Source organism: Chrysemys picta, chromosome 2 (genome assembly GCF_011386835.1).
Source record: "Chrysemys picta bellii isolate R12L10 chromosome 2, ASM1138683v2, whole genome shotgun sequence".
NCBI lineage: Eukaryota > Metazoa > Chordata > Testudines > Emydidae > Chrysemys > Chrysemys picta.
In genome coordinates, this window is record NC_088792.1 from 170815633 (window position 1) to 171969065 (window position 1153433).

The window sequence follows — 1153433 nt, forward strand, 5'->3', positions numbered from 1 at the left end:
ATCCTCTGACATCTTCTGTAGCTGTGTTGGCTTCCAAATGTCTCGGCCTCCAAGCTTTTGGGCTCAGTCAGTACCACCAAGAGGGGCTTTGGTCCCAAGACAAGCTTCTGCCTCCTTATTTATTTCTGCCGAGGCATACAAACAGCAGGTTCAGGTACAATGGTCACCCTCTTCAACCTTGCTTGTTGGAATGTGAGGACAATGTACACTGGTACGTCAAATGATCTAGAGGAGGTCAATGATCCGAGGAAGTCCACCATCACAGACTGAGAGCTGGAGAAGCCTGACATTGATGTAGCCCCTCTATCTGAAACCAGACTAGCTGACAGGTTCTCTACATGAGATGCAGTACATTTTTGGGGGGCATGGAAAAAGCAAGACAAGACTGCTGTGAGCACAGTATAGGTTTTGCAGTCAAAAATTCATTAGCACCCTGGGCCTAACATCTTGTTACAACATCAAAATGTATCATAGCATTAAGACTATCTACCACAGGTGGCTTTGCCAACATCAGGATATATGCCCCAATACTTTCTTTCATCTCTGAACAGAAGGACTTGCTCTATCAGCAACTTGAGAGCATTATCAAAAAGCTACCACTGGGAGATTGCAACACTAGAGTCGGCTCAGCTCATGAGATGTGGCCACTATGCACTGGCCACCATAGAGGGGGAAAAAATGAACCACAATGGGCAAAGACTGCAGAGCTCCACTAGTCACTGGGGGCTGTTCATTACCAACTGTAAGGAACTTATGCAGCCTGTCCAACACTTGTAATTGAATGAATTTGTCTTACCCCTGTTACTCATCATCCACAAAAAAGCCACCCCACAGGCTATATAAGAACTCAATGAGTGCCAGTCTGTGTCTGCCCAACCCAACAGCTGCCTGGCTCCGTACTCGCTCGGTGCTGGGTTGTGCTTTTTAGAATAATCTGATTCTGCTTCAGTTGAAGCAGAGTCTGTTGTGAGTGTTACCTTGTTCCATGACATCAACACCTACTTCCAAGATGGTCGTTGCCAGTGCTGGTCATGGAGACACCCCAGATTTGAACACTGGCACCAACTGGATTTAACTGTCACCTGTAGAAAATATCTACAGGATGTTATCCATACTTGCAGTTTTCACAGTGAAGATTGGACTGTGCTGCAAATTAAGGCTTTTACTAGGAAAAATCCATTGTATCAATTAACACTGCCACCTATGCATTATCAGCTCAAAAGAACAAGCAAGGTGTCTTCAATTCATTGCAGATCTCAGGGAAGCTATGTCATTGATTGCATCATCCCTGAATGCTGATGCAGCATGGAACACAGTCAGAATGAATATCCATATAGCTGCAACTTTGACTTAAAAAGACTGTAGAAGATAAAGACTGGTTTGCAGCATACTCTGAAGAAATACTTCCAGTTATTGAAACAAAGGCACAGCATATCTTTACCACAAAATGAACCCCGCTCCTAAGATACATGATAACCGCAGGCTGGCCAAGAGCGCATTGCAATGAACAACAAGGCAATGTGTGCAATGACACTGGCTCAAACTATGTGAGAAGGTAAAAATGTCCTTTGAGAATGGAGAGTTAAGAGGTATGTATGATGGATTCAACCAAGCAGTATGTCCTTCAGCCAAGAAGGCTGTCCTGCTCAAATCTCTTAATGGAGACATATCATTGACAGAAGCAAACAGATGCTATGCTGGATGGAACACTATCACAAACTCTATTCACGTGAAATCACTGTTTCGGAAGAAGCACTAAATGTGACCCCCAGACTCCAGATTATCCAAGAGCTAGATATAGAATCATCTATAAATGAGCTTGAAAAGGCTATCGCTTCCCAGGAAAGGTGACAGGAAAAGATGGAATTCCAGCTGACATAGTGAAACAAGGAGGACAGATTTTCGCTTAAACATCTTCCAATGTCCTGTTTGCCTGTTGGAGGGAAGGTGTAGTACCACAAGACATGAAGAATGCCACCATCACAACATTGTACAAAAAACAAGAGAGATCAAAGTGATTGCAACAGCTACAGAGAAATCTCTGTCCTGAGAGTTGCTGGCAAGACATTAGCACAGGTCACTCAAAAGACTGCAAATTCTTTTGCATCTATGCCGATAGATCAATTATCTGTATATATCGAGAGTCAGTGCAGTTTCCATGCCGGTAGATCAATTATCCATCAGTGTTGCACTAAGGCAACTGCCAGAAACATTGACACCACCAGCTGGGAAGATGCAGCTAGCAACAGACCATATTGAAGGGTTGTGCCAGGAAGTCAGAGAGACCAAATAGAGTGGAAGTGAAGAGAGCAAAGAGGAAAGCGCAACAGGCCTCAAACACTAGTCATGCTCCAGCTTCATTTTCTGGCATGCATTATCTGTGGCAAGGACTGTTGCTCAACAATTGGGACTTTTTAGCCACTCACAATGCTACAGGAGTGCACTCAGAAACTGAACTGCTTTGATAGCTAAACCATTGTCTTTCAAGACAAACAGTTGCCATTCCATTCCTAGCATGAGACAAGTCAAATCTGTGCCTCCCAACTGTCTTGACTCCAGGCTAATGACAGGTTTCAGAGTAGCAGCCGTGTTAGTCTGTATCCGCAAAAAGAATAGGAGTACTTGTGGCACCTTAGAGACTAACAAATTTATTAGAGCATAAGCTTTCGTGGACTACAGCCCACTTCTTCGGATGCATCCGAAGAAGTGGGCTGTAGTCCACGAAAGCTTATGCTCTAATAAATTTGTTAGTCTCTAAGGTGCCACAAGTACTCCTGTTCTTTTTCCAGGCTAATGGAAACTCTTGAGCAAGACTGGAAGTATTTAGCAGATAATTTAGTATTATAGGGTCTTGCTTCTCAAAAAAGCTATATTTAAAGAAAGCATCACATTATTAAAAACAAAATAAAGAGAGCTACACTTAAAATGTTATTTTTCAACATGATGTGGTCATGCTACTTTCAACCTGAATTAGTCTACCAGCAAATGATTTGAATTTGCTATGGAAGCTGGTTATTAGAAATAAAATCACCACAATAATGTTAAGAACCCCATCACTACCATAAAAAGGTTTAACACACATACACATAAATAACTTACAATAATTTTGGAACAGTTTTATTGATTTATGACATCTTGTCATATCAAAAACAGTTTAAAACACAATATGAGTATTATATTGTAATTCCATTTTGTTTTACCATAGGATTTTATATTTTATTCTGTGCAATTTCAGTTTTTTTTTTAAATAGCATCCTCAAAATATGAAGTAAATTAAGGTGGCTTTTAAAATATATAATATTCCTTCACTGTGTTGTTCTGACAGTTGTAGTCTGTTCTCCTCAGCAATACATTTGTTTTCCATAAAGGGCAAAAATCATGTTGCTTCAACCACAAAGTGTTATTAAGTTAATAAAAGCCACCTTTGGTTTCCTAATTTCTGCAACTGTAGATTGTTTTTAAAACATCCTCCAAAATGTTTACAAAACAGGACAACAGTGTCATCATGGGTCCAATAGTTTCATCATGTCAGCCCAGCAGGCATATGTCTGAATTGAGAAGAGATTTTCAACCCAACTGCAAAAAAATACCCCCTTTTTTTTTTTAAAATAAAGTCACAGTAAGACTATTATATTTTTTGTCCCTTAAAAAAGTCCACTCCTTTCAGTTCTTCAGGCAGATAGTCTTGCTCTACAGGTTCCTTGTACATGGGGTTATATTTATAATCTTTACCATAGCCCAAGTCCTTCATTAGCCTGGTTGGGGCATTTCTCAAGTGCAGTGGAACAGGTGGAAGTGGCCCCTGGTGGTTTCTCAAACATGCTTTGACATTGCTGTATGCACTGTACACCTCAATAGACTTGGGTGCTCTAGCAAAGTAGACTACACATTGGGCTAGTATGACCTGCAAAACAGAGAGAGAACAATATTACATGACTTTTAGATTGTAAACTCTTTGGAACAAGGACCATCATTTAGTTTGTTGTTTGTACAGCATGTAGCACAAGGGGCCATGTCCTTGTCTAGCTTGTAGCTGCTACTGCACTATGAATGTTTAATAATACCACCACCAGCACCACCACCTCCTCTTGCTTTTGGCTAATTAAGAAGCAAAAGAATAGTTAACTTAGAATACAAAGTTGTAAATATTATACAAAGAAACCAAGAGTGACAAGACAAAATAAAACTTGTTAAAAATATGTGTATGCTCGTACAAACAAGTTTGTGACAACTTTACCTCACATTCTGGCATTCCAATAAAATGACAGCCTTGGTATGCAGCAACTGCTTGTGTTAATGCCAAAGGATCTGCCAGTCCTACAACAAAAAGGATCATATGTAAGTAAATTAAAACCAGCAAAGTAGAGCAAGTACTGTCTTTCTTCATCTATGCTACAAAGTCATACCTCTGCTACTGAAGTAAAGGTACGCAGGTATATTGGAGGTGGCTTTTTCAGATAACAGGTCATTTTAGATAATATATGTAGATGGTTTCCCCAAGACTACAACCATCACATCTTCATTAAGGTATTACAAGGGAAGTTTTGGTGAATCAGTCAGCCGTGGATAAGCCAGCAAGGTGTTAACAACTGGGAAAACAGTTAGCAGGCTTTGAAGTCAGGGTGATTTAGAGAGTTAGTTTCCCCAATTACCAGAAAATATGGGTGTCCCTAACACCCTCTGGATAATTTAAGTACAAATGAAAATACATTTTTAGTTAAATAAAATAAACTGTTTTGATTATCTACTGACACCTAAATTCAGGGATCTGTGTTTTTCCTGTAACAGGTTTCAGAGTAGCAGCCGTGTTAGTCTGTATCCGCAAAAAGAACAGGAGTACTTGTGGCACCTTAGAGACTAACAAATTTATTAGAGCATAAGCTTTCGTGGACTACAGCCCACTTCTTCGGATGCATATAGAATGGAACATATATGAATATGAATATGAATATATATGTTCCATTCTATATGCATCCGAAGAAGTGGGCTGTAGTCCACGAAAGCTTATGCTCTAATAAATTTGTTAGTCTCTAAGGTGCCACAAGTACTCCTGTTTTTTTTCCTGTAACAGTTGATCAAATCATTAACACCCAAAGTGGAATTCTGAATGCAGTCATCCACTTAATCTGAGGTGTCAATGATATCATCAGTTGTTGCAAAATAAAAAGTTTAGTCCTGAATTCTAGTTATGGCAACGGACTTTGATTTGTTGTTTTTTTAAACAAACAGATTTTTCTAAAAGTAATTGATGCAAATGGAAGAACTTTTAGATATTATTTTTTAAAATGTTCCAGTACTATTATTGTGATGCCCACCTATATCTTCGCTTGCAAATCTCACCAGCCTTCTTGCCACATACAGTGGATTCTCACCACCTTCAAGCATTCGGGCAAGCCAGTAAAGGGAAGCATTTTCATCTGAGCCTCGCATAGATTTATGAAGTGCAGAAATACAGTTGTAATGCTCTTCACCTATTTAGAGAGGGGAAAAAATGGCGAGAAATGTTATGTACAGAAATTTAACTGAACGAACCCACAGAACATCTATTTTTTTATTACTTGTGCTTTCAATAGTAAATACATTTTAAGGGAATTTTTTTTAACCGGGTAATAACTAGATATGGGCCAAAACTTCAGATCCAATACCCTAAATCTGTGTGTGTAAGTTGTGTCTGATATGCAGCAGGCTTATTCAACTTTTTTCAAGTTTTTACCTTTTCTTTATACACTGAAAAACAAAATAAAATTGTTTTTGTAGTTCTCCTTTAAAATCTGTCTTCAACAAGAAAAAATTATTTAATTTTAGGGCAATTAGGAATCAGGAAAGCCATATAGAATAGCTATTGATGAGGAACAAGAAAGGGAAAAATATATTCCAGTTGATTGGTGAGTATTACTGGGTAAGGAATTCATCAACAAGCTTACTGTGCCACCACTTTTGAATATTCATGGAAAATTGGGGAGGTGACAGAAGACTGAACAAAAAACAAACTGTACTACTGATCTAACAAAGAGAAAAGGAGCCTAGCAATTATATTCTCATAAATTGAACAATATCTGACGACATACAGCAAAAATTAAGGAAAAGTATTTCACTCCTATGCCAATTTTTTCCCATTCAGATAGGGAGAAACCTGGAAAGATGCAATACTGAAAGAGATCTACAGATGACAGAAGACAGTAATCAGATGTGAATTTGCAATGTTAGATTCCAACAAGGAAACCAATGCAATTTTATGATGAATACATAGAGATGTCATATCACAAAGTCTGGAGGAAATAGTTTTTCTCTATAGTGCTGATGCAACTGCATCCTGGATTCAGTTACAGGCACTTTCTTTACCAGACAGACACTGACAAATGGATGGGAGCTCAGGAGGGAAAAAGCAATTACATATGGGGCTAGAAGGACTGAAATGCCAAGTAAGTGTAATATATAGAGATTGGCTAACTAACTCCTCCAGGGAGACAACTGAGGAAAAGGAGCAAAGCAAAGCAAAGCAAAAGTGGATATAACTAAAAATAAAAGGGGGAAATTAAGAAAGGTAAACACAGACAGCTTATGTGTACTTGATTAGCAAGTTTTTAAAAAAAAATATGTATGTTTTTCAACTTTCCTTATCATCTGCATTTTTTTTTTTTTGGCTAAGTGTCTGGTGTGCTTTGGTTCACAGATACCAAAAATATAAAATTATTAAACAACTGACTGCACATAAAAGCAACTGTTACATTTCTCTTTCTCCTCTACCCCACAAAATTTACACCCACGGGGCCTTATCCTTAGCATTCTTAGGTGTTGTGTAACAGAAGCTGTGCATGTTAGTTTGAGTATGGAGGCCCCAAACCTTCTGCCATTGAACTGAAAAGGAAAACACTTGCAGACTTTCATGGGAGCAAGACCTGGGCCCAAGTCCCATATGGTTATTGTAAATATCATATTGTTATTCTATCCAGATTTTAGGCTCACAAGTGTGGGCTTCTGGAACATACAAGCCTGCAGACAGCTATTTTTAACAGTATTCCACACAGAGTCCACTGGTATGCAGTCATTATCATGCCAACATACGCAGCATATCTGTGCTCCATCATAGCACTCAAGCTTTCAACTTCAGCTGGTAGCAATAAACCCAAGCAGCTGAACTCGCATCATGCTCTCAGAAAAGGCGTCTCTTGGTCTTTTAAAAGTAAAGACGACACACTTGCCCATCTCTTTCTAATGAAAGTGCTTTCATGTGCTGTTTAGGCTGCTAGACGGGAGTTGACTTTGTAATACAACACCAGATGGGGAGAACCCACACATGTATATAAGCCCTGAAACACAACAAGGTATGTATTTCACAGCAGATGACTAAGTCCTGTTGGTAACAGGCATGGAAAAGGCCATATTACTATTCTACATTTACATTACAGTCACAGCTAGAGACCTCAACCAGGTCAGCCTCTCATTGTGCTAGGCATTGTACAGATAAAACAAGCAATAGTCCCTGTCGCACCCATATTCTGCCCTTTTCAGCCAGAGAAGAATGTAGCCAGCCTGTGGATAAGGGACAGCAAGTACACAGTAAAAGGGAGACCACAACAATCAAACTGATAAGAAGAGGTCTTCTGCCTGGGACTTATGAGAAAGAAAGCATGAACAGCCAGTACATAACCCTCAGCCTGCACATAACTAATGGATGGGTTTTTTGCTACTTCATAAAGAAGGAAGATTTTATTTATTTATTTTTAAATAATTTGAAGGGGTTTCCAGATAAGATATTCCCAGTAGCTGGGCTAAACAAACTCAGAGGCCAAAGACTGAATAAATCCAAACAATGATTACTATATAAATAACTAGAAACATCACAGTGATTATTTATCACTGTTTTCAATTAAATCAACACTAATACAATCAGAAATATGAAAATAAAATGTAAAAATGATGGGGGAATATACAAACTTGTAACTGAAACGCAGTGTTGTATCAATTCATCCATTAACATAAATATCAATATTGTGTCACTGTTTTCTTGTGCTTCCCCATCTGTTTGTCTCTTGTCTCATACTTAGATTGTAAGCTCTTAGTGACAGGGATCTCCTTTTTGACGTGGGTTTGTACAATGCCAAGCACAATAGGGTCCTGCTCCATGATTGAAGCTCCTAGGCACTATGGTAATACAAATAATCAATAATACAATATGGACACTGTTCAAGAGTGAGTGCTGTATCAACCATTATATACCCTTAAATTATACTGAAAAAAATCAAGATAAAAACTACAAGGTGTCCAGAATCACTTGTTTCCCTCAGATCTACTGTACATTGCAAATGCTGCAGCATTCAACTGGTGGCTGAGTTTGACAAGAACACCTCCTTTATCTGGATGCTACACTATACAACTCAATCTTCGCTGGTGTGCACACACAGAGAGCAGCATCCCTATGAGGGGAAGGATTTATACAGTTTGGGTTGAGAGTGGCTCGCTCCCTAGGCTTCTGGTTAGTGCTTGGTGGAAGTATGTAGGAAAATACACCTCAATATTTATTTGGCCACACTTGCATAAGATGACAAGAACTCTCAATTTCATATTTACTTAACATCTGATTAAATGCCACTTAACCACTTGGATTAGCTAAATGCACAGTTATTACATAGAGTTTATGCTATTACTATCATGATTAAGCAACAATAATTACCATTCACTATTGTTAGGCTAAATACATTTCTTGGAACATATTCTACTAGAAGGGCAATCTTGATTCAGCATGTCTTAGTTATAAAATTTCTTACAATATGCTCTATGTATACAGCTCCTGCTGTCTAGAAGCACTTTACACATTATATGCCTAAAGCATCACTGAACTGCAGTGACCTCTAGCATAGAGGGCAATGGTCAAGCAGCATACATGAGGCTTCACAGAGTAGGGAGAAGGGAAATATTGTAGGAGGATACAGGAAGGCAAACCTCAATTCTTACAGAATGCATCATGGGCTCTTAAAAATTGTTTGCTGTGTGTTAAGCTTTCAAAGACAATATCTGATGAACTCAAACAGGTAAACTGCATGGAACCCAGTGTATTTACCTCAAGGATAAGCGGCTGACCTAATATGCTTATATTTGAACTAGTGGCTTCAGAGAGACACAGAGTATGGCACCCAGATACATTCTAAGTAGACAGACAGAGCAGTGGAAGCTGAGGGCACTCAACACCTCACAAGATGGGTTGAGCATTTCAAAGGACTGGGAAATAAAGAGACAGCAAATTGATAAAGGGTGGGGAAAGGTATATAACACACTCGTGAATCCCAGGACGTGAAATTTGGCATGTCTCTCCTTACTGCCACAATATCCTCTTCTTTCTATCTCTATCCACTGCCTTTTTTCTTTTTTTTTTTGCTGTCTACCACTGATCTTTTGTCTCCTTTCTCCCCTCCCCAATCAAATCAGTTGCTGGCTGGGTGTCTTTACCCAAAGATTATTTTCTTAGACAACAGTTTCTCTTTGTAACAGAAAACTTAAAAGCACCATACAAAGTTAAAATAAAAAAAACAAACCAACTCTCTCATTACAAATTTTGGGCAAGTGTAATTACAGATAATCCATCACATTTGATCTACTGGAAAATTAAGTCAATCCATTTTCCAAACTTTTCTTGGCATATTTTTTAGAAGCTAATATGCAGTGTCATTCACATATTTCCAAAACACTAGCATATAAATTGTTAAGTATAAGGAAACTCATCTAATCCTTAATACTCAATCTCTAATTCCCACATCTACGGCATAAAAAGGTACAAATAGCCAACATTTGAGACACATAATGTTGCCAAGTCACGAATTTAGTAAGAGCTGGTATCAAATTAGGAATCCTTACACGCAGTTATACGTACATGGCCTGACATTAGCGAACTACAAAATTCATTACCTTATAAAGCAACTCCAAAAATAAAGTTAACCATTCAGATTTTCAAACTGCATTTTGTTGCGAATATGAGCACTGAAAGACTTTTCAGACCTAATAAAAATGCCACTGTAGCATTCCATCTCCCCCACAAAATAAACATTTAATTTGAAAAATCCTTCTATCTCAAACACCCACCAACCAAATATATAACAGAAACAACATAACCATTTTAGAGTTTTTAAATCACCTTTAGGCAGGCCAATGTCAACTAATGTTGCCTAAAAAAATGACAACGTACATCACTACAGTGACAAATTTATTTCTGGATTCCATGTAAGATATTTGTTATATCTTTCATAAACATTTAATTTTCCATCCTTCAGAATAATTATCTTACTCTGAAATAAATATGATGAATATTGACTGGCTTATAGTGCGAAAGAGGTACTATACTGCTCTAAAGCCTATTTCTCAACCTGAAGAACACAACCATCCTGCCCTTCCTATAATAATAAATGGAAGAGGGATCCCAGCAGAGGGGAGGGAAGTTCCAGGAGATCCTGATATAAAAAAGGTAGAGAACCACTGCTCTAAAGATTTAGACATTTAGCAGTCCTGTAAAAGAAAGATAACTAGGTTATGTTAAGGACAATATTTCAACACAGTTACTACTGCATCCGAGTGAATATTTAACTGTTCTATTAAAAAGACTACATATAAAATTATTAAAAAGTATCAGGTCTTAAGGTTGAAGTGTACTAGCCAAAGCAACATATTCGGGCAACACATACAATATCAGGAAATATTTTTAGCTAACAGCAAATCAATTATATTTAACAATCCCCAGAGACATCTGGAATTTATTTTATTGTCCCCTTAACTTTGTTCCTTGCTGACTGCTCGTGTGCACATACTAAGCTCTCTGCTGTTCCACTCCCATTGTCTCCCATCCTCTCGTCAGCCACCCTCCACCCATACTTCCACAGAGATTCTTTAGGTAAAGATAGCAGGGTCCTTCTGCCCCAGACAAACAGTCCAGGTGAGAGGCAGGCCTGGCTTCTTCTTTACGAAAAGGTGTGCAAGTAGAAGCACTGACAGCCCTGGGGTGGTGCCCTGCGCTGTACTACAAGCACCCTCTGCTCTGCCGTTCCAGCTATTCCATTCCAGGCCTTACACATCACCATGATGCAATGCTTCTCCAGGGCTCAGATGAGACCTAGAATTAGCGAAAGGAAAGTCTCTCTCACTGGCACTGGAAAGACTCCTAACTCTTGCTGGTCTCCAGAAACCAGTACTCTGGGATTAGGCTGGGACTCAGAGCACTGGTGTTTCACAGCTGGCAGCCTCTGCCAGATCGACAGTCTGCAGGCACCCACATCAGACATAAGCAGTGGACTATTTCCCTGAAACCATATGCCGCGATAGGTGCTGGAACTAGGAGTGCTGGCTTGAAGTGGTTTCCATTATATACAGGGTTTACAGTTTGGTTTAAAGGCTCTCCACAAACCCACTATACAAATTGTTACAGTGCCCCTGTGTGGCGCTCTCTTCTGTGAGACCAGCACACTACTTTATGTCATGTGATTTGAGTTCAATCAACCAAATTGCATTAAAAAAAATTGAGGTTAATAAATGTTAGGCTAAGTCTTAAAAAATTATTTGAAATGGGATGTGTGCTTTGTGACAAAGATGTGCAAACTGCTCCCTCAATTTTCCAGCACCATTTTAACTACTCACATGATTTTGTTTATTTGAAACAGCATTTTTGGATGCCTACCAGAAAAACCCATGCATCCCCTGTCAACCATGACCAAACTGCTATTACCACTTTGCACCAAAATACATAATGGGCTTCAATTGCTTCCTCTAGGCTCCAGCTGGAGGAGAGATTTTAGTCACTTGGCTTTCACCCTCTCTGGCAAATTTTCCACATCATGGGGCCTAAGTTTATGCCAACATAAGTCTAGGTGAACCTCATCTGAATTTGGCCCACACCTGAAATGGAAAGAGCCCAGCTTGACTCTCAGTTCTCAGGACAAGTTTGTAGGGCTGGCAGTTAGACTAAAGTTGTAAACTGAGCACATTTGATCTAGACATTAAGAGAAATAAGAAACCCCACAATATCTTGGGGGGGGGGGAGCGCAAAGATATCAGACCTTTTTCAGAGTAGAACCACAATTCAAGACTAGTTTGTAAATCAGTGACAGCTTGGAAAAATAAATAATTCATAAGCTATAATTTTATATCATCATTCCTTGCTAAATAGCACTACCTTCAGGGTAACTGCTCACCTGCTCGGTCATACAGGATATGGGATCGCTGTAGTCCTTCCTTCACATGGTCTTCTGTTATAAAAACTCCACCCACAGAGCAACCTTGTGTGTTAGCCTGATGAGAGGTTTTCCCTGCAGTTAATCTGGCCTGAACAGCCAATTGGAGTCCATTCAGTCCAGTTCTTGCATCACCATCACAAAGGTAAGCTAGAGTGCTTACAGCTTTTTCCTCTATGTACACAGGGGACCTGCAATGGAATTAGCCCACGTTATTTTCATATTACATTCTTTTCATTACAAATTACTCAAAATGTTACTTTTTTTTTTTTTTTTAAACAGCATTCACTGAGAAGTATCTGGGTTTAAAGGGCTGTCCTTTAATTCATGCCATTGTGCTGAAGTATTGCAGGGGCTCTGAGAACAGTATGTGACCTATGTGCCATGTGTGTTATAATGCTTAAGCACAATGGCATGTGTAAAAGCTGGAATGGAAGATTTCAACCATATCTGAACTTCCTTGTTTTTGCAAGATCAGATTGGACAGGGAAGTTTATTTAATGGTAGATTAGGTGATTTTAAAGCTCATCCTGTCTGTCCTGGGAGTGTTGTGGACTTCACTCAATCAATATTTAATAAAACACTGACATCCTTGGATGGAAGGCACTTCAGAACTATTCTTATGCACAAAAATATGGTACTTTTAGCATGAAATTATCCAACTGCACATTATAGACTAATGAGGCATTATGCAATCAATATGACCTTTGAAACTACTGTAAACAAGAGAATTGACACCAGATCATTTTTTTAAAGTTAAAAAGTGGTATTTAAAGTTCACTTGAAATGTAAAAAAGTCTTAGACCATAGAAAATAGATAACAGGCAATTTGTCTTGGAGCCAAATCTTCATGAGTGTGCACATAAATCTAAAGAATAAAAAAGTCATTATTATGACCATAATTTGTATTATAGTAATTGTACTAACACTGTACAAACACACAGAAAGAGACATTAAAGAACACACAATATAAACAGAAAGACAGACCGAGGGTTGGAGGAAAAAGAGAAGCATAATGTAAAGTGACTTGCCCCAGGTCACACAGCAGATCAATGGCAAACTGGAAACAAGAGCCCAGTTCTGCTCCTGACTTTCAATCAAGTGTCCTATCGAATACATAGCAGAAGGTACTGTAGTGAAAAGTACACCATGAACAATGACTAACTGCCATTTCCAGTACTCAACTGAAAAAAAAAAATCAATAGATTCATCAACTGGGGATTAATGCACAGAGACAGGAGAGAGCGGTGATTCCACACTGAGTGTCCTGACACGCCAAATAATTTAGGATTCACCCACAGCTCTGCACTTCATTCACTGAAAGATTTACTACTATTATCAGAAATGATGCATGACGAGGCCAGCTACCAATGCCAGTGTTTCCAGACACACTGATCTGCTAATCTTTATTATTTGACCTAGGTCTTTATAGGGTTATGATAAATATCTTAGCCGAGCGGGCAACAGCTGCAAGGGCTCTGAAATTACAGGTACAAGGGCAGCAGTAACTCCCTCTCATTTTAGCCTAGTCAGAAGCAGACCTGAATGTCAACACCAGATATATATATCAAGTTTTTATTCCTCTCAAACTAAATGCTTGCTGCACACTCCCAAACCAGAGGGCCATTTTTGCTAAGAAAAAGATAACATAACATGCACGCCCTCAGCTGTCACTCCCCTCCGCTCCGTAGTACTTTTATCTGAGGGACTCAAATACAGAACATTAAACAGGTGTTGCTAATGCCTCAGTGGTGTAGTCTGTAGCTTACGTGCCCCATCTCCTTTATGTGGTGGATTTGAGGGATTGGGAATGGCCTATGGATCTGCATATTCTTGTGTCCACACCATCCCCACAGTCTCTCCTCCAACCGTGCACAAGGAGCCCCAGAGAGCCATGCTCCATAGTGTGCAGGGAATGCACATCCGCTGCCACATTGAGATAACTACTTTTTCCAATAACATTTCGGGGGGGGGGTGGAGGGAGCTGTGGAATGAAGGAAGCACTGTACAGTACATCTCATTGTAATAATACCTTGATATTTAAAGAGACTGTGATGATGTATCAGGATTCATCCTTCAGAGCTAAAGTTGGCCACTGGGTTTTGTTACGTTTTGAAACAAACCAATAGGTGCTAATCAGTTGTAGCTGAATAAAAGGTTATTTTTAAAGCACAGCAGGCAGCAAAAGCACTTATACTACAAGTGCCTACGTCAACAGAGAGCAAGAGCAAACAACATGCTGTATGTTTAAAAAACAAAATACTTTGGATTTCCCAGGGGAAGATTAGAGAGGAGGATTCATAGAATAGTTCCGACAGAGACCAGGCATTTGCCTGATTAAAAAAAGGCATGAGGCATTTCAGGCTTCTTGCTTTCAGAATATAGGCCGAAACTGAACCCACATCCAGTGGCTAGGGCATCAGACTGGGAGTCAAGAGAGCTCTTAGGGGCAGGGATTATCACTTGCTATGTTTGGATAGGCCCCAACCTACCAGCCCTATTGCAATTTAATTGTTAAATAATAATACATTTGAGTTCTATTCTTGGCTCTGCTATTGACTCATTGTATGACCTCAGCCTCTCAGTGCCTCAGTTGTACTGATAAGGTGTTTATATATCCCACTCTATTGTAATGACAGGAACAATAATCCTTACCCATCTTGGTAAAGTGCTTTGAGATCTATGGATGACGTAGAAGTATTAGTCTCATTTCCATGAAAGCAACATTATACCAAACGTGACCCAATATAGCTATTTTAAATAAAAAGTTTCAGTACTGCATTGTAGAAAATTTAGACTGTATTATATAACAAATTCTTATCAGCTCCATTATTGTTTATTAAAAGTCAATAATATGTAACATGATCGAGACAGCAGGCTCTCTCCCCGAAAGCTTACTATTTATTATGCTAAAATCCACCACGGGAATAGGGAGAGCACCTTGATTAAGGCCAGAGGTATCACAATGACATTGCTCTCTTCGTTTTCAGGTGACGATATTTTAGGCAGGCAATAATAGGACTCCACAATAGGGCATTGAGAGCACAGATGAGGATGTAAATAAAAAAAAAAATCTGCTTAAAAGGGAGACAAGGTAAAAGACTGAAAAATATATTTCACTAGGCACGTTTTAAAAAAAGTATTGCATATTGAACGCGAGATTAAAATAAAAATAAGTGGAGAAACTGTCATGCATGAAACAGTCATGCTTACAATACAGTGCAGTCAGTGGTTTTAAATAAGGTTGGGGTTCTTCCCCATCCCCCCAAAATATTTCAGTAGAAGAGAATACCCCTTCATCAGAGGAAACTGATACTTACACTAATTCATTCAAATACTGCATTTCTTCCCTTAAGAATTACTATTTCAGTACAAATTGTAGCTGTGATCCAGAGACTCCAGATTAACAGTGAGTTTGCTAATTTTGCTTTAGTAGGCAAGATCCTGATTACAAAGTAATGTTTAATTATGTCAATACTTTGGTTTCCAAAACCAAACTATTTCACCTTTTTTACCCTGGCCTGCCATCCCATGCTCAGAAGCTCAAATCCATTCTCTGTGTTTTTACAGACTTGCCCCTTACTCTACATGCCTTAACAATTTAAAGTCAGGAATACTACTCTGACCTTGCAACAGATTCATGCTCATCTTACAAATGGACTGTCTAGTACTTAACAGGGAACATACTAGATGCCAAGTCTTGATGTTTGTACCTTGTAACTAGCGATACTTGGAGACAAAAATATAAACAAACAAACAGGGGCACCCCAGGAACTATCACTTACTGACAACAAAATGCTATACCAGGGGTAGGCAACCTATGGCACGTGTGCTGAAGGCGGCACGCGAGCTGATTTTCAGTGGCACTCACACTGCCCGGGTCCCTAGCCACCGGTCCGGGGGGTGGGGGGGAAGGGGGATCTGCATTTTAATTAAATTTTAAATGAAGCTTCTTAAACATTTTAAAAACCTTGTTTACTTTACGTACAACAATAGTTTAGTTATACATTATAGACTTATAGAAAGAGACCTTCTAAAAACGTTAAAATGTGTTACTGGCACACGAAACCTTAAATTAGAATGAATAAATGAAGACTCAGAACACCGCTTCCGAAAGGTTGCCGACCCCTGTGCTATACTAACTAAGTTGAAGGAAAACCACAACTAGATAGTTTTTCCAAGAGTAAATATCTCACTAGCTTGTCTCCACTATGGAATCCATCTGAATCCCAGCATGAACTATCCTAAAAAACTGTCATCAGGCCAAATTCTGAGGTGATTTGCAAGATGCTATTAATGAGTGCAAGGGAGTCAAAGTGAGTGTAACCTACTTGTGGAAGGGCTGGAAATACAACGAACAGCAGGGTGCAATATAAAGTAGCCCCTCATTTCTTTAATATACCCATAAACATTACAGTCCCACAGCAAGTTACACTAGTGTAGACTCCCTTCTCAATAGAGCCATATAACATCAATTTTGAAGCACAATTTTCAAAGAAATAAATTAGTTCTTCATAAAAATAATAATACAAATAACTGATGATAAAATACATAGCTTAAACCACCTTAAAAGATCACTTCTGAATTTGGCTCTTCATCTCGGCTCCAATGTCTGCAGGAAAGTTAGAGAGAATATGCGATAAAAAAGGGAACAACTTTCTAAAAGGCTTGAGACCAAAAAGGAGATTTTAATCAAGAGGATTAAGATAAAACAAGTAAGTGGAACAATATTTCATTAATTATAATGCACTAATTACTAGACTGAATAGCATGGCATCTAGTGGTTGCTAGTGCAGGGGACTAGAAATATGGACTCCTATATTTTGCTTGACTTGGACACTACCTTGCTATGTGACCTTTCTATGTGTATTTATACACGTTTATCTAAACAGACAAAGTTGGGAGGATTAAAAAAAATTAATATTTGTAAAGTGATTTGATTTCCTGACATTAATGTTACATTGTATAAGTGCAATGTATCACTGTATGTAGAACAAGGCAGGAATGAATACATTTTAGTGTCACATTGTATATTAGTAAGACCCCCAACAAATGAAAGTGTTGGTAGCCTCTCTTTACATTTCAGAAACATCTAATCTTTGGTATGGACTTTTTTCCCCCCTTACTTCTCCTCCTCACATTTTTGTCTCTCTCTTCCTGGCTCAGGTTTACAGTGGCTGAGATAATGGTGCAAACTTACAAGAATGCTTTACCTAGAGTAGTTTCTTTACGCACAGAATTAGGACCATAGAATTTGCAACATTTTTCATTTTAGTATCTATGTTCACAGCTGGCATAAGCAGGGGCAACTTGGCTACAGTGAATCTGGCCCAAGTGTAAAACACAGACATTATGCTGCAGAACTTTAATAACTAAATTCAAAGGTTGTTAAAATAACATTAGGAATCTAACTTAATAATTGACAAAAATAAGGAAATAAAAATTAGGCGGACAATCCACTTAGTTGTAGTTACAGAAGGGGTCCCTAAAATGCCAGGTGTTACACACTATGGCCAAGGTTTCAAACTTGGGTGCCCGTAATCAGGCCTCTGAATCCATATTTAGGCACCCACATGTAAGAGGGTTCATTTTGATAGGTCCTCAGTACTCCGATGACTACAGAAGTTGATCTGTAGCTGCTTTGCATATTTGAAAATCATTTTACATATACGAGTCTGAACATGAATTTAGTAGAATAACTTCATGCACCCAAGTTTGAAAACTGTGGGCCATATGTGCCCACTACACATAAAAGAGTGACTTCCAGACAGAATCATCCTGAACACTGAAATCTTTCGCTTATGCTTTTTTATGACTAATCCCCAGCTTTGTGCTTTAAACTAGAGTTGTCCCATCACCAACCTCCTTTGCCACCAAATACAACATACTGTATCTTTGCGTGCATATGCTCATAATCAAAACGGGGGGTAACAATATAGATCAGTTGGTAGAACTCTTACCTCTGGGCCAGAAGAACAAGTTCTACACTAGGACCCGGGCTCCTACCCAATACTAAATATTCTATCCAATGCTAGCAGGAGAATGAAAAGATGTTCCTAAGCTTTAATTACCACCCTTATCTATATTACAACAATTTTATTTCTCAAGGGTCATTTATGGCCCAAAGTGGATTTTAAAAATTGTATTAAATAGATACAGGGAGGGAGGGATAACTCAGTGGTTTGAGCATTGGCCTGCTAAACCCAGGGTTGTGAGTTCAATCCTTGAGGGGGCCACTTAGGGATCTGGGGCAAAATCAGTACTTGGTCCTGCTAGTGAAGGCAGGGGGCTGGACTCGATGACCTTTCAAGGTCCCTTCCAGTTGTAGGAGATGGGATATCTCCATTAATTTAATTTAATTTAATTTAGATACAGTTTTGTGGTGGTGGAATTTGGAGGGAACGTTACTGGGACATCCTTCAAGGAGCTTCAGAGGGCACTTCCATTGCCGCAGCAGGAGGCAGCCGATCTCCTGAAGACAGAGGACCTTCAGCTAGAGCAGTGGTTCTCAACCAGGGGTCCAGGACCTCCTGGGGTGCTGCAGACAGGTTTCAGGGGGTCCGCCAAGCATGGCTAGTGTTAGACTTGCTAAGGCTCAGGGCAGAAAGCCAAAACCCTGCTGCGCAGGACTGCAACCAGGGGCCCCGAGTCCCACCACCTGGGTTGAAGCCGAAGCCTGAGCAACTTAGCTTTGTGGTCTCCCCTGTGGTATGGGGTACTGGGCAATTGCCCTGCTTGCTACCCCTTAACGCCGACCCTGGCTTTTATATGCAGAAAAACAGTTGTGGCACAGCTGAGCCATGGAGTTTTGATAGCATGTTGGGAGGGGGCTCTGGAAGAAAAAGGTTGAGAACCCCTTAGCTAAAGGGCAAGAGGAAGTCCAGCATATGCTGTTACGCATTCATGTCGCACTCCCCACCAGTACTCGCCCAAGCCGGGGAAGCTAATGATCAAATTCGGTGGACCAAATTTGGTGATGAATCCTGGTCACGTGCCACCTGAGACACACTGCGTAGACACTAAGATGACGACCCTTTAATTTATACATCTTTTGCACACCCTAACTAGTCCGTCAAATCACTGAACAGGGGGCATGTTCCACTTTGGGAAATTCTGCCTTAATCTATATATCCCCTTCATCCCTCAGTTTCAGGGAAAACTTCATTTTATATGAAAAGAAACCACCACAGAAAACTTTTTAGGCCTTGGGACTGCATCCAAACCTGTGTGCTTATCTCCCAATTCAGCACGATGAACTATCAGCTAGCTGCATCTACTGCTAGATGTATTTTGGGGTGATGGGATTGATGATGGAGAAGAATGGCAAGCAGGGATGAGATGAAAGTGGCTAGGGTGGGGGGGGAAGAGGGAACATGCAGTGAGAAGAGAATTAGAAAGACAGCATAAAAGACAAACCAAAGGTAAGAGACAAGATGTATATATAAGAGGATATTTTTTGACCAATAAGAGCACCATTTGTCAGACAGACAAGCAGGAAGTGCCAGTAAAGAACTAAAGAAAAGAAATCTTTATAATTGGAGTTCTAGTCTTACTTTTAAAAAGCTGGGCCTCCATTTTTGTCACTGGTTGGGGACACTGTCCCTCATGAACAAATTCCTGAAACTATGCTAGACAGACTTCTTTTGACTCTTTGTGCTGCTTAATTCATCCAGAGCTAGTGGAAGGTTACAGATATGGAGTCAAATGAAACCTAAACCCTCACCAAATGCAACTGAAACTATGCCTTGTACTTTAATCCCATATACAAAGGAAAGCCTCCAAAACCCAGTCAGGGTGTAGTCGCAAACACAGCTGTGCTGTTACATTAAAGTTGACATGCAGCCCTCCCTCCTCCAAGCTACAATTCACATCCCTGTGTAATATATAAAAGCAACAAACGGGTAAACAATGTCAGGAATGGTGCCCTAAATAATGTAACAGAATTCCCTCATTCATTGCACTAAACTGTACAATATAGGAATTCACATTGTTCATGTAATACAACAGGACAAAATACATTCTCAGGGGCTATATCTTTCTCATTTTCTATATGTACAGGGATATTCCTGCACTATTACTTATTTCCTGTGAACACACTAAGTTCTTAATTATAAACACAGTTAAGCACTAGTATGGAAACAAATGAAACAACAACAAACATGAAATTTAAACAGAGCTATGCACTATTTTGAATTCATTAGTTGCCCATTTTAAAATGACGACTGCAAATAATTTCCAGTGTGGGGAAGAGGGAGCAAAATAGAGAATTTATTTTCCAAGAAAACATTACACTCCTCTCTACCCTTTTCACCCTCAAGCTCACTCAGAAATACTTGTCATCCCCATTGTAACCTCAGAAAAAATTGTGATTTTAGTTTCTCAGGTACGATACCAAACTTTTAGCATGGCTTTAATTTAATGCGATTGATTTGGACAATTAGAGGAAGGAAACAGGAACTATTTTTTAATATTTTATTCACTTCACACAGTGAAGAGATAAAGTCATGTGTGGCATATAGCAACTTCATTTGCTGTATAGGTTCACAAAGGTTCCCTCTCCAACTCGTTCGAACAAGTTATGCAAAATACAGCAGCTTTTTGGCTGGTGGGCTCAAAATAAGTAACATGTAATGCCCTATCTACCACCTCACAGTAATATGATGCTTTTACAACCAACAACAAAAAGTACTGCATGAGGGTATGACAGGACCCAGTTACAGGCTTCCAAAGCAAACCCTCAGCTGCAGAACAGATTTACATATCCTGTGGGTGAGTCAGAGGCGACAAATCCAAGTATAAAACTCTGTACTAATTCAGACAGTAGGATTTTTTATTTTGGATCCAACGGTAGCTAATGCTCTGTATTCTTTTTCCTCCGCTAGCATCCAGCATATGTTGCTACTTTCTTTTCTTTACTATTAGGAGTGGTTAAGATTTCCTTTCCCACCCCCAGCTCTCTCTGGCAGCCTGTCAATAGATTCCTCGGGTCGTGTGTGTTAACACATGGCAGTTCGTAAAGTACTTACTCAGAGCTCTTGCTGTCGCTGCCATTCGCAGAACTAGTGTGTTGCTCATCTTGGCCTAAAACCCGGATCCCCAAGGACGTGATAGCCCTCATCAGAATCATTTCCATCGCCTCAACAGAGAGCTTCTCGAGAACAATAACTCGACATCGACTCAGAAGAGCAGAATTGACCTGGAAGGAAGGGTTTTCGGTGGTTGCCCCGATCAGTGTCACAGTCCCACACTCAACGTGAGGAAGGAAAGTGTCCTGAACATGGGAGGGAAACAGAAAAAATTGATCTTAATCAACGACAACCTGAACCATCCCAAGTGAGTAGTTATTAGGCATTTTAAAGTACATTTTTCATGGCTTGCTATTCTCCTGGCTTCCAGCTGATATGCCTTACGAGCTCACTGACAAGGGAGCTCATCAGCCAGTTGCCTAAATGAATTCATTCCATTCACACAGTACATGATGGTTAGTTCATCTTAATAACCTGTCCTTTCTCCAAGAATGAACTGAGATACTAAAAAGAACAGCGTTAGGAAAATTCAAGTCATTACCGTTTAGTACTTTGATTCTGTTTTATTGTTAGGCAGACAGCAGATATGATGAAAAGCTGCCCTTATGGAAAAGTCTTATAGAATTTAGCAGCCAACCAGGATACTTCCTATAGTTTTTTTTTAACCAAGCTTTAGAATTTTATGGCAGGGATAATAATTCCCTATTAAATTCTATAGAATAGGTAAAAAAAACTACAGAAAAAAATTTACTAGAAACAGTTAACCTATCAGTTTTAAGAATGATTTCTATATAGCCATATTCCATTTCTGTCAAACCCAATTTTTGTAGAACTTTTTCCTAAGGGCATCTGAAGTTTTGAAGCTGGGCTATTAAAGTTTTAAAGAATATGAATAAAGGCAATGATGCTCAAGAAGGAAAAATTAATATTGGCTGTGGTGAGGTACTATTCATAAATACATTTCATGTCTCGGTTCACTTTATTTTCTCAATAGAGAAGAGAGGGTATATACAAACAAGGAATGTCTGCAGGATTCCTAGTGACGTGCTTTTAATTAAAAACTGAATGTAATGTTACCACTGAAATGAAGGCTCTTCTTAATAGGCAAATACATAGAAGAAGAGAAGTTGTAATACAGCTATAAAGAAGTAAAATTTCAGGCAAAAAAAAAAGTCAGATGTGACAATGCATGTAAAACTTCTACAAAAGCTGATTTGGTTTTGAATTGAAGTTCTTGAAAGGCACACAATACACAATTGAGACTCTTAAATTAGAAACCTAATTTAAGTTTTAACTTCTACACTAAAGTTTCTGAATATATCAAGCAGTGACTTAAAATATAAAGGTAGAAAAAACATTTATTGTTCAGCACCAAGGTACATACATTTTAAGCAAGTAATATGTTGACAGAAACTTTGTTCCTGACATAAAGGTGGAGCAGTACCTGCTGAGATTTATTGAAACGATGAATCTCATCAATAAAGAGGATGGTCTTCCTCTTGAGGAGTCTTTTTTCATTCTCTGCTTGCTTGATAACATCTCGGACATCATTTGTCTTGGCACTTGTTGCTGATAAAGTCACAAATCTTGTACCATTCTTCTTGCTGTTGCTGGCTATAATATGTGCTAGGGTAGTCTGAAACAGAGGAAAGAACTAGCTTTTTGAAATCATTTTGGACATAGGAAGTATTTGCCTAAAGGAAAGAAGCCAAGAATAGAGCAGCATGTTAACCTAGGGAGAGTATTGACACCCAAGAGAACAGGAAGTTCATGTTGTTCTAGCATAGGGAAGATGTGAAACCATTCTGCTAGAGATGCCAGCCAGCTCCCATCCTCCATTTTCCAGAGTTGCATGTTAAGTATCTACTTGGTATCAATATAGAAAGGGCCAGTGCCCTAATTTAGCATAGCTTTTGTGACAGCTGTTTTTTTCGCCCACTGAAGAAAAAGGAACCCCCTTCCTCCAAATGTGCTGTTGCTACAGAGGACAGGAGATATGCTGCTCTTCATTGGGGGATACTGCTATAAGTTACCATACAGCACAACAGCTGAGGATACTGAGATGCTTACAAAAAGCTACATGAAATTAGACAGCATCTGAGTATTTTTAAAAATCAAATCACAGCATTTGCTGTTCTCATTGCAAGGAAAATGAAACAATAAATGAATAAATATTCAGGAAAAAGTAGTTCTCCATATAGCCTCAGCATTTTAATAAAGAGAAGTTATAATCATACTAAAAAAACCCTGACTCTTTACAATCTAAATAGGATATTTCCTAGGCAACCAAACCTGGCCTGAATAAACACAATGCAATTACTACCTGCCAAACAAACTTTTAACTTGTTTTAAAGGATGGTTTTCTTGTTTTCCTCTCCTTGACCCTCTCTATACCAACCACTCCTTCATAGCTGTATTTATTTATAGGGATTTAAATTGCGTTCATTTTAGTATGGGAACAGCCTGCAATGCTACTTTATAGTCTGCAGTGTTGTTGCAGCCGTGTTGGTCCCAGGACACGAGATAGACAAGGTGGGTGCAGTAATATCTTTTATTGGACCAACTTCAGGACCTGAAGAAAAGCTCTGTGAAGCTCAAAACCTTGTCTCTTTCACCAACAGAAGTTGGTCCAATAAAAGGTATTACGTCACCCACCTTGTCTTTTTAATTCTACTTTATAGGCAGACACACTAAACTGAATGTGCACATTTCAGATTTTTTTTTTTCCAGAACCACCTTAGCTTCCTAAGTAAAGGCAGGTATATTGGTGTGTCCCAAGCTGAGCAGGCAGCTCTGTGTTCTGGAACACTGCAACAAAAAGCTGAGAGTTTTTTTCCCTGAGCTGCCTCCTCCTTAACTAATGATGCAGGGGACAAGTGCCAGCAAGCCAAAGATTGTCTTGAAGATATATTCCAAGGATCAAAATTAGTTCAGCAGATGCACTGAATCTGATCCTCTTGCAGGGAAAGATGTGGAAACAGAGTCATTTACTAGTCTAAGAGCGACCCATGGCGCCAGCAGGAACCTGTTTGCGGTTCCTTCAGTAACAGCACTCTTCCTTTAAATGTCTCCTCTCCTGGCCCCCAACGTGGCTCTAAGTCTGACTGTCCCCAAGTAGGAGAGGAGTGACTAAAGGGGAGAATACATCCCTATTGGCGCAATAAGGTATCTCCTGCTTGTTCTAGTCATTGTGTGCTGATGGAAGGTGCCTTCCCCATTTTCTTTAGATGAGGTTTGGTTTCAGTGTGACTGATGTTCTGAAACCAATCCAGAGTCATCTCACATGCAGAGTCCACACATCTCCCCTTCAACCCCATTGAGCTATTCGCTAGAGGAGGAGGAAGATGAGGGGAGAAGTATTAATTTCGCTGTTGAGTGCTCTAGAAGACTATGCTGGAACACTGTAAACTGCCTGTCCTGCTCTGCTCAGGAGAGCACCACCAAAGCGGCCCCTCAGATCTGCCTTCAGTCAGGAAGCAAAGACATCTAAACAAAAAAAAAAAAAAGAGAGAGACACACATTATCGCCTTATAAATTAAGTTGCCAAAGTAAAACCAAAGTTGGTGTGTCCCTACAAAGTGGGATGATAGATTCAGAAACTGTGGCAGGAGACTATGCCCACACTTTAAAATACTGGGTGCACTGACTCATTGGCTCACCCAGTCTAAAGGCTGAAAACAAAAACTCATCTCCCATTTTCTTTGAAAGCAGCAGAAGAAATGGATGACTTGACCAACTGGCTGTTCACTTTCCTGAATTCGTCCTTTAGCTCCACTCAGCGAGGTATTCCCCACAATGAATTTAGGCAGCGATTCCACATGTTAATTGGACCACTCACACACTTAAGATTGACATATGCTTAAGTACCTTGCTAAATCAAGGCCTTGCAGAAGAATGCAGGAGAAGCCAATTTTCATTTCTACCTTCTACAATTGTCAGTCAATGCATCCAGGATTCATAAATGCAGGTCAGATCTGCCACTTGTTTGCAAGGGAGGGACATAAATACAACTTAAAAAAAAAACATTCATTTTTGGTTTTAAAAAAGTTTGCAATTACTGTATTTTCCTGTGAAGCAAATTTGAGCTAGGGTCCTTGAACATGCTACTTTTAAAATAAAACAACCTCCTCCCCTGCTAGGCTCCTCTCCCCCAGATATATAAATATTTGTGGATGTTCTGAAAAATTATTTAGATAAAGAAAAACATTTTGGGGGAATAAACTTGAGGGTAACATTAGAGTCACAGATTTCAACTGAGAACTTAGTAACAGTTTTCAAGCTGATGAATCTTCCCACAAAAGGTAAGAGGTCCTGCCATTAGGCTAGGGTAAACTGCATTTCAAAATTAATGCTGAAAGCAGTCATCATATTCTTGGCCTCTCCTTATTATTCTGTGCCATCAGTCCTTTAGAATTAAACTGCCTATTACATAGGTGTGGAATGTTTCCTTATTTATATGGAGATATACCTATCTCATAGAACTGGAAGGGACCCTGAAAGGTCATTGAGTCCAACCCCCTATCTTCACTAACAGGACCAAGTACTGATTTTGCCCCAGATCCCTAAGTGGCCCCCTCAAAGACTGAACTCACAACCCTGGGTTTAGCAGGCCAATGCTCAAACCACTAAGCTATCCCTCCCCCATTTCCCCAGCAGTTTCCTCTGAGTTCCCTTCTTTTTCATTTATGCATTTTGCTATAATGCTTGTAGCCAGAGCTAACAGCATACTATACAATTTTTGTAGTGTATCAAGCTACAATGAAGCCAAAAAATATATACTCTAGTGGAGACATAATAGGAGCCCAAAGTACAACTACTCCCAAGAATGTAGTTGCTTACACAGACAAGCTCGAGGAAATGTGCCAACTACTATGGTGTTTTCCAACAAATTTAGTTATAGTGTATTCTGGGGATGAAATGAAATCTGAATACTACTAAGATCCACTATGGTATAAGGAGAAAAAAGCACCAGATATTGTATGGACATCTGAAATGAAATTAAGTTCCTAAATTTTTACAACATAAGCAGGCTATATTGTCAGTGTTACACTGAAGCTTGTTTTTTAGATGAATTAAAAGTATTTCCCATCAGAACACAACACAATAAATTGGAGGAGACATTTAAGCAAGGTAATAGTCTGTTTCCTCATACTGGCACAATATACAAGTACTTCTTGTTTAGTCTTCTTTGCTAATAGCCAATATGAGCATTGCTCCCACACCTATTTAATTCAATGGCATTTACTTAAGTGAGAACAGGATTGGTCCCATAGTTTGAAGTCTACAACTTTAGCACCAATGCGAAGCAAGGGGCAGGACTGGGAGCAACTGCTATTATAGAGCGAGACAGCCAGCTGGGATGGCTGGAAAGGAACTAAATGTGCTCATTTCACAGCCTTGCTACAGATACCTACCCTGTCAACAGCCCCGGGACACCAGCCAGGAGAGCAGTTCCCTGGGATGGGTTTACAAAACCTGTGATCTGCCCCAGCCCCACTAGGAGTGTGAGCAGATATATTACTGAACTAGTCTTGTGGCACCCCATTCTGCCTGGGAGACAGAAGGTCAAATCAGCTTCAGACTAAAGGAAGCTGGCAGGGTAGCAGATGAGCATGGCTCAACTGTGGCAATGGCTGTGGAGATTGTAAAAATTTAAAAATTGATAATACTTAGCTATGGGAAGATTCTAATATGCTTACTCATCTTGGGTGACTCCAAAAATAGCCTGCTATAGACTACTTGAGGAGTAAGGTATTGATCACCGTAAACAACAGTGTCAGAATCTGGCTGGTAGCACCTACAGAACCCAATTCAGATCAGGTGTAAACAGGCACAAGGCGATTGAATTATACTTCCTGAAAGCAGAGCTGTGCCTGCTTACACTAGGACTGAATTTGTCCCTTTATCTTCAAACTGCTTTACAAATACAATGGGTCGATTCTGATCTCACTTTCACCAGTATCACTCCATTGACCTCAATGAAGTTACTCCTAATGAGAGCTGGGTAAAATTTTTTGTCCTAATTTTTTTTTGGCCAAAAAAACCCCCACAACAACAACAAAAACAAAACAACAAATCATCATATTGGGGATACCAAAACATTCTATGAATTTATGTTTTCACCAAATTGTTTGTGTCCAGCTCCTGCCCCCGTGCCCCCCAAAAATGTTATGAAAAAGTGGAAACATTTTCTTTAACATTTTGATTTTTTGTTTCCATATGACTTTTTGTTTCAATGTTTCCTTCCATTTTATTTAAAAAATTAAAAAATGTACAAATTGCTCAAAATCTAAATGACATTTAGTTTTGGATTGACCACAACATTTCATTCAACCCCAAATGCAATGTTTTCCAACGTCTCAATTATCCAAAATGTTTGGGTTTGGACTGACCTTAAATGATTTTTTCCCCCCTCGAATTGCCAACAAACCAAAAAATCCCTTATTTGCACAACTCTACTCCTGATTTACACCAGTGCAAGATCAGAATCAAGCCCATTATGTTTGGAGATTGGTTCTTAATGACAGCAGAGATAATCACTTTTCCTTATCTGTTTTTAATTTTAAACTCTGCGCTGTTGTAGAAGCCATCTTGATTCTTAGTTAAGATCTGAACTAAATCTCACTGAAGTCAATGGAAAGCCTTTCATTGACTTCAATAGGCTTTAGCTTAGGCCCCAAAGGATTAGGAGGGGACATATAAAATGTAACCAAATATTCAAATAGTTCAGATGATGCCTCAATTGCTAATTAGAAGGGGGGGGAGGGGAATCAGTTACAGCACATTTTACACCCAAGAGACCAGAATCCCAATCTGCAAATATTTTGTGCCTTCTCATGATGAAGTTTTGAATAAAGCAAATACAAGGGATTGGTTAAAAACGGATAAAAATAAACCCAATGAAATGTAAAACAAATTACAAGGACAGCTTGCTATGTTTTGGTGTTAAACATTACCTACATTAATGTAGCATAGGATTGCACACACAAACCCAAGCAACAGTGGCTAAATGCTCTCTGCCCTAAATTTTCTAGGCAACAGTGTCCCAGATAACCTATGGCGGGGGGGAAATGTTGGTAACTGGCTAACGGCAAGCTTAAAAAAAAAAAAGGAAGGTTATCACATTGAAATACAAAATTGTTCAGGATTTTGCAGACTCAAAACTTATTTGTAACAGCAAAGTTATTCTCTGCTTGAGCTACTGGTGTGGACGTCCCTTTGCTGTCTCTTTACTAAAATTGGGTGTCCCATGGCAGATAAGCAAAAATCTAAATCCCCACATTAAAGTATCATAAATCACAGCACAGCTTACTCAAATTGCAAACTTGGATTTAAGCAGCTGGGCCATTATAGACATTCATAAGAGGTTTTTTTTGTTTTTGTTTTTTTAATTTGAACAGTCAGGGTCCACTGGTAGATAACAATGGCATTTCTTTGAAAGGTTCTATTTACATGCTCTGTCTGCTCATTTTTTTATGAGCAAGGTTATTGAAATGTATAAAAGAACCTAAGTTACTAGCACACTTGTGGGTAAAATATAAATAATACATAATAAAATAAAATAAGATGGGTTAGCAAGAGAGTCAGTATCTTTTTGGTTCATAAAAGAATAGAGCAGAGGGACAACGCTGCAAACATATCCATGACCTTAACAAACCCAACTGTGCAAGCAGGCTTTTAAAAACTATACCCCTTTTGGAAATAATGACAAACCTTTCAGTAGCAGGGAAACTTAAAAAAACAATCCAATCTGAAGGTACATTAATTTGGTCCCATCGATTTTGACCACACCCCCTCCAACATACAAATTCAGTCAGGGCTGAATTCAACATAATTTGTCTAGTCTCTCTAGCGCACACACACATACACACACACACCTCTCTCTCTACCATTGTCAGCAACAGATCCCCTTGAACTGGGACCAAACGTAGATGGGATAAAAACAATTTCAGCAATGTTACAGAAAGTTTGAGACTTGAGAGTGGGTGGATATTAACTGTGTCTCTGGGTACTCTCTTTTTCTTGTTCTTGTTTTTGAAGATAAGAAAAATAATGGAATAAGACTCTTTATGGAGTGTTTCTCATACACCTTAACTGTATATATGCTCATATTATTCAACTTCAGTTGAATGACATGATTGGGGTTCATGTGTATTTTAATATTGTTATTTAGCTGGTTGGTAGGACTGAAAAGACTTACTTTTCTTAGCAAGAAGGATATTGAGGCTTTTCTATGAATAGGAGATGGTACAGCCCATTCTGAAGTTTACAATTTATGGTAAGCATTCTTGATATTGCTAGTTTTGGTTTTAAGGGGGTAATGTAAGACTGCTACCCTATTTCAAAGGACTGAAAAAACAACGATGGGGCTTATTCAGGAAAATTCTTAACTGATACTTTTAAGACAATTAAGGGGCCTACAGAAATGTTGCAACTCCAGCTACGTGAGTAATGTAGCTGACGTACCTTAGGTCAGGGTCTACACTGCGGGGGGTCGACGGGAGAAAATCTCCCATTGACTTACCTTACTCTTCTCGTTGGGGTTAGAGTACAGGGGTCGACTGGAGAGCGATCTGCAGTCGATTTGGCAGGTCTTTACGAGACCCGCTAAATTGACCGCCGGTGGATCGATCTCAGAGCGTCGATCCCGGCTGTAGTGTAGACCTGGGTAGAAGTTAATAGGTCTAAAGGAGTCTAACTTACACCACCTTATGTATCACTTCTGAATTTAGCCTAAGGTATCTGATGCTATTCCTATTTCAACACATAAACACTTGAGACTATTTCTCTGGCATCTAGGGCTTAGAATCAAGATTTGATACACTTGAAGCTAAATTACATATGGTGTCTCTTAACATTTCTCCATTGAAAAACCTGGCTAAGACGGTAGAGCAAAGTCTTAAGGAAACACAAGTAAGTCTGTACTGGAGACAAGACCAAAGGACAAAAAAAAGCAAGTGTTCTTCTAAAAAAATGGGAAATACAAGATTATCTGGTTATTTGCTGCAAAACATAGTTTTTGATTTCTATTGCTTAGGTTACAAATAAATATTTTAAGATGAGCAGTCTTTTTTTCCCTCCCCTCAAGATGTTTTAAGGTCTTTTAAGCTTTGATAAGATTTTGATGATGTGCCAAATGATTTTACCTTTATCTGCTATACTGTCTCAGTAAACTGATATTGATTTATTAATTTAAATTATTTTTAAAAGCTAGAAAATAAATGTTTAATCCTAGAGAGGTGCTTATTGGTAGATACAGACATTGAACAACAGAAAGCTTTCACTCTCTGCCCAGTCACTGTGTGGTATGAGCAATCATCTTTCTCTCTAAGGTCTTTTTGATTTTGAATGCTGACTGAGGTTCTCCCTTCCCTTCTCTGAAGAGGTTTTTCCCCATCAGACTAATTTCTTAGAGTACTGTATCCACTCACAGTAAGATCCCCCATTATTTCTTTAGTCTAAGTTCTTATTTGATATACTTAGGTCTATCAAAGACAAAAAGCCAAGGAAGATGACAGACGGCAATGTAGTCCTGTTTCTCATCATTAGAGTCATCTTGGTTTAGCAGTGTGGACCACTTGAAGTTTACAGACCAGGAATTTCAGGAAGAACATTTAAAAAAAAAAAAAAAAAAGAAAAGAAACTTCCAGCAGTTTAAATGAGAAGTGATTGAGGCACATTTTAAGATTTTAGTAGAGGAGGGATCAAGATAAAGCTGAATTCTACCAATATTCTGGAAGTGGTGATAGGCAGACATGAGCACAAAGGAAAAGGGATAACTTGAGGGTAATGGGGCTTTGTGTCAGCACAGAAAAATGTTGCAGGACTGCAGACATATATTCATGTTTACAATTCAGGTAGCTTTCTGAAATTAATCAGTCAGTGAATAAAAAGGATGGAAGAAGTGTGGAAGCAGGAAGAAAGAGAGAGAACAGTGACACCAGAAAAAGCTGAAAGTTAACTAACTTAGAAATACATATTTACTTATAAACAGAGAAGGGCTTGAACAAAATCAAAAGAAAACAATCCTGCCCCCCCCCAAAAAAACCCTCTCCCCTCAAGATTCATACAGTGCATTTCAGATCCTATCTCTAATAGAAACTTCATTATTATTCACACAATAAGTACATTTATAAGATGCAAATTTTAATAAGGCACAATTTTTTAACCATAGGAGTAACTAACCATAGGAACAATTTACCAAAGGTCACGGTGGATTCTCCATAACTGCCATTTTTTTAAATCAAAATTGGATTTTTTTCTAAAAGATATGCTCTAGGAATTATTTTGGGGGAAGTTTTATGGCCTCTGTTATACAGGAGGTCAGATTTAATGATCACAGTGGTCTCTTCTAGACTTGGAATCTATGAATTAGAAGCAAATAATTGATCTATTAGCAGACTTTTTGAGGTGAGGGAATATATTGTTGGTTATTATTGGTTGAGCATTGGCAGCATACAGCTCAGCACCTTACAAAAGCTAAACAAAGCCAACTTCTACCAGGACCAGAAACAGAGACACTGTTAGGTGTCCTGCTTATTACCACCAGTAGTTCCAGGGAAGGCCATGTAATTACCCTGGTAAGCACTGTCCCATGGCACCATAGACACCAACCTCCCCCTTTGCCCCTGCCCCCACTCCACTCCTTCCATGAGGCCCCACCCTGCCCCATTCCAACCCCTCCCCCAAAGTCCCCGCCCCAACTCCACCCCCTTCCTGCCAATATTCCAACTCCTTCCCCAAATTCCCTGCCTCCTCCCCTGAGCGTGCCATGTTCTTGCTCCTCCCAGAGCATGCTAATGCTGCCAAACAGCTGTTTGGCGGCAGCCAGGTGGGAAACGCTGGGAGGCAGGCGGAGGAGCAGGGACACGGTGTGCTCACAGGGGAGGAGGAGGTGGGGCAGGAGGTGAGGGGAGCTTGGCTGCCGGTGGGTGCAGAGCAGCCACTAATTTTTCCTGGTGGTTGCTCCAGCCCTGGAGCACCCACCACCAGGGCCAGCTCTGGCTTTTTTGCCACCCCAGGCAAAAAAGCCTCCCGCCGCCCGCCCCCCACCCCCAGCATGGCAGGGGAGGGCGCCGAGCCCGGCCGCGGGCCCGCTCTCCCCAACCAGCCGGAGCGCTGGGGGGAGGGCGGCGAGTCTGCCGCAGCTCTGCTGGCGGCCGGAGCCCCGGGGGGAGGGCGGAGAGCCCGGCCAGGGCTCCGCGCTCCCCGGCGGGCAGAGCGCCGGGGGGGAGGGCGGCGAGCCCAGTCGCGGCCCCGCTTTCCCCAGCGGCCAGAGCCGGAGCGCCGCGCTGCCCCCCTCCTGGTGCCGCCCCAAGCACAAGCTTGGTGGGCTGGTGCCTGGAGCCGGCCCTGCCCACCACAGAGTCAGTGCCTATGCATGGTACTGAAGGCAGCACTGAGCCCTAAGGAAATGCATAGAACAATTAGAATACCTGGAGGCGCTGGACTGCAAGGAACTGTCACTCGTGCAGTTGCAGCCCTGTCCATCCCAGCATATTAGAGGGACAAGGTGGGGGTGACCATATCTTTTATTAGACCAACTTCTGTGGTGAGGACCAGGGCCGCCCAGAGGATTCAGGGGGCCTGGGGTCTTCAGCAGCGGGGGGCCCCCGCTGCCGAATTGCCACCGAAGACCCAGCGCTTTGGCAGCGGGTCCCGGGGCGGAAGGACCCCCCGCAGCAAAAGACCCGGAGCGGAAGAAGCTTCGGGGGCCTGGGCCCCACGAGAGGTTTCCGGGGCCCCTGGAGCAAGTGAAGGACCCCGCTCCAGGGGCCCTAAAAAACTCTCGTGGGGGCCCCTGCAAATTACCCCACTTGCCCCTCCCTTCTGGATGGCCCTGGTGGGGACAGAGACAAGTTTTGGAGCCATAGAGACCTGAAGAAGAGCTCTGTGTGGCTCAAAAGCTTCTCTCTCTCTCACAACAGAAGTTGGTCCAATAAAACATATTACCTCCCGCACTTTGCCTACCTAGTGCAGTATTCATTTAACCAGGTGAGCAAAGAAATTCAGAGCAGGAAAAGAGGATGGGAGGGAAGCTGCGTTTGGGTAAAACTGTCCCCCCGGCCTTCATTGTTGGCCGGGATTTGTGAGGCCCGGTTCAGTGTGCTGGTGCCCCGGTGGAAGACGGGCTGACCACTGGGGAGGAGGTTGTGCGGCCTAGTGACATTCGGGCAGGGGCTCCCTTGGGCCGCTCAAGCAGCCCCGGCGCCACTCACCTTGCCACAGCCAGGGGGCCCCCAGAGAACGAGCGAGGGGATTTCGTGGGCCTCCAGCAGGGACCGCAGCAGGGTCTGTTCTCCCAGCACCTGATCCTGCCCCACGTAGTCCCCCAAGGTGCCCGGCCGCAGCTTATCGGCCAGGGGCTTCCCCTCCAGCTTCTGGGCCACGGTCTCCCCGCTCAGGGCAGCAGCGTGGCTCCCGGGGCTGGCAGCCGGCCCTGCCCCTCGCTCCTGGCCTCGGGCTGCAGCAGCAGCAGGAGCTCCCCTGTGAGCCCCCGCGGCCCCGCCCGGAGTTCCCGGGGTGGCTGCAGCCGCCCGGCCCTTGTGGAACAGGGGGAACACGGGGGCGGCGAGGCCGCTCCCGTCCTCCGGCTCCTCCTCCTCGCTGCTCTCCCCCGGGGGCCCGCAGAGGCGCATTTTCTTGCTGGAGGGCTGCGGGCTCCGCTCCGGCTCGCCGCCCCTCCCCGCGTCCTGCAAGCACCCGTCCAGATGCGAGTTGATGTGCGCGGCGGGCAGCTCCCACAGGCACACGGGGCAGCGCACCAGCGGCGCGTCCTGCTGCACCCCGGCCCCCTCCATGCCCCTGGGCTCTCCGCTCGGGCCGGAGCAACAGCTACTGCAGCCGTCTCCCCCGGCCCCACCCACAGGCGGCCTCTCTTGCTAGAAGCTGGTAAATGCTCCCCCCTCGCTCAAAGTTGCAGGCAGATTCCTTCCTCCACCCCCAGCCGCTGCCCCGCACGCGGGAAACGAAAGTGACCAGCCCGTGTCCTCCTCCTGTAGGTTGCCGCAGCGTGTAGACCTTCGGGAGGTGTAGTCCTGCGGCTGTGCGGGGGGAGGTGTGTTAGCTTCGCTTATTTCCTGCTCTAAAGGAGACACAGAAAGTTGTAACTAACATTCTCCTCTCTCCCCGATTTATTTAGACCTACTCCCTAGCAAATTTATTGCACGGAGGGCCTCGTCTCTGCAGGGATGCGGTAACAATTTGTATAGTGGGGATTGGGGGTGCTGAGAGCCATTGAACCAAACTGTAAGCCCTATATATAATGGAAACCACTTCAAGCCAGGGAGGTGGGGCAGCACCCCTAGTTCCAGCACCTATGGCTTTCTCTGTGTCCTTTCACATATTTGCTGGTGAAAGAGATTGGTTTTCTAGCTGCATAGAGCTCTTAGTCTTCTTCAGGGCTGGGCCATGGGTCAGAGGTGTCCCTGGTACAACACACGTGGCTTCCCCCAAGGGAATATGGCCCAGAGTTTTATAACAAGGATGGGGTTTTTTGCTGGGTCTTAAGAATTGTTGGGTTGCATCTGAAAATCCATATTATTTGAATGTATTCAAACATATTTTTATTCCAGATTATTTTATGTGGGGTTGCTTCTGGTGCCCGTCCCTAATGCTACTCAGTAGTATTTTGAAAAATTAGTAAGCAGAATCCTTAAAAAATTCTTTTGTTCCTTTTTTTAAAGAGCTCAGTCTTTTAAACTGTCACATATTGAAATATTTCTAGTAATAATTTGTCTCAGATTTAGGCCCTGATCTGTACAAGTGCACATGCTTAACTTTGCACATGCAAGCCGTCTCACTTTTTTTTAATCTCCACTCTTTCCTTTCTTTCATTATGCTATGCACTTCTGAGCAATAACCATTGTTACCACTAATACCTGTACCAATAAAACTCACTATCATACCTCAGCTTCAAACAGTGAAAAATCATGAACTTTATTAAACATCCCTGAGATGTATAATATCAACATTGAAATTCACCAAAAGTTTGAGTTCCAGCTGCACACTTCAGACATTTTAAAAATGAATCCTGACTCCTGCAGGCAAATCTTGAAGTGTAACTTCATAGAGTTTCTCTGATTTCACACTCGTGTAAGTGAAATCAGAATTGGGCCCTGTGTGTTTGCTTTTTTTTAGATTCACAGGCCATTTATCAAATTACCTGGACGTTTGTTTTTCCCCCCAAGAAGAGTCAGAAATGTTGTTAGTTTTTTAAAAAAGTCTTCCCATTATCCTACATTGTACAAAACATAGCATAGGTTTAACTAGATAGGAAAGTATAATAACTAGTACAGTTAGCATTGTAGTCCATCACCTAAAGTTGACCTAATGGAAAATCTTTCCAGGTTATATTGTTTTTTCCTCCTATTATAGATTTAGTTTTAATTATTCATTATTATATAACTGTTCCTATCTTGTAAATTTCCAGGTCAGTCTAATGTTAAAGATGTACTGTGCTGGGGTACTGAAATGTAAACAAGTCTGGCTACTATGTAATAGTATCTGTCTTCTGACTTCAATCTTGCAAGTGTCTGGCAAAATACTAGTATGTAGAAAAGGTAACAGATGAAGTTTTGTTTTGAACTCCTGATGAAGGCTTATAGATTATTATTAATACAGTGCCCAAAAGTTTGGAAGGCACATTACAGAATATGGAGTAAAGCAAGTCCTAGTTTAAGAGCTTACAATCTAAAGAAACAGACTGAGAAAGAAAAAGCGTATACATTTTCTTAGCAGTGCCTCTATATTATATTCCTGTCCAGCTCTAAACTACCTTATTTCACTTGGGTTATGGATATGTTGCTATTATGCAAATGATAGAGATAACATTATACACCTCTACCCCCGATATAACGCTGTCCTTGGGAACCAAAAAATCTTACTGCGTTATAGGTGAAACCGCGTTATATCGAACGTGCTTTGATCCACCGGAGCGCGCAGCACCGCCCCCCTGGAGCGCTGCTTTACCGCGTTATATCCGAATTCGTGTTATATCGGGTCGCATTATATTGGGGTAGAGGTGTACATGCCCCTCTCCCACATAATCATGTGAGCATCTGTGGCTCTGTGCAGTTGAAAATATCTGTGGCCTTTAGGCCTTTGTATGCCCAAGAAGACAGCAAATGTTAGCTCTGAGGTAAACGATCCTGGCCAAAGAGGAATGCTGGCCTACTGAAGAAGACTGAAAGGAAAAGCCCCTCAGGAATGAGTTGGAGAGCCATGCTCCACAACACTTAGGTCCATCTTCTCCCTTCTCACCAACACAGCCCAGCCCACAGAGTTACAAGGTAGATTTAGGGCATATTAATCCTGTTTCTGTGGTAACAGATGGCTCTAGGCCCAGTCTCACAGGTTTCTGCTTCGTCAGATTACCAAAAAGTGCTGGGGGTGCTTTGCTATCTATTTATCAGTGTTGTAGGGGTGGTCACTCACTGCTGTTGAATTCCATAATTGTTTGAACCCTGGAAGCCTTCCCTTGTTTGCCATGTTGTTTTAGGAAAGTGTTAAGATAATAATGGAGAGGAGTGAAGTAACATGTGGGCAGTGGGCCCCCCTCTTCTTAACTTTCCTTGCTACCTGCCTCTCTGTACCAGGAAAGATAGTGGAGCAAATTAAGCTATCAATTTGAAAACATCTAGAAGATAATGAGGCGATGAATAACAGTCCTGATAGCTTTCTTTGACAGGATAACAAGCCTTGTGAATGGGGGAAGCAGTATATTTTTAAGAGCAGGTTAGACAAATACCTGTCAGGAATAGTCTAGATAATACTTAGTCCTGCCATGCGTGCAGGGGACTGGAGTAGATGACCTCTCAAGGTCCCTTCCAGTCCTATGATTCTAAAACACAGCCATGAGCCAGGAGGATCACAGCATCTTTAGGCTTGTCACCCCTTTAACATTTTCCCCAGCTGATTGAACATCAGTCATCTAGGGAAAAATGTGCCCTTTTCATTAGGACATGTCACTCTCATGAGACATATTGCCACATTTGGTGATCATGAGCTGGGGAAGGATGTGGTCTTTAAGTGATTACAGAGAGCCTACATAGGCTTTCTATTGCCATTGGGGTACTTCTCTCTCACAGTAGGAAGCACTCTTTGCAGCTGTGTAGTCCAAAAGCATTTCAGAGTGTCTGAGTAATGGGAACTATGGGATTATTTTTACCTGGATTACAGCCTGTCGTTTGTCTAACAGCTTTTAAATATTTTTCTTCACACACTTGCTTAAAGAGATCTTCAAAATATTTTGTGGGTTAAATTCAGTTCTGGAATATACCAGCTGAAGTAGCTAATGATAGAATATCAGGGTTGGAAGGGACCTCAGAGGTCATCTAGTCCAACCTCCTGCTCAAAGCAGGACCAATTCCCCACTAAATCATCCCAGCCAGGGCTTTGTCAAATTCCCCCTCATTCTTCTCTTCTGCAGACTAAATAATCCCAGTTCCCTCAGCCTCGCCTCATAAGTCATGTGCTCCAGCCTCCTAATAATTTTTGTTGCCCTCCGCTGGACTCTTTCCAGTTTTTTCACATCCTTCTTGTAGTATGGGGCCCAAAACTGGACCCAGTACTCTAGATGAAGCCTCACCAATGCCGAATAGAGGGGAATGATCACGTCCCTCAATCTGCTGGCAATGCTGCTACTTATACAGCCCAAAATGCCATTAGCCTTCTTGGCAACAAGGGCACACTGTTGACTCATATCCAGCTTCTCGTCCACTGTAACCTCTAGGTCCTTTTCTGCAGAACTGCTGCCTAGCCACTCAGTCCCTAGTCTGTAGTAGTGCATGGGATTCTTCCGTCCTAAGTGCAGGACTCTGCACTTCCCCTTGTTGAACCTCATGAGATTTCTTTTGGCCCAAATCCTCTAATTTGTCTAGGTCCCTCTGTATCCTGTCCCTACCCTCCAGCATATCTACCACTCCTCCCAGTTTAGTGTCATCTGCAAACTTGCTGAGGGTGCAATCCACGCCATCCTCCAGATCATTAATGAAGATATTGAACAAAACCAGCCCCAGGACTGAACCTTGGGGCACTCCGCTTGATACCAGCTGCCAACTAGACATGGAGCCATTGACCACTACCCGTTGAGCCCGATGATCTAGCCAGCTTTCTATCCACCTTATAGTCCATTCATCCAACCCATACTTCTTTAAGTTGCTGGCAAGAATACTGTGGGAGACCGTATCAAAAGCTTTGCTAAAGTCAAGGAATAACGCATCCACTGCTTTCCCTCATCCACAGAGCCAGTTATCTCATCATAAAAGTAGATTAGTCAGGCATGACTTGCCCTTGGTGAATCCATGCTGACTGTTCCTGATCACTTTCCTCTCCTCAAAGTGCTTCAAAATTGATTCCTTGAGGACCTGCTCCATGATTTTTCCAGGGACTGAGGTGAGGCTGACTGGCCTGTAGTTCCCCAGATCCTCCTCCTTTCCTTTTTTAAAGATGGTCACTACATTAGCCTTTTTGCAGTCATTCGGGACCTCCCCTGATTGCCATGAGTTTTCAAAGATAATGGCCAATGGCTCTGCAATCACATCCACCAACTCCTTTAGCACCCTCGGATGCAGTGCATCTGGCCCCATGGACTTGTGCTTGTCCAGCTTTTCTAAATAGTTCTGAACCACTTCTTTCTCCACAGAGGGCTGGTCACCTCCTCCCTATTCTGTGCTGCCCAGTGCAGTAGTCTGGGAGCTGACCTTCTTTGTGAAGACAGAGGAAAAAAAGCATTGAGTACGTTAGCTTTTTCCACTTTCCCTGTCACTAGTTTGCCTCCCACATTCAGTAAGGGGCCCACACTTTCCTTGACTTTCTTCTTGTTGCTAACATACCTGAGCAATATTTTTATACTCCTCCCTGGTCATTTGTCCAAGCTTCCACTTCTTGTAAGCTTTTTTGTGTTTAAGATCAGCAAGGATTTCACTGTTAAGCCAAGCTGGTCACCTGCCATATTTACTATTCTTTCTACACATCGGGATGGTTTGTTCCTGCAACCTCAATAAGGATTCTTTAAAATACAGCCAGCTCTCCTTTCCCCCTCATGTTATTCTCCCAGGGGATCCTGCCCATCAGTTCCCTGAGGGAGTCAAAGTCTGCTTTTCTGAAGTCCAGGCTCCGTATTCTGCTGCTCTCCTTCCTTTCTTGTGTCGGGATCCTGAACTCGACCATCTCATGGTCACTGCCTCCCAGGTTTCCATCCACTTTTGCTTCCCCTACTAATTCTTCCCTGTTTGTTGAGCAGCAGATCAAGAAGAGCTCTGCCCCTGGTTGGTTTCTCCAGCACTTGCACCAGGAAATTGTCCCCTACACTTTCCAAAAATTTCCTGGATTGTCTGTGCACTGCTGTATTGCTCTCCCAGCAGATATCGGGGTGATTGAAGTCCCCCATGAGAACCAGGGCCTGTGATCTAGTAACTTCTGTTAGTTGCCTGAAGAAAGCCTTGTCAACCTCATCCCCCTGGTCTGGTGGTCTATAGGAGACTCCCACCACGACATCACTCTCGTTGCTCTCACTTCTAAACTTAATCCAGAGACTCTCAGGTTTTTCTGCAGTTTCATACCGGAGCTCTGAGCAGTCATACTGCTCTCTTACATACAATGCAACTCCCCCACCTTTTCTGCCCTGCCTGTCCTTCCCGAACAGTTTATATCTATCCATGACAGTACTACAGTCATGTGAGTTATCCCACCAAGTCTCTGTTATTCCAATCACATAATAATTCCTTGACTGTGCCAGGACTTCCAGTTCTCCCTGTTTGTTTCTCAGGCTTCTTGCATTTGTGTATAGGCACTTAAGATAACTCGCTGATCGTCCTGCTTTCTCAGTATGAGCAGGAGTCCTCCTCTCTTGCGCTCTCCTGCTCATGCTTCCTCCTGGTATCCCACTTACCTCAGGGCTTTGGTCTCCTTTCCCCGGTGAACCTAGTTTAAAAACCTCCTCACTAGGTTAGCCAGCCTGTTTGCGAAGATGCTCTTCCCTCTCTTCGTTAGGTGGAGGCCCTCTCTGCCTAGCAATTCTTCTTCTTGGAACACCATCCCATGGTCAAAGAATCCAAAGCCTTCTCTCTGACAACACCTGCGTAGGCATTCATTGACTTCCACGATTCAACGGTCTCTACCTGGGCCTTTTCCTTCCACAGGGAGGGTGGATGAGAACACCACTTGTGCCTCAAATGCCTTTATCCTTCTTCCCAGAGCCACGTAGTCTGCAGTGATCCGCTCAAGGTCATTCTTGGCAATATCATTGGTGCCCATGTGGAGAAGCAGGAAGGGATAGTGATCCGAGGGCTTGATGAGTCTCGGCAATCTCTCCAACACATTGTGAATCCTAGCTCCTGGCAAGCAGTACACTTCTCGGTTTTCCCAGTTGGGACAGCAGATAGATGACTCAGTCCTTCTTAGGAGGGAGTCCCCGACCATCACCACCTGCCTCCTTCTCTTGGGAGTGGTGGTCGTGGGGAACCCCCATCCCTAGGACAGTGCATCTCATGCCTTCCAATCGGTGGAGTCTCCTCCTGCTCCCTTCCCTCAGATGTATCATCTAGTCCACTCTCCGCATTAGTATCTGTGGAGAGAACATGAAAATGGTTGCTCACCTATATCTGCATTGCTGGTACATGGATGCTCCTCTTTCTTCTTCTGGAGGTCACATGCTGCCAATTTTCTTCACCGTCCTTCTGTCCCTACTGCGCAGCCTGCTCTGATTCTTCAGAATGTTGTGCCCATAGAAGCATATCCTGACATCTGTCTAGGAAATCTTCATTTTCTCTTATGCAACGCAGAGTTGATACTTGTTTCTCCAGACCTTGAACCTTCTCTTCCAATATGGAGACCAGCTTGCACTTTGTACAGACAAAGTCGCTTCTGTCCTGTGGAAGAAAGACAAACATGGCACATCCTGTTCAGGTCACAACAGCTGATCGCTCACCATCCATATTACCTTCCTTCTAAGAGCTTCCTCAGCTGTTGCAGTAACAACTCAGAGAAGCCTGCAAGATGAAAGCCTCAGTGAGCTCTCCCCAGGTGAACTCCCAGTCAAAATCCCTCTGTTTGCCTCTCTGCTGGTTCGCAACTGGCTGCCTTTTTATAACAATCAGGCCCACTCAAGGCTCACCTGGAACAAAGCACTCCCAATTCACACTTTTCAAACAATCAAGCACACAGACAAACTGTCCCCGCAACAGACACTCAGATACTCACCAACACAGCCCCCCAATGCAGCACTTAATGTACCTCCTCTACAGGGCCATCCTTACCCATATGCAAAGTACGCAGCTGCCTAGGGCACCAGGAAACTTGAGGCACCAAATTTCCTGGTGCCCTGCGCAGCTGCGTACTGCTCCAGCCCCTGCTCTGGCTCTTCCCCATGGCCCCCACCTCTGCTTCGCCCCAGTCCTGCCTCTTCCCGCCCCAGCCACGCCTCCACTCCACCCCTTCACCAAAGCCCTCACCCCTTCCCCGCCCCAGCCCTGCCTCTTCCCGCCCCTACTCCACCCCAGCCCCGCCCTCACTCCCCTGAGAGGTGCAGAGACCCAACCCCAGCCATGCCACTGGTGAGTGCTGGGGGGTGGTTCCCTCCTGCCCCCCAAGCCAGCCCCCCACACCCCCGCAGAGGCCTGGGGCCCCCCCCACACCCCACAGGGGGGCTGTGTAGGGCCCCAGAATAGCTAGGGATGGCCCTGCTCCTCTCGGACAGATCCCAGTCAAACTCCCTCTGTTAGCCTCGCCACTGTTTGCAGAGGAAAAAGGCTCCAAGAATCGCTTTCCTGCAGTGGGGGGTCACAACACAGCAACAAGGCACTGTTCCAGGAATGGGTGGGGCAAGGTCAACTGGAAGATATGCTGACCTAACACAGCCTAGTTTAAATGCTGACAAATAATTTTTCTATTTAAAGGGAAAGTGCCCAGATGAAAATCACATATTTAATTACTTACGTAATCCTATATTATACAAAATTATTTATCTATGTTACTAATAACAGTGAAAGAATAATTAAATTCTAATTTACTTTGTATAATTTATGGTGTTTGTCCAGGTTGAGCAAAATGCAAGCAATAAACAATGCAACTGGATTGGTCTGTTTCAGCTTTCCTGTGCTCATGAGCTAGCACAATGCTGTTGTATTTGGATTTACATCACTACTAGACAAGGCTTACAAAAATAATTCAAACATTTTATTCACTTTAGATTTTAGGTCTAAAATAAATTGAAAGTCCCTTTCCTTTACTACTGAAATGTTAGATTCCATTGCTCCCCATCAAAATCTGTAGTACTGCGAGACATTTTTTCAATGTGTGAGTGCAACACATTTTTATACAGATGTGAAAATGGAATTTAGAGCTTGTCTACACAGGGAAGTTGACCAGCATAGCTCCCTGTGTGGATATTATTCTAGAATAAAAGTCACTTTATTCCAGAAAAATTAGTGCGCTTTGGAATAGCTATTGCAGAATAGCTTAATCTGCAATAGCTATTCTAGTCAATTTCCCTGTGAAATCAAGCCTTTAGGTTCCTAAGTCACTAAAAAACTAGTAATGATATCTAAGGCCTGGGCTACACTGTGGGGAGGGGGTTGTTTTGAATTAAGATACGCAACTTCAGCTATGCTATTTGCGTAGCTGAAGTCGAAGTATCTTAGTTCGATTTACCTGGCCGTCCTCACGGCGGCGAGTCGACCGCCGCGGCTCCCCTGTCGAATCCACTTACTCCTCTTGGCGAGGTGGAATAAGGGCATCGATTCGGGGATTGATTTATTGCGTCTAGATGAGACGTGATAAATCAATCCCTGATACATCGAACACTACCCGCCAATCTGGCGGGTAGTATAGACGTATCCTAAGACAGGCAAAGGTTACTAATGTCAGCAATATGTTTCTTTTTTGAGCCTAGCTAGTTATAGCTACAAAAAAATACCCCCACAGATTTTAAGAGGAAAAAAGTATAACATTTGTATTGCACATTTGACTTGTTTCTAAACTAAAAATGCAAGAGTCATGTTAATGTTTCATTTGTTTCTCCTCATTACAGACAAGAAAAGGAAGATGTCAAACATCGTGAGTATTCACTGATTTATGAAACCAAGCTGGAGAGAGATCAAGATGGTAACCTTATTGGGTACGACACAAAGCTATTTAAGATTAACAGGATGGAAGAAATCAATACACAGTACAGCAGTACCAAACTAGGCAAAGTGGCTTTTTTTCAGTGTTTGGAAAAGGTGGAGAGGGTGAGAAGCTTTTGGGAAGAAAGAATCAGTGAACCAGAGCCTGGCACAGAAGATAAAGAGGTAACCAACTACAGAGATATTACACTCCCTCCTCTGCTTCCCACATATGTATAGCTTAGTACAGTGAAATTTCACTTGCCATGCTATTTTTCATATTTTCCATTAAAATATAATGCAGTTACTGTAGTTTTGAGAGATTTTTGAACTTGGGTGCCTAAAGTTTAGGCAATTAAATCTGTATTTAGGCACATTGCCTGATTTTCAGAAGACTCATGGAAGTTGTGAGAATTCAGCACCTCTGAAAAAGCAGGCTGCTTATTTAAATGTGGATTTAGTTTAGCAGATTCCCAAGTTAGAAAATTCTGGAATAATTTTTTGAAAAATATGTACATCTTTCCATGCCACTTAGTTAAAGCTCAACAATAGGTGGTGATCCTGCATGATTGAAGTTGGTGGGAGCTTATTGACTTCCACAGGAGCAGAAGCAGGCCCACAGCGTACAGGTTTTGTGTAGAAAGATGGTTCCATGTTCAGCTAAATTCTCCTTTCAGGTTGTTTGAAAGAATAAAATATTTCCTGACATCATTAAATTGTACTAAGGAGAAAAGCCAGAGAAGCTACTGACTCCACTGACCTGTGACTATTCAGACAATAGTTAGGGAGCAGTACTTAGAACCAGTGCAGTGAGAAATTATTTGTTTACACACCAGTTTGTGAAATATTACATACATTTTAGTTTTTAATGTGTGAGAGTAGAGTTCAGGGAAATGTAATATTCAGATATTCAAAGGCTATAGGCATTTGTTTAATTTTAAAGTTATTCTGAGATATTTTGCTTCTATATTCAAACACCAAGAAATTTAGTTTTTTAATTATTTTAATCATTATTTTCATCATGATATATTTGGGGGAAATAATTATTTTATTATTAAATGTGCTGCTACTGTTGTTAGTCATTTTTAAAAAGAAAATAATATATGTATTACAAAAAAACCCTATCATATGTGTAAAATGCATTTCCAGTCAATTTCAAGGTAAAATCAAGACTCTTCTGACACATTTCTGGATCTCTACATAGGATTCAAACGTTATAGTAAAACAGCATTGTCAAAGCTACTAGTCCCCATGACTAAAAGGCTATTTTCTGGGTGGTGGGTTGTTGTTTTTTTGTTTAGTTTTCGTGTGAGGGCGGAGGGGAATCTACTAACTCCCCAAAATGAGGGTTGTGTCAGTATTAAAGTCACAATTATTGGGCTGGAGTCAGGGCCGGCTTTAGGCCGATTCCCCGGAATCGGGCCCCGCGCCTAAGAGGGCCCTGCGCCTTAGGCACCTTTTTAATTTTTTACTCACCCAGCAGCGGTCCGGGTCTTCGGTGGCACTTCCGCGGCGGGGGTCCTTCAGTGCCGCGGAAGACCTGGAGCAAGTAAAGGACCCCCCGCCGCCGAAGTGCTGCCGAAGACCCGGACTGCCGTCGGGTATTCGAATCGGACCCTGCAGTTCCTAAAGCTGGCCCTGGCTGGAGTGCGGAAGCAGAAACCAGTATTGTTGACATGCACCCCATCCTGTCCATTCTTTCTGCCTGTTGCAACATTCTTATGTGCAGGGATTTGGAATGAAGAGATTTCCTGTTGTTCTGAAGATTCTCATTCATTTCAATCCACAGCCATGTAACAAAAATATAGCAGGCAGGAACAGGAGGGCAGGATGAACTGATTGCCAGTACTACAGTCTAGCATCCTCAGTTTATTGCAAGCAGGTTGTCCATTCTAAATTGGCATTTTAAGTTTGTTGCTGGTAATATATATATATATTTTACAAATTGCCCAGGCAATACAAGTAAAATATTGCTCAAGGGTAAAACTATTTGCCAAGATTGTTACAATAACTTGGAACTAAAGAACTTGCTTTAATTAACTGGGTGGCCACTGTCATTGCTAAGCACTCTTTCCTTCCTAGTGGCCTGTGAGTGTGAGTGTCAAAAAAGGAATCAAAACCAAATCTTCTCCTTAGCAATACAGAGCCCTAGAGCAGGAGTAGGCAACCTATGGCACGCGTGCCGAAGGCAGCACGCAAGCTGATTTTCAGTGGCACTCACACTGCTCGGTCCTGGCCACCGGTCTGGGGGGCTCTGCATTTTAATTTAATTTTAAATGAAGCTTCTTAAACATTTTAAAAACCTTATTTACTTTACATACAACAATAGTTTAGTTATATATTATAGACTTATAGAAAGAGACCTTCTAAAAATGTTAATATTACTGGCACGCGAAACCTTAAATTAGAGTGAATAAATGAAGACTCGGCACACCACTTCTGAAAGGTTGCCGATCCCTGCCCTAGAGTTTCTGTGCCTTCCTGCATATAGCAGGTAGTAGTCTGGGTGATTGCAAGCTTGTTTCCCATTTCTTGGGCGGGGGTTGAGGGGAAACCTCCATTAATCATTGATTCCAACTTCATCACCTTTGATATGTTTCAAGAGTTAATGCTTTGTTAGAAGTGTTGTTGGAACCTGTGCAAAAAACTTTTGAGGCTCATAGGAAGAGGTGTGACTGACTGCAGGCCTCCAGGAGGAAAAGGAGTAAGTGCAGAAGCAAGGTTGTGTCGTCCTACTCTAGCCCAATAGTCTAGTCAAAAGAACAATCTCGCTCAAGCTAAAAGGTAGTATAATTCAGTTCTAATGACATTCTACCATCTTTCTTGAGCCAAGAATTCCAAATACATAAGCTTGAATTATGTTTTTCCTAATACTGGTCCCAAATTAACTCACATAAAAGTCGTTGGCACAACACCCAGATCCTAGTTCAGCACAGCACATAGGCATGTGGTTAAATTTAATGCCTAAAAGTTTCGCTGAACTGATTGGGCCTAAGCCAGGGTGTAGGTATAGGAAAAAAAAAAAGTGAGCCCTGTATATAAAAGCCTTTAGCTTTATCCCCTAGCCTGTTGAACACGAACATAGTTTTATTATATTATACAATGAGAGGAGGAAGGAATAATTTCCCCTGCAGGAATGGGTGGGTGTGCGGGGAAAAGCGAGGAGTGGGAGTGTAGACTTAATTTCAGTGAGTGGGATCTCACTCAGGTTGGATTCAATGGCAAATCTCCTATTCATTTCAGTGGGAGCAATGCCAAGCCCAGAAAATATATCAGTGAGGTTATGGGGGGAAATGTACGATATTCAGAATATTTATAAAAGATGTGTTCACTTGAAAGGTAAATGTTATCAGAGGCTAATTGGACAGAATTAAAGAAGAAAATACACTCTCTCCTCTCCCCCCCTCCCACCCCGAAATAGCTGTCTTTCTAGAGATGTTACTTTTCTAAAATAAACAAACAGGAGGAGCTTATCTTATTTTCAATATTACTTATATCTTATAAAAACCAAAAGCCTAATCTGAAGACAAACACCCAAGGAACCATTAGAACAATGGAAAACAAATCACTGTGCTGCAAGTTCAGTTATGTGTAATAAATAACTCAAAGAAAATGACTGGGAGAGAGCTGTGGAGGATGGCACTCTTCTTCAGATCCTGGGAGAGATGAAAAGTTACTAACTGAATACAAAAAGGGTTGTTATGGCAAATTAGATTTTCTTTCTCTGTTCTTTGAATATATTTTTGTTCCCTCTGATCCAGTGTTCAGAACAGGCCCTTCCTATTATTTTTGCAACTATATGGGTTTAAATTAAAGAACATCGAGCTACCAAAGAAGAAAAGACCGAAAGCATGAGAGTTAACCAGAAGAAAAAAAGGATAGTTTTGTGATCAGTGTTTTATATGCAGAATGTTCTATTGCCCTCCATTTCTATCTATGGCTCAAATTCTGCCCTTGGATGCGTGCACAGTAGCTCCCATTGACTTCAGTTAAAGCTGCGCAACTGCAGTCAGGCAGAATTTGGCCCTCCAAACTATTTCTATATCTGAAGACCAGCTATAGCCTGGCAATTATTTATGCCACCAGAGTTCAAGAATTTTGGAGTTAACTGATAGCCTGATTACTTTAGTCAATCACAGTCAAGTTCAAACCTGCCTGATTAACTTGTTTGACTTCAGACTGCTCCAATTACAAGATGACATCCTGGCCCATTGAATTTCACCCTCAGTCTCTGCCCCTGGCCCTCAGCTCGTAAAGAAGTGTGGTTTGACGGCAAATGGAGCTGAAATCCACATGTTTAAATTGGCTGCAGAGATTCAAAATGAGGGGAACCAAGCATAAAAACAGTGCACACTGTTTTAAATTATATGGGATTATTTTCTTTAGTTGTAAACATGTTCTTTAATCTCATTTCCATGATTCTGGTGCAAGTAATTTATTCATGATTTATTTAATTTTATTGATTTTTGCAATGCCCACTGCGCTAGCTGCTAGGCACTTGTTTACAGAATTCATAAAACAATAAAACTATCCATGATGGGTGGTATTAAAAGACCATTTCTTTGGGACTACAAAACAAGACAAACAGCTAAACTCAATCTTAAACTCAAACTCTCTACTCAGACTACCCAGGGGAATAAATTTTAAAGGCAGGGCCCCTCAACTTTAAGAGAGTGATGTAATTCACCCCCAGAGCCTGAAAGTAGGTTTCAATGCAGCAGCTCTCTAGCTTCTTATGGTCTGGATTGGTAGCCACTACTAGTCCAGGCTTCAATGCAGGGTTTCTGGGTTGTATGATCTTGGCCCTGGCCAACCACCTAATTTCCTTTTCCTACCAGTTTATTTAGGGTCAGTGCAGAGTTCATCTTTGCAGTACATTGACGGTGCAGAGACCCCTCTATGCAGCCACTCTGTCAGCAGTTCCCCACAGTCTCATTGTGGCGTATCAGTGATGTGGAAGGCCTTCGGGTAGTCCTCCATCCCATGAGTCATGTTCATCCAGCTTGACTAATGCAGTCATGGGTCCTAGCATTTGATAAACAATGCAACTATGTCATTTACAACTGATTACTACATAAGAAATACCATAACTCATAACACCACTACCCTGGCCTTTTTTCCTGCAAAAACAGTTACGACAGGACCATGGTTGTTGTATTCTGATTGTTATAACTCAGTGCCTCTTAGCATTGCATTGGTAAAGGGACTAGGAAATAAAGGTCACGAGATCTTTCTGATGGCATTTAGTGGACGGGGGCAACAGTTTCATGATAAACTCATTTTTATTCTTGAAAGATGATGTCAGAGTCCCCCTCTAAATGCCAAAGCCGCAGGCATATTTTTATAGTCGTGCAACATCCATCAACAAGGTTTGTTTGAATAGACAGTTGCCAGGGCAGTCCATCATGGAGTTAGTTGGAAAACATATTTTTTCCCCCCTGACAAGCAATCAAAATAAGTTTTCATTGATATTTTTTTGTAGAGGATTTTGACTTTTCCATCAGAAAACTGAACTTTGTAAAGTTGGGTTTTTTTGGGGGGAGGGGGGAGGTTGATCTGTTTTCCAACAAAAAAAATCAACACTCTTTCACAGAAAGCCGACAGGTTTTGTGGAAAAATGTGTTTAATCAAAACCCAATTTTCTGTAGAAAATTTTCCTTGAAACTGTTTTTCAACCAGCCCTAGTTCCAATATTTAGATATAGGTCCTAATTGTAACTGGTGTACCAACTAGGTATTTGGCATTCAAACTAGCTGCTCCATTGGTACAGGGGGTGGGGGCTGCTCATCATTCTCTCTACTTACTCCCTGTATGGGAAAGAAGGCCAGTGGATGCTCAGTGTGGGTCCTTCTCTTTTAAGTCATGTCACTGATGATTGTAGGAATGGTGGAAGCAAAGAATCTCTTTCCAGAGCTTTGTCTGTTGGGGAGAACAAATGCCTTGGGCCAGCGACTCCTCTGCAAACTCCTACACCAATAGCAGCCATGTAACAGTGTTGCCATGATGAGTCCAACATTATTGTTTGTTTTACTTAATTGCTGCAGCTCCAGTTCCTGGAGTCATTCCAATAGAATCTCAGCTTTCATTTCTGTGTGTGTGTGTGTATGTGTATCTCTCATGGTTTGCGGAGAAAAGTCTGAAATGTGACCTGAGTGCACCCTAAAGGCTCAGAAGCTAGATGGCAAATAAAAAGAATGCAACATTTTTTTAAAATCTCATAATTTTGGGGGACCATATTCATGATTTTTGAGTGTTTGGGGTTGGCAATACTCTAATTGTTGTCCTATAGAATCATAGAGGTGTAGCACTGGAAGGGACCTCAAGAGGTCATCTAGTCCAGTCCCCTGCACTCAAGGCAGGAATAAGTATTAACTAGACCATCCCTGACAGGTGTTTGTCTAACCTGTTCTTAAAAACCTCCAATGATGGAGATTCCACAACCTCCCTAGGCAATTTGTTGCAGTGCTTAACTACCCTAACAGTTAGGATGTTTTCCTAATGTCTACCCTAAGCCTCCCTTGCTGCAGTTTAAGCCCATTGAACCTATCCTCAGAGGTTAACAAGAACAATTTTTCATCTTCCTCTTGTATGTATCTTTTATGTACTTGAAAACTGTAGGTAGATAATTAAGCCCTTTGCCTGCCAACCTCCGGAGAAGTGTATATACCTAAGCACAGGGAGAATTACAGTATTTCACATTCACACTGCTCCACCCTGCCCAATTAATCCTCTTTCATATTCTTTGTCCATCTCATTTATATTCACATGCTATGCAGTTAAGGCTTTAGCTCCAGCCAACTGCACTGCAACTATTATCTAACTCTACATGACATCCTTTGTCCTCCAATTTTGGCTTCCCATCCCTGGAATCCAAACAGTTTCTGTGCTTTAATTAGAGGTAGATCTGGTAGCACCATCTGTTGTGAAGGTTGCCTAACACTTCCCTTTATAAGGTCCTGTTTTTGGTTGCTTATAACTTTGCCAAACTTCAACTGCTCAGGCCAAAAAATTTTCATCCCAGGTGTCTATCTCAAACTGATTTTTTTGTTCTTGAAAATTTCAGCTACAATAGTCTAGCTGTTTCTGAGAATGATATTACAAAATATGTTGTTTTGCTCATGTTAAAAAGAAAAATGTACTACTGCTTTGCTGAGAAGCTCCAGCACCTCTGTGCTTTGGAGAAAGGGACTTTAAACTGATCAGGACGGTGGATATTGGATAGGGGGAGAGAGCCAGGAGTCAGTGTGGGGAAGTGAATAGAAGGAAAGTAGGGACACATTGGGAGTACAGTATCAGAGGGGTAGCCATGTTAGTCTGGATCTGTAAAAAGCAACAGAGAGTCCTGTGGCACCTTTAAGACTAACAGATGTATTGGAGCATAAGCTTTCGTGGGTGAATGCCCACTTCGTCAGATGCATTGGGAGTACCTGGGCAGAAGGGTCTATAACCACAAGAGAATACTCCTCTATGTAGCCTGGATTGGAACCCAGGAATCATTGTTATCTCTAGTCCTCTTCTGTCAGCAAATAGTGGTGGAAATCACAGGCAAAATATGTGTCTCCTCCCCCCCCCCCCAGTGGCTAGTCCACGTAGAAGATGATAGCTTACTATTGATACCAATAGCTCAAGTGGTAGAGATCTGTGCTGTGGCTCGAAAGATCTGAACCCTGCTGCTGGGGACTGGTATAGTGCAACAAGATATAATTTCTGTTTTTTCAGTTTTTTGAGGGCGGTTGTTGGTTTGGTTTTTAATAGTAAATTACATCGAAAAAGTTATATTAGAAGAATGTCGAGTTTGCAAAGTCAAGCACTCAAAAGTGAGGAAATATCAGAAATAAGGTGGCCATATAGCCTTAATTAAGGGTCCTTCTACGTATGCATTACCATAGTCTTTAATTACGTGACACATACTATTTTTTCCCACAGTTTTACCATCCAAATGTTGCTCTTTGTGTATATTTTGTATCCCTTGCAAATTAAAAGGCAAAAGGGACTAGCAGATGACTGACACTATAAACTGTTAACTGTTATGGTTGGTGCTAATAGTTTTGGCTCATTTGAGAAGTGCTGGGATGTCAGAGTAAATTACCTTGCAAGCAATCTTGTCTGTAGGCCCCTCACACCTGTTTCTCTCTTGTCAGTAGGCTGTCACTCTTTTTTCCCTTATAGGTCCAGGGAATGTGTTGAATTGTGTGACAGGATCCAACCTACCCAGCAGCATGCCCATCTCTTCCCCAGCTAGGTAGTGCTTACCGAGTTGGGGAGGACATTTGATTGTCCAGCAAATTACTTCTAGTAAACCAAGAGACCAAAGTAAATCAGCTTAAAAAAATGGATCTACCCTTGAAGGGAAAAGATGTCTGGATTGCAGGTAGTTTCTGCGTCTTAGCTTCATTCCTCGGGCACATATTATGGGCTGTGCTAACCCGTGGAAGAAACAGAGAGACCTCTGCAACTGAAGATACACAGGTATTAGAAATACTTTTGAATTAGGTGGATTCATTTAATATATTAGCCTTGATAGTTTTAACCAGGCAAATGCTGCTTGTAAGGAGAGTTAGAATGTATATTCTTTTAATCTCCTTAATGTATGTTCCTTAAGGGAAAAAGACAAAGAGAAATATAAGAGCATCATTCCCTTGCACCACATTCATTTCTTTCATAATCTGCAGTAAATCCTAGTAATATTGCTGTAATTTTTAAAAAAGCTACATCTCCCCTTTCATGCTATTTGTTAGTTCCTGTTAAAACATTGTTCTAATGACCTCTGCTGGGTGAGACAAATAGGACCTCTTGTCTTCTTTGGCCACTGCCTGAATAAGCATGTCAGGCCCTCTACTAGCTGCAGTATTATTGTCACATGACCAAAGCAGGACCCCACACAAGATCCCGAAAGAGGCTTGTGAGAGTTTCAACCTTTTGGGTTGACATCTATTATTTTCCCACTATTAGTAGGTGAAGATATTATCATCTTCCTAAAGATCCAGGAGCTGATTGATTGATTGTAGAGGATTATAATTATATTATTGGGGTTGTTGCAACCTAACCACTAAGTTAAACATGTGATTTCACAATGAGGAAATGAGTACAGCGCGTACCAGCTGGGGTTTAGCTTGAGAATTTTTAAAAAGAACTTGCAATAAAAAATGTGGCTTAAATAAAAACAGATGAATTTAGGTTTAAAAAAGCAAATATAAGGGCTCTTCTCAAGTAGCTTCTATCATCCAGATTGTCAGGATGATTAGACTTAATTACACCACTACAAATTGCTGAATTCTATTCATGAATGCATCTGTGCAGTCTCAGAATTAGTTTCCTGTTTATAGTCTCTGAATTCTGAAATATCTGAAATAGTTTCCTGTTGTTATGAGCTGCAAGAGGCAATTATCTCATGCGTAATACCACAGAGTTTTACATTTTGGGCAAGAAAGTCAGAGGACAGGGATAAATAAAGGATAAGCTAAATTGTGTATCATCACATCTCTTTATGTTGTATTTTTAATTTAAAAAACAGTACAACAATTTGTTATAAACAGAAAGTAAAGCCAAAAAATCAACTGAAATTGTTCCTAAAAGCCTTTCAATTCTTTTGGTATTTCTATAATTATATAATTTCTGTGATGAGCTGAAATGACAACTCTGAGTTAGTGTCTTATTCCTCCCACTTTCATAATATTCTATTAGTGACTCTCAGTGAATTTCATTAAAAAGAGAAAAGTAGTTCTTATGCTATGAAAGTTTTTGATATAATACATTAAAATAAGTTAAATAAGCATGATGCTTCCATTTACGCTACTTCTGCTTCAAAGACAATTATGAGGAGAAAAATGAATAAAGTTATACTTTCAGGGTAAAATATATTTAAAAATACTTCTTTATGCAGTAATTAATAGATATGATTAAATACTATTTGAATAATATATACTGTTTTTAATCAACTACCTTGTTTTATTATTTTGTGTGTGTGTATTATTTGACCAGCTTAATAACTGATTGAAAAATAGCCTTTGAAGGACATATGAGGCAAATAAGATATTATTCATCGCATATACCATCAGTTAATCCAGTGTTTGATTAGTTTTAATTACTACATAAAATGTATTTACTTTTCAAGTTGTATTCTGTTTCTCTCGTATTCAGTTTACGCAATGAAAACAGATGATTTCACTTTGTTTATAGTTACAATTCTAAACAGTTTGATTTTGCATTTCTCATGCACTAGCAGTTTTTGAATGAAAATGCTGCAGGAATATGTTAGAATCAAGGAAACATTTCAATTGCTTATAGGTTTTATAAAATCATCTTTTTCCAAAATTGAAATTTTGGAAGAAATTTGATTTGATAATGTCTCTTTAAAACCATATTATTGGGATGTTCTTTACCTATAATTTTAAAACATTTTTTATATTGTGCTGTAGCATTTTCATCTATCTACGTTTACATTATATAGACTTACTTGGTGTAAAGATAAAACTGGAAATCTTTGTCCTGGAAATTTCAGAACAGTATGAAGAAATGTAAACTTTTTGGGGGCTTTGAATTTATGTACTTGCGCAAATTTGGCACATATTGAGCAACAAGTGACTGATGAACTTTGTATTGTGCATTCTATCAGTGTTGGGTATCATATCTGCAAATTATATGTGATACAATAACCACATTTGCTCACATACAGCTATTTTGAGAGCTGTGAGTTAAGATTTCTAGCCCACACATTGGAGGACATGCAGAAACCTTCTGAGAACTTCTGCTTGTTTTCAAATAAGACTGCCTCAGTGAGACTTCTGTGTTTCTGCTTTCTGTCATATTTTCAATGGTCCTGCTCTGCTCTTTGTCTCTTTTCCACATGTATTCACTGTCCACCCACATGTCAAACTTTTGATCATCTCAAAACCTGGCTTCTGCAGGATCAGTGTCAAAAATAAATAAATAATCATGCCTGTGGGCATGATATACTCATGTCACTTCTGAGCGACACTTTAGAGAGAGTTGAATTTGGAGGAAGGTCCAATTCTTTCCTCAAATACATGCGTATAACTCCCATTGAAGTCAATGAGAATAGTACAAATGTATCTAAGGGCAGAATTAGGCCTTGGGTATATATAGAGAGAGAAGCCAAGAAACAACAGGGTTGTTTTATTGTGCTTGTCTGTGACTTTCATGCTTTTATTTGTTCACTGACTTTGGTTTAGTTTTCTTCGGACACGCAAGACCTTTCCTCTCAGTTGGCATTTACCTCCAGTTTACTGCTCCACTGTTATCAATGCTGGCCTGTCAATGACAGCACTTGAGTACAGCTCTTAGCGCTTATTGTGTTGCAAAGGAAATGAACCAGAAATGGAAGATTTAAGACTTTGTAGTACTACGGTTTGGCATCTCTAAACGTGAGCTGGAGAAAAACCAAAAATGTATTAGGTTTTAAGATAGCCTGCTTTGTCCTTTAGTGTATATGGAAGTATATACACAATGGCAAGTGGGCTGAAAGGAGTTTTCCGTTACATTGCAATTCAGCAAAGCTCCCACAAAAAGTGCTGTTAGCTGGATCCTGTGAGAGACAGCTGTCTGTCAAGACATCCCCTTGTGGCACAGTGTGGCCCTACAGATGCACTGCTCTCTACTCCACCTACCTGGATTTTTGTAAAAAAAATCACTCCCAGGCCAAACTATGTTAAACTGAGATTCCCCGTGGGAGGTGGGGGTCTCATTTGTTATGTCATTTACAGTATATCAATAAGTCTGTAGCCCCTTAAGTCCAGCCCTTGTTCCCCCTGGATTCAGTGTTCCCATCGCTTTCCGTCAGGGCTTGTGTGCTACTTTGGGTTGGTCCCATCTGAGAGCCAGGAGTCACACAGCTCTCCTTCTGGGACCTGTGTATGATGGTTCCTACACACTTCCCCTACTTAGGTCAGGAGTCTCACAGCCCTCCTCTTGGGGCCTGTGTTAGTAACTCAGGCCAGCTGCAGCCCTGGCTCAGCTTCTCTGAGTTGGTCCCTTTTAATTCTGCCTTTTCTCCCTAGGCAGGCCTCTTCCAAGCTAGCTGCTCATACTCACTCCTTCTTTGGCTCTCTAGAGCAGTGGTTCTCAAACTAGGGCTGCTGCTTGTTCAGGGAAAGCCCCTGGCGGGCCGGGCCAGTTTGTTTACCTGCCACATCCGCAGGTTTGGCCGATAGCGGCTCCCACTGGCCACGGTTTGCCGCTCCAGGCCAATGGGGGCTGCAGGCTGAGGGACGTACTGGCTGCCCTTCCTGCAGCCCCCATTGGCCTGGAGTGGTGAACCGCGGCCAGTGGGAGCCGTGATCGGCCACACCTGCGGACGTGGCAGGTAAACCGGTCCGGCCTGCCAGGGGTTTTCCCTGAACAAGCGGCGGCCCTAGTTTGAGAACCACTGCTCTAGAGGCTTCTTTTTATCACTAGGCCTGGGGCTGATTTAGCCACATGACCTACTTGTCATGTGGCAATGATAATTTCCCCCACCTGGGGAGAAGCACAGATGGGCTGGACCTATAGCCTCAGTGGATAAATACTTAAAGAGCCACTGGGCTAGAGACAGAGTAACAGAATGATTCTAACACCTGGTGGTCAGGACACCACCTGGGCAATCTATTGTGTAGTCCTCCTGCTTGAATGACTATTAATTATTTATATACAGTGTAGCAGCTTCAGCAGGAGACATTGAGAGCGCCCTGTCCACCCTCCAACCCTCCACATCAGACTATCTCCTAGCTCAGTGGCTAGAGCACTCTCTGAGAGGTGTGGGAGATTCCTATTCAAATCATTCCTTTTTCCTCAGGCAAAGGGGGAATTGAACCCAGGTCTCCTGTATCCTGGGCGAGTGCTCTAACCACTGGATTAAAAGCTATAAGGTGGCCACCTCCTCCTCTGGCCTAATTTTTGAATGGGGTCTTATGCCATAGGCGTGCTCAGAGCACACCAGTGGGATCAGGCCCCACGGAAGATAGGCAGGTGAACACCTATCTTCCTCCGGTTCTTGGATTGCACTGGCGCTTAGGTGGGAGACAGGCATCTGGATACCTAGAGTGAGGCAGTAATCCGCATGCTCTGAGACAGAAACTTAGGCATCTAGGGAACTTTAGGTCCCGAGCGAGCTGAGGCATCAAAGGATTACGCAAGAAGGGATTTTGTGGGTCACAGTGGAGCCTAAATCTGGGATGTAGCTGCCTATGTCTGGGGTTTAGGTGCCTAAGTACCTTTGTGAACCTGGGCCCCTGTGACAGATTGTATATTTTGCTGGAGATTTCGTGGAACTTGTAGCCAGGAGATGTTGTGAAGGCCAAAACTGTAACAGGGTTTTAAAATGAACTAGATGTGTTCATGGAGGATAGGTCCATCAATGGCTATTAGCCAAGATGGTCGAGGAGGCAGCCCTATGCTCTGGGTGTCCTAGCCTCTGATTATCACAGTGGATGACAGGGGTGGATCACTTGATGGTTACCTGTTCTGTTCATTCCCTCCTGACATTGGCCACTGTCAGAAGACAGGATATTGGGACAGGTGGATGATTGATCTGACCCAGTATGGTCGTTCTTATGATACTTGGTTGGACTGCAGTAATTTTTACTGAACTTTACTAGGTTTCTGCAAATAGATAGGTTATTGAACTATTTGTTGACTGTATTGCACATAGTGAAAATTAATCACAGTACCATTGCTCAAACTACCGTGTGTCACGTGCTTTGAATCTCACCCTTACCTAAAAGTTTACCTTTTATAGTCCAAAAATCCTATTTCAAGTGCAAAGCACATCTAGAAATGCCTCATAACAATCCAAGTTACACTTAAAAAGTGTGTCTATACTCTCAACATGAGTGGGGGTGGGATGTAAACAGCTCTGAATGGTTTGCTTTACTTTTCTGTGCTCTGTAGAAAAATTTGCTATAGCCTTCTGAATGGGGGCTTGGCACAGCAATATCCTTTACTCATTATGGTCTTCCCCAAAGCAGCATCAAACCAAGGAGCAACAAGAGAGCAAGTTAGACCTGTGCAAAGTAACTTTCAGTTATCTCTTTTCTTGTTTGCACATGGAACCACAGTAGATCTCGGTACCAGTGTCAGATCATTCTCTTTGGGAGGACTCAGATTACCAGTGCAGCGGACCAGTGACATGTAATATTTCATTCATTTGTGACGTGGGTGTAATACTGACCTTGTGGTGACCATGCAACCTACTGGTACTTGTGTGGATTGGTATGTATGCTTTGTGATGTGCAGCTAATTCACAACCGGCACTGTGTTCATGAACGATTTCTCTTTGAATGGTTCAGATGTATGTTGTGGATATGACTCCTCCATTCATTTTACCATATAGATGATTTTTGTAACTGAATACAACCATGCACTGCATTTCCAATCCCATGTTCCTCAATGAGAGCACCTTTCCTGAGATGACAGGCACACACAGACTTGATATTGCATGTGCAGCACTGTTTGACATGATACAAAGCAGTGTAACATTGACTTTGAAGACATTATATTCCTTTCATTGGCTTTGAATTTGCCTATCTGTTCAGTGGGTATAGTTACTGGTGTAATGAAGAGGCTTTATTATTTATTGTTATTTGTATTACTGCAGTGTCTAGAGGCCCCAACTGAAATTGTGCTAGGCACTGTACCAACTCATATTAGGAGTCAAACCCTGCTCCCAAGGACTTATAATATTAATAGACAAGTTAGAAAGTGGAAGGGGAAACAGACACACAGATGGGTGAAGTGATTTCCCCAAGGTCATATAGCAGGTCAGCGGCAGAGACATATATACAATGAAATTGAGGTTGTTGACTCCCTGTCCAATGTCTTGTCCCCTGGACTATAATTAGGCCTGGGGAGGGACAGTTATGTGTTATCAGAATTCTCAGCCTATCAGGTCTAAGCTTTTATCCAAGCCATTTTATAAATGTAAATGTATTTTGTGCAGGTCCTTCACATCAATTGTGCTAGATTATGTTGCATTTTCTTGGTTAGTGATATCAGATACAGCAAAAAGTGGAGAAAAAATATAGCTTCACAGATGCTTACCAACTTGATAGATCAAGAATGTATGAATGTTGATATGAATGTAAAGAAAGGTGAAATGCAGTGTGTCATCCTTAGATGTATAGCCTAATGAAGATTCTCCCCCTCCCCCCCATAAACTGTCAACGGTGTCCTGTTGCGGTTATCTCACCAGCCAAACTGTAATATATACTGGGAGATATATGCAGACTGCCAACTATGACCTTTCTTTCTGGCATCCATTATAGCTGCGTGATGTCTAACCAAACACGTTTAATGATGGCCATGGTGCAGTAAAAATTACATTCTAATGCTGAGTGAATGGTCAAGGATTCTGACCAAGGGCTTTTCACATTGGAGAGGTCACATTCTAGTCACATGAGACAGGGGATGAATCTTCCTCTTGGGTGATGAACAACATAAGAAGCTGATTCTCATTTTCCCCTTAAATAGTCAGTCCACTATAGTTCTCTGTTTTCTCCTACAGTTGCTTAAATTCCAGCTTCCCCACTAGATCTCTCTTTTTTCAGTGCTTAATTTGTAATGAAAGAGGTGTCAGGGCTCAAGCAATTTTTTTTACTTTCATAACTGACAGGGCAAGCCCAGAGGTGCGGGGGCTATGAACTGCCAAGCCCAAAGGTGCGGGGGCTCAGGCCTGCAAAAATTAAGCACTGTCTCTTTCACCCTCCAGTGGGTCAAATTGTGGTTTCAGATACTCATGCATGGTTCCCAGCTGACTTGAGTGAGAATTGCCCATATGTATATAAAGGATGAGTTTTCTTCTTCATATGTATGGAAGGATCAGGGTCTCTGCTTCTCCAGAACAGATGGCGGAATATTGTGGGTAAGTCTCTGGCCATAGTGTGATCCTCGGTGGGAGTGTAGAAAATGGAAGTGGATAATTAAGCAATAAACCCTTCCTCTTTAAGGGCAAGTCTACATTACAGTGCTACATTGGTGCAGCTGTGCCACTGTAGCGCGTCTGGTGAAGACGCACTATGCCAACGAGAGAGTGCTCTTCCGTCAGCATAATTACTCCACCTCTTATGCCGACGTAGCGCCGGTGTGGACAGCATGAAACTTGTGTCGCTCGTGGGAGTGTGCAGGCTTTTTCACATCCCTGAGCGATGTAAGTTAGATGGACTTAAGCGATAGTGTAGACCTGCCCTATGTAATCCTTTCCATCCTAGATATTCCCCATTAGCACAGTGTGAATACCACAGATACTTAAAATACTTAGTATTTCTCTAGCTCATCTTTAATCCAATGGGAAGCATGGACATGTCTGATGCAGTGACATGTTAATATAACTCAAACTTTTAACTATTTTGTATTATTGGAGTTTACAAATGAAACCATTGGTATGGGGGACATGAATATGGAGTTGCATAGGACAATGTTGTTCATGGTAGAGAAAGGACAGGACTAGATTGTAATTTGCATAAAGGGATTCTTTACTGAAACTTTAAAACACAGAGCAAACCCAGTATTTCTCCCTAGCACTTTAGCTCCCCAGCTAACTAACCACAGCCCATGTTGCCTAATGTCACCATACAAGGCCTCCCTACATCCAGGCCAGAACTAAGCAGTCATTGAAAGGGCATGTGGACAGATTTAATTTAATCTGTCACCCCCATCTAATTATGAGCATATGTATTTTAGCTCGTATATTAAATACTGGCTGGAGTTGAGGATTATAGAAGAAAACTATGGCCTATTAGCTTAATTAATGGCAGGGAGACCATAGAAGATACAGGCTGGTTTTCTATTGGCTTGTGATGGCGTTACAGCCCCTAATACCCTCAATACTCCTAATACCCTTTTAGGGGGAATGCAAACCTAAAGATATTTTGGTTTTGCCAAACCAAACTCTTCTCTTACCTGCCAAAATCTATGTGAGGCCCATGCTTGATATGTCTGAGCCTGGAGAAATTCGCTAAAACACATCCAGATCTTGTCTATTCTAGGTGCGCCATAAGGTCTCTCTGCTCTTTTACACATTCTATATTCCTTCCAACAGTAGGTTCAGGTATTAACATAAGCTTATTTCGATTTCCAGACATGCAGAGACTTACTGTATGGGTGGTGTAGCATGTTTCTTTGTGTATCTGAAGTGATCTGGAAAGTGCAAACATGAAATTAATGGGTCCCACTGATCAATCAAGGATGGCCCCCTATTTCATCTCATATCTTGAAGGCAGTATCCTTGTATCTATTACAGAGCAGGATCTTTCTCCCATTCTGGACATCTTAGCACTGCGTCGTGAAAACTCATGCTCTGATGTACACCAGTTACTTTTTTGTAATTTTAAAAGTAATTTCTCTCATTTTAAAATGGGGGAAACATGCATGAAACCAATAGTTCACTGCAGAAGCTTGGATTTATCCAAATACTCTCATTGACCAAGTGGTTGCCTTCATTGTCATGCTTCACAGCATGTTTGAGAGGAGATGTGAGGATAATTAGTGTATAATCATCTATCTTGTCATCTTTTATTGGTTAACTACAGCATACACACAGTACTATCTCCCTATAAGTATAGTGATAATATACACACATTATATGATTTGTACATTAAAAACAAATCTGTACCATGAAGATGTCATAAATGCAAATCTGTCTTCAGAAGGTTTTAACTGGTCATCTAGAGCTTGATTCTCATTTACAGTAAGGCCTCTTTACAGTGTTTAAAGGCTCTTCCAGGGCCTTTCGTGTGAATGAGACTCAGGTACAAGTCTGGTGGGTGGGAAAATCTCAAGGTAGAAAACTGAATTGGCTGCAGTGACATAAAACTTTTTATCCTGAAACTGAGTTGGATCCGTTTCCCCTCATATTACTGATTCCCCTCCCATCGTTAGTGAGAGGCTATTTCTTTTTCTGGCCCAGAAGGCAGTCTTCTTCAGAAACCCCGATAGTCAATTCATAAATGGGAAACAATAAACAGCACTACAGTTAACTCTCTTTCCTTGAAGAACTGCAGCATGTTTGCTGCTCTTTGTCTATCCTTAGTGCAGCTGCATGAGACTTGACCTTATCCAAGGCAGAACACATCCCAAGTTCACTTCCAGACTTAGCCATCTCTCTGCGCAGAGAGATGGCTAATTCACATACTGTCACTTATTAAAGGATATAGTAGTTTAAATTTGTCTGAAGCTTGGAATTCACAGCCTTAGATTACAAGTCAAAATGCATTTATTTGGTGAACTTCTTACCCAAGTCCCTAGTGGAATATCTGCTTCACAAAAACAGTTTGGTTCAAATGGCAGACTCTTCTTGAGGCCACAACTGGAATAGTATGAGGAAGCTTGTATGGTGCCTCCCTCACTGTGATGCTGGCAGATCAGGTGCCAGCTCATGCCAAAGCCCCTAAGCCTCACTGAACACTGACAAATGCGTAGCTGTAAACCAGTCTGGCTCACCCATGTGTTAGTATTGTTAAAATAGGTATTGAAGAGATGAGAATGTGTTTCTACTCATTAAATGCTGGTCAGTGGGAGCCACAATCGGCCGAACCTGCGGACGCAGCAGGTAAACAAACCGGCCCGGCCTGCCAGGATGCTTACCCTGGCGAGCCAGGTGCCAAAGGTTGCCAATCCCTGTGTTAGCCCTAAAGGACATATAGAGCTTCCATATTACAGCATCTCTATTACCCTTTCAGAACATAAGACTGTAACTCGTTTGTGTATGTATGGTTACCTGCTTTAACCTTGTAAATAACTCTTATTTCTTTTCTTAGTTAATAAATCTTTAGTTATTTTAGTATAGGATTGACCACAAGTGTTGTCTTTGGTGAGCTCTAAGGTGCAGTTGATCTGGGATAAGCGACTGGTCCTTTGGGACTGAGAGTAACCTGAATATTGTTGTGATTGTTGTTGTCAGGGACCATATTTCACAAAAACAAGCTTGCCTGGGTGGTAAGATAGACTGGAGTAGCTAAGGAGATTGTCTGTGACTCTATGTTAAGACTGTTATAATGCTTGAGGAGTTCACACCTGTTACTCGGTTGGTGAAATCTAAGTATCAAACTCACAACCAGTTTGGGGTTTGTGCCCTGCTTCTTCACAGTCTGCCCTGAGGTTGGTACTCACGCTCCCAAGCCCACTCTAGACAGCTTGACACTCACCTTCATGAATTGTAATTTCACACAAGTTAAAATAATAAATTCATTGAGTTTGCTTCAAGAAAATGAATGAACTTCTAAAGATGGGCTAAATTAATCCCTGGTGAAACCTCGCTAATTTGTGTGTAAGTATTCCTGTTCCTTTTACCCTCAGATTTAATAGCTCAGATTCTTCTGCAGCACAGAAGGTGCAGTCCAGGAGGAGAAAAACCGAGGATGGCTTTATACTCCCCCTATTTTGGGCCAGTACAGCCCCTGGAATAGGAGAGTAGCCTTAAGGGCCTTACCAAGCTGCCCGTGGGCTGCTCTGCAGCTCAGAATTGCTGGAATGCAGAGCACTCCAGCCACTTCCCTTCTAATTCCTGAAAGAATCCCTCCCACCTTTTGGCACAACCTTATCCCAGAGGCTGTGGAGAAGTGGGGTGGGAAGCAGCATAAGGCCATGTACACCCGTACTCTGCTCCCCTTGCACTGTGGGGTCACTCTGCTCACTTTATGCTTGTGCAGTGCCATAAAAGGGCTGTAGCATGGGCTGGAATATGGCTGAATGTGGGTTTTTTTACAATTGAAATAATCTCAGAGAGAAGCACAAGAAAGTGGAGATAAACTATGTATTTATAACTTCAATAGTGCTAAGGCTGTAGGAAAGTTGTAATTCAGGCCTTTCCAAATGTCTTTGTCAATCAAAAAACAAAACAAAAACCAACCAGTAAATCAGTTATCTTGGGTAGCTCCAAGATTGGCATCAGTCCCTGCTATGGGTTATCAACTTTTCTGCTGAAAAGATATGATGATGTATGAGTTTCCTAATTAGTCCCCTTAGACCTGGATTCTCATTTAGTATCACTTGATACTTTTATTACTTTTTTATCACTATGCAAGTTTGATTCTTATATAGTTACAGTCACATGCCCCTGAAATAGACCTGACTGCAGAATCTGTGGAAAAACAAGATCTCACACATAATTGGCAAATACTAGTTAATAACATAAAGGCTTTTATGTAACATGAGTCAGAGGATACAGTTGCAGATGAAAGAAACAGGTGTGATGTGTGAAACCTTTCATTGCAAAGGGGACACGCCGTGGTGAGATAGACTGAAGCCAGGAGCGGCCCTAGACTAGCTGCCAGCAACTGGCGCCCTAGGCAAACCATCCAATCGGTGCCCCCAAACCCCAAGGGAAGATCTAGGCTGACGTTTTTGGTAAACTGGGAAACATTTTTCCCCTTTTTTCCTTTTAATGTATTTTAAGCATTTTTTTTTTAAACAGAGGCTTAATTGTTCGGTTTGTCCGTCCATCCATCTGTCCAACCAATGTTTCTGAGATCAGATAAAATAGAGACACGAAATTTTCAGAATAGATTTGTACACGTCAGTTAGATGATATTTCAGTCCGATTTCAAATAAAAATGCATTAAAATGTTAATTATAATTTTTATTATTACAAATCCAAAATCATCCATTACGCTATCCTGCTTTAACTGCCATTACCACCACATCCAATATAAAAAGAAATAAGAAAACTCTTCAATGAACTTGAACCTGTATTTACAAAACACTCTGAATAAAAAACGCTCTGTGCTCTTAAAACATGACTTTTCTTGCTTTAAGTTTTGAAAACTCGGTCACTAGTTCTTTTAGATCCAGTTTTCCAGCTATTTCATGCTCTGTTGACATTGTGGCAAGCCAACAAGTCTCTCTTGCACCATTGTTGAACGCAGATATGTTTTTATCAATTTTAACTTTGAGAAGCTTCGTTCCCAACTAGCTATGGAAACTAGCAAAGTTAAAGAATGTGTAGAGCTATAAAAATGTTTGGAAAACTGTCTGAGTTTATTTTCACAAACAAACTTCAGGAGTGGAATGTTTCTTAAGTCGCCTTGAAAAAGCGTGAAGCTCACTACACAAATCTGTAGCATCAATGTCTTTTGAATTTTCATGAGTCAATGCCAACTCCAGTTTTATACAAAATTCTCTTATCTGTTTTGATGTTTTCTTTTGCAAGCTGTGGCTATCATATAGAAAGCCAAATACTGACTCTAGCTGCTGCATCTGTTGAAATCTTTCGTCAACCAAGAGAATAGCAGTATCCAGGACTGCGAAGTAGAAATTCACTTTGAACCTTTGTTTTGGGTTCTGAATGGATGTGTCTCATCCTTCATACGAAAACTGCTGTCTCTTTTGCCGAATGCAAACTGTCTCTGGTTCAAATTCTTTCGGAAAGTCTATTACTTCAGCAAGCTCGAGAGACTCTACCAGTGTTCTTTTTGAACCCTTCATCACTTCTGAATTCCTCCAGAATATTTTTAGTTTGCTGCAGTTTTTGAGTAGCAGAATATAGGTTCAAGTTCTTTTCCTAAAGCTGCTTACTAGTGAGGTTAATCTCAAAGAGGATATTATACCACAAAATGAGTGAAGTCACAAATTTGAACTTGGAAAGGCCATTTGCAAGAGCTTCTGTATCTGAATATGCCGTATTGCCAGATGATCCAGTAAAGGTAGTATCATCAGAAATTTCAGTTAGGGCATCATAAATGTTTCCAAGTTCATTGCGAAGAAGCTTCAAAGCATCAATGCGACTCTCCTATCTTGTTTGACTAAGTGGTTTCACAGTTAGAGAATTCACGTGGCGAGTCAGAATCTCCCAATGGCATGTTGAGTTTGAGACAAACACATAAAAATATGGCACCAGGTCAAAGAAACTGCTTCCCTCTAAACAGCATCTAGCAGCATCATTGACAACCAATTTCAGAGAATGTGCACTGCAAGGAACGAAAAAGGCCCTAGCATTGATTTCCATCATTCTCCTTTGCACACCATTGTCTTTACCCTTCATATTACTCTCATTATCATAGCCTTGGCCACGTAAGTTTTCAACAGATACTGACATTTTCAAGCTCTTGTAGAATAGTTTCAGTCATAAATGCTCCAGTCGTCTCCTTCATGAAACCCAAAAAATGTTCCTTTATGAGCACTTCAACATTATCTTCATCTGCAGACTTTTCCATATCCTCAAAACGAATGTTCGTCGTCATTTGTTTAACATGACTCAATAATACTGGTGTACAATCCAGTATTATTGAAAAGTATTTTGCAGAATGGGCAGCTTCTACAATTTTCTTTTTAATGGCATTTGCTAGGATTTGAATCAGTTCATTCTGCATATTTTTTCCTAAGTAATGAACCTGTGTTTCATGATCAGTTATTTTACGTGATCCTTCATGACTGGATCAAACAAAGCTGGGTATTCAACAAATTTTAAAAAGTTTCCATTATCTGGAGTGTATAATTTTTCATTTCTACCACAGTTGCAGAATTCTAAATTTTGCCCACTGAGAACTCTCACTAAAGCAATCAAATGCTCTAATATTTGTGGCCAATATTCTTGTTTTTCCTTGATCACAGGTAAATTTTCTTCATCAATAGTTTTTCCTTTTTTCAATCGTAATTCAAGTTCTTTCCAATTTTGAAAACATTCCAAATGTTCTGTACTTCTTTCATGTGAAGAGAGAATTGAAGATATGTTTTTCCAGTCCTTCGAACCATTTTCAGTAAGTGATGTACCAATTGCTTGATTTCTAAACAACTTGCAGCAAAAGCAAAACACAGAGTCCTTCAACACTGAATATTGTAACCAGTTTCAATTAATTTCTTCTCCATTAACGAGTTTCCTCTTGTAATGCTGAGCTGCCTTCATCTAGAAGTAAGTTTCCATCATCTTGAGATTCCAAATTGCTTTTTTGTGGATGTGAGCTACCCTCATCTCGAAGTAATATACCTTCATCTTGATGTTCCAAACTGCTTCCATGCGGATGTGAGCTAACCTCCTCTCCAAGTAAAATTCCTTCATCTGGATGCTATGAACTGCTTCCATCTTTATTTGGATTAAAGAGAAGATATTTCAGGAAGGATCCCTGCTGTTTTGCTTGGTCCTTTTCCTTCTCAGTCTTTCGTTTATGATACTCAGCTCCTGAGGGGTTTCTTTTTCCTCTTTCTGCCATGGGGCATTTGAATACTGTTATGTACTGTGCTCCTGACTGCAAGCATTATAGCGTTAGGCTGACACGCCACATGGTTGGCGATTTAAACCACATTGCAGCCATCCCAACACGTCTTTTCACTGCTTAAAGGTTCAATGATTAGTAACATACACTCACTTACCTATTAAAACAGTTAGTTACAGTGTTTTCATGGAAACAAAATGACCTTTTTCGACATTATAACCCAACACCGGTTGTTTGGAAAGTAAACCCCTTCCTCACGGTTAACTGCTTGGAGTGTGACGTCATCACTTTCGTAGTCTATTAAGCGTTAACGCTGTTACTTTTCTTTTATGGACCTTATTTATTACATATGAACCAGTTATAACAAAGAAAAGTTCATAATTATACAGCCCGATAATAACGCTAAGGTTTGATAATGCTTAAAGATACTTACATTTTGGATTTATAATGCTGAAAGACGTTATACTTTATTCTTTGGCACCAAGAAACACAATTTTCCACAGTATTCGCTCGATTCTTAACCATCTATCTGCAATGTATCAACTGTATCAACTCGCGATATCTCCGCTGTACATGAATTTCTGGCCATGCGACCTTGATGTATATTCGAGTTAGGTGTCACTAGCATTGCAGCTCTTGCCGCTGGTGGATGTGTTTCATTGTGGCTGAGTTATTGCTTATCGAAGTTGTGGAGTGAGTCATCTTAACCCTATGTCGCAAACTGAAAAAAATGTTTGCTAAAATATTATTTATTTTTGTAGTAAATAAAAGATTTGACATATTAATAAATTCTCAGAAATGTAGAGAAATGAATTATAATTCATATTCCCTCCATACATGCACAGGAATTGAAATAATGACACCTTTGTTATTTTATTTGTATTTTTTTCAACTTTTTCTTTTTTTTTTTCATTTAATTTTTTTTTTAATTTGATTTTTTCCTTGAATTTGGCGCCCCATTTAACTTGGCACCCTAGCGACCGCCTAATTCGCCTATATGGATGGGCCACTCCTGGCTGAAGCCCAGTGAAAAGATTCTTCATGAGGCAGATAGGGTACTGGACTAGGAGTCAGGAGGCCTGGGTTCTAGTCTTTGTTCTGCCACTGACCTACTGTGTGACCTTGGGCAGATCTCTGTGCCTCTGTTTCCTCTCTCTTGTTTATTTAGATTGTAAGCTTATTTGTGCAGGGACTCTCTCTTACTGTGTGCATGTACAGTGCCTAGCACAATGGAGCCATGGTCTTGGCTGAGGCCTCAAGGTTAATCTATAATCAAAATATTAAATAAAAAAATCATTTGGAAGCATTTGATTTAGCAAATCAGACATGAGGTTACAACTAGACGTCTTTTTATTGTGTGGGGTTAGTGGGAAATGACATTCCATTAACTCTTCTACTCACCCCGACTTTAAAGGGCTTGTGTTGCATCAATGATCTATCCAGTCAAGAATGTTTGGCTGTAACTCCCTCTGAAGCCCAGCATTGTTGCTTTAGACAGATGATGCAGCCAGAGTGATTTAAGGTAATCTCTCCCTTCATGAGCATGCCACCTACTAGCCTCTGGTGTCTCAGGAAGCTTGGGAGGAATTCATACAAAGTTAAAATGTGAAATCAGAGATAAATAAAGCATCAGAGAAATATGTTGATACAAATGTTATCCTAAACTCTAAAATACTCGAGGAAAGATATGCTGAGTTAATGTGAATATATAATTAGCTTGGCAGAATTCAATTTTTTTCTTTTTTTTTTTACAATTTTGATGGATCATATCAGTTTATTTTTAAGCAATTTTTAAATGTTCATCCATTTAAATTTTCACAGTTGCAGGGAAATTATGGGGGTGATGTGAGACAATAGGTATGGGTGAGACAGGCTCGCCTACAGGAATTCTGGGTCCCAGGGCAGAGCAGTCAATGAGTCCCCTAGAAAGGGATGGCTGAGGTTTACAATGCTACTTTTTATCCTATTGATAACAGATTAGAACCCCCTATACGTAATTCATGGTGTTCCTTGTTGTAGTTCACTTTTTTTCCAGTTACAGCACCAGTATTAAACAAATTGTGAGCCTAAATATAAGATGTAGAACTTGTTACTTTGAATTATATATTTAAATTAAATAAATACATTATGGAATGAAATTGGAAAGAGTCCAGCGGAGGGCAACAAAAATGATTAGGGGCTGAGATACATGACTTATGGGCAGAGGCTGAGGGGACTATTCTTAGTTAGTCTGCAGAAGAGAAGAGTGAGGGGGGATTTGATAGCAGCCTTAAACTACCTGAGGGGGAGGGGGTTCTAAAGAGGATGGAGCTCGGCTGTTCTCAGTGGTGACAAATGACAGAACAAGAAGCAGTGGTCTCAAGTTGCAGTGGTGGTTGTCTAAGTTGGATATTAGGAAAAACTATTTCACTAGGAGAGTGGTGAAGCACTGGAATGGGTTACTTAGGGAGGTGGTGGAATCTCCATTCCTAGAGGTTTTTAAAGCCTGTCTTGACAAAGCCCTGGCTGGGATGATTTAGTTGGGGTTGGTCCTGCTTTGAACAGGGGGTTGGACTAGATGACCTCCTGAGGTCTTTTCCAACCCTAATCTTCTATGATTCTATGAAATTTAATAATATATAAAACATCTAAAGAAGCACAAAGTAAGAAAACACCTAAAGTATCAAGTAGGCTAATTACACATGAATCACGATTAGGTGTTTAATCTAAAGACAAGGAAAAAACTGATATACAAGATGTAACTAAATATGAACAGCAAAGTTAAAATATACAAGAATAAAACAAGTATTTTAAAAGATTTAAAAAAAAAACATAACATCTGAATGTGCAAGGGGTCCTAAAATGCAACTCTTTTGGATTTTTTTGCAGCAAAATCATCGATTATATCTTCAAAGTTCAATGACCTGACAAGATCTTGCTCAATAGCAAGAAGAGTAGGACCATTAAGTCTTTCTTGTCCGATTGTTGATATTTGTACACTTTTTATTGGTTTCATTTTGCTAAAAGAACTTTTGGCTTCAGAAACAGTGACAAGTATGGTGCAGAATATCCGCAGAGCTACGGTGACATTAGGAAAAAGACATTCCAACTTAAGCTCATGAATTTTATTTAACAGCTCTAATGGTTTGGGAGGTGCGCTTCCAAAGTTTGCCTTATAAATTGCATTCATGTGTTTCACCTCATCAATGATGTCCGTGGATACATCATTGTCATATTGCAAAAAGCAGAACACGAGTTTTCAATTTGATTATCAATGAATTCCAAATACACCTCTACCTCAATATAGTGCTGTCTTCGGGAGCCAAAAAATCTTACTGCGTTATAGGTGAAACCGCGTTATATCGAACTTGCTTTGATCCACCGGAGCGCGCAGCCCTGTCCCCCCTGCCCCGGAGCACTGCTTTACCACATTATATCCGAATTCGTGTTATATCAGGTCGCGTTATATCGGGGTAGAGGTGTATAACGACAGAATGCTGAAATAATTATCGTCTCTGGCCTTGACAAATCGCTGTGTCAACCCCTGATTACACAGACAAGTTCGTAAAAACATTCACTTTGAAAACTCTCTCTTTACGCGCTTCTCACAGTTGGACTTCTGGTGTTTCTACTTGAAACAGCTTTCTCTTTTTTGTGAGTTTCTCAGGGATTTTAGTTTCAGTGGGCAGGTCTGTTTACATGGCTTCGGCTGCATGCTTAGCTTCTGATAGAAGATTTTTTCGCTTACCACATTACTCTTTAAGCTCCTCAGTCAAGTTGTCAATGTTTTGTACTTCCACATCAAGAGTTGCCTTTCTTGATTGAAGAACCTTATTGTGTTCATCTATGGCAACCGATAGTTTGAGCCATATTGTTGTCATCAAAGTACATTTAAATGACTATATGTAGCATTGAATTCCCTTTAGCTCTCTTTTACACTCAGAAGGCAGATTTAGTTCCTCGCACTCGATAAGTGCATGTTTTATTAGTGGCAAACATTTTGCAATTGATTTAACACTTTCCATGCGAGCTGACCATCTAGTCTGAGACAGATTAGGCAATGAACATCCAATCTTTGTTTGCAATATCTCCCACCGATTAGGTCTGTGAGCAAAAAAATTGTAGATTTTTTTTTGTATGATCCCCAAAAATGTGATTACATCATCACAGCACTCCACTGCATTTAAGCCACACAAATTTAAGCTATTAGCTTCACAATTAGAAAATTTGGCGAGAGGATTAATTTAAGTAATAATGGCGTGAGCACCATTATATTTGCCAGCCATATTCAAACCATTGTCATACTCCTGACCCCTGCAGTCTTGCAATGGGATATTGTGTTTTTCCAGTACAGTTATAATGAGGTTAGCAATATCTTGTCCAGTTTTTTTGTTGCAGTCAACAAACTCCAGAAATCGTTCTTTGATAGCAAAACCTGTCTTGTTGTATAAAACTTATTTTAAGATGATTGTAGTTTGCTCTGTGTGAGAAGGATCTGGGGTAGCATCAACAAGCACAGAAAAATGTTGAGATTGTCGTCTTTCCGATAATATTACTTGAACTTCTTTTGCGCTACATGCCTGGATAAACTCATTCTGACTGTCTGCAGAAAGACAATGAGCTTGATGTCATTCTCCATTGTCTTGAGATGGCCTCACTTTACTTACATAATCCTGAAGAACTGGATCGTATTTGGCAAGCAATTCAACAATTCCAAGAATTCCATTACTGTTATGGCAGTCTCCAGTTGTGTTTGAAGTTCCCCTGAAAGCAAGTCCTCTCTCACCCAGGAACAAAGTAATGGGCAGAATTTGATTAAGCAAATCCCTCCAGTACTTCGCTTTAACTTCTATTTTTTTGTCTAGCTGTGAATTTATATCAGTTCCTTGGGCAAGTCTTCTCTCTATATCTCGCCATTTCAGATAACATTGCTTGTGATGATCACTGACTTCATGAGCAGGCAATTTATCATACAATTTGCACCATGACAGTTCCTTTTCCCACCCATTGTCACTTGCCAAAACCGATTTGCAAGAAACGGTATCTGAACTGAATAATCTACAAGGGAAACAAAAGAGCGATTCTGCACTTTCACTCCACACAAGTCAATCCCTGTCAGAAACCTCTCTGGGTTTTTTGGGTTTTTTTTTTTGCTTGATTTTAATATAGAATTCGGAAACTTTCTTTTTCTGTCACTGGGAAATGTGTTTGGATGCCTAGGTGGCCCTTTTCAAACAACACTTTTGATCAGAGTTGCAGATAGTGCACTATTTGATAACAGTCCAATATCAAATCCAGATCTTTCATTCTCTTGGAATGCAATATTACTTTCAGCAGTGCTTGTTTTTTCAGTCTCATTTGTATCGAGTCTTTCCTCCCATGCAAGAACACTGGTTTGGACTGTTTTTGTACTTATCACACATTTTAACAGAATCATCACAGGCTTGCTCTGAACTACTAGGCCCACTACTAGCTGTAGTGACTAGCCATTCTGCCTGATCTTCTTTAGACTACCCTTCCTACCTTTTTCAAGTTGGGCTTCTTTTTCTTGTTTTTCTCTCCGTTTCTGAGCTCTGGACTAATGTTTGTACTCCATAATGATACTCTGCCAGACTGCCAGTCACGCCAGCAGGGTGCAGCAGTGCTCTGGGAAACTATTGCTGTCCAAATGGGCTATTTTTAACCAACAGTTTAGGGTTTTTTTTAGCAGTTGCGACGTGAATTGTGCTCTTCTGGGCTTGGGCTATTTTGCTGACCCTCACTCCAAAATATATTGTCTGCCTGAGAAGTGCTGCACTTCCACCTTTCACCCACCAGAGGGCGCTGTGGCTTAGCACCAAATACAGCAGATGTGTGTGGTGGACATGTGCACAGCAGGGGGTAGGTCATTGGGGTGAGGGGCCACTGCTGCTGTACATCGTGCAGGGCGGGCTGGAGCCAGGTCCCACGCTGCTGCTGGCCTGGCGTAGCGTCACCACATGGGCGCGGAGCTGGACCATGTGCCTTCGCCACCACTGGTACCACCCCGTGCGTCTAGGAGCCCTGTGGCCCGGGCAATTTAAAATGGCCCAGGGCTCCTGCTGCTACCCTTTTAAATCACCTGGGCCCTGGGCAATTACCCCCTTTCCCCCCCCCCGCCCCTCGTTGGTGGGCCTGGGGTTAGACAATAATTGTTTCATGATGGTACACACTGAGATTCAAAAATAAATTCAAAAATTTATAACTGTTAAAACACAAGTTGTCAACATAACATTTCATAATATGCCAAATAAATACAGTAGAACCTCAGAGTTTATGCTCAAATACATTTGTTAGTCTCTAAGGAGCCACAAGTACTCCTGTTCTTTTTTCTGAACAAAACATTATGGCTGTTCTTTCAAAAATTTGCAACAGAACATTGACTTAATACAGCTTTGAAATTGCAGAAGAAAAATGCCGCTTTTTCTTTATTTTATTTTTTTCGTAGTTTGTTTAATGCCATACTGTACTGTATTTGCTTTTTTTGGGTGTCTCTGCTGCTGCCTGATTGCATACTTCCAGTTCCAAATAAGGTGTGTGGTTGACTGGTCAGTTCCTAACTGGTGTTCATAACTCTGAGGTTCTACTGTATTCTTAAATCAAACTAATAAGTTCTCAAGCAGCAATTTCCCTATTTTTTCTGTAAATTTTGATTTTCGATGGAAGTGTCTTTTTCCATCAGTTTGTGTGTGTATGGTGAAATCAATATTTACAGACATTTACATCTTAAAAATCTAATTCAGTGGTTCTCAAACTAGAGGTCCAGGGCCCCCTGGGGAGCTGCAAGCAGCTTTCAGGGGGTCCGCCAAGCATTGCTAACATTAGACTCGCTGAGGCCCAGGGCAGAAAACTGAATCCCTACGCCATGGATCTTAAGCCCGGTGCCCTGAGCCCCACCATCTGGAGCCGAAGCCAAAGCCTGAGCAATGTAGCTTTGCGGGAGCCCCTGTGGTATGGGGTCCCAGGCAGTTGCCCTGCTTGCTACTCTACTTGCACTACATTGATGACATCTTCATCATCTGGACCCATGGAAAAGAAGCCCTTGAGGAATTCCACCATGATTTCAACAATTTCCATCCCACCATCAACCTCAGCCTGGACCAGTCTGCACAAGAGGTCCACTTCCTGGACACTACAGTGCTAATAAGCAATGGTCACATAAACACCACCCTATACTGGAAACCTACTGACCGCTATACTTATGCCTCCAGCTTTCATCCAGACCACACCACATGATCCATTGTCTACAGCCAAGCTCTAAGATACAACCGCATTTGCTCCAACCCCTCAGACAGAGACAAACACCTACAAGATCTCTATCAAGAGTTCTTACAGCTACAATACCCACCTGGTGAAGTGAAGAAACAGATTGACAGAGCCAGAAGAGTACCCAGAAGTCATCTACTACAGGACAGGCCCAACAAAGAAAGTAACAGAACTCCACTAGCCATCACCTTCAGCCCCCAATTAAAACCTCCAGCACATCATCAAGGATCTACAACCTATCCTGAAGGACAATCCCTCACTCTCACAGATCTTGGGAGACAGGCCAGTCCTCGCTTACAAACAGCCCCCCAACCTGAAGCAAATACTCACCAGCAACTACACACCACACAACAAAAACACTAACCCAGGAACCTATCCTTGCAACAAAGCCCGTTGCCAACTCTGTCCACATATCTATTCAGGGGACACCATCATAGGACCTAATCACATAAGCTACACTGTCAGAGGCTCGTTCACCTGCACAGCTACCAATGTGATATATGCCATCATGTGCCAGCAATGCCCCTCTGCCATGTACATTGGCCAAACCGGACAGTCTCTACGCAAAAGAATAAATGGACACAAATCAAATGTCAAGAATTATAACATTAAAAAACCAGTCGGAGAACACTTCAACCTCCCTGCAGGGCCAGCTCTGGCTTTTTTGCTGCCCCAAGCAAAAAACACCCGGCCAGCCAGAGCAGCAAAGGGGGGGGAGAGGGGAGGAGGAAAACAAACCTGCCCCCAGCCGGAGCGGCGAACGGGGGGGTGGGGAAGAGAACAAACCGGCTGGCCAGAGCAGCAAAAGGTGTGGGGGACGACAAACGGGCCGGCTGGAGCAAAGGGGGAGAGAGGGGCGGGAAACAAACCTGCCCCCGGCCGGGGAGGGGTGGGGGAGAGAGAACAAACTGGCTGGCCGGGGAGTGGGAGGGGAGAGAGAACAAACCGGCTGGCCGGAGCAGCAAAGGGCGGGAGAACAAACTGGCTGGCCTGCCAGAGCGGCAAAGGGCTTCCTTATGTGGGGCGCTTGCCACGCGGCCCCTCCCGCTGCGCCGCCTGCTGGGAGGGCTCCGCGCCGATCCGGTCGGCAGGCAGGGAAGGACGCGGGCTGCCCTGCCAGGCTTGATTCAGGGCGCTCCCCTCCTCCGCCCCCTACAGGGCGGCGGGAGCAGCAAACCAAAAAGAAAAAACCTGCAGGGGCGGCCAAAGCGGTGAAGTGCAAAAAAAAAAAAAAAAAAATTAGACGGAATGCCGCCCTTTGGAATCTGCCACCCCAAGCACGAGCTTGCTTGGCTGGTGCCTGGAGCCGGCCCTGCCTCCCTGGTCACTCGATTAAAGACCTCAAAGTTGCAATGCTCCAACAAAAAAACTTCAAAAACAGACTCCAACTAGAAACTGCAGAATTGGAATTAATTTGCAAACTGGACACCATTAAATTAGGCTTGAATAAAGACTGGGAGTGGATGGGTGATTACACAAAGTAAAACCTATTTCCCCATGCTAATTTCCCCCCCTACTGTTACTCACACCTTCTTGACAACTGTTGGAAATGGGCCATCCTGATTATCACTACAAAAGTTTTTTTTTCTCCTGCTGATAATAGCCCACCTTAACTGATTACTCTTGTTATAGTTAGTTAGATATATATATATATATCTTCCTACTGTATTTTCCACTGCATGCATCCGATGAAGTGGGTTTTAGCCCACGAAAGCTTATGCTCAAATAAATGTGTTAGTCTCTAAGGTGCCACAAGTACTCCTGTTCTTTTTGCTGATACAGTAACAGAGATACTGACACCTGCACTTACAATGGGATCAGCAAAATTCTTAAGTTTACTTGTGCGGCTCTGACTGCGGATTGAGTATAGTTTGGAGCTTGTTTGCCTCACTGGAGAATGGGGTGGCACTGTCTAGACCAGGGGTCAGCAACCTTTCAGAAGTGGTGTGCCAAGTCTTCATTTATTCACTCTAATTTAAGGTTTTGCGTGCCAGTAATACATTTTAACGTTTTTAGAAGGCCTCTTTCTATAAGTCTATAATATATAACTAAACTATTGTTATATGTAAAGTAAATAAAGTTTTTAAAATGTTTAAGAAGCTTCATTTAAAATTAAATTAAAATGCAGAGCCCCCCGGACCGGTGGCCAGGACCTGGTCAGTGTGAGTGCCACTGAAAATCAGCTTGTGTGCCGCCTTTGGCACGTGTGCCATAGGTTGCCTACCCCTGGTCTAGAGAAATGCAGACGACATCTGCAGTGGAGATGTTTGGGAAACACTGGGCCAGTTCCTCAGCTAGTGTAAATCTGCAGTTTTGACTCCAGTAGAGATATGCCAATTTACACCAGATCTGATCCATTATGTTAGATGCAGCAGATTATTAAGGAATAGGTATTATGATGCATTGTTTCCTGCAAAGAGGAATTTCAGGGAAAAAATGCACTTTTCAGTTGAAGCTATGAATTCTCTGATGTTAACATCTGTCCTGAAAATTACAGAGCAGTCTTGATTTCAGCTTTTCCTTCTGCTCTGCACATCTGCAAGGCTCATATAATAAGCGAACAGAGAGCTGTTGGAAATCTAAAAGCTGTTTCTCTATTTCTCAGAATTTATAATCATTGATGTACATAGCAGTACATGTATTTTGCTATCTAATATAGTAGTATGAAAGTGGGTTAAAAGGCTGCCTCCCAAAAATGATTGCTGATGTAGTAAAAAGGAAAGGAAATCGCGCATATTGTATCACACAGGATTTAGAACTTGAAGTTTATGGGGTTTCATGGATTCTTTGGGAGCTGTTCTTAAACATCTACAAAGAATCCTCTAATTCTACTGCATTCCGTTTTAGAAAAGGTGGGAATCTTATGGGAAATCAAGGAAAACCTCTTCTCAGTTACGTGTCCATCACTGCTAACTAGCTGGTAGTTAGATACTTTTCTGGTAGGCCTGTTATACATACAATAGGTATATAGGCAAATACAAAATCATGGTTAACTTTTGCGCCACATATATACAGCCACCTGTTTACAGTAACCTGCCAGTTGCTTTGCTTAGAATGAGTTGGATCCAGTGAAGATCCATCTCCTTAGCTATGGGAATTTGAAAGATGACTGCAATAAGTAGTACTTCAGGTCCATTTTGTCCCTAGTTGTAGGCTTTTGGCTTTTATTGCACATCTGATTTCCATATTACTGAGGAACAGCTAAGGAATAACCAAAGTTTACAGTGACCTCCAGTGGTGAAAAACTTCTTTGGAAAAATGATGCAAGTAATATCACAGTAATATCTGAAAGCAGGGAGCTGAGGGCTTGACATGGACACAAGTTTCATTCTCAGAAAGCAGTTTATATTCAGAGTTAATTTTTTTCTTCAGTATTTTGGGTTCTTTTAAATCTTGGATTTTCCTTCTTTTTCTCCCCTTCCCCTGCCGGCATCCTTTGGATCCTCTGTGCATACATTCCAAATAGTGACAGCAATTTTCCTGCAGCACATACTTACCATTTGCTGATTGTGTTGTGCTGGGTTAAGGGTGCGGGATCATTTTTTAAAAATGTCTGTTTCCCTCCTACATCTTTCCTCTCCACCTACATTTCGTTTCTTTGTACTATTTTCATTTTTTATATTCTTTTACTCTCCTCTAATCCTCTGTCCTTACCGCTTCCTTCAGCTCCTTCCACTTTTCTGGACCTTCATTCAAGGTATTCCCTATGTTTGAAAATGTCTCCCACTTTTTATCCACTGAGGACCTTCTCCTCTCTTCTTAAAGCTGGCCTGTAGTTCCCTCTACTCTCTTCTTTTCTATATTTCCTGTATTAAGACCTGCTCCTTCAAAGTCTTATTCATCTAAGTAATCCGTACCCACATGAGCATTCTCACTGCATTCATGAGTACATCTGAAGGATTTGGGCAATAAAATATAAGCTTCTTTGGGCAGAGATTTTTATATGGTCTGTAATGTGGCATGTACATTTATAGCACTTCATAAATGTTTATTAATAAGTATCTTGTTTATGCCATCTCTAACTTCTGTGGATAGGTAGCAACTAACCTGATTATTGTCAAAATAACTCTAGTGTTTACTTGACCCTCATTGGCTTCATTGTCCCTTCCCAATGCAAAGCTATCTGCAATCAGTCATTAAAACAAAATGAAGCTGAACTATACAAAAAGCTGTGTACTTTATTTGGAGCTCTTGATCTTTTATACTCTGGTTTCTAGAAGGATTTTATTCCAGACGGAGTGTTGCATGGCTATATGATACAGGAATGGTTTGCCTTTCCCACATGATTTTCATTCTCTAACACTGCATGAACTAAATAAGTATGCATGTGTAGGATCTAAAATCATCAGACTTCAGCCAGCTGTCCTGAATATAAAACTGTGACTGCATAACACAGAAGGTTTATTGGTTCTCTGTAGCAAATATACTAATACAGCAGACTCTCTTCTCGTTATGAAATGAAGGCAGAGGAGCAAACAGCACAGAAACAATGAATTAGAGTTAGAATTTGTAGAAGAGGAGCTGCTGCTGAGTTTCTAAGTTGAATTTTGCTGATTGTTATGGATTATAATTCTTGTGGAACCAAAAAGATGTTTTCATTGAGATCTGATTGGATGTGTTATTGTGCCTGAAACTGAAGTGGATTGAGTTCTGCAAGAAAAATAAATAACTAAATAAAACATCACAGCAGTCCCTGTCTGAAAGATGGATTAATAGTTTAAACATCAACCTTGAAATACCTGGACTCCTTGAAACAGAGGGTTCAAATCCTGGCAGAGATGACTCAGGCTACATCTTGCAAGATAGATACATTCAATACTGTGCATTTTATTGTGTGAGTCTTTATAAACCAATATCCTGACTGCTTTATGTGGTATTAAAGATGCCATGTTTCAGAGTAGCAGCCATGTTAGTTTGTATCCGCAAAAAGAACAGGAGTACTTGTGGCACCTTAGAGACTAACACATTTATTTGAGCATAAGCTTTCGTGGGCTACAGCCCACTTCATCAGATGCATAGTATGGAACATATAGTAAGGAGATATATATAAACATGTGTATAGATATATGCTTATGCTCAAATAAATGTGTTAGTCTCTAAGGTGCCACAAGTACTCCTGTTCTTTTTAAAGATGCCATGGTCCTCTTTGTAAAAGTAGGGGGTTAGCAGTTTTCTTGACCAAACTTTCACTTCCCTCACTTTTGACTTCAGTGGAATTTTTATTCTTGTGAGTGAGGGTTGAAAGATCAAACTCCAAATGATATGAAGCTTTCAGTGTCAGATACGCATCTTATACCTGCTTAGTTTCCCAATAGCTTATCTTAAGGTTGCTCCTAGAAAACAGTAGAGTCTCTTGGAGGTTAAGGACATATTTTTAGTGTCCAATTAAATATATCTAAGAATAATTTGTTCTTTCAAATTTCAAGACAGACAAAAAGCAGGCTGTGTACTGGAGCCAGGATGATAAGCTGGTAATAGACCTAGCTTTGGTCGCTTCTGAAATGACAAACATGTGCTGCTCTCCCTGTAAGGTTTACACCGGTAATCTTTGTGTAGTGTAACACAGACATCAGGTTTCATACCCATGTAAGAGATAATGGACCTCTGAATTGACGCGGACAGTGTCAGGGTATCATGGAAATTTAGAAGTCTATAGTTGTCAGCAGAGCAGCAGGTGCTGATATAATGAAGGTTCAAACCGGCGACGTGACATGTAGTGGTGTCATGCCCATGTCTGGCTCCTCTGCTATGGCTCATAAGTCTCTTTACAAATACACCAATTGGAAAATGGCAGTATCTGCAGGAAATGATGCCAGTTCCTGCGTTAGGCAGATTTGTAAACATGACGTACGGTGGCATGACTGTCAACTATAACAACTTCACGTGGCGCCTATTGTTTCATGTCCTTATATGGCTTAAGGCATGCTCTTCCATCTGTGCTAATAATAGATGGGATTTATAGACGGCCTATAGATGCCACCCTAAATACCAAGCACTATCAAAATGTGTCATAGCCTCCCAACAGAAGTCTGGATGCACTTTTCATGAATGTAATGGGCTCTCACATCCATCCTGTACAATCCTTCACAAAAGGCTTCCACAAGACTGTATTGTGGCTTATAAGCCTCAGGCACTGATAGAGGGCATTGAGGATGGACTGTTCCTGAGGCATGTACAGTGGGCCTGATTCTGACATCACTTACACTGTCCTAAATCTGGGTAATTCTATTGAAGTTGATGGGGTTAATTCAAATGTAAATGTGATTTGAATGAGAGCCTGTGACTTTAGGAGCACTAGAGAACAAATACAGTACTAGTCAGTGTTAGACTTGTTAGTGGGTGCTTTCCCCTGAGCCAGCCCAGCTAGGGTTCTCTCCAAGTCCTCCTTGGAGTTTCTAAAGCCGTTGGTGGCATTACACTCTCCTGGTCCTTGCTCTTAAAGAGAAAGGACTGGACCATGTCCGGTCCTGGCACAAGTGTACAATGGAGGATGACTCCTTGTTCCCTTTCCTTCCTCCTGCTCATTCATTCAGGCTTTAGCACAATTTAACCTAGAAAATCATTAACAGAAAGAAACACAGTATTCTATGGCTGCAGATCCCCTTACAGCCTAAGGCAGCCTCTGATCTGATCGAGACTATTGATGGCTCACCCCTATCCTCAGGACCCGTAACTCAAAAGACAGTCCCTGTGGAAGTCTTTGTCCAGGAGCACAGGGAAGTATTGCAATTTGGGATGATACACTCTCTGCACTTTCTGCTGATCCTTGGGATCTCTTGGCTGGCCCTCCATGATCCCCTCATCTACTGGCGAAGACAGGAAATTAGCTTCCCTTCAGAAGTTTGCCATTGACACTGCTGGGGACAAGGTGACATTGATTCAGACTCCAACCCAAGAAAATCTCAGGTAAGGGTACACTCTCAAAGCTCATGGCAGAACCCCTCCCACCCCATAAATATCAAGAGTTCACTGATGTGTTTGAAAAGAAAATTGCAGATATCCTCCGCCACACACCGAGCCTATGATTGCCCAATACATTTGCAACCAGGAGCACAGTTTCCATTTGGGCAAATCTATGGTATTTCAGAGCCTGGATTGGCAGCATTACAAGAATATCTCCAAGAAAATCTAACTAAAGACTTCATTTGTGAATCAGCATAATCAGCTGGAGGACCAGTTCTCTTGGTTATGAAGAAAGATGGCAGCTTCCGGCTCTGTGTCGATTATTGAGCTTCAAATCAAATCACAATCAGGAATTGATAGTCTCAGCCTCTGATTCCTGACATGTTGGATCATGTAGGGACTGCCCGAATATTTACAAAGCTAGACCTTTGCGGGGGGGTTACAATCTTGTGCATATTAGAACTAGTGATGAATAGAAAATCACATTTAGGATCTGTTATGGCCTCTTTGAGTATTCAGTACAGTAATGCCTTTTAGTCTAATGAATGCCCCAGCCACTGTCCAACATTTCCTCAATGGTGTGTTACAGAATATATTGGACCAATATGTTGTAGTCTATCTTGATGATATACTTGTTTTTTCCAACAACCCAGAGTAGCACACTTTCCACATCAGGACAGTCCTAGAGAGACTATGGCAACATTGCCTTTAGTCAAAATTAGAAAAATGTGTCTTTGATCAAACCACGATAGGGTTCCTGGGTTTTATCCTGTCTTCTGAAGTAATTAAGATGGATTCACACAAGTTATTCGCAATTGGGCTGCCCCCCAAAATGTCCATGACCTGTAATGCTTCTTAGGCCTTTTCAACTTTCATCATCTGTTTATCCTGAACTTCTCAAAGCAGATTACACCTCTCACAACCCTACTCAGAAAGAATATTCAGTTCCATTGGTGACCTAAGGGCCAAACCACTTTTGAACAGTTAAAGTTAACCTTTACCACTGCTCCTATATTGGCTCATCTGGACATCATACAGGCTTTTGTCCTAGAAGCAGATGCCTCCAGTTAGAGCAGTACTCTCGCAAAGACATGGAACTGAACAGATTTTACATCCCTGTGCCTGTTTCTCCCTGCCGAGCAGAAGCATGAAATCCTGGAGAAAGAACTTCTATCCATCAAAACAACCTTCAAGGAATGGCATCATTACTATGAGGGAGACCAGCATCTACTCCAGCTTTTTACTGACCATAAAAATTTAGAGAACCTGTGTAAGGCTAGAGCACTGAATCAGCAACAGCTTCAGTAGACCTTGTTCTTTTTGCAGTTCAACTTTGTTATTTTTTACTATCCTGGAATTAGAAATGGCAAAGTCAATGCCTTAGCCCAGAAGACAGACTATTATACCAATCAAAAGGGTCTGAGCCAGTAACCATCTCATATAGTTAAACCCCATAATTTCCTGAATGCTGCTGTCTGACAGAATTCATTTTCTTTAATCCATTCTTCTTCAGGAATACTTTCCAGTGAGTTAGCTGCAATAAACAAAGAGACACATGACACTCAGGAGGTAATCACATTTGTGAAGGGCTGTATCTATGTTCTCCTTGGTCCCCCATGAACTATGCCATGATTTCCGGCTAGTGGGACATCTGGGGTGCTTCAAAACCCAGTGTTTGGTATCCCATTTTTTTCTACAGCACAGTTGCTTGTTATTTCTTGTAATGTGTGTGTTTGGGCCAAGACATCACACAGTACACCCTTCAGCCTCCTTTAACCCCTGGAAATCCCACTTAGACTTGGGCAACTATCACATTTGATTTTATTGTAGAACTGACAGAGTCCAATGGGTTTACAACAATCCTGACAGTTATAAACCACTTTCTGAAAACGGCCCATTTTATTCCCTGTGCCCACCTACCTACACCTGAAGAAGTACCCCAGTTATGGATAACACATGTTGTCCTTCTCCAGGGTCTCCCAAATCACATTATCTCTGATCATGGCCTGCAGTTCATCTCCTGTTTCTGGCAGGATGCACTGTGAATTCTGGGGGTCATCACACACCTCTCCTCTGCATACCATTCTCAGACCAGCAGCCCAACGGAGAGAATAAACCACATCTTGGCTCATCTATGCTGCTACACCAGCTACCATCAGGATGATTGGTCCTCATTATTACCCTATGCAGAATTCGCATACTACAGTGTCGGTCATGCTTCCACATGTCGAAGCCCTTTCTATGCAAAATATGGTTCCACCCACAGTTCCACTCAGTGCACTTCACCCACAGTTCCACTGCAGCCTCTTCCACCCAGCAGCATTGAATTGAGTTCAACAAATTCAAAAAGACTTGAGAGAGATGGAGGAGCCACCTTGAAAAAAGCAAAACTGGATTATAAAAGACATGCAGACCAACATCGTCAACCAGGTCCCCCTTGTTCAGTGGATGATAAGGTGTAGTTCTCAGCAGAACATCATCATATAGATAGACCTTCCTGCTACCTGGATCACCAGTTCCTGGGTCCCTATCAAATCAGATGACAGATCATCCTGGTCACATTTGAGCTCCACCTCGCTCAATCCCTCAGGATCCAGTCTGGGTTCCACATTTCCTTGCTAAAACCGTACACAGAAAATCCTTGCCTTCATCTGGATCAACTACTGCCTCTGATGCATGTGCAAGGTCATGAGGAGTATGTTGTCCATGAGATCCTAGATTCCAAGATTAAGTAGGGCAAACCTAATCAACTGTGAAGGGTGTGGCCAAGAGGCGCGTACTTGGGAACTGTCAGAAAACGTTCACGCCCCTGCTGTACTCAAGGCATTCCACTAAAACCACCCTTACAAACCAGGTCCAGCACTGCCCCGAGAACACCACTCAGGGAAGTGTGCTATCATGATGCCTCAGGATTGAGCCTGGGTCTGCAGCATTCTCAGTCGACAGTCGTCTCCCTGCTCCCATCCAGTAGCTCACTACTAAACACATGAGTAGGAGAGACCATGAAACCTGAAGTTGCATTACGGAAGGCTTCCCTGGGCCTGATTGAAGGAAGCACCATGATCTCTTATAGCTCAGAGATTCCTATTTAAAGCCAAAGAGAGGCACTGAAACTTGCCCATACAAGTGGGCTGTACCTGCTGCTTCATTGGACCCTTCCTTCTTGCCTGGATCCTGGTTCCTGCCTTCCTGATTCCTGGTTCCTACCTTGTTCCTGATCCTTGCCCCTGGACTCCAGCTCTGGCTTGGACCCTTGGCTTGACTCCCAACTCCGACTCCTTCTCTAATCAGTAGACCAGCCACCTGTGTCTTGTCCGTGACATTCTATTTCAATGAATTGACATTTTCCAATGGAAAAATGTTACGCTAGTAATTTTTTTTTACCAGTTCTAGAAACAACCTTTTGTAATCCTGATGTCATGTCATGTGAGTGAAGCCGGATGTAAAGCCCAGTCTCTTGCCATCACTCAGATGCATCACGCCTTTATTACATGGTTTCAGAAGAAAATCAAATTTTAGATAAAAATGCAGCAGCTGAAGCCCCAGAGTGTGAAATCTTCCATGCTGCTAACCTGGCAGGCCCAGAGGCACTGAATATCTCCAGACATTCCAATGGGAGCATAAGGAAGACTGCAAGCTGTTAAAGAAAGACTTTCAAGAGTACAGATATTCATACGAGAGTGGTATTTAGAAAAGGCACATTTTCTTTATAAGAAATGAGCAGCCTCATGAGACCATTGAACATTGTTACACTGACTTCCATATTAACGCTAAATCATCTATATTAAAGCTAATAATTAACAGACTAATCAGAACAGAAATTATGTGTTATAGCTGATGACCATTTCAAAGCAAGAGTATTGTGCGAAATGGACTTGACTTTGCAAAATAGTGGATTCTCGCAGGCAAGTGAAATGAAAATGAAAGATGTAACATTAGTTACAAGATTCATTTGATAGGGTAAAGCCTTTAATTACTCTGACTCCTTTCATGTGGCTGCTCCTTAGAATAACAGCCAATCTCTTACTAACCTGTCATACTCTTATACAAAGTCTATTTCAACATGATTGCTGCTAGCAGCATTTCCCTGTCCTGCATCAATGGGATTTTTTTTTAAACGTGATAACAGAAATTGTGCCAAATACTATCCTTACCCCCATCCCTCAACAAATCTGTAGTATCACTGATTCAAGACTTAGAACCAAAATTAGTCTTGTTAAACCAGCCAGTATAGAAGAGCTAAATGGAGTTACAAAGTCCTGGCTCTCCCCCAAGATTTATACTAGAGCCTGGTTTCAAAACCTACTAGCCTGGAAATGTGTTTTGGTATATAGTCCATATAGAGAAACAATTTTGGGAAGATTAGGACAAATCTTAACACCAAAGTAAGTGATTTCCTGCATAATTGAAATGGAAAGTGCTGAAACTGAGAAGGATTAAGTCTTGTGGATACATCCATTGCTTGCCATTTATTTCAGTTAATGTGAAAACCAAAGATCTCTCCAAAAATGTCAACTACACTCAATAATGATGGAATCGATGGTGATGGATTCTTCAATAGTACGACAATGTCATAAGCATATAAACTGATTTTTGTATTCTTCCCTGTTTATTGTCACATCCCAATGCTTGAGAGCTTGTGTATGTGCATTGCCAGTGATTCAAGAGACAAATTAAAAAGAAGGGGTGACAGGGGATAGATACCCCTGTCATGTCTTTCTAGTTGAAATGCAGGAGAAAAAATATCCATTTGTTAATACTGAAGCAAGGGGACAGTTGCATGATACATTGATCCAATTCAGGAATATTGGTCCAAATCCAATTTTTTTTTTTTTAGGATAGTCATCAAGGGCATTCAACCCTATCAAAGGTCTTCTCTGCATCTAGATATAAGGCTGTGGAGGGAATATCTGACTTCTGAGGTTGCTGGATCAAGTGAGAGATTTATCTTCTGTTATCAGAAACCAATCCATCCTTTCATGAAACCAAACTGATCTGCATTCATAATTGATGGGATGATGCTGTTCAGTTGTGTTGCTAAAATTTTTGCAATCTGTATTCAATAGAGATATGAGGCAGAAGTTGCCACAGTTGTGGCCATCTTTGTTTTTCTTTAATATTAAAGTAATTAAAGCAGTTGTCATGTCACAAGACACAGTTCCTTTTTGGAATGTTTCAGTGAAGATCCTTAAAAGAATAGAAGATAACTGATTACAAACTATTTTGTAGACATCTACTGGAAAGCTATCCATCCCAGGTGCTTTTCTGCAATTCTTATTTATTATAATGGGCTCGATGTCTTGTGCTGAGAAATTGTTGTCCATGAATAACACTTGTTCTGGAGTTAGGCTATTGAAAGGTAGGACTTCAATAAAATTTGTTAAGGTCATATTGGTTGTCTGATTTATATAAAGCTGGATAGAATTGCTTAAATTGATTACTTATATCTGTTGATTCAAGGATACCACTCCCATCTTCTTGTAAGGAAGAAATATGATTGCTGGCTAATTCCATCTTAAGCATTCTGGCGAGTAGTTTACCTGCTTTATATCCCCATTTATAATATCTTTATTTGACCCAGTTGAGTGTAAATTAGATTTGGCTGGTTAAGCATATTTGGAGTTGATTAGAGAATGTAGGAAGTTTTCATCATTTGGGTCAGTCTTGTGTGTTCTCTCCAAATCATCTGTTTCCTTAGCCAGAGAGTTAAGTAACTTGTCTTTCTCTCTTCTTTTGGGGGGCACACTTTATGTATTCATCCCTTACAGTAGCTTTAAGGGTTTCCCAAAAGATGGTATATTTTTTTCTCGTATGAAGTTAGAGATGACTGAATCAAATGTGCAACAAAGTTTTGCATCTTTTGTAGCAGAGTGTTCAGCATCCACCTATATATTAAAACAGATTTGCAATGAAATACCCACACTCTTAAGAAAAAATCTAAAATTTGCATCTACATGAGGCATACTGCAATATATTAAGATTATTACAGCATCCAATTTTACTAATTCTCCTGTCATACCATCATGGGATAACCCATTCCTCAGGCTCAAGGCCAACTCCACGCTTAAGACAATTTGGATAGAAAAAAGGATTAACAAAATTTAAAGAGATAATACAAAATGATAGACTGGCCTCCTTCAATTACATGTGTAACGAATACCAGCTACCGCCATCTCACAATTCCTTCTTTCAGTGACTACGCTCAAGGCTTTGTGCTTGGATGGGGGACAGCTGGTCTGTGTCAACTCTCTCTCCTCTAGAATAACACTTTAAGAAACGTAGAAACAAAAGTCACTATGTAGGAATTATTAATAGGGGCTTAATGCTTTGCAGTATCCTCTCAAACTCCGTCTCAAAGAAAAATGGGAGAAAAGAACTTAACCGTACTGTCACAACAGAAGCCTGGGACGGTATCTGGCTTCATGGGAAAGATACTTCAAGTTCTTTATTCTTGCAGTTATTTCAGAACAAGACGTTAAACAGGTACTACTGGACTCCAGAGCATTTGTTTAAGGCTAGATTGGCAACACACTGAGTGTTGGAGAGGCAAACAGCCACATGCCAACCTTTCCCACATCCTCTGTACCTGTCAAAAATGCATATGTTCTGGAACACGACATTCAGTGCTCTCTCCAAAACTATAATGTCACTATTTTCCCTTCTCTAAACTTGTGTATTTTAGGGGTGCTGGAATTACCAGTTAACATTAAGAAATGGATTGCAGTAACTATTCAAGTGGCCAAAAGAGATATTTCTGAGAAAATGGAAATCTGCAATTCCTCCCTCATACGCAGACTGACTGATTGAGCTCTCTGCTACTGCATTAATAGAAAAAATGACTCAGAGAAACGTGGAAAAAATAGGAGGATGTCTGGTCACACAATAAAACCTTTGCAATTTAGTATATGTTAGTCCCCATTACTCATAGACTATGTGCTCACTTATTAAAGTGACTGACTGACTGACTAAATAAATAAATAAATAAACAATGCCTTATATTACCTTTACAGATTCAGTCCTCCCGCCCAGGTTTTGCAAATAATGACCGCTGAACTTTATTCTTTATATGCTCTTTCCACTTTGTGGAATATATATTATGTAATTATGTAAAATGCATAAATATATGTATTTATATAGGGTTAGTTGAAGTCTTCAATTAAAAACCCTGTGTAGCAGAGACTATAGTAGGGGTCTGAACACATGACTTCTATAATCCTTTTAGATACGGACACAAAATATTTTACAAACATAATGACTGATTCTCTTCCTGCTTACACCAGTTTTACACCCATGTAACTCCGCTCATTGTGGATAGTTCTGTGAAAAGAACCACTCAATGTGCAGCAGCAGTTTAAAAAAGCTAATAATGTCAGGAACCATGAGGAAAGTGATAGAATATAAAACAGAAAATATCATATGCCACTATATAAATCCATAATACACCCACACCTTGAATACTGTGTGCAGTTCTGGTTGCCCCATCCCAAAAAAGATATATTAGAATTGGAAAAGGCACAGAGAAGGGCAACAAGAATGATTAGAGGTACGGAACAGCCTCATACAAAGAGATATTAAAAAGACTGAGATTGTTCAACTTAGCAAAGAGACGACTAAGGGGTGGGGATATGAGTTCTATAAAATCATGAATGGTGTGGAGAAAGTGAATAGGGAAGAGTTATTTACCCATTCACATAACATAAAGACTTGGGGGTCACCTGTTGAAATTTAATAGGCAGCAGATTTAAAACAAACATAAGGAAGTACTTTACACAGCACACAGTTAACCTGTGAAACTCATTGCCATGGGATAGTGGAAAGGCCAAAAAAGAGAACCAGACAGTAGTGTCAGTGGGGCCTATCTCTCTGCTTCTTTTTCTCCCAAACAAGGACTTGTATCTGTGAACCCAAAGAGCTGTTACATTTTGTAAAGTGAAAAGACGTTATGAATCTTTCTCCAGAAGGGACTGTTATGGTCATCTGTTCTGACCTTCTTTATTACACAGGCTATAGAATTTCACCCAGTAATTCCTGCACCGAGTCCAACAACTTGTGGTCGAATTAGACCAAGTAATATTATTTTAGTTCTACAAATAGAAAAAGAGAGCAGATGGGGATAGGTCAGGGAAGGGAGAAGAGGGCCTCTGAGGTAAGACGAGAGTCTGTTTCATAACAAGATGTTGCTCTTCTCATGTTTCCCAATCTCAAGAGTAGAGTCACTGGACACTCAGGCATTTAAAATTGGTCTTTCATTAACATCTATACAACAAACATTTAAAGCAACTTTAAGTTTACTCTTTTTGCTTCCTAAAAAAAATTAATAATTAACACTGAGAAACTTAAGGAAATGCAAAGAATCTGGATCCTGCAGTGATGTTACCCAGCCTACCCTGCACATTCAGAGTCTCTTTTAGTCCTGCTGTTTTTGAAATTGAAGCTTCATATTTTTGGGAGGGGGTTAGGTGTATACTACAAAAGAAACAGAATGTTCAGTTTTGTCAGATGTACAATGCTGCAGTAGCCTTAATCTTTTCTATTTCTTGTCTTAACTGTGCAAATATATGGATAGATTGTGGCTAGCCTTGTGCTGACGTACAGGGAGGGAGCAGGTGCAAGAAACCTACATGGGCTAGTCATAATCACAGTCTTTACACTTCCCAAGTCAGAGGATTGATTGGTGCAGGTGCCAGTAGCAGCACCAGTCCCCTTAGATGGGGCAAGGAGGAAAGGGGAGATGAGAGGATGAGGCCATAGCCCCAGATCCCTTCTGACTGGCCACAGGAGAGTGTGGGGCAGACCTCAGGCACACAAACTTCCCCCTTTCCAAGGGTGTGACGGGTGCCATTCTGCTTAACATCATGCAGCACTGCTGAATGTGTTATGCCAGAGGTATTAATGTATGCATTTGGATTCTGATCCAATGAACATAAGAACATACTATTTTTTTCCACAGTCTCTCATCAGTGCACAAGATGGCTGATGAATGAGACAGAGTCATGAAATTAATGAAACTGTTGATTGTAGGACTCTTGTTTCCTCTATTGCCGAAGCTGGCAGATGCGTAGTGCGTGAGGTAGAGGCTTGCAGGAACAGAAAGAATGGTCTTGTAATTAAGGAATGTAATTGGAAATTGGGAGAGATGGTTCTCCTCCTGCTCAGCAACAGACTTCCTATATGATGCTAGGCAAATCAATTGGGCCAACATGTCCAGAAGTGTCCACTAATGCTGTGTTCTTTATTTGCTGCATGTGTTTCAAGTTGGTCAGCTAGTTGTTGAGACACCCAGACTTAGAGGACACTCTTGAAAATTTCAGCCTTAATCTCTGTGCCTCAGTTCCCTATCAATAATAACATTTCCCTGCTCACAAAAATACTACAGTGAATACAATAACTCCCATGGGAGTTAGGCCCATAGGCACTTTAGATATTTATCTGCATTTTAAGTGTCCAAATACCTTTACAAAGCTGCTCCTAAATGACATAGGATCCTAAATTTCATTGACTAGTCCCTTTTGAAAATGGGACTGTGACAGACCCAGACCAGTGGGGTAAAGGAATCTGGTAGAGGGCAAATATACTGGTCACTGGATGAGTAGTTTTCTGTTCCCTGAGTGACCAGAGCAGGGGCTGCACTAGAGTAATCAGGAACCTGCTAGAACCAGTTAAGGCAGGCAGGCTAATTAGGACACGTGGAGCCAATTAAGAAGAAGCTGCTAGAACCAATTAAGGCAGGCTAATCAGGGCACCTGGGTTTTAAAAAGGAGCTCACTTCAGTTTGTGGTGTGAGTGTGAGGAGCTGGGAGCAAGAGGCGCAAGGAGCTGAGAGTGAGAGGGTGTGCTGCTGGAGGACTGAGGAGCACAAGCATTATCAGACACCAGGAGGAAGGTCCTGTGGTGAGAATAAGGAAGGTGTTTGGAGGAGGCCATGGGGAAGTAGACCAGGGAGTTGTAGCTGTCATGCACACAGGCTGTTACAGGAAGCACTATAGATAGCTGCAGTCCACAGGGCCCTGGGCTGGAACCCGGAGTAGAGGACGAGCCCGGGTTCCCCCCAAACTTCCCAATTGACCTGGACCGTGGGTTCTTCCAGAGGGGAAGGTCTCTGGGCTGTTCCCCAACCCACATGGTGAATCTCTGAGACAAGAAAATCCGCCAAAAGCGCAGGACCCACCAAGATAGAGGAGGAACTTTGTCACACTGGCATCAGGAGTGGGATCTTGGGGTGCACAGCGCGGCGGAAGAAGGAGGGTGATTTAAAAAACAAAAAACAGACAAAACAAAAAACAAACAAAAAAAAGGGAGAGGGTTTATTTTTTTCACCACAATGGATGACGTAGTGCGGGCACTGATACAAGCTATGGCGGCCCAACAGGAGGCAGTGCGGCTGCAGCAAGAGACTAATTGCCTGCTGATGGACCAAGCTGCTCAAGACCGAGCTATGTTGCGGGAACTGGTAAATCAGGTAAAGTCCTTTACAGAGGTGAATTGCAGCCATGATGGGACGTGGCTCATACTGGCCAGCCATTGGCTGTAGAAAATGACACGGGAGGATGATGTAGAGGCATACCTTCTGGCCTTTGAGAGGACAGCCCTACGGGAGGCCTGGCCTCGAGATCAGTGGTCTGGCATCCTTGCCCCATTCCTGTGTGGGGAGGCCCAGAAGGCCTACCATGATCTGCCTGAAGAGGCTGCGGCAGACTACCCCCAGCTGAAAGCAGAGATCCTGGCCAGATCTGGGGTAACGACAGCAGTGTGGGCCCAGCAGTATCACGGTTGGAGGTACCAGGAAGACACAACCCCGCGGTCCCAATTGTATGACCTCATCCATCTCACACGAAAGTGGTTGCAAACAGAGTCCCGGAGTCCGGAAGAGATACTAGCGGTTCTGGTCATCGACCGATACATGAGGGGACTACCACCAGACCTTCGTGCCTGGGTAAGCCAGAAGGAACCCTCCACCTATGACGAGGTTGTCGCCCTGGTAGAGAGGCGAAGGACAGCGAGGGAGCTGACCCGACCAGTTAAGGAAGAGTCACCCCGGGTTAAACTAGCAGCACCAAGCCCTAAAGTTCGGGTGACTGGGCCACCAGGAGGGCCCAGGTGGAAAAAGAGAGAGGCTGAAGGCCCATCAGAGGCCACAAAGAGTCGGAGCACTAAGGGAGAAGAGGATCGTGATGTTAGACTGCCCAAACCAAGAGACTGGGGAAAGCCTAGGGCTCCATACAGATGTTATGCCTGCGGGGAGTGGGGACACATAGCTGCACAGTGTCCCAATGCTGAGGAGCCTATGCAGTGTAACCTGGGGAACTGGGCAGATCCATGCTCTCTAATCCACCTTGTGGGGGTCTCACTAACCCCACATATGTATACCAGACCAGTGAAACTAAATGGGGTAGGGACCACGGCACTGGTTGATTTGGGGAGTGCTATCACGCTTATCTCAGGGAAGCTCATGAAGCGTAGTCAGCCGCTGCAGGCTAAACGTACGGGGATAACATGTGTCCATGGGACAGTTAGTTACTACCCCACCATCCCAGTAAAAATCGAGATCCAAGGGACCACTACTGAGGTAGCAGCAGGTGTAGTCCCTAAACTCCCATACCTGGTGCTCATAGGGATGGACTTCCCAGGGTTTGGAAACTTACTCCCAGTAGGAGGATTGGAGAAAGATGGGGACCCTAAAATTGGTGAGGCATTCACAGCAGACTGTCAACCTCCAATCTTCTCTGAAATATCCCCAGATTTGTTCTCCACTCCCAGACAGGGTAGAAAGACAAAAAGGGAAAGAAGGGCAGCTAAGGCCTTGGGAACCCAAATACTGACCCAAAGCCAGAGGGTCGTTCTTGTAGGTAGGCGGACCCGCGCAGCTGAAAAGGAGGCCACGCAAGAGGGAGAAGCACCTGAGTCTGACCCCCACCCGAATGCTTCTGAACCAGTAGAGGCAACAGAGACTGGATCCCTAGATCTTGGGCAGATTAGCCCCGGGAGAGGAAATTTTGGACAGGACCAGGCAGAAGACCCAAGGTATGACAACATTAGGAAGGAGGTGACTGAAATAGATGGGGTCCCCGTGGAAGGGAAAACCCAGGGACCAGGACCCTATTTCATAATGCTCATAGTCATCTTTTTGGGGGGCATTTGTGGGTAGAGAAGACCCTGGCACGAGTCCTATGACGGTTCTTCTGGCCCGGAGTACATGAAGAAGTGCGGAGGTACTGTGCCTCCTGCCCGGAATGTCAGCTGCACAGTCCCCGGCCCCACTAGAGGGCATCTTTAGTACCCCTTCCCATCATAGAGGTCCCCTTAGAGCGAATAGCCATGGACCTAGTGGGACCCCTGGAGAAGACGGCTCGGGGCCACCAATATATACTTGTTGTTTTGGACTATGCTACTCGCTACCCAGAAGCCAGCCCCCTGCGGAACACGACCTCTAAAACTATAGCCAAAGAGCCGGTGAGGATCTTTGCCCGAATGGGGCTACCGAAGGAGATATTAACCGACCAAGGAACCCCATTTATATCGAAGCTAATGAAGGACCTCTGTACGCTGCTCCATATACATACCCTGAGAACTTTGGTCTACCATCCGCAGACTGATGGGTTGGTAGAAAGGTTTAACCGAATCCTCAAGGCTATGATAAGGAAGGTGGTAAGTCGGGACGGGAAGGATTGGGACACCCTACTACCCTACCTTATATTCGCTATCCGGGAGGTACCTCAGGCCTCAACTGGGTTTTCCCCCTTCAAGTTATTATACGGGCATCACCCCCCGTGGCATACTAGATATCACCAAAGAGATCTGGGAAGAGGAACCCAATGAGGGGAGAAATACAATAGAGCATGTAATGCAGATGCGAGACCAGATAGCCCAGGGTACCCCTATTGTACGGGAACATTTGGAGAAGGCACAGGAGGCCCAGCGAACCCATTACAATCGCCAGGCAAAAGTGCGACAGTTCCAACCAGGGGATCGAGTTATGGTGTTGGTACCCATGGCAGAAAGCAAGCTTCTGGCCCAATGGCAGGGGCCCTGTGAAGTGGTTGAACCCATGGGGGAAGTAACCTACAAGGTGCGGCAGCCAGGACGCAGAAAACAAGAACAGATTTATCACGTTAACCTTCTGAAACCCTGACATGCACAAGAGGCATGCACAACGGTCCCAAAAGACCTAACCCGAGAAAACAAGCCTACCAAACAGGTGAGAGTGTCTCCTGATTTAACACCAGACCAGAAGAATGAGGTGTCTGAGATGATCTTCTGGAACCAAGATGTGTTCTCGACAAAACCGGGTCGAACAACCGAGACATATCACCACATTGTCATGAACCCTGGGGCCAGAGTAACAATGAGGCCCTATCGGGTGCCAGCGGCAAAAAGGGAGGAAATAAAAGCAGAAGTTAAAAACAAATGCTGGAGTTGGGGATCATCGAAGAATCCCACAGTCAGAGGTGCAGCCCAATTGTGCTGATGCCCAAACCTGATGGCACCACAAGATTTTGCAACGACTTCCGGCAACTAAACGAAGTATTCCAGTTCGACGCGTACCCCATACCTCGCATAGATGAGCTAGTGGACCGTCTGGGTAATGCCCGATACTTGACTACCCTACACTTGACAAAGGGGTACTGGCAGATTCTCCTTGCAGAAGATGCAAAGGAAAAGACTGCATTCTCTACACCAGAGGGTCTTTTTCAATACACTGTCCTCCCTTTTGGACTACATGGGGCCCCAGCTACCTTCCAGCGCCTCATGGACAAGCTATTACGCCCGCATAACAGTTATGCTGCTGCCTACTTGGACGATGTGGTCATTCATACCCCAGACTGGGAAACTCACCTGGAGAAGGTGGAGGCAGTCCTCGATACCTTCAGGCGAGCTGGCCTTACAGCAAACCCTGCCAAGTGCGCTGTAGGATTTACAGAGGCCAAATATCTTGGCTACATTGTGGGAAAAGGTCTGGTAAAACCCCAAGTGAACAAGTTAGAGGCCATCCAAAATTGGCCCCGACCAAGTTGCAAGAAACAAGTCTGGGCTTTCCTAGGTGTGGTGGGATATTACCGACGATTTATCCCCCACTTTGCCACAAGGGCAAGCCCCCTGACAGACCTAGTGAAAGCCCGTGGACCTGATCTGGTGAGATGGTCTGACGCAGCAGAGGAAGCATTCACAGACCTACAGACTGCCCTCTGCAGTAACCCCATACTGATAGCCCCTGATTTCACCAAGGAGTTTATCCTGCAGATGGATGCATCGGAAGTAGAGTTGGGGGCCGTTCTATCACAGATGGTCGGGGAGGAGGAACACCCAATTCTATACCTCAGTCGGAAACTCCTTCCAAGGGAACAAAAATATGCAGTGGTGGAGAGAGAATGTCTCGCTGTAAAATGGGCCATGGAAACATTGCGCTACTACCTGCTCGGGCGCAGATTTTTCTTCGTGACCGACCATGCCCCTCTTCAATGGATGCAGCGGAACAAGGAGAAGAACACAAGGGTGACCAGATGGTTCTTATCCCTCCAACCTTTCCAGTTCCATGTGCAATACAGAGCAGGGAGCCGTCATGGCAATGCCGATGGCTTGTCACGTGTGCACTGTCTGGCGTCCCAAGCTGCCCAACCCCTTGGCGTTGAGCAGGGGGGAGGGATATGTGACAGACCCAGACCAGTGGGGTACAGGAGTCTGGTAGAGGGCAAATATACTGGTCACTGGATGAGTAGTTTTCTGTTCCCTGAGTGACCAGAGCAGGGGCTGCACTAGAGTAATCAGGAACCTGCTAGAACCAGTTCAGGCAGGCAGGCTAATTAGGGCACCTGGAGCCAATTAAGAAGAAGCTGCTAGAATCAATTAAGGCAGGCTAATCAGGGCACCTGGGTTTTAAAAAGGAGCTCACTTCAGTTTGTGGTGTGAGTGTGAGGAGCTGGGAGCAAGAGGCGCAAGGAGCTGAGAGTGAGAGGGTGTGCTGCTGGAGGACTGAGGAGCACAAGCATTATCAGACACCAGGAGGAAGGTCCTGTGGTGAGAATAAGGAAGGTGTTGGGAGGAGGCCATGGGGAAGTAGCCCAGGGAGTTGTAGCTGTCATGCAGCTGTTACAGTAGGCACTATAGACAGTTGCTGTCCACAGGGCCCTGGGCTGGAACCCGGAGTAGAGGGCGGGCCCGGGTTCCCCCCAAACCTCCCAATTGACCTGGACCGTGGGTTCTTCCAGAGGGGAAGGTCTCTGGGCTGTTCCCCAACCCAAATGGTGAATCTCTGAGGCAAGAAAATCCGCCAATAAGTGCAGGACCCACCAAGATAGAGGAGGAACTTTGTCACAGGACTTAGACATTTAAGTCACTTTTGAAAACTTTATCCTATATCATAATTCAGATGCACTAGAGAGCAGAATTAAGCAATTTTTAATCTGAATTTTGCTTACTTGAATACTTGGCTTTGCAAACTTAACATTCTTTTCACATAGATTTTTGGTATGGAATACAAAATAAAGCACCTTTTTCAGAGCATCTCAATCCGGTTTACAAAGATGGGCAAGCATTCTTACTCCCCACTTTTTTTACATAAATCAGGAAATGGAGGCAGAGCCAGTTTAAGTAACTTGCCATGGTCACCCATGTAGTCAGTGGCAGAGGTAGGGTAGCACCTGCATCTCCTGAATGCCAGTGCCTGCTTTAAACACGAGACCACACTCTCTTCCTAATAGACTTGGCCTATTTGCCAGAGCATGTGGCTTTGGTATTATATTATATTATATTATATTATATTATATTATATTATATTATATTATATTATATTATATATTCATTTGGTCCTATTGTATGTGCCATTTTGAAATTCTATGGAAGAATCATGACCTCACATTATCTGAAAGAGAAAATGAAGTAGGCTCTTCCTTAGTTCCATGGGATCAATAGCTGTTGGGTATAGGCAGTAATGTGGGACTAACAGGTAGTACTGTTTATAAGCAGTACCGTGGGATGGATAGGCAGTGCTCCTATGTAGGCAGTAGCATATCTCTAATAAGACAGTTCCTCTTATTAAATATTTCCACAATTAAAAAAGGGGGGAAGGAGAAAATATGCAGATTTCCTCACTGCAACATGAAGGAATAAGCAAGCTCTGTTTTCCTTTTGCTTTGGATGAGTTGGATTCATTTAGCTAGGTGTACTTTGTTTGTTTGAGCCACAAATGTATCCAGGCTTATATTTCTATGAATTCTTTAAAAAGTAACTTCCAGCTGGGACAAACTTTCAGTTTCAGCTTGGCCAAAGGAAGGACCCTTTTTGCTGCTGCAAAAGGCTGCGTAGGTTACATCTTGGTATGTTTATGCACATCCCGTATAATAATGTATCAGAGAAACAATACCTCTGTTCTTGGGACTGTAATGAAGCGTTGTGGCCTCCAGGTCAGTGAGCTCACTCTATTCTCACATGCACCTCTGCCAGCAGCTGCCTCAGAGCACTATTAGGAAGTGGAACCACAACCCATTTTGCCCTTGACTGGGTGCCTACATTGCTGCTTCACTCCTAACTCACCATTCCTTCAGTTTAGATAGTGTTCAAGTTCATTAGTCTGCACAGCAAATTTCAGTTATCTTAAAGAAATGCAAAAGACAGGACACAATAAAGAGTAAATAAAAAATACAAATAATTGGAAATAAATACATCTATTTGAACATGACTAAAAGCTCTGCTGGAGGAGGGGGTCCAAGGCCTGCATTACAAATTACAGCAGATATTACCTACTGTATGGCACAGTTACATCTCTCCAGAAGGCTATTTCCTAATGCTTTCTGATTCTGCCAGTGAAGGTTTTCATCATACTTCAGGGAAGGCCTATGTGGTGTCCCAGGTTTTTCTTCCATATTAACCAGGAGCCACCACTCATATGCTCCTATTTCTTTTTATGTACATATGACCATTGCCATAGCTCAGTAATCGATTGTGCAGTGACATCGTTGTTCTTGAGTAAAAATAATACTAATATAGTTAATTTCTTCCTGTTACTCTCCTAACTTCATTAAGTTAAATTTCATATATACTGGTGCCCTCTCATACAAGTTTATCTTAACTGCTCTTCCAGTTGCAATGAATATCGATGTGTGCTTTAATAAAAAGGGTTTATAGTGACTAGGTTTGACCTAAATAGGAAGTCATAGGTGCTTCATTTGAAAACTTCTTATCTGGTTGATTGCCCTAAACACCATCTTGAGAAATTGTTTCAATACTATGCAAATAGTAAAAGCTGCCTTCTTTCCATGCAGAACACAAATATAGAAATTAAATGATAAATGACACACAAAAAGCTACATAAAAAAATGAACGTTGCAAAGTCAAGCTCTCAAAAGTTAGGAAATGCCAAAATGAAGGTTGCCTGTGGCAGAATTAAAATTGTCTGTGCAAACTGAATACACCTGTTTATGCTTAGGAATTATGATACAGTCTTTAATTTCATGATCACATACTATTTTGCCACAGGATTCTGCCTCATTCGGTGCGCAGGATTGGTGGTGCCCCCTGAATGAGCAGGTATTAAATATATTGTTTACTTCCTCACTATTCACTGTGTGGCCCAATGCCTTGTTTACTGTACAGCACTCAAACCAATTCTTCAACCCTCTGCATTCTAGGCAGGCTGCTTCCTCCTTTTCTTCCAGGCTGTCCAGGCACCATAAGAGAGAGCGCAGAAGAAAAATAGTCTTTTGCTCTTAGTTTTTGTTCCTGGTGGCACAGCAGTCCCTGGCAGTTGGAAGGAGCAAATTATGGGGAAAGTCCTGCCCAGCCCCTGTTGTCCTGGGATGGAACATTCTCTGTGCAAATGGAATATTCAGAGAATGTAGTTGCCAAACTCTAACAAGTGTACTGAGCACATGAAAACAGATTTTCAGAGGCTCATAAATTGCCCAAACTTAGGTGATTTTTCTTATGGAAATTGCATAATGGTGACCCTGCCCCCCTTGCCAAATTTTAAGAAGTTCTTGCTCCAAACCACGGAGATGCTAGAGCATCTCAATGAAATCATGGTACGAATTTTTTTAACAATGTATTTTTATCCAGGCTTTTTATCAGAAATGGTGGAGGCTTTTTAGCTGAAACTTCAATCAGAGGCAGATAGCCAGTATGGGGACTTTCAGCCTGAACATTTAAAGTTCTGGTAAAGAGGGTCACTATCTAAGATTTATACAGCAAGTACAATTCATATGGGACAGACTGGGCACTGTTTTGCAGGCACAAAATTGAATCTGTGGGATTTTCTGACTGAAAAATCTTGCTGCTTTATGGATCTGAACCAGGAGAATAGGTATTCTACTATTAATTAAAATAAGGTGTACAGAATGTGGATGGTTATATTTTTTCTTTCCATGCCTGAAAAAAATGCTGCCATTGTAGTAAATAAGACCTGGGCACTCAGCACCAATGAAAATCAGATCATTTTTATTTAGGAGTCTAAATATGAATTGAGTTGCCTAACTTGACGCACCCAAGTTTGAACATTGTGGCCTAAGGTCTTTTAAAGGAAACGATGAAATTGCTACTCTGACACTTGATTTAGCTTGGTGAGAAATCAGGCTTACACTATACTTTACTCTAGGATGTGAGGAACAGAGTCCATTATTAGTTCCAAAGTACAAATTATTTGGTGAGAATAATCATGATATCATTTGGGAATGATGAATGTGTGACTATTTGGACACCAGTCCCTACTAGAGTACTTGAAGTTGAAAGTAATGTTGAAAGTTATTAGAAAGGTAGATTCCTCAAGATTTGCTATTGAGCCTTGCATTTCATGTGTAACCTAGCAATCTCAGTAATTTAAGCATTGAGCACCTGTTCCTCAAACTGATTGTTATAAATAATTAGGCAGGCATAATGATTGTTAACAGGTGGGATTTTCAGAAACAACTTGTTCTCCTTAATCAGTTAGGCGCTTTTGAACATCTCACCGAACGTTTTTTGCTGTAACTCTTTTAACTAATGACTGCCAATTTCTTCCCTGTCTCTTCCCTGATTCCTCATTTCCTTGACATTTAGGCCACCCAGAATGAAACAGCAGGGGTGGTTCTACTAGGAATCTAATTTACTAACTCAAAGGTGACCTAAGGAGTACTACCCACTTTCAATTGCATGGAGTAGCAACAGAACATTTTCCTCCCTTATGGAAGCCTCAGGTGAATTTAAGAATTAGAGTATCTTTCAAAGTTCTGGAACATAGCACGTCTCCTCCTAGACCTCACAAGTTAGCTCAGAGTCTCCATTAGGAATTCAAGAGATGCCCCTAGTTTTGGTTATTCTAAAGGAGGCTGTTGACATTGATAATTTCCCAAGTGTCTTTGAAGTGAGGTTCTTTGGTGTAGATAACATTTGCAGTCTTGTGGCCTGCCATCTTTAGCTATCATTTAGTTGGACCATGCAGTGGTTAAAGTAGATAAAAACAGGAGATGGTGGTTATGATGCATCTCAAAGTTGTTAAGTAGCATCATCTTGTGTTGATGGGATGCACCATGCAAAAGATAATAGGGGACCAAAGGAGAAATTTATCTGAATGGAATTTCTGACCCCAAACACCAAGCTCATAGCCAGCCAAGTAAGAATATATATGTGCATCTGTTGTGCATAGAGTTGAAGAGGAGGGTTTCTGGTGACCCCTTACCTCACTCCCATAAATGCCATCATTTGGAATTGACCAGAACCAAGGGAACACATTGAAATATTTAATGCAATTTCCTGCATTTGGGGACATTTTTATATAGCTCACACCCCTCCTCCTCCGGCTCAGTAAATCTACTCCTCCAGAGGCAAGTTATGTTTTATTAAAATAACAACTATAAATCAACCAAAAGCTTGTCTCTCCCCAGACTTGAAGAAGAGCTCTGTGTGGCTCGAAAGCATGTCTTTCTCACCAACAGAAGTTGGTCCAATAAAAGATATTACTTCACCCACTTTGTCTCTCTAATATCCTGGGGCTGACATAGCTACCACTACATTGCATACAAATATACACCAAAGTCACCAAAATAAGGCTACCCTTCTCCTATCTCTAAAAATAATGGACTCCTCTTCATCCACCACCTACACAATCGTGTTCTCTGACATCTGTATTAAATATGAATGTGCCATTTATTGCAGTACTTTGGCACTAGACTTTCTACACAAAGAAGTGGTGAGTTATGGCAGTTAGGGCTTGCCTACACATAGTTTTTGCACTGATTTAACTAAATTGGTAGAAAAACTGATTTGCTCAAGTTGGCGCAACCCCCTACTATGGCTGCACTCATAATGGTATAAAGGTATTTGTATTGGTATAGGTTCTTTCAGTAAATTAACAATCCCTCAGTGCAGTTGCAGGATTAATGCATTCCCACTTTTGGTCCAACACACAAATTTTTAAATGCAGGTATATCACTACAGTGCAGTTGGGGGCAATTCATCTCTTAAAAATATGTTATGAATACATAGGCAAAACATATTTTTCTCACTGTGGAGAACTATTTTAATTAACACCTGATAATTGCTTTTTTTTAACTTCACCCTGCTTCCATATTTCCATAACCATGAGTTTTGCAACAAGCAGAGAAGGTTCTACCCAAAATGAAAAGAAGTAATACAGAGTTTACTAGAAGAGCACTAGTCCCCTCTAGTTGCATGGCATTGTATTGCCACACAGATACCTCTGCTAGTCTAGGTATTCTATGTCTATAGTATTTTCACAGTTATAGAAGATACTGGAGGAATTCTCAGTGAATGCAAAATTAACTGTTTGTTTTATAAAGCCATCTGGACACAGATTGATAGCCTGAAACAGATTGAGGTTCTGCCTAGCTCTGTATCTCCCTCACTTGTTAAGACTGCCTGTGGTGTAAAAGGTCATCACACAGTGTCCATAAATTCTGGCCCGGGCTGCACAGTTAGGGACTGTAGAGTGGAATCATTTTGAAAATGAATGAAAAACTCAGTGTTGATATTCATCAATATGTTTCTGTTGGAAGAGCTGTTTGTGTTACTTTGTAAAAGTGCTACATCCCAAAAGACTAAGTGGCAGTTTTGGAACTCTTCTCCACAGCTGTTTTAAAGAAATGTTCATCGGTACAGTTTCCCTTCCCACTGAAATCACATTCACTGTGTTTTTAGGGTGTTCGGAGGGAGTGAATGGAGTTATTTACATCCCATTTTCCATATAACCACTTCTGATGACAGTCCCTTTTAAGTTTTTCAGGCTATCCATCCTGTATTAACTTTTCTTACCAAAAAAAAAGGCCTTTCGTGGTTTATAAATTTTTAATACAGGATGCTAACTGCCAGAAAAGTTTTGGAAGGCAACCAAAGATTTTAACCAGTCTCCCTAGCAGATGAAATGAGGTACAACACTGGTGCACCTGGAGACAGTGCCGCTTTCATTCCTCCATTTCAGAAGTATGACACCTCTGGCTTCAGCTTCAGAAAGTCAGGAATTTTCCTTTAAACTGGCTTCCTGGAAATAGAGTTCTGCGCTATTAATGGGTAATTTATCACACTATAGTCCTCAGCCTTGAGAAAATCTTTATTTTTTTTAAATGGGTGAAAAAACAAGGACTACTAAGCAGAGGTAAGAATCTTCAGATGGGGTCTGACATCTTGGGCGGCTGGGGACATCGTTAGCGGAGGCTAACCAGCAATAAAGAAGTCACCGACTTTGACATTTATGCTTTAGTATCAGACATCAGATTATTTCTGTGCATAATACTGCTGATTAGGGCTTGATGTTACAATCCTTACTCAATCTTCGCAGCATTTCCTCACACAAAGAGTTCCATTTACTGCAGTGTAGTCGCCTAGTGTGAGTGAATTCTACTTGAACTAAGTAAATATTACTTGGTGTGACTGCAGTGAAACTCACCTGAGTAAATGCTACTCAGTATGAGTTAGGTTTGTAGGATCAGGCCATACAGGATTACATTCTTAGGACATTTTCTTAGTCAGTGTCTTCCATTATAGTCTTCTGGGAGCCAAGCATTTTCCAGAGTGCTCATTATGGTACTCATTATGGCAAGCATCCTTTTGTAAAAAATTATATTTTAAAAGCCTTTGCAGGGTCTCAGAAGCTACTTTATAACAAATGCAGCCTTAAAGGAAGGACCTCTGCGCGTCTTATAATGATGTGTCTTTGTATTTGCCTGTTCAAGGTAATTTGAGTTAATAAAGACACACAAGTTTGGAGAGGTTTCAAGGTAGCAGCCGTGTTAGTCTGTATCCGCAAAAAGAACAGGAGTACTTGTGGCACCTTAGAGACTAACAAATTTATTAGAGCATAAGCTTTCGTGGACTACAGCCCACTTCTTCGGATGCAAGTTTGGAGAGACCGAGCCAGTTGCGTTGAGAAAGGTTACCAGACACTATTTCTTATTTATTGAGGCTGTATGACATGTAGGGACTTTTCAATAAAAAAAAAAAACCTCCTCCTATCATTAGGTGGTTTCTAAAGATTCATCAGAGCACTCTGTTGATGATCACCTTTTAGTTTGTTTCAGGTACTTACTGTTGTGATTTATCACTAGGGGCATCTATAGGATACCTTGTTGCCAGAGAGATTATGGAAAGGGAGGTCAGAATTCATAATTAACAGGTAATAAAGAAGTTGTATGCAGAGAGCCCTATGGGGCTATAAATTCCCTAGTCATACCTCATGAAGCTCAGTGCCAAAATTTTCTTGCTATATGCTCCTAACTCGTGTGAAGCAGTTTCCTTTTCTAACCCTAAGTGGAGTTCCAGATGAGTTTTTTGGGTGGATCCCATGGGATCCATAAACATAAGTCACTTATGACACAGTATGTCACTTACTTTTAGGCATATGATTATTTCAACCCCTTACACTGAGATACTCTATATAACTATTGGTCTTTGAAATGAGTTGATGTGGATAAACGCCTTGCTCCATGTTGATCTGTTTTTGTTGTTGTTTGATTTGGGGGTGGGGGAGGGGTGAGAGCATTGCTGAAATCTGTGAACTTTCAGTAAACAGCATGACTTTCTGAATCTGCTTCATAGCTTTCACGCTTTCTTTCTAGTCTTTCAGTTTCTGTAAGTTTTATTGTTCAGGGAGCCATTGCCATATATTAGAGCAGGAGCAGACATGCTTTAACCAAATCTATCTTTATGACACTACTGTATATAGTAGTCTCTCAGCTCCTGCTCCAGAATATACACATTTATATTTTTGGATAGTAGATCTCTTGTGTCTAAAAGCTTGAATGCATTTCTCATTTGAGACCCTAGAGTTCTCTATAACAAATTCAGTAAAGCATATGAGTGGCTTTTTCAGTGGTGTCTTTCTTTTGCATGAGGATAAAAGAAAACAGTTTTCTTTGTAAGTTACCTATAAAAGCTGTGACTGAGGAAAAAATGCCAGGGACATAAATTATACAAGTTACACAGATAAGGCTTTTAATATTATAGATGTTAATATAATTTCTCAGCAAACAACAACAACCCCCCTCCAAAACCTGCAAAATGTACAGTACTTTCTCTATTAGAAGATGATAAAGGTAAAAAAAAAGACTACCTACTTCTATAAGGCTTTCTAATTATAATATTTTTTATTATTTATATAAGTTATTTATATAGCCTGGTGAATTTGTACAGTCCTTTATAAAGGTAGGTTAAGATATGTTCCCTATCCTGAATAGTTTGTAACTGAGGCTTCACAAAATGGACAAACACAAGCCAAGACACAGGGTAAGAACTGGAGGGAAAGAGGTAGTAGGGATTGCTGAAATAATTGGATTTTAAAGAGAGAAGAGGAATACTCTTCCAGGTATATAGGGCAGCATGATAAAAGGCACAGAACTGACACTGGGACAATGAGACTAAAAGAGCAGTAAGATGAAAGGTTTGGGAAGAGTAAGGGGAAGTCAGCAGAAACTGAGAATAGAGCTGTATATGAGGGCAGGATTATGAAGCGCGTAGTATGAATCCTTAAAAATATAAATCACATTTTCATTTTTGTCATTAAAAATGAATATTTGGAAAATTTGGAATATTTGGAAAATCTGCTCTAGCAAATAGTAATATACATATGTGCATATGTATCTAAATACACACTGTATGTACTACAACCAATCAAAGCTATTATATGTGTTATACTAGTTCAGAAACTTTAGCTGCTGTGCAGTGTCTTTTTGCTCCTTAAAAGCTGCATATTTTCCACTGGGGTTCTCCCTAATAATCTTGATAGTAACTGTGAACTCTAAACCTGATCTCCTGCTATTGAAGTCATTTGGAAGTAGGATCAGGCCCTATCTACCTACAGTGTGAGTTTCACAAAATAATGCCTATCTACACCAGTGAGGTTTTCTGCTCCTACTTTTTTCTGAGGTGTGGAAGGTGGAGGTCACAGTGGCTGGTAAGCCAAAGCTACTTGCACTTGTATTATTTTTCTTAATATACACCCCTCCAAAACTGATCCATGTCAGAACTTAGGAACAGAAATGTCAGAAGGATTTGTGTTGCTTGCACAGATGACTAAGCAATGACTGGAATGTGTGGTGTCCACCATACGCGTGCTGCAAACTCATGAGTGGCAGATGTTGGTGTTTTGTTTGGGGAGGGTGGGAAAAATAAATCCTCTTTAAAAAAAAAGAAAGAAAAGGAAAGAGAACAGTAAGCTATTGTGCTGGATATGGAAACTTTGGAGAAACATTGTGTAAAACAATTTGGTATTGATGACAAGGCATTTTGTTCTATATATGATAAAATATAGAGACACCAGTCTTTCATGAATTATAGCATAACCCAACTCTGGCTTGCAGCCAGAGAAAACTGGAATCAGACTCTACTACTCAAACATTTCCTCTTGAGCTCTTGTTTATGATGTTTGGTGCCAGCAGCCATACATTTTTGTGCTGCTCTGTCTAGGCTTGTAATGAATAGGAAATATGAAATAACTAAACTGAAAGGATGTGGAGAGGGGGGAAAGAAGGAGGGGAACCCCCTTTGGAATAGTTCCTTCAGAAGAAAATAAGATAATGCCAGGAAGTTGGCATCTCAGTAGCACCACCAAGGGATTGCTAGGCAATCACTGAAGATGTAGTGAATGGCTTATTAAGAAGAAACTGTTCTCTAGCTTTCTACTTGCTGATAGATCTTCACACTAGAAATACAAAGAGCAAATATTTTCCCATTTTACTGACTGGTAACTCTTGTAGATTCTCAGGATATCAGTATTTTTCTAACTACTTTGAGCCTGATCAAAATCCTATTGAACTCAATAAAAAAGTCTCCCATTGTGTTCAACTGGCTTTGGATCAGACCCCATCAGAGTTGGGATGGAGCATCTCTGAACCTGAGATTGAATGTTTAGAAGCAGATGGATACATCGATAACCAGACCTGCTGTGGCATATTGAATCATGTGGACTAATTTTTCCAAAATAATAGCCACAAAATTTCTATAGAAATGAACTGAGAATGTAACTTTGACAGGAGTTTGTGTGAGTTCAAGGGCGTGAACAAAATCATAACTCTAGCTTTCTAACCAGAAAATTACAAGTACTTTTGTACTGTAAAAAAAAGGAGGAGGGGAAAACCCCTCTCCACTCCCAACTCCATATGAGTTTTTTATATTTCTTCCAAAATTTGTATGTCACTTTTCTACTCACCTGCAAAATTATATATGCAACTTTAAAGCCAGTTTTGACCCCTTTGTAAAAGGTCCTTTGTGTCAGTGCAGAAACAAAGATGGGAGGAAATGCAGGGGTATCTTGGAGGTAAACTTCTAATACATAAAAGTCCTTGGAAAGAATGCAGCATCAGTAGAACACCAAATATAGATAAGAAATAAAAATCTTTTTAGAGGACTATTAAATATTGTGAATTTTCACAGTTAATTAACACTAAGTTATTTAGCATAGGTGTTTCTGTTATTCTGTGGAAAATCTCCCAATGTTCACTAGCCTTCAGGCCAACACTGTCACTTGTGTGGTGTGGTGGCAGAGTGTTAATATTCTGAGCTATAATATAAAACATATGGGAAATGGTGGCTTGCTCAAAACCTGCAGAAGGGTTTCTCTTTACATGATGTTCATATGGGTGAGTTTCTTTGTTTCAACATCCATAGAACACAACCACTGCCAAAGTTGAAACAGTTAATCTCTTATAGGCTGGTTAGAAACTTATCTACTGAGCAAATGTATATGCTTTTTTCACTAGAGTACAGTATCACCTAGAGCTGATGAAAAGATGGCAAAAAGATTTGGTTTTGCCATTTTTTCCCCATCAAATGCAACATTTTATTGAAAATGTTTATTGAAATTTCACAGTGCAGAAAATTTAAACATGTCATATCATTAAACCCCAGTTTATGAAATCGGAGAAAAAAGGTGATCATGAGTCAAATTTTGCTCTTTACTTGCAGTCTGGAAGACAACAGTTATTGGGGTTTTGGATGAAAACAGGTGTAAATAAGAGTAAAAAATTTGTCTCTTTCTTTAAAGCTAGTTTTTTTTACCAATATTTAATGGGAAGGAGAAATCAAAAAAGCAGCAATGCTGAAAGAGACTTAGGACTGATGGCGCAATGTGTTAGGGTAGCAACAGAGGCCTGGTCTACACTACGGGGTTAGGTCTAATTTACGGGGTTAGGTCGATTTAAAAAAGATCACTGCAATTTTGGGCTGCATCTATTGGTGCATTACTTCTCAGGACAGGGAGACCCCTCTCTATATGGCTCTGGAACATTGCATTCAGTTCTGAGCATCTCATTACCAGAAGGATATTGACAAATGGTTGCAGGTTAGGTAAGAGTGACCAAAATACCGGAGGTTGGCGATGTGTTGATTGTAAGGATTGGTTTATGAGAACGGAATGAAGGAATTAAATGTGCATTGAATGGCTAAGCAAGACTCAGGTTGCAGGGTGAAACAGCCTACAAATACTGAAGGATGTAAACACCCAGGATGGAAATTCATTATATATCGTAATAAAGTGAGGCATAGCTAGGAGTAATAGGATTAAATTAAGAAAGAGCTTTGAGAGCTGCTGATGAAAAGTGCTATATAAGAGCTAGGTATTATTATTATTCTATTAATAGAGTGCATTGATGGGAAAACCTTTCTAATTTTTGGTGATAGAATTACAATAATAATCCATATAATAGTGCTATGAAGGAAAATAGTGTCCCTGCCCCCAGGAGCTTAAAATTTATATAAGTTCATCATATAGGCTTATTAGTGTGTTTGTGCGGCTAAACTTTTAAACATACATACTAAGCTGATTTTATTACAGTACTCAGTAAATGACTGTTTTGATGTATTTCTCATGACATTTCCCTGGGTAAATATTATGAGAGATTTAAATGTTTAGTACGTGTGGCTTAGTGTATAGGTTAGACTTTAGAATTACTATCAGTGTAGCTGACCCCTCTTTTTATCATTTCCCTGCTCCCGCAAAAGAACATCCATTTTATAGAAGAACCTCATGACTGACATGCTTTGACTGAGACGTCCACCACAGCCGTCCTGGCTGGATGGGTGATGACATATAATGAACCATTGGTCTTTTGTGTGTAGAAGGAAAAAGCTCCAAAGTTAAAATTGTGAACCTCTGCACAGACATTTCAGCTGTGATGAATGGCTCTGCAAATTTGGCCATTTTGCAGATGGTGCAAACACCTCTGCTGGAATTTTGTAACTAACAGGGGCTTCTGCAGATGTGTAACTGTCAAGAGAATTTAGTTTATGTTTCTAGCAGAGATGAATGGAAGAACACTAGGGGCCTTAAACATAACTGTTCTTTACTGGAATCTCCATGATGCTCTTTGTTTCAGCATTCTTTTTAGTGATGCCTGGTGTATTATTCTTTCCATGAAATAGGGATCCCTAAGCTCTCTGTTTCCATTCACTTGCCTGCTTTTAAATCATTGCATCTTTTAAATCAATGCAGAGGAGGTACTGTTAACCATAACATATGATTGCAATCTCTCAATAATATCTGCTGTGTAAAGAGGAGATCTTAATCCAAGTTTCAGGGTCATGCCTGGGCTCACTTCAGGTTTCAGTCAGGGTGACAAGCTGCTGTCATGAGGGGGTTAATATACCTTGGAACCTTTCTTAAAAACCTATGATAACCTGAAAGCAAGTAAAAGCTCCTGAATCACTTTTCAGTGCATTATCAACACTAAAGGTACATTAATTCTTAAATGACTAAAATAGGTTTCAGTGGAAAGCTTTTAAAAATCCATTTGTGAGTGGTTATGAGAGAGAGCTCAGACAATTAAAAATGGAAAGTATTTTAAACACTACAGGCAGAAAACAAAGTAAGTTTAAAATACTTAGCACTTTATATGTATAAAACCCTCTGCGCATGCTAACTATTCCTCATCATCCCCATTTAACATATGTGGAAACTGAGGCAGGGAAAGGAAATGATTTACCCACATCACAAAATAAGGCTTAGATCTTGCAAGTTGATCGATGTGGACAGACCCCTTGCTGCCTCCAAAGTCCCTCTGACTTCACATTAGTAGTGTAGCTAAACTGGGAGTGGAACCCCAACCCTGGGTTAATTCCTCTAGCCAATATGCATCGCTGAACAGGGATTAGAACCTGGGGATTTCAGACTCCCAGTCATGTGATTCTTCCTCTACACCCCACACTGACTTTATGAAAAGTGAAAGCCCTCAGGAAAAGATTTGTGATAGTAGGGTTACCATACGTCTGGATTTTCCCGGACATGTCCGGCTTTTTGGGACTCAAATCCCCGTCCGGGAGGAAATCCCAAAAAGCCGGACATGTCCAGGAAAATAGGGAGGGAGGGACCGGCGGTGCTCGGCCGGGGGCCAGAGCCGCTGGGGCCGGCGGTGTGGGGCTGGAGCCGGCAGTGCAGGGCCGGAGCCGGCAGTGCGGGGCCGGGCCGGGCCCGGCGGTGCTCGGCCGGGGGCGGCGGTGCGCTCAGCCGGGGGCTGGGGCCGGAGCTGCCGGGCCCGGAGCCGGCGGTGCGGGGCCCGGGGCCAGTGGTGTTCGGCCTGGGGCTGGCTGTGTTCGGCCGGGGGCCGGGCTGGAGCCGGCCAGGGGTGCTGTGCCGGGGCCAGGCCGGGGGTGCTCGGCCGGGGGCGGCGGTGCGCTCGGCCGGGGGCCGGGGCTGGAGCCGGCGGTGCAGGGCCCGGGGCCGGCGGTGTTCGGCCAGGGGTTGGGCTGAGGCCGGCGGTGCGGAGCCGGGGGCTGGGGTGCTCAGCCGGGGGCCGGGCTGGGGCCGGCCAGGGGTGCTGGGCCGGGGCCAAGCCGGGCGGTGCTCGGCTGGGGGCTGGGCCGGGGCCGGCGGTGCTTGGGGCTGGGGTCGGGGGCCGGCGGTGCGGAGACGCCGGGTCCAGAGCCGCACCTCCTCGCGCCCCCCCGCCCCAGCTTGCCTGCTGCTTCAGGCTTCCCACGAATCAAATGTTCGCGGGAAGCAGGGGAGGGGGAGGGGCAGGGGGCGAAGCGTCCAGGGGAGGGGGCGGAGTTGGGGTGGGGCAGGGGGTGGGGAAGGGGCGGGGCCCGTGGAGTGTCCTCTTTTTGGACACTTAAAATATGGTAACCCTAGTGATAGTAATATAATGACTGGTTTTAAGGGAGCCATTTACAGGTAGGCAATAAAAAGAATGGAACTAGCAATCATTGCTAGTGAACATCATTTTCTGAATTTTGTAGTCAGATCATTGTAAATGATAAGAGGCTTCATTGATGTTAAATTTAACTATGTTGGATAACACACAGTCTTAAACTAAAGCTCTGGTTATGGGGAAAAAGACTCTTTAAACTTTGGATTGCCTGTGTCTGATTGGGGTTGTGGTGATTGCCCAGTTTAAAGAAAAAGGCTGTGGCTTTCTATAATGTCTGCATACCAGTGTCTCTCTCACTTTCTCTTGTGTATTATTTGTATATCACATCTCTCTCTCTTGCTGTTTAATGCCGCCTTTGATAAGAGGTTTCTCAAGCAACTGCAGGTTTGAATCTGAAAAATTTACATTCAGCTATAAAAATTTCAAGAGCCCAAAGTTAGATTCCCCTTAAAGGCCCCTATTCTCTTCAGAACAGAGATCACATGGCATACTAGATGCACGTTTCTGACAAGCAGTAACACTACTGCTAAACTGCCTTTACCCATAGTGGCTTCTCAGATATCTTGTAGCCTTTACACTGTCAAATTCCATTTAAGTGCAAATAGTTCTATCCCTCCTCCCCACAGGTTTACGTCACTGAGCAGAGTGCATTTAGGTTGCTCAGCAAATGTCTGTCTCTATATCCATTTCACTTTAAAACAAGTTAAAAAAATGAACAGGAGTGTTTTCCTTTCTAAGTAATTCAGCTGTCTCATTACTTTGTGATAGTCAAATATATTTGGATGTTTTTCAAATAGCTTGAGCCTGATTTGCCAAACCCGGGTTTTGTGTCTGAGAAGACTGGATGTGGAGCTTTCTGAGCAGATATTGGCCTTAAATAGCTGACCATCAGAGTATTTTCTTCCCCTAACTAAACCAGCATAATGACCACCTCCAGTAGGACGAATTCTGCTACATCCAGGGTAAACTCCTTGGTCAAAATATTTGATCCCAGTGCTTTACAAAGCCAGGGGCTTGATAATGAAGTGGAAACCACCCAAATTCCTCTTGCTGCAAGCAAACATGTCAGCTCCTCTGAAAGTTTTAACACGTTGGATGTGAAGTTTGCCTCCCTTGGTCAGAAAATAGATAAGTTGTTGACTGTGCAGGACAATGTCCTTCAGACGCTAAACAGTGTTTCCCAGGAAATGTGTTGCATTGAAAAAGACATTGAGATGTTAAAGGCAAAAGCAGCTGAACCTGGACCCACCACAGAAACAAGTGAAAAGCTAAATAACTCTGAAATGAAGGGGCTGTGCATAGAAATGACCAATACCCTTTCTGACATGAACAAGAGTGCAGAGCAGCAAGCTAAAAGATTAGATGGAATGGAACAAATAGTGCTGGGGTTACAGGAGCTTATAGGGTTTGTGGCTGAGAAGTTTAAAACTTGTAAAATCACGGATTTAATTCTCAAAAACAAAGCTCCTCCTAAGCTTGTCAAGGTTGGCAGTTACTTCAAGAAATATAAGGTTGGAAACAATTCCAGAATGAAGACTTTCTCAGACAAAAGGGATACGGGCACGTCCAGCAACAGAAACGAAAAGGTGAGACCAGGTTTGCTTTTCATTTTGCTGAGGACCATTAAATTGTATGGTTGTATTTTGCTTTGCGCTCAGTATTTTAATTTATTTAACCTTAACACAACCAAACCAGTATGCTTTAATACTGAACTGTATTAGACCAAACTGAGCAACTTTTAATGAAAATGAGTCAGAAAATCTAGGTGATGGTAACTGCGGTCATTTTCTGTAATGCTCTATTTACAGCAGGGGTTCTCAAACTGGGGGTCAGGACCGAGGTTATTACACGGGGGGGGGGGAGGGCACGAACTGTCAGCCTCCACCCTAAACCCCACTTTGCATCCTGCATTTATAATGGTGTTAAATATATTAAAAAGTGTTTTTAATTTATAAGGGGGGGTCGCACTCAGAGGTTTGCTATGTGAAAGGGGTCACCCGTACAATAGTTTGAAAACTACTGATTTACAGTTGCCTTGTGTTAGAAAACATAGTTAGGGGCCCAATTCTGTTCCCATTGAAGTCAATACAAACTTGATATTGACTTCAATGGGAGCAGGATCTGGCCAGGGATTTTGCTATGATATTCTCTGGGTTTATAAGTGTTTGGGAAAAGCAGTTCAGTGAAGATCTTATGTGGCCTGATTCAAAGCTCATTGAAGTTGATGGAAAAACTCTCACTTGCTTCAGTGGGCTTGGGATAAGTCCCACACAAGTCACTTAATTACATGTATTTTGGTGCAGTACTTATACGCTCCTGCTGACTTCCAGGGGAGTTTTACCTGAGTAAGGATTCCAGGTCTTGGCCCTAAGAAGGTTAGGTTCACTGTAAATGGAACTTTAGTTTATATAAAATCCCCTGAAATAAAACTTTTTACTCCTCTTCACTGGAAATGGTTTTGCTAGGTTTTCCATGAGCCTGATGTAAAGCCCATTGGAATCTATGAAACAACTTCCATTAACAATAATGGGCCTTGGATCACTCCTGTAAGCTTGTTTCATTGGGCTTAGATCGGGTAACATTGATATTCGCCTCTTAAGTTTAGATGATTTATAAAATTGTTTTGACAAGTTATTTTCAATATTAACTACAATACAATGAATTAAAAGGGGTGTTCCTAAATCCTTTGCCACTTTATTTTTCATTTTGTTTAAAGATGTAAACTTTTTAGGGTTTCAGACATTAGACGACCCATTCTTCAATATCACAAGCTTTTTAGCAAAGGAAAAAAAATGTGTGAAGTTATTAACAGGAAATGGTGCTACTTGTATTGAGAAGTACCCCATATTACTTCAGAATGTCCCCTGAGTGGCTAACCAGATGCCTGGCTATCTTTAAACAGCTCTACTTCCTGGTTAAATAAGTAGTGCTGGAACCAACGTATGTAACTTAGTAGAGGCTAATGGAGTCTGAATGGCAACAGAGGAACAGCTCATAAAGCTCTTTCTTCCAGTCAATTCGTCCAATTCTCCCCGGTGTCATTGTGCAAACTTGTTTTCAGAGAACATCCATAACTGGATGGAAAAACTACTGCTGTATAAAATAATAAAACGACAAATGATATTTTTACAGGCAGGATCTTTTTGACAGTCAGATTGGACTGACCTCATTAAATAAAGAAATTCTAATAAACAAAAAAGGCTTTCACCTTGGTACTGTCACCTTCATTAATGAGATGTACGCTGGTTGGGTGGTAAAAATGTTACATATTTATAGTATCCAAGTTTTATTTTTAACTTTTTTTTAATGTGTAAAACACCATGATACAAAGCTAGACACATGGGGCCTGATTGTCCTCATACTAGTGTAAACCAAGAGTAAAACTGCATAGATGCCAGTGGAATTACACACTTGTGTAACATTGTTGTAAGTAAGAACAGAATCAGTTCCATGATGCTAATGAAGTATGGTAAGACCCCTAGGGCCTGGTCAGAATCAGGGCCCCATGGTGCCAAATGCTGTAGAAATATAGAGTAAGAGAAAGGATGAGAGAGTAGTGGCCTTTATTGATGAATTCATGGAGGCATGCCAGGCATAAGGGAGAACCTGGAAGACGACCCAGAGATGGGTGTGAGAGAAGATGACAAATGGGCAAGTGAGACTGGCATCCTTGGCAGATTGAGTGAAATGAGACGTAAAGACACAAAGAGAGGAGGGAGGACACGTAGAGAGAGGAAGAGTTGCTAAAGGCCTTGAAGGGGTGGAAAAGAAGCTTGAACTGGATGCAATAAGATGGGGGAGCCAGTAAAGGGATCCAGTGAGCAGAGTGATGTGGTCAGAGTGAGGACTAGGAAGATGAGCCAACAGCCAGGGTTTCAGTGGAGTGGATGGGGCACGGAGTGTGTTAGGGACAACAGAAAGGAGAAGGTTATGAGGGCCTGAATAAGAGCATTAGCTGTGTGGAGAGAGAGAGAGAGAGAGAGAGAGAGAAAGCTTGGTCTCGTAAAATGTTTTGGGGGAGGAGTGGAGGTATTTGGACATTGTCTGGATGTGTGGGGCAAGAGAGAGAGAGGATAACCTCCCCGGCTAGAGGCCTGAGGAACAGGGTGGATGCGCAAGAAGCTTGGAAGGAAAGATAAGAGTTCTGTTTTGGCCATACTAAGTTGATGTTGCTGGTGAGATACTCAGAAGATGTCACAAGGACAGGCTGAAATTTGGAAATAAGTGGATGGATATTTTAGGAACATTGAAAATTCCCAATAAACTAAGTTCTGAAGCCTTTACTCAGACTTTTGTCACTCTCCCTCAGGCAGAGAACTCTGTTTTGCTTGCCCCACCATAACCAGAGGAAGGAGAGTTGGGGGAGGCAGAGGGGCAAGACCACCCCACCATCACTATTTCACTTCCAAGTATTTAGGAGAAGCCCCTGCTTGGAAGAGATTCTACTCCTGTTCCAACAAAGCGCTCAATGAGCGTCATCCCCAACTCTCAGCTGCACTGTTTACCCAATATCAGTCAGCAGCACTCCCCCTTGCCAGAAAGAGAAGGAGCAAAAAGTCAAATAACTCTGTCCCATCAGGCTCTCCCTGTTCACCAAGCACCACCTCCTTCCCTCGCTCCCACACTTAGTCTTCAGACTGACTCACTGACATTAATTGGCATCAATAGGGGTTTGTCTAGAATAAGGACTGAGTAAGCACTTCTGGATTTGCCCTGATGATATTACATTTAATATCTTGTTTGTTTTTATATATATATATATATTGGCTTGTTGTTACCTTATTCTGTGTGTGTGCATGATTGATTATAAAAGGATCATCATGTGAAATTATCAAACAACCCAGTGAACAATAGTGGAACTTAATACACACATATTCATCCCAGACTTTTAATTTAGCTCTCTGCTACGTATAGTGGGACTTAGTAAAAGATCCTTCACCTGGGTTTATGCATCTCTTTTGCTGAGCCTATTGCTTTAGGGCTGCCAATTATTGATTTGGGGGGCAAATAGAATCTCCTCTTCCCTAGGGAGGACAACAGTGTGTTTGCTGCAGAATGTATGCGCAAGTTAGGTCTTAAAATGTTCTTGCAAAAACAAAGAGAAAATTTTCCAAAAAAGAGGGGTGGTGGGATGGGGGATTAAATAACTCCTAACCCTCACACATGCCCACTGTTATGCCTTATAAAGATATCTGTGGAATAGCAGCAGAAATATTATATGCATTCCAAGTGAAATTCAGCCCTTGGCAGAGGGCTTGTGTACTGTAGAGACCCTGCAGTTTCCTCTAAATGAAGGACGTGTCAGAGCAGCCAGGTGAGTGGCAGTGATGAGGTGTCTCTTTAGCCTGGTCTTCATCAGCTCTGAATAGTCCAGATTAGGCAGGCTGCACTGGGAATTGGACCAAGAAAGGCAAATCTTACATGAACCAACAGGCCAGAAGCCACTCATTCTCAACAGGCTGAACATTGTTTTACTAGGGCGATATATCACTTTTTCATGGTCCTCAGACCTTTTTCCTCTTCCAAAATGGCTGCTAAATTTACCACCATGAACCGGAATAAACATTTACAAACCCCTAGGAGCCCAAACCACACTGGGGGCTGCAGTGACATCCAAGTATTGAGACAACCAGGTTCATTTTGAATCCAGACCTTTATAAACTTCTACGTGTGTGAGCCCAGTCTGATAGATGAAAGCAGAGAACCCACTGCAAAGTGAACTGGGCAGGGAACCCAAGGTTCTAGTTACCATGAATTTGTTAGGAAACATATTGGCTTGTGAAAAAATGAACGTAGTGGTGAAATGCATTAATGGCTTGATAGTGGGGCTGCTGAGCTGTGCCACTGTGTTTGTCAATAGGGATAAGGCTGAAGCATATAAGAGGAGAAATAAGTCAGCAGAACTCAGACATAATTAGATACATATTGTAGGACTATTTCTAGTCTAGGTCTATAGTTTTAAATGAAATGGAAAGGGAAAGAATTTGGATGCTGCACTGATGGGGGCCATGTAGGAACCTAGAGAAACAGATAGATAGAGTGATAAAAATTATAGGAGAAAAATAATGAGCAAAGAAGTATCACCAATGCTATGGGTTATGCTTTATTTTTCACAACATATCTAGATAAAAACACTTCTCTTGTCATTCATCATTTAATTTAAGTCATGCCCTGACTGGCTGAAATTACTTGTAGGAAAAATAGATATATATCTCTACTCTTTGAGCAGAGGGGAAGAATTATCTTGAACAGAACAAATGACTGTCTCGAAGATCCTTGGACAGGAAAATAGACAACTTAGTTATAGACACAAGCAAGTTATTCCTTTGCATGGAAGCAGACTAGGGGAATGAAAACTCCATAAGGGGAACTTCTTGGAGTTTCCTCAAAACTCTTCCTTCAGGGTTGGAGACGACCCCTTTTTTCTACCACAAAAGTAAGAGGATCCGGGCCACAAGCTTCAGATCTGGCTGTGTCTCCACACCAGCTTCAAGGCCCCCGGTGACATTGCTTGACTCCATGTCCTGAGGCCATCCTCAGAATCCCCCCTTAAAGTCTTCTCAGCATAGAAAATGGCTCTGTGGGAAATTTAATACAGACCCAGGCTGTATTAATTTTTCTGCTGAATCTCTGCAGGTTGGTAGGAGGACAATGTGTGGCTCCTAGCAGTTTCTCCATGCAACACACTGAGAATGAGTAAGCTGGTCTTAAATGTGAGAAGAGATAGATCATGAGCTCATTTCCCTAGGTGATGCATTGCTATGCAATAATTTACAGCACATTAAGAAAATGGACACCATTTTGGGGGTCCATTATGACTCTTCCTCAAGCCTAGAATGACCTTCTGAGATGAGAGGCAGCTGGGAACGGGTGATGAAAGGAGACAGGTTATGTCAGAAGAGTGGGCAGATGGAAAAGAGAGGGCTCCTGGAAGTGAGGAGATAGGGGCAGGATGGACTTGGGCTAGGCAAGAGTCCTGATCTGCTCCCCCTCGCAGGTGTGGGAAATCCTCCTTTAGCAGGCCACCAGCTTTTAGAAATTAACCAATTCTCAGGTGACAGCCCACCTGGAAGTGAGCTAGTTCTGTATGTGTAATGTATAATACATTTGAATGTTTCATTCAATATTTCCGTCTTTCTTTGTATTGTCAATGCAATTTCAGTTAATTGCTGGGTCTCTACCATGCTGGCTTTCAATGACGAGAGTAGTTTCTTTGAGTTAAATTAATTTGGTGTCATTCTGGCACCATCCTTCGTCCTGCACAAACACACTACTGATGAGGAGCAAAGACTGGCTGTGCAGCAGCCCAGGTGGACCCTGGGGCCATTCCAAGCACATTCCATTCAGCGTTCTGTTGCCCCCATGGTGAGGTGCTGCAGGAAACAGTGTGTCTACATAGGGAAAATAAAGAATCCCTTTATCCCAGATCTTTAAAACGAAACAAACAAACAAAAAACCCTTTGCTTATAAAATAAAGTGTGTTATTAGGAAGCCAGCCTGTGTGTGGAAATCCAGTTAAAAGGGAATCATCAAAGATGTAGGGGATGGTTTTGAAGTCTGTAACCATTTGGAAAAGTCCCTACAGTAAGCTTTCTCCAAAAACAGCCCATGAAGAAGTCTGGACGTACCTGCCATGCATGACAATGCATGCTTGACTCAGATGAATCAGTAAAGCTGAGAAATGTCTTCTAACATGGCCAGCTGCTTAATTGCTCTTGTAGCAAAAGATTGCCTGAAGTGGTCTGACAGATGAAACTCAATGTTACTTATACTACAGTAAGAAAATGGCCACTATTGCTTGGCCTTCAAGATGGATCTCTTCTCCTCCATCCTCTCCAACATAAGCTGTGACAAAGTTGCAGTCCACAGGGGAAAATAAGCCCTTTTGTAGAGAATTCTGGAGTACTGTACAGAGCAAATTCTTCATGATGTGATTTAGGTGCACATGCAGTTGGTGGGCCTGTGAAAATAGTGATATACCAAGGTGTTTGTAATAAAGGTCTGACATGCAGAAATGATGGTCATAGATTGATTTTATTTCCTAGTCCCAGTCACCTGACGTAGGCGAGGGTTACACATGGTTAATACTCTGGTCATAGCAAAGATCAGTATCCACTGATTCCAGTGGCTGCTGTTTCTGTACTATTGCATGTACTCCAGAGCCATTGGAAGTATGTTCATCAACTACTTTTAAAATCCACCTACAGATGACTGCTCTCTGAAATGATAGTGACTAGTGTTCATGGTGAATATAAAAATGTTTAAAAGCAGTTCATCATCATCATTATTATTATTACTACAAACAGTTGTGTTGTGCTTCTTTTAATATATCAGAGTGCATGTTACAGACTACAGACTCAGATTGTTAGCCTGGATGCCTACATGGAATAAGAGGGCATAAAGAACCCCCTTACTACCATATGTAGGCTACTCACTTTGCTAGAGATCCTCCCTCGCAGAGGAGGGAAGGGAAGGGAGAAGAGCAGTTGCCATTGGATCGCTCCTCCCTCTCCCATACAGGTGGATGGGAAGTGGGCAGGCAGGAGCAGGAAGTGGACAGAGCCGTGGCTTCACTCATCACCCAATATAGCTGAGCCTGTGCATTGGCAGAGGTAAGCTGTGGAAGAAAAAGGCTGGTTCAGCTTTTTTCCAGCAAAGGGGAAGTCATGACTGAACTGTGACTCTCAACCCCACCCCTGGAGCAGTGTAGCTATCCACTGCCCTTTATGAGAGCTGTCTTGCAAAGTGCCAGTTCCACCCTGCATGTTTCTAAATTAGATTTTCACAGTAAAATAGTCTTTACATACAGTATTTTAGATCCAACTGTTAGTTTTGCATGTTGAAAAATTTACTAAGAGTCCGTATTTTCCTTTAGGCTGTCTTTGATCCCCCATCCTGATTGCTACCCTCTTTCTTGAGTTATTGGGGCTATATTTAGGCATGATTCCAGCTGTGGTTTTACTGTGACCGTATTAGAAGTGCACTGCATTGCTGAACTAATATCTTTAATAACAAGTGAGGAGCATCATTTTAGTCTTGAGGGACTGCGATATATTGGTTTACTCATATATATTTGATGTTTCTGTCCTCTTGATTTTTTGTTCTTTAAGTTTGAGTACAGTGAAGTGCATTCAAAGATTTCCTGGTATGTGATGGGTGGCTTGATGCAAATTTCCTTGCAGCAATATCTGCCTAGTAAATTCTGTTTGTTATTGCCAAGTTATTTCAGGGCTGTTGGCCACATATGCATTCTCATGTATATCCAGTAAGGAATCATACTTTACATTCTTTGATGTGACTGAATAGATGTTCTGACTTGAAATTAGCATATACAGAATAATTATTTATTTTAGAGTGCTCTCAGGACTATAAAGAACGTGGAAGACAGAAGATTTCCGCATCTAGGTGCTTACAGCCTCTGTAGACAAGCAATAAATAATTATTCAGTTACACTGAGTGCTATCAGAAATGGAAGCAGAGTCACCATATGACAGTGGGTGTGTTTTGTTTCATGTATATAATAAGTATCAGAATTTCATTCACTGGTCATTTAACACTGCCTGTCTTTGCAGACAAAAAGTGCTTTGAGGAGGGAAATGGAAGTGGAGAGAGTGGATTTCAGCTGTTCCAGGATAGGTAGAGAGTTATGGAGTCAAATACTTTCTCAGGAAAAGAAGGCATCACATATGTTCTGATTCCAAAAGTTAGTATATTGAAGATTCAGTCACATACAACAAGTTGTTACATATAGAATTATGTACATGTAGAGAGCCTACATACCGGTGCTTATGTAGCAAAATCCATGACATAACACTGGGTGATAAAGACTTGCTCAAGTACTCAATGTCATCACGTAGATCAAGTAACTCAATCATGTCTATTCATGGATAATGTTCAGCTCTTACATAAAAGCTGGATATCTAATCCTAATAAATCTATGTGAACTATCTTGGACATCCCTAATACAGACACTAATGACGTCTATCCGTTACTGTTATTAGGAAGTATCCCCAACAGTTGGAGATGGGACACTAGATGGGTAGAATTCTGAGTCACTACAGAGAATTCTTTCCAAGGTGTCTGGCTGAGGTGTCTGGCTGGTGGGTCTTGCCCGCATACTCAAGGTCTAACTGATGGCCATATTTGGGGTTGAGAAGGAATTTTTCCCCTGATCAGATTAGCAGAGACCCTGGGGGTTTCTCCTTCCTCTGCAGCATGGGACATGGGTCGCTTGCTGCTCAGGCAGTACCCGGGGCCAGCCACACCAGCTGTTGCTCAGGTGGTCCCCAGCTAAGTTCCCTGTAAGCCGTGGAGCAGCCTATTTAGTGCCACGCAGGTGCTCAGGGAACCCGCCCGGCCGGGACCTGACATGACAGGGGGGGAGGCGCCCACCCCGGCCCCAACTCAGCCCCAGCTCAGGCCTGCCACTGCTGGGACACCACTCCCCTGGCCCCAACTCAGCCCCAGGAGGAGTCCTCTCTCCCTGCTGTAGCCCCAGGGCAGCCTGCATCCCAAATCCCACATCCCCGGCCCCTCTCCAGAGCCCGTACCCAGCCAGAGCCCTCACCCCTTCCCCCTCCCACAGCTCTGAGCCCCTATCCCCAGAGCCCGCACCCCAGCCAGAGCCGTCGCACCCCTGCACCCCAACCCACTGCCCCAGCTCTGAGCCCCCTCCCACATTCTGAACCCCTCGGCCCCATCACTTCCATATTGTTGCACATAACAAAATTCATTCCGCATTCTGGCCCTGGAACTGCCTGAGGAGCAGCTGGTGCGGCTGACCCTGGGGACCAACGGAGCAGCAGTCCCTGTAGCGGTCCCCGGGCGGCCGGAGCAGCTGCTGCTCGGCGGCCCCCCCGGCAGCTGGTGCTGCTGGCCCTGCCCCCCCAGACCCCCTTCCCCGCAGCAGCAGCCCCTCAGCTCCCCTCCAGCAACGGCTCCCCAAGATTTAGTCAGGGGTGTTTATAATATAAGTCATGGACAGGTCTCGGCCATGAATTTTTGTTTATTGCCTATGACCTGTCCATGACTTTCACTAAAAATACCTGTGACTAAATTGTAGCCTGAGTAATGGGCCTACTACAGAAGTGAGTGGGTGAGGTTCTGTGGCCTGCAATATGCAAGAGGTCAGACTGGATGATCATGATCATCCCTTCTGACCTCAAAGTCTATAGGCCTATGAGTCAATGAATAGAATATGTACTTTTGCATATGCAAATTTCTTTATACTGCAACCTGTTGAATGGGAGCGAACTGAAGCAATGAAATAGTACCTTTTGGCATCAGAAGAAATGTGATGGAGTCACAAAGGAGATCTAACTAAAACCTTAGGGCTGCTTCATGAAGCCATTCATTATAAGGTTCCTGCAGTGGGAAGAAAATCAAAGGGTTTTATTAGGTGAATAAAAAAAGTTGAAAGTTAGATAGAAAAACATTCCAAAGTTAGCCCTGGTGCAGTATAAAGAAAGAATTTAAGTACAGCACAGCTCATTAAAAAGGAGTCAGATGTTCATAAAAAGTATTACATTAATTTCTGACTGAATTTGAAATTGCTTTAAAATACATTATATTTATATCTTTTATGATTGCTTAACGTCTAATTACTACGATTTTTTTCATCGCGTAGTTTCTAATGCGACTCTGAATAGTTTCTGAAAATAGTCTTAGGCATCATTCCATACCGTAGGTTTATAAAGAGTCTTTATTCTGCTACCATGTTATTCTGCTGCTGGTGCCATCACCTCTGCTCTTACTCTGTCTGTGTTACATGGAGTCTGAACATGGTGGATGTTGGAAGCACAAGTTTATGCCTGGAAAATGTTTTGGGTTTTTTTTTTTGACTGCATAACCCCAGCTTGGGTTCGTGCACACACCTTTTTGCTTGTGCGTATTTTTAGGCACACAAAATATAACCTTTAATATTTCCCTTCGGGGCAATTCTGGATGACGAATGAAAACAGCATTGGAAGCTTTGGCCTCCTGTGGAGGAGGGGGGGGGGAAACAGGTGATGCTGTAAACCTCATTGTGCATATGAAATTCTTTTTTTTTAAATTGTGTATATAATTTCCATGACAGTCTGAGACGCTTTAGACTGTAGAAACCCAAGACTAAAAAAATTGTTTCCTATAATTTTAGAAATTGTGAGAGAAGAAATCACCCAAATGAAAGGCTAAAACCTCCCTGTAAGGCTTTGGATTAAAGGGATCCCTAGAAGCACTCGTAACAGCTCTGGAAGCAGTATCTCATGGGGGCAAATAGAATCCGTAGGTATCCATAGTACAGTAGCAATTACATTTTGGGTATTGCAGAGGAATGAGTTGTGCCTTTAGGGTGACATTTTCAAAAGAGTCTAACCGAGTTAGATGGTCAGATCCTATTGCAATTCAAAGAGAATTGGTCGGCTAATTTCCTCTCCTAAGAAAATCCCAGTGTTAAGGCATTGCTCTGCCTTCGGGTGCAGAGGAGTCATACTCCCAATAGGAACTTGTGCCGCAGAAAAGTGCAGAGCCTCCTGCAGATCCCACAGAATACAGCCACTAGTCCTAGGGCTGCCAACTTCATAATATTTAAAAACTGAGCACACCTGTTGGAGTCTCCCCTGCCCTGCCTCTTACCCCTGAGGCCCCACCCCTACCTCTTTCCCCAAGGCCCTGCCCTGCCCCTTGCCCCTGAGGCCCTGCCCCCCATTTGCTCCTCTTTCTCCTTCCCTCTGTCACTCACTACTTTTCACCTCTCCCCCCATTGCCTGCAGAGCCAGGATTGGGAGCTGCAGCCGCCTGATGCGGGTAGGAGCTTAGATTCATAGATTCTAGGACTGGAAGGGACCTCGAGAGGTCATCAAGTCAAGTCCCCTGCCCTCATGGGAGGACCAAATACTGTCTAGAGTAGACCATCCCTGATAGACATTTATCTAACCTACTCTTAAATATCTCCAGAGATGGAGATTCCACAACCTCCCTAGGCAACTTATTCCAGTGTTTAACCACCCTGACAGTTAGGAACTTTTTCCTAATGTCCAACTAGACCTCCCTTGCTGCAGTTTAAGCCCATTGCTTCTTATTCTATCCTGAGAGGCTAAGGTGAACAAGTTTTCTCCCTCCTCCTTATGACACCTTTTTAGATACCTGAAAACTGCTATCATGTCCCCTCTCAGTCTTCTTTTTTCCAAACTAAACAAACCCAATTCTTTCAGCCTTCCTTCATAGGTCATGTTCTCAAGATCTTAAATCGACATTCTTGTTACTCTTCTCTGGACCCTCCCCAATTTCTCCACAACTTTCTTGAAATGTGGTGCCCAGAACTGGACACAATACTCCAGTTGAGGCCTAACTAGCGCAGAGTAGAGCAGAAGAATGACTTCTCGTGTCTTGCTCACAACACACCTGTTAATGCATCCCAGAATCATGTTTGCTTTTTTGCAACAGCATCACACTGTTGACTCATATTTAGCTTGTGGTCCACTATAACCCCTAGATCCCTTTCTGCCTTCCTAGACAGTCTCTTCCCATTCTGCCCATTCTGTATGTGTGCAACTGATTGTTCCTTCCTAAGTGGAGCACTTTGCATTTGTCTTTGTTAAACTTCATCCTGTTTACCTCAGACCAATTTGTTCAGATCATTTTGAATGATGACCCTATCCTCCAAAGCAGTTGCAGTCCCTCCCAGTTTGGTATCATCTGCAAACTTAATAAGTGTACTTTCTATGCCAATATCTAAGTCGTTGATGAAGATACTGAACAGAGCCGGTCCCAAAACAGATCCCTGCGGAACCCCACTTGTTATACATTTCCAGCAGGATTGGGAACCATTAATAACTACTCTCTGAGTACAGTTATCCAGCCAGTTTTGCACCCACCTTATAGTAGCCCCATTGTATTTGCCTAGTTTATTGATAAAAATATCATGCGAGACCGTATCAAATGCCTTACTAAAGTCTAGGTATACCACATCCACCGCTTCTCCCTTATCCACAAGACTCGTTATCCTATCAAAGAAAGCTATCAGATTAGTTTGACATGATTTGTTCTTTACAAATCCATGCTGGCTATTCCCTATCACCTTACCACCTTCCAAGTGTTTGCAGATGATTTCCTTAATTACTTGCTCCATTATCTTCCCTGTCACAGAAATTAAACTAACTGGTCTGTAGTTTCCTGGGTTGTTTTTATTTCCCTTTTTATAGATGGGCACTATATTTGCCCTTTTCCAGTCTTCTGGAATCTCTCCTGTCTCCTATGATTTTCCAAAGATAATAGCTAGAGGCTCAGATACCTCCTCTATTAGCTCCTTGAGTATTCTAGGATGCATTTCATCGGGCCCGGGTGACTTGCAGGCATCTAACTTTTCTAAGTGATTTTTAACTTGTTCTTTTTTTATTTTATCTTCTAAACCTACCCGCTTCCCATTAGCATTCACTATGTTAAGCATTCCTTCAGACTTCTCTGTGAAGACCGAAACAAAGAAGTCATCTCTGCCATTTCCAAGTTTCCTGTTACTGTTTCTCCCTCTTCACTGAGCAGTGGGCCTACCCTGTCCTTGGTCTTCCTCTTGCTTCTAATGTATTGATAAAAAGTCTTCTTGTTTCCCTTTATTCCTGTAGCTAGTTTGAGCTGGCCCTGGCTGAGTAGGGGCTGGCACAGGTGATGACTTGGCGCCTCCCTGTCTCCCTCGGTTGCAGTAACCGGACTTTGGGTGTCCAGTCAGTAGATCTGACCAGACACTGTCAGGTCCCCTTTTCAACCAGACTTTCCAGTCAAAAACTGGTCCACCCTTTTTGAAGGACACTCCGTCTACTCCCCCTGGTCCCAGCCAGCTCTACAGGAGCCAGGCACAATCTGGCCCTTTGAGAAAAAGCGATGACTGAAAGTTCATATTTTTACCCCTAAGCTAAGATTTGACAAGTCAAACAAGAGGCACAATTTATCTGTAATGGCAAAAACCTCAAGTGTACATCTTAAGTTCCCGTATATACTATGGGTACTCTCTGTCATACTTCCAGTCTTGGCATTAACTGTACTTCATCCTAGTGGCCTTACCATGTGCCACTTATTGGTCATAAACAACCGATACTTACCGAGTCTGAAGGATGCAAGTAAATGCTTCAACCCATTTCATTTTGTACCAGCTGGATTAGTTTTTTCACTTAAATAAGCATGAGCGCCTCAACCCCTGCTAAACTATAGGCATTCAAAAACTATGTTTGAATAAATACTGTAGTGATTTATGGAGCTGTCAAGCAGTTGCAGATACTCGGCATCATCCACATTTCTACCAGGCAGATTTTCAAAAGCTGCCGTCCATTTTTCACACCTGCAGACTGCAAAAATATTTAGTGAGAAAGCACTGTATACCTGCAATTATTTTTGGATGCAGAAATGAAATTTGGCTCCATGTATAAAAAGTCCTTGGAGTCCACTTGCATGGTTATTTGCTCAGCTGACTATATTTGATTATAGTCAGTGTCCTCATCAACATTGCCAGGAGGGCATACTTACAGGAACCAGAGTGCATTAGTAATTGCATTAACTTCTTAGTCTAAGGTCACTGCAGAGCAGAAAACCAAAGCAAGCAATGACCCATTCTTTATGATCAGTTCAGAATTTAGATTCATGGAACATTCTTAGATTTAGGTTCATTGAGCATCTTAACTGACAAGGCTCCAGCTTGTTTTTTGAGGGGAGTTATGTGCTCATATTTAAGCCCTCTTCATGTTATAGCTTGAATCCTGCTAGGAACAACTGTATTCAAAACAGTTGTCAGTCACAATTCTTACAGCACAGATTCCTTGTCTGTTATGGATAGGAATTTTTTGTAATAGCCAGGCTAGCTGTAGATGCAAACTGCGTATCTCACCATTTCCAACTCCTTTCATACGATTTCTTTTTTTTTTTTTTTAATTTCTCTTTGTTTCCTGTCGAGTTCAGTATGCTTTGGATACAGTAGCTTTAGAGAGTACATGTAGTTTTCATTTGGTTCCTGTTATCTGTATAGTTCTATTTAGTACTGTATATTAAAAAAAATCCTTTAAAGAAGTTACCAGGGAGTGTATATAGTTCTGGCATCAAGTCGTGCTCATTTTATTCCCATGAGTAAACAGTAGGATTACTTGCATGAATAAAGCAAGCAAGTTTAGGTGCCTGGTCCAGTATACTCAGCAGAAATAGGTATCAAGCAATTTTAGTGGGTGATTCAAAGAGAGAGACAGAGACAGATTCTTCCCTAATCTGGAAGAAATTCTTCTGAAAGTTACTTGGAAGTATCTAATTGTTTACACCCTTTTGGACCCATTTCTATTATTAACAATATATATGTTTCATTTTTACTATGAAGAGGTTAGGAGGGAGCTAGAGGAAAATGGAATATTGATGAATCATTTATGTCACTTATTGTGATGTTACCATTTTACTAGTACATTACGAATATTTAAAGAAAAAGACAATGAACAAATTCCATAGATATATTATTACATAGCTATAAATGTAACAATAATACTTCCGTTTTATGGGAAGTCTGTTCAGTACAAAAGTCCTCTAGATGTCAGTATAACATTGTAGAATATAGACATAGTGTAGGCTACAAAGCTAAGATTATGGTTTTATATCCTTTGATTCCTGGTAACTGTTTTATCAGCTTGCAATAAATTATTAAAAATGCTGTTACCAGATGTTGTATGCAGTGTAGTTATAGCCATGTTAGTCTGAGGATACTAGCGAGACAAGGTGGGTGTGGTAATATATTTTATTGGACCAACTTCTGTTGGTGAAAGAAACAAGCTTTCGAGCCACACAGAGCTCTTCTTCGGGTCTGCTGAAGAAGACCTGAAGAAGAGCTCTGTGTGGCTTGGAAGCTTGTCTCTCTCATCTACAGAAGTTACCAGATGTTGTTTAACAGCACAAATCTATTTAAAATCTATCAGTAAGGCTATTACTGAATATTTTACCAGCACAATAAATATTAACTTTGTTTTAGACTAACCAACCTAATTTTTAAAAGCTGGTAAGTTATTTTTCTTGTGGATTATTTGTCAGCTCATGAGGCTTGATTCTGATTTTTTCTATGCTAGTTTTACATTAGTGTAACTCCATTGATTTCAACCCAGGGAGTTACTCCTGATTTACATTGGTACAAACAGAATCAGGTCGATGGCACCTAAAACTGAATACTTCATGCATACTGTCAATAACACTTAAAGATGGATTTTGAATCAATTTGTGCAAAATGTTTGGTTTTGTTCAAAAGAAAGAATGCAGTTTTGCAAATAACAGTGCAATGTGAATGCTGTGCACAGGGACTAATGTATTGCTTGCATTCCTACAGGCCATCAGGGATCAGAAAGAAAAGGAGAAGTCATGTTTAAGTGCGAAGGGAACAAAGTTTATAAAAAAGAAGAAACCACCCGATTCCACAGGTTAGAGCTTTCACTCTGCATGGTGTCTCAGGGCCCAGTTTTGGAACCCTTCCTTACTCATATGAGTAGTCTGGCTGAAATAATTGGGGCTAATCTTGTGAACAAGTAAGTAAGAGTAACATGAGTAAGGGTTGCCCAATCATCACCTAGACATTGAAGGGTCATTTACTCTATTACGTCAGTGCATTATGTGTTGCCTTGCCTTTGTACATGGTCATAAACTTTCCAAGAAGGTGCTTTTGCTTGAATATTTTATTAAACTAGACTTAGTTCACCATGAGTTTAAATAAGAAAAATATTTGAAAGGGCTACATCTGAAGGGCAAGAATCTGTAGATGCTTTATATAATGGGTTTTTTAAAAAAATTATACTTTGCTTGAAAGCTCATGACCATTACTATTGCTTAGAAAACATTTCCATTGACCTTGGAAAGTGGAGGAGAAAAGCAGGTGCCTACTCAGTAAGTAATAGAAATCATGGTAATTACATAAGTCCTTAGTTAATATGCTTGGTATTGTCTGATTGTTTCCAGAGGGAGCCAACCAAGAAAACCAGTCCTGCACTCACAAAGAAACGGTCCATATGCTCAATAAGGAAAATACTGAAAAGGCAAGTGCTTTTTTGGTTCAAAGAAGTTCTCCCAAATCTCAAGGGCCAAAGAACAAGGGAGAGGATTTAGCTTTGAAAAGTCAGAAGGAACACACAAAGAGCTATGTTCAAACATCCTTTAGTACAAGAAAGAGCCAAGGAGCAGAGGTTGCTGTTGATGACATTAACCAAAGGATAACAGGGCAAGATGAAGAGAAGGAAAGTGAATCCCTGGAAGGTGTGAAGAGGGCTGGTGGACAGCAAGTGCCTGAAGAAGAAAGGCAAGAGGAGGAAGTAGAAGAGGATGATGCTGGTCACTGTGAAGAAGAGGAGGAAGAATCAGCAACTGCATCCCAAAATGAACATGAGGCAGAGGATGATGATGGTCCAGCAGAAAGCCAGGGACAAGATGCACGGCTTCAAAGGTAAGATTTAAAACCCAAAGCGTACATTAGCCTATTCTTAAAGACCCATATTCCAGAAAGCCATTTATTTCAAGCATTAAATCAAGTAAGTATATTAGGAATATTTATTTCAGAGCTATGTCATAAATCCAGCCCAATATCCAAACGAAAGTGGGTTTAACAGACTGGCTCTGTCTCCAGATTGACAACCTGCCACACATGACAAAACCAGTACGGTCTTACGTGTTTGCCATTTGCTCAGAAAGAAGGTCTGGAACAAAGAAAGGGCAGCTGGATAGTCAACAGTTCTTCATCTCTAAGAAGCATCCTCCCCTTCTGTCATGTTTATGTTCCACACCATGTAACTTGTGACCAAAGTAAGGTTAGAATAGAGAGTGTACTAGTTTGGAATTGCACTGCAATATCTAATAATACAAGTGGTAACATAAAACTGTGACACTTGCCCAGGGAACTAAATTGTTAAGCTTGTTTACTCTGATTCTTCTGTGCTGCATTATTTATAGACCTTCAAAGATAAGTGGTTCAAGCTCTCAAGGATCTTTATAAACAAAGAGAGTTCTCCCACTACTTTGAAGATGTGGTTGACAGTCAAATATGAAATCAGCAGAATTCAGGCTGTTGTTTCAGAAATAGGAAATTTGCTGCTGTCAGGTTTATTTTATTCTAGAAAAGGAAGCTTACCCTAGTTAGTTACCATTATTACTTTACACAATAAAGCAAAAATAAATAAATGTTATTTAAAGGCAGCCTGTCCCTGGAATTTCTCACCTTTAGTTCTGCGTTCATTCTGCTTTAAGTTTATACCAATGTAATGCAATGCTTTGTCTTGCAGGTGTAAAGGCAGTGAGAAAGGCACAGGAAGCAAACCATCAGGGACGTTCTCCCAGAACCCTGAGCAGACCTGCCAGCTTGAGCATAGAGGCAGCAGTAAGCGTCGAGTGAATGATGAAGGTCTAATCAAAGCTGACAACAAAAAGAGCAGGGTAGACGCAGAGAGTGCTGGTGACAAATGTAAACGTAAAGAGGCCATTAAACCAAATACTCCACAAGACAAACCAAAGGCAGCTGATTCCACTGGTACAGAGAGTGATAATCAAGCAGAGGCATCTATAGAAGATTTGGTGACTGTAATTGGTAGGAAATAGCTTTTGCTTAAAAAAAAAAAGGCATATGTATCGTAACTATGAGCAAAACCATTTGTTCATACGGGCCAGAGCCCTAGTTGATGCAAATCAGTGTCACTCCATTTACTTCAGTAGAGTTATGTTAAATTTTTTATCAGCTGAGGATCTGATCTGACCTTTGTTTTTAGAATATTCTGTTCTGAGAGTTGGAAAGTATAAAGTATCTTGGGAAAATCTGGCTGAAAGCAGTTGATACCACAGGTCAGACTAGAGGCTCGCACTGGTCCTTTCAGGCCTTAACACTTAGGAAGTTAACATTTTTTAGCCCAGAAATGGTAATTTTTTGTGAGTCTTTCAGTCTCTCTTGGAAACCTGTTTTCTTGTGTTGTTATAATTTATACACTGGAAGTTTGCAGCTCTTCAGGGTCAAATCCTTGCTCAAGAGGAAGAGAACTTCTTTGCATGTTATAGGCCTCAGTAACATGCAAAGGCCCCTGTTTAAAGTCTGCAATTCAACCCCTGCAGAATCCAAAGTAGGTGGCAAAATTCCAGGAGCCCTGGCTTTCTGCAATGCCTTGACCGTGAACTAACTCACTGGCCATGTAAGTTATTAACACATTAAAAAAATCTGGGTACGCAGCTGGTGTCCTGGAAAAATGGACATGCCCTGTGAATAAGGACAATCCAGTCTTACATTAATGACCAGAGGATTCCTGCCAACTATATGCTGTCATGGGATTTCTTTTTTATCATTTTCACTGAAGTAATGAATGGTTTTAAAATTGCTCAAAAAGTTCCACATGCAGCATTCCAAACCAAAGAGATCATATAGAAACATCACCATTCTAGCCCTTCTTTCCCTTGGTAGAAATGTTTGTCACCTTGGTCAGCCAAAGGTCATTCCGAGGAATATAAATCAACAGACAAACAATGTGGGCATAAAACAAAAAACTTATCACCCCACAAAAATCTAAACACAAATTTAGGGTTAAGGGCTTGTCTACAATAGGGATTTTTGCATCAGTCAGGCTGCATGGTGCAGTGGATAGAGCACTAGAGTGCAACTCAGGTGACCTGGGTTTATGACCTACAGCAAGTGATTTCATCTTTGTGCCTCTCTTTCGCCTTTCAGCCTTCTGTCTGCCGTCTCTGTTTAGACTGTAAGCTCTTCAGGGCAGGAACTTATAATGTGTATGTACAGTGCCTACCACTGTACTGTTGGTACCTCTATATGCCACAGGGTAGCTTTGCATCTACGTAGCTTATGCCAGTGCAAACTCCCTAATGTAGATAAGCCCTAAACCTGGTCTTTAAGAACAATAGCCATGCAAAGGACAATGAAAAGCTGTACCGTTGAAGTGATAGAGGCTAGAGGCATTCTGCATTGGGTATGGCGGAGGCAGACAAATCGCCTAGGTAGGGCTAGAAGAGAGCACACAGAACAATGGCTCTTATTACCCCTTTAAAAAGTTGCAGCAGGTACTCCCATGTTGGTAACCTCTAGGCACTAGTAAGTGTGTGAGAGAAAACATGGTGACGCCCCCAATCTACTTGTTCATGCCCCATTGTGGGTATGAAGTAATGCTGGACAGCTATGTGCCCTCACCTGACTTGTGCGTCCAGTGTGCTGACACATGAATTTCTTGGTGCCTCCTGGATGGGGAGTGTCTTCAGTGGGGTGGCACAAATATAGTTGGTGCAGAATTTGGCAGTACGTTAGCAGAATGAATGATGTCTCACTAAAGAGGAAATTCTCCTAGGCAGGAACAGGTGTAGGACAGAGGCCACAAAGGCCACAGAACCACTGTAGGAACATGTGGACTGCATGTCTCCACAGTGGCCTTTTCAGCAGGCTCGTAAAATAATGCCTTTGGGGTAGAACGCAAGGACAGCCACTGGGTCCAATTCTACGAGGTTCCACTGGCCAAAACCTAGGTAACTGCAGTCTCACTGATGGAATACTCTGTGCCATAGTGGTAAGGGTGGCCTCATTTTCTTCTTGTTCCTTGGATAACTTCCTTACAAACATCACATTTACTCAGGCTATGCTCAGGGAATAAGATTTGTCCCTAAGTCCTAAAGAGACGCCCCCATGAGTAAAACTTGCCACCTGGTCATTAAATCTGTAGATCATTTTATTTATTAGGAAACAGGGTTTAATGTAAATAATAAATGGTGCATGTTGGTACTAACATGCCAGCTCTCTGTTTTGTCTTTTGTAGGTGATGGTCCTGCTCCTCCAGCACCGTTTGATCACCGGATTGTCTCAGCAAAAAAGGCAGTGGTCAACAGTTATTATGAAGTCAACCGGAACGAAGTTCTGGGAGGGTAAGTGGAGCTAACACTGTCAACACAAAAATGAGTTTTCCTGAGCCACTGGGAAAATACAGCAACTAGCCTTGTAATGGAGGTTATGTTACAGTTGAATGGAAGCAGCATGCCTTGCTAAAGCCTAGCTCACAAAAGTGCTGTCTAATTGTAAATTGGAGATGGACTAAAATCAGCAGGCTGCTATTTTTGTGGGTTTTTGCGAAGGTCTTGGTGGCATCATGCTTCGGTTTATATTTGGTATGTAAACAATTTCCTGAGGCTGCAGCGTCAGTGCCAGATGGGAATTCTAGTGCATTCCAACACAGAGTTTTCTCCCAGGCATTCCCAGGCAGGCCACCACTTGCAAGAACACTGTAGAAGACCACAATACCAGGGGCTGGGAACCTCTGTGACAGTTCAGGTAGGGCTCTTGAGCCCTCTCCCTCCTTGTTTGTAAGAAGCTTTAAAAATTACCGTTATTTCCTTTAGTCCCAGAACTACAAGACCCAAGCCTCATTCCATTTTTCTTGGAAGAAGGTGGCAGGGAGGCAGGGAAGGGACACAGTTGTGAAATTTTGCAAAATATTTTGGTTTTATGACATTTTGTGGAAACAAAATTATAGCTGTGATAGTGCCCAAATGACAGCTTAGTAGGCTCCATAGTCTGGACTGCTGTTTTGTAGTTACACTGAAAAAATGCTATTTTTTGTGTCCGACAGCAGTGGTTCAGATCACTGCAGCCTACCATAATGACTATTCACCATATTCTTTTAGAAAAGCAGGTGCTGAACTTGAACAGTAGTTTATTCTGCCCATCTAAGTTGCCTCCCAGTAAGAGGAAGGATTTGAAGATGATGTAACAGGAGCATGTTTCACATTTTGTTAAGAGAATTTTCAAAAGGAAAAAAACTAAGAATGTATTAAACTGATTGGTTATAGTGTAGTTAGGGCAAGATTGTGACCCTTTTACTTACACCACAAATTGTCCCATTGGCTTCATTGGGGGTACTCATGTGACTAAGCGGGTCATAAACTGGCTTTCATTAATCAGTGAATATTAGTGAATCAAATAATGGATAGAGTAATAGCGATCAAAACTGAGTGTGATTTTGATGTACCTAAATGTATGGTAATAGGTGTTATTTGTGGGACAGAATAGCATTCCAAAGACTCAAATGTTGCATGATATGTACATCAGGATTTGCCAATGCTGGACGGAGAATAATCTCAAGTGTCTAAAATCCAGACTCCATGCTGGATTCCTTTCTCGTTGTTAACACCATATGGTGAGGGGGTTTTTCTTTTCCCCTTAGAGGGCGATTTGGTCAGGTGCACAAATGTGAAGAAAAAGCAACAGGTCTCAAGTTAGCAGCAAAAATTATAAAAGCCAGAGGTGCTAAAGAAAAGGTAAGCATAGGCTGCATGGCCCCCATGCCATCAATACCACATGACCAGTCGGGTAATAGCTGGTTTGTAGATTCTTTTCCCTTCCCCTTCAGGACTGCAACCAGCTCATCAACCTCCTTTCAGTTTTTTCATCTTTTTATTTTTTATTTTTCACTTTTCCAACTTTTTCTCACGTCTTTTCATTTCTTCCCTTTTTTCTCCTTTGTTAATTTTCTTTACATTTTCTTAGGGAAAATGTTTGTCAACTTTTGACTTTGCATGTGTTCTCTGGCGTGCACTGCACACTCTGCCGCAATTAATTGCTTTCATCTTGTTGGACTTGGTAGCAAGGATGTTCTGGGCTTCAGTCACCAATGCATAAGAGTGGAGTGGGATTTGTCTGGCCGTTCTGCAAACCTCAGGGCACTTCCCCCACTTTCATTTAATGAGGAAAATCAAGCAGGCATTATTGTGTGGCAGCTGTGTCATTACTAGTGCCTGCCTTTCTCCATTTTCCTCATCAGTCCGACCTCGCTGCCACCAAGGCCAAGAGCTCTCTCTCCTCACTGCTTCTCAATGTCACATCACCATATATGGCCTGTGCTAAACAGGAGGTCATACCAAATGATCTAATGGTCCCTTCTGACCTTAAACATGTATGAATATTCCTGTCGCCACAACAGCCATCAAAGAAGAATGCTAGGGTTGGTGGGCAGAGGTGAGCATGTGGGAATGATGTATTTGCCCATGTCCCCAATTCATTAGGTGTCTGCTATAAAAGCCTCAAGTATAATATTCATTATTCGTTTCACAGGAAGAAGTAAAGAATGAAATCAATGTCATGAACCAGTTGAACCACACAAACCTTATCCAGCTGTATGATGCCTTTGAATCCAAAAATGACATTGTTCTGGTCATGGAATAGTATGTATATCTCTCTCCTTCCCTTTTTTGCTCTTCCTTCTTTTCCTGAGGTTGCTGCATTCCATGTCCATTTCTCCTGAAACTAGTGGTGGAGCTTCTCAGGGGTGAAAAAAGCATATGAAAAAGTTTGAGTCACAGATAGTGTGACCAGATGTCCCGATTTTATAGGGACAGTCCCGATTTTTGGGTCTTTTTCTTATATAGGCTCCTATTACCCCCCACCCTCACCCCCTTTCCTGATTTTTCACATTTGCTGTCTGGTCACCCTAGTCACAGGAAACCATATTGAAAGAAAGAGTTTTCCTGAGTCATTCATAAACCTTGTTCAACACTGTCATGATGATTTAAGGCACCGTACTCGTTACACCATCACTCAAACGCCACAGAGAGAGAGCTTTAGATGAGAGAGCCACAGGATGTAGTTCTCTGTAATTTCCATTAGGTGGTATTGTCTGTCATCCATGAAAACGGGCCTGGTAAATTTCCATTTATGTGAGGGGAATGCACAGCCTTACCAGAGGACAAGAAATACATGCTGACTCTATGCCACTGAGGATTACCCTTACATTGAGCTGATCCTCCTGGGGCTGGTTAAATTATCTTGAGGGCCAGATTACATTGGTAGTGAAGCACAAAACAGCTGCACAGCACTGTAGAATCAGGTAGAGGTTGTCTAGACTCTAGAGGAAGCCAAAACTGGTGTATCATGCACATGGAGGGGGGTGGTAAAAGGTGCAAGTTCTATTGGCTTGGACTCTTCTGAACTTTCTTAGACTTAGGGCTTGTCTACACTACAGACATAGGCAGCTCATGCACCCCCCCCCCATTCAGGGAGGATAGCCCCCTGCCCTGCCTTTTCTGCTCAAGGCCCCACTCTGCTCCGCCCCTTCTGACCCCCTCCCAACCCCCCGCTCATGCTGGCTGACCTACCGGTGCAGCCCTGAATCCCGGCCAGCGCCTGGAGCATCCCTGAACCCCGGCTGGCCTGCCGGTTCCCAGAGCAGTCTGGAGGCCTCCGGGACTGGAGCTGCAGTAGGGAACATTAGCGGAGGTTTGGGGAGGCTTAGCTTCCCCTGGCCTCCATTACCCGCCACCCATGACTACACAGCCTTTACTGGTATAGCTATGCCAGCAGAGCCCTCTTGTCCAGACACAGCATAAACTGGCAAAAAGACTTTTCCTATCTGCATAGCTACACCAGCTCCCACAACAACAGTATCTAGGCTGACAATACTGCATACTGGGGGATTTGCTGATGTCAGCTGGGGGTGGGGAGAGGTTGATTTTTTTTCACACTGCTAACCATCATATATATGGCGGCAAAACGTTGTAGTGTACACTAAGCCTTTGATTTGCTTCTGAATTTGGCTTGCATACTTCAGAAATGGCAAAAGCTATAATTCTGCAAAAAAAATATAGTGTTAAACTGAGGGTGTTCTAGAATTCTGGAAGAAATTTTAAAAATCTCCATTGTGATTTGAGATGGGCTCACACTGGAATCTTGAATCTCAAATCCATCGAAGTCTGGGGTGTTTTGGATCTAGATCCAGGAGCCTGATTCTCAACTGCATTGCCTCAGCTTTATGCTGATATGACTTTGCTGATTTCACTGGCACAAAAACCATGTTAACACAGCAGAGAATTGAGCTCAGGTCCAAACTTTTAGATGTGGATTCATCTCAGATAGTTGGATCCAAGCTGGTAGACTGGTCCAGGCACCCTCAAACATGGGGACGTTCAAGTTGGGATGGATCTGAACCAGTTTGTAGGAGCCAACCCCGCTGGGAACTGTAGGGAAATTCAGATCAGCATACAAACTTCATATTTTGGGTCCATCTCTCTGTGCTCAGCTGTGAAAGCGTCTCAGGAAAATGTTATTTTGGACCAGTCTCCAGTATATCTTCTGCATTAATTTCAAGGCATGACTTTGAACTCAGTGACTATTCTACCATTTTTCTCTCTGCAGTGTGGATGGAGGAGAATTATTTGACCGAATTATTGATGATAACTACAGTTTGACAGAGATGGATACCATCTTGTTCACAAAACAGATCTGTCAAGGGATTCAATACATGCATCAGATGTACATTCTTCATTTAGACCTGAAGGTACAGAACAAGAGGCATGCTTTATGCAATAGCAACTTGGCCTCTACCATAGAAATTAATTTCCCTAAGCAAAGGCACCTAAGGTTCTGTAGATTCCCATGGTATATCACGATCTCTGTTAAATCAGTGTAAATTTACTTTAACCACATTGACTTCCATTAAATCACTCTGGATTTTTACCTCTGTAAATGAGATCAGAATCTTGAGAAGATCTCATCAAGCCCCGTGGTTTGAGCTTTCTGAGGATGATTTTCCAGCAAGTCAGCTATTGACTACAATATATTGCACTTCTGTGTCATCTTTCATCCATACATCTCAAGGCACCATGCAACCATTCATTCATTCAACCTGATAGTGTCTCTGTGACAAAGGTAAACGTGATTATCCCCATTTTACCAGTGAGGAAAATGAAACACAAAGGGACTAAGTGGCTTGCCCAAAGTCATAAGATATGTCAGAGGCAATGAAAACCCAGTGTCCTATTCTAATATCTAGACTGCACTGCCACTCATGAGCATGAACAGCATCAAGGTTAGTGACAATTTTTTTTTAAATATGAGGTAAAAATTAAATGAAATTAAAAGCATTGGTGGAATATTGCCTTTGACCAATTTAAAACAAGCTCTACTAGTGTGTGTATTTAAAAAAAAAAAAGCAGATGCTGCAAATTTTGGTCTAGCAGTATATATGCAGAGACCAGTGAATTTTTAATGGGTTAATTGGCAAGTACAAAACATCAGTATTTGTATAGGTGTGCCTAGTGAGGACACACATTTGCAGCAGATCTTTATCCCTCTCCATGGCCAAGTTTTTTGCTGAATAATAAACTTGTCAGTTATCTCTGTTGAGAGCAGGAATAAGAGAGAGATGCTTAAATGCCCTTAGTTTTATGACTAGCTATAAAACTTCCTAATGATCTGCCAGGTTTACAACAAAGGAGAAGGAAACAACATGTTTGGAAGTTTGTTTTTCTTGGTTTGTAATTTGCTTAAATAACTGGAAATTAATATACTGTATTTTCAATGTTTTTAAAGCACAATATTGCATATTTGGATCTCTCAGACACTCATGTAAGTCAGTTGCAATTCCAGAGCAAGTCCCTTTTTCTTTGTAAATATTCATAGCCTGGAAACCTATAATCAAGAAATCTGCTCTCTTAATTGAGATTAATTTCTTGGAGTTGGCACAGTTTTGGTGTGAACTCAAAATGCAGAAAAGGAGGCATGCTTACATCCAGGGAGTTCTCAACAGAAACTCTTCCAGGCACATAATGACCATCAATGGTGATTCTGTCCAGTTCTCCTTGCTCATAGATTACTTTGTGATATGAAGGTGTTAAAATGGAAGAATTAATGAGACTCATCAGGGCCAGTGTCTGGGACACAGAAATTCCATTATGAGAAATACGTTTAAAAAAATCTGAAATGCAAAGTGAATTAGTAATGTTGAAAATGGATAACTAATGTTTTAAGTGTTTAGGACTGTTTTATTTCAAAGAGGACACCATCAGCAACAAGACCAGGGTAGCTATAAAACTGCTGGCAGTGAACATAAGACTGCATTGTAGACATTTGTACTTCAAAGACAATGGGCCAGATTCTGCTCTCATTTCATCTGGTATAAATCTGGAGTAATTCCGTTGATGCTAATGGATTTATGCCAGTAAAACAGAGAGCAGAATCTGGCCCTATGAAAATCCAGAAGGATTTTAACCTATGAATCCCACCTCTAAATATCTGAGAAGAGTGATTTGATTAGTATAATGTATCATCAGGCAATTGCTGCCAGAACAGCAGTGAACTCAGAAATCTGGGGCACAAAGATAAACTTCAAAGCACCGCAAAATCATTTTTAAAATGTTCTGATGTCAGCTCATTAAGGGCTGTAAAATCACAACGCCAACATCCTGAAGCCTGTTTGGAAGCTCCTTCCCCCTCCCACTAATGAGTCCTTTCTCTGAACTGCTGCATTATATCAAACTGAGATGCCATGGAGAAGAAAAAGCAGTACTGGCACAGAGTCCAAAACCTCAAATGCCACATGATTGCAGGAGGAAATACCCACAAAGTGAAACCTGCCCAAAGATTAAAGCAATGAGATGCTTATTTTATGCTTTGCAGTGTTTTTAGTTTTGATTCTACTACAATTCACTACAAGTCCAGTTTCTTTGTTATTTCTCTTAAAAGTGTGTTTTCTCTTTCCTCCTGGCAGCCCGAGAATATCCTGTGTGTGAATCGAGCTGCTTATCAAATAAAAATTATTGATTTTGGATTGGCAAGAAGGTATGTACGTGTAATCATGCTAATCATAACACATGAATTAGGAAACAATCTCAAAAGTGCTATGCCTTTGGAAGGATGAAGCTGATGCATAATAGCTTCCTACCACCTTTGGAACAAGTTTAAGGTGGCTCTTTTAGGCTTGGTCTACACTACCCCCCTAATTCGAACTAAGGTACGCAACTTCAGCTACGTGAATAACGTAGCTGAAGTCGAAGTACCTTAGTTCGAACTTACCTTGGTCCACACTCGGCAGGCAGGCTCCCCCGTCGACTCCGCGGTACTCCTCTCGCCGAGCTGGAGTACCGCAGTCGACGGCGAGCACTTCCGGGTTCGACTTATCGCGTCCAGACTAGATGCGATAAGTCGAACCCAGAAGTTCGATTGCCAGCCGCCGAACTAGCGGGTAAGTGTAGCCAAGGCCTTAGTGAGGAGCATCCTTAAATTAAAGAATGGATAGCAGTAAGGTTTATTCACACAAGAATGTAGGGTAAAAAATGTTAGTTTAAAACCTATTTTCAGCTGGTATATCTAAAGAGGGTTGGCCATAATAGACCAGACCAATGGTCCATCTTGTCCAGTGTACTGTCTTCAAAGTTGTCTCCAGTACAGGCTGGGGGGGAGGGATAGCTCAGTGGTTTGAGCATTGGCCTGCTAAACCCAGGGTTGTGAGTTCAATCCTTGAGGGGGCCACTTAAGGATCTGGGGCAAAATCGGTACTTGGTCCTGCTAGTGAAGGCAGGGGGCTGGACTTTCAAGGTCTCTTCCAGCTCTATGAGATAGGTATATCTCCATTTAAAAAAAAAAAAAAAAAAGTTGCTTCAAAGAAAGGTGCAAGAAACCTGCAGTACACAATTATGGAATAATTGGACTGAAGTCCTTATACTAAGACTAGATGTCTTTCTAAGAGACATGCTCAAGCTCTAGACAAGCTCATCCTCACCATGGGCTTGATGCTGGAATTACTGGTAGAAATTCTCTGGCTTGTCATGTGCAGAAGATCACATTATATTATCATACTGGCCCTTATGTCTAGATCTACATTAGATACCTCTGGTGGTGTATGTAATGTAGGTGTAACTATACACCTCAGTAAAAAGCGCACAGTGTCCACACTGCGGTGTGTAGCTACATGTGTCAGTGAAAGGCTCTCACAAAGGAGAGGAACTGGTGAAAGGCTTCAGCAGCTCCCCGCTGCTGGAGCCATGCACTGCAGTGAGGAAAGGCTCTGGCAGGGGCTTTCCTGCAGCAGGGGAAGGCTCCAGCAGTAGGACATTACCCTGCCAAAAAATAGGAGGGAGACAGGGAGGCACGACTTGGCATGTCTGTACTCTACTCGCCTAACCCAGTCCTCTCTAGCTACACTGCTGTTTTTATCTGCGTTAGCTGTGAAGTATGAAGATTTATCTCGCTTACAAAAACTTATTTTCATCCTTACTGTTGTACCTCTGATTGTTCTTGTTTTCCATATAAAAACTCCGGTCCTTTTCTGAATCCTACAACATTCTAAGCATCAATGTTAGAAGTTGTATTAGACGTGAAATGGGTATTGACTGTCCCTGTTTCCGTCATCCAGATATAAACCCAGAGAAAAACTTAAAGTGAACTTTGGCACTCCGGAATTCCTTGCTCCTGAAGTTGTGAACTATGACTTTGTCTCCTTTCCCACGGACATGTGGAGTGTAGGAGTCATTGCCTACATGCTGTAAGTAGGACTTGGATCTGTACTGTGCACACTGAAATTTATATTGACTTTCTGAAGCTTGCTATTAAACTGGAATATTGACAAAAGCTGTATCTGCTGCAAATTCATTTGCCCTTCTGAAGTCTTTATTCAGGGAAAATTCCTGTTGATTTCAATTCTCTCCTGTCACATTGCACATCCTAAGTGAATATTTTTTACTCATTCTGTGCATGCACTTTCCATTGACATCAGTAGGAATTCCGCATGCTAAATAAGTGCAGAATATGCATAGGGATCCACAGTTTAGAGACGAGAACTGCTGTGCAGATCATAGAGTAACATTTTGCCCTTCAAACGTGCATGATAATTTTTACTTGTTTTATTCAACCCCAACAAAGTTATAACAAGTTAAGGCCTAATCCTGCGAAGTGTTGAGTGCCCTACATTTTCATTGACTTCTGAGTGAGCTCAGCACTCAGTAACTCTCAAGACCAGGTCTTAATGGACAACAACTTGCTGCGAGGGGTTAGGAGCACAACCATGAACAATGAAACAATTCCAGAAAGAATATGACAAATCAAGAGTAGGAAGGAGGAACCACAGAAGAATTAACATAAGTAGATACTGGTAGTGAAGATGTCGGTTATGCTATAGTGATAGTTAAGCACTGGAAAAGGTTAGACAAAGAGATTATGGAATCCCCATCATTGGTGGTTTTTAAGAACAGGTTACACAAACATCTGTTAAGGCTGGTCTTGGTTTACTTAATCCCACCACAGTGTGTGTGTGTGGGGGGGGGGGAGGATGGACTAAATTACCTCTTGAGCTCCCTTCCAACCATATATTACTATGATTCTGTGTTTTTCATATGCTATATAATATTCTTTAGGCTCAGTGGATTGTCTCCTTTTCTGGGTGACGATGACAATGAGACTCTCAACAATATCCTGGCTTGTAGCTGGGATTTCGAAAATGAGGAATTTCAAGATGTTTCTGAAGAAGCCAAAGACTTCCTCTCAAAGCTTCTAATCAAGGAAAAAAGGTATTCAGATTCCCACCATTCCATACCTTTGAAATGTACATTTGGTGTCATCACATTACAGAACACCAAAAATGCTCTGTCACTTGTACTGCTACACTTGATGATTACAGTAGCCATTGTGTTTTTGTTATGCCTATGTAGAATATTGTTAAATTCCACACAGTGTCCTGAGATTACATGAATGCATTTTCACAGGAGTTAACACTTTAACATTAGCTAGGGCATAACTGTTGAATCCTAAGATCCCGTATGTATCACTTACTAGTGTTCTGTTTTCCCTTTAGCTGGAGAATGAGTGCAACTTCAGCCTTAAAACATCCTTGGTTATCAGACCATAAACTCCATTGCGGACTACACAAGCAGGTCTCCAAGTTTAAATATTCTTGTTCTTTGCAGATCTGCCAGTGCTTTTTTGTTCTTGTTACCTCAATATTTGTTCTGAGATTCTCTTCTTCTGTACTTGAGTCTGTCTTGCTGCTGAATTATGTGTCATTGTGATATGTATACATTTGTTTGCTTTTGTTTATTTTTTAAGGCTGGCATGTTTCTCTGTGTGTTCCCTGGCTCTTGCATGTCTGTGTGAAGAAGTAATCATGATGTTGGTTATTGTACATTGTTGAATGGATCGATTTGTTAGCAAAATAACAGACAGTTTACAACAAAGCATTAAACATTGGATGTGCAAAGTTTGCAAACTTTCTTTCAGTTTCCAAACAAAGATGGGCAGGTGTGGCTTTTAAAATCCCTTCTGGTTCGCTTGAGGTCCTGCTTGAAATCTTTTAAAAAATCAATCCCGCCCGTTCCCTCCTGACACCTTCCCGCCTCCTAACAGAACCTGGAATTCCTGCCAGGACACATCATTTACCTTAAACAGCCTTCTGGGGACCATCATACCCTCTCCAACTTCAGTGTGTTTGGGGCTGGCCAGCTCAGTGCTAATCTCAATAGGAGCATCCCTTATTTTGCTCTAAACATTCCATTTGGCTGAAACAGGGTCATGTGATTTAAAGTAGTTTTTGATTATTACTCACTTAACTAGTCAGTAGGTTTTGGAGGTGAAAAGCTGTTGACTGTCTCATCACTGGGTGAGGCTGAGCCATGTGGTTTCATAACCCAAGTGCGTGCCTGGGGCGGCAAGCCGCAGGGGGTGCCCTGCCGGTCCCTGCAAGGGCGGCAGTCAGGCTGCCTTCGGCGGCTTGCCTGCAGGAGGTCCGCCAGTCCCGCGGATTCGGCGGCAATTTGGCGGTGGGTACGCCAAAGCCGCGGGACCGGCGGACCTCCTGCAGGCATGCCACCGAAGGCAGCCTGCCTGCCGTGCTTGGGGTGGCAAAAAAGTTACAGCCGCTCCTACCCAAAACAGAAAAGCCTCAGAAGAGGATACCTGAGGCTGCCATACATTTAGGATTCAAAAGTTTGAGCCTTTAAAATGGATTCCTACATTTATGCAGCAGTTGGAGCACAATACATCTTTGTTCTGCTTTTCTTTAGGCTTGTTATCTGTATGTAAGCAACAAAAGTCATTAAAAGGGCGAAGAAAACAAAGCGGAAAAATGAAAGTAAATGTAATGTACTGAGTCTAGCGAATAGGTGTCAGTGGTGCCTTCTATTGAACAGAATCAGACCTGTTCAAAATCAGAACTGTCATTAGTAGGTCAGGGTCTCTTCCTTGAGCTCAACTGGTAGAGCCCTGTGCTCTTAAAGCAGGAGGATCTGAGTTCTTTTCCTGCCGCTGAAGTTTCCATTGTGACAACTAGAGCTGGTCAGAAAAAGGAAGAAATTCACAAACATTTTCTTTGTCATTTTTTCATTCGCATGGACATTTTCTGAGCTGCTCTAGAGACAAGTGTGCAGTCTCAGGGGTTCATGAGCTTTTTTCCAATACTTAGAAATATCCACAGATGCACTGGGAGGTGCCAAACACATTCTGATGGAAAACAAAATTTTAAAGTAAATACGAAGGGATAGAGGGAGAGTCAAAATTAAGAACGTTACACTTTTAGGTACACTTCTAGAGGGACATCAGGGTCAGTCGTGCCCCTATTGATATGGCTGCAGTGAAGCCATGGATATGGGGAGGAGGCTGTCATAGTGTAGAGCTGCATGAAACCTGGACCTCTTTATGAATGGCTGGATCCTATTGCCCCTTCTATGTTGGGGAAACCCCTTTCCTCAGTGGAGAACTTCATAGAGATTTCCTCCACTCTGACCTCTCTCCTATAGTTTCTCTGTGCATACTCATACTTGTTTAAAAAGTAGCTGTATTAAATAGATAGGTGTTGCAGTGTTTTGCTATTATATTCAGCACAGGTAAGAAGTGATGGAGCTCAACTAACTCTTCCAATAATGTCTCCTTTTTTCTAGAGGAAGGCTAAGTGCCACTTAGAGTCTCAAGCACCCATGGCTCAATGACCTTTCCAAGAAAGCTGCCAAATGGAAGGTTTGTCTCAAGTCCCTTGTTTCTCTTCAGAAATAAATGGTCCAACATCTATGGAAGATATCAGTGGAATACCAGAAACAGCCACAGTTAATATTGCTGGAAGATTTACTCACCAGCACCATCTGCACAAGTGTTCGACAAGCAGCGTGTCACCAAAGCACCAAAACTATAGGCTTGCTCCATTGATTATGACCATTGCAACAGTGTGAAAGGGAGGAACAGTGAGAAAAAAAATCATAGTTTATATATGAAACTGCACATACAGCAAATTCAGTGAGTGAAATCCTGGCTCCCTTGAAGTCAATGGTAAAACTCCCATTGACTGTCCTAGAGCCAGGTTTTCACCCAGTGAATGTTCGGTGCTGGAAGCTTTTGGTTTCTTATATCATGGTTGTAAGTCTGGTTTAAAAAGGGATAGAAATATGCTTGTATAGTAATTTCTTAACAAAAGGCTATGGGCCATCTCCTCAGCTGGTGTAATCGGTGTAGCGCCATTGACTTCCATAGGACCAAGCTGATTTACTTGAGCTGAGGATCCAGCCTTAAATGAAGTTGTCCTGTGCTGTTGAGGAATCTGTATCAAACAACGCAGTTGAGACAAGACATTTCTGTCTCTTTCCTTTTTCCTGGATCACTGTCTTTGCACTTCCATTGACAAACACTTCATTACTGGTTCTTAGACTGGCGAGGTTAAGGGGGCCAGGGCGACACAAGTCTGCTCTAATTTTCTGTCTCTGGTCTTTGGCTGAAGCATATTCACTCAGCCACTTCGAAATTTACTCAACCACTTTCTCAAATTGCAGAACACCTCCCTCCCCCCGCATACACCACTGCACCAATTCCCACAGCATCTCTTATGAACTACCACAGGACTGGTGCTTCCTTTGAAGCACTGTGGGAACCAGTGCAAATGATTTGGGGACATATCTGAGGATGACTGGTTGTGGGTCATGGTACGAAGAAAGCTGATAAGCCATGCATCATAATAACCACTTCCTTTTAGCATTTCACCATGAATAATGACTGAGATACCAAAATAAAAATGGTACCACTTTTCATTCTGTGCGCTAATTGTTAAGGTTATTACCATCCGTTAAGAGACAGTCTGTAATTGATGTTTGCTTTTGTTTCCAATGTGTTTTGTAAAAAAAAAAAAAGATCGCTGTTCAGAGGGGCTGAAAAAATCTTAGTCTATTATGATTCACTGTCACTTGCTTTTGATATCTCCTTTCCTGAGCTGCCAAAGCCACATGGTTTCTTAGTATGCTAAGGCAGTCACACCAAATATTGGGGAGGGACACGTTGGACCCTCTTTGTACTGATCCTCACGTCACGGGAGCAATGCCAATTTACATCAGCTGAGGTTCTGTCCCATCTGGGCAACAGCCACACATTGAAAAATATTTTTATTTTTTATTACAAGAAAGCAATTATCTGTCTGAAGAAAAAATCAAGTTTGAGATAACCTTGATTATTGATGGCCAGTCCAGTGAAAAAGAAAAGAAAATGTTCAAATACACTTTTTAAAGCTTCGTAAATAGTAGCTAACTTATAGTCTATTTTACAGGGGGAGATAGTTTAAAAAAATGAGTTTTCAATTTACTCCAGAAGTGGACTCAGTCATTACTGTGTTTTGTTTTTAGAACACAACCATTGGGGTTGCCTCATTTAATCCATGATAATATATTCATGTGACAATTGATTTAAACATGGTGTGGTAAATGTCTGATGTGATTGTACAAGCAAATGGAGATAATCACATACTCCCATCCCATCTGACAGTAGTGACAAAATGACAGCATTGTTGCATTTCATGAGAGACCTCCTGAATTTTTTTCATTAAACAAAGAGACCTAGTACTTTTTATGTTGTAAATAGCATTAAATGATCTTTCACAATCTGAGATGCGGGGGGGAGAGGGACTCTTTGTAAGCAGTCAGATTCTGCATTGCTTTCTCTCACACACACAAAGAAACCACCCTGTGATTTTCCTAGGGAATTGAACCAAATAATTATATTAAAAGTATATTGCTGAATTAACTAGATTCTTGGTTTGTTTATTTGCAGAAAAGCTGCTGTGTTGTTACTGCTGGTAAGAGATTTGGAGATATCAGCAGTTCTGGTGCTTTGACCTTGTGATGACTTGAGGCTTTTACTAAGTGGACCAACACCACTTTAGCTGCAGGAAAAGTCCCAGCATTACTGAGCTACTTTTTCTTGCTTCAGCTTTCAAAAGAGGAAAACAACTCCAGTTCACAGAAAGGTGTCTCTGCCAGAACACCATGTCATTTGTGTCTGAGATTGCTATGCTAGTTTGAGTTCAGAATATTATCTGTCTTGTCTTTGTTTTCTTGATTTAGCTAGTGAGAGATCTTTGGGGTTTAAATAGCATTGGCTCTTTCTCATCTCAGCCCAGCAAGCAGACGATCTCTGCATTACAACGGTAATTGGAGTTCTATTTGAGATTGAAACCTCAAATTGCTTTTAAAAAACAGCTGGCTGCACATTTAAAACTGATTATTCTCTGACAGTGGAGCCAACAAGGACTAACCCCACTAAAGTTAAAGAAGCTACACCAGTGTATTAACATTCTCATAGACAAGCTCTCAGTGTACGTAGGATGCCTTTAGACTAGAATATGCTGCATACAGGACTGCCTTTGGTGTTTCCTAGCATATCACATTGGTACTGTTTTAAATTCAGTTGGGTTAATAACATACAAGAGGATATTTTGTTATTAGGACACCCAGATTCTCATCTCTAGTGTAAATGCAGAATTAAGCCCTGACTTGAGTAGAGAACAACTTCAAATCAGTTACTTTGGATTTATGCCAATAAATGGCTAACTCCATTGACAACAATGGAATTACACTGATGCAAAACTAGTTTGTGAGAGGAGAATCGACCCCCTAATCCTCACAACCCAGAGTGTCCTGTTTGCTTCTAGGAAATGGCTTATTTAAAAGCTCTCAAAAAAAATCAAAATATTTTCTATTGCTTCTCCGGATTCCAAGCTGTTTTGATACATGGCTAGAAGAGGGGACTGGGAGTCAGGCTACCTGTACTCTATTCCCAACACTGTGTGACCATGGCTAGTCACCTAAACAGCCTGACGCTCAGTTGTCCCATCTGTAAAATGGAGATAATGACTTATTTTTGCATAGTGCTGTTTGTATTAAAGACTAGATAAATCCAAAGTATCATTATTATTTTACTTTACTACGCTGACATATTGTTGTGGCTTTGGATTTTTTTTTTTTTTTGACTAATCAGTTTCTAATTAAGCAACATGTCAACACAGCCCAGTATATTTTTCTTGAAATAATGGCATGGCATGTCTTGTTACAAGGCAGAAGGGGAAAGGCCAACTCAATTTAACATTAGAATGGCAATAATTCCCACATAATGACTGTCATATCTTTGCCCTTATGAAGTGATGTTTGTATATAAAATTTCAAGGAAAGAGCCAGATGAATACATTTATTGGACAGCATGCATGTGACATCCTTGACAGCCAATTACAGAAATCCAATTTTGTCCAGAGTTCAAAAGGTGTTTTAGATAGATAGATAGATATACACACACACATCTATCTATCTATCTATCTATCTATCTATAGGCTCTTAATGAAAGCTAGTGTGCTGTACTGCATGTTGCAAATACTTGCATATGTATAGCAACATTACTACCACAGTACAATAAAGGAAGAACCAAGAAAGCACTGCCCCATTTTGACTTCTCCTACCTCCTGTTTAAAATCTTAGGGCCAAATCTTTAGGCCCAATTAAAGGATTAGAAAGCATACCTTATACTTACAGTGATAGTGTCTAGACCTCAATCTGGTTAGCCTTAAAAGAAGGTTAGTGGGTCACTTGATTACAGTCTGTAAGTATCTATATAGGGAACAAATATTTAACAATGGGCTCTTCAGACTGGCAGAGAAAGGTATAACACAACCCAGTGGCTGGAAGTTGAAGCTAGACAGATTCAGATGGGAAATAAGGCATAATTTTTTAACAATGAGAGAAATTAACCATTGGAACAATTTCCCAAGGGACATGTAATCCATCGCTGACCATTTTTAAATCACAATTGGATGCTTTTCTAAATGATCTACTCTAGGAATTATTTTGGAGCTATTCTGTGGTCTATGCTATATAGGAGGTCAGACTAGATGATCAGAACGGCTCCTTCTGGACTTGGAATCTGTAAATCAATCATCATACCTAGTCCTAACTCAAATAAACTCCCACTGGCATCAATGGGAGTTTGTCTGTGAAAGTAATGAATAAAATCTAAGCAAGGGAAATCAGGATTTGACCTGTCAGCTGCTTATTATCAATCACTGTTGTCCTTTGTCTGTGTGAAATAAGTGTGAAAGCTACTAGAACACCTTTTGATAAAGCTAGAATTCATATGATGTGTTGCTGTTCTGACTACACGCAAGATCCTCGATACTGCTCGCTGTTTGTATGATAAACAACTCAGTGATCAGACTAAAAGCAGCAGGCTAAAACTGGAATGATGAAATTTCACTTACACAGTTCAGGGCCAGTATTTTGTTGTTTTTTCCTTAGTGGTTTTTATGTAACTTGCATGTAATTTTGAATCTTGATAATTATACTAAAATAACTGTGTGACTATAGTCTTACAACCACTACCTGCTTTAATAGGAAATTCAGCTGATGGCATTTGGTGTTTCTGGGAAATAAAGAAGATGCATACACTTCAGTAATAATTAAGAGCTAGATAGTTCCTTAAAGAAATAGACCTGTATTAGCAGGGTGTAGAGGGATTGCACTTAGTCGGAGTCAGCCACGATTCTTCCAGTGATGATAGGGGACTGTGGTCTCTGCTACGCTCTTTTACAGGGAACAGAGTTCACTACCACTACCTCCTCTTTTGGGCACGCACACAAACACACATGAAAGCTGTGGGACCCCAACATTCTCCACCCTCTTTGGGAGACTAGTACCACTGTCAACATCAGTCTGAAACATTTTTGGAGCTCCATGGTTGGCTTGGCTCTAAACCAGGGGTTCTTAAACTTCAGTGCACCGCATCCCTGTTCTGACAACAAAATTATTACATGATCCTGAGTGGGGGGAGAAGGGACCGGAGCCCAAGCCCCACTGTCCTGGGTGGGGGGAGAGCAGGTGGAGCCCAAAGATCCCAGCCCTGGGTCCCAGCCAGTCTGATGCTGGCCCTGGCGACCCCATTAAAATGGAGTCCCAACCCACAGTTTGAGAACTGCTGCTCTAAACCATTTAAGGGTGCAAGGTAGGGGAGAGGAGCACTTTTTGTTCTCTCCTTCATTTGTGCACGTGCGCAGGGCCAGATCCAGCATGGCCCCTAATATTGTAAATATACTCCAGGGACTTGACTTTCACTCAGATGCTAAAATACAAGGTAAAGGCCAGATTCTAAAGTCTTGGCTACGCTAGCGTTTATTTTTAAATTTCCTACTGTAGCACTGTCAGCAGTGCACCTCCCTCAGTTGTGGCAGTGGTGGAAGCTGTGATGTAGTCAGGCTGTTAACATCTGATGGGGTTTTAACCAAAGATCATCTAGATCTGCTATCAGTGCAAATAGATTACATGTATTTTATCTCACCTGCTGTTGATTTTACATTAGTACTCCTATTGCTGATGAAGCTGCACCAGCAACGGAACACCAACACGAAATATGAAGGAAAATGGTAGTGTAGCCTAAATCACTGATCTGCTATTATGTTCATGTGTGCAAATGGAGTAATGGATTTATTTATTTATACTTAGTGTATCTTGCAATGAGCACCATATATTGCAGATTAGGATCCAACCCAAAGCACGATTGCAGATTCACCTTCAAAGACCATAACTTCCATGGCTGCCCAGAGGATTCAGGGGGTCTGGGGCAAAGCAATTTCGGAGGCCCCTTCCATATACAAAAGTTGCAATACTATAGAATGCTATATTCTCGTGGGGGCCCCTATGGGGCCAGGGGCCTGGGGCAAATTGCCCCACTTGCCCGTGGTCCCCCCCCCCCCCGGGTGGCCCTGATAACTTCTACTGTCATGAATTCAACAAGAAATTCAAGAGATCAAGTTATCCTTTATTCATAAAACTGTTAGGGGCCACTCTTCAGACAAATTAGGACACATTTGCCCTGCCCCTCGTTGTTTATAGTCTCATTTGCACACACCAGTTTGTATTGATTTAATTATCAGCCCATAGTTATTGAACAAAAATGTATTTTGTAACAGCTGTGTTTTTTGCAGACTATTAAATTTACATCAACAAAGTTATGTAGAGCTGTGGGGGGGACACAAACAGCTGTATTTTTTAAAAAAAAACCTACTCTCAGGGTATGTCTACTCTACCCGCCGGATTAGCGGACAGCGATCAATCCAGCAGGGGTCGATTTATCGCGTCTAGTCTAGACGCGACTAGACGCGATAAATTGACCCCTGAGCGCTCTCCCGTTGACTCCTGTACTCCACTGCCACGAGAGGCGCAGGCAGAGTCAACGGGGGAACAGCAGCAGTCGACTCACCACAGTGAAGACACCATGGTGAGTAGATCTAAGTACGTCGACTTCAGCTACGTTATTCACGTAGCTGAAGTTGCATAACTTAGATCAATCCCACCCCGCCCCCCCCCCCCCCACTGTAGACCAGGCCTCAGATGTGAGTATTTAGCTCCCTTTAACGTCATGTGTGTGCAGCTAAAGGTACAATTTGGTCCTCAAAATCACAAGCATGGTATAGTGTGGGGAAAATAACAGCACTGTTGTCAATGTTGTAACATTGATAAAATAGATTTTATTTCTGCAGCTGAATATGAGGCAATGAGGAAAAATGCCCCCTGTACATAGCTTTCACTATGCTTAACAACAAATGGCTTAAATAACTATTAATAATCATTAGTGCTAATAAAAGTGCGTCTTATAAAATGTTGTTAGAGATATTCAGTTGTTTTCTGGCTGTTGAAATTTTAGTAAAATAATACTGACACAACTTCTTTAATAGAGTTTTCGAAAGGACAATTCTGTCTCATTGCACTTTGAACAGCATGCCGTCTTGTTTTCTTTTTAATTCTGGTTTGTTGGTTTCTTTACTACATAATAAGTATCAGCTATTGATTGCTATATTAAATTATTCTTTTATTTAACACATAATTTTTGATTTTATACTAGCTTCAGGAAATGGATTTTAAATAACTATATGAGTGAGTGAGTGTCTGTGTGTTTGCTTATTGATGTTTCTGTTGTATATTGCTTTTTGAGATTTCATTTGGAAACTGAATTCCTGTCATTAAGAACAAATTTGGGTGCAAAAGGCACTTTACTAGCTGGGGTTATTACATTCAGCTGTATATTCACAGATGGGCAGAGATGGCTGTAGCTACTGCAGTTGTAACCAGGGAACAGAGTGGAGTAGAAGCAATGGTATGAAGGAAAAAGGTGTCAAGATGCAGTATCCAGTTATGTATGCTCCCATGATTGTCCCAAAACAGCAACACCTTTTCTAGGTGAATAAATTTAAGGGCCAGATTATGGGAACTGCATTGATTTAAATCATCTGAGGATCTGGCCTTAAACTTGATTGTAGAGAGGAAAACAACATCCATTTGTGCATGTAGACAACTCTAGAAATAATATTACATAGTAATTACTATGAGGTGCTAATCAGTGGAAAGTCAATGGGAATTGAGGGCACTCAGTGGCTCTTAAGAGTATCTGAAAGGATTGGGACAATATGGTTCTTTACATGTTCAAGTACTGTATGACAAATGTTCTCTAGTTAAGCCAGTGCCAATATGAGTTAGAAATTATTATTTCCATTTTACAGATTAGGCAGATAAATAAAGTGACTTGCCCAAGGTGGAAGGCAACTAGTGGCAGAGTTGGGATTAGAACTAAATGCATCCTGGTTATCAACCCCAGACTCAGTTCTTTTAGGCAAGATACTGGTAGCTTCTCAACTTGTTACACATGGTGAATACCATGGAAGTTATGAGTGAGGAAAATCTATATTGATTCATGAGTTTTAGTAAAAAAAAAGAAAAGAAAAAGACGGAACATAAAATTATATTTAAAATGAACCTGTGGCCATTTGTTTACCACAGCATTTTAACAGTGCTCGGTGACCATGTGATAATCTGCATATTGCAAACAGAAGGTGAAGTTTTTTATTAAACTTAGCATTTTTCAGATGTTTTTTTGGTAGCAGCTTCTGTATGTTACTGAGCTAAGACTCTGAGTTAAATTCTGCTTTCGGTTGGACCCATACAATAATATCAATGCAGTTTCACGGATCTAAATGAGATCAGTATTTGGTCCACCTTTTATAACACTACCAGTATAGAAGCAATCTCTGAAATAGTAAAACCAGTTGCTGCCAGGATTGAGTACTGGTTTAATGGTCAGAAAAAAAGAAGCTTTATAGTTTAATATTGCAGAAAACTCATTTAAATGATTAACTAGAACATGTATTTTTGCAGTAGTTAAGCCAGTAAGAGAACAGGCTAGAAACTCTCTCTTTTGTTTGCAGCTCTTGTTGCTTGCACCCACGGGTGAAAGTAACTTAAGGGACTTACCAATACGCAGGGCTGGGGTCCTGAGCAAGGGCCGGGGGGCACTCAGATGGAAGGGGCGGGGCCTCAGATGGAAGCTGCAGGGCCTTTAAATCCCTGGGCCCTTTAAATCGCCGCCACTACCCCAGGGCTCTGGCAGTGGTGGCCCTGGTGGTGATTTAAAGGGCCAGGGGCTCCAGCCGCTGCCAGGAGCCCAGGGCCCTTTTAAATTGCCGGCCTGGGGAAGCTGCCCCCTGCCGGTACAGTTGGCTGTATACCAGCTCTTGCCAGTATTCTGTACCGGACTGTACTGGCTTACTTTCACCTCTGCTTGCATCACAAATTAATGATGGTCTTCCTCAGCAAAATGATGCATGCAACCACCCACCCCCAATCACTTTTCAATTGCTAGTGATCTGATAACATTATGGGGTGATGTAAATGCTTCTCACACTGTGAGCTTGCACTCCAAGATAGTGAGCAAAATGAGTGCAGTTTTCCTTTAACATCAAAAGCCATAGCAGTGATACACTCACACGAATGTTCCAAACTCTGTTAAAAACTATTCATCCTTGCTTCCCCCTGAAAGGGTGCTGCATCTTTACACATCATCATCAATATATAACTGTGATTATGTCTAGTGTAAATGAGACTTGCGTTGCATGAATCCATTTAGCAACGTTAGACTGTCAATATCGCCTTCCATGAAGGCGTATAGTTCAACAACTAACTACCTATTTAAAATACTAGATGGAAACTGCATCAAGGTATCTCTTTGTAAATATGTTGTTTTAGCGACGTTGTTAAAGTCACTAAACTCCCGCGTGATCACACTTAGATGCAGTAGCGCACATGTTTGTGTCCCATAAAGCAATGTTTTCTTAAACCTTGACAGTGGGTGTAATAGAGCTAGGACTAGGAGATGTGTGGATGCTTATGTAACACAATTTTATTTTTGGAATATGGTTTTGTAGATTAGCACTTGTATCTGGGGGATGCGTTCCCTTGTGAACAATATATACAACAATGTACACAAATTATACATTTTAGAATAAATACTGATTTTGTTTACTCTGACATTCTTTGGTTGGCTGTATTTAATTTAATGTGTCTGTTCATTTTTGAGCATCAGAAAAAAAAGGTGCTCTTTTTCATATGCAAGCTACAAACTAAATAAAGAGTAACCTGCAGCTGAGGCAAGCTTAGCTAACTGCCTAAACAAACGATCAATTTTTGGCTTTTCTGATAATCTCGGCTCCCTCAGCAAGTACAGCTGGGGCTTAATTTAAAGTTTATTCATTGGGTCTCAGAGCTGGTTTCCGCTGATGGGGGAGGGGAATCCCTTTATTGTTTAAATACTCTAGTTACTTGAGCTGAACTAATAACTGATTTTTTCGGTTCAGTGGCTGAACCAAAACATCTAGGGGAAAAATTGTTTCATTTCACAAACCGCACCTGATTTTTTTGTTTTTTCTCACCAAAATAAAAATCCTAAAAAAATTCTCAGCACTTTTTAAAAACAGTTAATGAAGCTAGAGTCACCAGGCACTATGGCAGTAGAGTTTGGAAGTTGGAGGCAGTGTGGAGGTGAAATCTTCCAACTCAGGATCAAGGTGCAGGATACATGGGCTGGAATAGCAGCTACTGCCCCTCTGCATCAGTTATACAGGCTGCTGAAACCACCATTCAGATCAACAAAGCTACCCTGATATACACAAGTATGGATCTGGCCGAAGTGGCTTGTTGAACTCCACAGAGAAAGTCACCAGGAGAACTTGAAGCAGAAGTCTGGAGACCTTTCTCCAAGTTCCATGAATAATCGCCAGATGCATGCCCTCCCACATAGGCTTTTAAAGCATAGGAAACAAGTATTTATTCCTCCACCATGAAAATTACTACTAGACTATTCTGCGGTAATGGTCCCAAACACAAGTGATTATAATGACGCAAGAGCATTTTGGGATATTAGAGTCTAAACCCTGATTATGCACTGTAACAAATGAATGTGGTGGATCTGTGCATCCATGTGGAGTCTCACTGAAGTCAATAGGACCCTGCATAGGTGTAGGTGTCCATGCTAGTGTACGTTTAGGGTCTTATATTTTTGCTATTTTTTACATAAAGACTGTTGCTATGTCTCAGCTTTGGGTGCCTTCAACTTGCCGCAATGGGTTTCTTTTGGAAATATTAGTACCTCTGCACTGCCTAGGTAGTGATGATGGTTGACAAGGAAAATATTTTCTGTAAGAGCATAAGAACGGCCAAACTGGGTCAGACCAAAGGTCCATCTAGCCTAGTATCCTGTCGTCAGACAATGCCAGGCGAACAGAACAAGTAATCATCAAGTGATCCATCATTCCCAGCTTCTGGTAAACAGAGGTTAGGGACACTATCCTGTCTAACTGTAGTATTCAGTCAGCAGGCCCTTCACATACTCACGAGGGGTGTGTGTGTGTGTGTATGTATATATATATACATACACACACACACACACATGCCTCTGGCAAAAATAAAATACACGTATAAAATAACAGCTCCCTGCATGTGTCTGCAAAGCAAACATACATTTTTAAAATGTGTTCACTTAGATGCATGTGATTAAAAATATGTTGATTGGGGAGGGGAGAGTTCAACAGGGGACATTAATAATTCTTCATTAATTGATTTGATAGCCAAACCTTTCTTCTCCCCAATTATTTCAAAGAACCTGTTCACATTAAATTTCTGTTGAAATTTTTTAATGCTACTTCAATATTACCCAGAACTTCGAAACACACTGGGCTTCTCTTTATTTTTAATTATTTTCAAATTAATTATTTTCTGAATCCTTTCAACCTGTCCATTTGTTCAATAAAAGAGAATTTTAATTTTTAAAGGCCTCCCAAAACTTCCAGAGACTGCTTTAAGGGCTGCTTTTAATGAAAGGCTTTGGAAGGGGACTAGAGATTTCCACAGTCCTCTTTAGCCAAAATAAGAAAAAGAAATCACTTCATCAGCTGTGACTCACTCCCATCTCCTACGTACAACAGGTATTAACTTGGGAGCTAAGCCATCTTGTTCTTGGACTGCAGAACAGAACTGTATACAGAAACTATGAGCCAGTCCATGTTAGGTGCTGAGCACCCTTAATTCTATTGATTTCATTGAGAGTTAAGTGTGCTCATCACCTGGCAGGATTGGGGCACAAAGGGCTCTATCCTTGCACCATTTAAGGGTCTAATACAAAACTCAGTGAAGGACTTCAATGGGCTTTGGTCAGGCCCTAAGTCAATTAAAGTTTTGGCACTGACTTCAGTGAGTGCAGTAGGTAGTCCAAAGTGATAGAATTATAAAATAAGGAGGGTTTATTCAATGGCTCACCATTTTTAGGTGTTATTGTTACATCTAGATACTTCTTTCTTAGCACAGCTTTTGTTGTACCAAATTGACAATGTTACTACATGTGGCAATGCTGGAATGGGGGGAAGGAAAGCTTCAGAGTTGTATATGTTTGTAACCTTAACAAAGTGGGTATTAACCCATGAAAGCTCCAATACATCTGTTAGTCTATAAGGTGCCACAGGACCCTTTGAAGCATATTTTGTTATTCCTTAAAGCATTGTAGCCTGTTGCATAAGGAAATAAAAATGAGAGACTAATAACACTAGGACGTGGCAGGTAAGGTATAGATAGACATTATGCAGCTCTTCCCCAACCAGGGCCGGCTCTGGCTTTTTTGCCGCCCCAGGCAAAAAAGCCTCCCCCCGCGCCCCCCCCCCCCGTGGGGAGCGCGGCAGGGGAGGGCGCCGAGCCCGGCCACGGCTCCGCTCTCCCCGGCCGGCCGGAGTGCCACGGGGAGGGCGGCAAGCCCGGCCAGGGCCCCGCTCTCCCCGACCGGCCGGAGCGCTGGGAGGAGGGCAGCGAGGCTGGCCGGGGGCCTGCTCTCCCCGGCTGGCCGGAGCACCGGGAGGAGGGCGGCGAGCCCGGCCGCGGCTCCGCTCTCCCTGGTCGGCCGGAGTGCCGGAGGAGGGCGGTGAGCCCGCTGCGGCTCCGCTCTCCCCAGCGGCTGGAGCGCCGCGGGGAGGGCAGCGAGCCCAGTTGCGGCCCCGCTCTCGGGCCGGAGCACCGCCGGGCACCCCAACAGCCCCAGTATGTTAAAAAAAAAATAATGGCCCTGAGCGCTGCCCCCCTCCAGGTGCCCCCCCAAGCACATGCTTGGTAGGCTGGTGCCTGGAGCCGGCCCTGTCCCCAACCAATGCTTCTATGCACCTCCATTATCCCACTACTGCCATATTGTCATTTATACACAACACACACACACACACACACACACACAGACAGAGCTTGCTAGTACACTTATATGGGATTTGCGGCCTTTGATATCTAGTAGATGAAGCAAAATACCTGTAATAAGAAATCAACAAACTAATTCACTACCTTTGATAGATCAAAGAAGAAACTGGATGCAGAATATCTGGAAGGTTATAGAGTAATTGCATCCACCCCTGCCTGCAAAGAGACAATGCCACAATTTACCATGCACTGCCATAAATGTAGGGGCTTTGACCTAATTAGATGTCATGCCTGACAACTGAAGACAGGTGATGGTGAAATCTTCAGGGTGTTCTTCCTCCTTTACAGACAAAGTTTTAACACTTTCACAGAGGAATGATACGAAGATTCTTCTATGTGAGACAGAGAAAATTGCTTGAAAACGAATCACCCCCATTTTAATGACATTCCAGTTGTTTGGCTAAGGGATAGAAGATGAGGCATAGGATGAGGAAAGTTCTCAACCCAGACAAAGCTACATCTGTTTTATATGGTATCTCTGTGTTACACTGTGCAAAATGTTACCTACCAAAGCATTATGTCAGCAGTTTCTCTGGTTACTTTGTAACCAGTTTGATTGTTCTTCTATCTAGCTCACTTCATGGGTTGCATCTCAAAACCACCAGACTGCTGAAAGGAGCTTATTTAACTGGCACCAAAATTTTGCTGGGTTTTTATTTTTGTTATATTTCAGCCTGTGAGACCTTAGAAAAACTGATGTGAGAAGCAGTTTAGAACCGCTCAGCCACTTCACTCTTATACCAGATTTGAGGGCCTAAAAGAAACATTTCTGTGGCAGGGGGTATTTTTTTGTATGGCTGGTGTCTAGGAGTTTAGGAGCTTGGAATGTTAGAAAAAGTCCCAGGGGAGATGGGTTAGCAGACAGAGTGCAGGTGAGAGATCAAAGGTGCCTGATAAATGTCACTTGTCACATGAAGCTGCAGTTTATCCCATGGATAGCACTACCACATACAAATGCACCAGAGATAGTTTCAGGTGGTCTTCAGTACATTTATGTACTCCCTTCATTGTCTCTCTGAAACTTTACAAAGTGTTTTCATTATTTGTGTGTGTTGTTTTCCCACTGCAAGCATGTTCATCTGCACAGTTCTTAGTTTTCCCATACTTGCTGTCATCCAAGTAGCTTATGAGATCACTACATAATATGAGAAAGAGACAGGTAGGGAATAGTACATATAAAACATGGCTTTTTCAGTCACTTTTTAAAGGTCCATATTATTCCAACACCAAAATGTTCCTTTGCAGATCATTCTAAAAACCACATTAACTCTCTCCTCCTTTTACCACACCCTCTGCTCTCACCCAGTACTTCAGATAGTACCCTGTTCTCACCAGCTTAGACTTCATTGCAAGCAAGGGATGGATTTCCTAAACCATTAAAGAGACAGGAACAGAACTGGTTTATCCATTTTATCCCATTTTAATGGTGTAGGGGCCAAAGCAGGCAACCCCTTTTGAGCTATCTCATCAGCTGTCAACTATTAACTTCTCTCAGATGTTCATTAAACATTATTGCCATTCAGCAGGTAGGGATAAAACACCTTCCTTGAGAGTACAAGCAGGCATGTTAGCACCATTACTGTTTCAAGGCTGCAGATGGACAAGCTACCAAATATATTTGCAACAAGCTATATTGCTTTGCTGAAGACAGAATAACTACCCACCTGGACAATGTTTCACAACTAAAAGTATCTAAGTGAATTCATCTCTATCAAGCATGCAAACATAACTGTATTTTGTACTGTTTAACCATTCCCTCTTTCTCCAGCTTTTGACATAAATTATGTCCTTTTATGGTTTGTTCCCTTGACTAACCCTGCTTGCCACAACTCCTGCACAAATGGGTGGATATCATAGAATATCAGGGTTGGAAGGGACCTCAGGAGGTCATCTAGTCCAACCCCCTGCTCAAAGCAGGACCAATCCCCAACTAAATCATCCCAGCCAGGGCTTTGTCAAGCCTGACCTTAAAAACCTCTAAGGAAGGAGATTCCACCACCTCCCGAGGTAACCCATTCCAGTGCTTTACCCCCCTCCTAGTGAAAAAGTTTTTCCTAATATCCAACCTAAACTTCCCCCACTGCAACTTGAGACCATTACTCCTTGTTCTGTCATCTGCTACCACTGAAAACAGTCTAGATCCATCCTCTTTGGAACCCCCTTTCAGGTAGTTGAAGGCTGCTATCAAATCCCCCCTCATTCTTCTCTTCTGAAGACTAAACAATTCCAGTTCCCTCAGCCGCTCCTCATAAGTCATGTGCTCCAGTCCCCTAATCATTTTTGTTGCCCTCCGCTGGACTCTTTCCAATTTTTCCACATCCTTCTTGTAGTGTGGGGCCAAAAACTGGACACAGTACTCCAGATGAGGCCTCACCAATGTCAAATAGAGGGGAATGATCACATCCTTCATTCTGCTGTCAATGCTCCTATTTATACAGCCCAAAATGCCATTAGCCTTCTTGGCAACAAGGACACACTGTTGACTCATATCCAGCTTCTCGTCCACTGTAACCCCTAGGTCCTTTTCTGCAGAACTGCTGCCTAGCCATTCTCTCCCTAGTCTGTAGCAGTGCTAGTCTGATATCACTTGAGCCTTGTGTATTTATTATTTAAAAGTTTCAAAAGACTAAATAAACAAGAAGCTCATGACTGTCCGGAGCACATAACCCTCATCTGTTTACAAAGATTGCTCTTCCATTGATCTCTATTGTTTACCCCTCTTGTCATTGACTGTGACAGAAAACTTCATAGGTCACATTATTTCCCTGTAGTGAGGCAGACAGACCTCCCTCCTCCGGGGGGAGTGAGGGAGTGTTACATGCCCTGCCCCCCTCGCCGTAAGGACAGGGTTGTGGCCGGCAGTATAAAAGACCAGACCTGCAGCCCATTCAGGGGGAAGCCTGCAGAGGGGAAGGATGTCCTGCTGGTTCTGGAGCAGCATGGAGCGGATCCTCTGCCTGGCTTGGCCCATGCTGCAGAGGACAACTGGCCTGGAGTGCCCGCCACCACTTACCTGGAGGAGCTGGACGATGACTGGACATCAGAGGTACCCACCCCAGGGGAGGCAGGAAGTGGCCCAGGGGCAGCCGCCGTAGGGCTGGCTGCAAAGCCCAGAGCCCCAGCATCGGCATGTTGCGGCTGGATCCCTGCTGACCCCGAGGCAGCTGATTCTGCCCCTGCTGGGGCCCTGGGCTGGGATACGGTGGAGTAGGGAGGGCCCGCATCCTCCTTCCCCCTGGGTGGCTGACCCTCGTTCCTCTGCAAGGGGCTCTCACTCTGAAGAGGAGCGGCCCCAGCCTACCTTTGAGACTGTAGTGTTTGCTGGCTGCCTGAGCCCTGCCCAGGCTATACGCAGCCCCTTAAGACTGTTGTTTGCTGGCTGCCTGAACCCTGCAAGCCCAGGTCCCAGCCTACCATTGAGACTGTATTGTTTGCTGGCTGTCTGAGCCCTGCCCAGGCTATACGCAGCCCCTTAAGACTATTGTTTGCCGGCTGCCTGAGCCCAGGCAAGCCCAAGCCCCAGTTAAACTGAGATGAGCTTGGAGGCGGGCTACTGCCAGCCCTTCAGGGACCTCCCTCCTCTGGGGCGAGTGAGGGAGTGTTACATTCCATTACCTATCTTAGTTACAATTTAAGTAACACTAGCCAAAATTGCCAGTGAGATTCTTTCTTCTTACTATCCTTAGTATGGACCTCTTCATGGCATGTCTATAATTTCTTATACGCAAAGGTAAGTTATGTGAATTTCCATAGTTACACAGTATATCAATGGCAGAGTTGGGACTACAACCCAAGAATCCTGTTCTATTTACTAGATACAGTATTAGTGATATAAAAGTGTATCAGAGCCATTTACACTTCCTGGAAGCCTACAGTACTATCAATATAAAGTAATTATAATACTTGCATTATGGGATATCTTTAAGGTACAAAAATCACTAATAGAACAAGTTTTCTTCCTCTTTACTGAATACAGCTTTCAGCTGAGGGCATTTTAAAAAGCCAGATAGCATAGTTAGGTCAAACTAGATGATCACAATAGTCTCATCTGGCCTTGGAATCTATGAATAGTTCATTCCTATCAACACTTCACTTCCTGCAGCTGTGAAGGGATGTACAGTTTATGTATTTCTAGGATAGATCGCCTTTCATCATGGTGCAAGGCGGACCATACAATATCCTTTCGCTCTTTGCCCTTTCATGCTGGGAATTAATCAGTCTCCCACCAGTGTACAGTTTTGATTCAGGAGACCACTTAACTTCATTCTATGCAGGATGGCACTTAAGCTGATGCTTCACTTTCAGAAGAGGCTTAAATCCCATTGAAGTAAATGGGATTTTAAACGTGTTTAAGTAGCATCCTGAATATGTATGCTTTCCTGGACCCACAGTAGGAGTAATTCTGTTGAAGTCAATGAAATTACACTGTTGTAAAACTGGTACGAGAGGATTCAGGCCCTATTATTTATATCTCGAGATTAGTGATGCAGATTGAGTTAATCATTTGACTCCTTCACAAGACTTTCTCTCCAGTTGGGAGGTGGAAGGGAGTGCAATGATAAAGAGAGAGAGTCTTAGCTTTGCTGTTAAATGACAGACTCCTACATTTTATTAAGCAGAGACTAGGTGTTGAAGCAGACTGTTGTATTTTCTTGCACAGGGCTACAATGGTCACTAGAGGGCAGTGTTGTTTTCTCATTTAATGGAATGTTCACTTCAATTTGTTTATCAAGTAACTGGAACGTCAGATTCTTTGCAGAATTATCGTAAGTATTTATTTGTATTTCTGTTTGCGCAGATTTGGGAAAAGGAGAATAATGGAGGTTCTATGCTCAAGCTACACACACTGTCTCAGGCTCTACCGGTAAGCCCGTAATAGCTGGATGTTACAATTAGTGATTTGGTTATAGATTCATAAAGTATGAAGCCAGAAGGGACCACTTCGGTCATGTAGTCTAACCTCTGTATAACACAGGGCATAGTCCTTACCTGAATTAATTCCTGTTTCAATTAGAGCATGTTTTTGGTATTTTTTCCTACCTCGCCCCTCCCCACAAAAGTCTTCATTTCTAAAAAATTGCCATAATTGAATAATCCATCATACCCCTCAGAAATTTGTTCTAATGGTGAATTACCCTCATTTTAAAAAATTTTCACCTTATTTCTAGTCTGAATTTCTCTAGTTTCAACTTCCAGCCATTGGAAGTTGTTATACCTTTCTCTGTTAGATTGAAAATCCCCCTATTATCAAATTTCTGTTTCCCCAAGTGTATACTTATAGACCGTGATCAAGTCTTCTTTTAAACTAAAGGAACTGAGGTCCTTTAGCCTTTCACTATGACATGTTTCACAATCCCTTTATCATTCTTCTGGCTCTTCTCTGAACCCTCTCCAATTTGATTTAGGAACACCAGAACTGAACACATTATTCCAGCAGTGATCACATCAGTGCCAAGTGCAGAGACAATATAACCTCTGAACTCCTGTGCAAGGTTCCTCTAATTATGCATCCAAGGATCCCAGTAGCCCTTTTGACCACAGCATCATACTGGGAATTCATGGTCACCTGATGATCCCATGTCTTTTTCAGAGTCATTTCTTCCCAGGGTAATCTCCTCCATCCTGTATGTATGGCCTGCATTCTGTAACATTCCATTAACGATGGTGGAATTGAAATTAGACTCCAGAATTAATCACATTGAAGTGAGGGCCCAGTTCACACTTATGAATTATTGTTTTAATAAGACTCACTGAAGACAGTGATGCATTAGGCCAGCCAGAAGGTTCTAATCCAGCCATCAAGGGCTAGAAATGTATGTTTTTCAATCAAAGCTTAAATGCTGGAGGAACTGATAAGGCCAGCAGAGAACTGTTGGTTTGGAAATGCAGTGGCCCAATCTGATATCTGAAAACCAAGAAGAATTCTGTATGCAGTTCAAGAGGAGGAAAACATAAACAGCTAGCGTGTGGGCAAAACAGGCAGTAACCCTGTCTTATAAAACTGTCATGAAACTGCCTTTACTATAAAGATGGTGACAATGACAAAAACCCCTAATAATACTCGATTTTCCCGTGAAACACATAACTTCCCTTACGTTAGTGGAATGAATTAAAATGAGAATGAAGAACTGAGAAAAATTAATCTGTCACTCCTACTTGTATTACAATGGTTGCCTAAAGGCTCCAAGCAAAACTGGAGTCCCATTGTGCTAGGCACTGTGCAAACACACATTAAAAGACAGTCCCTTCCCTGAAGAGCTTACTATGTAAACAGAAGAGAGAGAGAAGGGAAATAGTGGTGTGGAGTGAAAGTCATACAGTAGGTCAGTGGCAAAGCTGGGACTAAAACCCAAATCTATTGACTCCTAGTCAATTGTCCTAGCCACTAGACCCCACTGCCTACCCAATGGTGGCACTCTAGTATTGCATAGATCAGAGGACGTGTCGAACATTTAAAAAAATTAATTGATGAGAACATGAATATGAGAACAACTCCCTCATGAATGTAGTCAAGCAACAACAAATTTCTGGGATGACTGACCGGAGGATAAAACTGTCATCAGCAAAAATTACAGAAGGACATAGTAAAAGCAAAGCAAGTAACACAAAGGTTGTAATTAAAGAGTCATTGGAGCAGGGGGACTGGGCCCTAGGTGTCCTACCTCAGTGCCCTAACCACCAGGCTATAGAGTCAATCTTACTCTTCTTCTTTGTCCCAGTGGCTCTTTAATTATACCAAATTAAACAGCTTCAACAGGATAGATTGGAAGACCCCACCCCCTATCGGAATATCTCATATCTCAGTTGTTTTAGTGCTCTTGGGAGATCTTCAAAACCATTCTTCCCTGTCAGCCAGAGGGAGGAATTGAACCTGGGCCTCAGATATCCCTCTTACCTCTGGGATAAAAGGTATAAAGTGGACACCAAACACACTCCCATTTTGTGTAAAGTGAGGTGGCCACCTAACTTATTTTCAGTCTATAGTAACTTTTTTGGGAGGGGTTCACTTAAGCAGAGACAATAAGGAATGGAATGAAATAGGAAACAAAGAAGATAGATGTTATTAATTTGTTAAGTACTAACACTGTGCTTGGTGCTGTACAGAACACGCAGTATTGCCGTTCCTAAGCAGGCCCTCAAATGCTGAGTGGGTTAAAAATCATGACATGTTTAAAATAATAATAAATATTGGATTCCTTTTCTTTGCCTTCTGGTTTCTGCTGCACTTGCTTTTCTCTGTAACCATAAGGGCTGGAAACTTGCTCTTTGTTCTGAATAAATGCCAAGTGTCTCATGCAAGCTCCTGATTCCTGCTTCTGGGGATTTAAGAGAAACCCCAAACATCACAAGACTTGCAACTAAATGATGACAAGTGGCAACACTGCAAATACAAAAGCAATCTGTGCCCCCCAAGAACAAAGGTCCAAACGTCATACTCAGACCAATTCTGATTCCTGCTCTCTTTTCAAGAGTGCCAGGGAGAGCTTTCTTGGCATATACCATATCCTGGTTAGTCAGAAAAACCCATGCTCAGATGCCTGAGTCTGCAGAAAGTGAGGTTTGGGGCAAATAGCAAAGTGTTAGCTGGGAAAAATGGATATTATGGGATGAAAAATCATAGGGGTAAACATAGGAGAGAGGTTGAAATGGTTTCATTTCTTATTGGAAGTAATAGACAAAAGGGAAGCAGTTGTGGGCTATACACTGGAAAGCATTTGCCACTGAAAGATATTAATGATCCGACAGTGGATTACAAATCCACAAGGGAAATTAGAACTGAAAATGGAAACGACAGAAAGCTAGTCCAGGGGATTTGTGTCAGGTTAAGTTGTCGACATTTAGAGATGGATGGACACCGTGGCTCAAGTTAGGAGGAATAAAAACGCAACAAAGAAAAATGAAAAGCGATATGGTACAACAGTGCAGTGACTCCCACTGTACAGGAGTTACGATTGTGTCAGTATTTCTATTGTAACCCCTATTTTTATTGTTATGCAACTTGGCCTTCAATATGCACCAGGATGTGGTGGGGCCGATTGTTTTGTTTTACAAGCTTTCAGAGAATGTTTTCAGCAATTTTGAAGTTATCAGAAGACAACTATTGTGATTTACATGACTTGATTTTTACTGAGATGAACCTGGCCCTAAAAGGCAGTACTGTCTGAAGGTGGCTCAAGGCTTTTCTAAAATGAGTTGGTGGTTGGGCAAGTTAAGCAGTGGAGTAAGGAGGGGGTCATGCTGTAAAACTTAGGGGGGGTGGGTTTAGAGCACCAACTCTGTATCAGATTGATCTGTTTTGATCCTGCCTCCGCTTCCCATCAGGGATGTATTATGAGATATAACTGGTGGAAAAGAGCACCTATTTTTGTCCATCCTTAAGCACAAGAAAACCAAATAGGCATGTTCCACGCGAACTCTGTAACTCACAGACTGGTTCTCTCTCTATTACATTTTAAAAAAAAATTAAAAACCCCACATCTTCTTATCAATATGCCTTCTTATTCTGTCTTCTAGCCATATTTGCTTATTTTACAGGCCAAAACAAGTTAGCTGCTAGCAATGCAGAGCCAATACTGCCCTTAACTTCTGACAATAAATTGGGCAAGTAAAAAGGCCACTAATTTTAGGATCTTCAGTTTTGGAATGCTCAGTATGTGACAACTAAATGAGGACCCAAAAGCTGAGGCATTCGGAATTTGGAGCCAAATCCTTGCTCCTACTGAATCAGTGGAAGATTTTTCCATTAATTTCAATAGAAATATGTGAATTTTTGGATGCTCAATAATAATCATCCAAAAATTCACGTTTATCCAGATTTATCCAAACAGATTTGGAAATTGGTCCAGAAACTCATGAGAACGAGATTTCTTGTGAGTTCTTCAGCATTTTTTATTTCAGCTGTATGGGAAGCACAGATCCACTAGGACTGTCTTTTTGTCTGTTTCAGTATTTCTTCCAGTTCTGAAAGCAATATATGCTGAAGTGTATGAAAAAGGCTTAAAAGAAATGTACCAAACAAATATAGCATACGTCAGGAGTAATCAAGTCATTACAAGCTAAAGGCTGTTTGATATTGTACAATATAAGTGGAGGGTTTGTATCATTTTCTCACAGGCAGGTGTCTACATTACTAGAACTAACTTTATATATAGCACTACAGGCGGTCTCAGCAGCGACAGCCATGGATGGAATGGGAATGAATGGCAAATGAATTCCCTCTAGTACAAGTTGGGGTAATGTGTGGCAGGCTGTCTTGTTGCTGTGTCTCAATATGCCACCTTTCATGGGCCAAAAAAGTCACTTAAAAAAATAAGCTACCAGAGAGGATAATTTGAGTTCACTTACCTCCATCCTCCCAGTCAGCTGATCACAGTTAGCCTGACAGTCTGTGAGAGAATGAGATGGGAACCAGAGAACTGAGTGGGTGAAGAATAATTGGACAGAGCCTTAAAAATACATTTAGAGTAAGAGATCCAAATGCAGATGACCTACCCAGGAAAGAAGAGGGATAGAAGTTCACAAGGCAGGCTGTCAGCCCCACTTGCAGTGTGATGAGTAGTTACTCAGCCATGTAGTTAATGGACTGCCTGATGTGAGTAGCTATTTCCCAGTGTGAGTGAGGGCTTCACAGTCAAGTACTGCACTAAGTAATGCTTAGTAATGCTCTTTCAAGAAAGAGAACCCAAACCAACCAACAACCCACACTGAAATGATTCAAGCACATCTAAACTCTTTTGCAGAATATTTGGAACCTATTTTCAGCAAAAATTGCAAAGGTTTCACAAAACTCAGCTTTGTCTAGACTCTTCCATCCTCAGTGCAGGGAAACAGGGCAAATGGCTGGGGTGTGATATAGCTGCTTTTTTTGTTTTTGTTTGGATTTCAGGAAATGAACAAGATAAGCTGTGAATGGCCCTTTCCTGCTCTTGCCTTTATATTTTTTAATTAGTCCCAATAAGAAATGCTTGGAAAAAGAAAAATCCAGCTGATTCTGTCCAAAAAACAAATCCCAAAATCTGAAAATGGGAGATGGCACCAAAGCAAACCTCAGAATCCAAGCACCTGGAATGTATGGTAAATCTGAAGCAAGATCTGAATTTTGCAGAAAGGGCCTATCTTTTTTTTTTTTTCTTTTCTATTCCATTCTAGTTAGAGGGTTAGGGTCAACACAAATATTAAGTATCTGATGGAATTAGAATATTAGTAGAACAAATCAAGCACTAATTATTATAATTAGGATAGGAAAAAGACCTAAAAGATCATTGCATTCATCCCTCTGCAAGTGTACACCAGTCTGAAACATCAGAACATAGGAACTTTAGACTACATCAGATCAACCATCCCCCTTGTCTCTGAGGCCAGCACAAACTGCATCCAAGGAAGGTGCAAGAAACACCAGGCTGGACAATTATGAAATAATGTGCCCCTGGGGGAATCTTCCTTCCAAAGTGCTGTCAGCTAATTGGTTTATGGCCTGAAACATGGTGTCTTATTCCCCTTATAAAGGTAATTGTGGGTGTTCTCTTTATCCACATCAATATCTGATCCTAATATACAAAATGGCTTGAAGGTTCATAATTTCAAGTGCTGATTTTTTAGCATCCAAATAATGATGTTAGTGTCATATTAAGATGCCTATATCCAAAAATTGGTCTCTAAGTTTCCTCTGTATTGTCACATTTTACAGTGGCTTGTTCAGATGGAGGAGAGAGGAAAAACAGGTTTCTGGACAACGTGCATATTCTACCTTTTCTCCCTCTCCTCCTCCCTCCAGCTTCCTGGACCCTGCACCAAAAATAAATATTTGCTAGTACTGCTCTGCAGGAAGCAATAGTTTCAATCCTTGATAAGACAAATCTCTGGGCACCTGTATGTGATTGCATGTTGGAAGCTGGGGAGATAAATTCTGACCCTCTACTGGAACAAGCTGGCCTTTCTCTCCTCTTGTTTGCTTGTATGAGCTGAACTAATTTCACAGTTGAAATCTACACCACCTAAAAATTTCCTAGAATTTTTTTTAAAAGGAGCTTTCAGTACTAACCTCATCAGAAGTGTTGGGTGTGTGAGGGTCAATTTGGTGTGACAGTGATACATTCATAGGGAGAAGTTGCCACTTCACTAGACATGTGGGGGACCATACTTACTGGGAAAACATAAAATATTATGGAATGTAAAGGATTTATATATGAAATAGCCTTTGAAAGGCTACAAAGCAGACAGAAGAGCAGTTTATAAATCAGTGATGACAAAAGAGGCAGTGTATAACATAAAACCTATAATGAAGAGCCATTGTTCTAAAGCAGTGTTATTGTTTCCTCTATAATATAATAAAAGCACTTCCCTTTCTATGGTCTGTAACAGCTGGGTTTGGGCTGGAGCCCAGGCTCTGGGACCCCATGAGGGGCGAGGGTGCCAGAGCCCAGCTCCAGTCTGAGCCTGAACGTTTGCACCACAATTTAGTAGCCCTGTAGCCTGAGCCCAAGTGTGAGCCTGAGTCAGCTGACACAAGTCATCTGCGGGTGTTTTATTGCCCCTTGATTCTATCCCCAGCTCTCTCCCTAGCTCACTTTATCTCTCCAGGCACCTCTGTGCCTGAGTTTCTCTATCTGTAAAATGGAAATAATCTATTTCACAGGGATGTTGTGAGGTTTAATTGATGTTTTTAAAGTGTTCAGAGATCTTCAGATGAGAGGAACTGTTAAGTAAATAGTATCAGTATCCCATTAGTACCAGTTAATGTCAACTGTGGTGTATGTGTGTGTGTGTGATGTTGTCACCTATCCACTAGAACGTGAATTGAGATCACCAATACATTCACATAGGACTATGGAATAGTCGTCAGATTATAAAATATTTCATTACTACTCTCTACCAGTCTGGCCCATTGCCAAATTAGTGACTTAGTGTCAAAAGGTTGCATAGCCTGCGATCAATTCCTCCCTCCATGTGTTTTAAATGGAAATAATTTTCTTTCGCCATTCATTTTGTTACTATTTTTCCTATTGTCTTCTCACTGTTTTCGTTTCAGTCATTTATTTGTCTTTCTAATGAGAGGAGAGGATGAGCTATTACAAGGGGTCCTCAAGCAATCTAGGTTTTAGGATATCTTTGACAAAACAGTGATTTGTTGTTTTATTGGTATTGTGGTAACTCCTAGGAGCCCCAATCATAGACCAGGATGTCACTGTGACAGGCGATGTACAAATCCAGAACAAAGAAGATGGTCCCTGTAGCAAAGCGCTTACAAGCGAAGGGTCAAATGAAGGCAATGCCAGTCCAGTTATTCACCCAGATGCACATTTTTGTCTATTTTGTCCTGCTTAATCATTGATAGTACATTTAGGCCAAATTTTCTTAAGCTCGGAGCCCAGAGTTGACATTAATGATAACTGTGAGCATTCAGCACCTCTGAAAAGCAGGCTTATTATAGATTTAGGTGCCCAACTTTCGGTACATAGGCTCAAAGAATTTGGCTATGGTATCCATTGCACAGTGTCTTGTACCTGTTCCTACATGCCTAGAGTGACTACTTCATGCATATCTAAAGTATTGTTGATAACAGAATGCTTTTCAATTTGTGGAAGGCATTTAGACAGAAAACCTCCATCCATCACCCCATATTCCACTACTTATGAATATAATACTTCAATGCATGGAGAGGGGATATCAGCAATGTACTGTGTGTGAATCCAAAGGTTGAGTTCCTTGACAGATTAAACAGCTTTTGTCTATGACAATTGATTATATTTCTGCTGCATGAAGGGTGCACAATGATGTTAATAGCTGGGAAAGAACACTGCATGAGAAAGTCCCTTCCCAGACTCACTTCCTCAGGATGTCGTTTGGATTTAGAAATGTCTGCGGGCTGTAAAGCATCCACCCACGTTACTAACTCCAATCTTTCTTGGTTGCTCAAGTTCCCTTAGGACCAACCTACCATTTTTTTTAATTTTTTTTTTAAGTTTGCCCTTTGGATCAGCAATGCCCTCTGGAAGAACCCTTTGTTTTGCTGGCAGCAGTCAGCACACACATGCTGTTCAGAGCTGCAGAATCAGCAGAACAAGGAGCATTGCTCTTTAATGGCAGCTGCGGTTGTCTAATCTTAAAATGCCTCTCAGTATAATGACAATCAGCGGCTCTACCTCCCTCTTCCTCCTGCAGAAAGCTTGCCCAGTCCTGGCACTACACAAGCGCTCATTTTACCGATCTGTCAGATGAGATATCAGTAAGAGTTTCTTCATCCTCTGTAATTTCCGGAGGGACAATACTTCACCTAGCTCTGTAACAAAAAGTTTATCCTAGGGAAAGAAAAAAAGTATAAAATGTATTAATGGAATAGAACAAATCCTATTTCTACATCACAGAGGAGTTTAGAGGGAAGCCCATAACCTAGGGCCTGAGTCACTGCTGCTCTGAGATCTAAGACAGTCCTACCAATCACCATGGTGTAAATAGCCAAAGAGAATGCTGTGTTTTCTGGCTGACGCTCTACTGGAAATGTGTCGCTTGATGGGACGGAGTAACAATAAGAGCACGATTTTGAGCATTTTGGCAGTGCATTTCTACTGTGAAAAGTGACTCTAAGCATATGTCTGCACTGAACTGGAGGTGTGATTGAAGGACAGGTTGGCATACCTGCAGGCTCTGGCTTTTTTGCCTCCCCAAGCAAAAAAAAAAAAAAAATCAGGGCGGCCAGAACGGCAAAGCAGGAAAAAATAAATATCTGCAGCGCGACCGGAGCGGCAAAGCAGGAAAAAAAAAAACCTGTGGGGCGGCCGGAGCCAGGGTGCAGGGGGACTCCCTGTGCTGCAGATGCGCCCTGGCTAGCGGGGGGGAGGAGGAGGGAATGGGGGGAGAGAGAGAAGGGGGGCGGTCAGGGCTTCAGTGAGATGCTCACCACGTGGCCCCGACCACCACACCGCCTGCCGGGAGGGCTTCGCACCACTCCGGTCGGCGGGGAGGGAAGGACGCGGGCTGCCCTGCTGGGCTTGCTACAGACCTGGCACCAGCTGGAGCAGACGGAGCACGCAGCCCGCTCCCAGCAGGGCACTCCCCACCTCCATGCCGCCGCCCCCTACAGGGCATCCGGATCAGCTAACAAAACAAAACAAAACAAAACAAAAAAAAGCGGCCGTGCCGCCCTAGGATTGGGCAGAATGCTGCCCCGTAGAATCTGCCGCCCCAAGCATGAGCTTGCTCGGCTGGTGCCTGGAGCCGGCCCTGCATACCTGAGTTTGTTTGGTTTTTGGCGAAATTGCAGCGAAGACATGGTGGCGTCGGCTTCAGCAGAGGCTGTGAAAGCACGCCAGGGACCCCGGCTATGTACTCAGGTTGCTAGTCCATGCTGAAGCCCCCACCACTGTGTCTTCACTTCTATTTTCAGCCATGCTAGCTAGATTAAAGCTAACAGCTACACCAGTCCACGTTGCAATCACAGTGTAGACATACCAATTAAATGGCTTTGTGGGATTCCATGTCAATTGTGTCTCTGTTAAACACTATCAAATCTGCTCCATTTACGATTCGCAGGATGTTTTGTTCTAACTTCCAGCTTTAGGCACTCAACCCAGGAGCTGAAAATCAGCTTCCCCCTACCCCCACTTTGTGAATCATTGCGAGTAATAAAGGTTCTGCAGGCCAAATTCTATGCTCAGTTCCACATGCTTTAACACTGGTGAAGACAACGGGGGATACATGGGTGTAACTGAGGGCACAATTTGGCCCTGCTGTTGGAATTTTGTTAGCAATTCTGTTGATGGTGTTGACCCAGAATAGAATCCAGCTCATTCTTTCAGGGCTGTGTTGTCTTTGCAGTGCTAACAGGAGTTAAAAAGTAGTAACAGCTTTTTTTTTTTTTTTTTTTTTGGTCTCTCTCTAATGTAATGTGCCCATTTTACTCTGTGTCAAAGTAGAATCACACTTTAAACCAAGTTAGAAAAAGACCATTACTATCCCTACAGAGTCTAACTTGACAGGAAATCAGCGGAACTGCCCTGGCAATACTAAGAAGTGGGATGATATTTTGTACATGATGCACACCAGCATTCACCTTAAGAATCACAGCAAAGGGCTGTTGGCCTCTTTTGCCCTTTTTCTTCCTTTCAAACAGGTCAGTTTTCACCATTATCCACTGGCCAGCTATCCTCCCATTCTAAACTTACCGCCTTTATAGAAAGCAACTAGACCTTCACTTTCCAAGGTACTTGGGTCAGGTGCTTTATAACCAAAAAACAGGATTGATTGTTCCTTTAAGAATCAGGTGTGGGTGTGTGTGTCTGTGCGCGCACGCGTGTGTGTGTGAAGGGTTGGGGGAAAGCTCCTTCCTAGAGCTCTCTGGGAGGAAGTGTGCATCCCAAACTCCAGCTACCTGTGGGGAGCATGCCCATACTGCACCCCTTAAAAGGGTGGAGTGTATGCTACCCTCTGTGACTGGCAGCTTCTTCTTGTCCATATGGAGGCTAGGAGGAGGATATAACCATGCCTCCTTTCAGCTCTGCCCCCATAAGAGGGCTAGGTTCCTTGTGCTTTGCCCTTCTTCTCGTGCACCTGTGACGAGGTAATAACATCTGGAGAAAATTTCCTAGTAGATAAAACTATTTCTTGCTACTAAAGGATCAAATCCAGAAGCTGTTCTTCAGTGTGTGCCCAATCCTTGGTCATTGAGGTCAGCCTCTGGAGCTGTGCTCCAATGGGACATGGGGAAAAGTCAATCCCTTTGAAGTTTGCCTAGCAGGGACTGAATAATGGCTGAGTAAAAACTGAGGTCCTGACTTTCCTCTCATTTATAATCTGTAACTACATTGAAGTCAGCGAAGCTACTAGGATGGAATGAAGAGGTGCATTAGGCCCTGAGTGAGATGATCAGACTATGGCCCCCAAAGGATCATTAGCCTAGGGGCGCCATAAACCCCTCCTGTATGTGTAAAGATACCATATGGAGTGAATGCGCAGAATGGCTTGTTAGGAGCAGTATTTGTGGTGAAAAGATGAGTGCTTGGCTTGCAGTTTTGAGAAATCCACACTTTTTTGCCTTTTCCCCCCATTGGGATGCAGCTGTCATTCTGCATTAAGCCGTGAAATGATGTGCTATTTTAAAAAATTACCCTAAAATTTAAATTCTAGGGAGATGGAAATCCATCCTCCAGCCACCTTCAGAAATGAAAAGTGACATGGCCCCTACCACAGTCCTTTCAGTACTGAGATGTCTCATGACGCACATACTGCACCGTGGGGAAACCTCCATTTGCAGGGAGACAAAAATATTTAAGGAATTTACACGCATACACACAGGCAGAAAGACAAAAATCAAAATAATCCTCAGGACTGGCCGCAAGGCTTCAGGTGTTCTTGCCACACCTTTCAGCTGGATGACTCTATAACTGTATTTTTGCCAGGCTCTCATACTAGTCAACAGTATGTTTGGGGCTAAATCGTAGCTACATGGGTGGCAATACAGGAGGGGCAAGTGAAGGATCCTCCCTGCCCCCTCCACACACACCCTGCTGGGCTTATGTACCAGGGGATGTGCTACCTTGAGTTCCTGGTAGTCAAGAACCAGGGAAGCCTAATGGTGACTGGGGCACCAGACTCAAAAGAAGAGGACATGGGTAGGAGAGATGAAATGGGGCATAGCTCGGCCCTTCCTCTGCACTGTACAGCAGAACTGGGGTGCCTTAGGGTGCACTACACCCTCCATGCCTTGCTGCCCAAGCATACCCAGAGGCATTGGGCCTACCTCACGCATCATCCCTGTCAGGGCTGATGCCAATGTGCAGCCTCCATTCCCCACATCTCATCAGCCCCCATGCTGGTACTGGCTGAAAACCAAAATTTTTCTCTCAGGATTCCTTCAGAAATGAAACCTTTGGAGAAGTTAACTCCATCCCTGCTGCGAGAGCCGTGGCATTTGGCATTTCAATGGGGATCTATGTCAGTTATGTGATGCAGCACAGTGTGAATCTTTCCCAGCACTTTACCTGGCAGGTTATACATCAGGGCAGCAGTGGATTCGTTCGCTCTTCTGCTATATTAACAGATGTGCATAGTGAGTCAGACTGAATGAAGAGAGAGGAAACAGAGATTCCTTGTGCTTCTGGACTTTTGTGCAGCACTTGGCTAGGATTGCATTAAGGTGCTATAGGCCCCAACTTTCCAAGTCATGACTATGCAGAATATGAGCTTTCGTTTAAAAATGTTGAGCCATGATAATGGTGATGAAAACACTGAAAATGGGGCTCAGCTTGTACCCAATGCAATAATGTCTGTTTGAGTTTGCAGAGAGCCTGAAACAGTAACTCTGAGTGGTGTGACTGTACCATTCATCTTAGCAGTGTGTTAACCCCAAAGCCTGCTGCACTGGGGAGACCCAATGGCATTATCGCAGCAGTAGGCTCTATGTTGTGGTCTGAGGAGAAAAGTGCAATGGGACAAACCCATTTACTTAACCAAGCAGATACACCCTGAGTCCTGGTTAAGTATGAGAGATGGGTCCCTGTTGCCACTGGTGCCTCTCTGATAGGGGAGAGGAGACCCCTAGTTGCTGCTCTTGCTACTCCCAAGGGGAAGGAGGCTCTCTGTCATTTCTTGGGAGAGGACACCTTATGCCACTGCCCCTGCCTTCATGGAAGGGGAAAGAGCTGCCCTGCCTACATCACTCCAAATGAGGGGTGGGGCTGCAGGGAGCCACATATCACAGTATCCTAGGCCTCTGAATTGCCTTACTTTGGCCCTGACTCCAGTAAAAGTCATTATATAAAAATGATAGATGACTATCTAATGTGTCGATGAGATGGTGAGTGCATGAGAGTACGTGGCAGGGAACAGCTTTAAGACTTGAAGGGATGTTTTTCCACTGAGCTGGAGAAAAGGAGCCTCCCATTGCCGGAGGCCTGTCAGGAACAAAACCTAAGTACTGAGTGTGTTGCTTTCCAGGGGAGTTTGGGGACTGCGCTGCATCGTCTGTTTTGTGTCTGACAGGCTGTGGTGCAAGTGAGGAGCTGAAAAGGAATATTTATTTAACATCTACTGGTTTGCGAATCTCCGAAGAACAGGGTTAACATGCGAAAAACAGCAGAGTCGAATCGATGAGTCGTATGATAATGCTGCCACCATCACTGTGGCGTGGTGACTTTCAGAGCCACAGCAGTGATTCAAGCAAAGTTATAAATGGAGCTTTGCCATTACTGTCTATAGAGGACTGAACTGGATGGGGACAACCTAACTGTACCAAGTATGGAAATGTTATTCTTTCTGAGTCAAATCCTGAGAGCCTTTGTCAGCTTTTATTTAGAGTTGGATTGGGACTCAGTCTCTGCGAGGCTAATCATGTGAGTAACGGCTCAGGAGATACCATTATCACCATGGTGGTTTTCCCAGGGTGAGGCTCATCCATTGCACTCCGGGTGTGCTGACCCCTGCGATTTCCCTCAACTGCAGGAAACTCGACTGCATAATTTGTGGTAGTGGGGGACTGTGTTCGCGCTTTCCCCTGGGGGGAAAAATATGAGCGTAAGGGTTACAAAAAGTAGCCCTTAGTGTTTACCCAGTTCTTATTACAGTAAGTTCCCATTGAAATCAATGGAAGGCTGTGCCTAAGTAAGGATTGAATAAGGACTGAGTAAACACTGAGTAAATTCCTCAGCCTTTTGGGGCCTTTTTCTTCTTTACACTAAGGTCCTCTCACAGTTTGATGGTATTGTAACAGAGCTTTAAAGTGGAACTAAATGAAAGTTACATCCACCTTATGTGTAAAGGAGTCTTCGTGTAAATAAGAATCAGGCCCTTTGTGTTTTCCACAGATGTACTTAGTTTACCTGGAGTTAAGGGTGGGAAAAATCTATCACTTTCTTCAGGAAAAATTTCCTCCAGAGAACATTGCAGCTTTCTCAAAAAACCTCACAGATGTTTGTTAGCCTGGAAATTAAAAAGTAAAACAGAGAGAAAAATGAAGCACTGAAATGTGTAGAAAGCCAAGTTAGACAAAGATGCCATATAGGGCTACAATGACATACATTTTTTATGTTTGAAAATCTGTGGTGGTGCGAATGGAGACAAACATTGCTCAGTCAGCCAGGCATCAGAATGTTTTTATTTAGACGTTGGAGGGGCCGAAGGGAGGGGAACAGAGTGTGGGTGTAGAGACAGAAATTGGGCTGAGCTGCCAAGTCCTCAACCTCACTGTTACCAGGGGACAGGATTAGCAACTGGCAAAGTCTCTGACATTAGCTCACCCATCTCTCCTCCTGCTAGTCTCACAACCCAGCTCTTACACTAGCTCCTAAAGCAGATGTCACAGGGTCCAGCCTGTGAGAAAGCAGCCACCTGCCCAAGGGAGTAGCAGACAGTGGCTGTGGCCTCTTCTGCCAACCATCATGACATGAGTGTGCATGTACACATGACAAAAGGGTAAGTAGAGGAGACGAGCCACTAGTGAGGAGGGAGGAGGCAGAGCATATGGGTTGGGGGGGTGGGGTGAGGAAAGGAACAAATCCACCATCAGGGATTTAGGAGTGGATAGAGTAAGGGCCAAGATGATACATCAGAGACTAGGATGCGTAAAGGAACAGTGACATGGATTCGAAATTATATTTTGGGTGGTAGAAAAAAGGGTAAATTGTGTGGGTGGGATTCTACGTTGAGCTTGTGCTTGGGGGGGAGGGGCCAGCCTACCCAGCCACTGTGCCTGGAACTGCCTTATCTTGCATTTTTTGTAATGCAGAACACCAACATCTTTTGTGTCTCTTGCAGCATTTTATACATATTTTTAACAACTCTTTCCCACTCAGGATTTAGGCTGACAGACCATTTTAAATGGCTTCTCTTGATGATAATCTATTAGTTGGAGTAATGGCTTCATATGCAAAATAGGCACTTCTCTTGTTCAAATCCCTTCTCAGGAGTCATTTGTGCTGTGAAACCTATAAGAAATTAGCCAGCAAATAATTAAATAGGAGGACTGTTAAGGATAGTTTATGCAACCTCCCCCACCATCAAGCTGTGGGACTACCTATGTATGTGCCAACAACACTCTGGCACATACATAGGTCTGTTGCATTGTAGGTTGCATTCCCTTTCCACACCTCTCATCCATTTTGGTCTTTACTGTAAGCTTTTGGGGGCTTGGACTGTGTCATATTTTACCTGGAAAGCACCTACCACTTAGTGTGTGGGAGCACCCACAAAGGAATAACACTAATAGCAACAATACTGGGCCTCTCAGTTACTGCAGTGTGGCTCCATTCAAGTGATGGTGGTGACATCCATGTCACTGAGAGGAGATTTATCCTGTGATACCTAAGGAAGGAAAACATCTACAGTAGAAAAATGGTAGCAGTTTCAATGGACAAGTTAAACAAGATGCAGCTAGTACGAATTTGGTTCTCTTCTCCAAAATCTGAGCTCCTATGGGTTTATGAACCTTGAAGGGTAGGAAGGAAAATGGCCCACACTTGTATCTTATTTGATTTGACCATTTAAAGACTTTTCTAACCGGAAATGGACGCTGGCTGTGCCCTGTCAAGAGACCCGTCACATGGCTGTAGAGTTTTGCTAATACCACTAATAGTTCTAGTACCATGCACTACCTCAGTGGGACTCACTACTTGCTTAGGAATATTTCTGTCCACAATACACAGGTTAACTTGTATGCGGTAAGGTGAGAAAGAGTGAGAGACTATATCCAATATTGAATCAAATTGTCCAACATTTCTAAAGGCAAATGCCATAAAGGGCTCATGGAACTGGCCAAAAAAAGATGACAAAAGGCGATAGTAGATATTTATTTTTCCATATATATATATTAAATTGACACATGGTTATTCCTACTGATTATTAGCCTCAAACTTGAGCAAAATGATTCCAGTTGGAAATTTCAGATTCTGTTACCCTTGCTTGAACAGAATAGTACCTTACCTTACTCTGCAAAATAATCCAACTGATTTCAGTGGGACTATTCATGAAATAAAGTACACCACCATAGGGTGGCAGAATCTGGTCTTAAATGGTTGTATTTATGGGAAATCGCTTCAAACAGATCAAATTGTGAATTCGGCTAAATTAATCCCTGGTAGAAATTGGTGCCCACTATGCCCACTTCAGTGGAATTGTACCTACTTTAGCCAAATTCTCTCTATAGCGTGTCTATTTTCTATGAATATGGAAATTCCATAAACATTGCTAGAATTCTTCATTTAAATATTCAAAAATATATACAGAACAATTACGAAATTGGGTTAATAATTACCATTTAGGCTTAACTACTTGTAGCACTTTTGAAGCAGAAAAGTCTGAAAGTGCTTGAAGAGTGCGTGTGTGTAAAATGTTACACATACATACCCACCAAAATGTAGCCATCTCTCTTGCTCTGCAAAGCAATATTAAACAATGATTTGGGTAGGAAACGAAGAAGAAAGCTATCCAAATGCAGTGTATTTATTAAAATTGAAAACTCAAAAGTATCTTGGAGTGGTGTCTCTTTGATAGAGCTGGTAGAATGTCTCTCATCCTTTCATTTTCATACCCAAAATTGTGAATCTAATTGTGAGATGCCCATTGATGTTAATGGGAGTCACATGGCTGTGGTGCTTTGAAAATGTGCTCTATAATTTGCTGAGTGCGCCTATCGTCCTCCTTAGCCTACTATAGACGGGATGTGGAGGAGATGACCAAATAGAAGTTATGAAAAATGAATCTATTTTGTCATATCAGGTCTACATCACCTGCTTTATCTTCCCTGCAGGGATTATAAGACCCCTAAGAAGATTATGTGTCATTACAGCTGGTTTCTCCCTCATGCCCTCTTTCCCCTCAGGGAAGCAGTTGTGAAGTTAAAATTTAGAAAGTGGTTCTAAAAAATGTGTGGTTTTATCCTAACCGTAAAATATCTCAAATCATTGGGATTAGCCCTTTTCTCCTTTCCTGTGTGCCTTCAATTAGCTGCATAAAAGCAAACCCATGGCTTTAAAACCAAAAATAGCTGGAGCGAAGTGACGCAGATTTCACCCGAGATGAAAGACTGGATTCCAGAAGCCTAATTAAAAGCAACTGAGAAACCAGTATTTGATACAGAGTTTACTCACCTGAAAAAATAAACCAAGAACTGTAGCGAGGCTTTAGTGCAGCGTTGTGGGAAAGAGGCTGGAGGGTTTCACGCAGGTCACAGGAAGGCCCAGCTCTGCTAGAACACAAAATCTTTCTGTTTCTTCATGCTCAGAGTCAGGGGGAGGTCAGCCAGTGAGGTGAGGCCACCACCATTCCAAGCACTATTTCACACTATATTCAGTAAAAAGATAACAGAATCTACCGTAGTGGTAACCCCCTTTTTATTTTCCTTTTCATTTCTCTCTCACCACAAGACAGGTTACCCGATTAGTTACACTGAAGATGAATGTTATGGTTTCAGATCACAGAGCCTGCTTTATTCTTCTTCATACCTCCCATTCTCCATTTCTCTACCTCTCCTTCCCCCCACCCTGCATGGAAATCTCCTACGGAGTTTAACAGAGAATGGAAACCTTTCTATGGGTTTTCTGTATCCTCTTATAGAATTGAGTTAATAGAAAATTATATCCCTGCCATAGGAGTCTATTTAAACATACCCCTCATTTTTAAAAAAACCATAGAATGGATCTCATGCTCTATTACATTCTACTGGGTTTTAGATACATTTATGTAGAACTTCCCATATTTCTATAGAACTCTGTTGGTTTCATCCCAGTCAGATTTAAATTCTACTGGCCTTTCCATCAGACCCTACTCCCTTAAATCACATACATTCAGAATTAGAGCTGAGTGAATACTATAAAGCATTTTCTTTAAATGTTCACTCTTTTTTTCAAATGAATTTTCTTCAGCCATGTTCGTAGTCTGTGGAGTTTCATACAACTATGATTTTCTGGCACAAATATTTGCAAAAAGAGAATTTCAAGGATACATATGCAAGTACAGTATTTACCAAAAAATAAGTTTTAAATGCATTCTCCTTGTTTGTACGCTGACACAATCAGGGAACAATATCTGTATGCATGGCTTATCTGACCAATTATAGCTAACAATGCAACCTGCATAACAGATATGAAATACTCACAGAGAACAGTTCATGATCAGTATACATAGAATTAAAAATATTTTCAAAAAAATTCATAGTATACTTTCAAACAAATAATACATCAGAACAAACTACACCTCTACCCCGATATAACGCTGTCCTCAGGAGCCAAAAAATCCATATTCAGTCAGCAGAAAATAAGGTTAAATTCATCAGATAACTTACTGCAAATTATTCACTCAGTTCTATTTACAATAGAGGTTGGTTCAACAACAAAAGTTACCCAGGCTTCTTTGTACAAGGATAAGTTGACACCAGGTTGGGGTATTCGAGCTAAATCTCAGTCAAGAGGAGGAAGCAAGGAAACCTTTTCTTTCAATTTTCACGTGAATCTCTTTCCATGACTTTCAGGCCAGTCACAGATGCATTGTATCAAAACCCATGAATTACTTGATGAAAACAGATAAATTGCTTGTATGTAATACATAGAATTAAGTCTCATTTCAAATAAATTCAGATTCAATCTAAATTTAGCAATTTCACATTCAGAAAAGTATCCACAAATTCAAAAATGTTTTTCAATCATCAAGTTATAGAACTGGCATGAGTGTGTTTATTAAAGATTTAATGCCAAATTCCTCTCAAATTTTCACCACTTCAGTTCTTGCTGAAATCAATAGGGACCTCATCCTGCAAACATTTATGCATGGGTTGAACTTCATGCACTTAATTTGATTCAGTCTCACATGTATAAAGTTACAGAAACATGCAAGTGTTCACAGGATAAAGGTGTAGAATAGCAACAGGTGTAACTGGGTGTAGAATTTGAATTTGGTTTTGGTTTAGATTTTGAATTCGGCATGATGATAGTTGAATCAGAGGCAAAATGAAAACACTTAAAATTTTATCTGAAATGAAATTTCCTTTGCTCACCCCTCGAAATAGCAGTTGGATATGTGTTCATATTTGTTAATACATTTCGTTGGGGTTGGGAGATAGGTAGAAATGTGGAAGGCTCATTCTTCCTGTGGTGCACATATGTATGCAGTTTGGGATACTGGAAGTTGGCAAGAAACTCCATTTAAATGTGGTAGCGTTCACAAAGATCAGTCAGAATACTTGTGCCATACATGATACAGGCCTGATCCAAACCCACTGAAGTTAATGGAAAGAATTCAGGGGGGCTGTGGCTGCTTAAGCCCTTATAACAGGGTTTGCTAATCTGTTCAAACGGGATGTCATATTAAATGCTGAGATTTCTTATATAGCTGGGTGAAAAATACAAATTTGTATTGTTGCAAAGATAGATTGAATAACTTTGACGAGCACTGATATAAAGAGGACAAGAGGAAACAGGAAATTGTACAATAGGCACCAACTATATTGTTCCCTGTTAACAGTTGAGACATCTTATAAATTAAAAATTCCTTATTGGAATCCTACTATAGATATTCATGTCTTCTGTGGGCATAGGTCTGATATATGACTGTAGTGTATATTCTGCTGGCACTGTGACTACAAAGTATATGAGAAACAGGAAATCTTAAAAAAAAACCCCAAAAACTAAACACTAGTTAGGTTCAGGCAAGAAATTGCAGAAAAAAAACAAGAACTCAGCAATAATAGTCATAATCAAACATTTGACCGAGAAGCTAAAAGAAACAAGTAATTAATTCACACTGAAGAAAACATAGGCATATGGAAGCAAAGCTTAACAAAAAAAATTGCTATATTTTGCAAGTTTGTATGAGGAATGCTTTCTCTTAGAAATCATTAGAGTAACATATTCCATTTCCTAAAGTTAGCTGAAGTCTGAAACTTTATCCTAAAAGCTGTTTACTTATGTTCAGGCACACGGAATTCTCAAGGACAAACCTTCCAACTTCTTTTAAAAACATTTAAAAAGTGTTTCAGAGGCCCTCCTACACCTTTAAGTCATCTGGTACAGATCCCATCACATTCAAGTGCTAGACCTATTAGGGCAAAAATCTTCCCTGATGTTATTCCGAAGAATTAAATCAGGGGTGAATTTGACCTATTATCTTTAAATAGTAACATGCAACAAGAAGCAAGCTCAAGCTAGAACTATGAAATCTGAAGTCCAGCACACAGTACTAGCCTTTCAAATCTGAAATTTTTACTTGTATGTTTATGGCAATTGATTTGAGACGTACAGCCCAGAAATACTTTACAGCCACAGTTCAATAGGATCAATAATATTGTCAAACCGAATTATAAAAGAACCTCATGCAGATTTTCTGGAGAGAATTATTTTTGCTCTCAGCCAAAAATCAAAACCAAAACATTTGATCTAACCATTGAAATGTTTCACTGTGAATTAACCAGCTTCTCAAAAAACATATTCTAGAAAATAATAGTAGTATCAGTTAATACCAGTGGCAAAATAAAGTTTGTGTTAAAGTAAAATAAATAAATGGATTGTGTTTATTAAGAAAAGAGTTTTTTCTCTTTAGTAAGATTTAAAAACTTGTCTCATTATCAAGTTAGAGAACAGACTGTTTAGCTATTGCTATGTTGTACTGTTCATCTGTGTGTGAGGTAGATATGAGGGGCTGTATGTGGAAGGGGGGCTGTGTGGAAAGGGGGCTTGCATGGCTGCAGGTGATGGGAAGATAGCAACAACGGGAGACACTTTATTCTAGAATAAATTGATTTTAGGGAAACAGAATTACCAACATTGTGCAGAAAGACAGATAAAAAGATTATCATCAGTCTTTGTATTTTAAAAAATATGCATTAGGATTGCTGGGCTTGTGAGTTATCCAAACTACAGTACAACATGTAGAAACTTTTAGACTTGTCTGATAAACTGTTCTGTTACAGCTAAATTATAACTTTTAAACCCAACCTATATTTTTTAAATAAATAACCCATTTTGGCCTTTCTAGCTCTCTCAATAATAACAGAATAATTTAATTTACTTATATTTTAACTCACATTCTATTTTTTTAAATGCAACGTTCATTCTGGAAAAGATTCATAGGCACCAGAAAGCCTGACCATACATTTATAAAGGAGCACAGTCATGTGCCTATGTAGTGCTATTGTATGTTTTGGAAAATAAAAATTAACACAGGCACAAAGGGCCCTACTCAGCATTCCTTATTTCCTAGGCGGACAGAGCTCTAATTGACTTCAACAAGGCTTGGTCTACACTACCCCCCCTAATTCGAACTAAGGTACGCAACTTCAGCTACGTGAATAACGTAGCTGAAGTTCGAAGTACCTTATTTCGAATTAGTTCAAACTTACCTTGGTCCACACTCGGCAGGCAGGCTCCCCCGTCGACTCCGCGGTACTCCTCTCGGCGAGCTGGAGTACCGCAGTCGACGGCGAGCACTTCCGGGTTCGACTTATCGCGTCCAGACTAGACGCGATAAGTCGAACCCAGAAGTTCGATTTCCAGCCGTCGAACTTGCCGGTAAGTGTAGCCAAGGCCCAAGAGTCAGTGGTGAGCTTGGCTTATTCAAAGAGAGAGTAAGGAGGTCTGAATAGGATGCAGAAAAAGAAGCTTTGTATATTACACCTCTACCTCGATATAATGCTGTCCTCGGGAGCCAAAAAAATCTTACTGCATTATAGGTGAAACCGCCTTATATTGAACTTGCTTTGATCCACCGGAGTGCGCAGCCCCCACCCCCCCGGAGCACTGCTTTACCACGTTATATCTGAATTCATGTTATATCGGGTCGCGTTATGTTGGGGTCGAGGTGTATAATCACCAGATCATACCCAGTCCTGTGCAGAGGTTGGGGCGAGATTGCTTTGCTACTCCTATGGCAAATGCAGGGGGCTTGGCCCTCCAGGCCTGTGACTGTGGCTCCTGTGGATTTCCAGCACTCAGGAAATGACTTTTAGAAGTGTTGAGCACCCACAACCCCACTCACCTCTGCACCTCTGAAAATAAACCGTACAAGACCTGGTCCAAAGTTCATTGAGGACCAACGGAAAGGCTCCCATTCACTTCAGTGGACTTTGGATCAGGCTCATGTCGGGCATATCTACATAAAAACACCTGCAGCAGTGAGTCTCAGGGCCCAGGTCTACAGCTGGGCTTGCGGGGTTCTCAGTACAGGACTAAAAATAGCCCTGTAGATGTTCCTACTTGGGCTCTGAAACCCAGGAAGGGGGATAGGGTTTATATTTTGCAGTGGAGGGGTAGGGATTTTGTGAGGAGGGCCAATATCCCACCCAGCTCATGGGGCCCCCATATTTCCTCCTTAATCAGCCCTGCTCCCCTCATCAGCCATTGTCCTGAACCTCTCTTGGGAGCAGGGAAGCTAATCATACTGAAAGGGGGAAAAGCATAAGTTAAAGTTGACTCTGTCAATATTACCTTAGGCTGCATCTACACAGCTCAGGTAAACACACTGGTGCTAGTTGTAATGTAGCTGGCTCACTAAAGATAGCAGTGAGGATGCTAGGATGCACTCTTCCACATGGGTTGCACAAGCCTGTTTGCTCTCCCTGGGTGCATCCTTGCTTGTGCAGCTGGTGCTGAAGCCGTGTGGCACAGGTATGTCAATGTGAGCTGCAAATCACCCTCTGTGTCTCTCACCCCACGTCTGTTCAATGTAGCTCCTCTCCAGCAGTGGAATTGGAGGGGAACATGGAGGGCTTTATTATTAAAACTGCTAAAAGACTTCCTTACATTATTGCTTCTTCCCTGTTAGGCCAGGGATAATGAGACTGGGAAAGCTGCCTTTAGACTGCACATTGGGGTCTCAGGATTAATCAGGGATTTTCTCTAGCCTACTCCTAATATTGTCACGCCAGGGCAGCTCAGACACATTTGAGAGGTGTAGCTATACTCATTCTGCCCCTTCATCCCAGCAGAGGCCAGACTTTGTGGCCTGTGAATCCCATAGCCATGCCGCTGTTGCTCATACAAACTTTAATTTTGGGATCTTAAAATTGTCAAGGCTAATATCAGTATTAAAGGAAAAGTAAATCTCTAGCCCTTTTACCAGAGAGATGGCCTTGAACATGTAAATGTGGGGTGGAAAGTTTGTTGTGGTGATTTTTGCTGAAAATCAAGGGTTATTCACAGCTCGCCTACAGTTGCCCAGGGCTTGGCCTTAGGAGCAGTGAAACCCACAGCAGCGGGTCCCTAAGCCAATTTGAGATTGGGGGTTGCTACTCAGGCTTCTGCCAATGGATTGCTGCAGGCTCCCTCTTGACCAATGCCTGAAATTGAATCAGCTCTCTGTTGAGCAGCTGCTGTGGCCAGCATCCATAAGGAAGGGTCTGCTCAATCGTGTGAGAGGCTAGTGTACTGAACATCAGACTGAAAACAAGGAACTCCTGCACTCTAGTCCTAGTCTGACTCTAATTCTCTCCGAGGCTTTGGTCAAGTCACTTATCCATCCTACCTTGGTTTCCCTATTTGTTTTATTCTTTTTCCATCTGGCAAACATTCCTTTTCCCCCACCCTTTGTTTGTAAAATTGATCTGGCTTTTCTTTTTCTATTTTTAAATCTACTTCCTTGTTTGTTTCCTTCCTGCAGCATAAAATGTCAAAGGTCAGCACAGGTCTGGTGGAATGGCATTTATTAGTTTACTCATATTCCCTCTTCTAGCTATGAAACTGCAGCAAGCCTGCTGTTTTTGCATCGTTTTTGCCTGTGGCTCTAGAGCACTGAACAATTGGCTGTCTTTTTACTTTCAGTGGGCCTCAAACACAATTTCTGTCTTTCAGTACTACTAATTTGGGGGTGGAAGAGGAATTTTAGATTGGAATAATTGAATGACAGCGGCAAAAAGTGAAATAATTACTTTTAAAATCATAACCAAGAATCAACAAACTGTACCATAATCTGTGTGTGTGTGTGTGTGTGTGTGTGTGTGTGCGCGAGAGAGAGAGAGAGAGATCCCGACATTCCTATAGCCACAAGATACAACCAATACCATACATGCCTACAGCAACAAGCAACTTTTACTTTTTATTCACAGACAAGATCTTTGGGAAATGTAAGTCACTTAACTTTCAGTGTAATGGTAAAAGTTATTTACCCACTTGCAATGGACATTATAAAATGAGTGTATGTGTGAGAGCGTTTTGTTAAATCTTTGTGTTCCCCAGTTAGGAAACTCTTTCTGTTCTTGCACTGAGGAAATTGGTCTGTAGGGAATAAAAGGCATCTCTTTCAAACTATGCAAAATCTAGTGCACACTGCAAGGAAGAGCAGTTCTTCCAAAAACCACTTCATACATTCCCATTGCTGTCTGCTGGAATGACTACAGCATATGCCAATTGGCAACTATTAACATGCATTTTTGATTCAGTCAGGAGTGAAACAAAGAAAACATTTTTGTAAAGCTGTTTAAAAATTATATGCAAGGGAAACAATTTTAAAAAATGTGCAGCCATTTTCTTGATGGTGCAGAAATGTCACATCCAATTCAAATGGGCCAATTTTCTCCAACTAGATTTATGTAGCAAGAGCTGCCAGTCAGGCAGAAAGCTAAATAGCAAAGTGTTTCATTTTAATATAACTTTAATTTAATAATCATGCCAAAAATATCCAGACAGGTTTATAAAGCACAAGTTATACTATTCCACTTTCTCTTCCAGTCCCCAGTAGATAAGTACGTTCTTGTACACCACTTTAAACAAGCTGATAACTAGGTATCGGGTTGGATCTGGTTTGGATTTAAAGTCTTCCAGACTTCATTAGGATTCAACTTTTCAACCGTAACCCCTTGTACATCACCCCTCTGTGCACAGTTATGCTCTCTTGTCACAAATTTTATATTTAATTAATGTATGTATTTAAACAAATCTGCCCCACAGCACTGTTTTGGGTGCAGCTTGGTTTCTTCTGGGTTTTTGTAAAACTTCACTGCTATTTCACTGCATATTGCATTATGGAATATTGGCTTCTCCAAAAAGCAAAAGCACGTTGCCGTCATACAGAGGATCAGAAAACATTTTCATTTTCAGCATGGATCAATGGAGAGGAGAGGTATCAACCCTGGAACTCTGATTGCTATAGTCTGTGCACGGCGGGCCCCGATCCCGCCAGCACTTAAAGCATGTGCTTAACTTTACCTATTGAAGTCCAATGGGACTGTTCACTGGATTAAAGTTCAGCATGTATTTATGTGCATTGTGGGATCAGTGGCTAAGTATGCCTCAGGTTACATCCCAGGGAAAGGAAGAGCCTGTATCACTGGATTTTCTCATTCTTTGATTCTTTCACTCAATCTTACTACAGCAATATGCATTTTCAAAAGATTCGCTGTTTCCTCTCGCTTTATAAGGTATTTTATAACATGGAGCAAAGCACTGGTACAGATGAGTACAACACAACATGTTTTCCAAAAGTCACTTGATAGCCACTAGTCCAGTGGTTCAACCAGGGGTACGCATACCCTTGGGGTATGCAGAGGTCTTCCAGGGGGTACATCAACTCCTCTAGACATTTGCCTCGTTTTACAACAGGCTACATAAAAAGCACTAGCGAAGGCAGTACAAACTAACATTTCATATAGACAACGACTTGTTTATACAGCTCTATGTACTATACACTGAAATGTAAGTACAATATTTATATTCCAATTGATTTATTTTATAATTATATGGTAAAAATCAGAAAGGAAGCAATTTTTTAGTAATAGTGTGCTGTGACACGTTTGTATTTTTATGTCTGATTTTGTAAGCAAGTAGTTTTTAAGTGAGGTGAAACTTGGGGGTACGCAAGACAAATCAGACTCCTGAAAGGGGGACGGTAGTCTGGAAAGATTGAGAACCACTGCACTAGTCAGTTATGGCCTCACAAAGCTTCAATTTACAGGTCTGTGCAGTCCCTGACTGCCCAGCAGTGAGAGAGGAAGGTCAGAAGAGTCTTCAACCTGGTGGGCTGATCCAACCTGGCTAATAACTACTTTTCAGGGCCTTCAGCGGATACTGATGATAGGCCAAGACAGTCTAGAAGGTAGCGCTGAATTCAGTCTGTGTATGACAATTTTGAATGCTTTATTAAGTAGCAGTATTTTCTTCTGGCAAAAATTAGGAGTAGATGAAGCTCCAGGGCTTTGTCACTTTTTTGGCCTTATCGAGACAGGAATTTTTTTCCGATTATAAACTGAGATAAGAAATTAAACTCCTATCGTTATCCCGCATTACCCTCTATGTGAATAATCTTCTTCTGATATGTCTCTGGGGAAGGGGGTTAAACTAAACCAAAAAAGTCACTCTCATACCCAAATAAGAATCTCCATATGAGGAGTCCTATAGTCTGTGATATGCAAGAGATCAGAGTAGATGGTCCCAATGATCCCTTGAAGCCTTAAAATCTATTAATCTATATTGGTTTAATTGTGTAGTGTAGACAAGGCCATTGTTTGAATAGGCATGTAAATGTCTGGATGTTCCTTCAGAGTGTCTCTGAAATATCCAAATGTCTTGGGTATGTGAAGAAAAGCTTTCTCACTAGTAATCCCATGTGACTCAAAGCAGGCCTCAAGGAAAACTTTGTGTGTGGTGCTTATGCTTATAGCCCCAGAGACAGCCTGGAAGCTGAAAGTGAAGAGATGGACAGAAAGGAATCGTTATTTATTTATTTTTAGGTCAATCATACACTTTCAAGCCACAAAGAAGGCTGGGTTCAAGTTTGGGGTGAAGGTTCAAGGACTAATTCTTATTTTAATCAACCCAATTTACCCATCCCTTGAGCATATTCCATGTTGAGAGTTTCTCCTGATGCAAGTCCACCTTGAAGTGAAAGGCTGGCTTTGTGGTCAAAACATACATGTGGGGTCAGGACACCTGGGCTCTATTCCAACTTGGGCAAGAGACTTTTTATGTTACTCTAGTCAAATCACTTAACCTCTCAAATGGGAATAATTAACTCACAGAAGTCTAACTTGTGAGTCTTAATTTATTGCTGTCTAAAGCACTTTGAGATCGGGGAGGAGGGGGGGTGTAAAGTACTGTGAACAGTATATGGATATTTTTTGTGTGGTCCCACCTATAGACAGAGAAAAACAGCTCCTGTTAGGCCTGATCCACAGCTCATTAACTTAATGGAGAGACTCCCATTGACTTTAATGGGATTTGAATCAGGCCCATCATGCATAGATAGACTTGTAAAGAAGAGAAGAGCCAGAACAATTTAGCATACAGAAAAAGTAAGCTGTTCTTCTGACTTTCGACCTTCTCTTTCCCTTCTGGTGTCTTCAGATGGTTGACCTTGCAATGGAATTTTTCCTGTGGAGATATTTTCATTTGAAGTTGTTTTTTATCATTTGGAAATATTAAATTACCCTTTTACCCCTTAGCTACAGAGACAGAGTTAGGATGAATAAAAAAAAGACAGATTTCATGTTCAGGATATGAATTTCCAGCATTTTGCCCCTAGGTACTTTGTTCCTGAAATACACTAGTGTTTTCTGAAATTTGCATTTCACCTCTATATGTGGCACAGGTCCCTAGTCAAGAAAGCACTTAAGCATTTGCTTAACATTAAAGATACATTTAAAACATAGAAACAAGTAAAACACAAGTCAATTTATGGAAAAATAATCCATTAACATTAAAGCTAGGCACATACCTAAGTGCTTTCCTGAATAGGGATGATTTCCAGAATCAGGGCCATACATATGATTTAATATTATATCGTACTACCTGTATGGATCTTGTTGTAGTTTATTTGACCGATAATAAAAAATACCTTTGCCCCACTCTGATCTTCTTTCCTGTTGTCTGCCATTTTCAGCTCCTTTCTGTGGTTTGAAAAGTAGATACTTGTTGTTTATTTATTAATTTTTATTTAGTTTGGTAAACCTTACATTAGATTAGTAATTATTAATTAGAATTTCAGATAATTATCCTTTGAAATGACAAATGATAGGAGTCAAATAATACCAGATTCTGTACAGAACAAAAAAAGCTGGGTTAAGAGACAAACATCTCTAATTATCTTTTTACAATTACAAGACTTTATCAATCACCAGGTATTTTGTTTGATTCATTCACTTTTTGAAATGTTTTTCTTTTAAAGCTTTTACAAACTTGCTGCTTCTGTAGGTTTTCTGTGGCTATGACCCCTTACGGCCAATTCCAATTTTTTAATCTGATTTTTTTCTTGATACCTTGAATGTTTTGATTATATTCTTAGACTGTGGCTGGGCTAAACATATTTGTGGGAAAGAAAGCTAAGGCAGAGGTATTAAGAAAATTATTCAGCACAGGAAGATATGTTACTGAAGAAGTAAAGATTTTATTATGGCAGTGGTTCCCAAACTTTAACAGCCCGCAAACCCCTTTCACTAATTTGTGAAATCTTGTGAACCCCCTCCTAAAAATGAATATTTCCAGGGATTTAAGTTTAAATTTTCTCAGTGTGATGGATGCGCTTGCTTTGCTCTGCATAGCTCTTGGAAGTCCGGAACCACTGCTGGCTCCCCCGCTGATGGGGGCGGGGCTCGGGCTGCCAGCCCCAACTGCCCAGCCCCACTCTTCCTGGGGCTTGGGCTGTCTGCCCTGCAACTGGGTCCCACCTGCTGCCTCCAATGCCCAGGGTCCTCTGGCCGCCATTAGTGAATTTTTTCTGGTGAACCCCCTGTAATGTTCCTCGAACCCCACTTTAGGAACCACTGTATGGGGAACCTTTAAAATGGGTTCTGATTTTTAGTATTAAGCAGAGACAATAGAAAGAACTTAGCATTAAAGTAATAATATCTAGCTTTTATACACCACTTTACAAAGGAGAGGTAAGTATCATTATCCCCATTTTACATATGGGAAAACTGAGGCAGAGATAGGTGACATAACTTGCCAAAGGTCACCCAGTAGACCAATGAATGAACTGGAAATAGAATTTAGGTCTCCTGAGACCTATTCTACTGAGCTCTATTATCTACTAGTCGACACTGCCTCCCTATTTTGTTTTCTTTGAATTTTGTGTGTGTGTTTGTGTGAATGTTAGTGCTTTTGAGAAGCACCCCTGACAGCAATGCTGAAGCTGTATCTTTAGCTGCAGATCAGGTACAGAAGCAGGTACACACCCTTTTCTGCCAATGTGCCTATTGCCCAATATACTGTACAGGGTGAGAGGGTAGTTTAGTTTCCATGGCTTATTCTTTCCTTGTCCCCTCAGCAAAGAGTGCTGAGAAGTGTGGGGATTAGTGTGATATACTTGTAGCTGTTGTGTTGTAAACTCCTGCCACTGGGAGCTTCACTGTGACCTCCACCCTAATTGACATAAATTTACTGATTGCTATTCAAATGGTAACTTTTTGTCTCTATTAACCTTGGCTGTATTTGAGACAATGACCTACAGGGAGAAGTCTCTAAATCTCTTGAGCAATCCCTTATTCCATCCATTTTGTAAAGATCATCTGGAAAAAAGAAAACAGAAAAAAAAAGACACAGCAGCAATGTTGAGAGTAATTTTATGGTGAACTTGTGGTGAGCTGCTTGTCTCCTTGATGTACTGCTCTTGAAACCACTTTGTGAACTTTGTAGCCCTTCCTGTCATTTTGCTAAGGGGAAATGTTATGTGCGGGGCAGAGGGCAGACCCAATACAAAGCCACAGCTGGATTGGCTGAGAAAGGCCAGCAGGGGGCAGCATCCCCATGGTAGAAATTAAATAGATTTTGTTTTTCAGCTCTTGCTATTCTTTCCTACAAGGCACAGGCTAGAGCTGGAACCAGGAGGATGCAAGAGTGCACCTGTAAAGTGAGCACAGAGGGTCAAAACTGGCAAAGGCCGAGAAGGAACATCATGAATTCAGGATTTGAGAAGGCAGCAGTACAGGTTTGGTAATCAGGTTGGGCATGAGTGCTCAGGAGGACAACAGCAGAAATCTGTGATAGGAGCAGCTACCTGATCAGATTTCTGCAACCCAATCATGAAGGGTGTGATTCTGACACCTTTACTCATGGTGAGCAGAGCCTTATTCCACATGAGCTGCCCTCACTGAGTATTCCGCACATTCATGTGGCTTTGGTCTGTATTTCAGAGAGGGAGACTCGTTGTCCCTGCTAATTAAGCTTCTAAATTAAAATGGGGGGGGGGGGAATTCACACCCTTTGTAGTGCTCTGGGTTCGATCTGTCTGGCTGCAGATGCATGACAACAGTCTTGATGAGGTAAATGAATGCACAGTTAACTTCCATTTTTGTTCGTTTTTGAATGAACGGTACATCCAGCAGAAATTAACAAAACTCCGTCTGAAAGCCCTTATTCTACGATTCTAAATGAACAGGGTCAGCAGCCCTGTCAATGGCACTGGAATAGTCAAAATATTAGTCTCCATACATGCCAAAAAATTTAAACAAGACATCTTGCAATATTACATTTCCCTAGTTGAGGATTTCCCCAGTGTGAGAGACTCCCCAGAAGACATAAAGCTGGCACAGCCAGTACTGTATACCGTCTTCCCTGTAGCTCCTGGTGGAGGAGGCATGTTATGGGCATGGAGAAGGCCTGGTCAGAGTAGATACTCTAAAGTAGTAAAGTGGCCTAGAATCAGGAACCTGCAACTGGCTCTTTTGTGTGTTCCCCTGGGTGCAGCTGCAAAGGTTGAGATCAGTTGGGATATTCATGGAACAGTCCTTAGATTTAAACAGGGTAGGACATGTTCAGTGGAGAATCCTGGATGGTGGAATTCATTTCTCCTCTTGGTTCAACCAAGGACACATTGGTTGTCTCCCCAGACATACTCGCAGCCTCTCTGTTCATACAAAGCTCAGTCATGCATTTAGGCACTGGCCCACACTGTGTGGGGCACAGAGCCGTACACCCTGTAGGAATTCAGGAGGAACTTACCAGGACAGGGAACGTGCCTTCATTTGCGGTTGTATAGCACTTAGCAAAATGTGGGCAATAATAATAATAGTAATCTTGCTAAAGAGGAACAGAATCCCCCCTCAGAACTCTGGTACCCTGGTGGAGTGTGCTCACTATACACTTCTTTAGAGATGCACCTACCTCCAAAAAGCAAAGGAATTGCATTTGTTTAGCTGCTGCCCAGGGGCAGGATGGCCACTTGTGCCTTCCTCTCTGTGTGTACCAGCCAGCAAAGCACCCAGACTCAATCTATTCCTTATGCTTTTGGTGGGAGAGTGAATTAAGTAGAGAAAATTAGTTCAGCTGATCCATTTTTTTTTTCAAATTTTAAAATTTAATCAGAAATATTTCAAATTTTGAAAAAAAAATCTAGGGGAAATATCAGTGAAAATTTCCCAAAATTTCCCTTTGTTTTTCCAATCAACTATACAACTGCTTCAAATTTTTCAAACTTTTCAAACTTTCGAATTCTGAAAAGAAGGCAGGGGAATTCAAAGAATTTTTCAAGAAAAGATTTTCCCCTTTATTTTTTCAACCAGTTCTAGGTTAGAGACTGCTTTTAATGTAATTTTTAAAGTATTATATTAATTTGGATGATTATTCTGCTCTATGTGTTAATTTTTGTATTGTATGTGCACCGAGACTAGAGTATAGTAATTGGCACAAAATATACATCAAATACAGTTAATCCATTAATTTAATACATTGATTTAGCTACTTGCAATGGGAAGCATAAGCCAAGCCACTGCAAGTAGAAATACAAAATAAACCAACATAAAAAGAAACAAAAAAGAAAGAAAAAAAACAACCAAATGCTAAATCAAATTAAAATATCTTGCATTCCACCCTGAAAGTTGCCAAACCTGAGAGTAAATAAATGATAAAAAATGTACTATATGATTATTTTTCTATGCTGCCTTCTGTCTGAAAGAATCCAAAAGCACTTTACAGGCTTCATATGCACAGAAATCTCCACTGAAATTGCTGGCATTTTATGGGAAATAAAAAGTATGGCCAGAATGAAGTTGATTAGAAATGTTGCCAAACTTCATTTGGTGTCAGAAGCCTGTTAAATCCTTCCTCTTCTAAGCTTCAGCCCAAGCTAGATTTACATATAAGTTGCAAAGGAAAACAGTTGTACGCAGGTGACAATATCTTACAACAGGAAATAGCATCTGAAATTGTTTATAACAATGTCATATTTCAGAATTTATGGTATCTAAAGAGTTAACCACCGAAGCCCCAATCCTACAAATGGATCCCCACAGGAAGAATCTTGTGCCTAAACCAACCTCTGCTGAAATCAACGGAGCTTGGTGTGGGCAGATCCATGTGCAAATCTGATTGCAGGATGAGGACCCCAGTCTCTATAACCCAGTTATGGCTATGATGAGAGATGAGGGCATTTTTATTATTGGTGTACACAGATCTAGAAATGATGGCATGCCCTTGCACAACAAAATCCCCCACTTCCCCTGCTCTTTTCACCTTAAACAGTATCTCACATTGTCCTTTCCTAAACTGCCTTATGGATACCAACACATCTCACTCACACCCATAGCGTCCCCTTGCCTGCCTACGATGCCCAGGAATAAGGGAGCTTAGAACCGGCAGCCCCTCTGTAACTAATTTACAGGGGCACAGGAAGATATGCGACAGGCGGGGTCGATAAGAGTTCACCCCTCGTTTACATCAGAACACATGCAGAGAAATATCTGATTGCACTAATAGCTTTTATTACTTTTAACATGTACTCACTTAGCCAAACAGGTGAAAGTGATTTGTGCCAGGTTTTTACGAGCCCAAGGGCCAAGCGAGCAAAACGGGTTTTGTGTGACAGGGCCTGGCTTCTCCTGGTTCTCATCCCAGTTTGAAATTTGTGAGAAAATTCAATTTGAGCAAAGCACCCTTTTCAACTCTGAGACAAGCTCGCGGCCACCTGAATCAAAACCAGATGTACTTATCAGGCCTAAAGATAACAAATAGCGGCTTGAGATCCTGTCAGCAGAGGACCACCAGAGCAAGGGCTACAAAACTCGCTTGGCTCATGAAATTCTAGCATGATGCATATTAATGCTCACCAGATCTGGAGTCAGGCCTCTTCTATTTTTTTCTTTAATAAATTCTTCAGAACATCACTGCATTGTAAACTAGTTATTTGAGACTGTTTAAGTAAAACCAAAAGCCCCCACACATCCCGCTAATTCCCCCCACCTCCCTGATCCCACTTTCCCCAGGCTTACAAAGGCAGGTCTTTTAAAGTATGCCCATAGCAGGAGATGGTTTGTTTTGGCAAGAGAGCAGGTGCCTTCCCAAGTTCTGAGATCTGGCGTGTCAGCAATGACCCGAGGCCTTGGGTGGCCGGCTTCACGCTTACACTTCCCTGTGTCAGCTGATATACCTACCACCCACACTCTGAAAGATTCCAGCAAATTCAGAAACTCTTAAAAAAGGGAGCTGACCTTTCTCTCTTTCCTCCTCCCTTTCTCACCAGCCCTTTTCCTCCTGTCCCTTTGGAACAGCCAGGGCATATTATGAATTTCAGGCTTTACTTCTTATAAACAACAAGGTAGGGGATCATTTGAAAACTGGGGCCGTGTAACATTAGCTTCTTTCAGATGACTACAATATGACCATATAAACAAATGATGCCTTAAATCTCTAAAATATTCTTCTCTGCCCTTGTCTAAAGAGAAAAAAAAAGATGGGGGGGAGGAGGTTTATTTAGTTATTTTTCAGGCTAATTTTATTTGGTGCCCCCAAACGGAGGGTGTCCATTTCAACACTATCATCGGCTATTCTCCCATTACCTTTTAATCATTCTCTTCTTTTTGCATCAGCCAAACAAAAGCATTAGGCTAGTGGTGTCTAATAAAATTCAAATGTAATCTCTATCCAAAAAAACCCTTAAAAATCTACTCAGAGCTTTTGTTTTTCAAAACTGTTATGAACACAGCACACCCAGCAAATTGCCCAGTTTCTACACTCTTTTTATTTCATCTTTGATTAAAAAAGAAGAAGAAAGAGCCCATACTGAAGTCTCATAGGGCACAAGTGATGCTGTGTTAGAGTGGGAAATCCAGTATCTTTCATGTGGCCCAGTTCTGATTTGAGATCCATTTGGTCTGATTCTCAGCTAAGGTCCCTGTAGGCCGCTCTGGCAGCATAAAAGAGCTTGAAAGGGAGTGGAAATGGCCTTCCTGCACATGGGGCCTCCCTGGTGAGCACAGAGTTAGTGTAAAGGCTCTATACTGGCTCTCTACCAGCCATTGGTACATGGGGCATGTTGGGGCAGAGTGGGGTGTGTCTGAAGTGCACCGCATTACAGAAATTCTGTGCTTCCCAAGGCCCAACAGGAATCATGGGAAATAGAGTGAGAGTTACAGTGGCCCTGAAGCTGCTCTGACTTACGCTGGGATCCAAACAGGGCCCTGGAAACACCCAAGCAAAGGAAGGGATTAACTGAGAAGCACGTTATTTCAACTGCTAATTAGGAATAGCTAATTCAAGCAGTTGATAGTACCAATCATTGCACTAGAAATATAAAATGTCATTTGATAAGGTTACATAATTATCACTCCTGGCATTTGTGATGCTGAATTGGAATTAACACATTTTCATTTAGTTTCATAACCCCATTTTCTCATCATTTTATATAGACAAAATAAGTCCCCTGACAATAAATCCCAAGAAACGATAAACGTGTTCCTCACATTTCACCACTAATGATGGCCTCTGGCAGTCTTTAGATAGTGCAGGCCAGATTCTGCTCTCAGTTACTATGCCAACCTCTCACAGTCCATATGGTTGTAGGGGTACAACTGAAAGCAGATTATGGCCCAGTCGGCTTTGCTATAAATGCCTTGGGCAGTGGGTCTCTAGGAGAAACACATAAATACGCCAGTCTGTCAAGAAAGGTTGCTATATGCCTGTGTAAGGGAAATTAAGCAAGCAGTATGAGACTGGTGTGATTCAGCAATTTCTTTAACCAGCTACTTGGCTTCCAACTTGATACTATTGCTGTGGTTACTGGAGACAAGGAGTGTAGTTCCCATGATTAGAATGATGGTAAATAAGCCACTTCCTCTTCTAAGCTCTAGTCAACATTTTTCTTTTGCCTTCCTAAGCAGTTGCGGAGGGAATTTGTCCCCTCTGAAGGCGAGAAGAGTTAAATGAACAAAATGTAGGAATTCCACATCCCCTTAACCCATGCTACAGAAAGTCATCGCACTGATGGTAATTTTCTAGCTACACTTGGAATCATACCCAGCCTCTGCTTTCTCCCGCCCATCCCTTGCAGTAATGGATGTCACATTCTTCAAACTGTCTCTTCTGAGGAGAGGATGCTGTAAATTGGTCACTGGGCCAGCTGTCATGTGGAAATTTATTTTGTGCTTACATTTCCTTTGTCAATTTCTTTTCCACTAGATTGATTCTTCATGTAGGAATATGCTCAGATTAATGGGTCCCACCTCTATGTTTTGCTATAGATTAGAGATGGGTCTGAAACCAAAACCGCATATCCAACTACCCCCACTTTGCAAGTCATTGTTCAAAATCTGTGATGTGATTAGTCATGTATATTACGTGGGCTGCGTCTGTTTCCTGATTGGATGAGTATAACTCTTAGAAAGAGGCTGCTGCAGAGGAAAGATGGGCCAGTGGCTATGGTGCTAACCTGGGAAATGTTGTTTCAACTCTGTGTTCAATCACAGACTTCCTATGTGATCTTAGACAAGCCACTTAGTCTCTCTGTCCCAGGCCCATAAAGGAACTTAGGTCCCAGAGTTAGATATAAGGGCAATTCATAAAACCCTACTTGGCTACTGCTCAAATTTTCACTGTAGAAGTCTCCTGGGCATCTATCTTCCTGACTCTAGGCATGCCCACTGTGGCCTCCCCCTAGGCATCCAGACACTTCTCTCATACCTAGGTTCCAGGGTGAGTAAAGCATTCCCCACCCATCTCACTTGCTGGGCCCAATCTGGTAGGCGGGCTGACCATGCCTACCACAGCAAGCCCCATTCAGAATCTGGCAGTAGGATCAGGTGGTGGTTCTGCCCTTATGACTTTTTGACCCAGTGGTTAGAGCACTCATCCAGGATGTGGGAGACCCAGGTTCAATTCTCCCCTCTGCCTGACATGGAGAAAGGTAGGACACCCCTATTCAAATCCTTTCAGGAGAGTTTTTTAGCCACTTAGCTATTGGATATTCTGATGTGGGGCTCATTCAGTCTCTCATGTTGAAGCTATCTCACCAGGTATAAATAATTAAATAGTCATTGGAGCAGTGGGACTGGGCCCTTGGTCTTCCATGTGTTACAGAGTTATTCTACTCGCTCTGGCCAGCCCACTGACTCTTTACTTATTTATACACAGTTGAAGAGCTTTAACATGAGACCCCTACATCAGACGATACCATTGCTCAGTGGTTAGAGCACTCTCCTGTTCAAATTCTCCCCCACCCCCCCAGCTGAAGGGAGAATTGAATCTATATCGCCCACAACTCAGGTATGTGCTCTAACCACTGGGCTACAAGGGAAGCACTGCCCCAGCTCCTCCTAAAATACCTCAGCCACCTGACTCCTTAAGAGGGTTCCTGGCTGTGGATCACAAGCAAAAATAGGTGCCCACCTGCAGCCCAGACATAGGTGCCTATTGCTGTGAGAGGGGTGGGACTTAGGACATACTCCCCCCAGCAGCTCCCATTGGCCAGGTTAGGCATCTCCCCACCTAGCATACTGGTTTTTGTGGATTGCATTCTTAGGTCCCTAGCTCTTCCCATTCATTGTATCTAGAATCTAAGCACCCTACTCAGGTTTTGTGGATCCCAGTGTTTTTCTAGGTGCCTAAAAATGAGGTGTTGCAGCACCTAAGGCCTGGTCTACACTAGGCGTTTATGTCGAAGTTAGCGCCGTTAAATCGAATTAACCCTGCACCCGTCCACACTGCGATGCTATTTAGTTCGACATAGAGGTCTCTTTAATTCGACTTCTGTACTCCTCCCCGACGAGGGGAGTAGCGCTAAATTCGACATGGCCATGTCGAATTAGGCTAGGTGTGGATGGAAATCGACGCCAATAGCTCCGGGAGCTATCCCACAGTGCACCACTCTGTTGACGCTCTGGACAGCAGTGCGAGCTCGGATGCTCTGACCAGCCACACAGGAAAAGCCCCGGGAAAATTTGAATTTGAATTCCTTTTCCTGTCTGGCCAGTTTGAATCTCATTTCCTGTCTGGACATCGTGGCGAGCACAGCAGCACTGGCAACGATGCAGAGCTCTCCAGCAGTGATGGCCGTGCAGTCTGGGAATAGAAAGAGAGCCCCAGCATGGACTGATCGTGAAGTCTTGGATCTCATCGCTGTGTGGGGCGATGAGTCCGTGCTTTCCGAGCTGCGATCCAAAAGAAGGAATGCAAAGATCTACGAGAAGATCTCTAAAGACATGGCAGAGAGAGGATACAGCCGGGATGCAACGCAGTGCCGCGTGAAAATCAAGGAGCTGAGACAAGGCTACCAGAAGACCAAAGAGGCAAACGGACGCTCCGGATCCCATCCCCAGACATCCCGTTTCTACGAGGCACTGCATTCCATCCTCGGTGCTGCCGCCACCACTACCCCACCAGTGACCGTGGACTCTGAGGATGGGATACTGTCCACGGCCGGTTCCTCGGACATGTTAGGGGACGGGGAAGATGAGGAAGGAGATGAGGAGGGCGAGGCAGTCGGCAGCTCTCACAACGCTGATTTCCCCGACAGCCAGGATCTCTTCATCACCCTTACAGAGATCCCCTACGAAGCGTCCCCAGCCGTTACCCCGGACACAGAATCTGGTGAAGGATCAGCCAGTAAGTGTTGTAAACATCTAAACATTTATTTTTAACAAAACAGGAATATTAACAATTAAAAGAATGGGTTGTTCATGATTAGTGTGCCCTAGGCGCTTAACGGTTTAGTAATGGGCAGTGCAAGTTTTGAAAAGAAATCTAGCAATGTCCGGTTTTCAGTGATTGTCCTGCACAAGCCGCTCTACTGTTTATTCCCTGCTACTGCAGCTACAGTAAAATGCGGTCTATGTGTCCGGGGATAGAGCAGTAATCCTCCTGGGACATCTCGATGAAGCTCTCCTGGAGGTAACTTGAAAGCCGTTGCATGAGGTTCTTGGGGAGAGCGGCCTTATTGGGTCCTCCGAAGTACGACACGTTGCCGCGCCACGAGATTATCAAGTACTCGGGGATCATTGCTCTGCACAGCAGGGCGGCATACGGCCCTGGTCTTTGGAGGCTTTCCCGGAGCATTCTCTCTTTGTCGCTCTCGGAGATCCTCATCAGGGTGATGTCGGCCATGGTGACCTGCTTTTAATTAGGTAGGGGAATGTTAGTGTTGGGACTGCTTTCCCGTTCCTTTACAGAACTGTAACCGCTGGTTTGCAGCCACGCGGTGGAGGCGGGAGAGGGGCAGCCGAAAGGGATCGTTCCCGGGGACAGCCGCGAGGGGGTGGGACAGGGGCAGAGTTCCCGCTTGCCGGATTGCTGGCAGCAGGGACTGACATTGATTTAAATGTGAAATGAGGCCAGTGGTAATATAAAAGTTTTAAACTGCCACAAGTGTACGGCTTACCATGTCTGCCTGCAACAGAAATTCCGTTGTGCTGCCTCGCTTCTCAAATGTGCTGTTCAAGACCCCAGGCACTGAATGCGAAGGCCGAGAATTCGACCTTGTGCTGAGTGCGCATGTGAAAGGTGCTGTGCATGGTCTTGTTCACAGAGAAAGACTATGTTCTTTGTTCACAACTACATTTATCTTTCTGAGGAATTCACTCCCTTTTTCCCATTTCCACAGCCCCGTCTGCGACTGTCTCACAACCTAGCCTGGAATCACACTCCCAGAGGCTAGCGCGGATTAGGCGTAGGAAGAAGAGGACACGGGAGGACATGTTCTCTGAGCTTATGGCCTCTTCCCAAGCCCAGGCAGCACAGCAGACCCAGTGGCGGGAGAACTTGACCCGAATGCACCAAGCCAACATGGATCGGGAGGAGAGGTGGCGGCAGGAAGACCAGCAGGCGACTCAAACGCTGCTTGGACTACTGAGGGAGCAAACGGACACGCTCCGGCGCCTTGTGGATGTTCTGCAGGAACGGAGGCAGGAGGACAGAGCCCCGCTGCAGTCCATCTCTAACCGCCCTCCCCCGCCACCAAGTCCCATACCCACCTCACCCAAAGTGCAAAGAAGGAGAGGCGGCAGAGTCCCTGCTAAGTCTCACTCCACCCCTGCAGAGAGCTCTAGTAGCAGAAGGCTCTCATTTCCCAAAATTTGAAAAGTTCTTTCCTTCCCGCCTGACACAAGCCCCCGTCCAAGTTTCACCTCCCAATGCCATGTGTAGTTGATAATAAAAAATTCGTTTCTGTTAACTACTGTTTCAATCATGTTCTTTTGGAGGAGGAGGGGAAAGGGGGTTGGTAATTGGACAGGACAGTCTCCTTTGGCAGGGTACATAGTCGCGGGCAGGCACAGCAGCAGGGCACATACACAGTGCAGTGATGCAGTGACTAGTTGCCCCGGTTAGTCTGGGAGGTTGTTTTGATGTAATGTTGGGGGGGGGGTGGGTTGCTCTGTGACTTTGTGGCGGGGGAGGGCAGTTACAGATCTTAAGCGCCGGTCCTTAGGCAGGATGACAGAGCCACACAGCATGGGATCTGTAACCGTCCTCCCCCTGCCACAAAGTCAAATAGACCCCCCATACACACAGTCCCGATCAGGAGGGTTGACAGGCTCCGTTGAAACAAGCATCCCACCGCAGCGGAGCCTGTCAATCCTTGAGTTTAGAAGCTGCATTCGCGTCACAACACTACACCCGCCCCGCACCACAGTCTGCGTCCCAGTTTTAAAAAATTCCCGCGAAAACAGTATTAAAGAAAACGGTGTGCTTTAACAAAGTAGAACTATTTTTATTTCGACACGTGTGTTGGAGGGGGGGTGAAGGGGGTATGTAACTGGATAGGATAGTCAACATTAACTGGGTAAAGAAACGGGGGCAGGTTTAGCTTCTCAGTACACAAACTATAAAGTCACAGGTTACCCTGCTCACTCAGGAACTTTGCTTTCAAAGCCTCCCGGATGCACAGCGCTTCCCGCTGGTCTCTTCTAATCGCCCGGCTGTCTGGCTGTGAGTAATCACCAGCCAGGCTATTTTCCTCAACCTCCCACCCCGCCATAAAGGTCTCCCCCTTGCTCTCACAGAGATTGTGGAGCACACAGCAAGCTGCTATAACAATGGGGATATTGGTTTCGCTGAGATCACAGCGAGTCAGTAAGCTTCTCCATCTCCCCTTGAGACGGCCAAAAGCACACTCCACCACCATTCTGCACTTGCTCAGCCGGTAGTTGAAGAGTTCTTTTTCAGTGTCCAGGGCGCCAGTATAGGGCTTCATGAGCCAGGGCATTAGCGGGTAGGCTGGGTCCCCGAGGATGACTATAGGCATCTCCACATCCCCAACAGTTATTTTGTGGTCCGGGAAGTAAATACCTTGTTGCAGCCGTCTAAACAGACCAGAGTTCCTGAAAACACGAGCGTCATGAACCTTGCCCGGCCATCCCACGTAGATGTTGGTAAAACGTCCCCTGTGGTCCACCAGTGCTTGCAGCACCATGGAAAAGTAGCCCTTTCGGTTAATGTACTGGGTGGCCTGGTGGTCCGGTGCCAGGATAGGGATGTGAGTTCCATCTATGGCCCCACCGCAGTTTGGGAATCCCATCGCTGCGAAGCCATCTATGATCGCCTCCACGTTTCCCAGGGTCACTACCTTTGGCAGCAGTACATCAACGATTGCCTTGGCTACTTGCATCACAACAACCCCCACGGTAGATTTGCCCACCCCAAACTGGTTCGCGACTGACCGGTAGCTGTCTGGCGTTGCAAGCTTCCAGAGGGCTATGGCCACTCGCTTCTGTACACTCAGTGCAGCTCGCAACCGGGTGTCACTGCGCTTCAGGGCAGGGGACAGCAACTCACAAAGTTCCAGGAAAGTTCCCTTCCGCATGCGAAAGTTTCGCAGCCACTGGGATTCATCCCAGACCTGCAGCACTATGCGGTCCCACCACTCAGTGCTTGTTTCCCGTGCCCAGAATCGCCGTTCCACGGCATCAACATGACCCATTGCCACTGTGATGTCCTCGGCGCTGGGTCGCCTGCTTTCTGACAGGTCTGTGCTACTCTCAGACTTCAGGACATCACCGCGGTGCCGTAGCCTCCTCGCCTGACTTTTCTGCATCTGCCTCAGGGAAACCTTTATGATAAGCTGCGAGACGTTGAGAGCGGCCACAACTGCAGCGATGGTCGCAGCGGGCTCCATGCTCGGAGTACAGTGGCGTCCGCGCTGTCAATGACTGGAAAAGCGCGCGAACTGTTTTCCCGCCGGCGCTTTCAGGGAGGGAGGGCGGGAGTGATGGACGGATGACGACAGTTTCCCAAAAGCACCCTCGACTCATTTTGTTACCCAGAAGGCATTGCCGGCTACACCCAGAATTCCAATGGGCAGAGGGGACTGCGGGAACTGTGGGATAGCTGACCACAGTGCACCGCTTCGAATGTCGACGCTATCACCGTTAGTGTGGACGCACAAAGTCGAATTACTGTCCTTAGTGTGGACACACACGTTCGACTTTGCAATATCGATTACAAAAATTCGATGCAAGTAAAATCGAACTACTCTCGTAGTGTAGACAAGGCCTTAGTCCCTTTGTGGATGCAGGCCTCTATATGTCTTCGCTGCAATTAAACACCTGCGGCTGGCTTGTGCCAGCTGGCTTGGGCTAAGGGGCTATTTAATTGCAGAGGAGATATTTGGGCTATGGCTGCAGCCTCAGCTCTGGGACCCTTCCACCTCGCAGGGTCCTAGAGCCCAGGCTTCAGCTCAAGCCCAAATATCTACCCCACAATTGTATAGCCCTGTGAGCCCGAGTCAGCTGACACAGGCCAGCCGTGGGTGTCTAATTGCAGTGTAGACATTGTGATGGGATTCCTGGGGTACACCCTAGAACTGTGGGACCGCTGTGCCCCCTGCACTCTCTGCAGCCTGGGCTGTCTCTCACAATGCCTTGCTAGTGACAAGCAGTAAACCTTTCCAGGTGCTGTGATCGCTCAGCACAACCGCATGTGGAGCCCCACACCCAGCTATATTGCATGAATGCTCCCAGATCCACTCATGAATCACACAAAGAAAGGCACCAGCCAAATCCCCCACAGCTCCCAGCACTATACCTCAGGAATATACCATCTGCACTGCTCAAGACGAGTAGTACAAATTTATTAATTGGTTTGCCACTCCGTCAATGGAAAGTGGATATACATCAACCTTTGCAAAACCTGAGCAGATTTGCCCCACACTTCATACCAACTCACTGGTAAAGATAAACAGTTAAACAAATTTATTGACTACAAAAGATAGATTTTAAGTGATATTAAATGATACGCAAAAAGTCAGAGTCAGTTACCAAAAGAAATAAAATATAAGCGCACAGTCTAAATTCTCAACCCTATTAGACTGGGCAACATCTAGATTAAGCAGTTTTTCTTACCCCACTGGATATTGAAGTCCATAGTAAACAGATTTTACCCTTGAAATCTGGGCCAGTCCCCTCAGTTGGCATCTTCAGAGTGTCCTTATTGCTTGCAGCGTAGGTGGGTAAAGGAGAAAGGCCAAGGATGTGACGACTGTGTCTGTTTTATACCCTCAGTCCCATGTGCTTGGAGAGCACAAGTCCAGGCATGTCTGGGGGCATTGCTGTGGCTCCAGGCAAGGTTGAGCAATTCCCCTGGTGTGGCCTCATGCAGGTGAGTCATTGGCTTGTAGCTCCCTTGCTGGACAATGGTTGTTGATAAGTTGTTTGAAACCCCTGCTGTTGCCTCTGGGGAACTAGTATCTCGCTGATTCCCCAACTTACAGCATGTTTTAGTGACCATCATCCAACACAATTCTCATAACTTCATATGCATTAATGATATACATAGATATAGAAATGACTTTCAGCAGATCATAACCTTTCCCATGATACCTTACAAGGCATGAGTTATATGTAAGATCACAGTTACATAGTATGTCACAGCTATAGCCTGCGTCTCAGTTCCCCATCTGTAAAATGGGGATAATAAAATTTCCCTACCTCACAGGGGTGTTGTGGAAAGTACATTTCATTAGGAAGAGCATTTTTTTTATTAAAGATTGTGAGGCTGTGATGCCACAGTAATGGCAGTCATTTAAATACCTTAGATCAGTGTTTCCCAAAGTGTGATACACATACCCCTGGTGGTACGTGAAAGGATTTCAAAGGGTACGTGGCCCGTTCACCCAGGCCAGTAGTGGGCTGAGCCGGGCTGGCGGCCAGGACCCCAGACCTGTGGCGGGCTGAGCGGCTCAGCCCGCTGCCGGTCTGGGGTTCTGTCCACCAGCTCCTGCCAGCCGGGATCCCGGCCACTAGCCCTGCTCAACCTGCTGCCGCCCAGGGGTCACATTCACCCAGGCCAGCAGCGGTCTGAGCTATGCTGGTGTCCGGGACCCCGGGTGGCAAGGGGCCAGCAGCGGGCTGAGCGGGGCCGGTGGCCAGGACCCCAGACCCGCAGCAGGCTGAGCGGCTCAGCCCGCTGCTGGCCCGGGGTTCCGTCTGCTGACTCCTGCCAGCCAGGGTCCCGGCAGCCAGTCCCGCTCAGCCCGCTGCTGGCCGGGGATCCCGTTCACCTAGGCTGGCAACAGGCTAAGCCAGGCTGGAGTCCGGGACCCCAGCTGGCAGCAGTGTGCCAGTAAAAATCGACTGATGTGCCAATGCAAACCACGCGTGTAGCGTTACTGCGGCTCAGGCAATACACGTGCCTTTGTGGCATGCACAGAAGTCATACTGATGGATAAAAGATAAAAGTGAATAACTACTCCTGGCAAAAGGAACAGAGGGTCCTGTGGCACCTTTGAGACTAACAGAAGTACTGGGAGCATAAGCTTTCGTGGGTAAGAACCTCACTTCTTCAGATGCAAGAAGTGCATCTGAAGAAGTGAGGTTCTTACCCACGAAAGCTTATGCTCCCAGTACTTCTGTTAGTCTCAAAGGTGCCACAGGACCCTCTGTTGCTTTTTACAGATTCAGACTAACACGGCTACCCCTCTGATACTCCTGGCAAGTACATACTTGGTGTGTATTAATATACAAAATTTCTCTCTCTTTTTGTTAAACCCATTTACAATGGATTGCTGGCTAAAAACGGGAAGTTTGAAATGTACAAAAGAAAATTATGAAGGAAATACAAATCTTAGTGATAATTATGCTGAAAAATGCAGTGATATGGCTACATCAGACAATTGTGACGACAAAATTAGTGAACCATGTGAACCATCTGTAAGTTTATTGAACGTATCAGCTGCAAAGAAAATGAAAAAAACCCGTAAATATTTTGGAGAATATCTTAAACTGGGATTTTTGTGGACTGGCGATGAAGTAGAGCCTGTTCCATTATGTGTGATTTGTTACGAGACTCTCACAAATGAAAGTATGAAACCATCCAACCTAAAATGCCATTTCGATAGCAAACAAAGAATATGAGGGAAAAACCTGTAGAATTCTTCTAAAATAGGCACAAAGTTCTCCAAAAGTCCCAGAAAACAATTCATAATGTGATGGGAGATGAAAATATGAAAGCTTTGGAAGCTTCATATAGTGTGACATACTTAATTGCAAATTCCAGAGGTGCTGAAGTGATTGGCGAGACATTAGTAAAACCTGCAGCCAAAGTAATGGTGCAAGCGATGATTAGAGACAAGGCTAGCAAAGCTATAGATTGTGTTCCTCTCTCAAATAACACTGTTCAATCACAGATATGGCCGAAAATGTAAAGCAGCAATTATTGTCAAGAGTACAAAGGAGTCGCTACTACGCACTGCAAGCAGATGAATCCACTGATGTTGTGAATTTAGCTAATCTTTTGTTGTTTGTCAGATACGAGCTGAATAATGAAGTCCATAATGATATTTTGTTCTGCCAATCTATGCCAACACATACAACTGGAGAAGCTATTTTTAAAGTTATTGATGACTTTATCAAAAACAGTGACTTGGATTGGAGTCGTTGTGTTGGTATAAGCACGGATGGCGCCAGAGCCATGATTGGTTCGAAGAAAGGAGTTGTTGCACGTATTCAAGCTGTTGCACCAGAAGCAAAATCAACTCATTGTTGCATTCGCAGGGAAGCACTCGCCACCCAGAACGTGCAAGCAGATCTAAAGCAAGTACTGGATGAAGCTGTGAAAATAATCAATTTTGTGAAAGGCCGCCCTCTGAACGCCTGGCTGTTTTCTCAGCTTTGTGATGAGATGGGCAGTGATTACACACAACTTCTATTTCACACTGAAGTGCATTGGCTTTCGCGTGGAAAAGTTCTGAGTCGCCTGTTTGAGCTGCGAGAAGAACTGCAAGTTTTTTTAGATGAAACCTTTAACCTGAGAGACCATATACACGACTGGAAATTGCTATGCAAGCTAGCATATCTTGCAGATATCTTTGCTCATTTAAACAACCTCAATCTATCCTTGCAAGGGAAACTCATATCCATACTCCATGTTCAAGACAAAGTGAGCGCCATGGTCGCAAAATTGAAACTGTGGCATAAACGTCTTAGTCGTCGTGAACTGGATTCCTTTCCATCTCTTCATACTTAGTAATAAACTCGACTAATGAACTTGATAGTGATGTGTTGCAAACCATGAAGCAGCATTTGGAAAGCTTGCAGAAAGATCTTTGTAAGTATTTCCCTGAACCGGATGGCACCTTTGAATGGATAAGGAACCCTTTTATCATCAATGTTCAAACATTGCCAAATAACCTCTCTGCTTCAGAAGAACAGCTCTTGGAGCTGGCTTCAGATAGCTTCCTGAAAACAAAATTTGAGCAAAATACACTGACGTCATTTTGGTTGGGGGTTAGCTCTGAATATCCAGCTCTATTGGACAAAACTGTCAAGTATCTTATGCCTTTTCCCACCTCGTATTTGTGCGAGATCGGATTCTCTGCACTTGTTGGCATCAAAACAAAAAACCAAAATCATCGTATTGACATGGAGCCCCATCTTCATCTTAAGATCACAAACATTGAGCTTGATATCCCCTAGATATCTGGTCAAAAGCAGTTCCATCCCTCGCACTGAATAGTTTGGTTTGTACTGAAAATTTTTCAATACCGAAATAGTAAGTATTAAAACTAGTGCTTTCTTCACTAACCTAACCAAACCAGCATATTTTAATTTCAGAATGATACGAATTCACTATATATATATATATATATACACATACACACACATACACAGTTCTACCAGACTGTTGATTCGCTTCTATTATTTTAATTATTTCATTTCTATATGTAACTATAATTTCTATTAAAAGTTTTGTTTCAACTGTATGTAATATAATTTTGGATTTATTTCTAATAAACATTTAATCCAGAATGAAACAAATTAGGAGTGTGTTATAAAAATGTGGCTACCACACTCCCCCCACAAAATTATCTTCATTGGAGAAGGGGTACGCCGGTAAGACAAATGTCTCAAAAGGGGTACGTAAATGTTGTAAGTTTGGGAAACACTGCCTTAGATAGATAGCGTGAATGACAATATAAAGTTCGTTTTTGTAATGAAATTCATACAAAGCACTATGAAATTCTTTAAATTGGACATGAGTGGCACACAAGGCCTTGTGTAAGAATGTTTGCGACGTAAAGTGTTTGTCATATTTTTTAATTTCACACTGATTTTTGTGGAATTCTGCAGACTTTAGCTTTCAAATGTAGTGACAGGGTGCTGATAAAATTATTCATCCCCTTATAGGGGGTTCAACTCTGCAAAGCAACTAAAAATGCATCTTGTGTGTAGAAGAACAGGATTCACCCCATGGCGCCTCCTGCTGGTCGTCCAGGGAATTAGCTCTTCTAGCCGTTAGAGTGCCCTCTGCAGGCCAGTGATCCACTGCTGTTTGGCCTCCGTGTCCCTCCCGGACCTGGTACCCTGTTGTCTTGGGTGCTGCCCCCTGGCAGTAACCCCTCACAGCTCTGGGTCTCCCCCTCCCAAGGGAACCCCCACCCACTATCCCCACTTCACTTCAGTGTTAGGCTACTGCCCAGTCTCTATCTAGCCCCCGTTCACTGGGGCAGACTGCAGTGTAAGCCACTCATCACAGGCAAAGGGGTTTGGACCTGCTGCCTCTGCCTACCCATAGGCTGCCTCCTGCAACATCTCCACTGTGCTCATTTTAAAAGTGAAGGGTTTTTTTCTAACAACCAGCTCTGTATACTCAGCCTGTGATTAGAAAGTCTGTACGGGTTCTTTTCTTGTTGTACATTGTCCCATGTAATAAAAATTTTTGCAGGCCCAAATAGCCCCATAGCCTTCAAATTATGCCTTCAGTGACACCTGTGCACTGATTGTGTTGGCTTGGTTTGCACAGGTGCAATTGACTGGAATTTAGTAAACAACTCTGCTAACGATGCACAGGAAGGAATATAATCCCTCTCTTTCACTATGTTGGCTTCTACAAGGTTAAAAGGAGGGAAAAAAGGGGACAAAACTACTTTGTCCCTAAGGCCAGGAGATGGGAGTCTGAATACACACTTGGAGCAGATGTGTTCAGAAATAAGGTACCCTTTTTTATATATATTCTTTGGAGTTAACCTGCACTTTAAGATCTGCCAGTTTACTGCTCACTATAGCTGCTGAAATCAGTTTCTTCTACTCTTGCTGAAATGGCTTCTCTGTTATCATTGAGCATTAACTGATGTATAATCTTTCAGAAGTTTCATTAGCAGTAAGTAAGATAAAGTTATAACTGCTTAGATCACCATGAGATTTATGGCAACGCTATGTGGGAACAATAGGTTTTTAAAGCCTGTAGTTTCTACTAGAGGAAGAAAGACCTGATACAAAGTTCATTGAAGCCAATTGAAATATTCCCACAGACTTTAAAGGGCTTTAGAATAGGTTCTAGAAGAATTAGGGAGGATTATGGAGATCATATGTGTCCAGTTGGTTGAATAAAGATTAAACTTCGGCATTATTCTGACTGGGAGAGAAGTAGACTTGCATCTTGAGCCTGACATTTTCCCCAAAGGTGGCGGACTGGGCATTCAAGTAACACATCTCAGCCTGCCAGCACAGTAACTTTATTTAAAACACTTTAAGTATCATTAAAATAAACATAAAATGAGAACTTTTCCATTTTTTAAAATTGTAATAACTAATGTGGCTCTCCTCTGTATGTCCCCTGAAGAATAAGATTGTCATTTTCTATGAACTTTTTCCAGTCTTTTTAGGCATCAGAATTAGTTGATTGCAACTCCTATTTATATGAGCAATTTATATTTTTTCCCTGATGTGACATTTGATATATTTTGCTTGGTGATAACAGTGTAGAAATTAGAGGTGTGGTGGGAACTTCAAACTCTCCACAATTTTCTGGCCTTCTGCTCTTTTTCCAACAAGATCTGGTCTAAAGAATTTAACAGAAAATTGTTTTGGTGGGGGGTGGGGACTAAAGGCCAGATTGAGCAGTACAATCCAGCTGCTTTGTGCTGTCACCCAGTGCAAAAAAACTGGATGGTGTTGATTATTATGGCCCTTTGTACCTTACTAACTGATGCCATCTATAAAGTTATCCTATAATAATAATATAATTAATAACAAGTATATTCTGCAACATAATCTTAGTGTGTGTTGTAACAGTTTGCTCATTTGTTCAAATCACAGGGCTGACTCCTGAAGTCCTCCCTCAGTTTTCTCTGACAAGACCCCATTGAAGTTGGTGGAAATTTTGTCCTAGGTCATGTTCTCTGTGGGTAAAACTTGCTGGAAGGAGCCCGTGGGAGGAACACGCCATTAGATTTCCCCCACAGTGTTTCCTCAGGGAGGAGCAGAGTTTCTACCTCAAAAAAGGAGAGAAAGCAATGGGTCTGCCCATCAAACCCTGAGAATCTCCTGAGTCCTGTCAATGGCCAAGGCCATCTGCATGTGGCTCTTCTGTACTCCCTGACAAATCTTCTGCCAGGGCTTTCTTAGCCAATAACTGCTACTGAAGGGGAGGGGGCAAGAGGCATTGAAGAGGTGACTTAGCCTCCGGTTTATGGAACGTATAATGGAAAGGAATGTTAGAATTGTTAGTATGGCGGCAAATTTTATAAAGAGTTAATGGTTATGGGGAAAACTATACCTGTATTGGGGCAGAGGTTTTCAAACTGTGGGGTGTGCCCCTCTAGGGGGGCATGGAAGAATGTTCGGGGGGTGGAGGGTAAGCAATGCCAGGCAGCTCGTGCCAGCCCCACATGGCAGGGTCCGGGCCAGCTCCCCCCTGGAGGGGTGGGGAGGGAGTGCCATCTCTGCCCCCCGACTCACCTCAGTGGGCTACCCAGCCTGTGGGTCAGTGTCCATATCTGCTGCAGCTGCACCAATTTCTACTCCAGCAGCCTCCATTCCCAGCACTGGCTCTGCCCCCAAAGAGGTCGTAAGCACCTTCCCCCACTCTGAAAACCCCATGGGGGAGGGGCAGGTATTGGCCCTGCCCTAGTGCTGCAGCCTGGTAGAAGCAGCCCACTGCTGAGGAAGCCTTGGCTGTGCCACTGGTAAGTATCTGTGTATTTGAAACTTACAGGTGCAGGTAATTTCATTAAAGTCATGGTAAGGTCTCTGTTAGACTTATGAGTAGGCTATCAAGCATACTTTTGCATGTGTCTATTTTTGTCTTGGTTGGGGGTGGGGTGCAATCAGAAAGTTTAAAAAACACTGTATTAGGGTGAGCACCAGTGTTGCTTATTAATCCAGGTCCGGGCAGGGGTGTGCATTTGAAACAATAGGTTTTTTGCCTCGATTGTTCTTTAGAGGTAGCTATAGCTTTGCCTCTGAAGTGAAAAAATTGCTTGGGCTCAGAACGCAGCTAATCGCAAGGAAAACATGAAGATGATGTCGTCCTTAAAGAAATCTTTCCCACAAGTCCAAGTGTAGTGGGGTGGACATCTGCTCCTGCCCTGAGGGGTTGGGAAAGCCCTGCAGAGGGCTGGGGCTGTTGCAGGGAGAAGCAGCTACTGAGCTGATAGGGGGAAGTAGCTGCAGCTGGGCCACACCCTAATCACAGCCCAGATGGCGTGTATAAAGAGGCTGGGAGCCAGGAGCCCAACAGTCTCTCTCTGCCTTCAAAGAGAGAAGGGCCTGGCTGCAGGGAGCTAGACACAGAGTACCTGGGTGGAGCAGGACTGGGGAAAGGCTGAGGAGCTCCAGCCTGGAAAGCCCCAGGCTGCGGCCTAGGAGAAGACTAAGGGGTACTGGGGGTTGCAGAGGGCAGCCCAGGGCTAGGCCAAGGCAGCAGGTCCAAACCCAACCTTGCCAATTTTGAGTGACCTATACTGCAGTCTGCCCCAGAGAGTGGGGGCTAGTTGGTGACTGGCAGTGGCCTTATCCTGAGGCGAGGTGGGGCTAGTGGGTAGAGGTTCCCCTGGGAGGGGAGAACCAGCGTGTGTGGGTATTGCCAAGGGGCAGCACCCAGAGCAAGGGGCACTGGGGTCCTGGGAGGAACACGGGGGCCAGCGCAGAGGACAAGGCAGATCACTGGCCTGCAGAGGGCACTCCAGAGGCTGGTGAGCTAATTCCCTGGACGACCAGCAGGAGGCGCTGCAGGGGTGAGTCCGGATCCTCTACAGCAAGAAATGCAAAGAGGAGGAATTAAGGTGACAGTCACTTACATAAGTTGTGGGAAGAAATGAGTGAAATAATAAGCAGCCCAAATTCATTAACCATTAGAAAAACCAGACATACTAATTCCTAATTTCAGCTTTACATTACCTTTCATTGTAGTGGGACAGTAAAATCCTGGGCTGTGACACTGTGATTGGTTGACCTGGCAATATGCCCAGAGAAATACCACGGAGCCAAATTCTACGTTCTGATCTATAAGTTGCAAAAAAGGGGGAGTTTGATAATGAATGCCACTCTCATCCCGTAAGATCTTGTTCCTTGTCTGACTCAGGACTGAGGCCTGGTCTACACTATGAGTTTAGGTCGACTTTAGCAGTGTTAAATGGAATTAAGCCTGGACACGTTCACACGACGAAGCCCTTTCTTTTGACTTAAAGGGCCCTTTAAACTGGTTTCTTTACTCCACCTCCAACGAGGGGATTAGCAATAAAATTGGCCTTAGCAGGTCGGAATTGAGGTAGTGTGGACGGAATTTGACGTTATTGGCCTCCGGGAGCTATCCCACAGTACTTCATTGTGACCGCTCTGGCCAGCACTCTCAACTCATATGCACTGACCAGGTAGACAGGAAAAGCCCCGCAAACGTTTGAATTTCATTTCCTGTTTGCCCAGCGTGGAGAGCACGGGTGACCACGCAGAGCTCATCAGCACAGGTAACCATGATGGAGTCCCAGGATCACAAAAGAGCTCCATCATGGACCGAATGGGAGGTACGGGATCTGCTCACCATATGGGGAGATGAATACGTGCTAGCTGAACTCCGTAGCAGTAAATGAAATGGCAAAATATTAGAAAAGGTTTCCAAGTCCATGAAGGACAGAGGCCATAACAGGGATGCACAGCAGTGCCACGTGAAAATTAAGGAGCTAAGGCAAGCCTACCACAAAGCCAGAGAGGCAAACGGAAGGTCCGGAGCAGAGCCGCAAACCTGCCACTTATACGCGGAGCTGCATGCCATGCTAGGGGGTGCAGCCACCACTACCCCAACTGTGTGCTATGACTCCGTCACTGGAGAAACACACAGGGAAGCGGGTTTGGGGTACGAGGAAGATGAGGATAATGTAGATAGATCACAGCTGCAAGGAAGCAGAGAAACCGGTTTCCCCAACAGCCAGAATATGTTAATCACCCTGGACCTGGAGCCAGTAACCCCCGAACTCACCCAAGGTGTGCTCCCAGACCCTGAGGGCACACAAGGGACCTCTGGTGAGTGTACCTTTGTAAATATTACACATGGTTTAAAAGCAAGCGTGTTTAATGATTAATTTGCCCTGGCAATCACGGCCAGTACAGCTACTGGAAAAATCTGTTAACGTGTATGGGGATGGAGCGGAAATTCTCCAGGGACATCTCCAGAAAGCTCTCCTTCATGTACTCCCAAAGCCTTTGCAAAAGGTTTCTGGGGAGGGCTGCCTTATCCCGTCCACCATGGTAGGACACTTTACCACACCAGGCCAGTAGCACGTAGTCTGGAATCATTGCATAACAAAGCATGGCCGCGTATGGTCCCAGTGTTTGCTGGCATGCAGACAACATCCATTCCTTATTGCTCTTTGTTATCCTCAGGAGAGTGATATCATTCACGGTCACCTGGTTGAAATGGGGTGATTTTATTAAGGGGACATTCAGAGGTGCCCCTTCCTGCTCTGCTGAACAGAAATGTTCCCCGCTGTCAGCCACACGATGGGGGGGGGGGGGAGGGGTGAAGTGATCATCCCCGATAATTGGGTGTGGGGGGGAGGGGGGTTAGTTGGGTTTGTGCTGCATGTTAACCCGGAAATCGCAGCCCCTCCTTTTACATTGCAAACCCATTTTAAATGGCCAACCCAATGGGTGCTTGGTATGGGAAATGAGGGCGCTACTGTTTGAAACCATTCCCACATGTTAAGAAGGTTTAAAAAAGCCAAAAGACTGTGGCTTACCATGGCTGCCTGCAAGCCGAAATCTGTTGCCTGGCAGTGCGTGGGTGATCTCTCACACCAAACCGGCAGGCCCTCAATATAAGAGGAAAAATGCGACCTTGTAACGAAAGCACATGTGCTGTGTAATGTGAACAGCAAAATTTAACGTGGAAGAGTGTACCCATTGTTCTCTAAAATGTGTCCTTTTTTAACCACCTCTCCCTTCTCCTCCACCAGCTGTAAATGTTTCTCCTTCACAGAGGCTAGTGAAGATTAGAAGGAGAAAATGGCGGACTCGGGATGACATGTTCACGGAGCTCCAGATGTCCTCCCACGCTGAAAGAGCACAGCAGAATGCGTGGAGGCAGTCAATGTCAGACTACAGAAAAGCACAGTATGAACGAGAGGAGAGGTGGCGGGCTGAATCGCGGGATGAACAGAGCAAGTGGCGGGCTGAAGAGGATAGGTGGCATCAGCTTGCAGACAGAAGGCAGGAGTCAATGCTCCGGCTGCTGGAGCATCAAACTGATATGCTCCAGCATATGCTTGAGCTGCAGGAAAGGCAGCAGGAGCAGAGACCGCCGCTACAGCCCCTGTGTAACCAACAGCCCTCCTCCCCAAGTTCCATAGCTTCCTCACCCAGACGCCCAAGAACACGGGTGGGGGGGCCTCCGGCCACCCAGTCACTCCACCCCAGATGATTGCCCGAGCATCAGAAGGCTGGCCTTCAATAAGAGTTAAAGTTTTAAACTGCAGTGTGTCCTTTTCCTTCCCTCCTCCCCCACCCATCCCGGGCTACCTTGGCAATTATCCCCCCTAGTTGTGTGATGAATTAATAAAGAATGCATGAATGTGAAGTAACAATGACTTTATTGCCTCTGCAAGTAGTGCTCAAAGGGGGAGGGGAGGGTGGGGTGGTTGGTTTACGGGGAAGTAGAGTGAACCAGGTGGGGGGGGTGGGGCGGAGGGTTCATCAAGGAGAAACAAACAGAAGTTTCACACAGTAGCCTGGCCAGTCACAAAACTAGTTTTGAAAGCTTCTCTGATGCGCACCGCGCCCTGCTGTGCTCTTCTAACCGCCCTGGTGTCTGGCTGCGCGTAATCAGCGGCCAGGCGATGTGCCTCAACCTCCCACCCCGCCATAAATGTCTCCCCCTTACTCTCACAGATATTGTGGAGCGCACAGCAAGCAGCAATAACAATGGGGATATTCTTTTCGCTGAAGTCTGAGCGAGTCAGTAAGCTGCGCCAGCGCGCTTTTAAACGTCCAAATGCACATTCCACCACCATTCGGCACTTGCTCAGCCTATAGTTGAACAGGTCCTGACTACTGTCCAGGCTGCCTGTGTACGGCTTCATGAGCCATGGCATTAAGGGGTAGGCTGGGTCCCCAAGGATAACTATAGGCATTTCAACATCCCCAACGGTTATTTTCTGGTCCGGGAAGAAAGTCCCTTCCTCCAGCTTTTGAAACAGACCATAGAATATCAGAGTTGGAAGGGACCTCAAGAGGTCATCTAGTCCAACCCCCTGCTCAAAGCAGGACCAATTCCCAGCTAAATCATCCCAGCCAGGGCTTTGTCAAGCCGGGCCTTAAAAACCTCCAAGGAAGGAGACTCCACCACCTCCCTAGGTAACGCATTCCAGTGTTTCACCACCCTCCTAGTGAAATAGTTTTTCCTGATATCCAACCTGGACCTCCCCCACCGCAACTTGAGACCATTGCTCCTTGTTCTGTCATCTGCCACCACTGAGAACAGCCGAGCTCCATCCTCTTTGGAACCCCCCTTCAGGTAGTTGAAGGCTGCTATCAAATCCCCCCTCATTCTTCTCTTCTGGAGACTAAACAATCCCAGTTCTCTCAGCCTCTCCTCATAAGTCATGTGCTCCAGACCCCTAATCATTTTTGTTGCCCTCCGCTGGACTCTTTCCAATTTTTCCACATCCTTCTTGTAGTGTGGGGCCCAAAACTGGACACAGTATTCCAGATGAGGCCTCACCAATGTCAAATAAAGGGGAACGATCACATTCCTCGATCTGCTGGCAATGCCCCTACTTATACAGCCCAAAATGCCGTTAGCCTTCTTGGCAACAAGAGCACACTGTTGACTCATATCCAGCTTCTCGTCCACTGTGACCCCTAGGTCCTTTTCAGCAGAACTGCTACCAGAGTGCCTGAAGACGCGAGCATCATGTACCTTTCCCGGCCATCCCATGTTGATGTTGGTGAAACGTCCTTTGTGATCCACCAGGACTTGCAGCCGCATTGAAAAGTACCCCTTGTGGTTTATGTACTCGGTGGCTTGGTGCTCCGGTGCCAAGATAGGGATATGGGTTCCGTCTTTCACCCCCCCCCCCCCGAGTTTGGGAATCCCATTGCAGCAAAGCCATCCACTATGGCCTGCATGTTTCCCAGAGTCACTACCCTTGATATCACCAGGTCTTTGATTGCCCTGGCAACTTGGATCACAGCAGCCCCCACAGTAGATTTGCCCACTCCAAATTGATTCCCGACTGACCGGTAGCTGTCTGGCGTTGCAAGCTTCCACAGGACTATCGCCACTCGCTTCTCAACTGTGAGGGCTGCTCTCATCCTGGTATTCTGGCGCTTCAGGGCAGGGGAAAGCCAGTCACAAAGTTCCATGAAAGTGCTCTTACACATGCGAAAGTTTCGCAGCCACTGGGAATCGTCCCATACCTGCAGCACGATGCGGTCCCACCAGTCTGTGCTTGTTTCCCGGGCCCAGAATCGGCGTTCCACGGCATGAACCTGCCCCAGTAACACCATGATTTGCACATTGCTGAGGCCTGTGCCTTGTGAGAGGTCTATGTCCATGTCAATTTCCTCATCACTCTCATCGCCGCGCTGCAATCGCCTCCTCGGCTGGTCCTGGTTTTGCTTTGGCATGTCCTGGCTCTGCATATACTCCTGGACAATGCGCGTGGTGTTCATAGTGCTCATAATTGCCACGGTGATCTGAGCGGGCTCCATGATCCCAGTGCTATGGCGTCTGGTCTGAAAAAAGGCGTGAAACTAGTATCTGATAGACGGAGGGAGGGAGGGGCGAGTGACGACATGGCGTACAGGTACAGGGAATTAAACTCAACAAAGGTGGTTGTGCATCAGGGAGAAACACAAACAACTGTCACACAGAATGCCCCCCCCCAAAGATTGAACTCAAAACCCTGGGTTTAGCAGGCCGTTGATTTCACAGAGGGACGCGGAAGCAAATGAATACAGAACAAATCTATTTTTTACATCTTAAGCTGGCAGATGACGGTGCAGCATGACTGATAGCCCTCGGCATCTTCTGGGTGCTTGGCAGAAAATAGCATACTACGACTGATAGCCATCATCGTCAAGTCTGCCCAGGTGCCCATGATTGACAGCCACTGCAGTACAACGAAGACGTATACCAGTCGTAATATACCATCTTCTACCAAAAGGTAAGGGGCTGCTGCTGTGTGCAATGCAGCCCCACGTCTACCAGCCCCACGTCTACCAGCCCCACGTCTGCCAGCACCCAGATCGCCGATGAAGGCTACCAGTCATACTGCACCGTCTACTGCCAAAAGGCAATTAGCTGCTGCTGTGTAGCAATGCAGTACCACGTCTGCCGGCACCCAGAGGACATATGGTGACGGTGAGCTGAGCTGAGCGGGCTCCATGCTTGGCGTGGTATGTTGTCTGCACAGGTAACCCAGGTAAAAAGGCGCGAATCGATTGTCTGCCGTTGCTCTGAGGGAGGGGGAGGTGCCTGACGACATGTACCCAGAACCCCCCGTGACACTGTTTTGCATCATTCAGGCATTGGGATCTCAACCCAGAATTCCAATGGGCGGCGGGAACTGTGGGATAGCTACCCACAGTGCAATGCTCCGGAAGTCGACGCTAGCCTCGGTACTGTGGATGCGGTCCGCCGACTTAATGCACTTAGAGCATTTTATGTGGGGGGACACACAATCGGCTGTATACAACCGATTTCTATAAAACCGGCTTCTATAAATTCGACTTAATTTCGTAGTGTAGACATACCCTGAATAATATTGATATGGAAAGTTCTGATGGGCCTGCTCTTCCAAATAAGAGCTGGATGGCCAAACAAGCAACTGTTCATTCTAAGAATATAAGGCGGTGACACAAAGACAAATGGCCTGATGAAGGAGCCCTGAGACAGATTGTTGAATTACCTAATAGTGAATAAATAGAAGTAGAGGTCATCAGCATCCCAGCTTTTACTAAATTTAGGATGACTGGCCAAGGACAGGAAAATAGCTTTCAAGAAAATATAGAATACTGGCCAAGAGGTTAGGAGATGGGGCGGGGGGGAGGGAGGGGAAATCAGCATCATCAAGAGATCTTACATTTTACAGTATAAGATTTAAGATCGATTTGTTACCTTCCTGATTTGCAACACAATAATCAAACATAATCTTTATATATGCTACTTTAGGGATTTAAGAGATTGGACAAAATAGTTTTTGAAAACTCAAATAAGATCCATTCACGTGTGCATATACTCTGAGACAATCAGGTGAGATAAAATAAAGAAAATCTGGTATAATTTGGGTAAACCAATCTATTACTAACTGCTAGAGAAAGTAATTGAGATGCTGGGAGATTCATAATGCTTCCCTTAGAACTATAGGAATATCCTTGATCAAAGTGAAGACAAACAGAGATTAACAATACTGTTGGTCTGTACCAACCACCTCTCCAGCCCATCAAACACCCCAAAGAATGTTTTTTGGGAGATGTGGAGAACTCAGAACAGATCCAAATTTTGTAGTTTGCTGCATTTTTCTTTCCTTTGAACTGAATCAAAAAGTCAGATTTGAACACCTTCAAATTTAGGGGGTTCAAAATCTATATCTGAATTTTGCTGATCAGGACCATCATTAATCATCACCATGTTGGCTAAACAGAGATGAGTCAAAAACCAAGAAACTTTGAGACCCAAAAAGAATAAGTTTAAAAAAAAATCTCCATATTGAGAATAAATAACACCAAAGCCTCCCTCAGCTGTGAACTTTTTGCATCTTCTCATTTCTCTCTTAACAAGGAAATAATATAATTAAAAGGCAGGATAGTGCTGTAATCTGTGTTTCTCTAGATCCAGAAATAGGGGAAACTTTTTACAAACTGTGGTCATTGTCCTGTGCTGAGAAAAACCATGCAGGTAGACTCCTGAACCTGCACAGTTGCCTGCACAAAACCAAGGCCTATGATTATTTTCAAATGGATAGAAGAAGAGAAAATGGAAAGAGTAAAGGCTTTCTGGTCACGATATGGCATTGGCATTCTTAACTTTAGCAGTGGGTGATATGTGCACCCGTGCAAAGAGTGGGGGGAGGAAGGGAGTGCTGGAAAATAGTAGGCGGGAAGAGAAATCAAATTAAAGAACAGCATAAAAAAGAAACTGAGAATTAAACTGCCAATCAAATTTAAGTTGCATTTAGCCACTAGTTTATTGCTGAAATATTAAACTGCAATTTAAATAGCAACATACATATATTCCACAGTCTGCTTTTCACCAAACTGCCCTATTTAAAAAAAAAAAAAAAAAAAAACATAAAGTGAGACAGTGGTGACTATGATTACTGCAAAAATAAATTATAATGGGCTAAAAAATTACATTGGATTCTGAATGCTGTAAAATTTATAGTAACTCTGCGGTTTCAATTCCAGTAATTAATTCTTATTATACTACAGAATAACTATTCTTTGTTCAGAGACTGAAAGCAGAAATTAAAAAATATGGCTTGTATATATAAAAATGTTTTACATCTAATAAGGGCATATTATGCCATGAAACCGTTTAATCCAAAAAATTCAACTAAGTCCTTATTTCAGAGTATAATATGAGGCACGATGAAGCAAGCAAGGTGCCCATATGTTGCACCAAAAGAAATAAAATACAGTCCCTTTGTTTCAAACATGTTGCTAACCACTTTCCAGTCTGTATCATTAGAATAATCACAGGCCCTTACATTTGCCAGCTAAATCAAATACACTGTGTAAATTTTGTGAGCACATCAGACCCATGAGCACCTGCATTGTTCAGAGCTCCAGTATGAAACTGGAGAAAAGTGTTGAGAGTTTTTGGATTAAGTCTAGAGGCGACAGCAACAAGGGTGATGTCGTGGTGGGAATCTGCTATAGACCACCAGACCAGGAGGATGAGGTAGATGAGGCTTTCTTCAGACAACTAACAGAAATTTCCAGATCACAGGCCCTGGTTCTCATGGGGGACTTCAATCACCCTGACATCTGCTGGGAGCGCAATACAGCAGTGAACACAAATCCAGGAAGTTTTTGGAGAATGTTGGGGACAACTTCTTGGTGCAAGTGCTGGAGGAACCAACTAGGGGCTGTGCTCCTCTTGACCTGCTGCTCACAAACAGGGAAGAATTAGTAGGGAAAGTAGAAGTAGGTGGCAACCTGGGCAACGGTGATCATGAGATGGTCGAGTTCTAAAGGAACAAAGGAGAGAGGCAGAATACAGACCCTGGACTTCAGAAAAGCAGATGTTGACTCCCTCAGGGAAGTGATGGGCAGGATCCCCTGGGAGGCTAATATGAGGAGGAAAGGAGTCCAGGAGAACTGGCTGTATTTTAAAAAAACCTTAACAAACCATCCCGACATGTAGAAAGAATAGCAAACATGGCAGGGGACCAGCTAGGCTTAACAGAGAAATCTTCAGTGAGCTTAAACACAAAAAGGAAGCTTACAAGAAGTGGAAACTTGGACAGATGACTAGGCAGGAGTGTAAAAATATTGCTCGAGCATGCTGGGGTGTAATCATGAAGGCCAAAGCACAATTGGAGTTGCAGCTAGCAAGGGATGTGAAGGGTAATAAGAAGGGTTTCTACAGGTATGTTAGCAACAAGAAGGTGGTCAAGGAAAGTGTGGGACCCTTACTGAATTGGGGAGGCAACCTAGTGACAGATGATGTGGAAAAAGCTGAAGTACTCAATGCGTGTTTTGCCTCGGTCTTCTCAGACAAAGCCCTGGCTGGAATGATTTTGTTTGGGTTGGTCCTGCTTTGAGGAGGGGGTTGGACTAGATGACCTCCTGATGTCTCTTCCAACTCTAATCTTCTATGATTTATTTCTGAGAACTCTCTATTGCAACATATTCATTTGACTCACCTTACATTGCAATAATAATATACCATCCAGTCCAAGCTTCTGCACCTAGGTTGTGCTCCATTGCACTTCCTCACGTGAGTAGTCCCATTGACTTGAATGTGACTTTGATGTTCAAGTGGATCCTTATTTCAAGTGGTTGCCATGCCATCTGTGCTCAAATACTATGGTGATAGGCAACCCTATATTCATCTAGGTAGAACCTTACAGAAACTGACTTGGCTATAATTATCTCCATGATTCTGTGACTTTTAAATTTGGATTAGTGTACAGGGTACAAAGTGAGACCACTTGGAAACTGAAGTTAGCACAGAATGTGGCTGAGCGCTTCCTAAGGAGTACACCATACTAGGAGCCTGTTACACCTGTGTTCTGTGCTCTTCATTGACTGCCAGTGGTTTCTGGGTGGAGTTCAGATGGTTGGCAACCTAGTTATCTGAAAAATTACTTCTAGCGTCTGGCAACACTGCTGCAATTGAGAGCAGCAGAAGACTTTAGCTCAGTGGCTCTCAAACTAGTGTACTGGTGACCCCCTTTCACATAGCAAGCCTCTGAGCATGACCCCCCTTATAAATTAAAAACACTTGTTTATATATTTAACACCATTATAAATGCTGGAGGCAAAGCGGGGTCCTGACCCCCCGTTTGAGAACCCCTGCTTTAGCTGGAGCTCCCAGGTTTTCTACAGGTTCTGAAATAATGTTTCTTAATTGACTATTGTCAAGTTCCAAAAAATTACCAGTGAAAGTATGGAGGCTTCAGATTTCTCTGTTTCCTCTGTCTATGATCTACTTGGAGAAGGGATGAATATATACTTTGACATAAAGTATTTACCCTTGTATGTCTGTCTTTGTCTTTGATCTTTTCAGGTAATAGCTATTCGTTTCTTTTCTGCTAACTTGGATATGTCATAGATGGGTTGTAATCGGAGAAATCTTGCCAAATATAGCAATGTTTATAATAGGATACTGATTTTTTTCAAGCTTTTTAGCATGCTTGTCTCTTTCACACCAGCTTTAAGCCCCTATCTTCATTTAGTTACTCCTGGTCTACACTACGGGTTTAGGTCGACTTTAGCAGCGTTAAATCGAATTAAGCCTGGACACGTCCACACGACAAAGCCCTTTCTTTTGACTTAAAGGGTCCTTTAAACCGGTTTCTTTACACCACCTCCGATGAGGGGATTAGCGATAAAACCGGCCTTTGCGGGTCGGAATTGGGGTAGTGTGGACGGAATTCGACGTTATTGGCCTCCGGGAGCTATCCCACAGTGCTTCATTGTGACCACTCTGGACAGCGCTCTCAACTCAGATGCACTGACCAGGTAGACAGGAAAAGACCCGCAAACGTTTGAATTTCATTTCCTGTTTGCTCAGCGTGGAGAGCACAGGTGACCACGCAGAGCTCATCAGCACAGGTAACCGTGATGGAGTCCCAGGATCGCAAAAGAGCTCCAGCATGGACCGAACGGGAGGTACAGGATCTGCTCGCCATATGGGGAGATGAATCAGTGCTAGCTGAACTCCGTAGCAGTAAAAGAAATGGCAAAGTATTAGAAAAGGTCTCCAAGGCCATGAAGGACCGAGGCCATAACAGGGACACACAGCAGTGCCGCGTGAAAATTAAGGAGCTACGGCAAGCCTACCACAAAGCCAGAGAAGCAAACGGAAGGTCCGGGGCAGAGCCGCAAACTTGCCGCTTCTACGTGGAGCTGCATGCCATTCTAGGGGGTGCAGCCACCACTACCCCAACCGTGTGCTATGACTCCGTCAATGGACAAACACACAGGGATGACGGTTCGGGGAACGAGGAAGATGAGGATGGAGGTACTGTAGGTAGCTCACAGCAACAAGAAAGCGGAGAAACCGGTTTCCCCAACAGCCAGGATATGTTTGTGACCCTGGACCTGGAACCAGTAACCCCCAAACTCACCCAAGACCCTCAGGGCACACAGGAGACCTCTGGTAAATATTTGTAAACATTACACATGGTTTAAAAGCAAGCGTGTTTAATGCTTAATTTTCTCTCGCAATTGTGGCCAGTACATCTACTGGAAAAGTCTGTTAACGTATATGGGGATGGAGCGGAAATCCTCCAGGGACATCTCCAGAAAGCTCTCCTTCATGTACTCCAGGCCAGTAGCACGTAGTCTGGAATCATTGCATAACAAAGCATGGCAGCGTATGGTCCCGGTGTTTGCTGGCATGCAGACAATATCCATTCCTTATTGCTCTTTGTTATCCTCAGGAGAGTGATATCATTCACGGTCACCTGGTTGAAATGGGGTGATTTTATTAAGGGGACATTCAGAGGCACCCGTTCCTGCTCTTCTGAACAGAAATGTTCCCCGCTGTTAATCACGCGGTGGGGGGAGGGGTGAAGTGATCATCCCAGAGAATCGTGTGTGTGTGGGGGGGGGGGTGGTTTACTTGGGTTTGTGCCGCATGTTAACCGGGAAACCGCAGCCCCTCCTTTTACATTGAAAACCCATTTTAAATGGACAACCCAATTCATCCTTGATATGGGAAATGCGCTGCTGTTTGAAACCTTTCCCGCATGTTAAGAAGGTTAAAAAAGCCAAAACACTGTGGCCTACCATGGCTGCCTGCAAGCCGAAATATGCGACCTTGTAATGAAAGAGTGTACCCATTGTTCTCTAAAATGTGTCTTTTTTAACCACCTCTCCCTTCTCCTCCACCAGCTGCAAATGTTTCTCCTTCGCAGAGGCTAGTGAACATTAGAAAGAGAAACCGGAGGACGCGGGACGATATGTTCACGGAGCTGCAGATGTCCTCCCACGCTGATAGAGCACAGCAGAATGCGTGGAGGCAGTCAATGTCGGACATGAGAAAAGCACAATATGAACGAGAGGAGAGGTGGCGGGCTGAATGGCGGGATGAAAAGAGCAAGTGGCGGGCTGAAGACGATAGGTGGCGTCAGCTTGCAGACAGACGGCAAGAGTCAATGCTCCGTCTGCTGGAGCATCAAACTGATATGCTCGAGCGTATGGTTGAGCTGCAGGAAAGGCAGCAGGAGCAGAGACCGCCGCTACAGCCCCTGTTTAACCAACAGCCCTCCTCCCCAAGTTCCATAGCCTCCTCACCCAGACGCCCAAGAACACGGTGGGGGGGCCTCCGTCCACCCAGTCACTCCACCCCAGATGATCGCCCAAGCATCAGAAGGCTGGCCTTCAATAAGACTTAAAGTTTTAAAATGCAGTGTGTCCTTTTCCATCCCTCCTCCCCCACCCATCCCAGGCTACCTTGGCAATTATCCCCCTACTTCTGTGAGGAACTAATAAAGAATGCATGAATGTGAAAAAACAATGACTTTATTGCCTCTGCAAGCGGTGCTTGAATTGGGGAGGGGAGGGTGGAGTGGGGTGGTTGGTTTACAGGGAAGTAGAGTGAACCGGGTCGGGGGGGGGGGTTTGGAGGGTTCATCAAGGAGAAACAAACAGAAGTTTCACACAGTAGCCTGGCCAGTCACAAAACTTGTTTTCAAAGCTTCTCTGATGCGCACTGCGCCCTGCTGTGCTCCTCTAACCGCCCTGGTGTCTGGCTGCGCGTAATCAGTGGCCAGGCGAGTTGCCTCAACCTCCCACCCCGCCATAAAGGTCTCCCCCTTACTCTCACAGATATTGTGGAGCGCACAGCAAGCAGCAATAACAATGGGGATATTCTTTTCGCTGAAGTCTGAGCAAGTCAGTAAGCTGCGCCAGCGCGCTTTTAAATGTCCAAATGCACATTCCACCACCATTCGGCACTTGCTCAGCCTGTAGTTGAACAGGTCCTGACTCCTGTCCAGGCTGCCTGTGTACGGCTTCATGAGCCATGGCATTAAGGGGTAGGCTGGGTCCCCAAGGATCACGATAGGCATTTCAACATCCCCAACGGTTACTTTCTGGTCCGGGAAGAAAGTCCCTTCCTCCAGCTTTCGAAACAGACCAGAGTTCCTGAAGACGCGAGCATCATGTACCTTTCCCGGCCATCCCATGTTGATGTTGGTGAAACGTCCCTTGTGGTCCACCAGGGCTTGCAGCAGCATTGAAAAGTACCCCTTGCGGTTTACGTAGTCGGTGGCTTGGTGCTCCGGTGACAAGATAGGGATATGGGTTCCATCTATGGCCCCGCCACAGTTTGGGAATCCCATTTCAGCAAAACCATCCACTATTGACTGCACGTTGCCCAGAGTCACTACCCTTGATATCACCAGGTCTTTCATTGCCCTGGCAACTTGGATCACAGCAGCCCCCACCGTAGATTTGCCCACTCCAAATTGATTCCCGACTGACCGGTAGCTGTCTGGCATTGCAAGCTTCCACAGGGCTATCGCCACTCGCTTCTCAACTGTGAGGGCTGCTCTCATCTTGGTATCCTGGCGTTTCAGGGCAGGGGAAAGCAAGTCACAAAGTTCCATGAAAGTGGCCTTACGCATGCAAAAGTTTCGCAGCCACTGGGAATCGTCCCATACCTGCAGCACGATGCGGTCCCACCAGTCTGTGCTTGTTTCCCGGGCCCAGAATCGGCGTTCCACGCCATGAACCTGCCCCAGTGACACCATGATTTCCACATTGCTGGGGCCTGTGCCTTGTGAGAGGTCTATGTCCATGTCAATTTCCTCATCACTCTCTTCGCCGCGCTGCAATCGCCTCCTCGGCTGGTCCGGGTTTCGCCTTGGCATGTCCTAGCTCTGCATATACTCCAGGACAATGCGCGTGGTGTTCATAGTGCTCATAATTGCCGCGGTGATCTGAGCGGGCTCCATGATCCCAGTGCTAGCTATGGCGCCTGGTCAGAAAAAAGGCGCGAAACTAGTATCTGATGGACCAGGAGAAGGAGGGAGGGCGGGAGGGAGGGAGGGCCGAGTGACGACATGGCGTACAGGTACAGGAACAGGGAATTAAAATCAAGAAAGGTGGCTGTGCATCAGGGAGAAACACAAACAACTGTCACACAGAATGGTCCCCCCAAAGATTAAACTGAAAATCCTGGGCTTAGCAGGCCATTGATTTCACGGAGGAAGGGGAAGCAAATGAATACAGAACAAATCTATTTTTTACATCTTAAGCTGGCAGCCGACGGTGCAGCATGAGTGATAGCCTCTGCAGTATGATGACGAAGGTTACCAATCGTAATATACCATCGTCTACCAAAAGGCAAGGGGCTGCTGCTGTGTAGCAATGCAGCCCCACGTCTGCCAGCCCCACGTCCGCCAGCACCCAGATCACCCTCGGCCTCTTCTGGGTGCTTAGCAGACAACACTGGGCAATTGGCAGAAAATACTATACTACGACTGGTAGCCATCATCATCGAGACAGTAGCGTGTCTGCCCAGGTGCCCATGATTGACAGCCACTGCAGTACGACGACGACGGATACCAGTCATAATATACCATCTCCTACCAAAGGGCAAGGGGCTGGTGCAATGCAGCCATACGGCTGCCAGCCCCACGGCTATTACTCATGCTATACCGTCTACCGCCAAAAGGCAGTTAGCAGCTGCTGCTGTGTAGCAATGCAGTCCCACGTCTGCCGGCACCCAGAGGACATATGGTGACGGTGAGCTCAGCTGAGCTGAGCGGGCTCCATGCTTGCCGTGGTATGTTGTCTGCACAGGTAACCCAGGTAAAAAGGCGCGAATCTATTGTCTGCCGTTACTGTGACGGGGGGGAGGGGCCTGACGACATGTACCCAGAACCTCCCGCGACACTGTTTTGCATCATCCGGGCATTGGGATCTCAACCCAGAATTCAAAAAAAAGGCGCGAAAGTAGTATCTGACGGACTAGGGGAAGGAGGGAGGGCGGGCCGAGTGACGACATGGCGTACAGTTACAGGGAATTAAAATCAAGAACGGTGGCTGTGCATCAGGGAGAAACACAAACAACTGTCACACAGAATGGTCCCCCCAAAGATTAAACTGAAAAGCCTGGGTTTAGCAGGCCGTTGATTTGACGGAGGGAGGGGGAAGCAAATGAATACAGAGCAAATCTATTTTTTACATCTTAAGACGACGGTGCAGCGTGACTGATAGCCCTCGGCATCTTTCTGGGTGCTTGGCAGCAAATACTGGGTGCTTGGCAGTTAGTGTATTACGATGGCCTTCAGGCCTATTGCACAATCTGCTGCTCAGGGAAGACTCTGCTAATGTGCGATGACCCAACTTGTAATAGGACGGTTACCAGTCGTAATACACCATCTACTGCCAAAAGGCAAGGGGCTGGTGCAATACAGCCCCACGGCTGCCAGCACCCAGATCGCCGATGAAGGCTACCAGTCTACTGCACCGTCTACCGCCAAAAGGCAGTTAGCAGCTGCTGCTGTGTAGCAATGCAGTCCCACGTCTGCCGGCACCCAGAGGACATATGGTGACGGTGAGCTGAGCGGGCTCCATGCTTGCCGTGGTATGTTGTCTGCACAGGTAACCCAGGTAAAAAGGCGCGAATCTATTGTCTGCCGTTGCTGTGACGGGGGGGGAGGGGCCTGACGACATGTACCCAGAACCTCCCGCGACACTGTTTTGCATCATCCGGGCATTGGGATCTCAACCCAGAATTCCAAGGGGCGGCAGAGACTGCGGGAACTGTGGGATAGCTGTGGGATAGCTACCCATAGTGCAATGCTCCGGAAGTCGACGCTAGCCTCGTACTGTGGACGCGGTCCGCCGACTAGAGCACTTAGAGCATTTTATGTGGGGACACACACAATCGGCTGTATACAACCGATTTCTATAAAACCGGCTTCTATAAATTCGAACTAATTTCGTAGTGTAGACATGAGTGATATTGCTATCAGTGAGCTCGTTCTAGCTTTTATGTGGCCTTAGGCAATTCTCTTGGGGACAGATTTTCAAAGGTACCACTAATTTTGGTGCCTCCATTTTTTAATGTCCATTTTGAGACACCTACAGCTTCTTTCTCCATGACTTTGCACTTTGTGCGGTCACCTCCACTTGAACAAAATGAACGGGAATAGAGTGTAAAATGCTATCAATCAGACTTCTCCATTCCTAGGCACGGCAGCATTCTACAGCTGCTTTGCACAAATGTAAAATGAGTGCATAAGAAACAAGGTGCCAGGGCTCTGATTTTCAGAAATATCCAGTGTTCAGAACTCCTGTTGATGTCAATGGGTGTAGAATCGGACCCTAAATGAGAAACCAATTCATGTTGAGATGTTCAGAACAGCCCTTTGAAAATCGCAGTCTTAAAGTCTCCATAAGAGACAATGCAGTGCGATTCCTGTAACATTCTCCCTCCAGAACTAACAACTCTCCACAGTTCCTTATATGCACTGCCCACACAGGCAGAATCCCGCCTACATTTTAAAGGTGCAGAAAATAGAATCACAACTGTGGTGTATTGAGGATTGTGTTGGAATTGCAAGCTATCACTTTAAGAACGTATTTATACAGTGTGGCAATGCGCATTAGAAGGGAATGATTTCTAAAGCGCACCAACATGTTGTGCACTAACTGGCATACGTCAACCCTGCTGGCACAAACTAAAAGTTCCCTGATATGCTTTAACGTAGCGCACAACACTATGTTAATGCAAACTTGGGAACTTTTAGTTCACGCCAGCAGGGTCTACCCAGGTTAGGTGGTTTGCATTAGAAATCACATCCCTTTAGTGTGCATTGTTGCCCTGTGTAGACAAGCCCAAAGTGTGTGGATGGGGCAGGGGGGGTTACTGGTCCTGCTTGTGGGCTAGGGGGCTGTACAAAGACGAATGTGATCACAAGCAGTCAGCAAATAACCATCCTAGAGTAGGGTGGGGTGAGCTGTCTCTCTGTTTTTGAGAACAGCTTGCTTTGTGTGTCTGTTTTTGGGATCTCTTGTCTTATCATTCTGAAGTCTAAGAAATAAAGTTGTGTATGTTGTAACCTTCCAGCAAGAGTATTAAAGATGAAATTAACTCTTAAGTGTTACATATAACAAGTTGATATCATAGGTGAGTATTGCAGTTAATCTTGTATGCCACTCCCAGACCGGCACTGTTATCTATATCCTTTGTAAGTGTATTTGAAAACACAGTGGCCTTGACTCTGAGTCTCACTACAGCACCTTTGTGCCACTTTGGCATTGTAAAGGGGCCCTAAAATGACTATAGCTGTAAAGTGATTTGCAGTACAAAGTGGCGTTGATGTAAATGAGAATCACACCCATCATGTCTTATAATGGCATGAATTCACATGCACCCATTTTGCATTAATTTTCTTTTATTAACGATTCCATTATCAGAGAAGACAGCAAAACATATGTTAATATAGTACCATATTTTTCAGTATTCTGCAGCCTGACATTTCCCATACAATCAAGAAATGCCAGAGTGTGAAGTGGTGGGTATTTGATATCAAAATCAATGTCCTATTAAAAATTTGCCAGGGATCAACTGCACTTAGATTCCACAACATTTTTGTCCCATTATACACTGTTGTTCAGACAGCCAATCTGGGTGTTTCTAATCTTGCTGTCACTAGTGATTGGGCTTCAGTCTGGCAGCTTTTTGGCTGGAAACTCAAAACTTCTGACAATCTCCATAAAGACAAGAATTTGGCCAAGAAACTCTCTTGGCAATTAAAACACTTTATTCTGCAGTTGCCATCAGGGACCTTCTTGGGCTGACCTACTTCAATTTTCTGTCTGATTTTTGTAGCATTCGGAGTACAAATTCCAATTATTCCAATTAAAGCCTCTTAAATAGTGAAATGAACTCTGGGTCAGAGCCCCAGCTGGGGTAAATTGTCATAGCTCAATGGACACTGGGAGAGGATCTGCCTCTCTGGGTCAAGCTTCTATTCTGAGAGAAATAAAATATTCAAAGGGGGATTTCTCCTCATTTTAACTACTACTGAGGGCATCTGTGTTGTCACCAACTTAGATAGTAAGGTCTTTTGGGTAGGGAGAGTGTGTGTGTGTGTGTACAGCACCTAACACAATGGGATCCTGGCTTATTACCGGGGCTCTGAAGTGCTACCATAATACAACTAATTAATGTGAAATGTAGAGCAGTCTCCATTCTTCCTGTTCCATGAAAATTCCTCTTGGCCAATACTTAGCATGGTGGCTGGGACAGCAGAGAATGTTCTGAAACCTTGTTCACGTGTATTTGTTCTGTAGAAAATGTTGGACTCCCCTCTTGCACTAATGATAAAAGTACTAGGTAATAGAATCAATCGTACTTTCAGACATGATTTAAGTTCTGCCATCTGAAAGTGAGGACTTACTTTATTTTCATTCATCCAGAGAGGGTGCATTATAATGCCATACAGAATAACTGAGAGGCAATTTGGAATGACAGCTACAAATTCGCTTAGGAGGTCAGGTGATTTATGATGTCAGAAGAACCCAAGATATAATTATAGATTTCTTCAAAATTCTCCAATTTTTTTATTTCACTTCATGACATATGAATTTCACTATAAACACAAATCTACAAGAACTGCCAAAGACCCAGACATCTGAAGTTTAAAAAAGAAAAAAAACACTTTGTTTAATAAAATGATCTGTGTAAAGATTAATGTTCTTGTTCGGTATTTAGTATTGTGCCTTAAAATGGGAATGAAACCATGAGGCATCATTTGAAATAAGATAGGGCAAAAGCTGCAATGCAAGCAAACTATCTGTATCTTTTTGCAACATTCTGCTTTGAACCTTCATCCAGCAAAACTTTCTTACTGAAAAATAATTACAAATACATTCCAGCAAATCCCATAGCTACAGCACACAAGGGAGGCTGCTTTATGGTGGAAGCACCCTCTTGTCAAAAGGGTGTGCTCTATATTAGGGCCTAAAGGCTTGAATCTCTTTTCAGTGGTAGCAGTACTGGGAGAGTTCTTAAAGTGAAGATGTGCCATAAAGATAGTACCACAGCAAATGCATCAAAATATTTGGGGTGCACCCGTCTGCCCTCAAGGTGGGGTTCGTCTGTGGGGCAGATTGCCTAAGATCAGCGTTTAGACAGGAAACCCCATACAATTTTCTTTCTTGGTAGCAGGGAAGTGGGAGCCATCTGTTCTCCTGGACCTGTTGTGATCCCAGGGATCTATGTATGGGAAGCGGATGGGCCAGTAGTGGAATCAGATGACGCTAATCGTCCTCCACCAACCATTTAGGGAATTTAAAAAGTTAAGCATTCTCCATGTTATGTAACCGGCTCTAGAAATCTTCTGGAGTTTTGCCTGAGCGCACACTGTAGGCTCAGACAAATAGTGAATGAGACTTTGGGCCTGATTCTTCACTGTCCTCTATGTGGTTTTGTCATTTACCCCTGTGCAAAGAGAGTGCATCTTGGGTGTAAAATGTTACCAAATCTGAATCAAGAGCCTAAGGTTCAAGCCACAAGACTCAGCACGCTTTCAGGTAAACATACTTACAGTTTTTGTGGTCATATTTAAATAGATAGATGTAATTACTGAAGTAAATACAGCTATTTGTGGTTGTGTATGTGTGGAGATGTATGCAGACCTACATCGGTATGAATTCCAGATAAGTGCAGTCTTATATATCTAGAGCCCCACACTTTTTGGTACATTTTTTACTAGTAAATTTAAAATGTCCTGTACATGCGCAACATCTGACTTTTTTTTGTAAATTTAATTTTCAAATGTTTGTAACTTTAATTTTCAAACCCTTTTCCTTTCAAATGCCAGAGCATTGTCAGGACTGAAAGTTAAGGGTCATTCTCTAAGACCCCAGTTCAGCAAAGCACTTACACAGGTGCTTGACTTTAAGCAACTTGCATTGATTTCAATTGAACTACAGCTTGTGCTTCAGTGCCTTTCTGAATAACAGTCTAAGTGCCTGGCAAGTTGGAAGTTTTAGAACTAGACTCACTTGGAATGGAAAGCTAAAAATAAAAATGTCATGATCAGATAATTCATAAATGGCCAAATGGAGTTCTATTAAACCATCTCCCAAAACTTCCCTTTGTGTTTCAAAACTAAGTAAAAGAAACTTCAACACAAAGATTAAAGTATTAGAATTGTCCCAAGCTCACAGTTGCTTGCTCAATTGTAACTTATCACTAGCACAACATATTGTTCTTGGGTTCTATTTTAAATCACCTGAGTTGTCACTGGCAAGAAGAAAAGATGCTATCAACACAGCATCACTGGCAGAAGCATTCTGCAGGGCATAACTATCCCTTGCTTCCATTCTCTTTCCTTCTCTGCTAGGATCTATTCCATTTGCTAAAAGCATTCTTTTTAGAGAATGCAAAGCTAGACATTGCCATTAGTGGCAATGCTCCCTCACTCTACATGCTCACTAGAATACTTAGAACACCTTTTGTTCGACTGTACTAACATTGCTTAGTAGGGGCCCTAGTAGATGAAATGGCTATCTTCAGAAGAGCGGTGGTATTTACTTTGGAGTGCATGTACTGTCTCAGAAAGTGATAAACACTTTCAGTTCTCTTTAAAGACTTCTTAGGTAATTTGGCAATGATCATAACTTTGAAAAATTATTTTTTTATTTTTAATTTCATTAGGTAAACCATGGATGAAAAGAATGCTGACATAATCTCGTAGTCCCCTGGGATATATTAATCAGCATGATGGGAGGGAAGGAGCATGGGAGCCACTGTATCATTTGGGTTATATATGCTAAGAGGAATCCATGGTAAAACAAAAAACTGTCATGCATAGGCAACTGTATAGGCAGTGTGTGTGGGGTTTGGTTTTTTTTTTGGAAACGGTTCATCAGTGTTTCCTGCTTTTGGATCAAAACACAATCCTGCCCCTATTCTAGTCAATGGGAATCTTGCCATTGATTTCAGAGGGACTAAGATTTCAACCCATGCCAAATTCTGTTCTCAATTTAAACCCCATTGGAATCAAATGTGAGTATAACTGAAAACAGAACTTGACCACTCAGATTCGTGGCCTGTGTTTAAAGGATGGGAATCACTGTTATCAGAAAAAAGAACAGGAGTACTTGTGGCATCTTAGAGACTAATAAATTTGAGCATAAGCTTTCGTGGGCTAAAGCCCACTTCATCAGATGCATCGAATGGAACATATAGTAAGAAGATAGATATACACACACATACAGAGAACATGAAAAAGTGGAAGTTGCCATACCAACTCTAAGAGACTAATTAATTAAGATGACTATTATCAGCAGGAGGGGAAAAAAACTTTTGTAGTGATAAGCAAGATGGCCCATTTCAGACAGTTGACAAGAAGGTGTGAGGATACTTAACATGCGGAAATAGATTCAATTTGTGTAATGACCCAGCCACTCCCAGTCTCTAGTCAAGCCCAAGTTAATGATATCTAGTTTGCAAATTAATTCCAGTTCAGCAGTTTCTCGTTGGAGTCTGTTTTTGAAGCTTTTCTGTTGTAAAATTGCCACCTTTAAAGTTCACTGCAGGGTAATATTGTCTAAATATTTAGAGGCATAGGGTAAAATCCTGGCCCCATTGAAGTCAATGGCAACATTCACATTGACTTCAATGGGTTCAGGATTTCACCCATAGAGCATATTGACTTTCATCTACATGTGACTCCCATAGATTCAGTGAAAGTTATATGCACAGATGCAGAGAAGTATGTGATCCTTCTATCTTAGCATACTAAAACACAGTATGCAATAAAACTGTGGGAACAGGGTGCTTCCATTAATGCCAAAGAATAGCAAGAGAATTTTCTTGTGACCTAAGAGACTATGGCCTCAGATTCTCAGCTGGTGTAAATTGCTGATGCATAGAGTTCCACTGATTTATACTATCTGAAGATATGAGGCCAAATTCCTTTAACAGAGATCTCTGTTCACCATGCTTGCCACAGGGCTGGTTAAGTATCTACCAAAGAGATGCTACTTTAAAGAATGCTGTCCACAGCTGTCTTTCACAAATGCCCCTTTTACATCTACAAAGAATGCCCACTATATTCCTTTACCATTTCTAGATCTCTGAAGATGTCTCACATGCAGGATTTCTGTAAGTTAGGGCTTGAGGGCAGTGCTGGAAGTAGTATTGGAAGAATTGTTTCTATATACATATAAGGAACCGGTCCAGAAAAGTGTGGCTTACATTAAAATAAGTAATAAATGCTTTAAATTTAGTGGTAAAAGACGTACTGTCTGAGGTGCTTTGGAGGTTGTACTTCATTTAGACTTCTCCTGAGTCTGTTTAAACTTATTTGCTGCTCCAAAATCCTTTGAAACTATTACCTTATATTAAATGTAAAGCCAATAAATTCTTTCCTAATGACGGAATCATTCAAAATAGATAGTTTGAAAGACTTATAGCTAGCCTTACACCAGGAATATTTTCTAGTGAAACTAGACCTGAGCAATACCTTCCTTAAGTGTACCTTTCAATCACCATAACTAGAGTTGTCTTAGAGCCCAATGGGAGAGAAAATTACACAGGAGAAAGGTAATGGTTTTCTTCTCTCCCACTGCCCAGGAATATTTATAATATCCTCAAGCTGAGTGTCTTGCCTTTGAATAGAAGAGGTTTAAGACCAGACTTTCTTGAAAACAGCAAACAGCGTTCAAACAGTTGTTTGCGTTCTGAGGGGTTGTTCCATCCAACAATATTTTATTTGCTAATCACAAAAGCTGGTATGAAAGGGTTTTATTTGTGCAAATATTTGGGGAATGGCTATGGGTCTCGTGAATATCTGTATTCACATACAGACAGTGTTAGTGTGCAAAGAAGAATATTTAGTCTTCATTATTTGCTATCTGTTCATTGTTTTTCATTATTCTCCTGTTTAAAAATGTTCAGTCATCCATCAGGGAAGAGAAACAATATCATCTGACCCAAGTGACAAATCACACATCACGAACAGTGAATAGTAAATAATCAAAATAATCCCTTTGTGACCAACCCAGAGGGCAGAAAATTGTTGGTTCAAACTGTTTGGTGGATACCTACCAATGAGAAATGTATTTGCAAAAAATCAGGATTGTTTCATTCATCTAATAATTTGTATTTGCAATGAATAATTCAGACAAACCTGTTTGACTGTCCCTTTACAGATGGGGAAACTAAAGGAACTAAAGTACAGAGAAGTTAAATGACTTGCCCAAGGTCATATAATTAGTCAATGGCAGAGTCTCAGAGTAAAGTTTGGGTCAACTGAATGAACTCTAATGCCTTATCTTCCACATGAGAAGTTTTTAACATGGGGCCATGAACAGGTATCAGGGCATTGTGTAGCCCTTCCTATGTTGTTCATTAGAGGGGGATGATAACTAGATAGGAAGGGATCCAGGGATAGTCCTGGCATGGAAAAGGACTCATGGTATGGAAAAATTGAAAACCACTGCTCTCTATCATATTGCCCCTCTCAACAATAGAGCAAATGCTACAGTAATGAACAGCCTTGGAGCCCTCAAACAAAACTGGTAAATTAAACCCAACTGTGGGCAAGACTCTCTGTGCACACCAACTGAAACTCCATTGAAATTAATGGAGCTGTGTTGATATACACCAACTAAGGATCTGCCCCTTCATTTTGTATTTGGGAATATCCACTCCAAATGCACACTCCTCTCCCTCTTGCATGAGACAAAGCCCTGAAAGGGTTACTTGGTTGGCCATCCAAGATTTTGTCAAATGTCTCTAGTGATGGAGGTTGTTGGAGTTACTTCATTTGCATAAAAAGAAATATAAAGTTGTCCAGAAGCCAAATAAAATATACTTTGGCTAACAAAAGCACCTTGAACATAAATGCCATAATAGTTCAAAGTTTATTAGTGTACATTTACTGAGCAGGGTTTGGCACTCAGATTTGTTTTCCATTGGCATTAGGAGAGTTAAAGAAAGTAGCTGCCAGACACAATTTTAACAAACCTGAATATAATCAGAATGTTTAGCAAATAATCGCTATATCTGGGCAGATTGTTCTCTAACACTCAGCAGCTTCAGATGCTGGCATGGAAGGAGATATGAGAACAAACATATGGAAGGGAAGACTAGGGACACAATTTTATGCATTATAAAGCTCAGGTGCCAATTTCCAGGCTCTGCGAGGCGGGTGAACCTTTTAAGCTGTGAAAAGCATGACATTGTGCCTCATGTTGGGTTTTATATGACACCTTTTAATATTCAAAGCATCCCAAAGTGCTTCAAGATACAGAATGAGTTACAAGTAATGCAGTAACTATATGGGCAAATGCTGCAGGCATCATGCACTCAGCCAGATCTCTCACATAACCTCAGACATGCAAAGGTATTTTTACTGAAAGAGGGAATTCTGGCCAGGACATTGAGATTAGTATTGTATACCGTTTTCAGAAATTGCAATACAATCTTTGACTTCTGCTTGAACAGCCACTAGAGATGAGGGGAAAGATGCTTGTTCTGTCTCACCCAACAAATATCTAAATGTAGAATCATATAAGCCAAAATTTTCAAACTTGGTACATCTCAATCTATAATTAGGTACCTTAATAAGAGGCCTGATTGCCATAGATGCTGAGCATCCAAAACTCCCACTTACGTACATGCAGGTGCTCAGCCCCAAGGAATATCAGGCTTCTTATCGAAGTGCCGAACTATTGATATAGACTCCTAACTTTGGGCATGTAACAAGGTTGTAGACTGGGTATAGTCCAATCTCTAAGTGTGACTGCTATTTATGGGGCAAATCCTAGGTCCTTTCTAAGTGGCATGGAAACCCTTTCGGAGGCCAGCTTCAGGCTGGCTCGTTTGATCCTGAGGTTGGCTGATTTAAGTATGGAGGTAGGCACACTCTTGCTTTGATGCCTAATCTCCTGTCTAGACCCACATAGTTTTGTTTTGGTTCTTTTTATTATGGGAAGAAGGGACAGGGAGATCTTGTAGATCAAATTTCCACTCCTCTGATGGACCATCTATAGATCCTGGTCGTCTTCTAGGCCCAAGAACAGCTGTCAGATTACTCTAGCCCTGGAACAGCCATAACCTCTGAAAATGACATGTAGGCAGAAAATTGGAATCTAGAGCAACGTGTCCTGTGCTGGAAGTAACCCAACAAAATACACCTTTTAGTAGAAAGTGGGAGGTCGTGCGTGTGCAGAAAGGGGAAGGCTCTTTGACCAACCTCTTCCCCCTGCAAATGGCTTCAGACCTGCCATTCCAGACTATGGTCATGCTTTTTCTACTTTAAGCTTCCCCTGTATCAGCCAGAGTGAATACCGTGCACCCCAGCCAAGGTGTAGTTTTGGCCGGGATTACTTGATGCAATCCACAACAGAAGATAGCTCTGTCTGTGTCTAGGAGGGGGGAGTGGGTGATCCTGGAAGCTTTATGCGGCGCTTACTGTCCATGTGTGTGAGAGGATGCTCTGGATGCATTGGCCTGGGCACAGGCTAGCCACAGTACAGAGTCTCATAGGACAGTACAGCTCTGAGTGGGCTCAGAACAGTGGGTACTACAGGGGCAGGATTTGACCCTATGTTATCAAACTCTTCACTTTCAAATCATCTTGAACTCTGAAGCAGTTCAAAGGTTTGTTTTCTTTTCATTATTTATTTTGCTATAAACTGCATAACCTGATGGGATGACTTGGCAGTAAAGCCTGACAGTCACAGTCAACAAGGTCTTTCCTTTAAGAACTAGCATTTATAACGAGAAACTGAAGCAAAAGGGACTAAACCTAAAACTACCTATTTTGGGCCCTGATTCTCCACTACTTCTGAGCTGCTCTTGAATGTAGTTTCAGCTCCCTGATCCTTGTCTACCTGGCCCTCATTGAAGTTAGAGCAGTAGGAGAATCGTTCTAACTTCTACCACTGTCACCAACTCATTTTCAGTGCTAAAGCCAGCATAGCTTCATGTGTAATGGAACTCTGCTCCACTGTGCCTCCTCTCTCCCCTGGAATGCCCATTCCTCCCCCTCACATGAGCTCGGGACATCTGTCATAGGTGCAAAGCAAACATGATGGACCAAAGAATCAAGCCCTTGAAGTTCAATATGGTCTTATGACTCTGGGCATAAAACCTTGCCTTCCCAAAGACACATTGCCTGTTTGTCTCCACATAACCACTGTATAGTATCTTGTGAGGACCTCTACAGGGGGGAAAACAGAAAAGCTGGAGTTACCCCTTTTTACCACTGCAACCTATTAGTCATTCGATCAGCACTGTTATTTTTCCCAAGGAATTTGTTTTTTCTGTCAGAAGAGAACAGACAGCCGTGCATGCTTCTCTCTGCAAAAGTTAGATAGATCACCCTGATTAAGTAGTGTTGTTTCTCTTGCTCATAATAATGAATCATTCTGTTCTTTCTCTCCCACCATGCCTTCTATCCACTGCATTTGAATGATGGAACAATTTTAATTGGTGCATTTCTGCTATATCTCATGACGAGAATTCCCAAAGCTCCAGCACTTAAACAACGGGAGTCAAGAAAGATGAGTTCTGTCTTCTGTATCATTGGTTTAAATGTATAGCATATTGGTTCTCTTTGCTTGGTTTCATGCTTTGGTAATCTTACACAATGATACTTGATAGCGTCTGTTTAAGAGTTTACAATTGCACTAGGTTCTTTACTTACTTTCTTATGGGTTACGCAAAAGGCAGTGTTTTAAAGAATGCTAAGTGTGCGCATGTGTGTGACAAACCAACAAAAGCTAGATTCCAAGTTAAAATGACAGTCCATCATGCTGTCAAATGAGTTAAGTTGCATGAATTAGTGGAAAAGGATTTCTCTCACAGGCTTTCCATATTCTTGTGGTTCACTTTATTAGTTCTTACAAGATCATTTTTTGTCTCCCTCTCTGTGAACTTAGGATCCAACTTGCGAAGAAATATCACTAGTTAGACCCAAGTATAGTTAAGCAGACTGCATGCAAGCTTTTCCCAGTCAGCCCTGACCATCCATCCCTGATTCACATCATCCTTTGCTGTTCCAGTCTTGGGCCTCTGCTAAACAGATTGCAATATTTTTATAATGAAGGGCCAATGCTCATTAGCCACCAGATTCAGAGGCCACCATCTCATTTATAGGTCTAGAGAAATAGCCAAACCTCTTATTATCCTAGTCAAATTATGTACTGGGCTTGAAATAACTTGTCTATTCTGCCAAAAAAAAAAAAAAAAAAACACCCACAGCAGCAAGTCTCAGAGCCCAGGTCAATTTACTCAGGTTTGTGCTACAGCACTAAAAATAATAGTGTAGGTGTTCTCACTTGGACTCAGATTCTGAGCCCCTCCCCCTCAGTAGGTTCCAAAGCACCCTCCAGCCCGAGTGGGGAATGTCTACATGGCTATCTTGAGCCCGGTAGGATGAGCCCCACAAGCCTGAATCTGTTGACTCGGGCTCTGAGACTCACTGCTGTGGGTGTTTTTTTTTTTTTTTTTTTTGCAATGCACATATACCCATAGTGATCACTAGTAAGACAATCACAAGCAGAAAAGTATGCCAGTGTCAAGCACTGGTTTTGCGTGTCATAGTAATTTAATTTATTGGCTCAGTGGGGTCAGAATTGCTCTAATTCTCTTCCCAACACAGACAATTATGAGAGGGAGGATGGTCTGTTGGTTAAGGACTTGAACAGAGATTCTGGAGATAATGGGTTCTGTTTCCGACTCTGCCAGATACTTCCAGTGTGGCTTTCAACAAGTCACTAATCCTTCTGTGCCTGAAGTCACAGTCAGTAAAATGGAGCTAATATGGCTTGCTGACCTCCACAGGAGATTTGTGAGAGTTAATTAATTAATTAAGGCATTCAGAGAGCATGGAAATGAACAGAATAGAAAACCTTTAAATAAACAATAAATTTAATCTTCGGCGAGCCCTATCTGCTAGATTTATCTAACAATGGAGAGACCACATCTTCCCACTGAAGTCAAGGGGATTTTTACCATTCAGTTAAATAGAAATAGGCCCTGGGCTCCTACTGCAAATTGTCAGTATGGTTAACCCAAGCTTATGCTCATTACTTCCTGATAGAACACATTGCTGGTGGCACAACAGATGTACAAGTGGGGAAGAAATATAGCCTCCCACACAGTCATTCCTCGTATTGTGAACCATTTGAAAAGCTTTTCCATAAGATGGGACAGCAGAACAGAGGGGGCTAGAGTTTCTTCAGATCCAGCCAATGTCTCCTCACTCCCCCCTCCACCAACACACATGGTTGACTGAATGCCTGTTATCTTCATTGAGATCCTAGACTTCCAAGATGATCCCAGAGACTGGTTAAAGCTGCCTGAGTCTCCTCTGGAGATCAGAGAGGAGATGGGCTTTTTAGTCTTTTCACACAGCGTGGTGCCATCAGCCGGGTCTTCCTGCTGGCGACGGCATGATAGATGGTGACGCGTCTCATGTTTGCAGCAAAGACTGCCTTGACCTGCGTCTGTCCAACTAGCAAAATAGAAGAAGCTGCCAAGAAAAACAGTCCGAGGTATGAAAGTTAACAGTTAGTAATAACTGCGGTGTGAAACATTCCCATGAAGTCCAGACATCAAGGATGGTGCTTGGAATAGCTTGAATGTCGTGCATTCTTTTCCAGTGAAAACAGGGTAGTACAACAGCAGTGTGGGAGACAGCAGCCGAGGAGGAATACATGAGCCCTGGAGAACAGGCCATCAATTTTCTTTCTGTGGCTGGCTGAGGGGAAACTGGAATGTATATTACAGTGACTTCTGACGCCAGCCGCTGTTATGCACTCGGCACTTGAAGCTCAAAATAAGTTATCCTAAAAAAATTTTTTTTTAAAAATCCCAACTATTAATAGACCTGTATAAAAAGGTCCTTTGTAGTTTTTAATCATCTTCATCTGTGATGGGGAAACCAACCATAAAACATCAGCATGACTATTACATGGGTCACTGAAATGGGTTTATATTAGCTAATATGCTGAAATAGTAGATTAGGGAGAAGACAGTTTATAGCCTTTAGTTCATTTGTTGACATGAAGAATCAGGAGAAGATTTGTTTTATGCTTGATACACCACTGAACAAATAGCCAGGGAGTAATGATTAAGAACTGGGTAGCAACTGGTTTGAGATAATAAGTTGATTGGATATTAGAACATTCTGTGGGTGCTGTTCCTCATGGAAGTGAGGCGCTAATGGGAACTCGGAGGATAGCATATCAGATCAGACAAGTCCATCTATAATGCTATACCCAGCCTCTGGAAGTGGACAATTACCTGACTTCATGGGAGGACAAAATACAGATTAAAAAAAAATACCATGCCAGTTGTGCAGCCCTGTATACAAGAGGGAAAGACACTTTTCTGAGACCCACAGGAGACTAGCTTGCTTCTTGAGGAATGAGGTTTTACCACATCTATCATCATCTCAGCATGCATACTGGTATTCCAAATGGTCATAAAAGTGGCTAGTACTTTCCTAAATGCAGCCATTATATTTCATAGGATGACTTACTGTGCCACTGAATTGCATATGTTGTCTATTCATCATGATCCCAGACTCAGTGCTGGCCTGCTGCTCCTGTCCCAATGTCTCTCCCTGAGCAATCAGGGGCTTTATGGCCCTGGGAGAGGAAGCTTATCCAAAGCTTTTTGAACACTTAAGTTAATTATTTCTGCCAGGTCTCCTTAACCCAATGTTTAATTACCAATTTGTGAGAGTCTAGCCTGTTAAGGAAACCCCAGTGATTTGACGTTGTAAAGATATTCTTGTCATACTGCACTTTCAGTAAATGCTGTCAATGATGATAACTTCACTCAACTTCTCTGGAACCAAATCAAAGCTCACAGGACAGACTGAAATTCTCCCTTCATAGTGAGCTAGGCTATGTCACTTACAATCTGGCCCACGTTGGAATGGTGCAGAGAGAGTGAGCACATGTACTGTCCCTTCGGATGATACAGCCGATTCACCATGTCTTTGAGACAGGAGTTATGTACTACATTTTTGAACATGCCTTTTAACAATGAAAGCCAACCTGGTTGCATTCTCTAAGTGCTACTGCAATATACGTGTTCAACGACAATAATCACAATAAATGCTACAGAATTAGCCTTTAATAGAGGGCATTGAGACTTTTCTAATTCTTGTAGAACATCCTGATGTGTCTTAATATTCTGTATTTATTGTGGCAGGTTGTTTTAGCTGCATTGTTTTTTCTTGTGAAATGCCTGGAATACTGCTGCAGAAACACCACCTGCAATGGGGTTTACTGATCCAGTTCAGAGGTTGGCAGGGAAGGAGTTAATACAATCCTTCCAGCTAGAGTCAGCGGTCCTGAAAATGGGGATTTGCCCAAGTTTGAGACAGCTGTGGGGAATTGCTTTCCACCAGCATACTATAAAAGGGACGTGCTGTGGAGAACTGAAGACTGAGTTGGGCAGTAAATCAGGGAAGAAGGGTGTCTCTAGGGAAATGAAATGAGTGGTGATGAGAAGCAAGCCATGGGGCAATTATGTTACTGTTCATATCTTAGCTAAATTTTTAAGTGTTGATGCAGCTGTTTTGATGGAAGAATGCTTGTTTCTGTCGACATAGCTACTGTCCTTGGGGAAGTGGTGTTCCTACAGCAATGGAGAAACCCCTTCCATGAGTGTAGACTTTATCTGCACTATGGGGTTATGCCAACCTCACTATGTTGACATAGGTATGTTGGTATAGTCTCAGGCTTTTTCTACACTGCACTTTTGTCGGTAAAACTTTTGCCATTCAGGGATGATGTGGAAAAAAAACATACACGCACCCCGAATGACAAAAGTTTTACTGACAAAAAGCGCCAGTGTGGACAGCGCTTTGTAGGCAGGAGAGCTCTCCTGCCGACAAAGCTACTACCTCTCTTTGGGGGTGGATTTATTTTGTCAACGGGAGAGCTCTCTCCTGCCGACACAGTGGCTACACTGCGCACCTTTTAGCGGCACAGCTGTGTTGCTAAAAGGTGTGCAGTGTAGACATAGCCTCTGTAATGTAAACATGCAACAGGGGTTGCCGGAGAACATTTGTTTTTGACCATTAGAGGCATGCCTTTCTTTACTCTTGGGTTTTACAATAAAACACACATAAAGGTGTTTAAACTCCACCTATCTGGGCAGGATCCTTTTCTGGTCCAGCCAGCCTGTCTCAGCATCATTAAGAAATAAAATGCAGTGTTGTTAGAATAGTGTCTAAAGTGTGGAGGTTGGATCTAAAATTGAATCCCAAACTTTTTCACAACTGGGAGTTGGTAGGATATGGGGTCCTGGTCCATTATAAAAGAAGTTTTAGAAAAGCTTGAGCTATGACGTTCAAACTAGGATCCAAACTTCTCCAAAGTTGGTGTGGGAGGTGGGTTCAGAATTAATGTTCCTGGAGTTATTTGAAAAAAAAACCCATCCCTAAACACATGAAAGTCAAATTGTTTGTAGAACCTTTGCCTCTAGTCCACCCTGTGCTAGTTCCCAAACATCCTTTCATGTATGCCTCTGAGACATTATATTTACCTCTTCTTCTAAATTTCCCATATGAGCCTCATACTTCACTATACCATCCAATGCCACATACTAATGAACCATCCATCCATTACGTAAGATTCATCTGCACAGTCAGATCTGAAACTCCAGTTTGACCTAAGCAAGTATTGACTGCATTCACAAGGCATCAAAAATGGCATATTCCTAAAGATTTTTTGCCAGGGGACAAATCATACCAGCTGTTGTTTTGGCAATAAAGACCCAGGAAAGGAGAGAGTATATAATGGCCCATATTAAAAAAAAAAGTCTCTATTTCACATATCAGAAATCGCACCAGAAAATGATCAATTTGGGAGAAGTAGTCTTAATGATCTTCAGACTTAATTCTCTATTCTCGCTGTTGTCTAATACAACATGTATATCAGTGATCTGAGAACACAAAGAAAACCTGGAATGTTACAGCATGTACCTTGCTGTCATCATTAAATATAGACAAAAAGCTCCAGGCTGACGTCCTGGGCACTTTTCTGCACTTGAATTTGTTGCAGGCCATCACTCTGTGAATCATGTCATGTGCTTCTTAAGCATTATGGAATCTGTGTGTACAGACTCTCCAAGCTTGGTGGTCTCTTTGCATGTATCGTAAACAGTTTTTTGTTGTTGGTTTTTTTTGACAATGTTGAGTGGCTTAGAAAATCGGTAGGCCAATATGATACCAAATGAAAATGAAGTGAGAGAGAAAATTCCCTATTTACAAAAGCGATTGTTCTTGGTGAAGAAACAGGTTTTGGTTGAAGAAAGAGAGAACTACCCAATAGAACTTTACCTTTCTTTGCTTCTGTTCATGTTGGCAGTAGAATCTCTGTCCAAAAAGAACTTACCCTACCACCTTGAAAGAATAATACTACTTGAGAAGTTAGCATTGTAGGTGGATGTAGGTGGAGGATGGTAGCATGGTAGGTGGTCTTTTCTTTCGGTTTCTAGGAGGTCAATACCACTTTTAATTGTATTAATTAAAGTCTTTGGTTAATTCTCAGCATTTAGCATTACTTTTAACAAACCAGAAGCAATGGTAATCCCAGGGCATTGGTGAAGCTCACACATGCCTGATGACTCTCCATTCAAATTGGTCAGTCTCTTAATCCCTTCCTGTCTGAGCAAACATTTTCAATGCAATGTACTTGTCCTAATCACTAAAATATTGGCTTAAATGGTTTCCCCTTCCAGTCCCTTTTCTAGTAGGATCATTCTAATTAAAATGATTATTTTAACTCACAGCCTGTATTAGAGCTGTTACTTTTAGTTCTGCATTAAGAATTAGTATGATCTGTTCTTTTTTTATGTAGAAAGGAGAAAAGTCATGTGTAATCCTTGAAGTGCTACAGAGTCTAGGAAGGTTGCTGCTCATTCTCAAGCTTTAAATCTATAATAGAGTCTATATGTCAGCTGAAATTTTTGAGGCGGCAGGGGGGAGAGATAAATGCAGTCTGATAAACTTTGTATATCTGCATATTGAAAAGAGAATGGCTTTCCATGGGGCAAAGAATTTCCCTTTATGATCGGTATATTTCATGGAAACATAAGTTAAATTCTCTGTATGATGTGGTGGTCCAGGCCTGAAAATTAAGTGTGATGTCCTGGCTCCACTGAAATCAATGGCAAAACTCTCACTGACTTCAGTGGGGCAAGATTTCACCCCATATTTGGAAGTGGAAGGGAAACAATGACGATATCCCTGTGCACTCAGTCCAAGAGTACATCAACCTCCTAGCCAGACGATCCCAACTCAACATTCCAAGACTGGAAAATGAGAGACTAGAAACTGATGACATTGGAAAGTGGGTAAGCAGAGCTAAACTATAAATTTAAACTCAAAAGCCAGATAAAAGGGTAAATATAACATCTGATTCAAACAGTGTAGGTAATGCATGTACCACATGGACCCACTGCAGACAGAAATGGAACTGAGCTGCAATATTTGAATATGAGTTAGGCCCAAATTAAAACCCAGTCTCTAGTTACAAACTAGTACAACACCACACACACACACATTACAAATGTGCACAGCACAAGAGCAAGTGGAAAAGGGGATTGTGAGAGGGATGTTAGGTTCACAGATGTTTTTCTCAAGGTATACTGGTGCATTTGTTTTATAGTTGGGTTGTTTTACTAGCTGCTTTGTATTTATCCAGGTAAGCATCTGTGCCTAAGAGCCTATGAAAAAGAGAAAGAGAACAAAGTTCTGTAAGGTACATTCTTACAATGGGTAAGCATTGTAGTAGGTATATAAGTGGAGTAAGAACCTGTCTGGGTGTTAGATGGATCTCTCATCCTCCGAATCAATGTTCCCTTTTTTATTGAGGAGCCCCAGGGTTGGAGGTACTTCAAGTTTTCTTAACTAGTTCTACTTCTTTGGTTCTTCTCCCCCACCAATTCCCCTCTAGGGTTAGACAGCAGTACAAATATTACATGCTATGCGCTTTGCCTTATGACCCACTCTGTGGAGACATTTGTGATCGAGTCAAAGTTGCTGAATAGGAAATTTTTCTTAAGTCTATAGTGCTGGAGTATGCTAAGTCTGAGTCCCCATAGTTCATGCCAGCTAACAGGTCTCTTCTGATAGAAAGGCAGACTGAAGAAAGCCATTCTTTTTTAAGAAAAAGAGCCAGTACCTGATATGGTGGGAAGTCACACAAATGAAAACACCTCCACCCCTTATTCCTCCCTGTTATTTAGCTGGGTTCTCACAATCTCAACAGTAGAGCATGTGCCTCTGCAGGAACTATGTTTGGGGCTTTTATTAGTCTACTACTGTTGGCCTTTCAAATCAGCGGTGTTCTATTATCTTTAATAGACAAGGAATTGTTAAGTGTGTGTTTCCCTGGAAAAGATCACTTGGAAATAAATGTGATTTCTCACAACTATTTATTAATGCAGGTTTTCACTGTCCAAAGGCTACTATCCACCTCACTTTATAACAGAGGAGGAACCCCATGTTCATCGTTCCCTCTCTATCTTAAAAAGATCTTGGACATTTTGTAGCGTGTTGCCAAGACACTATCTTTATATTGGAATCTTTTGCTTGAAAGTAATACTAATGAAAATGAAGGAATCTGCACTGGCTGAAGCCAGACAGCATCAGCAAGGACTGTGCCAGCCTCCCACACACAACTCTGCTAATGCAACTCAGTCCTGACCTGCAACAACCCTGTTATTCCAGCTCTGAGACTCTCCTAAGCACTAACTTCCAAATATGCCAAACTGTGTGGTAATTTTTTGTGATGCAGACAGATTCCCACTAGGGAGTAGGTCTAGACCACCCCTCTCATTTTTCCTCTTGACCAAAGCCAGGATTTGAACTCAGGTCTCCAGAGGTGAAAAATCTCTGCCAAGACTTTGACTATCATAATATGTGTACTGCACCACATTGCAGACTGTAGGCACTAGAAATGGGTTCAGATAAAATAAAAATCAACAAGAACCTTAACTCATAAATTGACTCGAATCCAAACTGAAACTCTTTTGAGGTTCAGAAAAGTCTGTTTGACTTTTGTTTCATTTTCTTGTGCCTCTCCACTGCCTAGTTCCATGAAGGGTCAGAGGTAGCGGTACCAACATGCCATGAGAGCAACTATTCTTTTTACTTCCGAATATTGATTTATAAGGCAGTATAAAAAGAGCCTATCCCAGGCTCGAGGTGCCTTTTAACACTTTTTTAAAAACACAAATCATGTCATCTGATAAGACTGGCAAAATCTTCCTATGTTTCTCACCTAATTGGTGTCAGAAATCTTGCCTGAAAGCCTACTCTGACTTGATGTAGAGCCTGGTTTCTGGATCAAAAAGAGCTGGATCATTCAAATAAGCTTTGGCTCGGTATTCTAGCCTTTTAATGTTTATCCAACACTGAAGTAATGAATTTTTGAGGTTCATCACTTGTAACTGCAACACTTTATTGCTTTCCTTAATGTGTTGTATGCATTTTATAGATGTTGTTGTTTTTTGTTTTGTCATAAGTTATTTATGTCTAGTTGACATTGTCAGAAGAAAGCATCAGTTCTGTGTCTGTACAGCACCCGGAACAGTAGGGTCCTAGTCCATGACTCCGGCTCATAGGCACTATTGCAATACAAATAACACATCTGATCACAGAAGTTGATGTTATGCTATTGTACATAAGCTGAAATATCAATATAGCATCACCGCCTTCCCATTCTCGAATGCTTTCCTGCAAACTGAGTGTGAGTGCTCTAAACAAAATGTCTGTAAAAGCCACAAAAAAGAAAAGAACATAACTCGGATAAGCAAGAGCCAATGATCAAATAGAACTAATTTGTATGCATAATATTTAGTAGTTACACAGTCGGTTTCAATTTGAAGGATATCTCGCAGACCTCACTACTACTTACCATTGAGACTAACTTTTGTTTTTAATTATTGAACCTTAAGAATCCTTGCTGTAATTTGAGGTTAGCGTTTAACTCTTGAGAAGGGGGGGGAGAAATAAGCACAGCTTATAAATCCTTCTCTATTCTAGCACATCCAACAATAGCCTCTTGGGGTCCAGTCTACCAGCAATTAACTCTAATTTTTTCTGCTTCTTAAAAAAAAAAAAAAAAAAAAAGCTAAGCCTACGGCAAATATGGCACTGGGCAACTATGGAGTAAATGGAAACTACTTGGCATGGAGCCTTAACTAAATCAAGTGTATATGCAAAACGTATTAAAATCTAATGGGCAGTGAGTGAAAAAATGCATCTCTGTATAGCAGAACTTCTGCTTTAGATGTCAATATATTTGATACAGCTCAGTGGCGGGGGGAGGTATCCAGAATTTTTTGTCAATTTATTTTCTAACTTGACTCTTCCTTATATAGCTGTATTTTATTTATTACTATTACTATTATTATTATTTGGAAGGCTGAGGGCCAATTTTATCAGTTTATAATTCTAACAAGTGGGGCTCCTCATTTTCTTCTGAGATTTCACATATCCAGCTAACATTCATGGCAGCTGTGGTCTCCTGTTTAAGGTTCTCTCCAGTGGAATCAGCTGTCTTCATTTGTACTGAAACTAAGAGACACCCATAGTTTGCAAAAGAGTTTCCAAACTGCTGAGTAGACTGTACCTGGATCTATCATGGTTTCTCTGCTTCTGTGATTCCATTATGTCACCATGATTTTATTGTTTACAAAGCAGAAGAAAAAGTCACTATGTCTGTTCTTTGAGGCCCTCCAGTCATTCACAGTGTCTGGTTATACCTGTAACAATAAAAATACAATACCCACGTTAGGGGCTTGCTCAGGAAACTTTCTATTGATTGACATTGAGAATCTCCGCAATTATTGTCCTGTCCCTTATCTCTCTCTTCCCTTATGTCCTACAAGCAAAGGGAAAGACTTTTGAGCAGGTGGAAATGAAGCAGCTTTGGCGATATCTAGAGTCTTTAGATGCTCTTAACTGTTAAGTCTGTATGTGGTATGGAGACCACATTGGTCCTGTTAGTCCAATGATCTCCTCCTGACTATGGATGAAAATCAAGTATCCGGTGATTCTTTTACTACTCTGTACCCCTCTGAGAAAATATATTCATTTTTTCCTTTTTAATGACTGTTTATAGGTATAGAAACTTGAAACTTCAGTATCAGTAGATATATTTTGGCTAAATTTATCTCAGGATTGCTTTCTACCTGTCTGATTGCAAACACCACAGTAAGTCTCTCTTGTTAAAATTCACTACCACAGGATCGAGTTTCTGTATGCCAGGCACTAGTCACCCCTTTGGTAATGTCCTAAATACCTTGATTGTGAAACATTACCCTCTTTGGAGCTCTGGAAGGAAGGATGGGATTTGCAGAAGAGTCTAGGGGATTTTAAAAGAACAAACCAAAACCAAGTGCTATCAGAAATATCAGTCATTAGATTTTTATTTTTCCTACCTGAAATGAGGAGCCTAATCTATTCTCTTTTTGGTCTGGTTTTAAACATGAGCCTGGCTAGTCTTGTCCCTTAAATTAAAGAGTCTTAACCACCCAGAAAGAAGAACAGGAGTACTTGTGGCACCTTAGAGACTAACAAATTTATTAGAGCATAAGCTTTCGTGGACTACAGCCCACTTCTTTGGATGCATAACCACCCAGAGGTATTCATAGGCAGTGTTATAGCTACTTCTGCTTCTGGCTGGTTGGTACAAATAAGTGGTGATATTTGTAGTCAGACAGGGTAAAGAGATGGCTTTTTGTATCCTAGCTGAAGGATCATATCCCTTTCATGGAGATGATCCATTTACCGAGGAGACTCGTTTACACAAAGCTCATCACAACATTTTCCTGTCTGAACTCCATGCCTGAAGTGATGCGCCTATCCACTAGGCACAGTGTTGAGAATACCAGGCAATTTAGGGGAGCCATGGAGGACACTTTGCTCAAAATACATGTGGGAGACTAGAACTCCCTGTAAGGGGAAGACATACATCCCTCTCCAGTGTGCATATGGAAGCAAGAACTCAAGCAGGGGACATGAGGGGCTGATTGATACCTATGGCGTACATGGACATCCCCAGACAAAAGGAAAACCGAGCCCGTATGACCATAATTTTAAGAATATGCCTTATTCAATGGAAGCTCAGTAAGTCATACTGCTCTGTGGGTGAATATGTTATCTGATCGGATGGATGCAAACCACACAGGTCACTTGCTCTTCCTGCCCTTTGGGTTTTCAATTCTTTATGGTTATTTTGAAGTGATCCATAAATGTTTGTCTTTTTCCTGGGGGGGAGGGGAGGGGAGGGAATGGGGGTGTCTTTAAGCAAGGTTGTTTTGTTTTAAGTGTGAAACTTTCTCATTCCTATATTGCCTATCTCTGGCATCTCTGCATCAACAGCTGTGGGCAGGCAGGGCTAGTTTTACAACATGCAAAAGTGGAACATTAGTTGCCAAAGTGAGGACCAGAAAGGCAAACAGTGGATTTCCCTCACCTCTCATTTTTGCCCCAGAGGGAGATCTGATCTAGCTGTAGGTTTCCTTTTCTGGAGAGGAAGATTGGGCTAGCCCAGGTCTTGTTCAGTCAGCTATGGACCACAGGATCTCCAATAGTCTGGCCCCCAGGTGATCATTTGTGCTTTCTTCTCTGTGTAAATGGATTAAAAGTGACCTAATTTTAGCTGCTATTAAGAGACAGATCATTTAGGCTTTTCTCTGACACAGACTTTAAAAATGGGCTAAAATAGATAAACAACATTTACATTCTCTTGGAAATATCAAAAGCCGGTGAGGAAAAAGCCCTGTCTGCATTGAATTGTTGTTTTGTTTTTCTTCTTGGTGAGTGGTAATTGGACCCCCCAGCTTTGCTAGTGCAAAAGAAAAACTAGGACTTCCTCAAGATTTGTGTCTGTGCATATGCATCTAGGCAGTTCAGAGGAAGAACCCCAGCTCTTTCTCAGGACAGGTGCATAGGAATATTGTTTCCAGGCTGTTGCCTGTAATTTTTTTTATTAATTATTATTATTATTATTATTATTTTTGCACTGGTCATATTTGCAGTCTCTCCAACTGGGACTCAATATCCAATGGTGAGGAGGGAGTCCTTCTTTGAAGAATTGACATCAGATGTGGGGAACTTCCCACTCTCTGGCCCAGGGCAGCAAACACCAACTTAATCTGACAGGACCCCAGGATCATTAATTGGAAACTGGTAAAACTAGAACATCTGGACACCTTATCAGAGGCTTATCAAGATTACTGGTATGATCCATACAAAGCTTTAATGGAAATCAGCTGTCAACTAAGTGAAGTAATTTAGAGCAAGATTATTTTTATCACTACAATATGATACAAGCTTTGTTTTGAGATACCGTTGTATCTGAACAGTTTCATAACCAACATTATGCTCTATGTTAAAGATCCTAAATCAAAAAGAATCTGAGCCAAGATCATAAGGTGGGTGAAATTCTAAAACAGTAGTGCAGTTTCCCTCACCTATACAAGTTCTGAATTTGGCCTTCTGACTGTTAGTCCCGCTTCTTTTTCCTTATGTTAAAATGTGCTCCATTTTAGTGCCAATTTTAAGACCATTTTGAAGCTGCTTCCCACCTCGTCACACAGCCAGCCAATACATATTTTAGCAGTCCACCAGGGAGAAAAGTTAGCAGGAGAAGCGGAAAGAACTGGCGTAAACATGTGGAGCCAATTCTTCAGGGGGTGTAAATCCGTATAGCACGGCTAGTTTCACCAGTTCTCATCAGCTGAGCCTCTGGCCTGTGGAATTAACATATCTTTTTTAAGCAAATGAAGGTGGCCCATTATATTTGGAGATGCAGACTTAATTGTGCATTCAAGCATCATTGGATTCTAGGGGTTGTAGGTGCTTATTCACTATGGCAGTTTTCGTCTAGGCTCATGCTTGGATTAGAGCAGTGTTTCTCAATGACTGGTCTGTGGCCCAGTACCAGTGCCTGAGATGTCCCTGGCACAGTTTAGGAAGTCAGTAGATGGGTCCCTGGTATCAAAGAGCTTGAGAAATACTAGATTAGAGCACATGTCCTAGGCTAGCGCCTGAGGGTCTTGCAGTCATAGGATGAGATCAGAATATTATCCTTCATTTTAAAGAAAATGATATTTCCAGCTTTCATGGATGCAAAGATGTAGGAAAACATGAGCTAAGTACACCTATGTGACCCTAGTCTGCATACAGCCTGAAACTACAACTCCAGGACATATGAGTTGTCCCTTTATGTTAGTTCTGGAACCTGCTGGCAAGACCATGGCGTGGCAGCAGAAATTACAGTATGGGGACGGGGCTATGGGGCCCCATGTGGGACATGGATTGCCTTGCTTTGTCCTTGCTGGGCCTCCATTTTGATTAAGCCACAAATATCCACACAAAACAAACTAGATTATTCCAGAGATACAGGGCAAATTCTTTCTTTTATATGCACATTAATTTGCAAGATGATATCATGAACTTTCATGGACATTACATATGTACATCTGAGAGCAAAAATGAGCCCTTAGCTTATAAAATGTTAGTGTTACTTTGTTATGGGATGAATCCAGTATTGTCCCTGGGGGCTAATTTTACTTTTCTTAGATTACATTTTTCCCCCAAGTGAACGTATGGAACATAGCAGTAAGTTTTGTTGTTTCCAAGAAACCTATTCAAATTAGGATTTATTGCAGTTCCGTTGTGGGTGGGAGGTAAAACAAAAAAAGGACCCAAGTCATTTACTGTGACAGTATTGCTAATCTTTCTATGGGCACAAGAGAGGCTTGACAACATTTCTCCCTTTTGGAAAGATAGGAATCATCATTCTACTTTAGAAATGCAGCATTCCAGACAAACCCTTGGGGTTTTTAGTGCTCAGAATGTTCTGTTTTGGCAGCTCACCTCTTCCAAGAATTGTAATCCGTATAGAATCGGTGTTTTAAAATGGGGACATAGGGAGGGAGGCATTGGGAACATTTTGAGGGGAGGATGGCTAGCTTCCAGACAATCACATGGTTTTTTTTCATATTGCCAATGTACTTTATGTTGGTACTTTGTGTTAAATTTTCCATACACAGAAAACACCATATGCTTCCACTCTGAATCATCTCTATTTCATATTAAAACATTAATAGAATAAAAGAGAGAATAAATGTACGGTCTCTATGAAACAGCACACATTATATTGTGGGCCTGATGGTCAGTTATGCTATAAGGCCCTCTTATGCCTTCTTTGGCAGTGTAAAGAGGCCTTGGTATGTCTACACTGCAGCTGGGAGCAAGTCGCCCCGCCTGGGCAGACTGACTCATGCTAGCAGAGCTCAAGTTAGTGCTCTTAAAATAGCAATGTGGCTATTCCAGCTCAGGCTCTGAAGCCCAGGAGTTAAATGTCTTGAGAGCCTGAACTCCAGCCTGAGCCAGGATGTCTACAGCGCTATTTTCAGTGTGCCAGTTTGAGCCCCACTAGCATGGGTGGCTCTGTGTATGGCGGCTGGGAGACTCACTCCCAAATGCATTACAGACATAGATAAAGTGGGTGGAATATGAGAGTACCCCCTGTGTACAGGGTTCCCTGGTTGGTATAGTGCTGCCAGAGGAGCTCCACTCTAGCTCTCAGCCCCCAGAGTAGGATCATGTTGTGGGGGCATGCCAGAGTGTACGGAACTGGCAATTCTCTGCTTCCTGGAGCCGAAAGAGGCCACAGGAAACAAGTGTACATTAGAGCAGCACTGAAGCAGAATGAAGGTCCTGGCTGCCTCAGAATACCAGGAGTACCTAGATGGTTCAATTCCCCTTCTCTCCTGCCCCAAGCAGACTGAAAATCAGGCTCGGTCTGTATTTCCTCAGAAGCAAGCTGTATCTGAACCCCAGGTGGCAACTGCTTCTGCAGTGGGAAGAGGGACTTCTCTCCACTTAAAGATGCAGTGCACAGAAAACAAGTCATAAAGGAGAGAAGCTATATAAACAACATTTTGTGGCTGTTCACTTTTATTGCTTAAACAAAATTTACAAAGTACTACAAATAAACAGGGCACACTAATATTTCCCCACTCATCCCTTGGTCCCTAGTACAATTTTAGAATGGGTCACAATCCAAATTCAAAACAGACAATATCAAAGGAGGCCTAAAATGTGATGTGTCCCATGACCCATCTGGAAACTTTTACTTTTTGGAATGCATCCTTTTTGCTTTATTCCAAACTGGTCATTTGCTGCTGCAAAATGATATTTGAAAATGAACATGTGTGACTTTTGGTGAGTTTTTATTCAACAAACGTGGGCTATAACAGGATAAAAATGTGGCTTGTTTAACAGTATAATGCAGGGCCTTGTGATTCATCAAAAGTCTGCGCCTCATAATTACCATATTGTTACATTCTGTTAGTTGATATTCCATAGCTACTTTACTGAATTAATGCTGTGACCAGATTACAGTTGAATGCTCACATTGGGTGAATTTTCTCCTTGAATTTGAAGAGCTCTCTAATATAATAAGGTGACTAATGTCACCTAAATTGACACAACACTGGGCACCAGCTGTAATGTTCAATAAAATTGGACTCTCTGGGGGGAAATAGGTTTTGCTGTCCCTGTGGTTTCTTGGTTCTTGTGATTGAATATAATATTTTGCACTTAGGATGTTCAGTAGGGTTTATTCTAGCAAGAAAAACGTCGGCCCCAGCAATCGTAATCAGGACTCTCAGTGTTTAAATTTTGTTTGCTGCTGTGTTTTTACTACAAAATCCGTTAATCTAACACATGGTAAATGCTGATTTCAAAGCTCATACCCTCTGTCTACGTTAGAACTCAGCTTCAGCTACCATGACATTCTTTAACTGAATTTCAGTTTCTGTATTAAAGGGGTCAACTTGGTAGGAAGCACAAGGTCCTGGAATACTAGATTACTGACCCCTCTAAACTGCTTCTTCCACAGCATTGATATTTATCGAAGTGCCTATCTAACCATTTCACATATGGGCTTGGGAATCAGGATTAGGGAATACAAGCAAATAAAAACACTAATAAATGTTAAAAAAGAGTGCTGATGATGCTGATTAAGAGCAGCCATGGACTGGTTCTGATTGTGAGCCAGCGAAAATTACCCTTGAGATGACCCAGGCAAGTCCCTCTCCCCACGCGGTTGAGCGCTTCAGCGGAGACTAGAGATGACTGTGAGAGACGTGCACTTTCTGTTGACTCTTGGGAGTTGTCAGGTAACTTCAGAAAACCCAGAAGCGCACAGATTTCCTGAGAGCTGGTGAAGGAAGGGACTCCGAGTGCAAGTTTTCATGATCAGGAGAGAGATGTTACAGGAGTGTTATATGTCTGTGTATATGTAAATAGCTAAGATGCTAGCAAATGGTGCGCAGGAATATGCAGCATAGTTCTTGGATTCTCTAGGGCCAATAAAACATGTTGTTGCGTATTGCAAATGGTTCCCTGGCAGCTCTTAATACCTTCTGGGCTTTTTTTGCAGGTGAAGCAGCTCCTTCCTACCTCTATACTTTTTTTCACAATTTTTGTTTCTCTTACTTTTACCTGCCTTTTACTTAGCAATTCCTGGTTCTACCTTAACTTTCTTCCACTCGTATCTAAAACTGGTATAACTACTGTATTTCTGAAGGTAGCATTCTGATCCACCTCACTGCTTTGGAAGTACCTTAGGAGTGCCAAGGCCTGACAAGCGGTCTGAAAGAAGGCTCCTCTAACGTCACAGTGCACCTTATCATGGGGGGGGGGGTGGTATTGGTTTGTGCAGTTGTTGCTAAGCTTTGAATTGGGCACAAATTGAGAAGACTTTCCATTTAAAACGTATCGCATACGTCTTATTGTAGCACACAGTCCCCAATGCTGGGATTAGTATTATGATCAACTGATGTATTAATGCCTTCTTTTTAGCAAGCTAATATATGTTGCTTTGGTTTTATTCTGTTTAGGCCAATATATTGTGAACTCAGTGGAGACTTCTTGCATTTCCCTTCTCTCGTTTCGTTGGCTTTCATCCCAGACTTCAACTGGGTTATCAAATAGAGGAAGTGATGGTGGCCGCATATTATGTCTCCAATTTATCTATCAATTTAGGCACTTATGGCATCACCATAATATACAAGTGCCAGATACAATCTATGTATTCTGCTTCATGGTTTTTTAACCACTCAAGATGGTTTGGTTCTGACATGGATTTTGTACCTTCAAAATGTGCCTCATGGCTAGATCATCCTCCCACTCTGTCTAGTTGTTGCTGATCCCATTGAAAGCTCCCAAGTATGGCCAGAAGCAGCTGAGTCAAGAATCCCAGTTTGAACATTGAGATTTGTTCAGAAGAAGACCCATAAAATGATGTACAATAAGGGACTTGTTGGGAGTAGAAAGCTGTGCCAAAATTAGGAGACCAGATAAGGAACCATGCTGACTATAGTGCATACTAATAGTAGGGTAATCAAATGTCTTAACTGTAATATCTCTTGTTGCCTGCACTAGCTGAATGACCCCATCAGTTTCCTCAAATAAGCCTGCAATATACGGTACACAGTAGACAGCATTACATTATTCACAGTTTGGGCCTGATTTGCACCACTGCCAGGGCCGCCAAGAGCGGGTTCGGGCCCTGATGAAAACATTTTTTCGGGTCCCCCAGCAAGGGCGGACCGGCTAAACAGAGCCAACGAGAGTGGGGGAATCTGGGGAAGCCAGGCCCGGAACTTTTTTGGGCCCCCCAGCAAGGGGCGGACCGGCTAAACAGACAAGAGGGGGGGAAGCCGGGCCCCAGGCCCTCTTCTGGACCGCCGGGCCCCAGTAATTTGTACCGGCTTTCTCCCCCATCCCCCCGTCAGTCCTGACCACTGCTTATGAGCATCTGTGTCTGAGCTAAACTGCTCAAAGCGCTGGGGGGTGGAGGGTGGGGGGAAGAGCTTCAGGACTAACTATGCATCAAAGATCTTGTTTCTTCCCAGAACTCCCTGAATGCAGAGGGAATATACCCAATGCTACACCCCTTTGGAAGGTGCACCATATGCTTTTTGACCATGGTCCCATCCTCCTCCTGTTGGCCCTCTCATGGATTGAGCATCAATACGGGAGTGGTTCCTGCTGGAGTTTCCCATAGGAAGCTCAATTTTCCTGCTCTGGGCACCCTTTTTATACTGTGATTCTGTCTATACCTACATTCTTCACATGTATATGAAAGTGTCAATCCTCTCTTTCTTATTGGTCTGTGTCCCGTAGAGACACAAGGGACCCCGAATTCTATAGGCTGTGTAGGTTCCCATTAACATACCAGCTTTATCTTGCGATTAAGGTGCATGTTGGAGACAGTATTTGTTGTTACAGCATTTATAATCTAAATTGAATCTTCCCAGCTATACTTTCACAATATTACCAGTTGGTACCTCTTTTCCCATAACCCCTCTTTCGGGTTATTTCTCGGTCACTGACTTACGCCATCATTTCTTGTCTCCCAGGCCTAAAATAGCTAAGCTAAAGTCTTGCAGGCCTCAGCTCACAGTTTCTTGCATTTCAGCTCTTCTCATTTATATCTACTACATAGTTCCTCTAAATACTGATCAATCTTATACTTTTATACACATTACCTCTGATTAACATATAATGAATATAACATATAATGAAAACCTATTGATTAATCATAACATCACATAATCAATGGATACTAAACTAAAATAATTGGCTACACAGGAGATAGGAACAGTCATGTATAACATTCTATCACTCAGATCTGAAAGGGGCTGCAATTCCCAAATATATATATTCCTGTCGCAACAAACAAGTCCAGCTACTGTTAAGACCTCTGAGATGCATACAGTCTGAGAAAGTGCATATGATTTTTATTTTCTTGGCTCTTTCAGAAGCTATTCAGATAGCAGTTTGGGGGGAAATCTTAATCATAAAGAGTTTTACATTCTTTGGAATGACATCATCATAAAACACACACAGTAGACTAATTACAATTTCATCTTGAATTATACTCCAAGTCAGCTGAAACTTATGCCATTATCATTATTTTTCAAATGGCCACATTCCAATCTCTCACTTATGTTCATCTATATTAATGCATTTTCTTCAAACAGCTGGGTAATCTGTTATAATTAGTATGATCTCCGGTGGCTGGACTTCGTCATCCTATTGGAAGAAATTATCAAAGCAAATGTCTTTTCCCTTTAATGGACAGTGGAGGGTGCTGTTGCATTTGATGTTTACAAAAAACAGGCATCCTTCTGAGCTAATACACTTCTGTTCTCTCCACACATCTCATAAATTGTGAGCACCCAGATTGCAGCTATGGAAATAATGATCAGATCAAGATGCTCCGTCTTTAAATCAGCTAGTTGTAAGACTGGGTGAGTCAATGATACGTTGATGTGAATGTCTGGATTGCGGGGGGAGCAGGGGAATTGATTTTTAACTCCTGCCCTAAAATTTGTCAATATACTGGGCGTTTACTACTTTCACAGAATATGGTCTGTCATGTAGGGTGCTGAGCATCTCCTTCGAGGTGCTTAGCAGATGAGTTAAGGACTCGTGTTCATGTACCACAGGCCCAATTTTCAAACTACAAGTTTGTAACACAGTTAGGCTTGACTGACTTCATTTTTTTAAAATAATGTTGATAGGAAAAAATGGTTAAAAATAAATCAACATTATCTATCTTTAAATTTTCACAGGTGTGTGAAATTATGGGTGGCTCAAACCATGGGGGATGGTATCAGGTTATAATTATTTAATGACCGTAGATGTTGAGATTCAAAATGTTAAAGCTTTATAACCTTTAAAGCACAAATTGCCAACATCACATGTTAAAATACATAGAGTAAATACCCTTAAATTCTCTAATACATTCTCAAGCAGCATGTCTTACTTTGCCTATCTGTAAATTTTGGTGGTTATCACTGGAACTATTTTTCACATGTTTGTATGTGCTTGGTGAAATCAAAGTTTATTGACATTTACTGATAAAATCTAATCCTTCCAAGCAAACCGTAATCTATATGAATATGAAATATATCCGATAGTAAATTGATTTAAAAACTTTTATTAAAGCTAATGTCTAAAATCAAGTTTACACAAGTTAACAAGGAAGATACTGTACATCTGGGGTCAGGCTTGAGTTATGAGAGATTACAAGTATCAGTTACAAGGTTCACAAGATACATACATAGTACCATAGGCATGGACTTCCCCTCTGCCTGGTAGGTGCTCAACCCCCTCCCTCTCACCTCTGGCCCTGCCCCTGCCCCACCCTCACCACCCCCCCATTCCAGCCCTTCCCCCAAAGCCCTGCCCCATTCCACCCTTTTCCCCCCAAGTCCCTGCCCCGCCTCTTCTCCACTTCCTCCCCTGAGCATGCTGCGTCTCCACTCCTCCTCCTCCCTCCCAGAAAGTCCTAAGCGCTGCCAATAAGCTGTTAGGCGGCGGGCGGGAAGCGCTGGGAGGGAGGAGGAGAAGCGGGGATGCGGCGCACTTTGGTGGGGTGGAGAAGGAAGCGGGGGGGGGGAGGAGCTTGGCTGCCAGTGGGTGCAGCATACCCACTATTTATATTCCCTGTGGGTGCTCCAGCCCCGGAGCACCCATGGAGTCGGCACCTATGCATAGTGCATAACCAACATAGACCCAGATTGGGGTGCGGAAGTTTTTAAAGCATCAGTGAATAAGTGAACTTGGGTATGACACCCATATACTACACTTGACCCTAGCCAAAAGGCCAAGATTTAAAGGAATACATACCTAATACTCTGTATGATGAGATTATGCACATTTCTAAAAAGTAAGCAGTGGAATATAGCTAACAAAACAACTTTACTTGAAGCCTCTTTGGAGCTGTAGTGCAACTAGCCTGAATAATGGCAGTGATTTTTTGTCCTTCTGTAGTGCCTTTCATTCAAGGATCTCATGTAAAAAGGTTAATTCAGTTTCACAGCTAGAGGTGTAGGAGTATTACTCAGCTGTTTCACAGATGAAGAAATTGAAGAGCAAAGAGGTTAAAAGATTTTCCCATGATCACACAGTGAGACAGTGGCTGAGCAAGGAATAAAACTCAGAACTTAACTTTTCCAAAAGGGAAGAACGGAGGCAAAGCTATGGTCCCACTCCTTCCTCACATATCCTCCAGAGCTGGATAGCCAAGGAGGGGTGTTTCTGCATCCTGCAGTGACGTCAGAGCCCAGGAGCTGTGGGAGACAAAGCCGCTTGGGTGTGCCAGCCCCTATCTCTCCCTTAATGGCACAACCTGGCCCTTAACATTGCTTTAAAGGTGCAAAGCACTGTATTATCAATGTTGGGTATTGGTGTCAGATGTAGTTTTCATTCCCCAGCCTCTAAATGAGCATATTTAGTGTTTGAGAAAGCAACAAAATACATTTCTATCACTGCTCAACAAAGAAAAAAGTTCTCCCCAAAAAGCAAATCTTCTAATGTGGTATTTTTTTCAGGCAGTCCTGAATGAACTGAGAACTTGAACAGTCTTTTTTTTTTTAAAGCTTGTCCCTTCCTTTAATGCCCATGACCTGAATTTAGTGGATGAATCACAGATCAGATATGAGAACACCTGTGGATCAGCAAGGCAGTTTTATAAACAAAGTTCCTCAGGTCTAGTTTGCTGAGCACTAATTCTGCTTATGGGAAATGTTCCTACCTGTCCTGTACTCAGTTTAATTTCATTTACTCATAAACAGTCTCCTTTACTAATTCTAGTTAAATCTGTCTATAGATTATAAACATAGGTATATTCATTACTGACAGACGTACATATACTTTATCTTAGAAGTTTGTTTTTCCTTCTCCACCCCTGCTACAGTGTCACTGTATTAGGCCTCTGGTTTTCATTATGCAAAAAGTAAAAAAAATGGACCATTGTAAATCTCTCTTCCCTTCTTTACTTCCTGTTCTGTAGCCAGTCTTCCATTCCTTGCCTAACAGCGTCAACTACCACAGTGCACTATTCCTGGGGCTTTGGGGAATAAGAGGTGAGAACAGAGGAGTGGGGGGAAAAGAGGTTTGCTTGCCCAAGGCTTGTTAACTTGAGCACACGCTCTTTCTCAAATTTGTTTTCTCAGCTGGTGGCACAGTGCATTGCCCCAGCACCACCATCCAGCAGAGAACAGCTTCATACAAGATCTGAAGGTAGATGTTAAAGAAGTGGTTGGGGCAGGAGGGGAGGGGAGTTTAATAACCGCCTAAAGCCTGAAACTCTGTTTTCTTAGTATATTGAAATATGAACTGTGTAAACACTCTGCATTCCACCTGCTCAAGCATCTGCCAAAGAGCTCACAAACGTTCTTTGCTCTTTTTACATCCTCCCAGTTTGCTAGCCCCTCTGCTGGCCTCCTACACCAACCTGCTGTCCCTGTCCCCCGTCCAACCTCCACAAACAAACACACACTTTCCACTGGAAATACACTTTTCCCAGATCTCTGTACACCTGCAGTTGTGTACTTTCTGAATCTCCTCTTTCCTAAACTGTGGGCTTTTTGTGTTGGAAAACTGTTGTGTTGGTCTGTGTTATTACACATATTAATGAGGTAACTATCACCGTAGCATCTGGGCACCTATCATACAACTTAGAACAAGAGAATACTTAACTTTTCCCAAAGGAGGAAGTATAAACTTTGCACCCCCATGCTCTACAGCTTGCCACGTCTCTCGAGGGAATTTCCATCTGAGAGGCAAACTATCAAGGGGCTTTACACTCCTACACTTAGTAAAAAGTCTGAACAAAAGTGCATTTTTCCTCATGCAAATTCTAAAGCTGTGGCCCACCACTTGGAATGCCCTGCCACTAACATCCATGAGAGGGGAATTGATGGCTGTAGTGTACCTGTTGTTTGATATGATACCCGCATTCTCTGGGAGGAGAGGTGACTCTAGATGATAGATAATTAGTTAATTAATCTCCATGAATGTTCTTCCAGCACTTAGAACATTTTAAATGTTACAAAGTAGTTGATCATTAAGAACTTTGCAGAGTAAATTAATGGTAGCTTAGGTACAAGTGATCATGACTTGATCAGATGAATAATGTGCAAGCAGAATAAAGTCCATACCAGTAATATATATACTTAGTGCTTTAATAGGACCAATTCCACAAAGCTGAAGACAATTATTAGTCATATCAGTTGGGAGGAATAATTTAGTCAGAAAAATGTGAATGATAATTAAGAATAATTTAAGAACACCTTACTAGACACCCCAAAAAGCCACAACTGAGGAAGAGGGCCATACTGGTTAAAAACTGACTTGTTTTAGAGGGTAAGCTGTAAAAAATTATAATATATATAAAACAAATGGAAGAAAGGGGAAGTTGATAGTAATGAATATAAATCACAAGGTAGGAATTGTAGAAAATTAATAAGGGAAGCAAAGGGACACAAGGAGAAATCTATAGCCAGCAGAGTTAAGGACAATATGGAGGAGTTTTTAAGTACATTACGAACAAAAAAGAATCCAAAGATATTGATCCATTATAGATGGAAATGGTAGAACTAACAATAATAATGCAGAAAAGACTGATGTGTTCAATAAATGTTCTGTATTTGAGGGGAAAACAAATGATATAGTCTCATATGGTGATAACCAATGTTCCCTCTAATTTTTCCCATGCATGTGCGGAATGAATTTTATGTGCACCAATATGGATGTGGTGTGTCACACATCACCTCCATATTGGTGCACATAACAATTATGTGGCGGGGGTGGGGCTGAGGGGTTCAGCATGTGGGAGGGGCTTGCAGGACCATCAGTTCTAACTTTCAATAAATCCTGGAGCTCCGTGGAAGTTCCAGAAGATTGAAAGAAAGCTAATGTGCCAATATTTGAAAAGGGTAAATGAAATGACCTGACTGCCTGACATTGATCCTAAGAGAGATTATAGAGGGGCTGATACACGACTAAATTAATAAAGAATTAAAGGAGTGTAATATAATTAATGCAAATCAAATGAGTTTATGGAAAATAGATTCTGTCAAACTAACTTGATATCTTTTTTTTGCTGAGACCACAAGTCTGGTTGATAAAGGTAATAGAATTAACATAATATACTTAGACTTGGTACCCAATGATATTTTGATTTAAAAAAGTAGAATGATACAAAATTAATATGGCGTGCATTATATGGATTAAAAGATGGCTGTCTGATGGGTCTCAAAATGTAACTGTAAAGGGAGCATTATCATTGAATGGGTGGTGTTTCCAGTGGGGTCCCACAGGCATTGGTTCTTGGCCCTATGCTATTTAACTTTTTTTTATCAGTGACCTGGAAGAAAACATAAAATCATCACTGATAAAGTTTGCAAATGACACAAAGTGGGGTAAATGGAGTGGTAAATAATGAAGAGTACAGTTACTGACTCAGTGATATGGATTGCTGGTAAAGCAGGTGCAGGTAAACACTTATGTATTTTTAATTTAGGCAAATGTATACATCTAGGAACAAAAAATATAGGCCATACTTACCGGATGGAGGACTATATATCCTGGGAAGCAGTGACTCTGAAAAAGATTTGGGGATTGAGGTGGATAGTCAGCTGAATGTGAGCTCCTAGGGTGCCTCTGTGGTCAAAAGAGCTAATGAGATCCTGGAATGCATAAACAGAAGAATCTTGAGTGGGAGTAGAGAGGTTATTTAACACTGGTGTGACTGCTGCTGTGTCCATTTCGGGTGCCCACACTTTAAGAAGGATATTGATAAATTGGAGAGGGTCCAGAGAAGAGCCAGGAGAATGATTAAAGGATTAGAAAACATGCTTTATAGTGATTGACTCAAGGAGCTCAATCTATTTAGCTTAAAAAAGGTTAAGAGGTGACTTGATTAGTCTTTAAGCTGATACAGGGAACAAATATTTAATATATCTCTGCTCTTCTATCTAGCAGAGAAAGCCAACGAACTAGAGTGATTAGGGCTGGTTTATCCTAGGGTATATAATGATTACCGCTAATGTCATGCAGGTGGGTGGGCCTCAGGGTGGAAATTTTGTGATCTCTTTTCTGCTTGGCAGGTCAAAGCAGGACATCACTGTCCTAAAATTAGGTGGTGTGGGCTAGTCAGGTCACCACAGCCATTTCACTCAAGAGATGTGCTTTATTCAGCTGAGATCCACTGAGTTTACACTGCCTCCCCCAGAAATTAATTCTCTCACAATGAAGCACTGGCTGCAAAGTGCAATCCTTGCACTAGCAGGGGTGACTCAAGCCCTTCATGTGTATACACGCTGAAATCTCCCAAGATGACTAGTCTTGGCCACTCCCAAACCAGGCCCCATAGAAGCTCCATTAAGATTTCTGTGGAGCTGCAGGGAGGCCTGTACATCAGTAAGACTCCCACCATAATTTTTGTTTTATTGTGATAGCAGCAGGAGTGCTATGCAGACCCTTTCCAGAATAGATTATTTAAATAATTAGTCACAAGTTCCTGTCCTTGAAATAAGGGGGGTGGGGAGGAATTAAAAATGAGTAAAATTATGTCAACAGTGGTTGTGGGCAGGGATAGGCAATTTTTCACTAACTGTCCTGAAGAAAGTTTCCAGAAATACTCCATATAATTTTAATGGACAATTCCTAGTTGTCGCTATAGCAAGGATCCACAGTGTATTACTACTAGAACATAAAAGTGGTGCCAGGGACAACTTGATGGCAGAGTGGCAGTGCTTCGAAGTGTACAGGTGCTGCCATGCAGAAGACCCAAAGTTAGGGTAACCCTCCCAGGTTCCCAGTTCCCAACAGCTGGTGGTAGAGACTCATCATTTCCTGGGAGAGGAAGGATGCTCCAGTGGTTAGAGTGCCAGCCTAGGATTTGGGAGACTTTGGTTCAATTTCTTCCTTTCCTGTAGACTTCCCGTGTGACTATTCACACGTCACTTAGTTTATCTCTGCCTCCATTTCCCCATCTGTAAAATAGGGATAATAGCACTTCTCAATCTCATAAAGGTGTTGTGAAGATAAATACATTAAAGATTGTGAGGCACTACCTTACCACTCCTACCATTTCAAAATAAACATCTTAGTACAAGCTCATGTGGCATCTTGGTGTAGAATCTCTGCACTTGCATTGAATCTAGGGTTACCAGAGTAACTCGTGTTCTAGAAGTCTGCTGCTGCAGGCAAGTTACCATTTTGGTGGGAAGAGTTGATGCAATATATTTCTCACTCACTCACACACACACACACACACACACACACACACACACACACACACAGAGCGTACTGTCTCAAAGCCATTCCATTTGTTCTTTCACATTTTGTTGCTTTTTCCTTACTCTAAAAGTAATTCAGGCTGAAAGTATGATTGTTCTATGTGGGTAGAAACACATGACAGTTTTCATTATAAAACAATAACATTTGTTTCTACATCTGTGCCTCAAACTTCCATTGAAAGCCTTTAGCCCCTCTTGCAATTTGTTTCTGTACATCCACCTGACACACGGATCATGCAAAATATTTGAGTTTCTTTTCAAATCCTGACTTTTAAAACAACCCTTTCCCCCGTCTCACAGCAGAGTGATCCATAGAGCAGTACTAACAACAGAGGGGAAGAAGAGAAAATCACCTGCCCTACCCTTTCAGACAGAAGTAGGGATGTCTAGCTAGAGCAAATAGTCTGATGGAAGGAGGACAGGTTTAAAAAAATCATGGATAAAATGACCCCCTAAAATAAGGATGAAGTGGTGGGTGTAACCCACACACAGACACCAGAGGCATTTGACATCAGAAAACAGGGAAAAAAATGCCTGATTAAACTCATGTGATTATGAGATGATTTATAATGCCTTAAGGAGGTTATTTGTTCTTGGAAGGTGTCTTAATCAATTTTTTGTTCCGTGCTACAGTCGTCAGAATTCATCTCAATGAAGAATAAAAACTTGAACAGAACATAAAACAGACACTGCACTAACTATATTATATCTCCCAGATGATTTTTGGAAAATGTGGACTGGTGGGAGCAAATTGTGCAGATATGTGTGTGTTTGTGTGCGCGCATTCCATGAAAGGAGGCAGGGTCACTAAACTGGAACATCTAGTATGCTTTTGAAAGTATTGTATTTCACCAGAAGGAGCCAGAAATAAGAGATCATTTGTTAACATTGTTAATCCATTAAATATACATTGGGCAACTGAAGTATTTGAAACTCCCTGCAATCTCTCTTATACCGAGGAAACAATGTTCCACTGAGTTTAGGTGTGGTGTGTTCTAAAACCACATAAAACTTTCAGCAGCTTTGTATAAAGCTGATTTTTATTTTAGGTAACAACTCATATTGAATCATTTGGGGAAAGAAAGCCCCCTACCAGAAATACACTAGTAGTAAATTGTCTGGAATTTCAAATGATCCGTGGATATTTTTATCATATTATCCTGGTATTTATGGGGGTTTATGTGGGGTTTTTTCCCTCCACAATTGTAATTTGTCATTCCATGTTCAGTCTTTCTAACTGATATGAGTCATTCTTGCTTTTTCTTATAAATTGGATATAGTTAGAAAGGCATTTTGAATGGCTGACATAAACAATTTCACCTTGTATATTTTACGGACACTACTTCCACACAGATTTGAGCAAGTTAGTTGCTGCATTCCTCCTCATTTTAATAAATTAATGAGCACATACAAAACAGCATGTGAAAAAATCCTCCTGTTTTTAATTATATTAATCTTTGATGTTAATTGAAAACAAGAACTTTATGGTCCTGTTGAATCTTACTAGCAAAAGTATACTGTGATGAACCTTTTAATCTAAGGTATTGCTGGGTCCCTGATATAGCTCTGAAATTAATGAAGTCTTCACAATGGTCTTGACCTTTGAAGAGGAAATTGCATTTTAAGGAAACTAGCTTTTTTTTTTTCCTTTTCAATTTTAAAAGGTGGTATTATTACAGTATTTTGTCTTCCTTTTTCCTGTATGCATAAAGGTGGCAAGTTGACACTGATTTTAGTGCTTTTATATCAGAGGTGATATGTTAGTGCATAAAATATAAGGTAGACACGTTAATAACTAAAGAGAAATATCCTGAAAAGCCAAAAACTAGCAATATGAGCTAATAGCAAGCATGTCTCCTACAGTACATTCTCCCTTCTAAGCAAATGTTGCCAGAGGGATAATAGCATTGCATGGCCAACGTTTTCAATCTTGATTGCCTAAAGTTAAGTTTCTAAATCTATATTTAGACACTTAAATTAGTGGTCAGATGATTAGAGGACTGATAACTTCCATTGAAGACAATAGGAGCTGTAGGTACTCCGCACCTTTCAAAATCAGGCAACTTATTTAAGTTCTTAGCTTTAGGCACCTGTGTTTGAATATTTGGCCGTATCCTTTCTGCCTCAATTTCTACATCTGAGAAATGTGGATATTAATAGCTATCCACCCCTCTGGGGTGTTGTGTGGATGAGATAGTGGACTCTGTTAACCTCTGCTGGAATAGGGGCCTGCACATTGCAGCCTCCTACCCCAGTGGAGAATTTGCCTTTAAGGACAGCAGGCATTATTTATATCCCTGAGCTCTCCCAGAGGTTCAGTCGGAGGGAGGTAGCCTTAACCTGTGGGGTTGCCCAAGGGATGCATTGAATGCCCTAGTCAGCGCTGTTCACTTTTAGGCCTGTCATGGTTGGCTTCATTTGGCATTAAGAGTGCCCTCTAACAACCCTGACTAGTATATAAAGGCAGTCAGCAGCGAACCAGCTGAGCGGCAAACAGCAGAGGCTAACAGAGGGAGTTTGCCTGGGATCTGTCCCAGAGGAGGTACGCTAAGTGCTGCATTAGGGGGACTGTATTGGTGAGTGTCTGTTGCTGGGACAGTTTGTCAGTTTGACCGTGTGCTTGATTGCTTGCTTGTTTGTTTGAAAAGTGTGAATTGGGAGTGCTTTGTTCCAGGTGGGCCTTGAGTGGGCCTGACTGGTATATAAGGGCAGTCAGCAGCGAACCAGCTGAGCGGCGAACAGCAGAGGCTAACAGAGGGAGTTTACATGGGGAGAGCTCACTGAGGCTTTCATCTGCGGGTTTCTCTGAGTAGTTACTGCAACAGCTGAGGAAGCTCTTAAGAGGAAGGTGATATGGAAGGTGAGCGATCAGCTGTTGTAACCTGCACAGGTTGTGCCATGTTTGTCTTTCTTCCACAGGACAGAAGCGACTTTGTCTGTACAAAGTGCAAGCTGGTCTCCATATTGGAAGAGAAGGTTCGAGGTCTGGAGAAACAAGTATCGACTCTGCGTTGCATAAGGGAAAATTAAGATTTCCTTGTCAGACGTCAGGAGATGCTTCTACGGCCACAATGTTCTGAAGATTCAGAGCAGGCACAGAAGGATGGTGAAGAAGTTTGGCAGCATGTGACCTCCAGAAGGAGAAAGAGGAGCATCCATGTACCAGCAATGGAGATACAGGTGAGCAATAGTTTCCATGTTCTCTCTACAGGTACTAATGCGGAGAGTGGACTAGATGACACATCTGAGGGAAGGGAGCAGAAGGAAACTCCACTGATTGGAAGGCAAAAGATGCACTGTCCTAGGGATGAGGGTTCCACAACCACCACTCCCAAGAGGAGGAGGAGGGTGGTGGTGGTCGGGGACTCCCTCCTCAGGGGGACTGAGTCATCTATCTGCCGCCCTGACTGGGAAAACCGAGAGGTCTGCTGCTTGCCAGGAGCTAGGATACACGATGTGACAGAGAGACTGCCGAGACTCATCAAGCCCTCGGATCACTATCCCTTCCTGCTTCTCCACGTGGGCACCAATGATACTGCCAAGAATGACCTTGTGTGGATCACTGCAGACTACGTGGCTCTGGGAAGAAGGATAAAGGAGTTCAAGGCGCAAGTGGTGTTCTTGTCCATCCTCCCTGTGCAAGGAAAAGGCCTGGGTAGAGACTGTCGAATCGTGGAAGTCAACGAATGGCTATGCAGGTGGTGTCGGAGAGAAGGCTTTGGATTCTTCGACCGTGGGATGGTGCTCCAAGGAGGAGGAGTGCTAGGCAGAGACTGGCTCCACCTAACGAAGAGAGGGAACAGCATCTTCGCAAGCAGGCTGGCTAACCTAGTGAAGAGGGCTTTAAACTAGGTTCACCAGGGGAAGGAGACCAAAGCCCTGAGGTAAGTGGGGAAATGGGATCCTGGGAGGAAGTATGAGCAGGAGAGCGTAAGAGGAGAGGACTCCTGTCTCATACTGAGAAAGAGGGACGATTGATGAGTTATCTTAAGTGCCTATACACAAATGCAAGAAGCCTGGGAAACAAGCAGAAAAAGGTGGGGGAGTTGCGTTGTATGTAAGAGAGCAGTATGACTGCTCAGAGCTACGGTATGAAACTGCAGAAAAACCTGAGAGTCTCTGGATAAAGTTGAGAAGTGTGAGCAACAAGGGTGATGTTGTGGTCGGAGTCTGCTATAGACCACCAGACCAGGGGGATGTGGTGGACAAGGCTTTCTTCCGGCAACTAATAGAAGTTGCTAGATCGCAGGCCCTGGTTCTCATGGGAGACTTTAATCACCCTGATATCTGCTGGGAGAGCAATACAGTGGTGCACAGACAATCCAGGAAGTTTTTGGAAAGTGTAGGGGACAATTTCCTGGTGCAAGTGCTGTAGGAACCAACTAGGGACAGAGCTTTTCTTGACCTGCTGCTCACAAATAGGGAAGAATTAGTAGGGGAAGCAAAAGTGGATGGGAACCTGGGAGGCAGTGACCATGAGATGGTCGAGTTCAGGATCCTGACACAAGAAAGAAAGGAGAGCAGCAGAATACGGACCCTGGACTTCAGAAAAGCAGACTTCGATTCCCTCAGGGAACAGATGGGCAGAATCCCCTGGGAGAATAACATGAAGGGTAAAGGGGTCCAGGAGACCTGGCTGTATTTTAAAAAATCCTTATTGCGGTTGCAGGAACAAACCATCCCGATGTGTAGAAAGAATAGTAAATATGGCAGGCGATCAGCTTGGCTTAACAGTGAAATCCTTGCTGACCGTAAACGCAAAAAAGAAGCTTACAAGAAGTGGAAGATTGGACAAATGACCAGGGACGAGTATAAAAATATTGCTCAGGCATGCAAGAGTGAAATCAGGAAGGCCAAATCGCACTTGGAGTTGCAGCTAGCAAGAGAAGTTAAGAGTAACAAGAAGGGTTTCTTCAGGTATGTTAGCAACAAGAAGAAAGTCAAGGAAAGTGTGGGCCCCTTACTGAATGAGGGAGGCAACCTAGTGACAGAGGATGTGGAAAAAGCTAACATACTCAATGCTTTTTTTGCCTCTGTCTTCACAAATAAGGTCAGCTCCCAGACTGCTGGGCTGGACAGCACAGTATGGGGAGGAGGTGACCAGCCCTCCGTGGAGAAAGAAGTGGTTTGGGACTATTTAGAAAAACTGGATGAGCACAAATCCATGGGGCCGGATGCGCTGCATCCGAGGGTGCTAAAGGAGTTGGCGGATGTGATTGCAGAGCCATTGGCCATCATCTTTGAAAACTCATTGCGATCGGGGGAGGTCCCGGATGACTGGAAAAAGGTTAATGTAGTGCCCATCTTTAAAAAAGGGAAGAAGGAGGATCCGGGGAACTACAGGCCAGTCAGCCTCACCTCAGTCCCTGGAAAAATCATGGAGCAGGTCCTCAGGGAATCAATTATGAAACACTTAGAGGAAAGGAAAGTGATCAGGAACAGTCAGCATGGATTCACCAAGGGGAAGTTGTGCCTGACTAACCTAATTGCCTTCTATGATGAGATAACTGGCTCTGTGGATGAGGGGAAAGCAGTGGATGTGTTATTCCTTGACTTTAGCAAAGCTTTTGATACGGTCTCCCACACTATTCTTGCTGCCAAGTTAAAGAAGTATGGGCTGGATGAATGGACTGTAAGGTGGATAGAAAGCTGGCTAGATCGTCGGGCTCAACGGGTAGTGATCAATGGCTCCATGTCTAGTTGGCAGCTGGTTTCAAGCGGAGTGCCCCAAGGGTCGGTCCTGGGGCCAGTTTTGTTTAATATCTTTATTAATGATCTGGAGGATGGTGTGGACTGCACTCTCAGCAGAGTTTGCAGATGACACTAAACTGGGAGGCGTGGTAGATACACTGGAGGGTAGGGATCAGATACAGAGGGACCTAGACAAATTAGAGGATTGGGCCAAAAAATACCTGATGAGGTTCAACAAGGACAAGTGCAGAGTCCTGCACTTAGGACGGAAGAATCTTATGCACTGCTACAGACTAGGGACTGAATGGCTAGGTAGCAGTTCTGCAGAAAAGGACTAGGGGTCACAGTGGATGAGAAGCTGGATATGAGTCAACAGTGTGCTCTTGTTGCCAAGAAGGCTAACGGCATTTTGGGCTGTATAAGTAGGGGCATTGCCAGCAGATCGAGGAACGTGATCGTTCCCCTTTATTCAACATTGGTGAGGCCTCATCTGGAGTACTGTGTCCAGTTTTGGGCCCCACACTACAAGAAGGATGTGGAAAAATTGGAAAGAGTCCAGCGGAGGGCAACAAAAATGATTAGGGTCTGGAGCACATGACTTATGAGGAGAGGCTGAGGGAACTGGCATTGTTTAGTCTGCAGAAGAGAAGAATGAGGGGGGATTTGATAACTGCTTTCAACTACCTGAAGGGGGGTTCCAAAGAGGATGGAGCTCGGCTGGTCTCAGTGGTGGCAGATGACAGAACAAGGAGCAATGGTCTCAAGTTGCAGTGGGGGAGGTCTAGGTTAGGAAACACTATTTCACTAGGAGGGTGGTGAAGCACTGGAATGCGTTACCTAGCGAGGTGGTGGAATCTCCTTCCTTGGAGGTTTAGCCCTGGCTGGGATGATATAATTGGAAATTGGTCCTGCTTTGAGCCGTGGGCTGGACTAGATGACCTCCTGAGGTCCCTTCCAACCCTGATATTCTATGATTCTAACTCAGAGTACATCAGCAGAAAATGATTCATCTCCAATGTGTACCAAGTGTTTGGAGTGTGAAAAGTGAGAAATGATGTGTGTGGTTTAAAATGATTTTTAATACCCCTTTGCCTCCTTGGTGCTGTCCTCCTCAAGGGAGAAAAGAGCTCATGAGTCAGACCCCAAAAGATCATGCGATGGGTCCAAAAAGGAGACTTATAAAACAAAAATTATATTTTGAGCTGTCTTTTGATTTTTGAAATCTCCCTCTCCACTCCCAGTACGTGTGAGGCAATCAGTGTTGCCCGCTCTCCCAAATGTTTTGGGTAAAGTGATTTTTGGCTCCCATGGCAGGAGCTCACTCCTACATTTGCCTGCCTCTTGCACCAAAATTTATTTTGCATCCCAGTCCTCACATCAGTTCAGCATCACCTCTGCTCCTCCTGGGGCTCTTCACTCTCACTTTCCTAGGCCTGGGAGCAGGGGCAGAAGTGGGGTCCTTCTCCCCCTGATAGAAGGAGGGGAGAAGCAGCTCCAGGGTCTCTTCACCGCCCCCCCCCTCCCGCCCCAGGTTGGGTGCTGCAGGAAGCGTAGCAGGGAGGGGCAGAGGTGCTGTCCCATCTCCATTGCTCACAGGGGGAGGGAGCAAAACCATCCTGGGCTCTTTCTGCTCCCTACTCCCGACCTGTGAGAAGGGAAGGGAGGGGAAGCAGAGGAGAGAGCTCTTCCCACAGCAGCTTTGACTGGCTGCTCTTCCCCAGCAGGCAGGCAAGTGTGGCAGTGTGCCAGTCAGAGGACATTCCTCCCCACCTCACCCTCAGGATAGGGTTTAAATTCACTGAAGCTCTGGAGCTTCTTGTATCACCGTGAGTCTGACACCAGCCAACCGCCCCATCCCCCCCCCGTCATCACTTGTGGAAAAAATTATGAGAGTTGGCAATACTGCCTTCCATCTGTGAAACGTGGGCCACAGTCCTTCATTGAAATCAGCTACAGAGGACCGCTGCACCTGCCCAGAATCCAGTGCAAATCAACACAGATTAGCAGCTCCCGTTGCAGGACGGGGCACTGTGCCTCTGGTGCCATGTATTTAGAGTGTTGATGAGAAATGTACCCACCTTTGCATGTAGGAAAAAGGCTGCCTGACTTATGAGATATTACTTAGGCCTTGTGAGGCAGCACTTATGACTGGTGATATGTCTCACAGAATAAGAACTCATTTTGAAGCCAAGAGCAGATTCTGTGGGAGGGTTTTGGAGAGAACATAATTCTGTCTGTTTTAAAACATCAATAAAAGCAACTGAATAAGCTGGTAGATAAGAATTTGAGGAAAGGATGAAAAGGATGAAAAAGAAAAGAATACAGCCACAAAAACAAAAAAGAAACCCACAACAATGAGTCTCAGAGTGCAGGCCAACTGACTTGGGCTTGCACTATGGGGTAAAAAATAACTGTTGACATTCCCATTTGGGCTGGAGCCCGGGCTCTGAGATCCTCCACCCTGACTGGGCTTCGGAGCCCAGGCTTCAATCCAAATGGGAATGTCTACACTGCTGTGTTTAACCCTGTAGTGCAAGCCCAAGTCAGTTGAGCTGGGCTGTGAGATTCGCTGCTGCTATGGTGTTCTGTTTTTTTGCAATGTATATAAACTCAAAGAAAGGATGGGCCTTCGCCTCTGTGTCTGCCCTGAAGTGAATTAACTAATCTTTTTCACTACGAACGTTTGACACATTTTAAGTATTGTTGTAATCTCGTAACGGATTAACAGCTACTCAATGTTGCTCATTGCAAGTATCATTGTAGTAGGATACTTCCTTAGCATCAGTCTTCAGAATGTAAGCTGCAAGTCCTAGTCAAAGAAAAAAAGACAACTTCAGAAACCAAAATAAACTAGATTTGATTCTGATTTCTAAATTGTGTTTTAGTAAAATAAGTGAATTAGATATGTAAGCAGAGTCAGGATGAGCTCTACCCTGACATCTGGTGGTGAATTATGGCGAGTGTGTAAAAGAACTCCAGGGGCTGATCTTGTTTGCATAGGCACACCCACCCGCCTGGCATGAAACAACAGCAACTGAAAGTGGTTACTTTGGCTGGTGTGGGATCCCCAGTTTCTCTGTTATTTGGGCAGGAAGAATAAAGTTTTGTTACTCTGATTCTGTGAATCAAGGCCAGTGGAACTGTTGTATGACAGAAGGACTGAGTGAGTCCTTCACCATTACCTAAGTAGCACTTGCTTGACAAGGGGCATGGGTTACAAAACCCAGTGAATTGAAAGAGGATGGGGACAGGTATTTGTATCTGATGGTATGGGCCTCTCTGAGGGTGTGAAACACCAATTGTACTATCTTCTCTCTCCACTGTTGAATGTCAGAGTTAACTTTGATTCCATTAGGAGTCTAGTTACAGACTGCTGAGCTGAATTCACTTTGGGCTAATAGTGTACCAGCACTGGGGCTCCCCTACTCTGAGCTGAAATCATTAAGAGCTGAAATCACAAAAGAGTTAAAGTTATGAAGTGCTGTGTTAACTAGGGGGAGCCTGAAGCTATATTGCTAAGCAGCTGGTGGAGCAATTTGTGGGGATGACTGGAGGAGCGGGGACAGTTGGAGCGGCGCAAGGAACGGCGAGTGGAGCTGTTTGCGGGGATGGCTGGAGCGGCTCACAGGTCGGTGAGCGGAGCAGCTTGTAGAGCGGAGCGGTTCGTGGGATGGCAGGAAGTGGACTGACTTGCGGTGAAGGCTGCGACGGAACCCCACGGAGAGCTGGCCGGCCTTGGATCACGTAAGGTGCCCCTTAACACCCTGTGTGCCCCCTTTTACTCTGGGGCTGCACTGACCAGGGACAGAGACTTTGGGGGTTGTTGGACTTTTGGGACTTTGGGTGGTTGCTGGACCCAAGAGACTTTGGGGGTGTTGGACTTTGGGGACTCTGGGTGATTTTTGGGTTGCTGGATTCAAGAACCAAAGGGAAAGGACACAGCCCAATTTGCTGGGGTGAGTTTTTTGCTCATGGTTTGTGTTATGAATCCTGTTTGTGGTGTTTTTCCAATTTAATGCTGATGTCGTTTACCTCATGTTATTAAACATTTTCTGCTACACTCAGACTTCATGCTTGCGAGAGAGGAATTATTGCCTCTTAGAGGCACCCAGGGGATGGTATGTAATTGTCCCAGGTCAGTGGGTGGGGGCTCGAGCCGATTTTGCATTGCGTTATTGAAACGGAACCCCTAGATACAGAACCCGGCCCTTGTTGCTGCCAACTTAGATGGGCAGAAGGGTTACAGATATAATAAGTGTATTATTCCTTTGCCTATTAAACAGAATGACTTCTATTGTTTAACTTCTCAACTGTATGAAAATCGCCTCTAGATCTGAATCAAAATCTGATTACAGAAAAACGGATAGTTCAGTGGTTTGAGCATTGGCCTGCTAAACTCAGGGTTGTGAGTTCAATCCTTGAGGGGGCCACTTAGGGATCTGGGGCAAAATCAGTACTTGGTCTTGCTAGTGAAGGCAGGGGGCTGGACTTGATGACCTTTCAGGGTCCCTTCCAGTTCTATGAGATAGGTATATCTCCATATATTAATTAATTAAGAGAGGAGCATGCTACCAGCTAAGATAAGAAATTTGTTTTTCATTGCAAAATAGTTTTGCCTTCAGGATAAAAGAAAGCACTTAAACACACATTTATCTTGAATTCAATGGGACTTAAGCACATGCTTAAAATTAAGCAAGCATTTAGGTGCTTTCCTGAATCAGGGCTTATATGAATCAGTGTTACTGAATGAGCAGGAGAGAGCTAGGCCTACAAGAGCATTATTTTTAACTATTAGCAGTGAATGTTCTGTGGGGACCTTGTGCACAGGTGCCCACAATTATTGGTTAGAGTCAAGATCTTGGGGGAGAGGAGGAAGAGGGGAATACGAAAGCAACAGCATTTGAAATGTGATCTCGGCTATATTGCCTTTTTGTGTGTAGAAACAAAGTGTTGTCTGGCATTTTTATGTACAAAGCCATGTACAGCACATTAAAATATTATTTTAAAGGTTGTATACAAATTAACAATTTTAAAGTTCCAGCTTAGCAGTTATTCTTATTAGGTGACTGGACAATCTATCATCATAATAAAAAAGGGTTTTTTTATGCTAACACACTTCTGAGTATTCAACCAAAATGGAGAAAGATGGGGGGAAACACATAATATATCTCAGAAGCAGTAATGTCCTGTTATTGTTAAAAACTGCTGGGACCTCATTAGTGACTATGAAAACATCATCTGTGAGTACTGTGAGGCAATAAATCTGTAGTGTCCAAGGAAGAGAGAGAGGGGGTGGGGGAATAGAGCAAGATCAATGTTTGTACTTGCCATTTTTCTTACCCAGCTGTGAGTTAGTAATTTCCATATCGGCTTGCCAAACAGCTTCCAGAAACTATTACTGATTAAGTGAATTCAATAGTCTGCTAATGAACGATAAGATAATGGGGCTGTGTTCAAGAATGCAGGAAACAAATAGTTATTTACATGGAGGACTGCCCTTTTCCATTTTTTTTAATTTATTTTTTTTTACATTTTCTAGGCCAGACTCTCAGCTGCTGTAAATCAGTGTCGCTCCAGTGATGCTCACAGAGCTCTGCTGATTTCATCAGCTGATGCTCTGTCCCAAACATTTCAAAACTGCTACCATATGAATGTATCTATACTTATTTCTGGAGTATGTATTCCACAGGCATTAGATGAACTTTTTCTGTAGCTTTAGATGAAACAGTGCTTTTCTGAACAAAAAAAAAAAAATTTAAAACAGTAATTGGGATGAAAGAAAGGTAGATCATTTCTTTAAAAATATTCAAAAAGCTCCATAAATTTATGTAGTACTTTACAAGACTTAGTCTAAGACCTTTGAATAGTTTTTATCACACACCCATTTACTGTCATTACATTATTTATATTTTATAGTCCTTTTTTATCCGATAGGTATATGGGACTACTGCAGCCATGGTGCAAGCAGGCATAAATCCATCAGTGGCAGAAAGAATGCCCTATGCCAGGGGTCGGCAACCTTTCAGAAGTGATGTGCCGAGTCTTCATTTATTCACTCTAATTTAAGGTTTCGCGTGCCAGTAATACATTGTAATGTTTGTAGAAGGTCTCTTTCTATAAGTTTATAATATATAACTAAACTATTGTTCTTTGTGAAGTAAATAAGGTTTTCAAAATGTTTAAGAAGCTTCATTTAAAATTAAATTAAAATGCAGAGCCCCCCGGACCGGTGGCCAGGACCCAGGCAGTGTGAGTGCCACTGAGAATCCGCTCGCGTGCTGCCTTCGGCACCCGTGCCATAGGTTGCCTACCCCTGCCCTGTGCTATGGCTGGATTTGACTCTGGATATGCACCTGCCATTATAATGTGGACCATTCTTGGGTGGAAAATCAGTTGTCAGTAACTCTATTTTGAGCAGGGGACGCAAAGAATAATTAAGCCAAAGAATTTAGGTAGAAAGAGTGCATAGTAATTACTTAAGATGGCTACCCACTCAACCACTTGTGAGAAGTGCCATGGAGCCTGTAATGACCACAAGTGGAAAGCAGACTGAACAAGTGGGGACAATTTGCTGATGTGAAAATTATAGATTGGCTTTACATGTAACACCAGGTTTTTTTTTTTTTCTTCACTAACACATCCATTTGCTCTAGGCCCTTTCCCTCCTTTTGGCATTGTGGCACCTTTGTGGCTGAGTGAGGCTACTGGCTTTGTGTTTATTTGCACTATCTACTCTACACCATAGAAAACAGTAGCTCTTCACTGAAATCTGTGTCACTTTTCAAGTGGTGCAGACAGTGCGCAGTTGTCCCAAGGACTGTAAAAGAAAAATGCACATTTCTTCCTAAAGACATAAAGAACCTCATACCTCACGAAGAGTGCAGCTGCAGAAGCATCAGGATCACAGTAGGAGCATGCTCCTTTACAACACAGCTGCGGCTCATGCAGATCTCAGTATGCATCTTGACAACTCATACCTACATGGACTTCAGGGAAATTAGTACCTAGTTCTTAGCACCTTTCATCAGTAGCTCTCAAAGCTGTGGTACAGAGAGGCGAAGTGACTCACCCAAGGTCACACAGCAGGCTAGTGGCACTGCCAGGAATAGAATGTAGGTCTCCTGAGTCCCAGTCCTGTGCTCTAGCCATTAGGCCACACTGCTTTGCTCAGAAAGAAAGAAGTGAATTGGGAATGATTCACCTCCAAGGATATTAGTTGGCCTCTATATGATAAAATAACCTCACAGATTCACTGTACGGATTCAGTCAGATAGTCACTAAACATGCTCACAGTCCCTATGCACAGTATTAAAATTAAGGCTATACATTTTATTTACACTTTTGATATTTGCTTTTGTAAATTTCTGCTTAAGTGGAACATCCCAATGTTGTCAGACTCTTCAGTATGAAGTAACATGGGAACCAATGGCTGCCAAACACTCATACTAGCCTCACACTCTGAGGTGTGTGTCACTGGGAAATGTGTTGCCACAGGTTAAAAAAATAATCAAAGGATGGCTTGTGATTAAGCACAAATTATCTTTCTCCTGTTAAATTAGACACACTAAAGACATGGACATTTAAAAAAAAAGTCCTGTGTTTAATGTGGCTAAGGTCACATTACTCATTAATAAGGAAAACTTAGGCCTTACTATCAGTTACAACAATCTCAGACACCAGAAATATCTATCCAAGTCTTATCATAACCCATAATTTGTCCAACCTGAACTCCTTGAACATACTGATCTTACTTATTACATTCATATACAAAAGCATTTCTAGAGTCGGTGGCTCTGACCTCTCAACCCCGTACCAGGTAGGGTTGCAACACCTCATGTAACCTGCAGGAATATGTCCACCTAGAGTTGGCAACCCTCCCTGATACTGAATCTCATAACTCATCAAATCCTGTTTTACGAGACTTTGAAATTGTGTCTAATGGTCAGCTAGGAATGCTGAACCTGATTAAACATCTTCAGTCTGATCACAAACTCTGCTCTCAATTCCATTGGGGGTAATTCCATTGTCTTCAAAGAGTTATTCTGGATTTAAACGATTTTACTGAGATCAGAATCTAGTCCCACGTGAGAACAGCAAAAATTCAGGTCCTACAGTAGACCCTTATTTTAGGAGGTGCTGAGCACTTCAATTCTAAATGAAATCAATGAAAGTTGGGGGGTGCTCAGCACCTTGCAATTTAGGGCCTCAAATTGGGTACCTAAAGCCAAAGGCACCCAAAAGAATGGATGTTTGAAAATGTTGATCTAGCTTTCTTTTTTCTTTGGGAAGTCCCAGCTCCTGTTCCACTTGCACCACTTCAGACAAGAACACCTTTAATGTATTGTTTCTCTCTTCCTCGCCCAGTGGCTGTAATCCAAAACCTGTTAATCCCCTGCTGAAAGAGCAGAGAGGATAGCCTTCTTCAGAAGCTAGTAGCAGTTCTGGTTCATAATGCAGGCAGAGCCGACAACAGCAAAAATGAAATCTGACCATATCCAATCAAAGGTCATCTCCAGCTGTATATCCCATTAGTCAGGAGGCAAAGATGGTCAATTATGATTTACAGTAATCTGAAATAAAGCTCTGGTGCTTGCCTTGGAAGGGATGCCAAGTTTAGTAATGGATGTAACAGAATTACATGCTAACTCGGTCTATATTTGTTTCATAAATGCAAAAAAGCCAACAGGAAAGCAATGAGCCCCCGATGAGCTGTACCTTTCAGAAGAAAAATGACATTTTGTTGGACAGGGCCCTTGTTCTTTTCTCTATTAACTGAGATCACACAGTTTGACATTCATTCCCAAGGGTCGGTAGCATCTTCCTTCTACTGGATTGTGTGTGCGCCCACACATACAACCACAAATGGCCTATTAACCTATATAGTGTATACATAAAGGAGTGATTAACAAGCAGATATAACAGTTACCAGTCTGGACAAAAGGCTGGAGCAGTGGGACAATTGTACACATGAGCAATCTTACTGCTTTACAGGAATGAGGAGTATTCATGCCAAAAACTCCTGCTCTCTGCATCATATATTTTATTAGACAGAGGAAAATTAGGTGCATGCCTTTTTGAAACCAGTGACATAAAACACCTTGCTTTTTTTCACTCTGTCCAGAAGTCTAAAGTAGCCTGTTAGCTTTTAACATCAGATCAAAACAAGTATATTAAAGTGGTGTTTTGATAGAGATGTCAGTCCATCTGATAAATAGCAAGAAGAGAAACAATTGGAGGAAAAATAGTAATATATGCCATATTTCCACAGTATGCATTTGATTAGCACAGCTCTAGTATGGCTTTAACTATATCACTGGACTGTCTAGTATTTGTGTTTTCTGAGGTGGGGACAGGAATGGTTTTATGTTTACGTGCTGTTTTGGCTTTTTTTTTAAATCTAGTATCTTAAATAACAGTCCATCAAATGTGGCAAGAAAAATAAATTACTGTTTATGACCGTGTGATACTGTGATTACTTACTGTCTGGGTATATGCCGTATGCCAAAAGATTAACCACTGTGACTGGCTAAGAAGGTCAATACTGAAGCTGAGATTTGCAAAGCCACTTAATAAATTAATGGGAATTGGGCATTCATATTTCTCAGGGTATGTCTACACTACGAAATTAGTTCGAATTTATAGAAGCCGGTTTTATAGAAATTGGTTGTATACAGCCGATTGTGTGTGTCCCCACATAAAATGCTCTAAGTGCTCTAGTCGGCGGACCGCGTCCACAGTACCGAGGCTAGCGTCGACTTCCGGAGCATTGCACTATGGGTAGCTATCCCACAGCTATCCCACAGTTCCCGCAGTCTCCGCCGCCCATTGGAATTCTGGGTTGAGATCCCAATGCCCGGATGATGCAAAACAGTGTCGCGGGAGGTTCTGGGTACATGTCGTCAGGCCCCTCCTCCTCCGTCACAGCAACGGCAGACAATAGATTCGCGCCTTTTTACCTGGGTTACCTGTGCAGACAACATACCACGGCAAGCATGGAGCCCTCTCAGCTCAGCTGAGCTCACTGTCACCATATGTCCTCTGGGTGCTGGCAGACGTGGGACTGCATTGCTACACAGCAGCAGCTGCTAACTGCCTTTTGGCGGTAGACGGTGTAGCATGACTAATAGCCGTGGGGCTGGCAGCCGTAGGGCTGCATTGCACCAGCCCCTTGCCCTTTGGTAGAAGATGGTATATTACGACTGGTAACCGTCGTCATCGTACTGCAGTGGCTGTCAATCATGGGCACCTGGGCAGACATGCTACTGTCTCGATGATGATGGCTATCAGTCGTAGTATACTATTTTCTGCCAATTGCCCAGTATTGTCTGCTAAGCACCCAGAAGAGGCCGAGGGCGATCTGGATGCTGGCAGACGTGGGGCTGTATTGCTACACAGCAGCAGCCCCTTGCCTTTTGGTAGAAGACTGGTATCCATCGTCATCGTACTGCAGAGCAGGGACGGCTTTAGCAAGAGCGGGGCCCGATTCCTGGGGGCGGGGCTTGCTGCAAGCCCCGCCCCCAGGAATTGAGCCACGCCGCGCCGCGGGGGGGGACGGGGGGGAGAGACCCGAGCCGCGCCGCGGGGGGGGACGGGGGGGGAGAGACCCGAGCCGCGCCGCGGGGGGGACGGGAGGGGGAGAGAGACCCGCACCGCGGGAGGGGGGGGAGCCGCGCCGCGGGACGGGGGAGAGACCCAAGCCGCGTCGCGCCGCGGGGGGGGGGGAACGCGCCACGGGGACCAGGCCGGGCCAGAGCCGCTGGGGCCTGCGGGAACGGGCCGCGCCTCCCCGGAGCCCTTCTCGCGCCCCCACCACCCCAGCTTACCTTGTGCTGCTGGGCCGCCCCTGCTTCTTTTCAGACTTCCCACGAATCTCTGATTCGCGGGAAGCAGGGGAGGGGGCGGGGCGTTCAGGAGAGGGGAGGAGGGGCCGGGGAAGTGAGCTGGGGGCGGGGTGGACAGCTGCAGCGCGGGGCCCCCTTGGCGCGGGGCCCAATTCAGCCGAATCGGCTGAATCGGCCTAAAGCTGGCCCTGCTGCAGAGGCTATCAGTCATGCTGCACCGTCGGCTGCCAGCTTAAGATGTAAAAAATAGATCTGTTCTGTATTCATTTGCTTCCCCTCCCTCCATGAAATCAACGGCCTGCTAAACCCAGGGTTTTCAGTTTAATCTTTGGGGGGACCATTCTGTGTGACAGTTGTTTGTGTTTCTCCCTGATGCACAGCCACCTTTCTTGATTTTAATTCCCTGTACCTGTACGCCATGTCGTCACTCGGCCCTCCCCTCCCTCCCGCCCTCCCTCCTTCTCCTGGTCCGTCAGATATTAGTTTCGCGCCTTTTTTCAGACCAGGCGCCATAGCTAGCACTGGGATCATGGAGCCCGCTCAGATCACCGCGGCAATTATGAGCACTATGAACACCACGCGCATTGTCCTGGAGTATATGCAGAGCCAGGACATGCCAAGGCGAAACCCGGACCAGCCGAGGAGGCGATTGCAGCACGGCGAAGAGAGTGATGAGGAAATTGACATGGACATAGACCTCTCACAAGGCACAGGCCCCAGCAATGTGGAAATCATGGTGTCACTGGGGCAGGTTCATGGCGTGGAACGCCGATTCTGGGCCCGGGAAACAAGCACAGACTGGTGGGACCGCATCGTGCTGCAGGTGTGGGACGATTCCCAGTGGCTGCGAAACTTTCGCATGCGTAAGGGCACTTTCATGGAACTTTGTGACTTGCTTTCCCCTGCCCTGAAACGCCAGAATACCAAGATGAGAGCAGCCCTCACAGTTGAGAAGCGAGTGGCGATAGCCCTGTGGAAGCTTGCAACGCCAGACAGCTACCGGTCAGTCTGGAATCAATTTGGAGTGGGCAAATCTACGGTGGGGGCTGCTGTGATCCGAGTTGCCAGGGCAATGAAAGACCTGGTGATATCAAGGGTAGTGACTCTGGGCAACGTGCAGGCAATAGTGGATGGTTTTGCTGAAATGGGATTCCCAAACTGTGGTGGGGTGATAGACGGAACCCATATCCCTATCTTGGCACCGGAGCACCAAGCCACCGAGTACATAAACCGCAAGGGGTACTTTTCAATGCTGCTGCAAGCCCTGGTGGATCACAAGGGACGTTTCACCAACATCAAGGTGGGATGGCTGGGAAAGGTACATGATGCTCGCGTCTTCAGGCACTCTGGTCTGTTTCGAAAGCTGGAGGAAGGGACTTTCTTCCCGGACCAGAAAGTAACCGTTGGGGATGTTGAAATGCCTAACGTGATCCTTGGGGACCCAGCCTACCCCTTAATGCCATGGCTCATGAAGCCGTACACAGGCAGCCTGGACAGTAGTCAGGACCTGTTCAACTATAGGCTGAGTAAGTGCCGAATGGTGGTGGAATGTGCATTTGGACGTTTAAAAGCGCGCTAGTGCAGCTTACTGACTCGCTCAGACCTCAGCGAAAAGAATATCCCCATTGTTATTGCTGCTTGCTGTGTGCTCCACAATATCTGTGAGAGTAAGGGGGAGACCTTTATGGCGGGGTGGGAGGTTGAGGCAACTCGCCTGGCCGCTGATTACGCGCAGCCAGACACCAGGGCGGTTAGAGGAGCACAGCAGGGCGCGGTGCGCATCAGAGAAGCTTTGAAAACGAGTTTTGTGACTGGCCAGGCTACTGTGTGAAACTTCTGTTTGTTTCTCCTTGATGAACCCTCCAACCCCCCCCGCGACCCGGTTCACTCTACTTCCCTGTAAACCAACCACCCCACCCTCCCCTCCCCACTTCGAGCACCGCTTGCAGAGGCAATAAAGTCATTGTTTTTTCACGTTCATGCATTCTTTATTAATTCCTCACACAAGTAGGGAGATAATTGCCAAGGTAGCCTGGGATGGGTGGGGGAGGAGGGATGGAAAAGGACACACTGCATTTTAAAACTTTAACTCTTATTGAAGGCCAGCCTTCTGATGCTTGGGCGATCATCTGGGGTGGAGTGACTGGGTGGCCGGAGGCCCCCCCACCGTGTTCTTGGGCGTCTGGGTGAGGAGGCTATGGAACTTGGGGAGGAGGGCTGTTGGTTAAACAGGGGCTGTAGCGGCGGTCTCTGCTCCTGCTGCCTTTCCTGTAGCTCAACCATACGCTGGAGCATATCAGTTTGATGCTCCAGCAGACGGAGCATTGACTCTTGCCGTCTGTCTGCAAGCTGACGCCACCTATCATCTTCAGCCCGCCACTTGCTCTTTTCATCCCGCCATTCAGCCTGCCACCTCTCCTCTCGTTCATATTGTGCTTTTCTCATGTCCGACATTGACTGCCTCCACGCATTCTGCTGTGCTCTATCAGCGTAGGAGGACATCTGGAGCTCCGTGAACATATCGTCCCGCGTCCTCCGTTTTCTCTTTCTAATGTTCACTAGCCTCTGCGAAGGAGAAACATTTGCAGCTGGTGGAGGAGAAGGGAGAGGTGGTTAAAAAAGACACATTTTAGAGAACAATGGGTACACTCTTTCGTTACAAGGTCGCATTTTTCCTCTGCCTGCCGGTTTGGTATGAGAGATCACTCACGCAGTGCCAGGCAACATATTTCGGCTTGCAGGCAGCCATGGTAAGCCACAGTCTTTTGGCTTTTTTAACCTTCCTAACATGCGGGAATGGTTTCAAACAGCAGCGCATTTCCCATATCAAGGATGAATTGGGTTGGCCATTTAAAATGGGTTTTCAATGTAAAAGGAGGGGCTGCGGTTTCCGGGTTAACATGCAGCACAAACCCAAGTAAACCACCCACCCACACACACATCCGATTCTCTGGGATGATCACTTCACCCCTCCCCCCCACGGCGTGGTTAACAGCGGGGAACATTTCTGTTCAGAAGAGCAGGAACGGGCACCTCTGAATGTCCCCTTAATAAAATCACCCCATTTCAACCAGGTGACCATGAATGATATCACTCTCCTGAAGATAACAAAGAGAGATAAGGAATGGATGTTGTCTGCATGCCAGCAAACACCGGGACCATACGCTGCCATGCTTTGTTATGCAATGATTCCAGACTACGTGCTACTGGCCTGGCGTGGTAAAGTGTCCTACCATGGCGGACGGGATAAGGCAGCCCTCCCCAGAAACCTTTTGCAAAGGCTTTGGGAGTACATGAAGGAGAGCTTTCTGGAGATGTCCCTGGAGATTTCCGCTCCATCCCCATACACGTTAACAGACTTTTCCAGTAGCTGTACTGGCCGCGATTACCAGGGCAAATTAATCATTAATCATTAAACACACTTGCTTTTAAACCATGTGTAATATTTACAAAGGTACACTCACCAGAGGTCCCCTGTGTGCCCTCAGGGTCTTGGGTGAGTTCGGGGGTTACTGGTTCCAGGTCCAGGGTGACAAACATATCCTGGCTGTTGGGGAAACCGGTTTCTCCGCTTCCTTGCTGCTGTGAGCTACCTACAGTACCTCCATCCTCATCTTCCTCGTTCCCCGAACCCTCTTCCCTGTGTATTTCTCCATTGACGGAGTCATAGCACACGGTTGGGGTAGTGGTGGCTGCACCCCCTAGAATGGCTCCTAGAAGCGGCAAGTTTGCGGCTCTGCCCCGGACCTTCCATTTGCTTCTCTGGCTTTGTGGTAGGCTTGCCGTAGCTCCTTAATTTTCACGCGGCACTGCTGTGTGTCCCTGTTATGGCCCCAGTCCTTCATGGCCTTGGAGACCTTTTCTAATACTTTGCCATTTCTTTTACTGCTACAGAGTTCAGCTAGCACTGATTCATCTTCCCATATGGCGAGCAGATCCCGTACCTCCCGTTCGGTCCATGATGGAGCTCTTTTGCGATCCTGGGACTCCATCACGGTTACCTGTGCTGATGAGCTCTGCGTGGTTACCTGTGCTCTCCATGCTGGGCAAACAGGAAATGAAATTCAAATGTTCGCGGGTCTTTTCCTGTCTACCTGGTCTGTGCATCTGAGTTGAGAGTGCTGTCCAGAGCGGTCACAATGAAGCACTGTGGGATAGCTCCCGGAGGCCAATAACGTCAAATTCCGTCCACACTACCGCAATTCCGACCCGCAAAGGCCGATTTTATCGCTAATCCCCTCGTCGAAGGTGGTGTAAAGAAACCGGTTTAAAGGGCCCTTTAAGTCGAAAGAAAGGGCTTCGTCGTGTGAACGTGTCCAGGCTTAATTCGATTCAACGCTGCTAAAGTCGACCTAAACCCGTAGTGTAGACCAGGTCTTAGACAGTTTGGAAAATCTCAGCATACATGTTTATTATCCCCCAGATTAACCACTACATGCTAGCAGGCACAACTATTAACAGACCTTTATTCTCATTCCTCCATGCTAAATTAGATCACCAGACTGAAACTTACTAACTTTTTTTTTTCTTAATTTCTTTTCTGTACAGCCATATATTTCCAGCCTTAACATTTTCCTGCTACTCTATTGGTTTAGTCTACTCCTTGTTCAGAGAAGATGACTAACCCAAAGGCTAGTGTTCACATCTTCTAGCTGTGAATTGCCATTTCAGCTAATTCATTCATTCAAGAATTAAGTAATTAATAGAAACGCTCATCTCGATTTCAGAGGAAATTAATCTACAATGATGAAAAGTTTCCCGAAATCTGTATAAAAAACCATCTGACTGGAGCTGGAAAATCAGCCCAAACATGAAAGCTATTAATTGAACCCTTATGCCAGTTAGTAACTCTCTGTCAATTAAAGTTATTGAAGCAAATGAACACTCAGCAACTGCCAGAGGTTTTAGTCCAGCTCCTTGGTCATGTGCGAGTGCTGATAAATTACCAGACCCATGACTCTGCCATTTTGGCCTCTGATTCGATTACTTTAAAATGTTCCTGGCAGGTCAGTTGTTGTTGTTTTAGGCTGTTGACAATATCAGTAATATGTGCCTGATTGTGATTTCACACCTGTGCAAATCAAGAGTAGTAGTGTAGGTAAGTTTAGAATCATGCCTGCTCTCATTAGTGGCAGCCCAAAATTCTACTGCTTATCAAAACAAGGGTGGCATGGATGACATCAAAAGCTGTCCGCGTTCCCAGGCATACTCACCCTAGGAACAAAAGAGATGCCCCATAAGGACTATGTAATCTTTAGGTGAACTTTTCCAATATTGCACAATATCTCATGAAAGAACAGGTTAGACGTAAGCCATTACTTCTATAGGATGGAAACAATACTTCATGGGCCCAGTCATTTGAATTGGCATTAGTATCACATTTGTATTTTGGGTTATAGATATGTATCTATGTCTGTATTACAAAACTTGTGCTATGCTTCTGGGTGACGCCCCTGGACAGCTTGGGCATCAGCTCGGCCTAGCCTGCTTGATGGCCCATTAAGGACCATCAGTTATACAACTGACCCATTGAGAGAAGTCAGAGGATACACTTTATGACTCAGCAATGCATGCAAGGGCATGCCTATGGACAGAAAAGGCTTTCAAGCCATGTTCTGGGCAGTTTGTGTCTGAAACAAAGGAAGCACAAGACTGTAAAAGGCAGCTGCATCTTCTCCATTTTGTCTTCAATCCTGCTTCTTACCTCTGGAGGAACTTTGCTACAAACTGACATAGGTGCCAACTTTTCCCGGCGCCGGTGGGTGCTCAACTCTTCCCCCCCGGCCCGGGCCAGACTAACCCCTGCCCCGCCCCCATTCCAACCCCTTCCCCAAATACTGGCCCCGGCCCCGCCTCTTCCCTAAGCACGCTGCATTCCCGCTCCTCCTCCCCCCTTCCAGTGCTTGCAGTGCGAAACAGCTGTTTTGTAACGGCAAGTGCTGGGAGCAAGGGGGAGAAGCAGAACACCCACCAATTTTTCCCTGTGGGTGCTCCAGCCCGGAAGCACCCACAGAGTCGGCGCCTATGCAAACTGAAGTTCTGAACAAAGGACTGAATGACCCATCCAAGCTGTGGATGTATTCCAGAGGGACTTTCAAGCCAGCAAACTCACCAATACTGCTAGGAACCTGATATATGGACTTTGAAGTCTTTGTATGTATCTGACTGCTTTGCCATTTAACATCTGTCTTCTTGTTCTTTCTTTTTTCTTTCTAATAAACCTTTAGTTTTAGACACGAAAGGATTGGCTGGTAGCGTGGAATTTTGGGTAAGATCCAAATCTATACAGACCTGGTCATATGGCCAGGAACAGCGCCAGGGTTTTTGCCGCCCTAGGCGGCAGCGTTCCTCCTCTGAGCATTCGGCGGCGGGGGTTCTTCTGCTCCGTGTCTTCGGGGCACTTCGGCGGCAGGTCCCGGAGCGAGTGAAGGACCCGCCGCTGAATTTCCGCCGGAGACCTGGAGCAGAAGGACCCCCTGCCGCTGAATTTCCGCCGAGGATGGCAAAATGCCGCCCCCCAAATCCTGCCGCCCTAGGCGACCGCCTAGGGTCGCCTAGTGGAAGCGCCGGCCCTGCATGTGGCTGACCCTTTGGGGTCAGAAGAACATTTTGTATATGTGAGCAGAGTTTAAAATAACTTCTCACTGTACTGGACCTAGGTGCTGATTGGGAACCAGAGATTGGAATGCAATAAAGGGGGTTGTGTGGTTTTTCTTGTTATTTGTTTGTTTGTTTGCTTCTTGATAACTAGTGTGGGGGATCAGAAGCACAGTTTGTGACTGGTTGGGAGGTTTAACTTCAGTGTTACCCACCAGTCTTGGCAGTATCTGCTCTCCCTTTGTAGCCTGCCCTGACCTTGGCATTACGAGTAAGGGCTGCACTGGGCACCCCAGGTCACAACTAATATTACTTTAAAATGTACTCCCCTGGAATTATATGAGGATTCCATGTTGCAGGTACTTGGAGCGTAACTGCAAGTAGTCAGTGTTTATTGATGACTAAGGCCCCATGCTGCAAGCTGCTCTATGCAGGCAAACCCCTAAACCTTCAATGAATCCTAATTAAGTAAATGGCGCCAGATGGACACGGGGTCTGCCCACACAGAATTGTTTGCAGGATTGGGGATCCAGTTTCCACAAGCTTTTAATTCCATTTGTGTTTTTGTTTCAGGGCCCAAGTGGGAATGTCCACATGGTTATTTTTAGTGACATATCATGAGCCTGAGTCTGTAGACCTGGGTTCTGAGACTCACTGACACAGGCTCTGAGGCTCTGTTTGCAAGGTAGGTGGTACCCTGTGGGGCAAGACAGGAAAGGGATATCCCATTCCAAACATGGCACAGGGGAGGGGGAATCACTCAACAAAATGAAAATCACATAAATCCATTATTAGGGGAAAATGTTATAGTATGTAAATGACACTTTTTTTTTTTGCTTCAGTAATTTTTAGGCATTATTATAATTTCATCATAATTAAATAGCATAATTATACTACATCCATCAGCTTCAAAACATATTTCAAGACAAATGTTTTTATTTTAGTTTCATTATATAAACAGAAATAAAAAAATCTTAAAAATGGAGGATAATGTGAAAGGGAAATATCGGATAATGAGACTCAGAGATGAGCTCTTCTTTCCTCTATCCTGGTTTTAGAAAACAGAGAGCGACTGAAAGAGAGAGAGAACTGGTCAGAGCACAACAAATATGTGTAACACTTCACCTTCCAGTTACATTTTATTCTATATGCAGGAACTAATATAGCTAGAGCAGAACTCAAAGCTCAGTCACTTCTCTCCATTATTGGTCCCAAAGTCTCTTCATTTTGAAAGGATTATTCACATTGAAGTTTGGAATGTTAAGCAGCACTACTAGCACCAGGCAGATACTGCAAATAATCTTCATGAACATCCATACAAATAAAAACCAGGCATTTGATGTAATGATCAACGTTGACCCCCTTTTTACTTGCCTTTCACAAACAGTTGTGGGATATATGTTTTTCAGAAGAAACTTAGCAGAAAGAGTGTCTCTCCAATATCTATGTGAATATGTATTTACAGGAATAGACACACCAGAGGTGTTCATCTGCACATCTTGCAAAATCTGTATAAATTTAGGAGTAGAGCTGCGCAGTTTTCATCCAAAACTTTTTTCAGCCAAAAAAATGCATTTTTGGCAGCAAAGAAATTTGCAAATTTGCGTCAGTTTTATCAAATTGTTCGTGTCCCCTCCCCACCTCCAAAAATTCTAAATGTTTTTTTTACGTTTTTTTATTTTTTTTTAGTTCATTTTGTTCTGAAATTTCCTTTAATTTTGTTTTTAAAAATTCAAAATCATTGAATACTCAGCATAGAAATTAAATATTTTGTTTTGAGTCAAATGAAATGTTCTGTTCCACTCAAAATTAAAGTGTTAACTTTCTGATTCTCCCAAAACTTGTTTTTGGTGTGACCCAAAGCAATTTTTTATTAGTATTATCTTTGGAATTAGCACTGTACTGCAAAATCTGTTATTCACACAGCTTTCTGTAGGAGTCAGTCAATCAATGGGGACAGAAATAATACCATGTGACTTAGGTAGCCAATCACACAATACAAATAGCAATCAGTGCTTTGTAATTCATGAATAATTTGGTAGCAATAAGGCTGAAATAAATGGCTTATATAAATATGTCAAATAATTTCTAACAACAAACAAATGTTGAGTGAATGTTGTACATAATAAAATAGGGTAATGAGAAAAGCAGTAAATGTAAGTAAGGTGTAAATTAGATAGTGTGCACTGAATGGGACCGAAATCCACTCACTGAACAGATAGGATACCAACAAGTTAATGCTGAAAGTACCATGTGCAGATTTCCTCTTCTGTTCTAATATGTTGTTGCAAATAAATATTTCACACCTGTCTCGTTACCTTAATACTATCCAGACAGAACATTGCAGAAGGCAGGGATCCTGCATGAGTAATAGTATATGGTCACATAATTAAACACTGCAATTTAGGCCCCAATCCAGCAAGGCTGGGATTTTCAAAGGGAGTTACAAGAGTTAGGTGCTCAATTTCCATTGTTTTTTGTATGAGATTTAGGAACCTAGCTCCCTTCGGCCCCTTTGAAAATCCCACCCAAAGCATTTAAGCACGTTTAAATTTAAGCACGTGTGTGGTTCCACTGAAGTCAATAGAACTTCTTGCATGCTTAAAATGAAGCACATGCTTAAGTGCATTGCTGGATTGGGACTTCTGGAGGTGTATGTGTGGCTACATTAATAAATAGATAATTTCAAGGTGTTTTTTAAAGCATCTGTCCATTGCTTTAGGCAACTTTCCAAGCTCTACTGTGTTTATCCACCATAATAATGATCCCACCTGTGACCAACCTCTAGCTCTCAACCTATCCCAAATGCTTGAGGAAAATGATGTGCTTTGCAGAGTTCCTGGACACTAGTCTGCCAGAGCTTGGGTGTGTTAAAACAAGGTGAGAGTGAAAGTGCCCAACCAGCAGGCCCATCCTCTTTTAAACCAGGGGACTGCATGCTCAGGTATCAATGCTAATCGCAGCAGTAGCACACAGAGAGAGACTGTATTTAAGGTAAACAGAGTGAAAGAGGGTAGATGAGGTAATATCTTTTATTGGAACAACTTTTGCTGATGAAAGGTACAAGCTTTCAAGCTACACAGAGCTCTTCGGGTCTGGAGAAGGAAATCAGTGTGTCTCTTATCCTGGGACCAACACAGCTACAACACTGCAAATGATAGAGAGACCGTCTAAGATAAACAGGTGCCAAACCATTTAGGGCTGCTTAAATAAACTCTATCTTATCTCTTATCTCTCAGAATTATATACTGGTGTCCATCCTCCTAGTATCAGTGTCCTCAATGTGAAATCGATAGCAATAGTGAAATCCCTAGTGGACTTCCTGGAGTCTCTGACTCTGCTCCCTTTTCACTACTCTGCTTGGGGTAGTGGCTTGGTTAATATTTTAGACTTTTATTATTATTTTCCCTTTTTTTCTTTTTGGTTGGTAGGTGTTTCTTGGGTAGAAGGAGGGGTGTCCGTATTGGGAGTGTCATTCTTATTGTGGAAAGACCACTAACACTGCAAACCCCACCTTAAGGCTAATGGGCAGCCAGTGCAGGTGAGAGAGCACTTGCATAATGTGCTGTCTGTGTGAAGCACCACTTAAGGAGGCAGGCAGCTGTGTTCTAGTTTCAGCTTCCAAACAGTTACAGGGTGTTGTCTGCATGATAGTGGTGTTACTCCTTTTGACCCAAGCAGTTAGTCAAATTCTTTTGTGAGTTGTTCCAGTAAGGAGGAGAAATTGTTGACAGAGGCAGGTATTTTTATGCAGTTTTTATTTATTTAACATTATACATCAAGTCCAGTTTCCCAGAACACAGTAGGAATCTAGCAATAGGAATCAATTCCTCTGCTCACAGTTCTAAGCCTACCTTGCCAGCAATGCTCTGTGCCAAAAATCTTTCTCTTAGGACCACATTACCAGCACGTCTGTTACTGTCTGCTTGGCTTTCTGGCTTCTTCTACCTCTTTCCTGCTACTCTCTCTCACATACAGTCCCTGCCCACATAGTTTGAATTCCTGATCAGACTCATATATCCCTGTTTTGGGTGGTGACATGCTTAACTCTCTCTTACAGTTATCTTAAAATTATGAAGGGTGATAGTTAAACCTGTAAACGGTTTAGTCTTGAGGTGACAAAAACGTGGATAAGTTTAGCAAGGTCAAGACAAAAAAAAAGTTGCAGTGTTTATAATTACCTGTAATTAAATTAAAAATTACTTTTGAATCAAAGATTAACCAAAATACTTAGGAAAACGTAGGTCTCTTTCTACAAACACAGAGGATTATCTGAGCACTTACTAGTCAAGTCTGAGATTTTGTTACCCACTGCTGACCAGTTCAGTTCAATGTATTGCTGTCCTTTCTCACTCCAGGGGGAAAAAAATTCCGTGATCTAAAGAGAATTCCTGGTCCTACTCCAGTTCCTAGTGCACAATTGCCACATCACAAAAATCATATCACTATCCTAAAGGCTGTGTTTATCATTATTACAAATGTCAGTGACTTTGCACTCTTGTTGGCAATCTCCCTGGGAAGGCTAAGGACTAAGAATGGAGACAGAACTAACTTATCTATCTAGTTACTTATGTGATCCTCCTCACCACAGTATCCAAGGTATCCACAGTATCTCATCTATAGGTTGGGTCCCTTCAGGGTAGGGTTTAGGCACACTGATAGGAGAGAATGACATTGTCCATACTCTCCAGCGGGTCAGTGGAGAGGGGACTTTATTCTCCAAGGCTATCAATCTAGCAGCTCGGAAGAGCAGTAAATTCTTTTCACTCTCACACTCACAAATATGGCTCTGCCAAAAGAATCTGTAAAGTGGATATATAAACTGATCACCCCAACTCTTTTTACTTTTAATCTCCTTTCCAAGGCTATTGCTAGTGAGCATTACCATGAACCCATCAGAATATTTTAAATAATAAGCTCTGTCTTGAAAAGCTGAATTTAAAATAAGGGGAGTAAAAAGTATCTTCAAACCAGATGCCACAACTGCTCACAAGGCAGCCTATAATTCAAACCTGGATATCCTCAGGCATGCTATGCATACATCTGTATTTTAGGATAATGGTCCCACAATAAAAATACTGTGCGTGGTTTTGCCTGAAGCTCCTGTACCATTTATACACAACACATGAGGGTTCTGTCACTTGTAAGTAGGGGTCAGGAACCTGCTTGGGTGGAGGAGGCAGAGCCAGTGCTTCCCTGAAATCCTTCCTTGTGCCAGGAAATGTCACCACACCCACAGCTTCTAGATTTGAGCCAAGGTGTTCCAGGGGCACAGTCTGTCACACAAGGCATGCCTGTGGAAAATAGTTTTATAAAGTATATCCCGTTTCTTTCATCTTTCATTCCTTATTGGTGAAAAAAAAATCAAGGTAGTTCGTTATGAGGGGAAAAATAGAGTTTTTGTTCAGTATCCAAAACTGAAAGAGCCAAAAGCAAACTTTTGATTTTTCACATATTGCAGACTGGTCAAGGCAGGGTTTATTTCCACTGGGTTAACAGGCGGATAATTAAAATTTGACTCTATTGGCATAAATCATTCCTCTTGATGGAGTGACATGAGAGAGAAAGATAGAGAGAAAAAATAGGCAGAGGCTTCCAGTTCAAGTATTACCTGCAAAAATATTCAACCACTGGTTGTTTCTGGTACATACTTTAATTTGTGTTTGATTAAGTAATCACCCCCACCATACTTGCTTATAAACTCTGGTATTTTGTAATTAGAAATTAAATCTCTTTGAGCCTACCAGTGTACTGTAGAATAACTAATCACATTTTATTACCTCACTTCAAGTATAATTGTATCTCCGGCCAAAAAATCAGGTTCAGAAAAATGAAGACTTTATTTTAAAAGAATTAAAATGAAAACATTGTAGGATTGTTCTGGTTTGCGATCATGTCACTGATTATTGTACTGGGGATGAAGATCCAAGCTAGCTGTTCCTTTTCAATAAGCAATCCTATCATCTGTCTCATATCAGCTTCCCCGGAAAGTGTCCAGATTCATTTGATTTTACAGTCTATACATCCTGTAAAGATCTTGAATATCTTCTTGTTTGCCTCAGATGTATTTTGAAACTGTAAGTTCAATGGCTTTCTCATTCTCGTTTTCAGTGGAGGCTGGAGACATCTGAGAAGTCAGTATGCATAACTGATACACGCAGGTACCCTTGGAGATAATATGCAGCAGTGGGTAAAAAAAAATCTTAGTATATGACTGACTACAAATGGACCAGAAAATCTATGTGTTGCAGACAGAAGCCACAATTATTTTATTAATCAAATGCAGGCGCGGGCACATATGCAAAATGGAGCTGGGATTAGAACTCCTGTCCTTGAGCACTAAAACACACAAGACTTCCTTTAATTCAATGATAAAAATCCAGGTAGTCATTAATAGTAGAAGCAGATCTCTTATCCTTTGTGTCCTAGCCATAGAGGTAGGGTTACCACCTTTGAAATGCAAAAAAAAACAGCAACTCTCTGTCCCCCCCCAACAAGGCAAACTTGCTGCAACCTTACCCAACCCCCAACACGAGACAACTCCACAACACCCTCTCTCCCCGCTCCGCTTAACAGCTACTTATAGTATTTAGAGAGATGTAGTCTGTTTCGTTTAGCCAGCTGTCATTAAATGTGCAGCTTCTGACACAAGCTTTTTTCCCCCAGGGATAGTAGGATCACTTGCACCATCGCCCATATTTTCCATTATTTAATACACCTTGCACGTCTCCTTACTCTCACATGACTCAAACCCTCTCTCGCACAAACGTGGCACACTTGCATGTTGATGGGCAGACAGCTGCTGTATTTTCAACAGTTTTGATCTGTTATCGCTTTAACTACGGAAGTGGGAACGCTGCTTCTGCATCTTTAGCTGGACACAGAAACTTTTAACATTAGATATCTCAGTGTATTGTGATGATAATAATGCAAATCTTTCGACCCATGTAAAAAAAAACAAAATGACGGATTATTTTTCTGGCAACTAGCAAATCCATAAAAAACCCTGGCCAGGCTGGTCAAATACTGGCCAGGTGGTAACCATACATAGCGGGCGACATCACTGAATCTCTCATACATACAAAGTTAGTAAACTGGATACTTCCCCTATTAGACAAGGCTCAGGTGGCACATCATAACTTCACAGGTTTAGATGCCATCAGTAAAGAATCTATGGACTGAAAACTATGTTCTATAGACTGTGGATCTGTGGTCATCAACACTAGATTTGAACTCCTCTGAATATTTCACAGAAAGATACACAAGGAGCTGAGACTAGAAGCCTGGTGAACTTCAGAAGCTCAGGATTAGCTTTGTCTAACCTGGTGGGGAGGGAAGTATGTATTTAGGGTGAGGTCTTCATTGCTGCTCTGGCCCCTTTATGCTGAGCAAAAGGGATGGAGTGGCGTAAAGAGGGCTATAAAAGTCCTGGTTCCGGCTAGGAGAAAATTCCCCTGGTGTAGGCACTGTGGAAGACAATTGTAAAAGCCCCCTGGGCATGCAGCAGGAGATGGATGGGAAGAGGCAATGCTGTGCCCCTTGGGTTGGGGAGGATGCTGTTACTTAGGCCCCCATGGCTCTCCAAGTTACACCAGGAACTGCTTCAGTCCGTGAATCTGGCAGGTGTAAATCCCTCCCTCCTGAACTTCATGTTCTTTGCTGTGCCTCTTAGAGTAAGATTCTGTCCTATACCTCTTAGTGCACTAGTTTCCCATTTATTGGTAAATGATGTTGTTCTCTAGTGGCTATCCCACAGAGAGGATATGAGATCCAACAATTGCAAGAGGTCTCCTTTAGTTCAAGTGGCAGAAGTCTGGTTTTGGAGCTGATAAGCTCAGAAGAGTTCCATTTCACATTTGTGTCTGTAAACTTTGTAATTTCATGTCTGCTGTTTTGCAGTACATTGATTCATTACAGTTTCTCATGCTTGGCTTCAGACTTTGGATTGCTGCACATAAATAGTTGCTTCTAATTGTTTTAATTTTGAGAGTTATACACATACAGCTGTTTTTAACTATGATGGAGACAAACATAGTATGAATTATTGTCTAGTAGCCTGACCTATGCAACATACCAAGCAGCTCTACTGACTTTGATTGGATGTTAGTTAGCATTATGCAGGATAAAGTCATCGCAGATTTGATTCCAGGCTGTATGGCAGCCTTGCTTGGAAAGCCATCTAAATTTTATATGTACCTCAGTTTTCCTTTGTAAAATGGGGGCATAAATGAGATATTTTGAGGACATATTAACTCATGTTTTTAAAACACTTCAAGATCCCTAGATGATAGGTGCTATAAAAGTGCCAAGGGTCATTATTTATTTTATATTGATGATATTTCTGTATTTTATTCTCAATTCTGGTTGGTTGAAACAACATCTTGTAACTAACTTGGGTTGTTGGTCTTTTTTTTTTTTTTTTTTTTTTTTTTGTTCTTTTGGCTGGAAAATCACTCTAATGTATTTAAAAGAAAAAAAGCTGGCAATATACCCAGAATTCATATATTCTTACCACTATTCTCACAAAATATATATAAGAATAATAAGATAAATAGTTTTAAACAGCTGGAAATTGTTGTCCTTTGGAAAGAGAAAACCTTAATCGTGAAATAATTCCCAAAGCTGGATATTATCATTTTAAGTAATACATCTGTCCCTTGGGCAATATATACTAGTATTGAATTATACCGTTATTATTGAATAACTGCAGTTATATCAGTTGTTTACAGCAATACTATCAATTGTCAAACATCTACAGAGTCTGATCTGAAACCCATTGAAATCAATAGGAACATATTCATTGACTTCAGTGGGCATTGAATCAGGCTCAAGAAATCTACAATTTAACATCTACAATAGGCAGGACACTGAATGTTGTGTTATATAATGGAGGGCAATAGCTTTAAACAACTGTTCTGAAAGCATTTTCCAGTCATTGCTTGACAATAACTATCACCATTTCTTCATTAGGCTTTTTGCGTGAGTGAATAAAAGTGCTGGGGACATGTTACATTGCCAGCATATTGTCAACAGAAGGATCATGTGGCTTTATTTTAGTTAGTATTAAAATTAGTGGGTGAGGTAATGTTTATGTCCTTGGTTGGAAGACACAGTCCACTTCACATGTCATGTGAAGTAACTAATTTGACACTCTTGGTCTCTTGAATGATCAATAGTTTTTTTAAACTAATAATTGGCAACCAGTTGACTGGGGAAAACCCATAAAGAAGCCTTATGACAGGATAACTCAGACAGCATAGTACGTTTAGGGCCACACTTTCAAAGGAGCTCAGCTCTTATTCAGGCACCTAAATAAGCGATCAGATTTTCAAAAAGCATTCAGCAGAGTGGGTACTGAGCTCATTTGAAAATCTAGCCACAAGTGGCCCAATGAGTGCTGCAGGGGGCTGAAATTTTTTGAAAATCTGGCACCTATTCTGGATACTAAGCACTTGAAAAAACCAGGCCATGAGCTCTTTTTAAAACGTGGCTCTCCTTGCCCCTGATTCTGCCAAATCCTAAGTGAGGACTATGAAGTGCTGAGCACATCAGCTCCCACTGAATCTAATGGGAGTCACTCAGCACTTCACAGAAGCTGGGGCCCTGAGAGTTAAAACGAAACTGAAAAATGCTGGCTTTGAAACACTGGATTAAATTCTCCTCTGAGTTGCACCTGTTCAACCCCATTGACTCTACTGGTGTCCCTGAGAGCAAAACTTGACCTACTTAAACTTGTTCCACATTTTGGGCTAAATCCTTGCAACAGTTCTACAGGGTGGATCTCATCTCAGTGGCAGAAATGAAGGCTTATTTTGGCAGCAGTGCAAAAGGAGTGGATGTTTCCATACTTCAAATAATGTTTTGCATCAGCTGCATACTACGTCCCCATTGGGGCAAACTGATCTCCAAAAGGGCAGTGTTTTGGCCATTAAAAGGGTGTATCTAGCCAAATCACCCCTACAGTACTTTAGATTCTATTGTCCTAACACTGGCTGAAATTAAAGCCATATGAGATGCAAAAGTTACTCCACCCCTTAGGTGGAAAAATTATCCTCAACATCCTCTTGAACTCTGGAGCCACTAGGGAGAGGAATGGACATACAGTTTGTGCTGTGTATCCCCCCAGCTTTGCCAGTGTAAAGTTCTGAATGAAAACATTTGTGTTCCAGCTCACAGCGTGGAGTTAGGACAATCCCATATCAAGTAAAAATTGTTTGGCAGTTATCACTTTGCTCCCACATTTCATGAAACGTGAAGGGAATTCATGCTTTCTTTGCCCAGGTCAGCACTCTGAAATCAAAAGATTAGAGATGCTTCTTGTCAGGAATAGACTCAAAACCATAGATAAATAATATATGGGATGACCAGGTTTCTTTTCACTGCTTTTGAATACCCTATGGGAACACATCATGCAAGAAACTGTTCGCCCACAACGTGAGAAGGTCATCAGCCCTTTGTGATCTGTTGGCGTTATGACAATTAAATGACAGACGTATCAGACAACTACTTTCTTACTGCTGAGTGCCACTATCTGCCAGATCAGAATCGTCTTACCACAGCCAGAAAGTAGGTGCGTGATATGCAAGTAATTTTGCTGAACGTATGCAAAGTGCTCAAGAATTATACAGATTCTGTTGCCTTTCTTGATTTTGAAACCAACTACTTCACCCAAATCCTTAGCCAAAGTAGTTGGCTTGGGCTGTGAGTGCCATGGCAGGTGGATACTGCAACAGGGAATCTTGCCTCCAGGCTATGGCGTTGCTGTGGTAGTGGCTATGGCCCTAAATCACAATTCAACCAAGTCCTTAAGCACATGATTAACTTTAAACATGTACTTAAGTCCATCCCTGTTCAGCAAAGCACTTAAGCATATGCTGAAGCATGAGTGTGTGAGCTAGTCCCATTGAAATTAATGGGATTTAGGCATGTGGTTACAGTTAAGCATGTGCTTAAGTGCTTTGTGAATTGGGACCCTAATGTGTCCTCTCCACAGAGGGTAGGTGGATGGGAAGCTTCAAGTAGCAACATGTCATTAAAGAGTGAGATTTTATTGTCATGTTACAATGCAATGCTGTCTTACCTTCTGCTTTAAAAAGGCTATGTCATTGCAGCCCCGTAATGTAGCTCCTGGACATCACAGCTGTAAAAGTCATTTTTGCACATTGTAGGTGCTACTAAAAACTGGACGTTTCTTATGTATGTGGTATAGTATACTGGACTATCTGCATTGTTTTCTGTACAGAGTGGATAGACTATGCAAATTTCCCAGTAAGAGTAAAAAGGGGAAGACTTTCTAAAGTACAAATGGCAGTTACGTGCCAAATTCCCATGGGGCTTTAGAAAATCTCCTGCAGCAGCACAGGAGGCTGGAAACGGGCGTTTGAGTGGAGGTCTGTTGGAGGAGAAGGGAGGGGGCAAGCCACTGTTCCTAGGGACAGTGCATAAGTTCTTGAGTGTTTCCTTGCTTGCTGGGTATGATGTTTGGTGGCTTTTTTAGTTGGCAGGGCTGGTTGGAGGCAGTATGCTATAAGAGAAGCAGAGCCTCACAGCAGAACCCTGATTAGGGATGGGCTTCCCCAATTAGGGGGCCTATAAAGGCAGCCAAGCAGCCAGCCAGTGGCACAGGAGCCAGCAAACAGAGCTGGAAATGGGGGAGTCTGAGTGGAAGCTTGTGGAAGGGATAGGTATGGTGTTCTGGTTTTGGGGTGTGGGTGTGTTCTCATTTTTTCTCCTTAACAGGAGTTTAGGTGGAAAGGCTATGACAGCTACAGAGATAGCCGTGGAGGTGACCCAAGAATGAAGATGACCAGCTGCGGAAGCTCTGGCTTGTGTGTTATCCTGGAGCAGGTATTGGAAAAGTGCTTCATTTGTATGAAGTGCTGCCTGTTAAAGCTGATGAAAGAGAAGATTGGAGGCTTGGAGATGCGGGTAGAAACTATGGTTGAGTTTTGAAGGGGATTCGAGCAGATGATGGAGGGAAGGTTGGAAGAGACTGACGGGAAAACTCAAGGCTCACAGATGCAAGCTATACTGGAGAACTGTAAGGGTAGACGGCTGGATGAGGAAAGTGGCCAGTGGAATCATGTGACTAGGAGAACCAGGCAGAGGAAAAGACTGGCTAATGAAGGAGAAACAGAGCTCAGGAACAGGTTTGCTGAGTTGGAAAATGAAGAAGGGGCACAGCAGGCAGTAACAGAAGGTGGGAGTGCAAGAAAGAAGCGGAGAGCGCGAAGGTAAAACAAAATTATGATGACCAACAGGTGGCTTAGGAACTAGAACTACTGGCACAGGAAGTGAAACCAGATATCATAGGGATAACAAACATGGTGGATTAGTAGTCATGACTGGAGTACAAGTATTGAAGGGTATGTGCTGTTCAGAAAAGACAGAAAAGAGGTAAAGGTGGTGGGAGTAACATTGTATATTAATGATGAGGTACACTGTAAAGAAATTAGAAGTGATAAGATAGAGTCTGTTTGGGTGAAAATAACCTTGGGGAAGAAAGATAGAGGTCCCACTGGGACAGTGTTTGGGGTCTGCTACAGAACCCCAAGATCTGATTTGGATATGGATAGAGACCTCTCTAATGTTTTAAATTAAATAAATACTGCTCGGAATTGTGTGATTATGGAAGACTTTTTAATTTACCAGATACAGATCAGAGAGCAAATGCTACTAATGATAGGGCCCAGATATTTCTGGGATTTGATAGCTGACAGATTTCTTCACTAAATAGTCATCAAACCAAGAAGAGGTGATGCCATTTTAGATTTAGTATTGATAAGTAGCGAGTACTTCATAGAAGAACTGGTTGTAGAGGACAGCCTTGGTTTGAGTGATCACGAGCTAATTCAGTTTAAAGTAAATGGAAGGATAAACAAAAATCGATCTGCAACTAGGGTCCTTGATTTCAAAAGGGTTAACTTTAAAAAATTAAGGAAATTAGTTAGGGAAGTGGACAGGACTGAAGAACTCAAGGATCTGAATGTGGAAGTGGTTTGGAATTACTTTCAGTCAAAGTTGCAGAAGCTATCTGAAGCCTGCATCCCAAGCAAGGGGGAAAAAATCATAGAGAAAGGTTGCAGACCAAACTACATGAGAAAGCATCTCAGGCAGGCTTTGAAGAGAGAGTAGAAAACCTACAAGGAATGGAAGATGGGATGGATCAGCAAGGAAAGGTACGTCTTCGAGATCAGAAGGTGTAGGGATAAAGTGAGAACTGCCAAAAGCCAAGTAGCATTGGACCTTCAAAAGGAAATTAAAACCAAAAGAAAAAGGTACTGTAGCCCTATAAATGAAAAGAAAACAAGGAAAGAAGAAGTGGTATCACTAAGCACTAGGATGAGGTGGATATTGAAGATAATCTATGAATGACCCAACATCTAAACAAATGTTGTGCCTCAGTTTTTAATAAGGGTAATGAGGATTTTAGGAGTAACAGCAGGCTGGCTAATGGAAATCAGGATATAGAAGTAGACATCCAATGTGGAAATCAAACTCAACTTAATTGGACCAAATTGGGCAGCCTGGATAATCTCCATCCAAGAATATTAAAGGAACTGGCATATAAAATTGCAAGCCCAATAACAAAGATTTGTAATGAATCTGTAAACTCGGGAGTCATAATCTGACTGGAGAATTGCTAATACAGTACCTATTTTTAAGAAAGGGAGGAAAAAAGTGATCTGGGAAACTACAGGCCTGTTAGTTTGACCTCAATTGTATGCAAGGTCTGGGACATATTTTGAAAGAAAAAGTAGTTAAGGCTATAGAGGTCAATGGTAATTGGGATAAAATACAACATGGTTTTACAGAAGGTAAACTTCTTTGAGAAATCTGACAAAAAAAATTCTCTAGATCTAATCTACCTGGATTTCAATAAGGCATTTGATACTGTTCCACATGGGAAATTATTAGTTAAATTGGAGAGGATGGGGATTAATATGAAAATTAAAAGTTGGATAAGAAACTAATTAAATGGGAGACTATAATGGGTCATACTGAAAGGTGTACTGTCAGGCTGGAGGGAGGTTACTAGTGGAGTTCCTCAAGGATCGATCTTGGGACTGATCTTATTTAACACTTTCATCCATGACCTTGGCACAAACTGAGAGTGTGCTAATAAAATTTGTGGATGACACAAAGTTGGGAGGTATTGCCAATACAGAGGAGGACCAGAATATCATACAAGAAGATTTAGAGGACCTTGAAAACTGGAGTAATAGAAATGGGATGAAATTTAATAGTGCAAAGTGCTAAGTCATGCATTTAGGAACGAACAATGATAATTTTTGCTAAAAGCTGGGGACATATCAGTTGGAAGCGACAGAGAAGGAGAAAAACCTGGATGTATGGTTGATTACGGGATGACTATGAACCACCAATGTGAAGCATCCGTGAAAAAGGCTAATGCAATGCTAGGATGCAACAGGCAAGGTATTTCTATTAGATATAGTGAAGTGTTCTGGCCATTATACAAGGCACTAGTGAGACCTCATCTGGAATAGTGTGTGCAATTGTGGTCTCCCCTGTTTAAGAAAAATGAATTCAAACTGGAACCGGTGCAGAGAAGGGCTAGTAGAATGATCCAAGGAATGGAAAACCTACCTTATGAGAGGAGACTCAAGGAGCTTGGTTTGTTTAGCCCTAACCAAAAGGCGGCTGAGGGGAGATATGATTGCTCTCTCTAAATACATCAAAGGGATAAATACCAGGGAGGGAGAGGAGTTATTTAAATTAAGCACCAGTGCTGACACAAGAATAAATGGATATAAACTGGCCATCAACAAGTTTAGGCTTGAAATTAGGCAAAGGTTTCTAACCATCAGAGGAGTGAAGTTCTGGTCTTCCAAGGGGAGGAGTGAGGTCAAAAAAATTAACTGGTTTCAAGACTGAGCTTGATAAGTTTACGGAGGGGGTGTTATGATGAGATTGTCTACAATGGCATGTGGTCCATCTGCAACTGCTAGTAGCAAATATCCCACACGGCCAGAGATGGGACACTAGATGAGGGAGGGCTCTGAGTTACTACAGAGGATTCTTTCCCAGGTGTCTGGCTAGTAGGTCTTGCCAACATGCTCAGGGTTCAACTTGTTGCCATATTTGGGGTCAGGAAGAAATTTTCCCTCAAGTCAGATTTGTCAGAAACCCTGGGGGGGTTTTTGCCTTCCTCTGCAGCATGGGGCATGTGTCACTTGCTGGTTTGAACTCGAGTAAATGGGGATTCTCTGTAACTTGAAGTCTTTCAATCATGATTTGAGACTTCAATAACTCAGCCACAGGTTATGGGCCTATTAGAGGAGGGAGTGGGTAAGATTCTGTGGCTTGCAATGTAGAGGAGGTCAGACTGGATGATCATGATGATCCCATCTGGCCTTAAAGTTTATGAGTCTATAAATACTGCAGTATTGTAAATGTCCATTTTTAAATAAATAAATAAATGTAGATATACCTATCTCATAGAACTGGAAGGGACCCCAAAAGGTCATAGAGTCCAGCCCCGGCCTTCACTAGCAGGACCAAGTACTGATTTTGCCCCAGATCCCTAAGTGGCCCCCTCAAGGATTAAACTCATAGTCTTGGGTTTAGCAGGCCAATGCTCAAACCACTGAGCTATCCCACTTTTTAAAAGAGCACATTCTATAGCCTTTCAGATAAGAGAATGATTTGGATAACTGAGGATGATCTTTATAAAATACACTGGATGTGATGGAATATTATACAGTTTCATTGTCATAAGTCTGGAATGTCCAAATTTCTCCTAATTTAGTGACTCATGCTAGCCTTCCCAAACAAGTGATGGATAATGAAAGGAAATGATTTACAGAAAATGTACTATTTAGCCACTGGTACTCATCTTAAGCTAGATTTAGGCACATCCACCCCACCCCAAGGGAAATGCTGAATCAGTTCTCTGGAACATGCACACTACTATACCCATTTAAGGGGTGCAGCATACATCCTCCTGAGAAGCGAGACAGCTCAGAAGAGCAGTGGGCATGGCAGGGAGGCAAAAATAAAGAATTGCAAGGTAATGAAGTTCATGTACCAGGTTGCACCTGGAGGAAGAGCCAGGCTTAAATGAGGATGAAGCCCATCTTGGGAGGGACCAGGAGAGGACTATAAAACAGGAAGTTGAGAGCAAAAGGGGGATGCAAGGAGAGAGTCTGCTGTCACTTTATGGTACTACAGAGAGGAGCAACAGGAGGGTCAAGCAGAAGGTCCAGGGAGGAGAGTTGGCCCTGGGATCCTCTCCTACGTGGAGAAGGGTGGCAGAAAGCCAGAGGAGAGGCTAAGCAACCACAGGGAGTAGAGCTGACTGCAGTGGCAAATGTGGTGTGGTGGCATGTGGGTGGAGAAGGGGACAAAAGTGACAGAAAGCCCTGAGAAGAGGACTCCCACAGTTGGTGCCGAAGACCTGATACAAGGTCTTAGACTTTGTTTTGTTGGCCTTTCTGTTACCTCAGAATGGGTGGACTTAGCGACCTGGCCAGAGGACTGAGTCACAGGAAGAGGCAGATCTTTGGAGGACTAGAGCAGCTCTCCATATGGGGTGTCAGATGGGGAGAGAACCACTATGCCATGTCTCACTGTGAGGAGGTGCTTCAGCGTTGAGACCACCACTTTACACATAAAAATGTAAGGCTCAAGAGGTCATCCAGTACCTCTCCCTTCCCCTATGCTGAAGTATGACCAAGTATCCCTGGCAGCTATTTGTCTCACCTATTCTTAAAATCGTCTAGTGATGGGAATTTCACTGGCTCTCTCAATAACCTGTTCTGGTGTTTAACTGTCCTTACAGTTAGAAAGTTTTTCCTAATATCTAACCTACATCTCCTGTGCTACAAATTAAGCCAATTTAGTTTTTCTCCTAGCCTCTACAGACATAAAGAACAATGGATCACCATCCTCTTTATAGTAACCTTTTAGATATATGAAAACTGTTATGTTCCCCCTGGAAGGCAGCTAACAGGAGAGTTTTGGAGGGTGTAGCTATGGTCTCTATGCTTGCAGGTAGTGGGATTTGGAGAATGATGTGTTTGACCCATATGTGGGTTGTTTGACTGTTTGTTAGTTCTTTGTGCATAGGCAGTGTGGCTGGGCTGTGTCCCCCTGAGTAAGCAGCTGAGACAGGTCTGTTTGTAGGTGTCTTGGTAAGGGCCACAAGGCTCTACTTCCTGGAGCTTTGATCAGCCCTGCTGTTTGAAGTCTATGAATAATTAATCATTCCCTGGTGGTGAGAGGTGATGCTGAGCTGAGCTAAGCAGGGAAACCTGGTATAAAAAGTCACGTGGTAGGCAAAAACTAGAGAACCATGAACAGAGGCAGAGAAGAGTTTGGAGAGGGTGTGTGAATGTTATTGCTGATTGTTGTAGCAGCTGCTGCTGCTGCATGGCTAGTTGCTGTTGGCTCTGTCAGCCATTTCAGCAGCCTGTCCAAATCCATCTTTTTTAGACAGTCCATGGGAATAAATGATTCCTTCTCCCCTGCACCTCACCCCAGTTCCCTTTATGTCAGGGGTGATCTAATGCCTGTGTTCTCCACCATCTGTCACAGTTCTCAGACTGCTGATGGATGCCTTCTACTGGACAAGCACTGAAAAATCCTTAGGGTGCCCCCATCTGCCTAAGTAGGAGTCCCTCTGACACACATTGTGATCGGCAGTCTTTGGATTGATGGGGATGGGGCCCTGCAACTGCTGGGAAATTCCTCTTTTTAAGCCCTTATTCCACTCTTAACATGATTCACAGCACAGGGTAGGGCCAGCTTTGCCCACAGCAGTTCTTTAACTCCTTCATCACCCATCACAGTCCTGTATTATACACCCCATCATAGTCCTGTATTGTATAGGAGGTCAGATTAGATAATCACAATGGACCATTCTGGCCTTGGAATATATGAATCTCTATCTTCTCATCTCTAGACTAAACATGCCCAGTTCTTTTAACATTTCCTCACAGGTCATGTTGTCTAAACATCCTATCATTTTTGCTGCTCTCCTCAGGATTCTCTGCAATCTATGCATATCTTAGTGTCGTCCTCAAAACTGGACACAGTACTCCAGCTGAAGCCTCATCATTGCTGTGCAGAGCAGAACAGTTCCCTCTTGTGTCTTTCTTATGACTCTCCTATTAATACATCCCATAATGACACTTGGCTTTTCTGCCACAACATCATATTGTTGACTCATATTTAATTTGTGATCCACTATAACCTCCCAGATCCTTTTCTGCAGTAGTGCTGCCTAGCCAGTTATTTCCTATTTTGTATTTGTGCATTTGATTTTTCCTTCCCAAGTATAGTACTTTGCACTTGTCTTTATTGAATTTCATGTTCTTGATTTCAGACCCATCCTCTAATTTATCAAAAGTCCTTCTGAATTCTAATCCTGTCCTCCAAAGTGTTTGCAAGCCCTTCTACCTTAGTGTTATCCACATATTTTATAGATGTAGTCTCTAGTCCAGCATCCAAACTGTTAATGAAAATATTGAATAATATTGGACCCAAGACAGACCCCGGGGACCCCACTCGATATGTCCTCCCAGTCTGACAGCGAACCATTGATAACTACTCTTTGAGTATTATTTTTCAAACAGTTGTGCACCTACCTTATAGTAATTTCCTCTATGCCTCTCTCTGCTCTGCGCCACCTTTGAGATCTCATGCAGCTATGGGGAAGTAATTAAGATGCAACCCATATACTCTTGTGCACAGAAACTGCAGATCTCTCCAGCCTTAACATGGCCTGCGTATGATGTTGTCTCCTTATTGCTTTCCCCGACTGTGTATTGGAACAAGGGCCTGATGAATTCGAGCCCTGCATCACAATGAACAAAAGAAAGTAAAACATTTTACTTCAGACCATTTCTACTTAAAACACTCCGATTTTGGCATAAATGTTGTTATGTTCCAAACATTCTGAACGATGGTCTTATACTAATTCTTTCCGAATAAAACAATTTCTTTCCATTGCCCTAGTGTGGTTTAAACCTACAAGCAATGATTTATGCAGCTATATTTCTGAATTACATCTTTTCTGATGAAAATGTCATCTCATTTACTTCTGAGGGTCAGTGTAAGCTAGTGTTAAGGACAGGAGACAGCGTTTGGCTACACACGGCGTCCTTGGATAACTCTATCATAGGTATTTTTAAAGAGAGGCTCTATTGTGAAGAGTGAGTTCACTTTCGTACTCAGCAACCTGCTCCCCACGTGTATCGAGGGGCTGCCCTGCATAGCTAACACAGTTGAGAGTGAGCTGGATTCTATTACTTCCACTGTATCATCAACAGAATGGTTTACTAAGTTGCACACCTGTGTCTGGGTCAGTGAGGCTTGCTTAATTACATTTACTAGCGCACTTTCAGATTCTTGCATTAAGATGCCATTTATGTGCAATATGTAATTATAATACTATTTTATTTATTTGTATTGTGCTAGTACCAAAGAGTCCCAGTCATGGGCCCCACTGTGCTAGACAATGTACAAACACAGTACAAAAAGTTGATCTAAATATATTTTTACCATCTACATTTGCAATCTAAATAAATATATTGGGCCTAGTGTAAAGGAAATTAAATGGACTTACTTTGATGTACACCACCTGAGGATCTGGTCCATTAGTTATTAATGGAAGTTCTGGAACCAGTTACCATTATTTTATTGTTCTTGTACCTAAAATGCTTATGAGATATTTTTCTTATCTGTACAGATCTGACCTTACATACTTCTAATGGCCCCTGTTACCAAAGTATCTTTGCACCTCACATTCAGTACAACACCCCTAGGAGGCACAGACTGTGCTGTGTTCCCCATTTTATAGATAGGGAACTGATGCACAGTGACCAGCCCAAGGTCACACAGGTTGTCTTCGGGGGAGCAGGGAATTGAAGCCAGGTCTCCTGGGCTCTATGCTAGCACCCTGGCCACTGGCTCATCCTTCCTCTCCAGAGGAAATGCTTTCGAACAGTCTATTTATTTCTATTTTACAATGCTGCATGGCAGCGCTTTCTTAAGGTATATGTATTAAAGTATTTTTTAAGTTAAAATTGAGTGTTGAAGATAAAACATATGCTACTCAACCACTACGAGTTACTTAACCAGCTACAAAACTTTGCAAGCCCAATTATTTTCTTTGTCAGAGAATCTGCAGTTTGGTTTCCAAAGGATGAGAGTTGGCAGAGATCCTCTGAGTTCAGCAAATAGTTTGATCTTCGAGTTTAAAATTAATTACTACAGATTCAGTTCTCTATCTGTCCCTCACCCAAATGATTGCTTAGTTATGACTGACATCTTAATATAAGCCAATCATTTTACTGCTTCTTTAATTGTGGGTGTTGGGGATAGCTAAACCAGTTCACAGGGGAGTTGGGGAGGGAGAGGGGAAGAGAATCAGAACCAGCCACATCTGTGGCCTAGCCTACATATTGAACTTGATCTCTTTTTTTTAGGCTCCCGCCTACCCATCACTCTAGTAACACTGCCACTGTTTTCCAGTTTCTAAGCTGCTATAGTAGTATAACAGTTTACCTGCTAGAACAGGGGTGGGCAAACTTTTTGGCTTGAGTGTCGCATCGGGTTTTGTAAATTGTATGGAGGGCCAGTTAGGGGAGGGGGTCGTGGCCCAGCCCCCACCTCCTATCTGCCCCCGCCCGGGACTCCTGCCCCATCCAACCCCCCCTGTTCTCTGATGGCCCCCCTGGAATCCCTGCCCCATCCACACACTCCCACTCCCTGTCCCCTGACCGCCCCTGGACTCCGCCACCCCATCCAACTCCTCCTCTCATTCTTGACGGCTCCTCCAGGACTCCTACCCCATCCAACCACCCCTTCTCCCTGGCCTTTGCCCACCCCTGGAATCCCTGCCCGCCCCCGGAAGGCCTACCTGCCCCCTGCCGCCCCATCCAACCTCCCCTCCTTCCTGACTGCCCCCCCGGAACCCCTGCCCCCATTCAACCCCCTGTTCCCCCCTGAACGCTCCTGCCCTCTATCCAAACCCCCCCCCCCGCTCCGTGCCCCCTTACTGCGCTGCCTGGAGCACTGGTGGCTGGCGGCGCTACAGCCGCGCTGCCCGGCTGGAGCCAGGCCACGCTGCTGCTGCTGCCACCACCACACAGCACAGAGCACCAGGTCAGGCCAGGCTCTGCAGCTGCGCTGCCCCAGGAGCTCACAGCCCCGCCGCCCAGAGCATTGCGTCGGTGGTGGGGCGAGCGGAGGCTGCGGGGGAGGGGGAAACAGCAGGGGAGGGGCTGGGGATGAGCCTCCCAGGCCAGGAGCTTGGGGGCCGGGCAGGACGATCCCACGAGCCGGATGTGGCCCACGGGCCATAGTTTGCCCACCTCTGTGCTCGAAGGTGAAACTGCTTATTTTTTCCAAGCCATTTTATGACAAGATTCATAGAATATTAGAAGTGAGTATTCTCTTTCTGCAAAAGAAGGGGGGAAAACATTCACAAGGATCACCACTGTTAAAATGATCAGTGATCATTTATATCAGGCTTCAATACTCTTTTTACTAGTTTTATACCTCTGTGCATGATAGCATAATAATGATGCATGCATCTAGATTTAAATCCTATTGCATTTGTCTAAAAAAATTTCAGTCAGACTAATGGACTTTAACAATGGTATAGTGTTATGTGTCAAGAAATAGAAGAAAAAACTTTAAGAGCTAGACAGGGATTGCAAACTTTCAACTGACACCTTGTTCTCATTATACTGTATTTGTGCAATATATGATAGGAGACAGCATTCTGGCATTGGGAAATTGCAGGAGGAAAAGAGAGAATTCATACTACAAAATAAATACTTGTAGGAGCTGATTTTCCAACTCTCCTTTTAACATAATGCAGATTTTATGTGTTCTGCTCCCTATAGCCCATACAGCGAATAACGACATCAGAGTATCGTTATCAGTTGTAAATAACTGAGAGGCACATCCAAGTATTGAATGAAGCACATGCAAAATATTCAGACCTTGAACCATTCTGAGATTATCAAATGAGACAAGTACTAGACCACATCCTCAATTTAATTTTTGTTCATGCTGTGGATCTGTATTCTGCTTCTTGTAACGGACTGACAGATCTGTTTTCATCTGCATGGGGTTTGGCGAGCCTTGAGACACAGCAGTGAAAGCCATGTACTCAACCTCTTCTCTATCCTTGGTGAACTTTTTTGGCAGGAACCTTCTTCCAATAGAACTTAGGGTCCAATGACAGGAAGTGTTTTAGTTAATCTATAGAGAGAAATACTGGACTAAATCCTTAGTTGTGCCAAGTCTACACCTGGTGCAACTAGGAGAGTGGGGCAGGGACACCACCCTTCTGCTCCCACAATAGCAGGCTGGCCAACCCAGGAGTTACTAGCAGCATTAAAGCCCCAGGACTTGGAGCAGCCTCAAGTGCTACTCTAAACTACCCCAACTGCAGCCAGATGCTGCCCCAATCAAAGATCTGTCAGACTGCTGGGAACTCCACCCTCTACATGCTCCTGCCTGAGTATGCCTCCTCCTCAGAATTCTCCAAGCCAAAAATGTCCCTTCAGATAGTGGTGAGGATGGACAGCAAAACTAGCTTTGCCCACTCTGCTCAAACTGTGGATTCCCTGGATTGGGAGAATCCTCAGTTGCACCTTTAGGGCAACCAGAGGAAAGGGCAGGGAGCCCAGTGGGAATAGACTCCCACTGCAGATTTCACCTCCAGATTTGAATCGTGAATATCTCAGTGCTTGGGGGTGGGGGGCGTTGGACTGGCATTTGGGTTCAGCTCATTATCAGGATGCTGTAAAATCCATTTTCAGAATGAGATCTGGATTTGGATTGCAAACACCACCTCCGTTTGGAGAGTGGACAACTCTCCCCCTGCGGACTCTGATTATCCCCCACTGAGGTCAGTGGAAATTATCTGGATCCTGCAGAGAGGATCAGTGGCACAGAGATATGGTTCAAGCCCCTCTTTCTCAAATTAAGACTAACTAAGAATGTTACTGAGTCTACAACATTAATTGGGAGGGAGGGGGAGAGAAGGAATCTGCCCTCTCAGATTATTCATGTATATTCCCCAAAACATCTATTTTGATGACACCTCCCCGCCTCCACAGAGAGAGAAATAACCCTTTCTTGGCTAATAAAATAGTCCTTTCAGATATTTCCATTGTTCGCCAATTTATATTTGCATTGTTTTGCTGCAGCACATAATTGCATAGTTGTGTGAATACCTATTGTTGGTTTCTTTTGTCAGTGCCCTCTTGTGAAAGTTGCTGAGTTATTCGTCTCTGACGTTTAGTTGGTAAGATATTGTGAATAAACAAACATACAAATGGACAGTCCTGTAGTTACTTGCTTCCAAGTTTACTATTTTAACTTTTTTAATGACTTCTTAACTGTTATATGGGTGGGTGGACAGATGTTTGCAATTATGTCCATATATGTGGTCCACAGGTATGCCAGAGCTGAGGAATTTGCCTTTTTCTTAAATATTTTCAAGTAACCAGTTGCCACGTTGCTCCATGCAGCCAAACCACACAAATGGAAACATACTAAAAGAGATGGGTAAAGTGAAATACTTCTTTAAAAACAGAAAAATGACTCATGCTCATAAAATATAATTACTGTAGTAATTCTTTAAATATACTGACCAGTGATGGGAAGGAAAATCTCAATTGACTATTCATTAGAGTGATTTTTTTCCCCTCTGTCCATAATTGCTGTGGCCTACAAACAAGCAAGGATTGGAAGGAAAGACTGAAAGGACCTACCCAACTCTGACTGACAAGAATACTTCCTGTAACTGTGTGCTAAAAATATTCCAACATCACCCAGTCCACAAGTCTGCAGTCATCTGTGAAGATTGGATAGCCTTGGGTTTTCTTTTATTTTTTTTTTCTGTCTTCCGAAACCAAATCCATTCTAATAACTTGTGATGTTTAATACTGAAGTCAGGTGACACCTATAAAACAAACATTTTATGAAAGAAGGAAAGAGAAATTTCCAAATTTGAAAAATATCCACCAGGTATACACTGGTGTCATAATGACATAGCTTCTGTTTTTCTGGCATCTCAGAAGGCCATGCAATTTTTTCCTCCCAGCATCTTGCAATGGGAGATATTTCCATGAACCACTGTTTCTGTGGAAAACAATCCTGAGAGGACATGGGACCATACAACTAGACACTTTAATGTAGTTCTGTTGTTTCACCCAATTAATGCAACTTTCAGACACACACCCACTCTCTGGGCATGATTCCTCATTGCACTTGTACCTTGTCTCGTTGTGTATTACTTGAGTGCAAAGTGAGTGGGGAAAAGTGACCGATCAGAATGGGTAACATTACACACTCACTCTGCACTGGTGTAAAAGTGAACTAAAGTACATATAGGGATTCAGAAATTTTCATGTAATCTTTGCTCTGTGTGGGTAGGTGGAGGATATATGTCTACACTGCACACCACTGGTATAAGCATGTCGGGTGTGCATAGCTACATGCCTCTGAAAATCTGGCTGCTTCCACACTGTAGCATGTAGCTACACACAACAGTGAAAGGCTCCGGCAGGGAAGAAAGGCTCCAGTGGCACAGAGTAGCTGGAGCCTTTCCCCACTGCAGGGAAAGATTCAGCCAGTGAGGAAAGGCTCCAGCAGTGAGGAGCAGCTGGAACCTTTCCCTGTTGTCTTCCCCATTGCCAGAGCTTTTCTCTGCTGACAGAGCCTTTCCCTGTAGCAGGGAAATGCTAAAACAGCAGGGAGGCAGCAAGTTATTATGCTGCTAAAAATAGCAGCATTGATGGGGGAGGCACTGCTTGGGCATGTAGACAGCTCTATAGAGTATATAACCTAAGGTTCTGGCATGTTTACTCACCTAAGCAGTGCCTCATCATCTACTCTGCTCTTCATACCCGTGCTAGGTGGGCAGGCAGTGTATGTACTCGATATGCTCCTGCAGGGAGAGTGCAGTGTTAACCTTACTCTACACACAGGGTATGGCTTTCACAAAAGCACAGCACCCAGGAGATCACATTCTGCCCCAGAGGGTTGTGTGCATGTATATGGTTGTGCTGGAGAAAGAGACAGACAGAGTGGGAGGGTGTCTTCTATTTCTTGTTATGAGAAGTTGTATTTTTAGAGCATTGTCCCTTTATTAAATAGCTCAGCAACCAAAAGGGAACTTGACCGTCTCTGGATGAAATGTCTCCTTTTTTACTTTTCAAAATACCTGGGAACAGGGTGGGTAGGAAAAGTATGTTCTTCCCATTCCGTCACACAATATAAAGAATTTTGTATGAAGGTAAGACAACTGAGAAAATATTAGTGATTGATGGTCACAGAAGAGACAGACCAGAGCTTTGTTTTTTGGTTCTCTCTGCCAGACCTACTGAAGGCCAAAAAGAGAATGATAGCCCAGATGGCTCAGTCTGGAGGTTCACTGGAGGTGCACAACTAGTTGAAGCAGGAGCCAGTGATATTTCCGCCCCACCCAGGGGCGGCTCCAGCTTTTTTGCTGCCCCAAGCGGCGAAAAAAAAAAGAGAAAAAAGAAAAACCCCATTGAGCTGGTGCCGAAGTGCTGCCGAAGACTGAAGCGGAGCTGCCAAAGAGGAAGGACCCGCCGCTGAATTGCCACCACAGACCTGGATGTGCTGCCCCAATAACAGACGGAGTGCCGCCCCTTTTTATTGGCTGCTCCAGGCACCTGCTTCCTTCGCTGGTGCCTGGAGCCGGCCCTGGCACCCCCCATACCTGATCTTCTTTATACGTGTTCTAATGCTCAGAGCTGAGAGGAATTTCTCTAGTGGAACTGGATTTACACTCAACTCCCATTCTCCAGTCTAGCTGTCAGTTTTTGGGTAGGAGCTTTGTAATTTTTTGTTATAAACGGTGTCATTCTTATCAGCTCAAGTGAGTTCTTTCAGATGGCTCTGAACAGGGATCTGGGGCTTGGCCCTACACCACTGCAGTCAATAAACATTTTTCACATTGACTTCCATGGCAAGAGAATCAAGTCCATTCTGAGCAAGTAAATGTCACATTTTGGCTTTTTTTTTTAAATATGAATTTTCTTTATGTTAATGGGTACAGAGGCTTATTTTTTACTCCCTTAGTAGAACGCCTATCTCTACATAAATATGAAAAGGATCCTAAAGAAGAACACTGATAATCTCAAGGCTTACAGAATTTACCTGAAGAAATTAAAGTAGTAACCCCCGTAGTCCATTGGGGGGAGTGGCTTCTCCTCCTCCAAGTTTGTGGGTGGCCAGTCTGCCCCACTACCCCTCCGGGGGACAGTGGGGAATCAGTGGGGTGACGGGAGACATGGGTTCAGGGCCAAACAACAAACACAGTTACGGAACCCCAGCCGCTGGTCAGGGCGGGGCAGCAAAGAGTCTCACACTCAGGCCTGTACTCAGGCGTGGCAGCAAACCGTCAGTTAGCCCAGTACCTTCATCAGGGCAGGGCAGTAGAGAGTCTAAGGGCTCAGGCCTGCGCCCAGGCTGAGGGTATGTCTACACTACAAGATTAATCCGAATTTACAGAATTCGAATTTTGGAAACAGATTGTATAAAGTCGAATGTATGCGGCCACACTAAGCACATTAATTCGGTGGTGTGCGTCCATGTACCGGGGCTAGCATTGATTTCCGGAGCGTTGCACTGTGGGTAGTTATCCCATAGCTATCCCATAGTTCCCGCAGTCTCCCCCACCCATTGGAATTCTGGGTAGAGATCCCAGTGCCTGATGGGGCAAAAAACATTGTTGCAGGTGGTTCTGGGTACATCCTCCCCCCTCCCTCCATGAATGCAACGGCAGACAACCATTTCGTGCCATTTTTCCTGGGTGAACACTGCAGATTCCATACCACAACAAGCATGGAGCCCACTCAGCTCAAGAAAGCAGTCATGAACATTGTAAACACCTCACGCATTCTCGTGCAGTTTATGCTGAACAAGGACCAGAAAAACGAGGCAAGGAGGAGGCGGCGACGGCAGCACAGCGACAAGAGTGATGAGGACATGGACATGGACACAGAATTCTCTCAAACCGCGGGCCCCGGTGCTTTGGAGATCATGTTGTTAATGGGGCAGGTTCTATCCATGGAATGCCGATTCTGTGCCCGGGAAACAAGCACAGACTGGTGGGACCGCATAGTGTTGCAGGTTTCGGACGATTCCCAGTGGCTGCGAAACTTTCGCATGCATAAGGGCACTTTCATGGAACTTTGTGACTTGCTGTCTCCTGCCCTGAAGCACCAGAATACCAAGATGAGAGCAGCCCTCACAGTTGAGAAGCAAGTGGCGATAGCCCTGTGGAAGCTTGCAACGCCAGACAGCTACCGGTCAGTCGGGAATCAATTTGGAGTGGGCAAATCTACTGTGGGGGCTGCTGTGATGCAAGTAGCCAAAGCAATCACTGAGCTGCTGCTACAAAAGGTAGTGCCTCTGGGAAATGTGCAGGTCATAGTGGATGGCTTTGCTGCAATGGGATTCCCTAACTGTGGAGGGGCGATAGATGGAACCCATATCCCTATCTTGGCACTGGAGCACCAGGGTACCCAGTACATAATCCGCAAAGGGTATTTTTCAATGGTGCTGCAAGCACTTGTGGATCACAAGGGACGTTTCACCAACATCAATGTGGGCTGGCCAGGAAGGGTTCATGATGCTCGCGTCTTCAGGAAGGGTTCATGATGCTCGCATCTTCAGGAACACTTCTCTGTTTAAATGGCTACAGCAAGGGACTTACTTCCCGGACCAGAAAATAACCATTGGGGATGTTGAAATGCCAATAGTTATCCTTGGGGACCCAGCCTACCCCTTAATGCCATGGCTCATGAAGCCATACACAGGCAGCCTGGACAGGAGCTGTTCAACTACAGGCTGAGCAAGTGCAGAATGGTGGTACAATGTGCATTTGGACGTTTAAAAGGTCGCTGGTGATCGTTACTGACTCGGTCAGACCTCAGCCAAACCAATATCCCCATTGTTTTGCTGCTTGCTGTGTGCTACACAATCTCTGTGAAAGTAAGGGGGAGACCTTTTTGGCGGGGTGGGAGGCTGACGCAAATCGCCTGGCTGCTGATTACGCGCAGCCAGACACCAGGGCGATTAGAAGAGCACACCAGGAAGCACTGCGCATCAGAGAAGCTTTGAAAACCAGTTTCATGACTGGCTAGGCTACAGTGTGAAATTTCTGTTTGTTTCTCCTTGATGAAACAAACACAGTTACGGAGCCCCCTTTATTGACTCATTCTCTGTAAGGAACCCACCCTCCCCCTTTGATTGCAGCTTGCTTTCAAAGGAAATAAAGTCACTGTTGTTTAAAAATCATGTATTCTTTATTAATTGATTACAAAAAGAGGGAGAGAATTGTGAAGGTAGCCTGGGTGGGGTTTGGGAGGAGGATCGGAAGGAAGGAAAAGGCCACTAAAAAAAGGTTAAAATAATGACAGCCCTTTGCTTGGGCTGTCCACTGGGGTGGAATGGGAGGGTGCACGGAGCCCTCCCCCCCGCCCCCCCCCCCCCCCGCGTTCTTACACGTCTGGGTGAGGAGGCTATGGAACATGGTGAGGGTGGTTATACAGGGGCTGCAGCGGCAGTCTGTGATCCTGCTGCCATTCCTGAAGCTCCACCAGACGCCGGAAGACGTCTGTTTGCTCACGCAGCAGACCCAGCGTTGCATCCTGCCTCCTATGATCTTCCTGCTGCCACCTCTCATCTCGAGCGTCTCTCCTCTCCTCACGTTGGTCCCTCCTGTCCTCACATTGGTCCCTCCTGTCCTCACGTTCACTGGCATCTTTTCTATATTTTGAAACCGTGTCCTTTCACTCATTCAGATGAGCTCTTTCACTGCGGGTGGATTCCATGATTTCAGCGAACATCTCGTCTCGCGTCCTCTTTTTCCAATGCCTTATCTGAGATAGCCTTCGGGACGGAGGAGGGAGGCTTGAAAAATTTGCAGCTGCTGGAGGGAGGGAAAAAAGAAGAGAATTTTTTAAAAAGATACATTTTACAGAACAATGCTTATACTCTTTCATGGTGTACAACACTATTCACATTACATAGCACATGTGATTTCTGTGCAAGGTCGCATTTTGCCTCTTAATATTGAGTGCCTGTGGCTTTGCTGCTAGAGATCACAGACGCAGGTCCGGGCAACAGAATTCGGCTTGCATGCAGCCATGGTAAGCCATTGTCTTTCGGCTTCTGCACCCTCCTTTCCCACATACCAAGCAAAGCCCGTTGAGTGCTGCGGTTTTCCTGTTAACCTTCAGCAGCAGAAAACAAACTACCCCCCCCCCCATCCAATTCTCTGGATGATCGCTTTATCCCTCCCCCCACCGCGTGGCTGGTATCAGGGAAGATCCCTGCAGGAACCAAATTAACGCCCCCCCCCCCGCCATGAATTCTCTGGGATGATCGCTTTACCCCTCCCCACACCGCATGGCTGGTATCAGGGAAGATCCCTGCTAGCCAAACGCGAAAAGCTCTGGGCCAATTCCTGCCCCCGCGCTTGGCTAACTGCAGGGAAGGATTTCTTTTCAGCCACAGACAAACAGCCCAGTAGGAACGGCCACCTCTGTCCCCTTAATTAAATTCCCATATTTCAACCAGGTTACCATGAGCGATATCACTCTCCTGAGGATTACACAGCGAGATAAAGAACGGATGTTGCTTGAATGCCAGTAAACACAGGGACCAAAGCTGCCAGGCTTTGTCATGCAATGATACCAGATTACTTGCTACTAGCATGGCGTGGTCAAGTGTCCTACCATGGAGGACGGAATAAGGCTGCACTGCCCAGAAACATTGTGGCAGGCTTTTGGAGTACCTCCAGGAGAGCTTCATGGAGATGTCCCTGGAGGATTTCTGCTCCATCCCCAGATACGTTAACAGACTTTTCCAGTAGCTGTACTGGCCACGAATGCATCCCAAGTCCTCAGGGCAAAGTAATCATTAAAAAATGCTTGCTTTTAAAACAAGTTTTATATTTTAAAAGGTAAACTCACCTGAGGTCCCTTCCATGGGGTCATGGTCTTGGATACTGGCTTGGGAGGGTACTTCAGTCAGGCTGAGAAAAAGATCCTGGCTGTTGGGGAGAACGGAGTGCTGTGTGCTCTCCGCAAACTCGTCGTCCTCCTCCTCCTCCTCCTCCTCTTCCCCATCCTCAGAATCCTCAGGTGTGGCTGATGAGATTACCGTGCTTCCCCCCCCCCTCCCCGAATTGCATGCAGCTCAGCGTAGAAGCAGCATGTCTGCGGCTCTGACCCGGAGCGACCGTTTGCCTCCTTTGTTTTCTGATAGGCTTGTCTGAGCTCCTTGACTTTCACGTGCCACTGCTCTGAGTCCCTATTGTGGCCTCTCTCCATCATGTCCTTGGAGATTTTTTCAAAAGTTTTGGCATTTCTTCTTTTCGAACGAAGTTCTGCTAACACTGAATCCTCTCCCCATATAGCGATCAGATCCAGTACCTCCCGTACGGCCCATGCTGGCTCTTTTTCGATTATCGGCCTGCATGGTTACCTGTGCTGATGAGCTCTCTGTGGTCATCTGTGCTCTCCTGTGCTGGGCAAACAGGAAATGAAATTCAAATGTTCGCGGGGCTTTTCCTGTCTACCTGGCCAGTGCATCCGAGTTCAGATTGCTGTCCAGAGCGGTCACAATGGTGCACTGTGGGATAGCTCCCGGAGGCCAATACCATCGAATTGTGGCCACACTAACCCTAATTTGAAATGGCAATATTGATTTTGGCGCTACTCCGCTCATCGGGGAGGAGTACAGAAATCGATTTTAAGAGCCCTTTATTTCGAAAGAAATGGCTTCGTTGTGTGGACGGGTACAGGGTTAATTCGATTTAACGATGCTAAATTCGAATTAAACTCATAGTGTAGACCAGGCCTGAGCAGCAAACAGCCAGTTAGCCTAGCCTCTGGTTCAGAGCGGGGTGGTAAACAGTCACTCAGCTCCAACCTGCACTCAGGTGGGGCTGCACGCAGTTAATGAGCCCAGGCCATGGTTCAGAGTGGGGCGGGGAACAAAGTCACTCAATCTGGGCCTGCAACCAAAGTCAGTTAACTTGGGCTTTCCTTCAGCTAGCCTGAGTGATGGGGGGGACTGCCACCCACCGCTTGGGTGTCAGGGGGGACGCAGGCCCTCCCACTCCACTACATCCTGGGCCAGGGCCCTTAGGGTGTCGGAGGGGTCTGCCACCACATTAGCGGGGATCCAAGCCGCAATACGTTGACTCACCCTCTGCCAGCGTTGCAGCCAGACAGGGATCTACTATCCCTGGGTCACTTCCACATTCCCCCTTCCAGGGTACCTGCTGGTCCAGTGAGGTAAGGTGATCGGCAGGGGCCTCAGTTGCCAGCAGAAACTCTGCCGGGGTTGGGGCCGCTGGCGGTCCAGGCCAGTCGTCAGTCTCCTGCGGGGTTGGGTCGTTCAAGGGTCCGGGTGGTCCGGGCCAGTCGTCTGCATCCCCCAGGTCAGATCTGTCCAGGGGGTCCGGGCCAGTCGTCTGCACTCTGCGGGCCTGCTGCCTTGTCCCAGCACCAGAGCTCAGGGGATGCATCTGTCCCCTCCAGTGGCTGGGCCCCAACAGAGCTTCCATGTCCCGCCTTCATACTTCTGGCCCCGCCCCTTGGCTTCTGGGGCAGAGCTAGGGGAAGGGATCCGCTCACGATGGGGTGGAGCCACCCTCTCCCTCTGTGTCTGGGGAGGGCCAGTCCACCTCACTACACCCATATACGCTGTAGATATATATGGTTTAAAGTGACTAGTGCGTTTGGGTCCCCACCTTGATACACCTAAATGAGTATTTAGGATTTTCAAAGCATGGGTTTTCTAAAAACCAAGCCCCTTTAGGGGGTCAGGTTTGACACTCAGTCACTACTTACTTTTGAACATTTAAACCAAATATGTTTTAAATAGAAACAAACTCACAGAATGAAATAGTCTTAAAGAAAAAGTTGTAGGAGAACTTTTGGAAGCAAACTGTAATAATTAATGGATTCATATCATTACATGATGCAGTCAAAAGATGAATGCATGTGGTGGTATAATAACATAGATTGAATAAATGCCGCTTACTTTGATTTAGACTTCAGGAAAATCCAAACTCTTCTTTGGAATATGCCAGAATTCAAAGAAACCATATATGGTGCGAAAAGGGCTTGAGAGAAATGAAACAATAATAAAGTGATAAACAGCACACCCATACTATTATATGATAATAAAGTGATTTGACACTGTGTGCAGATGGAGTTGACATTTTGTGGCCAAAAGGAACAACTATGTTCCACCTTATCTGGCACCTTGTTTGTTTGTTTGTTTGTTTGACAGTGTAGCTGTGTGGGAAGTTCCCTTCAGTTCCAACTTTTTAACCAAAGTAACTTTAATAAATAGAGCAGAACTGGGTAAACACCATAATCCTTCAAAATTGCCTGGAGACATGAGCATCAAGGTCCTCCCCTAAGTTTTGTTGCAGAAACTTTGTTGAGTATATTGCCTGAGTATTTATAAAGTTACAAGTATCAGGGGGTAGCCGTGTTAGTCTGTATCTACAAAAACAACAAGGAGTCTGGTGGCACCTTAAAGACTAACAGATTTATTTGGGCATAAGCTTTCGTGAGTAAAAACCTCACTTCTTCGGATGCATCCGAAGAAGTGAGGTTTTTACTCACGAAAGCTTATGCCCAAATAAATCTGTTAGTCTTTAAGGTGCCACCAGACTCCTTGTTGTTTTTATAAAGTTACAGACACTCCATTGCCCTGCTCACAGGAACAGAAAGTTCTCAGCAGTTTTGTGCCATGCAGAGTTCTATCCCCTGGCCCCACCTGCCGCCCAAGCGCGCCTCCCCTGGAGCATCCCTGCCTAGGCAGCGGGCAGCTGCCTGCCTCTCTGTGCTGCGCTCCCTTGCCGGCCGTTGCTGCCGCCAGCTATAAAAGGGAGCAGCGCCAGCAGCAGGCTGAGGCGGTGGCACAGCCGCCGCCTGTGGAAGGAGGAGGGGAGGAGGCGCACACCTGATGGCAGCCCTTACACCCACCACAGGGGAGGCGAGGGGGCTTCCTGGACCTGAGAGGGGCCCAACCCCTAGGAGCACGTGCAGTGATGGTGCCGGGTGAGTGTGCTGCTGGGGAGAAGTGTGTGGGGGGGGTCCTCTCCCCCGGAGCTCGCTGCTGCCTGCGGGGAAAGGACTGGGGGGACTGTGGAGTCCTCCTTTAGGGCCCCAGCCCTGGGGCAGCCTGCCTACACCCCAAACTCCTCATCCCCAGCCCCACCCCACCCCAGAGCCCACACCCCCAGCCAGCGCCCTCACCCCCCCGCACCTCAATCCTCTGCCCCAGCTCTGAGCCCCCTCCTGCACCATGAACTGCTCATCCCCGGCCCTACCCCACAGCCCTCACCCCCATACCCCAACCCTCTGCCCTAGCCCTGAGCCCCACCCACATCCCAAACCCCTCATCCCCAGCCCCAGCCAGAGCCCTCATTCCCCCCCACACCCCAACCCTCTGCTCCAGCCCTGAGCCCCCTCCCACACTCCCAACCCCTCACCCCCTCCCCATTAATTTTGTTATTTGCACCAACATGGAGGTGATTTGTTACACGTCACCTCCACACTGGTGCACATAATAAGATTTATTCCGCACATGAGTGGGAAAAATTAGAGGGAACACTGCTGTATACTGTACGAGTGTCTGAGGGGAAAAAACATGCAACTTAAATTCGGCGGTCAGTTTGGGGTATGATCGTGTTTAGCACAATACTTGATTATTTTATACTATTTAAAGTATATAATTGGTTGAAGAACATCACAAAAGAAGGAGCTACATTTTATTTTAATTTTAGAAAGTATTTGCTTTTGAGGGTTATTGATCCAGGAGTGCTTGGTTGTTTCTGTATTCAAAAGAGTATTAATAAAGTTGATATTCTTAGTTAAATAATTTTTTCTTACAATAGCGATATTGTACAATATAGGGAAACTGTTAAATGCCTACTCTTTCCAGTCCATTTTTATATTATTTTAAAAAATATATATCAGCTTACAAGGCAGGTGTGGGGGGGCAGCACTTGGACTTGTTCAGGGCACCACCAAAAATTATACAAACCTGCCGCCCCTGTTTCACCTATGCACTATGCCAGTAGGTAAGAGATCCTGATTCAAGTTTGTTTGTTTTTATCCTGGTTACACTACAAAGGACTTTTGCTTCACAGGTTAGTGTTCATAATGGTGCCACTTACTGCCCCTTTCTCAAATAGCTGGGTGTTTCTAAAGCAGCAGTCTCAGAAGATGCTGCTTTGCCACAATTACCATGCTGCTGGCAATGCAATCACAGCTGCTGCTATGACAAAGAGACAAAGGAGGCCGGAAGAAAGATTTAGATAGGAAAAATTAGAAGCCTAGAAGAAAGGAGTGAGCAAAAGCCCAAGGACTCCATGTTGGAACAGCTAGCTTTGCACTCAGTCACTGCCTTTGGGAACTGCAGGCCCTTTTGGCATACATGTCCTTGGCCTGGGTCAATTGGGTGAGGAAAAACATAGGCAGAGATCTCTCTGCAGAAAGAACGAGCGAGGGGGGAAAAAAACTTTGGACGGCTTTTTGGAAAACTATAAAATCAAATGCAGTTCATAACACATGCTGTTTGATCAAGCAGAGCTTCCCCTCGCCTGCCAGAACTCTGCCCGGGGACTGAAAGATCTTTTAAAAACTGCCTGTGATATTCTGTTTGCTTTCGTGTACCATAGAATGAATTACTCCATTCTGTGTGGAAACAGAACCCAAAACATGCATGGATGTTAATGGATCACATCCCTGATTTTTATTTACAATAAAGATGTATATTTTGTAAGACAACCTCTTTCATCGGATTCTTTAATTCCTGTTTATCAATGACCTGTTTCCTCAACACAATCATGATGCTTGAAAATCTCAGATGATTACATCTTCCTGGCCTCCTACAATAAAGCTGTCTGCCAATGTAGTAATTAATTAACCTTCAATGACCAGCCGTGTCCTTTTAAAGTTTTTTGCCATTTGAAAACAATATATATCATTATTCTGTGCCAACTGGAAATATGCATTGTTGCCTGTCTCAGTAAGAGGACTATAAAGCAATGCAATAAAACAAATCTATGGTCAGATCTAAACAAATCAGTCTCATGTCTGCCAGGTAGTTAGTGTCTGGAGGGTCAGTTGGATAACTAATTGAGGCCTTTTCCACAAGAAGCACTTCCCCTGGTAGAACATCCTGTCCAGACAGCAAATACAATGGGAAAACAAGACCACTGTAAAGGATGCAGTGAGACTCAGGAAAACCAGAGTCTAATATGTCCATGAACAAACACAGATGACCTGTACTGCCCTGTCAAAAAAGTGTTGTGAGTTATATATATAGCTCTCTGTGCTCCAGGGGTCCACCAGGTTTTATCATTCAGTCTGATCTATGACTGTTTACAATACAAGTGAACCTGCTTATTTGGGTGACTGGCCTTGGAAGGCAGCCCACCGTGACAGTCAGGATTTAGGATTTCAAGAGTTAGGAGATCATTAAAGCCTTTTACACCTTGGCCAGTTTGACAAATGAGGCCTGGCCAACACCTGTGAGCATAAAACTTACCACATCCTGTCTAAAAATAATTCCTCCCTGTTTGTTTGTTTGTTTGTTTGTTTGAAAACTGATGGATATCCTTGTTGGATTCAAAGACTAAACAATTTCATATTCCTGAGTTCCAGTGACTAACGGCTAATCCCTTTTATTTCATTTAGACTCTGTAAAATACCGTAGGAAATCCAAGCTGCTCTCCTTTACCTTTGGACTAATTAAAAAGAAATCATTTTAAACTTGATGTTTTTTCTTTTTCAAATTGTCTTCACCCTTCACACTTCCAGGGAAAGTTATTCCCCAAATTTTTCTAAGTTTTATTTCTAGAATCCATATGTAGCAAGACAGTGAGTCAGATTCAGTGATACCCTGAAGAATATGAAACAAATTGAATGTTTTTAAAAATTCTGGTCATCTAACCAGAGACCACAAGTACAATCAATGAATCAATCAGAACTGTATGGTTATTGCGTAGAGTCAGAGTTGACGGGTACTTTACTGTGTATTTCCAGACCTTAATGTTTGGATTTTTTTTTACTCTCATTGGCCTGGGTTTATAAAGCTGTTTTGAGGGATAATATCTCTGTAATTTTTAAAGTAATTTTTGTCTGGAAATATATTTAATTTACAGTAATTGCCTTTTTTCAAAGTACTGAGTTAAAAGCTTGTGACTGGGTAGGAAAACACAACAACCTCTCAGCATGCAGCAATATTTCACATACAGTGTTGGCCAGTTTTCTTGAATATGAGAATATTGACCGGGAAGCTTCTGCCCCCTTCTCCTTCCCTCCCTTTCACCTGACCCACCACAAAAGACGAGCCAAAGGTATCAGACCTTAACGTAGCACCCAAAGGTTAGATTGACAAAATAAGCCATACTGTAGTGTCTGTACAAGGAATGAAGGCAAGTTCTGGTTAAGACATTCAAATCCATGGGGACTTTCTGGTTCAGAAGTGAAAGTGCTAGCAAATGAATTATATTGACAACATGGCTGATTCTTCATCATTTGCCTGGGAAATAAATCTAAGTTTGGAATCAATCTTACTCTGATAAATCTTGTATGTATAAACATTTCCAAACAGTATTTTATTAATTCAGCTGGACAACTGGCTAATAAAATAACATCTTACCTTTAAGACAAGGTACCTTTCATCCTGAAGCATTGCAAACAATATGCTGATTCTGCAACCTCTCTGCTCCTGGAACTATCATTGGAGTCAATAGAAAGTGCTTTGTGGGGCTGCAGGGTCAAAGCCAAAATATATACAGCCACCAACCTCTGAAATGCAGTCACCCACTAGAACAGTATAGGTAAGGGAAATTTTGGCCAAGAAGATGGCTAAAAGCTCCCAATAAAATGGAATGAGATCTTTAATGTTCACATGGATCAGATGAGGCTACGGTTTGTGGTGGCGGCAATGGTTTTAATGAGTACTCTTACTGGGTCTTGAAAATAATTCCATCCAAATAATAATTCAAAGGCAGTAAGCAAAGGTAATAAAGATCACATATGGTACCATATTAAACAAGGAATACTTGCTTTAGAAGGAATATGCCATAAGATCACTATAGGAAGAGGGCGCCTGAGTCTCCTCACCAGTATCAGTGGAAATCAGGAATAAAATCATTATAACTGAGACAGAAAAGATATTTAGGATTTTGGCATGTTGGGCTTAATCTTCTGAGGTGCTAAGCACCCGCTGCAAGATGGCAGTGGCCTCAGTTGCCGTGTCAGTCAATGGGAGTTACAGGGCCAGCCTTAGGGAAAATGGCACCCTGGGTGAACTTTCTTTGGTGCCCTTTAAATACTGCTCCCCGTGCAGCAGGCAGAGAGGCAGCAGGTGGAGCAGCAGCAGCAGTCATGCTGCCAGCAGGGTGGAGAGGGGATGCGCGTGAGCACTTTGCTCCCGCCCTCCAGCCCCCTTTGTGCCCTCTCCCTGCCTTGTCCTTATGTGGCTTCTTGTCCACCGTGCCCTAGCTGTCACCCACCCATAAGGCCAGCCCTGGGGAGGTACAGGTACTAAATACCAAGAGTTCAACACCCTGTAGGATTCAGCCCATAAAAAATAAACCCTGGGACATGTTTGCTGCCTATCAGTTCAATCAGAAAGGGAAAAGAATCAACAAATATTATTGATACATAAAAAACAAAGTGATCATCAGCGTGGACCACACAGTGTTTAAGATCTCATCAGCAGAAGGCTAGAGAGCATGTGAGAATACAGACGAGGCATTCTAAAAGAGCTGGATCAATGTCTATGCCTACACTGTGCTACAGTTCACTCTATGGGGGTGTGAATTGCACCCAATGACTAAAACATGGTTGGTTTCAACCACCCGATATTAAAGCCTATGATAAACATGAAGGTTTGCTTCTTCACTGTAAGGGCTAATGGTTAGGGCACCAGTCTGGGCATCAAAAGATTTGGGTTCAGTCCCTGGTTTGGCTGCTGATTGCTGTGTGATCTTGGGCAACTCATTTCACCCCTGCGCTTCTTGGTTGGAGCCTTTCAGTGCTACTGTAATGTGAAAACTAATAGAGAATCATTTAAAGTTACTATTAAATGAAATAATAAGTGCGCTATTAAGAGGTTGTTAAAATAGAATGTGTCTTATTTTAATTTCTGAAAATAACTAATCTCTCAAGAGCTACAACCATGAAAATAGATAAAGTAGTTTGAGTTAAAATGTTATCGTTACCTTATGAAAGAAGTAGCTCAATATTTTTCTTGGCTTTCATACTACAAGGGAAGTGAATCCAAACATAAGCATTACTGTATGCAAAAACAAGAACAGTGCATAAGAAGAAACATGGGCGGTATTATGCGTACATGGTGATTACATGACAAGATTTCTGCTAAACTGAGCTTCTCTGTAAGGGTTACACACTCTCTTACAATTGGTGCTATTAGTACTACTATAAATGTACAAGTGCACTTAATGAGCTACCCTGATGTAATATGAGCAAATCTTTCCTTACACTCTTTGCAACCCACACTGCCATGAGAAGTGTTTACTTATGAGCAAAAATGAAGCCAGTGGGACTACTCATCTGAGTGAACTGAAGTAAATGAGATTACATGAGGGCCAGAGAAAGTCTATCGCCTTTACTCAGGCTGTGTGGTGCCTTACTTTGCCTTTGGAATGAATGGGTCTGCTTCTGAAATAAGGTACTACTCAAGAATGGCAGAATCTTGCCCATAGTGAGTAACCCTTTAAATGTTCTTTTCTACCCCGCAGCAAGAATACTGCACTGTGATTTTTATTTTTATAATATGTTTACTGTAGATTACACCGGGATACCTCTTGTTTGGGAGTGTGAGAAACAGCTTCCCACTACAGTTTATAAGTCTCCCAGCAACGTAGCAACAATGCAAAATCAAATTAATGTTTACCTCATATGAGTACATATCTCATCTGGTTAAGGGCTAATACTAAACCCTTTATTCCAAATCACAAAGAAGAAGAAGAACAGAAAAAGAATGTCTTTCATGCTTTTAGCATATCTGATCACAACAATGAGATCCCTTACCTTGTTTGCAGTGGATGTTAAAACGGGATTGTCGTTATTACAGTTTAATTTTGACAAAAAGAGCCAGAAATGATTGCATTATTTTGAGTAAGTTAGTAGTCTTGTGACGTCAATGGTTTTGAAGTAGGTATTGGATTTGTAAAATTCACCTTCCCCCACCCCATAGCCCAATTAAATGGGCAATGTGCAGGGAATGAAGTGGTGGCTGAAGTGGAAATGGAATCAACATCCCAGCACTAGGCTAGGTCTCAGGGCAACAGTGCATCCTCTCTGCAGTGGCTATTCAGTGGATTAATAGTATGTTGAACCTATCATGCAAGGCAGATATATGCCAAAGAACAGTAATACCAGTCAGTAATACCAGTCAGTGAAAAAAGTAGCACATGTCCGTGAACTTACATTCCTTTTAGAAAAAAGAAGAACAGGAGTACTTGTGGCACCTTAGAGACTAACAAATTTAATAAATTTAATAAATTTGTTAGTCTCTAAGGTGCCACAAGTACTCCTGTTCTTCTTTTTGCGGATACAGACTAACACGGCTGCTACTCTGATTCCTTTTAGAATATTTTAGTATATTTCAAGTGCACCAAGTCAAGTGTAATATATTTCATTAGTGTCCGAAAATTATGTACTTATTTTGAAACTGTGCATTTTCAAATGTTATGTTTATTGGTGGGGGAGGAGTTATTTGTGATGCAGAATTTTATGGAACCTATCCTGGAAAATAGAAAATGCAATCTAAAAAAAAGCTTTTCTAAATGAGACCAGTAGGTGGGAGTGTTGACTTTATCCCAGAACCTTCACAAACCCTAACATGAACTTTTCATTGCTATAAAAGGGTAATTCCCAAGAAATGAGCAAATTAATCTTATCTGTGTTTTGAGACTTTCAAAGATATCATCCTTCATATCAAATACCGACATGAACTCTTTCTCAGAAGTACGGCATTGTCCATCTATTGCTTTTGGCACCATATCTTATTCAAGAGATAAAGGAGAATTCTCTGATTTGTCAGGTTTAAGTTAAACAAGTATCTGAGTTGGGTTATCAGTCTCATAGGTAGCAGGGGATTACTGTTCATCCTGTTGAATACGTGATTTTTAGAGGAAATCTGAGGGGTTGCAAGAAAAAACAGAAAACACCCATGTTTATGCAGAGAGAACAGGAAAAAGCATCCGAACAACTTTAAACTAACACTCCCATACTTACTTTCAGAACAGAGAGAGAGTTTCGAAAACCTTGTCTACATTTAAAATGGGGTAATTAAATGGAGGGATGAGGAAGAATGAAAGGCATGTTATTCAGAAGCAGGGCTTTGGAGCTGTGCTCCGGCTCCACTCCAGCTCCAGGCAAAAACCTGTAGCTCCACTGCTCCGGGCTCCAGCTCCGGGCTCCGCTCGAAAGCCTTGTTCAGAAAAGAGAGCAGGACTGAGGGAGTCAGTAGCCTTCTATGGATTCTGTTCCCAGCTCTGCAACTGAGTCACAGTATGACTATGGGCAAGTAGCGCCAGATTTTCAAAAGTGACTGTTAATGTTGAATATCAACCTCAAACACCTGTGACCTGATTTTCAGAGATGATGAGCACCTGCCGCTCTCTTGACTTTAATGGAGCTATGTGAAAGTTGAATCTGGCCCATTGTAATTACTTGTGCTGGAATATGGCCATTATACTACTGCCACAAAAAAATGTCATGCCCACAAGAACCTCAGTTTTATTTCTCAGGAAGAAGATAGTACCTCCAGAAGCACAGATTTCCCCTTGCACTATGCTGGGGCTATGGTTCAGCAACTCAGCTGAAACCATACCTGCCAGTGGACCACCAACACAGCCTTGCTTTGTTTTGCCTACGGCAGCTCCATTGTGTCCATGTCAGGCATAATGCCAGCCAAAGCACAGGAGCAGTGTACATACCAGCAGCTGGTGTTATGTCCTTTAACCCTGTGGGCCAGGTCTGCTTGGCTGGCACCAAAAAGAGATTATGGCCCAACTTTCACCTGTTTGCTTCCTGCTTTTCTGGTGCAATCAGCACTAAAATGCCCAGTCATTGTGCCACCAAAGCCAGATTCTCTCTCAGTTACACGGATATAAATAAATGCCAAATTTGTTCCTGGGAGCAGAACACAAAACCCAAGATTGTATCTAGTCTCTTCAAAAGGGGAAAACTTGGAGGACTAGGAATAGTCTAGCCCAAATAGCCCAAATTCCAGGTGATGGAAAAATATATCCGGTAAAAACAAATCACTACAACAGTATATGGATTGAACAAAGCATAATTTAAAAAATAATTTTTAAACTGTCAAAGTATCAGTCCTACATACCTGCACATATGGAGTAACTTCATGACTAAATTTAGGTGTTTTAAATCTGTGTTTATTATTCATTTTAATGTATACTGTAATAAAAAGGGCACTTATCCAAGGCTCTCAGAATCTCTACCACAAGTTAAAAGAATGAAAATAAAATAAAACAGCAACTTACCCTCTGCCAGCCAGCAGAACTCAGCCCCCAACAAAACACACTCTTTCCCACATGGAGGTCTAACACCCATCGAACCCAACCCTTCACAGCAGCCTGCACAAAGAGATGCACCTGGTAGTATGCCCTGAAGTTCAACATGGGATGTTTCAGACTGGACAGCTTGTTGCAGACTTGAGGGTCCCACAAGGAGGGTCCCACACTGCCAGCCCCTCACTTTTATATCAACAAGCTGTGGCAGTGCAGTACAAGGAGCGACACAGTCTTTTCAGTAGGAAGGTGCCAAGCTATATACGTGTCCCCCATTCTAGTGGCTGGGCCATGTAAAGGTGTTTATGAGTCTGACTTCCTCCAAATGAAGGACCTAGCCTTTAGCTTGTAGGCAGTCACAGACTCATAGACCTCTTTATGTGGCTCAGCACTTGAGTGGGACAAAGACACATTTGCCCAGTGTCTTACCCAGGGTTTTACTTTCTATCATTTTGGCTGGTTGATACAATATCCACAGAGATGTAGACAACAGCAGCAATATGGCGAGCTTTGAAAGTGAAGGTGAAGAATTTGAAAGGGGCCAGAGCCAGGGGACAGATTCAAACAAGGGAATAACATGATCAAAATGGTGGAAGGAAGATTAACTTGGCTGAAGCATGTTGTATGGATTGTAGAGGGGAAAGATTGGAGGAATGTGGGGTCCAAGAGGAGAAAGGTGAATGTTCTGCCTTTTCTGCAACTAAAATCTCGTCCTTGACATTGTACTAATGTGAATTTACTGCATGAAATTTCCTTTTTTTTAAAAAGTAAAGGTATAAAAAATAAATAGAAAGATAAATAAATATGAAAGTTCATAAGTGGAGGAGTACAAGGAGAACTGTCTGAGCCAGTTCCAGAAACAATGGACTAACAGTTACAGCCATGTATGCAAAAGATAAGAATCTTCAGTGGACTCTTTTTCTCCCTGGAAGTCTCCCATCCAAGTGCTAACTAGGGACAATCCAGTTTATTTTAGGAGCTCTAACACCACATGAACCTGCAGAGTATGGCCATTAGGTTAACAATTCCTTACTGTTATAGGCTGTGATTTATAAAGGAGTCTAAGAGAGTTAGACGTGCAATTCCTATTGAAATTCAAAGGGAGTTTAGTGCCTAACATCTTCAAACCCCTTCGAAGATCTCAACCGTACTCACTAAAACTCTGGGGAGTGAGATAACAGGGTCAGAATTCAAACCCAAGTCTTTTGCAGAATACTGTAGAGCTGTACTATTGGCCACTGGATAAAACAACAAATACACCATATTGACAATAAAAATATAATGATAAAATCATTAAGAAAAGCTATTGCTATAGCACAAAAACAACAAACCAGATTTTCTGAGGTGCCCCCTCCCAACTACTCTTCCCACTCTATAACCAGGCCCAAATCTGCTTAGCTCTTAAAATAAGACCTGGGGTACATTTTCAAAAGCACCTAAAAGACTTAGAAGCGTAAGCCTTATTTTCAAAAGTGACTTACATACTTTAGAATCACAGACATGTAGGGCTGGAAGGAACCCTAGGCCCATCAAGTCTAGCCTCTTGACTGAGTAAACCTAAGTAAACCTAAACCATCGCTCATGTTTGTTCAACAAATGATAGAAATGTAGGGCTGGAAGGGACCTAGGGAGGTCAGCAAGTCAAATCCAGGGCTTGGGTGGAAACCTCCAAGGTCAGAATGCCTGTCTGGCAGGGGTCCCAACAGGTACAGGCAAAGAAAGAGCTAGTAGCGCTGTTGTGAACACGCCATTTTCTTCCCATTGTGTGTCTTCCTTGTAGAGTACCTGCAAATTAAGGGGCAAAAACCCTACCTCCTGCCTTCCTCCACTAGTGAACTCCCTTATCTCCCATCTGCCTTAATTTCACCAGCCACATGTCCTAAATCCTGTTGACTTTCAATGAATCTTAGGCTGCTAAGAGACTAAGGGCTTGTGTAGATGAATAGTTAGTGTGCAGCAAGCTGGGGTGGAAATCTACAGTACACTAGTATGTTGCACATTATCTATGTGGACCCTGCTGCTGTTCCCTAGGGCACATTGTCCTACTCCTTTTTAGTATATGGTAGCAGAGTACATATGGACAGTTAGGGCACAGCAGACTAGAGAGTGGTAGATTTACACCCCAGCTTGCCACGTACTAACTGTTCATCTATACAAGCCCTAAGTCACTTTTGAAAATGGGATTTAGACTGCTAAGTCACTTGCATACTTTTGAAAATTTTATCAAGAACTTTCTTCCCTCTGTGGGGATTTGTAGTAGTGTCCATCACCCTAGTATTTGAGTACCTCCTACTTAATTAGATTAGCAAAGTGAGGTCCCTAGATTCTCCAGATGGGTCACCTATTCATATCAGGTGAGCCATCTGTTTTATGCATCTATCAACTACTCCTTCCTCCATGACTTTCTGTGACTCCTAAAAAATGATTAATCCCAAGATTCGCTACTACATCAGTAATATCATGATATGAGTTTGCTGTACCATTCACCTCCATGCTTTTACAAACTGTTTGCAAATGACAAATGGGAAAAATGATGGACAGTTAATGTTATCTGTGACGTTGTGCAGTCTATATGGTTTTATAAAAATATAAGTAAATATAATGTAACTGGAATATGCTTCATGCAAAAGGTCTCTTGTAAGGTATCATTACAAAGCTCATAATCTACTGAGTGTGATCATCCTATTTGTAGAAATGGACCACTCTTGTATCTAAAACTAAAAATATAAAACATAACTCTGAGGGCCTATTGTAATTATGTAAAGTGTGGGCCATTAAGGATGGTTTGGAATCTTGATGACTCCCATTATCTGCAGATGGCTGTATTTACCTGTGAGTCTTCCTGTATATGTGTGTGCTGGCAAGTGAGTAATGAAGTCTTACAGTGACATGTGATCATGTCACCTGAACTGGAATCCATCTTTAACCTGGTGCTTTTCCAGTGAGGAGGGGTGGAAACCCAGAGGGACAAAGGGTTCCCACCTTATGCAAAAGATATATAAAGGGGTGGAAGAGAACAAGGGGGGAGAGGAGCCATCATAAAGAATCCCCTAGCTATCACCTGAGCTGCAACAAGAGCTGTACCAGGGGAAAGAATTGTGCCCAGGCCTGGAAGGTGTCCAGTCCGAGAAAAAACTTACTGAAGCATCTCTGAGGGTGAGATTATCTGTATTCAGTTTGATTAAACATAGATTTGCGCATTTTATTTTATTTTGCTTGGTGACTTACTTTGTTCTGTCTGTTACTACTTGGAACCACTTAAATCCTACTGTTTGTATTTAATAAAATCACTTTTTATTTAGTAATTTACTCAGAGTATGTATTAATACCTGGGGGAGCAAACAACTGTGCATATCTCTCTATCAGTGTTATAGAGGGCGAACAATTTATGAGTTTGCCCTGCATAAGCTTTATGCAGGGTAAAACGAATTTATCTGGGTTTAGACCCCACTGGGAGTTGGGCATCTGAGTGCTAAAGACAAGCAAACTTCTGTGAACTGTTTTCAGGTAAACTTGCAGCTTTGGGGCAAGTGATTCAGACCCTGGGTCTGTGTCTGGAGCCAGACGGGAGTGTCTGGCTCAGCAAGACAGGGTGCTGGAGTCCTGAGCTGGCAGGGAAAACAGGAGCAGAGGTAGTCTTTGCACATCGGGTGGCAGCTCCCAAGGGGGTTTCTGTGATCCAACCCGTCACACTATCCACATCCAAAGGAAAAGGATCAGCACACTTAGAGTTTCTTAAAGCTTGGCACGTGATGCTTATAAAAATGGCCTCATCAACTTCTGATTGAGCTAGAATCTTTCCTCTTGGCTATATTCACAAGTGTGAGCAATTGGTGCATTGCACACTGGCATGTGTTTTTGAATTTAAGGATATAACACTGTGTATGCATCAGTGGCTATTTTAACAGTCTGTAACAGCATTTTAAATCCAAATTTCTTTCACCATGCCCAGAGCACTATGGAGGGATTCACAAAGGTATCTAGGCACCTATTACCCTTCTGAAGCCCACCCCTAGTCTTTATTAAGGATTGAGTTTATGGCAAGAGTGAGTTTTTAAAACAAGCCCATTTACATATACTTTCAATTTATGAAAGTTGTTGCCCTATTTAGCAGGTGTCTATCCTGTGCTCAGAGTGCCCTTATAACTAACATCAACAATTGTTATCCTACCGTTATTCAACGTGACAAGTGATAGACTGCTCATTCCAGCCATAGATCAGTAGCCAACATACCTCAGTGCTCCTAACAGTAAATAAACTACCCTCTCAAACTCCCCAAGGCCTTGACCCAAAACCCATTGAAATTAATGGAAAGTCTCTAATTTATTACACTGGGCTTTGGATAAGGCCCCCGCCCCCCCATGTGCCTCAGAGAAAAGATAAGCCTTATAATGTGTCTGGAAGACTAACAGATCCGGGCTCTTGTAGCAAAATGGGACAAGCAAGCTCCAGAGGAGAAGATCCTTCACAAAGGATGCTAATGTCATCCTCCTGTTTACCACCTGGGAGCTCCAGCTTCTGTACCTCCACTGATTGCAACTAAGGCAGCGTGGCATGACCAGAAAGGTGATGTTGCAGGTAATCAGGTAACAAGCCTTTCAGGACTATGAAAATTAAAACCAACACCTTGAATTCCACGTGTTGCTCTTTCACAGGGAGACATTTGGGGGTTATCGAAGCATGTCGAAGAAAAAAAATCTGAAACTGTTCTCACCAAGAAAATGTATGCAGTGGTGTTGTAGCTGTGTGAGTCCCGGGATATTGGAGAGGTGAGGTGGGTCACCCACCTTGTCTCTCTAACCAAGAATAGTCCAGATTCTCCTCTCTGATTCTGTGAGCAGAAGGGAGCCAAACCTGGTGGAACCTACAGGGGAGAAAAGGTCAATAGAAGGGTAATCATTGGCTCCTTTGCATGCTCCTGCATCCTCTCCCACTGGGGAGCCCCTCAGCTGGATGTCCAAGACTATGGAAATCTGATGATGACGATGAGTCCAGGAGTGGGCAGAGCAGGGAGAAGCTACAGGCTGCAGCACGCTCACCTGCGGTCTCCACTGAAAACTGATTAGGAGTCAATGCTGCTCCAAGCAGCATCACCACCCAATGAGCCCACCCTATGGTTTGCATAATTACAGAGGCATCTGCAATCAGGAGGCAGGGGACTGCACTTGTCCTGAGATTTAGATGAATCCTTGGTCATGCACTGATTTCTGGGAAGGAACCTAACCAACTGTCCATTCCATAATGGGGAAAGCCCTACTTCAATCATTAATGGCATAATAAGGAGGAAAATCTGCAAACTGAAATTTACAGAGTTCTTTGCCAACTCTGAGCCTAGTCCAAAGCCTGTGTAAAGTAATGGAAGGATTCCCACTGACTTCAAAGGGCTTTGGATCAGGATCTTAGTGGATTATAAAATGTCCAGTAATAGAATTTGCTTTACAGTGTAGCACCTGTACACTGGTGCTACTCCAGGGGACTGGACTCGATGACCTCTCAAGGTCCCTTCCAGTCCTAGAATCTATGAATCTATACCCCCTCCACCTTTGAAAATCATGTGCCTTCTTATTCATTTTCCAGTTTTTCAGTTTCTATCATCATACTGGATTTTTTGCTGAAATTTACCAATTAAATAGCTGTCCTCAATTAGAGACACCAGCTTGACTTAGAGAGATACTGTAACAAGACCAGGTATGGCTACGCACTCTTTTTGAACATTCATATTTTAATATTCATGCTGTCATATGTAACAAATGCTATATTTGCTTAGTATCCAACATATTCACTTTATTCTTTGCAATTCTCCTTTGAAGGTTGCCCTATCTTGACAGTTTCCCCAGTTTAGGAACAGGCACCTGTTCTTCAATAACAGTACAGGAAAGCCTGTCTTAACCACCAATGTGACCACTAAATATCAGTATCTTAATGCAGGTGAAGTACTACTGAAGGTGGAGCAGAATGTTACTCAGAAGGTTTGGAGATGCTTTCTGTGATTCTCAAAACTGTCTAATAAGGTTGTGTCATAAGTATGGCCTCTCTTACAGGTTTGTATGTTTTTCCCTAATTCATGCATCCAAGAGAAAAGAAGCAAACAGTAGATACGGGGTTTACTGTTTGATTCACAGGACCCACTCTTGTAAGTTCTAGTAAGTTCTATTGATTGCATTTTTTTCCTGAGTAAGTACTTGAGAATAGATTTCACCATGTAGCCCACAGCAAATGAACTGTTGTGAGTGTGATTTCTAGTAATATGGCACAGCTATCAATATCAATATTGTATTGATAGGAGTATTGTATAGGGGAAAATATAGCAAGTTGAGTGACTCATTTGGTTACTTATGTGTTGGCTAATTATGTGGAATTGAAATAAATTAACTGCTGTGCCACATTTGCTATTGGTTGCTTCTGGGGACTCCAAAGTCCACAGAAGTCAATGAGAAGACTCTCATGGATTTCCATTGGATTTTGCATCAAGCCCATTATAAACAATTTTGCTTTGACTCAGGCTAAGCATGTATAGTAAGTGTTGAATATAAAAGATATGTTATAGTATTGAACAATGTATTTGGAAATAAAACATTAAGAGGTGAACAGGAGTACTTGTGGCACCTTAGAGACTAACAAATTTATTAGAGCATAAGCTTTCGTGGACTACAGCCCACTTCTTCGGATGCTGTAGTCCACGAAAGCTTATGCTCTAATAAATTTGTTAGTCTCTAAGGTGCCACAAGTACTCCTGTTCTTCTTTTTGCGGATACAGACTAACACGGCTGCTACTCTGAAACCTGTGATTAAGAGGTGACTAAACTTCAGTAAGAAGCTGAGCTTTGATGCCAAAGATGGCTAATTAAGAAGCCAAGGTCAATACCGTCGGAGTTTCTCTGGGGTCAACCTAGGATCTATGTTCTGAAGACTGACCTAACAGTGTGTGTATTTCAATTTGCACTTTGATCAGGTGTCATGCTCCACTCTGTGGCAGTCTTCTTTGAAATGTTTCTCAGATCTTACTGCTGAGTCAGAGAGTGAATTTTACAAACTGCAAATAAGCAATGAAACAAAATCAGAGCAAACTGGAGACAATCAGTTACTTGAAAATAACTATTAACTATCCTGACTGGAGTTACTGGGTCAAAGTAACATTCAAAAGAATTTTTGGATGCAACCCCAAGTCTTCTTAAGTACTGTGCACGTTCTTTGGCAAATGGCATCACAGCAGAGCCAGGAGTTCTATAAATTGACTACCAGGTGTGGGTTTTTTTCTGCAGTGCAGCAGTAATAAAAGTAGAACCTCATTCTGGGCCCCATTTGTATTTGGACTAGGACTGTCGATTAATCGCAGTTAACTCACGCGATTAACTCAAAAAAATTAAGCGCGGTTAATCGCAGTTTTAATGTCACTGTTAAACAATAGAATACCAATTGAAATGTATTAACTATTTTTGGATGTTCTTCTACATTTTCAAGTATATTGATTTCCATTACCGCACAACATACGAAGTGTACAGTGCTCACTTTATATTATTATTTTATTACAAATATTTGCACTGTAAAATGATAAAAGAAATAGTATTTTTCAATTCACCTCATACAAGTACCATAATGCAATCTTTTTATCGTGAAAGTGCAACTTACAAATGTAGATTTTCTGTTGTTACATAACTGCACTCAAAAATAAAACTATGTAAAACTTTAGAGCCTACAAGTCCATTCAGTCCTACTTCTTAGTCTGCCAATTGCTAAGCCAAACAAGTTTGTTTACATTTACAGGACATAATGCTGCCGGCTTCTTATTTACAATGTCACCTAAAAGTGAGAACAGGCATTTGCATGGCACTTCTGTAGACGGCATTGCAAGGTATTTACCTGCCACATATGCTAAACATTCTTATGCCCCTTCATGTTTCAGCCACCATTCCAGAGGACATGCTTCCATGCTGATGATGCTCATTAAAAAAATAATGCATTAATTAAATTTTGACTGAACTCCTTGGGGGCGAATAGTATGTCTCTTGCTCTGTTTTACCTGCATTCTGCCATGTATTTCATATTATAGCCATCTTGGATGATGACCCAGCACCTGTTGTTCGTTTTAAGAACACTTTCACTGCAGATTTGACAAAATGTAAAGAAGGTACCAATGTGAGATTTCTAAAGATAGCTACAGCACTCGACCCAAGGTTTAAGAATCAGAAGTGCCTTCCAGAATTTGATAGGGACGAGATGTGGAGCATGCTTTCAGAAGTCTTAAAAGAGCAATGCCCCGATGCAGAAACTAAAGAACCCGAACCATCAAAAAAGAAAATCCACCTTCTGCTGCTGGCATCTGACTCAGATGATGAAAGTGAACATGCGACAGTCTGCACTGCTTTGGATCGTTATCGAGCAACCTGTCATCAGCATGGACACATGCCCTCTGGAATGGTGTTTGAAGGTGAAGGGACATATGAATCTTTAATACATCTGGCACATAAATATCTTGCAATGCCGGCTACAACAGTGCCATGCAAACGTCTGTTCTCACTTTCAGGTGACATTGTAAACAAGAAGTGGGCAGCATTATCTCCTGCAAATGTAAACAAGCTTGCTTGTATGAAAGAATGGCTGAAGAAGAAGTAGGACTGAGTGGACTTGTAGGCTCTAAAGTTTTAAATTATTTTATTTTTGAATGCAGTTATTTTTTGTACATAATTCTACATTTGTAAGTTCAACTTTCATGATAAAGAGATTGCACTACAGTACTTGTATGAGATGACTTGAAAAATACTATTTCTTTTGTTTTTTACAGTGCAAATATTTCTAATAAAATATATAGTGAGCAATGTACAGTTTGTATTCTGTTTTGTAATTTAAATCAATATATTTGAAAATGTAGAAAACATCCAAAAATATTTAAACAAATGGTATTTTACTATTGTTTTTACAGTGCGATTAATCGCGATTAATTTTTTTGATTGCTTGACAGCTCTAATTTGGACCAAATATACAACCACTCTGAAATCAAAGCCAAATACAATGCTGGAGGGCAATCTTATGCCTAACCAAAACCAAAAAGCAAGGCTTAAGCCAAATAGGTCTCTCCAGTCTTACCAGTCTTCTAATGAAGAAAAATATAGAGGACTTAGATTCTATGATAAAAAAGCAAAAACTGCATTATTTTTGCTTATATAGTTTCATGCACGTGTTTTATACAAGTATGTTATTTTAAAATATCCGAAGGCTAGACTGTGACTTGCACTATGTGCCTGCACAAGATAATAAGGGAGAGAGGGAGCTTTATTCTGACATGTCCCATTTTTGTCCATCCTGCAATAACAGAGGTGGCTGGCTAGGGATGAGAGGAAAAGTGACGATTTGCTGAGAGAACGGCTGGAAGGGACTACACCGTATGCACCAATTCTGCTTCATCATTGACATACATTCAGTGTTCAAGTTTTTCATTGAAAAAATCTGCTCTCATTATTAATTCCCCAAATTACACAAATGCTTCGGATGTGTAATATTTTCCAAACCATAGTTGAAAGGCCCATGTAATTTACATAGCTATATAAATCACTGCCCTCTCAGCAAGTAAAGATGTGACTAGTGTTAATGTAAGGTATACAATTAACAAATTGAAAGCCTGACTCATTTACATACATTATGTAATCTGATTTAAAATCTTGGTTTGCCATAAAACCAAGCATGCATTGATTCATGATTGAGTTTCAAATAAATAGTAATTGTGCATATATAGGCACAATGTATACTATGTACTTTTCACTTTCATGCAGTGCAGTTGATCATTTCATTCAGAGCTTGGTGCCTACCTCCTTAAGGCTCCTTTGAAATTCCCAGCTGTAATTATCTGTAATATCACCTTGCCATTGGCATGTGAGGAGAATGCTGGATTTTATTTTGTTTTTAAAATGTTACTAATATACAATATAGCATATCTACATGCAAGATGTGGAAAAGTATTGCAGAATAATCACCATGGAGCAGTCTTAGGCCTGCAGTTAAGAGTACTGGTCATACTTACACTCTATATAACATAGTTTTACCTTACACTGTCTTTAAAACTCCACTTTTACCTTGAAATTAATGGAAGTCTTTCCATTGACTTCAAAAGGCTTTGCCTCAGACTCTCTATGAATATAACTATTGGTGGGTTCATTGTTTAAGTGAGTGTCTTGAAAATCTGGTTGACGAAGTTAGCTGAACATGTAATCTATTCTTCCCCTTTCAGCTGGGCAGATTATTCATTTTGCTTAGTGCAGTTTTTGACAGAGAGCCTGATCCAATGCCCGCTGACGTTAACGGCCTTCAATTCAGCATTAGATCAGGCCCATCAGGCTTGTTATATCAGATGAGACAGGATCCAACCCCGTAATGCTTTCTCACACGAGTAGTCCGTACACATGCTGGTAACCCAATGTAAAGACTGATCAGGTGAATAAGGTTTGCAGGATTGGGCTTTTTTGTGTCTAGAGATTAAACTTTAAGAACTTTAAGTTTTAAACATTAAGAAAAGATGTCAGTATTAACCCCATACATAAAAGAACACAGAATACACACACTCTGTATGTAGCTAGCAATTTAGCACCTGATTTTCAAACTGGTTTTCAAACTCCGTTTCTGTGTACAGAATTTTGCACCTGCCAGGAAATGACTTGTAAGTGCAAAATTCTGCTCACAAAAGTGGAGACACGTGAAACCTAGATATCTGTTTATATACAGGGCCATTCCTGCATACTTTCCACCCCCAGAAATCCCAGTGAAATTGGTCTGCTGTTCTGGCTGTGTATCAGGATCAGGGCCTTACTAGAAGAATAATGTGGATTGATAATATACCTCAGACAACTCAGAAGAATAACAATCTTTCCTATGTTGTTTAAAAATTCCATGAGTCTCCTGCAGACTTTTCAAACCTTTGTGGTTTCTGTTTAAAATTACAGCAGATTTTTTCCAGTGGAGCATAGCAGCCCAATACGTTAGCTCCCTGTTACAGAGTGGGAGGTTTCTCACATTTCCACCTTACAGTTAAACAGTTTCTTGGCAGCAATAAGTGCTAATTTAACAAATTTCTTTCCAGCACTTTTTGCCAGCGGGGATCCAGAAACACCCCCAGGTATTCAGAAGAGGTGATGTTGGGAACGGAAAAATGGCAAACTTCATCCCAAGAAGCCAGGTCAGTTCCAGAGACTCTGTACTGGGACCCCCTCCTGCTTGATTTTATACAAAGCCAGCATCTGATCTTACACAGCTAAATACTTAAGTGGACTGACGTTCAGCTGCCATTAAGAAGAATGAAGCCTATGTACCAATACCGTTTTAAATGGGATCCCCTTGTGTGTGACATATAAATGACAGGTTTGAATAGCAAATGTCTGTTTGATCTGTTTCGCCTGCTCTTTTTAATTTTTGTTTTCCCAGTGACCAAAAGAGTGATCATTCCAAAACTGGGGAAGGAATTTGTGCGTGTGGGTATTTACAGGAAACCTTTCAGAGTTTGACTCAATGAGACCAGTATTCTAGTTTAAAAGGCAGGCTATGATTAAAAAGCATAAACTCAAATCGATTCTCAAGGATTCCTGTGCAAAATGATGCTTGCTGCTAACGTGGTCAGGGGAGAGAGTACTTTGAAGCAATTACCAAAGTAAAGGAGAACAGACTTTAACATGGATTGGGTGGAATTCCAAAAGGGATTAACCACCAGAACTAAAAGGATGCTTCTGTTAGCAATCTGTCTTGGACTGGGAGGATAATCTGTTCCAGAAGTGGCAGAAACTACCTGATTCTTACAGCCATTTAGCCAGTGAAAGTATCTTACAAAGAGAATCAGTAATTATAGTCTCTGGAATTGTCAGACTCTTCTGTAAAATCAGCGGATTTAGCTAATGCTATCACTTCCTGTGATGTAGACAAATTGGAGGAAGTCCGGAGTCAAGCAACAAAAATCATTAAAGGTTTAGAAAATATGACCTATCAGGAAAGATTGAAAAAAATTGGGTTTGTTTAGTCTGGAGAAGTGTGACAGAGTGCAGGGAGTGAGTAGGTGAGCCTGCACTCTGATCACTTGGCGGCTAATTGGTTCCCCAGGAGAAGATGACTGGTATAATGATCCAATCAGGCAACTGGCCTAGATGGGGTAAACATTCAACAGGCCCCATCAGCCAAGGGCTGATAAAAAGAGGCACAAGAAGGAAGGAAGTGTAGGGAGAGGGAGAACAAGAACAGGGCTAGCAGAGTCTAATCATACAGAGACCTCAAAGTAGGGAGATCTCACTTTCCCCTCAGGTCCTGCTGAGAGGGCGGAAAGCTTGGCAAAGATTGTAAGTAGGTGTGAGCACAGGGGACTGTGGTGATATTGGTGAAGGAAAATAAAAATAAAGTGTCACTGAAAGCAAACCTGATGGAGTCTGTGCAGTTTCTGCAGGAAAGATGATTGGGGAGGGGGGGCGGGCAGTTACAAGAAGAGATGACTAAGGAGGGACATGATAACAGTTTTCAAGTACAAGAAGGTTGTTACAAGGAGGCAGGTGAAAAATTATTGTCCTTAACCTCTGAGGATAGGACAAGACACAATGGGCTTAAATTGCAGCAAGGAAGGTTTAGGTTGGACATTAAGAAAAACTTCCTAATTGTCAGGGTAGTTAAGCACTGGAACAAATTGCCAAGGTTGTGGAATCTCCATTGTAGATTTTTAAGAATAGGTTAGACAGACACTTGTCAGGAATGGTCTAATTATTAGTTAGTCCTGCTTGAGTGCAAGAGCCTGGACTAGATGACCTCTCGAGGTCCCTTCCAGTCCTACACTTCTATGATTCTATTCCTAACACATATGGGCCAAGTGTGCCGCCAAGATTCTGGCCAAACACTTCAGCATGATGGCAGGAAAGATGCCAAAGAGACCTTCCCCTTGCAATAAACTGAGAAAAAAAGTAATTTATGGGAAGGTGGATAGGGATGAATGGTGGATTAACAGAGACAACAAAACACCAGATTCATTGATGGGCCTAGTCTTTCAGGGCAGGAGACTGCAGCCGTGCAAAATGGAAACAATCTCAATACAGCAGGAGAGGATATAGCCAGGCAGAGCAACCCAAAATATAGGAGATTCTGGCCAGGAAGGGAGATGTGGCCAGCAGAGCTGGCCTTAAGAGCCCACAGAGACCTTTGCTCAGGCCCACTGGATTTTAGACCACAAGAAAAAGCAACACTAATCTGAGCTCTTTTATTAAGCAATCTTTTAAACCATTTCCTTATGGGGATGGACCTGAAAATGTGAATTGATAAGATCAATCACTACAGTTGAAAGTGTGTCACAGTTGATTTTTCCTGAAGAATATGAATTATTCATGCTTCCTCTTACAGTTGAGCAGGGCGATCCTTTGGGAAACATGAAACCCACATTACAGATCTCTCGAGTTAGGGGAATGCGGATGAATTTACTTCTTGGAGGCTATGACACTTACACTGCAGCTGCTGGCCATATGACTGTCACATGCATCCTCCCAACTGTCAGTCAGCTGCCTATAAATTAACTGGTTCCTTTGCTGAAAAGCCAATGCAGCCTATGGCCACAAGGAAGAGGTAGATGAATACAGTGAGAGGCAGCATCAACTAAGGGGTTTAGCATAGAAATGAGAGCATGAGTCTCCTATATTCTAATTCTGGCTTTACTACTGCTGCCCTGTGTGACTCTAGAGAAACCCTGGGAAGGGAAATAGTGGTACCACCACCTGCCATTGGAATATAGATTCCACCCCAGGCTGCAGGTGGTTTTACTTATGCGGGGAGGTGTAATTTATAACTCCCTGACTAGCATTAGAGAATCAAGGGCAGAGATCGGCAACCTTTGGCACGTGGCAGGGCACGGAAATCAGCTGGTGGGCCAGGATGGTTTGTTTACCTGCAGCATCCGCAGGTTCGGCCAATCGCAGCTCCTACTGGCCGCAGTTCGCTGTTCCAGGCCAATGGGGGCTGCAGGAAGCGGCGTGGGCCAAGGGATGTGCTGGCCGCAGCTTCCCGCAGCCCCCATTGGCCTGGAACGGCGAACCGCAGCCAGTGGGATCTGCGATTGGCCGAACCTGCGGACGCTGCAGATAAACAAACTGTCCCAGCCCGCCAGCGGATTTCCCTGGCGGGCTGCATGCCAAAGTTTGCTGATCCCTGATTGAGGGTGAAATCCTGGCCTTATTGAAGCCAAAGAGAGTTTTGCCATTGACTTCAATGGGGCCAGGATTTCCATATCCAAACCAAAAGATGGGCTATTTAGGGCAGTGGCTTGGCTTCCTGTGTGAGTTAATAGCATCTGGCAGCCTGTAGTGCTATTGTAATACAAATAATGAGGAATACAAATTATTATTTCTTATTTATTGACTCATCCATTTTGTTTTGAACACTGTTAGTCATGGATTGTTTTGTCCCAGACACGTAAGATTGTGAGAGACCTCTTACAAAAAATACGTGTAAAATGTATACAAAGTGAATTCATACTATTTAGCTACATATAATCTTAAATCAATATATAAATAGCATGCTGAGACTAGTATGCAACCCTGCTTACACTGAATACTGCATATGTAGTATTACAAAGATACAATTTCAGCAGTATTCAAAGTTGGTTAGCCTTCCTCCATTGAAATTATTAGAACTAGCTTCATTCCCTCCTCTTTGCGTTTAGAAACCTACACAAGTGAGCTCTGAATTGGGAACATATTAGCCCTAATTATGTTTTGTTTAACTTGCTCATTTGAACAGATGAGCTAATCCTTTCCTAACGTGGATTTTTTTATTTGTTTATTTCTTACCGACATCACACCTTCATATTGCTGAATTGTTCTTTTTGTTAGCTGGCCTTTTTTTAATGTGTGAAGTTTTCCTGATGTCCAGCATATGGTACAATATTTTTGTAAGGCTAAATTTGGCAGAAGAGAAAAGGATAAAACAACTTACGTGCTATATTTCAATAGCTAACTAGAGAAGCATCCTCTGACATTCTCATTCTCATTAGTAAATGGACTAGATATGTCTCTGATGTAAGCTCAACTGAAATCAGTGGCGTTGCACCGAGGATGAATATGTACAACTACATTTTAGATGGCTTGAGAGGCAATTTTAATTTTGGAAAAACAACACAACTACTTACCAGATTAAAACTGTAGAATGAAACATGGTAAATAGAGTTTTCAAAGTCTAAACACTTACCCAGTTCATACTTAGGAGCATGATTGTTTATTTTTGAGGAGCAGAAATATACCTCAGGCATTGTACTATTGCTTTTATATCTTTTGCTCCTATATATTTCTTATTTCTTTCTTCCTAAGAGCTTCAGACAAAAGAGAAACTTTGTTGCACTATCAACTTGTTCATAAAGAAAATGTCAACAAAATGGGTTGTCTTGACATACAAGATTACTGTGCTATATTTCAGGGCCATATATTATGCAAGTGTATTTGTTTACACATAAGGGAGTGTAAATCATACTTTTTATGAAAAAATTGACTTTCCAATAGTTACTCTGCCTTTTCCTTCTTTAAATTGAGTGGCAAGACTTGTCACCTAGCACTTTTATGCTGACTCTCTAGTATCCTTTCCTGGAACTCTCTAGTATTCTTTCCTTTAGCCATACACTTTTTCATATCTGCATTACTAGGTTCCAGGCAAGTCCTGGGATTTTTATTGTTAGATTTTATTCATTGAATTTTGAAAGCCTTTGGCTACTGATATATATTTTTGTAGCATCATGTTTATGCTAGAACTGGGCCCAACCCAAACCTTAGATCCAAGCACCGTAAACTTCAAGGATGTTTGGTTCCAGATTCTAATTTTACAGCTTGGTCCCTTTTATAATCTGCATCAATTCTACTAAATAATTTCAATATTATGTTTATGTAGTTTTCCGAACTCTCACATTTGGGTTTCCTTTTAATAAACTGTCTAGATGTCCTAAAGAAGCACAGTGATTCTGTACACATATTGTAATGAGAACAGAAACATTTGTTCTGTACAGAGAAATCACCGCAAATTCCCCTGTTTTCAAAAATCATTCTCTTAGAAACTAAGGACCTTCCTTCATCACTTGCACCATTTTTACACCAGTGTAACTCCATTGACTCCAGTGGAATTACTCCTGTTTTATAATGATATTAAGAAGAATCAAGCTGTATGTGTCCTAACACTCTAGAGGGGCTGATTCTCATTTACACCATTTTTGGAATGAAAGGGCATTTTTTTCTGTTCATACAGCACCTAGCATAATGTTCAAGACTGGTATGCCTAGGTGCTACTACAATACTAATAAATAACAACAACAATGAATTAATGTCTATTCACTTTAAGCAGCGTGAAGAGGCCTTGGTGTAAATGAGAATCAGGTGCCAATATATTTCTGACATTGTTTCACCTGGAGAGTGCAAACAAAACAAAAAAGCTATTAAGGTATTATCAAAATAACAGGCACACTCTTGTTAATGAAAAAAAATACTTTTCTAATGAGCTGGGGCAGATCTTGGCATTGACATGTTGTTTGCTTTTCTTCAGCTTTCTAAGTGCATTTGTTGTTTTAAAAATAGTTTTGCAATTTTAAGGTGTTGTAATGTATATTCTGTATGAAGATATACAAAAGATTCCAGCAGTTCTAGGCTAACTAGAAAGAACTGCAAGAGCACAGCTAGAGCACTTAAAAGAAAAACTTCTGTAGCTTGCTCTTGTGCAGTGGATTACAATATATCACTAAACAACATATATTACATATGTAGCCCTATATTGTATTCATTATAGATATTTTGGGCTTGACTCTGTATTGCCTTGCATTTTGTGTGTAAAAACTCCACTCCTCTGAGTTGGTAGCAATTTGCCATCACTTTGCACCATTATGAGTGCTACATTAGCTGCCAGGCAGGGGAGAGTCAAGCCCTGTATTTTTTAAAATATGACAACACCTTTTCTTTACATCCAATAAAACAACAAAAATCCCCCATGCTGACCGCAATACCTCTTCTCTTTTAACTAGGGTCTGACACAAAGTCCACTGAAGTCAATAGGAGTTCCATTGATTTTAGTAGGCTTGGTATCAGGCCCTGTAGCCTTAGGCTGATTCACCACTCTGGGCACTTGGTAAAATGTCCCCACATGGGGAAAATTAGGGAAATAATCTGTTAAGGACTGAATGATTAACCAATTAACAGGGTTGCTCAGCTCATCAGCTGAAGCCAGCAAAAAGAGAGGCAGGAAGAGGAGAAAGGGATAGGCTGAAAGGAAGGGCGGGCGGGCTAGAGATGCCTGGGATCTCAGGTAGGTAAATGCTTTTTCCCTGTGCATAGGGAGAATTTAAAACTTTGAGTAGTGGGGAATGTGCTTTGTTATAATCATGCTATAAATAAAGCACTGAGTGTTGAACTTGTCACAAGTTCTGTGTGAGAATTGTATGTTGTAGGGAATCCAGGGGAACCCCACCCTCCGAGGGACCCGTATATTGCCTTATGTTTGTATTAATTATGTAGTATAACTATAGCACAGAACAATATTTATTTTGTTTTCAACAGATGTGGTCCCTATTCTTTGGCCAAACATTTTGTTTCACATGAATGTAACTATTATCATACATGGCATAAATAGGCTTTGCAGAATTTGTCATTTTGATGGATAATCATTATTTAAAGCATTTTTTTTTTAATTTCACAGTTATGGGAAACTTAATGGGGGTGGTCAAACAAGAGGGGAGGTCAGACAATTTATTTAATGAAGGAGATGTTGAGATTCAAAGAGCTAAAGCTTTATAGCCATTCATATACAAATTGTTGACATCCTGTGTCAAAATATGCAAAGAAAATATCCTTAAATCAAACTAATAAGTTCCCTTAACACTTTTCCTATTTTGCTGATCAGTGAAAATATTTTTCTGTGTATAATGAAATTTAATGATTTCTGATCCTTCCAAGTCTAAGTATATGTGACATCAAAATGTCTTTTGCAGAAAGAAACTCTTAGACATGCTCTGAGCTATAAAATTCAGTATTTTCTGTCTTTTATTCTCAATTGTTTCTTATGTTGATCAGGTTTTTGAAGATAAATATTTCTTGGTGGTTGGTTCTTCCTCTATATTTTGTCCTTTGACTTAACATACAGTTGACATTAGTAGTAGTATCTCGATGATCCAGGAAAAGGAGGAGTTTAGATAAAACTCCTTGTGCTTTTGGCAGTGTTTAGGTTTTATGAAAGACCTAGAAACACGTGTTGGTAGAGGGCTTTCTTGACTAAGCTAAGGTTCATATATATAGGATTTTGTGTGTGTGTGATATAGATATATTTATATTTCTCTTCTCCTCTCCTCTCCTCTCTTCTTTTTGTTTCACGTCTTCCATTCTGTTCAAATCTATCTGACTCAGGAAGGCCTTTTGAAACTTTTCTTTATTGGCTCTGAGCTGAGGTTTGGCTGAAAAATTAAGGAGAGTCACAGCAGCTCTACAGAAGATGAAGAACCTTGCTTGTTGTAAATAAAACTGTTGAACCCTGCAAACTCTATTTACATATTATGGAGTTAATATCATTGCTCTCTTCTTTACCAGCTTTTCAGTCTCCTGGGCCACCCGATGCAATGACTGAATTTAGCTCTATCATTTCTGCATGTGGCTATAGCCATGTAGAGAACTGAAGTGAAACATTGAATTTAGGCATCATCCTCTACTCAGCAAAAGTAATAAGTTTGTTCTGGGTCAACAACTTATCTCCTGTGCAACTTTTATATTTAATAAATATAAGCAAATAACAGACCCCTTTAAAAAGATCTCCCTTTTAGATGTGACCTAGTCTACTATTGCCTGGGAAGTCTGAATCTATCTTGCCAACTGAGATGGGTGAATTAGAAGGAGTGGATCAGCATATTGAACATGTCAGGACTAAACTATAAACTTTCTCTGGAATGCTAACAGAATCCTTGTCTTGAAGTAGGAGCAATAATTTGCCTAATGCACAAGCAATTTGAGAGATTTAGGAAATGAAATTAAAGGCAGAAATCTGCAAATAGTTGGGTGCCAGGAGATGAAGATATTCTGGGTCTCATCAGATTTATGGAATAACATGTCATTTCAGATATCAAAGAAGATCATTTCTTTGTAATAAGAAATGAATTCATGCTCGGACTAAATTATTAAACACAATGGGAGCCAAGATGGAGTGTACTATAATGGCTAAAAACTGATCTCTTTCTCCCCTGGATTTCAGACAAAGTGGAATGACTTGGTGGCTTGAAAGATGTTCTTTTCAGATTACTTGATTTCCTAGGTTAAAACTTGGACTGATATTATAATGATTTGATTTGTCCTCTAATATACAAATCTCAGCTCAGTAATTCCACCCCCTTACTTTGTTCATAGTTGGTATTTTCTTTAAAATGTAGCGAGTATCTTGCAGCCTTTATATGGCTCTTCTACTCAGATGGTGTAAAGAGCCCTCAAAGTCAGTGGCTCAACTCCTGGGTACTGCTGCATATCCAAGGGCTCCCTGGCTACTGTAAAGCTAGCAAAACAGCTCCACACCCGGCAGGAGTACAGAAGTTTCTTAAATCTAACTTTGCCCTCCCTCCCACCCATGCACACTGACTCCATTTCAGTGCCAAGTACAGAGAATGAGAATATGGGGCCTTGTGTCTAAGCCTGATCCCATTTAAGTCAACAGTAGAACTCCCATTCACTTTAATGGCTTGCTCCTGCTCTTCTTAGGCTAGGTCTACACTAGCCGCCTGAATCGGTGGGTAGAAATCGATCTCTCGGGGATCAAATTATCGCGTCTCGTTGGGACGCGACAATCGATCCCCGAATCAACATTCTTCCTCCACCAGTGGAGATGGGAGTAAGCGCCGTCGACGGGGAGCCGCGGAGGTCGATTTTGCCGCCGTCCTCACAGCGGGGTAAGTCGGCTCCGATAGGTCAAATTCAGCTACGCTATTCGTGTAGCTGAATTTGAGTATCTTAAATCCAGCCCCCCCCCCCCCCCCCCCGTAGTGAAGACCTGCCCTTAGACAGTAAGCTCCTTATGACAGAGACATAGAGCTGGATTCTCCTGTTGGTTACACTAGTATTAATCCAGTGTAACCCTATTGACCTCCATGGAATTACTGCTGATTCTCACTGGTCTATATGAGAGAAGAAAGAGGCTCTCTGCCCTGTAGTTGTCTGTAACACTCCATGCATTTCTATGGCACTGTGTAAATAATAATATAATAGGAACTGGGTCTCAGCCTGTCAAAGCATGTGGGTTTGACTGAGAGTGAGTAAACAGTCCATGTATTCCCAACCGCTATCCCATATAAGGAAGCAAGTGGTTGCTGGGAAGGAAAGGTGCATGGAAGAACTTTCTGTACTGTGTATGGTTTAGGAGTGTGGAACTAACAAACCACTCCATATGGGAGACAACAGTATCCTGTTTTCCTTTGTAAGTGTTAAGGTGAGGTGCACACCTCCAGACTTCCTATGTCTCTGCATCTGTCAGTGGAAACCCCAAAATGCTAATGTGTAAGACCTTTTCTGAGAGGCAAGAGGCCCTGGCCATGAGTCTCCGTTCTCATCCAGAATGAGTCCCCACACCGTTCTTCAGCCAGCAGCAGATTACAGCAAAATAGGGGACTCTCTATGCTCACACTTCTACCACTTAGAAAAATGAATGTGACAATGGCCTTAGCACCTCTGTTATCATTCCTCTTCCTTCCATTCAGAATGCAGTGGCTAAAATGATTGTTTTGCCCATTTCGTACTTCTCTTCATTCCACCAGTGAATCCTGCCTCCATACCCTTGCTATCCCCTGCTCTCAGGCTTTGCCCACACTAGAACCTGAACAACTAAACTTTTTTGTGGGGGGGAACAACACACTCCTGAATGACAAAAAGCACCGGTGTGAACAGCACTTTGTCGGTGGCAGGGCCGGCTCTGGCTTTTTGGCTGCCCCAAGCGCCCCCCCCCCCCCCAAAAAACAGGGCGGCCAGAACAGCAAAGCAAAAAGACAAAAACAAAAAAATCTGCAGTGCGGCCGGAGCGCGGGTGCAGGGGGACCGCCTTGGGGGGCGGGGAGGAGGGGGGCGGAAGGGGGAGGGAGTGGGCGGGAGAGAGAGAAGGGGGCAGCCAGGGCTACAGCAGGGGCGCTGCCACGCGGCCCCTCCTGCTGCACTGCCTCCTACCGCAAGGGCTCCGCTCTGGTCGGCGGGGAGGGAAGTAAGAGGAGTGCCCTGCAGGGCGCTCTGGTTCTCCGTGCCGCCGCCCCCTACAGGGCAGCCAGAGCAGAACAAGAACAACAACAACAACAACAACAACAAAAGCAGCCATGCCGCCCCAGGCTTGGGCAGAATGCCACCTCCAACAATCTGCCGCCCCAAGCACCAGCTTGCTCAGCTGGTGCCTGGAGCCGGCTCTGGTCGGTGGAAGAGCTCGCCTGCCAACAAAGCTACTGCTGCTTGTTGGGGATGGAAGCTTTTTGTCAGCAGGAGAGCTCTGTCCAGCTGACAAACAGTGGCTACACTGCATGTCTTTTAGTGGCATGGCTGTAGCAGCACAGCTGTGTTGCTAAAAGGTGCATAGTGTAGACACCGCCTCAGTCTCATCTTTGGGCCTCCTTCCATGCCGTCCTCTATTCCTGGAATACCGTCCCTCCCCTATTCCCCTTTTCACCCATTTGCCTCCCTTTCCATCCTATTACATTAAAAAGCAAATGGGGAAAAAGGGAGAGAGAATAACACTGGGACCTAACTTTTCTCTGTACCTGTCAGTACCTTTTGATTTCCTATTTTATGTAGACTAGTAGCTCCTCAGGATAGAGACTGCAGCTCAGCTCTCATGCTGTATCCATTTTCTTCTATTGCCAGTGATTTTTAGAGCAATCTAGGGACTACTGTAATCTCCACCAGCTGGTAACCATTCCCCAAGAGCCATCAGCTAGCTGGGGAGAATCCGAGTGCCCTCCCTGCTCACAGTATAGCCCTTTTTGGGGTCTACAGGGGCATGGCGTAGAAACTGGTTGTGCTTAATCTGCGCGTCCTGTGGGCCATCCCACACTGGGAGAAAATCCAGCAGGCAGGATGGGCCAGTTTTTGTCCCTGTTGCAGGATCTGGTCCAGTGCCATCTTTTGTGTCTTGTAAAGAACAAGACAGAAACACTGTTGGGGTTTAAATAAATGATGATGATTTTGCATTTTCTTTATCAGAAGACCACCTGGGTTTTGCTATAAAAATATTAAACAAGCAGAATGGTCTGTGTTGTGCATGCGCACTATTCGTATTCAATCTCAGGTAAATAAAAAAAACTCCTAGCAGGATAGGAGGTAAAATGGATTAAATTTAGAGGTCCGTGCAGGCACCTGTATTTTTGCTGCTATCCATTGAATCCTGCTGTAGACAGACTACATTCTTTCTGGCTCTGCCTGCCTGCTCTTTGGAGACTCTACTAAGGCAAGCCCCATGTTCTTAGGCCAGCTTCTATCCTTGGTGGATAAAGGTCTCTTTAGAGTATCTCTTCTAAGGTCAGCAGCACAACGTGGTTTAGAAGCTCACCATCTAAAAGGGGTGCAGATGTCATTGTCTTTGGTTCTAAAATAGTCTCTAACAGAAGTAGAACAGTCTGTAGTGGAATGGATCCCATCCATTGATCAGCAGGAAAGGGTTCTGGCTGAGCAGAAAGTGTCATGGCTGCCTATCCTCAGGAAAAAGATTTGCCTGGAGCACAAGCCTGAGGGCACTATGACTAGGCTCAGCTAAACCCAAGAGATTATAAAAGGAACAAGTGATAGGTTGTTTCTCAGCTTGGACAGAGCTCCTTAAAACTGTACCTCTGCTGCAGCTAAGGAAGGAGCTATAGTTTAAAATGGCTCTTTTGAGTTACTTGAGGAAACTGAGTAGGAGAAACTTTTGAGTTATTTGTGGAAACTCTGACTGCACAATGCCTTTTTAACATTTATTTAGGAGCCCTGCCTATGGGATCTCTTGCTCGTTCTCAGCTGCAAGCCCTCCATTGTTAGTTCCTCCTATGACTTACTTTCCTCCTGAGAGAAAACTCAGGTAAGGTTTGTGTGGGAGTACGCCTGACAAGCACAGGCTAGAAATGACTAACTTCTCTCACAATACAGAGACTGGAGGGCCCCATGAATCCTGCATTTTTTATTTGGGTGGGGAAAATCTCATGTTAAAAAATCTTTGCTTTAAATGTTTGCTTTGTTTTTAGCATTATTCCCGGTGAAGAGAGCCTTGAAAACACAGAAAGGGCTCTATGGTTGAAAGGTCTTCTAAAGATCCGAGGAAAAGCTTGCTGCCCAGGATTGGCTTTGAGAGTCCATAAAACCCTGAGCCCAGGACTCTTTAGTGGACTTACAATAGGCCACAGTGGCAGTTGGTAATGCTGCTGGTGGTAGCAGAGGTCCTGTAAACTCCCTTTTAACTGGCTGCATGTAGCTGAGACAACTCTTCCACTAAGGTCATTGTGACCTGTTGCTACCAGCTCAATAGCATGGGAACAATTATGGTATACTGGACTAGGCAGGGGAGGCTATAATCTCACTCTGTTACAGATGCCCTTTGTGGCCTTAGTAAATTCACTTAAACTTTCTGCCTTGGGTTCCCCCTCCCCCCCCCCCCCCCCCCCCATTTGCCAAAAATAGGGATAATACTCTCCTCACACAGGAGGGGTTGTGAATACACATTAACATTTTTGAAGCACTATACTGGTAATAAACTTCACCAGCATGTGCTCACAACCCTCCAGTTCACAGGGGCCTAGCTGCTTGTTTGGATGAATGTTCCTTGCAAAAACGTCTCAGACTAGTAACTAGGCACAAGGGCCTGGATTCACAAAGGTACTAGGATTTGTGACACCCAGTCTTGCAATGCTTAACTTTTAGGTGCCTAGAAAAATCACGGAACACACTGTTGTTCACAAAGCTGATCTAGGCATCTAGACTCCCTGTACAATGCGGGGGGAGTAGAGGGAGAGAGGCATGTTAGGCTGTGTAATGGTTCTCCCGGCACCCAGGACTCGGAGTATTCTTGGTACACCTGGTCTCTAGCAAGAGGGAGTCTTGCCTGTGGTGGCTGGGAGTCCCCAACACCACCAGCCTTTCAGTCACTCAAGCACCATCTCCTTGGCTATAACCTGCAAAGCAAAGACTGGGATGGTAACAATAGGTGCATCCCATGCCCTGAGTCTCCAAAGGAGCAGTTTATTAGTTTTACCTTAAATTACTGCTCTTGTATAGCACACAGCATTTGGGAGTGCATATAATAAAACAAAAGTTGGCTTATTTAAGAAAGAGACTTATCTAGAAATGAGGAGGGGGGGAACAAATGGCTACAACTCAAAACAAAATAATAAAAGATGAATTAGGAAAGGTAAGTATAGTCCCTATCTAATAACATATGGTCCCCGCTGTCGCTGCCCCCCCGCCCCCACACACACACCAAAGTTCTGTCTGTTGCAGAGTTGGTTGGCTTCACAGGAACCAGGATCCAAATTTTCATGGAACCCCCCCCCCCCCACACACACACACACACCATCTCACTCAACAAGATGATTCCTGAGTGAATGGATACAGTGTGTCTCTCCCCACTCTGTTATACTGAAATAGTCTCTTGCCTTTGTTCACACATAGGATGCTCCCCTGTCTGTTCTATTTCTTTTTGACCTTCTTTTGTGCTTTTGCAGTTGTTGTCTGTTGGTTTTCTATTGATAACCTTGGGATGGAGCAAAGCTAGATAATTGAGCCTTGCATTGCATCACTGGCTCACCAGGGAGGGGTGACAATTCCCTGCCACTTCAATGGGCCATCACTGAGACATGTTATCCCCTGGTGACTAACTTTTACTATAATTCTATAAAGTGTGCTTTCAATATAGTTGCATTATTCCTTATATATTACCTGTAATACATCTCACAATGACTGAGTCTTGATAAGATAAGAGCTTCTTGTAAATGCCTTAAATACCCCGCCAGACGTACATTTGGTGTAATGAGTTCACCAGGCCTGAGACAGGGGTTGTTTATAGAGGCCAGTGAACCCTTTTGCTGGTTTACACCAATGGTTCCATGTCAGACTGCAAGTCACAAAAAGCTAGCATGCTAGGCAGGGAGCCACCTAGGTTCGTCCGTGGGAGATGCTGACGAGGGGGGTGTATCCTAAGCCCTCTCACAGAGAGGTTCCTAAATCTAGACTGTAGGAAGGCACCTGTCTCTGCTAGTGTCTCACAAACAAACTGATCTCCTGGATTCAGTTGACTAGATTCCCAAGCTGCTGCTCGTGAGAATGAGTTAGGCAGGCACCTAGCTCCACACACACACAATGGCTGATGGAGGTGGCTGTGGGGCCCACCTTATGACTTTTAGCCCACTGATTTAGAACATTCCCCTGGGATGTAGGGGACCAAGGTTAAGACCGCCCCCCCTCTGCCTAAGGGAGAGTATTTGCATGGGGGGGGGGGGTCTCCCACCTCTCAGAAGGGTGCTGTAACTACTGAGTGAGGAACCCCCACATCAGAATATCCCATTAATCTCTTCTGTTGACATTGTTGCCCTGTACATAAATAAGGAGTCATGGGGCAGGAGGACAGGACCATGGGTCTCCCACCTCCCAGGTAGGTGCCCTAACCACCAGGCTAACAAGTTGTTCTCTCTTTGGCCCAGTGAAGTGGTTCTGCTGTAGCACAATGAGGGCCTGGGATGTAGGTGCCAAAATCCCTTTATGAATCTGGGCCAATGTCCCCACACATGCAGCTGGGCTCCAGGTCTGCCACAGAAGAGCTGGAGGGCAGAGACCTTCCTACATCCCATACTTTGCTGCATATTGGGCTACACACATTTGTCATCCTTACCTGTCAACTACCCTTCTCTCCAAATCTTCCCATTTCTTGTTGAGGTGCTTGATGTAATTCAGAACTGTTCGTTTCCATGTTGTTCGTGGTCTTCCACTCTTTCTTCTTGTGTTTTCTGGCTTCCGTTCATGGGCGGTATTTGGTAAGCATTCTTTTTCCATTCTCAGCATATGTCCCAGCCACTGATCTCCTCTTTTGTGGATGATTTGTGAGAGGGTGCCTTAACTAGTAATTTTTCTGATGACTTCATTTGTCTTCCTATCTCTATATGTTATTCACAATATTCTTCTCGACATTTGTGATTAAATGCATCCAGCTTTTGTGTATCTTTCTTGGTAAATTGCTCTGCTATATGTCTCACTGCTATATGTTGTGATGGGTGATAACAATTGCTACCCCTCCCCCCAAAAAGGGCAGGGGGCAGAGAAGACACCTAAAAATCTCCTAATTTAACCCTTCATATGCATCCACTCTCACTTATGTAAAAGTAGTCTTAATCTGAGGTATATCCCAATGAATCTTTGTATTAATCCTCAAGCTGGCCCCCGTGTATAGTGGTGTGTTTATGATGGCCTGGAATTAGCTATATTGGGAAAGGGGCAATAAAAACCACAGGTGTGCCCCAAAATGCTACAGATATACCTGCCACAACCTTTGCTAGAGGTGCGATTGATTGACTGTGTACTCAGTATCAAATGGAGAGCAATTAAACTCTCTTCAAAGATGGAGTTCTGGTTGATTGTGATTTCAGCTGGCCAAAATGGAGACGTTGATGTATTCTGTAAAATTTACTGGTGCGCACAAATCTGACTAGAGAAGGAAAGAAAAGCTAATTTGAGAGTAACTTTGTGTGCTAATTCTCAGAATTGGGGATTACAATAAAAAATAACCATTGAACTGATTGCTAACGGAAGGATGCACTGGGATTGGGGAAGTATATTCAATTAAAATATCATTTTAATGTTTCATCCCCTAACGCTTTACAAGCCAGATACAGGAATTGTGTGCACTGTTGTATTAATTTAGATGGAATATATGGGCCCAATGAATCAAAGAAGTTAACATGACCCTTTCACTAGCCAACATTAAACCGTGTTAAACAAGGCTCAGAGTTTGGTATACAGAGACCTCAACCTGCTTTACACCATGGCAAATGCACCATTAAATCTTTTTAACCTTTCTAATAAAAACACAGAAAAGAGAAAGTTACAACATTTGAAATGTAACATTAAATAAGGCTTTCATTTTATCAACATCCCTTCTTCCCTTTCACTGTAGAGAGCTAAGTTCCCTCTAAGCTGCTTGGCTGCCTATTCAGCCCAGTGCAGGAGCTCAGGGCCACGGTGGGGAGAGGTGCCCCTCCCTGACAGCCCCAGTGCAGACCTGCTGTGGCAGGGAGAGGTGCCCCTCCCCTAGCACCAAACTGCTGCAGCCCTGGGGCAGCCCGCACCACAAACTCCTCATCCCTGGCCCCACCTCAGAGCCCACCCCTACCTTCTGTCACAGCCCCAAACCCTGCTTCAGGGGTACAGTAGTCTGGAAAAGTTGAGAACCACTGCTCCAAACCTTTTGTAAAAACATGTGCATAACTTGCATAGTGTATTGATCCTGGGCTACACCTAGATGCCTGTCAATGGCTGTGGCAAAGCCTTTTTTTCCCCCTTTCCTCCCCCTGCTCCCTATTTGCACCTGGAGAAAGGAGTGACTTCTTTACAATGAGGACCTTGCCAAAAATATCCATTAAGATTTATATTTTTTGTGTAATGTGCTATGCGTGGGGTTACACTTCAGGACTCTACAGAAATTGAAACTAATAAGTGAATTGCATGTTTGGACCGCATTATGCCAATGCCCTGGGGTTTGAACTGGCTCCAGTAAGTTTCTGGGTGGTATTCAAGAGGCTGGGGTTTTAACCTGTAAACCCCTAATACATCTCTGCTAACTGGACAAAGGCTAAAGATCTAAGTATAGATTGGGTGTGGGGTGTTGTGTGTTTTTTGTTTGGGGGGGTGGAGGTGGGGAGGTTGGCTGTGTCACAGACTGGTTGTGTGGCCAAGGCACTTAATCTCTGGTTCACATTTCAATAATTATTATCAGTCTTGCCAACCACCAGCATTTGAAAATTATAAGTCTGGATTAAAAATCATAATTTTTTTTATTTGGGGTTATTTTTATTTGCCTCTTGGTTTCTGAACCTTTAGATTGTGAGTTAAAACTTTTTTCTGCAACCATGAGGGCTAGAAATTTAAACAAAAACTGCAATTCTCATGCAATTTCTTGATTCCAACAACTGGGGCTTAAAAAATCCCCCACAGCTTGTTATGAGACTCATGATGAAATTGTATGTTTAAGGCTAACAGCTGATGGTCTGACCCACAGTGTGCACTCGGTCTTTGTTCATTGGCCATAAAATTAAAACTTAAAAAGATGTTTGACAGATCCACTGCATTTGGACTTGTTCAGAATCAACAGAAATGTAAATACATTTTGTCCAGAATGGGTTTGAGGCATTGGCACAGGTGAAAGAGAATAACCCCAACGAATTTTGGAATAACAGAAAAACTATTATGTGTGGCTTAAAACTGCCAAAGCACACATTCCAAAAAGTCAGTGGTGGACCACTTCATAGTTAACTGAGAAGGTGTTTGAGCTGGCGCAAAAATGACACTGAGTGAAAGAGATTAGCTTGGAGATGGAAGAATGTAGGGGAGAATGTAGGGACCTGAACAGACGGATTCAAAAACAGACTAGATTAGATGAATGACTATATAAAGGCAAAGTGTATGGAATTTGAGAATTGTGAAGACAATAATAATACAAAAGGTATGTTCACAGTGGTCAGACTTACCAAAAGGTTTTCCCTGTGCTCAAACCTAATAAAAGATCACTGAGGGTGATTAATATTAAACCTGGGTGGAGAGATTGGCACAGTAATCTGTATGTCTCAAAGCCACTTATAATACAGGATCACAGGAAAGAAAGTACAGAGCTGGAGCCATCAATCCTGTGAGAGGAAGTGGTGCATACTATTATGAAAATGGAGCCTGGAAAAGCACAGGGATAGATAACTTACCTGTAATTGTTAAAAGCAAATGGCAAATATGGTACTGATCTTATGTGGAAAATTTGTATTGATGACTAGAAATTAGCCAGAAGACTGGATGAAGGGAATTTTTTTCTTTCCTTACCGAAGAAGGGAGCCCTAACACAGTGTAGTTACTATTGTACCATCTCCCTTATATCGCATGTGAGCAAAGTTCTGCTCTATGGAACCTAGGATAGCATGAAATAAAGGATAGAAGCAATTACCACTGTAGCAAGCTGGTTTCAGAGAAGTCCAAGGCATGTGTGACCAAATTGTGACCATCCATCACATCACTGAAGAACCCAGCGAGTACAGTTACCCATTGATTGTTGTGATGCTGTGATGCTATCAGACCAGATGCCAGATCATACCAATGCCCGTAGGCCTCACTGAACACTGGCAAATGCAAAACTGGAAACCAATTTGGCTTCCCTGTGTGTTTTAACATTGTTAAAATAGATGTTAAGTTGATAGATATACATTTAGACTTGATGAAATGCTTGTAGGATGCTGCATGTATTGATCTCACTTATAACATTTGTAGCCCATGGTACAAAGTTGTATTGAGTCTTTGCATTGCAAATCTCTGTAAAAGTGTAACTCACAAACAGGAAAGAAGCATTAATTACTATTAAGTGCTGGTCCTACACACAAGAAGACCTTTAGCAATCAAATGAGCCATTGTGAAACATGAAAGAACAAAGACTTTAATTGCCTTCCCCATACCCACGAACAGGAGACAAGCACCAATACTTGTTCCATCACTTTGAACTCGGGGGGGGGGGGGGGGGGGCAGGAGGGAATAAAAATCCCTGACCAGAAGGAACTGCATCACTATGCTGTTTGGAATTTGGAGAGAGTAATAGTTCTAAGCATAAGCTGAACTAAACTGCTGAGCTTGGGTTAACTATAAAGGACATAGAAACTGCTGTGATGTGCAAGCTTTCTATTACTTTTTGAAACCTAAGATTGTAACTCATATGTGTGCGTATGTTACCTGCTTTAACTTTGTAAAGAACTCATTTTCTTTAATTAATAAATCTTTAGTTTATTATAATATTGGCTACAAGTGTTGTCTGAGAGATCTAAGGTACAATTGACCTGGGCTGAGAGACTGGTCCTTTGGGACTGGGAGTAACCAGAAAGATGGTTCCCTACACCAAAATAATCAATCACCAAGGCAAGTTTGCCTAGGTGGCAAGATAGACTGAGTACCTCAGGGGACTGTCTGTGACTCCATGTTAAACCTGTCATAGTGCTTGAGGGGTTAGATTTCATCAATAAAGTATAGAACATACCACCAGTCTGGGGTTTGTGCCCTGTTCAAGTCTGCCCTGAGGTTGGCATTCTCCATTGTGAGCCACTCTAGATCGCTTGACAATTAAGCTTCATTGATTACTCAAAAGTGTTTGATACTATCTGACATGACCTGTCTTTGGAGGATACTGGTAAACATGGGAATTCCAAAGCATCTCATTGAATTCCTCACAAATCTCTATGATCAACAACCGATCATGGTGCAAACAACAGATGCCAGTGAGTGGATTTCCACTGGGCAGAGTGTGAGACAAGGGTACATTTTGTTCCCAAGCCTCTTTAACATACACAGAATTTATTATGAGACAAGCCTTAGAAGGCTTTGACTAAGTGGAAGGAGATGACATTTCCATTGTGGACTCTTAATTGACCTAAGATATACTAATATGAAGCTCTTTCCTGCAAACACCACTGCAATGCAACAAATGTAAACAAACAGTTGCTGAAGGTTGTGGACTCATCCTGAATGTGATGAAAACAAAATGCATGTACATTGACACAGAAACCGGATGCAAGCTGGAAAGGGAGTAGATGAAGTTAATTGCATGGGATCATATAGAGCCAACCAAAGAGGCTGTTCCAAAGAAATCAGAAGATGATTGGGGATGACTTGCACAGTTGTGGCCTCCCTTAAAATGTGAAGAAAACCATGGAATCTGTGTGACTGGTGAAAACCTATTTTTCCATAACAATGTCAGGATATGAATCCTGGAAAACTAATGCTGCTGACATGAGGAAAATTTAAGCTTTTTGAAATGTGGGACTGGCAGAGACCCTTGCATATCTCTTGGACAGAAAAAAAGATGAATGCTTATGTTGGAAATACTGTTGGAGAGAACCAGATCCTGATGTTGGAAGTCATAAGATGCAAACGTGGGTACTTTGGCTCTCATTAATTGTGGACATAGAAGTAACCTTGAGAAAGTACAGTTAGTGTGAAGGGTCTTTGTAGGAGGGGGGGTGAGTGGGGAGAAGATCACTTGAAGGTCAGTCCTCCATGTTAGTGGTAGATTGTGAAGGCTGCTAAAAAAATCTGTAATAATGTCACCAATATTCAGATGTAAATGAATGTATTTACTTGATTGAAATAGAGCTATTTCCCTACTTGACAAGACCTCATGAGAGAATTTATTAATATTTGAGATCCTTAGGTGACAAGTATTATAAATACTATTATTTGATTTTAAGCTGAATTTCCAAAATGATATGGGGATGGGAAGGAGAGAGAAATTATAGTTACATTGTGGTGAAGTAAATGAGGAACAGAACAGTATCTTAGAAATTAAACGGAAAATGACTATTACATCACACATTCAATCCCTTACCAATGCATAAACGTTGTTTTTGTACATAAGAGTGGCAGATGGTTTTTGTACATAAGGTGGACAGGGAATTAAATTGTTGCAGTTTTGATTTCTTGCCTCTCCTCTCAGTTACAGAACTTTCTTCTGTGTCTTTAGATGTCTGAAATTTATAGCTGTTGATAACAAACATAATAGCCACTTTCACACTTTAACGATCCAGTGTGGCTAACTCATGCCATTTTATTGGAAGTTGTGTGAGTATCTGGTGTCTCTTAAAGCTTCTGGATGTGGTGAAGATTGTGACCAAAGGCCTGGGATGGGCCAACCTGTGTGCCATACTCAGGGCAGACAATTCTCCTCCTCCTCCTCCTCCCTCTCTTCTCTTCTCCCTCCCCCTTCCCCCCCAATGGTGGTTTATTCTATAATCTAGATTCACCAAAGCCAAACATGTCCCTTTTAGGTATTACAGCCTTTGGCTCCCAGCCAGGAACCCCAATCTAATATAGTGAGAGAATATTGAAAACCCATTTAATGATATGTGAGGTTCTTTCTAATCACAAAGGATCAGATACATCCAGGTCAATCTGAATATTGGATCTTACCCAAGTATCACACAGTCAGCCAATCCTTAATAAACTAACTAAAAGTTTACTAATAGAGTTATAAATGGCTAATAGATCATATAAGGACTTCGTAATCATTTCTACATATATCAGGTTTATAGCAGTGATGGACTAGACTGCTGGCTTGTAAAGTCTCTCTGGTAGCTTGCCAAAGATTGGACGGCCCTCAGTCCATAGTTCAAGATGCTCCTTTTTATTGTAAATCCACAGTCCAGGGAATTAGCGCAGGAAAGAGGCAAAATGGAGGTGTCTTAGAGGTCATTTATACCCTCTGCCATGTGCATGGAAATGTACTGTCCCTAAATGAAGCCCACAGCCCCCATATGTGTAAAGTTACTAGCCCAAAATGGAGTCCAGGGTCACATGAGCATATCACATGCCCTATATGTTTTGCAGAATCACTGGGGTTGGCCATTAGATCTTCCTGAGGATGCCTCAGACAGCAAGGAGCCATCTGGAGAGGATGAATTTCTTCAATGGCCCATTGTTAGAGTGGAGTGTCCTTGATTGGGCCATCAACATGTAGCTGTCTAGCCCTGATGCAAATGTATCTGAGAGGGTATTACTGAGGAATATGACCCATGTTTTAGATGCAAGTATATAACCCATATTCATACTCTCAATACAAATATGATGCAGAGATTTAATCAGGATAATCCTACTTAGCAAATCATAACTTTTCCATTGATATTGTACATGACACAGTTTCCATAAGTCTTGTACAGAATATAACCGTGATATAAAAGGTCTTTAATCATATGTGATTTATCTCTTTTTAAATAACACAAGGAAATTTCTAACTCCTGTAGTTGTAGTGGGAAAAAATTGAAAATGTGAACCAAGTGTACATTAAAGGCAAACAGAAAAAAATAGCAACCTTGAATGTGACTCTCTCTCCTCAGGGCCTCCAACACATCTAAGTCCCTGTGTTACCCCTCAGCCTGAGCAGGAGTGAGCTTTGCAGGAGATTAGGCTGTGCATCTGCTCCCTGCCACACCAATTTGTCAATTTCACCTCCAAACTCCTCAAAACTCTACCAGTCTTAATCTTGATTTGCAGGTAACCATCAGTGTAGTGTCCAGTCCCTCTCACTGTATGCTCACAGAAATTAAATTTGCTGTCTCCAAAGAGACAGATAACACATCAGCCTGTTAGTTTAGCTGAAGACTCACACTTTACTTCAATCTAACAGCACTGAGGTCATTTACCATAAAAATAACTTTATTGTTAATGAAGAGTGGATATTTAAGTGATATTAATCAAGAGAAAAAGAGACAAGTATGGTTATAAACCAAACAAAACACTTTCTAGTGCCAAAAATTTAATTTTAGCAAGGTATAATCATTGCCTAAGCAGTTTTCTCACTTACATCAAGTTATCAGCAACTCTAGCCCTCTGTGTCCTGGGATCTAACTTTCACAGGAATCAGAGAGCCCTGTCCCCTTTTGTTTAAGTGACAGATAACTAGAATGACTTTTTTGCTCCCCCTTATAGTTTCCAAAGGCCATAGTCTTTATCTTAGGAGCCAGGAAAACTTAGACTGATAGACTTTAAGGCCAAAAGGAACCATTGTGATAATCTAGTCTGACCTCAAGCACATTGCAGGCCACAGAATCTTGCCTACCCCCTTCCGGCATAGACCCATGACTTGTCCCGTGCTTAGGGGTGAAAGTAACTTAAAGGACTTACCAGTACTCCAGAGTCCTGAGCAGGGGGCATGGCCTTAACGGGAAGGGTATGGCCTCAACCAGAAGAGGCGGGGCCCTGGGCTCCGGTTGTGGTAGTGGCAGCTGGGAGCCCCAGGCCATTTTAAATCACTGCCAGAGCTTCCCGCTGTAGCGGCAACTGGGAGCCCTGGGGCTCAGGGGCCATTTATAGGGCCCGGTGCTCAGCTGCTGCTACTGCAGCGGAGTCCTGGGCCCTTTAAATTGCCACCTGAGCCCTGCTGCCGAAGCCCTGGGGTAGCAGTGGCGGCTGGGGGCTCCGGCAGTGATTTAAAGGGCCAGAGGCTCCCAGCTGCTGCTACTGCAGCATAACTGGGCCCTTTAAATTGCTGACAGAGTCCTGGGGGTCCCAGCTACCACTACTGCAGCAGGGCTCTGGCGGCAATTTAAAGGGCCTGGGGCTCCAGCCACCGCTACTGCCCTGGGCCCTTTAAATCTCCACCAGCTCCGGTACCAGGGCTCTGGCAGCAATATAAAGGACCCCTTAAATTGCGGGCTGGGGAAGCCGGTCCAGTACGGCGTTCTGGCTCTTGCTGGTACACCAAACCAGCTTACTTTCACCTCTGCCTGTGCTGCAGAAGAAGGTGAAATACCCCCAGGCTTTCTGCCAATCTGACCTGAGGGAAATTTCCTTCCTGACTCCAAATAGGATGATCACCCTGAGCATGTGGGCAAGACTTGCCAGCCAGACACCTGCAGAAGAGTTTGTTGTAGTAACTCGGAACCCTCCCCAGCTAGTGCCCCATCTCCAACCATGCAGGATATCTGCTGCTAGCAGTTGCACATGGGCCACACGTCATTGTAGGCAGTCTCATCAGAGCATCCCCTCCATAAACTTATCAAGCTCCGTCTTGAAACCAGTTAGGTTTTTTTCCTCTTATTGCTCCCCTTGGAAGGCTGTTCCAGAATTTCACTTCTCTGATGGTTAGAAATCTTTGCCTAATTTCAAGCCTAAACTTGTTGATGGCCAGTTTATATCCATTTATTCTTATGTTCACATTGGTGCTTAAATAACTCCCCTCCCTCTCTGGTATTTAAGTTCTCTGATCTATTTTGTAGAGAGCAATCATATCTCCCCTGAGCCTTTGTTTGGTTAGGCTAAGGTGCTTGAGTCTCCTCTCATAACATAAGTTTTTGAATCCTCTGCTGATCTTAGTAGCCCTTCTCTGCACCTGTTCCAGTTAGAATTTCTCTTGCTCCTACTTCCTGGCAGGTGCAAACTGTCCTGTGGTGTGCTCACTAAGTAGTTTCCTCTGCTGCTACTTAGTTTCAATGCTTTGTTTATCTTGTATGTAAAATGTACTTTCAGTGTCCTCCGCCTGTAATCAAACCAGGCAGATAGGCTAATTACTATTCATTGGTCTAGGACAGACTTGATTTATGTGTTGCCTTTGCAATACATTTTAAGAACGTAGTTTTAGCATGCATACATACACAATTCTTTATACATAATGCTATTGCTGCCCTGTGTGTCATTAGTTTACATTTAATACCTTTTACAAAATACCTTCTGGAAACATATTATGACTAAGGTTAAGATTTTGCCACGGTTATTTTTAGTAAAAGTCACTGACAGGTCATGGGCACTAAACAAAAAAAAAAAAAAACATGGAGGCCGGGACCTGTACGTGACTTTACTAAAAGTAAGCAGGAGGCAGGGCTACGTAAGAGAGAGGGACTGACAAATCAAGTCCCCTGCTATCACAGGGGTGCACGGTCTTGGCAGCAGCAGCCCCCTCCCTCACCCTCCCCCTCGGCTGCACAGCCCTGGCTCCAGATCTGGCCACAGCTGCAGGATGGATGCATAGTCCCTGCCAAGCCCTGGCCGTGGGAGGGGGGAGGGAGCGCAGGGGAGCGCATGGTCCTGGTAATGAGGGGTGTGAACAGTTCCCGCCAAGCTCGGGACTGGGATGCACAGGCCCTGCTACAGCCCTGCACCCCCAAGCCTGGGACGCTGCGGGGCTGGGTTGCATGGGCCCAGCTGTAGCCCCTGGCGGAAGGTGGCCCTGTCTGAAGCCCCTGCCAAGCCCTGGGTGCTGTGGGGCTAAGGCACACAGCCCCAGCTGCTGCCCCTACTCCCCCAAGCCTGGGGGCATAGGTAGCACTGCCCTGGCTGCAGCCCCTCATAGAAGGTGTCCCTGGCTGCAATCCCCCCCTCAAGCCCAGGCCCCCGGGACTGGGGCACACGGCCCCTGCTGCAGCCCTGCACCCCACCACGCTCGGGACGCCGTGCAGCTGGGGCTGCAGCAGCTGCCGGACAGGGGCTGCAGCATCCTCCTGGTTCCAGCCCCAAGAGCAGTGCAAGGGTGCACAGTCCCCGCGCTGCTTCCTGAAGTCTTAGACGTCACAGAATCCGTGACCCCTGTGACTAAATTGTAGCCTTAATTGTGACACAGGGTGTTTGGGATAGTAGTGAGTGTGTCAGGCAGGCCTGCTATGACTTAGACTAGAGTGGGCACTTTGTCAGTGAGCAGGGAGGGACTCTTAGGGTCACACTTCTTGTGGTTATAGCAAAAAGCTTGAAAATGCAAACTCAGGGCACTTTAAAGGTAAATAAAAAAAGTCTGATCACCTTTGTTGTAAAATGATCAGTCTTGACACATGGACTCATGAGTTTTGAATACGTAGTAAGAGTAGGGTGACGAGATGTCCTGATTTTATAGGGACAGTCCCGATTTTGGGGTCTTTTTCTTATATGGGCTCCTATTACCCCCCCACCACCTGTCCCGATTTTTCACATTTGCTGTCTGGTCACCCTAAGTAAGAGGGCTGAGCTGTGCCTTTCTCCAGTAGCCTCCGTGGGGGGATCCCACAGCACCAGAAGCGTCATCCGGGGCTTTGCCCTTGTCCAGGGTCCCCAAATCCCTCTCCTGGGCAGTGGCGCTGCCTGCAAGGGACGCTCCGCAACATTCCCCCACTTCTCCTGCTGTTGTTCCGCCCTTTGCCTTTGCTAGTTCCCCCCTGTGGTCCCGTACTGGGGTCTGCTCGGGGAATAGGGGCTGTGCCTCTGCACGCTGATCACAGCGGGGAGTGGTGCCTCCCTGGGTGCTGACTGCTGCGGCTACCAGCAGGGGCTCGCTCCTCCACGGTGCAGAGGGCGCTGTGGGCTCCAGGCGCAGCCGTTCGGCCGGGCTGATGTCGCTCCTTGCATTCGCCGCCTCCTCGGTGCTGCATCAGGAAGTCGGGTTTCGCTTTTGGTGGCTGCTGCTGCCGCCGGAGCTGGAGTGAGACCTGAGACAGCCCCACCCCCACTTTACCCCATTATCCAATCAGCGGCCCCACCACCCGACACTGCCGGGTTCTGTGCCAGAGCTCTTGTCCCATTAAGGAAGCAACGCTGCTCCTGATTGGTTGGCGGAGGCCGCCGCGGCGGCTTTTCAAGCAGGGGAGCGAGGGAGCGCGTGCATGCTTGGGAGCGCGAACCCGAAATCCTAGCGCGAGCGAGCCTGGGGCTGCTGCCGGGATCGGCGCGGCGCGCGGGGCTGCACCTGTGCGGCTGCACCTTAAGAGAGGAGCCGCTCCGGGGACGCGGAAATGTACCAGCGGCCGGCAGTGGCAGCAGCCTGGGCAAACCCCGCCCCCTTGCAGTAGCCCAGTTTCCAACTCTTCATCTTTGGTCCAGGCAGCACCCTGTAGCCTAAGCCCCTGCCAGCCCCGTTCAGCCCCAGCAGCCCACGTCCCCGCATCCAACACCTTGACCGCCCTGCTCCTCCCACAAGCGGCTGCAGAGCAGGTCCTTTCCTTATCATCTTTACTCCCTGCTCCACCTCTTGCACCTTGATCACGGTCTCCTCCCAACTCCTGCTAAACCGCAGTGCCAGGAACTGGGCCCCTCCCCTCCAGACTCATGGCACAGAACGCCTGTCCCAGCTCTGCACTCATTGTAGGGGACTGTGCAGACATGAATCCCAGGAAGGTGGCTCTCATCACGGGCATCACTGGCCAAGTAAGTGTTGGGGGGGGGGGAGCGGAGAAGAGTACAAATGTAATTGCTTCTTTCTTCTACCCCAGTCGTTAGGCAGGGCCAGGGGTTAGTGACACATGTGGGTTGCCTCTATCTACACGTGTCTCTGGTTGATTGTTAGTTAAGTACAGTAAGGTGTCTATTGCCACACTGATCAGCATGTATCAGCTCCCTGCTGTGCATCAGTATGTATTGCATTGATACCCGGCTAAAAATAAGGACTGCTATTACTTACCAAACAATATTTGGCCCAACTTCATCCTTAACTGATATTGACCAAAGAGAGGAAAGAAACATTTGCAACTGGTATGTAAGAATAGGGTCTCATCTCCTGTTTTCTACAGTTTTACAACTTTTAGTGTAGCCTATCCTGTGCTGTTTACATGCAAAAATGAGGTCATTTGGCTTCTTAGTATACAGTTTATCTTCCAGCATTTGACTTACAAGACACAATTCTTAATCTTGGGAGATGAATGAAGAGAAATATTAAAGCCTGCTGCAAGAGGAATACGTTTTTTTCGCTTGACAGGCAAAGGATTGCTTTTCCATGCAAGAATGAGGGAACATTGTTGTCTTAACTTGGTGGCCAGGTGTAGTTTTGCAGGTAAAATGTGATCACTTCCCCATTGAAACAAACTTCCTTGCAGTTGAAACTTGATACAGTGCTTCATTATGGGTGCTAATTATTGGATCTAAATTGAGGTGCCTAGAGCTAGAGTTCTCCTCTTCTCTTCTCTCTTTCTCTCTCCTTACACCCCCCCCCCCGATGTTGAATGCCTATGACTCCAGTTGAAATAGTGGGAGCTGTGAGTGCTCAGCATTTTGGAACATCCATCTCAGGTTGAACACCAAAACTAGCAGGAGCTTTTGCAGAAATTGGCTTAGGTGGCTTGTGCAAACCCATATAACAGGCTAATGATAGAGTTGGCAATAAAACCCTAATCCATAGTCCCTTGTTCTATGCATTAGATATTGCTGCCTTGTAGAAGGAAGAGACTATTGCAGAGTTGCATCAAAAGCTATAATCCTTAGGAATCTTTTAATACAAATAGGTGTGTCTGAGTCTTTGTTTACAGCAGCCCTTATACCAGAAAGTGTGAGACCTATTCCGAGAATAGAGCTGGACAGAACAAGAATGTTGCAGAATTCCTTTTCACTGTGCCTTGGTCTCCTTTTTGGAATTATTGCAGAATAGGTAAATTCGCCTGACATCATGATAACTTCCTGGCAAGCTCTTTTGGTGGGAGACATTCTTCCAAACTACCCTTAAATTCCAGCCTCCTATGTATGTAGTAGTGTAAGAAACACACATTGAGAGAGGCATGGGCTTGCAGTTTCTCTAAGAGCTCAAAAATAAGAGCAAATGCTGGTCTTGACACTTAGTCTAAATAGCATGACTTTGCCCATATCATCTCACTTTTCATAAGCTTGCATCTGGCAGCATTGTTGCCATAAAGGTGGGCTAATAAATATACATGTTAGGTAGCAGGGCTCGGATAATCTAACCTTGTATTGTTATTTACAGGAAATTCTTTCCTTTACCCTAAATGCGTTTTCTCAGTTTAAATAATTGCCCCAAAACCCAACAAACTATTAATTTCTAGTAGGGGACAATCAGTGACACATGATACAGTTAACATTTCCACTTCTTTGTGAGTACATTCTTGTCATCCGTGTAAACAGGATGTGTAGAGGACACAAATTGGAAACTACAGTGGATTGGCAGAGATTTAGAAGGTGTCAGTTAACCTTGTGAAGAGCAAAGAGAATAAAGGACTTGCCCAGGACTTGAAAGCAAGCCTTGGCCTTGTCATGTTTAACACTAGTGGGGGATGATTTGGGAGGGTAAGTGACTGCCAAAGCATACAACCACAAAACATACCTAGATATTTCTAGTATTTCTGAAACCGCATGGAGGAGCAGCAGCAGCCTCTTCCCTTTCTCCTTGCATCCAACCCCCAAAAGAGGGAAACATCTTACCTATTTCCTCTGGCTTGTTGCGCTGTTGCTTTGTATTTGATCTTCTGCCTCTCTAGCCCTTCAAGCTTTTTGCTTGTGGAATTCAGAAACTGGGTAGCTTCCCCATCCTTCTGCATAATTAGGTGGCTCAAACCAATTGATGCCAAGCAGATTTTGGCATTAAATGCTTATCAGTCTGGCTGATTGACCTTCACAGGGAAACTTCTAACTAGCTGCAGCGACTCCTTAAAAGGTGTTTGGAGCAGTCGCAGCACTGAAATTATCCTGTGTGCCCCTCCTGTTGCTCAGGCCCTTTCTTCCTCCGAGGAGCAGCGTTCTATTGGCCTTGTCTACCCCAGACTGGGCATAGTGGGAATAGTCTCGCATTGAGACTCAGTCACAAGAATCACGGTAATGGAGTTAGGAGCCCTTTTCCATTCTTTCCCCTCCCTCGTGCCCCACCCCCAAACCAAACAAAAAGCTGTATCCTCTTCAGGCACCTTTTTGAGCCCAGGATAGATGAAATGTTCTTCCTCTAAGTCAAACTCAGGTTTACTTCAGAAGGTTGTGGTTCCCTGGGCCTAAAGGGCAACAGCAGCATAAAAGCGAATCAGCAGTCCAGTTTCCAGATTGTTCCCCTTCCACGAATGCAACTTAGCGGTAAGACCAAAATTCCTTGGACTCTGCAACAGACATGAATGTCTCCCTCTGCAAAACTGTTAGGTACGTTTCCTTTTGTGCTGTGTGCTGCAAGGTAAAATTTGAGTTTTATATATTTCATATCAGCTCTTTTGCTCACTTGTTCTGTCTCTGCAGAACAGAGTGAAGTGGCTGTGGAGAAAGTACACCTCTACCCCAATATAACGCTGTCCTCAGGAGCCAAAAAATCTTACCGCGTTATAGGTGAAACCACCATTATATTGAACTTGCTTTGATCCACCAGAGTGTGCAGCCCCGCCCCCCCGGAGCACTGCTTTACCGTGTTATATCCGAATTTGTGTTGTATCGGGTCACGTTATATCGGGGTAGAGGTGTACTAAGGTGGTGGTGGTGGGAAGAGGGGGGAAAAGAGGATGTTTTTCAAATAAAATGGGTCAGAGCAGGTAGGATTTAGAGCCCCTCTTTATAAAGGTACTCAAACATCCCAGCTATTGTAGCTCTAAATTTTCCAGGTAGTATAGGTCTAATCTGAATTGGGAGCATAGCATATGTATATTGCCCTGTTTCTTTCAAAATCTGGGTTTCTTTTTCTCATTGCTCCTTAGCCAAATAAATCAAAAATTGAAGATTTTTCTTCATTAATCCAGTTCCCCCCACTTCTTCACACAGACTATTACTTTTCCCAGCAACTTTCTGGCTCCTCCTCCTCTATACTGGACTCCTACATACTGGTTGAGATGCTCTTATTTCTGCCTGGTCTAGACCTTCAAACAATTAGGCAAAGATGTTGGAGGTAGAGGAGAAAGTAGTAGTATCAGAGCCTGCCTCCTTTTGGCTCTATTTCTGAAAAGTCACTACAGCCTGTGGTTGCATGTGAGGTTGGGGGAGGTGGAACAGGGGACTTAAGCATAGTCCTTACAAAAGCTTTGTTTACCATAGGTTAAAATCCTTTGCTAAAATTACTAGGTAGGTTGCTGCAACTCTATTAAATGCTGTTCGATTTCTTTTGCCACTCCTGCTTTCTACATGCATTGTTGATCAGGCACACTTCCTCCCAGGCAGATTAATTATTGCAGCAATTTTTATGTGCACGCTAGAACTTGTATTTGCTGCACCTGCTCTGTAGATGGAGGACTTCCTTCTCTGGAAGTGCCTACCTGGCATCTTTTGCTGGTGCTAAAGTCTTAAATTAAAACAAAGAAAATATACAGTCTCATAAACCAAAAAAAACCCCCATAAAATCATAAATCAAAAATAGTAAACACAATAAGTTTTAAAGACAAGTTGATTTTTCTGAGATCAGGGTCTAGTTTCGTTCTAGGTTGATTTGAGCATTAGTTAGCCTTTTATTCTTAACTAGATTCAAGGTTGTTGTAGAATAATGGTATAACTTGTAAGTCTTGATTAGTCGCATAATTGAATTGGAACATCCGTATTAAAGAGACTGACACAGTGTATGGACAACGAATATAACAGGTACATGATAAGCAAATTCGCTGATCCAACTGGTTTGTCAGCTACAGGAATGTACTTCCTTTGGGCAAAGGATGCTGCAGGTCTTGGCTTTTTTCCTAGTGAGGTTACTAAAGTAGTTGAGAGTAGATAAACTTGTTTGTCATGTAGCAGTGTGGTGGCTGTAGTATATTTGAACAGTGGTCTGGGAGGTGAAAAAGACCTTTGTAGTTTGTGACTGTATACAGTAGGTAATGGAAAATATTTTCAGAGATCTATTTGTGTGTGTGTGTGTGTGTGTGTGTGTGTGTGCAAGTTTTGCACTTAGTTATGATCTGGCCTACTCCATCTGTTTCCCTTGAAATGCCATGTAGCAAAGTGTTTTCACTGGCTGCAGTGAAATCTAATGTAGAGGAAAGAGCTCTTTCTCAGAAGCTCCTCTGTCCCTAAAAGTGCCCAGATACAAGCTCATGCTATGGAGAGAGTCAATGGGGAAAAAATTGTGGATCTAACTACTTCACCTCCCTCCCTTACGGATAATAAGAATCCAGCTTTATGTTGTCTTCTGGCATTTCCTCTCTATCTTGAAGAGATGGCATGTCTTCACACATTCAGCTGCCCTGGGTGGCTATGCCCTACTCTCTCATTCTAATGAGTTGGTCCTGCCAGAATAGGGTTGAGGCACACGATTAACAGATGTTGTGCTGTCGGTTTCAGTTCTCTACCTGTTCTGGTACTTCTCATGAGTGTTAGTCACTTCATTTTTGAAGCACTTCATCCACCTATGACACTTTAAATAATAAGTTAAAAGTTGAAGGAAATTCTGTGCATCAGTCCCTAACTTGTAATGACTGAGTCTGTTATTCCTAGTAATGCTACCCAACTTTTTTCATGTTCTGCTTCATGAAATGAGTGAACCTCTCTAGGGGCATGAAAATGTAAGATTGGTATGCATAGAAGGAAAGAAAGCACCAAATAATGCAAGGAATATCTCTGCATACTCGTCTTCCAGTTCTTTCAAATACTTGCTTTCTGTTTTGGAGGCTCTTCTGCTGCTAGCAAATACATGTCCTCCGGACTCCCTACTATCTGTCCTTTCCTCCTTGTCTCACATTCACATGCTCTTGCCAGTACGGAAACCAGAACTGCAAGACTCCTGCAACCCTAGTCTTGGGCCTCCACATCTGAAGGTTAAACTATCAGTAGTCATACTGCAATGGTTCTGTGTTGCTACCAAATTAAACTTCCATTTGACTTGCATACAATTCTGAATATCTTTATTTTGATATTTTTATTAGATTGCCAACGGATATTTGTCAGCGATGCGGATGACGGAATGCGCGGTTTTCTTCCTGCTGTTACTTCCCTCTGTGCTTCCTATCAGAAGAAGTGATGCAAAATTGCCTTCTTGCATTTGGTGTATTACAGGGAAGCCTAACAATTCTTTCCTTTCATGCCCCACTAATACAAAAGCTGTATTTGTAATGTTTTTGCATTTCAGATAGAAATTTATGGTACTAGTGGGGCTGGCACAGTCTTTCCCTTAGTGTCTTATACAGCACTGAGCACATTGTCAGCACTAAACACTCTTTTCTCCAAAAGCTGTATTAAACTTGCATTATTTACTTAAAGTTATATCAAATGCAGCAAGCATTTGTTAATACAATATTAGGCCTGGGATTTTAATTATATGAAAGTCAGGATATTTGTATATGCAGTACAGTTGTCTTTCAGTATGTTCATACCTAACCTTTGCAAAAATACAGAATCCTATGCTGTCTCAGGGTGTCTGGCCTCTGTGAATGAATTAGGTCTAGCTCCCTGTGCCTGAACAGGGGCTCCTACTTTGGCCAGTGAGGAGAACAGTCCAGCACCTGGGGACTATAAAGGATCAGGAATCTGAGGGGTGTGAGGGAAGCCTTGGTGAGAGTCAATCAGGAAAAGTCTGGAGGAGGTATCTGGGGAAAGTTGCAGAGAGCAGAAAGCTCTGCAGGCTGTCCCTGGGAAGAGAGAGGGATGAACAGGAAGCAGTGGAGGGGCTAGCTAGCTGTTCTTCCTGAGCCAGAGAGAGCCAACACCAGAGAAGAGTATACAGAGCTGACATCTAAGACCAGCGGAGGGTGATGCCTGATGGCTCTCAGAACCAGAGAGCTTAAGCCAGGGGGCCAAAGAGGGCAGTGCTGGAGAGTTTGGTTGCGGTGAAGGATGCCAGGGCTGTATTTGGTGGATTGCAGTGTTGGGAGTTGTTATTATGCACTGGGCTTTATTTTGCAATAAATTAAGCCCACAAGGGCTGTTTGCCCATAGAAAGACTCTTTAGCCTATTTCTGGGGACTTAGTAGGAGGGAAACTGAGGCAGGGGTGCACATCTTGCTGGGGCCTGCAGGTGGAGGGTGCTCTAGGTGGGGATGCCGTGTGTCACACGCATATGGAAAAATATACATTTTACTTCAGAGGTATTTACAAAATATTATGTCCTATTACACTTTGCTCATATGGGCATTGTCTGTACTAACAATTTTTTTTGGATGTGTCCTGCTATTTGTGTGACCATTGGTTGGAACACTTACGTAGACAGGGTTTGGGTGTCTTTACTATGCTTGTCTAGATCTGCTCTGACTAAGGATCATCAATTTTTTTTTTTTAATTGCCTGGTCTCTAGAGGTTGAGAGTTTCATTGCTGCCTGTAGGATTCTTCAGTATGTTCAGTTTCTCTGCACAGAGTATTGTTAATTTTGGACTACTGTTTGGGTAACTTCTTAGTAGCAGGAAAGGCACTGGAGCTGTGGCTATGCAGACTCATAAGGAGAATGTTGCTTCCATTTGTTTGCACTTGGTTCATAGTTCTAAGGTTCTATTTCACAGCTACAAATACTAAAATCCCTTATATAAACGTGAGCTTAATTCTCTAGAAATTTATGGTTTGGGCCCCCCCACAAACTGAATAAGCAGCTAAGACAGTTCTGTTTATTGGTGCCTTGGTAAAGGCCATGAAGCTAGAACCAACTCTTGGAGCCTTGATAAGCTCCTGTTCTTTCAGCTCTCTTAGTGAGTAATTGCTCCCTGGTGGTGAGGGGCTGAGCTGGGAGCAATCAGGGAGACTTGGTGTAAAAAGTAATTGCTAGGTGAACTCCAGAGCTGTGAACAAAGGCAGATAACCAAAATGTTTCAGTGTGTTGAGAGGGACTGTGTCGTTCAGGTCTACATGCAATTTCAAGATGGGCAAGGGTGGAACAGTAATCGTGACCTGCAACAGTTGTGCCATGTTTTTCCTGCCTGAAGCCAGAAGGGATGTCCTGTTCATAAATTTGGTGGTCTTGGTATTACTGAAACCTGGTGTCAGTTCCCTGACTGGAATGTTAAAATCAATGCTTTTAACTTACTTCAGAAAAATTGAGTGGGCACAAAGGGAGGGGGAATGGCACACCATCTAAAATGGAATTTCCTGTTTCCAAGTCACTGACAACTGAGAAAATGATCTGATCCATAAGCATTCAAATGTCCTAACAGGTAAAGCACACAATGGGATATTAGTTGGTGTCTGCTACAGACCACCAAATCACACTAGGAAACAGGATGACTGCCTCATTATGCACCTGTCTGCAAAGTGTAGGGGTGGGGGGAAGCTGTGAGATCATGATGGACTTCAATTTGAGTGACGCATGCTGGAGGTCTTACGCTGCCAGCACATCAGGGGAGGGATAGCTCAATGGTTTGAGCATTGGCCTGCTAAACCCTGGGTTGTGAGTTCAATCCTTGAGGGGGCCATTTAGGGATCGGGGGGGAACTGTCAGGAACAGTACTTGGTCCTGCTAGTGAAGGCAGAGGGCTGGACTCAATGACCTTTCAAGGTCCCTTCCAGTTCTATGAGAGGTATATCTCCATATATTTGTATTATATCATCATCCTTGGAATTTCTAAATATTTCTAGATGACAATTTCCTAGTTCAAAAAGTGTTGCATCCAACATGGGAGAATTTTGTATTAGACCTAGTCTTAACCAGTAAAGAGGAACTTATCACAGAATTAAAAAGTAATGGTACTTTAGGTATAAATGATCATGGGTTGATTACCCTGTTTCCCCGAAAATAAGACATCCTCCGAAAATAAGGCCTACTTACAGTTTTGCCTCTCGTTGTAATATAAGGCATCTCCCCGATAATAAGACCTCCCCGATAATAAGGCATCCACCGATAATAAGGCATTTTTCATTTCTGAAAAATAAGACATCCCCTGAAAATAAGACCTAGCGCATCTTTGGGAGCAAAAATTAATATAAGACACTGTCTTATTTTCGGGGAAACAGGGTACATTGATAATGTACAAACAGAATAAAGTCAAAACCAGTGATATATGTACTTGATGCTTTAAAAGGGCCAATTTCACAAAGCTGAAAACAATTTGAGTCAAATTTACTAAATGCCCAAAAAGCCACAATGAAGGAAGGCCATATTGGTTAAAAAGCTGACTGGGTTCAGAGGAGAAATAAGGCAGCTGTAAATAAATAAGTGTGTGTGTGTATAAACAAATGGCAGAAAGGAGAGGTTGATAGTAATGAATATAAATCAGATGCTTGAACTGTAGAAAATTAATACGGGCAGCAGAGGGACACAGTGAGAACTCTATGGCTGGCAGAGTTAAGGACAATAAGAAGTATAAGTATAATAGGAACAAAAAGAATCCTGTCCATTACTTGATGGAAGTATCAAGAATAATCTGGAAATGTTAGAAATTTTCAATAAATATTTCTGTTCTGTATTTGGAGAGAACAGATGTAGCCATATCATATTATGATACTTTTTCCAGTCCACTAGTATCTCAGGAGGTGTTTTAAACAGCATTTACTAAAATTAGACTTTTTAAATCAACAGGTCTAGATAATTTGCATCCAAGAGTTTTTAAAAGGTCTAGTTGAAGAGCACACTGGACTGTTGATTTTCAGTAACTCTTGGAGTACTGGGGATGTTCCAGAAGACTGAAAGAAAGCTAATGTTGTGCCTATGTTTAAAAAGGGTAAACAGGATGGCCCAGGTAATTATAGGTCTGTTAATCTGAAATTGATCTTGTGCAAAGTAAAGGAGCAGTTGATATGGGACTCTATTTTTTTAATAAAGAAAGGAGGGTAATATAATTAATGTCAATCAATAAGGTTTTATGGAAAATAGATCCTGTCAAACTAACTTGATATATATATATTTTTTTTAAATTACAAGTTTGAGAGAGGTAATATTTTTGATGTAATAACTTTAGACTTCCGTAAGGCATTTGAGTTGGTACCGCATAACATTTTTATTAAACTAGAATGATATGAAATTAACACTGCACACATTAAATGGATTGAAAACTGGGTAACTGATAGGTCTCAATATGTAATTGTAAGTGGAAAATTCTCATTGAGTGAATGTGGTGTGTGTGTTTTTGTTTTAAATGAGATTCTGGAGGGATAGATTCTTGGCCCTATGCTTTTTAACCTTTTTGTCAATGAACTGGAAGAAAACATAAACTCATCTCTGATAAAGTTTGCAAATGACACAATCTGTTAAATAATGAAGAGTACAGGTCTCTGATACAGAGCTATCTGGATCACTTGGTAAGCTGGGCAAAAGCAAATAATATGCGTTTTAACATAGCTAAATGTAAATGTGTGCACCTAGAAGCAAAGGATGTAGGCCATACTTGCAGGACGAGGGACCATATCCTGGTAAGCAGTGACTCCGAAAAAGATTTGGGGACCATGGTAGATAATCAGCTGAACATGAGCTCCCAGTGTGACTCTGTGGCCAGAAGAGCTAATGAGATCCTTGGATGTATAAACGAGAATCTTGAGGCAGAGAAACAATGTTTTTTTTTAACCTCTGTTTTTAGCACTAGTGTGACTGCTGCTGGAATACTGTGTCCCACAGTACCCACAATTCAAGAATGATGGTGATACTTTACAGCAGGTTCAGAGAAGAGCCATGAGAATAATTAAAGGATTTGAAAACATGCCTTAGATTGAGCTCCTTGAGTCTATCACTATATCTAGCTTAACAAAGAATATTAAGGGGTGACTTGATTACAGTCTTAAAAGTACCTGTATGGGAAACATATATTTAATAATGGGCTCCTCAGTCTAGCAGAGAACATGATCCAATGTCGGGAAGTTGAAGCTTAACAAATTCAGACTTGAAATAAGGCATACGCTTTTAACAGTGAGAATAATTAACCATTGGAATAATTTACTGGGGTTGTGGTGTATTCTTCGTTACTGACCATTTTTAGCGAATTTAAATGTGAATGATTTTTCCAAAAGAAATGCTCTAGGAATTGGGGAAGTTTTATTGCCTGTGTTATATAGGAAGTCCGAATAATGAGTGGTCTCTTCTGGTCTTGGAATCTGACACTATGAACCTTTAAGAAAAGCTTCATACTTATCCATGGGAGTTTTCAATGTCTTTATGATCACAGTGTGGTATCTGTTCAGAAATCCTTACTCTTTGTAATCACTAACATACAGTGGTTGCCATTAAGCTGCAGTTTCCACGATATTTTTATATTATTGCAACCACTTTTATTCCACTATACAATGCAACTACTTCCTTCAAATTTTGCAGAGCTAAAATATTTTGAATTTAGAACAAGAATGAGAAGTTAAAGGTTAACTTTGAAGAAATTCACAAGATACTGATAAGAGTTTAAGAATGGAATAACCATCTTAACATTAAATTGTCTCTAATATACCTGTGTCTATAATACCAAGTGTGCAAGTAAAATTTTTGTACTCTAGCATTAGTAGTGCATCATACTCTGAAGACGAGCTCTGTGCAAGATTGAAAGCTTGTGTCTCTCACCAACAGAAGTTGGTGCAATAAAAAGGTATTACATTACTCCTCTTGTGTCTCTTCATAGTCTAGTATCCAGTAAGATTACCAGGACAAGCATGGTGTTATACATATATATATTTTTAAAAATTGTGAAATGCATGTGGAATTCCAAATAACTTAATTTGTTTGATTCTTTTCCAAATTAGTTTGGAGGGATATTTTTGAAACCCGCCTTTTCAAATCAGAAATTAACATTTTAGTCAGTATAGGAGTTAGCAGAGACTTTTAAAAATAACAAAATCCAGATGTGCCACACAAAATCATGTATGTGTTAGGATTACTTACCTTTATCACATCACATCGCATAACATCACATCTAGTTGGCTTTTTAATCAATTAAATTACAGTGAAATGTAACACAGGTTCTGCAAATTGAAAACACAACCAGTATCTATAGACATTAAAATTCCCTAAACAGTAATGCTGTACTTGCATAATTGAATTAGCTATAGTTCAGAAGGGATGGTTTAAATTATTACCAATTTATAAAAAATTTAGTTAATATTTAAATGTTTAAACTGGAAAATGTGATAGGGAAGCTGTATATCTGGAATGCCTGTGTGCTCAATCATTTACATTGCTGTTGGCATTTGCTATCACGTACACACACCACTTTCATTTAAAACTGATTATCCAGACAAAGCCTACAGATTCTGTATTTACAATAGGAATACTTCAAGGAATTTCAGAATCTGCTAGCAAAATGCTCAGGGCATCATTCTTGGGATAGATTTTTGTCACCTTTGCTTAGGTTGAGTAGTACTTTACAAATAGTCTCTATAAAATCAATCAGGCTACTCATGGAGAACCATTAAAAGTGACCGAATCTGACCTGTACTTTTATTACATGAAATTCTTGATTCCTCTATATTGTATAGCCTATTGGAATTATTACATTTCCCCTTTTTATTTCATTATCAGTGTAATAGTGGTGGTTATACCTGGCAAAGTACATATGCCTGCAGTTAAATTTAGTTTTGTCGAGGGTATGGAGTCATATTTTTATAGGGCTTGTTTTAGAGTTACTAATAAAATTTGCATACATATCAACAAAATGATGATTCAGGAAACATTACTATGTGGTATAGTGATAATTCTTCTCTATTCCACATTTATATTAAAATATAACCAAACAGTTGCTAACTGCTTTTATAAAGATTATTTTTCTGAGATTACTATATTTATTGTGGCATACTGTACTATATTAAATAGGCCCATACAGCAGCAACTAGAAATGTTTGTTTGTTTGTTTTTTGTTTCCATCTTGTACCACTGAAGTCTGTGGCAAGCTGTTGACTTAGATGGAACTATGATTGGGATCCACATCCTTTTTCTGCTGTACCAGATAATAAATATTTAATTTTATTATCTTCATTAGTATTGGTCTTGTACACAACAAGGGATAGTAACTTACAGATAATAATGTATAAAGTAGTATATACATAGATCCTGGATTATCCTCTACTTTGCCTAACTTAGGCCTGGAAATTCTATAGAGGCAGTGAACAAACAAAATCAGAATATTGATTTTTTTAAGACAATTCCTAAATGCAATTGAGGTAATGCTTTCTTACATTAGTAGTGCTTAATCCTCTTATTTAAAAGGACAATATCAAAATATTTTAAACGTTTTGAATTGCCTTTAACTTAAGTGTAATAGGAAATGCCTTATGGGTTTTAAATATCTAGTTTTTGGTTGTGGCTGTCAGTTGGATTGTGAAAACAAGCACCCCTTTCCACACCTTCTTGCCATAGGGTCTGCCATTATTGTATATTGGCAAAGAGGAAGAACAACCCACTACTCCTTTTTTCCTGTGGGATGCTGATATTTTAAATATCAGTGAAAGAATATTAACTTCTGCTTGACAAGTAGTGGAAAAGTACTAAATCTAGTCCAGCTCATAATAGTAGGAACAAAAAATTGTCCCTTACTTTATTCCTGACTCAAAACCCAAATGTTTCCTTCTTTTTCACTGAGTTGTTCTTGTGTTAGAGGAACGAGAAGTTCAGTTCCACCCTCCTTGACTGTCTGATGTGTTGGGCTTCTATCTCACCTAGCCCCACTAGAATGTGCATCACAATGCTCTGACACTTGCGGACACTATACCTGGGACGTTAAACATTTTCACTTCTCTACTTCATTTTCCAAGACTTTGGTTCTCTTTCTCCCACTTGGGTGTGCTCTTTAGTTTACCGTTTCCATGCTGCTGCCTGGCGTGCTCTACTTTCATGTTCTTCATGAACCATTTCTTTCGTCTCACTGTACTTGGCTCCACATGAACTTTCAGAATTAACTTCTAGATGAACAGTTAAGTGGCCCTTGTTTTCCCCTTTTATAGAAATATTAAGGTTTTCATGGATACTGCTCAGGAAAATAAGGGGTCTGAATTTTGCATTTCTGACTGGGCTAATTCCATTTAAAAGTGCCATGTTGTGAGGAGAAAAATAGCCCAGTACTTTTACTCTTACAGCAAGAACTTAAACATTTTCAGTCCCATGAAAATCTGTTTCCTCTGTTGGCTCAGGGAGGCTACGGCATTTCAGTGGGAGTTGAAGACTGTCCATATTTCTCTCATAAAATGTCCCTATAATTACTTTCAAATGTTGACTTCATTGTATATGGCCTGTTTGTGTGTGAAGGGCAGGATGGAGGCCAGATTGTAGCCGCAGATGACTGGAAAAGGGAGTGGGTGGCCAAAAAAATAAGTAGCGAGAATGTTCTGGTGACACAAATGCAAACCCACACTTTTAATGAAGGTTTGAAGTCTTGAGAGGTGCAATGTGCTAGCAAACTACAGTGTATCAAATTCAATTCTGACCACAATTTTAAAGAATCGCAGTCTTGGGGTTTTTAATTGTTTCTATCTGATTCATGCTAAGAAGCAGTTGGTGTTTAAAAGAACACCAACTGTTCTAGTTTGAATTTACCTATTTTTACAAGAAGCAGTAAAGATTACTGTAGTTGAGAGAGAGTTTTTCAGCTCTATTTGTGCATTTAACAGTATATAGTTTGTGTTTCACTTTTTTAAAGATAGGAATGTTATTTATCAACAGTTTGTCAGGCAAGCTAGAGATGAGGAGCCATGCCTGGAAATACTTGACTTAAAGGAACACGTTCAACCTGAAATCTCATCAAATATCTTAATGCATTTATTTTTACTTTGCGGATCCAGGGATGGGAGGGGTAGGGGGCAGTAGAGTGTCAAACTGTTCTAATACGTACAAATGTGCTGTAGTAACTTGCATCCATGTCATGACTTTACTCACATGGAGGGGGGAAAAAATCCAGAATTGGCACAACTCCCAAACATATACACATTTAAAAAAAAAACCCAAACACCCACATTTAAATTACACCAGCACATTGCCAAACTCTACAGAAATTATCCTCGGGTGAATGCTTTCAAAGGTAATATATTCACAATCCAAATTCATTGATACATGTCTTTAAACTTAAGCTTGTTTTTCATTTTAATGACGAGCCTACTGTAATTTTTTCGACGTGACCTGTTCACCATTGTCTCTAGTCTATGATGACCTCCGTCACTATTAAGATTGCTATTGTTAAAAAGGGTGATATTTTAAATTGGTACAGTGTCCTAATATACTATACACATTAGGAGAAAGTTATTCTGCATTCCAGTTACATGCCCTTGGTAATCTGGCTTTATCATTTTTTTAAAAAATTACTTTATATTGCAGGATCTCCCAACCTAAGTTCCCACTAAGATGCATGGCCGCGCAGCAGTCTATTAAGTCCACACAGGTGCTCAGGACTGCGGTGGGGAGAGATGCTTCTCTGCCAGCCCTGGACCTGCCGTGGGCAGGGAGTGGTACCCCACCCCCAGTCCCAACCCAGCCCGGACCTTCCGTGGCCGAGGGAGAGGTGCCTCTCCTGCCCGGGGGGGGGGGGGGGGGGGGGAGGGGGGAAGAGGGGGAGAGAGAGTGTGTGTGTGTGTGTGTGTGTGTGTGTGTGTGTGCGCGCGCGCATGCGCGCTGGTGGGAGTCCTCTCTCCCTGCTGAAGCACTGGGGCAGCCTGCACCCGTAGCCCCTCATCCCCAGCCCCACAGAGCCTGCATCCCCAGCCGGAGCCCTCAGCCTCCGCACCCCAGCTCTTATGAGCCCCTCATCTCTAGCCGCACTCCAGAGCCTGCACCCCCAGCCGGAGCCCTCACCCCCCTGCACCCTAGCCCTGAGCCCCCACCCATACTTTGAACCCCTCGTCTCCACGCCTGCAACATGAATTTTGTTATATGCACCAATACGGAGGTGATGTGTGAATATAACAAAATTCATTCCGCACACGCGTGGGGAAAAATTAGAGGGAAAACTGCTCCCAACAGTATATTCCTGACGTGTGTTTGATTCATTGAAGAGTTGAATTTCTCCCCTTTTTCTGGGATAATTGCTGCCCCAAGATCAGTGTAAAGAGTGCTGCGTCTATTTTCATATATACTTGTGGCTAGTTATTCATTGATATTTGGTTGCGTTGTATAGAAGAGTAGATCTGATTAATTGAAGAATTACAGGTGACTTAATATCAAATGTTCACTAGGGAAAATGTCTTCAAATCTGCTGATGTTGTTTGATGTTTGAGCACACAGTAGCCAAGTTTAGAAGAGCTAAAGCATTTAACTGCATATCAACAGTATTTTCAAATCCTAAAGCTAACATGGTCTTTACATATGGATCTATTATTTTCTTAAACAATACATTTTAGAATAAAATATAATGGTATGTAATTTGTTCTCAGAATACCTGTAGCCTGTTAAGCCCCCTTTCTGTAGTAATTACCTAATCTTTTTTTTTTTTTTTTTTTAAAAAGCAAAGTCCTGTTTGAGGTATTGAGTCATATCCGAAGATTGGATTTCATTTTCCATTCATAAATTATATCAAATATAGTTGACTTTTTTATTTATATTGGGTAAAACAACAAAAGTGCTCCCTATGATTATAGGCCTAATATACCTGGTTCTAACTGAAAGCAGTTTTTACAGATGGATGTTACTTTCCTGAAAGTAGAACAGAACTGCGGATATAGCCTTAATCATTGTGCTAAAACCAGCACTTCTCTATTATTGAATGACCATTTTAGTTGTACTATTAAAAAATGGTGTCTTACAGGTGTTTGGAGTAAATCTGTGAGACAACCCTTGTAAGTTTCTAAACCATCATATAAATTCTCATAATAACCTTCATATAGGCCAGTGGTTTTCAATCTTTTTTTAATTTGTGGACCCCTAAAAAATTTCAAATGGAGGTGCAGACCCCATTAGAAACTTTAGACATACTCTGTGGACCCCCAAGGGGTCTGAGGATGATAGGTTGTAAACCACTGAGATGACTCTTTTCTTGTAGGTCTTTAGACATTAACCAAAATTCCATATTTCTGAAATTATTATTGCTTTTAATTATCAAGGCAAACAGGGGGCTGTGATGAGGAAAAGGTAGAAGAAGAAACTAGCTTCCTGTTATGACCAGGACTGATATGATCTGTTTTTTAAATTGAGTCTCCTTGAAAATAGGTATTTCTCTCCTTATTGCAGTTTTTCACCATGTGCGTTCAGCTGCCAGGATTTCCCAGGTAGCAGCAGCAGTGGTACTATCTTAAGTAAATGCTTGAAGGGGTATTTGAAGTAGAAACATTGCTCACTTTTCCTGTTCCTCACCCCCAACATCAACATGAACTTTGAACATGCCCAGCTATAGGAACTTCCTGGAATACATGTAAATTCATGTTGATATTGTATAGCTGCGCCTATCATCTGTTCTGTTTAAAGCATATAAAACCAGCATTTGATTGAAATATGCTGCCCTTTGCTTCCGCAGAGTCCCAATTTAGGCACCAGCATTAGGAAATCAATGAAACAATTTGGTGCACAGCGTCCGGTCTGGAGTAATTTAGTTAATGTTTCTCTAAGCTCTTTGAGGAGTGACCCACCCTCTTCTGTTATAATGAGAACCAAAAACTCAGTATTCACTTCTGTGATTACTATTTCTAACCCTATTAAAGTAGTTGGAGATTGATACATTGCCTCTCTTGTGTACAATAGGATTAACGCTCCAGTGCGTAGAGCTATCCTGCCTACTAGAGAAGTTAATTTGAGAGCCACTGGAGTTCGGGGTTGACAGATTCCATAGCCCTATTTCTAGGAATGGCTTTTTAAATTGAAAACAGGAAGGAAGAGAAACAAACTTTTTATCTTGGCTCAGATTGAAAATTCTTTTGAACTGTTGTTGAAATATGAATTGTGGAAACAGAGGTAGTCCAGAATTGTTACAAAAAGTATTTGGTTTTTACAGCTTATCCTTGCTGATGTTCAGAAAATGTATGCATATGAGGGAGACTCATTATAGTATTACTTGCATAGATTTTTAGGGTAGTATGCACATATGTGTATCTATATATCTGTCCATTACAAGTTATTGTACAATAAAGTACTTTATTTGGATATGGTTAATATATTTTGAAACAGTTGATCCCTTTTTTATTTATTTATATGTATTTAGAAACGCTTAATCCCCTTGAAAATGATACAGGAGACGGAAAAACAGGAATTGGGTGAAGCTGAAGCTTCTGGTCCTAATGTTGTTGCTGTTATCTAGCCCAACTAATTCCAATGGGCCTCCATCCTTGCTACAGCAAAAGCTATATTGTAAAGACTGGCTAAAACACCGCACCCCCATATCCTGTTTTGAATGCTGTTGGCTGGCTGGTGTGACTGGGGGATTAATGTTCAAAGCCAGTTTAATATTTGACTTCCAGAAGAATGCCTGTTTAAAAAGCCCTGTCCTCTAATTTATTTAACACTAGATGATTAGATTTAACTTACTTTGCAGGATAACTGTTACCAGTCTGTAAAGCGATAATCTATCCTGATATCACACTTTCGCTGCTTTTAATTCATGTGTTTTTGAGGTTGCCTAATATTGTCAAACTTCTGGTATGAAGTAGCAGATTCTCTGCTTCACCACAATCTGAATATTCCTTATGACCTCTAAGCCTGCCTACCCTTTACCTCTGCAATTGTGACCCCATGGATTAAATTATTAAAGTAAAGCTCATTCATGTAGTTTTTTTCTTTTGGCAAAATATGGAGTGGTTTGAAATGCCAGCATGTTGCATACTGTAGCAGACAGGATTAAAGATAGATAAAATTCAGTTCTGTATAGGGGACACATGAAAGACACTTGTTAAGAGTTTAAGTTGGGTATAGTGCCTTACGTGGGCAGGGCCGCCCAGAAAGGGGGGGGCCAAGTGGGGCAGTTTGCCCCAGGCCCCACAGGGGCCCCCATGAGAATATAGTATTCTATAGTATTGCAACTCCTTTTTTAATGTAAGGGGCCCCTGAAATTGCTTTGCCCCAGGCCCCCTGAATCCTCTGGGCAGCCCTGTACGTGGGCCTTCTATACAGAAATGAATTTCACCCAGATATAGTATAATTTCTTCTGGAGAAATCAGCTTACTACACAATTTAAGCTGTCCTGTATAGATGTGGCAGTAATTGTGGACAAGTTTGGTGTTAGTGTTAGTCTTTTGAGGAATTGGGTGCATGCCATTAATTAACCATCAGTTTGATATATTGGGGGGGGGGGAATATTTCATTATCCCTTGATTGTAGCATCAAATTCTTGATTTTTTTTTTAAAAATCTATAAATATGTAACTTTTTCACCTTATTGCTTATTCACAAATTTATAATTGTGTGATTGTGTAAAGACAACACACTTCAGTAAATCCTGTTTTTTCCCTTAATATCAGGGTTTTTCATCTTTTTAGAACTTTTTTCATTTCTGAAATTTAAAAAAAATTGCAATTTGCTCTTGAAACTGTTCATTATCCTGAGGCGCTATTCATTCAATGGAGGGGTGGGTCCTACCCTGGTTTTTCTGGTTGTGCTGCTTCATAGTAGCATTCTGCTACAGTAAAGCTGTCCACCTAGAGGTAAAAGTCAAATGGTGCCATTTACAGGACAGAATTAATCTAAAAGGCAAACACACTTCATACAAAGGAAAATGGTAGTAAATGAAGTCTGTTTTTCTTATGGAAAAAAATATTTGTAGCCAGAGGCTTTCATTACATAGCTTTTATTTGATACATCAATGCTATTTCCTCTTTCAGAACGGTGTCATAATACATCAGTTTTGGGGTTTCTTTGCTCACAATAATATGTATATGTGAAAATTCTCCATCTTCCTGTAGGCTTAAAAATAAAAAGTGAATTAGCCTGTATAATATCACTTCCAGGTATGTGCGCACTCTGATTTGAAAATAGAAGACTTAAGATGAATAAACTTTCTAAAATAGCAATTGCCCACATTACTTTGGCTTACAACACTATATTATGAAGCTCTTTTTTCCTTGGTGCATTTGAACACCCACAGTTTATATTCTGAGAAGGAAATGAATCAGACTTAAACCTTGATTAACAATATCATTACCAGTTATTACTGGTGGTAAATGCTATATGTGTACAAGGTAACGCAGCCATAAAAGACTTTGTGTGCCCAGTATATTTAATTATCAGATCTTACGCCATCTCTTTCTTAGTCCTATTCTTTTACCAAGTGCTCTATAGTCTTGACTTTAGTTACAGTATAGCAGTTCAGCTTTGTGCCATCCACTTCCCTCTGGATACCTGGCAAGAATCCCAGCCACTGATTTTTGTCAGGAAAAATCTTGTCAGTAGAGTCATTGTCGTCAGCTGCTGCTTCTTACCAGCTTTGAGGCTAGGCTGATGGCTAACTTTAGCGCTGACGACATCTTTTTTTTTTTTTTAGTTTCTCAATTTGAGTGGGAAGGGAAAAAACTCTTCAGTGAGCAGTTGTCCAGACGCCCATATGGAATTATGAAGTATGCGTCTTTCTAAACACTGTCTCACTGTGTCACAGCTGGACTGCTCCACAGTGATGCAGCTAGATCATAAAACAGTACTTCAGGATACATCTATCTATCTTACCCTGGGAGTTGGAAGAGTTGCCAGTTTATTCCCAAAGTCAAGCTTTTCTCATGCTTGAAAAAAGCCACTGAGTTGGCCAACAAAATATTTTTTTTACTATTTAAAGATTTAGTCTTGTCTAGATGTGCAGAGATTTACATACTTAATACCTTTTTATATTGAGGAATTATTGCATTAAAGAATAATTTTAGGAGGTGCTGGAATTGACCAGAAAGTAATACTTTTCTTTTGATCTCCTTTGGGGAATTTTTAGAAATTACTCACTCTGTGTTTTCAGTGTAGTCATTTTTGCATTGGACGCTTGAGTAAGTTAATATTTTATATTGCAAAAGTACCTTCAGGAGTTTGTTGCTCCGCTTTAGTGTCAACCTTTCGCCCCCCTTACCTCCCCCCCCCCCCCGATTCTGCAGTCCTTCCTCACATCCATGTTACTCACGGTTGCACAATTGAGTTCTTCTGTTTCTTTTAAAAAGTGGATGGATTTGATGCTTGTGGAGAATGGACTAGACCAGGGGTCAGCCACCTTTCAGAAGTGGTGTGCTGAGTCTTCATTTATTCACTCTAATTTAAGGTTTCACGTGCCAGTAATACATTTTAACATTTTTAGAAGGTCTCTTTCTATGTCTATAATATAGAACTAAATTATTGTTGTATGTAAAGTAAATAAGCTTTTTAAAATGTTTAAGAAGCTTCATTTAAAATTAAATTAAAATGCAGACTGGGCTCCCTGGCTGCCGGGGAGAGCGGAGCCCCAGCCGGCTTGCTGCCCTCCCCCAGCGCTCTGGCCGCCGGGGAGAGCGGAGCCCCCGCCGGGCTCTCCGCCCTCCTTCAGGCGCTCCGGCAGCCAGCGGAGCCGCGGCGGGCTCGCTGCCCTCCCCCCAGCGCTCCGGCCAGTCGGGGAGAGCAGGCCTGCGTCCGGGCTCAGCGCCCTCCCCTGCTGCGCTCCCCGCGGGGGGGGAGCAGCGGGAGGCTTTTTTGCCTGGGGTGGCAAAAAAGCCAGAGCCGGCCCTGGTTAAGAGACAGGATTTGTCCAGGGATGTGTCAAGCATGGGCACAAGGGCTTGTGGTCTGTAGAGAGCAATCCTCTCCAGATTTTGGAATGCAACCCTACATTCCTGTGTCTCGCCATTCCTTTACTGTCAGCAAATATATGTGAAACCCACTGGGAAAGTTTGTATGTCATCTTCCTCTAGTGCTAGAGGATGGCAACCTACTATTGTTATCAGTTAGTCCATTATCTTAAGTGACAGAAGTCTGGGACATAATTAAGGTTATCCAGGCAACCTTAATTTTTGCAGTTCCTAACTTTTGAGTGCTTGACTTTGCAAGCTTAATGATGTTCTTTTAATGCAGTTTGTGTGTAATTTCTTAGTGTTTTTTTTGTCATTTTGCTTTTTCAAAAACCTAAAATTACACACACACACTACATTTAAAGAACATCATTAAGCTTGCAAAGTCTAGCACTCAAGTTAGGAACTGCAAGTAAGATTAACCTCAATTAGGTCCCGTTGCATTATGATGATCTTCAGTCTCATGATCCCATACTGTCTTCCTCAACATGTTACCTCATTAGTCCTCATAATAGAAAGTGCTCATTGAATTTTTCTCATTGTTCAGTCCTTGGCCCCATGTTGCGTGTTACTCAAACCCTTTTCTGAAGATAGAATTATTGATTTCCTCATGGGCTTTTGCGTGCCGTGTTGCTCATCATTATAGTGTCAGGGTACTTCATGAATATTAAGGAATTTATTGTGTCAGCATCCCATGAGAAGTGGGAGTTGGGACAGACATTGAGGTCAAAAGTTACCACTAATTTTGGGTGCCTAATGTGGGAAACCTAGGACCTGACTATTTTAGATGTACGTAGCATTAGATAGCACTTCATATGTTCAAATCACAGCTCCTGTTGATATCAGTTGCAGCTGTGCGTGCTCAGTACTTCTACAATTCAGACTCATCTAGGAGTCTATCAGGTTAACCTAGCCCTCTGAGATTTGTTGATTGCCTGATGATAGTTTGTGGAAAGTTTTATGGCTAACCTGTTTTAAAAATAAAATAAATGAGTTAAGGACATTGTTTCAGTTTTATAAACTGCCACTGAAAAATGAAACAAAGATGTTGTGTTTGTCACATAATTAAAGTAAATTGACCCTGATTTGTATGCCAAAATCACTGCTTCCTACAATGTACAGTGCTTAAATCATAGCATATTAAGTCAAATACAATGCTGCTACTTCAGTATAATGATAGTTAGGCTTGGAAGAATTAGATTTTTAATAGTAAATGTTGGTAAAAGTCAACTTCACCATATACGCCCACAAATCATGAGGAAAATATTTCCATCAATGAAAATTGGCGTTTACAGATAAGCAAAGAAAGAAGAATGTTGCTTGAGAACTTAGTTTGATTTAAGGATACACCTCTACCTTGATATAATGCTGTCCTCAGGAGCCAAAAATTCTTACCGCGTTCTAGGTGAAACCGCGTTATATTGAACTTGATTTGATCCACCAGAGTGTGCAACGTTGCCCCTCCCCCCCCCCCCCCCCAGAGCACAGCTTTACTGCATTCTATCTGAATTCTTATTATATCAGGTTGTGTTATATTGAAGTAGCAGTGTATTTACTTTGTATATTTTAACATGTGATGTTGACAATTTGTGTTAAAATGGTTATAAAGGTTTATCATTTTGAATCTCATTAATTATTGTGAAAACCTGTGAAAAATGAAAGATTTTTATGAATTAAAAAATTGATATCTGAAATAAACAATCAAATTATGTCAAGCCTCTACATAATCATCTTATGTATTGTTTTAGATGATAGAATCCTTTCACTATTATGCATCTGATAAGTGTGTCTCTGTAGATTGCATTGTTCGTGGTTTTAAAATGTTAGATTTAAGAGGTATTAAATCTCACTCATGTAAACCATATAAAATATGTTGAATAGGTGTTTAAAAATCATTCAGTGGATGACAAATTGAAATGCAGTCTATGTAATTGCACTGAAGCTTTTTCATCTGGAGACAATGTTTTGCAAATGCCAGAAACTTTTGATTGTTCATTTAATGACTTTTTAGAATAAAAGGAAACTTTTTTATAAAACAGTATTTCAGCTTCAGATAACACTAAAGTAATTACTGTATAAATTAAGTAGAGAAACTGTAGACAACTTCTAAAATGCATGAATTATAGGTTATTCCTTATATTGGACTAATGGAAGATAATGGTAAAATGGAAAACTCTTGAGAGTATGACTCGAACAGCCCTGAAACGCTATGGTAATATGGACAAGTACTTGGCATCAATATTACCAAAATTTGTTCAGATGCCTTGTTTGGCCCAGTAGCAGGAATTTGAAGGCTTGTCAAGTCATTCAATTGACAGGTTAAATGATGTCTGACTGTCTCTGTTACTTGACCACAGTCAGATATTCTAGGAAGAATGCCCTGAGATAGGCAGCCTACCTTTTTGATTGCACCATGGTACCATCTGTTAGCAAGCCTACTTAAATGTCTTCATCACTCACTTTATTACATGCTAATACTACGTGTTGGGAGAGGTGGGAGCAAAGGTGAACTAATTTAAAAGTTGAGCATCTTGATTGGCTGGAATCTTCTAGAACAAACACTGTATGTATATCTTTATTTGAATGCCAAGCCATGGGTGTACATAGCAGTTTACAAAGCACATTAAACAAGTTAGTGTCCTGTCCCTGTCCCGAAGGTCTGGAAATCTAAGATGACTAGACAAACATCCAAAAAGTGAGTGGAGGAGGAGGATTCAGTCATTAAATTTCCTCCCCTAAACCAAATAGAAAAGGTGCTCAGCCATTTAGCTTCTCCCTTAACAAATAAAAGGTATCACAGCTATTAACTTCCTCTCCCACCCTCAACAAATCAACCAACCAACCAACATTAAATTCCTATATAAATAATCCCCTACACTTTGCCCCCTCAACAAAAGGCCCTTAATCCAGCCCTCTACCTCCCTGGCCAAACCCTGCTGATAACATGACAGGATCTATGCTAATGTGGGAGGATTGACATTACATTTCCCTCCTTCTGCTTAAGGTAACTTTTTGTTTTTTGTAATTAGGGTCTCCAGTAGGCTTAGCTATATACTTATGCCTAAAGTCTTACTCCTTTTTTGGTTACTTTTCTAATTATTGCTTTGAAAAAATTGACCATATCTGACAATATTTGACTGATCAATTGACCAATTATTTGGGATTAGTCAACCCCCAACTTGAATTTTAAGACATTACACTCTCCTTCCCACCTAATAGTGAACAACTTTTGATCCAAATAATAAAAACAAGAATCCCCCACCGGCAAATACTGTACCAAATTCTGCATAGATGGCTCCTGATTAGACTGTGATTTGTGTGTAAGGGGAGACTGGAATTTGGGCCACTGTGTGAGATAATTGCAAATAAGCAGAAATGTGAAACATATACAGTGAAATCACTAGGGTGGCATTGTGCTATGTTAAAGTTCCCATTGATTTCAGTGAGAGCATTTGTTTGGATTATTGTTGGAATTAGGATGCCTGGATTGAACCTTCACTTTTGATGTAATATCCAAACTCACAATTTGTTTTTTGCTTATTTTTGAAATTGCTCAGTTTTTTTTTTAGTTTGTAATGTTAAATAATCGCAGTATGCTAAATATGAGTACTGTTCAGTTATAGCTGTAAGAAGAGACCTCAATGAATCTTAATAATTTAAAATTAAAGATTAAGGGTTACTTCACAGAAGAGTTCTAGTGTAATACAGAAGAGTTAGAGGCCTATTTATATTACAGGTTTCTCTTTTGATCACAATGCAAGATTCTCATTTAAGCAAAGCCAAGATTCTGTTTGTTCATCATTACACATTATCTTAATAGACAGAAACAGTGATTCAAACAGTTGCACCACTAGTAAGATTTTCAGGTAGTTTCATTTGGAAGTATTCTTAAAGCAAATCTTTTATATATTGTAAGTCTGTCCCGCCCCCTTTCCCCCGCCCCATACACATACACTCTGCTAGATACAGAGCTATATATTCATGTAGACATTGGTAACAGTATTTTTAATACATTTTTTGTGCCTTTCCTTTCCAAAGAGTAAGGAACTGATGTAAGTGCAGTTGAGGCTTTAGAAACTGACTTTCAGGGATTGGGCAGTTGGGGGCTTGAAGTATTGAAGAGATCACTTGTTTAAGGATTTATGAAAAGTCTCTGTTCTGGTGCATTAAGTATTACTGTTTTATTAAAAATGTCTAATCATCTGTCAAAAACAGCCAAACTGTTTCATGTTAGTACAGTAATTTACACCAGACTGTTAATGCATAACTGAATACTAGGAAGACTGGCTAAAGAACTGTATTTAATATACCTGAATATTGGAAGGCATGTGTAGGAACAATTAAACAGTTCTGCTTTAAAAAAAGTTACTGCCCTTCCCTGGTGGACTTGGCTGCCAGCTGTTGTTTAAACTCGTGTGCCCCTGCCTTGTGAGGTTGAGCAGTTGAGACTACTGTACTAGCCGGAAACCGGGGCATTTATGATTGAGTTCCTGTTATTGGCTTACTCTAAAGGAAAATGCCAAGTTGTACTAGACATAGTACAGTAGGCCCTCTGTGTGACTCTTGGTATTTTAGACTGTTTTCTATTTCAAGACTGACTGACTTTGGATTTCCCTCCCCCCCCCCCCCCCCCAAACTCTTAAGTTTGTTCTGTAGGTAATTAGGAAAATGGCTGAGCTTAACAAAATTCATGTAACTTTTAGCAGTATCCTAGAAACGTGGATAGAGCAACACACTTGTGAATATATTGTGGATGCAAATTCATTTCTTTATAAACTTGGGTCTCTTTTGTATGCCAATTGAATGACAATTGGTTTTGGTCTTGATGTACAATATACCAGTATTTTACAATAAGATTTTAAAAAGATAATCTATAATCCAAAGCATATTAAAACTGCTCAGTTTGGCTGCTGAAACTCGTGAAAAGAAATGAAATGCCACAGATAGCTTTATAGGCACTTGAAAAAAATTATGCATTAATGAGGTAAAATATATTTCTAAGATTAAGCTGGAAATATTTTACTTGAAAACTTTCCTGTATTTCAATAGCTGCTGTAGATTGGCACTGATGCTGCGTTGGGTGCTATTTTGCTCATTGTGGAAGAGGGAAGATTTACTATATTTAGGGTGCCCAGATAGCAACAGTGAAAAAACGGGACACGGGGAGGGGGTAATAGGGGGTAATATAAGAAAAAGTCCCAAAAAACAGACTGTCCCTTTAAAAACGGGACATCTGGTCACTCTAACTATATTTCTCTTTCAATTTATTTTTTCTGAATACTGCATTTGAAGTTCATAGAACCGGAATTGCTCCTAAGTGAGCTAAATATATTCCAATTTGCTTTCCTAAAAAGCTGCTCCATATGAGAACAATTTATAGCTGCGGAGGGATGGAGTTGCTACTATCATACAAAAGTGGCTCTGTACATGTATGCCCACTTCATACTATAAATGAGAATACGCTGTGCATTTTCTTTAATTTTATCTATCTTTCTGTCTCCATATTTTTATGGGGCACTCGCACAGTATAGGAGCACCTCTCAATTATTAAAAGAAATAATCTCTTCCTCACTTCTCTTTTTTAGGAGAAATACCTTGATTATTTCAGAGGGGAGTGTATGTGTGTGTTTGCAGTACAGTAACTCCTCACTTAAAGTCATCCAGGTTAATGTTGTTTCATTGTTACATTGCTGATCAATTAGGGAACATGCTCGTTTAAAGTTGTGTAATGCTCCCTTCTAACGTCGTTTGGCAGCCACCCGCTTTGTCTACTGCTTGCAGGAAGAGCAGCCCATTGTAGCTAGCTGGTGGGGGCTTGGAACCAGGGTGGACCGGCAGCCCCCCTATCAGCTCCCCACTCCCCTAAGTTCCCTGTGCAGCAGCGGCCTGCAGTTCAGCTGTGTCCCTCCCCCCCCCGCCACTGCCATGTGCTGCTCCTGCCCTCTGCCTTGGAGCTGCTCCCTGAGACTCCTGCTTGCTGTGCAGGGGGGAGGGAAGGAAGAGGGGGTTAATGTCAGGGTGCTTTTAAACCATGTGTAATATTTACAAAGGTACTCACCAGAGGTCCCTTGTGTGCCCTCAGGGTCTGGGAGCACGCCTTGGGTGAGTTCGGGGGTTACTGGTTCCAGGTCCAGGGTGATAAACATATCCTGGCTGTTGGGGAAACTAGTTTCTCCGCTTCCTTGCTGTGAGCTATCTTCATTGTCTTCATCATCATCTTCCTCGTACCCCGAACCCGCTTCTCTGTTGCGTGATTCTCCATTGATGGAGTCAAAGCACACGGTTGGGGTAATGGTGGCTGCACCCCCTAGCATGGCATGCAGCTCCGCGTAGAAGCGGCATGTTTGTGGCTCTGCCCCGGACCTTCCGTTTGCCTCTCTGGCTTTGTGGTAGGCTTGCCTTAGCTCCTTAATTTTCACGCAGCACTGCTGTGCGTCCCTGTTATGGCCTCTGTCCTTCATGGCCTTTGAGACTTTTTCTAATATTTTGCCATTTCATTTACTGCTACGGAGTTCAGCTAGCACTGATTCGTCTCCCCGTATGGCGAGCAGATCCCGTACCTCCCGTTCTGTCCATGCTGGAGCTCTTTTGCGATCCTGAGACTTCATCATGGTTACCTGTGCTGATGAGCTCTGCGTGGTCACCTGTGCTCTCCATGCTGGGCAAACAGGAAATGAAATTCAAAAGTTCGCGGGGCTTTTCCTGTCTACCTGGTCAGGGCATCTGAGTTGAGAGTGCTGTCCAGAGCGGTCACAATGAAGCACTGTGGGATAGCTCCCGGAGGCCAATAACGTCGAATTCCGTCCACACTACCCCAAATCCGACCCGCAAAGGCCGATTTTAGCACTAATCCCCTCGTCGGAGATGGAGTAAAGAAACCAGTTTAAAGGGCCCTTTAAGTCGAAAAAAAAGGGCTTCGTCGTGTGGATGTGTCCAGGCTTAATTCGATTTAACGCTGCTAATTCGACCTAAACTCGTAGTGTAGACCAGGACTAGGGCAGCATTATCTCCTGTAAATGTAAACAAACTTGTTTGTTTTAGCGATTGGCTGAACAAGAAAATAGGACTGAGTGGACTTGTAGGCTTTGAATTTCTACATTGTTTTGTTTTTGAGTGCAGTTATGTAAAAAAAAAAAAAAATCTACATTTGTAAGTTGTACTTTCAGGACAAAGATTGCACTACAGTACTTGTATGAGGTGAATTGAAAAATACTCTTTTGTCATTTTTACAGTGCAAATATTTGTAATAAAAATAATATACACTTTGATTTCAATTACAGCACACAGAATACAATATATATGAAAATGTAGAAAAACATCTAAAATATGTAATAAATTTCAATTGGTATTCTATTGTTTAGCAGTGTGATTAAAACTGCGTTTAATCGAGATTAATTTTATAAATTGCAATTAATTTTTTTTTTTTAGTTAATCGCGTGAGTTAACTGCAATTAATTGGCAACCCTAAGTAGAAGCGTTGACAATGTGCACAAAGCGTTTTGGAAAAGAAATATTTTGAAAGCTCATAAGACTCATTTGTGTTCATTACATGGAAAAAACTCTGCTAAACTTAACAAATGCTGCTGCTTTTGTAGTCTTATTTCAGTTTTCCATGTGGAGGAGAAGGTTGCATTAGGGCTGGTTTCTTCAGAATTTTTTAAAGTTGTATGCTTTTTTTATTGTATTGAGACATGAAATTATGAATGAATTGAATAATATCCAGGATAGAGCATTCTTCAGTTTCCAACATCTTTTCTTCATTTCTGTTTCATCCCAAAGGTCCATTTTCAGTATGTTAATGTTGAACTGAAGATAAAATAAACTTAATATTTTTCAGTTTCAGAAATGCTTAAAGTTATGGAGCAAGATTAATCTAGGAAGCAATTCTCTGAAATCTTCATGAAGCACCTTTAGTCTAGTCTTCTGCTGTGACTTCTGCATCTATAAAGGGAGAACAGAGCTCATTTGGGTACAGACTGAGTAAGATGACTGCCATTGTGGGGGAACAAGGATACTTTTCCTTTGTATGCAAAAATCATTCATTCCACAGGTTAGACTTCATCATAACAGAAAGGATGTTTTGTCTTGCTCCAGACACTAGCGCACACAATCTTGTACTACAGATGCTTTTCTGTAATTGTTTGAAAGTATAGTACAGTTCTTCGGTAACAAGCTCAAAAGATTTAGGAGGACTTATGTCTCAGTGATTTGCCCATTTTCCCCTTGAAGACAATCTAGTAAAGCTGTCTCCATTATACTCAATGAAAGGTCCTCTTTGTGATCCAACCTGCTGGTACTCTATTTGACAGGCTGGAATCTGAAAATGCACCTTGGGTGGAGGTATGGAATTTCTCCTTAAACCAAGAAAGGTGTCTATGCTAAGGTATCTGTGTAAGCGATTATTTTATTTATGTGCTGTCAGGACAATTAACCCTCCAGGAATCTATAACAAAACATACTAGTCCAGTTATTTCTATTTCTTTTTAAAAGGCCTGAGTGTCAGTTAGTTGAGTGGACACCTGGCCCTAAAGTTATCTATTCTCATTCCTAGCTTGTTTCTCTCTCTCTCTCTCTGACCACTTGATCATCCTCTCATCTCCAGATTTATCAGGGACATTTGTAATTGCATTACCACATACCTGTCGCTCAGTGGAGCCCATATTTGCTCCTCGTACCTCTAATTATGCCCCTGTTTTCAGCCTCTGTCCAAAACTAGCCTTATGATCATCCAAGTTATTTTCCCTATAGCAATCACTTTAACTAGAACAGTAAGTGTAATTTAGAGGCCCTGTCTATTAAAGATCTATACTCACTTTTTTTTTTCCGGACAAAGGAGCTGAAATTAGTCTTAAGAGGAACTTTTGGGGGCCTTAAAGCTACCCTGAACCTAATTTTTGTTTAAAGTCCTTTTATATACTTTTTGTATGTCCCTCATCTAAACTTCAGTCTTTTCACACCCTGTCAATTTATATCTGGTTACTACGTATTAGGATGTATCGGGGGCTGATGAGGGGGTAAATTGGAAAAATTAAATCTCCTTACCTGTACTGTTTGTTTCTCATAATCTCTCCATCTCCTGATAAGTAAGGCGTACGCTCTAATGAGGATATTTATTTTCTGGAATAAAGTACAATGGGAGAAAGGAACACATTTTTTTTATTATGTTCATAAGCAACCATATTCTGCAAGTGTGTAATCAGTCTGCTCATGTCATTTATTCCAGGATCCTGACTACTAACTTGTGCCAAGTTGTCATTCAAGTTGCAAATGGGTTAAAGGAATGTGACTGTTTAACAGGATCCCAGAGTCATAGTGGAAGTGGAGGAAAAAGAGGGGGAGAAAAGTTCAGAGTTGCCTTTGGGTCACATAAGGAAGAGTAGGACACCAGTTGTAGTAGTAAGGGGTGAAGACACTATATGTGTGACTATTTTAAAGGCAATTGTGATGAAGAGCATTTTTAACAATGAAACATAATCTTCCTGTAAATGCTATTTTTACTGTTAGGAAAATATTTTCAAATGTCATTTTTAACCTATTAAATAATGGACTGTAATTTGAACCTATAAAAAGGAAAGTATGTATTAATGCACTGTATTTCAGGGCTGTGTGTAGCAGCAGGCCACCTTTAATTAAACAAAACCTTTTTCTTCTGTTTCCAGTTGATTGTGTCTGCCAACAAATAATTATACTTCACAGTATTTTTATGACTATATTTAACGGAAGCCAGATAAAGTAAGAGACATTGTATGACCTTTATGCAAACATGAATGAACATTTCAAAGTAATAATCATCAGTATTTTTTAAAGCCAAGTTCTGCACAATTAAAAAATATACACTTTGAAAGATTTTTTAAGATAACAAGTGATTACCAAGTCTATATCCTCATTAGTAGGTTAAGAAGAAGAGAGATGAAGGAATGCTTTGACCTGTACATTCTATAGTTGAACAGTGGTTTTTTTTTTTTTTTTTTTTTTTTTTTTTTTTTTAAGCTTTACCTCTGGAACTACTAATGTCTGTCTTTTGCATTATTAGAAACAAAACACATTTTTTTTATATGGCAAATCCACCCATTTTCATAATCTTTGGCCAACATTATTTTAAAACTAATTTATCTTTGTCTGAATATTTCTCTTACCATAAAAGAATTTACCTTTATAATAAAAATTCCATTGAGATGCTTGCAAATTAGGATATTGTAGGCACAGGAAAATTAACCTGTGGGGAGAACTAGTAAACATAGTGTTTCAGTATTTTTCAGTGTAAGAAATGTTCAATATTGTATCCATTTAAAAAAAAATACAGTGACTAGGAAGCAGCCAATAAATAAATAAATTGGTTGTTTAGTAGAGATGATCTTTAAAGTCCAAATACAATTTGGAAACAATGAAGATATCTTTTTAAAGCAGTTGCCAAGTTTCAATTTATTAAAAGCAAATTCAGAAGCTGTCTAGTTTAGGACTGACCCGGGTGAAAGCCAGCTTGTTTGTTAAGCAGTGTTCAATAACTGGTGTAAAGCAATATAACAGTAGTCACTCAAGCCATTTTAAAATAAAAAACGGAAGTAAATCTTGGCATACAAAACAACATTCTCAGCAAGCTAGTTACATCAGAGTGGGGTGCAGATTTGTCCATTCTGCAATCAACAGCACTGGCATTTTGCTGTTCCTCTGCTGAATATGCCTGTGCATTGTGGGCACGATCCCCTCATGCAGAGATGCTAGATCTTGGACCTAACACCACCTGTCACTATGTTACAGAATGCTTTAAGCCTACCCACATCAACAACCTCTGCATCCTTTCAGGTATTGCTCCTCCTGAGATGCACCAGGAAGTTCCTAGCAGAGTTGAGGACACAAGGCAATAAACAGCTCCAAGACATCTGCTATATGATAGAACACCGGCATTGGATTGACTGAAGTAATGACAAAATTTTCTTGCCACCATTAAACTCCTAACATGGCCACCTGCATGCATAAGAGTTCAGTTATGGCACACGAATAGAGAATGACCCTGTAGTCAGTGTGCTCTGGCTTCCACCAGTTGAGCACCTACCAGGTGCAGATCATACCTATCTGGTGTTGCCTTAACTCCACACTGGAATTGCCTGGTCTAGAAACGTGATGATCCAGTGAGGCTACATCACTGGCCCCAATACTTGTGTCTGTGATAGATCGTCTCAAATATGAAGCGTCTCCTGTGATGCCAATTGCTAGAGTGAAAGTGCTCTTCCAGGGACCTGGCAGAGTGCAGTGACAGGCGATTGCATGCACACGAATGTGGCGGGAAGCAGTATGAGGACACAACAAGAAGACCTGATTAAAATAGGGGGAAGGGATCATACCATGAATTTGTAGACTGTTTGTCTAATTTGAGGTTTATTTATCAAACCTTCTAGAAACTTATTTTTTCCAAACATAAAAATGTAGTCCTAGCCCTATAGTATGTTTATATATTAACATCTAAATATATTCAGTGATCTTTACAGTGGACTTTTGGGCCCGGAAACTCTAAAATTATAGTGCTCTGAACACTGAAAGGAAATGAAAACTTGTGCCTAGATTTCTCTTTTTCTCCTGGGTTTCCGCAGGCAAGAATGTAGTAGGAAATGTTATTTGAAATTTGGTATGTGTGTATTACTCTACTAGCACACTAGAGTTCTTTAAAATGTAATAAAGTAGGAACTTAATTCTACACTGTTTTTTTTTAAACATGGAATGCCTATCAATTCATTAGAGAAACAAGGTGGGTGAGATAACATCTTTTATTGGACCAACTTCTGTTGGTGGAAGGGACAAGCTTTCAGGTGTGTCAGAGCTTTCTCAGGTCTGGAGAAAGTAATCAGTGTAACAGCTAAATGTAAGGTGGGAGACATTTATTAAGCGTAAGCAGCTCACACGTTGTAGGAGACCACTTAAAATGAAGTGGACACTTAAAACCATTGCAGTCACAAGACAAAGGAGAGTTAGTGGGCAGCAGAGTGTTACAAATTATGTAATGAGACATAAAACCAGTATCTCTGAGTTGATGATTTTTAGTGTCTAGCAGAGTTATGAATTTAAGTTGCCAGGCTTATCTTTTTAAAGGTGTTGTGTAGGTTTCCTGTGAGGACAAGGACTGAGAGGTCAGATATGGAGTGATTGTTTTGTGAAAAGTGTTCGCCCCTGGGTGATAGGATGCTTTTATCTTTCTATGTACAGTAATGCCTCACTTAAAGTCGTCCCAGTTAACGTTTCGTTGTTACGTTGCTGATCAGTTAGGGAACATGCTCGTTTAAAGTTGTGCAATGCTCCCTTCTAACGTCGTTTGGCAGCCGCCTTCTTTGTCCACTGCTTGCAGGAAGAGTACCCCTTTGCAGCTAGCTGGTGGGGTCTTGGAACCAGGGTGGACCGGCAGCCCCACTATCAGCTCCCCGCTCCCCTAAGTTCCTGTGCAGCAGCTGCCCAGCAGGCTATCATTTGCTGGCAGTTCAGCTGTCTCCCCTCCCCCCCGCCACTGCCAAGTGCTGCTCCTGCCCTCTGCCTTGGAGTTGCTCCCCGAGACTCCTGCTTGCTGGGGTGGGGGAGAAGGGAGGAAGAGGGGGGGCTATAGGGTGTCCCCGCTCCTTCACCCCGCTTACCCCATCTTCCATAGAGTAGGGGGGACACACAACAGGGCTCAGGACGGAGGGAGCTTGCTGGCAGTAGCTGTAGTCTCAGCAAGCTGATCTAATTGATAAGGCAGTGTACTTAAGAGTAGGATCAATGTACTTAAAGGGGAAATACACATCTCTCTCTCTCTCTCTCTCTCTCTCTCTCTCACAAGGTGTGTGTCTCTGTCTGCAATGCTGTCTTCCCTCCCTCCATTCCTGCTGCCTTATAAAGTGTGAGAGTTAACCCTTAACGGCTCAACCAATTGCTAGTTCATCATTTAGCAGTAAGGCATTCTCTGGGAAATATCCCACCCTCTGACTCCTCCACCTCAACCAAGCTTCACAATCATCATCACTGTGTACCGGTATTAAATTGTTTGTTTAAAACGCATTGTGTGTGTGTGTGTGTATAATATATAGTCTTTTGTCTAGTGACAAAAATTTCCCTGGAACCTAACCCCCTCATTTACATTAATTCTTATGGGGAAATTGGATTCGCTTAACATCGTTTCGCTTAAAGTCGCATTTTTCAGGAACAGAACTACGTTAAGTGAGGAGTTACTGTAAATTCATTTGCGAGCACAGTGATTGTCTGGTTTCACCCATGTAGTTGTTGGGGCATTTGATGTACTGGATGAGGTACATCATGTGTTATGATAGGCATGTGTAGGACCCATGGATCTTGAAAGGTGTATTGGGGGGCTATTGGTCATAGCAGTGGAGATATGTCTGCAGCTTTTGTGTCGGTTATTGCAAGGTTTGATGCCACTTTGAGTTGAGTTGTCTTGGTCTATAGGAAACTAGTTTGTGATGATCTTATGTGAAGTGATCTGTTTCTCTGGTAGTGTCATTTGGCGAAGGCAGTTTTAAATGTGTTAAGGTGTATATCCTGGACTTACTACAGAATATGCTCTGAAGAGGATCTGAGGGCCTGGCTGTAGATAACAGATTGCTTGGTGTTTTCTGGAGTGGTTACTGGGTCTGTGGTGGTAAGTGTGTGTTGATTTGTGGGTTTCGTGTGTATCATAGTCTGTAAGGTTCCATTTCTGAAGCTGATTGTGGTGTCCAGGAAATTGATGCTGGTGTGAGCACTCTTATTGAAAGAATATAGGGACTTACAGAAACCATCCTCAAATCACTCACTGCACAAAGGGCTAGTTTCCTCCAGGACACAGCTCACTTCCTCTAGAAACTCTGCAATATTGCCAACCTTCCTCAGAACACCATTCTTGCTACCGTGGGTGTCACCTCCCTGTACACCAACATCCCTTTATTATTTATTAACTTCATCATTATTAAATGTCTGGGCCTACCTGACAGAAAAGTGTACAGTGCAGTTCATTCAGTAACTCCCCAGAAGGCTTCTGCCAGCCCGCCCTCTTTTTCCATCCATCCAACCCCCAGCCAACCCATTGCTGGGACCTTACCATCCACCCCCAAATTGTAGGAGGGTTAAGGTGGGCTATAGGAGAGGGAGGCTAGCTCCCTACCATACCATTCATAGGAGCCCCAAGCCGCCCCCCCCCATTCTGTTCCTTTAACCAATACATTCTTTTTATGTCCTTTACCAAGCCATACATCTGTTCACTGAATACCTTGCCTAGGGATAGTACCTGCACTGGACAGCTGCCCCACACTTACATAATGAGTTGCGACATGTAGTTGAACTCCTTGTGCCTCATGTTAACAAAGCCCTCCCTGAACTAGCGAAACCCCCCCATCATTCTGGTGATGAGGCCCATACCCTGTCCCTTCTCTGAGGCCACACCCCTGCTCACTCCATTTCTCCTCCCTGTGTTGTTCACTCTCCCCAACCCTCACTCGCTTTCATTGGGCTGGGGCAGGGGGTTGGGGTGTGGGAGGGGGTGAGGGCTCTGGATGGGGGTGTAGGCTCTGGGGTGGGGCTGGGGATGAGGGTTTTGGGGTACAGGAGGAGGCTGCGGGCTGGGGCTGAGTGTTTTGGAGTATGAAAGGGGGTGTGGGATGGGATAGGGGATTGGGTTGCGGGATGGGGCTTAGGGCTGGGGCAGGGGGTTGGGGTGTGGGCTCTGGCTGGGTGGCACTTACCTTGGGTGGCTTCCCAGAAGCAGTGACATGTCCCTCTGATTCTTAGGCTCTGGGGTGGCCAGGTGGCACCGTGTGCCACCCCTGCCCCCAGGCACTGCTCCCGCAGCTCCTGTTGCCCACAGTTCCCAGCCAATGGGAGCTGCAGAGTTGGCGCTCGGGGTGGTGGCAGCGTGCAGATATCCCTTGGCTGCCCCTACACCTAGGAGCCAAAGGGATGTGTTGGGCTGCTTCTGGGAGCCGCACGGAACCAGGAAAGGTAGGGAGCCTGCCTTAGTCCTGCTAACTGGATTTTTAGTGGCCTATTAAAATCTACCGGATTGCTTTCAATAGTCACTGAGAAATCAGTGTCGAATTCCAGGAGACTCCCGGCCAATCCAGGAGGGTTCGCAACCCTATGACTCAGCCTCGCCGTGCTGGCCCCTCCTCCTCCATCATCCGTAAAACAACGTTCCCTTTCCTTTGGACAGCAGTGTTCCTGCTTAAAGATTGCGGTGCGGTCATTTTCACACATCCATGTGTGTTAACATTTTTTCACATTAACATTTCTTTTTTTAGAGACTTGATCGTGGTCTTAATCAGGTTGCTGAACTCTGAAGGACTACATCGTCAACTTTGCTTTAATTACTTTGGAGGATGTAGTTAAGGACAGTTGGACTGTGCTCTGTATGCAGATAGATATCATGTCAGATTTCTTGTTTTTTTTAGAAGTCAAATTTGTAAATTCTCCTAATAAGGTTAACAGCTTTTGTTTGTTAATCCTTGTCTCTTCAATTCCTTTTAACAGATACCATGAAGTCATGATAGACTCATATGGTTGCATTCTCTCAACCTTTCAGTTTGTCTTAGTGCTGTATGTGACTTTTTTTTTCTATTAACCCTTTTGTGTTGGGAGTTGGGATTTCCCCCATCCAACTGCAACTGCATTAGCACTTCTATCACAAATGGGTTAACATACTGGTACTGTTGTAAGCAAATAAAGAGAGACATTACCTAAGTCTCAGTGCTCTTACAAAAAATTGTAACTTTCTATCAAACATGTTCTAGGAAAATCTTTATTATTTTTGTGCCATAATTATTTAGGTGGCACATAAAAGAAAGTTAACCACACACAGAAAATTGGACAGAGTAAGTATTTGTATAGCCATGATCACCAAGAAGCCTGGAGTGCAGAATTTTACATGAAACAGATCATTACATTTACTATATTGTTGCAGTTGAGGGGGAAAATAAATAGTTGGGTCTCATTTATGTGTTCAGTTTCATGAATAAAACTACTGTATGAGTTTTCAAAATGTCAGATAAAAGAATTTCTGGCCTATGTATTCTTTAATAGAAAGTGGAAAAAGAATTGCTCTTTTTTAAATTGGATGTCTACACAGGAGAGATGCATTTCCTTTTAGTACTAAGAGAGCTGGTTTTTAGTTAAAACTAGATTAGGGATTTTTCAGGTGGACCGGATGCTGATCAGCTGCAATTACTTTAGAAAAGTTACTGGGAGCTGATGAGCAGCCTAGCCATTTAAATGAAGGTACGCTATCTGCATAAGACCTTTTCTTTCTGTCTTGCAATGCTATCTGGACTGCTGAGTCAAAGTGAATCTTTTGCTTTTGTCTTAATGCAGCCTTCATAATGCATGCGGATAAGTGTTTTGCTTCTGAAAAGGATTATTGCTTTAACACGTTTTACAGAATGACGAATAGCCCTAATTGTGTATATTAGGAGTTACATGTGTATATGGGTGGGCAAAAGCAGCTCTGGAGTTTAAAACTGGACTGCTAAAGTTAAGTTTTGGGAATCAGCCAGCGTTTCAGGGTTATTTTGGTATTTTGGCATCCTACATATCTTTTAAAAATAACTTAGCAGATTTAGGTTTAATTTAGACTCCTTGAAAACTGGTGAGGTAGGCAATGAATTGCAATATCATAAGGATGTATATGGTCACATTGCAACTTTGCAAAACATGAAAGTTGAAACCATTTAGAAACTTAAAAAATAAATATGTAATTTAGTTTGCTTAAAGTATGCTTTCATCTAGGATCACTGACATGCAGATTCTCTTATTTAATTTTTTAATTAAACTTGAAATGACTGCAATAAAATTAACTACAGCCTTTACCCAGAAGCCCTATACGTTCTTAGTGACCTTGCAATAGAATGCAGCAGACCAGCAATCCAAGATTGTTGTTACAATTTATTATTAGTTATTGTTTTTCATGTTTTATATCTCCGTAGTGCCTTTCATTCTGAGCAGTCTCAAAGGAAGTCATATACTTAACTTCAGTTGTTTTGTTCCCCACTTCCCACCCCATCTGTCCCCAGTGTGACTACTTTGATAAATTTGTTCTTAGGGTGCAAATCAGTCATTCACAATCAAGTTCCTACAGGACATTTTTCTCTCACTTTACTGTTGTAACATGCTTCTGATTTTCAAGCTCCTTCTGCTTAGTTTACATACAATATGACTGCTTATGCTTGATATAATAAAGATAATGAAGTTTCTGTTTAAATCTTATTTTTAATCAAAACTGCATAGATTTGATGCCTCTTATTGAAAGGAAGGATGAATACACAGTGGCATGTAAACCAAGAGGGACTGCCTCAGTCACTGAATGTGTGAATGACAAAGATCATAGTAATGTGTCTATACCCTTTTATAACTCCAGGCCGGGTACTTTTTTTTTTTTTTTTTTTTTCCCTTAGTCTTAAAACTCTCAGCATTCCCATCAGCCTGGTTCGTTTCTTTAGTCAAAATTTTTCATTCACTGGCTTTCCTTATACTCCAGCATTCTGACTTGTACAGGAGTATCAGCATGACAGTTGTCTCATATGTGCTGATTTTGTAGTAATGTCTTTAGCCTTCCAGATCTTGCAGAGTTTTCTAAATGCAGTCACAGTTAGTCTGTTTCTTGCTTTTATGTCATCTTTACAATTCCCATTCTTTCACACTAGTCCTCCAAAGGTACACAAATGTTTCCACTTATTCTAGTTCGTTGTCTCTAAGTTTGATGTTTGTCTCTTTCTTCCGTCTTCCAATTGCCATAATTTTTGTCTTCTCTGTGCTGATCTTCCATCTGAATTTTCTGCTTTACTGGTCTATCTTTTCAATTATTTTCTGTAAATCTTCCTTGGTCAATGTTATAATGTCAATATAGTCTGCGAATGTAAGGTTATGCACTCTTCTACCAGATAACATGACTCCTCCTGTTTCATCACTCAGTGCTACAGCCATTACTGCTTCCAGTACCAAATTGAGCAAATCTAGTGATAGTATGCAGTCCTTGTCGCACTACGATCATCCTGCCCCATACTGTCAGCTTCTGGTCTACTCTCCACATTCAATAACTTTCTGTAGATATTTTCTTTCAGACCAATCAATTTTTCAGGGATGCTATACTTTCCCATCACTTTCCGTAATCCTCTCTGCCAAATGCTATCAAAAGCTTGTTTGAAGTCTATATAGCTGTTGTAACAACTTCAGTTGTGTACTATGTGCTTTTTTTTAAACCAACCCTACACATTCAGTAATTACCAGAGAAATTAAGAATTACTTTCTTGCCTGGGTTGTAATTTTAGTGAAAAATTTATCTGAATTTATTTTTCTGTTTAGGTGACATTTCAAGGGTGAGTCAACATAAATGTTTTTGACCTAAAGAGACCCTATCTGTATAGACTAGAGAATCTAGTAGGGAGAAAAAATCATGTTCATGCTGTATTAGTTGGCTTAGAACTGTCATACAAATAGTGAATGGAGACAAATGCTTAATACAAAGGAGTCTTAGGTTGACCCTGTTGCTTTTGATAGTATCTTTCTATGGTGCAATCCATATTCAACAGCAATAGATTTTTCATAGATTTCATAGATTCTAGGACTGGAAGGGACCTCGAGAGGTCAAGTCCAATTCCCTGCCCGCATGGCAGGACCAAATACTGTCTAGACCATCCCTGATAGACATTTATCTAACCTACTCTTAAATATCTCCAGATATGGAGATTCCACAACCTCCCTAGGCAATTTATTCCAGTGTTTAACCACCCTGACAGTTAGGAACTTTTTCCTAATGTCCAACCTAGACCTCCCTTGCTACAGTTTAAGCCCACTGCTTCTTGTTCTATCCTTAGAGGCTAAGGTGAACAAGTTTTCTCCCTCCTCCTTATGACACCCTTTTAGATACCTGAAAACTGCTATCATGTCCCCTCTCAGTCTTCTCTTTTCCAAACTAAACAAACCCAATTCTTTCAGCCTTCCTTCATAGGTCATGTTCTCAAGACCTTTAATCATTCTTGTTGCTCTTCTCTGGACCCTCTCCAATTTCGCCACATCTTTCTTGAAATGCGGTGCCCAGAACTGGACACAATACTCCAGCTGAGGCCTAACCAGCGCAGAATAGAGCGGAAGAATGACTTCTCGTGTCTTGCTCACAACACACCTGTTAATACATCCCAGAATCATGGTTTTTTTTTTTTTTTTTTTTTTTTTTTTTTTGCAACAGCATCACACTGTTCACTCATATTTAGCTTGTGGTCCACTATAACCCCTAGATCCCATTCTGCCATACTCCTTCCTAGACAGTCTCTTCCCATTCTGTATGTGTGAAACTGATTTTTCCTTCCTAAGTGGAGCACTTTGCATTTGTCTTTGTTAAACTTCATCCTGTTTAATTCAGACCATTTCTCCAATTTGTCCAGATCATTTTGAATTATGACCCTGTCCTCCAGGGCCGGCTCTGGCTTTTTTGCCGCCCTAGGCAAAAAAGCCACCGGCCACGCCGCCCCCCCCCCCACCCCTCCCCGGCGTGGCAGGGAAGGGTGCGGAACCCGGCCGCGGGCTGGCAATCCCCGACCGGGCCGAAGCGCCGGGAGCAGGGCGGCGAGCCCGGCCGGGGCTCGCCGCTCTCCCGGGCGGCCAGAGCGCCGGGGGGGAGGGCGGAGGGCCCCCGGTGGCCAGAGTGCTGGGAGCAGGGCGGAGAGCCCGGCCGGGGCCCCGCTCTCCCCAAGCGCCGGGGGGAGGGCGGCGAGCCCGCTGCAGCTCCGCTCTCCCCGGCGGCCGGAGCTCCGCGGGGAGGGCGGTGAGCCCAGTTGTGGCCCCGCTCTCGGGCTGGAGCGCCCCGCCGCGCCGCCCCCCTCCAGGCGCCGCCCCAAGCACATGGTTGGTGGGCTGGTTGCCTGGAGCCGGCCCTGCTGTCCTCCAAAGTCGTTGCAATCCCTCCCAGTTTGGTATCACCCGCAAACTTAATAAGCGTACTTTCTATACCAATATCTAAGTCGTTAATGAAGATATTGAACAGACCCCTGCGGAACCCCACTCGTTTATGCCTTTCCAGCAGGATTGGGAACCATTAATAACAACTCTCTGAGTACGGTTATCCAGCCAGTTATGCACCCACCTTATAGTAGCCCCATCTAAATTGTATTTGCCTAGTTTATCAATAAGAATATCATGCGAGACTGTATCAAATATTTAACTAAAGTCTAGGTATACCACATCCACAGCTTCTCCCTTATCCACAAGACTCGTTATCCTATCAAAGAAAGCTATCAGATTGGTTTGACACGATTTGTTCTTTACAAATTCATGCTAGCTATTCCCTAGCACCTTACCACTTTGCAGATGATTTCCTTAATTACTTGCTCCATTATCTTCCCTGGCACAGAAGTTAAACTAATTGGTCTGTAGTTTCCTGGGTTGTTTTTATTTCCCTTTTTATAGATGGGAACTATATTTGCCCGTTTCCAGTCTTCTGGAATCTCTCCCGTCTCCCATGATTTTCCAAAGATAATAGCTATAGGCTCAGATACCTCCTGTATTAGGTCCTTGAGTATTGTAGGATGCATTTCATCAGGCCCTGGTGACTTGCAAGCGTCTAACTTTTCTAAGTGATTTTTAACTTGTTCCTTTTTTATTTTATCTGTTAAACCTATACCCTTCCCATTAGCATTCACTATGTTAGGCATTCCTTCAGACTTCCTGGTGAAGACCGAAGTCATTAAGCATCTCTGCCATTTCCAAGTTTCCTGTTACTGTTTCTCCCTCTTCACTGAGCAGTGGGCCTACCCTGTCCTTGGTCTTCCTCTTGCTTCTAATGTATTGATATAAAAAGTCTTCTTGGTTCCCTTTATTCCTGTAGCTAGTTTAAACTCATTTTGTGCCTTTGCCTTTCTAATCTTGCCTCTAATCTTACTAAGTTAAATGTTGCTTTATGACCACATTATTGCTAAATATTACTAAGTGTGAATTCTGTTGGGTTTTGGCACCTAGAAGTGCATGGAACAGGTAAAGCAGAGTACTATGTGGTGGTCTGTTCAAAGATGTATACATACGTAATACTGGTGTTTAGCACTGCAATAAAGCAAACATGCCACTAGGTGGCTCAAGAAACTAGCTCCTAAGACATTTTTAAAGCTATATATGGCTTACATTACATCACAGCAATACATTACACTTTAGCACTAATATTGTATTAGAGTACTTGTTCTGTATAACATGCTGTCTCTCTTACTATGCTAAGTTTGGAGAAAAATATTTTCTTGAATGCATTATGTGCATTTTACATTCCTTGGATGGTGGGGATAACAATGTGTTCTAATTTACAGTGTGGTATTTCTTTTAGATTTATATCTTTATTATAGTTTTTGAAGGAGATGGAGGTGTGAAAGTAACATTTAACTGACCAGTGGTATCACTTTCAAAGTGCTTAAGGAGCCTATGCCAATTTTAACCTAGGTCTTTTAAACCAAGGATTTCTTGCCCCATCTGGCTGGGGGAGGACAAAAGATGGGAGTACTATAATTTTTAGGATATTGGGCAGCCTAGGAAATCTTTCCAAAAAAGTCAAAAATAAAACTGAAGTCTGTGCAGCTAAGTGAAACATGATGTTTGGGGTTTCATGCAAATATGTCTAGGATCAAAAAAGTGACTGAAAAACAATCACTCTTCTTCATCAGACTTTTTCAGTTTCCAATTAAAAACAAGATTCTCCCTCTCCAAATTAGCCTGGTATCAGAACACATTTTAATTTTCATTCTGTCTTGGATGTGCTCAATAAGAGTCTTAAAAGCGGAATTCAATTGGCAAGTCTACTAATGGTGACTGAGCCAAAGTAGGTTGCAGTGCTGCTAGTAGTAAAAGATTCGGTTTTGTCACTATGGAAGACACAAGGGAAGTAGACATGTACAATAATAAGATGCACATCTTATAGATCCTATCTTGATCACAGTGTCCCCATAAGCAGATAACTACATGATGGCCAAAAAGTGTCACAAACTGTCAATCTCTTTTTGGAGCTGAAACACAGATCAGAACAAGCTGTGCTAAAAATGATTGTTACCCCCTAAAGCTTGAAGCATTTTGGCTTGCATCTGTCTGCTTACTCTTTGTGATTAGTAAGATAGAATAATCAGAACTGCCGCTTTGCTTTTTGCAGCAAGGCAAAATTATCAGATTGTGTAGTAGTATTACTGTTACCTTATTAACTTAAACACAGATCATGAAGGGGGAAACAAGATAGATAAAACAAATGCATCTTGCAGTGGGCCCTGGAAAATGCTAGACTTGTCCTTTGATAGACTGCCGAATTTCAGTTAAAGCCCTGCTACCAGAGGTGGCATGTTAAAACATAGGTTGCAACACCAAGTGCTTCCTAGTTAGTTTTAACTGCTGGTACTGGGTATGCATCTAATACTTTTTGCTAATCACAGACTGTGAAAAGTACTCTGTCATCAATGATATTCAGAAGCCAAGAAGCAACAATGGGTCCAATGGGAACCTAAAGTTGGAAACCACTTCCTATAACTGGAAATTCATGACAGCCTAATAATTGGTGAGGTTGTTTAATATACAGCGTTTCTTGAGGAAGAAACCACTGCTTGTTTATGCATAGCCCTGAACAGTGCAGACATTAAGGATGCTCATCAATATGGGCCTAAATAGTCTCCAATGTAGGACCTAGATCTCTCTGGTGTCTAATTGCAACTCTTTAAGCCCAGCCAGAATTTCAGAAAGTAGTTTTCAGCAAGTTTCAATTCTGCACAGATTTCATGCTCCCTGGCTACTGTCCCTTTCTAGCTACACCCCTGTACTGTAGCATCTCCTCTCCCTGTCAGACTTACACCTGGTGCTAAACATTGCTGCTGCAATCCGCACCAACTACTAGGGAAGAGGGAATGTCATGTCGAGACTAAACCACTGCTTCTTCACTGTGTACATTCATACATCCCAAGGCCAGAAGGGACTATTGTGACTTCCTATATAACACAGGCCATAGAACTTTCCCAAAATATACCCTAGTGTACGTCTTTTAGTCTTTAACATGCAATCTTCATTTAAAAATTGTCAGTGATGGAGAATCCACTATGACTGTTGGTAAACTGTTTCAATGATTAGTTAACCTCACTGTTAAAAATGTATGCCTTATTTCCGGTCGGAATTTGACTAGCTCCAGCTTCCAGCCATTGGAGGGAATGGTGGGACAGACTTAGTGGAAGATCTCTCAAGGTGATCGCTTCAAAGACGGGCGAAGGGAAGCTGAGCTCCATGCCCTCATAGTCACACGTCTGTCCCAAAGATAATCGGGCCCTGCATTACATGCTCAAGTAGAAGCAGAATATAAATTGTGTCCCGTCCCCGCCACCATTTACTACCTCAGCATAAATGTATTTAAGAATTTGGCAAGAAAACGCAAGTAAAACATGTGAAAGGTAAATGGATTTAAGTTTGTCTGATACACTTGGAAGTTTTTCCCAGAGTGAAAGTCCCTCTTCAGTTTAGTATTACTTGGCAATGTCTATAGTTAAGCATCTAAGGAAGCCACAAATTGCTGTTTTTTTTTTCTCCATAATAATAAAACACATAAGAGAGCAATTTAAAATGTGCCTTTATTCCATACAAATTGAAATAAAATGTCAAAACAAACAAAACCTTTTTAACTTGGCTAAAAGCTGCTGTGGCCTTAGCGTGCATGACCTTTGAATAGACTACAGCTATGATTACTTGAAACTGAGTGCAATATTAAATGTAAACATTGTTGGCAGCATAAGTATATCTCCCATTTTTCTGTTCATTCACAGTTTTAAAATACTTCAGTATACCTCCATCATCATCATTGGGAGACTATGGACTCAGAAAGGACTTTTTTGCTTTGCTTTCTGAGAAAAGGTGAAACAATCAAAACGGAAGTGTCAGAACAATGAATAGTTCTTACTAAGATGCCTACATTTTAGACAAACTGAAATATTATGCAGCAGGGCATCAACACTCTTAAGGCAAAGGGCAATGCTGTTTTTTCCATACTGGGTGTATGCAAGAACCTCTTTCCTGTATTGCAGATGAATGTCCTAGAACTTCAGTTTGACAGAAGCACTCTTTTTAATTTGCGTTTTTGAACAGAAAACAAATAATATTCTATAAAACAGATTTAAGAAGTGTGGGCGCGGGATGGGATGGGGAGGTTTGCAAGAGAGGAAAGGGGTTTTCATACCAATTATGGAGAAAAAAATCCTGTACTCTCTGATCCAGGACCTCTCCTTTTGGTGCTTATTATTTATTAACGTTTGTATTTAGTGTATTGTGTTTTAATGCAAGTAAACACATGCTATTGAAACCTAATTTTAAAACAAGATATCTACTTTTTATAGAGCATTATTGTATCTAGTTTTGTGGGTCAGTGGATATATACACCCCTCTCTCTATTCTATTGATTTTAGTTTTTAATGTAATTGTTTAAAACCAAATATAAAAATCCTCTTATGGGCCAAAGTGGTGGTCTTGTTTATAAATTTTGCTCAGCTCGTATGCAAGCTCCTGAAACTAGAGAGGAAATGTTTGAAGTCTTCTGGCAAAGTTATTTTAAAATGATTCCAGCTTTTTCTTAACCACAGAGCCTCATACATCTATTCCATGTTACAATGGGGTAATTTGCTTTTTTGCTTGAAAGTTTTTTTTTTTTTTTTTTTTTTTTTTTAAGAAAGGACACTCCCCCACATGTACATAGCAGGATAATAATGTTTTCTTACCTTGTCACGAACACCAAAATCTCTTGCCACTAGTAATGGCATTTCTCTGCCTTCCATAGTTTGGGAATTTCCTGCCATGTTTCTTAAATCTAAGACTGAGAAAAGAGGGGGTTGGGGGGAGATCTACAAAGCCTATCTTTCTGCCTATTTTCCTCCCCCCCACCGCCCACACTATTTATCACTTAAACTTACAGGACCTAAACTGAACTGATTTTTGCATCTGTTTACCATAATTTTAGCTTGCTCTGCTTATGTTTACTTCATAAATATTTATTTTTCCATGGTCACAAAACAGATTTGACATGTTCAGAGCTGAAATAATTGTGGCATGGTGCAGTCTGTGTGATTTAGTGGGTAGAGTTGGAAAGAATATATATTATCATGTTTACTCTGCGTCAACCGCCAAAGGATCAAAGTTAGGAACTGTTGTGGCTTAGAGAACAAAATGAAAGCCAACATGGAGTATGTCTACCCTGCATGCTTCTTTCTGTGGTGGTTAGAGTACATCTCCACATAGCCCCCCTATCACAGGTATAAATAGCGCTGGTGAGGCCTGGCTTAAGCAAGTTAGAGTACAGATGTGAGTACACACCCTCCATGCTATGTACTTGCCCACACCATGCCTCCTGATCTATGTAGTGTCTCGCTGCCTCTCTGCTTCTGGAGCCTTTCCCCACCGCAGGAAAAGACTTCCCCATCAGGGAAAAGCTGAGGTAGGGGGGAAAGGCTTTGCCAGCTCCCTGCTGCTGGAGCCCTTCACCGCCACAAGGAAGGCTCTAGCTGTGGAGAAAAGCTTTCCCAGCTCCCTGCTGCTTTCTGGTGGGGCGGGGAGGCAGCGGAGAAGGCTTCAGTAAGGCGGAAGTTTTCTCCTCTGCCAGAGCCTTTTGTTGACACATGTAGTTACATGCTGCAGTAGAGATGCAGTCTGCTTTTCTACTGCAATGTGTAGCTATATGTACCTGATACGACCCCCCCCACCACCAGTGATGTGTAGCTGGAGCCTAAAAGTAAGACAATATTAAGGTTATGAGAATAGAAAGGGAGTCGTAAGAAAACGGGGGATGGGAGGATTTTTGAAGGAAAACCTTTACTGCTTACTACTAAAAATGTAGGGTTTTTTTTGGGGGGGGGGGGCATGCTACATGCTGGAGGAGCAGGTACACTAAAAATAGGATGGTATAATTTTAAAAGAAAAACACGAACACATCAGAAGTAAATTCCATCTATTGTGTGGTACTACTTTGCATAATCAGTTGTGATTCATAGAAGGCCAGAAGAGACCATTGTGAACATATAGTCTGATCTCTTGTATAACACAGGCCATAGAACTTCCCCAAAATAATTCCTACAGCAGATCTCTTAGAAAAACATCCAGTCTTTATTTGAAATTAGTATGTGGTGGAGAATCCACCACAGCCTTTGTAAATTGTTCCAATGGTTAATTACTCTTGTTAAAAATGTACACCTTATTTCCAGTCTGAATTTGTCTAGCTTCAACTTCCAGCCACGAGATCATGTTATACCTTTCTCTGCTAAATTGAAGAGCCAATTATTAAATATTTGTTCCCAATGTGTAGGTACTTTACTCCCCCTTAACCTTCTTTTTGTTAAGCTAACTAGATTGAGTTCTTTGGGTCTATCACTGTTTTCTGATTCTTTAATCATTCTCTGAATCCTCTCCAATTTATCAACATCCTTCTGAACTGTGAGCAGCAGAGCTGGACATGATAATCCAGCAGAGGTTGCACCAGTACCAAGTACAGAGATGAAAAAACCTCTCTACTCAAGGTTGCCCTGTTTATGCATCCTGGGATCTCATTAGCTATTTTGGCCAGCATTGCACTGGGAGCTCATGTTCAGCTGATTATCCACCAAGACCCCAATCTTATTCACTTTCTGTTAGTAACACTTTCTTTTTTTCCAGATTTACATTTAGCTGTATTAAAACACATAGTTTGCTTGAACTCAATTTATCAAGTGATCTAGATCACTCTGAATCAGTGACCTCTTCACTATTTACCACTTACCCAATTTTTGTCATCTGCAAAGTTTATTGGTCATGATTTTATATTTTCTTCCAGATCACCGATAGAGATGTTAAATAGCATAGGGCCAAGAATCTGTCCCTGTGGAACTCTACTGGAAACAGACCTGCTTGATGACATTTCCCCATTTTCAGTTACATTCTGAGACCTATGAATTAGCTAGTTTCTAATGCCTATAACATGTGCCATGTTAATTTTATATCATTCTAGTTTTTTAATCAAAATGTGTGATATTAAGTCAAATATAATACAGTATAAGTATATTACATAAACACTATTACCTTTAACAACCAATCTTGTAATCTGATTTTAAAAAAATGTTAATTTGACAGGGTCTATCTTCCATAAACCCGCGTTGATTTGCATTAACTACATTACCTTTCTTTAGTTCTTTGAGTCCCGTATCAGCCACTCTGTTATCTTGCTTGGGATTGATGTCAGGCAACAGGTTTATAATTACCTGGATGATCCTGTTTTTACCCTTTTTAAAAATAGGCACAACATTGGCTTTCTTCCAGTCTTCTGGGACTTCCTCAGTAATCCAAGATTTACTTAAAATCAACATTAACAATCCAGTGAGCTCCTTAGCAAGCTCTTTTAAAAATCCTAGATGCAAATTATCTAGACCTGCTGATTTTAAAAATGTCTAACTTTAGGCTAGTATAGACTAATATGTAACACTGTAGGTTACCTTTTTTTCTTTAAAGAGGGGTGAGGAGAAGAGGGTGCCCAAAAAGCAAAAATAAGTCTGTGTAATATCACGTGCAGTGTGAACTCAGTGCCTAGAGAACTTTTTGTTTCTGATATTGGGATTAAAATATTCTTAATTCCAAAGATTTATGAATTATTTCTTTGTATAACTGAGATTGATAATTAGTCTATTTATATACAGTTCATAGCTAAACCACTAGTTGAATTCCTAATTTGGCCCCAGTATTGCAAACGGTTTTAGGAACATACTTGGCTTCACTCATGTGAGTAATCCCATTGTAGCCAATGGACATGCAAAAAGGTAAGCACATACCTACATGTTTGCAGGATCAAGGCCTACATTAACAAGAAAGTTTGTAGGTTTTTAATACCTTTCCATTTTGCTTTTGTCTTTACAGGTAATAACATGTCTCTTTCTGGCTCATGGTGGCAATAGATATACATTAACTTGCTGTCAGAGGGGTTTCATTGTTCCTAGGTATTAGGGAAAGATTGTATTTTAAAGGTGTATAGTAAATTATATTTAAGTACAGTTTTCTGTGCCAAATAATGTGAGTAATCAGACTATGTGGAACAGTCAACATAGAGAGTCATTTCAAAGAAGTCTTCAAAATAAACAACTTCTCTTATTTCCTTGTAAAGGGCTTGATCCAAAGCTCACTGAAGCTGGTGGATTTTCAATCGGGGCCCAAACACTAGATATCCTTGAAAGTGACATTTTTTGACCTCGCATACCATTTGATCAAGTTTCCTAATAAGTTTACTATGGTTGGTTTTACACATCTTTTTACTTTAAAATTTTTCATCTAGCTTTTATATTGGGATGGCCTTTTGCCAGCGTGAAAAGGTTTCAGATATCAGATGTTCATTTTGATATTTCTACTCAAAATGTTCTGGGTATTGTGGGAAATTACCTTATGCATTTCAGAAAAATACACCGTTGTTTTCATAATGGTGTAGTATGTATGGTGACAGCGCTTAAAGGCTTAAGTAAAATATCTTGTTCAAAGTGCTAATTTAATATGACAACACATTGTGAGCATTAATAAGTACTCTTTGTGATTCAATTTAAATCCTACTCTATGATTAGTCAGATCTTCATAAGTGAAACTTTATAGGTGGCTGCGAGACTTTTGGTGGCTCTTTGACAGAGTGGCTTTCTTTTTTTTTTTTTTTAAGGCTCTCAGTGTACTTCATTAAAAATGCTTACAGGCAACTGGAAGGAAGAACAAATAACTACCTACGTTGTTTACTACTCTTCAAAAGTACTTCTCCTATGCTTTTATTTATTATACAGCAAGAGTTTTTATTTATTACACACAATTTGTTATGCAACACTGAATATTTCTGTTGAAGTGACAGTTCATGCTAGTCACATAAGTGGCAACTTTAAAAAGTGGTGTTCTTGTTAGTGTTAATAAGAATTTAAAAAGTAGATAGAGGATGCAACTTCAGAAGTCTTTTGCAAATAAGTTTAAAAAAAGGAAAATATGAGAACTTTATTGCCTAGCCTGCTGTTCAAGGAAGCTTCTGACTGTTTGAGAAACAGATGTATCTTAGTTGTGAGTAGTGCTTATGTATTGACTAAAAACCTTTTGAAAATCTAAGTTTAGGATGTATTGTTGACATCAATAATAATAATATTCACTTATGTGGACTGCCCTTAGCAAAATTTTTCAGTGAGGGAAATATATCAGAATTATCAAAATCATCTGCCCCAAAGCCAATGGGAACAAGGCTAGCCTGATAATATCTGTGACATAGCTATAGATTGCTTACACTTTCACTCTGCATATTAATTAAATCAGCATAATGTTTTAATAAGTTAGTGGTCATGTAAATATCAGACCTATACTCCTATAGACTTAAATGCCTTATCAGGAGAACAGTATAGCACAGCCAGCAGCACTACAACCTTCCTGCTGCACTGCTGTAAGCTAGTGGGGGGATCTGCTAGTAGCCGGGGAAGGTGAAATCCTGCTCTAAGTAGCCGCATAGTTCCAGGAGTTTGTTTTACTCAGGGCAGTTTTTGATTAACTTTGAAACCAAGATTCAAAACAGTTTTAGGCCATCATTCCAGGGCTTCACAGTCCTTTACAAACCTTCTTTCAGGGCTTTATAGTTGAGGCCTCCCCAGCTGAGCTTTTCCCCCTACTGGCTCCTACTTTCAGGTCTCCCTTTGAGTCCTTGTGTTTGAGCGAGTGGCAAGTACCCTCGAAGGTCGTTCCCTGATCCTGGGTTTCTTTCTACTGAGGGTAGGCTGCATGTGTTTACATCAGGTACTGCTTGCAGCCTGCGGTCATGCGACCCTTCTCTTGTGCTCCATTAATTTAGCACACTAAGGCCTGGTCTGCACTGGGGGAGAGGGAATCAACCTAAGATACACAACTTCAGCTACAAGAATAGTGTAGCTGAAGTCGACGTATCTTAGATCAACTTATCTCGCGTCCTCACGGTGCGGGGTCAACTGCCGCTGCTCCTCTGTTGACTCTGCTTCCGCCTCTCCCCGCGGTGGAGTACAGGAAGTCTACAGCAGAGTGATTGGGGATCAATTATCGCGTCTAGACTAGATACATCCGTCCCCGATAGATCGATCACTACCTGCTGATCCGGTAGGTAGTGTAGACATACCTTAAGTCTTACAGGGCTTGGATCAGGGTACTGGGGATGTGATGTATGTCCCCAAGGAACAGCACTCTGTTACAATTGCGGTGCTGTTTTAACTTTCCCTTGATATGGAAGGACTGGCTACATGAGTAAAGTATTTAGCCAAAGGCTATTGTGAGTATTACAAAAAATTATCTGTGACCAGCCCGTCAGTCCACTGGATATCTTAATCGGTTTTTGTGATGTGGACGTTGTTATGCTTCATACTGGACAGAGACTGACAGCTCATTTCACAGAGGTCATGGAATTGTTTTTATATGGTAATAATTTTGTTACTATCAATCTAGACTAGATGTATAGCTAATATTTCATTACACAATTTCCTGAGCTATCAAGTTTCCAATAAATATTTTGTATGTTACTATTTCTTAGAATCTGTGAGAAGTTATACAACTTAATAGTGTTGTGGCTACTAACCACTGAAAATCAGGCTCGCTCTCTGTTTTGGTACCTAACGTTTGGTGCCTAGACCTGTAAACTCTGTAATTAAGCTTAAACCTGGTCAAACCTGCCAGAAGCTGGGAATGAGTGACAGGGAATGGATCATAGAATCATAGAAGATTAGGGTTGACAGAAAGTCATCTAGTCCAACCCCCTGCTCAAAGCAGGACCAACCCCAACTAAATCATCCCAGTCAGGGCTTTGACAAGCTGAGCCTTAAAAACCTCTAAGGATGGAGATTCCACCACCTCCCTAGGTAACCCATTCCAGTGCTTCACCACCCTCCAAGTGAAATAGTTTTCCCTAACATCCAACCTAGACCTCCCCCACTGCAATGTGAGGCCATTACTCCTTGTTCTGTCATCTGCCACCACTGAGAACAGCCAAGCTCCATCCTCTTTGGAACCCCCCTTTAGGTAATTGAAGACTGCTATCAAATTCCCCCTCACTCTTCTCTTCTTCAGCCTGACTGAGCCCAGTTCCCTCTGCCTCTCCTCATAAGTCATGTTCCCAGGCCCCCTAATTGTTGTCGTTGCCCTTGGCTGAACTCTCTCCAATTTGTCCACATCCTTTCTGTAGTGGGGGGGCCCAAAACTGGACGCAGTACTCCAGATGTGGCCTCACCAGTGCCGAATAGAGGGGAATAATCACTTCCCTTGATCTGCTGGCAATGCTCCTACTAATGCAGATCACTTGATGATTACCTGTTCTTTCACTCTGGGGCACCTGATATTGGCCACTGTCGGAAGACGGGTTACTGGGCTAGATGGACTTTTGGTGACCCCGTATGGCCATTCTTATATCTGTTAAGAATTACTGACCGTGTTTCATCTTGGCTGCTACATATGGTATAGCCAACTTTTGTACCCCCAAAAGTGCTATTAGAGAGAATACTGATGTAATGTAAAGTGTTAGAACAATAGCTCAGATGATATTGTCCCCTGAAGATTATGCTATTAAACTTGAACCTTTATTTTGCTTGATTAGATGAGCGTGCCTATTTATCTGTGGTATCTCCAATTAAGTGAGAATTTAATGGGTGGCGTTTATCTTGGGCATTCATCAAGCTTTGTGATCAGTGGTCTCATGTTTTTTTCCTTCCAAAACATGCCTTTTTGTACTATATGTAAATCACAAAAGTTACACGTTTAAGTGGTAATTTTCAGTTTACTTATTATAGTGACCTAATAGCTCTTTTCTACTGCTTGTGTCGATGGAATTCCCTGCATGCCTGTATATGACTTATCCTTTGTTGCTGTGTTTGTATCAAGGACTTGTACTCAATCTGCTGGAAGACACGTGTGTGTGTGTGTGTGTGTGTGTGTGTGTTCTGTGCTGACTATGATTTGTATATTCCCAATGCACATCTTCAAAGCATTGTGAGAGTTCTGTTAAGCTGTAACAAGATAAACCAGCGGCTCAAGAGGTTAAAAATTATGCAAGTGTCAGTTTCCTCTATACAAACAATGGTTACTGTCTTCATTTTTCCCCTTTTACTACTGGTTCCAGTGGGAATTTCGGCTTCGTAATATGAATGGAACATTTTGCTGTGATGTCTCACTTTCTTATACATAGCAACTTGGAAGTAATTTGTAAGCTTATGTTCTGAAAGAATGCAATAGCAAACTTCTTGGAACAAAACATTTCTTCCCTTCCCTTCACCCCCATTTCGTGACTTCCTGGCCTGCTTCAGTTAGAGGGAAGTAATATTTCAAAGTTTTATAGAATAAGGATTTATTAAATGGCAATGTCTCTTTGCTTTGTTAATTAAGTTTTGAAAGTGACTACAAAGTAAAAAAAAAAAAAAATTAAAATTAGGGGTAAGAAATCAATCGCAGATATTCAGAACTTTGGAGTTCATGGCACCTTAGGGGCCTATCTTAAAATTTTATTGCTAGTAAATCGTGCGTTATGATAAGAAATCAAACTACTTTGATCTCGTTACTTTCCAGGACCAAGAAAATCTTCTGTTTAAATGCCCCTCGGACAAAACCAACCAGAAAATCAGGCAGTCTTCCATACAGCAATCTTCTGCTTCACCAGCCATGTGGTGAGAGTCATTCAGCGCGAGTAGCTCCATAGCTGACCCAAAGGCTGCCCTCTCTCCCCCAAAAAACATACCCTCTCTATAACCTACTTGAAGAGACCGTTACAGAAATAGATGCCTTTCAAAATTTATGCTGCCTACTTAGTGGATAGACTTGGTTCAGCAGAGAACAAATGCATTTTCTTTTCTTATCCAGATCTGCATACTGGGCCAATAAAATGTATCTTTCTAGTGAAAAATAGAACTATGCCTCAGGAAAGAAGAAGCACATGACCCGTAATCCTACCAAGGGAATGGTCCATATGTCCGCTCCTCACACTCCCTTGTGCATCCACTCAGGGCCAGCCACAATCTGGCTCAGAGATTCTACCACAAAGCTCCTGAGAGGATACAAGAGGGAACAGTCTGAGAAAGTTCAGAATGTGGTGACCTAGGCAGACTTCGGATCTGTAATTAGGCCAGCACAACTTAAACAAGGTGAGGCAAATAAACATGTTTTTGCCCTAGAAAAATAGAGATTTCCCCCCTACTGTTCTGTCAACAATTTGAAGCATCAGAAAGCTGTCTCTTAGAATATTAGCTCTTCAATTATCTTTTAGATTATTACACAAAACAAATTTCCAGCTACTTTTGATTCACTACTTTTTTGTTTTGATCTTTTTTTCTTGCTGGTTAATTACATTTTGTTCACTTGTTTCACTTAATGACAAAAAGGAATTATAAATGAAGTTAAGATAAGTGAGGTCATATAAATTTTCTGCCCTTGAAGTTTGATACACTGAAAATATAAATAAATATAAACTTGCCTTTTCCTCTTGGGGTCTTGATGGCTGGGGCATAGTATAGTTAATTCCAAGTAGGTACCAGTTGGATGTTTACCATATCTGATAGGTAAAATTAACAACTTTTAATATATTTGGAGGTGACATTGCTTGAACAACCACAACCTATTAAGGTTAAAAAACAACAACAACAACAACAACAAAACACTGGGTGGGATTGAAGAATTTTTCAAGGTTAACTGGGAGCCAGGAGATTTATAAATTATACCATACAATTATTTTGCTTTCCATTGGACAGTCTCTTTAATGGAAAGCTGCAGTTTGGTTTTCCTTGTAGTTTTTCATAAGACATTCCAGGATTTAAACTCTGTCTCATAAGAAGTGACTTCTGGTAATAGAATGGTGGTATTCATGGTTGTAAGTATTATGTCCGGGCATAACCCGGTGAAACACTACCAAACAGGACAATTTAGTAAATGTTACAATTTTCCTTTAAGGTGTAACTGAATAATAGAAACATAAGACTGGAAGGGACCGTGGGAGGTCATCTAGACCAGTCCTTTGCACTCAGGAAGGACTAAGTATTATCTAGACTTTCCCTGGCAAGTGTTTGTCTAACTTGCTTTTAAAAATCTGCAGTAATGGAGATTCCACAACCTAGCTAGGCAATTTATTCCAGTGCTTAACCACCCTGACAGGAAGTTTTTCCTAATGTCCAACCTAAATTCCCCTTGCTGCAATTTAACTGTATTGCTTCGTGTCCTATCTTCAGAGGTTAACCAGAACAATTTTTCTCCTTGTAACAACCTTTTATGTATTTGAAAATTGTTATGTCCCTTCTGTCTTCTCCAGACTAAACAAACCCATTTTTTCATTCTTCCCGCATAGGTCAAGTTTTCCAGACCTTTAATCACTTTTGTTACTTTTTTCTGAACTTTATCCCATTTGTCCACATCTTTTCTGAAATGTGGCTCTCAGAACTGGACACAATACTCCAGTTGAGGCCTGATCAGCACGGAGTAGAGCAGAAGAATTACTTTGTGTTTTGGTTACAGCACTCATGCTAATACAGCCCAGAATGATGTTTGCTTTTTTTTGCAACTGTGTTAAGCTGTTCTCTCATATTTAGCTTGTGATCCACTATGACCCCCAGATCCCTTTCTGCAGTACTCCTTCCTAGACAGTCATTTCCTATTTTGTATGTGTGCAACTGATTGTTCCTTTCTAAGTGGAGTACCTTGCATTTGTCCTTATTGAATTTCATCCTATTTACTTCAGACCATTTCTCCAGTTTTTTCAGGTCACTTTTAATTTTAATCCTATCCTCAAAAGTACTTGCAACCCTTCCCAGCTTGGTATCGTCCACAAACTTTATAAGTGTACTCTCTATGCCATTATCTAAATCATTAATGAAGATATTGAACAGAACCGGACCCAGAGCTGATCCCTGTGGGACTCCACTTGATATGCCCTTCCAGTTTGACTGTGAACCACTGATAACTACTGTCTGAAGATAATATTCATTAGATATAAGTTTGTGTTTGTTGCATCTGTTGAGTTAGAAGAGGGAGCAAAACCATTGTGGTAGTGTATCCAGAATAGTGGTTAAATGTGGCTTACTTAGTTTTGTTTTTTTTCCTACACACTTCCTCTGACACTTCCTCTGACACTGAAGAGCAGATTTTACTTTACTTTATTTTTGCTCTTTGATTTTAATAGAGCTCTAAATACCAGTCTCAAACTTCAGAATGTGGTATTAAAATAAAATCAACTACTGAAATATTTCATTTAGAACAAGTAATACACACACAAGGTTTGAAGATTTGTGCATTGTGTTTGAATAGTCTCTTGAATTATTGATTTTTTTTTTTTTTTTAAGAGAAGATGAATTTGTTTAGGCAGAAGTAAAGACTCATAACTGAGTAAGAATTTCAAGTAAAGAACACTTAATCATGCCTCCACATGTTCATCAAGAATCTTCTTTTTATATGTGGTTTAATATGGGATAGAGCTGTCTGCCACTCTTACTACTGTAAACATTAAAAGTTTGCTTTATGCTCTTACGAACATAAGAATGGCCATCCTGGGTCTGACCAATGGTCCATCTAACTCCGTATCCTGTCTTCCGACAGTGGTCAATGCCAGATGCTTCAAAGAGCCATTTTATGGCGTGATTTATCCCTTGTTGGTCTAGTCCCAGCTTCTGGTAGTCAGGGGTTTAGGGACACCTGGCACATGGGGTTTCATCCCTGACCATCTTGACCAATAGCCATTGATAGACCTATTCTCTGGGAACTTACGAAATTCTTTCTGAACCCAGTAATACCCCCCCCCCCTTCCCTGTGGGTGATATAGCTGCATATATAAGACAAAGCTCCTAATATCGGGATAGTCCCAATAATATCGGGACGTCCGGTCACCCTGTATATAAAGCAGTAAATAATTCTTCCATATTTACTTTCTCCACGTGATTCATGATTTTATAGACCTCTATCATATCCCCCCTTAGCAGTCTCTCTTCAAAGTTGAACAGTCCCAGTCTTTTTAATCTTTCCTCATATGGAAGATGTTCCATTCCCCTAATCATTTTTGTTGCCTTTCTCTGTTCTTTTTCCAATTCTAATATTTTGGTTTTGAGATGGGCTGACCAGAATTGCAGCCAGTCTTCAAGGTGTGGGCGTGCCATAGATTTATATAGTGACATTATGATATTTTCTGTCTTATTATTTATCCCTTTCCTAATGATTCCTAACATTCTGCTAGCTTTTTTTTGATTACCTCTGCACACTGAGCAGATGTTTTCAGAGAATTATCCACAGTGATTCCGAGATCTTTCTTTTAGATGCTGTCATTTTGTATGTGTAGTTGGGATTGTTTCCCAGTGTGCATTACTTTGCATTTATCAACATTGAATTTCATCGGCCTTTTTTCCCCCACCCTCCAGTCACCCAGTTTAGTGGTGCATCCGAAGAAGTGGGCTGTAGTCCACGAAAGCTTATGCTCTAATAAATTTGTTAGTCTCTAAGGTACCACAAGTACTCCTGTTCTTTTTCCAGTTTAGTGAGATCACTTTGTAGCTCTTCGCAGACAGCTTTGGACTTAACTATCTTGAGTAATTTTATATCATCTGCAAACTTTGCCACAGTTTACCTCTTTTTCCCCAGGTCATTTATGAATATGTTGACCAGCACTGGTCCCATTACAGATCCTTGGGGGAATCCACTATTTACTGTTCTCCATTGTGACAACTGGTCATTTATTCTGACCCTTTGTTTTCTGTGTTTTAACTACGGTAGTTATTGATCCGTGAGAGCACCTTCTCTCTTATTCCATAACTTGTTACTTCGCTTAAGAAAATTAGATGAGGAACCTTGTCAAAGGCTTTCTGAAAGTCCAAGTACACTACAACCACTGGATCAGCCTTCTTCACATGTTTGACCCCCTCAAAGAATTTTAATAGTTTGGTGAAGCATGATTTCTTTTTACAAAAACTGTGTTGACTCTTCCCCAACGTATCGTGTTCATCTACATGTTTGATAATTCTGTTCTTTACTATAGTTTCAACCAATTTGCCTAGTACTGAAGTTAGGCATACTGGCCTTTAATAGCCAGGATCTTCTCTGGAGTCTTTTTTCAGAATTGGTGTTAGGTTAATTATCCTCCAGTCAGCTGGTACGGAGGCTGATTTTAAGTGATGGCTTACATACCAGTTAGTAGTTTTGCAATTTCATATTTTGAGTTCTTTCAGATCTCTTGGGTGAATACCCTGGTGACTTATTACTGTTTAATTTATCGGTTTGTTCCAAAACTTTGACACCTCAATCTGGAACAGTTCCTCAGATCTGTCATCTAAAAGAATGGCTCAGTGTGGGAATCTCCCTCGCATCCTCTGCAGTTTAGACCGATGCAAGGAATTAATTTAGTTTCTCTGCAATGCCCTTGTCTTCATTGTTTTGTGTTTCATGAAGTAATAAATGTCACACTAAATGCAGCCCAAACAACTTTTGTACTAGGACAAATTATTTCCCGTCAGCCTCGGTAACTAAGTTCAGATCAGAGAATTAAAAACCTCTATCTCTGAAATAACAATTTATGTTACTCTCTGGCTAATTTCAAAGTCTGTCCAGATTCACCTCTTGATGCACGATTATTAAGGTGCCACCCTTTTTCACTGTCCTCTCATTGGGGATTTTCTAGCATCTCTTGACAAAAAAAAGTATTTGAGAGCCGATGCAACAATGTTAGTCATAAAGGTAACTGTGTCCTCCCCTTCTAGTCTGGCAGGAAAGATGAGAACTTATGTTCTTGGCTTTCAACTTAGCCTCTACAATTTCCAGTATTCTTTCAATGCACTAAATATTTTTAACCATAGCCTTTTGTAAAGCTTTTAGTTCTTGCACTGCTTCTCCTCTTGGTAAATGTCCAGGGGTGGCTCTAGGCACCAGCAAAGCAAGCAGGGGCGGCAGCCGGCAGGGATCCAGCCTGCGAGCTGAGAACCAACAGGGGTCCCTGGGAGCTGTAGTTCCTTGGTTGGCTCCCTGCCCTAGAGCTAGCCTTGGAGCAGGGAAAGAACTACATTTCCCAGCATTCCCTTGGCCGCTATCAACAGGAAAGGGATGGGGAGGGAGTATGGTAGCTGAAACCTCATGCTGCAGCTTGCAGTGAATGGAGAGCTCACCGCTAGAGTGGGGTGGCACTGTGAATGGGGAACAAGTATTCCCAAGGAGTAGAAGGCTTTGGCCCAGATATCCCCTTCAGAAGACATTCCCCAGACTGGATTAGGGATACTGGTGGGACCTCACCTTGCAGCCCCCAAAGAAAGAATTGGGTGGACTAAATGGACAGTGCCCCTCTCTATCTGAAGCCTAGCAAGGGAAGTATGTGGATCCCACTAGAATTTTAAAATGAAAAGTAAGGGAGGGGAGGCTCTACTGGACCTGGGCAGCTTTAGATACAATACCAGGCACGTAGGAGGATTTCCACTTCTGAGCCATGGAAGCAGAAATTGACTTTTCCTTTCCAGATTTAGCTAATATTCAGAAAGAGAATCAAGCCTTCCAGATTTGAACACCTCAGAATTCTGGAGTGCTCAAGCTCAATTTGGGCAGCTGTTACTTCATTTCTCCCAAATCAAATATACTGATCCACTGTAACTTGCTGTAGAAAAAGTAGGATAAAATCGAGCAAGAAATGCTTCCCAGTGGTGTTTAGGACTGGAATTGCTATTTTCAACAGCCTTTGCCATTTTAGTTTTATTTGTTTAAAAGGAAGACAGTGATATTGCATTGGCAAATTCCCCATAGGAAGAAAGAGGGGAACAAAAGAATAATAAAGGCACCTCAACTTTTCCTCATTTATGGAGGACAGTCTTATAATATGCATCCAGATTTCCTCCAATCACACAAGCTGAAAATTGTTTCACTTTACTGTAGTTCTGTAACCATATGGGAACCAATCCTGTCTGTGTTCTGTGCACATCCAAAATTCCTGCTGAATGACCCGCCCTGGGAGCAAGTTACCAGTGACCCAGGGCTGGGGCAGAAGGAGGGTGTGGCGGGGGGTGGGTGGGAGAGCCCAGGGCTGGGGCGGCATGGGGTGCGGGTGGAGGGGGCAGAGCCCAGGGCTGGGGCAGCATGGGGTGTGTGTGTGTGTGGGGGGAGAGCGCAGGGCTGGGGCGGCAGGGGGTGCAGGTTGGCGGGGGGGAGAGCCCAGAGCTGGGGCAGCATGGGGTGTGTGTGTGGGGGGGAGAGCCCAGGGCTGGGGCGGCAGGGGCTGCAGGTGGGGGGGGGGGGGAGAGCCCAGGGCTGGGGCAGGAGGGGAGTGCGGGGGGAGCCCAGGTTGGTTTGGGGGCAGCCAAAATTTTTGTTGCTTGGGGCGGCAAAAAACCTGGAGCCGACCCTGTAAATGTCTCATGCTTTTCACCCTCTGCTAAAAATCTTTTTGTTCAGGCTGTCTTACCTAATGGAGTCTGATTTCTCAACAAGTGCAGTAGGAGAGGCCTGAATTTATAAATTTCCAGGCACAAAGGGTCTAAGTGTGCTCTTGGGGTAAGTCTATACAGTTAGCAGCTGGAAGTTGTGATTTCCTGTTTGTGTAGACATACACGCTCTAGCTGACCTTTGAACTAGCATGCTAAAAAGGGCAGTTTGGCCACAGCAACATGGATGGTGCCTTGGGCTAGCTGCCTGAGTACAGTATCGCCTGATCCTCTGTGTACATACTTGGGTGGTGCCCCCTGTGGTTCTGCAGCCACGCTGCCATTTTTAGCCTACTAGCTTGAGCAGAGTTAGTATGTGCATGTCTGTGCGAATTGGGAATCGCACCTTCCAACTGCTGTGTAGACATATGTCCTTGGTGCTGGTTCATGCTGGTTAGCACCGGTTAGGGGGCACAGGAGAAAGGAGGCTAATAGTGGAGTAAGCATTCTCTTGTGGCCTCTTTAATTTATAAAAGTTGCTTTTCTGATCTTTATTTGAGATTTTGATACCAAAGATTACAAACATCACTGACTCCTCTGGAAATAGATTGTCATGTACATTTTTTTTTTTTTTTTAAAGCAGGCTAGAAACTGCCCTCAAACTGCACGAGCACTTGCTTCTCAGAAGTGAATGTCTACCTCTTATCTGTGCATCAGATTCCTTCTCCTAAATATTCTAATTACTTACAATCTCAGACTTACCCTTTTTGTTACATTATGTATTTAAATATTAAATATATTTAAGAACAATATTTAAATACATAAAATTATGAACTCTCAAAATCTTGATGATCCTTTAATTGTATTGCCGATTTAAATTTTCTCTAGTATAGTTAGGATATTTCTGAACTATGTTTTTTTATTATTAATGTGTCATGGTATAACATAAAGCTAAACATAAAGGTAAACAGGATCGCTTTCTTACAATATGCTGCAGAAACTGGAAGCGCTGTGAAAATGCAGGATCTTTGAGTATTAAGAGAAAGTCTTGACAACACTGTAGTTCAAGTACAGCTATGTTTTGGTTAAGTTTCATCCCAGGCACCACTCCATTGACTCCAGCAGAGTGAACCCAGAGTTGAATTTGACCCAATTGCTGGTTTTAAATAAATTTGCTTTTGTTTCCATAAATTTAAATCAGCCAAGCAGATGAGATCGCCAAAGCACATTGTGCCTGGTTCTTCCCCCTTTTAAGTAAATAGGAGCTTTACCATTGACTTCAGCGGGAGCAGGATCAAGCCCGTTAAATTAAAACATAATTCAGCTAAGTAATTTAACTTGCTTTAGTCCTGGAAGCATTAGAGTGTGTTGGAAAAAACTGCATACCTACACTCTAGGAACAGAAAGAAAAAGGAGATGTCCAGTTTCAGAGTAAAGATAGCTGTAGCCAAAACTGCTTTGGGGCAGTTATGATTAAATCTGAATGTTTCTTCTGTTGACATTACTACATTTTTAGTTGGTTATTTTAATGGCTTCTTAACATGTTCAAGCAGATTATAAGAAATTGCCAATGTTTTTAGAATTTTTAAAGCATCTCTTACAATCAACTTCTTACATAGATGAATAGTTTGTTGTTCGTCTGCAGTTTGCTAAATCTTGTTTTTCAACGTAATAGTAAAGCTGGCCAAGGGCAGATTTGTAAATGATATTACTGGTTTTAATCTTCAGGAGGATTTGTGTAGTGAGTTAGGAGTAATTGCTACACCAGAACCTTATGTGTACTATGTCACTGTTTGGATTATATAGTGCAATAAATGGTTTTGTTCATAATTTTTAGAAATCACACGGACAAAATTGCCCAACTGTTTGAAAACTTGAGTATAGATTTTTAACTCCAAGGTTCTCAAACTGGGGGTCGGGACTCCTCAGGGGGTCGTGAGCTGTCAGCCTCCACCCCAAACCCCACTTTGCCTTCAGCATTTATAGTGGTGCTAAATATATAAAAAGTGTTTTTAATTTATAAGGAGGGGTCGGACTCAGAGGCTATGTGAAAGGGGTCATCAGTACAAAAGTTTGAGAACCACTGTTTTAACTGAATCTTTAGTTTGCCTATTTATAACAAAACACCATGCTTTCACAAGCAGTCCTACAATAGTCTTTTGTTTGTTAATAAATGCTAATGTCTAGGATTAAATAAATTCAGTTTGTTGGCATGAACTCTAGAATGCTTGCATTAAACTTTATTCATAATGTAGTTTTCTCCATGAGCTCCATTCATTCATCTTTTCCTCCAGTGATTGCTGCTATTCATGCAACTTGACACTAAATCAGTGTGCTTTTTCCTCTCCTTTGCAAACGTATTTTTGTTGCAAGTGTGTTTGTAGGATTCTGGTACATCATAGTAATTCTCACTTACCTCCCTGCCCCTCCCCCTTTGAGAATTTCTTTTGTCTTTGAAGAAATGAATGCTCACTTATGAAATATTAAGTATAAATTATGGCATTTCTAGGAGAGAGTCCACTGCTAAAGATAAAACAGGAAGGCCCAAGGTCCAATAATGGCTGTTTCATGCAATTGCAGGAAACTTACATGACGTTATATCCATGTGAGCCTAATCAATGATCCCTGTGAAATGCGTCATAGAGACAGTCTGGCATCCTCCGAATCCCTCCACCCAAATGTCAATGTGCCTTAGGGAAATATTCTTTTCTGACACTATTTTGGCAATCGGTTGAACCCTTTGCACGTTAACACCTAACTAAATTTCTACCTTAAGATACTACTGGTGTTCCAGTAATTTGAATTTTATCAGTTATCCTGGGATAATTGCCAGAGAATTCCAAATGATTACCTCTTGGATGAAAAAACATAACTTCACAATGCACGGAAGGTGCTACAGTATTTCAAATCCATAAAGAGGGTTTGAAAAATCCATTTGCCTAGTCACCATTGGTGAGTAGGAAACTTCCACTGATGAACGTGGGAGCCTAAACTATCAATTTACTACTTTTATAAATTAAAGTTTTTAAAATGAAATGGTTTCTTATTCTTATGGATGTGATGGCAACCTTCCAAAATGTAAATGTTTTCTTCCTAGGGCTACAAACTAAGAGCTTTAGTGCCTCTGCTACTTTCATTTAGCTTTCCAAAGCTACCTGAAACTGACAAAGCCAGTAAGTTTCATGGCAGGCATTTAGAACCCTCTGTGTAGTGCTGACACTGACAAGAATCATTAATTTTGCTGTTGTGCAGCTATTCATCTGGGGAGGAGGATCCCAAAAAGGGGGGGACACATGGAGTTTGGGAACCCTGCCTCTTTCTTTGCAGCAGCCTGGGGACAGTTAGAGTATCAAAAATCCCTTTCTTCCCTCTGAGTGCAAGGGAAAAGAGGAATAAAGTTTTATTTTTCTAGTGCTTGTGAGATGTATCAAGCTGACCTTCAGATTTATCAGACACCTAACACCTGCAGGCTATTGATTAAAGATGGACTCCAGTGAGCAGGGTTCATGGATATCACCTTAGCAGAAATACCAGTTGCTGGGTCTGTCATGGGAAGAGGCCAGTAAACTTCTCACTAGGATTTTGCTCCTGGGCCTTGCTGATTGGGCCCTGTTCAACTTCACTATAGTTTATGGGCTAGGAGCAATGTAGTTCTTGTTTGATAATGTTTACAACTTTCTTAAAACTTTTCAAGTTGAAAGGGATTCAGATGCTATCTACCAAAGTCAGCAAGCCTTTTTCAAACTCTGTCCCTACACAGGTTTAATGCCCTCCTGCCCTTCCATCTCCCCGCAGAGCCGGAGCTCCTGTTCCTCAGAGTTCTCTCTCTTTCCCCCCCCCCCCCCGGAGAGAGCCCCAAATTACACAAGTGTCATTTGTATACAGTGTGTAGGTTTGTGTATTTGTAAGTCACCATATAGATACTTATTATTTGTGTGTTCTCTCTTGATGACAAAATGGTGTGTGGGGATTGGACATAGTTTTCATGACTACATATCCGTTAAGTTAAATGTTTTGTGTTTTTTGGGACTACTATGGAAAAAAACAGTCCGAGAGAGTCTGTGCAAGGAAAGCAATGAAAAAGCTACTCTGGGGGTAGAACATAAAAGGCTAGAGCCTTCATGAGTAAAGAGGGTAATGATGTGGTTTTGGGGCCATGGTTTGCTGTAGTTACTATCTTCGATACAATAGTGAAAAACAGCTGAATTGAGGCGGGCAGGTTTTAACATGGGCACACAGAAATGTTTCTTTTAGATACATTGGGAAAGTCTCTGAAATAGGCTGTTTGTTATGCTTCTTAATTTACTATTGTAGGATGGGAAGGCCCTGCGGAACTGTCCCAGCTGTCACTCAAGAGTTGAAGAACATAAGGGTATTAGGCAACAGATGTTAAACTGGATTTTTCTCCTGTGGTCTGCGCTTTCTTGAAACATTATCTACATAAAGAAATAGTGAAACAGTGTTGCAAGGGTCCCATATTCTGTTCTGTACTCATGCCTATATGATGTAAGAGCCTGATCCAAAGTCATTTGAAATCAAAGGGACTATCTCCATTGACTTCAGTGGTCTTTTGTAAACTTTAATAGTGAGCTTAGCAGTGTTAAAACAAAATTATGTTCCAGATTACATTTGTTAATGTAACTGATATATAAGCCTATGAAATCACTGTAAAAGTTTTGTGTAAGGGCGTGAGTTGGAGCTACGTGACAGATACCCAAAAGCAATAGAGATGGAAGAGAGAAATTTCTGGAGTGTTGGAGTAGCATGTTGTAGGCAATATGAAGGTAAAAAGGAATGCACAAGTCTTTTGCCTGCATGTCAGGTTTTGGGTGGACGGGGTATACCCTGCTGCAACACTGTCACTAAATGTCAACAAGCTAGCTTCCATTTTCCTGTTATGTCCCCTGTTAATCAACACAAAATAACACAAAACTAGTATTGTGTTCTCTGAGAAAATATCCAGTGTCATCTTCATCCTTTCCCTATATTCTTCGCTGGCTGCTTTTTTTTTTTAATAAAAAGCAAACAAATCACACTAAAAATGAATATATTTTGTGAGTATAAAGAAAAGCCAAACCATATTAGTTGTAAATATTTAGATTTTGTTCTATGTATATCATTTTCATTTGAGCAAATATAATATTGGCATATCAGAAACAGGCTTTTATTGCATTTTAGCCTGATGAGACAGGGTTTTAAAGATTGGTATTCCCAAATTCTAAAACTCTTTGTCTCTCTTCTTTCAGAGAAGAGTTGTAAGTACAGTTGGTAGGTATGCAGAGTTGATATATGGAAGATAAGGATCGGGGAAAACATGCATCAAGTTTTTGGTATCCATTGAGTTCATGTCTTTTGCCCACCACAATGGTGATAAGCCACTAGGATTACAGTAGTTAGAGATGGAAAAGACTTATTAGATCAAGTCTGTATAGCCCTTCTGAAAGTGCAGGATACTGTCTCATCATAGGCTACATCAGGTGTTAAACTGACCTCTTGAACTTTGCCCAAAATCTAAGCTTTGTTTCTTCAAGTTGTCGTATAATAATTTTTAAATACTGTACAGAATTCCTGCAATTTGCATTATGTCTTTTTGTGCATCTTACTCAATGGCAAATTGTCTGAGGTTTTCCTAACTCCTGGCAGTGTGAAATCTGAAAAGGTAGTAACTGGTAATAGGCTTACTATCTACCTATCTTATGGTATAGGCACCCATCATCAATGTGTTGGCTTCCGTGTGAGACTGGAAAAGTGAAGTTCCTAGTGGAGTTCATGAAATCTTTGGCTCTGTTCCCTTCTCTGTGAATGGGAAGCCCACTCTCAAAGGGCTGGAAGGAAAGAGCAGTTTGCTTTAAGTGTCACTCTGGGTATGGTGAGAGAGCTTTATAAAAGAGATCTTATGGCATGATTCTGGATTTGTCTGATTTTCATAGTGTGAAATACTGATGCCATCTTCTCAGTAATTCATGTTAAAGTAAATACATGAATAGGATGTTTTAACCAAAATTAAAGGTGTTTCTTTTTAAAAATGTATCCTTTAATTATACCAGAATGACAGCTGTGCTATAGTTAAGGTTTAATATCCGCTTTTTGTTTAAAGCTTGACTGTTGTAAATACTCTAAAATCCATACAGTTAATCATTTGCTTTGAAATTTGGTGTGCCTCATGTGGGCATGGGTGCAGCCAGTGATCCAAATTTGGGCCCATTTGACCAAGGGGATATACAGCTCCTGGAAAAACAGCTTTTTTTTTTTTTTTTTTTTTTTTAAACTGATATGTTCTGGGAATGATTTGCTGACAGACAGAGATCATACCAGGGCTTAGATGATCACAGTAGGATCTCAAACATCTACTGATGAAACACACTATATAAAACCTAGGTCTTTTGACTGTTATCCAGCCACAATAGCATATCAGTTGCAAACCCAGGTGACAACTACAACTCTCTAAATAACAATTAACTTCTATTAACAAATATTTCTATTTCTAATTTAAAGAGAAAAACCCTAGGGGATTAAATGGCAAAAGACTTAGTTAACACAGGGTTAAGGTTTCCTGGTGATAGCTTGTGTCCTTCCACAACGCTGAGTTCAGCAAAACTCAAATTTCTGAAAATCAGGAAATAGAGAGTTAATAAATGCTCACATAACCTTAACTCTGCTTTTTTTGAATGCTATCCCAAAACCGTCTGTGTGTCTGTCTGTCTGTCTCTCTTACGCATGCGTGCACATTCACTCACGCTCGCTCACACTCTCTCCCAGTCTGCCTCTTCAGTGTAATGGACAGGAGCTCAAACACTGAGCTTACTCTCATGACAGAATCACACTTATAAAATTTAACAACCTCTTCAGACCCTTTTAGAACCCCTTAACACTTGTGCACAGGATGCCACCTAAACCTATGCTTCCCCCATCCATCATTAACTTCACAGATTGCTCTCCTATCTCACTTCACTACTGAGAATACCCAAGGCAAGAAGACCCCAGTGCCCTGCTACTGATGCAGCCTACACAATTCAGACTGGAACCTCAAGATAAACAGGCACCTTTTTCCTTTGATAACACACATTGGGGGACTCAGTCCCAGGTCTCCTCATATCACAATCATAGCTCAGTGACATTTCTCAAACTAATCCCCAGATCTCCTCCATCACAGTTCTTCCAAGCCGCTCTAATTTATTCCTCCATCATTCAGTACAGCTACACCTAACACAATTTGGAGCTGGGGTGCATGCAGATAATTCCCAGTAGTTATTGCCAGCTCAGGGAAGGGTGGTGGTGGGCAGAATTAGAGTTGCATGGTTGTTTACCTTAAGTCTGTACTTCCTGGTTTGCAGAAGTTTGAGTTTTCCTGAACTCACCTTCTGGAAGGGCATGAGCTCTATCACCAAGCAACCTTAACTCTAAATTAACCAAGTATTTGTCATTTAATTTGCAACACAATAGATTTCTCACTAGTGCCTTTATTTCTGATGAATTTGTGTTTATTAAGTTTGAATCACAAATTAGGTGGAGGTTGGAAACTTTAATCTCTCTTGTCTTATTTATATTTATTTATTTTTAATCCTCAATCAGAAATTTAAAGATCTGAACCAGAGGACTATAGCATGCAAAATGATTTAGGTCCTGGTGACAGAAAAGAACACCACCAGTTATTTAGATAATCTGAACCTTCAGATTATCTAAATTAAATTAGATTAATTTTTTTTTTTGGTCTACGGGACTCTATTAAATCTCGGATCGAAGACTTTTTGGAGCTTTTGAAAACATATTCTGCTAGTAAATGCCAATGATGACAACTTCAGCAAATTTTTGTTTCCTTCTATACTTTGTGTTGTGGAAGAGGAATAGTTCTTGAACCATGCCTAAGGTTATAGATTTTTATTTAAGAGGGAGAAAAATAGAAGTTTTGATGCAAGTGTGCTTGATTACATTTATGCAAACAATTTGATTATTAAAGTTTTTATAAAAATCATACTTAAGGGGAATTGTGTAGTTATCAAGGCTGAAAATAATTTAGCTCTTTCAAGGTTAGAAGGAGCACTGTTATGACACACAATCCATTAACACTTCATTTTTTTCAAGGATGGACTGTCCCATAGATGTTGTTGCATTACTTGAAAAACGAGTAGACTTGTAGTGGGGTTTTTAATAACAAACTACACACTATCAATCTTCTACTGTCTGTCTGGACACAGGTAAATTGAAAGTCAAACAGTCATTCACTGGAATTGAGGAAATAAGATGCTTCCTTTTAAATAGGGAGTTGTTAATGAGGGGTGTCCAAAATGAGTTGTAGACTGCTGGTCGTGAGGTTTTGTAACACAGGACATCCACCCAACTTTTAATTACTTTCAACTACAAATTGTGGAAGTTCAGCTCTCTTTTGGAACCTATCCAGTATTATAGGCTCCTTTATCAATTGCCAAATTAGTGCAAACCTTTTCACTAAACTACAATTCCTCAGCTCCTTCAGTCTTCCTGTCCCTTAATGTAATCAGAGGGAAACAGCAAACGCTTTTCACAAATGCATGATAAGAGAGAACAAGTTTTGTAATGCGTAGGTGAATATTCTATTTCTCTAAATAAATGTTCAGTTTTGCATGCCTGCGTGAAAGAATCATTATCCTTCAATGGAATGAGTGCATGTAACTTGTGCTGTATAAATTTAGCCTTTCAATAAAAATAACCTGCATAGTCACCTTTTTGGAATAGCTGTTGTGTATTTTATATCTGCAAATGTGAGAAGCTACAAAAAAGTAGCTTGGCTGGTGTGATTATTTAGTTTGAAATGTGTTTTTTAATAAAGTGAGCAAAAGCTTACAACTAAATTTTGACTTATGTATTGATTCTCTGTTAGGTTCAAGCAATTATTGAGAAAGCATTATACAGTATAGCTCTAAAACTGAAGGTGTAACATCAAGTAGTTGCCAGATTTTTTCTGCTCCATGGGCACACCAAAAAATGGTTGCTGTGTCTCAAGGTGTAATAATATATTTTGCAGTCTCTGCTCTACCACAGATGAAAGAAAGCCGTTAAAAATACAGAAACACTGTGACTAAACAAATTAAAAGGCTGAAAATGCCAAATGTAGAACAGTGTGTATATGACCTGTGGTAAGTCAGGGTTCGAGGGAAGCCTCTGTGACTTCAGAATGGAGCAGCACTGCCTTCAGACACATCTTTTTACAAAATGAGAGAGCATTTAGTTAGCAAAAGTTAGTTAGCATTTAGTTATATGAAGACATGTTTTGGTGTCCATTTGTGAGTGGAGCCAATGCCAGATGGATTACCTGGAAGTGAATTAATTCCCTGTCGTCTGTTCAAAACATGAATAGATTTGAAAAAAGATGAACTGCTGTAGATGATTTTCTGAAACTTTTTGAAACAAGATCCTAGTACAGGTGTTATACAGGTCATAACCTTTGTATTGTGATCTATATATAATTCTGAAAATCTAAGCAGGGTTTATCTAGGTCAGTATTTTCTGTAATATACCCAGACAACTGGAATGGGGGGGAATTCACTTCGTGTCTTGAAATTGTGTGCACCGTTTGGATATCCTTGGCTGGACTGTTCTCTAAAAGGGCAAAGTTCTATATTCATATTATTTAATGTTGCTATAGATGATTAAACAGATGTTGGTGTTCACAGTAAAGGTTACTGCATTTCTGTGGTTATTCCTGTGTAGTTCGTAATTAGCTCATAGTGCTTGGGAATGAGAGACTCTTTTATGAGAGATTATTTTTAGGGATCTCATGCCCATAATGAATATGAAGGGTAATTGTCTACTCTGAGCCTGGGGGCTTTCTGAAATTTGGGAAAGGAGTGAAATTATCTTTTTCAAATTTATGCTGAAAATCACCTATATGACAGTAATTTAAAAGCTACAAAGGAGCAATGTCCCTCATTAAGCTTCATGTTCAGATGGCTGAAAATCATGCCCACTGGAAAAGCAAGGCCATAGAGCCAGCCAGCTTCATGAAACTATTCTTAGTCTAAAACCAGATTCACATATTCCTGAGGAAAATTACAAAATAAATAGGCCTTGGATAGTTATTGTGCTCAAATAAGGAACTTCTCTGTAGCAGGAGTGATACTAATACATCAGACACTCAGCTAGGAATAAAAGAGATTGGTGGTTGTGATTGTAACTCTGGAATCCTTTACACTTCAGCAATTGATATTCTTGGGATGCGTAATTAAACCTTGCCTTGCTCCATTTTCTTGGGAAGGGAAAGGGATGTACAATGGGGAGAGTCAGCTCCACAACATGCTCCTCCATTACTCCTTGGTTCCTGCAAAAAGTTCTGTGGAGTCTGGTTTCTGGAAATCTTGGGGATTAGGACATCTGTCTAGAAATGGGTGGAGCTGGGAATAGCGGCTCTATGGCATGGTCTCTTCTGGCTCCTCTGGATAGCTGAGCAGGAGTTAGAGCTGGATTAAAAAACAGCAGTGACTGCCTCTATAGCTGCTATGGTACTGCCCTGGGAAAGGTACCCAATGTTAGCACAGGTCTTAAAGAGTTGGGGATGGTGCAGATTGAGAAGGTCAGAGAACCTAGAGAGCAGTTCAGAAAAGGGGAGTTCCTCACAAATTCCAGGGCTCTGTGGGTTTGAAGACTCTGAACCTTCTTGCCATTCAGTCCCCTAAGTTCCAACACACTGCTGGGGAATGTAGGAAGAGCCTGGACTTTGTTATAATCAACATAAAAAGGGATTCTTTACTGAGGCTAATAGAGGTCGTCTGACATCTGTAATCTTCCTAGGGTATGTCTACACTGCAATAAAAAAACAACAACCCATGGCATCAGGTCTCAGAGTCCGAGTCAGTTGACTTGGGCTCAGGCAGTGGGACTAAAAATTGCAGTGTAGACATTAGGGCTCGGGCTGGAGCCCGGGCTCTGAGACCCTCCCCTCTTGTGGTGTCTCAGAGCCCAGGCTCCAGCCTGAGCCCAAACGTCTACACTGCAGTTTTTAGGCCCACAAGCCTGGGCCAGCCGTGGCCTTATTGCAGGTCTTTCATTGCAGCATTCTGGCACCTAGGCTGTGTTCAGTCAGTCTGTGTTGCCATCAGTCATGGGCTCCCCAAGTCTTATCTTACGTTCAGTCATTATGGAAAAGATCATACATGGAGCATGCATAGGAGACTCCAGAATGTGAACATAATTATTTGTCTTTTGTCTGCAGATTTCTATCCTTTGTCTCTGTTGAGCAAAATGATGATCTGAATAAGATACTCAATAGAAGAATGACCATAATCGGTCTGTCTTTGATAGGATCCAGGACTTGAATGTAATAACAAAACACTACTAGATCTGAGAATTCACAATGAATAAGTTCTATACTCTAGCTAGAGTTTCAATGTTTATCCTCTTGGAAGATTCGGGGACTTTCTTTACTATTTATCTTCTGAACAAAATGTCTAGATCTTATCTTAAAGTGGTTACGCACATTTAGAGTTATGTTCTGATGATGTAATTATTAAAGGGGGGTAGGGTAGGGACTGTATCCCATTCCTTTTTCCCCATCACCCACGTCATCTGTCATATGTGGAATTTAAACAAAACATAGTAAGAGCCTATTTTGTTCTGTGAGCTTGTATAAAAAAGATAATAGAATTGTTATACAGATAATTTAATTGAAATAGTCAGTGTTGCACCATACATTTTAAAATATTAATGATGTATTCTTCCCTTGATCTCAGTAGAAAACTTTCACCCATGTCTGTAGATGATAGATCTTCAATTCTCACTTGAAGTTATAATAGCAAATTCTCTGAATTTGAGAGGGGGAGAAGAGCATTTTCTATAAAGCTGTTTCAATGCATATAATATAATCCATTTTGTGATGAAATAGTGAGTTAATAGAGGAGAAGGCATGCAGCATTACTCATTCTTCTGAAAGTCCTCCAGGTGTAAAAACTGTAAAATGTAAGCTATAGCCTGAAAGCTAATTAGCTCCAGCTGACTCCCAAGTGATTCTAATCAACTATTAGAATTTACATATTTTTAATTATGCTATTTCATGAGTTGTGACTTGACAGCTATTTCCTTTGCATATGATTGAGCTGTTTGGGGTTGTATTTGCATGATTTCTGAATGTCTTTAGTTGATGTCTGAGCAGATTTATGTAATTATCTGATTATCTGCTAAGTTGCATGTACAAGTCATATTCCTGGTGGAATAATTTGTACTCGTATGTAGTTTCTTTTCTCTTTGTGATACATTATTAGGGTATTTTGGAACTTTTTGTAGTTCCACATTTTCTTCTCCCAAACTGGGATATTTCTAATAAATTCATTATTACAGTATAACATAAATGTCTCTTTCCTATACTCTCTAGTATATACTGTCTGGTTTCCCTGCTCATGTAGATGAGTAAATCTAAACAGTTTTGGTACAAAGATCTATGTACACCATCCCATATATTTATTAACTTCTGCAAAAACTCATAAAACTGCACACATTCCATACTGCATATCACTTAGGGTACATCTACACTACAGGGGGGAGTCGATTTAAGATACGCAAATTCAGCTACGTGAATAGCATAGCTGAATTCGACGTATCGCAGCCGACTTACCCCGTTGTGAGGACGGCGGCAAAATCGACTTCTGCGGCTTTCTGTCGGCGGCGCTTACTCCCACCTCCGCTGGTGGAGTAAGAGCGCCGATTCGGGGATCAATTGTCGCGTCCCAACGGGACACGATAAATCCATCCCCGAGAGGTCGATTTCTACCCGCCGATTCAGGCGGGTAGTATAGACCTAGCCTTAGTTGTCAATAGTTTGACAATTTTGTTTTTGACCATACTGTACTCATGCCTTTATACTCTAAATTCTTTGGGGATGAGACTCTTACTTATTCGATTCAAGGAATCTTATATTCCGTGCCATATATAATAATAGTAATATCTAGCCTTTGTAGTACTTCCCATCATCAATAGATCTGAAAGTGCTTTACAAAGGAGTTAAGTCTTATTAGCTCCATTATGTACGCTAATGACAATGGGGATATGTAATGCTTAACGTATCTTAAAAGATGGAACCATGATTAGCTGCATTGTACCGTGTGTTAAAAACTGTGTAATTTAATATTTTTAAAACAGTGAGATTTTGAAAACGGAAGACTCTTAAAAATGAGTATGAAAGCAACTAACTAAAAATGTTCTGATGGAAAATCTATAGGCATAGGAATTGCCATCACAAATTGCATAATTTATCTATCTGGAATTCAACCCTTTACGCCACTGAGTTTTAGTGGGTAAGGAGGACAGATTTAGCTGGTTCTTAGACTTTTAGGGTATGTCTACTCAACTTTTTGGAGTGGGTGGGAACGAACCTCCCAGCTCGGGTCGACAGATTCGGGATAGCAGGACTTGTGCTAGTGCTCTCAATATAGATACGTAGACAGTGCTTTTGTCTACAGTTATTTTTAGAATACTAGCACGAGCCCTGCGGGCCCAAGTCTGACTTGGGCTGGAAGGCTTGCTCCTGCTCTTTCCAAAATGCTGTATAGACCTATCCTTATTGTGCTTCTGGGAATAATTGCTATCTGCTAATTAAATTAACGAGGGGCAGGGAGTAGTGAGGAGACCTCTAATGTTTCTTGCCAACTGTTCTACAATGCATCACTTGATCAATGGTGGACAGAGGTGGAGAAAATTCCTGCTGGTCCTCTCAGTTGATTATCTCTGCTCCCTGACTCGATTACCCAATTATCTACCTTTTTGTTTTCAGACATTCCCGGCAAAGGTGGCTAGTGATTGTAAAACTATGCGATAATTCTGTGAATTCATAAAGAAGCTTCTGTTTAATGTTCTTAAGGGCCAATCATCTCTCTTAATACCCCAGAGCAGGCCGCGAAGAATTCTCTGGAGACTGGTAAGGTTCATATTACCATAATGAAAATAACAGCAGTTGATAACTATGGGTTGAAAAGCATCCTCGAGACCTTACTTCCATATAAAAAAGAAACCGTGTTGCCAAGCCCTCTCGCTTATTCGAACAAAGCTGCACTAGTTGAAATTACTTGAGTACATCTTTCTAACACCAATTAATTAGTTCTTTCTCCAAATAAAACCAATTTTGGGTTTCCCGAATGTTGATTCCTCCACACTTAATAAATTCTGTCTCTTACCACCCCCGCCCTCCTTCAAGTCAATAAATTCTGGACTCCTTTCTCCACTAAATATATTAATTCTGGGCTCCTTATTTCTTTACTTTGCTCTTGCATGTGCAGCAGAAAGCCACTCTGTTCCTTCCTCTCCTCTTCTCAGGGGAAAGTAGCAGGGTCCAGCTTTTCTCTTCTCTGATAGGAGAAATGGCATCTATGCTGCTCTGTTTACCTGTCTCTGTCCTCCCCTTCCGCAAAAGAGCAGTGGTTCTTGCCACTATACACCTCTACCCCGATATAAGGCAACCCAATATAACACAAATTCGGATATAACGCGGTAAAGCAGTGCTCCGGGAGGGTGGGGCTGCGCACTCCGGTGGATCAAAGCAAGTTCGATATAACGCGGTTTCACCTATAACGCGGTAAGATTTTTTGGCTCCATAGGACAGCGTTATATCGGGGTAGAGTGTACTTCACGCCTACCCTTCCTTTCCTGCCTGTTAAAGAAGTAGTGGTATTTGGGCTGCTTGCTTTCTTCCTTCTTAAACAGCAACAAAGGAGTCACTTGCTCCCCACCCCAATTTAGTCCCCTTGACTGGGCAAAGTTTCTACTTGCTTTGGACTAGTGAGTCTTTTCAAGCCCTCTTGATACTCCGTGATAGAAAGGCGTGGGTTATTTTGGACAGCCAGTGAAACCCTTTAGAGCCTCAGTAGTACTTCCCTTACTGCATCTTATTTTTAAAATATCATGCATGATATAGCTGAGTGATTCTGGCTGCAAGAGAGATACTGGTCTAAAAGGCAGTAAGGATCTATTCATTCACAGCAGTGGTTTGGCAGTAGTGATTCCACTGAAGTATTTGTTTCGAGTCGTAATCCGATGCATCACTAAATTTATACAAATATCAGTCGTTTTTTATGGTGACACTCCAACTATTAAGAGCATAGAAACCATAAAATCAACAACTTTTCTTAGACTAAATTGATAAATGGCAGATAGACAGAGTTTCCACGTGGCTCTGAGGTAATGATGGTAGTTAAAGATTATAATTTGGAGTGCTTTGCCCAAACGTTGCGACTTTACATTAATGATCCTTCACTGAGAGAAGACTCCATGACACATTTGCAGTTGGCTGGAAATTATTGGTCCACACAAGTTGAAATGGGTCTCAATGGGTTTCACAGAAAACTAGAATCAACTTTAATTTCTTAGCTAGAACATTTTAAAGAATTTAAAACTAGTTTCTATAAAACATTAATTTTACTGAAAAATTCAGTGATTATTGTATCATAGAATTAATAACCTTTAATACAGATGTAAAATACAGTTTCAATAGCATTGATATTCAGTCTTTATTCAAGGAGATTGCCATTAGCTTGAATGGGAGTTTGCCTGAGTAAGAATTGAGTGACGATTGAGTAAGAGTACAAGGATTTTTGGCTCTGTGCATGATGGACATACATGATTGACTGCTCTTGGAGCTAAGTGGAATTGCATATGGGCATTTCTTGTGTATCAGCGAGTAAGTGCACAAAATCATTTCTTTCAGCATAATGTATTTTATTGTATATTAATAGGTAAATTGAGGAAGTGAAGTGTGTGAAGCACCTAAATACTGAAAAACACAATAATTCTTGCTCTAAAATGATTCTAACGATCTCTTGTTGCAATGGAAGTTGTGGGGCATTCTATAAGTGCTTAGCATGTAATTACACTTGCCTTTAGTAAGCTTGATGTAAGATGACCACTTTGGCTCTGCTCTTGTGCATTTGAGGGGAGAATGAGAAACTTGTCCATTACCAGCCCAACTATAGTGATCTCACAGAAGTATTTATGGTCACACAAACCTGAGGGCAACATTAGAAGTACTGAAGAATTTCTCCATCTCCCGTCACTGCAGTCAGGTTGCAGGGTCTGCTTCCCCCTTAAGATCATCTGATGAGTAAACATATACTTGACAGCACCATTAAGCTGAAGAAGTGTATGTGCATACAGTAAGACCAATCTGTGCATATCTCAGGTCAGAACTTAAACACTAGGTATATATGTATGGCTGTATACAAATCAACGAAAACAGTAACACTCCTGCATCAAGCTGAGAATGTGTAGTCCCATATGTTAACTAAAATTTGCCATGGAATTTAGAAACTTCTGAGAATTTTCTCACTATTGGTCTAGGATTGTTTTCTTCTTTGGAAGGAGTGATACTTTTCAAAATGACAATAATATTGGAGATTGAGCACTGGCCATGACATTGGAATGACCAGATAAACACCCAAGACTGATTGAAGTGTAAGATGCAAATAACTTTAATATTATACTGAAAATAACCATTAAAACACCTTTGCATTCTTTAATGCTGTTTGATTTATTAGAAATGCTGTCCTTTCTTAAAGAATAAGTGTTGACAGATGAAATAAAAATTATAGTTTCAGATTTATTTATGGGTACTTGGAAATAGGAGTAGTCTGTAGTTTACAGAATTGCCTGCATTTATGAACATGTTTCATACAGTAGATTGGAAAGCAATATTCTCAATTGCAGTATTTTGTTCACTATTCTAAATGAATGAATGACCTGTAAAATGTAGTATGCAATTAACAATGGGTGGATCATGATGTCTTAGGATAAAAGGAGTATTTTTACCCATGTCTGAAAGCAGGTCACCACTGCAGCTCTTCTCTGAGTGATGCTATATAAATAGCTTCCTGTTTTAAAAAAAAATTAGAAAAAAAAATTCACTGATGCTAATTTGCGTATCAGATAACAATTTGGTGGTAGGGAAGAGAATGGGGTTGTGGTGATACCCTTACTTTTGCTGAAATACTTCCATATACTTTGAGTTCATTCCAATCACATTTAACTTGCAACACACAAATGTATTTTCAGATTTACAAAACATGTGACTAACAAATTTATTAGAGCATAAGCTTTCGTGGACTACAGCCCACTTCTTATATGCATCCGAAGAAGTGGGCTGTAGTCCACGAAAGCTTATGCTCTAATAAATTTGTTAGTCTCGAAGGTGCCACAAGTACCCCTGTTCTTTTTGCGGATACAGACTAACACGGCTGCTACTCTGAAACATGTAACTAAGAGCTACTCCAGGAAACACATATGCACGAGAGTAGTTTCACTTATCTGAATAGTCCTGTTTAGTATTGTTAGACTGGGAAGGTTGGCTTAGGGACTGGGGGCATTTGACTGAAACAGGAGATGTAGGTACAATTCCCATGCCAGCCACAGACTTCCTGTGCAAACTTAAGCAAGTATTTTAATCTGCTCAGTGCCTCCGCTCCACATCTGTAAAATGGAGATAATACTTCACTAACTCACAGGGGTGTTGTGAGGATAAAATCCATTCATGATCATGAGGGGTTCAGATGCACTGGTGATGATGGCCATGTGAGCAGGGCCGGCTCCAGGCACCAGCTTACCAAGCAGGTGCTTGGGGCGGCCACTTTGGAGAGGGGCGGCATGTCCAGCTGTTTGGCAGCAATTCGGCAGACAGTCCCTCAGTCCTGCTCGGAGCGAAGGACCTCCCGCTGAATTGCCACCGCAGATCAGTGATCGCGGCTTTTTTTTTTTTTTTTCTTTTTCTTTGGCTGCTTGGGGCGGCCAAAACCCTGGAGCTGGTCCTGCATGTGAGTGGTTGTTTAAAATGTAGTTTTCACGTTTATTATACAGTGCTGGTTAATTTATTTATTTTTGCAATGGTATTGAAAATAAAGCTGTCTTCTTTCTGTTCTCTTACAGTTTACGTCATTATGTATGTGTGAATGTTTGAATGTTTAAGAGGCAAGGTGTGACAATTCTGTTTTGTTTTTAAAATATATATTGCTCTTGTGTATTGGAGCTATTAGTTCAATCTTGGCATAAACAGATATTACTTCAGGGGGAATTGTGCCTGCTTTGGCCTATTGTATTTAAATGAAGTAGAAGCATTGTTTAAAAATTTGGTACTAGTCATTCCAGACATATTATTTTATGGTTTCATCAAGCTGCAGCCCAAAAAAAAAGAAGCGCGCGCGCGCACACACACACACACACACACACATTTTCTTAGTTTACGAACTACTTACACTAATGTGCTTAGTTTTCAGAAGTGTTGAGCACCAAAGTTTCTAAGTCAATGGCCATTGTTAATGTTCTTGCACCTCTAAGAATTAGGCCCTACTGTACTGTTGTTGTGATATTTACAATTTAATGAAAGGTTTTGTTCCTGAATGTTATGGATGTTCAGTGTAACAGCATAGCAATGTTAGCCCAAAGAGTCTCATTTATCTTATTAAAGTGATTAAGTGATGTTTTGCAAAAATTAATAGTAAACATTTCCTATATGCTTAGCTTTAACAAACTACTGTACTCTCTGGATTAAGGATTTTTTCCCTTGAAAATCAAAGTAAAGTATTTATGTTTAAACCAGTAACACTGTTATACTGTGGTGTTTGGCTTCAGTACTTAGTTATTAACCTAATCAGAAATACATTTCAGAGAGCAGCCTGCAAAGTAAATTAGACAGGGAGGTTTCCTTAGTATTTCCTGCAGTTTCCGGGATGCAAGGCAATTCAAAATAACTGCTAAAAAACCCTGCGATTTGAGGAAATTACTGTGAATACAGACAAAAATGGCTAAAATTTGCCCTCTGTGCTCAATCTCACCACAGCTTGTAAAGTCAGTTAAATTTAGTCAGTTTCAGGTCCTGTGGAACAGCAAATAAGAAAAGTTCAAAGCAAGAGATGTTTGTGAAAAAGTCTTTAAAGTAATTTGTTTTGACATTTCTTAAAAGCTTCTTTGTGAAAGGAAAATAGTTCTTCTGTTTTCATCGGTAGATGTAAGATTATAAAATAACAGTGCATTTAAAGAGAGCTGGTGTGGGAATATTTTAAGCTATAATATTGCATTTGCTTCAACACGGCCACCTTCAACAACTTATTTTCTTATGATACTAACAAAGTTCCTCATAAGGCAACCTGAATTTGTGCACTAAAATAACCGTTGTGCCTGTGCCTTATGTGTGTGGTGTTCTAACTCAATTCATAAATAGGATTTGTACTGTATTCTGAATAAAAGGAAGATATACAGACATCCCAGTGACTGTCCAGCAGGGTTGCCTATCCCTAAGCATGTTTCTGACAGATATGATAAACAAGCAGACTTCATTGCTCACTTTCTTTGTCTGGTCGGCATTTGGACAAGAACCTTGGCAGTTAATGAAACTGATTTTTCTAAACTGACAAAGGATAACCACCAAGTTTGGTACACAAGGTATTGTGTGATATCTGCAAATTATAAGAGAGACATTCTTCAACCTTCTCTGAAAAAACATTTAATTCATTTGCACTCTATCTCCTAGATTTTTCCCATCCTGCTTGGCTTCTTGCCAGTGGGAACGTCCGTACATGTGCAATCTAAACATTTGATATTTACAAAAGAGGTGTCCATATGCCATAGGAATATCAAGTTTAAGAGCTAATGTTAACCAATCTATATTTATTTAATCTAATAAAATATCTTAAACACAGATTTTCTATAGAGAGTTAACCTTCTTCATTCATAAATGTCATTGTTTGTTGTCCTTTTTTTCTTGTGTATGTACTGTCTGAATTGCTGAATACTTTTACTAACCAGAGGTTTTGACACACCAAATCAGGATTTACCTCAGATAGTCCAGTCCAGGTATTTCATTTATTTTGGATTGCACTAGACAGCAGAAACTTTAACGTTTTTGGACTGTTTAAAAAAGGTTTTGAAGGCTATTTACACTGTTGCTCAAAAAAATCTGACAAAATGTGAAGGTACTTGCAGGCACAATAAAAATGCGTTGCATACATGGAATTATGGTGAGTGGTGATTTTTGAAAACATCATTCAGTCCTCTCACAAAGTAAGCATCTTGAAGTAGCCCTATTAAGAAAAGAGAATAACACAGCAGAACAGTCTTCCTAACTATCAGTGCCCTGCTCTTGCTTGGTTGTTGATTCTTGAGTCCATCATAGGCATATTAAAGGCTTGGTTTCGGCTGTCCTGATCAGCAGAAATTACAGTTAGGAGGAGGGATTGTCAGTGAAGATCTATCTCAGAACTTGAAGTGCTAGGGACAGAGGGTGATGGTGCACTCCATTGGCTGCAGAGCATGTTCTACATTCTAATGTTGCGCACATTAGTAAATGCCATGGTAATTTTTTTTTCGTACAGATACTTGATTTGCAAAAGAGCAAGAACTGAAGTAGAATTAAAATGTTTTTTTTTTTTATTTTTATTTTTATTTGGCAATTATAATTTTCCCTCCTGTTAATACTTACACAATACTGCAGTTAACCTGTTACAGAAACTTGCAAGAAAGTGAGGAACCTTTTTTGAATAAGACATTGGTTTATATTTATATACGTTCATTGCCTTTTATTTTTTTTTTGGTCTGTATAGACAAAAGGACACTTGTTTACCTAGTCTTACTTGGCTAGAATAAAAATCATCATAATAAAATAACTACTGTACTTATAGGGTGGGAGCTTTAACAAATCAGGTAAATAAGAGTTTACAAGTCTTTTTTTTTCTTTTTCTTCCGTATGAAGTCCTTTTTTGAATATTTTAAATTTTTCCCTTAAATATTGCCTTGAAGACTGTAGACAAAGTACAGCACTGTTCTGTTTATAGTAGCTACAAAAAATACCTGTTTCCTCCATAAGTCATCAGAAATTATTGGAAGTATGTATTTTTCAGCAGAAATAACATTTTACTGTATTCCTTTGTCAGATTTTTTTTGAAAGAGGGTTATTTGGGTAACTTGTAGATATATGACCATTAATTATTATTATTATTATTATTTAAATAAAAATTGTTTCACTCTGAAAGGCACCATCTAAATTTACAGTACTATATAAACAAACATGTTCTCTGCCCCCTACCCTCCCCTGAATTCTCTCATTAGCTTAATAAGTTACTGAAAGAAATGTATTTCTAATTAAATCTGTGATTTGTGTTAAATCTAAAATTCTGTGATGGAATTGTTGTTGAGTAAAAATGGTTGTTAGTGACTCTTTCCTCCAGATTCTGTTTCTTTATCATAAGAGTGAATGTGAAGTGCCTTTCTAAATTAGGCTATATGAAAACAATGCTGGTGTACTACTTGGGCTTCTACAAAATGATCTATTTAAGACTGCTATATACAAATATTATTCCCCCCCCCAATCCGCTGTCTGTGCCAGGTTAATGAAATCAGACTATCAAAATTAACTTTGACCAAAAAAAGGCCACCCCCTGTTTGAAAAGAAAATTCATCAATATCACTGACAATAACTATGCTAACTTAGACCATCCATGCTTTGAAAGTCACACTGCACCCACCTTCTGAAATTCACTTGTAGTGATAGACTTCAAAAATTTCATTAGAATAATTAAAAAACTATGAGTTCTGATAAATTTTATATAAATAAAATATAATGTAGAAATTATTCTTGCCATCTACATGAAACTGTGCTGCTGAAGAGACAGATGGACAACAGTAATTAACATTATAAATATAGTTAGTGACAGATATTTCTTCACAAATATTCTTCACTTTTAATCTTTTAAAGATTTTTCTGTGGTTATAAACAATGCATTTAAAGATGATTTTATTCCCAGTTCTAAATTTTTCTGTTTTAGCTTCACCATTGGGCAAATAAGAATGTCTTGTCTTGTAAATCAATCAAGTGTTGAACATAGGATCATAGAATCATAGGACTGGAAGGGACCCCAAGAGGTTATCTAGTCCACTCCCCTGCAGTCATGGCCGGACTATTATTGAGACTATCCCTGACAGGTGTTTGTCTAACCTGCTCTTAAAAATCTCCAATGATGGAGATTTCGCAGCCTCCCAGTGCTCAACCACTCTGACAGTTGGGAAGTTTTTCCTAATGTCCAGCTTAAACCTCCCTTGCTGCAATTTAAGCCCATTGCTTCTTGTCCTATCCTCAGAGGTTAAGAACAGTTTTTCTCCCTCCTCCTTATAACAACCTTTTACATATTTGAAAACTGTTGTGTCCCCTCTGTCTTTTTTCCAGACTAATCAAACCCATTTTTTTTCAATCTTTCCGCATATGTCACGTTTTCTAGATCTTTAATCACTTTTTTGCTCTTCTCTGGACTTTCTCCAATTTGTCCACATCTTTCCTGAAATGTGACACCCAGAACTGGACTCCAATTGAGGCTTGATCAGAGTAGAGCAGAAGAATTACTTCTTGTGTCTTGCTTACAACACTCCTGCTAATACATCTCAGAATGATGCTCGCTTTTTTTGCAACCGTGTTACACTGTTAACTCTTATTTAGCTTGTGGTTCACTGTGATCCACAGATCCCTTTCCACAGTACTCCTTCCTAGGCAGTCATTTCCCATTTTGTATGTGTGCAGCTGATTGTTCCTTCTTAAGTGGAGTACTTTGTAATTGTCCTTATTGAATTTCATCCTATTTACTTGAGACTATTTCTCCAGTTTGTCAGGATCATTTTGAATTTTTAATCCTAACCTCCAGAGCACTTGGCAACCCTTCCAGCTTGTTATCGTCCGCAAACTTTATAAGTGTACTCTCTATGCCATTATCTAAATCATTGATGAAGATATTGTACAGAACCGGACCCAGAACTGATCCCTGCGGGACCCCACTCATTATGCCCTTTCGGCATGACTGTGAACCACTGATGATTACTTTCTGGGAACCGTTTTCCAACCTGTTATGCAGCCATGTTATAGTAGCTCCATCTAGGTTGCATTTCCCTAGTTGGTTGTCGAGATATATCACGTCTATCACTTCCCCCTATCCACAAGGCTTGTTACCCTGTCAAAGAAAGCTATCAGGTTGGTTTGACACGATTTGTTCTTGACAAATCCATGCTGATTGTTACTTATCACCTTATTATCTTCTAGAGGTTTGCAAATGGATTTCTTTATTTGCTCATTATCTTTCCAGGTTCAGAAGTTAGGAGATAGACAGACTTTCTTCTCATTGCTGTGTTATGTTAATATTGTTGTATGTCTGCGTGTATCTCAAGATAGACAGTGTGATCTGGGACGGGGCTGGAAGTCAGGACTTTGGGGTTCTTTTCTGTGGTTCTGTTGGTGAGGTACCTTGCGCAGTTCACTCTGTGCCCATTTATAAAATGGATATAATGGTACCATCCATAATCTTAGACCCACTGTATTAGTGGCATCCAATGCTCTCATGCATTCAGGATCTTTTACTCCTTCCTGTGTTACTAGTGCAGCAGCAGAAAAGGCTTGACCTCCAGCAGGGGAGAAAGAAATAGGGGGCTGAGGAGGATAGAAATGACAGTGTCTAGGGCAGGCAGAGATGGGGAAATATGGGATCACAATAGTGATGAGGGACGAGATTGGAAGATGAGATCTAGGGTAAAATCCTGTCCCCATTAAAATCAATAGGATGCTTGCCATAGACTTATGCAGCGCCAAGATTTTACCCATATAATTTATGCTTTTCAGGGCAGGGAATTGTCTGAGTGTTTTGGAAAGGACTGTGTGTACAGCTGTAGGGTTAAAGAAGTAATAGTAATGAACGCAGTTTTGTAGTGGATGGGATTCAAAGATTTTTTTGTGTGTGTATTTTTATTTTTTGGTAAGGGTCAACAAGACAGTTATGAAAGGGCTGCCTACTTCTTCAGGAACTTCAGAAACATTGAGCTGGCTGGTTTGTTGGCAGACAGTTTTTCTGGGGGCTTTTAATGGCAAGGAAAAGGATTTCTTGTCATTCTTTTTTATGCTTTGGGAATCCCTAGAACTGTAGTTCCTGGAGGGAATGCATGAGTGTGCCATTTCCACTGGGGATGTTTTTCTTTAATTCTGTATTCCTTTTCCTTCAGCGAGGGAATCATTTCTTTAGTTTGTGTGTATGAGTATGTGATTAAAAATGCAGCATACGCTTTCACTAATTCTTCCCAGGAGCCAGAAAGAAACCATCTCATCTCCCCAGCCTAGATGATAAACATTTGATCAGGGATGATAGGTAAGGTCCTGACAAGGAAACGCTTGAAGGATTTTATATTAAGTAAACGTAGCAGAGGAAGAGGAGACAGATGTATTAAGGTCTTAAAGCCTAGTTCTAATCTTGCATACACCATGCAAGTCCACAGAAGTTAGTTATCACTTTGCAACTAAGGTTCATTAAAGTTCTGTTTAAATACTATATTAAAATATATTGCATGTGAACATTGTCTCACTATAGTCTAATGGAGGGGTTCTCAAATTGGGGGTCAGGACCCCTCAGGGGGTCGCGAGGTTATTACATGGGGGGTCATGAGCTGTCAACCTCCACCTCACATCCCGCTTTGTATCCAGGATTTACAATGGTGTTAAATATATTAAAAAATGTTTTTAATTTATAAGGGGGGGTCGCACTCAGAGACTTGCTATGTGAAAGGGGTCACCAGTACAAAAGTTTGAGAGCCACTGGTCTAATGGAATATATACTCCTAAATTTTCCTTCTTGGAATATTTTAGAAATATGCTATACCTTGATTTAGCTATAAGGAAATCTGCTGTTGTATACTGGAAGCAAACTGTGAAGTGTCACTTTTAGAGGGAGAGTAATTTGAAATTACTCTCCATTTGGCTGAAGGTAATGTAGTGACTCTCTAAGCCCAGTATGTTACAGTATGCAGATAAGGCATCACCTACTAAGCCAAAGAGGTTTGTTAAACAATTTCTGTTAAACTTGGTTATGACCACATCAGTCTAAAGCTAATCTTCATGCAGCTTGTTTGTCCAGGGCCAAACCTTCTTATAACCTTATTAAGAGCAATTCTTCAACCCAGCCTGTGCTATTAAAATGGTTGCTCTACCGAGCGGCATGGGGCTTCATACTTCCTGTCTTGATATCATTCAATAAAATATCAAAATGGATCATATTACAGGTCTGTCTCATCTTATGCGGGGGTTCCGTTCCGCGGTTAGCGCGTAAAGCGAAAACCGCGTATAGCCAAAACCCCATTGAGTTCAATGGCAGGCGAAATCGCCCGCACTACAGGTATAGTATTAAAACTGTTGTTTTTCTCTTTTTCTTTTTTTTTTTGCCGACTGTATAAAGTTGAAATGGCACATGTTAAATGCACGTAAGATGCGACAGACCTGTATTCGTGTGCTTTACATTTAAAAATAAAGTAATTAAATCAGAGAACTTAACAGTGTCTCTAAAACAAATAAAAGAACACATCACCCAGCAGAATGAGCAAAATGGCCCAAGCTCAGTGTGGAAATCGCAATAAAACTTTTTTTTTTTTTTCACATTTGGGATAGTTTCCAAGTAAAGTGAAGCTGGCTTTTGTGGGTGGCTTTTAAGTGTGATAAGTGCTCATGAATATCGCTACAGAAGATTCACACTGGAAATGACAGTCGTCTCTATCTGCAAGAAACATTGGCAAAACAAGCTTTCCAATACTTGACACTGGGCATCCTCTTCTGAACTTTAATGAGTATGGTCTTGGGGCTTTTTGGCTTAAAATACCTAAATCTGGTGTCAGTTACAAGAGGGCCAGAAGTCCACTAGGACAAAAGTGCAGTGATCTGACAGCAAAGACAGACATCAATAACTTTTGTTCAATCTTCACCTGGATTTCGGTTTGAACAGATGATCTAGACTAAACGCTCTGTATCTGATTTCCATTGACCAGAATTGGTTAGTCCCCACATTTGGGGATTAGGAATTAGGATCAGGATTGCCCTATAAATAATAGTTTTAAATTGGAGCGGGGGGAGTTTCTTGCACTGAGTCATCATCTTTGTATTGTTCCACATCACTTCTAGTCTAATGCATGGTAAGAATGGATGTGGTTGGTGGGCATGTGACTCAAAGAAAGCAAAAGCTGAAAACAGTCAGAAAAACCAAGCCTATATAGTTCAACATTTATTTCCTTAAATATTCCCTCCAGTTTTTTTCAGTAAATAGAGCTCCCAATTTTTAATTGTTTGTGGAGTGGAAGGTATCCGCTTTTGTTCGGCCATTTAATATCCTTTGCTCCTCAATCTAATTAGGAAAAAAGATTGAAACTTTACTGTACCTAGCAAGTTGTAAACTTTTATGACAGTTTAATCACTGTTCTGATTACAGCATTCATTGACAGCTACCACACTGAAAAAAAAAAGGGGGGGGGGTCGGGGGGCAAGGGAAATGAGAAACTTTAGGACTAACTGTGATACTGTATCTCGGAGCAGGACCACATCAATCTGCATTGTGTGAGATTACCAGACAGTAAATCAGCTGTGCTGTGTTAAAGCCAGAAACCAGTAGCATTCGCACTTGCTGCCTGTTTCCCACTCATTGTAAAACCATGCCCTATCACTTGATAGACCTGGAAAGGAAGTGCAAAGGAAGTGAATGCCACTGCTGGTTCAGAATGTTCCAGTGTGGTTGGAAAGTTTGAGAAACGGCCTGGGTGAGAAGAACAAGACCTTATTGACAGGGTTCAATCCTGGTCAGGTCTGTTTCACATCAACTTTCTAAATAATCACAGCACTCCCTTTCTCCTCCCACCCTCCCTCCAAGCCCCTAGGTTCATGCTCTCTCTCTGGGTCTCTGGCACTTTCACCTCTGCTTTTTTAACAGGTTATGCAGCCAAAGCAGAACACTGAGCACTTTTTTAAATTTTTTTTTGTCTTGGGGGAATTATAAAATGTGTAAATTACAGGTCTGCTTGCTTCTAAAAAAACCCCTCATACTTTTCAGGGCTTTTCTACTGTAAATTTTATATTGTGAATGCTTTTTCTGTTGAGTCTTATTCTTGTCCTTTGATTTATGGAACCACAGATTATTCCAACATTTCCGTTGGTGGCATGGCAGACCTGGCTTGTCATGTTCCAAATTAACCAGCATCATCATCTGATTTTTGTCTGACTGGGCATTTAAAAGCTGAATGCATGTATATCATGTGTGTAGTAGAAGAAATATGTATATGCCAAGAGTCTTTTTATTTTTTCCTGTCTCTCCACACTGGTCTATAAAACAGAATATTTAGGTCACAGAGTCATAAGAAAAGCTTCTGGAGTTTTAAATGAACCACAGAATGTGTCCCTTGTATACCACACCCTGTCATTTTGCATGGATTTATGCACAACTTCAGCATCAATATAGTAAACACACTCTACTGGCAACCCTGTTATTTTAGAGCCTCCTAGTGCATCTCAAGTTCCAAATTCAGCAACAAGGCTTACTTTACTATTTTTCACCCTCCCCCAGGCTGTCATTAAATGAAAGATCAAGTAGCACAATTTGCTGGACTAAAAATGTCTTTAAAAATGGAACTAAATGAATGTATGTGTTCACTTTACTGTAGATAGTGTCTTTGACCTTACCCTGCGAAGACATTGTAAAACGTGTGTGTGTGTGTGTGTGTGTGTGTGTGTGAGTAGTCCCACTGACTTTATGGAATCACTACAGTAGGTTAATTGACTTCAGTAGAACAATTTGTATATGTAAAGTTCAGTACCTGCATACATTTTTGCATGATCGGGGTGTGATTGGTTGTCTTTAAACAAATAATGCATGTGGAAAAAAAATAGGAAGAAGGGAAATTTGCAGGGAATGGATGTCTAGTTAATTTTCTATATGTGGCGTGTGGCTTTTTATATTGTATATGGAGACATTTTTCTATCATTGCAATAATGCCAGGTTTAATACATTGATAAGTGTAATAAAATGATTTATATTAGTGGTAATTCTGTCAGTGATGATGAACAAGATGAAATTATTACACCCCCCCCCCCCAAAAAAAAGCAAAATCAGAAACACACACACACCCCACAATGGCTTTTACATTCATGTTTGTACATTGGAATACAGGTCATGATTGGTTTCTCCAAATACATCTAACTAATGAAGTAAATAGAATTAAAATAAAAGGCCTAGTCCATGTTCTGTCACAGACATGGAATCATTAATATTATATGGAATGATCAGTTGTGCTTAAGATAGAGGTCCATTGGTAAAAAACATGCGTCTGCAGTCAGTATTCTCTCTGGTCCCACCACTTTTTAATTTTCTTCCTCCTCCTGATCTCTGAAATAGCCCAAATCTGATGTACATAGCAAAACACCTCCCTCTCCTCAAGGCATTAAAAAATTGGAGTTGGGTGGAAGGCTTCACGGAGAGGAGGGACAGAAGTTTCTAAGTTACTGCTGGTGGGTTATCTTAAACTGTACTGCTGGTTAAACTTAAAAATTGGGTGTCCTTTAATTGTTGTTTTAAATGAAATATATGCTTTTATCCAGTCAATTCAGATTCAAAATATTTTAAAGACCATAATGAGTGTAAATCTTCCAGGCCCAGTCACTGTTTCTAACATTTTCCTATCTTTCTTTTCCCAGGATGGCTCGTACTTGGCTGAGTTCCTGCTGCAAAAGGGCTATGAGGTGAGTGACTCAATGACCGACTGCAGGCTGCTGGAAACACTTGGATACAGCAACCTCTAACTTCCTTTGCTGCTGTCCTCCTTTGCGTATGTTTTCCACTCAGCCCTAGATAACAAATCAAAACTCTAGTAAAGAATGTGCAGCATAGCCTGTAATCATGCCAGCTTATTGTACTATTTATCATCTAGTGTCCACTGGTGGATTCTCTCTGCTCCTCTGGGTATATCTGCTTTGCATGCTTCCCGCTAACTTAGATAAGAAGCAACCTGTGCAAGCCAAAAGAATTAGGGAATAATTTATGATGTAGTGCACCACATTTAAAAAAAAAAGAACAAAAAACCTACTCACAATGAAATAACTTTTAATTTTGAAATTGCACTAAGCAATAAAAACCTTGCTAATCCATGGCAGGCTCATACTGAAAATTTAAACCTAGAGGTTGCTTTCTAATAGGCATTCTGGGTTCTTTATGGAGGTTTAGACTGGAGTGTAGTATTGTGCAGGGTTTTGTTTAACTTTCTCAGATTTATGACTTCTGTGCTATGAATTTGAGCCTTTGTTTACCAACCTTGACGCAACCAAATGCGTGAGACTTGTCATTTTGCATCTTTTGTCCTTGAGTTTGGACTCTAATGTAAGCTGTGAAGTGACTTGGACTTTGACAGACTTAAGTATAAGAAAGATATTAAATATTTATTTTCCTTTTTGTCACATGCCTATCCCAGGGATTATACAGCAGTAATGTTCTTTCTGATATCAGCAATACAAAGGTCACAGACTTACCGTATGCTACAATACACAATTACTTGGTACTGTTGTGACTATATAGCCACAGGTGTTTGCCTGCTCAGTAGTGAAAGGCTGTCCCATAGTCTTAATCGTACAACAGAGAGAGAAAAAGAACCTTTATTAACTGGTAGCTCATCCCCTAGTAATGCAGTATTGTTTTCTTTTTCTTTTTTGATTCAGTCTAATGTTAAGTGTCTAAAGAGACTGGGCTTCCACTACTTTCCTTTGGAAATTATTGCACAGCTTAGTAGAACTCACCATAAGAAAACTTTTCTTGATATCCATCCTAAATTTTTTTTCTTCATTTCATCTTGTCACTGCTACTTAATTCTACCATCTTGTACCAACTTGGTTATTCTTCGCCTGTCCTGAGTGTTTATGCATCTTTCACAGTACTCAGTTCTTTCTGTCCCTTCTTTTTTGGAGCAACATCTGCTAGGAATAATTCAAATTCTGGGACAAGGAGATCTGTGTAATTGTTTTCTCTGCTCACTTCCCTTTCCCAAACAGAAAGGGACTCTATGCTTTTGTAGTGTTGGCAGCATCAGCATTCCCTCCGACACTTCTTACAGATAAAATCGTGCACTCTGGCCCTGTTCACACTGGTACCAGAACTGTGCAGGTTTCTGTTTCCATCAGGTTTTTAGCACACTTCTCTGAGTAGTGTAGAAAGAGTTTTTGGTGAGACCCATTCTAACTTCGAGTGCTGGTCCCTATGTGTATTCCACATGTGGGTACGCATGTGCACTATGTGCCTGAGTACAGAAATTCTCACAAACAGTGCCTGTTAGCCTGTATATGTGCAATAGGTCTCCTTGTGTTCCTGACTGAGGTTATGGCTGACGACTCTCCACTTCCTTCTTACCACCGCCTGGCCTGAGTCCGAATCCTGTGTCTCCTCTTCCTTCAGCTTCTTTGTAGAACCTGTCAATGTAATTGTAAATAGTTTTTATTCTGCTTAGTTCATGCATCTTTGTTGCTGGCTTCCTTGCACCCACTTCTAGTCTAAGGCCTGGCTTGTCAATCACCCATGTGTGGAATACAGATAGAGACAAGCACTTAAAAATGGAGGTTACTTACTGTGACTTGAAATTCTTTAAGATGTGTGGTCCCCATCTGTATTCCACTTCCTGCCCTCCATCCCCTTTGCTTCAGATCCTGTTGGATTTGTGGTCAGGGTGTGCATGGGTGCACATGTGTGAGCCCATAGGTACTGCTTGAGAGAATTTCTGGACTTGGGCATGTGGCACTCATTTGTACCTGCATGTGGAATACAGATAGGGGCCACACATCTCCAAAAACTTCCATTGACAGTAAATATCCTTCACGTATCTGAATAGGTACTTCATCACAGTATTTGAGTGCCACAGTATCTGTGCTGAAAACTAGCCTCCCTAGGTGGTTCATAGGATAGTATTATAACACCATTCTGGGATGAAAACATCTCTAGCCATACTTATCACAGCAACTGTTAAACTAAAGCTTGTAGGTGGCATGGTTCTGATCATCCTATTGTGGGCATGGCTCTTTCTGTATTCTGCAGTGTGATTACCAACACAAACTAATTTCCAACACAATTTAATAAATACACTAGTATTAAACACCCATTGAAAGATGCTATTGCTGTCTTTGCTAGGGATGTTATTAAATTAGAGAGAGGGTTTTTTTTGTTATTTTTTTTTAAATCCTGTAGTGCATAAATAGAGTTGGAGATGCCATATGACGAAGAAATCTCTCCTGGTAGGACTGAAGTCTTTATCGTCCTGTAGGTCTTAAAAAGCTGGTGAAAATGCATCTCTTCTTTCTGGCCTTCAGTAACTTCAAACTGGCCAAGCTAATTTTTTAATGTGTCAGAAAAATTAACTTACTATTTATAAGGGGATTTGAAACTGCAACATACCATGTAAATGGCAATTGTTAATATTCGATCATTGGCTAAAATTTGGCATGCTATATCTATAGTTTTAAACTTTCTAACATTTATTATAACTATTTGGATAATAGTTGAGGTCACCTGACCTATGGTGTCAAAAACAGTGTCACATCATACACATTCAGACAGATAAACAAGCTGATATTTGGTTGTAATGGAAATGAGTTCCCTTCAGGCATATGAATAGGGAAATTTACTTTGTTTGATGTTCCAATCTTAGTTCATGTTGTTGAAATTGGAAGGGTGGGGAGAAGTACAATAGCATGAGCTGAGATTAAGGATGGTAGCATTCTTAATTACAGTATAAAGTCCTTTAAAAACATATGCGTTACTGATTCAGGATCTAATAAGCACTCGGCACGTGCATACCTTTCAACACGTGAATAGTGACATTGACGTCAATAGGATTGATTACTTGTATACTTAGTTATGCAAGTGCTGAAGTGCTTTGTTGGATCTTGGCCTTAATGGCAGTGCCATATATGGCCATGTGGGACACCTAGGTATGGTTCCTGGTGCCAGTCTATTGTCAAAAGCTTAGAATGCTGTGCAAGCTTGTGCTCTCTGCTCCTTTATGGCAGGAAGTAACTGGAATGTCTCAACTGCGATCACTTTGGCCAATTAAGAAATAGTCATAGGTAGGGTGTAAAGGGGGTTCCATCCAATTACTGTCTGTGAAGGGGATATTAGCGGAGATGCAGGGCTTCAAGGATAGGAGTGTAATGCATGGGGGGTGCCCTTTGCTTCAGTACATAGAAAATAAAACCAAATGCATGTTTCTATGGGAGATGCTGGTAGATAATGCTTTAGCATTGTACCAGTGCTTTTCAAAAATACCGATAGGGATCTCACACATAGGCTTGTAAAAGTTAGAATTGTCTGAGATCAGCTAATGTTCTCAACACTGATTTAAGTATGCCATTTTTTGTATGCACGCCTGTTTTTGGAGTGGTGCTTGCTTGCTGCATTGTTTCTAGCCTTGTACCCTATTCTCTCCATTCAGATTAATGTAATTCTTGTTTGAGTACTTGATCATGTTGTTCTGTGTCAGGTGTGTGCGCTTGCCGCATGCACTGGTGCTGGAAGTTTTTCCCCCAGTGGTATCCGTAGGGGGCTGGCTCTAGCGCCCTCTGGAGTCGTGCACATATGCGCCGGTATAAGGGGCGCCACCACTGCCCTCTTTAGTTCCTTCTTACCACCAGTGACTGTGCTGGAACATCCTCTTGCCTTGGCAAGTGGTTATACCAGTGGTTGTTTCTCAGTCATCTTTACAATCCATCCTGGAATACTTGGAATGCATCTAAAGCACCAAGGGCTGGCATTCTCATCTATCAAGGTACACCTGGCAGCCATTTCAGCCTTCCATCCTCACATCCAGGGCAGATCAGTTTTCTCGCATGCAATGATGATCCGATTTCTTAAGGGCCTGGAAAGGCTCTTCTCGCAGGTCCATGATCTGATTCCCCAGTGGGCCCTCAACCTAGTTCTGTCTACACTCACTGGTCCTCCCTTCGAGCCTCTGGCTTTCTGCTCTCTCCTGCATGTGTCATGGAAGATCATCTTCCTTGTAGCCATCACTTTGGCGAGATTAAGGCTCTAACCTCCAAATCCCCGTATACGGGGTTCTACAAGGACAAGTTCCTGCCAAAGCTGCTTTCACAATACCATGTCAATCAGGACATTTTCCTGCCAGTCTTCTTCCCAAAGTTGCACAATTCCAACAAGGAGTGGCGTCTGCATAATTTGGATGTCAGATGTGCCCTGGCTTTCTACCTTGAGCGAACCAAGCCCATCCGCAAGTCTATTCAACTTTTAATTGCAGTGGCTGACAGTATGTAGGGTCTCCTGGTGTCGTCTCAGAGAATTTTATTCTGGATCACCGCCTGCATCCGTTCCTGCTATGAGCAGGCAAAGGCTACACCTCCACCGTTAGTGACAGCTCATTCAACGAGAGCGCAGGCATCATCATCAGTTTTTCTGACACACGTTCCGATCCAGGACATTTACAGGGCCGCAACGTGGGCGTCTGTCCATACCTTCGCGACCCACTATGTCATCGCCCAGCAGGCCTGAGAAAATGCTGGCTTTGGCAGAGCAGTGTTAAAATAGACACGTCCATGAACTTCTGCCCGCCTCCAGAGGCACTGCTTGTGATATGGAATGGACATGAGCAAGAAGTTACCTCTCGTAACTGTTGTTTTTTGAGTTGTGTTGCTCATGTCCATTCCATTACCTGCCCTCCTTCCCCTCTGTCAGAGTTGCAGCAAGAAGGAACTGAAGTGGTGGTGGTGGCTGGCAGTGCCCCTTGTACCGGCGCATATGCGCACGACTCCAGAGGGCACTAGAGTCGGCCCTATGGATACCACTGGGGGCAAAACTTCCGGCACTCGTGCATGTGGTGAGCACACACACCTGACATGGAATGGACATGAGCAACACGTCTTGAAGAACAAGTTATGAGAGGTAGGTAACCATTTTTTATGTACATCAGATACAGGGAGATGAAGTTGGTGTGAGCAGACAGCAACTTGACTGTCCATGTTCGTTTAATGTAACTTCATCAAATCCCTGTATAAGAAATGGTGCTAGGCTTCCAAGTAGGGAATCTTAGTATTGTCTTGTATGAAATCACTAATCTGTATTGGTAATTAGGAATTTCAGTTCCAGTGGGGGATGACTGGTGGTTTGTTACAAACTGTTGCTTTGTTTTGTATTCATTTTGTTTTCATGTAATTATAGAGATTTAGCCTCTGTACTGTCTCTCATCATTAGAGACTAATAATTATTTTGTAAGAACGATTAATATACACAGTATTGTACAAAATATAAATGATGACAATTCCTGTCCCAAGGATCTTACAAGCTAAATATTATCTATTGTAATTAATTAGGAACATAAGATTCAGCTCAGATTAGTGATTTGTAGCATGCCTTCTCAACTAACTAGCTTCATTCTCTTTCCAGACTTTTCAGGCCTCTAATTGTTTTTGCCTCCGAGCCCTTTCTATTTATGGTATATCCTTTTTGAGATAGTAACCAGAACTGAATGCAATATCCCAGGTGATCATTCAACATTGATTTATATAACAGAATTATACTAGTCCCAGTATTACTTCCTGACTTATTCCATATGCATTTTGTTTGCTTTTTGACTGTTGCTATACTTTGAGAGTTTTTTTTTAACAGCTTTCAGCAATGATTGTCAGCTCTCTTCTATGATGGTTGCAGTTAATTAAGAATCCAGTAATGGACAAGCATGGGTCAGATAATTCCTTCCAGTGTGTGTTACCTTGCATTCTCAGCACACAATTTCTCCTGCTTTGATGCCCATTCATCCTATCTTTGTTAGGTCCCTCAGAAATTCCTCAGTCTTCTGTAATCTTGACTAATTTAAATAATTTCACATAATCGGCAAAAAAATTCATATCACTGCTCCTTTCTTTTACCAGAGAATTGATTTAATACCCCCAGTCCTAGTGAAGAATCTTAGGTCACAATCCTTTTGCCATGATTTGGAAGGTGACCACTTATTCCCACTTTTATATTCATTTATTTTTATTTGTCCATTAGCTAGTTTCTAAACCATATCACCTCTTGCTCTGACACTACTTATTTCCTTAATGTGAGGAACTTTGCTGAAGACTTTTCGAAAGTTCAAATAACACATGCCAGCCCATTCCTCTTTATTTTGTTGAAATATTCAAAGAATTCTAATTAAATACATTTTCCTTTACAAAAATCATACTATTGTATATCCTATCCAGTTCAACTAGGTATTTTTAAATTCTGTTATCAAAGGTTACTTCAACCAGTTTACATGTGCATTTATAGTACCTTCTGATTGGGGATTTCTGTAGAACAAACTTCTTTCAGAAAAAATTATATTCCTTTTCAGTAAAATGGAAAGTGAATGTGCTTTACCTAAAGACATGAAATCTTAACAATAAAGCTGAGTAAATTGTTATTTATAAAAGTCTTTCAGTCTAACAATAAAATCAGCCACAACACTTTTTTAAATTTGAGCTTATTTAAAAAAAAAAATCAGTCCCTATTGAGAGAAATCCACTAAACTTCATTCTTAACTAGATAATCCAGTTTGCACACATTTTGGCTTTGTCACAAAGTTTGCATTTCACCTGTCTCACAAGCAGACAGAAACACGTTTCATCAGTTCTTACACTAATATTTGCTGTCATGGATTAAGCATTTGGCAGGTTCTCTCTCTCTCGTGTACACATACAAAAAAGGGGAGAGGAGGGGAAAAAGATAAAAGTGGGGTTTGTATTTATCATTGGATGCAAGACACTCGTTTATTTGTTGGAATTTAATCAAGTTCTGTGATGTTTGCACTTAACACATCTCAATGGTCAGCTGTTGGCAATATAGCCATTCAGCTGCCACATAAAACTTCTGCAAATACAGTCTTTCCTCAAGCTTTGAGCTGGCAGTGCTTAACTACGGTCTATGTAAACTTGAACTTCAGAGTAGCTTAATTCAGATAATCAAGATATAACAATATTAATCAGGACTTGAAGTCAGAATATTTTGTTTTCTAGAAATAATTGTAGAGTGCTTCAATTTACTTTAAAAAAAAAAATTGAAAAGCTTTCTGCTGGTAGAATGCAAAGGTTGTTGATGTGCCTGTAAACAAAACATTTTGAGTAATGTGACAAAGTTTCTCCTCTATCTTGGTGGGTCCTGCGCTTATTGGCGGATTTTCTTGCCTCAGAGATTCACCATGTGGGTTGGGGAACAGCCCAGAGGCCTTCCCCTCTGGAAGAACCCACAGTACAGGTCAATTGGGAGGTTTGGGAGGAACCCAGGCCCGCCCGCCCTCTACTCCGGGTTCCAGCCCAGCGCCCAGTGGACTGCAGCTGTCTATAGTGCCTCCTGTAACAGCTGCATGACAGCTACAACTCCCTGGGCTACTTCCCCATGGCCTCCTCCAAACACCTTCCTTATTCTCAGGACCTTCCTTCTGGTGTCTGATAACGCTTGTGCGCCGCAGTCCTCAAGCAACACACCCTCTCACTCTCAGCTCCTCAAACTCGCACCGCAAACTGAAGTGAGCTCCTTTTAAAACCCAGGTGCCCTGATTAGCCTGCCTGAATTGATTCTAGCAGCTTCTTCTTAATTGGCTCCAGGTGTCCTGATTAGCCTGCCTGCCTAAACTGGTTCTAGCAGGTTACTGATTACTCTAGTGCAGCCCCTGCTCTGGGCACTCAGGGAACAGAAAACTACTCATCCAGTGACCAGTATATTTGCCCTGTACTAGACTCCTGTACCCCATTGCTCTGGGTCTGTCACAGTAAGTAAATACAAAGTTTCTGGCATTTTGTGCAACCTTGTAAAAACAAGATCTTAATGTCATTATGCCTGTGTATTTTTTATGCATTTTACTAAAATCATACTGTTTTTACAAAAATAACTTCTTCAAACAAGTTCTGCAAAGAACACAGCAGAATGTGGATTCTTAGAACATTCTTGGAACATTTTCTTTATAGTAGTACAGAATGTGTGATATAATGGAAACAATAAACCTTAAGGGTCAGATTTTCAGAGGCCTTCAATCTGGCCTTTAAAACTGTAAGCACCATATTTCCATATCAGATTTTTAATACTAAAAAAAAAAAAAAAAAAAAAATTGAGCACAAATGACATTGTGTAGGCAAATTAGGTAAGATGTATGGCAAATGTAGTTTGCACATGCAGATCAGTGTCTTTGGGCATGAAAAAACTTTAAATGTGACAATATATGGTTACAATGTTAGGGTCTGCTTTCAAAAATTAGCTTGTGAATTTAGGTAGATTAAATCATTTTAAAACTCTGAAAGTTAGTTGTTTAGCTAGATTATACAGTCCAGTTCTTAGGGTGTATCGTTTAGTCAATTTTTGCATACTTTAGACAGAACAAAATATGAGACTTTTGCATGTATAACCAGCCGTCGCCATCCAGAAGTTGTGTCCAGGTTGTTGAATGCTCTTGGCCACAAATTAATCTGTGGGGGAGGGGAGATAGCTCAATGCAAGCAAGCAAATTGAATCAAATTGTGATGGGAAAACTTCAGAAATATCTGGAAAAAGTCAGGTGTTAAAGTTGAAGCTTCCACTTGAGCAAGGAGCACTTGGTGACCTAAACTGACACAAACCTTGGCAGCAATGAGGAGGCTAGCTTTACATTTCTCTAGTGTGTTGGACACAAACAGGCTTTGTCAGGCAGGCATGTATTCTTGTTACAGCTAATCAGTTTTTTCAGACATATTTATCATGGCCAGTTCAGTGAAGTTACCTTTCTTTAAGTCTAAGCTTCCCAGTTTTCTCATCTCCTACCTGAGAACACTGAGTCAGGAGTTTGGAACAAGGTCCTGTTCTGTCTGTCTGTTTCTGCACTTTCAACACACCGATGCTCTTGAGTAATTAAAAGTGGTTATCAAACATCTGCACAATGCTATTGTGATGTGCACTGGAATTAACAGGAGAGGATGTGAAACATTTAGGATATCGGACCAAATGAGGCAGCATCAAAGAGCTCAACACAAAGTACTTTGTGCTAAGACACTGACAAATTTATGCTGCTACATGCTTTCTGTATTCGATTTAGGAATGAAGAGAGATGCCGGTCAATGGTACCTGATACAAGATTTTCCGCTTGTGTGTTTTGGATAGGGATGGGGTGAATGGTGGACCGAGCTAGAGCTATTTTACAATTTCTCTTAATTAGCCAATTATTTATGTGAAAAAAATCCAAATAAAAGTTTGCTAATAGTATCCGATCATTTTACCAGATAGGTGGTTAATTCCAGCATTTTTTGTGGGGAAAAAAGTTCTAAAAGAGCTGTTTTAAATTATATAACCAGGTATCGCAGAAACTCCATTCCTTTTTCAATCTTCCTATTCCCATTTAAACTACAGGTGCATGGCATAGTTCGCCGATCTAGTTCTTTCAACACTGGCCGGATTGAGCATCTCTACAAGAATCGACAGGCTCACACTGAAGGAAGTAAGGTTTTGTCTGTAGTTATTTCTCATTCTACATTTCTTCATGCAGTAAATTGGTTTATAGTATATCTTCTCCTATCAATGTACAAATTATCTTTATTTAAAGCATACCAGCCTATAATCACTGTAAAGTTGTCTCTTCCCAGTGGAGATGTGGGATCTGTTGTAAAGTTTGTTGTTCATCAGCCAGCCATTCCTCTTGTTTGTCTTTCAATCAGAAGCTCTATCTCAGTAAGAAATGAAAGCAGGTTTCAGATCCAATTTGATATAAAATTTTATACTTATGAATTGGCTGGAAAAACTATGCAAAAATATTTAAAGTAATTCATTGAGAGGGGAATGGGGAAGCATCTTGTACTCAGTACAAATTTTGATGATGCAGTTTTCTTACACCAAGATGATCAATAAAGCTATAAGTGCATGGCTAGACCTACAAAAAGCTGCGTGAGGTTGAGAGAGCTTTAGGAGGCTGGAAATGTGAAGCAGCACTGAAGTAAAACAAGTTTTGAGGGTAATTATCTTTTAAAGTTACATAAAATGGAGGATCATCTTATATGTAACTTTGTATGGAATATTGCTCTAGCACTGAAATAGTTTTACTTTCTCATTGCTTTTAAGGTGTGTGTGATTTTTTTTTTTTTTTTTTTAAAGCAAGCCAACAAGCCCCAGCTACACCATAGCTTGGTCATAGTAGCAGATAAAAATATAGTAAAATGTGAAGAGTTCTTCCAAGTTACTCCATTAAACCTTGATCTACTGTGTAAGAGAATTGCAGTTGGTGCATTGGGGTAGATTCTTTTGACTATGAGAATAGGCACAGGTCTGGTCCAAAAAAGCTTGCTGCACATGGATTGTGCTCTTTCACTTTTTCGATCCTCCTTTTTAATGACTATTTGAAGCTGTTAAGGAAGAGTGAGATGTTTTAAGATGTATTATCCATATATTGGTGAGGCTCAAATCTGGATTCCAGTGTCTCATGACAAAAATAGGGGTCTGGATGAAAGCCAGTTATCTGTGACTCAACATAAATAACACACACACAGATAACACATGCTGTTAGGGCTCCTCCTTGCTGGACATGTACCAGACTGTAGTGGTTTTGGGGCTACTTCACTGAATCCATGTGCTTTAAACCTCCAGGATCTTAACTGAGTCCAGGCATCGCTCCTGCCTGGGGTCTGTAGGCATACTCTCTTGGTGCCAGTCCTCTGTCTAGCAACCCTTTCTGAGAACTGAGACTCTCCCCCCCCCACCCCCAGTCCAACTGCTTAGCCCTTGTGTCCATTTCTGACCCTCAGGCTCCTCCATAGCATAAGTAAACCCTTTCCCCAAGCTCCACCTTGAGGGTATTCTGGCTTTACAGTTAACGCTTCAGGAGTATACCATAGCAAAAGCAAACAGAAACATACACTTTTCACAGGACTCTAGACACAATAACTATTTACTTAGCATAAGAAATATACAATTTAGACAAAGTAATAAACATACCTGTATGCATTCCCCTCCCTCCTTTTCATCACCACTTTGGAGAGTTCATTGGGCTTAGAGCTGAGTCCTTGAAGCAGTCCAGGTTCCCCCTCTTGCACATGACTTCTCTTCTTAATCATGGACGCTCTTATCCCTCTGACCCTTCTGCTCTTCTGCCCAGTTTCCTGTACTCTGCTCTTTTCTCAGAATGGTGACCGAGACCTTCTGTTTTATAACCTCCAGTCCCTTTTGTCAGGTGATCCTCTGTTTCACCTTCGCCAGGTGATCCATTGCATGTCTACACTGTAGGGTGCTACAGCAGCATAGCTATGGTACCCATAGTGTAGATGCAGACTACCGTCGGAAGGTTTTTTTTGTCAGTGCAGGAACTCCATTTCCCCAAATGACGGTAACTGGGTTAATGGAAGCATTCTTCTGTTGACTTAGTTGCGTCTACACTATAGGTTAGGTCACATAGATATGGTGCTCAGGGGTGTGGATTTTTCACACCACTGAAGGCCAAAGCTATGTTGACCAATGTTTTAAGCATAGACCAGACCTTAATTACCAGCTCCTCTGGCCAAACTGGTTCTTCCGGGTAGCAGCCAACTCTTTGTCCAAGGATACTTCTATTTGAATAGAGCACCATCAGGGTATAATGACCCCTTATTTGCCCTGTGTTGCCATCCCGTGGAATTTGTCTAACATGGAGGTAGAAGGACACCAGAGAAGGCAGCAAGCCCCACTTTCAGTCTAATACAGATGCACATGAAGAACCCCCAGAATCACACAGAGTTCTTAAGCTATACAAAGACAGATTCCCCAAATCATCACAAAGACCGAACCAGTACTTGCTGACAATGGCAATTTTTGCTGAGCATTTAGAGAAATAAATGTGTGGACCTACTTATGTGTCACTTATTGAAGTTATATCACCATTTTTTTGCCACACTGCGTCAGTCTTGGAAGGGTGTTACCCCGTCATTGCTCCTGGATTTTCAGATTGCTATAGTCTTATAGTATTCTTTATCACCTATGTTCGGTGAGAAAAATGAAACCATTTCTCTCTAATGTAGACCTCACAACAAACTTCCCCACCTTTGTTAGGCATTTAACATTAGCACTAGCTAGTCATGGTTTACACTAAGATAAATGAGATCACAATCAGATCCATCACATCTGGCAGGAGAACTTTTTCATTTGAGGGCCTTTGTCTTTGAAATTTGCTCCCTTGGATGGTTTAACAGAGCCCAAGTCTATCAAGCCTCAGAATGTAATGTAAGATGTATTTTTATTTGGTTTGATTTTTGCTTGGTTTTATCTTTTAAAATTTGAAAGAAGACCCGTGGTGGTCAAAGCTACCCATTATGGAAGGCTTGTCATTTGTATTTTAAATTTGAAAATAATCATCTAGGTGCTATAGCAAAAGATCATCTGAAGAGCAATAAAATAAATTAGTTTCCAGCCAAGACAGTATTAGAGATCGGTCTACTACAGTTTTTAAAATGCCATGGATCACAATGTAAACTGACAGGTTTCAGAGTAGCAGCCGTGTTAGTCTGTATCCGCTAAAAGAACAGGAGTATTTGTGGCACCTTAGAGACTAACAAATTTATTTGAGCATAAGCTTTCGTGGGCTCCAGCCCACTTCATCGGATGCATAGAATGGAACACACAGGAAGAAGATATCTATCCATACAGAGAACATGAAAAGGTGGGAGTAGCCATACCAACTGTAAGAGGCCAATCAATTGAGATGAGCTATCATCAGCAGGAGAGAGAAAAAAACCTTTGAAGTGATAGTGAATACATTGCTTCCCTATTGTAAAGAGGAATGAGGTGGTCATGAGGGTAGTCTGGATCCAAACTACTGTGAGATTTACACTTCCTGTATGGAATTCCACTCAGTAAGCAGACCACTGCATTCTCCAATAGCTGAAATTTCTGAGTAGTCTTCAGACATAGCTTATGTAGACTATATTACAGTGATGCAGGTGACCCAAGGCATGGATAAGTGTCGTAAGGTCTGCGTATGGAAAAACCTTCTTACCAAATGCAAAAAAGAGAGAAAAAAGTGCAACCTTATAATCACCTCTAGTATCTGGAACCTCCGGGGCAGCTACTGATCAACCATTATGCTCCCGCTTCATACCCACCTCACTTGCAAACCTCATTAATAAACAGTGGTGACCCAACTTCCATGGAAGAAACTCATGTAATCTCTGCATTTCTTACTCCTGAGGAAATTCTGTGGGGGGGGGGGGGGGGGAATCAGTGCACAATATTTTAAAATTCTGCAAATTTTATTTGCAAATAAATAAATATGAAGGCTCCAGCTTGGCAATGGGGAGCACAGGCCACTGGCTACACAGAGAAGGGAGATCACCCTCAAGGCCCCCACCCACGCCCAGGACACAAACTCCGTGGTGAGGCTGCACCCAACCCTGACACAGTGCAAGGGCTGGGCCTGACCCAGAAACACCTAGGGCCCTGTCCCTCCGTGCCAGGCACACCAGTTTTGGGTAGGCAGGCTCAGCCTGGCAGGATCTAGGTGTGGGGTGAGAGGTTTGTGTGGAGCAGTCTAGGTGCAGGGGAGATCTGGATGCACAGGGGCTCGTTGGGGAGGGTTCTGGGTGAAGGGGACTCTGCAGGGGGACTTTGCAGGGGGGGTCCAGAAGAAGGTGGGCTCAGTGGCGGGTCTGGGGGGTTGCTTGTTTGGGCACGGTGGGATGGGGGATGTGGCTCATGGGGAGGGGGGGGGGGTCTGGGTGTCGCTGGTTTGGGCTCAGTGGGATGGGGGTGTAGGGGGCTCATTGGGATGGTCCAGGTGCAGGGGGGGTGGGGCTCAGCAGGGTGGAGGATCAGGTATGGGGGGGCTTGGTGGGGAGTTTGAGTATGGGGGGGGGGTGAGGCTCAGCAGGGGTGTTGGGGGGCCTGGATGCATGGGGCTTTTGGGGATGGGGGAGCAGCTCCCTGCACAGTGATCCCTCCCCCTGCAGCTGAGGAGTGATGGGGACAGGAAAAGGGGTGCGGAGCCATGGGAGGTTTCTGAGGGTGGATCTGACCCGCCCTGGCCGCTCTGTGCAGGGGAAGAGGAAGTGCGCGCCCAGCCCAGCCCAGCAGGGACTAGCAGCTGAGCCTGGTGCAAGGTAGGAGCCACTGGCCAGGGTGTCCCCAGCCTCATCCTACCCCACCCCATCAAAGTGATTTACCTCTCCGCTGGCTGCTCCGGGTGCCTGAAACAATGCGGCTGCACTTCTGAGGAGGGGTGTGTGACCGCTCCCTTTGCTTCCCCGTCAGTCATTTTTCTCCCGGGAAGCAAAAAATCTGCGGGGGCAGTAATTCTGTGCACGCACAGTGGTGCAGAATTTCCCCAGGAGTAATTTCTTCTGGTTGCTGCTCTGAATCCAAAAGAATCATCTCCTTGTCTGCCTGAATCTCAGCCAACTAGTTCTCATTTAGAGAACCCTTGGCTAGACTTTGAGTCTCTTATCTGACTGGTTGATTCTAAAGTCACAGACACACAGTTTGAGTGTTGTCCACATACTGAAGATCCTGCACCCAATACTATCTCACTATCTCCCATAGCAGTCTCATACTCGCATTGAACAGGAGGAATGACAAAATTAGATCCCTGTGGGACCTAACATGAGAGATTATTCATCTTAACTAAAGGATCTCCCACTAGTCTCCTGTGTGACCTCTCAGAAGCAAAGGAATGGAGCCATTCAGTTTCCAGTCCCCTTTAACACACTCTGGAAACCAAAAGCATCAGCAAATAATCTATGTTAATGCAATGTCCAGTGTCTTGCTTTAGCAGATTAAAAACAACAAATCAGTCAGTGATTATTTTTAACAAAATGGTTTTCTTTAAAAATGGAGGTACTGCATAAGCTATTCATGTACGCTATTTTTGATACTAGAAATGTTAAAACATATTTACCATGATGAATAAATTGCATTTTGAGATAAATTCTCAAATGTAGTTTGAGGACAAGGACAAAGGTGATAAGTTACATGGTGTCTTCGTTTTGACAGGAGTTGGCTCATGCTGATACCTCCTTTTTCACGTATCAGTTAGAAACTAACCAAATCAGGAAAGAATAAATAACAGCTGCATGACCAATATATCTAACCACAATTGAGATTTTGTCAGTAATGTCATGAAACATGTTGCATTGCCTGTTACGAAGCTTTTCTTTTTCTTTTCTCTTCTCTTCTCTTCTCTTCTCTTTCCTTAGTGGTACTTCATTTTTAGAGCCTAAAGCTTTCAGGTCAGCAGTGCTGAGTCTTACTGTATTATCATCTACACTTTCAGCCTATGAAAAGTTTAGTGATGTTAGCATTCCTTCTTTGCAGGTGTTTGAGAATCATCTTTAGCTGCTTAATACACAAGAAAGCAAACTGACTTGATCACAAAATCTTGTACTACATTGTTTTTTTCATTAAAAACAAAACAAAAACACTGACTCTGTGTGACTCTATTGTATATTTATTGTTAGTTGTCACTGTGAGATATATTGTAGAGGGGAAATTGGCCATAGCTACCATTGAACATTAGACTATTTTATGTATTATGTTTTCAAAGAATAATAGTAGAAGCCAAGCCTTTGAAAAACTATCAAATAAAGAGCTGTCAGTTATGGATGGTTTTGACTGGCTTTCTTGTCAGCTGACCATGAACAGAATTTAGCAGAATATTTATGACCTATATCCTTCATACAAATTAGTAAAGGGTGACAAAGTTAGTGTGTTTTGTTCTGTTCTTACCCTGGCATAAGACATTGTCACAAGTACCCATGCAGAGTGAAGGGTAGACATCAGTAGAGGGCATATGGTACTCCTCTTTAATTGCATTCCAAGAAGACACTGTGATTATACAATTGTAGATCTACATAATGCTGGGATGTGTATGAAATTTCTGGGGATAGGTGAAAAAATAATTGTCATAAATAGCCGAGAGAGTAGTGTGCTCTAGTGGCCTGAGTTGAGTAGTTGGTACTTGGTACAGGAACCCTTGAATTCTAATCACAGCGTGACTTTAGCTTTATGGTCTTGGTGAAATCCCTTAATTTCTCAGCCCCAGGTTCCCCACCTTCACTGGGGGAGGTGTGAGGAACTGAATTAATGTAGTTAACTTTTTATACAAATATTTTGAAGGTGCAGAATACTATACAAGCATTTGGTAACTGCAAAAGTAGTAATAAGAAGATACTTTGGAAAGAAGGCATAAAAATGTAAATCTTTTCAAGGGATATGGTCAAGTAATTTAGCCTTCACATTTAGACTTTGTTGAAAATCTACTGCAGTCAGCATTTAAAAAAGATACTCACCAATAGTTACCAGACAGTGGTATGTGATATACTGCACTTATTTCCTGTTATAAATACAGGCAAAAGGTTTAGTTACTTAGGCTTGTTAACAGAAGACAAATTCTATCCAAGATTTTCAAAAGTTATTAATGATTTGAATTGGCTGTCAGTAATAGAGGCCTGATTTTTCACAAAGCTCTGCGTACACTCTCCATGAAGAACAGGCCCCTCAAAGATGTCATGAGCTGGGCATTCAAAACAAGAATCCAAATTCACTAGTTGCTTTTGAAAATCTTAGTCACTGACGTTTTAATGGTGACGGCTAAAATCTGAATGTGACAATTTTGATTTAAAAAAAAATCAGTAAAAAGTATTGTTAAATGTTCCCCGTATGTTTTGGAAGCCCAGACTAAACAGTTTTGTGCTGATGGGTGAGCATAAGTGAAGCTGCCCAGTTGAGTTTAAATATCCTTGTTGAATGAAGTGCAACAGATTAAGCAAGTAACGTAAATGTTGTCAATTTAATTTAAGGTGGTGCTTACAACTCTGGTAAGGAAGATTATATTTTTTAAAATAATGATTATTATCTAGACAATTTTTCTTTTAATTTCTTACCTGAATAGTGTATGCATTTTTAAATAGGACCTTGACTAAGGACACGTATTGTTTTGAGTATTGAGTATATTACTTTTATTAGTCTAACTGTATATTCTTGAAATCTGAAGACATGAAGCTGCACTATGGTGATCTCACAGACAGTACTTGCCTGGTGAAGATAATTAATGAAGTGAAGCCCACTGAAATTTACAACTTGGGAGCTCAGAGCCATGTCAAAGTAAGTAAATTTTATCATTGAGAATTTTGAATGGTTAGTGAATGTGTGCACTGTATCTCTATTCATAATTTTAGTCCACAGCCCCTACAGCATTTCAACAATTACTAGTTATAACATGTGAGCACTGCTTTAAATCCTAGCAAATACTACTAACTTGGTGCTGAATACTGTCCCAGTTTCCGTACTGAATGTAAAATTAAACCTCAAGTGGTAGTATGAGGTTAAATTGGCATTGCAAGATTATCCCCAATTTTTGAGGCTTAGTGTCTCTACCATTTGAAATAACATTGGGTTCAAAATGTCCTGAAAAGAAACCCTAATAGAAGACTAGCTTACTGTTGGTTTGTGTCTGAACCAAAACATTGTTTTAAAGTAATATTTTATTTTTAGCTGATATATGTGATGACGTGTACGAACCTGACTAAAACATTCCAAATATCTGAGTGCTGGTCTCAATTCTGATCAGAAGCCTTTGGGGTGAAATATTTAGTTCCATAATATTCCTCACCCCAAGCCTCTAACTAGCAGTCTTTGACTTGCTCCTCCTTCTCTGTCCACCAGTAGTCTGCCCTTTGATCCTGCTGGTGTCTGTTTTGGAATGCTTTGGAGTAGCCCTTTGTTATTTTATTTGTATAAATTTTTATTTCCCAGGTATTTGTAACTTTTAGTGCAGGGGTTCTCAAACTGGGGGTTGTGACCCCTCAGGGGTCCCGGTTACCTGGGGATCGTAAACTGTCAGCTCTGTGGGGCTGACAGCCCTGAGTCCCCATTAAATTAAATTATCCCCCCCCCCATTTTTAATTTATAAGGGGTGTCACACTCAGAGGCTTGCTGTGTGAAAGGGGTCACCAATACAGAAAGTTTGAAAACCACTGTTTTAGTGTATATGAGTTGCATCTGTTGTTGCTACTAGTCTGTTAAATTTATAGTGAATGCCATAATAAAACATTTACAGTGTCCTGTATAGTACCTACAGAAAGTCTTTTTCTGAGTGAAAGAAATTAACCTCATTTAATCCTTTACTAATATGGAAAAGATTACCCAGAAATGAGCATTTTAAGGTTATTGCTGGCCCTGGTGATTTTTCTCCAAAGAAGAATTTAACCTTTTCTCTCATTGATGCACTTCTTTTTCTTTTTCTTTTCTCCTGGATACACTACTGATCTTCAGGTGTTAATTGACAGAACATTGGCTGTAACAGAACCACAATACAATAGCCACCATTTTCACAGCTTCTTTTATTAAAATCGGTTTATTCTTGAAGTAGAAATAATGCGAGCTTCTGGCACCCTACTTAGCAGAGAATGCTTCAAATTAGTTTTGTACACTGTCGGATTGATCTTCATTCATTTGCAATTTGTGTATTTGTTCATGAAAAGAAACATCTCCACTTTTTTATAATTCTCCAAGCATCTGTATAAGAATGTATCACTACCAGTTCTGCCTGTGCCAGGTTTGAGGTAGACCGTGTCCTCTGAAAGAATGTGACATGTAAATGGAGAGAGAGTGCCATATACTTTTTCTGAAGGGGAAATGGAAAATTTTAAAACTGTGTCAAAGGGTTGAACTTACAGCTAGAGACAAATCAGTAATTTTACCTTGAAATACCAATCTGCTGTGAGTTCAGGAAAGTGATGCGAGTAACAAGGTGAATTTTCTGTTGTTAATGGAGTGCCTAACGTGCATGTAACTTTACATCAACAAAACAGAAATAAAACTGCACTTTATTGTAATCACAGAATTCTCTTTAAACACATATAGTTTCATTTACCATGGGGAATCGTCATTTGCATTTGCTACTTCAGTTCTGTCTTATAAATTAGGATCCATAGACTACTCTTAACTACTTGGTAGCAAATTGTGATTAGAAAACAATGGTAAATCAGCCACATGCACCTTCTGCCTCCTTCATCTTCTAAGGCCAAGAGTGGGAGTGGGTACATAATTGCTTTCAAACTCTTGTGTCTAAGCCAGCAAAAGCAAATCGTGCCTAAAGACAGCAACTAATGACTGGTCTGATCATAGATATAAAAATTAAATTGAAGTATGTTAGCTTTTTAAGTTCTAAAAATAATATTTTGGTATTATCAAGATGATTTAGAACTGGTTTAGCAATGCCAAACGTTCTAAGACAGCTGCTGACACTAACTGAGTTGGGAAAGTACCTGTTTCTTCATAATAAGCTTTTGCAAACTGGTGAACATCCTCATCAGCACATGATTTAAGCAAAGCTTGCTTTAATCATAGCCTATGTAAATTAACCACTTTTGTGTGTGTGTGGTGCTTTCAGAGAAAAAGTTCTAATCTTAGCTTACTTTTACATTCTGGTCACTTTGAATCAATGACGTCTACAGTGTTTTTTGGTGGTGTTTATGTTGGCTTGTGTTTATGTAGAATAAAGTTTTCTATCACACTCCCTTCCAGTTAATTTTATGTGAGCCATGCTGAAAGTAAGGAAAATAAAATAATAGGAAGTTGGTCTGGTTTCCTGTAGGAAACCAATGAAGATGAAATTGGTTCTTGGAATGAACCCACAGCAGTCTGGGAAATACTGACAGAGAAGACCATTTTTCTCAATCGTAAACAGTGAGGATTATGACTCATGAGTAGGTCATTGAGAGGCTGATTTAATCTTATGCTGGAGAAAGTGAGAGACTGAAGTGAATGACTGAAATTTGCTAGTTATTAGAAGCCGTAAACTTAACATGATATCATCATCAGAGTAGGAACAAATTATCCAGTGTGTAATCCTGCCTGTTTTCATGAAGAATGGGGTTTACAACTTCTACAGAGAGTGTTCAGTAACAGTAGCAGAGTCACTTCAGAGCTGTTACACTTGTAGTTTAATCTTAAATTCTGTCTGTTCTTTAGACACTGCTGTATCATGAATCGTTACTACTAACCATGCAACTGTTTTTTTCATTTGGGTAGAATTGATGGCGGTAGTTGGTTACTGTGAATTGATTCCAAATGCCAAGCACAGAATAGGTTGTTTTATGTACATGCTTGATTAACTGAAACCAGTTATCCAAAACTCCCTGCTATAGTCCTGACATATGCCATGTCTACACTACCACTTATATCTAGCACACTAGCACTTATGCCGGCAAAACTTATGTCACTTGGGTTTTGCCGGCGTAAGTTTTGCCGGCATAAGTGCTAGTGTGCACAGTGCTACATCAGCGGGAGAGTTTCTCCTGCTGACGTAGCTACCACCACTCATTGGAGGTGGTTTAATTATGTTGCTGGGAGAGCTCTCACTTCAGCATAAAGCGGCTACATGTGAGATCTTACAGCAGTGCCACTGTAAGGTCTCTAGTGTAGACATGGCCATAGACTCGTATACTTTAAAGTGTATTAACTACATTCAAAATTCCTTCAGATATCCAAAACCTAGTTTGACTGAATTTGTTTAGTGCCATTCCCTCACACCATTTGGCTAATTGAGGGGGTATTGCATATTCACCTGTGTGTGTGTGTGTGTGTGTGTGTGTGTGTGTGTGTGTGTGTGTATAGAACTGTGCACAACATCTTATAACTATTTTAGGCAAACATAATTATGAATAGTATTAATTGCGTATGGAATCACAGTGCAGTATTAACTGTAGATACTTTACTATTGCCATCTTAAATTAATCAAGCAGGTATATACTCTGCTGGTGATAGAAATGTTTAAAGCAAAGGGCAGCATAACACGGATATAGAGAATTCTGTCTCGTATTAAACAGCTTAGAGTTAAATTTACATGTGGTGCAAAGGGATGCAACTGCTTTGTTTCTAATGGAGTTAGATTTGCCCAGTTACTCTAAGTCTGAATGTCGTCCTTTTAGTGTACTTGCTGTAATCAGTAGGAGATGACATATGGGCTGTTGGCAGTGATTATTGGTTTCTGTTGCCAAAACTGTTGTCATAAAATATATAAGACGTGAAAAAAATGGGTTGATATATTGCAACTAGGGTGCCTAATGTTTGCAACACAGACACCTCGGCAATGTGCTAGCGGCCCTAGTGTTAGTTTATATGCAAATAAGGTCTAACTTTTAAAAATCCAAGTACTGGTACTTTATTTGTATTTACCTTGCAAAGTAGAAAAGTTTATCATTGTTGTTCAACAATGATAAAACCCTTATGTTGATCAGGTTTTCTTAAACTGCAGTTGCTGAGAGAGGGTGGATCAGGGCTACGTTTTAGTACTACGTGATCTGCATTTGGCACTGTGCTTGGACATTGGCACTCTACTATATGATACCAAAATATCAATCAATAATAATATGCATAACTCATAAAGTACTTTTCATTTAGAGAGCTCAAAGTAATTTAGGAGCCTTGTCCCTATTTTGCAATGAGGAAACTGAAATGCTAAGAAAGGTTAAACAGCTTCCTGTATGCGTAGAATCCCGTTTTCCTGACTCTTCGACCTGCCCTCTGTACATTGAACCACATTGCCTCCCAAATGTTGTAAGCTGGGAAGACTCAACGTGTGACTAAACAAGAGAAATACTTCAAACAACCAGTTGTCCTCTGGTAGCAGATTTTATTCCATCTGCAGCAGCATCTCTGTTTTGGCTCAGTTTTACTAATGCATTGTTAGATTTGAATATTTTGATTCAGAGCCAGTGTTTGCTTCTAATCATAATATAAAGGTACCCCCAAAATGTTGTTTAGCTGAAATATTTTATGCAGTAGAAAAAGAATTCACAGTACATTGAGGAATTTCAACATTATGGGCCTGATTTTAGAGTAACTGTTGAAATCTATTTAAGTTACATTGGTGTAAAGCTTGTGTAAATAAGAACAGAATCAGGCCCATTGCTTTAAGTTTGTTACTTTAGAATAAATTTCCGTGGGTTTATTTCTGCTTATGTAGTTCAAAAATGCTGACTGTTAATATGTGGTACTTTTTTGTAGTTGGCAGAATTTTTCACTCAGAATTTAACACAGCATCGTTTTAAATATTGTGCAGATTTGCACATAATGCAGAAGTATGTATATGCTTTGATTTTCTTTTCATGTAAATCGCATTAATTTTTAATGCTTGGGTGCCTAAACACCAATATTGGTTTCTATGAGTCGAAATGTATACTTGGTTCATAGGCTCATGCTGATGTCTACTCTCTATGTCAGTATTGGAATTAGCACCACCTGAGTAATTTTTAATGTTAACTAACAATGAAACATGATAATTCAAGATGTAAATTCAGAATATCTGGCAATAAAATAACAATAGTCCATGTTTGTTTGCCAAAAAAAATAACATGCTACTAAGCTAAAACACTTCCCTTTAAATTTACAGTATCAGAGGAATATACGTCTACAATACATAGGAAGTACCATATTTGAAAACTGGTTTATTTTCCTAAAACATATAGGTACTAGAATAAGTTTTTGTATATTCTACTCATGAAAGTAGAAGGGTTGGTATTTGTAATCAGGTGGATTAATGTACAGTCCTTTTAAATTAATCTTCTGGTTAAGGCCCTGATCCTGTAAACACTTACTCAAGGGCTTAGTTTTAAGCATGTGAGTAATCCCATTGAAGTAATAGAATTTATATGATACGATTGGTTCTAATACCTATCTGTTTTCTTAAAACAAACCAGTTTTAAAAATACTTCCTCTGTATTGGGGATATGTATTACTCTCACAGTGTAAATTTAAAAGACGGTATTTTATCTTGGTAGCGTCTGGATTTTTTCCAAACAAACATTAATCAACAACTTTAATGTGATTACTCATGTATTTAAAATTAAATGTGGGAAAAATGATTGTAGGATTGGAAGATTGGAATTGAGAGACTTATTAGTGACATTTATATAATTTATATCTATTCAGTTTTGGCCCTGATCCTAGAATCCTTATTTAGGTAACCCTCATTGACTTGAGTTCAGTTTTGCTTGAGTAAGAATTGCAGGCTAAACCCTTTGTTAGGAAATTTTAAAGCATTCCCAATCCTTCTGCACTATCAAAAATAATCAGAACTATACACTACTTATAAACTATAAATCACATAGTTTTATCCAGTATGCAGAAGTAATATGTTTCTGATCATTTGGTTTACACATTTTTTGTGCTTTCTTGTTGTATTATATTAACTTTCCATGTAATTAGCTATAAGCATTGCAACAGCCTTAGTGGGTTGCTTATATTACTTCTACATTTGGTGTTGTAAAAGCAGCAAATTTGACCATTGAACAGTGAAACACTCACTGTAACAAAATTTAGTTCAGTTAATGGACAAGAATAATGGCACCACTGTGCTAAGGGTAAGAATGCAGTACACACGATATATAAACAAAAATAATCCAATAAATCTTAACTTTATAGAATTTAAGAATGTCACAGTTAGGTTTTATAGGATATTTTACTGTATCACAAGTTGGTATCAAATTATCTTTAATTTAGAGGGTTTGGGATCATTTGATCAGCTAAGAAGTAGAGCCCACTCCTGGCTTTTACAGCAATAGGAACCTGAATGCAGATTGCTTTGCTGTAGGGATCCGGCTTACCAGGATAGGATTCCATAGAGTTGGCTAGGGCACCATGGTAGGGGGCATACTTTGCTAAATCTCTTTGCCAAACCACTGTGCTCAGCTACCATCTGTTAGCTAGCCTAGCACTGACTTCTCGCAGCAGTTTGTGCTTCTAGTTTCCAAACCACAACCTCTTGCAGAAGTGGTATGTGAGCCATTTCATTAATCAGGACCTCTCTTAACACACTGGTGTGCTCTGAGGAAGGACCCTGCACTACTGTATCACAAGAGGAAGACGATCCTTGCATTGCCTTCTCATCAACCTCACCTTTCTGCACCAGCCAGCAGCTTAATCCTTTAAAGTGCTGAATACTCTAGTCCTAATCCAGCAAAGCATTTAAGCATGTGCTTAACTTGAAATTGGTGGGATTACTCAGGTGTTTAAAATTAAGCACTTGCTTAAGTACTTTGCTGGACTGGGGCCATAATGTTGGGCCCTCGAAGGTCAGAGCCTCAATGAGGCTGAGAACAGTGTAGGGCTCTTAGTGTTCCTTCTTGAAAGTTTAAATGTGTAATTTTGCCCATGTCTAGCTTTAAAACTCTCTCATTGCATTTCTGAGCAATCAATCCAAATGTAAAGCCATTTAAAAATTCCTTTATATGCACATAATATTTTACTTGGGGGTAGGGTTGAGGAACACTGTAAAAATCCTATTATACCTGTTCAAACAGAGTGTTTTCTTTTATTAAGTGTAGGAGGAATTGTAATTTTCATAATAGGTGGTGGTGTTTGGAATTTCTCTTATAATTAGTAGACCACACAAAGATGGTGTAAAATGCAAATAAACACATCAGTCCAGTCATAATAGCTGCATGCATCGGCTAGCCTAAACTAAATCTAAAACCAAACATATTTTTAGTAACTCAAATATAATTGTCACATGGCTTGAAACAGATTAATGTAATTGTTAGCTACATATACATGTTGTGTCTGCTAATATTGTAAATACATGCAAATGACTAATGGGATTATATGATGAGTTGTAGTAGTATGTACTAAGAAGAATACATTGATTGCTGTTTCTTTAACAAATAATGTTACCAAATTCTTCACTTTGTGATCTGAAACAAGTACTTTTCAGGCCAAGCACAACGGGAGCCAAATTGAGGCAGAATTTTTATGGACACAAATGGACATGTTTTAGTGCTGCAAAAACCTGTAAAATGACCTAACTCTTTGTGCCTTCTCCCCTCCCTCCCACTGCCTACCCCACCTAAAACTCCAGATCAAATCCTCTCCTCACCCTCTCCCCCAACACCTCACACTAGCAATTTTTCCTGTTACGGAAAAAAATGCTAGAGATTATATGCTTTTTGGACTATACTGATTTCCTTTGTATTGCACATAATTATAATTTGTTAGGTTTTTGCTTTTTCAGTCTCTGATCTTGTTGTTTTTCATGTGTCATTGTTGTGATAAGCACTAAGAAGATTACCACCAATAAGTTATTTTAAAGTATCAGGAAAGCAATTAGGCGAAAAATGAAGCCTGATAATTTATTGAATGCTTATCAGGGGTGTGAAAAAGACAAAACAAAGCCCTGAAGCGTAAGTGTTTTGTAAGTATTGCGATCAGCTAGCTGAAAAGATTATAGACTACATTGTCCGTTGGTTATTTGTAAATTCAATAGTTGTTGTCTTCTTTTTTGCAAGAGATTTTATAAATGCAAGTAAAGGACTTTTTTTCTTTAATTCCCCTCTTGTGCAATACAGTATATAAAGAGGACTACATACTTTGATGGATGAAGTGGTCCTTATCTTTATGATCTTGATGACTGATAAACCATGTTCTTAATCTGTGTGCGTTATTGGTATTTTAACATTCTGGGATGAATTCTGAACTCAGTTATGTTGTTGTAAATGTAGAGTAACAACTGATGCAGTAGAATTACATTGACTGCAGTGGTATTGAAGCAGGTTTTCATCAGTATGACTGAAATCAAAATCTGGGCCCTTATTAAATCTGTATAATTGCAGATGCATAATATTCTAGCATAATTAAAAACCCCAAATTTTGAAAGCATTACCATGTATGTTTTAAAAATTGAAAATGAGTTACGTATACATTCTCTAAGATCTCAATTGGAAAAGGTAGTTTACTTTTAAAGGCACTCCAAATTTAAGATTTTTATTATGTACATTTGTTTTATTTTAAATAGTCCAAATTCTGTTTTAAATTCATTTAAATTTAGAGGGAGGAAAAATGCAAGTTCTGTAAAGGTTTCTGTATTTTCTTTAGAAGTAAGCAAATGTCCCTTAGTACTTTTCCTTCTGACAGCTGGTTCAGTGGAAGATAAATTTGATGGAAAGAGAAGGAAAATAGTTATGGTGTTTCTGGCATATTTTTTCTGTCAAATAGATGGCAGCAGAGTGTTATAGACAATGGAGCAGTCCAGTCCTGTAGTTGTAGTGAAAGAATGGTGACATTGCAAGCTGACTTCTATCAACTGCAGCCCGGTATAACTTGTAGTTAAACATAAAATACGAAAGAAAGCTACCATTGTTAATGCAGGAGCATAGAGGATGAAGAAGGGTATGAGATGCTATAAAGTTCTGAATTCTGGAATAGTCCCAGGTGGGAAAACTTAATCTTTTAAGGTATGTCGTCCTCTCATGCAACATGACTGAAATCAGCTAAAATAATATGCATGTCAAAATAAAATGACAGAAAAAGAAAAGTATTCACAAGTTGCAACTGAAAGTAATGAACTGCTGCCTTGGGGTACTCTAGAACTTGGCCTGCATGCCTATTTTTTAGTTAAGCAAGTTAGAGAGAGGAAATGTCAGTCCTCAAATCAGGCAAGCATTCTTTGGGAAGGTTTGCTCAAATGTAAGCATTTTTTAGAAACAGATCTGCAGTCTGTTATGCCCCAATTCCAAAATTAGATTTGCCATTAAAAGGGTTCAAGTATTAAATGCGTCTTCAGGATAAGTGGTTAATTAATTAAAGTGGTGCTGTGTTTTAATTAGCATTCACTAGCTGCAAAATTAATGGGTGTACAAGGGGTGTAGTAATCAAATATTCTATTTGATGTATTCAAGATTTTGTCTGTATCTGGAGCTTTTAGTAGAATTGCCTTCAAAACAGAGGATGAAATCCTTGCTACTTTGAGATCCACGGTAGTTTTGCAATTAACTTCAATGGGGCCAGGATTTTTCACCTACAGTGAGGAAATTTGGGAGCCTGTCAGTCAATTTCAGCCCAAAATTGTTTCTTTACTTTTACAATTATATCATAAGACAACAATCTGAGATATGAGTGTTTAGCTTCAAGATTGTACTTCAAGGTTTGGAGAAAATTAACACAGGACAACCTTAGTGCTACCAAATCTAGAAAGGACTTTATTTCCAATAACACTGTATTAATACTACTGTTCAGGGTAAACATATGGCACACCATTTATTTTCCTGCTGTACCCTACATGGTTTAGTTTCCATAAACAGAGCTCATTGTTACAAAATTGCTTTCAGAAGTGTATATAACAACTTAGTAAAGGCAATATCTGGCAAGTCTTTGTTGTGACAGAAACTTATTTCTCACATGTTTTTCTTCCTAAATTTGATATCCTAAGACTCCCTACCCCATTCGACATGTTAACCCTCCCCCCCAATTTAATTTAATTTTTTCATAGCTAATAAAGGCATTTTCATTCTGAAGTATGTTGCAACTCACTCTAGCTGTTGCAACTAAGTGAGACTAGAAGGGAGTGTAGTTTCCAACTGTGTAATGTAACAGTGCAAAAATTAATAATCCTCGCTGTTGATGTTTCAGCTTTGATTAAACTGCTGTTGGTGACACAGTATGAGTGGCCCTGTGTGACTTTTTTTTTAATGCTTTTATAAAATGAGGTGTTTTGACAGTTTTAATAAAAGTGCTACAGTATCATATGTACTGTATGTAATTCATGTTATGTCAACATTGCTAAAACATGGATGGTATATGGACTTACATGCACACAGTACTTTAGCCATGCAATAAAATGATAGTATTCTATTTCTTTCTTTTAACTTTCTGTATTTAGTATCCGATTCATTAAGCATGCCATGTTTTACAAAGAAATCTTCTGTTTTTTGCTTTCAAACACACTTCTGAGGACATTCCAAATTAACAATAGTGTTTCGAAACATACTATGTTGTTTTAATGACTTTTATGCTAAAAAGCATAACAATGCTGTTCTAATCACTCTAAAAGGAAACCTGAGTAAGAAAAAGCATGCACTGAACACTCACAAATCAGTTAATAGAACAAAAAATAAGACATTTTTAAGATACATTAAATACATTAAGAAATTTCTTTCTGAAGGTATTTCACCTGACAACCTTTTGTATCTTCAGAGTAAAATGCTGACGGGCCCTACTTAGGCAAAATCCCATTGAGGTTAGTGCTATTTTTCTGAACAAGTACTTTATCTTGAAAGGCATTATTTAATTTTCTAAAATCTGAAATACTACTTCTGTATCGCACTTTGTTTTTTTTTAAGTATCAGCATATTTTTTTCTCCTTACTATACTTCCCTCCCCCCCCAGATATGTATGGTTTGTGTATCTTTTTGAAGCATATATATTCACCCCTTTTATTTTCCTGATCAATGGAAGAATTACAGTACAACTTTTTAAAATGAGTCTCTGTAGACTTTTAATGCACATGGAATAGTTGAAATAAAATATTATACCTATTAAAAAAGGTTTTGCAGATTTGTAATACTACAAGATAACAATAAGATTACTGAAAAACATCCATTTTTGTAGTCCAAACTATCACACTATGGGACACATTCAAGACTATGGAACCTGTAATTATGAAATGTCATAGGTTCAGTATTGGGAGCACAAATATTTTAAAAGGGGTAATTACGGTGTTCTAATAGTGAACACGCAATAGTTACATATTTTTTCTATTCTAATAATATTTTAGAAAGTGAAAATTAAAATATGGACGTTTTATATCAGAAATTGCAAACTTATAATGGTATATTGCAATGGTGATCTTTATAGTTTCATTACTTTTTTTTAAACATTAAAGGTAGACATAGGCTGTACGACTTACCCATATTGTTAAAAACAATTTAGAAATGAGACAAATATAGTTATTCCTTCCTTCCATGATCTTTGAACTTGGGTTAACTTTTGTATTGTCTTTTTTATTTTATAGCAATGATGTTGAATTGATATTTGTAGAGCATTGTTTTTTAACCATGTTTACAAGTTTGAAATGCAAATTAATTTACAAATTATTTCTATCTATAAACAGTTTAATTTGAGTAATGTTTATCAGTAAAACTGTCTGAATCAAGAATTACTAGATCATTTGAATATAAAATTCCTAAGATCTAAAAAGAAACAATTTATAATTGTTTTCAGTGATTGTATACTGTACCACTATGAAATTCAGAATGCAGGAAGAGATAAGGAATCGATAGGAGTATTGTCAAATACTTTATGAAATGGTAAGGGATTAGATCCCATGAGCAACTGAGTGCCATCAGCTCCCATTGAAGAATTAGGCTTGGAAAGGGAAAAATATCTTTGTGTGTATACTGTGATATACTCTTTGATTTGAACATGTGTTACGTAATAAGTTGACTGAAAAAAATCATTTGTTAATGCAGCTCAGTCAGCTGTTGTCTGAGAAACTCCATGCTCCCCAAATCTCCCGGCATTTTGTCCTTCTTATGTTTCACGTCCTTGTGACATAGAAGAGGAGTTGTATCAAATGTCTCTGACCATATCCATTGACTTCAAAGAGAGTTTAGCCAGAGTAAAGACTTCAGGATTGAACCACTACTATATTTTCTTCCTGGCCCTATTTTTATCAGTAAGAATGACTGACAGCATTCTCCTGTGTTTCCATATATTTTAATTAAGTATTTAATGGATATATTGGAGTGAATATTTTCACTGCCAATGTCTTTGCTGAGCTGCATTTTTCTTACAACTATGTGACATTAAGAAGTGGCATTTTCATTTTAAATAGGCATTCTTGCATGATGTTGCCTCTTGGTGATGCAATTTAACTGGCAAAATATCAAAACAAAGGATAAACCAGAAAACATATTATAAAAATAAATTAAAGGATGCTAAACATTCAAACGATTGCTTCCAAGATTTATTACTTAATATTTTTGTTTTTGTTGTTTTTTGTATGGGACAAATGAGTTTGAGGGGCTTTCCCAATTTTATACTTTGGTGCAATATTTTGTTTTCCCTTGATGTGTACCTCTAAAAGTTCACTGTGGCAAATTGAATCCCCTGTAAATAATTACATTGCCTATGCCTCATAATTAACATACATAATTATTCACTTAATTGGGTAGTAAACTTTAATTGGAGAGCCCTAATAAGCGTTCCTGAAAATATTACATATTTTCAACCTACCTGAGAGTGGTGCTAGTAAAATAATAATATCACTTCTGTAATTTGTAACTATTCAACTACCTTAAATTCTAATCCATTCAAAAAAAGGTTTTGTGCCATGACTGAGGAAAATTGATTTATTTCTTCTATCTGCTCTAAATCTTACCTTCCATATTTTAAATGCGGTTTACTGTAGCAGTCATTACATACATTTTATCTGAGATAGAACAATATAAAATTGTTTGGATTTCAAAAGTTATAACATAATTTAGTTAGGGACTGTATCTTAAAAGTATTCTATTTAGATATACTGTAAATATTCTCTTTTATTTAAAAAAAAAAAATACTTGATTTTCCTGGTTGTAGTAATTCTAATGAGAGATAATAAGGACTGACTTTCTTGTATAAAGGTCAGATCCAAAGCCTATTGAAGTCACTAAAAATTACTTTGGACCAGGTCCTTAATGTTTATAATACTATGTTAGATTTAAGATGAGATATCATGTTCACGTCTTTGTTTCATGACATGCACTTTTATGCTGGTAACACAATCAGATGCACAGTTCTGTGTTTCACAACCTACAGTCAGTAACATTACAAGTTCCATTGACTGCTTCCTCTGTATTTAGTTGTAACTTTTTTATTATTAAAGGTTTTAAAAATACCTTATGTTAATAGAATATATGCTTTAAAAGTTGAATTCTAAATATCAGATCCTAATTAAGATTTAAAAGACCATGAGATAGGTCAGCTAAAACTACCAAAGAAGTTTTAGCATTCCAAAGGAACACATACTTTTAAACTCTGTTTAAATTGTGTAAGTATTTTATTGCTTGTAATTCATTGCCTTACATTAGTGGTCAAAATATTAAGGTAAAATTCCCTTATAAATATTAGTATAGGGTATTCTTTATTTATGCTAAATAAATCAAAGCAAATGACTTGCACTTTCTCTTCAGTGGTTCAGTGTAAAGTAAATCATGGGAAATCTGATATTTAGTACCCAGTAATGCTGAACTCAGAACTTCATGATGATGATATTGAACTGATCAATATAAATTTATGATACTGTCAGTAAAGTCTTAGTAATCTAAGAATGGCAATATTATTGCAATTTAATGCTTGAAAGTAAATGTAATGGTATCTAATGTGAAAACCTACCCATTGTTCAAAAGAGCAGCCTTTTCATTGATTCTCGTAGGTCATGGTTTTCATATAAAACTTGAAATCCTTAGTCCTAGAATATGCAACAGGGATAAAACAAGATTATCTGCTACACATTATCCTTTCTGTCAACAAGTGTAGATTAAAGTTGATTCTGCTTCTGTACGCAAATGTTAACTTTTTTTTTATAGGAGAGGTATCTTTCTTAATGACATGTTACATGTGGATATTTACTGTAAGATGTTAACACATTCACAAATTGCATTAACATAATGAAACATGACTTTCCAACACCAGCAAGTGAAAACAGTTCTGAAGTCTTAAAGGTGGTGGTAAAAATAGACAGAAAATATGTTTACTTTTGAATACAAACAAACCGTTGCTCCTTAATTAAAATGTAGCCTTAATTTTTGATTTATGGCTTGTTGTTTGATATTTAAACAAAAAAAAAAATCTCGCAGGTTCATCCTTTCACATCCCACATAAAATAGAAAATGTATGCATTTTGTATGAGTGTTTGGGTTATGTTTTATAAGAGGAACTAATTATTTCATATTTTAAGTATAATACAGTGACATTTAATTACCCTTACAAAGTATTTCCTAATTTTTTAAGTGGCTTTTATTAAATATATACTAAAACTGTAAAAAGAGAATATCCCAGAAGGATAATTTGTTGACAGATCTTCATGTAGATGTTATCAAACTCTGCTTTATTATTACTAATAATTTAAATTAAACTTAATATATTGTATTTGCTATAGAGTAGGAATAGATTGTAAACTCTTCTGGGAATGGATCATGTCTTCATATATTTCTGTGGAAGGCGTGTCACTATGGTCAGGCACAGAAGTCATGGTTATGACCTTTAGTCATAACTGCAGTAATATGCTGTTAAGATACAAAATATAGCTGAAGCAAATTGTAAGTGGGAATGTATACTTAATATAGATGTTTTAATGAAGCTACTTGTATTTGTTGCAACACAAACAGTAATGTAAATCTCTCATTCTGGAATACTAAATGATGACTAAGGCTAACCTTTTCAAAAGGCTTCTTACTGAACTATAAACTTTCATTCTGAACAATAAAGTATTGTTGCTGTTGATCCTTGATCTTTATACTTTCTTTAACTTTCAACCTAATAATGACCGTCTTGTACAAATCAGTTTAAAGATTCTCAAATAGAAATCAAAGTGGATACACTTTTAGTTCTCTATTTGACTGTTAACTTCATAATTCATTATTAAGATTTCATGTTTCATTACTATGCTGTAAAACTGTAGTTAAGATATTCCTTTTTGTAAGAGCATTTAATGATTGTCCATGTAAATACAGCTGGATGCATTCTGAAATGAAATACTGATAAGATGACTATTTATAGTAGTATACTATAAATAAATACATTTGCAATGGTTCATTTAAAGTAGATTTTTATTCTGGTAACAGACTAGTCTGATATGGCCACACTGAATGTTAGTAATGGAAACAGTATCAGTAAATGCAGCTGTCTGTAAATTTAATATTTAAAATAAAAAGCACTGAAGATACTGTATAAAACTTTTGTTTTACATTTGCTAAAATCATGAAGAATAAAGTCAATATGTAATTTATCATGCTGCACAGACAGTCTCATATTGTGATTCAAGAAGGGATAACAATATACATTTTTTTTTTATAAAAAGAACAGGAGTACTTGTGGCACCTTAGAGACTAACAAATTTATTAGAGCATAAGCTTTCGTGGACTACAGCCCACTTCTTCGGATGCATCCGAAGAAGTGGGCTGTAGTCCACGAAAGCTTATGCTCTAATAAATTTGTTAGTCTCTAAGGTGCCACAAGTACTCCTGTTCTTCTTTTTGCGGATACAGACTAACACGGCTGCTACTCTGAAACCTGTCATTTTTTTTTATGCCACTGACTATAATTTTATGACAGGTCACTTATTGTAACATAGAAGTTTCCCTGCAGGGTTCTAATAACTATATTTTCCATAATGTCTAAATGTAACTGAAATTTTAATCTTGTATTTTTTAAGAGTTTTTTCTTACAATAAGGAGAGAAAAAAGTTACCATACAATGAAACTTAGATCTTTATTTCAATGCTATTTTCATAGTAACATGTTGTCTGTAACTTTTACAGTTGGGTTGCTTTCTATTTTTTCTAGAAGTGTGAGGAAGGCTATTATACAGTACTTACAGTAGTAAAAAGCTCAGTTATTTACTAAATTCTTCTTTTTCCTCTTAGTTATTACACCGTATGCATGTAGAATGATCTTATAATACATGCAATTACTTTGTTATGGCATGGATGAATTACTTGGAATCCCATCAAAGCTTTTCCTGCTTATTAATAATGCTAAAGGTTTCAAGTATTTGTCACGTTGCACTGGTAAATGTAATAACGGTACAATACTGTAGTAGATTTAATAGTAATGAAACACTGAAACTCCTGAAGAAAAGTACAAAAGCCAGACTGAATAAATTAGTCTGTTTCATCTTTTTTCCTCCTGTCACCTTTTGATTTAAACTTTTCCCCCCTTGTTTTGTTTTTTTAGATGGGTGGTAAGCATGGGGAATATGTGAAAATGTTACACTTTGGAACTGATTTAAAGGAATTTGACTAGAACCATCTGTTCCCACCTCCTAATCTTCAAGCTACTCTCAAAAAATAGGCCAAACCTTATCCCAGGGGGCTAGTGGATACAACTAGTTAGAACAATAATAAAAAGTAAAACTGCAACATATATAGATACCAAAATCTCAGTGATCTGTAATAGCCTGCTCATTCTGGATACATTTACAAACATTTCTTCCTTTAAAGTAAATAAATCAATCAAACTTCTAGGATTCACAAACTTAAAACACACCCAACCACACCCTCTTTATCTGCATGTTAGGATAGCATGACACCAATAAGATGAAATGTATAAAATAACTTCATGTCACCTCCTTGTCCTCAACATACACACATTCCTGCTTCGATGAGGGGAGCCTACCACCAATACTCAATTATGCAATAGGCCAATGCTAAAAACTAGGGCTATCAAGCGATTAAAAAAATTAATTGCGATTAATCATGCTGTTAATAAGAATAACATTTATTTAAATATTTTTGGATGTTTTCTACATTTTAAAATATGTAGATTTCAATTACAACACAGAAGACAAAGTGTACAGTGCTCACTTTATATTTATTTGTGATTACAAATATTTGCATTGTAAAAAACAAAAGAAATAATATTTTTCAGTTCACCTAATACAAGTACTGTAATGTAATCTCTTTATTATGAAAGTTGAACTTACAAATGTAGAATTATGTACAAAAAAAACCTGCATTCAAAAATAAAACAATGTATAACTTGAGAGCCTACAAGTCCACTCAGTCCTACTTCAGCCAATCGCTCAGACAAACAAGTTTGATTACAATTTGCAGGAGACAATGTTGCCCGCTTCTTGTTTACAATGTCACCTGAAAGTGAGAACAGGCGTTCACATGGCACTGTTGTAGCTGGCATCACAAGACCTTTACGTGCCAGATATGCTAAAGATTCATATGTCCCTTCATGTTTCAGCCACCATTCCAGAGGACATGGGTCCATGCTGATGACGCATACTGCTCGATAATGATCCAAAGCAGGATGGACCGATGCATGTTCATTTTAATCATCTGTGTCAGATGCCACCAGCGGAAGATTAATATTCTTTTTTGGTGGTTGGGTTCTGTAGTTTTCACATTTGAGTGTTGCTCTTTTAAGACATCTGAAAGCATTCTCCACACTTCGTCCCTCTCAGATTTTGGACAGCACTTCAGATTCTTAAATCTTGGGTTGAGTGCTGTAGCTATTTTTAGAAATCTCACATTGGTACCTTCTTTGCATTTTGTCAAATCTGCTGTGAAAGTGTTCTTAAAACAAATGTGCTGGATCATTATCTGAGACTGCTATAACATGAAATATATGGCAGAATGCAGGTAAAACAGAACAGGAGACATACAGTTTTCCCCCAAGGAGTTCAGTTAAAAATTTAATTAATGCATTATTTTTTTTAATGCGCATCATCAGCATGGAAGCATGTCCTCTGGAATGGTGGCCGAAGCATGAAGGGGCATACGAATGTTTAGCATATCTGGGACATAAATACCCTGCAATGCTGGTTATATAACTCCCATGCTAACGCCTCTTCTCACTTTATGGTGACGTGAATATAAGAAGCAGGCAGCAGTATCTCCTGTAAATGAAAACAAACTTGTTTGTCTTAGCAATTGGCTGAACAAGAAGTAGGACTGAGTGGACTTGTAGGCTCTAAAGTTTAACATTTTGTTTTTTAATGCAGTTATGTAATCAAAATAATCTACATTTGTAAGTTACACTTTCATGATAGAGATTGCACTACAGTACTTGTATGAGGGGACTTGAAAAAAACTATTTTTGTTTATCATTTTTACAGTGCCAATATTGGTAATCAAAAATAAAGTGAGCACGGTACACTTTGTATTCTGTGCTGCAGTAGAAATCAATATGCTTGAAAATGTAGAAAAACATCCACAAATATTTTAATACATTTCTGTTGGTATTCTATTGTATAACAGTGCGATTAATCGCGATTAGCTTTTTAAATTGCGATTAAATTTTTTTAGTTAATCGTGAGAGTTAACTGCGATTAATTGACAGCCTAATAAAAACCTACAAAACTACTGCTCAGTGTTTGACCTATTTTTTTTTTTTTTTTTTTTTTTTTTTTTTAAAGCCAGGCAGTTGAGTTGCTGGCAAAAAAACAAACAATTCTGTAATGCCATCTGTCAGTTGCTTGAATAAGAGGATTCCAGGATATTGGCATCTGGCTAGGGCATGATGCGGAGATGTCACTTTTTCTGGTGGATAACAACCTCGTGCCCATATATGTCAAAAAATATTCATATTTACGTGCTGGGCCTTTCTTCGCATATCATTCCTTCTGGACCAAGCCTCTAAAACTCTCATCTGTGGAGTCCTGAAAGGTCCAGACCTCTCTCCCAAGATTATTCCACATTTGTATGAACTCATTAGGAGAACTGGCGAGCCAATATGGGCACAAGTGCCAGCCATTCGCAGAAAACACAGTTAAATATAGGCAGCACCATCACCAGATTTTTAAATGTGTAGCCAAACTCAGCATCTGAATGAATAACAGCTGGCTAAAGCCGATCACAGGCAACACTTAGAGGACAGCTGTAAGAGGATCAGGAGAACTTTGAATACATTGTTGCCTCTGGAATGTCCAGTATCAAGGGCATTTAGATTTAGTCTGCGCCTTGGATTTCTTTTGGACTTTAGAATGCTATTGGATGCCCAGGTAGTTATAAAAAAAAAAAAATACCCACTTCCATCTATGACTGGCCAGAAAAACGCACCTCATTCTATCAGACACAGACTTGGCCACCGTGATCTATGAATTTGTAACGTCCAGGCTTGATTATTGCAATTCACTAGAACTAGGAAGCCACACTGCCTTGTCAAAGCTGCAGCTGGTAGAAAATGCCACAGGTCAGCATGAAGACTTCACCCTGGTACCTTGTTTTTCTGTACTGGCTCCCCATTTGATGGCAGAGTCCAGTTCCAGGTTTGTCCTGATAATCAAAAGCCTCTGTGGGATTTGCTCTAGGTACTTCTGAAATCTTCTCTCCCTCCGTGACCAAGAGCTCCCATGACAACTGTTTTCCATTTGAACAGTGATGGAGAGGCTTGTGAAGTGTGAGACGCAGAACTTTTATGGGAGCTGGATGTAGACTTGGATACTCACTCCAGGAAGAGGAATAAACTATTGATCTCGCCACTTTCAGAACTAAATGCAAAGCTTATTTCTTTACATAAATGCTCTCTTGTAAACAAAAACCTGCAAACTAATCTAGCTCTTTCTTCCCGTGTGTGTGTGTGTGAGAGAGAGATTTATTACCATCAGATGTAGGAACCTTAGGGTACGTCTTCACTTACCGGAGGGTCCGGCGGCAGGCAATCGATGTTCTGGGATCGATTTATCGCGTCTGGTTAAGACGCGATAAATCGATCCCGGATCGATCCCGGAAGTGCTCGCCGTCAACGCCGGTACTCCAGTTCGCCGAGAGGAGTACTCGGCATCGACGGGGGAGCCTTCCTGCCGCGTCTGGACCCGCGGTAAGTTCGGACTAAGGTACTTCGAATTCAGCTACGTTATTAACGTAGCTGAATTTGCGTACCTTAGTCCGAAGTGGGGGCTTAGTGGGGACCAGGCCTTAGTCATTGACCAGGATCCCATTGTGCTTGTAATATGCTCAGATATTATGACGGTGAAGGCCATGTGAGTACCTAGGGCTCGTCTAAACTAATGCTGTAAGTTGATCTAAGTTACGCTAGTTCAGTTACATAGATTATGTAACTGAAGTCAACCTAACTTAGGTCAATTTGCAGTGTTGTCTACACCGCACTATGCTGACGGGAGATGCTGTCCCGTTGACATAGCTTCCGCCTCTCGGGGAAGTGAAGTACAGACGTTGATGGGAGAGCGCTCTCCCATCGACTTTAATGTGTCTTCACCAGACCTGCTAAATTGACACTGCTGCATCGATCTCAGCTGTGATAATTTAGCTGGTAGTGTAGACGTGGCCCTATATAGGTGCTGCCTTTGTCAGCTTTCTTGGTGAGCAGATGGACATATTTATTTAGATAGGAGTTGTGCTACATAGGAGTTGCTCAGAAGGGGCAGAGGTGAAGTCCCACAGGAGTGGAGCCCCAGATAGCAGTTTCTTCTTCTAAAAGCTCCTCTTTGCTTCAACCCCTCTGCTCCTTATGGCACTGCCTGTCCCTGCTCTCTCAGCTGCCCACAGAGAGTGAAGAAGATTCCCTCCTGTGGAGCAGTGCAGGAATAGTATTTATTTACTACTCTCTGAATAAATAGCAGTCCTTGGTTATATATTCTCATTTATGGTGCTTTTTTTAGTATATTAATAAAATTGTAAGTCCTCAAATGATTTTGTACTTGGTAAACTTTGCTGTATAATTCCCAAATTGCCACTCAATGTAGTGTCACTTTGCCATATAACTTGGCAACCCTTGCTACATAATTGAAGGCAAAAAGTGTAAAATACGCAAGGTCTTGATCATAATGCCTTGGTTCTTCACAAAAGTAAAAATGCAGCCGCGTGCAGATTGTTTCTTTATAGCTTTTTTTCTCATATTACTATATAATCTCTCTATACAAGGAGTATGGATTAAGGCACAAAGATGAGAGTGGGAGAAGGTTACAAAGGGAGCTAGGCATCCAGTTTCAGCCTCTTAGTATGCTGGGTAATGGGTGGGTGGGGTATGTGTGTGTGTTTGTACATATCCATAGCAATGGGTGCATTATAATGTACGTAAGAAAATAGGAAGCATAGTCCCTGCCACAAGGAGCTTAGTCAATACAAAAAACACAATGGAGACGCACAAAGCAATGAATGGCCAGAAGATAAAATGTATCACAGCAGCTTAACATGTCTTGCTTTTTAATAAGGAAATAAAACTGTTTCTTACTATGGCAGATTAATGATGTATTGTTTTATTTCCTTTTTATATAGATAAGCTATATTATTTTTATAATTATTATTTTAGCCTATCACTAAACAACCGTGGCCCAGCATACAAAGTAGCTGAAACTGGATGACTAGTGCCTTTTTTGTATCCTTTCCCCCCCCCCCCCTTGTCTGTGTGACTTAATCCGTGCTGCTCTTTGTGACTGGAACACACTCCCTATCTTGGTGGAACAGAATTTGCCTTCTCCTTACTCTCACATGCTTAGGAAGCCTATCAGCATTAATCTGCCACAGTAAGAAAGATTTTTATTTCCTTATTAAAAAGAGCAAAGTTAAATACCCTGAGCTGCTCCGTGATATGTTTTATCTTCTGATCATCCAGTGCTTCCTGTGTCTAAATTGTATTTTCTGTGTGGACTGTAAGCTCCTTGTAGCAGGGACCGTGTCTCCTGTTTTATTACCAGGGCCCCTGAGTGCATTTTACAAGGGTTATGTTGGGTTCATTAACATTCCAAATAAAGGGAACAAAACATGCTCCCTTATGGCCTCCAGTTTTAAGACAGAACACAGTAATTCCTAAAGGGCCCAAACATGAGCCCAGGATTTTGTAGGGTGCCCTTGCACTAGAAAAATGTTTACCTGTATTCCAGCAATGATGCATTTGTCCTGGCTGTAAGTGCTGATGTAGGCAGGGTTTGGGCATGTTTTACCCCAGCATCCTTCAAACTTACTCTGAGCAGATTTCATGAAATGGCGGTATATCGGAGTCCTGCCTCCATTAGCATGTACACATTTTCTAGAACCAATGCAGCTGCACAGTTGCTGACTGTACCTGTATTCCCGTTAGAGTGTCTTTGTACAAATTAAGCCATCACTGAATCCACAGGAAAATGCTGGACAAAAGAGATTCAAGTACATGTTTAAGATTATTTATGCAGAGAGGGAATTCTGAAAGTACAGGCTGGCTACGGATCAGGCCTGAAATTCAGCTCCTCTGACTACCATCAATTTGTATGAAGCCAAATGCACACGTTGCATTCAACTAAAATGGAAGTTGAATCACTATATTAGTCACTAATCTCATATTTATACTTTTGAAAAACTGCCCAGAAAAATGTTCACTTTGGCTTTTCATGTGATTTCAGAATGATACATACTTGCCATATTAGGTTAGATCAGTGGTCCCTTTAGTTTGGTATTCAACAGTGGTCAGGGCCAGATGCTTCAGAGGAGGATGTAAAGGAATTTCACAGGTATTGATGTATGTGAACTGAGTGGAAAAGAGACTCATTACTGTTGTGCTGCTCTGTATGTAGATGGTAACCATTAACTCAGAGTAAAGATACATGGGATACGTCATGATCAGAAGTTTTAAATCTCAAATCCAAATCCATAATCAAAGAGAATATAGCCAATCAATAAGGCCAGCTGTTTGATCATATAAAATTGTCTCATGTTAGATACCCTCAAAAGTAATCTAATGAGCTACACTGAAGCGTAACCTTTTTATTGTAACAGTTCATAAAAACATAACTTTTTCTTCTTGGAGAAATGTATGGACGTATTCTACAGCCTACAATGGAAGTTTTAGTCTAGATGGTAACCCTAGCCGTATGTAAATTAGGTGACTCACTTTTTATGTGTCTAATTGCGATCCCTTGCTGTTAAAGCCAACTCCTGCCCAACTTATTCATGCAAGTAGAGCCGTTGATTCATGTGACTAAAGGGGCTGGATTTGGCCCGTGGCTTCTATCTTCTAGAACATGTTCAAAGCATGAATCTAGAAGAAATATGGAAAATGATTTATTTACTGCAATTTCCAATATTCCATCTGACAATTTTTGGTTTGTCATAATCACAGGGCTATCCTGTTTTTTGTTTTTTAAAAAACACAAACAAATATTTTTCCTCTGTGTGGTAGACATATATAAACAATGAGGGTGTGACAATATAGAGAATTATCAAACACAAGGTGAATAGAATATTTTTTTCCAGTTCAAGTAATGTTAGGTATTACTTGTAATAACAGTAGGTTAAAAATGCAGACAGAAGAGCGATGTTTAAATTGACAGTGATCCTCTTAAAATCAGTAGAGTATGTACCAATAAAAAACATAAATGTTGAGTTTTTGCTATGGGAATTTTAAGCATTTTTTGTATGAAGTTGTTTTTAGATATCAGGCATGCATAAAATTCCTAATCTATAATAAATTCATTGTTTTTGGACAGCATGATGCCTTGATGAGCTGCCAGTATCAAACTTCTGGGGATATTTTGGACTTTGGGTTATTCCATCAGTGCACATGAAAAGTAAGCAATAGCAGCTAAACATTTTCTTGGACTTTTCTACAATAAACTAGGAAATAATTTAATTGGCAACACTAGCCCAAGATGTCCTTGAAGAAAGGCAGATTTTAGTTAAGAATTCCCTCAAGGCTTCTTATGATGCCTCCGATATGGGCTGCATGACTAAAGAGTTTTAGGTTATCTCAAGATCTCAATGAAAGCTGATTGCCATCTGATGGCATGCAATATGAAAGTGAAATATACAGAGGCAGTCCACATTTTACACCCTAAAGGGAAGAAGCGCTGACACTGTACATAAAACACTTCTTTATGAAGTCCCGGAATGTTAAAATATTTATTATAGCAGTGCATTATGGTTGAATTACATGGACAAAAATGTGTTGTCATTTGCTTCTTTCTTTACTCTTGGTATATCTGATAATTCAGTCTTAAATGAAATTCTGGTTTGATTCTTAGTAACATTATAGTACTGTTGATAGTATTTTTGAAGTAATTGATGCCACTGAAAAATACAAGAAAAAGGAACAAAAATGTTTGATGGGCTGGGATATGATCTAGAAGTTAGGATAGAGGACTAGTAGTTGGGAAACCAACCCTTGGCAAGTCATTTATTCACTCATCATCTCATGCTAATTAGGGGTGCTCATACCTCAAAGAGTGGTGTAGTTCTTAATTACTTTGGAAAAATTCTTTGAGATCATTTGGTTTAGAGATGGTATGCAAATTGATATTTTTATTCTTTTACATGGTTGACTTAACTGAGAAAAAGCAGAGTATCATTGAAACAACACATAGACTTCACAATAATAAAGCATGCATGAAATGGAAGGAAAACTACAGGTCTTGGCATATAAAACAAATTCACTGGAAACTATTTAAAATTGGCTCTTTCATTTCCTTAAAATGTACTGTGCGTGTAGTTGTCATTGGTTGTCTATTTAGAAAGCTTATACAGTTTTACCACCAATACCAATATTGGTTTGTTTTAATGGTTTCTGTTTTCATTTTGAATTGTTTTTAGGGAAATTTCTGATTTTTTTTTCTCCTTTTTTCTTCCCAGTAGTGATTGTGTTACAATAGCCCATGAGCTATTGGCAAAATTGCAAATAAAGCATTTAGTGAACAAGTACAGGCGGCTTCAGTCAGTTAGTTAGACACCATATATTGTGTTGATCTTGACTAAATGTCTGTTGATCAAAACAGAAGTGCTCAAGATGTATACAAAACCTTAAAGAATTTTGAAGATAAGCCAATTATCAGTAGACAACAAAAACAAGCAATACAATTGTGTACTCAGGATGCATAAAAACAGGTAGAAGAAAACATAGAAAGGGGTGGTGGGAAGGACTGAATATCACAGGGCTGGAGTTGGGGGCATACCTGAGAGCCATTTTATGCTCCAGAATCTAATCTTAATTGAAAATTAAAAAATAACGGCTGGATTCTCTGGTCCTACAAGTTCAGTTTGTGTTGTATAAGCAGCATCAAGTGAATCTAAAGTTTCTGGAGATTGCCTGTGGAGAATTCCACTTGTGTAGGAGGAATTTCTGGCAGAAACAGCTGTGCTGCGTCCTCTGCATCAGAACCCCCCACTTCCAGCGTAAGAAGAGATAGCAAAAGGTCCTCTGGGGGTAGGAGGCTGGGAGAAGTCTCTTGCCTCTTGTAAAACACCACGAAAAACTGTAATTTGCCTTTCTGTTTTAATGTTTAAAATTCATAGGAGAGGACTTGGAAGAAGAGCCCATCCCCCAGAGTCCATCTGGAAGTCAGTCCCAATTCTCTCCTGAGAATATATTCTCTACTGCTACTACTTTTATCACCAGTTTTTGGGATATTGAGAACTTTCCAAATTTGCTAACCCACACGGCTACAGTCTTAGATTTAGAATGGACAGCTGTCCAAGGCGAAAACCTCAGTGTCTAATACTTCAGAACTACAATTACCAGGCACAACAGATGTACTAATCGACAAGGAACCAATTGAGCTAGCCAAGGACTTTTGATTGACTCTGGTATCTATTCCTGCAACTTCCAGAAAGCTGAAAAACTGTCATGCTCTAATGCCTGGATTCAGATATTTCTGCCAGCATTCTGCTTCAAATTCTTTGGTAGTAGCTGCAGGTGGTAAAGCTGTGGCAGACAGAACACATGAATGTGCTCCTTATTATAAAAAAAAAAGAAATTGCAACTCTGTGATGGTAGGGCTCATTCCTCAGTGATATACTGCAAGTGAATGGCTGATTATCAGGCTGTCTTGGCCTGATGGTTATATCCAGCAGGACAAGTTGGCAACCCCAATAGATCATCATCTCGAAATTTAAGAAAGAAACCCAAGATGTTCTTGTAGAAAGGCAGATTTTAATTAAGAATTCCCTCAAGGCTTCTTATGATGCCTCAGCTATGGGCTGCATGACTAAAGAGTTATAGGTTATCTCAAGATCTCAATGAAAGTTGATGATTTGCCTTTTGAGGTCACTCTTGGGCAGGAAAAAAACTAAAAAATGTTTCTAAAATTCAAGGCTTTCAGATCCACTCTGTGTTGAGTTTGTATCAACCATTGTCAAGGAAACAAGCTGCCTTTTTACTGGTTAAACCAGTGACAATTTTGTCAGCATACGGACTGCTAGTGGGTCAGAAGTCAGAACTCTCTCTTCAGCTGAGAACAGGGAACTTCAGGTTCCACAAATGGGTCTTACTTGACCGTGATATCAAGCTCAGGATCTTCAGCAAAACATAACTTACGGGAGTTTCAAACTGAAACTTACTCTTTAATTCCTTTTGGGAACATGTGTTCTTTTTTTGGTGGCAAGGAATGGAACTACACTGGACAAATAGGTTTCCAAAATTTATACAAAGAGGTTATTCTATTCAATTCGATGCCATGCTGTCCCAACCATGCTCTGTATTCTGTGGTTTCAGGAATTTCTCCCACAAAACAGCACTTTTTTAATTGAGAGCAACATTAGTTTCACCTCAGCGTTGTTAAGGGGAGGGATTATATTTCCTGATGTTCACAAGAACAAGGGGACTTCAATCCATTTGAGATCTTCCTAGATATAGAATTCTTTTAAATGACTTTTTGAACAAAGTTCAGAATGGCAACCCTTGCTTCCTCTATTAAACTGATACTCAATGTCTGGGGAAAGTGGTTTAAATATAAAGACTCCTAGGAATATATCACAGGAATTAGGTGGTGTCTGCAGAATAGGGAGAGAACAGAAATGGGCCTTGTGTACATAAATCAGTGCAACTTTTTCTTTAACTAAATCAGTTTAAAAACAATTTATGTAGTGTAAACACCTGTGTGGACACTAAGTGTCTTACTTCAGTTTATTTTAAATTGATAACAAATTAGGGTAAAGAGAAATATCTTGTCACCAGTTTAACTATATTGGTTTAAAATTAATTAAGCCAGTGTAACTCTCTCATATAGTCTAGGTCAGCGGTTCTCAACCAGGGGTCTGGGGCCCCCTGGCGGGCTGTGAGCAGGTTTCAGGGGGTTGGTCCTCCAAGCATTGTCAGCATAGGGGGCCTACTGCATGGGGCTGAAGCCTGGGGCCCTGAGCCCTGCCACCTGGCGCTGAAGCCGAAATCTGAACAATTTAGCTTCGTGGGGGCCCCTGTGGTGTGGGGCCCCAGGCAATTGCCCTGCTTGCTACCCCCTAATGCTGGCCCTGGCTTTCATATACAGAAAACTAGTTGGAGCACAGGTGGGATGTGGAGTTTTTATAGGTTGTTGGGGGGTGGCGGGAGGCTCAGAAAGAAAAAGGTTGAGAACCACTGGTCTAGGTCATGGTCATCTGATTTCCTCCATCCCCCTCCTCCCTGGTGTATATAAAGTACTTGGGATTATATATTCTAACCTATATCTGTGAAACTTGTGTTGAGACTACCAAATATTTGCTGTGTATTTGTATTTACTTGATTTTTTTCCTAGTGCAATTTTTTGTCAGTAAATGGCTGTTTTTAACTGATAAGTGGTGACATCTAATTTATATGTCCAAGAGCAGTACCTATCAGGTGTCTGCCAACATAACACTATTTGCCAGTCATCAGATGGCAAGGAAAAAGAGTATTTTACTGGAGTGCTGCTTTGAAACTAAGACACTTACCTCCAGGATGACCATTTTCTAGGAAGTGAAAAAAGTTGAACTACATTTCATCATCGGAGACATTGGTGTGTCCCCCTACTCCCCAAGCCAATCCTGATGATTTAAGGAAGGGATTCTAACCTGGGTTGCTGGTTCTGTAGAAGTTGGTTGTATCTATTGGGTACAAGTGGCTAGGTGTTCTTCCACTGGAAAAAGTAGGGCGGGGGAGGTGACAGGATTTTTTTGTACTACAGAATTATTGTACATTTAGGCTTGGCAGAATTAGATTTTTTTTTAAATATTTTTCAAGGATAATGTGTATTCATTTTTTTTATTATTGATTTAAATGTTCACAGTTGCAGGAAATGGGACAGTCAGACAATGGATGGTCAGGCAATTATTTAATGACAGTAGACTTTGAGATTCAAAGAGTTAAAGCTTTATAAGAATTAAAATGTAAATTGTCAACATCACATGTCAAACTATACAAAGTAAATATCCTTAAATCAAACTCTAATAAGCTCTCAAGCAACAGTTTTTTTTTATTTTGCCTATCTGTAAATTTTGATGATTATTGATGGAAATAAGCTTGTTGGTTTTTGTATACAGTGAAATTGACGTTTACTGACATTTACCAATGAAAATCTAAGCCTTCCAAGACTTTGTGTATTGTAAGTAGATCATTTTAAATAGACTCCAAAGCTCATTTTAATATTTTTTATTTTATTTATGTTTGTTCTGATTTATACACAGTATTAAATGTGTCACGCCGGAGTTCAAAGCCTCTTCTAGCCATATTTATGAAATAATTTTGATTCAAAATTATCAGCCCAGTCTAGTGCATTTTTATTTTAAACTGAATCTTTACAATACTTCACTCTTGTGATTGTAATCACCTTATCAAAACTTCCTCTGAATCTCTATAAGCAATTCATGTTTCTTGGTAACTTTGCTTTGGATGAAAGTTGAAGTTTGGTGCCTTAGTTGAAGTAGAAAAGCCTCTAAGAGATTGTGCCACTCTGATGGTCATAAATCATAGATGTGGTAATAATTCAGTCTTTAGAGGCACCATTCAATAATGTTAATAATTTATCTGGAACATTATAGGATTTTCCAAGTAATTTATTTTATGGAAATGCATGATTTTTATAAGGGACACAGACATATTTCAGTACACTCACTTCCCCCCCCTCTCTAAACAATAGCAAACACATGGCAACAATAACACACCAAAAAAGAAAAATATAATTAGTCTAGACAGTCTGCATCAGCCTTCCCCCCCTCACATCCCTTTCCATAATCCTGACCATAAAGGGCTTGAAAATGCAGGAAACCACCTCTTCTTTTTGTTAATCTCTGCCATTGAAGACGCAATAGGGAAATAAAACAAAGTTGATTTATTCTCAGAGAAAAAAATCTCCATCAGTGACTTCCTGCTGTTTCCCATAAAAGAATAAGAAATTCAGAAGAAAACTGAGGGGCTGTAATATTTCACCTCTTTGTGCTCCATAAAAGCATGACCAGCCATCAAGAAATCTTTTTTTTTTTTTTAATTTCAATTACTATTTTAGTTTAGGGACCAGCTCATTTCAAAGCTCATTTTAATATTTTTTATTTTATTTATGTTTATTCTGATTTATACACAATATTAAATGTGTCACGCTGGAGTTCAAAGCCTCTTCTAGCCATATTTATGAAATAATTTTGAAACAAAATCAGCAGACTCTTCCTGCTCCCAAAACCAGTAGTTATTACCTAGATGACAAAAGTCAAAGCTAAACTACTGCTTGCCCTACCTTAATGGCTGTCACTACACCCCCTTCTCCAGATGCCCATGTGGCCAGGAGGTCGACAAATTCAGGACTTTGAAGCTGAGGGAGGAGATAATTCCAAAGGAGAGTTCTTCAGAGAATATGCCCTGTTAGGATCCCTCTGTCATTTAAACCAAGGGGAGACTCCAACTTGATTTCAATTACAGCAGCTTATTATGGGAGTGATGGGTTGATTCGCCTACAGAACTCAGTAGGAGTGAATAAAGCTGCTCTTGGGCAGCACAGTTCCTTTCTTGCTGAGGGTTTATGGAGGGTAGTTGGGGCAATAGCTCTTCCTTCCTGAAAATAACCATCTTGGGTTCCATTTTGTTTCCCCCTCTTGTTCAACAAGAAAATTCGTGCAGAAACCTATGCTATGGTGCCCTCGCATAGTGGTCAACTGCCTTATTGGGTGAGACTGGAGCACAGATGAGAACTAACTTGCTGAGGTTGAATCTGTCAGCCTGAAGTCAAAGGAGATGTAGTTAGGTGCTCCCCGTGTTTCTGGCACCTCAGTCTGTTTTCTCACCAGCTCCCCTAAGTCTTCATGTACATGTTGAATAAGATAAAGGAAGAAGGAGAGGGCCTAGTTTGATGCTGCAGGATGCAGGTTCTGAGGGTAGATGAAATGCTGGCCATCGTGACCTGGTGAGAGGAAGGACTCTGGTCATTTCAGACTTGTCTTCAAAACATGCCACTCATCTGGTCCAAGCTACCAGAGAGACTGCTTCACTGTCTGTGATCACGATCTCCTTTGCCACTGTGGTCTACTGGAACAATGAAAGTGTCAGTCTCAAGAACGAGACCTGTGAACGCAGGAGACAGAACATTCTATTGTGGAATTCTCTGCCAGGCTGTATTTAATGTGTTTGTAAACACTTTGTCAGCTGCCCCCAAACTCTAGTATTGTGTGTACATACAAAACCTTTGAAAATTTTGTCCAGGATGTCTGCTGGCAGAGTGATCAGCTGGTATCTGGCAATTCTGTGATGGACTGACAGATTGAGTTGCATGATGTTGATACCTGTTCCTATTAATAGTAACTTGGATATTACAACATCCAGATAATAGCAACAGTTTTCCGGGAACCAATCCCATCCCTTTGACTTTAATGACAATATCCAAATGCCATTAACAAGGGTGTCCTGCTTATTAAGCACACTTTTTGGAAGAAAGGCTCTAGCTACAGGCAGGTTTGTGGCGTTGTAACCAGGAAAGGAAGTGCTGGGATGTGCCTTCTGTGGCTGCAGTCCCACAAACCTTCCCGCGCATAGGGACTCTACAGGAGGTAAGGGTTGCTAGGGGAGGCCGTGGGCTGGGTGGTAATGGGAAGAGGGGCGTGCAGCCTGGATTCTGGAGCTGCATGGTACCTCTCCCTGTGCTCTGTAGTCTGTGCCCTGTCTTGGGGCTGTGGCCAGGGAAAGAAGCACTGGGACATGCTGAGTCCTAACCCCAGGAGAGCACAGTGAGAGGCAACATTCAGCTCCTTGGGTCTCCAGTGTCCCCTCTCCCTGTAGAAAGCCCCAGCATCAAGGCGGCAGCCCTCCTCCCCGCTGCTTTTGTGGGGCTGCAGCCAGAGACGGCCCATCCCAGTGCATTGTTACCTGATGGCAGCCTTACAAACCTGCCTTCTGCTTATTGGCAACTGCTGGATAATGGCAACTTTTTGCTGGCAACCGAGGAGTTGCTAATGAGCAGAGTCTACTGTACTGTGATAAAATATAGGTACATTTGGTTTAGTACACAGCCAGCAAAGGAAGTGCACTGGCCAGTTATGGCTGGGCCTCATTAGTCCTATACTAAGGTCCAAGGAAAGTCTAATGGCTAATAGTGAATAGCAAAACTTTTCATACAAGTCAAGCTTGTTCCAGTTCCAATGAAGTCAGTTATTAAATTTGGAAAAGTACAGAAACGAATTTGGCAGTATCACATGTATCTAGCTTTTCATCTACTGTAGAAGATAAGAAAACATCAAATACTGTGCTAAGTGTTGCACCAAGATAATTTTCCTAAAAGAGGTTTGGTATTTCTTAACCTTCATAAATGCTTAGGACGTCAGTTTTACAGCTTATGTGAGAGACTACATTTCCATGTACAGTGTGCCCTCTGGCACCATGCTAAGGCATTGATTTTAGTACAGACTCGGAGCAAACAGCAACGTCTACTCCTGTCCCAAGCATCATTTCTTGAAGAGACATATCAAACTATAAAATATGGTTTAAAAACTTCTGCTGAAACATTTTTCTGAGGGGAAAAAAATGAAAAACTTTCTCTAAAGTTTTTCTGTTTCGTTTTTTTGTTTTGTTTTGTTTTTTGTTTTTTGTTTTTTGTGTTTTGATCAACTGTAACTATGCATCACAATAACTTAAAGGCATAGGTCAGGTCTACACTTACAAACTTTTGTTGATATAGTCTATTGGGGGTTTAATTTTTTATACCAGTATATGCCCTATTGTACATGCAGTTATCCCACAAAAAAGGGTAAGGAATAGACTAAGATGTATATTTTCTTCTACATGGAAGAGGAGTTTGTATCGACATTAATTTTTGCAACACTTTTGCATTTTTCACCTATGCAATTATGGGATATACATTTTTCTCTCAACATGAGAGTGTTAAACTGTCATACTACTCATCATCTGCTCAACATTTTTTTTTTAAATGGACTGGTACATAAAACAACAAAAAGGGATAAGGGGGAATAAAATAAAATCATATATGGGAGAAGGGAGTAAAGAATACCTTTGTGGGTGGTAGGGGGAAGGAGAAAGCTGGGGAAGAGTTTAAAACAAAACAAGACAAAATCTTTAGCCAGGTTCTTTGAATATTAACCTGATCCTGCATAAGTAATTAGTTTTATGTGCAGTGTAGTGTGTTAACATTTTAACACAATCAAAAACCACACCTGTGACGGTGGATGGGGGTGGGAATCTTTAAAAACAAAACAAAAACCCACCCTGAAATGTACTGGTAACTTCATCTCTCTCTCTCTCTCTCTCTCTCTACACACAGACACACATACACACACATCTCACTGGAAAACTTTGAACTTGACTAGCCCTTGTTTTGGATTATGGTAGAAAAAGAGTAACAACATGTAAACTTCCTTTTAAGGGGACGTAACAATTCTGAGGCACCACCAAAATCAATCAAATCACTCCTCTAACTTTCAGAGGGGTAGCCGTATTAGTCTCTATCAGCAAAAACAACGAGGAGTCCTTGTGGCACCAAAGAGACTAACCAATGTATTGGGGCATAAGCTTTTGTGGGCTATAACCCACTTCATCGGATGCATGGAGTGGAAAATACAGTAAGCAGGTATAAATATACAACACATGAAAAGATGGGAGTTGCCTTACCAGGTGGGGTGGGGGGCAGTGCTAATGAGGCCAATTCAATTAGGGTAGATGTGGCCCATTCCCAACAGTTGACAAGAAGGGGTGAATATCAACAGAGGGAAAATTACATTTTGTAGTGACCCAGCTACTCCCTGTCTTTATTCAAGGCTTGGGTCCCTACAAAAAATAATTTTCCCTCTGTTGATACTCAAACCTTCTTGTCAACTTGCCAAATAATATGGAATTCAGGATAAAATCATGACAGTTGACAACAAAGAAACTGGAATCAAATAATCACAAATCAGGAGAGAGGTCCTGGTATCAAACGCCAGTCATGAGTGAACTCACAGAAAAATTTATCCTTTTTATGTCCTGAGTTTGTTCTGTGTACATATTTCCAATGTGTACATAGTTGAAGTATATATTGGCACTATACTGGTCTGCCCAACCAAGAAACCACAGAGACCAAATGTAATTGGATATGTTTGAAAAGAGGCCTCCTGAAAAATCCAGAGCTATTCCAGTGGTGCTCTTGTGAATCCAGCATGCATGTGGCATGTGCATAAATTAACATGAGTGGCTGCAGGTGGAAGTTATATTAATTTTCTCTGTGCACTGACTGGCTAATCTAAACATTCCAATGTAGAAATCAAAACCCTTAGTTAATACTTCAAGGTAAGAGGATCAGTGAGCCTCTGATAGCCATAAGAATGAAAAAAGAGCCAAGCAGATTTTGAGAAGGGCTGATACAGAATATTATAAACAAAAGTAAGGGACCGTTCAAATACTCATTTAGCTTGAGGTATCCAAGCACGTTTTCTTATTTAGTTACTTTTTAAAGAAAGTAATCTTTCAGTGGGGGGAAGGTTCAAATTGGTGGCAAGAGAAGAGCAAAGTGAAAATTCTGCTTTTTCAGCAACTTTTACAGATACTTCAATCTGTTTTCATTTGCAAAATCCTGATGGTATGATCTTGAAAGAATTATGCCTGTTGTTCTTGGCGTTTAATGATCTTACTCCATGCAGCGTGAAGGACCTGCTGCTTGTCCCAAAAATTATGAAATCGAATGAAGATTGATACTGGATGTTTTCCAGTATCATTCTTTAAATCTTATGTTCTCTGAGCCTGCCTTACCCCCTCCTGTTTTTTCCGTTAAAGAACTATGGGTGAAATCCTGACCCCATTGAAGTCAATGATAAAATTCCTCTTGACTTCAGTGGGGTCAGGATTTTGCTCTGTATTTCTTGACATTTTGCATACACAGTGGACTAAAAGCCCCAGATAAACACATTCAAACAGTAATATCTATCCCATGCATATAGTTCCATTTAGAAAGATACCTTCTTATCAGCCTATCTGCGTCCTGGATTATTCAAAGTTCTGAAATGCTCAGACGTATTTTAACAGAGTGATCTTGTCCAGCTTTCACAACACTGAGGATTTCTATTTTACTATAGTAAAGGCTTCTTGTGCTTCTAGGGGTAGTGTATGTTTGATGGGCGAGAACAAGGGCACAAATAAACATAATATGGTTTATAATTAATTAAAAGATTCTTTAACCCCAGGTGGATATGTCGTATGATAGGAGTTTCTTTTCACTTCATGTATGGGTGCCAGCACTACTCAACTTTACTTTATGGTGAACTCACCCATGCCACAAATGAATTCTATGAAGGGTACCCTGCCCCTGGATATGAATGAGTTTCTGTACTATTCTGTGTCAGTCTTCTAAATCTTTTCCGTTTTCTTCTTTTGTGAAGTAAGTGCTGTGACCTTCCCAGCAAGGGGAATGATGATCTTATTCATTCCCAACACCTTTCTTTTAATTTAGTGATATCACTTTCTTGCTACTGACCTTTTTTATTATTATTTTTAACACAAAAATGTCTACTGCTGAGTAGTTGTTGATATTGTAGGATCTAAGGAGGTTTATTGCTCTAGTGACAAAGTTCTGTACTAATTCATAGGAGGAAAAAAGGTGAAATGGTAGCTGAAAGCGGCTTGAAGAGCTGTTTTGTTCCTGTCTCTGAATGTAGCAGTTCTGACATGCATCCTTTTCACAGGAGAAGTCATTTACTCAGGTGTTTGTTGCGTGGTTGTTTCTAGAGACATTCCTCCAGCTTCTAACATTTTGAAAATATTCTAGGCAAAACATAAAAAAAAAAAAATAAAAAAAAAAAATTAAAAGATTTATGTAGCTGCATAGCAGTGTTACTGAGGTCACCATTCTCTAGTGCATTATGTACCCATCATAGCATTATGAATTGTCTTTTATGCTGTTCACCTTTCTGTTGTAGCTTCTCTGACAATGGGTCTAAACTTCACCCAGTCATTTTGTATATTGATTTGCCTTGTTAACTTTAGGCAGGTAAATGTTGAAGTACTTTCTTACTACAGTCTCTCTTCTTGTTTAGGGCTCTGTCTGTGACGCATTTGTTTTATTCGTCCTAACCCACCTAACGTGGGAGATTGAATTAGTTCTTAACGTTGCTTGATATTGATTAGTTCTCCGCTTTCTGTCCCGCACAATGAAACTGTTCAAAGCTGGTTTAACTGGGTGTTTTTGCACACTCTTGGAGTTCCGCGAATCTTGTGGTTGCTTTTGAATCTGGCTCCCTGTGTTAAAAGCCACCCAAAGGTGGCTGGAGCAGCAGTAACAAACACTGTCCTGGGATCCTTTTAGCAATTCTGCATGGAGGGAAATTGCTAGAAGAACAATCTGGATTCATGGGTTCTGTTCTGGTCTGATGCTGGTTTGTCATGTGACCTTGTACAAATCACAAGTCTCCTCTCTGTGCCTTACTTTACTCCTGTGTGAACGTCTATATAATAGTACTAAGGATGTGTGTCTGTTATGGCCATGACTTCCATGAAGAAAGTGACTTTTGGGATTTTTTCATTAAAGGTCATTACTGTAATATCCTAGCTAGCCTGCCACACAGATCCATGAATATCTACATATTTGGTGCTCTATGGGTGAGTGCTGTGCCTCTTGCAGACTAGGCGTATGAGAGGTTAAAGTGGCCGCTCCATGGTTTGGCGAGTGACCTGATATAATTTGGACACCCCAGATGACATCTCTAAATTATAGTGGTACTATGGGCCACAGTGCTGCCTGAAAACTATGAAGTGCTGCATGCTGTGGCCCCACCTCCAGGATGCTTCCCTCAACACCAATGCCAGGTTTAGTAAAGGAGACCTTGAAAATCAGCCTTACTGCTGTCCTGCACAGCCCTGTGGCAGGGAATCCTCCCTCAGCTGGAACTAGGATTTTAAGTGAGCCTCCTAGTGCAGGTAGACAGACTTGCACTAGCGAGACTTGAACTAGCATGCAAAAAATAGCGGTGTGGATGTTGTGGGTCCATCAGAGACTTGGGCTTGGACCCAGGGGAGCTACTGCCTAAGCTGCAATGTCTGCGCTGCTATTTTTAGTGTGCTAGCATGAGACCCGCTAGTGCACATCTGTCTATGGAGGGCTAGGGGGCCTTGCCCCCAGCTGCAGTGTAGACCCTAAGAGCACCTTGTAGGCCCTTTCAGTCCCTGTACGTCAGGTAAAGGAGCTAAAGCAAGGGCAAGAAGCTCATTCTTTATGTTTAATATTTTAACTTATCTGAACGTTTTAAAATATTTTATTGTAAATTAAAGTATTTGTGATTTTCCTATGACAAACCACTTAATGTTTTTTGTAAACTAAAATGATGGCTCTTATATTTTAACATGACAAACAGCAAGCATTTAAGAGTAGCTTGCCTCACATGTGTGCTGAGGCTTAAAATTAACAGCAGTAAAGGGGCTTTGAGATACACGAATGAAAATGTAAAGTATTACCATCTGTCTACACTTTCCCACATTCTACTTCAGGTTTTCCTTCTCCCCCCAAAACAAGTATAGTTGTAATGCACTGGAATACAGTGATTATTGTATGTACTGTGGACTGTAACTGGACTAGTTGTGGCAGAAATTTTTAAACTAAACAATGACAGATTACCTATTTAAGCACCTCATCTTCTATAGAGACAATATAAACTGTTCTGTGAGTGTTCAGCCAAGAAAAGTTCTACATTGACATTTAAAATAAAGAATAAAATAAATACTGGGTCAGACCAATGATCCATCTAGCCCACTATCCTGTTTTCTGACAGTGGCCAATGCCAGATGCTTCGGCGGGAATGAACAGAACAGGGCAATTATCAAGTGATCCGTCCCCAGGCCCAGCATGTGGGAATAGAATGGATTTTTCTTCAAATCTTTCAGCTTATTTTAGGAGTTCATACTATCCAAACCAAGAAATGAAATACAGTGTTAAATAGTTATGAAAGTTACATTTCCCCCCCCCCCCCGTTTATAGGCAAAATATAATGTGATGCATAGTGAATTTCAATGAGAGATGGAAAACATGAGGTATTAACTTCCAAACATTTATTTTTGGGTCCACTTTATACATTGCAGATCATTTTTTAAGTTGTGCGATATGTTCCGTACTTCATGTCATCTATTATGTAACCTTTATATCTAAATTTATACACGAATTGTGTGTTTGTAACTATATTTGTACCATCTGTTTAACTAAAATTCTATTTTTGAGCATAAACAAAGGTGGCAAGAATGATTGTTATTCATTGGTTGTTTTTTTTTTAACCTCTCAGAACTCTCCTTACTCTCCAAAACCTCCCCCCCCCTTTTTTTTTGCTCAGAGCGCATTTGACACACAAACAAAAGTGACTTTTGTCTTGTAATGGAAATATGCCAAACTGTTTGACATAATGACAGGTGGGATATTATTTAGTGCTTCTGAAATTTGGGTTGTATGGGTGCTTTGTTCCTCCTAGATTGTGTTTTGACTTGCGTGTTTCTGACTGCCATTGTAGCATTAACCTCCTTTATTGGACTTGGAACATGCCTGCAAGAGTTAGCCTTATAAATGACATAGAGTTTTTTTCCTATATTAACATGTTTCTGAAACAAATTGTACAACAGTAGTTAGTTTTTCTTTTGCATATTTTTCCGTTAGTGAATTACCCATTATATTTAGATGTACTTGCTTTTATGGTCATAAATAAATAGTTCACAGGTAATCTGCTAATAAACATCTAAATTCCATTTACTTAAGCAAAAAAAAACGAGGAGTCCTTGATGAAGTGGGTTCTAGCCCATGAAGGCTTATGCCCAAATAAATTTGTTAGTGCCACAAAGACTCCTCGGTTTTTTTGTTTGTTTTTTGGCTGATACAGACTAACACTTCTACCACTGAAACCATTTACTTAAGCAATATTTATAAAATTATAAGTTCCATGTACGCTGTAACCAGGATGATAGAAGCACGTAGTACATACACAACTTACCTTTTTAAAATTAGGGGGTTTTTTTGGTCCTGCAAATTCTACACTTGCTGTCTGTCTGCTAAGATATCCCATAGTTACAACAGACAATACTGGAATGTAGCTCTATCTTGCAGCAGTTCAGGCAAATTCTGTTTTTATTTTCAGGTATTGGGTTTTTTCAGAGTTTCTTGTATTGTTGATTTTATATCTGATTCTCAGTGGTATATGATTGAAAAGAAATATCAAAAGCAGTACAATGCACCAACAGGAAAGGTTGTGGTCGACTGTGGTCGACCCCGACTGTGGGCTGGGTTTAGTATACTTTGCAGTAAGCTAGACCTAAATTCTGTGTTGAAGTCCCTGGACTCCATGATATTATGGTAAGGCGGACTAGAAATTCTGCAACAGCTTCATTTAAATAAAACTGAAGTTTATAATGTATTAAATCTATAAACAATGCAGTCCCTTGTTTATTTTGACATTCTATTCTAAACTGTCCCATGCTTTGTTTTCAGTAACTTTAATTTTTTTTATTCTTCTGGAGTATGGCTTCTGATGGTACAAACAAGGCATTAGATTTTGGGTAAGTGATCTAGCCATTCTATCACAGAAGCATCATCCAGAGTCTTCATGTGCATCCATATGCCATCAAGATAAAGATGGCCGTCAGTAACCAGATGGCATGCAGTTTGTTCTTCAGTTTTGCTTGGTCAGGACTGAGCAGCTCAAAAAGTCCTAGTAGTACAGATGTGAGTTAAACCACCTGTGACTCCCATAAATTCTGTTGTAATGAAGAAGAATCTTTTAGTTCATATGGTTCTTCTGAGGGGCATATGAGAGCTGATCTGGAGAGACTAGCGTGATGCAGATCTGAGTTGTCTACCTGCCAAGAAATGTGCCATTGATCCAAAATATTGTCCCAAACCACCTGTTGCTGCTGTTCCTTAGAAAGTTTGTGTCTGAGGTACTGCCTCAGAGGAACAGCTGTTTCAGAAAAGGGACATCTTGACTTTAACCAGCATTTTTGATGGGGCTTTGAGATGACATTGTGACGTAAGGTGTCTAGATAGTTGGCTGCACTCAGTAGTACAGTTAGGGCCTTACCCTCATGCCTCATCACCGACGGTGCAATGCCAGACAGGACCGGAAAGTTGGAGACTGGAGTCATCTTGGTTGCACCAGTGATGATATAAAGAGCAGAGTTGATCGTTGAGTTCAGCTTGCCCCTATGACAACTGTAGCCCTATGCTGCTGCACAGTATTCAGAAGGTACAATAATTAAGGCATGGGTAAATGTCCATAAGCTTGCAGTGCTAGTCCTCCATAAGTTGCAGGTAATTATGGGAAGGAGTGTAACTCTTGACTGCTTTTAAGTGTGTCTCTTCTAAATGTGTTGTGATGTGATGTCTTTTTGGTATTGATAAGGCATAAATGCATGATGGAGGTTGTTATGGGCAAGCTGAGAGTTTTGGCTCCTGAGTAAGTTGTGGACCTTTGGGGCACTGTGGAGGTAGGACAGACTATTTGGGGTGGTGGGGTAAGAAAATTAGTTGGCTGTTGCTGTTAAAACGATTCTTTATAAAATAGTTCAATGTTCGTACATTGTCGTATAGGTTTATTTAATGATTGAGATGAATGGGACATTTGCTCTCAGGGCTATAGTTTCAGGGTGTCTGAAGAGTCAGGATGCACTAGTTATTACTCGTTGTAACAATTTATACTCAATTCATGTTTTTGAAGTTACCTTCACAGCTATGACAGCTATATTTCTTTTTTTCTTTGTTTTTAATGAGAACTGACATTCTGAGGCAGAACTCGGTAGCAAGAGTTGTATTCTGTGTCCAATTCCGTGACTGAAGAAAAATAGAAGTGAGGATGCCACCACATGGGCTACACAAGGCCACCTTGTCCCCCTGTACTTGGTTGTGCAGTTGGCTCTGAAACCCATAGCACAGTGTCCTCACTTACATTGTTAGAGTACAGCCACATAAACTGCCATTCATACCCACAGCTGCAATGTAGACATACCCTTAGTTACATATCCTTTCCCCCACCTTCAGGGCTGGCTCCAGGCACCAGCGTTCCAAGCATGTGCTTGGGGCGGTCCTTTTCAAGGGGCGGCATTCCGGCTCTTTGTGGGAGGCACTTTTCAAGGGGCTTTTTTTTTTTTTCTGCTTCTGAGGCGGCACTCCGTTCCCCCCCCCCTTTTTTTTTGGGGCGGCAAAAAACTTGGAGCCAGCCCTACCCACCTTTCTTGACTTTTTCCTTTGAATACTAACATAACTGATAAAGAAATGATACTTTACTAACTCAGTTTTGAGATATGCCTTTAAAATAAAAGGGCTGACTTGTATTTTTGGCATCCTAATAATCGTATTTGTTTTGCTGTTCCTCTTCTGACCTGTGATGTGCTCTACATATGGTGATGCTGTTAGCAGTTACTATTCTGTAAAATCATTGTGGCAATGAGACTGACTGTGTCAGTAGTTCAGCAAAATAAATGGCTGAATTCCTGGTCCCGTTGAAGACAATGGCAGAGCTGTTACTAACTTTAATGGGGTTAGGATTTCATCCAGTTTGTCTGCTTGAACCAGTTTAGTGACGCTCTCAATTAAACCCAGTAATAGTGATAACTGCATGCAGCATAGAATTAACATCTATACAGTACAACACACAAGTTAAAATATCTTTTGAATTTCCCATTAAATTCTCCCAACCTTATAGTTAGACAACCAGCAGAAAACTGCCCAACAATTGTTAAATAGAATTGCTACAGTGGGGATATAAGGACTTTTAAAATTAGGCCGTGATCCTTAGAGGTGCTTACATTGTTGTAGGATCAGGACCTTTCATAGTGTGCCACTTATGAGTTTTGTGGATACTCATTTTCATCCTACTTCCATGGGTATCCAACTTTCACACTTTCATCCACCACTTCTGTTTTATAGGATGAGCTTCGACCAGCTGTTAATATCTGTCTCTGTATAACTGAGTTTGGTGGATGTAGTGAGACAGAATCCCATCCCGGTCAGGATGGGTTTAAAAAGCTCCTCTGGGCACAGTCAGCCCCAATCCAGCCCACCCGTGAGGCCTGTTGCACCTGGAAGAGGGGGGGCTCCTTAGAAAGGAGGATTCAAGCCCAGTAGCGGGTGGCATTCAGCAGAAAGCAGAGCTACAGAAAGGGGTTCTTAGCCCCTTAAAGCCGGGGCTGCTTACTCAGACAGCTGTTGAAGAGCCTCTGCTGCCTAGACCTTCTGGAGAGGTAGGTGGACCTGCTTTGCTTTGCTTTTCATGAGAGCCCAGGGCCTCTCAGACATTCAGGGGGTTAGGATCCCAGTCCCCTTCAGAGAAACTATTTGCCTTTTAACTGGTGAGGAACAGCAGGGTGAGCCAGAACTATTTTGTGGGCTGCAGGATTTTGTTTGCGTTTTCATTTGTTTTGCGGCCGGTCGTGCCCAGAAACCTACAGCTGGGAGATCACACCCTATGCTCCAAACCTGCACTACAGTGACACTGACAGCCAGAGAGAGACATCTGGGACAAGAGTAGCACCCAACCTCACCCCAACTGGGAGCCCTAGAGGTACAGCCTATGGCAGTGGGTCTGGATGATGTCCATACAGGACGCCACATAGATATAATCCAATTCATAACATCATTTATGCCCCCATGTGAGTTGGATCTTAGATTCCTCCTTATGGGTGGAGACTTTATATTTGGACATTCTTTCAGTATTGAGAGAATTTAAGCCTATTAGCAACTATTTATAAATAAGCTGAGTTCAAAATGCCATTATTTTACTCTCAGCCTGAAGATTTTTTTTTTTTATTTACATGGCTGAACAACAGTCCTATTATTTTATTTTATACATTTGATCAATTTGGTGACAAAAAAACAAGTTCAACGAATGTTGTTGAATGGACACAATGCAGTAATTTACAAGATAAATTCCTTGACCTGTGGGTTTTGTTTTTGTTTGGATTTGGGGAGGGGATGGAAGGCAGGAAATAGGGTTGTTGTGCCAAATATCTGCTGTATCATTTGAATTTCATTGTATTGTTTTTTCAAATTAATTTTTCCGTAGAATAGACATAGATCTAATAGACAGAGGCAACACCTTACTGTTATCCATGCATTTACAGTTTGTAGGGCTATGGGAAAAAGTAAATAGATGAATCTCGCTTTAGTGGTCCTATCCAACTTTCACTGATGTTAGTAAGTCTTCAAGCTGACCGAGCCCTAAGACCTAGAAGAGGGTCTTACAAAATATGCATAAAATGTGTTTTAAAACTCTTTACGTTCACTATAATTTGGAAATTGTGTAAAGATTCTGACTTTTCCTATTGTATAAATAAGCTGAGTTCAAAATGCCATTATATTGTGTCTGATTAACCTTTGTGTTTCTCCAATCTTTAGCTTGTGACTGTGCTGAAGTCACAGTGATGAATCAGTGCCAAAAGCATCAGGTCATCAAATTTGCTTAGGTTTTCCTGCATCTTTCTTGGCTATATTGTCATATTTTCCATTTCTATTGTATTTCATTTGATATTACAGTATTAGCATTAAATGGAATATCAAATTATTCTAGGAAATTTCATGTTTTGTTTTATAATTAAATGTAGTCCTGAAATGATAATCATTCCCCATGCATATGTTTTAAAATATTTTCTTAAATAATTCTGTACCCTTTGATTAATTCTTTTCTAGCGGACATGCCCTTGACATTAAATTGTTACTTTTGAGATTAAACATTTGGAGAAATACAAGTATTTCTTTCCTTAGGAGAGCCTGAACATAAGACAAGCTAATCAGAAAAAATTAAAATCAAATAGTGGTCTATTGTTCCTGGAGATAAATGTACCCTGCAAATTATTCCCAGTAGAAACTGAGGAAAACATTACAGAAATTGACTTAAAACACATTGTATGTATTTTAGGTCATCTACTAGTCAGTAAGGCTGGTCTTGTAACTTGGAAGATCAGTACTGAAACACCTGTACTGAAATGAACCAAAGGTACCTTTCAACAGCTTAAGCAACTGGCCTGGCTCTGCATCTCTGACAGGGAGTATAACTAAAAGACATGATGTCATCACTCTCTTATGATGATGCAGGGCTTAAAATGTTCCGCCATAGAGAAAAACAGGGTGGGATGGGAAGGAGGAAAAGAAAAAAAACTCTCATCCTTGAGGTAGGCTTTTGACCAGTGCAAATACCAGAGTCCTTATACCCAGACATGACCGCATGCAGCAAGATTGTTACGTGAAATCAGACACACAATGCACAGTGAACCGAGTGACAATAAGGTAATTGTTATAAACCGAAAAATTGAGAAATGGACTGCTTACACTTAAAACCTACAAACATTCCTTGTGAAAGAGGCACGCATAAAGGCTACATTATGTGCTAGAGATTATAGGTTATTATGCCACAAGTGCTGTGAAATTTCTGTTTGTCAACATGCCAGAATGGAGGTTTATTACTCTCATTTCAATCTCTTCAGCACTGTATGTGACTCAAATTACACTGTTTACTCATTCTGATCTCCTTATTTCAGATTTCTGACTAAAAGTGAAATCTTAGTTTTGCATGCTGTGATACATAAAGCCTGTACGCTGGATTCCCTTTTCTGACAAATGTGCAATCTTTTTTTGAAAATAGGCTGCATAGGTTTGAGTTATAGAAATCTTGTCTATTTTTTATAAAAACCGTGTCTGCTATTCTATTAATTCTATTCAGATTTGTATGTCAACTATCAATTAATTATTGGATGTTAATGTTACTCAGGATATTAGGAATATAACACAATGAAATGCATTGCCTTCTATCTGTTTTTTTCCCCCCAAAATTATTTGGTGTGCAACTGTGGATTATTTGGTTCAGTTTCTTCAAGACTTTCATTTGGCTGTCATACAACAAATATATCTAAACTTTATACTATCATGTTAAAATATAGTTTGAAGTCACTTATGAAAAGTATAATGAGTTCATTCCATTGTTCTGTGTGTGTAAACCACACATGTACATATGCCTCAGATATACAGTACATGTGTATAGAAGTTGTATAATACCCTTTTGACTAAATTAATTGTTAAATATATCCAAACTCCAGTAGGGTGTAACACTATGTAGAAGAAATAGTATCAAGAATGATTGTTCAGTATTCACAATGTAACAGTCAATTAAATGGTTTAAAGTGGGGTATTTAATAATTTTGAAAATGTTTTTAACATAATTAATGGAGGAGAAAAGATCAAGGGTTAAGTACATATTCAAATAGAATCTGCATTTAATAATTCATATTATATGAATAAGATATCTTATGACCTAAATGAAAGTTAGTCTTTGTGTTTGTTCAATTGTTATGGCCTTCATAATATCATATAACATTACTTGGGCTCTGTCACAAAGGCCATGGCTAACTTGTAAGAATAAATTTAGTACTTTTGGCCAGGCTAGGTATTCTGTCTCTGTCTCTCTGTGTGCGTGCATACGTAGGGCCAGATTCTGATCCCACCAGTATAACTCCAGACTTATCTAATTTAAGTTGATTGACTCTGGAATTAAACTGGTGTAACTGTTTTCAAATGTTATGATGGATACTCTTTCCTAAACATATGTCATTAAAAGCACTTGAAATATTTCTTGTCCATGTCTACACTGTACACCTAAAAATGTTTTGTGCAAAGGACTTTTCTTTTTCACTACAGAACATTAAGGGTTGGGAAAACTGGGTATAAACTTCTTAACTAACATTTTCCAATCTGATTAAATAAATCAACTAGAATTTATCTAATCAATTAGATCTTTAGTATTTTTTTGAAAATGCAGTAAATGCTGCTACAACATGGAAGCCTATTTAAAGTTGTTGAATATGTCAAACAAACATAACTTCAAATAAGCCCCTCCCTGATTTAAATTGACCAGTAGAAAAAACTTTTTTTTTTTTTTTTAATTTTTGTACTGTTCCACTTTAAAAAAAAAAAAAAAGCTTCACTGAGCCATTGGGCATGGCAGCATGGACGTTTAATCAGGTCTCTTCCCTCTTAATTTTACCTGGACTTTATATTCTGGAGATATTTTTAAATTCAGTTTTGTGGTTCAGAATTATTCCCATCTTATACAGAAGTTACTCTCCTTTGTGGCTGAGAAATCTGATACATGCCTGATATTCCCAGTGTCTTTGTTTGTTTGTGTTGTAAAAATATAGCTGGACCCCTGCCAAGGGGAAAATTCCCCATCAATTGATGGCTTTATATCCCTGATCGCCTTGTTTATTTGTTTTGACCTGCATTTGGCATTTGTCTCTTTAAATGTTTTACCAGCTGATTGCCATGGCTGTTTTTTTTTTTTATCAGCTGGGTAAAACCATAAATATCACAAGTCCTGTGTTTGTAACATATGTTCAAGTCTCCTACGCTGGCCTCTCTCTCTCTCTCCGATCTTCTTCACACTAAAGATGTGGAGAGAAGATGTCTAAAGAATTCCCCCATGTGCCGTTCAAACCTGCAGGGGTTACTGATTCAGAATGTTGGGATCTTAAATTACGTTTAGGCTCCCTAAGGAAGCGTACAAAACCTGTTTTGGTCCAAGGAGCCACACATAAGGAAAACTTTCTTTCCAGTAAAAGGAATAGCTCACATTTTAGTTTGGGTTTTTTTGGAAGATTGATAAAATTATGGAATGTTGCCCTTGATGTGCAATATATCTAACAAGTCATGTTGTTTTCTTGTTCTATGGGAATGCGAGTTGTCTTTATTTGTTCAGTGTAACATAGAGAGGTTTTGAAAACAATAGATGCACAGACTAGTCTGAATTAATGGTTTCTAGCTGTATGTGCTACTGTTCACAGAAGAGAAACATCTTGTGTAAAATTTTCCATAAATCATATAAGCTGAAATACAAGAGGGTAATTCATATGATGGACTGAACACATTGTTGGCAATTCTTTCTTTCTTGTCATGTTGCAGAACTATAGTTAAAGCAACAGGACTGACACCTTGCAAACCTCTCCCCTTGCCACAAAAAATAAAAATTAAAAAAAAAAGGGCCTAAGAGACACAATCCTAAAATCCCACACATTCATATCGGCATGAATTGTGTGCTTCTGTTTTTGGAAATAGTTAGCTCTTAAATTTGAAGAATATAATAGGTGAGCACATGCATAGGTTGTAGAGGAACTGGCTCTGCTGTTGTACTGTCATAGGTTTAACTAGAAAGATTTGTGATCCAAATCTCTCTCCTTATTAAAAAAATACAATAAAAAACTATGAATAGTAGGTGTGATATAAAAGCTGAATCATAATGTCAGTGGCAGAAATCTGGTATTGCTTGTTGCTGCAAAGGATGGAAAGGTACTCATTTTCTTTACATTTTACTAGTATTTAAGCAGACTTGCAATAAATTTATACTTGTAGAAGGATGGCAGTGAAGATATGCTTTGACTTCACACAGACATGTTCCCACTCTAGCATGAAGAGGATTGCTCTGGCTACCAAACAAAAAGTTAGTATTCAGAACGAATAAAGCGAATTTTAAAGAATGATGCCGGAAGATGTACGTTTTTTGTAATGGATTCCAGCCAATGTCAATTGCATAAATGACTTAAGTATCAGTTTGTTACATATTCCGACTGCTTCTGATTTTTTTAAAATACTTGGAATTTGTCCAAACATAATAAAAACAAGTAATTAATACTATATGCAGCATGTGTTGCCAGTAACTCCTGTATTTGAATAAAAAGACTGGTAAAAGCCTCATTTCCTTCTTAAAATGGATTTGATGCGAGTGGGGGGTTTTCCCCAGGAAGAGGAGTGGATGACATCCTGAGGATCCATACCAATATTTTCTGAAAAAACCCGGATCCCTTCAGTTACTATTGGTAAAGGGGGGTCCCTTTAGGTCCCTAAATTGGCCACAGATTAGGGGGCAATATAGAGTGTCAGTTTATCATTATTATGTGTAGCAAGATACTTTCTCTTCAGGGCTGAAAATTAATCTTTGAAGTTGGGTCTTATCCATTTGCATATTGTTCCCATCAAGCAGCCCAGATGATTACTCAGGTAATTATGAAAGATTTTAATTAACGTATAGCATTTAAGGATAATTTGCCTTTTCATTCTAGAACCTGTCTTCAATCATTCATTGCTTTGTGAAAAATGTTCTTTTTGAGCCAAAAAAAATTTCTTGGCTTCCATTCAGTGTAAAATTGAATATTTTTGGAATATGCATATTACATACAAAACAAGACAACAGTAAAACATTAATGTTGCAAAGTCAAGCAAGCCTAGGAAATGCCAGAATTAAGACTGTCTGTGCAACCATCATTCAGCCCAGTTGTGCGTATTCAGTACCTTAATCACAAGAGAACATTCTTTCTCTTCATGTAACTCTTTGCCTCATTCGCTCTCATCCTATGCACTGAAAAAGGTAAGAGCCCTATAGACCAGTGGTGTCCAGCCTTCATAATCTGAGGGCTGAATGTATGTCGAAAAGATTATGGGATCAAACTCACTGCTTTGAGGTACAAAAGCAGTGGAAACCACACACAAGTTCCCTACAGGGAAGTCTTGTGTCTGTGCCTTTTCATCAGAGTCTCCAGCTGGCACAGACCAGGTGTAACTGGCTTCTGTACTTCTCTCCCCCATGGCTTCTGGTGCAGGTGAGTTGAGAGTGCAAGTAACTGTAGCACACTGGGCTCTGGCTATTCCCAGCTGCCATATGGTCCTAAGACATGGTTATGAGCTGGCCCAAGCTAGAGCACTCTTCAAGCTGCTCTGACTTGTCCTAGGTCTGGGATAGAGATTCAAGGAGCCTGTAACTAGTTATTGGTTCTCAGCTTTTTTCTCTTTTGCCTCTTGAATGTAAAGATCACAGGATGCGGCTCAGGTAGTTGAATTAAAGTTGCATGGACAGCCCTTAATTCTGGCATTTCCTACTTCTTCAGTGCTTCACATTACAATCTTCTTTTAATGACATCTGTGTATGTAATTTCCTAGAATTTTTTTAAATAAGCAAACTGTGAAAACAAGAAAGTCCATTATGTGCAACCATATTGGTGCAAGGGTTGGAGTTCAGGACTTTTAAATCCACAGCACAGATCTGTCATTTGAACTAAATGTGCATAAGTCATTTGCCAGTTTCACAACTGTTTTGGGGGGGGGGGATGGGGAGGGGTTGACAGCAGAGGCATGTGGGCATCAGGAAAATCCAGTTTTTATTCATAGAGCTTCCCTGTTTTTGCAAATGAGAAATAACACAAAAGCTTTGAGTTGCCAACTTTCTAATTGCACAAAACTGAACACCCTAGCCCTGCCCCTTCCTCTCAGGCCCTATCCCTCCCTCCCACTCACTACATTTCCCCTCAATGACTTGCTCTCCCCCATCCTCACTCACTTTCACTGGGCTGAGACAGGGGGTTTGGGGTGCAGGAGGGGGTGAAGGCTCTAACTGGGGGTGTGGACTCTAGCGTGGGGCTGCAAATGAGGAGTTCAGGGTGCAGGAGGGGACTCCAGGCTGAGGCAGGGAGTTGGTGTATGGAAGAGGGTACAAGCTCTGGGGTGGGGGTGTGGGGATGAGGGGTTCAGGGCGTGGGAGGGGGCTCTGGGCTGGGGCAGGGGGTTGGGGTGCAGGGAGGGAGTATGGGCTCTGGTCTCGGGATGCAGGCTCTGGGCTGGGGCTGAGGATGAGCGGTTTGGGCTTCAGGAGGGGGCTCTGGGTTTGGGGGGGATCATGGCAGGGGGTTGGGTCTCCGGGGTGGGGCACGGGCTTACCACGGGCGGCTTGCGGCTGGCAGTGCTGCGATCCTAAGGCTGGGTCCACGCTGCGCCCTGGGTCCACGCTGCGCCCTGGAAGCGGCCAGCAGGCTCAGCTCCTAGGAGGGGAGGCCAGAAGGCTCCACGCACTGCTCTCACCTGCAGGCTCCGGCCCCCAGGAACTGCAGCCAATGGGTATGTGGAGCTGGTGTTGGGACAGGGCCAGCATGTGGAGCCCCGTGGTCCCCCCACCAGGAGCCGGATCTGCTGGCCACACCCGGAGCACAGTGTGGTGCCAGGATAGGTAGGGATTAGCCTGCTTTAGCCCCGCAGTACCACCTTCCGGACTTTTAACGGCCTGTCGGCAGTGCTGATTGGGTCCCTTTTTGACTGGGCGTTCCGGTCGAAAACCGGATACCTGGCAACCCTATGCCAGCTGCTGCCATGGCCAGTGCTAGCCAGGCAGCAATCACGGTAGAGCAGCTGCAGCGCTCTGTCAACTTCTGAAAGCATTTCATGCTTTCTGTTTATTTATTTTCGCAAACCTGTTCATTTGCATGTTTGTATACTAGAGTAGGTTACTTGCATAGTGCACTTCAGGAATTTTCCCGGAGTAAACAGAAGGATTATTTGTTATTTTTCAGTATCGCCTCATGATGGATAACAAATGTATATGGAGGAGCCTGATTCTCCATTCTTATGCCTTGTGCAGTCATTTACACCTGTGCACATTCTGATTTTGTAGCATTCTTTGCCCACTTTGTACTCGCTTTGCACAACAAAAGATGCAAGGCACTGGATAATAGGCCCACAGCATTAGTGTATTAAAAGAATGATAGTTCTAAAAATATTTACTGGCCTGTCTCATGGGACAAAAAACTTGATGTTCATCAAACTACACAGTTGGTATTGACCACATTGGGGTTGATCTGATGTAACTGAAAGAAGAATCAGTAATGTGTTTCCCTTATATGCAACCCTTCAAAATTTGTAATCTATTTTTTTTTTTGTAATGACTTATGAAACTCTTGCAATATTTGGTCTGAAAGACACAAAATAAGCAGATACTGATGCGCTGAGTTTTTATATACATATCAGTGTACATGAAATATAAATGAGCATAACTGAGGGTGGAATTTATCCCCTGGTATTAATATTACAATAAGAAATAGTGATGGATTCAGGCCATGGGCCCACTCAAAATAAGGTGCCAAGATGAATAAGATGAGCTTGGAGTTAGGAGGCCTAGGTTTCTTTTGATATCTGCAAGACAAACATGACAATATATTTAAAAACTTAGCCAAAAATAGGATATTTAGTATTTAAGTACTAGTATCAGTACTTAAAACTTGGTCAGAAGTAGTTTTGAGGTAAGGAAGAACATTAGTGCAAAGATATTAGATTATGTATAGTAGTGACACTTCTGTAGTTGTCATGTACAACAGAGACAGTACATCTGCAACTTAGCAGACAGTAAGACAATGATATTCACATTTAAGTATATTTTTATTTTGTGTTTATGGACTAAATATGCTTTGTAATTCTTTTTGGCACTTTCCTTTTTTCACACTCCTCCCCATAAGATCAGGAGAGCTTCCAAATATACAAGGGGTACACAACCATTATTTTATGAGAAAAGGCTTAAAAAAGATTTTTTTTTAGAATTTATGATCTGCAAATATAAGCCTGATACTGATGGTAATAGAGCATCTGTGATTCCCATTTACTTCACAACGGTTTCACTTTATTGAAATTTCATGTCATATGCAATTATATATAAATATTTTTACATGGATCAAGATTTCTCTAATTTTTTGAATGTCCATTCAGACTGTTTAACAGCTTTCTTCAACCCTTAACTCTGACATCTTGCAGAAGGTCTTGAGACTTGTTAGGCTTAAATAAATCACCTGGAGTACATTGAAAGTAGCTCCATGTTGGAGAGTCTTGTATAGTTCTTATGTTTGTGTACTCCACGTGTGCAGTCTCTCTAGAGAATGTTTTCTGCATCCCTTTATGGATGTGTATAAACCATAATATAGTGTTGTGCAACAAAAGAAGTCCAATATTTCGCAAACCAAAGCCTAAAGTGCACTTTTCAGGTCCAAGCATAATACTGTCATCCATGAAACCTTTGTTGTAAGCTTGAAAACTGGCAGCTGAAAGATGTACACTTTGAAATGTCAGAATCCAATAGAACAACATGAACCTTTCAATGCATGTATCCCTTGCATTTCTGTAATACAAAGTAGGCTGAGGAATCTATGGAAACCGATTTTATCAGAAGTATGTTCACACTCTTAAATGTCTGAAGGATTTTTTCCAGGGGTTATTCAATATTTAGAGAGAGAAAAATCTTACTTCTTTCAGAGCTGTTTTCCTCTTAATATGACCCCATGCAATTTCCATTCATGTTTCTGGGAGTTAGCCACATACGTTAAGAAGAGGTTACGTATCTTAGATGTGCAATTTTTATTTTTGTTTCTGCTTTGTTGCAGCAGCATCATTTAGCAAGAGATAAATCATCTTCCAGATAAACTCTTCCAGTGCTGTTATTCCTGTTCCATGGTTTGAACTTTAGTTTGAGCATTTGTATTTGTTGTTCAGTGGAGAGCATGCGTACCTCACCCAAGCCAGCCTCCTTTTTAAGCACAGTTGAATCAGTTGTGTACTAGATATACCCAACCTGGCTCTGCAAGAAAGTTTCCTAGAAAACAGAATGTATAGAGGAGTCTAGCAATCTGTGGGCCAGATGTTACCACTCTTGTTCGCACTGCAAGCATGCCCTTTTAAATCAATGCAAGTACTCATGAAATAAGATCCTGCTCAACATGGATAAGTGTGGCAGAATCTGGCACATAAAATAGTAACTTGGAGCCAGATTTTTAAAGGTATTTAGGTGCCTAGCAGAATTTTCAAGAGCACCTGGTAGGATTTTCAAAAACACAATCAATGGAAGTTAGATGCGTAGGCAGTTCTGAAAATCACACTAGTTGCTTATACTACTTTTAAAAGCATCTAAATACTTTTAAAAGTCTGGCCCTTATTCCACAGGTGCTTAACTTGATGTACTGTGACTAATAGATGAGACTAAGTACATGCCTAAGTCTTTGTAGGAGTGGGGCCTTATGCTTTAATCTGCTCAATGCAGGCAATGTGTCCTGGTACATGTTTAGGTAGCACCTACCAGAATGGGGCCCCAATCCTGATTTTGGCTCTTGGCACTAGCATAATGCAGATAAGGAATAAGTCAACATATTGCTTGTTTGCGTAGAAGAAATAAATGAAAATGATTTCATTCCACTTTTAGTTCCACAATTACTTTATTGTACGGTACTCTTGGTGCAAGTCTTGTATTCGATTACTGAAAGGTGTAATTTTGTGACTTTTAAACACACACATATTAGATAGGCAAACTGTGGTACTGAGAGAATAACTGATTTGCCCAGGGCTTCCCAGAAATACCTACACTCCCTGAAAACACATTTCCAAATCCCAGCCTGGTTGCATTTAACATTTTTCTACTGTTTTGAGAGAGACTACCAGATTCAGTAGTAGTATCCCCATTTTAAGTAGAGAGAAAATGTGTGTCTCACCCCAACTTGAGCCCCTTTATGGCACGTAAAAGGAAACAGTGAGAAAGGGGCCTAAAACCCCAAGATTTGCTTGGGGGAGAACTCCCCTCCCCCATACATATACTGTAGAGACCGCTGAGGAACCCCTTTCAAATCCTATGTAGGGGGCATGCTGGGGGCAGAGCTGGGGTGGGCTGCAGTGCCCGTGACGTAGTCTTGGGGGCCTGTCTGTTGCACTCAGTAGTGCTTCAGCACCCAGAGCAGCTGAGTCTTGGAAGGGTGCAAAGGTGGTTTAAAGCCACCTTAGCTTCCCTGTCCCCTAGGCTGTGAGTTCTATACTACGCCTCTTAGAAGCATATACAGATTCTCACCCAGTATCTCTCAAATGGAACAAAAAAAATCATAAGTGGGATCATTGTACTCCATATCATGTTCTGAATAATTTATTGATGTCTAAGGCTTTCAGACTGTCAGTGTGTTCTGTCTTATGAAAGGAGGACCACAGCCAACCTGGCTATGAAACACTGCAAAGACTTTGGGCGAGCTAAACTTCATTAGACAGGAAAGTATCTTAGTAATTAAGTCGAGGCCTTAGGAAGCGTGTTGTTTTATTTTACATGCAACTTTTTTGTTTCTAATACTTTGATTTGCTACTTCTTGCACCTCTATGCTTGTTTTCACTATAAACATATGTAAGTGCTGTGTGTTAAATGGAGTGGTGATCGGAAAGGAAATAGGTAAGCTGCGGTGTACAGCTTCTTTGGAACAGTGAATCTGTGAATACTGTGAGTGTCCAGAGCATTCCCCTGGCAGGCACTGACAAGGTGTCATCATGCTAAGGGCAGGTGGTAGTGAGGTACCTCACAGCGCTGGGTAACCTCTGGGAAGTGTCACAATAGCACTCAGCTGTGTTTTGGATTTGAACAGTTCCTAAATAATTAAATTAGTACCACATGAACAGTAGGTGCACTCAGTTCTTAGCAGTTTGAAAAGTTTTGCTGGTTCTACCAGTATCCCCCAACTGGTGGTAATTTCAAATTGGTAGAAAGATTGTAAGTTATTACTTCTGAAGGACCTAAATACAGTAGTTGTGTATTGATTTCTTAGTTTGGTTAAAGGCAAACAGAAGCAGCACATATCTGATGAAGTTAACAGTGCAATAGTGCACTGAAGTACGGGAAACAAACATCTTGTACTTTTATGAGAATTTTGAGAAAACTGTAAATTATTTGTTTCTAAAATGTTCTAGCTGACTTCACATTGAAACATTATTTCTTTTCTAGAATGGTCAACATTTGACAGGAAAATTTAACTTTAAAAAAAGATTGTATTGACTAAAACTTTGAAACTCTGAAGTCTTCTATGTAGCCAACATGCCTGACTCCATTGTGTATGGACATAAAACCACCTATTTTATTGTATACTGTTCTTCAGAATTATCTGGGCAAGTAACAGCCACCCGGACACTTTAATTCTTCCCCATCCAATTCCTGTTGGCTGCAATATAAGTGCCAGAGAAACTGCAGGATGAAGACTTTATTATCAATGAAATATTAAAAATGGACCAGCATATTTTCCTAGTGAGATAAACTTTCAGCCTACTGTGAAGGAAATATTTCCAACACCTTCTACCAATTCCACTGTATTGAAATTTCACCCCATTGCATTTGTGGAATGGTAATCTTTATTTATAATCTGCTTTTCAAATAATTTAAATACATGGCATGCTAAGACACAAACATTTTTATACTAGTGGCTTTTAAAAATATATAACTTGGGGACCTACTCCTAGAGTTTAATATTTGTTAAAATATTAATAGCTTTTTTGGAAATGTCTAAATGACATTTGCACTTAATTAATGAGTTTATTTCCAAAGCTGCTCCGGTGACGCTCAGAAATTTAATCACAAAGAATCTTTTTACTCTGAATTACTTTTTGTTAATAAACAGGCAAAAATTTATGCCCATATGTTGCTGGCTTGTGGTTGAGCCAGACAAGCATATTTCAGTGGAGAGATCTTTTTTTAAACACTGCCTTGCTGGTAACATTTTGGATGAGGAAAATGCTTTTTATAAAAGGTTATACTAAGGGAAATTTTTTAGCAGAGTTTTATATTTTTATTTCCCATATGCACAGGATATTGCTTTGACATATCAAAGAATTGATTTTGCTGCAAGCAGACAGAAAACGATCATACACCAAAAATGAATAAGGGGGTAAAATAACAACTGAGGAGCACTAGGCAAAAGGTTCAGGCTGCTTCTACCAAACAAGTCATACATTCATTCCTAAGAGGCTCAGTCCTGGCTCTATTGCTAGTTTTCACCAGTATGGCCTGCTTATCAAAGCACTTTATCAGTGGGGAAGGGATGTGGGTTAACCACTTCACTCAGCTTTAACTTCCCAGCTAGCAGTCTGTCACCAAACAGCTGTTTTTTAATATGTACACTATGCACTGCAGAGCTGATTCAGAGCCCCCGACAAGAACAGCATTGTACTATGGGGCTTGTTCAAATTTGGTGTTGGTTTCCTTTAACCTTCAAGGGAAAAGAACCTAAGCACAACTTGAAGCTTTTTTTATTTTTAAGGAGTGCTTTCACCGTCATATATATAATATAGTTCAAAGATAAACTCATCATATATACTTTTGAAGAGAGATAGAATGCCTACTGTACTATTTACAGTGCCTATGAATAATAAAATGCCCATCAATGTAAATCACTAATTTCATTCACAGTATCTCTGACTGGCAGACTTTAGTGATAATTACAGCTAGGCAGCCCAGAATCCTTACCAACTAAACAGGCTGTCGCCTTAAAAGAATCTATTTTATATTGTTATCTAATACTTCAGTCGTATGTCTCACACTTCATCATAATGACATAATTATCAAACTGTTTTGTATTATTTTTATTATAACTTAAAGATAGTATCCTGCTGGTCCCGATCGATGGGTCTGGTAAAAAGTGCCCTGGGCTGACAAGCAGAATAATCAACAGAGGAGAGGAATTCCGGGTGCAACTTCAGCATTCTCTGGATGGCCTATTTCTTCTCCTCCAGCATTTTTCTTTTCATTTCATTCTGCGGGGAAGCTAGTCACCCCTTTGTAAATTCCATGAAAAGTAAAGGACATAACTGCCCATTATAGTTAGGTACTCCCTGGGGTAGTCAGGGCTTAAAAATTCCAATGGCAAGAACGGAGGGAAAAGTTCACTGACAAATGTGGAGGCCCCATGCCCCAATTTCTACAGCTTTGACATTTTTAATAAAAATGTCATAGTCCTCATGACTGTAAAGATAAACTGATGTAGTGCTGTCTTCAGTGAAGCAGCAGCAAAATAGACATGATCAATTTCACTGCTACTATTCAGAATCATGGGGTAACTATGAAACTGCAGTTATGCTAGTTTTGTTGTGAGGTTGCTCAGGAAAGCTTTCAGAGTAGCAGCCGTGTTAGTCTGTATCCGCAAAAAGAACAGGAGTACTTGTGGCACCTTAGAGACTAACAAATTTATTTGAGCATAAGCTTTCGTGTTAAGTATTCTCAATCCTCTTGTCAAACTGTCGGTAATGGGCTATCTTGATTATCACTACAAAAGTTTTTTCTCTTAATTAATTAGCCTCTTAGAGTTGGTAGGACAACTCCCACCTTTTCATGTTCTCTGTATGTGTATCTATATCTCTTCACTATATGTTCCATTCTATGCATCCAATAAAGTGGGCTGTAGCCCATGAAAGCTTATGCTCAAATACATTTGTTAGTCTCTAAGGTGCCACAAGTACTCCTGTTCTTTTTTCAGGAAAGCTGTGAGCAACATTTTTAGGCAGGCAACTGAGCTATTCACAGAGCTAGATTCAGGGGTGAAAGTAAGATACAATACTTACCAGTACGGGATTCTGGCTCCGAGCCCCCAGAAGGGAAGGAGCATCGGGTGGAAGGGGCGGAGCTAGGGGGGTCAGCCTCTCCCAGGCAGCCCTTCCACTCTTCCCGGCCTGTGCCGCCTGGGGCTCCGGCAGTGATTCGCGGTAGCAGCAGCCACAACTGGGAGCTTCGGACCCTTTTAAATTGTGGCCCCGGGGCAGCTGCCCCTTTTTCCCTCCCCCACGCCCTTCGGTGGCCCTGGGGATGAGGGTGAAAAAGGGGCAGCGACCTTAAAGCGCTGCCGCGGCAGTGCTTTAACATGGGATGTGTACAGGCTGGTACCGGCGGCCACTTCTTACCAGTACGCTGTACCAGCCCGTACCGTCCCACTTTCACTTCTGGCTAGATAATCTTAAAAATGGAGACTGAGTGAGGGGTAAATGAAGAGCTGGCAGAGAGGGGGTAGGAGAGATAAAAGACCACCCAATAGTCAAGAGATCCTGGGGTGGGAAGGGAAAGCGGGAGAAAACAAGCTCCATTTGGGAAAAGGGGATTAGTGAATATTTACACTGATACAAAAGTGTTAGCCCCTGACTAGTGTCAAGGTAACTGGCTAGAAAATCCCAGTACCCTCTCCATTCTCAACAAATGGCCAACGGGCCTGTGATTTTCACCAGCTAGTGCACCCATCGCTCTGCTCCCCTCCCTGTCTACTTGTCTTTGATACTGGCCTCTGGCTGGTAGGTGTGCTGTAAAATTTTGAAGTTCTGCCAGTCTTCCTGAAATACATAATCAGAGATGGAAATTGGTTGGAATGGAATGCCATTCTGCCAGCATAAATCTCAGCCGGGCAGTAATGAGGCCTGATTTGGCATTGACATATCTGTAAAAAAACTGCCAAGTTTTAAACTCTGAGTTGAGTACAGTTGCTGAAACTGCTGCTTTTTGGCAAGCTACGGTATTCTGCTTCACCTTGCACACCACAGGGATCCCTAGAGAAGATGAGTGCTATACTGCCACAAACATTTTCTACATCATGATTCTTCTGTCATCGAAATACTTTGTCTTCTCGGTGGTATAGTTAGTCTCATGCTGTGATATCACTTTCTGAAACTTTTTATGAGAGAAATTTTTGTTATAAGAATGTTTGAATATAATGAAATATTTAACAAAAATATCAACATTTGTGTTGGACACATGGATGAAGTCCTGATACAATTTACTTATGCTCCTTTAAAAAAAGGTATCACAAAACCTATTCATGAGTTATAAATTCATCTTTGAACTTATGTAGGTAAATTCGGTATCCAAACTAAAATCTTTTTCCCTCTTCATATTTGTCCTTCGTAACAAACTAGTAAGAAACAAAGAGATCTTTGGTTTTACTGTGTTTTTTATTCTCCCCTTTATAATAAATAGTATTCTTATGGCACCTTTTGTCCAGAAGAATCTCAAACTTTACAAACTTAAAAATTTCATATACAGGCTACATATTAAGAATGCATTAGACTCATTTTATCTATCCCTTGTACATGTTTTACACCACGTTGTGTGGTATTATACGCAAATAGCGACATAACAGATTAGAACAAAGAGTGAAGAAATCTACAATCTAGTAAAACCAAAGGGTGAGTTAAGATGGACAGTATGGAAATACACAAACAGGAATTTGCCCAGGGTGCTGGATTTAATATATCTCGTACAAAAAAGTGCCTTGAGATCTCTACTGACCATAAGTGGTCACGACCTCAGTGATATCACACTCGAACAATGGCACCATCAGCACATTGCTACCGAAGACCATCCTGAAACATTGGTTTAGTAGAGTTTCAGAGTGAAAAGTCACTTGTGAGTTTTCAATACCAGTTCTTGTAGTATTTGAGAGCTGGCCTACAGAAGTCCCCCATCCAGTTACTGTGCTGTCTTGACCCTTGTAGTATATGAGATTTAACACCACTTACGGAAAAGTTACCTTCCTGTAGAATTTTTATTTTTCTACTCATAGACTCATAGACTTTAAGGTCAGAAGGGACCATTATGATCATCTAGTCTGACCTTCCGGATGATGCAGGCCACAAAAGCTGACCCACCCACTCCTGGAATAATTCTCTCCCTTGACTTAGCTGCTGAAGTCCCCAAATCATGATTTAAAGACTTCAAGTCGCAGAGAATCCTCCAGCAAGCGACCCCTGCCCAGCAAGCGACTCCCGCCCCATGCTGCGGAGGAAGGCGAAAAACCTCCAGGGCCTCTGCCAATCTACCCTGGAGGAAAATTCCTTCTCGACCCCAAATATGGCGATCAGCTGAACCCCGAGCATGCTGGCAAGATTCTCCAGCCAGACCCTCCGGAAAAAGTTCTCTGTAGTAACTTTTAATATCCCATCATTGACCATTGTTACTAATTACCAGCGATGGCACGTTATTGACCTATTGACTAAAATCACGTTATCCCATCAAACCATCCCCTCCATAAACTTATCAAGCTTAATTTTAAAGCCAGAGAGGTCTTTCGCCCCCACTGTTTCCCTCGGAAGGCTGTTCCAGAACTTCACCCCTCTGATGGTTAGAAACCTTCGTCTAATTTAAAGCATAAACTTCCCGACTGCCAGTTTATATCCATTTGTTCTTGTGTCCACATTAGTACTGAGCTGAAATAATTCCTCTCCCTCCCAGGTATTTATCCCTCTGATATATTTAAAGAGAGCAATCATATCCCCCCTCAGCCTTCTTTTGTTTAAGGCAAACAAACCGAGCTCCTCATAGTTGGTTTAAAGGACTTCAAGAAAAATGATTAGAGAGACAAGGTGGGTGAGGTAGTATCTTTTATTGGATCAACTTCTGTTGGTGGGAGAGACCAGAAAGGTCTCAATTATAATAATTTCTTAGTGCCTTTTAAGTGTATATAGAATCCTTTGGTTTAATCCCTTTTAAACGGTATGGGACTTTCCTGTAAGGAAAAAACTTTCCCTTCACTGCCCATGAAGGAATGCCTGCAGTTTCCATCATTTTGTAAACACAGATTGGGTAGAGAGCCAGTATTGTATGGTAATCAGACTTTGGATTTCTGTAGTACCTTCCCTCTGAGAATTTCATATAACTTTACAAACATTTATTAATAACATCTCAAGGAGATAGGTAAATATCTACAGTTTTGACAAACAACATGGTGATTTTTTTCAATGGTCTGATGGCTAGAACAAAGATTCTTTGACTTTCCAGTTGTATGCCTTTTAACCTTAGGCAGTGTGGTTATGTCTCTATTGTATATCGTGTTTCTTTATGACCACTGCACTGTTGAACATTACCATATACAGTTATACTTTTCAGTGATCAGTATAATGTTTGATTAGTTTGTCAGGTGGTCATACAGATAGCACTTGGATCTGGAAGGTGTGGACATACGCAATCGACTGTATAAAATGGATTTCTAAAAATCAACTTCTGTAAAACTCACCTAATTTCATAGTGTAGACATACCCTAGGTCTGTTATTCTAAACCTGGAAATTCACTGCTGAATCCCTACACTTCTGTGTGGTAATCATACTTAGCTTTATAGATCATCTATTGAACAAACATTTTAAGATATCTTTCTCTGAATTATTTCTAATATCATATTAATGTCCATTGAAATGATTGTCTATAATAGTGGATATTTTGTAAAACTGATGTATTGCTGGACGACTGCTTTTGAAAAACATTCTTGGTATTACATAGACAAATTCAGTGTAGATCTTTATCTAGGAAATACTGATTTTTATTAACACCTTGGTATCTTCAAGACTCTCCACAGAAGGATCATAAATCCTTCAGAAAGCAGCTTTATTTCATCACTTAATTGAGTCTCGCTGATTTCTTTCATTGGCTACATGTGGGAGGCTGGGCTTAAGTTGATTTTTCCTCATGCATGAGACCGCGTCTGTTAAATTATAATGTGTTGTTAAAAGCTCATTGAAATAAAACAGTAACATCTTTCTGTTATCAGTACAATCCTTCGGAGACCAGTGACAATTCCCAAAGTATAATTGGTTTAAAATATACTGAAAGTTTGAGAGTTGTTAGGTGAGAAAACACTGCTTCCCCTTGTAAAGAAACTCTGACCATTTTTATTTGTTGTGGTAAACAGAGGCAAGATTCTGTTTTAATGTAATTTTTCATATTATTGAATGGCAGAGATCAGGTTTCAATTTTGTTCCAGGAAGTCAAGATTGAATATAGAATTTCTTTTGCATCTGAAGGAATGAACAAGTGAAGATTTATCAGGTCATATTGTTTCAATAATTATTATTAACTTGCAGACCAATGGTAGCTATGTACCTGTTGAAGAATCACGTGCACTTTGTCATCCCTGCAAAATATGAAAGAAATTCTTTATTCAACAGGAACTCCTTTTAAAAATAAATGCACACTAATGATGCAGACTTTGCCACCTTCCCTTTAGGAAGTGCTCTCCAAACAGTCTAAGGGAAACAGAACATTTTGCTGCTGTGACTAAATAAAGGTCTTGTTCAAATGTTTGGCCCGATTTAGTATAAATCTTTTTTTCCAGAAAGACTGTAAAGATTTACCTGGGCCACAGGACAAAAATAACATAGAATCCACTGCCAACTACTATAGATTTGTTTTTGGTTTTGTTTTTTCTTTAACTGCCTTACGTTGATTAGTCTTGCAGTTGCCTCCTTTCAAGTTGAGCTCTGGGACTTTATCAGGTGTACCCTTTTCCTGTAGCCTTCCCTTGTAGGGCTTTTTCATGTTTTTCCTTGTGGTCATTGTTCAATTATCTTCTTAAATTTAACTGCTGACTGTTTCTTTCTGTCAGCCCCAGAACTAGCATTCTGTAGCCTTGTCAGATTTCATTTAGAATGTGTATCTTTCATGATATACCTAGAATGTATCATGCCTATGGGGAGGAAAAAAACACAAAATCCTCCGAAGTCCACCTCCGCTGTTCCACAAATAACAGAAATAAATTAATAAATATACATTAAATAGAAAAACCCTGACATTTAAAACCAAAATAAATATAATATATATTTAGTGTTGGGCTACTAAAAACATTTTAGTTAGATTTTAATGTACATTTTTAGTTTATTTCAGTTACCTATTGATACCATGCCTCACAATGTCCCAGCACTGCAAAGATGCACCCAATGTAGGACCTTGATTCCTGAAATGTGGGACTTTTTATCTCTTGCCTGTCTTCCTTTGCGTGGCCCTTGTCTTTTTCTCTCTCCCTTCATTCATACTCTTCTGTCTTGCCATTGGTTCCTTTCCCTTCAGTATTTTGTTCCTTCCACCTCATGGTACTTACTGTGCTCCTCTCCTGCCCATTTTTGGGCTTGTCTACTATACGAAATTAGGTCGCATTTATTAAAGTCGACCTGTAGCCTCCCATTTTACAAAATCGATGGTGTGTGTCCCCACTATGCACATTCTGTCAGCAGAGCACATCCCCATTACCATGGGTAGCATCGACTCACGGAGTGATGCATTCTGGGCAGCTATCCCACAGTTCCTGATGCCAATTGGAATTCTGGGTTAGGCTCCCAATGCCTTATGGGACAAAAACATTTTCATGAGGTGTTTTGCATACATATTGTCAGCCCCCCATGATGCACTTGGCTCCTCCCTCCCTTCCTCCTTCCCTGAAAGCAACGGCAAACAATCATTTTCATGCCTAAAAGCCTAGGTTACTCGTGCAGACGCCATAGCCAGAAAGCATGGACCCCACTCAGCTGTACGTACGCTGTTGTTGTGAGCATCACAAACACCTTGTGCATAGTCCTGCAGTATTTGCAGAGCCTAGCCAGGAGCAGCCGCGTGGAAGAATGTGATGCCATGCAAATAGCTGTTCTGGAAGCCATGGAATGGAGCAATTCACATATACTGGCAGCGGCACCTGGACTTGTTGACACAGTGGAACGCCGCAGGGCCAGGGAAACAAGCATAGACTGATGGGACTACATCGTGATGCTGGTATGGGACGAGGAGCAGTGGCTACATAACTTTCAAATATGTAAGGCCACTTTCATGGAACTTTGCGAATTGCTTTCCCCAGCCCTGAAGTGCAGAAATACCAAAATGAGACCTGCTCTGACAGTTGAGAAGCGAGTGGCGATAGCCCTGTGAAAGCTTGCAACGCCAGATTGCTACCAGTCAGTTGGGAATCAGTTTGCAGTGGGTAAATCGACCATAGGGGCAGTTGTGATCCAAGTATCCAGGGCAATCAATTCACTTCTGCTAAAAAGGGTAGTGACTCTGGGAAACGTGCAGGACATAGTGGATGGCTTTGCAGCGATGGGGTTCCCTAACTGTGGTGGGGCAATAGACGGAACTCACATCCCTATCTCGGCACCAAAACACCTTGTCAAAGAGTACATAAACCAGAAGGGGTACTTCTCAATGGTGTTGCAAGTACTAGTGGATCACAGGGACTGTTTCACCAACATCAACCTGGGATGATCGGGAAAGGTACATGACGTGTGCATCTTTAGGAACTCTGGTCTCTTCAGAAAGCTGCAAGAAGGAACTTTCTTCCTAGACCAGAAAATTACTGTTGATGTTGAAATGCCAGTAGCTATCCTTGGAGATCCGCCTACCCCTTGCTTCCGCGGCTCATGAAACCGTACACAGGCAGCCTGGACAGCAGTAAGGAGCAGTTCAACCATAGGCTGAGCAAGTGCAGAATGGTGGTAGAATGTGCCGTTGGACGTCTAAAGGGGCGCTGGCACACTTTACTCACTAGGTTAGACCTCAGCGAAAGCAGTATTCCTATTGTTGTTGCTGCTTGCTATGTTCTACATAATATATGTGAAAGTAAGGGGGAAAAGTTTCTGACGGGGTGGGGGATTGAGGCAGATCCCCTGGCTGCCAATTATGAGCAGCCAGGCACTAGGCAATCAGAGACGCAGTGCGCCTCTATGTGCCCTTCTTAAAGGCTTTGAAAACCAGTTTCATGAATGATCCAACACTGATGTGACAGTTCCGTGTGTTGTTCCTTAACAACCTTCCCCCTTTTTTGCATGTACTGCCCTGTAAACTAAACCCGCACCAACCACAGTGTGCACAGTGAAGAAAGAGCCTCTTGTCCTCAATTCATGCATTTTTATTATGCTAACAAACAGTGAACGGAGACAGCAATGAATAGCAATGATAACTAGGTAAGGGCCTGATAACACAGGGAGGGAGGAGCAAGGACACATAGCTTATTACAATTGCACTTTCTAGCAATCAAAGCTGTGGGAATGAGAGCTTTCTGCTCCATGAACCATCCCCAGGAGTTGAGTTCAAGGAATAATGGAACTCCCTCCTCCCCTCCACACACACATTCTAGGACATCTGGGAGACGAGGCTATAGAACTTGGTGAGGAGGGCAGCTGGTTCATCATTGGGTGCAGTGGGATGCTAGGTCTAGCTGCCTTTCCTGCACTTCAATCAGACGCCTCAACATATCCGTTTGTTCCCCCATAAGTTGCAACATCTCCTCTTGCGTGTTACAGTCTTGTTCCCTGCTTGCTTTCCTACCCTGTTGGCCTGTGCGCATGCTCTCTGAGGGTGTGAGCCTCCATGCACTCAGCCGGGCCTTGTCAGCCTCGGAGGAATGCATCAAATCACAGAACATGTCTTCCCTTGTTCGCTTTTTTCGCCTTCTAATCTGGAACAGTCTTTGTGCTGGAGTGGAGGAAGCACCCAGAGAAAATGTTGCAGCTGCAAGGAAAAGCATACATTGTTGAAAACAAAAGGTTAACTGTTGCAATGAATGAAACAATTCACAGCAGTAAATACATTCCCTGAGGTACTCGGCCAAATTTTGTGTTTTAAAAGAAGAGCCTGCCAGTGAGGTACAACACATGGCAGAGCGCTGAGCAGCAGATTTTGGTTTGCAAGCAGGCATGGTAAGCACACACGAAAGGGTAGGCCGTGTGAGGGCACACCCAGGGACATTTTTTACTGTGGAAACTCTTGGCACATAAACAGGCTTTTCCGGGGAGCACCCTTTGCATGGCTGCATTGCCTGCCACTGTATCCCAATTGTTTACCTCAAATTAAACATTAACCACAATTGCATTTAACCCCTGTACTGTTATTACTAGTGTGCACTCACCAAAGGTGCCTTCCCCTCCATCACAGTCCCGCACCAGTGGTTCCTGGGGGGGGATTGGCTCCAGAGTTAGAAAAAGGTCCTGGCTGTCGGGGAGAATGGATCCTCCGCTTGCCTGCTGTGCATTCTCCTCCTCCTCCTCCTCCTCTTCCTCATCAACAATGTCCTCCTCATTGTTGCCTGTGGCCGCCTGGGGGCCCTGGGAGGTATCCAGGGAGAGTGTTGGGGTACTGGTCTGGTCCCTGCCTAGAATCGCATGCAGCTGCTCATAGAAGTGGCATGGTCTGTGGCTCAGAACCAGAGCAACTATTCGCCTCCCTTATCTTCTGGTTCGCTTGCCTGAGCTCCTTTATTTTCACACGGCACTGCTGTGCGTCCCTGGTGTAGCCTTTTCCCCCAATGCCTTGTGCGATTTTGGCATAGATGTCAGCATTTCTTCTGCTGGTTCGGAGCTCTGCCTGCACAGACTCTTCTCCCCACACAGCAATCAGATCCAGTGTCTCCTGTATGCTCCATGCTGGAGCGCGTTTGCGTACCTGGGCAGCTGCGGTGGTGACCTGTCCACGCTGATCAAACAAGGAAATGAAATTCAAAGTTCCCGGGGCTTTTCCTGTTTACCTGGCCGAAGTGCAGTGGCGTTGAAAGTGCTGTCCAGAGCGGACACATTGGAGCACTCTGGGACACGTCCTGGAGGCCAAACAAGTTGAAATACACTGTGCTGTGACTACACTACCCCTAATTCGACCCAGGAAGGTTGAATCTAGCACTACTCCTCTCATTGAGGTGGAGTACAGGCGTCGATTTTAAAAGCCCTTTAGGTTGGCAGGAAGGGCTCTGTAGTGTAGACCTAATGCAGGGAATGTCGATTTAACGACGTAGTGTAGACCAGCCCTTTGTGTCTTATCTCTGTTCCACCCACCACAGCATAGGAGCACTATTCATGTTTTTTCTGTCAGTAGGTTGATTCTTTTTCTTTCAGTGAATGCTTCCCTCCTAGCTTTGCTCACATGCTTCAGGCAAAGCAGAGAGGAAAGTGATAGTATTAGAGGAGATCAGACAGCGCAAGATCAACATTAGCAAAGTTCAGAAGCATGCTGGGACATAGTCAGGAAAATGCCTTAAAACCGGATGTCCCATGAAATGCAGTACATTTGAAGAATGTGACAGCATTTAGAACCCTGAAGGGTTGTAACATCTATAGTTGTTTTTGTATCCACAATTTGCAGTAGTTTTGACTATAAGAGCATAAGGATTGAAAGGGAATTGACAGTTCAGGTAGTTTTCTAAAAAGTGGCCATTAAAAGAACCGTTATCTTAAAATTTCTTGGTTTTGTTTTTAGTTACTTGAAAACTTCTTTTCCTTACAGAGGCACCTCGTCAGTTTCAGAGATCCCTGTAAATATGTGCGTGTTGAGAATCATCTTCTTAGTTCATCTTTCAGTTGATTTTTAAGTGCATTATTTGCTTAGTCAAACATATATTTTGTTTCCATAAACGTATTATTTGTCTGATAAATCCTATTGGTTTATTTGGATCCTTTACAGCCTGTAAGGCAAACACAGATTTTGGCATGTGTTGTGATTTAGAAAACATGTATTATTTACCCATCAGAAAGTAATGGGGCCATTATTGTCCCGCTTGTTAAATCCTTCTCAGTTATTATTATTATTATTATTGACCCAATAGACAGAAACAACTCTTGGGAGCTGTTGTGGTCTATTCATATTCATTTAGTAGTCATGCATGTGCATTAAGTCTGCTTGCTGAAAATACTTTTAAATGTTTGGCTGAAAAAAATGTGTTAAGCTATGTTTGTAAATGAAATCGCTTGGTCAGTTTTAATTTCTCTCTTCCTCTCCACCTGAAAGAGTTTTATCCCAGTGACTTTTTTTAAAGGCCTATGTAACTTAACACACTGTCTAACTTTTTAGAGAATAAAAAAAAATGTTTTTACAGGGAGATTTGTATGCCAAATTTCAGACTAAAAGCAAATTTGTACAGCTGAATTATAAAACAGGAGTTCATAATGGAAATGTTGACACATCCACAACTTTAGTGGTGCAAGTAGTTTTGCTACAACAACGCTTTTGTATTTCGGAATTAGATGTTTATATAATTTTAGTCAAATAACTTAAAAAAAAAAAACCTTTCACATAACATTTGAGTCCGTGTAGATTAGGCTAAAAAGTTGTTGTCACCAGTGGTATTAACACTTGGCACCAGCAACAAAATTTTCCATAACCATGAGCAAAAAAAAAAAGCACATGGAGGTTACCACCAGTGGTGGAAGTGCACCAACTCTGAACAATATACATCGTATCCTCCCATTTTGTGCTCTACCATTGTGGACAGGAACATGTAAAGATTAGCAGCTGCTTTGATGCACCGGATCGTCCCAGATCCATGCCACAATGATTTGACCTGCGCTTTAGTGACTGCTCTTTGTGGTGGGTAAAAATTCATGCCTGTTTACAGGACCAGCAGAAGGTCCAATGAGGTCTCACTGAAGGCCTCAAAATAGGGTTTAAATTATGACATAAGAGGAATATAGCCCTTGTTCTGACCTGCAGCAAAGAGGTGAATTTCACTCTGTAGACAAGGTCTGCTGACATACCTTCTTTTAGCAGGCTCAGCAGTTGTTACAGTGCTTACTGTGCTCTGCTCAACACCCCTCAAAACTGCTCAGACAGTCACAGAATCATAGGGCCCAATCCTACATGCAACCAGTAATGCAAGTGTCATTCAACACTGAGTTAGCAAGTCTAGAATTTAGACATAAAATCAGTGATTAAGCCGTGCCATACAAGTGTTCAAAATTTTAAACCAGACACTGTGGTCTCCTTAAATTTCCTAGAAAAATCATTTGATCCAAAATCAACATTTTATAAGTAGTTATAATATAAACATAGAAGGTTGGATCTTGGGATTGCAAAAGGGCAATGTTAAACTAGTTTTTGGTTAACTTAAACAGTGAATTTTCATTCTTTCAGGTGTTTGGGTTTCTTGTGAGGGTTGTCCTCTCTATCTTAAAGTTATTTGACTGGGATTATACCTTATGTATGTATACACATTAACCTCTGCCTAATTACGTTTAATCATGGGGGAAACTGAACGTTTAGGAATAAAATGAGAATATGACAAAGCAGTCAGTGGTTTCTATTTTTATTTAACATTTACTATCTGTTATTAAATGCACACTTCCATGGTGCATTGCAGAATCCTTTTTTTACTACAGCTATGAACAAAGTCCAAAGAATTTAACAGTGAATAACAATAAATCAATAATTTAGTGACAGTTAATCAAGCTTGAATAGATTAGTGTTACATTCTCAAATGACCTTACATACAATCTAGTAGTTTTGAATAAGGAGTCTAGCTTGCTCAAGAAGACTTGAAGCATTTTAACCAACCACTTTGGCACCCCAAACCACTACCTGTCATTCTTTGGCCTTCTTATAAGATCATTAGTCAGTAATTATAGCTCTTGTCTGTGAAATATAGTAATCAGTATTTGCTAACCTCCATTATGCAAACATAAATCAGTCGAGAAAAATGGTAGAGGACATTTATTTGCAGTCTGTTTACTTTAGAAGTTCTTCATAGGTAGTCCACAAGAAGGCTTCATTTGCCAAAGCTAAAGCAGTCTATTGCTCTTTTCTATAGACTTTGCTTATCATTAATAGAAAGCAGCATGTGTACATCCTGCAAACTCATTTCCTTATTTAAAGTGGGCATCCTTCCGTTGCTGAGATATGCTTCCTCTTTTAATACAGGAGTGAGGACCAAGCCTTTGTAAGCTCTTAAAGGCACATCCCTTCCAAATGACCTTTTGTCCTGTGCTACTAAGTTGCATTGTTTAGTCGACGAGTCTGTGTTCATTATAGTTACATGAGATGTCCTAGGAAAAGAAAAGAAAAAGGTTTTTGGTAATTAAATTTGGAAACGTGTCACATTTTCCTATTATAAAGCGTAAATGAAAGCTCAGTAGAATGCCTGGTTCCTTTTTGTATTGTGCTGGATGAAATGAGTTCCAAGGAATAATATAATATTTAACAAGGTTCTTGTTGTTGAGTCTCAGAGAATCTCTGCTCAGGCAAAATTAAAAAAGAAAAACACAAAATTTTGTCTAAATCTTTTAAAATCTGTCATGCAAATACAATATTTTACTCCTTTATTTCCTCTTGAATTAGAAATAATAAAAGGCACTCAAACACAGGCTCTGAACAACCTCTGCAAGTTATGCGAAATAACAAAACGCACAGTCAACATCTGCCTCCTATCGGGCAGCAGCAATACATAATCAAATACCATTACCCTGACAACACCCTGATCTGTATCTCAGCCTCTATATCGCTCTTCAGAGGCCACCTGAAATAAATGGATCATGTAGTGTACCCATACTGTTCTTTTTAGTATCTTTGATTTTTCACTGATTAAAGAGCTGTGTTAAAAGAGAACTTTTTTACCTTTTATGTTAAAAACTCCTCTTCCTTGATTTACTTAGCAATGCCACAAACAGTTGACTTCACACTTCATTCCTGTGCCTGTGGCATTACTGAATAAATCAAACAGGAGAAGGTAGGTCATTATAAAGGAGGTAGTTCCTATTTACTGTACCTTAGTAGGCGGCAGTGAAGGAAAAGGAAATACAGAAAAAGTTCATGAGGTTTTGATGATCTCTTGGAGCCAAATTCTGCCATTGGATACTTGTGTAAGCTGTAACTGCATAATGAGTTAGTTAATTTTTTCTATTTTTATCCTGGCACCAGGTAATTCAGAGGGGAATGCTAACCCTTCTCTGAGGTACTTCATATGAACTCCTTTGTCTCAAGGACCAGAATTTTTTCCCCCAGTAAATAACCAGGAAAAGTCAAAAAGAAGAACAGGAGTACTTGTGGCACCTTAGAGACTAAAAAGTCAGTTACAACAATACTTTTCGTTTGGAACTGTAGGCAATTCATGGGCTGTCTTGTTTTGAAATGAATAGTTATGTGCTTCAAAGAAACTTGATTATTGGTACTTGAACACTCCAGACCTATTTTCATCAACAGGTATAATCTCTTTCAATCATTTTCAAGAATTAGCCATTGATGGCAGGAACTCTGTTTTTAATCTTTATTATCACTATATACACCTCTACCTCGATATAGCACTGTCCTCAGGAGCCAAAAAATCTTACCGCGTTATAGATGAAACCGCGTTACATCAAACTTGCTTTGATCCGCCGGAGTGCGCAGTCCCCAGCCCCCCCCTCCCCCAAAAGCACTGCTTTACCGCGTTATATCCGAATTCATGTTATATCAGGTCGCGTTATATCAGGGTAGAGGTGTAGTTTATTTTTGAACAATTTGTGAATCCTTTCTTATTCCAAGGTCCTACCCTGAATTGGGGATCTGTTAATGCAGACCTCCCCACTCATGTGTGTTCCATTGACTTAACTAAGATGGATGAATGGCCTGCACAGGGGATCCTGACATAATAGGTTACCTAGTGCGTATCTTTACAGACTGCAAGTGATCCCAACTTCGATGGGACTCCGCGCGTGCATAAGTCATTGCAGGTTCAGAAACTTAGTTGCAAAAAGTCTTTCATTGTGAAACAGAGGTGCCTGTGTGCAGTGTACAATAACTCATACTACAGTACCATTGTTTTAGGACCACACAGAGTAATCAGCTGAAAAATATGGCTATTTCTAGCTTGTGAAACAGTAAATCCAATGAGGCCGCAGAAGGCCACTTGCAACAGAACAACACATTTATCCTTTAAACTTAATGGAAGGGATGATCTTGTGGTGAAGGCACTGGACTGAGACTCCAGAGATCTGGGTTCAGTTCCTAGCTCTGCCACAGGCTTCCTGTGTGGTTTTTATTATTTATTGATATAGCATTTAGTGGCCTCAACCGGGTTGGAGCTCCATTGTCCTAGGCATTGTACATGCATATAGTAATTGACAGTCTCTGCCCCAAAGAACTTACAGTTTTGGGCAAGCCACTTAATCTCTCGTGCCTCAGTTTTCCATCTGTAGAAGGGATATGATAATACTCCCTTTCTCCCACCTTTTGTCTGTCTTGGCAATTGGCGTGGCTATGTAGATTGTAAGCATAGTTCTTACTATGTTTAGTGTATGGCACAATACAGTGAGGCTCTGATCTTGCCTGGAGCCTTCAGGCACTACAGTAGTACAAATCATAAGCAATAATCAATTACCCCCAGACTCTAGTTCATGTATATATGATTTGGGGTCAATTTATGGCTTGATCAGAGAAAAAACATTAATAATAAAAGAATCCCCAAATAGACTGATATCTTATAAACTGTGTGATATTGTTTCTCCAAGTAAATGTGTCTGTCCAACTAAAATACAATTATAAATGAATGACTTGATGGAAAATTAAAACTTGCCATTTATTCTGAGTTTAGAATTGTTTGGCTGAGGATACATTGCAGAACAGGTCTTTGCATGATTTTGAATTTGAGTGATTACTGAGAATCTTTAGCCTTCAGTTCATTAAATCCGCAGTGTCTCTGGCAAAAGCAACTTGTCATATTTACTGCACTGAAGGTACCTATGCTATGGCTGTGAAAGTGATACCAGCGATCTGAGAGAGAAAAAAGTGGCAATTGCAGCCTGCTGACTGTTAGCGGAGTCTGGAAACAAAAGGCATTAACCTCCGACCTCTTGGTGTGCATGGGCAGATGTAGCAGAAGCTATGGAGGAGCCATGTGTCCACTCACACTAAGAAGTCTGAAGGACAGATCACGTGGTTGCTCTTTTACTTTCGTCAGCAACTGATAGCTCAGTCTTTGAGGGACAGCTTTAATTTGTGCTGTCAATTTGGCTAAGCACTTTTTAGTGACACAGCTGTGCCGCTTAAAGGCGTGCAGTGTAGCCGCTGTTTGTCGGCAGCTCTCCCGCCATCATAAATCTTCCACCCCCGATGAGTGGCGGTAGCTTTGTCGGCAGGAGAGCTCTCCTGCTGACAAAGCGCTGTTCACACTGGCGCTTTTTGTCGGTAAAACTTTTGTCATTCGGAGTGGGGGTGTAATTTTTTCACACCTCTGAACAACAAAAGTTTTGTCGTTCAGGTTCCAGTGTAGACAAAGCCTTACTGCAAATTGATCTGACAGATTTCTTCAGTTTTGTTTAAAACCAAGTAATATGTGTATCATGAATAAAACTGCGTAAATTTTGTACACAAAAAATTTAAATGTTAGCTGTTTTATTGTATATTATTTTTATTACAGTAGGGTCCCAGTCCTGTTTGGGACCCATTATGCGAGTCAATGTAGTATGCGTAGTAAGAGATATTTTGTATCATAAAGAGAAATGATGAACAAAGAGTGGAAGAAAGGAAATACTGTCCCCATGTTACAGATGGAGAAATGAGTCACAGAGAAGGTGAAATCCTGCACCCACTGAAGTCAATGGAATTTTTGCCTCTGCGTTCAGAGGGGCCCAGATATCTCCCAAAATGAATTGCCCAAAGTCACACAGGAAGTCAGTGGCAGAGCTGGGAACTGAATTCAGTTCCCAGAGTCCCAGCCCAGCTTAATGAATGAATTATTTAAAAACTCCCCAAGCTGAACACATTAAGAACTTTCAGAATACCTGGGCAGGTTTGAAGATTTGAAAGTTCAGTATATCAGGTTTCTGTGTCATGTGCAAATACATCATACTTGCATAGGTAATAGTCTGAAGTAAGGTATTCACTAAAGTTGCTCTTACCACCTTATCTCCTGCTTGCTTAAGTTCCAAAGACACATTATGACCTGGTGGTTAGCTTTATAAATTGTGGGTGAAATCCTGACCCTGTTGAAGTCAGTGAATGATTTTGTGCTATTAACTGCCGTGTGGGTGTGTCTTTATGAAGTGTGAGTGAGTGTTTGTTCAGGGGTTAAAATTAAGGTACTGGCAGTAAAGGAGGCTGGTTTCCCCTCCCCCATTCTCATCTCTCAAAATAAGATACTGTTCAGGCAGCTTTGTTGTTAGATCTTGCTTGCTGTGTGTGTGTGTGTGTGTGTGTGTGCACGCAAAAGCCAGCTGGTTAATGACCTTAACACTCTTGGAATGCTCTGCTCTAGTAGAGTGGGGGGGAAGGAGGAAAAGGGGGAGGGCAAGACATTCTCACTGCTTGGGTGTTCAGGCTCCTGAGCAAATGGACATGAGAACACATGCCAGAAGAACCTGTATGTCTACAGCTCTTATTAGAAAAATAAGAATATTTATATTTTTAATTAAACAAGTTGCAATGGTTTCCTTCTGCAGCTGTATATGAATATTTTCACCTTAAACATTTACTGAAGGTATACAAGGTTTTTCTTTTTTCTTTTTCTTTTTTTTTTTTTGTAATATGAAGAAGGAAAAAGCCAGATCACCTGCAAATTATATGAATAAAGACCATCTAAAGTGCCTTCATGTGTTATCTACTATTGGGCAATTTGTGCAGTATGGTATAAACTGGGTGCATGAATTTATGTAGTATTTGGTTCTGCTGTTTTGTACATGTATGAAAGTAGTATTAAGGCACTAATGCTGCAAACACTAGTGTATGTGCTTAGCCATAAGTGTGTGCATAGTTCCATTGGCTTCAATGAGACTATTCATGAGCTTAAAGATAAGCATACAGCTAAGTGTTCGCAGCATTGGGGTCAATTGGGCTTGTATAGTGAAGCCTATATCAGCACTTATAGAATAAACTTCCGTTTTTAGCAGCTTATATATGCAGCCAGAAAATACGTTGCTTGGTATTTTTAGTACATTTTATGTTTTTAACAAATCAGAAAACATAAGAACCTTTCGTTTCTAATTCAGAGCAGATTTTTAAAATGTTTTTATAATTAGGTTTGTGGATCTAATTCACACGTGGTATAAACTTCTTTGACATTAATGGCATTCCACGTATGTGTCTGAGACCAGGTCATGCACAATTGTATCCCGGCTGCTGGTTTTAAGAGCAATCTGCCTACTCTTCTAACCAATCTGGTGGCATAGCCAATCGGGCAAACTACTACAGCTGTGCTCATTAGGCTGAAAGGAAATAAAATGGTGCCCATGATGGAACCTTTAGCTTAAGTTTTTGTGCTCTTTTAATATCAGATAGGTGGTTACGGATTTTTCGCAGCATTGTTGCTCTGTGCTATTATTTTAAAGGACCGTTAGGTTACCCAGAGACTGGCTGAATTAAAGGTCCTGATTTCTGTCAGCCATGTACAGTACCAGGTTTGAATTTGAGCATGGTTATAAAAATGAGTTTTCCTACTTAAAAAAAAAAAAAAAACGCCTTAAGAGTCATTATGAACTATTACCTTGATGCTCTGGGATATAAGGATAGAGTGTACTGTCTGGGCTCAAAAAAATCAATTTTTTTAACAAACTTGGTACATTAAGAGAGGAATGTATAGCAAGTAGCTTGTGCTGACCCTGGAAATTACATTCATTCTGCTACCCATCAGTGCATATTTTAATAGTGTACTTAATCATGTGGGGTGGTGGAAGGGGTAAAAGGAATACCTATCTGATCTGTTGGATAAATTATCCATCTATTAAAAAATCTGGCCTAACATACTCTTTTTTTTCTTTTTAAGCTAGCAAAGAAAATTCAGAGAAAAAAGAATTATAAACAAGAATTATAAAGTTTTAGTAAAAGTAGTAAAAATCAAGCTGAATCAAAATATTAAGACTATGCATTTTAATCACATGCCACGTTGTTATGTTAAAATGGTAAAAAGAAATGAAAATTAACAACATCTTCTTTTATATTTCAACCTCTGAGAAAATGTTAGGAAAGAAAATCTTTTCACTTGCAACTAAGAATCCATGTCATTCTATACGTGTGTAGATTTTTGTAAAAATGCCAAAACACCAGCACACCCTACCAAGCATACCTGACACATTTTGAAATTGAACAATGGTGTAATTATTCTTTGTTTTTGATATATATGACAGGTCAAGAGGAATTTTTCATTTAAGAGCATTTTACATTTAAGATATATTTTGTTTACCAAATCACCGAAAATGAAGTGTACCCTTTGAAAGAAAAGAGTAATGTTACTCTTTAAAAATTAATGAAAGATAAGGTTAATGTGAGATGAAAAAAATCTAACTTTTAATCCTGTAGCATAAACAAACAAAAAAAACCTCGAGGAAATTCAAAATTAATTCAGTATTTATTCATTACATCTTTTAGTTGGGCTAAATCTTGCAAGCTTCACTCGGGATTGACATCAGTGGGACTTTTGCCTAACCCAGGACTACACAGTTCAGCCTATTATGAAAATGAAATTCTCCTATATGTGGATTTTTCTCACCTAAGCAATGAAAAATAAACAAACTAATGATATTACAGTACAAAATTATTGGTCCCTAAAATTCTTTGAAACTGCCCATTTTCAATGTATGCAGAATTTTTTTTGTCACAGGTGTCTCAAGCTGGAGTTTTTTGGGTGTGAGTTTTTATTTTTACACTGGTAATCATAACGAGTCCCTGTAGCAACATTAGATTTGTGATGTACTTGCAGAGAGACCATTACAAGTTTATAAACCCAGCAATCAAAGATGGTAAAGTTGCAAAATATTCTTTTTTTAAGTAGTTGTTATATGTTTTGGATTCCTATAATGAACCATTGATTATCTTTGTTTTTCTCTTCTGATTTATTTTACACTCACCTCTTGTAATGTCAGGTTTCTCATCCCCAATATTTGCCATAAGCATGGTCTAGTAGTTAAAGCACTGTGAGTCAAAGACCTGGGCTTGTGTTTTCATCTCTTGCAACTGATTTTCTGGGTAACTTTATGCAAGTCATTAACAATATTTAAAAAAAGAAATCTGTGCCTCAGTTTCCCCCTGTGTAAAATGGGGATAATACTTCGTTTTTGAAAGTGTTTTTTTTTTTTTTTTTTTTTTTGAGATCCTCCAGTATAAAGGTCTGATAGTAAGTAAAGTAAAAGTATTGTTGATTTTTACCTACCACCTGTAGTACACAGGAAGACTTGTGTACCCTTTTCCTGTTTATCTTCATGACAGATTGGTGCCCTTGTGGTGTGGACATGAAGGATGTAAAAGCATGACTGTTGGATCCCAAGTGGAGTTTGCAAGGGTGGTATTTTAAAAAAAAGAAAAGAGTCCATGTTTTGATTTTTTAAACTGAAATTATTTGAAATGGAGGTTACAGAGGAAATAAATATGGTATCCTAAGATGGCACCTTTTGCTTAGGTTTTTGTTCTCTTTTAATAGGTGATTAAAGATTTTTCACCATGTAGTTGCTTTGTGCCATTATTTTAACAAGACTGGTAACTTAAGATGTCCTGAAGATGAAGAGGGTCTGCATTCTGGTCTTCAGAGTGGAAGTTAAAAATAGACTTGAAAATAGCAACAAGCTGAGTCTGCTGCTTCTCTAATAGCCTTTTCAACTAGTTTAAAGCAAATGATTCATCAAATACAGAACACTAAAAGAAGAAATCTGCCAATTTGTAGAATTTGACTCCTCCTAATCAGAACAAGGCAACAGGATGTTGAGTTCCTGCTCTGCACCTGATTAAAGCCAAATGCACTAGAAACAGCTGGGAATAAGAGGAAGCGCCAAGTTCTTCTCAGTTGGGGGTAGCACAGCAAAAGAATGTATTAAAAAAAAAATCCCCTCTACCTTTGTTGTTTTGTTTTCCTGACTCTTTGACAGATAAGCACTTATTTCCTCTGGTATTTTGGACCCGTTAGAAACCACGTGCAATGTACAGAACCTAAGAAGAAGCTAGATGTGTATATATAGTTTAGAAAAAATCATTTTCGTCACAGTATTTTAGGACATTCCTGGTCAGCATAGTTTAGCCAGATTGGTAACTTTACACACTGTGTACATGCAGGTGCCAAATTCTCAGAGTTCTGCCCACCCACTGTTAACAAGTCAAAAACTATACAAGAATAGAAAGCAGACTGAGATGTATTTTCCATCTGGATCTTTGTGGGAGTTTTCACTGCTGTACCCTACAACAATTCTTTGAATTGAATTAGAGAAATGTAAGGGTGGAAGGGACTTCAAGAAATTATGTAAACTTGTTTTTATTTAAAAAAACAACAACAACAACGGTGGAAATGCATCCAAATTCAAAACTTTTGCCAGTGGTTTTATCTGTGGGTCTAGAAACTCTACACACATAACTCTTAAAGTTAAAGTATGTGAATGCCCTAAAATGCCTTTTCATGAACTGATTTCAAAATGTGTTTTAAGAATCACATAGAACAAAATCAAGCACAAAAAGTATCTTGCAGACTATACTGCAGATATAGTAATAGTTTGTTTTGCTGTTTAAAATATGTTCATTATTGTGGCATCAAAGTTCTCTTAAGACCTTAAAACAAAATCCTATTAGGAAGTGACTTCTAATGTGGCTATTCCCATGATGCTGGCTCTCAGCACTGGCATCATAATGCTCTTTTGTACATGTGCAGTTTCCTCTGTGCTGCCAGTGTTAACACAAGCTGTTGTTGCATGTCCTCTGCCTTTCATTACTCTGATCCAAAGATGGTTGAAGCCAGTAGAAATACCCTGTTGATGTCAGTGAGCTTTGGATCAGGCCCCATGATTGTACAGTAATACTCAGCACTGTTACCACACACCTCGTCTCTCTCTCTCAACTCTGCTGGAAGAGCAGAGTAAATAGTCTTACTAATTACTGTGGTCTGAAAAGGGGGTGATGAGTTCCATTCTTAGGCAAGCTTTGTTTTCAAATGGAAACTTCTCTTTGAATTTTCCCTCAACCCTTTTTCTTGCAATAAAGATCAGTGGGACTGAACCATCTATATGCTGTTTTCTCTTCTCTCAAGTGAAGCTGGACAAGATGACCCATCTCTATCTCCTCATTGCCGTGTGCATCCCCTTTTCTTTTCTATCTATAGTCTATTTGTCTCTGGTATTTCTGTGAACTTCCTTGTTCCATGAAACTGCCCTTTTATGAGCCTCATTGGTACCAGTGCACTGGCCATAATAGTTTTGGAAGCACTACTAATTTACTTTAGCACCATGAGAAGCAGGGTGGATTTGATTTAAATCAACTTGATTTAAATCATGATTTAAATCACTAGTCAGGAAGACTCGATTTAATCATGGATTTCTACGTGTTGGTTGTTATAACCTTAATACATATTCTTCACAACTCAGAGATAGATGTAGGTTTCATTGTTAGAAAGTACATACTATACATTTTTAAAGTGATTTATTTTGAAAACTTTTCAGATTAGTTTTACAGCTATATCAGAAAATGAATGATTGTTTGGTTATTTCATTTACCGAAGGTAATTGAAGCAGATATTTATGAAGTCATTGGGAGGTGAACTATCAGGTTAATTTAATATTTGGAGGATTTTCTTGCCATGCTGCATTAGGAGGACATCATCACCAGACAGGCATTAAAATTGTTTTATTTAACTAAAACAACAACGTTATGTATTCTAGATTTTTTTCTTCAACAGCAAACATAATATTTTAACAAAACAAGCATATGAATTTTTGAATTTAAACATTCAAGTTTTTTAAAATCAGGTTTGTTTGTGTTAAAATTGTTTAACTAAAATAGTTAAAAGAAATATTTAAAAAAAAATTAAATCAACTATGTCAGGTCAACATGAGAAACTTAAAATATTGGCTTCTGCAGCTAGTTCAGTCGTCTTCACCTTCATTTTCCTGTTTGTTCATAATCTGAAAAGAAAAGCAAGCTTTCTTGCTTTTTCAGGTCCCAAATGATTTCTCAATCTGGCATGAATTAGTTCAAAGGAAGAAAATATTCTTTCTACACTGGCAGAAGAAGCTACTGCTGTTAAAAGTGAGATGATCACTTCAGCAGTCTCTGAATAAATAATATATTGAGATATACCTATCTCACAGAACTGGAAGGGACCTTGAAAGATCATCCAGTCTAGCCCCCTGCCTTCACTAGCAGGACCAAGTACTGATTTTTGCCCCAGATCCCTAAGTGGCCCCCTCAAGGATTGAAATCACAACCTTGGGTTTAGCAGGCCAATGCTCAAACCACTGAGCTATCCCTCCCCCTTTTCTAAATCCAAGTGCTTAAGTGACTTCCACCAGTTCACTGGTGTGACTTTCTTTAAATCATCATCAGCAAACATATATTTCTTGAATGGTTCACCCTTAGCTCTGAAGGTTATTCTAGTTAAGATTTGACCCTCGAGTACTGAGAATATTTGCAAGAAAATGAGCTGGAGATAGTGCTTATTCATTTGTTTTTTTTAATGCTTGTAATTTAACTCTGCCATTGCATATTTCTCTTTTTAAGATCTCACTCAGTTCCTTCCCAATTTCAACAGCGTCAGCAATAAAACAGCTATTTCGCTGCATTTTGTTCAAGGCTACAGAAATAGGCTTCAGGGTACTCAGCTTGTGTTCAACATTTCTCTTAAACCCAAGGTTGAGAACTTTTGTTCACAAACTATCATCAGATTAGGCCAGTTCTTGATATAGTGCTCAAAACAGTCCACTCCCTGAGTTCCATCGAATGTTTTGTGGGAGAGTTAGCTTGGTTCCTCCTCCCACTTTTTTCAGAGCAGCTGCTGCAAAGTGGTTGTTACAGAAGTATTTTCCAACTTCAACAACATTAGCCTTTATTTCTGGAACACTGAAATCTTTGGCTAGGAGGTGCATCAAATGAGCACTGCAACTGTATGTTATTAGCTTGGGACTCTCTTCTAAATAATTTCTTCTCATCTTGCATATATTTGCAGCATTGTCTATGACCAAGCTGCATACTAGACATTTGAATTTTTTCCCCACAGTTTGTTACAGCTTTTACTGCTACTTCTTGTAAGTATTCTGCTATGTGTGCATTTTCTGACATATCAATTGTTTCTGTAAAGAAGACATTCCCTTCTTCTGTTGTCACACAAGCACATACAACAGGATCAGTTGGACATTGCTCCACCCATCAAGACTCAGGTTAAAAATTTCACCCTTTAGACCTTTTGCACACTGCTCAATTTCTCTTTCATACACGTATCCGGCAATTTGCCTGTGACATCTGCTTTGTTGGGTGGACTGTATCCTGGTCTTAATGACTGAACCATGTTAATGAAGTGTGGGTTCTCGATCATACAGAAAGGAGAGTTTGTTGCATAAACAAACCAGACAATTGTTTAATCAATTACCTCTTTTTGTAATCTGCTGGTTCTTATCAAAAACTTATCTATGGTTGGTTTGGGATGATGGAGGGTTTTTTTTTTCTTTTTGCTACAGGTGATATATTGTGGCTATGTGACATACATGATGTGACTGAAGCACTATCATTGGCAGATAACTCTGAAACTATAGAAAATGATGGTGATCTTGAAGGTGGATAGTCTTCAGAATCCTGTATGTTGAGGATGGATTCTCCTAAACAAAATAAGTCAATGCAGTTCTTTAATTATTATTACGATACTGCTCAATTGTAAAAGGAAGATCTGCCTATTTCAGCTATTTATTTTTTATCACAACTGCATCTAAAATGATAGTACCATAGAGTAGCAACTGTATTTTTTTGCTCAAACATGAGAATTGAAGAATAGTCCAGAAGGAAGATAGTTAGTCTTTAAGAAAGAAGTATGAAATAAAAAAGTTTACCAACTTGAAGAGCCTGCATGTTCAGACATGTTCCTTTCATCATCTTCAACGCAGCTTCCTCCTGAGAAGGAACACTTCTCATGATGTTGTTTCATTCAGGCAACCAGGCCTTGCATTTCTTTGTTGCCCTGTTTGCAGTTTGCACACATGCCTGTCTTACCCACAGTAGAGGAACTTCATTAAAATATTCCCAAACAGGGTCTCTTTTATGGCCTGCTGCCATTATAGGTTTTCCCATCTAGTGAGAGAGTGGTACGGTAGATCTCAAATCAATGAAGGCTACACTCAGAAAGACCTCAAGACTTCTGGAATATGCTGCTCAAACAGTTTCACTTTTGTTTCTACGGCCTGTCCCTCCCTTCTCACATTTATCTCCAGACTACTTCTCCTTGTCCAGAAATAGTCCGCCCCCAACAATCTTCTATTCATTGAAATTTTTGAAACTTTGCACTTTTAGAGAGAGGTAAGGGATTGACTCTGTGTACACAAATTTGCAGAGGGACAATAGGGTTGAGGTCTGTTATTTCTCACCTCTATATGTTATTTTATTTATTTATTTAAAACCATTTTTGCTCCAGCATGTAGTCGCTGGAGACACAAATCCACAGATTGAGTATTGCAAAACTAAGCATCTCTGATAGTATCTTCTAGACTGAGCACTGAGTCCCATTGGGTAGATAGAATGATTAACCTAAATAATCTATATAGAAGCCCCTGGAGCCCCATAAGATTGGCTCTCTAATCCATGAACTATTAGAACTCATTTACAAAACTTTTCTTAAACATTACATGAATATATTGTCTCATGCTATAGAATTAGAATTTATAATCCCTATTCCATGATGGATATTTTTGAGCTATAATATATCTTAATTAAATCTACCTTTGGATAGGTTTTTCCATCAAAAAGCATTTTATCAAAAAAATCCGATTTAAATAAAGAAAATCTGATTTTTTTTTAAATCATTGATTTTTATCCATCCTGATGAGAAGAGAGACAGCCAAAATATTATGGCCTCCAAAAATGTGTATTTAAGATTTTAGTCTGTCAACCAAAATAGAATGCCTTTTTAACCAGCAAAGGGACTTTTACTTGTAACCGTTGAAAAGGCAAAATAATATATGCCCATTGAGAGAAAAGGACACTTTATTAAACTTGCTCTGTAAATATTAAATATCAGGTACAGTGACTCCTCGCTTAACGTTGTAGTTATGTTCCTGAAAAATGCAACTTTAAGCAAAACTATGTTAAGTGAATCCAATATGCCCATAAGAATTAATGTAAATGGGGGGGTTGGGTTCTAGGAAAAAATTTTTCACCAGACAAAAGACAAATATTTCTATATATATAATCTCTCTCTCTCTCTCTCTCTTTTTTACACACACACACACACACACACACACACACACACACACACACACACACACACACACACACGTTTTAAACAAACAGTTTAATACTGGTACACAGCGATGATGATTGTGAAGCTTGGTTGAGGTGATGAAGTCAGAGGATGGGATATTTCCCAGGGAATGCCTTACTGCTAAATGATGAACTAGCAATTGGCTGAGCCCTCAAGTATTAACACATTGTTGTTAATGTAGCCTCACAGTCTACAAGGCAGCACAAATGGAGGGAAGGGAGACAGCATGGCAGACAGAGACACACACCGAGTATGTGAGAGAGAGATGTGTATTGCCCCTTTAAGTACTCTGACCCCACTCTAAGTACACTGTCTTGTAAAGTAGATCAGCAAGCTGAGATGGCAGCTGCTGCCAGGAAGCTCCCTCCGTCTGGTGCCCTATTGTGTGTCCCCCCTGCTCTATGGAAGATGGGGTAAGTGGGGTGCAGGGGCAGGGGGACACCCTGACATTAACCCCCCTGCTTCCCCCCCCCCCCGCCACAGCAAGCAGGAGGCTCCAGGGAACAACTCCAAGGCAGAGGGCAGGAGCAACACATGGCAGTGGGGGGAGGGACAGCTGAACTACTGGCAACTGATAGCCTGCTGGGCAGCTGCTGCACAGGGAACTTAGGGGAACGGGGAGCTGATGGGGGGGGGGGGCGGTGTGCTGCCGGTCCACCATGGTTCCAAGCCCCCACCAGCTAGTTGCAACGGGCTGCTCTTCTTGCAAGCAGTGGACAAAGCAGGCGGCTGCCAAACGACGTTATAAGAGAGCATTGCGCAACTTTAAACAAGCACGTTCCCTAATTAATCAGCAATGTGACAATGAAACAACGTTAACCGGGATGACTTTAAGTGAGGAGTTACTGTATTTCTGCTCCTCTTATGGCTCACTTTGGGATTCGGGAAAGTTATTCACTTCAGGTTCTGCAGGAAACTTGTAAAGCAGACATTTCAGCTCACATATTTGTTTTGGCTCGATCCTGTACTCTTGAAATCAATAGGAGTTTTGCTATTTACTTTTAATGGGAGCAAGATCAGGCCCTTTGTGAGCAAACACCAATACTTTACAGAACAGTCATGCTTCTGTGATTAGCAAGTATCATTCTGTTACTATGGCTGTTAGCACCTGTTAGACAGCAACAAGTTACACTTTCCTCCTTTTCTACTATATAGTCTAGGACGCTTATTGATGGGTAATGTATTTGCTTAGTATAGCATTGGAAACCAGTTATAAATTATTGTGCATTGTCTATACAACAATGTGACAAGTTTGTTAGATTAAGTTAAAACAGCAGAGCAATAAACTCCCACTCATTGGTTAATGTGTTTTTCCTGTCTCATTTTGCCAGAAAAGGTGTTTGAAAATATCAAGAGATGCACTGATTTTCTCTGACTTAATGGAACTTGCCTGCTATTTTGGAGCACACAGTGATTATGTATTCTGAAATGTGTCTGTATTTAAAGCCCAGAGCAGATGTTTGGTATTGAGACAACTTGTGGAAACTCGTATGTCAAGTATGCTCATTTGTAGTTTATTGCTGTAAAACAGAAAAAAAATGTTCTAAGTGTCAGAGAGTTCATTGCTTTTTTTTTATTTGAATGGAAACATCTATGGTACTTTTGAATAAGCATATTACAGTTTTCCATTAACTGACTCATCTTAGATGGTTCTGAGTGTATGCAGTGTTGTAGCCTTGTTTGGTCCCACCATATTAGAGAGACAAGGTGGGTGAGATAATATCTTGTATTGGACCAACTTCTGTTGACGAAAGAGAGACTAAAGAAGAGCTCTGTGTAGCTCGAAAGCTTGTCTCTATCACCAACAGAAATTTGTCCAGTAAAAGATATTTTACCTCTCCCACCTTATTTCTATGATTCTGAAAGACATTTTTGCTGTGTATAATGCATATTGTAAATTGAATAAGGTCACTGCGTAGCTGCTACTAATTAAATTGTTTTCATTAAAAATATTTTCCTATTTAGCTTAGGAGATGGAGGCTTTGAGGGAGAACTTTTTATCAGCTTTGATTTCAGAAAAAAACATTTTAATAAATACAATACATTATTATTTGTAGCACCTACAATTTGTACTTTTTTAAATTGATTAAAATAAGGGTCAAAAGTTAGAATACATTGTTTCTGTTAAATGTATATCCATTCCGAGCTTGCTGTTGCTCGATAGAAATTTTTTTAAAATGCCATGGTCTTCAGTGGATCAGGATCAGGCCTTTCATGTGCGCACACAATATCCATAGAAGTGATAAACTTTCAATCATCTTCGGAGCATGCTTCAAACATTTCATCTTGTACAGTGACATTCTTTTATTTCATTTGCATTCTCCAGGTCTGCCTACACCAGAGAGATAAGACCCCCCACAACAGTGGTTCTCAAACTAGGGATGCCACTTGTTCAGGCCGGTTTGTTTACCTGCCGCATCTGCAGGTTCGGCCGATGGCGGTGCCCACTGGCTGCAGTTCGCCGCTCCATGCCAATGGGGGCTGCAGGAAGTGGTGCAGGCTGAGGGACGTGGGAGCCGCGATTGGCTAAACCTGCGGACGCGGCAGGTAAACAAACCGGCCCGGCCCAGCCGCTGAACAAGCGCCAGCCTTAGTTTGAGAACCGCTGCCCTACAAGAGGACCAATACGAAAAGAAAACAAAACTCTTGTGATTTTGGTCCTTCTGTACAAGCTGGTTCCAAAGGGGAAGGTTGACTGGCCCTTATTGCTTGTTTTCCTTTCCCCAGCAAGCAGAGGCTAACTCTTCTGGCTAACTTACTGGCTAGAGGTGGGGACTGGTTTTCTTATTTATACTGGAATATATCAGGAGTGCTGTCAATGAAGTCAACAGAGGCTCACTGAAATAAAATGAGTGTAGTGAAAGGCCAATTAGGTCCTTTTTATTTGGGAATATTCCCTAAACCTTTCTTTCTTATAAGTATGTAGTTACTTTTCTATTAAGGTGTTTTTGTAGTAAAGATGATTATTTTTTCGACTGACATTTGCTTGAGTACTACATAGAGAGGTTCCCCCCCCCCCGATAGCAGTGTATCCAGACTCCTCTTATTGTCAGAAACTGCTGTGTTAATGGGATTACGATCGTCCCGGTCGAACAGACCTGGAGCAGCACAGTTCTCATCTCCATAAAGCAGGCTCAAAGGCACACTTGCAATATTTTGTAGTTCCAAAGGCACGTGATGAGTTTCACCATTTCATGGATTTAAAGAATTCAAACTCTGTTCTTGGAGTGCATTTTTTCTGGATGCAGACCTTTCATTACGTGATCCATGATATATGTGCCATGAAGCTGAGGGATACTTATCTGCTCCATTTGCACAGCCCATAAGAGATTTATTCTGTTTTTAATTTTGGATTACAGTAGTACTAGTTGTTCAAGGGCCTACCGTTCCATATAACTGCTGCATAGTTACAGACTGGGTGTACCTTCATGGAGGCAGATTAATTAGACCACTGCTTTGCAGAGCAAGAAGCTTTTCATCTGCCTTTACACAGATGATTGATTAGTGCCAGTGAAGTCACAAAGGAAGGTTACGCTGGTGGTGAAAAAAGCGCCATCTTTTCTGGAGTTGCAGTATTAGTCAAGTTTGTGGTTTTGGGAGCCTCCGAAAAGGCTTAACAGCTTAAGGCTTCAGTGTCTCAAGGCTCACAGTATTAAGGAAGCACAGGAACAAATCTACACAGACACACAGCTAGTGCCCCGACCAGGGGTATTCTATCTGCTACCCAAGATCCATAAACCTGGGAATCCTGGACGCCCCATCATCTCAGGCATTGGCACCCTGACAACAGGCCCTACGTTACCAGCACTCCCAGCTATCTTCGAGACACCACTGACTTCCTAAGGAAACTACAATCCATTGGTGTGATCTTCCAGAAAACACCATCCTAACCACTATGGATGTAGAAGCTCGCTACACCGACATTCCAGATGAGGATGGACTACAAGCCATCAGGAACAGTATCCACGATAATGTCACGGCAAACCTGGTGGCTGAGCTTTGTGACTTTGTCCTCACCCACAACTATTTCAGATTTGGGGATGATTTATACCTTCAAGTCAGCGGCACTGCTATGGGTACCCCCATGGCCCCACAGTATGCCAATATTTTTATGGCTGACCTAGAACAAAGCTTCCTCAGCTCTCGCCCTCTCGCGCCCCCTTCTCTACTTGCGCTACATTGATGACATCTTCATCATCTGGACCCATGGGAAGGAGGCTCTTGAGGAATTCCACCAGGAATTCAACAATTTCCACCCCACCACTACTGTGCAAATAAGCGATGGTCACATAAACACCACCCTATACTGGAAACCTACTGACTGCTATACTTACCTACATGCCTCCAGCTTTCATCCAGACCACATCACATAATCCATTGTCTACAGCCAAGCCCTAAGATGCAACCGCTTTTGCTCCAATCCCTCAGATGGAGAGAAACACCTACAGGATCTCAAGCAAGCATCCTTAAAACTACAATACCCACCTGCTGAAATGAAGAAACAGATTGACAGAGCCAGAAGAGTACCCAGAAGTCACCTACTACAGGACAGACCCAACAAAGAAAGTAACAGAATGCCATTAGCCATCACCTACAGCCCCCAACTAAAACCTCTCCAGTGTATTATCAAGGATCTACAACCTATCCTGAAGGACGATCCCTCATTTTCACAGACCTTGGGAGACAAGCCAGTCCTCGCTTACAGACAGACCTCCAACCTGAAGCAAAGACTCACCAGCAACTACACACCACACAACAGGAACACTAACCCAGGAACCAATCCCTGCAACAAACCACATTGCCAGCTCTGTACGCATATCTATTCAAGGGACACCATCATATGACTTAACCACATCAGTCACACCATCAGGGGCTTGTTCACTGCACATCTACCAATGTGATATATGCCATTATGTGCCAGCAATGCCCCTCTGCCATGTACATTGGAAAAACCAGACAGTCTCTATGCAAAAGAATAAATGGACACAAATCAGACATCAAGAATTGTAATATTCAAAAACCAGTAGGAAAGCACTTCAGTCTCCCTGGACACTCCATAACAGATTTAAAAGTGGCTATTCTTCAACCAAAAAAAACCTTCAAAAACAGACTTCAACGAGAAACTGAAGAACTGGAATTAATTTGCAAACTTGACACCATCAAATTAGGTCTGAATAAAGACTGGGAGTGGCTGGGTCACTATAAAAAAAATAATTTTCCATCTGATACTCACCCCTTCTTGTCAACTGTTGGGAATGGGCCACATGCACCCTAATTGGTAAGTAGAAGAGGTATAAGAATGATTTAAGGTATGGAAAACCTGCTGTGCAGTGAGAGATTTAAGAAGATTAATCTCTTTAGCTTATTGAAGAGGGCATGATGATGATCTAAAAGTATCTACACTGAGAAAGGATATTTTGATAGGCAGTAATTCTGAGATCCAGTGCTTAATTATGAGGCTTAATAAATTCAAACTGGAAGAAAGGGGTGAATTTTTAACTTGAGGGTAATTTAAATATTGGAACAAATTTGCATGGAATGTAGAGGAACCACAAGCTGAGCTTGATACAGAAATCACCGAGTGAAAATGTTGAGGCCTGGGTTACGTGAAATTGTTTCATTTTTATATATATTATAGAAGGGAAAAATAATCCATGGCTCTGTTACTAATAACTTCAACAAATTTACTCTGAATTCAGAGTTTTGTCTTCTTTCCTGGCAATGTCTGAGCAGATTGTGCTTTCCTGATTTATATGTCATTCAAAAGCACTTGAAAAAATTTTCTTTCTCATCTGCGAGCTGAAACTGACTCTCTGGACTGAACACAAGCAGTTCAGTATATGAATTAAATATTTGATATACGTATTGGTTAATTGCAATTTGATCACATGCTGTTGTCTTGTCTGTGATTGGATGAGCATAACCCTGCAATCAAGACAAGGGTTTGAAGCCACCATTAGACTTCAAATCTCTTAGGAAAAGATAACCGGAACAAGGAAACTTCAGAATTCAGTCAAATCTTTTCCTTTCTGGTCAGCACAGACCTTGCCCAAGGCATCATTCGGGAGGGGGGAACAAGCTACATTAAGATTTATTGGGTTTCAATTGTAATTTTGTCTTCTCACATTTACACAGTTAAATACCTGTGCATTCATGCTCCTAGTTAGATGCTTGTCTCACTCCTTTAATCGCTTTTTTATGAGGGGCTTTGTATGAAGTCTTTCCCCTCTGCTGGGCCAAGCAGTGTCCCATCTCATATACAGTACACCATTTCTACAGTGATTAATGGAATATACTTGTTAGTAGTGTTTGGGATCCAACAACCTATGATGATAACACTTTAGATTATCCAAACTGAAAGAATTTTAAATACTTGTTGAGTTGGGCTAAACTGCCATTGGCCCATTGAAGTCCGTGGTTCTCTGACAGTTTACATCAACTCCCTTATTTGTTTTTCACCTTTAATGCCAATTACATACTTTCTGTATTGCGCTCATTATTTCACTGACACTTTTTCTTTATAGTCAGTTTTTAGCAAGTTTCACTTTCTGGCTCATGCGCCAGCTCAGTGGTGCAACATTTAGGATGCAAACACTGAAGTGTAATGTTTAAATTAAAAGCCTCTCTTCTTTGGGAACATTTCTATTCTGTGTTTCATAAAAGCAGTTGTTTATAAAAGCTAAATTTTAAGTCTAATCAATTAGGGTTACCATATGTCCTCTTTTTCCCAGACATGTCCGGCTTTTCGGCACTCAAACCCCCGTCCGGGGGGAATTGCCAAAAAGCTGAACATGTCCGGGAAAATGCCGGCCGGGCACTTCCCCTCCCGCGGCGGCTCTGCTCCTCCCCTGACTCTGTTTAAGAGCCGAGCTGCCCGAGCGCCATGGGCTTCAGGCAGCCCCCTTGCCTCCGGACCCCAGCCACCGGCTGGGCACTTCCCCTCCCGGGCTCTGGCGGCGCAGGGTCCGGAGGCATGGGGGCTGCCCGAAGCCGGTAGCACTCGGGCAGCCCAGCTCTTAAACAGAGCCGAAGAGTCAGGGGAAGAGCAGAGCCTCCAGCCGCAGCGGCTCTGCTCCTCCCCGACTCTTCGGCTCTGTTTAAGAGCCGAGCATTACCGGCTTCGGGCAGCCCCCATGCCTCCGGAGCCCGGGAGGGGAAGTGCCCGGCTGGGGGCGCCGGGTCTGGAGGCAAGGGGGCTGCCCGAAGCCCAAGCGCTACCGGCTTCACAGTTTGCCGGGCAGCCTCCAGACCCTGCGCCCCCGGCTGGGCACTTCCCCTCCCAGGCTCCAGCTGCGCTAGGGAAGCGCCGGCCAGGGGCGCAGAGTCTGGGGGCTGCCCGGCAAACCGTGAAGCTGGTAGCGCTTGGGCAGCCCTTTCCGCGTGGCTGGGAGTGGGAGGGAGGAGGGGGCGGAGTTAAGGCAGGGAAGGGGCGGAGTTGGGGGCGGGGCTGGGGAAATGGGCGGGGCCAGGGCCCGTGGAGGGTCCTCTTTTTTTATTTGTTAGATATGGCAACCCTAAATCAATTGATCGGTGTTGTTGTTTGTTACTTATATAATGCCCTGATGTGTCATGCTATACAAACTCACACACAAATACAGAGTAAGAGACCCATAGTTTGAAGTGCTTTCAATCTTAAAAGACAACATACAGACTATTGTTTATAGGGAATTAGAGATTCTGTTACCCATGTTACAGAATTTAAAACCCCACATAGGTCTCATAGGCTTTTAAATATATTTCTAATAACTCCAGAATTATCAAACCACCTAACAAACTTTCCAAAAGAGTCAGATTCCCAGTCCCTATTGTGCACAGCAGAATTAACGAGATCTGGACTTTTTAGGATAAACTGTTTTTAAGATAAGGTGTTCCCCAAAACATTGGCACATTTTGCAAAACCTTTGTAGGATCCCCACCCCACCCTTTCGCTCCTGATGACTTCCTTTCATCCCCCTTTTTTTCCTTGGGGAAAAATCTTTGGCAAGGACTATACTTCTAAACCAATGTTGAATTTTTGTTTGATTTTGTTTTAGCAAGCTTTGTCAAGAAGGGATATGGACTTAAATCAGCTACAATAGCAATGGCTACAACAAGAGACCCTAGCAGATACCTTACTTAGGTTAGATAGAAATCAGGCTTATAACAGAAAGAATATAGTCACTACCTTTGCTAGGGAGATAGATTGCTACCTCTACACTCTTGGTTCCCTTTTTGAGATTATGTTAGAGGAGTTAATGAATGTAGTAAAGGTTGGGGGCAAATATCTGACAGTTCAATGAGATGAAAAAATTGAGAAGAGAATATTTCAGCACCAGATTTATCAGGCTGAGACTGTTTGTGAGGACTATAAAGCAGGCATGTTGTTGGATAGATGATCTGAACCAGCGCCTGCTCCACTCAGCCAAACACTCTTCAGTTAATTCATCACAACTCTAGAGCACTTCAATTCTGCATGCTTAAAAGGTTAAGGCAGTAAATAGTTTATTGCCACTGAGGCCTGTTGCACATTGATCATTGCTGAATTCTCTGTTTAGATGTAAGATCTTTTGAAATATACTCTGAAGGTTTAGTCTGAGAGTAGGATAATTGCCTGGAGGGTTTAAAATTTGAAAGCAGACATTTCTACAGCCAAAATGTAATAGGCTGCCCAGACAGACTAGTGTGAAACAATAGTTATATTTTTGTAGGTACTGTATGAAGCAATATGAACATTTCAGTCGGGGACGGGTTAAATCGTTATGCAGCTTCCCCTTTTATGCCCATTACCTTTTTCTTAGAGTTTTCTTATCAACTTTTGCAGCGTATGCTGTAATTTTGAGGAGTTGGCTCCTGTCCTAGGCTTTGTGTTGGAGAGTTATTAGTTATTAATCAAGAATGTAATTAAGCTTTCTCAATACATGCAACTGAAACACTGTAGTTACATAAGTTTCAGACCAAAGTCCCGCTGTTTGTAGTTTAATGCCATTTCAACAACGCACTTATTTGATGTATATAGGTTTTTCTTATTTTTAATAGACGCACTGAATGCAGCATTTTTGAGACTTTGTTGGTAGTTTTTTGTCCATACATAGTACTGGTTTCGTGCCCAACCAGCTATGCAACAATAGTATCTGCTAGATGTGGCTTAATGGATCCAGGCTTTAGATCCAAATTCACTAACTTCTACTATTTTTTAAAAAAGTTACATAAACATATAAACTATCTCAAACTGAGTATACACTAGTACCCTTTCTTATTACCATGTCACTGGTTTTTAATTGCTATTTTCAAAATACATTCCTTGGTTCTCTTTAAAAATAATTAAATCCTACAAATTTGGGCTGCGGTCCTTTAGTGGTGCTCTGCACAGGTGCAGAAATCCAACTGTGAGGAGCAACTTGCAGAATGGTGGATTAGTTAAGAAAATTTATGCTTGTAAAGTTCAGATCAAAATTAAAGAACGTTTTGCTAATTTGTTTGGCTTCTAAACATTTAGCGAGCTACACTGTTTTTAAAAAAGGTCAATTGTTAACAAAGCACATTAACAGAGATACCTCGATCATTTATTATCCTAACCACACCGAATAATTAGGATATATTTTATATACCATATTCAGAGGTGAAAGTAAGCCAGTGCAGTCTGGTACTTAAAGGCCCTGGAGCTCCAGCCCGAGGGAGACCCGGGCCCTTAAAAGCACTGCCTGAGCCCAACTGCTGCAGCTCCAGTGGCGCTTTAAAGGGCCCGGGGCTCCCCGCAGCGGCCGGAGCCCTGCTGCCCCTACCCCAGCCCTAGCCCGAGCCCTGCTGCCCCAGGGTAGCGGCGGCAGGGCTCCTGCGGTGATTTAAAGGGCCCGGAGCTTCTCAGCGGCCAGAGCCCTGGGCCCTTTAATTCGGCCCTGAGCCCTGGGGCTCCCAGCTGCCTCTGCAGCTAGTAGTTCTGGGGTGATTTAAAGATCCTGGGGCTGTGGCTTGGAGCCCCAGGGCTTTTAAATCTTGAAAGGCCACGCCTCTTCCCGTTGAGGCCACGCCTCTTCCCGTTGAGGCCACGCCTCTTCCCGTTGAGGCCATGCCCCGCTCGGGACTCCGGTGTACCGGTAAGTCCTTTAAACTACTTTTACCCTGACCGTATTGTGGTAAATGTTGACTTTTAAAGTGGCTTTGTGTTGTGAACAGTGACACTGTAAAAACGCAGCTTCTTATTCAACATATATGCTTCCTGTGTGTTTTCAAAGATGCATCTGCTGACTTCAGTGACACAAAATAAAAATGTTAATTTCTGCTAGCCCTGCAGAGCTCAGAGAGAGGGAGCTGAAGTCGATTTCTTCTTATGGCTCATCAACGGATTTTTTTTACTATATCCAGTTAATTACTCCTGTGCAACTCCATTGAAAACATTGGGGTTGCAAAGGTGTCAGTGAGGTCAATTTTAAAACAGTGGGTTTTCACACGTATAATAGAGGGCTTAATTTGGCTGGCAGAACCTCTGTTATTGGGGATGTGGAAGAAGGAAAAACACAGTTTGACTTTTAGATCCCTGATTGAGTCTGCAGGACTGGAATATTGGATAAACTGAGTATATCTGATCTGCCGTCATGGAACATGGTACCTCATTATGTCATTCTGTAGAGGAAAAGTGTGCTTTAAATCTGTGTGATGTGCTAAATAGAGTGAAAGTGGTTGACAATCTGCTGTGATTAATCAAACTTGCTTAGAAAAGTTCATTATAAAATGAAAATGTATTCTCATCTCAGTGGACCATTCGTGCATGTAACTCTTAGTGCATCAGTACAGGAGCGGATCTAAATAGAATGAAAAATCTGAACAATATTAACCTTGATCTTTAGTGGGTCAATCTTAACACAATAGGTTAAAAAAATATCAGGTCTTCTGACAATGAAGTTAAATTACATTAAAAAAAATTGGGCCAGATTCTGCCATGCTTACTCATACTGAGTAATATTTTACTATGAATGGTCCCACTGATAAAGCTGGCAGAACTTGGTCATTTGTATAGAAAAAAACCAGACCCCTAATTTTAAAATAAATTTAAATGGTTTATTATATGGAAGCAGAGACATTAAGAGAGCAGGATAAAAAAATAGAAACACTAGTTTTATGCTATTGTGAAGAACTGTTTTCCTTAAAACAATCAACTTGTGGTCACAGGAGGTCTAGATTGTAACCTCTTTTACCATGCAGTCAATACAATGTCCTTAAATGTGAACAAAAATTCATTTCTGCAATTTTTTAAAACTTGATTTAACAAATATATTTAACATTGAAAATTAGAAATAGAATGTACACAGACAAACTGACAAGTTACAAATACTTTAATACTGTTTTAAACAGAAGGCAGGTGTTTAAAAATCAGTTCTTCCTCTTTGCATGTTCCAAGATTTGAGTTCAAGATTCTGTTATGCTGAATATCACACCCTTAAAAAAAGGGGGGTGGCAGCAGATTTCTCCATACATTGCTTTACTTCTTACCGATGTAGTAGAAAACAGCATCCCAGACTTGACAAGTATAAACCTTTCAGCTCATCTTTAAATTTGTGGAACACGCCTCATTATTCTCTGTTAGAGGTGTGAACAGATAAGCTATGAACTCTAGTTTGATTGTTGTATAAATGAATTTTTAATTTTAAAACTTCAGTCCCTACTTGATCAGATATGCAATGCAGAAACACTTTCATTCTGTAAGAATGGAAGAAACATCATTTGTCATAGTTCAGCTGCAGTAACCGACAGACTTGGTTCAGGAGTATGAAATAACAGTAAGGAATAGTAAAGGGAAATGCAAGAGCAATTACATTATAGCCAAAGTATAGCTGTGGATTGCGTGATAGCTCAAGTGTAGCTCCCATTGAGTTAATGGCAAATCTTTCATTGATTCAGTAGGAATTAGGAGTCAGAGCAAGACCTAAAATAGGATTAGGAAAGCTCTATAGAATCTTCTTGTTTAAGGCCAGGGCAGAATTTCCACTGCAACAGTATAGTTTTAAGTAGCTCAGAAACTTTACTATAAAAATATAGATCAGAAAACCTTGTAAATATCAAATAAAATGTACACTCCTGAGTGAAGTTTGTCTGTTTTCTTTAATTACTTTTGTTTCATCATTCTTAATTGATCAAAATAAAATAGATGTCTTCTGACTTTTGGGGGTGGGGACGGGTAGACATGTTGCCTCTTGGGATATTTTGTATACTTTTTTGGGATGGCAACCATTAAAGTGCTGAGTGGTATACAAATATATTATTAAAATGTTTCTAGTACTCATAACTTCGTAAAAAGTTGTAATTTTTAAACAAAGATATTACAACTTGTTGATTTTCGAGAAAAATTAGAATATTGAGCTATGTTTGCTGTATCATTTTGGCCTATTATCTTATTAGATCTCATGGCTGGATATATCATCATTCACTTCTGGTCCTAAAACATTGTATAATTTTAACATGTGCTTGTAAAGAGCTGAAATGTTTTCCAACAATGTTGTGAAATAAGTTTGTTTTTATATATATATATATATATATATATATATATATATATATATATATATATATATATATATATATATATATATATATATATATATATATATATATATATATATATATATATATAAATCTGTGTAACTAAGAGAAAATTTATAAAGGACGAAAGATACCATATATGTATGGTCGGTGGGTGTGTAGCACGTTGTTAGACGGATGTATATTACATACTTTTACATGTGTCGTCAATGTTTTGTATATAAACCTTACCCTATTTTTCCACATGCTAAATGCTGGTATCTCCACTTGTCTCCTCGGCTATAATTTTGTGCACTCACCATTAACATGAATGGGATTTATGCAGCTAAACTCGTATGCATGCAAATGAGAATTGTGCATGGATAACAGCTGGATGAACAGCTGATATGTATCAGAATCTTATCACTATTTAATCAGTTTTTTTAGTGTAACACTCAACTTTTAGGAGGAGCATAGACATTTAAAAAGGAGTACAGATGGCTTTAAGTAAAATGCCAGAAAACTACAGGGCTCTCAAGAACACATTCTGTGAAAGATGTGAGGAAATGTGAGGCAGGGAATTGGGGCATGACAGCCTTTGAGGATAACACAGTTCACCTGAAGTTGCTGTGTTGCTTAATAGAATGATTTTTAGTGGAATTTAATACGTTACTTTCTATTAATCCCTTACTGGAAAACTTGATTTCTTAGGTATTTAAATGGTTTACTTTTTGACTGATCTGTCTCTCTGGATGCTATTTATCTTTAATTATTTCTTTATCGTATTGACAAGATTCTTGATTTGCTTCTAGTTTATATAACTTGTTAGAATAAAAAGAGCAATCTAACCATTTGAAAGAAGACATGTTCTGGGCTAAGAGACAGGGAACCTTATTTGGTTGAGTTAACAAGAGGAAACATACGCTGTTCAGTAATGTAAACTATCAAGCTCATATTTTTCTTACTGTCAGAAATACACCTCTTATTTCCAACCAGATAGTAAAATGGCACTCTATAGGGTGTGGTTATCATTAGATAATTGCATCTCTGAGGGATCTGAGATCTTCTGATGAATTTCATACCTCTTACGTGTCCATGGATGAGTTTTATTCAAACAATGGATCTGCCCACAGATCTTACTTTATTTCTTAAATCAGTCTGTGTGCTAAGGGGTTATTTACTATTTCCCCAATATTCCCAAGAGTACAAGCAGTACTCTTCTATTCAACTTCCTCCCTTTCTTTCTCCTCCTTCTTTAAAAAGAAAAATTGGCAAGACAAATTATCAATTATCTAATGGCACATTTGGTATTTTAATGCAGAGAGAGTGTACATTACCATAAAAACTCTCCCTCCCAGAGTACTCTTTGTACTTTGGAGAAAATGCTGGATGGTCCCTTAGCATACTTTGTCACTATGAAAATTTTAAATCCTTTCAGTTTTGGGAAAGTGATTACTGTCCTAAACATAACAAATATTGTGTTTGCAATTGCAGATATAATGTACATTAGTTTAAATCTGTATAAACTGAGGCCATTCTTTGTACATCACTGATGCTGAAATCCATAGAAATGGAACTTGAAACAGTTACTTACTGAGTTTGTGGGACACTAATGTTTTATAATTTAGTCATTTATTGTACTCTTCATTAAAATCCCATCTTTACATTTTGAACTCTATGTATGAGGCTTCTGCAGTTCGGTTCCTGCAAAACCTACCTCTGATACAGGATCAAAATATAACAGGCACTGCAAAACCAAACCCCAAGCTTTGGCAGCTTCACCTCTTCTCCCTACTAATTCAGAGGAAAATTCACTTCTCTCCACATTCCTGCATCTGGAGGGTGGCTCACACTGACAAAACTTGCTGTATGTCAGGTGAGCCTGGACATAGCATTGTGTGGCCTGTTCAGAAGCTGACTGCCAATGTTATTGCAACAGATTGCTTTAAACAGCGTTTTTGGACTGGGAAAATAACCCACATTTTTCTTTATACCCCACTGCTAATCAGCAGATACACCTTATGTGCAATTACCTGTCACAAGGACATTTGCTGTAGGAGTCTTTCTCTTGCAGTGCAAATGCATAAACTCTTTGGTAGTTTCCCTAGCCTCTTTTATGAATTTGCTGGCTATTTAGGATTGTCTCTTGGTTTGATGGATTCAAACTTAGCATGACAAATGCACAACTTGTGCCTTGGACTCAGTATTTGACTTTGAATAGGCAGTGTCTGGAAACTCTAGCCTTGGTGAACTTCTTGTGAACATTGATTGGTTGGAAGGACATAGAAGCTTAGTACACTATGTTCTATGGGCTCGCAAGCATTTGCGGAAAGATGGAAAAATTAGGAGGAAAAAGTGTATGAAAACATGCCATCCTGTCTCCTTCCATGACATAAGAATGCTATTGGCATGTGCTCTTGGTTTTAATGTTGCTTGACTCATATGTTCATTGCCTCATTCAAAAAAGAAAAGCATGATTGAAAAGAAGTACTAATTAAAAGAAAATACTTGTACGCAGTAGAAACAGGATAGTATGAGCCCAAGCTATACAGGCTTTTAAAGATGTTTTTATACAGAATTTCAAAAGCGTGTGTGTCTTGCTTATGAAAGATGCCATCTGTGCTGAATGTCATGGAGAATGAATTCATACATCACACTGGCAACTCAGGCTTGACTACAATGCCCCACTCACCCTGCCTCATTCCTAATTTGCAGGGCCCAACTCAAGAGGCAATAGGGTAGCCTTCTATGTCCCGTCAGTCTTTAGTGAAGTGTGCTGCAACTCCCATCGGTGAGGGAAAGGAAAAGGGCTAATGGGGCAATTAATGCCATTATGTTTATATTTTATGCTATGTACCACCTTATCTGCTAGGAATATGACCTCATTTTTCATACGCTGTCAATAAAGTATTTTCTCACTGTCATCCTCAGCCAATGATGGGGAGGTGAAAGACTGTACCTCCTCAGAGCCAGCCAATTCTTTAGAGTTCAATCTTGACAGATTTATAAAATTTTAAAAAAGTATAGAAACACTACATGGATATAAAATAGAGTTTTGTGTAACCCAGTAATTGTTTATCTCCCAGCTCAACGATATAGTAATTCTTTCATCTCTTGAATCCATGAAACTAGAGGGAAGTAACCCCCAAAATGTTATGGTCTTAAGTTACTATTCTGAAAGCTACATAAGTGGCGTACCATTTCTACCTCCAACTGTTTCCCGAATTCTGTATCTTAATGTTCAAATGAAAGGTAGCTGCTATTCCTATTTGCTTAATGTTTGTTAGAACATGATGATGGATGAAAAAGGGACCCCGGGGATGAAACTGGTTGAAGTACACACATTCCTTGTAATGTTCTTCTGTGATTTCAGGATACACCTCACAAGTGTCAAAGTTGAAACACAGCTTTTTAAATGAGTGCCTATCTTGTTATGTGTGAATTGTGGTGGAACGACTTAAATTTTCAAAATAATAATTTAAAAATTCCCATTAAAGGCTAATCAGCTGCAGATCTGACATTTTTTTATTTATTTTATGAGACTGGTGTCCTCCTTGTTCAGTTAAAAAAAATATTAAACAAAAGTGTTTAACAAATGAGTCTTGTCCCTGAAAACTGTCCTCCTCCCTCGCCCCCATACCTATCAAGCCCACATGGATTATCTGGTTCATCCCACAGATTTCTGGTTACTGACCCACATCCCTCTGAGTCAGATAATTTCATTAAATGGAGAATTTTGTGAGGGGGTTGCTATTGAGTTCACAGAGGTGCTCGCTTTCACATAGAAAGATCAGCAGTCATCTTCCAGAAAGTATACAGCTGGAGAAAATGTAAGCATTTTGCATTTAAGCATAATCACATTGAAACTGCAGCGACAGCAATGATGATTGTAAGAGTGCAGGGCACTTTGTTAATGTCTTCCATATCAAATATCTTCTGTAGCATCCTACATGCAGTAATGAATGAAGCCTTGCCCTTTAAGGCATGTAATGATTATTATCCCCATTTTACAGATGTAGAAACCAAGTCACAGAGACATTAAATACATTTGTTTCCTTTGCTAAAACAAGGCTTACTATTCCACTCCAACAAAGCAGTTGCTATATTAAAGGATGCTAAAAATATTTTAAGCTTAAAATTAGTCATTAACCTGTCAAATATAAGAATACTGTGTCTGTCTGTGCGTATTATAGGTGGGGCTGGTAGCACTGCATGTTACTAAAGTCGCCCAGCACTTACAAGATCATATTCTCAGTTGCTTTGCCAAATTTTAAAAGCTCAGGGTGAAACTTCTGCCTGAATCAAGCTAAATTTTTTGGAAAAATTTCAGCCAAAATAGTTCAGCTGTTTCTGAGAACAACATCAGGGGTGGAGAGGGGGCGGGGAATGAAGAGACATGTTTTTGCCCATGTTAATAAATTCTGGTGACCTTTTCCTTCTGTAATACTCTGGCACCCCCGTGTGTTGGAACAGGGATCTGAAATTGGACAGGGAGGTGGCCTTCATTTGCAAACTAGTGGAGCAGGGGAAGAAGATGGATAGAAGGGAAAATAGATCTGAAAAGGAGTCACAGTGTGGTGGGGAGGAAGGGAGTTTGGACTAACTGTTCAAAAAGATTGGTCAAGGAGTCAAGTTGGGGGGTGACACTGAGATTGAATGAAGAGCCTGGGACTGGGAGCCAGTGGGGTTGGTGAAGGTGTAGTTGTGATTGGAAGATGGGAATGAGAGGGAGGGGCAGATTGGATGGGGAGCTGAGATGAAGGAAATGAGAATGGCTGGGCAAAGAGATTCGCACTGGGAATGTGTGAGGAAACTGAGGCAATGATGGAGTGTCCAGAGGGGAAGGCTAGGACTGGTTGGGCAAGGAGACTGTGCCTGGGATGAGAGGCCTGAAGAGTGGTGACTGGGACTGGGGAGAAGGTGACTGGCATGAGGACTCAGAGATGGGACAAAAGCAAACCTGGGAAAGGGATAGGTTGTGGGGGAAGGAGCAGAAGAGGTCAAGCTTGAGGAAATGGGCAGAGTTTGTGCCCACTAGAGCACACTCCCCTCCAGAGCCTGGAATGGAATCCAAGATTCCAGTCTCACCATTGCTCAGCTGTGAACCCCCACTGCTACTGTTCCACCTCAAGGATTTCAACCTGTACTGCTGTATGCAGTGTAGTTGTAGCGATGTTGGTCATAGGATATTAGAGATATAAGGAGGGTGAGGTAATATCTTTTATTGGCCCAACTTCTGTTGGTGACAGAAAAAGGACTCTGTGTGGCTCAAAAGCTTCTCTCTCACCCAACCCCCTGTATTGCTGATATTTACTCCGTTAGCTCAAGTTGCAGAGATCTGTGTGGTAGATATAAAGGTTCCAAACCTTCTGGGGACCCATATGCCAATATGGTGCCACATTATGGACTTTGTTTTTTTTCAGTTTGCTTTTTGAAAAGCCTTAGAAATTATTTAAAAAAAATACATGAAAAGGTCAATATTTAGATTTGCAAAGTCTAGCACTCAGAAGTTAGAAAATTTCAGAGAATTAAGATTGCCTCATTCCATGCACAGGATGGGTTTGCTCTGAGGAGGAATTGGTCTGCGGTGAAGGAGAATGTTGTCTGCAGGACTCCTGCCTAATCCATTTCAGAACTTGGGAGGTGTGTAGTGAATGTGGCAGGGAATGCCAGGAAAAGAAGGGCTGGTCTCGGTGCCCTGGAGAACTGGATTCTAGTCTTGCTTCTGCCACAGAGTTTCTGGGCAAGTCACGTACACCAAACTTTTTTAGAGGTGGTAACTAATTGTGTGTTCTTCATTTTCTCGGTGCCTGACTTGAGACCCTGGGGTCTGATTTACAGAAGTGCTGAGCATTCTCAGGTGCACATGAAGTCAATGGGAGCTGTGCTTGAACATACAAAATGCTATATAATGCTACACTTCATGTGCTCCCTAGCATGGGTATAAATACCAATGTAGATGGAGAGGCATTGCTTAGGTGCATAAAAACATGTCTAACTCTTAAGGGTACATCTACACAGGGATAAAAGACCTGGCCCGGGTCAGCTGACTTGGACTGCGGGGCTAAAAATTGCAGGGCAGACGTTTGGGCTCAGGCTGGATCCTGAGCTCTAGGGCCTTTCACCCTCTTAGGGTCCCAGAGTTTGAGCTGGAGCCTGAGCCCGAATATCTATACCGGTTTTTCAGCCTTGGCGCCCAAGCCCCACAAACCTGAGTCAGCTGACCTGGGCCAGCCGTGAGCTTTTTATACCAATGTAGACATACCCATACAGTATGTACCCTACACAGCTTTCTCCATGCCCAAGCAATGTCCCCACCCCCCATGTACCCTGCTATTGTAAGGCTGCAGATTGAATTAATAGAGGTACTGCTTTTTGTTCATAGTTTTTTGAGTGTAAGCAACAATCTGTAAACAACAGATTCATAATTTCTAGAAACTCCTTTTTCCTTTCCTTTCCTTTCCCCCCCTCTGGGAGGTGTCTCAAGGCCCAGCCATTCTTAATTTTTAAAATTCAATGATTGGCTCAAGTGTATTTAGGGTCTGACTGTCTATCAAAGCTACTTATGTGGCCCCCGTTTCTATAGTATATGAACACCTCACAATCTTAATGTATTTATTCTCGCAACACCTCTATGAGGTAGGGAAGCACTATCATCCCCATTTTAGAGACAGGGAAGTGAGGCATAGAAGGATTAATTCTTGTAGGGGACATTTGTTTTTGTTGTGAAATTGTAATGGCTGATGCACAGTGAGGGGTGCAAGGGGTAACTTCACTTCAGGGCACATAAAAAGACTCCCCATTTCAAAGTTCGCCCAATTCACCCTCCTCTCATTTCTGTTCATTCAGTAGAAAACATCTGGAAAGTTTCAGAGCATCACACTTCAGTGTAGGTTTACAAAATTGAGGACGCATTGAAATTTGGGGGGAGGGGAACACTGATTGCCGGTTATCTTCCAGTTTTAGTATCTGTCATTTTTTTAGAATCTCAACTGCTGTACAGATTTATTGTTTTAAAAAAAATAAGACAAGGACAAAACAATAGGTCATTTGGAGAGCTAATCAGAAAATTTTAGTCAATGAAATTTCACCCAAAAATGAGGAGGAAAAATCACACAAAAAGTTTTGTTTAAAAATGGTTTCCAGTTTTCATCAAGTTCTGTTAATTTGTAAATGCCAGTATTGGAGATCTTCATTGATTTCTATTAGAGAAATGACCTGATCTAGAAATTATGCACCTGCTCAGTACATTTTATTTATTTCTGAACCAAATGTCTTCATACACAGCAAGGGCAAGAGTCCATATTCAAGGCTACATACAAGCAAAATATGGACTTTTATTTGTTTTTTAAAGCCATTTTTCACTGGAGGAAATACTTGTTTCGCATTGGTTGTGTAACAGTCGGATAGACTCTTTTTTGAGCTTTCCAAAACAAGGTCATTTGGGGCTGAAAATAAGCATGAGAAATTGCAGCCCAAAAGGTAATTTTCTTAAGTGATCAGTGACAAAAAATATGTAATTTTGCTTTAAATAGATCACTGATTAAAAAAGAACTTCTGGCAGTACCTGAATACTTGGCCTGGAAAATGTGTTTGCAGAGGATATCTGGAGGGGCCATGCAGTAACTGTACTCTCTGGAGAAATTTTAGCTTCCAGGCAGCATAGTTGTTGCACTGTCCTTTAAGAGGATGCAGCATATACTCCCAGTCTGGCAATTTTGTTGGAGAGAGAGAGAGGGAGGCAGGGATGAGTCGTATGCTTGTCTTCCCCAGTCTCCTCCTTTTCCCCTTTCAGGGGTGGTTGTTCATGGGGGGGATCTTGAGCAAGCAGGAACTACACTTCCAACTGAGGCTTGGTCTACACTACCCCCCCTAATTCGAACTAAGGTACGCAACTTCAGCTACGTGAATAACGTAGCTGAAGTTCGAAGTACCTTATTTCGAATTAGTTGAAACTTACCTTGGTCCACACTCGGCAGGCAGGCTCCCCCGTCGACTCCGCGGTACTCCTCTCGGCGAGCTGGAGTACCGCAGTCGACGGCGAGCACTTCCGGGTTCGACTTATCGCGTCCAGACTAGACGCGATAAGTCGAACCCAGAAGTTCGATTTCCAGCCGTCGAACTTGCCGGTAAGTGTAGCCAAGGCCTGAGGCTTGGTCTACACTACCCCCCCTAATTCGAACTAAGGTACGCAACTTCAGCTACGTGAATAACGTAGCTGAAGTTCGAAGTACCTTATTTCGAATTAGTTGAAACTTACCTTGGTCCACACTCGGCAGGCAGGCTCCCCCGTCGACTCCGCGGTACTCCTCTCGGCGAGCTGGAGTACCGCAGTCGACGGCGAGCACTTCCGGGTTCGACTTATCGCGTCCAGACTAGACGCGATAAGTCGAACCCAGAAGTTCGATTTCCAGCCGTCGAACTTGCCGGTAAGTGTAGCCAAGGCCTGAGACTCTGGCCAGCTCCTGTGCAGGAGCACAAAGGGAATGGGGATTTCTCCTGGCACTTTTGCCACCTTTGCACATCCTCAGAGAGGCCTGCCAGAATCTAACCTCTTGTTTGGAGCATTTATGGACAAACACTGGCATAGGACTATTAAAGTAAAGAGAGCTACATTTCATTTCACTTCACATTCTCTGTCTCACCCTTGTTTCCCCAGCCCAGTGAGCCACGCTCACCTCCTTTATATCTGGGGGGTGGGCTGAGAAGCTATGACTGTGGCATCAGTCAGCATTTCCAAACATAATTTCAAGGCTGCTAACAGGCTGAATCAGCAAATGATCCTGCCAACCCATTGCAATGCAAATGTCTTCCATATACATTAAAATAGGACAGCAAGGAAACTGTTCTGCCTGAGTAACTTACAGAAAATACAATCAGCAATCTGCTTTGCTGAATTTGCCCCCATATTAAACCCCCTGTTGTCAATTTTGGACTGTTAATAAACTATTATCACAATAGACTAATCAGTTGATTACAGTGTAAAAATATTCTTGAAAGGATGATGTTATGGCTTTTAAATCTCCCAGTAAACAGAAGAGATTAACCTCTTTTTGAAGTTTATGAATAAACTGAGTCAAGCACTTTGGAAGCATTTTTGTTAGGTTATTTCATGATAGGTGGATTAAAGGGATGATTGTTTAGAGAGAAATGGAATTGTTAACCTGTGGCCTGCAGCTGAATTAAAAGCAACAATCCAACTTGCCTTCAATAGCAGGACTCCAAAAAATGGTGTAGTAAACTTTTTTTGTTTTCTGCATTTTGGTGGAGTTTTCATGTATAAAAACATTCTTGCTTCATGTTTTGAAAGCATCCAGGGTCACAGGAGGGAATTGTGGAAGAATGTCATACCGTATGAGGTAGAAAAATACATTATAATAATAATGCCTGGTTCTAACTTTAATGAGCATTTTTTAAATCAGTTTCTTTATCCATGGAGATGTGTGTTGTTTTTTTAAAAAACACTGAAGGAAAATTTTCAAAGTGACTCTTTCCCTTTCTCATTTTATTCATGGTCCTTTATTCCCCTGGCACGTATAAAGTAAAATGAATTGGCTATCTTTTTACATCTTCCTTTCTAATGTTCTCTAGTGACTCTGCAAGTCGCCCCTTTAGCCTTTTTTGAATAGTGTTTAAAGCTTCTGGCACAGCTGGATTTCACTATGTAAGAAAACTTTCAGAGTATTATAGTGTCACTAATCATTGAAGTTACAACATTTCAAAACCCTTCCTGGCTTTGCTACATGCTTATTGTGCTTTAGCAGTGTAAGTTAAACATAGATATGCTCTAAATATCCAGTTAGAAAATGATTTAAAAACTCCCCCCAAAACACTTTTTTCCCCTAAGTTTCAAAAAAACCTTTCTGTAATTTGAAACTCAAGCTTCTTTGAACACTTGGTTGGAGATTGTTCTACGAGATAAATTCCTTGCATCACATAACCCTGACGACTCCCAATTCCATCAAATTAATAACGAATGGATGGGAAGATAAGCAAAACTAATGGGGAGGTTACATTTTTGTGACAAAGGTTTATGGTCATTCTGAATCTCATGTTCTATGATATCCCTCCTCCTCTTCCTCCTCCTCTTCAGCATTTTATTGCTATCAGATCTGAACATTCCATTATATGAAGCCCGTCTGAGGAGGAGAGATGATGAATGGCAAAGGTAGGTGGGACCTGATCCTGTGAAAAGATGTGTGCCTCCAAATTGGTGCTGAGCATCTCTCAACTCCCGCTGTGACAATTAGCTCACAGGATCAGGCCTTAGCTTGCAATCTCAGTGACTAGTATCTACTATTTCCTATTCAAATAATGCCACTTATTTAAACTTAAACATTATAAAAAGCTGACCGTCACAACTTACTGCTTTTCGGAAAAAAAAAAATATGAGATGACAAATATTTTATAGAGCCAATGAAGCCTTTGTCTTGTTTAAAATAATTCTGAGAGGCAATTAATACTCTAGTGAAGGAGAGTGATGTTGAAACTTGAAAATAACTGGCAGTCAGTGGCTTTTCTAGACAGCACATTTTTTCAACTGTCAGATGTCTGCCAATAGATTGCTTCAAAGACACCAGTGAAGAGTGGGGGTGTGTGGAGGGGCACTGATGAACCAGGCTCCTAACTACACCTGCAGTAATGCAGGAGGCTCTCTTAGAGAACCTCTATTATTAAAGTTGCCTGACATTTCCAGTTATAATCCCCTGTTTTCAGTTTGCTTTTATAACTGTCAAACTTTAACTTCTCAGGCTAAATTTTTCCATGCTTACTCTGCCTCAGGTCGAATTTTTGTCTGCTAAAGATTTAACAAAAAGAGTACAGCCATTTTTAATAAAGAGGCAAGGGGAAAATAGGTAGTTTTAACAATACTAACCCGTTTTTCTTGCTGTTTCTTTGAAGACCTCTATCGCCTCAAAGGTTTGGAGCAAGATCTTGAAATTTGTCGAGGGGATAATCTTGGAGTCAGAAAGGTGCTTTGTACTGTCCCCATGAAAATTTGGCTAGATTGGCCAAGTTATAAACCATGAAAAAATCACCATTTGAACATACACAGAGGAGCATGTCCTACTGCTAAAAATCTCTGAACATTTCATCTGCACTGAGCATGCTGCAGACACCCATACCTCCAAAAGCCACCTTAGGCTGCTCTAAATTGTCAGAGACTATTTCAACTACCAGCCAACCAAATTACTGAATGTAGAAAGGTGTTTTAGAGCCACCACACCTTCATCACTTTTCATCTGGACTGCATGTTTCAGAGTAGCAGCCGTGTTAGTCTGAACTACAGTAATGCAATACACTTGGACATAAAACCTTCAGAGCTTAGGGTACTGCAGCTCATACAGGGCACTGCAACACATCTCCTCAGCTACATGGAGTACCGCGAGCACATCAATTCTGTCCTCCACTCCCTATACTGCCTTCCATAGAATACTGAAACACATGGGTCCATGGTATGTAAAAAATTGACTGAAGCTCTGGGATGAAGATCTTAGTCAACAGTTTTGCTCCTATGGGACAATGGAACTCTCTACCATCGGGGTAAAGCTCATCTGTATGAGAGATGGATTTTTCTGGGGCTGTTCTGAGACTATGGAATTAATTCCCACAGGAACTAAGGACCATCGCAAACCTCACCACCTTCCACTACGAGTGCCAGGCATGTTTCTTTGACCTTGCCATCTCTAACAGCCACATGTGCTCACACCTCTAATCAACAAAACGTTCTCCTATACATACAGTTCTCTGGGGAGAGGATGAGAAAGAGAACAAACTACATGTAACCAAGGGCTGGTCCACACTAACCCCCCACTTTGAACTAAGATACGCAACTTCAGCTACGTGAATAACGTAGCTGAAGTCGAAGTATCTTAGTTCGAACTTACTGTGGGTCCAGACGCGGCAGGCAGGCTCCCCGTCGACTCCGCGTACTCCTCTCGCGGAGCAGGAGTACCGGCGTCAACGGCGAGCACTTCTGGGATCGATCCAGGATCGATTTATCGCATCTAGACAAGACGCGATAAATCGATCCCAGAAGATTGATTGCTTACCGCCGGACCCGGAGGTAAGTATAGACGTACCCCAATATTACATTGCTTAATGCATTACTGGAAGGATGTTTAGATACTAGGGTGATGAGGGTGGTATAAGAACCTATATAGAAAAGAATAGAACTCAGGCCCCAACTGCATTGAACCTAAACTTGGCTCAGCTGAGGTTTGAACCCTCGCTTTTTACTAACCCTCCAATTCAACCTCCAAGATTGGTTTGTTTCCAACCTCTTAGACTAGAATCTTGCATGATTCATATATTCTTAGGGAAAAATTCTACCAGGAAATGATGCTTCTTTTAAAAAAAAATAAAAACAACCCCTCACAGTTTTTTGCCACTGGCAGATTAACCCTGAGAAATTGAGGGTGGATAAAGGTTAAATTTGTCCCAGAAGAACAAACAAACAAAAAACTGATGTAGGGCCCTAATACTGCTTGTGTATTTGGAGGATGAGGATGGAGGGGAGTTGGTTTAGTCACAAACTTTAGTTTGATTCTTGTATAGTTTACTGCATATAGCAGAAGAAGGTAGAGCAACAGCCTTGCTTCCTAAACCAGATGATGAGCCCTTCTCTCTCTCTCTCTCTCTCTCTCTCTCTCTCTCTCCCCCCCCCCCCCTCTTCCTCCTTCCCCTACTCACTCTGCTCAGATTTGGTCTTCAGCAGCTGTCATTAGCAGTTTCAAGGGAAGGAATCGTACTGAAACAACTTGGGTGATATGTTATTACAGCATAAGTGTGCACAATATTGTATATATGTCTACAATGCACTTTACAGAGACAAGCATTTCCAGATTAACTTCAGTCTTGTCTGTGGCATCAGACCCCATCTTCTTTGCATTCCTGAAGAGACTGGCACTGTAAAAAAAACGTGGATGCCTATTTTTTCTGTTTGTCATTTTCTTCAGATTAAGAAATGCATTTCTGCCATAAAACACCTTGTTTTCTGCAACAGTGAGTGGCAGCCTGATCAGCATATGGTTGGAGATAGGAAGCCATAAGTCAACTTAACTTGGTTTACCCACTAATTTGCACTTACTTGTGTTTTTAAAAAAATAAAAATGAATATGGTTAAATTTAAGTACCTCCTCAGATGATTAGTGTAAACCTGTTCCGGATTAGTTGTGCTGCTGCTTCACACAGAGGGGTGAACTGAGCCCTAAAATAATGTTTATAGTAGTTTATAATAGTTTTTTTTTTTTTATAGAGTAGTAATTGTACTTTGCACTTAAGATCACCAAACAGCAGATAGCTTAGACTGTGATCTTCTCACTTAGGGCCTGAGGGTGAAATCCTGACACCTCTGAAGTCAATGGCAAAACTCCCATTGACTTCTGTGGGGTCAGGATTTCGCTTATAGTCTGTAGCCCTTACTCATTTTAAAACAACGAGGAGTCCTTGTGGCACCTTAGAGACTAACACATTTGGGCATAAGCTTTCGTGGGCTAAAACCCAATTTTATGCCCAAATAAATTTGTTAGTTTCTAAGGTGCCACAAGGACTCCTTGTTGTTTTGGCTGATACAGACTAACACGGCTGCCCCTCTGAAACTTGTACTCATGTTAAGTGTCACTTTGACTTTAATGGGACTACTTGTGCCAGTGAGGTCTACTCACTATGAGTGTGGGTAGCAGAAATGGGCCTTTATTATTCAAATTCCTTGTTCCCTTGCTGTGCCGATCACATTTTCGTCTGATTCTGCCACATTTATTCTTGTGGGAAATACCTTACTCGTGAAATCAAAGTGTCTGCTTCAGGAATAAGATACTACTCAGCTTGAGTGAAGGTGGTATAACTCTTTTTTAATCTGAAAAAAATCACCTTCTGAATGGTTCAGAACTTGAGAGGAAACTGGTCATGTTCTCTCATACCGTTCCTTGAAGGCTTTGTAGAGAGGTAGATATTTTTCTCCGATTTGTGAAAAATCTTTCCATTTGTTGAAATCCTTATAATTTTGCTTTTTTCAGTGTATTAAGCCTTTATAGGAATGTTTGACTCATATTCTGTGTTACATTTAGCAGCTGGAATGTTATGCTTAAATTCCTATTCCTAAGGAGTTGAACAGTTTTTGTTTATTAAGATGGTATAACTGATCCTAGCGCTTTTATTGGCAATGGAAAGCACACTTTATTATTCAAAGCGAACTAGTGATTTGAAGGAACACACACACACAAAACGTAACTACTGTGGCGCCCTTTTGAACCTTGAAACATTTACCGGCAAACTTCCTTTCCTTATTATTTGCTTCTCAGGTAAACCTTTCTGGAAGCTTTGTGACACCGAGAGAAATATTTCTTACTGTGGTAAAATTGAATAAAGTATTATAAACTCTTCAAGAGTGTAGTGACTTTCAACTCAGTATTACTAATAGCATTATATTTCACTTCAGTAATGAGAGATACATCATTTAAACTTAACTTATCCTGTTTTCCCCCTTTGTTTTACATAAGTTTCCATCTTTTAATAAACCATTAAGCATTTACCATATTCGTGTATTCTAATAAATATATTTTATTGAGAAACAATTGTGAAAACAGTTAAAACTTCAGAACATTTGTGTTCCATGAGTAGTTTCAGAATGTTACCATTCTAACCTGTTGTTTTTGTTCAAATGCTAAACATTATTATGCTTCTAGTCCATCCTTTTGATTGTTCTTAATGACAGAGCAGAAATGAAGTATCTTACAAAGTTAAACCTATCTAAGTGCGCAAAGATCGCATATATTTTCATAAATGACCATCACTGACGACACAGTGGTCAGAAGCAAGTACCAGTAAGTCTGTATGCCTGTATACAGTACTCAGAGATATGATAGGAATGTGTTCTTTTGGAGGGTAAAAGTCCCATATGTTTTCATTTAGATAGCTTTCAGTAAGCATTTAAATCTTATTAAAGACCTTGCTACGCTTGATTTTGAACTATTAATTGGGAAACATCATATTTGAAATACTGCCCTGTAATATACAGATCTTTTGTAAAGATTTAAGCTGGCAATTAAAATAAAAATTACACATTCAAAATGTAGCAAACTACTATATAAAACTGATTATCTGTATTAAGTTGGATGATAAGAGGGTGATCATGTGACTTGCCATGGTTATTTTGTGCCTTTCGGTCACATGATATCAGAGGTGTTCCAGCTAATGCATCTATGCAACCTGATTTTCTGAAACATTTTATTATAATATGGCTAAATCTTGTACCATTTTATATTTGAAAATTTAGAACGGTCATCAGATTACTAATACTTGCTGGAACCTGAGAGCTGTCTCCAGTGATCTTCTGAGCTCTCACATTGAAATCCATGGGAGCTGAAGGCTCTCAGAACCTGGCAGGATTGAATCCTTTGCACATAAAAAGGAATAAGATTTCTTAAATTTTTCTGGAACCAAACCTGCAAGGTGCTGAAAACCATGGTAGCTGAGAGCGCTCAGCACTCTGTAAGATTTGGCCCTAAGGTTTTTCTTTTGGGAGTTGTAGATCTCTGTGTTGGTTCTAGCCTTCTGCCAATGATCCAGGAATTCTCTCACTTCATCTTCCAGGACCTTTTGGGGTGGGGTAGCTCTTAATCCTTCTATTTTCTCTTCTTTATTTTGATTGCAGTCATAGCAGCCAAATTTTGGTAGGAAGGCAGGTTCAGTGTGTTTTTGCAAATCATTGTCCTTTTCACTTCATGAATGGGGTAAATGGGTGTATACTAAGACCCACCAATCTACATGCACTTTAAATGTTGACCAGTCACTGTAGATTTTTTTTCTTTAAGAGCTCTTACTTGGAGAGGGCTGAGATTTTTTTTATCTGTAATCCTTATTTGGCTTCATAGAACCAGTATGTATAGAGGAAAGGTAGATAATTTGATATTGGACAAATCCTGAATGTTCTGTGGTCTGATTCATTTACAAATCTGTCTATATAATCTACGTAAGGAATTTCTGTTTTATAAAGCTCTGTCTTCTATAGTGTCAGAATGAAGTCACAAAAAATATGTCCCATGTTAAGAAGTTATCCAATTATTTACATGCAAGCCATTAATGCCCCTGTACTGTGTAAAGTGTCTTAGGATACATTATTGGAGTTGGAATGTTTAGCCGATAAAGCACACATTTTTCACTTTCATGGCTGCCATTCTAGTCTAACCTGAAGTCCTAATTGAAATGAGTTTAGTGGTTTGAGCCCAGTCCCTAGTGAACAATAGCCCACCTTACAAAAACACCCAGCACACACAAAGCTGTCAGTTTCTGCTCAAGAGACACTCGGGACTGGGCAAACATGGAGGCAGAATTACCTCACACCCTCAAGAGTGATTTTTCCAGGTGACGATTGAGGTCATTCTCAAGGAATAGGGAAAAGCTTGCATTGTGCATTTGGTCTGTACATAAACCAGTGAGATCAGTTTCTAGTATTGCTACTATAGGCTCAGTGTTCACTTTGGACAGAGAATTTGTAATCTGGGATTTTTTTAGAAAAGATTTGTTCTCATCTGAGCTCACCTGAGGTACATTTACAATTTACATGTATGATAGTCTGCTATGACTTGCATATGAGCAAGGATTATCATCTGGGAATACAGTAGAAATAATATATACTATGCAGGAAATTCTGGCCCCATTGCAGTCAAGGGGAGTTTTGTAATTTATTTCATATATTCACCTCATATATTTGAAGGTGGTATCCATGTGATAAATTGGAGCGACGTGATAAATATATTTATTTATGCTACTTATCACATTCTTTGACCTTTCAAAGCCCTGAAAAGTTTCAAGAAGCTGCTGTGTTTTAAAATCAATCTGTCACGAAATTGTTTATTCCCTCTCCCCACCAAATCAGGGCTTGAATTATGCTGGTTTACACCAGATCGGCAGACTCACACTTTTTTTTTTTTTTTAGGCTTCCATTTTGTTCTCCAGAATGTCAGGTTTCTTTCTTTTTCTTTTTTTTTTTTTTTTTTTTTTTTTTGAGTAAGAGCTTGTCTACACAGTAGGCTGGAACTGAAGTAGTTATATTGGTTTTAATTAATATCTTTAGTTATTTCAATGGTGTGAGGACCCTCTTATTTTGGAATAAGAGTGATTTATTTTCATATAATTTATGTTAAAAATTAGGCTTGCACCAAAGTAATTAGAGATGTTGCATTACATTTGACTTGGTTACTTTAGTTCCAGTTGCTATGCAGACAAGCCCTAAATCTCTAGTTTTTATGATTGCAGGGAAAAAAAACACTTAAAAGTGTGAAATGAATGAAGTTTTTTTCTGCCTGAATCTGCAGAGAGCCTGAAACAATATATTTGAAAAGTGTGAACTACCTTATTTTTCAATGGAATAATAGTTCAGATACCCAATAATAGTAATTTAAATGTCATCACTGTTAACTATTTCACTGTTGTCAAAATATGGACTAAAGGAGAAGGAAGGATCACAAATCTGCATCATCTGCTGGGAATAGTGGGAATAATCAAGGGATGGGAATGCCCTTTGGTAGCAGATTACCAGTCTCCTAGACTTTTGCTTCTTTTTGCTTTTTACTTTTGTAGTCAAATTGCAGAAGTCTTGGTTATCAGTGTATTTTTAAAAATCATTTTGGATATTTTTGTAAATTAAAAACTGAAAGCAGCCTGAACCTATATAGCTGGTTCTATTGATAGCAAGGTATAAATGTGAATCAGTTGTGTATACTTGTTGCATTTGTGGTTGCCTTTAGTAAATCTCTGTCATTGTTTTTCTTCCTCTTTCCCTCGCCAAGATTTCTTTTGACCTAGCAGAATATACTGCTGATGTTGATGGAGTTGGCACTTTACGGCTTCTAGATGCTGTTAAGACCTGTGGCCTTATCAACTCTGTGAAGTTCTACCAAGCCTCAACCAGTGAACTTTATGGGAAAGTGCAAGAAATACCACAGAAGGAGACTACCCCTTTTTATCCCAGATCTCCATATGGTGAGTGTTCGTGTGTGTGCGCCTGCGCCCAATCTGTTCCTCATGTCTCAGGGCTGAAGTCATTTGGGTATGAGATTAAAATAAAGATAGAACAAAAGTGACTAGACATGTTCAGAAGCATACCTTTATAAATTACTAAATAAAAAGTCTTTGCTGCCATTGCCTGAGGGTTGGAAATTACCATCTCACTTCACAAAACCTTGTTCATTCAGATCTGGAGCGGAGAACTCTTTAAATGGGTGAGAGGGAGGGGTGATTCCTTCTTAGTGAAGAGGTGTAAGATAGCACTGAAGTGATAAGGTTTCATTTTTTTTGTTGCCTAAATGAAAATTTCCCAAGAGCTCACTTCTCTCATGAACTAACTTGAAACACTTATTAAAGCAATGTGCATAGAAGACTATAGTGATAAAGTTTCAAATCAATTGAAGTGTTAAGGCACCAGATTTTCTTTTATTCCCCCAAAGTAATTTTTTTTATTAGCAGAGGTCACCACCGTGGCATATTTCACACGCTCTGACTGTGTTAATTATATTGTAAAAAAAAAAAGTGCTATGCTTGAGTGTGCATAGGAAAACAAGTGAAAGGTGCCTTAACACTTCCTAGCCGGGACTATGGCTTTACAGAGAGGAGTGTTTTCTCATTCAGTTGCTGTTTATTGGGCTGGCTTTTTTTTATGGTGAAATATGACACACTGCGAGAATTAATCATACTCTAGTTCATCTTTCTATAAAGAAATGCATTTCTCTCACTGTCTATGGGTGTGATTGTATATGTAATATTTAAATTATTTTTGTAGGAGCAGCCAAACTGTATGCCTACTGGATTGTGGTGAACTTCAGGGAGGCCTACAATCTCTTTGCTGTGAATGGCATTCTCTTCAATCATGAGAGTCCCAGGAGAGGTTAGAAAATCTTTGAAAAACTCTATTGCCACCCTATTGTACATCTGAACAGGAAAAATGGAGCAGTATATCCACAGGTTTAATTTAAATTTACCAGTGTTCTGAAGCAGGGATGTCAAACTCTTTGCCTGCTTGATGTATTTAGCTGGCCCCTGTGATAGATTGAGTCTGCACAGTGCAAGTTTTCATTTTCAAACTTAAATTTCCATTTCTAGCCCTTTTGGTATAGGAAGTAGTGCTCTTCATATGACCCAATGTAATAGTGTCCTACACAGATTGAAACAACATCTGTAAACTTTCTTATTTATCCTGATGGGTATGGAAACTCTAAAGCCTAAAACAGACATTTTAAGGGGAAGGTTTTCTTTAGGGTAGGCAATTGCACTTAACAGACACAGTTTCAAGCACTTGGGCATTGCATTTGCACACAAATACTATAAGGGATAGGAATAGTAGTATTTCTAAATTCATAAGATATATTTATGCTGGTGTGCATGGCAATATATAGATTGTAAACCAGCTGCAGTATTTTCTGTGAAGGTCCTAACACATAGCTTTAAAATGCCTTTCCATTTGATTCCAGTTAGCCTTGATAGCAATGCCAGGGAACAGAATACAAATGATCTTATGTTCCATTTAATAAACCCTTTCCAGTGCATCATAAACAATTAATATTTGTTTTAAGTGTAAGTTATAAACCACAATTAGTTTAATTCCCTCTCATCTTATACTGGTGAATGTCCAGTAATCGTAAACGAGTAGAGCTTTAACTGTGCACTGTAAATGAAAGCTGAATTAACACATGAAAGTAGCTTCTCACTTCAGAAACCTTTTCTTGCAGCATGTTTATAATGAAAAGTAAATTCAAATTAATTCTTTCAGTGGTTTCAGACGAGTATTTCACTTGTGTGTGTGCGCCCAGCGCACTAAAGCTGGAGAACTTTTCCTAGCAGTATCCACAGTGTCTGTAGACCTAGCCCCTTCCCTGGATATCTAAGGGTGGCTTCGATATGGACACCCCCCCCCCCCCCCCCCGAACCCCACAGTTCCTTCTTATCGCCTATGGCTAGGGTTAGTTCGTTCTGTGTGGTGTTTTACCTCACACTTTCAGTATCAGTCTTCTGAGATTTCTGGTTGTATATAGTTGTCAGTTTGTTACTGTGGTTAAATAGTACCATTTTGTTTAGTTTTAGTTAGGTAGTTAGCTCCTCTAAAAGTGGTGCCCTCGCCAAAGTTTAAGCATTGTTCACCGTGTGGGGTGGCTCTTCCCAACAGTGACTCCCACCTGAGGTATTTGTTGCATCTGGGAGAAGGGCACATTAAAGAAAGGTGCTTCCTCTACAAGTCATTCAAGAGAAGAATGCAGGTAGTGAGGGGCTTGTGCCTGAAAGCAGCACCTCTTGGAGCAGGCCATTAAGCTCACTTTGGCACTGGGGGACTCCACTGATTGATCGGCCCCACAGTCTCCTTTGGTGTCATCAAATGACATTGCTCTGGGTTCGAGGACTGGTGCCTCCTCTAAGGGGAAGAAGGGTCATTTGCCTTTCCCTGATCCTCTGAGAAAGAGAGCCCAGAAGATGAACTGAGACCATTCCAGGATTCAAGGAGATTCCTCTTCCTCTCCTAAGAGGATTGCTGATGGCACTGTGGTTCCGCTGGCATGTGGAATGCAGCTGGTCCATCTCACTGCTCCTCGGTACTGCATCTTGACCAGTGGGTGTCTCTACTATCAACTCTGGTACCGGATGTGGGGCATCCATTGAGTCTAGTAACAGCGACATTGGTGTCGGCACTAACTGTCATATGAGGACTTCCAGGGTTCCTTGGGATCTGGTTTAGGGGCATCTTCCTCCACTTCCCCCCACCCCCAGCACTGCTTTTGAAAGCATTTTAGACTGTCTCTGGATCGCTGTTGGTACCTGACAGGCACTGCTCCTACAGTAGGGAAAGGAGCTGCTAGCTCAGTACTGACTGGGGATCTATCTGTATTCCCACTGGCCTCCTTGAAACTCTTTGGATATCCCTCAGTCCATGAAATCCCACTCTTTAACGCAGTCCAAGGTAAGCTCACTGGTACTGGTTGCCTCCATTTCAGAGGCTGATGTCATCCCTCCTGAGCTGGTTCAGCCTGATGCTCTTGTACAAGAGCTGGTTCCCTTGTAAGAGCCGCCATTAGAACCACATCCTGCTTCTTCATCATTACTGGAGTACGGGCCTCTGCTTCTCCTGTGGCTGAAGATTTTAAGGCATATCAAGACCTTCTGAAGTTTATGGCCTCCGCCTTGAGCATCCCCACTGAGTTTGTACAGGAGAACACGTGTAAGTTTTGGATATTCCGCTGTCATCAGCTCCGGGGAGGTGGCTCTCCTGATAAATGAAGATCCCTTTGAGCCTGTGAAGTCCCTATGGAACACTCCAGCTTCATTGCTTCCCACTGCGAATCAGTCTGAGAAATGTTATGTTCTTTGAGTGCTTCTATTCCCACTCAGCTCCTAACTCTCTCATGGTAACTGCAGAAAATGACAGATCACAGAAAGGGAGGTATATGTCCACATCTAAGGACAAGAAATCAAAGAGGCTAGATTTGGTGGAGAGAAAAATTCATAACACTTCATCTTTACAGATGCACATCGTGAACAAGTAGGTACTGCTATACATATATGACTTTTGTCCAATGGGACACTGTATCCAAATTCATGGATAAGCTGCCAGAAACCTCCAGGGAAGAATTTAAGGCGTTCATTTTGGAGAGTTGTATTGTGGCCAAAACTTGGTTGCAGTCAGCTTTGGACATGGCAGATACTTTGGCCAGAGTTATGGCTCCAGCTGCCTCCCTGAGGAGGGCTTCATGGTTGCAGAATTCTGACATAGCTCTGGATGTGCAGCAAACTACTGAGGACTTACTTTTTCGTGGTCGTTTTTTGTTCTCAGACAAAACTGATGAGATCCTGCATTCGTTTAAAGACTCCCAGACTTTATGTTCATTAGGAGTTTATATCCTGGCTACATAGAGGTGCCACTAAGGCAGTCAGCAGCAATATCGCTCACAGCATTTCTTCCGACCGCCCTCCTTCCCTGAGAAAGCAGGACTTCCCCAGGAAATCTCATGTCCCAGAGAGGAACGTCTTGTGGCTCTAATTTTAGCCACTCAGCTCATCATAAACCAGCACTGAGCAAGCAGCCATTTTGACTTTTGACTTTCTTCTGGAATGGTGTGTGAAAGGAACTCTTCGTTAAAAAATACTCAGGTAATCAGGTGGATTGATTGTAAATCAGAGATTTAAAACATCAATTTTAATTGTGTATTGAATTCGTACTTTAATTATTTTCCTAAAGAAAAGGTTGATTCTTATTGGTTTCTATCCAGTGTTAATTTGAAACTAAATATAGTCTGAACACTAAATTTGGTACTTCTTTTTGCTAACCAGAGTATACACTATATCTTTATATATTTATTTAAACAGTTATGTAGTTTAATTTACATTTATTCAGATCCTTAAACTTTCCTTTTTTTTTTTTATGTTAAAAATGCCAAATGACACATTTATTAGATACTAGATGGTTCATTTTTATTTCCAATTTGTGTCAAGCTATGTTTGGATGAAAATTCAAATTCAATTAAAAATTCACAAACACAGGATTTTTTTCTATTAAATAAAACTACATTAAGTGTGCTCTATAACTAAGAAAAATGTTTATCAAAACATGTTTTGCATTTAAAAACTAAGTGAATTATTAAATAGTTAAATTATAAATATTATATAAATATTATTACTCCACCTAGGGCATCATTTTCTAGATCATTCATTAGGGAAACATGTTTCTCTGACATCAGTCTAGGTGAAGTAGTTGCCATCACACAACTGTTGTATAGCCAGAGGGAAAGGATACAACTGCTCTTTTCTGTGCATCTCTCAGCCGTGAAGGAAACTGCTTGGTGTTAGATTGCAGGCTGCATTTGTCAAAGTACTTGTAGTCAGATTAAAAGAAAAAGAGGAGAGGAAAAGAAAAGAAATCATGAAATTGAAAAGAGTGGGGGTAATCTTAGCCATTGTATTCACTTTTATTTATTTTATTTGTGATTTGTTTCATATATTTGACATACTGTAATGCTTACTTTGGATGTCTTTGTACTAGTGGTTTTGATTACCTTCTCCATGCCTCTTTCGCCTGTGTATCCTAAGAAGGCAGTAGTAGTATGCTGATAGCTAATAGGAAGCCCTACAATATGGCAGCTGCCTCTACTGAGGCTGCCATAAGAAGAGCTGGCCATTGTCTTTAACATTTCCCCTTTCCATCTGTTTCTCCAACTGGGGAGACAAACTGGAAGGCTCCCTCCTGTCTTCTGCATAAGTGGAGCCAGTCAGTATTTGGTTTTACTAAGCAGTCAGTTTTTATCTGCCCCATGAGTGTTTGCTTTAGCTAGGTTTCAGCGTGTAATGTATATGTTTCAACAAAGGTAGGCCAATGAGAGGTGTTCTTTCAAGCCTGTGGGTAGCAAATATTAATGAAGAAGTTTTGTTACTCATTTCTAAATGGCTCCTTGGTGCACAGGGAGGAGAAGGCACATTGGGTCATAATAGTATTGAATGGCAAGGCACTATAGCCAGTGTAAAAGTAGTTGCTTCAGACAGTTGTGTGTCATTTAGCAGCCAAGATGACTTCATGTATTTTTAGTTTGCATGTTTCAACAGAGCGAGCATACATTGGCCTGAAGACATAAATTCTTACTGGCTCATTCTCCTTATTATGGGCCTGATCCTGAGAAGTGATCTGTGGAAGTGCATTCTTACAATAGCAGAGAGTCATACTTCAATAAGACTATATGTGAGCATAAGGGTCTGACTGCACAGACTGCTTTGTAGGAACAGTGACTATATTAATAGAAGATTATCAGACACTGTCTATTGACCTACCTGTCCAGGTGCATGTATGGGCCCTAACAAGGTAGTATCTGAATAAAATATTTTTAAAAAACATGAATCTGGTTAGTTTTACTGCTCAAGAAGCTGTTACTGGATAGAACAAATCATAATATGCGCAGTTGCTGTTCAGCTTCTTGTGAGGGATCACAGGCCCCAAGCCCAGGTCCCACAGGGCCCTAGGCAGCACTCAGGCTATGATTGCCATCCAGCAGCTCACCTGAGGAACTAGGGAGGGGTCCAGGAAAGGGCTAACTTGCAGAGGGCTCTGCCCTGAAAGCTCCCAATTCTGGAAACATCCATCCCCCTGATTGGCTAAGAAGTACTATATGAACCAGGAAGTAACAAGAGGAAGTTGTCCGAGCATCTAGCAAAATCCATAGCTGCGGCTATAGACCCTTCCTGCTTACCTGACTCCTGAGCCCTGCATTCCTAACTGCTCCTGGTTCCTGTCTTCCTATCCCAGACCCCCGTCTACTCCCAGTTCATGCTGTCCTGCCTTACTCCAGGTCCCCGACACTGTCTGATGCCTGGCCTGGGACCTGACATTATCCCCAACTCCTGACTCCATTTCTGATTCTGACCTTTGTCTTCGTACCTGATGCAGTCTTTGGTTTTGACTCCCTGCTCTGACCATTAGCCCACACCCATGTCATTGCGCTTTTCTGTCATGTTGCTAACTGTTCATCTTAATCTTGACTTTTATCATCTTTGCTTTTCTAGTACTTGGCCTCTACTGGACAAGGATACTGTGATGTGTCATTCGATATTCTTTATGAAAATATGTTTGATATGAATGACATAACTAAGATATACTTTATACAAGATGGCTCATGTGAGATATCATTGGAAAGGTTATGATTTACTGAATGTGATTATCCTTTTTGTAGGCATGTATCATTTCTGTATCTGAAATTAGGAATATTGACTATGTATCTGTATTTCAACTACGCTACTTTGGGTGATGCCCGCTGCCAACACTTCAGGTACAACAATTTAAAAGCCAGACCGGGTGGATGGCCCATCAACAAGGACAATGGACTATAAAAGAGCTTAATCTTCCTGTGAACTTGTGGGTCAGCCTGTGAAGGATGGTTACAAGAGCTCTACAGAGTCAGGTGGTCTTGTCACCTGACATTAAAACTTTACCTGGGACTTCTTGTAACTTTCCACTGTGAGGAAAGCGGGGCTCAAACTAGGAAACAAAGGACTCCCGCCTTATGCAAATCCTATTTAAGGGTGGAGAGTGAGGTAATCCAGGTCATCAGTTCTCCCCTGCGAGATGACAGCTGGAAACAACTAATACTGAACAGGGGAAAAGAACTGGGCCCAGGTTGGAAGGGCGTCTGGCCTGTGAAGAAGATTATTAGAACCACATTTAGGGTGAGAACTTGCATGTAACCAGTTTCTTTAGTGAATTAAGCTTAGTTTCCATGCTGTTTTATTTTCTTAGTAATCTGCCTTGTTCTATCTCCTCCTTAACTACTTAAAATACACCTGTTATAGTTCATAAATTTATTTCTGGTTTATAATACAACCCAGTTGATGTGATTTCTAACTGGGGTGGCCGAGAAATTGTGCATACCCTCTTCCACATTGAGGGAAGAGGCAAATATAATATATCTTTGGGTTTGTACTCCAAGGGCGGTGGACATCTGAGTACTGGAGCAAGTCCCTCAAGCTGAGTCTTCTCAGAGCTGATCTGCAGCTGGATGTGGCCCTGCCTCTGTGTGTGTGTGTGTGTGTGTGTGTGTGTGTGTGTGTGTCAGAGTAGGTTTTAAGAGCCTGGCTCAGCAAGATGGGTAAAAGGAGGCCCGTGCTGGCAGAACAGGTAGACTCAGTGGTATCTCAGCACAGCAGGTGACTTCCCAAGGAGTCCCTCCATCACAGATACACAGTCATGGCAAAGTATGAGTTGGTTTCATTAGGGGAGAAAAAAACTTTACAAGTAACTACAGTAACCTGAAACTTCCAAACTAAAGGCCTGATCCTGAAAACACTTATATGTGTGCTTAAGTTTACGCATGTGAGTATTCCCATTGACTTCAGTGGAACTACTCATATATTCAAAATTAGGAACACGTGTAAATGTTTGCAAGGTCTGAATCTAGTTTTGCCTATAATCTATCCTGAATTGGGATACCAGGTCTTAGAAGAAGAAAGGCCTGTGTGTTGAATGGTTCCAGATAAAATCACATATTTGCCATAATTATTTATGGGAATCTGTTCATCATCTGAAGATTCTCTAGCTCATATTCTTTGCTTATATATTTTAGGTATTCCTAAGGGGTCTAGCACTATTTTATCTAACTGCTTATGGATATAACTATTGCAACAACAACAAAAATCAGTAATTTCTTGCCTGTGGGTTTAGATTTTTGGAACAGCTGTGCTTACAATCCATATCTCTCCTTGAGCAAACTGTTATCTTATTAGAGGCATCTTCATGTCATTAAATCATGCATTCCCTTGTGTCTCATTCAGCATTGACAAGAATTAATGGATTATAGTTTCTACTATTTCCTCTTATTGATTTAGATTTTTTTTCACTATGCAACTTAAGATAGGAATGATAAACTCCAACACAATCTACAAAATATGATATAATCTGTTAGCAAAGCCTTCTATTGTTGTTCTTAACATTTCCAGGAGTATATTATGATATTCTTGTGATACTTTTGAAACATATAATATGCAGACTATGAACTACTCAGTGAAATGTCAAACCAAAACATTATTTTAAAGTTTTGTGAAAGACTAAGACTTTGAAAAATATAAAATAGCTCATTCCATTTTTATGGTATCAGTGATGCCCGATGCAGTCACAGTACGTATCTAATCTGCAGCAATCTTTTTGCTTCATTAGTATATTGAATCATAGCAAAGTTTCTTGAAATGTCAATAACATCTGAGGCCTCATTCTCTACTGTCTTGCATCTTGTGCAGTCATTTATACCTCTGCAAACAGTATGTAAAATTCAACCATTATGATTTAGTGGCATTTTACACTTGTTTTGCACACATGGAAATAACTACATAAAGTGCAATGAAGGAGAGAGTGAGGGCTTTTATATCTAATGTATTTCCATAGATAATGAGGATGATATTGTGGCACTAGTTTAGTGGCACCTCAGCCAGCAACCAGCTAAAAGCAAGCAAAAGACATATTCTACAAGAAGACAAATTGGGTGCATGCTTATAATGGCGGTTCTGGTTATGAAGGTCCAAGTCAGTAATGACAGCTTTGGGTATGAGCATTGCATGGGGCAGATGGACACCAGTGAATGATTAATGAAGCTGTGCAGTACGTATAAAGTATGTGTCGGGGGGCAAACACAAACAAACATGGTGGTATTACCAAGAAACAACTCGATAACATTGTCATCAGCAGATGGTGGAAAAGATCGCTGTGGTTTACATGATTTATTACAAGTGCTGATGTAGAGAGTGACTGTTATCTTGTCATCAGAACAGTTAGTATAAAACTAAAAAGACAAACCAATAAGAAAAGAGAGATGGTATTTGATGTGAAGAAATTGTCTGACCTGGGAATCAGTGGGGGTTTTTAAATCCAGCTCTCAAATGGATTTCAAAAGTGGTGCATAATAAATGATGATATAGAAGAACAATGTGCTTGTTAGAAATGTTTGCTAGAAGGCTGGCACAAATTCACTTGGATCAAGATGATTAAGGAAAAAAGTGAATATATCCATGCACATGGAAATTGATTGAGGAAAGAAAAGTCTGGAAAAAAAGGCAAACACGGGTGACAGGACAAGAAAGACAATGCACATTGCAACAGGGGTATGTAGAGAAAGACAAAGAGGTAAAGAAGTTATGTCGGAAAGATAAGAGAATGATTGACAAAAGAGTGACAGAAGCCGAAGAAGCATCACTGAGGGTAGGTTTATACTTACCTCTGGGTCCGGCGGTAAGCAATCGATCTTCTGGGTTCGATTTATCGTGTCTTGTCTAGACGTGATAAATCGATCCCGGATCGATCCTGGAAGTGCTCGCCGTCGACGCCGGTACTCCTGCTCTGCGAGAGGAGTATGCAGAGTTGACGGGGGAGCCTGCCTGCCGCGTCTGGACCCGTGGTAAGTTCGAACTAAGGTACTTTGTCTTCAGCTACGTTATTCACGTAGCTGAAGTTGCATGTCTTAGTTCGAAGTGGGGGGTTAGTGTGGACCAGGCCTGAGAGGTGACTCCAAGAAACTGTTTCAGATGTGTAAACAATTGTCATAATGGTTCAGTCACAGTGGTATTGTAAAAACAAAAGATGGAAGATTGTTGACAATGGCAGCAGAAAAAAAACAACAACAATGGCAAGAACATTTCAATGAAGTACTCCATCAACCAGAGCTAACAACTCCAATTAATGGATGCAAAGAAGGTGAAGAATTAAATATTTCATTGCTAGAAATTTCAAAAGCAGAAATGGAGAAAACAATTAAGCGGCTAAAAAATGGCAAAATTCAATATCTTCCATTGTGGTATGCAGTGGTATTGTAGCCTTGTCAGTCCCAGGACATGGCTACAACAACACTGCATAGAACAATGAAGTTATCAGATTTTTCTGTTTGAAATGAAAATTCCTTTCCCAGAACTGAGGAAGAACTCTGTGTAGCTTGAAAGCGTGTCTCCCTCACCAACAGAAGTTGGTCCAATAAAAGATATTACCTCACCCACCTTGTCTCTCTAGTATCCTGGGACTGACATGGCTACAACAACACTACATAAACTTTAATATGGTTTGGGAGAAAGAATTGGAAGAAAAGCATAACTCGTGTGTGATATCCGGCAAACAATAGCACTACTTTCTGTACCCAGGAAAGTGTTATGTATTGTTGAACTGATGAAAAACTGTGTACTGACCAAGAAGACTTTAGACCGAAAAGATTGTGTGTAGATCACATCTTCACCCTGAGACAATGGATTGAGAAAGGGCTTGCTTACCAGAGAGGGACTAGTCTTGAATTTCATAGATTCATCAAAGGTTTCAACTGCATTCATAGGGGCTTCCTCGAAAAACAGTGTCACTGGCCAAGATGCTGTATGAAGGTTCAAAATGCTATGAAGGACAGAACGTGGAGAGACTGATTGGTTTGATATTGTCACTGGAATGTGGCAGGACTGAATCTTACCGTCCTCCTTTTCTGCATTGTGATAGATTATGGGATGCGAAAAGCAACATCAAAGGAAGGTAGAAGAGTTAAGTGGAGTAGAGAAAAATTTAAAGATCTCAGCTTTGCAACTGACATTGTTTAACATTGTTCTATTGGATCCAGATGACAATGCATGAAAAAGACCACTATCTGTGTCAAAGATGAGGCTGCCAAAGTAGGATTAAGAATCAACCAAAAGAAAATGAAAGTCATGATCATTGAAAGAGGTGTCAGCAACAATGGTGTGAATGCAATGAATACAGCATGGTTAATGAGTTCACATATCTTGAAACGACAAGAAATGCTGATAGGCAACTCCATAACAAGATGGAAGCAAGAATTAGGAAGGCAAGTAGAGCTTTTTCTAGACTGGCAAATATGTGGAAAAATAAGGAGATTCACGTAAGAACCAAGGTAAAGTTATGCAATGTCATTGTGATTACCACATTGCTATATGCTTCTGAAGCTTGGCAAATGCTATTCCACAACAGGAAACTTAACACATTCCATCAGAAATGCTTGTGAAGAATACTCAGTGTCCACTGGTGGGACAAAGTAGCCAATGTTGAGATGTGAGAAAGGATTGATCAACAGACTAGAAAAAGAGGGCTGAATTATTTTGGACATATTGTATGGATATCAAAAAACGGTATTCCTAGACAAGCCCTTCACCGGATACCACCTGGTGGAAGATGGAAAGTGGAGGATAACATATAACATATAAGAAAACCTTTGACAAAATGTTGCCTCGTGTCGCAAGGCATGAAATCACCTAATAAATACAATAATAGTAAAAGCAAGGGTAGAGTATTAGAGGGAGGCAGAGCTATGACCTAACAAAACAATTTAGTAACATTGTCAAATTTGTTATAATATCCCACAGAATTAGTAATAAAATGAGGTAGTCACTGTACTGAAGGGTTTTCCAGTTTTAGCATACTTTCCCTTTTTTTACTTTCCGTTGTATAAAATGCAGTAGGTACGTTTTAATATTAGAGTTCATACTTGAATTTAAAAATAAATAAATAACCAGCACTGGGAAAATGCTTCTAGGCACAAAATTGTTTTGTAGAAACACTCCTCAGAAGGAGGAACCCTTTTTTTTTTTTAAAGTAGATATTTAAAAAAATATATTTGAACTGTTATAAGTGGTAGAATGTTTTGTTTTAGCCACTTGACATCCCAGAGTTGGGATTTTCTGATCTTAAGCGCTAATACTAAATAATACCAAAAATGGACATGCTGTCAACTACTTTCACTTTTTGTAACCTTTAATTGTTTTAGCCCCTCACCATTGTTCGTAATTCCCTTCTAAAGTTTGAAAATGTAAATAATTCATTTACTAATTTTGCCCTTTTCAGTTAGACATTCACTGACTTTTCTTTTTGTATTTTTCCCATATGTTTAAATAGTTTTTATTGTTTTTATAAATAGAAATATAAAGAAGAAAAGGGGGCGGGGGCGTGCAAGGAAGCACAAGCACACACAGTGAAGGTTACCTGATAATGAGAGAGAAAAATAGGGGTTAGTATATTTCATAAATTAATCTACTTTAATATGTCAATTTACCATAAACGGCAAATATTCAATGACATCTTACTCATTTTGATTACAGTAGTTATCTACTAGCCTCCAGGTGACAAGAAAAGACTCCAGCTTGCTGTGTGTTAGCAAGAAGTCCTCTCAAATTTGTATATTTCAGTGGGGCACAGGAAATGTATTGTTGCTTTGTCATCTTCCTTGTATGTGCCTCAACATAAATTAAGCAAAACGGCAAACAGAATCATTAAGAAAGGGATAGATAATAAGACAGAAAATATCATGTTGCCTCTATATAAATCCATAGTATGCCCACATCTTGAATACTGTGTGCAGTTGTGGTCACCACATCTCAAGAAAAGATATATTGGAAGTGGAAAAGGTTCAGAAAAGGGCAACAGAAATTATTAGGGATATGGAACGGCTTCTGTATGAGGAGCGATTAATAAGACTGGGACTTTTCAGCTTGGAAAAGAGATGACTAAGGGGGCATATGATAGAGGTCTATAAAATCATGACTGGTGTGGAGAAAGTAAATAAGGAAGTGTTATTTACTCCTTATAACACAAGAATTAGGGGTCACCAAATGAAATTAATAAGAAGCAGGTTTAAAACAAAATGAAGTATTTTTTCACACACCGCACAGTCAACCTGTAGAACTTTTTGCCAAGACTATAACAGGGTTCAAAAAAGAACTAGATAAATTCATGGAGGATAGGTCCATCAATGGCTATTAGCCAGGATGGGCAGGGATGGTGTCCCTAGCTTCTGTTTGCCAGAAGCTGGGAATGGGCGACAGGGATGAATCACTTGATGATTACCAGTTCTGTTCATTCCCTCTGGGGCACCTGGCATTGGCCACTGGGGGAAGACAGGATACTGGGCTAGATGGACCTTTAGTCTGACCCAGGATGGACACTCTTATGTCGATGCAGCTCTGGGAATATTAAATAATAACGATTAGTAATTGCATAGTACTTTTCATCTTCATGATACTAATTGTTACTGAAGTACAGTAGCACAAAATTTTGTGGGCTTGATCCTCAGTTATGCTACATTTTTTCACTGCTCTGCTCTGCCCCCCTCCTCCTCCTCACCCCTGAGGGTATCCCCTGGGAGGGGAGAATCCTTGGCCATTGTAAAGCTGATATAAAGTCTCTACACAAGCCTCTACTCACAGTTCCTGGCATGGGGGGCCAGGCTGGAGTGCATTGCAGCACAGGTATTCTCCTCTTACCAGGGCCTTAAGAACTTTTGGCAACTCTGGCAGTATCGCAGGAGTTGGGATTTCTCAGGACCCTCAGACATTTCCAGAATTTAACACATTTCAGCCTTGTCTCCACTTCTCATCGGCCCAAGGAGTGAGCAACTGAATTCCCCCATAGCCATCCTATTCCTAGGACACAACTTTGTTCCTATACACTTTCAGTCATTTTAATGTGGCCATCAAAGAGCCACAGCTACTGTGGCCAGATATCCAATAAAAGGGACTTCATCTGCAACAGCAACCAGCCACCAACAACAGGTTATCCCATTAGCCTCCCAAATAATTTCACTCTGCCATACTCTCTAAAACAAAATGACTAATCCTCCCAAAGTTTATCACAATCTCCACAAATACCTATTTTAACTAATCAGAAAGCTGAGTAGACTATCAAATTAAAAAAAAAATGGAAATGCCTATTTGGCAATGCAGTACAATGCAAATCAGTTACCTCAGTGTTCATATTACGGCTTTCTTGGCTGCAAACATTACACAGTAGTCGCTATTAAATACTCAGCATTTACCAAGAGATATTATACAGTCCACTACAGTTATCACATATTCTAAGTCTAAAGGGAATTCTGGTATCTCTGGTACAAATGTCAACTGTTTCTGTTTTTTAAAAAAAAATAGCTAAGGTTAAATATGGTACAAAGTTCCATTGTAATTCCATTCTCTCTCACTCCTATCTTTCTGAAATAACTAACTCTCTACTGGAACTGAAATGTTCTATGCTTGGTCTCAGCCCAGAAGTGATTTGAATGTGAATGCATGAGAGAGAGAGAGAAAGAGGCTGAAGGAAAATGCATTGAACCATTTGAATTACAGGAGATGGGGAAAAAAATAAGGCTTTTTGATTCACTGTTATCTTGAAAACAGCTGTAGAAGAAAACTTCAAACAGAGCATGAAACTGTTCCTCCATGAAAAATAATCTCTCGTTTGAGGTTGAAGGATTAATTTAAAAAATTGAAAAGTCTGAAGTAATCAAATGTCACTTCTGAACATGCCCAATAGCATATGGTCAGATTTTACAAGAGCCTAGTAAAGTGCTGCCCTCGTGTATCACATGTTTACATGAAGGACATTTGAAGTATCTCATTGAAAACACAGTTGGGCTCCAAGTAAAACCCCAGATCCCAGCATCTCCACATTTTGGGCAAGTTCCAAACTCTGCAGCTGGCACCTATATCTCCTTTATTCATTTTTGATTATATGTAGTGCTGCTGGTCTCAGTCAGAATTAGTGCCCCATTGTGCTAGGCATCATATAAACACATAGTAACACACAGTCCCTGCCACAACCTGCTTTCAGTCTAAATAAACAAGAAAAAACAAAGGTTGGGAGGAAAACAGAGGCACAGAGGGGCAAAGTGACTTGTCCAAGGTCAAACAACCAGTCGGGACATAGCTGGAAAGAGAACCCAGGGGGTAGATCTTCTGTTTGATGTTTGGAAATGGAAAATTTTCTATCTTGTGTTGAGCTAAATCACTAAAAATTCCCATCAGGCTGTAGTAAGAAAACACAATTCTAGTCTAAAATCAGATGGTTGTGACCCTTAAATGTGTGATTCTTTCTGTATATAGACTGATGCATGTAATATTTTTGGTGAAAAGACTATCTTTAGGCAAAAACCCTATGCCATCTTGAAATGTCTGAAAATCTAAACAATGGGACAGACTATCAATTTGTGGCAGTCTCGTACTCTTAATTATGGGTGTATTTTAAGCATTTTGTAACCTCTTTGTTACCACAACGTATTTTATTTTAAAGTACATATTGTACATTAAACCTATTTTTCCCACACTGCCACCTGTGAATACATTGCCAACTGTACTAAAAATGTTTCTGCCTCACCGATCATATTTCATAGATGCTTACAAAGGACTGAAATTCAACTAAATGGTCTCTTGCATTCTTAGGCTCTGACTGGCTGCTGATAGTGATGTCCACAACATGACAAAATACGCAGAAGTTTAAAATTACAACTCAGTGAAATAAAAATTAGACTCTTGTGATCTTCAGATATAACTGAAGATCAGTACTTGACAGGTTACTGGTTTAGATGTGAAGGAGCTACTTGCAGCTTATGTTCATTATTCAGCATTTGAATCTGGAATTAGATTCTAACCTTGGACGAATAGAGCCGATGCGTGCAATGCATCTCTTCCCAGGCTTTTGAGACGAGAGAGGTTCAGAAAGGTAGGCTCTCTTTAGGAGCAAGTGTTCTTAATCCAGGTGATATTGATAATCTTGTTGGGTTAGATTATTACTAGATTAAAGTAGAATCTACTCTTTATTGTTTGCTTGAATTATTTTTGCGGGTGGGAGGGGATTACATTTGAACTTATTTTCCTGTCTATACTTAGAACAGAGGAAGGTGCATTTTAACAATCTGAATACATAAGTAAGGAAAGGCAAGGGCAAGTATTACACTTCTAAGGAAGTTAAACTCACTGTATTTATCCTATGTTAGTCTTGCCCTAATAGGTGAAAAACGCCCATTTTTAAAGAACGAATGTGTAGTTTCAGTAAAGAAAGGATTATTCACGTGCTTAATTTTAAGCACATACTTCAGTATTTTGCTGAATCAGGACCATGGTCAGCTATTCATCTAATTAACCATTTGTACGTACAGATACCCATTTTTCTTCATAATCATGGTATCTGTGTGCACAAATTATATCTGCACAATTACATGCACCCACCATTGAGAGCCCGGCCAACTGCTAGATGTAACTTGAGTCATGTGTGTTCTTCAAGAGCATGATTTCCACCTCCATCCCCTTCTCTGTGTTAAATCTTTGTGAGTTCTGGGATGCTGAAGGGGGGTAAGAGAGTACAGAGATTCTCCTTCCACCAAAAGGCAGGAGAGCAGGATGGATTCATGGTACCAGGGGACGCTGCCACCCTGTGTGTTTGGTGCACCGTAGCCTCCAGTGGGCATGGTCAGCCATTTAGGGGGATGGACAAGTCCCCAGTGCAGTGTGGAAAGAACTGGCTGGAGGAAGCATATGCTGCTGCTTTTCACAGCAGCAGTAAGATGCACTATCTCCCTACGCAGTTTTATCCTGCCCTTGTCGGAGGGCTCTGGAACCTGAGTGTCATTCTGTCTCTCTCTCCCACCGTGGCTCAGGTAAGGAAGGACAGGATTTTATCTTAAACTAAAATAAAGGCATCTTTTCCTTCGTTTTCCTTTAGCTTCTTCAGGACTCTGAACATATTGGGTGGGATTTTCAAAAGGGCCTAAAGCAGATTTTTTTTAAAAACTACCACGGCCAGAAGAGGGACCATTGTGATCATCTAATCTTACCTCCTGTATTACACAGGCCAGAGAACTTCCCCAAAATAATTCCCAGAGCAGATCTTTTACAAAGTCCCAATGACTTCCAATGAAAATCGTAGCCATCGGGCATATGAGACAAAAAATGACACCATTGCTGCCCTTTGTACCTGGCATGGCCTCAGTTAAATGCTAGCATCCTAACTTTAAAAAGAATGTAATTTCACTGAGCACATGCCTGCTTCATTGTTCTTACTACAATCTAATGCATGAGTTGCATAACAGTACCTTTTGTGTTCCAATATTGCATTTTTCTGAGATAATTTGTGTCTTCTTCATCTTGTATTCTTTTTTTCATGCATGTTTAAGAAAAAAGAAACTGTTAATTAGTTGACTTGTTCATAAAACGATGCTATTGAATATGCTCGTCAACTGGGAAATGAGTTTACAATACAAATAGTATATATTTTTCTTTAAACTCTTAAAGTTTCATGTTAAAAATTTGCAGCATATAGTATTACAGTTCATCTTCGTGTTAGCCAGCTTAGTGGCAAGATTCTCCCCACAGGCCAGGCAATTCTTAATAAAAATGTTTAGAACTAGATTGGTGTAATAGCAACTTGCAAAATTGTGAAATAGCTTGATTTCAGCTATTGGTAACAGCGGGCAGATGCTACCTTTCCTTTCCAATCCAGTTAGTGGCCATGCCAGTGTTACTAAAGAACTGGCAACAGTTTTGATCTTGCTAGTGAATCCAAGTAATGCAGCCAAAAGATTGTCAAGAAACTAGCAAACCAATAACTAACAGCTCATTATTTTATTTAGCCTTCTATCTCTTATAGGGATGTCTCGTCATTTCAAGAAGAACATCACAGTTGCACTTAAAGGAAAATTAAACTGTATGTTGTGAAACTATGGGATGAAGTAATTCTGGGTTTGAGTTCATTAGTGTGCTGCAGTTATTGCACAACAACATTTTACTTGCAAGTATGTGCAGTGTCTGCCTTGGAAGCAGTCAGGATGTAGATACCCTTTCTGGGTTTGGTATTACAGTGACATCATCTGGTTTACCATCACATTTGTAGACTATGATAACTCCATGAAGGAACACCACAAAGTAGTGTGGCCTAGTTATTCACTCTTTAAAATAGAGAGTGGGGTGGGGAGAGAGAGTGAGTGTATGGGTGTAATTGCTCTTATTTGGAAAGCTGTAAAAAGAGCTAGTAAGTTCAGTGAAAGTTGCTGTAAATATCGACTGAATCAAGATTCATTGATTTTATTGTTACTAAAGTCAGTCATGTATTTCAAGGTTAATTAAAACTTGCTATCCAACTTATAAGTTGAAGTCAGGGTTCTTTGTTTTTATATTTTTATGAGGGCTACACATTAGTCTTCAAAAAGTTCCAGTATTGCAAGAGGCCCCGAAAGACTTCCTTATCATACTTTTAAATACATTTTTCCTTTAGATTCCTATGGGGGGAACTTAATAGCATTAATATCCAGCTGGATATTATTTATTTAACTTGCTTGTTGGTGCAGAGACAAAATAATTTTGGCTCTGAAAATTGTGGGTGTTTTTTAAATGTGGCTTTTGTCATGTTTGTTGATCCTGTTGTCTGACACAGCTTTCATCTTAATATTTTCTCTGTTGCTTAATTAAAGGAGAAGATGGGGAGAAAAGTTCCCCTTCAGTAACCAAGTGTGAACAAAATCTGTTTAAAAGAAATGCTCCTCACTAGACAGACAGGCAATGTAAATCTGGTTCTAAAACCATGTAACAAGCAATGACACTGAAGAAGAAATCCATCTAAATGCAACACTTTGTGAAATACTAAAAAAAAAAAAAAAAAACCACGAAAAAAAAACCACCCCAACAACCACCACCTTTTCAATATTATTTCAAACACTTATCAAGGATATTATTTACTTATTCTGCACACTTAACAATTTCGCTATTTTCTAATATAATGCTCTTATTTTCTTTTTCCTAATCAGAGTGCATGCTTATTGTGGAATTATTTAAGATCATGTGCAATGACAATTTTAGTAATCTGGTTTCACTGGATTTTATTGTATGTCTTTTTCATATCTGGTCCATTAATATGGAAATTGTTCTCAGACATATGTTGTTTAACTGGATTTACAGTTGTAGATCACATTTATGTTATTTTGTTCTCATTTATTGTATGTCTTTTTCATATCTGGTCCATTAATATGGAAATTGTTCTCAGACATATGTTGTTTAACTGGATTTACAGTTGTAGATCACATTTATGTTGTTTTGTTCTCATTTCCATGGGGTTTCCTGCCATATACTTTTTTTCCAGCAAAAAAAAATCATGAACATCTGCTGACTTATCCAGAGAACCGGATCTTTAATATCTAAATTCACCCCTTGGGGGGGGGAGTTGTTTTGTTTTGTTTTTCACATACAAACTAGGATTTTAAATTGTATTATTTAGTTTGTTTTAACTTGGATTATTTTTAACTAGAAGCAAAGTCACATATACAGTGTGCAAATTTTTTCTGGTACACTTGCCCCTCCCAGCCACTAGAATCCAGACTTTCACCTTTGGCACACTTGACAACCACAGTGGTTCAGATAGGATCCTGAGAATCCATCACCCTTTCATGAGACCACCATATCCCCCCACGTCCTCCTATCTTCCCTCCTTTTCGATAGGGCCATGAATATTGTTCTCATTCTCTGTCTGAAGGGGATGAGGCAAATGGCCCCCTCTGAGGTTAAATGCCATTTGTTGTTCTACAGAGTATGTAGAAGGAATGTTTATGCAGCCACCAGCTGCAAAGAGTTTCTCTTGAACCCTTCAGGGTTTTTTTAATACTTCTCTGCTGATTGGGAAGCTTTATTTTCTACATAATCTGAGCTCTTCTCTTTCATGAACACCATGGGGGAGGGTGGGGGGTTAGGAAATAAAATCCTAATTCTGCGAACCGTTATACACATAAGTGGTCCCATTGAATTCAATGTTTGTAGGATCTGGACCTAACTTGGTATGTATGCATTAATTCAAAGCTTTTCTGGTCATCAGTGAGAGATAAATGATAGTTCAGTTAGGAGATCACATTAGTAATTTCTACATTTGCTATTTAGTATTAATAACATCACTTACATAGTACTCATTCATAGTACCCATTTTCAAAGCACTGTGAATACCTCTGTGCCTAAATGCCACGCTGATTGATGCATTACAGAATTCTTTAGATAAACAGAACACAGTAACATTATAAGGTTAAGAAACTGTCTCCGAAAATTCACAATCCTGTGATTCCTTACTTCTTAAAGCAGAATTCATCGCCTATCTAATGTGACCAAGTTCAAATAAATAGAAAGTATGGATTTAGCTGCCTTATTCTTTTACTCCACAATACTTATTTATTGGGAAAGGCCATAGTTGAATTAAGTCATTCATTTGAAAAAAAAATTCCTGTGTTATGAATAACACCATGGATTTTAATACTTGAAATATTTGAAAAAACTAATGGACTTTTCACATTAATGCTTTCTATTTACATTTTACACTTACATTTTGCTTGGATGAGTCAGCTTTACTTTTGTACATAGTCTGTTTCACTTTTTGGCTCTCATGCATGAATACAACACTACAGTGTTGGTGTTGCAAATGATGTCGGAATATTTTGATCCAAGCAAAAAGCTGTTTTCACTGAAACTAAAATACATTATTGGAATTATTTTTGTTGAGCTGACATTTTGTTAAACATGCTTGGACAAAACATAGATTTGGGCCAAAATCAACATGACAGTTTCAACTTGATTGAGGAAATATGGTGAGTAAAAAACAAACAAAATTCCCATAAAACAAACACAAAAACACCCCTCAAAACATGAAATCAGATTGTTGCACCAGTATTTGTTGGTATTACCTACTTATCATAGGAACCGGGAAAATACAGCATTTTATATCATGAATAATATACTATTTAATGACTCTAATAACATCCAATGAATGTGCTCACGGATATAAGTAGGTAATGGAACTCCTGAGAATCAGTTTTGCTTTTGCTTGGTACATATATACCTATACTACTGACTGTCTTCAAATCCCTCTGCAAACTTATTGTCTGTGCTTTGGTTTATGAGTTGTAAATAAGTTTGCTGGCATATTCTTACCTCCCACCCCTAACACCTCATTTATTAATTGGAAGGTGAGATGTTATGAGAACTGGTTTGTGCAACAGTCTAAAATGTATCTTTAGTGAAAAGTAATTTCTAAGGGTATGTCTACACTACGGGATTAATCCGAATTTATATAATTTGAATTTTGGAAACAGATTGTATAAAGTCGAATGTATGCGGCCACACTAAGCACATTAATTCGGCGGTGTGCGTCCATGTACCGGGGCTAGCGTCGATTTCTGGAGTGTTGCACTGTGGGTAGCTATCCGATAGCTATCCCATGGTTCCCGCAGTCTCCCCCGCCCATTGGAATTCTGGGTTGAGATCCCAGTGCCTGATGGGGCAAAAAACATTGTCGCAGGTGGTTCTGGGTACAGTCTCACCCCTCCCTCCATGAAAGCAATGGCAGACAACCATTTCGCACCTTTTTTCCTGGGTGAACACTGCAGACTCCATACCACAGCAAGCATGGAGCCCGCTCAGCTCAAGACAGCAGTCATGAACATTGTAAAAACCTCGCACGTTCTCGTGCAGTTTATGCTGAGCCAGGACCAGAAAAACGAGGCGAGGAGGAGGCGGCGGCGACGGCAGCACAGCGACAAGCATGATATGGACATGGACACAGAATTCTCTCAAACCGCGGGCCCCGGTGCTTTGGAGATCATGTTGTTAATGGGGCAGGTTCTATCCGTGGAACGCCGATTCTGGGCCCAGGAAACAAGCACAGACTGGTGGGACTGCATAGTGTTGCAGGTGTGGGACGATTCCCAGTGGCTGCGAAACTTTTGCATGTGTAAGGGCACTTTCATGGAACTTTGTGACTTGCTGTCCCCTGCCCTGAAGCGCCAGAATACCAAGATGAGAGCAGCCCTCACAGTTGAGAAGGGAGTGGTGATAGCCCTGTGGAAGCTTGCAATGCCAGACAGCAACCGGTCAGTCGGGAATCAATTTGGAGTGGGCAAATCTACTGTGGGGGCTGCTGTGATGCAAGTAGCCAAAGCAATCACTGAGGTGCTGCTACAAAAGGTAGTGACCCTGGGAAATGTGCAGGTCATAGTGGATGGCTTTGCTGCAATGGGATTCCCTAACTGTGGTGGGGCAATAGATGGAACCCATATCCCTATCTTGGCACCGGAGCACCAGGGTACCCAGTACATAAACCGCAAGGGGTACTTTTTTAATGGTGCTGCAAGCACTTGTGGATCACAAGGGATGTTTCACCAACATCAACGTGGGATGGCCGGGACGGGTTCATGATACTCGCGTCTTCAGGAACACGAATCTGTTTAAACGGCTGCAGCAAGGGACTTACTTCCCGGACCAGAAAATAACCGTTGGGGATGTTGAAATGCCAATAGTTATTCTTGGGGACCCAGCCTACCTCTTAATGCCATGGCTCATGAAGCCATACACAGGCAGCCTGGACAGGCGTCAGGAGCTGTTCAACTACAGGCCGAGCAAGTGCAGAATGGTGGTAGAATGTGCATTTAACCGTTTAAATCGCTGGCGATCGTTACTGACTCGCTCAGATCTCAGCCAAACCAATATCCCCATTGTTATTTCTGCTTGCTGTGTGCTCCACAATCTCTGTGAAAGTAAGGGGGAGACCTTTATGGTGGGGTGGGAGGCTGAGGCAAATCGCTGGCTGCTGATTACGCACAGCCAGATACCAGGGCGATTAGAAGAGCACACCAGGAAGCGCTGCGCATCAGAGAAGCTTTGAAAACCAGTTTCATGACTGGCCAGGCTACAGTGTGAAATTTCTGTTTGTTTCTCCTTCATGAAAACCCGCCCCCTTTATTGACTCATTCTCTGTAAGGAACCCACCCTCCCCCTTCCTCCAGCTTGCTTTCAAAGGAAATAAAGTCACTATCGTTTAAAAATCATTTATTCTTTATTAATTGATTATAAAAAGAGGGAGAGAACCCGGGTGGGGTTTGGGAGGAGGATCGGCGGGAAGGAAAAGGCCACTAAAAAAAGGTTAAAAAAATGGCAGCCTTTTGCTTGGGCTGTCCACTGGGGTGGAATGGGAGGGTGTACGGAGCCTCCCCCTCCGCGTTCTTACACGTCTGGGTGAGGAGGCTAAGGAACATGGTGAGGGGGGAGGGGGGCTATACAGGGGCTGTAGCGGCACTCTGTTATCCTGCTGCCGTTCCTGAAGCTCCACCAGATGCCGGAGCATGTCTGTTTGCTCATGCAGCAGCCGCAGCGTTGCATCCTGCCTCCTCTGATCTTCCTGCCGCCACCTCTCATCTCGAGCGTCTCTCCTCTCCTCACGTTGGTCCCTCCTGTCCTCACGTTCACTGGCTTCTTTCCTATACTTTGAAACCGTGTCCTTCCACTCATTCAGATGAGCTCTTTCACTGCAGGTGGATTCCATGATTTCTGTGAACATCTCGTCTCGCGTCTTCTTTTTCTGACGCCTTATCTGAGATAGCCTTCGGGACGGAGGAGGGAAGCTTGAAAAATTTGCAACTGCTGGAGGGAGGGGAAAAAAGGAGAGAATTTTTTAAAAAGATACATTTTGCAGAACAATGCTTATACTCTTTCATGGTGACCAACACTATTCACATTACATAGCACATGTGATTTCTGTGCAAGGTCGCGTTTTGCCTCTTAATATTGAGTGCCTGTGGCTTTGCTGCTAGAGATCATAGATGCAGGTCTGGGCAACAGAATTCGGCTTGCACGCGGCCATGGTAAGCCATTGTCTTTCGGCTTCTGCGCCCACTTTTCCCACATACCAAGCAAAGCCCGTTGAGTGCTGCGGTTTTCCTGTTAACCTTCAGCAGCAGAAAACAAACTAACTCCCCCCCCATCCAATTCTCTGGATGATCGCTTTATCCCTCCCCCCACCGCGTGGCTGGTATCAGGGAAGATCCCTGCAGGAACCAAACTAACACCCCCCACCCCGCCATGAATTCTCTGGGATGATCGCTTTACCCCTCCCCCCAACGCGTGGCTGGTATCAGGGAAGATCCCTGCTAGCCAAACGCGAAAAGCTCTGGGCCAATTTCCCCCTCCCCCCCGCGCTTGGCTAACTGCAGGGAAGGATTTCTTTTCAGCCACAGGCAAACAGGAACGGCCAGTAGGAACGGCCACCTCTGTCCCCTTAATTAAATTCCCGTATTTCAACCAGGTTACCATGAGCGATATCACTCTCCTGAGGATTACACAGCGAGATAAAGAACGGATGTTGCTTGAATGCCAGCAGACACCGGGACCATATGCTGCCAGGCTTTGTCATGCAATGATACCAGATTACTTGCTGCAAGCATGGCGTGGTCAAGTGTCCTACCATGGAGGACGGAATAAGGCTGCACTGCCCAGAAACCTTGTGGCAAGGCTTTTGGAGTACCTCCAGGAGAGCTTCATGGAGATGTCCCTGGAGGATTTCTGCTCATCCCCAGACACGTTAACAGACTTTTCCAGTAGCTGTACTGGCCGCGAATGCATCCCAAGTCCTCAGGGCAAAGTAATCATTAAAAAACGCTTGCTTTTAAAACAAATTTTATATTTTAAAAGGTAAACTCACCTGAGGTCCCTTCCATGGGGTCATGGTCTTGGATACTGGCTTGGGAGGGTTGGGAGGGTACTTCAGTCAGGCTGAGAAAAAAATCCTGGCTGTTGGGGAGAACGGAGCGCTGGGTGCTCTCCGCAAGCTTGTCGTCCTCCTCCTCCTCCTCTTCCCCGTCCGCAGAATCCTCAGGTGTAGCTGATGAGATTATCCCCACCTCGGAATCCACGGTCAGAGGTGGGGTAGTGGTGGCGGCCCCCCCTAGAACTGCATGCAGCTCGGCGTAGAAGCGGCATGTCCGCGGCTCTGACCCGGAGCGACCGTTTGCCTCTTTTGTTTTTTGATAGGCTTGTCTGAGCTCCCTGACTTTAACGCGGCACTGATCTGAGTCCCTATTGTGGCCTCTCTCCATCATGCCCTTGGAGATTTTTTCAAAAGTTTTGGCATTTCGTCTTTTCGAACGAAGTTCTGCTAGCACTGAATCCTCTCCCCATATAGCGATCAGATCCAGTACCTCCCGTACGGTCCAGGCTGGTGCTCTTTTTCGATTATCGGCCTGCATGGTTACCTGTGCTGATGAGCTGTCTGTGGTCACCTGTGCTCTTCACGCTGGGCAAACAGGAAATAAAATTCAAATGTTCGTGGGGCTTTTCCTGTCTACCTGGCCAGTGCATCCGAGTTCAGATTGCTGTCCAGAGCGGTCACAATGGTGCACTGTGGGATAGCTCCCGGAGGCCAATACCATCAAATTGTGGCCACACTAACCCTAATTCGAAATGACAATATCGATTTTGGCGCTACTCCACTCCTCAGGGTGGAGTACAGAAATCAATTTTAAGAGCCCTTTATTTCTAAATAAATCACTTCGTTGTGTGGACGGGTGCAGGGTTAATTCGATTTAACGCTGCTAAATCCGAATTAAAGTCATAGTGTAGACCAGGCCTTATTCAAGCCTAATTAGAATCTATATTCTTTGCTCCACATATATTTGCAAAATGGTAGTCTTTCTGGCTGGCTGTCTTATCCTGTTCTGTAAATTGCAAAACGAATTCATTGGGGCTTCCGACAGTCACGGGTCCAATGCTAGGGAACACCTAGCAGGCTCGGGGTATTGCATTGCAACAGTGGTCAAATGTATTCTGAGTCGCTCGTATCTCCACTGTGCTGAACAAACACAGCAGAATAAAAGCTTGCTTCCCCTAAAAGCTTCCAATCTAAGGCTTGGCCTATATTTAAAAGCTAGATGGATATAGATATGTCAGTCAGAGGTGTGAAAACACTACTCCCCTGACTGAGATACTCCCCTGACTCAGCCCCCATGAGACACAGCTATGCTGTTGGAAGAATGCTTCCGTCAACGTAGGTAACTTTGTTCTAGAAGGTGGTGTTCCTACACCAATGGAAAAACCCCTTCCATTGATGTAGGCTACGTCTACATTACGGGGCTATGCCGGCAAAGCTACATTGACATAGCTATGCTGGTACAGTCTCCTTGGTGTAGATGCAGGCTTAGGCTTTGATCCTGCAAAGAATTACACAGGTACTTCGCTGATTTCATTGAGATTACCCATTGGCTTGGTCCTACAAGGTGTTAAAGCACTCAGGCCGGATGCCAGTAAAGTATTTAAACACATTTTTAAGTTTAAGCACAGGAGTAGTGCCATTGAAATTAATGGGCTTGTTCATGTGTTTAAAGTTAAGAATAAATTAATAAGAATAAGCCCTAAAACCTCAATCTTGTAATGAAACCAGCTAGCACAGACTGCATTGCCCATGCATAAGCCCATTAACTTCATTGGGATGAAGATGTCTACACTAGCAGATCCAGTTGCAGGATTGATGTTATAAAGGCAAATCAGAGAACAGGTGATGTGGGAGACGAGGTAAAATGTATAAACTAAGCAAACGATAAAAATAGGCACATGACTAGTTACACAGCCATGCTGGTACAAAAACAACAAGGAGTCCGGTGGCACCTTAAGATGCATCTGAAGAAGTGAGGTTTTTTAGCCACGAAAGCTTATGCCCAAATAAATCTGTTAGTTTTTAAGGTGCCACCAGACTCCTTGTTGTTTTTGTGGATACAGACTAACACGGCTACCCCCTGATGCTGGTAGTCTCTTTCTATTTAACTCTGCCTGCTCCATTGCTTACAAATATTTTTAATCCTAGTCTTTTTTATTTATATCCTTTTTTCTGTTTTTAAATTTGCATTTCACCCTGCCCATAAGACAGGAGTGTGTGTGTGTGTGTGTGTGTGTGTGTGTGAGTGAGAGAGAGAGAGAGAGAGAGAGAGAGTGTGCATGCATGCATACATACATTTATGTAAAAAAATTTGCTGTGGGTATAAATTCTTCATTCCCTTATTTTAAATATATCTCCCTTTATTTAAACCTTGGAAATCCATATTTTTGGCTGCAGCATCACCCCTTTCCCACTTCATAACCCCTGGTTCCAGCCCCATGCCCATCATCCTAATTTCTCTCCTAAAATTGGAGATAAGCATCATGTACTGTGGGGCGGGGAAATGTTGATATCCCAGGCCACTGGGATGTGTGAAGGTTAGTGGTTGTTCCCCATGGAGGGCATGGGGAAGAGGGGCTGTCAAGTCATGCCCCTCCCCAAGTCTGGAACTGGGTAGAGACTTTTTGAAGTTCCCTTTTGGGAGGAGGGAAGTTCCTGGTGCTCATACGGCTCCGTAGAGTGAGGAACTGGGTTTGGTTGTCCACTGCTGCCTCCTGTGTAATACCATAGAGCTCACATGCCTACTAGCCCTGACCTGTGAGGAAAAAGTGGGGAACAGATGAACTTCTCTGTGCTTGGAGGACTGCACCCATGTGGAAGCAGCAAGGATGCAACAGGCTGGGAGCAGCTGGAGGGACATAAACTTGCCACTAGCCATGGAGTTTCCATGCAAAAAGATAACACAGAACTGAGCCATATTACCCTTTCTCTGCCCCCTCTTCCTACCCAAGGATGGTTCCTCAAGCAGCTGTAGCCAGAAGATGCCCTTGTATCTGAGTTCCAATAGAAGCAAATTGCCAGAGACCAAAGGACTGCCATTGTCCCCAAAGCTAGTGCAGGATCCTTTCCGCCTGTGGACTGGAACCTCTAGCTCATTATGTGGGGAGAACCGATGCCTCCTGGAGGGATTTGGGGAAAATTTCAAGAGAATTTTCCAAAGAAGGGTGTGATGAAGGCTATGATTATTTTCATTGATAGCTTTGCATGAAACACTGCAGCTGCTTAAACATGAATTGAAAATAGGTGTAAGAAAGGTGAAGAATCCGGGTGGGATGCAAGCAACATATGAATCAAGAAACTCATAAATAAATACAGAGCCAAACTCTTAATAGATGTTTTCCATATCATAACAATTGCCATAGTGTTTACTCACAGGCACAAAATACTTAGATGCTCTCCTTAATCTTTAATTATTATTGCCCTCTGAGCTTGACCTCTCTTGAAGTGTTTTATAAACAATTTAAAGAATAAATGAAGTATTAGAAACAGTTATTATAGGGGAAGCAAAGTTATTTGCTTTCCTTGGGTGAAAAGATATCATTTATAAAGGCCTGATTACACTCATCTGTTTTCTGGGTAGCCCGTAAGTTTACTTTACCACGGCAAGAGAGAATAACAGAGAAATTGTGTCATGGGAGCCAAGTAAGATATTGTAGCGGTAGGAAATCCAATTGCCTTGTTTTACAGCCATTTGTCTTGTCCACAGTCTCTGTCGAATGACAGTTTGGATCAAAAGCCTTTAAAAGGTTTTCCTGCTTCACAGTAATGAGAACAACAGAGACTTTTATATTGTAGGAGGTTCTTACTGGGCCTTTCCTGCTTTAACATGGCTACCTGCCAGTGCATTTTTTATTAAAAGCTGCTTCGCGTAATAAATTATATGAAGTGGCTCTGCCTGGCTGCTTGACTGTCACTAAGGTTATGAGTCAAAAAAGGGGGCTGTTACAGAAGGTCCTATTCAAAGAAGCTTAACTAAGAAAGCTGTCAAAAAGAACAATAACAGCCAGCTTTGTATTTCAAACCTATTCTTGTAAGGATGCATGTCTATACCGAAAATAAAATACTGTGGAATGTGGGATTTATATATTTTTTTTCACTTAATTTTAACAAATGGGCCAGTCTCTCCTTTTGTTTACACGGGTAGAAACCAGGAATGACTCCATTGTAATTGATGGGATACACGGGTGTAAAACCCACATACCTAAGATCAGAATCAGGGCTATTGTTTCTAATTCTAGTAAAGAGAAGTGATTTCCAGGAGGGAAAGACCTAAGCATTTTAGAAGTCCCCATGTGATGCTGAGGGCCTTGCAATATTCTCACCTGCACTTTGTGCTTCTGGCAGGCAGAGAGGAAATAAGACTAAATGGGGCCAGGAATCATCAAAACAACAGGGCCTGTTGGCTCCAAAGCAGCTGGGGTTGTGGGGGAGATGTCTGCTCCTCCTCTCTCATGTGGCTTTTTCTGTCTTCCTTCCTAACTCCCAGCCAGGCAGACAGAGTGGAGCAACAGGGAAGGGGACAGAATGGCAGCAGCTGCCTGTTAAGAGCAACAGCCCTCAGTGATCTTTAGTGATTGGAACAGCACATAGTCACACCAACCACTCACCAACCACAGCTCTGAAGCTCCTGTGGCAGCATGTCCCACTGTAGCGTGTTTGACTGTTCCCCAGAACAGAGATGAGGGAGAGTCACGGCCGTTTTCATAATCAGTGCTCGACTGCTGTACCTTCACTTCCTACTGCTGCTGGTTGAAATAAGTGAAGGTGAGGGTGGGAATGTAACGGCATATCATTACTTTTAGGAAGATGTATAATATAATTTGCTTTTCCAGTTCTAACCCAGTGCTTAAATAGTCCTAAATTTTTACATTCACCTGTTTGGAATGTACAGTGCACTCTGTATGTAAACGTGCTGTGCAGTACCCCTGAAAGTGTTAAGAACAAAATGTGGGACAAAGTGTGGGTCACAAACTCAAAACAGAGGGACATAAGGAAAATGATACTGTAGGGACTTTAAAATGATCTTTCCTGAATCAGAATTTCTGGGAGCAGATTCTCCGACCATTTTATTTAGAATTGGAGGTGCCTGTGATGAGAGATAGATTTTACTCTGGCACGAGGGAGGTCCCTTGTCATGAGATGATATATAAGGGTTATGCATGTAAGTTTCAAGCCCTCATGCTTCCATACTGTGCAACATTTCAGAGCCTGGAGAAAAACAGAGTGTAGCTGTTTTACAATAACAACTGTGGATTTTCTCTGTTTATCTCCATTCAGTGGGATGGCTATTAAGTCCTTTTTGTTTATTCTTTGATAAACCCTGGGTCTTCTCTGGACTTGTCTGTCCTTTAACTCCAAATCAGGTGCAACTGTGAATAATATCTGAAAGAAAATGTATTAAATGGTGGGCAGAGTGAACTTTTTTTAAAGACTCACTGATGAATAATTGCCAAAAGGTGGTAGTTACAGTATCCCCAACAAATGCACATTATGAATGGTCCTCTTTTAAGCCCCAAATTCCTTTAAACTTGCCTGTTGGGTTTTGAGTACCTGCAGTTAACTAGTGTTGCTTTTGGCAGGGCTTGGTGAGCAAACGAGGCATAATCTCTCTGATCTCAGTAGTCTGGTCAGTCAGCCATGACATTCTCAGTGTCTTTTCTTTCTACACCCTGTCTGAACAGAGCCATAGCCCAGGCAGCTCTCAGTGGGGTTGCCAAAGATTACCACGTGCAATGGAGCAGCAGATGGCAGGAGAGTGGAAAATATTCAGCCTCCAAGGGTTGGGTTCATGTGGGGTTCAGGGTTAAATTTGAATGATTTTTCTCCCCCTCCAAACTGCCCATTGAGAACATTTGACTCTTAACTGCAACTTGGAAGCCCTGTAAAATGCAGGAGTCTGGTTTAGGGAGTGGAGTGGGTTCTAGATTAGAACTGGAATCAGAAGTTTATATGCTCAGTGAGCACAAAAGTTGTTGTTGCTTTCTCTTTAATCCTAATTCAGCAGTGTCTATAAGAGAATATAAATGTAAAATACACGAAAAGAACATTTAAGGGGGCAAAGTCAAGCACTCAAAAGTTAGGAAATTAAGGTTGCCTGAGCAACCTGAGTTGAGCCCACTCGTGTGTATGTTTTATGATATACTCTTTAGTTACACAATAATATACTATTTTTCGACAGGACCCCTCCCTCATTTAGTGCACAGGATGGTGCTCACTTAGTAAGTATTTTTTTTTATCCTTATTGTGTGGCCCCTGGCCTTATTTACTGCACAGTATTCAAACCCTGCTCTGAAAACAGGATTATTAATTTCTTCATGGACTTTTTCTCATGCTGTTCATCACTGTAGTATCTGAGTGCATCACAGATGTTAATGAATTTATTTTCACAACACCTCTGTAAGATGACGGGATACTGTATTATCTCCATTTTACAGATGGGGAACTGAGGCCCAGAGAATAAATTCAAAAGTGTACACTAGTTTTGGATGCCCAATTTAAGACACCTGGGGACCTGATTTTTCAGAGTACTGAGCATTATATAGCACTTTATATGCAAAAAGCACAGCTCTCATTGACTTCAGTTGGAGTTGTGAGTGCTCAGCCCTTCTGCAGATCAGACCCCAGGGTCTGAAGTCCAGCACCCAGAAAAAGAGGAACACACAAATAGTGAAAATTTTGTTTTAGTGACTTACCCAGCATCACATAGGAACTCTGTGGCAGAGGCAGAGATAAATGCTGCTCTGGAGAGCTGGGTTCTAACTATTTTAACCAAATTCTCCTTTCTCTTCCTGCAATCCCCTGCCTCCTTCACTATGCACCTTCCAGCTTCTTAAAGAAATAAATCAAGGGTCCTGCAGACAATAGCTTCCTTCACTACACGACCCTGATTCATCTACGAAGCAGGTCCATCCTGTGCACTGATGAGACATGGGTCCTGTGGGAAAAAATAGTTTGCAATTAAAGACTGGACCTGCTCTGGGGATGTATCATAAAACTATATCATAATACGTATAAACAAAGGGGCTGGATTAAGGTTAATTCCGGCATTTCCTAATTATTGCATGCTTGACTTCGCACACTTAATGTTGTTAATATAATATATATATATATATATATATATATATACACACACACACATATATAATATTTTAATTAAAAAATTATTTAAGGATCTGACTTACTAGGACAAAGCCAAATTATGCATTTCCTGGCTAACTTTCTGTCCTTAATTCACACCATTGTGCTTAAGTTTTGTAGTGGTCTCAAAACAGTGGGTGATCTTGATTGTCTCTTCTGTCCTTATAGGATATGTAGTCTGACTTAAATGGGAAACATCAAAAAAACAGGATAATGCTGTAGTTCAGGAGTCCACAAGGAAAGAAGCATTCTGAAGAATATTGACTATACAGCAGTAGTTAGGCACAGCAGTTTGAATTATGGACCAAATGGAAATGTCCCTCAGATGCTTTTCCTTTGGCATTTAATCAAATTCTTTTTATTTTTGTGCAACTGATTTGTATTCTTTCTTTCTCTCTCTTTCTTATTCAAAGTTATAATGTCAATGGAACTTTTTTTATATCAGTTGTGTAACACATTCACTTTCGACTTTATGGGCCAGATTCTCTGCTGATATAAATTGGTACGGCTACATTGACATCAGTGGCTCTAATTTCTGTCTGCAGAGAACTGGGTCCTGTACATTTATCAAGTCTCATTTAAAGGGACATTCATGCACAAGCTCATATACAATAAGTGCAGCAAGACATGTTTCCGGTTACATCATAGTAGTTCAACAGGTCATTTGAACCTGATACAATTTCAGAGGAAATTTTACAGTACTGTAGAAACTCCCACTGAAAAAAAAGTACTTTTCAATAAAATGCTGCAATTTTAATCTGTGTTAAAACATTCTTCTAAGTCAGTGGTTTTCAACCTTTTTTCACTTGTGCACCCCTAAAAATTCTCCGAGTGGATGTGCGGAGCCCTTTGGAAATCTTAGACATAGTCTGCAGCCCCCAAGGGTCCACAGACCACTGGTTGAAAATCGCTGTTCTAAGGAACAAGGATAGGTTACGCACAGTGTTTGTGCATTTTCTGCTTTAAAATGAAGATAATAGCTATAGTTACCAACTGATACTGAGAATTAAGGTTCTAAATGGTTAAACCATTTTTAGCTAGACCCTGACAAAAACACTGGAAACCAGCACACACATTTTTAACTGCTCTGTCACTGAAAAATCTGTTTCATTGAGTTTGATTTTGAGGACAACTTGTATACAGAATGTGATAGTTCTAAACAATTTAAAACACATGCACTGAATTCTTGGAACTAACAATGTTGCTTTGCACAAATCTTTTAGTCCAGTAACTTAAATGATTATTAATTGACAGCGTATGAGCCAGGTGGGAATGGAGTTGCAGGACATCTCACCCAATGCTGTTTCAATGTCCTTCACGAGGGACAGTCATGGTGCATTGCATTTGAGGTAGCTCAGGGATTTCTCCCCCACATTGCTCTGTTAAGAAGGAGGTGGGGTTATGCTTCTGCTGCACACCAGTCCACAGAACCAAAAGGACAGTCCAGCCGACTTGTTCAGCCTGGATGCCGGGACCTCAGAAGGGACAGTCTGTACTTGTGCAGCTAATGGCAGCTTCATACCACCCTCAGTGCAGGGCAGTGCCTAAATGACAGCCCTTTGGATGGGAGAGTGCACATGGGTGTGGTTCTTCCTCAGAATCTCAAAAGGGCTGGTATGCTGTTCTTCTGCACTGATCCTGGATCCTCCACGATCCCTCTCCTACCCTATGACAGTGCCATTCTTATGAAGCCATCCTGCCATGGCCTCTCTTGACTGCAGCTTCTCCAAGAACCCCATAAACAGAGGGTGGTCCATGAAAACTGCAATGCAGGTTCCAAACTATAATACTGAGCTTTAAGGCTTCCCAGGCATGTTGTGAGTTCAGGGACACCTCTACCAAGGAACTCTACTCTGCTTAAGCAATGTATGAGACTACTCATCATATGCTTACAGTTAAGCATGAGAGTGTTTTGTTGGGTCATGGCCTAACTTAGCTGTTTGCTTCAACATCAATAATATAATTTTAAAGAAAAATTAGGGTTTAAAAAAGTGTTTGATCAAATCACCTATAGAATATGAAATGAAGTTTGTTTTAAAAAATCAGTAGTTTGGTGGAAAAGGGTGAGCCTGCAGTAAGAGAAACACTGCTCTGATTATCTAAGTCAGGGGTCGGCAACCTTTCAGATAGTGGTGTGCCGAGTCTCCATTTATTCACTCTAATTTAAGGTTTTGCGTGCCAGTAATACATTTTAACGTTTTTAGAAGGTCTCTTTCTATACGTCTATAATATATAACTAAACTATTGTTGTATGTAAAGTAAATAAGGTTTTTAAAATGTTTAAGAAACTTCATTTAAAATTAAATTATAATGTAGAGCCCCCCGGACCGGTGGCCAGGACCCGGGCAGTGAGTGCCACTGAAAATCAGTTCACGTGCCGCCTTTGGCACGCGTGCCATAGGTTGTCTACCCCTGATCTAAGTGCTTTTAACAGCATACGATAAACTTGGAACAGAAGTACACTTTTACATTTTAATGATGAAAACAATGTTCAATTTTTTTTCTCTAAAAGAATTCTTTTATGTCTGCCATGTCCCTGTCCAGGACATATTTCCCAAGAGAAAAAAATATTTTAATTAGTGAAGAAAAATTATATAGAGAACATGTACTGAAATAACATTTTTGTTGCCAGTGATGATTATTGGTGTATTTCTGTGTCCTTTTAATAAATCTGTATGCTAGGATTTAACTTTTGTGCCCACCACAGAATACTGTAAATCCTACCTTTGGAAAATATAATAATTTTGTATTTATTACAAACAGTCCTTCAGATTGTTCGCTGATTAGATGCAACTTTTCACAGTGATTTACACAGTGCTGCTATTCTGTATGGATAGAAAATATTCTGTCATTGTTTTACTTGGAGTTAAATCCTTTGGTCATTTTGAATGCAAAACAAGCTTTAAATACAGCTTAACTCCTAGAACACTGAGACAAATATCCATGTCCGTTGTGAGCTGAGGGAGGGCCACAACTGGATTGTGAACTGAGGGATGGAGGGAGATAAATGGGAGGAACTTTTTTTCCTTGAAATTTCTCACAGTGCTACCATAAAAGCAGCTCCACTGTTGAAGATAATGGCAGAAGTATTAGTGCGGAAAAGATTGTCAGCCAATGGCATGTTAGCTGCTTCATCATCAACATATCTCAGAGCCAATCTGGATGATGGAGTGGTTAAAATCCCACCAGCCACCTTGTGCTCAGTCTATACTTATGCTCCTACTGTTTCTCTTACCAGTGAGGCAGCTCTGGTAATAGCAATGGTGAGAAATTTTAGGGGGGAAAGGCTACTGCAGATATAACCTTAGAGAGTCCTGAAGATCTCTTAAGGAAGAAAGAAGCTAACGATTTCTGTGCCACAGCCCTTATTTTATTTTTAGCTATATAAAGATATCTATAGAGCTACATGTAAATCTATAGATAGAATCACTCCTAAGCAGCAAGACATAATGTCTGCCAAGTTTCAGGCCAAAGCAAATTTATATAGCCAAATTATAAACCCTAGAAATAGGGCTTTATAGTGGAATTGCTGTCATAACGTTAACTACTGTGTATGGCTGTAGTGGGCGTCAGTTTAAGTTCTAGTTTTGATGTGCAGTTAATGGCATGAGATCAATCATGAAGTATAATAGGATATTTTAAGATATTACATTTGAAGAGAATTGGTATTTAAACATTATCTATGAACCACGTCATTTTAATGCCTCTGAAACATCATTCAGTCCTTGGTACAGAATCGCATGAAAAAATTCCTGATCACATTTCTCAAAATGAACAGCAGCTTAGGTTTCATTAGCTGCTTTTTATGTGATATTTCGAGTAAGAGAACTGAAATATTTCTACTGAACGGTTAGCAGAATAGTCCTATAAAATAGCATTTCCGATTTTTTATCTTGAGCCTCTCTAATCCTTCATTTCTGCCTTTGGGGGTATATTCTGTTTGTGTTTAGAAGAAATTTTTGAACATAATTTCTGTAGCAAGAAAAGTAGTAAATACTCTTTGTCTTGTTGCACCTAACCACTAATGACTGATTGTATTGGTTGCCAGTGATACCTCTCCCATTTCCCAGGTAGTATTGATTGTACTTGAATACTATGTTAACTTGATTACTCAGAACAATTTTTCCCCAAAACATTTGTTTTTTATGTTCCCTCAGGAGATAATAATTCCAAAACTGAAGCTGTCATTCTTTAGCCGCCTAGTTCAACACAGTAAAGCTTGCTGCAATACAGATGATGATTATAACTCTCACTGCTGATACAGAGAATGGGAATGTGGTGCTGAAAACTGCTAGTTTTACTCCCTTGCAGTTTAAAACCTAAGACTGGATACTTTAACTCTGTCCTTGGAAAAAGACTTTAGTGCTGAAAGTGCCTCTTGTGTTCATGGAGGAAGTATAACCTACTTTCAATGCAAAATGATAAACCTTAGAGTAGTGCTTAATAGTTTTGGCTAGTAGTTAAAATAAATTCCACTTTTACAAATAATAAGAATACACGTGAAGATCTCAAAGCACCTTACTAACATTAAATAAGATGCAGAATACGCTGGGTGAAATCCTGGCCCCATCCATGTTGGTGGGAGTTTTGCCACCGACATTAGTGAAGTGAGATTTGTTAGTCTAAGGTGCCACAAGTACTCCTCGTTCTTTTTATTAGTGAAGTGCATCACCCATACTCATTTTGCAGATAACAAGCCAATGCACAGAGGAGTTACAGTACATAGCTTTTTCAAGACTGCAGTAATATTTCCTGCAATGAGCTACATATAGGTGTTTGTCTGCATGAGCTCATAACAGTATTGGGCCTAAGAGCAGAATTAGACCCAAAGTGTCCTAATCAGGATTCCTTGCTTTATTTTCTAGACCACTGTCTCTTCCATTATCCCACATTGCCATCAAAAGGAAGGAAGTTTCATTTTTTATAATTCTAGTCCATGTGCTTAGATTTAGTTTCTGAATTTTTTAAATTTCAGCTAATGTGTAACATTTTGATTTATTAACAAATTTTAATTATAATGAATTGTTCTGTTGATTATTACTGATTGTATCATTCTGATGCACCCAGAACAGCAATTCTGAAGCTCAAGGAAATTGAAGCAAGATCCCATGTAGGTGGTCTTCAAAACATGTAATAACCATGAACCAGTTAGTCAGCAACAGTGTGAACAAAACATAACAGTCCATATGGCAGGCGCTGAGTAACTGCACACACCCAGCGCTATGTGTGTACACACACGCGCGCACACACACAAACTGGAACACTGAGTTCAGGGAGCATGAAACGAGCATAACAGGAAGTAATAAAGCAAGAAGGCAGCACGCACACATCAGTCATCACATTGACTTTTCAAACATATGTATTAAAAAATATCACTTCAGGACTAGATTTTTCCAAAGTGCATTTGCACTTGGGTGCATTGCCCAAACCTTCCAATGTGCATGCATGCCCACACTCGTTTGCATATGCAAGTAAGCATGTTTGTGTTCACACATCAGAGTTTACACACAAACAGGTTGGGGGCACACATTTTGCGTGCACAGTCTTTTGAAAATCTGACTCTGTGTCAAACTGTGCAGTGGTCTGCTACATATATAGTTGCTTTTCCAGAGAATATAAAAACTGTAATCACAGAAGATTCCCTAAAAATTTAAAATAATTAGTAAACCAGAATGTCATTTAGTCTTTAACATTTGACAGACTAAAGCAAAATATCTCTGAATCCTTTTGATAAATCTGATCTGAGGGACTTTAATTTTTCAATTCTTATGATGCTCATGGTACAAAAGAAATAATCCCATTTTTTACTTTGTGGGACAGTCAAACAGCACACAAGCAGTATCTATGGTTTTCTTATTTTGTGTGACAGAAGGTTTTGGTTTGGAATATGCAATATATATCATGCAGTAAGTCCAAAGAAACACCATTTCTAAGACAAACTATAGAAAATGTACAGGTAGATCTCATAAGAGCTGTTTTGTATCATGAATATGTCTAGGTGTAGACACACTGATTTCCTTCCAGTCTTTTAGTTATGAGCAATCCTTTATTCAAATGGAAACAACAAACCAATAATCATTTTAGAAAGAGAAATGATTATGCTCCATAGTATTAATGTAGTGCATTAGGGTACTAATATCATTGAGCTTGTTTAGCCTGACTTTGAGTCCCCAGTACTGGTTCTGTTAACTTTCTTTTTTGGAGCAAACAGTTGCTCAGTGATTTTTTATTAGTATAGAAGTCATAGTCTTAGTATTATAGTATCTAAAGAACTATGTTGTGATGCAAAGATATGAAAAGCCAAATGTAATTTGAAACAACTCTACAAGGAGAAGGCACAGGATTGTGAATTTTGCAATCAAATATGTAGAACCAAGCTATTTGTGGTATGGTATAGCAGTGTGCAATTCCCAAATGGTAGAGTTTATTATCACTGTGTCAATGTCTTACTCAAATGTGGAGACAGAGAATCCCAAATTAGTCAATTTATTCTTCTTTTCTAGTTAACCAGTAAAACCTTTTGAAGAAAGTTTAAATTTCGGATGGTCTCACCAGCAGCTTTACTAAGAGACAATTTATTTATTTATTTTAAGATGAGGATGGTCTTAGATGCCTGTCTTCCATTCTTTATGTAACCTTTTGCATTTTGTGTTTAGAAACTGACATTCCAATTGATTTTCATTGGCCTTCTGCCTGGGTTGAATACTGAGGCAGCAAATTAGGAATGCTTCAGAAGTCCCACAAACAAAGACGTTTGCTGTGAAAGTGGAGATAATGTGACACTTATATTTCGAGCTTCTTAGCTTACTCAAATGATAAATGATGATATGGTTTAGGTAGTGTGGGGGGGGGGAGGCGGTTACAGACTGAAAGAAGTTGCTGTGAGCTTAGCTTTGGGATTCCACTAGGAGACAGTTATCCATCATGTGACTATGCTGATAATATCTTTTATCTCTATTTCAGGGGCTAACTTTGTGACTCGAAAAATTAGCCGATCAGTAGCTAAGATTCACCTCGGACAGATGGAATATTTCAGTTTGGGCAATCTGGATGCTAAAAGAGACTGGGGCCATGCCAAAGACTACGTTGAGGTAGGTTATTGGCCGTGTGCCCTTTTTGAAACAATGCCATTGATCTGTTTAATGCAATAACTTCAGTGAAAATGCATGACCTACAGAGGGGTATCTCATGAATTTTTACCCACAGAGGCCTGTTAACTTAGTGTTGCTCTCAGTTTCAGACTAGGGAGTTCAGTAACATAGTGGGCTACCCCAGCCATGACCTGAACAGAAAAATAAATCTTTAGGTTTACATTCCTTTACTGAATTCCTCTGGGAGGGGTCTATAAACTGGAACTATTTTAAAGAGTTTTTCTCCGATTGTTTCTGCGAACTTTTATGTCCAACATTAAGATCATAGCAAGATGCAGTGAAACCTGACTTTAAAGACCTCACTGCAGGCTGGCGGCCTTTTACTGTGACGGGGCAAAAACACCATTAATGCTGACAATCAAAGGTCTGGTTGGTTCTGCTTCAGAAGGAAGCTTCACATTGATATTATGATGTCACGTATGTGTCTATAGCTATTTACTTTTTCAGATGTTTTTGTTAGTCAAAATTGTTTAATTCTATTCTATGCATATACTTTTGTTTTAAAAAAAATCTGCATTGTATTACAAGAAACATGAATGACCACATCAGAAATATTATTGTTTTCTCAGGAGAACATTGTCCCCATTTTGCCTCTCAAAGATTTCCTGTGGTCATTGGGCTATTTCTGGCTTTTAATCATTTCTCTCTGGGAAACCAGATCTGGCTTCCATATTCATTGGTGCGATTCAAAAAGAAGATCGTTGTTTGTGTTTCTTAAATTACAAAGTTAATACCAAAATAGCACCCTTAATTCTTTGGTTTTTTATTAATTTTTGAGCTTTTTGACCTTGACTTAAGCAATTAAAAGAAGCCACCAGTAAGACTAAAATAGATTAGCAATTTAAATATTGTCTTGTGAGGAAATCATGGTACCTTACCAACCCTCTTGATGATGACGATAAAAATGGGGGAAAACATTATATATGCATCCAAGCCATTACCTCGGGTGAGTGGAGAAGTAGAATTTGGCCAGCTGGACTGTAAAGTTGGGCCCCAGTTCTGCAATGCATATGCCTGCTAGGAGTCCTTGATGTTGGTATGCTATTTCATGTGAGTAAGAGTCTATCTGCTTGGATATCATTTTCTGTTTGGGACCTTAGCATGGTTAATTAACCCGGGAAATCTTCCTGATATATTTTCCAGATATAATTTAAAATAATTTTTATACACAACATTTTATAGCAGATAGAAAATTATTAACAAAATCTATGGGACAAAGCATCTCAGCTCTGTTATTTGTAAGTAAAACATAACTTTCCACAATTAACAAGCTTTTCATTTTTTAAAATAAAAATGGCATAAAACAGAAATTAGCATCAGAACATTAAAACAGTTATTAGAGTAAAATATCCAAAGAAAAATATATAAATTGAGTTTCAATCTGACTATTCAGGACTGAATTCCACTCTCTTCTATACTCGTATAAATCCAGAAGAATTCTATTGTACTCAGTAGGCCAAATCCTGGTCCTGCTGAAATCAATAGCAAGACTCTTTGTGTTTAATGGAGCAAGGTTGGGTGCAGTGACTCAGTGGTTTCACTAAGGGCACAGGTTGGTCTACATTCATCAAATTCTACCTAGGATGACCTATGTGCAAACCTTTAAAAAAAAACAAAAAGCTAAAAAAACAAAACCCCTCATCTTATTCAGCAAAACCACCTGATAGAAAGTTCTCAGCTGGAGTCTCCATCAAGGACACACGGTGGTAATGTAAGCGGCATTCCAGATCTTTCATTCATATGTTTTTGGGGCTGTTCCAAAATCTTCTGGAAAGAATTTCTCACTAGGATAGAATTCATCTTGAGTATCTCATTAGCGGGATCCCTTTGCCTAATGGGAGACTTATTAGTTCTTCTCTAAATATATTTAAAATATGGTTACTTCCATTCTTATAATGGCTAAAAAAGAGAATAACTTTAAAATAGAAATAAACTATTCCAGGCTTTAATGGACTAGATATTTAACATCATTAGAATAAATATGCTGTATAATGTTAGAAAGAATGATCATATTTATAAGCATTGTGTGAGATTCCTTAAATGTACAATTGAATACATTCAGATCAATAGTATCCTCTCTATATTTAATTTTAAATCCCATTGATGCTAATATGAGTAATGTATGCCTGTAGGGTAGACCCCATGATGTCTTTTCTTTCTCTTTACTTCTTGATTAGGAATAATAATAATAATAAAACTATGAATACATTCATACTTGTTTTATAAAATATTATGGGTTAAATCCTGGTCCCACTTCAATCTGTGGGACAGATTTCATCCTATATTTACTGATGTGGGTATTGGTACGAAGTGTTGTCTAGTAATCAGAGGCTAGGACTAGGAGTCAGGACTCTTGAGTTCTAATTGCAGGTATGCTACTGATCTTACATTATGATCTTGTGTAAGTTACTTCCCAATTCAGTAAAGTATTTAAGCACATGCCTAAATTGAAACATGTAGCTGTCCCATTGAGGTGGGACTACTCACATGCTTAAAAATTAGGCACATGGTGAAATACCTTGTTGAATCAGAGCGTAACTTGTAGACGTTTTTAAAAAGGTTTAAGAAAAAACTAATGTGGGGGGGGGGTGTTTTTGTTTGTTTATAATTTCACCAGTATTGGTTGGTACTTAAACTTCCACCTGCAGTGATTGCAAATCAGACGTTGGAGCATTGTGCTATGGATGAAAACCTGAAAATGTAATTTGTTCGAAAAAAGAGTGTAACTCCTTCATCTAGTTTTATTGTCCAAACAGAGCAAAACACAAGTAAGAGCAAATAGTGAAAAGTAAATGTGATTTTTTTAAATGTCAGTTTTCAACTAAAATATTAGTGATAGATACAAAATGTTTTTAAAACATCTGATTTTTAACTTGTAATTGACCCTTTTAATTACAATGAAGTTAATATTTGTCTGAATGTAAATTGGTGGGAGGAATTTCGGATTATATTATGAATAGCAATCAATACCACCAAGTGGGGGAAGGAGGGGAAGTAATATTTCAACACTGTTGATGTATGAATCTTCTGTGTGCTGTTTTGTTTTGCGAGGTTAATTTATGCCTTTTATTTTATGCAGAACGTTACAATAAACCATCTGCTAGATATTTTCAAACACTAGTACAATAGTAAGCACTTAACAGTCTATGACTCATTCCTATACCATGTGAAAAACACAACGCATTATACAAATTTCCTCTCACCGCCACCCCCAGAGAGTCTTAATTTAAATTAATTCAGGTTCTCACAAACATTTAACTTAGAGCGCCGAGAAAGTACCCATCAATCCATTGCTAACTTTTTATTTCCCAGCCGCCAAATACTGTTAACTCTAAAATCATGAAGGGATATAGGCAAGTGAAACCTTAAAGAAGTCTCATTGTATGGGAAGTGAGAGACATGTTTATTTGTAAAGTTGCAATAGGATATTCTGCAAATAGAACACAACCTCGTTGTAAAGCTGCCCTAGAGAGAAAGTGAGTTCGCCTTTTCCAAGAAGTTCTACAATGGAGCTTTCCCCTCCTCTCTTATAACCCCTTTGGCATAGTGTTCTGGGGCTGGGCAGTGCAGCGCAAAGTTAAATGTTGCGCAGGCAGGAGAGGTGCAGAGAAGAAAAGCACTCCAATCGGACAGAGCTAACTACCCAACTCCAGTGTCACCGACCTAGTTGCGTTCCCCCAGTTGGACACTCTGTAGACTTCTATGAATGGATCCAAATACTGAATCCCACATACCCTTTACTTCCTGGGCCTGGGCAGAGTTTAGGTATGGTTCCTGACTTTGGGTCTCTAGGCATGTACTCTAGATGTAGACCTCATGTCTGATGCTTGTTTTGGCAATGGGGACTCCACAGTCCAATTGCTTAGGCTCTGAAACTATTGCTATGCCTCCTCAGCACTCGTATGTTTTCCCCAGAATCCGATCGAAGGGTTACAATTTACCTCTTCACAGGGGCATGTGATAGTGAAAGTAAACAGATTTTGCAAAGGATTCTGTAACACCATTGCTCTATACTTAGGTAGCATGAGAAATACACAGTCCTATATAAAATAATAATCACACCTATACACATTGCCCTGCCTCAGGTCCACTCTGGAGAGTTCGTTGAGTTGGGCAGAGTCTTCTGCAGTGTCCAGGATCCTTCCCCTGCAACATATGACTTCTCTTTAGAATGTGGACTCTTTCTTGCTCCACTAGCTTTCTCTGACCTTGGCTGGTCCCTCAGTTAAACCAGGCCCCCACTGCTACTAAAGCATACCCATTTCTTCTTCTCTCCTGCCCAAATCTTCCTGTCCCTTGAAAAGCCTTCATTCTTTGTTCCTCCTGTGAATCCTTTTTTAAACCCCTGCACCGTCTCTTTGTCCTGCTTGGGAATTTTCCACTCTCTGCTTCCCCATCCCTGTAAACAAGGTGGAGAGACTAGCTTCAGCCAAGCTCTGTCACATAGCCATTGTTCGGTCCCCACTGCAGTTGTAGCCATTTTTCCTGGTCTGGTAGGTATGCGCTTCACCCCCTGTCAGCAAAAAGGGGATTCCACATCCAAGTGAAGGCATTCCCAGATACAACAATTTTATAACAACTTCATAACATCAACCAGCATTCAGAAGTTTTACATATAGATTTCACAAATTACCATCACATCCTAATGCTGTCTCCCCCACAACTCCACATCAACACCCCAGCTACTGATCTATGTATGGGGATAATAACACTTCCCTGATTCATAGGGGCATTGTACAGACAAATGTGTTCATGTTTATGAAATGCTTAGATACAAAATTGGTGATTGCAATAGAAAGCCTAGAAATAAATAAGTATTAGACAAAAGTCAAATTTCAAACCAGGGTAAAGTTTTAATGACCTGTAATTTACAACCTGTTTAGATTTTCTACAGTGTCTGCAAATGTGAAGAAACATTCTCCTTTGCCTTCTTTATAAATCTGTCAATGTTTGGGGGCAGGGAAGATGCTAATATTGGATACAGTCAACAAAGCATTTAGGTATGAGACTATTCAGATGCTTATAACTAAGCGGGAGCTTAAGCGCTTTCTGAATTGGGGCCAGCTTTATGCTGGAAGCTGGTTGCCACATTTTGATATTGATTTTAATAAAACAATAGAAAAAGTAAAACAAAACCAGAACACTTCATAAACATGCAATAGAATGCATTGGTGTTCTTCCTGAAAACACCATCCTGGCCACCATGGATGTAGAAGCACTTTACACCAATATTCCACATGAGGATGGACTACAAGCTGTCAGGAAACAGTATCCCTGATGAGGCCACAGGACGCCTGGTGGCTGAGCTTTGTGACTTTGTCCTCACCCACAACCACTTCAGATTTGGGGACAACTTATACCTTCAAATCAGTGGCACTGCTATGGGTACCCGCATGGCCCCACAGTATGCCAACATTTTTATGGCTGACTTAGAACAACGCTTCCTCAGCTCTCGTCCCCTAGTGCCCCTCCTCTTCTTGCGCTACATTGATGACATCTTCATCATATGGACCCACAGAAAGGAGGCCCTTGAAGAATTCCACCTGGACTTCAACAATTTCCACCCCACCATCAACCTCAGCCTGGACCAGTCCACACAAGAGATCCACTTCCTGGACATTACAGTGCAAATAAGTAATAGTCGCATAAACACCACCCTATACCGGAAACCTACTGACCGCTATACGTACCTACATGCCTCCAGCTTCCATCCAAGACACATCACACGATCCATTGTCTACAGCCAAGCCCTAAGATACAACCGAATTTGCTCCAACCCCTCAGACAGAGACAAACACCTACAAGATCTTTATCAAGCATTTGTAAAACTACAATACCCACCTGGGGAAGTGAGGAAACAGATTGACAGAGCAAGACGGGTACCCAGAAATCACCTACTACAGGACAGGCCCAACAAGGACAATAACAGAACACCACTGGCTATCACATATAGCCCCCAGCTAAAACCTCTCCAGTGCATTATCCACGATCTACAACCTATCCTGGAAAATGATCCTTCACTCTCACAGACCTTGGGAGGCAGGCCAGTCCTCGCTTACAGACAACCCCCCAACCTGAAGCAAATACTCACCAGCAACTACACACCACACCACAGAAACACCAACCCAGGAACCAATCCCTGTAGCAAACCTCGTTGCCTACTCTGTCCCCATATTTATTCTGGCGATACCATCAGAGGACCCAACCACATCAGCCACACCATCAAGGGCTCATTCACCTGCACATCCACTAATGTTATATATGCCATCATGTGCCAGCAATCAGGACATCAGGAATGGTAACATACATAAGCCAGTAAGTGAACACTTCAATCTCCCTGGTCATTCTATTACAGATTTAAAAGTCACTATCATTGAACAAAAAAACTTCAGAAACAGACTTCAAAGAGAAACAGCAGAACTAAAATTCATTTGCAAATTTAACACCATTAATCTGGGCTTGAACAGGGACTGGGAGTGGCTGGCTCATTACAGAAGCAGCTTTTCCTCTCCTGGAATTGACACCTCCGCATGCATTATTGGGAGTGGACTACATCCACCCTGATTGAATTGGCCCTGTCAACACTGGTTCTCCACTTGCGAAGTAACTCCCTGCTCTCCATGTGTCAGTATATAATGCCTGCATCTGTAACTTTCACTCTATGCATCCAAAGAAGTGAGGTTTTTACCCACAAAAGCTTATGCCCAAATAAATCTGTTAGTCTTTAAGGAGTCACCAGACTTCTTGTTGTTTTTGTAGATACAGACTAACTTGGCTACCCCCTGATACTTGATGCAATAGAATAGATTACAGCTGGCCCACAGTACCATCAGACATACTAAGAAACCATTTAAATAGAACCATCATAGCTTAGTAATGTGATATTGATGATGTTTGTGATTTAAAATCAACAGGAAATACACTTGGCCATTTATCAAAGTTACTTTTTTAGTCCATTTTAAGTATTTTAAAATAGCAAAATCTAGGTATTCATACTAAGGTGTCTTTTTTTCACAGCGATGTTAGGTTTATAACTCCCATTGGTGTTAACTGGACTTTTGTGCATGGTTCCTCTATATGCCATTCTATCCACTAGAATGTATTCTTAGTGTAGGCAGCCGCCTCCTAGTACTGTTGTGAAGAGGAAATATCTTACTTTTAGTTTTTCTTGTATTTTGTGCACGGTACTGTCTTGTAAAAGACTCCCTAGCACCACTTTCACAGCAGGAAATAATATAGTCAAATTGAACTTTCATCCAACCAAACTGTCGGCCAAGATGCCGCTGATTCTGCATCGTTGCTTTCAAGGAATGTTAATGATACGAGTTGTCTTCCATGGTACATTTTGCCACAATCTGCTTTTCTCAGCATTCTTTTTTGTGACAAATCCTGCAGTCCTTACTCAGGCACAGCAAAAGTCAGTGGGTGTTTCACCAGAGTAAGGACTGCAGGAATTGTCCTTAAGTAATAAAAGGAATGTCAATTATATCTATCTGTAGAATATGATATATGAGATCCCTCACCAGCTGACACACGTCTTCTCTTATGAAGGGGTATTCTACCGTCTTCTGTTGTTTGCCCCAATTTTAAATGATTCTTTTCCCTTCTACACTCTTAATTAAATTCTTGCTTTCCTCCTCATAGTCAGATCACTTGAAACAAATGTTATGGACATAAGTTAAAGGGCCATTCTTAATTTCCAGGTGTTGGGATTTCTATTTGTTGAACAGGAGGATAAATATTGTTGACCCTTCCAAGTATTCAAGAGTATTTATATATATGAAGTCTGTAACTTTTTTTTCTGTTAGCTCTCTTGAGCCAGGATAACTGATTGCTCTATTAAGTCAAATTGATCTTGAAATCAGATCCTGTCTGCCCTGATTGATGTGGTGATCCATTGCACTGATTATCTTATCACTGCCATCTAGGTGCAGTAATTGTGAGACACGGGCTTGCATGAACCTTCAGGAGAAAGGTTTGATAGATTGTGGTCTTTTGTCCGGAACAGATACTGCACATTCATAAAATTCTTGATGCTTACTTGCTGGAGAAGTATCTTTTTTACATGTGCATGTACTAGTGGTCATACCCCTTTTTCTCTAACAGTTTAAAGACCTGTTGGCCACAGTAAAATGTAGATGTGAGCCTCACCCTGAAGCATTTTTATTTTAAAAAATAACAATTTCCAAAGAAAATACATGTTTGTTTATGCTAGAATATCCCTTTGTTCCCCAGTTCAAATATTTGAAATACCTTGGAACAAACAAAGATATGTTGCATCCAAGAAAAAGGAATTCATATATGCCCTTTCAGATAGTGTTTATTCATATGGTGAATAAAATATAACCATCCAAATTATGACTAAAGTGACATAGCAGTAATAATAGTTATCATATTAAAGAAACTGTAAATCCCAAAGTACTCTATCCATTGAAACTGAGATTACTCACCTTCTACTCAAATGTAGCCACCTCTTGGCAGAAACATGGCTTCTTTTCAGCTGTGCAACAGCTTCATTGTACAACAGTTCGAAGAGGATTTGAAGAAGAATGCCTTCTACATTTAAATCTATATAGAAAAATAGGTCGATGGAAAGCAGTTGCACAGGTTGGACACCTGAGTTAATACTATTACACTTTAAATGCTGCGAGATCGCTGTAATGATCACAAGACCTGCCATGCTGAGTCAGACCTAAGGTCAATCTAGCCCAATATCCTGTCTCCAATAATGGCCAATACCAGAGCTTCAAAGGGAACATGAAGAACAGGGCAGTTTTGGAGAGGTACACCAGTCTTCCCCTCCTGGCTTTTAATAGTCAGAGGTTTAGCATGAGATTATGTCCCTGACCATCTTGGCTATCATCCATTGATGGACCTAATTCTTTTTTGAACCCAGTTATACTTTTGGCTATCTCAACATCCCATGGCAATGACTCCCACAGGTTAATTGCATTGTGTGAAAAAGTATTTCTTCTTATTTCTGTTAAACCTGATGCCTATTAATGTCATTGGGTAATCCCTGGTTTCACACCATTCATGATTTTATAGACCTCTGTCACATCCCCACTTAATCATCTCTTGTCTAAGCTGAACAGTCCCAGTCTTTTATAGTTTCTCTTCGTATGGAAGCTGTTCCATATCCTTGGTCATCTCTGTTGCCCTTCTCTGAATGTTTGCCAGTTCCACTATATACTTTTCGAGATGGGGCGACCGGAACTCAACACACTATTCAAGGTGCAGCCTCCCCATGGATTAATATAATGGTGTTATATTTTCTGTCTTATTTTCAGTTCCTTTCCTAATAGTTTCTAACACTCTTAGCCTTTTTGACTGCACTGAGGTTAAGTTTTCAGAGGACTATCCACTGTGACTCCAAAATCTTTCTTGCATAGTAACAGCTAATTTAGAATCCATCGTTATATGTGTGTAGTTGGAATTATTTTTTTCAATGGGCGTTACTCTTATTAATGTTGAATTCATCTGCCAGTTTGTTGCCCAGTCACCCAGTTTTGTGATCCCCCTGTAACTCTTTGCAGTCAGCTTTGAACTTAACTTTCTTGAATAATTTTATATCCTCTGTAAACTTTGCCACTTCACTGTTCACTCCCTTTTCTAGATCATTAATGAATATGTTGAACATCATGGACCCCAGTACCGATCCTTGGGGGACCCTGCTATTTACCTCTCTCCATTATGAAAACTGGCCATTTATTCTACCCATTTATTCTACCCTTGGTTTTCTATCTTTTAACCAGTTACTGATCCTTGAGGGGACCTTCCCTCTTATCCCATGACTTTGTTTCCTTAAGAGCCTTTTTCCTTCAAAGGCTTTCTGAAAATCCAAGTAGACTATATTGACTGGATCACCCTGACCTACCAGCTTGTTGACACCCTTAAAGAATTCTAATAGATTTGTGAGGCATGATTTCCATTTACAAACGCCTTGTTGACTCTTCCCCAACATATCATTTTCATCTGTGTCTGATAATTCTGTACTTTACTATAGTTTCAACCAGTTTGCCTGGTAGTGAAGTTAGGCTAACCTACCTGTAATTGCCAGGATCATCGCTGGAGCCCTTTTTAAAAATCTTCATTACATTAGCTACCTTCCAGTTATCTGGTGTAGAGGCTTGTTTCAGCAATAGGTTACATACTACAGTCAATAATTCTGCAGTTTCATATTTGAGTTCTTTCAGCACTCTTGAGTGGGTACTATCTGGCCCTGGTGACTTCATACTGTTTAATTTATCAATTTGTTCTAAAAGCCCTTCTGTTGACACATCAGTGTGGGACAAGTGGTCAAGAGCTTGGTTTTACATTTCATCTGAACTAAGTGACCACCTGTGTGTGTTTGTTGACTGAAGAGTGCCACTTAAACTATCATAGAACTTTAGTGCTGGAAAGGACCTCAAGACACCTAATCCAGACCCCTGCACTGAGGCAGGACCAAATATACCTAGACCATCCCTGACAGGCGTTTATCCAACCTGTTCTTAAAAACCTCCAATGACAGGGATTCCACAGCATCCCTTGGAAGCCTGTTCATAGTTAGAAAGTTTTCCTTATATCTAAGCTGAATCCCCCTTGCTGCAAATTAAGCCTCTTACCTCTTGTCCTACCTTCAGTGGGCATGTAGAAATTGATCACCATCCTCTTTATAACAGCCATTTATATATTTGAAGACTGCTAGCAAGCCCTCCTCAGTCTTCTTTTTTCAAGACTGATCATGCCCAGTTTTGTAAACATTTACTCCTAGGTCAGGTTTTCTAAACCTTTTATGATTTTTGTAGCTCTCTTCTGGACTCTCTCCAGTTTGACCCCATCTTTCTTTAAGCATGGTGCCCAGAATTGGAGATCCTACTCCAGCTAAGGCTTCATCAGTGCCGAGTAGAAATTTTATTTAAAATATTTATTTCTTTATTTATTTCTTTATTACCTATAGATTATATACACATATGTACAGAGCAAACAAGATCTGTAAATAAGATTACTTTTGAAGATTGGATGCTTGAACTCAAGTGAATAATGCATTGTTTTAGGAAACACTTAACATTCACATTTATTTTTAATGTGGTGATTTCTGCTTCCATTTTCATTTACTATTTGGCCCACCTGCATGAATGCAGAATCACATATAGAACAGAATACAGCAGTGGAGAAATAGACTATAGGCTTATTGTGATTTTTTTGGTTATTAACTCCTGGGAGGTGCTCAGATACTACAATGATGGGTACTGTTATAATAGCCTAGATAGATTGATTGATCTCAAACTATTGTCTAGAGAGGTGGTGTTCTGAGATTTTTCTGACACAGTGAGGAAGCATCAGTCCGATTTAAAGCAGTAATGCTTTGTGACCATAGTAATCCTGTCCAGAATACTCTTAGACTTTGTACAGGCTTTTTTCAACCAACTGAGCTCCAAACAAAAGAAGCACATCCCACTATCCTGTGCTTTTGTTTCATGATTTGTAGCTTTGGGTTTTTTATTGTGGGTACATTAATTTAGTCATGATCAAATAATACTAACAACATCAAAATTGGAGGGACAGGATGCCTAGAGGACAGAACCAAATTGCAAAGTGACTCAGAAAAATAAGAACAATGAGGGGAGATTTGGGTCTAATAAATGCAAAGCTGCACAACTAGGGAGCAGAAATGAACAGTAGAGATGGGGAGGCTGTAACTAAGCAATCACATCCCATCACATTACAAAGTGTTTGTTTTCCATCTTGCTACCTTAATCCTATCTTAATGCTACTTTTTCTTGTGACCTAGCACTATAGTTGTTGCAGGGAAGGTGTGGAATCAAGGTTGGAAGAGGTTAGTGTCTTAAGAAGTGGTTCGCTAACATTTGAGAATCACTTGAATGGACTATCCACTTTAACACCTGATAATTGGAGATACACTTGAAAGGAAAAGTAACTTAGAAAAGTTCTCCATACAGAATTCTCGCTCTTCTAATCTTGACATCATCATTCACCACCACATTTGTTTCCATTGCATCTTTGAGCCATGCAAATAAACAGTTGGCTAACTGTGCTAGAGCCCAGTTTGTTCTTGCAGAAGGTTAATTTGCCATCTTTCATGTTAATTGCCAGACGAAACCTCAGACACACATAAGCACTTCTGCTGCTCACCAAATGGAAAGTAGATCTTCCCCCCTATCAATGATGTATTTTGTTTTGTTTTTAAAAGTGAGAAAAGAAAAACTAATTTCCAAATCTTTCATCTTTTTTTTTTAATTATGGTGGGTGACTCCACAATTAAAAATCCAATCCCATTAAAAACAAGAAAAAGGAAAGGAAAAACAAGAAACGTTTGGTTAGAAGAAAACATGCGTGGAGGCTCAATGGTACACTAAAATCCAAATGTGTTCTAAGACATGTCCTCAACTTTATTAATAGAAGAATCAATGTACTTGTTTATTTGTTTTCCCGTTATGTTTAAATTTAATTTCTCCTCTTAACATATTGTTATTAATTTCTTAATTAAAAGGCTGCCCTTTAAGTTGGAAAATTCCTGATCAGCGCTAGTTTGACAGAGATTAGCCTTATTATAAATTGGTTATTGATTTTGTTATTATTTATTAGTATTTGTACTGCAGTAGTGCCAAAAGATCCAAGTCAGGATCAAGACCCCATTGTGCTGGGTTTGTAAAAACACATACCCTGTCCAAGAGAGCGTACAATCTGATTAAAAACCGCAGCAGTTCAGCATAACCATAAGAGGAAAAGGGAGAGGAAGGACCAAGGCAACAGTAATAAGATCACACATTTACATAGACTAACAATGTGTAGCTGTCTGTCTGTCTGTCTCCCTCTACATGAGACCGTCTCCCCATGGCATATCTGCTGCACGCTTGTGAGACTGGAAGGATACTGGGGTCAAAGTCGTCTGCTCTCTCTACTGCTGTCCAGGGGAAGGGATAAGTCCCTGCAGGTATCAAAGTCCATTGATCATTTGTGGAGCATATGGTCTGGTGTCCCTGTGAACCGGGGCTGAAGTGCTATTCCCATTATTTAACCCCTTTTCAACACTTTCCCCACTTAACTGTCAATCTTCTACCCCCACACAACAGTTAACAAAGGTTGGACCTAGTGACATTTGGGCTTCTGAGGTTGTAAAGGGCACTGATCTACTCCACTGCTAGGAGGGGAGGGCATACTTCCCCCATAATCCTCGCTACACCAGCAGCATGGTGAGTAGAGAGACCACCCTGTGCTGCTGAAAGTGGCTTCTACTGGTGCCAAGTCTCTCCCTCTGGGTGGATGCTAAGGCTTTATTAAATACTTGTACAGCTATAAGCATTTTATTCAGTTACACCCAAATCACACTGATAGAAGATCCTCAAGGTCATAATACCTAGCACATTATTAAATACCTGGCTTCCACTGTACTCTGGGACAGACTAGGGAGGGGGAAATGGTGGTAGGTATTCTTCTAAACTCCACCTGCAAAATAAGCTCCACCCCCATGGGATGCCAATCACAGTAGGTTGCACAGATTTTTAGAATATGATCACACAGGTTCTCTTGATTCTTTTGGCTTGGCTCCCTTAATGATTATCCCAGATATACATATGGGCTCTGCTGGCCTACTCATGCATAGCTTCCCCTGTGTGAGGCTTCTATGTCCTACTTGTCTTCTTGAGCTTTGCGGGAGTGGGGGGCTTAGATGCCCCATTAGGTTCTGCTAGGCTACTTGGATTTGGCTACTTCTTGAATGGGGCATGGTGAAAAAATGGGACCAAGTCCGCTCACTTGTGGGGCCAAAGTGAGCTGTCACTCCCAGTAGATTCTTCAGATCTGCACAGTATGATCCTTCTCCTTTCTTACATGCTTTAATGGAGCAGAGAAATGTCAACATTGTTATCAATGGGTATCTGAGTTAGGACACTCAGAGATAAATGGGGCAGTTCACGCATCCAGAGTTCTTATTTCAGATTCTGCAAAGACAGGCAGCCCATCACTTATCTTCAATACATGTTGTTCAGGCCATTGCATAATAATTAGAGATTTAAGTACCTGAATACCTTTGAGAATCTGGGCCTTAAAAGAAAAAAAAGCCGCTCAGATTATGGAGAATAAGAAGGCAGCATGAAATAGGTTCTCTATGGGGTACCGGCATGGCATGCTGGCTGAATCGGAGCCCTAAGCCCTTCTCCCATGCAGATGACCATAGCCCCCAACACAGTGACATGCTGTCTTCTGGATTTAACTCGAGTGTGGCACACTCAGTTACTGAAAAAAATTGCCTGGTTTTTGGCTATAAGCCCCCTGTAATGAAGAAAATGTTTTTAAAAGATGTGATTGTAGGCAACTTCTGAAGTGTGGAATACAAAAGGAATTAAGAAGCTATGGGTTCAGAGTTTTTTCCTGGCAAGGGGAAGAACCTAAAGTTGCTTCTATTAGCTGCTTTCTTACATTTTGTGGAGGCGGGGGGCTGGGATGATTGATTGGTAATAAGAAGTGGAAGAAGGAAGAACTTAGGCCATAGTTACTTTAGACATGAATAGGCTCTGTATTTTAAAGCACATAAATGAGGCAAGAAAGGGGTTTTAATGATATTATGTAGGTGCTCTGGCTAATACAAATCATATGGCATTAATTTTCAAAGCTCTGCAGCACTGCCTACTGTAAGTGTTGCTAATATATTTTTTTTTAAGAAAACGATACTGATCTATTTCATAACTACTGTACCATGCTCCCCTTCCTTTGTTTTCCTACAGCCATTTTTTTAAGTGGATGGAAATATAATACAGAAAACAAGTTTATTTCTTATTTACATAAATCTCCCATTTAGCTTTCCGTTTCACCATATCTGCATTTTTGTGTTTGACCTATTAGATTTTTTTGTTTTATAAAGCAACAGAAGTGCTTTCCTCAGCAAAACCATCTGGTTTAGTTTCCTGTGCCTCAACAACTATATGTGTATTATTATCAAGGCCACCCCTGTGGTTTTCTAAGTGGTCTTGTTACACCGGTGGTCTTAAAATTCAGCTGGAGTGATGGAGAGGTTAGACTAAAGGCTTCTTTCAAGTATAAAGTTTCAAGCTTGAGAAATTGTCATATTTTGAGACTAACCTATTATTTCATTATTAACTAGAATGTAATATCTTTTAAAATGTGAATACAGTAGTCTTTTAACATACTTGATTTTCAGCAGTGCTCAGAGATTTGGAATATAACAAATAAAAATGTAATTTTGGGTCCCTGCTTAGGAATTATTCATATGCTCACTACAGGAGTTAGGAGAAAATATGAGAAAAATCAGAACAGAGTATTTTGTAAAATATGACTGTATAATATGATGATTTAGTCATCTTCAGTGCTTTGTCCTTTTCAATATAGATTGAATATGTGCTGTAGGTCTATATTTACTCATTAGCAATGGATAATATTTCACAGGAGTGAAAACAAGCCAAACTTCTTAACGTGAGTTTTAGTCAAGTTCCCAGTGCTTTGTATTGCTTCCAGATTCTCCAAACCAAGTGCTCCCCTCTACTGGAGGTGTAGGGAGGCATTGATATTGGATAAGGGAGGGATATTGGGACTGGGAGCCAAATGGGACATGGAATGTGGGCTACTGGAGGCCAGAGTGGGGGACAGAAACAGATTGGCTGATGAGCGAGGAGGGAACTGGTACTGGCTGGGCAGCACAATCCAAATCAGCCAAGAGCTGCAATTGCAGTGAAAGCCTTATTCGGCCCTAGGCTGGAGCATGCTCAGTGAGAACAGAATCTTCTGGGAATTACACTGTGAAGCATTGGCAAGTGTCTACTGAACATGTACAAACTGCAAATGTTCAAAGGTTTATAACATGGCCTAATTTGGGAATTTTCATGGCAACATACCTGACCCAAAGGCTACCCTGGAGCCCCCATATTTCAAGTACCTGTTCCTGATCCATGGACAAGCTACAGCTTTTCTAATAAGAACTCACCAAATTTTTTTTAAATGGGTAAAACAACGTATATTGCACTAGCCTCATTCTCGAAAACAGCCAAACCATTTTAGCTGAAATTCAAAAATCGAAATAACACAGCAGACACCAGGAATGGAAAATTTCAGTCCCAACATTTAAAGTTTGGAAAGTTTATAAGCAACTGAAAACTACATCTTAGAATGGGAAGTGTCAGGCAACCTTAATAATAGGTGGTGCTACCAGCCTCATCTAAAATAATTTAGTCATTTTCCCTTTATTATCTAAACTCTGATTTGCAGATTTTCATGAATCTTAGAATAATTCACCATGCTCTGTGAAGGCTGTGTAGCATACTCATTTTTAATTTTAACAGGGAAAAAATACCTTAAAACAGATCATTAAAATTTAATGAGGACCTTTTTAAAAAAAACAACAAACCAGAATAGTTCAATTTACATCAGAAGCCAAAACAGTGAATGGTATTATTATGTCTGTGTGGTAACATCCTCACTGTACTATAACTCTTTTCATCTGAAAAGGAGTCAGTAAAACATTGTGGGCAGTTCGTTCCCAGAATTTAGGTTTTCAGCTCTCCAGTGATTTCAGTTCATTCCACTGAGAGAACAAATATTTCAGGGGGTAAGTTTAAAGTGTCAGGGTCCTTTTGTATTGTACTGTAGCTGCTGGTATTGTGTATATTATTATGGAGAAAATAAGTTCTCATCGAAGTATGTGTTCTTTGCTGTCTGCACATGGAAAAAATGTGATTTTTTTTTTTGTAGTGGGGAACATTCCCCAAATCCACAGGGTGTACTTAATGTGCCACTTTCAATTCTAGAAGAAATACTTCAATTTTCAGTTGTAGGTGTTTTTGGATGTAGCCTGACCCAACAACCAACATTAATGGTCCAAAGATAGATCATCTGAACTTTCCAGCTGGCCTTCTTTGGCCAACATTTAACTATCTCTTGGGATAGCTAGCTCTGGTTACCAGGTTAAATATGTGGAGAATGCTTATTGGTATCAAGCACTTTACTGCAGTATTGTCCTCTCTTTTTCCTCTCCTAAAAAACACATTTTCTTTCTACAACAAAAACAATTGTTTGTTTCCTCAGGATTGTAGACAGGCAACTTTACAATCTTTTCCATTGGGCTCAGATCTGCAGCTGTCAAATGTCCTGGGGTGGAGGAAGGAAAGATTTCTTGGAGAAATCATGTACCCCCAGCTTGTGAGGGGGAGGGGAGCATGGTGGGTGGGTGGTCTGGATAAGGCTGTGATTTTGATTCCACTACTTTCAAACTCTCCCTACAACTACACCTCCATGCACACCCACATTTGCCACTGCCTTGAAGACCCAGAGGCCAGCCTCCCAGGAGGCTGTTTACACACAGGAACCCAAATCTTGGTCCCAATGAAGTTACTGGGAATTATGCCATGGGAACCAAGATTTTGATGTGTACACTTAGGCAGTTGGTCTCTATGGTATCTATGTCTGATGAAACATAGTGGGATTTAGGAATCTTTCATGTCAGATTAGGGAAGATGAGATTATGACAAATCCTAATCCCTAAAAATTAATTTTCCTGAACTATCTGCTTTCAGGGATTAGTTGTTGTTTTTAAATAAAATTGTAGACAATCTAGGAAGTTTTTCCTAAATCAGTGATTCTCAACCTTCTCCACACTGGGACAACTTTACTATGTACCTGCCCCCTCCCAGTTAGCAACGTGAGAAAAACAGGGTGATCACGATCCTCTGCAGGTCATGACCCCCACTCTCTCCCTCCTACCCCCCGTTAAGAACCCCTGTCCTAAATCAATGTGTTGCTTTCTTTTTGTTGTGTCCACACAATTATTAGAACTGGTAAACTAAATTCATTAGTTTTTAACTAGTGTGTTATATTCAGTAATAAATGTTCCTATAAAAAGAACAGGTACAGTTATAAAGATTACAAAGTTCATTCTCCAGGTCTGAATTTCATAAAAGGTTTTATTCCTTCTGTAAATTATTATTCCTAGCATAAATGTGATTGTGCCTCAGATTTCTTCATCTAAAAATAGAACTGATATTCATGAAATCAAAAAAGATTTTCTTTCTGCAAAATGCACCTACACAGATTTCTTCCCAATATGGTGAATTGTATAAGTGGAGCATTAACTCAAATTTGTGTCTTGACCTTTTACATGTGGGATGTTACTCTGTGAGTATTCTTTAACCACAGTTGTTTATCATGGCAACCACTACTATATATCATTTGACACACTTGTTACTTTTGATATAATGAAAACCTGTTTAGAAACTATGCTTCCTTATTCCACACAATATAGCGTAAAATTATTTTTATGTTGTTTTGCATTGCTAAAAGAGAATACAAAACATTCTGTCTTTTACAAGGCAGGCATCTTTTTGTTGTTGTTCATTTATTTTTCTCTACATGTCTATAAACAGATCATATTTTTTGGAGTAACAGTGTTTACCCCGTTGGCAGCATCTCCCTTACTTTGACTTGTTTAAAAAAAATCTCATGACATATATCCTGTTGATTTTTAAGGAGGAAAATGATTGACGGGGAAAAAGTAAAAATTCCATGTTCATTTTATTGCTAATAGCTTTATTGCCATCCTGTACTGATATATAGTAAATGTATTGCCACTTCAGAAATTTCTCACATCACTGACTACTAATGACAATGTAATACTTTCTACAGATGTCCTTGTTTTTGTGTCTGCTGCATGGCAAAGTGTGAAAGTGTTGGCCAAGGTCCGTAAATGTTGCACTCTTGCATCTGCGGTAAATATGCATATCTAGCTTTACAAGAAGATGCAGCTTTATAACTACAGCACAAAGTGAAATAGATGCAATGGGATATTTATGGATAGGGCAGATATCACATTGATTCAGATTACCCCTAATTTCTTCATTAGGAGTTGGGGAATCTCAGCACCTTCCACGAATCATTCAGTGCCTCGAAGATTCATACTGTATCTATGGAGTTGCCGTTGCTGCTCCATTTATACATGTGCACAGCACACACCCAATGTTTCACAAGCCCTTACAAATTACTTATACTCTACATTCATTTCACTCACTACTGAAATTTAGCTTTCTGCCTTTGGTTACAATGATGATTATTCATTCATATTGCAGTAGCACCAGTCACCCCAGTCATTGTACAGAACCCCATAGCACTAAGCACTGTACAAACACAGAACAAAAAGTCTCTGTCCAACAGAGCAGTATTTGAAGTACATATTTTCATCTTAAGGAGAATATATTGCCTCTTGAAAATATAATTCAGGAAAAAGGTGAAGATACGTTACAGTATTTTTTTTAAAGAAAAAAACAAGAAATAAAACATCCTTTCTTTTGTCCTGTTTAGGGGCAAATAACCCAAGCACAGATATTCAGTTTCTAATGTATTGCCTTTAAGTACAGACTACATTATTTTACCAATTAAGGGCCAGATATTGATTTTTTTCAAGGACTTGCCTGCGATTGAGGACCTATATTACCCTAGAGGATAAGTTCCAGAAGGGTTTTAACTGCAGGAAGCACAGTCCCTCCCAAAGCTTTCTACCATGGTTGGGGAGTGAGCACACTGCAAACCCACTCCATATCACAAGAGCTGATCTTGGATGAAATCCTGCCCCTATTGCAGTTATTGGGACTCTTGGCCTTAATGGGGCCAAGATTTCACCCATTGTATCTTGCCCTGACAAAGGGATGATGGATAGGAGAGAAAGAGGCTCTTTGCACACACAGCTTACTCACACACCCACAATTGGGCCAGCCACAGTTTGGCCCTAAATGTGCCATTAAAAGAACGCAGTTAGAAGCTAAAAGACCTGTTTCCATTTGGCACAATATCCATTTTAAAATAGAACTGGAATAAAGAGGCTTCACCTGACCCAGTCTCTGCCAACTTTCAGGAGCATGCATGACAGAATGATGAAATTGATGCGTGACTGATCTCTCCTTGTAATTAAGTAAATTAAACTTTTCTCAAAGAAGGTTTTTGTGCTGATTATCGTAACATCTAAGGAAGGCAAGCACAAAACCAACAGGCACATATGTAAAACGGTAATTGGCAGAAGAACAAATTTTAATAAGTCTGTCCAAAACCAAAATAAATCAATCACTCGTTGCATCAAAATTAATGCAGTGACTAGATAAATTAGTCTGGAATAATTACAGGACTAAGCAGTTACTTAAGATATTGGTATTTAAATGCCCAAATTGTGTATACATTCCTTTATATTAGTTTTTCAATGAACTATACAAGGAAATTATTCACTGATTGTAAGCATATTTATACTGATTTTTAGCAGATTAATCATTTATGTGTACAATATTTATAAATATTTCAAGATGGGGGGAAAGTTATATTTTTACAATTTCTGATTTTTAGTTTTTCAATTTTGAGTAATTATAGCTCCCTTATAGTGTACTATAATTACTTGTAAAATAGCAAACTTTTATCTAAGGCCTTGTCTACACTACGAGAGTAGTTCGATTTTACTTGCATCGAATTTTTGTAATCGATATTGCAAAGTCGAACGTGTGTGTCCACACTAAGGACAGTAATTCGACTTTGTGCGTCCACACTAACGGTGATAGCGTCGACATTCGAAGCGGTGCACTGTGGTCAGCTATCCCACAGTTCCCGCAGTCCCCTCTGCCCATTGGAATTCTGGGTGTAGCCGGCAATGCCTTCTGGGTAACAAAATGAGTCGAGGGTGCTTTTGGGAAACTGTCGTCATCCGTCCATCACTCCCGCCCTCCCTCCCTGAAAGCGCCGGCGGGAAAACAGTTCGCGCGCTTTTCCAGTCATTGACAGCGCGGACGCCACTGTACTCCGAGCATGGAGCCCGCTGCGACCATCGCTGCAGTTGTGGCCGCTCTCAACGTCTCGCAGCTTATCATAAAGGTTTCCCTGAGGCAGATGCAGAAAAGTCAGGCAAGGAGGCTACGGCACCGCGGTGATGTCCTGAAGTCTGAGAGTAGCACAGACCTGTCAGAAAGCAGGCGACCCAGCGCCGAGGACATCACAGTGGCAATGGGTCATGTTGATGCCGTGGAACGGCGATTCTGGGCACGGGAGACAAGCACTGAGTGGTGGGATCGCATAGTGCTGCAGGTCTGGGATGAATCCCAGTGGCTGCGAAACTTTCGCATGCGGAAGGGAACTTTCCTGGAACTTTGTGAGTTGCTGTCCCCTGCCCTGAAGCGCAGTGACACCCGGTTGCGAGCTGCACTGAGTGTACAGAAGCGAGTGGCCATAGCCCTGTGGAAGCTTGCAACGCCAGACAGCTACCGGTCAGTCGCGAACCAGTTTGGGGTGGGCAAATCTACCGTGGGGGTTGTTGTGATGCAAGTAGCCAAGGCAATCGTTGATGTACTGCTGCCAAAGGTAGTGACCCTGGGAAACGTGGAGGCGATCATAGATGGCTTCGCAGCGATGGGATTCCCAAACTGCGGTGGGGCCATAGATGGAACTCACATCCCTATCCTGGCACCGGACCACCAGGCCACCCAGTACATTAACCGAAAGGGATACTTTTCCATGGTGCTGCAAGCACTGGTGGACCACAGGGGACGTTTTACCAACATCTACGTGGGATGGCCGGGCAAGGTTCATGACGCTCGTGTTTTCAGGAACTCTGGTCTGTTTAGACGGCTGCAACAAGGTATTTACTTCCCGGACCACAAAATAACTGTTGGGGATGTGGAGATGCCTATAGTCATCCTCGGGGACCCAGCCTACCCGCTAATGCCCTGGCTCATGAAGCCCTATACTGGCGCCCTGGACACTGAAAAAGAACTCTTCAACTACCGGCTGAGCAAGTGCAGAATGGTGGTGGAGTGTGCTTTTGGCCGTCTCAAGGGGAGATGGAGAAGCTTACTGACTCGCTGTGATCTCAGCGAAACCAATATCCCCATTGTTATAGCAGCTTGCTGTGTGCTCCACAATCTCTGTGAGAGCAAGGGGGAGACCTTTCTGGCGGGGTGGGAGGTTGAGGAAAATAGCCTGGCTGGTGATTACTCACAGCCAGACAGCCGGGCGATTAGAAGAGACCAGCGGGAAGCGCTGTGCATCCGGGAGGCTTTGAAAGCAAAGTTCCTGAGTGAGCAGGGTAACCTGTGATTTTATAGTTTGTGTACTGAGAAGCTAAACCTGCCCCCGTTTCTTTACCCAGGTAATGTTGACTATCCTATCCAGTTACATACCCCCTTCACCCCCCCTCCAACACACGTGTCGAAATAAAAATAGTTCTACTTTGTTAAAGCACACCGTTTTCTTTAATACTGTTTTAGCGGGAATTTTTTAAAACTGGGACGCAGACTGTGGTGCGGGGCGGGTCTAGTGTTGTGACGCGAATGCAGCTTCTAAACTCAAGGATTGACAGGCTCCGCTGTGGTGGGATGCTTGTTTCAACGGAGCCTGTCACCCCTCCTGATCGGGACTGTGTGTATGGGAGGTCTATTTGACTTTGTGGCAGGGGGAGGACGGTTACAGATCCCATGCTGTGTGGCTCTGTGATCCTGTCTAAGGACCGGCGCTTAAGATCTGTAACTGCCCTCCCCCGCCACAAAGTCACAGAGCAACCCACCCCCCCCAACATTACATCAAAACAACCTCCCAGACTAACCGGGGCAACTAGTCACTGCATCACTGCACTGTGTATGTGCCCTGCTGCTGTGCCTGCCCCCGACTATGTACCCTGCCAAAGGAGACTGTCCTGTCCAATTTCCAACCCCCTTTCCCCTCCTCCTCCAAAAGAACATGATTGAAACAGTAGTTAACAGAAACGAATTTTTTATTATCAACTACACATGGCATTGGGAGGTGAAACTTGGACGTGGGCTTGTGTCAGGCGGGAAGGAAAGAACTTTTCAAATTTTGGGAAATGAGAGCCTTCTGCTACTAGAGCTCTCTGCAGGGGTGGAGTGAGAGTTAGCAGGGACTCTGCCGCCTCTCCTTCTTTGCACTTTGGGTGAGGTGGGTATGGGACTTGGTGGCGGGGGAGGGCGGTTAGAGATGGACTGCAGCGGGGCTCTGTCCTCCTGCCTCCGTTCCTGCAGAACATCCACAAGGCGCCGGAGCGTGTCCGTTTGCTCCCTCAGTAGTCCAAGCAGCGTTTGAGTCGCCTGCTGGTCTTCCTGCCGCCACCTCTCCTCCCGATCCATGTTGGCTTGGTGCATTCGGGTCAAGTTCTCCCGCCACTGGGTCTGCTGTGCTGCCTGGGCTTGGGAAGAGGCCATAAGCTCAGAGAACATGTCCTCCCGTGTCCTCTTCTTCCTACGCCTAATCCGCGCTAGCCTCTGGGAGTGTGATTCCAGGCTAGGTTGTGAGACAGTCGCAGACGGGGCTGTGGAAATGGGAAAAAGGGAGTGAATTCCTCTGAAAGATAAATGTAGTTGTGAACAAAGAACATAGTCTTTCTCTGTGAACAAGACCATGCACAGCACCTTTCACATGCGCACTCAGCACAAGGTCGAATTCTCGGCCTTCGCATTCTGTGCCTGGGGTCTTGAACAGCACATTTGAGAAGCGAGGCAGCACAACGGAATTTCTGTTGCAGGCAGACATGGTAAGCCGTACACTTGTGGCAGTTTAAAACTTTTATATTACCACTGGCCTCATTTCACATTTAAATCAATGTCAGTCCCTGCTGCCAGCAATCCGGCAAGCGGGAACTCTGCCCCTGTCCCACCCCCTCGCGGCTGTCCCCGGGAATGATCCCTTTCGGCTGCCCCTCTCCCGCCTCCACCGCGTGGCTGCAAACCAGCGGTGACAGTTCTGTAAAGGAACGGGAAAGCAGTCCCAACACTAACATTCCCCTACCTAATTAAAAGCAGGTCACCATGGCCGACATCACCCTGATGAGGATCTCCGAGAGCGACAAAGAGAGAATGCTCCGGGAAAGCCTCCAAAGACCAGGGCCGTATGCCGCCCTGCTGTGCAGAGCAATGATCCCCGAGTACCTGATAATCTCGTGGCGCGGCAACGTGTCGTACTTCGGAGGACCCAATAAGGCCGCTCTCCCCAAGAACCTCATGCAACGGCTTTCAAGTTACCTCCAGGAGAGCTTCATCGAGATGTCCCAGGAGGATTACTGCTCTATCCCCGCACATATAGACCGCATTTTACTGTAGCTGCAGTAGCAGGGAATACACAGTAGAGCGGCTTGTGCAGGACAATCACTGAAAACCAGACATTGCTAGATTTCTTTTCAAAACTTGCACTGCCCCTTACTAAACCGTTAAGCGCCTAGGGCACACTAATCATGAACAACCCATTCTTTTAATTGTTAATATTCCTGTTTTGTTAAAAATAAATGTTTAGATGTTTACAACACTTACTGGCTGATCCTTCACCAGATTCTGTGTCCGGGGTAATGGCTGGGGACGCTTCGTAGGGGATCTCTGTAAGGGTGATGAAGAGATCCTGGCTGTCGGGGAAATCAGCGTTGTGAGAGCTGCCAACTGCCTCGCCCTCCTCATCTCCTTCCTCATCTTCCCCGTCCCCTAACATGTCTGAGGAACCGGCCGTGGACAGTATCCCATCCTCAGAGTCCACGGTCACTGGTGGGGTAGTGGTGGCGGCAGCACCGAGGATGGAATGCAGTGCCTCGTAGAAACGGGATGTCTGGGGATGGGATCCGGAGCGTCCGTTTGCCTCTTTGGTCTTCTGGTAGCCTTGTCTCAGCTCCTTGATTTTCACGCGGCACTGCGTTGCATCCCGGCTGTATCCTCTCTCTGCCATGTCTTTAGAGATCTTCTCGTAGATCTTTGCATTCCTTCTTTTGGATCGCAGCTCGGAAAGCACGGACTCATCGCCCCACACAGCGATGAGATCCAAGACTTCACGATCAGTCCATGCTGGGGCTCTCTTTCTATTCACAGACTGCATGGCCATCACTGCTGGAGAGCTCTGCATCGTTGCCAGTGCTGCTGTGCTCGCCACGATGTCCAGACAGGAAATGAGATTCAAACTGGCCAGACAGGAAAAGGAATTCAAATTCAAATTTTCCCGGGGCTTTTCCTGTGTGGCTGGTCAGAGCATCCGAGCTCGCACTGCTGTCCAGAGCGTCAACAGAGTGGTGCACTGTGGGATAGCTCCCGGAGCTATTAGCGTCGATTTCCATCCACACCTAGCCTAATTCGACATGGCCATGTCGAATTTAGCGCTACTCCCCTCGTCGGGGAGGAGTACAGAAGTCGAATTAAAGAGACCTCTATGTCGAACTAAATAGCATCGCAGTGTGGACGGGTGCAGGGTTAATTCGATTTAACGGCGCTAACTTCGACATAAACGCCTAGTGTAGACCAGGCCTAAGTTGATAGGTTTATAATTCGCATATAGAAGAATTTCCTTTTTGAAGATGATTCTTTAGAGCTATTGTTGGTTCATTTAAAAAACCTTTTCCAAATGTAAGCAACTAATTGGTCTCTCAATTTGCCGTTTTGTTCTCTCAATTTTGGTCTCTCAAAATACCAATCTGTGTTGGTATTAGAAAGTATTGCTACAGCTTATAGTTTCACTATACTTTCTTAAAGGAAACAAATTTTATTTTTCACTAGAGGTGTTCCAATTACATTGGTGTATGTTATACACCAATATATAGGTAAAGTACATCTAAAATGAAATAAAAAACCTCTGGATACTAGAATAATGATCACTTTTATAAAGGGGAAAACAAAATCTGCTGTCAGATAGGTCCCTTAAAGAGACATTGTTAGAACTGTGTTGTACCCCTTCCCCCATTCACAGGTTTTATATAGTCTAATATTAATAGAAATGATTTTATGAATTTTCATAGATTTCAGCAAAAACTGTTTTTGATTTCAAGTTAAACATTTGTCTGCAATGTTTACCCCAGAGCGCACAGCGCTGTGCTAATTACAGGATGAAACCTGCAAAATGAAATGGACCAGTGTCCAGGTACAAGGCAGAAGATAGACTCTGGAATCTTACCTAGCACCAGCCCTTAGGGCCGCTATGGAAATGGATCAGCCAATGAAGATTCATATCAGGGAGTGACTCCTAATCAGAGGAAGCGAGGCTGTGGCATCCTCTGGTCACCTCGCCGTTGTCAAGAGGATGATGCTGTGGCCCTATCCTCTACTCCCGATTACCCTGGGACAAAGTGACCCACCACACCCCTGTCTCCCTTCCTGCTGCTTCCTTCAAACCTGCAGTGGGGCTAGGCCAAATCATCCAAACTGAGTGTAGCTTGAAATGTAAACAAGCAGCATAAATAGTAGAGATGCTGGTTCTTAATTTGCTTAATAAAACATCTTGCCTAAGAGAATCCATTTAAAATGCAAACGATGTGGCTTCTACTATTGAAACTAAAGTGGCCTAAAGTTCCCTCACAGTCCATTTATTAGAATATGAATATATTGCTGTTAAACTAGGGATTTTTGCACTCCTCTAAAATCACTGCTCACGGACAGCCAGCCTTGGGGAATGAAGTCCTCCATGTATCCAGAGACGAGGGACAGCACAGGCAGTGTCCATGAAAGCTTCCTCATATTATCTACTAATATTCTGCCATACTGAATTAGAAGGAATTCCTCTGGGATAATAATAAAATAGTTCAGTCTCCCTGGTCCTTCTTGCCGAAATTCACACAAGCCACTGAGCAGCCACTGGATGGTAACAACTTCCAATGGCTGTCATTCTAAAACAGATTTGAAACAACAACCTGAAAGTGAAAGTCTCAGTATTGCATTACCAATCCCCTTAGCTACCCACTTCCTGGTTTTATTTTTTTAAAGGTGACCCATAAAAGATTTCTTTTAAAGCCAGGTTTGTGCTATTTTTTGTTTGTGTTTTGTTTATGATTTATATAGAAGGTTTTAAAGTTGGGGGGTTTGTTTTGTTTTATTTTTATGGGTTTTTTCCCCCATGGTGGGTTTTGTGTGTGGTCTTTTTGTTTTTGTTTTGTGTTTTTTGTTTCTTTTTTTACACTTTAGAAATATCAGGAATGTGAAATATGATGTTCCCTTGTGTTTCTGGAGAACTTTTGGGGGGTGGCTCCAAAGACGTTATTGAGACCTTAATAGAAGAGGATGCCGAATGTTTAACAAAAATATCTTTTCTGTCAATTGTTCACTCTAGGCACTGGAGTTTAATAGATGTGCCAAATTGTTCATACTAAAAATCCTTTACCTTTTCAGTTGCATCACGTTCACTCTTTTCTGTAGTGAGATTATACTGCCACTAATACTCCAGTTTCCAGGTGTCTTTCTGGCTAGACAAGACCTGAATTTCAGATATTAAAAAGTGTGTGGAGGGAGGTGGAGGGAAGCGTTGGTGGTGGAATAGATTATATATTATCTATCTGTCTATCTATAATACATTTCAAGCACAAGAGAACACAAATCTATTTTTCCCCTTTGTAATTTGAACACTAGAGGTTTGTCCAACTGTGCATACAGCTGTAGATGGTCAGAGAAAACTGATCTAAAGTGGTATACAGAAAAAATTGCAAAGTTATCTGTCCAGGACCATATTTGAATTAAACGAAACAAAAGTAAAAAAGGACACTGACAGTGTTTGAAGAGAGTAAGCAATAAAACAAAAGTAAGAAGTAAAAGAGTAAGAAACAAAAAGCCTTTATATTTCAGCAGATTGGACTTGTTGTTTAGTGACTCAGATTATTGTTTGTTGCTTTATTGAGATTAATAGTTTGGCTCTTGTTGCCTTGCTCTCTGTGCACAGCAGACTTGGCACATAGCATACCTTTCAAGGTACCGTCAAAGTGGGAAGACCTGTTAGAGGACATTCACCCAAGATGGATTGGCAGACAATAGGAGAACATCCTTTTCACAGAAAGCAGCTCATCAGGAAAGCATCAGCCCAGCTTCTCTGTAGTTAGCTGAATGCAGATGAGAGCCATGATTAACTCTAATGAGTGACTGGGGATTTATTGTTTGCTTAGAGATAAGACATGGGCTTCCTTCGTTGGCACTTTCAGCCAAATAGTACAGTCTTAGTTTGCGAAACCTCTTTTTTTTAAGTGATTTCTTTTAGCAAAGCCTTTACGCTACTTAGGTGCTTTTTGTTGTTGTTGTTGCAAATTGTCTGAGCCCTTTGTCATTTGGGCCACAGAAATCTGGACGTTCTTTACTTGCATCACGTGTTCTGCATCCAACAGTGCTTTTTCTGTTCAACGCTTGCCCTCCTCCCCAAAGCTGAAATAAATCAAAGTTGGTTGAGACTCAGTCGCAATAAATCAAGACCTGTCCAAAACTGGAGCCTGCCCAGTCAAAATGTCATAGCTTGGCTTTCACTGAGGATTAATTAAAGGCCTGATATAAAGCCCAGATGTGCTTCAGGAGAGTAGCAAAATGCCTGGTGGTGGCTATACTAAAAACCAAGTCTCCCCATGAATCTGCCCACCCAAGAACATGGAGGAGGATAAGGCTGGGAGGGAGGGAAGGAGTAAACTGAATCAAGCATGTTCTCTGTGATTTTACAACATCTAGCTTCTTGGAAAACAAGACAAGCTTTATGTTATAGCACCTTTGGAAAAAATAATAAAGGTGCATATAATAATTCTAACAGCAGCAGTGAACATAATTGTTAAAATTTTCTACATTAATCAAGGGGTGAGAGAAAACTAACACAGTGAATCAACTTTTGCACTTTTATGGTATATTTAAAAAAAAAAAACAAACAGGTCCAGTGATTGAATTTGTTTGGTGCCTGTTTTGCATTAAATTCCTGAAAGTCTTTGTGACTAAAATAATTTAGCTGAAGATTCCTGAGACTCTGATAGGGATGGATATGAAAAAAAAAAGAATTAAATGCTGACCGCTTTCAATGTGATCCTCAGAGGATTCCAACTTTAGTTCCAGATAAGCGACTATCCAACTGAACAGTGTGCATGAAAGAGACACCATTTCAGCTCTTAAAATGAACCACATTGAAAAGAATGCTTTGACTTGATGTATAATGTATGGCTGTACTCACTTTATTTCCTGGTCACTGGGACCTGAAGCATTCCTGAAGTGAATAAAGTACTAGTGATCATAATAAAGAAGTAATTTTAAAAGGGTATTGCTTGCAAACTGAGTGCTTTTAACAGCTTGCGTGAATATGATTATCCCAAAAGCTCCATTATCTTAATGCTTCAAGCTTGACGTTCCTGAATGATGAATGCTCATTTGATGAAATGTGATGTGAAAATTGCTGAATAGAACTGAATAGATACCATGGTGATGGCCATGATAAGAGAAACGGAATTGTACTGCACCATTGAAATCTGTGTTGTGGGCCTGTGCATTCCAGTTGTTCGTGGGTGTGGCTGTTTTGTTAGTGTGATCATATCATAGTTGTCAGCAGTTCTGTGTGAGATCACCGTTGAGAGATGGCCAACCTTTCTTATCTCTCTCCACCAATGGGTAAATGAATGCTGTCACTCCGAATAGAGCTGGAGGCATAGCGGGGCTTAAACCCATGTATCTACAAAATGAGAGTCAAGGGTATAGCAATTCTTTATTAAGGGCAAAACAACAGCGCTTGCTACGAGCCTGGGTGTGAATGGTTAAGTTCAATGGCAGACTTCACAATCCTGCTGTATTTGTTTTGTTCCTATGTCGTATGTTTGATAAGTGTGTCCCTGTGCCCATTTGGTAAGACGTAATATAATTGATCCTAAATGTAATATGTGTGTCATGTGACTGGAGAGAAATTGGTATGTACAAAGGGCAAAATCCTTTTCTGGACAGCACAGTGAAGGTGAAGCCAGTGATTGTGATAGATGTACTGTATCCTCTATTCCAGAAATCCTACCTGCTAGGTCAGGCTTGGGCAGCATGTGGCAGAATGCACATTTCTGTCTTTAAAAGGAACAATTTACATTATCATGGCTAGCGCATGCTGCTGACTGTAGTGCATTCCTCCATCTCCATCTGTCTCCAACCACCATCTTGCTGATCTTGTCCCTATCCTCTTGCCATAAAACCATACTGCTTCCTCTGTCTCTGTCTTATGTTACATTGGGAATGTTATCCCAAATTCCCCCTCACTCTCCTCCTTAAACCCCACTTCTTCCTGTAACCTTTCTTTTCTCTTCCTTTCCAATAATCTCTCCCCATTCTCCCAAGGAACTATTCTTCCACTCTTTGTGTGCGTGTTTTACCTGTCTCTCTTAAATGGTAAACCCTTTGGGGGGCAGGAAGGATGGCTACCGTGTGTTTGTAAAGTACTGTAGAAATATATAGTTGGTTGTTGTTATTATTACAACCCCTTTTTAGTGGTAGTAAAGGATTAAGAGGCTGCAGTGTGCAAGTGAGAACATTAGCTTGGGATTGCCTTCTAACCCTCTGATGAGCCCTTAGGAGAATTCATGCCTTGTTGCTTGTGAATGTGGGAAGCAAAGAAGCTCCCCCACAGGGCACCTGTGCAGTGAAGGGAAGGAACTAGTCCCCAAGTTTGTTTGCTTTAGCAAAATAATAATAATAAAAACATTTAATTACAAAAAAAACCCTGTGGTTTAAGTTAAGGGGAGGATTTACCTTAATTAACACCAAGTTACAACGTTTCTGTGTCCCAGAATATTGGGCAATGGAGAGTCACTCCCATGCTCGCTTTCTCTCTGGAGAAACAGAATTATAGCAGCCTTGCATCACAGCAGCTTAACTCACCTCTTAGAACAATGGATGGCTTTGAGGTAGCTGGCATTGCAGAAGTGTTTTGCCTCACCTCCTATTTTTAGGTGGTGTTAGGTGAACAATGTCTGAGGAAAAGCCTAGAAAAGTGAGGATTACAGCAGAGAATCTTTATGTACTGTCTGAACAGTAACTAACCGGTGTAACGTATAACACCTGCTGTTATATGTGTGATACTTCTGAGTTCCATAACATAGCAACGTGCAGTAGCACCATTATGGTTAGGGGTCCCTCTCTACTATTAAGTCATATTCAGTCTATAACTTAGCCATACAGTTTCACTGTGGCTTTAAATTTAGCAATGGACATCAAAGCCTGGGAGCATTTTAAAATTTTGGTTTTTAACATTTTTTAACCAAGTTCTTTAAGTTGGGATTTCAAAACACAGGGGTAGTTTTGTGCTAAAGTTAAAAGCCTGCTCTAGTTCTAAAAACTTTTGCAGCCAAGTCCTTAATATGTGTGTGGGAGTGGGGGTGAGGAGCGGAGGTGGAGAAATAGATATAAAACAGTTAAGTGGTTAAAAATTGACAATTAGCTACTGTACATACTCAGGTGCGTCCCCTCCCCCTCCCATAACCCCCAATGTTTTCTTTTTCTCCTGGGTGGTCTTCAGCATCCCTGTTGGTTTTCCCAACATTACACCTCCCCCATTTTCTCTATCTTTACTCTCCCAGTGTTGGAGGCCCTCCCTTCACAGCCATCATCCTTCCTGCTGAAGAAGACAGGTGAAGACTCCTTTTGGAGTGAGGCAATGATGCTCTTTATTGTTTGTGCATAGGACCAAGGAGGGATGGGTTATACAGAAAATATGAGGAGAAATTTAGGGTAGGAAACAATGCTGAATCTTGAATTTCCCAAGGCTGGGCCCAATAAAGATGCCCTGTCTATTAGGGTATGAAAAGGTTTATAAGATGCTTCCCTAACTACTTGTCCTTGAACCTGCCTTATGGATAAGATATTGTCCAGCTAAGACAGGTCATTCTATGTCTTTCTCCCATGTAGGTGGTGGTTGTGGGGAAGGTGTCAATGGCATAGTTGTCTGGATATTACTGTCAGGGAACTCCTCGGTAGCATTGGAAACAGTTTGTTCCCTCCTTCATAGAGGGCTAGATCCTCTGATGAAAATCAGTGTACCCCATTCAGAATAAAGGAGTTACGCTGATTTATGCCAGCTGAGGAATTGCCCAGGGTATGGTTTAATTATATGGGTCCATGTGTGTTATACTTATGGATGAGCTTTTTGTGGGTGTCATTTGGGGGTTGTACGATGCTTGTTTTGGAAAGTGTATGTGTGTGAGAGAGAGAGAGAAGTATATACACAGTACAGTAGGCTCATATTGATGGTGGCTCTTTGAAATCAATGGGAACTTTGACTTAGGCCTTGTCTACACTAGAAAGTTGTACTTCTCTAACCATACCAGTATAGTTAAAGCAGTGCAGCCCCCCTGGTGTGGAAGCAGTTATTAGTAGAATGGTGCTTTACACCAGAATAGCTATTTCTGAATGGGAAGGGGAATAGCTGTATTGGTAAAAGGCACCTTTATGTTGGTGTAATTGTGTCCACGCTAGAGCTTTTCCATGTACTGTAGAACCTCAGAGTTATGAACTGACCGGTCAACCACAGATCTCATTTGGAACTGGAAGTATGCAATCAGGCAGCAGCAGAGACCAAAAAAAGCAAATACAGTATAGTACTGTGTGCAACATAAACTACAAACAAAAAGGGAAAGTTTAAAAAAAAAAATTTGACAAGTTAAGGAAACTCTTTCTGTGCTTTAACCATAATAATTTAAATGAAATAAAGCAGCATTTTTCTTCTGCATAGTAAAGTTTCAAAGCTGTATTAAGTCAATGTTCAGCTGTAAATTTTTGAAAGAACAACCGTAATGTTTTGTTCGGAGTTACGAGCATTTCAGAGTTACGAACAACCTCCATTCCAGAGGTGTCCATAATTCTCGGGTTCTACTGTATAACTATTCCACCACCACCACTTCTAACCTAAACAGTTATATCTGTAAACCATTTAAACATAGACCGTAGTTTCTGAAGACACGTTATAGACTGCAGGCTTTCGTCAGTAATGATATGGGTAAGTGAAACGTCCAGAGTTTCACAGGAAATCTTTAACATAGTTGGAAACAGAAACTACATCTCCTCAGTCCCAGTCCTGTGTCTTGACCACATATTGCCCAGCATGCTTGCAGTTCCCATTGACTTCATGTATTTCAGGATAGAATCCACCCACCTTGTTTCAGTTACCCATCAATAAAATGGGTACAATAATAATGGTCTGCATTGTAGTGATTTTGAAGGTCCTAGTTAATTCATATGGTATGGAACTTCATCCTTATTTAAGCCCATCCTCACTTTGAAACATCTTCAAACTTAAGCCCCTCGATTTGTTTGCAGTTTTAAGAGGGTATTTTTTATTATATTTTACAGTGTTTCAAAACTTTGTTGTATAAATATCCAGCATGTCATAGCATCTCAGCAGGGTTGGGATGTGCTCTGCAAATTATAAAACATTATTAATATTTAAAGAAGTTGGACTTAAATTGAAAGTCTGTGGAAACAGTATAACCCAGAATTTGCTTACCAAAGCAAAATGACTTACCATAGAATATAGTGATATTAGGTGTACCTCACAGAGTTTTCATAACTTTAGTAATTAAGGAATTAATGCCTTGAAAAGACTTCAGTGCATTGTGATCAAACAATCACTTAGCCTGTGATGCCTCTGAACTTTTCACCATGTAACACTTTATACTGTATTTGTTTAATATAATTATGGAATAATCCTCAGTCCAGTTTCCTGGAACGATACAAGCGGTCTTTCTTCTCCCCATGTGTTCCTGGTTTACAGCCTGACTTAGAAGGGAGCTATGTTTGTGAACCTTTGTTTCTCTGCACTGCAAGGGCCAATTCCAACATATTTCTGATTTGATTTTTTTTTAAATGTGTCAGTCTAATGTACATTTTTGCTGAAATCTTGTCCTACAGTTTTACATAACTGGATACAAATTGAAGTAACAAATATATATATTTCTTTAATATAAAAATAATAGTAGTGCAGGTTGTTTATTTCTACAGTTTTGTTTTTCATCTCTTCAGCCAAGTAGAAGATTTCACTTTATTTTCAGACTCAAGTTACTTATTTTTTTGTTGGAGCTGGGTCAACACAAAAGTCCTGCATCTGAACAGCACCAAACCTAGAAGCACTTCAAATCTGGATCAGACCTATCTCAGTTAAGGGGTCAGAACAAAACCCTGAATATTACTACTCCATAACCTTCAGATCTTTAGTTATCTCTTTATTAAGTATTTTAAAATGTTTTATACTGGGGGAGGAAGACTCAGAAGAAGACACCTTTTAACTTAAATATATTTAAGGTTTTGATTTTAGCAGCGTATTAGTTATATACAAGCACAAGGATCCTACTAATATTTTTATGGGATGGAAATATTTGAAAAGAGAAAATGTTGGCTCTGCTGTTGCCATCCTCTCCCTCCTCCTTTAAAAAATGTTCATGGTTCCCTACACACACTCTAAATGATCCATCAAGATATCACCACTTACCACAGTACTTTCTTCATGTAGGTGTTTTTTTTATGTGTGAATGCAAAAGATCAAATCTTTTAGAATTTAATTTTTGAGTGCCTGAAGTGGCCGATTGCTTATATCTATAATATCACAGTGTTATCGTATGGATGATATTGTCTATAGCATTAAAAGTGAGAACACACAACACTCCCCAAACAGAACTGCATTGGATGAATTCTTGTTACATGAGATCTCCATTATTGGAGGTTTTTAACCATGCTAGCCCATTCTATATAATCCTCTGTTAATCTCTTTGTGGGTGAGTAGTCCTTTTGATCCATGCAGGATACCACATCATCCATCCAAGATCTTCTTTATCTGCCTTGTGTTCTTCTGCCATCAACTTTCCCTTCCAGTGCCCATAAACATGCATTGCCTGCTGAGTCCCTTAAAATGTGCTCTGCAAATCAAATCATCCTTTCCATAAGATCGCTGACTAGTGTTTGCTGAATTCGGTCATCTTCAGTGTGATTGAATTACAGAGCATTAAATGGTAATGGGAAATTACTAGAAAAAGAGTAAAAAAAAAAAACGTAGTCAGTAAATTATTTTAGTTCTATATATCATAGTTTCAAAAGTTACTATAAACTTGAAGTTAGTTCTTGGCATTGTTTAAGCTAATTCTTTACAAATCCCTTTAAAATGTGCACTCGACTTAAAACACATTTTTAGGGCCAAAGAGCATCTGTGTAAAACTACAAAAACAATATCTTTAAGTCTGTTCTCTAGGCTTCTGGGAGCTGAGTGGGTGGTGAGGAGTCCCTTCCTTTTAATAATGTTTTTGCAAATAGAAGTCTTGCAACAGTATGAGGAAGGTAAGTTAAATGGGAAGGAAAAAAGAGGAGTGCTTTCATGCACTTTATTCAATTGTAATTTTTGTAGAAATTGAGATCTTATTCAGTACATTGAATAAATAATGAAATGTATCAGGATGAAATAATGAAATGTGTATGGGTTAACAAAATACATAAGTAGATCTGTTAACTTCATATAGATTTAGTAACCTGGCTTTCAAAATGTGTTTTAGAAATCTTAACACAGTGCTGCCTGTTCGTGTCAATATAATTAAGGGTCTCTGAGTATTTCCATTACAAGAGTCTATTTTCTTGGGTTTATAACCCAGCTGTTTAAAAAAAAATTGCCCTGGGCTTCAGTATGACATACAAGGTCTGAGAAAATTTTTATACTATATTGAATTTAAGCTGATTTGTTGTATACAATTTGTAAGGTTCTCTGGGATTTTTGAGGCTAAATGGGCACGTATGTAAATTTTTATTATCAGTAATTAAGTTCTAGGAGTGCCATATGACAAAAAATAAGGTAGAAGACTTGTCTGAGAAAATAACCTTTCCTTTTAACCTTTGTCTGGTTCAAAAGCAGCTTTGTTTGTTAAACATTGGAGTTAAAAATTAAATCCTACATTAAAATTTAAAAAAAGAAAATCAGGGAAATTTTGCAGGCTGCATCGAGGATTACTATTTTAAGGGAACTTAACAACATTTAAAGCTTTTGGCTATGATCCTGGGCTGTTTCATGCTGTGGTCAGTGCAGCTCACTAAGGGGGGAGAGCAAAAAATGACTGGAGGGAGCAGGCTGAGGACTGTTCCTCAGCCTCAGGGCTGCTGTATCTTATACCCAGTTGTCTGTGGCTCTAATGGGTCATTCTGATAGCTGGAGAATGTGGAGATATACTCTGGCCCTTATATCAGGAGACATGGGGCGTGACATAGATGCCACTCAGACAGCTCTATGCCACCTGGAGATTCCCTCACACTGGGGGAAAATATTGCCCTGGTCAATTAAAGCCAGCATTTCTGGCTGGTTTACACTGCCATAGCAAGGACCAGGACTTGGCCTTATGTATTTGCTATTGTGCAGTAACTAATTTTTTATAAACTGATAGGATATTTAATGCAAAATACTCTATCTGGAACTGGCACAATAAATCTGACTGTCAGTAATGTCAATATATTGTCAGATAACCATTTTCCTTATCAGAAAACCTTATGCTAATAGACCAAATTGTTCTCATTTGAAAAGTGTTGCAGATCTTTCCAAAAGAACAAATTGAAAGTTTCTGCAATGTGTTCTATGGCCTGCTACGTTATAGTCACCATTCTGGATTTCTTCTGCCTTTAAGATGCCTCCTTGAACAGAAAGCTATACTCAAAGGAGGGAATTTAAAATGTTCAAGGTAAAAACATTTAAAAACTTAAACTATGCTCAGTTCAACCAAGAATTTAAAACACTTGGTGCTGATTTAGGCCCCAGTCCTGCAAAGGGTCAGTCTCAGCAGCATTCATTGATTTCAGTTGCACAACTATAAGCAGCTGCCTTAGAGGATCCCTTTGAGAGTTGGGCCTAAGGGTTCTTGTACAATGAACTTGCTCAAGGCTGCACACCATTTAAGACCCATATTAAGGGCTTATAAGGGACTTAGAGTGGCATATGGTCTCGTGCAAGCACTCTGCACTAGGGTGAATTTCCTTCTGTAGCTGATTTAAGCTGTGTTCAAGGAGGCATTTTAAATCTCAACCAAAACTTTTAAAGCTTCACATGTGGCTGAATCAGGAATGGGCTGATACTGTGACGCATCAAGGCTCTGGAATTCGTTTCCTGTCTCACTTCACCAGAGTCCAAATTCTGTGACCTTCAGGACACTGCAAAACTCACCTATTCTCTTAGGCTCCCAGGTGGTGTGGAATTAATAATAAATTAGGGAGAGTTTATGCTAGAGGCCACAATAAAGACACCATTGCTTGTTGGGAAGTATTCATTGTTTAAAAAGTTTGTCTGAAGGTTTAGTTAACTGAATTCTGGCCAAAAAAAAAAAAATGAAGACATTTAGTGAGATTTGTTTCCAGATGGGCCTAACTAATTAATTAATTTCATAACTATAAGTAGCCACAGGAGATTTTTCCCCTCAATGGAGTGAGTGCAAGATGGCGGCCCAAATGATTATTCATGACTTTGTAGAATGTATTGTGCAAGATATCACAGGACCTCATGAGTCTTCAACATTTTTAAAGTGAAGAAAGTATAGTTTGAGAAGACTGCTGTGTGACTGACCCGCAGAGTATAGTAAAGTCACTTACGAGTCCATTGAGAAAATCTTTTTACCACCTTTTATTTAAAAAAAAAAAAAAAAAAAAAAAAAAAAAAAGACTTAGCGCTTAGGACTCTGACATGCTCCCAGGGAAGCAAGGAAACTGATAATGAAGTTTGTCTTTAAGCTTTCACAATCATGATTTGAAATGTTCTTTAAGTATTTATTACAAGTCACTTTGTTTAATTAGATAATGATTCCATTTCAGTTTAAGTAAATATTTATAGATTCAATATTTGTTTATATAAACATTTTAGAGTCTGATTTCCACTCATTGGCCTCCACTTAGACACACACAATTATGCATGCATATACATGCGCCTGCATGTGAAAAATCTGCATGTGTACATGAATAATTCTAAAATTCACATACAAGTATTAGAATGCCTATTTCTCCTCATTTGTTTTGTGGGTGCAAATTCTAAATCTGCTTACAAATTATTAGAATGCCCAATGCAGATGTGCACAAGTGGAGGCCGTGTAAAGTACCAGTTAAAACTTTGTGCCTGAATATTAATCAAGGTGGAGAAGTTGTGATTGTATTGTTTGATTTGGATATTTAAATCTTTGATTTATATTATCTTTTTGATTCGTTTTTCAGATTTTTCCTCCATGATGTCTGCAGAGTCCACTCTATCTGTGAAGATAATGTATCTGAATGGTAAAATGTGATTAACCTTCACATTTTACCATTCAGATACATTATCTTCACAGATAGAGTGGACTCTGCAGGTGAACGATCATCTGTTCACCTTGCAACAGCTATAAACTTTCTGTGCCCTCTTTGTAGACTCTTCATTTGAACTGAGGGCAGGTCAAATTGCCACAAACAGTCAGCTAAATGGGTGTGTTCATGGATAATAAATGATGAGTTATATTCTTTTGGAAGACATCATAGTTAGACTCTGATGCTGAGAGAAGTCAGTTCTTTGGGAGTGACAGATACTGTGTCGCTCCAGATCAGGCCCTTAAGGGAACAGATTTGCGTTTCCTTCTCTGTCTGTTTCCGTAACCAGAACAGAGTCACCCAGACACTGCATATGTTCCAGCAACAGTGTACATAGGAGAAGACACCAGCAGAATGACACACACTTTATGTATCTCCATTCTGCCTGGCTTTAGAGGAAGTGAGTCTCCTGGGGCTGAAGTTGAGGTGGAGTGGTGGAAAATCTGATTTCTCTCATCATCGAGTTCCTAATATCATGAGTCACATAGTTTGGAGGTGGGGGTGAAGAGGAAGGTAGGCACCATTTGGCAAGCAGAGAGGAGGGACAGACAAACTAGTCACCCCACCCTAGAAAAGCTCCCCCCCACAGTCGCACTTGGGGGGAGAGGGGGGGATGGCAGAGTGCCTGTGTAGCTGGACGTTTGCCTCAACAAATGGGTTTTAAAGTCTTTGATGCCTGAAGAGATTTGTAGTATACAGGTTTATTTTGAAGGTTCCAGAGATGTAAAAGAAGTACTGAAGATAAGTTAAAGATGTATATGAAGAGGATTTTGTTACTTACCATTCTTTTTGCTGCTGCCTTAGTAATTGCTATTACCTTACTTGGAATGGGAGGGTTTGACGGTTCCGTGTGTCACATGTTCTGTTTGCCACTGACTTCCCATGAGACCCTGGGTAAATGAGTTAAGCTCTCTACCCATCAGTTTCCTCATCTGTAAAATGAACATAAATAGGTGTGCTTCACATGAGTGAAGATAAAGTCATTGATAATTGCAGATCCTCTGGAAGTCGTTATATCAGTATAAACTATTATTAGAGGTATAATTCTGGTAGTTTAGAGGATTAAAAATAGCTATCTATAGAATATGAATAGAAGAATTTACCTTTATTGTACATAGATACAAAATTAGAACATATACTGGTTGTGAGATACAGGGAAAACTTCTTACAACCAGGTGGCCTCTGAAGTAGATTAACTGTAATAATGAGCTGGCTCCAGTGTTTCTGGAATATGAGGTTTAACTATTTAGCTCTGCTATGGGGAAATAGATATCTATATTGCCTCCAATTGCACAATCAGCCATTAAAAGGTGCTATGTGTAGCCATAGAGCATTTCCTTCATTGAAGCAACACTGAAATCAGATTAGGGAGTGTGTGAATAAAATATTATTGTAATGAATTATGGTATTAGAGTTTTTAAAGTTAATCGATAATCTTTCCAAAACAGGATAGGTCATGATTTCTTTTGATTTCAGGGGAGAGAGTTTTGGCAGCGGGGATAAAAAGGCATGTTTATTTTTTCTTTAGGTATCTGCTGATTAGTTAATTAAATATTTTCATCAGTCAGCGTGACCTCTGTATTTGGGCTGCATATTGTCTTACGCTGGATTTGCCATAACAGTGACTTTGTGCAGGGCTGACTTCAGTTAAGAGAAACAAAATTTACCTCGTTCACATTAAATCTGATTTCTTATCAAGTTTGGTAGTATTCACCCTCCAGAACCTGTGCCTTTGGCAGGGAATGAAACTGAAGCTAAATTGGTCTTGTCAGCCCAAAGGTTCCTGCTTTGTTAAAAGGTTCATAGCAGGTCAGGTATTTTTTAGTATATTTTTAAAGGCTTGGTTGAGGTAATTTAATTTCTGTTCATTAATTCCTCTCCCCCAACCCCCCTTACAAAATAAACGAATCCAATTTAGCTTCAATATACCTTATTCACACTGCTTTTTATTGCAAGCCGTAGTTCAGCCAGCTGTAAGATTGCCCAGCTGCCTCAGGTTTCCCAATTTAGCACTGGAAAGGATTTCAGCATGGCTAAAACTTTTCACTGGCCAATTTGGAAACAGGATTCAATTTGTGAAAATGCCCCAAAATGGCCACTGAAAGCCAAACAAAAACAAACAAACAAAAACTTGGTGGGGGGGGAGAGGTGAGCGTTGTAATTTTTTGTTCTTAGGAAGGGGTGTGTGGATAGATTATAGAGCAGGAGAAGTTGAAAATCAATTCTTAGTCTTGCACTTTTGCCACCCTCTGAGGGACTTCTCTTCTTGGCCTGGGCTTAATTGCAGCACTGACATAAACAAGGGGTTTAGTGTGAAACTCTTACAGGCAGCTGGAGGTGAACTGGCAGCAAAGACCAGGATTGAGTTTAGTACTGAGGCAAAATAGCATGGTTTTATCTGGGAGGAATAGTAGGAAGGAAAAAAGGTTTGCAGCTGTGTGGTGAGAATGCATGTCTAATCAAAGAAGTCCCAGCATTAAATGTTCATATTTACATGGCCACGGGTAAAAAATAGTAACACTTCCATATTTCAAACACTATTGAACTTGAAACTGCTTCATTTTTATACAGAGGGTCCAGCCATTGGATCTCAGTTGTATCTTACAGTGTCCATGTGTATGCAGCTCAACAAATGGTTGATTAAGCATGGATTTATTGTTGCACTTTTATAGAAAACCTCAGTGTGTCTTGAAGTTTATAGAGACAGACATGTTAATGAAAGCCCGTTGGCAAACTTAGAATTCCAAAATAGGCAACAGTCAAATAGTCTGATCTTGCGGCTATGTGAAAAAATATGCATATACTGTGTGATTATATAAATACACTGCGATTATTCTCTATATAAATTGCAGTATCAGAGAGAAGGTTGCAAGACTTATTTGTTAATCCTTTGCTTGTACCATGGTCTATTTTAATACCTTAGGGACAAGGATCATTTCTTATTGTTCACAAGTGGGCTTCTTTTTCAAATTTTGTTCCTTAAACTTTTTTAAATTATTTTTGTTTTGTTACTGCTTCATTTAATTGTTTTAAATTGCCAGGGTGGAGAGCACCATTATAACCCTATAAATATTTGTCTGTTTGTCTAATTCAGGGGTTCTCAAACTTATTGCACCGTGACCCCCTTCTGACAACAAAAATTACTACACAACCCGAAGAGGGGGGACCGAAGCCTGAGCTCACCCAAGTCCCACTGCCCTGTGTGAAGGAGCCAGAGCCAAAGCCAAAGCCCGAGTCCCACTGCCCTGGGCGGGGAAGGGGTCAAAAGCCCAACGGGCCTGTAACCTGAGCCCTGTCGCCCAGGGCTGAATCCCTCGGGCTTCGGCTTCAGCCCCGACCCACTGCAAGTCTAAGCCAGCCCTGGTGACCCACTTTGGGGTCCCAACCCACAGTTTGAGAACCGCTGGTGTAGTTAAAGAGAGAGTGAGTGTAACTGAAAGCCATCTCCAAATATATATACATATAAATTTTACTTTTAACTCTTGGTGAACAGCATACATTACTGATACTTTAGTTCCTGGTTTTCTCTGTATAGGTATTTGTCTATACAATCAGCAGCACCACTTTTGCAAAGAACCTCCGTGATGATGAAAAATACCCATTCAATAGATCATCTTATTGTTATATCCAAAAATTGCTGAAATGCCAATAGACTTTGTATGCAGAGCTCTATCACACAAGTATCACCATTAAAGTGCTCTGTCCTTCATGTTGTAGAAATCTTTGGTCAACCTTGAAAAATTTAGGTTTCCCAACAGGTATGCTTATACCTAATCTGTAAAAGAAGAACTTTAGAGGCTAAAAACTGAACTGGCATTTTCACAGTGGTACTAATCTAAGCTAATTCCAAAATGTGGTCCTGCTCCAAAGAGCGACTCTATGAATATGGGCTTCTGTGTTTATTATTTCTCAATGATTTTCTGATCAAATATGTCCACTTTATACAAATTTAAAAATGGCTCTTCTAACAGGCCAGCAAACTCAACCAGGGATCTAAAAATCTGGCCATTCTGGCACAAGCATCAACACTAGTAATAAAGGTTCTGGTATTAGAATTTAGCTGACAATTTTACTGATATTATGTTACAGAATAGCACTTTGCTTAGTTTCTCATAGTTGTGCTTGCCTTACTGTGGCCATAAAAAAGGAGTAAAAATGTATTTTTGTCAGTCAAATAAGTAGATTTGACTCTGAAAACACATAGTGAGCAGATCTATTAACTACGAACATACATTTTCATGGCCATTTTTCTGACTATAATAGCACATTAAAAATAAGAAATTTTTTTTCCCAAAATAAGCAGAATTTCAATTCCCAGCAAAGTTGTTTTTATAATCGGAAGCAACTTTGTTTGTAAATTGTATCCATAGGCCTGAATTTTACCTGAAGAATAGGATAAAAAGTTTTAACATTTTAAAAAATTACAATTAATTATAGAAATTCTCTCATTTGATTATAATTATTTATCTCGGCGTTCACTTAACTCATATTTTTCTTCATAACAGACTTCAAAAAATGTGATCAGAAGAAAGAAGCACTGTTTTTGCATATTAGATTTCACAAATATGCATATTACAGTTTACTGACACTGGTAAAAGTTGAATGCAAATATCTGAGAATAGAATTTGGTCCATTGAACTTTCTAGATGAGTATCATCTGGATTCCAAAGATGGGCAAGATGCACAAAATTCTTGCAACCTGACTCCAATGATTTAACCAACATTCTGGTATTTTTAAGTCTATATGTAATATGACCTAGCCCCACACCTCTCTCTCACAAAAAAATAGTTATCTGTGTATTATGTATGCTATCTAATGCAGCGACATAATTAAGTATTTACTAACTTTAAGAACATGAATAGTCCCATTAAAGTTAATGGGGCTACTCATATGTTTAAAGTTAGGCATGTACTTAGGCCCTGATTCAGCAAGTTACTTAAGTCTCCATATTTGTCATGGCCATGACTTTCATTGCAGAAATTATTATTTTTTGCCTTTTTGTAAATAAGTCATGATATCATGGTCTTTGTAACCCTGGGCAGTCCACTACTGCAGAGAAACCTGCAGTTTTACTGATATGGCTCCAGTTATGTATATTGGACCATGGGAAAAGTGAGTTTTTAATTGTTTTACACAAAGTAATTTAGGACTGCACAACATGCTTTCAAAACAAGACAGTCTTAACAATTCATATATTTATTATCTTTGATGTTGATGATATGAATCATGTTTATTTCAGTAGTCCCTAAAGGCCAATCAAGAATAGGACCCCGCTATACAAACACAGAGTAATAGATGGTTCCTGCCCTGAAGAACTTACAGTCAAAGTAAAATAGACATGGGGTGGAGGAAAGGTTCTAACACACAAGCAGAGTGAACAATACAAAGGGAGCAAACATCATGTTAGTTCCATATTATTTATTTATTTTATTTGTGGGTTTACTTAGGAGGGGATCAGATAAACTGAAAGAAAAGGGAAAAGAGAGGGAACAGGGCAAAGGGAAAGAGGGGAAGGAAGTAGGTGTGGAGTGAAGCTGAGGTGAAGACCGTGGGGGGGAGGGGAAGGGAGACAGTTGAGGCAAACAGCCAATCAGCACAGGGCAGAGAAAGTCCAGTCAAAACTGTAGAAAGTTCTGTGAATGTTCAGTGGTCCTTGCTTTGGCTACTTCTGCCCCTACCAGCTAGAGTCTTGTGTTTTCCTATGTTTATATTGGTAGGTCCACTCCAGTGAAAGCACGTCTGGGTTTCTTTAAAAATGGAGTTCAGTGATTTTGTATTCTGGAACGATGTGTGTCATGCTAGTTAAAATTTTCAGATTTGGGCACCTAAGTTTCACCCTCAGTCTCAGCATGCTCAGAGCCTAATACTGGAAGGTGCAGGAGATGTGTGTGACTTAGACTCCAGAGGGACTCAGCAGCTAGGAAGATCAGGGTTTAAAGAGGTATATGCAAACTTAGGTTTTCAATTGTCCCATTTCTGTTGACAATTTAGATACCTCACCTGAAAAGTTGGCCTGTAAGGTGACACTGTGGGAATAGATTTACAGTAACTCCTCACTTAACGTCCTCCCACTTCACGTTGTTTCAAAGTTATGTCACTGCTCAATTAGGGAACATGCTCGTTTAAAGTTGTGCAATGCTCCCTTATAATGTCGTTTGGCTGCCTGCTCTGTCCACGGCTTGTAAGATTCTGTGGAAGAGTAGCGACTTTACAAGGGAGCATTGCACAAGTTCTTCTTCTCCGCCTCCTCCCCCTCCCTCCCAGTGCATTCCCTACCGCTAAACAGCTGGGAGGGACTTTCTGGGAGGGATGGGGAGGAGCTGTGTCTCCACTCCTCCCCCTCCTTCCCAGAAAGTCCTAAGCGCGAAGCACTGGGAGGGAGGGGGAGAAGCAGGGAAGTGCCGTGTCTCCACTCCTCCCCCTCCCTCCCAGAAAGACTTAAGCGCCACCAAACAGCTGTTTGGGGGAGCATGGATGTGGCATGCTCTGGAGAGGAGGTGGAGTGGGGGTGGGAAGAGGCAGGCCTGGAGCATCCCCCAGCAAAGTCTGCACCTGTTCTTCTCCGGGGAAGTTGCTGCTGCAAAGGTGCTTCCTAGCATCCTTGCCTGCAGTGGGTTGTGCCTGTGTGGGGTAAGCCAGGGGCACTTCCCAACCACAGTACAGTACTGTACAGTATATAATGCCTTTTGTCTGCCCCCAAAAAATTTCCTTGGAACCTAACCCCCCGCATTTACATTAAATCTTATGGGAAAATTGGATTCATTTAACATCGTTTCACTTAAAGTTGCATTTTTCAGAACATAACTACAATGTTAAGTGAGGAGTTACTGTATTTTAAAATATTTGAAGATAATCTGCACTTGTGAGAGTCGGTGGGGAAAGTTCTGAGGACATGTTTTCAAAAGTGTTCATCACCCAAACTAGGGGTTTATTCCAAAGAGCATATCACCCAGCAGCTCCCAATGGATTCTCAATGGGAGCCATTTGGTTCTGAGCACTTCTGAAGATATGGCCGCTTGATTTAAATGTCTACATGGGAGTTGAGCTCTTTTGAAAATAGCATCCTGAAACCTTACAACTTAGATCAGGGTTGTTGTTTTGTTTTTTTTTAATGCTAAACAAATTGTGCAGCCCATTGGTCAAACCATTTAATATGTGTCAATGCATATTCTGAAAAGAACTGTGTAAAAGGAATTTTTTTTTAAGTGACTGCATTCAGTAAGCAATTTCTGATTGTGAAAACATTTCATACCTCTTCTCAGCCTTTTAGAGAATAAATTAGATGCTATTATTTGTTGTATTACAGTACTGCCTACGGACCCCAACCAAAATTGGGGCCCCATTGCGCTTTGCATTGTACGAACACAGAATATGTGAAATTGCTGCCCCAAAGAGCTTACAATCTCAATAAACAGGAACAGGGTAAGGGAAATAACACACAGGCAGAGAAAACAATGTGATGTGATGGTTTGCTTGTTAGTTCTATGTCTCTCTCTCTTCCTTCTCCTCTCCCCCTCATCCCCTGTGGAGATTAGCTAAATATAGAGAGAAGGGGGGGGAGACGTTTTCAAGAGGGGGTAAGGAAAAAGAGGTGGAGGGAAGAAGGGAAGCTTGGAAAGCATATGGAGTGAAGCTGAAGTGGAGAGACTGAGAGAGGCGGCAGGAAAGGTTGGAGGAAGCAGCCAATCTGCACACGGGAGAGAATGGCCATAGTTAGAGATAAAAAAATGAGTTGGATGCTCATGACGTCATCATTTGTCCCAAGGTCCCTGTACAGCTCCTTGTCACTGCTTCTGCCAACTGAGTTTGTCTGTCTTCCCTAAACTCATGTGGCTGGGGTAACGGTGGAGCCACATCAGCCCTGATGGTCCCACAGTGAGGTTTTCCTAGTATACTTCTGGGTCTAGGGGCCATTGAGTTCCATTTCATGAGCTGCTGGTGACATTTGAGTCCAGAAATTAGAAATAAGCTGTTGGGAGGGAGGAGGGGTGAAGGAAAGATTTATTATATTACAAAACACCTTAAGAGTGTCACAGTTAGTGTCACAGAAAAAAATAACTAAGAGACTCATTGTTACATGCAAACATACTAAGCTTTAAAAAAATCTAGCGATAACAGGATGACTCCTTACTGATTTCCTGAGGAGTTGTCACTGAACATAGGTGTTACAATATGTCTGATAGTATATGACTTATTTTTAAATGTTAGCTTCCTGGCTTTATATACTTTTTCCACAGCCTCGATTCTCTTTCAATGCTATTTTAGTTCGGTGAATAAATATCACTAATAACAATGCCCATATAGCTTTGATTACAATCATATCCTATAAGTAAGTGAGAAAGGGCTCTGGCTATGTGTGTATTTCAGAATTTCTATGCAGGATTTTGTTTTGCTTTTTTGAGGGTTGGACTTGAGCTGCAAACTTTGGATCCAGATCTGAACTTCCCCAAAGAGTTCATGGGATTTTGAATCTAATGTTCCAGTTAGGGCTCACATCTGTCTTCCCTCCCCAGAACTGACATTTTGTTACTTCAGTTGTGATGACTGAATGGGAAATGTGTATAAGACTGTGAAGTGCTCTAGTTGGCTTACACCTTAGTAGCAAGCGTACTTTCCTTTGTATCATAAACTGACATTAAAACAGTTCTATACATTTGTATTGTTTTCTCTTCTTGCATGCGCACACACACACACACTCACTCTTATTTGCATTAAATAAATAAACAAACAATCCCTAAGAAACATAGTTGCATTTATACCAGAAATGTTTTGGATGCAGGCTTGAAACTAAGAAGAAACTATAAATGCAAGACACTAATCTATATATAAAATGTATACAGTAGTTCGATTTAATTTCCTATGAGTTAAATAAACCGTGTAGTTGCATATGTAGATTAGGGAGACAGCAGTGACAAAAGGAGTGCAGGCATAATTTATGGGAATCTGATAATATGCTCAGTTTTATGCCAGAAGTTATAATAATTTGCTGGAGAAATAGGGATGTTGTGCAAATAATCATTTATTACAATTAAAGTCTGGTTAGGCTGCCATAATTAAGTTTACTTAGACTATTTAGGCATTCAAGTCTAATCTCTCATTACAGTAACCAGACAGTATTACCTTTTATATAAGAATTCTGTTCCATACTTTTTCAGTTACTGATGTTGCTATCAGTACTAAAATAAATACTGAGGGGTTTTTTTTGTGGGAGGGAGTGGACTTTGATTAAACACACTGTGATTAATTAAACAGAGGTGGATAAGGGAGTGGGGGAGCATTTTGTTAGATCCCAGAAACTCTAGACCTAGATTGAAGATACTTTGATGTAAATCTAGTGCTCCAGAGAGCATCTGTTTCTGAATTTTCATTTTCTTTCTTAAGACATTATTTGTGAAGTGTGAGTGAGTTTAGAGTTGCCTTTTTAAAATAAATCTTTTTTTTCCATAACTGCTCTCTTGAAACCGCTGAACTTCCCATGGCAAAAGTTATTTATGTCTGCACCTTCAGTCATCATTCCATGTAGATAGTGCCAACTGAAGGAATTATCTGATTTACAAGATTAAAGGTCTTGATCCTGCACTCCTTACTCAGGCAAAATGCTCATTGAAGTCAACTAAAATTTTGCCTGAGTGCCTGAGTGCAGCAATGGGCCCAGAACCTATAACTTCTATTCACAGCCCATGTTCATTTTTTAATGAACAGATACTTAAATAAAAGTTTGCAATTTTACAGATCCAAAAAGATAACATTCAAGGGGTTTCCATGCAGTGCAAAGATAACAAAAAAGTGTCCGTCTCACATCTCAGACAAATAGCAAAAGGTAGTCATAAAGAGTTGCATTTTCTTTTTAAAATCCAAATACAACAGTAGCTATTAAAATGTCATCATGTGCCAGCTATTGATAGACACTTATTACAGGTTGCCTCACTTTCCCACTGTTTGGAATAGGAGATATCTTTGGAAATGGTTGGCAAATGTTGACTTTTAATGATGTCTGTTATAAAGAGGTTGATAGTTGGAATGTGTTTGGCAACTGCTATTGACATGTAATACTGATATTAGTATTTTATTGCCTACATTGTTAAGTGACTAGTGATTCTGGGTGCCTCCATTTTTGGCATCCAACTTGATGCATCTTTACAAAATTTGATTTTCAAGAGGCCCTTTTTAAAAAGTGTTTCAAGCTGGGCACCAAAAAATCAAGGTGTCCAGAGTCGCTAGTCACTTTTGAAAATGTAGGCCAAATTATGGTTTTTTTAATCTATCTCTAGTAATATCTAAAGCACACTATCAGAGCCATGTACGTGGTTTTTAGAAAACAATGGAATCTCTTTAAATGGGCAGTCCTACTTCATTAGCTTAACTGTTGGCTTTGGAATGCACTCCTGGTGTTTTCTTCTGTTATGGCGCCTTATTGAAGAAATGAGATTTGCAGCATGATCTGAAGCTGGCAAAATTGGGCTTTCCTGATTTGTGAGAATGTTTCACCTTAGACCTGCTATTGAGAAGGCTGTTCCTCCAGCTCCTTCAGGTTTCTATATGGGCTCAGTTAGTCAACTGTATCTGATGAAGCAAATTCTGGAAGGAGGGGTGATGCATGTGACTGCAAGAAAGAAAGATTGGTAAGAAATCTACCTTGAACAAAGAGTGTAGCTTGTTAAGTTGGGTCTGAATCATTAGAAAGTGTTTTTACTTTTATTTGCTTGTAACCATTTTCATCTTTATTCCTTGTACTAGAACTTACTTAAAATTTTTTTGATTCTCTTTTTGAGTAAATAAACTTGTTTTACTTTTAATTGAAACCAGACCCATGCTGTGTTTAAATTGAAGTGATTGTTAGCTCCAGTTTAAGTAATCAACTGTGCCTCTGTCTCTGCAAAGGAGCAACAAACCTTATTACGTCATTGAGTGTTCCAGAAAAGGGCTGGACATGTCAGGGCACATGGTATTGAGGAAATGGAAATTCAGGACTGGGGATGTGTTGAGGTCACCCTGTAAGTAGTAACCAAGGCTGGTGGAGACGTTGGTGGGGTGGTTGTGTTGTAGGCAAGCTGTTGGGGTCAGAGTGCTGGACTGAATAGCACATGGACAGTCAGGGAACTACATGTTTGTCTGCTGACTAAGTGAGTCTGGTCTGTGAGCCTCAGCAGTAGAGCATTTAAGGCATCCAGAGTTATGGGGAGACACAACCTCTTACTGGTCTTTGTTAAACCCCAGAACATCACTTCTCTGACTGCTTGAGGATGTATTAGGAGGCCCCTTTGCTGCCCCATGCCACTTCAGGTTGGAAGTGGGGACCTTGCTGTTCCCAAAAGGGAAGATATCCCTTCTGCTGCTCATGGCCTAGCGGGAGATGATGAGCCTGTGCTGCTGCCTCAGCCTCTCAAGGAAGGGGGGAGTTCCTAGACCACTGCCATTACAAGTGGGCGGTGCACCTGGAAGATGGAGCTACAGGAGGCATTCTATCATGGTAAGTTTAGGGCACTGGAGTGCCTTAATCCAGCCTTGATCTCTAGCAGATGCTGAAGTGATCTCCTGAATAAATGAAAATCCCATGCTTAAAGTTAAGCACATGCTTGAGTGCTCTTCTGAACATAGATGCTGTCCTGAATCAGAGCCTAAGATGCTCTGCCTATCAAAGCTCCTGAAGGGGGGAGGAGCTTCCAGTTTGCCTTTCATCTGAGGCTCTCCGAAAGTTTTACATATCTTAGCTAAGGAAGCTTGTGACCCTGTTTCTGGGGTACTATATTAGTATAATGATTTCATTCCATAGCCAGTGGCACTAACAGTTATGAAAACTAATTGTAGATTAATGAAGCCAAGGTAGAAACAGCATATTGTGCTATGTGGGTTCTGAATAAACCTTTGAACTTCTGGTCTCCAGACTGTGGGCCACCTGGTGTGCCATTGCAGTGATACAGCTGGGACTTTAGGAAGTAAGCTACTGATCGGACAGTTGTGTGAATACCCTGTGTGCAGCAGACTGATGAAGTAGCATTAGCAATGACTGGATAAAGGAGTAAAATAAAGTCAGTTGCAAATGTAGAAGGGTGGTAGACAATAGTGGCCTCAGTAGCATAGCCACCTGTCCCTATCCAGATCAAAATTTCAGCAACCTTTAGGAGTGTTCTGACATCTGCGTGGCCCTAGTGAAATAGAGGGCAGAAACCAGATCTCTAAAAATGAGGTAGGTTTTATGTAAGGCTATATCAATTTTTAATTCATTCATTGTCTTTGTCACAACTTCCTAATAATGCTGACAGAATCAGAGTTTTGCAAAATCCAGGTAATTTTCTAATCTCCCCTTAAATCTGATTGAATACAGGTTCAAATTAAAAGTTTTAGCTCTTCACTAGGATTTGCAAACACATTAAACTGATAAATGTGCTAGATAAACATGCAGTTAGAAGTGAGGGAGAAGTCCAGTTGTCCCTGAGTAACTTTTCTAATTTGTCTTTAAAATGTGAAGTAATTGCACTTATCTCTACAGCACAGAACTATCTCCATCGCTATTTAGTTTTCATCTAATAAACTACAGATCCATTTTATTTTCAGGACATAAATGCCCAATATATAGGTCAAATAACTTGAGGTCTCTGATCTTGGTCTCTTTAAATTTTATTGCATCCCATTTTATCCATAAACTATTCAACGCATCCTTTTAACTTCTCAAAGGAGAGGTGTCAGATTGTTCAAGTTTTATGTTTTATCAAGCAGTTATATTAATTTTTCCTTTGTTTCAACGTAGTTTCCCCAAGTTTTGCAGTTAAATCAGTGTTTTGAAAGTTAACACGTAGTAGGGAGTTTATAGATAAATGATAAAACCTTGTAGCCTGAATAGATAAATCTTGAGTAGCTGCCAGTAGGTAAATGACTAACTTCAATTCAAGCGATTTAGTAGCAATCAGCTTTGAGGTCAAGTAACTCTGGACAGTGTCACTTAATATATTACTTTTTTACGAGTAAATCATTGCTGACTTCTACTCTCATAATTTAATTTTTTTATACATTTCCCATAGAATGCTCTCTTCAGAAGTCAAATAAGGTACTGTCAGGGCTGTAGGTGACTGGGAACATTGACAAATGGACACGACGCTGATGTGAACCAATGGATTATTTGCATTCCAGTGCTTAAGTTATCACTTAGTAGTTATAGGCTCTGATGGCAAGACTGTGGACTGTGTTATGTTAGACTCAAGAACAAATGCTAATATCTTCGATGTTTGCAAATTCCCCACCATATTTGGTAAATTGTGCTAGTATAAACCCATGAAGGCTGCCAAGAGTCTCCATGGCAAAAATGCCATTTTGGTGAAGACATAATTTCAACCACAAGCTTTACTTGTAAGCTATCCTTATTTAAAACGCTATCATCTCACTTTATTGGGACTCGGGTTTAGTTTGGTTTTATTTTTTTTAAACTAAATATGTTCATCTGGGGTTAGCATAAATCGCCCCCACCTATGACATACTTTTCTGATGTAATGTTTTCATCTTTAAAATCCCTTCAGCAATTAAACAAATGTAGTTAATCTGCTTGGCAAATTTTCTGAGAAGTTGTACAGATCCTTCTGACCTGCGTATGTGTACACAAGTAATTTTTTTAAAAACAAGTTGCCAGGCCTTGCTGAGTATGTGCTGAGTTGTTGCAGCAGGTCTGACCTGCTGAGGCATTGGAATGGCACAAAATGAATTCTTATATATTTAAATTTAGGAGCAAGAAATCCTAAATGGGAAGTTATAGAAATTTCTTTCTAATTTCCTCAATTGGAGGTTAGATACTGCCCTGGAATATCAGAGTTTCATATCCTTTCCAAATTTCTGTGCATTTTTTTTTTTATAATTGTCTGTGGGTTTTTTTAAATCCAATCTACTTAAAGCTAGTGGCGATCACAAGTTCTAAGGAAAATTATCTGTTATTTATTTACACATGAACCATATACAGATAATTAAATTTAAAAGATCTAGGTTTAAATAATGTTATTGTGATAGAAAAAGGATGTTTGGTTATTTTAAAAATAAGAAAAACTTGGTTTGTATTATGAAGGGGTGGATTAGGCCCTGAACCACCATCACATTCCCACCCCCCCCCTCACCCCCCCCCGCTGAAGGCCTTATGGCCTTGCCACCCCCTGCCCCAGGAAAGGGCAGTGGAGAGAGTTCTGCAAGCTGCCTAGAGCAGTGGCCTAGGACACAGCCAATCAGAGAGGGGCTGCAGGGAGCAGCCAATCCAGGCCCAGAAGACCTATATAAAAGGAGCTGCAGTGTAGAGCAGAGTTTAGTTCCTTGCTGGAACTGGAGGAGAGTGAATGGAGTGCCTGATTGGCTGAGGGAGCTACAGGACCTCGGACAGAGCAGTGCTGGCAGAGACCAGCGGAAGCAAGAAGGAGCTCCAGGCTGGCAGCTGGGACTCAACCAGGACAAGGCCCTGAGGTAAGGGTGAAGAACGTGCTGGGGGGAAGTGGCCCATGGAATCATAGCAGCAATGCAGCTTAGTTAAAAGGACATGGTGGATGGCTGCTATCTTTAGGGTCCCTGGGCTGGGACCCGGAGTACAGGGTGTGCCCAGATCCCCCCTACCAGCCACTGATGAAGTGGCCTGGATTTTGATGCACCCCCAGAAGGATAACTGAACTGGTTAGTGGCCCAGCTGGAGCCAGAAAAGCCCAGCAAGGTGAAGAGTCTCCAGGGAGGGGGTCCTGGGAGACATGGCCCCACATGAGGGCCGGAACTGATTGAAGACAGGGACAATTGGGTAGCACCCAGAAGGGGCTGAGAGACGGTCCAGAGTACTGGGATAGGCCCTGCTGGGCAGATTGAGGATTCAGCTTAGGGATAGGGCTGCACATAAAGAGACCTTACAGAGGGCACTGAGAGAGGCCCCCTGTTGTACCCCAGAAGGGGTTTGATTTTTATCTCACAAACAGATGGTGTGTGACTCAGCCAGAGGACTGAGTTGCTGAAGACTCCACCGCAAGCCAGAGAGAAAGTGCAGGCACACGCACTCGGACAAGGGGACACCCACGAGAAGTGAGTGCCGCCCCATTACATGTATATAAAAGGGTAAATAAAAACAAACCTTTTTGTTGTAAATGGAGGTTGTAAATGAAGGCCCTGATCCTGTTTGCGCATGTGTGAAGATGGAACCCTATGTTGTCCCCAGTGTTGCTCTGTGTAGGTGCAGAGGTCTACATGTAGTTGCAGGCTTGGAACCCTATTTATTATCTGTTTAAGAGATGTTCAACAAATATCTAATATCCTATTTTATCTTGTGTTTTTATCTAATATTGTTGGAAAGGAGGCACTTTTAACTCTGCGAGTTTATTTCTTATTAAAGGACTAGTCTACAGCAACAATGTGCACCACTCACTGATCAGTGCATGTCCTCTTCTGTACCATATCCACAGAGAATAACCAAAAATGTGCATTTATCTCAAGCTATAGAAACCTTTCTTGTAGGTGTGGAAATCCCTGGTTCAGTCCTTGGGGTCAGCCAACATAGTGGTCATCACGTAAGTGAGAGCTCATCCAGGATTCTAAGTGCTGTAGGCATCAGACATTCAAAACAGGCTTCCTCTCTCTAAAGTTAAATGTGTATAAGTTTGATTGCACAGATGTTAGCAATGTTTAGAGCCCTGCTGTAGACACAACTCCTGTGGCTGGAGCTGCTTTCCCACTATTACCTGCTTGTAGCAAGCTTAACAGACAAGGTGTTGAAAATAGCTCTGGGCACTGTAGGTTTGCCTGGACTAGAGCTCCCAACTCGTCTAACACTAGTGCTCTCTAGCTCCCTCAATAACTTTCCAGTGTGTAGGGAGGTTGGGGTGCATACCAGAAGAGTTTGTTGAGCAAGGGAGTGGTACCTGAATGTCTTACAATAGTGCAGTGAGCAACACGACTACCAATCTGTACGTTTGTTCTCTCATCCTCTCCCCACAGTCAGAAGCATGTGTAGGGGAGTGTCTTGGGTTTTTTATTATATTTTAAATATACATTTGCTTTGTATGTATTTGTGTCAGAGAAAACGAGGTCACAGAAATGCACCTTGGACTTAGAATGGAAAATGGTCAGGTTTGTGTTGGGGGCCGTCCTAGACTGTTGATAGGAGCTCAGGCCCAAGAAACTTCTGTCTCCTGCACAGATGAACTTTGTTTATTGTAGAGAGTTCCATTTTGTGTCAGAGGAGAGGAGTTGTCCTGCCCTAAAGATTACCCCTGCGCCCCATAGCCGCCCCTCCCCCACCTCCCAAAGAATAATCCTGTCAGATGGACAGAATACCACTGAACTTCCCCTGGATAGTAAGTGCTGAGACAAAAATTCAAATAAATGAATTAAACAAATACTAACAATCTCCAGGATCCCAGTGCAATAGCAGTACAAATATGTCGAGAGAGAAGAATGGTTCCTTTGATTGCACACACAGAAAGCTGAAGGATGCTGTACATGTTCAGACAACACAGTTCAATATGTGAAACTGCTTTTTTACTGCTATTGCCCCTGAACTAGTCAGTGGACTAAATCCTGGTTTCTCTACTTAGATGTTACTTTTTTTTTCTTTTCAAATTTGTCCAGTTCTAGAGTTCTTAATCAGGCAAACTCCCTTTGAAATGTGTGGAAATTATCTTGAGTAAAAATTGAATAAAGAACTCAGGATTAGGCCTGAGGTTGGTGTGATTAGAGATTTGGCACTCTCTATATACATACATAATGTGTGCGCTTACGTGCTGGAATCCTTTTATAATGAAGTCATAATTTTCACAGAGCAGTTTCACATGAAACAGTTTCATTATAACTGGATTTGCAATTTTTTGCACTTTGCAAGGCTCTCTAAGAATCTGAGCTTCATTATGTTAATATTTACTATAAACTGACTCCAGTGTCTGTGTGTGTGTGTGTGTGTATGTATATATAATATTCCTGAATTACTATCCAGCCCCATCTAGTTTGATTTTTTTTTGTCTCTCCTTGGAACGTTGAGGGCTGAGATATAATGTGTTGATATACACACACATAATGCAGATGCTCTTTGGGGTTGGGGGGGGTTGTTTTGTTTTTGTTTCTTTTTAAACAAAACTTGCTGATTCCGCTCTGTCTACTTTCCCACTAGAATGCTGGCTGTGCCACACTGGCTGCTGATTCATTTGTTAAATCTTGAATGATGACTCTTGCCTCATCCCTGCTGTGTCTGAGATGAAAGCAGATGCTCTTGATCATACAGTGTAATCTGAATCTTCAGATTTCAGTTTGACCTGGCAGGATTTATGAGAAGATAGTCTGTAGCACTCATAGCATTACACAGAACTGTAAAAAGAACAACACTGAGGTTTTGTGTGTGGCTTATAAAAATAGTTTCTGTTAGTAATTTAGTGTGTTATGACTTCTTCAGACTTTCATTGTTCTAGCTAGAATACTTGACTTTGATTCCCATCCCATCTGCCAGTTGCATCTCATAGCAGTGTTCAAAACCTCCATGCATTTGTTCATCAAGTCTTTGATGATGCTCAGGGTCGTGCAGAAGGGTGGGGGTTTGCCCCGGGCCTCCAGTTGAGAGGGCCCCTGGCCTAGAGGGGGTCACAAAACCACTCAGATTTGGCTTGGTGGCCCCTCCATCACTCAGGCTGAACCTGAGGTCAGCACTCCTGGAGTGGGGAGCCAGGCCCAGCTCCATGGGACAGGAGCTGCCATTATGAGGAGATGCAGTATGAGCTTGCTCTCCAAACGCTGTCCCTCCCCAGTCTCCCCTTGGTTATTTTGTTTGGAAGGATTTGGTGGGGCTCAGTTTCAGATTCATGTGTGTGGTCCTAATGATGCTTCAAGTTTGTCTATCAAACCCGCTTAGCTGTGTGCAACATTTCATTTCAGCAAAGACTTCTGTTGTGGGATTTCACTTTCAGGAGACTGACGGTTGCATTCATGTGGTGTAGAAACATTTTCCTAACATGACCAATGGCTGCAAGAAATGCATTTGTTTCAGCTTCTGCAAATTTCATTGTCCTAGTTTGTCAACCTAAAATATTGGACCCTTTATAACCATGAATAGGAGGCATAAGTTTTTCTTACTGTGGCAAACTGGCCTTGAGGCAATTAGAAGGATGCAGAGGAGAAGCCATATTTGCTGAGGGAGCGAAAGGAAACCAGCATTTTATGAGCAGGCCTAACAAACATGAGCTAGCAGACGAACCAGAGACCCTGTCTGGTTTCAACCCTTTCAGCTTTGTGTGTTAGACAGACTGGCTAACTGGTGCAAACATTGTCCCGCTGATTGATTGAAAGTCAGTCACAGCCATAGACGGAACACTATGTTCTAAGAACTCCTTCAAAATTATTTTAATTAATGCTATGGGTATTTAACAACTTTTAGCAATGTTTTTCACATCTGGCCTCTCACCTGTCTCCCTTCCCTTCTTCAAGGGTGCATTACTATATCCTGTGTGTGCTTAACATCCTAGCGTGTCATGGATACCCACTCGAGGGGACTGCACATGTCAGTCTGGTAATGTGAGATGTACATGCAAAGGCTAAGAAATGGCTTAGCATGGAAGAGACATCAATAAGCACTAGATAAAGTTGTCACATTTCAGGAGAGGGTGGAGTAGGAAACATCTACAGGTTTTACCAAAGGATGAGGATTTCATTTGGTCAGAATAACAAGTAATTGGGCTGGAGAAGGGATATGTGTAGGGACAGGGATAGAGGAGGGTAGAGAAGGGATACTGTTGCTAACATTTATGAGGGGAGGGACTCAGGGGAGGCATTGCTTTAGACATATACAAAAGTAATGGGATAAAGGGAAACAAAAAAGAAAAAAATCTCATAAGCAAATTATTTACTTTTTTAAAAAGTTTGGTCAGCCAACAATAAATAAATAAAGATGCAACAAGACATAGGAAGTGAAATCTAACTACCTTCAAATAACAATATTAATTAATAATATAAGGGAAAGAAGTGATAGGAAAGTATGTGACTCACGATGAGCTGCTCCTTGCAAAAGGAGCCACTGGGTAGACACTTATACCCACACGCTGTCCCATTGAGTATATTAATTGACATTCCACAGGGAGATAATGGTGTGAGTGGGTGGATCCCTTTGCAGGATTGGAGACTTATTCCATTCTTGTCCACTTCAGTTAGTAGAGGAGACTGAATTGTGACATCATAATATTTGGGACATATGTTTGGAATCATAACAAGTAGCTGTCAGTAGTAATACTGAAACAAGGACTTGTCTACACAGTGTGTTAGTCTGCACTAAATTCTCATGCACACCAGCGTGTTGTGCACTAAATATCCATGTGTGTTTCCTAGTGTGCATTAATGTAATACTGTTTGAAACAGGACTACAACAGTGTGCACTAAGGAACTCTTAGAGTGTGCCAGCAAGATCTACACAGACAGTTAGTGTGTTTTTGAATTTACACCCCAGCTGGTCTAGCACGTCATGTAGACAAGGCCACACTCCAGTGGTATCCAGAGTCCACAGTCCAGTGGTTTCAATTAAAAATGGGACAGGTTTTTTTGTGAAAAATTTCCCAATTTTTCAACCACCTCTACTACAGACACTTCTGTGTCTCCTTTTAGAGGGTAGGGTCACACAACTGCCTGTCTCGATTCCTTGTGCAGGGCATTGGATGTTATGCTGGTGGGAGGTACCCTCTAGTACCCAGTAATAAGGCCCTACCCCCTACAAGTAGTGTCACAGAAAACAGTCTAGCCCACCTGAGAATATAGCCAGTCCTAGTTCGTAGTACATTTGTCAGAGATGTGGTTATTTGTTAGAAATGAGGCTTGGAGTTTAAAGGAGAATAGGCTGGATGTCTGCAATGAAAATTTTAAGACTCTCATTGTTACTGAACAGGTATTTTAGCCGTCATCCTTTTTCTCAGGTAAACTACTGGGAAAGGATTGCAAAATGATACTTTTTTCCCCCCCTTCCTGATCATTGTGTGATCTGATCCCAAGGAAGTTATGGTCATTGAGACTCAGTCTACACATAAAAAGTTAAGTCAACTTAGCTGTGTTGGTCAGGGGTGTTTTTCCCCCCACCTACAGAATGCAGCCATTGACATGGCTGTCTGTTTGAGGAGGTGGTGTTCCTAAAATGAGAGAAAAACCCCTTCCATTGGTATATGTAGACTATATCTACACTACAGGGTTATGCTGTCATAGCTACAGCAACATAGCTATACCAGGATAGTCTCCAAATGCACACACAAGCAGGGACTCATGCAATTTGATGGCAGTTTATAAGTCTTAGTGAAAAGTGACATCCTAATGAAAGATAATTACAGTGGCTGTTGCCTATAAAGTACCTACATTATTATTTTGATATATCATACGGTATTGTCAACCCCAAGCATTCAAAAATCAGAAGCTAGGAGAGTATCTTTAAAAAAAAAAAAACACGAGATTTTTAAAAATAATAAATTCTTTTTCTTTGCCTTTTTATTTTTGAACCTTCAAGATAACCTCTAGTCATGTTCTCAACCGTTTTCTTCCCAACTATGAGGGCTAAAAACATTTTTTTTAAATGAAAGCTGAGCTTTTCTTGTAATCCCATGACATCAGGAGGAGGGACTTTTGAGGAAAAACTCCCAATATCTTAAAACTCGCATTCCGATCGTGAGGGTTGGCAACACTATGTTTACTCTTCAGAATATGAAATTTGTACTCCTCCACTCATGACTGCATGTCAGACAGCTGAACTGGTAATTAGCTTGCTTTATTGTTTCTCTTTTAGAGAAACTCTCTTTCCTCCTCCTCCTTATTTCCTCCAGCCCCTCCCCCTGCAGAATGGATGCTGGAGCCAGGTCGCTTTCCATCACCCTTTTTCCCCCCTCCCCATCCCCCAAAATGTGGCTTCTCTAGAAATAGTTTTTTCATAAGGTAGAGTAACAGCACAAGTCATTCACGGATATACAAAATGTGATAGATGGATTATTACATTAATGCAGTAAAATGATCTCTGGTACAGTGTTCAGATAGTTGTACTTTGTAACTTCTGAACTCTGCAGCATAGTCTTAATGCATGGGAACAAAGGCAAGACTTGACAAAGATGTAGTGATACTAAAAGAAAAGGGGTGAAGGACAAGATGAGAGAAGACTGATGAAATATTATGATGTAGTTAAGCTTCTATAATGTTTAGCAAGAGACCTCTAGAATGTGCAGATTATCACAGGCCTCTCATCTCTGTGTGTAGCTTTCCCCCACCCAAATAACTGGAAAGTATCCATAAAACAATTTTGGAGAATGCATGGAGATGTGTAACTATTTAAAAGCTATTTCTACCATTTGGACCCCCTGTCTTAAAGTAGTCACCGTATCCAAAATCAGATGTGGAAATATTTCTTCCTTCTGAAAAGTTTCTCTCATTTTTGACTCTTACATCCCCTCTGTAACAAAAATTTATTTTGTACTGAAAAGAATTGAAATATTTTTTCCTGCTTTAATTTTAGCAAACACGGGATATGAAACTGAGTTGTTGTTGTTGTTGTTGTTGTTTTCATTGAAAAACTGATGCTCTAACAAATGCACAAGTTAAACCGTGCAATAAATGATAGTGGTTAACACTCCTCAATGCAGGTACTTTTCCCTCAAGCTATCTGGAATCAGAGTTGCTGTAATACAGCAGCGGCTGTTGTGGAATGCAGAAGCACAATCAATGGATTGTTTCATTTTAATAAAATGTGTGTGTGGTGCAAAGAGAACTTTAATTAGTTCTGCTACATGTCTGTAGCACGGGGGAGGGTGTGGGTAGATGGCTTGGACTGATCATTGTGAACATGAGCCTGACACCTGCCTTTCCTGACCCCCTTTCTCCTCTCCCTCCCCCCCAAATAGTGTGGTCATAGCCAAATGAGGTAGGGTGTTGTGTTTTCTTGCTGTCACCAGCTCATTCCCATTGATTAATCTTGTCCTTCACCAAGCATAGCTATGTGCTGTTTCTATAACCACAAACAAAATAGTCAGGCTCTTTGTGGCTTGTGAAATAAGCTGCAGTAGTTTAGTAAACTGGAAGTTTCATCAGCTGTCTTCTTACCCCTTTTTTATCTGTTGGCATTTCTAGACAATGATTATTTTATCCCTTCTTTACATTCCCTCCCCCACTCCTCCTCCTTTCCTCTCTCCCACCTTGAGCACCCGCTAAATATCACTGGATTTGCACATCTTGTCATCAGGCTTCTTTTAATTTCTATGGCCTCTATTTGCCACTTTTCGAATTAAATTGGTAGCCCTTGGGCAGGCTTGAACCACCATTTCTGCACAGATCACTCGCTTCTGTTTAACAGTGCAGGAGGTGCTTTTGCTGAGCACCACAGGGTGTGGCAGGGAGGATGAGGACAGAAAATGGTTAACTTTGCAATCCAAGTAAACGCTTCCTTAGTTACCAATAGTGAGATACAGGGGGAAGGGGAAAATCTGTATTATTGACAAAAGCACAAATGGTATAATGAAGATGGGAAAAAAAGTTCAAAATACAAAATATAAAGGAGGGAGATGAAACAGAGATGTACAGAGATGAAAAAAGAAAAAAAGTTTAAAAATGTCAAAAGGCTTAGGGTAGGTTTCATACATTCTAGTCATTCAATAGCCTCAGGGTCAACAGCATGGAGTTTGGAAAGTCCTCCTGAAAGACCAGCACAAGAGAAGCAGCTATTCAGTAGGTGTGCAGCATTCTCAACTGCATCACAGTTACACAGAGGGTTGTTCCTGAGTCCCTAGGTGTGGTCATTTACTGCACACCTCCTCTCCCTGTGTCTGAAACAGTTGAGCGTGCACCAGAGAGAATGTGGCAGGTCAGAGCCAGGCAGTGTCTCATCAGGTTGAGTGATGAGGAAGGAGTTTATTAACGGGAACATCTCATTCCCATGCTGCTCTGGAGATGGTCGGTAACCTAGTCCAAGTTGGTCTTCTGATGAGTCGGGAGCGAGGCGCTTTCCATATATCTTTGAAAAGTGGCAGTTGTGGTATCTCCTGGATTTTGTCAGAGGTTCTTAGCTGCAATATAATGCCTGATGTTAGGAGGCATGATGTTAGAGAGGTAGCCACTCAGTGTTGGTTGATCTCAGAGCCCCTGTTGTTCTCACCATTTGATTCACTTGTACATCAGGGAGCTTTGTGTGGGAAGAGTCTAACCACAGAGGTGCACAGCATTCTTCCACTGTGTATCAGAGAGCTAGCACCAAGCTGCACAGGCTTGTTCACTTGCTTCCCAAGCTTATTTAAGAAGCCATTTCTGCTCTTAATTGTCTGAGCTACTGTGATGAAATGGCCGTTGTAAGTAAGCATGCAAACTAGTTACTTCTAAATATACTGGCTTTGGGTCATATACTAGTCGTTCTCCATTCAAGATGTTGAGCTCTCATGACGCATTAGAATGGCTGAGAGGAAAGCATGACGACTGTTTTTACCAGACTGGGCTGAAGCATCCACTTTTTGCAATCGCCACTCATGGCAGCCTTGGAGGAGGAGGAGAGGTGGAGAAACACAAAATAGCCTCTGATTTCCATAATTAATAATGGAAGATCATATTCTAAACTGTAGTATTTCTTAATTAAAAATCGGACTGAGCCACTGGATTCAGATCCAGACTTTCCCAAAGCTCGAGCCTATTCAGATTCATGCATTTGTTCGGCTCATTATTAAGAACGTTGCCAGTACTGGATCCCAACTTTCATAAGCTTCAGAAATTTTCTGATTAAGGGGTTTGGTTCAAGCCCCTCTTTAGCTCTAATATTTCTCTTCTCCTACTTCACAATCCATGCAAACTTACAAAATTCCAGTAATTTCAAATGTTCATAGAAGTTCACTCATGATACAGACTTGAACTCCACTTGTCCAGAGTCAAGGTAATGTACTACATAGTTTTCATCATTTACAGCAGCTTGTAACTTGTAAGGGAGAAATACAAACTGCAAACACGTAAACAGCTGTTGGTGGGGGGGGGGGAGTTTGTGTAACAGAATAGGCTGCCAAATTCATCGCTGCCATGTGTGCTGTGTAATACTTGTCATCTCAAGTGAGTCATTAAAAGGTTTCTCCTAATGGTGCTTTGAAGTGCTGTGACAGCTTGAGAGCATCTATAAATTGCCACAAACAGCCCTCATACTGAGTTAGCTAATTGCTTGCTCTTTGACTTATTAGGAGTCACTGAGTTAGATAATTTGTCACATGTGTGGCTCATAATAAATAATGTGACTAGCCCATTTGTGAGCTGTTTCTGTGATATATAGTGCCCCTTTTGGATGTTGTCATACACAGCTAACAAATAAGTTCATTTTGACCCTAGGATTGTTAGAAACTTGTGAAAATAATAAGGCCTGACAGAGCAGCAGGTAAAAAAAAACGATAACCAAAAACGGTGTTTAAGAAGAAATTAAGTTTGCAATAAAGCATTATATAATTGAATCCTTTTATAATGGTTATTAGGAACACACACAATAGTAGAGCAAAAAGAGCCTCTTTCTTTTAAGTTACATAGTTGCAGTCACTGACTAGAAAACCTGGTTGTTGAAAAATCCCGTGAATAGTTTTTAAAATATGTTAATGAGAAACTGATCACTTTTTCACATTTTATCAAGATGTGGGGCAAACTTTCAGTGGACCTCAGTCTGACTTCTAATTCTGTGCATGCAAGTATTTGGGAATACATTTCTGACTGTATTAACATGATAGACACAACAGCAATTGGTACCTGCAAAGACTCTCCTCTTTGAATGCCTGGTACCAGTGGCTGATTAAAGAGACTCACAACTAGAGCTGGTTGGAAATTTTCTGATGAAATTGCCCATTTGCCAAACCTGAAATGTTTTGTGAAATCACTTTGGGTTTGACAATTTTTCCGTGAATCTCAGGTAGGGTCAGCTTCACCACTGCTATTCATTGGTGGGCAGCCGTGAAACAGACATGAATCATATCAGTTTCACTTAGCTACTGGGGATCTGGAGCCCCTTTAAAAATTCCAGCTGTGAATGGCCATGGTGTACAGTGTCATGTCCACTAGTGAGTAGTGTAGATGATGAACAGGAGTGGCAGGATCACTGCCATTTGATTCAAACGTGCTGAATTGATTGCACTAAGTCTATATATTTTTGAAATAAAATATCATTTAAAATAATTAACGCTGCTTCTTCCAACTCATAACTTTGCAACAAACATGTCAGTCAGACTTAAACAAATAGTAGGTGATATTCTTTAATGTTAACTTGTGGTGGTGTTTAGCTCAGGTCAATCAATAAAGCTGGTAAATTAATACGTCTGCTAGATGGTGATTTACAAAACTGCTGCCAAGAAAGGACATTCTCTTACAATATGTTTAAAGAGGCTTTGTTCCTTATGGCCCCAGTTCAGAAAAGTATTTAAGAATGTGCTTAAAAAGTTTATAGTATTTAAGCGTGGCTTGAAGTTAAGCATACAGTTCAGTGCTTTTTTGTATATGGTTGGATTTAAGCATCTGCTCACATGCTTGACTGAACTGGGACCTATAAGTAGGATTTTCAAAAGCACTCAGGCCCAGATCCTCACAGATATTTAGGTGCCTTAGCTCATTGATTTCAATGGAAGTTAGGTGCCTAAATACCCTCTAAAGATCTGGGCCTCGTTTTTGGCTTATTTTAGCTCCTATTGGAGTCATTGGTAAAACTCTCAGTGCACTTTAATGGGAGCAGTTAGGTCAAAGATGAGCTCTTTTGAAAATCCCACCCCAGGAGGGTTGATCCTGCTCCCATTCAAGTCCATGGAAAAACTTGTTTAAGGAACAACCTGCAGTGAAATTCCAATGAAGTGCCCTCAGCATGTTCATAATATGCTAGAACAGGCAAGTGTTCAGTGCAACCCACATGCAGCAGAAGTCTTTTAATCTTATTCTTTGATTATATTTATTTGGATGCAGATGAATGAACTGCAGCAAATCACAGTAAAGATACTCAATATACGGTATATTGAATAATCACAGAAACAACAGCCTTTAAACAATTGACAATTTGAACACCATAGTAGATGACTTAACCCCACGCATCCCCAAATGTTCCTGTTAGGCAGGCATCCTGGGGGAAGTGTCAGAGAATGGTTATAGGGATAACCACAGAAGCCCAGGAAACTAGAAGGGAAGATATTGTTCCCTACACTGCTTGTCAAGAATTGATTCATTACTGTATTAGCATCAAATTTCTGGGTAGAAATGCATTTGGTGGGAGGGGAGTAATTAACTACAAAGTAACTGCTGAAAGTAAATAGAACTCAGAGCAAGGTTATCTCATGAGAAACTAGTAGTCAATTCAAGTAGTTAGCTCAATTGAACTAGTACTGTTTGCAGCAATAACACTGGTCTACAATTTTTGAGAAGTCGTCTGCTTCAGAGATAAAATGTGCTATTTATTATGTATTTTGATGTGCTGAATTCAAATATGACAATTAAAACAACTGATTGGCTACTGTTTCTAAGATATTTAAGTTTTTACATTTTATGTCTATGTATATTGTGTAGATAGAGTTTTAATCATAAATTGTAAACCTAGGTCTTTTCATGTGTTTATGGTTGCTTTACATGATAATATTTCACCTGTCCTGTTTATGTAACACTTTAAAAATCAGCAAAAGGGTTATATAAATAAAATGTATTATGAAACAAAAGGCAACAAACTATTATGTACATAGTTTAGTCCTATTCAGTGTCTACTCGGCTCTTCTTGGCTTGTCTCTTGTATTCATTAAATGGAGCATCTCTTGTCACTGTCCAGCAACAGTCTGCAAGCATTGATGGGCTCCATTTGCCCTGATAGCATTTCTCCATTGTTGCAATGTCCTGGTGAAATCGCTCGCCGTGCTCGTCGCTCACTGCTCCGCAGTTCGGTGGAAAAAAATCTAGATGAGAGTGCAAAAAATGTATCTTTAGTGACATGTTGCAACCACGGCTTTTGTATGCCTTGAGAAGGTTTTCCACCAACAGCCTGTAGTTGTCTGCCTTGTTGTTTCCGAGAAAATTTATTGCCACTAACTGGAAGGCTTTCCATGCCGTCTTTTCCTTGCCACGTAATGCATGGTCAAATGCATCATCTCAAAGAAGTTCACGAATCTGAGGACCAACAAAGACACCTTCCTTTATCTTAGCTTCACTTAACCTTGGAAATTTTCAATGGAGGTTCTTGAAAGCTGCTTGTGTTTTGTCAATGGCCTTGACAAAGTTCTTCATCAGACCCAGCTTGATGTGTAAGGGCGGTAACAAAATCTTCCTTGATTCAACAAGTGGTGGATGCTGAACACTTTTCCTCCCAGGCTCCAATGACTGTCTGAGTGGCCAATCTTTCTTGATGTAGTGGGAATCTCTTGCACGACTATCCCATTCGCAGAGAAAACAGCAGTACTTTGTGTATCCAGTCTGCAGACCAAGCAAGAGAGCAACAACCTTCAAATTGCCACAAAGCTGCCACTGATGTTGGTCATAATTTATGCACCTCAAAAGTTGTTTCATGTTGTCATAGGTTTCCTTCATATGGACTGCATGACCAACTGGAATTGGTGGCAAAACATTGCCATTATGCAGTAAAACAGCTTTAAGACTCATCTTCGATGAATCAATGAACAGTCTCCACTCATCTGGATCGTGAACGATGTTGAGGGCTGCCATCACACCATGGATGTTGTTGCAGGCTACAAGATCACCTTCCATGAAGAAGAATGGGACAAGATCCTTTTGACGGTCACAGAACATGGAAACCCTAACATCACCTGCCAGGAGATTCCACTGCTGTAGTCTGGAGCCCAACAGCTCTGCCTTACTCTTGGGTAGTTCCAAATCCCTGACAAGGTCATTCAGTTCACCTTGTGTTATGAGGTGTGGTTCAGAGGAGGAGGATGGGAGAAAACGTGGGTCCTCTGACATTGATGGTTCAGGACCAGAAGTTTCATCCTCTTCCTCTTCCTCGTCTGACTCAAGTGAGAATGATTCTGGTGCATCAGGAACCGGCAGTCCTTCTCCGTGGGGGTACTGGGCGTATAGCTGATGGAATGTTTGGATAATGCACAGTCCACTTTTTCTTGTTTGACAAACCTTTCCCAACTGGAGGCACCATGCAGAAATAACAATTGCTGGTATGATCTGTTGGCTCTCTCCAAATCATTGGTACTGCAAAAGGCATAGATTTCCTTTTCCTGTTCAACCACTGGCGAAGATTTGTTGCACAAGTGTTGCAGCATATGTGTGGTGCCCACCTCTTGTCCTGATCTCCAATTTTGCAGCCAAAATAAAGGTGATAGGCTTTCTTTACCATAGTGGTTATACTGCGCTTTTGTGATGCAAAAGTCACTTCACCACAAACATAGCAGAAGTTATCTGCACTGTTCACACAACAAGAACGAGGCATCTCTGCTCACTTTGGCTAAACAGAAATGTGTCCCTTTGCAAAATCAAACACTGACAAATAAGAAAGCACAACACTGTATGATTTCTAGAGCTGATATAGGGCAATTTGTTCAGCAGAGTGATGTAAGCTTCATTACAATTGCATCATCCATGACTTCTAGGAATAACATGATGCCATTCATATCATGCATGACGCAATACCAGCTTCAGATTGCATCGATCATTGTTTAGCCTAAAAAGCAAGTACTGTCCAAACCCAGTCATAGATTTATTCATAAATCCAGTCAAAGATGTATTTTAGTCATTTCTGGTTTAAATTGAGATCCCTTCCCTTTATAACTCACTTATCCTCCGCCATTCCCAAGTCAAGGGTCGTATATACTGACCCAATAGCATATCTTGAAAACTAGAGCCAATCAACAATTTTAAGCATCATTTTCGTTCTCAGTGACCCAGAATTAGTAAAGTTTGACTACATTTATTTCAGAAGCATTTTGGCCGTAGAGCAGTGTAATGCATCAAGGAAAATGCACGTGTACTGCCCTGGTTGGCTAGCACTTTTCAAATGGCAATTTAAAGATCTAAGATTAAACATATCAAATAAAGGACCAGTTTAGAAACTAATTTTCTTCCTGAATATAAATTTAATGAGATTTCTCATTAAGAAAATGTGAAAAAAATAGAAATGGTAAGAGCTGTATATGGCTGGGCGTGAGGCTGAGACAATGCAGGCCAAATTCAGGAAAGATGATGAATAGAGGGGTATATTTCATCTCTTTGCCAACTAATCCTCTTGAATCCCATGGGGGAATCATGCCATGGAGGTCAGGCATTGGTACCATTGCTTCCTGTCTGTTTGGTGATGGGGGAGGGGGCAGTTTTAATTTATGCTCGCATCTATGGGAGCTCTACCAGTAGGAGTAGCTGAACAGGACTTAATCACCACACCGCCTAACCACTTTGGTCTTGCCTCCTTCCCAGCCAGCACGGCCTACTTTTTAGGCTGCTCTGGACCCTTATGGTCCAGTTTCCCAAAGTAAGTGAGCCCTACTTTCTACTGTTACAACCTGCAACTGTTGCTGCCAGGCACTTTCATTAAGCTTAGTGCTGGCATAAGCCCTGAGTATATCTACAGTAAGTATCAGACGGGTAGCCGTGTTAGTTTGAATCTGTAAAAAGCAACAGAGGGTCCTGTGGCACCTTTAAGACTAACAGAAGTATTGGGAGCATAAGCTTTCGTGGGTAAGAACCTCACTTCTTCAGATGCAAGTAATGGAAATTTCCAGAGGCAGGTATAAATCAGAATGGAGATAACGAGGTTAGTTCAATCAGGGAGGGTGAGGTCCTGTTCATTTGTATCAAGGTGTGTGCATTTCTGGAACTATGAAAACACTCGTAAGGATCACAAAAATAAAATGTAAGAACTGAAATCAAGGATACACAGTTAAACCTTAAAACCAGGACTAAATATTTTGATTTTTAAAAATACATTTCACCTATCTGTCCAAATTCAGGCACCTCCTCTACAAAGGAGTAGGCATAGAAAGAGGCATATGGTTCACTCCTATTGAATTACTAAAAAGAAATCAAAGTGCAGTTTTGTTCCTCCTCAACAATTCTTATATGTAGTCATTATCATCCTTGTGACAAATCTTTTGCCACCTACCAGAAAATTCAGGGAAACTGTATTTTACCCTATGTATGTAGTAACAAGATGCAGGAGACAAAACATAGATATAATAATGGCAAATCATTCAGTAGTTCTAATATTACTGTATTTGGATTAAAAATGGGCTGAAACCGCAAAACAGCCCAAACAGATGTAACCCCCTCGCCCCATCATAGCCCCTGAACTTAAGGGACAATTTGGCCGCAAATCCCAATTTAAACTTCCCAAATCAGGCCCTTTTCTAATTTTAATGACTTGCTTCCCCTCTAATGTCCAGATCTTATTTTCAGCTGTATGTAGTTTGAGTATTCAGTTAGTAGAGTGTACAAAGAGGCATGTGTCAAGCCCACATTCATTATGTCTTAACACAGGGTACATGGCTGGTAGCCAGCCAGTTTATTCACGGAGTCAGTAAGCCATCTTTAAGTGCAGAAAGCTCTTTAATGGAACATGCAGGTCAAAGCAGAAGAGTTATCTATTAAGCTTTAATCAAAGGCCTCGAGAATCCTTTGCCTATAGGACAAACTAACAACCTTTAATAATAAAGGATGAAACAATGAATCATAGCATAAAAGGACATTAAAAAAATCAATCCCACAGTAAATGACACAAGCAAAAGCAATCATCAGGTCACAGAGGGCAGGAAAGGGCTAACCTAGCTACACTGAGCTAACAAATATGACAGCACAAATTAAACCAAATACAGTTCTGTGGATTAATAGGTACATTCCTCTTCTCAACCCCAGGCAAATGTTTCATCCTCTTGCTGCATCTGAGGCCAATAACAGTGAATTAGATGGCACTGTAAGGTTTAAACAGGGAGACGACTTTCTCCACACCAAAAAGGTTATTTGAACAGTAATGTATCTGCTATAAATGTGTAAACTGTTGTGAGCTAAGCCGCGGTCTTAAGGGTAAAAAAACAAACACAAAAACAAATAAAATTACCACGAACAAGTCTGTAACATTCAGCGGGATGTTTATACCTCTTAGCTTTAGACTTCCTGTCACTTATGTTGCCGGTTGTCCCAGTGATAATATGCAAGCCTAGAGATATGTTAAATTGAAAGAGGAAAAAATGGGGACCACATAGAAATTGGGAGACACATCATTCATTTTCTAACAAACCAAAAAGTTCTAAAAACAAGTTTTGTAAATAAGGTAATTTTCAGATTTAAAGTCTAATGGGAAGTTTGGTATTGCCAAGACTGCATGGAAAAACTATGAACCAGGCACTGAAAAATCATGATAAAAAAATAATAGATTTTCAGTTGTTTTTATTTGCCTTCTGGTTTTTTGAGCCTTTGGGGTTTGGTTTCAAGCTTCTCTCTATAAACATGGGGTGTAGAAACTTTTTCATTTTTATTTTGAAAATGACAGCTAAGAGTCTCATGAAATTATTGGACTCCAGCAGCTGGGGCTTTAAAAAAACCCACCAAATTGTGTGAGACCTGTGATAAAATCATGAGTTGGCGGTGCTGAAGATTGGTTAAAATATATATTCTGACACTGAAATGTTACAATAAAGATTATATAAAATTCTGTGAAGTGAGAGGGCTGGATCAAGCTATATTCAAAGAAACAGAAATCATCCATTATGGTTATATTTGTTCACTTATTATTATAGAATACCTTTTATAATACCTAGTCTTTTAGTTATGAATACCTTTAACTGTTGCCAATAGAGGTGTACAAATCACACACAGGATGAAATGCTACCCTCATTGAAGTCAATGGCAAAGTTCTCATTGATTTCAATAGGGTCAAGATTTCACCAATAGGGTCTTGCTGTCACTGAACTGTGGGGAATGAGGGAGACACCAGGACCTAGACTTCCCCACTGAGACCCCCACATACAGACTCCTCCACTGAGCCCCTACCACCTTCACCTGGAAGCCCCTGAAGTAGGGTTACCATTCGTCCGGATTCCCCCGGACATGTCCGGATTTTTGAGCTAAAAATAGCGTCCGGGGGGAATTTGTAAATGTCCGGACTTCCCCCCCACCCCCATGCAGAGCACGCGCGGCTAACAGGGCAGCCAGCCGGATGGTGCCACTTACATGGGGCTCCGACAGCCAGAGAGAGTCCCTCCTCCCCCCTGCAGCAGAGCTCACTCCCTCCCTCCCTCCATTCGCAGATCACCTCCGGCAGGCTGGAGCTCCTCCCCCGCTCCTCCTCCCCTGCCAGCCAGCGTGCCAGGACGAACGGCTCAGGTCCTTCCTGAGCAAGTTCACAGAGACATTAGGCGAAGGCCAACAACAAGGGGGCCAGGGAGTCGGAGAAGGGGCAGGGAGGTTCTGGAGGGGGCAGTCAAGAGATGGGGGGTGTCGGGAGTTCAGGGGGGGCTTTCTGGGGGAGGGTGTGGATAAGGTTTTGGGCAGTCAGGGTACAGGTAGGGGGTAGGGTCCTGGGGGGGCAGTTAGGGAGGGGGGTCTTAGGAAGGAGCAGTTAGGGGATAAGGAACAGGGAGGCTTAGGTAGGGGTGGGGTTCTGGAGAGCAGTTAGGAGCAGGGGTCCCAGGAGGGAGCAGTCAGGGGACAAGGAGCGAGGGGGGGTTGGGAGTTCTGGGGCGGGCTGTCAGGGGGCAGGAGTGGGGAGAGGGATCGGAGCGGGGAGAGGGATCGGAGCAGTCAATGGGACAGGGAGCAGAGAGGTTTAGATGGGTCGGGAGTTCTGGGTTGGGGCTGTCAGGGGGTGGGGAGTGGTTGGATGGGGCGTGGGAGTCCCAGGGGTCTGTCTGGGGGTGGGGGTGTGGATAAGGGTTGGAGCAGTCAGGGTACAGGTAGGGGGTAGGATCCTAGGGGGCCAGTTAGGATGGGGGGAGGGTCTCAGGAGGGGGCAGTCAGGGGACAAGGAGCGGGGGGGGAGGGTTGGGGGTTCTGAGGGGGGTGGGAAGTGGGTGGGGCAGGGGCGGGGCTAGAGCAGGACAGGGGCGGGGTTCCTCCCATCCTCTTTTTTGCTTGCTGAAATATGGTAACCCTACCTGAAGAGTCTTCACCTGGAACTCCCCCCCCCCACCCCCCAAACAAGCCTCTGTGCATCCAGATCCCCCCCACACCTAGACTCCCTGACTCAGCTGCCTACACCCAGATTGTCCCACACAGAAACCTCTCACCCCACACCTGGATCCCCCCACACTGAGCCCCTTCACACTTGGATCCTGCCTGGTTGAGCCTTCCTGCCCCCACACCTGGTGTGCCTGGCGCAGAGGGGCAGGGCCCCAGAATGTTTCTGGGCCAGGGCCAGGCCTTGTGCTGTATCAGAGTCGGGTGCAGCCTCACCGCTGAGTCTGTTTCCCGGGGTGAGGGTGCTGCAGGGTGATCACTACCTTTGCTCAGCCAGTGGCCTGTGCTCCCCACTGCCATGCTGGAGCCTCTGCATTTATTTATTGACAAATAAAACTTGTAGAATTTTGCAGAATTTTTAAATTTTGTGCACAGAATTTTTAATTTTTTGGCGCAGAATGCCCTCAGGAGTAGTATATGTTTGCTTTTTGAAAACTTTATATATAAAAAGGACTATGGGACTACTCGCACCCAATACATTTTATTACAGACTTAACAACTCTTAATCATATGAACTTCAGCACACATGGTGACTGTTAAACTTGTTGCAAACTAGTGATGAACCATAGCCAGTTTCACAACCAATCAGAATTATGGGTCATACAAATAAATAGTGACCTGCTGTTATCCTAAATTCAGTAAGTCTTCCTAGTAACATTTTTTTAAAATATGTCTATAATGTAATTTAAATGTGACATAGTTTAGATCTTTATAACATGTGAGTTTCAGAGCTGTAAGCAGGCTGATACAGTAAAATCTTTGTTCCTTATAGTGTTTGTGTAAGTGTGTGTGTACAGTATATATTTATCTGGTCTGGAATAAGCATTAATCTTTAATTACTGTATAAACATTTTAAACAGGTGTGGAATAACTTCACTTTCAAAAATGCAATGTTTATCTACTAACTCAGTGGATATGCTGGCTCTGAGGTTTGAAGGGTTTCACCTTGCCGTGCCCAAGGTTTGGGGGGGGGAGCGGGGCAGAAAAATGCCCCAAATCCCACATAAATCAGAAATTTCCCGTTATAACCCAGTTATAAATTATGCACCATCATAACATCCTTTACCGCAGTTTGTGAGCCAGGACTGGAGTTTTGGGTAGTTTATAGCGGAAAATTGATTTTTCAATGGATAGTATACCCTCGGCCTACTTCTCCTCCTAGGTCTTAGGCACTGGGCCTGTGGTGTGAGGAGATATAAAGCAGCATTTTTCTAAAGTGCCTTTGAAAACAATGAGAGCTCTGTTACCAGAAGCCCAAACTTATACAGCCCCTGCCTCAGAAGGTTGGAATGACTGGTTAAACCCAGGTTCAAAGCTCTTGGCCTCCAAGTGCTTTAATTTAGCACTATTTTTGCTTCTCTAACCTCTGTTATTTCTACTTAAACCATCTAAGGTCTCCTTGTTTTGCAGGGAACTAAGCAGCTCCTTTTTATAATTAGATTAAAGATAATCAAATGAAGACTTGGATATTTTTTAATGTCATTTAATCTTTGTTTTTTTTTCTTTTCCAAAATTGGTTTTTATCATCATTGCTTAGTTGTTGTTTTTTTGTAAATTTACATCCAGTTTGTTGCTCAGCGATATTTCAAGCTTCTGGCTTTTTGATTAAAAAAAAAACAGTTTGACAGGTATTTTTTAGCATTTTTGTTTGATGCCATAAAATAAACCTCAACCCTGTGTTTTTAGGCATGATTCACAACACAGTCATTCTTTCATTATCTGTTTGGTGTGAAATTAACAGAGGAGCTATGTGAAAATGCACAAAGAAAGAGGGGAGATATGAGATGTTGAAGTGAGGTGCAGCACAAAACTGCAGCAAATAGATATTCCTACATCTTTATTAAATATGATAATTAGTAAGTGTTGACAAAATATGGTTAGTTTTGTTTTATTATTTTAAAACCAAATCCAGTTTGGAACTATTCACATAACAATCACGACAATAAAGAATTTTCTGAAAAAGCTGCGTAGAATTATAGTCATACAAAAAGTATAACTATTGGTTCCAACCCTCAGCACAATGTTTTTTAAATGTCTTCTCTTTTTTTCTTATTTCAAATCTTACTTTCCAGTTACTGCATAATACAAAATCAATACAAATGTCTTTGAAATAAGATCTCAAAATATTATTTTGTATAAAAGATTTAGATCACACTTAACATTTAAGCCAAAAAAAAAAAAAAGTAAAAAGATATTCTATACACTGTAAAGTTAGGTTATCACACTGCTCTTTGTCTAGCCAAAAACATCAAGCTGGAAAAGACAACAGGAGATTCACCACTCAGGTCTTGACAAGCTTATCGTTTACTCTGCAGACATATTTAGGGAGGCCAAGGTAGAGATCAAGTTTCCAATTTGTTAGATTAGCGGGTACAGGGGGTATTGGGTTGATAAGTCTGGTTTTCATTTTAAAGGTGGTGCTAAAGAGGTCAAGGTTCACATTTTCCTTTTTTTATAATAAGGTCATTGCCAGTTTTTGTATTAGTCTTTACTTTAACTCTTTTGTTAGTGTTCAGTTTGTATTGCTTTTTAAAAAATGTGATCAAATGTCTAGAGGTTAGTTTGGTTTTGAGTTTTTTTCTCCGGCCATATATATATATACACACTAACCTTATATATTTTTGCTATATTTACATGGCAAAGTGGAGTTTTAGAAAGAGTTAGATTAAGATTCAAGAAATTGCTGTTATAAAAATATCAAGCTGAGGAGGGTAAACTGCTCTTAATATAAAAACAGTAATCAAATTTATTTAATACTTTAAGGGTGCAATACTGCAACTTTCATTTACCTGTGTAATTCTTTTGCACATGCGCAGTCCCATGATGCATGTGTAAATATGACTTAATCACAAGTAAGGATTTGCCAGATCTGGTCCTATAAATGTAGATTATTTATTCAAATTGCAAAATAAAAGTAATAAAAAACATAAGATTTAAACATTGTAACAGACTTGGTTTTGCTGTTCCATCATGTAATCTTTTATGTGCTCTCTGAACAATACAAGTAATCAAGGGTCACATTTTGCCCTCGCATACACATGCGTTCCCCCTGTTTCAGTGGCAGTTTTTGTGTGTTTGTGAGGGGCAGAATGTGGTCCTTTAAATGAGTGTTTTAAAAAAAAAATCATCTCTCACCACCTAGTATTTGTCATGTAGTTTTTTTCTTGATTTTACAATGTTGTGAAAGATGCTATGAGTGCTACTGTATAAATCATGAATATTTTGCTCTCATTTTTAATTTATTCTTTAGTAATATTATTGGGGAAAATGTAAAATATTCAAGACAATATTGCAACATCATTCATCACTGTTTCTTGAGTTCCTTTAAACATCCTAAAACATTTGGCTTGTCTCCAGGGAATTTTATTTTTCTTGTTTAAAAATAGTTAAAATAGCTTTTCAGTGAGGACCCGTCAAACCTGATTTTTTTTTCCATTCAAAAATCTAAATATTATTTCTTTTTGACAGTATCATTACTGGCTAATGCCTGCTATGTGACAGAAAGGAAGAGGTGTTACATTCTGACAATAGGGTTTAACTGTTCTGTGGTGTTAAACTTGCATGCTATCAGCTTAAAAATGTAACATAATGTGATGTGATTTAAAAAAAACCTGATTGGATAAGCAAGCAATAATTTATTTATTAAATGATTGGGGAAAGAATCCCTCCAGATTGTTCAAAGAAGCAGGTTGTGGTAAATAAAATGTCATAATAAGGATGTGAATAGGAGTTCAAGGTGATTAACACCTTGCAGAAGATGAGATTCCAATACCTCTTGGGTGTGATAAATACGACTGTGTAATTGCAGGACATTAATATTTATTCATTTATTTACATTTAGCAAATGATGTTTTCTACTGATAAGCATATAGAAGATGGGGGGAATTACTGAATATTTTAGAGTGGGTAATTTCCCTGACATTCTCTCCACAGATGTAAAATGCTCGGTAACTATAGAGGTGCATTTTTCTGACAATGTATTTTTTTATTATGTTAATGGATTTTGTTGATTAACATCATATGGTTCAGTGAACTAGTGAGGGAAAATGTTTGTCTAGGTCATAATCTGTGAGATTATATTTTAGGTAGGCATCTTGTGACTCGAGATAACTATAACAATTCAAATTAATGTTTTTAACCTCTTGTTTTTTAACCCTTCCAAAGTACCCACATATTTGTGTCTTGAGAAAAATGTCTTAAATTTAGGTTATATATTCTTAATTTCTGAGATCGCAAAGAATTTTTACCCAACTGGAGTCTTCAGGTCACTCAATTACTGTAAGTAAAAATATAGATGACTAATTAAATTAATAGTTGTCTCCATATTAATTTCTCATTTGTAGATAAAGAAGCTCTTATCTTTTGAGAGGGACTATCCATATTTTAAGTCAATGTTAAAATTCATACTAGATTTATTTCCCTCCCACTCCATCCTCCCCTATGAAATAGGTGAAATGTAACTTACCAAAGCAAATGTCTGAAACATTTAAATTTTACCTTGTCAGTTTTTCATTTTCCCCGTTAGAGTAAAACATTACACTATACATTTCTTGGGGCAAGTTTTCTTGTGAAGGTTAGAATAAACAAAAGTGTAATTTATCATTCAGAGACAAAAAATGACTAATTGACCTCCCTAATCCATTTACCAGGTCCTAGGTGTACTTAGTTGAAAGCCATAGGGTAACAAAGGTTATCAAGACAAAGATAAGAAGCAGAAGCTGTTAAATTTAGTGTCTAAAATCAGAATTTCCTCATTTTTCTTCTTACTATGTAAAGCAGATTCATACTGCAGAATTAATACTGTGCTGGGACTTGTCTTGTGCAGAGAAGAGTTATTCCTTTTAATAAACTTAGCTAACTTTAGAGTATTTTCTCTTGTTTTCAGTATAGATACTGAAAACTCATGTCTCTACTATTTTGCAGAATTGTTCCTGGATCTCTTCATTATAAATGTGTTGGTGATAGTTTAGATCTCATTTTGAATGTTGTGTTTCCCTTGGCTTTCTAGCACGTCTTTTTTTCTTCCCAAGAACATTCAAGTTAGGAGTAGTGTAAAACACATCTGAAAAGCCATTAAAGCCACTGTGTTTCACCCACAGGCAAATGTCATCTGAACAGAACCTAATTTAATAGTACCTTTCATTTTGAAACATTTATGTCTAAGTAAAGGAATTGTGGCAGATTCCTTTCTCCTTGTTTATTTGACAGGGGCTATTGTTATACAGGTAGAGGCAATTAGTGACATTTGTTAATCATAAAATATGCTACATTTATGAAGAGTCCCTGAGGATGTGACAGTTAGGTGTGTTAAAATAGAAATCCTGTTCCAATTAGATGTAAGGAAGGCTTCCTGGCAAAGTGATATCACTTTTTCTCTTGCTGATTATTTGAAAGGGTTTACTTACTGGTAATGAAAATACATGGCTCTTGTTGTAAATGTTCCTGGTATGTTGTTTTACTAAGGTAAATACAGTAGGAATAGCATTAGGGCCTAATCCTGTTTCCACTGTAGTCAGAGACAAAAGTCCCATTGACTTCAGTGGTGGATTGACTTCGGGGTTTCAGCCCTTAAAAAAGCACCATGTGCATCTGGAATGTATATTAAATGGTTTATCTAATCTTTTCCCATTGCCTTTTGTTGGAGATGATTTTATATAGAGAGGGAACCATTGAAATAAAGTGATTTTGTTTTACATACTACACTATAACAATCTCAAGTGCTATTGGATCACCCACAGTCTGTTAAATGAATGAATGTGCTTTCAGTTGTCAAATGGAATATTATTTTCAGTACTCTTGATTTATAGAGAATGCATAGTTCTTGTGCAAAATACCGCTGTGCTGCCTCATTATCATTGTCCTTTTCCTGTTCAGTTATTTTGTAAGGTCCTGATCCAACTCCTGCTGAAGTCAGAGATTTTCTGCTGCATTTAATTGCAGCTGGATCATGTCTTAAGTCTAATTGGTTGAATACTGTAATGCTTACAAATGCAACTAAAATTTAACACTGTAGGGGAAAATTCACTGAGCAGGCGGGCAGGAGAAATGGTTTAAGGAACCAAATCCCTTCTTACTGAAATCATCAGGGTGGCTTCTCTCCCTGGTGCTCAAGTACACTAGGTGGGCTAGCTGAAGCATCGGGGGATATACAGCAAAGTGTGCCTGTCATTTGCCATCTTACCCTAAAACTGCTTAAAGTTCTTGTGCTACTGGCACTGAGCTGCTCCCCCTCTTGTGTACCTCCCTTAGATAAGGGCAGTATTTCCTCCTCCTTGTGGCCTAATTTCAAATAAAGCCTATAAAAGATTGTATGCTCTTCAGAGGAAACCAGTGCAGTTCTTGCATAAATGTCTGTCAGTAACTTCTGATTTCACTTTGATTTCTGATGGTTGTAAATCCCAACTTCTATAAAAGAGGTGCCATACATTTTGTCTGAGGAAGTATGTGCCACAGACCGGCTGAATCTAAAAAGATTACATTTGTATATTAGAACCGTGAAACTTAAGTTAAACGTTTATTTTGCTTTCTTACATACTAGTTTAATCTCTTTCCATCACACATAATATAGATTTTTTTTTTTTTTTTTTGGTATTCATGCCCGTTATGCAGCAGCAGTGGAATATCAGAAGATATATTGTCTATGATATGGTTGTCCCTTGTTGAGCATTGTACATACTCAGCTTTGCCTTTGGAGCATAATCCTTCACTCTTTGTAAATCCATTGGCTTCAAGAACTCTCTATTTATTCAGCTTTTTAAGGGGGGGAATAAGATACGTGTGGTCGTTTGTTGGTTGAGGAGAGGTTTTGTTTGGGTCTGCTTTAATTTTTGACTGTTGGTTTCTAGGTTGGGATGATGAGAAGCTACTAGATTTTTGGTTTTTATGGAAGTATATTTTTAATTCATGGAAAAGGTGCTTAGAACTTGAGATACATTCTTTTAAAATATCTATCATAAATCTAAATTAATGTACCCTATGCTCTTAGTTTTCCAAGGGTGTCATTATCCCATTTTAACCACGTGATAGCTACCGCTGGCTGGAAATCAACAATTTTGTTTCGTAATTTACTTTCAGACTGGTGCAAATCTCTCTCTCTCTCTCTCTCTCTCTCTCACACACACACACACACACACACACACACACACACACACACACACACACACACACTTTTCATTGAAACCAATTCATTTCTGCAAAACATTTTGGTTTCAATGAAACAGCATTTTTCAACAGAAAAAAAGCTTCATTGGCTAATTTTCAGCCAGCTCTAGCCATAGCCTTATATTATTTTCAAAAAAGTAAAGGCTGCAAATGGACAAAGCTCTTTTGTCTTCAGAAATAAATTGTTTTTTTCCTATAGTTTTAAGTAGCTCCATAAATGGGCATAAAAGGTTTAATTTTCAGAGGTGCTGAGCTCTCAGAAACCCGGTTTAAGTCGATGGCAGGAGTGGGTGCTCTGCGTTTCTGAAAATCAGCATCAATGTTATCTAGTGCCAATGGTACACTTAATATTATATTGGATACATGCGCACACATTTAAAAACCAAACCAAAAAAAGTACAGTCCCTGCTGTAAGAAGTTCAAAGGTCTCAAAATATTGCACTTCATAGGCTGTGTCTGTTCTAGCCACCATTTTTTATTTAGCTAAGATACGTGTTTGATACCGATGTTAATAAAATATTATTTGTTTGCGGCACACTGACAAAGTGCTCATTCTTCAGTCAGTGTTCAGCGATAGCATGAACTATTGACTGGAGGCCCATATAGCTAGACTGACACAAATATTTTCTGTACTAGAAGCAGAGATAATGGGCCTGATCCTCTTCTTTCACTTTCACTGGTGTAACTCTATTGACTTTAGAGAAATTACTCCGGATACATACCAACATGAGGAGAGTAAGGCCCCATTGGCTTCTAATACTAGTCTGTTGCTCTACCTCTGAGCTTCGCAGTAGCTCTTCCTAATGTTTGTTTTCATGTAGGTGAGCTTGAAATAGTTTTACTTTTTTTATTATTATTCCTTCCTTTCTTCAAATGTCATGGTATAAAATTGTTGCTTAGCTGATGGGCTGCTCTGAGTGATTTGACGCTACCAGCGCGTTCACTCCATTGCTCACAGTACACTGGAAAATATTTGATCAGCAAAGGAATAGGACATATTATTGACCTCCTAGCAAAGATCTAGGGAATTACTTCTAAAACAAATATGTATGTATTATAGGAAAATTTTATAGACTTCCAATCCAATCAAGTTAAAACACTAATATATTTAAACTAGCCTTTAAAAAAAACAAACATCTGGTTTTGATCAGGGTTCTTGGAAACAGGCATCTATTTCTCTACAGTGAAACAGCTACAGTATAGCAAAATAAACTATTTGTTCTATGCTTTAGCTGGCAATATAGAAATTGAACAATGATCTAATAAATACCTTTTTGAGTTTAAATAGAAGCTGGATTAATGTGTTTATCTTTGTGGTTTAAAGATGGTATTGAGAGATTCAGAAATATGTCCCATGAATTTTATGCAAACAGAAACAAATATATAATATTTGTATTTTGTTCCTGGAAAAGAATTAAGGTGTCTTACCATACTGGGAAAATATTTTCCATTTGCTACACTTCTGATAGCAGTCGTTGTGCTAATTTGTATTTAATGTAGCTACTGCTTTTATGAAGAACCTGATTTCTGTAAGGATGTTTCAGCCTGATACATCTTTGCCCCAGTGCTCCACCTTTATTTTAATTATTTATCTTCAAGCTCAAAACATTTAAGTATTTACTTAATAAATAGTCATTTGACCTCGTTGGGGTTTCTGGAGAAGCCATTTCTGGAAACAGATCTTAAAATAGCCCTTAAGAATTGGAGCAATTAAGTTTTTTGTGATGCAGTATCAATATCCTCTTGCAATCTCCTAGGCGAGTGCTGTGTCTAGATGTCAAAATGGATCATGTGAGAGTTTGTTGGTCAATTAATCACTGCCAATGAGCCATAGCATGCAAAAGCTCCATTTCACACTGGCCTCCTTGTTAAGTTTACAAAATCCAAATCAACAGGCCAGATCTCCTCCTTTCAGACCTGCAATATTGACCTTAGTAACTTTGGCTTTCTTTTAGTCATCTCCATGGCAAAATACACTTGAAATTTTGCAGGCTTCTAGATTCAACCCTTAAAAGAAAAAGTGCAGGGTTTGGTGTTCAAGACATGTTTTTAAAAGTAATTTAATTTAATTGGAATATTTCCAGGTATCTTGTTCAGTGGATCAGATGATGCTGAATACAGATATTGGTAAATGTATTGAGAGGCTTCTAACATAAACATTGAGTGAATTTTCGATATAGCTTAATTCAAAATTGCCAGGAATCTGACCTTTGATTAATAATAGCAGTGACTCATTTTAGGCAGGGAGAATCATTCACATTTAATTTTGCTTTTTCCTCTCTTACCTGTTTCTCAGTCCTAGTCTTACCACACACCCATAGAGTAAGAGGAGTAAGGGAACACAGAACTGAATACTAGTTTAACATACTAGAAAAATTAAATTAAATTCTTGTGACAAGTAAAGCATTGTTGTTGCAAGTGGGGAGGGAAGCCTCTTCTGCTTTGCTGGCCCATTGAGGAAGTTTGGTCACTGGTATGAAGCCATACAGCTGCACACAATATAAAGTAAGTTTAACAGCATATTTGGTGAGTTTATAACTTCCCCAGGGCATTTTAACATTAAAAATAGTGATTGTTAACCCGGTCCATCTGAACTTAAATATGAGCTTACTTTGCAAGAAATGAGGGGTAACGTCTCAAGTACTTTTCTTTATGTTTTGTTATTGCTTAAGGGGTTCCATTGCTTTATAGGTGCATTTTGTCTGTTTTTGCATTTTGCACTCAACTTAGAGATATTCGGACCCATGGTCTAAATGAGGATGGCAGTCCCTATAATGGATTTTATATATTATATATGTTTTAGAAACCCTTTTTATAGCATTCTGTGTTAAAGACTATGTGGCATCGATCGCTGATTGTCATGACTTTTTACTAAAGAAGGCCTAAAAGACCTTGATTCTGTTGTCCGCACTACTTCTGTAGAGCCTTTGCTTGTTTATCGGATTAGAGCACTTTCCATGCATGCACACTAAAGGTGAAATTCACATCCCTGTGTGAAGCCTAACTAAATTGGTTTTGCACAGGGCACCAGCCTGGAGGTTGGAAGGAAACAGAACACCCACCTAGAGGTAGAGTTTAGGGCATTCCACAGCTGTTGCTATTGTCCATGCTTTTAGTAGCAATCATGGCCTACTATACATCCATTGTAGAGTTTCCACCCAGTGTATCTGTACAGTTTGCAGAGTCACTGACCTAGTTTTTGCTACTACCAAAGCTCACTTCAAAGGCCTCCTCAACACACTCAAGCAGTGGGACAGGGTCTTGAGAGACCCCTGTCCAACCTTTTCATTTCTTGCTCAGCATATGTAGCAGAACTTTTAGAATATTGGGAAAGAATTTAATTCTAAAACCTGTAGCTTGCACTCAGGGCCGGCTCTAGGCACCAGCAAAACAAGCTGATGCTTGGGGAGGCACGTTTTTAGGGGCGGCATTCTGGCACGGGCCATGCCACCCCTAAAAATGTGCCCCGGCCGCCCTAACTCACCTCCACTGCTGCCGCTCGCGCGCCGCTGCTCCCCCTCCCTCCCAGGCTCTCAAACCCAGGAGGGAGGGGGAGATCCCAAGCGGCCACGGTGCGCGAAACAGCTGATTCGCATGCTGCGGCCGCTCGGGATCTCCCCCTCCCTCCCGGGTTTGAGAGCCTGGGAGGGAGGGGGAGCAGTGGCGCACGAATAAGCTGTTTCGCGTGCCGCGGCCGCTCGGGATCTCCCCCTCCCTCCCGGGTTTGAGAGTCTGGGAGGGAGGGGGAGCAGTGGCGCACGAATCAGCTGTTTCGCGTGCCGCGGCCGCTCGGGATCTCCCCCTCCCTCCCGGGTTTGAGAGCCTGGGAGGGAGGGGGAGCAGTGGCGCACGAATCAGCTGTTTCGCATGCTGCAGCCGCTCGGGATCTCCCCCTCCCTCCCAGGTTTGAGAGCCTAGGAGGGAGGGGGAGACCCCGAGTGGCCGCGGTGCACGCGCTGCTTCTCCCTCTCCCTCCCTCCCTCCGTCCCTCCTAGGCTTGAGAGCCTGGGGGGAGGAGGCAGGGCTGGGGATTTGGGGAAGAGGCGGAGTTGAGGCGGGGCCGGGGATGGGGTAAGAAAAAAACTGGCGGGGGGGGCAGCCAAAATCCTAGAGCTGGCCCTGCTTGCACTGGCTTCCAGTTAGCTTCCATGTGGAGGTTAGTGTAGATTTTGACTTTAAACCCCTAAATGACTTGATCCTGGCAGATTTAACAGCCACCTGGATTAATTAGGAGGGGGGTCTGCTTGAGGTGGCCTTGCAGTTTGGAATTCACTTCCCATCCCCCACTTGGTCTAACACAGCCTAATTTTGTGGACTATAAGGGCATGCTCCAAGGGGTGGGATGGCAGATATTGAGTGATCGAATTAATATATTTTATTGTGGCAATTTCACAAGTTGGGGTCTGTTTGGAATGGGCAGTTGATACAAAACTAAGGACTATTTGGCATTTTTCTTTTTAAATAGCTGTTACAAGTACCCAGAGATTGGGGTAGCAGCTTTTCTCAAAGATGACAACAAATAAAGAATAAATGAAAAAAAATACATATGCCGAAAATATCATTCCACAGCATTGGTTTAATAAACTACTGCATGTATCTGGTAGGTGAAGACAATGGGATCTTTGCCTTTGACTTCAGTGAGTGTAGGAGCAAGCCTGAGATGTCTTGGTATGGCTTATCATTTGTTTTCAGTGTGTACTCCTGTAGCCCTACACACACAACAAATTTTGAGCATTGGCCTGCTAAACCCAGGGTTGTGAGTTCAATCCTTGAGGGGGCCACTTAGGGATCTGGGGCAAAATCAGTACTTGGTCCTGCTAGTGAAGGCAGGGGGCTGGACTTGATGACCTTTCAAGGTCCCTTCCAGTTCTAGGAGATAGGATATCTCCATTTATTTATTTATTTAATAGCTTCACTTATTCCCAGAATACCTTATGATGCTGCCCACAATATGGATTTATCATGTCCATTTTGAAAAAAACAAATAATTAGAAAAATAATTATTTGAAAATAATTTATATAAAACATCAAAAAAGTGTGCTGTTTCTTGTGGGGTATTTTAATTTCCTGAATGAAAAGTACACTACTAAATACCCACATTTTAATCTGCTCTTACAGCACAGTTACAATTTTACCTTTGTGAGTACTTTCACTGAAATAATTGAGGCTACGCATGGTAGTAAAAATTAAGCACGTGCATAAGTGTTTGCAGAAACTCTATAATTTCCAAACTCTATAATTTCATCTACATTTTCAAATAGTGAGGTGAGGAGGACAAAACCAAAATCAAATGATTCAGGGTCCTTTGTATTTCAAAAAAAAAACACCCCACAATGGCAGCAATCCAGAATTGATCAGGAACCCTATACTAATTAACCAGTGGGCACATGTGAAGGAAAAAATTAAAGAATCTGATAAGCAAATAAATTTGAATTTCAAGCCTTATTGTAAAAAAGGCAGTGGAATTGTCATAAAGGTCTTTGTATCTGGGACTTTCTTTTAGTTTTTAGTGTCAAGACAAGCTAGGCTTCAGCCATCTCTGGTGTGAGAAAATCCAACTTCTGTGTGGGCTATGCGAAATGGTGCTCATAAGTTGCTCCCTGATTTAAGAGGTGGCCAAAGTGAGGATGACCAACATAACTGTATCCTTTGCTATCTAATGTCAAGGAGCACTGTATTGACCATCCACACAAAAAAATGTGGTCTGAACAGCAACTGTACCCAGAGCTGCTTCACACAGATCTGTGGCTCCTTATGAAGCCATTTGACTATATCTCGCCCACAGCTGCAAAGCCTATATATGGTGTGTATTCTTGCTACGTTCTGCCTCACACTCATATACTATTGCCAGCTGCAGAGGGGAATTCAACATTTTGGAGGAGGCAATAGCTAAGGTGTCCAGGACTAGTGTATGCATTTGGATGGATTGAGATGGAATAACAGATGGACATTTACTGTTACATGGGAAGAGGAAGCTGTGATGTGCTCTAGCCAGGGTTATAAATTCATAAAGGGATAGAATGACAATCACAGTTCTCCATCAGCATGAAGCAGTATGTGCTCCACCACATGTAGCACTAGAGCGTGATCAAGAAAAGTCAGAATGCATTTTTATATCTGTCCCTTGTGGGCCAAAACACCCATGAACACCCTGCAATGCACATTTGGCATCATTGTCTGATAGGTTTTGGAGCAGGTTCTTGATGCTGGACACAAGCTCTCACAGGGGTATTTCAGTGACATAAATTCCATTTAATCTTGCCCACTGCTGTTTCCCGTTATGTGCATAAAAAAGCAGCATAAAAATGTTGAGATATCAAAAATAAGTGGTAGGGGTAGAGGGGAAGGCTGTATAATGGGAACGCCTTGATCAAATGAGCTTACATTGGCACCACAAACTGCTCCATCCCCTGATCGGATATACCAATTTTCAAACCAGTCTATGTATGTGGATTTTAGAGAAGGAACAAAATTCAGCTTTTAACTGAAAACATGTTGCAACCTTAATTATGGTGCAGGCATAAGTACCCACAATAAATATATGCACATCGTGTGTGTGTGTGTGTGTGTGTATGTGTGTATATATATATATATGTGTGTGTGTGTGTGTGTTTGTACATATAATTTTTTAACAGTTTTGCTAAAAGAATGTGTCCCATGACTGGAACTGTGTGTGCCAAATTTCAGATGGGAGTGATTTTTTTATAGCAGAGTTATTGACCTCTGAAACAGGGTTTTATAATGGAAATGCTGACATAACCTTTAACTGTAGAGCCACGAACAGCATCATTATATTACTTGCTCTTTGCTTATGTCCATGCTGTGGAAACAGTGGTGGTATTGTCTGCTACTAATAGTGCTAAAGGTCAGAGAGAGTTGGCACTGATATCAGAGGAGAAAAACAACTTAAAATTAAAAATTCAGCTTACATGAGTCACACAAACTCAGGGGATTTTAAAATGAATGTTTGGATCTATGTGCGCAAAACTCTAGACCTTTCTATAAAATACAGATAGATTATATTTATATTTACTACATATATTATACATATTGTAAATCTCCTCACATTTATAAATCTTCAGCTGGGTAATCAAATCCTTTTATTATTAATTATTATTATTACTTTTTATTTTACCCAAGTTCTCAGCGTAAAGAGAAATCAAACCATCACGTTGTTGCCAACTCTCATAATATCTGGCATTTTCATAAAGTCCCAGATCCTGAGTTAGATGACTAGGTAAGGATTTTGTCTCTTTCTCACCCTTGTGGTTGCAGAAAAAAAGCTTGAAAATGTGAACCCCAAGTGCTCAAGGCAAATAAAAAGAACCCAACATTCATTATTTTTTAAATCTCATTTTTAATCCAATCTCCTGACTGGCTGACTCATGATTTTTAAATGTTTGGGGTTGATAGTACTGAGAATATAATCACTTTGAATATGTGTTTGGAATTCATGTTGCCATCTGTGCTGTAATTATAATAATGTTTCTTAGAGATATATCCAAATCAAAGTCCCAGAACCAGACACTGTTGAACTTAGACGTTCATATCCAGATCTGTATCCTTATCAGGATATGTTGCTTCTTGTCTAAATGGGCCAGCCTAAAAGCCCAAATGAGAACACTGCTGAATCTTTGGGGAAGTTCAGATCTTGAGCCAAACTTTTTGGTAGGTTAACCAATTACAAATAACATTTCAGTGCAAACTCTAAAATCTCATACTACAGAAAAATGTAGAAGTGGTCACGTTTTTATTATGTGGTTACTTTTGTTTGGCTTTGTTTAAATTTTTTTTTGCGTAAATGGAAGACCTGCAAAACAGAACTCTGCTCCTTTGCTGTAGATAAAGTAACAGTCATTAATACTGCAGTCTGTTGTATAAATGGAGACAAAATGTGCTGATTCATAGATATGTAACACTCTATATTAAAGGCTTCTCTTGAGAAGCCTGTCACTATTTTTTCTTCTTGGAGGTGCTAATTTCCGGAGATAAAGAGATGATTGCACTTAGTGAGAAATGCAAAGGCTGCAAAAGCTATTAACTGTGGGAAACTAACAAACATGTGAAGCAAATGGTTGAATATACAAGTTTCAGTCAATTAACTTTTTCTACAAACTAAATCTTCAGTAGTTCTCCCGTCTTCCAGGTGCTCTGTTTTCAGTGTCAAACTTTGTGTTACTTAGTTTTGGGGAAGCGGAGGTCAGAGAGAACTTTCCAACATTTGGAACAGTTGCCTTTTCATGATTGATTAGCCCATCTTTTTAGATCTTCATTAAAACATACTTTTTTTTAATACATGGGTGATGTTGAAAGCATTGATTAAACCATGAGTCCAGCTGAGCGCCACATTGTGTTGTGGAAAGGCCACACCTAATTCACACAAAATGAAGTAGATTGCAACCCGTCTCATCTTTTAACATGGAGTTGTATCTTTATAGAGACTCCATGTAACACTGCTCTGTTTTGATCCCAGTGATCCTATGGAGGATCATATTCTGAGATGAAGTCTTCATGCACTGTATTTCCATATAAAAGATGGGGAGGGGGGTGAGAGGGAGCCTGGATTGTATGATCACATTGTAGAACTCACACTTGGCCCAAAAGCTGCTTTGGCCACTCCTGGGTTAGAGCCATATATTGTCTTTTTAGGAACACAAGACAGGCAAAAGCAGAAGCCATTATTAATCTGTAACTTCATTTACCTTTTCAAAAATCTTGCTGAAGAAAAACCATTTGCTGATGCCTAATACCCAGTATTCCACATATTCCATGTATTTCAAAGTTCCAGTGTTTTTCTCTCCATACAGCACCATTGTAGTACATTTCTGAAGCCTTGCATACCTTCATCACTACGTAAGATGAAATATTTCATGATGTCAACAGCCACCCTCTGAAAAAGATTTGCTGTCATAAATGTTCCCTTATTATCTTGCATTATAAATACATCAATCATAATTAAATTAAATTGTAAGAAGACAGAATTAAATACAGCAAACCATCTGACCTTTTTTCCTTTTGTGCAAAGAAAACACAAAAAGCTTAAAGTTTTCTAATATGTGTGTTCCATACTGTGTTTCTGTTATCTTTTTTTTTTTTTTTTGAGATTCTCTCATTTGTAAGAATGAGACTTTGATTGAGTGAAAACCCCTAGTAAATCTCTCAAAGTCCTTAACCACTTACTGCTTGCTTGATATAGCATTTGCTGTTGTTTATAGTCTGCTATCCATGGGATTGGTTTTCTGTGTAATAAAGTACTAAAAATCTCATAGAGTCAGATCAACTTGGGTGTTCTGCGGTTAGCATGGTGGTTGTTATGCCTAATTCCCACAGCAGAGAGGGGAAATTAGGAGGAGCATCATAAAGAACAAAAGTTAGTGGATTGCCAGCTGAGTAAAGCCCTCACTGTGAACAGGTTTGGGTAATAGCAATATTTCTAAAGGGGAGGGTAATGACACTTAAGTGAGGTGGGTCTTATAAGCAGTTGCAGGTCTGGATCCAATAATGTATCATTTACTGCGTCTGGAATAGATCGCTTGGATAAATTAAGTGAACTCTTACCCTGCTGTGAGCTTTTTTGCTGTATGCTCTGTACTTATTAGCCTCCTAGCCTCTAGTTTGACCCTGTTCCTTTCTTAAATTAATGCATCTCCAATTCCCTAATCTAGACATTTTTTTTAATCTCATGTTTCTTTGTTTCCACCCAACTTGAGGAAATAGCTGAGGAGTTTTCAACTGTTTACCCAGAGGCAAAATTAACAGGTGCATTCAGGGTTATTGTCAGACTCATCAAATGCACTGAGGGCTTGGCCCAGCTCCAGTTTAGATAAACAAAATGGTATTGTAAATTAATTGAAATCTGACAAATAAAGGCTTTATTTAATGCTTAAGTATGTTTTTTACAGTATTTGGGCACAGGAAGGTGCGTTGCAGTATGGATGAATCTTATCACCTCTGGCCAGATGGAAAGCAGTAATGAACAGTTTTCAGGCTTGATGGAAGTGGAAACATTAAAAAAGACATAGCATTTAGTGTATTTTGTGGCATTTGGAGCTGGTGTTAGCTTGATACAGTGGGGCACTTAAAGAGTACATTCCAATGTTAGAAGTTTTAAAGATATTCCCTATATTTAAAATGGGGACTACTAAAGAAATGGTAATATCGTTAATACTGCATTCAACTTAATAAAAATCTTCAGTATGTTGAGGTATACTTGCTGTTGATTCATGGCTTTTATTTGCAAGTAATTAGCAAGAGTTTTGAGTATGGAAAGGGAGGAAGGGTTAAGAAGAAACCCATTATAATATTCTGTATAAGGACATTCAGGGATCATTTACTTGCAGACTTCAGAAAATGCTGTTTTATATTCAAGGACAACATAACAGATACAAAAGGCCTTTAAGATTCAACTTCCTCATTGTGAAAATTGAACCTTATATTTTACAAACAACAGACTCTCTTTCTAAGCACTTCTAGTACTAAGAAAAAAAAATTGCTTTGAAAAGTTCTTTGTTAGAAGAAGTTTTGCAATCACTCCTCTTTCACAGTATCTGATATTCAATTTTATAAAATGTCATGAAACTTCAGGATGAGCTATTGAGTCCCCTTGCATAATAACTTTGTTGTTATCGTAGAATTCTGTAGAATAACAACATTATAATAAAATCTAGACTTGTCAAATTCAGGAGAAAACTGGAAATAATTCCTGGTTTGTTTGAGTTATTTTTGCAAATATGCCATTTATTACAAAAATCAAGAACACTGCTGGTGTTTCCTTAGGTTGTCTCTCAGAAGCTGGCCCTGGCAATAGAGTAGACCATGGTTAATGTTTAATTGTGCTACCAGTCCAATACCAGTCCATTTATAAGGTATGTGAATTACTGACAGCCTGAGGCACAGACTTGGAATATTAGGCCTGTCCATCTGAAGATGCTCTAGGTTTTCCACTTACTGCTGCAACTGGACCCTTTTCTAATATTTTTCCCCAGTGTGCAGCTGTGTAAGAAGTTATCCATACTGGTCAAGAAAAACAGAGTGTTGAGCCATATCTTAGACAATTGCAATGCTATGGGTTTTAATAATATTTTGCCTATATAGACAGTGGTGCCTGGATCTCAAAGCAGTGTGAAATACTCACCCACAGTAGAATTACATGAATTATTTATTCTTTACACTACACTACCACTTAAAAGCCTCAATAAGGATTGAAGTGCTGGGAACACTGCAAACACATAATGAGAGGCAGTCAATACCCCAAAGAGTTTATAGTTTAATTTGAGACAAGATGTAACAATCAAACAATTTGACAGACAAACTGAGAGAAGGGAGTAGGGAACATTAGGGAAATAAAAACAAGATCATCCAATTACATAGTTAGCTAATATCCAACTTGTTGATTCCTGATGATACCTTTATATTTAATGTTTAAAAAAGTAATCAGCTATCTCAGACACACAGCTGAATCAGTATTGATTGGCTGATTATTATTTTTTTGCAGGCATCATAGCAGAGGTTGGCCTTGAAGGAAGGGTTTGAAAGAAGACAGAATAGTGATTGTACAGATTAATTGAGGGTGGATGTTGTGTCTGAAAGGAAGAGAAGGTGCAGAGGTGGTTACTGCATAAGCTGATAAATGGGTGAGCATCACTGGAGGAATATGGGAAGTGGGGCGGCAACAGAATGAGACCAGATGAATTGTGAGGGGCCCTGAAGGACAGAACAAGAATCTTGATCTTGATGTGGTGAAGCTGAGGGAGCCATTAGAGGGATTCAGAGAGGGAAGCAGTGTGATTTACACGATTAGTTGGGAGACCCGTTGAGACTTACTGAATTTTGCAAGTTACTAGATGAATGAACAACTAAAAACAAAACGGATAATGCAACTCACATAAGTCTGTTGTAGTGTAGTTTGATTTTTTTAAACTATACTTTAATAAATGTATTGTATTATATTAAGTCTTGATATCATGCAGCCTCTCTACATCATGTGCTGTTAAATCTTTGATCAACAGGGAGAGAGATCTCTTTTTTTGGCACATATCAGTAAGGATCATCTGTCTGTCTGGTATTCAACAGGTGTAAATCAGTGTAGTTCTATTGACTTCAGTGAAGTTACACCGATTTATCCCAGCTGAAGATATGACCTACAGGCCTCATTCTCCACTCCCTTACACCTTGTGTAGTTATTTACACCTGTGCAAAATGGAATAAAGCACGAAGAAATCAGAATGATGCCTCATACTGTGTGTGAGGGTTGTGGGGTGGTAATGATAGCCATTTGATAAATTGCTGAACCATGTGATCAATTTTATTTAATATACACCTTTAATCCCCTTGCCTGCACCCTGGCCACAAATCCATCTCCTCCAGGATGTCGTTCACCATTCCAAATTTGTGAGCAGCTTTGTGTCTTAATAGCCACTGGAATAAGTCAATATTGACCCCTGTCTTTTTTAACCCTGACATGTGTCAGGTGACTTAGATCAGGTAAAAGACTCTTTTCAGCTCTCCCAAGTGATACGCTGTTAATACATGATGTGAGATTAAACTAAATTTTTGACAAAAATGAAGCAAATGAAGCCACCTGCATCCCTCAATCTGAAAGGGAACCTGGGACAGAACTCGAAGAGTTGGCTTCAGCACTAATTTTTCTACAAGCAAGTGATACTGAAGAGAAATCAAACTGGTGAAATCCTTTACACTCCTGTGTGTGGCAGGCCCATGGGCATAGGAGATGTACAGTATGTTCCATTAGAAGCTTGAAGGGGGCTGAAAAGTGCTAGAAAGTCTTTTGGAATTTTCAGAAGAATTTTAATCCTTACAAGAATGTCACTTGGTCAAAGGTTTAAATGACCTACCTCCAGGATTGCCTCAGCACCTTGATTTGGGTAGGATGGAAATAATTGTGGCTGATGTGCTGATTTGGGAGTGAAAATGATCAGCAATATAATGAGAGAGATTGTGTAATGTTCTGTGACATGCCAAAGGGGAGGACCTTAAATTGAACAGGAAGAAATGCTTGGGTGTGCTGAGATTGGTTATGTAGATTTATGTTCTCAGTGACGAAGGAGTTTGACTGGAGGTATTTGCATAAACTGAAAGATCCCAAAACAGTGTGCCTTCACAGAGCAGGATGGTTCCATGCTCCTAACGCTGCCAACTTCAGATGCCAAATTGAGATTCACTCACTGTAGTCTGCAGATGTTCAAAATACAATCATACATGCTTCACTGGGTTCCTAGGTCTTGGATTCCTCTTAATGAGGTTTGGATAAACCCGGGAGTTTTGCTGAATTCCTGGGCTAGGCTGCCCTTTGCTAGGTCTGAGATGCCAGGACTCTGTTGGATTCCTTAAGGTTGACTTTTTCGGGGGGCGGAGGGAGTGGTGTCAGTATCTCCCAATCACCACTGTCCGTGGCATTGAAATGAGCTGTCACGCACACAATATGCCCTCACCTTGTCTTCTTTGAATAATATGAAGAAGTTAAGTATTATAATTGGTTATCTGTTTCACAAACAACACTGAACCAGTTCAAATTATTAGCAGTTTGATGTGCCTATAGTGTAGGGCAGGGTTGGGAAACCTTTTTTTCTACCAGGGGCTACTGACCCACAGAAAGAATCAGTTGCGGGCCACACATAGCCCTGCCTGGGGGGGGGGGTGGAGGTTCGGGGCTTCCCCTGGGCTCCAGGGTGGGGCCAGAAATGAGGGGTTCAGGGTGCAGGAATGGGCTCCAGGCTGGGGCAGGGGGTTGGGATGTGGGAGAGGGTGCAGGCTCTGGGGTGGGGCTGGGGATGAGGGCTTTGGAGTGTAGGAGGGGGCTCTGGGCTGGGGCCAAGGGGTTTGTAGTGTGGGAGAGGGCCCAAGGATGGGGCAGGGGGTTGGGGTGCAGGAGGAGGTTCAGGGTGCAGGCTCCAGGAGGGAGTTTGGGTACGGGAGGGGGTTCCAACCTGGGGCAGGGGGGGGGGTTGGGTGCAGGCTCCGGTGGGGTGGTGCTTACCTCAGTCGGTTCCCGGTTGGTGGTGTAGCTGGGCTAAGGCTCCTTGCTGCTCCCAGAAGCGATTGCCATATCCAGCCCCTAGGCGGAGAGGCCAGGAGGCTCTGTGCAGTGCGTGCTGCCCGCACCCGCAGGCATCACCCCCGCAGCTCCCACTGGCCATGGTTCCTGGCCAATGGGAGCTGTGGAGCCATTGCTAGGCGCAGGGTTAGCATGCAGAGTTTCCCTGATTACCCTTGCTCCTCGGGGCTTCAGGGACATGCCGGTCGCTTCCGGAAGCTGCACGGAGCCGACCAGACTTCTGGCAACCCGGTGAGCTGTGCTCTCGGCTCCAGCCCTGTGGGGCAGGAGGGCGCCAAAGCTCAGGGCTTCCAGCCCACGGCACAGAGACTTGCCGGGGGTCAGATGAAATGAAGCAGCGGGCCGTAGGTTCCCCACCCATGGTATAGGGGTTTGCACTGGTGTAACTCCGCCAATGGCTGGTCACTGATGGCTGAATTCAGGACAAATCCATAGTATCTGCAAGACTTAGGTGCTCTTCTCAGGTAGCTTCTTAAGGACAATTCAGAATGGCACCAGGACAAAAGGTTTTGTGAATTAAACAGTCACAGAAGCACTAGTACTGCAATTTTTTGAGATTAACAAAGAGCCTATCATCTCAGTCAATGAAAGTTCAAATGGGCTGGGACCTTTCCTTCAGCAAGATGAATATCAGTGGCTTATACTTGCAGAATACCAAACAAAACATAATAGATGTTGTGCTGGAAATTGTTTCTGATTGTGAATATGTTTATGGGCAGGACTCTATTGAAGTAGAAATGGACCATGAATCATTGAAAGCCATATTTCATAACCCATTGTCTGAAGCACCTCTTAGAATTCCAAAAACCATTATGAAAGTTTAAACTTTTCTTTTTAAGTGTGAAATACAGACCTACTCAGAAAATTCTTATAGCTGACATGCATTCAAGAGCACCAATAAATAATGAAAGCATGTTACAGCAGGAAGAGAAATAAATAGGACAAGGAAGGCAACTTGGATACAAGTGGTCATGAAATTATAGGATTTAAGATGCTAAGAAAAGTAAGGAGTGAGAGCAGCAGAATAAGGACAATGGCCTTTATAAAAACAGAATTTGACAAATGCAGAGAACTAGTAGGTAAGGTCCTATGGGAAGAACCTCTAATGGGGAAAAAAAACTGGAAGTTTCTGAAAGAGACAGTATTTAAGGCACAATAGCAAACTATCACAATGCAAAGGAAAAATAGGAAGAACAGAAGGAGGCCAGTATGGTTCCATCAGGAGCTTTTTAATTATCTGAACCTCAGAAAGGAGCCCTACAAAAAGGGAAACCTTGACGAATTAGTACAGATGAGTACAGAAGAATAGCTCAAACATATAGGGACAAAATCAGAAAGGCACAACATGAGTTAGATCTAGAAAAGGATATAAAAGGCCATAAAAGGAGTTTCTATAAATACATTAGGAGGAAGAGAAAGACAAAGAAAAGTATAGGTCCTCTACCTAGTGGGAGAGCTAACAACAGACAACATGAAGAAGGCTGAAATGTTTAATGCCTATTTTGCTTTAGTCTTCACAAAAAAGGTTAATTGTGACCAGATGCTTAACACTAGGGAGAAAGAAAGAAAGCCAGAATCGGGAAAGAATAGGCAAAAGACTAGTTAGATCAATTAAAAGTCAGCAGAGCAGAATACAACAGAGTATGAAGTATTTCCCATTCTACATGTAGGGAAGATGGCAAATACCACAGTAAATGTAACTGCTGCTCAATGGTAAACAGACATTTCAAAAATGTTGCACACATGTATATGTGTGCGCACATGTGCATGTTGAGAGTATCTGCACACACAATACTTCATCATGCAAAGATTCATGCTTGACTTTACGCACTGAGTGGTTCGCTTCAAGGGAAGTGCTCATAGTGCATAAATTAAGCACATGCATCAGACTTAGAAGCAAGATCACAGCCATAGGCATATACACAAGATTACTTATACATATTTGGCAGAGATACTAGCCTCAGAACAGTTCTTTAATATTGCTGTTAAATCAACAAGAGGGCTCAAAATAAAATAAAATTAACAAAAGTTATCAAAAAACAAGAACAAGCCACAAACCCCCAAAGGATACATCAACAAAGCATCTGAATTAGACAACTTCATAAAAAGAAATCAACAAGTAATTAGCACAGAAGTGACTCAATCACTTGATATACTACACTGAAAAAAGGTAGCATGGTTTAGATATTACATTTCAAAAAGTGATATGTGAACACTAAGTACAAAAACATTTTATTCCATCATTGATCTGCCTCCTAAAATGGACGACACTCATTGTCAAGATATTCAGTAAATAATGCATCCCACAGTTTTCATATGTAAACACACAAAGAAAACCAAATTAATGTCATATAATTTGAAGATGCACTGCAAAATGACAAAATCCCAGAGATTCAGCATTGAGGATGACTATTCTTCCTTCCCTCAGGCTATTGTGCCTTTTAAAAATAATACGTACAGTTTGTAAGACAAGATGATTGATATGCTGATTTAATAGCTCATCTGCCCTCTTCAGTTTTCAGTCAGCTCCAGCTTCAATCCACACCATGTTTTCACAAACAAAACAGAGCCATTGGCACGCCGCACTGTTAAACAATGCCAATATGTGGATCTTTTCAGAGGTGTGATGAAGTATCATGTTGGACCTGATCCTGCAATGCTTACTTACAGTTAAGTAAACATGCACCATTGATCTCATATGTAAGGTTAAGAACATGCAGAAGTGTTCACAAGATCCCTTCGTATATTTATATCACAGACTTACCCGGTAATATACATGCTAGAATGAGTCTCATTTTGAGAGCAAGAGTGCCCAGGATCAAATCCTGGACAAGCCCTTGCAAAGGTTGAGAAAATTACTATATTTTTAAATTCCTCAGCTAATTCCTTTAATTCAACCAGACGTTGCTGTACTTGATGTGAATTACTGGCCTCTTTTATGCAGATCAGATTAGATGATGATAATGATCCCTTCAGCCCTAAAAATCTGTTAATTCATAGCATTGGTAAATACAGTAATGAGAGAAAGTTGGTGTACATGTAGAGTGAGAAAATGACTCTACATGTAAAGAAACAATGACTACTGTAATTTTTTTAATATCCAAAGAGTGTATGATTTGATCCAAAGCCTATTGACATCAATGGAAAGAATCCCATTGACTTCAGTGGTCCACTAAAGCAGTGCAGCCTTCCTTGAGTGAAGGCATTTTCCCATCTGAACCTACCCCCAACACAGAAGAACTTCATTGTAAAACAAGGTTCATTGTAACTAAAGCTGCACTGTGCTCTTTGGAACACTCTGGCCCTTTTTTTTTAATTTTCAGTTTACTACACTAAAGTTTCATTTTATGAAAAGTCACTATATGGGAATGTCACTGTATATATTTATGGGGAAATGATTTTTATATTTCATCTTAAATAAATGTAATTGTGCGCTATAAGATTAGCAAACTTATTTCCATTTTACACTCCTGTGACTCAAACCAAGAACATGATCTATAGATGTATATATTTTTAGCATGAGCTAGACATTTTTTTAAAAAATAATTCATGCTGAGATTGGGTGTGCCAGATTTCAATGCATATCAAAGGTTTATTGCCACGTTATAAAGCCTTGGAAAAGATAAGGGAAAAAAAGGCTTATATTAGAGACCCTTTACGTCAGAATTGCTAGCAGCTACGAATATAATAGAGATTACTGCAGAAGAAACATCAGAACTGAGGAGCATAACTAAAATTAATAAATATAACATTTTTTCTATACTGAAAAGGAAATTTCAATTCTTAGAGAAGCCTCAGTATGTTACTAAAAAGCAAACTACAATCCTGATTAAATCCTTATTTTATTTTGAATGAATGGCAAAATCATGAGTGAGCTACTCGGGTCATCCTAAATGAGCTCTGGTAAAATATTAGTGCACACGTCACTGCCATACACTATGGATGTGAAACATATTCCACAGAAGGCACCACTCCAGTCCCCAATAGTTGTATTTTAGAAAGTTTTTTTTTTTAAATGTGAATGTGAATAATTAGTGTGTCTCTCCACCTGTAAAGTAAGGTGCCATGATTACCAAGAGCGAAATCCTGGCTCAATGAAGTCTATGAGAGATTTCCCCTCCAACTGGAACTCTGTGGAAGACAAAAATTAAAACTGATACATTTTAAAAAACAATTGTGTATAAAAATAACCTCAAAGTTACGTTTTTTAAACGTTTTTTAAAGCCTGACCTCTCAAAAGCGAGTGCTGCATCACCCGTTGAAAAGTTAGAAGCCTATTTCCAGTGGTATAAAACTCTCCTTTTTATACCTGCAGGGCCACTAGATGTCAAAGTTTAACCCTGATGCTGGTGTGTCTTGTTTCCAAAATGGGTAGTACCCATCACAGAATCCTAGAAATGCAGGTCAGGGAGGGATCTCAAGGGGATTATCTCGTTCCGCCCCATGCTGAAGCAGGACCAAGTATAACTAGACCATCCCTCACAGGTGTTTTTCTAACCTGTTCTTAAAAACCTCCAATGACTGGAGCATAAGCTTTCATGGATGAATACCCACTTCATCAAGCGCATGCGTCTGATGAAGTGGGTATTCACCCACGAAAGCTTATGCTCCAATTCATCTGTTAGTCTATAAGGTGCCACAGGACTCTTCGTTGCTTTTTACAGATCCAGACTAACACGGCTACCCCTCTGATACTTGACTCCAATGACTGGGATTCCACTCCTCTTTCTAGCAGCCCTTAACATATTTAAAGATTGTTATCAGGTCCTCCCTCAATATTCTTTTCTCAGGACTAAACATGCCCAGTTTATTTAACCTTTGCACATAGGTAAGACTTTGTAAACCTTTTGTCATTTTTGTTACTCTCCTTTGGACTGTCTTCATATGGTCCATGACTTCTTTAAAGTGGACATAATAAGCCAGCTGAGGCCTCCGCCAGTACTGGGTAGAGAAGAACAATTACCTCCCATGTCCCATATATGATACACCAGTTAATACACCAAGAATAATACTCTTTTTGGCAGCTGCATTACATTGTTGACTCAGTTTATGATTCACTATAACTCCACAGATCCTTTCAGCTGTACTCGTGCATTTGATTTTTTCCTACCTAAGTGTACTACTTTGCATTTGTAGTTATTGAATTCCATCTTGTTGATTTCAGAGCAATTCTCCAATTTGTCAAGGTCTTTTTAAATTCTAATCCTGTCGTCCAAATACTTGCAACCTCTCCTACCTTGGTGTCATCCACAAATGTTATAAGCATGCACTCCACTCCATTATCCGATTTGTTAATGATTATATTGAATAGTACTGGATAAGAGCCAGAACCCTGTAAGACCTGTAGATATATCTACCCAGCTGGACAGTGAACCACTGATAACCACTCTGAGTAAGGTCATTCAGCCAGTTGTGCATCCATTTTATAGTAATTCCATCTACACCACATTTCCCTTGTTTGCTTATGTGACTGTTATGTAGAATTGTATCAAAAACTAATATCAAGATATATATCATCTACTGCTTTCCTCATCCACTAGGCCAGTAACTCTATAAAAGAAGGAAATTAGGTTGGTTTGGAATGATTTGTTCTTGATTAATCCATGCTGGCTATTATTTCTCACCCATTATCCTCTAGGTGCTTACAAATTGATTGTTTAATAATTTGCTCTTTCCAGGTATCGAACTTAGGCTGACTGGTTGATAATTCCCAGGGTCCTCTTTGTTCTCCTTTTAAAGATAGATAGTATGTTTGCCTTCTCCAGTCCTCTGGGACCTCACACATCCTCCATAAGTTCTCAAAGAGAAATTGGTAATGCTTTAGTTAGTTCTGTAAGCACTCTAGGCTGAATTTCATCAGGCTCTGCTGACTTCCATTTTCCCCTGGAAAAACCCTGGAAGGAGTACAGAAGGCCCAGGAAATTCCACAAGATTTACTCTAGGGAGTGCTCTTCTCATACTCCTCTTTTACAGTGGACAAGTATTGCTGGCCATGGAAAAACTCTAGGTACCTGCTAGGAACTCTGGTCTCAAACTCAGTCTCTGCAAGGGGAACCTACCTCTCTAGCATGATCTGCATAATCCCTTCATGCTCCCACACTTTGTAGGATGTTTGCTAAGGAGCTGGGTTGCCATTGGCTGCCTCCTCCCTACATGCTGCAAAGGGGACTCTGAAGGAATTTAATGTGGCATAGAGAAGCATTAACTTCCATTACGTTATTGATGTACTTTGAAAAGTGGCTGCTTCCTGGTTCTGTCCACTCCTCACCTATGGAAACCTGACCTCATGGAGGGGCTTGTGTGGGCTCCGTGTCGTGAGTTGAGCATGCCAGAGAGGAGTTCCTTCTCTCACGCTTCTTATTAGAGAGGAACATTGGGCCCATAATCAGTAACAGAAATCTCATTTGGTACTCTTGTTAATAAACACTACTCACAATCCAGTTTATTGTCCCTTTGATACAAGTTATCTTCTGACATGCTTCAATTGCTGTTAACAGATGCTTGCTATATTACATAATTAAGTAAATTTGCATATTTTTTTATTTTTAGAATGGAAATTAAACATAATTTCATTGGGGAGGGAAGGATGTGGCTGATTTGGAATGACTGGCTAGTAACTCATGGGTGGAATGATGGATCTGAGATATACTTGAAGGGATAATTGTACACAACCAGTTTAAAAGCTGGTAAATATTTAAAGGTCAGGGGTTAAATGTCAAAGCCACAGTACTTGGGCTCAGCTCCATAAAGTATCAAGAATGACTGGTAATTAAATCCAGGGTATATTTCACCAAAGGGAAATAAATTTGACAGCTAACAACCAATACTGGATTACCACCTTTCAGAGGTTAGGGATCATGCTAGTAATTGTAGGTGGTTTACAGTTGTTAACATAATAGTAATAGGTAGAATGATTACTCACTCACAGAGATCACAATATCCAAAAAAAAAAAAAACCTATTCTGTGTGTTTAAAAAAAAGAAAGAAGGAAAGAAACAAAGAAAACTATCAGAACACTGATTGCCACTATATTTTAGAACTTTCAGCATTTTACTGTTTAAAATAAACATCCGTAGGCTGTGCTTACTTGATTCGCCTAAGTAAATGTAATCATGAGACATTGTCCTGCTTTTTTTTGTGAGATAACTATTTTCACTGTGATTAATAACTACCACTATTATGACCAACTGTGTAATAAGCTTAATAAGATTCAGGACTATTTCAACAAACTTCAGTTAGGAAATTTTAAGGTCAAAATATGAAAATGGCTTTGTACTATTGCTATTTTTGTCTGTTATGTGTAGAAACAATAAAATATGTTACAGGAATATTACCATAGCCAGTGACTTTTGCTAAATTTTCTAATTGTTAGTGGCTGTTTTTACATGATATTGAGACTTTTACAAATGTATAGGGCGCTATTGAATAAACTTCCCTTGGAATACCGCTAATAACGTACATTCATAGAGCACGTTTCAGTCAAAAAACTGTGTTTAAAAAGATGGGTTGGAATTATCACCATCATTTTACAGATTAGAAAATAAAGCACTAGGTAGCTTACAGCCAAATTAATAAGAAAGAATTGTGACCTCTTATTTTGGGTGCCTCAATTTTCAGTGCTCAACTCTGGATACCAAGGGACTGATTCTCTCTGCCCCTGCCCCTCCAGAGGTGCTGAGCACTTGCAGCTCCCATTTGCTTCATTTGCAATTGTGGGCACTCAGCACCTCTGAAAATCAGACTCTGGGATCAAATTCAGAGTTGAAGTGTTAGGTCGGGGTAGGCAACCTATGGCACATGCGCCAAAGGCGGCACGCGAGCTGATTTTCAGTGGCACTCGCACTGCCCGGGTCCTGGCCACCGGTCTTGGGGGCTCTGCATTTTAATTTAATTTTAAATGAAGCTTCTTAAACATTTTAAAAACCTTATTTACTTTACATACAACAATAGTTTAGTTCTATATTATAGACTTATAGAAAGAGACCTTCTAAAAATGTTAAAATGTATTACTGGCACACGAAACCTTAAATTAGAGTGAATAAATGAAGACTTGGCACAGCACTTCTGAAAGGTTGCCGACCCCTGTGTTAGGTTATGCAAGTTACACCCCCTCAAACTGTTGACTTCCTTAGTCCAGGTGAGACTTCCTTACCCTACTTGTGCCTTCTTTACTGGTATGTAAGATAGTCTGAGTTAGTGTTATTTATATACTGCATATTTGAAACAAGGTGTAAGGTAAGGCAAGGTGTGGACTACTTTAATTTATATGTTTCACACCTTTGAGCTCCTTGATACATTAGTTACCAACTCAGACTCATTTAAGTTATGTAGATTAGAACAATGTTTCTCAACCAGAGGTCTTCCAGGGGGTACATCAACTCATCCAGATATTTGCCTACTTTTACAGCAAGCCACATAAAAAAGCACTAGCGAAGGCAGTACAAACTAAAATTTCATACAATTACTTGTTTATACTGCTCTATACTATACACTGAAATGTAAATACAATATTTATATTTCAGTTGATTTATTTTATAATTACATGGTGACGATGAGAAAGCAAGGAATTTTTAAATAATAGTGGACTGTGATACCTTTGTATTTTTATGTCTGATTTTGTAAGCAAGTAGTTTTTAAGTGAGGGGACACTTGGGGGTGCACAAGACAGATCACACTCCTGAAAGGTGTACAGTAGTCTGGGAAGGTTGAAAGCCACTGAGTTAGAACACACAGAGCTAAATGGGCAGTGTGGCCACTGTCTGATACAAGCAAGATCGTAGGCTGCTCAGGTGGTACACCAGCCCAAAAAAGCTGGGACATACCCAGTCATCAAAGCAAGCTACCTACTATATGTTAAGGCTCCAGCCCTATAGGGAGCTCAGTACTTTGGACCTCTGCACTTGCAGAGCCCAGTTGACTTCAGTTCAGGTGGTATTTTAGTTCATTGAAGATTTTTCAGAAATAGGCTTCTTTACATGGGATGATGATTATTGTAGGAAGGCATTCTGTATCGAATATCTAACCTTACATTTATCAAAAGCATCCCACCATAAACTTTGGTTTGGGGAGGCACTGAAGTTGACTGACAAAGCCATCAAAAGTTGTCATTGTGCTAGTCTTCACTGCAGTATTAGCTAGAGGTATAATACGCGTCTTGCCCCTAATCCAACTCCCATCCATGCACAAAAATGTCTAGCTCGAGTTAAGTGATGCCTCAAGTGCAAGCTAGGAGGCCTGGGCTGTCAGGAATGAGAGCAGTTGACGCTCAAGCTAATAAGGCGGTAGAGAGGCAGTTTCTCTGTGCTGCTAATCCAGACACTGTGCAGCTCAAGAGCTTTGTTTGTGACTGCACTAACTTGAGAGGAGTTAACTTGAGTTAATATTGCAGGGAAGACAAGCCTATTGTACTTGTTAAACTGTTTGACCAAAACCCTCCTTTGGCACAGATCTCTGTAATATTTATTAAAATATTGTTGTACAAAGTGCAGTAATGGGTTGGAGTGTTCAATGCAGTAGCTTATATTTTCTCATTTACAGATAAATTGAGGCACAGCTCTCTTAGAATAATTACTTTGGTTCAAATATGTAAGATGAGATGGTGCGTAAATACATGAGGGAAGTTTTTGGTGGTTTATTATTATTATTTATTATCATTATTATTATATATGTATTTATTATTTTATTATTCCTTTCCTGTACCTATAGGCTTCCTGCTGGAACAGAACATTCCCTTAGATTAAGGACGAGGGAAGTTTTGTATGAATAGCATCACGTTGTTGACCTCAGCATAGCTCTAGCTACCTCCTCCCCCACTTGCCATAAAGGCTTTTAGAGCTCACTCTGGGCACTCATAATGTGTGGCACAGCTTTGGGTTTGTCTCCCAGGTCCTCCTGTTTCCTTCTCCTGAGGCCCATAGTTTCCAATGTCTGCAGTAGATTCAGGTCTTCCTTTCAGAGAGGCAAAAGTTGATCGGGAGATCCTGTCCAGACCTGTGGGAAAGTGCAGCAAAGCAATAGCTATTAATACTGTTCCTTTCCCACTCACTCTGAAAGGAACTCCCAACAGGAAGGTTTCAGCAGTCTGCAGAACTTAGCTGCTTGGCTTTAACTCTTTGGCTCCTACAGCATTAAGCCACTTGAACAGGCTACCTTTCCAAAATGCAGGGGGGGTTTCTTGACACAATCACAGACCGAATTTTGCCTTTGAGAATTTTTATAACTGTGGTTTCCCACTACCCCTTAGGGAGAGGTTAATAGTGCCTGATTCAGGCATTATTGATGTGGACTTCAATATCTGGAACATGTCTGACTATCATCAACATTAACAAATGCTTTAGAGACTAGTGTCAGCAAGTTAGAGTTTGGCTTATTGGTAAATGGTCACAATGTATCAAGTAGTTTGTATCCTGGATAAAGCTTAATTTCTTCAGACTGTGGCTTGTTTTTGTTCCTTTGGGGTCTGCTCTCCCCTCAGTGTACCTAGTTAACTCCTAATGAGAAATTATGTGTGTATGGCAAGGGAAGAAGAAATACTCCTGCTATGTTATAGTAGTACCTAGCAGCTCATATCTTTTCTGACATACAACCCATTATCTAGGTACTTATGGTCCGGATTTCTTCAGTAATACATTACCACTATGTTACATATATTTGTGCTGTTTATTTACCATTGTAAATTTTGGCAAAGTACTGAAAGGGACAGTATCAGGTTATAAATACATATACATATGTGTATACATGTGTATATATCTTAGAAAAACTAATTATCTGTGCTACAAACAAAAATACCACACTGGAATATTAAAGCAAAATTTCTTTTTAAAGGCGTTTCACTGTTTGTTATGTTCATTTTTTTAAAAAAAAATTCTCTCCACTTAGAAATGAAAGTGGCTGAGTCAGTTTTGCTTTTGTTTCTAATCAATATCACACTGGTTCTTATGCACTGGGACCCTGTTATGATGTTTGCATTGCAAAAATTGCAGAGAAATGTTTAATCTGCTAAAATCTACATTCTGGGCAAGGTTTGTCCTATATGTCCTCTTTTAAACTCACCCTGCCTCATTTTCCAGACCTGTTTAAAACAAACACACACACAATATTATGTTATAATTACATAACCACCGGGATCTACTGAGGCATAATTTTAAAGTGTCATTGACTAACATACTCTAAGTGGCTGTTTCATTAAGAGTTAAAAATAATAATCATAATAAACAACAGTTAATTTACACAGTTCTGTCATTTTGACTCAGAAGGAATAAAATGAGTGTTTTATGGGTGAGGATTACAGGCTCTGGCTAAGTGCTTATGTGCTCTTTGAGATCGTCCAACTATGAATGTGATATGCACTATGAGTATTTCTTAATTCTCATGGAGTCCTAATGTTACTTCATTTTCCATAATACTTTCCTTTAAATCTCCCAGCAAAGAAAGTCTTCCTAAAACTCTTCTTTAAAAAACACAACTTAAAGTGTTATCTCTCCTTTTATTTTTTTAAAGAATGTACATAAATAAGCATTCTTTTAGAAAACCTCAATTATGTAACAAAATAAATGCTATTCGAGAGGAAATCTAACAGATGAAGTATAAAGAGTTTTACTTCCTGTATTTGGATTTTTAACCTTTCCCAAACTTTCTCTATTGTAAAGTTAAAACAAAGTCTTATCAGCAAGTAACATATAGTAGCAGCTGGATATCATTAGAGCCCTCTGTGTGAGCTATTCTTCTTCATTACCTTTTTCATGACAGCTTTTACTTTGCACAGAAAATGTTACTTTGTGTTGGAGATTTATGTAATTCAGGTGTCTTCCATTCTGAATTAATGCATGGCTGCAGTGGGAATGAGTGGTTTACAAGTGGAGCCAATAGAAATTTATAGGAGAAGAAGGTAAAATTTACAAAGATCAGTGAAAAAACATGAGTTTATACAACTAGTTTAATGACTCCCTCCCCAAGTCTCCCGCCTCCCCAAGTGTATATTCCTTCATGGGCATGTCATGTAATACCAGGGTGAGGTATTTTGTTTGTGTTTAAAAGGTGGAAGGGGTTCGGTGGCAAATTTGTTTATAGTTTTTGTATGCATCTAAGCTCTCCAATAGCTCTGTTCCTGACAGAATGAAAAGGGCACACTCTTCTGTTTATTACTTGATAAATTGATTAGCATAAGTGGTTAATTTCTAACTTTAAATGTTTATTTAAAAATCTCTTTCATATTTAAATAATCATTCAAATTCAGAGGTGGCTGAGCTGTCCTTTACTAGTACAACACTGTTTTCCTACAGCTCTGTTTGCAGATCAGGGACGCCGAGTGAAAACTGTGCTTGGTGTTTCTCATTTGATTGTTTTTGTTTAAAGAGAATTTCCACAACGAGTAGCTACTCTGCATACCTCACTGCAGTATCTCTTTAGGATGTGGATCTGTGCAAAAGGCTCTTGGGGACACGTCAGAATGGTCAGATGTGCCACTCCTTTGCTCATCTCTCATGATATAACTTAGCCTCTAGGGGTATGTCTACGCAACAAAGAAAATACCCATGGCTGGTGCAATGCTCACCGACTCGGGCTCGCGGGACTCTGGCTTCAGGGCTGTTGCATAGCTATGTAGACTTCCAGGCTCAGGCATATAAACTTAAAATACATAATATCATCATCATACAGAAGCCAGATGATCACTGACTTAGTTCATTCTGCACTATCATTTTAAAATTCAAAGGCTCGTCTAAACAGATGTGCCATATACCTATCCACTGGTGGCTGTCAAACTCTAGCTGTAGTAAACTTTGTGAAGAAAAGGGTTATTAGGTGAAAGCCCTCTACTGAAAATGTTCTGCCATTTAAATCCCAGGCTTGTGCTAGAGATTGCTTCTCAGATCTCTATTAAGTTTTTTTAGGAACAATATCCTGAAAGTTAGAAAAGAACAATCTGAATCAAGGAGATATACTGTACATTTTTTTAAAAGAACGTTTTGTTTTATATATTTAAAAAATAGTTATAAAATATCCAATTGATAGATATTGCCTTCTATCAATTGGAGCCAAATCTTGAAGTCTGTATTTAGTTTCAACTCAGGCCTTCCTCAAACATAACTTCCATTAGCTTCAGCGAGAATGTTTTCCTGAAAATGACCTGAACAGAGTAAAGACTTTAGGAGTTGCATCTGGGTGTATGGAATTCACCCCAACCAATTTTGGGCTCTAAGACAACAGAGGCAAAACTACCAAAAGTATAGAATTCTCCACTGAATCAAGACTGTTAAGACTTATAAGCCTGAAATCAAAAGCCAGGTCTTTACATTTTACCCTGCTTCCCCTACTGGGTCAAGGGTCACATAAAATGTCAATTTGAAAAGGTAAGAATGCTATTACTAAAAGCATTTAATTGTGCCAACAGCTAACAAGCTCTGAGAGGGAAACAGAGAATGGAGCTGGCAATGGGGTAAGAGAACAAAAATTTAATTTAAACAAAGTTTGATCTGAATGGGAGGTATGAACAAGAAACAGCTATTGTTTTCAGAGATGGTTATTGAGATTCCAAGGCAGTTCTGTGGGAATGAAGATCACAAGGGCTACAAATGAACAAAGTGGAAACTGCTTCGTGTTCCACAGGAAACAGTACAGAGACATGAACAGTAATTGTCAGTGAAGGCCACAAAAGAAGCCGAACTAAATAGATACCAAAAGAATGGTCATGAGACAGGTTATATGATAGGTTGAGATTTCAGATGGGATAGAGATGTTAAATGAAGAAAGAGAAATGTGATATCAAGGAGAAGTAGAAGCTGTAGGAAGAGTAGAAGGGAAAAATGTAGCTAGTTATTCAGCCTTAAAGCCCACAAAAGTTGTTCTGCCCTGTGCAGGGTAGAGGAGCCCAAGGAGACAGTGATCAGAAGGCAAGAAACCTACCAAAAATAAAGAAGAAGCAAGTTATCCTGATGCACAAACAGAATTTTGGAGCTTGCCTGAAAAAGATGAGAATAACTAGTATTAAGGAACTAAATGTTGGCTTGAAAAAAAAAGAGAAATAATGAAGTGACGAGTCCCCCTGAATATCTGGACTTTTTTTTTAGTACCAATATGGATTTAGATGCCTAACTCAGGACCCCCAAGTCTGAAAATTTTGGCCTAAATATTTACAGCTTGGTTAAGCATTGATAAACAGGAGGTATGTCTGAAGAGCACAAACCCCAAAGGCAAGATTCTGTCTCTTTTTTTATGTGAATGTGTGGTTGGGGAAAAAAGTGTGTGTGGGTTATCTAGTATACCCATACAATAGTAGGGCAGAAAACAGATACGGTAACCCTTTGTGTACTCTGAGGGGGATCTGGCTAACGTGCCTATGAGTCTAAGGCCCAAAGGAGATGTGGATGGTTTTCCTGGAGGCATGGACAACACTGTAGAACAGTGATTCTCAACGACCAGTCCACGGATTGCTGCCGCTCCCTGAGATCTCCCTGACACAGTTTAGGAAGGCAGCAAGCCAGTCCCGGGTATCAAAAAAGTTGAAAAACACTTCTGTAGAACATGTTAACCTCTCACCCTCTTGAACCATTCTGTCTTGTTGTAACGTATGATGTCTCGGCTCTACCCTCCCCTCCCACCACGGCTCCTTCCGGTATGCCTTATAATTGGAAAGGTAGAATTTTGACCCAAGAAAAAAAGACTATTTAGATGCTTTTCTGAATAGTGGGGAGAAATTAGGAGAAAACAGGTTTAAAATCAGGACAGTCTTCCTATCAGTGAGATGTTTCTAGCGGCCACAGGGTTTCCAAAAAGAATCGTGGAACATTTTAAGCTTGTGATTTTCATAAGCGAGTTAGGTGCACAGTCACTCAGACTCATTTGAAAATCCCACCATAACACTACACTGGATGGTATAGGGAATAATCCTGCATTAGCAAAGAGAGGAGTGGACAAGCTCATCTGCTATAATAGGCTTTTTAGCTCTCTGTTTCCTGTATTTATCTGAAGGCAGAAATTAATTGTTTTACTCTATCACTTGAGGCGGTGTGTGGTTTTATGATATTTACAATCGGACATTTTGTACTGATTATTGCTAATTGTTGAGCCTTCATAAAATTACTTAATTTCTAAATGGATAGAAATGTTACCATGTGCATGGTAGCTTTATTAATAGAGGACAGTAATTTGAGGAGACTCTATATATTTGTCACACGTTTTTAAAAAAGGCGGGGGAGAGAGATCCCAATTTGAATAGACTATCATGGTGCCTCTGACGTTAAATATTATCCCCCCCATCCCACTCAAGAATCCTCAGCATAGTTACTAAGGGAAATATTACACTGTGGGTCTGTTTCTGTTCTGCAGAATGGAATTAAAAGACTTAAATAATGTAACTTGTTTTATTTTGTGGCTGTGAAAGCTTTGAAATATTGGGGAGAAAAGAACTGGTAGACTATTCCTAAAGCAATTCAAGAGTTCTACTGGAGAAATTACAATTTACTGATGTCATTTAAATCTTTAATATCATTATTGGTTCATCAAACATTATTAGCCTTCATACATTTCTGCTCTTATCAATTCAATTTGTATGATTCTTTGAGTAAAGAATTTTTTCATCATTAATATCTTCCAAAACTTTTCACCAGATCATACAATGAAATTGATTTTTTTAAGACTTTACTTTTTAAAGAGTTAATAAATTAGCCTAATTGTTTTATGAATTAATAAAACACATTTTTATGAGAAAACATATTTTAGAGAGATTTTTTTCCAGGAAATATCCAGCAGATGATAGCACATTGATTTACTTACTTAATATATTTAGTTTCTTCAGTTTAATAATAAGTTCATCTCCTTCCCACAAATGTGTATGTTCCTTAATAATTAAGATGTCCCTAATATTTTTGCAGCATGTGTTTCATTTTTTAATCTTAGACCTTTGCTGAAGAAAACAGGCCAATAAGTGTGTGTGTTTCATAAAGTGTTTTATTTTTAATGAACATAAGCATATGTCTCTTTTTATTTTAAGTAATTTACAGTTTAATTACAACATGCTCTGCTCCCTCAGGAGAAAAAAGGAGAAAAGACAAAAAAGGCTTTGTAACCTTGTGCTGCATTCAAAGTTTAGATCTCACCTTGTAAAAGTTTTTATTGCAGCCTCCTCCTCCACTTGTGCCATGAAATAGTGAATCACTCCTTGTTGTCTTTAAGTACAACTGCAGTTCTCATGTTTTATCCTGACACCTCCTAGATGAGCTTTCCATACCCAAGGAAGGGAGGACATTTGATGCTTCTAATATTATTCTGATGCCTCCCCTTCTCAGAGGAGTCAACCTCACTAGCAGCATTGGACGTGAAATCCAGCATGAGACTGCATTCGTCTTCTTTACATTCGTCTACATTAATGTATGTAGGCTCAAGCCACCCTATGCCTTCTTCCAATGTGTTCATTCTCATGCCATAATGTTTCGTATGCTCCGCTGTAGGATGACCTGGGCAGAGGCCCAGTGGCACCGGCAATTTTCCTTCCTTTGTACCAAGTATCCAGAGAGACTAGTCCGAAGGAGCTGATAGTAGCCTCACTCACGGCTGCTAACAGTCTTCAATACTGAAGATGACCTTCCTTGTTTGGCTGTAGCATGTTACTGGATCACCATATGTTGAATGGTATCAATCAAGATTAAAAGCGATAAAACTTTTTTTTTTTAAACATGTAATATTTTCTTAATATAAAAGTTTTTCTCTGAGGCCTGTCAAGTAGATATATTGCAGAGGCAGCTCACTTAGTAAATCTAACATTAACCTTTGCCTCCAGGGCCTTAAGTGTTTGGGTTTTCCTAAATACAGAGACCTAACTTAGCATGCACACAATTTCTCTCACTAATATACACATATGAGCCAATAAATACAACTAAAATGCTATCTTTAATAGTCTGATCATTTTAGGACCAAAATCTGGTAATCTTACTTGCAATGAATAGTGCCTTAATTTCAATGGGGCTGTATCTGGAATAAGGTACTAGTAAATCTGAGTAATAGTGACATAATCTTGTCCATAAGGATTAGATGTATTAAAGAGGTGCATTAACTTGATACTTTTACAGATTGTTTATTAAAGTTATTTGCATAACTGGGTATTGTAAAAATAACATATTATGGTGCCATGATCTACATACGCAGCTGGATAGGAATAACTGGCCAATGTTTGAGTGACACAGGTATGTGTTGAAAATATAGGAAGGGGCGGGAAGAGTGCTTGCTATATAACAAAAGTGCATCTTTGGGGCACCACCCCTTTTTCCATTCCTGTTGGCACAAAAATTACAGTGCAAATGGTAACTCTTGGATATCCAACTACCTGATATGTGCATGCAAGTCTAAAGGTTGGTGCTGGAAATCTGGCCCTTAGAGAGCCACAATAAAAATCATTGCTAATTAATTTTGGAATGAAGTGTGATTCAGCATATTCCTTCATATGGATATACAGTATATCATATAATCAGCAGGCGCTTGAAAGCTGACTCCTTGACTTTAGGCCCATGGAAACTCCTTGAGTTCCTGTGACTGCACAGTTGTCGACATTGTTATGTATCCTGGGGAAATTTACTCCTTGCTAGCAGCCACAGAATGTCCACGCTAAGTGCCCTGCCAGTAATTAGTGCCTATTGCCCACTTCCCCATGTGTGATTTCACCCAGTGCAGTCACCACATAAAGCTTTAAAGTTCATGAAATGACTACCCCAGCCTCCTGAGTTACTCCATAACTTGTTTTGGATGAACTGCTCTAGATTTTCTGTTTTCCATCCATGTGGCACCCTTCTCTTACCTGTATAAAATTGGACTTCTCTGGAGTATCCAGCTTCAGAGGTCACCAATATGTTTTTTCTCCCCTGGATCCAAACCCCTAGATGATAGGAATGGAAAGGAGAAATAAGGATCAGTTACTGCTTGAAACACACCTTGATCGAAGGACCTAGTTGAAATGTATTGCTGCTTTCCCAGATATTCATTCATGGGTATGTTAGGTTCAGTACTTAAATAAAGTTCAAAATTCCCCAAACTTTTCTAGATGTTGTGTGTTTGTCTTAAAACATGATGTTTATGCTGAATATTCCCAGGTAGGCAAAGAATTTCTGTATTCTGATTCCCAAAAACTTGCCCTATCTATAATCCGTGGTGCAGGTTGTCCAAGAGAGATCCATGCATGGAAGAAGTGATTTATTTAGAACCAGATCCTGCAATCCTTAATCAAGCAAATAGTCCTTTTAATTTCACTGTGACTACTTGTGTAAGTAACAGTTTGCATGATCAGGCCCAAAGAGAGTAACAATTATTTAAGGAATAAAAGGAATTATGCTATAAAATATGCACTGCTGCTATTTATTTCGTATGTTTCTTCTTGCCTTTCTAGATAGGAAATAATATTTCTACAAAAACTAGTTTAACTGAATAAAAAGTGTATTTATTAAAATAAAAAAGAATTGCTCTTCCTGAATAATAAGAGGAACAATATTAGGGTCTAGTCCTGCCCTCAATGCTGTCATTAAGAGTTTTGCCATTGTCTTCAATAGGAGCAGAACTGAGTCCTTAGCAAGTCTTTTTTAAAAGGTGTCTAATTTATATTACATGTATATCTGTCCAAGAATGATGCAGGTAACCCAACTGGTAAATGTCCCCCCTTGACATGATTTAAACACTGGTAAGGTATCAGTCTGAAAAGCTAGAAGATGTGAGAATGACTTCCTCAGCTATTAAACTTTCTTTATCCTCCAATGACATGTTCAAACAAGGTTCCTACACGTTTTCATTGGCCGTGTAAACGTTGTACTTTAGCGAAGACATTTTGTGTTGACAGCTCTGCATTTATACCAATGAAAACACTAGGCAACATGTACATTTAGTGTAGAAACAATGACAGACAAAAAGCTGAATCCATACTGAGGATTTGGAAATCAAAAAGACCTCTGTTCTGCTTCATGAGTCCAGCCCTGCTTTAATTTAAATATATGACAAAACATCCATTACATTCAGTGGGTCCCATAGTTTGCATTGAATGTTGGGCAAAATCCCCTGATAGTTTCTCCAAACTTGGCAGATACTAGTTGTCAAGCTTGTAAATTCAAACAAAGAAAGGATTTTTTTAATAGTTTTGTTCAAGAAGAAATGTATCATTTCAAAATGTCCTATGAAAACCTGCAAAAAGAACAGGAGTACTTGTGGCACCTTAGAGACTAACAAATTTATTAGAGCATAAGCTTTCGTGGACTACAGCCCACTTCTTCAGATGCATCCGAAGAAGTGGGCTGTAGTCCACGAAAGCTTATGCTCTAATAAATTTGTTAGTCTCTAAGGTGCCACAAGTACTCCTGTTCTTTTTGCGGATACAGACTAACACGGCTGCTACTCTGAAACCTATGAAAACCTGTTGATTTGTAATCTTAAAAAAAAAAAAGTAGACAACAATTGGTAGAAGAGCAAGACTTCTGTGGACAGAAGAAAATCCATGTAAAAGAAATAGACTTGAGGTGAGGCTGCTCTATATCAATGCAGCTAAAGTGAAAGACATTTCCAGATATTTCTTTATTTTCCAGATGAGTTAGTGATTCTGATGATGTAAGGCTGATTATACTGTGCCTTTGTGGCCATCAGCATCACCGAAATTAAATTCAGTTTAATGAGCAATTATTTTTAGAAACGCATATTTTGATGAATAAAGTTTTTGTCTGTAAGTTATAGAATTTCCACCAAAGGAAATAAGCATCTACAGTACGTACTTCTGTACCTTTTATGCTCTGTGCATTGAGGCCCTGAACCTGCAAACACTTATGTAAATAGTCCCATTGATGTTGATGGGACTACTCATGCACAGGAAGTTCTTTATGTGCATAAGTGCTTGCAGGATCAGGGCCTAGGCTTACATTCATTGCAATCTTAATGTTCTCTTCTATATTGTGTCTTTGTCCTATAAACCTATTTTTGCTATTAGTGTGTTAAAAATGTATTTTACTTTCATAGCAGAGGTTTCCTTTAAGGGATTTATATAAGCAAAATCTGTGAAGATTTTTGTTCTTTGTGTTTTCATTTGGTGCTGTATTTTTTTCAAATTCCACATATTGGGCTGAATTCTCAGCCTGTGTAAATCAATGTTAATTGTAAATTGAAGCCAATGGATCTATGTCCGCTTACTCCAGTTGAAGATTTTGTTCGTTTTTAATGTTTTACTTCTGTCTTCCAATAATTTAAATATCATAATACCATGTAAGTGCAGTGTTATCAGAGCGTAGTTAGTGTAGATGTTTAGTGTAGACGTTCAGTTAGTGTAGATGTTTCCTTAGTTAACTTTTAAAATGTTCCTCTTTATGAACTTTACTATTTTAAACTTTAAAGAATAACTTTAAAGTCTTATCAGTTATGAAAATAAGTACAAAAGAAATATATAGCTGTTTGCTAATATAAATTATGGATAGTTAAAGGTGCATATGGTTATGAAACACACAAACCTTGGCAATTTCAAGGTTGCCATAAATATAAAGATAGAATTAGTTTGTTTGTTTCAGTTTCCACAAGCCATTCTCTTGTAAAGCTTCCTTGCTTTGGGAATTTTAAATAATGATTTAAGGAGTTTTACACTGATAATAAATACTTCTCTGATAAATAAAATGTGGCTTAAGTTAGAATATTTGGTTTTCCATAGGCCTAATTCCCATTGCTTCCTGTATCACTTCATTAAGAAGAATGAGTGAGCAAGAGGCAGGTTTTCAGAGCTGTGTATTTCATGGTAGTTTACACAGCAGAAACAGAAATCTGAGAACAGGACTTGAAAGAAAACAAAGAGCTTTACAGTATTTTTTTTTTCTTTTCAGGAAAACACACAGAAGCTAATTTTAGCTTCTTGATCAAATTGACCCAGTCTTTAACCCTGGCAAACGTTACCACAACACACTTCCAATAGACAATAGTTTGCATACCAACATCACACTGGAAACAGATGTGCATGCTGAACTCTCTTTTTTGGGAGTCTCTCTGAGAATTCCGCTGCAGTGAAAGCCTGAAAGAGCTTTCTTCCTAATTGGGGTATAAACTGGGTCTTCTTTCAAATCAGACTGTGAGTTTTACGGAGTGTCTCTCTCTTTTAAAAATGTATTATGTCACAGCTATGTTTTGACCAGCATTTCAAAATATCATTTGCTTAGAAAAACGTTACTTGGCATGAAGCTTGATTATTATCTTGAAAAAAAAATTGTTAACAGCTGGGCTATTCATGGGTGATGGTTGCACAGTTTATATATCAAAATGTTTGGAATGTGAACAATTACCTCTTTTACTTTCTCACAAAGTCTCCTATAGTTTATATAAACTGCTTTTGTGTTACCAAAAATATGTAGTTCTCCCCGTGCTGCCTCTTCTCCATCGCCTCATTGTCTCTCTCCGCTCCCCTCCCCGTCACCACATTCTCTTTCATTTTTTCCCCCAGGCCTGCTGGGGTTCTGAGGTCACAGTACATGGAAGGCTTGGCCATGCCAATGACCATGTAATATTGGTGGTCTCTTCGTAATGTGCACTGTTAAAAGGCAGGACTGTGTGCAGGATGGACCCTCCCACCCAGAGTGCAGTTTGGAAAGGAATGAGCAAAGCTTTTTAAGCTTCCAAGTATTTAATATGGATTCCTCTTGTGCACCCTAGAGAGTCGTTATAGTTTGTGAAACACTGATGAGGTCTAAGCCATGTTTTCAGGGAACAGAGAAATAACTTACTGTGAACGATGATAAAATATAATTCCAGTCTCATTCAGTTTTATAGCCTATGAGTCTGATCCTGTACAAGAAGATAACTTTACTCATATGAATATTCCCATTCCTGGGCCTATTCTGTAGCTTTTGTTTTGTTGTTGTTTATTCATTTGTATTGTGCTAGTTCCTGGGAATCCCAGTCATGGACCAGGACCCAGTTGTACTAGGTGCTGTACAAATACAACAAAAAGTTGTTCTCTGCCCCAAAGAACACACAAAAATCTAAGTACTGTAGAACCTCAGAGTTATGAATATCAGACTTACGAACTGGCTGGTCAACCACACACCTCCTTTGGAGCCTGAAGTATGCAATCACGCAGCAGCAGAATGGAAAATAAAAGTAAATACGGTGTTAAATGTAAAAAAAGAAAGCTTAAAAAAAGATTTGCAAGGTAAGGAAACTGTTTCTGTGCTTGTTTCATTTAAATTAAGATGGTTAAAAGCAGCATTTTTCTTCTGAATAGTAAAGTTTCAAGGCTGTATTAAGTCGATGTTCAGTTGTAAACTTTTGAAAGAACAGCCATAAACAGCCACAAAACTCTGTTTTTGTTCAGAGTTATGAACAATCTCCATTCCCAAGGTGTCAGTAATTCTGAGGTTCTGCTATATAAGGCAAGAGGCAACAAGTGAAGACAGGGAGCACAAGGAAACAATGAGACAATGTTGGTCAGCATGAAAAGCGGTTAGGCCAGCTACCTAGGCAGTTAGGCATCATGGCAAAGGAGAATTTTGAAGATGGATATGAAGGATGTGGCTTTGCAGCTATTGATACGGAGCTACTTCCAAGCATGAGGAGCAGCCTGGGGGAAGCACAAAAGTGTGTTTGAAAATGTCACTAGTGGGCAATGAAAGTTGGCATCATGGGCCAATATGAGGTGGGAATCAACATCACAATAGTGACCCCTCACGTCAGGCTGCACCTCAGAGCACTGGGGGCATGGCTCAGATCAGTCTATTGTCCTCAGTTTCACCATCTAGACAAGCTGGTATGCATCCCAGACAGCGTGTCATCCTTGCTGGACTGGTGGATGAGTCGGGACAATGTGGGCAGGGGAGTTCCCTTCTCTCCCTCTCTCATCCAGGGCACCTCAGCCATGGGGTAGGGAGTGCCTCTTGGTGACCTTCAGGTTCAGAGTTGTGGACTGCTCATAAGGCCAGGCTTCATAAACATACTTGAATTGTGAACGATATTTCATGCATGTCATCAGTTTCTGTCTCACATTCAGGGCAAGACTGTCCAGATGCACACTGACAACACCACTACTGTGTTTTATGTGAACAAGCAAGCCAGGTCAGACAGTTCTGTAGGGAGGCAGTCAAGTCGTGGAATTGGTGCATTCAAAGCTCAGACACTCTCAGGGCCTCTTATTTGCCAGAGGTTCAAAATGTCTTGGCAGATGATCTAAGCAGATCCTTCAACTTAAACCACGAATGGTTTGTCAGTAAAAACATTCTCTCTTGAGTGTTCGGCATAGGAGGTTTTGCATCCATGGATCTGTTCATGAGTGGGCAGAACAGAAAGGGTTCCTGATTCTATGCCAGGGCCAATCAAAGCCTTGGATCAATATCAGATGCTTTCCTGTTTCCGTGGGACAAGAACCTGCCCTGTGCATATCTACCAGTACCCCTGATGCCTGGGTCATTCTCAAACTCAAGCAAGATCATGGAAGAATGATCCTTATAGCTACAGCCTGGCCCAGACAGACTCCGTATTCAAATCTCCACACACTGTCCACTTGGGAACCTTTGCCATTACGATAACCAGAGGCCTTGTAAAGCAGAGCCATGGTTGGGTGTTGCACCCATATCCTTACATGCTGAACCTCACAGCATGGATCATCAGTGGTTGAATGCAGACGAGGCACATTGCTCAGCGGCAGTCCAGAATGTTGTCCTTAACAGTAGGAAACCTTCCACGAGAGCACACCTTACCTGAGTGGAAGTGTTTCTCCATCTGGATGGCCTTCCATAATGTGTCCTTGACTCAGACTAAGATCCAAACAATCCCAGACTATCTCTTGCACTTTAAGAAGTCAGGTCTAACCCTCATCTCCATTAAAGCTAATCTGGCTGACACCTTGGCATTTTACCCTTGCATCAAAAATAAAACTGTTTTCACTTACCCTATCCAATCACTTTCCTGAGATGTCTTAATAGATTGTTTCCACCTATCAAGGACCTTCTTGGGATTTGAATTTTGTTTTGTCTTCTCTTATAGACCATCCTTTCGAGCCTTTAGCTTTATGCTCACTTCTATACATGTCAGTGAAGGTAACTTTCTTAATGGCCATCACCTCTGCTAGGAGGGTGGGAGAACCGAATGCACTGGTCATTGATCCACCTTACACAGTTTTCAACAAGAACAAGTTTCAGCATAGACCACATCCTAAGTTTCTCTCAAAGGTGTTATCTGACTTCCACCTAAATCAGTCTATGTAGTTTTCTGCCAGTTTTCTTCCAAAAGCTGTATACTCACAAGGACAAGTGAAGACTCCAAACCCTCAATGTTTAAGTGTTGGGTTTTTACCTGGATAGGACAAAGCCCCTTCATGTTTCTTCACAGTTCAGTACAGAATTGTCCATTTTTTCTTTTTCCTTGGGGATAACTCAAAAAGGGACTGTACTGTCACACTTCTCGCCTGAGACACAAAACTGTGAGCACCTATGCATGTGAACACAAGAGTAAAGTTCCTTGTGCACATAAGGGTTGGCAGGATTGGGGCCTTAGCATATGAGTTGAGTCTGAAGAGACAATCATGCTTGATTGAGCTTTAAAAATAATTTAGTATTACAACATCAGATACCTGCTGCTTCTGCAAACAGAGGGTGTGGTGATCCTGTAGATTCCAACTCTGGAAACGGGAATGGGGACTGCCACCTCTGCAGCAGCATTCTCCCAGGCCTCATTTAAGCCCTTCTAAGGGGTCTGTGCAGTTCAGGGGAGACAGTGGGCAGGTCTGGTGAGAATAGGCCTCTCTGTGGCATTGACAGACACAAGTACCCTATGGTAGTTTCTTCGGTAAGTTAGTGCTGATAATGTTGCAAGATCCATGAGTATGTTCTGTGGCATTTTGAAGGGCTGGAGTATTCCCAAAGGATTTCAGATCCTTTGCAATATCCACAGATAAATGTCCCCCTCATGAGCCATCTTGCAGCAGTCTTCCCTTCCATTCCTGAACCAAGTTCATTCCACTTAGAGCGGCCTTGGAGTTTCAAAGAGGGAATGGTAGCGTCACCATTAATTTATTCAGGGAAACTCCAGTGAGTGATGCTTTGGAAAGTATTTCTGCACTGTCATCACATCCCTTTTCTTATCTTTGCCTCCTTTATGACAAGAACAACAACCCCGGCAGCCATGAAATTCCAGTCCCATGGGTGGTTTTCTAGGGCTTTGAGCAAATGTTCTTTTCTTCTGACAAGTTTTGGCCCAGTGAAATTTCATTCATCTTTCCCATTAAAAAGATCTGATGGGATGAGGTGACTCTAAATGAGTAAAAGTATGAGGTTCAGATAAATAAAAATAAATATTTTTGATTCTCCCTCTTTGTCTTTAAAATAAAAAAAGGGAAATGAAATGCAAATATTTACATTAATGGAGTGTTAATGTTGCTTTCACAAGCCGAGAGATCTAAAACTTAAGGCTGGAGATGCAACTTTAACACCTTGCACACATGCATTACCAGGGCTTGAAAAATCTGCTCTACCAGTGACCCTTTTTAAAGGGCTAATTTTATAGATGAGATGCATTTTAATTTTTATCCCATTTAGTTCTGCATTTAATTCTGCAAAGCATCTTGGATACAGATTGTACATGCCATCCAAAATAAACTTGTATAGGATCCCATAAACGAATGTCCATAGCGGTATCATAGCTGTTAATCGACACGTGTCTTGTAATGTTGAGCCCCTCTGGGGACTGATCCAAAGCCCATGGAAGCATGTTCTGTTAATTCAGTCTCTTCCCCTATGAAATTGCCACCTTGTTCAGCTTTACATTTTGCTGTACAGAGACTACAAGTGATTGCTTAATCAAATGGTGGTGGTTAGCATTAAAAACAAAAACTTGTTTCACAACTGTTTGTTTGCTTACAAAATAGGGCTCTTCTGAAAAAACCCTTATTCAAATGAAGAGTACATAACCAAAACTGTGTTACAGTCACTGAACAAAGAACACTTTGCTGGCATGGAAAGCGTTCAAAAATGTTTCATCTAGATACAATATTTATGCTGTTTACAAATGTGCCATCACTTACCTCTTCAGGGAGTGGCTGTGATTTATCATTGAACTTTATTAGCAAGTTAGTACCTGTATTTCTTTTTGATGAAAACTCTCTAATTTGGCTTTGAAAAGAAGTGGAGTTGCCCATAAGATTGGTTTGTTTTTGTTTTTCCCCAGAACTTCCCACACAAAAATTAGATTTGGGTTTGAATCAAGAAGCGTGGATATTAACTTGGCCAAAGATTGGGAGTGTTCAGTTCCAGGGTTTTGATTCAGCCAATTATAGAAATAGTAGCCAGCATGAAGTTAGGAATTTATTCTGATGCGTACTTCCTGAAAGACTGGGGGAGTTGGAATCTCTGGTTTTCTTTCAGGCTCACCTCTAACTTTTTTTTTTTCGTTTGTTTTGCCTTCTTATATATACATCTATAAGAAGCTAATGTGTCTTCGGATCAGTGCGTTCATCATAACATACTTTCAGTGTATGGTTGTAGTGCAGTCGTCTAGTTATAAGTCTGTGCCAGAATCCAGCCCCGATTCTGTTATATAAGATTGAAGCCATCCACTGAACTATAACATAATGCCCTTCGGAACCCAAAGCTGACAGATACAGCTGAATATTAATGTTCAGTGAATTTACCAGCAGGGCTATTGGTGCCACTTACAAGCATTGGATCATGAGGAATTTACCCTCAAATGGGCAGAGAACGTTAAATTGTTTGTTCTGCTACGAAGTGAATGCCCTGCAGTGAACTTCCGTTTGTAATTTTCATATGTTTTTCTGGATAATGTTTTCAATTACCCATGTTAGAGTAAACCATAACTCCTTTCATAGGCATGTTACTGTAGTGAGGCTGGCAAAACTGTGGGCCTCTTGAAATATTTCACTACTTGGAAATGGAACAAGAAAAATGATTGCTTCATGGACATTTTACTGAGGAATTTTTTTTTTTTTTCATCTCTGGCAAGTCCATTTGCTGCCCCGCTTACATGACTGTTGAATAACATGTTATTATAGTTGGGAGAAGAGTAGTTCTTTTGTCAGTTGTGTTGCATTTTGTGGTAAAATGGGAGAAAACAAATCATTGAGTCTATTTTGGTTCAAGACATTACACATTGTGGAGAATCAGGTTTTGAACCTCTCTCAACTCCAAATAAATTTGGACCTCTTTGTATTGAGCAGGAAAATGTATTGAGCCCAATCGTCCATTAAGCAGACTGTGCCATTCCCTGTTGCTTACTTATTTACATCTGTTAATTCTTGCCAAGAACACATTAAAGGAGAATGTTCACACTGCTAATGGGTACTGACACATAAGCCATGTCTTCCTAAAGAGAACATCATAATTGTTACATGATGTGATGGGGTATCCAGCCTGCACAAGACTGACCCAGGGAGGAGGAGGAGCCAGGGAGCAGAGAACTAAGTGATTGCAAGCAGGCCTATTGTGCAGGAACAGGTGGGACCTAAAAGCCAGGTAGAGGGCTACAGACTGGAGCAGCGAAGCAAGGCTGCAGGAAGGCAAGTAGGAGTCACTCCCTGGGAAGAGAGGGGGAGGAGGAGGAGGGTTCTTGGAGCTGGTACAGCCAGAGAGAGAAGGGGAACCAAAGTAGTAGGAAGTAGTCCAGGGAAGGAGTAGTGAGGGCAGAGAGAGGAAAATCCAGAACTGTTGAGCTGAGGGTCCCTGGACTGGAACCCGGAGAAGAGGATGGGCCTGAGTTCCCCTACCAGCCACTGAGGAAGTGGCTCTGGGGCTGTGAATGGGAAGACCACCTAGGACTGTTGATGGACTGAACCCCAGAAGGGGGAACTCTGACTGACCTAGCTGAAGGGCTAAGTCACAAAGAGGATGCTGCTGGTCCTGGAGCAAGAGGAACTGCAGACCAGAGTTAGAGTGGCAGGATGCAAACCACAGACGGGGGCATTGGCCTCGAGAGCTAATCACTGGAGTGATCAGCAGGAGGTGAAAGCCCAGAGATGAGTGGAGCACCCCGTGATAATGTGATGGAGAATGCTGGCACACAGTCACCCCAATACAAGGGGAGGTGGAGAGACTGTAAGGCTGTTGAATCCTGCTGAAAAGGATCGTATTTGAGAAGGGACCCCATGGGGAGTGAAGATGGAGATGCCTATGGTACAGGTGTTTCATGCTGAGGGAAGTTATCCCCTATCAGGGCTGATGCCAGAGTTGCCGCTACCACAGAAGGGAGCTGAGAAGCAACAGGGGCGCATCCATGCCTCATAGGGACAGATCACTGAAAACCAGCAGAGACTGTGGGAAGCGCTGGTATACTTCCAGAACTATTTGTTGAGGGTAGCTGGTCAACAGCAGTGTTTATGCAGGATTCTACATGTGGGAAGTGGAAGAAGACAGCAGGGTCAGGAACGGAATAGGTGCTCCAGAGCTGGGAGGCCAGAGGTCCAACCCAGCAGGTGTTACAGTTGTGGGAACAAGAGGCACCTGAAGAGAGATGTCCATATGTAAATGGAAGAAGAGAGCTTTACCAGGAGGTAAGGACTGAGGCAAGGGCCCAGGGAGCCCCACCCAATAAGTGGTTGGGTATGAGGAAAAAACCTGTTTGGGTGTGAGAACAAGGGCCATATAAAGAGGCATTGCCTACACAGAGAAAGGAAAGAAGAAAGAGGCCTGTAAGAAGCCCAGAGATGTCGGGGGAGAAAGCCATGAATCGGGCACAGGGAGAAGGTGAGGTGAAATTGGGGGGAGGAAGCTGAAGCATGCAGGAATAAACACTGAGAAGAATCATAAGATGGTGGGGACTCAGACCCTGAGAGTGAGGGTGCAGGAGGACTGATTGAAGGAGGTGGAGCAGCTGCCGGGGAGGCTGGTAGCTGCAGAGCAGGCCTTGCAGGAGGCTTTGCAAAACCTGGAATCAGAGCAGGAAAAACTGAAAGATACCATGGAGGAGAAGGGGAAATTCTCCTCATGGTGGGTGATATAAAGCAGGAGAGGGTTGTCCTGTGAGCCCAATTGTGTGAGAAGCAGAGGAGGTGATACCTCTGCTGCCCCCCGAATAGGAGTCTTGAGCAGGAGGCTTATGTGATGAGGAGTCCACCCCACACAGGTCTGACCAGGGTTAAGGTGGCTGGATAGGCCAATCAACTGCCCAGGCTGCACCTGGAGGAGGAGCCAGGGAGCAGAGAACTAAGTGATTGCAAGCAGGCGCACCTGTGCAGGAACAGGTGGGTCCTATAAAGCCAGGTAGAGGGCTACAGACTGGGACTGTGGAACAAGGCTGCAGGAAGGCAGGCAGCAGTCATTCCCTGGAAAGAGGGAGGAGGATTCTTGGAGCTGGAGAGAGAAGGGGAGCCAGAGTAGTAGGAAACAGTGTTGAAGGCAGAGAGAGGAAAGTCCAGAATTGCTGAGCTGAGGGTCCCTGGACTGGAACCTGATGAAATGGGCGGGCCTGGGTTCCCCTACCAGCCACTGAGGGGAACCCATACTAGGGACCAGAGCAGTGAATGGGAAGACTGCCTAGGACTGTTGATGGACTGAACTGAGTGGCCTAGTCTGAGGGCTAAGTCACAAAGAGATGCTGTGGGTCCTGGAGCGAGAAGAGCTGCGGACCTGAGTCAGTGTGATGGCGTACAAATCGCGGACAGGGGCGTTGGCCTCAAGAGCTAATCTCCAGAGTGCCATAGAAGGCGCCAGATTGGCAGTGAATGGAGCACCCTGTGACCCATGGGAAACGAGAATAATTCTTGCAAGTGATGGCTGCAGTAATTGTTTAGACCGGGGTGGCCATCCTGTGTCTCCAGAGCCACATGTGACTCTTCAGAGATTAATATGCAGCTCCTTGTATAGGCACCAACTCTTGGGCTGGAGCTACAGGATCCAACTTTCCAATGTGCCAGGGGGTGCTCACTGCTCAACCCCCGGCTCTGCCACGGGAACTGCCCCCACTCCACCCCTTCTCGCCCCCTCCCCTGAGTGGCCATGCCCTCGCTCCTGCATGCCATGAAACTGCTGATCGGGAGGTGCGGGAGGAAGGGCACTGATCGGCGGAGCAGCCGATGGGTGGGAGGCACTGGGAGCGGGGGTTGTGGGGGCAGCTGATATGGGGCTGCTGACGTATTACAGTGGCTCTTTGGCAATGTACATTGGTAAATTCTGGCTCCTTCTTAGGCTCAAGTTGGCCAACCCTGGTTTAGACTAGAGAGAGTATACAGTCTGTACCCATTGCATCATATTAATAAACCTTTAAGTTCTGATGCTGGTCTTTGGACCAACTCATTCATCTGATCTACTCAAGCTTGGCCAACTGGTTAGACTCCCATTCAGGAAAACATCCCTGTTCAGGAAAGCACTTAAAGTTAAACACATGCTTAAGTGCTTTCCTGAGTCGGGGCCTTAAATAGTCATGTAGGAGGACTTTCTCAGCAGTAGTCCTATTGAGGTTGAGTTCAACCGTCCACTAATGCACTGAAGTCAACCGAGCTACTCACATGAGTAAATGCTGCAGAATCAGGCTTTCGAAATGCACAGAGCAATTCCAAATTTGAACAGAATTATATTACTCTCACATAATTAATTGCAAATAATCTACCCATTGGGCTAGACAAACTTATTTTTGTTCCAGTCTGTCACATCAGTTTCTATTTAAGTGTACACAAACTTTTTTGATCTTACATTACAAAAATAAATAAAATACTTGTTACTGAGCTTACACAGCGGTAAGTTTTCATCATTTTGTATCATAATTATTTAAACATTTTCCCTTCAGAATGCCAAAAGGACTTGTAACGCATTAGGAGTTAAATGCTTGCCCAATTTTACTTTAAAAAAATTGTTTTTGTTGATATATGGGTATTGAATCAAGTTTTACTGTTGCAAAATAAAAGCAATGCATTCAAAATTAGTAATATTTGTGGCAACCTTTTATCCATACAAATAAAAAATGGAAAAACATGTTTTCAAATATAAAAATCCACTCCAAGTTAAGGCCTAATATGCCACATTTAATAGGAGTTATTATTTCTACTCAGTTTATAAACCACAGAAAAAAGAATTCCGATGGTAAATTCTTTTACATAAGTAATGTAACTTATGGCACTTATGGGAACTGTTCAATTAAAGGACACTTTGGGGCTCTGATCCTTCATACATTGAGTTCAAAGGATATGATGACTCCTGCACAATGAATGACATTATACACATTTGAAAAATTACTCACTTATAAAAGTAGTGTAATGTGTTAGAATTATTGAACCATTTTAATATTATTCCAGGGATGATCAACTTGTAACAGGGAAAATCTTTGTGAGCGATATACATTTTGAGGGGAAATTTGAATCAAAGGTGGTGAAAAGCAACCATATTTGATGGTTCTACCAATGATTTCTTCTTGTAAATTTTTCTGTTTATAAAAAGATACCAGAGTAATTTTTAAGGGATGGATTCTGATATAAGCTTATTCATACTGAGTTGCACCTTACTCCATAAGTGGTCCCATTGAGTTCAGTGGGATAAAGTACTATTACCATGAGTAAGAGTATCAGAATCTGGTATTATATCATTTTAATGTCTCAATTCTACATTCAGCCCATTGCATGAGTGGAATTATGAGGTGATTTCTGTTAATTTTGAATGGACGATTATGACTGAGTACCTGCTCCTGCTTCTACTGAAGTCAGTCACAAAACTCTCATCGTATTTAGATGGGAGCATGAGCAGGTCCTTGATTTAGTAAGAGTCAAAGTTTTTGGCTCTGATTCCCCACTTTGACTGAGAATGATGGTTACAGGGAGCCAGTTGCAACTCTCTGATCCTCAGCTGCCCAGCCTCCCTCAACAAGTTAGTGCGACAATGCACCCTCCCCAACTTTCACCACTGGCAACAGTGGAGCTCTGTGTACCAGGTCCCCTCCCTTCCCTCACACTGGGGATGATGGATCAGCAGCTAGAGGGAGGCATAGAGATGCCTCTGCCAGCAAGGAATTCTCCACTAGCTATCTCTAGCCACTTTGCACCTGGCCCTTCATTTTCTTGCTGTGTGTACACAGTGAATGAACACATTTTAAATAATGCTAAATACATAAAAGCAGATTCTAGTTCAATCCATCTTTTTAAACATTTTCTCAGCGGCCCCATTTCTGCTGAGTGATGAATATTAATGTTCCACTAAATGTACATCCAAACAGCTTGAATAACACTAGACATTCCCACATCATTACTTCAAGCTGTAGGAAAGTAGAAAAACTAATGAACAGGGCTACTTTGGAGACCGTTTCATTCCATAGCAGGCTTTTTAAGAATTTAGGTTTAGAAGTCGGCTCGGTTTCTCCTTTATTTCTTCCCATGCTGTGAACTCTCATGTCAAAGCATTTTTGAGAAAGAATTCTGATCAAGGACACAGAGGTCTGATAGCTGTGCACAGGGCAGAGACCAATTAAACAGTTAACCATCATCTTCCAAAACTATAATCCGTCCTCCTACTGTCTTTACTGCTTTTTATGTCAGTAAAGATAGCTGGAAGTCTGTCTTATGATTGTGTCAGTATGCCAAAGTACAGTTACACCTGGGCGTCACTGTAAGGGATCCATTGTGCAAAGTGCTGAGGACTCCATCTCTGATCCAGCAAAGCACTTGAACTTGTGAGTAGACCTGTTGACTGCAATACGCCGACTCATGTGTTTTGCTGGCTCTGACTATAAATGAGGGCAGAATTTGCCACTCAGCTTACTACCTTTAAACCTATTTAACTCATCCAGCCTCCTGGCCTTGTTTAAAGTAGAGCTAATTTGAAGAGCTAGTATATGGTCAGAAAAGGATTTCCTCAAGATATCTATGGCAGAGTCACGCCACGTCACAGAGACGTGTTTGGCACCACTCTTCACATCTGATATACTTAGTGGCACTGTGATATTTTCCCCATTTACTCATTCTCCTAGCCTGAAGCAGAGGTGCTCTGCTGCTTCCTTCAAAGGGGAAACTATCCATTTCTTTTGTCTGAAAAAATTCATTTGCTGGGATAATAGGTCCTCTCATTCTTTTTGTTATTTATCAGCTGTCTGTTTCTCTACTGCACAGGCCCTGGCTAAGTGAAAGTGATGACAAGGCCAGCTGGCAGTAAGCCTTAGTTGCAGTTTAGCCCATGTGGCCATAGTGCTTAAAGAAGAATTTGGCTTGCAAAATTCATTGCTGGTGGTAAGGCGTTCTAATTTCGCTTTGGTCTGGTTAGTCAGTTTCGGAATTCAGATAATTGTCTGGTTATTGAACTGTTCTTTTCTCCATCATAACAAAAATTGCCAGAAAGAAAATTAATGTGCAGGACAGGAAATGTGTGGCCCATCTAGAAAGCCAAAGTTGTTGGCTGCATCTCTGAAACTGTGACAAGCAGCCATTAGCTGAAGTTGGATACAGCTCTCTTCCTGCAGACAAGCACATTTAGGCCATGAATCTGAGGAACCTCAGATGGAGAAGAATCCCTCTCAACCACAGGCCACAAATGTCCCTTTGGGGCTTGCTTCAATCGTCATACAGATGCACTTACCCATTTTTTTCAGGCTACTACTTGCTTTCTCTGACCAGATGTATTCAAATATCAAAATGAAATGTGAACTCCTGACTCGATTTTTGCAGATATTTTCAGATACAGTTCTTCCTCCCAGGAACTCCAGAAAATAAATTTTTGACTATAAAAGGAATGAGGGAGATTGAATGTACAGGAGTTGCTTGTTCTCAGTCCCTCCTTTACCACAGAAGAAGAAATTCATTTAAATATAAATGGAAATATCATTGCTCTTCTTCAGAAGAGGTAAAATCAGAGAAATGTAAGGCTGGACGAGACCTCAAGAGGTCATCTAGTCCAGCATCCTGCGCTAAGGCAGGACTAAGTATCCCTATACCATCCATGACAGATGTGTGTCAAATCTGTTCTTAAAACCCTCCAATGACAGGGATTCCACAACCTCCCTTGAAAGCCTGTTCCTGTGCTTAACTACAGTAGAACCTCAGAGTTACGGACACCTCGGGAATGGAGGTTATCCGTAACTTCGAAATGTTCGTAACTGTGAACAAAACGCAGCTCCAGCTCCAGCAGGTCACATTCCAGGCCAGGTCCAGAGGCAGCTAGGCAGCTTCCTTGCAGGCAGTTTCTTTCCCAGGGAAGCTTCTCCCCCTTCTGGACGGGGTGGTGGTGTGGGCCAGTGGGGGTGAAAACAGCATGTCCCCCTCCTGGTTGGGGGTGGAGGTTTGAATTTCCCTTGCTGCAGATTAAGCCAACTCTTTCTTGTCCTACCTTCAGTGGATATGGAGAACAATTGATCACTGTCCTCTTTATAACAGCCCTTAACATATATGAAGACTATTATCAGGTTTACACACACACACACACACACACACACACTTCTTTTCTCAAGACTAAACTTGCCCCGTTTTTTAAACCTTTCCTCAAAGCTCAGGTTTTCTAAACCTTTTATCATTTTGTTACTCTCTTCTGGACTCTCTCCAATTTTGTCCACATCTTTCTTAAACTGTGGCACTCAGAACTGGACACAGTAATCCAGCTGAGGCCTCACCAGTGCCAAGTAGAACAGGACAGTTCCTACTGTTCATTACGTACAGCACTCCTGTTAACACACCGCTTTTTCACAACTGCATCATATTGTTGACTCATATTCAGTTTATGATCCCATATAACCCCCAGATCCTTTTCAGCAATAGTACTACCTAGCTAGTTGTTCTCTGTTTTGTAGTTGTGCATTTGATTTTTCCTTCCTAAATGTAATACTTCGCGCTTGTCTTTACTGAATTTCAACTTATTGATTTGTGCTCTTCTGTCCCCTCGGGCTCAGATCAGAGTTCATTATTTCGATAAACTAATAGATGGCACAAATTCTGTATTGTAGACTTTTGGCCCCAATCCTGCAATTTCATCCATGCAGGCAGACCTCTGTGCCCATGTAGAATCCCATTGTGAGGGCTCCACCCATGGAGATGCGGTTGCAAGGTTGGGCCCATAGTTGATTTTTATTTTATTTTTTAATAGAAGGAGGTATAAAACAAGTTTTTCTTCCAGCTTAAAATTGTCAACATTGCCTTGTCTGAGAGGAAAATCACACATTTCATTATTTAGACATTGACCTAGTCAAAGCAAACTTATTTAAGAAGGCATTCTGGCAGTTCAGATACATGAGTACTGCAGCATCATTATAAATCTGGAAAAGAGCCACAGGATATCAGGAGATTTCACTGTCTACAGCAAAAGAATTTCTCACATCCAAAGGTTTAGTCCTATTTCTGTACATCACAAGAGAGTTCTCAAACTGGCAAGCATATTACAAGTAACATGACAGCCAACAGTCACAGCCTGGCACAGGTATGACCATATCAATCCTAAGAGTATAATAAGAAATTTGCCAATTCTGGCCCTTAAAGCTTTTCTCAGAGGGCCAGCACAGCTGATGTCCTCAAAATAGGGTTTAAGTGAGACTTTAGTGGTATATAGGCCATGTACTGCATTCTGCACAGGGGATAACTTCATGTTTAGATAACTGGATTGTTATAAGGGAAGTCTGGACCAGTGATGTCAAATACGCATATAATGTATTGTGATCCACATGTGAACGACGTATAACCGATAACGCACTGCCCCAATTTTCCCTTTTTCGGGATGTTAACTCAAAGCCTAACAACAAAAAATTAAATTTCAATATTAACTATTTCATTACTGACTGTTTTTAACAAGTGGGATGGGAAGGAGGTAAAAGTGCAGACTAGGGGAGAAGAAAAACTGGGAACTGCTGCAGGAGGGAAATGCAGAGGATAAAAAGAGGAGAGATACAAAAATGGGACAGAGTAAGTGGGGTGTGGGGGGGGGGAAGATGGAGAAAGAAGAATGGGGGAGAATAGACATAGCGGTGGTCATAAAGGCAGATTGAGAGTGGTAGATAGTCATAAGTTTATACTCTGACCAACGTAATTAAAAATGGAATGGTTTTATCCACAGAATGAGTCTTCTATCTCTGGCCTAAACTTTCTCGTGAGATTACCACCAAAAGCTCTGTACTTGATGATGAAGAAACAATTGTCAGGAAGCCATTGATAGATCCAGTAAACCAGCAGTCCTCTTAGAGAGTAACATGACTTCAGTTATGCAGCAATAAAGGGACAGTGAGCATTCCAACTTATGTCATGGAGCAGGGTGGATTCTACCATGGCTAGGAAGAAAGAAACAAGCTAATAAATGCAATTTGCATTTGCATACAAGGGAAACCATACCACCAAATTGATTGGTTGATCAGCCAGACCTTACTCCCTGGATAATGGAAACTTAACCAACAGATGTTTATTCAAATAACAAATGTGGAATCTTCCGGTGACTGATTTATTCAAATCCAGGTGGCCAGGAGCCAGGAATATTAAAAAAAGACAGGTCAAAAATCATATTTATAACTACTTACTGGCCCAACAGACCATGCTTTTCACAAATGAAGGAGATGTCAATCAACAAACTCTGGAAGGTACTGATATTCCAGGACTCATTGAGACAGACTCCTGCTTATTTATCCAGATGTGAAAAAATAGATGGTTAAATCTTCAATCTGCTAGATACTACCAGAATTTTATCAATAATCTTTTAAAATCCTGGAAAGATTCTGTATACATAGGAGTCAGATGCTATCCTCAGACATATATATGCTACTCCCTTGGATTTCAGTGGAATCATGGCATGTATGAGAGTAGAAAAATGGCCCAGGTTGTACAAAGACATTTGGAATTTTGTTTTTCTTTTCGTGGAATAAATCTCATGCTGCAAATCATCTGTTGGATCCTATATCAACTGAGACATTTTTCTTCATATCCGGATATAAACGATGACCAATTATACTAGCTTGTTAAGAATTTAGATTTCTGCTCTAGGGGCATGACTCCAGATGAGAATAGGTAATTTAGTTCCCATTCCACATACTCCTCATTTTTTAGGGCAATGTCTGTTTTGTTTGTTTGTTTGAGTTTTTTCATATTGTGGCTGTGTGTGAGATCCCCAATCATAGATTAGGACTCCCCTATGTTATGTGCTGTACAAATACATCATAAAATTATCGTCTTTGCCCTGGGGAACTTACAATCAAGTATAAGACAAGAGGCAACAGATGGATACAACAATAGACAGAGAGCGCAGGGTAATAATGAAACAAAACTGATCAGCCTGAAAAGCAAATTTCACACACTCTGACCACTTCCATGGTTTTGAGGTGTGGTGGGTGAACAGAATCCTACCCTAATTCTAAATGCCCTTGTAAAGCTTATTTTTGAATCTTGAAATAACTAAGATGTATTGTACAGTCAGTTTAATATCTGATATCTTTTAGGAGACTGTATCTTGCTTTTACTGTATAATTGGCATTGTGGTTGAGCCTAGAGGACCCAAAGGAGGCTGAGACCCCATTGTGAATGATATGTATGAAAACATCTTACACTTATATACTGTGCCTTTTGTCTCAATGATTCCCCAAATTTCTTACTAGCGGTATGCATCCAGATATCACCTCAGCAATGAAATGTAGGTACCTTATTTATGGGGTGGAGGGTGGCTCAGGTGGACAACTACTGCAAAGCACGTTGCACTGGGTTGAGAAAGGCGAAGTATTTGGCTAGAGGCACCCTAGGGCGAGCCTTAACACCAGCAAAGAGTCTATGTAGCGCAGACAACGTCTTTCTTTGTAAGGTCTTCTAAGAGAGGCATGGGAAGTTAATTTAACTGCAGTCATGGGGAGCCTTGCAATTCGTTAGGTAAAGTCAATGTGAAATGGCCGATGAGAACCAAATGCAGGTTTGGCTCTCTACTGCAAGTGGCTGAGCAGCTTTCTCAAGGATCTGAGCTCCTCCCCTAATTCCCTAATTCCTCCACTAAATTCCCATTGAGTTTAATGGGGTCATGATATCCTTGGAATTTAAAGTTTCTTTGCTGCTCCCACGAAGCACGTAGCGTCTAGCAGGGCCAAGCCCTCTGTACTGTGGTGGACTAGCTGAGCTGTATTTTTTTGGATTCAGGGATGTGTGTCTAGGAGAACTAAATATACAGATAAGGAAAAATATCGCCTCTCTGTAATTTCCTCATGGTAGGGGACGGAACTGCAATTAGTTAGTATTGCATTTGTATTTGGCATTTATACAGTGCTGTGCTGGTTCAAGGTACTGTATTATATGTTAATTTAGCATTTAAACCTATGGTATAAAGCATTCATATGTATTTATACAATGATTTGGTTCATTTTTTTTTAAAATAAAAGAATTGATTCATTTTCTGGGTACATTGTCTAATGAAACTTTTCTTCCCTGTGCTCCAATAAAATCACTGTAGAGTTGCCAGAAGTCATCTAGGAAAATAAACAGAAAATCATTTGATTTTGGCTCATCCAAATGAGATGGCTATTGTAAAATGCTTTTCAAGGTTAATTAATCTTACTTTTAGACATTAAAGTCTCTTGAAATGGATTAGAATTTCAGTTATTTTAATGTACCACAAGTGACAGTTAACTTATCTATCTTCAATAGAAAGTTCTATTAGTGGTTTTTCCATCACTATAAACCTCTTTTTGCTGCAGTTAATTCTTATCTGTATATCTTTATGATGTCAGTATTGTTTCACATAGTCCCACGCTTTGCCCTAACTCTTAATTTACACATTTGCCTTGGCTGGGTCCCCTCACCCTGCCTACAAATTTATCCCATGTCATCTCCTTATAGCAATTTATAACCTCTATAAAATGTCATGTAGAGTCACTTTTTATGTTTCTGAGTAATGGTTAGAAAGAATTGCACAGGGAATCAAAAATCTAATGAGTTGTACATTATTTTACTATTTATAGCCAGAGAGCGGTCATTGACAATGTTTGGCAATTTTACAGCTAAGAGCCCGGACTATTGTGCTTTTGAATGTAATTTATTAAGCAAATAAAACTCTTATTGGTAATGGGTCCTGTTAAACCTGGGGCACCACATGAGTTCCAGGCCCATGCAGCTGTGGAAGTTTCATAGTAACTGCATACATCTTGCATGTCTGGATACTAATATTTTACACTTACTTCATAGTTTTATTTATTCAATTGCTTTTATGCTCTTGATTGGGTTGTAACCAGCCATTTATAGTGAAAACCTTAGGTGAGGGGTGGAGCAGAGAGAGAAATAAAATGCATTTATTCTGAGAAGACTTAAATCTTTGTTTTATGAGGCATGCCATATAGTAAAGCTAGGCAGTGGAGAAAATGGCAGAAATGTTAATGACTTACACAGGTTAAAAAAAAAACCTCGATAAAATAGAAGAAGGTAGGGAAAGGGCAAAAAAATTACTCTGAGTGCAGTTTTCCTGAGATTAAATGTCCTGAATCAAATATTGTTCTTGAACTAGACATTTATTTTTAATTTTTTTTGTCTTACTCATTTGTGTTGTTAAATTAGTGGAATGCAATATTCGAAGGGTTTGCCTTAGAACACCAAAGAGAAGGAATGTGATGTCATTGTATAAGTGTGTATAAATGTAAATGTGTGTCATCTTCTTTCGTAGGCATTTATCTTAAGGAAAAAATATTTTAAATTAATTTTTTTTTTTTACAATTGTAATCTCTGATTATCTTCTCATTGCAACTAGTGAGACCACTGAAGTTAGTGGAGTTATACCAATGTAAAACAGTTGTAAACAAGAGGAGAACCAGACTCACAGGATCATCATTGGAAAAGACCAAAGAGTGTCCAAACGGTTTTCCATCTCACTTGTGTTTGTCACTGATTTAATCTTGCCATTTATGTATTAGGTCTTGCAGCCAATCAATGGGCATAGTGATATGCAAGAAGTACAAACGATTTATTGGGGGGAAATGTAGTGGGCCAAAATCTGATCTCAGAGTTGTGTAAATGCAGAGTAATTTAACAAAAATCCGTGGAGTTAGATCATTACAAATTCAGAATAGCTGACTGCATTTAAATATATGCAGATACACTTTGGGTTCATTTGTATCATTAATTTTTTATTTATTAGAGATTGTCGTGTGTTTTGTAGAGGAAAGGTTATGGTTTCGTTTTTTGGGTTTTTTTAATACTATATTTATAGAACAGTAAATAGTATAGGAGAGTAGTCACCAAATTTTTAATGGATGTTTTTTAAAGCTAAAAGAAATTTAGGCCAAAATTTTCAGAAGTGATAGTTACTTTGGATGCCTTAATTTTTGGGTGCCTAATTTTAAGACACCTTAGAAAGATCTGACTTTCATAGGGTGGGTGGTCAGTAGCTTCTGCAATCCCACCCCTTTAAGATGCCTCATCTTGGGCACCCAAAATCACAAGGTGCTTTTAAAAATCTTGGTCTTATTGGTTTAATAGTTACAAGCATAATTCCTTCAGTAGGCACTTGGCAGTTAGTTTAATCTACAGTCTCTGGGACCATTGAAGAGACCTGGATTTTGGAAGCTAAGATTTCAGAACATCAGTCTATCTTGAGCCCCTGCAGATCTGTGTGTGTTATAAACATGGCACAGTTTATTGTTGAGAGTACATCTTTAGTTGCATTCTCCCTCCTTCTGTGGTTGCTTTGCTCTCAAGAGGACTTCTTTAATTTTTTTCTGGCTGCAAAGAAAAAGGAAGCTGTGTCTTAAATTAGTTCAAATGGCACCAGTAGAATGAAAGGTTTGTGAAAATCAGCAAACCTCCTTTCCCCATTAGCATTAACCAGGATATCCTGTGCCTTGGTCATTGCCTTGAGGATGAGGGACTTTTTTTTTTTTAATGTACAGTATCCTTTAGTTTGTAGCTAAGAAAAGAAGAGGCTCCATCCATTCTAAGAATCTAAAGGAGGTGGCCATGGGGGAAAAAAAGTTAATAGAAAACAGATTTAGAAAAATATTATATCTATCCTTCTGGGTGAATAAATCAGTAAATAAAACAGCTTGATAGCCATAACCATAACCTACTATGCAGCAAAGACATAAATATTCCCTTTAGATCAGTGGCTACATACCACATCATATCTGTGCAGTTGGCAACAACTTCTTATTAACATACAGTAAACAGTTGTGAATGAGCACATGGGGATTTGAGTTTGGGGTGAGTTTTTTTTAACTTAAAACAATTGGAAAAATATCGTATCTGGATATTAGTAACACATGACTTAGATTTCACTACACTTTGTTTGTCTACAATACATCTGGGACATAATTTAATCATCTGTACAAACACATCGTTAAACCCATACCTGAAAGATCAGGCAGACATGTTTTTTCAGTAGCTTGAGTCATTTCAGATTTAGGGCCAAATTCTCCCTTCTGTTCAATTGATTGTAGAGCAGTTGCTCCAATGTAAATCAGAGAATTTAGCCCATCTAATATACGCCCTACATGTTGTTATTCAGAAGTAATCGAATTCATACTTTACCACCTTAGGTATCCATACATCTCAGGAAAACATTTTAAAATTGATTTTAAAACTCTACAAACCTTTTGTGTTTCTTTGATTGAGGTATTTGTTGGCACATGTAGATCTTTTGTACAGACTTACAATGCAGAGTGTCTATAGGGTGGTTTTTTTTCATGTGCACCAAGTTGGTTTGTTTCTTCGTTAACCTCCTCCCCACCCCCATTTCCCCTAACGTGTAACCAAATACTAGCTGCAACTGGAGTACTGAGCAACCTTGTTAACTTAACATTTTCATTCAGATTTCCTGACATAGCAGAGTTAGACAAGGCAAGTGTTGATCAACACCTCTGTAGTGTTTCTCTAATTATTGAACTGGTATCTCTAGGGTCTAGTAAAGCTTTGCACTCTTAGTAATAAAGCAACTGAACTTTTTTTGGGGGGGGGTACCTTCTGGCCTTCCTTAAGAGAGCCCCTGCCTACTGTAGTAAATTGTAGCCATAGCCTTGATAATACAGTGCTTGGACAATAAGGTCTCAAGGGGTGCTTACTGAAAGAGATTAAACTGTAATTAAACTGCCCTGTGAGTAAGGAGGAAGGGGAAAAAAAAGATTTGTGGTTTTCATAAAGCAGAAAAAAAACACATTGACTGGTGTTTACCGCCCAGAGACTTTTTTGCCGTCTTGACTACAAAACAGTCTTATTTTTAGCAGGCCAGGGTTTTGCAAGAGTGCCATATCAATCCCACAATCCTGTTCTTTGAAATAATTGCACTGAGCTAGTCCCAAATCAGCAGTAACTGACTGAAAAGCAGGAAAGAAGCATTTAACACACATACATAGAAGTGGATGAAATTTACCATGAATGTATGTAAGCAGTCTGCAGTTCTATGTATTATTTTAATGGGGCCTTAATTGAACACTCAGCTATATAATATCCTTTTGTTTAGGCTCAAAAGTAGTGTTGGGATTTTTTTAACCCCTCCTATCAGCTCGGCTATTAAATATTGTGGCTTTCCAGCTATCAGTCTCCGATCAGCACAGTTAGTGCATTTTACCTTCCAAGGAAGTGCACTTTGAGCCAGCTGGAGCACGAAAAATGTAGGAGCTGGAGAAAGTCATAATTGAAACAGGCGACTGCTCCAGTACAGACAGGAAATAAAAGGAAGACTGGGCCCTTCAATGGATTAAATTAGATGTTTCAAATTCAGACAGTATCAGGAAAAAGAAGACTTATGTTAGCAAAAAAAAAAAAAGGTAACAGTAAGTTCATTCAGTTGAACACCCATCCCTCCCTTCCCCCCTCCCTCCCCATAACACATGTTTTTGCTGGAATCTCACTGTGATGCACCGTAGGGTAGAAATTGCACAGGCTGCTCTCCTTGCCAAACAACAGAGTAGCAGGTTCCTGTGCTAATGTTATACTACCTTCCACCCCCACCCCCAGAAGGTCTTTTGGTATTCTCTTTCCATAAATTAGGCATGAAATTATGTTGGGCTAAGGATACATGATTTCAGCTGTTCTATAGTTAGAAAGAAAAATATATTATACCTAAAGCAAAAACATAAAATATATATACTTCCTGCATGTTAGTTTGAGATATGCCTGTTATGCTTGTCTCTCTCTCTGTATTTATACATATATAATGTAAATATTTTTTTCATTCAAACTAGTTTCTGCTTGCTTTATGAAAACTGGCAGTGCCTGAGAGGTTGCAAAGTTTTTCCTTTCGTTGTGTGTGTGTGTGTGTGTGTGTGTGTGTTAAATACTTGATGATGTAATATGATTTTTATTGGCATGAATTTAAGATGGCCACATTACTTATGAGTTGCAAAGCCATGTGAGAGTTGTGCAGGTCATTCCAAGCAAGTGCTGATAAAACTTTTATACCACACTGTATGTAATCATGGGCTTAATTTGCAGCAAGGGGTATTTAAGTTAAATATTAGGAAAACCTTTCTAACTATAAGAATAAGTAAGCTCTGAAATAGGATTCTAAGGGAGGTTGTGGAATCCCCATCATTGGAGGTTTTCAAGAACAGGTTAGACAAACACCTACTGGGGATGGTCTAGGTTTACTTGATCCTGTATCAATGCAGGAGGCTGGACTTGATGACTTCTTGAGGTCCCTTCAGGCCCTACATTTCTGATTCCATATATTCTGTAACACGTGGCACATAGAAAAAATATTTCTCAAATATTTTAAAGATTTTAAAAACAAATTATTGAGACTATATTTGTACCCATCCATCAGTAGAAACAGGTGCTTTCATTCCATGGGTCCAGTGTTTCAGAACTTGGAGACAGCTATAAAGACCTTGAAAAATGACTTAAAATTGGAACTGGTAGTGTGTTCAAAGTTTTTTCACCAAAATGGAAATTTCTGTGGAAGAAGTCTAGTTTTCGATTAAATTTGTCAGGATTTCATTAGAAACTTTGGTTTGTTTCAGTTTTCAGCGACCAAAAACATTCAGCTGAAAAATGATATTCAGTTGAAGAAAAATTTCAACAAAAATGAAAAATACTTAAACCACGTTTCCATACCGCAAGATCCATTGTCTTGGAACCTTCCAGGGCTAGAAGTGAGTGCTTTGTATCCAGCTGGGAATCTCCACTTTATTTTAAAACAAAGGGGCAAAAAGGCTTTGTATACCCCTACACTAAAACTTTCTGTAGTTCATTAAACAGTCTGACCAATCAGATACATCTTCCAGTGAGCCTTCAAGCTTGCTAAACTTGGCACTTCAGAAAAACAAAAACTTTGATTCAGAACAGTTAGGTTTTACAAAGTGTATAAATTACAGCAGTAATCACTCCTTTACCTTCTAAAGTGCCCCCAGGGTTTTGGATTAGAAAGATTACACAGATTAGGAGGCGATATCCCATAGAGTCAAATGGATACATAGAAATACAGTAGTTCTTTTTTGGGCTTCACGGAAGAACAACTTTTAGATATATGGTACCTATGAGGAAAGTGCTATTTTGGAATTACAAAAAGTAAAACACACATAGGAACCATGCTGAGGAAACTGGAGTGATAGAAGGCAAAGCCTGGGTGGACCTTCATCTGTTGTAAATTGTCATAGCTTCATTGTGTTTCTATGTGTATTTCTACATATCAGTTTGCCTCTGTGGGATAGTGCCTTCTGGTTTGTACAACAATTCTCTCTCTGATCCAAAATTCTAGTCCATCTAATCAGGTTGTGATGTGGAGGAATATGTATGCTACTCAAATTCCCTGAAACCAAAATGAGGGATCATTCACTTAAATAAATGCATGTGCACTTAAACTGATACGCAAAGTTTCATATCTGTCTTTGTCCTCTGAGATTCTTAGTCTATTGTTGATCCCTCACTCCTTGGAAACCTTTTCGATGTGTGGGGCGGGGAGAAAACCTGGCCATTTTGTAAAGAAAATGGTCATTGTGGGCACTTTGTGATTCTTTAATACACAACAGTGAGCATGGAGGAAGCGGAACAGTATCAAAGTAGAACACAACTTCAAATGTGACTAGAATGCAGTACTTGCTAGTTGATCCCAGAAATTCTGGAAGTGTTAACCAAATATGGTAGAAAAGCAAAGCATCTGAGTTATTTCTGAACCATGGGGAAAGAATAACAAAGGCACACTCTATTTCATGATAGAACTAGAGTGTCCGATTTTTCATTTTTATAATATTAGAGGGTGGGGGCAGAAAACTTTCTTGTGGCTCAAAACTATATTTCTATGGTTTATTTCTATATAATATACACATATACCAATTGACCCATGAAATTATGGAGTTTGTGTTCTACAGCTTCTGATCCAGCTATCCCTTTTATATTTAGAAATTTTAGACCCACCAGTTGTCTGTTTTTGCAATTGGACTATCCAAAAGTTATCCATAAAATCAGAGCAGAAAACAAATGATCTTGTTAAAGAATCCTGGTGTTATGAGGGTGCCTTAATGATCTCTTGATGTTGTGGAGGAGCATACTTCAAAAATTTAAACAATGAAAGTATTTTTAAAACAAGAGTCACAGTCTAATGCCTGAACTCGTGGCTGACTCAAAGCAGGAAAAGTAGGCTGAACTATCGTAGTGTAAAGTGTATTTCTAGAAAGTTGTGGGTTTTTTATTAAAGCACATTCTATACAAAGTCTATTTTTTCACTGAATAACTAACTTGATATTGCAAGTAAACTCTTGCTATGTGGCGAAAGCTGTGTTTATGTAAGTTTAAAAATAAAGATCAAATTTAGTTCTCAACATACCTTCAAAATAATGAAACTGAGTTGTGCTTAGGGACTTGGACCCTGATCTCCATATGAAAGAGGATTCTCCATTTCACAGGCATCCCTGGTAAGAATCTCAGGGCTTGTCTACACTGCAGCTGCTGGTCGATCTAAGCTACGCAATTTGAGTAACTCAAATCCACGTAGCTTAGAGCTATTTACCGTGGGGTCCAGGCTATGCTATGTCGATGGGAGACACCCTCCAGCCAACGTTGTTTACACTTCTCATTGAGGTGGAGTACAGAAATCGACAGCAGAGCGCTCGCCCATCAATTAAGCGTGGCTTCACTAGACCTGCTAAATTGATGCCGCTTCATTGATTGCAGCAGCGCTGCATAGTGAAGACCAGTCCTCAGTGCCCTGCTTAATACCCGGACCAGCATTTCAAAGATAGATTTTGAAAAAAAAAAACCTCAAAAAATCAGAGGGAGAGGAGAAAAGAAAAGATTTTAGGATCTCTGATCTGGCAATTGTACCACTTCTGTTAAATAGTTAGTAATTTAGTGAGTTAACTGGCCATGTGATAAACTACATTTAGGTATGCTAAATACAGTATGTGCTTGTCTAGCCACTACTGTTATATTCTGGTTAATACAGTCAGTAACTCATGCCATCAGAGTAGGTGTCAAAAGAACTAACGAACTATCTCCATGCTTGTGACAATATGTAATTCCAAAGGCAAGGATCTGGTTTGATTATATGGGAAAATGCAAGAAAACCCGTAGACACATTAAAAATAGGACTTACTGTGGTTTGTCCCATATGGGCTCTGGGGACATTTGTTTGGAAAACCCTCATATTCATCATGTGTTCACAGGTGAGTGGAGTAATTTTTTTTCTCTGTGGCTGTTAGATTCCTGACTGTGGCAGAATGGTAAATCCTTGTGCTGAACCTGAGAATCCAGGTACCTCGACATGATGCACAGTAGCTGTCCAACCATAGGAAAAACCCAGACATAGTTCCAAAGCCACTGACACAACATTGTTTGAAGGATTTGCAAAAGAGGCTAAGTTTATCCAAGTGCTTTTATTGTCTTCAAAGGGAGGAGGGAAGAAGAGCTGGAATCCAATCCAGTTTCTTCAATTTGAAATTTGATGTCAGTCACCTTTAGGAATGAACCTGCCCACAATAACCTGGAAGAGGCTGGTGGGAGTTAACTTTTAAATCACATTAAATTGTTTTGTTAGGGTTATGAAACTTTTTAAAATGTATGGCTAGAAATGATTGTGTTCGTCTCTCATTTATATCAAGAAGGAGGTGTGGTTGTGTACTTAGGGCCAGATTCTGCTCCCAGTTTACACCATGGTAATTCCATTTATTTCTTCCCTAGTCAGTATAACAGATTTACAGAGAGCAGGATCCCATTCCACAGTTTGTGTAGGCATTTCTGCAAGACCCTGTTTGGTTCTTATACACATGGAAAGTAAGAATGAATCAAAAATTAATTGGTATTTACCAATTTGCACTCTGGCTTGCTGTCATAGTGAGTGACTTGTGTACTTCATTAATATCCCTGTCTTCCAACTCAATAGTATAGGCATGTAGCAATATGCAAAGCTCGGCAGTCTTGATCTACAGAGGTTCATAGGAAACATTCTTTTCTGTTTCTCTTGCTGTGTCATGCATTTTGTGTTGGCCTTTTGAGTTTGAAGCCAAAGCTGCCCAGGTTTGCCTGTTTCAAGAAGAAACATTTAAGTTTTTCCTGGTTTTCACCTGATGTCATAATTTGGCCTAAGTTTGCAGAAAGGTTCACAAACAGTGAACCTTTTGGTGAAGTTGTAATGAAACTTAAATCAGGTGAATCTTCTAGGTTTCATTGCAAAAGTTTCTTGCATCTGTATAGGCGTGTTAGCTTCAGCAGATGCCAGTTGCATTGCTCTGCTGTTTAGCCTCTTATGCACAGACGCTTTCTGAGCCAGTAGGGGGAGATTTTCGAAAGCACCAATGGGAGTGAGACACCTACCTCCCATTAAAATTCAGTGTGAATTGGGCATCTAATTGCCTTTTCACCTTAACTCCTCCCCCTCCCCCCGCACCACACCGCCAATAAATTCTAGGTAATGGTTGAGCTTTGCAGCAGAAGCTAGTTAGAGGGAGAGGGTTTGGAGGACGGCACAACGGAAATGATGAAGGGGAAAACATACACTCTGGGTTTGCTTGACACCAAAGCAAGGAGAAAAGTTGAGAGAGATGGGGTAGGGAGAAAATGAGGTTTTTAGATGGCATTACCATACTCTGAAACATACCACTTTGTGCTGTGCTCCTATCAGAACTTTCAAGTTTAGCTGCTGTAGGCTAGGACTGTAGTTGGAAACCTCCATGGAATAAGTGGATGCTGCAGTAAGTAGTGTTGGTGATTAAGCAGGTGGCACTGTTTTTTTCTAAGTCAGTACTGAATCAGAGTCCCAGCATTATGTTGGGAGCACAGTGCTCTGAGAGGTGCCATTGTTTGGATAATATGTTAAATCTTATTTCTTAAGCGCTCATGATCTCATGGCAAGTTTTAAAGTGCCTGAGGTATTGGTCTGGGTATCCTGACCAGATTTCAATGTGCGTATTTACTGTCTACCTAACAAAATTTCTCCTGCAATTTCAAAGGATCTATCATTTTTCAACTCCTACCATAAACTGTAGTGCAGTATTGCTGTGTGTTATTAAACTCTTGCTGCATTTTGTCCCCAGAAGTGGCTGCATTTCAGTAGTGTGTAGGTTAGTTCCTAGGTATTTCAGTTTATAAAACACTATGGGATGAAAATTCTCAAAATTTTAATTATTAAAAAATGTGGAGGAAGACAAATGAGATTGTGGCAATCGTGTATTTTCAAGGGTAATTTAAATAAAAAAACATAAAACTACAGATGGCTATTGAGATAACATGCAATATTTTTTTCATGGATGTTTGTTGGTAAATCAGGCTGACTTATGAAAAACTAAATAATAGGATTCTCTGTTATTTAGGAGTTTAAATTATTCCCACACTCTGTTATGCAGAGAGATTCTTTAGGGTCATATTTCAGTCCACTCAAGTTATGTTTAAATCAAAGTGCTATTTAGATTCATGGGGCAGATTCTCCTCTCATACTGGTGAAAATCCAAAGTAACCTAAAATTTACACCAGTGTAAACCAATGACTTCTATTGAGTTATTTTGGATTTACATCAGTTTAAGTGAGAACAGAATGTGGCTCAGTGTTTGCAATAAAAATATTTTATTGAAGCTGATGTGAGTGAACTGATGTCATAAGTACATCTATTTATATTAGTATCTATTAAAACAAAATTCACACTTTACCTCAAAATGTTTTATGTAGATGGAATACCGTGACATTGCTTAGCCTTTTATCACATATGTGGAATAAGCCACATTTTACAGTGCTGTCTCTTATGTGACAGAAAACTAACACAATATCCCTCCTGATTCTGCAACTCTTATTCACACATAAATAAGAAATACTCAGGACCTGCAACACTGTCTTCTTCCTGTGATAAATTTTGCACAGAAGGCCAAATCCTGCTCATCATACTCTCACACACATAGACCGTTAATTTCTTATAATTATTTAGCAAGATACTAGCATACTGTTGCTTAAATAATAATGATGGAATTATTTGCAGAAGTAACACGATCAGAGTTTGGGCTCTCTTATTACTTCGAAAGGTTTGACTTTATTAGAGTTGCACGAGAACTAAATTTGAACCTTTATTGCCAATATTTAATTTTGTCTAAGAAGTCCCTGAAGTGCTACATGGTACTGCAAAATAATTTTTCAATATGCTATAGATTATTAGTTATGTTTCTTCAGTTTGGTTTCATTACTGTGGTATGGTGGTGCATTTTTTGTGAAGAGAAGAAAAGCAGATTATTTGATAGAAATTCTAGCACATGATCTTGGGCTTTGTCATTAGCAAAGGGAAAATTTCAAAAGGTTCCGCTCAGTTTGGATAAGCATCCAGAATGTCAGGTGTTTGCTTAAACCTTAGCCAGACCTATAACAGTCTCTCCAATATTCCACTAAGCCTATATGACCTCTCTTCCTCCCACGAAACCTATGGGGTATTTTCACCTAACCCCTGAGTCACTCACTGTGTGGACCCTCTTCCTTTTTCTCATTCTTTCTTTATTCTAATATTTTCTCCATTCCAAACTTTTCAAGCAGGGGGCCTAAGAATATGTCTAGGAGTTGTGATTCCCAGTGCAGGTGGACGGACTCGCATTAGCTCAGCTCGAGCTAGCATGCTAAAAATAGCAGTGTGGACTTGGGCTAGCTGCCTGAGCTCATATACAGGGGTTTGGGTAGGCTTGGACTCAGCCCAAACCACCACCCATTCTGCAACATCCACACTGCTCATTTTAGCATGCTAACTCAAGCTGAGCTAGTGTGATTCTGTCTACCCGTGCTGGGAATCACAGCCACTTGCAGCATAGACATACCCTAGCAGGTCTCTTAGCATTCCCTACTGTGTCCCAGTGCTTTACTTACTGTAAATTTGCTAGGTCTTTGGTTCATCCCTGTTATAGTGCCCTGGTTTCCAGCCTCTGCAGGGAAAGTTCCAAAGCCTGCAATCTCACATGCGCCCAGGGCTTCTTGATCATTTTATGCAACTCTGAACAAAAACTGGACACCCCTCCAAGTTCATATATCTCTAGATAAAATCTGAATTTCACCACCACTGCCCTGCCTTCCCATCTTGCCCTCAGTTTCAATCCCCAATCCAACATGCAATACTGCTCCCTCTTCTGTGCCTTTGTCAGACCCTAAAGCTCTGGTGGTCTTTTTCCAAGGCCCCAGTACAGCACTGATTGCTCATTTGCTAGCTCACTAAGTGATCTGGGATGCTAGTAACAGCCAAGATCCAGACAGCTAGCAGATCTGCAGTCAGTACTGTACTGGGGCCTTGGAGGAGGATTGGGGATTGAAACTGAGGGCAAGATGGATGGCCAAGTGGTGGTGTAGTTCAGATTTATCTAGAGAAATGTGAACTTGGAGTGGTGTCCATTTTTTGTTCAGACTTGTACAAAAGACCAAGGCTGGTTATTTTGACTGATTGGTTCACCCTTTGCTGTTTGATTATATCAGTAGCCAGCTTGGGTCATGATAAATCCACCAGATAAATTTTCATTTACGACCATAATGTAGGTCTCCAGAGGTAAAAGACCATTGTAGTAACCCACTGTACCAATTTGCCCCATTCCCTCCCAACTAGTTACATATAAAATGTCCTATAATTTGAAATGTCTGCCATTTGTATTTGTATTTTTAAACATTTACACTGTAATGATTTTAAAGATTTTGCTTTTTAGAGAGTGATTTTTGGCACAGTGATGTTGAATGTAGTTTCTACTTGTGTGTCTGTAGGTCTCCAGAGGACAGGTTATAGGCTGTGAGAGTAGAAATTAAGTTTTCGTGTAAGAGAGACATTGTAAAGAGATTAAAAATCTTCAAGTGAAAAAACACATTTTACCACTTTACTATGCAATGCTGTTTGTATATCTGTCTCTCTCCTGAACGTGAGGGTTTTTTTATTCTATGCCAGTCTTCTGATTTAAAAATACTATATAGAGCTGCATGATATTTTTGTTAAAAAATGGTATTATGACCAAAAGAAGACTTTTCACAAAAAAGTCGGTTCCATCAATACTTTTCAATTAAATGAAATATTTTAAATGAACCAAAATTTTTGAACAAGGAATTTATATTTTTTTCCCAAAATCTTAATTGCAAAATGGTAGGGAAATATCCCACTTTTTTTCATTTTCTTTAACTCCCTTTTCCCTTTTTTCCCCCTGTGGAAAAGGGGGACAAAAAGTAAAGGCAGAAATGGGGGGGAAGAGGAAGAGAGAAGGATAATCAGAGAAGTCAATCTTTTCATATTTAAAAGCGGAGTTTAAAGATTGTTGTGTAGTCAAGATCCAGTATCAGGGCCGGATTTCCAATTAGGCACAGTAGGCACGTGCCATGGGGTGCTGGCTGTCTAGGGGCACCTTATCTCTCCAAAACTGTGTGAAACACGAAGGTCAGCTGTAGGCGGGGGTGGGGAGGGAGAGGGAAGCTGAAATTGCTGTGCCTAGGGTCGTGCAAGGTGTAAATCTGGCCCTGTCCACTATACCTCTTAATAATCATATGTTTGGTTGCAGATTGACTTAGCCATGCAGTTTACATGCAGAATCAAACCTATACACAGGGGAAAGCGCCTTGGGGTCTGTTCTTCCCTCAATATAGACATAATTCCCAGTAAGGTAAATGGAAATTGGGGCCATGTACTGGCAGGAGAATAGAAGCCCTTGTTTTCTGAGATGGACTTATCACATGGTTAGCAGCTGGAATTTATGTGGAGTCTTATTAAATAAAACAGCAGTAGCCAGCCACCTCCTGCTGCAATATACTTGAAAGTACAGTACCTGAATTTTTCCAAAAGCACTTGGCCTTTTCAACTCCTTTTTGCATCTCTGTATTTTGTCTTGCTTGTGCTTGACAGTTTTTGACCTCCGTAATTTTATTATTATTTTTATTACAATTTAGGATCATGATAATGTAGGGTTTGATTTATATGGTTACAAGTTAGTAAAGAGAAGATTGACATAACCAGAGCGCATGCAATAAATGTAAACGTCTTTAACATTTGCTTTTATTTTATTAAGTTGTGAACTTTTTTGGCTTAAAGAAATTCACAAGATGGGGGGTGGAACATCTGGAATAATTGTGTAGAATAGGAGTGTGTGGGGAAACAATACAGTACTTACATAGTAGCACTGGGTATTTTATTAAAACAATCCCACCATATATATAGTTGGTAAATTACAACATTTAAAGAACAGTTCACCATATGGGAACATTAACTCCTTTCAAATATTATATTATTTTAATTGTGTCTCATTTGGTGGAGAGATTATAATTTTGAGAGCAGTGGACCACAGTGCACTGAGCTGCTGCATAGGTAATGGAGAAACCCACAGTTTATTAATGGATCCCTTGGTAATGGTAATTTTGATATTTTATATGCTCTATTAGCCTTGAAGAGGAGGTGTAAAGTCTATGCTGTTGTCACAACAGAGAAGTGGGGGAGAGAGCTCCATAGAATAGCTTACGTTGAACACTGAGTAACCCCATTGCAGTGAATCTTGCTGCATGGCCACTGGATTTTTAAATCCACACATCTCAGACAGAAATTCATGATTTATTTTCAGTCTTTTAAAAATTGTCTTGGTAATTGTAGTTTGTCTTAAAGGTGCCAGATTAAGATCCTTGATTTAGTCGTGTTTGTCCAGAGAACAAAAGGTACAGCAGGGGCAGTGGTACTGCAAGCTTTTCCACACTGTCCTGCCAGTGATTCAACGTGGTCAGCTTCTCTTCTGGTCTCTAACAAGAGTGCCGATTGTAGCGGTGGTTTTTTGTGATCTGGACATAGCTCCAAAGGGAACTGGTGTGACACCACAAAGCTCATTTCTCGGGACCAACTCTCAGTTGTTAATAAACTAGTTGGTAGAGTTAACATTTTAGGAGCATGGAATCAAAAGTCATGAGCATATAAAAAGTCCATATAATGTCATTTGCTCATTGGCCCATGTGCAATTTGCCTACCACACATTTGCTTTCCTGATTACAGTGCAAGGCACTACCACTAGGCCAACCTGCCACATTTTTCTTGTTACCACTAATTAGCAGACACATGCAATACCATTTTGATATGTAAATAGTTAATTAGGACAGATTTGAATAAGAAAAACAGCTTTTATTTTACTTACTTGGAAATACATAAGCATTTGAGTAAAGCTGATTCACCTGCTTATATATTCAGTGGGACTACTCATGGTGATGAAGGTAGTCAGTGGGGAAAAAATACATTATAGCTGAGCTTATGACAAAACTGGCAGGAATAAAAGCAGAAAATATTAGTTCCTTATTTTTATGTTTTGGTTGGTTTTATCTGAGTGTAAAATGCTTACACACACACTAGTGAGGGAATTGATTAAACATCCATTGTAAATGTATATCATACTATAGTAGAAGGTTAATGAATTCCTAGACAGGATGCTATACCCACTGCCTAGATTTTACCGTAGAGGTGGCAATTGATAGCCTCATAATCTTTTCTCTCCCTCTTTTTTAATTCAGCTCATGTGAGAGTAGGAAAGGTCTCCACCAACTCAGCTGCAGAGACGGGAGAGAAGAATTCAGAAACAAAAGTTGTTCTCTGCATTATTTTTTATTTATTTATTTTTAGCCCTTCCGGTTTGTACAAATCTGTTGCTTATTTCCTAGACTAAGTCACCAGCAGGCAGCTACGATAAGCAGAGCCTGCCCCCAAAGAGAATGTTATCTTAATAGCAATTTTTAATACAAATTTCCTTTGTAAATAAGGAAAGAAATTGGTATTGACCTGCTGAAATAAATGAGTATTGTTAAAAAAAAAAATTTTTTTTTCTTTCCAGAGAAAACTAATCTGTCAGACAGCAATGGTTTTCCATTAGGGGAAAACCATTGAACATCAGTTTGCTGTCTGGTAGATTAAATTTTGCATGAATTCTTAAGAGTTAGTATGTCACTAACTACCACTGGAACTGTTCTCCCTTGATGTCCCTGTGTCATTAATATGGTATGCTGCATTGTCGGGTAACTTGTACCTTCTGTTTTCAAATTTCCTGTCTATTTCAGATTTTTCAGCAGGGACCAGGCAGTATCCACTTCTTCTTGTGCCGCAGTCTTTTATTTATTTCAGAAAGCATTATTGTCACTGATGTGAAAAAACAACAGCTCTTAGTGTGTCTCAGTGAAAATCCAAGTGCACATTTGAGAAGTCTTTTCTGTTGCTGTTGGTGCTCTTTGAATTCTGCTAATTTGTTTCAAATCTTAGATTCTTTTTCTACATTTTACCTAGCATGTAAGAAGGAGAACAGTCACTTCTTTTTATCCAGTGTATGAATTCCAAACTATTGGAGAGTAGCTCAAGTAAGCTCTCATATGGGAAAGATGACTTCATTATTACCTGTATTTAAGAGGCTTTACATCTCCAGTGCTCACTGTAATAATCTGTGAAGTCCTGAGCTAATGAATGTTTCTCCATCCAAGCCTCCCTTTGATCAGACTATAGTTGGAGTTTCTGACTTAGTTCATTTTTGCTCTTTCTGTGAAATATCTTAAACCTTCCCTTCCCTCTTCCCATCCTCTCCCAAACAAACAAACACAACCCACAAACCCCTAACACAAACGCAAACTAACAAATCTCTCTTACTGTAGGCCTTCCCTGCTCTGACACATCGCATTCAAGCTTCTTGTCCTCACCTTTTAAGACCCTTCACAATTCAGCCTTTCCTTTCCTATCCACTCTTATCCACTCCAGATTCTTGGTTCATGTTGGATCATAGCCAAGAAGGAAGAGATTGGGGGAGAGGCTTAATGGATACATAGATGTGGGGAAATCTGTTCGAGGAGCTGAATGGGATGGTGAACATGTCATGTCAGACAAGCTGGGGGCCAGCCCTGTAATGGTATGGTAAGCTGCAATGTTAAATTTTAGTTGGAAATGGGGTTGGCATTTTAACTCCCTCTTTTTAGCCATTTATATTTTTCTCAAGAAGTTAACTTTGAGCTATCTATCTAAGATCTTACACTGTCTATAAAACGGTGTCCAAGCATTCTTGAGCTTGGCCCCAGCCCAGCATAAAACTGATTGTGTTTTTGTGTGACTTGGCTAGTCCTTTGAGTTATGCATCTTTCTCTGTATTTTACAAAGGTTATGTTCATTATTTTTTGCATAAAATATAATTTTTGCAGGCAAAAAATCACAAAGGAATAAAAAAATAGCTCAGAACTCTGGCCACATGCCCAAAAATCACTCAGAATGACATTTTTGCTTCACCACTTTTGTATTTTTAATAAATCTAACATCTGGGGATTTTTTAGGATTTGGGTTGTAAGTTTTTGATAACCCTGTCTTCTGCAGATATGCTTCAAACCACAAAAGCTGTGGAGCTCCAACAGTATTCTCAATCATTCTACCAAGTATTAGAAAGTTATGCTGTTAAGGAGAAAATCAGTTAAAAACAAATTCTACTAAAAATGCTTATATTTTTTCACTAATAATCTAAATTCACTCGTGAGTTTTCCAGGTGCATGAAGTACCTTTCAGGATCAGGCTCTTAGTGTCCCAAACTATTCTTACATTTTATTTTTATTTATTTAGATTTAATAATAAAAAGATGCCTAAAGTTCTAGGTGCCCTGAATCATAATTAATATTTTAACTAAACCCCAGCAGCATTAAAATAATTGTAAAGGGACTCTGCCAGTCTGCCAGCTACAAAAAAGCTCCTTTCTACCCTTTCTTCATTCTGGGAAGCATACCTTCTGCCTTCTCTTTTACAGCATGCCTGGAAGGTCTATTTCAGGTTAAACTTAAATGGGCTTCTTCCTTACAAGTGTTCTTCAGAACTCTGCCAGGTACAGAGTAGCAGCATCAACTTCTTCACTGATAAAGATCTGTTTGATTTGATGTATTTCCTTCCTCCTGTGCTGCGTAAGTGAGCTGAAGTGGGAGGGGGGGGGAGAATTAACAATTTATTTCCGCTATGCACAATGTCTCCTTTTTTTTTTTTCCTGCTGGCTTTCAGCACTTTCTCTTTCTCAGTTATACTGGCCATTACCACAGATGTGGCTTCTGCTCTGACTCTTTCCCAAGTCACTCTTGTGAAAGGAATTTTCTGATATCATTCTATACACAGAAATCCCTCTTTTATCCCTAATTGATGGCAGATATTTCTCCATAAAAACCCCAGATCAGTTGCTTTCTTACCCATCCAGATGCCCCAAAACTTAAGGTTTCTAGTCTCCATCTGGTTCTCCATCATCTCACATTTACTTTCCATACTCTTATGGGCCTTTGCCACACAATCTGCAAAACTTTCCTTTCAAAACTCCTTCATTCTTCTTATGTAATTTTAATAATAATTTACAGCCATTTCTAGCTATCAAGCTTTTTGCCTTGCCTACTAGAGACACCATGCAGCTCTTCATGGCATTCATATTGCGGTGCATGAGATCCAAGGAGATCCTCTCACCCCTGTGCTGAGGGTTCCCTGAGATTGGTATGGGGCAACTCTTTTATAGGTCTGTCATCTGTAGGTAGGCAAAGAGGCCCAGCATTACTCTGTTCCCCCCGTGCATCATCTTTGCTGGCATAAAAGAACCATAAAGCAGGCCTAAGGCCCTTGCAGTGAATACCTCACACACGGGGCCTCTCTCAGATCTCAGAACTGGCCCTGACACTCTTTCTGCAGAAGCCCTCAGTACAGAGTGCTCAGTAGTCCCCTCGCCTCATCTTAGCACTAGGAGCTAAGCCAGACTCCAGCAGTTCCAGAATCAAGAAGGAACATGCCATCCTTCCTGTTGTTCAGCTGGCTGGTGTAGAGTTCACACTATCTGCATCTACCATTACTAGGGTTAGGGTCCACCGCAGTCCTGAAAAAGGAAAAAAGTTAGACATCAAACTTATAAAAATGCCAAATTCAGGAGAGTTAAAAGTAGTATCAGGTGCTACACTTGTCCCTGAGTCTCTCCCTACCCCCAGATTCTTGTGGTTTTTCAAGTCACCCACAAACCTCATTTCTCCAAGGGAGTGGTCTTTTCAGAAGAAACCACAAGGTGGATAGGACCAGTTGGAAAGGGGTTGTGGTCAGCGCATTCTCTTGGTGCCCTGCTTAAGAGCATCACCAAGCAGCCTCTGCTGGATTTTAAAATTTCTCTCCTTGGAGAAATCCCTGGGGTGGAAGTACCAGCGCTGTTCTCCTCTGGGGGCAAATGGAACTGCCTCCATTGGTGGAGAGAGACCCAGTTTGCATCCTTTGCATCTACAGTGGTGTAGCAGTTCCACTGTGTTTTATATTTGTTTACCCACGACGTTTATTTAAATGTACACGTCTAATACTAATTATAACTCCTCCATGTTCTAAGAGTTGGCTTCACCCAGTAGTCATTAAAAAAAATGAGTTGTTCTTGTATACATATTTATATGGTGCCATCAACCTAAGAACAAGAACACTTAATGAGATTTTACATGGTTCTGTAGAACTAAGCTAAGTGGTGCACTGTTTTATGGTGTTAACTAATTCCTGTCATTCACAAGAATTTACTCCAATATTAAACTGTTAGCACAGTGTGTTCACATTGAAATATCTGGTATGTGGCATACCTAAACAAGCTTTCTCTCACACATACTTCTCAGCCTGCCAATGCCCAAATGCGGGACACAGTGTGTAACAGACGCAAGTGATGAAAAAAAAGTGCGGAATTTAAAATGCTGTGGGTTTGATGCCTTCAGATTAAACAACTTTATAACCTGACTAACGATTCTTTGTTTCCGATATAAATAATTTTTAACAATAAAAGTCCGGGGACACCAAATTTGTATGGAACATCATTAGCTTTGGGACTAAAATGAGAGATACTTCCTGAAAGGTGAGGGAGCATATCTTTCAAAAGTCTCAGATACTGGATGCAGTGGCAGAGAAAATACATCTCATTTGGAATAAGAGCTATTTAACTGGAGGAAAACCTGAGAATTCCTTAAGCATCAAAGACTGAAGTGAATTTTAGAAATCTCTCATCTCTTGTTGCACACTAATATCAAGAGGGCTTTGACAGCCGAGAGGGGAAAGGCAAGGAAAAAGATGCCCTCTTTTTCTTGGCTTGTGCAGTGATTCATATTGGTTAAGAGAAAGGAAAACCAAAGCAGTAGGGTTCTCGTCAGTAATTAGTCACTGTGAGACAGTGTCCAACTAGTGCCCCAGGTTATTTCCATTTTGTTTTCTTACACAAGTCGTGACTCACTCTCCTCCCTTACTGTTCTGACCACTGTTGTTTCTGATGGGACAAACTGTCTCTCTTTTTTAAATTATTTTTTTAACTTGTATCTCTAGACTTAAAGTGGGTCTCATTATGGATTTGAAACGCCTGGTCTGTACCAGAGTGGCTTTTCATATGGCTACTGGTATCACAGAACAGCAGGGCTACATTCCTACTGAAGCAGCTGGAGAGGAAAACCAACCCGAAGCATCTGAACTGGGTCTAGTCATTAAGACATTAATTAGATCTCTTTTCCCAAGCCACATGGTATAAAAAGGAACTGAAATGCTGTGATGTATCAATTAAAAAATAAGAGAGTAGCTTAGTTAAATACCATATTGATTATTCATTTATAAGGGATGGGGTGACACATGTGCCTTTGTCCCTGGTGAATGGTCCCATTTGTTCGCTCTGAAAAAGTTCTGTATCTTTGCACTGCTGTGGTATATTACGTTATGGGCAGATGAGCCTGTGAGAGTGTGATCTAGAGTATATGAAAAGTATTAGGTGTATGTTCCTCCAACGGTCATGACTAACTAATGAAGAATTAATAGTACTGTATTTTCCCTTCAATGAAAATATAAATGTACATCTCTGGGGGAGTGGGATAGCAATTAGACTCCAATGAGCTATGGGCCAAATTCACCCCTGCAAGCACCTTTCACCTACCATCATCTGCCTCCATGTTCAGCCAGTATGGAGGCTAAGATTACATTGTAAACTTACATTGGTTTAACTGTATCGCTCAGAGGTGTGAACAATCCACTCCCCTGAGCAACACAGTTATACTGACCTAACCGCCGGTGTAGACAGCGCTATGTTGGCGGGAGGGCTTCTCCCATCGACATAGCTGCTGGCTCTCATGGAGGTGGATTAACTACACTAACGGAAGAAGCTCTCCCATCAGCGTACGTAGTGTCTTCACTAAAGCTCTATGATAGCGCAGCTGCATTGCTGCAGCATTTTAAGTGTAGACCTGTTCTGAGGCAGTTTTCATTTTTGTTGTGAAATATGATCATGATATGATATGATCTCTGGTGATGTGGACTGCACAGAAATACAGTTGGATCTCGCAGTTGCCTTGAGAATGCCTCCTTCCCTGACAGTCCTGCTGAGTGGAGAGGTTGTGGGCTTCCTGATCTACCACAACATTCTCCCAGCAGATTCCAACTACCAGGAACTATCTGTGAGAGTCTGTATAAGGTCTGTGAGTGATGATAGCTCTGTGTATGCCAAAAACTCACTGTTTTGAAGTATTCTATTTAGAATTGTTACACTGGGAGAATTTTAGGGTATTCCTTCCATCTGCCCATTGAGAAATCTTACTGGGTTAAACCACAAAATTGACTGACTTGTGAGTGGGAGGTGTTAGGTAAATTAATATTACGGTCCAACGTCCCTAGTGATCAAAATAGTCAATGTTAGAAGTCACATGGAGAGGAACCCTATTTAAATACATATGTTGGGTGATTTAATGTAGGTACAGTAACCTGCACACTGGATAAATAAAATCACCATGTTCCCTAGGGGCTGTAGAACACCAGCAGGCACGTTACTCTGCAAGAGAGCACTGGCATAGATTCCTGTGCAGCTGCTTCATCTGGGTTAGGGTGGGGAAAGGCTCCCAGCATCCGCATCATGGCACCCTGGTGCACTCGCACAACACAGGGCACGATGTTGCAAATCAAACCCTTGTTGCTTTCTGCTCCGTAACACTGCAGCACATTCATTCATGAGTGTCAGTATTCATCCCAAGAATGCCAACCTTGAGGGGAAGTATGCTGCTGTGTTTCAAAGTTGGTGTCCTTTGGTTCTTTGACCCCACAAGAAGAGAAGATCTTTGAAATGGTATTTGGGAAAGCTTTGCATTAAAGAGCTGTTTTTCTCAAGTGTCTGGATATTAACTGGCTGTGTAGTGTACGCTTCTCGGGAAAACAGTCTCCAGGTGTGTGGCTTTTTTAAGGACTAGTAGATATTGGTGTGTGTCCTCCTAGCGAAGAGCACAAAGAAAAGATTTTCCTACATAGAAAGGAATGCGGGGACTGGCGACCTACCCCTGGCCTGATTGTAAACATAAGAGGAGGTCAGTTCTGTGTTTCTCTTTAAAATACCATTTTCTTTTTCCCACACCTCCCACATGGTGCAGAAGGCTTTCTCTGTTCAGAGTGCCTTCTGGGCACAGGACATGGGAAGAAAACCAACACAAATCAGTGACAGGGCAAGGCATTTCAGAGATCTCTCTCCCAGGCTAGTGACCACACCAAGGAAGATGACAGTTACAGCTGGGCTAACAGAGAGAATGAAAAATAATAGCTGATTTGTAAATTCCCAGCAATCGTGGGGCACCTATGCTGTAGGGGGTTGAATGTGGATCCAGGCAGTCTGGCTGGGTTTTGAAATGTGAACATCCATGGTGATTTTCTTTTTTGCATGTAGTAAAGCGGGAAATTTCACTCGAGAGACAAAAGAATGAGTCTGGGACATGAGGCACAGACGTGGGCTATAATGGAAATTAATTGGGTAGCATGTTAAATAATATTACTTTAATCCTGCAGTTGAGCTGAGTTTCTGTTTTATGGCATGTTTTACAAACTAATGTATTTTAAATCTTGGAAACCTCTAGGCTTTAGTAGTTCAGCTCTGGAAATACGCTTCTTCGCTCTCAAATGCAGCAGTCTGTACTGTACATTATTCACCCTGGCACAGTGCATACAGACAGTTGTCCTCGTTTGCTATCTCCGCTGAACCTTTCACATAAGCTCATTTATCTTTCAGGTGTTATAATAATTGACCCTCAATCAGTATTCCATTATCCTAAACAGGCAATTATCCACATTGTCACTTTTGCATTTGCTCTTTTGACCCAGAGGTCATGGAGGCCTAGTGTAACTGAATCCAACAAAATTATTCCCTTACCTGTCATATAAATAGTCATCCTAGCAAAATGAGACCCATGGGGGCTTTTGCTGAGGTGTTGAGAAGGCCAGTCTAACTCGATCCTTTATTCAGCTCTTTAAGGAATGCAGTACTGTTTTGGCACTCTATCAAAATAAAACAAAGTCCCATTTTTAGCCTTTCTTTTTTTTAAAGTGAGCACCCCTGTGCTTACAAATGTTTCTTTGTGGCCTACTTTATTGAAATTTCCATTCAGCTCTTCCATCTGTTAGCTGTGTTTACCACTATTCCTAGGGAAAGAATTCTGCATTTCACCTTCATTTGGGGGTGTAAGGTCATAAAACTGTCTAGATTATTTCAGCTATATTTATACCTAAGTTAATATTACTTCTTTAACAGGGGTAAAGCTTTTAATTCCCAGTTCATTATTCATGGTGAGTGAACAGAGTTTGTGTTTTATAAAAGGCAAAAGCAGTTTTGCATTCAAAAAGCATTCTGCAAATGGGAATTTCATCCCAAAATATTCAGATTAAGCTTGTTTCACACTCTTCTCCCCTCCACTTGTGGCCACTAAATGCAACATTATTATTTTTTTAATTTAACCAACTCACATGGATAATTCATGCAGATACACATACAAAATTATTCTTATACATATTAATGCTATTCCCATCTTACAAAACTAAGTGCGTAGAAACTGATAAATTGTGAATATGAGTTGTGTACAAAAAGGTGCAAATGATAAAACTATCTGTTGTATTTATATAGCCCCCATAACCATAGTACCTGGACACCTCACATTCTTTGTGTTTGGTCTCACAATATCCTTTTGAAGTAGAGATTATTCCCATTTTACAGATGGAGAACAGGGAGGCCCAAACTTACTCAGGAAGTCTGTCGAGGAATAGGACATTAAATTGAGCTGTCCCCGAGTCCCAAGCTAGCCCCCTAACCGCTACACCATCCTCTGCAATTTGGTTAGAAGAAGGATGGTCAGCACTTTCAAACACAGACTTGGAGCTATACAAATAAACTGGGAGCAAAAGGAAGAGCACAACAATAGTCATTTATTTTAATTCGTAGATATCTGACTAGAGGTTTTCACTGTTTTCCCAATGGCAGCACAACTTCAATGACTGAAATCATTGTATGGGGAAAAATGATTGCTGGGAACAGACTCCCCACAAGCATGTTTTGCAATCAAGCTACCAGGGCAGTTCCACTAGCTGACGCCAGCAGACAGCTGTAGAATTTTATCCTTCAAGTTATCACAAAATACAGACAAGGATATTTTGGGGATTCCCCTTCCATTTGATTATATAACCAATTATTGTTGTACCCATTAGTTTGCTACTTAGCTTTTTCACCCCTTCACTTGTTCAGACTCAAGTTTATCTTATAGACTCATAAACTTTAAGGCCAGAAGGAACCATCAAGATCATCTAGTCTGAGTTCCTGCACATTGCAGGCCACAGAACCTCACCCGTCTTCTCCTGTAATGGACCCTTAACCTCTGGCTGATTTACTGAAGTTCTCAAATCATGATTTAAAGACTTGAAGTTACAGAGAATCCACCATTTACACTAGTTTAAACCTGCATGTGACCCATGCCCTATGTTGCAGAGGAAGGTGAAAAACTTCCTGGGTCTCTGCCAACCTGACCTGGGGGGAAAATTCCTTCCTGACACCAAATATGGCGATCAGTTAAATCCTGAGCATGTCAGCAAGACCCAACAGCCATACCCTGAAAAAGAATTCTCTGTAGTAATTCAGAGCCCTCCCCATCCAGTGCTCCATCACTGGCCATTGGGGATATTTGCAACTAGCAGTCACAAATTGGCTACATATCATTGTAGGCAGTTTCATCATACCTTCATCTCCATAAACTTATCAAGGGCAGTCTTGAAGCCAGTTAGGATTTTTGCCCCCACTGCTCCCCTTGGAAGGCTGCTCCTGAATTTCACTCTGATAGTTAGAAACCTTCATCTAATTTCAAGCCTAAATTTGTTAATGGCTAGTTTATATCCATTTGTTCTTGTGTCCACATTGACACTTAACTTTAATAACTCCTCTCCCTCGCTGGTATTTATCCTCTGATCTATTTATAGAGAGCAATCATATCTCCCTATAGCGTTCTTTTGGTTAGGCTAAACAAGCCGTGCTCTTTGAGTCTCCTTTCATAAAGTAGGTTTTGCATTCCTCAGCTCATCCTAGTAGCTCTTCTCTGCACCTCTTCCAGTTTGAATTCATTTTTCTTAAACATGGGAGACCAGAACTGCATGCAGTATTCCAGATGAGGTCTCACCAGTACTTTGTAGAATGGTACTAACCCTTCCATGTCTCTACTGGAAATACCTCGTCTGATGCATCCTAAGACTGCATTAGCCTTTTTCACGGCCACATCACATTGACAGCTTATAGTCATCCTGTGATCAGCCACTACACCCAGGTCTTTCTCCTCCTCTGTTGCTTCCAACTGATACATCCCTAGTTTATAGCAAAAAATTCTTGTGGCGTTCAATGTGAGGATGACACAGAATTCTATTTGTACAAGTCTTCCATCATAATCTTTGCACCCTACACTGTCGTCATGCTAATATGTTACCCAAAGAGAGACTTGACCAGAACACAGTTAACATACTTATTCTTGTCAAAAGTGTCATGGGATCTTTGATAGCTACAAATAATCAGGTTTAGGCCACATCCAAAACACTGCATCCCTAAGAAGACATGGTTTCAATACTGACTGTTGAAGAAAAATGTCCCCTTGTAAACTGCCAATCAACTTCCTGTAGTGCCGATAGTAGATGTTACATGGAACATTCATATTTCATGTCTCCCATCCAACTAGTTGTCTCAGGGAAAACTACCAGTGCATCACTACAAAAGGTGTTATGGCTGATACAAAATTTTTCCCTTTGTAAGCTCATTCTTTAGATTTTCAATGTTTTTCATGTACTTTGGATTCATTAAATACCTATAGGCATTGTACTTTGTCTATTGCCTACTTATACAAATTTATCTTAGAAGTATGTTTTAATAGTGTGATTTGGTGTAATGTCAGCAATTAATTTTGAGCAGATACCATCTCTCATAAAGAAAGGAAGAAATGAGATTTTTTTTCATTCTTTGAACCAGCTGGTTACTTTTAATAGTGAAGACTGAAAGCGGTATGTGTGATCTCTTTTTCCCCTTGCATCGTCTTACTCAGAAACATATCCCAATTTAAACATTAGCAAATCAAACATTAACACAGGAGTTAATGTTTTAAAATAATGACCTCCTGCCGGAAGCCTGTTGATCCTGACACACTGCCAACTACAAAATCTAAATGAAGTTAGAAGCTAGGGGAAAATAAACTGTGTTGAGTCTGTTTTCATTCTCCACTAACAATTTTTGTACTACCTGAAAATGCAATCAATTTATTTTATGGTACTGAAGTCTTCTTTCAATAAATGATGATGCCACATTCCTACTCAGCAATATTTAGGCTACTTAGTTTTTGTTGTTTGGTTTAGTTTCCTGATTGAGTGATTTCATCAGTTCATCAGCGTTTGTAATTGCCATTCTCTCAAATAATAGTAAAGGAAATTAAGATCACTGAAAGATTAATTTTAGACACATGATAGGTATTATTTATCAGTGTACAAGAAAAGCTAGCAATAAAACATCTATGGTATTTGCGTATGCCTGTAAAAACTGTACACTATGTTGTTCAAATGATCCACAATATATGGTTGAAAGGGCATGCTGCTGGGAATCCAGGAGCCACCCCTAATTTTCATGATGTGCCATGGATTGCAGTCTCTGTCACCTTTAATATAGAGGTGTGTCCCATGCAGACTAGAGGACCCACCATAGAATAGTGCTTGGATTAAGTTGGAGCAGTTCATTCCAAGTAATCTCCAGAGGTTGGACCTCCACACAGAAGCTAATGATGCCTTTCAGCAAAATTTAAGAACTTTAAGAATAATATTTGGCTTTAGGATTAGAATATGGACATGGTGCTATAGATCAATGTAATACAAAATATAGTAACCGTGGTTTGTGTTTTATTTTTCCCTCAGAAATGATGTCAGAGACAATATTGAGGATTATGAACAGGATTGGAAGCCAGAAACTGCTCTGAGTTCTCATTCTGTTTTTGCTATTTGCTGCCTGTGCTACCTTGAGAAAGTGACTTCACTTATTTGTCTGTTTCCCTGTATGTAAAACGAGGAAACATTTACCCACCTATCTTATTCATACCAGTATTGTGAGGATGAAATAGCTAAAGCATGCAGAGCACTTTGAAAATAGAAAGTATTCTTGTTTATTATATAGGGTTACCAGATAGCAACTGTGAAAAAGCAGGACAGGGGTGGGGAGCAATAGGCGCCTATATAAGAAAAAGTCCCAAAAAACGGGACTGTCCTTTTAAAAACAGGACGGATGGTCACCCTATTATTATAATAATGTTAATCCTTAGCATTCATTCCACTGAGATTTAACACAAATTAAATCTCTTATTTCAAATAATTGTACCAGTGAATCACTTAAGTATGTGCTTAAGTCCAATTAAAGTCAATAAGATTTAAGCACTCTTCTTAAAGATAAACATGCGCTTCAGTGCTTTGCTGAATGGGATGGAGGTAAGCATGTGTTTACAGTTAAGCATTTGCCTGAATACTTTGCTGAATTGAGTCTGATGCAGAGTGTCATACCTACTATTGAAAATTCATACAGTAAGAAGTATTTCCTAATTGTTTTGTATTTATTACACCACTCCTAAAATGAGAAATGGAACAAACACAAAAACATTATTAATAAGAGGCAAAGAAGACTGTGCACTTCACTGCAATAAGAATACAGTCTTTTACTTCAGACTGACTAGGAAAAAAAATCTTAAGAAAAATCATTGTTCTGTGTCTATGGTGGTGTAATATTTTTATTGGCTCAATATAATTTATATTAACTTTTCTATTGGATGAACAAATCATCAAGTGTTCCACTGTATCTACTTTTCTATACAGCTACGCACACAGACATTCTGTAGTATGCATTGAATGGTAGAACAGACTACAATAGCCAGCTTTAGAGATATTGTAAAGGTATATGACAGAAATCACAGTGAAGGTACTTGCAAGATATTTAAACTTCACAGCACACCCCAGGACACTGGAAACATCATCAAACGTTTCTGTACCATAATTTCTGGCAGTGTGGCCAATAGTGATCTAACTAGATAAGCAAGGACTTCTATTGTGCTTTGTCTTTCTTCTTCAACGTCATATCATGACCGAAGAAGAATTTATGAAGGAGAATGTTAACATTACACGAGGGAAAGAATGCTTTCCCTAGGAGACCTACATATGTGCACATTGTTACTTCAACAAAGAGATTACATAGCTTGGAATATGTACTAGAAAGAATTGATATGAATTCCAGTCATGTAGCGATGCCTGCTGGTGAGATGAGAGCCAACGAAAGACGAGCTTTTGATGACAATTTATTCAAGACTTTGGCAGATTTTTATGTTCTTCTAGCTGCTGAAGAATTTGATACACTATTTTTTTGTCCCTCCACATAGCAGAAGTCAGAGCCATAATTTGAGACCACTAGAATATTTTGCTTGTCACCAAGGGCTTCTTGCATAGCTGTCTCCGGATGGGGAATGAACTAGGAAGCATTGTTCCTCTGAACCTACTCCATTTGGAAACAAAGAAAGGGATGGAAAAGAGATGGAGTTCTATAGGTAATGCATAAAGCAATGCAAAACAATTAAATTAGCTACATTTGTGCTTTTCATTTTCTTGTGACTATTATCAAACTAATTTTAGTTACAGTCTGAAGCGAAACATAAGTTTGCAGTCTCCCTTGAGTAAGAGGCAGTATGCAGCTGCTCTTCCTCATGAGAGGAATAGGAAATAAACTGTGACTTTAAAAAAAAAAATCACAGTTGGTTCCCTCATTTCTCCCGTGCTCCCAAGGAGGAGGTAGTCTGCTACTAGTAGAGACTTCCAGGGTAAGCAGATCAGCTTCCCTTTTGGGGTAAGATGTGCTGGCTGACGGTGCTGGAGGTAGCAAGTTGAAGACTCTCCCCACTTCCTGTCCTTGCCTATCTAGGCCCTAACCAGCTATACGGGAGGAGAAGAAGCAGCTCCCCAAGATAGGTAACCCACACAGGAAGGTTGACCAGACATGTAGGCTGAGCCTCATTCTCATCCTTTGTAATTATTACAAGCCAATAGTTAAAGTGCCAACAATGCTTAAAAATCCCAATGTTTTACTATGTATCATATCACTCTATATAGCTATGGAGTGTGAGACTTTGTGAAGACCAGATCTGGTGAGATGTTTCCATTATGCACATGAAATTTGAGAAAAACAATCTTTCACTGAAGAATTGCTTGATTAAGGAGTAGAATCACCCTGTGAAAATATTCCAAAAACCTCATTTAAAAAAAAAAGTTTACAATAGTGTACATAGGTACAACGAACAGGAGTATTTGTGGCACCTTAGAGACTAACAAATTTATTAGAGCATAAGCTTTCGTGGACTACAGCCCACTTCTTCGGATGCATAAGTGGACTGTAGTCCACGAAAGCTTATGCTCTAATAAATTTGTTAGTCTCTAAGGTGCCACAAGTACTCCTGTTCTTTTTGCGGATACAGACTAACACGGCTGCTACTCTGAAACCTGTCATAGGTACAACGTTGTAGTTACCTGTCACTTTTAAAACTTAAATGCATAAAAATAATTAAGTGAATAAAGACTTAATAAATCTTTTGCTGCCCATAATAAACAAGCACATTACTTTTACTAAATATTAAATAAATTATTTTTACCACTACAGCTTTAACTCTGACCCAGGAATTGTTTTTGTTTTGGTTTTGGAGGGGCAGAGGTAGGTGTTGTTTTATTATTTTCAGTAGCTATATCCGATATTTGCTTTTAAGGGACACAGTGGAATGGGAAATGCTGTCTGTTAGTATGTTTACCAATTGGCAATAGAATGTTTGGTAAAAAGTATTTATAACTGTTGAAATTTATATTGTATGTGTAATAATAAGAATTATAAAATTATTGACTTATTATAAAACTGTTCAGCAGCAAAGCAAGTCTATACACAACGTGTGTCATTAATGTGTACATACATAATTTTTAAGTTACTTTTTCAAGAGTTTGGAGTTAAATTTATATTTTCTTTTACTGATGAAAGGTTGTATTATGGTTCCGAGTTTTGCTGTGTTTCCTTATCATTGCTAAGAATGATGGTCCTCATTCTGCTCTGTTACACTAGTATAAACCTGGAGTAAAATAATTGACATCAGTTGCTGACAGTGTAACTGAGCAGAATTTGATGGAATATGTTTGTTTATTACGTAAGTGGCATTAGCTTGATGGTGGCCTTAACTATTAGTTTCCATGCTTCTAAGTGCTTTGGTTTTATAAATGTTGGGATAGGTAACTACATTGTTTTCACTTTAACAATTGCTTTTTGAAACCAAATGTCTTGTTCTGGGGATTCCCCAAGGGTTTTTTTGTTTTGTTTTCTTGTGTAAGTAAAGTAAACACAGTTTTAAATGTGGGTTGGATACCTGCTACCTACTATGTGTGCAAGTATTTGCAGAATCAGGGCCTACCTTTGGAACGATGGGGGAACCTCCTGGCATCCTGGATTTCCAGGAGTAAGAAAGCAAATTGAGGCAGCTGTCTTTGAGCCACTCAGTCTTAGCCCAGATCCCACACTTAAACTCATGCTTAATTGTACGCACAAGTATGAGACTACTTTCATGCCTAAAGTTAAATCCATCTGTAAGTGCTTGCAGGATCAGAGCATTATCAGTTATTCTGTTTTCTTGAAATGCCTGAGTCAGTAATCTCATAGCCTTGCTCGTACTGAAAAAAAGAGATCAGCTTTTTGTTGGTTTTTGTATATCTGTCTTCTCCCAAAAAGAGATGGAATGAGCCATTATTGAACTTCACTGGGCAGCATGACTTGCTGTCTTTCAAAGGTGTCTGCTTGTTATATTTACTGTGGAAATTTTATTAAAAAATCAACATTTTACTTTTGTTTTTATTGTTGAACTAGCAAACGTGAAACTAAACTAAAGCCGATAAACTGCAAAACCATCACAAGTCTAAAAGACCTAGTAATATAAATATACCAAAAGGATAAGTATTTCTACAGGTTGACATAATACACAAATCACCCCTACCCCTTGATAGAGCAACTATTCATATGGTTTTTCATATGGATTATTGGAAACACTAGCCTGGTGTTTTCTATCTATTGTATTATCATGGTGTTTTCTATCCATTGTAATATCAGACTGAGTTTTGATATTTTTAAAGGCCTCTCTTGCTCTTCCATGCGTATAATTTTGGGGCAGAGGGTGTCGAAAGGAAAGGATGGAGAAAACTGGCTTAGGGGCTTCTTCCAAGGATAGATTCTGCACTCCATCGGTAATGTTTCTCCTGCTGAGTTGGCAGCTGCTGCTATAGGTTCAGAGAGGTCACCATGGTTTCTTTCCTGTTGCTCCTGCAGGCGTTGAATTGCTGGAGGAGCTGGAAATAAGGCACCTCCCTTTCTTGTTCTGCAACAAAAACGTTACTCACTATATATGTCTATTCTGGTTATAGTTAAGGTACAAAAGCTCTGGTAATGATAAGAATGATTTACATTTATATTGCACCTTTATCCAGAAATTGCCTGAAGTACATTACAAACTGATTTACAGATACGTGTGTGTGTGAGATATATAAATATGGACGTGTATATATAGTGTGCATATATCTCTTTCTCCGTGTAAGTAATACTGCATGTACTGGAATCTCTTCACCATGAAATGCTGCTTTTGCATGAGGTGAAACACAGCATTTGCTTAAGAGGCCACAGCAATGCTACAGAACAGTTTAGGGCAGGAAGTGCAGACCACTATGTCCATTTGAAATTACAGGGGAAATTTTAAGTAGGCAGAATGTAAAGTAACATTAATGATCTGCCTTCAGATCCCCCAAAAAAGCCAGGGAAATTCAGTGTTCAGACTGAAAACTCTAGGCTAAAATTCCATCTTCTACTCCCTTTGCTGTACCTAGGTAGAGCAGCATGCTAGGATAAATTAAAGGCAAGCCTGCAGGCATAACTTTGGATTTTCTTGCTTGCGGTTGTAATTCAGACCTTTAAAGTTACATTGGCTTTAAAACTATATGTATTGTTTTCTTCTGCATTAGCATTAAAAACAGGAAAGAAACCTCGCATAGAAATGTCTGAGTCAGTAATCTCTGCTAGCTAGTCTATTGCATTTAGACTGTTTTTTAATGCCAGTCATTCAGTTACTAGATTACAGTAGCTCTGAACTGTTTTCTTTCAAATGCCTGACTTTAAATGTAACAAACCCACATTTTAAACTTCCTCCTGTTTTCAAAAGTACCCAAACTCACACCCAGTGCCAAATGCTCCCTTCCACTCTATAGTGACAGGGAGCTAATTATACCGGTTTATCCCGGGGTCCTGGGAGTAAGGAAGCAGGACCTATGTGGAAAGCTCCCCTTGCCACTGAGCCACTGACATATGCAGGGGCGGCGAATTATATGGGCTCGTGGTGCCCATGCTCCAGCAATATTCAGGGCAAGGGGGCCCAGCTCCACCAATGTTCAGGGCCGGGACTCTCCCCCAGCCCCTCCCGCCACCCCCGTGCGCCTCCCCCAAGTGTCCCTGTCTGCGCCCTGGGCACCCGACTCCCGGCATCAACTGCCGCCACAGGGTCCCAACACCCTCACAGTAGTGCCAGGGCAGTATGACTTTGACCCTGCCCTTCCGCCTCAGACAGATGGACTCTTCCCTTTTCCGGCGGGACTCTCCACCAGCACAGGGGCTCCCCCCCACCCGCAGTCACCACTCCTGCCCCACACTAGGCAAGGGGCAGCCCCAATCCCCCAGCCCCAGTGAGGCTACAGTGAGGAGCAGCAGCGGGGAGGAGGCGCACATGTGATGGGTGACCAGATGTCCCGATTTTATAGGGAGAGTCCTGATTTTGGGATCTTTTTCTTATATAGGCTCCTATTACCCCCCACCCCCATCCCGATTTTTCACACTTGCTGTCTGGTCACCCTACCCTCAACACTCACCACAGGGGAGGTGAAGGGGATTCCTGGACCTGAGAGGGACCCTAGGAGCACATGCAGTGACTGGTACAAGGGGGAGTCCTCCTCTCTGGCTCCAGCCGGGGACAGCCTGCCTGCACTCCAAACTCCTCATCCCAGGCCCCACCCCACCTCAGAGGCCGCACCCCCAGCCAGAGCCCTCTGCCCCAGCCCTGAGCCCCTCCTGCACTGTAAACCCCCCCACCCCGCAGCCCTCACCCCCACACCCCAACCCTCTACCTGAGCCCCTCCCACACCCCAAACTCCTCATCCCCAGCCACACCCCAGAGCCCTCACATTTTCACATTATTTTAAAAAATATATATTGGCTTACAAGGTAGGTGTGGAGGTGGGACTTGGACCCGTTCTGGGCACCATCAAAAATTATACAATCCTGTGACCCCTGAACATATGGACACTGTAAATGGAATTCTCTCCCCAGTGAAGTCAATAGCAGAGCTTCTATTGTCTTCAGTGGGGTCAGGATTTCATCCCATATGTCTGAGGCCGGGTGTGAGGCCAGTTTAAGGGAGGCGGGGGGGAGAGCTGGTGAGCACTCACCATGCAGAAGCTCTAAATATTGTTTTCCATGCATTGCCCCCTCCTGCTGCAAATGTAATACTGCTCCATGTCGCTGTCCCCCTTCCAAAGGAGGATGGAGTAGGAACCCATATACAAGGAAGCTGATCCTTCTCCTATTGAAGTCTGTCAAAATTCCCATTGACTTCAGTTGTGCAGGATCAAACCCTAGGGGGCCAAAGACGACGACAGCCATCTGTGTGGCGGGGAGGTCTACATCAACACACAGAGGGGCTGGTATACCATGTGGATGCCCTTAGATCTGTGGGCTTGGAACCAAGATTTCCCTCTGTGCAGTTAGGAGGCCATACTAATGCTTCTCTCCGGAGGGGAGAATGCATTAGGTTGTCCCTGTGGTGAACTGCATGAACTTTTGTACTTACATTTTCTCGTCTACATGCTTTTTCACAGAAGGGAATCATTTGTCCCATAATACCAAAGGGGACATTAAATCCACATTAGCATTCAGGAGCCCACAAACATCATTTCACTTAAAATAATATAGTTTGAGCACAGCAATGAGCAAAACTAGTACATGTTTCACTGCCCTCAAATCACAGTATACTACGGAGTCCAAATGTATAACTACTGGAAAAATTTGGGACCTCTTGAACTGTGAATTTCTGAGTCTTAAAACCCAGCTGTGCCACCGGGGCAAAAAAAATTAGCTATGGTTTCAAGGATATGTTTTTATGCCACTTCTGTGTCTCTTGAAGCGATCATAGCCTCTGTCACAGTGAAAAGTTTCTACTTCATTTTTAATCCTGTTTATATATAGAGAGAACATGTATTTGAAGGTGGTCAGCATAATATTTTCTGTTATGATTTTCTCATTGGTGGAAGACTGAGATGGGAGCGCAAGTGGCTTTTGTTTAGACATCCTGGTTTGAATAAAACTGCATCTCACACTGGACATGTGACTTCTTAGAATTGCGCCGTTGCAATGGGTAGAGGGGATATCAGCACTCTCTTTCCTAGGTTATAAGATGTGATTTATTCTCCACTGATTGATAGGACATAAACGTGTGCATACGTAAGTATAAACTGTGTATGTGTGTGTTTGGAGGTTTACAGTGTTTGTGTTCCTAATGAATACTAAATCTGTGCATGTATATGTACGAAGTGTAATATTCCTGCATATTAGAGTTCATGTTTCCTGATTAAAGAGCTCATATAAAGACTGAAGTACTTCAATGTTTATCTTTTGCCATTGGATCTCTGTGCTCCACATAGTAACACATAAACAGGCTGAGAAGCTACTAATCAAACCCTTTAAAGCCGCCAAACCCACTTTTTGTCTTTATTATGAAACTAAGTTTTGGTCAACTGAGGTCAAGTTGTGCACTTAACACAGCTTCCATTATAGTCAGTGAACTCTGTAACAGAGAGTAAAGTCAAAATATAAACACAGAACATTTCTGCAGCAGCTCAGGGCTGGGATTAACTTGGATCACCTAGTCTTCTGCTTTTAATGAAATTCTCTCCCCTGTATTTTCTTGTTTGGAAGAGAGTCCAAAGTTATCTCATGCTAATTTAGTTAGGCAATGCCCTCCAGGGATGTCACATGCCTCCATGACCCTTCCAGAGATACTCAGCAAAGGGATGAGGAGAATTAAACATTCCTGAGAAATTGCAAAGCAGCAGCCCCCAGAGATTTTGCATAGAAACTAGCTCCAGACTAGCTGCCAGAGACCCAAGTCACCTTTTCAGCACATCCTTGACATCTCTCCACCAATCCCATCTGGCTTGACTCAGGGGGTCAGCGTGGGGACTGGGAAGAGGTGGCAGCTCGAAAGAGCAGAATTCAAGGGAGGTCTGACTCTTATTTTCAGCTTTCATAGGTTTCTGTGGGATACACAGATAAATAAAAAGAGCAGTAGAAGAAAATAATATATCTAATCTCACTCTAATGCCTTCTTCTGAGGGGAAAAAAAAACCCACTTTCTGTTAAAGGTACTGAATATGAAGTTTCAATATTTTCAGTAACAGTCTGCCCTTTTATGTACATTTTTGGTTGTAACTGGGCTTCTATCGTAAATGCTTTTACAAGCATGCTTATGGGGCCTGATCCTGCAAACACTTACTACCACGAAGGGCCCTGCGCTGACTTCATTGGGGCTACTCATAGTAGTAAGCATTATGGACCTTATGCTCCTCTCACTTACACCAGTGTAAACCTAGAGTAAGGCAGTTGAAGTCAATGGAGTTCTACTGATGTCAGCAAGGTCAGAGTCAGACCCCATGCCTGTCTGCAGGATGAAGTCCTTTATTTATACATTTAGAAAAAAACAGATTTTGGGAATCATTTTCTGGATTTCTCTCCACATTTCTGAGCAAAAGGCAGAACTGGAATTTCCTTAGTGTACGTGTGTGGATGTAACAGAGAGACCATCCATATTCTGATTTTTTTTTAATATTTGGGGAATGGGGAGCTAGCTATCTGATCGCAAACACTCCCTCACAGACCGTCATATGAGAAATCCGATGTCTGGTAAATGTGTAATTCAACAACCTTTAGGAAATACCTTTGAAAAATAGTTATTGGGCAAGTGCAATGCAATGGAGCCTCAGAGTTACAAATACCTCAGGAATGCACATTGTTAATAACTCTGAAATGTTTGTAACTCTGAACAAAATGTTATGGCTGTTCTTTCAAAAGTTTACAACTGAATATTGACAGCTTTGAAACTTTACTATTCAGAAGAAAAATCCCCTTTATTTTTTTAGTAGTTTATATTGAACACAGTACTCTATTGTAGTGTGTGTGTGTGTGTGTGTGTGTGTGTGTGTGTGTGTGTGTGTGTGTGTGTGTGTGTGTGTTGCTGATTGCATACTTCCAATTCCAAATGAGGTGTGTGGTTGACTGGTGTTCATAACTCTAAGGTTCTACTATATTCTCTTTTTTGTTTTGTTTAAGATTAGATTTCTTTGCTATTTTATTTTGTTTAATTATACCAAAGAACTTAGTCAATATTATGGAATAATACCTATTTTAAAAATACCCATTTTTTTTCATTGTAAGAGTGTAGATCAAAGCACCGAATAACACTTAAATCTCACATCATTCATTTAATCTTGAAATGCCTTTACAGATATTAAAATTCTGACAACACTCCAGTCATGTGAATATTATAGTTCCCATTTTACAGATGGAGGAGCAGGAGAACTGAGGTTAAATGTCTTGCTCAGGCCACAGGGAGAGTCATCATCACAGCTGAAATTAGAATGGAGATTCTGGCTCTTCATCATTTGCTTAGACCAAGCTGAAACGAATAAATAAGCTAATAAAACCCCAACAATCAGAATGTGGTTGAAGATAAAATCGATGGCAATATTCACGTCAGAGCTAAGATATTATAATTGAATTAAACGTATTTAAACAATTGAGTTATAAAACTCTGGAAAAAAGGATTGACATTACAGAAATGAGGGCAGTCATATCAACTGAATGGATGATAATTTCACAGTAGTGATAAATCTCTTACGGCTTGTTATGATTCCTGGGTGTGCCACCATTGTTCTCTAGCAGGTAAAATGTCAGACCTAGCCAAGCATGTATGTGGGAATGTCACTCTCTAGTGGTTGGCCTACAGAAGAGACAAGCTTTAATACTTGCCCATATAGCTATTGAAATTTCTCTCTTAGCTCAAGTGGTAAGGGCCTGTGTCTGAGGTGCTGAAATTCCGAGTTCTATCCCTGATGATGTCTGGATGGTAGAGCTGATGATTTTTGTCCATGTATATGCAGCACGCAGATTTATTACAAGTGTTAAGTTGTAGTGTGGTAATGTTGCTGGGTTATTCTGTGATAACGTGGTAAAACACTTGTCACCACTTCATCTAGGCATGTGAAAATATATTGTATGTGTTATACAGAGACAGATACCAAACATGAATACACTTAGAACTTCATATGGTTTGCATTTTTAGTAACCGCTCTCCTGACTCTAATAGAAGACACATTTTAATTTTGTTTTGGGTAAGTGGATGTGTTTACAGTCTCACACCCACAAGTCCATGGTTTTAAATAGAAATGCTTCCATAGTGTATAAAAGAACACACGCTGTTTCATTAAGGGTTTATCAGAAATGCCAGTACTGTATTCGTTGCTGGGAACAAGCTGAATAACAGTTTATATTCCACTGTGCCTGCTGCTGATGAAAAGTAGCTGTATCTCCAGTTTATTGATACAATTGAAAAGCTCTGCTTTGGGCTCTGGTGTAATTAATAACTGTTATTATTAATGCTAATAGAGTTGTAAGTACATTCAGTGTTTTTGAAAAATGGCTGAGTGACCATCACAGAGATTGAATGCACAGAATAAGTACAGCAAGGGGAGTGACAATGCAGGCTTCCTTGGGCAACCTACATAGGGCATGTTAAATGTGGCCTGGAGAGAACTGCATGTTAGTTTGTTAATAAGCTGTTATCCATTTATGTTTGAGCTCTATAAGCTAACATACATAACTCTGTTTCTATGATCACTTAATGTTTGACATTTGCTGGATGAAATTCACCTCTGTGTCGAGCTCTTTTTTTAAGGGCTTAAGTGGTACATAGGTTTTGTGGTAGTATTCTGCACTGAGGTGAATTTTACTCTTCTGTGACTGGTAGCAGTGGTGCCAATTAATACCAATTGCACTAGTGAATTTGTGAGGTGGACACTTGTCTCCTAGCAGTTGGACTAAGACCACCAAACCCCTTGTACATAGACCACTGAATCAGATGGTGTCAACTTTGGTTTCTATTGACCTGGATTTGAACTTGTGACATAAGGTAAAGATGCTGTATTCCATTACCAATTCCCAGAATCATCCAGACTGCTCCCTGACTTGCTCCCCAGCAAATAACATTTTGGAATTCTATTTCAAACCTATCTCCTGAAATGATCTCGTATACAAAAAATAAAAATTCCACTGATCCAAAAATAAGGCTGCTTTTGTATCTTGCCTCCTAATGATATACATTTTGGTGAATTCTAGCTGTTGGTTTAAAAACACTGCTAGATCTGTGTTTGTTCCCAGTGCTTCACAGCCAGTGAGGAAGAGATGAAAACATACCTTTTCTCTTTTGAACTTTGTATGCAGAGAACTGAAAACTGGAATAAATTAGAAGGTAAAGTTTCACTGATATTGTCAAATGGAGCACACTGTGGTTTTGACAGATTGATTATACATACCAGTTTATTTTTGTAAGAATGGAACGCACAGTAAACCTCTTCCTCAGGATGAGTAAATTAACATTTTCTGTCAGCTGTTTAGATTATTATTCAGCAGTCTGAGATCACTTTAAAGCCTTTAACACTTTTGAAAATAACTGAAAGTCATATAGTGTACCAATGCTAGAAGCAGGAGAATTTTTAATACTTGAGGGAAAAGTGAATTTAAATGCAGAAGTCAGATATTCTGTTTTAGCGTTATTAGCTCATCCATTCTATCTCCCTGAGAATGCAAAATTGTTTCATACATTACATTCTAGGGTTTTTCCATTATGGCTTTAAATGGCCCTAGTATTTTGACGACCTCCAATGCCTTTGACCTAGATTACTCAACAGCCTAATAGATCTCGCTGTCCCCAAGTTGTTCCTGATATTCAGTCTAAATTTTCCCATTCTTAATTTTATCCCATTACTCCTATTATAGCAATTCTTCTCCCTCCTTGATATGTATGCCCTTCAAATACCTGTCAACTTTTATCACCTCCTTCAGTTACTTATCTCTTAGCCAGTGTGTATGTGCTTAGAGCTCTAACAGTGTGATCTTGCAAGGTGCTGAGCACTGTGGTGGTAGTATTACTTTATAGAGCCTCAATCTGAGATCAGGGCTACTTTGTGAGGGGCACTGTACAAAACACATAATGACCGGCAGTCCCTAGCTTGAGGGAGTTACAATCCCAATTACAAAGGGTGGGAAGAGAAACAGGTGCAGAGAGGAAAAGAGATTTGCCCAAGGTCATGCAGCAGATCAGTGGCAGAGCCGTGAATAGAACCTAGGTATTTTGACCCATGGACTGTGCTGCCTCTTGGGCCCTGAGCAGAGCATGTGATAAATTTTAAGCATGCGAGCAGTCCCATTGACTTCAGAAACACAGAAGCATTATAAATGGAAACCAGAATCTTTTTCCAGCCAAATGTTGCATCATAAACTTTTTGCAGTCAATACCTGCATTGTGATTATTATTTTGGAGCTGATCAAGTTGTTATAGAAACAAGCCAACACTTGACTTGAAAGTCTAGTCTGGTTTCTTGTGGTAAGAGCATGGCCTTGACTAGCCCTTCTTGGCATTGATCCCTAAGACTGCTCTACCCTGACCGCAACCTAGGTGCAACCCTTTTCTTTCGCGGTGAGTAATCCTGTCAAATGGAGTCTGCTTCTTTATGAAATGGTATTTTGTCTTTCATTCATGTAAAAATAGCAGGGAAAATTAATTTTAAAGGGAAAAAAAGGGAAACTGTAAATATCTTCTTTTAGAACGATCTACTAGGTGGAGCCTGGGAAATTTAGACTTGCTTTATGATTTTGTATAGCTAAGATAAACATGAGTGATGGAAAATAATTGATTGCTTTCTGTAATTGGTACATGAAGGAATAATTTAATAAGGAATATTACCTTTGGGCTTATCCGCTACTGATGGTCCCTCATCTGCCTCAGGACACTGTGAAATTTCTGTATAATAATTTGGATTTTAGTTTTTAAATATATCAGGATTTAAAACACTTTTTTATTAATGTTCATGATCTCAGAAAGAAAAATGAAAGAAACTGAATTTATTTGCATCTTCTCTGTACATTTTCATTGATATTACTTTCATGTCATACACATCACTTTCAGTATCACCACTTGAAAGGTAAATAATTCATTGTGGACTTTGCCAAAAAAAATGAACAGATTTTTTTTTAGAAAAAAATTAAATACATTAAATGCTTTCTTAATTTTCATTGTCAGTGAGATTTCCCAACAAGCAACTTCATTGCTTTATTTTGCCTCTGGCTGTCATCTAAAGATCAGCAATAAAGCTTTATACAAATACTTTTATGTATTAAAAGAACAATATTTTGACACTCATTGACACAAGCAAAAAAAAATCAAACACAATATCAAACACCAATCAACCATACTAATTTAGTGTTTGACAACACAATAAGAGCATTGTGCATTCACCTAAAATAAATGTGAAAAGTGTTGTGTTGCACTGACAAGGAAGGTTACTCAGAACTTGACCTTTCAAGTTTATCAGGATTATGCTACTTGTGGTTTTTATTAATAATACTGCCTTATTAATGTCTCATGAGTCCTTACTGAGAGTTGTAAAACAATTGAACTATCTGCTTACAAGAGAAGAGTTATACAGTGTTCCTAGTATTTCCGACTGGTGTGAGGGCTTTTGTTTCATTAGACATTGATATTGTTTTCATTTAAGATGTTCCACAAAGATTATCAAATATTTTATTATTTTAGCGACTTTAGAATTGTTGGATTATTGTCTCTAAATGTCTTGAAACTTTTAAAAAAATAGAAAAGGACCTGAACCAAAACTGTTTATCTGAACATCATTGAACTTTGAGAAAGTTCACATCTGGATCCCAACTTTATGGGTTGGGTACAGCACTGAAAAATGTTTTAAACTGCTTCTGTGACAATTTGTTGGTTGTAACTTTGTGGGCCTCTGAAAAAGCTTGTAAGGCAAGAGGTGACAGAGAACTTCCTTGGTACACTCTGAGGGACTTAAATATCTGGTCAGAATCTATTAAAATTATGTTAGATGTTATTTTGTATTTCATTGTCCATTATTCTATCAAGTACTGTGTTTTTTCTCAACAGAAATTTTTCTCATCTTGATTGTTTCCTTTTTTTAAAAAAAAAGTCTCTGGTTAGTGATACCAAAATCAATAGTTTGTAACATCACTGTTGTGCACAGTGGAAGTAATTGTGATGTTACAAGCACTAAATGGTAACCATTGAATACAATATGCAGTGAAAATGGGGGAACTTGTATTCAAACATGGGTATCTTTATGTTCAGTATTAAATTACTGGGAAAGAAACACAGACAACAATAGTTCTGACTGAGCTAATTATATTTCAACTATTTACGTTTGGTAGAGAGACTTAAATAAAATTAATGAAAACTTCTAGAGAATTTAGTGCTCATGAAAAGTGTCGCATTAATAGAGCTAGGAACTGCTTTGTCTACAGAATAGCCTAAATTTTCAGGAATTGCTGGTGATTTTACATGCTCAGGTTGAGCCACCATAGAGGGACTTAATCTTCAGAGTGTGAGGTGCTCAGCACTTTCTGAAAATTAGTTGCCTCATGTTAGGAACCCAAAATACATTGTTTGGTCCTGACATAGAGTGCCTCCCTTTGCAGTTATACATTGTTCTGTATGTCCAGCATAGTTAGTTCAAGAACAAACGATCACTATTTCTAGAAAACTGCAGGTTAATTTGGTCATGTTGCCTTCCTTCTTGATTATGATTACACAAAGCTATTTTTGTTTCAATGGGAAAACAAATGACTAGATCAGTTACACATACTCAAGTGGCCCTGATATCACAGAATAAAAGGGGGGAACTTTTTTTGGTGAGATCCCCTTGTTAAAATACTGTCAATACGTCACTGCTGTTTTCTTTGATAAAACTTAGTAGGCAGAATACACTTGTAGTTTGGCGTCTTGCTGCTGTATAAGTCTTGTCCAAATAACATTGTCAGTGACCAGAATTAATAGTAGGGCAAATGCTACTATCCTTACTTAGTCAGAACTCCCATTGTGGTAAGGACTGCAGGATCACACCCAGTAGTTTTATATTGTCTTTAGGATGGAATCAGCTTATATGACTCATAAGGCATTTTCTACTGTAACTGAGCTTCATTGGTGTTTTTCAGCCTTTTGTGTTTCGTTATGTATTGTGTACAGTATCTACATATTAAGCTGTTCACTCTGGCATACAGAATGAGTATGTATCACTGCCCCTCTTTATCCAGTATGCTTTCATGCATACTGTTTGTATACTTAGTACACACCTATACTTTTTACAGTGTGGTGTAAGCAGTCAGTCAAATTTCTGTGACTCAGACCAGTAACACCTCCTTTTACCCTCTCTGAAGTAAATAAATTAAAAGGGTGCTATCATTGCAATTTAGATCCAAAACTGAAGTTGTCAGAGAACCCAAGAAGCAAATATTAGCCATCATTCCCAATCATTGATATCCATTTATCTAGTAGTTTCAGAAACAACTGCTAGTCTGGTTACTTCATAAAAGGCCCAATTATGCCTTTTAGCACTGGATTTAGAAGATAGTGGTAAGGAGCCACTTCACATTATGGGTAGCTCAGACAAGGATTGAGTCAGAGGAGGGCATAATACCTTCCCAAGCAGCCAGGGTGCAGGGGATAAGGAAACCTGCTATTCCCCCCAAGGCACCTGACCTGCTCCATGGGACAGTACAGACTCCAGAGGGAGGTGGATCAATTGTGGCACAAAAGAAATAGTCCCTCACTGTCAGTGCAGGAACTGCAGTTGTGCCAGACCCTTGGCTGGCCCCGTTGGGGAAACAGGATATTTGACTTCCCATCCCACCATATGACCCCTGTAACATCTTCTCACACTTGAGGCCAAAATGTTCAGTTATGCTGCTCAGTGATGACCCCAGCAAAGTAGCTAGACTTTGAATCACCATAGTGCCTTGTTCAACCCACTGAATTCCTCAGTCCACTTCTAGACAGTAGAGTATGAAAGATTATAAAAACAGAATTGCTATAAATAACAGCAGTGTACTCTTGAGTCTCTCTAACTGGTGATGTTTTTTGCCTGAGTCACAAATTACTCCCTAATTTTTGGCAGACTTGAGGTAACCTGTGCCCTCCACGCACAAAAAATAAATAGAACTAGACAGCCACCAGTCAGTGTGTCTGTCTCTGTACCGTTAGGGTGATGTGTTCTGCATCAGACCCATGCTATCTGTTAAGTCTCCTGTAGTAAGTACATTTGATTTGTGGTTAGAACATGTTTTTCATTTTATTGCAGGACTGTGTATGGTACATAGAAATGTGACTTCATGTGATGCATATGTTCTGTAGTGGTGGAGTACAACAATTAAATGTATCAGAATCACTGGTAGCTATATTTTCTAAGTAACACACATCAATCTGTCTGACTGTGTTTGGACATCTTGTTAGAATTTAGGACTTGCCACCACATAAGACACAAAAAAGGTTTTGTTAATTTTGTGGACAAATCAGCAATTAGCATTTTATTTCTGCAATAGAAATCATCAATTGTCATTTAAACCATAGTCACTATTTGAGGTTTAGATTTTTTTCTTCTTCTTAAACAGACAGGTCCCTAATTAAGCTGATTTCTAACAATATACTGTGCTCACTGCCACCAGTAGAGGAGTGGATGATTTAAAGAAAGGAATCAAATAAATATAGTTAAACATAACCTTGATTAACAAGTCTTGTTATTCATGGATGACAGCACAGTTAATAAATGTTTTCTGGCTGGGATGCTGGACTGGAATTTAATGGTGAGGCACAAGTGCAACAGACTGCAGATTCTCAAGACAAACACACACATCACAATCACAGTACGAGAGGCATGTACGGAATTAGTATGTATTGGCTGTGCTAGTCCAGTTCAGGTTTTCCCCTTCACTGATCCAGGTGTGAACATGAACAACACTATGAGCAAGAGACTTCTAAATGGGTGTTGGCCTCGTAGAAAACTGGCTCATGTTTAGAAATGTTGCTTGAAATTAGAGTTCCTCACCTGGAGGGAATTTTTTTTTTTATATATATATATTAAAAAAAAAAAAAGGAGTTTTGGCAGCAGTTGTAGTTAAGACTTGCAGAACAGATATCCACTCACGTAATCACAAAAGTGCATCCGCATGTTAAACTTGCTATGTAGTCTTCTACAGTGAATTTTCTGTCTTTAAATGTAAATGACATAGTATTGCCTTTCGACTTTGTGAGTCACTAGAGCAGAGACAAAAAGAGTTCAAATATGAAAAATATGTTTTGTACGTTTGCCATTAAAGGAACAATGTGATTTGAAGAGAGCTAGAGCCTGGATAGTTTCTGTAATAGTTTTCTCCTCCTCTTCAGCCTTAACCACATTTTTGGTAACCAAATCCATCTAAAGAGTAAGGAAAGAGTTAGAGATATGTATTGTGATAAGTGACTTTCTGTCGGCCCATTAGGGATATAAAAAAAAAAAACCTAGAGAAAATTAGGAAAAACCATGCCCCCCTTTCCACTCCACAAAAATTCCTAAAATATGTGACCTCATGATGGTTAAAAGATAGCCAAGAGCCAGAGCTGGGCAATGATTTTATCATAGATTGAAGCCCGGGCATGTCATGGGTCATGTGGTTCAGCATGTGAACAGGAAGGTGAGAATTGGTGAACTTTTGCCTCAGTTGTGCAGTCCATCAGAGAATAAATGGACCAAATCACTGTGCAGCTGTATAAGGAGGTGAACGGCTGAATACTTTTCACACAGAGGCCTTTGTGTTCTGGACATGATCTAGCATTATGATGGGGCACACTAGGCTGCGGCTTTGTAGCAATTACTAAGCCATTATCACGCTAGAACACAAGATCATTTATCTTCTAATTCAGAGTGTCACCTGTTCTTCATTTACCAGTCAATAACCATTAATTATGCTCAGTGGAAATTTAAACAAAGCTGTTCCTCTCTGTTAAAACCAGTAAACCATTCAGTAATGACAATTAAATCTGGAGCTGCATATCCCTTCTCCCTCCTTATTCTTGTTCTCTGCCTGGAGTGTGGTACAATATGTTTTCTTACGGGAAATGTCTAGAAATTGATAGATCAAGGGCCTCTGATAGTATGATGAAAAAAGAGCACGTTCCTGACACATTCTGTAGGGAAAGTGTGTAGCTACTTCTTATACAGAGATTTCTGATTGGCTACATAATATGTAACAGCAGAAATGAACATTTTTGGTGCTGAGTTTGTTGAAGTATTTTCTGCCAACTGGCTTGCCTTTGTCTTTATTTTACAAAAACTGCATGCAGACATGTTCAAATGAACAACTCTTTACCTCCTTGTTAAAACAATCAATGATTTTTTTCATAATTATTAGAATGTTACTTTTCACTGGTTTGATTGGGCTAATTATAAAATGGATTGAATGCCAAAAGAAAAGAAAAGGACAAACCATGATACATTTTCAAGTAATCGTTATTCCAAGCACTGCTTTTCCTAGCAGAAATTCAGGGAGAAGTTCCTTTTAGTTTAACAGCATCTGTGTTATTTGATCATTACAAGCTTGACCCTGTAGAAATGTACCACAATGTATGCTCCAAGATTTGCTTGCTCTTTGAAATGGTAGAAAAGCATGACAAAGCAAATCCAAAAAAGCTGGTAGGAAGTTTTAATATATATATAGGGAGAGAGAGAGAGAGAGAGAGCATTCATGTTGCCAAACTAAGAACCAAAAAACCCAAAGTAGCATCAAATATTTATGTGGTTACTGTTTTTTTGTGGGTGAAATATATATATTTCTGTAGCTAAAATGCAATTAAGCATCACACAAAAATAACAGTGACTACATAAATACCTGATGCTGTATTGACTGGGTTTTTTGGTTTTTAATTTGGCAATGTGAATACTATGCCACACTAAATTGTGCAAAAATTAAAATATTTGTGTTATTAAATAATAGAAAATTGCTTTAAAATCTCCTCCTAATACCATTGGCCGTATCCTGATTTAATTACTCCTGCAAAAGTCCCATTGATGGAAATAGGAGAGTCTGTATGAATTTTGACTGACTGAATAAGGACTGAGAGTCTGATCCTACAGTCCCTTATTCACTCAGATAGTGCCTACTCCTTTGAGCAATCCTATTGGTTTCAGTAGGTCTACTTAGGTAAGTAAAGGTTTGTGGGATCAGGGATTGAGTTAGGACTTCAGGATTAGTCCCATGTTTGAAATATTCATTTTTTGCTCTGTTGAAGGTTGGTATGGCTGTGAACCCTACAAGTCTAGTCAGACGTGAAAGAAAGGGTGTCAGTGATTTACTGTAACCTTGTGAATCAAAACAAAAACCCAAATGTTCCAAGAAAGATAGTATCAAAGATAGCAATTAAGACATCTCTTGCCAGAAGAAGGAATTTCATCAGTCAATCGTATATTGCTGCGTCATTGGCTAGAGAGCTCAACCCTGGGGAGGAAAAATAAAGCTGCTGCCATTGTCCCACCCAGCATGCCACATCCCTGAAGCACAATTAATGTCAAGGACATACACAGGAGTTGCCCAAAATCCCACCTTCCGTGCACTTTCAAGAGGCGAAAGGAGCGTGTTAATAAAATCTCGCAGAAATATTAAAGCTACAAAGAAACAACAGGAAGCAAAATGACTTGCAAATAAAATAATTTGAAGGGAGTATATCTTCTTGCTTTGCCTGACACTAATTTACTGAAAGGGCGGGGTGGGGGGAGAGAAGAATTGAACTTCTCAGGTGGTATTTACTGAGAGAAACGGAGCTGTCCCAAAGCTTTTATTAATCTGATTGGCAGAGAATCCACTAGCATCTGGGGACCTACTAAAGTTTTCTTTAAATCTGACGTGAAGAGGTCAATGCAAATAGCATTGTGGATTACACTATAAGAAAATGGCAATTCCTTTTACCCTGTGGAGAAAGAAATGAATTATTTTGCTTTTGTGTACTGATTATTTATTAAAAGAAGGCTCTGATGTGCATCGATTGCTCCCTGTTTCTAACTTAAGGAAATAAAGTGTTTCCATCACTTTGACCTAGAGTGATAGTTTTATTTTTTCCATCTATAGTTTCTGGGTGGCAGTGTGGTCTCATGGATAGGGCACTGGATTGGGTGTAAGAACACCTGGGTTCTATTACTGACATTGACTGGCTGTGTGACTTTAAGCAAATTACTTTACTTCAGGGTGCTTCTGTTTCCCCTCCCACCCTTTGTCTGACTTTTCTATTTAGACTGGAAACTGTTTGGGGCAGGCATTCTCTCTCATTATGTGTTTGAAGAGTGCTAAGTACAATGAAGCCACAGAATCTCCTCTGGGGCCTCTAGGCACAAATGTAACACAAATAACAATAGTAGTAATCTGTGAAGTTGTGATTTAGAAATAGTTCTGATTTTGGTCACTGTTCTGATCTTTGCACAGCCTGCACTCTTTGAAAGAGAATGTTAAGTGTTTGCCTAACTTCTCCATTAGTATTTCCATACATTGAAAAGGGGAATCTTGCTTGCCACACCTTCAAATGCATAGAATCATAGAATATCAGGGTTGGAAGGGACCTCAGGAGGTCATCTAGTCCAACTCCCTGCTCAAAGCAGGACCAATTTCCAACTAAATCATCCCAGCCAGGGCTTTGTCAAGCTGGGCCTTAAAAACCTCCAAGGAAGGAGATTCCATCACCTCCCTAGGTAACGCATCTCCAGGTGTGTGCAGGAGGAATAGCTGAATTTGAAATAATGCACTATGAAAATATTGGTCCTGTCTGTCCTGTATTTATTTGGGTTAAATCTAGTTTAAAATAGTCAACAGTGTATTTGACCACAGTTAGGTAGTTCTATGTTTTTGCCCTACTGACCACATTCCTTAAATTGGAGGGGGGTATATAATATTTCGCTTTCCATTACATATGAATAAATGTAAGGTTTATAATAAATGGGTTCTTACTCCTAAGCGTTACTGTCTACTTTTGAACACTGAGTCTTGATTTAAAATATCCCCCCCAGAAATCCCTGGTGTGAAACAGAGAAAATCCGGTATATTAAAGACAATTTTCTGTAATGTGAAATAATTCCAATTAGTCACTTGTAAGAGTTGTGCTGAACTAGCTAACAGCCTCGTGTTAAAAAGTGCTAATTTCCCCAGTTGCATGCATACATATATCTTATTATCTGCAAATCAAAATGTGGTAATATAATATCATGTACAAAAGGGCCCACTTACAGGTGCACTTAATCTGGATTTGTTTATCTTTCTGCAGGCTATGTGGCTGATGTTGCAAACGGATGAGCCAGAGGACTTTGTCATAGCTACTGGGGAGGTCCACAGTGTCCGTGAATTTGTGGAGAAGTCATTTAAACACATTGGGAAAACCATTGTGTAAGTATGAATAGGAGCTAGCAGCAATGGGTTTCTGAATCGTATCAACTATTGACATGTGGCTTTGATTTTGCCATTACATAGCAATATTTTTTTTTTGTATTCTTTTTCACTTCCACGTTTCTTATGTTTGTAACATAAGGCCTCTGGATCTGAATCACTGACTCTCGCTCAGCCTATCCAACCGCAGGGTATTGCTCCAGCACCCTCCCCTCCACCAAAAACACATCTAGCAGAATTTCATCCACTCCTGGTGGGGTAGGTTGTAGATATCTCACCTCGGCATTCTTATAGGCTGATCCTTTTCCATTGTAAATCCCATCTTCCTGCCCTCAGTTCCCCAACACCATTGCCCTCCCCACTCTGGGAGGGCTGACCACCTCGGCTGAGATTACAGTGCTATACCATTCTGTACTGGCTCGTAGGGAATGGATGTTTTAGACACATTTTATTGTTGGTGCACTTTTGTCCTCATCACCAGTCCCGAAACAGAAACTGCCACTTCAGCCACATTCCCAGAGTCCGCCAGTTTAAGATGTCACACCTGTAAACTCGATTCCTTTCTGTGTGGCAGCATGTTGGCCACACTGCTGGGACTATATAGCAGCATCGCTCTGCATTCTTCTTAGTTCTTGTCCTACTGAGCCATAAAAATGTTGAGCTGTGGGTGCAGAAAGTTTACAGTGCATATTCTGCATAGTTTGACTGAAAATACAAAATTCCTTCTCAAGGCCAGATAATAAAATCAGGCTGGCTTTGTGAATGCTTTCTGTAATTTATATTTTTATTGTTTATTATTTTTTCAATTTCCCTCCTTCTGTATCTTCTCTGGGCCCCATGCATCAACATACCAATCTCAGCTGGAAGAGGGAGAGGAAAGCCACAGGCTCTTCCATGACGCTAGCACCAGGGCTCTTCCTCAGGCCATCAAAGACACTGGTGCAGCTGGTGAACTTTTGACAGGGCCAGTAAGTTTTACTTGGGAGCAAAAACTTGACACATTCAATAAATATGCAGAAGTGCACAGATATATACAATATTATTTGAATAGTCAGTGGGTGGTTGGGTAGATAATAACATTTTCCCTTAATGAATGTTAGTCTGGTTTCAATTTTTGGCATTTACTTTCAGAAAAATTCAGAGGGGCAGTATAGTAATGAACTTCCAGCCCCAAAGCTCGATTTTAGGATATTTTTCTTCAAATATTTAGCATCTTTCTTGATTTGCTTGCCCATCTTCTCTACCTCTGCACAATTAACAGTGTGAACTTTAACCACAGTGACATTTTTCAAGGGCACTAGGAATTGTTTCCTCTCTTTCTTTTTTTTTTCTGTATTTATTATGTTTCTTTTTTTATGACTGACTTTCACTGGTAAGTATTGTTTTAAATTGAAATCAGGTGAAACATTAGTGTTTACTGTGGAAACTGTTGTTCTGTACAGATGCGTAATCTTATGATATCCAGAACCCTTTCTTCTGTCTCCTGTTGGATGTTGCTCTGCATTAAGAAGACGACTTGGTGGTCAAAATTTTTAAATGTGGATGTCTAAAGTCAGGCACCAAAATTCATGTTTAGAAGTGCTGGGCATCCACTGACTTCAAGTCTACTCACCTATTTAAAATTAAATACCCTACTTAAGAGTTTTGCTGGACTGGTCTAGTGTACTCGGCACTTCCAGGATCAAGAGCTAAATGATATATTCTTGTAAGCAAAAGAAAAAATAAACTCTGAACTCATCTGCCCTGCAAAGGAAAGGAAAGCAAAAGGGAAAGAATTTTGCAAATAGCTCCTATTATAAATAATGAGGAAAACCCCATTTTCAAAAGTCATTAGATACTAAGGTCTCTACCGTCCATTGAGTGTCAATGAGACATAGGGATTTAGGCTCCTAAATCACTTAGGCATTTTTGCCCTTTTTGATAGAATTTATTAACTATTCCCTTAAGCAATATCTGGCAATACTAATATATTCACTTATGGATCTAGTAAGGTAATGTGTTAATATAGTTTTTGCCATTTGGGTGCATAAAAAAGATGTATATTATTTAAGTGCTAATTACTTTTGCTTTGAGATCAGCACAGTTGTGATAATTTTTATATAGTTTCCCCCAAATAATCTCCGCTAAATGGGGTTGATAATAGGGATAGACAAAAATGCTTAGTTTAATGTAAAAACCCACCTCCACATCCCAAAACCATTGCTCTTCTCTTAAACTGAACTAAATCTATAAGTTTTTTGAGGTTTGGGAAAGATTTTTGTTAGGAACCTTCCTGATTTTCTAGGTTCCAACATGGCCTCTATGCCTTCCCAAAATATACACTCACTCTCTCCCCTTACTACTGCTGTCTTCTTGACTGGATGGCTGGCAATCTTTTACCTCTTTGTGGAACCCTTGAGGGCCTGTTACCTTGAAATTGGAAGAGGTGGGGTATTGTCTTTGGGAATTAACCAGGCAGTCAGTCCCCTTCTCCACTCTAGTAAGTCCTATTGATCTACCGCTTTAAAATTAATGATGCACCAAAGACGTGATGCTCCAGAATGCACTGTGTGATCATTAAATCAACTCCTGCAAGAAAAAGCTGATTCCTCCCTCCTTCCCTCCCTCCCTCCTTGTGAGATCAGTTTTTCATGGGAGTTATGAAATTTCAGGATCTCGAATGGCACTCTTGGGAATAAGCTCCTGGCTGCCTTTTACATTTTTAAAATGAAAACAAATCTTCCCACTGCTGCCCCACAGTGCACCAGTGGTCTTTCGAAATCCACAGCTTCTGTAAGCTGTGCCCGGGAACTGTGGGATAAGTATCCAGAATGCAATGCCTTGAAACTGTTCATGACAGGGCAAGCCTGCAATGGCTCTTTAACCCCTTCAGCTGGGCTAGTTTGTGTTTGTGAGTGAAGTAACAAATGCCTGTCCTCGAGTGCAGACACAGCCATCATATCTTTGGTTGCTTGATATTGCAGTATATGGTATCCAGGAAAACAGTTTTGAATGCTCCATCACCACATTTAAACTTCTCTCATCATTTGTACAGTCATTTTTCTTTCTCATACATATTAATTTGTGCAGCTAAACACACAGTACAGACTAATAAACCTTTCAATGAAGTTACATCATACTCTCTTAGTCAAAGATTACAACATTTTATTTTACCATAGTATCTAATCTAAAACATGAAAAAAGGAAAATGTTAGTACATCATGTAAATAATTAGATAGATAGCTACAACAAGACTAGCGTGTTATTTCTCTGAAATGTAGTATAAAATGAACACAGGTTTATTTTTACAGGTTTGTTTTGTGTGGATTTTTCTCTTAACACTTTTTTTACCAGGAAGAAATTTGAAATGATATTTATAGAGTGGCTCAGAGTCATTCTAATTCAGGCCTTTGCACTGACAGGAAAGCCTCTGAGCTACAAATATTTTTCCCCTGTAAGCATTACACTTTTTTTTCTTTTTACTTTCCCTTCTACTTATTACTAATTAAGTAATACTAGGGGAAAACACTTCCCTCCTATAATTTGAACTACAGCAGGGTTAAACCAAACAGGCAAACGCTTGTCTTGACTAATTTTCTGTCATTAATCTTATTAAATTAGAACAGGATTGCAAGATAGCCTGAAACCACTACAGCACTCAGAATTCTTTTCAGACTGCTGTCTGCAAATGGCAAAATATATATATTTTCAGGTAGTGGAAAGATTTGTTGTATTTTTTTTTTTTTGGTTAATATAAAACTGCATGTACATTTGCAACAGAAATATTCATTGCTTCAAGGGCCAGAATTAATGCAGGAAGATGAACATTTTACCACACTCATGGTGGCTCCATGTTTTATTCTTTGTGATAGTTAACTTGCCACCTAGTCTGTAATGATCACCCCACAAATGGGATTCCCTATAATAATAAGAAGAAGGTCTGATGAGGTGAGCCTCTGGAAGCCCAGGAGTGTTTCTCTCTCGGTGATGTGGAACAGCAAATGGGAAGTGGAACTTTATTTTAAAATGGAAGATTAGGATTAGGATGTAGGAACACGTGAGAGAGATTGGAAGGACTACTGAAGGAATGCAAAGCAGACAGTTCAGTGGATGTGGGGAAGGGGAAAGGGAGCCGTCCAAAGACTTCATGAAGAGTCACTGGTTTCACATCTGGCTTTTGACCACAAGGTCTTGCTGTCTGGCCAGTGACTGTGTGTATTTAGCAGTATGAGAAAATCAGAAGCTTTCAGATCAGGAAGAAGGGAACTGAAGCGCACACAAACTGAAGAAAATGTGAGAGTGAAGGATGGAAAATATCCAGGCAAAATGTATTTGTTTAGGTAAATTCATACATACTGTTTCATTCTTTTGATTTTTTTTTCATTGTTACTTTCTCTTTATAGTAGGTATTGTGATATCACTTTATACACCTCATGCCAGGCAATCAAGTCACCACCATATAAACCCGACACACTCTGAACTCTCTGATCACATGAGTTTTAGGAACTGGCAGGTGAAATAACTGCCCAAGCGCCTCAGACTGATTCTTTATTAATTATTCATATTTATTTTCATGTGCCAAAAGTGCTGAAATACTGTGAGCGGCTGTTCACATAGCATTTCTAGCCTGGCCAGAAACAGGAAGTACTGAAAGAACTTTCAACAGAACCTGATGCAAAATTTGGGGTTGGAAATCTTGCAGACACAAGGAGATTTGTTTAACTTGGTCAACAGGGAGAAGCATGCTTTGACAGGGTGCAGTAGCCCCGTCTGATCTCTGATGAACAAAGAGTTAATTTCAGTAGATTTTTTCCCCCTCCCATTGTACAGATGCTCATGGAAGGGAAAACTGAGCTGAAGTTAAGTGTTTTCACCAGTGACCAGGCAATGACCATTCTCCCTGTCATTCATCCAAACATTTTGGGTAATTATCTGATCTAAACCTTCAGACCTTTTGAGATTCACAATTGTTAAATGAAAACATTTGCTCCTGAACACAAGTGTTCCTAATAGGATGCAGACCTGCCAACTCTTGCAATTTTATCCTGAGTCTCATGATAGTTGGTTGTTTTCTTAAAGCCCCTGCTCTTGTTGTCAAGTGATTTTTTGAGAATCTCAGGTTTCATTTTTTTAAAAAGTAAATTTCTAGCCCTTACAAAAGCTTGAGCAGGTGAACCCTAAAGGTTGAAAAATTAGAAGGCAAATAAAAAGCTACCCAAAATATATTATTTTAAGTCTAACTTTTAAGACAATTTCATGAGGTTTTGGACCTGCCTCATGATTTCTGAACACTTGCAGTTGGCAATATTGGGAATGTACAACTCGGTTACTCTACTGTGGTCAGTCAAATTGTGGATATGTGGGTCCAATTAATCAAACCACTTGAACACATGCTTAAGTTCATCCCTATTCAGCAAAATACTTAAGCGTGTACTGATGTTCATCCCAATTTAAATTAAACAATTTAGGTTAAGTTGAATTAGGGTTTGTAGAGTCAAATTTAAAATCTAATCACATGCAATAATTTTGTGACATGACAGGGTGGGGTCCCACTGCCGTCTCTTTTCAACCAACAAACCACTCAGAGACCATCTTCTGCTCAAACCACCTCAGGGGTTAATTCACCGTGTTCCCACCACCACCTGTACAAACTTGTGCAGCTCTATATTTTATAATGTCATACAATCCTTAGTTTGATCAACGGTGGAGTGAGGAGACAGAAGATATCTTCTCCCTGAAAGATCTCTCCTGGCTCTGACTCTGAAAAGCCTATGGATCTGTCTCTTCCTCCCCTTGCCTTTTCTACCTCTTGGGTAATGGGCTAATTAGCCTTTGGGCTCTGCTCAACCCATCCCAATTCACCAATTAGGCACAGCTCTTCCTAGTCAGGGCTACTCCAGCACACTACTTGTAGTTGCAGTGACCAGAGTGCTGCACCATTTGCTGTTTCCCAGCACTCTCTCACAGACATGCATTAATATTCTGTGTTACACATACTGGGATACTGTTCATAATACACCAGACCAGATCCAACAGAGTGGGCAACCTAAAGGAATATTGGTGGTAAACTCAATAATCTGAAAAGTCTGTGCAGCTGTGAGTGATGAGTGGGATTTTCCTGAAGTTTTGATTTTTTTCCGGCTCTTGTGAGAGGTTTTATTTTTAATCAACTTCTCAGGCACCCCAGAAATAAACGGAGTAAAACACATGTACCATTGCAGTCACAGCACATTTCAATGTCACAGCTTGTATGTGAAATGCACAAGCACTCACGTTTTAGAGAGAAGGAAGGTTGTTTGATTTTATTTGCATATTATCTTGCTGCTGATTAGGATGGTGGTTAAAAAAAAATGCAGGGGAAATCCTAATCTTCAGGACTAAAGAGGAAAAATAATGTTTTACAATCCTAACAAGGATAATAGTAACCTTTTAAAATAAAATTTTACCCCTTCTACTGAGTCCAACAGTATGAATGTTCATGAGGTGAGAATCCTTTTACACTCTGAATCCACATTTGAAACTTGATCGATTTTTTTTTTAAATTTATTTACATGGAAATTTCTGAGTCCTTTTCGTAGGTAGTGTCCACCGTGCTTAAAAGTGACTTCATGTAAGATAAGTATTTTATAAGACACCCACCATAGGTGTCTAGGTGCCATGCGGGGATAGAATGGAAGCAAGAGCTATCAAATCCAGGTTATCAGTAAGTGCAGAAAAAAGATCATTGTGCTCTCCCAGCATCCACATCCTTTTTTCAAGTTCTGGAATGCAACTAAAGTTATTATCTATTATGAAGGACAATCCACCATGACAGATCCTTCCCCTTCCCCAAACGTCCTGCTCTTGGTTTGGAGGATGTGGTGATCAAATCATTGTGGTGGTGTAGTCACTGTCTCTAAGCGTGTCCGCGTGTGTCCGCCTCTAAGTGTGTCATGTACACATAGGGCCAGAGATTGTAAGGTCATGGTTTTGACTCTAGCATTGTGGGAGTTCACTTTCCAGCCTACTTTAATGTAGGCAAACCCTGTTTAACCTAACTTTCGTTAACTAAAACTCTGGGTTAACCTAGAACAGGAGTACTTGTGGCACCTTAGAGACTAACAAATTTATTAGAGCATAAGCTTAACTACCAGCTTAGATCTGGTCCGCTGCCACCACTCCCAATGTGATAATTCCCTTCCCTGGGTAGCCTTGAGAGACTCTTCACCAATTCCCTGGTGAATACAGATCCAAACCCCTTGGATCTTAAAACAAGGAGAAATTAACCATCCCCCTCCTTTCTCCCACCACTCCTGGTGGATCAAGATCCAACCCCCTTGGATCTAAAAACAAGGAAAAATCAATCAGGTTCTTAAAAAGAAGGCTTTTAATTAAAGAAAAAGGTCAAAATCATCTCTGTAAAATCAGGGTGGAAAATAACTTTACAGGGTAATCAAGCTTAAAGAGTCCAGAGGAATCCCCTCTAGCCTTATGTTCAAAGTTACAGCAAACAGAGATAAACACTCTAGCAAAAAGGTACGTTTATCTAGGTTAACCTAGAGTCTTCCCCAAATTCCACGAGTACGTTTTATTGCATTGTCAGGCTTCAGCCTTGTGAAGCAAAAGCTTAGGGGGTCACTAGGACTGAAGCGCCTAGCTATCTAAAACCATGATGATATGAAGGTTTCTGATGTCTCTTTTCTCTGACCACCAGACCTTGGGTTAACTTGGCTTTACCTTTTCTAGATTATTAACTGTTCTTTACAGAACATCACTGTGTATTAAAAGATTTTATTTCTTGTGATTTTAAAAACGTATGTAGCAGGTTAGATTAATGTGCTCTTCATATCTAGTCTGTATCAGATGTAATGTCTCTTTTCAGCAAGGTGGTCTCTACTGCTGTAATGCCGGTGTCAGTGATGCCAGTTGTAATTAAAAGTTCCGTTTGCAGTTGCATCTCCCCTTTTGTTCATACTGAGAAATGCTTCTTTCCTCATGAACTTTTCACATTACTGAGCAAAGTGGGTGGAGTTTTCCCTTCCTATTGTTGTAAAACTTTGATGATGGTAATAGTGAGTGAGTTTCTGTTGGCTCTGAAGAGCCTTTTGTAGACTGTTGGGTGTTAAATGGGGCTCACTGCTCAGTGACCTCCAACAGCAACTGACGTCTCCTGATCCGAGCACTTCCTGTTGTTTTACTGGTGACCGTTGGTTTTCTATTAAACTCATTTGGGTCCTACTTACTTTTAGCCTTTGCCCTTTAAAGGGAGGGGCTAATGTTAGTTTTGGCTTCTGAATGAAAATGTTTCTTACAGGCTTCAAGCAGAACAACTGCAAAAAAACCAAACACAAAAGTTAAATCACAAATCATATTTAGCATCCCAATGTTACTCTTTACAATGCTGTAGGCATTATAGCACTGCTGCAAACATTAGTGCAGTTAATGTCTACAGTATACAAAAATTAAATGTTTCCAGCCCCAAGCAAGCAAAAGCCATGAGTCAGCCCTCCCTCCCCCCCCCCCCAAAAATCATGTGATTGGCTTAAAAATCATGAGATTTTTAAAAAAAAAAGTTTTGTTTTTGTTTTTATTTGCCTGCTGGATTCTGAACCTTTAGGGTGCACTTAGGTCATATTTTCAGGTTTTCTGCAGAACCATGTAGACTAGAATTTATTTCTTTATTTGTTAATGAAAGCTGAGATTCTTATGAAATTAAATGATTCCAGGAGCTGAAGCTTCAGGAAAAATACCATATATTGTATGGTAAAAATCAAAAGAATTAGCAACAATGAATATATTTCAGATAAAGGGCACGACAGGTAAAGGGCACTTCTCTCCTGTTGCAGATGATTTAGATTTAGATTATTTAGTTTCAATCACAAGTGCTGCTTTTCAGAGCTTAACCCCACAAAAGCATGGAATTTCACTACCCCCACCCTTCAGTGCTGAAGTATTGCAACACACCCGCTGTTCAAAGCTCCCATGCTTCGGCACAGGCTTAAAGGAATAAAGATAGTTTCAGTCTTAACTCTGAATTTTGTAGGTTTCATGAGTCAGATCTTAATATTTTTTTGATAATTTCTTTTGAAACAGGCCAAATCCACAAACTTCCGATCTGGACTTTCAAACTCCCCAAAATTAAGGACACATTGGCTCTAGTGATCCAGCAAGTCATTTGTATTATTCTTCAGATCTTGCCAGTTTGGACTGTGCAAACCGTGTTGAAAGGATAAAGTGGGAAGCACAGACACAAAATGTTTCGGTACACCCAACGAGTTCCTACAAATTACATTAATATTAGAGTATCAAAGCAGGTAGGAAACTAATTTAGGCCCCAGTTCAGTTAGACACATGCCTAATTTTAAGCATGTGGGTAGTCCCATTCACATTGGGCATGTGCTTAATTACCTGGCTGAATTAGGGCTTAAAACTGAAGAGCCTTTTCTTAGCCTATGTCTACACTTAAAAAGCTAGTGTGGCACAGATGCGGTACTGCAGCTGCACCATTGTAGCACTTTAATGTAGCCACTCACTACAGCCATGAGCGGGGTTCTCCTGTTGTAGTTAATCCACCTTCCCGGGAGGCTGTAGCTACATCGACAGAAGAGTTCTTTTATTAACCTAGTGCAGTCTGCACCCACGGTTAGGTTGGCTTACCTACATCGCTCTTGGGTGTGGATTTTTCACACCCCTGAGCATCGTAGATGGGTCAGTTTAACCTTTTAGTGTAGACCTGGCCTTAAACTGAGCATGAATTAGACTATGGCAGGATGGAATAATAGTGCTCTCAAACAGAGCTCAGCTTTGGTAAATTAAGAGGCAGATACTTGGTTTCCTGTGAGTTTTGCCTTAGCTGTAAAAACAAAAAATATTTTTAAAAATAACATTTTTATTGACTTCATACCAAGCAATGAATAAAAAGCACGTGGGCATATCTTTTAGAAGATAATAAGACATTGGAAATACCAATAAGCTGCTAATTTTATTTTATTTTAATTTTTTTTCAGTATTGTGTGTTTAACTTGGAAGTCCCATGTTTTAGGACTTACAAAGCCCATGGACTTCAAAGGCCATTGTTGCGCCATTCTGGTCAAACTGCTGCCTTTGTTCCTGGAGTTAATGAGTTTATACAGTCCTGCAGAGAGAATTGACACCAGCCTCAAATAAATGAAAACAAGCCAAATGCTACTAAGATCAGAGCACTAAAGTAATTATGGGTTGATTAAATGTTTATCTTCTTTACAGGTGGGAAGGAAAGAATGAAAACGAGGTAGGCCGATGCAAGGAGACCGGCAAGATTCATGTGACAGTCGATCTCAAATACTACAGGCCAACTGAAGTGGTAAGAAAATGCCTTCTCTCAGCTTTGCAAATGAATAATCCAATCATTCAGCCAATAAATTGCTGCATTTGACCAGCTCTCTGTGGAAATGGTTCTAATTGCACTCCTGCTGCCAGCTTTCAAATGCTCTAAATTAGGCTCCTCATCAGCCCCTATTCCCCCTCCCCCCCACCCTACCCCCAAGCAAGTTATCCAAAAACAAACAAACATAACAACAATTTCTGGAAAAAATCTGGAGGGCCACATTTGCAAGGCAATAATTGACACAGCTGCAGTGTTTAAGCTACTTTTCCTAGCACAGGACAGAAGGAGCATGTAGGAAACTTCACCATGTAGGAAACAAAAAGAAAAGTCAAATCAAAATGTTGTCTCTTTTTATTTAAAATGCGGTATTTGGTCATCTCTCTCCTGTTAGGAAAAAATGGAGAGGTGCGTTGATAAATTTGCATTTTAAAATATTTCCTCAACATATTAAAAAGGAAAATAGCTTGTAGCTTAATCTATAAACTCCCTCCATTGAATAGCCTCGGTAAAAATTCCATTTTTGTGACCTTTGGTGGTATAATAGTTATGAAATACTCTTTTTAAAAAATGTTTATAGGGTCCAACTTAGCAAACTCTTACTCCCATAAGTAACTTTTATTCACTTGAATACTCCTATTGAAGTCAACAAGGATACCAGTGTGGTCTGCTGGATGGGGCCAATAATGTGTTTGTTCTAATTGAATAGAGAACTTGTGACAAAAAAATTAGTGAATGATTTATATGCAGCCAAGTGGGGTAATGACAATACATGGTGCAGGCATGGGGCGCAGCCCAGGTTTTTAGACCAGGAGAACAATTGTTCACTGTGCTATCGGCGAGTGGGTGTGCCCAAGAAAGGATGTGTTCAGTCTCCTGAGGAGGACACTACCAGCCCTGCTGGCTGCTGACACAGCATCAGCTGTCAGTGGGTCCATTCAGAAGTGCTGGCATTCACTTCCTGATATGAGTGAGGTGCTACAAGAGCACATTTGTCTTAACACAGATTGCGGGGGGGGGGGGGGGAGGGGAGGGGAGGAAGGAGGGTGGCATGTTTATAAATGAACAACAGTTCCAAGCTGAACATTCAAAAAGCAATAGAAACTTTGTTGTAAATAACTATTCAAAATTGCTGGACTCTTATACCAGAACCATTTCAAAAGCTAAGAAGTCATTAAGAATTGCCTGTCGTTCTATACTTGGGCAAGGTGTCGGAGTGATAAGAGGGAAATAAAGACAAAAGGACTTGCTGAACAGGAAAAGGACACTTCACCCAAGAAGTCTGTGCTGTATAAGCCACTTTCCTGCTTTGTCATCAGACCCCCAATACTTTTCTCTTTCCTTGCAAATACATATTCACTCCCCTAACTCATTGGAATTATGTATCTGCTTCAGTGACCTTACTCTAATTCTACTTTACTCCATCTGTTTGCTGCTTTCCGCTTGAAATAGCTCTGTCCAGGATCTCCCCACTCTGCCTTACCTGTCCCCTTTTTTACAACACAAATTCTGGATTTCAAAACCATCTGCACTGTGAATAGATTGTTCTGCGGCTGTGTTATTGCTCTAACAGGTAAGCATAGATTCTTCTCAGGACCACTGATTTGTGCACCTGCCTGGGTATATGTGCTTGCAAGTGCACTTTGGTGTTGGTATGCATGCAAAGTCCACAGACCTTTGAAAATACAGTCCTATTTAGCTAACATAAAGACTTCTCTTGAACCATGAGAATAAAAAATAATCTTTAGTGTTTCCTGAAAACAATAAATATATTTGAATTTTGGAACCCACCTAACTGCCACAGCTATACTACCTCTGAGGTCATAGTGTCCTTACTAATGAAACTGGAACTGAATGCACTATTGCAGAGGAGCTCTCACAAGGTTACGGTACAAAAATAAATATCAGTGGATGAACCGCCAAAAAAAAAAAAAGTTTCCTTGTGCATAAGCCCAATGAAACAAAGCAAACCATTAATGTGGAATGCTCGTGCTGTTGAACACAGAGGCAGGGGTGTGTGTGTGTGTGTGTATGCACGCCCAAGGAGGGAGGCAGGGGCTGATGTCGGGGTTTCCCCCTCCCCCTGCCTCAGGACTGGTTGCTTCCTGCCACTGTCTGAACTTACAAGATAGCACGCTGACACACTCTCTGTCCCCCAAAACATACTTTCTCTCTCCCCCCCCTCCATTCACACACACCCTGTCACACACTCCCCCCCACATACACATACGCTTCAGTTGAAAATCAGCTGGCAATGTAGTAGGATGCTTATGGAACAATGGGATTGGGAAACCTGCATCATTTGATGCTGTGCCTGCCCCATGAGGCATTACAAACCCTTCTCAAAGCACCCTGCAGCCTGTTGCACAGTGGGCTAGCTACCACAATGCACTGCGCTCTTTGCCGTTGCAAGAGCTGCTAATGTGGACGTGCTCCAGCATCACAAGGAGCGTAGTGTGGACACACAATAGCAGTTTAATTCCAGCGTTTTAATAAAAGTGGTATAACTTGTGGCGCAGAAACTTGCCAGTATTAGACATACCCTAAAGCTCAGACACTAAACTTCAATGCAGAGAAGCTTTTTCTTTTTTAAGGTTAATGTAATATTCTGAAATGTACAAACAAATGGACACTGATACTACATACAGTTCTGACTGCATGGATGAGTTCATTTTTTAAATGTATTTATTCCAATCAGTTAGCACTCCCTCTGCTTCAATACTGAATTGAAAAGCTTAGCAGCTTTAAGCATCCACCCAGCACTGAAGAAGAAACCTTGAAATGTGAGACTATCTTCTGGCTGAACTAAGTAAACTTTGTGAATGCCTTGCCTCTAAATCTGTTGGCTGTCTTTGGATATTGAAACCTTTGACTGCTTTGGGGCCCCCTGGTACTCAGGGGCCTTGGGAATTTTCCCCTTCTGACCCTTCCCCCCCTCCCCTTGCTGATCACAGACCTAAAATTTCTTTCTATTTGTATTGTATCCCTCTCTGTATCCAGTCTGACTTTTTTTTTAAATGTATAGACAGTATAGGCGGATGGCTACAAGGATTTTTGTACAATAACCTTTATACCCTTCTCATAGTCAATAGGTTTCATGAGTGCTGTGTCACAATCCCACATACACTCTCTATGGGTTTGTTGCCTTTGTGTTCTGTGATTATGTTTTCAAACAGTGTGCTGGCATTTTAAGCACATGGCTCCTTTGCTAAGAAGTGCATGACTAAAACTCCATGTGTACCGCTTGGACAATATAGTGATAACCTTACTGTTTCATTTGCTTACAGAATTCAAATCCCTGTGATTCTGGTCTCATTAGCTCTCACTCTTTACTATGGGCAAAATGTTTAAATGTGGATGCTTGAAATAAGGCAGCTTAATCCATTTTTAGGCACCAAAATAAGGGATTGAGTTACCTAGAGCACAGCATGTCTGAAAAATCATGCCTTTTATTGAGGTACTTAAATACAAATTTAGCCACCTAACTTTCAATGCCCATTAGAAAAAAATTGGCAGTATCTCCCATTTTTTGATCTTTCAAATGTGGTTTATCATTAATTTGCTATCTTCTCATGTACCTAATATTAAAAGCAAGGAATGGCCCAAAACTAAAAGACATCCTAGTAATATCTGAAGAAATTCAGTAAGCTAGCTCTAAGCAGAAACCTCCCTCCAAGACTAACACAATGGCTGTTTATAATCAAATTATGCTTCTTGAGGTGATTTAGCAAAATTGTTTCTAATATTTTTCCACAAGTGATGTTAAGATAACTATTCTATAATTGCTCCCTCCCATGGCCCTCTGTTGTAACAAAATGTTTAACACTTCCCAGACCTCAGGAATCTGATCTGTCGTCAGAGAACTTAAAAAAATACCAGTTAGGATTTCGCTAATTTCAATCTTCATTTCTTCAAGGAAAGGAAAGAATCTCTTTCACCTTGTGGAAATATTATATGTAATCTAAATCTAGCGCTCTGTATATCATAAGTGGAATCCTTTTTCCCACACAGTTCCATTGGCATTTTAGGGTTTGTCTAAGATGGGAAAATTTACACCCTGGATTAAGTTGCATTGATACATTGTATCTACATTAGGGGTTTGCACTGCTGTAACTACTGCTTATATCAATGGACATTTCCCTAATGTAGAGATGCCCTAACACTTCTCTCTTACCAGAAGACATATCATTGGTCTTGAAGCAGTTGTCCAGCCTCTTCCGTAAAGAACAAAGGCACACTAACCTGTTCCTTTTGTTATATCCCCTACTTCCAATTCTGAACAATTTAGGGGAAGACCATTTCTTTCTTGTTTGCCTTTCTAGTGTAGCTATACTTGACAAAAATTGTTAGCTGGAATGGTCTTGACAGCAGAATGTCCAGTAATTCTTTGTCTTCCTGTAATTATCTGTTTAATCTGCTCTTGCTTGTTTTTAATAGATATCTCAATCCTGCTTGCCAGCTTGTTTATATTGTGAAAGGATTGTTTTTATTTATTTATTTATTTATTTATTTAAAGTCTTCTACTTATTGCTTACCCTAATCTTTACATCCCTGCTTAACCAGGATAGCTTTAAATTTCACTCTCTTTAAATGTTTTTCAAATATTCAGCTCTATGTTTCCCATACTTCGTAGCATTACAGTAAAAATTCTTGGGGCATATCACATTCCCCCAAATTCAGATCTCCTGGAGTCAAAGATGTTGGTAATGCGTCCTTTAAGTTTTCTTGCCCTAAAGAGTATTTAAAATCTAATGAAACTGAACATGGAATGAGAGGTGCTACTGGACCAATTTCTACTGTTAGGTCCAGAATTGTGTCTGACCCTGTACACTGTTCAAATGTCGGTATAAGGAAACCCATTATTCCCTTCCTTAAGGGCCTATTTCGTCACCAGTAATTTGTAATTATGCATATGTAATTTGCATTAATAATCATGAGAGTTAGATGCTAGCTTTGAAGGAAGAATAACTGACCTCTCTTATCTATTTTAAAAGAAAATCTTGATCTGCTTTCTTTTCTTGTCCTGGAAGTCTGTGTCTCATCCGATAATCACTACCTTGGTATATGATTACCCTTGCTTGTCCTTAACTCTTCTCCAAACTGACTCTGCTGCTGTGTCAGCCAATATATTTTTATCATCACTTAGTTCAGACTCAGTATTATCCCTCAGTTCCATTGCCACCCACCCCTCTTCTTCATTTTGCCTTTGTCTGGTAAACTCTGTCTTCTGGTATTAAAACCCTGCAGACATTTTTCTATTTCAGTCCATGTGTTTCTTATGTCAAATGCTTCAGAGTTACCACTGAAAACATACATTTCTGATTTAGTTATATGAGAATAATAATGTGTTCCTGTGTTGTGCTTTTCATAAGGAACTCTGCACTGGACAAACATTGAATATTTAAGCATCTCAAGGATGTGAAATAGATAAGAGGCACTGCTGCCTTCCAGTTTCACTAGTGAGTAAATTGAAGGACAAAAAAAGCTAAGCAACTTGCCTACTATCATGAGTCAGTGGTAATGCCAGGAATAGACCTGAATAGCAATGTGCTCTAACCATGGGCTTAAGTGCTTTGCCAAATCTTCATATGAAGTGAAGCAGTGCAGCTCAAATAAAAATTGGCCCAATTAAGAACAGAAGAACGGCCATGCTGGGTCAGACCAAAGGTCCACCTAGTCCAGTATCCTGTCTTCCAACGGTGGCCAATGTCAGGTGCCCCAGAGGGAATGAACAGAATGGGTAATCGTCAAGTGATTCATCCCTGTTGCCCATTCCCAGCTTCTGGCAACTGATCTAATTGATCCAAATATTTGTGGAGATTCAAAAAATGTCAATTGTTCCTTTTTCTTTTTCATTTCCATGCACTTCTCTAGTGAGGAGTGGACATGCTGAAATACTCCAAGAGAGCCTGCTCTCACCATTCCATATGTATATGTCTGTGTATATATGAAGTTGTTTTGCTTTCTTTTCTTGTCCCTCCTTTGCTTTTCCTTCTCCTATATTCCTTTAAATTCTTTTTTTCCTTGAATATCACTGCGTTCCTAGGTGAAGTATGTGAAGATCGTTTTTGTTATCAGATTGTCTTTTTTGCAAGATGTCTTCCACCCTGCTTGTCTTCATCGGGTTCATGCGCAATTCTGCTCACTGTCTTATTAATCCTCTTAATAAGTACCCTTGTCCTTTCCTTCTGCTGTAAGACTAACTACTACCCTGGCATTCATCCCTTTGTATAGGAGCGCTATCCACAATGCATGCTTCAGATACTCTTCTGCTTGTTGTTGTTTCACAATTTGCTCATTACATCATACTTGACAGTCCCATCTTTTAAATCCACCTCAGTGACATTCAATACTGGAATCCTGCTGAACACTACCATTATAATCATCCCATGCTATGCTTCTCAGTTAACCAGTTGCTGCCCTTTATGTCGTCCCATGTTTCCTCTGCTGTGCCTCCAACGTACTCCTCTGGCAACTTTCACAGCTGGTCCTGCTCCTCCTCATGCCCTGCTGTCATTCCTGAGGTTTAAAATGAGCTGTGTGTCATCTGTGAACTTCCCGTATTCATTGATCTTCCTGAGAACATCTCTCTAATACTGCCATTTGATCCCTTAGTACTGCAACTAACTGACAACCTTAACAAAAGGAAAGTGTTCCCTTAACTCCTCTGATCTAAGTCAAAACTGTTTTGTGCTCTGAACGTTGCACCGTACTTGTTATAAGATTCATGGCCTTTTTTTGTTTGTTTGTTTTAAATGGTGAAAGTGGCTGAAGAAAATTGACTGACTGTAGGTAAAAATTTTCTGCTGTGGCTGGGTGAAAAGCTGTCAGATCCTTTGAAAGATTAGTTTGGAGACGGAGCTGTCACCCAGGCAAATGGCCGCTGCTCCCTACCCTGCCCCACTTGATCATTCCTCTAAATGAGGCTGACAAGTGGTAATTACAGAAATGCCAAAGACCTAGGCCCAACTCTTAGAAACCATTTTAAATCAAGCCTGAGAGAATGGAGGATTGGAATTGAGGGAGAGGAGAATGAGAATCGAAGGTTATTTAGCTTCCTAATTAGGCCCCAGCTCTGCAAAGCATTTAAGCATGTGCCTAACTTTACTCATGTGAGTCATTGATGGGATGTCTCACATACTTAAAGTTAAGCATGTGCTTAAGTGCTAAACCTTCAGATGAAGTGAAGCCCTTCATCTCAAATAAGAACTGACCCAATCAATCCAAATATTTGTGGAGATTCAAATAATGTCAATTGATTTTTTTTCCCATGTCCGTGTACCTCTCTATTCAGGAGTAGACAGGCTGAAGTATCCCAAGACAGCCTGCTCTCCCCAGATTCCCACACAGGTTTGCAGACCTGAAGGGATCAGATTAAATTCACATAGCTTTTTATTTTTAATCAACTGTTTCTCAGGCTGTGCTTCCTGTCTCTGATTGACAAGAAGTGCTGTCCCTATCAGGCTAGATTATCTCAATCACTCCTCTCCTCCTTTATCATAGAATCATAGAATATCAGGATTGGAAGGGACCTCAGGAGGTCATCTAGTCCAACCCCCTGCTCAAAGCAGGACTAATCCCCAGACAGATTTTTTGCCCCAGATCCCTAAATGGCCCCGTCAAGGATTGAACTCGCAACCCTGGGTTTAGCAGGCCAATGCTCAAACCACTGAGCTATCCCTCCCCTTCTCTTCTTTGATTTTGTTGCCCCCTCTTTGGGTTTTCCCCCATATACGTATTTATTTGTACTTATTTATATGTTACATCTCTTCTTAGTTCACCAGTTATCCCCTTGTCTCCTCTTTCCCTCAGCTTCCCCCTCCCCAATTTGGCCTTCTTCCCTCCTTCATTATCTGGATCTGTTTTCTCACCCTCTTCCCCCACGCTTTTGTTTTCTTATCTCTGCCTGTACGCAGGCTCCCTGTGCTAAAGCAGCTGTGTTGGAAGAAGCACAGTCTCACCAGAGAAGGAACTGAGAAGGGGGAGAGATAGGAGCATATAAAATACATAAGAGCTCTTGCTTCAGACAGCTCCAGCCCTAATGCATCCTTGCCACCTATCTAGTTTGGTCACCCACTGATCTTTTCCTGCCTGAGTATTGCCCATTAGCCTGCTCCCTTTTCCATTCACCCACATGGGGTGAGATTTTCAAAAGAGACCAGGGCCAGATTTTCAAGTACTCAGCACCCAGCAGCACCCATTGTAACATATTTTCAGAAGAGCTCAACATCTGATTTGTTGGGTTCTTTTAAAAGTCTGGCCACTTAGTTTGGTTCCTAAATGGGAACTGAGTTCTTTTTGAAAATCGGGGCCCTTTGTAGAAGCTTGTCAAAAAAGGTTCGACATTTTTTTATGAAAAACGGGGGCAAATAATAAAGTCACAATTTTTCCGCAGCTGTAGCCCTACATTTTTCAGGTATACATTTACCCGCCATTGCTGACGGTCCAGATGGTGTTTTCCTAGGGTGTTTTGTGCATTTAGAATGCATTAAAGGCATGAACTGTGTGGAAAAGAAAAATGCCACTTCTGGGCTTTGAATGCAGGGGAGAGAAAGAGTATGGGGTCAGATTTCCTCCATCAATCTTGGAATAAAGTACTGGAGTGCTAGAACTTCGGCCACTTTCCCTGTCTACTTCTGTTGTATGTGTGTGGGTGTAGAGAGGTAAGTGACAATCACAAAATACTAGTATGTAATATGTGAAGCTTCATGCTGTAATTTTGATGTTAAAAATACCTTCTGCTAAATTTGCATTGAAAATTAGCCTACTTAGTATTTAAGTCTTCCAAAGAGGGCTATTCAATCATAGGTGTAGCTGTATATGCCATGGTGCGCAATTTTTTCATGTTTTAGGAACAATATTCATTTTTATGTAGAACCCCATCTCTCTCATTGCTTCCCCTGATCTCTCTGGTCTTTACTCGTACAGTCAGTAAAAAAATCTGACAAATTACACATTTGAAAATAAATAAAAAAGCAAGTCTCTATGAAAACGAGACATTGATTTCCAGTAAAACAGTGAATGTTTCTGCAACAGGATGTGGATTTGGAGAGTTTTCAAGGGTGGAGATGCCATGCAGAGAAGCTGGTGTGCCAGCTCGGCCTCCTGACAGATGACTGTACTCTTGGTTTCCAAACAATCACCTTTTACAGTGATATCAGGGAAATTCCAGTTTGCGTTCACCCTGTCGGCAACATAACTTTACCTTTTAATTACCAAGATTTTTTGTTCTGTTTCTTTCATGACAGCTTTTTTTAAAGAGCCATATAAAGGTAGCCATTATTTTTTATCCTGGTAATGGACTCAGAAGGTGTCCACTTTCTGAAGTGCACAGAACAATCCTCTCAGGTGCGTTCAGCAGTCTGATACCCTACAACAGCAACATATTTCCTGAAAGGGTGAACATAGTCAGACAAGTTGGATAAGTGCCAGATTGTGGCCTGTCTAGCACTCCTGCACAGGCAAGCAAGTGTCCACAAGACATCCTTTAGCCCCCTGCACCGGCTGCCCACATTGCAGGTAACAGCACAGTGGGGAAAGCAGCCTCAGCAGAGCTACTCCCCCTCCCCTTTTGCGGGTGGCAAATGAGCCCCCCAATGCACCAGGCAGTGCAGTTATGCTGATGCTCTGAGGGATGTACCAGGTATAGAGCTGCATCTGTTTCAAAACAAGGGGAAACTAGCATTGCAATAATAAACATGGGGCTTGTGGTAAAGCCACAGTTTAGCCTAAGGTGGTTCTCTACGTAACGGACAACTAAATCGTACTGATTTTAACACTTGCAAATCTCTGAAAATCGGACCATTAATGTGAAGGGTATGAAGGCGAAAAGAAAATGCCAGATTTGGTTACCAAAGGAATAGATCAAAGAAAGAAAACAGGTCAAAGACCAATTTAAGGGAAACATTTAACTTGTTTATATACAAGTTCAAGAAAGGATACTCTTGTGGTTAAAATGCTAGTCTAAGACTCAGAAGAACTGAGTTCAATTCCTGGGTCTGCCACTATTGCCATTTGTGATTGTGGGCAGGTCTGTTTGGCCTGGACATAGCAAAACTCTTAAGCGTATGCTTATCTTTAAGCAGGGTACTAAAATGCTTTGCTGAATCAGGATCTTGATCTCTTGTCTTGTTTTGTAAAATCTGTACAATGAGGATACTGCTCTTCCTCAGAGTGAGAGTAAATTCATTAATATTTGCGAGGTACACCGAGATTACTGCTATGAAGACCATAGAGGTAGATAAAGTTGTAAAGATACCAGGGTGGATAAAATTCAATTATGTCTAATTAAAAAAATAGACATTTACATAAATTGAATTTTTAATTAAAATTAAATACAGGTATATTTTTAAAAATAAACATATTTAAAATTAAATTTGAAATTGGCAGTTTATGTTGGAACCTAAACTTATTATAATCTAGCCAAATAATTTAAATTAAATACCAAAAAAAAATAAAGACAAATAAGCAGTACATATGTGCTGCCAAGTTGTAAAGAAAGTCAAACCAATGACTAAGCATATGGACCCAGAGTTTGCTGAAAAGTGCTAATGTTTGATAGCAGTAACCTCTTTGGCAGGTACAGACAGAGAATGTTGGTCATTTCAATTTATTCAAAAAGTTTAGTTCAATAACTATTTCATTCAGAGTTGAGAAACCAAATGGAAGCTGAAAAATCAGGAAAGCTTGTGTTCCTCTTCCAATCTCTGAATAAAAACTAGGTATGAGAGGATTAGCTCTCTGAGTTCTAAAACCTTGAAGGATGTAGTGCCCAGAAACAACTAGTTCAATAGTTTAGATAGATAGGTAAACTGTTTTAATACTTCAATAATCTTTAAATGCAAAACTTGTTTTGATAAACTTTTTTCTTCTGTGTGCAGCACATTTAAGAGTTTTATTTAATAATAATAAAAAATCAAATCAAATCCTGTTTTTGTGAATTTTCAGTTGAATTTGAATTGCAAGTAACAATAATCATCTAGTAAATAAGAAATGCATCATTCACCATTTTCTAACATAAAAGAATAAAAATTAAGAATCTGAATAAGAGTAAAAGTTTAGCTGTATAACTGCTTAACTAAATGCATATAGGTATAGTGTATACTCCTGGTTAGCAAAAAGAAGCACCAAATTTAGTATAAAGGCTATATTTAGTTGTAGGGCCGGCTCCAGAATTTCTGTCACCCCAAGCAAAAAAAAAAAAGTTGCGATCGGCAGCGGCAGGTCCTTCGCTCCTAAAGGGAGTGAGAGACCTGCCGCCCCCGAATTGCCGCAGGTGCCGCCCCTCTCCCTTGGCCGCCCCATGCACCTGCTTGTTAAACTGGTGCCTGGAGCCGGCCCTGTTTAGTTGCAAATCAATATGTTTTAATGGTTACCAACCAATAAGAATCAACTTTTCTGTAGCAAAATAACTTAAAAGTACAAATGCAAAACATGATTAAAATCAATTATTTAACTCAGTTTCCTGCTTGCTGATTTAAATCATGATTAAAATTGGTGATTTAAATAGCTTTGATTTAAATCAGTCCACCCTGAAAGACATCCATAAAGGGGCATCCAGTTCTGAGGAAGTTTATTCCTCCTAGAGCTGATCATAACCTGAGTGTGTTTTTTCTGTTGACTTTTTAACTTTTCATTGGAAAAACCAAAAGCTGAAATACATTTGGCAAAACAAAAAAAAACCACATTTTCAGATATTCAGTTTTCTAACAAAAATTAATAATTTTGGGGAAAAGCAGACATTTTCACAACAGTTTTCATTTGGTCAAAACCCCAATTTTCTGTTATGATCAGTCTGTTTTACCCCCCAGCATCTCCATCCTTTTCACTTTAACTTTTCTCTCTTGCTTCATTTTGGGCAAATGGTTGATGGGGGTGGAGGATTTGAAATGTTTGTTTTAAAAACTTACAAATCTACCCCTTTTTGTCGCCATTACCAAATTGGCCAAATTGGGAGGGAGACATGAGGATGTAGGGCATGGTTCCAGTGGTGCTACCCAGATACAGTAGAGATTGCTGCTTGAGCAATACGGTGGATGGATGTTATCTTTGGATCACATTATTTCCCATCTCTGCATGACACCAGAATAGCCTGTGACAGTGAGGCTGCCTGTGACAAAAGGTGAGCAATGTTGAACAACATTGCTAATTGATTTTAGCCTCATGCCACATTCCTGGTGTTTACTAGTGTTCAAGAAGTATTTGCATGTGTAGGGGAGTTGCAAGCATGCATGAGAGATCTATCTGTCCAAACATTTTTTATTAATTAAAACCCCAGAAGTGATTTGCGTGCTGTAATAGCTACGGTACTCTCCCTGAACCAGGGAATGGATCTTAATGCCAGTCTTGGATGATCCCCAAGTTGTCTGGTCTCCCAACTGGGTAGGTGAAAGGGGACACGGTAGCTCTCAGCAAGGCAGGAAGGACTCTCAAACAACCAAAGAGCATTATGTTTGCGATTAGCTCATGGTCATGGCCAATGTTCAGGCATAGTATCTGACAAGCTGACCAAAGCAGACTGTATGAAAAATATTACCAAGCTTCAAAAAGATTTAGTAATAGATTAAAAGTGAATGCCTGTCTTGACAGATTTTTTTTTTCATCCAGAAAGGATTAAGGCTGACAAGGTGAAGTTGTTTTAATAATTCACAGACAATAATACATCTATCTGTCACTTGACAGAGATAGTATTTAAGATGTTAACATTGTCTGGCATAACATAAAACAGGATCAGTCACTCACCTCTTGGAAACACCTAACCTGGCCTCATTTAAATGTCTTCTTTCCAGCTTTGCCAGTATATTTTTATAGCTTTGGTAGAGCTCTCAGATGACTAGTGACTTTAGAATTTTATCTATTGTATTGTGGTTAAGAATGGAGTAAACTAAAACTCCTCGTCAGCCCTTCTGCAAATTCAGTAACACTTAAAGTACAGTACTATAGACAGTCATTGAAATTCAGAGCAAACCACCTGATTGCCTACCAAAAATATCTTTTAAATCAGGTTTCCTTTTTGCAACCTTTTTGTATTTTTGCAGGCTTTCTTTTTGCCAGAGTGCTGAACTGTACTGCATTTCAGTCATGCTTAATATTGAGTAGCTACATGCAGAAAAGATGGATTAATAATAATGAACACAAAAAATGTATTTTGAAGTGGGACAGCTGCCTATTTTCTTATACAGTAATCTGTGACAAATATATGTTTGTAATTCACTACATCTGTTACTGAGTCAGTGCTTTCCAGATCTTAGTTTAATTGATTTCCGGGTGGGGTGAGTGGGAAAGGAATTGTTTTTGTTTTTATTTTGTTTTGTGTGATTAACCCACAAAACACACAGTTTCCACATTCTGATTCTTAAGAAAATATCTCTCTCTCTCTCTCTCTCTCTCTCTCTCTATATATATATATATATATATATATATATATATATAAATAAATCTTTTAAAAAATAACAAGGACTGTCCTCTGACCAAAGCGATTGGCTCCTACTATAGTTTTTTGCTAGATACCAGTTGTAAATCCCCAAACCTTTAATCTCTGGCACTGTTTCCCTCTTGATCCTAGGCTCTATTTCAATGCATTGGGGGAATTAGAAAGTTGGTTATGATGATGGAATTGTAAACAGAGGAAATGTGAGGTATTAGGAGAAGCTCAGGTTAGTGATATGACCAGGTTTGCTCTGTGTGCTGTATTGGTAACTAAGCAACAAAGCCTACCAAGCCCTCTTTTTATATCACTTTGTGTCATCGCTGACTGTGTGTTGTGACATTCACTCCTCACTCCAAACAGTTCTTCTGTACTACTAATCCCATAAGGTTAGCACAGCCTTTTATCCTGGGCATAGTTAGATTAAAGAAGCTACAGAAGAGTTTCCTAAATTGTATTCAGGCTCCCTCCCCACTCCACTCTCCCCCCACCCAAAGAAATGGTTTATGGGTATTATCTTTGCATGTAACATATTTGTCGGGTGTCTAATGCAAGAGCAAAGCAACAAAAGTCAAAATCCAGAGTGTTACAATCAATTGAAAGAACCAACTAGTTCAAATACTGAATATAGTGAAACAGAACTCAGGAAGTAGGGAAAGGAGGAAACCAATAGCCCTAGAGATAAGCAACCTACCTACAAAGAGGTCAGTAGTCACATGGTGCAAAGGATGGAGGGAAAGATGAACACAACAGCAAAAAGAAACAAATGAGGGAATCTGCAAAATGGTCACGGAAGGGTTAATCCCAACATAGAAGATTTATGCATTTCGAAATGCAGCCAGTAGGGGGTTGTGACAGATGCCCTCTGAAGGGAGTTTCACTCCTCAGACGCTTGGCAGAGAAAGTCCTACACTTTTCTTCCAGTGTTAAGGACCAAAAGCAGATCTACCCTGCCCTGACTGTTATTGCTGGGCAGATTCAAAAAGCAAGATGTGATCACTCACTTAAGTAGCTAAATCCTATTTTGTGAAGGAGTTCATATTTAATATTACACCTTGAACTGTATTCTTTGACGTCCTGGTAGTCAGTGTAGCTTGTGACAGTTACAAGTAACCTGTCCCTATTTTAAGAAGCAAGCAGCTGCCTCCTGCAACTGCCTCAGTCAATGATCAGTTTCAGAGTATGCCCAGTTATGCAGCACATTATAATAGTCTAACCAAGAGATCACAAAGGCCTGGCTGACTATGACTGAAGTTCATGTCTGAAAGAAAGTAGCAGATTTTCTATATAAAGTGGAGAGGATTGTCATCACACGTACTGTAGTTATTGTAGAGCAATTACCAAGATATGCATACGCTAAATGTAACTGAATGGGTTTTTGTAGGCCAATTTAAGAGTTTTTGAGAATTGTCCCATTGACTGAGATCCTCTATTTATCTACAGTGCTGGTACTGATGTAAGTTTCTGCACACTATTTTACCAGCTGACCACAATTATGATCTGGAGGGATCACCTTGAGGTGAAAGAAAATCAGTTAGGTCTCTATGCCTCTCTGCAGAGACTGGCAACAAATGTACCAGTGATGGGTTTTTTTTATGTGGGCACCTGTCCGGTAGTCAAAGGAATGTGATCAACAACTCATTTCACGTAGGCTACCAAATACTAGTTACTGTTAGAGATAGACAAGCTAATTTAATAATAATCAATCCATCCCATCCCATCCCTGTCCACCAGAATTTTCTGCTTCTCTCCAAATGAACTTTTGCTGAATCTTGGGAAAGGGGAGTTCACCACAAATGCCTCCTATCTCACTGTTAGATGACAGAAATTCAGCCTGCTGCTGTCTGGGCTTTCCTGCTGATGATGCCTCAGTGGGCACAGCACTTTTATAAAAGACCCAAATCTTGGGTGAATTGAAGGTTTCTGAAGAATGCTGTGTAGTCTATGGTATTTCTGTCAAGGAAGCCTCAGAAACACCTTATTTAGAGAGGACATGAGCAGACCCCAGTACCACAGCCTGATGTGATGATGTGGAGAGCCTGGGGGGAATGTTATACCCCTTACTTCCCTTTAACACTTCCCAGACCCAGAGATCCACAAGAAGATAATTGAGGCAGAGGAAAGAAAACAGTTATCAATTTTCACACAACAAAGGTAGAGAGCAGGGAGAAACTCAGAAAGTTTGTTAAACTAAGTAAAGCTCCGAAATTAACAGAAATTCAGGATTTTTTTGAGGTTTGCACATCACTAATCACTGACAACCTGTCTGAGGTTTGAACTGGTGACCAAGGTGTAAAAAACTTCAATTACTAGTAACGTCAGCCATCCCAATATATCATATTCAGGTCAGGTATTTAAAGTGAACTGTACAGGTTTATACATTGAGAAGCTATAGGTGGTATCTTAGGCCTGTCTCAAGGCAGCCAGTAAACCATTTTACTGACACAGATGTTTATTTTAAATCTGGATTATATATATGTGTGTTAGAGAGGGAAAATTGAGGTTTTGCCTTTCCCGTAAAGAGGGCTCCAGCGTATGAGTGGACAAAGATGAGTTGACATTACGTCAGTGGCGGTAAATAACCTCATTTCTGTGGAAAGGGTGCTGACAAGCAGTAATTCTTGGGAAGCCTCCAGCTAGAGTCCAGACACTGATTTTAGGGATTTAGGCAATATAAAAGGGATTATTAAAAAAGAAGAAGAAAAGACATGTACAGAACTGTGTCTGTAGTGTTTCTTAATAAACTTTTTTTCTATTAAACATTTCCAGAAACACTTGTACAGTTAAGCCGAGTGCTGTGAAAGGGGCTAGTATTCAGTTTTGGATACACTGTTCCAAATTTATGTTTTGAGTCAAACTGAGTATGTTTCAGCTGCATGTCTAGCCTGCTTAAAAATATATATACACACACACGACCTGAGTCTGGTGGACCTCATATAAACTTGGACTGAAAATATTGCATTTCAAATAACTCTTCAGGGCAGGAGCCTTGCTTTCCTACTTTTTCTGAAAAGCTCCTTAGGGGTCATTGATGCTACATAAAAATTAAATAAGTAAAATTAGGTCCCGTTCCTCCAAATCAGAGTCCTAAATATTCAGCTATCTCCCTCACCTAATAACCCAGGCCTAACTGCTTGGGCAGCATTCCTCCTTCCACACCACCCCACTCTTAGTTATTTTAATATCAAACCTCAGCCTAATCCCTTATCCTAGATATCGAGACTTATCACCCCAATTACCAGACTTTGATCCTTTGATAATACCTCATACCCAAGTCCTAGAAATTTAAAAGGCACCTCCACCCCAAAACCAAATGTTGGACTTCCAGGAGGCACCTCTCACCAAGGGACCTGAGTTCTGGCTATCCAAACACATATGAGAAGTCATATTAAATTGCAAAGAGTGATTTCTTTTCTATGGGTTTTTCTAACCTTAGAATTCTGTAGCAAGGACATAGAATTCTGTAGGGTGGATAGAAAAACCTATAGAAAGGAAATCACTGTTAAAAACAGTTTTTTACAGTAACTTTTATGGAAACCTGTTGGTTTTATCTCTTAAAAACCCTGACCCATGAGTGCAAGCTCCCATCTGTATGCAAAATCAAAGGGAATATAAGACCCTGAGTTCACTGGCTAGGCAACAAGACAGCTTTTCAGTGCCTTCAGTCTGAAGGATCTCATCCTCTTACTGGAAACTTTGTATTTCATCTTAAAAGGTTTGACTGTATTTCTATACATAGTTTCCAGCCTTACGTGGATCAATAGGAAGCCTGTTCTGAAAGCCAAACCCTTCTTTCTTTGCATGAGTAGGGTGTGTAAGCTTCAAATTAATGATCCGAAACTGTAAACTTACATCCTCGGTGACTGATATATATTTAACATATAAACCACTCGTGTATCTGTGCAGCTAAAGTAGGGTGGAATATCCACATGTAGTGAGGAGATCTACAATGTGTCCATGAGCACCGCTAACAATTCAGTAACCAAAGTTCATTATTCTGATGTACAGGGAGAAAAGAAGCGCCAGTGTTACAACACAATGGGTTGTTGTTACTATAATACACAGGTGTTAGCTTGATACTATGTTAGTGTAAATGTGAAATCAACACATTTTTAACAATTATGAGGAACCTTCACAAACATTCCTGCAGCATAATTTTAGAAGGATGTATATTATATACATAGAAATCAAATAATTTTAAAGATGTAAATGTGGTCTCCTTTTATTCCTTACTTAGAAAAGCTGGGGAAATACAGTACAAACTATTTCAAAAGGATCCTGTCATTATGTAATAGGCTCAAAATGTGGTTTACCATACAGTAGGGAAGGAAAGACCTTCTAGATTTTGATTATCTTGCCTTATGAGATGTAGTGGCTTCTGGGGAAATGAGCATAGGATTAACAATTGGGCAGTTATGAGTTCTAATCCTGTGGCTGTCACAGATTTACTATGTGACCTTAGGTATGTTATGTCATCTTTCTGACCATGTCCCCATCTGTAATCAAGTGAAATTGTGCTAGGATAATAATACTTATCAGACCTGCTTCACAGGAATGAGAAATAATTAATATCTTCACTCCAGTTTGAATTTGTAAAGTGTCATAAGTGCTAAGTATTATTATTTATTTTATTTTATTTTATTTTATTTTAGGAAGGTTTTTTTTTTTTTAATCTACCACACTGGGAAATTAAAAGTAACAAAATGCCACTTGTTTTGTAGACCCTACAACAACTCAGTGACTTGCTTAGCATCAGTTGACTAACAAACATTGTTTTCATCACTATGTTGATATTCAAGACTAGTCTGGTAGTACACAACTGTGTTTCCTTAGAAAAGAAGAGTAAAGGTTGAAGTTGTTAAATGCACCATAATAATTCCAGCTCCATTTAAAACACAGGGAATTCACAAAGACTTAGGCACAAACTTAACTTGATTACTCCTGTGTGTAAAATTAAGCAGGTGTATAAGTTATTGAAGGAGTGGGGCCTAATTGACCGCTACTTGTCCCTAGTTTCTGCTCCTACTCATTGAGTGTTTGTACACTGAGTCACTGTATCTAACTACTGAGATAAATTTTCTTTTGTTTGATTTTCCTCCCTAGCCTCACACCTTAGATGAATTGTGTGAGTCAGCTAATAATCTGTATTCCTTCACTCCCTCAGACATTGTGAATTTTATTTCCTTCCTTCTACCCCACAGTTTTCTATTATCACTAAATACTTCATTTTACTTCACATGCTTTCTTCTAAATCAAAGGGAACGGAAGATGATTCAGTATTAATCTTCCTCTTGCTGCTTCTCTCTCTCTCTCTCGATCTCTCACTCACTTGCTACTCTTTTTTAAGCAATACTTGTGGCTGTTGAAACTTGTAATCCATACACAATTCTATCCTGGGCTAGCCACCAGGTAGCAAGACAGTCCTTCAGAATACTTTGCAAACAGTCAAGGAGTTAGAGACTCATAAAATAGATGAGATAGAAGCATGAGGGAAACAAAGTTCAGTAGAACGCAGGCAATAATTTTTTAAACATATTTTTCTTACAGCCTATGAGGCCTACAAAGTCTTTGACTGGTGCAGTTTCTACACTTAACCAGGGGTATTATTATGGAGCAGAAAAAGGCAGAAACTTCACATCCGTTCCTTTTTCAATTTCAGTTTGACAAGGAATTTCACACAACTTCAAATTAAATTTAAGGCACCTGCAAAAACCTGCCTTTTGCTCTATAGGGGAGAAAACCACCAAAAATGTGGGTGAAAGTAACAAGTCTTTTACTTTTTTGTGAATCTAGAATAAACACCATTTTTTTTTCTTTCTGCCAGGAACACCAACAGTGTGAATATTTTTATACAGCTCTCTAATCTGATTTGTGATTCTAGGAATTTTCCCACTGCTAAGGTCATGCTTATTGATCTTTAGTTACCTGCCTGGGGCTTATTTGCAGAAATTTGTCTTCACATGCACAATTATTTTAAACAATTTTTTACTTTATTTTATTAAAATGGGTAATATGCTAAGGTATATTTATAGTTAAATTGTTTTAGAGCTAGGGGTTAATAACCTCTTCCAACAGTGGCCAATTCCAGGTGCTTTAGAGGGAATGAACAGAATAGGGCAATTATCAAGTGATCCATCCTCTGTTGTCCATTCCCAGCTTTTGGCAGTCAGAGGCTAGGGACACCCAGAGCATGGGATTGCATCCATGACCATCTTGGCTAATAGCCATTGATGGACCTATCCTCCAGGAACTTACCTAATTCTTTTTTGGACCCAGTTACAGTTTTGGCCTTCACAACAGCCCCTGGCAACAAGTTCCACAGGTTGACTGTGCATTGCATGAAGAAGTACTTCCTTTTGTTTGTTTTAGACCTGCTGCCTGTTAATTTCATTGGCTGACTCCTGGTTCTTGCGTTATGTGAAGGAGTAAAGAACACTTTCTTATTTACTTTCTCAATACAGGTCATAATTTTATAGACCTCTTTCATATCCCCCCTTAATCCTCTCTTTTCCAAGCTGAGAAGTCCCAGTTTTTTTAATCTCTCCTCATATGGAAGCTGTCCCATTCCCCTAATAATTTTTGTTACCCTTTTCCAATTCTAATATTAATAGTGAGTACTCTTAAAAATTTAAGTACTATTCTTTATAAGACTATATTTTAATTAAATGTCAAATATTCTACTTAATGAGCCAAACAGTGACCACTTTAGCAAAACAAATGGTAAATTATAACCCATTATTAAAATGATGACTGCACGTGTGTATTTCGTTATTATTATGGCTGATAGTGGTTCCTATTTGTTATGCTTTAGTTGATGTACTTATCTAATGTATCAAAGTAGCTGCTCTGATTTGTAGTAGTACAGATATAGGAAGAGTTTTATGACATTACAAGTTACTACCTGAGTGTGAGAATGTTTTGGACTTCAGCCTCCAGGAATTCAATACATCCCTGTACTTCACATTTCTGCTTGTAGCCATTTGCCAGGTCCACAGGTTAAAAGGCTGATCAAGGTGGGATCTCTCAAATAGTTATGAGAATGAGAAAGTATAGCGTTATTTGTAGCATAAATCATTTTTTTGGGAGAATATATTTAATTGATTGAGTTGTAGGTTGGCACTTGTAAAACAGAACTGCTAATACTTGGAGTATATAGTACAAAATAAATGTATCTGTGCAGTCATGTTCTTGAGATTTGTGTATTTGTTATTGTAACTATTATTGATATAGCACCCAAAATGTGTGATATACTTTACAGACATATATCCCTGACCAGAAAATCTTGAAATCTAAGAGCTAAATCCTGCAAACAAGTAATACCAGTTATAGAGTGAAATCCTGGCCCGACTGAGTTCAAATGGGACTTTTGCCATTGACTTCAATGAAGTCAAGATATTTCACTCTTTCTTAGTGTTTACTTCCATTGAAGTGGACTAGATAGCACTGGCGGGGACTTCCCACCATAATAAGCATTATTCATTATTAAGGTCTCTTAATAGACCACATACAATTGGGTGGATTTAGGGGTGAGGGAGAGGAATGGAAATGCAGCACATCATCTCTGGGGGGAGAAATGGAACTGCAGTGCATCATGTTTGCATGTTACTTTCAGAACAAGTCCTACACATACTGTTGTGTCTTGGCAGTGCAATAAAACATTGTCACCATCGGCATTTTTCTAATGAAAGGTTTTAACTGAAATCCCTGTGAGGAGTAACGTACAGCTGGTACTGGCTGCTCTGAAGTGGTAATTTAAAGAATGAGTTTACAAAACTTCCCCCCTTTTGGCTAGAATATTGTTCGTAATGTTACAACAAATCTCTGATGCCATTACACTGATTTTAGTAATTGCCTCAGGCACATTTGAAGCCAGCTTTCAGAGGTGCTGTTCTGTACTGTCTAAGACTATTTTAGCCCCAAAAGCTCAGTCATGCTCTGATATCTGATAATCATGCTAATATTAGACCAGATTGTACCTGAACCTAATGCCACCACTCAGCAGAGTAAGACCTCACAGCTGCATTAGTGCTGCTCCTGGACCTTGGGTCCTGATCAAGAGGGGGAGTAGCAGCTGCACACACCCCTTGAGCAGGTGGGCAAGGGAAGCAATGCTGGAGCCTTGGGTCTGACCCCTCCCCCCCAGCAGATCTGAGGCAGTGGGGAAAAGGGAAAAGGCTGTAACAAATTACTCCCCTCACCCAGAGCAAGGGAAGAGCAGAGGCATTGAGCAAAGGCTCAGTCTAACTCCAAATTCTTATCCTTCTGATTCTCTTTTCGGAAACAGCCTTCTTCCTGAACCAGTCCAGTTGTGCCACATCCCTGTTACAAGCTCATAATCTACACCTATCAAATCAGTCGAATGGTAACGAACTGGCATCAGAGACAGATTTTATGGGAAGGCTGCTTGTTTACCACAAGCAATGTTGCATAAGCATGAATGTCTTTAGCACAGACCTATGTGGCATCCAAGTAGGGGGTTCTGTTGAGTTCCTCATTCAGTTTCCTTCTTTTTGATAAAATAGTGGAATTTCACTGATAGTGAGCTGTGAGCTGAGACTAACAATTCTTGCATACTTGAGATGGAAAGGTACAGCCACCAAACCATACAAATGTTCAGCAACAATCTGGACACTGAAATGGAGAAACGTGACTACATAAAGAACAACCGGAATGGGCCCCGGATTTATTGCTGATTACAGCTATTGTAAATTTTAAAAGCTTTATTGATCGACTGAAGCTTTTCATTGCCCCCATCAATTGCATATTTTCTCAAAAGTAAAAATGCCGCCTGGAAACGTGAAACAAATAATTATAACTCTGGAAAGATTTTATATTGAAGAAGCTTTGAGAGGACATTAAAAATATTGTGAATAAGGTTCTAATATGTGTGTTCTGGGTCTGAGTTTGGTATTACAGGATGAACGAACACAAAATCAAAGAAAGTAAAACCGTGCACATCTGCTAAGGTTAAAGCAGTGGAACCAGAACTTATATTATCCCATATATTATGCTTTGCGTTTTAAACAGGTTTATATTTTTACATTACTGTGCACTTTACAGCAGCATAAGCTTTCATTCTTACTTTAAATTTGTGATTTCACAGATCTCTCTGTGTGCATGTAAATACTGTCGATAAAGTAAACACATATAATGTGTGTCTGCAGTTAAGAAAGGAGTTGGTTTCCTCAGTGGAAATATGTGTACTGGACATAGAAAGAGCTACAATTCAGCACACGCATCTCATTTAACACTTCAAACTCTCTTTTGCATATATAGGCTAGAATCCAATAACATTAGGAAAGCCTCAGTGGATAGTAATCTGGGGCACCATAACCAAAAGTCATAATTCAACACAATGGATAGTCTCTACTTACAGCAGTCTTGGGGCTAAATTATGATGGAGACTAAATTAACTGTCTTTCACTGAGAGGGGTGGTTCCTTCCAGATCAAGGTTAAGGTCATTGGTGGGGCAGCATGGCTATGTGGTTATGTGCAACCTACTTTACTTGTTCAAAAAGGAGTTCAGCTTTAGTGCTGTCAGCCTTGACACATGCAGAATCATACATCCAGAAACATTAAAGTCTATCCACCGACCACATTTGCCACCAGACAGTACTAGTTTCGACTTGCAAACACAAGTATTTTTCCCCTCTTGCTATCTTTTTTTTCCCCTTTCTGTGAAGCAAATAGCTTTGGTTTCCCTCTGCTTCTCTTCCTGAGCAAAGTAGTACAATAAAACAGGGAACTGTTTTTAGACTTGTTGATTGTATAGGAGAGAAATCATTTACAAACCTTAATCCAGGTAACTTGGTGTTGGAAAAACCAACTGTTCAGTATCTCGTACTGAATTCCCTCTTTACCTCAAGGGTATTTTATTATGAATTTCACTGGGACCGCAAGCTGACCTCAAGTTAGAGGCCCCAGTACTGCAGAAAAAGCTCTAATTGATTCTATGTATTCAAAACAAAACATGTACAAGGTAAAAATTGCTTATTAATCTGGACAAAAGCTAATTGAAAGTGTAATTTTTTGCTGAGAAAAAGGGTTTTCTTGGCAAAGTCACTTATTGATGGTTTTAGCAGAATCTCCTGCCTTTTGATACCTAGTTTGTTTAGGAAGGAGTAGTATTGGTTTTCCAGTCCAGTTCAGGATCTGACAATGCCCAAGGGAAGGGATGCATCAGTTTTAAGGAATCCCTCACACCCCATGAATCTTGGAAGGCTTACATTTATAACATCGTGTCTTTCGTTGAGAGGCAAAATGTTGTTCTCAAAATCGGCTTTTAGCCTTTTTTCAGTATGGTTTTCTCTTTTCAGATGAGCAGGTTTGACTCAAAAATTAGGTTGGCTGCTGTTACATGTCAGTCAACAATATTAAATTGAACAGCAATAACTAAATGGCAGCATGTGAACAGGTGGACCTGAAAAGTGAATGCAGTTTTTGAAGAGAACTGGGCCAGATCCTGAGTGTAAATTGGTGTAGCTTCATTGACTTCCCTTTTTCTTCTTTCTTAAGGTTTTAAAGGGTTCACACAAGGCACTGTCCATTTTTCCTAGAGGGTACATGCAAATGAGGCAAAGCTTGTGCACCTGATTATGCCCCCTTCCCCCATCCCTTCTCATGAGGGAGCGGGTTTGGTGTAATTTACACTCATCTTGCGAGAACTTAGGTGTCAACTGCTTTTTTTAATATTTTTTTCCCAACTGTGTGCTGCATACCAGTTAAAAGAATTAGTCCCCATGTGTTTTATTTTAGCCAGTTTCCAGAGGTTGCCACCAGATCACTGGGGGTTCGTTGCCGGGAAGGAGAAAGAGGTCCGGCACACTGAGGAGACATGGCAGATCCCGACTGCTGCATAGAATTCCTCTGGACCCTCCTGTCTTCTGAGAATTTTCCTTGAATTCCTGGCCTTCCTCCTGCCACAAGTTTTTGACTCCTCCTGAGGCTGGGGACCACCAGGGAAGAAGTCTTTCAATGCTGGTGGGAGGGCTGATGGCAGGAGGGTTTAAGGGAAAGAGAGCAGAAATGGAAAGAGAGGAGTGGGGTTTGTGCGGAAGTAAGAGGAAGAGAAGGACTAGAGTAGTCTTGGCTCCTTTCCCATCCTCACAAAAGAGATCTTGGGGTGAATATGTAGCTTCTTTATGGTTTGAAAAGCTAAAAGTGTTTTAGAGAGGTAACATTCTCAGTACCCTTAGATGTATAAAATTTATTGAAAAATCTCAACAGATAAATATTTTGCTGCACAAAAATTGGGATTTGGAATTGGTTTTCAAATTGTACAGCTCATGAGAAATTAAAGCATGGGAATGTCACTAATCCATTTCACGAGGTGCCCATCTCTGCAGTGCCAAGAGAAGGGCTGCTGTAGTTAACTAAGGGCTGGTCTATACTGGGGGTGGGGGGGTCGGTCCAAGATACGCAACTTCAGCTACGCGAATAGCGTAGCTGAAGTCGAAGTATCTTGGATCGAATTACCTGGGGTCCAGACGGCGCAGGATCGACGGCCGCAGCTCCCCAGTCGACTGCACTACCGCCGCTCACTCTGGTGGAGTTCCGGAGTAGACGGTGAGCACGTTCGGGGATCGATATATCACGTCTTAACGAGACGCGATATATCGATCCCGAATAAATTGATTGCTACCCGCCGATACAGTGGGTAGTGAAGATGTACCAAAAGAAACAGCCCTAATGTGTAGAAGACAACAGCCAAACAGAACTGGTGGTCCAAGTCATTACTGTAACTAATCTCTATTCCTTGCACCCACTCTCTCCCTGCTATCTGTGGGGGCACAGAGCTCATTTTAAAACAGAACGTTGTCTTTCAGATTATTTTGTTGCACACACCAAGAGGACAACCTAAACTGCCTTTCAAGTTTTCTGCATTGTTACCAAGATTTATGAAAAGGATAAATTATTCCCACTCCCGATCTTTGATTCCCTGCTGCCCTTTTCCAGAGAAGTCCCTAAATCCAATAATACTCTTGGATGCCCAGTACTGAGGCTCAAATAGATTATGTCAGCTGGAGCCATTTATGTGAACTGGTGCTATTTGGAGGGTACCCATATTAATAGATTGCAGGGAAATGCTTCCTAGTGGACAATTTGGACCCGAGTTAATATTTGCAGAGACAAGAAAGTATTTATTAGTGCAATGATGTGCTGATAAGTTAGGGTTTGATTTAGGCAGTTCATTCTTCTGGCTGGTTGTCTTAAATATGCACCGTGTGAAGTACAAGGCCGCCATGTACCCAACAAGCACACACTTGCCCCAGGTCATCCTCCTCCTCTGAGTACTGTTCTTGCAGGTCAATGGCTTATTAATGTCTGCAATTCATCTCTCCTGTCTTTTGCAGGAATTTTAAATATGATACAGTATCCCTCCTATGCAGCCTCTGGCCTTGCTTTGTCATTTGAATGACTTGGGGGGCCTAAAAATCTTCAAGTTGCTCATTCAGTGAGAACTTTGCCTCTGAGCTAATTTCAAGGCTGGCTAAAGGCTACAGGCCTAATCCTGTAGCTCTTCTTCAAGTGAGTAACCCTAGATCAGGTGAGTAGTCTCACTGAGTTCAGTGGGTCTGCTCACATCAGAGAGGGCAGAAGGATCAAGCCATAAGTGTGAAGGTCATCATAAACAATGCAGGACTATGGAAATAGCTCAGGTTCTTATGACATCACACCTACTTATCCACTCCATTCCACAGTATTTCCCATCTGTATCCTTCCCTATCTTTTCTGAGTCCAATATAGGGTTTCCTCTTCTCTATTCTGTTTAGTCCTTAAACCATGCCCATCACCATTGTATCTGAGCACTTCATGTTAATCCCTTTATCCTATCCCATAAAGGTCCACTTTCAGCACTGCTATCTCCTGGCCCTGCCTCCTCAGCCAACTTCTCTGCTATTTTATTTCCAGCTTTCAAAATCAGGGTTCTCTGTGATTCCTCCCTCCATGTTTCCATCCCCATATGTGCCCATGGTTGTGTCTCTTTCTCTCTGTTCTTTTCACTTCATTCCTTCCCATTCATTGTTATATTTTTATTTATACGAAATCTAGAGCTACATAAATGTATTTATTTATGTACCTCTAGATTTTAACAGCACTTACATGCATGCAGCATTCAATATCTTTTTGTTGCCAAAAACTGAATCTGGAATAGTAAGTACTGACAATTTTAGCTTTTTCACTGTGTGAAAGGTTTCGGATTTTGTTTTGTTTGTAAAACAGTATAGTGTAGGCACAGACACACATACTGTAAACACCACAGAACATATTCACAGTTAAAGGTGAAATTATGTTTATTGTGGTAACCCATTTTGTTTGGACATTACAGACCTGAAGTGTTGTCCTTTTTGTCACTATGTGATTATGAGTTATAGTTTGTAACTATATAAAATATATGCACAGTACATGCAGTCTTCATCCTAATAAGGTTTCCTTTGCCAATGTTAAGCAATTGGCACATCCTGTTCCTTTCTATCAATAGGGCTACTCTGAATTTACACAAAGATAATTGAGAGCCCAATGTGGCCCAGTAAATGCAAATTCAGTTGATCACATACCATAAAAATGTTTGTTGTATAATCTACAAAATGCTTCCAATTCCTGTATGACGTTTAAAATTGGTACTTCTAAAATAAAGAAAATTGAAAGGTGGGTCATTTTAGAGTGATGCACATTCAACCAGTTTGACCATCCCACAAGATAAAATTGTACATGTAGCCCAAACATTGTAGTCTTCATAGGACTGAACAAAACAATTGCTAGGTAAGGACACCTATATAGTCTGTTATATCTATCCAGCTGATGCTGACCATCCTATTGAGTACATTGGACCCCACTGTTCTATTGCTTTGTCACTTTGACTCCCTGGCTTTGGGACTATGGCCAACCTTGTTCTGGTATCTGCTTTCTGCTATGATGCAGAAGAACCCACTGAACCATCAGGAATGGTCAGGAGCAGTCAGGTAGGAGTTGGGTTATACCCAGGATTCTCTGGGGGAGAATGCCGGAGATTTCTCAGACATGTACTTCTTGCGTACAACTTGCCATAGAGGAGTGGTGGGCAGTTAGTGCAAAGTTAAACTTAAAATCTAGATAGACTCCAACTAACTAGGATTTTCCCACCCAGGGACAGCTTCTTTTCCAAGAATATTTTTTTACATATCATATATATAAACACTGTGTATATCTGTGGATACATTTATAAATATATATGTGTGTGTGCTTATATATGTAAATATATATATGTATAATACACACAAAAGTAAAGTATACATTACCCAAGATAAGCTGTGTTTGCCAATGCTTTAATCTCGGTGGGAGACTGTTTTTACTGGAGTCAGACTCTTGAGCACCAGCTGAGGATAGGAAACTAGATTCTGGCGTTCAGGGTGTGGGAGGAATCTCTTTGTCTACTCCCTTTTTTTCCCCAAATACATACACAAATAAAATTCACATGTGGCCTTGAAGGATGTCATGTGAGCAACTGACTCCAAAAGAAGCTTTTCTTGAGAGCGTGTAGCTTCTTCAGAGCCTCTGTCATTTTATGGAACAGCCAAGCAATGCAATGTCATGCTGCAAGGTAACTTGCCATGTTTCAGAATGCTTTTTTCCCCCATGCAAGGAGTTAAACAACAAAAAACAAAAGAACAACTTACAAACAAACGTTGATGCAACAAAAAGCCTCGTGCTTTGCATATCTGTATTTTTTTCTGCCCCATGACCCTGCAGCACATAGATTCCTGTTTCTGTGGCTTGAATAGGAGAATTTTTCTGAGTTCTTGTAAATTCTCCATCCGCTGATATTTCTGTCTGTAGCTGCAGTGTTCCCACTGCACTGTACATATCTGTCGTGTTCAAAATTCAAGGAGGGAGGGAAGTTATGGAGAAGCTCCTCAGCAGGCATAAATCAGCATAGATTCACCTTACGGATTTCCTAATGAAAAGGGTTCGGAAAAGGAATGTTTCCACTAGCTGAACCATCGATGAGTCCATGATTTTTAGTGTCTAGCAAAGTTACAAATTTAAGCTCCCAGGCTTGTCTTTTGAAAGCCTTGTGCAGGTTTCTTTTGATGATGAGGACTGAGAGGTCAGAAAACTCTGTTTAGCTAGAAAGTTTGTCTCTTTCACCAACAGAAGATATTACCTCTCCCATTTGTCTCAGGAGTATGGAAAGGAGACCCCTGAGAACCCTGCCTCATGTCCTCACAAACAACAAACAAGTTCCCCTCATGGGTTGTTGTTTCCCCACACACACACTTAGTAGATTTCAATCGAATGACAAACCGTCATTGATTTTCATTTATTTAAAATGAATTAAAGAACCACTGGAAACCATAGGTCCCTACAGCTTGCAGCGAGCCAACAGTGTAAGTTTGAATTTTGCTTCTCTCCTTTCCCTCCTCCCCACCCCCACCCATCTGTTGCAACTTAATCTTTTAAATTGGTGCAAGTGTAGTTAGGCCTCCCCTCCAGGAGCAGCCAGTTTTATTTTTCAACCTGGAGTTGAGTTTAAAAATCAAAATGAAGCTTTGAAGACCTCAGCTAGTGTCCACTGAAGTCAGTGCAGTCCTTCCATTGCCTTCATTGCCCATTGGATCAGGCCCTGATTGAATGGATATTTTTAGTTTTGAGCATGGTTTGCTTGCTGAAGGACAGATTTAACCTAACCCATTTCACTGTACCTGTGATGAGAGTGTAGTAAATTTGCCAGGTGGAGGAGGAGGTGGGATAAGAAAGACTCTACAAGGCACAATCTCATTGTATTCCTCTCTCAGAAGAATGAGCATGCCTGGTGCTTGTGCCTGCTAAAACTTGGCCAGCAGCCAGTTCCAGGTTAATCCTCTTGATGGTCACACCCAGCTGTATCAGTTGTTTCTATCTATGGGACAGAAAGAGCCAGCTGGCTCTATCTTTTGTATCATTCTTAACTTTGCTTGCATCCTGCATAGGAATGTTCCCCATTCAGAACAAATAAATATGTCTTTTTGCTAGCTTGTGGTTGAATAGCTGGCGTTCTGACTCATTTGTGACTAGGTAAGGATTTATGTTGGGGGAAGATTTGCAGAAGAAATTATATTGTCATAAACTCCATCTATCTGCTGAAACATATAAGTAGTGCTGTATATTTCCCTTGCACTTTCCAAACAAAGATAAGCCATGTTCCTGCCCCAAGGAGCTTGCAAATAAATGGAACAGAATCCGCCAGATTATGAAAACTGTCCATCTGAGCTACTGCTTTGCCTCTATGACTTATTTATGAAGCAGCACACTGTCCGGGAAACATGTTGACGTGAGCACAGGCAGACAATAGACCATTGCATAGTTTGTAATGATCAGATTTCCAAAAATGTCTAAGCATATATTTTTTTCAAAAGTGCCTAAAAAAATTAGGCGCCTAAAAAAATTAGCCACCTAACTCCCATTAAAATTAATGGGAGTTAGGCACCTACCCCTGCTTAGGGGCTTTTGAAAATCCCATTAGGTTCCTATTTGCATTGCTACATGAATAAATACCTTTTAAAATTGGGTCCTTAACAGCTGTGGTATCAAAGGGGTAGCCGTGTTAGTCTGGATCTGTAAAAGCAGCAAAGAGTCCTGTGGCACCTTATAGACTAACAGACATATTGGAGCATGAGCTTTCGTGCATGCATTTCTTCGCATGCATCCGATGAAGTGGGCATTCACCCACGAAAGCTCATGCTCCAATACATCTGTTAGTCTTTAAGGTGCCACAGGACTCTTTGCTGCTTTTGAATGTTGCATACCCATGATTGTGGGCATATGCTATTGTTAATCAGGTCTGCTGAGGTAACTTAATGAAAGCTTCCACGGTCATATTAAGATGGTATTTTAGTCTTTCAAAAGAAAAGAAAGGTTTCGTGAGGTGCTGAAAAGAGTCATTTGAAAGCTTAAGCAGACTTAGTTCACAGGCATCGTTCTGGCCCTCTGCATAGAGGTGAATTTCATAAAATCCATATATAATTTTATCCTATTAGTAAGATGATATTAATGCCACAGTGTTACTTAATTAATGTTGTTTTCCTGTATCTCATTCAGAGGATGTGAAGAGATATTAATGATTTGGTGATTTTGCTGGACATGCAGACTTATACAATTCATATGTTCACAAGCTGCTTAGCCTTTCACATGTTTTGGGAAGAATCAAATTAACACTTCCTGGTTTATGACGAATTTTTTATATAGCCTAGCCATATATTCAGTAATTGAGATATTACTAGGACTTAAGATGTAAGATATGTATAAGTTTATCTAAACAGAAATGCTATCACATTAACAAGCAGTCTAGCTTGGAAAACAAAAATTGACCACCCAAACATGATAAACTATAGGCCAATCAAGGTGAGCCAGTTATTCCCCCATCTCCACCCTACAAGAATGATAGAATGTGAATTAAGAAGCACAAAGCTCTTAGGCACTTAAGATTAAAGTTAAAAACATGGTAATGATACCTTGATGACTGAATGATGTCTGCCAAACTTCCTCAGGGACTTCAATAATATGAGGATAATATATCATTAGAAGTGTTGAACACTGTGTCTGACATGTTTAAATTTATGTATCACATTCCTCTGAAATAATAACAAGTAAAAAGTTATTAGCTTTGGAAATATGTTGGAGATGTATGCAAAACCACAGCATAGGTGATAGGTTGAACTGGTGGCATCTAATTAAGGTGTTTAAAATTAATTATTAGTGGATTTAAAAATTAAAAGAGGCCATAACATAGTATTGTTAAGATTTTGTTTCTTTTAAGTTCCTTTTTATAACACATTAAAAATGTGGAGTCATTTGATGGTACAATTAAGTGCTTAGCGCTAAAATGCATACATATTACTAGCATTGGTTGCTAATAATGTAATAATTCATCATTAGCTGCAGTTGTTGAAGAAAGAGAAAAGAATCAAAGTAAAGGCTGTCATTTCCAAACAATATGTCTAATAAAAAGAATACACTGACTACCTAGAGTAGTCATCCTCAATTTACGGCTTTACAGCTGTATGCAGAAGTTTGGGGCAATACATACAGCTCTAATGGAATCCATGAGTTTGATTGGAGTTGCTGTAAGCAGTCAGGAATGGGGAGCAGAGTTTATGTCAAGTGACATCGCAGAGAGAGAACTATAAAATAATCAACTTGCTCCGTATGTTCATGAATTTCGTTTTGTGTTAACTACTTAAAAGAGCAACTGTTCCAGGCTGTTGGCACCCTTGACAGACTTTAAAACTACTTACATACAATTCAGACATAGTACACTCAATAAGTGACTGACCAAGAGCATGACCCCAGCAGCCATCTGCATATAACAAAAATGTAATAATAATTCCCACCAACAAAACCACCACCAAAGGCCCAACCAAATCACATTTTAGTGTTTATGTCCTAGCATTGTGTCCATCCACTGTGATGATGATCTAACAATTCAGAGTCACAACTCAGACAATTCAATACAGTATCAAGGTGTGTCTCTGAGGAAACTGGGTAATAGGTGGTTTAATACTAAGGAGCCACCCCCAATTCCCTGCCCCCACCCCAAAACTAATTGAATCCCCTCTCTCCTACTTGTGCCCTGCCCTGACAATCAGGAGCAGCGCAAGGGTTTTTGCCGCCCTAGGCGGGGGGTCCTTCCACGCTGCCGGTCTTTGGTGGCAATTCTGCGGTGGGGGGTCCTTCTGTGCTCCTGGTCTTCAGGGTACTTCGGCGGTGGGTCCCGGAGCGAGTGAAGGACCCGCTGCAGAATTGCCGCCGAAGACCTGGAGCGCGGAAGGATCCCCCGCCGCAGAATTGCCGCCGAGGGTGGCAAAATGCCGCCCCCCAAATCCTGATGTCCTAGGCGACTACCTAGGTCGCCTAAATGGAAGCGCTGGCCCTGCTGACAATGCTCCCGAGATTAGCTGGAGCATTCCTGCATCTGGAACTGTGAGGGAGTGACCTAGAATCATTCCACCGAGGAATCCCCCTTATGCTGAGGATATTCCCCAGTGGGGAGATGCACATGCTTTGCAGCCCCTGTTCACTCTATTTAAATCCATGGTATGCCCACATCTTGAATACTGTGTGCAGATGTGATCGCCCCATCTCAAAAAATATGTTGGAAATGGAAAGGTTCAGAAAAGGGCAACAAAAAGATTAGGGGTATGGAACGGCTTCCATATGAGGAGTGATTAATAAGACTGGGACTTTTCAGCTTGGAAAAGAGACGACTAAGGGGGAATATGATAGAGGTCTATAAAATCATGATTGATGTGGAGAAAGTAAATAAGGAAGTGTTACTTACTCCTTCTCAGAACACAAGAACTAGGGGTCACCAAATGAAATGTCAGGGACAGTATACTTGGTCCTGCTAGTGAAGGCAAGGGACTGGACTCAATGACCTTTTAAGGTCCCTTCCAGTTCTATGAGATAGGTATATCTCCATATATTAATATATATAATTAATAGGCAGCAGGTTTAAAACAAACAAAAGGAAGTATTTTTTCACACAACGCACAGTCAACCTGTGGAACTCTTTTCCAGAGGATGTTGTGAAGGCCAAGACTGTAACAGGGTTCAAAAAAGAACTAGATAAGTTCATGGAGGATAGGTCCATCAATGGCTATTAGCCAGGATGGCCAGGGTTGGTGGCCCTAGCCTCTGTTTGCCAGAAGCTGGGAATGGGATGGGGATGAATCACTTGATGATTACCTGTTCTGTTCATTCCCTCTGGGGCACCTGGCACTGGCCACTGTCAGAAAACAGAATACTGGGCTAGATGGACCTTTGGTCTGATACAGTATGGCCGTTCTTATGTTCTTACATTCTTATACAATTTATCAACACCCAACATCCAAAGTTTTACAAGATGCAGATAGGATAGAGAAAAAGATTGCTGTTTGGAGTTTGATCAGTGACTCTTGTGCAGGTTGAAATGGAAAAAACCTATGGAGTATAGGAAGAGAAAAGATAAAGATATGGGAGGGGGAAAGCATAAGTTCCAGTAGTACAATATAAAGCCCTGCTGTTGTTTGACTTAATGATGCTTTCGCCATTAACTTCAATGGGAGCCGAACTGGACCCTTAAGAATTAATCTTGTTCTCAGGCAAATTTTCATTGTCTCACCATTGATATTAATGGGATTTTCACCTGGGTAAAGACTGTAAGACTTGACAATTATGGTTTAAATCCCTTCATCTGATCTTTTATAATTATGTACTGATTCCCTGTCCCATCCACACGTTGTTCTTCTGCACATCAGGGTCTGTGTACCGGTGTTGGCAATAAAAAGATCACCTGAAATATGCAAAAAGGCACTTCCATCTGGGTGTGGTTTGGTGCCTGCATACTTCAGGATAGATATTTGGCAGGATTCCCCCCTTCTTGAACCAGACAAGTCATAACACCAACTTTGAACAGTTTATAAAATATTAAGCAACAAAGATGCAGCTTATTCCAGTGCTTGTGTGAATCTACAATATCTGGATGGCTTAACGGTATGGCACAGACCTCAAAGAAGTATAGACATCTTCTTTTGTTGATTGGCAAAGACGTTCCAGAGCTTCACATGTTAAAAGGTGGAAATTTTGTTTCAATATCTAAAATATGAAACTACTGCTGCTTCAGAAAAATCAGTAAACACATTTCCTCCTTTACGGGTGGCAGTAAAGCCAGGCATGGCAAGTAGAAACATAAATGGAGATAATGCTTTTCCTTACATTTTCACAATCTTTTTTTAAAAAGATTGATTCAGGATAATATACGATATGTGACATAAATAAACAACATTTTCTGATGCTGAAGGAAAGACTAACTGTACCTGATACGACGGAACAATTATTCATGAAAAAGCTCAACCTTGAGATGGTATTACTTACATGATGTTCGCAAGGACAGTGACTCCTAGGGTTATCTACAGCATAAGTTAAAGCTGTCCAGAGACAACTTTGCGACTGAATCCTGTTCACCTTCCTCGCACAAGAAGTTCATTGCAGTCAAAAGGACTACTCATGTGAGCAACCAGATTTGGTCTGTCTCTATAAGTGAAAGCGCTAGTGCCATGTTTGTGAATCACTGGGGCATTCTTGTTCACACATGACTTCACATTTTACTCCATTTGTGTATCCAAAAATCTAGGTGTCCTACCAATGATACCAAATCAGTTAAGTTAGGAGAGCCATGTCCCATCATTTTTTCTCATTTATCGAGACAAAAATCAGTTACACAATGACTGTAGGAATCCATCAGCAAGAGCATTACCAAGCAGCAAAGATATAAAGCCATTCCAGTCTCTAGATGCAATAAGTGACATGCAGCAACCTCTTTAGATGTGGAATTATTAGACGGGTGCATATATTTTTACACATAAGATGGGACATTCAAGAGTGCTCAGCATTGGCTTAACTGTCTTCTTCCATTGAAGTCATTGGGAGCTTTATAATTGACTTCAATAGGAGCAGAATTATGGAAACCTGGGTTGCTTTTGAAATTCCTGTTGATACAGTATATCTTCTGATTTATAGGTACCATTGTAAACTTTAACACTCAAGAACATTGTATGGATTTGAAATATGCACTGTGGGATTTCAGTTAATTAAAAATATTATTTTGTTATCTAGCATGGGGTAGAATTCTGTTTCTGCATCTTTCAGACTAAAGAGAAACTGTGCAAGCATTTTCTTCCAACCAGCTCTCTCATGTTTCAGTGAAAATTAAATTGGTGTCCTATTTTGGTGCCATGTGTGAAAGAGTAGAATAGAATGGAATTTGTTGATGGAGAATGTGGGAAAGATTGCAGTATATGTGATCTGCATGGTACTGAATTAAAGCTATGCACTGTTGCACTAGAAGCAGTATGGCATAACCTAAATGGCATGCTGCAAATGAAAAACAAATATGTGGCATGCTTTTTACTTTATTCTTGTGCTAGCTACATGCCACTAAATATTACAACCCCATCTCTTTTCTTCATGGCAGTAATAGTGACTTCGTGGAATGTCCAGGTGAGAAGTTACCTGATCTTTGGCCTAGTTATGGTATCTGATATTTTTACAAAATATCTAGGATAATCCATTGTAAAAAAAAATTTGGATTAGTTCTTGTGACAGATTTTTGTTATTCCTAGTTCTGTTAAAGGATAAGCAGTATACTTTCAGGTAAGGTGTTTTGGAGATCTGTTCGCTATCTCAAAGCCAAAACCAGGTATCCCCAGTGAACAAAATATGATTAAATATAGCCATGATTAAATATAACTTCTGGATGTTTCAGAAGTTCAGATTTGCAGAACTCTGCCATGGTTCCATCTATGCAGTGGGAGCACGACTTCCTTTATATAAGGAAGAATCTAGTGAATATCATGCAGCCCTGAACACACCAGAGGTAAAATTCACTGATGTACACAGGATCAGCACAAGGCCTGCTGACTGCTTAAATCCCACTGAAGCTCTCAAAATTGATAAGAAGGCCTGGGGCTGACCCTCTGCATACTGCGTGACTTTCACTCCCAGACATTAGAATTTCCTCCTCCTCAGTTCTAATAAAAGGGTACAAATCTACAGTCAGCACCAAATATATTTTGAATTTACGACACCCAATGCAATGTGTGAAATTAAATCCTAATTGAAACTAATTATCAGGTTGGCAGGTATTTACGTAATACCAACTGTGATTTGTCCATTGTGCAACATCAAAGAACAATACAATCCATTGTCAATCTTTTTTTCCCCCATAAGACCAATTAATTGTTCAAAGGTAAGATATGAAGGGTATTTTAAGAATGTTTGCACTGGCGTACTCTCTGCCCAATTATGATCTGGCTAACAATAGAATTTACATTTGTTTTGTTATGGCAATTCCAAACCCAATTGAAATTCCTTCGAATCTGCTATTACCATAAGTGGATCTCAGGCTCTCATCTGACTACTGTAAAACACTCCTTTTACATTGTCAGAATATGGGACCTAATTCACCACCGCATAACTCCAATTTTATACTGAGGTAATTCCGTTTATTCAGTTACTCTGGCATAAACCTGGAACAATGCAGTGGTGAATCAAGCCCATAGGTTCAAATACAGGAGTTGTCCTGTTGGCTTCAAGGAGGCCATGCAGCATGTAAAGATTACCCATATGAATAAGGAATTGCAGTATTAAGTCCTATGTTCTTTGCTGAACTGTAGCCACTTTAAAACTGAGACCCACCAAAACAGTATTCTACAGGTATCATAGTAACTAGAGATGAGAAATATTTCCTATAAGTCCATCTCCCACCTTTTAAATGCACAATATAGTTCTTAGATCAAGGACAAGATCAGACATTACTCTGATACAGTACTTGGTCTTAGCCAGTGTGCAGTCTATACTGCACCTACATGTATATATGGCTTATTTGCTGTGTGTTACAAAATATATAGGGCCATGCAGGGCAGGGATGGAGAAAACAACTAAGTTTGAATACCAATTTAGGGTCAGATACTGAAATGAGAGTGTGAGGGTGGGTGCAAAGGTAATTACCTGTCATGCCCCATGCCTGGCCCATCTAAGGACCAGGCAGATTTGCAGCCCTGCCCTGAAGCAGGCACAGAGCTTCTCTTCAGGAGCTCATAGAGCCTCAAAAGGGACTGGTGTCATGTCCTGGCCCATGTCCTCCACCATAGTTCATGGATCAGGGGCTGCAAGAGGATCCCTATGAAGGATATTAGCAATTGGCAAGTCACCCTTGCATGTCAGGAAATTTCGGGAGTTATTATGCCTGCCAGTGGTCCTTCTGAGGTGGTGTGACTCCATGCCACCCCTTACTCCAGGCAAGATCTAGTTTCTTAGCAAGTTAGAGAAGACCTGCAGTACTGACGTCCCTGATTTGATTTCAGTTAAACTAACCAGCATGTTAGTCTTAGAAGAGATCTAGCTCTTCTGCCACTGGTAAATGACCATATAAATTAACTGACCTAAATTATTAACAAAGTTTATTGCCTGTGTATTTAATTATTGTCCTTTTTTGTGTATGTAAAAACCAAATATAAAAACTGTTTCATCCACTCCCATTGGCTGTAACAATCAATATGCTGCATGTAAGATGGGTGTGTTGGATTGTTCGCATAAGTTTTGACCTAGGGCCAAAATTAAGCTTCAGAAAAGATTATTATTGCTTTTTTGAGATGTAACCCTACCTTTGTGCACCAGCTCAAAAATATTTGATAACCACTGTCTGCATTTGGCATGAGGACGCCAACTCAAACAGGAGCTTCGTATTTTTCACTCTTTTTTGGTAAATTCATGTTTTAACATGAAAGTTCTTTTATTTAACTACCATTCATGAATGGGTGCACTAATAACAACAATTATTATTATAATTATTATTGCTATTCTACATTTGTGGTGCATTAGGAGATGACAGACTCTGTGGTAATGCTAATTAACACTTAGGCAGCAGGCAAAGCAGAGCATCTTCTAACAAATTATCACACAATCTGTCATGTCTTACTTTCAGTGATGGCCATGAGCCTGATTCTCATCCTCTTTACACCACAATAAGGCCCCAATCCAGCACTAACATCCATGTTAACCAACCTCTAACTCGGAAGTGATTCCATTGAAGTCAATGGAGTGACACCACATAAAGCCTGTTTAGAATTAGGGCCAAAATGTTTTTTGTTTTGTTTTTTAATTTAAAAATTAAATTTCTCAGTAGTATACGTATGCCTCAGTAAGTGCTACTTAGAGATTTTGTATTGTCTTTTTTAATTGTAAAATGAAAAATTTAAAGGAATTTTTAACCTGATTTTTTACACTCTCCTCCTCCTTTTCTGCTTATGACCCCTCCGTAGGCAAAATCACAGGTTCCCTACCTTCCTGCTGCAACCCCAATATGTCAGTTTTATTATGTATGGACAAATTAAATTAGAATCATAGAAACATAGGGCTGGAAGGGACCTTGAGAAATCATCAAGTTCAGCCCTCTGGACTGCGGCAAGACCAAACAAACCTAGGCCATCCCTGACAGGTGTTTGTCCAGTCTGGTTTTAAAAACTTCCTATGATGGGGATTCTACAGCTTCCCTTGGAAGCCTATTTCAGAGCTTAACTACCCTTATAGTTAGAAAGTTTTTCCCTAATATCTAACCTAAATATCCCTTGCTGCAGATTAAGTCAATTACTTCTTGTCCTACCCTCAGTGAACATGGAGAACAAGTGATCACGGTCCTCTTTATAACAGCCTTTAATATATTTGAAGACTGTTATCAGGTCCCATCCCCCCATCCCCTACACTTTTTCTCAAGACTAAACATGTCCAGTTTTTTTTTAACTTTTCCTCACAGGTCATATTTTCTAAACCTTTTCTTATTTTTGTTGCTCTTCTTTGGACTCTCTCTCCAGTTTGTCCTCATCTTTCCTGAAGTGTGGTACCCAGAACTGAACATAGTACTCCAGCTGAGGCCTCAGCAGTGCTGAGTAGAGTGGGGCAATTACCTTCCATGTCTTACATATGACACTCCTGTTAATACACCCCAGAATGATGCTTGCCTTTTTCTCAAATACATCACATTGTTGACTCATATTCAGTTTGTGATCCACTATATCCCCCACATCCTTTTCAGCAGTACCACTACCTAACCAGTTAATCTCCATTTTGTAGTTGTGCATTTGATTTTTCCTTCCTAACTGAAGCACTTTGCACTTGTCTTTATTGAATTTCATCTTGTTGAATTCAGACCAATTCTCCAATTTGTCAAGTTCATTTGAATTCTTATCCTGTCGTCCAAAGGGCTTGCAACCCCCTCCCCACTTGCTGTCATCCACAAATTTTATAAGCCTACTCTCCACTCCATTATCCAAGACATTAATGAAAATATTTGATAGTACCAGAAGCAAGACTGACCCTTGCAGGACCCCACTAGATAAGCATTTTGATAGCGACCAATTGTGCACCCACCTTATAGTAATTTCATCTAGACCACTAGACCATGTGAGACTGTGTTGAAAGCCTTACTAAAATCAAGATACAGTAAACTGGCTGCTACTTAATCCTTGCACTTGGATTTTTTTAATGCAAACTGAGAATAAATAGAAATTATGTCATTGAAAGATGACAAAAGATAAAATATATCAGAATATACACTGTCATATATTTACTGTATATATGTCACCAATATAGATAAACGCACACACTTGTATTACTTTATGATCTGGTGATAGTGTCATTCCATTTGCTGTGTACATGGTACAGATAACTTCCATGATGAACATCCTGCTTCTGCATGAGTAGTAGCTGTCTTTGAAAATTTGCAGTGCTACCGCTAGACCTAGTTCTGTAAGGTGCTCAGTGCCTTCAATCCCCATTGACTTCAGTAGCGATTGAGGATAGTCAATACATTATAGCAAGTGCTCTGCTCCTCTCAGATGAAGACCCTACTGTTAGAAAAATGTCTCGTCCATCACTAAATTCAGCTGTTTTCAATAAGCTAGTACCAGATTCTTCACTTTTTAGCCACTGGCTGCCAGCAAGAGAGTGTGAAGAAACATGGCCCCAGTGGAAGCTCTTGGAAGAATTGGGCCACGTTTTTTGATGACCTATGATTCCTTGGTGCCAACTAGACTGGTACAAAGGGGTCATAGGATAGGCATAAGGCCCCCAGAGAGCATTCTCCAGGTCAGAGGAAGGAAGGATCAGTTTCGGAGCAGAAGAGGACATGGCTGTGGCATTCGTAGACCTGGGCAATTCTACATCCCTGCAATACTAATAGGGGCTACTGCAACAGGAGCACTACTTAGGACAGCCTTCAGATGTTCACCGGAGGCTGAATGAGACCCCAGCACCCCCTGTCCCAGAAACTGCATCAGCACAGGGATTAATCTGGTCTATTGTGACTCAGTCAGGCACAATGCTCCCATAGTCCAAGGGGAAACGCCTTTTTAAAAGGGCTCACCCTGAACAATATAACTCTTAACATTGAATTTGTTTATATAGGAGAAAAGTCGTGTGATATACTAATATTGTGCAATTCATGTTGCGGGGAAGAGGAGGATGACACTTGCTTTATTTTTTACCCCTGAGCCTGTTTTGTCTGTACATTTATAAAATAAGATAAGCCTGCCACCAAGCTGAAAAGGCTAACACTTCTAGAGGTCATAGGTTGCTTAGAAGGATAAGCTGTGGTCTGCTGATTGACTCATGAGAGTGGGGGTTTGTACTGCATCAGTCATTGCGATTTGCAAGGAAGCTGTTGTCAGTTACCCAGGCTGAACCAGTGGACTGAAATCATTTTGAGGGCTGTGTGTTTGTTGGGAGTGAGCTATGTGGAAATGAGCTTCCTTGTCTAGAATTTCCAAAAGCCCTACAGCTGTGCAATGACAGTCAATCCCTGAGCAAAAGTCAATTTTGGTGAGTGGGAGACAAGAAGAGCAGGAAGTGGGGGGTGGGGCAGTTCAGATAAAGGCTGTTCATGGAAATCCATCCTGCCCAGGTTGTGCGTAGTTAGTATGAAGACACATTTAAAAAAAAAAAATTAGGGAACACCTCAGGCCATAGTGTGACCTGCAGATGACTTTTGCCTTTGCAGCGGTGGAATGCAGAACAAAGCAAAGAAATGTAGCAGTAGGGGAAAAAAGACATGGGTAAAATGATCATCTTTGACTACTTCAACCATCTTTTAGGGAGACTTTTATTGTCTCTAAATATTGTCTTATTTAAAACCAAGGACTTGATGCTTTTGTATGACATTGGATTTCTTTTTTTCTAATCTGTCTGGAAGCACCATGCCAGTATGTTTACATATGGTGAACATGTGTATTTAGATCGTAAGCTCTTCAGGGCAGAAACTGTCTTTTCATTGTATGTTTGTACAGCGCCCAGCACAGCAGGACCCTGATCCTAATGGGGACTGGTGGCTACTACTAATACAAATATTAATAATGGTAATAATGTAGAGGCATGTTTTCAGTGGAGATGCTTTTTGTCTTCTTTTTTCTCTTATCCAATCAACTGGGGTCAGGTCCTTGTGCAAACATCAGCCATCTTTGTCTGTCTGAAATGGCACTAAGGTCCTTCTGCTACCATCTTCTTTGATGCAATCCATCCATTGCTTCCTCCCCTTTCCTTGGGGTCCCTTTCCTACCACCATCTCCTGCCATGCTATTTTCACCAGGTCCCTTTCATTCACCGTCAGCATCTGTCCAAATCAGCAAAGTCATGCTTCCTAGATTTTGTCAGACGCATCATGGACTTGGACTTTCATCCTAATACTTTCATTCTGAAATATTTTTCTTCTTGTAACTTCTCTTATAGTGTGAAGACATCTCATCTCAAACACCTGTAGCCATTGAAACTGTCAGCTCTTTATCACCCATGTTTCTGCACCATACAACATTGTGGGGCACACCATTGTTCTATATGATTGGGCTTTCAGTCTCAGTGGTATACACTTGACATTCACTACTCCTGGAGTTGCTTTTGCAGCTGCAATTTGCACTCTCATATTTACTCCTACAGACATTAATTTCAGGAATAAATCTGGGTATCTGCACCTCTGAGTATTTGCACTTGAAATCAGGTAGTTAAAGTTTCAGTTTCCCAGTTAGCCACAAATCAATTCAAGGTGCGCAAATGTTCTGGGTGAAAATTGCACCTGCAAAAGGAAAGTGGTCCAGATGAAAATACATCCACTGAGTATCAACCTGAGATCAAGAACATCATTTCTGGGTGATGCATCTTTCCCTTGGTTTAATGCAGTGCCTTCTGGAACTCCTGCTAGCACAGTGTGCCCCAGCGTGGATAATTGTCTTAATGACATTAACTTACAGAAAAAGGTTTTACCTCATTCTTGTCCTTTTCCCTGACAAGTAGAGAGAACTAGAGAAGGGCACAAGCCAAAATATGAGCTCTGAGTACATCTGAATGTTGTCGAGCTTTAGGTCTCTAGCTAGTCGTTATCTCTGTAATGGGCAAATCATTTTTTGCAAATTTGGTTAAGTCACTGAAGCAACTACTAAAACAAATCTGACACTGAGCTGACAGGGTGTTCCAACTCAGGTGTGAGTTTGGCTTCTAACCAAGCAGATATGATCCATCTTAGAGGGATGGAAAGACAGATTGTGGGAAAGAACTTGGGACCCTCTGTTAATGATAAGAGAATTGGAGTCCCAGGCTATACAACTCTGCTCAGATATCCCACAATTAGAAAAAGTATATAATAAAAATAAATGGAAAAAGGCATCAAAGCTACTGCCTGGAAATGAGAGAGAATTAGAAAATACAGAGGCTTTATTTTTTTCCACTGAAAATATCTGTCCTCAAATTTTGGTCATCCCCATTAGAAAATGTGAAGTTTGAGCATAACCACACTTCAAACAGCTGTTCCCTTTCACCTGAAGAGTTGTATTTCTGTACTGGTTGAAGCCATCTCTTCATAGTAATCTAGTTAAGGTTTTTTTAAGTGCTTTGGGATCTGCTGCATGAAAATCACCCTATAAATTTAAGATACTGTATCATTAAGAACAGCATTAGCAGATGTTAACACTGATCCTATTGCGATAGTGTTCATAGACATAGTGGGATTATATTCTGCTTAAGATGTATTTATGCGACTCCTATCAATGCAAACAGAAAACACACACAAGAAGCAACTGTAATGTTTTTAATTTTATCTTGTGTCTACATCTTAGAGGGCCCGATCCAAATAGAAAGACTCCCTTTGACTTCAGTGGTCTGTGGATCAGGCCCTAAAAGTTTAAAGAATGCTGAAAACTGTCTGTCTGTCTGTCTGTCTGTCTGTCTGTCTCTCTCTCTCTCTCTCTCTCTCTCTCTCTCTCTCTATATATATATATATATATATATATATATATATATATATATATATATATATATATATATACATATATATATAATATACAATGAACTGGTGAGGTAGGGTGGGATGCGGAGGGGTATTAGGAGCCAAACCATTGAGATCTAAATCTAGGACACGTTAACAAAGAAAATGACATTGTCTCTTGTCAAACTTAAGCTTCCAATTGGTGGCTTAATAAATGGCAGTAAAAGCAAAGTGAAATGGAGAGACTTAATGCTTAGCAATCGGGGGGAGGGGACAACAGGGGATGGTACAATTGAGCATCACTCACCTCACACAAAAAATTGGTTGAGAAAGAGCTCACCAAAGCCTTTTTTCCCTGAACGGATATTTATAGACTAAGGGTCTGTTCTGTCTCTCCCCATTCCTGTAGGGAAAAATGAACAGAGATGCTTTCAATCAGGCAGGCTATTTGACCAAGTTTTCTTTAAATGTTGGTTTTAGTTTTCATCGTTATAATGTGTATTTCACTAACCAGCATAAAGGACTCCACTTTAATTTGAATCACAACACTGCTCAGTTTCAAATCCTAGCGTATTTATTTCTTCTGGATTATGTGCAGTTATGCACCAGATATTTCTTTCCTTACATTTTCTTCCCGCCATGGTATACTGGCATTTGTTTAGTTTAATGAAAATCAGATGACATTGCTGCTAGGAGTAACTGAGGTAATGTGTCAGGTAATTTAACTCTTACACAATATTCTCTTTCTTTAATTACTTAATAGTGGTGGGAGGTTTTTGGTTGGTGGTTAGTTTTGTACAGTTACATACATGCATCTCCTTGCTGCTTCAGATTTGTAAAGAGTGAATCAAGTTAGCTTTTTAATTTGTTATGAAGTGAACTAAGACACAGTTTGCATAAATATCAGTGGACTGAAGTTGTTCAATCTCGTTTAATTCACTTCCTCGCTGCAATATTGGCAGTAGTTTTCAATGACTCATCTGCTATAATATATTAACCAAAGACAACACAATTCTTCCATTTCAGAATTCCTGGCCATTAGTGGATTGGATGTTTGATTATTGCTGTTTATTATTATTATTTATTTATTCTTTCATGTGTTTTCTAATTAAGGGCCAAGGGTTTGCTCCTGCAAAGCACTCCCACTAAAATTGTTGGGACTATTCACTTACTTGGATGTGCTTTGCTGGATCGGGGCCAGAGTACTCAGCACGTGGCAGGATCGAGACCCAAATCCTGTTCACTTGTCTCATTCATTACTGGCATTTTGTCAGTCTACACAGTGCAAAAATGGTATTTTATCATTCTGCACGTAGGAACAGAAAATAATAAATCTAGATGGTCTAGATAATACTTAGTCCTGCCTCAGTGCAGGGGACTGGACTAGATGACCTATCGAGGTCCCTTCCAGTTCTGTGTTTCTACGATTCTGTCCTTGGATTGTGTTTATTTCAGGATCGTTCTCTACTTCTTTGGAACTATTGTGAATAAGTGCATAATAGCGGGGAGTTTCAGTTTAGCATCTCTTATTGTTAACCATGTGGTAGGGTACACGTGCTGCTATGGAAAAACATTTGCTGGGGTTAATCAAGATATCCTGAAGGTGAAAGAGCCCAAGATTTATTAGAATTTACCCTTACTCTAAACTGGAATGATAAAGAGACTATAGAGTCCCTATAGGGAATACAGGTTAATCTAGGATATATAGCTTTAGTGTTTTTTTAAAAAATGACTTTTTATTGTTTTTGGGGGGGTTTCAATCAGTCTTTAGGAGCAACAGTTTGAGACGAACACAAATCTGTCACACTTAAAAAAAAAAAAAAACAATTTTAGCCTAGTTCCCAGTTCTTCTTGTGCTGACATTCTACAACCTGATTTTCAGAAAGGACTGTCACCATCAATTTTTCTGTTTTAAAGGACTTTAATTCTTTCAGCATGTTCATATGGTTTTATAAAGCCCCAGATACATGGCAAATCCCCTTGGTGTTGTAAGACAAGATTGCTGTTAAAAAATGTTTAGGCTTAGTCAGCTTCTTCTCACCACTGAACTCATGAGGGACTCTAGGAAATGGTGTTTATACTAAGCTTAAATTGATAGGGCAAGTTTAATGCAATCAGGTCAAAGGTACAACTGCTTAGCTAGTCTCATCAACCACTCAGGTTTCAGCATCAGTTTATAAGTAAAGGCCTGTAATGATAACATCTGGCTGTAGCGCATGGGCTGCATTTTGTGTGCTGTGATTGAATGTAATTTAATGGTGGGGAGGAGCAACTTTAGGGGCAGCTTCATTCCTGAATTATGATTCCAGATAGATAAACTAGGACTGACAGACTTTGATCAAAATCTCGGTTGTGTTATCAATTCATTTGATGAAGAGCCTTTCTTCGGCACACCCCAGGACCAAGATGTCCTTGCAGAGTGGAAGAGTACAGTCAGTTACAAGGGCTTTGTGTGAGCAAAGCCAGATCTAGGCTAAGATTTGTCCTCATTCAAGGTTCTCTTTTTAGTTTTTATTGTTCAAACTGAGTTTCACAGGTATTGGTTCAGGCATTATCCTCAGTATGCACCAGGCAAGCAGGGCTAATATGAGGAAATATGCTAGACTAGGGTGATCAGATGTCCCGATTTTATAGGGACAGTCCTGATTTTTTGGGTCTTTTTCTTATATAGGCTCCTATTACCCCCACCCCCACCCCCGTCCCGATTTTTCACACTTGCTGTCTGGTCACCCTATGCTAGACTGAGCAGTTTGTTAGGCTCCTGTCCTAATATAAGGATGGCATAAAGACTGATAAGATAGATCCTGTCTCCTAATGCCATGCAAATTTGTTTATGCCAACCCGAAGTTAAAGGGATTCTGCCAAACAGTGTAGGCCCAAAAATATTACTTTCTTAAGAGAAGGTAAATTTCTGACAGGTCTTAGAATTTTTTATTTTAGATGGGGCTGGTTGTGCTTCCTATTACTAAATTTGCCCAACACTTTCCATTATATAACCCTATTTTCAGTTCCTTATAATTTTGCAAAACTTTAACCATTTGGGTTCAAATTTTCTATGCTGAGTATACACCCATGCTGAAGTATTTTAGAAAATTTCAGTCAAAACACTTCAGCCATTTCTGAGAATGAGGCTAAATAAAAAAATGTTATTTTGACCATGTTCAAAATTTCGGGCAACTTTTTCTTTGAACATCTCTACGACTGTTACTTTAAAACAGGGAATTGAAATTTGGCAAGAGCTGGCCTTTGTGTCAGAGATGTGAGTTTCACCATTCTTGAGACAATACATCCAAATTTGGCCAAGTTACAAGCTTTTGAAAAATCGCAGTTTGCACTTGATCAGTAGAGACTTCGTCGATTGTAACAACTAAAATCTCAGAAGATTCCGTCCTGACTGAGCATATCCCAGCCTTTCACAGTTCCTACAGTGCTGACTAGATTGCTCATGCACCACCCCCACAGAGCAACTGAGCATGATCCAGCCCCTCACAGTGCCTCCCTGTGAGTGGAGCATGCATGCCTCATCCCCAGAGAACACTTCAGTGTGGTCTAGCCCAGGGCTAAAGGGATGAAGCTGAATTTTCCCTATAATTAATGCTGCAGGCTGGGGTGGAGTCAGGCACTGGAACTCAGAGCAGGGAACCTCTCTCTCCTGTGCTATCAATGACCTGCATCTGAGGACAAAAATGGATTGGGGAGAGTGAAAGGAATGGATTGGGAAAAGGAATGTGGTGAAACTGTGGGACTGAAGAGGGTGCAGAGAAACTGGGACTGGCTGGGTAAGAAGACTGAGACTAGGAACTAATGTGGTGGAAATGAGGGTGAAGGGGGAGGGGACACAGATCTGACAAGGAGCTGGGTGTGTGGGCAGAACTGGAACTAGCTGGGCAAAGAGCTTGGGACAAGGAGCCAGGTCAGGAGGACTGAGGCAAGAAGCCGGGGAGAGAGTGGGAAGAGACTGAGATTGGATGAAGAGTCCAGAGAGAGAGACTAGGGCAAGGAACCAGGGGATGGAGGAGGAGGAGGACAAATCAAATGAGGTGCTTGGAGGAGAAAACTGGGACTGGCTGGGCAAGGAGATTGGGTGTGGGAAAGGAAAGAGTCTGGGAGCTGATAGATGATTGGGACTCAGGCAATGAGACTAGGGGCAGTTCTTCACTACAGGGGGGGGTCGATTTAAGATACGCAAATTCAGCTACGTGAATAGTGTAGCTGAATTCGACCTATCAGAGCTGACTTACCCCGCTGTGAGGACGGCGGCAAAATCAACCTCCGCGGCTCCCCGTCGACGGCGCTTACTCCCACCTCCGCTGGTGGAGTAAGAGCGTCGATTCGGGGATCGATTGTCGCGTCCTGACGAGACGCGATAATTCAATCCCCGAGAGATAGATTTCTACCCGCCGATTCAGGCGGGTAATGTAGACCTAGCCTAGGACTAGCTGGGCAAGGAGATCGGGATGAGAAGCCTGAGAAGTGGAGACTGGGTCTGGGTTGAAAAGGAGAATGGTACTGGGACGAGAAGCCAGAGTTGAGGAGAAAACAGGACTGGGACCGTATGGGATGTTAGGGATGAGGCAGAATGGGTCATGCTTCAGGGAAGCAGGCAGAAGAATCTCTGTCCACTAGAGCACACACCCCTCCATAGCATGGAATGAAACCCAAGATTCCTGAATCTCACCATTCCTCTGCCATCAGCAAATCTCATCCCTCTTGAGTGATGTTCCACATAGGAGATGACAACCTATTACTGCTATCAGTTATTCCATTAATTCAAGAGGCAGAGGACTGTGCAGTGGATCTAAAGGTTTCAGCCATGCCACTGACCCATTGGGTTGTCAATATGATGCCACATCACAGCATTTCTGTTTTTTCAGTGTCCTTATTTTTAATATAAAAAATTACATACCAAAAAATTACTTTAAAAGAACATTATTACGGTCACCCAGGCAAACTTAATTCTGACATTTCCTCTCTTGTGAGTACTTGACTTTGCAAGCTTAATGTTCTTTTAAATGTGAGTGGTTTGTTTTGGGGGGGTGGGTTAAGTGTAGTACACACACACTTTTCGAGAAGGTACAAATTGACATGCAGGCGCAGTGTCTTTCTGAATTTCAGTCATAGTTCAGCACATTCATATGCTCCCCTTAGACTGTGTGTGCAAGTCTTTCACATACAACAGATTTTTGCCGCAGATTGAAAGCACTTGTTTTGGTTGTTAAAGTCAAGAGATCTGTATCTACCATCTAAGATCCTTTTCTGTGCTTAACAGTGTCCAGGCCAGATTGGGTTCCTCTTTATCAAATATGCTAAAAAGGAAACGTCTTATTTCAGGACTCTTCCAGGTTATGCCTTGAACATCCAAGGTGACTATAAAACAGGCATTTTTAGCTGACTGGTATATTTTCATTGACATATGGGTAGTGATGACGGTAGATGACAATTTCTTATCCAGCCACTTGGAGAGAGTGAAAGGAATAGATTGGGACAAGGAATTTGGTGAAACTGTGGGACTGGAGAGGGTGGAGAGAAACTGGAACTAGGAACTAGTGGCTATGCTGGAGGTCAGTCTACTTTACAGGATCAAATGGTCCCTTCTGGCCATAAAAAATCTTTTAAATCTAATATGTTGCATATGTGACTATTTTAAAGAACCCTTACAGAACAATGTTTGTTTCACTTTAAAATTTAAAATCAAGTCAGCATTAACACATTATACTAGGATTGTGTTGTTATGCTCTTTTAAAAAATGATCAGGAGATTCCAGGGATAAGTATGGATTTACTCTTCTATAATCATTTTCACGAACTTCTTGTAGATGGTAAGACATGCTGTTCTTTGTGGCTGGATGAACCACTAGGTACAATAGGTCACTGTTTAGGGCTCCTGGTTCTAGGGTCAGATACACCTTGGGCCTGGAAAGCACAAGAAGCCAGGGCTGGCTCTGGCTTTTTTGCCGCCCAAGGCAAAAAAGCCTTCCGCCGCGCCCCCACCCTTCCCCCCCCCCCCGCCCCCAGCACGGCAGGGGAGGGCGCCGAGTCTGGCCACGGCTCTGCTTTCCCCGGCGGCCAGAGCGCCGGGGGGAGGGCGGAGAGCCCAGCTGGGGCTCCACTCTCCCCAGCGACCAGAGCGCCAGGGGGAGGGCGGAGAGCCCAGCCGGGGCTCCACTCTCCCGGACCGGCTGGATGCCGGGGGGAGGGTGGAGAGCCCGCCGCAGCTCCGCTCTCCCCGGCGGCTAGAGCACCGGGGGGAGGACGGCGAGCCCGGCCAAGGCTCCGCTCTCCCCGGCAGCCAGAGCGCCGGGGGGAGGGTGGCGAGCCCGGCTGGGGCTCCACTCTCCCCGGCGGCCAGAGAGCCCCACCGCGGCTCCGCTCTCCCCGGCAGCCGGAGCGCCGCGCCACCCCCCTCCAGGTGCCGCCCCAAGCACAAGCTTGGTGGGCTGGTGCCTGGAGCTGGCCCTGCAAGAAGCATATTGCCTCTAATGAGGCAGTTTGGTTCTGAAGGGGCTACTGAATCAGACTGGCACCGCCTGACCACCACAGCCAAGATCTGTGCACTACCCCAGACCCAGTGCCGCTGCTGTTATTCCTGCGGGCCAAAGGGAAGAGAGGATCCTGGCTCACACAGCTGTCACTGCCACCACCTAAAAAGAGGGCTCTGAACATCACCCCTCAAAGTCTGCGTAGGTGGGTGAGGACATTAGGAGATGGAACTGAAAGGGCCCTGTGTAGCCACATACTGAACATACTTAGGGCACTGAATTGCCTTAATTCAACCTTGATGCTCTTGAAATCTTATGAGACACAAGGTGTGTGTGTGTGTGTGTGTGTGTGTGTGTGTGTGTGTGTGTGTGTGTGTGTGTGTGTGTGTGTCTTGCCCTCTGTCTGTCCGGTAGCATTTGCATGTGGATTGTTCTCATATTTGTTTGAGGGTGCTAAGTATGTATGCTAAGTAAGTATTCCAATGCAATTTTATTAATCAGCATATATGGAATGGGGGGGTCTGTGAAAATAGTCAAATATTTGGTACTTTTCATCTGAAGATCTCAGTGTGCTTTTCAAATATTCATTAAGTGAACTTCACAATATGCCTGTTATGTCAATACCGTTATATCACTATTTTACAGAAGGGAAAAGCAAGGGTCAGAGAAGTTAGACAACTTGCCCGAGGTCATGTGCAAGTCGGTGGTAGAAGCAGATTCCTACTTCTTTGCTCCAATCATTAGGCTACTCTCCCCCACTTCTTGTTTGTGATTTACATCCTAGTGTAAGACGAGCTATCATTCATGATCTGGGATAGAATTTCCACCTCTGCTATTTTTGTAAGCTTGAAATATATGGTTTTTATATTTGTAATTACAGATCTTCTAATAAAATACTTACTAATTGCACAGTAAATGGTCAGCCAAGGGTTGGCTCACATTTTTTCCACTTCTTTTGGATTGCCTCGATTGTTTTTCAGTGCCGAGATTAGCCCATTATGTTCCTTCTCTTGCAGATGGGATGGGACCCTTTTAAACAATAATGATTATACATCATACTGCTATAAGTATAAACTGCCTTTGAACATATTAGCAAAAGCTAAACTACCAACTGTTAATTCAATGAATCATACTCTGCACAGGAGTGTTTTATATATATATGAAAATCCAACTGTATATGTATATGGAGGGCGTATATTTATACACCACATGTGTAAGATATAAATGATCCCGATGAATCCTGCTGAAGTAAATTATGTTAATACCCTAGTTAGAAGTATTTTAACATTAGTTTCTAAATGTTTTTGTTATACTGTAGATTGGATGTCGGCAAGATAAAGGAACCTGTACTCTTAACTGCAACCTCTGCACTACAGTGCAACTCTGTGGGGATGTTCAAAATTAAACATTTGGTTTAAGCATTAAACATTAAAGTTTTCCTTTTAATTCTGAGGCCTGTGTTAAAGCAGAGTGGGAAATGGTTTACAGTATCTCCCAGTGGGGGCTTCCACACTGATATTGTCAGAAATTACATAATTTTCATTTCTTTTTGTAAGATTATCACCAACAATATAAGGCTTAAAAATTCGAAGTGTAATTACAAAAATATATTTTCAAGTGTGTATAGTGTGTTCCTGGTAATAAGTGCACCTTACCTTTAAAACATAGATTTGGGGGGGGGGGGTTGCCTTTAAGAGTAGGGAACTTTTTTTAATGAGTGGCTTACTCAGTGGAAGCTCCCACTGCCACCATTCTTTCATACTAGACATAATAGATATCAAAAGACCTATCACCAAAGGATGTTATTGCCTCCTCATTCACCTGCACTGCTAGCAGAGTTGCTAGCTGCTTTGCAGCAGACAGTCTACAACGTGCACCAGGCTACTGGCACTCTGTAGGTGGGAACCTATTCCTCTGGTCTCCCTGCTAGCTCCTTTACTACTTTCTGCACTCTGAGTATCTCTTGCCATCCATCGGAACAAGAAGAGGAGACAGATTCCATACCTGATTTGCCCCCAACAATATTTGGCCCCGTCCTCATGACTTTAATACTTTGGTATGTTGAGGGAAGGTTGTCAACCTGACCAGATCCCCGTATGTAGAGGCGGTGTGATGAGACTCCTCGAGGGAAGAGTGGGGAGGGAAAGAAACTATATAGCAGATGAGAGAAAGGGAAATTCCAAGGTGAGAGGGAGGGTGGAAAACACCCCAGTGAATGAAAAAGGGAGGTGACTCTGAAGAGAAAAGAAAGTCAGTGCACCCCAGTGGGAGGAAGAGAATAGAGAAGTAAGAGATTGTGAATAGAGCAAACACCAGGGATGGGAAAGAGGGAGAGAGGTAGAAAAAAAGGCAAAGAGGGAGAGATATAGATGGGGAAGGGGCAGAAGGAAAAGAGCCAGGTATGCAAAGAAGGAAAGAAAAAAGCTGAATGAAGATAAGGAGAGATCAGGCCTTAAGAAAGGAAAGGAGTAGTAAGTAAGGTTTTAATTTTTTGTGGGGTTCAGTGAAAAGTTTGGTACTGGAGTGGAATGTAATCTAGTGTAAAAAAAAAACCCATACAGCATGTTTGATTTTATACAGTAAATTAGGGGGCATGGTTCTAAAGAACAAAATGGAGTTTGGGAGACCTGGCTCAACATGTGGGATGGCTATCGGAGACCATATAAGGCTACATCTACACTACGGGGGCGGGGGGGTCGCTTTAAGATACGCAAATTCAGCTACGTGAATAGCGTAGCTGAATTCGACGTATCGCAGCCGACTTACCCCACTGTAGGGACGGCGGCAAAATCGACCTCTGCGGCTTCCTGTCGACGGCGCTTACTCCCACCTCCGCTGGTGGAGTAAGAGCGTCGATTCGGGGATCGATTGTCGCATCCCGACGGGACGCAATAAATCAATCCCCGAGAGGTCGATTTCTACCCGCCAATTCAGGCGGGTAGTGTAGACCCAGCCTAAGAGATAGAAGATAACTTGTTCTGGTTTAATATGATGTTTACCGTATGGATTCTAGCTTATATTGACCTATAGATAGAATGGCCAAAATCCTTTGCTGTAAGTGGAAGTGTACCCCACAACTGGCGAGGAGGAGTGCAAAGGTGAATTTAAACCATCTTTACATTCCCCTGACTCTGAGATAGCTATGTGTCTGAAGGCTGCTATAACTTATGCACAGCTTCCAAGGGCCCCAGGGACCCTAGAAATGCAGGAGAGTTCTGGGAACACTTCTCCGTGTGCCAGATCCCCTCTGCTGGCTCTGCTGCACTGGTGGATCCACTTTCATTGGGGTGATTCTCCCATGGCCAGCAACATTAGCTTTGTGTACCCTGAACCCTGGGTAGAATCTGGGCTCCTGTTTTTATATATCTCTGTATGTATTATAGGAAATATGGAAAGGTATTTGGGATCCCGTTGGTTTGGGTGCAGTCTTACTGAATGATATTTCTAAACCAACCAGGCTTTGCTAATGGCAAATTATTCTCACGTATTCTAATTTTAATAGACAAGTCATGTGAGTAAAGTTATTCATGTGCAAAAGTGTTCACAGGATTCAGTCCAAAGTCAATAGTAACTCCAACCCACTGAACATGACACTGGAAATGTACTGTTTATCACCCCAATTTGGCAACATACTAACGTCCATGCCAACTAGTTGTGATGTCGCAGAGGGTTATGACTTTGCATGTAAAATAAGCAACAGGAGATGAACTTTTAAGAACCTCAGAATTGCCATAGCAGATCAGACAGGTGCTCTGGTTAGTTCAGTGCAAGAAATCCAATAGTGAGCAATACCTCTTTTCAGGGTTGGGCCCATTTATCAATAGCGGAAGCTGTCTCTCAACCAGTCATGCAAAATGCTAAAAGCTAAACCCCAAAGTGTGTTTTATTTTTATAATTTATTTATACTTGTGGAAAGATGTTGATGTAGTGAGCCAGGAGCACCCAAAATTTGTTCAATCCTTATTATATTAAAAAAAAAAAAAACAGAATTCAACACCATTAGTCCTTTAGAACACTAAAACTTACATTAGGGAAATTGCAGTATTTTGAGTGATTACTGTAGAATATTTAGTAGTAGTAATAAGGGAATTGCGGATTGCTTTGACAGCTTAACAGAAGCCTGAGGGCAACTGCACCTAATTTGCATTAAAGGGAACACGTTGCAGCCATCCTCATTCTTAATACAAAGGTGTGTCCCGTATAGAAACTACAGGTGCCAACATGCAATGATTTAGTTTAATCCAAACTGACAGGTCAGGAACTGTGTAATCTTTGCAGTCTGCACCTCCCTGTTAAAGATGAGGCTGACTGCAAGCCTACTGCTGTTATACTCCACTAATCAAGCAGTTGACAAAAAAAATGTGCAGCCAATATAGTTAACTTTCCTCTCACACAGGGTCAAAAGGAGAAGTCGCTCATTGTCACTCTCCTTTCATAGTTGATGCTCTAGACCATTTCAGTCATTGATGTTTAATATGACAAATAAAAGGGGGAAATGACGGTCATAGCAGCATATTGACCTCTAGGGGTTATTTTATGTGCTAAGATGTTGAAATTGCTACCCCATCATCGTCAAACAAGACTATGTTAAACAGACATTACATAAACATTAAAAACTCATAGCAACCTTTTTCATGTACCAAATGAGCAAGTAATTTAACGCTACTATTTAGTTATGAGCAGATAGGTGTGTATATGTATGTACAGCTGTATTTTCAAAGTTTGATTTATGATGTATTCAAGAAATCAAATTAAGGAATAAAAAGAATGACTCTTGAGAAAATTGTCTTTGTTTCATATACACTTGTTTTTCACTCTGCTGATCATAAATAGATGAGGTTTCAACTCTGTATAGAGCTACTTGTAAAAAGCAATATTTGTAATTTTAAACTATTGGAACTTCAGCTCAAGAACATTAATCTCCTCTTGGTACAAATTACTGTGTAAATATTCCGTGAAATCATTTAGTATTGTACACTAAGGCTTTTGAATTGTTGATACCCTGAGAAAGATATACATCTAACACTTACAAGTACTTTAAATCACTTCAGCATAATTCATTAGCTAATGAACATTGAATACAGGCTATTCATTTTCATTATATATGCAGCTTATGTTCAGCCAACCTGAAAAGTGAAATAGAAATATGTTAAAACATGCTTGTATCATTCTACTGCCTTGATTACATTTATTTGTATGACTGTACCCTCAGAACAGAGGGTGTAATTTGCCTTCACTCTTCTTATTAATGTAGAACATGGAATTGGGGGGTTAGAATTTTTCATTCCAGTGAAAGTACAAAAGCTACAGTAAACTTTTTTAAATACAACAATAATGGAATAAGTGTAAGCATTGCTTTTTACAGAGAACTTTATGAAAATCAAACTTTTCCACAAATTGTCTTTTAATATAATTTTAAGATGACTTTTTTGGGGGGAAGAAGGGTGACTTTTAGAGCTTACGAAACTATGGAACTAATAAGACTGGCTACTATATATCAAGGCATCTTGAAGTCTTATCCCTGGCATGCTTCTCTGTAAAATTCAGTCAGTGTTTTTTAATCGAACCATATTTTTTCACTCTGGTTCTTTAATTTAACATGGATCTCAAACATGCCTGATTGTGGGATGGTTTGGTAATTGTGACAAACATCCACTGATAAGGCAAAATTCACTAAATTCATATTCACCTTTTCATTGGACAAAGATTTCAATCAACTGACTAGCTCCTGCTGCCTTTCATATTTGTTTTAACTTGGAAATTAGAGACGTTAGTAAACTAAATTAAGTCCTTACATTCTTAACAGATCAATTTTAAAAAACTTGCCTTAGCAAATATACAGACAGTTACTTTTATTAGGATACTTATAGTGTGTGATGAAATTAAACATTTATTCCATATCATAATGACTTGTGTCACATCTTGCTGGGTCAGAGTACCATGCCATTCAAAGTATGTGGGGTTTAACACGATAAAATTGCCAAAATGTAAAAGGAAATGTTTATTTTCCTGTTCATATATAATAATTCATACTACAGTAGTAGTTCTCTGTAAGAAGAATCTGGCAAACTGAAGGTATATTCTTTTTGCACCAGAATATAACCATATTTTGATAGTAGATAAATGCAATTGTATTTAAGTGATATACCATAGCTGTCTTTCAAATTTAATTTATATTTTAGACATATATCTGACAGTATTTTAGCATATTATACAAGTGGCTATAACTATCTAAAACAATTGAAGATATAGTACTGCCAATTGGCATCATAGGATACAGCCACACTGCAACAACAAAGTGTTTTCTTAACTCGGGTTCGCTAACCCACATTGGCTAACTCGGGTTAAAATGGCAGTGAAGACATGGCAATTCAGCTTTTAACTCAGGCTAACAGCTCAAGTTCAACCCCAGGCTGCCCTATGGGTTTCAACTCGACCTGCTGACTGCTAGGCACCTTTGCAAGTAAAATATATTTTTAAGATGGTAGGCCAAATTCCACCCTGATTGAAGCCCATTGGCTTGATTCTGCAAATGGCCAAATGTAACCATTTATAAAAAAGTTTGGAGATGGGAAGCATTTGGAATTGGATATGGAAAACTCTGAGTTAGGATGAGATCTGAAAACATTGGCTCAGTGGAATCATGATATTTAAAATACTTGACTAGATTCGCTCCTCAGTTTATGCCAGTTTCAGAGGATACAAATACTGGCGAAGGGCCATAGCTACAGAAAATCTATCAGAGAAAGAAGTTGCAGCACAAGAAAGTGGCCACAATCTCCCTTGCAAGGGGGGGACTGTATAATTCCTGCATAGCCCATAAGTGAGCAGTGCTGACTAGGAAGGGGAAATGACCGTCACCCGAGCGACTGGGAAGTGCACAGATTTAGCTCTGGCCTTCCCTCAAGAGCTTCCGCCCTCAGAACTCCCATGCATCTCTTTGGGGAATTGAAGCTGCTTTCCCATACACACACCCAGCAGGAACTCTGAGGTCAGGTGACAGTGCTAATACCATCTGCCCTTCCTTAGGTTGAATATCTGAAAGGGCTTTGCTGGCATAGGGAGGCTTAATGTACACCTCCCTCCACCAGCTTCAATTAATCTGACTCACTCTTTACTCCTCATTAAAAATAGGTTTCTTTAGAGGTTTTTTGTTTTGTTTGTTCAGTTCAGTTTTATAATGATGCAATGGTTTTAGACACCCTAAGGTGTGATTATACTGTGAGAGGTTATTTCAAGGCCAGCAACACGCCCTACATGCAACACTATCTTGTGGTATCATCACATATTACTGTTCCTTATTGCTTAAATATTTTGAGATGTACATCATGCTTTGGCAATGCATGTCAGTCTTTTGAGGCATAAGAATAAAGATTGCTAGGGCTAAACTGGATAATACAGAGCTTTACATCCCAATGGAACCAAAAATCCTTTATTCATCACCCTGAAATGCAGCCACCTCGGGGGGTGGAACACAGCAGCCATATAACAACATATACTGACATTTCACAAGTGTTTAGAAAAGAAAGTTAATATGTTGTGACCTGATTTCCTGCAGATAATTTGTATAACTTCAAATTAATCCTTGTTCAAACTAAGTTTTAGGAAGAATGGCATGACTGCACACATTGGGACAGATCCTGACTTTACACTGATGCCAATAGGGATGCAAATGAAATTATACCTGCATCAAATCAGAATCAGGCCCCTACTGTTGGTAACACTGAAAGTAGGAAGATAGATTTGATTCGTTCTGTCTTATTATTTCACACAACTACTTAGCAGGGAAGGAGAGCTAATAATGGACAACACCAAGAAGGCTGAGGTGTTCAATGCCTATTATGCACCAGTCTTCACTGAAAAGGTTAAATGAGAGCAGATGCTTAACACAATTGATATTAACAAGGAGGAAGGATCACAAGCCAGAACAGGTTTAAGAATATTTAGATAAGTTAGATGTGTTCAAGTTGGCATGGCCTGACAAAATTCACCCTAGGGTACTTAAGGAACTAGCTGAAGCAATATCGGAACCATTAGCAAAGATCTTCAGGAACTCGTGGAGGATGGGTGAGGTCCCAGAGGACTGGAAAAGGACAAACATGATACCTCTCTTTAAAGGGGGAACAAAGAGAACCTAGGAAATTATAGACCAGTCAGTCTAACTTTGATACCAGGAAAGATACTGGAACAAATTATTTAAACAATCTATTTGTAAGCACATGGATGATCATAAGATGATAAATAATGGCCAGCATGGGTTGGTTGAGAACAAATCTTGCCAAACCAAACTAATTTCCTTCTTTGACAGGGAGTGAAAGAATATGTTGGGGGCGGGGAGGATATACTACCCCTTTAAGGCCCAGGCTGGAGCCTACAGCCTGGGGTAATCAAGGAGACCCTGCCCCAGTCTGAGCTATTTAAACAAAGGAAGGGGCAGATGAGAGGAGTTAGAAACCAGGCAGGCTGTAGTGGTTGATGGTTTCTCTCTTAGGCACCAGGAGACAAGCCTAACCTGACTCTCAGACTTGAGTTTGTGGACTTTTGGGGAGCTCTTACCAGGGTCCTGATAAATAGTCTTATAATGATTCCTGTCCTGAAACCTTATTGAAAGGGAACTTGCTATTTAGCTAGTGCACGGTAGCTTCTCCTTGCCCTGGGTGGTTAAGGGTGAATCTATTGCTGCTCCACTTGAGGAAATTCAGGTGGAGAATGCCTGCAGTACCACTTCAGGTCACAAGGAGGGAGTTTACTAGCATAATGGATAGGAGAAAGCAGTAGAAGTCATATAGCTTGATTTTAGTAAGGCTTTTGACACAATCCCACATGATATTCTCATAAGCAAACTAGTGAAGTGTGGTCTAGATGAAATTTACTATAAGGTTGGGTGCACAACTAGTTGAAAGAACATACTCAAAGAATAGTTATCAGTGGTTCGCTGTCAAACTGGGAGGATGTATCTAGTGGGGTTCTGCATGGGTCAGTCCTGGGCCCAGAACTATTCAGTATTTTCATTAATGACTTGGATAATAGGGTGAGGAGTACACTTATAAAATGTGGGGTGACACCAAGCTGGGAGGAGTTGCAAGCACTTTGGAGGACAGGATTGGAATTCAAAAAGACCTTGCTAAATTGGAGAATTGGTCTGAAATCAACAAGATGGAATTCAATAACAATAAATACTGTAGGAAAAATCAAATCCACAACTACAAAATGGGGATTAACTGGCTAGGCAGTAGTGTTGCTGAAAAGGATATGGATGTCATAGGGGGTCACAGATTGAACATGACCCAGCAATATGATGCAGTTGTGAAAAAAGGCTAATATTCTGGGGTGTACTAATAGGAGTGTTGTATGTAAGAAATGAGAGGTAATTGTTCTGCACCACTTGGCACTGGTGGGGCTTCAGCCACAATACTGTGTCCAGTTTGGACACAGAAAAGATGTGAACAAATTGGAGAGAGTACAGAGGAGAGCCACAAAAATTATAAAAGATTTAGGAAACTTGACTTTAGAGGAAAAGTTAAAAAAACTGGATATGTTTAGTCTTCAGAAAATAAGATCCGGGGGAGTGGGAGGGGGCTTTGAACAATCTTCAACTATGTTAAGGACTGTAATAAAGGGCTGTGATCAATTTTTTTTCCATGTCCACCAACAGCAGGACAAGAAGTAATCGACTTCACCTGCAGGATGGGAGATTTAGGTTAGATATGAGGAAAAGCTTTCTAACTATAAGGGTGATTAAGTACTGGAATGGGTTACCAAGGGAGGTTGTGAAATCCCTATCATTGGAGGTTTTTAAGAACAGCTTAGACAGACACCTGTCAGGGATGGTGTAGGTATACTTGGTCCTGCCTGAGTGTGGAAGGACAGATTAGATGACCTCTCAAGGTTCCTTCCAGCTCTACATGTCTTTGATTCCATTATTCCCACTAGTTGCCAGCCCTGTTTAAGAGTCTTTATTCTGTGTTATTTGGAGAGTAACATTCTGGTTTTTTCAAGGACTGCTCTGTGTGTATGATCCTTTATTATATTCTTAATTTATAGTTCTCCCATGAGCTATAACATATGCAGTGTTAGGCCTGGTCCCCACTAAGCCCCCACTTCGGACTAAGGTACGCAAATTCAGCTACGTTAATAACGTAGCTGAATTCGAAGTACCTTAGTCCGAACTTACCGCGGGTCCAGACGCGGCAGGCAGGCTCCCCCGTCGATGCCGTGTACTCCTCTCGCCGAGCTGGAGTACCGGCGTCAACGGCGAGCACTTCCGGGATCGATCCGGGATCGATTTATCGCGTCTTAACCAGACGCGATAAATCAATCTCAGAACATCGATTGCCTGCCGCCGGACCCTCCGGTAAGTGTAGACGTACCCTTAGAATAGCAGTTAAAGGTATAATACAACTTGGTAGCTGTGTCATGTCAAATTGGGGAGGGGGGTGTGTGAATGACAGTGTGAGCCCATAATTACCACCAAAAAGTGATGAAATGCTCCAGTTTGTCTGAATTTTTTTCTGAATGCCCCCTCTCACATTTCAGATTTTGCCATCTTTTCAGCCAGCAGCAATGAGAAGTGGAGAAATGCCAGAATTACCTAACTCCCCTAAATCTCCCTTTTGAACCACTGAAAGTGTTTTAAGCACTTTAAAAATCAGCTGACAGAAGTTTGTGAATGCTAACATCCCAATAATTAGGGGGTACAACTGACTCGATATGACCAAAAACATTTTTTAGGTCAAGGCCTAAAAAGATATGTAGCTAAATTGTCAAAATATGTATTGATGTCTTAGCATCATGAATAATGGCAATGACTGACCAACCTCTGAAACACTGGGAGTTACTGATACCACTGCCTAGAAAAAGTACATGAGTATGTGCAGGGAATTTATGGAAAATTTCAAACTCTCTTTCATGGAGTTGTGTCACCAGTCATGTCACTATGTTTTTATTACTATGTAGAAGTCTAAATTACAATACATTTTATATCTATATAATGAGTTTTCAGTAACAAAGAGAGTTAAATTATGGATGGAAATCTTAAAGATACATCTACACTGCACACTTCTCTAAGTGGATCTGTACTCTACATGCTGTTGAGCCCACCTAGCATGGGTATAAACAGCAGTGTAGCCGATGAGGCAAGTGAAGACACACCTGAAGGGTATGAGTACGTACCCTGCATACTCTCTACTTGCCCAAGCCGTGCTACCCCATCTATAACTGCTGTTTTTAGCAGTGCAATGTCCCGCTGCCTCCCTGCTGTTGGAGCCTTTCTCCTCTGCAGAAAAAGACTCCTCTAGCAGGGAAAGGCTGGGCGGGAGCCTTTCCCCACTGTCTGCTACAGCCTTTCCTCACCACAGTGAAAGGCTCCAGCAGCAAGGAGCTGCTGAAGCTTTTCCCTCTGCCGGAGCCTTTCACTGGCACATGTAGCTACACACTGCAGTGTGGACACAGCAGGCTTTTCACAGTGGCATGTAGCTACACAAACTCTTCACGCCACAACCAGTAGTGTGTAGTGTAGAAACTGTAGATGTAGCCTAAGGACCCCCCCTCCCCGCCCCATCCCCATAGGAATGGATTGATTCTAAGATTCAGGGTAACTGCTGAGTCATACTGGCAGATTGGTCCAGTTAGCTCCAAGCAGGATACAAGGAGAACATTGGGCTTGTTTGGGCAGACATATCTCTGGGTAAGAATAGAGGCCTCCACGGAGAAAGTCTAGGAGCAAGCTAAGTGCAATAGCTTGTGTTATTTAAGTTAAAAACGTAAATCCAAGATAGGGAGAAAGTTTTGGACACTGGGTGGGAGGGGGAGGTGCTGTGTTGAGAGGGTGGGGTGCAACTCTCCCCATTTGCCCGTACACAAGTAAAAACATGAAATGTCTTCATTAAAACAAGATACAAATGTGTGTCATTGTAGATACAATTTTCTTGGGGTACACCAGATTGTTGCCAAAGCTTTTGTCATCACTGCACTTGAAGATATAAGCAGATCAAAGCGGGGGTTAAAGAGTTTTATTAGAGAGTTCTTGTGTGTGCTGTAGAATTAGCATCCAAATGCCCATTAAAATGTTCTTAAAGCATGATAGGGCTTTGCATAGGAGGTTCTCATGTTTGTAAGCTCTCCAGAGCTAGGGACTCTACCTTTCTGTGTGTAAAGATGGTGCCTTGCCATATTGTGGGTGCTACTGGAATAATAATGATAGTGAAGAAAAATTAAGTTGTCTGGAAATTTTCACTGAAGGTTGATACTTCAGTGTCAGACATCTGAAATCATTAGCCAGTGGACGTTTTTCTTTCCTTGTTCTTGTAAATATATGCCTGCTTTCATAGATTAAAGTTAAAAATAACAGTTCAGCATATGAAATGTGAAATGAAATAATTCCTTAGACTGGAAACAACAGTGCCACAGCTAGATAATAAAATAAAAATAATGCAGGCAATATGAGGACTGTAAGGATGGAGTATCAGCACATGTACACATTTTTACTTTTTTCTGTGGACACAATTAGGGAATTAGTTGTTGTTGCTATCTCCCAAATTCCAGTTATGCCTTTTAACTTAATTATGATGACTTTAGTTCAGTCAAAAAATGGAAGTAACATAATAAGTGAAGGAAGAGGGTGTCATGTTTATTAACTATATCCAGTCCCATTTAATTCTCAATTCATTCTCTAGCCTTAACCCTGGCCACATGGGCTTCCAAGTGACAAGTACTCTATTACACCCAGAATGTTTCAGATCTTAAAAGTGCTGCATCTGTACACAATCACCATGTCTGGTAGAGCTCCCTACATCGCAGTTATAATACTTTAAAGCCTATAAAATCTTCCATGATTATGGCACTCCAGTGGCTTAGAGGGAGACCCTACATTTCATAGATACAGTCCACTTCTTGTCCTCTCCAGTTTCTTTCCCTCTTGATTTCTCTCTCAGATCTCTGGCCAGTTAAGAGACAAGGGGAGGATAAGACTGAGTCAGTCACTTGGTTTACATTTTTGGCCACCTTCTCAAAAGGCTCGCAGTGGCCAAAATCTGGTATTTGTGCAAATGTGCCTTGGCACTCAATATAGTACCTCAATAGTACATGTTTTACCAGGTAAATTAATACAGTTGTAGTTCAGAGGGGTATATGCTGGCTTGGAGTCATCCTGGCAATCAGGCATACCTGTTCTGGAGGCATTTTTTTTATTAATTATAATTATATAACATTGGGGAGTTTGGCATTGACTGAGAAGTTGTGTACCAGCTCACTAGAATGTTGGAAAGATATTGTCTGTAAAGAATGTGGATTACCCTGTCAGCCTTAAAAAAAGAAGGATTAGAGATACAGGTTGCACAATGCATCTCTGATGCCACTTAGGGGAAGGGTGAGGTTTGTGGTGAAGAGTTCATCAAAGCATCCATGTAGACAATAGTGGAGGACTGCATTGTAAACTGAGAGACTGGGAGTCTGTTCTTACTCTGTTCTGACATTGTGGGAGCTTGATAGCACCTGCTGAATTTGAGTCTGCAAAACCGTTTTATTTACACCCTTCACCCTCCAAATCTTGCACATCTGCACACTTGGGAGTTTTTGTAACACTTGTCTTTTGGGATGAAATTTTCTATGCTTGGTCTCTGTCCAAACACAAATGTAATTACCAAGTTGAAGCAGAATCCCTTCTGTTATTGACCCTTTTTCCATTTTAAAATAGTCCAGGCATACCGTTTAGACAAAGCTAAAGAAAAAGTGGCTACAGATTGGAACTTGGTATGGACATAAGTCTTCACTGAAGCCTGGTTTGGTTTGGTTTGTGGGAAGGAGGAATTGGTTTTGAACCATTTGGGAAATCCATTTTGTTCATGTGTAGCAGAAATAGCCTTATCTGGAACAATGCAGATTTGCAAATTAAGAACAAATCTATAATTTGGAGGAACTGGCTGAGTATGGTATCATGGATTTCTCAATTAGTCCATCATGAGGACTTTGTCCCTTTTCTAATACTAAAGGAACATTACAACCTGCCATCCGCAGTGGAGTGGCAGTACTTACAAATAAGACACTTGCTAACTTATCAGTTTGTGCCAGATGCTCTAGGACTGCCAGAGGCCCCAGAACTATTGGGAACCTTAGAAATGCTTCATGAACTCCCCAGGCCTGTGTCCATAGGTGCCAGCTTCCTCATTTCCCCAGGGGTGCTCAATCCCCACTCTGCCCCAGACCCCGCCCCCACTCCACCCCTTCCCCCAAGGCCCCACCCTGCCGTCTCCCACCCCACCTCTTCCCACCCCTGCTCTGCCTCTTCCCTCCACCCTTTCCTACCCCCTTGCCCAGGCGTGCCCCACTCTCACTCCGGCCCCACCCCTCAGCACCTCCTGTACACCATGGAACAGTTGATCTGTGAAAGGCGGGAGGCGCTGGGAAGGAGGGTGAGGAGCTGATCAGTGGGGCCATGGGCAGGCAGAAGATGCTAGGGAGAAGGGGAGGAGCTTATCCATGGGGCTGCCAGTGGGTACTGAACACCCACTTTTTTTTTTCTGTGGGTGCTCCAATCCTGGAGCACCCACGGAGTCGACACCTATGCCGGTGTCCACCGTGTACACTTTACTAATGAAAATTAACTCCATTGGTCTGGAGTTCTTTGTGAAGGCAATTTATCACAGCCCTTAAAAAAATCCCAGTGGCAGAGCATATTACGGAATGTTAAAAATGCTTCTGTTGATCTCAGGCTCCACTTGATACGACAAAAGATTTTATTGAAAATGTATTGGATGCCACCGAGGTTTCACAGACTAAAGCCCTTATCCTTGGATATTTGTTGGCGCCATCCCAAAGAAAAAGGAACCCTGATGCATATGCTGTGGGACTGTCCCACAGTCAGGCAGCTGTGGAAAGAGGTGAAAATAGTGCTTGACTTGAGCAACCAAACCTCAGCCAAAAATTATATCCTAGGTGATATACCTGCTAAGCTGGGTTTAATTCCACCATAAAGATTTTGGGCTACAATGATCACTGAGCGCATGATTGTACAAAAATGGAAGAGTAGGCTTATGTCCAGAATAGAGCAGTGTTACTCGGACATGTCTACGTTAGCAGCTTATCACTGTACAGAGCAATTGTATGAATTTGAAGAAATTTGGACCCTGTTTCTAGATACATTTGGATAAAAAATGTTGAGATGGCTCAGATAATGCCAGACCTCCATTCCACCTAACCTTTTCTGCTTTTTCTCTCCCTCTCCCCTCACCCCACTGGCCTGTTCTTGTATGTCTTCTCCTTTTATGTTACTGTTACCCCCACCCAAACATGTAATGTCTGTGTAAGTACTTGTCTTGCAGCTTTGACAAGTTGTAAAATTACACAGTTGCATAACTCAGTTGATGATCCTGTGAAACGTATGGTATTTGGAAACATACACAAGATGTAAGTTATTTACCGTTTTGTACTTTTCATTGGCTGTTTCTTTATTAAAATAAATAAGAAATTAATCACACAAAAAAAGAAATAGCCTTAATCCCCAGCTCACTGCAACACACAAACACTGCATCTCTGTGCACAATTTATGTCAATTCGGAGTCTGTTGATTTCAGCGGGCTTTTAATCAGCTCCCTAGTTAGGAACACACTTGTTGGGTGAAAGAAATTACAAGCTCTGCTGGCAAAACTGGGTACATTGGTTACCTCTAGTCTCCACTGTCGGGGTTTCCTTCTGTGTCGCAGAATTTTTGCCACATTAGTGTTTTACCAAAATGTACGATAACCTTTGAGGAGAATCTATTATAATAATTGCTTTCAGTAGCACGTTTTCCAGTGACGTTGAACTGCTGTAAAACTCATATTTCCACTGCATATTCTAGTGGCTAGCCCTTGAGTTTTACTCCCGGGTCTGACGCTGACTTACTATACATAATTGGAAGAGTCAATTAACCTTTCTCTGTGTCCGTGTTGCTTAGAAATTATCTGATGAATGGTACTATGTAAATGCAAGGAATTATATTATTAATATTATTATTTATTATTAGAACTTGTAATTTTATATTCTTGAATTGATTGTTGTGGACGAGCTTTTTATCATAAAAGGAAATAGGATAGTATGTTTGTCTGAAGGGGGAAGGGTAATGAGTCAGAAATTAAGTGGTTATCAAATACCCTTTCCTGGCAATTACAAATAGAATTATTTGTTTACATTACAGTGGTGGTGTTTTAGTAATTTTCCTGGTGATAGTATTGAATCAGTGATCCTGGTATCATTCCTCACACTTACCACTACTAATAATAATTATTGCATAAATAACTATTTATAAATACTCCAGGTCTGTTTAAACCCACAATTAACATCAGTATCCTGCTTGAAAGCATTCCAAACTTAGCCAGTGTCATAAAACAATAGAGAAAATTGACATTTTTATTGTGGACGCAAGTTACAATTGAGCAGTAATCTGGTGGATCATCTGTTTTTTATGATCCATGATGAGAAATGTAGCTGTCATATAAAGAATAGATTTCCCATCATAAAACCTCCGTATCTAATTTCAGCACCAGACTGAGCGCTGCCTCGGTTGCTCATTCTACTAGTAAACACTGTTGGAGGAGTGAGTTCCCCTTCTGCTTCCCCTCCCTCCATTCATCTACACATTTTGGCAACAAGTGTTTTAATGGAGCCTACCTTCCTCAGGCAACTGTTGTTATCAGCGGTCCCCACTGGGTAGCTGGTGCTGCTGAAGATTGCCCATGAAGAAGTCTCTCTAAAATAGTGGAGTAGGATATTATTTCTGTCAGTATTCTGTGAAGAAGTTTCTCTTCAGGGAGTTACGTCCACTAAGTATCTTCCACAGTGGAGCAAACAGAATCAGGTGGCTAGCGCCATCAAAGGATCCCCTGTCAAGCTGCAAGCGTCTCAGTTTGAGCTGAACTCATAGCGTTCTATTTATATACAAGTTTCCTTCATGTGAGAAAACTGTATGCATGTTGTGTGTTAGGATCAAAACACAAAGTTACTATAAACTGGAACAGCTCATTCATGATCTTTGAGATTTTTGGTATAAATTTCATTGGCGCAAATAGGAAAGAAAATTAAACATGAAACCTGATGATTGAGCAAAGGTACAAATTCTGATTTCAGAGTCACACTGCAGATCTCCTATATTTGGAATAGGCTGCACGGTTTGCAGTGCTGACAGACACCACTACCCGTAATGTTTGATTTGCCATTGTTCTGCTGTCCTTCAAAGGTTGTGGCTTTCGGGTCCACATGTCTTTGGTATTTATGATAGGGAATCGGAAGGGGGGCTGTTTAAGCTAAACGTGGGTGATTTTCACAAAAAGAATAAATTATTCCTTTGCTACTGTCTGAAAAGGGCAGATCTGGAGCCAATTTAGTGAGCATAAGTTACAATTGACTTTGGAAGCAATAACTTCTGCTCTAGAGCTTTCTCAGATGGATAGCCAAGGAACTGTCTGGCTGCATGTGTTTTTACACATCTTTCAGCTAAATCAGAAATCCAAGTGCAAAATATAGTACTTAGAGACATCTTGTAGATTTGTGACCAACCCAGAAGGACTTGGGACCATCAACCAACGAATGGTTCACACTGATAAATATAGTATACATAGATTTTTCATCTGTGGCAGATACAGTAACCTTCATTTTAATATTTACTGATCTTAAATAATAAATCCAAATATAATTTACCCCAGTCCTTGCAAGTGAGGAACTATTCCCACTGGCAAGCTGATTAATAGAAGAAGCCAAGTTAATGATACACCTGCTGCACATAGAATCATAGAATATCAGGGTTGGAAGGGACCTCAGGAGGTCATCTAGTCCAACCCCCTGCTCAAAGCAGGACCAATTCCCAACTAAATCATCCCAGCCAGGGCTTTGTCAAGCTGGGCCTTAAAAACCTCCAAGGAAGGAGATTCCACCACCTCCCTAGGTAACTCATTCCAGTGCTTCACCACCCTCCTAGTGAAATAGTGTTTCCTAATATCCAACCTAGACCTCCCCCACTGCAACTTGAGACCATTGCTCCTTGTTCTGTCATCTGCCACCAATGAGAACAGCCGAGCTCCATCCTCTTTGGAACCCCCCTTCAGGTAGTTGAAAGCAGCTATCAAATCCCCCCTCATTCTTCTCTTCTGGAGACTAAACAATCCCAGTTCCCTCAGCCTCTCCTCATAAGTCAAGTGCTCTAGACCCCTAATCATTTTTGTTGCCCTCCGCTGGACTCTTTCCAGTTTTTCCACATCCTTCTTGTAGTGTGGGGCCCAAAACTGGACACAGTACTCCAGATGAGGCCTCACCAATGTCGAATAAAGGGGAACGATCACGTTCCTCGACCTGCTGGCAATGCCCCTACTTATACAGCCCAAAATGCTGTTCGCCTTCTTGGCAACAAGAGCACACTGTTGACTCATATCCAGCTTCTCGTCCACTGTGGCCCCTAGGTCCTTTTCTGCAGAACTGCTACCTAGCCATTCATAGTCTGTAGCAGTGCATAAGATTCTTCCGTCCTAAGTGCAGGACTCTGCACTTGTCCTTGTTGAACCTCATCAGGTATTTTTTGGCCTAATCCTCTAATTTGTCTAGGTCCCTCTGTATCCGATCCCTACCCTCCAGTGTATCTACCACGCCTCCCACTTTAGTGTCATCTGCAAACTTGCTGAGAGTGCAGTCCACACCATCCTCCAGATCATTAATAAAGATATTAAACAAAACCGGCCCCAGGACCGACCCTTGGGGCACTCCGCTTGAAACCGGCTGCCAGCTAGACATGGAGCCATTGATCACTACCCGTTGAGCCCGACGATCTAACCAGCTTTCTATCCACCTTACAGTCCATTCATCCAGCCCATACTTCTTTAACTTGGCGGCAAGAATACTGTGGGAGACCGTATCAAAAGCTTTGCTAAAGTCAAGGAATAACACATCCACTGCTTTCCCCTCATCCACAGAGCCAGTTATCTCATCATAGAAGGCAATTAGGTTAGTCAGGCACGACTTTCCCTTGGTGAATCCATGCTGACTGTTCCTGATCACTTTCCTCTCCTCTAAGTGTTTCATAATTGATTCCTTGAGGACCTGTTCCATGATTTTTCCAGGGACTGAGGTGAGGCTGACTGGCCTGTAGTTCCCTGGATCCTCCTTCTTCCCTTTTTTAAAGATGGGCACTACATTAGCCTTTTTCCAGTCATCCGGGACCTCCCCCGATCGCCATGAGTTTTCAAAGATGATGGCCAATGGCTCTGCAATCACATCCACCAACTCCTTTAGCACCCTCGGATGCAGTGCATCCGGCCCCATGGATTTGTGCTCATCCAGTTTTTCTAAATAGTCCCGAACCACTTCTTTCTCCATGGAGGGCTGGTCACCTCCTCCCCATACTGTGCTGCCCAGTCCAGCAGTCTGGGAGCTGACCTTGTTTGTGAAGACAGAGGCAAAAAAAGCATTGAGTACATAAGCTTTTTCCACATCCTCTGTCACTAGGTTGCCTCCCTCATTCAGTAAGGGGCCCACACTTTCCTTGACTTTCTTCTTGTTGCTAACATACCTGAAGAAACTCTTCTTGTTACTCTTAACATGCCTGAGCAATATTTTTATACTCCTCCCTGGTCATTTGTCCAATCTTCCACTTCTTGTAAGCTTCTTTTTTGCGTTTAAGGTCAGCAAGGATTTCACTGTTCAGCCAAGCTGGTCACCTGCCATATTTACTTTTCTTTCTACACATGGGGATGGTTTGTTCCTGCAACCGTAATAAGGATTCTTTAAAATACAGCCAGGTCTCCTGGACCCCTTTGCCCTTCATGTTATACATACAGATAAATGACCAAGGATTCAGGATTGATATTTATGTGTGTCATGGTTAGAAGATGTTCAGGGATTCTTGAAAAAGTAGGATCAGAAACTGGAATAGATTGGGAAATTGAAGGTAAGGTAGTAGTAGGAGAGGAGCAAAATCCATCTGGGACTCAGGGAAAAATGCAACAAAGAATTATCACGATCAGTAGAAAGAGGGAAAGTCATGAACAGAATACCCTGCGGAATGGACCAGAGCAGCCTATGTAGAGGGGGGAAAAGTTGGGAAGGAGCCTCTTGTCTGCTGTTGATACCCACAAAAGAGGACCTCTCATCCAAAGTCTACTGAAGACAGTCAAAAAATTCCCATGTACTTCAATGAGCTTTGCATCAAGTTCAGATAAAGGAAGAATAAATAAAGGCGATAGAAAGAGCAGGAAATGAGACAGACACAGGGTAAAAATATATACTTTATTTATATTGTAACATTTCAGGAGTTTAGCCTGATGGGATGCTAACAATAATGAACAATGTTAAGGATGAATATTAAAAAGCTCCTGTTTATTTAATATCCAAAAGCTGCTATATCCTTAGTCATTTGTTTACTCAGTCCTTACTTGGCCACATTCCTGTTTATTTCAGTAGGAGTTTGCCTGAGTAGTGAATCAGGATGTGGTCATATATATGAGAACACAAAAGAATGGAAATTACTTACACAAAATATTCTGCTAGACATATTGGAGAGTTTTATTGAACTGCTAGAGTTTACTTAGTTTGTGATTCTAACAGTTACGATTACGCAATATGGCCAAAACGTTCAATCTTGGGTATGTAAAATTAGGTGCCTAAATCTATATTTGGGCATCTGGAAAAGGGGGATTTATTTTCAAAGGTGCTGAAAACCCACAGCACCTGCAGGCCTATGAAAATACCTGAACTTTTCATTAGGTATCTAAATATGAATTTAGGTGCCTAGCTTTAGGCACCCAATTTGCAAATGTTAGTCTATGTGAATTGGGTAATCCTTATATATGTTGCTTTATCTTGTCGTACATTAATTGGATATGTTGTACATTGTCATTTCTGATGAAAATATACTCATAATAGGGAGCTAGATTTTCATAATTCTTCACTGCATTGTACCTTGTCTAGTCCGCACCTGTGCAAAGCATGTGCAAAATGAGTGTAAAACACTTACTTAATTAGGTTTGTAGCATCTCTCACCAACTTTACTCAGGTGAATAAATGACTATCTAAGATACAAAGTAATGGAGAATCAGGACCTATGTGCCTTATTTTTGCATGCAAGTAACCATGATTGATCATACAGATCACACACAATAGTAATTGCATGTCCAAATAGCCAGTTAATTGTCTAACTGGTCATTTTAATATGCAGTTGGCCAGCAAATAGGCCAGCAATGCATACACAGTGTTATGAAAATCTGGCTCAAAATATCAATCAGTGTTGCTATTCTGTTTTACATTGTCCAACACAGAGGTGAGTCGGAAATCATTCTCAGATTAATCAGACAGAGCAAAACACGTAAATCGACACAAAAATGGGAAAGCAGAGATTTCTATATTGACTGTATTTATTTAAACATTGACCATATTTGGTAGAAGTGCAGATCTGGAAATCCCATCAACCTAGAGTACAAACCTACTGAGCAGAAAGAGCAAAATATGATCTAAGGTACATTGTCCTGGTCTCTCACACACGCACATCTTTCTTCTCCGGGGGTCTCTTGTAGTCACATTAGATTGCTATTTTAATCCAGAACTACTTTGGTTTATCAGTAATAGTTCTACTTTGAGCCTTGCTCAAATTACTAGCAGAATAAAACTACCAAGATATTTATCTAGCCCATTATTTCAGCTGCTTTTTAGTTTCTCCACAGATACATGACAATTCTGTCAGTCATTGTTTTTTGTGTTGGGTAATATTGCCCCCTGACTTTAGAAATAGATAAAATCAAATAAGCCAAATAGTAGGAATTATAAGTAACCTACCAGGAGAGAAGGTATGAGATTTAGAAGTATTCTGCTTGCATTTTTCAGGAGTACATTTGATTCTGACAGCTTTTTGAAGTAGGGACTGTCATTTATTGTGTGTGTTGGGAATGTACAATGGAACCTCTGCCTGGCCTCTATGTGCTACCACCATGTAAATGAAAATTAAAAGAATGTGGGGGACAATTGAATATCAGGGGACGATGAGGCCATCTATAGCCTGGTTGAAGAACAATTCAGCCTGAAACTTGGCAATAGGTTACTGTTTGAATGTCTAAGGGACAGTTTAATCACAGGATAAGTAAGTAATGGATGCATCTTGCATTTCAAATATCACACAGGTGATGTCTTAGGGGATTCCAATCCAGTGCCCATTGCTGCATATGGAGCTCCACAGAAAATTGCTCTGGGCTTCTTTTTCTCTTGGACTTAAAAGAGGTTTGGTAATTAAGGAAGGATCACTAGACAATGTTAACTTTCCCGTGACTTTGTGGGGCGACGGATAGGGAGTGCAAAAATAAAAAGGTGAGGAGAAAAGTGCAACCAAAATCGTAACAAAATATCCCTGAGGAGCCGGAATAGGGGCTGCAGCCTGGTGCACTCCAGGTAAACATGCACCAGGGTTTCCCTCACGCCGCAGAAGGGGCAGCTGTCTGGGATAGGGGTAAACCGCGCCAAGTGCACGCCCGTGCTCACGGCTCCGTGAAGGAGCCACCAACTTATGTCCCCGGTGGGCTTCGGGATCAGAGTAGAATAAAGGCTGGCCCACCGGGTTACAGGAGAGTGATAGAAGGCAGATATATTAGCCCCAGATTAAGTAGGTCTCTTTTCCCTGGGTAAGGTAACAGCGAAGGTTCCAGAACAATCAGGAACTTTCTGGAAACAATTAAGGCAGACCGGCTGATTAGAACACCTGCAACCAATCAAGAAGCTGCTAGAATCAATTAAGGCAGGCTAATCAGGGCACCTGGGTTTAAAAAGGAGCTTACTTCAGTTTGTGGTGTGGGTGTAAGGAGCTGGGAGTGAGAGGATATGCTGCTGGAGGACTGAGGAGTATAAGCATTAACAGACATCAAGAAGAAGGTCCTGTGGTGAGGATAAAGGTGTTGGGAGGAGGCCATGGGGAAGTAGCCCAGGAAATTGTAGCTGTTGTGCAGCTGTTCCAGGAGGCACTCTAGACAGCTGCAGTCTACAGAGCCCTGGACTGGAACCTGGAGCAGAGAGTGGGACCGGGTTCCCCCCAAACCTCCCAACTGACCTGGACTGTGGGTTCTTCCAGAGGGGAAGGTCTCTGGGCTGTTCCCCAACCCACATGGTGAATCTCTGAGGCAAGAAAATCTGCCAATAAGCGCAGGACCCACCAAGATAGAGAAGGAACTTTGTCATAGTATTTTCACTGGGCCAGAAAAACCACCCATTTAGAATACACAGAATGCCTTGAGTCCTGGATAGACAGACAGGCAGAACTCTCTCTCATCTTTGTAAAGTATTTTTGGATCCTCGGATGAAATGTACAACTTACATGCAGTGTGTAAGTAATGGTGGGTGGAGGGCTTCCTTGTGCCCAGATTAGGATTTTAATTTTTGTGATTGCATTTAACAAATGATGTTGGTAGAACACTTCAACCAACCTTGAGGATGATTCACAACTAACTTGGAGATATTCCCTCATGCTCCACCTATAGCCTGATGTGACTCTGCGGCCTGATTTTCAGAGGTGTTGAGCACCACCCCTACTGAACTCAACAAGCTGCAGGTGCTTGGTGCTGAAAATCAGGCCATGTAATGTATAAGTGAGCCTTTTTTGATGGATTAGATTGTGAGCCCAGCTCTTGGGGCTATTTGAGCATGCTCAGCTCAGAAACCAAAAGGGGAGGGAGGCAATGGTGTCTTTATACCAAATGTCCACCCAAATGGCTATTCCAGTAGCTGAGGATCATGAAAGCTGTGCTCAGACTACAACCCTGAGGCACCTGCACCAGGGCTTTGAGGGTGAGGGGTGCATAAGACCATCTAAATCATCTCTGAACTGCTGGAGGGATCTTCCTATGCAAAGCGGGTCCTCAGTTGGCCACTTACGCCACTCTTAAAGCTGCTTTCTATCACCAGAGTGGTGCACAGCAGACTTCACATTGGCCAGGATCTGACCCTTTGTCTTCAACCGTCTGATTTGGTGGCATACCTATACAATATAAAAATCAACTTATTTATGAGCAGGAAATGCAGCAGCAGCCTCCTATTGGGCAAAACATGAGTCTGAGGTGTTAGCTATGGTAAGTACCTGCAAAGGGTTACTATTTGTAGCGTCCTACTTGGACTTGTATTCTAAAGCTTTCATCAAAGTAAATCTGATTATTTTGCACATGGTTTTCCTGAAAGGATGTTATGATTTTCTAGATGTTTGGTGGCTGGTGATAAATTAGGCTTTTATGATGTCATGTGAAAGGCCACTGCTTGGATTTCCTTCTCTATCGAACATGCTGAAGAATACGTTCAGGACATGCTCAGAATGTAAAATTATCCTACCGTGTTTTATTTTAACCCTTTCATGGGTCATTTGTTTTGTAATGAGAAATGTTTGAAGTGAAATAAAGCAACCTATGTGCCAGCTTCATGGAGGGGCCCATAGCACACCCTCTGTTGTTTTGCTCTTTGCACATTTAAATGGCTTTCTTTAAATACAGGTAATTTTTGTGGCTGTTATGTTTATCTTACATGCCTAACCCTTTAACTTTTAAACATTAAAATCCTACATTATCTCCAGTTATCTTCTACTGATATTTGATTCTGACAATTGTCAGTGATTGATTGAGATGCAGGTAGAAAGAGTGCTTATAGACAATGAATTAAGTATGATTGGTAATGAAGACATTTAGGGCTAGATTGTGTCTCTAGGACACAACCAATAACAAGGGGCAGCATATAGTTGTTTTGTGCTAGGAAAGGAATTGTGGCTCTGAGATATATATTGGCCTGTAACAGCAAGCAAATTATTAACCCCTCTCTCATGCTGACTCCACATGAGTGAGTGGAGATAAGAATCCACTCATTCCCCCCTCTTCCCTCTCCTGCTGCTTCCTGCCCACCTGCTCCTGGATAGAAAGTAAGTGAATCCATGGTCCGAATAGCCAAGGTAGCAGTGGAAAAGGGGTTTTTACTTTTCTGCCCAGGCCTATAGTCCAAGTCACAACTTATCCTTTAACGATTTGAGGTTATTAGCTAAACATATATCCAAGAAAGGAAAATAATATATGATGATCCACAGCTGTTGAAATGTTTCCATCAAAATGTTTTAAACAGAAAATGGCTTTTTGATTAAACTCAAATTTTTGTGGGGGGAAAAAACTGTTTTTGTTTTTTAAAAAATCAGGTTTTTGTTTAATAAAAAGTTAATTACATTCTCCTTCATCAGATATTACATTTACATCATAAAGTAGTGATGGTAGAACAGTGATAGGGATGTACCTATAGACATCCATATTATAGAATTAAAATATATTAGTTTGGGTTTTTTTGTCAAGTAGTCGTGATATGCTTGACAAAAAAGCATGACAAAAAATGGGGAGGGATACCTCAGTGGTTTGAGCATTGGCCTGCTAAACCCAGGGTTGTGAGTTCAATCTTTGAGGGGGCCACTTAAGGATCTGGGGCAAAATCAGTACTTGGTCCTGCTAGTGAAGGCAGGGGGCTGGACTTGATGACCTTTCAGCATCCCTTCCAGTTCTAGGAGATAAATAAATATATGGAGATATACCTATCTTTATATACGTGTGAGTCTGTAAAGGGAAATATTGGAGGTGACCTGTCCAAAGACAAAATGAAACTCCAATTTCATTATTCATTTTGGAGGGGAGGGAGGTTGGTTTTTAGTGAAATGCTTTATCCCTAGTTCTGTATCAAAATAATCTCCCGAGATTTCTTAGCAGAAATGGTCATGCTCAAAGAAATGAAGAGTTAATCTTTCATGTGTTAGCAGCCGCTAGCCTACTGATAACCTCTAGTTGGAATAAGAAAAATAGCCCAGAACTAGAGAAATGGTTCCCAAAAATATACGAGGTTGTTATGGAAAAATTAACACATCAATAATGTACCCAGCAAAATAGACAGAGGACAGATAGATACTTTGAATTTTGATTAAATGGTAACCAAATATCTAACAATGTGCATCCACCTTGGAGGTGGGGGGGGAGCACACCTGTCCAATTTTTTTAATATTAATTTTTTATAGAAATGCCTGGCTTGCTAAATATGAGTAGAAACAGTAGTTTCACTCAAATTAATGAAATACCCAGAAATCACATGGCTTGGATGTTGTAAAGAGGTTCACTCTGTAATATGGTAACACCCTGTTAAATAGAGACTTGATTATTCTATTACTTTATAACATTTCTCTAAACCAGTGGTTCTCAACCTGTGGCCCGTGGGCCACTTGCGGCCCAATCAACACACAGCTGTGGCCCATGTGACATCCTCAGGGTCATAAAGGTAGTATTGGATGTGGCCCACAGTGGTAAATAGGTTGACCAAAAAAAAAAAACCAAGCTCACTGTTGTGATTATCATTTTTGTTTCTGATACTTAGGTAGCAATGATTGGCAAACCTACTAACACTTCTTAAATGAATAGTTTTTAAAAGTGATGCGCTGTATTTCTGTGGCAGAGTTAACATTTAGCAACATAGCAGGAGGCCAGTTTTCATTTTCACCCTGCTGAGCAGATCAGTGAACGTATCCAAAGGTTTTTAAGTTTGGGTCAGCAGCTTGCAGCATAAGCATTGAATACCTGATTCCACCTCCTTCATTCACATTTCTTACTACATAATTAATCCTCTTGAAATCAAACAACTTTAACAATATAGTAAAAAAAAACCCATGAAACGCATGGCAGGAAGGGGAAATGATGAGGAAAATAATCTTCAGATGTAATTAAAAATTATCTATGGCAATTACATTTAAAGAGCCTCTCACTTGCAATAATAAGCTCTCTGCCTGGTAACAAGTGTTTGTAGGATCAGAATGTGATTACCCAATTCTTCATTCCTTACGCAGGCAAAAGTCCCATTCACTTCCACAAGAGTTTTCAAAAGATCAGGACATAATGGAACACAAGATACAACATAATACAGTTCAGTAATTAACAAACAAAAAAATGGAAAGATGGGCTGATAGCTAGAATGGTATTCTTCTATGCTGTCACAATTGGAAATGACCTCTTCTCATTTTGCCTCCCGTTCTGCCTTCTAAAAGGAGCCCACTATTAGTAAAGCTCACTCATTTCTCTAGAAGATTTAAGCAACTCAGTTTTGTTTATAATAAAATGTGGTTTCAAGTTATATACTTCTCAGATTTTTTTTGCAAGGTAACCCAAAGGTTTTTAGCTCTGTGCACATGTGTGGGCCTGGCTGGCTGGATACACAATATCAGAGAGAAAGAATGCGCATCTTTAAGATCTGGTCTACCATTAGAAGTTTTACTGCTACTGTATAACTATTTCAGTTAGGGGTATAAAGGTGATTTGTAATTATTCCCCTTCCATATGGGAATAGCTACACCAGTATAAAGTACCTTTATATCCCTATAACTGCATCCACACCAGGGGGGTTGTATCACTTTAACTATACCAGTGTAGTTAAAGCAGCACAACTTTCTAATATAGACAAAGCCTGCTGAATAAGTTTTCTGTGTTGCAGTGGGGGGCAGCAAAATCAATGCAATGTAATTAAGATTTCAGTCTTCAGCTGCAATGTGATCACTCATTTAAACTGTGTGTGTGTGTTTTAAATTTGTATATATGCACATGTTTTAAGTTCCTTTTTTTCACCATACTCAGGATTTATATAATAAATGGTATGCACAAGTGTAGTTGATTTAATCTAATTCATCTTCCCTGGAATTCTTACCGTTCTTATCATAGGCACCTGTTACACTTCAAAAGATCTCATTAAGTGGAAGCCTTCATTGGTGTCTGCAGTGTCCCAAACTGGGATTATCATTGTGTTCATAGAATCATTGAAGCCGGAGTTAAACTGGATGAGCCATCTCCCTGCAAATGCAGGATTGTGCCCTACGGTACATTTCTAGGGTGAAATCCTGGCCCGATTGGTGTCAATTATAGTTTTGCCATTGCCTTCAGTGGGTCCAGAATTCCATCTCTAGTGTCCAGTCTAGTTTTCAAAAGTCCTGAGTTGTGGGGCTTCCTGGACTCTCCTTGTGAGACTATTCCACATGTATGGACAATGACATATGTAAACATGAATCTCATGTTCCTAAAGAGTATCTGGGCTCAAACTGGTTACACTGTAACAGTAGCTGGCCTGTAAAAATCTCCAGTAAAGAACACTTTTGTGTTGAGCAACTGAAGGCCTGATCCAAAGTCCTTTAAAGTCAGTGGTCTTCTCATCAGGCCTAAACTCAGGAGGAATTTTATCTGGACCAAAGAATAATTTTTGCCAAGACATTTTCTCAGGCTTCATCTGGCAAATTAAGAGTGACTAATACTTGACCATATTAGGCATGTAACTCGGTTCACTTTTGCACAAAGATAATAACTGTAGTAACCTAATGTCTGCATATGCTCTCCTAAGAGGTACACATGCATTATGCTCTTGTGTTGATTAACTTGTGCACTGCCTCCATCAAAGTGATAAAGCTCTGGCGACGAGAATCATTCTACGCAGAGGGCCAGCTCCCTCTGTTTTGCTCCATTTGCCATTTTATCTTCAATGTCAGTGTGCTTGTCAGAGCCAGTGCTGACTGACTCAATTTCCCTGAAGTTGAGCTGAAGCATTGTTTTAGCACTGACGGCATTCTGTTGGCCTCCCTGATGGACAATGCCACTGATTCCCAACTTCCTGAGCAGACCAGACAGTTTGCTGTTTTCTTCGTGTCTCTTATCACCCCCTGTCATTAAAAGAGAGGTCTGGCTTCAGCTTCAATTTGTGCTGATATGCAGCAATAAAGTGGGAAAGTGGTGCGGGGAGGAGGGGGAAGAGAGGAGAGAGAATATTCATGACTAATTATCACCCTTCTGTTTATTACTGCTGTGAGTTCTCATGCCTGCTTCTTTGGAGACTGATCAAATTGAAGATTATCAAACAGATCAATTAAAGACTCTGCTGTAATGTGTCTGGTTTGTGGTACAAGAGGAAAGGCTGATCTCATTTGATTTATGTTTAGTTGATATTAGCACGTACAATGGAACCCTTTGATTGGGCCTTATCCTGAAGGTACTGAGCACCCGTAGCCCGCTGAAGTCAATCACACATGCAAGTGTTCAGCACCTCTCAAAATCAGCCCCATGCTGAAGTCCTTCTATTCCACAGAACTGTTTGGATTATATGTGAAGTTTCCTAAGCAAACAATTTTTGCATATTAAAATACATTTAGGAAAAAGGTCAGTATTTTCATTGCCAATGGAGTTTCACACTATCTGAGCTCATTTTGAACGGTTTCCACCATATAGGCATTTGCCCTTGTCTTTCTCTGGAACCCTTGGGGAAAAGTACTATATTTTGGGGGGGGGGGGGGAGAATCACTGACACGAGAGTGAAAACTAGCCTGCTCATGCCACCTTAAAACAAATTTAGATAGGGAACTAAATTCACTGGCATTCTTTTATTCCCTTGATATGTTAACTGTTCCACAACTTTGCTTTTCTAAGAACAGTGATGGAAAATGAAAATGGAATGCCACTCCATAACTGCCCTTCTTAAATTCCTCAACATGTTTTCTCTGTTTGTGTGTAGATTTGGGGCTTTCCTTATTGACACACTTCATCATAACCCTCCCTTCTTCACAGTGCTTGCAGGAGTCAGTTGTTTTATTATATATTTATTATTTCCATGGCACTGTGTGTGTATGGCATTTTACAGACAAATTAAGACCGCAAAGAGTCCTGTGGCACCTTATAGACTAACAGACGTATTGGAGCATGAGCTTTCGTGGGTGAATACCCACTTCGTCGGATGCATGTAGTGGAAATTTCCAGAGGCAGGTATAAATATGCTGGCAAGAGTGAGTCAGGCTAGAGATAACGAGGTTAGTTCAGTCAGGGAGGATTAAGACCCCGTCCCCTGCCTTGAAAATCTCAGAGTAGAAGGGCTCAATCCTGCAAGCACCTATTACCAGACTATTATGACTAGCTCCCTGTACTTCTTCGTTTGAGTTCAGTAATGTGTATTTTGAGGCTCTTTGGCTCTAATCCTGCAGATTTACACACGTGATTAACTTTACACAGTGAATATTTCCATTTAAGTCAACGGCACTGTTCACACGCCTAAGTCTTTGCAGGAACAGGGCCGTAGTTAAGACACACAGTATAACACAGCCTGGTGACAAGTAATGGGAGTGTTAGGGGAATAGAAGATAAGGGCGACAGCAATTGAATTATGCAGTTGCTGCAGTGAGCGATGCATACATCTTGAGTATCATGGGTTGTCTGATTGATCAATCTCCTCCCTAACTAACTGATTTCAGGAAATGGTTTAACAAAGTCTGCTATGTTTTAACAGTGAAGTGTAGCAGACACCCAAACATGCTATGGGGCTGACCTGTCAATGAGCTGCGTTACAGGATCTCTCATTAAAACTACATATGAAAACTGCTCCAAAAAGTACCTAAAGAGAGAGGAATATTCTGTGTAATAAAATACATATGGGGAAGATCAGATGGGCTCAGCATGTGCCCCAAAAATTAAAGAAATGGAGAAATTATACAATATTACAGACTACTTAAATGGTTGGTTTTTTTCATAGCATGAGTCAAAGATGAGAGGGCTGTCTTAATAAGGAAATGCATCAGATAGAGGAGAAAAATGGGGTTAAAGGAAACCTTGTATTCAAATTACTACATTCTTGAAAACTTTGTGACCTAGAAGCCCAATTCTGACAACCTTTCTCAGGCAAAGAATTGCAGGAACAGGCACTTAGTTTAGTGACTTCTCAGAGCTTCGTCTAACCCCTTTATCAGTTTATAAAAGATCTGTGACATAAGAAGTCACCTTCCAGAAAAACCTTATGCATCATCTTGTGAATGTGACCACCACAACTTTCCGACGGCAGAACTATTACAATTCAGGTCAACTCTGTCTATTTTAGGGATGAAATCCTATCCTCATTGAAGTCAATGGGAGTTTTGCCATTGACTTCCGTGGGGTCAGCATTTCATCCTAGGTGTTTTATAGCACCCATAACCTCATTAGATTTGTTCTGGATTTACACTGGTGTAACTGGGGGGCAGAATCTGACCCTAAATGTTGAGTTAAATGAATTAATCTAAATGTGATTAGATCAACAATAGTATTAGAAGAAAACTTACAGTACTTTTAAGCAATCTGTACGCTTTTTTTCCCCTCATGTTGTCTTGCGGCTTTTCAAATTTTCAGTTAAATTGAATTGAATTAGACAGTAATAAATTGCACAGTGAAACCCGATCATTCACCTAATGAGTCAAAATAAAAGTAGTGATGACACTCAGAACCAGAGCTCATGAAATGTGATATTTACACAGAAATATTTTACATTTTTTTTTATCCTGGTTTTAGAACTCTTTTTTTTTTAAAAAATGCCAGCCCACACTACACAACATGTTTCTCTGTACTCATGTGTGCACCTTTTTGTTTGTTTGTTTTAGCTTGGTTTGGACTATAAAACCGAATCTTCATAAAATCAGATTTAATAAAATTTAGAGGTGTTTTTTGTGGGGATGTGGTGATTGTTGGTTTTGGGTTTTTTTTGCACATTTAAGCTTTAAGCTATAATTATAAACAGAGGGGGAGAGGGCTAGACAAATAGAAAAGATCATATCAGATAGACTCATTCTTTTCCCTGGCCTAGAGAGAAGATCATATCACAGCTAAGTGAAGTTAAATCTGTCAGAGATTTTTACAATAGTGTTAAATGGCAACAGACAATTTGGCTGTTGCCTTTTTACCCCTTAGCTACTTCACTGAATGCTCAGCTTTCCATATTCAAGAACAAGTTGTAACTCACATGTAAAACTTGCCATTTATATGCTTCATTTTCTTTTTCATGGAAAATAAGAGTCTGATGGCACTTCCTCCTAAAATGGATACTTAAACACTTCACTGTTATTTTATTTGCAAAGTCCAAGTACTGTAAAATAACACAAAACAATTAACATCATTTTCAGCTTTTGTAAAAACAAAACAAAAAAAACCTCTCTTACTTGCCTATCTATTCCCTTGAATTCTACATGAAGTCAAGGAACTTTCTTTTTATACATTGTATGCGTAAAACACAATGATAAAAAAAATCCTGCAGAAATACCTACTACTATGTGACTGGTTTCAGAGTAGCAGCCGTGTTAGTCTGTATCCGCAAAAAGAACAGGAGTACTCTAAGGTGCCATAAGTACTCCTGTTCTTTTTACTATGTGACTATACTTTACCTACTATGCTATCAGAAACAGGAATATTGGCTGGTCTGTATTCAGCAGCAGCTGTCTTTCAAGAACCACAAAGATCCATTTTTCCTCGTGGGACTCACCTCATCCTCTTCCTTCATAAACTTTTTTGATCTGGTTGTGCCTCCAAAAAGTAAAGCCCTGGGACTGAAAAGCTGTAAGCCCCTGGAGTGATAAAGTAGGGCTTTACAAGACTGAATTTGAAAGTTAAATAGGTGCAGCTCTAGTTTCAATGAAAGACTTTAATTACATAAACAAGCAGTGATTCAGTTCCAAGCATTTTTTCAAATATTCTTATTTAATTGTAATTACTTTATTGTTTTCATATTATGAGCTACTTGTAGAAAAATACAGGAAACATGACTGCAATACAATCCTTTAATCAGTAATAGCTTTTTCCAGTCATCGTTAAGAACATTTCCATTCTGTGTTTCAAGCTTTCACTAACAATACATTCAATCCTCGAATTTAGGTGTAATGTTATGATGATTGGTTTAAACTATAATATTGTTTTTCATGTCCATGTTATCTTCTATCTACTAATTTTTATAGTTGAACAGCTTAAAACATCCATAGGATGAAATTCTGGTTATATAATGCTATTTGTAATTAAATCTTATTGAAGAAACAGGGTTTCAAGAAAGTATATAAACTTCTTTAGGAAAGTCATTTAAAATGTTTTAACCTGGGTCAGATGGGGAAAATTGTATTATCATATATAATAAATCTTTTTACAAACTAAGCACCATAGTACTTTTACTATTTTATTGTTAAAATATGTGAACTTTTTAAAGGTTTCTCTTTTGTTTTTTACATTCTTAAGTTGAGCTTCTGTGTTATTTTATATACACCATACAGCTGTAATCACTGCAACTTTAGAACTTTTATTGATTTGAAAAACAAATCTTATTTTTTGCTTATCAACAATTGAGCACTTATGTTTTTGAATGGAGGGTTTGAATTGAAAAAAACATTTTGGGGATGAATGGTTTTAAAGGAGAACATTTGTGTTAGAAAGTTTAAAGACTGCTCCCAAACCTTTTAAAGCAACATATATATAGTTTTCCTGTAAACTTATTTGCTGTGCAATGAGACAATGACATCCCTTGTCTCTTGACCTTTTTCCACAATGAATTAAGAAAAAAATCAATACCCTAGATTTGGCGGGGTTTTGAAAGAATCTGTTTTTGAAATAAAGATTGTGGATGTAAAATTATTACTTTATACAATGTTTATAAAAATGAAACTGGTTTTATTATATACCTTTTTATTATGACTTAAAATTAGATTATATTAAAAATACTAAGTTACTAGCTAATGGTTTAAATGTTTAAAACAGCTTGCATTAGTATTGATTGAAAGGGTATTGTTTTTGTACAGAAATTTGTATTTTAAGAGGGTTTTTCTTACTTCTAGACGTATATAATGTATGTTAAACTAAAACGAGAGAGAGGGCATACATTAAATACTTCCATTTGGATTTAGAATCTGATCCAAAACCCATCAAAGTCAATGGGAGTCTTTCCTATTTCAGGGCCAGATTTTGCAATGCTATGCTCACCTGGGTATTCCTTACTCAGAGGAATAATCTGATTACTCCAATGGGGATTACTCAAATTGGGAAGCGTTTTACTGAATTTGGCCCCAAATGTCTACTGCAATTTCCAAACACCATGATAGAATTGCAATAGGAAATGTTTAGAATAACTTAGGAAAACAAAACGATTTTGCTTGTCATTTTATTTTGTTTTGATCTGGCTGTTTAGTCTTTTCTGGAGGAAGCCAACATTATTTTTAGCATACAGACTGAATTATTAAAAATGTTGCCTGGAACATTCTCAGCAGACCTGTTTGTTCCACATCCCCATCTGCAGTACAGTACCTGAGGTGATTTTCCTCTGCTCCTGGAAGGGAACTCTAGTTTTATGTAGCACACTTATGAAGAAGAATTTCCTACGTTTGGCACAGGGCGAGGCAATTTTGGGAAGTTAACATGATCACAGGCACGCAAGAAGATGGTATCTGGAACATTGTGTGTGCAGCAGTACTTCTTTTGGAGAGCTAATGCCACAAAATGCTCATTAGCTCCACCACTGGTCAGAAAGGAGGGAGGAAGGAGGGGGAAAAAACCCACATTTTTCCCATTTTAGAGACCCCAAATCCTGCTGCCCTTACATCACTGAAAAAAAAGTCAAATATGAAGGCAGAATTTATCGCAAACATTTTTTCCCTTCAAGGGGAAAGACAATTTGCTGTGGAATTATACAGCTATCCTTTCACATACAGAAAGCTTTTAATTGTGTTTTAGGTGAGCTTTGTATATAAATTCAAGCAAAGGGGGTATTTGTATAACTCATGTTTAATCTAGAAACAATGAATAATAAAATATATTTCAGTTTCATTAGAGATGCAGCATGTGTGTGTTTGTGGCACTTTAAATAGGCTTGAATCATAAAGATGTGGTTGATTAACAGTGTCTGGGTTTCTGTAATACTATTTCAGGGTAGTTTCTCTGTATCTAGTTGTTATATATCCAGTTACTTTTGTTTCCACGTGGATGTTCAAGTTACTACTTGTAAAAAAGTGAGCCAAAAGCTTTCACTCTCCACGTTATCTGCTGGACATGCTATCACTGCCCTATAACAATGCAGTAACGGGGGTATCCAGCACTGTCTTTCCATGATCACATGTTTTTTATTTTAGAGAGAACATTTCAGTTGTCATGTTTACTTTGTGATTTACTTCTGTTTAACCAAAAGGGAAAAAATGCAATAATTTGAAACAGCTCTCTTAGTAGCATGATCAGGACATATGACAACTTAATGTAAAGGGTTCACCATTAAAGAGTCAATAAGGTTTGATGTAAAGAAGAATTACTCCTTACGTTTTAAATAGCCTGTGCAAGGCTTCTTAAATGTGCAGCCTGGTGATTTATAAGCATCTGAGCTTCAACTGAAATTGCACAATGAAAAATAAATGATTTTTGTCAGAGTTTCTAAGTGTGTCCTGTAAAGACGCTGATCTAGCCCAGGACTTATAGGGAAATGCGTGTGGACAGAGGAGTCTCTTATAAAAGTGGTGCTAGACAATAGCTGTCAGCAGTTTTGTGTGGCCCTTGCCTTACCTTTCCACCTCAACTGCAACCTGTTAAGGGAGTCAGGCCGATGGTTTCGTTAGCCTGAAGGTTTTTGGTCTAGCTTCATTCTTTTAAAGACAAATTATAGCTGCTGGGGGCCCCAAGATGCTTTAGATAGGGAGCAAGCAGTGCAGTGGCAAACGTTACACGCTGAAACAAGGAACACACAAAGAGGTCCTGCAATGTTGTTGGTTTTTTTTTTTTTTCCCAGGATTTTCTTCAAGGAGATCGTACCAAAGCAGAACAAAAACTGAATTGGAAACCCAGAGTCACTTTTGATGTAAGTTCTCTTACTGGAGTGTTTTATTCCTGCCCTGTTTGTGTAGCCTTGTGGAACGAGGGAAGCTCTTAACTGGTGAACAAAAAGAGAAATTACAGTTTCAATAATGATTACATGAAGGCTATTTAAAAATCGAGCTGCTCCTATTGAAGGATTGAATGCTTTACTATTCTTTCGACTGAATATTGTGGTGCTGAACATTTTGGAAAATAGTTAGTTAGCTTTAATTAGAGTCCCAGCCTTAAAAGCCAAGCCATGGCAGAATAAAACTGGAGAAAAGAAGCACAGCACTCACTTAAAGCATGGAAATACACAAAGAAAACAAACCAAGGTTTCTATTAATAAGGCATTTACATTTCATGTCACTGCTATTTTAATATTGGATCCTTCAGGAGGGTATTTTTCTCATAAATTGTGGTATTTTTAAAATTACTGCACAGTTGTCTCTGGATTTGACAGCCCCCTGGAATTTGCTTTCCTGGACTTCTGTTTGCTGCCCTTAACATCGAAGTTAACTTTTCCCTACAAGTAAAATAATAATTGAAATGATACATAAAATGAGGGGTCGGAGGGTGGGGTTTGTTTTGTTTTAGTGCGTTGAGTATCGCACAATGGACTGGCAATTAAACTTTAAAAAAAAAAAAAAACAGGCGTTTGAGTCTTCCAAAAGACAAGAATAACCACCACATGCTGTTCCTTCTCGCAGGAGTTGGTGAAAGAGATGGTGGAAGCTGATGTGCAACTCATGAAGAATAACCCCAATGCCTGAGCCTGTTCTTTGCCTCCAAATGGGCTTTTCATCTTCCCTAGAAAAATCACTCCCGACGGTTGGTGGAGGCTGCCGTCTGCGTCTTAGCTGGACATAATTGATTGGAGGAGAATCATGATGGTGTAAAATGTTGGAGGGGGGGCCTTTTAATTAATTTTATTTTATGTACTTGTGTAAAAGATGCATTTAATTTCCAGACCTTTAATTTGCAAGTAAGAGAAGATCTCAAACACCATTGCTACTGCTTCTGTTTAACTTTCTTAAATTTGAGGTTTATTTCCAGGGTTGTTTCCCCTCATCATGTACCTGAAATATATTGGCTGGGATCTGACCGGTGGGCTGTCCAGTTAATTTCCTTTTGATATTAAAAATCATCTTTCTACAAAGGACCTGAAGTGCATTTTAGTGCTTTCTCCAACTAAAAATGAAAGAAAATCAAAACAAACAAACAAAACCTTTGCCACTAACATTCCTCCGGCTCTTTTCCGCTAGTCTTCCTTTACTGTACACTCCTTGTTTTCATTTCCTGCTGCTTACCTCCACCTCAATGTACCATTTCCACTGCTTGAACTCTTTAAAGTTTGGGTAACTGATATAACTTATAGTGAAATTGCCTTTGGTCCATGACGAATTAATTCCTAATTGCTCAAATATATTTCAAATTAGTCAGGGGGGATTGTAAAGCTTTTTTTGAAATCGCCAGTTCGTGTATGCGTGAGAGACAGAAGAAATACAATAAGCTTCTCTATCCAGCACCTTTAAGATCTAATTCCTGCAGAATTGAGCCATTCACATTTCTGCTGACTATAATTAGAGCTCACCCGGGAGCTGCAACCATCTCGAAAGATGCCTTAAGAAATGAAAACCAAGTAAATAAATAAAATAGCAACTTCAAGGTAAGTAAATATTGTTGAAAGATTTCGTGCCAAGGTACCCAGGTTATCCAGAGGTCGCGGAGCCCATACATTTCCCTTTGGTTGAAGATCTATCACCCAGCAATTAACTCTTCTCTTAACTTTATGTCTGGAAAATTAGCCAGGCTTCGGTCTTAGGCAGCATAATTTAGAAACATAAAAATTAGATCCTCTCTCGCTGTCGTGTGTGTGTGTGTGTGTGTTTAAAAATCTGTATAAAGTCAATACTGTCATATAAGGATTAGAAGAGGGGGGAAGCCTCAGCCTATAAAAGGAAAGGTGGGGGCACAGGGCGATTTCAGCACCAATGTTTGAACACGATCGTGTGTGTATTAGCCCCCAGAAACGTTCCTGAATGTATTCAAGAGCCATTTCATGATGTATGGGTATGTGTGGTGGCTTGATCGAGCTTTTCACAGTTTGTGAGTAACTGGGCTGCAGGAGAGAGAAGGCTCTTTGTGTGCCTGTGTGAAAGGCAGGCAGTTGCCAGAGGTGTAATGGAAAAAGCTGGTGCTGCGTGAGGCGGTGGTTTCAGTGTGATACAGAGCAAACTTGGGGCCGGGCTGCTTTGAACGGAGCGGGTGCTCAAAGGGCCCCTCCTCGCCCGGGAACCGTGTGCGTCTCAAGCAGGAGCGCGGAGACTGCTAATTGGAAACAGATGCTTCCTTTAAGGCTGACCCTGCAGGACGGAGTCTAAGCACAATAGCTATGTATATACACACACACACACATATCCCATCGGCTTGCATTGCTCCATACAGGTGCATAGCGCGCGCTTCATCTCCAGACTCTGAAAGCGAGAGGGTCTATTTTCTTTGCGGTTTAAAAGGCCAGGACACTGTTGTATTTGCAAAGTACCCCCGTTTCATTCTGAGACGTGAGAAACAGGGAACATCGTTGGGCTATTTAAAACAATCCCAAAGTGGTAGAAATGTTTGCTCGAGGCTTCTCTGGGACAGGCAGAAATAAGGAGCGGACACTTAATACCCGTATAGTTTGAAATGGCTTTTTTAAAATATAGTAGCGCGTAAGATGGAATAGCATATGTTAAAGAAAAAAAGTGTCCGGCAAGTATTTTTGTCCCTTTCTGAGTGTGCTTCTAGATATTGGTGATCTTGTCTGTCTCTTTATTTCACTGCCTTCAGAGCCTCAAACCCTTCCCCGAGTTATCCCTGAGGATGCTTTTTTTCCCCCGTTATTTTTCATATTTTTTCCTTGTAAGGGGAGTAATGCTGTTAAACAGGTATGACTGTTCCTAGCTGGGATTTTTAAAATTTAAAACTCCAAGTCTCTGTGAGTTAGTCTCTACAAACTATGTACGGCCTATGCACCAATGGCTAAGCATTGTTTAAAAATTGTTAGTGTATGTCAGGCCGGTTAATTTTTATCGTGTGTAATTAGCACATGAATGGAGTTGTGTGTACCTATACTCTCATTTTCATGTGTCCCTCTGTACACACACAATTACAGACAAAACACACACACACACACACACACCAGTAAGATGAAATACAAATTAGACGAGAGCCCCTGGTTTTGCATTGTAAAAACAGGCGAGCATCCCAAGAGATTTCCTACTCATTAGAGAAGCTGTAACTTTCACACGTGTCATTTCAGAATGTGTGTCTCGTGTGCACAGAGATTGCCTTGCGCCGGTGAAAACGACATGAGTATTTCATGGATAGGGCAATCATCACATGTAAAATTCTTCAATTCCAACGGCTCTTGCTAGCTAAGAGATCGGTCCTGAAGGGAGATCGATGAGAGTTTTGCCTGAGAAGGGAGTCCAGGATCGATCTTTTTTTCTGACGAACTAAACTGCCGACTTTTCCCTTTTAAAGAGCTCTGCCCAACATCACTAAACGTTTTGCAGCTCGTTGGTGGCACCTATAATTAAAGGCACGAAAACAAGGAGCTTTTGTATCACAAAGGACAATTTACTGGGGAGGTAGGGGATCTGTAATTCTGGTATGTTTTTATATACATATAAGTATAAACGCTGCGTTTGAATATTGGTTAACATACCTATAAAGACGAACTGGACTATTTTGCACAAGCTGCGAAGGTTTGTTTCCTCCCCCCTTCGCCCCCCAATCTTAATTTTTCTTCAGCAACTTGAACAGTGGAACATTCAACAGTAAAATTTTTATAATCAGTTTTTAGCCTGTATAGTTTTGGGACGCTGGTCCTACGATGGATGCCCTTGTGCAGTGTAATTATTGTAAAATTGAGGAACACGAGAAACCGAAGTGTTCCCATCATTTACTTTTTATTTTTAGGAAGAACCACATCTGTATTTCAGAAGTAGCCCCAGGCTTCTAAATTTTGTAAGGGTTCAAACTGTTGTTAATTTGAGACTGCATTACCTGTGATTGTAATTTACTACATCGTCCTCCTGCTAATCTACTGCTCCCTAAACTGTATTACTGAATCACTCATTTGGTAGAGCTATTTAAGATAGCTAGATAATATCCAGGTGCCAATTATACAATGAAGTTTTGTACACTGGTTTGACATGTAGTACATTTTATGTACACAAATATATAAACACACTTTTCCCTGTAAGAATGTGTGTGTGTATATAGCTGCATGGTTTTGTTCTATTAGCGTTTTAGATATAAATTGTAAATAAATAAATAAAAATCCTCGTTAATTAAAAAGGGCAACGGTAATTGCAGCTGTTAATTCATCACACTTATGAAGCTGCCCGTGCAGTCTGTGCTCAGCCAGGACTTCCATTTGCTTCAAGTATTGGGTGTTCACGAGTAGCAGAAATAAAAAACAAACCGAGTTTAGAAAAAAGGAAACTACTCCAAACCCTCATCCCAGCCTCTGTCCTTTGCAAACCAAGGAGCAGTGACAAGGGAACTCCTTCTGCAGTGCGGGCCCGATTCTGTAGTCCCCACTAGAACGCCATTCCCGGTGGAGCCTACTCCTTCAGGGAGTTTGCCTGAATAAGGGATGCAAGACCTGACCCTAAAATAGGACCAGCCGCTCTGCTTCTAAAAAGATCCGCAAATCGGTCGAAATCTCACGCAAAGGATTGTGCTAATAGGACACATTGCGTTCAGTTGCTTAATTCCTTTTTCAGGGATACAGAGGCAAGGCGCCTCGCTTCATTGTATCTTCGTCACAGTATGTTGGTGGACATAAATTACTATATTGCTACACCAAAATATAGGATATCAAGGCTTCCTAGGTTTTCCAATTGACTTGGGCGCATCATTACAAAAATATGGGGGCTGCAATTAAAAAAAAAGTTATATACTTTGTGACACTTTCTTAGGGCTGGGTCAGAAACGTCTCACTCTTTCTGGCATCCCTCCCCTATTAACTGTAGGTTGGGGGGGGGGTGGAGGATCAGAAATGCAAGAAAATCAGAGTGTAATGAAAGCATTAGCTGTAACAAGGCTCTGATGCATTGTTCTGTTGTCTGCGCTTGTACTTGTTAAAGTCTAGTGAATAAAAACAAGTGTTATTACCAGCTAATGTATCTCTAGGCCATTCTCTGCTCCTCTTTTTACAACTTGTCAGCGCAAGAGACTGCGGATGAGGGTTGTTGTCTTGCAGCAATAACTCAACCCCTAGCTGAACGCGTGAAAATGTGAGTGTCTTAATTAGTGAGCCTCACTACAGGTCTGTGCGTTGCACTGTACAGAAGGACTAAAGTGCATTTTCAAAGTTGCTGCTCTTGCTCCTCTCTACTCCTTGAGCGCCTCTCCCCCTCTTTCCAAGTTTCTCTTTATCACTATTAAAAAAAATCTTTCAGAGAGCGTTACTCTTTGAGCGATCCCTACCACTACACACAGCCAAGGTACAGACAGTAGCTAGTAAGACCTAACTGTGAGACGAAAATAAGAATATAACAATGCCCAGCTGGACCTTTTTTGGTGACATGTAAACATTTGCACCTGATAAACCATGAGAGCTCAGCACAAGATCACAAGCCCCTTTCATCTCTGGAAAAGGATAGGCACAGGGCCTAGTGCTGATCAGGGCCGCGGGGGGCAAGTGGGGCAATTTGCCCCGGGCCCTGCAGGGGTCCCCAGGAGCATATAGTATTCTATAATATTGCAACTTTTTTATGGAAGGGGCCCCCGAAGTTGCTTTGCCCCAGACCCCCTGAATCCTCTGGGCGGCCCTGGTTTTGATCTCTGATTGCCGGCTCTTTGTGTAAGATCAGAATCTGGGCCCATCAGTGATCATAACACACCAACTTCTCTCACAACTCCTTTTCTTGGTACTGTTGTTCAGAAAAAAGTTAGTGTTATAAGGTTAGACGAGCCAAAGCCGAGGGGTAGGGAGTTCTGCTGATCTTTCCTTTAAAAAAATAAATACTTCCCCGCATTGCAGTCCTCAAAGATATTGCTCTGTAGAGGATTTACCCTATCAGCTAAACGATATGTGATACTCCGGTGGGCACACACACAACTGCCGCCCAACCCCCCCACCCCCCGCGAAACTAATAGGTGATTAGAAACGATGCTGAAGGCAGCCATGACTGAAGGGTGAGACGGATCGATTTTTTAAAGTGTGAGATTTAAAAAAAAAATCGACCTTAGAGACTGGAGTCCCCTCGTGTTCCCGTGAAAATAAAGACGACGCTTTTCTGGTGGAGACAGGAGCAGGTTCTGGCTCATCCTTTTGGCTTGTCACTTCGTCTGCGGGGCCTAGAAAACGGGCGATTCCCCCACCACCCACCTCTGGGAAAGAAGAAAGGCGTGGGTGCCAGAGACTTAAGGCAGTGAAGGAAAGATCTCTGGCCCTCGGCACGTTTACTATTGCCCTTCGGCAGCAACAGAACTACTGGCCCGCTAGGTGAAAGACTGAGTTTACTGCCTCCCTGTGACCCCCCTTCACCTCTGACATTTCATTGGCGGAGCATTGTCTCCAGACACAACAAGCCCAGAAAGGATCATTACAGCAGGCAACGCTCCAACGTTTTGTCGGGTGTAAGAAAACCATCAACAGATACCTCGCAATTATTGGGGGTGGAGGGTGGGAAAGAAAGCTAGAGGGGACAGAGAGGCAGCCTAAAGAGTCAAATCTGCTTGCAAGCTTTCTACTTAAATAGTGTCACTTCCCTCCACTGGTTACTTGGGCTGTAGGCGGCTGTTGGGAGAAAGTTGTATATTTTTGCAATTTAAAAAAATATATAATTTCCATTATAGGGACAATGTTTTAGAATTGTTGGTTGTGAGTATTTTAATAATTATATGTTACGAGGAAAACTGTGGTCAATGCTTTACTAAAAAATAATAGGGCGCTTGCTTTTTTCTATCCCGGTGGCTGTTATCCTGTACTACAGTCCTGTATTACTAGTGTTTCCATTTCATAAACGAGCAACACTATTCAGAAGAAGGGGGGGGGGGGGAATGTCCCTCCACGATCCTGCAGCTGCAGCCCTGTTTCACCTACTCAGAAAAATCTCGAGCAGAACTTACATCAAAACCTAAACTCGGTGTGAACGTATTTATACTAGGCAATCTTGCATGCACCGACATTATTTAAACAATTCGCTTCTGCTTTGGATAATATCAGTATTTTTACATTATCGTGCTATGAAAAAAAACATTTCTCCTTATTTCAAATATTTATTTTAAAAAAATACACTCCGCATCTTAGAGATGTTCTGGCAACTAAATAAATTCCAAGAAGCTTGGGGAGATGGGGGGATTGCGCTGGTATTTGTTTTAAAGCGAATGCTTGTGTTTTTACAGACATGCATTTTTAGTGATGTGCCCTGTATATTCATATATTATACGTGTAATAATATCCTGCACACAATCATGAGCTCAATAATTTGTATTTCTTTTATACTCCAGGAAATGCAGCTATTTTCAGAGTTAATGGCTCTAAATGTGTTGGTTTTCCTGCTCTCTTTCCCCAGAGGTAAAGGGGGAAGGGATTCTGTCTTTTTTTTTTTTTTTTCCAAAATTTGTTGCTGAAATCAGTCTAAAGAAAGTTGAGCTGAACTCAGGGTAATATATTGAGCAGCCCCTTGACAGCTAAAGGTCAGGTGAAAGTCTCCAGCAGGTAAGTCTCGGGCCAACTGCCTGCCCAGAGCTCGCTCCCTGGCTCACAAATTGTTCCCTTCTGCCCACCCAAGTCGATTCAAGCTGTGTTTATTTAGGGGGCAAAAAAATTGCCGACCACCCAATTCCCATCCAGCCGGCGACCTACAAGCCCTGGCCTTTGCAGGCAGAAGTGGCTGGGACATGCATTTGTTCTTTTGCACAAAACTAAAGAAGACAAGTTGCAAAATAAAGAGCCCTGCATGTCTGATTTGGGAAGAAGGCAGAGAGTAAACAGGCACCATTTTCTTCCTGTTCTCCCCACTACTCTCCGGGAAAAACACCAGTCAGGATGTAGGAAAATCCAGAGAGGGCTGCTGCACAAGGAGATCCCCGCAGCGATGAGCTGGGGTTCAGAGAAAGGGATACGCATTGAGCGTGTGCCTGGGCCCTGTCTGGGCTGCGTTTTCTCTGCAACATTGCAGATTAGCTGCAGCTCTAGGAAGCTTTAAACAGGCGTGCGGGCCGCCCACGGAACAGGGGAATTCGGGTCTTGTCTCAGCAGCAATAAGTGTGTTCGGCATAGTTAATCCGCTTTCAGTCCAGAGGAAAATGAGCTGGAGATCTCGCCTTGCTGGCGGGGACAAACTGATTTTTGTAGTCATTGTTACAGTTAATAAAGCAGGCATTGGAACTAGTCTCCCTGGGTTGGAATAGCAGTGTCTCACTCCCAAAACCCTGGGATGAAGCTGTGGGAGACACATACCGACCGCCTGGACTTATGTGTATGGGCATCGGTGCGTAAGCACTCACCCGAGCACACTACACAGACATTTAGAATTCCAGTTGCCCTCAGTCTCCCATAATATGCTCAATATGCCAGCAAATTTAAAGTCAGTCGGGGGGAAAAGTCAAGTAAACACATTATATATAATATATAATACAAAACAGAAGGTCTCCTCCTAGCAACTAATAGAATGTCTGGAAATAAATGTAACAAAAGAAAGAATGCTTCGTGCATGGCTTTTTGTTTTCAGTAAGGCGGATATGCTCCATTTTCTTCAATTTTACACCCCTAATCGCTTTTCTAACCTTTGTCGTTTCAATCTTTCTTAGATAAAACAACAACAACAAGACGACAAAACAAACAAACAAACAAACAAAAACCAACCCACAACTGGACCGTCAGCTCGTTTGTTAGTCCTCTACTCATTTTTCATAGATTGGGTGTGCTGAACTTGGTGACGCCTGCGGGGCTGTGCAATATATCCCCTTAAACCTCTCCCTCATCTAGCCCTCCTCCCCATTATTTCTAATCGGTTGCGCCGAATTCTGCTTTTCGTTTACACTAGCATGACACTGAAAGAAAACTCGGCCCAGCAGCTCAAACAGCCTTTGTCAAAAGGATCAAGCAAATATTAAATCGGAACCTAGCACAACTCACCCATGCTAAAACCAGGACAGCTCATACAAAATTATGTTAATGGTTAAAGGAAAACAATGGTGGGAGGCAGGTTTTGTTTTAAACAAAACAAAAACCGAGCAGTGTTCTCCACCAGCAAGTCAAGAGATCTTAACACTCACATGATGATTTGTGTAGGGTTTTGTTTTGTCCAGTGAGCCATTTTAAAACATAAATTATAAGATTGATACAAAGGAGAAAAATAATCACTGAACTGTTCTTCACCGATTCCTGATAAGCCCCTGATCCTGTCTTCTGACCCCACAAATTGTCAGGGTTCGGCTCATTAGGACTTATTTTCCCCAGGAACACTCGATTAATACACTTTTAACACAGCCAGACTTTCCTGTACTAGAGAGTTGCATGCTCCCACAACACTTCCCTCACCCTTTTAGCCCCCACTGAATAAAGGAACCTCCCGAGTAAAGATGGGTAAGAGTGGGCTCAGAGGTGCTAATACCCAAAGAGCTGGGATTTAAAACTCGCCCGCCTAGGCTTCCACCCCTCTCCCACTCATCTAGCGATTGTTTGATTAAATCAGACTCCACTTGATAAAAACAATAGCTCATTAACGCTTCCCTCCTCCTCCTCCTCCTCCGGTGTGTTGTGAAATGGTGACATCCTCTCCCTTGACCTCCGTCTCCTTTTCTGTCTTTCCATCCCCCTGAAAAATGATGCCGCAGCTCTGATTGAATTTTATTCCTTCCTGACCTGGCCGGCTTTTATGGCACGAGACACCATCAATCGCGACCTAACGCGACGTTTGTTTATGACTTTGGAAAGAAGAGAATGGCTTTATGAGCCTGATCATAATTAAAACTGGAGGGACAAAATTCATCCCACCACCGCGCTACCTTTGTGCGTATTTGCCAGCACATTAAGACACTCCTGAGCTCGAGCCTCTGCAAACACACGGAGAGCTGGGGTAAGCGGCAAGAGGGAGAGGATATTTGGAATAGACACAGATAATGATCGAGGAAGATTCTCGGCTAGCACAGAAAATGGTCCTATTCCACTCCAGCCAGGAAAAAGGTGAGCGGTCGCATTATGCTTTTTCATATATAGAAAGCTCCTGGTTAGCAGGTTTCTCGCGCCCGCCCTGATAAAGCCATATCCTAGTTCCATCTCTTCTCGCACACACACACACTTAAACATATGCTTCAAGCACCTACCAAGAATCGCAAAATTTATTTGACCCACTTATTTTATTAATGAACTCGGCTTAAAAAGAAGAAGTTAAAAAACGAGCAATGGACTGAACAGTAACGAATGAACCTGAAAGAGAACAAAAATGAACCAGCTACAATAATGGGGACATTTTAAATGAGAAGTTCCTCCTTCTAAAAATCAATGAAATCTGGATAAACCTGGAGGGCACGCTATGACTTAATACACTGCCATAGGAGCAAGTATTTCTAAAAGTCATGCAAGCACGTTCTCACTCACACCTACACATGACACATATACTGTCTTATTCAATGCATAACTAACGTTCAGGTGTTATCCGGAACAATACACTTTTTTCTATATCCTAATGCTAAGTAGCTGGTTACATTGAAAATATTAGCCACAAAGTATGGGCCCATGTTAGAACGTGTAACTTGAAACACACAAAATAATTGAAGCCTCGAGGTGGCTTTCCATAAACAGAATGTTCGCTTAATTCAGCTTTAGCAGGGGGGGGGGGGGAAGGGACGAGAGAACAAAGGAAAAGAGAGATTGTTGTTGGAACTAAAAAGGATTTGAATAAAATGTAAACCACAAGGGTTACTAATAACACGCGAAGATTATGACGTTGAAGTCCACATATGGAAAAAAATATTCTCAAGCTTCCTTTGAAACATATTTTTTCTGAACTTGGTGAGTATTCAGTAAAGCCTTGAAATAATGTTAACGAATATATTGCATCCTGAACAAAAATATACCCGCCAGTTTAGTTTTATTCTTACCTGGCATGTGTGGGTAAATAAATGTAAATATGTTCAACAAGGCTTTTAAATTATTTAAATGCGCCATTTCTCTATGTGAAAAATATACATTTTTTTTAAGATAAAAGAGGAAAATTATCTAGGAAAGGAACATTTTACCTTTCTATTTAATAGAATTAGAAATTAATTTTAGCTTCGTTTAACTGATGGATTAGGAAATAATCATATTTAATCAGTTAAAATACAATATTATCTAGGGCCAAAAACAAGAACAATTTTTTCCCCGAGAGAAAAGCAAATAGTTAAGTGTTTTCAAATTTAGTTTTAACTTAAAAAATACTGACCCAAACATTGAGCTAACCATTTACCTACTCAACCCTACTGAAGTTAATGCAGATACCCGGGATGTATGTCAGTGCAGAATGTGGCCCACTCTGTTTGAAGGATAACACCACAGATGCAAGGGGTTCATAGATGCATCTTTCATCTGCTTCATTGGATCCAGTTCCTTGCAAATTCATTACAGGGTTTGATACTCATCTCTACTTGAGCTTGGTGTCAGACCGATCGCTACTGGGTGGTTAGCGTGTATAATAAGAATGTATGGTTTGCTTTTCCTATTTCTCACGGGGGGAGGGGGGAGGGAAAAGAATCTATTATTGGTTGAATGAACGTCAAGGGTGATCGCTTGTTCTGAGCTGGGCTCCCTCTCTGAACTGCTGGGAGTTTATGTCCTAAAGGCAAAATGTTTGCCTACAAGGAGGGAAACGCAGCAAACTGCAAAGAAGAACCTCTGTCAACATTTGCCAGAGTCCAAAAACTTTCCTAACAAAGACTCCCAATCGTCTCCGAGCCTTTTAGCCTTTATCAGCAGCAACGTATCACGGGCCAAAAGCAACTTTTTATTTCTCTGCCTCCCTCCCATCGTTATTCTAAATGTTAGGTTGAAAGTTGTATCAGAACAGCTGATCAACAGTAGGAGAGCACCTAATTATATTACCTAGCTGTCTATTGAGGTAACCTTTGCCAATTTGCTCTGAGTCACTGTCTACCACGGAGACTTTAAGCACCCACTAATATTATTTACATTCTCATTTTCTGCGTTTAAAAAAAGTGTGTGGCTAGCAAATGCACCTCTTCCTTCCTAAACGAAATGAGGGAGAGTCATTTGCCTTAGCGTTGTAGTAACACCACCAGCGCCTTGTATGTATTACAACTGCGCGCGTGGACACACAAATCAATGGAAATACCCGATAATCTGATTGAGATGTTTTCATTTGCTAACATCTAATGCACAATCAGGTCACACAGCCCAAAGGAGCAGCACAGAACCGTCTGAAACATCAGCTTCTGTTGTTGTTTTTTTCCTGTTTAAACGAAGAGGGGCTGCTAGGAACGCAACAAGGCAAAGTCCAACTATCTGTGACGCGTGAAGAATGAAATGTCTCTGATCTCTCCACCTGTGACTGTGCTCCTCAGCCCACGTGTGTCTTCACAACAAAAGAAGGCGGCAATGGATGAGTAAATAGTTAATAACAACAGCCTGGATCAGGCACGCTCAGCTCACAGAAGCCAGCAACGCCAATTTTCAGAGAGACAGTGAGAGAAAGAGCATAGCCCTGTTCACCAGGCATTGGTGTTTAGCCACTCCTGGGGCAAGCGGGTCGTCTCTGTTAGAGCCCCTGGGCTGCTTTGACAGTAGGAGTAATTATCCTACGCTTGTTCAAACTCCCCCACCGACTAACCCCGCTCGCAATCCAACGGGTGATTAAACAATCAAAGCTAACGCTGCTTTGCTGTGCTATTTATTCCCGCCCTCCCCTTAACATTTTATTTTTGCAGACCGCTGAGACAACAACTGAAGACTTTGGAACCTAGTTTTAACCAACTAAAACAATCACAATCACAAGCAACAGAGTCTAACAGACAAATGGCACGGGCAATTATCTCGGTACAGTCTATAATTAAGTTAATTAAATGGAAAAAGTCAAAGAAATTACCATACAGACAGCTCCATGGTAAACACAGTTTTGTTGCTGCTGCTGCCATACTTCTGATCTGCTTTTAAAACAGAAAGAGCTGAAAAGCTAGAGTGGAAATATCTCTCCGTTTTTAAGTAAGTCAAAGAATCTCTTCCTCCAGGGACTGATCTCAGTCTGGTCAGCCTAGGCTACAAATATAAAAATATTTATGTCACGAAAGAATCGGCACCTGTTTGAAGCCTGGGGGTACTTAAACATCAAGCTACTCCCATCTAAAAATTAGTAAACGTCACTTTCTCAGTAATAAAGTTAACAAGCCTAGAAATTTTGCTATGCAACATTTTGTATCGCTTCTGATGGAGAAAAATAATTGGCACACAGAGATTAGATTGTTGCTGTGCTTTACAACAGACAAAACCTTGTTATTTCAATTTCATCTTTATCGACTAAACGATATTGTGTAAATATATACACAATAGCTATTTAGAGCCAGTAAAGGGGGGGGGGGAGAGTAAGCGTGTAGGAGGTTATATTAAGTATATTCCAAACCACTTTTATGCGAAAAAAAATCGAACCGTGTATTCGAGCTGTATATAACATTTTCTGAATTTTAGATTATTGCTTTGGAGAGGCGACCCAGAAGCCACATAAAAAGATTTTACTGAAATTACCATGTATTTATTTACAGTGTAATCTTTAACAATGCAACAGCAATTACTGCTAAGTGTTGCCTTTAGATAAGAACGGCTGATTGGAAACTGTATTATCTAAAGCAAACTTTAGGCCCTAAATATCTGTAATCAAATAATCGTTTTCCAAAGTCTGACTGACAGGGCGGCTCATTCTAAGCTAATGAATTTATTACATTTTCTTAGTTATTTACAAAGGGAGAAGGTGATCCTGGATGCCCTTAAGATCTAATTGTAAATTGACCAGAAGGCGAGATTCTTTATCTGACAAGGCATCACCCCCTGGAACAGTCATCTACCCTGGTATTTTCTTCTGAGTTAAGAAAGAAAGAAATGGGGGTGGGAAAGAAAAAAATACGTAAGAACAACTCTCCCATACAAAGTCCTCCTAAAATAATTTTATTTAGAAGAGCAGCTAGTTATTTCCAACAAAGCAACAACGTTCTTTATATTAAAAAAAGAAAAGAAAAAGGAAAAAAAAGTCATAGCTTTGGGCTGAGGTTGGCAGGGAAGGGAAGAGATTTTTTTAAAAAATAACGGCTTCATTTTATAAGACAAAGAATTAAAACTGTACTTTTAAAATGTATATTACATAACCTGTTTAGTGTATGTATATATAATTATTAGTTCTATAGAGCACAGATCTTTTATATTCTTTCATTACATTTAGAGCTATATTATAGAATGTCTCCTATATAAAATCTGTACTATGTCGATTAGATACAAGTATGTGTGTGTGTGTGTGTATATATATATATATATACACACACACACACATACTTGTATCTAATCGACATAGTACAGATATATATATATACACACACTACCCAAAGGGAAAATTGCATATATAGGAGACAGTATTTAAGATATCCCTATAAGCAATATAGGCATATTTTAAATATAGAATATTGTGATACTATTAGGTACGGTCAAATATTTCCCAGGTCCTGTCTAATCAGTGCTAAGAAAACGTGTTCGTTTATTTGCCAAGTTACATCTGCCATGGGAAAGTATTTTTTTCTCCTAACGGATAAAGCAAGCTGACTAAGTGGAACATATTGCAGAAGAGAGAGAAAAAGGCCGAGCTGGCAGTTTCTAAGCGGTCGCTGGGATTTGTGCGGAGGGGAACGAGTTGTTCCATCGCCAACGTTAGCCATGAAGTCTCTCATTTTAAAAAACGTATGAAAGTATCCAGACGTGTCAGGTATTCCAATTGAATGGTAATTTATTAATAAACAAACAATGCAATACCTCAGAATATTTTCAAGAAAAAAATCGATAGAATAAGATTAATACAGTTTCCCTTTTTATATGTAATGAAAAAGAAATCAACGTTTCAGGCAATTGTAATGTCCGTTTTCGGGGGGAGGGGGGAAACACTTTCTGGCGTTTGGTCCACAACATCCAACTACAAATTAAAAATAAATTACTATGTCGCAATTTACATTTTAAAACAAGTCCTTCGGGGGAGGTGGGGAGGAGCTTGTAATCTATACTGCATATTTTTATCCTCTTTTAAACACAGGGCATAATAATACCTTATGAGATGGGGGAGGGAGAGAGTATTTCTCAAAAGCAATAAAAAAACTTACGTGTTATTTGGAGTAACACTGTCCTTTTAACAAACCAAGGCATGACTTATTTTTTTTTTTTTTTGGCTGTCTCTGTACAAACTATGTGAGAGTTCGCTCGCTGCTTGCAGGAGGCGGCTTGGTTTGTTAAAGAAAAGATCTAGTCCTTGCTTGAAGTTTGGCCTCTTTTCTGTATTGTTCGGGGTGGGGTGGGGGGCCTGCTGGGACCGGTTTTGGTCAGAACTTGCTGCAGTCATACACGAAAGCCCCTGAGGTGCGGTAGAGAGACTGGCCGGAGGGAAAGGCCATCTGACAGCTGCTGCTATTCCCGTTCACCGGCGAGTTATTCAAGCCCAGCCGCTGGGACTCGAACATCTCCCGCACCGCGTGGAAGTTCTGCTGCTGGCCGGGGTAGCCGGCGGCGCTGGCCAAGTGGCCCAGGTCTCCCGCCGCCGTGGCTTGGTTTAGGTACCAGGAGGCCAGGCGCCCTTGATGCGCGGCGGGGTGCGCGTGGTGCCCCTCCTGGTGGCCGGCCGCCGTGCTCAAGCTGCCGTGGCTCAGCGAGGAGGCGCTGCTGCTGCTGGGCATGGTGTAGTCGGGCAGGGGGTCTTCCACCGGGCTGGCCCCGCTGCTGGCCAGGTGGCCGGCCCGCTCGCCTCCCCCAGCGGCGGCGGCCGCGGCGTACAGGCTCATGGCTTGCATGTTGCAGTGGTAGGTGCCCCCGGCCGCGGCCCCGCTGCCCGGGTTGGCGCCCTGGCTGCAGGGGGAGCTGTAGAGGGAGCTCTGGCCCGGGGAGTAGCTGCCGAGGGCCACCGAGGGGGGGATGCCGGTCCGGGACGAGGTGGCGGAGGAGGAGGCGGCGGAGGCGGCGAGGAGGCTGGAGCTGAGCTCGCTGGCGCCCTGAGGCGAGCCCCTTAGGGAGGTCATGATGTTGTCCACGCTGAAGCCTTGGCTGTGGTGCGGCTGGTGCTGCGGGTCGGGCGCCTCCAGACTGAGCGAGCGGCTGGAGGGGAGGCTGCTGTGGGGGCTGCTGCCGCTGGACAGGCTGCTGCTGCTGTCCGGACTCTCGATCTTGGGCACGGCGCTGCTGAGGGCAGCCGCTCCCCCGCCGGGAGGCGAGACGGCCTGCGGGGGAGACGAGGTGCCGTTCTCGGTCTTAATGTCCTGGATGCGGACCGGCGGCGGCTGCTGCGAGCCGGCCCCGCTCCCCGCCGCGCCCCCAGCCCCGCCGCTCTCCTGCTCGGCCTGCGGGTGCTGCCGGGGCTGGGGCTGCTCCTTGAGGTGCAGCCGGTCCTTCTCCTCCTTGTCCTTGACGGCGTCTTTCTTCTTGAAGCGCCGCCTCCGCCGCAGGAAGCTGCCGTTCTCGAACATGTTGTAGGAGTCCGGGTCCAGCGTCCAGTAGCTGCCCTTGCCGGGCTTCTTGTCGTCCCGGGGCACCTTGACGAAGCACTCGTTGAGCGAGAGGTTGTGGCGGATGCTGTTCTGCCAGCCCTGCTTGTTGTCCCGGTAGAAGGGGAAGCGCTCCATGATGAACTGGTAGATCCCGTTCAGGGTGATCTTCTTGTCCGGCGCGTTCTGGATGGCCATGGTGATGAGGGCGATGTAGCTGTAGGGGGGCTTCACCATATCCTTGGGCTGCGGCTGCGGGGTGTAAGGTCCGTAGGCTCTGGCCATGCCGGCCGGGTACTGCTCGTGGGCCGGGTGCGAATACATGCTCATAGGGGCCGGCATGGCGGTGTAGCCCCCTCCCGCAGCGGCCCGGTAATAGCTCTGCTCCCCGCCGAGGTAAGGCACGACTCCCAGGGAGTTGGGACTGGACACAGAGTAGCGAGCCTGCATGTCCTCCCGTCAGTTTCCCCCACCCTCCCCGCCGGACCAAACAACTTTCCCTCCCTCCCTCCCCCCCCAGCCCCTCCAGACCGAGTTCCAGCCGGCGATCAGTCACCCCCCGGCCTCGCACAAACGCGGAGGGGGAAAAAAAAAGCCTCCTCTTCTTCGGCCGGTAAAAGGCACCAGCAAAAGCCCCGCACTCCACACCAGTACTCGCCGCGGAGAAAGCCACTTCCAAATGCCAAATTAAACGCCCTGGGCCGAGCGGCTCCCAGCGCCTGGTTCCACCGCGATCGGCAACAAGTTGTCTCTGCCCAGGAGGGGACAACAGTGGTTGTTTCTTTCTAAGGGGAATTTACAAATATCCACCTTCCCGGTCCACCGATGTCAACTTGTTTTTGGTGGGGTTTTTTTTCAGTCTCTTTTTCGGTCGCGGGCAGCTTTGGGAAGCATTGGAAAAACTTCTGAACTTTTGAGCATCCGTCACCAAGGCGAGGACTTTTTTACGCACTTACTGTTTTTTTTCTCCTCCGGCTGCGGAGCTCCGCCCTGACTAGGCCGGACGGCCAATGAGAAGGGAGAGCCGGGCTGTGAATGAGGAAGGGAGGGGGAACCCTGGAGCAGCAGCAGCCCCAAGGGTTCCGGCTTTGGGACTGGCCACACACACTCGCCCACACTCTCTCCCACACGCAAGTACCTATCGCTCTCCACGCATGCCACAGCCTTTCTCCCTCTCTCATACACAGAGTAGAGATCACGTACACCGGCCTGCGAATGCACACATTAAATACACACACGAATTCCTATACAGGTCGTGCATTCATACCTATATATTTCTCTCAACACATTTGCCTAGTCCTATGTGCAGATGTACTGTCTCGGAGGACACAACTTTTCACATACACCTAGATATAGATGATTCCTCTGCACGCACTCTCACCCGCCTCTGCTCAGATATACACAGATAAATGTTCCTCGCCTCTCAAACACCCTTCCTCCCCTTCTTACACATTTACCTTCTTCAGATATATCTGGATATAGACAACTTCCACACGTATATACGTGCTCAGAGCTCACTTGCTGCTCTCCATGGCAAAAGAAGATCGGTGTTACCCACCCACCCCCATCTTCACACCAGGCAGGATAAAGGGGAGAAGGGGGATGGGGGAAAGAGAGAGAGACCCACTCCTCACCGACACCAGCCTCCTTACAGGCAGCTGCCTGACCAAACGTTTCTGAAGGGATTCCATTCTTCCATTTGACAAGCTTTTGACGAGTCCTGCAAAGCTCCTTTTTATTAATCAGCCACGAAGGGCTTTCCTCTGTCAGTCTGCAAAGAAAGCGCCCGCTGCCTGTGCTGTTTATAAACACAGACAGATGTCTTTGTACTTGTCTCTAACCGGCTTGTTCAGGTAATCTTTACAGACCTGCTGGGGTGTGATAGGCTAAGCCCCTTTTTCTGAGAGAGAGCTCGAGCGAGCATACTTTTGTATGAAAGATATTTCAGACTGCGGAATCAGTGGCATAACAGGTGTGTTGTTGACAAGAGAAAAATAAGTGTGTTCAAAATTGTTTAACGGTTCGACTATAAGGACTTAATTTCTGCTAAAACCAACTCTGTTTAAATGGCTGAAGTAATAATTGTGCTGTAAATAAATGTTTGGATTAACATTTAAAGTGGATTTAAGACTGAGGAGGATAATTTTTCTTACTTTTGAAAATTGTTAATGGAAATGAATAGTTTCTTGTGCGTTGAACAATGACAGCCGTTAAAGATACTGATTGGACTGAAATCCAATCCTACACCCCCTTTTTTTAGCCTGCTGCTTTTTACCTCTACAATCTCATTGCAGTTAATAGTGGGTCAGTTGATAGGAACAAGCTCAAGGGCAGACGTCTGGGAACTTAAGGAAAAATGGTATTGAGTACGTGTATTTTGTGAGAGATGAGTTCCATACTCCCTTGGGTTTGTGACAAACTTTCACTCTGAAGATGAGTCACAAGACCCTTTTGGCTCCATTGATTTCCTCACTTTTTACAGTGATTGATTGCTCTCGAAACCACAACAGGTAGAAGAGACGTGAAGGTGTTAAGGGAGCGTGATTTGCTTGGTAGTATTTTAAGTCAAACATTTTCTCTCGAATAATGAATCAACTGGTAATTAAAACAAGTGATGGAAAAGGAAAAATAGTTGATATGTTCTTACCTTTCCCCCAGTTCATACTCAGATGTAGCTGTTCTACTTTTGTAATAAACATAAATCCTTTAATGGTGACTATACTATTCAGTTTTGCCTGTTGTGTTTGATTTTCTGGAATCCTTTCACCTGCTCCTGTCCAATTCTACATTTCCCCCAAATACTGACGAATTAATCGTCTCAGTGGCACTGTCCTATTCATTAGTTTCGATGTAGTTTCGACATTTTGTGTCTTCAAAATCTCTCACTTGCTTGACTAGAAAGAATAGCATTTTAACGCATATACATAGAACCCAGGTCATCCAGTGTTGCCCACGATTTTACCTGCAGTTAAAACGATTTCCACGTATTTCACATTCATTTCCACTAACCATTGTACTGTTGTGTCCAAAAAGCCTATCTTTCGGTGATTTATAAATTGAACAGGATACTGTGTACGTTTAATGCTCACGGTTCTGAAGTGAGATTATTATTATTTATTTTATTGGGATTATTTAATCCCGAATGTATTGCATCTAATATATTTTGCAATAGCTACGCTCTTACATTACTGTGAAGTGATGCAATAACTAATGTGTGTTAAATTACACATCTGAGAGCAGCAGCACTGTGGTTCTCTACTTTGGGTACAAAAATTGCCTTTGTGAAACTAGTAACTGGCACGCGCAAACAGTTTTAGGAAAAACAGTTTTATAGAAGCAGAAAGATCAGTTTTCTGACTGGTTTAATTTTGGATACAATCCAGGAAAAGTAATTTGTGTTTGTGTTTTACATACTCAAGTGCAGGACAAGGAATGAATTTCAGATGACTTGTTTATTTGTTATTTATTGTCGTACCCACCATGGCCTCTAGATGAAAGAGTAACATTTTGAGGTATGTTTTTGGTGTGGGACAGAAACGAAATCGTTTGAGTAAAGTTAACAATCGTGTATATTGTGAAACCAAAATCCCACTTGGAATTAACTATTCAGCGTCCTTTTTAAAGCTGTGCAAAGGGCAGTGAAGCCATTGTGGGGGCGTTTGTTGCATTTGCTCTTAACGTTATTTATTTAGATGATGGAAAGATAATATCACAGCAACCCGGTGAAGGGATAACATTTAAAGTGGTTAAAGCCAACAGGTGGATCCAAACAATTTGCTGAAGGGGTTCCTCTCTGCTCAAAGACCTAGAGGCGAAATGTTTTTCAGCCTGAGGCTATTTATGTTTATACCTACTCAGAGCTTCACCTCTCTCTCTCTCGCTCTCTCTTGGTTTTAACATCACGTCAGTATCCCTGCAATTCACACCTCTATCTCCCTACCCAATCCCGGTTCCTTGAAACTCAGGATAGGGATTTCCATCATGTTTCCCAAACGGTAGTGCAGTTCATTCTATGAGCTAAGATGTGAAAAAAATTATCAAAGTTATATCCTTTCGGGTGAAAATATATTGTGGTTCAGCAGCTGAAAACCATTGTCCCAATTAAACCGGCTCAAATCGATCTATGCTGCTGCTAAGAATAGGTAATTTCCTATTATTACAAATACATTATTTCTGATCTTTGCACAAAAAATAAGGCACGAGAACGCCAGAGAAAGGCTGTTTTAACGGCAAAGTAATCAAATCTAATGAATATTAGCTAATATGATTATTTTATTGCTCATTGTAAGCGTGTAGCTACATAGTCTTTGAATCCAGGAACACTTTTTAGTTTAGCATCTGAATTAAATAATAATGAAAAGCCTCTTGCATCATTTGACTTTCTATCCCAGTTGAAGAAAAAGTGAATTTTCATTTTAGCTAGATGACTGTAATTGGTGACTTATTTCACAAAAGGAATAACTTGTATTTTAAATCTACACAGTATATACAATTAATAATCTACAAAGAAAAATCGAGACCCTACATTGTTTTGCAAACGGTGCTTCCCATCTTTCCACAATAATTGTCTTGGCAAAATATTACTTGGTTTTCTATAAAAATATTGTTCTCTGAAGAATAGTTTGAGACTGAATGATGACATGAATAGATCATTAAAACACATAAAATGCCTATGGGATCCAGGATTTTTTAATTTTTTATTTAATTATTTATTTTGCTATTAAAATGCAAGTCTAATAACTTCAAAAATGCAAGTTCCTAGGGGAAATAATAATCCAGTGAGTTTTCTAACCATTGGCATCTGCAAAGTGCTAATATCTGGGGGAAGATGAGAAATTACGTCTCTCCTAAAAAGATGAGAAATATCCAGGGCTGAATTTATCTCCTATTTCTCTTCAAGGTCTATCTCCTGTCTCTTTTGTATTCCCTTTCCTTCCTTGCTAACTTCCTTTCTCTGTCTCTCAGAAGCTCTAGGGAGAGGCAGAAAAGGTGGAGGGGGGCTGAATCCATTGGGTTCTCCGGCATCCAGTAACTGAACACACACATTGACAAGTAGCACGGAGCCATTGGGCTGCTGCTGCTCTCCTCCCCTTATTGCGGGCAGGGGGTGGGGAAGGGAGAGACTTATTTGTTTCCAGTGGTTTATTTACGTGAGAATGAAGCGACAGTTCCCCGCTGGTGAAGGCTGGGAGTGATAGGCGTTTAGCAAGTCAGTGGATAACAGGCAGGGAGTTCAGTGGTAGGCTACCAAAGAAAGCTTGCAGTCAGTCTCTGGTTATATTAGTCAATAGTCAGTGGGTTTACACACACACACCCCAGTTTGGAAAGGAATACTGACTGATTTGTTTTGAAGCACCTCTGCTTCAGTAAGTCATGCCAAAGCAGGCAGGTCTCTCTCAGAGTTATTTGCTGGGGAAGTTGGACGCTCCTCACAAGCATTTGCAAATTCACAACCTGCGGAAGGGATGCTGCCAAGTGCCACTCCTAGAGGATTAGTCATTGAGACCAGAGTCTCGGAAAGTAAGCCGAGATGGAAGCAGTAAGTTCAGATGTTATCGCCTGACAGAAAGATACACTGAGTTTCTACGCTGGGTGTTCCTTTCCTGTGGCTACTTCAAGCAGCTCCTACATATTCACCCCTCGGGATCCATCTGCTTTTTTACACGAGTCCAGTTCCCATTACTGAACTGATTACAGTCCCATCTCTTATGCCTTTCACCAGAGGCGTTCAGGGCACACATCCTGTCGCTACTGTTACCTCCCACCCTCCCTTGGGCGATGATGTCCCGTTTCCTGCACGTGGCTTGGGGCTGGACTTGCTGCATATGCAGCCGCCCAGCGGGCTGGGAGCCTCTGGGTCTCCAGTGCGCTCGCTCTGCCCTTTTTTCCCAGCTGGCGACCACCTGGGCGGTTGGTTCAGGCGCTTCTTGTGGCTGGAGCGCCCCCTGATGGACCAGGTTAGACACATGCCTCGAGTCCCTGGGCACAGCCGTCTTCCCTCCATCTCCACCTACAGGATCCGCTGTCCCCCCATTCCCGTGTTTGCCGGCCATTCCTCGCTCCAGGAGGAGCAGCAAGTGGCAGTAAAGCCAGGATTTAAGCAATGTCACTGAGCAGGCGCCTCAATGAGCTATGCGATCCCAACCCCCTCCAGGCCCAACCCTCTTGGGCTCTTAGCTGGCCATTCCTCCCCACTCTTTTGCAGCGGGGCTGGTGCCAGGAGATGAGAGAGACAAGGTAAGTGAGGTAATAAGTAATATCTTTTATTGGACCAACTTCTCTTGGTGAGAGAGAGAAGCTTTGAGCTCCACAGACCTGAAGAAGAGCTCAGTGTAGAGCCAACACTTGCCTCTCTCACCAACAGAAGTTGGTCCAATAAAAGATATTACATCCTGCACCTTGTCTCTCTCATTCTTCCCTAGGACATTCTCAGTGCTCCCTGCAACAAACACATATGCACACACCTCCTGCCAACACCCCAACAACCCACACTAGCCTACACTCGATAAACACACACCAGCCAACATAACTCCCAACCCACCCTCACAAAATATATATCACCTACTCAACCAAAACACACCATCCTGCCTACCCAAGTCCAAATTCCCCTGCACAATTATCATCCTCCAACATGGCAAGGAATCCCCAGCCCAACTGCCTTACACCAACCAAATACCCCACCAGCCAATTGCTCCCCCACCTCAGCATCTCCAGTCATACCCAAACCCAGCAAACAGCAGACAACCCAGCCTCAACATCCATCAACTAATTACAGCACTTTCCCTCCAACATCCACCCATCAATGACACCCACTCCCTTCTCCCCACCCCAAAGAGGAAAAAGAATCCTTAGGCCAGTCTCTTTTTTTTGTTGAGAACCTTGAATTTTAGCCAAAAGGAACAGACTTCCTGAAACAACTCTATTTATTAAAAGTGAACACTACAGGAAAGCAGTGCCACTTTAGCAAGACCATTATTTTCTAGGCAATGCCAAGGAATGCTTTCATTGGTGGCCAGGTTTGCCAATAAAAGTTGCAAAGGAAACGTGCCGGTTTCCAGGAAAATGTACTTCTGTGTTTTAACCTCCCCCTTTTCTTTCTAATGACTAAACACTGAACCTCCAAAAAACAGGCTTCAGAAAACTAAGCACTAATGAAGAGCTAAATTCTTCTGGCAACTACAGGGGGTGGTAACACATACATTTACATATAGGGAGGCATTTATACACACCCACACACTTTAGACACATACACATATTTTCCAGCGCAGAGATTTAATAACATTTATGCACAGACATAGATTCATGCAGATATTTGCCCACACATAGTTACACAAAAACACAAATAGCGATTTAGCATAAGTATTTGCATACAAGTAGACCGAAGACACATATAGATGTCTATACACAGAAAAATGGCTAGCTACACTAAGACTGTTTAATTTGTAAAGGAAAAGAGTAAGATAAGATAGAAGAATTTAAAATAATTAATGGTATTGAGAAAGTTGATTGAACCTTCCTATTTACCATTTCCCATAAAACTGGAGCAAGAGGACACTGAATTAAAAGGCAACAAGCACAGAAAATATGGGGATTTTTAAAGTGCATCATATAATTAATGCATGGAACTTTCTGCTGGAGGATAAGACTAGCATCTGTAGTTATGCTAGGCTAGGATTAAATTATAGGGCTATCTGGACTCTTACTTTTAGGCCATAAACATATTAACAATTAAGGTAAGAAGAAGGCATCCACCTCCCACACTACTTTGCCACTTTCTCCCCACTTTTTCCAACTCTCCTCTCCCTGCATCCTTAAGGATATGTGTATTAGTTCTTTAAATCTTAGCAGGAAGTCAGGCAGGATGGTTCTAGACAGAAGCTTTGCACTAAAGCAGAAGGAGAGAAGCTTTGGAGATGTTGTTCTCTTGTTTCTAACTGATCTTTTTGTTCAGTCTTTAGAGAGAGTGACTCTTGCTGTGATTCTTTACCATTGGCCCATGATTTTTAGCTCCCTTTTTTTTTTCCAACCAGCAGTTGATAGAAGTGTTGATTTGTCATTCCACTTATACCTGCCAAGTTCAAGCCCTGCTGAGAATGGTTGCCCAGCTGTGGTAGGGGAAGATGCTTTATCTTCAGGTACAAGTAAAGTGAAAGGGCACTTGAGCCTGAGTTGCCTTACTTCTGTTGCTTTGCACAGAGGCAGAGGTTGCAAACCTAATTCTAATAATCAGATTATCAACTTGGAAACATTTCATTTTGTAACTACAAACCCAGATTTGCCTTTTACTGAATCATATGAAAAATCTGACAGTTTTTTTTAAAGTAGTTATTTTTAAGTGTCTAGTTTGGTAGCTCTTAAAGTAGACTCTTAGCATCTCAGCTAATGTATACATCTGAGTGTGGGATGTATCCATGGGTGGATGGATAAATATATATTTATTCTGGTAAATTTTATGGCTATAAGTTATACATGAGAAGTTGCTAAATTGGGATATCCTGGTGCATGTCTTTTTGCCCTAATTAAACAGAATAGTTAATAGAAAACATCATTTCAGTATTAACAGAGCTTTCTGGTAGGTCACAGTGAGTTCCTGACATACTGGACAGGCTCACAGAGGTAGTAGGCTTTACCATATGTACTGGGATAGAGAATGAATCTGTTGCTACAGTCCCAGTGGCAGGTAGTTTGCTTGTTGAACACCTACTAACAGCCAGTTCTGCCTGTTAGAGAGACAAGGCGGGTGAGGTAATACCTTTTTTGGACCAACTTCTGTTGGTGAGAGAGACAAGCTTTAGAGGTTATTTAGAGCTCTTCTCAGTTTTGCCTGTGTCATTACTAAGGAAGAACTGAAAATGTTTTAAAAGGAGCAGACAGACAAGGCCATTTTGAGACACAAAAAACCCCCAAGCAGTATTAAGAACCACTAAATCACACTGAAAGATCCCAATTAAGTGGAATTACCATTCCCATCAAGATAAAGTGATTGTTAGTAAGTGTCATTGATCTTCAGTTCAGATATCCCAATTAGGTACATTTCCTGACTAGGCATGTCTAAACCATAAGTAGAGTCAACTGCCTGTGGTGATATGTGTGTTTGTTTATGTAAATGACTACCTTTTTCAAAAGTGACTAGTAAGTTTGGGTGCCCAACCTGAGAAACCTTAAAGATGGAAGGGGTATTTTCCATGAGGCTCACTCAGCACTGTTTGAAAAGCAGTCCATTTTCAGGTGCCTCAAGTTGGGCACTCCAAAACTGAGATACTCAAAATCACGGCTGCTACCCTGAAACCTGTCAAAATCACTAGCCACTTTTGAAAAAGATGTGTGTGTATATATGTGTGTGTGTGTGTATATATATATATATATATATATACACACATACAGAGTTCACTCCACTTAATTTACACATGCCTAATGTCTAGAGCTTTGGATGTTTTGAAAATAAGCTGTGCTTTGGACCTCCTAAGGCCTCAGCCAGCTCAGAGCCCCATTGTTTTCAGATGCAAAGATTTCTGTAAGATGTAATGTGCCATATGTTTAGGTGGAAAGTTAGGCACATAGCATCTTACATCAGTGCCTCCTTCTTTACCTAGTTGTTTATGTTCAAGCTTGAAGTCTAAAGCTTGGGTTCAGCAGAAACAGAATACTAAGAGCACTATGGAGAAGACCTTCTAAGTAGGCTTGTTACAGTGGCCCTGAGCTGAGCTTGCCAAATGAGTTTGCAAAGATGGGGAGAAGGATCTAGGACTAAACCTAATCATCTTGCCCTCTTTAATATTTGCTGTCTACATCATTATATCTGCAATTATCTTCTAGTCAGGAGAGTTTTCTAGGCTGGATTGGAGGAGGAGGTTTTCCTGGCAATTGGTAGTGCTTTGTCTGTACATTCACATGCTTCCCTCCCAGAGCTGAATTTGCACTTCATCCATGTGCAGAATGAAGAAAACTCTCCACCACACCCATGGCTTCCAACATTTGCCAAAAGTCTATTGTGTCTTTTTAGATGGTAATTTCTACAGGGTAGGGGCTGTATCTGATTCTATATGGGTACTGTGCCTAGTACAATGGAGTCCTGATCCTTACTGGGTCCTTTGTGTGGCTATTTCAGTACAGAGACCCATAGATTGCATGCCCTTCTAACTAACACACCACAGCTAGGGAAATGCGCAGTTAAATCAGCACTGAGAATTGTGATTTAGTTTCATTTTTTTGTATTCTCCCGTTTGCTTTCCACTTTTCCTTAAAAAATGGGGCCAGATCCTCAAATCACTAAACTGAATTACATCAGCAGTAGAGCTGGCTCAGGGAAATTACAATGTAAACACCTGTTTCAGCGCTGAGGCTGAGCAATTAATCATATAGGAGTCAAGACACTCGTACGTTAACATACTTCCGATATGGGCAACTCTGCCATACTGCACGTATGTATTTTGCAACTAGCTGCCTTTGAGCACCACAGGGAAAAACCTGATGCTGCCTAGCCAGAGGATTAGGAATTCACCTCTCTCTACCTCAGGGTAAAGACCATCCTTTAGTAATTGCAAAATGAAATAGTGGCCAGTCATAGTTTTTAACTTTAAACAAAAGTTTACTAACTAATCCTTCAAGACTGTTAATATCATAATGCAATTGCTGTTGAAGTCAATGGAAAGACTCCCATTGACTTTAATGAGAGCTGAATCTGGCCTATGTGAAGCTTATAATCTTTTTTCGCTTCCACTTTTTAAAAAACTTTATCAAGCATTTTCAGTAGGAACCTGTGAGTGCTGCCCAACTTCTAGCTCACTTTGCCCAGGGAAAAATAGAACTATAAACTGAAACGTGATGCTGAAAACTAAGTTGAGTAGAAAGTGTTTAGTCTAGTGCTGGATGAATATTGAAAGCACGTATTTGCAAATAATTTCTCTGACAATCAATGGAAAAGAAAAATTATTGAATGAATTCTTTGCCAATTATTCTTTGACTGTCTCTAGAGTTGATATAAATATTGCAAAAACAAATTGCTAATATTTATTCAACAATAAAAAAATAGCTTTGTCAGACTAGCTCTGAGTTAGTCTAATTTTCCAGTGTCCTTATGGATGGAGATAAAAGGACAGTATTGTAGTAATTTTTGCATTTGCTGTGTGTATGTATCTAATCTGTCGGTTACATTCTACTGAAAACTGCAATTATACCATGATCCTGCAAACACTTATGCACATGCTTAATGTTATGTACATGAGTAGCCTCACTGGGGCTTTAGAAATGCGTGCAAGATCACAGAATGCACTCGCTGTCCTTAATGACACACGTCCATCCCCAACTCCTGCCAAGTACCACACGCAATACTGTACCGTGCACTATGTACCAGGCTGGGTTTGAAGAAGCTAACCTTGTAAAATCGAAGGCATATTTTATTGGAATAGCTGCAATCTCCGTATGTGATGATGCAAACTACAATTTATTAGCTGAATTGTTGTACAGAAGCTGTTTATTAATTTTTTGTGAGAGAGGGAATACCGAGTTGTCTTTATTAGCTTGACCTGGCAGGTGTATAGAGGTGTTTTGCTTGGGGACAAAATTTACAGTATGCATTGCAATTTAATAAGCTTCTCAGCATCTTTTCCCACATTTCCTCCTACACCACTTCCCTCTCCTTACACTCCACCCAAGCTTCTTTCCTGCCACTCCCTGTGTCTCTTTCGCCCACTACCACCATTGTGCCGCCTTCTGTGCCACTGCACACACTTAGAACAACTTCCTAATTAACATTTTCCAGGCTCTCTCTGCCTGGCACCTCCTTCATAAGAAGTCTTGAAAACTTGCCTCTCCTGTGAAGGATTGATGCCACAAGACAATCCATGTTCATTCTGAATTGCTCCACTGAGCCAAAGCCTATGCGAATGATTGTCTTTCCAGTGTTATTGATATCAGTGGGCTTTGGATCAGACCCTTAGATTGTGAGTTCTTGGGGGCAGGAAAGATTAGAATGGCTTGATTTCCAAAGAAGTGCTGAGTACCCACAAATCCCACTGAAGTCAAGGGGAGCTGCAGACACGTTTCTTAATCAGACTTGGTTGGTGCACTTTATCTGTTGCAGAGTGCTGCATTGCTATAGAAATACATAGTCATTACAACTGCTTGTGCATCTCAGGAGAGAATTTTTCGCTGTTTGATTTAAGCTCTTTGGTTTGATTTAATCCCATTCCATTGTAATTATATATTTGATTTGTTTCCGCAGGGAGCAGCCCTCCTAGTATACATCTCGCTGGAAGGGTGTGAGAGAGAGGCAGGCTTTAAATAAACGTTTAACAGACAACATGTCTCCATCCTGCATCCTGGGGATCCTCCAAGGCAAGGATCATCTGCTCATCAGTCCCTGCAAAAGCCCTGCTACCAGGGCTACCCCAACTGGCAGCTATTCCAGGAAGCACCCTTAAGGGGAGGAAAGGGTTGTCCGACACTTTGGAGCAGGCTGAAACTTACTCTGTTCCCTGAGCATAGGGGTAACGCACTATGCTCAGCCTACCTCCTGCCCTATCCACTCCATATATGTGGAATGGGGACCACAGAGCCCCTGTGGGTTTGGGGCACCTGCCTGCTGCAGAGCAAGTGAATGCAGGGGAGGCCTCAGTTTTTAACCAGTTCTTTCTTTGGGAAACATCCCAATACATTTCAGGGAGTTTTGCATGATTAAGAACTAGTTCTGTTATTGGTGCCCAGGGATACACTGAAATGAGTTAAATACTTTGCTGTGGATCAAATTCTGAAGTGATTGCTCAGGGCTATGTCCTCAATCAAGGCCAAAGTTCAACACAGCTGAGGTGGGGAGCAAAGCAGACTTTAAGCCAGCTGGCCATTGGCATAATCGCAGCAGCAGCCTCCAGAGTTGGACAGGCATATCCTGCTGCCACCGACTCTTTCAATTGCCTATGCTGGAATCGAGCAGGGATATTTGTGCCCTGTGTTCTTTACCCTGGCCACGCTCTTTAGGCTGGGGAACTGGGATCAGGTCTCCTACCCCAGCCTGAGAGCACTGATGGATTCTGCAATGCATTAGCTGGTTAAGCCAGACTTAAGGCTGCTTTGTGCTGCTGAAACAGCACAAAGCAGCCTTAACAATGCCAAAGATATGGCCCTTTGTTTTGCGTTTGTCCTTATTCAAGCAGAACCCCCTACTGAAGCCTTTGGGTAAGGGCTGAGCGAAATCTGAGTAGGGACTTCAGGATTTGGTGCTGTAATATTGATCTTTTGCTGTTTGTGTTCATTTATTTCCCTCCCTCGGTGCATTAGTTAAGGGATCAGCCTTGCAAGATGCTGAGCCTTCTGAGCTGCTGTTGAAGGCATAAGGAGTGGAGGGCAACCAGCATCTTGCAGGAATAAGCTCAAAAGCTGGAAGGACCTAGGGTGACCAGATGTCCTGATTTTATAGGGACAGTCCCGATATTTGGGGCTTTTTCTTATATAGGCTCCTATTACCCCCCATCCCCTGTCCTGATTTTTCACACTTGCTGTCTGGTCACCCTACAGGACCTAGCATGGTTAAAGCTCATTGCCAGGTCACCAGTTCATTCAGCACATTTATTCACTCTCATAAAGGACCAAGCACCCATTTCTCTTGCAAATGACCTGCTTTTTCCATTTATCAATATGGAAAAGCAACTCATCCTTCCCCCTTTGCAATAGTATTACATATTCATGATAACTGCAATCCTTAGCACTTGTATCTATGCTTTTAATCTTCAAAGCACTTAATGAGCACTAGCTACCCATTACGATGCAGCAGAGTAATGTGGCACCCTGTGTAGGCAGAGAGTCATGTAAGAGCGCTCCAGTGCACAAATGCATGAAGGGCACAGGGAGTGTGGGCCTCTGACTGCACCAGTCACCCCGTCCTGCAGATCTAGGGGGATCTGCATGGAGTACCTGCTCCTCTGTATAATTTGCAAGCCGGTATCTCAGCATTGCTGGCATATTTGACCCATTACTTTTTCTGCTACTGGTCTGTTTGCCATGCTGTCTGGTTCTTGACCCCTAGGAGGCTGTTGAAAGGCATAGAACCAAAGTTGATGCTGTCCTGAGTGGATTTTTCAGCTGGGTTACATAGGCGATATGGGTTGGTAGCTGCTCTCCAGTTCCAACCCCTTTCTGGCTGAGCAGGACTGCGAGGTTTTCTGTGGAGTCTTAACAACGTCTTGCCCATGACACAAGACTCCTGGGAAAACAGGAGCATACAGCATTGCCACTTCTTCCCTGCTTTGGTGAAGTCTTGGTCATAGCTATTTTTTCTGCTTCTTTGGCCATCCAAGCTGCAGAAAGGAGCATCTGTCATGGTGAATTTGGGGAAAAAAGAAGGATTCTAAAGTATGATTTTACTGGAGGGTCAAATTTTCAAAGGGCCTCATCTTTGTCTCCATTTGTTTAAAAAATGGTTATTTAAATACATGGAAAGTAGCTCTCTTTTTTTCTCCTCTTTATCACTTATGCATCCAACTGCACATGTATAAACCTATTTGCTCTTCATGCTTATAAACAGGGTTATTGTGTGTGTGCGAAGTCTATCATCTGAATGCAGAAGTGATAGTGTACAAAGCTGCATGCATTAGTGTTTCCATGTGCAAAGTAACACATGACAAATGAAGGTTATGTATTGAACATTTGACCCAGACTGCTTAGGTAATTTCAGGAGGCTTATACATGTCGCAATTTCATTAAAAGAAAACCCCAGACCCTATCACTGCAACCTCTGTTTCCCAGAGAAACACGCTGTTCTCTGGGAATATTTGTAGTTGCTGCTGTTTGTGAGAAAAATGAACGTAGTATAGATCAATGCACATAGTTACTATTTTTCTAAACAAGCTAGTTTTAGCTTTGTTTTTATTTTAGGGTAATGTGGTTTTTTGGAGACGAGGGTTGTGTTGGTCCTAATGGGAGGTAAGCATGGCCAGTCTGTCTACACTGCCATTTTGTTGCTTATCCTATTTGTAGGGCTGAGAAAATGTGGTTTCATAAAATAAGGGAGTATGATGGTGGCATCTCTGATCATGTGATCAGTGAGGCATATGAGATTAACTCTTGCCAGATCATGTGACTTTTATTGTGAATCTTGCTATACTTTTTTCTTTTCTTAAGGCCTCAGCTCCAGAAATCAGTTGATAGGTAAGAATCTCAGCTTTCAGTTAAAAAAAAAATATATATATTTGTAGCCTTCACAGTTGCAGAGAAAAGCTGCCTGAAAATGTGAACCTGGGTGTGCTCTAATGGCTCAGTAACTGGGAGGCAAATAAGAATCTGAAGTTTATTATTTTAAAAATCTCATGATTTTGAAGCTGATCTTATGCTTTGTGGGGGCCTATCGCCTGGTGCTTTTTGAATGCTTGGGGTTAGCAATACTGTGAAACGGTTAATTTCTAAAAGCCATCTGCTTCCAAAAAGCCAGTGTGCCCTGCCCTTTGGGTCATCCTGCGGGTGAAGAAGCCAATAGGAGTTTGTTTGGAGGATTTAAGTCTGGTAACAAAATGTCCTGCTGCTGAGGTTGTGGGGATGGAGTTTCTGTGGGTCCAGAAAAAACTGGACCCCTCCCTCTTGCTCATGCAGTTCCAATTAAGCTCAATCAATTAACCTTTTGCTCTTAATAAAGTCATTTGTTATCTTTTCTTTCTAATTCACCCCCAGGCTCTTTAATAATTGTTTAGTCAGACACAGCAACCAGCTTTTGTGAAAAAAGAATAGGGTATGCCTAGGCTGCAGCTGGGAACAAGCCCTTAGGCTTGAGAGCCCAAGCTCGAACCTGAGCCAGAACATCCACCCGGCTATCTTTAGCGTGCTAGATGGAGCCGAGCTAGCAGGAGTCTCTCTACCTGAGTTGGGAGGCTTGTTTCTAGCTGCAGTGCAGACGTATCCCAGGTGTCTTCTTTGGCTGATTTCTGCCTGTCATCACATAATTCCCCTCACACTCCCAAAATCCTGATTGCCTACAATGAGTGTTTGGGGAGTTAATGTTTCTGTTTCCAACTGAAATGGAATATACACCTTCATCTGAAAGCAAAACCAAACCAAAATGTATTGGGGAACAAAATTTGGTCACCCAATTATTAGTGCTGAGTCAGACCGTTTAACCCAAACAAAGATTTGAAAAGAGAGGTGAAACGCATGGCTGTCTTATTTATCCTGAGAATCAATTGGGTAGAAGAAGGAGTTGAAGAAGCTTGAATAAATGTGTCCCTCATTCAAGCTTACTTGAGAGGAATAAAGGGGTCTGCAAGCTTATGGGTGTTGTATTAAATTGTATATGTATTGCTGAGTGGTAGTGAAGGTGAGAGAGAGAGGCCTCGTCTACATACAAAAGTTGTACCACTTTAACTGTACTGGTATTCTCATATGACAGGGGAATAAGCTATACTGATATAAGGCACTTTTGTATTGGTATGACTGTGTACACATTAGGGGTTGGATCAATATAACTATATCAGTTAAAAATCACTCCTCTAACTGACATAGTTACACTAGTACAGAAGCTGTGGCAAGAGTCTGGAGGGAAGAGTGGATACGTTCAGAATGGTGGAAGAGATTAGCTCAAGCAGGCCAGAGCAGCTACAAAGGCCTGACTGGAAGAGTTCAGCATGACCTGAGCAGGAAGAATAGATTTGCAGGGAGTGGCGAAGCTAAAAAGCCCTGACAATGCAGTCCTTACTCAGCTTGCACACAGGTTTATTTCAATGGGACATCTCCCTTCGTAAAGATTGTAAAATCAGGCCCATCGAGTAGAGAGTCCCGTAGTGCGTAAAGCAGAAGGGAAATTTCAGAGAGGTGAAGTTACCTCACTCTAGGAACATTTAAGTCTGTTCTGTACTTCAGTGTTTTACCTTTATAACTGTGTTGGTTGGGGTGCGATGTTTTTACTGAAATTGTTATATTGGTACAAGCCCTAATGAAGATGCAGTTATTATCCATAGGAAGGCAATTTATATCAGTATAGCGTACTCCACTTCCCAAACCAGAATAAACTATATCATTTTATACGGGCATAACTGCATCCACACTGAAAGTGTGTGTGTCTTCTGCTTTAACTGTACCTCTATAGTTAAAGTAGCAAAACTTTCCAGTGGAGATGAGCCCTGAGTCTGAAAATCAGGGAAAACTTCCCCCAGGGAGATCTGTTTTGGTGGTGTAATAGTCTCCCAAGGGAAGTGGTGGAAACCAAACCACCTAAGGTATTTAAAACTATGTTGGATAAAATGCAGGAGAATGTGCTAATACACCTCTACCCGGATATAACGCTGTCCTCGGGAGCCAAAAAATCGTACTGCGTTATAGGTGAAACCGGGTTATATCGAACTTGCTGTGATCCGCTGGAGTGCGCAGCCCCCCCCCCCGGAGCGCTGCTTTACCGCATTATATCCAAATTCATGTTATATCGGGGTAGAGGTGTAATCTGCTCTGACAGAGGAAGGTTCTAGATTAGCCAATTGGTCATTTCCACCTCTGCTTTCTATGATTGTGTGTGGAGGTGGTATGGGGGGTGGGGAGACAAAAGACCACTCAGAGCTATAATACTGGGGCTTTAAGACACATTTGCTCCTCCCCGATGCATGGCTGGCAGTACGCCAGGCTAGATCCCCAGCATATATTGGCTGAAAGCTGCTCTAATTACTGTGGCTGCTGATGGTGCCAAGTGGCCATTGTGGCAGTTGGGAATCACTGGGCACAGGGATGTTCCAGCAATGCCCCCTTTGCCCAGGTCAGCCCCTTAGCCTGGCTTCAGGGAGTGGGGAGCGGCTATGTTGGTTGTAAGCTAATAGAGGGGATCAGCTATCCTGGCTTTTGGGTTACTTGTACTGGTGGAGTGGTGCAAAGCAGCCCTACTGCAAGGGAGGATTGGGCCCCTGCTGTTATTTCACATAGATTATTTTAAATAATCTATTTGTCTGCCACATGATTTAGATAGTTCTTATTTGAATAGTCTTGCATCAGACATGCTAATCATGAGGGTGAGAGTCTAGACGAGATTAGCTGGGTTCAGCCTGGCTTTAATCCTCCTATGTTACCCTTTGTTTTCCGTCCCTCTCTTCAAGACTTCCCCACGTTGTGCTCCACATGTTGGCCTGGCAGGCTGAGGTGCATGGAGGTCCCTGGAATTAGACTGAGTGAACTCTGAGTAGCTCACGCAGACCCAGAGTAGGGATGAAGTAAGTGAAGCAGGGCCGGTGGAAGGATGTTCCGCGCCCTAGGCGAAACTTCCACCTTGCGCCCCCCCCCCGTCCCCGAGCCCCCGCCCTAAGGCGCCCCCCCCGCGGCAGCTCCCCCCCTCCACCCTGAGGCACCACCCGTGACAGATCCCCCCCGCCGCCCTGAGGCACCCCCCTTGCGGCAGCTCCCCACCCCCCACCCTGACGCACCCCCCCCACCCCAGCTCACCCCTGCCCCACCTCCTCCCCGAGCATGATTGGCACCACAAGCCTGGGAGGCGGGAGAAGTGAAGCAGCCACGGCATGCTCGGGGAGGAGGCGGGGCGGGGGTGAACTGGGGCGGGGAGTTCCCCTGCGTGCCGCCCCCCCCCCCTGCAGGTGGCCCTCCCCGCGCTCCACTGGCCCAGCTCCCTCCGCCTAAATACTGGCGGCGACCGGAGCGGCCGAAGATCCGGCTGCTGTAGTCGCTGCCGAAGCAAATGGCGCCCCCCAAATCCTAGCGCCCTAGGCAACCGCCTAGGTTGCCTAAATAGTTGCACCGGCCCTGAAGAGAAGGTAGAACAGCGACTGTATGTGAGTTGTTCATCCGGTTCTACTGGGCCAATTCTGTGTGAGCCTACGGGACAAAAGGTGCTGGACTTGCAAACTATAGAAGGACTCTGTCACTTGAGCTTGCCTTGTGGCAAACTCTTCTGTGAAGAGCTGCTATAGGAGAGACTTCATTTGGGGAACAACAGAAGAAGGTCTAGAATTACCTCATGCTAAATGGGCTAACGCCAGAATATGGAACCTAAGAGTTAGGAGAGCATAAACAGAACAAAAAAGCATTTGTTATTGTAAAGATAAGCTAAGAAAACCTGTTATTGCTTCAGCTTCTTCCCACCCCCTAAAAAGATCATTATAAAAGTCTAATTATTTATAAAGGGCTGGTGTTATGGCATGCTTGGCTAAACCATCTCTCTCTCCTTTGAAAGGCGTGTTTCAGATTTTGTGCCTCGTTGTCACAAGCTTGTTGTTATGATTTAATTATAAACTGATATTGATAGACGTTTCCTGCGACACACTATTCATTAGAACTGAATCGTTGCTTTGTAAAACAGGACTGGAGCTTTTGGTTTATCATTTTTCAGCCCCAAATGAAAGAGTTTACAATGTTCAAGTCCAAACCACCAGCCCTAATGGATCTGGCCGCTGAAAAGACTGAGATGGAGCACTAGTTCCATCTAGTGGTAAGAAGGAAGTAAGACACCTTGCTGGAGCTGGGGAAAATCATAGAGCTACCTGAAAGCCACATAACAAAAGCACAAAGACATTTTGTGGAATGGTATGTTCTGCTCTAACGGGCAGCGGTAGAGTATTTTGGCCTGGTAGTCCATTTGTCAATTGACTTAGTTTAGTATTAGTCTATACAACTTGAGAACCCAAAAAGGGAATACACATGTGACTGTGGCTTGCAAAATAAAGCTGTAAAAGAACAAAATGTTGTGCTCCTGAAAATAAAATGGTAAAAATCCAACAAAAGCTGGAAGAAATTAGTATATTTGAATGTGAGAAGACTATGCAATTATAAAATGCTTCGAATCCAAGGTTGTCAAAGCATTTTACAAACGTGGGTATTTTCATTCTTAATTTGCTGGTGGGAAAAGTTGGACAGAGCAGGAGAGGCCCACAATTTTGGTAAATAGCCTCTAATTCTGAGCACATCATTTTTTTTGCTACTCAGTCTGAGACATGTGGGGCCTGGTTTTCAGAGATGCTAAGAACTGTCAACTCAAAATGCCTCAAAACGAATTTAGATTGTAAGCTCCTGGGAGCCTGGACTGTTTTTTTTGTTCTGTGTTTGTACAGTGCCTAGCACAATGGGGTCCTGGTCTATGACTAGGGCCCCTCAGTGCTAGGGTTATATCTATAATAAATAATAATGGGTCCAAAGTGTCTCTAGTTGGGCACCCAAAACTGAGGCACCCGCAATTAAGCAGACATTTGAAAATATGAAGCCTAAATGTTTTTAAGCCTGAGGCAGAGCTGGGAATAGAACTCACGGGTCAAATCCTGTTCCCATTTAGTCAATGGCAAAAAGCCCATTAACTTGAAGGGAGACTGGTCCTGGCTTTGCTCTCTCCCAGTCTCCCACTCTAATATCCAGGTTATGCTGCCTCCTTTAAACAACCAGCTGCTGCAGATGAGGGACGTGTTGTTCCATGCAGCCTGTCTTCTGAAACGGGATGGGAATTGGGGGATGAGGGGTTGGGGGAAGCGATTATGCACACAACCCTGGTTTCTGTTAAGGGAAGTTCTGAGTTCAAAAGTGAAATTCTTGCTACAAGATCAGAATGAGAGCAACTGAGGTGATTCTTCAGTGAATGGAAATGACTGACACTTCTGGGCTGATTAAACAGCCAGGCATGACATGAGGTGTGTTTAAGTTATTTTAAGATGCTCTGGGTTGCCTCAGGCATTCTGAAGCTCTGACACACAGCCAGATCTGATTCCCCAGGGGCGTGATGATCTCACGGTAGCCACACCCTCAGGATTGGCTGCCTGAATGCAATTATATAAAACGTCTTTTTATTATCAGGGAAAAGTGAATAATTTGTAGCCGAGGAACACACAGATCATTGTTCCTCCTCACCTGTGTGACTCAGCCAGATCAAGCTGTCTGTTTAGGATATCAACTAACATACTGTATTGGGAAAGCTAAATACTACATGAGAGAGAGAAAACACACACAATTGTTGGTGATGATCTGAGATTTTTCAGATCTTTTAAGCCTGTTCCTTTTGTGCAGTTATTGATCATTATTTTTTAATGAAATAATAAATTATTCTCTGTCCCTAGACTGCACCTTCCGTCTCAGTGTCTCAAAGTGCTTTACAAATATTAATGGACGAAGCCTCACAACATCTCAGCGAGGTAAGCAAGACTGATGCCTAACAAAATGTAACCCATTATCATTGTATAACATCTGAATATAGCCTTACTGCCCCGATCCTGGAGCATGGCATCTCATGGCTCAAGCCACTGACGGTCACTGGGGATCTCTCTGGGACAGGGAGGAGCCATCTTACACTCCGTATCCCCTTTCCCCCCAAAAGTGGCTACAGAGTGTTCTACAATTGCCATAACAACTCCGCTGCTGTAGGTTCTGTGGCTCCGGCATGGGTGCAAAGGTAGCTGGAATCCACGTAGCTGCATATTCACCAGTTTCACTTCCAACCTCCTCCTCCACTCTGCTGCATAACCAGACCCTTCCAGCATGGCAGAGAGCCTGCAGGAGCACCATTCTGGCAGCACCCCCCACCCCAAGGCAGCCTGCCTAAATCCTGTCCCTTTTTGCACAGCAGATCTGCACCAGATCCAGTGTGTCTGGCAAGCCCTCTGCCCACAGAAGGAGGCCGTGTTTCATCCCTAAAAGCAGTAACATTTCTAGTTTCTTTTCCTCTTTGTTTTCAAGTTGACAGACCATTAACTTGTAAGTTCTCTGGGATGAAATATTAACGAGAGTCAGGCTAATATCTGAATAAATATGAAACCCAGTTAGAAAAAGGATTTCAGAGAATGCACTATCCCAATGCTGCTTAGGTAGTGGAAGCAGCTGCAAGAAAACTAATAGCAGGGTTGAAACCAGACTTGCCAGCAATTTCATTCTTGGCCAGACAGTCAATTTTTTCATGCTTTTGTCTGGCTGTCTCTCTTTAGGGCTGCAGAAAGGAGAGCAGTTTGATTTTATTTAGTTATTATATGTACATTTTTCTGCTGAATTCAGCTCCGAATGGCATAATAATTTTCCAAGGATGGTTGAGGGACTGAATAATGAAGATGAATCAGGATTTTTTTTTTCTGAAATCTTCCTTTCCGTGCAGCCCAAACCTAAGAATCTGCTTTTAAAGTCCTTACAAAATAAAAGAGAGCCATTCATTTGTCCCTACTTATTTTTCCATACATACCGTGAAAAGGATTTTGTGTGTGGCTTTTCTGTCACCCTCCTGGGTACCCTCCACAAAACAATCTGTGCCCGTGATACTCCAGGAAATGCACAAGAGCAGTGATTTTTTATTTAATAGGAACTCATTTAACATACCTGCGAGTTGGTTTGCAGCAGAGGACACACTCTGTACTTCAGTTCACCTAGGATACTCCTCTTGACAAAGGTGATGGGTCTAAAGCGTCTTTGGCTTGGCAAGAGCATTCATTAAAATACCACAAGTTCAGACAATGCCGGTTCCGAGGAGCGCACAGCGCGTTACAGTGTGGGAGTAGCAGTGCAGAGTTTCCAGTAAAATGAAGTGATTTAGAAAAGTCTCTTCTTCAGCCTTGTGTATCCCAAAGAGCTTATTTTGTATCTGGGTTTTTGGTGAGGCTCACTATGTGAAATGTGTGCATGTGTGCCATTCCCACAGAAAATCTTGTGAATCATTTAACTCCTAACAAACACACAGGGCAGCGTTCAAAATGTCCCAAGAATATTCTTTTGTGTCCAATAAAAGGAAAATGTTCTGCTTTGGACTTGGAGCATTGCGCGTATTGGGCCAAAGCTCTACTTGCTGTAAATCAGCATAGTTCTATAGAAGTGAGTGGAGCCAATGTACACCAACTGGGGATCTGGTTCTAAATATTCCTGATACTCTGCCTGGAACAGTTGGACATCTCAGACAAAAGGTCCAGAGTTGCAAAATAATCCCCACTGTGACAGCCTGCCATTGCATTGTGATGTCTGTGTTGTCTTGTTGCACACGGTTTCATCATGTATTCATGCCATGCTGTGATGTCAGCATTACAATTCAGTGCCAGGACAGATTATTTTGTGGCCCTCTGCGACTCCCTCTGCACTATAGTTTTATTCTCTTCTCAGCCCTCCTTGGGGGCAGAGAAGAAAGAGGGTGATGCAATATGTAGCAAGTAGGCTGGCAGGGTGAGTGTCGCTAATGTCTATCATCTACGTTGCTGGACCAGATACGTAGCAAGTTTAAGGTGGCTTAAACGGAGCTTAGCCACCAGCCAAAGATCTAGCCCAACATTTTTCCAAAATGAAGTAAACCCCTGAGACTGGATTTTATGGCTGAACATATTCACTGTTTGCTCCATCTTTTGTCATGTTCTAACTCACTGTTAACCTGGCTGCCAGTTTGAAATATGTATCAAATCTGCGTTGGGACAAAAAGGAAAGTAATTTGAACTTCACGCTTTAAAGCCTAATGGAATGATTTCCCCCCCTAACTTTATAACCACTGTAAATCATTCTTTTAAACACACCAGTGGAGGACCTGACCCAGTGTAAGTCAGCACAGCTTCAGTGAGGTCAATGGAGCTCTGCTGATCTACGCCAGCTGAGGTTCTCACCCAGTGGGCCTGCCTCCCTTTCTGGGTAGGCTATGAGGTTTTATTTTTGACCTTGACCCTCTAAATTGTTTTGGATTTTATTACCTGAGAAACCACATCTCATCTGTTGTGACAAAGGATTCTGGTTACAGGACATCTTCCTTGATTCATACTGTACTCTGAATACAATCCCCACCCCCAAACATATCCAAGTCCTAAAGAGTCCAGAGAAAGGATGGGAATCAGCAGATCTGGGTTCTCTACCTAGCTCTGCATCAGACTTCCTGCATGGCCTTAGGCAAGTCACGTGATCTGTCTGTGCCTCAGTTCCCCATTTGTAAAATGGGGATACCACTTCTCTGTCTCACAGGAATGATGTGAGGATAAAGTCCATTCATGTTTGTGAGTTTTTCAGATTTTAGTGACCTCCTATAAATAGCTAGAGAGAGGGAGTCCAAAACTGTTTGTCTTCAGGGCACACTGCAAGGCTCATGTATTTTCTTGGGCTTTTGCTGGAGGTGTTGGGTTGAAGTAGCAAGATGATGGAGTTTGCTATTGGGTGGGTTAATTTATATATCATGGGCTGGATATTTTAGCATAGGCTGATGAACCTATTTTGAATTTTTAGTGCTTTGAGAGTCACAGGGCAGGTCCTCAGCTGGTGTGATGTTACAGCCCCACTGAAGTCAGTGATGTGATGAAAATTTACATGCTCCATTTCTCCATCGGTCCCTAGAACGTTGTGTAACCCTTTTGGGGTTTAGAGAGCATGGCCCCTTTAAATCTTTTTCCTGAGGGGGGAAGTGCTGATTGTTCAAGAAGGAGGAAATGCTGTTGGTAGGGTTGCTAGCTTTCTAATTGCACAAAACCAAACACCCTTACCCCACCTCTGCCCTGCCTCTTCTCTGAGGCCATGCCCCCACTCACTCCAGCCCCCCTCCCTCGGTTGCTCCCTCTCCCCCACCCTCACTACTTTCACTGGGCTGGGGCAGGGAGTTGAAGGGGGTGAAGTCTTCAGCTAGGAGTGCAGGCTCTGGGGTGGGGCCAGAAATGAGGGGTTAAGGGTACAGGAGGGGGCTCTGGGATGGGGTGGGGGTTGGGGTGTGGGAGGGGGTGCAGGCTTCTGCAGGGGGCGTGGACTCTGGGGTGGGGCCAGGGATGAGGGGCTTGGTGTGCAGGAGGGGGCTCAGGGCTGGAGTAGGGGGTTCGGGGGTGCAGGAGGGGTGTAGGGTGCGGGCTCCAGGCGGGAGTTTGAGTGTGGGAGGGGGCTCAGGGCTGGGGTAGGGGGTTGGAGCGCAGGAGGGGGTTCAGGGTGCAGGCTATGGTAGGGGGCTCAGGGCTGGGGTAGGGGTTCAGGGTGCGGAAGCGGGGGTGAGGTATGGGCTCTGGACTCCAGGAGGGAGTTTGGGTGCAGGAGGGGGTTCTGACCTGGGGCAGAAGGGGGTTCAGACTCCGACCAGGCAGCGCTTACCTCAGGCAGTTCTTGGTCAGTGGCACAGTGAGGATAAGGCAGACTCCCTGTCTGCCCTGGCTCTGCGCTGCTCCCGGAAGCAGATGGCATGTCCGGCCCCTAGGCGGAGGCATGGCCAGGTGGCTCTGCACAGTGTGTGCTACGCGCCCGCAGGTGCTGCCCCCACACCTCCCATTGGCCACGGTCCCTGGCCAATGGGAGCTGCGGAGCTGGTGCTGGGGGCGGGGGCACTATGCTAAGATTCCCTGATCACCCTGCGTCTAGTGGCCACAGGGACATGCTGGCCACTTCTGGAAGCCTGCCTTAGCCCCACTGCACCGCCAACTGGACTTTTAATGGCCTGGTCAGTGGTGCTGGCCGGAGCTGCCAGGGTCCCTTTTCAACTGAGCGTTCTGGTCAAAAACCAGACGCTTGGCAACCCTAACTGTTGGGGGAAGAGGGCAGAGACGGAGGGAAGAGCAACAGGGTGTGTGTCTGAAGCTCAAGACAGAAGGGCTACAGCAAGCAGACCCTCACTGAGTGCAGGAGCCAAGAACCTGCCTGAAGCCTAGGAGGGACAGAGTGGCTAACCGGGGACTCCCCAGGACAGGAGCCAGGAGGAACACCATGCCAGAGAACAATCGTCCAAGAAAGACAACCCAGAGCTGGACCCAGTATCACTGCTGCCTGGAGCTGCATGGGGCTGTGAGTACTGGGGCTGGTGACTTTGCATTGGAAACAAGGAGGAAGGTTGTATCTAGTTAAGTGGGGAGGTGGTCACTCTGTGTGGCTTTGCGGAGAGCGGCAGAAGAGGACACTGGCGGGTTTGTTGGGGAAAGTTTACTCGTGCTGAAGACAACCAGGAGCACCCAAGACTCACCACTAGACTGGAACTTTGCCTAGGACTCCTGTACTGTGTGTGCAGACACATTGCTCAGTATCTGCCCTTTCAGACTGTGATACCATTGGGCTGGTGGGGCCTGGTGTTGAATGCAACTCCATTTGACTGGTCCCCCTACATTTCCCCCTATTGTTTTTCTCCTCTCATCCCTCTGTAAATAAATATTTCCCTTTCTATATTCATTTTTACTTTTCTGGTGTGTGTGTGTTCACGCAGGGGGGTTTGGAACAGGTGCCCCTGGGGTGGAAGGGACTTTCCCTGCTGTGTTCCTGTGTGCGCCTTCTCTTGGCCAGAGCTGCCTGCAGAGCAGACTCCATCTTGGCCACGAGGGTGCTAAAGTTACACTTGGAACAGGTGGTTTAAAGAGAGATGAATAAAGTTTTAAAAGTGTGAGTTCTATAGGAATTTGGCCTTCAGGTAAAGAGAGATTGTGTGTGCCTCTTCTGTGGTGAAAAATGTAGGGCCTGATCCTTTTGCTCCACCTCCCATTGAAGCCCATGGGAGTTTCAATAGTGCCCAAGTGACTTAGGAGCACCAATTCCAATTGGGACTCGTGCTCCTTAGTCACTTAAGCACTTCAGCCTGAGTCAACAATGCAGGATGGAGCCCTTTGCAATGTGCCTACTTACCAATCCACTTGCCAACAATAACAAAAAACCCCAAATAAAATCCTTTCAACCTGATCCATAACTTCAATGATTGTTAACCATCCACAGCATGGCTTTCAAATATAGGCCTTTCTCATCTCTGACTCATTCAAATACCTCGTCCTTTTCCAACACCAGGAAACACAATTTAACTTCAGTAGACTGCCACTGCAGTGATTACTATAGCATTTAAATATTATCTCCTTTTCACTTAATCTTTGTCCATTAAAAACCAAGAACTAATGTTACATCCAGGTCTACTATCTGGCATCAACACAGCCCAATGTGCATTTGCTCTGAAGATTTACATGCAGAGAAGAAATTTGATACGACAAGTTTTATATTTTCACGTTGGCAATTGAAACAAGGCATGAACATTTTATTACATGCTCAGTACTTGAGTCCATAAGCCAGTGATCTGTAGAAGAACTATTTAAGGCAGACACAATTCCAGGCCTGATTTGCCTCTTATTTACACTGGTTTTAGGCTGCTGTAACTCCATTGATGTCGCTGGAATTACTCCGAATTTACTATGAAGTGAGAGGTGTGACACTCTCTCTGAGTGCCCAGGACTGTGAGTCACTGTATTACACAGCCGTCTTCAGTGAGAGGAAGTCTTTCTTGTGGTAGCTGGGTGGGTGGTAGGCATAAGCAGACTAAGCAATTGCTTAGGGCCCTGATCAGCTCAAGGAGGTCCCCTATTTTGTGTGTGTGTGTGTGTGTGTGAGAGAGAGAGAGAGAGAGAGAATATTCCTGCTTAGGGCCGCCAGTGGGGTAGCATCACCTTTGCCTGACCCTACCAGCCCTTCAGTCACTCAAGCTTATGCAGCCCTGTGTTTGCCTTGCAGGTTAACACTAGGTGCACCCCAGTCCCCAAGTTCCCCTGCAGCACTGGGCATTCATAGAAATTATGGGGTAAGCTGTCCTCAAAGAGACAACACACACACACACATGCTTCTTTGATTCAACTGAATATCAGCTCCAATATAACAACACAGCATTGTAATCTAATTCTATTGAAAACAAATATGTTTATTAACAAAGGTCAAGATTTAAGAGCTAGTGAGCATGGGTAAAAAGAACAACAGGTGACCCAACAAAAGGTAGAATGTGCTTCTTATAGTCTAAACTTAACTTTAACAGGCAAACGCCCTTCTCTAAAGAAGTCTATCTTACCCAGATGCTCTTTACAGTGCTTTCAATCAAACCCTGGTTGAGATCCCGTTTTCATAAATTTAATTGCACTGACCAATTACTCCTTAGGTGCAGGATAAAATGGGGTCCTCTTGCTTTCCTCTTATATCCCAAAGTTCACTGGCTTTGCACTCTAGACAGGACATCCCCCAGTGGTTTAGTTACAGATGTCTTCTCATGTTGACATCACTGTCTTCATGTTCAATGCAAATGTAGGGGGTGGGGCCTGGGGCAGAGCAGAGGGTTGAGTACCCCCAGGGCCCAGAGGAAGCTGGCGCCCGTGCTTCCAGGCTTAATTTAAATCAGAGACAGGTATAAGTGAATAGACATGCTTTGTCTGGCAGAAAAACCTGCTTGTCAACTCTGCCTGGTGACATAGTTTAAAACATATTTTTAGAAGGTACACATAACTCCTTACACACTGTTCGTACATACATCTCGCAGTACTTATGATGACCAGCATGTCACTGGCTTACATTTGATACCTTACAAGACACCATTTATGGATAAATACTATGGCAGCAATGTGTTGGGTGTAGTGAGTTTGTCAAGGCCTCTTAGGAGTTGCTGACACAGAGTAGTAGTGAACCCTTTGCAAGTGGGCCTCTGTGTCAAAAGAGGAAACTCAGGTCCTCCATTTTTATCTGCCACACATTTTTATAATGTATGGTGCCTTCTGTGTGGAGATTAAGATGAACTCTTTTGTTCTCAAAACATTAGTCTAAACTTGCATACTAAATATGCCCCGCTAGATGGTGATAAGGATGAAGTGGCTTTGGGGGGTAATTTGCCAAATCACATTGTAAAAACAACTGTGCGTACTGATGGTTATTTGTTGGTGATCATTCTGAAGGGGTAGGCTAATCAGAGACCCATACACCTCAGCTGCAATCCTGATGCCAAAGGAGTCATTTAATGTACTGAAGAAAAAGTCACAGAGTATGTAAGTATGTATACATGTCTTTCACTTCAGCCTCTCTCTTTGATTAGGTAAATGTGGGCTCTGTGATCCCACCAGGGTCTTGGAAGAACGTTTAATTGTTTATTCATCCAAATTATTCATGTAGTGGTTTTTTTTATGTCCAGCTTCAATGTTCATTCTTCCGTTCTTCATTACTTTGTCTAATTATTATTTTTAGGTACCCTTAATCATATTCCTTTCTTTAATGCTGGGGCCCTTCAGATCTTTGGAGATGGTTGGTTACACCAAATCTTAATTTTCATACATTACTTTGAACATGTAAAGCACTGCATGTGGTAAGAATGATTCATGACCTATTAATTATGTTAGCTTTATTCTTCTAGCTAAACTACACATACAGTTTGTCCTTTTAGCCTTTCATCACTGATCATTTCTTTCAGGCTCTCAATCATCTTTACTGTCCATACTTTTCTTCTACTGCTTCCAGATAACTGCTGAAAATGTTTAACTAAACAGGACTGTGGCAGGACCCTGCTGGACACTTCATCCAAACGTATCCTGCAGATATGATACAAGGATCTGTAGGATTTCCTTTCAGAGGAGACAATACATTTGTATTCATTGTAACCAGTATTAATGGTGTAGGAAGCACTGTGGTCTAACTTGGATGGACTATTAAATACAGCTATGCTATGCTAAGAGACATACGAGAAATGGAAAGAGTCATGGACAATTTGCATTGACAACTGGATTTATTTCATGCTATTTGCAAATTATTGGGTAATAGGCCTTAGGTACTGGAAAATTGTGGAGACTTCCTTGCCATTATCCATTTATTGGTGTGAGGCTAGAAAATATTTTGCCAAATTGTCATCTTTGTTTGGTTGTTAGGTACATTTACAAGAAGAAAGGGAGTGAAACATTGGAAGTGATTTTTGAGTTTATTTCTCCATTGCTTTTCCAAACATCTTCCATGGGCATATTTTCCACTGCTTTAAAATAATAAGGATAATAAAAGGAATACTTAGGATAATAAAATATATTAAACAAAGTAAAGGACTGCCTACATGGTGTCTTCACCTCCATGTTCAAATGTACTGCTGAGACTGAGAGTCGCAGTGAGTGCAGATCATTTGGCAGTGAAATCCATCCAGAAGAACTTTGTCTCTGCAAGCACTGCAGCTTTGGGCCTTACGTGCCTTCTCTGTGTGAGTCTGTCTCCCTCCAGCCTACTTTCAGACAAATTCCCTTATTTTGCTCCTTTGCTTTGTTCCTTGATTCTTCTTTAATGTTGTCCCTTGTTTTGGGCCTGATACAGAGCCCTTTAAAGCCAATGGAAACACTCCCACTGCCTTCCATGGGTCTTGGATCAGACTCTTTGATGAGAAAGATCTGGCAAGTACGTTGTGGGGAGCTGCATAATGGCTGATGCATGTTCTCTTCAAGCTTAATGCACTGACTTGGAGCGTTGCAAGCATAAGGTAAAAAGTGCTGAGCGCGACAGGGAGGGCAAAGGAACCTGACCCTGCATGAAGGAGAATGCAGCTGAATGAGCCTTGGGCATAGTCTTGCCTAGTGGTGGGAGGCTCAAAGGGGAACATTCAGCTAAATGCCCCATCAGCACTCACACTTCAACCCCCATCTCTTCAGACATGCCTATTGTGAGTGAACGAGTGAGCATGCAGGAATATTGAGATTTAATACTACTTAGCGCAAAGGATCAACTCTAGGGCTTGTCTTTACTTGCACACGTAGTCTCTGCTAGAACGTGCGCAGTAGTACACCGACACTGGACTGCACACTGTGTGGACTTGACCTTGCACAGAAAAATTGGGTATTTGCAGGGCTAGCAAAAATTGCACTTCCCAGATAAAAGTGAGAGCAGGCAGGGAAAGTAAGGCAGCCCCAAAGCAGAAAGAGAGAACAGTCATACTGATTCAAGTGTAACATGAAAAATTAAAACACCGTCCCAGTAGCAACGAGAAACAAATTAAAAGTGGAACTCGCTTGGATAGTAAAATTAAACATTATTGAGTGAATTCAGAGTGAGTGGGTAAAGACTATGGCCACTGTTATAAGACAACATAATTTTGTATAGATCCAAAAGGTTTGAATAAGGCTGTTAAATGTGAGGATTAGCCCATGAGAATAGAGGACGCAGTCACAGCTAGACTTTAAGATGACATTAGCATCAAGTAAAGGGATGCATTGTAACGTTTTGCAGCTCTGCAAAGAAGGTGAAGGTGATACAGAAAGCGAATGGGGAAACAAACCAGAGAGACAGATCTCCGCACTAGATGTGCTTACAGAACGGCCAATTTCTGAGTGTGGCGGTGCTGAGGCTGCAGGGCCTCCTCCTTTCTCACAGTCTCCCAGGTAAGAGCAGCTCTATGAAAAGAATAACCGGAAGCTCAACGGTGGGTTCAGGATCAAATGTGAGAAGTCTGACCATTCTGAAGAGCATGGCACTTGGATGAAAGAAAAGTTAGCTTATGGGCTGGATCCAAACTGGGGTTTCCCAGCAAAGATTTTGGTCCATTCTGGGTTTAAAAAAGTTCAATTGGAGATCTTGCAGACTGCTCTTGTGTAAGGCAGGAAGAATGAACTTCCTTTCCTTAGACTCAGGGCTCACCTGGTCTGATCCCCAGAGTGTAATGAAAGCTATAGAAATACCATTGACATAGCTGATGATGTAGAAGAGGACGATCAATCCGGCTAAAAAAACTTCATTATGAATTAGCCCCATGGGGGGGATCTTAAGATAGGGAATGTGGAAAGCTAGGGAAAGAAAGTCAAACAAATGAAGAAAAGGAGATGGCAAAAAGTGAAGTCTAAAGACAAAGAGAGGGAGGAAAAGTGCAAGGATAAAGTCAAAGAGAATTAAAAAGAATTAAGATCCAGAGAAGAAAGAAGCACAGAAGAACAGGAGACAGCATAGACCATTCAGGAGGCGCCTACATTCAACAAGTCTAATCTCCAGTTAAAACAGATCTAGTCCTCTAGTTAAAGTTTATCATTAGACCATTTGGGGCTGTTCAATATTCATCTATATGAGAAGCTGAGATTATGAAAAGCCCCCCCTCACTCCCTGCTCTGTTTTATTGACTTCATTTACCTAGATGCTATTTTTCTATGCATTCTTTAAGGGACATTTTTATACGTGGTCAATAGGGCAAGATTTTCATGGCATGCGTATGTGTTGGGGAGGAAGAGGAGGAGAAAGTGCAGCTTTTCCCAAACTGGGGGTCATGACCCTCCAGCTTAGGGGGTCATGGCTGAGGATTTAAAAAAAAAGTTTTAATTTCCTTTCTTTCCAGGGCTGGTGTTTCAATGTAAGTGAAACAACCCTGCAAGCTACTGGCTACTCCCCCTTTCCCATCTTCATCCAGGAGTTATTTTGTACTCAGCGCAGAAATGGAAACTGCTTGTGAAGATGGCTGATTACATTTAGAGTGGGATGGCGGGGGGAGGGAGCACTCCTACTGATGCCATGGTTTCCAGGATAAAATAACAGGCAGTTCATTCTTGCCATGGATTCACTGGCTGCTGCTGTCTCCTTCCACAGCAGCCAAATGCTGGTACATTTAAAAAATTCATCTACTGCTTACAACACAGACATCAGCTATATCATGCATATGTGCAGCCTGTGGAACAGAACTCATCAAGACCTTCTGCTCCAAAACCAAACAGGCCTGCTACCTGAGCTAATGGAGAATGTCTGATAGCTATGGTAGTAATTGTAGAAGGGGCATATGCTCTATGGGCCATTCATTTGCTCAAGGGAGCCAGTCTCTCTCATGCTCTCTCACACACAAGCACACGAGCAGCTCTGACCAATAGGGGGTAGTATGGACAGACGTTCTAGTCATTACATTACATAAGCGACTGAACACTGTTCCAGAACATCATGAGTTTTTGAATAAAGTGTAGCTATGTAGAATCTCGGAAATGAGGGCACCTCAGGTGAAGATTTGGGAGGTTGAGCACTTGTATTGCTTTTGAATCTGCCTAATCTGGTTTTATTGCCTTATACCTGGCACCCTGGAGAAGGCCAACACAGAGATTAGAGCTTGGAAAAAGTATATTGCCATTTGCTCTTTTTCAAAATAATCACAGGAGGAAAAATGCTCCCTTCAGAAACATGCATGCACCTTCCAGGCAAGCCAGTGAGGTTGTGTACATGTATCGGTGGAAAAGGATTTAGACATGAGTACTAAGGCTAAGATTTCCCAAATACAGACTAGCCCACTTAATATTAACATGCCTAAGAGACAACCACACAGTTTTCCATTCACCAAACCATTTTGCGTTAATTCAGTACCTGCCTGTTTAATATTGATTTATTTTAAACACTATCTTGTTTAATAGCAATTGAAAATCACTGATACCTGAGCCAAACAGCTCATTGTGTCAATTATTGCCCCACAGTACAAACATTCCCCCCTCCCCCCATCAATTAATTACACTATGGAAAACAACTGTGTAGAACAATGATATGGACTGACTGGAATGATGAGTTCACTTTTTTGTTTTATGGATCCAATCTGATGCACACTGGAGTCAGTGGGAGTTCTTCCACTGGCTTAGGTAACTATCAGCTCAGGCTTTATTGCTCTCTGGTGAGTTCACACAAAACAGCTGGGGAAAAGAAGACAACCACACCTGTTATCCCAGTGGATAGGTGAGTCACCCAGGATATGGGAGACTCCCCTCCCCAGTTCAAGTATTCCTCCACCTGAGGGGAAGAAGGCATTTGAAAAGGGATCTGCCACCTCTCAGGTGAGTGCAGGGCCGGCGCTTCCACTAGGTGACCATAGGCAGTCGCCTAGGGCGGCAGGATATGGGGGCGGCATTTTGCCATCCTCTGCGGAAATTTGGTGGCAGGGAGTTCTTCTGCTCCGGGTCTTTGGCGGAAATTTGGCGGCGGGTCCTTCACTTGCTCCGGGACCCGCCACCAAAGTGCCCCGAAGACGCAGAGCGGAAGGACCCCTACTGCCGAATGCTCAGAGGAGGAGTGCTGCCGCCTAGGGTGGCAAAAACCCTGGTGCCGCTCCTGGGTGAGTGCTTTAACCACTAGGCTTTGGAATATTCTGATGTGAGGCTCCCTCAGTCTCTCCTATTGACGTTGTTCCACTTTAATTAAATAATTGAATCAGTAATTATGAATTGAGCCCCTGAAACAGTTAGAATGCCTTAGGTGCCTACCCCTCTGAGAAGGGCATGGCTTAGCACAAGCACAATAACCTCTGGTTATTGGCTAGCTAAGATAGCTCCCTGACTTTGCAAATCGCAAGCTAAGGAGCCTACCTCTCCCCATTCATTGTACAGAAGCTGAAGTGCCTCACTCGGCTGCGTGGATCGCAGTGTTGTTCCTGTGATTTTTCTAGGCACCTAAAAGTTAGGTGCCGCAACACTGTGCATAAGTCCCTTCATGGGTCTGGGCCTTAGTGATTTCAGCTGTAGTTTGGGAACACATCACCAGGCCTGCCGACAGGGCTGGGCAAAGGAGGCAATTGCCCAGGGACCCGAGTGATTTAAAAGGGCCTGGGGGCTCCCGGCCACTGCTGGCAGTGCAGCAGGGCTAAGGCAGACTCCACAGCTCCCATTGGCTCGGAACTGCGACCAGTCGGAGCTGCGGGGGTGGTTCCTGTGGGCAGCGGTGCGTGGAGACCCCCTGGGCTCCCAGCCTAGGAGCTGCTGCCAGAGGGGTGTGCCGGTCACTTTCGGGAGCTGCCCGAGGTAAGCACCAACCCATTGACCACCTCCTGCACCCCAACTCCTGCCCCAGTCCAGAGCCTGCACCCAAACTCCCTCCTAGAGCCTGCACCCCGCACCCTCCCACACACTCAAACTCCCTCCCAGAGCCCCGCACCATGCATCCAAACTCCGTCCCAGAGCCCACACTCCCTCCCGCACCCAAACTCCCTCCCAGAGCCTGCACTGCACACCACCGCACCCCGGGCCGGCTCCAGCTTTTTTGCCGCCCCAAGCGGCGAAAAAAAAAAAGAGAAAAAAGAAAAACCCGATTGAGCTGCCGCCGAAGTGCCGCCGCAGACCTGGACGTGCTGCCTCAATCACGGACGGACTGCCCCTTTCTATTGGCTGCCCCAGGCACCTGCTTCCTTTACTGGTGCCTGGAGCCGGCCCTGCCGCACCCAAACTCCCTCCCAGAGCCTGCAGCCTGCACCCTTCCTGCACTCCTGCCCCAGCCTGGTGAAAGTGAGTGAGGGTGGGGGAGAACGAGCGATGGAGGGAGGCGGGGATGGAGTGAGCCAGGGGAGGAACCTCAGAGAAGGGGCAGTACAGGGGTGTGGCCTCATGGAAGGGGCAGGGGAGGGGGCAGGGCAAGGGTTTTTGGGTTTGCGCGATTAGACAGTTGGCAACCCTACTGCGCAGGCCGTGCCAGAAGAGCGTGCTCAGCAGTGCAGCCGGCAGCTCACTGGGCACCAGCCAGTGCGGGCACAGCACTGCCCAAATGTCAGGTGGACCGCATCCACGTGGGTGCAGCTTGTGCGTGCGTGGGAGCCCATTGACTGTTCTGCCCTGGAGCCCAGAATTGCTGTCGGCGGGCTGCACTCACCTACTAGAAAATCCCAGATAATGTCAAAAAGTTTGGCAGAGAAAATTTACATTTCCCAATCTTGACTAACTAGTGCCTTGTGTGTACAAGAATGCTGCACAGTTTAGCCTAACTCAGTTATTAATTTAGATTTACTTAAACCAGTGCAACCCCTTGTCTGGACTCCTTTATTTTGGTTAAAGAGTGGTGTGGTTTGTTTTAGCTTAAATTGGTGCCTAACTGACTTAAACTAAACTGAAACAATGCTGGTTTAAACTGAACTATGCGCCTTTGCACAGTCTTTTGCACTGGTTTAACTGAATCGATTTAAAATCACATCTTAAGTTTAAACCAGTGCAGCTTTCTCATATAGACGTAATAGATGCATACACAGCCATCATTGGTGCTGCTCCAGAAGTGCTTTTCTCCCTTTTGTTTTGTTTATATTTAGGTTTAAAATGTAATAAAAATATGCTCTAATTTAAAAAACAAACAAAAATAAAATAAAATGGAAGGCTTCAGAGCATAATGGAATATAAAACATCCAATGATGGTGTTTAACATTCATTGTCTATATTTCTTTAAATAAAAAATGATGATGGAAAAATACAATACCGTGTCAAAAATGTGAATAGAAACTGCACAGAATTGTGATCTGGGGTGTTTTTGTTTGGTGGTGGCCTCTCAGAAATTTCTTTTGGCTCTTAAGTGGCTCCCAGCAGGAAAAAGTTTGAGAGACACTGGACCTTATTAGGTTGTTATTGGTTTCTCCTATCATGTCTCATGGGTAATATCAAGAATACAATATGGCTTTATTCCCCCTTGTCAAACAATTATACTAATGTTTAAAATTCTGTAGAATAATAGGCCTCTAAGCACTCTAATTTGCATATCCCTCTGTTGTATTACATAATATGCACAAGAAAACCCATTTTTTTAAATAAAATTATTCTTTTGGGTTCTGATCATTTCTGGATGATTCTATTAGCTGTTAATAGGTGTTCACAGTGGTGTGTTGTAATAGGAAGTCAGGTTGGAGTTAATGGTTTCCATAAGGTAGAACAGTTTTAGAAACAGTCATCTTGTTTAGCTCAGCCATACAATCAGGGCTCTGTCTTTTAGAACTTAGCTTGGTATATTTGAAGAGGCAGGACCCTGCTTTCTGCTGGTAGTTTTATTACTTTTCCTCTACTGCTCAGTTAATTTGAATAGTTATGGCTATATGGGACTGTGCAAGAAGAGATTTAACTAGATTTAAGATTCTTAATACTGGTTAATTTGCCTGTCTCAAGACAGCTCTGTAAATGGCTTCTTCTAAGCAATAGATTGAAATATTTTCTTCACTTTCATAGATTGTAGTTAAGCTTGCTTACTTTACCAACTATAAATTGGCTGGTGATTTATTAATAACCAGCAGATCCACCTGCACTGAAACAAAGTTATTTTGCTCATCTGTAAACATTCTTAGTTATCTATAGCTATACTAAAGAATGGATTCACAATAATTTTGGGAAACAATATACTTTGGTCTTAGCTTATCAAGAGGAAATCACACCTCAGAGGTGTTCACTCTCAGGGTTCTAATCTTTACTAAAAGCTCTCCACAGAAAGTCAGTACAGAAGAGTTTGTAACCAGTGTGTTTGGTCATTTGTGTTGTTTGTGATTTGCTTTTCCTGTCCTTAATAATAAAAATACTATGACTAATAATTGTGACTGTTTTGCTTAGTCTTGATCAGTGTCCCCTAAGATATATAAATGGACTGATTGGCAGTAAAATATACTGTTAGGAAGAGCTGGCCAAATATTTCTTGTTTCTTTAAACTAAATTTTTTTTGGTAATTTTTAAAACAATTACTTGGTGTTCAACAATTTAAACCTATCCCTTCCAACCCCACAGTGACTTGCCCAAGGTCACCCAGCAGCTCAGGAATAGAACCTAGGTCTCTTACGTCACCATCTACTACTCTAGCCACTAGATCACACTGCCTCTCACTTGAAAGTCAGTCGACTACTCGTAAGCAAAGATTGGAGGATCAGGCCTCTGAGGGTTGCCAGTATGTCACAACATAAGCACATCTTGTTATGTTATTAGCTAAATCTAGCATATGTCTATGCTGCATATTAAACCTGGACTATGACTCAGGTTTGAACCCAAATCCCCCTTCTGTCCACACACGAATCATCCTGACTTGGGTCAGCAAGAACTCAGTTCCTAGGATGCTGCTTGTGGGTAGGTAGGAGCCCAAGTCCTGCTGTGACTCAGCTCTCAGCCCTGTAATTTTGCAGGATGGACGCAGGTCAAGCTGAAGACCCGAGTTAGAAGGTCTGCGTAGTGCAGTGTGGGTGTGTTAGCATGGCTGTGAGACCTGGGTCCAGTAATTGTAATCCCAGTGTGGCTGTTCAAGTGAGGGGTTGGAAATACTGAGACCATAGACCCAGGCTTAGTGTGCAGTGTAGAATGACATCGGCTATGTCTCCAGTGCAGAAAAAGAGCTCTGGCAGTTAGTCTCGGAGCCCAGGTCAATTGATTCATGCTTGCGGGGCTTGTGTTATGGGGCTAAGACTAGCAGTGTAGACATTGGGGCTTGGGCTGGAGCCCAGGCTCTGAAACCCAGCAAGAGGAGTGGGTCTAATAGCTTGGCTCCAGCCTGAGCCTGAATGTCTACACCACTGATTTTAGCCCTGTAGTGCAAGCCTGAGTCAGCTGACCTAGGCTCTACTGTGGTGGGTCCTTTGTTTCTTTGCATTGTAGATATACCCTTAGGAGACAGTGACTTAGGTATTTTTTTTAATTTTACTCATTACTCCATACAGGAATAGACATGATAGTGTCTGACACTTGTACTATGCTTTCCTCATGGCCAAAAAGTTGTTAATGCAGAAAGAGACAGGGGTGCTGGAACAATTTTTACTGGGGGGAGGGAAGGGGGGGATGCTGATGATGGAAACCATGTATTTGGTGTTTGTTATTACTATTTCAAGCCAGGAGATGCGGCAGCACCCTGGGCATCCCTAGTTCCAGCACCACTGGCAATAGAAGAATCCCTCCTCTCACATTTAAGACTAGTTAGTGGGCTTTGGTGAACTTGTACCCTTTGAAAGGATGTCATATAGATGTCAAAACAAAATGTCTGCTTCTTGAGATGTGTATCTTGAGTTACATAAATGAAGCTACTTAGCTCCAACTAGATTGTATCTTTTTTATTATTATTATTATTATTATTTGGGTTCCTTGCTCCCAATATTTCTAAGAGCTGTGATAATGGGGAAACATTATCTCCTACTGCTAATTCTGAGACCTTTCTAAGGATCCTGCCACCTTGGTATCTAAGCACTGTATAGAATGAAGAACTATTGGAGTTCATAATTTTATCTTGACAGCTGTTGTTTCATTCAAATCACCAGGTTAAAATTTATTTTAGGAGGTTAAATAAAAAAGACATTATGATGGCTGACCTCCTGGTTGACCAAGGAGATGATGGAGGGATAATAGTGAGGGAGGCCTAAGAGCTCTTAATATGAATGGGGAAAATATGCCCTTGCCAGAAGGAGGCAGGGGCAAAGTATAATAGTGGCCAAAGTCTGCCATGGTCTATAGGGCATGAATGCATAGAAGAGGGATTTAGCAGAGGTGAGCTGATATTGGGCTAGGGAAAATCCTCTTGCTCAGAACATGGGACAAAAGCACTATATTGGCAAGTAAAAGTATTAGAATTTCTACCTGCCAGACAAAGGCAACAAGGGAGGACTGAGTAACACACCAGCACTGAGCTCTCAATCAGATGAGAGGGAAGCCAGAGGGGTTGAATGGGCATGGAGCAAAGAGATTTAAGCTGCCTCCGAGAAAGCATGGAACGGAACAATAAAGCTCAACTGCCTGTCAAAGGGGAGGAGCAGAAGGAGGGACTGTGTGGAGCATTGACTAGGTTGCCAATCAGCGGTTAGGAGGTATAGGGAGGTAGGGCTGAACAGGGCAAGTGAGTGGAACCTGACAGTCAGAAGGGAGGGGGCATGAGTCTCATTGATGTCATCCACATAGGGTGACCTGATGTCCCGATTTTATAGGGCCAGTCCTGATATTTGGGCCTTTTTTCTTATATGGATGCCTATTACCCCTGACCCCTGTCCTGATTTTTCACTCTTTCTATCTGGTCACCCTACATCCACACAAGTAATGCCTTGGGATTAGGCGGAGGGGGCTGAGGAAGAAAAGCACTACTGAGCATGCCTGAGGCTAAGCCTCTGTTTGAAAGTGTGGTTTATGAATGCTCTGAGCAGAGGTTTGTGATAATTTGGGTGAGAAGAGACTGGGTTTGGGTTTGTCAGCTACAGTCATGTAGTTCAAAGTAACGATCATTGCTAAAAAGGCAATCGACAATGTAACGTTCAAGCCAAGCCAGAGTAGAAGTTCTAAAGCCTTGCAACATTAGCAACAGTTGCAGCTACTGCCGCAAGACAGTTTGATTTGAGAGAGAGAGGGAGACTAAAGCTTGCGAACTCTAGGCTGCAGTTAAATCATTGAAAGGCAGTTATTTTTGCTAGCCAGCCAGCCCGTGATAGTTTAATTTGCTAAGGAAGCCAGTGTAGATTTTGTATTAAGATAAACTGCAATTTGATTATTTGCTTCAGCTGCAAACACAATTTGATTTGATTTTTAGAAGGGTGATGGCCTCTCTCTAATAGTCTATTGCAGCCTTTTGTAATTGCAAATTTAGCTGCTACGTCCAGAGCCAAGCAGTTTAATTTGCAAATCTTTCCTTAGATGCTATTTTGAACATATTTCTATAAAAGCTACCTGGCTACAGCTGCTGTTGATTTTTATAAAAACAAGGAAAATGTCTAGAACACACACAACTACCCTGGGTTTTGTTGTTTTGGTAGGGTGAGGTGAGTTTAAATGTCCTCCCACCCCCCAAGAAACAGCCACTTCAATCAGTAAACAATTATACAGAGGGGGAAAGCACATGACATAGAAGAGTATGTTAATGAATCTTGAGAAACATAAGTGTCAATACATTTTCAAGAATTAATTGAAAGATAAATATCCATGGGTTTCATGTCAGGGAAATGAAATGGCTTGCAGAAATCATGAGAAGCTCTCTGTGAGGAATAGTCCTCTAGTAAATGGATCTAAGTCATTTAGAACTGACTACTTGCATATGCATTACAGCTGACTGAAATGCATAGAAATAACGAATGTATTGCTTTGTCTGCTAGATGTTCTTATTTCTGGATAGCTTCCTTAACATTCCACATGAGGAGATCCAAGCACTTGCCGTCTTATTTAACTGCACTTATACAGTCATTAAACATGATTTCAATTTTAAAGGTTTTTAGATACCCTGCAATCTGGAGGCCAAAACTGGCCTTGATCAGACTATATTAACATCCACTGAGTGAAAGATTTTTATAAAGGTAGCTGCAAAGTTTCTTGGGAAACTGTCAAAAGTGCATACAGAAAGCTAGGTTTATTACTGTGCTTGTTGATGGAACCACAGGTAGGTCTGTCACTGAGCGAGTTTGCATATGCCAGCTTCTTCAAGGATGATGTTGAAAAATTGGAGAGGGCTCAGAGAAGAGCCATGACAAAAATTAAAGATTAGAAAGCATGCCTTATAGTGATAGAGTCAAGGAGATCAATCTAATCAGTTTATCAAAGCGACGATTAAGGGATGACTTGATCACAGTCTATAAGTACCTACAGGGGGAACAGAAATTTGATAATTGAGGGCTCTTCAATCTAGCAGACAAAGATATAAGAAGATCCAACAGCTGGAATTTGAAGTGAGACAAATTCGGACTAGAAATTAGGCACACATTTTTAACAGTGAGGGTAATTAATCATTGGAACTCTTACCAAGGGTTATGGTGGGTTCTCCATCACAGGGAATTTCTAAATCAAGATTGGGTGTTATTCTGAAAAATATGCTCTAGTTGAATCACAGCTTGAAGCGGAAATTAATTCAGGGAAGTTCTATGGCCTGTGTTATACGGGACATCAGAGTAGATGATCACAGTGGTCCCTTCTGGCCTTAATGTCTATAAATCTATAAATTTGTACAGCTCTAGGAAATTTTGTACTCACCTTGGAATCTGGGACCATTGCTGGTATCACAGAAGGAATAAATAAGATTGGGGCATTTTGGGGGTCAAGGCAGAAGAGCGCAAATCAAAACTGGTTGCCTTGAATTTAGAGGGTGCAGCAGTGAATATGTGCTGTTCAAATGAAGGGCAGGTCAAACTTAGACAAGATACTCCTGATGTGGGTGTGGAACACTGGGTCAACCACAGCCTTGAGTTTGCCATTTTGGATCTCAGAAAAAGACAATCCCTGTCTTCAAGAGTGAGTTTAGTTGGAAAGACATTTTTGATGTTTGTTATTTAAGTTCCAAAATATGAAGGCAATTTCCAGTTTTTTTGCTGCTGGCTTGGAAGCAACTGAGGCTAGGTCTACACTACCCTCCTGAATCGGCGGGTAGAAATCGACCTCTTGGGGATCGATTTATCGCGTCCCGTTGGGACGCGACAATCGATCCCCGAATCGGCGCTCTTACTCCACCAGCGGAGGTGGGAGTAAGTGCCGCCGACAGAAAGCCGCAGAAGTCGATTTTGCCGCCGTCCTCACAGCGGGGTAAGTCGGCTGCGATACGTCGAATTCAGCTACGCTATTCACGTAGCTGAATTTGCGTATCTTAAATCAACTCCCCCCCTGTAGTGTAGATGTACCAGAGGTATTCGGGAGTTATGTACTATGTACACAGACTTGCTAGTCAAACCATTATATTGAAGGTGGTGACTGGAGGGGGAAAAAGCATTTGGTTGTCACTCATTTGGAACACACTTCAGAAACTAAGTCGGGGCTGAGGTAGCCTTTGTTAGGAGTATTCCTGAGGAAACCAAGAGAGGCAAATTTTTGAGCACATTGTGTTCTCTGATTGAAATATCACTTTTCAAGGAGATCTCTTGTGTTTCGGAGGCATTGCAAAAGTGCTATGGTGGGACTCTCATCAGTCAAAAGATTTCTTGGCACTCGTGTCCAAACATATATCCCTAAAGATGTCAAATTTGAAAGGGTAAACATTTCTGTCTTTAGTGGCAAAGCTTCAGGAAAAATCCATATCTATATGCTTGGATTTGCCATTGGACGTACAGATGACAGAGCCACAAGGCTACCACACCCACTATTCACCATGGATTAAGTGCTTTAACTCCTCATAGTGGCCTAGTGACTAAAAAAGGCCCCTCACCCATTATGGCATTGTACAAACTGACAATCAGCCATTTCACTTTACCCAGGTATTGAAAAAAGAGGAGGAGAATGCCCAGGTTGGTATTGCCTTTAAGATGACTCTTGAATCCCTTCAAATCCAAAACAGTTGACAGTGCACATGCATGTTCATCAAAGCTCTTAACCATCAGGTCACCTGTCTTTCAGAATACATTGTTCTTGGCAGAAAATACTGTTCTCATTGTGCTGTAGCAGAACAGGGGTTTTCCACAATGACCTTAATCAAGCAAGCCTATGTGCCTATATATGGAGAGAGAGAAAGAGAAAGCAAAGCGTACTCCAGGGTTTGGTGAAGATACCAGGGAGTGGTCCAAGTGTTGATGATTTCTGGCCTTATTGCGCTATCATAGACATAGTTTGCAGACCCTCAGGGGGTCCATGGACCCCAGGTTGAAAACCAATGTTCTAGAACAACATTAAATAGACAGTGGCCTGTCTCAATGAATTCTATAGCACATTTATATCTTGGGGTTTGAATTCAGGGTCAGACAGCTGGAAAAGCAACTGAAGCAAAAATAGTCCAATCAAATTAATTTTGCTCCTGAGGATGTTAAAAAGCACTATAAGAGCTAGGTATTATAATCATTTAATAAATCAAAGAGCAACTTCCTCTCACTGGAAACTCAATTTCCAGCAGATGGCAGGTGGGGAACCAAGTGGATTGAATCTGATTTTTAAAAGATCAAAATTGAATTATATGAAGAGATGCATCTTACAGAGGGAAGATTCACTGAAGTGCATGAAATTTATATGTGAGATTTAAAGTGTCCTTAATGTGAGAAGATTAGATCAGAGAGAAAGGTCCTTTGAGAATTACATTGTCAATGCAGGAGGAAAAGCCTAATTCCTGCGCTGTGAGGTAGGCAAGAGTTGACACATAGAATATAAATGCAGGACTCCACAGATTTTTTATATAAGTGAGTACAGCTGTATACAAAGATGAGACCCTGCACAAACAGAAAATGTAGAGAACTACAATACAATCACAATCATACTCTTTTTGGGATTAGGGCACTGAACTGGGCCTTAGGAAATATGGGCTCAGTTCCTGGCTCTGCTACAGATTTCCTTGGGCAAGTCATGTGTCTTCCTTTCCCAGCTGTAAATTAGGGATAATATTTCCTTTCTCTTGACCTTTGTCTGTCTTGTCTATTTAGATTGTAAGCATTTTAGGACAGGGACTGTCTGCTATTGAGTTTATATAGCACCTAGTGCACTGGTTTTCAAATCTTGATTGGGCCTCTAGGTGCTCCCCTAGTACAAATATTAAATGACAACAAAGCGGGGAGGTGGGAGACAGTGACTGAAAGAAGATCTGGGTTTTAAAGAGGTCATTAATTATGAGGGAGATTACGAGGGAATAAAAATCAGTACGGTAGATGAACCTTGGCAATATCAAATGCACCAGAATTAGCATGTGACTAATGTAATTATTTGATATAGTGATGATAAGAGTTGGATCAGAATATATATTTTAAAGGATAATAGGCTAAACTTTGCCATTTAGGCATAGCCCGGTATTCCTCCCTGAACTCACTGGGGCACAGGGGGAATGTGCAGGCTGCACTGTTCTTTAGGGAAATGCATCCTACTCCCTACAGTGTATCTGTCCATCTCTGCCTCCTCCATAGAGTTATCCCCTTTTGGAATCAGAGGGAGCAATCCCTGTGCTCCCATGAGCATCGGACCTCCAATGTTCCAGGTGAGGCTCTTATGTGAGGTGTACAGAGTGGGTGGGAAGACTTCTTGTACCCGCCCAAAGGCCAGAGACAATCCAGTGGTGGCCAGACTGCTTGCATAGTTTTAAAATTATTCTTGATCTATGTCTTTGTAGAGTTGGCAACATCAAAATGTTGTTAAGTGGAAGAGGCAGCTGCTGAGGGAGGGATGGAAAGGAAGAAAGCTAGCACTAGAATTGTTTCCAGAGTGTCTGAACTACTATTCTGATCAGCACAATCGTCTTTTGATAGACACTCTCTCAACTGGGGGTAGGGGGTGAAGGAGGTCTGAGATTTTCATATTAGATCCATGGTGTTATAAAGTGAGCTACAGTGTCCACCTACATTTTTTATCTAGAACCACTGCAATGTATGTTATACTCTTGTGACTTTAACAGCTTACATTGTTTTTTGTCTAATGCTTTAACTAGGCCCATGAACCACTGGGAGGATTTTGTGATTATGGTTTCTGATTTTCTAAAAATGTGAGTAGCAACAGTTCTTCCAGAGGGTAACTTGGAAAGGAAACATACTTTTTTTCCCTGAGCAAAAACGTCTCTTAAAAATTAAAGAAAAATCTATTACTTGTGCTATTCCAGGAGACTTGCCTATGTATGGGCTTGAGAATCTCTAAGAGCTTGTCAACAGAGAGAAATTTACTGGAATAATTATATAATTATAATTGCATTGTGGATTCATTGTCTCTGAATGCATGCCTAGTGCGGAGTTTTATTGACCATGCTTGACAGCTGTGGGCTCATTGCCTAGGTCCTTTGACTGAGTTCCCTCATTTCAAAGCAGGTAGTGTTGTTTGGATACTCAAAGTCTGCATTAGACTCAACAAAAAGGTATTGAAAGAATCAGCTTTTGCTGAAGTAACTAGCAGTTTCTTAGGAATGGTATTGATTAGCATATACGGGTCACCACTGTCTTTTACGCAAAGTGTCAGATCTACTTGAAGTGAGTATTCACCCACGAAAGCTTATGCTCCAATACGTCTGTTAGTCTATAAGATGCCACAGGACTTTCTGTCGCTTTTTACAGATCCATACTAACACGGCTACCCCTCTGATACGCAAATGTGTATGTGAGTGCATCTCCCTTTTTAGCTGGTGTACTAATGCTATTATAATTAGTAGAGAGTTTCCTGTAGTTGAAGGGTTTGTGTGTTTGGAGCAGAAGAACCTGAATTCAATGCTTCATGTTGCAGGTGTGCACAGTATAGTTATTACTGTAGTATCTGAGTTGTATGTAGCACATGGATTTGTTTTGAAAACAATATGCATATTCATTTACCAGTTTTGGATACCTTTAATACATTTAATAAGTCTTCCCTTTCAGTGTAATTATAAAGTTAGCGATAGAGAAGATTTTTGTGGCCAGATTTTTAGAATGACATGTACAAAATTGCACAGCTAATTTGCCCATTTTTTTAATGACTGTGCACAAAAAGTTGCAGACTTCCACATATAAGTGGCCAGTTCGATGAGAAAGTGGCCATCTATAAACACAAATACCCAATCTATGTATGTAGTCACTGAAACTAGGTGTCCACATCATGTGAGCATGGATTTTTGCATCCCCAGTCCCAGCCCATCAGGTCTTGTTTCCATCTCTTTGCCAAAGAAGAATTGTCCTGAGACTCTGTTGTTTTTTTTTACAAGGATTATCAATTTGGAAGGTTATATTTGAATTGTAAATTGTTTAGTTTATTAAAGATTGGCCTGAACCAACCTCCCAGATCTGAACAGCCTTGCACTTTGGAGATCTAGATCTACATTTTGCATTTTGATCCCTTTTATTACTATTATTTTTATTGCTATAGTACCTAGAAGTCCTAGTTGTGGACCAGGACCCCATTGTGCTAGGTGCTGTACAAACACTGGTTCTCTCCTTCAGGTGACCTTTATGGCAGCAGACGTTTGTATGTTTTCTAGTTTTGAACCACGTAGACTACCAGTGGTGCTGAAAAGTGTAATGGTGTCGCTCATTTTTCCTGTGCCCACCTTAAAAAAGTCAGAAGTTCTTCGAGAGCACAGTTCATTATTGCTTATTACAAGTTGACTTGGGAAATGTGCTTCTAAACATATCCTCTTGAGTGGCTCATGCCAGTTTTTGGGTGCTAATTCTGAAAATAAATCCCTCAGATGGTGTGTGCTCCTTTTTAATTCTTTTCATGCACACCTGGGGGGAATGTACTACATTTCAGCTGTCATACACGGATATAGACTTTATAATTTAAAAAAAACATTGCAGTATGTGTATGCACAATTCAATACATAAATGGGCCTGACACATTTATGTATTTCTGTTGTGGAAGTACTTAATGGGTTCCAACTGGGGATTGGGACCCACGGAGCTTACAAATGCTCCAAGGAGCGTACGGTCCAAATAGAAGATGAGAGACAACAGGCAGATGTAACAAACAGCTGGAGGAGTACAAGGTAACAGTGGGATAATAAGGTTTAGTGTAATAAGCAGTGGTTGCAGCATGCCAACTGCCTACTGTTTGTTGAGTGATTTGTGCGCATTGCAGCAGTGTGAGTTTTGAAGTATTGCTCAAATGTTTTTAAAAATATAGCCCTTCTTGTTGGGGAAAAGAATGGAGTTGGAGAGCTGCTGCTCGTCAAAGCATGCTCCTGGTGGTGGCTATTGGGGTAGCACCTGTGCTTTGCACCTGCACCCTTTGTAAAGAAGCAGTTGCACATGTGCAGGTATCTGTCAGTTTCTTAAATTATTTGCATCACATTTATATCTTCCTTGTTTATATTTTGTAAATTTAAATTATTAATAGTCTTTTTTACCCTAAATTCTTTCAAATTTGATAGTAGAATGTAAGAGATTCAATTATGTAACAAAATTTGCCCATGAATTAGAATCACCTTTCCAGATCAAACAAATATCATTACTATTCATTATTTGTATTATGGTAGTGGCTAACAGCCCCAACGGATATGAGCATTCTATTGTGCTAGGCATTATACAAACATGCAGTGAGGGAAAACTTCACAGATTAAATAGTTTACAGTTTAAATATCACATCAGTAAATCTCATCAGCATATTGCAATCATAAAAATATCTCTTCTTAAGCTCCTTTAATGTATATAATGATCCTTCCTCAAATAAACCCATGAATAGACTTACAGTTTTGCACACATGGAGCCTTATTTGTAGCAATAGCCCTTAATTGTAAATAAGTGTCTGAAATAAAAAATAATTCTAATATAATTTGATTGATATAGCTAATTTACCAATTCCCATATACAATAATATTCAAATACTATCTGAGAGCATTTACACCACGGGATATAGATGTACATAAGCCCCCTGCATCAAGGGAGCATAAATCCAGTTTAATCTTTCATACTCAAAGTTCTGATTTCAGAAATGAATTTGTTGGGTCTTTTACACAATGGCCATGCATAAACCAATGACTGTGAATAAAAATCTTTATATCTTGACAATGATTATGTCAATGAACCAAGACCAAAAACTTCTGTCTATCCAGGAAGTTAGAGATATGTGAATATTCTGTAACATGAAAAACAGGATGAAATGGATGATCCTGTATTAATTATTTTTTAGTTTCTATATCAATCATTTTTAACCCCATTTCAATAATGTTATGCATTTGCTTTTCCCAGTGAAATGTGGGGGGTCATAATAAACCATCTGTAACAATTTATATCTGTTAATTCAAGTTACTTCAAAACTACAATTGCTTTACTCTGATCAGCTGACTCAATAATAATTTGATTATCCCTTGATAATTGTACCTAGAAAGAGCTAACACAGTAGAAATGTCGTTACTTGTAAATGTCTGGAAAAATGACACATAACATAATGTCAAATGTAGTATATATTTTGTTGTCATTTTCAGTGTACAACTTGGCTATATTTTTGATCTTTTACTGCTAGTTTGGAGCAGACACAGTTGCTCACAGGACATTTGAACCCTGCTTTTTGTTTCTGTAACTAGATTCTTCGGTTTCTGTAGTGCTTATCCTTCTTCTACGTAACTTTGCACTGCAGCCAGTGTGTCAAATAATTTTCCTTATGGGTCTCCTGGAGTCCTGGGGGTCAGCCTGCAAAGTGAAAAATGCAGAGATATAGGAATGGCTCAGCCAGCTGAAAGTTACGGGAAGGGAAAAGCTCCAGTTTCACTCAAGGAAAAAAAAAAAAAGCAAGAAAGAAAGGAGCCATTCAATACAGACAGAGGCAATCTGGCTGAGAGTCAGTGAGGTTTAAAAATCCAAGAGGTCCAATAACTGAAAATCTGTACACATTCAAAGCAATATTTCAAATACCGCACAAGTGCAGATTAAAAAAAAAAAGGGTGATGTTTTTTCCATCTTGCTGGTGCATCTGGCCAGCCACGTTCCAAAATCGTGTAATATTTCTTTCTCAAAAACTCTGAGAGCATGTGGCTAAGTCCAGCCCATGTCGTCAAAGGATGTGGGTGAAGGCCTCCTATTGGAATGACTCCTTTGGTCACTTTTCAGTAGGATGATGGCTGGCTGCTTCCACGAAAAAATGAATTACTTTTGTTATCCTATTAAAACATGAACACTGCCCTTGTTACTGTAAAACCTGCGCTAAGCTAAGGTTCCAGCAATGGTACAGTCATTAGCATCTGAAACTGAATTACTTTCTGCTGACAAGGTTCTAGTTTATAGTGTTCATTTTGTGCTGAATAAAATGACATGAAAAATAAGAGTCCTGGGATTTGAAGCACCTGGTTGTGAGTTTATACCAGAACTTTCACACTCCCTCCTTCTTTACCACCCTCCCCAGCACTCTCTTTCTCTGTCTCTCTCTCCACCTGTGTCTCTTTCTCTTTCTTTTTAATCCCCTTATTCATTGTTCCAGATTCTTCCCATAGTCCCAGACAGGCTCTGAAGCCATATATGAAAATGTAGGCAAAGGGCAAGAGATCAGTGAATAAAGCACTGAGTACTTACCTCTTAGAGCCCGTTATACTGTCAGCTCAGAGTTAAAGTGCAATAAATCTGGTGGTCTCACGTCAGTCCCTGGTGTATTGCAGTCCACCTCATAAAACTACTACATAATTAAGTACAGTTCAGTACAATTGGCAGTCTCTGCTCAGCAAAGGCCTAGGACTGAACGCATTAACTTGCTCCTGGTCCCTGTAGGTTGAGGTCTGAGCGGGGGAGTGAGAGCGGCAGTTGCCAGCACAATCCTTTTACCTGCTTGTGAGTAAAGAGAGAACTTCTTCGGTTTCCAGCATTCCAAGGAAAGATGAGAGTGGACTGCTCAGGTGACCCCTGAAAAGGAATGGTAGTAGCTTTATGGAGAGGTTGGCTTTGATCTCAGACAGGCTGGTAGTACCACCAAAACTTGTGATTGTCCACTTTTTGTTGGCCAGCGCAGAGTGACTTGCTAGTCTCAGTTCGGTTCTCAGTGACACGGTGTAATGGCTGTCAGTCTCAGTGGAGTGTCGAAGGCCGTAAAGATTGAACTGTCCTCTCCTATCTAAAGGCGATTGGTCCTCCATGTCAGCGTTGAGTTACACTGTCACTTTGTATAAACACAGGGCTTTGGTCTTCAGGGCAGCCAAGCCAGCACCTGCCACAAATATAGAATCTACTTCTTCAGAAAGGCACAAACTGGCAAAAGAAGCGGCATGTTTTTGCCATTTATTTCTATTTATGTAAATATTTCTCTCCTCCCTTATCCCTGACGTCTAATCAGAGTGCTATAAACATTTGCTTCAACTTCTCTGCTCAATAAACTGTTAGACTATCCTGTCTGTTTAAAAGGATGAAGTAGTCCAAAAGGTCCTGTGTTCATTCTTTAGTGTCTCATGCCTATAACTCCTTCAGGCTATTTGAAAGCTGAAAATAGTAAGCTCCGTTAGACGCCTACCACACACTTTGGCCTTTAATAGAAGTACTGCAGTGAATGCTCTCCTCTGGGCATATATTCTTCTGGAAATTAGTCAAATCTCTTTTTTTTTAAAAATATTTTTTGCTTTAATCACTGTTAGAAAGTGTTTTAAGTGACTTTTAGCTCACGGTTAATGGCATTGAGAATGATGGATACTGCAGCTGGAGAACTGGTCATATCATAGCGGTGCCCCCTAGTGTGACTAGAAGGTTCTTGCATTCAGCTTTTCCACCCGGCAGTAAATGCAGGCTGGCTGTAAATGTTCAGTCTGGGCTGTGAATCTTTGTTCACAAAATCTCTTAAGGAAGGAAATTAATTTGCATTTTGAAAAATAAAATATCAATTTTGAGTTGTGTATGTGAAAAATAAATCAGATGGTCTAAACCAAAGCCCAGATCCAAACAGTCCCCACGTTTTTGGCTGGTATTAATATATTTTTAGCAAATTCACAACTCTTTTTGGGGTGAGATTCAGTCCTGTGCAGAGGGTTCTCAATGAATGTAAGCATTTATCCTTACTGATATTCTGCTAGCATCTAGAGTGCCAACCAAGATCAAGGTTTAGTATGCTAAGCTCTTAACATACACTTAGTAAGAAGCTCTTTGGGCACGGATGCTTTTACATTTAACTAGGCAAGATAGACAAAGGAGGTATTGGTTTTGATGTTTTTAGAGATAAAGAACTAAGGACATGAAGGGGGAAATCCTGGCCCCTTTGAAGTCAACAGTAAAGCTCCTATTGACTTTCGTGGATGAGGGTTTCACCTACAGAGATTGAGTGACTTGCCAAGGAAATTTGTCTGCACTAAGAAACAAACCGAGAGCTCCTGAGTCCTAGTCTAGAGCCTTAGTCATATGACCAGCATTCGACTTTAACTGTTCCAGTACTGTATGATGGTAACTAAGCATTATTATCATCCCCATTTTACAGATGGGGAAACTGTAACCCAGAGAGACTAAGTGACTTGTCCAAGCACACAATGAATGAATGGCAAAATAGGAATAAAAACCAGGTCACTTTACTGTCAGTCTGAACCACAGGAAGCCTGGTCTCCTGGATTACAGTTCCTCCCTTTGGAATCTGAACTTGGAGCTGGATTTGAATTTCATGGCTGGTCCCTATTTCTGTCATGGGCTGAACCAATACCCTAGAGGAAAACACCCTGAATGCTGAGGAATCCAAGATCTGGACTCAGAGCCAGATCCAAATTTGGGGAATCGGGTATTTTCTCTTAAAACAAAATCGTGAGCTCAGGGTTTTGGATCTCTCATAACTTTTAAAAAAGAGGGTCTGGAATTTTTTTAAAAAGAGGAAACCAAAATTTATAACCTGTTTTTGCATAAGGCAAACTTCTGGTCAAAGTCATTTGGGGGGATTTATTTTTAAGTGGCTGGCATACAACCATGCAACTTAGTGGAGTAAACTCTGCCTGAGTCCAAAGAGCTTGCACAGGTGTAAGTGAGGGCAGGCTTTGTCTCACTGACCACGCAGTATCCACCACACTTCTGGAGGATTGCTGTATTGTCATCATTAGAGTAGCGTGAAACAAAAAGTTTTGCCTTGTTTCATAAACCTTTCTAAGAACCTGAGCCCAGGGCCCTTGGTCTAACTGAGCTGTGCTTGGTGCAAAACCAGAATGGTGTGGAGAATGGTCCCCAGCATAGTTTTGAGTGACTCTAACTTATGCCCGTGAAGGGACAGTCTGGGAGTCAGGGATTGATGAGATGTAGAGATGCCCTAACCAGGTCCTCTTTCCCCTGGACCTGCTTCCTTTTGCCATGGGTCAGTGGTTATGAATCTATGGCAGCTCTGTGGCACAGAATGATTCCTCAGTACAGGGGAAATGCTCACAGGCTTGGTTAAACCGACTCTGTGTGTACTTTGCACCAGCAGAATGTCACAGAGCAGCACCAAGGATCTGGCCCCTACCCTGAATTGGAATGAACTTGGACTGATGTTTTGGATGCAGAAGTTGGTGGCTTTGGCTGTCTCAGGTGGTGCAAATCCACATGCATTGCAACTGAAAAAAGGGTTTGCATAAAGTCCTACAAACTGACACTGAGGCTTTTGTACAGCTCTGTCTCTATGGTATCATGCCGTTATGTGTTTTAACTGCATGACTGCACACGAGGCCTATATGCTCATAGGGAGAGCTGCCCTCTTAGTGGAATAACAGAATGGTAGAGTTCTCTGCCACAGAGAGAATTTCACCCTAATTTCAAAACTCCTGCTGACTTCACTGGGGTGGGGCTCAGATGTTTTGACAGTGATGGATAAGAGGATGGAGAATGCACACTCCATAGTTCTCCTTTTGGAACGGGTTTTGAAAGCTGACACTTTATCTGTCCCAATTAATGAAAGCCTCTTAAATTCTGCATCAAAACTTTTTACAGCCTGGAAGTTAGAAGACAAACTCCTCTATTAGCTCTTGTTTTAAAAGTTGATTTGTTTAATAACTATTTGAAGTTTAATTGTTATCTTTATCCCAGTTTCATAAGCTTCTTAATTACTTTTTCAGACTTGTGTTGGCTGGGAAATTCAGAGGGAGAGTTCAGAGGAAAAAAGCATGACTACATGCAGATTCTTTTCCAAAATGAAGTTTTAGCATTAAGGGCAAATTCCACCTTCAGTTACACCATGTGGGACCATCATAGAGTGGGAAGGAGTATGGAGACAGAATCACCTTGCCCTGCTCCCAATAATAATGAAGCTACTGTGCTCTTTCTGAGCTGAAGATGGGGAATCCACCTCTGAACTCTTACTACAAGGTTTATTGCAATAGTCTATGTCACAGATGCATACTGTATAGTTACTTGGTCAAAGCCCATAAATCTGGTGATGCTATAAGCAACCTGTGACCAGGGCTAACATCTGGTCTTCTCAAGTCAGCTCCTGATGGACCACAGTCAGACACTAAGCCCCTGAAGCACCTGTTCATCAGAAATGTGGGTGGTCAAGAAAATAGCTGCACATCTCCTACCTGAAGCCACCAGCATCGTTTTAATTTTGGATCCGATCCTTGGCCCCTCTGTGGCTGCTTTGTACCCCTTTGGCACAACCATGCTCAGAATTCCACAAGAAGATTGCCCTTGTATAGGTGAATCCTTTGGAGGGATCAGGTCAATCTAGTATCACATATGTCACCCCTTTCTGTCATACGGCATAGAGGGTGTTGCTGGGAGAAAGGGAGTATGGCAGGGGCTGCCAGAACAGTTCTTTGAGGCTGGGGGCAGCAGGCTGTCCTGTATTATACCAGAAGACTTGTCTGGCAGCCATCACAAAGTCACATTTTCGTCTCTGGCACCAGAGGGGCATTGGATGCACAAAGGCTGTACTGGAGAATCTGGCTCTTAGTTTCTGTCAGCATTTAGTCACTAGTTTCTGCAGCAGCATTCCTCGCAAGGCTGGGCACAACTGGAGTCGGGAGCAGCCTCTAATACCCAGTATGAATCAGAAATAGGGTAGGATGGGGAGGGATGTCTTCTAACAGACATAGAGATGCTGGAGTGAGTGGAGTTTAGACCCACTCGGACCTGGGCCTATTGAGGCATAAGGAGTACATCTGACCCTGTGCCAGAGCTCTGATTCCTAACTGCTCCTAATGGCAAAGTTGATTGTTTCAGTCATATTTTGCATAATCAAACTGGGGCCTTGTTGGAAAGTATAATTAAAATGGTGGCTCGAACTGAGGGAGAAGAGACCCATTCATTCGTGAAACAGAGACAAGTATTTCTTAAAAGTGTTTTGCAGATTCCATTTTTTAATCATTCCTATTCAATAGCTGTTTATTTAGCTACCAAATGTATCGGAACCAGTCACCACAGTTCTCCCTTAAGGGGGGGGCTACCCATTTGGCGTCAGCAAAGGGGTGAGCATGACAAGTCTGTGGTCACTGGTGGGGTACCTTTCTGATGTAAGGCCAGGGGATTGTCTTTCCACATGCAGATAGTAGAGCCTCACACCTCCAAAGTCATAAAAGTAAGGCTTTTTAATCCACAGCTGAGGATTAAAAACTCCAGAAGCCAGGCCCAGTGGGACAGCGCCTTGATGTTGCCATGCTGGGTACTGGAGTTTTTAATGCCTAACTGTGAATTTCCTACCTCATTTTTTGTGGGGCACTCTCACTATGTTAACATTCTTGTCATACGGTCTTTGTTGTGTGAGTACTGCCACACTGTCAGCTTGAAGCTGAAATGCCATAAATCTGGTGGTCTCATGTCAGTCCCCTATGTATTGCAGTTCACCTCATAAAACTACTACTTAATTAAGTACAGTTCGGTACAATTGGCAGTCTCTGCTCAGCAGCAAAGGCCAAGGACTAAGCACATAAATGTACTGCTGTCGTGTTTATGCCATGAGGAACAGTAAAGGGCCTTGGACTGCTGAAGTGTGTGTGTGTGTGTGTGGAATTTAAGCAGAGCTGACAAAGAGATCCCTTTAGAACAACATTTATAAATCACTTTAAACCCCACTCTTTTAATCAGAGAGCAGCTTTTCTATTCGTGAGGGGAGTGCTTTCTTTTTTTTCATATACATGAGTACCTCATCCATTCCAAAAAGTTTAAAAATAAACTAAGGAATTAGAAGGAAGTGTATGAACATTTGTGAATTGTTAGCATGTCCTGGTTTTTAGGGTTACCCAAATGCATTGCTTCAGGCTGTCTCACTTTAAGAATAAGCAAGAGATTATAATAATGAATATTTAATAACTCTTGGCACCTCTAAATCCAAGATGTCCAAGAACTTTACAAACATTAATGCATTGATCCTCCTAGTGCTCCTAGTAAAGGGGTAAATATTATTACCCCCTCTATACAAATGGGGAACCTGAGGGTCGGAGAAGTTAAGTGACTGTCGGTTGAGCAGCAAGTCAGTGGTGGAGGCAGAAATAGACCCGCAGCCTCCTGACTCCCAAACTGTGCTCTAACCTCTAGTATTATGGTCTTATTATTAACTGGTATTTGTTCCAATTAAAAGAATTGTTATTATCCAAATAATAGGCATCAGAACAGCTATAATGGCTTCTTCTTTGGTGACGACTGGATAAGCGCTACAGGCTTCTCTTCAAGTCCTTAAGTCATCTATCTACTTAAGAATTAATAATATATTCCGAGCATTTACATGGTGCCCCTCGCGGTGCCTGTGAGTTATCATTGCCCAAGTTAGGGAATTGCAAGAATGGATGGGGTTGACAGCTGGGAGATCCAAATTGAAACAGGTTGGAGAATGCTGTATACTGACCCAGCAAGCCCTGGATATATTATAGTAGAGGCTACAGGGCAACGTGCCCTGACATCATTTCACACCCCACCTCTTTCCATTCCCTAAAGTCTGTTAGAATCCATGGCAATTTTTCATTAAAAGTAATAACAGGCTATTGACCTGAAGTCCCCAGCATGAAAAGTATTTACTCCTCAGTACTAGGGACAGCCCTATAATTTGTAAGCAATGATTTTCCTCTGCCTTGTATTGAGATCCAGGGTCAGGTGAGGTGATGGGTTTCCTCCCGCTTCTGCTCTTGCTGCCAAAGGGAAAGATCAGGGTTGGGCAATTATAGTCTCCTTTCCCTCTTGTCCCATTGCAACACATACCAGGAGTTCCTGAATTAGCAAAAGTGTTTGTGTTCAATGCTTGTCACTGCTCAGTACTGTCAGTTACCCAACCAGTGGAAGTACAAAAAATATACAACATGGGGACAGTCGTAGGCATTTGAAAAGCTGAATGATAAAGAATGTGATTTTTTTTCCATATGCCCTGAAAATCTGTTGCAATCGCCATTAATGTATGCATTATAAATCTCTGTAGCAAGGAGAGAAAAACAAGGCTAGCAAGATTTTTCTCCTAAGGATAGAAAACATGGAAGGTTAATGGAAAAAACTGCACAATGTGATGCACATCTCTCATGTATTGCAACAAAACAGTACAAAACTCAGTGCATGTGACTAGCTCTATGTCATGTCTTTCTTACAGATCTCAGGAGAAAGAAATGGAGAAAAATAGCAAATCTCCCCACATTACCATAGCAAACAAAATGGTAATCTGACACCAGGACAGAGCATGTCTTCAGGATACTTCTTACTAATATAGTCGTGTGCTACGGAGCATGAAAATGAGAGCAAGCTATCTGAAAGTGGAGGTGGGGCAATACAGCAATCTGGATGCAGGGTCTCATTGAAAAGACATAAGGAAAATATATTTGTTAGGATTTGATTTGATTTTCCACTAGAAAGGAAAAAAGAAACTTGAAGGGGGTTTTGTTCTAAATATACTTGTGAGTATAAATATCACAAAATGGCACACTTGTTTAGATCAGAGGCTATGATAAAAAACACTGTATAAGGCATTTATTATTACAATTATTTAGATTAATATCATCAGCAACTCTTTTACATCATGATCCCACATGCAGCCACTTGAAACTTGTTCTTCTCAGTTGTGTCCCAGAATCCTTTGCATAGATTTCCTCCACACTTCTAAGGAGGTTCTGGTTCCCTTGGTGATCTGAAGTAAATGCTGAGAACACTGGTTACTGTCTATGGCAGGGGTGGCCAAACTTATTGACCCTCCAAGCCACATATGACAATCTTCAGAAGTTCGAGAGCCAGGGCGTACCTGCCGGGGTTCAGGGCTTCAGCCCCGCTCCTGCAGAAACCCCAAGCCCCGGCAGGTACACGCTGCAGGGCTAAAGCCCTGAGATGCCCCCTTCCCACTGGGCAGAAGCCCCTACCACACCACCCTGCTGCAAGGCAGAGGTCACAAGCTTCCTCCCCCCGCAAGTATGGTAGGTGAAGAATGGGGGGCGAGGGCTCCACAAGCAGCACTTTAATGGTAAAAGAGCCGCATGTGACTTGTGAGCCACAGTTCGGCCACCCCTGGGCTATGGCATCTGAATGGGAACAACTGAAAATGAACAAATTTGCCTTAACAAACAGTTGGACTCAGTATAAGGGAGCAGGCTGACTGGATTCCTCCAGACAGGTGCTGGTGACCCTGTGAGGGTCATGACGTACAAACTGAGAACTGCTGTATTAGCCTGTCTCCTGAAAATTAGCTGTTTGAATAGTGAGAAATGACTGAAATGAAACGACTAGTCATCCTTCACTGGAAACAACTCTCTGAGATGTGAACTCCCATGTGAATTCTTTCCCGTGTAAACAAGCATTCTGCTACTCCAAAACATCATTCCTACATAGAAAATTGAATAGCAGATTATTTGTAAGAATTCTGGGATGAGAATACTTTTTCGCATTTGTGATTCTATTACAGTAGTGCCTAGAGGCCCCCTACAAATTCAAGGCCCCATTGTGCTAGGTTCTTAGCCAACATAAAGCTAGACACGCTCCCTGTCTCAAATTGCTTACAGCAACTGTGGTATATACTCACTTGATGCTAAACCCCACAATCTTCTTTACTTGGAATAATTCAGTTGGGCTTAGGCCTTCTTGCTCACTCACATGACACTCCCATTGAAGTGGAAGTGCAAGTGCGGCAAGCAAAATTTGACTGGTTTCATTGGGAATTTGGAGTAGATGCACTTCAGGACTGTACTCCTGGGGAATCCAGTCAGATATAAGCTATGACAAATATATTCCTGAGAATGATTCTTGAACAAATCCTTTATTAGCCAGGTTAAAGCTCAGTGTTGCTTCACAGATGTACATGTTGTTCCCTAAGGTAATTTTTAATTGTGGAGAAACTATATGAAAGGAAGGCAACTGTTCTTTTTAAGGTTGCATAGTAAAAAGAAATTATGGACTAGATCCTCAGCTAGTGTAAATTGGCCTAGCTCCATTGGTCCTAAATGGTCTAAATATCTGAAATGTGCAACATGGAGGCTGTCTGCTAAATAGAAAATGTAGATGTCAGTGGCAGAAGTTTTGTAACACAAAAAACCCCCAACCCCCTCCCGAATAAACCCCAAAACACATGTTCCAATTTACAGGTCAGTTGATATCCTCTCCTGAGGCTGCCGTAATTTCTAGTTTGGACATGTCAATAGATCAATGCCACAATTCATCAGTGAGGCAATACCCAGTGAAGTAGCTGCCATTTGAAAGTCACACTGTGAATCTGAAAACATGGAGCCAAAAATCTCTCAATACACTTTCCTACTTCATTAGTTTTTGCTTTATATAGATATATATATATATACACACACACACACTTTTTTTTGAGTGAATAATCATGTCTGCCTTAAGACAGATGGGTCTACGGGCTGTGCCTGTTAAATGAAGAACAGGAAATTGTTTCCAGCATGGCAGTAATGTAAGGACATTCTGAATGATGATTCCTCCCTTCCCCCACTGAATATACATTTCTCTATATAAGCATAGGCTCATCTCTTATTATACATAGACACACAGAGATGCTATAAATAAAGGTGCACCTTCACAGAAGAAAAGCCATTGTGAATCTTTTGTGCTCATGCATCTCATGAGATTCCATAGCTGACGTCTTTTTTTATTACTGTTATAGTCAGAGAGTTGTGACACAGACATAACTGTGTGTCCAGAGCTGACATCTTCACAGTCCTCATTTTCTGCTGCCTTGTGCCATGCGAAGTTCTATTCACCTCGGCAAGGTGTGTGTAAAATGCTAACATGAATGGCAAAGTTTTATCACTCTCTCTGTTCTTATTTTGCACAAATGTAAAGGACTACACAATTTGCAAGGCAGTGGAGAATCAGGCCCTTCTATAGAAATAAGGGATAGGGTTAAGAGTGCTATTTCCTTGAAAATGAAATCTAGTTTCTTGCTTCTAGGAAATGAAGCCGCCTATTAATGAAGTCAAAGAGATTGTCATGTAACTCAATGCATCTATCTCTCTAGTCTGCGAAAGATGATTCCCAACACACACACGATGACAAAACAGTAACTTCTGGGCACTGAAATGGAGAAGGCCAGGAATGGCGGGGGTTATGATGATGCATTGACTGCAAAAAAAGTGTTACATTACATACTTAATGCAGAAGTTAAACTAACAAAGCATACAAATCTAGAATACTTATAATAAAAGAGGTAGTTTTTTTCCCTCTCAGTGAAAATATATTGCTTCTGTGGACCAGACTATGACACCTGGAAATCTTTACAAGTTTTGGAAGAATTCAACTGTGCTTGCAATGGTACCAGAAGATAAGTTAAGCACTCCAAGGGAACATTTATGGGAGCCACAATTTATTTCTGCATTAATACTACCTATAAAATAGGTTTTTAGACATTTATGATGTAGAAAACAGTAAGTGAAATACTGAGATGAAAACCAGCAAATGAGAAATTTATGACCAAATTGAAGACAACTTAACAGAGTTTTAGTTCTAACCCCAACTGCAGTTTAACAAATACCATGCATCATTAAAAACAAATTTGTATTCTTAATGGTAATGTCTATAATATCTCCAGATGACAGCTCATAGTCAGAACACTTGATCTCTTCCCGATGACAAGAAAATGATGAAAACAGGAGAGAAATGCAAACTCCACACTTCAAATATTTTGTCACTGGATTATAGGGACTGGTTCTCTGCTGCCTTGCAGTCTGGGCAAGGGAGGTGCAAAACCTTACTGCCAGTGTTTGTTAGTGGAGAATTCTAATTTGATAGCACAGATGTAAATGACTGCCCAAGGTGTGAGATAGGGCCTGATTCTCCAGTATCTCCCTTTGCTGAAGTTAAGATCAGTCAAGTTTCCTTTGCTCTGAAATTTGAGATTCCATCTCAGGACAGAGAGCACTGGCATGGATATCTAGGGGAGGAAGGATGACTCAGTGGTTAGGATGCTAGCCTGGGACTCTAGAGCAGGGGTTCTCAAACTTCATTGCACCGTGACCCCTTTCTGACAACAAAAATTACTACATGACCCCAGGAGGGGCCATCAAATCCTGAGCCTGCTCAAGCCCTGCTGCCCACGGGGGAGGGGAGGGAGGCAAAGCCCAAGGGTTTTAGTCCAGGTGGGGGTCCTGTAACCTGAGCCCTGCCACCCATGCCCAAGGTCTGAGCCCTGCTGCCCAGGGCTGTAGCACTCGGGCTTCAGCTTCAGACCTGCATGGTGGGGCTCACGCTTTGTCTTCAGCCCCCGGGCTCCCGCAGGTGTAACACCAGCCCTGGCAACCCCATTAAAATAGGGTCCTGACCCACTTTGGGTCCCAACCCACAGGTTGAGAACCCCTACTCTAGAGAGTCCCTGTTCTGCCACAGTCTTCCTGTGTGTCCTCAGGCAAGTCACTTAGGCCCAAATCATCCACGGTATTTAGGCAGCTATCTCTAACTGAAATCAATGGGTGTTAGGCACCTGAATACCTTTGAGGATCTGGGCCTTAGTTTCTTTGGGCCTTAGTTGCTTCCCTATCTCACAGGCGGCTATGTGAGTAAATACATTAAAAGTCTGTGAAGCGCTCAGCTACTTCACTGATGGGGCTATATAACTACCTAAGATAGCTATTACATCTAATACCTGCAATACAGCATTAGTCTCTATTATATATATTGCTAGTAGTTTTGTATTTTAGTTACACGTAGGGTCAAATTTAGTTCCCACATTGAAGCAGTCCCTATCAACCTGTATCTTGCATACTGCACACATGGTATGAAAAAGGAGATTTTAAAAATGTTTTTTATACTATTGTTAATTATTATGAAGAGGTTTAAAATAATGTTAACGGTAAAATAAAGGTGAATTACTCTGAAGAGGCCATTGAGCTGTTATATGGCTAAACTTTTATCATTCAGTCGTAGATTCACAGGCATTTGAGCACTTTCAACTGCTCAAGAACAAAATCCTAAATGAAAATTCCTTCTTTATTTCATACACTGACCTAAAGTCTGCTGATCACAAATGCAGACAACAAAAAGATTCTCTGCCCTAATTAATTAGTACATTGATTTACTTCTGAGCCCCTTGTGGCCTGAAAGTTCATGTACTAAGTTGTATCTTTGTCATGACCATGAAGTCCAAGGCAAAACCCTGTGACTTTAAGGGAATTTTCCTTGGAAGTTAGTCTTTGTCACTCTGGCCAACCTGGTACTAAGCATGAATATCTACACTACAGATTTATGTATATCCAGTATAGTAGAGTATGAGATGTTAAAATGGTGTTAAATGATTAGTGAAATATTACCAAATAATTTTAAAACAATTTGAACTGTAAAATAAAGGAGAATTATTTGACTTTGTCATCATTTGCTATTGCAGCTAATACTGATTTAAAATATTCTTTGCCAGGATTTTTCTTTTTCTTTTTAAATTAAAAGCATTTTTTGCCATGACTAATATCCCCCTTTAACTCTAATTTATACATGTGCTTCGTAAACAGATTTCCCATTAGCCACCTTGTCCAACACCTGCTGACTTGACAGTCTGCAAAACAAATATCTGCCTTGGCATTAGACAAATGCCTCAGTTGTTAACCCACCTCCAGCTCACTACAAATAATAGCAGGGTAGTAGGAGTGTGCTTTTGGGGGTAGTGGGAAAAATAAAAGACAATATATTATCTTCCTCTTTATTCAGCAGCCTGCATTCTTTCTTGACCAATGAATTCTTTCTTGCTCTAGCCAATTGTAAGAACTTGTTTTTAGAGCTATCAGAGTCTGATTTTTCTTACTACAGTGCCATGCACTTCATGGCTCAGTGGGAATGTATGTTTTTCTTTCAACATTGGAAGTACAAACACATTTACATTTTGGAAACTGTGTAATTGAACTAATTGGATAACTTGTTCTAGAGTGGTCTGTTGTACATGGATCAAATCTAAACATGTCTTTTTAAAACCCTGAAACCAAGATAAAAAGTGAAGGCCTGATTCTCCTCTTACTTGCACCAGTGTAAATCAGGAGTAATTCAGTTGAAGTCAGTGCAGTTACATGAGTGTCAGTGAGATCAGACCAATGTTTTCTGTTTTGCATCAAGGATATTTTTTATTATAATTGTTACCTATATTTTCATAGACTGAGTTAATGATTCGGGAGATACATAGTGGGCCAAACTTATGCTGGTGTGTGGGTTGATGCAAATCCCATTTACGTGAGATTTCATGCAAAACTTGGTAACTGTTCACATGTATACCCATTTCCCTCTTCTTCATATATAGCATACTAGGATATTGTCTCTGAAAATATCAACATTGGTTATATGCTTTCCATGGTGAGAGTGTACTATATTACACAATGACTAAGTTAGCACATAGGCACGTATATATCTGTACTCAGACTTCCAGTTAAAAAAAAAAAAAAGAAAAAAGCCAAAACAACACTCAGACAAAAAGGATGGAGTTTTATTCAAAGACACTACACCTGGAGCCCTTCAAAAGAATGGAGCATTATGGGTAAAGGTCCGGCGGATTCAGGAAGTTCTGTGTACGTGATATTGTTTGTGCTCATGTGTGTCTCTGACTTATTTCCAACAAGACAAATAACAAGGAACTTACGGCATTTTATACCCATTACAGTAGCAAAAATAATATTTAAATACCCTTTTATTTCAACATCAAAGTATGCAGAAAAGAATAGCCTGTTCCTGGGGAAATTACGAGACAGAAAGCCAGGACACTTTGCTATCTTTTGAAGCAAATTGTTTGTTTCGCTAGGGACCTCAGGAAAATAGGTCATTTCAAAAAGTCAACCCTATGCTTTTTGCGCTGTTATCAAACTAATAAATTTAATGTGAGGCAGAGTCAAAGAATTATTACTGAAAAAGACAAAATACAGACAAATTGTGTAGAATTACACTGAAATGAGCGAATGCTATTCAGCATTACCAATGACAACAAATTGTCTGTTAGTTATTCACTTGAAAGTGTAGTGGGATATCAGAGTCAATGAGAAATGAGCAGTCATTCAAAGAATATACCAGATATATCATTCAAAGTCTAAGGGGCTGCTGACTTCCATTTCCTTAGTGGCAGGCTGATACAAAGCCTACTGAAGTCAATGGAAAGACCCCAGGGATGTCCTCTGGACTTAGATCAGGTTATATGACCCTGTCAGGTGCTGGATGCTTTCAACTTTACCTGAGGTGGGTTACTGCTAAGCACCTCCCAGTGCTGTGCACCTCTCAGAAGGGCTAGAAACTTTTTTTTTTTTAAATGAAAGCTGAGATTTCTCCCTGAGGGGTTAAAGGCGGGTTATGTCAAAAAGGGCTTGCACAAGCCCTCTTCAGCTCATCACTGTAACTTGTTGAGCCCTTTTGGGTTTTTATGCGTCATCCGTGACCTCACCCACCCTGCTCCCATGAAACACAGTTTGAACAATGTGTGTTAATCTGACTAGGAAAATATTGACAGCCCTCACTTTCAAAATTCAACCTTGGAAGATGCAAATCGCACTAGAAGGGTATGTGGTTGTTCCCACTTTTTAGTTGGGAGTTTAGAGCTAGGGTGTTGAACCAAAAAGGTGTTAGGAGTGGGGCCCTTGAAGTCATACTTGGAGGGTGTTTAATTGCTCTGACTCATTGAAGTGGTGTTGGGGGAGAGAAAGCAACTATCCCCTAGACATATGGAATAGCTTAATCCAAGATTGGACCGCCTGGCCTCCTCGCTGCTTCAGGGAAGGGGTATACTGTGACAAGTCTATTCGTGCGCAGTACATGCTCCCCGATGCACCAGCACAGCTACCTCACTGGGACTGTTTGGGGAGGGAGGGGTGGCTACACCCATTCCACACCCTTTCTCATCCGCCTGTGCCCAGAGCCTGCAGCCACACCTGGGATGTGGGTAGCTGGTGCAGGAGCACAAGGAAGCATCTTGTGTTCTATTAGGCCGCTGTATAGCCCAAGCCACAATTTGGCCTTTAATCACAGTTGTCTATTGGATCCTCAGGAACTGGATGTGATGTTATTAAGTCCAAGTATTATTAAACTGTTTTAAGTTGCTGAATTGGAAATTGAAAAATGTCAGTTATTAGGTGGTCTACAAGTCTCTGATTTAACAAAGAGGTTTGATTTTTAAGATTACATTTTTCATGTGATCATTTGACAGCGGGATTAATACACATACACAGTGGGGAGAATATATAGCATAATAGTAATATAAGGGGCGAAAGATAAAAGAAACTGAAATGCCAGGACAAAAGTAAAGGATTTCAGAAAGACCTTCATGAAAGTATGGGGATTTAGTGGTTATAGAGGGGATTAAGAAATAGAAGTGAATTTTGCTATTCTACTTGCTTTAAAAACCACAAAAAAATAGTTTTTCCATTTTGCTTTTGGTTTGGAACCCTTGTGCAAATTAAATTTAAACAGATGTGCACCAGCTATTTGGTTTCAAATGCTCGAAGAAAGACCATGTCTGCATTTCCACCAATATAAAGTGACATACAACCACCATAAAATGAAAGTCATTGTATGATAGAGCTATTTATCTTGTTCGTTTAAGATAGAGAAACATTTTAAATGAAAATGTAAACAGACCATTAAACCTCACTGTAGGGGGATGCCAAAAATGTTACTTTTAAAACATATGCTAGAAATTAGAAAATTGAAAATGAAAAATGAAACATTGTAACTGTTAGACCAAGGAGGGAGAACAGGAAGAAGTGTGTGTGTGTGTGTAAGGGGGGCAGGGTGGGACAGGACGGGCGGGAGACACAATAGCATGTGAGGACAGTCTTGCATCCAGTAGTTATTTTAAATCCTATTTGCTAATTAGAATTTATATTACTGGTTTGTTGGGGGAGGAGAGGGAAGCATTTTGCTAATGCAGCACTTGGTTTGTTTCTCTGTGTGGCTCTCGGCTGTTGATTCTTCTCACAGAAAACAAATATGCACCGTTCCCCTCAAAGTCAGGAAATGTAGAGTCAGCGCCTCAGCTGGTGCAAATCAAATTAGCACCAATCAGTGGAGCTATGCCGATTTAGCCCAGTTGTTCCCAGTTGTTGTAAGCCTGGCCCATATTCCTCAGTCAAATGGGAGGTGATAGCATCCATTTTGTTTTTGTTCTTTCTGATGGTTTTGCTTTTCCAGCCCTTAACAGGGTGCCTGGGTAAACTTGGCCGTCTCATCAGACACAGCCTCTGCCACAGAGCAGGTTTTGAGAAGTTCCTGTTCCTGTGCTGACTTTCTCCTTTTGCATGTATCTTTTCTTCCCCCAGCTCTTCTCCGTCCTTTGCTAAATTCCTTCTAATCCTGCTAATTTCCGCCCCTCTTATTCCACACATTAATACTTACTTCCCATTTTTGCCACTCTCCTTAAAGCTTCTACTTAAGGCTTTGCAGATATTGTTAAATGTCAGAAGTGCCATTATTCAGCAGAAATCTTCCCTCCCTCTCCCCTCTCACATCCAGGCCGGCACTAAATCAGGCTATTTTCTCTCTATATCACCAGAATTAACAATTTCCTCACTATCTCCACTGCCAAAACTTTAATCCATCCTCTAGCAATTTCTTGCCTCAACTACTGTAACATGTCACCTTTCTAACTTTCAGTCTGTCCAAAATGCCACTGCGAAGCTTATCTTCTCTTGCCATTCATACCATTCTCCTTGAAACTGTGCTGGCTTGCCCTCTTCTCTTGTTTGCAGTTCAATCATCTCGTCCTTCAAAAACGCTCCACATTTCATTCTCTGCTTACTATACTGCCCTTATTTTTCTTATACACCGCTACCTCGATATAACACGACCCGATATAACATGAATTCGGATATAACGTGGTAAAGCAGTGCTCGGGGGGGGGGGGGGGGAGGACAGGGCTGCGCATTCTGGTGGATCAAAGCAAGTTTGATATAACGCGGTTTCACCTATAATGCGGTGAGATTTTTTGGCTCCTGAGGACAGCGTTATATCGAGGTAGAGATGTATTATGTCTTGCTCCTGCTAATCTGCTGTGACTGCCCCCTTATGTCTCTTTTTCCCACTCCCAGTTTTGTGCCTCCCTCTATGCCAGTGGCTCTCAATCTTTCCAGACTACTGTCCCTCTTTCAGGAGTCTGATTTGTCTGGGGTACCCCCAAGTTTCACCTCACTTAAAAATGACTTGCTTACAAAATCAGACATAAAAATACAAAAGTTATCATTTTTACCATATAATTATAAAATAAATCAATTGGAATATAAACACTGTATTTACATGTCAGTGTATAGTATATAGAGCAGCACAAACAAGTCATTGTCTATATGAAATTTTAGTTTGTACTGACTTCGCTAGTGCTTTTCATGTAGCCTGTTGTAAAACTAGACAAATATGTAGATGAGTTGATGTACCCCCTGGAAGACCTCTGCATACCCCCAGGGGTACGTGTACCCCTGGCTGAGACCCACTGCTCTATACTGCCACCTGATTAATGTGTGTCGGTGCCCTCTATTTCCTTCTCCAAATCACTCCTTGACAGTCCACCTGGTCCGTAAGGATAACATCTCTGTGCTACTTTTTGGCCCTGATTCTGATCTCATTTACAAAGTGTAAATCAGGAGGACCTCCATCATACTCAGTCGAGTTCAAACCAGTGCAAAACCAATCTAAGCAAAAGATGGAATTCTAGCCATTTCCGTGGCACTTTGTGTAGACCTTTACACCTGTGCACAGCATAGAGAACGCTCTTTGTTTTTAAAGTCTATGGCTCTGATTCTCACCTGTGCCAGAGATAGCCTTAGAGCAGTTGAAGACTGGGGGACAAAAGATGGCTCTCAGTTACCTTTGGGCTTCCCTAATTCTGCCAACAACCAGAGTGGCCCTTGTTGCAAGTTAGAGCAGCCTCTGCTCTAACCTGTGTTGGCTTGTCAAAGTCTCCTATAAGCCATTACACCTGCTGGGGATTGCTGGAATGTGTCACTCTCTGGCCACATTCTTCCCCTAATTTGTCCTCTTCCACTCTAGCCATGTCTCCTTAGAGATGGTGGTGTATTGCTATCTAAGCAGGCTTTGTGCTAATTGGGTATTTCCTGTGGTGTGGGGGAATTTCCAGGTGTCAAGTTAGGGCAGCCTTGGAACAGTGCAAAACAACCTTATTGGAGGCATATCTGGCCCTATCGATATGGGTCTCTAGACTGAATATTATGAGACAGGGCTTTTGTATTTTGTTCAGTATATTTTACTTGTTACAAAGCACCATGTACAGTTTTGGTACTTCCCAAGTTATAGTAATCCAGTAATAATAGTGCTTTCTGCATGGATATTTTTATGAGTGTAATTATATTGCATGTGTTTAATAATTTTAATTTCAAGATATCTTTGCAAATTTCCTCAAATTAAATTGTAATTATCCCCTCTCCTATGCAACAGATTACAAGTGTATGATGGATCTATTCTTATTTTTTCTCTCTAGTCTAGCCAAGCCCCCATATGCAATATTTCACCTATATTAAAGCTGTGTCTCATTGATATTACGTGCGTTTCAACCTAGCTGCATTCGGGTCTATTTATTTTGGCTGTTGTATCATCACATATTTAAACGAGAGGAAATAGCTATGTGCCTTCTAAATTACTAACACTAAGGGGAGCACTTAATCTTTGGACTATTTTAACTATAAATCCAATATCAACACGTGTGTCAGAAAACACATGAATTCTTTGTGCCTAAATATTCAGGGATCATGATTAATACTTAATGCAAAACACTCATATTAGGTGCATGAAAATGGAATGCCAGTTGCATTAAGCCTCATTAAAAAGGTTTAAAGTCGACATGTAATTATATATTTTTTAAAAGTCACATATCTCCTGAACCAGTCCTATTTCTTTGCCATTTTGTCATTGCAGTTCTTCTGGTAATAGCTCTTCCATCTGAGTATCTGACTTTATGGCCAGATTCCCCATACAGACGCACATACATGGCATGGAGATAGTGATTGAGAGCGAGTAGGGAGGAGAGACCATACCTTCCCTGAGATCCCTGCATGAGGGCAGGCCTGCCCCAGCTCACTCAGCCAAGAAAATGTTGAGGGGGCTGACCAGCCCTACCTCCCAGTAAGACTAAGTGGCCTCTGGACTGGAAGATCCCCATCACCCACAGACCAAGGGAGGACAGCAACGATTCCCCCTGAGTCACAACTGCACCCCACTTTAAATATGGGGGCTCTGATTGAGCTCCCTTTCCCAGGGCTCTTCTTCTTGCTCCCACAGGTCCTTTTGGGAGAGCTGTTGCTCGCTGCCTCCTTCTGGAACTCCCCAAGATCTGACAACAGAGTGACTGGCAGTTTCTCTATTGGTCTGACAGTGCTGGTCTCAGAATTGGTCAGAGCAGTGAGTGGCGCACCTCTGCACAAGTAAGGACATGTCTCATGGACTTCAGTGGGAACAGTTACATGAGTAAATGGACAAGGAGTGTATCCAAGGAGTGTTATAATAACTCACAAATACAGGCAGGTACAACTTCAGAAAGGCTTTTCTGGGGCTTTGACTCTGCCCTTTTAGGGACTCAGTGAGACCACTCCTCATGACATCTTTGTGAATGATGGTGCTGAAAGACCTATGGGGAGTTAGCCACATCTGATTGCCTGATCCTGATGTGTGTATCTGCATACTGTATGCATTTGGGAGTATTTTATACTATCTTTTAAAGTGTGTTGTATACACACTGTAATGTTCTGTGGGTTTCACTTTAAGCAGTAGCTCTGCACTCAAGGAGCAATTCTAGTCGGAGAGAATCAGGCAGTGAACAAACATTACTGGGAACGAGCAACAGTTTCTAAACAGAGCTGTCTCACTACAATGATACTACTACTGCAATTCTCCAAGATCTAACTACCTACAGATTCAGTAAAACAGTGTCTGTGAGAATCTTTATAATAGTGCCATCTAGTGACCCGCTGGCAAACATATCTTTTAACTTATATACCCCTCTATCTTTTTAAGTGATTTTAAAACGTCTGGTATTGTGAGGATAAATCCATTAATGTTTGTGAGGTGCTCAGGTACCTCAGTGAGGTTCATCATAAACAGTCTATAAATAAAATGTGTCTAGCTGATAACACACACATCCGTTTGATTTATGCATTGTGTACAGTGTGATGCTCTCTTTGCAAAGTGTGCACAGTTCCCATGGGAGCTTTGCAGTGTGCACATGGTCCAGATGCAGGCCGAGGATGATGAGGAGTGGCCAGCAGAGACTCAGATGAGGTATCAATGGATCTAAAATGCTCAGAGTGGGAGACACACATATTCTGTTTGGAGCAGGGACCATCGGTTTGGTTAGTATGGTGCTTAGCAAAATGGGGCACTGATCCTGACTGGAGCCTCTAGATGCTACAGAATGCTTATATTTAATAATAATAAATAGAGACAAGGGTCGGAGGAATGAGAAGGAATAGGCAACATTTGAAGGTGGGAGAGAGTCAGGGGGACCATCACATGGGTTTGGTAAGACTGAGAGTAAGGTGTTAATGTTTTCCTGGTGACTAATAAGATGAACCTGAATAATAGATGGATAAAGTTGTCTCAGAGTTTCTAGTTGTTCTGTGACTGCCATTGTAACACAGTGGGCTCAGTCCTGCAATAGGGAGGTGAGGAGGCTATCTGGCACTCTGAACTTGAAACTCAAAGGGAAACTCAGGGAACCCCAAACCATGCAAAAGAAAGCCAGTGCGTGTTTCATGGCCCGAGTTCTATAGTTCTAAGATTACAGCTGTGGAGAATGAGGCAGATACCATATTATTTTGTATGAGTATTATAGGTGCCTCAGTTTACCTGCTTGATACTATTCTGGCTGACTGCATGGTGTTAAATTTAAAGAAGGCTGTTAAGGAAAGCAAGCAGGAAATGAAACAATGACAGAGACAAGGTATGTCTAGGAAGGATGCCAAGGGTCCTTAAGAGAAACAATGGATGAGCTAGTCATTGGGAAATGCTTACCTGCCTATCACCAAAAGGCCAGACACTAAAATCAAAAGATCATGAATCAGTTAAAACCCCCAGCCTAGAGGAAAAGAAGGGGGAAGCAGGCAGCCACTTCTTGGGGAGAGACACTGAGATAGGCAGAATGCAGCAGGGCTATGGGACTAAGGCAGGGGCTCTGCAGGATGTGCCAGACACAGCTGGATTCATTTAAGCTTTGAGAGAGGTGATGAGCTGCAGGATAGACCCAGGTGTGCAGGTCACCATTTCTCTCTGCTTGCTGTGCACCTTTGGGTGACTGGCTGATACATCTGTTTGGAAGGAGCTGTTATGAATCAGCTGCTGGTCTCAGATACATCACACGGAGCATCTTGCAGGTACCAAGTGCAGTTGGGTTAGTATGATTCACTTTGGGATCCAGTCTATGAGTGGTAGGACCCAGTGTAAGGAGAAAGTAGCAAAACTTGAGGGACTGCAAGAGGGGCTAAGGCACTGCTTGCCCTATAACTGTGGCAGGAGGCTGGAAATGGGGAGAAGGGTGTAGCCTGGTGATGCAGTCTAAAGTGGGGTGAGCCGCAGAGTTCTACTCTGAAAAGAGTGCAGGCCTGCCACTTGGAGGCAGTACCCATGGTAAGATCACAGGTGTAGCTTGCACCTGAGCCATCACACCAGCTTTACTTTTATAGCAAGGGGATTTCATCCCAAGTACATAATAAAGGCATGACTGCATACTGTAGCCAGGATGTAACATTACCTTGAAAATCTATGCCACGTTTATGTCACTCCTTCACTGAAATCTTGCTCTTTGGAAGATTCTTGTATGTGTGTGAAATATAAGCATGTCTCTATTTGGACCCTGGCAGGCAAATCTTCCTGCGTTTTGTCTTAGAAGTCTGTGGATCTGTGCTTAGCGGCCTAACTGGGTGTGTGTGTCGGGGAAGGATGTATTTTTCCTCCTAAGCTGTATCTTTTTTTTTTTGGCAATCTGGTTCATTGTTCTAAACCCATACCTCTCCATATGTCTGTAGTTATACATTATTGTGTCTATCATGAGCCTTGTTATATGAGTCAAATTTGGGGCAGGTTTCTTGGTAGTTTCTGGACACAATATAGACCTGTATGGTCACTGTGTTTAGGTTAGCTGAAAAACAAAAAAACAACAAAAAAAAACCCATGGTCCCAACAAAGTATGCAGTAAGAATTTCTCCCCATTCTTGTTTCCTGGTACTGGTAACTTAGTCACAGAACTGGCACAGCAGCAGTATAGTATTTTACAGGCGCGATTGCAACCCTTCGTGTCACGTGGAGTATTACTCAATAATGTAATTTATATGCTGCACTCTCACCTTTTAGCTGTGGCGTCTCAGGCCATCGTATCTGTGCCTGGGATCTGATCATTCTGGAGTCTATGCTGTCTACATGGGAACGGGTATGCCTTAGTTACTGTTGAAATGTTCAGTGGACAGTGCCACTCTCAACAAACAGTCATGTTGCTTAGGTCCCATTATGCACCAGCCTCTTCCATTTCTGATTCCACAAAGTCTCTGTGTGAGAGCATGCTTCTGTGTGTTTTTATCATGATGTAATCTCATTTGGGACACCTTTTTCCAGTGGTCCTTAGGTTAAATTGAACTGCAGCACCTTGGACATTTTTTTTTTAAAGAGCTGCTTTCAAAATCCAACAGCTGTGTATAAAGAAAGCATCAAAGCTGTCACACGTTATTTGAAGTCATACCAGTAAATATTCTTGATGACAGGATCTTTCTAGCCCAAATAGCAGAGCTCTGTCAAGTGAACTAGATGAGGGACTGTGCCAGCTAGTATTTAATTTAGTCATTAAGAACTAGTCATACTGTGAATGCTTATTCTTTTGGGGGCAATTCCAAAGTGGTTTACAATATATTATTATTAGAAGGCATCTCCAGGTGGCTTTCTTACACCCAGAATTTCTAGTTCTCATTCTTAATGCGTGAGCAAATGTTAAGTCTTAGCAAGATATACTGTGGTGTTGTAGCTTTTGCTCTGAAAGATTCTGTCCTGAGTGATCTGGATGAGCAGCAAGAGAGTATGCTGTGTGCCTTGGGCTTGGCTTAGAATTAATCCTTGAGGCACAGTTGTGCCATTGGAAGCAGAAATTGGTGGTGTGCTCAGATTCCTGAAAGAAGAGATTACCTGCATGATGTTTGACCCCTTCTGTTCCAAGCAAGTTATACTCAGGCTATGTCTGCATTTGGAGCTGGGGATCTGATTCCCTGCTCACGTAGATGTACCTGTGCTAACTGTGCTTGAGCTATTGCAATAACACACGTTTACGCAGCTCCAAGTAGTGTAGCCTTAGACATACCTAGACTCCACATCACTGATTTCTCTATTCCACTTGGAAACCACTAATAACTCAGAATTCTGCTGCCATTCGATGTGAGCATGGGACTGTCAGAAGAAGAGGCACAATTTATTTGATCCTTAGTGAAATTACTCTAAATACGTATTGGTGTCTCTGAGAGCAGAATCTGGCCAGTATGTCTGATTTATCATTCCCCTGTGGTTTTGAGTCCTCAGCACGTTCAGGCCTTGTCTACACTGGCTAATTTTTGATGTGCTAATCACCACTTACACTCCTTCACCTGCCTGTAATACACCACACATCACACACAAAGGTAATCTCAACAATGCATGGGTAAGGCTAAGATTTTGTCATGCACAGTTTTTAGTAAAGGCCAAAGACAGGACGTGGGCAATAAATCATGGAAGCCTGAGCCTTATGGCCCAGGGCTGAAGTCACAGAGGTCACATAACATCACAGACTCAATGACCAACTCGTAGCCTTATGCATGGGCCATCGCAGTGCCATTTGGACTGCACTTGTTCTAAGCAAAGGTAATATTATGTCCTCTCCTATCACTGTGTCAGTCTCCACCAGTACAGTGGCCGGGTAGGCAGCTGGTACAGCAGCTGTCATCTGTCAAGATGGCTGCCTACAGGCCTCTGCCATTGCCTACTCTGTTGGGTCCCTCCTTTCTGTGCAGGCCTAAGAGCAGTTGAGATGGTACTTAGCTACTTTTGCTTCTGCTTGGCCCTGCAACCTTGAACTCAGACCCATGTCACAAAAACATAATGGAAAATACTACTCTGGACTATTTTTATTGTGGTTATTTTTCTCTCTCATCTCAAAAACCAGAAATGACAAATCAATGGTTAGTTAGCAGATGCACAGGCAGGCTCTCCCTCCCCCGAGTACACTACTCTGGAGGTTGTCATGGATGTGTGGGTGTTGTTTTAGCAGTGCCCCCCTCACTCCTGAGAGGAGGTCATTAGTTAACTGATACACAGCAAGACTATTCCTCCCCTTGCTGCCCAGGCCTCCAGTAAAGTCACTAACCACTGCAAAGTGCCCCAGTACCCATTCAGTCTCCTCAGTCCTCCCAGAGATGTGATGCAGCTTCTGGAGGCTCAGTTGGAGTAGGTAGGAGCATAGGCGCCAACGCCATGGGTGCTCTGGGGCTGGAGCACCCACGGGGAAAAATTGGTGGGTGCTCTGCACCCACCGGCAGCTCACCTCCACCTCCTCCCCTGAGCCAGGTCCGGCTCCAGGCACCAGCTTAGCAAGCAGGTGCTTGGGGCGGCCAAAGGAGAGGGGCGGCACCTGCGGCAATTCGGGGGCGGCAGGTCCCTCACTCCCTCTAGGAGCGAAGGACCTGCTGCTGAACTGCCGCCGCCGATTGTGGCTTTTTTTTTTTTTTTCCAATTGCCGCCGCCAATCGTGATCGCAGCTTTTTTTTTTTTTTTTTTTTTTTTTGCTTGGGGCGGCAGAAATGCTGGAACCGGCCCTGCCCTGAGCATGCTGTGTGCCTGATTTTCCCCCCTAGTTAGCTTGCGCTGTGAAACAGCTGTTTCATGTGCTGGGAGGGAGCGGGAATGTGGCGTGCTTGGGGAAAAGGCAGGGCCGGGGTGGGGATTTGGTGAAGGGGTCCAATAGGGACAGGTAGGGGGTGGAATTGGGGCGGGGACTTTGGGGAAGGGGTTGGAATGGGGGCAGGGCAGGGGTGGGGAAAGGGTGGAGTCGGGGCAGGGGCAGGGCCAGGGGCAGGGAGGCGTGAGCACCCACTGGCAACAGGGAAAGTTGGCGCCTATGGGTAGGAGAAGAGTAATGGAGGGAACTTACATGGTCCCAGAGCTTGGGCTGGTGCCTGAGCCTGAATGTCTACACAGCAATTTTTCAACCCCGGAGCCAAGCCACACGAGCCTGAGTCAGCTGACCAGGGCCAGCCACGGCCGTACTTGTAAACATACCCTGTGTGAACCCGCACAGGATCCCTAGTGTAGATGCTGTGCAGCGTCGCAGCTTACACTGGTACAAATTACAATGGTGCAACAATCTAATGTGGAAGCAGATAAAAGCAATTTGAAAGTGGCTTCAGCTGATTACATGGAACAGAAACAAAGACATTATATGCCTGATCCAACTTCAGTGGAAAGATTCCCAGGGACATAGATCAGGCCCTAACTGAATATCTCTGCACAAATTGCCAAAATTTAAAAAACCTAGCCCCATGGATGATTTCCAAGTTGACCCTATTACAGGGTCTGTTATGTGCAGTGATGTGCTTGCAGGTCACGTCGTATAATGCATGTGGTATAATAGTGAATGCAACAAGCTAGCCATGTATTAGAATGATTCTGCAAAACTTTTGGTAACCATGTACTCAGTAAAGTTATTTAATGCCTTTAGAAGAGCAGCTTTTGTAGCAAGGCTGGCCAAACTTACTGACCCTCAGAGCCACATATGTCAATCTTCGGAAGTTCAAGAGCCGGGGCGCACCTGCCGGTGCTCAGGGCTTCAGTACTGTAGGGAGGGGGGGGGTCTCAGGACTTGAGCCCCAGGAGAAGTGCATGCCCAGGCGCAGGGCTTCAGCCCCACTCCTGCTGAAGTGCCAAGCCCCAGCAGGTGTGCCTTGCAGGGCTGAAGCCCTGAGACCCCCTCCTCACTGGGCAGAAGCCAGAGGCAATGTGTGGGGGGCACATGGGGTCACGTGCCCCACCTCCCCACAATTTTTGCCAGGGTTTGCTGGTCCCGCTCAGTCATATGGTGCCACCAGGTCTCCTCCCAGAATGGCAGCTGCTGGAGCCGGTGAGCTGGGAGCTGTGGCTGTGGGGAGAGGCAGCAGCAAACAGCTGAGAGCTGCAGGGAGAGCCCCTGCTTTTGCTGCTACCTCTCCCCATGGAGCTAAAGCAGCGGGCCCTCCCTGCTGTTCCCAGCTGTTTGCAGCTGTCTCTTCATGCAGAGCTAACACCTGGGAGCTACAGGGAGGGGCCCCTGAGGGTAGGAGGTGGGTGTCTGGGGGGGCATGACTCAAGCTGTTGAGGGTGCAAACCTTTAAATTGTGCCACCCCCACTCTCAGCAGACACCAATTGTTTCTGGCAGAAGCCCCTAGCCCCACCACCCTACTGCAGGGAAGAAGAAGCCCTGAGCTCTCCACCCCCCCTCCCCAGTCTGGTAGGTGGAGAATGGGGGAAGGGGGAGGCGTGGGACCTGTGGGGCTCCGGGAGCTGCACTTCAACTGTAAAAGAGCCACATGCAGTTCATGAGCCACAGTTTGGCCACCCCTATTTTATAGACTTATCACCTTTTTTTATTTTAGTGGGGACCTCTCTTTTTTTCTTTTTCTGATGCCCTTGATACTAATCAAATGCTGATGCCTATGGCATAAGGAAAATATTTGCTCCACATTTTGAAGATTAATTTGTACTAGTATTTGCCAAATTCCTTGTTTCTTTATTTCTGCCTCAATATACAAAACTAACTCTCCCAATCCATCCACTTGAGCAAGGCATCCGGGTTTTTCTTGGCTGTTTGTTTGTTTGTTTTGCCATAGTTGCTCATGGTCAGCCTAAACAGACGCTGTGGGTTTAAAGTTGCATTTGTGCAAGTCCTAAAGCATCATTGCTCTCTTAAAAACAAAATAAAATTACCCCCTCCCCCACAAACACACCACCACATAACAGGGACAGCTTACAAGAAAACAGGAAAACGAAAAGCAGCAGGGGAACTCAGTGGTAAATTGAAAGATGGTCTAGAATCTGAGCAGACTTTCACATGATCTTATCCACGTGCAACAATTTTCCTAATTTTCTTCAAGCCAGATTTGGACAAATGCATGCAGAGGGTGAAATGTTCTCTCAATTAATTCCATATAAACAGCAGAAGATTTGAGGAAAACATAGTTGTAATTTCATACCATCGTCATTTTAAAATTTGGAAATCTGGTCAAACTGAATTGGGAATATACTCACCCCCCCCCCCCCCGCCCTGAAGGATCCAAACCAGAAACCTCAGATTTGAACACCCATGTATATTAGCAGGGTACCAAATCCAGCCCTCAGTTTTTGGCACTAGACCATCTCTAATTTTTCCATAGATTTTTTTTCCCCATGTACTTTCTGGATTTTTTAACTTTGTCTATGTATATGATATGATATTATTTATAACAGTAGTGCCTAGAGACCAACCAGGAATGGGGTCTCACTGTACAAACTTAGAAGTAGACAGGCCCTGCCTTGAAAAGCTTAAAGTCTAAATAGACCAGACACAAGGTGGGGAGAGGGGTCTAACACATAAGCAAAGTGAACAACGTGATAGCAGCAAACGTCATATGAGTTCCATGATTTTGAGGGGGTTTTAGTTAGGAGGGCATTAGCTAAGTGGAAAGACAAAGGAGAGGAGGAGGTGTGATGGGGTACAGAGCAGGTGAGATGAGAGAGGGGAGAAAGACATGAGGACAGGAGTTGAGTGAGGCTGAGGTGGAGAGATTGTGAGATGTGATGGGGGCAGAGTTAGGATTGGAGCAAAGAGTCAATTTCTCGGACCATGCAGTCTGCTTCACTTTGATAGAGAGGGGTTTCCCAACATCAGACAGTTGGGTAATGATGTGAGGGATGCCACTTCAACAAGGACAAGTGCAGAGTCCTGCACTTAGGACGGAAGAATCCCATGCACTGCTACAGACTAGGGACCGAATGGCTAGGTAGCAGTTCTGCAGAAAAGGACCTAGGGGTCACAGTGGACGAGAAGCTGGATATGAGTCAACAGTGTGCTCTTGTTGCCAAGAAGGCTAACGGCATTTTGGGCTGTATAAGTAGGGGCATTGCCAGCAGATCGAGGGACGTGATCGTTCCCCTTTATTCGACATTGGTGAGGCCTCATCTGGAATACTGTGTCCAGTTTTGGGCCCCACACTACAAGAAGGATGTGGAAAAATTGGAAAGAGTCCAGCGGAGGGCAACAAAAATGATTAGGGGTCTGGAGCACATGACTTATGAGGAGAGGCTGAGGGAACTGGGATTGTTTAGTCTCCAGAAGAGAAGAATGAGGGGGGATTTGATAGCAGCCTTCAACTACCTGAAGGGGGGTTCCAAAGAGGATGGAGCTCGGCTGTTCTCAGTGGTGGCAGATGACAGAACAAGGAGCAATGGTCTCAAGTTGCAGTGGGGGAGGTCCAGGTTGGATATCAGGAAAAACTATTTCACTAGGAGGGTGGTGAAACACTGGAATGCGTTACCTAGGGAGGTGGTGGAGTCTCCTTCCTTGGAGGTTTTTAAGGCCCGGCTTGACAAAGCCCTGGCTGGGATGATTTAGCTGGGAATTGGTCCTGCTTTGAGCAGGGGGTTGGACTAGATGACCTCTTGAGGTCCCTTCCAACTCTGATATTCTATGATTCTATGATTCTATGAACCTGGATGGATAGTTAGTTGAGTGCTAATGGAAATTCTTTGTGCAAGTCCCATACACATAAAGAGGAAGCTAGTTCTCTGTGTATTTTAAACTACTGATGATTTTTTTTTAAAAAAGAGAATTCATTCAAACCTTGTCTATCCTCAAAAATATTAAGTTGTTAACCTGGTTCCTGTCCAAAATACTGAAGACTTTAAAACACTGTTTCAGATGAAATAGTATGCTGGGTTTTGCCTGCAATGCAAAAATTTTCATTGCATATTATAGTGAAAACACTCCTTGGTTTACCATGGTCTTATACAAGCTATCTCCATAAGATGGAGCTCTTGTGCTATGAAAGGAATTACTGAGTACTTTCTCATCACTTGCTTTGGTTGCAAAGTGGCTTTTCATTGAACAAATGATGATGATGATGATGATGATGAGTATTATTTAACATTTCTATTGCAGTAGCAGCTAGAGGCCAATTGGCTGGGGCTCCATTGTGCTAGGTGCTGTACAACCATGAAATCCTAATTGAGAAATGCCCTATCAAACATGAAAATGAAAGCTACTGTTTTATCTATTTAAACAGTATATTCCGCAAAATGTTTCATAGTATTATCAAAGTATAATAAATTTACCTACCTTTCCAATATCTAAGAAATTCTATCTAGATATCAATTATGGATTAGATAGATTATAGTCAACATGGATTCACCAAGGGCAAGTCATGCCTGACCAACCTGATTGCCTTCTCTGATGAGATAACTGGCTCTGTGGATATGGGGAAAGCAGTGGATGTGATATACCTTGACTTTAGCAAAGCTTTTGATATTGTCTCCCACAGTATTCTTGCCAGCAAGTTTAAAAAGTATGGATTGGATGAATGGACTATAAGGTGGATAGAAAGCTGGTTAGATCATTGGACTCAACAGGTAGTGATCAATGGCTCAATGTCTAGTTGGCAGCTAGTATCAAGCGGAGTGACCCAGGGGTCGTTCCTGGGGCCGGTTTTGTTCAACATATTTATTAATGATCTGGATGATGGGATGGATTGCACCCTCAGCAAGTTCGCAGATGACACTAAGCTGGTGGGAGAGGTAGATATGCTGGAGGGTAGGGATACGGTCCAGAGTGACCTAGACAAATTGGAGGATTGGGCCAAAAGAAATCTGATGATGTTCAACAAGGACAAGTACAGAGTCCATGGGAAGGAAAAATCCCATGCACCGCTACAGGCTGGGGACCAACTGGCTAAGCAGCAGTTCTGCAGAAAAGGACCTGGGGATTACAGTGGATGAGAAGCTGGATATGAGTCAGCAGTATGCCCTTGTTGCCAAGAAGGCTAATGGCATATTGGGCTGCATTAGTAGGAGCATTGCCAGCAGATCGAGAAAAGTGATTATTCCCCTCTATTGGGCACTGGTGAGGCCACATCTGGAGTATTATGTCCAGTTTTTGGCCCCGCACTACAGAAAGGATGTGGACAAATCAGAGAGAGTCCAGTGGAGGACAATGAAAATGATCAGGGGGCTGGGGCACATGACTTACGAGGAGAGGCTGAGGGAACTGGGCTTGCTTAGTCTGCAGAAGAGAAGAGTGAGGTGGAATTTGATAGCAGCCTTCAACTACCTGAAGGGGGGTTCCAAAGAGGATGGTGCTCGGCTGTTCTCAGTGGTGGCAGATGATAGAACAAGGAACAATGGTCTCAAGTTGCAGTGGGGAGGTCTAGATTGGATATTAGGAAAAACTATTTCACTAGGAGGGTGGTGAAGCACTGGAATGGGTTACCTAGGGAGGTGATGGAATCTCCATCCTTAGAGGTTTTTAAGGCCCAGCTTGACAAAGCCCTGGCTGGGATGATTTAGTTGGTGTTGGTCCTGCTTTAAGCAGGTGGTTGGACTAGATGACCTCCTGAAGTCTCTTCCAACCCTAATCTTCTTTGATTCTATGATTACACAGACAAACAATACAGCCTCGATTATCCAAATCACAGAGATCCCCAAACTCCCTGTTTTCCATAACATAATCTTATTGCCTATTTATTAATTACATTGCAATTTCCCTTTAATACCCAACAGCTTGATTATTCATATCATACAAGTATAATCAATTCATTCAAATAAAAAGTAAGTGTGTAGTTCATGACAAAGTATGGTATTAACTGCAATTATAATTAATAGTTAAATTTACAATATAAGTGGAAAACTACAGTTATTGCAATAAAATAAATTATGTATTTGGAATGTTATTTGGCTGATTGTTAAAAAAAATATATAAAGCAGTAGAGAGTCATGGGGCAAATAAAACAGCTAGACAAGATAAGAGAATTTTTCCCTAGAAGGATATAAAATATTCTCAAATGAAGTGATAACTCCTTTTAGTTTCTCTAATGTGCTTTGCATATTTAGACATAAGCATTTTAACTTTTGATGACATGGGAACATAGGGTCTGATCCTGGTCTCACAGAAGTCAAAATGCAAAATCCCTGTTGATTTCAGTGGGGCAGGATCAAAGCTATATAGATCAGTGTTGACATATATAATGCTCTCAGAGAGTGATTTGAAATCTTCGGTTACATACATTATTTTCCCCAGGATTCTTTTCTGATTTTTTTCCTTTTAGGCATTTTTGTCTTTTCAGTATAACTAGAAATCCCAACAGGTCTGCACTGGACATTCTGGGGGGGAAAGTGTAATAATTAATTATTGCACAATGGTTTTGTTTTTTTTAAAACAGAAGCTGGTTAAAAAATTTTTTTTTTGCCTCTTACTATTAGATAACTAGGTGAAATAATGGAATAGCTGCTGTGACACATGCCCTGCTACATACGTCTTAACATTGTTCTTAATGACCAGGAGTAGTTCCTGGGCCTATCTCATTAATTGAATAAGGTTCCCCCACCCCTCAAATCTATCAAATAAATAACATTCCAAATTGTTACTTAATTTTACTTTTGAATTTTCCTTTATTAAGCAAAACTCTAATTTGTGTGTGGAATGGCTGCCATTTAGTCAGATGCTCTGGTGTTTGAACGAGGGACCTCCAGAGCTAAAAAGCAGGAGCTGCTACAACTTGAACTAAAACGTCAAGGGTGTACAGCTATGGCTGTAACAGACTCTTATCTTCCGTGGATTGACATTGGGGAGAACCTGTAACACATACGCAACAGTGGGCTACATATATAGTTAATAGTCAAATTCTAGTAGATAACGTTAGTGGCCTTAGAATCATAGAATCATAGAATATCGGAGTTGGAAGGGACCTCAAGAGGTCATCTAGTCCAACCCCCTGCTCAAAGCAGGACCAATTCCCAGCTAAATCATCCCAGCCAGGGCTTTGTCAAGCCGGGCCTTAAAAACCTCCAAGGAAGGAGACTCCCTAGGTAACGCATTCCAGTGTTTCACCACCCTCCTAGTGAAATAGTTTTTCCTGATATCCAACCTGGACTTCCCCCACCGCAACTTGAGACCATTGCTCCTTGTTCTGTCATCTGCCACCACTGAGAACAGCCGAGCTCCATCCTCTTTGGAACCCCCCTTCAGGTAGTTGAAGGCTGCTATCAAATCCCCCCTCATTCTTCTCTTCTGGAGACTAAACAATCCCAGTTCTCTCAGCCTCTCCTCATAAGTCATGTGCTCCAGACCCCTAATCATTTTTGTTGCCCTCCGCTGGACTCTTTCCAATTTTTCCACAGCCTTCATAGCCTGTGACTCGGGAGACCTATGTTAAATTCCCACCTCAGCCACAGACCTCCTGTGTGACCTTGAGCAAGTCATCTGAGCTATGTTTTACCTCAGCTCTCCTCTAAAATGGGGCAAATACCTTCCTGCCTCCTAGGGGTGTGTGTGAAGATAAAATCTGCTAATGGCTGTGAGGCACTCTGATATTAGACAGATGAGGGCCATACAAGCAGATAGATTCCTTTTGCGTTGTAGGTAATACAAGATACAAATAATAAATAATCCTTATCAAATGTACTCAAGTATACAGAGTCACCTAAAGGCAATGTGTGCAGGGTGTCTGCTTATATACAAGTCAGTTATGGGAGCTGGTGTCATCCCTACTTAGTGACTATATCATTGGGGAGGAAAAAGAGAGAGGCTGCTGGTTTGGCCAGTGGTAGCCCATCCTCTGGTTATAACAAGCTTACTGGTGGCTCTTATAAGAGATGTTTTCAGGGCACCTCTCGCTTCTCGTTTGGGAACCTGCATTCTGACCCAAGACTAACTGCTCTTGTTTTCTTATTTTCATTCCAAGGAATGGTTTCCCTGGATACGACCTCCTAGTTGACATGCAGTGTTGTAGCTGTGTTGGTCCCAAGATATTAGAGAGACTAGATGGGTGAGGTAATATCTTTCATTGGATCAGTCTCTCGCACCAACAGAATTTGGTCCAATAAAAGATTTTACCTCATCCACTTTATCCCCCCCAGTTGACAGACAGAGCGCATGATTCTGATCTCACTGTGGCTTAAATCGGGATTTACTGAAGTCAGTGGAGTTACAAAGACGTAAACCTGGTATGAGTGAGATCAGAATTGGGTCCAGAGAGATCAAGAGATGTTAGTCTAAATGTGGGGCAGTTTTTATAAGTTAGAAGATAGGGAAGTCAAGAGGGTGACATACGCTGGTTGGTACATAAGTGAGTATATACAATGTATTATTTAGAGATTGTCCATTTTCATTTAAAAAAATATAGAAATCTTATACTTAATTTAATATTTATTAAATAAAATAATTGAAAGAGTTGCAGCAGGGCAAACCAACTGAACGATAAACCCCCAGCATTTCAGCACTCATCTCTGTTGGGGAATAACAACTCTTCTGTTCCTCATTTGATTTTATATATGTCTAGAGGGCTGCCCGGAGGAGGGGGGGGCAAGTGGGGCAATTTGCTCGCTTCACTTGCTCCAGGGGCCCCAGAAAACTCTTGCGGGGCCCAGGGCCCCGGAGCTTCTTCCGCTCCGGGTCTTCGGCTGCAGTTTGGTGGCAGGGGGTCCTTCCGCTCCGGGACCCGCTGCCAAAGTGCTGGGTCTTCAGCGGCAATTCGGCGGCGGGTGCCCCCTGCCGCCGAAGACCCCAGGCCCCCTGAATCCTCTGGGCGACCCTGATGTCTAGTCAGCTGTTTCCTCAGATGCTGACTTCAGCTTGTTTATGCCAGGCCACCTCAGAGAGCTCAGTTATTTCTCTTTTAAAATTTCCTCATTTAGGGACTGGTCTTGGGAAGTCTTCCTGTAGATTTTCATGGGTGTTGAAAATCTACTGGATTGGGGCTCTTCAGTGTCTTCCATGATTTTACAGATTTTTGCCAAACCGTTGCATTTTGTTGTTAAAAGTATGTTCTGCACTGTAAGTTCTGAATGGTAATGTCACAGCAATGGAATATTTCTTATTTCATTTACAGTTCTACAACCAGCCCCTCAGCTAATATCAACTGGAGCCAATGAAGTTGCACCAGCTGAGGATCTGACCCCCTAATACATCAGCATACATTTATTTTGCTAGCATTTGTGACTGTTGAATATAATCAATAAATTAAAAATCTCCAATTGGACTGTCACTAATATAATCCTTTCATCTCCTATAATCTATAACAGATGTGGGCCTACTCTGGCAAGGTATTGAGTGCTGCTGTCCAGGCACTGATGTTTTAGCCAGCTGGGGTTGAGAGTGTTCAGCATGGCACCTGGCAAGACATCTTCTGGAACATAAATTCATAAGTTGCCACCCGTGTAATGCAACTGTACCAGTTTAAAGAAAGGAGTTAACATACATAGAAATCCAGGAAAGAGGTGTTGGAAACTGGATCAAACACAGAGCCTTCCATCTGTCTCTATGGCACTAGTTTGAATTCAGCCCAGACTGTAGTAGCCCTTGCCATCTGACAGCTGTTCAATGGCCTTTGGGAATAGATTGCTGCCCTTGAGAATCTCGTTCAGGTCTCATTGGACTGGTGAGCACACCACAACTAATGCCAACACACTTGACCCTATTTGGCACCAGCACTAAACACACTGACATTTCTTCTAAAGTAAATCCATGTGAAAATAGTCCATAAAAACAGGCTTCTTAGAACTCCTCCTTTGGAACAAATCCTGCAGTCTTTCCTCAGTTTTAATTTAAACCTTTTCTCAGGCAAACCTTGTGCTTAACATTAATGGATGCTTCACCTGTGTAAGGACTGAGTAAAAATTGAGGAAAAGTTTCTGGTTTTGCCCTGAGTGAGGCTGGATAGAGTTATTACCACAGGAATAGAGGGTTCATCCCCTCCTCCTTGAATTTTCCTTATTCCTTTTCATCACGAGCTAAAATGCTGGCACATTCTGTCTTTGCCTGCCTGCAACTGGAAATTGTTTGCTTTTACAAATATAAACATGCAACTTTTCAACTGGATTTTGGTCTGGAGTAGTGCAGCTTTGAATGTGAACAGAATACAGCTTTTTCAAGATGAACTCTCCCCCATGCTTTCTGGTTTGCACCTGGTGAGGAAAAGAGACTTTCTTATTTCATGATTTCTTAAATTGAATTGGTTAAAATATAATGAAATTAACACTTTCTAGGAAATGATCAAATCCATCGATTCACATTTCAAAAGACACAGATAATGTCATTTGTTTGGCAAAATTCAGTGGGTCTGATTGTGGTTTTTTTTTTTTTACATATGCCAGGGTTATTCCCCCTAATTGAGAAAACGTGGAAAGGTGACTTAATCCATCTTACCCTCCCCACACACAGACTTGGTACAGCTGAGGATTCACCCCAATACCTTTAAATAATATGAAGTTATATTTTAATATATCCTTCAAGTGTGTTTCTATGCTGAATAGGCAGTTTTTTCCAGTGGGTAGAGTATGGCACTGGGACTCTAGAACCATAGGTCTATTCCTGGCTCTACTGACCTGACCTGACCTGGCTTTACTGACCTTGAGCAAGTAACTTCCAGGCTCGGTGACTCTGCTTCCCCTTTTACTTTTTTATCTTCTCTATTTGGATTAGGAACTCTATGATGCAGGGACTGTCTTTTACTGAAGTCAATGGTAGTGGTGCCATCTTCAATGAGTACAGGATGAGACCTGCTATGTTCATACAGTGCCTGACACAACGGGACACATCTGGAGCCTCTAGATGCTACTGTAAGAATAAATATGAAAAGTGGCTCTATTAAAAAGGCATCAGAGAGTTTAACATTTATTTCTTTTCAATTATCCCGTCCACCCCCCATATTGTACTTGCTCACAGTACAACTTTAAAAAGGGTTTATCTAGCTGCTAGCTTTTAGACTGAGCCTGGGACTGAATGTCAAGCCGTGTTCTTTCTGGCTAGTGGATCATTCCAATTACTAAGATTTTTGACATTGGAATTAGCTTCACTCCAAAAAGTAACTTTAAAATGGTACCTTCTTACGCATCAGGTCTGTTCCCAGTGTGAATGCTGTCCACTGACTGCAGTAGCAACAATACACAGGTGCTGCTCTTTATCCCTATGTTTAATGCTGCTGATCCTGCAAGGCTAGAGAGTGGCCTGGATTCCACTGCTCCTTGTGCATCGTCAACAGAGTTGTTTATTTAGCTCCAGTCAGCTATACCTGTGCAGGCAATGGGATTGTACAAGTGGAAGAGAGGGCCTAATATGGCTAGTAGAACCTTTTTTTGTGATAGCAGAAGCTAGTCAAATGCAGACTAGAAATAAAGCACAGGGTTTTTTTTTTTTAACAGTGTGGGTAATTGGCTGTTGGAACAAAGTACCTATTGAAGTCTTTAAATCCAGACTGTCTAAAAGACGTGCTCAACCAGAAGTCATTGGCTTGGTGCAGGAATCGCTTGGTGAAATTCTATGGCCTGTGCTATGCTGGAGGTCAGGTTAGATGATCATAATGGTCTCTTGTGGCCTTAAATCTATGAATATGAGTACTCAGCTTGACCCTTGGAGCCCAGTCTGAGTTTGCAGCACTGGTAGTCAGAAAAACACATTTTTACTTGTGCACTGAGGAAATGTCATGTGAAAATCACTGTCACCAAACAAACATGGCACCCACAATATGGTTTTCACAGGGTAGAACCACACATTGGCACTTCTGTTGCTGGTGCATACAGCAGAACTGGAGTCCATCTCCATCTTCCAGAGCTCTATTAGCCCTGCAGCGTTAATAGGAGTAAAAAGTAGTGACAACTTATTTGAGTCAGTAAAGTTAGTGGCTGTAACTCTGAATTTAGGGAGCATTTATGTTGATTAAGGTCCTGATTCAGTGAGGCATGTAAGCATGTTGGAGTAGAAGTGACTTAAGCCCAAGCTTAAAGTTCAGCACATGCTTATGTTTTGTCCTGAACTGGGGCTTAAAAGGTAAGATTTTTAGATAGTCACTCGCTTAACTATAATTGCACTTTCAAGTAAGCGAAAAGGAGTTTCCAGAAAGTTCTATTTTAAAATGTAACAAAAAAAAGAAAAAAGTTGTAACAATGAAATTCACTTATATGAGATCTCCACATATCTTTGGGTGTTGAGCACACGGGACTTTTGTCTGTGCGCCTCTAGATAAGGTGTGTGGTGCCTGGTGTATTCTATGATACTCTGGGAGCTCTGGACTTCTGGGAATCTCACAGCTTATTTGGGGCACAAATGCGAGTTAGGTACCTAGCTTTAGTTACTAATTCTGTTTACGAAATATAAACAGTACTGTTGATAGTACGAGTTATTCAGACCAAATAGGTGCTTAGCTTTAGGCAGCCAAGGTCGAAAATATTGACGTAAGTGACTTGTCTAAGGTCATACAATGTGACGGTGGCACAGCCCGAAATAGAGCTAAGGTCTGCAGACGCTCAGCCCACGCTACCTCCTCTATACAGCAACTGCATTTCTTAAGGTATATTATTGCTTATATATTTATCTTTCGGAACATGTGAAAAAGACTTAAAATACACAAGACAAATTATCTGATGTATTTCTCTGGAAAAATGTTGTGTATCTTAAATGCAGCCAAAATACAGAGTGCCTGCCAGCTGTAACAATAATCACTCATTTTCTGTTTCAAGCTCATTGTGAAATTACCGAGCCGGGAAGGAGCAATTTTAAAATAAGGCTCTTTGTCATTTTCAGAGATTTTCTTCTCCCTTTTGTTTTTGCAAGCAGGATGTACTGCCTGAGGAGTTTTTCAATTTGATCATATTTTGCCCTCCTTGCCACAGAGATCTAATCTAAGCTAAACTGGGCATATACCACATGCATCCCCATAATTCCTGAGCTGCTTTCTGAGCCGTTCAGAGGAGCAGGTAATGGCATTCATAGGGTTAAACACAAGAAAATTGGCTGAATTGCAGAATTCCTCACTGTTTGCCAGTCAAGTGTATGGGACAGAAGACGTTCATAGGCTGATTTGTTTTTGAACTGTGGCTTGTAGACTTGGACTATATTAGTACATAGAGCTCAATTGACACTGAAACATCCATTTGATAAATATTTACCTTTCTTTTCTTTTTCTCAAGTGTGTTCATTCATTGTGCTCAGATCCAATGTCTGTCCTCTCTGCCTTAGCAGGCTAGTGTTTGAAAAGTATTTTGCACATATGCGCAAGCCCAGAAAACATACCTACCAAAGGGATGATGCATTGCTTTTTCTTTAATGTGAATGCAATTTTTGTTGTTGTAGAGTGCATTTCTTTGTATTCTGTTTAGAATCTGGAAAGACTTCATTAAATTGCGTGTATTACTAGTAGTCCAGTTAACTGCACAGTAGCTGCATAGTTCAGCTATTACTATAGTGAACTGAGGTCCCAAAACTGCTCATTACCCTGTAATCACTCCAGATAAATTGGAGCACCCAGGGCATTTTGTCTTTTCATCAATTCATTTGGAAAAGACTGTTAGCATGTGTGATGATGATAAGGAAGATAAGAAAAAATCCTTGACATGCATAAAAAAAACCTGGTTATGGCATTGTGCAGTGATGAGAACAACATACAAAGTCCTAAAAGCCAAATGCCCTCAGGTCTACATGCACAGGTCTCATCTAAGTTACCTGGACTCTCTGTGTGTGTGTTTGTGTGTGCGCGTGCAGAATTTGACCTAGGTCTACACTAGGAAATTAGGTTGGCATAACTAGATTGCTCAGGGTTGTGACGCAGTTAAACTGACCTAACCCTCCTCAGTGTAGACAGTGTTAAGTTGATGGGAGAAATCTCCTGTTGACATAGCTACCTCCTCTCGGGGGGTGATGGGGGGTGATTACCTGTGCCAACGGGAGAAGCACTCTTGTTGGTGTAGGTAGCATCTGCACTGAAGCACTACAGTCGCATAGCTGCAGCATTTTTAAGTGTAGACATGCCCTTATTCTCCTTGAAATAGCATTTGTAACTCACTGTTCTTTGAAAAAAGCTTGCTTCTGAAAATGAGAGGTGGGCATATTTCTTTCAACATATAATTCAATGTCTTTAGCACCTTTTCCTGCTCGTGAAATATTTTAGTATAATTTCCTCTAATTTATTCATTTTATACATAATATTTTACTCTGTGTATTGACTATGGATATTCTAAATTTGAGCTGTGTTGATTCATTATGAATGGTCGGATAATTTTGGTATTTTATTTGTTTCCTAATGGCACAAGCATTTCTGGCATGAATATTGGCATATGCAAATTTAAAATTCAGTTTCTTTGCATATAACTTTGTTTATTTTCCACAAACATTTTTGCCAGGAAAACTCCATTGTTTGAATATTCACAGAAAATGACTTCAAGAACAGCTGTAAGAGGATTAATTAAACAATTTAAATTAATATCCATTGGGCTCTGGATCAGGACCAAAAATTTTAAAAATGATATTGGAGCCCATTCAGCTGAACTGGGCAAATACTGACATTTTTCCTGAAGTCAATGGGAGTCTTTCTAATGATTTTAATGGGGTTTGGCTCAGGCCCATAAATCATGGCTCCTGTGTCATTGACTGTTTTTACATCTTACAAAGATCCAAATGTTGTGGTCCAAAATGTGAATGTTGTTTATTTGTGATGGAAATTGCTGTTCTTATGTGTGAATTTGTCTCCTAGAGGGTATTTTTTTCTGATCCTTGCTTTCTTATCAGAGTTATTTCCCTCTACTCCTAATCATTCATTCTAGCCATGCCACAAAAGTGTATTCCAGTGAGAAACAGACAACGCAGCACTTCAGATCTTGTGGGAATAAGCAAGAGATGTCTTCTTTCATGTTGTTGTACAAGAACAACCAGGATTGCTTTGTAGTGTCCTTGCAAAAATGGATTTGGTGATTGATTAAATTCCTCAGCTTTGGCATTTGATCAGTCTCAGTAGCTATTTACTGCTTCATATACTACAAAGCAATTGAGATTATGTCTTAATTATATGATCTTAATCCTAAAAAGCTACGTTCATCCATTGTGGTGACTAACATTTAAACCTATCAAAAACATGTGTCTAACTCCCATAGCTTAGAATGTGTTTGTGATTATTGAGGGAGTTAGGAATTTTCTATAATCAAGCTAAATTGGCATATTGGTTAGAAAGAATGACAAATTCCATCTGACTTTCCTGAGTTAAGCATCTCTTTGGGAAGACTTGAACTAGACAAGGGTTCCCCATAATTCCAGGGAAGATAGCCATGATAAAAAGACTAGACACACGTGTGTGCACGCACACACACAGTATTTCACTCTGCACAAAGAGCTGTGCATGTGCACAGACTCCAATTCTGCACTCAAAGGAAATACAGCAGACATTTAAATATCTCCAAACCAAACAAGACATCCTGAAGGATTCTCTTCCTGTGGCCTCATTATCTGTTTCTGTCTGTGTTTTAAAATATCAAAAGAAGTGCAGAAATAGGCAGGGTAGCTCTAGACAGAAATACAAAGGAAGATTTAAAAAAAAATGTAACGGTCACCTTAAGATCAGACCCCCTCCTTATCTACAGACCCCCTCCTTATCTTAAAGGCATGATCTTTCAAAACTGAAAATGTCCTAAAAATAAAGCATCATTCTTTTAAGATGCACCAGTTTCTGAGAAAATACGTCTTCTGAATGCACTATGAGATCTGCCAGAACTCCTCTAAAGGAGGTGGGGAGATCAGATCCTTTTCTAGAATTTAGGGAACAAGTGCTCCCTAAAATCAGACTTCTGAGTTTGCTTTATAATAGGAATGTTCTGTGAATTTTCCTCTCCCACACCTAAATAACAGAGACCTACAAGCATACAAGTTTAATGTGATGAGCAAATTGTTGACATGGCTAGTAGAGTGTTTCAAACAAGACATTTTTCAATAGGTGCCAAATGACATATGATTCCTATCCAAACCTGATGAGAACCTTCCAAAGGGTGTTCCCTACCCAGGGCTGGCTCTAGGATTTTTGCTGCCCCAGGCGAGGGAGGAGAGAGAAGCGGAGCAGCAGCGCTTCAGGGGAGCAGGCGGAGTGGAGGTGAGCTAGGGTGTGGGAGGTGCAGGAAGTAATGGGGGGGGAAGAGGAACCACTCCCCGCTCCAGCTCACCTCCGCCCCCTCCCCCTAGCACCCCGCCGCTCGGCTTCTCCTCCCTCCCAGCCTTGCTGCGCGAAACAGCTGTTTTGTGTGCGGCAAGCCTGGGAAGGAGGAGGGAGAAGCGAAGCGGCGGCGGCACGCTCAGGGGAGCAGGCGGAGGCGGAGCGGAGGCGAGCTGGGGTGGCGGGGGCACTTTTCCCCCATGCGCCTGAGTCGGCGCCTATGATGACCGGCGCCAGAATGCCGCACCTAGAAATGTGCTGCCCCAAGCACCTGCTTGTTTTGCTGGTGCCTGAAGCCAGCCCTGTCCCTACCTCATGTCCCTTACAGTGCCCTGTTCTTGTCTCTAGCCCTACTCTGGGGCTTCCTTTTAGTCCCAGGCATCTTTAAACCAAATAAATGTAAGGTTGTGCCCTGCACTATCTGGTGGTCTCATTAAAATAACTAGCTGCACAAGTAACATTTTAAAAACCCAAATAGTTTTAAAAAAGACAAAGAAGGAACTGCAATAGTGACTGAGCATTGTGGGCTAATTCCCTGCAAACATTTACTCTTGGAAAAATGTAATCAATGAGGAGTTTGGCTTCAAAGTAGAGACATGATGTGGCCATTTTACTGAGTGGAGCAAACTGCATTCTCCCTGAGAAATATGAACAGTCCCAGATAAAATGTGCCTTGCTTACGCAAAGTATCTCTAGTATTCCTCTAGGGGAGCGTGGCTGCAAATCCTCCACTCAGGGTTGTGGTTTCAAAGACACAGTCTAGCTCACAGCATCAGATCCAGGAGGAGTCAGAGTTTGGGCCATGCTGCGTGGGGCAAACCGGCTGACAGCTCATCTGCACCACCACTGCCATATGCAGACAGTTGCTGACTGAGCCTGCAGAGCAGTGTCCATGTTTCTGCTCACCTCCCTGGTACCACAGGAGAGGGCTGCGTTGTGGCAGGGAACAGAAGGGGAAAGACACAGGACAGAGAGTGGATGTGATTGAGGGAATGAAAGTAAGGCTGAAAGAATGAGGGGAAGATGAGGCTGAGAATGAGGGAAGGAAGAGGAAAGGAGAAGGACACTGAAGTAAAGGGGAGGCGAAAGGAGAAAAAAGACAGGCACCTGAGAAATATAAGATCATTTCTGTGGTTCTTCACCAAACCAAACCATGTCTGGGAATCTTCTTTCACAGAATAAGTGCTCCATTTTTTTCACCTTGAAAATCTGGTCACCCAGTAAATAAACTATTTTTATTTTTAAACATAACCAGCATCTTAGACTCTGAAACTTTTATAAATATTTGCAACAACTCAAACTCCAGTAGCTCAGAGTTCCACGGGGACCTTCCTGATACGTTCTGTGTACAGAATAATGTACTGAGCAGTCATAAATTGGACTGTTTGACAGCTCATGTTCTGTTGAGACCATTGCAAATCCCGAGGACCAGATTCTGCATTGCCACCCTCACCGCAATGAACAGCACTGTGGCGGAGATGACTGCCTCCACAGAAGCCCCCAGAGCAGGGGACATTCCTAGGTAAGCATAAGGCTTGTCTAGGCAGACCAGAGGAGGGCTGTGCATGGGAGAATTGTGCAGAGAGAATAGTGTTACACCCCAAGAATTGCCCACTGTTAGAAGCCCCATATGGGTGATGGCAACAAGTGGCCCAAGGGCTGCCCTAGCGTGTGCTTGGGAGCTGAACCCAAGTCTGAAAATACTGGCCTACATGAATTGATAAAGACCACGTAGGGAGTCAGCGTCAGAGCTGGGACTGGCCCCTGGCTTAGTCTGCTAAACCATGCTCCTCCCACTTTTGAACTGTCTCCCCCGCTTGTGGCTGGAAGCCATCCTGGCTATTCTGAATAAGGGTTGGCTCAGTCACAGACAGCCAAAACTGAGCGAGGGTTTTTGTAAAAATCAAGAGTGCTCTAGCTATAGTTATTCTGGACCTGGGTGGCTGATGACAAATAACCTGCAATTTGTAGGCCAAATGAATGATAAACTTCCAACCGTACTGATTGCTCTGCCTGAACACACATCAGTTGACATTGTTAGGTTATGTTTGCAGTGACAAAGGCTTCCTCATTTTTTAAAAGAAAGCTGAGATTCTCCTTTATGGGAGATTTATAATGGCCGGCTCTGACTGACTACCTGCTTCTGCTGATCCCATCAGCTACTGTGACCACTCTATTGTATATAATACTGATGTTTCACATCTGAGTCACTTCCTGGAGCTGTGGGCAATCTGCTAGGTGCTGGGTCTCTAGGTCTGTGAGTGAGGAGCTTTTACAGCATTTAGCTAGAATTGCCTCTTTCTTATGTAGGACAACCATGTTCATAAATCCACCAGTTGCTGGTCATGTTGTAAACCTGCATGGGGATTTGTTAGGATAATAAGTTATGCTGCTGATTTTCCTGATTTCAAGTAATTTTTGGAGCATATTTTTCCCTGGTGCTTTTTTTTTTTTTACTCCAAAGTGGTCAACTGAGACCTTTTGTTTTTTAAAAATACAGGAAGCCGCTGATGTTACCTTACTTGATAAAGAGCTTGGATGCAAAGCTTTCCAAGAAACGAATAGTACTTCTCTAAGGAGCATTTGAACAATGCAATGTTATTTGTTTACTTCAGCTCTTTTGTAATAATTTGGCCACCCAATCCACTTGTGAGGTTCCAGTGGTCTTTGATTTTTTTTTTAACCTCAGAACACAGGATGTGCTTATTTAAGTGATAAGAAAGAAACAACATTTTGTAGAGGAGGGAATCTTTATTCCTTCCGGATGACCCTTTCTTTTCAGGCAGATTCCAGGTATAAGGGAAACAGGACATACTGAAGCATCAGGAATGGCTAAGTTTTGTGTAACCTGCAGTTCACGTTTGCAAGAATATTTTAAAGGTTTCACATATACAAGTTAAACTTTTATTCATATGGCAGCTTAAAACTACGTTGAACATAGGCATTAATATTTGCACTCAGGAGTCTAGTCTCCTGTCCACGTCTGCACAGAATGCCTGCTAGTTTCAGTAGAAATCCTACAGCTATGTAGTAACTTTTAGTTAACTTAGCAAAAAAATATCATAAAGGTCATAAAAGGAGAACAAAAGTTGCACCCAGGTAGATAAAGAGCAAAGAAAGTGCCTTGGATAAATTAAGAAATAGCTTGAATCATCATCCTAAATTCAGATGAGAACATAAAACAAACAGTTTTTGAGGCTCAGCTTTCTTAGTTCTTCCACTCCCTGCCAACCTTACACTTTCCTGCACTTATGCACTTCCTGGTTTTGGCTGGGACTGGAAGGGGTCATACCAAATACCTCAGGAAAAGACTTGTTCTCGTGATATTTCTGACCTACCCAGTACCAGGCAGGAAGAACTATATATCTTACAATGACACCAGTTCCACCATGTCATCCTCCTTCCCCCGCCTCAACAAATCCCTTAATTGGTATCCTCTTTTTCTTTATCAAGTTCAGTGTCCTCTTCCTTACCTTCTTGCTTGCTACAAATGCACCCCACTCAAAGTGCTTTCTTCAGACTCTCCCCCTTGCTCCTATGAGTCACCCAAACCATCTCTTCTAACTGCTTCTTTTATCTTATTCTCATGCTTGGCTTCACACCTGATTCTGTGCCATGTCCCTATGCCTGGAACAGCTTCCCAATTACCATATGCCAAGGATCTTTTCTTTTCTTCTTTGGGTTCCCCCGTAAACCCCACTTCTTTTGCATGAAGCCTTCATAGGTTGGCTTCTGTCTGACAATTTCTCCATGCCCTCTTGCTTTTGAATTTGTTATCCTAGACATTCCATACCTGAGGCCTCTTTGAGCCTCATCTTGGTGGTTATTTGCATTCAAAATTCACCTGTTATTTAAGGATCCAAATGTCTTGCTTTGTGTCATCAGACAATTGTCCTTTTGCTCTAGTGGGCTGTAAAGTGTGGAACTCACTTCCCCCTGAAAATCCATCTCAGTCCTTTTCCCCTCCATTTACAAAAAGAACCTAAAATCTTTTTATTCTTGAAGTGTGTTTTTTAGAATGCCCCTTGTTGGCCCTGTCTTGGATCAGGGCATGCTATGCCTTGTACCTCTCCATGGTTTCTCATGAGTGTGCCCTTCCCAGCCATAGACCCAGGGCCTCCACTTTACTCAAGGGGGAGTCCTACAGCGCTGCCACTCTCAGACTGGGTCCCTTGGCTTCAGCAGCCCTGTTTCCCATCATCGCTCCTTTAGCAGGGCCAATTTATCTTGGCTCCCTGCAGGAGTCTTCTTTCTTGGAAGTTTTGTAGCCAGAAAATATATGCAGTGACACAGTTCTCCCTTTTCAAAACAAAGTATTTAATAGTCAACAGGAACATGGTAATCAGAGAAATGGGTTAAAATAACAAAGTAGGCCTTCATGCATGAATCTTATTTAAACTTCATTCTTTCCTTGCAAGTTTTGGGTGAGTTCCATTCCGCTAGGATACCCTAGTCCTTTTTGTCAGCGACACCTCTCACTGCCAATCACTCTTCTTCCTTTCTGGGCTAGCCAGTTTGCAGGGTAATTCCCAATTAATAACTTCCCCTTTGTTCTGTTGAGGACCCTTGGTATTCTCTCTGGAAGTATCTTATCTCTGTCATTGTCTTGGTTCCTGTTGGTTTTCCCCTAACAACCTCCTTTGATGTACCTGATGCAGAATAATATCTAGCAGGTAAACTGAGATGCATATAATATTCACAGAAATAATACAGAAATCTTCCATGCTTTCCACAGGCCCTATATATATATATATATATATATATATATATATATATATATTTTTTTTTTCCTTCTTGTGGCTTTTCTCTCTCTCTTTTTGTATTGGACACCCTTGTTCACTATTATCGGCATGATTTTTAACAGGTTCATTTAATGATGATAATATTGTTTATATATAAATACATACTGTACATTGCCCTCAGCTCATTTAGTGGAGGAGTGTGCTTTATAAATAAAATCATTATCACTGATAATCTATTGTTATTATACCTTAGTTATCTGATTAGATTGTATGCTTCATAAAACATGTATACCATTTTCTGTTTTTTCCATTATATCAAATTAAAATAAGGATAACAGCCTAAACTAATGGAATTGCTCCAGGTTTTCACTGGTATAACTAAGAGCAGAATTTGGCCCACTTTCTTTTTATGTTTGGAAAGTACCACGTGTGTGATGGGAACTAATCTAATCTAAAATTTCCCAGCCTCATTTCTATACCAAAGAGCATGAAATAATAATTTGAACTTAAGCATCCAACCTTTTCAGATTCACTCACCACTAAAGGCCTTTAACAAGATCCCTCTCCTTCGCAAGAGACTACTAAAAAAACGAAATAGTCATGAAGTGAGAAACAAGTATTGTCTTGGAAGAAAAACTGGCTGAGAGACACGAGTCAAAGAGTAGGAATAAATGGCCTATTTTCATCATAGCAGAAGGTTACCAGAGGGATGCCACAAAGTTCCATAAATATAGTTATTAACAGTCTGGAAAGTGGCCTGAAGAGTGAGGTAGATAACACAAAGTTGCTTGGGCTAGTCAATCCTAGAGAAGGCTGAGGGACCTCAGAGGGACTTAACTAATCTACATGAATGGGTAACATGATGGCAGGCAGATGAAGTTCAATGTTGATAAATGAAAAATAATGGAACTGGAAGGGGAAAAAATAAATTGCTTATATACCTTAAAGGGGACTAAATCAACTGTATCAAGACAGGAAAAGGAGCTGGCAGTTTCTGTAGACAGCTCAATGAAGACCTCTGCTCAATGTGCAGCTGTGGTCAAGAAACACACCATGTTAGCATGCATAAGGAATAGGAGAGAGAGCGATACCCAAAATATTATAATGCCTTTGTATAAATCAGTGGTATGGTCTCATGTGGAATACTGTGTGCAGTACTGGTCTTCCCCTCTCACAAAGCATATTGTGGAACCAGAGGAGATTCAGAGAAGAGTGGTGAGAATGATCAAGAGTCTGGAAAAATTGTTCTCTGAAGTGAGATTGAAAAGAGTGGGATTGTTCACTTTAGGGTGGAGATGAATAAGAGGGGACATAACGTTATATAAAATAATGAATGGTATAGAGAAGGTAGATTCTGTTTTCCCTACCTTATAATTCAAGAGCAAGGGGACATTCAATGAAATTAACAGAAGCAACTGACAAAAGGAAATAGTTTTTCACACAGCATGTAATTAGAATGTAGAGCTTGTTGGCAAAGGATGTCATTAAGGCTAAGAACTTAGCAAATTCAAAGAGGGCTTGGACATTTATATGGATAGCAAGAATATCTAGAGTTACAATGCTAACAGAAAGCATATTAGAGGGAGATAAACCCAATGTTTCAGGGTTTAAACCAATCTCCAAGTATTAGGGATGTGGATGAGTGCATATCTGCCTACTGTAGGGTTTTTTGCACCTTCTTCTGAAACATCTAGTGTGGGCCACTGGGCTAGATGGACCTCTAATCTGATAGAGTATGGCAATTCCTATGTTCCTAAATTACACATTGTATTCCCATGCACAGACTGACCCATCAGGCAAACAGAACTGGAAATCACATTTACCTCAGAATTGCACCTGAATTCCAATTCCAGATGTGTATCAAGTATACGGATGTTTGAACCTTCACTGGAAACTGAAATTTGGGTACATTCTGGTAGTGAAAATTGAATTGAGCAGAGTCTCCAGATCTCTCTCATTTCACAGCATCAATATCTTGGATTTGATCAGATGAGGCAGTGAATAATATCTACAGAATCCTCTGGATGTCACTGCTGTGTAATTCTTCCCCAGAAAAAGGAAAAATACCCATTGGGATGGAGCAGGTTGCTCCTTCTGGTGTGCCAGCCCTACTACATCGGCTAATGAAAACTGAATGCGGAGTAGGGTGACCAGACAGCAAGTGTGAAAAATGGGGACAGGCGGTGGGGGGTAATAGGAGCCTATATAAGAAAAAGACCCAAAAATCGGGATTGTCCCTATAAAATCGGGACATTTGGTCACCCTAATGCGGAGAGATCCCCATCCTTTTTTGGGGGGAGCAAGCATTGGGTACTAGAGATCACAGGAACTAACATTGAGAGTGGCCCCTGCACAGTCATGTAAGAGAGACACAGGAACTCACTGTCAACCCCTGATACCTGAATACCAGTTAGCACTCATGTCAATGCGTGCAAGCTCCATTCTATGCCTGTTATCATTAAGACACACCATCTAAACACCTGAAGAAGAGCTCTGTGTAAGCTCAAATGCTTGTCTCTCTCCTCAATAGAAGTTGGTCCAGTACAAGATATTACCTCACCTATCTTGTCTCTCTAATATCCTAGACCAACACAGTGCATATACCATCTACATAGTAAGTCCTATATCATATTGCGCCTCCGTCTATCCTGCATGTACCTGAGATCCCCAAAGAGCAATGACTCCGTTCTGAGATCAGTACCTTCATTGGTTCCATGTGCAGAGTAGTCCTTTTTCACTCTGCTTTCAGAGAGCAGAATAGTGAGTAAGCCTCTGGCTTCTGTATCCGCTTCCCTTGTCCACCTTTTCTACAGAGCACACAAAAAAAGTGGAGGCCATGTGATCTACATGAGTGTCCTCCTTGCTCATGATGGGATCACAGAGTTGCATCTTTTTCTGTGTAACTAAGACTTTGTCTATACTCTGGATTTGGCCCCTATTTAGCCACCAGTATAGTTGCACCCCAGTATAGGGTAGGAAACCAGAGACCCGCGGGAGTGAACAGTCTGAATAATTCCCAGAAACTCCAAATTTCCCTTTCTCCAGAGATGCCCCTGAGCAGTGTCTGTTTGCTTTGCACTTCTGATTTCTGCCTTCCAGCCTTGGAGTTTTTTTGGTTGAGGTTTGCTCCTGATATGTCCCAGAGATTACCCCAATCCAGGATAGCAAAAGAGCTAACTACAGACAGGCAAAAATTCCTCATAGCATGTAATGCCTGTTCATAACATTCAATGGCCTTCTTTCAAGAAGCTGCCAGTATGTAGTGAGGTAATTATATAAGTTTAAAATTGTTGCACAGGGCTACTGATGTAAGTGACCACTCAGAGGACTGACAAAAACTGGTTGCTTGATGAAGATGGTTTTCTAATCAAGGTGTATTCACTATGTTTGGGGGTGATGTGGCCTCTCTTAAAATGGGAGCCCTCCTAGTGCGAGCCCCACTCCTGCACAGTGTATTATGAATATGTTTTAACCACCTCCAAGCCCCTGCACTGTAAGGAAAGAGTTATGAAGGAGCCGGATCAGGTGTGCTGCTAGCCATCAAATACTTTGCCCTACCACAATGTGCTGTAGTTATTAGTCCCATCTCCTTCCTACACTTCCTTTTCTCTTCCCAGTTGTCCCTATGGCCCTGAGTTGCTGTGTTACTGTGAACCTGCCCCACCTCGCCCAGAGGTGCTTCATTTTGACCCATTCCCTCAGGAACACAGCTGGGGATTTCCCGATCTTCCCTTCTACTGGTGGGAAAAGAGAAGACAGGCAAATAGCAACAGGGGGAAAACTATCAATAAACTTAACTTTTCTTTCTCCACAATACAAGGTTTGAACATAAGCAAGTGCCTGGTAATTAATGAACACCTTTAAATATTGACAAGGTTGTACTACAGGGCTGTGGTGCCAGTGACTGTTCTTCAGTAAAGGAAGAAGTTGACGTGAGGAGAAGTATAGATGAAATGTCATAGGGTCTACATGGATAAGTGTGTGTGTTGTATTTGCTCAGGGACAGTACTGGACAGTAAATGATTACAGGCTGTGTCTAGCTCCCACTGATTTTGATGACAAGACTCTCATTGTCTACAATGGTCCAGGAGCAAGTCCTTTATCCTTGAGTACAAAGGAAACTAACTTTGCTGAAGAAGAAATACTGATCAATCAAGAGGCAGGGAAGGATAGAAGGAGACAGTGAGGAAAGGCAGGATTGGAAGTATCAGAGGTCCACCACTGCCACTTTGTCATGAGCATAATGAGGGAAAGGAGATAGAGGTGTCTTCATCAAAGGGATTTGGGCGTGTGTAAAAGACTTGATATAGATTTGGTGGAATTTCAAATTATACTGGGCAAATTCTGCTCTCATTATACAAGTAAAGCCCCACTGATGTTGTTGCAGTTACAGGGCTAGCTGCATACCCCGCTGATGTCATTCTCCATGCTGCCTTCTGGGAATTTGTCATCCTTGCAACCTTCCCTTCCTGTTGGTTTGTCCTAGCGTCTGTCTCCTGGGGCACCCATGTACCCTGCAAGAGAACTGGGACCCTTTTCTAGGTCCTGGTCTGGGGCTGGCACCCCATTCTGCCTCTGGTCATCTTCATACAGCAAAGGCACCAGCTCTGACTTTTTAAGCACTTTAGAGTTTAGCTTTCTTTCTTTCTTTGCACAGCTCCACTAGCTGATCTTGATTGTTCATAACTAGTTTTTCCTGGCTTTTTTTTTTTTTGCGCTCTTCCCAAAAAGAACATAGGACACCTTTCTCGTGCTTTTTCCTTCCAAAATGTTTGTTTTTTACTGCTGTTGTCACTAATGGGAATTTCACCATTGTTACCATCCAAAATATGCTGCCGCCAATATATCAGGGTTACAGAGATAGCTGTACCTTTGAGTCATTTCTTGGTCTTTCTGAGTGCACTCCTTCAGGTGCCAGGCCTCATACCTTTCCCTCTTCTGGAACAGAATTCCACAATTCTTCCAATCTTAGGCCAGGCCTGGGGCTACAGTATCCTCTGTAAAAAGAACAGGAGTACTTGTGGCACCTTAGAGACTAACAAATTTATTTGAGCATAAGCTTTCGTGGGCTACAGCCCACTTCTTCGGATGCATAGAATGGAACATATATTGAGGAGATATATATACACATACAGAGAGCATGAAAAGGTGGGAGTTTTTCATGACCTTTTCATGTTCTCTGTATGTGTGTGTGTATATATATATCTCCTCAATATATGTTCCATTCTACGCATCCGAAGAAGTGGGCTGTAGCCCACGAAAGCTTATGCTCAAATACATTTGTTAGTCTCTAAGGTGCCGCAAGTACTCCTGTTCTTTTTGTGGATACAGACTAACACGGCGGCTACTCAGTATCCTCTGTATCAACCCTGAAGATCTGATTAGGTTCTGAAGCTGTGGTTCTGCCTTTTGGGAGTCTGCAAGCAGTGGTATTCAGTGACAAAACAGTTTCTTAAAACTAAAGTATTGTTTAATTTTAACAGCAGGAATAGAGCATTTAGAGGAAAAAAGATTTTAAAATAATAGACATGCATGTCTATCTTACCTAATGGCTTAACATCCCTTGATGGTAACCTAGGCAGGCCTAACTTCTTTAGACACCCTAGCAGGAGCCTGGGTCAATCTGGTTTCCTGGAATAGCGCCCTAACAATTACCTCCTCTCTTCAGAGAGAGAGAATCCTTTATAATCCAGCCAAGGTTCCTTCATTCTTGTCAGTTCCCAGGCCTTGACCCTGCTTGTCCAAACCAGTTGGTAGCCTCAGCAGGAGGTCAAGCTAGATTTCTCAGAGCTAAGGTTTCTGCCATTGTCCCGTAACAACCCTCGATTGTTTACTTTGAGGTGACTTATGTTGATCCATTGTTTCCTTCCAGCTTGCTTTTCATTACAGCCTCCTATTAAACTAAACATATATTTATACAGTAAGTATCCCAATAACTAGGTCAACATACAGTATTAATAACTTACTACAGAGCAGCTCCACTTCCAGCACAGACGTAAGTAGGGCAGCACCAGTGTAAGTGAAAGCAAGGTTTAGTCTATTAGGTTTGAAATAGACCTGGGATGCTGTGGCTAGGGGTCTAATTCTGCTTTTCAGCTACATGATGTAACTTCCATTGTCTTCAGTAAGTTACACCTGTGTTTCTGAGTGTGGATCTGAGCCCTAAGGACTTTTATCTGCGATTTGTGTTTAATAACTGCCCTCCGATACAGCTACAGATCATCTACACCTCTTCTGTCACATCTATTTGTATTAAGACACTGAAAAGTCACTTCATATTAAACCAGGCGTTCTCAAATGTTTTCACACTGCACTGTCTGGTGGAGATCTTTTCTCCCATTGATAACTGTGCAAACCGTCTTTCATCCCATTGACAATAACATAACATCCCTGTGGCAGTCCAGCAATTTCTGGAAATAGTCATCTACTTAACTGCCTTGAACATGATAAGTTTTGTATTCCTGTTGGAAAAGAGTTCACCGCACTGTCTATTCTGATCTTTGTTGAATCTCGCCCTGCCATCTGTTCTCATTCTCTCAGCTGGAAAGAAGGAGAGCCAGCATCATGTAACCAGATAGCTTTCTCTGGGCCACCAACAAATGCTCTGCAGGCCACCAGTGGTCAACAAACCACAGCTGGGGAAACCTCTGTTTTATACAAAAGCAAATGGAAAAAAAAGTACATGGGTTAATTATCAAGTCACTGTCTTGATTCCTCAATTAAAGTTGTAAAAGAGTTTCCAGTATGAACACACGTTGGAGCTAACGTCTACTTTGGGCTCTGTACATGAGAAAGTTGCGTCAGTTTAATTTAAGGCTTGTTTTCACAGAGAGGTTGCATTGTTTTAACTTAAATTGGTGTAGTTAAACTGTGGCACTTCGGAGAATGGACACTCTTTCTTTTATATCAATTTAGATTTAGCTGACATCTGTAAATGTATGGGCACTACCTTAACCTATACAAGCCAGGCTTAAACTGATAAACACACAAAAGTTGCATTGGTTTAATGAAACCACACCTTTAGTTATATAAGTACAGCTTTGACTGTAGACCAGCCTTAAGAAGCGATTGGTTAAATCAGCAGCAAAAGGCTGTGTGGATGCCCTCATTTCACTTCAAACTTATTTTGACTTTAGATTACATTGATTAGGAGCAGGTTTAAACCATTCCTAAACAAACCACTCTGAAAGTGAGATAAGCATATCTACACAACGCTTGTCACCATTTCAGCTAAATCAGCTTAAAAACTGTATTACTGTATAAAAATTTATAAACTGGTGCAGCTTTCTTGCATAAATAAGTCCTTTTTAAAAAAAGCTGCTTTCTGCATAAAATAGTTCATGTGTATCCTCTCGATAGAGGTTAACGTTTATTGGAAACATTTAGGTTAATCAGATCAAACGCCTCTGAAGTTTAGAGCCTGAAAATATCATGATTTCTTATTTTTAAAAAATGGTCCTAACTGTTGTACTGTACTGATTTTGGTATTCATATTTATGTATTTGAGTCAGATCCTCAGTTAGTCAGTGAAGCAACACATACCTATGCCTACTGAGGATCTGGTCCTAGGAAACTAAGCTTTATAATGACTCAAAAAATAACAGTCTAAAAATTTCAACCTGATTTTTAACTTTATAAAATTGGTGGAACATGCAATGATGGGCAAATCCAACTGTGTTCAGTACAGGTTTCAAAGTAGCAGCCGTGTTAGTCTGTATCCGCAAAAAGAACAGGAGTACTTGTGGCACCTTAGAGACTAACAAATTTATTAGAGCATAAGCTTTCGTGGAAGTGGGCACTAGTCCACGAAAGCTTATGCTCTAATAAATTTGTTAGTCTCTAAGGTGCCACAAGTACTCCTGTTCTTTTTGTGTTCAGTGCAGTATTGTAAGCTCCTTTTGTAAAAGTTAAAATAAACGGATGCAATTAATAGGAAGTGCAATTCTTTCCAATATTATATTTAAAAGAATAGTAATGCAATTAAAATTTAAATCTAAATCTAATCTTAAAATACCTCTAGTTCCAGTTGTCCTTTGATAGTGATGAAAAGTCTCTTCATTTTAGGACCCTCTCCCCACAACATATTTCTTTTATAAATGACCAATGGAGAAATAAATATTTCCATAAATCATCTTTGGATTAAAAACAAGCATAAAAAGGAGGCTTGAAATTGTTTAATATTACAGATGTTTTGGAGTTCTATTCAGTAGTTGGCAAATCACACAAGGCTGCTCTGAATTCTTTATAATCTAGACACACAGATCATTGCACTCTAAAAGAACCTCTGGGCTCTTATTCAAAAATATGTTGGCTTTTATTTACCTCTTTCCTCATTTGTATCTATCAAATGGCTAAATGTATAAATAAAGTCCGGGTGTTCCTATTAGCCAAGGCAGTATTTCATGCAGATTAATGCCGCAGATTTAGTAAAATGTATTTCTCTTTAAAGTTAGAGTATGTTTTGAATTAATTTCCTTGCTGTGTATGAATCAGGTATAGTCTATTCTATGCCTGTTGTTTCACAATGCTCATCAGCATCACATCTGAGCATTGTCTATGGTGCATTAAGATCCCGATTCAGCAAACCAGTCTATTCAGCACTTAATTTTAAAAACGCGCTTAATCTCATCCATTTTAACGGGACTATTAACAGGTTTAAAATTGGAATGAAAAGATGAATCAGGGCCTGCCTGACAATGCCAGCACTTTATTGAGCACAATTATTTAAATCTCAGCTCACGTATCAGGGACATATCTTTCAGCGTTCAATAAAATCTGGTTTACTCCCGCTGAACAAAAATCTTTAACCTTCCTTCGCCATGAAAGTTGGCTAAAATTTCTCTGGATTCTGCAGACAATGAACAAGAAAATGAAGTGCATTGTCAATCTGGATTAAAATACAGTACGAAATCAATCTTCTGACATTTTAATAGAATAAGCTGTGAGTGAATTTTGTTAAATAAATACACTGGATGTTTTCGGGAATATGTTGATCAAATAGCTGCTACAGCTTCAACATCTCACACAAGATAGATCCGCACTTGGCTAATTTTGTAAATGTTAAACGGCTTTGCCAGAACTCTCCTGTCTTTTGAGTGGCTGAAATTTTTCTGGGGTAACGTAAACACTACCAAGCAATTCCCCATGTTGGTGCTTCAGACTGTGAAGAAATCAGCAGATGGAGAGAAAAATGTAGATTAGATTAGATACATTCAACTTTTGGTCGACTGCAATGTTCGTGGTCAAGATTTCATTCCTGTGCTACAGAAGCTCACTTTAATGTGATGTAATTATGGAAATGTTTGTGTTTGGTCCACATTTAATCCAATTACCCCAAAACTCTCCCAGCAAGTGCGAACTATATTGCTCTGCTATCATGGATGAGTTTATCTGTGATTGTGTAGATCAGTGGGTCTCGACTTCCTCATACTGTGACCCCCCCATATTAGAAAAGAAGGTAATTTGGAGCTCTCCTTACGTTGAGCCATAAAGAAAGGGTGGGTGGCCACACCACCATGAAATCGTGTTGTGACTCCTAGCTTCAGAACCTCTGACGTAGTAGATCATATTTTCACATCCAGTGGGTAGAGCTGTGTGACTCGGGTTAAACCACCGTCAAAGGAAGGAAGCTAGAGCCTCGATACTAGGGTGAGGTGTAGACAGAAACTAGGGCAGAAAGAAACACGTCAGTGGACATGGGGTGCAAAAGGGATGAAAGAAGCAGAGCTAGGAAATAGGGCGTGATCACTGAAAATTCTGATAATTAATCAAGGTGCTACTGTGGCTGACTGAGATGCATGCCTGGCAGCATTTTATACCAGCTGATGTCCGTTTCAGTGAATCATCTGTAGGTTTCCCTAAAGGGTGACCCGCAAAGGGTTTTTTTCCCCTCCCTAATTGGGGTCGTGACCTTTCTGCTTGGTTAGGATGTAAGTGGAAGCCCGGAAAGGGATTTTTCAGAATAAATAAATACAATTCTAGTTTTAAAACTTCAGAAATATCAAGATGTGAACTCTAGTCTTCTCTCGTTTTGCTGGAGCCTCCTGGGTGCTTCCGATATAGGCACTGTGAAAGTTAACCCGTCAATTAAAACGCTGGAGAAGTTGGATCTTTAACGAAAGCCTCCTTTCTCCAGAATGTTAGGTAACCATTGATGATCCACAAAGCAAACAGAACCCTAGGACATTTTCAATTGTTCGGTTAAAAGTCCCTTCTGCAGCTGCACATCTTTCTGGCTTTTAACCCTTGTGATTTCGGTAGCCCTCGATGTTACTGGAGTCTTGCAGGCTAGACAAGCACTGAATGCCTACAGTAGCAAACACTAAAAATTAAAATAGGGCCAATTTGTTTTTATTTCATGGTATTTTTTCCCCTTTGCAAGACATTTAAATTTGAAAGAATTATTGGATGAAGATTAGGAATCCATTTCACTGCCATTCCCCTGCTCCTGTTGATAGTTAAATAGTTCTGTTTCTGAAGTGTTCTCTGTTTGTCAGTCTAAAAGCGTGGCAAAGAAAACGTAAATTTACCGTCCAGAAATACAGAAGGAAAAAGCTAGCTCAAAACTGCAATATTTCTTAGTATTGCATTCTTGTTATGAAGGGCTGAGAGAGAGAGAATATTGCCTGGAATGGAATCACCTCCAGAAATAGAAAGAACAAAAATATATCGAATACGAAAATGTGAAGCACTACAAATGCTTTTGATATTTCGGTCTTAATGTTCAATGACGCGGTGGGTCCATTAGGGGGCACTAGAACCATGGTCTACTCAATCTGTTAGGCAAATTCAGTTTTTTTGTCTTTGAGGTCCTGTCATTCTCTGTATAAACAAGTTACGTTCAAGTGTTTAGGATATAAATTACGACCATGCAGGCTTGCCTTGGAAAGAATGTAAACACAGCACTGTGGTCGGAGCAAACTCTGAAACTGACTTTATAATTTATTGCAGGCCCCTGAGAATCTCAGGGGGGAAAGGGGCATGTTTGAGTATAAATATAAAAATGGAGATTTTTAAAAAAAAATCATTCTGATCAAGTTCACTCCCTACTTAGTGTTTAAAGGCGCCAGGGTGATATGGATGCTGCACTTTAAATAGGAGTTTGTTTCCTTCCTTTTAATGTGGACTGGAGCTGCACTGAATTGTATTATGCCTGAGGATATGATTGCATGCGATCAGGGGGCAAACTTGCTGTCTAAGGGAGAACAGATCTTTTAGCACTGAATTGGCCAAGACTGTGCCACAGTTTCTTTCACGTAAGAAAGTGTGATGTGAGGGAAAACATACATCAGCTCGATTCTATCTAATCTACCGAGGAAGCAGAACAACAACATCCTTCATATTTAATTCGCCACGTGGTTTATGGAATGGAATAGCATCCTGGGGAGGGGGAGGGGTGAATTTCTGAGGCAACAATCCTTGCACGTACAGTTTCATTTTGCTTCCATTGGGGGATGCACATGAAAACTTGAAAAGCTTGAGATGGTCCCTTAAGGAATCCAGCCAATATAGTAAGGAGAAGAGACTTCAAGAGATATTAGTGCATGTGACCACCCTGTGTGGAAGTCTCTTTTAAGGCTCCATACAGGGGTCCCACGGTGTGATCAAAGGGTTGTAGCTTATAAACGTGACTTCACTGCTTTACGTAAGCAGAAAGGTGTATAGCTCGTGAACTCCAATGGATTTAAGGGATGAATTGACTTTATGAGCTGAACTTGAGTAAATGTTCAGCTCCATGTAATCTTAGATCTATCCCTGGGGTTCCTTGCCGCTGCCCCACTGACACTCAGACATGTGTTTTCAGTATCTTGACATCAAAACCACGACACGACTACCTGAATGAGTAATTAAGAAGCCACGATTTTAGTTAACGAACAGGAGGATGCTTTTCTGAGTTACAGAAAGCCTGTCCCACAATCAGAAGTGACAAGGCACTATTTATATATAGCTTGATCCTGCATTCCTAGCGCACCCCAAACTCCTATTGAGTTCATTGTTTCGATAAGGACAAGGACAGCAGAATTTGGGCCAACTCCTACCCAAGGCATTAATACAAGAAAAGAGCAAAAACAGGAACAATTCTGAAAAAGAAATCAATATCATGGTCAATTGGATGATCTAAACAGTGTTCAGTGCAGTTGAGGCGTTACATATAATTGAAAGACCGTTTGGATTTCTAACATCTTGATTATTTGTTTTTATGTTAACACTTTCCCCATAGTATTGCAAACCCTCCATAAGTAGCCGGGGAAAATAAAGAGTAGAAAACGAGAGAGAAAGAGAGAGAGAGAGACTCCAAACCTAAGGCTAGCTCAGGACACAGATCCCTCTGCAGGTCAATTACTCTCACCTTCCCTTCAATAGTACCTGCAGGGTCTAGGGTGCCTTATTATACTTATGCATCCGAAGAAGTGGGCTGTAGTCCACGAAAGCTTATGCTCTAATAAATTTGTTAGTCTCTAAGGTGCCACAAGTACTCCTGTTCTTTTTTATTATACTTACTACGCTTGCGTTTAAAGGGACAATTAAAAGAAGGGTTAGAGTGAAACTAAATGCCTGTCCAGTGCATATTCGTTTATACACATTTTATTGAAAAAGAATTTGTACATCAAAATATTTTTGGCAAACTGTAAAAAGTATACATAAGTGCAAATATATTCTCCTTTTAAAGCAGTTAAGTGTGCGAGTATACACAAGATGTATTTAAAATATTTCTTTTTAAAAAATACTGTGGTAGAAAACAACTTTGTAAAAATAAAAACAAAACATTGTATTTTTGCAATACTGGAAAAAATGAACTTTCTTAAACTCTATACACTTAACTTCTAAACAATATATTTTTAATAATATTGATTGGTGCTGGCGTCCGTAGAAAGTGTTTTGAAAAAAAGTTTAACTTTATTTAACGCTCGAACCACTTAGAAATGGAATTTCTCGCTGGTGTTGGTTTGAGGCAGATTTTTCCCAGTCAAAGGAAACTTGTTTCTATTGTTTTGTTTAAATGATTGAACTGACCACTTTTGCAGACCCTAATTTTTAGGACAATGGAGATCACAGAAATGCATTTTATTATTAACTTGGATAGACTTCCTATAAAAGAGACCCTTCCCCCGCCCTCCCAAGCACATACACATACAAAAGAAAACCTTTCAAAAAAGCTTTGGAGCATTAAATCAACTTTTTCTGTCCTTCAAGATGTGGCAGGGGACAAAATGGTAAACAGTGCTGCCTTGTGTAATTTTGCTAAGTGACTTGTGTACTATTCAATGCTATCAGGAGTGCACATTACATTTTATCTGCGTGAGTCCGTCTATATCTCAAATCGGTTAAACAGCCACCTGACTGTCTTTATTTGATAGTGCTAAGTTCACATCACACAGGGTTTGATATCTTGACAGACGCTTTGATGGTGATGGTGATGATAGTAAGATCCACTAGCAGAAGGGTGAAAAGAAGAAATGCCATTAAAATTGAAAACAAAATCTTTCCTGTCACACACTGGGGAAGAGTGATGCTGGTAGCGAGGCAATCCCACTGCAAGAGAAGAAAATAACAAGAGCTTCTCAGAAATTAACTCGACTCTGAAAGAGTGGTTCTGTCTGACATACATCGTACTTATGGCGCATGTAAATTCAGATATGTGGGGAAATTAAATGTCCCAGTTATGACGTAGCCTTCTGGACCATTTAAGAAGGCCTCCACAAAATGTTAATTTCCTTGAAGATACTTTTAAAAGACAGTCTAAAGGCTATTGAAATTTACACGATATAGCAGTCTTGTCCCATTTCTCAATAAAATAAAATAAAATAATTGTGCACACCTACATACTTAAATAGTTGGTGAGTATTTGTGTGAGTGTATGTGTATACAAATAATATGCTTGTCAGAGTGTTGTGTAGAGATATAGATTGTATGTATGATCCATTTATCTATATAATATATACCCACAACACGCAAACCCTCATATACATGCTATGTGTATATGGTGTGTGGGTGGGTGGATATGTGCAGGTGTGTTCGCTGGAGTTGCACACACATCTCTGCACTCTGTGTGTGTGAGTGTGTGGAGATGTAGTGTGTGTGCAACTATACGAACACACCTGCACTTTTTTTTTCTGTATGCAGTGTAGATAATGATCCTGATCCTGCCCTATTAAAATTAATGGGAGGTTTGTTATTGACTTCAGTGGGTAGAGGATCAATGAGAAGTGATTTTGTTAAGTATAGAAAGTGAGTGTGTGTGTACTGTATCTCGCTATATTTGGACATGTGTATTCATATACTTAAGATACAGAGGTTGATGCCCTACACTTAAACAAAAAAATATAATACCTCTCCCATACCGTATCACCAGTATATACATCACGTATCAGCCTCTCTGACATTTCAAACCCCACAGCCACACGCTAGTGTGCCCGGTTTCTGATGAGCTGTACTGTTTTGGGAGCAATGCTATACAACTGTGGTCCTGAGGTCCTTATTCAGACTTTTTTCTCCCAGTGGGAGCTTTGCTTGAGAAAGGACTGCAGGATCTAACCCAGGTGTGTTTTTCCCCTCCCAGAGCAATCTGTTCATATCTGAAATGGAATCTTCAGTGGGTTCAGATTTTTCCTCTGGCCTATTGGACCTTTTCAAATCTTATTGGAAAAGAAGCTTATTCGAGGTTCTTCAGTAGCTTATCACAGGGTCCCGCAGAGACTGGGAGCAAATCTCAGACAGCACCGAACATCAGCGTCTAAATTTGTAACGTGGATAAAACTTTATAGATTCCAAGGCAAATGCGTCTGCAGCTTCTGTGCCCGGAGGCGAGGCAGCCCCCTTACAGTGAGGCACGTACTGTACTCATGGCAGCATGCCTATCTCTTCCTGAGCTGCCGTCATTGTCCCTTCCCTCACCCCACAGTGCTCACTGTGTAAAGGTGATTATTTCGCTGGATTTCCTTGGTCTTTCTAATAACCCTGCTGGTATGCTCACAATAAACCAGTGCACTTTATTACAACCCTGATTCAATCAGTGAGCATGGTTTAATAGTGTGCGAAAAAATGTCTCCCTCAAGCCTCCAGGAGAACAAGTCTCTGTTTCCAATCTTTTCTTTTCTTATTCTTGGGTCAGATGCAAGTCCAAGGCTTAAACTCTACACCATCACTAACTTAAATGGCTAGTGATTTGATATAGGTTTATTGACCGATAAAAACACATTTTGGAACCAAATCTGCGTCGCATTAAACTAATAAAAAAGCAGCTACAGAAACACTGTGTGCACTTGTTATTGCTTGTGGGTTGTAGATTAATGAGAAATAATTGCTCTTATTCATTTACTGTTAAGAATTCTTACAAACCCAGTAACTAATTTTTACCATATAATGCAGCATATACATAAGTGTATATATTCACAAACAAAACCTTTTTAGCTACCTACGGTACGATGATCTGAGCTGCTTTCACTAAAGGCCTGGGCCCAAATCATGGCATTAGTTTTTAAACAAAACACATTTATTGAAATCAATTGGAAATTCCGCTAAAAAACTGATTGCACGATTTGCCCTCTGGTCTAGCACATCTGAAATAAATATTACTTTGTCCCTTTGGCACAAATGATCGTAGATAGATAAGCTAGATCTATATTTATAGTAGCGGGCTAGCTATGGGATCTGTACTTCTTTTACGTTTTAAAAGGATGAAACTGGATTTAAATAATCACATTCTTGGAAATATTTGAGTTTTCACGGTAGTACAAAATCCTTTGTTTGAAAACAAAACAAAACTGTTCTTGGATTGTCTCCATGTCCCTTTCAAAATTAAAATGTTGCACTCTGACAAGAAACGTCACTTCTAAGACCCTGTTGATTCCATTCCCACTGAAGTTGCTTACTATATTTTTGGGAGAAGTTTTTTATTTGTAAACCTCAACGCATTTCTAAAAGCTGTCCGAAGGTTATGAAAGTGTTTCTCGAGGGGTTGGCGAGAATATGCAATTGCGAACGCGTGTGTCCTGAAAACGGATAAGGAAGATTATTGTTCTGATCATAAAACCAAGGTGAAGAATTAATCTAATCTGTAGAACGGGATTTACAATTAAACGAGGCTATAATCTGGCATTTCGAAAGTGCAGATTCCGCCTGGGCAGATGGAAACTCTTTGCGGAGGTAAGGTTCACGTACTGTTTTCTGGACCAAGGTCCATTTCCCAGGAGCTGCTGTAAAGTACTGAATTCCTGTAGCTGCTGTTGCTTTACAAATCAGCCTCTGAGTTTATTTTCAAGATTTTAACACTGTGCGGTTTTGTTTGGTCAGCTTCACTGCTGAGATAAATTTAGCCAATGCAAACTTTAAACCTTCCTTTCCTAAAGAACATCCAGAACCGTTTGCATTGTTAAGAAGTTGCTTTTCTGCGAGCGAAGCAGCCAACAAAGGTTAAACATTGCTTTCCAAAGTGAAGGCTGGGTTTTTTTAGATCTAAAGCTACAGTGCAATTCTCTGAGATGAACTGAGGAATGACTGACAGCCCTTCAAGAAGGGGGGGGGGGACCCAATGAAGAGGGTCGTCTGTATTTGTTACTTGTTGAAATTCCCATAAAATTGAACAAGACCCTTCTCTCATATGGGTTAAGTCAGGCTAAAATCCTCTTCGGTGTGGTCCAGCCCAGACTGTCTTTGTTTGGTTAACCTCCAAGACCCACATTTAAAAGGGCTATTTGGAAAATTCCCCCCTAAGAACTTAACATCTTTTACCCATTTTTGTGCCTTGTTTTCTCCACTAATGTCCCCTTTGCAGTTTTTCTAAGAATACATTTTCTATAATCACTAGAGCAGGCAGGGAGGGGAGAAATCCAGACACATTTTCCTCTCTGGTGGTAGAAATAAATTGGATCTGCTTTAATCTCTTCTACATTTTTAAAGATTAGCGGGGGTTTTCCCCCCGCCGCAGCCTGCAAGACTTTGGAGGTAAGATTTATACGATCTGAAGAGAAAGATTAAACACCTTTTTAAATCACTCCTGCTATAAAGCTCTCTGGGTTTTTTGTATTTAATGACGGATTTGTAATTCTTTATGGTTTTCCTAGTATTTCTGGCTAAGAAATCAAACAAACGTACAAGACGGGTTGAAACTGACAATACCATAAAGATAAGGATCTGGGTTTTAACCTCTAAACTAGTAATAACAACAACACTAACGGGCATGTTCAGATTAAGATCCAAACCCATAGCAAGACAGTAGTGGATGGTAATTTTTGTTCTCCCCATACTTAGCCAGAAACAGAGCAAATATGTTCACGAACAATAGCTCTATTTGTCCTTCTCGGACCGGGTTTTGTTTTCTCTTGTCAAGCTCTGTTTTCAGAGAAAACACAAAGCAGCCCCAGCCTCGCCCTTGTTCCTGGGCTCTTATCTGACAGCTTCAGTAAACCAGAGTCAACCGCCAGATTGGCCAAACTAAGGCAGCAATTGGAGAGCCTCCTCTAATCCTAGCAAGAGACCAGCCCCAGCCGTTAAGGAATGAAAGTTGAAGGGGTATTACCTGACAGGTCCTCCCTGGCGTTTTGGTGCAGATAGCTTTGCTCCAAAGAGTAGCTGGACATGCTGGAGTGGATGCCCGCTGAGGCTGGGTTACTGGGTGGAAGGGCCTGCTGCTTTATATACGGAGATGCCCCTGATGCTGTCCAGTGAGCTGACGGGCTCGTGTAGGGGGAATGGCATTCAATTGCACTAGCCAGGGCGGGTGAAGATGGCACGGGGCTGCTGCTGCTGTCGGGACCGTAGTCCCCATTGGAAGTCACAGGGCAGCTGGCCATGTAGGTAGAGCCCGGGTTGGGGGACATGTGAGGGGCGTGATGCCCCCCGCTCAGCGCCTCGTAGCCCCCGGCCATGGAGTTAGTCATCATGTCTAGGTTGTAGCCGTTGGCGTGGCACGCTAGGGAGGCAGAGGGCGCCTGGAAGTCAAAGCCCTGAGGCAGGATGGAGGCGCTGAAGCCGATGCTGTTCATCATGCGGTACATGGGCTTGAGCGCCTGGCACTTTCTTCGGAAGCCCCGGGGCCGGCGGCGGAAGGAGCCTTCCTCGAACATGAACTCGCTGGCCGGGTCGATGGTCCAGTAGTGGCCTTTGCCGGGTCTGCCCAGCCCCTTGGGCAGCTTGATGAAGCACTCGTTGAGCGAGAGGTTGTGGCGCACCGAGTTCTTCCAGCCCTGGTAGGAGCCGCGGAAGAAGGGGAAGCGACTCTGCAGGAACTGGTAGATCTCGCTCAGGGTCAGCCGCTTGGTGGGCGAGCTCTGGATGGCCATCACGATGAGGGCGATGTAGGAGTAAGGGGGCTTCTCGGGCCGCCGCAGCCCCGAGCTCGCCTTCTTGTTCTTGCTGGAGGAGGAAGAGGAGGAGGAGGTCTCCAGGGCGGAGGGGGGCGGCTGGCTCATCAAGGCGGACTGGAGAGCTCCGGGAGCCGGGCTGCAGGAGCGGAGAGGGGCCGGGGGCTCCAGCTGCTGCTGGCTGCTCTCGGTGGTCATCTGGCGGAGGGAGGGAATGGAGGGGTGGGGTGAGACTGGAGCGGGGTGGCGGAGGGCGGGTGGGTGCCCTGATGGGCTTGTGGGGAGGGGGCGAGCTGCTACTCCCGGGGCACCTCCTAGTGCTGCTGCTGGAGGCGGCGGCTGCGGACTGCAGGCAGCGCCCTGTGCATCACTCCCCCAGCAGCGCCCGCCAGGCCCCTTGCGCAATGGCTCCCCTCCTTTCCGCCGCGGCGAGCGAGGCACTTGGCAGGACGGATTAGGCTGCACTCCGGCTCGCCCCCTGCCCCCTCACTGCACTGCCTTGGGGAGGGCTCAGCTCAGGGCTTCTGACATTCCAGCGTGGCCCCCCCGCACCTGGCGGCCATCCCTCGCTGCCTGATCCTTCGAGAGGAGGAAGCACGAGAGCCCCTCGAGTTTGGCGTCGCGGCTGAGCAGCCAAACAAAACCCGGCCACCTATCAGTTCCTTAAATCTTGCTCTTGTTCTTCAGACCCCCCTGAATCCCTCCGAGAACGCAGCCCAGGAGCAGCGAGACAGAGAGAGAGAGAGAGAGAGAGAGACCACCCCCTTTCCAGCTGGCCCCTGTCCTCTCGTCATCTGGGCAGGAGGCGCTGCAGCACCAGATCGCTCTAGCTGCCCTCCCTAACACACGCAATTACACCATTCATCAACCTCACTTAGACATTTCAATCCCCACAACCACACGCCAGTGTGCCAGACTCCAAAGGTAACGTGCCGAGCTCTCTCTTTCCTGGCATGGCAATTGCATGCTCTCTTGTCGCTTGAAGGAATGTCCCCCCCCTTGGGATGGAGGGAGTTTCCCACAGAGCAGCAGCTCAGGGGAGAGCCTGGAGACCGCAGGGGGTGGGGGAGCATCTGAACGTACCTGTGCGTGGACTTTGCCCCGGCACCAGCCCCAGGTTCACTTTCCGCACCACCCAACAAAAACGAATGTTGAGTAAGGAGCAGAATAATTCCGGTGTGTGTGTGTGTGTGCGTCAGTCACTGGGTATCTGCGTGGAACCCGAGACAGCAATATTGCCGCTGACAGCCTGCCAGGATTTTATATCGAGAACCAGCTCGCTAGACATTGCCAAAAAAATGATGTGCCCCTGGTGAAATCATTTCCAATGAAACCCCCGGTTCCGTTATAGGGTTACACGTGCTTGGAAATAGGGTCTGATCCAGGAATTAAGGGGGGGGGAGAAAGAGACAAAAGCTGTGTGTATGTGTGGAAGAGCTCTAAAGCCGGGGGGGGGGGGGGGGATGGATGGAAGTGGAGGAGAAAGGGATGCTGGAGCAAAGAGAAAGGAAAGGTTTGGGGCCGAGCAGGACGCCATATCAATGTGCCTGAAGCACTGTGTGTCTGTCTGTCTCCAGTGCAGCTCCTTGCAGTACTTGCTGGTGGGTATACGCAGGGAGGGGGTTGGGGTTGGGGCTGGTCTCAGACAGTGACCTGCAGTTGAGTGGAAGCAGGCTTTTTCCATCAAACTCTGCCTGGATACCACACACAGAGCCCAAGTGTCAGTTTACTGCCCTGAGCCCGGCTCCTTTTCCCTAAGCTCCACAGTAATTAGACAAAGAAAACCTAAATTAACTGAACAGGCGTCGACAGCTTCCTCCAGCTCACCACTGCTACATACATGGGAATGTGTCCGAAAATGGCTTGATTGTACCTGAGAATCAGCTAAGAAAACACTACAAAGCTCCACACTATTTACCACACATTTTAATAGGACCCCGCCCCCCACAATCGCTTTGCCAATATTGTTTACCTTTCGTAAGACATTGGTATAAATTGTTCCCATACTGTATTTGGAGGCGCGATTTCTGAGCTTGTTGGAATTACCACCTCAGAGAATAAAAAAATATTTTTTTGCATTTAAAATCTGTCCCTGATCCTGATCAGCGAGAGCAATTCTTTTTCTCCTAAGCTCTGAGACATCAGTTTAAATGTCCAGATCATTCCACTATCAGAGAACTGTAAAATCTTCAAGCCCATATTTCAACACACTCCTATAGGTTCTCTCTATTAAATATAAAGGGGATAACTTTATGTGAAATAACTCCAACCTGATACATTTCAGTATACAATATTATGTGGGGGAGGGGGGAATTCGCTCAAAGTAACTTTCAGGAGAAATCTCTACTCGCGATGTAAGAAAATGCAATTGCATCATCTCTTTATTACAAAGCAAATCAGAAAGAACTTTCACAAGTAAACCAAAATAGCCCCAATTGGGCAGAGAAGCACCTCATATTTACCATCAGTATTCTGCATTAATCTCCACTTTATAGGGGGAAAGGGGCAACGAATTGCGTCAGAATCCTTATACCTGACAGGAATTTACTCTGCCTAGCAGACGATTACTTTAAACAAATCATTAAGAAGCCAGGCGTGCTATTTACAATGAATTCAAATGATCGTCGAGCACTAGCAGCACCAGTGGTGGTCTCTGCGTCTGAGTTTTACTGTCTTCTTTATTTTTAGCCACACGAATCCTGCGTCGGAGACAAGGTACTGAATGTTTCCAACAGTTCTTGCTGTTGGTATCGGCTTGAGGTTCCCAGGATTAAACAAAAGTACATTTGCTGGTTGGTGAAGATGTTTATTTTGGTTGGTGTATCGATTTTTGTGCTGAACCCAGCTTTGGAGCACAAATGCTCTGCTTTTACCATAGTATACGGACATTACACTTTTGGCAGATATGGTTAGTCAGATGGTGTTCTATAATCATCGTTTTTATTCTAGGAAATCTCTTCATTACTGCGGTTTCAGTTTCATGTCCGTGCCCCTCTGCTTCTTGGGATAAATGAAATAGCTTAAACCAGTTAAGAAAATGGGAGACAAATATGAAAGATAAATGTTTACTGCTATCTCAGAAACCTCCCTTCTTAACTGCAGGCTCTCTCCTCCTCCCTCTCTCCCTGTTCTGAGGTCCGGCATATGAGAAGCATTTTTTCAATTAAATCCGAGACTGAAACTTAAACAAATCCCTTCAGTATTGTAAAAGTACGTTTCCTTAAGTCCTGGAGGATTTTCTCTCCACTGTCAGTTTCAGGGTGTCTGAATTTATCGAGATCTACATAGATTTAGACAGGCTGAGGCTGAGATAGATACATTTCAGCATTAGGGATATGACTGCGTTTTGCGCGAGTTGAAAATGCTGATCAACCAAAGCGATCATCCAATAGACTCTCTCAGCAAAACCTAAAGAAAAATCCGAGGAGACAAGTCCCTTCAAAGCGAATTGACTAAGCAAGGAAGGAGGGGAAGGGCTGGAATGGGGAGAAGGATTTAGTACCAATCCCAGACTCTGCTGCCCTTTCTTTGTCCTAAGCCCTCAGACCTCTTGGCTTCTTTTGGACCTTTGGCACCAGGCCTGCAATCCCAATGTTTATTTGGATGGATTTTCCGTTTTGCAAACGCATATGTCGCAGACAGGACGCTTTTTATAGCCATCTTCCTCAGAACTGCATACTCCCTATGTCCTCCTTCAATGATTTGATGCCTCTTTTGGCTACGGGGGGAAACTTTGACATTTGAAAATCTTTGTAACAGATTAACCATCTAACTGCTTTTCCCATAGGGACTGTGTGTCCATAAAGCAATCAGTGCTCTCTTCGGATCAGCCTGTGTCTAAAGGATAGAAAAGGAAATGCTCTACAAAACATAAAGGCCTACCTTACTTGCAGTAAAAAAAAGTCAGCAGCACTTTAGGCAAGTAACTTTTAAAGGCAGTGTACCTTGAATAGTTTGTTATGAACCCAGCTGAGAATCCTGCATTGCAGTAAGAGTAAGATGTTTTAAATGAAAGGATTTCTACTGTTTTCCAAAGTGTGCTAAATAAGCAGCAGGCGGTAGTAAATACATTTTACATTTTAGGACGGAATGTTTTCCCATGTCTTTGTGGATATCGAGGACGAGCCCTTTTACGTTATTCTCTGCTGCAGGAAAGTTTCCTTGGTCTGAGAAGTTTTACACCTCTCCCATTAGTGGGAATTTTATAGAATACCCTGGGGTAGGAGACACTAAGAGGAGAGAAATGGAGTTCGTTGGTTATGTACAAAAGCGGAGAGACACAAAAACTATATACAATAGCAAAGTATTCTTAAAATGAAATCAGTTGAGGAGAGGGAGAATGGGGAGTAAGAGAAAAGAGACGCCCGAAAACAATGTATCAGGGTCTCCATTATTATGCCTCACTCAAGCAAAACTCCCATTGATTTCGATTTACCCTGGATTTCAGTGGGATTTTTGCCTGAGGAGGAAGTGCAGGATCTGTGTGCTTGGAATTCTTCAAGTGGGAAACTAATGTGCAGGAATGTTCTACAGGGCCAGCTAACATCAGTGACATGGAAAGTGTGAAAGTTAGCTGCTCGGATCTCTCAGCCTTTTGCTATTTTATCTTGGAGCTTTTCTGTTTCCCAGGCACTGGTCTATTCAGCACGCTGAGATGGATTTTTCAGCTTTCCGGAAAGCCACTCTATAACCTAAGAATTTTTGCCTCTGTTCCCGAGTCTGCCTATACCATGCATTGTTTGAACTGGGTGAGTCTAAAATACCCTCTCTTCCTCTTCACGGTTTGAGAGAGGAGAGCTCCAGGGAAAGCCACGGCTAAAGTCCCTGGAAAGTCTCCTCTTGGAATGCAGCAATGCGTGCTTTCTAGGTGGTAGATAATTTGTGAAGCAGCAACAGAAATGGATTGGTGAGAGAGTGGGCTGATGACCCCTTTAGCTCTCCCAGATGTGAGACTGCTGCCGGACACCACCTTCAGACTCTCAGGCAGGCTACAGGCTCGCAGCAGAAAGATTGACACAGACTTTTGCCAGGCAGCCTTCTGGACAGCAGGCCGGCTTAGGTATGCGAGGCAGCTAGGGTTAATTGTTCTGCTGGTCCAAACTGCTGTGTTGCAAAGGCGCCTTTCTCCACTGTCCTATAATTGTCCCGTTTGCTGTGAGCTGGCGAGCTAACAGTGAAATCCTACAGACGCCTTCACTTCATTATTGTAGTGTAGAGATCGCACTGCATGTGGGCAGAGACTCAGCAGTACCTACTGACTCAGAATTCGCCACTGTAGTTTCAATAGCTCATACTAACGTAATGTGTGTATATAAAGAATATGTCGTCTGACCTCCAGGCATTTATCATAGGAACTCCATACATATTACACACACCTACTGACAGGAATCTGTATAAAACACTCACTCTGTACTATCCTTTGTCTACTTCACAAGTGCCATCCTACGGTAATTTAGAACATAGCTCTTTGCCTGTTTTAGGTAGATCTTGCTTTTCCTCCGCCAGAGTACAATGTATAGGATTTCTCCCCCCAAGTCAGTGATTGCACAATTCTATATGAACTTCCCGGAGCATCAAAATAACCCCCCTACTGCGGTCAGGATATAGGTCACCTCTTTAAAGGAAACACGACCCTTCCAAAAATATATATAACAGCTCTGACGTAAAAAAAAATCTTTTGTCTCCGGGCATCCTTTGTCGGGGTAAATAAAACGTGACAGGCGCTGAGTACAATAATAATAATAATTAATAATGTCTTTTTTAAAAAGCAGAGAAAATACAAATTCTATGTCTGGTCTGGTTTTCCATCACAGCTCAGGCTAGGACAGTGGAGTAGCAGCACACTTGGCTTAGAAAGGGGTGAGCCTTTTAGGCAGGGATGCAGGGATCTGTTGTGATTCCAATATATCACGCTGATGATAAGTGACAACTCTGCTTTGGCAGAATCTTCCAGCGTAGGATGCGAAGCGAGATCCGTCAGAACGGGAGAAATACGTTTATTGGTAGTAAAGGGCAATCTCAATTTCTAGGGCACATTTGAACACCAGCCTTATCCTGGAAGTTATTTTGGCTTCCTAGTAATTCTATTTAAAATAAAAATCCGAATCCTGCTCCCCACACGCCATTGACAGCAATGAATAAGGCCAGCAAGATTTGCCCGGAGATCTAAACACGCAATACCTTTTTGGTTTTGCTTTTAACTCTCCCAGGTTTACATTCCAATCAAATGAGATTGCTGCTCAAATAGCTATTATACATTGTCAATGATTTTCATACGAGGCTTCGACCTTCACTATCTTCCCCTACTATGTGAGTGAGGGAAAATGTCAGATCTGATTCCAGTCTAGTTGTTTTAAAAATACTCTTCCCCCACCCCCTTTAGAGCTGTAGAATTCTTCTGCGTTGCGGTGATCACTGAAGGCTGCTCGATTCTGATACTCTTATTTATATTAATTGGAACCTTACTCCAGTGACTTGTGGAACTGCTGACAGAGTAGGGTGGTGTTTGGACCGGAGTGGGTAAATTCTGTAAAGAAACACATGCGAGTCTGGGTTTCGCATTGCAGTGGGGAGTGGGGTTTGTAGCTAAATATTAAAGACACAGGGCATGATCCTGCTGCAGTGACGTCCAGGCAAAACTTCCATTATCTTCACTCATGCAAGATCAAGGCTGTGGTCTATAATCTGGACTGTGAAAGGAGAAGTTGTTGGATCCCGTGGAGCGAAAAAGACTCGATCTGTTTTTTTTTAAGGTTGCCTTGTTGGTGTGGAAAGCAGAGAGCAGCTCGCCTTAGCCTTGCGATGTTAACGGGCAGGGAGAAAAGTGCTGTGGCTTGATGTGACATAACACTCAGTGTAATATGAATCTGACCTACGCTGTTTACGTTGGAAAGATGGGGATTCAAAGATTCGTTTCTGCCCATGCCGCGTATATTGAATGAGCTCATAGGAAAAGAACATTACGCGTCTCCTATCCTTTGCCGAGAGCCCAACTGGACGTCTGGGGAACGTGCTAATCAGGAGCAGGTTTCATGCTCCAGTTCGTGAGAGGTTTTCATTAATTTCTGAGTAAAGCCTATAAAATATAACGATCCACTCAAAGGTAGGGCCGAGTGACTGAGTGCCGGATTATTAAATGATTTACGAACATAGTTTGGAAAAAAGTAATAATCCAAGGAGCACCTAAGAGCGAGGCTGCCAATTATTGAGCGAGTTTTGCGCTCCCCTGTCCACCTCCTCGGACATTCAGGGAGACCCTGGCGGCGACTAGGGCAGGAAGCAATAAAAGCCATTTTACATCATTTTTATGGACTGTGATTCGGCAGAACGTGCGTTGTGACCTGCAGCTCTGCCTCTGGAGCGTCTCCCAGGGAAATGGGTGAATCAAAGGGAAGAAGAAATGATGCGCTCCTTGAACTAGGGGTGCTGGGGGTGCTGCCCCACCCCCTGGCTTGCGGTGGGTTCCATCATACCGGGTTTACAGTCTGGTTCATGGCTCTCAGCCACTCACTGCACAAACTGTCCCAGAGCCCCTGTGCGCTCCCCTACTCCGGGTGGCCTTCTCTGAGCGCCTGCGCTGGAAGGGCTCCCCGAAGCTCACCTCTCCCCCTGCATCCCCATCCCTGAGGCTGGGTTGATCAGCTGGCTTTCAGCGCCGGGCTGGCACAAAACGTCTCTGACGGGTTTAAACCCTTCATCAGCCACCACTGTTTTAGGGAGACGTTTCCTCTTTTTCCAAATACAATCCTCACACACCTCGCCAGAGGGGGAGGGGAGGGAGCCTACTTGAAACAAGAACAGATCCATGATCATGGTCAAAAGGCTACGCTGACCTTTCGGAAACCTAGAGCCGGCAGAATCGCCGGAGGATTTACTTGGCCTCCTCTTTGACTTTCACTGACATGGGCTGTACAGTTAAAGCGCCCGCTCCTTTCTTAAACTCCTTAGGGTTTGGGGGCATGCCGCGTCCATCTTTTTCTCCCTCCCACCCCCAGGAAGGAAAAAGGAGCCGTGAACACCATGCCCTTAGCAGAAGGAACTGCTGCTCTGGAAGGGAGGGAGATGTGTGTGTGTGTGTGTGGGGGGGGGGGGGCAGGGGGATTTGTATAGCGAGGGTGCTGAGAGCCATTGAATCAAACATAAAATAAACCCTGTATCTGATGGAAACCACTGCAGGGTGGGGGGGGGGGGGAGCATTCCTAGTTCCAGCACCTATGGGTGGGTCAGACTCCAGCTGTTGTTTGATACCTGGGGTGGCTGCTGCTGTCACCAATCTCCCCCGGCCGCTTCCATTAACTCTGCTATCGCAGCGCACAAAGGGCCCACGCCCCCGTCCTTTTTCCCGGCTCCCCAGAAGGAGCCCCGCGCCCCCGTCCCTTTCTCCTGGTTTGTCCTTTCCGCTGGGTGGCGCTAGGCTCTTGTGAATGAGGGCTCAGGAGGCAGTCCCGGCACTTTCACCACCTGCCGGGCGAACGTGTCCCAGGAAGCCAGTTGCTCTCCGGAGAGCGCCGACACCTCCCAAGTGACTGATCGGGGGCACAGAATAGCAGCGCTGCAGGGCAGCACGCGTCTGCCGGTGAAACTGACGAGCGAGGAAATAGCTTGCTCCGCTTGCGCATACTGGGATCACGTTATGCGGGGGGCCCATGCCTGTCTCTGTTGTTAAAGCCACGTGCCACTCTTAACCATTCTCCCTGTGCTCAGCTTGGCAGCCAGGCTTCAAGGCGAAATCAATGTTAGTTGATGGTTGTTACATTATTATTACTATTATTTTTAAAAGGGGTAGGATTTAGGAATGCCAAACGTGCTGAAAGTATTTTGACAGGTTTATTCCCAACCCCGTGACTTAAGTGATTATTTGCTATTTATTTTTCTTGAGATCCAAACAAAAGTTTGTCTCTGGTGTTCGCACTACAACGGCAGAACGGTGTGTTTTTAAACTGGGTCACTGAAAATCTGCATTTCCACCCGCGAAAGATAGCCCGTGAGCACGGAATGTTACCTACTTGTCAGGGCAAAAATGACTCCGAATCATCTCCCTTAATCGCTCCCAAAGAATCTTTGCAAGATCCGCTGGGGCCTGGAACACAGGTTGTTGTGGGATGACTTCTAGCCGTGTGTGTGTTTTTCTAATTGCTTGACATTTTTTACTCTGATGAGTAAGTAAAGACAGATATCTCTAGATATACAAACATCCAGTTTCTAAACTCAGGGTTATTGGCCCGAGGCTGTCTGAAAACGCGCTAGCCTCAATGTAGTCTATTGACTATTGGGGTGGGATGGGGTGAGGTGGAGAAGGGGTTGGAGTGTCCGCACGTTTTCTCCTGAACACGGTGTTTCCTTGCTTTTGTGTCTTTAAATCAGACTCTTATTTATGATACACTTTCCCACGTTGCTTCCTTTGTGCGTAGATACGTGTCTTTAAACCGAGTTAAAAGCACTGTACTTTCGGTTACCTAATTTCCTTATTCGGTCTGGTAAGCATATTGTGTGGGGGTTTTTTAACCGAGTGTTTTGAGAAAGCTGTTTCCGAGACTCCCAGTTCATACGAAATAATTCATCAATCCAGATCTACAATCCAGTTTCCTTTGCATTTGAAGGGCGGGGGAATGGTTTAAGATATAATTTGACTGGTGTGACAAGACCATGCCTTTTATTGAAACTGTTCTAACTATTTTTCGTTAGGCTGAAATGTACACACATTTTAAAACAGTTTACAGCTTTGAGGATCTGGCCAATTTTAAAGGGAGTTTTCCCCAGATGAATTATGTCATGGACTGGGGGAAAGGACTTTTTCAAAGAACCCATTTGTTTAGCTTTTATGTCACCTTTGCTGATAACAACATCCACCCCTGTTTCTTACTACGCAAATAAATCCCCCCGCAGACTTTCTCAGGCAGAATTGTCCGTTCTTACCTATGTGTGTTAGAGCTGTGAGAAACTACATGGTAATTTACAATCGATTACAGTTCATCTGATGATGCTAAACACATTGTGTATGTTGAACAATAAAATACAACGGTGGCAAGGAGTTAGCAATATGTCATTGCATTTGAGTGCACTAGGAAAATCAACAGTAGTTTCTGAACCTGAATTCCTAAGGCAGGTTAGTTTAAGCATCCATCATCTATCCAGCTTCTAATGCTCTCGCATCATATTTGTCCCAAGGCAATGTAAGAAAGACCATTTTAAACAGAAGACACCACACTTCAGCTGTGTTCACATTGATTAGAACTTCGAGTAGAGTTTTATTGTTTGGGTTGCAGGGAAAGGAAGGGTGAGATCTGTTAAGCGATTTATTTAGGTCACGTTGTTATGGTGCTTGGCATGAACGGGAGCTGTGTGAGAGAGGGGTCTGCTTGAGCCCAAACCGAAAGGGAAAATCTCGGTGCAAATAATCGAAGGCAGACCTCCCTGGAAGAAATACGCGGGAGCATGGAATTTTGAGTCTCTTCTTGCTTTTGTTAGCTCCTGGGGAGGAGTCTCTTGCAAAGCAAGGACCAGGTATTGATTGATCCAGGTTTGATTAAATACAAAGAGGGTTGGAAAGCGGAGAAACGAGAGTGTGATCTTTTTGAATGGCCTTCTACGGATTGAGAGAAAACAAAAACAAAGGACTAGATCCATGGAGTGGCTAATTCTTGTTGAATCATCCAATACATCCTATGTAAATGAAGGCAAAGAGTAGTAGTGTTGTCATCTACCAACATACCTAGGGAAAGTCATTAACTGAGAGATGGGTAAATAAGTACATCAGATACTAAGCTTAGGAGAATCGAACTGTTTTTCTTTTTTATCTGGCAGCAAGACGGGGGTCCAGGTTATTTCCCCAGACTTGCAATACTCTATTTGGGGGTGGGTCGGAGGGAAGATGTTAGTATATTTGTTGCTGGGTGGAAATTAAGAGGAATCCTTACAAAGGCACCATCATATCGCTGTTCGCATAGAATGCTGCAAGTGGCAAGAGACGCCGCGTTTTCAAGCGCTATCAGGAAAGCAAGGCAAAGAAGCTACAAAACAAGACACCCTGGAAAGCGGTTTACATCTCCTCGTTTGCGAACATGACTCATTTAATACTGTAATTTAAATGAACAATGATAAAGCTGTTCATATGTTAGAGACAAGTATACTCCAGTCTCTGCAATGGCTGCATTTTCTTGCTTTTCACAGCAACACAAACTGTAGTTAAAATAAATTAGATAAATTTAACTTCAAATTATAATATTTTTTCTTTTTTTTTCTTTCTTCTTTCGCTTTTGGCTGTTCATAGAATAATAGTATTTCTTCTCTGACTCTTGATTACGTTGCAGTAGCTTTATACCATTTGGATATTATATGCATAGGATTGTAAATTATTTCCTATGGAGCTTTTGATTGATTAGTTGGGATATTCTTAGTTTTGATTGGTGTAAATAGCAACGCTAATTACTGCTTATGAATTATGAGGTTGGCTGCAAGAAGAATTCCTGGGACCCGATCCTGCTCCCAATGAAGTCAATAGCAAGACTCCCATTGATTTAAGGATCGGTAAGTAGGTTCCCTGTGTTCACCCTGTGTGGAAAATCACGCTGCATATTGGCTGGGTACTAAGATCGCTAGATAGTTATCAGGAATCTGCGATGTTAAAAGGAATAATATATCTGAAAAGATCAAATGAGCACTAAATGAAAGGGGTGTGATTACAGGAGTATGTACTTTCGAATGATTTTTAGCTGCATCGTGAATATGTCAGTTAGGGAGATAAGCTCAAGTCCTATGGAAAGTTTCTTTTTGAATACTATCATATAGCATGCTCCTTTCTCCAGTTTTCTTTCTTTTTCTTATTATTGGGGCATGATTGCAGCTGAGAACTGGCTCTCCTGATGAAATGACGTGAAAATAGTTGCATCAAGGTAAAGTATGTTACAGAAGATAACAAGGAGTCTGGTGGCACCTTAAAGACTAACAGATTTATTTGGGCATGAGCTTTCGTGAGTAAAAACCTCACTGCATCCGAAGAAGTGAGGTTTTTACTCACGAAAGCTCATGCCCAAATAAATCTGTTAGTCTTTAAGGTGCCACCAGACTCCTTGTTGTTTTTGTAGATACAGACTAACACGGCTACCCCCTGATACTTTACAGAGGATAATATCATTGGTATAGAGTCTATAGAGGAAAATAGAAGAACAGGAGTACTTGTGGCACCTTAGAGACTAACAAATTTATTAGAGCATAAGCTTTCGTGGACCTGGTAAACAATGCTAATAATACTTAATAAAATTAGGAAAGGGTCAGAGAGCTGAAAAGAATGGAATAGGATACATAATTCTGTACCTATCAGAAGGAATCAATGCATGCTCACTGATAGCCTTCATTTTGGTTAGCCAGTTTTCTCCCCAACATAGTGCTCTGAGACAATGAAGTGTGATGCAGGCCATTACCAAGGCTGTAACGGGTTCAAAAAGTTACACTCAGGGCCAGCTCCAGGCACCAGCTTACCAAGCAGGTGCTTGGGGCGGCCACTTCCGAGAGGGGCAGCATGTCCAGCTGTTCAGCGGCAATTCGGGGGACAGACAATCACTCCTGCTCTGAGCAAAGGACCTCCCCCAAATTGCCACCACAGATCGCGATTGCGGCTTTTTTTTTTATTTGTTTGGCTGCTTGGGGCGGCCAAAACCCTGGAGCCCGCCCTGGTTACACTTACACATGAGAACAACGCAACTGGTTGAGTTTTGGACACAAAGCTCTCTGGAGACATTCACAAATTCACTTGACTTCATAAGGGCAGGATTACTTCTTTGGGGGGTGGGGAGGGATTATTTTTCATCATGCATGTATACAGAGCCTAGCACAATGAGGCCCTGGCTCCTTGACTGAGATCTCTGGACACTACCCCAGTACAGAAAACACTTTTGCAGTTGGAGCTCTGATATGTGAAAATACTCCTATAACCAGCCAGCTTCTTAACAGCTGCACAGCTGGGGATGCTCAAATTGCCTAGCTTCTTTCTTCTAAAATACATAGTGACTGAGACTCATTAAGGGCCATATGCTGTTCTCTGGTAAGACACTGGCAAAAATGTGTGTTACATCCCCATCTATTGGCTGACACAAGATAACAGGTTACCACTGCTACTTAGGAATGGAATATTTCCTGTAGCACAAGTGATAGCGAATTGTAGTCTGGAGCTGACAGTTCACAGCCTCAATCCTGCTGATGGGCAATGCAGGGCTGTTGCATAAATTACTGCCTTTATCATCAAGAGACCTCAGGTCTGCCTTTTCCAGGCCTATATGCTCAGAGGAAAACAAAACTATAGAAACTGGTCACCTAAGAGGAACATGGAGAGGGAGAGGGAGAGGGAGAGAGTCCTTCTACAGAGCTTTCTGGGGATCTGCATAGTTAAGGCCAGGGTTCCCTAGAGATTCCCAACTTTGTCTACGTGATCATGCCACATCTTCTGTCTACACTACCATGTCAGACTCATCAGGTGGAGGGGCTACTGTGTCAGAAATGCAGTTATCGCAAATCTGCTATAATTTTAGTTAAGCTTCCCCACCCCACCCCCACCCCCCCGCATCCCATATTCCTGGTCACATGAATAGAGAGTATAGGTACCTTGGACATTTACAGAGAAATAATTTGTGTGTTTAACAGAAAACAGCTTCCTTCCCCCCACCCATCATGTCTTCTTTTATAAACCCACCCTCACAAATGCAGAAGACAAGAGGATCTGTCCATTTCTGAAGGATAGCAGAATGCTGGTGGAGCAAATGTTTGGGAAAGGAGACTTGCTGCCAAAACTATCCTGAAAATAACTGATTTATTCCCAGATGGATAACTCATTCCAACTCCTGAGATCAGCAGTGTGGATCCAAGAGAAAAGTTGGCTCAGAGGAGCTTATTCACTCCCTAATCTACACACACAAATCTGTCTTGTCTTAAATGAAGATCGTATGATCTTTCAGGCAGGCAAAATGTCTACTTCTCTATGTTTGTAGAGCCCATAGCATATTGGGGTCTTGATCTTATTGGGATAGCGGGGTATAGTAATAATAATAATAATAATTGTATATAGGAATTATTGAGCATATGTTCCAATTATGTCTTTCACTTTTGATCCAAATATATCTCTGTTCCATATGCTTATGTTATTTTTCACCAAAAAATACTGCACCCAGTCCTGTGAGGAGTTGAGTTCCTCTTTTGAACTCATAAGTACCTCACAGGATCAGGCCTATTGTAATTAATTGATATCCTGCATGGGAAAACATGAAAATGATTACATAGAAAATAGAATAATTGGATAGTTAGACACTTGTTAAATTAATTCCACATACAATGACATTCCCTGGCCTGTTATTTTCCTGATGTACCTCATTTAAGGTCTGATCCAAAGCCAACTGAAGTCCATGGGAGGCTTTGCTTTGACATCACTGGGAATTGCACTGCATTCTGTGCATCTTGTACGCCATTTGGGTCTTGGCAGGCTAAGAGCTGTGAGGTGAAACCTCAGCTCATCTGTTTTGAAAATGGTGGTTAGATGTGGGAAAAGTTTGCTCTAACTATATTTATATTATAAGTGGTGGAAATAACAGGGTATGTGATGGATTTATTTGAATACTGTGTTATATACAGAATATACATCAGGGATGGATGTGGTATGCTAATTTTATCCACACTGGTGAACCAGAGAACATAGAGACCTGTGAGGTTAGAGGGACCTCAGAGATTGATTGAGTTGTGTGGTCACTCATCTCACCAATGGGCAGAGCAGGCCTTTGGGACTTGTAAAATGCATAATGATGGTATAGTGGTATACCCAAATTTGAAAAACAATCCCTGGCTTGACATTTGCATGTGGGATAAGTTGTTGTCTGAGTGCATCACTAAGTACTCTGAATACTTGATGAGTAATCTGCTAACTCTGTCCAGATTTGGGAACTGGGGAGGAAGCATATAGAGGGAAAGGAAGGCAGGAGAGAGTGAAGAGATTGTGGAGAGGATGGAGTGATGGAGGTGGTTGTCTGTGGGGGAAGGAGCTATGAAATAAAAAGGAATAAAAAATAAGTAAGGAAATAAGGAAATATAAAGAGATGCGATAGGGAGGAGGAGGAGTTTAACCTCCTAAACCCTAAAGCAAACCCTGCTGGTAAGGATAAAGGGACTTGGCCTTGATTTTCTTCTCACATACACTGGTATAAACAAGTAATAACTCAGTTAAAGTCAACGGGGTTACACTAGTTTCTTGAAGTCAGGAGGAGGTTTTCTGTTGACATCAGCTGAAGCAGGATTGGCCCTCAAAGTACAATTTGACTCTCATCCATTTTGTACATTGTTTACATGACAGTATTAATCAGAAGTGATATCTGTAATGTTTTAACAATGCAAAACAACATTGAAAACGTGGAAACACTGCAGTTGTTGTTGGTCCCTTGCCATTGGGCGCAGTCCATTTCTGTGGCCATGAGTTGGTTACCTAAGAAACCACAATGGGATGGAGTTTGACTGGCTATGCTGTTAGGATTTTGGATAGATTTGGAGTAGCTGAGGTGCATATCATACACACATACATACATTGATATTTTTACATTAGTGAAAATAAATACAAATGGAATGCTTGACACATGAACTCAGTTAGAACAGAAACATAATTTGGCTTGCTGCAAGGAGGAATATTTTTAAAAGTGATTCAGAAGGAGATGTCGGTATTGGTTAGTTATACCAACAACTTAGCAAAGAGTACGTTTATGTGTTTATGTGATGAAGTTATTTCCAACTACTGCGGTACAAATGACAAATAACACCTGGCTTGCATGAAGGATGGAACAGTTACTGAGGCAGCAGTTTATAATGCTCAAGACTGAGGCGCAAAACATCACACAGTCATTGAATGAAACAGCACACACTCTAGTTTATTACATTTTTCTGTTTTTCTGTAAATTGGTGTAAACATCCTTTGTGTGGGCTGTAATGGTGATTTTCTTTAAAAGCCTGATAGGCCTGGTCCTGACTCACCCAAATCAACAGTCATGCCACTGAGTTCAGTGGAAGCAGGAAGGGGCCTCACCTGTCAGAGTATGTGAAGTAGAGCCCGTTGACATTTTTTCAGCGAAAAATGGCATTTTAGCTAAAATGATTTTTCTGGTGTGGAACATATTAATTAAAACTGAAATTTTCAATGAAACATTTTCAGTGGTTGAAAACATTTTTGTTTTGTTTTTTCTTTCCTTCCTTTTTCTGGAGGACAAATGGGGGAGAATGTGAAAAGCATTTTTTTTTTCAGTTCTTGCTTGACTCAAAAAAACAAAAAAATCCAACGAAATGAAAATGGATAAAAATGCATGCAACGTATATGGCATTGTCTGATCAGCTCGATAGTGTGGTGACCTATCTCCTGATCCCTCTCTCATTGCAGACAATGGCAAACACTTCAACGGGAGCTGGAGCAGATCACCGCTGCCAGCTTTTCACAAGCAATAGCACAATAGTACAACATGGTGTAATTTAACATGATAGTGTTACTTACACTTACACACACACACACACACAAAACAAGCAATGTGGGAAGATGTTTACTTATGCAATATGAATTTTCAGTTTGCACAGAACCCTTTAAAAGATCTGTTCAATAGCTGACATGAATACATGAGTAGAATGATTGCACTTAAACTTTTGAAGCTATATTTCAGCAACAATTTCCTTGTCTACAACTTTACAAGGCTGTAAATAGCCCCTGCGTGCATAATGAATTCTGACATCATAGGCCAGGCCACTTATACACAGCAGGTTTGCCAGAACTTTTATTAGCAAGTATACCTTGAGGCTAAACAAAACCCCCCAATTTCTATTATAAATGTTACAATAAAATGTTCCTTTGAGTTTTCCTTGTGTTCCATATTCCTTCTTTCTTCCCGTTCCAAGTAATTCTTTCTGCAGAGTGTAGGAATTTGATACAGTCAGATTACACAGAAAATGTGTTTTGTTGCAGACATATTGGATATTAACTATTGTAACAAGGTGGCTTTCATGGTTAGACTTGCAGGGTCAATGGAAGAGGGTGGCAAAGAATAAAACCAAGATTTTTTTACTCTCATAATACTGCATTGATGATCACAGTAATTCCTATATGGTCTAAGATGTATACGTTTTGCCTTTATTTACCCAAATGGTGAGTGTAATGAAACTTAAATATGTTACTACATGAGCAAAAAAAGTGCACAGAAAGGATTAAAAATGAAAAAAGAGAATGCAGGGGGAAAATTATATACTTTTTAGTGGAATTATTTTGTAATGAAATTATTTCTCCTACCTGGTCTATAATCTTATTTGCCTATCCATCAGTGATGTTCTAGGTTCTTATATAAAACACAATAAAAACTAATGCAAATATAATACTGCTTTTTTTTTTATGTTAGCATGTGTATTTTCCACACAGTGCCTTATAGAAAACCTACACCCTGACACCAGGGCCGGATTTCCAATTGGACACAGTAGGCATGTGCCTAGGGGTGCCAGCATTCTAGGGGCACCTTACCTCTCCAAAACTGTGTGCAACATGAAGGTCAGCTGCAGGGTGTGTGTGAGAAGATGCTGTGCCTAGGGGTATGTAAGGTGTAAATACGGCCCTGCCTGACACTTACAACTAGGTGTAACACTTACTTTTTTAAGTCGACCCATTTTGTTCAATGACACTGTTCCTGGAAGTAAGAAATAGCCGGGATTCAGGAAAACAAGGAGGCCTGGGTTCTATTCCAGACTCAAGATTGCTGGGTAAGTCACTGAAGAAAAGCTCTATATAAGAGCCAGGTATTATTATTATTTTATTTTATTATTCAGAAAGCATTTGCTTTAGTCCCATTGACTAGTTAAGTTAAGCACCTGTTTAAGTGTTTCCCTAAAATGAGGCCTATGACTAGTTGAAAATGCTATCTAAGTGTGATCTGTCCTTTTGTCCTATAGTATAACACTGCAGTGCTTACTATGCACTAAAATAAGAGAGCTTGCTGGTATTAACAGTGTTATTCCTGCTGACTCCCCAAGCTTTTTTGGATATTTTTATGACAAGCTGAATACTAGATAGAGAACTCATCAGTAGCCACTCAAATAAGGCCTTCCACTATTTTTATTTCATTATCTCTCTGTTTTCAAGGACCTTTCATATATGCTCCTATGTTCCTGGATCTCTGAAACACTGAAATCACAAGTTCTGTGTATGCTCCTAGATTTACAAACTCCATGCCCATGTCTTTTTAATCAAGTTAAACAGATGTGAAGCTACATTCTTTTTCAATTAGATTTCGTCTGGGGTTTTTTTTTTTAAACACCATAATATGTAGATGAGAATTTTAAGATTAACGTAGCCAAGTTTCGACAGCATTTCGACTCCTATGATGCAGCAAAGCCAAATTGTGACTCTGAGAAAATTTTAGCTTCACTAAATGGTCTCTCTAACCAGAACTGATTTTCTTTTCCTTTTATGAACTCATCGAGTGAACACGAAAAGTGACAAGAGAGTTTTGTTTGGCCCAGTTCCTATAGCAGAGAAGCATCTTATTAGCTTGTTTTTTTTCTCTCAGCATATTGTAAGTTTCATTGTTATTGAATAGGTTATCAAGAGGTCAGTGGGCTAACTGGTTGTTTGGATTTCCTAAAATTGTGCCCCTCCCTAAACGTGGTTAAAAAGATTGTTTACAGACTGTTCTGTGAACCTGGACTGCACACTAAAAATTGCACACAATGCTACTGCTATTTTGGTTTCCCCTCCCCACCCTCCCAGTCAACTTAGGTATTTCAGAACTACGTGGGGTTCATTAAGATTCTTAAAAAACAGAAGACAAATTCAGAAACTCACTACAGATTCCTCAGTTCATCCTTACGAGATTTGCAATAAAGAAGTGCAGTGCAGAACGAGAGATCTTTAAACAAAGGCTTAGTTGTTTGTAATTGGCCTTTAAAATGGCATGGTATTGTGGTGAAGGAATTAGACTGAGACTCAGAGCTGTGTCCACACTGACTTTTATGTGACTTTGGGTGAGTCACTTAGTCTCTCTGGGCCTCAGTTTCCCACCTGTAAAATGGGGTTGATAGCACTTCCTTTCTCCCGCTGTTTGTCTGTCTTGTCTATTTAGATGTTAAGTTTTTCTGGACAGGGACTGTCTCTTACTATATGTTCATACATCATCTAACACATTTGTCACTAGCACCTGCTGCAACTGTGGTGTAGCAGCATAGAATGCTGTCCTGGGGAGAGAGACAGCCAATGAGAGGGTAGCTTAAACTTGGGAGATGTCTTGGAATCTGCCCAAAGGGGGTGGTTGAAAGATGGTTAGAGAGGAAGGAGGTGAAAAGGGACTGCCCTGGGGGGGAGGGGAAGCGGATTTGCTGAGAAAGCTGTATTAGAGGAAGCTGGACCCTGAAGGGCAGTGTGCAGGGAGCCTTGTCACAAGGGGCATAGACTGCAAGACAGGTAAGGTTGACGCTGACAGAAGGAATACAGTTTGAGCACCTGGGGAAAGGGTGTGGCTCTTCGGGTGAGGAGCGGTCGTTCCTTGGAAAGAGGTGTGGTCATCACAGTGTTAGAGCAAAGAAGCATTGTAAGCTAGAGAGAGGCGATCCTGGACAGGATGGGTGCAGCTGGACTTTGCAGGCAGGGAAAGGAGGATTTGATTCTCTCTTGGGGTGACACAGCGTGTTGTTGAAAAGACTTCTTGTCTTGTGATGGTAATTTACAGCTTATTATTTTCCTAAGCAAGTATTTAATGTTACTTTATATCATATTATTATTCTATTATTAATGTTATATTAGTGTTCATGCCCAATTTCTGGGCTTTCCCTTTATAAAGTTTAAAATTTAAGGTTATCTGCATTGTATTGGGTTGCCTCTGCGTCTCCTCACAATAGGCATAGCCTAGCTGAGCGCTGGGTCACAGCACACTTATTCTTGGTCAAGGTCACGAGGTGCTATCGAAATACAATACATAAATAAATACTATTACTACTACTAATAATGCTGGCCCAATTCTGTTACCACTGAAATTGATGATTTTTGTCATTGATTTCAGTGGGAGCAGGATCAGGGCCTACATTTGCAATCCATGATGTTTTAATGAATATTGGTCCAATCTGTACTCATTCTACTTGTAGTTAGAGAGGCTATTCCATGGGGAAGGGTAACTCAGGTGGATATTCTATATTACTACAGGACTATACAAATCTTCAGGAAAGGTACTGTCCAAAAGCTTATAGGTATGCTGCTGAGTGAAGTACACAGCACTTTCCAGGTCTGATTCACCACTTCTTAACACCACTTTGTGCCAGCGTCACGCCACTGAAATCACGTAGCTGGGTTGTTGACCACACAGTGGCTCTTTTACTTTTTACATTTTCTCAATAAAAATGTGCATTTAATAATATGGCCCATTTAAAATTCCTGCTGGAAGTTCCCCCCCTGAGTTGAATGTGCTTTGGATCGGGCATTAAGAGCTGAGTGTGGAAGGAAGAATCTGGTCAGTAGAACTATTTTTAAGCTTTAAAATTGAAAAAAAAAAAAAAAACCTATTACCAAAGAGTGACTTTTCTATTACTTTGCACTCTTCTTGAACTTGAAGTATATTGAATAATTCATGCCAACAAGTATCACTTAAAATCAATCTTAACTCTGGCTCCTTTTCTCTTGAAAAATACAGAATAACAGCCTGAATATGTAATAGTCTTGATGTGTTTTCTCACCCTTTTGCACCATCAAGATAACATTAGAAAGTCCATGTTGCTGTCAGATTTACAGTTTGCTGCTAAAACATTTTGCTTAGGAAGGAATATGGGAAATAGATATTTTATAGGGATTAATACCAATGTCTCGTAACAGTATATGTATAGGGAGTTTTCCAAGGGGGCAGCAGTTTGAGAGCACTGCATGGAAACTGAGCACTCAGTTTTAGGTGCTCTGGAAATCACAGAGGTTTTCAAAGGTGAGGGTGAGTGGTGCTGGAATTGGTAAAATTATGTGCTTGCTCCAGGTGTGCAAAATGCCAGGGCTTTCTACCTGGATGCTTAACAACTAGAGCAGCGAGAAATCCGCTTTCACATGAGGTTATTGGACACCACCTCTGCGGACATGCCAAACCCGCGAAAAAATGAAGAAATTGGGCTTGTTTTTGGCTTAATTGGCTTTTGAGTTGCTTGTTGCCTAGTTTTTGGCTTGTAGCTTGTTGCTTGTTTGGTGTGTAGCTTGTAACTTGTTGCTTCTTTTTTTTGATCAGTTCCCAGCAAGCAGGGACAAGGGCAGGCAAGCAGGGGCAAGGGGCAAGCAGGGGCAAGGAGGGGAGAGAGTCCGGGGTGCACAGCGGGCCCACCACAGTCCCAGACTGCATGCCGGGGGGATGTAGTCACATAGAGTATTGGTGTTCTTAGGGACTGGCTTGTTTTGGCCTTGTTATGAAATGGGATTAGCTTGATTTTTGGCTTATTGTAAAAGTCGGGATGCTTATTTACCACGTGAAAGTTGGCAACTGTGCACCTCGGCTGTGCCCGTTTTTTACCAACTGTCACAGTGCCTCTCTCCTTCGGTGGATCTCAAACATTATGCAGGAAGTTATTCAGGGGCTACCTGGTGATCATTAAGCAGTAGGAAGAACCCAGAAACCCATTGCAAATGCAAAAGGAATTTGGACAAGTATTGGCAAACAATCACATCACTTCTATCAGATGACCTCACAAAGGGTGCAGAAGAACTGTTGAAAAATGGAATTTGCACCAAATAAGGTGCATACTATCATCTCCAAATTATACAATTTGTATAAAAATGGAAGACCCCATCAGGAACCGTAATTTGCTTGCCACCCAGAAGTGGACAGAACACCTCAGTGACCCGCACTGTTGGAAAATTGTGATCTGTAATTGGAACACAGCATTAGAAGGGAGACTGTAGAGGATGCCTTTTGGGTAATGGGCTTGCTCCAGGGTTGGGGCATATAGTGGGTGTGGTCAAATGAGGGTTAGGCCAGAGCATTGCTGAGCTCCAGCAATCCCCAACTAGTATAATGTCCGTCATGGTTCTAGTCAGCTGGGGTAGTTTGGAGCATATAACTTGCACTAGTTAAAAGTTTTCCCTGAAAACATTTTTTGAAGGAAAATTGGGGGTTTGCTTGATTAAAAATGTTTGTGGAATGTGTCTGCTTCCCTTGAAAAATTTTCATTTTTCATTAGGACATCAAAAACCTGAACACCAACATTTTTTGTCCCCAAACTAATTTTTCCCCTCTATTTTTTGGCAGCCACAATTATTATTTATTTATTATATTTGGCAATTTATAAGTTAGCTTTTTAATTTTTTTTTATGACAAGTCAAAATATCCCACAGAAACCACCACTTCCCCAATTTTCCAACCAGCTGTTTATAGAATTGGGGAGCCTCAAATGACTAATTTGCATCTCCCTCCCCCTGGGACCCACCAATTCCCCTGAAATTTCACATGCTACAACCCTTCCCAGAAAAAATTATCTTGGGAAGAAAAAGGGATTTATGGAGCCTGATTTTCCACTGCTTGACACCTTTTTATAGTCATTTATACCTGTGCCGTGTAACATGTAACATGCCACTGTTTTCATGTGGCACCATTTTGCTTTCACTTTGCCCAGGTAAGGGCAGGGCAGTGGAGAATCAGACCCATGGTGTTTAAGAGGTTCCTAGTCATTGTCTTTTTGAGTACTTTCCTATTTTGGAACACTCATTCTACTGCCAAATGGGCTGCAAACGCCAAATGTATTTTGTTGTCCTTGCTGAGGAGAGGTGCTGTGTTGAGTGTGGTTATTTTGGGGACGGGTGTTAGCGGGGGAAATCACAGAGATACATGACAGAGTGTGGAGTCAGTTGGCAGGCTTTGCCAAAGTGTGCACCGTAAGGGGCCCAAAATAGGGGAGGGGAACAAAGATGTTTGCGTGGCATCTTTATGCCCTCAATCCTAAAATAGGTTGTGGCTAAAGGGTTGTTCCTGAAGCATAAGGGTGCAACAGAAATCAATCCTCCCACTTCTATCCATAAGAACAGTACCATGCTCCAGCTGCACATCACATAACTCTGATATACAACAGTGTGTGCTGGGACTATATTACCTTCATCACTGTTACTTTGGGCAGATATAGATAGATACAGAAAGAAAAAGTGGCTCCCAGCCGTGGTTCAAGGAACCCCTGCCATAAACCAGAAAACCATATACAACTAAATAACCAGCAGAACACAAAACTCCCTTCCCAATCCTCACCCCTATTTAAAACCATTGGGGGGAGAGGGAAGAAGGCACGTAGCTAGCTAATAGAAAATGGAATTTCATTGCATGCAAAAATGGGATATCTTGACATTTGTTTTCATTCAGAATAGGAACAAAACGTCAAAATTTCCCTCTGAATGTAAAATCTGGAAAATTTCTACAACAAAAACTAAACATTTTATTTTGATAGTGTACATAATTCAGTTTTGATAATGTTTACACAATATAATTAAAATAACTACAGTAGATAACTAAAATAGCAATATTCAGTATTAATATTAAAATTAATAGTTCAACATAATATACAAGTCAGAATGAAATATTTCAAATGATCAAGTCAAAATGAAATGTATTTCCTTTATTGAAACAAAAACATTTCAACATTATCAAAACATTGAAGAAGCCTTACCACAGAATGTTTAGATATTGACGAAACTGCATTATCTAATGTAAACTGTTCCTTCAAGAATGCTTCTACCAGTTCCAATAGATAGACAGATGGATGAAAGAACAAGAATTGATTCTCTAATGGTAATGAGGTATTAGATTCAAAGGGTCTGTCTGAAAACTGAAGTAATGGGACCTGATCCTTGTTTACACCAGTCCTGTTTATGCCACTTTGACAGTGTAAAGAGACATGGAAGTGGAAGTAAATTATATTTACTGTACATTTATTTACATTTATGTTAAGGTCCCCCTGCACTGCCAAAGTGGCATAAAGAGCCATAGTGCAAATGAAAATCTGGCTCAAAGTCTTCAGTTACTCCAAGCAGAAGTGTTCATTTTTGCTTGTCCTTCTTAGACCAATGTGGTTTATTGATTGCAGAGAATATTGCCCTCTCATTAGGGATATCAGTTCTTCACATTTGCTCTTATTGTCACATGCACTGCTTTTTTTCCCTGAGAGTTTTTTTTCCTGCCAACTCTCCTGGTAGTATGTACAGATGTTCACTGAGAGAAATAATCATAAATTTCATTACTTGCCTGCTTGAATCATTGCTGTTAAAATTCCTCTCATAACATTTTAAAAACCATTGTAAAAACTAAATTAAAAGGAAACAAATAATTATTTATTTTTCATTATTAAAAATGGTATAATATTTTACTCACACCAACAAATCCTGCCATTTCTCTGAGATAAAATGGTCCACACTATCAGGTTATTCAAATGACTATGACTTCCATTGTGTTTTATTAAAGGTTGAGAGCAGGCTAAAGCTGTCCAAGGATATCCAGGTGTATTGCTGTTATCTTAAAAGGCACCTGAAGGCTGCAGTGTTGCCTTGATTATCTACACACCTATAGAAAATATCTGCTTGATTTTTATGGGTGTGCTGAGCACAGAATCATAAAAGAGACAATAAAGGCAGTTTCTATGTGAGTTTCCCAGACCAGAAGAAGAGCTTGTGTAGCTCAAAAGTTTGTCTCTTTCAGTAACAGAAGTTGGTCCAATAAGAGATATTACCTCACCTGCCCGGTCTCTCTAATATCCTGGGAACGACACAGCTACGACCCCACTCATAGAGACTGTAAAAGGCAGATGTGGGAAAAGAAAATGACTGAACTGAGGATGGAAGCAAAGAAGCCATAGCTTGCTTACACAGTGTGATTCAAAAGAATGGAGGAAAATGATGCACCAGTCTGGAGATATTATCGGGGGAAGTGTGCACAATGTTCACAAATTATGTGTTTCTAACCAGGAAGAGATCTGCCTTCTGGCAAGGATGTTCAAGGAACTGATGCCAAAATCTTTGGCCATTATTATCTCAGAAGATGATTATAATATTTCAGAAACCTATGTGCTGTCTGTACTACTACAAGTTTTATGAGAACAGGCCAAATGAGGTCTTACATGGGAATGGACCACATGATTTTCTACACATCCTGCTGGAGTGGGGACGGGAGGAAAGGAAGGCAAGGGCAGACTTTATCTCCCCATCCTGTGGAGTAAACAGGGAGCATGCCCAGAAAAAACCTTTGTAACACTACCAGGAACATAGAGTGCTCCTGGGGAGCCAGTGGCAAGCCCACCCATCTGCTATGGTTGGAGAGCAAGGAAAGAAATGGGAGGCTGCTTCTTGGGTCTCCTGATCTCCCATGACAGTGTGACTCCCCCCAGGCTGTACCTGGCTCAAAAGACACCCGTTGGGGTGGAGGAGAGCTGAACGTCATGGTGGGGGATTACGTACAAGATAATGTTGGCAAAGCCACAAGAAGAAGGATGCTGGATTTTCTCACAGGCTTGCAGGGTGATGATGCCACATAGATTGGCAATTCCTGACCCATACCCCATCCGCCTTGCCCAGCTATATTTCACAGCCCCAAATGTGCAGAGGACACTTTAGAATCAGAGGATGCTGCTGCTAAGTTCCTTGCCCTCAATTGCCACACAAAATGTGTCCCATTTGTGCATTTATTTAACTCTCTCAACACTATTCGGAGTTTTTTTCTGATGGGACATGCTCAGGCTCACAGAGATATTAGGACATTAGTATTTCCATATGACAGAGTTCACCACCTTGAACTAAAATTTTGGAAATAACTTTTTTGAAAAAACAGTCATTTAACAGACACATATCTTCACACATTGCTCATGATTTGTAGAATCTGCCAGTACCACTTATGAATTCTGTGTGAGATTCTGAACACTCTGTATGTACCTTCACTCAGCTGCAATCTCCATTTTGAATGTGGGAGCTAGTTACCTTTTCTGTGGTTTCTTTGCCCCCATCTTGGGCTGAGGCCTGGTCTACACTGAAAATGTAGCTTGACATAGCTAAATTGCTCAGGATGAGTGACATAGCTATGGCAACCTAACTCCAGGTCAATGGAAGAATGCTTCTGTCATCCTAGGTGGACTACCTACCGTGCAGGGCTGGCTCCAGGCACCAGCTTACCAAGCAGGTGCTTGGGGCGACCACTTGGGAGAGGGGTGGCACGTCCAGCTGTTCAGTGGCAATTCGGCGGATGGTCCCTCACTCCTGCTCGGAGCGAAGGACCTCCCCCAAATTGCCACCACAGATCGCGATTGCGGCTTTTTTTTTTTATTTGTTTGGCTGCTTGGGGCGGCCAAAACCCTGGAGCCAGCCCTGCTACCATGACAGAAAATCTTCTTCTGTAGGAAGAATCTACTTTATGGTGTTACTATAGTGGCATGGTGACAGCACCATAGCTGTGCTGCTGTAGCACCTGTAGTGTTGATGTGGCCTCAGATTCCAAGGTATAGTGACACAGGGCTGACAATAACTGCTTGTTAAGGACTATAAACACCTGAATGGGCCTCACCTAGGGAGAACAAAAGAAAAATCTACCTCCTAGGGGAAACCAATTCTCTCCAAATCCCTTCAACAGGGGGCCTGAAGAGTGGAAATTCCCCAAGCAGGATGAAGAAACAGGTGACCAAACCAGGAGGTTATAAAAGGGCTCACGGGAGGAGACTCACAGAAAATGTGGGCAGCAGCTGATCCATTTGGGATCTTTAGTCATTTTTACAGTTCCAGAAGAGGGAAGCTGCTATAGGAGTCTGATGAGGTAGGGATGAGCCCTTCCTATCTGGACACAGATGGTTACCAAGGGAAGGGTGAGTTGGTGGTGAACTCTGTCATATGGAAATAGAGGGAGGGATATTGTGTTCTGGAAGTTTGTCGTTTTCTGTATGATCTGTACTCTGTGTATTTCTCATGCTTAAGTAAAGAGCAATAGTGTGTTATAATCCTGTGCAAAATAGCTGTGCTTTTCATGTGTCACACCAACCACATGCCTCTTGAGGTAAACCAGAAGGCTCACATCTCTGAATGAAGTTCTGGGATAGGGTGTGTTTAAGCCATGGGGAGAGTCTGAAGACTTAGCACTGGTTCAGGGGCTGGGCAGTTCTCAGGAGAGAGTACTAGAGAGAAGATTTATGCCCCAAGGGTTTGCCCAAGACAGGGACAGTACCTGGGCTCCGTTCAGACTTTGAAGGCTTTAAATACCTGGGATCCAGAAGCTGGGTCCCCTCACAACAATCTGGTGAGTGGCCAAGATGGGATGTTCAACAGGACTTGTGACACCATTTCCATTTGAGTGCTTTGAGATGCTACCTGGAAGTCCTTCTAGAGCTGGTGAAATAAGCCAGGATTTTGCAACTTGGATGCTGAAAAATTGGGCATCTACATTTTCAAGCACCTGATTTTCAGGGGTGTTGAGCATCTTCAACGCAAGAGTTGTGGGTTCTCAACACCTCTGGAAGTCAGGCCACATACTTATTTATTTATTTTTGCACTATTCACCCAGCTCTAGTCCTTTTGTTCCATGAAAATCTGGTAAGAAATTTTTCATCTTAAAAAAAGGCCTGATCCAAAGGCTATTGAAATCAATGGAAAGATCTTTCCATTAACTTTAGTAGGCTTTGGATCAGACCCTAAATAAACAAAATCCTGGATTGCCACCTATGGTGATAATGGTTCTTTGTTCTGCCCTTTAATGAGTAATGATTATAATGAAAAGCCTTATGCAACTTTGGCATAGTTAGACATTGTATACTAGGCCTACTAGAGGTATATAATCTTAGGAATACTTAGCTGGTTTCTTGGGTTGTGTAACAAATAATTATGGAATCTTGCTGAGCCTTGCTTTATTATTACAGGGTTTCAGGCTCTTACCCCAGTAGCTCTGCATGCTTGTTAATATTTAAGCTATCTTATAGTTTGGGTAAGTAATAAGGATTTTTTTTTCTCTAATTTTAGCTTCAGTAACAAAGATTACTGGGTTGGGGTTGGGGGAAGAGTGCAGTAGATGTTACATTCTTTTGATGGCATATTTTAATTATTATATACACACCTCTACCTTGATATAACGCTGCCCTCAGGAGCCAAAAAATCTTACCGCATTATAAGTGAAACCGCGTTATATCAAATTTGCTTTGCTCCACTGGAGTGCGCAGGCCCACCCCCCCGGAGCACTGCTTTACTGTGTTATATCTGAATTCGTGTTATATCGGGTCGCGTTATAGCAGGGTAGAGGTGTATATATATATAAAAGAACTAGACAAATTCATGGAGGATAGGTCCATCAATGGCTATTAGCTGGGATGGGCAGGGATGATGTCCCTAGCCTCTGTTTGCCAAGAGCTGGGAATGGACGACAGGGGATGGATCACTTGATGATTACCGTTCTGTTTATTCCCTCTGGGGCACCTGGCATTGGCCACTGTCAGAAGACAGGATTCTGGGCTAGATGGACCTTTGGTCTGACCTAGTATGGTGTTCTTATGCTCTTACGTTCTTAAAGGTCTTCCAAAGCCTCTAGTATTCTTATTTCTTAAGGAAGCAAATGATAAATTATTTGGAAGGACCTTGCTTTTTTAATAAGGCAGCTTAAGCAGCAGAGGAAGATAGTTTACCTGACTGAAACTTTTCATACATATAGATGGGCAACTTTCAAATGCCAGTTTTGACTGATTAAAACTCTGTATTAAGAGCCTGAGCCAAATCCCATCTAAAGACAGTCACTGACATCAATGGTTCAGGCCCTAAAAGTACATCTACACAGCATTTTGGACTGAGCAGAAGCAAGCCTCCCAGTTTGGGTTGATAGACTTGGACTAGTGGGGCTCGCACTAACACTCTAAAAATAGCTGTACAGACAGCACTTCGAAGTTACAGGTCAGAAGCCCACCCCCTTCCCTAGCCTTCAGAGCTCGAGCTCCAGCACGAGCCACAACTTCAAAGTGCTGTCTACACTGCTCTTTGTAGAGCTCTAACGTGAGCCCTGTCAGCCAGGCCTGTGAGGCTCATTCCCACTTGTTCCAAAATGCTATGAGACACACCCTAATTGTTCAGGCAGAGAATATCTGTACTATTGACCAGTGTGGATAAAACAGCACTTGCTTCTGACGCCTCTGCTCTGTCCTGTTACACCTTAGAATCTCTTACCATACCTGGCCTAATTACAAGACACATCTTTCAGTTATTTCATTTAGACTTCTGAGAGCCTGTTACCTCTCTTCAGGACCGGACAAACGAATCTGTTGTCTCCCCTAGCATATCTCAATCAAAACTCCAATCTGATGGCAATTTAAAAACCCTTCTGCATGTCTCCAGAGCAGCCAAGGTACTGCCCAAGCATGGCATTTCTGGTGAGTGAGGCTTGGAGGCTGCTGTGCTCAGAACTCAAAATGGCCCAGATATGGCACATGGAAGGCTCTATGGATGGGTCTTTCAAAATGGCTCAATGTTAGCCTCTCAGGGGCCAGCCTGCAGTAGAGCGGGTCTCCTGGTAACCCAATGAGCACAGCTGGCGTGATAGCAGCGGTCTGATTGACTGAGTGGCTGCAGGAGTCAGCAGGCTGATACTCAAGCACAGAAGCAGCAGCGTGCTCCTTGCCTGTGGCTGTGCTTGCTCCTGTCCAAGCTGTCTCTGCCCCTGCTCTCTCCTGTACCTGTTGCTGACCCAGCACCCAGCTCTGTCCTGGCTTCTGACGCCTGTCTCTGATTGTTGGCTACATCTCCTGACTATGACTCTGGTTAACTCTTCAGCTTTGGCTTCTGACTCTTGGCTCTGATGCTTGGCTATGCCTTGTGACTGTGGCTTTGGCTTCTGACTCCTGGCTCTGACCTTTGGCTTTGCTCCAGGAGCCCCTGCTTGGATTCAGCTCTAACAGGTCTGAATGTTATTCCAGGCATTAGGACAGACTGCCTATGACTTGGTTGCTGACATAGCCTAACTCTGCTTCCATTAAAATAATAAAATTCCATTAAAATTCCCATTGACTTCAATGAGACTGGAGTTCAGGCACCGTTGAGTGCTTCTGACAACTCCAACCTATGTCTAATTGAAGGCAATGGGAAAATGCCCCAGATCTAATGGTCCCATATAGCTTCCAAGTACCCTATGAAAGCCCAGGTATACTTGGCTTTTGAATTGTGTAGCAAAGGTCTTAAATCAGGGGCATAGCTAGATGAGACTAGCAGAAGTGGAAGTTTGAGATGATTCAGAATTATTTGTGATGGTTCTCAGGTTACCCAGGACTGTAAGTCACCTCAATACTCTTTGCTTGCTTCCATCACTGGGCGGTCTTGCTTGTGCTTAGCTGGGTGTTAGCTCCCTGGCACCATCAAACTGTTAGCCCACAGGATAGTGCTTGAGTGGCTATGTCAGCCCTTCCTTTTCCTTGCAGTTTAACAATAGGTGTACCCCACCCCTCAAATCCCTTTGAAGCATTCCCCCTGATGCTGGCTCCTCACAGAATTAGCAATTCAATTCAGGATCAGCATTTTGCTTAATATCATAGCACTCAATTATATTTATAGTGAAAACAAGAATAAATTTGTTATCAAAGATTCAAATGATAGTGACTAGGAATATTGGAAACAAATCGTTACATATAAAATAGAACCATAACTCGCTTTTCTAGAATTTATTGTGTTTACTCTTAGACTGAATAATCAACCCCTGGCTTGTTTTTCCCATGTGTGCTGCTTCCCTGTTGACTTCACATCTCTTTGGTAAGATTTGACTTAATATGTAACTAGGCATCCATTGCGTTGATTTACAAAGGTTAATTTACATCCTGATACAAAGAAAGGTGAATAAACATCTGACAGAAAATCTGTTTTTTACCTTTGCTGGTGACTAATATTTTGATACATATCTAAGAACATATTTTCGGTATGTATACATAATTCCTTACTTAATATCTGTACATACATTATATTATATTAATAACTAGCATGACACTGGCTTTCATTTGAGAACTCAGACATTCTTCGGTGAACCAGAATGTACATACCAGACTCAGAGTTGTAAGTTAAGCATATGCTTATGTACTTTGCTGAATCAGGGCTAAAGTAAAGGGTTGCTGAAAGACAGGAGGGGCAGATGGGTGTTATTCAGAGTGGTTACATGGTCAATTTCACCCTCTGCACACTCAAGAAAGCAAAATTAGGAGAGCCTCTCGCTTGTTCTCTTATTTCAATACACAGTACTTCCTGCCATTTTAAACCACTGGTGCCCTTCTTTGCTTTAAGACCAGAAATCGAGCCCTGCAAACCCTTCTTATGCAATAGCCCTCATTCAAATATAATAGACATTAAGAGTACTCCTTACGTTAATAAAAATACTTGTAAGAGTAAGACTTTGCAGGATTGGGCTCTGTGTTTGCAGTTCAAACATGTTCACACTATAACCTAGATTTCCTTGTTATCCTAATATAAAGTTTCTTACTACAGTAGGTTTATTTTTTTATTGAAGACATCTATTACTTACACTTTTCCTGACTATGTAAGTTCAGACTTTTTGGCACATGCTGTATGATGACATGCCAATAAAGAGCCACAGGATTTTAATTTGCAACTAAAATAATATAAATGTATTGATCAAATTTCTTGTAATTAGATAAAATAGCTCAAAGATTGCAACTTTATTTTAACAATGTTTCTACCTGGCTGCCATTTAGAAAATATTTAATTCCCTAAAATTTGTTTTATTATTTTTCAGGAAGAAGATAGAAACTATAGAGGAAACTGATCATTGGATGCAAGAGCAAAACCACAAGGAATTCAGTGGCACTGCATAATAGTCTTGATTTTGATATTTTTGTATAGGTGGACAGAATTAAATCAAATTATTACAGATGTTGAATCAAATAAAAATAAGATGAAAAATAATATTTGATGTTATTAGGACCATCTTTTGTACTCTTTACATGAGAACATTCTTTAAGGAGGCACTTTCAAATGAAGGCAAGTATCTACTATTTAAATAAAATCAAATATCTCCAGTATGTACAAACTGTAGTGCAAGTCCAGTAATCACAACAGGATGCTTCTTAAACTGGGTTACCAATCAACCTTCTTTTGTTAGTGTATATGCATAACATCTAAGGGCTCAGCTCTGTCCTCCAATGACCATCACCATGTTGTAGCTATTTGTGTAACCCGAACAGTAGCCGGACTTACATGATAAGTGGAAATGTTACATATGAATTCATTGAAGGTTGAAATTGAACCCTTAGGGCTATATTTTCAAAGCTTTGTGCAATGATGAGAATGTTTAAGTTGGACCCTTTTAAATCTTTTCACTGGAGACTGATATTCAGTCAGAGGGGGAAGAACACATTTGGGTGTTGGCCAGGCTCACTAGACACCCCTATTCGTCATATAGGTGAGGAATGACTTTTCTTTCTGATGCAGGATAACAATAAGCTTCTGCCATTGCAAAAAACCAAATCCTACATGACAGACCATGCCTGTGGGCCTGATTCTCCACTGCCTTTCACCTTGTGCAGCTCTTTAAATCCATGCAAAGGGAGTACAAAGTGGGTGTAATACGCTATCAAATTGCAATGGTAGCATTTTACACCCATTTAGCACAGATGGAAATGTCTGCACAAGGTGCAAAGCACAGGACAATCAATCCCACAAGTCTAGTATAAGAGGAGCAGAATTTAACCACTCAGCATCAGAGATTTTTATAGTATTCAGCCCTTTGAAGCAGTAAGATGTTATCCAGTTTAATATAGCAATAGAAAGATTTCTGAAGAGGGTCCTATTTACTAAGTAGGGGCCATATTTTTCACTTTATTTCTGGAGTGGAACTTGTATTGACATCTAAGGGAATTCTTTACAGAGACTGATGGGAGCATTTGAACCTTATGTTCTTGAGAGACGTTCTAGTGAATATTTTTCTTGGCTATTTATTCTTGCTGTACATGGGATAGACACTGGGGTTCACTTTTTTAAAAACAGTATGAGGCAACTTAAAAAAAAGGACACTAATTAAGGTTTTCTGCAAATAAAAGTCCCTACTGCATTTCTAATAACTTTACACACACAAAAAAGGTTTTAAGACCTTGAATTTATGCACTTCCACAGCTAGCTTCTAGTTTCCTAACAGTTGCAAAGAACCACTGTGAGCTTGAAACCATATTTTTTTTAAAAAGTTTTGCCTGTGTTTTAAATAACACTTTGAATTATTATATCTGAATGTTTTGCAAATTGAATGTACTTTTTGTTATTTTTGTTTGTTTTGTGTTTCACTCATCTTTGTGCAACAAAAATAGAACAGTTTGTTTTTCACCCTCTAGTCAGTTTCACATTGCTCTCTTGCAATGAGACAATGTTTTGGTTGCAAGTACTACAGTGGAATGTTTAAAAGCAAATTAAAAAATGGTTTTCTTTTAATAGAAATATGTTCATCATTGTATTTTATTAATATTAGATTCTAAATCTTGACAGTATGGCCCCAAAGTAGCAAAGACTTAAACACACATGTAACTTCAAGCAAGTGAATAGTTGCCCCGATCCTGCAAAGATTTATGCACATTCCTAACTTTACACACGATGAATAGTCCCATTGACTTCAGTGAAATTACTCATGATATATAAAGATAAACATGTGCTTAAGTCTTTGCACGATCAAGATCTCAAAGATACGCATGTTTTTAAATCATGTGTTGTACTGAGGCCAGTTTGACTTTGCGGGGCACCAGTAACTTCCTGTACATTGCTCAGGGCTCTCGTCACCCATTTCACTCAAAGGATTCACTTTGCCTACAGTAAAAGATAAAATATCTATACCTCAGTATCTGAAAGTATGAATCCATCAATATACACCTCTACCTCGATATAACGCTGTCCTCGGGAGCCAAAAAATCTTACCGTGTTATAGGTGAAACTGAGTTATATTGAACTTGCTTTGATCCGCTGGAGTGCGTAGCTCCCTCCCCCCCCCCGTAGCGCTGCTTTACTGCATTATATCTGAATTCGTGTTATATCGGGTCACCTTATATCGGGGTAGAGGTGTACCTTTCATAGAGTATATGGCAACACAAGGTTGGTTATTTTCACACATGCAGTAATACAATAAACATGGTCTTATTTAAATATAGTAACTGTATTGAATTCTTCTTGGATTACTTACCCAGCTTTTTATGGACCATACACCACGCTGATCTAATTGATGCCAATGGAAATTGCGTGTGTGGACTGCGGCAAGTATATGCCACTTTATTAGTCACCAATTAAATACTACACAGAATATGGAGAAGATGACTATTAATTGGTTTATACATATAAAATTCTCCTGGGAGTGTCATAAATCCATATGCTGTCCCAAATGTGGTATTTTGCATAATCTCTAATTTCATCTGAAATACATGTAAAATCTCATATGGTAGGGTGCTCCAATCTGACCTTGACTCTGAGGAGCTATATGTGTTTAGCTTATTCATGCAAGGGTCTGGAATAAGTTGAACTCAACAAATGTTATATAATATGCTTCTTTCAAACAATTAAATATGAATGAAAGGGAGGATATGAGTAAACTTTTGGTCAAACCACGCTTCATTTTTCGGAATCTTTGAGCACTAGCATGTTAGATGTGTATCTATCCTAATATACTTTTGGAAGGCTGGCAGAATTATGACAAAGCCGTTTGTCAAAGAGATGGCTCCCAATGCACAGAATGTTATATCAGTGGGGTAGAATCAAGCCTTGGTAGGTTTTAAATCTCCTAAACGTTATTTCTGAAAAGGTACCAGGAGGGTTAACTTGATATCACAATTCAATCTTCATTTCATTGTTCATGAGATTAGAACAGATATTGCTAGCTAATCATTCATGAACAGGGCTCCCAGTAGAGTTTACTTTAAAAAAAAAATAAAAGGGGATTTCAAATAAAACGTGTGGTTCAAATTAAATACAGACAATTATTTTGCTCTTGCCATATTTGCTGAAGAGACATTTTAAACATTAAATAGTGTTGCTATTAGGACAGGCTAGAATCCAGCTATCTAAGGTGGCATTTAACTGTCTAAACTATCCTTTCTCTTCCTGCAATCCCCTGCCTCATGCACTATGAACATTGCAACTTCTGCAACAAATGAAGCAGGGGTCCTAGCAGACAACAGTGTCATTAACTACAAAATCCCAATTCATTTCCTGAGTAGGTCCATCCTGTGCACTGAATGAGCCAGGGTCCCTTGGAAAAATAATGTGTAATTAACGACTATATCCTAATATATATGCTCAAGGGGACTGAATTAAGATTTCACAGAAACCTTGATTCTGGCATTTTCTAACTTTTGAGTGCTTAACTGTGCAACCTTATGTTCTTTTAAATTAACATACTATGAGAATATGTAAAATGTAGCCAACTATTACTGAAGCCAACATGTGATCTTGTATTTAAGACAACTAGCTGCAACTTCTATTAATTAGCGCAGAACAAACATTAGCTCAATGGTTCCTCAGCCCAAACCTTGTCCCTGGTAGGCCAATATGATTCAGTCAGACCAAAAGTCTATCGGCACCAAACCAGTGCCAAGTGAATCCTGAGCAAATCGACTCACAAATTGCTCAGTCTGCTGTTCCCATTTGAAGAATCAGGCCCAACTATTAGGAGAATCCCAAATGTGGACATGAGTGCAAAGTCATTTCCCCCATGTTTAAATTAAACCATAAAAGTTGATAACCCTCATTTCTCACTTTAAGCCTATAAATCCAGGGTCTTCAAGGAACAATCACTAAGTATTCCAGGTGGACAAGGAGAAAACATAAGTGCTAATGAAGAGTAACTCAATTGATGTTGCAGGAGTTACCCTGGTATAAAAATGCTTGTGAGATCAAAATCAGACCTTTATTTTTTAACCAGCACTGTAATGTCACTAGACCTGAATCATTCCAATAAACGTGAATCCATTATTTCTGTCCCCACAGATAACCTCTGAAGGATGATTGGAGGGAGCCTTGCTCTCAGTCCACTGAAAAGTACAAAAGTGGGAAACTTGTTACTCCCAAAGAAGAAGATAAATAATCAGTTCCACCCAGGGGATCCAATCCAATCCCCAGGAATTGGCAGGATTCAAATCTAACAATTCCTGGGAGCATCTGTCATATTTCTCTCCCATCCATTTACCTGGCTGCAAAAGATTTGGAGATTTTCTCTATTCTCATGGGTTGTTGTGATAACATGGAGGTAGACATTTGCCTTGGTTTGATCATAGCCTTAATAGTGACCTTTATCTCAGTGAGATTGTGAATCAAGCTAAAATAAGGATTATAATTTAAAAGACCTTTAGTGTATATGTTTCTGCATCTTTATCTCATATTTCAGAGGCTGAAATATCTGAAGCTGTCTGAGCCATTCTTAACAGAGCTGGAGAAAGGAGGTCTTTACCCTCTTCTTGGTAAAGCATGCTGGGAAAGGGGAGGAGTCTCAGGCCTATATAATTCAGGCTTTTCTCCCTATCAGATAGTATTTGGGAGGACACTATTAAGAAAGTGCATAGTCCTGCTTTATTAAGAAGGGCCTCTGAAAAATACAGGTAGGAGCTGGAGCTATTTCTTCTACTTGATCAAGACTTGTATTAATGTGTTGTTCTGAAGGGACTCTGGGGATGTATGTTGCTGAGAACTTTGGGGTATGAGTCTGTGTGATCTGTTGTCAGATCATAACCTCTCCATCTCTGTTCTCATTTAACCTATTTGTCCTTCTGTGGTGGGGAAGAGAGGCAGGCAGCCTGGTATGATGATGTGGGTTATTCATAAAATGCCAAGCATCTATTGTGCCTTATTACCAGACAGTTATAGATAAACTGGACAGAGTTCAGAGAAGAACACTAATGACTAGAAGGCTTCTTGGACTGACTTAAGAGGAAGAGCTACTATATATAGGTGCAGTTTTGCTAGGTGACTAACAGAGAATCTGATGATAAACTACAAATATTTGTTGGGTATATATGCCAAGGAGAGAGAAGAATAATTTTTTAGCATGGTACAATGGGGTATAACTATATTGTAATGGGTGCATGTTAGTAAGGTGATGATGGCTATATAAATACCTAGAAAGATAGTAACTGTTAAAATTAAGACGGAATCTTTTTTTAGGGTGAATCTCAAGCAATATTTCTTGAAAACGAACTCTGTTAGGCTGTGGTGTGGTAACTATAGTTTGGAATATTTAAAACTAGGCTAGATACTGTCTTGCATAGTTTCGACAGTCATTTATTATCCTGCACTGGAAGGAGGATGGATTAGATGATTCTGTAGACCTTTCCTATCTCTAATTTCTGACTTTTATTGAAAATCTAGAGACAATTACTTTCATAATGAGATACCACAACTTTCAGCTGCAAATACTGTAGAAGGAATTAAAGTAAATACTTCCCTGTCAAAGGCCTATTCCAAGAAGCCATAGGTTACATCTGAGACCTTTTTGAAAATCAAGGTGAAACTACCTTTTCAACAACACATGGTAAAAATCTCTAACTCTTTTATAATAACTGACTTCTCACAGATCATAATATACATTGATACAAATACAAAGGAAATGATAATTTATTAATCAATGTTTTGCTGAAAGTTTAGGCTCTTTAAACAGATAACTATAAACCATTTTACACAACAGGATTTTGTCTGATTAAAGCATCTAAGACTTTTCCATCTAGTGATGTAGTTTAGGATTGATTAATAGGACTTGAGCTCCAGCATTGTATTGACAATGTGACTTGGATTTGGTATGATAGCTAATGCTAAAACAAAAATTAAGAAAGAAATTGGTCACACCTTTATGTTAAGGGTACACTTAATTTATAAAGTATTAATAAATGACTGAAAGATATAACACACCTTGGTAGGTATTACAGCTAGTTAAATACATTAGTAGGAGTTGAAAGCAACTTATTAAACTCTAAAATAATCAATTAACATTTATTTAAAACATTTATTACCCCTTCATGAACTACTCAAATGTACACTTAATATAAAGTGTGAGTAAGAAATTGATATGACAGAAAATGCACAAGAGAAGTTTAAAACAATATATGAAAAGGCTCTACTACAGCAAGAAAATAAAGATGAAGGTAAAACTTTTCAAAGGCACCTAATTGCTATAAGATCACGGGGTGGAATGAGGGATCGTGCTTTTTTAGATGCATGTGCATCCCATTGACACTAATGGTTGTAATATTATATATTGAGGGAGGTGAAAATCTGACCCTTTGTTCCTAAAATGAAGTTTTTAGATGCATAAAGATTAAGATTGGTACCTACTGGGATCTGCCAAAGCTCCTAAGAACCTCTCTCATGGAACACTTATGAGAGTTAGGCCCCTACTGGGATTGTCTAAAGCACCTATCTGTGTCTTTAGCTGTCTAAATATCTTTACAAATCTGGTTCAAAGTGCAGAGTGTATAGATTACCGTAGGCCAGAGCCCACTGCTCCTCATTAGTGCCAAAAAAGATATTGGTAGGGGGCAGGCATGCTTTGTCTTCTTGAGCCATGGAGAGGTCAGTATATGTCACAACAAGAAACCAATATCTTGGTGCTGCAGTGCAAAAGTCATGACTCTGTGCATTCTCATGAACCTCATTTTTAGGCATACTTTAGCTTAGAAGAAGAACAAAGGCCCACCACAGCCAGATACACCAAGGTGGAGCATCATAAAATCTATAATAATACCTAATGAAAAATGGAACAGGATGCCATGTAAACTATGCCTTTGTTGTGGAGTAAGCAGACCTGCAACCTGCACAATGAAGCACCACTTGCAGTTCTTTTGGGAGGGGTCACAGCAGCAGCCCATGAGCTCAATGACAGACTAATCTGACATGCCCCAAGTCCTCAGCTCAGGTTGTCATACTAATAAAGTAATCATGGGTAGGTGCCCCTGGAATACATGGTTTGAGACACTGGAGAATATTATCCAAAATGGCCCTTTTTCTTCAGAACGTGAGAGAGATGGCTCTAAATTCAGCCCTGGTATAAGAGGGTATAACTGTTGAAATCAATGAAGTTGCAGCAGGGCTATAATTAACCCTGTTAAACTAAAAGCTGTGAATACCTCATGGAATTGGCATGAAGGTTTATCTTTTTACTATGATTTTTATGGTTGCTTTGTGAGCAGGATAGGGCTTTAGGTGGCTTTAACAGCAAACTCACCAATGCTATACATCCTTGTCTTCAATGAACAAACTTGACCCTTATATATATATATATATATACACATATTTTTTAGTGTTACTCCCATTGAGTTCAATTGTGCATGATTTGTCTCTCTTCTTACTGGGGTGAAACTTCTCCTGGTGCAGAGGCCCTACACAAAGCTGTGTGGCCACTTAAGCTTCCCATTAAGGACTGAGTCCAGCTGCACTTGAGGTTCCTTGGAGGAAGAACTGGTGAAGCTCCTTTTTTCTGAGGGCAGAGATGGGGTGATTGAGGTTTGCATAAGGAATGAAGATTTCTGGTGTGGTGTAGAGCTTTGGTCCGAACCACCCCCTTTTCAGGCCAGGACATGGGGAAGAAGTAGCAGGAATGATAGGGCAGAGGGAGAAAGAGAGGGAATCTCTGTCAGGACACCATATAAGGTGAGCTGAAGTAGCATTCTTGGAATGGCTCAGCTGCCTGGTGGAGGATTACATCCTCTTCTACGCCTCTCCAGTATATTTATGTGAAATCCAGCTATTGCTGTTAGCTGGAAGACTGGATTTTAGCTTAAGGGGTTAATTGACACTTATGTGCTGAATTGGATCTTGTTAGAGTCTCTGCACTGAGCTCAGTCTCGCTCTTGAATAGGGTGACTGACTTCAGTGGGACTTTCAACAGGGATACTTAAGTGAGTAAGGGGTGTGGACTCGGGTCCTAAATGTACAAAGATTATTTAGCTCAGCATACGGTGCAATGAAGAAAAATTTCCACCAACTTAATTTATTATGCCATCAACAAATGTCTTGTGTAAAATGGGATCAAATAACTAAATTAAAATAACACTGTCAAGAAACTATCCTGATGAGATCTGTCTACAAAGGTTATGAACAAAATGATTTGCCTCCACTTAAAATAGGAGTATTTAGTTTAGTTGTACTGTACCCTGCTAGGGCTCAGGTTTCTCAGGATTGTTCAGGTCCTAGAAACCAATATGCTGCTGACATCCATGGACAACTTCTGAGGCATGTGTTTCCTTCTTGTGGTTGAGACATGAACGAATACCTGAAATAGATTTCCCCATAACCCATGGAGTCATAACTCACAAAAAAGAATAATCTGTGATGCAGGATGTGCTACTGTATTGATCAATGGAACTAGAAAGCTGTAGTTTAATCCTAAAGGCCTGAGAAGGCACTTAAGATTCCTGCAGGTCATTGTGTGCCAAGGGGAAGGTGTGTGTGTCTGTGTGTGTGTGTGTGCTCCCTGCTCAGACAAAATTCTCATTGCTGCTGAAGTCATTGGGAGTTTCCTTTGAGCATGGAGGACAATTGGTCTCTAAGAGCCCTGAACTCCACCCACACTCAACGCAGAACCACTCAGATACCTTGGACAATGTGAACTCTTACCTATAGGGCTAAAAACAGAAGTGGGGGGGGGGGGGAGTATTGGCTCAGTGTTGGTTGGTGTTTCAAATATCAAAAGGAAAATGCATTTGTCTCAGTTCTGTCATCCTGATTTATTAGGAGCTCAGAATGACAGAGCGCAGACATAAAAAACCTTGCCGTTTTGGGAAGGGCTCAGAAAACGTTAATTTGCTTGTTCCACACAAAAATGTAAAGTGTCAGTTCTCTGATTACCTGCTTCTGGAAAGTGTTTGGACAGGTGCTGTGTTTCAGTAGTCATCTTTCACAGCCGACAGGCTTGATTTACAGTTGTAGACCATAGATTTCCCTTCTCAGCTTTGGTCTCAATGCTGTGGCTGCCAAGGTATGTCAGTAGTGCTCTGCAGCCAGGAAAGGCTGCCTCTGGACTGAGGAGTAGCTACACTACCTGGATGAGATTCTAGCATAGGATCGAAATAGAAAGGGGTCCTTAATGATCTACAGGCTCCTCCTTGAGGACACAAGACTGCTCCTGTTCTGGGTATTGGAGTGTCCTTGTCAAACTCTAGTCACATTAGTAGTAGTTTTGTTAGTCTCATTGAGTTTAATGTGATTACTTCAATGAATAAATGGAGAAGGATTTGACTCACTACATCTCAGGTCCAGTTTATTTTGCTTGGGACCACTAAATCCTCTTATAAAACCACTTTCCTCTAGTAACTAATAAGCAATCAACCTAATCAGTTACTTAAGCCACACACACAACCTTTAAGAAGTGTTTATTGTGGGGAAAAATAGTTCCACTTAACTGAAACTAACTAAAATTCCTAGGTGGCTTTTTCCATTTCTGAAGCAGCCAGATGAAAGAATGTAAATATGGGGAGAGACATTGCTTTGAAAAGGGCCCAATCCTGCAGTCCTTACTAAGCAAAACTTCCACTATTATTAGGGAGCAGGATCAGACCCAGAGACTTCTTAAATTAGTAAAGATCAGAATGTAATCTCATATTTTACTAGGTTTAAAATATCTTGTGGGAATCTCTTTTGAGTCTCCCATGCTGTTCATGCATTCTAATTTGGCGCTTGCAAATTGCCACCTGGATTTGTAGCTAAAATTACCTGGGGCACCTGGCAGAACCCTAATATTCCTGGGAAAAAAATCTGAACAGGTGAGCATTTGATGGGGAAAAGTAAACTAAACCTGCCAGGACTGGTGAGGCTACAGTTATCAAATATAATAACCATTATCTACAATCCTGAAATGCACAAAGAGGTAAATTTGAAAAGTTGGTATTCATCTAAAAGATTGAAATATTTGAAAACACTTTTGTAATGGTATCCTTTTTATATTTCATTCTTTCTTTAAAAATTGTGATCTTTTTACAAAACAGGATTTTAAAAAGTGTTCCACCTGGTTTGATTTTAAAAATACTTTGGTTAAATTTTAAACAAAAATACTATATTGCCATCACAAAGTACAACTAGTACACTCTGAAATCACCCCTAAGGGTAGGCAAAACAAGATGTTAGCCCTGGTCTAGAAACAACTAAATTATCGATTTTACTATTATTATTTTTAAAGAGAAACTAAAAACACAAGCTATAGCAAAAGGTAGATTATGGAAAGGCAAATTAATATTTGCATAGGGCCTTGAGGATAAAATGGTATTTAAATGCAAAGAATTTTATGGAAACCAATTCCTTTAATGGTTGATTACTATACATTAGACACTGATCTGTCGCGGTGCTCTTATGGATGTTATGGTTTGAGCTAAAACACATAAAATCTGTGTTTTATTGATCCAAATCTGGACTTTATTGAAATAAGTAAGCGTTTTCGGTTTGAAATTGTTTAAGGCGACTAAGTAGAAGGCTTCCTTTTCTGCGGGCATTTTTAACTATTCTGCAAATTGCTCTGAAGAAAAATTTATCGAATGGTAAATGGAGTGAGGGAGATAAGAAAATTCAGAGAGTCAAAATATAAATAAAATACACTCCAGATTTCATTTTATTCACCTTCCGTAAATATGAGAGGGTTTAAACGGATGGGGTGGGGGGGAGAATACAAGTTTCCAGTTGTTAATGCATTCAAAGTAGAACTTTTAAACTGAGTTTCGCAACGTTGTTAAAATCATAATTAATAACCCCCCCAAAGATTGCACCTCTTGCTTTTCTTTTCTTGGGGCTTTCCCGACAAGCCTTGTATTTAAAGGGAGAGTGTGTGTGTGCGCGCGTGCGTGTGGTTTTATCAGTAACCGAAAACACATCAGGAGAAAAATGTAAGGGGGGAAACTTTGCTTCTACCAGAAGCAGTTAGAATCAAGTTGAACTAACAACCTTCCTGAAACAACTTCGTTTGTGTAAGGACATGAGACAATAGGCTTAAGTTTCATCTCTGTCCTCTGGAAAAAGGTACCGCGCAGATTTTTTTTTTTTTTTACGAAGCAAATGTTTAGCTGGCACTCATTTCCAAAAGATTATCTTTCAACGGCCAGTCCTTCTGAAAGAATGAACATCAGTACTCGAACACTGTTTGACACGAGGAATTAAACAGTTATTTCAACTTTGTAGCTAGATGTTTTCTCTGGGCTGGGGAGCATGCTTCTTTCAAAAGGAAGAGAAATCCGACAGACCCGTCTCAGTTAACAGGAATGCTAATGAATTTCTGTTCATCACACATCTAAACGCTAATGGGCACTAGGGAGGGGGCTGACAACAACAACCAAAGTCTCTCCCAAAAATGCAGTTGAGCCAAGTGCTCTCCTTCAAGGTGAGGGCTTACCTACCTCTGTAACCTGCTCACTTTCTTTCCGTCCACACAACTTTTTCGCATTATTTTACAGGCTTTCCATGAAGTCGGTATCAATCCCCTCCCCGCCCACCTGTCTTACACAGAGACATCACGCTATTCCTTGTGGAGTTCTTTTGCAACTTTTATTGGAAAATAACCATGAAGCCTGAGGGTTTTCCCCCCCATAAAATAGTCACGCACAAATATACAGAGGAAAAAAAAAACAACCCTTCCTGTCTTGCCAGTGATCTTATCTCCAAAAACACAACTAAGAAAACAGACGGAGCACAGAAAGAGACCACGGTCGACATTTCATTGAACCCAACATAACGATATATATTTTTTAAAAAGCTGCGACCTGTCGTGTTAAAACACTTTTTTTAGTTTAAAACGTATAAATAAATCCACCCCCTCCCCACGAAATGCTCGGTGCTGTATAGGGGGGTTTATTTGGCACAGTGATGCATTGGTTCGGAGCAGAGAAATGACCCAGCAACCTCTGGCACCTTTTCAGTCGACCAGCCCTCACCCTTGGGTGCACAACGCACCCCAAACCCGTAGTCGGGACTCAGCCTGATGGCACTGGTTCCCTGGAAAATGACACACGGCTTTGCGCAGAGAGAAACCAGCCCGAGAGCAGATCAGGCACCCGCCTTAAGCCAAGTAGTTTCAACAATGACTAAGAAGCACTTTGGCCCCTTGCGAAGTCCAAATACAAAGCGCCCCACTTTGGTTCGGTTAAAACCCCGCTCCCCCCCCCCCGGCACAGTCACTTGTCTCCGGATAGAAAGTGCAGAAGCCAGAGCCTCGTCCTCCTCCCCGCTCCACGTGTTCCCCACCTCCCCCGCTTTGCCCCGGCGTGGGGGAGGAGGGGGGTCTGTATTAAGGCAGGAGGCTCTCGAGGGGGTAGGGCGGGTAAGAGGCCGGGAGCCCCGTGGCTGGGTGCAACGAGCCGGGCAGTCGGAGGGGGCAATAGAGCGGGGAGCCGAGCAGCGCCTCGGAAGGGGAGGGGAAGAGCTGGGGAGGCTCCGGCGGGTGGGGGGCGCCGCCGGCCGTCAGCGCCTCCCTCCTGCGCTCCAGCGGCGCGGGCCCGTAGGCGTAGAGCGGCAGGAGGCCGCCGCCGGCGTAGAGGGAGGCCGGCGGGTGCGGGTAGGAGCCCAGCGGGTAGGGGGCGGGCGGCGCGCCCCAGAGCGCCCGGCCCGGGGCGGGGGCGCGCTGGAAGGGCCGGCTCAGGATGCTCTCGATGGCGAAGGAGCTGGAGAACTTGGAGCCCGGCCTGGCCGCGGCGGCGCCCGCTCGCCCTTCCTCGGCGGGGCCCCCGGCGCAGCTGCACGGGGCGGAGGAGCAGCAGCAGCAGGGGGCGGCTGGTGCCGGGCGCGGGGAAGGCGGAGGCGGGGCGCGGCTGAGGCGCTTGCGGCGGCGGCGGAAGACCCCGTCGGCGAAGGTGTACTCGCTGCTGGGGTTGAGCATCCAGTAGTTGTCCTTGCCCCAGGGCCGGGCCGGGTCGCGCAGCACCTTGACGAAGCAGTCGTTGAGCGACAGGTTGTGCCGCACCGAGTTGCGCCAGCCCGTGTAGGCGCCGCGGAAGAAGGGGAAGCGGCCCATCAGGTAGTCGTTGATCTCGGCCAGCGTGAGGCGGCCGCCGGCCGAGTCCCGGATGGCCATGGCGATGAGCGCGATGTAGGAGTAGGGCGGCTTGGGCCGCCGCGTGTACGGCTTCCCCTTCCCGCCCTCCGCGCCCGCCGGCCCCGCGCCCGCCGCCCCCTCGCTGCCCGGGCTGTGGGCGGCGCAGTCCCCGTCCGAGCCCAGCTCGCTATCGCCCGGCGCGGGGGACGGGGCCCCGCTGCCCTCCTGGTCGCTGCCGCCCAGCTTGTCCTCGTAGCGCGGGGCGAAGACCTCCAGCTTCATGGCGCGGCTGGTGCCTCACCCTGCCCCGGCCTCTTCTCCCCCCGCCGCCAGGCTGGGGGCGGCTCTAGGGCAGCCCTAGGAGCTGGGCTGGGGAGGTGGCTGGCTGATTTTGGGGGGGTCTCCTTCCCCGTCGGGAACAGTGTGTGTGTGGGGGGGGGGGCTCTTTTTTCTCCCCCCTGATTTCCTTCTTGGCGAGCAGCGCAGGCTAGGGGTTGCCTCCCCCTTCAGCCCTAGCAAGTAGCAAAGAACAGGGCCCGGAGGGATTTGGTTGGAAGTGGGGAGAGCTCTTCCCACTTGGACAGGTCCCTGGAGAATAGGGTACCCCCCTCTTAGCCTCCTGGAGAGTAGGTTACTTAGGGGCAGGGAGGTCTCTCTCTTTCTTCCACCCCTCTGAGATTTCTTTCTCTTAGGGAGATGCACCGTGTCCTTTCTCACTGCTTTAACTTTGGTTGCTCCAGGTGGGAAAACAGGTTGTTGAAAGAAAACCAGCTAACCCCAAGTCAGTCGATCTGGGATGGGTAGTTCTGCAAAGTCAGATCCTTTCAAAGTTTGATCCTGTCCCTTCTTCGGGAGAGGTTCCTCATGTTACTGTCCACAGTTCATCAGAGCAATAAAAATGGAACACGTTATCTCTAGTGATGTTGCAGTTGCTCCTCTCTCTGTCTGTAGTTGCTGGTGCTCCTGTGTCAAGGGACCTGGTTTCTTCAGTCTTGAGTTCTGAGCTGACTTCTTGCTGTAGCAGTGGCAACAGCCAAGTTATTATTGTTATTAGTATTATTGTCAAGTCATTATCTCTCTCTCTCCCCTTTTGGCTCTGTCTCTCTGCACCACTTTCAGACCAGCCTATTATAATACTTAGGCAGCCGAGGAGAGGCGGAGTTAAAACCAGGATCTGAAAGGCTGGTGGGCGGGGAAGCAAGGTAGCAAAGGTGGGCATCCACTAATAAGCAAGATCAGAGTCATAATTATCTCCCTGTCATCTCAGATCTTGTTGGAAAGTTTATTTCATGCAACATGTTTGTTTTGTTTTTGTTTTTTCCTCTGCCAGGTTCCACCCCTTCTCTCCCTCTCAGCCCTGGGTGTTTTGAATGAAGGAAGCCAGCAGGGACAGTGTGTGTAGGTTTGCATAGCAGGTTCCTCCTTCCAGGTGTAAAGTTCAGGATGACTTATAGGTGGCAGAGCAACACCAGCTACACATTTATTATTTTTACATAATACTTTGTTTAGTAACAAGTTGTAATATGACAGCTAAACACCCTATTATAAAATAATACAATGCTTCACTGGGAAGCTGTATAAACTTTGTTCTGAATTCCTCATGACTTATGTAGCTTGATAGTCATTTAATCCTCACCCCTCTCCTCCCAGGCAGAATGAAAAGTGAATGGGTAGGCACTTCTACATGCTCTGATGGAAACACTTCAACAAAACTCTGACCTTGATTTTATGTATATGTAATGAACAGAGACACTAAACAAATCAGTGTAGCTGACTTCTTTCAGAACCTGTCTTTGTATATCCCTCTGTATAACTCTCTATTAGATTGTTACTGTGTAAACAAAACCATTCTGAACATTAAAAAGCTGCTTTACTTGAGTTTGGTTTTTTTGCATGCCCCTAAACAGTAAAATTCAAATACAGGACCAAAATGTATATAATGAATTAGGACTTAGAATTTATTTGTTTTACCTGTTTCTTTCCAGAAAAATCTAACATGGAATATTTTTAATATGTATTTCACGATTGCCATGGTCTGCTCTTCATTGAGGTGACTAGTCCTATTCACTTCAATGTGCTTGTATTCAGTAGGACTGTTGGCTAAAGGGAGTAAGGATATGGATTGATAGCCAGTGGAACCTGTGATTTCTCTGAAAATTACTGTCTATATTGCTATAAGTCATTCAAATCAGTTGACTTAAAATGGGAGTAGGCTCTAACCTATTAAAATTCTGCACTATACTGCATTTGTCAGCACGTGGAAGACTTTCTAGGATATAACCTTTCCAGAAACCAGTACAAAGATTATGTCCCATCTTTATAGATAATCTACCTGAATTCTGTGTTCCAAGTAAGACCTGAATCGCTTGTTAGGTGGGTGCACAAATTGCTTAATAATAATAAAAGAAACATACTGAAACTTTTTGGAATGAGTGCTGATAGTGCGTAAGGTTTATAAAGTTACATCATAATTCTATTTTAGATGCTCAGCTAATACCACTGTCGATTTATCCTTGAAGTTTGCATTGCCCTTTATATTTTTTGCAGCTGTGCAGTGGTGGAGAGAAATGTGGAAGAATGCAGATTTAGAAGTGCATTGAAAGAGACACAAATAGTGTCACTTTCTCTTTTGATGGGATTGCTTTCACCCATGCACCTGCAGAAAGCCTCAGAAAACTTGCCAATTTTTAATTCTGCACGTGTTTTGAATAGTCAACAATGAACGGACTCTTCATTCTCTCATCTGTCCTTTCTTGTTGTATTCACCTAACTTTAATAAGGGGGTGGGTGTCTTCCTCCTCAAGTTACCACTTGGCCCGTCTTTAATTTTAAAAGGCCAAAAAATAAGAGGGAGGCCACCTTTTGGGGTTTTTTTCCCCCCAGTTTTTTCCCTTCAAATAACATGAGATGAAATTTTTTTAACAAATAGTTGACTTAACAAAAAAGTGAAGTGCCAATGTTTGTGCTAAGGGTATGGGGAAAAAAGCTCCTATTGCTTCCAAAACTTGTATTTTTCTAACATGATGCCAGTGGTGAGGGTAGGTTTCTTCCTCTTCCTGCCTTTGTTGTAAATGGCAATGGAGAAGCCATGATTTGGTAAACTACCTTTTGATGTTTATTTTATTACCTTTCCACCATTTGTGTGGAAAATGTACACATTGTCTCTTATCCTTATTCAAAGAACTTAAAAGTCATTCAAATGCTGTAGGTAAACATGTCAGACAAAACAGGCTTTTTCACAGCTATGTTTGAAGACTAGGAATGAGTGGCAAAACTGGAGTTTTCTCTGCGTTTAAGAGTTTCAGCTCAGAGGTTAATATAAATTTCCCACAGTTATCAAGGTACCTTTATAGTGTGATCTGCATCTGATTCTGCTTTATTTGTCCAAGCCCCCATGCTGTGAACAGTTAAGCACGTGTGTAACTTGACTGGAATGGGGGAGTGCCATTGAAGTCTATAGGGCTACTTACCTGAGTAAAGTTATGCACATGTAAGTGTTTGCAGGATAGGGCTTAAATCCAGAGTTTCTGGTGTAAATGAGAGCATAACTAAGCCCCCTCTCTTGTGCTGCTATTGAAGCAATGTTCTACGAATAGGGAAATATATTACTAAGTATCATAACTTACCATAGAGAGCATATGTAACCTGCATAGGTCAGTGCCACAAGTCTCTTCCTGCTATAGTTTAAAAAGGTACGATATTGCCTTTAGATTTATGACGATTAACACAATCATCAGGGAAAAAAGAGGATTTCATTAAATAAACTCACATCAAAAGCACTTTGATGTGCTATATTAGAGCAAGTTTAAAAAACAAAACAAAAGTCCCTCTTGTAAAGCAAATATAAATGAAGAGGAAAATATTACTTTGTTCTAAAATGAAAATTACTCTAGCTTTTAAGAGTATCAGATCTTTATTTATTTTAGCAGGATCAAATCCACAAAAGCAGCACCTACAGAAAAAGAAGGGAGGAGAAGTGAAATACTATCTGCAAATCATGGTCCTGATTCTCCTATCTTCATTCTTGTGGAATACTACTACTTTTACTCCAAAGTAATTACTCTGACATCAGTAAGGAGTAAGGTATTATTTATTGCAAGTAAGTTTGGAAGAATCAGAGCCTATATTTCCCCTGTGGGCTGATTAAGTCATAAATAGGATTTTTTTTAAATTACTATTAGAGGGAGCTAATGGTTCTATTTTCTACTTTATTTTTTATCCAGTCATGCTGTCTTCACACTAGTTACTACATCAGAATGCAATTTACAAAAGAAGTTTGCCACTCTTTAAAACAATGGTAAGAGCACAAATACCTCTCCTCCCCATTCTGCTCTAGTTTTGTTGAGCTGCTATCAGTTATGCTGCAGTTCTTTCCTGTTGTGCCCAGGCAGTTCACTAGACAAAGTAATTTCATCCAGCCTAACAGTTGTTGCTAACCAGAACAGAGAGGACCTGTTGATGGTATCATAGGTGTCAGTGATGACCTCTCTGGTTGGGAGTAGAGAGGCTTATTTCTAGACATGAGATGTTCGGCACTTCAGACGAATAGAGCACTTGATCCTCCCCGCCCCCACTAGAGCTTCAGTTGTGACTTGCCAGGAATGATGAAATCGGATAACACAAGACATTGGTAAGTGGTAACAATGGACCAGTTCAAAGAGCTGTCTTTGGATGAGCTGCCCACAATACAAGACACAACTAGTGTATACAAATGAGCCAGAGAAGCTTGAAAGTTAGCAAATTGCAGTATAATTTTTGTAATAGTTGAAGGAAACCCAGCTAGAGTCTAAACTATAGAAAACCAGACTGGTACAAATGAATCAAGAAATGAAGAGGAATTTGACCAGTGGAGTAGAATGTGTCTATATGAATCCCCACACCATGAAGTCTAGGGATTCAGATGCTTTCTATAATAAAACAATTAAAATACCCATTCTATTTAGGAAGTGTTTTGAGTTTGGCTTTGGCAGGTACCAAAAACTGAATGTAAAGCCAGGACTTTCATTTCAACCCTGTTTTCACACATTAATATGTTTCTTAAGAGTTTCTCTTGCGTTGAAACTTTCCATGCCCTTTATATATTAAAAAAAAAAAAAGTCAGAGCAAAATATCTTTTCCAATATATTGGTTTGTGATAGAGTGGCAAAAATATCTTCTTGCTGTGAAAAAAGACTTCCTTATTAATAAACCCTTATGGTCCAATAATAATACCTAGCTTTTATATAGCACTTTTCAGTAGTAGAGCTCAAAAGACTTTACAAATGAGGGCAGTATTATTCATATTTTAGAGAAACAGAGGTGCAGTGTCTTACCTAAATACACCCAGCAGGACACTGGCAGAGCTGGGACTAGAATACAGGTTTCCTAAATCCCAGTCTAGTGCTTTAGCTACTTGGGCCACACAACAGAGGCCTCAGTCAGCGGTGGTGCCCACTGGACAAAGGGCGGTCCAAACATAAGATGCTGCCTTCTGTGCCCAAAGAATTTACAGCCTAGTGTCCCAAACCCGCAACTCTACCTATGCTGAGCCTCGTGGACTTGAATTGGGCTCCAGGCAGAAATAGAGGCTAGCCTATATGGAGCATCTTGCAGGCTCAGTGCTTAAGAAAAGTGATATGAAGATTCAGGACAGGGATACAGTCAAAACGTTTTTGCAAAAAAGTGTTGTGTTAATAATTGTCCACATATGCCCTACCATATAACTAATTAGATGATTTCTTATAGCTACCATAACAGAGGTAAAATCCAAATGGGGAGAGAGGTAGTGGTTTTATGGATTAGTTTGAGGAGGGATTTCCATGCAAAATGGAAGGCAAAGAGGGTTTTTTTGTGGAAAAGTGACAAATGGGGGGATGAAGCTGGATTGGATGTCTTTCTGAATGCTCTAACTCGTTCAGAAGTTATGGGCTTGAGACACAGGAACTACCTGCTGAAATTCTATGGCCTGTGCTGTGAAGGAGAACAGACTAGATGGTCCCTTCTGTCCTTAAAATCTATGAATTGGCAGAGTAGACAGGCCAACGTAAAAGAAGAGCAGACAAATAGAAAAGGGCAGTGAGGTGAAGGGTTTTAGATATATAGCTAAAAGCAACTGAACTTTTCTGGTGCTAGTCCTTGCAGTGAAATACTTTCTAAGCCAATTTGAAAATAAAATAATGGATTTATAAGCAGTTGCGAAACCATGCATAATATGACATACATTTCCACTAAATTTAGTTACAGTACTGTTTTGGGGACTGTGAAATAACAAATGCATCATACAGTAATTACTCAGGCGTGGTCTTGAACTGCTATTTCACAGTAGAATTCCAAAATTGCGTAAGTTTGTGGCTATGCAAATATGGAAGTAAATACTGACGTCAGTTAAGATGTTTTGATTGATTCTTCTGAAATAAAGCAAAACAAGGACTTTTTAAAAAATAAGGTAAGTTTAATGAAATATTTAGGTTGCAATTCTAAACACGCAGGAAGAAACTTATTTTGATGGGACCCTCAAAACTCTGCACCATTTAATTGCTGTAGTAGAGCTGTGCTGGAGGATGTATGTGTGGGGCTTCTGAAGTTGTGGTGGGGGGTGGCAGTACTGCACAAAGATTGCATGTCATTAGTCTGCACAATAGAGTTATATCAAAGGTTCCTGTTCTTCACACAGGATTAAACAGCCATGGCAGTTCTCACTTTGAACACTTCCAGCAAACTGGTGGAGACCTTGGAGCCTGAACAGTTTTGAAAGTGCGAGAGAGAAGTTATGTGAAGAACTAAGGAGACACTAAAAATAACCTGAAAAAAGTGCTTCTTTGGCAAAGCGATATTGGCACTCAGATGGGATCACGTTTAAATAGACTTAGAGAACCTGGCCAAATTAAGGCAACTTAGGGATCTAGACATATGCAACACAGAGGGTTGGGGGAAGAACTGGGTGGTAGTTGTGCTCTGACCTCATCCCCGTTCTGGGGCCCCATGCCCAGCTTGGGATGGTTCTGCCAGGGACTGTCTGCAGAAAAGCAGGGTTGGGTGTGTGGGGTATGCTGGAGCCTTCCTCCTTCCTTGTCTTCAGGTAGGTTTAAATAGGAAGGATTCAATCCCCCCACAACCCAAACAAAATATTCTGAGTGTGGTGTTGGTTGTTCTAAGAAACCTTGATGGGATGGGGGTAGCCAGGACCTCTGTGTGCAGGAACCCCTACTCAAAAAGCATGCAAATGGCAAGCAACATTTCTTCTAATTTTTTGGGGATGTTTGAAACAAATATCAGAGGGGTAGCCGTGTTAGTCTGAATCTGTAAAAAGCAACAGAGGGTCCTGTGGCACCTCTAAGACTAACAGAAGTATTGGAGCATAAGCTTTCATGGGTGAATGCCCACTTCATCAGATGCAATGATGAAGTGGGCATTCATCCACGAAAGCTTATGTTCCAATACTTCTGTTAGTCTTAAAGGTGCCACAGGACCCTCTGTTGCTTTTTGGAACAAATGTTACTCAAGATGAAGTTTAAAATCTGTAGTGCAACCATTCCCACTCCTTCCCCTTTTACTCTGTCCCCTCCATTCCATCCACCCCTTCACTTTTTCTCTCTTCTTCTTCCCTCCAGGTTTGTTATTGCCCCATGTCCATCACTCTCTGGTTTTCATTTTTTCAGAGATTTTAACCTTGATCTCTAGAAGTCATTTGTTCCACACAAAGAAAGAGAGAAGGGAGAGAGAGAGAGAGAGAAAGGAAAAGCTCCAGGATCTAATCCTCCCTCCCTCTGGCCAGCTCTGAAGTATCAACAGCTACTTTGAAAATCTGCTCCATGCTGATACTTGTTTAGTCCTTGACAACTGTATAAATCCCTTGTGGCTTCATCATCACTTATGAGTAGTGGGGTCACCCCAAACCCATGCTGGTGAAATCTTTACATTGGCTCCCGAAATCAAGTGACTTTGCACTGTATTGAGGTGAAAAACAAAAATACGTTATAAGCTTGGAGGCCCAGATCCACAGCTGGTGTAAATCAGAATAGTTCTGATGGAGTCAATGAAGTTACATGGATTTATATCATCTGAGAATCTGGCCTCAAGTTTTTTGATGAGTTTTCAAGGCATTGATTGGCTGAGTTTGAATCTCTGATATATACAAATAAACCAATTAACTTCACATTTTTGTGGTCTCTTTCTTCTGTGAATCTCAAGGCACTTTACAAAGGTGGTGGCACTAGCTCTATTTTGCAAATGGAGAAATGAAGGCTCACAGCAGTTAAGCATTTTGCCTAAGTTTACATAGCAAGTCAGTGACAGAGTTAGGAACAGAACCCAGGTTTCCAGACTACTGGACCACTACTCTAACTACTAGATCCATTGACTCAATATACTATTGTATGTAGCTGCATGCTTTAATAATTAACCTTCTAGTGGGGACATTTTGAAGCCAATGTAAAATCAAACATTAGCCTTGGTTTTTAGTCAGATTTGCATGGAGGGTGTGTTCTGGAGTCAATGAGGCAGGTAGATAAGCTCTTGCTAATTTTATTACAGTAGAAGTCAATACCATATCAAAGCAAGTGACTAATTATGAAAACTATTGCCCTCTGCAAAAAGTGCACCAAAACCTGTCCTGTACTATCAGTCACTCACAATTATTTTTATTAATGAATAACACTGATAATTATTTTGAATAAAAAGGAGCCATATGACTGATGGGGAGGGACAGGTAGTAGAACAGCTCCAGTAAGTAGCTAATGTTCTGCTTACTGATAAGTTTACTCTTAGCAACTTCACAATATTTGTTTTTCATTATGTAAACATGTGGAAGGGAGGAGACTCATGTGAGTCATCAATGTACCGAACCCACAGAATTTGAACCTACAAAAGTTGGTGCATTTGTATCACTCACAGCACCTGTGAGGAGAAAGTAAATAGTTTTATTTCTCTCAAGTGGCTTCTTCACAGCTGCAAGTCAACAGGACAACAAAGTGCTTCCAGCTGGTCTGAATGATACAATCCAATTGAGTTCTATACCGCATCCAACTAGGTATTTGAAAACATCGCTATGGGATAGGACTAGAAATGCTGCTAGGATGATGCACAGAGTGAAAAAAAGATTATGATCAGACTATATTTATGTTCAGACAGATACATGCAATTCTGAAGAATCATTAAATAACTATTAACCACACCTGCATAGAGCCTCTGGCAATGCTGGCTTATACAAAATCTCAAGAACTGCCATATGCCTTACATCATGCTTTTGCTAAGGAGAAAGAAAAGTCTTGGGTGTTAGCCCAAGACTGGAAAGTAAAATATTACCCATAGATTAAAGTCAATTTACTGTCCTGTGACTTGGCACACTCAATATTACCTTTAGTATAAATCTATCAGCAGTGCTACTTTGGTTAAAACAAAGGCTATGACTACACTGTCCTGCAGTTTGGACAATGGGGTGTTAATAGTAGTGTGCACCAAAGTGCTACGCTGTATGGACATTGGGGGCACAAACTAAAAGGTTCCTAGTTCTCATTGGTGTAATCCTGTTTGAAGAGGATTTCACTAATGCGAACCAGGAACCTTTTGGTTTGCACACAGAGTGTCCACACAGGGAGTTACAGCGCAGCACTTTGGTATGCACTGCTACTCATGCCCCCTAGATCCGACAGTGTAGACAAGCCCAATGTCACACTAACATCTTATGAAAGAGTTGCTACTGCAACAGCTATCTAATTGTGAGTTTGATGGGGCTCTCACTTCCTGTATGTTTGTACAATGTCTAGAACAAATGGTGCCCGGACCTATTGGGGGGCCTCTAGGTGCCACTGTAGTATAAATGGAACCAGTTGAACTTTTTTGCATGAAACATTTGGCCATGAAAAAATACACTTTTGTAAAAAGTGTAATCTTTTTACAGGGAAAACATCAATTCAGAACATTTTAGTTTTATCATTACAGGGAAATTTTGAATATTTTTGTTTCAAATGGATTTCATATCATTTTGGTTTTAATGTAACTCTCCCCACCACACACACACACACACACACACACACACACACGAAAAAATGACAGTTTAAGTCAAAATGAAGCAATTTTTGTTATGTATTGGTTCAAATCAACATTTCAAACACTCTTATTTTGAGTCATGCCACAGGATAACTGACATTTTTGACCAAAAAACTTCAAAAAAAAATTTTTTTTGGTTCAAAATTTCTCATGGGGAAAAATTTTGGTTTTGCAATCAGCTCTAAATGTAAACTCTATACACCAAGCAACCTTCCTTTTAGTTGTGAACTTTTCAAAAGGGTGTGTGTAGAGGATTATTGGAGGGATAATACCTGTCACAACAGATATGCAATTTTTCAGTCAGGTAACCTGTGTTTTTATGTGCCAATATTTAAGGGTCTAATCCTCCAGTTGAAATCCATGGAAAAACTCCCATAGCTATCAGTCGGAGAAGACTTCGACTCCAAGACTCTGCTTGTTAGTATTAACATCTAATATGTTCACTCCCTCCTGAGAACATATATTTTTCAATGTATGTCAACCAGTAAAATTGGTTTAAAATCTTTAAAAATTACCCAGGTTTAAAATGAGCAAATGTAGCTGGCCATTTTAGGTACTTATGGTCCTCCACATTTTAATCCTTATACCACTCCTATAAGGTAGGAAAATACTATTATCCCCATTTTACACATGGGGAACTGAGGCACAGACAGACCCAGATCTTCAAAAGTATTTAGGTGCCTAAATATCTTTGAAGATCTCGCATGGCCTTGGGTAAGTCATTTTAAGCTCAGAAGTCTTTGGTAGAACAGATACTCGAACCTAGGTCTCTAAGTCCTAGACTAGTGCTCTAATCACTGGACCATCCTTCCTTTCTTGTAGAGCAATCTTACCTCAGTCTGTCCTGAACCCAAGTCACCCTGATCCCACTTCATCCTTGTCTGACTGTTGCCTTGTTATTTGCCCCCTGTACTCCTCCCCCGACCTGGTCCCTAGGCACTGTCTCCTATCACACTGTGTTTTTTGCAGCTTCATCAGAACTAAGTGTTTAGATTGTCTTAAACTCTTTATGCAACTTCAAGACTTCAGACGACTAAAAACTGCTTTACAAAATTAGCGACCCCTCTCCTCCCCAATTTGTGAAGACAAGAGGAATAGAAAACTGACTAGAACAGGCAGCGCTTACGCTGCTTTAAATATATATTGCACATGCTTAGGAGTATATACAGGCCCCCTTATGGAAATAAATACTTATTCTGCGGTACTACTAAATGCTAATCAGCTTTTGACCAACTGTTGCCTGTCAAGTATACAAGTACACAGTTTACTAATCCAGTTGGCCTTTGCTGCCTTTACTGACTGGTAGTGGTTGGAGAACAGGTTTCTCTGTTTCCAGAGTCAAATATCAGGAAACGCAGAAGTTAAGATTGGACACACAGATGTAACTCTGCCACCTTCTTGATATCCATTCAGGGCTTGGGTTGGCTGGTATGCAGCAGAATGGGGTACTGGTGGCATCTCTCTCAAGCTGCTGTCTTGTTCCACAGAATCTCAGCTTACTTTTTCTTTCTTTTTTAATGAAAATTTCTAGCTATTATGATTACAAAGAAATCCTTAAAAATGTGAATCGAGTGTACCTAGTGCAAAGGTGCACCTGCAGAGAGCCTGGAAAAATAGCTCTGAGGTGTGAACTGTCCCCTTTGGTTCAGTGAGGCTGTTGTTCACTCAGATACCCAGCGCTGATAATTTAGGGTACATCTATAAAAGGGATAAAAGACCCACAGCACAGCTGCGGCTGGCCCAGGTCAGCTGACTTGGGCTCACGGGGCTAAAAATTACTGTGTAGATGGTTAAGGTTGGGCTGGAACCAGAGCTCTGGGACTCTCCACCCCCTCAGGGTCCTAGAGCTCTGGCTCCAGCCCAAGCCTGAACATCTACACAGCAATTTTTCAGTCCCAAAGCTCGAGCCCTGCAAGCTCGACTCAACTGACCTGGGCCAACCGTGGGTTTCTTATTGTGTAGACGTACCCTTTAAAAGTCAGCACTGTTAGCTATTTCATTCTCATTTGAGAAAGGAGAGGGAGGGTCACAGATCTGCACAATTTACCATGAGTGATATCTTGTTTTGGTGCCATAAGTGAGTTTGGAAAAAAGCCCCACTTCATTGCTCTCCCTGGCCAAGAAGGAGCCAAGCCCAAGGCATCTAGCAGAACCTATATGCATATTGAAGTCCCCCAAGGAAAAGCCAAGCCTCAGGTAGCTCAGTGAGCACGTACCATTGCGTTTTGAATATCTGCCCCCCTGTAAAAGACATCTCATTTTGGTGACTCAAATGGATGTAGTTTATTTTGTAGGCACAGCTTGGAGGGAAGGCATGGTGGTACTCTTCCCCCCACAATTTGCCTACTCTATGGATTACAATTACAGGTGGACCGCAACCAGATGCTCTAAACTAATTGTGCTAGGAAACCCTCAGATTCAGAACCAACCTTTGCAGTTGGGACTTTCACTATAGTGGCCCCAAATTGAAAACTCCCAAACTTTAGGAACATTTAGATTTGTCTCTTTGTTGATCAGGGTCATAACTAATTACTGTTCAATCTTCAAGCAGGTGATCTTTGATAAGCACGTCATATTTAAGTGTGTGGAAACACTGTAGTATATTGTTGTTTTGCCAGAGACCTAATACGTGAGCACATCGTTAAAGACACAGCTAAATGAGTAATCTCAAATAAATAAAGTATCTTAGTAATTATTTATTACAGATTCGGATTAAGTCTGAGAAGGATCCCTGTGTGTTAATGATATGTGAATCCTTTTCACAAAGTGAAAGTTTAAGTTTCATAAAAGTAATGAGTTGATGTATGGACATGCAAGGTCTTCTTGAGTCATGGGCTTCAGAATACATGTATTTTATGTTAATTGCTAGTGCAACCTTTTAAGTAAGAGCATTTATGAGTAGACTGTATTTAATTGCTGGATACAAGTTGACTGACACTGTAATGCCCCTTCCTGCAAACACTTACACATGCATACCTTTATGCACAAGTAAACCCACTGAATGCAATAGAATTACTCTTGTGCATAAACTTATTCACCTGTGCAAGTGTTTGAAAGCTCAGGATCAAAGTACTATGCAGGCATAATCTTCATTTTCTATTGAAAACAAACAGTCTTTATTCAAATGTTCATAATCAGGTTACAGCTTGATTAACTAGATATGATAAGCATGTTCTCCTTATGCAGTCCTTAATTTGCAAGAAATTGTAAGACAATAATTTATTTCAGCAAATGAGAAGAGATTCTTTGGGGTGTGTTGGCCAGCTTTTTGTTGGAGATCTAGTGGAGCTAGAACAACTTTGCCTAAGAGCACTTGCAGGAAGCTTTTTCCTCAATTCATTGTGAATCTTCATGTACAGAAATAGCGTCAGGTGTCAACCTTGAGGATTTCTTTAAAAAATGCCATTTCGTGCTGTGATGAGGGAACTGCAGAAGTGGGCTACTGTAGTAAAAGAAGGAAAGCCTTTTGAAAGCTGTGGAGTTCAAAAGAAAACGAATTAGTGACTTGAACTGAGTGAAGGATAGGAAACAAAGTTCCATGTACAAGAAGAAAATAAAATGAAAGATCTGAAATCTCCATTTGAGGCTCCCATTTAATAGTGGGTTCCACCTGAAAATCCCTGCATCTAAAACCACAACTTCAATGGAAATGGTTGGGGCCTGCAGATATGCAGTATAGGGGTCTTAGGTTGGTCAACTGGAAATGAAGGCACCCCCGATTATTGGATGGTCTTGAAAATTTGGACTTAATTTATGTAGTTTCTCTGTTTATTTAAGGTCATTTTTTATGGAAAGCAAGACCATTATTATATTATTGAGTCTAAAATTTGAAACCCAGGTTCAATTATTCAGAGTGGCTAATGGAAACTTTGCTTGGGAAAGGTGTGGAGGATTGGCTTGCAGTCTTGTTTTAGTCAACGGAGTTGCATTCTACCTCAAGCATCGATCACTGTTGTCTGCTTCCTTTTCTCTTTCCTTGTTTGACTGTCACTCAGAAGTATTTCTTCATTTTTTTTTATTGTGTGACTCACACAGGAGGGCATTAACATCAGATGGTTTTGCAAGATCCTTCCATGAAATGGAAGGACTCCAGTGCTTGCTCCAGGAAAAGGTGTGCACTTCTAGTTGCTTTACCTAATAAATAATAATGAGGTTGTATTTGGTTTCCATTGAAGATGTGACCAAAGTGTTAACTAGATTGGATCATTCAGAGCTTCCAGCACTGCCAATACTGGGGATTTCAACATTGCCAATAGACTTAAATTAAACATACCCCCATTTATACTCTAAAACTTTTGCATTGGTTGTGATGCACTGGTTAGCTCTTTCTATTAATTTTGCACCTAGAGGTCAAGAAAGGTATATAAGGCCAAATCATCAGCTGGTGTAGACTTGCAAAGCTTCATTAACTCCAATGGTGCTATGCTGAGTTATGTCAGTGGAGGACCCAGCCCATAATCTAGTAGTTTTTCATATTTCAGAGTATTTTGGGCCAAATTAACTGACTTTATATGTGGTTTCAGTGCTATTTGTATCTATTTATGACACTGAGATGTTTAGCTTCTGGTATAAATATGACTGGTAATTATTTAATTAAAAATGAAGATCACAGTATTTTATATGTGGCAGGCCTTTATTATATTGAAAGCCAGATCACTCTGGCTTTTCACTGAAGAATGCGAACCAAGTATCACAGATGGAAAGCTAGCCTGTGGTTAGAGCTAAGTGAATGCTTAATAATGAATAATTTCTTCAGCTAATTTCTCTCCCTCTTTGCAAATTGTTTGTGAACATTCACGTTCTCAGATTTTCCTATTATTCACAAACGTCTTCCAAAAATAACTACAGAGCAGATTATTTGCAAACAATTTGTTGCTAATATTTGTAATTAGCCATTTGTTCTGTGTTGGTTAGTTATTTAAGCCCTGTAGTATTGTTTCTCTTTTCTGATTGGATGACTTATGAAACAAATCAACCCAACACATATTACAAATTTCAAATTTACCAACTAAATGTACAATTCTAAATTTGTTTCCAGTGTATATATTTGACCATTAAATCTTAACACTTATCTTTTGCATGTATTTGCACTAGTAAATCTTAACACTTAATAAAACTCAAGGGGTCAAATATCTATAGAAATCAAACCAGAGAGGGTCACCAATGCTTTCAAAGTGACATTGTCTTTCAAATTTGAATGACTATACAGAGAGCTTTCCCCCCACTGTTTATTCAGTTCTATTTGTGCCATACTTTTCATTTCACTGAGAGGTGTGTGAAACATGGCACAACATCATGTAATTCTAGCAGCAATATGTTGCAATATACATTAGCCAACAATACATTATTTCTGGGCTGTATATAATTTGTGATTGCAACAGTCAGAGATAGGCTATAAGAAATTGGGGAAAATTTTATATGTACTATATGTCTTGCTCATTCATATTTTAGATATGTTACTTTGACTCAGCAGTTTCACCTGCATATAAATTATTTCTCACATAAGCCCAGTTCAGCAAGATACCTAAGGTGAATAATTTAAGATAGATTATAGATGAATACTTCCATTAATTTATGCAGAAGCTTAAATAACCTGCTGAATTGGGCCCATAGCGCTAAGTCTGTATACTTCTCTGTGTCCAGTAACAAAACAAGTGAGGAGCAGTGTTGTGAGAAATGTTTATAATAAAACTGGAAACCAGTCAGAGTTCATCACGTTTCAGTACAGATTTGAACTGCACCATGTTCATTATATGATTTGTCCACACTTGCAAATTCTTCTCATGAACTCAGGCTCAGTTTAATGTACACAAAAATATTGTTCGTAATTTTTAGTAATAATTGAGATTTGGGCTATTTGAGCTTTTGCTTCAGAATTATGTGATGTTTGCTGATTGGTATGGTATAGTAGAACCAGATAAAACTCAGTCAAAACTACTGACTGAGTCTCACAATAAGATTTTGGGTTTGCACCCAAAATTAAAATGGAAACTTGAGAGTGGCTGGATGAACCAATCCAGGTGGAACACTGGTGAAGTGACCCCCATCAAGTATTGCACAGTGGACAGGTGAAGTGAGGAAGATGATAGATTGAAACTTAGGTCCAGATCCTGCATTGAGAATCATTTGGCCAGACCTCTATGCCTACATGGAGCCCCACTGACTTCATCTGGGCTCTGTGTGCCTTCTGGGCTCCACCCATGAAGTAGTCAATGCAGAATCAGTATTATATATATTTTCAGCATTACCAAAACAAAATGTTTCAATAATATTGAAATCAGAAGTTTTAGGAATTTTCATTCTGTGGGAAATTTTGACTTTTTTTTTTCCAGATTTGGAATGAAAACAAATTTTGGAACATTATAACATCAAATCAGATAATGAAAATTATGTTTGTCGACCAATTCTATTTGTAGCTCCTATTGCTGTGGAGAAAAGCCTGAAAATGTGACCTGCATGTAACCTAAAAGCTCAAAAACTAGAAGGCAAAAAAAAAGAATAATCAGTTTATTATTTTTTAAAATGTCATGATTTTTTAGGCAATCTCATGATCTTTTGGCAGCCTGACTCATTAATTTTGCATGTTTGGAAATGGCAACATTATAAGTTAGATAGCAGATTCTGTGGGGCTGGAGCTCTGACTTCCACTGTGCCCAGGAACATTTGGGCACTGTGTAAGTCATACATAAAAATAAAATATCAATACTGATAATACTACTTATTAACAATGAACACCAATAAATACTGATGATTGTGTACACTGGGGCTTGAATAAAGCCCTGGTCATATTTGGCACAAACACTGATATTAAAACCCCACCCACGAATATCTGCTGTAACAGCAGTACTTAGTGTAACAGATTCTGCCCTCAGAGTGCAAAGATACATCTTGTTCTTCCAGTTATTCTCTTTTCTCGAACAGAAATCAGATTTATGGCCTGGAGTCCAATTGTACACAAAGATCTCTGGGAGTTACATACACAGAAAGATGGCAAGATCAGGCCATATATTATTTGTGTGCACATGTATATCATGTTTCATGTGTATTTTCAGCAATATCTTTAAGCTAATAACCATAAACCATGTACTATAATGCAATAATTGCTCAAGCACAATAATATTATAGGCAGGGAAGAAATTATTTCAATATAGGGATTCTCATTCCCATTACTCTATCCTAATTCCGTAAAATATATACCCATCCACCAAATGTGCGTGTGTGTACACACACACATACTTTCTCTTTGAATTTCCCTGACTCTTCCCCTCACCCTCCAAGCCAGGAGATGAGAATTATAATTTTCTTCTCTCAAGCCACATTTGTTTCTTTCAATATTTTCATTCCCCATTACAAGTTGCCTTTCCTTTTCTCCCTAGGAAGGGATGAATGATGGAGAAGGTAGCAGGGACTGCTTGTCTGGGAAACTTTCTTTCCAGAGAGGGGAACAAGATCAATAAAAGTAGGGGATGCTGATTTTTCCCCTCTTCCACCTATGAAATGTGTGTTTGTGGGGGGGCATATTTTCCATCAAGAAGTGTCTTTTTTTTTTTTTCCCCACCAGGGGAGGGAATTTCTTCTGAGGGAGCAATTTTCTTCCCATACCCTCAAATCAAAGGAGCGAGAGGCCTGTTAGAGGTGGGCATGTGGAAAAGCCAATGTGGTGTAATTGAGTTGTCCAGAAGGGAGGGAAGGGGGTTGGAAATGGACCGGATAATCAGAAGAAAAGGGGAGGAGCAGAATCCAGAATAAAGGCCAGTTTTGTTGGGAGGGTTGCAGACTTGCTAAGGACTGCAGCTCTCTGTTCATGTTAGCTGGTGAGCAGCCCAATTAGCATTTGCTGACCTGGCCATCTGTTAGAACTGCCCCTGGGCTCTGGTGTTTTACTTTGAGGATCTATTATATCTTCAGAGGAAGGGCTTCTGATGATTTGCCCTTACACTCCTGCTTAGCAAACATGTTGATTCAATATTTAAGGGTTCACGTTTCTTTGTGGTGACACAAGTACTTATTGCAATGTTTGTGGTATGCTGATGACATTCTTATAATGATCAAAAAGATTAAGCTGTATATTTCTTTGATAATGTGTTAAACCAGTTCTGTCAAAATAGAACTAGTAAGTACTGGTGATTGTTTAGATAGTTGAAAAGGAAAAAAAAATGTACAGTTACTGAGAATGTCACAGGGTAATGTTTTGTCTACGTGATTCCAGAGGCCTGCGCATACCATGAAGTTTTTGAAATGGAGTATGGAGTGCTCATTTTGCATAAGGATAGAGCTGATTACCAGCTCTGTATACTAAACAGAAGGATGTCAGTTTAATACAGCCTGATTGTATCTAAACAATCTCATTAACTGGACTAGACTACTTTAGCAATAGCACAGGCAGTGGGATACCGTCCATAGCTGGCACCTTGATGACTGCAGGGTGTTTTATAGTTAATAGGTAATAGGATTACATTAAAAGACCTGAGCAATAATCATCGGTATATTGTTTACACCACAGTATGTCAAGTCACGTGCATTTTGACACCTGCAGACCAGTTATCATGGATTAAATTGCAAAGAAGCCTTGGGTAAAATTCCTCTCTGACCTGCCCAGCACGCTAGGGGAGCATCCCTGCTGGTACACCCCTTCATAGGCTGCTGGTCCTGCTATGTGGGCCAATGCAGAGGGGGTTGGGGCCCTGGCTACCCCATCTCCGTTCCTCCTCACCCATTTTGGGGTGTGCTGCTGTCCTTGTGCCCCACCAAGAAGCAGATTGTAATTATGCTGAGTCTTACCTGAGCCACTCCAGAGCAAAGGAAGGTTCCTTATCCTCTCTTCCCCCTGCACAAATACCAGCCACAACTTGGCTCTCTCTATTTTCCCCATTGTTTAGTGAACAAGCTAATTATTCAAACCCATAGGGGTGGCTTTGATTGCCGTTGACCCTATATTATATGGCTCTAGGATCAAAGTAATAGATATGTGGATTCAGTGAATACCTTATGGAATCAGGTAGAATGAAAAGGATGAAATATGCTAACTGTAGTGGCTGGTGGAGGGAGGGGTGAGTGAAATGGGCATGTATTGCTTATTTGCTTTCCAATGGGATGAATGTAGAAGGGAAATTGTTTAGAGGCCATTAATTTAAGATTCAAAGAATCCAATAAAAGGGTTCAATAATGCATGATAATACATCACTTTATTCCTCTTAATATACATTAATTTCTTCATAGATGACATATTCTAGACTTTATGGAACCCATTATTTATCATTGGGCTAATGTCAACAAGCAGCAAAGACCAGACTATCTGCCATTAGTGACAGTTGGCTTAACTTAGTAATAATACTTAGCGGTTATGTAGTGCTTTAAATTTTCAAAGCACCATTCAAACATTAGCTAATTAATCATCACAGCAATTGCTTTAAGTATTATTATCTCTTTTATAGCGATGAGTAAATATGTGTTAGCCTCATTTTAGAGATGGCAAAATTGAGACACAGGTGATCAAGTTATGTCCAGATGGATCACTCGATTATAGGTATTTATAAGTAGAGCTGTGTGAATAACAGATTTTTTTGCTGTGCTGGCCATTCAGAAAATTTGGAGGAAAAAAGAAGTTTTGTTCAAGCCAAAATGAAACCTTTTTGTTTTGTGTTTGAACTCTTAAAAATGCATTTGTATTTTTAATTACATTGAAGCAAATTTTGAAAATAAAAGTTGCTTTGAACTTGAAAATCAAATCAAGATTTTTCAGAATTTTTTTTTTGATCAAAACACTTCAGTGAATTTTATACAAAGTCATAACATTATTAGGTCAACCTGATTTTTTTTTTCTGGTGGGGAAGGGGGAGGGAAGAGTTTCAGACAAAACATTTCACCCAGTTCTATTTTTAAGGTGTCTATCTTCTTGATATTTAAGGAACTGAGGCAAAGTCAATTAAAGTCAATGGTAGGCTTTCCAAAGACCTTAATAGACTCTGCATCAGGCACTATGGTCCAGATATTTAAAGGAATCTAGGTGCCTAAAGATAGGCCCTTAGTGGGATTTCCATTGGCGTTAAGCACCTAGGAGCTTTTGAAAATCCCAGGAGGGGCCTATTTGCATCTTTAAGTGCTTAGATGCCTTTAAAAATTTGGCCCATAGTGTCAAGTGAAATCCATAGATAAAATTGAGCACAGAAAAGTTCAGTAGTGACTTGTCTAAAGAGACTCAGTGAGACAGTGGCACAGCCACTAAGTATAGGTTCTATCCTTTTTAGTGTCTGAAATTTTTTAGAATATACACTACGAATGGATTACAACTAGGCTGACCAGATAGCAAGTGTGAAAAATCGTGACGGGGGTGGGGAGTAATATAAGACAAAGCCCTGAACATCAGGACTGGGTCTATAAAATTGGGACATCTAGTCACCCTAATCATGACCACCATCTATGCAAAAAGTGACATACAACTTCCTAGTTTAGCTTGTGCATGGACAGCTCATTCTATTACATATTCAAAATTTGAGGTGTTCTGATTGCACACACAGTCTCATAGTGTGGTTATGTTCCTTGGCTGGTGAAAGTAGCTTGTCCTAGATTCATGTTGCTGGTGCAAAACAGTATGAACTCAAAATGCTTTCGGTGAACATTCTCCATCGTTTTGCTTAAAACTTCCATCCATAAGCTCATTGGCTAAAATATTCCTGGCAAGCGAATGCAAGAGGAGTAAAAAATTACATTTATTAAAATTGAGAATGAATAGTCATGATTTTCCCCCCTCCTAATTACGAATGCAGCTTTTCTCAAACTCAGGAAAGTGAAACCAATCATATCCCCCCTCAGTAGCTCCACCATGTTCTGTTATAGGCCTCCACATTGTAATTGACACATCTTTTGTGAACCAGTTAGTCCTTTGTGTCCCTCCCAGGAGTAAATGCTGCACACTTTAGGACAAGCTGTAGTAACAAGAATGTAACTGTATACAAAAGAGGCATCTATCTGGAGCAGCTACTCTCATTGATAATTAATTTTGGAAAACAAGTAGCAAAGTTGCATAATAACAGGAACTAAAAGGCAGGGCACCTTCTATGCACTCATACATATAATATTCTCACAGCAAAATGACTGACCAAGTATTCTACAATTGGTTAATAACATAGTAAAATCATCTTGATTGGTTAATAATTCAATTTCAGTGTTTTAATATCACACTGATATTAAAGAGCCACAGAAAACACATCAAAGAACCACTTGCGGCTCCCTAGTTTCAGTCTGAGGCTCACTGATCTAAGAGAAAGGTGCGGTCTGAACTCAAGATTGGAAGTTGGGATCTTCTATTATTTTAACCTGGCACAAATTTCCTTCTGTAGCCCTAGGCAAATTGTTTAATATCTCTGCCTCAGTTTCATAATCTGTACACTGGGAATAATAATACTTATCTATTTCACAGGGAGATTCATATTTGTTAGGAACTTTTATGAAAGCGCTTAATAATAATAATATAATAATTATATATATATATATAATGCCCTTGGACCTGATTGTGATCTCCCTTATGGAGTTTTAAACTGGTGTAACTCTACTGAAGTTCTTGGGGTTACTCCTGATTTACAATAGTATGAGATCAAAATCAGGTCCTCAGCACCTTATGGTAGGTATGCTTGTATGATTCAGATTGAGATCCTGAGGCACACTGAGCTCTGAATATCCAATGACTTTCAGCTCCCCATCTAGCATCACCAATAATTTGGTGCATTTCAAAATAAATGTGTGCGAGGGGAAGGAGGGAGGCTTTGTCACTCAAAATTGTTCCAAACATTTGCAAAATTTTGTTAGTTAAAATTGCTGTTTTCCCAGATCTTGCAAAAACAGTGAACAGGCAACATCCTGTGAGTTGGTATGAAATGTTCTACCCCACTTTGAAATGGGAGTAGATTAAAGCACACTAGGGAACTTCTAGTGTGTGGCAACAGGGTCCACACAGAGAGTTTGTGCACAGAAGACTAGTATAGGGTAGATTTACATCGCAGTTTGCTGTGAATTAAATGTCCTTGTAGACAGGGTCTTTATTTGCTAACAATGATCTAAGTCTTTGAGCCTGTCCTGGGCAAAAATCCTATTGATTTGAATGGGAATTTTGCCTAATTAAGGACTGCTGGATTGAAGTAATCCTATGCCTCTCTGAAACTGGTCCTTTAGTTCCTTGCCTCGCAATACCAAAAGTCATACTTAAGTCTTAGAAACACCTTTCCGGAATGCCTGGGATCACTGCTTTTTGTACAAAAGATTTGAGTCTCTAAAAGAATTAAGAAAACAGCCTAGATCCAGTTTGTGCAAATTAGTGTAGCTCTATTGAAGTAAATGGAGATCTGCTAACGTACGTCAACAGAGCTACACTAATTTACACCAGCTAAGACTCTGGCTCTTATTGTGCTAATTCCATAATCTCTTTATCACTTTTAAATCTGGTAGCCGGTTTGATTGCTAAACTCTTTATTGGCTGTGCTTACAGGCTTACAACACTTATTATTTCATCAAAGGCCTTTCATTTCCATAAATGCATATTTCAGATTTGCATAATAGGACTAAACAATGACTAAGGAGCAAATTACGTACAGTAGAACCTCAGAGTTATGAACACCAGCGTTACGAACTGCCTGGTCAACCACACACCTCATTTGGAGCTGGAAGTACACAATCAGGCAGCAGCAGAGAAAAAAAAAGTAAGCTAAAGAAACTGTTTCTGTGTTTGTTTCATTTAAATTAAGATGATTAAAATTTTTGCAGCATTTTTCTTCCACATAGTAAAGTTTCAGAGCTGTATTAAGTCAATGTTCAGTTGTAAACTTTTTGAAAGAACAACGATAACGTTTTGTTCAGAATTAAACATTTCAGAGTTACGAATAACCTCCATTCTCGAGATGCTTGTAAGTCTGAGGTTCTACTGTAGAGATTATTGCATGTACTTACATGTGTGTTTGTTTTTGTAATTCAGAATGGAGCTTGTTTGGGTGGCATTGCTGGAGAGGTGGAGCACAAGAATTGCTAAAGAGCACCAGCTCCTGCAATCCTGTCCCAAGACATAATGATGAAGATGTGCCATTTAAGCATGAAGGTGGTGGACAGCATTTTGAAATTCCAAACAACTTATTGCATTCTGAGAACTCATTTGTGATCTGTATTTAAATCTTTACTTAGAAACATCCCTCCTCTTTGAACAATTTCAGGTATCAGCACACTAGCATTCAGAATTTGGAATGGTATCATTTGGTAGAATTACCAAAACTCCATTCCCTTCTCAGTGCCTAAGGAACATTTCAATTATAAGGATAGTGGCACGGTGCTCTTCATACACTTTAGGATAACGTGTTTGCTCACTGTCACTTACTGTATGTTAAGATCAATTCAAGTCCATCTGGTGCTCGTGGAAGATGCCAGAAATCTTCTGTCTGCAGAACAGCTACAGCATGGGTGGTGGCTGTGTGGATGATGTGCCTAAATGCTAACTTATGGGGAATACCTCACCTCACCTCACCTCCTCAGTGCCCACCCAAAACCAAGAACATATCCATCATTATATGGATTTCATAAGCAAATCTAAGACAAAAGGTAGGTCACACTTCAGGATCATCAATTTTAACAGTAGCTCTGTTAAAGATGTCTGGGAAGCAGCTGACTGTAGCTCTAATAACTTTGAAAATGACCTCAATCTTCATAACTGCTTGTTAGAGGATTTTCTAAATTGAGCAGCAACCCCTGGAGGCTCATTTATCACTGTCTCTGCCCACTGGCGGTCCCACCTACACACTAAAGAATGACTGCTAGACTAATATTCATGCAGTAAACCATCTGAAATATATAAAAGAAACCCATCTATGGGGATGATAGAGATTAAGGAACTCTTTGGTGTGGAGTTTTGGTGACTGGTTTATTGATTAATTTTTACTGCTTTGTAAACATGGAAGATTTTTTAGGTTTCATGCCTTTTTATGATTATTATTATTTTTGGTCTGGTAGCCCATCTGACATAGGCAGACTGTCTAAAATTAAATAGGCCCCCCCTCCTGAAAACAGGGCTTGCACTTTTTTCATCCTGACTTTATATCAATGTTTCCTAAGGCAGAATACTTTGTGTTCCCTTGCCTCCTAAATCCATAGAGCAGTCCAGAGAGAGAGTAGAAATATGACACAACAGAGGAACCAGGCCAGCACTAGAAACAAAGCTACAGGCAGAATTAGAAACCTGAAGGTGATTTAGTGATCAGGAGCCTGATCCAGGGGACCGACTCCTGTCAATGACTTTCATTAAGTCAGTGAGCCCCAGAAACGTGACTCATGAATGACAGAGAAGCCTATAGAGGATTGGCTTTCATACTTTTTTAATTTTATGTAGACTATGGTGCAAGGATGAGGGTTACCCGCTCAACCTCCTAGGTCTCCTTCTTTCATGTCTTTTTCAGTGCCTCTGTAGATAATAATTCAGAAGTCACCACTGCATTGGTCATATATGCAGACAAAAGAATATCTAAAAAGATGTATAGATGGTCAGCCCACATTTGATCCTAAAGAGAGAGAGAATCCATGGAGGAGGTAGACAGAAGAATCCTATAAATAAGACCAGGCTGATCCATAGCCCAGACTGACTGAGAAGGCCTAATTTTAACAATCTCTTTAGAATTTATCTGCGAGACTAGGGATTGAGGGACTTTCCCCTTTGAGCCATCTGTGCTAATTCTACTGGGTCAGACACTCCATCATAGTTTCATCAGCTATACCAGAGTGGTACAAAGGGTATGTAGTCTTGTCACAGCAGACCAGCTGAGAATTTTTCTAGCACAGTAAAGCCAGCATAGTCAACTAGAGCTGAGAACCTACAACAGGTCTGGGGTTGGGTGACACAGTCCCAATAGTACTGTGGTGGTCTTAATCACTGCATCCTATCTCATATACATTAATATTTTATATCTCTAGCAACTGCATTTATTGAATGTACCGTTCTCCACTTTTTGATACCTTATCACCTTTTGCCAGAGTTATTGTCACAAACAAATTTGTAACTGTGTCCTGGGCATTTGTTCCTAGTCCTAGATTGGAATGGCATGTTAGATCTCTCTGATAGCCCCCATGTCAGGGCTCTGGCCAAGGAACTGGGTAACATTCCAACAAGTTCCTTCTGCTGTTGTGTTAATTCAGTACCGTTCTGTTTGTACCTTTCTTTACGGGTCGACAGAGCACATGGTGAAGAGGCAAGGTAGCAGCAGAGAGAGCAAACAGGATCTGCCAAAAAGACACATTTAGGCCTCATGCAAGTATCAGGGCATGATCCCAACATCATAGCACCAACATAGGTTCATCATCACAACCAGACACTGCTAATGGGATCCCACATAATCTGCTGCTTGGAACCATCAGTCTATTTTGTGTACTATGGCAAAAGCAGATTGCCAGGGTCATGGTGTCCCTGCTCTTGACTACAAAGGATGTGGTACAGGCTGTGTTGTCTAATTACAAGATGGTGCATATCAGGTCAGTATTTCTGGAGGGGGGGATAGTCATCTGCATGTTATACATCATGGTTTTCTTTTTCTGAGAAAGATAATGGTGCTACTGTAACTGGGAAAAGATGGTGTAGTAGATGTCTGAGGAACAAGCATGAAGGTTATGGTGGGGAAAAACAGGACATAGAAGATAGGATAACATAAATGGACTCTCTGAATATTGACAATATGTGCTCTGTACAGTAATCCTACATGGAAAGCACCAAACTGGCATTTAACTTAAGCTGATCAGACAGAATGTGGGACGGAGAACACCACCCTCTGTATTTAGGAGCTGCCAATTGGCGATATGGCTGATCAAAATTTTCCATCAAAACTGTTCTTTAACAGAAAATTGGGTTTTTGATAAATCTATTTTTTTTTTAGAAAAGTGTCTGTTTTCGGTGGAAGTTTTAAATTTTTGTCAAAAAGCTGAACACCAACCCCCAAATGTTTGATTTTTCAGCCAAAAATGGCAAAATTTTGGCTGAAAACTGAAAATTTTGATTCAGAAATGCCACTGCTGTGCCTTGGGAGTTGTACTGTGGGTGACTCATGATCCCATGTGGTAGTATTTCCAAATAATTTTTTTTTCTTTTTCCACTGGAATATTTTAGGTTTTGATTTTTCACAGAAAAGTCAAAATTTTCCAAGGAGGGGAAAAAATGTCCATGGAGGAATTTTTCTCTCCTGACCAGCTCTACTTGGCAAGAGAGAGCACAAAAGACAACTTAGAATTGCTTGTTGATATGGCAAAACTCTTACAATCCATCTCTCTGTCTGCGTCTCTCCATTTTTGGCTTATACAGTAGATTGGCTTATACAGTTGTAGTCATTTGTCTTTTAAAACTTATAAGATCTATAAATAGATGGGTGGGAATTGCCTAATTTTCAATTTTCTTAATCATCCCTGGTTCACCCATACTGCAGCACGTATTGTTTATTGCCTTCAACCTCTGCATTCAGCTGTGACCAAAGAAACATATTTGCTTCTTTTAACAAGTAAGACATTATTGCTAAGAGGGTTCATCTGTTTGAAAATAGGGGGCTCTGACACCTTGTATATATGGTGCTGAGGAGAATACTGCCCCTGTTGTCATGTAGTTCCATATGTAATTTCTGGGCCTTAGTATAGGCAGCTGATATAATACTACCACTTTCTTGTTTTTTTATCTAAAAACAATTTTTTTGGTTAGAGGCTTGCAATTTTTTAAAATAAAAATGTGCATAAACAATTGCACATACATGGATAATCAAAAAAGGCAAATACAGACATATTGCAAATATGGTGAATTTTACAGACAAAACTCCCATTGACTTAATCACTGCAAGACTGGCCTTTTAAATAAACAAAGAGCAAATACCAAATATTAAAACCGTTCTCATTTCTTTAGGGCATAACAAACACATAGTTAAAAAACAAACTATTCATCTCGTTCTTTTTTAAAAAATCAGTGACCTACATCACTTTATATTATTCAAATGGTGTAAGAGGGACTCAGTTTTAGCTTCAGCTTCTCCAGAATCTCTGGAGGTTTATGACACTGCTTGAGGTTTGACCACCACTGCTTATGATAGAGAGAAATCATTCAAGAAGAGGTAAAAGCATTCCAAGACGGATGATGGGCTTAAGCAGCTTTAGACATCAGCAATGTGATAACCCTGCCTTCTATAATTAAGCAGTCATGGTGCTTTCAGTGGTAGGTGTTATTGTTTTGATCTCTCGGATATGACTTGGTCAGCATATTGCAATGCAGCAAAAATCAACAACGTCTCTTTCAGTAAGTTATAGCCCTAGGTAAAATACCATAGACTTGTGAAACTTTATTTTTTCAACTGTTCCCCTTGTCTTTCCATTGCTGTATAACTTATTGTCAACTGAGTCTAAAGACTTGCTGGCAACCAGTCATGAAATATGAATCATCTTTCAAGAAGAACTGTGACCTGGTTATGGGGAGGATGGGTTACGTATAGTAAGGGTGCTAGCCTGGGACTTGAATGTCCCAGGTTCAGTCCCCTACTCTGTTACAGAATTCCTGCATCACTGCGTGACCTTTAGCGAGTCACTTTGGCCCAGATTCTCAAAGGTATTTAGGTTGACTGCAGTGTTGGTGGTCAAGATTTCATTCCTGTACTACAGAAACTTGCTTTAATGTGATGTAATTATGGGCATGTTTGTGTCCACATTTAATTCAATTACCCCAGACTCCTAGTAGGTATGAACTATATTGCTCGGTTAATATGGATGAGTTTATCTGTACTGGGTAGACCAATGGGGTCTTGACTTCTTCCTACTGTTACAAAAGTAAATAATTTGGAGACTTCCTTATATTTAGCCACAAAAAAAGAAGGGTGATCACAGTACCTGAAACTTGGTTGTGAGCCCTATCTTGAGAACCTGTGATGTAGATCAATTTTCACAAACCCAATAAAACACCTGCAGCCGACCCGTGTCAGCTGACTTGGGCTCAGGCTTCAGGGCCATAACATTGTAGTGTAGACATTTGGGTTCGGGGACCTTTCCCTCTCTTGAGATCCCACGGCAGCAAGTCTCACAGCCTGGGTCTATTTACTCAGGCTTATGCCATGGCTCTAAAAATAGCTGTGGAGCCATTCAGAGTTGGGCTGGAGCTCAGGGTCTGAAGCCTAGAAGGAGGGTAGGCTTCAGATCCTGAGCCCTAGCCCAAGCCTGAAGAGCTACACAGCTATTTTTAGCACTGTAGACACTGGCTCTGACACCTGCTGTCATTGGCTCCTGCTTGCTGTGTAGATATACACTAAGTGGCTAGCTCTCCATCTGTAAAATGGGGATACTAATACATTCCTACCTCACAGGGATGTTGTGAAGATAAATACATTAACATTTGTAAGGCATGTAGATACTGTGGTAATGGGGCCATATAAGTATCTGAAATAGTGACTATATTTTGTGAGGAGATACTATCCTATTGCAAACTTTGACTGACCCCTCCCCCCCAATTCCAAAATTTTCCTCTAGCAATAAGCTATCTAAACAGTGATCAGCTCTCAGGGATGGTGCTTAACTGTAGGGATATTTCCACCTGGTTATTGAGCCATCTTTTTATTTTGTAATTTTACATTTTGCATGAGTTACAGTAGGTATTCTCAATTGGTAATGTAAATATAAAGTAATACATTGATGGAGAAAATGAATGGGCATATAGTATGACAAATGTGCTATGTTAGATATGCATAGATGTACATCACACAAGTCTCCCACACAATAGGGAGCTAATATTTGGTAGCCTTAGAAGAGAGGCCAAGAAGGGCATAGAGACTGAGCTAAAATGTTGTTATAGACAGAGCTGGTAATGACACCCATAGCTAAGGTTGCCTAACACGTTTCAGTTATAGACTTTCATATCAGATGCTTATAACTTTGCCAAACTTCAATCATTCAGGCTGAAGTTTTCCATGCCAGGTATCTGCCTCTGACTGAATTCTTTTGGCTCATTTCAGCAAAAATAGTTCAGCCATTTCTCAGAATAAGATGGGAGAAAAGGTTGTTTTGCCAATGTTTAAAAATTCTTGCAATTGTTTCACCAAGACATTCTCATGCCTCTGTGTTTTGGAACAGCAGCTTGAAATCTGGCAGCAGGATATTCCTGTTATTAGGGCTGAGCTTTTACTGTCTCTGTGAACATTTGCCTAAGTTTTGGCCAGGCTCTACAGCTCTGAAAAATCTGTCTGTACATGCTCAGTAGAGACTTAGTGTATGGCAGCTACATGATCCAAAGATTCATCTGTATTAGGGATGCTCCATCCCAGGAGTGCAGGGCCTCGGCAGGCCTACTGGAACTGTAGTTACTCCTTGCAGTCAGGGCCCATGTGATCCTCATTTTCTGGATGCCCGACTTGAGACCTGGGGGTCTGATTGTCAGGGGTGAAGGCAGACAGGGCTATTGGCAGGAGCTTGGGAAGTAGGAACTGAAGCCAGGGGTCAAAGCCAATATCAGGGTCAAGAGTCAAGTTTTGGGTCAGAGACAGAGTCAGGAATCAGGCTGAAGATCAATACCAGGTATCAGGTTCCATGTTGGGGTTCTGAGGGTTGATCGGCAGTTAGAATCCAAGTCAGAGCTGAGGTCAATACCAGCAGTTCAGAAGCAGGGAAGTCATGACACCTAACTAAGGATCCATATTGTTGCCTGGACACTTCCTATGGTCTTATATAGGATCAAGGAACCAATCAGAGATCGCTAAGACAACTGCCAGTCAGATCACTTAAGGCAGAACTTCCCATGGCGTGCAACTTCTGCAGATTGTGGGTCACAGGGAGTGGCCATTTTACAGTTGCTGCTGGGTGGCAGTGTGGGGATGTTGGTTGTCTGGTAGCCCTACAGGCCTGCATTCAGGTCCTGCCAATCCTTCCACTGATTTCCAGAAGTTCTGAGCATTCACAGCTACATCTGAAAAGTCAATGGGAGATGTAATGTGCTGTCAAAAACTCTGAAAACTCAGGCCCCAAGCATCTTAAATTGGGCGTCCAAAACTAGTGGAGAATTTTGGCCTTAATCTCTCTGTACCTTAGTTCCCGCAAATTGGGAATAATAATGTCTCCTTACCTCAGAGGGGTTGTGTGAAGATAATTCATTAATGTTTGTGAAGCACTCTTATTAATTTCCTCACGAGCTTTTCTATGGCCTATCACCATTGTATCATTCTGTTTATTTAGTGCAGGATTTGGATGCTGTGCACTACATAAGGCATGGGGCCACATTATGTGAGTATAAAACAACAACAGTGAGCACCATCCATCGAAACAGTCTGGGACCATGTAATTAAAGACTATAACATAATGCATGCGCACCAAGGGGGAGGCCGGAAGGGGAGGTGAATTAAGGTTGCACAGAGAACCTTAATTCCGGCATTCCTAACTTATGAGGGCTTGATTTTGCAACTTCAATGTACTTTTACTATAGGCTTTGTATGTTAATGTTTTTTATATGTAATACCTACTATATCAGCTGTGCTATAAAACCAGAAACTTAATGCGTTCTACATATCTTTTACAAGTTGCTAATGGGTCACTAAATTACAGCATGGATAATAGAATATTTTCTTAGGGAGTATATTTCTAATCGCAGCATCACTTATAAATATAATGCTCCCATCAAGCCTGAGAGCAATGGTGTGTCTATGGCCAGATTGTGATTTCAGTTACACAGGAGATAATTTGGAGTGACTCCATAGACACCTGTGACCTGATTTAATAGAATTACTTTGGATTCCTACAAGTGTAAATGAGATCTGAATCTCGTATTCTTCCTAATATTTCTCTGTATTGAAGCCATCTTTGTCCCTATTCATTTCAATTGCCTTTCTGGGGCCTTTTTCTATTTCTGCTGTGTCTTTTTTGAGATGGGGAGTGTGAGAGTGCTGAGACCTGGTGGGTAGGTCAGCCCTCTGATCCTTGTAGCCTGAATTTTTCCCCAGTGATGACTGATTGAGGAAATAGGGAGGAATTAGCTAATCAGATAGGGAGACTGGGTGAGTTAAGGAATTAATTAGTCCATCAGCTGACTAGCTTGATAAAAGGCAGAAAGGCAGCACTGGGAAGAGAGGCCAGACAGGGAGTCCTACCTAGCTGGGACCACACTGAAGAAGAGCCCAAGGAAGAGAGATCTCTCTTCTTCTCAGGGTCTTGATGAACAGGGCCTGGAGTTCGTGGGGATTAGGACTGTTGTTTTGCACTGTACAGGTGCTGGTGGAGAGGACGCAAATAAATTATACAGAATGGCCACTAAAAGAAGAGAGTCTGAGCAGCTCCTGTCACCGCCAAGGAGGAGCAGCAACATGCGCCGTGTCACAGGGTGACCAAAACTGAGCATAATGCGCTACGTCCGTCTGCTGGTGTGAATAGGCCTAGCTCCACTCTGGTTAATGCAGCTGGGCCTATTTACACCAGCTAGGGATCTAGCCTGGTATTTGAAGATCTAACATTTATTTTACATTAGAATGGGGGATGGATGAACTCTCTTTGCCTAATTTTGATCTGACTTGCACATTGTTGGTTTTAGAAGTGGGCTACAACTCAAACATTAATTGGGCTGTGTTTCACTTAGAGGAAATTGGTGGTGGTGGGGGGGGGAGCGGGAGGGTGAAAAGAGCAAAGAAGTGACAGAGATAAAAACAACCCCACCAAAAAACAACCACGGAATAAAGAGGGTGAAAAATGGAGCAGAGTGTGGGCACAGTGGGGGGGAAAAAACAAAGACAGTAGGAAAAAGGGTGTGTGCGCGTGTAGTATACTTCCCATAAAGAACATCTGTTGTGCAAGTTTAGCTTTTGGGGTTTTCTCCTCTGTCATACATTCAGCTAGAAAAACATGTTTATTTTTTTTGTTTAAATTGAACCACCCTTGAAAAAACAGGGCTTTAAATTACAGAAAAATAAGGTCTGTGCAGTCAAACTAGTTTTGCAGACATAAACATTACTTTGAGGGGCTTGCAAAACCTGGAACTGTGCAAGACTTACTCATTCCTAGTCATGATACCTTTTGGTATTATTCTCTAGTCCCATTTTACTACAGCCAAACATCTCATTCTCTCTCTCTCTTTTTTTTTTTTAAATCTCCACTGCCCATTTGATCTCCACTCCATATCTTCATTCACCTGTCTGCAGAGACAGCTAATTTTTTTTGCTGAGTGGTTACATCATCTTCAGAACCTGCCAATGCATATAAGTAGTAGAAAAAGTACCTTCTAACATGCATTATATTTCACTAATCTACACCAAATCACATTGCCATTTTATGTTGCCCACTTACCTAGCTTTGTTCCTGCAATTCTTCGCAGCTTTCCCTAGTCTTGATGAAGCTTTGCCTCTTTGTACCCTGATGACCTACTGACTCTGCTTCCTACTTCCTACTGTGCTTAACATGTCTCATTATTTAGAAATATATTAAACCCTACAGAGCCTGCTGTGCATCCCACTGAAGTCAATGGCAAAACTCCCATTGACTTCATTGAGTGCTGGTTTGGGCACATACTTTTTAATGCAGTGTATGATAATGTATATTTATGTATCCCATACACTTGCTAGACTATAGAATGCATGTGAGTCCCTTAGGTGACTAGTAAATATAGCTCTATCTCTTTCTTCTTATGCCTGGTTTTCAGACAGCAGAGAGATCCCAGTGCTGTAGAATTCAAGGACTTCACACTTTGTAATATTCCCAGCTGGACTTTGAAATTCAAAAACCATCTAAAGGATGAAAACTGAGTTAATGTATGTAACAACTAGAAGGATGTCTTAAAAACATCTTACAAAAGGCATCCAGACTTCATTTTCTTAGAATCTGGTCAGTGATACTAATGTCCATTAGTGCATTTATTTCTTCCTTTGATATGTTCTCCCCTCTCCCCCCATCCTAATTAGCCCAGACTTAGTGACCTTCCAGGCATGTTGCAAAGACTACCTCTTGGAATTGGCATTGGAGGAGGGTTGAGGCAGTTGGGCTTGGGATTTCTGGGGTTTTTTTTTTTTGCGGTAGGGGGAATGTGAGGTGTGGGGGTGAGAGTTTTAACTTAATATTGCAACTGATGATTAGTAGGAGATGTGGGGAGGGAGAAATGTTGCTGCTTTGATAGTGGCAGTTAATCTTCATTGTGCTTTTAAATTTCTGCTGAAAGTGCAGAGGAGTCTGGATGGATGATCTTTAGTTTGGTGTTAAAATTACATAGAATTTGAAAAATATCACACTTTATCACATTTGCAATGGTCGGTACATAACCAGTATGTTAAATGTGATAACTCTTTGCATGGTGGTCAAAATTCTAGAGCTTTGTAGCTCTAGAGTGATGTTATCTTACACCACCATGGGTTTGGATCTGGCTGCTACAGTTTCAAGCTCAACAGAGTGAAAGTCACCTCTGCTACTTGTTTCAGATGCGGAGACTCAAGGAACACATGAAGACCCAGGATAGTGACCACAGATACAATCACAAGTGCAAAGTCTAGTCTGTATTACACATTTTATTAGAGTAACAAGTAAGGTAATGCTTACCCAAGCAGACACAAATCCTACGAATGAATACCCACGCACAAGTCATAAATATATACTAACATCCTCAGAGATATTCTGATGGATTTCTCACCCACTGATCAGCAATAGGGGGCTAGTTCCTGCTGAGGTTCTTTCCATAGGTATTCCCATTTTTACCCAATCCTCTTTTATGTTGTAATTTTGACTACAGCTGATATCCTGTGCATGTGCATAAAAGAGGGTTGACACCTTTCCTTCTCTGTACTTCCACATCCCATGAACATTGGGTTGCACTGTTTTTCACAGGTTGATTGTAGTTATTCTTGTTCTTATTAGTATTTGTATGCAACATGTATCCTGTGGTCAGGACAGATGTTTTAAAAGATGTTACAATAATATAGGGTTACCATATCTAATAAATAAAAAAAGAGGACCCTCCACGGGCCCTGGCCCCGCCCATTTCCCCACCCCAGCCCCGCCCCAACTCCGTCCCTTCCCGCCCTAACTCCGCCCCTCCTCCATCCCACTCCCAGCCACACGGAAAGGGCTGCCCGAGCGCTACCGGCTTCACGGTTTGCCGGGCAGCCCCCAGACCCTGCGCCCCCGGCCGGTGCTTCCCCAGCACAGCTGGAGCCTGGGAGGGGAAGCGCCCAGCCGGGGGCGCAGGGTCTGGAGGCTGCCCGGCAAACCATGAAGCCGGTAGCGCTTGGGCTTCGGGCAGCCCCCTTGCCTCCGGACCCTGCGCCCCCAGCTGGGCACTTCCCCTCCTGGGCTCCGGCGGCGCAGGGTCCGGAGGTATGGGGGCTGCCCAAAGCCCGTAGCGCTCGGCTCTTAAACAGAGCCGAAGAGTTGGGGAGGAGCAGAGCCGCCGCGGCTGGAGGCTCTGCTCCTCCCCTGATTCTTCAGCTCTGTTTAAGAGCTGAGCTGCCCCAGCGCTACCGGCTTCGGGCAGCCCCCATGCCTCCGGACCCTGCGCCGCTGGAGCCCGGGAGGGGAAGTGCCCGGCCGGCGGCTGGGGTCCGGAGGCAAGGGGGCTGCCTGAAGCCCATAGCGCTCGGGCAGCTCGGCTCTTAAACAGAGCCAAAGAGTCAGGGGAGGAGCAGAGCCGCCATTTTCCTGGACATGTTCGGCTTTTTGGCAATTCCCCCCGGACGGGGGTTTGAGTGCCGAAAAGCCGGACGTGTCCGGGAAAAAGAGGACGTATGGTAACCCTAAATAATACAAGATCTTGAACAATAAATTGCAGTCAATGTTCCACAACATCACCTACTGGCACATGTCTACAGTAGTTTTTTGACCTTTGCTGGCACAGGGTCATTCTTTGGTCACTTACTTATGTCAAGCATTCCTAAATCTATGGCCTAGTATGACTACGCTGAAATCTTATAGGCCTCAGCCTGTAGGCCTTGCATTTCAGTCCTGCTTTACTTATATATCTAATGCATATTCATTGTTCCTAAATACTTATCAATCTTATACTTTTATAATCCTACAACTGAAATCTATTTAGCATAAATTAACAATGTGTAACATATCATATGAGTTAATCATTAGATCACATAGCATACTAATACATGGCTGATAAAATGAACTAAATGGCTAAAGCTTAGAGCAACATTAAAGTAAATATTTCTTTTTGTAAATAGAAAGATGCAAGAAGGAACCTCATGTAATCGGACAGTAAGAAGCAGGAGAGGGGAGGAAAGAGAATGGAGAAACTATCCCTCCACAAAGATGATTCTTACACTTCCTGAAACAATTATGCAAGATCTGTCTTTGTGTTTCCTCTCCTTCACTTTGTCACTGCTGATGGGTCGAATGTGATACCCACCCTCGAGATTGGTGTAGTTTGTTTGTTAGCCATACATGGCACAGTGCCTCAGAGCACATATCTTTTTATGTAATAACATGAGGCATGAAATCTTCTGAGCCAAATTCATTCCTGGTGTAAATCCATTGAGCTTGATTCTAATCTCACTTGCATCAGTTTTATACCAGTGAAATTTTACTGATTTTCAGTGGAGTTACTCATGATTTACACTTCCCTGAATAACAGGCCAATTTGATTTCAAGGGAACTACACAAGGGGTGAATTTGATTTCGCCTAGCTATTGAAAGGAACATATTTGGTTATTTTAGACTTTTTTTTTTTAAACACAAGAACTACAGAAACAGAACAGCCTGCTACTGCACCATGGTCCTGATTCAAGGTCCACCTAAGTCAACAGACTCCCATTGATTGATTTCAGTGGACATTGGACTGGGCCCTGGTTCTTGATCAGGAGAAATTCTACAGTGACCTGTGCTTGCTTGACTGGTTCACTGTTTGAAAAATTGTTTTGATCTGAGAAATGTTGCTGCCTGCCTCCTTCCATCCTTCTGCGCTGTGACAACAGCTACGCGAAAGCGCCTGAATTTCGACCATCTGCTTTGCAGTTATTTTGGGATGGGATATTTTATAGCAGCATAAAGAATTTCTAAAAAAACCCAAGAATAAATGTAAACAAATGTATCACACAGTGTGCAAGGGAAGATGCTTTGGGGGCCAAGGCATGAGCTGGGACTCAGGAGAGCTGAGTTCAATTTCTGTTTCTGCTGCAGACTTTGTGTGACCTTAAGGACCCCACTTAATCTCTCTCGGTACCTCAGCTGTGAAATGGATATAATAATCTTTCCTTTGGCTGGGCTGCTTGTGTGTCAGGGAAGTATGATTTTAAGCATTATTTTTCAGGCAAGTATAAATGAGTACTGCAAAGAAATTTTTATGTAGGAAATACTGAATATAAACTATCGATGAACAATGACCTATTGCTCAGGTGACAAGCAGTAAGCTGTTTCCCCATTGTTTATGACTACAGCTGGTCAAAGCAAAATGTAAACATTTCAAATGTGAAAACTTTTTTGCTTTTAATTTGGCTTTTTTTTAAAAAAAAAGTGCCCTGGCTCTTAGCAGTGCTGAGCTCCTGTGACTCCCACTGATTTAAACAGTAATTGCATGCACTCAGCAGCACTCAGAATCAGGCCACTTTAATGTAGGCACTTAAATATCAGTTGTGAATTTGAACATCTGGGCCTATATACATGTGATTGAAACTTACATTAGTGAGAAGTATTGTTTAAGTTAGAATGCCAACAAAAATGGTTGGTGGGTTTGTTTTGTGCTTTTTTTGTGGGGGAGGGGATCCCTATAGACTGTTCTATTATTTGTAGGTAGGTGTCTGTTTTGCTTGGATTCTTTTTACTGGGGAAGAGGTTAAGAGTCAAGTTAAACAATTAGAAGTGGAATGACGTTTGAAGTTTTTTTTTTTTTCCTGCTGGACATGTGAATTCACGGAGTCTGCTGGTTTTGGGTTCTCTTCCTCTTTCTTTCTCCCCAAGCCCCACTCAGTCATGGTGTCTTACTGAGTCTGTAAAGGTGAAGTAAAGTGCTTCTTAGAGACAGAGTAGTAATTGATTGCTCAGCTCACATATGCAGTTCAGGCTAAATGTTTGTGTGTGTACATAATGCACTATCATTTGGCAACTATGTACAATGGTGACTGGCACAATGTAGCTACATAGAAGGATGAGTAAATTAGATTGCCTGGTGGTGAACATTGTGGCATTGCCATTCTGTTGTATATGCTAACTCAGTATTAAAGTCAGTAATAAGCATTACCACATGGTGGCAAGTAAATTTCACAGGGCAGAGCCTTTGTCCTTTATTTGCTTACTAAGCATCATGGAAACCCAGAGTACTATATGAACAATAATAATAATGGGATGACTGAACTTGTACCGGATATGCATCCGAAGAAGTGGGCTGTAGTCCACGAAAGCTTATGCTCTAATAAATTTGTTAGTCTCTAAGGTGCCACAAGTACTCCTGTTCTTCTTTTTGTGGATACAGACTAACACGGCTGCTACTCTGAAACCTGAACTTGTACCATTACATTTACATCACATAATGGAGGGTAAACAACTCACGCTTCTGGTGTATTGCTGGAATCCAACAGTGAGTGGGTGTTAATAGACGTGATTGTGAAAAATAACATGAGCTACTAGATGGACAAGTTTCTGGCTGGCATTCCCTGGATGGTTGTGGATCTCTGTAATATTTAGCAATTCAGTCAGTTGTGTAGTCCCTAATTACAGGGTTCTTGAAAACAGCACATTGTTGGTGCCATAAACTAAGCACTGAGTTGTGAGGACAGTGTACCAGCTCTTTCAAACAGGTAATTAAAAAGTGAGAGCAGCAGAAAGAAAGACAATGAAATACTGAAATGGAATTGTTTGCACAGGGCATTAGAGAGGCTGATGAGTAAAACCAAACTACAAAATCTAAATGCAGCTTAAAACCCTCATCTTGGATTCTGTTTGTTATATATTCTTTCTCAGAGCAAAACCAACCTATTTTTTTTAATATGGATGCAATTGAAACAAGCTTGATGTAGGCCAATGTTTGTTGGTAGCATGTTCAGATAGTGGAAGGCAAACCAAGCAAGTTTAAACATTTCTTCTAGAGCTGACTGTAGCAGGGACAATAAATTCAGATTTAGATGAAATTAGATTATTTCAGATTTGAATAAATATTGAATTATCAGGTATCAGACTTCCAAACACAATGGAGCTGGGAAATGGTGGGACTTATACTGAATTCTAAATATCCTCAGAGCCTGGGGAAATGCTTCCCCATTTATGGCAGTGTTGTAACTTAACATTGATATTACACCTCTACCCCAATATAGCGCTGTCCTCGGGAGCCAAAAAATCTTACCGCGTTATAGGTGAAACTGCGTTATATTGAACTTGCTTTGATCCGCCGGAGTGTGCAGCCCCCCTCCACCCGCCCTGGAGCACTGCTTTACCAAATGATATCTGAATTCGTGTTATATCGGGTCGCACTATGTCGGGGTAAAGGTGTATAAACAAAACCCTCAAAAACGCTTTACTGTAGAGCTGGTAGAATAGCTGGATAGAGTGGAGTGAAAGTCAGAATTTCTGTTCTCCAGGAACTTCTGATATTTCAGTATTTGTTTTCATTCTAGGACAAAAAACACAAATACCCAAATTGGTCACAAAATAAAAGTTCCCCAAAAAATTCCATTCAGAAATGGCAAAATATTTTATTTTGTGTCAGTTTAATGTTAAAATGTACATGCCTATGGTGTCATAGTGCCTCATGGGAGTTGAAGTCCAGGTAGCTCATGGGCCCTATTTTACCCTATGGGCTAGGCTCCCTGGCTGGACTACATCTCCTATGATGCACCTGCAGTTATCTGATTGCCATGTCCCACTACTTGGTTTGATGAGAGGGAAGACCACAATTCATCAAGGGAGATATTCCAGACCAGATCTAATTATGAATAATATTAGCTATGAATGTAGTCGTTTTCTATTTGTGAATCACTCACAAACCCATTCTGATTTTCTTTTCAGGTGTCCACCCCATAGCAGTTTAAATAAATAATTTTCAGACTATAAGCTGTTCATGAACAGTTCACACCAAGTATTCACTATTTGCTCTTTACTTAGACGCATAAATCACATGGTGGCATTTTTGCTGCCTGATTTGATGGCTGAAACTTTTTTAAACAGGAGAATAATGAATAACAAATGAGGCAGTTCTGGTAAGAATTTTCCAAGAAACTCTCATTCATCCTAAAATTCATGAAAACTTTTCACAGATACCTGGCAATTGTCCCAATATACACGGGGAAAAATTAGTAATATGATCCCACAAATCATTATTGAGCTGAAGTCCGCACTTTTATTTCTCAAAATATTTGTGGACATTATTATTACTATTTGATCAAGTCTCTCTTTCACCAGTTTGTGATAGAAACTCTGATTCCCTGCCCCTTCTCCCTCCAGTTCCCACATTGTCATATTTGTGATCTACTGGGAGGAGAGAGAAAGAGAGCGAACACTTTCCTGGCTACAGACACTTTAATCAGTAGGGTATATTTGGAATGAAGTATAGCTTTACCTCTGAATTAACTGGATAGGTCTATCAGTCATGTATCACCTCCTCTCCCCCTGGTTAAATTAGCTAAAAACATTTTGTCTGACGTCAGCAGTTTTGAAAAATGTGTATCATTAGGGTATTGTGAATGAATGGTTGGGCATGAACTCCTGCTGGAGTTGAAGGCTGTGCCATACAGCCTTGGAAAAGTTATTTCCCTTGATTTGAATTAAGATCTTGGATTTGAAGTGTGATTGTGATCTCACAGATATTAATGACCTTCACCAGGGTAATATACAGGCAAATATAATGCTCCTCCTTGCCCATGGGATATCAACAGTCCGCAACACAACCTTAGTTACTTTAATGCTACTGTCTGTCCATAATAGAAACATATGGACCAAAATTTTCAAACTTAGCTGACTTAACTGTAGCCACCTAAGTCCATATTTGGAGTCTAGCCTTCTCTTGATGAACACATTTAACTCCAGTGGTATTATTATGATTAATAAACAATAATATATTTGTGTAGAGTGTTCTATGCACTAAAACCTCTGGGCACTTGACAGAATGTAACTAAAAACATAATTAAAGAATATACAACACAACCCAGTAAAATCTGAAACGGGCACGAGAACAAAAACGATCACTCGGCCACCTAGGGCAAGGAAGTAAAACAGCCATCCACAGTAAATGAGCTTTTTTACTCCATCTTCTACCATTCAAATCAGTGGGAGTTTTTTCATTCACTTGAATAGGAGCAGGATCGAGCCCCAGGTAAAAAGTAGAATGGGTCTGTGTTACATGAGTGGTGTCAGCTATAGTTATGTACTCTGCGTTTAAAAGGATAGCTTTCTAATTAACTGGATTATGGTACCACTGTATTTCAGGCTTCCTGCTTCCTTTAGTTAGGTAGAGGTTTTAGGGTTGGATTTTTCTATGTTGACACCGGGAGTGCACAGGACACTTCTTCCTCTGAGACTGGAGACCAATATTAATGTTGCCTCACGGTACAACTGAACTCTGTGCAGCCGAGTGAGTGAAGGGTCTGTCTTGTTTTATATTTCTTTCTGTATTTATTCCATCAAGCTCCTGTTATCTCATCTGATAAAATAATCAGGCTCATCAAAATCCTGCTCCTGATTTAGGGACAGATTTTTCAAAAGAGTTCTTGGCCAGAGCTTTAAAAATGCTTTAGCCACCCAAATAAGGGCCACATTTCCAAAAGAGCTCAGTGCATTGAACATTTGGCCAATTATTTAGATGCCTAAGTAAGAGGCAGGAGCTAAACTGTTCTGAAAATAATTTCCTTGTCATAGTACTTTTATAATCTGAGCAGGTCTTCTTAAGGCTCATAGCTCTTCTGTTATGTAACCCACATTCTTTCCTGGTGAGACTTCTCCAGCAGAGTTCTTCAGTATTGCTACTAGTTTGCTGGTTCTCTCTCTGGCCTTGCTGGATAGCTGCACTGTGCAAATTGCCATGTTATCACAAACACCAGCTCCAACTTCCTGCAATCACAACTGCTTAACTTCTACTGGTTAACCAACCAACACCTTCCTCCATTCTCTTTCAAAGAATGGCATACTGTAGCAGATCAAAGCAAAAAACATCAATGCCACATAATAAAAAGGCACAAATAACACAAAGCTTGAATTAATTCAATACAGGAAGAGTGAATAAGAATTCCTAGTGCATTTAAGAGAATAAAAGCAAGATCATTAGAAGAAGGCCTTTGGTGTGGTCACTTCTGTTGAGAATTAGACTAACAAAAATATTGTTGTTGTCTATACTTGTTCTGTAATAGCCCCAACCTATTCATGTGTTTAGGAGAATGGATCAAAGTGAGCTAGAAGATATATAAAGTTTATAAAAACATAACTCATTTGCTTATACTTTCTTCAGTGCCCGAGGCAGAGGTATTGATCATAAAGCAACCGAAACTAGTTAAACCCTTTTTGTCTTCTTTAAGTTTGCAGATTGCATTATTGCAAGTGTTCAATGGAAAAAAAACACTGATGATTCATAGAGCACAGTACAAAGGAAAGAGTGAAATAACCAAGTTGTTTTAATAAAACAAATTCTGTGAAACTGGGATTCAAATTGTATTGAGTCTTTCAGATGCTCCAACCCCCCCCCCCCCCTGCAACCCATTATCTTGTTTAGCATTTTTCTCCTAAGCATCAGTTTGAATGACAACTGGATAGTATATAAACTTTTGTTTTAAAAGAAAACCCAATGAAAACTCCTCTTAAAGAAGAGCCTTAAAGAAGAACTTCATGCCTGTTATCTGAACATGCTCATTGCTAAACAGGACCGATTAATGTGCCTCTTACAAAACTATTTTCTTTGGGTGCACCATGCATGCTCGAGGCCATCTACATCACTTAAACCCAGTGTCAGATCTACATTATAGGTGAAACTAGCCCCTGTGCTTTTACACATCCTAAGTCTTATTTTGAGGGCTTGAGTGGGACTTCAGAGATGCACAGACTTTGGGTGAGTCATCTGTACAGGGGTAATGTCATCCCAAATGAATATATATTATTGAGATAACTATATTTATCTATCTATCTATCTAATGTGCATAAACTGATTTTCATTTACACTAAAGACTTGTCTACATTAGAAAGATTTACTGCTTTAATTGTACCAGTATAGTGTAAAAAACTCTCCAAATGTGGACACAGTTGTACTGGTGTTAAAGAGCTTATAATGGTGTAGCTTATTCCCTTTTGGGAAGTGGAATAGGCTATACTGGCATAAGGCAGCTTCCGACAAGTGTAACTGTGTCTACACTAGGGTTTACACCGGTACAACTATATGGATTTAAAAAAATCACACACCTAACAAATATAGTTACAGTGGTATAACTTTTCCAGTATAGACCAGCCCTAAGGTCACTTTGCAATGCTCTGGTAGTGGCTTTAATGAGAGAGAAAATTATATTAACATCCACTTAAGGTCCTTTTACAATACTAGAGCAGATGAAGTGGCCTTAGCATAAATGAGAATCAGGCTCATAATTAATGAAACTGAGGATTCTCAGTTTCCTGAATTCCTACATCGCTTCTAGAGTCATTTCCAATAACCTGGACATATGCTTTTTGAACACAATAAAGTTTTACATATTTTTCATCGTGATATGTTAGCCAGAAAAAATTATCAGATATCTTCTTATTTTTAACTAAGTCCCCTATATTTGAAGGGTGATGACAACTTGGCTTCAGGCTTCCCTGGTTCTTGTCTTAGAGTATGAGATATTCCAGTTTGAATTTCACTTTTCTCATAACATGAAATTTATTCTAGTTTCCTGGATCTGAGGCCACTATTCACTCTGTCCAAGGCTCTAATGATATAATAGGATTCCAGTAGTCACATAGTGTGCAATATTATTGTATTATAAGGTCCCTTGTTGGACTGTCTGGTTCAGATTGGAGCAGATTGGAATTTCATATGATACAGAAACTTCACTTTGTTTTTTTGGGTGACTGTAGATCTGCTGTTACTGACCATTCCAGTTGTGCCCCTAAGGATTCTGTTCTGCTCTCTGCTTTCTTTAGTGATGTAGGATTTGCCAGATCAGATCACTGATAGATCAGTTCTGTTATCCTGCCTCTGGCTGAAGCTGGTTCATTATGGTTCAGAGAAAAGTGAAGAACTCCTATTGGCTCCAATCCTACACAAAGGTTTAAGGTTTACCACCAGGTAAGAGATGACCATTCTAGTGGTATCCCCCATTGTAAGTGTAGCAAATACCTGCTCAAAGTTCTACTATCTTATCTACCATTAGAAAAGATAAAATAGAACTTCTTAACCGGATCCATTGTAGCCATGCACAAATGCATCTGCTCAGTACTGTAGATGTGAGGGGGAAAAAATCCTGTCTGACTTCTTTGGCAAACAGTTTACACTCTGAAACAAGACATTGGATTATAATCCACTGCTCTACAGCCAAAATGCTTCTGAAATAAATGTAGTCAAACGTTACTAATTCTGGGTCACTGAGAACGAAAATGATGCTTAAAATTGTTGATTGGCTCTAGTTTTCAAGATATGCTATTGGGTCAGTATATACGACCCTTGACTTGGGAATGGCGGAGGATAAGCGAGTTATAAAGGGAAGGGATCTCAATTTAAACCAGAAATGACTAAAATACATCTTTGACTGGATCTAGGAATAAATCTATGACTGGGTTTGGACAGTACTTGCTTTTTAGGCAAAACAATGAATGATGCAATCTGAAGCTGGTATTGCATCATACATGATATGAATTGCATCATGTTATTCCTAGAAGTCATGGATGATGCAATCATAACGAAGCTTACATCACTCTGCTGAACAAATTGCTCTATATCAGCTCTAGAAATCATACAGTGTCGTGCTCTCTTATTTGTCAGTGTTCGATTTTGCAAAGGGACACATTTCTGTTTAGCCAAAGTGAGCAGAGATGCCTCGTACTTGTGTGAACAGTGCAGATAACTTCTGCTATGTTTGTGGTGAAGTGACTTTTGAATCACAAAAGCGCAGTAGAACCACTATGGTTAAGAAACCTATAATCTTTATTTTGGCTGCAAAATTGGAGATCAGGACAAGAGGTGGGCCCCACACATATGCTGCAACACTTGTGCAACAAATCTTCTCCAGTGGTTGAACAGGAAAAGGAGATCTATGCCTTTTGCAGTGCCAATGATTTGGAGAGAGCCAACAAATCATACCAGCAATTGTTACTTCTGCATGGTGCCTCCAGTTGGGAAAGGTGTGTCAAAGAAGAAAAAGTGGACTGTGCATTATCCAAACATTCCATCAGCTATACGCCCAGTACCCCACGGAGAAGGACTGCTGGTTCCTGATGCACCAGAATCATTCTCACTTGAGTCAGATGAGGAAGAGGAAGAGGATGAACCTTCTGGTCCTGAACCATCAATGTCACAGGACCCACATTTTCTCCCATCCTCCTCCTCTGAACCACACCTCATAACACAAGGTGAACTGAATGACCGTGTCAGGGATTTGGAACTACCCAAGAGTAAGACAGAGCTGTTGGGCTCCAGACTACAGCAGTGGAATCTCCTGGCAGGTGATGTTAGGGTTTCCATGTTCCATGACCGTCAAAAGGATCTTGTCCCATTCTTCTTCATGGAAGGTGATCTTGTAGCCTGCAACAACATCCATGGTGTGATGGCAGCCCTCAACATCGTTCACGATCCAGATGAGTGGAGACTGTTCATTGATTCATCGAAGACGAGTCTTAAAGCTGTTTTACTGCATAATGGCAATGTTTTGCCATCAATTCCAGTTGGTCATGCAGTCCATATGAAGGAAACCTATGACAACATGAAACAACTTTTGAGGTGCATAAACTATGACCAACATCAGTGGCAGCTTTGTGGCGATTTGAAGGTTGTTGCTCTCTTGCTTGGTCTGTAGACTGGATACACAAAGTACTGCTGTTTTCTCTGTGAATGGGATAGTTGTGCAAGACAGTCCCACTACATCAAGAAAGATTGGCCATTCCGACAGTCATTGGAGCCTGGGAGGAAAAGTATTCAGCATCCACCACTTGTTGAATCAAGGAAGATTTTGTTACCGCCCTTACACATCAAGCTGGGTCTGATGAAGAACTTTGTCAAGGCCATTGACAAAACACAAGCAGCTTTCAAGTACCTCCATGGAAAATTTCCAAGGGTAAGTGAAGCTAAGATAAAGGAAGGTGTCTTTGTTGGTCCTCGGATTCGTGAACTTCTTTGAGATGATGCATTTGACCATGCACTGCGTGGCAAGGAAAAGACGGCATGGAAAGCCTTCCAGTTAGTGGCAATAAATTTTCTCAGAAACAACAAGGCAGACAACTACAGGTTGTTGGTGGAAAACCTCCTCAAGGCATACAAAAGCCTTGGTTGCAACATGTCACTAAAGATACATTTTTTGCACTCTCATCTAGATTTTTTTCCACCGAACTGCGGACCAGTGAGCGACGAGCACGGCAAGCGATTTCGCCAGGACATTGCAACAATGGAGAAACGCTATCAGGGCAAATGGAGCCCATCAATGCTTGCAGACTATTGCTGGACAGTGACAAGAGATGCTCCATTTAATGAATACAAGAGACAAGCCAAGAAGCGCCGAGTAGACACTGAATAGGACTAAACTATGTACATAATAGTTTTTTGCCTTTTGTTTCATAATAAATTTTATTTATATAACCCTTTTGCTGATTTTTAAAGTGTTACATAAACAGGACAGGTGAAATATTATCATGTAAAGCAACCATAAACACATGAAAAGACCTAGGTTTACAATTTATGATTAAAACTCTACTATCTACACAATATACATAGACATAAAATGTAAAAACTTAAATATCTTAGAAACAGTAGCCAATCAGTTGTTTTAATTGTCATATTTGAATTCAGCACATCAAAATACATAATAAATAGCACATTTTATCTCTGAAGCAGACGACTTCTCAAAAATTGTAGACCAGTGTTACCCATCTCTTAGCATGCATTGGCTATAAAAATGAGAATTCTAAGGATCTTGACAGATTGGAGGATGGGTCTGAATACAGCAAGATAAAATTCAAAGGCAAGTGCGAAGCAAAAATCAAATGCACTGCTACAAAAGGGGAATAACTGATTAGATGGTAATATTGTTGGAAAGGATCTGGGGATTAGAGTGGACCAAAAATTGAATATGAATCAATAATAGATTCAGTTGCACAAGAAGCTAATATTATTCTGGGGTATATTAATAGGAGTGTTGTATGTAAGACACAGGAGGTAATTGTCATATTCTAGTTGGTACTGGTGAGGCCGCAGCTAGAGTACTATGTACAGTGGTGGGTGTTGAACTTTAGGCAAGATGTGGACAAATTGGAGAAAGTCCTGAGGAGAGCAACAAAAATGATAAAAGGTTTAGAATACCTGACCTGTAAGGAAAGGTTAAAAAAGCCTGGGCATGTTTAATCTTGAGAAAAGAAGACGGGGGGGGGGGGGGGAGGGAAGGAGGAATGACCTGATAACGGTCTTCAAATACGTTAAAGGGTCTTTATAAAGAGGACTGTGATTAATTGTTCTCCATGTCCATTGAAGGCGGAACAAGATGTAATGGTCTTAATCTGCAGCAAGAGAAATTTAGGTGAGATATTAGGGAAAAATCTCTAACTATAAGGATAGTTAAAGTCTGGAATAAGATTCCAGGTAGGGTGACCAGACATCCCGATTTTATCAGGACTGTCCCGATATTTACTTGTTTGTCCCGCGTCCCGACCAATGTTCGGTTGGGACGCGAATTGTCCCAATATTTTGCCCTCTGGTGCACAGGCGGAGGGGGCTCGTGCCCCTCCTCCCCCAACTCCGCCCGCCACAAGCCTGAACCAAGCTAAGTGTTGTGCTCCCTGACAGTGGTGGCCAGAGGTTGAAACACAGGGAGGGAAGGGGGGCTAAAAAGAAGGAGGGTGAAAAGCCCCAGCTACAAGAATAATTTGCAATATGTGCCTACTGCTTTTGAAATATAATAACCACTTGTGTAAGCAATAAGTGTGAAGCAATCATCTAAAATGAGTAACCGTGTCTCCCCCTACCCCATTTGTGTAACCATGCCTCCCGCTACTACATTTCTATGACTACCCCCATTAAGTAACTGTACCTTATAAGGGGCAATTGTGTAATAAGCACCCCATAAAAGGCAAAGTTGTAACAGCGTTGAAAACCACCAAAAAGCCCTTAACTCAAATTGCACCCATCCTGGGCAAGGTTGCAAAAGAATGCTGGAAAGTACCAAAAGACCCTAACTCTCTTATTCCTAATAAGGTCACTATTACTCAAGTATGTGTAATTTTAGTTCCTAATATGGTTATCGTTACTTAACTGTGTGTAATTTGTTTGCAGTTTTAAGCTTTAAAAGCTGCTGTGTTCTTCATTTCGGAGGAGTAGTTCCAATACTGCTACCCCCAACGCATTGGGGTGTGTGTGTGTGTGTTCAATAAATGGACCTCAGGCTGAGTCTCTGATCAAAATGATGCGTGGGTATATTTTTCCATGACAAAATGTAGGGCTGGAAGGGATCTCAAGAAGTCATCAAGTGTAGCACTCTGCATTGAGGCATCCACAAGCCCCCCATGTGCTTCCCAGGTCCTTCATCTGAAATTCAGACTCATTATATTCAAATGTTCTTATCCACTGTATTGCTTCCTGGTATGGCAGTCTTGTTGCTGTCTGGTTGTATGAACAAAATTTAATTCTGAGGGCTTTTAAAGGGCTGTCCAGTTAACACGGAATTTGTGGTTATTGGTGCAATGTAGTGATATTAAGGGATAAAACATACTAACCTTAATGAGTTAGCTCTGTGAAAACATGTTGTATAAATAATTTTGGGATTATTTTGGACTCCATGCATCTTGTATCTAACAATAGTGCCAACACTGTCTGCTCAGCATTTTCCCATTACAAGAATATTGCCAGGTTAAAGCAATCATTCTCTGTACAGAGATTCAAGTGCTTCATACAAGCAGACTTAATTTGATTAACTGATGGAAAGCCTACTGCCTTTTCCCAAATGGCTATACTGTATACTATCTTCAGTGATCTTTGATCTGTGGGTCATATTCACTGATCATACATTAGCTGTATGGCAGTAACCAGGGCCGGCTCCAGGCTTTTGGCCGCCCCAAGCAGCCAAACAAATAAAAAAAAAAGCCGCAATCGCGATCTGTGGTGGCAATTCGGGGGAGGTCCTTCGCTCCGAGCAGGAGTGAGGGACCGTCCGCCGAATTGCCGCTGAACAGCTGGATGTGCCGCCCCTCTCCGAAGTGGCCGCCCCAAGCACCTGCTTGGTAAGCTGGTGCCTGGAGCCGGCCCTGGCAGTAACACATAGTCCTGGTTCGAGTCAAGGACCAGAACCCCATTGTGTTGGATGATTTACAAACCCACAACAAATAGCCCCTAGCCCAAAGAGCTTAAAGTGTAACTCTTGAGTTGAGTTAAAGTGCTAACTCTCCTTCTGCAGTAGATTGATTGATTTTCAAAATCTTGGATATTTTTATGCAAAGCCCTTCATGGTTTCGTTCTTATATTTTTCATAGGGGATAACTTTAAAGATCATGCTAGGGTATCTAGCTTTCTTTTAGTTCTATAGACCATACTTTTGGCCTGTGGGGCCCTGATTTCCAGAGATGCTGACCAGGGCCGGATCTAACTTTTTTGCTGCCCTTAGCAAAAAAGAAGAGCGCTGCCCTGCCGTAAGACCCCCCACCCCCGAGTGCTGCGCCACCCAAACCCCTGCCCCTCCCCAAAGCGCCGCGCTGCCCAAACCCCCGAGCGCCGCGCCGGGCCGTCAAACCCCCACCCCAAGCGCTGCGCCGGGCCAGCCAAACCCCCGCCGGGCCGCCCAAACCCCCGCCCCCAAGCGCCGGGCCGGGCCGCCCAAACCCCTGGAGCGCTGGGCCGGCCAAACCCCTGCCCCCTGAGCGCTGTGCTGGGCCGCCCAAACTCCTGCCCTCCCCCCCAGCGCTGGGCCAGGCCGGGCCGCGCCGGGCAGCCGAAGCTCCCCCCTCCCCCAGCGCCACACCGCCGCCACAATATTCCCCGCACTGCCCGGCCGAAACAAACAAAAGAAACCCTCGAGCGCCGCCCCACCAAACAAACAAACAAAAAACCACTGCGAGCACCCTCCGCCACTCCAACATTGGCCGCCCCTTCTAAGGTGCTGCCCCAAGCACGTGCTTGGTCGGCTGGTGCCTGGAGCCGGCCCTGATGCTAACCACCTACAGCTCCCAGTGGCTTCAGCTGGAGTTATGGGTGCTCAGCAGCACCTATGACAATGAGACCTCTTGTGACTAGGCCTTCTCCAATTATTCTCTTGCCATCTGGAGCTCTTGGTGCAGGACTCTGTCATAAAACACATTTTAACTTAAGAAAATAACATTTGGCAGTGAGTTGGCAGCAAGAGCCCTGTGTTGCCAGAATGCATGTTCACTGTGTGGGTGGCTCAGATGGCACTTGGTTAAATAATTTTTTTTTCTGAATTCCCTGAGGTCTGTTCATTTCTATTGGTGATGAGTAACTATGCCATCTCTAAGGTGACTAATCATGTTAACTTGCAGGAGGGAACATGGGCATCTATAATTGGGTAATGGACTTCATTTTTATAAAGGCATCTGTTCATTTCCAGAATCCTCCTCCTTTAATTTTTACAATAATAGAGAATGTAACTTAATAATGTAAATCTCCCTGCCCCTTATCATAGTAACTGGTTCTCAATGGCTGAACACAATATGCAAAATACACACCTATCCTACCTAATGTATCACTGCGAATTGCTTTATCCACTTGTCTCTAGTTCTTCATATCCAAGAAACAGACCTCACCTCACTGACTGCACAAGATCTCATCCCAAGTTATCTCTGTCTGGCAGCCAGTGCATTAAAAGTGTTCCTGTACAGACAGGTATTCCTGTCTATGCTGTGTGAGAAGGCAGGACTGAAGTATACATTTCCACAAAAGGTGTTCACAGAACAGTCCCTTTCTGCTGGCCTGGTACACAACCTTTGATGAGATACTAAATTTCTTTTCTGAACTCCTTAGAGTACTTTTAGTTACTGTGACTGTTTTCCCAGCATAGTTTCTCATGCATTTAGCTAGAAAGATGCAACTTGTTTAGCAAATCTTTTAAAAAAATTCTTCTCGAGTTCCCTTATATGTATTTATGTTGGACATTTATTTTCCCAAACTGGCTTCTATAGTATGAGGAAATAATTAGCTTATGCATTTTCAGTGCTGGATTAAATCATTTTGGGGCCTTGTGCACGATGAAAACTGGGGACCCCTCACTTTCACTCAAATTTGGCCCAATTGCCTCTTCCCCGTTACTCCCCTTCCTTGTCATGAGGGAGGGGAGGCTGGGCCAAACCTGAGTGGTGCTGTGACCCCAGGTGACAGCTTGCAATGCCACTCACTCAAAACTGGTAGTTGGTGGCCCTTTTGAGATGGGAGCCAAGTGGATATTGATTAATCCAGGTCTGCATATTCTCTCAGTGCTGACCAGTTGATTGTGGTGTCCATTTCATTGTTGTTATGTTTCGTATTTAGCAGTCATTTTTTCTTCTTTCTGGTTGCACGCAGAGGTTTTCCTATAAAGCACGTGGTACAGAGAAGCTGGCATGGATATATTAGCAGAGAACATAGTTATAAAGAGTTAAAGTTTCAAAACATCTATGTGATTTAGAAGTCTAAGTCCCATTCATCCTCAATGTGATTTTGGCTCATGAAATCCCCTAGGCTTTTTTGAAATGTTATCTTCTAATAACTGAGTCCTGTGTTAATATGTCCAAGTTAAAGCTACTAAGTCATTTTGACACTTTTGAAAACTTTACCCGAAGACTCGATTTTTCATGTACAATAGTTTCATTAAGTGGCCCAATTGTGGATCTCATGTAATATTGGTCCAAGATTTTTAAGAAAGGTACATATCTGCCATTTATGCTTTTGGAATTCTCCCCCTAGGATCCTAATGTTGGGCTCCTCAGTCCATCTCTAGGCACTCACCTAATTTGCAGAAATGTTGAGCACCCATTGAGCTGCTGGGCACTCAGCACTTTTGAGTGATTTAGGAACCTAAATCTAGGTTTCTAGGTTGGAATTGCCAAAGACTAAAGATGTTGGGTGTAGGTTTTGGCAATGCCTTTAAGTGCCTTTGAAAATCTTGAGAGTCAACAGGTTTAACTGAATTAGGAAAAAATTATTCTTCCTTCTACTCCTGCCAGCACATCCATTAGACTGATCAAGCACCATTGGTCCAGCTATTTCAGAAAATGAATATAGTAGTCACCCAAATTAGGACTTATGAATTAACCAAACGCCCTACTAAAATGACTGGCAATGTTTCCTGAAACATGTTACTGCTCCTCATCCATGTGCCCAGTAGAAGAGCAAATGTTAGCTCAGGTTGGTGGTCCAGTCAGAGAGCATCTTGCATTTTATCTCTTTCAGAGCCCATATTCTTTCAGGCCTTTGGAGACTGCAGGATTTGGCACAGCTTTTGAGATTTCAAGATGTTCTGATATTTATTTATTGAGCACCACTGGTGTACTTGGCAATGTACAAAATGCAACATACGCTCTAATGGCTCTGTAGTGCCGTTTCAGCACAGCCCTACTCTAGGAGTAGTGTGGAGCTGCACCACCCTAGTAGGAGACCTGGGGCAAAATTCCTCCTGGAGTTTCTCAGTGTTGCACACCTGCTGCTACACTCCCTTGGTGGATGCAGCATGCTCACTCTGTGTTCTCAGCCAGCTCTACTGGCTGGTGAATAGGGTGGAACATTCCCATGGCTTGGCCTCCTTTCTACCATCCCATCCCACTTTGCGGTGTTTTGCAAGCACAGGGCACATAGAAGAAGCTGTCAGTGGGCTCCCAGGAGTGCAAGAAAAACAATTGTGCCTGGCTACAGCACAGATGTGAAGAAACATAAAACTATTTGTCTCTTCCTCCCCCACTGTCCTCCTCCTCCTTTGACACCTATGATATTGCTATAAGAATTAGAAACCTGTACCCTCCTACAAGCATATTTGAAGCAGCCAGAGGCATTCCAGGTGTGCTCTCAGTGCCAACTCTTGAGGACAGCATGATTTGGCTTTGTGCCGCGTGTCACAAGTTCGCAAAGCTCTGGCCTCCCTTTGGTCTTGCTCATCATATCCCAAAGTGGCATTGCATGCTCTTCAGCCATGCTGCTAGGCTGGACCAAAACACCCCAGCATACCAAGCTCTCAGACTCTCCATTGACACAGAAAGGGGTGCATGTGCTGAGCCCACTTCGTGCTGGGCATGGGGCCACTCCAGAGACTTGTGGATTTGCAGGATTGAGCAAAGATGTGGTTACTCTGGCTGGCACAACAGTCCTTAGTAGACTTTGGGTACGTCTTCACTACCCACCGTATTGTCGGGTAGCAATCGATTTATCCGGGATCGACATATCGCGTCTCGTTAAGACGCGATATATCGATCCCTGAACGCGCTCACCATCGACTCCGGAACTCCACCAGAGCGAGCGGCGGTAGCGCAATCGACGGGGGAGCCGCAGCCGTCGATTCCGCGCTGTCTGGACCCCAGGTAATTCGATCCAAGATACTTCGACTTCTTGGATCGATACCCCCCTAGTGTAGACCTGTGTGTCTCTCAAATAGTGCACAATCAGCCCCCATAACCACCTGTTTATGCCATCAGAAATGGCTGGCTTGATGGTGTCCAATTTTACAACATTCTAACTTAAATGAGAATTGGGGGCTCTTGGCACCTGGAGAGATCTAAACTCATAGGAACGGGCTCACAATGATTGTGATGATTATTTCTGGGCAGTGATGTAAGGTGGACAACATGCAGCTGGCACAGTTAAGATCTTAATAAACAAAGAACCTGTTTTTATGCATACATCCTTAACAACAAAGAATGAGGGAAGAAAAAAGTTGTGTACCATCAGTGAATTTTTTTCTGGATAAAGGGCCAGATCCTCAGCTGGTATAAATCAATTTATATAAATACATTTACACCAGCTGGAGAATTTGCCTAAAAATGCTTTTCAGAGTTTCCCAGCATATGGCTACTTTTATTTTTGTTCCCCAACGAGACACATGAGGGGAAGAAAATGGGACAATCAACAGAAAAGGGGGGGAGGAAGGGACCTTAAATACAAAGTACGCCTATACTTATTTTTTAAATCACTCTTTCTAAGTGGGTCTGGTGCTACTTGCTTAGAAGTCCTGAGTATGTGAATCTGGTCTCTAGCATCTCCGTGTTTTCAGACACCTGAATACACAATGAGCACTCTCTCAAAGATATAGAGTTGAATGGATATTCTTACTCTTTACTTATGTCCCAATATTCATTTATTCACAAGTCTCTATAGATTTATGTTTGAATGCTATGTTCTGTTAGGTTTCAATTTAGGAAAACACTTAAGCATGGGTTTTATCCTGTTCCTATTCAAGATAGCACTTAAGCACATGTCTAAATCCCACTGACTTTAAAGTTAAGCATATGTTTAAGTGCTGTCCTGAATAAGGATGATTTCCTGAATCAAGGCTTAGAAAGAAATGGGAAAATTACATGTATCCCCTGGTGGGGTTTTATCAAGACAAGAAAAATAGAGGAAGAAAATGGAGGTAAATTTAACCTGTGAATTTAACACATCTGTGACCCTAAGAGCATCCCAGTGTCAGAGGGAAAGGGGTTCACTTGTGTCATATAGTGAGTTTCAGCTGGCCTGACCATTGTATCCTAATTTACTTATGTCATAATCCCTATCTAATATGTGTCAAGTAAGGTATCATTGGAAAATCAATAGCACACTGATCATTAATATTCTTGCATGGTATATGTATGGTAAAAGCCCAAAAGACGGTACAAATGTGAGACTAAAATATGTGTGAACCAGACAAATCTGGGAGTGGGTAAACAGGTTTTTTCCAGAAAAAAGAAAGGCCAATGCCTCCATCCAGGTGCAGTCACGGACAATTGGCAATGACAGTCAAGTGGGCATTCATTGGCATATCAGAGGCTGCAGGAACAAATCAATTTGCATTATACCAGCAGGGAAGAAATCAGCATGGAACCTTCTCCATCAGACTCCATGGCACCTTTTCTCACAGCAGAAGCTGTGGATACATGTCAAAAGGATACACTTCAAAAGTTCACTGGATTATAGGAGAGAGCATCAAAGAACCCTGAGTTATCTTTCACCTAAGACAAAGGATCTGAGCACTTCGGACTTTGTGGGAGATCCTGACTGAGGTGGGGGTCAACCATCTTGCTGGAATGAGGTGTGGTAAGAATCTTACCTTGAACCAAGATTGTAGTGTTTTTAAGTCTAAATCACTAGAAAGCATTTTTCACTTTTATTTTTGTAACAGTTTCTGACTTTATCCTTTATACCTGATCTCACTTCAAATCTTTCCCTTTTTGGTTAAATAAAGTTGGTTTACTTTTATTCTAAATCAACCCCACACTGTGTTTGACTTGAAGTGATTATTAACTCCAGTTAAAGCATCAAGCTGCTGTGCTTTTGGCTCTTTAAAGAGACAATGGACCTTATTGCTCCTCTGAATGTTGCAGGAGAGGGCTGGACATTCCAGGCAGATAGTTTTGGGAAAATTAGGACTGGGGGTATGTTGGGGTCACTTGCCTAGTAACCAAGGCTGGTGAAGACCCGAGTGGGGCTGTGGTATAACAAGCAGCTTGCTGAAGACAGAGTTGCTGAACAAGGGCTGCTCAACACACAGACACTCAGTGCATGCTTGTACACTGGCTGGGAGCATCCATACAGAGAGCTACAGTGGCAGAGAATTTGAAGGGACTCAGGGTTACTGGACAAGTGATGACACAACCTCTCACTGGTCTGGGTTGAACCACAAATCATGACAACATCTTAGTATGTTGAGATCTAATGGGAGCAGTCTCACATTTTTCTCTCAGATCTGCTGACTGGCTAGACCAAAGTTCCTCTTGCATGCTGTTGTGCAAACAATCAGTCAAGTGTTGTTTTTCCTAAAGGAAGCCTTCCTGCCTACTCCCTGCCCAGCATGTGTAATAATTCCACAGAAAAATGTGGGATGCTGTGGTGCAACTCTCCACTCTCAACAAATAGAGCCCTCCGTTTTTTAATATGTGTTCACTTCTATCTATGACAATTCCACTTCACTGACAAAGGGCTCTTTAGCCCCTCCCCTCCCAATCGTGGTCATCCTTATGTCAGACTTATGTGATAGCATATTGTGCCATATTTTTGTAGCTCCTAATAATGTGTGGAGTCACCGACAGTTGCAACATAGCATGATCGCTTCATCCCCATTCATAGGCAAATAAAAATGGGGTTTTAATCTTAACTGAGTTCCTTGTGCTGCTATTGTTCTTGGTAGCTGGTAAATAGTGTACAATACAGTAGTATGGAGATGGTCCATATAAACCAGTGACAGACTGTGAAGTAGTCCTCATATAGAAACCGATTTCTCTAAAATAAGAGGGTCATGCCAGTCAGGGTTTGTGTGGTCCTGTGGGACCAGATGCACGTCCAATTATGTGCAGAGCCACAAGCTAACTAACACTGGCTGGGGTTCTTTGCCTGGTTGGGTATTATAGATATGGATTCCAGAGTAACGTTTCAGCTCTGGCTCAACTCAAGCTTGGCTCAGGATCCAAACTGCCCCCGAACTTAAGGTGGTTTGGATCCAGCGTTTGGTTCTTCCCATTACAGAGGTGGCGACTGGCTGCCCAGGTCTGATCAGAATGTTACTTCTTCCAAAGTTGGGAGCTGGAGCTGTTTTGGTTCAGGTCCATCTCCAACCATAATACAAACCTGGTCAGATCTGATTATTGCCTGTGATCATTCAGTTTCTTATTTGTGGTTGGCTGACGGTGGTGTGTGTGCAGAAACCAAGAACCTGATTCCCCTCTTGACGTAGTCCGAGGCAGGAGTAATCCGATTAACGTCAGGGGAGTTGTATCAAAGTGAGAGGAATGTGCTGAATCAGGCCCAAGGTGTTCAGTCAAAATTTCAGTGCACAACTGAAGCAGCTTCTTTGTTTGCTTGTAAGCTTGTGTGAACACCCACAATTACACACCCACGTGCAGTTTTCATCTAAAGCCTCCTGCTTTCTAAAGAGCTAAGGGTTTATTTTTTTTACTCTTCACCACCCAACAGTACACTCCTTCACTAAAGATCATTTAGGTTCACGGGACAAGTTTGCCTCTGGTGTAACTCCACTGACTTCAATGCAGTTACACCTGGGAGGATCTTGGCACAACAAGAATTACAGCCTTCAGGTTCATGGACAGTCTAATGATAGTCTTTCCCTGCATAACATTTGCACAATGCTTTCTTGGAAGCACTAATTAACCTGTTACACTTCAAGCATTCCAACCAATGACATAATGCTCTGCTTAATTAACCCTATTAACTGTTAGTCTGAGAAACCTCATCAATGAGCCCCTAATCTGACTATGTATGTGACAAAACACTCTGTGGTTTTTGAAGGAAGAAAGCTATTGGATAGATGATTTTGATGTAGCTGCTGCCAATCACTTAAAAGGAGTGGGGTTTCCTAGTTTTGAAAAGTCTAAGGTCTGGTCTACACTACAGACCTATATTGGAATAACTGCATTGCTCAGGGGTATGAAAAATCCACACCTCTGAGTGACACAGTTTTACTGACCTAACCCTTCCATGTAGACAGCACTATGCCTACCACCTCTTGGGGAGATGGATTAACTACGCTGATGGGAGAGCTCTCTCCCACTGGCTTAGAGAGTCTTCTTTAAAGTGCTACAGCAGCACAGCTGCATCTTTTCAGATGCGCTGACACAGTGTTTTCAGTTAGACTTGCCCTAGGTGTTTACTTATCACAAGAGTCCTTACTTAGTCCAGGAGTTCAATTGTCCCTCACCTCAAATGCCTTCCCATCTATGTCACTCAAACTCCTCCTTACCTTTCATTGTTATTTCTGGGCCAGGTTCAGCAAACTGGTGAATCTGCTCCCACCAGCCTCATTTTCAGTTCATGGATACTTCTTTAAAAGCGTCTGGTTCCCTGTCCCTACCACAGACAAGGAAAGCTGCAATTTGCACCAATGGAGAATACCTAGCTTTTGAAGCTCCCCTGGTGTAAATTGTAACTTTCCTTGTCTACAGTAGACGTTTGCACTTGGAGCAAACCATTTACTGGCTGCTGAAATCGAACCTAATTTCCATGATAGACAGGTCTTAACTTTTGAGTCTCCTGTGGTGTGTAGCAGATCAGTTGCTGACTGCCCATTGCATATTACTTTTTTACGCATTATTCAGCCATTGCTTCAGTGGTACCATTGATTTAGTTAGATATAGTCATTGCACTTGTCTTAAGCTCTAGGCACTCTTGACAAGGGAAACATTCCTTCCATTCTGTTCTTTTCCTGAATGTATTAAACTAGTTTCTTAATTCAAAATATTCTCAGAAGGGGGATTTCAGTCTCCCTGATTCCCTCTCAGTTCAAGCCCTGCTTTCATCCTGTCAGAACTAGCAATCCAAGTGGAAAATATATGTATAAGCCTTCGGGGTAGAGTCTGGATTGTGATACACTCCAGGGGCCTTTGTGTCCAGCAAATGATGAATGGATCCTTCTGATGTAGTGTTTCATCTGTAACAGAGATAATGTTGATGATTACCTCTTACTTCAGCTTACTGATTATATTTAAGACCACAGTGTGCAAGAGAAACACAATGGAAACTGCCGACGAATAGAAATGACACATGGGGGGAGGTGGAGTATTTATTTATCTAAGACCTGATTTATTTATTTACTCGTTCAAGGCCTGTGAGGGATGTTCTGATGAGAGAAGACAACCAAAACTTCCCATCTAGTCCCCAATGGTCGGTTTCCAAAGGAGCGCAGTCATAACTTAAATCTGCCTGTCCCACATAGTGCAAAAACCCAGTGAAGCACCCCTGCCTTCCCTCAGCGTGAATCTGCTCTAGGCTATAGATAGTGAGGTTGGTGCAGATAGGTACACTATAGACCTCGCTACACCAGCTTTAGTTAAACAAGTCCATTGATTCTATTGGCCAGCATCATCCGTTTGCAGATAGCTGTATCTAGTTGGATTTGAATGATCAAAATTTTTATTGCGTGGATGAACCAACCAAACTTTCTATAAGCTGTACCCTCTCCACGGTAAAATATAATTATAGCTTATATATCTCATACTGTAGGATAGTTTACACTGAGTATTTAATGTTGTTACAGTGCTTTATTTTTTGGCGTTCCCACCTGTTTTCTTCCTTTTGAAATTAGGAGTTTGCTTCCTCTTTGTCTCCTTAGATTTTAAAACAATAAAGCTCAAGGGTTCTCTGTTTATACAGCCCTATATTTTTCTTTGCTTTTGATAACAGAAAAACATACAGCTGTTGATATCCACCTCTAAATTTAAAAAGCACAGAAATACCCCTGCGGTCCCCAGATAAGCACACACTTTTATTCATCCTTCTGTTTCTTTGAAGCATTTATAGGTCTCCTGTTGAGCAGTTAAATATATCATGTGATATGATGTGATTTAATCTGATTCACCTACTGTGATGTGCTGCCAATCTTTTAACAAAGGGGAATCCCATCAAATTTCCCCCTTAGCCTGTGATAAACTCTGTGTAGCAGGGTTGCATGTATTCATACTTGTCAGGAGTTCTGAGGGACGGAGAAATCTGTCATTTATTCCTCACTTAAACAAAAAATATTTACTCATAATCATAACCAGTGATGTCCTCCCCTCACCCCCTCTCCCAGTCCCCACCCCATTTCTCTCATTGGTTTCCAGTCCCAGTCTTGTTTCTGGCTCAGTCAGTATCTGCCTCTCCATTATGCCCAGTTCTGAGTCTCCTTGCCCAGCAAGTCCCACCTATCTATTCTCCTCCGACTCACAGTTCCACTCTTTTTACCCAACCAGTTCCAGCCTCCCATCCCTCCTGGTTTCCAATCCGAGCCTTTCCTCCCACCAACTTTCAAACACAGCCCCTCTACAGTCCCAGTCTCGCCAGACTTTTTGTCCCAATGTACTCCTTCCACTCCCTCCTGGTCTGACTCCTATCCCTTCTGCATTCAAATCAGGCAGCTTCCTCCTGCATGATGCTTAGGCGTCAGCAGGGCAGTCACTGATAGTACAGGAGTGGCATGCTCCCTGGTGTCAGTTCTGGTGCCCAACCTCATCCTAGCCTGGAGCAGCTGGGCACAGCAATTCCAGGGAAAATTTGGCTTTGCTTCTCTAGCCCTGGGCTGGAACATGCTCAATTGCTCTGTGTAGATGGAACATGTGCAGGCCAGTCAGCACTAGGAGCTGTAAGGGGATAGAGTATGCTCAGAGAGGACCAAATCTTCAGTGATTTTAGCTGCTAAACTATAAAGTCTACTGAGTACATGAGGGTGCTGATTTTTCATAGGCATATAAAATCTGGGTAGATTTTCATGGGACAGCAAAAGGCACATCCCTGACACAAAGATCACCTCTTCCTCCTTTCCCTGTCAGGCAACATTAATAGGCAATGCTATCAGCCCTCCCATGACAGAGACCTTTTAAGGAGATCGGGGGACAACTTCCTCAGTACCCAACACATGAGTCAATCTAGTGTATTGCAAAGGGAATATACTCTTTCTCACTGCAGAAGGATTTCTATGAGCTTTGGGGATAAAAGTCATCCTTGGCAGAGATGATTTATCAGTATCCAGGCCATGGGTGAACTCAAGCTAAAGCTGTGAAACCACCACAACCCTCCCTTCTTGAACACTGTACTATGTAATTATTTTAAACAAAGACACTGCCCATACTTGGTTTATGTGATCCAGAGTGCAAGGGAAGGTGTCAAAGAGAGCTGATAGTCTAGGTCTCATGTATGCTACTGCTGGAGTCATGCTGACCAGGATGATGATAGGTCATTTGTTTGCCAGTGTAGCCCAGTGGGCTAGTTTGCCTTTATTATAGGGGCGGCTCCAGGCACCAGTGCTCCAAGCACGTGTCTGGGGCGGCAAGCCGCGGGAGGCGGCCTGCTGGTCGCTGTGAGGATGGCAGCCAGGCTGCTTTCGGCGGCATGCCTGCGGGAGGTCCGCTGGTCCTGCGGTTTCGGCAGCAGTTCAGTGGCGGGTACGCCGAAGGCGCTGCAGGGCTGCCCAGAGGATTCAGTGGACCTGGGGCAAAGCAATTTCGGGGGCCCCTTCCATAAAAAAAAGTTGCAATACTATAGAATACTATATTCTCGTGGGGGCCTGGTGCAATTTGCCCCACTTGCCCCTCCCTCTGGGCAGCCCTGAGGCATGGGACCTCCTGCAGGCATGCTGCCGAATCCGCGTTACCAGCGGACCTCCCGCAGGCGCGCCGCCAAAAGCCGCCTGAGTGCCGTGCTTGGAGCGGCAAAATACATAGAGCTGCCCCTGCTTTGTTATATTCACTGCTACTGTAGCCCAGTGGCCTAGCTTGTCTATTATATTGACTGCTTTGCATTATATTCAGCAGTAATGCAAGAAACCTATACGTCTATATCCTGTAAGACATTAGCGTCAGCAAGTTAGCATAAGGCTTGAGGACTATGAACTTTGAACAGATAAACAGACCAATAGAAAACCCCAAGTATTTGGGGAGCTGAAAATAGAGGTTAAGGGGAAGTTCTGACCACCGCTACATAGGTACATGATTCAACCACAGAAATGCCCTGCCAACGAACTGACGTAGATAACAGATACATGAGATACATCTAAGGTTAGCCTGCTTGCTTGCATATATATCTTATAAGGTTCTTATTTTCTTATGAGTTTAGTTATTTGTTTTATTATAATAGGTTTATATTAGAGTGAATTTTGGCTGTAACACAAGGGACCTGCAGGCCACATCCTGTATGTTGAGCTAAGTCAAACTCAGCATATATATGTTTGGGACCTTTCACCTAGATAGATGGTGATGAGCTAAAGCATAAGGTCCATATCTGGCTACCCCCTTTAACATGGAGGATGTGTTAAAGCAGGTTGGCATGGGGGGCTTCCTAATTTCATACCTTTTTAAACTTAACAGGTACACCACACCTTGGAACTTGGAAAGACCCAAAATAACCAGTTAGGACAGAAATAACAAATGTGATACCTAACCACAAAAAGGCCCTGGTAACGGATGGACGTATATGATAATAAGTTGAGATCATTGATATACTAACATATAGGAAAAATACACCCCCAACATTAGTAAGGTGAGGAAATACAAATAAGGAAAAAGGCAAAAAAACCCGCTATTGAATATGTATATATTATATTATAGTAACATATTATAAAAGTGGCATCTCAGCCTAGGGGCGGAGGGAGAGAGCGATGTAGTCCTTTGGAGGTGCCAGAATGATGGCCACTGGTGATGATGGGGAAGGTGATGGTGATGAGGAAGATGATGGCTAACATGTCAGACTGTTCTACAAGGGATGGTGTGAGTATATGGATGTGCAAATGTATATTCTGTAGTATCTCTATCCAGTTACTGAGTTGGGGTGTTTGTGACTAAATGTATTAATGTGCTAAATGTTTTAATAAACTATATTTGTAAATATAAAAGATTCCTATAGTGTGAGTGTTGTAACTGTGCTCATGATGGTTCCTAACTATATAATAATTTAAATAATACTGAGCCTGATCTTGGGGCAAGAACCTGTCAACCCTCAAAGTGATAACGGGATTCTTAAGTAATCAATATCATTAATATATAATTTAAAACACCAGCCAGTTCCTTAACACATTTTCCCAAGTCAGCATGGACAAGGACAAACTTTTTTACAAACCAGCTTATAAAACCATGCCAGAGACTAGCTCCACCACTCTAGTATATCATGGGTACAATCCTGGCCATATTGCGGTTTGAGGTCAATGGAATTTTTGCCATTGACTTCGCTACAATCATGACTTCACCCTATGTATATTTTAAAAAAATGAATTGGTCTATAACCGTTTAACTCTATCCACACTGGCCAGGAGAACCCTGTAACTTAGAGAGGAAGCATAGCCCAATGGTTAGGGTGCTAACCTGAGACTCCAGAGAAATACCTCATAGACTTTAAGGCCAGAAGGGACCATCATTGCAGACCACAGAACCTCATCCACCCACTCCTGTAATAGACCCATAACCTCTGGCTGAGTTACTGAAGTCTTCAAATCATGGTTTAAAGACTTCAAGTTATAGAGACTCCACTATTTACACAAGTTTAAACCAGCAAGTGACCGGGCCCCATGCTGCAGAGGAAGGCAAAAGTCCCCAGGGTCTTTGCCAATCTGACCTGAGGGGAAATTCCTTCCCAACCCCAAATATGGTGATCAGTTAGCCCGTGAGCATGTCAGGAAGACCCACCAGCCAGACGCCTGGGAAAGAATTCTGTGTAGTGACTCAGAGCTCAAAACCCAGAACCTGCTTAGTTCCTTGCTCTGCTGCTGACTTCCTGTGTGACCTTAAGCAAGTCACTTAGTCTCCCAGCGACTCAGTTCCCTATTCATAAAATGGGGGTATTGTGAGGATAAATGGATTAAAGACTGAAGCATTCAGCAGTTGCAGTAATAGGGGCCATAGAAGAGAGACATTAGCACCCTTATAGCAAAAACCATGTTTTTAATACAGTTCTGGCTAGCATTGCTCTAGTGCAGAGAAGGTTTAGGTGTCTGATCCAACACAGGCAGAAGAAAGGGAAAGAGAAGGTGTCCTTGATGAGACAGGGAGAAAACCTCTAGTGGGGGACACTCATACGAGGCCAGGTAACAAAAGCCCAGTGGAATTACATCAGAGATAAATATGGCCCACAATGTCCAATTTGTAGATAGGTCAAAATGGCCATAAGGATAGAAACCAAAATATTTTATGTAAAGCGAATAGGTTGTACCTCTTACTGCAGTGATACCGATCTGAATCTCTTCATAGCCCTGTATCTGGCTCTCTTTTTGGGCTTGAGAGAAGTATCACAATTGTGCTGAGATGAATGCTGTGGCTGCTAGTGGGGGGTGGTGAAATAGCTCTCTTCAAACACAAACACATAGACATTGGTGGGTGGCAGTGACATTGACAGAACAAGCCTTCTCAAAAGTGGTGACAGATTTTGAGTGCCAGATTTCTCACCGATTTTTCTAAATAATATTGCTCAGAATGTAACATGTATGTGGCTGGGTTTTTTTGTTTTGTTTTGTTTTGTTTTCATTTTTTTTGTTTTTTACTGTATGAGCTCTTGCTTTATTAAAATTTGTTACATGCATTTCTGTATCCCAAATACAAAACATAATTCTTTTGTGGCTCTCTGAGAACCTGTTTGATGAGAAGTGACGCTCTTGCTCTTCAAGATTGAGTACCACTAGCTTACAGTACGATACTGTTCATTCCATTTGTGCACTAAGGCACTATTCCAGCAAGCACTTATGCAAATGCCTATCTTTAAGCATGGGAATAGTCCCTTTGACTTCCATTGTCTTTGAATCAGGCCTTACTAGAATTGTTCAGCTTTCTTTCCTATTCCTTGTGCCTTACTTATTCATGGGGGGGCTTGAGCCTGAAGGTGCTGAACTCCTTCCACTTCCATTCAACACACTGCTTATAGGCAGAAAAAAAAAGCCACTTCCTCTTACTACCTCTAATGTAAACCTGCTCTCATTTCAGCTTTTTATTTTTGTTGCACTTCTATGTAATTTTCCTTTGAGTCTCATGGGCTGGAGGGAGCAGGAGCAATTGTAGTAGTAAATATTTATATTATGGAAGCACCAGAAGGCTTGAATCAGGATTGAGGGCCCACTGTGCTGGGCATTGTACAAACATGGAAAAGAGACAATCATTGCCCTGAAGGACTAGTCTAGGCTGTATAGATTCTTAGGCCGTGCTCCCCACCGTAGTATCTGAGGGTTTGCAATCTAAAGACACAATCAGAGAAGGGGGTAAGGGATGTGGACACAACATCCAAGCAAATGAATCTGGGGAAGAATTGACACTGCTTTGTTAGTTACATGTAGTGTAGGTTGGTTGGTTTGTTTTTGTTCTAAATTGGGGTTAGAGATAGGAAGAACAGGAGAAGGGGAAGAGGAATAGTGACATCTTGTTGCTTGTCTAACCATGATCAGCAGACTGGGTTTTGTTGGCATCATGGTGAGGTCTTCTCTGCCTTCTATTGCTCATCTTCAATATTTTCTTCAAGATTCCTGCCAACACTTAAAATAGTTAGTTATTTTGGGAACCTGTAATCATTTTCTTTTCTGAAATCCTAAGATTACCCCGGGGTCCTGTCCTTACTTCTAGTATTTCTTTGATCTGCTATAGTACATGGTATCTAATGTACAACACATAATATCTCTACACTGTCTACTTATCTTTGCACCATCAGTAGAATGCATTCAATAGACATGAGCCCAGTTTTGCAGATGTTTGCATTGGAGTCAAATGAGTTATTTTGAAAGAAAAAGAAATCCTTTCTGGCAGAGAACTACTAAAGAGCATTGGCTCAGGATTTTCTGGCTCTGACTGGACTCTTTCTACAAAGTGGTGTTATAATATCATACCTAAAAGATAGTAACTTGGCAATTGATGGAAAAGTGTATTGTTGAGCTTAATGAACATTCATCAGGCACATTTAATTGATTTCTGTAAAGGAGACCTTTACAAAGCAAATATAATGATTAATCTCGTTAGTGCTTCAGCTAATATGCCTAAATTATGTTTGGATACCAATATATCAAGCAAATATTTGTACGAGATATGTATTTCATTAAGCACTCAGCTGAAATGTACAAATTAACATCTTTGACTGCAAGGTCCTTGTTCTCTAAAGTTATACTTTATGGCTGAGATTTTCCAATATAGATGTTTAAAGTTAGGTTCCTAAATAGGTGACTTGATTTTCAAAAGTCCTGAGCACACAACAGCTTCTGTTGAATTCATGCACTTATTGGGTTACTGCATGTAGTGCTTAAATATTTGGTAGCTCATATGGCAGAATGTGAACTCTTGCAAACTGGGCGCTCCATGGCATAGTCTAGTGAACAAGTCTTTCAGAAATTGCTGCCATTCAACTTCTAGTCTCACCGTTTTCCCCCAATCCTGAATGTCACCATTGAGCTTCCAGTGGACAATGAGCATATGAAAAATATTCGCATAAAATCATGTCCTAGGCCCCAATCCTGCAATGATGTCCACTTGAGCAGACCTCTGCACCCACTCAGAGAGCCCCATTGAGATTTGAGTTTAGGGCTTTATCTTGCACTCACTAAAGTCAGTAGTATAGTTCTAGTCCATTTCAGGACTGCAGGATCAGGCCCATAATGAGTAGCTGGCTAATTCTAGCTCAACTACGGTGACAAGATAACTGCTTAAACATCAAGGTATTGAACTGTCCATGTCTGAGGTCACTGTAATATAAGCCCATTCTGTATGGGATTGCGTAAGTGTGAATGTGTGTTGAATCTGACTAGTAGGCATGTGATGGGGATGTAGAAGAGAAAGTGGGGAGCTACACTTACGGGGTTCCCATCCCCTGTGAAGGCTCGCCATTATCTCTTATTATTGCTGCTATAGAAAGGTCCTAGTTACAAATATTTGGGAGTATTCAGATTCAGGGGTTTGGCTCAAAGCCCTCTCTGTTTGATAGGAGTCTTGCAGTGGCAGACTAGATATGATACCACCCTAAGGTGGTAATTGCTTGAAGGTTATGCATGAATATGAGAAAAACTCGCTGAATTGCCAGTCTAACAATATTATTACACCCTATATGTAATGGACTTGGGAGGCTGTGATAGGCTAATTGTGGATTTCAATTTCCATACATTACATGTAGAGATAAAAATGAGATATAAAACCACGATTTGTTAAGATTAATTTAATTACAGATTTTGTGTCACCTATGAAAACACTTCACTGTGAGGCAATTTTTGGAATAAGGGGACATTTTGAAATTAAACATCATACATTTTAAAAAACATATACCTTTACCTACGGTTTGTTGTCAATAATGTTAACAATTTAGATTATTCAAATAGATTATTTTTTAAAAAATCGACTCTTCCTTTTCCCTATTTGTCTTTCTTAACTGTTTTGCATTTTTTTTTCAGCTTGGACAATGAAACTAGACTAGTCATTATTCCTCTTATTTAAGATTCAGTTTCTAGTCAATATTATTTTCAGGTTCTTATACCTTTATTCAAAGCTGCAAACTGCACAGATATTTCTGTGTTTCGTAAGACAATATTTAATTGGAATGGGGAAAAATCAGGGAAACACTTCTGCAGTTGTAGGTTTTGCCAAAGCTTGTTTTATAAAACCAACATTTTGACACGACAATGCCTCTTTAATTTGAGCAATCTGTGACTCATAATTGAAAAGGAGCTTTCTGGAGAGGACTCAGATAGGCTGAAGCTCACTATTGTCTATTTAGCTACTAGCATTTAGCTTTAGTATTTAGCTACTTCCGTAAAATTCCTTGTGGAGTGGTGGTTTCTAAGCCATTAGTTTGATTAGATGTTTGGGAGTCAATTTCCCTTTCGGTGCTGTCTTGCAGGGGGATCACTAATTTAAAACAGTTATTTGATTCAGACTGGTTGTGTGCTAGTACAAGTGGTGCATTGTCACTTTAAATATTGAAGCTACTGCTCTTTCAGTGTAATTGCTATTTACTGGCAATTCTTCATTTGGAGTTTTACTAAGCACATGTGGGAATTTTAAATTGGATAAGTGAAAAACTCTAATTGACTATCCTGATACTCAACTATAACAACACCTGGGCAAGGGGTTTAAGGGTCCCCCCCCCCACCATTTGTGAAAGAATGGGGAAAGCTAGTTCAGGGAAGAGATTTAACTATTAATGAATAGTAGGAAAGTGTTGTAAGGGGGACTAACTACTTGGGGAATGTATGAACTTGTCTTGGCTAATTCTGAACCCACGCTAACACTGTGGGTGTGAACATTCCACTCAAACTCCAGTGTTACTGGGTTTGGCCTCTGCTTAGGAGAGATGGAGAAAAGAGACAGAGGAAACAATCCAGGGAAAAATTAGAGTGAACAGTAATACGGGGAAACTTGAAAAAGGATCAGAGATGGGGGAGAATAGAGAAAATTGTAATGGAAAAAACAAATGCAGTAAATACACTGTATGGAGGACCCTCCACTTTTGCTAGCCTGGTTGCTGGTGGGAGAAGCTCTTCTATTCTAAATGATTAGAAAAGCTTTTACCTGGTCCCAAAAATATAACGATTGAAATTAATCTGCCTTAGAAAACCATGAGTTTAAATTAGATGGCAGTGGAGTTTGCAGATTTGCCTGGAGTCTTCCCAAAATAATTAGAGATTTTCAGACACTCCAGCTCCACAGGGATCACCCATCTCTGGCAATGACTTCCTATTCTAGTAGCTTAACTGTAGTCTGATCAGTTTGATTGTACCTTTTATAAAAATATATAGATATATAGATCTCTGGGCCGGCACTGCAGGTTACAATGGTCTTATTACATTTTCCTCTCATCGTCACATTTTGCAATTATATACAATGGATGTTTTAGTTCCCTGCCTGGGTCCTCAAATGATTTTTCTGAATATTCTTGGGACACCTTAGTATTGTTTAATTTTCTGCAGTGGTAGCTGTTGATTAACACTTAGGACTTGAACATTTCCCTAGTTCAATCTATCTAGGTACTTGCATGGCCTGCCCATAGTATCTGAGCACTTCACAATCATTAATGGATTTGTCATTATAACACTCCTGTAAGGTAGGGAGGCATTACCCCCATTTTACAGGACGGGGACTGAGGAACAGGTTAGATTAAGGCTGTTGCCTGAGATCCTAAAGGAAATCTATAGCAGAGCTAGGAATTGGATCTGGATCTCCTGACTCCCAATCAAGTGCCCTAGACCAGAATTTCTCAAACTGGAGTCCGTGGACCCCTAGGGGTCTGCACGGGTACTCCAGGGGGTCCGTAGGCCCCAGTGATCAATTCCTCCCCCTTCCTCCCAGCACCTCCTGCCCGCTGGGGAACAGCTGTTCCCTGGCATGCAGGAGGCGCTGGGAGGGAGGAGCAGGGACAAGGTGCGCTCAGGGGAGGGGGTGGAAAGAGGCAGGGAAGAGTGGAGGGGGTGGGAAGAGGTGGGTTGGGGGAAAGGATGGAGTGGGGGCAGGACCTGGGGCTGAGCGGGGGGGATTTGAGGGTCCCCAAAACATTTTAAATCAAAATGGGGATCCTCGGGTTGCTAAAGTTTGAGAACTGCTGCCCTAGACTGTTTTTGCTGAAACCCTAAAAAAAAAAAATCAGTCTGAGGCAAACCACAGCAGCAAAATGTTCAGCCCAACGAGTTGAAGTTTGATATGCTTACAAGCAACTGAAAACAGGGTTGTAGAATGGGAAATGTTGGGAAATCTTAACTACAGGCAGTGCTACCAGCATATACCTCCTGTAGCTGTCAAAGTGCACTGCATAGGAGGATAGATCTCACTTTCTTCATTTTCCAGGTGAGGGAGTTGATGTACAGAGAAATGAAGTGACTCATCTAATGTCAAACAGCAGATCATGGGTAGAAATGGAAATAGACCCAAGGTCCCTTGAATCCTAGTCCAATGCTGTATCCACTGGGCCACATGAAAATAATGCACTAACTCATGTCTAGTATACCTCTGTGTGCACACAGACTATGAATTATTTTGTATTAGTTGCCATACTTTTGTGCAAATATTTAATGAAGCCCTGTTGCAGTGCATAGGTTCAAGGACACCAACTTATTTCCTGACTTTTCTCTGATTTAATAATCTCATTTTTAGAATCGACATTACCACTTAGGGGTGGGGTCATGTAACTTGGAAGAGCCAACCATAAGGATGTGGAGGAAAGGTGGGAGGAATAGTAAGAGACCAGTATGTTTGCATCAGGCGCTCTTTAATGAACTGAAAATCAAAAAGGAATCATACAAAAAGTGGAAATAAGGACAATTGCTAAGGATGAGTATATATGAATAGCACCGGCGTGTCAGGACACCAGCAAGGCAGGCACAAAATGAACTACAATCATTTAGGGACATAAAAGCAATAAGAAGTTCAATAAATACATAGAAAGTATGAGAATGATGAAGGAAAGTATAAGCCCATTACTTAAAGGGGAAGGAGAGCAAGTAACAGATGACACAGAGAAGGCTGAAGTGTTTAATGCCTTTTTTGCTTCAGTCTTCAATAAAAAGGTTAATTGGGACCAGATGCTTAGCACTATACATGTTAACAACAAGGAGCAAGGATCTATGGCCAAAATAGGGAAATAACAGGTAAAGAATATTTAGAAAAGTTAAATGGGAAGAGACTGTCTAGGAAGGAGTATGACAGGAAGGGATCTAGGGGTTATAGTGGACCACAAGCTAAATATGAGTCAACAGTGTGACACTGTTGCAAAAAAAGCAAACATGATTCTGGGATGCATTAACAGGTGTGTTGTGAGCAAGACACGAGAAGTCATTCTTCCGCTCTACTCTGCGCTGGTTAGGCCTCAACTGGAGTATTGTGTCCAGTTCTGGGCACCGCATTTCAAGAAAGATGTGGAGAAATTGGAGAGAGTCCAGAGACGAGATCAAGAACGATTAAAGGTCTTGAGAACATGACCTATGAAGGAAGGCTGAAAGAACTGGGTTTGTTTAGTTTGGAAAAGAGAAGACTGAGAGGGGACATGATAGCAGTTTTCAAGTATCTAAAAAGGTGTCATAAGGAGGAGGGAGAAAACTTGTTCACCTTAGCCTCTAAGAATAGAACAAGAAGCAATGGGCTTAAATTGGAGCAAGGGAGGTTTAGGTTGGACATTAGGAAAAAGTTCCTAACTGTCAGGGTGGTTAAACACTGGAATAAATTGCATAGCGAGGTTGTGGAATCTCCATCTCTGGAGATATTTAAGAGTAGGTTAGATAAATGTCTATCAGGGATGGTCTAGACAGTATTTGGTCCTGCCATGCGGGCAGGGGACTGGACTCGATGACCTCTCAAGGTCCCTTCCAGTCCTAGAAGCTATGAATCTATGTATTTAAGTCAGCAGGGCCTCATGCAGTGCTTAATTTGTAACAAAAGAGGTGCCCAGGCTCAAGCAAGTAGGTGCTGGGGCTCAAGCAATATTTTTACTTTCATAACTGGCACAGCAAGCCCAGAGGTGCGGGGGCTATGAACTGCCAAGCCTAGAGATGCCTGGGCTCAGCTCTGGCAAGCCCCGGCACAAATTAAGGACTGGCCTGATGAAATTCACCCTGGAGTACTTAAAGAACTAGCTGAAGTGATCTCTGTACCAACATCAATTATCATTGAGAAGTCATGGAGGATGGGTGAAGTCTAGAGGGTGAAGAAGAAGATCTTATCTTCAGAAGGGGGAGGAAGGCTGTATGGTCCCTGAGTCTTCCTAACTTTGGTACCGGGAAAGATACTGGAACAAATGATTAACCAACCAGTTTGTTCAAACGTAAAGGATAAGACGGTGATAAGTAGTAGCCAACATTGATTTGTCAAGAACTGATCATGTCAAACCAATTTAATTTCCCTCTTTAAAAAGGTAGATGGCCTGGGGGGAAGCAGTAGACATGATATATCTGGACTTTGGTAAGACTTTTGACATAGTCCCACATGACATTCTGATGGACAAGCTAGAGAAATATGGTCTGGATGAAATTACTATAAAGTGGTTGCATAACTTGTTGAAAGATTGTGTTCAAAGAGTAGCTATCTATGGTTTATTGTCAGACTGGGAGGATGTATCCAGTGGGTTTTGTTTTGGGTCCAGTGCTAGTCAATATTTTCATTTGTGACGTGGATAATGGTGTAGAAAGTAAAATTATAAAATTTGGGATGACATCGAGCTGGGAGGGGGTTGCAAGCACTTTGGAGGACAAGATTGAAATTCAAAAAGCTCTTGATAAATTGGAGAATTTTTCTGAAATCAACCAGATGAAATTCAGGAAAGAGAAGTGCAAAGTACTACACTTAGGGAGGAAAAATCAAATGTACAAATACAAAATTGGATATAACTGGCTAGGCAGCAGAAAAGCTGAAAAAAGATCTGGGGGATATAGTGGATCACAAATTGAATATGAGTCACTAGCATGATGCTGTTGCAAAAGAGACAGACACATGTTATTGTGGGATGTATTAACAGGAATGTTGTATTTAATTGTTCTGCTCTACTTGATACTGGTAAGGCCTCAGCTGGAGTACTGTATCCAGTTTTGTACACCACACTTTAAGATGTGGACAAATTGGAGAGTGTCCAGAGCAGAGGAACAAAAAATAAGAGGTTTAGAAAACCAGATTGGGGAAGAAAGGTAGAAAGAATTGGGCATCTTCAGTTCAGAGAAGAGAAGGCTGAAGGGGGAAATAACAGTTCTGAAGTATGTAAACGTTTTTATAAAGAGGATGGTGATCAATTGTTCTCCATGTCCATTGAGGGTAGGACAATGACTGAATTTGCTGCAGGGAGATTTAGGTTAATATAAGGAAAAACTTTCTAACTATAAGGATAGTTATGGACTGAAACAAGTTACTTAAGGAGGTTGTGGAATTCCTGTCATTGGAGGGTTTTAAGAAAAGGTTAGACAAACACCTGTTGGGGATGATTTAGGTACTCTTAATCCAGCCTCAGAGCAGGGGGATGGACTAGATGAACTCTTAAAGTCATCAGCCCTACATATCCAGGATTCTACATTCTGATTAGCTGTGGCCCCAAACTTAAAGTCCAGGTTCAATATCCCCCCACCCTTCCTGTCCCCAAACACTGGAAAAATTTGAATTGGGATCTGAATTTTGTGGCTTTGGCTCATCTCTATGTATGATGAAGAAATTCAGAATCAATAAATCCATTTATTACGAATTGCTGTAAGCAGGATTTAGCAATAACTTGCATGGAAATAGTGGGAAGTCATATAATGTGTGTGCATGAGTGCATGGTTTTTATCATGTGTATTCTGACAGTACCTGAGGATCAACCAAAAATAGGGGCTCATTGTGGTAGGTCTGTAGAAACAGAGTGGCAAAGACGTTCCCTGTCCTGAAGAACTTGCAGTCTAAATAGACAAGACATAATGTGGAGGAAGGGGTAGAACATACAAGCAGAGTGAGCAATGGAATGGTAGCAAACACCATGTTAGTTCCATGCTTTTGTTTTTGGATGGTGTCACGAGTTGCTCGGCCCTCTGAGGTAAACTGGGCTCAGCCTAGTGCATGACTTGGAAACTATCCCTCAGCCTCATTGATAAGCTGGGGACATAAGGGCTAATTAGTGACCCTAGCTGACTATTGTGGGGCATAATTAGAAAGACTGATCCCAGCTGTGATGGTGAAGCAGGGAGACCACTGCTTAAATAGAGCTGGGCACTCAGGAGAAGGAGGAAGACTCTGGAGAGAGGAACAAGTGGGAGTTCCTCTCTGGGAAAAGACTGAGAAAGTCAGGATGAGGCAGCGGTCCACTGGGAGCAGGGTAAGTGCCTTCGAGTGGACCGTTATGTGACTTGGCCAGAGGCCGAGCCATAGAAGACCCAGAGGAAGAGTCAGGAGAAGATGCTGGTTACGGCTGGCCATTGCAGGGCCAAGGAAGTGGCCACCAAGGGATGAGTGAGAGGCAAAGTCCACGCAACACCACATCTGCGCACAGGGGGTGCCCTAGAGTTGAGGAAATGAGCTTACTCTGGGATGGGGAGGGTTGAAGTAAACAGCCACTCAGGACACAGAAAGTACAACAAATGTAGAAAGTTCTCTGAACATCCAAAGGTTCTTGCTCTGGCTGCTTCTGCCTGTACCGGTTGGCTCCTCTCTGCAGTTTCCCCCCAAAAGCTGCCTGGTGATGGAGGGAAGGGACCATCTGGGTCCTAGTGCCCTAGAGTGTGGCAGTGTCCCTTGCACAGTTCTGGATGCAGTGGGGTGGTGGGAGAGAGGGGTGTCCCCAGCCCTGGTGACCCTGTTTTACTTCTTCTCCACAATGCAGCAGGTCCTTGCTTTGGTTGCTTCTGCTCCCACTGGCTGAAGTATGCATGTATGTGGTATGAGTCATAAAAGACCAACAACATGGGAATTAATAGTTTTTACAAACTAAATTAACTGAAGTCACTAGTAGAAATGTTTCTAACAAGGGGAAGAGTAAATTCCATGTTAAGCAGCAGTAGAGTGCTCCCCCTTTTAAAAATCAGAAAAGAGAACAAAGAACATAGATTCCAAATCATAAAATGTTATGAAAGAAACCCATCATCACCAGAAAACATTTTGTACCTTTCCCTATCCGTATGCCATGAGCCCCAGAATGGCACTGTAAGTGCTTAAATGCTCTTTTTTCTTCATTGACTTAGTGTCTTTTATGTGTTGAGTGAATGAAGATCCTTGTAAATTACAAATAAATAAAAAGCAAGCCGACTCCCAGCTGTCAGCTTTCCCATTACCTCACCTGGTTATAGTCAAAATATTTATATGAAGCAACCTATGTGTATCTCAGGGTATAAATGGGACTAGATACAAACCCATAAATATTCTGCCTCACATTTATAACCTTAAACCAATCACCACATATAGGGTGAGCAAGAAATTCCCCTTCCTCCTCCACCATGCTGGCACTGTTCACCTTCTTCTGGAGTACTGAACAGAAGTCCTCTGTCTCTGGAGTCCTTTAGGCTCAGGTAGTTTGTATCATGACAGATTGCAGGGGGTGAGCACTGGTAGATGTCAGTCCTCTCCCTCTCCTATTGCCCATATGTATATGTTTATAGAAATTAAAGATGGAGGAACTTTATCAGATCAAATCTATCAGACATTCTCCTGTGGGCCAATGTAAGATTGTTCTCTGCAATATATGGTTCTGATTTTTAGTGTCACAAGGAATAGGACTTCCCTTGTTCACCTTGGGAAGCTCTTCTGAAGCTGAGCAGATGTCAGTGTCAGGAAACTTGTTTCTGATGTATATCCTAATTTTCTGACTTTACTCCCAATTATATTCAGTTGTGTGGCATATTACATAATAATAAATCCTCCCCATCATCTCCTTCCACACAACCCTCAAAACTTGCACAGCATTTGGGGAGCTGCATCCCCACTGCATTCAACCCTCTCTTCAGTTTGAGGCTGGCTGAGATGTGGCCAGCCATGGCTGCATAAGCCAAGGATATGACGTTAAACTTGCCCTGTGGCTCAATGGTCAGATGCACCAATGGGCTCGCTCTCCACCTCATTTCAGCCACCACCCCCAGCACTGGTAGCAAGTTTGGCTCTGGTGCTTTGCTGATGTTAGCTCCTGGGTGACTGCATTCTGTGAACATATTGATAGGGTCCTACAGAGCATATATGGAGAATTAATGCTATTTGCTTGCTGTGTGTTTGGTAATGGATGTATTGCATTGAAGCAGCTATTCTCCAGCTCCTCCTTCTGTCCAACTGTCCATGCTCCCCTTGGTCTTCAATGCAGGAGCTCAGCTCTAGTTTTGCAGAAGTAATAAAGTGGCTGTGTAGTGGTTAGCTACCACTCAGCTGCATTTCCCTTCTGCTTTTACTCTGCCCCTCTTCCACTGGATTCCCATGATCTGTCTCCATTTCATGAACAGTTGTAGGAAACATTTGTGTCACATGGTGCTTCAGGATGGCCTGGTGTCTGCTTTTTATATGACTAGTTAAATGAAGTGTTTTATGGGTTTTTAACCAATTATTTTAGCTTCCACACTTGGGGGTCAAATCTTAGGTCCTTATAAGATGTTACCCAGGCAAATTCCTATTGCAGTTTGTGGGTGTTTGCCAAAGAAAGGAGCATAAGCTTTGACCTATGGAAGGAATGTGGTCTGCGAATTACTGAACTGTTTCTGTGTGGATTGTCCTGTGTATGATAGCATCTGCCAGAGAAGGAAGTGCCCAAGGCCCCAGTCGGGTTTGGGGTTCCATTGTGCTGCATGCTGTACAAACACCAACAAGAGATTATACTTGCCCTGAGCCAGGCTTGCTGATATCTCAGTTCATTTACAGAAAAGAGAGAACAGGGAGGTCTGCAACTGCCTCTCTGTGTCGCCCACATCCTCATCTCAGAATATCGAAACGTGCATCTTTGCATTTCTGGAGTGAAAGGGCTGTGAAAGGTTTGCCTAGAAAGATATCAATAAGAAGGCTTGAAGCATAGTTACAGTGATGTCAAGTGACTGATCTTCACAAGATATTGACACCTGGCCATCTACATGAGGGTGGTAGACTTGGGCATCTCTATAATGAACGATGCATGCAGTTTTTTGGAAAAAGTTATATATATATATATATATATATATAAGGAGAGAAACTGCAACTTTTTGCCCTTTTTTAAAACAGCCTTTTTAAGTCTATTTTACTGATTACTGATCAAGCCTTAGTGTTAAAATGTGTATTTTCCTTCCCAGATTCAAATTTTTTAATTGATCTACATATTGTAAAACAGTGGGTCTTGGAGAGATGGAAGAAAAGGAGATACAGGTAGTAGAAAATAATACACTGAGGAGAATGGCAGGCAAGCAGAGGGTAGACAAAGTGACACTGGAATAAATTAGAAGGAAGATAGGTCAGAGAGTGCACTTTTGAGGTGGGCTGGACATGTGATCAAAATGGGAGAAGAACGACCAGCAGAGAACGCATGGGAGAAAGAGGACAGTAAGAAAAGATATGGTAGATGGAGGACATGATGGAAAGACTCTGTCAAGAGAAGTTTGAGGAGAAAAGGACTGAAACTCCAAGACCTATGAACCCATGCCATGGACCCGAAGGAATGGTGAAGATTGTGGGCACTTTCCACCCTTGTAAACAGGAAAAGGAGTCGAGAAGTGAAGTGATATTGTAAAGTGGGTTGCTGGTAGCTTAAAATGATCTTCCTGCTCAAGTACTGGTTTGGATCTGATGACAAAACATGCTAAAAAAAATTTTGGTCTTCTGAAATCATTCTGTTCTTGACAAGTCTTCACTAATGCATGGTAGAAGATGCTAGGTGTCTGACAACTCTAATGAGTTTGTCATCAATAACAGGCTAAGCATTGAATTTGCTACTAGTAGGCATTAGCAATTGCACTAAAATGAGATCACAAGGCTAGTCCATGAGATGATTTTCCACTGCAGAAATTCTGCCAGTGCAAACATAATGAACAGTATTAAAGAAGTAAAACTTTACTTTATGGCCTGGCTCTTGTGATCAGCAAAGCTTTGCATATTTTTCCTCAACCATGTAGAAAAAAATGTATCCAGCAATGGAAAAAGCTCTTAGTGAAAATGATGGAAGCCCCATCTTTAAAATTATTAAAATACCAGAAAATATATTGTGGGGAACCATTCTGTGTGGGGAGGAAAATGGATCAGATGGCATGAGAGAAATAGGAAAAGCCTGTAATTCATTTGAACCTTGAAAATTTCTTTGAAACTTTTTCCCCACCAGACAGGGCCGGCTCTGGCTTTTTTGCCACCCCAGGCAAAAAAGCCTCCCGCTGCCCCCTCCCTCCCCCCAGCGTGGCAGGGGAGGGCGCCGAGCCCGGCCGCGGGCCCGCTCTCCCTGACCGGCCGGAGCGCCGGGGGGAGGGCGGCGAGCCCACCGCGGCTCTGCTGGCGGCCGGAACCCCGGGGGGAGGGCGGAGAGCCCGGCCAGGGCTCCGCTCTCCCCAGTGGCCAGAGCGCTGGGAGGAGGGCGGCGAGACCGGCTGGGGCTCCGCTCTCCCCGGCGGCCAGAGCGCCGGGGGGAGGGCGGCGAGCCCGCTGCGGCTCTGCTTTCCCCGGCAGACGCGCTGCCCCCCTCCTGGTGCCGCCCCAAGCACAAGCTTGGTGGGCTGGTGCCTGGAGCCGGCTCTGCCACCAGATAAACAGTAGGGAGGGAAACAAACAACATACAGAGGCAGATTAAGGTGAGGTCAATGCAATGCATCCTGCATGGTTACATGGGCACAACAGAGCAATAAGTAAGAGGCAGAATTAGTGGAAGCAGCAAAGTATGACCACTGCAATTTAACCGCCTGCTGACAAGAGTCTGCATGGGACTGTTGGAGGTGGGGGAAAGGGACTGTTCCAGGCTAGTGGGCACAGGGCTGGGAGCAAGGACACAAAATTATTTGGGCTGGGATCCACCAAGTATAGTGATTGTTGGTCCCTGCCCACATGTTTTGTTTAAAAAACAACATGGAAATTGGTTGTAGTGATCATCTTTTATAAATAGCAGATTCTTCTAGCCAAAGCCCTGTTCACTTGCTCATTATAACAGCCATATGGACTAGAAGACTTCTGGTAATAAGAATCATCCTTGGAAGAAACAAAACTAGCTGATTGCCAGTAAATAAACACTTCCATGCAAATGCCATATGAATTATGTCCGTCCTGCCAGGTATTTCTATAAAATGAGGATACGCCCCGTTTTTGCTTTGCATGCCAGCTGGAAATTATATCTCTCCACCAATAGAAAGGATGCCTAAAAATGTATCATGCATCTGGAGAACCTGGTGATGAGTTCCTGGATTCCGAGCAATGAAAGCTGAGATGAAACAATAGGAAAGTGAGGAGCCACTTGTGTCAACACAAAGAAATAGAAACTGATTAACATAGGTCATGGAAATGTGTGGCAAAACGTATAAAGAGGCTGACTACTACTCAGGTCATCACTTTTCTAGCCTGGCTCCCCACTCTGCATGAACCTTAAGTGAAAGAAAATGAGTGACTTTTTGACAATGGATGTATTTAATAGGCCAACCAGTTTGGATAACAAGAGGGGGGATCTCTTAAACCATCTTCACTTAAAGCTCGAACTAAGCTTGCCCTGAACGTTTTTGAGGTTACACGTTGCATTAACTTTTTCATCCCATTGTCTTTCATTAATTGTGTAGCCCTCTACTTGCTGGTTGTGGGCAGGAATGGAAATAGAAAGGCCCATATTCTGGAAGGATAGTTGTGGTGTGTCCAGCCTGACAAAGTTGTGGAAATGCCATAAGCCCCCCCACCTAACTTTGTAGAAACTTGGGGCAAATTTCAAAAGTGAGTCTACCTTGGTGTAACTTGCATTCCAAAGAGAGAAGAGTAGC

The 1153433-nt window shown here is 41.3% G+C and overlaps 8 protein-coding genes, 2 long non-coding RNA genes and 1 other non-coding gene across 22 annotated transcripts; 5 read left to right on the forward strand and 6 right to left on the reverse strand.

The window, feature by feature from the left end:
• Window positions 1-3101: 3101 nt before the first annotated feature.
• On the reverse strand, window positions 3102-34038 carry WRNIP1 (WRN helicase interacting protein 1). 2 transcript variants are annotated; one of them, XM_008165372.4, is made up of 7 exons: window positions 33457-34038; window positions 22683-22874; window positions 21239-21483; window positions 12174-12403; window positions 5316-5471; window positions 4238-4317; window positions 3102-3904 (listed from the first exon to the last, which is right to left on the reverse strand). In XM_008165372.4, exons 1-7 carry the CDS (start codon window positions 34036-34038, stop codon window positions 3629-3631), a joined length of 1761 nt encoding a protein of 586 aa, XP_008163594.3. In that variant the 3' UTR covers window positions 3102-3628. The 2 variants fall into 2 exon arrangements, with proteins under 2 accessions (XP_008163594.3, XP_065440949.1); XM_065584877.1 differs by lacking the exon at window positions 5316-5471.
• On the forward strand, window positions 21406-147109 carry MYLK4 (myosin light chain kinase family member 4). 11 transcript variants are annotated; one of them, XM_065584869.1, is made up of 16 exons: window positions 21412-21545; window positions 43269-43527; window positions 98112-98162; window positions 127515-127605; window positions 128138-128618; window positions 129451-129752; window positions 131965-132070; window positions 133366-133459; window positions 134253-134362; window positions 136329-136470; window positions 138682-138752; window positions 140326-140454; window positions 141323-141475; window positions 141760-141838; window positions 143837-143912; window positions 145980-147109. In XM_065584869.1, the coding sequence occupies exons 1-15, from the start codon at window positions 21490-21492 to the stop codon at window positions 143882-143884; spliced, it is 2172 nt and encodes a 723-aa protein (XP_065440941.1). In that variant the 5' UTR covers window positions 21412-21489; the 3' UTR covers window positions 143885-143912; window positions 145980-147109. The 11 variants fall into 11 exon arrangements, with proteins under 11 accessions (XP_065440947.1, XP_065440941.1, XP_065440942.1 ...); XM_065584871.1 differs by lacking the exon at window positions 21412-21545 and adding an exon at window positions 33989-34129; XM_065584873.1 differs by lacking the exon at window positions 21412-21545 and adding an exon at window positions 34150-34235.
• A 28017-nt stretch (window positions 147110-175126) lies between these two features.
• On the forward strand, window positions 175127-175289 carry LOC112059168 (U1 spliceosomal RNA). Its single transcript, XR_002888388.2, has one exon. It is a non-coding gene; the product is annotated as a U1 spliceosomal RNA (small nuclear RNA).
• Window positions 175290-198535: 23246 nt separating this feature from the next.
• On the forward strand, window positions 198536-201069 carry LOC135981611 (uncharacterized). Its single transcript, XM_065584878.1, has 2 exons — window positions 198536-199509; window positions 200504-201069. Exons 1-2 carry the CDS (start codon window positions 198933-198935, stop codon window positions 200977-200979), a joined length of 1053 nt encoding a protein of 350 aa, XP_065440950.1. The 5' UTR covers window positions 198536-198932; the 3' UTR covers window positions 200980-201069.
• A 166252-nt stretch (window positions 201070-367321) lies between these two features.
• Window positions 367322-901842, forward strand: GMDS (GDP-mannose 4,6-dehydratase). The gene is made up of 11 exons (XM_005307071.5): window positions 367322-368060; window positions 456819-456863; window positions 466498-466585; window positions 474089-474198; window positions 586239-586431; window positions 587228-587332; window positions 625304-625431; window positions 804921-805039; window positions 815243-815339; window positions 900619-900687; window positions 901394-901842. Exons 1-11 carry the CDS (start codon window positions 367962-367964, stop codon window positions 901454-901456), a joined length of 1116 nt encoding a protein of 371 aa, XP_005307128.1. The 5' UTR covers window positions 367322-367961; the 3' UTR covers window positions 901457-901842.
• On the reverse strand, window positions 648218-650358 carry LOC135981612 (uncharacterized). Its single transcript, XM_065584880.1, has 2 exons — window positions 649782-650358; window positions 648218-648787 (listed from the first exon to the last, which is right to left on the reverse strand). Exons 1-2 carry the CDS (start codon window positions 650356-650358, stop codon window positions 648312-648314), a joined length of 1053 nt encoding a protein of 350 aa, XP_065440952.1. The 3' UTR covers window positions 648218-648311.
• On the reverse strand, window positions 808025-883666 carry LOC135981613 (uncharacterized). Its single transcript, XR_010598711.1, has 2 exons — window positions 881710-883666; window positions 808025-813327 (listed from the first exon to the last, which is right to left on the reverse strand). It is a non-coding gene; the product is annotated as an uncharacterized LOC135981613 (long non-coding RNA).
• Window positions 901843-916083: 14241 nt separating the features above from the next.
• FOXC1 (forkhead box C1) lies at window positions 916084-920113 on the reverse strand. The gene has a single exon (XM_065584879.1). The coding sequence runs from the start codon at window positions 917853-917855 to the stop codon at window positions 916254-916256; it is 1602 nt and encodes a 533-aa protein (XP_065440951.1). The 5' UTR covers window positions 917856-920113; the 3' UTR covers window positions 916084-916253.
• A 104631-nt stretch (window positions 920114-1024744) lies between these two features.
• FOXF2 (forkhead box F2) lies at window positions 1024745-1031513 on the reverse strand. Its single transcript, XM_005307069.4, has 2 exons — window positions 1029694-1031513; window positions 1024745-1025708 (listed from the first exon to the last, which is right to left on the reverse strand). Exons 1-2 carry the CDS (start codon window positions 1030673-1030675, stop codon window positions 1025542-1025544), a joined length of 1149 nt encoding a protein of 382 aa, XP_005307126.2. The 5' UTR covers window positions 1030676-1031513; the 3' UTR covers window positions 1024745-1025541.
• A 41597-nt stretch (window positions 1031514-1073110) lies between these two features.
• FOXQ1 (forkhead box Q1) lies at window positions 1073111-1076762 on the reverse strand. Its single transcript, XM_065584881.1, has one exon. It carries the CDS (start codon window positions 1075705-1075707, stop codon window positions 1074682-1074684), a length of 1026 nt encoding a protein of 341 aa, XP_065440953.1. The 5' UTR covers window positions 1075708-1076762; the 3' UTR covers window positions 1073111-1074681.
• Window positions 1076763-1079288: 2526 nt separating this feature from the next.
• On the forward strand, window positions 1079289-1082756 carry LOC135981140 (uncharacterized). Its single transcript, XR_010598102.1, has 3 exons — window positions 1079289-1079524; window positions 1079649-1079722; window positions 1082078-1082756. It is a non-coding gene; the product is annotated as an uncharacterized LOC135981140 (long non-coding RNA).
• Window positions 1082757-1153433: the final 70677 nt, after the last annotated feature.

Bases quoted from the DNA above. Each gene is read 5' to 3' on its own strand.
- WRNIP1 (XM_008165372.4), bottom strand. From the start codon at position 34,038: ATGGAGGGGGCCGGGGTGCAGCAGGACGCGCCGCTGGTGCGCTGCCCC. The intron at 22,875-33,456 runs GTGAGTGGCGCC...CCTCTGTTTCAG, and splicing joins GGCCCCCTGGCTGTGGCAAG to ACTACCCTAGCACATATTAT. The intron at 12,404-21,238 runs GTAAGTACTTTA...ATTCCATTGCAG, and splicing joins AGCGACAGCAAGAGCTCTGA to GTCCCCTGTGTACATAGAGG.
- MYLK4 (XM_008165374.4), top strand. From the start codon at position 111,121: ATGACCACCTCCAGTAGGACGAATTCTGCTACATCCAGGGTAAACTCC. The intron at 133,460-134,252 runs GTAAGCATAGGC...TTCGTTTCACAG, and splicing joins CCAGAGGTGCTAAAGAAAAG to GAAGAAGTAAAGAATGAAAT. The intron at 141,476-141,759 runs GTATTCAGATTC...TTTTCCCTTTAG, and splicing joins CTTCTAATCAAGGAAAAAAG to CTGGAGAATGAGTGCAACTT.
- LOC135981611 (XM_065584878.1), top strand. From the start codon at position 198,933: ATGCAGAGCTCTCCAGCAGTGATGGCCGTGCAGTCTGGGAATAGAAAG. The intron at 199,510-200,503 runs GTAAGTGTTGTA...CCATTTCCACAG, and splicing joins ATCTGGTGAAGGATCAGCCA to CCCCGTCTGCGACTGTCTCA.
- GMDS (XM_005307071.5), top strand. From the start codon at position 367,962: ATGGCACAGAACGCCTGTCCCAGCTCTGCACTCATTGTAGGGGACTGT. The intron at 456,864-466,497 runs GTGAGTGACTCA...TTTAAACTACAG, and splicing joins TGCTGCAAAAGGGCTATGAG to GTGCATGGCATAGTTCGCCG. The intron at 586,432-587,227 runs GTGAGTGTTCGT...TTATTTTTGTAG, and splicing joins TTATCCCAGATCTCCATATG to GAGCAGCCAAACTGTATGCC.
- LOC135981612 (XM_065584880.1), bottom strand. From the start codon at position 650,358: ATGCAGAGCTCTCCAGCAGTGATGGCCATGCAGTCTGTGAATAGAAAG. The intron at 648,788-649,781 runs GTAAGTGTTGTA...CCATTTCCACAG, and splicing joins ATCTGGTGAAGGATCAGCCA to CCCCGTCTGCGACTGTCTCA.
- FOXC1 (XM_065584879.1), bottom strand. From the start codon at position 917,855: ATGCAGGCTCGCTACTCTGTGTCCAGTCCCAACTCCCTGGGAGTCGTG.
- FOXF2 (XM_005307069.4), bottom strand. From the start codon at position 1,030,675: ATGACCACCGAGAGCAGCCAGCAGCAGCTGGAGCCCCCGGCCCCTCTC. The intron at 1,025,709-1,029,693 runs GTAATACCCCTT...CTTCTCTTGCAG, and splicing joins CGCCAGGGAGGACCTGTCAG to TGGGATTGCCTCGCTACCAG.
- FOXQ1 (XM_065584881.1), bottom strand. From the start codon at position 1,075,707: ATGAAGCTGGAGGTCTTCGCCCCGCGCTACGAGGACAAGCTGGGCGGC.